The 1,153,433-nt window shown below is 40.4% G+C and overlaps 14 protein-coding genes and 9 long non-coding RNA genes across 52 annotated transcripts in view; 11 read left to right on the top strand and 12 right to left on the bottom strand.

Annotated features, from left to right (window-relative positions):
- Positions 1 to 11,450, top strand: part of RBMS3 (RNA binding motif single stranded interacting protein 3) — a 700,498-nt gene extending 689,048 nt beyond the window's left edge. For 6 of the 7 annotated variants that reach the window (XM_052695879.1, XM_052695881.1, XM_052695882.1 and 3 more), the window contains 2 exons: positions 1,214 to 1,341; positions 5,235 to 11,450. In XM_052695879.1, coding sequence (XP_052551839.1) covers positions 1,214 to 1,341; positions 5,235 to 5,241 — 135 coding nt within the window. In that variant the 3' untranslated portion in view covers positions 5,242 to 11,450. Of the gene's footprint in view, positions 1 to 1,213; positions 1,346 to 5,234 lie in introns of those variants that run through there. The other variant, XM_052695880.1, reaches the window with a different exon arrangement.
- Positions 11,451 to 62,579: 51,129 nt separating this feature from the next.
- Positions 62,580 to 273,121, top strand: LOC128086880 (uncharacterized). Of its 2 annotated transcripts, none has more exons than XR_008209565.1 (2): positions 62,580 to 62,632; positions 272,060 to 273,121. It is a non-coding gene; the product is annotated as an uncharacterized LOC128086880 (long non-coding RNA). The 2 variants fall into 2 exon arrangements; XR_008209564.1 differs by lacking the exon at positions 62,580 to 62,632 and adding an exon at positions 205,654 to 205,713.
- Positions 209,181 to 272,676, top strand: TGFBR2 (transforming growth factor beta receptor 2). Of its 4 annotated transcripts, XM_052695874.1 has the most exons (9): positions 209,184 to 209,310; positions 235,725 to 235,875; positions 237,375 to 237,565; positions 239,753 to 239,903; positions 241,517 to 241,707; positions 253,165 to 253,964; positions 258,229 to 258,370; positions 266,975 to 267,102; positions 270,463 to 272,676. In XM_052695874.1, the coding sequence occupies exons 1-9, from the start codon at positions 209,229 to 209,231 to the stop codon at positions 270,640 to 270,642; spliced, it is 2,016 nt and encodes a 671-aa protein (XP_052551834.1). In that variant the 5' UTR covers positions 209,184 to 209,228; the 3' UTR covers positions 270,643 to 272,676. The 4 variants fall into 4 exon arrangements, with proteins under 4 accessions (XP_052551836.1, XP_052551837.1, XP_052551834.1 ...); XM_052695876.1 differs by lacking the exons at positions 239,753 to 239,903; positions 241,517 to 241,707 and having other exon boundaries at positions 209,181 to 209,310; XM_052695877.1 differs by lacking the exons at positions 237,375 to 237,565; positions 239,753 to 239,903 and having other exon boundaries at positions 209,182 to 209,310.
- A 12,184-nt stretch (positions 273,122 to 285,305) lies between the features above and the next one.
- On the bottom strand, positions 285,306 to 530,079 carry GADL1 (glutamate decarboxylase like 1). Of its 9 annotated transcripts, none has more exons than XM_052695913.1 (18): positions 529,803 to 530,079; positions 508,362 to 508,441; positions 442,790 to 442,940; positions 371,051 to 371,172; positions 353,856 to 354,028; positions 352,864 to 352,990; positions 351,352 to 351,442; positions 350,529 to 350,635; positions 349,004 to 349,119; positions 343,793 to 343,872; positions 343,625 to 343,679; positions 339,907 to 340,023; positions 333,779 to 333,843; positions 333,446 to 333,527; positions 327,087 to 327,286; positions 322,488 to 322,539; positions 318,770 to 318,859; positions 285,306 to 286,004 (listed from the first exon to the last, which is right to left on the bottom strand). In XM_052695913.1, exons 5-18 carry the CDS (start codon positions 353,895 to 353,897, stop codon positions 285,831 to 285,833), a joined length of 1,398 nt encoding a protein of 465 aa, XP_052551873.1. In that variant the 5' UTR covers positions 353,898 to 354,028; positions 371,051 to 371,172; positions 442,790 to 442,940; positions 508,362 to 508,441; positions 529,803 to 530,079; the 3' UTR covers positions 285,306 to 285,830. The 9 variants fall into 9 exon arrangements, with proteins under 9 accessions (XP_052551873.1, XP_052551874.1, XP_052551876.1 ...); XM_052695914.1 differs by lacking the exon at positions 529,803 to 530,079 and adding an exon at positions 521,183 to 521,339; XM_052695916.1 differs by lacking the exon at positions 508,362 to 508,441.
- Positions 530,080 to 530,737: 658 nt separating this feature from the next.
- On the top strand, positions 530,738 to 579,100 carry STT3B (STT3 oligosaccharyltransferase complex catalytic subunit B). Its single transcript, XM_052695891.1, has 16 exons — positions 530,738 to 531,022; positions 551,384 to 551,492; positions 553,008 to 553,295; positions 554,972 to 555,037; positions 558,444 to 558,543; positions 562,762 to 562,860; positions 564,477 to 564,623; positions 566,323 to 566,371; positions 567,972 to 568,126; positions 569,885 to 570,096; positions 570,855 to 571,042; positions 571,543 to 571,714; positions 574,037 to 574,210; positions 575,248 to 575,361; positions 576,431 to 576,643; positions 578,574 to 579,100. The coding sequence occupies exons 1-16, from the start codon at positions 530,784 to 530,786 to the stop codon at positions 578,652 to 578,654; spliced, it is 2,406 nt and encodes an 801-aa protein (XP_052551851.1). The 5' UTR covers positions 530,738 to 530,783; the 3' UTR covers positions 578,655 to 579,100.
- LOC128086913 (uncharacterized) lies at positions 575,701 to 578,578 on the bottom strand. Its single transcript, XR_008209587.1, has 2 exons — positions 577,116 to 578,578; positions 575,701 to 576,226 (listed from the first exon to the last, which is right to left on the bottom strand). It is a non-coding gene; the product is annotated as an uncharacterized LOC128086913 (long non-coding RNA).
- Positions 579,101 to 583,878: 4,778 nt separating the features above from the next.
- OSBPL10 (oxysterol binding protein like 10) lies at positions 583,879 to 683,163 on the bottom strand. Its single transcript, XM_052695892.1, has 12 exons — positions 682,835 to 683,163; positions 653,609 to 653,784; positions 652,278 to 652,357; positions 644,712 to 644,897; positions 629,435 to 629,645; positions 620,594 to 620,748; positions 603,937 to 604,083; positions 597,246 to 597,729; positions 588,847 to 589,033; positions 587,598 to 587,780; positions 585,910 to 586,063; positions 583,879 to 585,177 (listed from the first exon to the last, which is right to left on the bottom strand). Exons 1-12 carry the CDS (start codon positions 683,137 to 683,139, stop codon positions 585,133 to 585,135), a joined length of 2,313 nt encoding a protein of 770 aa, XP_052551852.1. The 5' UTR covers positions 683,140 to 683,163; the 3' UTR covers positions 583,879 to 585,132.
- A 21,004-nt stretch (positions 683,164 to 704,167) lies between these two features.
- GPD1L (glycerol-3-phosphate dehydrogenase 1 like) lies at positions 704,168 to 728,385 on the top strand. 4 transcript variants are annotated; one of them, XM_052695932.1, is made up of 8 exons: positions 704,168 to 704,307; positions 708,994 to 709,171; positions 710,623 to 710,763; positions 714,455 to 714,593; positions 715,739 to 715,851; positions 721,519 to 721,752; positions 722,115 to 722,221; positions 723,606 to 723,936. In XM_052695932.1, the coding sequence occupies exons 1-8, from the start codon at positions 704,255 to 704,257 to the stop codon at positions 723,817 to 723,819; spliced, it is 1,179 nt and encodes a 392-aa protein (XP_052551892.1). In that variant the 5' UTR covers positions 704,168 to 704,254; the 3' UTR covers positions 723,820 to 723,936. The 4 variants fall into 4 exon arrangements, with proteins under 4 accessions (XP_052551892.1, XP_052551893.1, XP_052551896.1 ...); XM_052695933.1 differs by lacking the exon at positions 723,606 to 723,936 and adding an exon at positions 725,393 to 728,385 and having other exon boundaries at positions 704,169 to 704,307; XM_052695936.1 differs by lacking the exon at positions 723,606 to 723,936 and adding an exon at positions 724,479 to 724,924 and having other exon boundaries at positions 704,169 to 704,307.
- A 15,518-nt stretch (positions 728,386 to 743,903) lies between these two features.
- On the top strand, positions 743,904 to 780,347 carry CMTM8 (CKLF like MARVEL transmembrane domain containing 8). Its single transcript, XM_052695942.1, has 4 exons — positions 743,904 to 744,120; positions 772,146 to 772,319; positions 776,824 to 776,940; positions 779,582 to 780,347. The coding sequence occupies exons 1-4, from the start codon at positions 743,956 to 743,958 to the stop codon at positions 779,663 to 779,665; spliced, it is 540 nt and encodes a 179-aa protein (XP_052551902.1). The 5' UTR covers positions 743,904 to 743,955; the 3' UTR covers positions 779,666 to 780,347.
- Positions 764,207 to 770,517, bottom strand: LOC128086907 (uncharacterized). The gene is made up of 3 exons (XR_008209582.1): positions 770,181 to 770,517; positions 768,630 to 768,790; positions 764,207 to 767,180 (listed from the first exon to the last, which is right to left on the bottom strand). It is a non-coding gene; the product is annotated as an uncharacterized LOC128086907 (long non-coding RNA).
- Positions 780,348 to 784,027: 3,680 nt separating the features above from the next.
- CMTM7 (CKLF like MARVEL transmembrane domain containing 7) lies at positions 784,028 to 809,865 on the top strand. The gene is made up of 5 exons (XM_052695944.1): positions 784,028 to 784,288; positions 802,263 to 802,436; positions 805,602 to 805,700; positions 806,661 to 806,742; positions 807,091 to 809,865. Exons 1-5 carry the CDS (start codon positions 784,130 to 784,132, stop codon positions 807,102 to 807,104), a joined length of 528 nt encoding a protein of 175 aa, XP_052551904.1. The 5' UTR covers positions 784,028 to 784,129; the 3' UTR covers positions 807,105 to 809,865.
- Positions 809,866 to 817,184: 7,319 nt separating this feature from the next.
- Positions 817,185 to 857,424, bottom strand: DYNC1LI1 (dynein cytoplasmic 1 light intermediate chain 1). 6 transcript variants are annotated; one of them, XM_052695924.1, is made up of 13 exons: positions 857,226 to 857,424; positions 856,959 to 857,032; positions 848,063 to 848,179; positions 845,963 to 846,193; positions 843,413 to 843,582; positions 842,149 to 842,242; positions 840,408 to 840,543; positions 839,925 to 840,036; positions 839,070 to 839,129; positions 838,883 to 838,942; positions 837,794 to 837,914; positions 837,485 to 837,643; positions 817,185 to 818,487 (listed from the first exon to the last, which is right to left on the bottom strand). In XM_052695924.1, the coding sequence occupies exons 1-13, from the start codon at positions 857,339 to 857,341 to the stop codon at positions 818,483 to 818,485; spliced, it is 1,455 nt and encodes a 484-aa protein (XP_052551884.1). In that variant the 5' UTR covers positions 857,342 to 857,424; the 3' UTR covers positions 817,185 to 818,482. The 6 variants fall into 6 exon arrangements, with proteins under 6 accessions (XP_052551884.1, XP_052551883.1, XP_052551882.1 ...); XM_052695923.1 differs by having other exon boundaries at positions 817,185 to 819,577; XM_052695922.1 differs by lacking the exon at positions 817,185 to 818,487 and adding an exon at positions 835,436 to 836,368 and having other exon boundaries at positions 837,485 to 837,640; positions 838,898 to 838,942; positions 857,226 to 857,423.
- CMTM6 (CKLF like MARVEL transmembrane domain containing 6) lies at positions 819,584 to 830,131 on the bottom strand. The gene is made up of 4 exons (XM_052695940.1): positions 829,937 to 830,131; positions 824,771 to 824,947; positions 823,241 to 823,339; positions 819,584 to 821,814 (listed from the first exon to the last, which is right to left on the bottom strand). Exons 1-4 carry the CDS (start codon positions 830,060 to 830,062, stop codon positions 821,665 to 821,667), a joined length of 552 nt encoding a protein of 183 aa, XP_052551900.1. The 5' UTR covers positions 830,063 to 830,131; the 3' UTR covers positions 819,584 to 821,664.
- On the top strand, positions 821,760 to 829,914 carry LOC128086909 (uncharacterized). Its single transcript, XR_008209584.1, has 3 exons — positions 821,760 to 822,235; positions 828,904 to 829,028; positions 829,351 to 829,914. It is a non-coding gene; the product is annotated as an uncharacterized LOC128086909 (long non-coding RNA).
- On the top strand, positions 830,042 to 835,009 carry LOC128086911 (uncharacterized). Its single transcript, XR_008209585.1, has 2 exons — positions 830,042 to 833,823; positions 833,855 to 835,009. It is a non-coding gene; the product is annotated as an uncharacterized LOC128086911 (long non-coding RNA).
- Positions 857,425 to 857,566: 142 nt separating the features above from the next.
- On the top strand, positions 857,567 to 876,537 carry LOC128086905 (uncharacterized). The gene is made up of 3 exons (XR_008209580.1): positions 857,567 to 857,829; positions 859,492 to 859,685; positions 873,557 to 876,537. It is a non-coding gene; the product is annotated as an uncharacterized LOC128086905 (long non-coding RNA).
- A 2,613-nt stretch (positions 876,538 to 879,150) lies between these two features.
- Positions 879,151 to 911,105, top strand: CNOT10 (CCR4-NOT transcription complex subunit 10). Its single transcript, XM_052695946.1, has 19 exons — positions 879,151 to 879,383; positions 882,471 to 882,562; positions 884,769 to 884,930; positions 885,177 to 885,327; positions 886,083 to 886,228; positions 887,179 to 887,265; positions 887,965 to 888,048; positions 890,286 to 890,403; positions 891,427 to 891,576; positions 892,315 to 892,517; positions 896,770 to 896,891; positions 897,351 to 897,527; positions 899,511 to 899,591; positions 905,909 to 906,022; positions 907,135 to 907,265; positions 907,700 to 907,735; positions 907,832 to 907,959; positions 908,876 to 908,951; positions 910,811 to 911,105. The coding sequence occupies exons 1-19, from the start codon at positions 879,362 to 879,364 to the stop codon at positions 910,963 to 910,965; spliced, it is 2,235 nt and encodes a 744-aa protein (XP_052551906.1). The 5' UTR covers positions 879,151 to 879,361; the 3' UTR covers positions 910,966 to 911,105.
- A 1,777-nt stretch (positions 911,106 to 912,882) lies between these two features.
- On the bottom strand, positions 912,883 to 968,358 carry TRIM71 (tripartite motif containing 71). Its single transcript, XM_052695890.1, has 4 exons — positions 967,442 to 968,358; positions 929,273 to 929,440; positions 922,657 to 922,791; positions 912,883 to 920,531 (listed from the first exon to the last, which is right to left on the bottom strand). Exons 1-4 carry the CDS (start codon positions 968,318 to 968,320, stop codon positions 919,080 to 919,082), a joined length of 2,634 nt encoding a protein of 877 aa, XP_052551850.1. The 5' UTR covers positions 968,321 to 968,358; the 3' UTR covers positions 912,883 to 919,079.
- A 29,581-nt stretch (positions 968,359 to 997,939) lies between these two features.
- TCAIM (T cell activation inhibitor, mitochondrial) lies at positions 997,940 to 1,021,247 on the bottom strand. 4 transcript variants are annotated; one of them, XM_052695929.1, is made up of 11 exons: positions 1,021,144 to 1,021,247; positions 1,019,339 to 1,019,410; positions 1,012,782 to 1,012,917; positions 1,012,082 to 1,012,235; positions 1,010,950 to 1,011,196; positions 1,009,668 to 1,009,790; positions 1,007,529 to 1,007,626; positions 1,005,045 to 1,005,136; positions 1,003,074 to 1,003,306; positions 1,002,406 to 1,002,537; positions 997,940 to 999,217 (listed from the first exon to the last, which is right to left on the bottom strand). In XM_052695929.1, the coding sequence occupies exons 2-11, from the start codon at positions 1,019,365 to 1,019,367 to the stop codon at positions 998,992 to 998,994; spliced, it is 1,470 nt and encodes a 489-aa protein (XP_052551889.1). In that variant the 5' UTR covers positions 1,019,368 to 1,019,410; positions 1,021,144 to 1,021,247; the 3' UTR covers positions 997,940 to 998,991. The 4 variants fall into 4 exon arrangements, with proteins under 4 accessions (XP_052551889.1, XP_052551891.1, XP_052551888.1 ...); XM_052695931.1 differs by lacking the exon at positions 1,021,144 to 1,021,247 and adding an exon at positions 1,020,745 to 1,020,856; XM_052695928.1 differs by lacking the exon at positions 1,021,144 to 1,021,247 and adding an exon at positions 1,020,696 to 1,020,810.
- Positions 1,021,248 to 1,024,285: 3,038 nt separating this feature from the next.
- Positions 1,024,286 to 1,067,763, bottom strand: TOPAZ1 (testis and ovary specific TOPAZ 1). Its single transcript, XM_052695887.1, has 20 exons — positions 1,066,143 to 1,067,763; positions 1,062,498 to 1,064,940; positions 1,059,663 to 1,059,730; positions 1,057,819 to 1,057,949; positions 1,056,615 to 1,056,676; positions 1,054,202 to 1,054,314; positions 1,051,580 to 1,051,665; positions 1,050,919 to 1,051,056; positions 1,045,644 to 1,045,707; positions 1,044,387 to 1,044,538; positions 1,044,034 to 1,044,126; positions 1,043,630 to 1,043,745; positions 1,042,110 to 1,042,176; positions 1,040,722 to 1,040,896; positions 1,039,065 to 1,039,165; positions 1,035,450 to 1,035,615; positions 1,034,422 to 1,034,586; positions 1,029,247 to 1,029,450; positions 1,028,517 to 1,028,700; positions 1,024,286 to 1,027,426 (listed from the first exon to the last, which is right to left on the bottom strand). The coding sequence occupies exons 1-20, from the start codon at positions 1,067,245 to 1,067,247 to the stop codon at positions 1,027,213 to 1,027,215; spliced, it is 5,847 nt and encodes a 1,948-aa protein (XP_052551847.1). The 5' UTR covers positions 1,067,248 to 1,067,763; the 3' UTR covers positions 1,024,286 to 1,027,212.
- Positions 1,067,764 to 1,089,351: 21,588 nt separating this feature from the next.
- Positions 1,089,352 to 1,094,355, bottom strand: LOC128086908 (uncharacterized). Its single transcript, XR_008209583.1, has 3 exons — positions 1,094,285 to 1,094,355; positions 1,093,907 to 1,093,957; positions 1,089,352 to 1,093,152 (listed from the first exon to the last, which is right to left on the bottom strand). It is a non-coding gene; the product is annotated as an uncharacterized LOC128086908 (long non-coding RNA).
- A 5,199-nt stretch (positions 1,094,356 to 1,099,554) lies between these two features.
- LOC128086906 (uncharacterized) lies at positions 1,099,555 to 1,100,617 on the bottom strand. Its single transcript, XR_008209581.1, has 2 exons — positions 1,100,516 to 1,100,617; positions 1,099,555 to 1,100,423 (listed from the first exon to the last, which is right to left on the bottom strand). It is a non-coding gene; the product is annotated as an uncharacterized LOC128086906 (long non-coding RNA).
- Positions 1,100,618 to 1,100,625: 8 nt separating this feature from the next.
- On the bottom strand, positions 1,100,626 to 1,108,634 carry LOC128086912 (uncharacterized). Its single transcript, XR_008209586.1, has 3 exons — positions 1,108,135 to 1,108,634; positions 1,102,639 to 1,102,725; positions 1,100,626 to 1,100,711 (listed from the first exon to the last, which is right to left on the bottom strand). It is a non-coding gene; the product is annotated as an uncharacterized LOC128086912 (long non-coding RNA).
- Between the last annotated feature and the right edge of the window lie 44,799 nt (positions 1,108,635 to 1,153,433).

Here is a 1,153,433-nt window from a genome sequence, read left to right on the forward strand (position 1 = left end):
TTCTTCCTGTACTCTTCTCACCATTGTTATACTCATGCCCAATGAAGTAACGTGAGGTAGTAATCAAATATTATCTGAATATATAGCCAGTCTTGATCTGATCTAGTGATGCTATTACTGCTATTGTTTATTTGTATAGGGTCTCTGCCCCAGAGAGCTTACATTCTCAAGATGGACAATAGCAGAATCATAAAGGCAAAAGAAGTACACAGGAAAAAAAAATGCAGTCTCAACAGACATGAAGAATTTCTGAGAAATGGAGAAATGAAACTTCCATTTTTTTCACAGATAATATGAAATAAACTACCTCTTGTTTACATAAGACTCAAATGAAAACAAATCAAGTGGTTTGTGCTCCCTCTTCTGGCTCTGTTGTATGTGATACAGTAATAGTTTGTTCCCTGAAGAGATCTGATAGTGCTGTTTTTGTGTCTCACATCAAATGTGAGAGTAAAGGCAAGAAAATAGATTGCTTTGAAGGCATGCAAAATTGTTAGATTTAATAACATTATTCAGACTGTCCAAATAGTTAAGAAATGGAATGTAATGTTAAATCCATGCACATCAACTTTTGTGTATCTAATCACTTTTTTCAAATTTACAATTGAAACAAAACTTTATTGGAGCTTTGACTTAAGTAGTAAAATCTTTAGAGTTGGGTAAGTTTATCTTTGAAAGAGATCATGCATAAATGCACTGTGTACAGTAGTGCTGTGCTTTTCTAAGGAGCTTGACTTCTGTTGGACATGTAATAGATTGAAGGTGGTGGACCTAATTTCTGCCTTTTATCGCATTGCAATTCAAAGGAAATGAAAGTGATTTCACTGTGAAGTTGGGCTAAGTACATGAACATCAGAGAGTCTTATATTCATTATAAGAAAGACAAAAAGTAAAACCCACATTTCACTGAAGTCAGCAGAATTTTTGTCTTTCAGTAACCAGAGAAATGTTCCAAAATGCGTAGGTGTCTCCCAGTTCAGCTTGTGAGAACTGGAGAGGTTGGTACTCTAAGGAGGATTCTCACTGCTGGATTATCTCTTTGTGAGCTAATTGAGTTTGTTGTGTTAGCATATGGTTCTGCTTTTTCCGAGCTCTTTTAACCAAGTGCTCCAAGAGAAATACAGGAATAGTGATCTGGTACTGAGATTCTTTTATGTAATTAACTGAAGTGAGTAAAAACAGTAACCTTTCATGTTCTTATTTGACTCCTTAGGGTGTTGTTGCTGATACTTCTCCACAAACAGTAGCATCTTCATCACAGGAAGCCAGTGGTCAACAGCAACAGATGACAGTGGAAACATCCAGTGAACATGCACCTGCATATTCTTACCAACAGTCTAAGTAAGCAAGCATATGCTTTTTAGCCGAAAGGTTTTCTCTCTTCAGAATAGTAGGACAAATCTGCTTCCTATTTCAGCAATACAAATTCAGCTGGTGCTTCACTGAGTTCAAATGAATTCTCTATACATAGCAGTGTATGTGGAACACTGCTGCATACTGTAGCATGCAGTATAGAAGTACTGTAGCATTAGTAGATGGCCTCATCTTAGCAAATTGTCCTTGAGTTTGTGCTTGCCGAACAACGCTCTTTGGCTGTTCTCTGCTTATTGTGGACTTGCAAGGATCTCAACAACTGTATTAACCATCATCATGCTGGGTTAAACCAGTGTTTGGCATCAGAGGTTATACAGAGAGCTTAGATTTTGCAATGGTGAAATTATTATGGTACACGTGTAAAGGTTAGTTTCTGAAAATGTGGTTAGTAAAGCAGTGTAAATTGCCCCAAGGTGGTATTTTTGAGAATGCAACTCCAGATCCATGCAGACACCAAGTGGGCAGAAGCTGGAAACACAAGGGAAGCGAATATGATAAGACTGTTCTGTCATTCTCTTATCCTCTGCTCGCTTTGTTTGCTTCCTTGGAATACCTTGGAAAATTTAAGACCTACACAGTGGCGGTGCTTTGAACACTTTCAACTTCAGAGTAATCCTCAATCATCTTTCCTTTTGCCATAATGGAATTGATCCTCAAAAAGATGAGGTTGCTTAGTCAAGAACTTAATCACACATAGATTCCAGGAATTTGGAAGGACTGTAGGAATTTTGATGTGCTCCAAATGCTATCATTTATAAATACGTGTACATTAAACATCACTTTACTGTAAAAAGAGGAATTCTTATCTTGAAGAAAGTAGACAAAAAGACAAGAAAATCATGAGATATGTCAGTTAATGCATCATGACATAGCGCTCGTAGTGCTCTAAGTACTAAGAGGCATATGCTATGATATAGAAGTGATTAGAATTACACCAGTCTGACAGTTGCTTTACTTCATTTATGACCTCTGGAAATGGAAGATACGTTTATTTCCCTAATATGTGAATGAGAAATGTGTCAAATCATGCAATGGCCCTTTTTGACTGCCTTGAAACATAAGCTGTCACTATTTCATATGTCACTGCCATATTTGTTCATATGTACATATCCCAAAAGCAGTTGATCACAAGCTTTATGCTGTTGCATCCAGTGCTGTATTTTGGAGACACAGTCTGTGCATGTGTACTTGCTCTGACATAAGCTTCTCTAGTACCTGTAAATAAGCGATGGCAAAATACTAACAGAATATAGTAGTCAAAGAGATAAATGAATGTGACTGACATCCTGTTCACTGGTTTTGATGACTGTGTTCTGAAGGGATTATGATCTGACCATTCCCGTTTTCCATTTCCCTTTCACTCAAGTCTCCTAAGGTAAATGTGATCAGCTGCTTCTGGCATTTTTCCTTCACAGAAGAAGCTACACTGCAATTCTTTATTGAAATGAGTGCTGTATTCATGCTCAAGAGGTGATTTCTCACTTCCCCTGAGAATGGGATCCCTCATCTTTCCGTGTCAGCTACAGCCTTGTTGCAGTTCTAATGGCACAAACATTTGTATTCAGAAGAATTTCTTTTTTAATCATGCAAGCTGATCCACTACAGATTTATTATAATTATTTTAACATTTTTAATCTGAAATGTGCCCTATATTTGTGTCTGCTAGTTGTGGGCAGAAATGCAAAATGGGGGAATCAAAATGGTACACAATCTGTCTTAAAAAAAGAAAGAAAGAAAGAAAGAAAGAAAGAAAGAAAGAAAGAAAGAAAGAAAGAAAGAAAGAGAGAAAGAAAGAAAAAGAAAGAAAAAAAAAAGAAATTCCTGGCAGAGTATTTCAGTAATCTTCAATGTGTAACAATTTTTTTTGTTTTTGCAACCAAAATAAAACATTACTAATTTTCTCTTTGAAGGGCACATTTATTAATAGCAAACATCATGCCTAGTGTACAACAGCTGTTTGCAAAGCAATGGAGAAGAAGTAATTAACTTAACCAGATAATGGTTTTGTCATATATGTGCAAAGAAAAAGGCAGACACTGAAAAAATGGTTTCACAGGAGCTGATTAGTTAGGAGACAAATTCTAACAGTATGTTTCATTATTTTTATTTTCTTTGCAACTATCATAACATTGCAGGCAACAAAGGAGGGAAAATACAGGATCCTGTAATATCTCCGTGTGCAAAAAAATGAACCAAAGATAAAATTTAAGATCCACTCTTTTCATCATTGTATGCATTGTTTCATTTAATATTCTGGATACTCAATTAGAGCATCCCAGGGATGTTCAGAAATGATAACTTCATGTCAAAAGCCCGGCTCCTAGAAGTGGAGCAATATAGGAGAAGCAGCCCTCTGTTTTTGAGCAGAGAATTCAACTCTGTGAGGAAATCACCTTAATTATTTTAGACCCGCAATGCCTCTTTTCCTCATAAATCTTTAATTTTCCACATAAAAGAGTGTGAAATCTATGAAGTGGCTTTAAATGGAGATTCTTCCCCCTGGAAATTCTACTCTCTTGCTCCTAAACAAAACTGCCTGCTGCACAAAGCACTCTGATTTTAAATGTGGGGTGAATGCAGTTTATGGGGCCTTTTCTGGGCAAGCTCCATGCCAGGTTACATTAGAGAATGTGCTGTGACCCTTTGGTGCAGTCAGCCTTTTGGGTATATGGTGTCCACCCTACTCAGAAGGGCAGTAAAGTCAAGCGAAGTTAATTATAAAGAAATGCTTCAGAAGCCCAAAGAAAATATTTAATCCTTTTTTTTTTTTTTCCATATAAATCTGTTGTTACATTCAAAATGCTATTTTTAAGTCTTCGTGCAATGAAAATGTTCTTTGGCAAATTTAATGTTTAAAATCAGTGTTCATTTATGTTTACCATCCTGTAGAAGTAGTTGCTCTGTGGCAAATGTTAGGTCGTGAGCGTTCTTCACAATTTAACTCCTTATACTAATGTCATTATTTTAGAACGAAGCAAGGCAAATGCCTTAATGCTTGCGTAGGTAAAGGTGCTAGCTTGCTTTGTGTTGAACTTAAATTGAAAAAGGATCATCTCTATGCAAGTTTTGGGGACTTAGGAGATCCAGCAACTAGCTCCTACTGATAGCTCACTGATACATTTAACAGTGTTTGTAAGTAGGATCTGCATCTCCCTAAGGATCTCATATTGTCTTGCCAGTACAAGTTTTGTTAGATGTATTGTTAAATGTTGTGAAACCTCAAAAACACAAAATGAGTGCTATCTTCCTACCAAAAAAAAGTTTTGATCGTTTAACTTGTTCTTTGTGCGAAATTTAGAAACACATGACACTATACATTCAAAAAACTTGAGTGCTTTGAATTAATATCATCTCAAATGTTTCTTACTTAGCCATAACTAGCTCATTAAGCAGGCTGTTTCATCGTCTAAGTGTTCTAGCCATCAGAAGATGTGTTCTTGTTAGTAAATTGGATATATTCCTTTTATTGTAATTTTATCCTTTATCATTAGTATCCAAAACAAATAGTGCCACTTAATATTATGAAAATATCCACTCTCTTATTCTGTTACTCTTGAAATATTTACACAGTGCTAAGCCACACATTCATCTCATTTCAGCGAAGTTAAACTGCCCATTAAGCATAGCATTAACAGAAGTAAAGTCATCTGCTTAGGATGTGTTAACATCCCCAAAGCAGGAGTTCCCTACTTCTGCCTGGCTATTTTCAGCCTACTGTCGGTATCATATTTAAACAGCTGCAAAGTTAGTTTAGCTTGGATAACTTTTAAAGAGAATTGGGTGGGGAAAAAAAAAAGGAGAGGAGCCTGTTCCAAAGTTGTTTTGACTTAATGACCACTTTAATTCAATTGTTTTTACAGACAATAAACAGGACTGAAGAATGTCGGTCTGAAATCATTGCCTTGAATGGAGAAACTTCACTGAACAAGAAGTTGGCTTCCAGTTTGCACAGGCGTCAAATGAATGCTTTCTTTTTTTTTTTTCTACCTTTCCCAACGAAAACAAAACAGTGTTTTTATGTGCTGTGCAAATGGTTCCGTCATGTAGTCTGACAATTTTATTTTTTGCTTTTTTTTTTTTGTTGTTGTTGTTGTTGTTAACTAAAGAAAAAACCCGAAGGAAAAACGCTGGGTTGACATTTCATCTGGACAAACATCTGAATTCAGAACTTACCTGGAGGTGTAGCTAGATTTTTTTTTTTTAACAGAAAAACTGATGATGTCAAGAGGGAGCAAGTTGAGCTGAAAACGAATTGTCTTCCTCAAAAATTAAGCTACTCTTTTTCTCTCCTTTTATTTTTCTTCTTGTTTTAAATCTAGAGTGGTTTTTTGTTTTTTGGTTCTTTTGTTTTATTTTTGTTTGTTTTTTTTAAAAAGAAATGTTTAGGTAAGGTTTATCTTGAATCTTAATTGCCTTAATTTTAAGGACGTCAAAGGCTCTCAAGGCAAGCTGTCAACGTCTTGTTAGAAAACCCGAGAATGAATTGAAACTGCTCACACCGGTGCTGGTGCAGAAGAAGTTTAATAGACTGAGTTTTTGGGGTGAACAAAAAATAAACTGTACAGTTTAAAAGAAAATGATTTTCTTCTTTTGAAGAAAAGTTGATGATAAAGGAACTGTGGCAACTGAAAGGATTGGAAAAATGCTGGGACTTTTATGAACTTTGTCTTAAGTGTTGACAGAAAAAAAATCTAGAAGGCTAAAGCATTTTACAGTAAAGTTATTGAATTGAGAAAAAAACTTGCTGCATTATAGAGAATGCAGGGGTTTTTTCTTGCAGAATGCAGATTTTTTTATTTACAAAGCGTGATCGCTAGCGAAAGCATTAGTGCTTTTTATCTGCAGTCTTTTTTATGAGCTTTAAGAAGTTTTTAGTCTGCTTTGCTTGTCACATTGCAAAAACCTAGCTTAAGAGCATTAAAAAAAACTTAAGTAGATAGGAGCTTATGGTCAAAAAAGTGCAAAAAAAAGCAATAGATAGAAGAAATTGTTGACAATTTCTGTAGTCTTTCCTAGTTGTGAACAAATGCAGCCTATGGATGGCCTATTTTATACCAAAGATGAAGTGACACCCTAACGCAGTCCAGAAGATAGAGGTTTTTTTTTCTTTTTTTTTTTTATCTTTATTTGACCTACATGGCCGGACCAGTTCTTACTTTCTTGTTTGTTTAAACTATCTTCCACTGGTGTTTTACATACTGCATATGATTTTAGTGGAAATTTCAGAATAGTTGGTATTTTACATTTGTTGATGGTGTGCTTTGGAGAACATCGCAAAGCAAGTGGAGTGAGTTACCAACTAATCTGTCCAGGTGGGCTTTAATTTTGATGAGTTTTTCTGTTAAATTGCCTGATCTTTGGTATTTCTACTGAAACAACAGTCTTCCTTCTGAATTCCAACACACCACAGATTCATTTCTTCACCTCAGTCTTTGTCATCGTCCAGCATGCATAGCCACCTTAATTCTGTGTTCATTTTTCAGTGATGCATTTGAATTGCCAGTTAGATGCAACAGAAAGCAAACTTGATCTTTGTTCTCATTTTAGCTCTCCCAAGCAAGCAAAAATGTTGAAAATGACTTATGCTAGTGTTGTCATCCAGGCAGGAAGTTAATTACTCTTCTCTGCTATGATTTCTGTTGTCTTAATATGTTGGCTGACAATCACTAATTAGTATGATTAGGCAGAAAAGACACTAACTGAATTGAATCCACTGAAACTTGTTTTAAGAATGACATTGTTTTCCATAGAGAAGTTTGGATTATGGCCCTTGGTTTTTCCAAGCAACCAAAAAAAGTGGTAAACAAGTCAGAAGAGGATTTTTTCCTTGAGGAGGCAGAAGAGAAGCAGCAGTTAAAATATATACGTACATACACATGTATCTTTAAATAGAAATTAAACCAAACATTTTTAAACTTCTCTCCATCCAGAAGAGAGGGGAAGCTTCATCACATTTATTGTGGTGCATTAGAGACAGGGTATCCAATAAAAATAATTAAATTAAAACATATATATTGGATCAATCTGATTCAGCCACACAATTCTGAAAAGAGATCTGTTTCCCTAACCTGACTTTTAGGGGAAAAAGTACACAGTTATTTTTTTAAATTGATAAAACGAGATCATATTTTTTAATGTAGTATGGGGGGGAGGGGGTTTCCCAAGTAAATGGCTGCTAGATATGCAACGTATAAAAGAGAGGAAGGGGAGTTCATGTGGTTCTTCATCATAGGAAGAAGGCCTGATTTTCAGAAGTTGTAAAACTTATGCTTTCTCCAGTGTAGCTGTGATATTCAGCACTTCTGAAAACCAGATGATGCCAAAGTAAAAGAACAATACCCACAGCCTGTTTTTAATTCAGAAAAAAAAAAACAAAAACAAAAACAAAAAAAAACATATAAAGACACTCAATCATCTCTTTCTGTTCCACATGCTGTCACATTACTTGTTGCTTTTTGAAAGTGGCACTTGAATTTTGGCCTTGGAAAAAGGTTCCCTCTTTATTTGGAGGGCATATGGGGGAGAAATCAATCTAGCCTTATTTTCTTCCTTTCTACACTTACTCTCTTTCTGTCTCTGAATTCTTTGTACAAATAGAGATAACCCCAGGCACAATTCAGTTCAATATGAAATAAACATATTTGTTTCTGTGTTAGTTCTAATGTGACATACAAAAAGTCTCATTTACTATCAACAATGAGGCTACAAGGTAGCTACCATGTGGCTGATGAATATGCTGAGGTACCTTCTTATTTCTATTCAGAACTCTGCTGCTTTATTTATACATTCAGAAACATTTTTGTTATTTTTTTCAGCAAACAAATTTAAGCAATCTCAGTGTTTTTTATTAAGCCAGGCAGGCAACATGGTATAACGATGCCTGTCACTTTAAAGTGTTTCAAGTGCGTTCGTGTTAGAATTGTTCCTTTTTTCCCATGCTGCAGTGTTTATTAGTGTTTGAAATCAAAAGAAATAAAGCAAAGAAATGGAAGAAGAAGAGGAAAGAAAATGGATTCCCTAAATACAATTGATCGTCTTACTCTTCCCCAAAAACAGTGAACTGGTACTTGAAAGTCTATGAGTTATAAAAAATGTGACATTTGGGTATATAAACAGTCATAAATATTAAGGTAAGAAAAAAACTTATTGGGAACATACAAATTGTATGGAAATTGGTAACTTATTTGTAAAAGTTACAAGTTGAGATAAAAGAGAACAGTTGAAAAGCTATACACTGCATGGTTGTTGTCATAGCACTAGAACACTTGGTGGCTTCTGAACTCTAAAACTGGTGTTCTTTATGTTCAGGCTAATAAGATTTATCGGAAAGTTTGCTATAGCTATCTCTTTCAGTTGTTGGTTGGTTGGTTTTTTGGTTGTTGGCTTTTTTTGTTGGTGGTTTTTTTTGGGGGTTTTTTTGTTTTTGTTTTTTTGTTTTATTTGGAAGATCTGAATTTGTAAAGTCAATATCTATGTCTTGCCAATTTAGCTTTAAATATCATGAGGGTTCCTGAAAGGTTGCAGAAACAACTCCAGAAGTCTAAGGCAATGGTGCCTGTCCCAGCGGTCTAGAAGCAACATCAAATCCATAAGCTGAACTGCGTATGTACTTTCCATCACACCTGAATTCTTGTAAATAGTCAAATCTGAATATTCAGGTTTGGGATTTTTGTTTTTACTTTAAAAGATAAATACAGGAGGGGTGTCAGAGAAATACAAATTATGGCTAGAAAATCTGAATACCTGGGCTCGTCGCTTGAGATTGAGGAAAAAAATGGATACAGTGGAACTGAAGAGAGTATTATATTTGCAGATGCAGTGTAGATCGGGTCACTGAAAATTCTTGTCGTTCCCAATGAGATTGCTGAGGGACTCTTCTTCCTATCTGGCTCTACTGCTGGTTTTGTAAGCACTTTTCACCTGTGACAGTCAGGCCTCAAATTGTGAATGTCCTCCTATTGCCTTCCAGTGAAACAGACTCTTGAAATGTCCTTAGCTTGTGCTTACTTGTATAGTTCTGTTTACCAAGAGACTGCCTTGGTTGTGTTGGTCAAGAAATCCACTGTAATACAGAATGAGGCATATCTGAGAGCAATTGCATCACATTGTATTATCTTCTGCTATGGATGCATGCCCAACTGTGGAAGATTAAGGCTGGTTATTAGAGAAATTGAGGGCTTAAACTTTCAGTGGGCAGTGGGCTGAAGAACTCAAATGGATTTTTACACAGGTAAAAATCAAACAAAGGGTATTATTTATGTATGTATGTGTAGCGAAACTCAGCAAATTTGAGGAAGCCTGCATTGTAATAAAGTTTATTTTTAATATGTCATAGTATTTGGATCTATATTATGTTGTTTATGGTACTGAAGGATGATAATGATGCAAAGTGTTTAACAAATTGCCGTGCTTCATGATTTTAAGCTTGATGGTTCTCCTCATGCCACTTCATTTTAATGCTGAGGTTGACATGAGCAAAACAGGTTTAGGCAGATTCACTCAACTTCCACCTCCAGTAAGAGTCATGCTAAAGAGTGATAATGTGCTTAAAGTAATGAATCAATCCATTTTTCGTGGTGAGACCAAATGTGGTAGTTGAAGATAGTAATGTTTGATGCACACATGGTCAACATTTCCTTTCAAATCTTTATTTATCATGAAATTGATCCCAAAACAAAAAAAGTGCCCTAGGGTAAGGGATTTTACAGATCTTTCTAGGTAACTCATGTGAGCTGAGGAAACAGTCACGGTGTGATGGAAGTGCAAAACAGAAAATAACAAAAACACTGGCGTTTGGTGCGTTGGTCTTTTCTGTTAGATGACAATTGGCTCTAATAATAATGATTCTTCTCATTTCTGGTATTCATATACACAGTCATGCACACATGCGTTCTCAGAAGGAGGGCTGAGTGACTGGCAGACTTCTCCTCTCCCCCACTGAAGCAGATTTCTATATGCTTAGCACATAGCAAAGATACAATGGAAGGAGAGTTGTTTCCCCTCAAAAAAGAGTACCAACTTTTTCTATATTGCTCCTGTCACCCACGTAGATCAGAACTCTGTACCCCAGAAATTTATTCACCTTTGTGCCTCAAAGCAGGCTGAAGAGACCTTTTCTTCTCCCCTTTATTGCTGTTCTGTGTTAAAATTAACAGTAAATTGAGAGGAAAGTTTTCAAAAAAGTGGAAAGAAAGAAAGAAAAGAAAAACTGTTGCTTCAGTTTTCTGCGATGACAAAAGTGCTTGTCTTTGTTTCACTCAAGATTTCATTCCCCAACAGTGACAGTCGCATTCTTTCACTTGTGATAAGTAAAAAAATATCAGCCTTTAACAAGTTCACAAATCCATGTTTCCTTGTAGAGTCAGAATCTGCAAGGTGTAAGCACCTTCCAAGATCTGGAACTGTTATCCTAAGAGAGTATCTGCCCAATGTTAATTTCTGCCTTTCAGTGTCTCTCTCTTGGATACTAATGTTATGAATTTGGTGGAATTTGCCGGCAGTTATATTTTTAAAAGCTCAAAAATGCAGCCTAGAGAAGAGAACGTGATGTTTATGTAACTAAAGTATTATGAAATATGCTGTATTCCAGAGTGGAGGAAAATTCTATCTTTTGGAGGCAAAACATTTTTGTGTAAAAGCCAGGAAGTATACAGAATTCATATAGGAACATTTAATTGTTTCCTTTTTAAAGGAGAATGAGCAGGTTCTGTCTATAAGGAAAATCAAAGCAGCTTTGAAAGCAGATGAACTTCCTATCAAGAAATGTGCATCACACAAATGGGACAGAGGTTCTTTAAAGCCCTTACAGACCTCACTGTAGCCAAAATGTAGAATACAGAACCTCCATGATCCATTAAATTATGAATCTTATTTATATGGGCATCTGTGTGCTGATGTCTCAGAATGTCTTTGAAAGATCTGTACTGCTATGATTTTTTTTGATGTTTTCCATTTGTACCACAATCCTAATAGCTGCCATTTTCCCACTCCTGGGGCTTTCTGTAGATCAGTGGATGTTAGGTTTAAACTTCTGTTTTCTTTGATGAAGCTTTCAATAAAAAAATAAAGAAAGAAAAGAGCTGGGTGACTGTGTTCTTATGAAACCATTGTGCAGAGGTTTCCTGAGGCCGAGGCACATATGCTGAGCACGGAGGGAGCAGCAATAGCTTCACAGCAACACCTGCCTGCTCTGCATCTTCACCAAGAGCCAGGAAAACATCGGAGGGATGGGATGGCTCTGCTGCCCTAACAGCAGCACCACCACCCACATGTTAGGAGGTGAAATATGGGAAACGCTCTTGCACCGAGACTGTTTAACACTAGTGGGTACCTGCTGTCTGGGCCCTCGGCTGTGCTCACCTGCCAGAGGAACTCTTTCTGAGGAGTGACTCTCTTTCTTCGAAGAGTGACTTCAGGGCAAATGTTGTCACATGGAAGACAGAAAATCTTTATTTACAGAGTAAGTGCAGCCCAGGCAGTGATAGTGCAAGCCATACATCATCTTGAAAGGGAACTGGAAATAAATCGCCTTGTTGGCCACATCTCATGGGGAACAAGAAAGCCATTTGGCGTGCTTCCCCATGGCTGCCTCAGTCAGCAGCTCTCACATTGCCATGCACGCATCTTCCCATGAGAGCCATTCCTGTGAAGGAGGCAAAGGCAGGCAGGACATTTCCAGTTACTTTCCCTTCTGCCAAGGAGCTTTATTCCAATGTTGGAAACTGCAGCATGCTCTTCTTCTCCCAGCCTAGCAAGAGTGTGGCTTTCTCCTTCAATGTTCCATGTGGTTTGTGGTGTTGTCTGCACCCTTCCCCTCACACTTTTTCTGTTGCATGATGTATCCGTAGGTGAGTTGCTCATTCCCTTCGGACCCTGTGCCTCTGCTCCTTGTGCCACTGTTGCCAGTCTTCAGAAGACTATTCTGTGCAAGTCTCCATTTGACTTAGCAGAGCACAATACATATTAACTTGATACAATACAACAAGATAACATGAGTTATCATGATAACTCATGACTGACAGAAGTGGTCCTGGGGCTGCACTCAACACAGGAGGATTTTGGCAGGCAAATATTAAGCCTGTCTGGCAGTAGCATGCTGCCCGGCACATCCAGTGATACATCGCTGAACTTATTTGGAGGGACATAAATGATAACTAAATAATCTTCTAGTTGTGTACACCACTTTAAATGGAGAAATTGAAAGTTGAGCTGTTTAAAGTAATGCAAAGAAGTAATTATTTAAAGCTAAACAAGCTTGAGTCCATAGTGTGTTTAGCTGAGGAATCTAAGTTCTGCTGCGCTGAAATACTTCTGAAAAATTCTAAATGTCCAAGAAAAAGACAGAAAGTATATTTTGCACTTATTATTTTACTTTTTTCATCATTTGTTACCAGATAATACATTCCCTATCTTGTGTAGAATTCAGCCATTGATACACTGCCAGCTGAAAACTGTAAAAGCTGAACATCATTCCTGTGGGATCTAATCCCACATTTTTCAATCAGAAATCATTTCCTCATTAAAAATTATGCTGCACCACACTGCAGCCCACTTGGGTACTCTTTTCCTCAGTTAGAGCAACTTTTACCCAATGACAGTTTCATATAGAAATACTCTGCAGTGGAACTCTGGCTCACCTAGATTTTCCACATGTGATCTGAATGTTTGCCAGTTAATCTTAGCGTTGTGAAAAAGAGGTGTTTGGACACTTGAAGCTCTTTTTATGTAGAAGAACAGGAAGAAACAGAACGGATAGATCTTACTGATACCAAGGCACAGTAATCAATAACTGGAGAAAAGCAAGAAGGAACTTTGAGGAAGGTAAAGCAATAAGGAAACAATCATTTTAAGCTTCTTTCTTTCTCTCTCTCCTTCTTGGTAGACACGTGCATCCATCCAACAGAATTAGTGTATATCCATTCTCAGGTGCAGTATGAGCCCATTGGTATAGCCTAATACACGTGTGTCTTCCTGATCCTAACCACTTGCTCACCTGTGCCTAAGCAGTGAGTAGAACTGAACGTGCCATCAGAAGTGGATATCCCAGTATCCGCAGCTCAATGCTGCCTTTCTCAGTTTGTGCTGCAACTTCCAGCAGTGATCAATTGTCTTCTTAACAAGCATGCCAGCAATCTGGTTTTCTCGTTGTGGAGGCAAGTCTCCAAGAGGCCCAAAAAGTTTGAAGTTTCTTTAAAAAAAGTTTCATTTTTACAGCAACTCCCACTGGTTTCTTAACTGTGTCTCTTAGGTATTATGTCCAATGTATGCTTCCAAATCAGCAAATAAGTATTTGTTAGGGCAACATGCAGGGGCCCCAGAGAAAAAAAGTCATGCTCTACAAAGCTTATGAAGTGAAGGAAAAATTATCCACTTAATCCAGTAAGAGATTTATATGTCTATTGGACTCTCAGTTGGAGCTGAATATGATGACCTTCAGCATTACTGGTTACTTTTCACAGCAATAGTTGGCTGTAGCACGGAGATCAAGGACTGCTTTCCAAAATGTTTCCCTTTTCATATGTTGATCCTACTATGAGGGCTTTGGAATGTAAACAGCTGTTTGGAAACAGCAGTTCTTAGAGAGCTCTTAGAGATCCAGTTCAGAAGCTTCAGAAGGAACTTAAGGGTAGCATCTCCAGCTGAGAAGATACAGTAGTTTCAGCTATGACTATAGTATTTTCTATGGTAGATTCAGAATGACTGCTACCAAAATTATCTTGAGGTGGTATCTTGTGCAGAATGGGATGGTTTAGTTGAGGTATTTCTTCAATTCAAAAAAGATTATGCTGGAAGCCCAAATGACTTTCAAACAGTGCTAAAGCTTTGTGCAAATATTGGTGAATAACTCAATGTTACTTATAGCAAGGACTGAGTATTGATGCCTGTGACAAGGTTGTTTCTATTACATAGGATGACTGAATTGCCTTTGTGGAAGAGGCTCTCAACTAAACAGGAGCCATTTGCAATTGCTTACGTTATTTGTGCAGAGAGCTAGCCATAAAACTGTCCCTTCTTTGGCCTTACATGTGCACTGAAGGGTATGGAGATGTTTGTCTGCAAGTCACGTTTTTTCTTCTCTTTCCCTTTGAAAACAACCTATTTGCAGCAATAGATCAAGGGGCAACAGGAAGAAATCGAGATGCAGGAATTTCTATATTAACACAAGGAAAAACTTTTTCACTGTCAGAGTGATGGAGCACTGGAACAGGATGTGGAGATATTCAATATCTGTCTTGCCACCTACCTGTGTGACCTGCTATAAGGAACCTCCTTCAGCAGCGGGTTGGACTCAAAGATCTCCAGAGATCCCTTCCAAACCCTGCAGTTCTGAGATTCTGTATTCACTGTAGTGAAAAGTTTTGTGATTCTGTGGTTCTGTGTTCACTGCATACTGGAAACAGAATCTGCTCTCCTAATGAGGAATGTGCCTCTCCAGAACCCTGTCCCTGGACAAAGGATACTTCCATATCCAGGACTTCCCTGGGCTGCAGCAATAGTCCATGCATTCTCATGAAAAGTGTGTATTATAATAATATGTTTCAGCTCTGGTAAGCAGAGCTGGTATCTGTCCCACCCCACTTGCTGCATCCTGTCTGGCATGTGTAGTGGGAGCTTTTTCAGGTGATTTCTATCATTTGCCTATACAGCATCTAGGAGAAGCCTTCCAAAGTACCCAAAACATGAAATCCAGGTAATAACCACATCATATTGTCTGCTGGGATGGTTATTTCTTCCCCAAGTATGTTATTTTTTACTAGACTTGGAAAGAATTCTCATTAAAAAAAAAAAAAATAGGAATTTCAGCATCAAAGCTCTCTGTGGTAGTTTAGACTGCTTACTTGACAGAAGATGTGGATAGGAGTATTAAGGGCTGTTGCTAACTGGACAAAAAGAGGGGAAGAACAGAGGAACTTAATTAAAAGAAGAGATAGGAAATGATTTGGAAGAGAAAAACCTTCCAGGCTAGTGAGGCTCTGCCCCATTTTATTTCACTTTGCATGCAGCTACAGTTTAGGAAGGGTAGGACAGACTGAGTCTGAACTGCCTTGGTGAGTGAATTAGCAAGTAATCTTGATTATTTCTATCCATAGATAAAAGGGAAAGGACTGGAGCTGGTTCGATGGCTGAGATGCATGCATGCAGTGAGGAAATAAGGAAATTTAAATGTCAGATAGCAGGAGATCAACACCCATCCCAAGAAATTGCCTCTCCCTCACTATAGCACAGAAAAGCATTCCCTTTATCAGTAAGAAGGGCTCAGAAACATCGGATGATAAATTTCATAGCAGGATTTTCTGGTAGTGATATCTAAAAAGATCCAATATAAAAATTTTACAAAATAAAGTCCTGGTCCCTTTCCTCATTCTGAAGTTCTCACCTGCCTCCCCTAAGCACACAGAGCTAGACATTTAATCAGCACAGTTTTACCTCAGTAGAATTATCAGTAGAAATGGAGTGCAAATGAGTATTGCAGCTCTAAGTGTTTCAGACTTCTTGTCTCTTAACTTTCTTGATATTGTTCATATTTCAAATTGTTGCTTTTCTTTTCCAGAAGACTGCATAAGAGAATTTTGATTAAGAAAACCAAGGTCAATAAATAAATGAATAAATAAACTGAATTCTCAAAGATGTTAAGGTAAAACTACACCTTGAAATGGCTTACTTCCTAAATTAAAAAAAAATATATGCACACCTAAAGAGAACTTCACATGTATGTTATGTTTGTTTGCAGGATAAGGTAATGACAGGAGGGAAGAAAGATGGTGCCTTTTGGTCCTCTGTGAAGTTCCTCTTGATTTTGCTTATTTATAAAAGGCCATTTAAAACAGACATTTTACTGTGTAAATCAGTGTATATACATCTGTATAATCATAGAATCACAGAATGGTTTGTCCTGAGATGGACCTTAAAGACCACCCAGTTCCAACCCGCCTGCCATGGGCAGGGACTCTTCCCAATGGATCAGGCTGCCTGAAGTGCCGTCCAGCAAGCTGTTCCAGTGCCTCATCACCTTCACAGAGAAGAATTTCTTCCTAATATTTAATCTCATTTTCCCCTCTTTTAGTTTAAAGCTATTTCTCCTTTTCCTGTCACGACACTTCCTGACAAAGTTTATCTCCCCAGGTTTCCTGTAAGTCTCCTGTAGGTACTAGAAGGCCACTATAATGCCTCCTAGGAGCCTTCTCTTCCCAGGATGAAGAAGCCCATCTCCTTCAGCCTGTCTTCACATGAGGTATGTTCTAGCCCTCTGAGTATCCTTGTGGCCCTCCTCTGGATGTGCTCTAACATGTCCATGTCCTTCTTTTGCTGGAAGCGCCAAAACTTAATGCAGTACTCCAGATGGGATCTCATGAAAGCATTGTAAAGGGAGACAATCACTTTCCTCACTCTCTTGGTCACGTCGCTTTCCAGGAGACAGCTGGCCTTCCAGGCTGTAAGCACACATTGGTGGCTCAGGTTGAGGAGCAAATTAGGAGCCATCAATCAAACACCCCCAAGTCTTCTCCTCAGGGCTTCTCTCTGTCCACTCATCAGCCAGCCTGTATTTGTTCTTGAGGTTGCCCTGACACAGATACAGGACCCAGCACTTGGTCTTGTTGATCTTCATGAGGTTCACACAGGCCCACCTCTCAAACCTGTCATAGTTCCTCTGGATGGCATCCTTTCCCTGCTGTATGTCAACCACACCATTTGGCTTGGTGTCGTAGACAAACTTGCTGAAGGTGCTCTCAATCCCACTGTTCACGTCATTGACAAAGATGTTACATAGTGCCAGTCTCAACACCAACGCCTGTGGAATGTCACTCATCTCTGGTCTCACAGACAACAAGCTGTTGACCATAACTCTTTGGAGTCTCATCCTCCGAATTATCTGGGTCTGATTTACCCCAAGCTTTAAATAACTGTCAAGTTGGCAACAAATGTCATCAGCTCCTCCTGACAACAATCAGCAGGATCTCTTTCCTCAAAGCTTTAACAAAAAAGCCAACTATAGAGCTGACGGACGGCTTCCTACCAAATTTTTAGTAATAAAGCCTCTTGGTAGAAAGGCACACGAGTAACATGTGCCAGTACATTTGAGCCGCCTCAATTTTGCCAATGTAAACTTGGGCCTTTGTTGCTCTGGTTCTTAATGGCTGTAGGTGCTATGCAGCACAACAGACAAAGCAGAGATATGGTCTATGGAGAATAAAAAGTATTTGAATTCAAGTCTCTAAATTGGAAAAATTACCTCTGCGCAAAGGTCAGAGATAAACCTAAGCATTACCCTATTCCCACCTTCTTTCCAGTAGAGGAATCTTTTGACCATAATGAACAAGACAAAAGCACTTTCGCCCTTTCCCATACTTCACTTAAGAAACCTCTGAACCTTCTTTTCTTTCAACAGACCTCATTATTCCTTTTCTCTGCACAGTAGCACCCTGCAGCTATGACTCCACCTCCCACCAAATGCAGAGCAAGGTACAGTGGATGACCCCATAGTTTTTTGAGCACTGTCACTGTAAGCATAGAACTTAATAGGTAAGAGCTGAGGCTGTGCAATGAGAGCTTGGTGGAAAGAGGCCCAATTCCACTCATGGCAGCTGGCTGCTCTAGTAAAAGTCTCCTGGGCTCATGAAATAACTGACATGAAAGTGGTGTTTGGAGCAAGAAACGGAACTCATTTGTCAATTGACATTAAAGAGGAAATCATTTTAGTGTCAGTTGATACTGCACAGGCACATTTTCAGTAATTAAAGCTCAGAAAAAGCAATGGAAATACCTACGAGGTGTGTTAAGAATGGAGCCAGAAGCAACCTGTGAGAGGTGCCAGCTGAAACACTCCCTACACTAGAGGCTACATGTAATGGGAAACCTTGTGGAACTGCAGAGGGAATAAGGAAACAGCAGCCCAGAAGGATCAGTTATGAACAAGACTTGTTTGCACCTTAAAGTAAAGTGCAGGGACCCCATAAATACAATCATGGTCTCAGAAGGACAAGTGCAATAAAAAGTATCCTTATGGCTTTGAGGTGCTGAAGAAGGATTTGTGCTGTATATACCCTCTTGCTTCAGCTTGAAACACATCTGATCCCACCCCTTCTTTCCCTGTTAGATAACACAGCATTCATATATAAGGATGTTTTTTTCTAATTTTATACTCTTTCATGATATTAGATTTCACTTCTACATCCATCTACACCAGCTGGAGCTTTTTTAGAGTTTGTCTTCCCTTCTCCTTATTTTGCAATTACATCAGAGATACCATCCGCTATGCACAAAATCATAGGACATTCCTGCAGCTGGATGGAACAGGAAGCCACAGAAAGAGAAGTCAGCTTGACCCATAGGATAAGCACAATTCTTAATAAGGAGCACGCAGATCCTTGATTGTCCTTCAGGCCCCAGGTTTGCTCTGCTAGCCTTTCCAGGCAGAGAGGGATATCTAAACTAGCGAAGTAGATGGCATACCCCCGGCTGTACTTGCTTTGCCATTTATTGCTGAAATACTTTCTAGGTTAACAAAAGCCACTGACCTCTACTTTCTACATGGTAAGTTTGTGTCACAACCCTTGAGCAGAGTTTATTGCTGAGTGAGGATGCATGGCAGCACCTCAGCGGAAAGATCACACTGCAACTGCACACAGTAATGCTCCTTTGCGAACCAGCAATGAAATCATTGAAGCTAAAAGCAACCCCCTGCCCTGCTCCCAGAATTGTGACACTTTCCCATTTACTGTCAGCTGGCTTCCTCAGCAAAACTTCAATTCAGGTGAGTGTTCATAAACAAATAGTTTTCAAATGACCTTTTTCAAGGTTTTATGCAGAAATGAATCAGCTACCTTGTTAAATGCTAGCTCTATTTATATTCCGGCCTTCTCACAGCCACTACAGGCCCAGACTCCCTCTCACTGATCGTGAAAAGGCAGCACTCTCAGAACTACGAAGGGAACAGAAACATATTCACAATTTTGTAATGTGCCTGTTAAGATTTGGCTGTATAAATCCTTGCCATTTTCCTGGTGTAACTTTGCACAGCAGAACCTATTGCTTTCTTACTTACTCTTGAAACATCCTGTATGAATTTATGGTTCTGCATCAATGGTAAGTCATTAATCACAATAACAGCACATATCACGGAGTCTTCCAGGCGTTCACCACTGAACTTGCTCAACTGTCCTATAAAAACCCCTCTGCCACTTAATATTTCATGGCATCATAGAATCATAGAATGGACTGGGTTGAAAAGGACCGCAATGATCATTTAGGTTCAACCCCGCTGTTGTGTGCAGGGCTGCTGAACACTAGACCAGGCTGCCCAGAGCCACATCCAGTCTGGCATTGAATGCCTCCAGGGACGGGGCACCCACAGCCTCTATTTCTGGATTTAGATAGAGAAACTGGGGGAAAAGTTTCTCCCAAAGGACTGTACTGATGGTGGTTGTGAGCAGGGAGGAGCTCGGTTACAAGACGGCAAAAAAGGGAAACATAGTTTTTGAAAAATGATTTCATTTCCGCAGAAAATGAAAGTCTCTTTTGATCAACTTTTAGCCACTTGAAACTATGGGCAACAAATTTTCCTAAAAGTATACAAATACTGTTTTCAAAGACCAGCTTTTGTCAGGTTCTTCCAATAACTGCATCAGCCAATGAGCACAATATCCCTACATTCATAGTTTATTTACATAAAAGAAAGAAATAGCAGGAGGGAAGTAATCTAACAGATTAGAGCAATGGACAGTAAATCCAATTCTATTCCCAGTTAAGTCAATAAGAGTTTTTCTGCTGAATTTACTGGCTGACTTCACAAGGAGAAATCAGTGATTCAGACATCATAATATAAGCAACGAGAAGCAAAGGAACACGAGTGAAAAGCAAGACTAGCAGAAATAAGGCAGTGGTAGAAACAGAAATTTATTTTTGATGGGGGGGTGAGCTTTGAGAACATTTTGACAACGCTGGCGTTTGGAAGGCAAGCAGTAAATTTAATTTACTGATGATAAAGATGGTTTAGCCACAGCTCAAGTCATAACATCCTATCCAAGGTACTTTTCAAGAAAAACTGCCATTGGATTAGGATGTTATCTCAACAGGGATAGAATTATTGCTTAGTCATATCACCTTCCTTCTCCACTGCCTTTCCATCTGCTCTACTGAGGGAGTTTGCTGGCTCTCAGAAAGGTGGACGGAGCCTTGTGAGAGAAGAAAGGAGGGATGTGATAGACAACTGCTAAATGAAAAATGGATAGGGGGAGCACGGACAACAAAAAGGAATGAAAAACAAAACAAACATAGATGGCACATGTGGCGCACCAGTGGAAGGGGATTATTAGCTGGCATGTGGACATACATATGCTTGTTTACATGTGTGCTTACAGTCTTGTCTTCCAGAGTTTGTTTGTTTTGGTTTTTTTGTGACACAAAGAATCACTGGCAAACTTTCTGAAACATCTCATATCATCATTTAATTGATGTCAGATTCCTGGCTCATTTCAAGGTGTTCATCTGAAGATAAGAAAGCTGAAGTAGGCTAAGCAACCTTTAAAAGAATGTAAGCAAGAAATAACATAGCTGTCCTCACTAAAGAAGACTGTTTCTTTGTTTCTCTACAGCAGTTCCTGGCTTTACTGATTTTACTTCTGCCATGGAAACCATTACGATGTTATGCCTGATTCGTAATCTTCAGTATAACTGTAAATACATGGTAATAATTCTTTATGAAATAAATTTTCCCAAATGACCCAGTTTTGTATAACCTGGTACAGAACTAGACCTTATTCCTCTAGGGCAGACTTCTTTAGGTTTGGTCTAGTTGGATGTGAGTGCTGTCCTTGAAGACAACAGCTTTCTCTTAGAGAGCAACTAGTCCTTAGTTTTTTTATTATTCCTTCAGAAACTAAATGGAATTTTGAGAAAGCCAACCCAAATTCTCCAAATAAAACATGAAGACTGCCCTCCCTGCCTATGTGGCAAACATTACTCTCAAATATTCTTTAAGACATTGTTTTACTTTCTAGAAACGTATTTCTCTTCCAAAAATTTCATCTACTGAGAGAAACAGAAATTGCATGCCAGATTAAGATGGCATTTATTATACATAAATAAATAAATAAATAAATAAATAAAATTGAATTCAAGTAAATACTTGCTTACTGTAAAATGGTTCATTATTAGATGCATTACAGTTGAAGATGTTGGCTCTTCTGGTAAACTTGCAAGACTTAAACCTGTCTATCTCAGACCAAGTCAGGATGAGTACAGCTGTAAGAAGCACTAGGAAAACTTTAAAACTTTACCTACCTACTTAAGCTTTTTCTGATTTTAGTGGTGCATCAATGACTGCTGATCAACATCAGTGAGTTTGACAGTCAAGGTAAACAGCTTTTGTGTTTGAGGCAGCCTGGAACTGAATATTTTTTTTAACACTGTAGCTCCTATAAATCATGTGCCCGAGAGCCACCTCTTCAGATGTTATTCTTTCCTTCCTTATTTTAAGGATACCTACACTTGTAAACTTTCTCACAGCTGCTGCTGACTTCTTTCCACCAGATGGCACCACAGACTGTAATCCATAGCCTCAATCTATATGTGTGTGTGTATATATATTGTACAAACGTGCATACAAATACACACAGGAATAGGTATGTGTTTCCTGGTATGAATGTGTGAGTGAAACCTACAAATCTCACCAACATTACATGTTCCTGAGCCTATCACAGAAGGAGCAGAAAGACCAACCAACCAATGCTTTCCATTGCAACCACACTAGAAATTGTTCTTCCATGTCTGGGATATTCATACTACCAGCAGTCAGTACTATTCAAAATACATGTGACTGAACACATAATGCATGTTATGAGTTTTTACTTTCTAGTACAATTGATGTCAATCCCTTTTTTCTAAGCTTCAATTCTTGCTACGTCTTCCTTCTTGAGTGCAGTTCTGTCATTGAAGGGTTATTCCTTGGAAGACAAATTTGAAATTCTTTCAACCCAACCACTCCACTTTAGAATAAGGACTAATTACCTAATTCTTTAATAGGAAATGGAAAGGAAATGCTTTTTCTGTCGTAGTTGGTTGCCTTCTTTGTCTTAATTTGCTTCTTTGGTATTTTGATCAAAAGCCTTCAAAGGAAGAACAATGTAGCAATGAATTCTGTCCTGCATGCAGAAAAATCATTTTAAAAGAAGTTGGAAAATAGTATCGACTAACATTGACTGCATTATAAGCTATATATTAAAAAAAAAAAAAAGCAACTTGATGAATTTCAGTGATACTTGATATCACCTTTGTTTTTCTTAATTAATTCTCATTTGTTTCCCTTGTTCACTTTAGATGCAAGACATCTCTTTGATCTGAAGAGTCTTCAGTGGGATTTGTAGCAGACTGCTTAATGTCTTAAGTCTGGCATGCACAGATATGCAAAATCATAGTACAATTTTTGAAGACAGCACTAATTGTTAAGGTTCTTGTTGGAAAGATGCTGCAATATGCATTAAAGTTATGTGGCTGTCCTACTGCAAACAGTTTATCAAATCTGTTAAATCTTTTTTTTTCTTTTTTTTTTTTTTTGTCTGCAATTTATATCTCGGCTATTTTTAATTTCTGCTCTCTTCATAATTTGTAATATCATTCTCTCCTTGCTTTTGGAAGATATTTTACCTTCTGTTGTTATCACTGCTTTAAGGCGATTCCTGTTAGCTGTCACAATAAGAGGTGCAACACAAATGTTACAGTGCTAGGTAGCAGAAGTGAAAAAAGTTCTTGTTGCATTTTTTCTTTATCTGCCAGTTTCCATCTGTTCCTTCCCTCTCTACTGATTAGGTGTTGCAACAACAAAACTGTCCACTTTTCCCCCTGATCTTTCAAAGCATTTATTTCCAACCCTTTCCAAAATGGCCAGACACCTGCTGCCCTCTATCTCCTGCTCAAAACATCTTATCTGTCCAAGCCTGGAACCTAAGCAATCCTGAGTGTATCACAAACTTGCATGAGAGCCACCAGTACTAAAAATGCCTTCATGTTGCATGATATGTGTGGATTCCAGAAACCAGCAGCATAGCAGAGGATTAATGATTGACTTACTGGCAAGCTCATCATGCCCAACAGGACACTGAGAGGCTCTGTTTGTGTACCCTCAATAGTCATCTAGCAAGACAGAGAAGAATCATAATTCCTAGGATCACTAAACTTTTATGGTATGGAAGAGTAGTTCAGCATTCAGAATGCTGCTGTTTTGGCACACAGCATAGCGAGTGCCTCTGGTCCTTACAGTACCCTGCAGAATGAGCTCTAGATGCTAGATCCTGAGCTTGATATGTACATAGCAGTTGTTAAGCTACAGGCTAAGCTTGCCTCAAATGATGGGCATGATGTATAAGCTGCAGCATATGTGCAAGAAAATAAATCAAGCTTTTTGGAAATACTGTAATAATCAATGACCAGGAAAGCTAGATAGCTGTCCAGGGAAGTGTGTGTAAATGGATCTTAGCTTGCTAAGGGATACATTGAGGGATGAATTGAGATGCTTGCTAATTGTTTTCTTCAGTCAAGAATGTCATTTCTTAAAAGCATACTGCAAAGTGCATCTTAATGTCTCATCCTTTAATTCTATACTGTTTCCCCTTCTTCTCTCCCTGTAAATGCAATGGCTTGTAGGCTTGATGGTACTTAATTTATACATTTTTGCTTAATTTGATGAGCTGTGAGTGCTCCTTTAGCCTTAGTGAGCGTTCAATAATCTGAAGTGGCTGTGAAGTGTATAAGTCCTGGTTCAGCTTCATCGTGCCTGATTAAAACAGAAATAACGTATCATGAAATCCCACTCAAATGTCTCTATTGGATCACAGCTATCCATCATAACACAGGTAGACACTCTTGGCTTGATGCTTTATTTTTTTTCCTTCCTTATCAGTCTACATTAGTAAGTGTTATGAAATTACAGCACTAGCTTCCTCATATTTCTCTGGGTATTTTCTATTAACATCCAATTTTACATTTCATTCGGTTCAGCAGTCGTCACCCCACCCCTTCTTCTATGCCTGGTCAGTCCAGATGTCCATCTTGAACTATGGGGAAGCAATCAGCAGTTTCCACATCTGGAAAAAAGGAGTCTTTTCTCACATCTAAGTGAAGAAAATAATAGTTAGTACTTGCAGAGTACTTTGGACCTTCAGGAACTTGATTTCTGGGGGGGGGGGAAGCCCAACTTTGAGGTCTCCTCCCAGTCCTGCCCCAGATGTAGGTGTAGAGGTATGACTGCCCAGCCCCACCACTGGCAAAAAAATACATAGCCGCAAACTGCTAAGCAGAGAATGACAATACCATCCTATAAACTATGCATCAGAAATAATTTCTCTGTGCATTACCTATAAGCATGTTTCTTACATGACAACTCCATACTTCTCCTCCCCACTCTTGCAATGCTTTTCTTGTTTTTTTCTTTTCACAATATTCTTTAATATCAGGATGTTCTAACATACTTTTATTAAAAGGTTAAATGAAGCGTGAACACTCCAGAACAGTGCTCTGTCTCACCGACCTCCACTCCAGCTGTGCTCTGCAATTTCCCCCGCTGTGATGAATTGATTCTCCTTTCCACATGTGAAATAAGCAGCCGCTTCCTGAGTGGAGCTGCAGTGCTTTCTGAAGTACCTGCTCAGTGCAGCAGAGGACAAACTCTGGTAACAGAGGTGTGATGCGCATGAAAAGAACAAAAGGAAGGAGGTACGAGGGAGAGAGGCTGGAAAGCAGGCTGAGAAGGGAAACAGAAGAAGTGGGGACACAGCAGACCCTTTCAGACAGACAAAACATGCCAAGCACTCTTATCATAGAGTCACAGAATCATTAAGGACAGAAAAGATCTGTAAGATCACCTGGTCCAACAATCCACCTACCACCAATATTGCCCACAAAACTGTGTTCCTCAGTGCCACATCTGCATGTTTCTTGATGCAGGCACGGTGACTCCACCACCTTCCTGGGCAGCCTATTCCGACACATCACCACTCTTTCTGCGAAGAAGTTTTCCATAATATCCAACCTGAACCTTCCCTGGAGCAACATGAGGCCATTCCCTCTCATCCTATCACTATCTACCTGGGAGAAGAGGCCGATCCCAACCTCTCCACAACCTCCTTCAGGCAGTGAGAGGCCCAAAACTGACTACAGTACCCAAGGTACAGCCTCCATGCCAGCACTCTTTTGTGAAAACATGTGCTTGAAATCTTTACTATTTTGCATAGGTACATACCTTTTATTTTAAGAGTGTTTCCACTGAAATTCCATGCCACCGGAGACCAAATACCATACTGATTTTTAGCCAGAGATATGATGTTTCTTTTCCATATTAGTTTGGCAGCCCTGGTCTTTCATATCATCCATAATATTGCCCTCTGTCAGTGCCAAAGCGAGGCTGACTGATTGAGAGCAGCTCCAGTCCTTGCTGCCTAAGTGCTCTTCTGTTTTGGTCCAGAGACCTTCAAGGTAAGTGGAGATGTTTTGCTAAACAAGAATCAGCTTTAAGGAGGGAACTGCTTTGAAAAGAGATAAGCCAGTTTGCTTTGTAGCGGATCAAATTTCCAAGCACCAGATTACCTCCCAATTCTGAAGAGGAGCTACCTAGGAAAAATGAGTAAAAGCGACCTGGATGCCTGTACCTTTTTATCTGCAGTTGGATACAGTTTTTATCTTTGGAGTAGGATTTTTTCTTCCTCATGTGGCTTTTGAAACTCTTTGGTGGAACTGCGCCACACACGGCGCCACGCCCACCCTTTCCAGAAGCTTCCAGACGCAGCCTCCATTTCTACTCCACTTCCCTGACCTGATTCACGCCATCAGTCTCTTCCAGGACTGTGAAATGGTGGGAAGTGCAACAGTGCACTGAAGAAGAAGGCTCCAAGGAGACTTGAGAGAAGCCTTTCAATATCTAAACAGGGCTTTGAGCAAGAAGGGGACAGATTCTGCAGCGGGTCAGTGGTGACAAGTCAAGGGAAATGGTTTCCAGTTGAAAGAGGAGAGATTTAGATGGGGTATAAGGAAGAATTTTTTTTCAGTAAGGGTGGTGAGGTACTGGAACAGGTTGCTCAGAGATGTAGATGCACCACCCCTGGAGACATTCAAGGTCAGGCAGGCCGGGGCTCTGAGTACCTGATGTAGGTACGATTCTATGATTAAGGTAATCTCCTGGGCTGTGCTAAGTTTCAGCAAGTTTCAGGGATTAGTTCTTATAGAAGGAAAAGCTGAGATGGTCTCAGCTGAATGCCATTTCTAGCACTCTAATTAGAGGTGCTTGCAGCTGATGAGGAAAGCTGTTCAGCACACAAGGGATTTCATTCATGCAGGTGAGCTAACTATGTGGTGCTCCATCCCAGGGTCACCGTTCATAACTGAGGAGCGCATGCAAGGCGGCTTGGAGAAAACATGAGTAGTAACTCTTGTTCTGGGGGGGTAACATTCTAGGTAGTTTATTTAGCAGGCTTGAGTTAAGCTGTTTTTTTCAAATGTAGTTAATTATTGTCAGCTCTTTCTTTATTGTCCTAGATGTGTTGTGTCATGGTTGCTGTCTCCGCAGCTTTTCTAGTGGTTTTAGGCTCTGCATGCTCTTTGCTCTCTTATGAAATTCCTGCTTTCAGATCCTTGTGTTTTAAATTTTGTTATCACTGAGCTCCTGAGTTGCAAGGTGCAATTATACCATAACTTTAGTTTACAGATACATACACTTGATAGCATGTGATACTTTTCCTTCATCTCATGGGAGACGTAGGGTTGCACTACCTTTTCTTCAATGCCTTTCCTCATTGCTCCTGAGTTCTGGGGCCTATCTTTAAGAAGCAATGACACATTTGGATTTTAGTGTGAAATGAAATCAGTGACGTCTGGCAAATCTCTGCCCATCATCTTTGCATCTAGGCTGCTTCACGAGTACCTGCAAGCAAGTCAGACCCATAACTAAGTATTTTTTGTTAATCTGCGTTAAAATTCAGGATTATTTTGTATAGAGCATTGAAATTTAGGACAGAAAGGGTGTGTTTTGCCTCTGTCGTTAACTGTTTGTGGCATTTCTTATTATGTTTCTTTGCCTTTCTGTGACTTAAAGTACCAATTTATTAAGTGGTTGTGTTTGTTGGTTTCCCCAAAAGGTCTGATTTGGGGTATGCTCTGTAAAAAAAGCTTTAACTTCATAAGAATATAAAGAGCTTTGTTTGCTGTTCTGGAAGGCAGCAATTTGCACAGTGTGTTTCCTTGGTGTGATTGCTGCCCTGGCTTTTTGCATGTTATATAAACACTCGCTAGACATGTGATGTTTAGAGTTTATGCTCATCCTCTTTGAAAATGTAGACTGCTGTGCTTTCCTTGAGTGATTCAAGACACTTTCATTGCTGTTTCTGAAATGATATGATGCTGTTTGGGCATTTGAAGTGGCAAAGTGCTTTCAAGTGCAATAACACTTCCTTTTGACTTTTCTTTTGTTTTTAACTAAATTCTCTGAGAAGAAAAAGAGGGAAGAGGCAGCTTTGTGAGGTGAGTAAATGATAGCTAGCTCAGTTGTGGGTATGAAGAAATAAGCCTGTATGCACAAACACATGCAGGGTAATAGTGTACTTCAACAGTAGGTTCCCTTGCTAATTTGGAAAGCCATTCCAGCTCTGGCTTGATTCCATTTCAACATCAAGCTGTGAGTAAGGAGGGCTTTTAAGTTGTCATTTCATTAAAGCCAGCCTTTAAAACACAAGAGGAAGAGGTATCAATTGCCAAAGCAAACAAAACTATGGAAATAAAAATCTCCTGGTTATGTAATTCCACACTGACAACCAAGGCTACAAGATTTAGTTATTTCTTTTATGTTCTGTTTGTTATTGCAGTTTTGGGGGAGGGTATAATGACGAGAAAGCTTGCTTTGGCAGGTAAATGTGTTAAAGATGACTATACAGCATGTGACTTGATTTTGAATAAAGTCAAAATGGAGGTAGCGAGTTACTGTAAAATGTAATACTACCGGATTAATATTTACGTTTCTCAATACCTGAGGGAACAGTTTCTGGGGCTAAAATAATATGTTGCCTTGCCTTCTTTTCTGGGTATTTCCTCCAATCTGGAAATGAAATCGTATTAAAGTGGTTTATTTCAACCCCATGTATGACTCCCTGTAGCATTACAAGAATGTGGAGTAAAAACAGCCACCCCTCTTTTACACCAAAAACTGTTAATCAAATGGAAGAAACTTCTGAATTGTGACTGAAACGCTAGAATTTTCTCTTATCACCTACAAAATTCAACTTCCATCGGGACTTTCTCAGAACTAATTCATAACCAAATCCAATGAGTATCACCACAAGTTGTTCCATGAGTATATAGAGAAAGGCTGATGGTTGTTCTGCAAGAACAGAAACCATGCCTTCAATTTGCTGGAACTGTGATAATTTATTTTTTTTTTAATTAATAATAGTGTAAGTAGCCAAACAATCTGTTGAAAATCTGGCCTATAATTAACTGAACTAGTAGCCTTGTGATTATACTTGAGCATTTCGTAATGGATGAACTGATAGCTGTATACAGATACACCATTATTTCCTTTTATTTTATTTTCAGACTGTTGCTTTCTTATCTGTTCTTTTTCTGGCTGTTGGCCTTTAATTCTTTATGTGATCTTAGAGTGCAAATAGGGGTCCATGGCCACCCTTATGTATGCAGTGGAGTGAGAGGAAGCTGTGCACCCATGTCTGAGGACAAATAATTCTGTGTTTATTTAATATACATGTATTACATTTGTCAACATATTCAATAGGGTATGGTTCCCAGAAATAAAACAAGTGGTAAAACACGGTCAGTATGTCTTCTGAGGCAAAATTAAGACACATGGCTGCCTATGACTCCCAAGGGTGCTGCAGTATTTTTATAGGACTGCTATTTCAATATGGAATCAATTTCTATACAACATAAGTGGTGCTCAATTGCCTGTCTACTTTAGAGCTGTTAAGGAAGAGGAACGTATTAACAGGGTCATCCTTTTAGTGGGAAATGTGCTAGGAGCCGATTAATTTTTCAGCCTTTCTTTGTTTTCTCAATGTGCAACCACACAGGACTGTGGAATCAGAGTTTGAATGCATATGTAGATATCTCATTCTTACAGATTAATGTGCAATATGTAGTAAACATTAGCTCTCTGCCTGTCCATTTCTCATAGAGTGCATTTCTGAGATTACAGCACATGAGAAAATAGAAGAGGGATGTAAGTTATGTGTATAACTGTGGAAAAACTTGCTTTGCTGTCTTTTTGTGACTCTTTCCCAAAGAAATAATAAGCAGGTAAATGAAGCTGTAGTTTTTAACTCTGAAAAACAGTAGTGAGAACAATAAATTATCTGTGTCTGAGTCAACAGTTCTTATGGCTGCGGATCCTCCATCTTCTGCATTTCCTACCTCCATGCCAGTCTTCTGTTGCAATGCTTATGTCTTCTCTTTTCCTCGGTTTTATTGCCCACTTGTAAAACCTCTCTTCAACTGAGCTCTTCTGTTCTTCAAGGCCAACACACTAAGTAAGAAACAATTCCTTTGAGCACGCAGTGTATCTCCATGTCTTGATAGGAGATGGCACCCTGTCACTCTGAGGGGATTGCTGTTCTTGGGGCAAAGATGCTAGAATTGTGCTCACTGGTTCTGCTACAACAGAAGAGCAGGGAGATGATGCATCAGGTAAAGTGCCACAACTCTGCTGTCAGGTCATGGAAGGAGGCAGGAATCTGTACCTTCGGATTGTTAACCCAAAGCTACTGGCCTTATTTCAGCAACTCAGTACTACAGACATAGTGAGGAATATTGGAGGTAAATCTTTTAAATCCTTTCAATTCAGAGTAATTGAGACATTTTACCGTGTAACTTACAGGAGTTGGAAGATAAATAGTTTTTATGGGTAAGAAGTTAATAGTTCAAACTATCCCAAACATTACTGAAAAAGGAGATGCTGTATAGAGGATCCGTTTGGTCTGCATTGAGATCCAGGATAGTAACATGTTCCAAATGTGTGCAGTTTTAAGTATATGAATAGTCAGGCATGATATGGATTTGTAAGACCATATTGAAACTGAGGTATATCTTGAGTCTTGTATCCATTTATATCAGACTTCCTAATCTTTTGGAGGTTCAGAATGCTGAAAGATGCATTTTTGGGGATTAAAATCAAGCTTCCATGAACTGCTTCCCTTCTGTCATGAGATCCTGTTGGCACAAACTCTTCATGGTTTGCAGCAGCTCTTATTTGAAGTACATCTTTCATCTTCTGACTTTCCTTCTAGTGGGTGGTGGACTATAAGCTTAACATGGTACTATGTTTTAATTGTCTGCTAAAGCAGATAATGAAATTGCTCCATTGCAAAAATACAAGGTAGGTGGTGATAGAGAATTGACATCTGAAAGTCTCAATCATCTCAATGTGAAATTGGTTCAGTAGAATGAAATAGATTGAGACAGTGTGGGAGGGAGTAGTGATAGTGGGGATCAGATCCCATGGTGGAAGCTTCTCTCCCCTCCCCCAAAGTAATGCATTGATTTTTAGGTGTGCTTTTTCCTTATTTTGCATTTCTGAATATATTTTTACCTGCAACTACCTTCTAAAAAGGCGTTGCCAACAGCTTCATTATTTCAATCCCTTAAGTACTGCAGAAGAGCACACACACACAAAAAGAGTTCTTCATTTCATATCGACTATTAATAACCTTTGCCAGATCTGAAGGCTAAGTAATGCAAATAGCTGTCATTTATACCAACAACATACTGTCTTTCACAGTGGAAATCTGGGATATGAACGCATGATTGCTTTTGCTGGCTGTAGTGTACATGCAGATATAACTTGCATACCTAAGTAGGGTATTAAGCAATCCTTGGGGGGAAAAAAAAAGAAGAAAAAAAAAAAGAAAGAAACCAAAATGCCTCTTCTTCTTTAAACAACTTGGGAAATATTAATATCTTTGAAGAAGACCAAAAAAGAAAAAAAAAAAAAAAAAAAAAAAGCCAAGGTAAAACCTCACGGATGTTTGCAACAGTAATGTTCACTTCTACTGAGTCACTGATGAGTTGTATTGCCCTTCTGTCTCACCTTTAGGATAGCATAAATCTTGGTTGGCTAGTGAGCCAATATCATCTAAAAATAGCCTGTGTCTGAGTGGGAAATGCATGAAGCTCTGTTCTTGCAGTCTGCATGTGAGACTTCTGTCGCCCTGTATTAGATTCCAGATGCTTGGGTAATTTCTCAAATGAAAGTGTGAATACGCTTATATTATTTGGTGCATCGTTTTGTGGGGGCTGCAGTGGCCCAGGGTCCAATAACGTGGATTTGGCTCAAAACAAAAGTGTTCGGAGTGAAAGGAAAGAGAATCCATTTTCTACTGAGATGAAGCTATTAAGGCAATTCACAAAGAAGAAGCGGGTATAGGCATTTCACAGAATTGTTTGAGTTGGAAGAAACCTTTTAAAGGTCATCTAGTCTAACTCCCCTGCAATGAGCAGGGACACCTACAGCTACATCACGTGCTCAGAGCCCTGACCAGCCTGACTTTGTCTCCAGGGGTGGTGTGTCCACATCTCTGAGCCTATTCCAGTGCCTCACCACCCTCACTGTAAAAAATAAAAATAAAAAAAAAATTTTTCGTTATATCCAGTCTAAACCTGTCCTCTTTCAACTGGAAACCATTTCCCTTCATCAGTCAACGCAGACCCTACTGCAGAATCTGTCCCTTTCTTGCTCATAGCTCCCTTTAGGTATTGAAAGGCTGCTCTCAAGACTCCTTGGAGCCTTCTCTTCTCCAGGCTGAACAGCCCCAGCTCTCTTAGACTGTCTTAATAAAGGGAGGTGTTCCACCCTGGGATTATTTCTGTGGTCCTTCTCTGGCTGTGCTCCAACAGGTCTATGCCTCTTCTGTTCTGAGGGACTCCTCATCAGGACACTGTACTCCAGGTGAGGTCTCACCAGTACAGACTAGAAGAGCAGGATCACCTTCCTCAACCTCCAGACCACTCTTCTTCTGATGTGGCCCAGGATATGTTTGGCTTTCAGGGCTGTGAGGGCACATTGCTGGCTCATGTCCAGTTTCCCATCCACCAGTACCCCCCAGCACCTTTTCAGCAGGGCTCTGCTCAGGTCTTTCATCTCCCAGCTTTTATTAACTGTGAGATTTGCAGTGACCCAGGTGCAAGACCTTGCACTTGGATTTGTTGAACTTTATGCAGTTCTCCTGCTTGAACAAGTGTAGGTTTCCCTCAATGGCACTCTCTCCCTTGGATGTGTCAATTGCACCCTACATCTTGACGTTATCTGCCAACTCACTGAGGGTGCACTCAATGCCATTGTCAGTGTCATTGCTGAAGATATTAAACAGCAGAAGAGTACTGACCCCTGAGGGACACTGTTCATCCCAGATCTCCACCTGGACTTTGAGCCCTTCATCACTGCTTTCTGGGTACAGCTTCATAATCAGCCTCTCATTCTTTGAGAAGTCCACCCATCAAATATTTATTTTTCCACTTTGGAGAGCCAGATGTTATGGGGGATCATGTGAAAGGCCTTTCTGAAATCCAGATAGATGATATCATTTGCTCTTCCCTTGTCCACAGATGCAGTTCCACTATCATAGAAGGCTGCTGTATGGGTCAGGCAGGACCTGCCCTTGGTGAAGCCATGCTGGTTATCCTATACCACCTCCTCCTCTTCTATGCACCATAAAGTACCTTCCAGGAAGATCAGTTTCATTATCTTCTCCAGCACAGAGGCAAGGCTAGCAGATTGGTAGTTCCCTGTGTCATCCTTTCTATTCTTCATAAAAACAAGTGCGACATTGCCTTTCCTCCGATCACCAGGGACTTCACCTGATCACAATGACCACCTATTGAAAAATCATAGAGAGTGTCCTGGGAGCTACATTAGTCAGTTCCCTCAGGGTTCTGGGATGCATCTCATCAGGACCCATCTCATGATCTCATCAGGCTTGTGGATGTTCAGTTTCCTCAGTTGGTTGTGAACGTGATCTTTATTTACAGTGGGAGGGCATTTTACCCCCCCACCTCCCCGCCTCGTCCCCACCCTCCTCCCATTTGCTTGAAAGGTGTGTTAAGAGCAGTTCTTTCTGAATCTCCTTAAAAGAAGTGCAAATTCTTTCTACGCTGCTATGAATTTCTTGAAAGAATCATACTGCTCTATTTCTCTGTGCTATTGATCTGTGTTTTTCTATCCCTTTGGTCAGGTAGAGGGAACTTAATTTAGAGATTGCTAGTAAGGGATCTAACACAAGAGCTATTCCAAGATTTCCGCTGTGGGTCTTGGTAGAATAGAGAAGGAGATTAAACTCAGCAGCGTCAGCTATTATGCACTGTTTGATTGGTGTTCTCCTTCCCTGAAGAGGCAGATGCCAAGATAGATTATAGAGGAAAAGGCAGTGTAACTGGAAACTTCACTGCATTTAGCAAGCAACAGTGATCTTATGCATCATGTAGAAAAGCATCATCGTAAATGCAACTCTTGAACTTTTGAGTCTTTGAATATACTATGTCGACAAAGACTTTTGACTTTTTTCTTTTTCATTTTTTTGTTTGTTTGTAGCAAAGATTCTGAGGTAATTTAATTCAGACACTTGTACAGGGACTATTTATTTACGTTGTTTATTCTGGGGAATGGTGTTGTTAAACTGCAGTTGTTAAACTGCAGTGAATTTGATTCTCAACTTTGATAAAATGAAAGATTTAGTTCTTCACAAACATAGTTAGATTCCTCCTCTTATCTCTTCATCAAACATTACCAAGCTGATGGATTTGCACTGTTGTGTGCACTACTGTGCAGGTTCACTGGATCTTTTGTTCTAGTTCTGGGATTGGGCTTGCTGCTGTTTGGCCCAGCAGGTATGACTGGTGAGAAGTGAAGCAGTAATTTGACCTGATGGGGCTGAAGAGAACATTTTGACTCTGTCCTGGTTTATGGAAACGTGTAGGATGCATTCTCACTTCAATGTAGTATGAAAACAAATCTAAGCTACAATCTCTCAGTGCAGAAGACAAATTACTAATGTGTACTATGTGGTACTGTGGCATATAATGTATGTTACCTACATTACCAATTAGAATCACAGATGAAACTATTGCTTTGAAGTTAGATTCTAAGACACTGAGTGATTCTGCTTACGAAGTTGCAATGAACGTTGCAGTGTTTCGTAATGGTGCAAGCATCCGTTCAATCCTTTACCCTGCCTGAAGAGAAGAGTGGAAGTAGGTCAGCAGTATCTCTTCTTAAAATATATTGTTAAGGAAGCACCTCCTTTTGACATTGGGAGATGTAGTATTGTAGCTTGAAAGGACATACTGCCAATTAATAAGCAATATATCTCAGACACACCTTACATAATATAAATTATAATCTCTCCCTAAGCATGGTATAGTTCATCTTCTCATAGTTCAAGATGCAAATGACTTATTGATTAAGATACAGATAGGAAGTTCTGAGTGTAAATTTTGTAAAAGTAATCTTTTCTTTCCTCCCACTGTATATGATATGTTTAGAAACTAAAATTAATGCATTTGGTTGTTGGTTTTTTTGTTTTGTTTTGTTTTTGGTGGGTTTTTTTGGTTGTTTTTTTTTTTTTTTTTGTAACTCTCCTACAATGTTGAAAATCTTTAAATAAGAACATTTCTTTTAAGTGCTGCTTGTGATTGTCATCAACGGTCCAGGCTTGTAAAATTTTTAAATACATTTTAAAATCAATCTTGATTCAGGAAGGCACTTAACATTTTTGCTTGTCACGTATTTAAATCCCTTTATCTCAAACTGATTTTATGAATTTTGCACAACAAAAACCATGCTTTTAATAAATGCAGTTACAATAAATGCAGTTATTCTGCAAAGTTCATTTTGGAGAACTTGAGACTCCTCCGATTCTCTTCCTTGTGAGCATCAGTGTATTGAATTCCCTGGATAATTAAGAATAAGCAGAGATATCTTTGAATGGAACTGGGTTTATCAGGAAGTCTGAGACAAGAAAACTTTTCTTATCGTATCTTGTTGCCTAAGATATGATAAAGATGCTTCTTCCACAGCACGCTCCTTATGACACAGTAGGTAATGTGTTTATGGATCTCCATCTACACCTGCATGTACAGCTAAGCAGTAGCTGCTGAGCCAAACTTCTGCCTTCCCTGAGAAATCATTAGACCAGGAGACTAGAAAGTGGAAAAACTTATTTTGAGTACTTCATCAGTCTCTTGCCTGCCTCATTTTTGTGAAAGTTAGAGCCCATTAGATTAGATGATTAGCTGATAAAAGGGAGTAAATACAAATAGAACATCTTCCAAGTGATGCTGGCATGAATTGGTGCTTGATGGAGAGGCAGACCAGTGAGTGCAGCTTTTCAGAGTAGCAGCTTAGTTACTTCTCCTGATTGCTTTACAATCTAGAGAGGAACCCATCAGCTTTCTTGTTTCCTTCTATCAATTTCATTTGGCCTTGGAAAATAATTGCATGCACAGTAAACTTTGGCTACAATCACAAAACAAATCATTTGAATCCTGTGGACCAGATCAAGCATTTAATGTCCCCATAAAGTCAGTTGAAGCAGGAGAATTATCTCACTGAAGGATCATCCTGTTGGAGGTATTTGACAAATGCAGCTGTAGAACTTGTTCCCCTTTCTGTAAGGCTGAAGGACACAAGTGAGAAAGTACATGGCTGTGGCCTTCCCGTGACTCATATAATCATAGAATGGCCAGGGTTGGAAGGGACCTCAAAGATCATTAAGCTCCAACCCCCCTGCCACATGCAGGACCACCAACCTTCCCATTTAATACTAGACCAGGCTGCCCAGGCCCCATCCAATCTGGCCTTGAACACCTCCAGGAACAGGGCATCCACAACTTCTCTGGGCAGCCTGTTCCAGCACCTTACCACTCTTATAGTAAAGAACTTCCCACTGACATCCAACCTAAATCTTCCCTCCTTCAGCTTAAAACCATTTTCCCTTGTAACCTCCAGTCTGCCTGTCTGGGACAAGGGAGCTGTAACCAAGCACAGTGTGAGGTTTGGGCTTCTCTGCTTCATGCCAGTCAGCTATCCTTATCAACGAAGAGTTTAAGAGCACAACTGTAAGAAAAACAGCACCTCTGCATTTCCTCCTTTCCTGTTACTCAGCAGGTACCTGGGAAAATCTCAGTATCATAGTACTGGGCTGATTTGTATGCTTTGTGTTTCTTCTGTGAGCAAACAAATTATTTGAATCTCCGGGAACCCGAGCTTTCAATGAGGGCAAAAATCTGTGTCCCTTATTTTGCCTCAGAAGACAAAATTATTTTTATTATGGACAAGGGAGGAGAAAAAGCTTGTCACGCCTTCAAAAATAATGAAGCCCCACTAAGTATTAGGAAGCAGGAGTGATTCTTATTCTTTCTTCTGGTGGATTTCATGCTTTTCTGTAGGGTATCTCTATGGCATAGGTTATTATGTTTGCATTTTAGCCACTAGGTGGAGAAAGCGAGCCTTCTACTGTAATTTAATAGCCGCTGTAGTAGAATGCTATTCTGACCTAAATTCCACTGATATTTTGGAGTAGAAAAGTTTCTTCTTTCCTGAAGTATTTCGAAGAGTAGAGTTGCAGTGATGAGTGGCTAGCTAAAACCTTCTTGGAATGCATTTTAAGAAAGTACATTATATTTAAAGGCAAGAGCACCACAGCCAGACTCTGAAGAGTAATCTGATCACTTTTGCTCCTGATGCCTGCCTTACTAAAGAGCAAGGAGTTAGGCTACTGCTGTGGAATGTTTGTATGCACAGGACAACCTTCCTTACAGATACCTTTCCTCACAATCCTTGCCTTCCTTTCTATCATCTATCACGTCATCAAGATAGGAAAAAAAGGGGCAGATAGTTTGTGATGTCATTTTCCTGTTTGGGGATGAGATAGGAGTCATTATTTCAACACATCTGAAGACATGCATGAAGTTTCAGCTGGGAGGATTGAAAGGCAGTTGTTGCAGAGCAGTGCAGTGAACAGAGGCCTGAGTGCACGCCCCAAGCTAGCATGGGTGGAAGTTGACTCCAATTCTTTTCAGTGCAGTTTCTTGTCTTCTACATGTGTGTCTAAGAAGGATGGTGGTATTACATCCTATTGTGAATGAGTTCTAAAGAAATCAGAATATTTTTCATCTGCAGTTTTCAAAAGGAATCACTGCAACGATTCTTGCCTCGCGATGTATGGTCCAGAATTCTATTTGAATATGCTAATAATCCCTCCAATCTGTTCGCCTACACTGATTATATGTAAACTGTTTTATTTGTCTGTATTGCAGAGTCTTCCCTTTGTCTAATTATGAATGTATTTTGAGTGTTCATAGGGCAGTGTCTGCAGCTTTTCCTCAGCATGAATTCCCATTTAAGGAGAAATAGCCGTTTCTGTTATGAACTTCCTGTAATCCTTCTCCAGGGAGCTGGATTTTTTTTCTGTACTGGAGAACTGACAGAACTAAAGCCACTGTAAAAATGTAATAAATCAGTGCCTTCTCTGCTAATAGCATCACAGTCATTTGGGAAATGATTTGACTGTTTCACTGCATCACCTACTCCACAGGAAAAGACTTTGGATGTTGCTTTTCTTAATCATTATGAACTTTCTTTTTTAGTGTCTGTTTTCATAACAAGCTAGCACAATGGTTTGTATTGGCTTCTGCAGGTAATATCTGTGGCCAACTGGCTTTCTAACTGTAGCTGTTGCTACAGCACCTTTTATCTTCAATCACAAAAATATACTTGAGTTTCATTCTGGACTAGACTCAACAATAACTGCAATCAATTTCTAAAGAGTAGCCCTATCCCATATGCATCACAGAAGTTTTTCTAATCTGAACTCATGAATGATATGATATGATATGACCAGTGAAGTAGCAAAGTATTTTTCCAAGTCATTTACAGTCTTTCCTCCTCCTTTGATCTTGTACCTTGGATGAAATAGGATAATTTTACTGTCTAAGATGCGGCATGGATTACTCATTTCACAGCATGCAGTGTGATGATTTCCTGCAGGTGAAAGACACCATAAAAGTAATACTATATAAAGAGAGTAAAATAAATCCACCGCTGCTATGTTTATAAACAGCTTTAAAGCTAAGAAAAGATCCTCTTCAGATGTCAGTTTCATTGATCATTGTGGTTGTTTCCTAGTTCCCATCACAATTAAATCCTTCCATTACACTGTTGAATAAAAACACAGAAATTGCAAGGATCTTATTCATTCACGTGTCCCACCAAATGGTGTCTACAAAATGTTTAGCTTCAGTTTTTATTCACCGTCACTCTCAAATGACTTTCATTAAATTTATTTTGAGATTTGTTGTTACTTTTTAATTGTCCTCCATACAGTTAAATACAATCATAACCTCATCTTTTTATTTATTGTGCATGATCAAGATTAAAGCTCAGTTCAGCTTTTCTTTCTTCAGATATCCTGCCCATATTTGATTTTTGGTCTTAACGGTTTCTACCCTTTTTCTTTTTTTTTAAATTATTTTATAAATCAGAGAAAGGTCACAAACAACTGGCATTTCACTCAATTTAAACATGTTAGGTCAAGTTAGCTTTTTCTTTGTGAAGCATAAATGATTTCGTTTTATTCTACCATATAAAACAGTGCTAATAATTTTAAGCCTCATCTATAGGTTATGAAAATAGTAAGTAATTTTCTTGATTCTGTGATAATAGTATCAATAATAGTAATCATATACAGACTCTGTAAACTCAGTTGCCCATCAACTAAGTATAAATGTGTTGGACCAACTTCCAACCAGAATCCCAAGAAACTTTGATGTTTGGGTCGGTGACCTCCTCTGAGCTTTGCTGAAAGAACTGTGCTGTATATGAAACATACACAACAAGAAGAAAAGCAATGCTGAAGTGAAACAAGTGTATGTCTGAACCAAGACTACTTCTTTGTCTTTATGGATTATCACAGCTTTGAAAGGAATTATAAAAATGTTTTGTCTTTTAAGAGAAGAATCTTGTCTATTATATAAAATCTAGAGTATCTGTAGTAAGCAAGCTGAATACATGTGCTGCCATGAATGGGATCTGATGCAACCCTTTTGGAGGCAGTGGGAAGAGTTTTTTACCAGCTTTAAAACAAATAAAATTGGGATCTGAATGCCTGGGAGATCAGTACGGATTTGTTCCAAGTTTACTAGAGCAGCTGCTATGTTATACAAGCAAACATGTATATTACAAAGTGATGTGAAAAAATTAACAGTCCTGAAGTAGTGATTGGACACATAGGAAAAGCAGGCAAGCAAGATTCAGGTCATTTGATCAGAAGAGTAGGAAGTAACAACTGTTAATGCTGTTAATGTTTATACATTCATTATCAGAGATGTTAGCTGAGGAGAACTGGAGTACAGTAAATATTAAAGACATTACTGACTTCAATAAGTTCAGTTCCATTTATTTATAAAATGACAGACTAAACCAGAAACTAAACTCCAGAAGACCACTGGAGATTGCTTTCGTGTGTTAGATTAGTGCCAACTCTTATAACTAACATCACTGTAGAGTCTGAGACTTGTACAACATGAAATCCTGTACTTCCAGACAGTAAAACCTTGTTCACCTAGTTTTAGTGTTTCATTCTAAGTAATCAATAGTAAATACAAACGTGAGTAGGGAGGACAAATAGAGATAGTGAGAGAAAAGTCAGTGTTTCCACTGTGACAGCTAAACTAAAGTTAGGCTGTGAGATGCATTGTGTTTCTTCTTTTTTTTTTTTACTCATTTAAAAAATAAGGGGAAAAAAAAAAAGAGTGAAGGGAAATGGTTGGATTTCATTCAGTGGAGTGAAAAAATCAGGGAAGGGATTAAAGGAGATACAGACCATGAGATGAACAGAAGGATGAGCTAAGAATATGATCCTTGCATGCATAAGTGGAGGTCCAGATTGTATTTATTGAGGCTGGAGAAAGAGTTGTTTCTGAAAGTGTGATGGTACATGAGAGAAACTTGGCTGGCATTTTAAGTAGGTGATCAGAACAGGGACTACCACATCTTAGATCCTGCAGAGAAACTCATTCTTGGTCATCCTTTTCAAAATGAGGTTTGGACAGATGTACTTTGAATATTAATAGGCACGTGCCTAATTTTAAATGTCTGTACTTTCAGTTCACTCTTTTGGTGTTTGTCCATTGAAACAGAGAAAGAAAAACCAAAATCTAGGCTACCAACTAATAGTGTTAAGGATTTCTACCTCAGTTGTACATGCAGTGGAGAGCATTCTAGCTGAATCTGTATCATTGTGTGGGAAATAGCAGCCAATTCACTTGTCTAGATTACAAGTGTAGCTTTGTATTCCCACACGATTGCAGGCTTCCCTGGACAATCAGGCAGTGTTTCGGACTGGCTGGCAGCAAGCAGTCAGAATTCACATTTTGAAACCTGCTTTCTGTCTTTATTCACACTACTTTTTCAAGCCCTTTCAGGGCGCTCTTTCCCAACAGGACAACATTATGCAAGATTGCACGGAAATAAACTTCAGCACTGGCAATGCTGTCATCACCTGGATTCTGCACAATCTCAGGGGAATGGCCTGGTAATGGAAGTCTGAGCACTGAAATCTGTTTCAATTAAAAAACACAGAGGCATACTTCTCATTTATTCAGAAACATGGCATGGCATCCAAGATTATCAAGAGAGCCTTACACAGGCCAGATAGATTAAATTACCCTTGCAAGCATTTCCTATTCTGCATGCATCATCGGTGTGAACTAGGGTAGAGAGCTGTATATTTTGTGCTACTACAGTAACTGGGGCGATGCCAGTGCAAAGCAGGCCAGGCTTTGTTCCTGATGGAGGGTTGTAAAGTTCTAGCTATGATTAATTTGTTTCATTTTATTCCTCTGTATCCACTTGGAATAAGGCTTAGCTCTAAGGAGAGATTAATTTCTTAGATGCACTGATGAAATGTCTTCCTACGACAAACAGTTGCCTCAAGGCTTGCGTTGCGCCAGTCATTGTTAGTCTGTTCTTATGCTCACAATAACTTCATTCTGAGACTTCCTTTTGTACATAAATGACATTGATTGTGTACACAAATTAAAAACTCTATATCAGAGCACTTCATGTCCCACAAGAAGGGAAAGGTGTCTATCCTTTCAATGATTAGCTAACCTTAAAGATGGCTTTGGGAAGAGGATTTTTCTTATTCCTTCATTTGCAAGTACTTTGTCATCCCGTGTGAGAACATGAGAACGCTGTTGTAGAAAATCCAAGTTGGTCTCTTCAACTGCCTCCCCGTTACTAAGAGTGAATGATCCTGTATAAGTCACCAATAGTTTTATGCATGCTTTATACCAAGGTTAGATTTGAGGATGTTTAATGAAGTACATATACTTTTTCTCCTTTTTTTAAATTTTATTTTATATCTATTGCTAATATCATAGAATCACAGAATAGCTGGGACTGGGAGGGACCTTAAAGACCATCCAGTTCCAATTCCAATGCCATAGGCAGATTTGACACCCGTTAGATCAGGCTGCCAAGGGTGCCATCCAACCTGGCCTTGAATGCTTCCAGGGATGAGGCATTCACAACTTCTCTGAGCATTCTGCTCCTGTGCCTCACCATCCTCTGAGTAAAGACTTTATTTGTAACATCTAACCTAAATCTTCTTTATTTTTGTTTAAAGTCATTCCCTTTTGTCCTGTCATGATCAGGCTGTGTAAATAGTTGTTCTCCCTCATGATTATAAATTCCTTTTTAGTAGGAGAAGGCTGCTATGAGGTCTTCCTCTTCTCCAAGCTGAGCAAAACAAGCTTTCTCAGACTTTCTTCATAGTAGAGTGGGACAGTCACCTCCCTCACCCTGCTGACCACCCCTCTTCTGGTGCAGCCCAGGATACAGGTGACCTTTCTGGCTGCAAGAGCACACTGCTGGCTCATGACCAGCTTTTCATCCACCAGAACTCCCACGTTCTTCTCTGCAGGGCTGCTCTTTATGAGTTCTTCTCCCAGGCTGTATACATACCTGGAACTGTTGTGACTCAAGTACAATTCCTTGTACCCCTGCACTTGTCCTTGTTGAACCTCATTAGGTTCTCATGGCCCCACTTTTCAAGCTTGTCCACATCCCTTTGGGTGTCCTTTTTTTCCTTTAATAAACCACACAAAAAAGAATTTGCAAAGTACCCCGTTATGGGTCTCTTTAATATTTTTAAAAGCAAGTCTCGATTCAGCAAAGCTTCAAGGCTTGCATTTAAGAGAAGTGCTGTCATTAATAAACCTGAAAAATCAAAAGTAGCTTGGTTAACTCAGAGGTTGCTATATGAGCTACTCAACAGCACTTTCTCAGAAGGGCTCTAGTCATGGCAGTCTTTCTGTAGCCTAGTGGCACAAGTCCACAAGAAGTTCCTGACAAGTCCATCTCTTTCAGGGAGCATCAAAATTAACAGTGCAGCTGGCTTTGTCTGATCTAATGTGATATGCAGAAAGACTTTCCAGGACTTTTCCATACTTGTTGCACGCTGTTTATGTTTAGACACTGAAGATTGACTTGGTGTCTGTAAGGTTCAGGACATGGTCAAGTAGTGCATAGCAAATGCCATTTTCACTTCTCTGGCTAACTTTTCATTTCACTGTTCTATGGGAGGTTTCCTAGAGCCAGTCTAAGTAGTGATTTGACTAGTCACAATGAAGTGGTGTCAGACTGGTTTATGCATGTTCCTTGTGATACATGGATATCCTACCAGACCTTTTAGAAGTAAATCCTGTATAGGATTTTATTTCTTTTCTTCATTCAGAAGCAAGGCATGGCTTTCTTAATGTATTTTATTAAACTGCGTTTTGGCTTATGCTGAGTTTACTCTGGAGTGTAAAATCATCTGATGTGAAGCAGAAGTACTTACGCACTGTATGGAGATGGAGTCCAAGGACAAACTTAAGAAAGCCATTGTAGGGCTGTTCAACTTTGAGCATGTTTATACAGGATAACTGTACCAGAACTTTCTGTGCAAATCTATGAGGTTTCTGCCCTACTTCATGATGTTTTTTCTGTGGTCCATATTTTTGCAGATTGGTACAATGTGTGTACCTTATTTTAAGGGCTCCAGTGTGTTGTCTTAGAGGGGTGTATGTTGCCAATAATTGAATAAACAGCATCAGCTGTAAGCCCTTTAATGGTATTTGGCTGCATCTTTGCATCTGCTGAAGATTTGAGTTCCGGGAGCAATTTGAAGTGCTTTTCCAGACTGAATTTATATTTTATTGCTGTCTTAGTCGCTTATTACTGACTTCAACAGAAAAGTAAACAAAATAACACCAGTGGAAGTGTTACATACAAACAATTATTACTATTTGTTAAGAACTGAAGCAATCAACAAGCTGTTTTTTACACTGTAACTTCAAAAGAGGAAAAGTGATCATCTCCTTTGGGTAGTAGAGTAAAACATTGGTGATAAACCAATTTCAGCTAGTCCTCTGTTCCCTAAGTACTAGACATGTTGAACCTAACTTTTTGCTACAATATTCCTGCATTTAATTTTATCCTTTCTTTAATACTTAAGAGTATGCTTGGTCTTTCATCAACAGTAGCTCAATTTTACGACTAAGCTCAAAATTCCTAGAATGTGTCTGTACATAATTCTACATCCACTTGGGAATCAAAGGGCATAGCTGATTTTTCTGTAATCTTATTTCTGCTACGTATATGTTCCCTCTATTGGTGTGTTTCTTTGAAATGAAAGTCTGTGAATACCAAGAAAAAAATCCACTGGCCTTCACTGAAAACTCAGGCAACACTTGTGTAACCTATTGTTACCTCCAGTGCTGCATTTTGATTTCCAAACTTGTTATGCATGCATGCTGAATGTTTTCACATTTTCTTTACCTTTTTTCCCTCTCTTTTAGTACGTACTTTTTTCTGCAATTAATAAAGTCATAAGCCAGTAAATGGAAGTTTTCATACTCACTGTACAACCTATGGTGAGTATGATGAGGAATCAAAGATGACTCTTCTCACTCTTGGTTGCTGTACTGTAGAAATTCGCTGTGTGTGTGTGTCAAATACTGAAGCACTGTGGGTTCTGTTGTCACAATGGAATGGTTGTTATATGGTAGTGTGTTTGTTCTTGTGTGTTCCCCTCTCCCTCCTCCCCCTGCCAGCAAAATACATGTACTGGTGAGATGTTTTTCTCTCAGATTTTTTCCCGACCATAAAACGTATTTTGTTTAATAGTTGAGTAGGAAGGGATGGGAAGAAAGGAATATTTGTGATCTCTTCCTGCCAGGGTTAGGAAGTGCTGTGTGCACTCTCAGAAGTAGGCATAGTCCTAGAAAAGGAAATGAAATCATCTTCAGCAAGCTTTTCAATGAAAGGCAATTTTATTCTCATGGCACACAAAAAAATGTGTATTGAGTGCGCAATATGCACAAGTTTTTTGGTGCTTTTTTTTTTTCTTTTTCTTAAACACTCCTAGAATAAGTAAATATCTTTTAAATTTGAGTACCTGTTTTGAAACCAAGTGAGCTTGGGAACATTAGAGTGCATGCATACTACTCCATTAAAGGGAAGCAGAGGATACTCTAGCACTGGATCCCAATCTAGCATTTGGTTATCATTAGCACACTCCCCACAGCCTCTCACCACTCCAGTTCTGTTCTAGATGGCAAAAGCTGGTTCTCTGCTCTACTCCATGATTTATAGCTCCGTGAGAACCTACTCAAGTGATCTCCCCTTGAAAGCTCTGTGGGTAAGGCAGCCGTAGGTCTAGATGCCTTTTCTGTCAGTGTGATTCTATTAGGCTTTAGCCCTCCAAGTATCCTTATAAATGTTCTTATGGAATGTACATGTTCAGCTTTATGCCATGAACTCCAATAGCTTACAGCATGTTGACAAGTTTAAAGAGTCTCAAATGAAACCAGTTGCTTGTAGTTATGTCTATTGAGCATAGAAACACTAGAGGGAACTTGGAAATAAATGTTATGTAGTCTGTACATGAGCAGCTTAATACAGGGAGACAACCTATAAACAGGATTGCTGTTTACAGTGAATAGTGCAAGGAAAATTCCCTGTCTCTACTTATTTTATTTTTATTTTTAAATGTATTGATTTGCACACACTTCTTATTTAACAACCTGGAGCCATAGACATCTTCAGTTAATTATTATTTTATTAACCACTAACAAATCTGGAATGAGAAGCAATCTTTGGTATCTAGTATTTCTGAAAATGTATCTCTTTCTGATGAGGGCAAACAGCCCAGCACACTGTTTCTTGTAGGCACAGAGTTAAGACGCAGAAGGGCTACATACATCTCTTGACTTTGCCATACATTTTCTTTGAGGTTTTGAACTTATGTGCAATCAACACCCAGTTATCTGTGGGTGCTTGTAAGAGATTATTCTTTTACATCGTTGTCTCAAAGCTTGCTGGAGACACAGATGAACAAGTCCAGGCAAGTCCTGAGCAAGGTTATGAAATCCTTTCTCTGGAGAACTTTGATGGACAAGTCCTGGGCAAGCTTTGCAAAATCCTTTGGGAGACAAGATGGACAAGGCCAGGGGCAAGGAGAGAGAGATGAGCTGCAGCTAAATAGCTGTGAAGTGCCCCTTTGTGGGGACCTATCTCAGGATGATGGCCATCTCAGGGGGTACTCAATGACAGTTGCGCAAGACCCTTCCTTGTCACGTAGGCAGGAGAACAAGGAGGATAAAAGAGGAACCGAAAACCATGAGGACAGGTTTTATGGCAATAGATTCCTCATGAAGCAGAACAGAGGTTTTATGGCAACAGATTCCTCGTGAAGAACAGAGGATTTCTGGCAACAGATTCCTCGTGAAGAACAGAGGTTTCTGGCAACAGATTCCTCGTGAAGAAGATGGATTCCTGACTATCAGATTCCTCATGAAGTGATACCTGCATGCGGACAGACTTTCCTGGGCCTGCTGCCTGAGCGCTGCTGCTTCCTCAAGGCTTGGCTCCGCGATTGCCTCCGCTGCCTGCTTGCTGCCCACGGCCGGCCACGCTGCTGCTCCCCGCCCCCGCTGCGTCTGCCTCGGACCTTCAAACATCGTGCAACGGGACCGCTGCTGGTGACTATCCCCGGTTTATGCAAGTCTTGCATCTTTCCTATCTTTTCTATCGCCCTTCTTCCCTTCCCCGTCTCCCTGATTAGGTTTTGTAATAAACTGGTTGGACCAACGTGAACCGTTGTTTCTTAATCTCATGCCGGTATACAGATATTAAAAGAACCTCATCTCCCTCCTATAAATTGGAGCGAGACAGTGCTTTATCCAATTTGAGTTTTAATCATACCACAGAAGCAAAGGTACTTGAGTTTTCCCCATACCAAGCCAGCACTGGGCCATCCAGATTTATTAGTTTAGGCCCAATGCCAGAAAGAGACAGCTGTATTGCCTTGCCAGCCAGCTTGGATCTGCGAGCAGTTTAGCCACGCTGTGTCTGCAGAACACAAGCTAATAGCTCTAAAGACCCAGGCTTATTTCATGGAGTCACTAGGATGGCTTCAATGCTGCATTCCTGCTTTACAGGATGACTGAGATGATGCAGAGGCAGTGCAGGGCCAGCCAAGCTCATTAAGTGCCACCTGAACATCTCTATGCCACACAGGACACTCCAAGATTCATTAGCTCAGATTCAATATCATTTTAATACATATACTTGTCATCTTATTAGCATGCCTGCCAGTACTGTGGCTAGAGCACTTTATTCAGTAAGCGCTTTCTGAACTTGGCATGTGGTTTCTGGTGAAAAAGGTACCCTAACTTGGATTGTGATGTCTCTCTGATTCAGTTCCCAGCTCTTGGTTTCATGTTTTACACTGTGTACTGTAACTGTGCACAACAGACTCTTAAATGGGATTTATCCTGCCAAGTTACTTGTAGAGGCTGAGAACCTATCCATGTGGTATGGTGAAATAGAGCAAGCTACTGAGAGCTCTGGAAGTAGCTTGTTTGGCATGAGCTCAGGTATTACAAAGCTTTGATAAATCTGTGGGAACAACTTTAGAGCATAGTTATACCCTCTGAGATAGCTTAGTGCTGCTGTGTTAAAGAGTAAACCTCCTGTTTGCTATAGATCATAGAGGTGCACTTGTCATGGAGTAGCTAATAAGCTGTAAATTTGTGTCTTAGATATTTATGGCCAAATTAAAAAAAAAAATTATAAACTTATTTTCTATAAAACGGGAGAGAATGACATGATTTTGTACTGCTGCTGCCAGAAAATTTTAAGAATTCTGTAGCTTTCTGAACTGAATTTTTTTGAATGCTTGGTAATAAGAGAAAGAACGTAGCAGCTTCTCTCAAAAGCGCTGGTCGCAGAACCACAAAATGGCTGTGGTTGCAAGAGACCTTAAAAAATTCAATTCCAACCCCTGCCATGGGCAAAGTTACCACTCACATGATCAGGCTACTCAAAGCCCCATCCAACCTGGCCCATTCCCCTGACACCATGCTTCTTAATTGTATCTAGATCAATGACATTATGGAAAGAATCTCCCAGAAAAAAAAAATAAATTGGAAGGAAGTGGATCTTAGTGAAATGATATTAAGGGACTTCCAGACTTGCCACGAGACTATCACAGTAGTATTACATTTGTAGGTTTTTTGTTGTTGTTTTTGAGAATTAGTTGAAATAAGCAAGCTTGCTATTACACTGTAAAACCTCTGTGTTCAGCATGTTTGCTTTCTTCCTGCAGATATCAATGATTGTTAATTATAACCTATTAGCTGATCCAAACACTGTAGAATGCTGTGAAACTCAAAATTCTGGCTTAGAGTCTTAAAGCCTAAAAGCAGCTTCATTCGTCAATTCGAGAGCAAAAGTAGAATTCCACAAGTTACCTCACTGTATAGATTGTCCAGTTCAGTGAGGTATAAATATATAACAGTAAATAAACATACTTGATATACCATGACTAAACAATGAGAAAAAGTGGCTCTTTTTTTTTTTCTCTGTGGGCTGGTAGTGTATATGTGTAGAAGATACTTGATTTACTGGATCTGAATGAAAAATTACAGACCCATTATGAAACATTTGTGTCCTAAAAGCATTATCTGAATGCTGATCCAGCTCTGAGTCCACAGTAATTATCGCTATCTTTCAGTAAGCTGCACTGGTGTCATGAAACTGCTTCCAAGTCTCGTGTTAGTGGATTGGTTTGATAGTACTGCATTTAGCACTGTAGGCATGCCTAAAGAGGACCATCTGCTGTGTTTCTACATGGTGCTTGTTTGGGTTATGTTATAAGGACTACAGCCAGAAGAGTCACAACCTGAAGACAATAGATATTTCAAAATAAATTTTTAGCTTTTACTTGAATTTCAAAATGTGGTTTGAGGATGTTGAATAGGATCTGGCGGTTGAGGCAAGTCCTTTTGAAAATCTACTTCTGGAAAACTAATTCAGTGCCTTGAAATGTTGGATCCTCACTAAAGTGAGGCCTTTTCTAAAATATGGTGTGTGTTTCTTTTCCCGAAAAAAAAAAGAGATAAATTTGTTGATCAATTGGACTTGTCAGATTTAACTTAAGAATAAATGTTTCTTTGAGTTTATCACTGAGAAACCTGAATAGATCAATCTTGTTATAATTGGTGCAATTCTAATAAATGAATACAAATTGGAACTAAATAGACTGTTATAGGAATTAATATTTTTGTTTTACGTATGCTAAGCAACTTTAATTTAATCCGTTTGTGTTTAATAAGCAACCAAAAATGGGACCAAATAGCATCTGCAAATTGCTTGGAAAGGGTGGAAAAAATAAATGAAGGGAGAGAAGCAGATAAGGAGTAGGGGTTGAGACCAAAAGAGAAGAAGGGAAGTACAGTGAAGAGATCATCTCAGTGTATGAGATACTCCATAGCTGAAAGTGTGGAAGGAATTGAATGTTGTTGGGGAATTGAGCCAATGCCTTCTGAAATCTATGGATTTCCATTGTGTTAAATAGATATTGAATGAGACCTTAGCAGAATGCAATTCTGCCTCTGTACCAGTGTCTAAAGCCAAAACAGAAATAATTACAGTACTGAATGGATTGCATTGGCTGATTTTTTTTAGCGTCTAATGTTCTTTGGAAATGTTTCATCCCGATTATTCCATCTGGAGATAATTGTGTGATATCATCCATAAAATTAAAACATAAATCAATCCAAATGGTGATCAACCCCATGAGCTGCTGTTAAAAAGACACACATGGAAACGTAGCGCTCCCTGCCTTTTTAGATGGATGTGTAAAAAATAGTGAAGTGTTAGGACAACAAATTCATGAGCTAGTAATTGAAGCCTACAAATATTTCATGAGCTGCAACAGTGCTATCAACACAATACATGGAAAATAATAGAGGAACTCTTTATTTTTCTTCATACTGTAATAAACTTTTAACAGTAAATAATGCTAGAACTTAAAAAACTTCCCATATTTGTTGGCAGAAGAGTTTCAATACTCTGTGGCTACAGTATCGCAGCGAACTTCTGACTTAAAGTAAAAATCAGTTATTAGCAGCTGAGAACAGACACCCGTAGAGGAAGAATAATTTTCTTCTGGGCTGGTAAAGTAATACCCTTAAACCAAAGAGACCCTCCTGTTCCTTTTCTGCCAGGAAGACATTATATCACTCTGTGATATATTAAATTTTATCAGGTAGTCTTTGAACCATGAAGAACTAATTCAACTTTTATCTTGCATTGTCTTGGAAAAAGATTATTAGCAAGAAAGATTATCATCTAATCATTTTGGTTGTTAACAATTGACTTTTGTTATAAGATATTCAGGAGACTAACCTAGGTCATATTGAAAAATGCTGTTAGGAGATTGATGTATGCTTTTATCTCTGGTCTCATTTTGAAAGTTTTAGGAAATATTACAAATTGAATCATTCCAATAGTCTTTCCATCTGTAAAATAACTGTAGTATTTTAATCATGGTATGACTTGATGCAAATGTTAGTATCTTTTCTTCATATTATTCACACAAATGCATATGGAAAGCACATTTAGTCCTCTTCATATGAATATTTTTCTTGCTTTCCCTAGGGTAAAGACTCTTGATCATGTGAAAATTTCCAGAAGGAAAACAGTAGACAATTACGAATGAAGCAGTTATCCTCAAATATTCTATTAAATATTCGTGGAAAGTTGTACATGTGGTGATCAATCAGATATATTTACTGTAAGCAGCATGCTAATGTTTGCTTCATCCCAAATGGAAACCTTTTTGAGAACAAGCAAATTTACTCAAAGGGTTTTTGAAGGTAGATAAGCGGTATGATGTTATTAAACTTGAAAAATTTTTACAGATTTACATCTTAACCATAGAAATGAGGTATTATAACTAAAATGGAAAAAGATCAGATAGATATTAAACCCCAGTATCTGTTACCAAGTTCATTTTTTAATGTTCTACACCTTTTTTGTCTAGGTATTAGTTTGCATCAAGCCCACACTAATGCTTTGACAGTAGATGCTTGTGTCCAGAAACACCAAACAGCTTGATTCTTCAGAACTGAAACTAGGAGGTGACGTTTGGGCATTTCTTCCTAATCCAAAGGGGGAGGAAAAATCAATTCATGTAGATCTCTGATTTCCTGGGCAAGGATGATGCAAATCAGTGCAATTCTATTACATCTTGTGTTGTCAGGAGCATTCATGTAACTATCTGATTTACTTTAATGAAGGAAGATTTGTTGTTTTCAATCCAAGCTCTAGGCAAAGACAGGACAAATGGACAACAACAATAAGGAAGCCATACTGTTAAATGTAACCACGAGACTGACAAGCAAGAGGTCTCATTCTGAACCTCAATGTGGTTAAAATAAATAGGGAGATTCGTGCCGTTAATCAGTTTGGGACCTACATATTCTGAGGCAAGATTATCTACAAATTTCTCAGATCAGATGTGCTCTTGTACAGAACTTCTAGGAAAGCTTTTAGAAGAATGAGATGGTTTACAATATTTCTTCAGAAAATCTGTTTGCCATTTCTGAAATAACGTGTTCTTAATAAGCCTCGTCTTAGAAAGAAATTGATTTAGGAAAATCCAGTAACTTATCTATGTGTTAAATATGAATATTACTTTTTGTTCTTATAGATTATTTATACACATGAAAATAGTAAATGTATTTATGTTTTGCATTTATATTTTTATATCTACATGTTTTATTTGATGGGATACTTATCTATGAGAGAAAATGGAGGTGGTAGGATCATTTCATCTATAAAGAAGAAAGAATGGAATTTAATTTGTAAATGATCCTGAAAGTCCTTGTGGAAAGTCCTTTTTTTCTTGTGGTAGAGGAAAAAAAAGATGAAAGAAATGAGATGACTTACTACTTCTAAGCACAGACTGGGAAGGAACAATCCAAATCTCCTCTGAGTACTTTGACTGGAACTGAAAGATTGCTCTCTTATTTGAATGAAAATAAAAAGATGGAAGAGAGATTATAGAAATCTGTTCTGGGATTGGCAGGCTCAAAACCAGATAATAGATCGGGAGAATTGAAAGCTGGAGAAATAGGTTTCAAACATGTTTGCATTTCATTTTTATGAGTACTCAGAAAAGTAGAATTCCAGTATTTAACATTTCAACCACGTGATGACTCTGGATCAGGTTGCCCAGGGCCTGATCCAGCCTTGCCTTGAAAGTTTCCAAAGATGGGGGAATCCACCACATCTCTGGGCAGAAGCTGAGAACATTCATGGTGCTCATCCCAACGAGTAACTGCAATGGAAGAGTTTGTCCTCTCTGACTACTTAAATAGTGACTCACAACTAGAAGACATCACAATTTCTTTGAAATTTTAACTGGCAAAACCTACATTTACAGCAAGAGAGAAAGAAGAGAATTTGACATGAGATGACATCTGCTTTTACATTTATCAGACCATACCTAAAGGGGAAAAAAAGAGAATATCATTATTTTGCCATGTGACTTATGTGACTTCATCACACTCCTCACTTTTCATTTTGAACTTGGATCGGGCAGATCTTGAATTGTGGAGGCAAATTCAATTGCTATAAGCAATAATGCAGTTAAAATCTCTAGAGGTGATGGTGCTGCCTGTGTAACTAACTGGCTGTACTGCAGATTGATCGAGCTACACCTTTGAGACTTGGAAAAAATAGCTGATGTATATGGCTTCACTTCATTATTTGTCTGGGCTATGAGTCATTTAGAAACAGCAAAATGGAGACAGGAAAGCTTCTCTGTGCCATCCACTGCATTCTTCTGTAAATGCAAGGTTTCCACTACAGAACATGACTTGGAGTTTTGTCCAGTTTAATAGCCAGTGCTCTGGCTATTAAAACAACCATAACTGCCTAAAGAGTAGATCTCCACGTTTCTCTTTAAAGACATTTCATACTCAGCCAGAACATTACTGTACTTTGCATCAGTCTTAAAATGTAACACCCTTTTGCTCAGTAGCTGTTTTTCTGGTGCTTCTAGTTGTCAAGTATTCGTAGGCTACCATCCAGTCCCTCACTTCTCAGCCTACCCTGGTAGGTACTGGTAGGCAAACAGTAAAGCAGGATGTGACTCAGCTCACATTTAATTCTCCTGCTCAGCCCTGTATTTTGTGATTGATTTTATTGTAGTTATAAAGTTCTGGATCTTGATCTGTTAGAATTAATTGATTTCTGTGGCCACTAAATACCAGCGAACTTTTTACCACCTTATTTTGTGCTCTCTGCAACTCAGATTTTTATGGTTCTTGTTGACATTGTTACTCAGCTGAATTAGTCTGAAGGGAAGCAGTAAAAAAATGTAGCTTTACACTCTTCTTTAATATATATTTATACTCTGCTGGTTGGCAACAGATCTATGGTTCGTATCTATCTGTGATTTGCATTGGAGCACCTGGAAGCACCCCATTGAAAGTGAGAGGCATTCCACTTGGGTCTATATGAACAGTTCAGAAGGGATCATACTTTTCCTGTTGACATAAATGTGGGGAGAGAGTAGGGAAATCAAATCCGTTGAAGAAATGAGACTTGCCTGATGTGCAGGTTGGGATTTGTAGTTATATTTGAAATGTATTTTACCAAGTGTAAATGTTTTGCTATACGTGTATATGACCTTTTCTGAAGTCTTGCATCATGTAAATGAAAAATCTGATTTTTAGTAAAAGTAAAACAAAATTAAAAAACAAACAAGAAACAACCAAACTGAATAAAACAAACAAAAGAAAGTTATTAAGTTGCTAGTGAATTTAACTGCGCTGCATAATTGGATGAACTCAATCCATTGCTCTAATTGGTAAACCCTGTAGAGGGCTGAGCAAAACCCATTTCTTCTCAGTCTTATCTCTCGCCAAATTCTTGAAACTGAGCCTCCCTTGGGGGAATGGAGACAGCAGAACTGCTGACACCACAGCTTTCTCCTTGCATTCTCTAACTTCAGATAGAAATAACATTCTGTAGCCTTAATAGCCTTACTATGCAGTGTAACAAAGTAAGCTGGGCAATTTGTTTACTGAATTCCAGTGTGTGTTTGTAAAAGTTTGAATAATCAGCAGGATCCCAGCCTAAAAGCATCTGATTTCCTCAGTGGTTCCTCAGTGGTATGAAAGTGCCCGCCCTTTCATGATTTCACAAATATACTGTAATTGAAACAGGCCACACTAGGATGTGAGTTAATGGACTGCTGTTGTGCTGCTTGGGTGGTAGAAGGTAATTGGTCTCTGGTCCAGTGCTTCACAATGCACTGAAACCATGCGCCAATAGTCTGTTAATGCACACCCTGTTGTGACACTGCTTAATTAAAATCTTTGAGTATCAAAAGCAGGAAGGTATAATGAAGTTTCTTTCAAGCTGGTAAATACAACTGCATGACATATAAGCCAGTGCTATGTACGTGGACTGGTGCTGGCCTTTAGAATGTTTAGTTTAACCAAGCAGCTGAGAACAAGGGCATGCTGAAGGCTGTTCTCCATTACAGGAGCGTGCAGTACAGTAACTGGGTTTTTGTACTCAGATCCAAATTATAGCTAGCCAGGTGTATGTGGCCTCACTGTGTGCGTAGTTCCTCCAGATGTCTGTACTGGCACAATGACGCTATGTGATGCAAAACGTGTATGTGATGCTGAACCATGCTAAAAAAAAAAAAAAATTAGCCTTGTTAATTTCTCTGTTTCCATGGGAAATCTACATTTTTTAGAATCCTTCTCATGGTATGGATGTCCATCCTCACCTTTGTATATTCTGTTTCACAGTCTAGCTGTTGTAAGTCCGAGGCAGTGTTAAATCCTGCAGGCATAGCATTCAGAAATACAAGCTGATATACGATGTACCACTCTGGAGATGCAGATGTAGGTTTTAAACTGTATTGGATATTAACATCACGTAAATCTCCTGATGTGAGATTCATTATTACTCCTCTTCATAAAGCCAGAGAGTATAAATTGTTGAAGAAAACAGCTTGATATTTATAATGGGCCTGAGTGGACTTTTCTTCACAGTAAGTTAGCCCCTGTTGCACTTTATGCTGATATGGCTAGATTGCATCTGATACTGAGTAAGCTAGTTTAAATCCACGAGAAATATTTTTTAGCTTACACTGTATTTCTCAATATCATTAGAGATTAAGTAGCTTTTTTGGGAAAAAATAATCTTTTCTTTTTCAGATGATTATTTGTGTTTCTAAATAGATTATGTTTTTTGTAAAAGTGCTATTAGCAATACCTTTTTTCAGTGAGGAACTAATTTGTTTGGTCCTAAGGATCCAAAACATGCCAACACCTGATCAAAAATATCCAAACAGATCAGAGAATAATGAAATGGAGGCTTCCCCTCAATCAGAGAAAGAGGACTTAAATAATTTGTCATCTGCTTTATTACTTGGAGCGTTATCTCTACCCTTTGCTATCTGCTTTCTTTCCTATATAATTTAGTAACCTGTAATGTGGCTTTAATCTCCTGTTCCCTCCTGTCTGTGTGCTGTGAGACAAGAGACAGATGAGCTCAGAAGTCAGGGGGCAGCGAAGCTGCAGCCCACAGCTGCGCACTTGTCAAGTCTCCTCAATCATCCATTTGATCACACTGCTGTAGAGATCAAAAAAACCTCTGTGCACATGGAAAGTCCCCAGGGAGACAGCAATTGAACCTATTCAGAAATGTGCGATGAAAGAGAGGAGGTCTTCTGAGGAAAAACAATTGCAGGCCTTCCACTGATAGAGCAAGTTCTTGTTTAATTTAAAGGAGTTTGCTAGTACACTTATGCCAATATAACTGCAACAGCACATGCTGCTGCTGGCATTATGGCTTATACTAGTAGGAATCATCAGAGTGGTTCTTAAGTGGAATGATCTGTACTTCTAGTTCCTATAACTGTATTCAAAATGCTGGGTCATGTAGTTATGCTGTGACATAAATTTAGATGTGATGAAAGCCTAAAAAGGTAAATAGGTGGGCGTAAATGAAGAATTTTCCAGGCAAAGTGCTTCTTCCCACAGTCTTTTGTAGGATCAGGCAGTATGAAGATGATGTGCAAACTCAGAAGGAAAAGGAAAATTTCACACAGCTTTTCATCCTGGCCACTTGAAGGACAACCATTGCCCTTTACAGTCATGATGTTGATCTGCAGCTAGGTCATTACCAATTCATCCAAACTAATTACCAATTAATTATAAATTTAGAGCTCGTGCATACTTGCACGTATGAATTCATACTTACAGGCTGAAATACTAAACTAGAATAATTTCTTATTCTTTGTGGCATTTCCTTCAAAACTGTGGTACAAAACTACAGGTTGCAGATAGTCTTCTGATATTTGATGTTGTTCTTCACAGGCTAACAAAAAGAGTATGTTCCTTTAACTGGAGAATCCTTACCTCAGAGTCCTCCTTTGATAACTTCGTTCACTCCTCATCTAGGTAAGAGCAGCTACTCCTAAATCACTGGTTGTGGTATGCCTTACTGAGCTTTTATCACCAACTCTCAAAACAGTAGTCTGAATTAGTACTCACAAAGAGGACCTTTCAGGATGGTGTTGCAGTCATCATCTGCCCAAACTAGCAGTGAATAAATAAATACTTCTCCTCCAGAGCTCACTATTTCTGCAATAGTTCACAGCAAGGAAGTTAATAATGTAGGTAGTACTGCAGCCCAAGATACCATCGGCCTTCTGGGCAGCAAGTGCGTGGATCATGTCCAGCTTTTTGTCCACCAGGATCCCCAAAGACCTCTTCTGCAGGGCTGCTTTCAATGAGCTCTTCTCCTGGTTTGTATGCATACCTAGGATTGCCCCAACTCAAGTGCAACACCATGCATTTGGACTTGTTCAACCTTATTAGTTTCCCAATTTTCAAGCTTATCCAGTACCCTAAAATGAAAGCTAAAGGTACTGCCAAGGTGTTCAAGTCCAAAGATAGCCTCAAGTACCCTAGAAAAGCCTGAAAACTCTAGTTAGGCATAGATAGGATTTTTTTGCCTGGAGCACCTTCCCTAGAGCAGTTCTCAAGAATGATCCACTAAAGCAGTACGGAAAATGGCATTCTGACCTAGGAGTTAGTATGTAGATTTTGACAAGAAGAAACATGGATTTTTTTAGTAGTTCAAGTGCATTATCATTTCCCGGTTTGTTTTGTATTTTTAAATATTTTCCCTATTTACATGTCAAAAATATCTAATTTTTTATATATTAGTAAAAATCTTAAGTAGTGTGTTCACACTTCCCTCAGTTTCCTTCTCTCCTTCAGGTTCCTTTTCCTGTTATCTGAACATCACTGTCACTTGAGCACTGGGTTTTCTTTTGTTAATATTTTTTTCATGTTGTTTAAGCACACGGTGGCTATCTAGACAGTGAAGGAACATAATGGAGTACACTTTCAGCATGGACAATTAGCTGCGCAATTCTCATTAACAGTATTGGGACTTGCACTGAAAATTTTCCTCTATAAATCTACCAGCACAAAGCCTTTCCCCTTATGAGCAACAGATGGGTTTTCCATAATGGCTCATTACCTCCTTGCTTTGTCATGCTGCCAGAAATGAAATATAAAGTTATTTATGGTTAGGGAAAGATGCACAAGTCACTGTAGATCATTCTTTGCCATCTTTTATAGTTTATCTAGTTAGTACTTTAAATCTCCCAGGACTTAGCAAACTTGAGAAGATGACAGAGCACTGCCTGTGAATTAAGATGAGTGTCCTTCTGTCTGGTTATTTATCCTGATGGTCTCACATCTCTGGGGTGATGCTGTAGTCTCCACTGGGACTGGTAATTTGGGTGTTTCAGTGGAAAAGAGCCCATTTCTCAAAAGAAATTTAGTCAGCTGTGACAACTCATTTCTGTAGAATTTGACTAGTAGGGGCAGAAGGCAGTACTGTTTCACTGTGTGTCATAAATTTGAAAAGGTAAACAAGTTACATGTCAATATTCCTTATTTGAAAGTGGGGTGGGGAGGGGGTCATTGTTTTGTACACTGGTGATGTCATTCCTTTGACAAATGATGGCAGTGGCCTTGAAAGAAAGTTTTTCTAATGTGGACAGTGCTTTTATTTATATATATATATCACATTATTAAACTCTGCATATTGTAGTTTATACCATAGGCATACTCACAGATCGACTACTGTCTTGAGAAATCCTTGCTGGAGACTTGCTCCTACTACAAATGTATTCATGTCACCTTTTGTAATGTATTCACAGCAATTAATATGTCTTCAGTGTTAGTACTTAAAACAGAAGGGAAGTTGAAGAGAAGATTTTTCCCAGAAAAAGATTATTAAGAGAATTAAATCCAGCACATCTGTGAGTCTTCTCTGAAACACGTAGGCCTCCCAGCAGGTTGAGAGATGCACGTGGAGTTCTTCTGGCTTCCATTTAAATATATCTAATTCAATGTGCCTAAGTACTTTTCTAAACATTGGTACTTTTATCGGTATGTTCCTGGTCTAGAGCTTTAGAGTGAAGGCTTCTTGGACTACAGCTTTTGTTTCTTTGCTCAAATTGCTCAGGCTTTGTTAAGGAACTATGTACGTGGGGGAAGTTCAGTGAATTAATGCCAGTAGCAGAAGAAAAGTAGGATTCTTTGTGCTGAAGAGGTAGTAAGTGTATTGTGGTGTGACAACATATGCGTGGCCTAGCAAGACAATAGTGGATCCAAAATCTTGAACTTTTTAATGCAGTTCTTGCCTATGTCCCAGTCTGGCAAACATGGTAATCTACTTATAGGCCTAGGAAAAGACCATCTCTGATTGTAATCAAAGTACTTTCTGTATGTGTTACTTTCAAATGCCCTTACAGGTCCTAGTCTGTAGGAAATGCCTTGTGCAGATTGTACAGTGTGTAAGACACACATGATCACAGGATGGTCTTTCTTTTCTCTCAGTGCTGATTAGCAGCAACGTTTAAAAAAACAGGTGCACAGTGGATAATAGAAATTGTGAAAGCCACTTCACTGGCTGGACACACTGAAGTAGTCTTCCTTCTCGTTGTTTGTACAAATGAACTCTTGAGCTTCAAACCTGATGAAGAGCCTCGCCTGTACACAAAGACAGGGCTGTAACACCAAATGCCATCTAAAGAGGGTGCTGCTTGTTCTCAGATGCTTCATTAGGAACTTATCTGTGTCCACTTGACTACCGGCTAACTTGAATGACAATGCACGATGTCTATAAAAACAAGTCCTCTTGCTTCTTCATTGGGTATATGCAGTCAGATGTATCTCTGGAATCAAAAGCTGCATTAGTTTTCAATTGCTATTATCACTATGTTCTTTTGCTCTTTGTTGGCTTTTCTTGCTCTTTATTTATGATTCCTAAAATCAATAGACTATTTCTAAAATATTTTTTATTCCCCTGAAATTTGCAGGTGAAGAGAAACAGAAAAACATTAATGCAAGATTTCATGTTTTGTTGCTCTGGAAAAGTTTAAGTCCCATTAAAAAAATTTTTTGAACATGGAAATTTAGACATTTGGGATCTACAGTAGTCTTGCCAAGCTATGAGAGCTGTCTTGTCTAAGCATTTCATATGCCCAAGATAGACAATCTCTCTTAAAAGGCTATTTTCTGACTGTTAAAATAAGACAGATTTTATTCAGTCTAGAGCACACTTCCTTACCTTTACTCCTACTCCACAGTTTTAAAGATTTTGGATTGTGGTTTTGTAGTAATTTCTGTCATGTTTAGTGCAGAAAAGAAGAAGGCATATCTTTGATTCAATTTCTCCCAGTGTATGGGCTGTAGTATTATTCAACCTCACAGTTACCTTGTGTCACCGCAGCTTGGGAATTCCACTGAAGCATGATCAAAGCCCTCTTTGTCCTTTGGATTATGTTTGCAATTCATCATGTAAGACCATCTCGCTATGGACTTAAACTCTGTTGCACACAAAAGGGAGACTATTTCTACAGCAAATGTTCCCTTTCTTCACTTCAGAGTTATAGTGACTTAGAAGATACCAATTTTATGTCTGTTCAATATTCAATGCACATGTCAAACTACTAGAAAAAAAAAATGTGCATGCCTGCACTAGTTTTTGAAACTATCCAAAGAAATGGCCACAGGTTGTTGATTTTTTTTTCTTCCTCAGTTTTATTTCACAAAGCCTATTCATTAACCACCTGATAAATATTATAGCACCTACAGCTTGACTTAATAAATCACTGACCATTTGATGCTTCTGAGGCTATTCGACTTCAGGTTTGCAAGTCCTGCTTGCCTGAGAAAAATAAATGAAGGAAATGGGCAGAGGAGGCGATTAATAATTGTGCATGGTGCTTTAAAATCCAGATGCAGTAAAATGGAAGCTTGTAATGCTGCCCCCATCCTTGCTGCTCCTGTTACTATAATAGCAGCAGATGATGACATTGAAGTACTGAGAATGACAGGAAAAAAAATGTCCAGGGAAGGTTTTCTTGTAGTTATTGGTATAAGGCAACAGTTTAGGACAACAGTATTTGTAGATCAGGCAAAATTATAAGTTCTCCAGGCTTATAGGAATGTGACAGTTACTCTGGGGACACAATTCACAGCTGCCACTGAGGAGAAACTGCTTGATTCTGACACACATACTGGATAGTATCACCCAAGCATGTGTGGGTCCAAACTAAATGTCTGTGTATTACATAAAGAACAAGGATATAAAGAAAATGAGAGTCAGTATGACAGAGTGAATGGACAGGAATGTTAACTATATGACTGTACCTCTAATGTGCTCCTGTTTCATCATGGGTGGTAACATGGAGTTCTGTGAAGCTGTCTACTACACTAGGATGTCTGCAAAAGAGGCAAGTCATCACTGTGCTCATCATATCTTCAACCCAGCTATCTCTTGCTCGATGATCTTGTCTTGAAGTAGTTCGTTTACAGAAGACCTGCAGCAGCATTATGGGAACTAAAACCACTGTCCCTGCCTTCATCCCTTCACCTTATTCTTTTCTTTAAGCAGTGAAGTCAGGTTGGAGTCCATCAACTTACTGGCAGGGATGTAGGAAACAGAGCTGGGTTAGTCAGGGAATAGTGCCCTTAGGATGAAAATCCGGAGGGCTTGAACTTGAGAGTTAAATGGCTGCTTGAAGATCATTTGCTTTCATGTTGTTAAATTTGCATGAATAAGGCAGACTGGTATAAGTCTGTTCTGTAATATTGTCAGCAGGTGTCTTGGGGTGGGCTGGAGGAGGGCTGCTTACAGAGGAAAGCTCTGATTCTGCACACGAATTCTGCAAGAGACCCTTCTGGCTGGGCAGATTCAGTTACAAGGCTGGGGTTTACATCATCTGACAATGTTTTTTCTTTGGATTTGATGGACCTGATGTCAGGTATCTGGTTTATGCATCACTTTTTTTTTTTTAATAGTCTGGGAGAAGACATTGGTTAAAAAACAATTCTTTTCGCTGTATGGTAGGGATTGTTAGGTACAGAATCTGGTCTGAAAGTACTCCCTGAAAGTTGTTAGTAGGAGGCCCTATCCAGAGTTTACAGAAGTGCTGTTGCAATTGTCTGTAAGGCACTTTCCTGTATGCTTCTGTCTTTCTCATTTGACCCTATGCTCATTGTTCAACTTTGCAAGTCCTATACTTATTACAGATGAAGTCTAGTTGCAAGAGATGACTTCAGCATGAGGTGCAGATAGCCAGCACTTGTAAAAATTTGGCAGCAGAGTAATGCATGACTTGCCTTCAGGTCAAGATGAAGTTGCTTAGCAGATGAATCTTCTAATAGGCAAAACTCAACTGTAATATTTGAAAAGTAATGATACTGTCATAGCTATTGGGCATTTCTCTAAGGATCTCAGATCTTTATAGATTTGTGTTGTCTCCTGACCCTGTGAAGCCTTGAGTTTATAGATAAGACCTAGAATGCTGCAGATCCCTGGGCTCACAATGCGAAATATTGCGGATGTCTTCTTTCTTTTTAGTCCAATGGAAAACAGAATTGGTGTGTACTGACTTGTTCTAACAACTGACTTGGTGCTGCGTGTTGTATGAGTTGTTGGCCAAGATCAGAAGAGCCACAGACAGAATGACAGCCTCAACCCACATATATGTCCTCATAATATAGCCATGTTTATTCCTGACATTACTCTTTAGCCTGAAGCCAATTTAGAAGAATTAATTTAAAGCAGGGGGTGAATTTATTTGATGGAAGAGGTAGAGAAAAGGCCCTTAAAATATTCATTAAATAGCTTACTGGATATGAGTAGCTTGCTAAGTATGAGATGGCTGAAGACCTGGAGGAAAGCAAAGATAAAAGAGAAACTCTAACTGCTGAGGTGAGGAGAAGGCAAGTATAGCTGTGTCACTGAACTTAACTCTTGCCTCTGATAGTATCTTCACCATGAGGATGTAGTTAATAGTTACAGACCCATTTTAGTTCTATCTGTATCCAAAAAGGAAGAATTCTGTGCCACTTAGAGAAGGGCTGATTATAATGGTGAAGCTAGAGTTAAAACACAGAGCAGTAAGAAGCTGGATTATTATAATTTTTAAATTCTATCCATTACCACATACTACATGTCACACTCAGCAACGCTAATTAGAAATGCGGGAGCAGAGTCTATCATCCCCATTAGCAATCTGGAAAGTTTGTGTATGCCTATAAATCAACTTATTCCAGACTCTCATTAATGTAGTGTATTTTAGCTTTTGAAATACTTGTTTGTGGCTCACAAAATAATTCTAAGGTGATTATTTATTTTGTTCACAAAGCACAAAATAACCCCTCAGACATTCTTTGCTGTATAGATGTGCATTGGAACTGTTGGTCATGGCTGAAGCACTGATTGATCACCTGAGGCGAGCACTGAGTCAGCCATGGAGCACAGGTGAAGGCAATTCAGCTGTGTGATGGAAGGGCTGGAGCCTGGCTGCACCTCTCCTAGACCCCATTTAAGTGCTGAATGCCCCTGGGGAAGGGTTTCTTTCTGGAGATCTCTCCTTTGTGGAGTTTTTCCTGCAAACCTTGATTTTTGGGTACAGGTGAGCGTTCTTTCCCTGTTTGTCTCTTTTCCTGTTTTCACTATGATAATCTTTTCAGCTGAAACACCAGCTGTAACATGGTATGAAACCGATAAAACCTCGTGAGATCATCCAAATACAAGAATATGCCAGGAACGCATATATTTATATATGTTCTTATATAAATTCCTTGCACTAGTGGCTTAAATCCCAAAGTAATTTTTCTGTAGTGTGTGCATCACTGTTATTCTTCTGAGCTATGTTTGGTTGTGGATTTTTCATTTGGTCTTTTACTTTTTTTTTAAATTCTTCTCTCCATTAGGAGAATGGTATTTTTAAACACTTCATTGTAGTGTGAATTCCCTGAAATTGTTTGCCTGTGGCTAGTTACTTAATAGTGCAGTTGGTGCCATGTAATCAAGTATCATAATGTCATTCAAACCTTAAGCTAGGATCCGTTTTTTTGTAGTAGTAGTAAAATATAACATTAGAAGTTACTTTAACCTGTAATTTTCTGAATTTTAAAAATGCTTAAGTTATTTCAATAACAGAGTTTAAGTGGAATGTTATGATAACGTGGTTAGAAAATCATGCTGTTTGGGATGGAATCCATCTCCTGGTTTGTGATGACTCGCCTGTTGTTTATGCTGAGTTTAGTCTTGCTTAGGTTAGCAAGCCTCTCATGGCTATCTGTTCCACTGCTTTTTTTGCCAACTTGTCATGTTTCCTTTAAAGTGCTGAATTAGTACCCACTGAACATTATGCATTTGAAGGAAGTGGAAGAGTGACTGAATCTCAGGAGTTATATCAAGAAGCTGAAATGTATTGAGCACTGAGCTATCTTTTTATAAGGATGGTCTACCCAGGTGTGAGGGTTTTTTTTTGCTCTGGTAAGGCAATAAAAAGGAAGTAAAATCTGCTTTTCCTCACTTTCAAACTGTTCTCTAGGGAAAAGAGGTCAAGTTGTAGGACAGTCCCCTTGACTCATTGCAGGTGTGCTAAACTTGCTTAAATAAAAGTTGAAGGGGGAAAATAATAAATGTACTTATAAAATTGCTGCCTTTTAAGTAGTGTAGACTGTATTTAATTTCCGCAGTTGCAGTCAAAGTCTATGCGACACCATTCAACTCCAGAGGTCACAAAGGAGTGTTGATCTTTTTTCTAACACTTGTCTGCTGTTGGAAAAAAGCAACTTTGTCAAATCAGAACCTTTTGTCAAAGCTTTTAATGACACTTCCTTTTGAAAAATCTCGGTGTAGCACTTTCAGTGGTGCTGACATTGCTGTGAATGAAGCAATCTAATATCTCATTTCACATCTGTGTTTCAGTTTTTAATGTAATTTTCAAGTTCATGCCAAAAGGAGATGTTCTAAACAAGAAAGAAACCCTTGGTGAGCACCCCAATTAAAACAATCACGTGGCTTATTTTCTGTGGTAGAAATTATGGTGTTTGTGTTGTTGTATTGGTTTGGTGTGGGGGTGTGGGTTTTTGTTTGATGAAGTTATGTATTTCTAAAGATGTGAATGACTTTGATGTGCACTGACAGTTGAGCATATTGTCAATTACTTCAGCACAATGCTGTTCTGCCTGCCACAGAGAATAGTGGCAGTCCAGCAGTAATAGTTGTGACACCAGGTGTACATTCCACGTACCTTTCAGTTACATAGCGCTTTTATGACAATATAAGCAGTTCTCAAAAATGAGAGTAAGCACTATAATAAAACGTTTATATACCATGATATAACGTAGCCCAATAATGTTTTACCCCTTCACAAACCTTCTGGTGAAGCATGAGCACGTAACTTCTCAAATTTATTTAAGGATGCCAGACAATGGAAGATTCTTGTTGTTAGAGTAAGGTTTTGCTTTTCATTTGTTAGATCCATATATCTTTGTAGTGACAGCAGTACTCCCAACACAAACTGTATGGCTTCAGTGTTCACACTTTGGATTTTTGTGTATCTTCATCTTTTATTTTTTTCACCATGCATTATGAACCATGGTTAAATACATCCCTTTGCTTTGAAAAGCTGTTTCTTTTTTTTTTTTGATTGTACAATTTATTTTCTGTATGGCTGCTTTCTGGAGCATTTCCAATTGCTAACAGACATTAACAAGCAGCGGGCAGAATATGGTATGCAGTGTATGTTTACTTATTGCTATTGCAACCCGTCACAAGAGCTTCAGGAGGTGAATGGATCTCTTTTGATTTCAAGTGAGATCCAATGCCTGGCACTGTGTAAAGGGTTTAGTCTTTCTGCTGCTTTTATGCCTACCTCCACTGCACGTGAAGTAAGTGTTCCTACGCATTTTAGCTAGACAGAAGGATTCAGTGCAACTGCTCAGTCAAAGTCAGTCCTTAGTTAACCTAATGCTGAACAGAAGAATTCTTCCCCTTGCAGTTACATTGAAAATGTTATGTAGTAATGATCTACTTCCTCTGTAACAAAGTGAGTGCCTGAATCAAAGGAAAAAAGGGCTTTCCCCAACTCGGAGTAGCTCCCAGAACTACTACTTTGTGGCTTTTCATAGCCAGCTGTGTGTTGTTTAGGCAGAAATTGGGCAGAATCAGCTGCTGCAACACCTGCTACAAGATCTTTGATCTCTCTTTCTGTGACAACTTTTGAGCCTTTGTAAGTTCGCTCATCTTGAGGACAGGCTACGGCTAAAACTTCATTTATATCAGGGCTCCTGATAGATGGAGTGATGACAGTTTCCAGGTGAATCATTTATGTGGAGGCCTAGTTTCATTTTCAGACTGCTTAAGGTTGGGTAAAAGCAAATCTCCTGAATGCTTTCCTAAAGTGAAATACAGAGCAGCATCCAATTGTTGTTATAACTGGGCATTATGCATTCTTCCAGCTTGGTCAATACCACACTTTGAGTCTGCTTTGCTTTACTTCACAGACATGGTTGGATAGGAAGATATAGCTGTAGTTGTTGTTATGCTCTTTCCCAGCCAATACGCTGTATTTATTGTAGGGCCAGGGACCTGGAGGCACAGTGGGTTGCTGCTCTCCATGCTCTGCTGCTCAGTACTGGTTGGTTTGTAAAACAAACCTTAGATGATGCTCAGTGCTGTTTCTCCGGCTGATTGGTAAGAGTTCTTACTGCTTGCATGCTATCTAGGCAGGCATTTATTCTCTCTCAAACAGCCACTTTTACGGAAGCATGAAAAGGGTGGTTATGATCCTCAGCAGAGAGTTCAACAACTGCTTTAACTCCCTTGAGCTTATGAGGTGAATAACTGATTCAGTCAGTTTCATGGATACTTAAGAGTTGCAGTGGGACACTGGATCCTGCATGCAATTAATAGTTTTATCGTGTATTGGAGTCATCCCTTACTTGATTTATGCAGGTCTGGAGCTAATGGAATAAAGATGAGTGTATTTGCCATATGAAGTATGAAAACTCGCACCATTCTCTGTATGTGCTTTTCTGCAAGACAGTCAAATTCTGAGTCCTCTAAGATGCATTACTATAATGCAAGGGCTGGAATTTTAGTTCTTGTTCTCATCATCCTTCCTACTCCCAAAAGTAGGAAGGAAAAAGCCCAGTGCTTTTAACAGGGGAGGAATATTGACAGTTCAAAAAGCAAAACTTGGAACCAGTAGAGTTGTGTGTCTTTTTTTAATGTTTTCCTGAGTACTTCAAGGACTGTGATGGAAAAACCAAGAACAACTGTGTAGTTTTTAAAAGTGAAATCCCTTGTGCCTTTGCTCCTTTCTCATAGTAAACAAGTACATTGTCAGCTGATACTAAATCCTGTAACTCCAACAGTAAACAACCTTTTAACCAAGCAGTTAATTGCAGTAAATAACTGAAATTACAGTTATGTGACTCACAAATTGGTTTTGTAACCTACAGCTGGGAGAAAGCAATTTTGGGGATGCTAATAAAATTTTTCTATTATGAACTTCAGGATTCCAAGAATGCTGACGGTTTTTCTATAGCATCCTTAGTCATATGGTGAAATTCAGCTCTACCTTGGACTAGAATCCTATCTATGGAGAAATATGCTAAGCTTCAGAACCTACATAAATATGTTCAGCAAAATCTCTAACATTTATAGCTAGAAGAATCTATCTAAGGAAGCTGTGAATCGTTCACATGATTCTAATTTTATGAAATGTGATTTGATGCCTTATTTGCTTGTGAAGAGTGTTGTTGTTACAGCTTGTCTTTTAAGTTTACTTGAAACTGGTAGGAAAAAAAAAATGAGATTGTCTAATGTCATTTAGCCTGACTACTTTTTTTTTTTTTTTTTTTTTTGCTCTGAAAACAGAACTTTCTCAGAGCCTTTCATCAGCGTAGGCAAAATTGAACTTGGTTACCCTAAAGATGAAGGGCAAAGTTCATCCAGTCATAGCCGGGGACAGAGGATAAAATTAATTTGAGATACAGATAGTTTTGGAAAAAGTAGATTTGTTGTTCCAGCTGTTGTTAAGGAAATCTCACCAGTGACAGTTGCTACTGTTGGAATGGGGAATCATCTCCCTGCAATTGCTGCTACTAGATCTATCCTAAAGCCTTCTGGTAAAATCACCAGCCTGTTTTTTGTGATCCTCCCTAGGAAAAAGAGAGGATTTTGTCTTCCATTGCGCTGCTTCTATATTCTAACCTAATCCTTCCAACCTTTTCCCAGTCTCACTGGGTAGCAGGTATTCATCTATTGCTTGGATTATTGTTTTCCATGCCTGGAACCATCCTTTCCAGGAGCTGACAAAATAGGGTTTTGATGAAGGGGCTAACAGTATGGTCCTAACAGGACAGTAATCCCTCCATCAGAAATTAGTTGTCACAGAGAAGTATGGTCATGTTATCTTATCACACTGCTATTTTCCGTTAGTGTATTTCACCCAAAGAATACCCGTTATGAGCAGGAACAAACAAAACCTATTAGATAAAATTCATTTAATAAGTTGTTCTAAAACAATCCTTGACCAGTTCTGACACCTATTTTGTGGCTCTAAAGACTTTAGTACTGTAAGGCTTGAGTATAGATTCAGTGGATATTAGGCATGGATTCTCAATCTTTCTCTGTTTCCAAAGCTAATTCTTAAGGTCAGGGCCTGGAAAAGATGGGGTTCTATTGGTAGCTGCATCTGTACAGCTGGAGATATTTGAAATCTGGAAGAGAATCACTGGAGAATTGCCATCTGTTGACATTTTTTATGAACAGGAACTTCTCTCAGGCCTAGTTAAGGACACTTGATCTAATCTTCAGGATACGATAAGATGCTTGTGAGAAGCCTTTCAGCTCTAGCTGGAGTCTCACAAGATTCTAAGTTCTTGGCTCCCTGTCATACAAAGCTTTTCTAATCACTTTGGCATCATTTTTTCCTGTCTGGGGATTTTTTTTTTTTTTTTTTTTTGTAAACTGAACAGAGTCTGAGTAGTTCTGTCGCAGTACTTTCTGGCAACTACAAGAAAGTGTTCTTCTGTGTTGCAAGCCATATTCCAAGATTTATCAAGAGAAACAAAAAGGAAAAAAAAAATTCATACCTTACAGTTTAGCGTTTCAGAACAAATCATTAGAGTTTGCTTATTTATGGTGTTCTGAATACTTTCAGTAAATCTTCATGAGAGATCTTCATATAATGACTGAATTTCAAAACTGAGATTACTTTTTGACCAAGAGATGAAGTGTTTCAAATTGAAAATATCAAAATAAGATGATTCTTGAAACTGCATAACATGTATTAACACTAGTCTTTCTTTGCAACACAGACTTGCCTGTTATCTAATATTGTTTGGAATTTCTTCATGATAAAATCATAGAAAATTCCCAACCAGCTCTAACAGTGGCATTAATGCTTAGTGTCTATGTTAACATCTGACAATGCCTAACTTTAAGGTGAAAGAAGGTAAATGAAGACGAAGGTTCTCATGGCTAGGGAGAGATAAGGAAATTGTTACCGGATTAATCTATAGTGAGAGAAATCAGTTGCTCAAGAAGATATGAGTTTCTTAAATCAGTATTTAGCATATCCATGTTAGATCAGAACTCCAGGAACTCTCTTTGGTATTGATATCTCACATTAGTATCTTTTTGAGGTACTGACAAGGGGGGGCAAAGGGAGGAGGAATGGAGAAGCCTTTTCTTGTAAATCAACCTGTGTATTTTCAGTCCTTGTTGCAAGAAATTTGATGCCATGTTATGCTGGATTCAGTTGCTCACACCAGCATGGACACAGTAACAAAAATTTTCTTGCCAAACTAATTTTCTTCAACATTGAATCACATTAGCTGAACATCTGGCGCTTCGTGTTTTTCACCAACCTGAGTCAGACTTTTCGCAAATGCTCCAAGTATTGGTACCTGTAAGAAAGTATTAAGTGAAAACTGGAGTGGGCAAGACTTTTCAACAAAATGTAAGTTTGACTACTAATGTAGCATGTAGACCATGCAGATCCTTACTTATACCTGTAATATGAGCACTTCTAAATAAGTTGATTTGTGTTGATAATAATCTAGAGATGTATTAGAAGTACTTATTGCCTTACGAGGAATCGTTTTAGAGGAAACTAAATTTGAAAGACATTTTGCTTAGTATTACCACTGTTACGTGGTAAACTAGATAAGCCGCACAGTGATGGATCTACCATGATGCTGACAGGAAAGGTAAGTCTTTTTATCCATAGATTTCAAAAATATTACTTCTTTATTTCAATACATTAAAATCTACTCATCTCAAATATGTTTCTGAGTCAAAATTGCTCCTTGTTTTGAAAATAATGAGTTAAGTTGGTTCTGGACAAACATTTGTCTTATAATTAGGGTATCACATTAACTAACATGTTTGAAGTTTAGGCTCAAGGATGCTGTAAACAACAGCTGTCATTAAGTGCCCAGGAGACAAGGAATTGTATCTTGGTGTTACAGATGGAAAACAGCTACTGAGGCTGCATGTTTGCTTTTACATTTTTTTTTTTGTTGTTCTCTTTGTAGTAGAGAAAATAGCTTTTCTAAAAGCAATAGAAGAATTCTGTGATTCAGCCAGGAATAAAGCTCGTGTCTTCTGCCTGCTAGCCTTACAACCTTTTCAGCATGCATCCCTACAAAATACCTAACCTTTATACTACTTCGTCAATTTTCTGTATCAGATCTTTGTTACACAGCTCACTTAACCACAAGACTACCATGCTGGAAGTCTATTATTTTTCAGGGCTTTGAAATCTGCTTTCAAATAACCTAAGGTTTTCAAGGAAGAATCTTGTATCATGTATTACAGTATCTTTATAGCATTTGAGTAAGCATAAACTTCCAGATTTCTTCTAAAAAATGACAAATTTCCCCCAGCGTACTGATATGGTAAATTACAAATGTTCTTTTTTCTTTTTTTGCTCCAATACTTTTTAGAAACGGGCATATAAACAAACTTGTCAAATTTTTAATCTCTTCTGACTCCTACTATGCTTTAGCAAAGGCAAGATACTTGATATGGCTCACTTGTTGCATAGAAACCAGCCTTTGAGAAATGTAACTATATAAACTGAGAATTAGGACTATGCCTTTGCTGAGGGCTCATTAGGATTGCATGCTGAGAGTGCCATCTTAATTAGAGATAAACCTAACCACCTGAAAGTAATTCACACTGGCAGCCAACTGTAGTATTTTCCAATTTTTGATTTGTCTGGGTTCCATCTGCCAGCTTTATCTTAGCAGTAACTCATTCTGTTGACATCAACAATGATGTCTGTAATATCATGAATTGCCTCTTGTCTCTTGGGTACAATCAGGTTAGACAGTTCTCTTCACAGCATGACTCTCTGATGAACGGGACTGCTGGCTATGAAGAGTCATGATCAAGGTAATGAAATGTGAGACATCAAGTAAATGACAAGACACGCATTAAATGACTACAAAATCTAAAATTCCAAGAATTGTTGTTAAGATGTAGGAGAATATGTAAAAAATAAACAACATTAAATGAGCAGAGCATGCCCTTGCACTTTCTACCATCACTGAAAGTAGACTGAACTGATACACTGATTATTTAGTGTTGTACTTCCCTATGATTCCTAGCATCTGTTGGCACCTATTTCAAAAGTACTTAAAAGAATCTGTGTTGGTATAACCCACCAAATGAGCATTTAGACCTTGAATTTAAATTCTTCTAATAGAGAAAAATGCACTGAGAAAATCTTTTTTGGCATTATCATGCTTATACAAATGAATATTTAGTACAAAAAAAAGAGGTTAAGTACATATACTTAAATTGTTTTTCTGACGGAACGTTGATTATGTCTGCATAAGAAAACCTACAAACTCAGGAGCTTTAACAGAACTGACTTAAATTCTGAGCAGAATAAAATACAAAAATATAAGGTCAGATATTCCTTTTTTTTTTTTTTTTTTTTTTTTTTTTTTTTTAAATGAAACCATAGTCATGATGCTAATCTATGAAATCCTGCAAAAATGCTTGTGGTGTTATCAAACTGCAATGCAGGCAGATGCATCCTCCTCACCAACCAGCCAGGCTAATAGGAAGTGAAAATTTGCAACTTTTTAAACTCTGAGATTTGCTTAGTTTTAGCTTTGAATTGACACAGTCATTTTTTGCTTCCATCTTGGATGGTGGGGATTAAAATTTGAGATAGCCTCACACAATGTGGAAGAAGCTAATTGAAAGTTTTCCCTCAGGACATCTCTCTTCTCCAGTTGTTTCTTAAACTCATATTAATCGAAGAATTTAGTGTTCTGTTCTTCTTGGCATGTTAGTTACTATTGCTGAATAACAATGCTTTGTCAGGTATTCAATCTTGTCTTTCACGTGGATACTTCCAGCATGGTTTTCCTGCTTATTGTACCTGAGGTGGAGCACAAGAGTTGGCTTATGACATGAAGATGATGATGAAAGTGCTTGTAGACAACGTATCCAACTGAAAAAGCAGAGGGATAATAAATAGAAAAATAGCTATTGACAAATTTTGGCTAGACTCCTTTGCATTGATATCTTCAGAGAGGCTTCACATCATTTTTCATAGACTCAGTGTTTCTTGGTAATTGAAGACTGATCCTGAACAACAGCAAAATTGCTTGGTGTCCTTTAAATGTCACTGGTCTTGTTGGCTATAGTAGTATTCTGAGACTGGGGGCAGAAGGAAAAGAAATCTAAAATAGTTTACTCATATTGTTGTACATTTAGTGTCCTTTTTCAGCTGAAGTGCCCAGTTCATTGTGCACTGCTTATGGGGATGACTCATGGAAAGGAATGGCATACACCATTAAGTGACTTCTGCAGCAACAAAATCGTGCACACTCTGTAGTCTGAAGTTTTCCCAGATGATATTAAGGTCTCCTCAGCAAGCAGATGCTGCACCACAGACTTGGTCAGGTATCTTTAGAGCCCCGCTTCTCAGATCTAGAACTCTGATCTGCCCACGTGACCTGTTGCTATAGGTAGTATGTAAGACACCTAAGGAGAAGCAGATTATTTTGATCCATCAGGGTTTCTAACAGGGAATCTGGTCTTAATTTTTTGTACGCAAAATATTTCATTATCTGTAATTAATGTGCTTATTTGTTCCAGTACAAATATCAGTTTTCTTAAAAATGATTCTCATGTGGAAATCAGTCTTGAGCATGCTTCTGCCCAGAATTGTTCTAAGTTTACAATTATCTGATAATTGTTTGACAAACTGATTCAGAAATTCTTGACTACAAGTCCTGTCAAATTACCTGACTGGTCTGCAAGCCAATGGAGAGAACAACTAGTTAGTAAAAAAGTGTCATCTGGTGTATCATTCTAATCCTTAAAATAACATCATCTTTGACTTTATAAATTAGAAAACAATTATCACACATCAAATTCTGTCTTTCAAAGGTAAAATAGCAATATGATTGCTTACAGGTGTGATATAAAGCAGACTTTCTCACTGTTCCAACTCCAGTGGTTGCTGTACTATAGAAAAGATACTGGGTAACATTGCTTTCCTTAGTATGTGTATTTCACGTTAGTAGAAGAAAGACCCTAAGGCTACGGATCCCAAGGCAGAGAGCACTGTCATTTAAATGTTACTACTGTAGTTAGGCTTTGTTTTTTTTTCCTAGGTTTGTTCTAAATTTGAATACAGTTCAATATCTGGTGCCAATTTTAAGTATACTGCTAGATTCACTGAACTCTTAAAGGCTGATGTAAAACATTGCCTACACATTTTGCTAGTCTAAGCAATCTACTTTGAATAGATAGGCTTATCAATGTCTCTATGAGAAGATGTGTCACTTGACTATCATCCTCCCTTGACCGATTCCTGACTGTTTTGATTAATTAACTTATAGCAGCATAAGTAATTGAATATTTATGTTCCCTCACCACTCAGTTACACCTCATCCCTCTCTTTAAGAGGGATAAACAATGAAGCAGAGGAGACAAATGTTTATATAGAGATTGAAATTGGCCAAAATTCCTAATAATTTTGAAAAAAATTTCTTGCATGTTATGTTCTTGGGGACGAGAGCAAATGCTGCATTTTGTTGAAAGAAAGCCAGTCATAACAATGTAGAAGATCACCTCACTTAAGCTTCCAAATGAAAACCATCTGCGAAACTGTTCACAAAAAGAGTAGAAAGCCACAAATGGCAAAACAGAAAAAATCTTGGAAGGATATTCATTATATGAATAGGAGTTCATATCATAAAAAGCATTAGAAAATGGCAAAGATGCTTTTTAACATTTAACAGTAGTATTTGGAATTATGAACTGGAGGAGCTCCTGTCTGCTCTTAGCAAACAAGAGTTTACAGATTCAGCATTAATTAATATAAAGGTGCAGATGTTGAGGCAGTTGTGGAAAATACACTGAGTGCTGTAGGCTGCCACTGACATCGTTGTATTTGCTCAGAGTTGTCTACAGATCAGAGCTTGGGTTTGAACATATTACATCCTTTCTTGATTTTGTTCATGTTCATTTCTTCCTGGTTTTGAGGGTCTGTTCACAGGAATGTATGGAAGTCCATGAGCATCAATCCATAAATTGTGAATGATGTGAAAGTCCTGCTCCGTGAACCCTTCCTGATGTTCTCAGAGCTGGTTACTAAAGTAGACTCAAGTTGGATCTACATCAGCCAACCACAGAAGAGGATTGGCATTGATTTCTTAGGGAAAGACAAGTTCCTAAGGGCTAATCAAACACAAAAATGAAGCAGATCCCTAAGAAAACAAGGCTGAAACTGACCTTTATGTTGTGATAATTGTAGGAGCACTCTTTTCCACAAGGAGCTCTCTCAAACTTGTCTCAAATGTACTCTGGTCTTAGTGCTTTTTGATTATCAATAGTGTGTCCAATAGTGGAAATTCCTCAGACATGTTGATGTCAGGCCAGGTACTGCATAGCTTGGTTGATTCTGTATTTGCGCAAGTTAGTCTCACAAGCCCTTCCATCTCTGCTCCTTTCTTTTTATTCCATGAACTGCTCTGCAACTGTCTCTTCATCCATAATATTTCCCCAAATGGCACCACTAGTACGGAGGCAGTAGCCAGAACAAGCAACTCCAGCTGGTTAGTTGTTTTGCCCCTGTTTCAATGGAAACTTTTCTTTCAACATTCCTTTAATGAAATGCTCAGCTTGAAATGAATGTAGATTAGAAGAGGAGTTCTCAATTGCATAGACCTTCAGGGTTCCACTATTATTCAGTCAAAGATTACTTTTTTCTTTCCCTTCACTGAAACACTTTGATTGTGTGGGTGAGGTTAGGCAAAATTTCCTTTTAATTGTGAGCTTACCAAGATGTTTTGAGCCTGCTGAAAAGGATTTGTAGAGTCATGTACTGATGTCTGTCAATTCTGGAATTCAACATTCAGCTAACACGTCTCCCTCTACTTTTAGCCTTTAAAAAGTTGTCTATGACAATTCTTTCATGAGAAATGAAAAAAAAAAAAAAAAAAAAAAAAAAAAAAAAAAAACACAAATAGCTGAAATATTAGAAGAATTACTCAGATGTAAAGTGGATAATCTTACAGAGCAATGTGGAATTTGTTTTTTTCCCCTTAACCTCATTTTATGAGGCTCTACTGAGGTGTACACAATGCAGTGGCTTTTGTAGGCAGTATGGAAAAACTTCTAAAGGTAGGATTAAATGTTTGATACTGTTCCCATTTGGAGGAATTCAATCCATAATTATTCTTTGTAATGAAACCAGGAGAATTTGATAGTGTCTGCTTCAGATAGGATCAGAAAGCAGTCTGTTATTGGCCTGGTGGCACTTGTTCAGCGTTCTTCAAACCGTACCATCTTTACTACCAAAACCAGCAGTTTATTTAAACATTTTGAAAATGTTGCATTTAGGACAGCTGCAGGAAAAAAAAAAAAAAAAAAAAAAGCCCAGTGCAGTACCACCAAAATGGAGCAGCTATTAGCAGCTGTTTTCTACTGAGAAAGCAAGAGGCACTGCCACAGAGATTTATGAAATACTGTTCTTGACGTTCAGCTTTCAGATCTCAGTCAGACTCATGTAAAAACTCAAATGCTTTTTTGTCATTTGTACCTGCTCTTCAGAAATCATAAAAAGGAAAATGGACCATTTTCACTTGTGATTCTGCCTGAGTGCCTGTACACAGATTGCATTGAAGCTGATCTGAACTACTCTGCCTTTGGATGTGAATTTAAATAGGCCTTTTATAACCACATTATGTGATTCAAATACACGGTCTTTGTAGTCTACAAAATGATGGGTTGTTTAATCTTCTCTCTTTTCCCCTGAAATATTACTATAAACAATAGGTTATTTCATCAAGCTGTCTTTGACACAATACGTTTTTATTGGGATTCCAAGAATTTAAAAGTGGATGCTCTCTATTCCATTTCTGAATGGGGATTTGATCAAGTGTCGAATCATTTACTGAGTACGAAATGATCAGAAGTTGCATAATCCTACAGTATCTGTAAATTAATGAGATAGCATAAATAACATTTTTTGCAGTTTTTCAAGCTCAAAGATTCTTTAAGCTAAAATATATATACAAATGCACATATGTATTATATATAAAACAGCGAAATTCATCTAAATCCTATTGACATCACTGGAGTTGTAGAAGTCTTCAGAACAGAATTTCTCTTCTATATCCATGCCTTAAACCATTGCAGGCATTTAAACTGGAAAAGCTAGCACTAAAAAACTGCTGAAATTTTTATACATTATTGCTCTTTACTGCTGCTTTTTTTTTTTTTTTTTTTTTTTTTTTTTTTTTTTTTTTTTTGTATTTCCATAATAACAAAAAATTGGGAGAGTTAAGGAAGATATGATTATTCGTGATTTTGTGAATATGGGAAAGGAGGGGTTTGGTAGTTCTCTTTCAGACCTCCCTGTCAAAGCACATATTGTAAAAATAATCTGAACTGTATCCAAACGCAAACATAGGAACTGAAATTTTAACTCATTGGCAGCAGCATTAGTAGACTCAACACAGACTCTAGGGTTTGGATCTATTTTTCTTGTTTTTAACTGCAATAATAAAGCAACTAATATAGTTTCAATTCGTTTACCTTCTGTGGATTTCTGCTTTAATGATGGAAATTTATTCTCTTCATAATTGAAAGGCCTCAATGATGTAAACCAAAACTCGTATGTATTTTAAGAGAGTGCAGCAAGTCCATAGCACTCTATGCACATATAGAAACACAGGTATGTCTATATATGTATTTCACAGTGCACTTTATACCTGCAATTATTAGGAGTATTCTGTATGTGTTTATACTCTGTCTTAAACAAAACAGTAACTTCTCTTCAAAATTACTGCCCAAGGATCTCTTAAAACTGTTCAGTTTAGTTGGCATTCTAGATGCCAGTGGTCACTTATTCTGCAAAGTGTATTTGTAAACAAGAAAATATCAAACAAAAATCTGTGAAAGCAGTAACTAAGCTACATATATTACAGTTTGTGTTTCTTTGGCTTTGTTTGGTTCTGTTGCAGAGATTGTTTGGCCAAGAAGTTAAACCTACCTATTCAGTCTCTTGTTTATCCTGTCACTGCCAAGACTGGGGTATTTCCTTTCTGGTAAGGGGAGAGTAGATAAAAAGGCCATGGAAAGTACTGAGACACACCAGTGAGGTGCAGAAATGGATGAACAGCTGTGGTGGTGGAATGGTGGCAGTAGTTAACAAAAACATATTAGTAACAGACAAAAACCTAGGCTGCCAAGGAGGCATTGGCCCGACAGAAGGTATTTGCACAGACCAGTCTTTCCCATCTTTTCTGTGGATGAGATGTACTTCAGAAATTTGGCATTGTGTTTCCATTCATGGATCCGCTTCAATTAATTCTACTTCTCCACTTGGAAATTCTGATTATCTCCTTGTCCCATGACTTCCCTGTGACTGCCATTGCTGTCTTCAAAATAGCCAGAAAGCACCAGACACTGCTCTCCATTCGGACATTGAGCTTCCCTTAAGAGCTGTTGCTTATCAGTTCTGTGTTGTTGTCTCATCAAGGAGAGCCACGTGTCTCACTGCGAGCTGGTAACAGGGACCATTCTCTGTGGCTATGTTTGCCCTGTTGGCAGATTTCTTTGTACTGGATGAGGAAGATGCTGCTCATGCTCTGTTCAGAAGCCCAGTTGATGGTTCTTACATCTCAGACCCCAAACATACAAAACATTGAGAATGGGCTGCTGCAAAAAGACTAGATGTTGTGCCACAGGCTGGTAATAACAGACAAGCCATATATCACAGTAGCAAGTGGTGGAAAAAATGAGCAAAATACCTGCAAACAATGGGATGTTGAGGGTGAGGAGAAGGATGATTTTATTGCTGGTGCTTCTTACAGCAGGGGAACTGTCGATCAGATTAACCAGGCTCTGGCTTGTTTAGCTGTAGTTTTATATAATTTCCTCATATCAGCTTTCTTCTTCATACAAATGTAAATAGCTGCAGTGTGTGAGCTGACACCCTTAGTCGGACTAGAATGGCAGTTCTCAAGATTTACAAGAATTCCTCAGGCTTTCTTTTATTGTTGATTAAGCTGGAGGGTCGATAGCCAATTGGAACTTGCTTTGATCTATGTGACACATTCCCTGCTCTCCGGTTTACCTGTGCCTCTTGTCCCTTGTCTTCATTCTGAATCCTGCACTGACACTTCACGCAGATTGTGTGTGGTGTATGTCACTGTTTTTCCATACTTTATTCCTTTAAAATTCAGAAATGTGCACCCTGGAGTTGTACATATTCTGCCTTCCATAGTAGCAGTTGAAACTCAGCTAATAATAAAGCTGTTCAGATTTTGCTTGGTCTTACGGAAGTACTGTCCTTTATCTTTGTCTCTTTTGATCAGACTTAAATGAGAATGCTATTTCCTGGGAAATGTCATACATCTTGCTGTCTGGATTTTCACCCAGACTACAGTTCTCACTTGTAATACACAATTCAGTCTCTGTCAATCAGTCACAGCTATCCAAATTAAACTAGGCAAAATGATGGACAACCTGCATTCTCTGAAATCTGACTTTTAACCTGCTTTTATCTCCATTAGAAACAGCATGAGAACTCCTCGACAGAAGAGGAGGAAGGGAAATAAAAGTTGTTTGGCTCAGAGTTTTGCTCTTTCTCAGTCAAGCATTGAAAACTATTGTCCAAAGTACACTGAGAATTAGGGAACAGCAAATTTGTGCAATTGAAAACAGTTATGTAAATTGAAATGCCAAATTTCCTGTGCCAGATGCAATATGAATTCACTGTAGGGCAAGAACTATCATTAGAGCTCCCTAGGAAAGGAGCTAGAATGGCGAAGTAATGATTTTAGGGTAATATGCTGATGTTATTTGAAAGCTGGGATCAGGATGCAAACATTTGTGCAGCATTTTGTTTTACGCAGTCCCTTGTTGTTGCATCTGGTATTCATTTTAATAGCACTAATCCTTATGGACTCATTTAGTACTCATGTGGATGTCATATACACTTCCTGTAGGTGTTGTGCTGTGATGAAGCACTGGTTACTGGACACTTGAAGTGTTATCACATTTCCTTTGATTATGTAAATTTCTTCATAAACTGTCACAATAAAATTCTTCCTGGAGTGTGTTAGCAGAAGCAGCTGTATGTGAGACCGTTGTATCAGCAGTATTTGAATAATGTCATGGCTATGGGGATTCGAGAGTAATAGACCAAGCATTCAGTTATCCTGTCAGTAAGTGCAATTTGAAAGCATTTCAAAAAAACAGTCTTGACTGTATGTAAGAATACAACAAGTGGGTGGATTTTGTCAAGGTAGCATTTTTATTTGTTTTATAAAACTAAAATCTAAAAAAAAAAAGCAAAGGATAGGCAAGGCAACCGGTCAGCACTCACTTAATCCAGAATAATTCTACTTTCCAACTTTTGTGTGGATCGAGGGATGTGAGTGAGAGAGTGGAGCACTGTGGTTTGTTCAGCTGGATGCCTGTTCGTTGTGTCTTCAGAGATTGGCTTGCCTGTCCTATGTATTTGTGAAGTTTGCAAGGGCATTAATTCAAGAGTAAGCATTGTCTTGAAAATTTTCCAAAAGCCTGACTTCATAACGAAATAAATAAGTCTTGTAAAGTGATTACCTTGGGGTTTCTTGTTTGCTTTTATGTTTGTTTGGTGTTTTGTGTGTGTGCATTTCTTTACATAGTATGGCTTAGGAATGTCTGACAAAACTAGATCTGAATGGGCTGGAACATTTGGTTATATAGTTTGAATTATCACTGCATTTCGGAAAGTACTTGTTTGTTAGAGCTGCTTTTAATATGTGGGTTTGTCTCAAAAATCACTGCCATTTACACACAATATAGAACTTTAAAGTCAGACCTATTGAAATTCTGCTACTCCTTAATATCTGCTATCATAACAACAACAAAAAAAAAAAGTGTCATAGCTTTCTCCTACAAACCGTATCTTATTCTGCTAAAATTTCTCACAAAGATCTTCCACTAAGAGGGAAGAATCATAGAATAACCTGGGTTAAAAAGGGATACAATGATCATCTCCTTTCAACCCCCCTGCTATGTGCAGGTCACCAACCAGCAGACCAGGCTGCTCAGAGCCACATCCAGCCTGGCCTTGAATGCCTCCAGAGATGGGGCATCCACAGCCTCCTTGGGCAACCTGTTCCAGTGCCTCACCACTCTGTGTGGAAAAACTTCCTTGAAATATCCAACCTAAACCTCCCCTATCTCAGTTAAAAATGGTTCCTCCTTGTCATATCACTATGCTAAACAAGGTCAGTTCCCTTAACCTTTCTTCATAGGAGCGGTACTCTAGCATAACAATTCAGATTAATATAAACATAACATATGGGGATTCGGGCTACTTTATGTGAAGCTGGTTCATAAATGTTTTACAGTGTATCACTTCCACCTAGATTTTCAATCTTACTCTTTGCATCCACCTGTTTCTGCTGGAAATGTAAGGAGTTAATTCTGTTAACGCTAGTAGTATATGAAAGCCTATGAGATGCTCACAGCAAGGCTGAAGCCCATTAAAGTGTCAAAAAATAAAAATAGAAGCCTATTGTTTCTCTTCTGCATATATGTGTATATATTTACAAAACGAGAGAGGCTGAAAGATCATTTGTTCTGTAAAGTACTGCTCGACACAACTGAAATATCACCGTGCTGTGAACTTTGTTTTTCTCCTGAAGCCAAAGCATAGAATCACATCAGCCACTACTGAAGAAAATCAACTCTGTCCCAGATATAACAAAGGTAGTGGGGAAAAAGTCCTGGATATGTCTGCAGCAGTAGAGGAGGTATGTGTTGATGGTGCAGTTTGTGATGTATGAGGTGATACAGGTTTTCAAGCACCAAAACTTTGTCAGCAAGTCCAGCAGGAGTTTTGAAAGTATAGCCATGCTTGTGTAGCTCAAGCTGCCCTTGTAGCAAGCTTGAAAGTGCCAGCCGTTGAAATGCTCTTGAAAGCAGGGCTTAAAAACCCACCTGCTGGCAGAAGCAGCCTGCAGCTCCTCATGGCACAGCGTGTAAGTGAGGCAGATCAAATCACCATGAAAAACTCATCCCCTTTAAGTGGCCATGATATTGCTTATATAAAGTATTACTAAGTGTGTTTTCGACTGTTTTTGTCACTGTGTGACTGCTGGGAACTGAATTAAATTATCATTCATTCAGTCACTCATTTATGTGTTCAGAAAGGCAAGTTAAATGGAGTCCTGCAGCCCTGAAATGAATAGTTTATGCTCTCTTTGGTGATGCCAGTTTTTTGAACTTATGTTCTTCCACAAGCTCATAGGGAGATAGTTCTGATGAAATTTAGGTCTTGCCCTTGTATTTCCAAAGTTCCAAAACACAGTTTTGTCTCATCTTTTTTTTTCCCCTCTAATGTAGACCTTACTGTGACGGGAAAAAAATGAAAACAAAACCACATAAATACAGCAGCTGATGACCAAACTAACAATTGTAATCCACAATTAATTGTTTCTTGTTGATTTGAGTCTAGTGGCTTTTCTTTATCTGATATGCCCTTTTGTACTCATTTTCTCTTTGAGGTAAAGGATAAGTTACGCATAATTTTATAGTTAATTTTTCCTTCCCTTTCCATCTACAGTCTTCCTGATGGTCCAGAAAAATCAGAAAGCAAATCTAGTACAAACAAGTACCTATGGATGGATCTGTTTTTGTTTAACTGTTTTATTCCTGTGACTACTACAACTTGCTCTCTCTGAATAACAGCTCAAATGTAGACCTCAGTGTGTGTATGGTTATGTTTTCATATGAAGGAATGTGTTAGTTGCTGTGAGAATATATATTGTTTTAGCATTGGGGTAATGAGATATTATTGCCTGTTAAAAACTGCTTTTTACTTCTAGACTGCTTTTCAGCTTTCTGGTTCCTGGGAAAATAGCTGAGGTCATAGAAGGAACTTTGCATAGCACAGTTGGATTATAGTGTCAAAAAGGAAATAATGGGGTGATCTTTCTTTTATATTGATCCTAATTTGCTTATTTTTGCTGAGCTGCATCTCAGGTCACCTGTTAATGGGCTGCTGCCTAAATTACCTTTGTCTTCAAGTATATGAAGCTAATGACATAATTTTTCACTACTGAGTTTTATCAAAATGATTCTGGTAGAAGGGACATGCCTGTGACTAGAGCTATTTCCTTCCCATTTTAATCTATCTGTGAATGCATTGCCAAATAAAGCACCTTACACTTCTTCACATGCTTGAGAACCATTGAACAAAATAGTATTTCCATTAGCAAATTGGAACAACTCAACATATTTTTCTTTGTGTGTGTGCCTGAGATATTTTTGCTATCATCAAGTTTTGTTACTTCCTAAGAATGCTGATCTCTAACTGACAGGTCTTCTGGGCTACGTTTCGGTATTATGTCCCAGCTGATGCAGATAAAAACAAAACCAGTGTTGTCAGTAAATCCTTTCCATTAGAGAGGCCTGCTTCCCAATTGAAGCATATCACCCAACCTTGGAAAACACATGCCAGATTCTCACAGAGCTAAACGAAAAAATATATTTTAAATGGTTATTAGCTAAATATATTCAAAGCTAACAGTCTCGCTCTCTTTGTAGTATATACCAATACATTTCCTTTCCTGGGGCAGTTAAAAATATGATTTTACTCATAAAAATGCAGTGCACTTAACTTTTGGCATTAACAGCTCTTCTTACCTAGACTTTCAAAAGAAAATAATTTCAAAACCAGTTGTCCTTGTTTCCATCATAGTTACCCAACTGGAATAGACAAAGAAAATTATTAACTATCTATTATAGAGATTCATTGCATGCTGTGATTCAGTGTGGGAGTGTGGATTAAGTCTGATAGCTTCTGATGGCATATTTTTTTGAGTACCTTTTGCCTACCTGATCTTTGCTTCACTACACACCAAAGTAACTGTTTGGTGGGTACTTAAACTTGGTCGGAAGGGAGAATCTCAGAAAAATTCTGAATGCTTCAATGCAGCAATGGTTACACAGTTTCTTAAATGAACTACTATCTCAGTCTTCACAAAACACAGTCTCAACATCAACAGATGTTGCGCATTCAAGATCAGTCAAAGACTGGACTTTTCCACTGCAAAAAAATATTAATCATCAGCAAATACTGTATTGTTACTGTTTCTTAATCTACTCAGGAGTCTCCACCTTTGGCTTTATCTGTTAAATATGGCAGATTTGTCTCTACCTTCACTTCTTGCAGCAGAAAAAGCTGAAATGGTCAGGATCTTAAGGATTGCAAATATGCTTACAGGTAGGATCTGACAAGTAGGTGTGGATTATCCTGGCATTTATTTTTTTTTCCCCAGACATCAACAAAACAATACTGTCACTGTCCATGCTCATGGCATCTGGAGTTTCCCAGTTGTAATGACTAAGAGATAAGAAGAAGAGTTATTTTTTCCTGTAGAATAATTATTTAATGAAATATTCAGAAAGTCTTTAAATCTCTGGAATCTGAATTATCTCCAGATTATGGCGCAGACAGCATAGTGTAATGACATGTTCCATCATACCATTGATTGGGTGGCTGTTACTCAGTGACCAAGGCAGAACCTCATTCTCTGAGCTGTCCATCTGGTAATTTTCATGTATTTGCCATCCCATTTCAGTGTCACTGAATGTTTCCTTTTTCTCTATAGAAAGAATATACATATATATTTTCTGTGTGCACACGTGCATCTCCAGTTTCACCTTCACAAACTATGCTTATTGCAAAGGCACTCTCACAAACCTGGGTTAAGAATGAATATTAACTGGTGCTTTAAAGCTGGCTGTTATCTTTCATTATGGGTCAATTGGGAAATTACGAGAACTGATTCAGTATGAACAGCTGTGTTTATGAAAAAAAAAAAAAAAGGCTATGCTGGCATTTATCCATTGTCTGCCAGTAAAAGCATAAGCACATTCTAGTCATCAGATCTGTAAGACCAAAATGTAATGCTTTAATTAGCTTTGTGTTAAATCTATCTTCCTACTTTTAAGATGCTAGTGTTTCCTGCAGCTTAGATACTTCAAAATTGGGAAGAAAAATCTCAGTCCAGTAAATCAATACAGAACGTGGAAGCAACACAAGACACTAATCTTATAAATGTAATCAGGATTAGCCGTTGCAGCTGTTAATGTAGTTGGTCATTATAATTTGTTGAAAGAACAGTCAAGCTTACATTGATCATTTTTCAGTCTTTGGCTGAGATAATATGAATAATAAACATTTCACAAAGAAATATTTTCTACCAGGATTTGCCAAGAATTTGAATTAAATAGGTGGTAATTTAAAACGTAAAGATGAGGCAAGAAAGAGAACAAGGATATGACCACAGCATGTAGTGTAGAGTCATGTGGTGGTTGTTAGCAGTTGTACTGACACTGGGACTAAGTGGTTGTTTCAGCCTTACTCTGAATCTGGCCTACCTGAATGCCTTTAACCAATTAATTTGAATATAAAACGTAATAGAAATGTCTCTACTAAGTAGAAATTTTGTAAAATTTGGATTTGTAATCAGATTCTAATGTGTGCTCAAAGCACGAATGACTTCAGGTTGCATATGGTCTTGCTCAGTAGATTTTGAAAATTTAATTACATTAGTTCACAAGTATGGTTGTGTATATATATATATATATATACACACACATACATATTAATATAAGAAAACCTTCAGTAAAAATTGTTATTCCTTCTGAAATTCTGGTTTCTTTGATAATAAAATAGTAAAATTTTAAGAACTGACTCATCAATAAAGTGCTTATTTTCTTTAAATTTTTATTCAAAAGGTGAAAAAAAAAATTTAAAAATGTTTTGTACAAAAAGAACTTCTTGTTTTTCCTACCATCCAAATGCAAATAATTTCTTGTTTTCCAGTTAGTGCTCCTGCTGTCTGGAGAATTGCTAAGTAAAACCAGTACAAGAAGGGGAGGAAAGCTCTGATATTTAAAAAATATTCTCTGTAAATTCAATACTTTATATATGCTAAGGGAGGAGCGTGTAACTGTTCCTGCTTTCACGCATTTATTCTTTGCTTTTTTTGCAGAGTGGTAAATAAAGCACAGTTTAAACATGAATGCTTTTCATGTAGCAGGAGTATGTTTTCAAACATCAATTTGTAATTCTACCCTTGAGTCGACTTGTGCAAACCAGTCTGTGGTTTTTTGAGTTAAATGGTTATTTTTACTTTAGTTTTGAAAGTACTGACTTGCAGGTAAATTGTCATGGAAGATTGCTGTTAAGGAGGTGGATATGGTCAAAGTGAAACAAACAATTAGAAGCATTTACAGAATCTTTCAGTTCCTTGCTGCTTGAAGGTGTGGGAGTGGTGGAATGGTGCAATGCAGATTTGACGGTCAACATGGAAAATAAAAGGTTCTCCTTCTTTCACAACAAATAGTAGATTATTGTGTACTTCTTAGAACAAATCCATGGCATTGGAGACAGGATTAGGAGCCTTATAGACTTCCGAAAGTAATTTCCAGGTCAGAACCCCATGTTGGCATGCAGGGAATATCAAGCTGGAATCCTTTTTGGTGGTTTCCAGGTTTGAAACAGAGGGGAAAGCATACTCTGTTCATTCTCAGCTAAGTTCACTTGTGTAAGCAAAGACCAGATTTTGTTCTGCCTGATCTCAAAACATCCAAGGGTATTTTAAATTTCTGTGTTTATGCGTGTGGTCCCAGCACAATGGCATGTGTGTTGGATTTGTTTCTCTGTATTCATGGCACGTCCACCTGCATCCTGTACTGTCATAGCACAGGTCACTGGTGGCTGCCAATTAAAACACATCACTTGTGTTTACCTACTGCACTGAAATGTGCTGGGATGAGATACTGAAGTTTCTTTAGTCTTGAGCTGTAAACTTCTATGAATTAGTATGCAGAAAAGCACACAGAACACATCTGGATGCTCAGGTGTGTAAGGTTGTTTCTGTAAGATCCAGTGCTTCTGCAGGTCCTTGTCACAGCTCTCCTAAAGCACAGAGTCCCTTGTTGATCTTTGAAGAAGGCAGACATTTTCTACAATAGTTTCCCTTGAGTCAGTACTTCGCCTTTTTTATTTATGCTTCTTTGTCACGTGTGTACAAAGCTTGCTTGTACAATAAGCTCTTGCTACAGAAAGTCTGAAAATTCTGATGTGCTTTCTACTGGATTTGGGAAAGTATTTTCCTTCTCTGAGTTTATGCCCTGGTATTCAGGGTTCAGGAGTTTGCTTATTATTTTTTCATGTTTGACGCAAGTTAGAAGAATTAAATTTTTCCTAGGAAAAGTGCCTCGTCTTGAATGTCCTCCCTTGGAAAACAAACTTCTGCTACTATTTGACACAGTTGGTGGTAGGGTGGCTTTGTTCTGAGAACATTTTGTCCTTTGATATCAATACAGATTTCTTTATTGGTTACAGTTTGGGGGAAGCTAAGAGTTGTTCTTTCAGGAGCGTTGTTTGCTGTCTTCTTTCCTAGAAACTTAAAAGCTACTTCAGTTTAACAGTTGCAAAATACTGAGGTGGAGGGGAGGAGTGCGTTAGGCTGGAGAGACTAATTTCAACTAATATTGTTGTGAAAATAATTGGCCCACATGTTTCTGGCATCTCTCCTTTGAGAATGTACTCTTTTCCTCCCTCAGTTCCTCCTAACAGGTCACAAAGAATTGTACCAGACAGTAAGCTTGGCAATGAATTGAATACCTTTCTGATTTTTGTTGTGTTGTTTTCCCAGTTCAGAACACTTTACTCTGACTTAAAATATTCTTCTTTCCCCTATAATCAACCAGCACAGAGGAAGATTATACACTACCTTAGATTGTAGTGTGTTGGCTACCTCACAGATTATGTGATAGGAGGATAGAGTTTGGAAGTGCTCTTTCCTGAGAACCCGTTACTGACCAGATGTGTCTCCTGTTACCAAGATCCTTAATTGTTGTTTCTTACTAGGTCACAGTAAATAGTAGAGCTGGAATGGAAATGTAAAGAAGGAAGTAAAAAAGCTGTATGATTTGTTTAGAATGTATCTACAGCTGCATTTTACATCTTTTCATGGAATGACATAACAAACTTTGTATCAATAGTTTTTTGTTGTCAGTGAATGTAAGGAACATAATGACAGTTTTGACCTCTTTAAAATAAAACAGGGATTTGGGATTTCTGTGTTCTTAATATTTAAGTCCTAACAGATGGATTGCAAATTTGTGATTCAAAGAGGACACTAAGTTCTCTTATTTCATTGTCTTGGGAAGAGGCACAGTTAGATTATTAACTTTTAGCATAGCATTACCATTCTCACAGTGTCACTCTGTTTTAAAATTCTCCAATTAAAATTCCTTGTGAGTCAGAGTTGTTTCTGATCCAGTGTTCCAAAAAGCACGTACGTGAAAGGAATGAAGGGTTGGCATAAAATATGATTGTGTATTCCCTATGTTTGCTCTGATATTCTAACTAGTAGGTGTATCCACATGGATGTTCAAGTTTTTCTGTACCTCAAGGAGGGAACACTTTTCTTTTTGGACATAATCACTTAACCCAACATCCATGAGCTCTTATTTGGGGGAAAAAAAAAAATTCCCCTCTATGAGAGATCTGTTCAGTGGAAGGGAACGAGGATCATTTCTTCATAAGCCACAAATGCTATCTTCAGGAATTTTTGTTGCTGTGATGCAGTCATTATCATTTACTTCTTCTACAAACATAACAGTAAAAACAATGGTTTAGCTTGGTTTGCGAAAACCTTGCCTGCTTAGCAACAGTTGAGGAAAAACTCTGCAAAAGTATAGGAATATTTGCTAACATTGCACTCAGAATTGCAGCATGGTGCAGTTTTAGAGAATTAGAGAATTCTAGGTTTCTAGGCATACAAAGAAGATGCATCTGTTTGCTAGATGATATATTTTTGATCATTTAGCACTCACTTAAGAGTCTTGTGTTACTATCTCACAAGAAAACGTGATTATTTGCCTTTTCAAGAAGTCTGTTAACTTTTTGTCATATAGATCATCTGTCAAGTCCCCCTCGTTCACTTGCGTGCATTCAAGTTTGCAATTTATATAGGGAAAGATAACTTCTTTGTTCAGTCTCTCACTACTCTAGCTCAAATCTTCTGAGAGATTTACTTAATGTTTATTTCTGATAATAATTAGCTCTTTTATTATCTTAGTAGATTTGTTCTTTGGTATGTTTTCTCTCTGCTTTAGAAAAACCTCCCAGTTTTGAACTGTTGTTTTGCTTGTTAGCGAACCACTCCCTTTCAAAACAAGTCTAATTAGTTTGTGCTTACTGACTCTTTTCAAGAAACTGCATGATAGTTTTCTCTTGTACTTTTGGTATCATTACTTGATTAAAAAATGGAAACTTCATTACTACCAAAGTCTATCAAAACATCGTAGCTTTAAGTAAATTCTTAGTAATTTTTCTCTGTAGTTCTTTAAAGCTGTTATCTTGCAGGGCAACAATTACTGATACTCAACTGGAACAAAATACCTCTTGATTAGATTACAGGGCAAAGTAACTAAACTGCTGTGTCTCATATTCTCCATGACGGGAATCTTGGAGAGTCAGCAGCAAACAGTGTCAAGGATATAACTGTATCTTTGCAAGAAGTGGGGATAGTGGGACATAACAGTACACAAAAGTACAAAGCTTCAGCTGTAATTTAGTCCCACAGTGTTTCATGTTATTTATATTCAACTCTTCCTCTCCCAAAATCAGATCAGAGGATTTGGATTGCAAATGAGTAATGCTATAAGCAAGAGAATCTATGCCCCATCCATAGTTCACTCAAGGGGAGGCATTCATATACCTGTGTATATAAAGAGCTAAGAACAAGATCTGACTCCCTACAAAGAAGGGAGTATTATATACTTGCACATAACACAGCAAGGCAGCCGAAGTCTCCCCCTAACACAATGTGTAGTTGAGAAGAGATCTTAAAATTAATGATGTATTTTGTACGTGTCTTTCACTCTGGAAATAAATGCTCTCTTTGTTCATGTAATAAGTTAATTTGAAATGTTATTTACTCCTATCCAGAATTTAGTGGTTCACTGGATAAAAATAAATTAAAATAATAAACAGATCTCCAAAGAAACACACTTTGCATGCTTTGGCTTTGTGTGTTTTGTGTTTCGTTCTTTTATCTTGACAGGCAAAAGGAACTCTTTTAGAGATTTTGCCAATACAATAAGGCATGGGTGATAAAACTAAGCATGGAAAATTGCTTCATCTCACAGAAAGATTGAAATTGGAAATTGTTTCTCTGACATTGCGTTTACAGTGGAGTAATACCAAAAAGTTGAAATCTTTATTGTGCAGTTTTTTTTTAAACGAATTACACAATTTTTGTGTTAAGGTGATTGTTGTGAGCGAACAAACCTGTGCATTTATTCTAAATTTCTTCACACGCATGAGAAGAGGAAGAATGAGCAAGAGCATTGCTGACAATCAGGACAAAAATTATGAAACAATGTCAGAAGAAACATTATCAGGAAAATTAACTCAAGTAAAACTATTTCTCTCCATTAGATACTGTAAAATATCTGACTGTTCTGAGATTTTTTAAGTAGGGCTAAGTTTAATGTGAAGTTTGGCTTTGTCTGTTCCACTCTTTTGCTTAGGTTCTGGGTAAGTTGGCATCAGGAAATTCTGAATAAAACTTGTCTTATTACACCCTTTTCTTCATTCTGAGCTTGTGTGTTGTACAGTTGCTTGCACTGTGATAGGCCTAGCACTCAGTTTCCCCTCTCAAAAATAGCATGAAAGAAACCTCGGGCAAACAGTGTGGCCAAAGACTTCACTCAAAGGGCCCAGATATCATCTGCTTGAAGGACTGGTGGAATCTATAGGTGTCTATAGCTCAGACTGCAAAAAAAGAAGAGTTATGGGCATAGGAAGCCCAGGCTGGTCCTCAGCTTCACTCGGCTCGCACAGATTAAGTAGAATATAGAGCAGCCTCTCTCTCATCTCCTTGCAGGTGGAACTCTCATCTCCTTGCAGGTGGAACTTTTGTACTAATCTGGTGTTATCTTGGGGATAGCCAGTACTTTCCTCACCAAGCCCAGACCTTGAATGATGAGATGAGTTTCTAAGTATTATTGACAGGACTTAAAAGAATCTAGGAGTTGAAGCACTTCAGTATTGTTTTACCAGCTGTCTTATGCACAGTGGTACTATGCCCTTCACTTCCTTCAAATGATGCAATTCTGGTCTTAAGACCCTAGAGATTGCTTCTTTATTGGGAAGAACCTAATATTTCTTCATCTATGCAACTTGCACATGTACTATACAGTGTCTGTGTTACAAGCTGTGAGTTGGAAAGTACACCTCATAATTAGTTCTTGACCTGACAAACTTGGAAGTCAGAGAAGGCTTTGTCAAGAACCAAGAAATGAAGGTTCAGAACAATCCAAGGTTCAAATCCAGGAGGCGTAGAGTTAAAAGCTGGGGTAAAAAGTCAGGAGTATACCTGCACTCAGGTGGCTCAGAAGGCAATTAAGAGCAAGTAGCAGAATTAGCTCTTAAATATTGCTAGTTGGCTGTAAATTCGCTGCTCTCTTCACCTTATTGGATTACTGGTTGCTGAAAAATGCTTGATTGGAGGTTCTTAGCTTGAAGTGCCAGTGTGGTTCCTTTCACTTGCAGAAGGACAGATGATCACTCCTCATGATGAATACAAGCAATGGTACTGAGCAAAATGCTTTCACAGTCAGTTCCTGACACACCACTTCAGTGCACTAGCTGGAGCTTTTCAGTACCTGTACACTTTGAATATAGAAAGATCCTACTTATTTTCTCATTTCTGACTTCTGAGCAGTCTCATTTTGCAGCCACGCTCTAGTTCTGATCATGTGTTTTACTATTATTATTAATGTCCAGCATGTCAGTTTTGGTAAAGGAGCACCTCAAGCTTCTTCAAATCCCCCTACCCATGAATATAGCTTTCTAGTGATTTAGTACTGATGCTGACTGGCAGAACTGCCTCTTTGCATCATGGTGTCTTGACAGGAGTGTAAAACAACTTTGAAACTTAAGTGAAAATGCAGCATCTTAGTTTCTGAGGAAGAACTAAAGACCTGCTGAGGAAATGTCATGCACAGTATAGAAGGGATTTGTGAAATTGGTTGTACAAAGACTTAAAAAGTGAAACTACACTGGGAATTGCAAAGAAGAGACCACAGAAATATTGTTATGGAATCTGGTGTGGTTGTTGCCTACGGCTAAATCTGAAACCCTTGAAAACTTATACCAGCTTTAATTATATGGGAATTGTAAGTATCAGAGGGGAACAAAACAGTTTGTTTAGGAAGTACAACAAAGCACTTCTTGTTTTGCACTCAGAGATTCCAGTTAGAAACACATCAGTGTGTGTTAAATTTATAAATCTTCTTTGATGGAACTGACACAGCAAGTGAGTCAGTTACTTGGTTGTGTTTATTTGTTTTTGTTTTTTTCTTTTTCAAATACTTACCTAAAGAGTTTCCAAAACTACGGCTTTGCTACTTTCCAAATCTTCAGACAGATCTTCTTTTATTGAGACAGCAAGAAGAAATACCTAACAAAAAAACACATTGAGATTTTAGAATAGCCTTCATATGCGGCTGAAACTGACTGTAGAAGTTGAGAAATGAGAGTATAAATGTATGTCCTAGAAGGCAGAGGCTGCTGGAATAATTTATGTGGAATTGAAGTGGGCAGCTCATGTATGTGAACAGAAGAGTGAGCACTTGCAAGAAATACATGGTACTTTTTATTTTGCTCTTAGTTATTGGAACAGGCTTTCTAGGAGCTGCTGTCCCTAAAGCTATTTGATAGATGTGTGGATATAGCTCTGAAGGACATGGTTTAGTAGTGGACTTGATGATCTTAAGGGTTTCTTCCAGCCTGAATGATTCAATGACTGTACGATTTCTTGTGCATGCTAGGTTTTGAGAGGATGCATAGTAGCATTACCAGATTTTACCGGGTTTTGTGTTTTATTTTTTTTTTTAATACCATTTTCCTGTGCCTTTATGCCAGTTGCATCATTTCTGTATGTTTTAGTTTAATTATCCAATAAGAATGTCACAATGAAGTGTTATTTTTTGTTCTAATGTTTCACAATGACAAAAACTGCCACCATAAAAATCTTGTGAGTAAAGTTAGATTGATGCTATGCAAAACTGAGACTAGTGGAGAGCTGGTTCAGCAAGAACAGGAAGTTATGCTATGACACCTGTAGACATCACTGTGGTTTAAGCAGCACTAATTTCTTATCAAAGGAGCTGAAAAACTGAAATTTCATACCTTGACTCTATAGGAGACTCCATCACAGCTGAGATAATATTTTTTCTAAAGAAGTTTTTACTATGTCAGAGCATTATTGAAGCGATAAGAATTAGTCTTTATGTTAATAATGTTAACTGTTGATGATTAAAAATAAGGGAGTAATAACATATATTCCTGTGGTTATGGAAGTGAGAAATTTTAAAGAATGTATACTTGGGAGAGTTTCTGATAAGAATTCAAAGCTTCTTTGAGATGCTCTGAACATTCAGATTGGTTGGATTTATTTTGCAGTCTTTCTGAGAGACTTATTTTCATAGAATACATGTAGATAGCATGTGTTACAATGGTTTGCAGCTCTGCTGGTTCTTACTGTAAATGCTAACAAAGAATCAATCCTCTGAATGCTTAAAAATATGGGAAAATGATTGGACAGATTGAAAAATAGATAAAGACTTCAAAAAGGAGCTTTCTTATGTGTGGACAGCACTGACCATGTCTTGACAGCCGCTTTTAATTTTCTCTAAGATGTAGTTCAACTGCCACAGAAACAGTAATGTATTCTTTCTTCTCTTCCAATCTGCAATGCCAATCAGGCCCCCAGGGTTACTATTCTTGCTAACGTGCTGATGTAAGAGCAAACTTGGTAACATATAAAGATGGAGAAGACTGCCCTGGAAAAAGGGACAGAAATCGCTCTAGATTTGCAGTATTCTTTCCCCTGGAGAAACAATCTCTTATACAGCTCATAAAAAGAGAGAAGAATCATCCAGAGTTGCTGTTCTTCTTGCGGATAGTTAAGGGTTGTCTGAAGTAGAGACAGAAAAGCAGGGAGAATTTAGAGTGCAGAATGAGAAATTTGGAGTAATATCTCTGGATAGAACCAAAGTGGAGGAGGCTTGGCCAGAACTTCATCTCATATCAAACATCTTTGTTAATGCATCCAAACCTTAAGAATGAACTGATGTCTGACTTAGCAAGCTGACTATGTTTTAAAGCAGGAAATGAAAGGTAATTGCTCACAGACGACATGGCGATCTGTGATAACTGGAACTGTAATACTAGTTTCAGGGAAAAAATTCTCCACTTGCTCTATGAATGTAGGTTTCTGATATTTCATAAGGAACTAAATGCTTTCCAGAAGCAAACTATAACTTTTAAATAGGCTGGGATGCAAACCATATTATATACATCAACATCACACTTCTTGTGATATTGGCTTCTGTTTAATACCTTAATTTGCTATATCTGGCTGTGGTGTCTACCAAAGCAACAGATCCTGCAGAAAATGTAGATGGTGCTGTACACCCATCCTGCAGCATATAAAGTAAGACTCTTGTCTTAGAGTTGTAACAGAATCTGCGAGTTATTGCTGTAACCACTTAAAAATGCCAAAAACGCTTTGTGAATTAGGTGGAACAGATTAACCAACTACTTTCATTTTGCAGAGTGGGCAAAACTGACTTTTCAAGTGACTTCAGTGCTTATTAAAAGAGAAAACTGCAGCTTAATTAAAGGGGCAGGCAAGTAGAGCCAAGAATGAGTAGGAAATAATGTCACTGCCTGCCTTTTTTAAGCAAAACAAGATGATAGTGAGAGTAAAATATTAGTAAATAAATAAAATGTCCTGAGAAGGGTCAGACTTCTCCTTCATGACACATCCAAGTCATAGGTCAGACCTCTGTTCTGCATATCTGAGCTCATGAATAAAATGTCCTAATTCAAAACTGCTAAGGAAAATAACAAACAGACTAGAATCCCACAAGAGCGCTGGAATGAAGAGAGGTAACGAACATATCTCTCCAACTTTTAATATGCTTTTTACTGTCATCTTTAACTCAACATGTTCTTCAAAGCCAGAATACTCATGCCAAGCTTCTTTAAAAAATGGAATAATCTATCTTGTGGCAAAATACATTTTATTGTGTGCTAATAGGAAAGTCTCCTTTTATTAGCATGAAATTGTCCTAAGCCAGATAGCCTACTCAAAACCCTAAATATTTCATCTGGTTTCTAACCAATGGACAAGACCTCACTCAGGGCTTTTTTATGTGCTATGGTTTTCTTTCTTCCAGAATATGTTTTTACAGTAACACCTCCTTTGTAGATGTGGGCTATCAACATGAGCATTATGAATTCTGTTTCTTCTAGGTCTTTGTAGTTCATCTGTGTAAGAACTCACATCAGTCCAAAACATGACTCTGTCTGATCTTTTGGCTTTGTGTTGCCCTGCTTCTGATCACATAATTTGTTCACAAAGCCTCTTAGGTTCAGTCAGCCTTGAGGATTTAGAGTACAATCAACCTAGGTAGAAAAAAGAAATTTGTCAAAAATAGGTGTTTGTTTTTAACAAGTTTCTTTAATGTATGGACACACTCACTTTTGAAGGTAGGATATTTGCATGAATTTTCATTTTAGGATCATTTTACTTAGGGTTTTCTTGTTTAACTGAGGTGTTGAAATCTGTTTTTCTGAACAATTCAAATTGTTTTTATAGAATAGCACTAATATGAGAATAATTTATTGCAGCCATGTGCATATTTATAAAGTAATCCTTATTATCTGCACTAATGCTTGAAGTTATTAAGATTTGAGGATATCATTTAGGGGTCTCAGGAATTTCATACATTTGGATTTAAGTCATCAGTGTCATTCTTTCAGCTCCGATTTGAGTGTATGTTCCAGTTTTTTAATAACAGCTTATTCCTAACACATTACTGCTTGTGACTAATTTTTTGTGGGATTCAGAAAGTACATTTTGTCTTGGAAATGTCACTTCCTTATTTCTGATATCCCACTGCTAGGGGGGAAGAGGAATTATCTATTCTGATGATAGCACAGATTGTCCAAGCCATTTTTAGCTCAGTGCACAGACCATTGTTCATATCACAGCTTTAAAGATTCTTTATATCCAAAAGCTTTAGATATGTTTCCTACAGAATGATATAATGATACACGTTCTGGGCATGAAAAGTGATGTCCAGGGCCTACTTAGTAATTGTTCTTAGTTGGGGCCGACAACTTGTGTCAGTGAAAGCTTTGTTTTTGAAACCTCTGGAAGAAACAAGACAAATGAGTGAAATTCTTCACTTCTAAAAAGAACTAGTATTTGACCACTGCAAAATCTGGGGCAACTTTTCTTTTTTCTTTCTCTCTGTTTCCATAATCTGTGTGCCCAGATTGCCATCTAGGCTTCCTGTACCAGTGGATTCAGCAGGGCAGTTGCAGGCGGCTAGAAGAGTTGCTAAGAGACAAATACTGAGCCCGTCTCTGGGCACTGCACCCCCTCAGCTCTCTAGACCTAGTGGGCAACTGAATGGGAAAAACCTTTAACATAAAGTACAAATAAAGTAAGAAATCATGCATGATAAAAAGCTTCTTGAAGTGACACTTTTTACCTGGCTCATTGCCCTGGCTTTCTAGTAGTCTAGAACCTCTTCCTGCTGTCACATAAAGGAAAGAATTTTGCCAGAAGCACCAATAGGAGACAATTTGCTTCCTTTCTGGTGTTGAAATCAGTCCAGCAGTATCCTGTGTTTTATATAATGTCTCGCCCTGAAATAGCCTTTGAGCGTTTCACAAATTGTGAAGAGGCCCCAGGCAGATCACAGCTCGTTGTGTTTCTTTTCCAGCATAAGGCAGCCTGAGAGCTGCAAACTGATATTTAGGTTCCCTGTTGCACCCAATCCTGTTTTCCCATCCGTTCAACTTTACAAAGAAAAAATACTCCCTGTTTAGGAACTGTGTTCCCTAATACCCTTTCCTTAAATTAGATTGCCTGCAACCTATCAATCAAAAAAAAAAAAGTTGTTTTCAGCGTGGAGAAGCAAGACTTCCAGTAGGGCAATCTCAGTAGAGAGAACACGATCCAAGTTGGTGCTCATCTTGACATGACTGACGAACGCAGCCATATCTTCCAAAAGGGAGGACTCACTTTGGCTGTTGGTTTCACTCCCCTCCCTTCTGTTGAATCTGTTCCACTTACAGGAATCTGTTGTAAATTTGCTGACCAAGTGAGGGGCAAAATGACTCTTAGTGTAATTATTTGGACACTTATCAGGGAAAAGAAGAAGAGCGGGTGTAAGTTACTGCCTTGGAGAGGGTTTGCATTTTACAAAAAAACAGCAATTGGATAAATTACCTGTCCTGATTTTGGAGAAAGACCAGGAATTTGGAACTTTGTGTTTCCATATTTGCTATAGTCATTAGCTAAAGAAACAAAGTTATCTACTTTTCCTCCAAGGGCAGCATCAAAATTGGCATTCTCTGCAGTACATTACTTACATGAGAACTTCTGAGAATGAGCAGGAAGCCTGGCAGATGGGCCTGATGGAGAGCATGATTTTTTCATGAAACATACCCTTTGAATGCGTGTTTAAGCAAGTGATCAGACTTCACCAAATAAGTTTGATCTCGCTTCTGAGCTTGGTTCCAGATCTTTCAAACTTATGACTAGCACTGGAACAGACAGTTCCTCTCCCACTGTTCCTATCCATTCTTGTAATGTTATCTCCCCATCAGATATGGAGCTTCTTAGCTGCTAAGACAACACAATATAGAAGGCAAAATATTGTATCCATTTGAAATGTCCTTAGAAATGCAGCTATCATGGGTAATTGTATGAGATTCACCAGATCATTAAAATGGTTGTGATCTATATTTAGTAGCTGTATTCAAAAGATAAAAAAAAAGAAAAAGAAAAGCCTGCATATGCTCTCCTGCCCCCTCATATCACATTGAACAGTAATTCAGTACTGACTCAGATTTTCCTACTGACTCACACTGTTTCCTGCAGGAAAAAAGAATCTCAGGAAACAGAAATCTTACAATTCCAGGTACAATGTACTGCCCTTGAGTCTTCTTTGTGCTTTCCCAGAATGTGCCATTAGCATTAATCAGCAGCTAAGGAACAGCTCAGCAGAGAATGCTAATCTAGTGCTAAAGAATCTCTCCCTTCCCCTCTCCTTTTTAAGTTCGCTTTTTTTTGTTGTTCTTGTTTGTTTCTATTCATTTGTTTGTTGTGGGAGTGCTAGGAAATTATATATAGCAGCTATTCCCAAAGGAAAGTGAATTTTAGTGTTGTAAATGAAACAAGAACAGTTTGGATTTAATCTGCTGCTCTGATTTTAGAGCACTGACTTAAATCTGGAGCTTCTGTGGCTAAGGCACTCAGCTGGACATAGGCAATCAGTCCTGAGTTTTATATTATACCTCCAGAAACACCATTTTCTGTATCTTAAACATGCATATGGTCTTGGGAGGCAGAGCAGAAACCTCTAACACTTCTCTGCTTTTCTCCTGACCCTGGGGTTCTCATACACCTCTCTGCACAAGCAGGTGGTATCTACTAAAATGGTGAAGGATGCATCCCATTTCACATACACTTTACCTCGCTATGTGCTCTTCTAAGAGCCTGGAAGTTTTGTGTGAGTGCTATAATTACTAAATTAGGCCTCCACTTGAAATAGGAGAGCTGATTTTATTTATTTTCTTCCACAGCTGCATCCTTACAAGTGAGCCCTGCTCACTGGTTTGAAAATCATACTTTGTAAGCATCTACTCCCAGGAGAGGATTTAATCCTGAAGGAGTGTGGACATCTGCCCAAGCTCTGATGCGTTATGTCTCAAAGAGATGGAAGCTTTCAAATGGATCCTGAGATTAATTTTTCCTGCTGGCTGCCTCTATAATGCTCCTCTTGCATCTTGATGCATCTTGTTATTCTGACTTCTGGTCTTTTAAAGGGTTCTCAGTACTCAAGCAGGAGTTGAGTTTGGCAGGCATCTAAACATGGAGTGCTGTGCTTTTTACGAAGATACCACCATATCCCTTATTTAATCTATCGCAGGTAGCTTGATATGTATATTTAGAGACCTAAGTCAAAGATGGAACTTTTGCCCAATGATTTTGTGTGTGACTTTTAGAACGTGTGACCTAAATCCATTCAGTATCTCAGCCTATCATTTGTTTTCTTGGATACCCTGCTGTTTATCGTGCCTGGCTCCCATCTCAAATTTTTCAGTTTGGATTGCAAGCTGCTTTAGATAGAGATCATATTTTTCTGCTTGTCACATGTTTGACACCCAGTGAAGTTCTGTCCCCAAATCTATAACTAGTATCAGAGCTAATTCTCCAGAGGCAGAGGATAAGGCCACAAAGGTTGCTGGAGTTCAGGTCTTTTGCCTTTAAAAATTTTTTTAAGAGGGACCGAAAGCACTGCTTTTTGGAGAAAACAGCTCATTTTCTATGATAGTAGTCAGTCCCAAAAAATATATGTTAATAGCTTGAAAAAACACCTCAAATATCTTGTTGCCAGCAGCTTTATGAAGGCTCCTGTCCCTGTGCTGGGTTGTATATGCAGATGCGGCACTTGGTGCCTCTCAGATTGCTTGTCATTTTATGTAGAGACTCAGTCTGGCTGCTGTGCTTTCTCTGCAGTCATAGCCTTAAAGAGCTGGTGATGCACCACCGGCGATAACCTCAGCAGCGTTCCAGGGAGAAGCTGTCAAGATTTTGTTTTCACCTTTTTCTGACTAACTGCAACGTCAGAGTATTTTACAGAACTTCTGTGGCTATTCTCCTGATAAGCATCAAGGTTTACAGTGATGAATAAGCGAGTCATTCATTAGTGCAATATTTTAACAAGCTTTTCTCTGATCCGCCTTAATGTGAATCAGAAAGTTATGATTGCACTGTACACTAAACTGAGAATCAGTCACCTCATGTTTGAAAGTATCACTTTGTTCTTTTACTCAGGCATTAATTTTGGTTTATCTGTGGAAATTAAGCATTTGCAGTACATGCTCTGTGGAATTTGTGTAGAAGTTAGGCCAAATTTTACTGCTTCCTTTCTGGTCATGTTCCTTTGTTCTACCCTGCCTTGTAAAAAATGAAATATAAATAAATTCATAATAAGGCTATCTGAAATTAAGTCATTACGCTGCTCTGCTGTCTTCATGGTAATGATATTAACTGTTCAGTTTTTCCTATTCTGCGATGTCTTCTAGATTTAATATCTTCCTGCAACTTTGCTTAAATTTCCCACTGGGTGACTCCACAAAAGTAGAGGGAAGTTTAGTTCTTCATGCTTCCCAGATACTCTAATTTTGTCAAGAGTAGCCCCATCTTTTCAGGCTAATGAGTCTTCTTTCCATTGTTCTTTCAAGTCCTTTCTGTAGTTTCTACTGTCTGTGCTGTGAAAAGATTGTTTGAATAGAATTTAATCCACACAGTTGAAACAAAATGGTAGTATAAATTTTACTGGCAAAGCTTCTACTCATTTTAATTTGATTCTTGGTTTGGGAAGGAGTGATAAATAAAAACCTTCCATTGGGCCTAACCTGAACCGCTGTCATATAAACCATCCTGTATTTATATCATAACTTCTGCAAATAATTCTATTAAATTCTGGTTGAGAAAAAACTGGATTGTTGCACAGAAAAAAAAAAAAAATAAAAGAAAGAAAACTCCATCAAACAGATTGAAGAAAGTAGCCAAATTAACTGAGGGAGAGAGTTGAGATGTTGAGTCAAATAGGTATTCAAATACACATAAGTCATGTTCCAGATATGTGAATTGTTGTGGCTGTACATACTTGCTCTTCAAAGAATGGCTGTTAATAAATATTTAATTCCTTTCCTCTGTGTATGCTTTCTGAAGCAAGTATAAAGCAGTTCCAAGAACTCAGCATCAATAAGATTATTACAGTAATAATTAAGAAATAGAAGGGTCAGCTTAATATAATAGAAAATAACCCTTCTTTAGCGATAGAATCAAACAAAATGGTAGCTTGTGGTTCTTGCTGCTGTGGAATGAGGTGTTCTGCAGACAGGCTGACAGAAATTTATTTCAGAAACCTTAATTCCTGATTCTGATTGCTTAGAAGGAGAACTTTGAGTTAAATAACCATTAGCATGAGATGTTAATGGGAGGAGGAGAACATGTGAGGGAACAAATAGCAGATCACTCAAGCAGAAAGTAATCTTTGAGTTATTGAGCAAATGAGAAAGACTGGTTATGTGTACTGTGTGGTTGAGCTTATCCCATGGTTTGTTTTCTTGGCTTTTTTTGCCCCATGAGGCTGAATTTTGAATTTTAATAAAAAAAGCTAGAATAGAGAAGTTCATTTCGAAGGGACCTTTAACCATCATCTAGTCCAAGAGCAATTTGACATAAAAATAATAAGCACTGAATGGGAGCTTATGGTATTTTTATTTGTCTGTTGCCTACTTTTTCTGTTAATATTTTGCAAACTCCCCCCAATCTTCATCCTCTTCAGTCACAGTTGCAAGAAAATGAATAGCAATTTGCATTTTGTGAACTGGGAGTCCTACACAGTTTTCTTTTCTCACTTGAGAATCATCGAGTAACTTCAGATAAAGTGAACCTGCCGTTTCTGTATTTATTTAACACGAATTCTACTAAGTTGTGAGTAGAATGACTTCTCTCAAAATGTTCAGCTTGTGATGTTTTGAGGCATTTTCATCATATTTTCCTGTTGTTTTGTATGTTTATTGTTTTGTTTTGCCTGCCGCAATTGTGAATAATCCTAAAGCTCTGAGTTGTTTGCAGATTTGTTTGTAAAGTTATTCCATTTTTAGTATGTTGAAGAACTATTTTGAAGATCTTGAAAGATGTAATTAGGTTTCAAGATTTGTATACTTTGACAGAAGTTAAGGGCAGATAGAGGAAAGGAGTCCTCTGTGGTTTCAGTTAATCTTTCATAAGATGTAGAATTCTCACCTTTGTTTTAGATTAGGCAAAGGCCAGCATATGTTGTAAACTGCAAAAGTACGAGAGCAACTACTTGCATTCCGTGCAGTAGTGGATTTCTGACCTGCATATTCTGCATGAGGGCATAACTGAGAGTAGCTAACAGACTTAGTCTGTCCTAAATCCATGGATAACATTGCTATTTGTGAACAAACTCCTGAAACATTTTCAGTTCCAAATGCAACATCTTAATGAAAGTCAGTGCACAAGAATTTCCACTTCCCTGTACAAGCATAAGAAGAAATGAACAGCAGTAACCTCATTATTTATCTTAGGTTGAAACAGTGCTATTATGAATCAGTATTGTCAGAGGCACTATAGTTCGGGTAAAGTGTTGAAGTAACAAGGGATGAATCCTTGCCTTCCACAAGGCCAGCCTCTTCAGTGATATAGCTCTTTTCAGTCAGCATTCTTGTTGCTGTGTGTGCCTTTTAAAAATAATATTTTGTCCAGTTCTGTGTATTAGGAAGCAAAGCAAACTAGTTTGAAATGAATCTGTATGAGTCCTATTCTAATCAGTTTTCTTTCTGTGTTATGTACTTTAAAGTAGTACATTAAGGATTCAAAAATGGGGAGGAGAAAGCACCCACACTTGCGAACATGTGGACAATATTCTGAATTCTGTTGTGTTTTGTGCTTTTTTTTTAATGCAGGTATTTAAAAATGACAAATTTCAGCTAGTTCTTCCTAGCAATAACTGAAAGGTAACCAGAGAAGAGCCTGGTGAGGAACTGAAGCAGGAATAGAAAAATGAGCATGGACGTCTCAGGAGGAAAGAAAGGGAAAAATCAGTAATTATAGAAAACAGAATGGCTTGAGATGGAAGGGACCTCAAAGATCATTTAGTTCCAACCACCTTGCCGTTGCCAACAACTTGGTCAGGCTGCACAGGAGCCCCATCAAGCCTGGTCTCAAACACCTCCAAGGATGGGGATTCCTCAGCTTCTCTGGGCAGCACATGCCAGTGCTTTCTCTTAGACAACAGTTAAATTAAGCTGTTCAGGTGGGAGAGGATAAATGGCTTTTAGTTGTACAAATAATGAGATGGGAAGGCTGTACTTTGAGGCTCATCATTTAGAGGCATGTATGTCAGTGCTCATTCAGGATCACTTTGATAATTAGGATTCAGGGGGATGTCTGGTGATTTTTCTCTAACTTGAAAGGACATTCCTACTGGCACAGAGGAAAAAAGTTTACTTTCAAATCAAATCAAAATATTGTAGTCAAAGAAGCCACAATTTTTTAGTTACAAGAAGGCTACAACAAAGTCTATTTAATGTTAAAATGGAGATAGTCTCTTATACATTATTACATTCTAGCAATTGCTACCTTAATTGCTGCTGACAGTTAGCTTAATTGGGAAATCAACTGTTGATTTACAAAATTAATATTCTAAATACAGTTGCATGCACAGTCTTAATTGATTTTTTTTTTTTTTTTTTTTTTATAGATAGCAGGGAAATATCTAGCCACTTCTCCTGGAATTTTTGATTAAAGTTTCACAAAGAAAACTACTCTGAAAAAAAAAACCAAGAACAAAACCAAAAAAAAAAACCCTTCCAACAATAGTGCCAATAAACATAGAAAGAACTTACATTTTCATTTTTCACTTAAACTGCCTTTTCACTGGATACCTGTTCCTGTTTTCAAGCTTGTTTTATCCATTACCTCTATGACCCTCAACTACTTCCTTTGCTAGGTCAGGAATTTACTGCTACTCAGCATAGGATATCCATCCAGCTGAGCAGTCTGACCATGGCCATGACAAGTCCTGTAAGGTTCCCTTCCAGGTGTTACTTTTCACTGTCATTTTTCAACCAGATTTGGCTTGGCTTTAGTAAATAAGTTTTATTAATTACCAGTAATTTCTAAATCATTGTATACAGTTTAGAACATTGTAGCAGACTTGAAGAAAGCTGAGTATCACCTTGTTTGTTCCTGCTATAGTACAAATATGCCATGTCAGTCCTACACCTGACTGCAAAAAGTGTGTGCATGGAAAAAGAAATAGCTGGTGATAATGAAATCTAAATATTCCCTCATATTGATTTGTGTGTGTGTGTGAATGAGTGAATCCTTTTTTTTCTTTTAAAAAAGAGCAAACCAAAGTGTTGGAATGGGGACACAAGTTGTGTTTCAGCACTGTTCTTTCATGTGCAGATGAGATGGGCTATGCAGAAGACTGAAGTCTTCATCAGAGGAGCATGGTTAGAGGACTGCCATGCTGATATAAATGACATAGTGTTGCTTGTTGTTACTGCAAAAAGAGCAAGCTAGCTGCTGAATTTGTTTGCAATGAGTGAACTGTCATTTTCAGAGTATGGTAACATGGGCAAGTTTGGGAATTGCTGACTAGTTTTAAGTGTGTTGAAAGGAAAAAGAATGGGCTCAGATGCTTAGATCTCAACTACTTTGCTTTAGTTACACACAGTTATATCACTTTTACAGAGGATTTGATTGTAGTTCTAAAAACACTAGATTACTGCATAAGAAAGCTGGATTACAGGCTGTTGCAGTAGGCATCTTACTGCTGCCAGTAAGACTGGTATTTGCCCAAGTCCATCATTATCCAATTGTAGAGCTTGATGCTCCTGAGGAGAGACAAATTATTGCTGTGAAGAGCTGTGCTAGCAATGAAGAAAATACCAGTGATGCTGCCAGCTAATTATTTTCAAGTCCATGACAGGACAATGTTATTGCTGCAGAGTCTGGAACGCAGTGCTGAAGGTGTTGCATTTACTGATGAGAAGTTCTTCATTCTCATAAAGAATTGGCTTTCTGGCAGGCAAACCTGTCCTGCTGCTAAAGGGAAACATGCAGTGCTAAAAGATTGCTTTTGAGAGACCTTCAAGTGGGATAGAAAGCATTTTAGAATTCCTCTAAGGCAAACTTGAAAAACAAAACCACAATTAAAAAAAAATCCTTCCCTGTTGCAGCAATAATAAAACATACCTGGGGTTGGTCTCGATGATCTCTAGAGGTCCCTTCCAACCCCTACAATTATGTGATTCTGTGATTCCTGTTAAAGTCTGGTTCTGTGATTTTTGCCGGTTTGGGTATGTTTGGGTTTGGGTAAGGGGGGGAGATCATTGGATACCAATGGAAACTCTGTGTGTTTTTAGGGTTTACTCTGAAGCTTTATATCTGAGTTTGATTTGTTTTCAGGAATGTTTGGGCTGTAAGAGGGTAGCGATATAACATTGTGTCCCACATATTGAGAGAAAGGACAACAAGAGAGGAAAAAGCAGGTGCCATCAATTAATGGTTTGTAGGATAAAAAAGTTTGATGTAAAAAGAGGAGAAGCAACAATATTTTAAAGAGCTCACAATGAATCACAGAACTGTCACATCTGTAGAGGTTTTGTTTTCATTTTGTGTTTTAGCTTTGAACAGATTTAATGTATGTTATGAGAAAACAAAACTTTTCATCCGCTATAATTTTAAGCATGCAGCTGTGGCCACTTGCATTTTAATTTTTTATTATTTATTTTTTGCTGATCTTTCTTGGTTTACTGAAGCATACACTAAGGAAATTTTCAAGGTCATCCATATGCGGATGAATGTTTATTGCTATAACTCATGAAAACTGAAGTATGTAAAGAAGGGCGGTGTTTTCCAAAATACATTGTCAAAGCAATCATTCTGCCTCAGAAATTACTCCCACACTAATTCCTTTAAGCAAGATTTCAAAAAGTAGGATATTTCAATTGAAGTACTACATCTTTATTAGCAGCAGTATTGTCATTCCATGACAATACTAGACCCTCCAAGGATATATGGAAGAATACTTCATCAATATGAAAAACTCAGAATTGTCTCTTTGTTGAATTTTCTTTTTCTCTGTTCTTCGGGCCTCAGAGAATGAGTTGGCTTTTGTCTCTACAGATACAAAAGACTTAATCAAACTTAATCTGGTATAAATCAGCTTCCAGACAGACATAAATAAGTATGATTTTCTTGTCTAATTCAGAGTAGTATGGCTTTTTATTTTGAATTACTGTACACCTGAGAGGTAGGAGAGAGGCAGTCTGTTTGCTGATGCCAGAGTGGACATGTTGAGTATCTTTTGCTCTTTCTCTGAGATTTGTACATAAATTGATAGTAGAAGGTCATCTTTATTCCTGGGCCAGTTTGTTTTTATTGTACCAGTCCACAAACTAGGCTATTTTCTCGTGAGCTTAAAGTCTCTGTGATGTGTTTGTTGCCCTTATCTGGTTGATTATTTGAGCTAGAAAGGCTACTTATGACCTAAAATGGCAGGTATATTCCTATGTATCATTGTGGTGGTGTTTTTTTTGTTGTTGTTGTTCTTTTGTTTTGTAAATGGTTGAAATTTAAAGCTAAAGGTATACTTTTTATTTTTCGTACTTCAGTGCTTATCACTTGTATTCATTTTATGAGGCTGTGTTGACTTTAAAACTTACATGTATCGTACTGTTTCTCCAATTCTAGTGGTTAAGCTTCCAGGTTAATGAGCCTATAAATTGATAAATAAATAGTACATTTCTGTAAATAAGCTGTTAGCCTGTGGGTTAGTTGTATAATTCAAGTATTCAAAATTTGAACTGATTCAAAGGTCATAATTTTTACAATTCATTTGCTATTGTGGGCTGTGAAGTGGAAACTTCATCTACAACTACTACATTACTTTTCTACCACTGTTTGATTAAATCAAGCAGTGAAAGTAGCTGAAATGATTTAATGAGGAATGCAAGAAACTGTAAATAGATTATTGGTTTTTATTTCTTTCAGTTATTATGTAGTTCTAAGGTGGACCAGCTAATAAATATGTCTGATTTCCTGCCAATTTATCAATTAACTTGTAGTCCACATTAGGCTGACGGGCCCTACTTCAGTGCTTGCAGGTAGTCTGTTGCTTGTGAGATATTCTAATTTTTGTCACCGCAATTGAAAAGTGAAAGCTTAAAATGGAAAATCTTGTTGACCTCAATATGTTACATCCACTTTATTGCTGTTTCTGGGTTTCTCAAATACTCTAGAGCAAAAAATTTATTGTGAGTTTCAGTCACTAGAGGGCACTTGAACAGTTTTCACACATGCCATCCAGTAGAAGACCAAACTATATACTATGCTCTGTGGGTATGCAGAATTGGCATAAAAATATCATCTCTGATGCATCAAGCTGTATATGAAAAGGAGAATGAGCAGGAGAAAAGGAGGACTTGTGCATAATAGAAGTGTGTAAAAAGTTGAAAAAATAGGAATGTAACAGGAAGGCACCAATTTCTCACATTAAAAGAAATCATGGAATCAGAAGATTCCAAGTTTAAGGGAACCCATAAGGATCATTGAATCCAAACCCTGACTCTGCACAGGACCACCCAAAAATGAGACCATGTATCTGAGTGTGTTGTCCAGATGCTTCTTGAATTCTGGCAGCTCAGTGCCATGACCGCTGCCCAGGGGAGCCTGCTCCAGTGCTCCTGACCATCTCATTCAAGAACCTTTTCCCAATCTGATCCTTTCCTGATGCAGCTCCTTGTCATTCCTTTGGATCCTGTCACTGTTACCAGAGAGCAGAGATCAGCGCTGGCTCTCCACTCTCCTCATGAGGAGCTGGAGGCAGCCCTGTGGCCCTCCCTAAACCTCGTCTGCTCTGGGCTGAGCAAATTAAGAAACTTCAGCCACCCCTCATACCCCTTGCTCTCCAGACCCTTCATTATATTTGTAGCCCTTCTTTGGCTGCTCTTTAACAGTTTTATGTCTTTTTTGTACTGTGTTGCCCAAAACTACATGTGGTACTCAAGTTGAAGCCACACCAATACAATGTGGAGAGAGAAGATTGCTCCACTCAACCAGTTAGCTGTACTGTGCTTGGTGCACCCCTGGATATAGTTGTCCATTCTAGCTGCCTGGGCACACTTGACTCATTTTCAACTCACTGCTGACCAAGATCCCCAAATTCCTTACAGCAGGGCTGCTTTCTACTATCTCAACCTCCAGTCAGTATATATATTGCCAGGGTTGCTCCTTCCCAGGCGCAGAATCTTGCACTTGTTCTTGTTAAATGTCATGCAATTAGTGATTGCTCAGCTCTCTAAATCTCTTTGCAAGTCCTCTCCACCCTAGATAGAGTCAACAGCTACCTCCTGTTTAATATCATCAACAAACTTCCTGAAAATGCCTTCTGGTTCTACAACCAAGCCATTTATGAACACATTTAAGAGAATTTGCCGTCAGACAAATCTGGGGGGGAATCCCACTAATGACTGGTCTGATGTAACTTCATTTACCATAATCCTTTGGGCCCAACCTGGGGCCAGAAGGATGGGTTGCCCACCCATCACTTTGTGTTTTTGTCTGGCCATATGCTGTACATTTTGTCCAGAAGGATACTGTGAGAAACAGTATTGAAAACTTTACAGAAATCCAAAAAGAAAACTTCAACTGGTTTCCCCTGGTCAAGTAGATGGGTGACCTTGTCATAAAAGGAAATTAAGTTAGCTAAACAGGATCTTCCCTCATGAATCCATGCTGGTTGTGACTAATGGCCATGTTGTTCTTAAGGTGTTTTTCAGTAATTCCCAGCAAGATTTTCTCCGCAATTTTACAGGGCACTGAAGTGAGTTACAGGCCTGTAATTACCAGCGACTTCTTTATATCTTGAGTATTTGAACTTTTGCTAGCTTCCAGTCAACTGGGACTTCACCAAATTACCCAAAATTTTGAAAAACAATTGAGAGAGGTCTTGTGACAACATCAGCCAGCTCTCTGAGTACCATGGGATGAATAACATTGGGCTCCATAGATTAATATGCACTCAGGTACAGAGGTAAATCCTGCACAAGTTCAGAGTTGGACAGGAGTTGGTCATTACTGCTGTCACAGTCCTCCAACTTGAGGCACTTGTGGTCAAAGACCCCTTCATAGGTGTTGAAGACAGAGGCAAAGAAGACATTGAAATCTCTTATTTGTCTATGTCCCCATTTGTAAGGTGACCATTTTCTCCCTACAAAGGCAAACAGAATAGCTGTAGTCCTGATATGTTGCTTGACCTTGCTTTCAGTGGCCATACGCTTTCTTTTTAAGCTTAAGCTCTACAAGATCCCTGTTCAGCCAGGTAAACTTTCCTGCCACAAACAAACCACCTGTTTGACTTCTGATGTTTTTGAGCTGCCTGTTTCTATGTCTTAGGCGACAGTACTTAAAAAATGATCACCATGATGGGCTCCAGTGCCTTCAAAGCAGTTTCCCAGGGAATCTTACTAACTAGCTCCCTAAGTGTCCTAAATATGTTCTCCCTGCGTCCAGGGTTGAAGTTTTGGTGACAGTTTTCTTCCTGTATCACCAAAGATTTAAAATTTTACTAATTCATGGTAACTATGACCAAGACAGCCGCTAGTTGCCATTTCACCCACGAGACTTCTCTGTCACAAGCAAAATATCCAGAAGGGCACCTTTCCCAATCAATTCTCAATTCAATACTTGTGCCAGATAGATACCATAAAACTGCTTTAGAAATCTCCTGGACCTTTTCATATCTGCTGTCTGGTGTTCTCAGTTAAAATCTGGCAAGTTGAAGTTCCATATAAAGACATAGGCAGGTGATCTAGAGATCTCTCTTAGTTCCTTAAAGATTAATTAATCAGTGTTGTCATCCTGGCTGAGTGGCCAATTGTAGACTCCTGCTGTGGCATCCCATTTATCTGCTTGCCCCTTAATCCTTACTCTGCTGGTGCAAAGCTCATACTCTTGTTTCCTCAATCCATTGCCTTCTGTCATTTCTGACCATGGGGTACGATGTTATGGAAGAAGTCCTCTCAGGCTGATTGAGATTTCTTTGTTTTTTTGAGCTACTTCATGCTGAGAAATACAAATAGTAATTGAGATATTGATGGTGATGTAAACTTTTTTTTAAAGTTCTTTATCTTTCTTATTACTCCCTTTCACTGTGTACTTCAGTGACAACCTTTATGTGAACAGGTCCTGTCAAAACCATGGTTGATTCACTTCTAGCATTTATTTCTTTACTAGAGGTATGATTCTGATCTCTAATTTATTTTTGTTTGGCAGAATGCAGAAAAAGAATATATTTTATTGAAACATAAATGAATTTTTATTTCTTTTAGAAATTGTGAAAAATGATCAGATTGGTAGCCTTTCAAGTCAGTTCTGGACAGAAAGAGTTCTGAAGAGCACTCTATCTCATCTCAGAAATACTGTCTCTCTAGTTTGTTCTGAGCTGATCTATAGTAGCAGTTAACTGCAGTGAGGTCTCCAGATCAGCTCAGGTATGATTGTCAGTGAGGTTCCCTATCTCCATTGCCCATAAGCTCCATGGTACAGGAGACAAACACAACCACACTGCTCATGCAATGTAAATCTACACAGTGCTGAACATTGAAGGAAATCTTATTTTGCCATGCATGCAAGCAGTCCGCTCATAATCTAAAATTCCACAGTAAAATTTTGATAGATGTCTAAGGCTCAGAAACTGACCCTTGAGGTAATAGTCTAGCACAATCTTCCTACAGAATGAAATTTCCCTGACAGTGAAAATTTTGGATATACTGCCCTTTTGCAACTTGTGGAAAGCTGCTGTCTTTCTAACAGGAAAGACAGCTCTTTTTTGCCAGGTTTGATAGAGATATGCAGACATCTCAGTTTTGCTAACAAAAAGGTATTGGGTTGCTTGCATATCCTTTACTATTAGTTTTTAGCTTTAGTTCTCTCTTTAAAATAATTTGTTCTTGATTAACCTTGGGTCTTAAAATACCCAATATAATTGCTATGCCTGAAACAGATAAAGGAAAATAAATGTGTCATTTTTTCAGACTTTCATGTTTAACAAAAGACTGTGATAAAACAGTTTTCAAAAATAGTATCTAGAGAAATGTCCCCACATATCTGTTGTTATCTGAGAGACCCCTGGAAAAAACAACCAATATTTTCCTGCTGTAGATCTTAAAACGGAAATAACAGTGGAGTATATTTGAAGTCATACTGCATATAAACAAGTGATATTGCTTCAACTGTTGTTGTACTTTTCCAATTATGCCTACCATCTAACATTCAATTTTTCCATTAGCGAAATGTTAGATATTCACTTTGGCAGCACTGCCTAAGTCATTTGGGATTCTGTTTTCCTAGGGTGACACATTCTGCTTCCAAGATTGATACCGAAACTTGCTTTGCATCTCTAATTATTGCCTTATTTATGCTGTAACCCAACAACATAAAAGACTACACAGTGAGCTGATGGCATTGAGATGAGTTGGAATAACTCCAATGAATTTAGATAGATCTCATAACCTCAATGAAGTAGATGGGAGATTTGTCCTTGACTTAAGAAGAGTCAGGATGCTGCCCAGTGACTGCAGTACAAATGAAATTAAAGTATTACAAGTTTGGGACTGTGAAATAGTAAGAATGTATTAGTTGTACAAATCTTACTAGGTAGATTGTGCAGGCAGACAGACCATACGAGATCTAAGAAAACAGTTTGAGGCCTCAGTGTTTTCCAAGCAAATCTTGGATTTCTTTGCATTTTCTTGGAAAGCATGTTTTTCTCTAATGGAAGTTTGGTTGTTAATGGTAATTCCTCAAGTGATCTAATTAGCTGCATTTGGATGTGTTAAACTGAAATTTAAAAAAAAAAAAAAAAAAAAAAAAAGCAAAAAGAAAACAACTGATTTCTTCTTTCCAGATTTTCAAGTTGTTCTTTTCAGAATATTGCAAAATTAACACACTGAAGCCTAAGCTGGTTAAAGGTTAAAATTCCTCTGTCTCTATTAATCTTTTACAGCCATGCGATTAAATATAGATCTTGACTCCTAGTCACAGTCTGAGAAATTCAGTATTTTGAGTCTTCCTTGTCTAACTTGTTTAGCCTTTATCTCTGGAACATTCTCATATTCCGAGTGAAATGTACGGAGGGACATTGAGTTAGATTTCTGGTCTTTGGATCTGAAATGTATTCACAAATTGGTTGAAGTACTTAAAACTTCAAGAGGAAAGTATATTTTATATTTTTACCTCGTGCCTCCATTTAATTTGGCTTGCTCATTATTGAGAAAGATTTTAATCAGTGAAGTTAGTGAACTGGCTAATCTGTCATTATTTTGCTTTTCATTACCCTCCAAGATCATTCCTGTGCAGCTCCGATATATTTAACTAAAATGAGGATTTAGAATTCTAGGGCATCAGCTTGTAATGATTCATTATTTCTAATATATTCAGTTCATACTGGATAATTTCTAAGTAAATCTTTTTAACTAGTTCTCTTCAGTGATCCTTATTTGAGCACTGTCAGTCCATATATTTAGTACATATTCCTTCATGAAAAGTCTTGTTTTTCATCAGATAATGAGGATTGATACCTGTGGATTACCTTTATTCCAATAACAAAATGAACTGATACAAAATAGATAGACTATGGTCATTTGATTTTCGAAATGGTAGATAGATTAAATATAGGTTGCTCTGAAAGAAATGCCTCCTATTTTATCATGTTGGCCTATGACATCAGAGGTGGATGTTGGCAGTATGGCAGTAGAGTCTGAACCTTCCCACCAATATCCTGTTACATTTTGCTGTGATGCCACAGATGGCAGCAGAGGAGCAGTCTGACAAAATGCTACCTGACATAGAAGTCCATCTGAAGAAAAGGTGTGGAATTGAATTCCTCCATATAGAAAAAATAGCACTCCTTGACTTTCTTCTGTGCTTGCTGAATGTTCGTGAGGAGCAAACAGTGGATGTGAGCACAATCAAGCGGTGGGTGCTGTGTTTCAGCAGTGGTGGCAGTGACAGCAGATTGTCTCCATTGGTGCAGGTTATTGTGAACATGGCACGCAGGCTCTTGTTCACTGCTGGTGAAAATACATATTCAGCGGTGGTGACTGTGTTGAAAAATAGTGTTTTGTAGCTGAGTGTTTTTTCTACTGTGCAGAATTAGTGTGCTTGTCATATCTGTTGTAGTTTCCATGGAAATATGCATTGCTTTCAGGACAACCTACATATGTATATATATATACATACATATATATATATACATATATATATATGTATGTATATATGTATATATATGTATACATACATATATATATATATAAATTATAAACCTAGCACATCAAATCAGATTTCTAACATTTCTATAGTTTTCAGAGATCATTGAATTTCTGGGATTTTAAATGCGGGGGAAATTATCAGACAAAACTCTAAAGTTGTGGAATAATGGACAAGTTCATATCTATCTCAGTCTTGTGTGATCACATGGAATTTAATGGAAATGTATTGCTTCAGTTTTCCTGACTGCAATAGAGATTGACAATTCTAAAACATTCAGAGGAACAACTTGTCTTTAAAAAAAAAAAATAAATTCTTTAACACAGTGTCATGGGGTTCTTAGAAAATTCTAGCTGTTTTTTAACAGGATAGTTTTAACAAATTAATTTTTTCTGCACATTGAACATTTTCAACAAGTTCTGCAGCTGACTGAAAGTTCTTACATTTCAAATTGATACTTTTTTTCAGCAAACATAGTAAATGAAGAAAGCTGGATTGAGAAAGATTAAACTGTATCTCCTGAATGCAGAGTAGATGATCTGGAATTGTTAGCTTCCTAAATATCCCTCATCTCAGAGTTTGCCTGAGGCATCCTTCAAATGCCTCTAACACAAGTAACCTTTCTTGTGATCTCCTCTTTCTATGACATAATGGCAGTACTATTTACTATTAGCAAAATCTATATCTGTAATGAATTAAAGTTAGAAAATTGAAGTTCATAAATAACAAATAGTTAGCTATCTGGGGAATACAGGCCATGGTTCCTCTGACAAAGAAGTCAGTAACGGTCCAGCCTTTGCTTTTCATTGGTATAGGACGGGGGTCACAGCTGGAGTGGTTATAATCTTGGAAATAAAAATCTGATTTCATGAATATTTCACATGAGGACCACAGGATTTTTCCTTTTTTCTATGGAGAAGTCAGCATGCAGGCAGCTGATTTATATGGGAAATGCACGTTCAAGTCTTTGCTCTACATTAGACAGAAGAGGAACAAATCTTGTACGTGGCGGCTGGGTGACATGATCTCTGATAGTTGGAGTAAGTCCACATTTAAAACTCTCTCTTGTGGGCATTCCTCTGCTCAGTGTCATTAAAGACTCACTGGGACATGTTAAAGAGATCTCTTTAGCCCAAAGAGTAGACTACTCACTTAGGAGACAGGAGCTTCTTCTTTAAAACATGATCCTTGACCGTATCTCATCTAAGAATCAGGTAATTAATTACGTGAATCTTTATATTGTTCACTTTTAAATTTGGTTTCAGAATTTTATTCTAAAATTGTGAGCCGTTACCAGTAAAAGCTTTCCTGGAAACATTTTTTACCATAGCAGGAAGGGCAGAGGGCATGCTTAATGGTTTGTTTTTTCCAAAATAGAAGAGTTTTGTTGAAAAAAATTCTGAACAGCTCTGCTTATGCAATGGAAATTTATGCTAGCTGCTAAAGCAATTCAGTAAGCTTCTCAAAAACTTTTAGAGGCAAATTTAAAACTTGATTTTGAACTGCATTTTATCAAACAGCTTATGGTCAAAATATCAATTAGAGGAAACATTTTCTTTCAGTTAACTGCAGTTTAAAATATTGAGTGGAAAGAAAAAACAAGATTTTAATCAGCACAACTTTTTTGGTAATTTTTTAATTGTTACCTCTGGCCCTATAAACTTCTCAGTAATCCAAATTAAATCTTTCCCAAAAGACCTAATTAAGCATTACCCAAAAAACAACAACCCAGAACACAGAAATCTGAAGAATAACATCTGCAATATGTTGGGTAAAGGACAAACACCCTTGTCAAAACAGGATACCTGGTCAAAACCACAGATCACTTAGCACTCTCCCTTCACACACATTGCTGCCCAGATTAGAGATAGTCAGGAAGTACGTGTTGTTTACTCGGAAACTGGCATGAGAACTGCACTGATGTTCCAGCTCACCAGGATGGAGAGGGGACGTAACAAAGAATGCAGCAATCATCCACAACTTCCCTCTCTCGTCCTCCATGACTTTTTGACCATTAGCTTAGTTTACATTTAACAATTGGGGGAAAAAGTAGTCATGTCGTCCTAATCTTTTTCAGTTTAGCAATGCTTGCTTGGGTGGACTTTTGTTGTTGATTTTGTGTGTGTGTGTTAAATTCAGTTTCTTTAGTCTTTTCTCTGCCTTCTAAATGTTGTTCACTGGTGCTGCACTCTCAGGAGACCAACATCCTGTGTTTGGAGTTGGGTACAATGGCAGTGACAATATTGTATCCTTTGTGACATGATGTCAAAATGCTATATGAATTGTTCCATTAATTCTCACACATGGGCTATGAGTTCATTCTGCAGAAAAAGCTGCAAGCACAGAAAATAATATAGTTATTAGTCTGATAATCAAAGATTTCAAATGTCAAGAATGCCCTCAGTGGTCACTGTTGTGTTGTCTGTTACTATCCTCTGGTTACTGGAAGTTCAAGGGGGAATGTCCTGGGCAAGCAACGGTCACAAGAGTGGGGGGAGTTGTTAATTAATGATTATAATAATGATTAATTATTTTTAATTGAATGGTAGGTTTGATAAAATGCAAGTAGTGGTTTCATTCCCAAGTTCCTCAAAAAAGAAGTTGAAATACTAAGTAGACAAAAAACAAGGATGCAATGTGTCTAGTGGGGCATAGAAAGCTTCGCTACAGGACAGCAATGGGAACCCAAAACATTGAAAAACATTGTTTCTTTGAGCTCTTTCAACCCAGACCATTCAAATACTTCTGTTGTGAACTCTAATATAAAACATCAACAAATCAATGTCTTTTGGGCTCTAATTCACAGGGCAAATGTATTTCTAGAAGCTGGTTTACTTCAGTAGAAAAAAATCTGATCCAAAACTCACTTAAACACGTAAAATAAAGAGCAGAAAGGTGTCTTTAGACTTAAAATTCCACACATGATAAAGCGTGTTCAAATTATCCTCCGTGAAGACGCAGAAACTTTCAAACATATTATGCAAATAAATTCTGTATTTCAGTTTGTATGGTGTGCTTTCTTGGTTAGACAAGAAAAAATACACTGACAGCTTAATGTTCATTTACATGGAAATACTGCAAAAGACAATTTCAAAATCCAGTTTAAACTTCATCCACTTTGAGGCCTCTGTGGAATTTCTCTACTTTGAGTTGGTATGTTGAGGGACACTGAAGAAAACTGGCTACAACTTAACTGTATTTGCTTTTCCAAGCACTTCAAATAAAGATTAAGACACATAATTTTAAAGCTAGCTCTATTCTATGTAAATGTGTCTACACAACAGATTAGTGTGCCTTCAAAGGAAACAGAGTGATTGTGAGAATCCCAATCCTGGGTGGATGATCTAATCTCTACTCACTTTTTGTACAGGAAATACGTAGATTCTTCCTTCAATCTGTGATCAACGTGATTCCTTACGTCAATCTGGCCTACTAAAAATTAAGTATTTCTATAACTGCTGATTTGTTTAACTTGTAGACACATTTCTGAGTTTCTTTAGAATTTGTATTTAATTTTTGAAGGGGTTAAAGCAAATCTGTTGTTTACTGTCCCAATCATTTGAAATGTGCATGTTCTTGACTTTATTGCCAAGCATAGCCTACTCAGGCTTTTCTTTGTACTTGAAGAGGGGATGAAGGACGAGGTAGGATATTGTTGTTGTAGGACGAGGGGAAATGGTTTGAAGTTGAGGGAGGGGAGATTTAGGTCGGACATCAGGGGGAAATTCTTTACCCAGAGAGTGGTAAGGTACTGGAACAGGCAGCCCAGAGAGGTTGTGGATGCCCTGTCCTTGGAGGTGTTCAAGGCCAGGTTGGATGGGGCCCTGGGCAGCCTGGTTCAGCATTAAACATGGAGGTTGGTGGCCCTGCATGCGGCAGGGAGATTGGAGATTCATGATCCGTGAGGTCCCTTCCAACCCTGGCCATTCTGTGATTCTGTGAAGAGTACAAAGAATAGGACTTGAGTTAGAAAATTTTAATGCACTGTTTTCTATCTCCTGATGAGATAATGGGAAAGCCTATAACTCACTGCATTTATCAGACTGTAGATATCAAGCATTAGGATCCGGAAATTATAAAGTCGACCTGAAACCACATTTAGTCTCTTAGTAATTAATACTTTGAATAGTACCACTCAAATTCCAAAGGATTATCAAGACAATAAAATATCCAATACTTTTTCAAATTGTTACAGAATTTGCTCTAAGAATTTCCTCTCAATTGACGAACACTAATGTTTTTCTTTCTTTACTTCTTTTTTGCTTTCTTTCTAGTTTAAAAGCAAAGTAAAATAAAACACAATTTCCTTGCAAGTACTACTTCTATTTTTTTTTTTTCTAATTACAAAGTTTTATTTCTCAGTAGAAGCAATAAAAGATTAAAAAAAAAACAACACTTGATTTTCTTAAAAATTAGTTATTTTTGTAACTGAAAATAAATAATGTGTAGGGAAGGAGTTGTTTTTGGTAAATAAACTCAATAATTTTTCTAACAAATTCTGTCTTTCTACTGTCAATATATTCTCCTTCAATACCAAACAACAATTCCCGGAACAAGAAACACTGATTCTCTTCTTATTTAATTAGAAGACTTGTTTCTCATGGGCACTCATGCTGATTTATGAATACCTATTGTTCTTAATTTAACTACACATTCAGTTTTGCACAATGGAGGACGTACACACTGGCCTTGGTTCATTCAGCATACATATGGGACCCAAGTTTCTATGTGTTACACAGTTAAGTACCTAATTCTATAAGCCCTCAGGCTACAGTATGATTTTAGCAAGAATTAGCTTAGGAAATCTGTGAAGAATGCAGAGGAGTATCTTCTCTTCTTTAAGATGGCAAGTGCTTCACAAGTCTAACAAAAAGATATTTTTATTTCAAGTTCTTTAATAGGATAAAATTCAAATAAGCATCTAAAACTTTGGTGTCTAAATTCTTACCTCATTAACTATGACAAAAAATTATTAAATTAATATCAACTACAATTATGTGACAGTGCTTTTTTTTCAATGTGATTACAGTTTACTGGACTCTCTTAGGCCAATTACACAAAACACAAAGTCCCCTGAAAACAAAGGTGCAGTACTGGGATTAGGAGTGTTCTTTGCTCTTTCCTTTTCTCTGTTTCTCCACTCCTGTTCTCTTTCTCTCTTCTTCACCTCTCACTGCTATTCTCTTGTCCATGCGAGTAGAGATATATAAAAAGCTGTTCTGAAGTAGCAAACATAATTTGAATCTTCAAAAAAGTAGCTTTTTTTGTAGTTGAGGATGCCTTTCCAGAAAGCTCCTATAGTTCTGGGTAATTGGTGTCAGGATCAGCTGACATTTGTTTACTTCAGTACGGACATTAAGCCCTGTAAGCTATCAAGAGGATGAGGAATAGCTGGAAGAATTTTTGAAATCTCACCTTAGTTTAAACTCCCAGTGTAAAGACCTCTGTCAGCTTAAATTTTAAGCAGCAGCAAAGCGAAAATAGTTTTGAAGGAAAGTAAGTTTGGCTGTACACCATGTACCCAGCTTTTTCTGATCGAAAAATCTTTTGTGTATCATATACATGATTAAAGCCAAGCATTATTTACATTAAAACATCTCGACTCAGCATTTTAGCAATTCTACCAACAGAACTTATGATGTGTGATCTACTTGTATATGAGACGGCTCTAGGTTATTGTTTTCTCCTTATCACCCTTGTTAGCTATAAGAAAAACAAGGTGTCACCTTGATCAAGTTTAAACTCTCACAGTTCTTCCTTGGAACTTCCACAACTGCAGCGTACAGCCCTTCTGATGGTAATGTCTGCTTCAGATTCCTCATGGCTTGTTGGTACTCCAGTAGTTACTTGGATTGTGAATTGTGCATTTGAGTCAGGTAAATTATCCCTCGTTTCCTGATTGAATAACTGGATCAAGTGATGTGACCAAGCATCATTTCGCCCTGTCAGAAAATCCTGCATATTTTTATTCAAAATATTAAAGAAATGTAACTGTTATTTCAGTAGAACAGAACCACCTAGCCATTTTGTTTTGTCAGATGTATGTTTAGCCATTGCTGGAGATACTGTAGATTCTTATCACTTCACTGGTCTACTTTCTTGTTGCAAAGCTCCTCCTGATGCTCATCCTGAGTCTTTTGTACTGTACTTTAGGCTTACTAGTCACAGATAGGAAACAATTTTGCCTTTGTTTGCAGCAGCAACTTTCTGTTTGAGATGCAGGAGTCACTTTATACAGAATTCGTATGGCATAATCCAAATGAAACTGAAGGTTATCTTCCCATATTTTAAAATTTGATTTTTACAGGAACCCAAGTACTATATTTGCCTTTTTCTTCTTAACGTGACATTGTCTTCTGAGCTAATACAAACCCCAAATTACTGCTAAAGAATCCCTTTCTAATGAGTTGCCCTTCATAGTACAATTATAATATTATGCAGTTAATTATTCTTGTCTAACTGCAGATTCTCAAATTTATTCTCATAGAGATACATCCCCTTTTTTTTTTTTTCCCCCCTGTTCATTTGTACAGTAAAATATGATCATTTTGAATTCTAATACTGTTCTGCAAGGGAGTCACAATTCTTACCATATCTGTGACACCTGCAAATCTAATAATATTTTTGTAACATATATCAGAACTACAGGAAAAACAACAACAACAAAACTGAATACATTCTGTAACTAAATTATTGCTGATTTACCTATTCATATGAATGCTGATGCTTTGGGGGTTTTTTTTTTTGCTTTTTTTTTTTTTTTTTTTCATTAGTTCACTTTTCTTTCTTTCAGTAGTTATGAATGTGATACTAAGAGGGATTTCACATTGGTTGTGTATTGGTTTAGAAGTCCAGAACTCCACAAGTCCAGATTTTATATATTTTATTTATTTGTTTGTTTGTTTGTTTATCTATTTATTTATTTATGAAAGTCCTGTATGACAAGATTCTTAAATGTGTTAGCATTTTAACTCCATTTTCTTTCTGGTATCATCACTCGAGGCACTCAGAGTTTAAAATGTTTTGAACTGAATCCAGTTCTTTTCTAGTTTCCAAATGAACATCAGCTTCCCTGTATGAAAACTAAATGTAGTAATTCCTAGCCTCCAGAAAGAAACATTATAAAGAATTGTGATGCTGCAATTTCACTAGGGAGTTCACTATTATATAGTGAATAGTAGTATGGTATGGAAGTGATAACTATTACTAGAAAATACATTAGAAGTTCTTTTGCTGTGTTGATTATAATAATAAACAGCCTAGCCAGTCCGTGAGTTATGATTCACTTTTCTGAGTGAATGCTATTATTTGTTTTAGAAATCTACATCTCTTTAAAACAAGTGTTAACTCAGTTTGATTTATAGAGCATTTAAGGCTCAAAGGATGCATAGTTAATGCATTCTATGAAAGAGTAAGTATGGAGATCTACTAGCAATATTCATAATTTGCTTATTGCTTGTTATATTTACAGCACAGGTCTGGGCATTTGTGCCTTTGGTTGCTGCTACTGTGTGTGACTGTTAGTAAATCATTTAACTTTTCTGTATTCGAGTTCCCTTATCTGGGCATTTTACCAACCTTAAAAGGGTATTATAAGATTGAACTAGGGACTGGCCTTTTGAGTCCTTCAATAAAAAGTGCTGTTAAAGTGCCAAGCAGTACTAAAAATCTAGGGGGAATGTGCTGACATTTAGGATGCAGTTCTCATTTTCCTTACTGTTAAGCTTGACTAAACTCACTCGTTACTTCTGCCATTCATTTGCAGATGGAAGAGTCACATCCTGTATTTTTTCAGAGGCAAGGGAAAATAGGCCCATTCTGCCAGCGGGTTGAAAATGTACAAGCTTGTTCTGCTTAGCTTCCCAGCAAGAAAGCAATTGTAACAAAATAGAGGTGAATTTTCAAACATAGTTGTTTCTTAAATGAAGCAAAAATAAACATTTTGGAGTAGAATTGGGTCAACAAGGTCAAGGGCCATTCCTTCATTTTGGTTACCATTGCTTTTAGTCCCTTATGTCAACTTTGGTTTTGGAATGGTCGGATGAGAAACAGATGCCAAGATCATCTGTTAGCTGAAGTTCTGTGTGACTCTTCATGCTTTCTGCAAGGTTTTGTGGAGCAGGAGACAATGGTATCACAGAAAGTTTTCCCTCACAGCAGAATGCTCTGGGAAACAAATTCAGGAAGGCCATCAAATCACCCCTTGAGGCATTATCAGTTTTAGCAAATCATGACTTCATTTGAAATAGAACTACTGTTAATATAATTCTATTTCTATAGCCCTCAATCCCAAGATCACACATTTATTAGCTTGAAGTTCTTAGTAGGTCTTCAATTCTCATTTTCCATAGTAGGCTAAAGGTGATTTTCCTTTTGAGCTAACTTTTTAAAGTTAAAGTCTGTTCCTGAGGACATTGTCCAAATGCCTCTTGAGCACTGACAGGTGTGATGCATCAGACACTTCTCTAGGAAATTTATTTCAGTGTCTGACCACCCTCACAGAGAAGAAATTTTTCCTCATGTCCTGTCTAATCCTCCCCTGGTATAGCTTTGTGCCATTCCCACGTGCTGTGTCCCTAGAGAGAAGAGACCAGCACCTCCCTCTCCAGTTCCTCTCCTCAAGAAGATGCAGGGAGCAATGATGTTGCTCCTCAGTCTCCTCCACTTCAGACTAGGCCAACTCTAGTGGATTTTGGGTTAAGACTCACATACAGAATTGGATTAATATTCAAATACAAAGAGTAGTTGAACATTAACATTAAAATCATTGGTTCTGAGAGTATTTTCTTCTCCTTCTCAAACACTGTTCCAATCATTCCAAGACATGAGTTCTTTCTTTACAGCTAATCTGGAAAACAACTAAAGTTTTCCAGCATTCTTTCAATCACATCTCCTAAAGCTCTCAGATTTTTACCTATATATTTTGACAACATACTTTTGTCTCTATCCAAACTAGATCATACTTCCCTTTGCTTCTTTAAAAATGTATATGATCTTGAACACGTTTTTGGAATTTCGAAGCATGAACAGCAACATTACTTCTTATTTACTAACTGTGAAGTAGAGGAAGTCAGAGGGAGGCAGTGCTAGACAAGGTTTTCACAAATGATTATTTCAGTAACTTAAGTTCAGTATAGCATAGGCATTTGTGTGTATAATGTGATCCATCAAAAGCTGGTGCTGTTTCCTCTACCCATTGAAACATATCATTTATTGGATTGATGCTAATAATGTGCTCATTTATATAAACACATATTCAGTACTGCAGTTGTTCATTTTTGAATACTTTTGAGATGTCAGGAGTTCTTTAGAAGCAGTAGAATGTGGAGCTCACCTGAAGTATTGAGTCCTTCTTAAAAACAATTTTTAAAATAATAATAATTTAAAAAGAAAGACAAAAAATAGAAAAAATAGTGAGATTTAGTTGTTTTCAATTACTTCCAAATAAAAATGCTAAAATGATCATCTTTAATAACAGATATTCACAAGCTCAGAGTCACAAACAGCTGAACATTTCTCTTGAATTATAAAATAGTGAAATTTTTCTGTTCTTCACTGCGTGATCTAGACCACTCACAGTTTAAATTTCTTTTAATTGGATACCATGTACTATTTAATAGCCTGTTAAGTAACTATAGTAACTTTAAGAAATGCCCATATTGCATAGAACAGAAACTAATTGAGAACGCCACCATTGACAGAACAATACATTTTCTAAATAAATTATTTTCTTTGCAGGGCAGAATCATAGAATCACAGAATGGTTTGGGTTGGAAATGACCCTAAAGCCCATCTAGTGCCAATCTAGGGGTGGCATTCACCAACTTAGGCTGCCCAAGGCCCCATCCTACCTGGCCTTGAGCACCTCTAGGGATGGAGCACCCACAACTTCTCAGGGCAACCTGTGCCAGGCTCTCACTGCCTTCTAAATCTGTATCAGAATCTATATGTATTCTTAAGACTGACTATATATTCTACCTGTTCGCCGTACAATTCTTCTATCTTCTATCTTACTCTGTGTTAATTGACATCTACAGTCATCTGAACCTTTTGAAAACAGAGTATTTCTCACAAGAAATCACAGTCTCCTTACTTCATGTGGAAATCTTCTCACTTCATGTGAATACAGATCACTAAGCTGAACTAATACAAATTCATTGTCCATGCATATGCAAGAAAACAACAACAACAAAGTGTTATCTCCTTTCAGCTTGACTTTTTTGTCAAACCAGATCCCTCAAAAGTGTTTCTTAAAAACTGCTACTAATTTCAGGGAATGCCTTTGTTTTGGATTACTAGACACCCCTGGCTGAAAAGTCTTACTCTTCTTTGTCATATGGAGATGCTGCAGTTTCTTGATTAGAACTCCATAAAGGTTTTTAGGATCTAGAAGAGATATCTAGAATGACACAAAGGGAATGGAGTCATCTTAAACAGCAGCTCAAATGGAAGAGCTATAAAAGCCATTCTGGAGGAGAATGACTTTGCAGGCTTCAAGAAAAGCTTATCAAGCTGCATCCACTGCAATGATTCTCCCATCCGCTGGGCTCTGACTAACGCAATTGCATATGAAGCTGGGGAAAAAACAGGATTTAGTAATATCTGCAAAATGTATTGTTCTCAAGGAAAATCGTCTAGTTTGGCTGGTGGGTCTAGGATAGATGCCAAGACAGCTAAATCATCAGCATTCTGGCACTCCTGGGAAAGAGCATGGAAAATCCCCCTGACTTTGTACAGCATGTTAAAATAATTCTTTTGTTTGCATCATGCTAAGGTTGAATAAGATACCATCTGTGCTGAGTTTTACATCTTATGACAGGAATAATGACCATAATTGGCCTCTTATCAGCTCCTGCTACTCATAAAAGAGATGTGAAGATGGGTACCACAGCAGAGCAGGCCTGGATGGGTGCCCAGGCTATACTGGCTCTCTGCTGCAAAAGTTCAAAAAATGCTGTAGGACTCCACGTAGATTGGAGGCATGAGGCAATGCACTCTAAAAATTAGCTCAAAGTCAGAAGAATTAGAAGACTTTGAGAATAATAACCGTTTTGGGAGTTGTTTCCTATGGCAAGGAGAAATAACTAGTCACAAACTATATATATATAAGCTAAATTAAATGTGCCTGCAATTTTTTTCTGGCTCTGAGGCCAAATGACTTGGAAGAGCCTGTGCATTTTGTTAAACTTTCTGACCTTTCAGATCAGGATGGTTGCATTCTAATTTCCATTGGAAATGATTCCTGGACAGTCAGGTCCTGACCTGGGCCCAAAACTGTTTGCAAAGCAAATGAGAGCTCTGGGCTGAAACTCTGCATAGAAAAAGTATGACTATGTGACTAGGTTTGTGACCAAGTTAAGGCGTCCAGGACTTTTCCTGGCGTGCTTCATTTACTGCTAGAGATTAGCCTCTGTGTCTGCTTATGTCTCTGCTTGTGAGGCCTCCACGCATGGCATTAAACCCAATCAATTTATAACTTGACAAAGAGGCAAAAAGTATTGATCATCCCAAGTGCTACAAGGATAACAAAAACAGGTAGAATATGTGCCAGAAAAAAATGTGAAAAGCATAACCCTAAATAGTTAATTACTGCAAGATCACTCCTTGAACCTAGCTTGCAGTTCCCTGAATACTTAGAAACCAAGCTGGGTTATCTGTACCCAGAAATCATGATGAGAGAGTAATGTTAACCTACACAATTCCTTTTGCTGTGGTTCTGTTTTTCTATTGTTTTAGTAATTTTATTTCAGTAAATATCTGTCATGTGGGTGAAAAGGGCTGGATAACATCAGTCAGAAAGCTAAGCTCAAGAGGTCAAGACCAGTGGCCCTGCAGCAGGTGGTCCTTGTGGCTGTGCCACTGTTGCAGCAGGCTGGTGGGTCAGGAGGAGAAATGCAGTAGGCTCGATTAACCATATACAAGTGGCTGAAACAATTCTGTGATTCTGTGAAACAGTTATTGGAATAACCAAATGATTCAGTGATTATTTCAATCAAGTAATGCAAAGGAAAATTTAGAGTGATGGAGAGGTGGATTTTGAGCATCTTACTGCTCAGTTCAGTAGAGGGACAAGAATAGCTGTGATAGTGAACTTGAGTGATTATGGGGAAGAAACTTGTAAAAGTATGGGAGGGCTTTGGGTGTTCTGGAAGTCTTATGTAAAGATACAAGTAGATGAGCTTGAACTAGTATTGATCTGCTCTGCTCAAAATGAGTTCTTACTTAAAAAATTAACCCATGTTAAGAAGTGTTTCAAAGTTACATGGCAACATTAGCAGAGAGTTGTACCAGTGAACACTTTCTTAGATAATCTTTGTGTGGGCAGATATAGCGCTGGAAGTTTAAATACTGCAGAGTTGCAGAGCATCATCACAACATCCAATCTCTTTCAAGCACATGAGAAACTTAAGCAGCAAAAAAGGAGTGCATTATTTGAGGCCAACGCAGGGATCCCTCTGTTTTAGACAACTCTGCAAAACTGCATTTCTCAGACTAGAGCAGTATCTGATCCATTTCAATTCTGAATTCTCGTTCTTCTATTGACATTATTTTCCAGATGGGAGACTGAGGCACAGAAAGCCCGTTGATTTGCCTAAGCACTATGGGCCATCTGTACCTAAGCAGGAAATTAGATGTTTCCAGAGTCCCAGAACAAGGCTGTCATCATAGGGTTGTCTATTTTCCCTGTGCCATGGAGATTCTTATGAAATAAAATGCCTTTCTCTGCTCCCTTGGGAATCTAGTTCTGTGTACTGAATAAATAAAGAGTGAAAGCAGGAACAGGAAGTGAAAGCAGGAACAGGAATAATTTTCTTTCCTTTTTAAGAATCTACAGGCTAATTAATTCTGTGTTCGTATTTCACTTTTCCCTATCTGCCTCCCACATTTTCTGTGTTTTCTTCCATGTTTAAAGCACACTGTCTCTTTCACATGTCATTCTTTCTTAACAACATAATACTTGACATAATCTGCCCTCTGGATCCTTTCTGTAGTGTAATTATGTTATCTTTGTTGTTATTGATTTCTGTTGCTAGGGGATGAGGTCGTGCCACTTCTGGCCGGTTCCTTCTTTGCAATTCAGCTGTACTCTGTTAACTCTTAAAGATTTCCCTCTTGAGAACACAGTGTGCCAAGTTTTGAAGTCATACAAAAATGCCAGCAGTCCCAGAGGATTATTTTTTCTGAGGGAAGATTGCAAGATTTAATTACAAAATAGGAGAACAGATAGCAATTTTGAGAGATTCTGATCTCAGTTGTTCATTTCTGAGAACAGAATTTGGCCAATGAACTTCGATTTTTCATCAACCCAGCAATATTTTTGTGCAACAGTTTGAATGCTTCCAAGTTAAAATATGATAGGATTTTTTTTTTTATCAGCTGCACAATTCCAATTGAGTAAGGGGCATGTCTTTTTGGAATACATAAACTGTCTTTACTCTTCCTCAAGCTTCTGATTTTTATTGAATGTACATTCCATTTTCTCTGCAGAACAGAACTTTGTTTCCACAAAATGAAGGGGCTGATTTAGAACTTTTAAAATGTGAATAATATTCAAAGGAAAAGGGAAGGGTGAAAAAAAAAATGAGGGAGTGTTTTCAGAAACAAAATTGCTTTTCCTGTACAAACAGCTTCTGTACGTTTGTTTGTCTGCTTGTTTGTTTTTACAGGAACTTGAGATTGTTAGGAGCTGTGCTTTTGAGCGAGTTTAGTACAGTCATGGGGATTGGAGGGGACCTTTGGAGATCATCCAGTACAATCCCCCTGCGAAAGTAGATTCCCTGTAGCAGGTCACACAGAAAAGCATCCAGGTGTATTTTGAACATCTGCATAACCTCTCTGGCCAGCCTGTTTCTGTGCTCTGTCACTCTCACAGCAAAGAAGTCTTTCCTTGTGTTCTTGTGGAACTTTCTGTGTTTCAGTCTGTGCTGTTCACCCCTTGCCCTGTTATTGGGCACCACTGAAAAAAGGCTGGCCCCATCCACTTTAGATAACCACTTCAGAAACTTATTCTTTAGATATTTATAAGCATTGGTAAAATTCTCCCTCTGCCTCCACTCAGCTGAACAGTCGTGATCTCTCAGCCTTTCCTTATAAGGTAGATGCTCCAGGCCCCTCAGCATCTCTGTAGCTCTCCACTGGACTCTCTCTAGAAGTTCCTTGCCTTTTTTTGAACTGAGGAGCCCAGAACTGGACACAAGACTTCAGATGTGGCCTCACCGGGGCACAGTAGAAGGAGAAAAACCAACCTGCTGGCCATGCTTCTGGTGGGTCATCAGCTTCATATCATCAGCAAACTTGCTGAAGGTGGACTCTAGCCAGGTCATCCAGGTCACTGATGAAGATGTTGAATAAGACTGGATGAGTACTGACCCTTTGGGAACACCACTAGTAACAGGCCTCCAACCAGACTCTGTGCTGCCTTCTGAACGGCAACCAACCTTCTGAACGGTGCCAGTGAGACAGTTCTCAATCCACCTCGCTGTCTACTCATCTATTTCACACTTCCTAAGCTTACCTACATCATGGGAGACAGTGTTAAAAGCCTTACTGAGGTCCAGGTAGACATCTACTTCTGTTGTGAAATAAAATCTACAACTTCTGACTACATTATTAAACTCTCAAGATCTTAGTGCAGCATTTTACTGAGTACTTTGACTTCTGCTTGCCTCCTTAAGAGCCCCTAGTAGCACAAAAGGATTACAAAATTTTTCAGATCAGCTACACATGGGTCACTTTTTGTTATCTGTGAAGTATCAAGTGGGAGCAGATAGGCTGTGCCTGTCCCTTGCGCCTGCTCTACTTCAGCCTTCCTTAGGCTTTGCACCTGGATTTGCTTTGAGTTCCAGTTGATATGCTGTGTGGTTGGAAAGGGCTGCCATAATTGACAGGAGACTCTGCAGAGCACTACAACAGTTAATCCAGCAGCTTCAGAAAAGAATGAGATACAGTAACAGACTATTTTAAAGGGGCTTTTAGCACACTGCTTTATTGTGTCTTGACTGTAGTTTGCTTTCCTTGCCTGAGGCTTTCAGACTCCACTTAGGATATGGTGATTTTCACACCAGAAATTCTGTAATTAAGTAGGGCTTCTTTGCTGTGTAGCAGGAGATAGAAGATTCTCTTTCAGATAGCTTTTGCTCTCTACACTTGAAGTTACAGAGGTGTCTCCATGAGAGAATCTTAGAATTATGTTCCCTTGTACACAATAAACGTAGTGAATATTGTATCAGAATGTACATTTTTACTTAGGTCTGCATTTGTGCTCCTGCTTTGAGCAAGGGACACTTCTCTTTCCCTTACCTAAAAGCAGATTTCTTTTAAGAAATACCTTTGTTCTCTCTTCTTTAGCATGCCTTTGACCTGCTCTTTTCATGTCAGCAATGAATACACAGGCAAAAATAGCAAACGTATCTGCCATCAAATTGCATACAGGCAAGGGGCAGTAGTCTCAGAAATTGATTTTTGAATTTTGAATTTTAAACCTGAAGTGTTTGCAACAGATGCTTTTTTCTTATTCCAGTGTAGCGTGGAATATATACAAAACTGAACATACTTGTGCTAAGGAAAGTACACTACTTATAGCATACATGGTTTTCAGACGAATCATGAGCCTGGTGCTATAAAGAACAGAGCCTTACTTTGCATGGAGACACACACATGTTCATATATTGTTTTCCTGACACTAACACTGATTTCTGCATCAAGCCACAGCACGGCCCAAATTTGAAAGCTAAATAACCCTATCACAGTAGCTGATGTGACTGGGTACAACAAGGCTAAACATATAAACGCTGTTGTCTCATTGCTAGAAACCCGGTAGCAGCAAGAGGCCTAATGGGCAAGTTTTGTTTTTCCCAGAATCTTTGTGCCTTTCTTATGTGGCCTTGACTTCATGACTGATCAGCCAGCCACCAAGGAAAGTCATCCGTTCTAGACACGTGTCCTTTTTCTGCTTTGGAATATGCTACAGTGTGGTAGAAGGAAATTGTTACTGAGAAAATGATTCACAAAGGCATCTCCTGAGAGCAGCGCAGGGAGGAATTGTTGCGAAATGTTTATGTGAGCAAAAGAAAAGATATTGCTAAATGCTCATGAGGGATGCAGAGGAAAACAGAAATATCTGCAGAGTGCTCTGTCTTGTTCAAACACAAAGAGCTGCATAGTGAAATAGCGTTTTTTTGTTGTTGTTGAAAACCCGATGAAATCTCACCTTCTGTTAGCAGTTCCCTGCGGTAATGCCAACCATCCTTTACAAGCCCTGTAGGAACAACATCTTTAGTTACAGTTATCAGACAGAGGTTCTCCTCTGCCTTCTCTTCCTGCTGGCACTGCTCCCAGATTGGACCCATTTGGCTTACAGCTTGCTCACCTGCATCAGACAATGGCATGTAAAGGTACCCCAGAGCACTTGGCTCCAATCTTCCTCAAGGTGAGAAAAGCTCAGTGGCAGACATGCTCTGCATGCAAAGTCTCTCAGCACCGGGAGGTGTGGGTGTGAGGTTCTCCTTCACATCAGTGGAGTCACGTACTAGTTCCTGACAAAGCCTGCAATGCGCTCCAATTGCCTGATTAGACCTGAAGCCAGCCAAAACACTGAGTGCCTGCCTCAGCACCCTCTGTTCTCATGAATTTAGTCCTAAGCAACTGAATAATGTCCCTAGATTTAATATAATAAATAAATCACGCTAACAAGTGATGTGCATGGGAGAAAACAGGATGAAGCAGAACTGTTAGCATATTTGTACAAAGCGAGGATAACTGATTTAATCCATTTAAGTTCCTTTCTTGTTTAGAAAGATCTCGTTTGCTTCAGATCAACCTGACAGTTTAAATATACATCTGCTCACTGATGCTATAATCTGAGTCTTTAATCAAGTCCTTTGAAGCAGAACTTACACAGTGAGCACTCTTAGTTATATATCCATTACCTCTTACAGCTTAATTTAAACTCATAGTTTATACAGCAATATGGAAGTTTTAAAATATGAAATTTGCACCCTCGGGTAATTCAGTGAAAACGTATATTTACAGTGATAGCAACACAGAAGGGGATTACAAATAGTTTTTCTTTCCCAACTGCTGCTGCAGGCAACAAAACAATGGAATTAAATTTGGTTTTATGCACAGTCTGATCAGTTGATTCCAGGATTATTGACTCTCTCTGGCTCCTGTGGCTATGAATACATAAACCTGGTCGGTCCTACAGTGCTGCTTTTGTACTTCTGACATTGAATTAGCTCAGAGCATGCTTGATGAAGCGGGAAGAAAATGGTTGAAAGGAAAGGAATTAGGAATCAAGGAAAGGATAGTGGACAGACTGGGTTGACAGAGACTGGTACAATTGGATTGGAATCAATAAGACTCTCTAGTTGGTGAATAAATACAAAATTTGGCTATAATATTTGGTTCGAAGAAAAATATTTTCATCTGTGGCCTTCCAGTACTTGAATGGAGGGGAAACAACTGTTTACAAGAGTGGATAGTGATAGGACAAGGGGGAATGGTTTTAAACTAAGACGGGAGATTTTATGCCCCATCCCTGAAGTCATTCAAGACCAGGCTGGATGTGACTCTGGGCAGCCTGATCTGGTGGTTCCGACCCTGACCACAACAGGGCAGTTGAAACTAGGTGACCTTAGAGGTCCTTTTCAACCCAGGCCATTCTATGTGTCTATGATTAGTCCTACGGAGACTGAACGGTCACTTACTGGTTATTTATCAATAGTGTTTCCTTTAAATAATTTTGATGGCTTCTTTGCAAGACATCTTTGGTATGGTATTGCATATTAGTAGAAACAGTCTGCTGTGAAGGTAAAAGTGTTCTTTTATTTTATCATATCTGTATAGCTTGTGTGGTATATGCATTAGTTTCAGTGAAGGTATGATGAACTCAGCCTTATCTTTCTGATTCAGGCAAAAAAAAAGTGACTGAAATACATGGCAGAGGCATTTGCATTGCATCTTTGGGCATTTAGTATCACAGAATGACTTGGATTGGAATGGACTTGAAAGATGATCTGGTTCCACATTTACTGTGTAGACTTGGAACTGTGTTTGTTCTCAGTCCTGTAGAGGAGTATCCATGCAGCCTTATGGTGATTTTGAAGAGAGGTATGTCAGTGAAAAGTGTAGTTGGTTGCATTTTAAGTTTCTTTGTCTCCTGGCTGCAACTGCCCACATCTAGTCATATTCTCATTTTGGTGGGGCTATATCAGTAGTGTTGTAGAATTCTTCTGATGAGAACAGCAGTGCTTCTCATAGAAATACCAAGGTTCTCCTGCCAGAGTTGGAAACAGGAAGCATTAAGGAGTTCAGTTTCCTTTTTTTTTCTCTGTGCTCTTTTAAGAACTCAGGCTTACATGGAAGGCATTGACCTAATCATCAAAGGCCCAGTCTTCAAACCCTTCCTTAATTTCTGCCCAGTACTTACTCAGGCAAGGATCCAGTTGATTTCCTTGAGTTCAGTATTAGCAAGAAAACAAATTAAGGACTTGGCCTCAGGTTTGATGTCACACACCATTTCCTTTTACTTTAACTCTTCATTTTACCAGGTAGTGAAACAGCACTGGAGGAGGGAGAAAGAGAGCTTGCATTTACAACGTGTTTTTTTGGTTTTTTTTTTTTTTTTTTTTTTTTTAATTTCCTTTTTCTTTTTTCTTATCCTTAACACAAAGATGTGAGGGCTAGAGAGAGGTTGAGAAAATGCCAGCAGTGTCACGAGCATGTAAGAACTTAGTGGGGAAAATTATACTAGCTTCTCTAAGCATGCAGAACATAAACAGTAATTTGAACAACTGATTTCCCATAAAGACTCTGCAGCCGTCTTTAGAGCTCTTTATCTTATCTGCTGCAGGTCGTGATGGCATTTCCTGGCTTAGTGAGGACCCTAGAATGCTGCAGGATAAGTGCTGTTTCCTGCACTGGCACACTCAATAACTCCTGCCATGCACCCAAGCCCAAGCAGGATTTGTTTTTCAGGTATGTGTTTTTTGTAGTGGACAAGAAATAATTTCATGATCACTGATATAGATTAAATTTATTTCCTACTTGAGACTGAAATTATAGTCTAAAATGGACATAATTTGAAATACCAATTTCATTTTCCCCCTATGTTGTCAGGGAGACTTAACTGACTCCCAGCACTCTATTTCGAGGTCAGAGGCTTAGGAATGAGCAAAGACTCCCTCAGGCTATGCTCCACTCTTGCATATTTAGTTTCCAAAGAGCAAGATGGAAAAAAACTTAGCCTTCTAGATCTCCTGCACCCAACTGAAAGAGCCTTGCCCTTTCCAATTCAAGTTAGCATATCTGATTCAAAAGACAGACAAATGCATGATTGTTCCATAGATATGTCTGCCTCAGTTGAATGTCATTACTAATACTGGAATGCTGTCAGGGTTGATATCCTGGAGTTTCTTTGAGCCAGATGCATTCTGTCTGTGCCAAGTATACTGGCAAACACACAAACACACACAAGTACACACTCACAAATATATTTGTGGCTAATTCCTAAGCAGCATAGCTGCTTGCAAATATGAAAGACAGCTAAGAAAGCCAGGCTCACAATAATCCTGGGCACACCCAAAAGATGCTATTACTATAGAGTCCTAACAAAATTGTACAGCAATGAAATTCTCTGGGTCACTCTGTAAAAGTGACACTGATCTCTACATGAAAGCAGCTCAGTCCCACAGCTCAGTCAGTGGAGTTTGGAGCAATGTGAAACTTGCACCTCCCCTTCAGCTAACAGGTTTCAGAGTGTTTTCATGCTGACCTTTCAAGTTTCTTTTATGCAAAAAGCTCGTTGGTAATTTCCAGTAGACATAAAACAAGAACTGTATTACAAACAACTGTGTGCTCTGAAGTGGATAGTTGCAGTTCTGTTTTTAAATGTGTTCAAATTTTGATAGGAAATGCACTAAATGGCCGTGAGTGGAGTTTGTCCTGTGTTGCTTTATGCATCCTTTTTCACATTTTTGATTATTCATAAAACTTACTGAGGCACCAAACGTGATGGGCTTCCCCCTACCCCAGCTACTCCATTTGACATTTCTATATGACTCAATTTTTCTCAGCTATTTCTTCCTTTAGCACAATCAGCATGATTTAGTTTCCATTTTTTCCTTTGTTCTCCCTTTCCCCTAAACACATACAGCCCCAGGTACAAAAGATATTGAAGATTCTGGAGCTTCTTTGTAGCACGTGGGCTCTGCCTTGCCTTCCAGTTTGCCTGAAGGCTTCGTATGGAAGGTCCTGAGCTTCAACTGGTGTGAGATGCTGAAGCTCTGATGCTCTTCAGCAGAGCTGCAGCAGTGTATTTAGCAGCAAAGGAGCTGCTGCTTCTTTCTTCAGCTACTGATTTTTTGAGAGGCCTGGACTCGTGCATGAGTCCATGATGAAGTGAGGAACAGCAATTCTATAGCTACAATGACATTTTAATGAAATGTGCTCGAGCATCACTGTGATATGAATACTAATCACACTGGCAACTTTGGGTTCCATCTTGCTTCTCTCCAAGTTAATCAGAAAAGTCTTGCTGCTCTTATAAACTAGAATCAGACCCTCCTGGAGGGTGTGAATAAACTCCTCACCAATATTTCAATCAGTTCTCAGCCCATGAATCATTCAGTAGTTTCACTGGTATCAGTGGGAGGACGTTTTCTTGGTAATGACTCCACAATCAAGCACCCCATCTGTAATGAACCTAGTTCCAACAAAGAACAGAGCATTGATTGAAAAATAATTAATCTGCCTCACCAGAAATTTATCCTCAATCTGATGACTCAGCTTTTAAACTGAATTTAGTGCTGTGCAAATATCTCTCCTTTCTATTCAAAGGAAAACCCCAACCTGTTTCATCCATTATTCTGTTATTTCTGTAACTTACATTGTTCTATAGCAAGTTCTTAGGAAGGAAACAAACTTTATACAGGACTTTCACTCTAGCTGGGATCCTACCTGAGGATAGTCCTATTTATCTGGTCAACCAGCCCTGCCAGCCCCAAGAAGAAAGGGATGGATGGCTCACAACAGAGGATGTAATTCCTATCAGAAGGAAATCCATGGACAGTGGATGATAAATTCATGGGATATGAAATGTTTCAGAAAAGGACATTGGCATCAGAACTTCCTGATTTTTTCATATTTAGGTAAAAGTTAATTTTATTATTGTCTTTTAATGAAACTGACTTTTATTGTGAATAAACTTCACTCACAGCTAGTGAGGAAATGGTATACACCTATTTGACTCCAAAAAAAAAGCTGTTAATGGTACAGCTTAAACCCAGCAAAAGTAACTAGAAGGGTATAACTTCTTTTAAGAATTTATCTGTCTGAACTGCCACACCTTTGTCTGATTAACTTTGAATGGAACTTAAGAATCAGACCTTTCTTGCTGCTGTTGGCATGGAATGCTTTGTTGCTTTGACCAGCACCTGGGCAAAGACACTAGGCAAGCATGGTTGTGAATAAGGTGGTTCAGTATATCATGCTTATCACCACAGTATCTGAAAGTCTGCCTGCGCTGTTCAGCAAAGTGACTAACACAAAGGTTTCAATACTAAAACAGTCAAAAAGTACAGCTCTGAAACCTTATTTCAGGCAGATACAGACAGAACCAAAAGCATCTGCACATTATCCTTAATTACTTGGCTACAAATGATACTCAATTTCTCTGTTTTTTGCAAAGTAGGTCAGACTGAAAAGGTGTATAGTGTAACTGTACAGCATAGAGTCCTGATCAAGTGTAGAACATAACAATGCTTTATCTCTGAATGAGATAATGAGGAAAAAAAACCAGAGAGAGAGAGAGAAAGAGAAAGAAAACAACAAGGACTTTGTGGATTCTTCAGTTTTCAAGCAACATCTCATTTAGCTGCATTGTTCTACCTGGTTTGCAATTAATAATATAGCTTTGGAAACTCTGAGAAGGAAAAGTTTTCAGTTTCTCAAATGTCAGCGCTGCTTTACTAAACAGAGCAGCGTTCATTCTGTGTTCTGTGCGGTAGTTCATCTTTTATTGGATCTCATTTAGCATAGGCATTCCAGCCACATTACAAAGGGAAACTGATACTGTACAAAAAGTCAATTTTTAAGGTTGTTTTTTTTTTTCTTTTTTTTTTCACTTAAAGCTCAGTGTGCCATATGGCTGTTCAGTATTTACCTTCCACACCATATTGCTGTCTCCGACTTAGTCTTCCAAACTTTGTAACTGAACATCTATGACTTATCTTCTAGAGGTCTTTTATGCTAAGAAGAGAACACAAAGAGACTTTATATGCTTTATTACAAAGCTATATGGGGAAGAACGGTTGAATCTTCTCAGCTCTACCTGTTCTCTATTTTACAATTGAAATCTGCAAAAGTGCTCGTGTTTTAGAATATTACTCAATTTTACTACTGTAAAAAAAAAAAATTCTTTTGCTGAGTGTTGGGAGATTGAAGAAACTGGCAGCCAACAGCCTCTAACAGTCCAGTCCTCTTATTATGTGCATTTTAGTAATAGTTAAGCTCCAAATAGGAAAATAATGCTTGGATTTTCCAAGTTAGACTAAATAATTCTGAGAACTGGAATGCTCAGCTTCACTGTATATACTAAGCTGTTTCCCACAAACCTCTACTTCTCTGCATTAACAGATAGTCCTGGTTACTATACCTAAACCCACAAACTCTTTGTTACTTAAATCATAACTATCAAGTTGTATTTCGCTTGTATTTTTCTATGAAACCACAACAAAGTACATGATCTTAACAAAAAAAAAAAAAAAAAAAAAAACAACTAGCAGGTGTAGAATGAAGATACACTGCTGTAATGAAGAAAGGTTGAGAGAGTTAGACTTGTTTAGCTTAGAAGAAGAGAAAGCTGCAGGGAGACATCATAGTGGCTTCCAGTATTTGAAGGGAGCTTATAAGCAAGATGAGGATCAACATTTGACACAGCCTAATAGTGATGACCAAAAGAAGGGAAATTTATATTAGATGTTAGGTGGAAATTCTTTACTCAGAGTGATGTGAGGCCCTGACACAGCTGCCCAGAGAAGCTGTGGTGCCCCATCCCTGGAGGTACTCAAGTCTGGGTTGGATGGGGCCCTGGGCAGCCTGATCTGGTGGGTGGCAGCCCTGCCCATGGCAGGGGGTTGAAACTAGGTTGGATTTAAGGTCCCTTCTAACCCAAGCCGTTCTATGATTCTGCAATACCTATTTTTTACTGTGTGGAAGCAGAGAACTGAGATTTTTATATGGTTCAGGGCAACTGAAGAAATAATAGTCCATAACATTGAATCAACACTCATTAAATCCAGTAGAAGTTAGTCTAGATGCAAAATATGCTAAAAATTATTTGATGAGCTGCATAGATTCTGTGTGGCAGCTTGCATTAGCTGCTTCCAGGATTAGGGGGGAAAATTTTGTCTAGGAAAGCCAGTACAATTCCCTAAAGCTAACTCAGACTGAAATAGGGTCCTTTATGATTTGAATGTTAGTGGTTCAAGTTTTAGTCTGAAAAGTATTGGTACCTACCACAAGGATTTTCCATTTGCATATTGCTAGTGCATTTTGTAGCCTACACTGAGATAAGAAAACATCCGATAGTGCCCAGCTGTGACTCTGAGGTCTGTGCTTGTTGAGGAGTCGTACCACAGGAAAAGCCCTGGGGAGAATTCTGGCTGACTCAAATAGGAAACTCTTCAGCACTGTGTGCTGTAACACACAGCAAACACGTTCACTAAATACACCACACATCCCACATTTAGCCCAGGGCCTACACCCACTGTACCACGAGATGGGGAAATCCCATATCCACATATGTTGGCATTTTCTAGATGTATACCGCAGAAGAAATAGAATTTTAAACTGATAATGTGAATGTTTTGTGTATTTTGCCATAGTGAGTTGTCTGCCTTTTCATTCTGGTCATAACATAATTTCATGAGTTTCTAAATGTTTTAAATGTCTTCTTTTCCTTTAATAGTAAAAATCAATCAGAGGATTCAAAATAGTTTCTAGTAATGCATGGTGATAGAAAGACATGCATTTTTGTAAATCAGTGACCACTTCATAAAGAAGAAATTACTGCAGACTTCCACACCAGTAATTTAGATGACAATACCAAGGTAAGGGATGTGGGTTAAACTCCTGCTCACGTCAGTGGGAAGATTGTCTCTAAAGAAGAACATCCTTTGAACGAAAAAAGCAAACCGGTCAGCACTGGTGAATTTAGAGTGGGCAAACACATTCTCTCATGAAACTTAATTTTTGGACATGAAATAGCAAACATACATCAAAGCTCTTGCCCATTAATACAACCATAGAATACAAATCACTTAAGTTGTTAACTGTATAGGATAGAGCAGTTATTTTTTGCTGCCTCAGCACTATAGCAGAGTTATTTTGCTTCCTCCCCAAACTTTCTTCTTTAATTCTTTCTACTAACAAATTCTCTTTTAAACTAATATATTTCATCAGCCAGAACCCTCTCAAAAGAAATTCGGGAACAGCTGGAGAAGCTGGGATAGTAGGATGATTCTGTAATGAGCAACAGTGTTAGAGGAAGAGAATACATTGCAACCAATAGCAACCTCCAAGAGCATAAAACATCCCTGTTCTTATGCTTAGTTGTCTTCAGAGTATTTTGTTGTTGTTGTTGCTATTTCCAAGCAAAACCATCTGATTCTAACTTACTATCATTGTTTCTCTCTACCAGCATTCACCTCCGCAAAAAGCTTGCACTCTCAATTGCCTCTTGTATGTTCTGGGGGCAGCAGTCCCTGAATCCATCCATCCCTTCTCTAGGAAGAATTGCTTCCCTTAGTATTCTAGATGTTCTCCTGCTGGCACAGCCAAGATTGCTGCTAGCTTTCATCTCTGTCCCTAGCTGTATCCCAGGACTTCCATGCCCTTCTCCACAATTGCTCCCCAGTCAGGCAGTCGCAGTCTGTCCTCTGCTGGGCCCTAGTCTATCACAACATAGAATCCTTAGATTTGGCAGGAACTTCTAAAGGTCATTTAGTCCAACTCCCCTGCAGTTAAGAGGGACATTCACAGCTGGATCAGGTTTCCCAGGGCCTGATCCAGCCTTACCTTTGCAACCTGTTCCAGTGCCTCAACACTCTCACTGTAAAAGACTTTTTCCTTAATCTAAACTAATGCTACTCTCTTTAAGCTTGAAACCATTTCCCCTTGTTCTATCATAACAGACCCTGCTAAAGAGTCTGTCCCCTTCTTTCCTGTAGCTCCTCTTTAGATATTGAAGGTCTGCTATCAGGTCTCCTTGGAGCCTTCTCTTCTCCAGGCTGAACAGCCCCAGCTGTCTAAGCCTATCCTAGCAGAAGAGATTTAGCATCTCTTTGATCATTTTTGTGGACCTCCTCTGGACACACTCCAACAGGTCCATGTCTCTCCTGTACTGAGCACTCCACATTTGAATGCAGTACTCCAGGTGAGGCCTCACCAGTGCAGAGCTGAGGGCAGGATCACCTCCCTTGATTCACTGGCCACACTTCTTTTGATGCAGCCCAGGATACGATTGGCTTTCTGGGCTGTGAGGGCACATTGCTGGCTCGTGTCCAGCTTGCCATCCACCAGAACCCCCCAGGTTTTTTTCAGTAAGGCTGCACTCAGTTTGTTCATCCCCTAGCTTGTATTGGTAGCGGATGTTGCCTTGACCCTGGTGCAAGACCTTATATTTAGATTTGTTGAACCTCATGAGGTTCACCTTGACCCACTCCTCAAGCCTCTCCAGGTTTATCTGGATAGCATCCTGTACCTTTGGTGTGTATCACAGAATCATAAAATGGCTTAGGTTGGAAGGCACTTCAAAGATCATTGGGCTCCAACCCTCCTGTCATGGGCCAGGCTGCTACCCAACCTGGCTTTGAGTGCCTCCAGGAATATAATAGAGGTGCTTCAGTCCTCAGATCATCTTCATGGCCCTCCTCTTGCTCTGCTCCAACGGCTCCGCATTGTTCTTGTGCTGGGGCCCAGGTGTGCATGCAGGCACGGAGCACAGCATATATCCTAGCTAAATTACCTGAGTTTCCTGTCAGGTCAATTCTTCTGTCTAGGTCCTTCTACAGGTAACCCTTCCCTTAAGCATGTCAGCTGCATGCCATCCCCTCCATTTCAGATCATCTACTGAGCTGATGAGAGTAAATTTGTCTCCTGCAAACCCAGGAAAGGCCCCTGAGGAAATGCACCTGTATATCCATTTACAAACTTGTGTGTGTGTTACAAACTTCTTTCCACCACTTTATTAAATGCTAAAATTGTTCAAGTATTGAATTAGAAATACTTCTAAGAACAAATCTGACCAAACATGATGTTTCCAGCAAATTCGTTGCATAGTGGTTTAAAGAAAATAAAATTGCACTGCCAAGGTATTTTATAAGGCAGTAGAAATTGACGCAGTAATTTTTCATGTTATTTTAGCATTTCCCTATCCAAGAAATTTATAAAGTTGATGAGAAGTGACTGAGACTTCAGTTACAGCTTAATTCCAAAGTACATCCAGCAAGAAATATATAGGAGCATTAGCACGCCCAAAAGTGAATTGGAGACACATATATTGAAACCTGTAGTGTGTACAGCAGGACACTGTTCAGGGAGATACAATTCACTCTGGTCTAATTTTGTTTGTGCTTATCTTTGAGCTCAACTCTTTGATGAGTATGTGGCCCTGACCTCAGAGTTTGCTAACGGGATATTTCTTTGGAAACAGCAAAGTGAAACACTTTAAAGGTGGGATTTCTTTTCACTACCAAAACACACATGCATAAAAAGGCAATATGCCAAAAATGTCGTATTTGAAGGACAAGAGATGCAGTGCCAGAAATTCCCTGGCTTCATTAGAGGTGTGAATATTGCTATGTAGTTTTTACTCGAAGTTTTGGCTCTGTTCACACCTAGTTGTCATCTTTATTCATAAGCTTAGAGATTCTGTTGAGTGTGTCGACCTTCTCAGATGCTGCTGTGACCAAACATGCTCTCTTCTGTTTTAGGAATATTTCTTGCAGAACTTCTCTCTGACAATAAGTTCTTGTTCATTTATTGGGTTGTTTTTTGCTGAAAGAATAGGACAGGTAAGCTTACTAAGAAAAGAATCCTTCCTCCTATCTCCTCTGTAGTTTTGTATCTGCCATCTTGATATGAGTAACAGATTAGCTGACACAATTGCTTTTCTTTCCTTAATAGCTTCGAGCAGAATTTTTTAATTCTGGCCTACTACTTCTGGTTGGCTGTCTGTCAGCTTCAGCACAACTCTCTGGGCTTGTATACCATGGGAGAATGTGTGATGTTATAGATACCTAGGTACCTGAATAACTCAGTTTGTATACATAACACAGCTTAGCACCAGCACTACCTTCAAAAATTTAAGCAGTAGAGCTGTGATAGTCCAGCACTAAGTCAAGGCTAATTAGCTCCCCCTGAGATGTCTGCTGCATTACTTGAAGTTTTCAATATCTTTGGTCATGCCTTATTTTTCATTGTCTAAATAGACAATGTGGTTTCTTGATGTCTGAGTACCATTCCTGTCACTGACATTTTGGGACCCCATTGATTGTAACTAAGAAACATCCTCCTGACTATTGCAATAAAGATTTCCATTCTTAAAATCACTTTGCCTTTGGTGCCTGGCCTGCTATTGGAGTCAGTGTATGGACTTAAGTAGCAAGACACTGAAGGCATTATCAAAGGCATACCAAGAATGTCTCTGTTGTCTGTAGATGTGAATGGAAACAGTACGAGGCTTTCTACTGTGAGAGCCACTGCTCACAGAGTGTCAAAACTACCTTTCCCAAAGATACTTGATCCAATGCCATGTGACAGTGACACTGGAATTATTTGAAGATGATATCATCACAAAGTTTTCATCTTGTATACTTAGTCTGTAAACATAGTAATGATAGCTGAGCCCAGCAAACTTTTAAAAGCCAGCTGCGAAAATGACTGTTATTGCTATCTTGGTTTTGCTGTTTTGGAGACTGTCATTGCAGTGATTTTTGCCAGCTGGTTTCATCTGGTAAAACAACTCTGGACACAAATAGATGAGGGGAAAGAGATGATAGTGGTAGCCACCAGTCCAGAGGCAGCTCAAGGTCATGGCATTCAGACAGAGTCCACAAGTCCTCTTCTGCTTGGGACCCAATTGGCCCAACTCCCACACAGTTGTGGGAGCCAACAGACAGTGAGCCCACATGATCCAACTTGCTGTCAGTGCTGGTTCTTTCACGTGGACTTAGTTTTTTACTGCAGTGAAGAATGTTAGCCAATGTCAATACTGTCTGACGTTAATGCGTATTTCTCTGCTATAAAGCAAAACGCAGAATATTACGATTAAGCCATTTTTACTGCTTATTTAATTGACTGCCCAGCTTAAAGGAAAAATCTCTTTTTTCCCTTGTTGGTCCCAAGTATATCCACCTCTCCAGGTGAAACATGCATTGCCAATAAGCCTTGTAACTTTCTAAAGGCAGTGTTGGCTGGTGCAAATGTACATCATCTATTTAAGACAAATAGAAATAAAGTGATTCTTGTTAGCTCAAGATCTGACCCCAAGACTGAGCAAGGACTTTTATTTAAATTGGAAGTACTGAGTGTATTATTGCTGTACCTCCAAGTTGTTTGTAAATAAGCCCCTGAAGTTAAGACGTTGATGGTTTGAACTGTCTGAGTGTGAAGTCCAGATGCTATGCTCTGTATCTCCAAAAGTAGGATAGGACGAGGAGAAACCTAGAGTGTCTGCTGTACTGTTACTTACTTATGGAAAAGGAAGTTACTGTGAAGGGGACTCAGGGAGAAGTGCAGAAAGCAGAGCAGGGGAATAGGAGTTCTGATGTAAGAAGCTTGCTCTGGAGAGAAGACATTTAACTCAGTTACCCAGTACAGTTTTACGATGGTCAGAAGTAGAAAGACTCCAGTTTTAACTGATCACCTCTTCTTAAAAAATACTTAGGGTGAGCACATACACTGTATACTTACATATTGCATAAGATATCAAAAAGAAATAGGCATCATTTGGCACCTTCTGTAATTGCTAGGGGGGAAATAGCAATACATTATCAGAAGACAGGATGCTACACTTTTAGAAAGCTTAGATATATATATATATTTAGATATATTTTTAGTTATATTTTTAATGACCAACAAATAAATTATGAGACATACGTTTTACATATCTGTCAGGTAAGGAATTTGAGATTAAATCATACATATTGATTTTGAGGTTCTAGACACACATTCTCTGTATACTGAGGAAAAAAGTGCGTTTGATGTGAAGCATGCATATAATTGCAAGTATGTTGGATTGTTCCTCAAAATACCCTGATCCAAAGCATTATACCTGAAATGCTTTGGATCCAACAGCAGACCCACCGCAGCTTATCAAAAGCAGACCTATATCCCTCACTCTAGTTATTGTTACAAACGTCTAGTCATTAAAAACAAGTGCAGAATATTCTTGATTTTACCTGTCCTGTCACAGCTGACTGCAATGGTCTTCAACAAGAGCCATTATGATGTACATGTGAACGCAGGCAAACATGTTCATAAGTGAGTGGTGACATATTTGAGCAATAGTAATAATAATAATAATGAAAATAACTACATACCTGTTTTCCAGGAAAAAAAAAAAAAAGCTCAACAGTTACAAGTATTGCTCAAAAAGTAATAGAATCTTTTTTCCAGACAAAATGATGCATGATTTTGGTTACTAACAGGAAGAAAACAGCATAATCTTCAAATCATGGAATTTTCTTGTCAGATTTAACTCTGAGGGAGAAAGTCCATTGTCTGCCAAGCAGATGAATCTTCCCTTAAAGCATTTCAGATGTGATTTTTTTCTTAATGTAATAAGACACTATGTATGTTGTCCCCAGTTCTCTGAAGGGGATCTCAATGAAGCAATTAATATCAAACTGAATGACTGACCAACCTCTGCCAATTCCAGCACTTTCAATACAAATGACGCTTTATTCAAATGCAGAGTCAGAGTACAGTCTGCCATCAGAAGAACTGATTTAGTTCAGATGGGAAGGCAAGAATTATATGTAATTATACATGCAGTGAAATTGTACATGCATAAGACTTTGATGCAGTAAAGTCTTTTTCTGCCGCATTAAAGGAGAAAAGGTAACAGAAATCTTTCAGTAAATTGCATTATGTAAGATTCAAGTCATACTGAATCTTTACTTGTCAAGAAGTTGCCTGAGGAAGAGGAAAAGTTGGCTTATTACAGGAGGTTTTGCTGTTCAAACTGAGATATTCAGAGATGCTGAAAGTATTGAACATCCAACTCTCGTTAATTTTGGTGGACTTGGGCAAAATAATCCTTGGACCACATTTAACTCACGTTTTGACATCACAGAAGGCAGCTGCATGACAGGAAGCTGCCCAAAAAAGGGAGAGGAAATCCTGAGTTGCTTGCTTCAATAGAATATAAATGAAGAAGTCATTACAATGAAAAAGAAATGAAAGCTTGCAGAAGATATTTTGTGTCAGCTTCTGTCCGCTGATTTGGTGGAATCCTATAAATCTACTGCAAAGTCGACTGGAAATGCCATACAAGGTTTCCTATGGTCTTGAGAGAACCTTTAAGTTTGCACTATGTTTTTCCTCAATTGGTTTGCCTAGGTGCAGGGAGATTGGTTAGAATCTTGTCTTGAAACAGGAGCATAAAATCATCATGCAGGTCACCACTGCTGTACTTACACAGAAAGCATCCCCAAGTCACCATGCAGAATGTATAGAGAAGTTACAGGATTTTTCAAAGTAGGACCTTCATGGCTTACTGTAAGGATTAGAGGTTCTGACAAAGGAAAATAGCACATTATCAAAAGTAAAGTAGAAGAGAGAGTTCAGAAAATACTTACCTTTTCCCTTACACTTCTTGTGAAAATAATACTTCCTTACTTACGTGACATATCAACCAAGCTTATCTATGCACAACATGCATATCTGGCAACAAATACAAAGGACTCAAACTTTCACAGAAGTTGAAAGTGCGAGATAATTTATTCCTAAGTGTGTTAAAGCTTCTGCTTTGATGACACAGAGCCAGTCATTCAGAAGAAGTTTATTTTGAGTCAACAGCAGCTCTTGGAAATGAGTAAGTTGCAGTTTTGTACTTTTATGGGTAGAGTTTAAAAATATAACTTGCTTCTTGACCCAAATATGTATGTTTTAGTACTGGCTAAATATCTTCATTTGTTCACCTGTTGGTTCCTGTTCGAAGCACTTACTGAAAACATATTATCTGCATAGTCCAGATACAAGAGATGGAAATAATTTTCAGGAGGAAAATGTGACTAAGGTCAACTATTCAAAGAGTGCATGCTTTGCTGCAGAACAAACTGCAACTAATTAGCAGCATTTAAAAACAATTGATAGCAATTAAGTCAGCATTCCTGTAGTCAAGCACATTAAAAAGTCAAGAGAGCAAATATTTCATAGTCATACGTGAAAAACAAATGCACTCATTTTTAATTGCATAGGAGTATTTTAAATATACCTTTGCTTCTTCCTTCCCAGTTATAGTAAGCCTTTTTCAGGTCAGCGTGGATTGGTTTGTTGCTTTCAAATAAGCAAAGTGAACGGACTTCACTTTCTAGTTGATTTGACGTTACTTTTCAATTGTATTGGTTTAATGTGTGTGGAGGTAGAACACTTTCTGCTGATGCTCATCAGCCTATCAAGCCCAAGGAAGTAAACTTGATGAACGTTAGATAGTTTAGATTCTCAAGCCCTGATTGTGCCAGCTGCTATTTTTGCTACTATTGTGGAGAAGAATAGAAGGCCTGTAGGACAGAAGTTAGCTTTTTGGCAGCTGCAGTTGTCATTTCTCAAAGATCTTGCTCCACCTCTTCGTTCAAATTGCACCTCCAGCGTTGTTCACAGATAACACTGTGGGAAAGTTGTTTGAAGCTCCTGATATTGAACTATACTTACTTTGTGTACAGCTACTGCAAAGGGAAGCTGAAGGTTATTTTGTTGTTCTCTGCACCTTCCAGAGCTAGCTCTAGCCCCTGGATTTAGCTGCCTTGTTATAATGGCTTAGGTTAGCATGTCTATGAAGACAGTGCAGTGCCTAGGAGGGTCAGCAGGTCCTGGAAGATTGCTTACAGATGGTGAGGGAATTCTGCACATAAGGCTGCCCTTCTCCATATGTTTCTAGATGATGTTTCCTCCTTCTGTTGCTGAGCATGCCTGCAGCAGCAATGCAGCACCACAGAGGAGCAAATCTGAGCCCAGTCTGCTGGTTCTTTAGGCTGACTTGCACTGTTCTTTTGCAAGACCAAAACCTGCCTTGACTGAAGGACAACACACCACCCAAAATGATCCATATCACTGCCACCTCTAAAGGTGTTATCACAGAAGACTTCTTATATGGAGAGAAACATGAGCACCACTGCGTGTTTAGGCTGGTTTTGCATGTATTAAAAATGGAGTCAAAATGCAAACAGAGCAGATTTCCTTGCAGTTTCTCTGCAACAGCAGAGCTCTATACAGATGTGACGATGTGGCCACTGCTGAGAGAGAGCATCTGCAGCTATCTCCCCATAGACTTCTTTAAAAAGATATCTTTTCCTTTCCACTTTCTGTCGGTGTTATGACATCTAACGTGGAAGTAGAAAGGTATACTATTGCAGATGTGAAACTCTTAGTGGCCCTTGTAAGTTAACACACATCTAAATACACAGTAAGATCATCAGACTCTGAGTATCTCAGGAACAGCCAGTTCTGCTAAGGCTTAATCGCATCTCATTCACTTTCAATCAGAGTATCTTATAGCAGCAAGGCGCGACTATGAAAGCCCCCGCTGATCCAAATGCTCTGTTCCTACTCCTAATTTTTCTAAGATTTTGAAGGTTAAAAGATGAATGAATAAGATGTCAAAATGGAAAGGCAACATGCTGTTTTATGAAAATTAATTTTTTATTTCTTCCTCGTAGCACTACAGTTAAAAATTATTAACCTTGCCTTTCTCATTCCCTTTTCTGAATTTCCAGATCTGTATTATTTCCTACAAATCTTTGATAAAAAATGAAAATCCTGTACCTCCTTCAGCTATAGTGATATATGTCATTCCTTTTGTCCCAAACTAAAATAATAAAGAATAGAAACCATTTTTAGAAGATAAAAAAACTAAATACCTCTGGTAATTTAGAAAAAAAGAAATTGCACTATGTTTTTCTTAAAGCTGTAGGTTGTAAGATACAAAAGATTGCAATTTCTGGTATTTAACAAGGTTATTCATTTTCATCTCATACTTAATTGTATTTAAGTAGCAATCTTGAAGTAGTACGTTTTACGTCTTTTTTCCAGATACATTCTTGTATTAGTGTTTTCCATGTTGATAAGGCAGCTCTTTAAGCCTTTTAGTGTTTCTTGATCCCCTTTAAGCCCTTTTACTTGGCTTTTTTTTTTTCCTATCTTCAACAAAATGTTTCAAGAGAAACTTCTAAATACCTTTGACACTTCTGCAAGTTTTTAACCAAAAACATTTGCCAAACATTACATACACAGTGCAATACTTTTAGATGCTTCAACACCATTTTTTTCTGAGAAATTAATTGTACACATGGGAACTGTTGATCACGGCCTGAGCCACTGATTGACCACCTGAGGCGAGCACTGAGTCAGCCATGGAGCACAGGTGAAGGCGATTCAGCTGTGTGATGGAAGGGCTGGAGCCTGGCTGCACCTCTCCTAGACCCCATTTAAGGGCTGACTGTCACTAGGGGAGGGTTTCTTTCTAGAGATCCCTCCTCTGTGGGGTCTTTCCTGTGAACCTTGCTCTTCAGATGCAGGTGAGCATTCCTCCCTGTTTGTTTCTTTTCCTATTTTCGCCACAGTAATCTTTCCAGCTGTAACACCAACTGTAACAATCATACAAGAAAAAAAAAAAAAAGTTTCTGATCTCTTCACAAAGATACTTTGTAGATAATATTTCTGAAATGCAGGGAATGGTTCTAGTGAATTTGGAGCTACTGAACATCCATTAACAAGGGGGCATAAAGATTTGAATGAACTGTATGGGTTTCAATAGGGCCAAGTGTCAGGTCCTGTATTTTGATCACGACCAACCCAGGCAACCCTACAGGCTTGAGGAGAAGAGGCTGGAAAGCTGCCTGATGGAAAGGGGTCTCCGTGTACTGATGGACAGTCAGCTGAATGTGAACCAGTAGTATGCCCAGATGGCCAAGGTGACCAATGTCATCCTGGCTTGGATCAGGAACAGAGTGGTGAGCAGAACTAGGGAATGGATCCTGCCCCTGTAGTCAGCACTGGTGAGGTCCCACCTTGAGGGCTGTGTTCAGTTTTGGGCATCTCCAGAGAGAAAGGACGTTGAGGTGCTGGAGCAGGTCCAAAGAAGGGCAGCAAGGCTTGTGAAGGGCTTGGAGAATATCCCCTATGAGGAGGGACTGAGGGAACTGGGGCTGTTTAGTCTGGGGAAAAGGAGGCTGAGGGGAGACCTTATTGCTGTTTTCCCATATCTGAATGGTGCTTACAGCGAAAATCAGGTTGATCTCACTGGTGGCAGGACAGGGTGAGGGGAAATGCCCTCGAGTTGCTCCAGGATAAGTTTAGGTTGGATATCAGGAAAAATAACTTTACAGAAAGGGTTATTAAGCACTGGAATAGGCTCCCCAGGGAGGTGGTTGAGTCACCTGCTCTGACAGATTTAAAAAGCATTTGGATGTGGTGCTCTGGGACATGATTTAGTAGAGGGTTGTTAGGTAGTATGGTTAGGTTGTGGTTGGACTAGATGATATTTAAGGTCTTTTCCAACCTGAGAGGTTCTATGATTCAATGAGTGGGTTCTGTAAAAATGTCTCTCTAGGTTATAGTAAGAATACAATAGCAATATTATCTCACTGCAAAAAGAAATACTGCTGTAGGAAATGAGAAACCATGCAGACAAATAAGTCAGTGCAGGAATGCTTAACTGTACCAAAGTGATGAGCTTGACTACTTTTGAAAGACTTCTAGGTCTGGTGGTTATTATTTCATAGTTAGTGCCATAGAAAAGAATGTATCTATATATAATTTGGAAATACAGGGATTCCACCATTGTTTTGATGGCCTGAAAATGTGAAGAAATGCTGTTTTAGTTGTCTCTTAAAGCAGTAGGTTTTACTGGGTCACATATAGTGATAATATGGCAACTTGAATAAAATTATTTTTAAAGTGATTGACAAACATAGTACAGCTTATTTGCTGGCTCATGGCATGTAACTGATGGTGAAGAAAAAAAAAATAACACAAAGGAACTATCATGGTGTTTTTTCCAGTGGAGTAGAATTGTGCTCCATTTCTTTGTATTTGGCTCAACGCACCTGAAAGGTGAGGGATCAAGAAGGAAAACAATTGGCCTACAGGCTCAATTCAGGGCCACTTTCCAGCATGTGAGCCATGTCCATTACTCTGCTAATGCTTACAGGACTTTGCACAACATTAGAATGACTTACTTTGAATATTCACTGTCAGAACCTTATTAAAGTGCTTGTGCCAAGATATAGACGGGCAGCTCCATACAGTGATGTTTTCTGTTACTTGATCCGCAGTGGCAGCTGGTGCAAGGTCAGCACGCCTGAACCCCACCCTACAGAGCTACCTGTTGAGAGAAGGAGGAAAGTTCTGATGTCTGTGCCTGCAGCATCATTGATGAAAGGTACCAATAGTTTTGTTGTACAAAAACATTCAATACAGGGAGAGTAAAGAACAAAAGGATAAGGTACAGAAATAGCATATACCCTAACAATTCTACTTTTTAAGTAACTGCAGTTTGGTTTCAGTATGAACAGCAGTATGTTACAGATTGAGATTCCAACCAGAATGTTGGAGCTAGAAAAATATTGTGCATAGATTTTTGTTACTTAAGATTAAATTCAAAGGCTGTCAAACATTTCAAAATTTGGGAAATCACAGTTTAGGTCCACAAAGTCTCTTGACTGCCCCGCAGTTGAGAGCAGCTTCCCTGTATTCCTTTTTATCTAAGCTGTAGTAAATAGTTTTTTTGATTGAGCATTTTTTAAGAACTTTTAGAAGTCAACACATCTGAAAATGCCACTAAATTTGGACTTTCACAAAAAATCCACAAAGGGATCAAAGTGCGTGGATGTATTTCTGGCTCTTCTTACTCCAAGCTTCTGATGAGCTGAAATTAGAATGTCAGGATAGGTTGTTGGGAACTAATCGCTGATAAACTCTGATTCTGTATGATTAGCACTGATTGACATACCTAATGGATCACTGTGTGTCTCCCTTGACATGTTTTTGCTAGGAGATGGTTAAAACTGAGGAAATAATGTGTGTTTTTTTTATTTTGTCTCAAAAATACTGGAAAACTGGCAGTCTGAATGCTAGGAAGGCAGAGAAAATTGTAATAATTACAATGTAGATGTAGAAAAATATCTTTTCTACATCTCTTAAAAAAATGTAGAGACTGAGGAGTGAGAAATAAATTTTAAAAGGAGGACGAAATAATTGATGACCATGAAAATTGTGGATGAGCTATTATTAATGTATGGTCTCCAGGGGTACATATGGATGAGGAATCTATTATGTGTATTGAAATTACAACAACTATTGTTGCATAAATCATGCATGCAGTTCAGTAGTGAGCTTTTCATGTCTAATACCTGTGTGTTGCTTGAGTTACTAAGCCTATGTGTCTCATACAAATCCCAGAGGCACTGCAGAGTTCAAATCAGTGCTTCCAGAAGCTTAAACAATGTCAAACATCACCAATGCCCTTTCCAGTCATGTGGATCCTGCTGGGTTTTTGTGCATACAAGTCAGTTGTAGCTGCCTGAAGAAGAAAATCAGAAATAAATTACCAGTATTTGTTTTTAATTCTCCTTGTGACCTTGACAGCCTATGAACAAATTTGGAAGCTTAATTAAAACAACGCATTGAAAGCTGCTACTAGATCTGAATGCAAAGTGAAGAGGTAGTTGCTCATTTTTATTTATTTTGTTGACTTTTTAAATAGTAATTTGGTAACCAGTGAAACACGAAGTCCTCTCTGTTTATTCAATGTTCTCACATGTTAAAATAAGCACACAGTAGAAATATTTGGAGAAACTTCAGTTTTTTGTTCTTCCCTCTTGTGTATTGGAAACACAATTGCACTAGAACTGCACGTAGTGTTGGCTTTAGGAAGCAAAATGGCTTACAGTTCTCTACACTGGCAGGGGAGTGTTTTTTATACTGCCATTGTCTAGTAAAGAAGACCAAAGTTCATTTAATACCTTGAGGAGATAACAGTGTTTTGATTTAGGATCAGCAGAAAGTATGCCATTCTCTGCTTATCTACAACAAGCATCTGTATTAAGATTACAGTCTTTTTACAGAGCTGCAAAAAATGCATTGACATGCTGTAATTTCAGGAGAGATAGAGCTCACTGTGTGCTCACACAGGATACCTCTCCCACCAAAGCCAAAAGCATTCTGTGACTTAATCTAAATGAAGCACACAGTCCCAGCTTAAGCAAAGACAAGGGAGAGAACATAAGGGTTGTGTAATGACAGTGTTTATTAAAGTTGGTAAGAACAAGGAGTCAACCAGCCAACTAAGTGGAAGCATTTTTTATGTGGATAAAAGCCCACAGGACCTCCTCCTATGCCACCCATTTGGAGCAGAAGGAAGTGTTGATCTCGGTGTCTAGCTGTGTATCTTCACTAATGAAGTGAATGCAGGCGCATTATGAAGCGGTTTCTCAGTCTGTGAGAGAATGTATACCAACTAAGATGACCTACAATCAGCAGCTTGAGAGCAAAACAATGTCTTATAGTTTGGTGTCTGATCTCTTTGACTATACTTTTCTCATTTGATAGTCTCAAGTACCAAGAAAAGATGGGGTGTGGGTAGAATTTCTCAGAGAAAGTGTTTAATTCTCTCAGAGGGTTGAAGAAATGTTGGAGGGCCTCAGTCATGCCTTTAAATCATTGCAGAAGCAATTGTTTTATTGTAATCTAATTTGATTATGTGCACAAGTATTCCTGTGTGATTTGAGAATATCTTTGGAGATGTTTTTGTAGGAGACAAGGGCAAAGACCTTACGTGCTCTTTAAGAGACTAATTTTAATGGTTCTGTTTCACTGTCATTCATGACTCAACAAGAAGGTGCTAACAGATACTACCTGTCAAATGTAGGCATTATATGAATGTGTAGTTCAGCAGCAGTACAAATGAAATTCCCCTTATTTTAATATCTTTAGGCATTAAAAATGAAGTAGAATCCTCCATAGTACAGTGCACCCATTTTCCAATTCATAATTGAGCGATTGGTTCTTCCTTCAGTACTAGAGAATGAACCTTAAGGTCTTTTTTTCTTGTTGTTACTGAGGGGCTATGAAGACTGATGAAACTTGAAGAGAAGGCCTGACAAAGTAGTATCCAGTGGTATCTTGGTACTGAACTGACTGACTGGCCAGTACTGCGCACTGGAACTTCCCACCCCTGTGATCCATTATTGTTGCAATGAGCTGCCCAAACATTTTCAGTTAGGAATAATCACTGCTTCTCAGGATTCACTTGCAAGGTTTCAAACTTGACTTAGTTTTCACCCTACTGGAAGCCGATGACCATGAAGAGCAGCAGATATGGTCAGTTGTAGTCCTGAATGGTGGTGCCCCTAGTTATGGTTTCTGAAATAGCTGACAGAAGAACTCTTGCTGTTTTTCTATGCCACAGATGACTTTTTTTTTTTTCCTCCGTAACTGAACGAGAGGAGCATTTATTTACTGAAGCAACACAATAATATTCTCTTATTTTCCTCAAATTTAACAACATTTATTAATTTATTGACTGGAAATTGAGGGTATAAATCAGTACAAGAAAACTTTGACTCTGTTCAGGCTCATAGAATAACAGATACTCTTTTGGAGCCTGCTAGCAATGTTCTGTGAGATTTGCATGTTCTAATCATGCAGTACAGATATGAGGAAATTAGCACGTGTCCTTCATATAGATAATAAAAAGGGAAATAGGACCTTTCCAATATTAAGTTCTCAATATTTGGTTCCCTGAGGTTTGTTTCGCATAAATTTGCAAGTTTCACAGTCCTCTCTATACGTCTATTGTAACTATATTCTAAAACCCTGAGTCACTTGGTGTATGGAATTGTAAATCTTACAAAAGAATGACCAGCAAGATACAAAACCTGTTACCATTACATTTCTTGAATGAAAACTGCTTACCTATAGACACTGACAAGGTAATACATGCTGGCAATTTGCTGCAAGTGTTAAATGAACCCTAGGAAATCTTGTTCTGTTATGAAATCCTGTGATTTATATGAGCTATTAAGAAATATTAAAAATCTCCAACTATGTGGAAGTGTGTTCTAGCTGGAGGGGATCTGGAGATGCTCGTATATTGAAGTGATTCTTGATGAGAAAAGCTCTCCTTTACTTGACAGCTGTGTTATACACCCTATTATATGCTTCCAAAATACTTCATATTGTGGATTAGTTGCACTGTTTTAATTATTAAATGCAGGCTTTAAAAAAAAAAAATCAACCATGCATCTAATGCCTGAGGAATTTGACTGATTCTCTGTTAAATGTTAAGTCTTTGTTAGTGAAAGGCATTTGAAGAATAGCTCAATAGTCTGAGGGCTAAACAAAATTCTATAAAACAAAGATATATTTTCAGTTTTCTAGTTCTGCATGTGAAAAAAATGCTAAACTATGTAGCCTTCTGCTGTTTTTCTAACCCCTGGGGAATGCAATGTAGAATGAACGCTTGTTCAGTTACTAAAACTTCTCTTCAGCCTCACAAAGACTTGGCTTCCCAACTTGATGAAAACATTCTTATGAGTTTATATATAGCACCAATTCTTTGAGCAGTATTGTTTGGTAACAATAATAACATTATTGTTTTAGTTTCTCAAAAGCTCTCTTCATAGCAGTAGTTGAATTGTAGCAGACTAAATGCCACAGTACATTTCTTTGAGTTCTACCATTTTATTCTGCACTCATGGACAAAGAAGTTGCAGGTGTTGGTTTCTCTCACTGAGTTTATATTGTTTCCTACTATCCATGGTCATAAAAGTATTACTGCATGAAAAGCACCTTGACAAAAAGTGAGTACAGCTTTGTGATTTGTAAAACAGAAGTAAAATAGTGTTTTGGAGCAAACTCCAAGCTGGTGTCAATTAACTCAGATTTGTTGAAGCTTTTACTGTGTCTTTTTTTTTTTTTTTTGCCACATGATTTAAGGGAAATGTTTTGGCACAGTCATTCTCTCTTGGCTCTCCTGACAGGTTTCAACTGTCTGGAGAATGTGACAGCTTCTTCAGTGCTATGAAGTCAGTGAAAAACTGTTTTTTCCCATATACCCCAACTGGGTGCTCTCATTCAAAAGTAGACTTCTTTGCACTGCAGTTTACACAATAGAGTATTTGAAGTACTTTTAAGGCTTTTATATATACTTTCTTTTTTTTTTTTTATTTCCTACATAAATCAATCTTCCAGTGCCTTTGAATACGTAAGCAAAGAGAGCTCTTGACTTATTCAAGCAATGTAACTGCATATTTGCTTGGTATAAGTTTGTGGCAACATGACTTATTCAAATAACAGTAATTCATAAATCTAGGGATTTCTATGTTTCTAATTTACTGTTTACTACCCATGCTTGTCAAGCTGCCTTTTCCCTAATCCACATTTGTGAGAAAATCCCATTCTCCCAACCCCAGATTTACATTATGCTCACAGATGTAGCATAACCTCACATAATTGATGCAATCCCTAGTGATATGTTCTAATATAATAGACAAGCTGGTGAAAGTGGAGTAATGGAGAGACATAAGTAACTGTTGATGTAGAGATCGGCCTGATGTGAGTGGTGTTCTCTGCATAGATCAGAGCAGAACACTCAATCAGCTGAGAAGCATAGAAAAAATTAGCATTCTGCAGCAGTAGATTTTAAAGAAAAAGTAATGATAATTAAAAAATGGTACCTCACTAACTTCTGGAAAAAAACTGAGGATTCTTACACCTCTGAACAAAGCCCCTTCCTAAAGAGTAGTTCAGAGTGAAGTCAAAAGGCGTGAGAAAAGCTACTTTGCAGATGTGCGCCAACAAGTGCAGTTAACTTCTGTCTCAGCAATACCTCATCAGAAATCAAACCATGCTATAAAACCCTCTTGAGGATGTGATACATACTTACGGAGTTGCTCCATAAACATTCAGCCAAATCACATTGATAAAGCCATGAGTTCCTCTTGCTTGATTGTGCTGAGATACAGGATGCGCACTGGGTAACGATCAGCATATGATGCTTATCAGCTTGACCTCTTGTGAGCAGAGCTATATTCTGTGTATTGCTGATCAAAATTCCTTTTTTCTTCATAAATGACTGGAGCACAAAAGGTGCTGGGGATTATTTTCCAAAATATGGTTTTGTTTTCTAAAATGAGAAAAGTTCTAAGAAAACATTTTCTTCAAAAGAGCGATGCTTCACTAAATGCATCTCACATGTTTTTCCCTTTCGCATACATTTCTGGCTATTTAAAAGTTCACTTTCTACCTTTGCCTTCCCTTTTTTATGATGTTCTGACTTAGAACACAAACTTCTTGCTTGGCCTTTTGGTAATTTTAACAGCACTGGACATTAGAGCAGCCTACTGGGAACAGTACCTTGTGCTATTATTTCACTTGGTGGTTAGAAACAACCCTGAAACTCAAAATGATTGATGTTTTACAGCTTCTTTGACCTCTCTGCTGTGCTAGAATCTTCTAAGGGAGCAGAATGAGGTTTCACATACTAGTTTTGCATCAATCTTGCATTATGGAAAATTCTACTGAGATTCTTTGTTAAACGTGTTCAAAATCTGACCCATAAGGTTAGATGGTAATCTGAGGTAGACAGTGAGCTCAGAAATGTTAATTGAAGTTTAGAGAACTGTTGTGGCTCAAGTTCAAAATGCAGATTCTATCTCTTTAACGCCTATTTCACTCAAGCTACAGAAGGTTTGACAGTATCTAATTTGACACCAAATTGATCATAGGAGTGGAAACAATGAAATGTTTGACGTGCAAACAGGTGCTAGCTTCCAGAGATAAAACTCTGTAAGCATTAAGAAAATGGAACTGTAAGTATCCAAAGCACAATTTACTGACATTGCTATCTGTCACATTTCTCCAAAGAATAAATCTCTTAAAAGGGATGTTGGAGCAGGTTTCTGTGTGGGGTTTTTGGTGTTTGTTTTTTTTTGTTGTTTTTTTTTGGGGGGGGGGGCGGGGGGGGGGGGTTCAGATGAAAGAAAATTGTATGGGCAGGCACCCAGGGCTATATCTATGTTTCTGAGGGGAGGAGAGAACACAGGGACATCTCAGGACAAAAGGTAGCCTTCAATCAGTGGCTAGTTACTTCTATAGAAATTTCTTAGATAGTCTTAATACTGGAATGGCTGAAATACATGGGTTGACATGAATGCAGATCAGTTTCAGAAAGTTAGATCTGATGTTGTTATGATGAAGTTAGCTTGAAATAGCCTGGCAAACCTATATTTCAATGAAGAAAATAACATCAAGGAAATGATTAGTCACGTTAATTTGTTCAGTTACCTTCAGCTCTGCCAGTTAGTAGTGGGATAAGCTGGATTCAGCATTGTGATAAGCATGAAAGCTAGCTTTCAACGTGGACAGTTGGTGATATTCCAAAACATGACATGATCATGTTGGTCATAACTGAGTTCTTAGGTTTATAGTAGAGAAAAAGAGGAAATAGATCATAATGCTGTTGAAATGCAAAGGTGTTAACATTTCCAAAAATCGTTTGTGTGGTTTTTTTCTCCCTGCAACGTGATTTCCAAAAATCTGAGGGGAGGTGGAGGAAGACAGCAACTAAACATAAATTCTTGAAGAAAATTATGCATCTAAGACAAAATTACTTGAAAAAATTCAATTTCAATTGATGCTGAAATCTTGATTTGCGTTTTTTTTCCACAGTAGTCATGCGAAAACGTAGCCTTTCCTGATAGAAAACATGGAAGTTGCTTAGTGTATGAGTTGAGGCTGAGGGGGGAAGTGGGGATGGAAACAGAAAAAGTATTCCAGATAGAATTTGCCCTCATAGAATAGTTGTTCACTGTGACCCAGTGTAAGTCCTCAGAGTCTAAGAAATTCTATTTGATATACAACATGGTAGAGCAATGAGCAAAATGACATATAAGAATTCTCCAGTTGCAATTTACTTTTCAGAGATATCACTCAGCTTATACAAATTATTACCTCTTCTGTAGGAGAATATAAACATTTAGCCACCTCAAAGAAATTTTTGAATTAGATGTTGATTCTGCATGTGATTATTTATTGTCAAAGCAGTAAGCATTAATACTTTCTTAATAATGGTTGCCATCTAAAATTTTAAGTACCAGAAGAGACTCTTTGTTTTGAATACCCAAGTCATTCTCAATGGCAATCATTAAAATAAAAGGTAATTTTCACTGTATTTGCATGTTTTGAATTGGTAGATTGATCTGTTATCTCCAGTTAGAAATTTTTAAAAAAATACTCTCTTGGTGTAATTATATTGTTTTGTACTACCTTGACTCTGCTATCTTGGACTTAAAACAGAATTTAATAAATACTTATAAATATATAGTATAATATATATATAATATATAATGCAAAAGCATTAAACCAGAAAATGGCATCTAAAGAACCAAAATGAATGCAAAGGAGCTTTAAGTTCCTTATCCTCTGGTAGTAAACAGACCCTGCTGACTTGGGAGGTGACTTCAAACACCTATCCTCGTGTGGAAGATTAGAAACGATATCTTAAAAAAAAAAAAAAAACAACAAACCAAACTTTGTTATATTCCCATTCCTTAGGAGTCTCCAAGATTGAGAGGTTTGTACTTGTAGGTGTGTTGTTTCCTTTCCTATCTGTAAACCTTCTCTCGCGTGGTTCTTTGTTGTGGGCCATATTTGTTTTGCTGTGCCTGTCAGCTGTTTAGGGCAATGTAAAACTAAGTGAGCCACTATGCTTGCAGATTGCAGTTGAATACCCTGAAATGGTTAAGTTGCCTTGTAATAGTCACTGCTCTGCCTCAAACACTGCCTTCACTGTTATATGAAATGCTTTCTCCTTGATGTTTTGTGGCATTCCCTGTCAAGGAAAATGTAAATATTTGAAAATGAAAATGCTTCATTACCCCAGAATTGCTGCCATTAGCAATGGAAGGAAGGCAATGTTAGTAATGGTGACTTTTTCAGGCAGGCTTCTTTGGGACAAGGAATCTGCCCCAAAATGTTCTCTAATTGTGTGATCTTAGTCTTAATCAAGAAGTCCAACATAAAACAGAATACAACAGAAATCCTTTTGCATATAACCAGTCTAAGCACAGCTAATGGTTATTTCAGATTTTGAGTTCTTAATCTTTTCCTGCATGGCCCTTAATTAGAGATGTGAAAGTTTTAAACTACCTTTGAAACAACTGCAGCTTCTGTCCTTACATCAGAAAATGAAAATATTCTGCTCTTTCTGTGTCTAGTTCTCTTCAGTTATGGTAAAATTTGCACTTAAATTAGGGATTCTGGTTTTCAGGTTAGCAAAAAAAAAAAAAAATCTGACGTAATTACAGCAGTCATAAGTTTCCTACAGTTAAAATAAATGTATTTGAATGGCAGAAAGTGACACATTTCCTTTAAAGATTTTTCTGGAATTCACCTTGTGTTCACTCTTTCTGATGTACAGCCCATACATCTCTTCCTGTTTGTGCTCTCTGTGGTTGGTTTGTGCACTGGTAAAGGAAACATCTTAAATAGCTTTTTGTGTGTAAACTCCTTGTGAGAGCATATGGACCAAATACTAAATGAACTAATGGAGAAGTTTGTATACTCATTCCTTCTATGTCCTGTCTTTACCTTGTGAAATAGCTTGGTTTTGCTCACTTTTACATAGCTACCATTCAAATGATTATATAAAAATCATTTTTTAAGGAAGTACAAAGTATTGATCATTTATAAAGATGGACATTATGGGATCACTAATTAAAAAGAAATCCTAGAACTGTAAATAATCCATTTTATGCTACATGATGGGAAGACTACAATCTCGCGTTTCAGAGGAAGAGAGCTGGAGTTCATTCTAAATGTTGCAAAGTCAAGAATAGAATATACAATTAAAAATGACATTTTGAACATAATCCCCCTTTCAGATATGGTATGTAAAGGAAAAAGTATACTTAGTAATGGATCATTTCACAGAAATAGTTAGCAGTGACATTTTAAGCCTATTTTCTACCTTTGCTCCAAGTGTCTAGATAACCACTTCTCCCATAACCACTTTCTCAAGAAAGCCTCATTGAAATGTGGGAACATTCAGTCCAGGGAATCAGGCTAACTTGAGCATGGGGGAAAAAAGGTCATACAAGTTGTACAGAATCCCCAGTATGAACTCTTCAACCTGCTTTGTTCAACTACATTAACTAGTGTGGTTGACTCTTGGATCTATTTCAGCATCCCGTTTCCCTGATTACACACCTTCTGCCTGCTAGACCAATCCTGAGATTTTTCCTGGACTGGAATAACTAGGTCTCTTCCTGGACAAAATGAACAGTTACGCAGGGTTTGAGATTATTCCACTTACAACAGAACTTTAAAATGCATGTAAGATGTCTCAGCATCTCTCTCAAAAGAGAGACTGCACGGGACCTGGAGGATAACTGGGTCCTCTATACCAACATTCTTCTATCCCACGTGAAATAGTTGTTGATCTTCTAGAGGATCTAGAGGAATTTAAAAACAGCACTGAAAATGAATTTGATCTGTGCTAAGTTCTAAGGAAGGAAACTGCCACATCGAGCACAGGGCAGGTGAGTATGGCATATGCTAGAAGACCCTTTTGAATGGGGAAGGATGAAGGTCTGTGAATTCAAAATTTGCATTAAGTGAAATTAATTGACTGGATGCAGTTGTGTGGCCAGGCAAGAGCAGTGGCAACGCAAACTATTCTAGATCTCTTGAGCAAGACAATGGGCCTATACAAGTGAAAGTCACAAAAAGTGGAAACTCGTAAGACTTCAGTTCTACGGTGTTTGAAAGAACAGTATTTCACTATCATGAGAGTGTTGTGAAGGGAATAACTGAAAGCACTTGGATATTATAGAAGTTGTGTAAATAAATACTAGATGTACCCTGGATATATGCCAGACTTTGAATAAGCAAGGCAGGTGTTTAAATGTTCTGCTAAATAAGGAAGAATTTAAAACCATAAGGTCAGAGTTCCCATTTTGTCACTTTCCCTCTCTTCATTTTGTCACCAACAACCCCGGTTGCACTGTGTCGTCCTGCTAAGCACATCAGCACAGTTAAGACAACACTTTTCTAGAAAAGCTGGCTGTCGTTTCATGCTAATTTCCTGACAGGAATGAAGCTGAATTGCTTCAATTTTATTTTTTTTAATGAGCATTAGCATTTTGCAAATAAGGAGGCATAAAAATAATTGAATATACTATACATTTAACTAGAGGAGACTTGAATAGTTCCTGCACAAAATTAGGTATATGAATCCCACTGTTTCATTTAAAATCATCTCAGCAGGCATGACTATGGAAATGCAAATTTGCCCTGTGCTGAGTGCTTTCAGATTTTAAACAATGTGTCAATTTCTTAAAGATCTGGGATGGTTTGCATTCATTCTTAGCATTTAGCGATTCAAACATCCTGCTCTTAAGATGTGATAAAATGATTTCAATTGAGATGGGTCTTTTTTATGTCTTCTCTGGCTCTCACTTGCTGCAGGTTTCCCCATTTCTGCTTTGTGTAATGTATGAGCAAAAAAAAAAAAAAAAAAAAAAAAGATGCTTGTTGTATAATCAGTGGTTTTGCTACATTGAGAGTCAACACAGCTGATAATATTGCCGCTCCTCTGTTCTTCTGCCATGAATTGTTTTTACAAAGCATTCACCAAAATAACTGCAAGCTATGCCTACATCAGATGAAACATTCTCTGTAAGATGATGTTAAATATTCTGCTTATCTGACTGATAGTAGAATATAGCTGCCCATGCAAGCTGTTTTCACCTTGTCTTGCGCAAGCTATCATAGTCAGATTGATACCAAAACGGTGAGAATCCAAAACTGGCAACCTCCTAATCACACTGATTTTTGTACTAAACAAGTAGTAGAATGTGAAGACTATTGTGATAAAACTTAACATTCTCCTGTTTTCGGCTATATAAAAAAAAAAAAAAAAAATCCAATTTTTCCATAGGCATTCAAGGGAAGGAAACATTTTCAAATCAATTTCTTTGGTGGTTGACTTCACAGTCCAGAATTCAAGGTCCTGCTCCAGCCTTTCCAGCAGGGGGATCATTTGTAGACACTTTGATATTGCAGGCTTTTGAGTATCTAATAAGTAGTGCATCTTTTTCTCTCGCAGGAGATACTAATAGGCTGCCTGGATCTTCCTTGTTCTCTACCTTTACTGAATTACTAGGAACTAAATGTGTCTGAGACTGCCGTTCCACTGTCATGCTTGGTTAACCATATTATTGGCAACTAGATGGGCAGATGGGTGCAGCACTTAACAAGCATACAGTTACATGAGGCAATGCTCATTTCTAACAAGTACAGAAAACAGTGTTTCTTGTGGCTAGGCTTGTCAAAATTTGCATTTAAGGACATGATGATTCACAAAAATCAGGGAATTATTAACTTCTTTCCATTTACTGTAAATCTGATATAGAACTCTTCAACTGCCAAAATTAGATTGCAGGACACATTTAGAGAGGTTTAAAATACCTAAATGAAAAATACCTTTTCATTCTGAAAAGCATACTGCATTTGGATGAATTTTAATTAAATGGACTTTCTATTTCCTCTGCTCTTTAGCTCTGTTTCTGAAGGCAAAGATTTTTAGCAATTGGAGCAAAAAGGAGAGAGCACATTTGTTGGGCAGTGCTGAAGGTGCTTTGAGCCTGAAAATAGTGGTGCTCCTTGAAATTAGATACTTGTGGGAAACGAGCTTTGAGGCTTGACCAACTTACGCACACTGCTCAGAGTTCTGTTAGCTGTGGTTGTGCTTTGTTGTAGGTCAAAGAACAAGAGGAAATCTAGTGCAAGGGAATTTGTAGGCATCCCAAGAATAGAATAGGTTGGATATTCTCCAGTTCTCCAGTTAAGCCATTTTTTTTTGTCAGAAAAGGGTGACTCATCACATCTGGAATGATTTGTGGAACGCTGTCTGTTTTAGCAAACTGACAACGAACCATAATGAGGTTTTTGTCATTTCACGCTTCTTTGCCTGGAAGGAGTTTGTACATCCAAGCAACAGTCACTTCTTCAGTACCAGGGGATTTGTATGGGTTTTTATAGCTTCCAGGAACTTCAAAGCACTCGGAGCCCAGAAGACCAAGGAGTCCTTGGTCCACCTGGCTTTTGGTTTCCCTGTTGTACAGCTGAGAGCTCCAGCTGGGGCCCTCTCTCAGGGCTTTCATATAGGCGCTGTTGACATTATTCCATATAAAAACCAACGAGTTTTCTCCTTCTTTTCTGAAAAAAAAAAAAGGCAATTTATATCTGTCCAAGTAATTTACAGATACTGAGTGGAAAAAGAGTCAATGTATTTCTTTCTGAAATTGACCTAAATTACCTAGAAATTTCCTCCTTCCGTATTAGGGAGAAATAAAGATTGGAAGGGTTTGTTTGTCTGTTTGTTTTGTTTTATGGTGGCTCATGTGGGAACTAGGACTTACAAAAGCCATCTAAAAAGATCTGTAAACCGTATTCTGGACACCTTTGCTGCTGATCTGGAATGCTGATTCCAGCATCCCAATCTACCTCCTCATCCAGTGGCTTTCCTATTTCTGACACTTTGAGTGCTATGGATCAAGTGAGAGCTTGTGATGGTCTCCATTTTATTTTCTTCTTTGTATTTGAATAGGCAGTCATTCTGGGTATTTGGGAAAAAGTATTGGGGATTTTTTTTTTTTATTTTAAGGGGAAACACTTGAAATTTCTTTGCTTATTATTATTTCCAAGAAATGAAGGGGGAAAAGAAAAATAATCCTAATTCAATATGTTCTCAGGAATATTCTTGTTTGAAGCCACAGTGTTGCAGCTTTAAGAATGATGGATGCTAGATAAAACAGATGGTGGCAATCTGAAGTGTCCTTTTTCTGCAATTTAATTTGATTTTTGTCCAAGAACAGCAGAGAGCCAAAGTCACAATGAGCTCCTGCTGTAATGGAAATAGGGTTGGAGACTTTTCTGCATATCATACTAGGTGTGAATTTTGGACACCGTCATCTCTACTGCCAAACATTGCCCACGTGTTGCTTTTTCCTCACGTTGAGATTTTTCAGCTGTTATTTCTATTATGGAGCAGTCTTGCTCTCAGAAATTAAGGAGTTTTGGGGGGAAAAAAAAGCAGAGCATTTCTTGAAATGTCATCTCTGCCGCCTCCTCCACAACACCCCAGTGTCATCCTTTCCTTCTAGAAATGACTTGGAGTAATTACAGCCTTTTAATAAATCTGAAATTATCTGTTTATTAGTGAGTGACACTATACCTCTTCAGTAACTTATTAGCTGGGGGATGCTGATTAGCCCTTCACTCACTGTTGCTTTCCCTTCCTGATCCTGGGTGAGATTAAAATGATACTGAATACACTGTTTTCTAGAGAACAGAATTTTGGTTCTGTGGAATGAGGGTTGCCTCCTTCACTGTGCTGCCAAAGCTTTTCCTCTACACTTCCAAATTAGTATGAGTCATTTTTGCAGAGAGCTGCCTGCCAGTGAGGCTGCAGGTGTCGGGTGTTATTCCCAAAGTTCTCTTTTACATTCCTTGCCTGTTGTTGCTTTCCCCCAGCGCTATTCCTTTTGCTTGCTGGTCTGAAATACTCATTTGGTTCTTGTTTGGCCTTTGCTGCTGGGAAATAGTGGTTCTACTCTCATTCAGTCACCTCTGACACTAAAGGTGTCTACCTGTTCTTTTTGAAGAAACTGCAGGCTTGAAAAGTAGAGGCCATAGTTTGCATGAGAGCAGCTGAAGCTCTTGGAGAACAGTTAGCTCTTCATGCATGTAAACCTTTCTTCTGTTCTGAGGGAGAAGCAGCAGGCAGGCTCACACCAGCTAATAATGCTCTGCTACACGGCTACAAAAATGCCGCTGCCATTGTGCTGTAATGCAATCTGTGATAATGCCAGAGAAATAGAAAGAGAAAGCTGCAGAGGGGGACTTTAAATTTTTAGTATTCTGCCCAAGAAACAGTTCCCCAAACTGAAATAATTTTATTTGGCATTTTTCCTAGATTTATACTTGCACGTATCTGGCTCCAGAGTGAATATCACTATTTTACAGGACCACAAAAGAATTTATCAGCAGGCATCTTTAAAATTCCCTTCTTCTCTTTCCTCTTATTGCAGCTACAAGGCCATAATCCCTCAGCCCTGCAGAGCTTCATTTTCCTTCCAGCCTGAAGCCTTGTTTTCTGGTGCCTATTCATACACATAATTATGCCTTTACACTTAGAAAATATTATGACCATGCATGAGGATTTTCAGTTTGTAAATAAGAGCAAAATCTATTCAGCCAGCAAAGAAGCAAGAACTCATCATTTAAATCCTAGATTAGAAAGACTGGGTATAAAAAGCTGCTTGTAATTGCAACCTATATTAAAAGGAAAATAGGAGCTGTCATGTACTCACTGGAATTTACATTTTTTTCTTTTATGTAAGAAGTAGGCTCCAGTACATGGGTCATATTAATTACATCTTTAACTGCAGCCATCTCAAGGCTTGCCCCTTAATCTACATGAATTATCTTAGTTCTTTCAGGGGACAGAAACAGCGGCAGGCAGCTCCAGATTGTAGTTGAACCCACCTCCCTCAAGATGAGGATGAATAATTCTGTGGGTCTGTCTTGGATTTCCCTTCTTCTAGATAGCTGCCAGGTGAGATGAGCCCTATTTTCTGAGATGAAATTCCTATGATTTTCCCCATCCTCTTTTTCTGTCGAGTCATCTGTTTTTCCTAGAAACACAGGAGGAAAAACAGCCCTACACAGGATACAGAATCAGTTGGCAGCGTCCCTTCAGGTTGCCTTTCTATTTTATTTGACGATGATGGGGAGCTGCAGTTACATTATACAATCCGTATTTGGCAGAAATAAAATGCAAAGCATTTATCCTTATATTGCGAAGGGCCCTAGAGCTGCACTAAGCAACATTGTATATTGCCACAGCAGCATTCTAGGAGACATGCTGTAAAGCAGAGCCAGACTCAGTGGCTGATAACCCCATCTCTGTGGTAACTTTTATAAAGAGGGGAAAGTGGTAATCATCATTCTACGTGGGGGTTTAGGTAGTGTAATCCTGGGAATCATAGTGGTTAAGGCAGCACAGCTGGAGTCAGCTTCAAATCTGGGAAGACATTTTGCTCTCTTCATGCAGACAGCATCAGTGGGGCCAAGGGAGGCATATTTTGCAGAATTAGCCCTTTATTTGCAGTTTTTGTTTATAAAGGAAGTGATAGAAGAAACTTCCCTTTTAAGACCAGGAAAATATGATCAAAATATCCACTCTGAGGGACATTTTAAGATCCCAAGGGATATTTACTGTGGTATGGGCTTGTTGTTAAGTGACCAGGCAGCAGAAGCTCTTCAGACTGTATGGAGACACACATACCTCTGTACAAAGCTGTCGTGTGGCCCTGTATACAGGCATTGGTACACACTCTCTCCAATGCAGGTTACATTACCACTTAGCCATGGGTATCTGTGAGAATGTACCTGGGGAATACACAACAACAACCTTTACTGGTGAAAAATGCAGCCTTTGCAGATCCGATGCAAAAAACCTGCCTTTGAACATTTATCAGAACTGGAGAGTGACTCATTTCAGTATTGATAGCAGAGCCTATGTTTGCACCTCACAGGTATCTAACCACTTTCTAGGAATCTCAAAACCTGCACAAGTAATTTCTGGGTAAACTTTAATCTGAGTATTTTGAAACTGATGTTTCCCCCCAAAATAAAGCTACTGTTGCTCATAGGTTGTTCTTCTCTACCTTTGTATTTCTTTTTTCCTTTGAAAAGGCTGTACTTGCAATGATTAAATGTTTTTAAGTATGTATTTATCTGGAGGCACTTGTACAATTATGAAACCACTATTCTTTGGCTTTTGCTTTAAGCTTTACCAGGAAGCCACTTCTCCTTACAGCTATCTCCATTCAGCCATAAACAAAGCTGTCATATAAAATACTGTGCAGTTGGATAGAGTGACTGGACTGTTTATCAGTTTGGGGCCAAATGTAATCTTCTGTGATTATCTCACACCACTCTATTCATTCTAATGCATTTGGTATGGAAAGAGATGGAACTGAACAGGAGTGTTCAACCTGTGCTTTCAGACAGGACCACAGGCAACAGATCCAAAACATATTAAGCTGATTCAACGTATGCTGATAAAGTCAATATCTTGGCAAAAAAAATAAGTAAATCAGTATTGTGCTGAAGTGAGTGAGTAGAGTAGACTAGTTTATGTATGGTTTGGTTCAAGCAATTGCACCTTATACTGGCAGAGTATGATTAGTAGAAATAGGAAAACAAAACTCTGGTTGGTAAATAAACGTTGATATCTGTTACACCCTGTAGTTATGTGCTGACAGAAATGGAAAATTAATATTATTACCTGACAAGCTCAATACAAGCCTTCTGAAATTTCAGGCTCTCTGATCTTGTGAAGTCTGTGTAAATAAGCCTACTTGCAAGCATCTAAGTAATCTCATGAAATTAGTAACTCCATTGCATTTTCCTCAAATGGATAATCTGGTTTAAACTTGTAGCACTTTTCTGGTTGTTCCTTATTGTCAGACACTTTTCACCTAACTAAGTCCTGCGTGCCTCTGCAAAGATGGCTAAGGATTTCCAGGAGGCTGTGCACTGGATGGAGGCAGTGACCATGTTCCTTATTTAGTCACTTACATGCCTGGGTTTGCATAGACACAATGCATGCCTTAGTCTTTCCAGGTGGATATCAAAGCTGATTATTTGTAGACAAGAGGCAGAACTGCAGTGTGACCTGAAATCCATTTGGGGGAAAAAAATATAGTGGGTAGGCATCATTCAGGGTCCCTTAGTGTGAAGTTTGAAGTTTTATGACTACAATAGGAAGGAAAATACTCTTAATCTCTTCATTACTATGGGAACACACGTAAGAGGAGGTCAGTTTTCTGACCTGGTTGTTCAAAAGCCATTTTGATTTGTATCTCCACATTTGTACTTCACTTCCGTTTTGCTTCCTGAAATGTCTGACACTAGTTTCCTAAACAGAAAATGGATCAAGAGCTCAAAAAAGCTGTTGTTACTTGACTCGTTTCACTGGTAGGCTTGTTTTCAAGTAATCATCATAGAAATATAGAACAAAATAATTTAGAATGAAGCCTTGAATGTCTCGGATAAACTACTGCTCACAGGATGCTAACTTAAAAGTTCCAAATTTCAAACTTCGAAATCCTATCTGGTAGTGGCATAAACCATGTGCTTTGTTTTCAGTCACAGTAGCCATTGTGGGGACTGGGGAAGAGACAGAATTTAAACTACCTCTTTGATTTTCCTCTGTTTTTGTGCTCTTAGGCCTGCCTGGCTCCCTCTGTAAATTGAAACCTCTCTGACGTATGTTTTGTTAATGGACCATGAGAAGGAAAATACGGTTTTAGCATTCCCTACTCTGCCTGTGTGTTTTGTTCCCATTATAGAGGAGTGCCATTACAGTGGGAGCTGAGAGAAGGGCTGGAACAGGGTCATTCCCACAACCTGTGCTGATGGGGGAGGCTCCTTCACTCAGTCCTACAATGCCTTTCATGCTGAAAGATCAAATGATCAAACGTAAACCTTTCTTATGTTTTACACTGCATCCGAAGAAAAAATACAGAGGACCCATGCATTTAGGTTTCAAATAACCATTTATTTTTTGCTAATGTGCTGAGCCCAGCTGCATACAAACTTCTGCTATCTAGAGAGAGTTGGAATCCATCCATATCTGCTAGATTTGAAATTGGCACATGGTGTATCTCTTAGAAAGCCAGTAAGAGGTTCGTAAAGGAATGAGATATATCTTTCCAATTCAGAAGTTCCTTGTAATTAGAAATATTTCAAGACCTCTTTTTCTATTTCAGTAATTTAAAATGGAAAGACTCATCATAAGCAAAAGGAAAGTGATTTTCAATCTACATTTGAGACATCATTTGTCATTAGGAGCTATGAGTATATGACCATTATTTTTTTTCCCAGATCTTTCATATCTTGTATTTTTAACTTAGTTTTGTATTACATTTTTGAATGATAAAGTGTTCAGTTCACTGCTTAGGGATTGTTTTCAAGCTCTTTAGTATAAACCACATCCATACAATATTGAAGGATCTGACTTAAATTAAATCTACAGAGGAAGGGAAATTCAAAATTCTCTATTTTTATGAGTGTATCATTCATCTTCATCTGTCATTTCACTGTCTCCTGTACAATAAGACTGTGCTGTCCTGTCCATTCTAAATTGCTTAGATATACTTGAAAAAGCAGGAAAAAAAATAAAATAAAATCAGAAAGAGAGAGTATTTTCTCATCAGCATCCCAGAGCCCAGAATTTAGTTTTTAGTGCATGGACTGGTCTTAGTTATGCAAGCATCAATCAAAACTGAACTCCACGTTTAATCAGCTGCAAGACAAGAACCCGGGTTTGTTAAGTGTTAAGGAGGTGACTTCCACCAATTTCTCAACTGTTGCATTTTCCTGTGTCTCTGCAGGGTGAATGGGAAGCAGTAAATAACAGAAGGGGATACGATAAAGTAGCATGGGGAGGTCAGCTGTGACCTTCCATGAGTTGTTCTCCTGCTGTGCATTGGTTTCTCCTGCCATTGGTTTGCCAGCCCACGGAATGTCAAGCTGTTGCAAAATGCACATCTGTGAACTCTTCAACAAGTGTTTATTTTGTGTATATATGCAGCCTGGCTTCCCCATAGTATCTAAGAAGGCAGGTAAATGTGTACAGATCTGAATGTCATTAATATAGACATTACTGTTCTGTCACCTATGCGAACATGGTAAATTATGATATCTGGACACAGAATGTAGGAATGTGTGGGGATTTGGTTCTGAAAACATTTTTGGCACCAGAGTTCCAGGTGTAACGTGTTCAGAAGACTATGGGCCTGTCTGCTGCTTGGAATAATGGTGTGATATATAAGCTCTGAAAAGCGTTTTCATGCTCTTGATGCAGTTCAGAAATAGATTGTCAGAACAAAATGCAATCCACTATAACTCAGCATCAGAAACCTAGTTAATTTTTAGAGATCTAATGCTTCATCCTCTTCTTAACTTGGAGACTTGGTTCATTCCACTCATGGAGAAATGCTATCATGCATAGGTCATGCTACATCAGCTTACAACTACAGGACTATAGATAGGCATCAGCAGTATCCTTAAAAATTGATGTCTCCCATGAGCCCTTTTAAATGAACTGATTACTCTTTATCATAGATACTGTATTTACTGAGATGTTTTATCTGAGTGTTTTGGACCTTTTGGTTAGATCAGATAAGAAGGTACGATTTTCTTCTCCTGTGTGTTCTACTGCTTTCAGTATTCCAGCAGCCACTGTAACTGAGAAGACAATTTGAGGTTTTGTATTTAGGTTCATAATGAAATTAATACAGCGTTTCATTTCACATTCCCTTTTTCATATGAGAGCTGTCATGAGAAGATAAGTTCAGGACAATGCCATTTGGTCATGATATTCCTGAGAAATCCAAAAGCTTGCATTTCAAATGAAAAAAAAAAAAAGTACATGATGATGTTTTTTTTTTTGTTTTCTACTTACTGTCATGTTCCTGTCCTTCCACAGTGGATCCTTATGGGTTTTTAATATTCTGGTCTGGTTACCTGTAGCTTCCCTCTGCTAACAGCTTTCAGGACTCAAAACCTCCAGCAAGCAGGAATGTCTAATTGCACATCACTGTCTGTGTTGCCCAGATGGGGAAAACTCTGGTTGATTTTAGTATCTGCCTCCCTGATGCTTCTAAGAGCGTGGTGCAGTGGGATGACTAACATATGAAACATTCCTCTGCAAAGATCTTGCACAGAATGCAAGAAAGAATGAACTCACTATGTGGTATGTGTGTGTACGTGCACATGAAATTCAAACCAAATGTCTCACAGGATTAAGAGGCTGATTTGCAAAGACACCTCCTGCGTTAAGATTGTAAGCTGATCATGTTCTGCAAACAGAAAGAGATGAAAAACAAATGCTGTGGGCCCTGTAGGTTCATAGTCACCTGGGAATGCAGGCACATGGGAAGCTCCCAGCATGAGCAGCCACACTGAAGTTGGTACCTATATTAAACCTCTTCCTGAATTGGGATGTGGTTGTGAAATATTGGCTTACATCTAATTCTTGCCACATGGGACTGCTTTTAAATCTAAATTCATTCAGTAATGTTTATAAGGCGCACTGAGATCCTTCTATATGTATAGCACTATTGAAATGTTAAGTGTCGTTATAACTCACGCTTGCAAAAGGCTTGCAAAAGCAGCTGAAGATAGATTTACTTCACATGGCAGACGGTAATGGCTCACTTGGAACAGTTACACGTTCTGTTGGGTAAATAACAGGAGTGCTATAAATTGTAGCAGTGATATGTTTACATAATCTGCTGGTAACCACTCCAGAGGAGCCCTAACAGTCAGCTTAATAACACACAGTTAGAAAATGATGTAAATATATGTATACGTAGGGAGGTAAAATGGCTGCAGGAAACACAGGGCTGGCAGTTGCAGATACATACTCCGTTTTCAACTCTATATTTTAATGTTTGTATAAAAACATGTCCATCCAGTGGCTTAACACGACAGCCTAGCAGTAAATGGGTTGTATTCCAGGGGCTGTCACTGATGCGTGCACCAGTGCTATTATAGATGCACTATAGATGGGCTACACAGTGAGCTGCTGAGTTTGCAAGCAGGCAGTGCTGCTAAAAGCCTTCAGCCACGTCTGCTCCCCAGGACAACCCCCTCCATCTCCTCATCCCTTTTGGCTGCATATCTTTACTTTCGGTTCCTCCCACACTTCAAAAAATGGGACTACCACATTTCTGCCAAGCTCGTGGACCCATCTCAATCTGCACAGCACCTCAGGAAAAAAGTCCTCCCAGCTTTGCTTTGCAGCACTTACATGGCCGTGTTTGCCTTATCTTGCCTTTGTCTGAGATATTTCAGGTAGTGATGTTCTGATGTAAGGAATGTAAAACCGTACGAAGCTGTACTTCAGTACTAATCGTGATGTTCTTGAAGGCTGTACTCATAACTTGTAGGGGGAAATCATGTGGTACTGTAACTGCGAGAGTGAAACTAAATTCTGAACTGAAACTATGCTGAGGGTTTGTTTTTTGGTTTTTTTTTTCAGCAAAAACAGCAAAAATGTGCTTTTGACCAAAGGATTTTTTTTTAATGGGAAAAGTATATTTTCATCAAAATCACTCATTTTGAAAAGGAAAAAGGAGAGAGAAGCATACAAAAAGACATCAATTTTAATGTCTCTGACAACATATACACACAACAAAACAAGTTTTTGTCAAGATGTCCTGTCAAAAATGGTTATATCTATCTGCTTTATTCCAGAGCTCTGTTGATATGCCTACCATTACATACATAGTTCATAAAATAAGAGCTTTCTTGGTAATTCTTTCACCATCTTGAGAAAATAACCTAAGTGTTATTTTCTATGGTTACCTCATCTGCTAAAAAAAAAAAAAAAAAAAAAAAAAGAAATACAAAAAAAAATTCAAGTAACATTTTAAGTATTAAAAACAAACTAAAAGCACTTTAAAACTTTATATTTAGTAGAAAGAAACTTATTTTTGGTAGAGTGAAAAAACTGGACTAAGACAGGAATGTTTGTCTCAAGGCCTGTTTGCTGCAGTGGTTCTATGACAGGCTAAGGGCCCTGTATTCTTACAGCTTTGTTAGTGTGATGTCACACCGTTCCTTCCATATTTATCTATCTATTTTCTGTTTTTCTTTAAGTCTGTGCAAATTGGGGTCCTGTGAGGCTTTTCCTCTGCTTCTATGGCAGGAAGCTGGGCAGGACAGGAGCAGGAAAGGTCTGGGCTTGAGTCCCATGTCAAAGCGGAGAGAGAGGAGCAGCTTTGGAGAGAATACTGCTTTCTATCTTGCTAACGAGGACTGCTTAGTGTTAGAATAAAACCTACTGTGATTTAGTTTTTATTTTCTAATTAAAAACAGGAGCTAAACAGATGCCCATTATTATCCATCTCAAATGCCCAATTTAAAATCTGTTATAATACTTTATGTAGTTGTGGTTAAATCCAAATCAAAGATTTAACTTTCTTGAGTAGCCTGTCCAAATTACATATAGTATGGCAAAATGTTACAGACCACGGCAGATCTTGAGAATACAGTAAATCAGATGAAGCCTAGGGACAGGGAAGTTTGGATTTCATTCTTATCTGTGTGTGCAGTAACTGCGTTAGGATGAGGGCATGAGGACAAGATTGATTGTCTTTTCCTGTAAATACAATGGAGGGATGAGTCTTCAACTGCAGAAAAACCGCACCCTGCCATCAAGAGGATCTCCACCCTGTCTCTACTCAGTCCTTCCGATAAAAGCCCCATGCTGTGGGATGAAACTGGAGACAGAAGCATGAGGGGACCTCTGATTTAAAACATCCATCGTATTTAGGAAAATATCTGGGACTGTACCTTCTCCTACCCCAGCAGCTGACAGTAGCTCTGTTTCACATCAGTGCTCCTTCCAGCTGTGGGACAGGGACAGTTTCGGTTTTCATATGAATATTCTTAATTCTTCCCAGGCACATAATTTTAATAAAAACGTGGTGTTTGCAGTATATTCTTTTCTCAGTTATTTTGGGAAAGTTTGAGAGAGAGATCAAAAAGGAACAAAAAAGAAATTACTAAGCAAACTCAGCTGAGATGGGCGGACATTGTTCTTATTAAGATCAAAATGTCAAAGAAGTAGCAAGGAGCAAGATGAATAGTGTGATATTTTAACCAAGCTGATTTGTGGTAGTCTCACAAGAGTTGCAGAAAGACCTCAATGAGAAGTAAATTTTGAATGAGATGTAGGTCCTTATCTTCCCCAATTTGTCCTAAAGACATAACATTAGGCAAAAAAAAAAGTGAATCTTTCTTTCATTTTTTATGCAAATAGTAAGAAAAGCTGGATAGGTTAAATGAGCTAACTTATAAAATAGGACATTGTTTTTTGGACAACATATCCAAAAAAGTGTTAACTGAGAGAGAAGTTGTGAAGAGTATTTTCTTCTAGAAACGTGCAGCCCAGTAACTCCATGTAAATATTTCTGAAGAATGGTTTGTTGTGGCCGAAGAGTCCCTGTCTCAATATCCAGTGAGGAGTGGGATATCTAAATACTTAATCTGAGTGAAATATCATCCATTTTGTGATGATGACTTGATTGTACTCTGCATTGGATTGTAACATTTCTGGTTAGGAGTTTCAAAATTCCTAGGCAAGTCTGAATACAGGATTAACTGGGAATTGTTCACTATTTTTTACTAATTTCAGAAATCCAGTTCTTTATTTTTTGAGGTAAGAAAGAGACAAAGATTTTATTGTGTGGTTTTTTGTTTTTCCCACTTGCAGAATCTGACTAAAAATGTCTTTCTGCTCAGAATTTATTCACCCTGTGACAATATGGGTTGGGAACACTTCTGAACCCTCACATAACAGGAGACACTTAAGAATGTAATGTCTTCCTTTTCATGCTATAGTATTTTCTAAACCACCTGAGACATTTTTTATCAAAACAAACATATGCATATTGTGTATACATACTTCCACAGCTATGTATATGCATGTAACTCCAGTGTGTGAGAGGGCACAGTGTTTTACTCTGTTACTTAGATCATGTGTGCTGAGGGTACTGATGTTTGCTTTTAAAATCTGAAATGAAACTATTGTGATATCAAGGCAGAGTTGAACTGTGAAGTACCTTGCATGCCAGCCTGTATAAGGGCAGTAGGACTTGTGCTCTGTGAGGCTGAGCAGGACCCTGAAGTGGTACAGCCTACATCCTAAGCCATTTCCAGCTCTTACTCCATTTCATTCTTCCTAAGTTGAATAAGGCAGTTTCAGGTTTGAATATTTTTTCATTTTTCTTTCGAATCTTAGAGGCACTGAAATAAGTCACTTTTGAAGAAGCGCTGCAGGGATGGTTGCTTAGAGGAAGGCAGCCAGTGAAATACCCTAGAAACAAGAAGGAAAATGAGAAAAACGTCCCCAGTGGGAATGATTTGCAGGCAATCTCAGTGAGATTAGCAAATGGAATAAAAGCCAAATCTACAAATGGAGGCAATACAGAAATGACTTACTGATCTCTCTGCAGGACGGACTGTTCCAGAATTTGGGATCAGCTCGACTGAGCAGCAATAAACAAACAAACAAACAACCAATAATGCTTGCAATAGTTGGGATCATAAAGAACATAAAACCGTTCTGGAAGCCATTTTGATACAAAGCCAACAACAGAAAGAACAAAACTCTGAGTCAGCTATGGTATATTTGCACCTTGAAATAGAAACTGACCCTCCCCTTCACCTCAGATATCTACCATGAGTACACATTTTTTTGTAAGATCTCCTTAGCATAGGCTAATTATCTTTTTATATTTTGCAAAGTGCCACACATGATGAGCTTTCCTTTGCAGTGAGTTTTGAGAAAGTAGGTCGGAATTTTCCACTGTTTTTGTTGTTTTTTTGTTTTTGTTTTTTTTTTTAATTTTCTTTTTGGTCTAAAAAATTTCAAACCAAGTTTTTTTTAGGATAATATATCACTGCTGACAAAACTTTAATTGGAAAATGATTTTCAGTCCATGTAATTGTGGTCAAATTTTGATAATAAATATTATAGTTTCAGTCTAGGCTTTAGTATCTCCTGTTTGGATGAGATCACAGATTGATCCAAATTTAAGGCACGGTATCTGTGTTGATTTCTTAATCTATTAGAAGAGTCAGAAAATGGACTAGGGCTAACAGGAAACCTGTCAAGGCCACTGGTGTAAACTCTGAATATGAATGAATTCACATCATTAAAATACAGTGAAGCCAACCAAAAGAATAACTGGTGCAGCATCACGCTGGATATTTCTGAGTTCTTTCCTTTTGTTCCAGTTCTGAGTTCCCTACATGGCACTCTGCTATACAGAAGAGATGCCACAAATTCAAGCTTTGATGACTTTTGTAGAGTTTCACATCAGTGATGTCACAGATCCAATTTCTTTTTAGTCACCAATTACTGCTGGAGCCCACTTTGAATACTTCTAGTGATTAGCCCAGACCCCGTTCTGAATTATATAGCCAAATTCCTCACTTCAGTAATAATAAAATAAGTCCGCCATTTGAAATCAGCACGTCCATTTTGTATTCTACAAAACACAGACTGTTCAGTGCAGTGAAGTGCTATTATTGATGAAACAAAGTTGAGGCATTTCCCACACTGCAAGCCGGGATCTTTTCACTAGAATCAGGGGATTGTCAGTACCTGTCTGGCTTTTATAGCACAAGGACAAGAAAAATGTTCAGCCTGACAAGCCCAGGAGGTGGCTGGTATTTGGGGACAGCTCTGAAAGCCTCACCTTCAAGGCCAAAGCATTAATTGTCCTGGAGACTCAGTTGGATATTAGGAAACATTTGTACTCTGAAAGAGTGACTGGGCAGTGGAATGGGCTGCATCTCTAGAGGAGTCCGAGAAATGTGTAGATGTGGCACTGAGTGGTCAGTGGGCATGGTTGGGTAGCTTGGCAGTTGGACTAGATGATGATTTTAGTGGTCTTTTTTCCAACCTTTATGATTCTGTGATTGTCCTTTCTGCTGTGTCGCTGCCTGCAAGCTAAAGCTAGCTTACAGAGAATTTGGACATGAAGCATAAAGGCAGCTTATTGAAATCCAGATTATTCTCCTTTGCAGTTGAAGTAAGCTACTTGACATGCAGCAGATGAGCCAAAAGCTACATTGGGAGGCAATGTGAAGCCACTGCTGCCTGGGCACATCCCCCCCAGAACTTCACCTCAGCTTTCCGATGTGCTCTAGCTCTCAGCTGCCGTACCTCCAAGAGAGCTTGAGGAATAGAGTTAGGAAAACTTGCTGCAGTGCTGCCAGCACTCAATTGGTACAGAAAAAAGCCTTTGATGTGCAGTTCTGCCAGCCTCTCTCCATGTGCAAGTATTACATTCACTCCAAAAGTGTTTAAATAATTTTTCAATTGAAAGGAAAAGGATTTTATGCTATGAGTAAGGGGGCACAGAAAAGGGATGAATAAAAGCAATGCATAAAAATTAATATAAATTATGTTTTGTATGGAGCAGTTATGTAATATGCACCTAAAATATGATATTGGTAAGAAATCAAAATTAAGGTTTATTTTATGTTCTTAATGAGACTCTTCACCAGTGGCAATCCAGTAGCTAGAGTCACTAAATAAATTGGAACATTGGAAGTGTTTGACATTATTTTAAAACAAAGAGAAAGCAATACCAATTGGTGAAATACAGTGGTTTGGAAAAACATTTCCTGGAAAAGAGAATCACCTTTTAGGATATCTGTGGTCCAGTGGGACAAGAATTGCTAATGCTTTGACAAATGACCATTTTTACTTCCTCAGAGTCAAAGAGAGAGCCACTTTGTAGAGTGAATGGAGCTGGGTGAATCACATGGTCTATGGCAAGCTCTGGAGTGCTTAGCAAATGAAGTCATCCAGACAGGATTAAACAGAATTATGTCTCTGTAGCAGAGCCTTGTTTATGGAAAATGAGTTTGGGCGATTGGCTTAGCCTAAGCACATACTGTTCTTTTTTACCTAGTCACATAAGGCTTTCTTCAATAAAGTAGTCCTGTCCCAAGCAAATGTTCCTGGTTTTAGTTCATAGCAGTGGAGGTTGGGGGAGGGAGGCCAGCCTATCTGTTGCTCTGGTTTCCCATACCCTTGGCAGACTTCTCAATATATACAGCAGTCTATGCTGCTTTTTTTTTTTTTTTCCTTATGAAATCCTACACTTTCTGAGGTACTTGTGTCTATCCCAAATGAAGCTGCCAAGAAATACATATACCATTTGCAATTAGAAAATGCTGTTTAAAAATGATGTTAGTATTTTAAAGCATAAATATTTTTCTTTGTACATTTCTAAAATGCTTAAATGCACAAACAGCAGCTGTAAGGATTTTCCTCTACTTCACCTTGTGAAAAATTCCAGGAGATCAGGAATTTTACAGTACAAGAATGGTTTATTTTTATGCCTATTTCCTTTACCATTTCCTTTTCCCATTCCAGTCCCTCTGAGAAGAACCAATTAATATGCATCATTTTCCATGTTCATTAGTATATTCATTCCAAAAAAGGCAGAATTGGTTTCAGACTGGTATTTTATGCCCACTGAACTATGATAATGTTGCCTGTCAGAGTGCAGCACATAGAGGAATTAATAAAAATTTAAAATCTGTAAGTAAATAAAAGTGTTAAATTTTGCATTTGCACCTGTATTGGGATAGAACTGACACCATTATAAAACTGCAGGTTGCTAAAAGAAGTTTACTTTAAGAAAGCTCTTTAGTAGCCATAAATGGAAAAGGGATTGCCGATGCTGCTGGAATTAGTTGCTGGAAAATAATTTGGTTACCTCTTTGCAGCAGAAGAATAGGTGTAACTTCAGGAAAACTCTTCAACACCATCAAACATGTAAAAAAGTCAGTGAAATGTCACCTGGGCTACATGCTGCAATCAGAGCAATAGCACAGGTGGGGTGCCCCATCTAGATACCATGTGGGGAGTCACGGACTCACAAGGTTTCTGTTCCTGGTACTGCCATGTGCTGCCCTCCAGCCTCCATTCCTCTCTCCTCCTGCCACTTAGAGCTGCCCTGCTGTGGGCACAACTAGACAACAGACAAGACAAGTGATGGAGAGGAGCCCAGAGTGCATGGGGGCTCAGTGATGGTCACTCTACTTATGTGCTCCTATCACTTGATTTGGCTGACATGAGTTATTGCCTGCTCAGGTTTGAGCCTGAGACTTTCTTCCTTTGCATTTTGACCTCAGTAGAACAAAATCAGGTCACTGATAGAGTAGGAGGAGACAGTTATTTTTGCTGTGCCCATGTGTTCCTTGACTATTTATCACTTAATTTCTATAGACTATATTACAACCCATTATTTCATTACTATTATTTTCAATAATTTAGTGTACAACACTAACAAGGTCTTTTCCATTACTGTTTTTCTTACTCGCTACTGAGGGGGCTGAAGTGGACTCAAAGTCCAGTCAAAATTGTGTCTAATAAGCAGAAGTCTCCAGAGGGCATAAACTGAAGTAGCTGGTTCTTACACCGCTCATTTTAATTATTTGCCGCAGAGATTTAAAGTCCAGCACAGAATTTTCCTGCTCTTCAAAGATTTCTGAAATTATGTGGGGTACACAATAGCACAGACCAAGACTGTATGCTGGAGCAACCTCAAGAAGTATTTTGTCTTAAGATAGAGGAGCCAGTGCATCGGCAGTATCTCACACTTTCTCGCCCTGCTCTCTGTATTCTTTCCTTCTTGTCATGCTGAGCAAATCGTTGCAGAACTATGTTTTCACTAGTCTGGCAGCAACACTGCTCTGACCCATTTACCCCAAGGGGCTCTACAGTCTCTCTCAGTGACAGTTGCCCAGCAAAGAGAGGTCTGACATTTTTGGGGAAATTCCAGCAACTCGCTCTGTAATTCCTAGCTGAATCTGTTTTTCCTGTTATTAGGGTTTTTAAGTTGCCAAGCTCAGCAAGCAGCTCAGATTTAGGACTCGTAGCTGAAATCATATTCAGTTCTGAAAGGAACACTAAGGTCCGATGACTGCTTGAATTAAGTGACCAATTATGTAGTAGCTAGATGTCAACTATGAAAAGTACAAAGAGAAAGAAGAGAGAAAGGAAATAAAAGTATCTGTGATTTAGCAGAAGTACCACTGCAGAACTAAACCGAGGGAACATTTCATAGTTCTTGAACTGTTCTCACTAAACCCCTGGTAGAGAGGTTTTTTGTTCAGATGCCTTCATCAGTTCCAAAGTTACTGTCCCTTATTCAGGAAATTCAGTATGGTGTTCTGTGAAAGATTAAAGTCTTTACCACATTGCCAAAAAAGATCACCACTGCTTTCAATGACTGCTTGCAAAATGTTCCTTGGGAGTGGAGGAAAGAGCGTGTGGAGGATGTAGTGAAGTACAAGACTCTATTTTTAAGGAGAAGGCTTTGCATATGACTGCTACTCTGTAGGTTCTGACACAGTTACATTTCTAAGCAAAATTTAGTAAGAAGCATAATAGCAATTGGTTCTTGATAGACGCAATATGAAGTATGAGTTTCAGATCTACATAACAAACAGCACTGAAGACAGCCTCTACCTTTCAGTTTAGTATCTGTCTAAACAGTTTCATATGCACAGAAGACAAATCTGAGATAAGTATCTCAAGCATCTTTCAGATTTTGTGAATGCGATACCTCACAATAGAAAGCACTTCTCTATCAGAATGCTACAGAATTCACATGCTTGTCAATATTATGTATAGGATAGCTCACTTCAGAAATGGTGTTCAGCTTATTAAAATAACATTTTTCTGATTTTAATCAGCTTGGTTCTTCAATATCCTATACTTAAAAATACAGGAAACAAAAATTAGACAATGGATAAAAGGACTCATAATAACTAAAACAAAATTTCCTCTCATGAAGTCAGAGATCTGAGCCTTGCAGAAATATCAAAGTAGTGCATATATTTTCTGTGCACTAAACTAAATATTTTAAAATACCATAGAGGCTTTTAAAAATAAATACCCTACTTAGAGCACTATTCCTCCTAAAAATATTCTTAAGAAACACAATTGTGTTTCTGGTTTCTATATTGTTCAAAAGAAGGCAAGAAAATCTGCTGGAGCAGAAGCCAGAAAACAGGGCAAATGGTTGTAGGGTTCTCACAGAAAAGCAAGCAAGAAAACAAAACAAAACAAAAAACTGGACAAAAAAGAAAAAAAAACCACTATGGAGGGAGCTTTACTGCACTATCCTGATCAAGATTTTAATGGCACTGAAGGGAATCACATATGCCACATGAGGAAAGGGAGAATACATTTAAAGCTAAGTCAATCCCACTACAGAGAATAAAAAAGATAACCTAGACATACACATGCACTCTGTTAGCTTTATTTGTCACTGCCACATGCCTACAGATTTAAATGGTTGATCAGAATTTGCGAGGGTTTTTTTTTTACATTTTCATGTATCTGCTGCTTTTTTGCTGATATTAACTTTCTCTTTGATAGTACACTGCATATGGAAGAGAGTTATTTGTGAAAGGAAATGCCAAATATCCTCGAGCTTAGAACTCTGTTTCAGTGCTGCCCATGGAACTGGTTGTATACTTGTCCTCCTCTGGAAATTACACATAGAAATACTTGTGTATGTGCAACAAGAAAGATAGAAATATGGAGTCATAGTCCCTTACCTGAAGAAAAGATGTTTGTGAATGTTTTCTAAATTGCCTTGTAGTAACAGTTGAGACTTCCTGTTCTGAGGCTCCGCTCTTCACTGTTGGAAGAGTCACAATGTTACCCAAACCAATATTTGATTATTACAGGAATAACTACTACTGTGAGCCTTTTGTCTTGTGAATTATGACTTTAGATTTGATCCAGCTCCCACTGAAGTCAACAAGATTCCTTCTATTGACATTCCAGAGAAGCTGAATAGAGATAGACTTACAAAGTCAGTAGGTCTATCTACTGTGGGCAAAACTCCTTTGGCTTCAGCTGGAAAGAAAGCAGCCATTAGGGCTGTAAGAAATTTCAGGTTTGTTTATACTTGCGCTGACATAGCAGACCTTTCTTTTTTATCTAACAGTAAAAAGCATTTCAGACAACGTGTGGGTTTTAGCTGGTGAGAGCAGAGTTAAAATTCACAAAATACTGCTTTACTAGTGGTAGACATGTTCCACATTGCTGTGGGCCAACACAAAACATTTCATTGGAAGGTAGAACAGTTTGAGAGAACTTGCCATGTTCCATGTTGATGGATATTCAATAAATGACTGCATGTTCTTGGAAGTTAACTGCAACTTTGGATGTGAGCATTTTGGCACATTCATGGGTCAACAGAAGTCTAAAGCAGCCTTTCTTGAGTTATTGCATGACTGGACTTGTACAGCATGATTCAGAGAGGCTAAGCGTCCTACCTGTGCCCAAGAGGATCCTTTAGAGAGCCATTTTCCATGTTTGCTCAAGTTTCCTGGAGAGATTAAATATGTGAAGCAAGGCTACTTCCAGAACTAGTGGATGGGGATGGGGGAACCTCACAGATTTTCAGTCTGAAAAAATGGTGTGGGATTCGGGTTCACCAACACAAAGGCATGTTAGGAATGGGCCAAGAACAAAGACAGGAATAAGGCTCTGAAAGATTCAGAGGGACTAGATGAGATCTAAGTAAATGGATGCTGCACTACCTGTGTCTGGAAATAAACACAATGAATAGGGGAATTGAATAAGTACGCTCATGGTGGAAATGGCAGGAAATTCACCCTTCCCATCAGAAGATCTGGTGTGTCCCATGCATTGACTGATATGAGTGAAGCAGACTATATTTTTATCATCACCTGCTAACTCTGGCCCTGTTGGTGTTGAGTCTCTGCATGCAGAAAAGGACATTTTTCTGTATCTTCCTTCACCATTTCCCTTCAGTGAACAAATCTGGCTTATGATTATTCCCTTTACCCCTGTTTCTGCATGACAGAAACAGATGAGCAAACAATATGTGTTGAAGATTTTCCCCTGCAAATTTTCATGCCTTTACTAAAATAAATGCATACACACACACACTCACTTAAAAATATGTCTTATCAGCATAAAATAATTTGGAAGCCCTTCTATGTTGAATTACTATAGAAAAAACATATGCTTCCTTTCTTCACACAGCATCAACACATAGCACTATTACGTATGTGTTCCTGTCCTGAGTCCAACCACGTGCTCTGCTACATATTGAAATGTCTATGCATTAAACAGTTACTTACTTTGAGCAGCTTTGAAAATTAGAAGCAAATTTTTAAGCACATTCTGTGTTTCATCCTTGCAGCCTGATTCCTGTTATCCATCAAGTCTGTTTTAAAATAGGACGCGTTTTTGGTACTGCAGAGTCAACAGTGTTGGAAAGTTGGCAGGTATGCTTGTTTAAACAACATTCCCAAGTAGTCTCCTGGCAGGTGTTTCCAGAGTACTTTGAGCACAATTCTTTGGATGGGATATCTGCCAAAGTACATAGCAACAGGAAAAAAAGTGTTTTCCTCTTACCACAGTTGGGACAGTGCAGTGTTTTAGATGCTGCACTGTGCATCCATTTCAGGAGCTTATTTTGGCACAGGGTCAGGGCCTACACAATGGTAAAATACACAGCATATTCCTGTCTGTTTAATGCAAGTGAACTTCAGAATTCCAACTGGTAGGTTATCTTCCTGACTGCAGACCAGCCTCTGACAAGCCTCTTGCATTGATCTGCTTTTTCAGATACATAGAAACTCCTTACCACAAACCATCGTGTTGCACTGGCTTCTGCAAGTTCAAAACAAATGCTCGCTTCATAGCTGGCCAAAAGAACAAAACGGGAAGGGTGGGTGAGGTGGGAGAGGAATCAGAGAGCTTTGTCTACCTGGCACTGATTTCTCTTACAGCTGAACCTGCTTTTGCTTAATTGAAACCTGTCCTTTGGATTTGCAAAACACATGACTAGTTTTATAACCCTTCTGGCAGCTTGTCCACTTACCCACTATGTTCTAGACCTAAAACTACCCTCTGCATTGTCCACGGAGAAATAGTCTCTTAGATATGTGTACTCTTAGATACGTACAAACACTCTCTGACTGAAAATAGAAACAGGTATGTAGAATTGTAAACAGAGATCAAAGGCTAAGAGAAACACTGACAAAGGGACACGGTGTTTTAAAATGTACATTGTAAAGCAATACTAGAATAAAGCCCTTTTCAAAGATGTGGTCACAGCATGTTGAGTTGTTGAACCAGTACTCAGCTGCAGGTGACCTGCAGTAAGTCTTAGCACAAGCCATAGAGATGGCTCTATGGCACAAAACTGGTTACTAAAATAAGAGTTTTCATCCAGAACTCAGTTCTAACTCTTGCTTAGAAAGAAAAAGACCTGGTTCAAACCCTGAACTTTCATTTTCCTGGGTGTGGAGACAGGCTAACTGAAAAGCTGCAGATGTTAACCACTTCAGTCACTTCAGAATTTTTAACACTGAAGTGACTGTGTAAGCTCCATACTGACATTGAATCTTCTGTGCATGTGACTCAGCTCCGTATTGCCTCCTCACCTTCTCACTCACCTATTCCACCTACCATATACTGAGCTACCAGCATCTTCAGGCTTTCTGTTTGTAGTTTCTGCATCTTGGCATTGGTGCAGGAACATGCAGTGCTCTGTTGGCTACAAATGACAATTTTGTGGAGCAAAAATTCACATCCTGAGTGGCGATTTTTTTTTTTCTGCTTCATTTTATAGAAATCTCCAGGTTTCTATTGAAAATTTCTGGCATAGAATTTTCAGGCTGCCAGGCCAGGCTGCTATCAAACCCAACTGGCCTGCCTGCAAAATATGCAGACTGGCAGGGAACATCTCTAGTCCTTCCTAATTTCCAGCTTTCATTTCATTGAGCCTCTTTTGTTTCCCACCCAAAATTCTCCTTGGCCTGAGCTAGAGACAGACTCTGCCCTAGGAGAACACATAACAAGCACAGGCAGCCCAAACTACAGAGACCTCCCTGCCCAGCTGCAAGCTGCGAAAGAACAGGAGGGCATGAGGACACAGCTATACAGCACTGGGTGACATGGATGATATGAGTATCCCTGCTCTATTTAGCTAGTGCCATTATGAGCTCTGCAGCAAAAAGGTGTTCTGAGCAGGCTTCACAAGAAAGGCTAACTGTCCAAAAACAAGCGTAAGTCTTTACTTCAGATAAGATATTCAAATACAGTTTTTGTGGGTGACACTGTACAGTGCAATTTTCCTTGTAAGTCCTTAATAAATTGGTTTATATTTTATTACCCACTGGTAGGATAAAAAAAAAAGCTATATTTAAGTCATTATTGGAATCCTAAGCATTTCCAGGTGTTATGCATAGTTTACAATAGTAAGGGTGGAAATTTTCCCAGGCCCCTTTTCTTTTTTATTTTGATTTTTCCTGTGTCTATGAAGTATACTAGAGTGACAAACCTTGAGATTATTCATTGTTTTGCCACAGATGATGGATATTCCTGATGTCTGGGCTTTTCCCCTTTGACCTATGGTCATATTTATGACTGACTTGATTTCTTCATGTCGGAACTGTCTGTGTTCTCCAGATAATGGACTGAGACCATCACTGTTTCCTATAAAATATACTTATTTCCCTTCACGTTACATAAATCCACAATGGGCATCAGTGTAAATGAAATGATTTTCAGTGATGACAGTGCCTTCTAGTCACTTCTAAAGTAGGCCAGATAAAGGTTAGTGACCTAAAAACCATCAAAATTACTTTATTCTGCAAACCTCTGCATTCCTCAACCAAAGGGTGAACCTGCTGCGTCTTACCAGCAGACAGGCAGGTGGAGATTCCTGTTCAAAAGAACGAGGAGTTTTTGGTACCTTAATAATTCAGGCCAGGCAAATCTAGATTTCCCTGAGAAGTATTATTTATGAGGAAGCTTCCTTTTAGCAAGTTAAGTGCTCGTGTCAGGGAGGGTGAAATTTTGGTGTAGTTGTTCTTAAGGAAAATCTTTAAAAATAAGTGATGTCACAAGTGTTGCTTCAGTCAGACAGGTCTTGGAGGTAGAACTTTGGAAACTTGCAACAGAAATTTTGGAAAAAGGCATTTGAAAGATTTTCCAAACCTTTTGGGACATTGACTGACATTCTTACAGTTATTTTTTGAAAGAGGAATGTACTTGAATGTTTTACTTCCCTTAGTGTTATGGCTGTAACTTTACTCCAGTGCTGGCATAGTTTTCTCTAGAGTGGGCAAAGGTCTTGCAACCAAAATGGAATTTCTGTAAGTGTGGTTACAACGTGCTTTCTCTGAAGAACCTGACAAGGAAAACACAGAAAAATGTGCTGAGCAATCTGTGTGGGTTTTTTGTTCTGGGCACTCTAATGCCTGTCATTCTCTTTGAATAGTCACTTCCAAAATTTGTGGATGTTTATCACTAGCGCTGCCAAATTACCAACAAGGACTAAATCAACTGTTCAGACTGCAAGGAAATCACATCTTTTCCTCTGTTGAGTGCAAGATGTATGATAATAATTCAATGGTCTTTTTCCTGTAGGAATAAGAAATAATTAAAAGCTTTAGAACATAGTGTTTTCTAAGCCTATCTGAATGATCACCAGGCTGGAGTTGAGTCTAGGCATGGCTTCAAAGTCAGCTTACCAGTGCGCTTCCATAGGACAGATTCTCTCTCTAGCGTCCACATCAGCATGTACTGCTACAGCATTGGGCTGCCAGAGAGTTCTGACATACCCCTTTTCCTTCAGCCATCTCACTAAATAAAATATTCCCAGAGTTCTACCCAGTTCATGCAACTGAGTCACAGCACAGTCAAATGTCTTACAGCAAACAGCCTCTAGTAGTTATCCTAGAACATGAAAAATACTCCCTGGCCAGTGTATCCAAATCAGACTAACCCAGAATCTTTAAATTTAAAATGATGAATATCTTCACCCCACTGCCTGCAAATGATGCATCCACCAAACTTCGATCATTATATGCTTTTGAGGAAAATCAGAAAATGCTCACAGATTTTTTTACCAATATGTTTGTTTCACTGAAGAAAGTGATTTGCTCTTCTTTCACTAGTGAGAGGGGAAGAGAGAGAGAGAGAAGGAAGAGGAAGGTTGTACAACACAGAAGTAATATTGAATGTTTTAGGCTACAAAGTGATTTGTGCACACAGATCAGGCTTCGACTGGTGCAACTGTAACATATCACTTCAGTCATCTGGAAATGAGATGTTTTATTTAACAGCAGCCTAGATTCTGTAGCCAGTGGCAAGTGGACACCTACGTAGAAGTCATCCACTTCAGACAGGTTCAGTCATTCTCCACTATGACTGCAAAAGAAAGAACCACCTCAACAGCCCAGACAGTTATCCTTTAGTAGGTTAATATTAAGTGAGATGAATCCTACTTACAGCAGGGTCACCCTTTGCATCAGAGGCAAAACTGTGGGTCAGAGTTTCTTGCAAGTGCAGTAAGTGTTTTTACCTAATGCAAACAGTTCTCTGTTGCCTGGGCCTCCAGCTGGAGGGGGCTAAAGGTGCTCATGACATGGTTATTCTGTCACGAGAGGGGTTCTTGCCCTGTACGGCACAGCAGTCCTGGGGCTGGCGGCACTGGCAAAGGGCAGCTCAAAGAACAATGGGCTCGTAGCTGACCATGCACAAATGGGAAAGGAAGCCATTTATCATCGGTAGGCCATAATGGAGAGCCACTTCCTATTAATTAGAAAAACAACAGAAACTGAAAAAAAAGAAAACAAGAAACTTACGTAATATGATCTCAGAGCTGGCTGATTTGCTAATGTAAAACACAGGGTGGAAAAAAAAAAAAAAAGCTGATAATGTGGAACAGTAGGGCATGACTGCTGATCTCATAGAAAAAACATGCGGAAAATACTATTCAAAACACTGGCAACATGACTTCATGTGAAAGGCGGATTTCTTCTTTTACAGTGGGCAGAATGTTCCAAAAGAACTTGCGTGCATCTGCTTGTGCTCTCTTTCCATTAGCAGACGTGCAGATGGCTTGGTTTCTCAGGGCCAAATGGGCACTGCTTGGTTCAGCTGCTATGAGCATCTATGTCCTAGATAATGAACGTGTTAGATTGCATTCAAGACATTTTGCCCTCTCATGCCCTGGCTGTAAGGCTAAGAGCATTTGCTGTATTTTGGAGGGCTTGGAAGGCAAAAGAGCATTTCCAGTCTGATGCAATTGCACAGATCTACCTCTCTGGACAGCAAAATACTAATGCAAGTAGAATTAGCAGTATAATGGGGGCCAATCCTTGTTACTGAGTCTGAGGAATTGCCCCAGAGACGCTCTCTACCACTTTTGTTTAGTGACTGTGTACGTTTTTTAAAAGTAGTTATGAATGATGGAAAATATAAAAACATCTGTGATGCTGTAAAAAATGATACTTTACAAGAGAAAACTCCCCTTCTCTTTTGTCTACAGCAAATTAGGTTTAATAGTGATTGCTTTAGAAGAGGCAGCATGTTGCATTAAAATAAGAAATACATAGTAATTTGCATGGAAGTATAAGGTGGTGTTCAAAATCTTTATTATCTCCTAAAAGTTTAAGAGGAATTTCTTCATTTGTTTATGAATTCTGGCTCTTGCTATTGCACACTCAAGCACTGCATTCTTTTGCTGTTACTGGTAGGAAAATGTGTTTGACGAGGGATGACTGGAGGTACACAAAAGTGTTAGCTTTTGTCATGCTGTTTTTCCTGTCCTTACGATAACATGACAGTAACCCTGGACACTGAATGAGATCCTGAAATTAACAGCTAAAGTCACCTCAGATGTCCCTTTGGAAATGAACATGGCTTTCTCCTAAACAGGCATTACTCCGTCACTTGACTACCCAAAATGTGCCACATCAGCACTAATGATACGACCACAGGCTCTGTCATCTCCTTCCTTCCCATTAAGCCCATGCTTCCTATCTGTGCATTTTTAGAAACCTCAGAGCAAAGGTGAAGACTGCCCTTGTCCACAAAAAAAAGACTGGAGAGCATTTATGCTGAGTTCTTGCTGCTAGCTTGAACATCATTGCTTTAGGTTTTTTTAGTCTTTAGTTGGCAGTTCTTCTGACACCTGGTGTTATGACACAGAGACATCTGTAACTGTGACCAGATCAGTGACTAAAGAAGTGATTTTTATTGCTGGTAAGTGATACATGCACTATTTGGCCTTGGTAATGTTATAATCTGTCTTAAACCAGTGAGTTTCACATAAAAGCAACCAGGAGCACCCTGCTTTAGAGGAGTATTTTTATTAGGTCAAGCACTGAGCTGACTCAGATGTAGCTTATATTGGTTTTTGGTTCTTTTTAAAGAGCTATGCAGATGCCATGGCAACTGACTCAGCCTAAGAGAAGCTGGCTGGACATTGCTAAATGAGGCTTTGAGATTTTTTAGTGCAGTTCACCAGAGAATAGCCTGACCTCTATATACATGGTAGTCAATCAGGCTTTTTAAGTTTTTTTTTTTTCATTAAGAAAATATTTTTGTAGAATTTCTAGCTTGATGTAAAGTAGGCTTGGCATTTGCAAAGGCTCTAAAGATTGTTAATATTTGAGTAGTTCCAATCGCTTCAGCAAAACAAGCACAAGAACGACATAAGCGATACAGAGTACACCAGAAGTTTGTCTTTTTCTGTTATTCAAATAGGAGACAAACAGTGCACAATAAAAATTTATTCTGAGTCATTGCATCTACCAAGAGTAGATCTGTGAGTTTCAATATTCCATGGTAAAGAAGAAAGACGTGATATCCAAATATGTCCCACAGGCATTTCTTAACAGCGCACAGCCTAGAGCTGGGAGCGCCGTTGCACTGGAAGTATCTATAAAAGTCAACACCTCTCTGCTTCTGTTTAAATGGAGCACACAGAGCATTGTCTCGTAAAGAATTGAGAAGCCACTGTTAGTAGCACTTCTGTCTTAGAGCCCAACATGTCCTAGATTCTGGGGTATTTTTACTGAGCATATTAGGCTCTCTTTTGGAAAAGAAAACTATTTTTAGATAGGGTGCAGCTTCCTGACATAGAGCACTGGACAAAATGTCATACCACCTGGATAAGGAAGTTTTTGTAATGTAAATAGTGCCCCACATTTTCTCCCAAGATACTTTTCTCTGCTATCTCTTTTTCATTTTTTAAAACAGTTCCAAGCTGAAAATATGTCATGTACCTTAATAAAGGGCTGAAATCTTAATCCTAGTTTTATGAGGTCTGTGAAACTGATACATATTGTGCAGTGTGGGAATTAATCCCAGGTGACTGTGAGGTAAGCCTGATGTCTGTAGTTATCAGGTGCTAGTCTCCTTCAAGTACATGTGTGATCTGTGAGTTTTTCATTGTGTGCAGTGTATTCTGTGTTACAATTTAATGAGATAAAGAGAAGCGGAATGTGCACACTTAATCAGTTCAAATGGTAGCATATCGTAACCCACAACATCAAGGCTCACAGCTGCTCAGGCTCATTCCAGTGAATAATAGCTTTCAAAGAAAAATGAACTATTAAAAAAATAGTAGAAATCAGAATGAACTTACGGGCAACTGGCAGTCATTCTGTCCTAATTACAGTTGTAATAGCTGTAATAGCTGTAAAATGGATTGCAATAGTCCTTACCTGAGCGAGAGAACTCCTGGGAGAATTTTATCCATCAGATTGTTGGGGGTGGAGGCAGAAGGGTAGAATGAAAAACATATTTTTTGCATATTTCCTTCTTGTGTGGCTTATTTCTTTATCTTAAGGGCTGTTGGGCTCATGCCATTTTAATTCCACTGTCTGGAGACATGCTAGCAGTGGTGTGGCAGTGGCAATGACAGACTGAGTTGTATCTGAATTATGGAAGAAGTCAGCTTTGTATCACTCTAGGAAACAGTGATTTCTCATTTTTAAGGAAATATATTTGGAATATACTTGAAACTAGTTTTGTAGAATGAAGTGCATTGCTTTATCTATTTTGAACTTGGTGGACTGTGCATGTTCCTGCAAACTAGATCTACACCCTCTCCTTTCTCTTTATCCTTCCTATCATCCCCCCTTCCCTAGCACCTTTTGTAAAGATTAAAGATTGTCCATATTCTGAACAAGTGGTCTTCCCTTCCCTTCCCTTCCCTTCCCTTCCCTTCCCTTCCCTTCCCTTCCCTTCCCTTCCCTTCCCTTCCCTTCCCTTCCCTTCCCTTCCCTTCCCTTCCCTTCCCTTCCCTTCCCTTCCCTTCCCTTCCCTTCCCTTCCCTTCCCTTCCCTTCCCTCAAATCCACTCTTTTCCCCTCTGAATCTGCTCCCATTACCTTGTGTTTACAATCCTGTAATAAACTGTTTAATTTGGGGCATTTTCTTGCAGACTGTTGTGGCTGTGCTCTGGTGCCTTCTGTAGGATTTATCTCTCAGCACTCTGTCTGCTCACCAGATCCCTTTCATTACTTCCTTTGAGAATGGGACTCACTCAACATGTATATCCAGAGGCGTACGAGTGAGTGCCTTAAAATATTCCAAACGGCTTCAGTTGTCTGTCTTGAAATCTTTCACAGGCTTTGAGTCAAATAGGAATGTCTCAGATACCCTAGGACTTCTGAGCTAAACTTGTCAACTGTGTTTAGGTAGCTGAAATGTTTCCCTTTAACCCTCCTTTCTATCCTCTGACAACAACAACAACAACAACAACAATAATAATAATAATAATAATAATAATAATAATAATAATAATAATTCCTTCAGTGATAAATGCACAGTCTGCAGTTAGAAGTCAACCTATCAAACGGCACTTAGACTTCCCAGGAAGCCCCAGTGAATGTTCCCCTTGCAATTCTTTTCATACTATAAACTTCTAATTCTAAAGTTACAGAAAGATAAGTTTCTGTGCTATGTCAAGGATTATCCCTTGATAAACCTCATTTACCAAAGGATATTGAAAAAAATGTTCAAGTTATCACACATACTTAAATCCTTTATTCATAGGAGATTTGACAGAAACGCGTTCAGGGTTTTATCCCACTTCTAACACAAAGTCCTAGTTTCCCAGTGTGTGATGATCTTCTCTATTTCTCTCTCACTTCTATATCTCTCTCTGTATCACTTTCTATATTTCTCTCAAAAGAGTTCCCAATAGTTCAGATGAAAACATACCTGAGTCAGGATTTTGGGGTATAAGTTCAAAAGACTCAACAAATGCACTACCAACACAAATTCTGATACCTCTATTGAATGTTTTAGACCCTAACTCTACACAGAGCCTCTGGAATAACTGGAAAGCACAGCATTACTTCAGACAAAAACCACATCAACAGCCTAATTCTGCATACACTAATACATTGAGAAATCTCAGTGAATTCAATATATGTCATTCAAGAATTTGGCTTTTCTCCTTTCCTCTCCTTCCCTACCCTCTCTTTCCCTCTCTACCCCTCCCCTCCCTGTGCAGATTTTTGACTATAAATGCCAAATTATGGAATAAATTGCACAAAAAGTAATGTTTTTCTAAGAAATGAACCCAGTATAACCATAGAATGTGTCCTATCAGTCTGGACTCTGTCACCCTGGGATTTTCTTGTATGTGCAGACATTACTGGAAACAGTCAGAAGTGACCCTTGAGAGTCCGTTCTTACGGGAAGCAAATTTTTTGAAAATGTTGAATAGTGCTCCTTAAAGACAGTTCTAAGTGAGGTGGGAAAGCAACTGTCAGAAAATAATTTCATTTGCCAAATTTTGTATTTCTCCCTTAAAATCTGTCTTTAGGAAGTATGTGAAATCTGCGGGCAGCTTTTACCAGAAGTAGTTTTGCCTAATTTCCTGACAGAGTTCATCCAGCCTAGTTTCTTGAATTCAAACACACCAACATTTTGAGATATAAATTAAGATAATGGACATTTCTGTGCCCTTAGCTGGGTATATAATGTACTTGCATGTGAGACAGAATTCTCTCTTGATCTCTTCTTTAGGCCATTATCACAAGCCAGCTAGAAACAAACACCTGTGGAGAAAGGTATTCAATCTGCCTTCCATTTTTTTCCCTTTTCTTTGTAATTGTGAAGGATTAATCACTGTTGTCAAGCAAAGAGAAACCCTTAGATACGTGTTTATTGCTAGAGAGTCTGGGATGTTAACTATTTTTACTGAAAAAGAAATTGAATGACAACAGATTTAGCAGGACTTCTGGTGCCTTCCCACAGCAGCATAGAGAGCTGAGGTGCCTCAGCCTCTGTTCTCCATCATACTGCAGACCACTGGGCTTATTTGGCAGCTCAGCAGCCATTGACCGTCACTGAGCATCTCCCCACTTGGTCACGTAGCCAACAGTCAGCCAGCCCTGTCTGAGGAAGGGCTGAACTATGTTTAGGGGGACAGCTGATAACTGAAACATTTTGCAGAAGTGCATAAAATTGCCAAGACGAATTTTCATAAAGCAACTGGAATTGCTTCCCTGTAGTACTTTTCCAGACTGTTTCCTACCTCACAGGCTAGCTTACTTTTCCCTCTCCTCCATCTCCATTTTCTCAGGTACCTGGGTAGCTACCGTGATGTCCATTGCTCAAAAATAATATTTCCATTTACAGATTATTTATCTTTGCACACAGCACAGGGTCAGAAACCAATCTCCACTGAAAGGATAGTCTCTCTTTCACTTCCTAATAATCCTTTTCTTACCTGGAGCTTGAAATCATGGAGGAGATACAAGGAACCTGCTTCAGAACTTTTAAAAGGATAAAGCACGCAAATTTGCTAGGAAACAGCATCCTAAATATTGCAGTTTCAAATACAGCAACTAAGAATCAACAGTAATTTTTTGTCCACTCTAATACTAGAGTTTGGCAATAGCATTCAGCCAAAACGCCTACGTCAGTGATGGCTGAGTCAAAATATTTTATATGACAGGTCACAGAATGGTTTTGCAGCATTTCCACACAGCTGGAAAAGCAATCATACAAAGAAAAGGGCAGCAGCTGTGAGATTTCAAAATCTTACCACAAAAGGAATTCTGGAATTGTGATGGACATTTTAAAGTCCTCATCATCTATCCCTTGTCTTTCTCTCTTTCTCGCCTCCATTTGTCTCAAACATTAAAAATTACTGATACCATTTGGTTCTGGTGTCCAATTTTAATCATGTGACATTTGGGAAAAAAAAATAAAGAAAAGTAGAGGAGTTGGATATATTTGATACATCAGTTTATATACTAATTTTTTCTTTCACGACCCATAAAGGGCGGATGTCTATTTGAATCCAGAAATTCCAGGCAGGGTGATGAAACAAAGACATAATAGAAGCCTCCACAACTGAAAGTACGCAGCAGCCATTGGTCTTTCCGCCCACCAAAAACTGCAGCCTGCCTTTTCAGCATACTCCTAAGTCTCACAGAGCACTACCTACGTGCACTGTGGGATGAGCAGCTTCTTGAGCTGCAAATGCAGTTTGTCCTGTGACTGCCAGTTTGTACAATATGTGTGCACTGCAGGAGAAAAGGAGGGAGTAGGCAAGCAATCAGCATTGTCATTTGGGGGGGAATTTTTTCAGGGATTTGGTCTGTATCTTTCAGAACTGTTTGAGTAAAAGAATGGTTAAAGAAAATCTGTGGCCTACAGCATTTTTCCTCACACAAAAGGGACTCTATTTTTGGTTGGAAAATCTTCCACTAAAGCAAAAAGACGATTTATTTCAGCACTCTCAAATGTTGTTGTATGCATTTTGTGTATACCTTTTCAGTGTAATACAGAAGAATACTAGCCAGTATACATCTTATTTTTCTTAAGCCTTGCTTCTACTTCTTTGATTCATTACAAATCAAGTTTGCACTATGAACTTACCATACCCTGTAGGTACAAGCTCTGTGACCAGGTATAACAATAAACTCCTTTTGATGTCTATGGTAGCAAGAATGTGTCCTAAACAGAGTTAACAGCAAGCACTCAGAAAGCAGCAACACTAAGCAGATGGCAGTTTTAGATTTACAATCTGAGAATCCACTGGTTTCATCCATTCCATATAAATAGCTAAATCTATCTAGCAGGGATTTTGTCATACCTAGGTATGGGGCCTCAAACAATGAGGAATGTATTTCTGGAAGGACTTAGCAGCCTGATACAGAGACAGACTCTCGGAGCCCAGTTTTGGGCCACTCAAGTTAAAGACTGTCTAAGATCCCTTTGCTTTCATGAATGCCAAAGTGGACTTTGTTTTATTCGGACCTGAAAGAATCCTTCAGGATCTTGTGTAGGTGCTGAGGCTTTTGAAAATCTGGTCTTTTATTTGAAATATTCAGCCTCTCTGAAAGGGAATTTTATACTTTAGCTCTTTGCGTGCATATTCATACAGAACAGAAGTGGAGAAAAAATTCTCAGGCAGCACAGCCTGCTGAAAACCTACCAGTAGCTAAGAGTGGACGTAATTATGCCAAGAAATGGTTTCTATCACAGGGGGTGATACAGCAGGTCCCCACTAGGAGGCTCTGCCAGTCCCCATTCACCCATTTATTTTGTTCAAATCAGCCTTATGGATGAGCTTCAAAACAGGAGAAGTGAGTTGGCCCCTTTTGCTAAGTGTTCAGAGCACATGGCATGGCTATAGCTTTTGCTAGGGCATTAGTGAGATACTTAGTAGTGAATTCTGCCTTAATATAAATTACCTAACAGTCACAAAGTATGTCTACACAAGCTTACCTCATCTTTCTTTTACATCCACTGTCAAGCTATGCAACCACCATTACTTCTACCATGTCAAAATGCCTACTAGTAACAGCTTAGATGAACAGTCAGTTCAGGCTGAACCTAAGCAAAACCAAAGTGTGTCGGAATGAAATGGGAAACACTTTGAAGAGCTGTGCAAAACACTGTCACCACCCTAACTCAAAGATATACAGACCTTATTCATCAAAGTTATCGTTGACTCCTCACTAGACTTGGATGATTGAATTGCAACAATTTTCAAAAACATTTTCTCTCTCTCACAGCTCACTGGGAAATTCTGTCCTTCCCTTGTAAATGGGCATCTTTCCCCAGTGATTTGTGTATTTGTCACCTCCAAATTGAACTCCCATAACTGGAGTGGAATCTGAAACCTGTGAATGGATTCAGAAGTTGACTGCTGGCTTTTTCCATGATGTAAGGTTCTTTTAACACAGTATGCTTGAATTCAAGTCTCTCAGCAAGTTTCCGCTCTATCTCAGTGTCTGTTTACAGCCCTGGTCAGTATTTTCAAAGCAACTAAAGAAATTTCAGGGATAGCTGCATACTTCTGATGTGCTTTAGATCAGGAGGTTTGGGAAAAAATGTGAGACAGATACTCATAATATGAATCTGATTTTTTTTTTGCTATATCTGCACCTCTTGTCAAGGTAATCCCGCTAAGGGATGTTTTGCTAGAACCTGCTCATCTTCAGGAAATACTGCAGTTTTCCCTATGTGGTTAGGCTGGGAGGAAGGCTTTTTACCATATGTGCCACAATCCAACAGCTGGTTTTGTTTCTTAATCCCTTCCTTTCTTCCATCCACCTCCCGCCAAAAACATATTTCATGAATGTTGATCCCACAGAGTGTATGCAAAGAATCCCATCCAGGCAATTAAAGATTCACTATTGTTTTTGATTGCTCATGGAAGGCACACAGATAGTACCTTGTTCTCATTGCGATTTAAGTTTTAGTAGCTCATTTTTTTCAGCTGTAGCATCTTTCTAGCTTCTACTACTTTTATTTCAAGGGAGGTTGCAGCTTTTTAACTCCTCCAAGTTTAGAAGCAATTAGAATTCTGAAGTTCTGAGAATGAGGCCTCCTGAGGACAAAAATCACTTCAAGTGTTTCCTTCTCCTAGGCTATCTGTGAAACACAATTCATTTCAAAATGCTTAAATACTGAAGTATTCTCTGCCACTTCAAACTGCATTTGGGATTGTTAAGATATTATGTTTCTGATGTGATAATAAAAACATTTGAATTAGTCAAGGAAAAGCAATTGTTTCACTTATAAAGAAAATACAGAAAGGTGGAAGGCAATATTTGCAGCCTGCTTCAAAATGAGTGAAATATTTTAATAGAGTTATTTTGACAAGTACTAAATCCAAGGGGCTATAGGTCAGACCACAGCAGCAAAGATGATTTTCATATGATAATAAAGAATGTGGATAAAAGTAAACTGAACTGAAAGGAATACTGCATGTTGTTCTGTGGAAGAGCAGGGCAATAAGGATTGACACAGAAGATTTAGGTGGAAATGAGGTACATAGGTTATTACTGCACTGAGACCAAGAGTAAAAAATCCATGCAAGATTGTGTAGATTACATAGCAAATGGCTCATGGCCAAAAGTTTTACCTGGTTTTATGGGACAAGCTCAGATTTTAGAGGTATGCTTGAGCCTAAGTTGTGAAGCACCAGTTGGTAAAGAGGATTCATCATTGTCGTCATTGTAGAAAAAAAATGACACATCCAGCATAGACATTACTTGAGAGAGTCATTTTCCTATTAATGGGTATTATTGATGGGGGGAATGGACAGCCCAGAGAGTTCAGACATGACATTTGCTGTCTAACAAAATTCACAGAAATACCTCATTGTGTAGAATTATGGAATCATCTAGATTGGAAAAGATCTTCAAGACCATCAAGTCCAACCATCAACCTAACCTACTGAGTTCCATCATTAAGCCAAGTCCCTCACTGTCACATCCTTACATGTCTTGAATTCCCCCACAGAACAGGACTCTGTCACTTCCCTGCAGAGCCTATTCCAATACTTAGCCACTATCTTACAAAATCATAGAATCATTTGTGTTGGAAGGGGCCCTTAAAGTTCACCTAGTCCAACTCTCCTTCAATGAACAGGGATGCCTACAGCTACATGAGGGTGCTCAGAGCACCGTCCAACTTGACCTCAAATGTCTCCAGGAATGGGGCATCCAGCACCTCTCTGGGCAATCTGTCCCAGTGCCTCACCACCCATACTGCAAAAAAATTTTTCCTTGTATGCAGTCTAAACCTCCTCTCTTTTAGTTTGAAACCATTTCCCCTTGTGCTATCACAAAAGCCACTGTTAAAAAGTCTGTCCTTTCTTACACTCCCCTTTAGATACTCAAAGGATACTGAAATTCTTCCTGAAGTCCAATCTAAACCTCCCCTGGTGAACATTTATAATTGATAAGAAAACTCAGATGACAACAAGGAAATGCCACTGTTCTTCAGTTTCTGTAGGAGGAAATATTTGATGATTGCAAGGCTTTGTAAACTCTTTAAATCCAAACACTGGCAATGTTTTTCAATTTACATATGATTGCTTTTATTGGATACAAAGAACATCAACGAGAAAAAAAAAATAAGAGAACAAGCTAATGTGGCAAGTTGTTTACAGTTACCTGAGTCATTATTTCTATCTCCAGCTGTTCTGATTAATTTTTTGAACTCTGCCACAAAATCTGTTGTGCTCCTCATAGAAGGATAGTAATAACATGACAACAGTTGTTACCAGTACCTCCAAAACCTAAAAACTTAATGAAAAAGCAAATTGCATATTTTCTTTAATGAACAAGCATTATTTTTGAAAATCACACTACCTTTTCATTCAAATTTGGAGATTCTACAGGACTACTTGAAATTAAGCTTTACTTTTTTTTCCAATTATTTGTCATTTTCATACTTCAGGGGCCAAATGAGGTATGCAAATGGAAGACAGAAAATGACACTAAAATAATTGCAGTCACTGGGAAAAGATTTTGGTTTTTGCTTTGATGTTAAAATAGTGAGTAGTTAGTTGAGCTAAAGGAACACTAACGGCTGTACCCTTTCCAGAAAGACTCACACTGGCTCGTGAGTGACCAGTGTAGATTGACTTTAGTAAAGTTAATTCATAGATCACTTTTTTATAACACAGATTTCAGCTTACAATTAAAAAACATAGGCATTCAAAGACATGTTTTGTTTGAACAGAGGCTGAACATCTTTGGATTTGGCCATTTTGAAGATCTTTGAATTTGGCCTCTTTGCTACAGCTCAAAGAAAGACAAAGTATCTGTTGGAATTAACTGCACTGGTCCAACAGGGAAAGAGCTCAAGCTTGAACAATAACCTCATTACAAATATCAGTCAGTTTGAAACAACGCATTTGTGCAGTGCTCCATCCTGAACGAGTCATATGTGTCCAGCACATATGATTGCCTTGTTCTCCAAAAAACTGCCAGCTGGCACTGCTGCAAAGACTCTTGCTAACTTTTCTCATCTCCACATGAAACTGGTAGTTCTTGCAGAACTGCTTATTGTAACCAGTGAGCTACTTCTTTCTAGTTCTCCCCAGCAAAATTTGCTTTCCTGGCTTTAATCTCTCTGTGAAACCATTATAGGTACGTCTGCTGCCACAGCAATCAAACAAAATATTGCACAGTGCCAAGACATTATGCTATGAATGAATTCTCAGCACATAACTCTCCAAGAACATCTTTCCACCCAGCTAGAAAGGGGTGGGACTTTTTCTTTATTTCCCTTGGCTGTCTCTCCAACAACTCCCTCCCTAATTAAAGCAATCCCAGTACAGATTCTTTTGCCTGAGCTTACTCGACTGAGAGAAATTATACATACCAAGAGTTTTAAAGCACTTTCGGAACAGAAAAGAAATATGATGTAAAATTCAAGGCAAGGTGTGGCTTGTGAAAGGGAAAATGAGCTAAACATCAGTTTGTTTCCAAACACTCAGTAGGAGCAAGAACTTTAAAATCTCTTTTCTTTTTCCTTTTAATTTTAAGGAAGTGAAAGATCTTTCCATGGATTGTATGCGTACCTACACTGAAGTATTTCCATCAGCTTGAACAACCTATTTGCAGCAGGAGATGTGGAGACACTAAATCTTCTAGAAAAGGCAATGTACAACTGAAGGACAAGCATCCCACAAATAGTAATAAGCCCCAAAGTGCGGATGCATTGAGAGGCTGCCCCTTTCACAAATGTGAAAGTATTCAAAGTCTCTTATTTTCCAGAGACATAGGCAGTTAGCAGCTTGCTCCTTGCAAAGAATCGTGTGTGTGTTTTGAAATCTTAAATGTCTTTTCTATAATACATTGTGAGAGCAGTATCAGAGCTGAGAAGTGACCACAAGTAACCTCATGAGCTTCTTCCTCTTTCTTCCCTTACAAAAAATTACCCACACACATCACAGCTTGATGTGACAGGTGCTGCTACGACTGCAAGTATTTCCTAGGCCTCTTTCCTGATCCATAAGATCTGGTAGAATTCTTTTGCTCTTGATGCTTTTCTAGGCATATAGACAACCAACTGTGTTTATCAGGCTTCAGGTTTCTGAATTGAAATTCAGATATATGAAGATTTACTTCACCCAGCATGATGAAGTGTCAGATAAACTGAACAGAAACCACTATTATGTTTTAGAGAGTGGTGGTCCAGAAGCACCGTAGAGTGTTGTGGCAGAGCGCTAGGTTAGTAATCACAGCTCACTGGGGCTGCTTAACAGTGACCACAGCCACTTCCAGCTGCTGATAGTGTTTCTTTCTACATGGCTGGAGAAACACCTGTTTATACAAATAATCTTTATCACACTTTTACCAGGAAGTTGCTTAACATGTATCTGAAACTGAGCATGTTCAAGCTGAGCTCATTTCATTTCAAGCCAAATGCTGTTTCTGTCCTGCTTAGTGAGCATGATCCATTCAATTGAATTTTGTTATAAGCAAACAAAAAGGATAATAAGTCCCATGTCCTTCAGAATGACTCCCTTCCCTACAGCAAGATGTTTTCCAAAACCCTTTCCAACACACAGCTAAAAGCAAAAACTGTTTTAAAATTCCAGTGAGAGCCTGGGGAGTGTTGTGCTGGATACATTACTGTCCGTTCCTTCAGACCACTGGTGTTCAGAGCTGTTCAGCAACTGAGAGATCAGACTTCGGCTTTGCATAATGACAGAAACACAGAAATTGTTGCCTTGGGATGGTTCAGCAGTCCACTCCCATCTGTTATCTTATCCCAGTACTAAATCTTTCAGAGGAAGCAACCCACCACCTCAGAAACAGCTATTAGAATGCATGAGGTGAAACCAAACCAAACCATGATATAAATTTTTAATGTTTGTTAGTACTAACTAGACAAGGCCACATACTGATGACATAAAATGTGATCAGAAAATGGTGATTTCTACAGACTTCAAGTGTCTGATTGGTAACTAAAAGTTAGGCAAGTAGGGAAACACCTGAAAATTGACTTTGGTCTTTTCTGTATGATCTAAACGGCTCTTTTCAATCAGTATCAAGAAAGCAAGACTCTACTGACTTTAATGGGACAAAGATCTGACCTTAAATTTTTTACAGGTAACACGTTTTTTACATGTCTTTTTCAAAGACATCTAGAAATGGAGTTAAAGCAGAAATACAGCCCCAGACCCCAAAGCTTTCAGGAAATTTTGGTTGGAATACAAGCTATACAGCTGGGCTTTGATCTGAATGGAACAAACCCAAACCTAGGGTGAGATCTCCTGTCAATACCAAAGAAAACTGTGTTTGGATTCAGATTCAGACTTTACAATGTGAGGGCAAAGTCCTAAAATGGAAGAAGGCCAGGGAAGGCTGCCTGCTGTACAGCAGACAGAAATCCCCCCACAGCTGTGGGCTCTGAGCAGCCTCACTCTCTGGGTGCAACAGCATCAACACGGCAGGGGTAAGCCCACAAGGAAGTCTCTGTGGTAAACTGGTTTTGCAAAAGCTAAAACATTGTGCATCCTTTGTAGCACAATAGCATAAGGTTATACTGGGGCTGCTGCAAATCAACCTCAAATTCCTATCTATGACTGCAAATGCAGCTTCTGCAAAATACATTTAACAGCTTTGAGAGCTAAGTTCACACTGCTTCTTGCTTTTTGCATGTTGGCTTACACATGCTCTCAGCACTTACCAGTTCTCAGTTGTCACCACTTCTTTGACACCTGGGAGCTCACATTGCCTGGCTGGGTGAGTGGCACCAACTGAGTAACAAGTAGTAGGTGGTGATGTTAGCATGCCTCAGATGGTTCACATTTGATACTGTGGATATATTCTTAGGAATTATCAACATGAACACTGCAAAGAGAATGATGTTTGCATCTAACGGGCCACTTAGAAGAAAACATACTAGATTTACAAAGTACATGCAGGTAGCAATTCTTACTTCTGTTGGACATGAGAAGATACGTCTGCAGAGGTGGGAGTTATCTGCCATCTTGTTGCTTTGTGTCAACCACAGAAATGAGATAGAAATACACCCTTGCTCAATAATCTGCTCAGTGCTACAAGCAAAGGGACTTTTTTTTTTTTAGTCACAACGATCGCTTGTGAGAAAAGAAATTCACTTGTTCTTCCTGTGGCTCTTTTCACCATGTTTTCTGGTTGAGGAATTAGAGCACTTCACTGGGAGTTGTTTACCTCTCAGTCTATGAGAATCATTGGGTTCCTTTTGATTCTTAGGAAGCTGCCAGGAGAGAGATGTAGGCTAACAACTGACATGGTGCAACAGTGATAATTTTTAGCTTGGAGTGGCTTATTCCAATGCATATGTATATGCATATATATCCTGCAAAGATTTATAGCAAAGAAAAAACTCAAATCCCTCTAGTTGTTGCCTCCAGCCATTATCTCCAGTAATGAGTTACTGCTCCTTAAATAATTCAGTGAAGTGAAAGCCTGTGTGTCTATGTAGAACAGATAAAATGGCACCTGCTCCTTTCATCACCTCAATGTGCTACCTGCGTTTGGTTGCCAATGAAGTCCACTAAAAAGATATGAGCTGAGTGGCCAGTAAATCAGGAAGGCAGCAGGGAGATTTGCTCTGCTTTCCATCTGTGTCACTCAACACGAATGAAACGGGCACAGTTTCTTAAGGCATGTGGAGGGAATTTTGTGACTTTCAGGGAGTGTTCTGTGTGACTGAAGGCTTTTGGAGCCTGTATGGTGATTGATTAGGCTGACATCTATATCTGTGTTGGTATGGAAAAGGGAAGGAAAAATAATTGAGCTGTTTGTGTAAATTCATTCTTTGCCAGATTCTTATGGTTCTCTCCACCACCTCAGAAGATGGACAACATCAAAACTAATCAATAAACAGCAGCTAGGTATCCAGGTCCTTACAAGTCCATCAGCACTTATTCCATGTCGCTGTGTGAAGAAGGGCAGTGATGAAAAACCTTCTGTCAATGATTATATGGCCAGAAAACTTTAAGCATGGTATATTAAAGACAACTCTGTTAAAAATAATGTTTACTATTTTAATTACTTTTCCCACCACAATTCAATAGAAATTAAACAATGAACCTAAATTGATGTTCTAGATTTTTTTCTCTAATTCTTATTTTATTCATTTATTTTTTAAGAAACTGTAAGAGAAATATCATAGAAAAGCTTCCGCAAGAGCACTGAACGATGAACCATACAGGATAGCAGGAACCTGTACCCCACCATTCCTTTGAAGGGGACAACAGCCCAAAGCATGTATGTAAGAGCCTTGCCAGCTGGGGTTGCAGCCCAGCATGGCAGGCAGCGGGCTGAGCAGGCGGAACAGGCAGAGACAATTGGCAGGAAATCACAGAGGCTAGAAATAGCAGCAGAGAAGCTGAGAGAGAGACTGGAAGGAGCAGGTGAGAGATTACACTGATCACTGGAGGAAAAGCATAAGAGAGAGAAAAAAAAAACAACATTGCTACAGCTCTAGGATATGTCAGAAGTACACAGGTGTTTTAACTTCCCATTTAGTTTCATGGAAGATAAGTCTTCACTGAAGTCAGCTCCAGCATCCTGGATCTGAGAGTGTAAAATGACTTAGCTGAGCTTTTTTTCTCTTGTTCTCCCAGGAAGAACATGTCGAGAAACTGGGAGTGACTGAATGGCATTCCTATGGGCTAATGATTTGGCCCATGGAAATGGTGGAAGAGCTCCCCAGCCCCAATTCAGCTGCACCTTGCAAGCACCACACTTCTGTATGATTGTAGTGGTAGAAAAAGAGGATCTGTGCCACGGCTTTTTGCAGGGCTTTACATAAGAGCTTCTCAGCACATCTGTGAATAGCTAGAAGAAACTGTCAAGGGAAGTAAGGTGCAGAGACCAGCCTGAGTCACAGTTCTTCCCTGTAGCTGTCAGGGCAAAGAGAGCTGAGAAGTGTACAGTGCCACTCTTATTTCTTAAGTTTTTGCACTTTGACTAAAAGATGCCACTAAAAATTCTGCCACTTATACATAAACTGTGTCTTACGACCACTTGTTGGTTGTGAAACTACCAGCATGGATATTTTTTTCTGAAGGAGATGGTAACATGAACATGTACATACAGACAGACACACTTGTGAAGAGGCAACTTGTTAAGTCTAAGATACTACAGTTTGAGGTAGTAATAATTATAAAAATGTTAAAAAGTGTTTATTTTTAAAATGGCGGTATGTAACTGATGCCTGAGGGAAAAGTCGGTGCAAAGAGGAAAAAAAACATCAAATAAGTAAAATGAAAGAAAAGAAGGAAAGAAATTTTAGAGTCAGGGAAAAAGGGAAAGAAACCAAAGGAAAGTACACACACATACACACACAAAAAAAAAAAAAAAAAAAGAAAAAAAAAAAGAAAAAAAAAGAAGAAAATGTCAACTGAGATCATCGGAGCACTGGAACAGGCTGCCCAGTGAGGTGGTGGAGTCTCCTTCCCTGGAGATGTTCAAGACCTGCCTGGATGCCGACCTGTGCGACCTGCTGTAGGGAACCTGCTTTGGCAGGGGGTTGGACTCCATGATCTCTGGAGGTCCCTTCCAACCCCTACAATTCTGTGATTCTGTGATTCTGTGATCATTGAGATCAGCATGTCCATCAAAGGAAAGGCATTAAAATCATACAAGAGTAATGTTATGCAGACAACTGTAAATGATTTTTCATTCATGATGGAGAACACTGGAGTCTAATTTTTGAATCACAATTTAAAAAAATCATTAGAAAAAAATTAGAGATGAAAACCAGGCAAATATTTATGGCAAGAATATACATGCATGAAATAGCAAGTGCTATAAAAGCTCTTCAGAAAATTCAGCTCGACATCAACAAGATATCCTCACCTCCTTATCTCATCACTACACTTTCCCATACAACAACCCACTCCTTTGTCTGGCTGCCTTCACCAAAAAGCCTACAAACTCTTCAATTTCTAAGCAGTTTTCAAAGTAGGTGGAAAGCAGTCCTTCAGGATAGGAAGACTTCAACATCTGCCTGATGCAGAGATCAAAATGTGAAAGTCCAGGGCAAGATGTGTTCTTATCTGTACTTCAAACTATTTGAAGATACAACAAATATCACTCACACTTTCATCCCTCATCAGTTTCAATTGCACCTCAGTTTGTACTTGGCAGGAGAATTACCAAACCACTTTCTCCAACTATAGGTCACCAGAGATAAAAAAATATTCTTACAGACAGGGCAAAGTAGAGCAAGAAATGCTGTGCATCTCTGTATGGAAGGCTAAATTTAAACCAGCACCATTCATTTGTCCCCAGCTTACAGTCAATATCTGGCTGTAGACCCTAGAGGCACTCCAGAAATGCCAAATTGACAGAAAATGTGTAGCATTATTTTTTGACAGACAATAGAATCAATCATGTTTCTTTTATTAACTGCAAAGCATCTAATTCTCAGTTATGTTAAGGACTATTTGTAACACTTTAACATTGTAAAAGAGTAATAAAATGGGTGTAAATTACACTAAAGCTCTCTCTAATGGCCCCTATATTGTCACAGGATGCAGACAGCTTTGAATATCACTGAGGCTGTGGATTAAGGTTTTCTCCCAGGTCTTTAGAAGAATTCCTTCGCAGAAGTCCTTAATTCCCTCCACCTGTGCCTATCCAACAGATAGAATTGCAGTCCTTTTCTTAATAGGATAGAATTGTTTATCCTCTTGAGAGTTTCAGGTGAGCACTGTGTAATTTGGACTGTTCAGTACTAGCCATCTCTATCCAAGAACTGAAACTATTGAAGGTGGCCTGGCTAGTGCTGCCTGCGCTGTGAAGAGGAAGGCCTGCCAGCTTTTGGGACTGGTAAGACTTGGAGGGGATGTCATATAAATCTGGAGGACACAGAAGACTGCACAGCCTGAGAACTGGGCTCACAAGCTAGTTTGGTTATGGTCTCTAGTCAGGGAAACAGAAAAACAGCAAAAGTGAATTGAATCAGGAACAATGAATATCTTTTCACATAACTTGTGTGGACTTCGTGAATGCTTGCGTAAATATAAGCTCAAGAACTGAATGCGGAGCTCGCAAGAACTTGCTGTCGAGTAAAGATAAGAAAGCAGGACAGACGTCTTATTGTTAAAGATAAGGAAGCAAAACAGATGCTTCAGCTCAATACAACACTAGCTGAGGCTGGTTTGTGCTACACCCCCCTTTAAAGGTTAGAAGTTCACTGAGAGGAAAACTCTGAGCCTTTGTGAGGATGACTGCTATCCTTCATCCAACGACCACCAGATGGGGCCCAGAGACCCTTCCCACATTTTATGAGGCATGCTCAGAAGGGTGGGACAGTATGCAACCACTTTCTCAGAAATGTGACCAATATGTATACACTATGCCTATAAATATGTAGTCACTGCTTCCCTTGGTGTGCATGTTCAGTGGAGTGATCCCCCATGCACGCAGCGCTGTAATAAAGGAATACCTGCTTGACATAACGCACTGGCATGTCGAGTTACTCTGTCGGATATCTTGGTTTCAGAATGAAAGGAGCTGAGATATTTGCAAGCCACAATCAACCCATTAGTTCCAGGGTCAGCTGTGTTGCAATAATATCCAGCTCCCGGGCACGCTGAATCCTCCTGTACTGCATGCCTCTGACCTCTGAAGCACAGTAGCCACCTCCTGTGACCACAGATCATAAAGTTGCCTTGCAGATAAAAATTATGGAACCTTCCTGAGACTAACAGCTGTGCTATTGCAAATAAATTTATTTAAAGATCCTGGTCAAATGAGTCAGTTTAACTGGGCTTTGCGGTTGAAGTATTGGGATTCTTTCAGATTAGATTTAGGGATACTCTAAGATTCACAACTCCCTTTCATTCCAGTGGGAAAAAAGAAACAGAAAGGCCTCTGTGTTACACTACTTAGGTTCTTTGATAGCTTCAGATATTTTATGAGGCTTGGCATCCAATGTTCAAACTCTTTCTAATGAAGATCCTAAAATAATAAGCTTTGATGAAGATAAATAGTGCAAATTACGTGGTAATGGAGACAAGTTCCATGGGTAACAATATTTTTGAGCAACTTGTATCATCTCCTGAGCATATTTGCAATGATTTTGTTATGCACACTTTAAAAATGCCAGTTTATCTAGACTTAGTTTTACAAGTTGTAGTACCTGTAGAAGTGTTGAGATGAGAAAACATGCTTATGAAAATGTGCAAGGTTTTCCCCAGCTCAGATACCCATCATGAACAATACATTACACTGAAGGAAACAGTATAAAATTCATGAAATGTCCTTAGCTTTTGGAAAATGGCAATTGAGCTCCTCACGTAAAATACTGCGTGGTGAGATTTGTGGTGCTTCCTGCTTCTGGCCCTGCACTGAAAAAAACAATGTATATTTTTCACACTTCTGTACCTCAGCTTTCACTGTTGGGGATATTTATACATACAAAGTAAAAGCACAGGACAAGCCAATTCAGTGAACCCTAAAAATGTTTGATTTGCATGACAGAAGTCAGAAATCCTGTGAACAGCAGTGCCCTGGGAATCCAGTGCTAATTTGAATAATATTGCAGAACTTTATTTTGTTAAGTGCAATTCGAGAGATTTGTACAGAAAGCATTAGGAAGATAAATTTAGATGATAACATTATTCTTGTTTCCTCTGATGTATGCAGGACTTGATAACAAGCTGATTGCCTCCTTCTGATGGATGTTTACATACAACAGATGTTTTAATTTGATTATATCTGTGAGATAAGCAGAATGCTGTGCTAAGTCCAAACACTTTTTATTAGCCTTTCAAAACATTTTGCAATGAATGTAACCTTTTGTAAATGTCCTTGCTTGAGGCTGCGTGTGCTCCTGTAACAGTGCAAATTATTAGCAACAAATTCAAACCAGTGTTTATACCAAAGAAGAAGACTGCATTTAACAGTAGCTGTGATTCTGTACTCTCTGATAACTTAAACGAAGAGAGCAATATGATGCAAGCATTGATACAAGCACAACACTAGTTGTGCAAAGTGTAACACTACTCTGCAGAGCACGGTGTGTTCTTCTTCAGCAAATGGTGCACAAACTGGGTAGAGCTTTTATGAAGAATGCTGAAAGGCCAATATGCTATGCCAAGTATCCTGAATATGAAAATGAGCAGTCAAATGTCAGCTATGTGAATGGAGCGCTGCAGGGAACATAAGTTCTGGTTTGCAGACAGTATAGGGCTACAAAGTTTGACTCTGATCTGAATGAAATGTCAGAGTTCCCCTGAAAATAAGCCTCCTCCTTCATTGCAGTGAAATCAAAATGTTGTATATTGATCTCCTATTTCATTTTTTAAATGTAAAATACAGAGAACAAGCAAAAAATGCCAAACCAATTCATTACTTGAAAATAAACAGTGATCTGTATCATAGAAAACATGTCAACTTTTAAAGAAAAGATTTCCCATTCTCTTTTGAAAGCAATAAGACAAAATAGGAAGGGATTTAGATGGCCAAATAGCTTGCTACCAACATTAGTGTGGTTTAGCTCATCCAGCCTTTGTACTCAACCCTTTGGTCTTGAAGCTTGACCTGGGACTAACTCACTACAGTCAGATGGATGCTACAAATGCTACCAGGTTGTCTCACTCATCTATTTGAATCCCACTCTGAAGCTAACTTCTAGACAGCTAAAAGTGAGATGTTTTTACTGTAAGCCACATCTCACAACTTAATAAAGGCACAAATAGTACCTTGTGTTAGTGCAGCTGTATAAGCCTTATTTAGTTCTTAGTCAGTGGATCTGGGAAGTAGCATATTGTGGGATTTTTAAGCAAAGCAAGACTGGACCTAATAAACTAGTAAAAATAATTACTTTACTGGGCACATCAGCAGTTTTTTGCTGTGGGCAGAATGACTTTAGATTAGAAGTGTGTATAGGAACCGTTGGTCATGGCTGAAGCACTGATTGATCACCTGAGGCGAGCACTGAGTCAGCCATGGAGCACAGGTGAAGGCGATTCAGCTGTGTGATGGAAGGGCTGGAGCCTGGCTGCACCTCTCCTAGACCCCCCATTCAAGGGCTGACCCTCACTGGGGAAGGGTCTGTTTCTGGGGATCCCTCCTTTAGGGGTTTTCTACTGTGAGCCTAGAACATGGATGAGTATTTCATTTTTGACTGTCTCTTTCTACTGTGAAAATCTTTCTAATTATAAACTTGTAAAATACCATCCTTACTACACTACTCTTCTAACTGTACATTTGTTAACTGTATAGAAGTGTATGTTAAGTACAGAGAAACCACAGTTTTTATTAACCATGCAAGTTTTGTAGAAGCTTGGAAGTGTTCTTTGTATAAGAATAATGCTGTGGATTGTTTAGAATACTAACAGAAATATGCAAAATGAGAAATGTTTGGAATAGTAGAGAGAAACTATTTGTATTCAATACATTTTACAGGCTGTCATAAGAAGTTGTATCTAAAACTATAGCATGAAACACTCTTGTTGTCTTCACTAGAAGGCCCCTGAGGCATGAAACGTACAGCATGTTTGTGCTCTGGGTACCTTTTTTGAAGGCTCAGAAAGAAAACATACAGTTTTCATTACCTCAGTATTTTGCTTATCTGAGTAGAGAACTGAAATTAGCTGGCCCTTCCTCACCTGGTCAGGTGGTGTTAATTATTTACAGCTTCAGTCTGTGGCTCTTTGATGCTGGTTCTTTCATACCACAGCTGGACTGAGGTTAAATATTCACAGTTCCAGTCTAGAAGTCAGTAATAAATTGCAGACTGCAAATAGAGAACTGGGAACTATGAATGAGGAAATGGAAAGAAAAGACCAGTTTAGCTCTATTTTACATATTTTGATTGTCCAGGAAATCCTGATTATGTTGCATTTGGGCCCTAATAGGGAAGCTTATACTATGGACATGCAGAACACGAGCTTTTATTAATAGGCGAGCCTGAGACAAATCTCTGAACCAAACTGGGGCTGACTTCTGTGAGAGTTATTCTTTTACTGAGGATAGAGTTATAGAATTACAGAATGGCTTGGATTGGTACAGACCTTAAAGCTCTCCCCTTCAGCTCCAGCCCCCTTCCATGGGCAGGGCTGCCACCCACCAGCTCAGGCTTTTCAGGGTCCCATCCAACCTGGCCTTGAGCCGCTCCAGGGATGGGGCACCACAGCTTCTCTGTGCTGCCTTGCCAGGGCCTCACTGCCCTCTGAGTAAAGAATTTCCACCTAACAGCTAACCTAAATCTCTCGTCTGTTAGTTTAAAGCCATTCATGCTTGTCCTATCACTGTCTACCCTTGTAAAAAGTAGGTCTCCCTCCTGCTTATAAGCTCCCTTCAAGTACTAGAACACTGCAGTGAAGTCTCCCTAGGACCTTTTCCAAGCTAAACAAGCCCAATTCCCTCAACCTTTCTTTATAAGAGAGATGTGCTTCAGACCTCTGATCATCTTCATGGCCCTTCTCTGGGTTTACTCCAGCAGTTCTATGTCTTCCTTGTGCAGGAGGCACCAGACATGGACGCTACTCCAGATGGGGCCTTACAAGAGCAGAAGGGCAGGACCACTTCTCTCTCTCTGTGTTGACCACCCCTCTTTTGATGCAGCTCAGGATACTGTTGGCCTTCCAGAATGATGTATCCAGGATATCAAGGTAGGATATATTGCTTCCATTAAAAACTTTCTGGTAACACCCACCATTCTCATGGGCACTTTCAAAGGGTAACTATACCTCAATCTTGCTTGGGTACCACGTCTGGAAATGAAAGCAATGCTCATATGTAAAAATGAGTCCTCAGAAGTCACTTATAGCAGACCTCACTTTATCTGAGGAGAAGCTGAGCTCCCTTGGTTTGCTCAGCCCAGAGCAGAGGAGCTGAGGGGAGGCCCTGTGGTGGCTGCATCTCCTCACAGGGAGCAGAGGAACAGCGCTGAGCTTTGCTCAATGCAAGTCCAGTAGTTCTCCAGCCTTTGGTTGGAAGATGATCTCTGTGTGAATCCTGACTGTATTTAAAGGGGACGAGGACAAGGAAAATGCTATGTTTATGAGAACTAGCACAATAAACTTGGTCTGCACTGTGAAAATCTGCATTTAGGGGGTTTTTAAAACCAAATTTACATAAAATCACAATGAGATTTTTATGTCTATTATAGGCCAATTAAATGTGTTTTACAAACACTTCCAAATTCATACAGAGTTAATCTGGGGCGTTCAGAGCATGATCACACATACACCCACTGAGGGCTCAGCCTTTTTTTTTTCTGAAATATGCAAATCTGCACCTCTAAACAGTGCTGTAATTGAGACAGAAGTGAATCACCAAGGACTGAGCAGGCACTGTCAGATTATCCCCGTGTGCATCAATTCACTTTTCCATCAATGCCACTGAACTTGGAAAGAAAGGAAGGCTATGGGTATCAGAAGTGGGTCTCAAGGCAATTGCTGGCTATCCAGTGGCTGGATGTATATTGGCACAAGGCTTGGGCTTTATTCAACCTAAATGTGAGAAGGATGTAACGCTTCCTTCTGGTCTCTAGAAGTGCAAAGCTGGCATCTCAGGTCTGCTTCCACTCTATGAATACCCTGCACAATTTCTTCCTTCTGGAGAAATCTGTGTCAAAAACTCAACAGAGATGGAATGAGGAATGGAGATGAGTATGCCCTGTGTCAACACATCAAGTGGTGTGCATCTGGTCCGTTTGGGAGCAAAATGCAAAAAACAAAGTACAATTAAAAATAGGTGGGTGACAAGTTGTCACGGTCTGCTTCAATATCTGCAAGGTGAATGCCAGGCAGGTCTGCATGAACATTTCCTGTTATTACCCTGACTTCAACCTCCCCTGCTGCCCCACCTCATTTCATCTGGGGTTTTCGGGCACCCTTCTTACTATGCTTCTGCACTGGAGAGCGCGGGCTGTAGCACCATCGCCAGGCACGGCAATGGGGATGCACGGAGGAGATCGGGGGAGCCGCCGGCCTCACGCCGCGGGACTGCCGGGTCTCGGGCGGCCCGAAGGCCAGAGGGACGGTGCTCCGGAGCCCGAATCGCGGCGTGCCGGTGTGGGCGGCGTCCGCGTACGGTCCCCGACCGGGAGGCGGGCGCAGAGAGCCGGCTGCACGTCGGGGCTGGCCCCGCTGGCGGTGGGAGAGCCAGACCTGCGAGGGGCTGGCCTCCGGCAGATGATTGACACCCAACTGGGTGAGGTTTCGTGCTTAAAAAAAAAAAAAAAAGAAAAAGAAAAAAAAAAAGAAAGAAAAAGAAAGAAAAAAAAAACGAGCGAGCGCAGAGAAGGGAGGGGGGGTGAATGTGGAAGGGGGGAGAAGGAACTACTGTAAGAGTAAGAAAGTCCTGCCCAGCTGTTTGCGGAGTTTAAGATTTCCTGTTTCCCCTGCAGCGCCGAAGTGAAGTTTTCAGTGAGTCACCCGCAGCCCCGAGCAGCGCAGCCCGCGCCCCGCCAGCCCCGCCGCGGCCTCCCTCTGCCCGGCCCCGCCGCCCCGCTCCGGCTCCGCGATGCCTCCGCGCCTGCGGCCGCTGCTCCTGCGAGTGTCCCTGTGGGTCCTCGTGGGCTCCTCGAGCCCCGCGCTGCTCCGCGGTAAGTGCCGGGCCGGCCCCGGCGCTGCGCTCCCGCTTGACAGCTGCCGGGGCCGAAGGGCAGGCGCCCACCGCCGGGGGAGGAGGAGGAAGGCTTAGTTGCTAAGATCGTTTGGAAGCTGCGGGAGCGGGGAGCGCATTTGTTTGTCGCCCCCCTGGAAAGTAAAGACGGAGAGAGAGGCTTAGCGACAAAAAGCAAAGGGGGAGTGGGGGGAGAAAAGTGAGAATTGGGCAGGAAACTCAGCGGGGTTCTGTTCTGCGGGAACTGACTGCTGGCCCGGGGCAGCGCCTGCACCTGGAGCCGGGGATTGGGCCGGGTGCTGCCCCAGGGGCGAATTTACAGATGGAGAGATGCAAGGATGGAGAGGACTGCGGGTGCCACAGGGCCCAAGGCGCTGTTCTCCGAGCTGAGGCCCCTGCCCGGGCACGGCTGGCAGCCGAAGGGTCGGCGTTAAGTGCTCGAGGGTTATGATACACGTGAGTCTGTGAGGGAATTTCTGCAGCTGTGGTTGTGGGTAGCGGGATTGGGGACAGAAGTCATTTCTGCAGCACACGATGCTTTAAAAGTGCTCCTTAGATCCACTTTTAATGGCACTTTGCATCCCTTACTCTGGCTTTTCTTTATGAAGCCATCCTTAGTTAGGTTTTTAAGGCTGTGGTTTGCAGTATTCTTCGTAGGGTAATGTGGAGTGCTTCAAAGTGCTGCTGCAAGAACCAGATCCTTGCCATGAAGAGCTCTGTGTCCCAATTATGTCTGCACCAATCCACAGATGTACAGCACTATCTACTTGCAGGGTTAGGCCCCAACTCATTTTGCAACACAACTGGCAAACCTTAAAAACAAAAACCATACTTGAATCAGTTTTGATCAGTTTAAGTGTGTTCTGAGGTGTTGTGTGATACCAGGTTTCTGATTTCAGCTTCAAGTAAGATGTGTGGACACCTGAGCTTCTGCTAGCTTTGCTCTGGGCTCTCCGGTTATTATCTCCTGTGGTCCATTCATGGTCACTAAAATATAGTAACATAAACTAAACAGCTCTCGTTTAGTCACTGCTGGTGGCTGTGTACATTATGAATAACTTCATGCTTTGTTAATAATCCTATCAAAGTCAACAGGTTTTACATTCCTGCAGAGTTACTCATGTAAGCGTAGGGCAGATGAAACACAGTGGTATCCCTGGGACTCAGCCATGTGACTGGTTTAAACTTGAGGTGTGCAGCTTCCTGTTGATTTTGATATATATTTATATTTCTGCTTGATATAAATTGTGCTTGGCTAGGAATGGCTTTTGTTTAGACACTAGCCTCAAATGTGTTGTGTGTTCCTACTCCTGCTACACAAAGCTTTAAAAGTTCTGCTTTTGTTAGTCTCCTGTTACTGTTATGCTTTTTTTTATTCAACTAATAGAGATCTTTATTTGTAGTCTACGGAACAGAGTTCAGCTGTGATCAGATAATCTGTAGGCTCCAAAACTTGTAGAAAATGACATTTGAATAATTGTCGTAGGGTTCTGTTCGTGTAACCAGTTGGTCAGAAAATAAGGGTGCTTCTGGGGACACAGAGCTTGGAGTGTGAATACTGGTTGTTAATTGGCATCAAAATGAGAAGTATAGTTACTAGCTGTTTGAGGAAAACAAAACAAAAAAAGAGCTACTGACTGTAATAATCAATAACTCAGCAAGGATGGGGCAGGAGAGATATCAGTCCCAGAAGGGTGCACTTCCCAGGTGCGCCTATTAACCTGCCTTCTGGTGGTGAGCAGCTTAGTAGAGCCCCAGCTAAAACTTCATTGAAACATTCTTTGTAACAAGATGCTAGACAAGGGTGGCTCATTCCCATAAAGATTATGGAGAAAATGACAAATTCATGAGCAGATCCAATAGAAAGTGTTTGCTTTGAAAGAGATATACTGGTGTTCTGTGCTAAACAAAAGCAACTGAAGCTTTTTCCAAAAAGTAGAGTGTGAATTTGGGTTTGCTTGGTGTTTGGTTTGTTTTTGTTTTCTTTTTTGAATGGTTATGAATGCTACGTTGACTGTTTAATCAATAAATGGCTGTGCAAACCAGCATTTGGTAATACAAGAAAAAAAACAACACTGTGTCCAAGAGGATGTGAATCTGAATTTGTATTTGGGTTACAAAAAGCCGAATTTTGTGCTTCGGAAATAATCTGTGTAATAGTTGTTTATTTCTCCATATCTGGGATAAAGCCATTCATCCAGGCACTGACTTGCATCATTGTCTCCTTATCTTGTAAAAGCCACATGGTCATCTGTTGGTTTAATAGTAATAAAATAAAAACAAATGTGGAGTTTCAGGTAGTTGCATGAGTGAGTATGAGAACAAACATGGCAGAACATGTTTGTAACAAAATCGACTCTGAAGTGCATTCCTGTCCCCCACTAAAGCTCTGGCAAACTTCCAGTTATTTCAGGAGATAAGTAGAAGAACACAGATATAATTGCAATTTCTTCTGAGATATCTTTGAATTCTGATAACATTATGCCTGAGACTTTGCAAATCACGTCTATTTAATTGCTGTATTGAGCTCTTAAGCTCATACTTCTTTAATAGTCAGGTGGTGAATTCCATTTGGGAATGGATTCTATCAAAAAACAGTGAGCCAGATATTAAGCTGCTGCAAATGAATATAGTTCCATTACCATCAGTGCAGTAGTAGTATATAGGTTTCCTGAAACTGTTCCAAAGGCAATTTGAAAAAAAGGAAGGGGGCAGTGAAATAGTTCATTTTTTCATATTTACAATTTTTCCTTCTATTTTATAAACACCTATCATTATATGACCTACATTTAGCCAAGTAACATTGCTTCAAAATCACATACTCCTTTCTGGAATGAATTGTTTCCATTTCAAAGGTGCAGTGTGCCATAATGCTGGCTGATAAAAATTGTCATTGTGAGAAGTCTGATTGTGACCTTAGGAGCAAAGATAGACAGACATGCAAAGGTGAAAATTATTTTTTTCTTCTACTCAGAACTAGAAAGGAGTTTCTCTTGCGGTGGGGGGAGGGAAGAGTAAGTTCTCACTGTAGCACCGTTGTTGGAGTTTCCCATGATTATACTTCCTCTGCAAGATATTTTTAAGTTTGTACCTTTGCCTTCATGGTATAGGGACTTTTTTCTCACAGCGATGTCTGGGCCATGCATGCTTTGCTAGTGTTCATGGTATGCCACTGTCACTCCAACCTCAGATTTGTGCCTTGCTTAATAGTAGCAAGAACGAGCAAAGCCAGCTTGTTGGGGCCAGCTGGTGACTGACTTTGCATAACCAAGCTCATTTGTGTCAGCTAGATCAGAAATAGCATCACCAGTACAATGAACTGTTAGAGAGCTGTGCATTCTCCCCACAGACCGCATGGCTGCAGTTCAGTGCTGATGGCACAGTGGATGTCAGAGCTCCCACCCACTTTTGTGGCACCAGGGTCCTGGCTCAGCAGATGGGAGCACACATCTCCTCTGCATCTGGTGTGCCCTGAGGCAGTGGGAACCTGCACAGCCAAATCTCCTTTGCCACATGGAAGCTCTTTGACTCAGGGGAGACTTTGGCACATCCCAGGGACATAAATTAGCTTGTTTTGTCCAAGTGTTGCAGACGTGGTCAAATGGACAAAGATATGAACAGTGTGGCAGGACACTAGCTGAGCAGATGCCATTGATCTGTGTGCTGTTGTCAGCCATGAGTTGGTGCTGTATATTTACAAGACTGGTTTCTCACTGCTGCACCTAGATCTTCAGTGGTTAGTTTTTCATACTGTTGCTTAATTCTGGCATAAAGTCAGACTGGCAGAACTGCCATTGGTTGAATACAATGATTTATATCCTGCTGCATGGAAGGATGCAGATTTTGTTAATATACACATTTAGGTTCACAGAGAACAAACCATCAAATGATGAAAACTTACCGAATTAATAATTAATACTAGCTCATCTCACCAGACACTGCTGAATTCTATTTCTGTTGGTGATCACATTCCATGATATGATCTCATCCCTTAACTTCTAGGGATTTAAGCAGAATTTGAACGTGAACATGTATTATGGGGACTGCCTGTGTGCCTCTGCTGTCGATATGGATTCCTGAGTCCATTTGCTTGCCTTGCTGCAAAATTAAACAACTGCTGCAGATTTTAAGAAACACTATCATTAGCAGTGGCAGGAGAAATCCAAATTGCTGATTTGTCAGTGTTTGGGCATTTTTAAAACACAGTTGGTTCTTGTTTTTTTTCGTCTTGCTCTGAATGCTGTTGTAGTTGTTACAGCTGAACTACCTGTCCTTTTTTTCATATGAGTTTTAAAGCCTTTTCACCTCTGGAAAGATCATCTGGGGAAGGAGTAGTTTTCCTTTGCTCAAACAACTGGTATTTAGCAAGGGCTTCCTGCTGGCATTCATCCCTGAGTTAATCTGGTTAGAATTAGAGCTGGTTGAGAGCTTTTGACGCTGTTTTTCATGGGAAAATGCTGATTTGTCAAAACTGAAACAATTTGTGGAAATGTACCAGTTTCCACTAAACTTGCATCAGGAAACTTTTTTTTTTTTTTTTTTTTTTTCCCCCCCCCTCCTTGTCCACAGCAGAATTTCTGATATAGAAGAGAGAAAGAGAAATAATCATTAATCAATAATTAAAATAATTACTGGAATAAAAGTAGGATCAAGTGCCTGCTCTGACTCAGAGCAAACATCTGAATCTGGAGCTCCCCCTATCCTCTGTCTCCAGGACATTGGGAGGCTGTCTCTTTTGTCATCTTGCATTCATGAGCAAGCACCCCACACCATTTCAAATGACTTTTGTTTCACTGTGGTCATGAATATGAAAATACGTGAAACGTTACAATATTTTGTGTGTGAGGAAAAGCATTTTTCTGCTTTATTTATTTAGGTTTATTCTGCTTAATTTATTCAGCATTATTTAGCTTGACTTGTGGCCATGTGTTTGTCTTTGCCTCGTTTGGTAGGAATGCCATTGCACAGAATGAAAGGCATCTTCTAGTCTTTGTTTCATGTCATAATAATGAACGCTGTATTCAGAAATTTGTTTCAGGCAGAGAACCACAGCTTTTATTACTAGCAATCCTGATAGTCTGATTCTGGTTCTCCATTCACCCAGAGTAGTATTTTAGCAGAATTTCCACTTAAATTAATAGATTTTAGTAATGTGGATAAAGGAGTCTTCTTCCTCACATCCATCGGCCGAGCAGATACATCACAACAATGACACTCTTTAGATTAATGTTTTGCTTTTGAAAAGGTGATTTGGAACCAGAGGTACCAGGACACCATCTTTCACATCCTACGGTTGCAAAAGTTGCCCTGCTCCTTGAGGAGATTTTTTGAGTTTTTAAGGGAAACAGAAGAAAGACTTCTGAAGCAGCTTTAGCTTGAAGCTCAGCCAGTGATTTGAAAGTCACACCACATTGTTTCTGTCTTTTCCTAGTCACCAGTAATACAACTTCTGAAAGATAGCTTCTGCCTCCTGTGCATTTGATCAGTTCTCTCAAAATATTACATTGGTGTGCCTGTGGGCTTAATTTAATTCAGCATTTAAAGTTGGTTATGAACCTGGGCTATGCCAACACATTATAAAATTATAAAGTTAAAGTTTAACATCATAAAATCCATCTTGTGTTCCCAAGGTTGTAGCGTCTCTGTCAGGGCATAGAGACTTCCTCCTGTTAGGAAAGCAAGTGAATTTGAACAGTGCATTCTCAGAGAGCTGTGGGAAGGCTTCACAGTGTTACTCCTGAGAGCAGCATTTTCCAAGTAAAGACCCAAGTGTGGTTCTTACGTGCCTAGGGCACTTTAATGGCCCTCTTTTAAAAACTAGCATTGTGCAAGTGGAGCACATGCAGGACCAGACTGTCAGCTGGCATAAATCAGCTTTACCCTGTTGAAGGCAAGGAACCTGCCCTGATTTATACCAGCTGAGAATCTGGCCATGGAATAAATAATAGGCAACTGTATGTTATGAGGCTGTAATTCCCTTGAGGGGGCTTTTGTGATATCAATCTTACTGGAGCCAGAGTGATCTGGTTCTTTTTCTTGGAGCAAAAGAGTAATTTGTGGCATTGTGACATCCTCAGAACTTTAGGAAGGAAAGATCGCAGGCAGTCAAGGGAAAGGAAGTGTTTCCAGTCTTCTTACAATTAATCATTAAGGATTTTTGTCCAGGAATAATGATGGGAGGAGATTTTGGGAGGATGAAGATTAATTGATTGGAGATAGGTGGTCCTAAAGAAGAAAAATGTTCAAGGGGGATGGCTTTTCATCAAGATCAGGCCTTTAATTTGAAAGCAGTCATGTACATTTCCCAAACTGCATGAAAACTGGGGCCTCATTTTATCGCTGATCAGTTGTAATTAGTAAGGAAGCAAAGTGGAAATAAGAGTTAAGGGACAAACTCCTCAGAATGTAGGTGTGTGTTTTAATGTTAAGGCCTCATCCCAAAGAATAAGCTGGTATTCATTTTATTGGCAGAAGGAAAAAGGGGTTCAGTCAGTTTTTCCAGGAGCTAACGTGAAGTTCTCCCAGGTCTAGGTATTTCAGCCGTGAGACCTGAGTGAATCACCTGCTTCTTGCTGGTTTTAATGCTGCTGTAGATTCTGCAGCGCAGAATGGGAGTAAGCACACCATATACATCACCTGCTGGCACGGATAGGTTGTGCCTGGGGCTTTTGAATGCTAATGCGGTAATTTCGTAGATTTCATCTCACTAACTAATATAAGAACATTTTTAATGTTGCTGTACAAGAGAATGAACTTTGAAACCGACCACAGATGATTACTAATGGATTATGACTTCTGGTTATTTTCAGGGAAGGAAGCAGAAAGCCATCCACAATTCTTGTGTGTTTTGAGATGCTGATCTGTTCTGGTCCTTGAGATTCAACTAGCAGCTCAGATACTAAACTCACTATATAAGGCTGCAGAATAGCAATAGGCTATAGTACTTGCACACTTGAAGAAAACTCTTAGTGGTCAAATGGAGCCAAACTTCATCTTCCTTTCTGTCTGTCTGTCTTAACTGCTGCCCTGCTTTTAGTATTGCCTGGCTGTCCTAACTTCCATCTGCTTTTCTGGGAGCTACGGCTGAAGTCGTAGTTACATCAGGACTTATCTTGTGCACTTCCAAAGTGCTCCAGGAGGGCAGCATCTGTGAATAACTTGTGTTTGTTAAAGTGCATGTTTTGGGGAAATATGATAGATGTAATTACACTTTTCCCCTTTAGCAGTCTTTTTTTTCTCCTGCTCCATAGTCTCTTAAAAAATTCTATCGGTAGACATTCCGTATCCATGAAGCAATTTTCAGGCTGCTGCTGAAGGGAGGACTGTAGCTACATGTCTGTTTATTTCATTTCAAGTCAATGTAAAGCTTCTAATTAATCTAGAGTAGCACTTCTGTTATTCTGAGCACAAGGTTGCATATGCTGCATTTTACTCACATTTTATCCTAAAATAGGCTGCATTGTAAAAATACACGTGATTAAGGATGATCTTTTTCACCGTATAAATGATGAGATGGAACAATGATAAAATCGTGTAGGAATGTTCAGCATCTGACCAGCACTGAGCTGCTCCCAGAGTCCGCGGCATTATCGGTCTTCTGCTCTCAGAACACTCCTTTAGCTCTGCCTCTAACTCTAACAGGACCATTCTCCCTGACAAATTCATAGGAGTAGTACAGGAATGAAGAAATAAATCTTTGTGTGCTTCACTAATGAGAATAAATTAATGAGGTTTTGAACAGTACGAATCTGTCCATCTATGATCAGGAGCCCACTGAGATCTCAAGAGAAGAGCTGTCATGTGCAGGTGGTTGTTGGTCCTTCATTTCCGTTAGCTGGTTCTGCCTGCAGGCGTGCAGCAATTATCCTTCTCATCTGTCTCTGGCATACAAGGGAATCTATGATGCTTCAGTGACTGTGCTGTGGAAGGTGGCCAGCTGCCCTGCTGTGTACCTTCCACCTCTCCACCATTCCCATTACTGATTTTTCACTGTTGCATTTCTTCTTTTTCCTACAGCAGTTAGAGCTATTGCCTGAAGAGTGGGAGGCCCGTAGTCCTGCCACTCAGCTTGGGAGTATCTAAACTCCATCAGTAAGCTCTCTGGCAAGGAAGGATCCTTGCTGGCTAAGGCTGAGCAGGGCTGTGGGGGCAGCACTCTGCAGGGAAAGGGCTGACGTGTGTGCGGGTGGTCCCCTGTAGCATGTCAGAGGAGAAGAAAGCTTGTTCCCTGATGGATTCATTCACTATTCCAGCCCCTGCAGGGTGACTGAGATGATCTCCAGGGAGTTCACAGCACAACAAAGAGAGACTTTACATACAGAATCTTTCCTTTCTTTCTTTCTTTAAATTTTTTTTTTTTAGATTGGAAACAACCGTTTCTCTTCCTCATGAAAGGATCACAGAGGACCATGTAATAGTCGTGACTTTGTAAGCCCCTTTACTGCAGCTTTCAAAAAGTAACTAGGTCCTCAAATACATACTTCTGGGCTATTGAATATCCCCTTTCTTTCAGTCTATTCTTCCATTTCCACACCCAACTTTACCACAAAGGAATGCCTTAAGTCAAAAATCTGGGAAGCTGATCCTTTTATTGCATTTATAGTATTCTCATCTGTTGTGTACAGTGCCATGCCAGCAGGCTTGCAAAGCTGGTGTAGCCCAAGTTTGCATGTAAGAAGCAATACCACGTGGGCTGGTTGTAAAGCCGTATCTGTTCTCTGTTTGCTTGTGGATGATTGAAATAGGAAGACATTCAGTGGAAAAGATGGGAAACAATTCTGGAAATGAGAACACAACCAGGAAGTGTTTCTTCATCTTGTTTTTCTTTTATGTTCAGCTCCTTTTTGCACATTCCTTAGCTCTCACATTTTACAGTTTTGCCTTGAAGTTTCTGCCTGGCTGAGGTCTTTGCTGTTCCCACTTTTCCCTGAAGCCGTTCTAGTGCTATGAGTATTAGTGCAACATGAAGAGCTTTCCATATGTACGTCGTTGTCTTTTAATGTATATAGGAGAAGATATCAATGTGATTCAGATTAAATCAATGAGATCCAGGGGCATGAGATTTAGCATGAGTGGCCAGGCATACAAATATTTTCATTGTTTAAGAGGTAAGTACTTGAACCTAAAAGGAGGATTTCAAATTATATGAATTAGGTATAAAAGCTGTTTCTTGTATGTGTTAGGAGAGCTTAGAGGTTCCTTGTTTTATGTGGGAGGTGGAGACAAGACTTGATGGGGACTTGGAACTGAACAGAGTTTTTGCATCTTGACCCTGGGTCAAAGCAGTGAGCTGAGAAGTAAGAAATCATTAATCTCAGGAGATCCAAACCCAGACCTTCAGTTTCTCAGAATTTCACCTGTTGTGATTGTTAGGCTATTGTTAAACTTTAGAATGGCCATTTGTACTAGAATTTCCACAGTCTGGATTAGTCCTGCTTAACATCTTTAAAAAAATAAATACATTGCATTAATTATGGTTTCTACAGACAGTTGTAGAACTTGTGGGAAATGAAAAGAGGTAGTTTCAGCAGCGGTCTGTTGTGAATGGCAAATTTAAGTTCAAAGAGAGTCATAACTGCTGTTATTTCTCAATGGAAATTTTGCATGATAACAGAGCATCCAGGAACCCTTGTCAGCTCTAGGTCCCCTGCTAAGATCAGCAAGATACAATTCACTTTTCCCTCCTCTCCATTTCTCCTTGATTAAGAGGCTGTGTGCTTGGAGATGCCAGAGAACAGTGAGGGCACAAAATTGAGTTTGTCTCTTTAAGGCCCAACTCTTCCCCGGAGTGGCCACATACATTTGTGATTCATCCAATTCACACTTTCCCTGATTTAGAATCTGTACTTAGAATCATCAAATGGCCTGGGTTGGTAAAGACCATAATGATCATGCAGTTTTAGCCCCTCTGCTACGTGCTGCATTGCCAGCCACTACACCAGGCTGTCCAGAGCCACATCCAGCCTGGACTTGTTGATTTTTGTTATGGTGCCGTGTAGTGTGATTGTCAAACATGTTTCTACCAGTGGTTTGAATTCAGAAACATATTGGCCTTCTCATGTTTGAAGGTGGGTAGCAAATGTTAGAGACAAACCACTAATTATTTGAAATGTCTTACCCTTGAATGTCAATGACAAGGCACACTTACCACTATCATAACCACACATCTAGAAATAGAAAACACTGACACCTGTCTTTTGAAGCCATTGCTTAGTGTGAGTAGTTTTGCTGCCAATGCAATCGTCACTCTTCCTTTTAAAAGTTGGAGTTTGTTTTAAATTTCCATTTTGTGTTTTTTAGTCTGATGTGTAGATAGCTCTGCCTGGAGCAGTAGTTTCCACTCTGTTGTCTTTAGGCCTGCAGTGGATTAGGAAAGAGGTATCACTGTTTGATTAGGGAACTGTATTGCTTTGTTAGCATTTTCAAGCACAGGTTTTATGTTACGCTTGCCTAGCTTTTGAAAATGACAGACTTGTGTTTTTGTACATAAGAAAAATGAAAGAATTAGGAACAGTATGTAGAGCTGCTGTTCTGTGGTTGGGTACTGATTTGGTCAGACATGCAGGCAGTTTGCCATCCCTTAATAAAACACTGCATAAACAGCAGGAACTGGGAGCATTTACCTTTAGGCAAACATAAGATGGTGTAACCTAGCTAAATTTGCTTTGTCAGAATAGTAAGCTGTGGATAGGAGAGCAGGGAGCAGCACTAACTTTATTTTTCCTTACTCTGCAGGGAGGGAGAAGTGGTGTAAGTTCATGAAAGGTGAACATGCCCGTTCCAACAAATGGAAATTGTGAAAGAACTAAATTACTTCAGAAACAGGGAGCACATTTTTAACAAAGAGGATAATTTCATGATTAGAGCCCCATCAGGGGTTGTGATGAACTTCCCAATGTAAATCTCTGAATCAAAGCAGGATTTTGCTTTTTGTGCATGTGCAGGGAAGTTAGAGCTTGGTGCAAAAATAGCTGGATGGAATGATTTCACTTGTAGAAGGTCAGACTGGGAAAAATAGAACTGGGAAAAATCCTTGAAGCACTTCCTGATGTAGAGGTCCTGTAGCCTAGAAATCTGTGATACAGCCAGTAAATACCAGGCTGGCTTCAGTCTTGTCTTTCAGAACCCCTACTAGCACCTCCAGAAGTAACAAACATTTAAGGGACATGGCTAACTAACCCACTGGAGGGATATTTCAAATATGCATGAGTTCTAAAATTTTGCATCCAAGGAATTTAAAAAATGTCTCCATTCCTACAGGGTACTTCCCTCTGGTATAAATTAAGATATTATTGTGTTTGGAAAGCTTGGAATTGTTCTTTTTTGTGAGAGCACTTTTGAAAACATATTTTGTTCTATGTGAGTGTAGTATTTGTGGGGAAAAAAAGAAAAAAAAGTCAGAATGACAACTTTAGAGAATGAGCTGACCGTATCACTGAGCAGTTACACCAGAATCCATAACAAAGCTTACAACTGGCTCGTGATGTTTAAGCGGATGCTGAGTAGTTCAGCTACTCTGGCCATGTTACGCACGGCTTCCTGAATGGCAATTGTTGGAATAGTAATTTCATGACAAAACTATTAATCCGGTTGGCATTTGTTGAAAATGATCAAGGCATTTCATAAGAAACCCTCAGACATCCTGCAGACTATTACTGATTTCTACAGTTGAATAAGTGGTCATTAGACAAAAGATGATTATGTGCTATCACCAATATCTAGAAACACTCAGTGACTCTAAGCCATTAAACATTAGCTAGTGTAATTTGACATAGCAGCACTCAAAAGTTAAAGATTAACATCTGCTGTAGATCTTATCTAATTGAATTTAACTCAGATGTTGCAGTAGACATTTTCTGTCCCAGGGTTGCATAAGAGGGAATGTTTGTTTCTGTTTCCAAAAGTGAACTGCACTATTTAAAAGTTTAAGAAGTAGCATCCTATGTTTTCTGTAGTTCTCAGTTATAGAAAAAATTTTTGAAGTAATTGCATGAAACCGTGAGGCGTTTGAATGAAAGTTAAAAGTCAACAGAAGGTTTGCTTCTGAGCTGCTACTTGGTGCATTTGATCTTGTGTTTGTCTTATCTCTTCCTAGCTTTCTCCCTTCTAATGAAGGAATTGTTTTATGGACATTTATAGACCTTTAGATTTCTTTCTTCACTGCAGCGTTTCTTCTAAGTAAGGCAACTTGCAAGCCTGTATGCTATCTTGGAATGCTGCTGAAAGATTATGATCTTGAGGATTACTTAGGCTGTAGCTTGCAAACAATGGCCCTGTCAATAGCAACTGGGAGAGGAAAACCTTAGAAATCCAATTCCGTGTATATATTTCACATTCTTTATTTTATTTACAATTTTATTTAGTTTATTTAGTTTATTTACAATTTTATTCTGCCTCATCATAAACAAAGTGGAAGAGTCTGCAGTCCCTCACACATCTTCGGGCAGGTAGACTAAACATTTTAAACTGGCAAGTGCCTTCCCACTGAGCTGTGTCTAATGGAGGAGCATCCTCACCTTATGCTGTAATGTCAACCTCTCTAGGCCTGGCTGCTGCAAGTGGTGGGTAATCACAGAATCATAGGGGTTGGAAGGGACCTCTGGGGATCTTCAGGTCCAACCCCCCCCCTTGCCAAAGTAGGTTGCACAGATTGTAATGTGTTGTATATAGTGAGAATTGTTGTATTCCTACATGTGGATTTTTGAATGCCTGGTGTTAACTTCGTAAATGTGAGAACTTAGCTACAGGATCGTGTACACACACAGAAGAGACTGTTGTAGAGATAATTTATGGTAAACTGAATGATTTGCTCATACTTCTGGTTTAGAAACAATGAATTTTCAAGAGATGCGTTTATGGGTGAAACACATTAAACAATGGACAGGCTTCACCCATCATTTCTGTTTTTCATCAAACCCAGTAAAATGTCAGCCTCAAATAGAAATGAACGAGCTGACTTATCTTTCTTTTATTTCAGCAGAGTGGTGTTGCCAGTTGCTGATTCACTGTCCCAGAGTTAGCTGGAGGGAGTCATTTGCAAATGCATTAAAAGAAACAGCTAATACCTGGGGATATGCTAGCAAGTTTACCCTAGGCAGATAAAGGAAATACTGCTTTGCTGGTAGAGAATCTTCTTTACCAAGAAATCTGATTACCCTGTAGCATCATGCCACAGCAGTAGGATTTCTACAAAAGAAAGTTTTCCTAATGTTGGATATCATTAAAAGTGTATTCTTATGTGTGTGCTCTTTTCTCAACGCTCAGTATGTAATTCCTGTTCTGGAAGTTAGATGCATCTATCAGGAGAACATCTCCCTGGGGTATTAAATGGTGTTATTCTGCTTCTTTGCTTGTAATTTGACAGAGACAAATATAACCATCCAAGCTACTGAATTTGAGAATGATCCGTGTTTTTCCCCAGATCCATTCAAAGTGATTCTACTCCCAAGGGATTACATTTGAGTCTAACTTTCTTCTGATTTACCATTTTAGCTGAACTGAGAGTAATTTCTTTTTCATACTGTTTTCCTCAATCTGTCATTCAAATCTTTCTGTGTGAGGACAAAATGGTTCATAAACATTATTTGCTTGCAGGTAAATGCCTCCTAACAGCAAAAAGGAGCTCTGAATAGAGCCTCTCCATAAATACATTTGCATAAACACTGACAGAGGTGTCTCTGTGTGTGCAAAGGATGTGGATGTGTTGAATAAGACTTTTTACTTGGAAGCTATACTTCAGATAGGCTGGGAAGGACAGGTTATGCTCAAATCTACAAAAGGTTTTTGTCAGAATGCATGGATGCTTTGTACACTGGGACCATAGCAGGAGTATCATTTGTTGGAGGATATGCCTTAACTTAAATTCCATATCTCCCAAGTATTCCAGAAGTTAAGAGGGCTTCAAAAAGCTAAGCAAAATGAGGCTTATTTTCTGATCTCTACATTAGTAGATTTCATATTAATCTTAAACCAAAATCCCCAAGTTTTATCATGACTTGACTGTCATGACAAATTTTGCACCCTAAACACATTTTTGTTTTGTTTCCTTACTTGTTTATGGATGGAAAGAAGGAACAGTGGCAGTAAAAGTGCTTTCAAAAAAAATCCTACTAATGATCTTCTTTTATCTGGAAAACCAAATATTTATAAATCCCTCTGAATCATGTAACTGTGTAAGGGTTGCTGGTTTAAAAGCACAGTTGTCTGGTTAATCAATTTAAATGCTTATTTTGAATGAGCAGCTATGAGTCTTCTTGTGTACACAGTTTCTCCCCACATTTATTGTTGTGTTATGAAATATTATAGAAATTGTGGTCTGATTGTGTAGGTGAACAGTCATACTGTTTTTTGTAGTGTGAGATAGAGGCTGTCTCTAAGCAGAGCTTCCTTCCTTAAGTTGGAACTGCAGTGTTGTGGCTGAAGACAGTTTGCTTGTCCATTTCCAATCCTGGCTGTGTTGATTGTTCAGATTGTGCTTTAAGAATGCCTGGACCTGCACAAAGCAGCCCCTGACCCACGACTTGAATGTGCTTCAACATTTGGCACAGAAGATGCACTTGTAATGACCAGTTACATTAGCTTAATATGGAGCCATGTGTGGGAAAATATTCAAGTTTGAATTCCTCTACCATGTTGAAAAGACAATGCTGAATGGCAGAACTGCAATTTATGTACTCTAAACCATTCAGTTATACCTTAAATATTCTAATTAAGTGACTTATTTACATCACTTGGGCTCCTCGTATTTTTGAATGTAACCTTTTAACTGATGTTTGAACAGATGCACCCCAATAACATGCAATTCCAATCATGGTATTATATTTTGAGACTACCTTTGATTTCTTTTTGTTAAAGATCCAAGTCATGTAAGTAATATTATAAAGAAATGTAGTCAGAATCAGGCTCTTTGAAGATGAGAGTTAAAGTTCAACAAGAAGTTTCAGAGCAAAATCTCATACTCAGATAAGACCTCTGTCTAGGTTGACAGAGAGTTTTCCCTGAGTAGTAGTTTCAGGCAAATATTCATCAGATTTTCCCCTGAAACAAAACAGAATTGGGGTGATTTGGCTGAATTTTGTTGGCTTTTTTCTTTTTTTTTAATTCAAATTAGTGATCTGCAGCAAGATTAGGTATTTCACTTCAGAGTGAGGATCTGTGCTTTGTCTGTTCCAGTTGCATATTCCTTTCTCCTGAAAGCAATGTGTTCTTGAACAAGATTACTCTGACTCCTTCAGCATCCTGTGAAGATGACCACTGGTGGGTCTTTCTTCTGCTTGCTATTACAGTTGGAGAGTGATAGCTGTCCCTTCAAATGTCTCCCGTAAGTCTTGGTGACTGACTTGAGATGCCAAAAGTACTTTTCCTACACAGTCCCCTGCAGAGTCAAAATAAACTCCTGCTTACTTTTGTAATGGATTTGAGCAGTTACAGGGCCTATTCTGAGGTGTGTTTGCAAATATTTCTGGGGAGAAACATCACGCCCTTTCTTCCCTGCTCAGAAGGACCACACCATCTCCTGTCTCAGAGCAGGTGGCGTTTGAAAGCAGCCCACTTTCAGGCCAGAGCTAGCCTAATATTCCTCGTGGCTATGGCACAGTGGGCAGCCTGGCAGTGGGCTCATAAGCCTTGAGTGCAGTGCAGCCCATGGGGCCGTGTGCTCAGGGCTGACCAGCCTGGGTGCTGCTGTTGAAATACACGGTTTTCCATTGCCCTAGCCAGGCGTTCCCGCTCCTCACGCCACATTCTTTGTTGCGTTTGCGTGGTCAGGTAGCTGTCTAGACTGGAGAATGGTTCTGGGTTCAGACTGTCCTTTTGGAGGCGGAGGGAGGCTCAGTGAGGTGAATATTAATGCAAATCAAACCCCCTGTCTGGTTCCTCTGTGAGGAAAAAGGGCATGCAGTGTGGGATGGGAACCAATAACCAAAGGAGGTGAGCTGGACTGCTGTTTTGGTTTTTGGTGGTTTTTTTTTTGTTGTTTTTTTTTTTTGCAAACTGTGACCATTTGTGCGGATATTTTCAGCATGGACTCGCTGGAGAGGAAAGGAAAAGGGAAGATCTGTTGTGTTCATGATGCTTAAGAAAGAAATCAGTCATTTCTCTTAACACAGTCTGAGGACCTCTCCAAGAGGCGGTCAATTGTTGTTCTCAAAATATGTGTTTCCTTGCGTAAAAAAAAGAATGGTACTAAAAATAGGATGTCAGTAATGGTGTGCAAATGGGAGGCTGTGCAGTGGGATCCCAAAGGAGCGATCTGCTGAGGGCTGTGGAAAGCTGCACGTGACAGGAGCCCTCTGGGCCCTCAGAAACTGCCCTGGGGCTCACATTGCAGTGACCGTGCTTCCTATCATTAGAACGCAGCATATGGAGGGAAGATAGGTACGGCCTTATATGCCTTCCAAAAACTGTCCAGAAAGTGTGCCAGTAGTTTCAAGGGAACACTGCCAGCAACAGATAAAATGAAAAATAAAAATATGAAACAGCGAATACGACAGCGATAGTTTTTTTTTATGATTCACAAAGCAACCTAGCTGTATGAAAGGTAGCCTGAGGGAACGAGAAGTAACTTTGAATTTCCTTTCTGTGTGGTTTGTCAGTCTTAAATGTTTGTGCTTCATTTTCTCAACTTTAAAAAGCAAATAAAACTCTTCCCCCGAAGTAACGTATTTCGTGACCTTCTGTAAAGGTTTTTGTCTCAAACCAGAGAGGATCTGCACATGCCTGTCAGTCTCCTGAGTGAATGAGCAGTGTTAATAAACACATGCTGGTCTGATTTAACCCTTCCTAAGCTACAGTGGTTGATATAAAAATATTTTTTACCGTTTCCTGTGCATTTTAGGTATCTTAATGTTATTTTGAATACACTGTGGACACATTTAGCAAGAGATCAGCTTCAGCAAGAGTTAGGGTGTAGTTTTAGGATGTTCTTCAGGAACGATTTGGCTTTCTTTGCAACCAGAGTCGCTGTGCGCTGTCAGTTTAGGGGTCAGTCTTGCATTTGGAAGAAATTGTTTTCCGTCAGCTGCTTAAAGCTTCCATATTCTTGTTAAAAATGGTGCAGGTGGTCATCAGGTATGTTACGAAAGTTTTTCTACGTATGGAATTCACATGTCTTGAGCTTACAATTGATTTAAAAGTAACTGAGTAAACCACAGCAGCTTCACGAGTGATGATTCTCAATTCTGACACTGGCTAAGCTGAGGTAAGTCAATCACGCTTTAAAAGGACTTGGAGATTGGGTCACAAAACTGCACAACCTCAACCCCTTTGATTTGATCAGTTAATCTGATATGGTGTTGTGAGGATGCCAGGCCAGCACTTAGTTGTTTGAAGCCATTTGTAAAGTTAAATGTGACAAGGCCAGATACTAACTATGACTAAGGCCCCGTAGGAGCATCAGTTCTGAGTGCCTGGCTGAACATATATGTTACTATTTCTGATTTCTGTGTGGCTTTGGTTCCACACTGTTCTGTGGGAGCTGAGGGCTACCTGCATTAGTGCTGCAGCAAGGAGGAGGCATGGAAGTTGTCTACAAGGGAGAGGAAGGACTGTGCCCATGTGTCCACCTGCTGTGGAAGTCACAGGTACAACAATAGCAATTCCCCATGGGAACGAAGGCAGAATTTGGCAATATAATATAGAAGGAAGCTTGTAACTTTGTACTTAGCAGCTATTCATTCATTACTGCTAGTAATTTCTTTAGATAAGCAGTATTGATACCTTAAGAATACAATCCTTTTCTTATTTTTTCTTTTTTAATAATCTCATGGATATTTCAGTTTGTATGGGGCACTGAGCCCACTCAGTGGGTTTGCAAATAAACTGAGGAACCTGTTTCTGCAGAATACTTTGATTAGTTGAGGTAACTTAGTGATAATATTATTAGAAAATGTCCGGAAATGCTGTCCCACATGTACTAGCTGAACCCTCAAATTTCCCTGTTGGAAACTGGAAATTTATTAAATAGATGCTTGAAAATAGAGTTGAATGGCTTCCAAGTGGACGTTCCTCATGTCTCTTGTAGTAAAAGAAAGAAGAACAAAAAAAAAAACCCAGAAACTAAGCTTTTGGAAGGAATTTGTGCTTTTTCAAGAGAAATGACTCAGCTACCCCAAAGCTGTTATGAAGATTGAAAATCTCCATCGTATTTTCAAGTAGTTTATTGGTGGCAGTGTGACTGTTGAGGGGGCAGGAGTGCAGAGAATCATGTTTCTGTAAACAAACTAATTAAATAATCGGAGAGAGAGGTAGAATAGGTTCAGAAACTCCATTCAAGCTAGTTAGAAGGTTCTGAAGCATGTTTTTGTTGTGGTGAGGATCTGCAGTTGGGCGTGGAGGCATTTGTGTTTTTCTGAACCAGAAGTATTCTTAATTGTGTACGTGTAAATACTGTGGGATTTGCCCCACAAGCTCCTCTGTCATGAAAAATATTTTCTGTTTTTCTGCATTACAGAAAGAACTATTTAATACTTGAATGCCTACTGTCTATTTTCAGAGCATCTAAGTTGGAAAAATATTTGTATGAATCCAAAGTGTTTATACTTTTTCAGCTCTGTTTCAAGTGAAGTAATGGCAGCTTTTACTTTGCAAACAGAGTTTCAAAGGAGGTGAAGTTGCAGGATATGCAGAATTAGCATTAGGTCAGAATTAGCTATGCAAAGGTCAGTCCTGAACTATGGATCATTCTTGTTTTAACAAAGCAGGGAAACTCTTTTTCCCAGTCTTCTGAACCAGATGAGCATTGCTGTCCTTGATAGCTGAAGTCACAGAAGGAGTTAACCACCAAAGACAGCTTCCAGTAAATTCCAAACTTAATGCATTATGCAGGAAAACTAGACCCTGTAGTCATAGCTGAATAAATTGATCTTCATGTTATATCACACATCATTTTCCAGTGCTTCATGCTGCTTACTGGCTGTGTTAGGGAGGCTGCGGGTTAAAATCAGAAGAAGATGAAACATCCCTTTGAGTGCCCTATAGGAAGTCATCATTTAGATAATTTTTTCAGCCTTTTTGCCTGAAGACAGTATTCATTTGTTCTGCCTATTGTAGGCTACCATGGAGTGCTAGACAGTGGTCAGAAAATGCAAAAGAGAACAGCGAGTTAAAATCTGCAGGTAAAAACCTAGGTCATTAGTCAAAGCATCACAACAGTGTTATTCTTGTTGTCTGTTTTCAGAGTGTGATCACATCTCGTTGTGAGTGCTGAGCTAGAGTCTCTGCACCTGAACTAATGTCAGTTAGGAGTCATTTCAGTGAAGACAGCTCAGTTCTGAGACGTGATTGAGGCAGGCAGCTCACTACCATTCCTTGTATGAGTGAGAGGAGCCTAACCCATGATTAAAACTGCCATTGTTAGCTCATTTTGGAAGTAGTGGATAAAAATAGTATTATTTTAGTGCATTAAATACTACAATGATTTTTATCCTCAGGATCTCCAGCTTAATGTTCTGTTCTCTGCCTTATTTTCTCCAGTTGTGTCCCACCCCCTCACTTCTCCTGGATATGATTCTGTTTCCATGTCAGTGCCTACAGCAATCCCTAAAGCAGGGTTTTGACAGTTCCACATTCTGCTAAAAGCCAGGCACAATGAAGTTTTCTAACTCCTGTTCCTTTTCCTTTTGCCTTCTCCCTCTGTGCATGCCCTTCTTGCTCATTATGGCTCTGTGGGTTGGAAATAGTGGTTTCCACATTTAAATGCAGCCCACCCAATGGCCTTCCTGTAGTGAGCCAGCTCTTCTACTTTGGCCTTTGGTGAACTGGGGGTGACTGCACTATTCTGGATAGACCTAGCTCATCAGAACAGTTTCTAGCAGACTTCTCAGGTATAATTGAAGAGCAGAGGCTGCAGTCCATGTGCACCATTGGAAGGCCTTTGGGTGGTCTCCCCCATCTCATAGTAGCTGCTTTGTGATAGAATGGATCATGAGACAGTTGGATGAACGTGTGTATCCTTGCATTAACAGTTATACTGTTACCATCTGATTGGCGTGACAGTTTTTTTTTCATGTGACAGGCAAGACCCTTTACCTAATAGGGAAAAGCTATGATGGGCATCTCTTAATTCATGAAGTGGTATTAATAAAAATGACATTATTTTGGTCTTTGTTCTTCACAGAGTCTCGACAAGGCTTGATCAGACAGAAAAGCAACACAATAGTCCCAACCATTTTGCAAACAAGTGCATTTATCACAGAAATGTATGTATTTAGACATCAACTAAGAGAACTGCTGTGCTAGGCTGGAAGGCTGAGGATCAAAAGGAAACCCAAAAGGTGAAGAACCTTAAGGAAGAAAAGGGGTTGACTTGCTAGGGTCAGACCAAGCTGACTTCAGTGATTTGTGACCATCTGTGATACAGGATAATGCAGAGAGGAGCATGGTTTTCTGGAGTCCTATCATGGGAACAGTTAAATATAGTGAATTTAACATTTCTGAAGCCAGCTTTCCTCTGATATATTTGAGTTGCATGTAAAAGATAGTTCATATTTGGCTTTAAGGAAGCCGTCTTAACATGCTGATCATCATTGCTATTAATAGAAACAGTCACAAAATTGTTCCTATGGCAGTCCCACTCGCCTAAATTATAGCTGAGATTAAGGATCATAGCCCAAAATATGATCCAAGACTATGAACTGTATGAGTTCATACTCATTTCAATTAATGTTGGCATTAAACTCAAAAGTGTCAACTGTAGCTGAAAACTTGAAAATACTTGCTTCATGGGTTACCCCTGTGTGTTGCAGTGGAAGTTACCTGATGCTCTGCAGTGTTGCCAAATCCTGTGATTTTATTGTGAGTCATACAGTAGCTGATATTTTTCTTGAAGATCAGGCTCCTGGAATGTACTGTTGTGGGTTTTTTTTAACTTTTGATTTTGTAAGTTAGTAAGTTTCCAACCCTTTGTGGCCAAGGTTTCCAAACAATTACTCAAATGCACTTTAAGAGTGCAGCAATGGTAAAGTAGAACCCAGGAGGTTTGGTTTTTATTGTTTGTTTTTGGGTGTGTTTTTTTTCTTTGAAACTTATTTTATTTCTGTAATTTCTCTGGCTTGTCCTGTGATTTTTTGTGACTCGTGATTTTTGAATCTTTAAAATTGATTATGATAATCTCTTTTCCTCCTCATACTACTGCACTGAACATAACCAGTATAATTAAGAATAGTCATCAGGATGTTTCCAGGCATGAAAAACAGAGCTCAGATCACTCTTTTTCCTTGACACCTTCTCCCTTGTACACTTGAATCATCAATACTTAAAAGGTTTTTTTGGAATACAAAGAATGGTTTTGCAACAGCACTTTGTTTTTTGTGGTTCTGCTGGTGGTCCCATTTGTTTTGAATGTCTGCTGAGGTTATAGGTTATGTACTGGAAGTGGTAGGCAAAACAGAAAAAAATGTTGTATGTAGTATTGTTCCTAGAAAAGCTTAGTCTCTATGTGTTGAATGAGAAGGTTAATACATTTTGGATTTTCTTTGGAACTACTGTGCTATTCAGCTATTGAGACACAAGGCTATGGAGTTGTTCTTTTCGGTGGAACAAGGACAGCTTCCTTCTGTTCTTTTTGATAAGGACATCCTTCTCCATGCAGGTTTCCACGATGTAGTGGAGTGAAATCTTAAATGAAACCTCAGCTACTAGCTGGAATTACTTCGTAGCAAATGAGTTCTCATCCCAAAAATCAGTAAAAATAAGAAGATTGTAAACTATTGACTGAGGTCTCAATGAAATTTACAGGTCTGTGAACAAGAGATGCAAAGCGAACAACTTGAAGATACTCAGTAGACTTTAGGTGAGGCATACTGTTCATAAGAGCCAGAGAAGTCAGAAGAAAGAAGTGAACCATGGAGTAAAAGTATTATCCCACAAGTCTGGCTCCAGCAGAAGTCACGGTGTTGATATTTTCTTTATGGCCACTCTGATGTCTCTTCTGTAATGTCCAGCCCAGGTTTAGCTTACGTGTTCTGTGCGTTTTAACTATGATGACTGGTTTATAGTGATCAGCTGAAATCTTCATAGCCAAGAAACTGCTGCCTTTTTTGAGCTCTCTTTGTGGACAAAGAAGCAAGGAAAGCTAGAATTAGACTTCCTGCAGTAGTCAAAATAAGAAGTAAAAACAAGGAAACTAACATTAGAGAGTAGATGAAAAAAGCTCACGTAAGAGGCATTTTAGAATGTTGTCCTTCAGATGTGCAAATCTGTGTTTTTTCTGTTGACTTTCCCATTATATCCACACATTTTTTGTTGTTCTTTTTTTTGTTGTTGTTGTTGTTGTTGGTTGTGTGGTTTTTTTTTGCTGTTGTTGTAGTTTTTGTGTTTTTTTTTTTGTTTTTTTTTTTTTACAGAAAAATGAAAGACTGCTTCTGTCCACAGCATTAATGCAATTTTACTGTTCTAAACAGGAGAAAGTTTTGAGGAGTTGGCTCCTGTCATATAAAGTGGGTGACTGGGTAGTCAAGCAGTTTCAAAGATTCAAGTTAACTACCAAATTAACTTTCGGTGAGCTACCAGAAGAGGAGTAATCTTGCTGGTCATGAGCTACTCATTGCTTGTAGGACCACTGGGGAATTATTGAGTAAATTTATCTATGGAAGAGCCATAGCAACTTGCCATTCTCCAGGAAAGATGCATTGATTAGGGGAAGGTCTGGATTTGTGCGACTTAGAAGCAGACTAATATTATCTGATAGGGAACGGTCAAATGTGTCCTTAACCCAATTAGTTTGGGAGTGAATGGGTTGTCAGAGGGGGCAAGGCCAAGTTGTAGCAGTGTACAGTACGCCAACACTTGCTACAGGAATGTGAAAAGAATTTGGGAAGTAAACTGCAGTCCCTCTTCAAATCATATGCTGAAGTGCATCTGATTTGTTTGTGTGAAAGCTTGTGTAGCTGAACAGTTTAACAAATCCCATGAACTGCCAGGGGAGTGAAAACAGAAGCGCTGTATGGTCAGACTCTATTACAATAATATTTGGGAAAAAATTCAAGTCCATTCAGTTATGAAAGTCCTACAACTCCGTTGGCTTTTGCCATTAACGTAACCTGTTTAGAAAGAAACTGACTGACTACCCAATCTTCTGCTAGTTCAGTCTTCTGAATTAAAGCCTACACAGCTCTAACTTAGAAACTCAGTGTTTGTGTCTGCAGGGAATTGCTGCTCCCTATGTAGATGTTTATTTTATTTTTATTTTTTAAATCAAGCTGCCTGGTTTGGAGATCTCTCCTTGGGAAGAGGTCCGAGCATATTTCCAGCTGTTTGTTCCAGTGGGTGAGACTTGGCAGACCAGACATGGATGGGAACAGCACAGGAGCGACCCTTTCTCTCAGTAAACGCAATATGCTTGAACTGGTTTAGGTGAGGACCTTCTGTCCATAGTCTTTGACTCTAGCCTTGAGGAGGCTGAAGAGGAGTAGGTCATGTCTGTGTCAGAGATACTGTTGTAGTTCAGCTGTCCAGTGAAATATGGAGCCTTGCAAACTCCTAGCTGAAAGCTATGTCAGTACGGCTGAAATCTGTAGTATGAGCAGTGAATGTCTTTCCCCTATGCTGTCACCTACCTTGCACCATGCCACAGGTTTCCTGTGTGAACTCAGCTAGGTTACTTTTATCTCTGTGGCCCATTGGTAAAAACAGTATCTCCTTCATGTTTATCCATATTACTTGTCCGAATCTTTAGGAATATAGATTGTCCCTCAGTGAGTGGAGGAACAGTACCTCATTGTCAGAGCGCTTCGATCATTACTGTAGCCTAAAAAAGTTAATACAGCTATTATTTTCTCTTCAGTGTTTGGTAAATAAGAGGCGCCATCCCAGAAAAAGGAGCAGTTTACCAAAAGGATGTTAGTATATATTGTATAGAGCACTAGATACTAGACCTTTTAAGATCCTGCCCCACCAACTTTAATGAGGCTTTGTTATTTTGCCTGGCTTCTGGGAGTTGTTGCAACACAAGTGATCATGGAAAATAAATGTTTACCTCAGGCTTAAAATTCAGCCAGCTTGTAACATACTGCCAGCATTCTCCACCCTAATGAGTGCTCCCGCTGAGTGCATCATAACTCTCACCTCTGTGTAGCAGCTTCTGATACCATGAGACAAACTGGAGAGTTGGGCAGGCAGGAACCTGATGAGGTGTAACAAAAGCAAGTGTAGAGTAGTGCACATAGGGAGGAATAACTGCATGCACCAGTACAAGTTAGAGGATGACCTCCTGGAGAGGAGCTCTGCAGAAAAGAACCTGGGTGTTCTGGTGGGCAACAGGTTGACTATGAGCCAGTAGTGTGCCCTTGTGGTGAAGAAGGCCAGTGGTACCCTGAGGTGCATTAAAAAGAGTATAGACAGCAGGTTGAGGGAGGTGATCCTCCTTCCTCTACTCTGCCCTGATGAGGCCACATTTAGAATACTGTGTCCAGTTCTGGGCTCCCCAGAGTTCAAAAAAAACAGGAATCTCCTAGAAGGAGTCCAGTGGAGGACTACAAAGCTGATAAAGGGCCTGGAGCATCTCCCTTATGAGGAAAGGCTGAGTAACCCGGGTCTGTTCAGCCTGGGGGAAAAAGACTGAGGAAGGATCTGATTAATGTTTATGAATATCTAAAGGGAGGTGGGAAGCGAATGGATGAGGCCAGGCTCTTCTCGGTGGTGCGTAGTGATAGGACAAGGAGCAATGGCTAAACCTTAAACATAAGAATTTCCATACAAACATGTGGAAGAACTTTGTTACAGTAAGGCTGACTGAGCTCTGAAACAGGATGCTCAGTGATGTTGTGGGGTCTCCTATGGAATTATTCAAGATTTGTCTGAACACCTACCTGTTCAGCCTACTGTAGGGAGCCTGCTTTAGCAGGGGAGTTGGACTCCATGATCTCTTGAGGTCCCTTCCAATCCATGCAATTCTGTGATTAAAATCACTGGGAATTTGTCTGTGCTTTCAGTGGCAAGTAAGATCTGAGTTCGAGGTCAGTATCAAAACATACTGGTGATGAGAAGAATTATTTGGGTGAGAACAAAAGACTTTTCTTCCAGTCCCTCACAATGGCTCAGAAATTAACTGAAATGCTATCAAGAAGCCTTCTTTAAGAAAAAAAAAGTGTGTATTTAATTTCTGTAAGAAAGCATTCTAATGGTAGTGAAGAGTGAAGTTGTAGAAGGAAAAAATGATTTCTCTGCTAGTAGCGGAGAGAGGGATACGTTACAAATCTCTGATTGCCTGTTGTTGGTTGACTAGCAACGTTAGTCCATAGAGAGCAATATGAATGCAATTGTAACACAGAGATGGCTTTAAGAAAAGAGCTGTAGTACATGAAGCTTAGGATCGACATAGAGTGATTTAGCCTACTTGTCCAAATACATTGCAAAGTGAGTCAGAATGAAACTGTTGTAAATAGTGTACTCCACTTCAGATAAAGTTGCATATTCATGTTAAATTCAGAACACAGTTTGAGTTGGCATTTTCAGTTCCTTAGACTCATGCTAGCTTTTTAAAATATCTTTTGAACTAAAAATATGTTTCCTGAAATTCATGAAACTTGGATAAATAACAATTCCTTTACTGCTTATGCACTGAAGCAGATGGAGAGTGCTAAGACTTCTGCAACCAGTAAGCAAGTATCTCTTCAGTGCGTGAATTTGAAAGAGCTGTTGGGTCATGTAGAATTCTACAGGAGAGCCTGTCACTGCATATTAGCTCCAGTTAAGACCCCTGGAGTCAGCCCAGGAACACACCCACAGCAGCTCACATGAGCTGCATGGATGCCCTGCTGCATTTCCAGCATGAGCTTCACCCATAACATCTGACATACCATCTAACTTAGACTGACAGCAAGTTCCAGCTCTGTGTTTCTTCTTTGCAAACAGCAGTGAGATTAGGAATGACACTTGGGCTATGCCTCAGGTTGGTGAAGACAGTCTTGCAAAATCCATCATGATGCGTGTCATAATGATGACACTCACCTGATGTGCATTCCCACCATGGTCTCCCCAGTTACTTTGGCAAACAGACAGTGATGCAATATATTGCACATGAGGGGCCAGTATGCTGCTTGTGAATAATGCAAATGCATGACTGCCGAGTAGTTCTTTGGGCACAAACTGGCCTTGGATTAAGCTTCATTCTGCAAATTGCAGAGAAGCCTTAGCATCCTCTGAAGTCTTAGACATTGGCTTGATATTTCCAATTCACTTTGATCATCCCATTCTTGACAGTGTGGCACTTATCCTCTTAGAAAGAAAATTGGTAGTTGCACAGTATTAGAGGTTGTCTAATTTAAGGTGTGAGGGGGTTTTGCCTGCTGGTGAAAACGTAATCTTTATAATGAGCATTGACACAATCTGATAATGTACCATTACTGAGTTTCCCTCTCTTGTTTTTTTCCCCTTTTCCTGGAAATATGTCACCTGTAGATAGAAGCAAGGAAAATGGACTGCAATTGCCCAGGCTATGCAAGTTCTGTGACATTAAAGCAACAACATGCTCAAACCAGTATCAGTGCAAGAGCAACTGCAACATCACTTCTATCTGTGAGAAGAATAACGAAGTCTGTGCTGCTGTATGGTAAGTGATTTTGTGGTAAGGGTGGGGAAGGGTGCACAGACTCATTTGTCATTACTTAGCCCTTTTCTGAGTTGCTCAGGTATTCTGAATTTCTATACTATTTCAATGGACTCATCTATACCACTTCTAGCTGTTATTTTCACTCAGCATATTGAGAGTTGCTTGAAGTTAAGAATTCTGATATAAAATGTTTTAGTGATTTTGTTCGCTTTGTTTATTTGAAGCAGTTCAGTTCCAGCTCCCTCCCTTTTAACAGTAGACTAGATTATTTATAAAAATCATATCCACCTTGTTTACCATGTTCAGGTAGAAATGCATTCACCTAATTGGAAAAAACATTCCTATGTTTATACAGTGTCTCCTATCTTTTCTTTTTATATAGCATAGGTGACCAAAGAAAGACTGAACGTGTGAAAATGAAAATATTTGTTGTTGACTCTAAACTCACCCTCCATTCTAAAATCTGGGTTTTTATCCTTCCATTAATGGTAAGCCAAAGAGAACTAGCAGCAGTCTTGATGCGTTCCTGAGTGGAAAAATGGAACAGAACTGAATATTTGCAACATTGCTGCTGGTATAGAAATATGATTTGAACCAGTTAGGTGATTAAGAAACTTATTGAGAGAGCAGTTACATCCATTGACTTGGAGAGATGTTGAACATAATTGGATGCAGATGCTTGAAATGCAGAATTGGTCTGGCATGCTTTTGTATTTGTTGGGGGCTCCTTGAGTACGTGTTTGTTGTCTGTGATTGCCTTCCAAAGTGACTGTAAGTGCTGTAGAAGACACACTTGGCGTTTTCATGCCAGTTTAGCCAAAAGGTACATGAGCTGAGAGCTGTGTTTGAAGCGCTCTTTCCCTCTAAGCCTTGTGTCAATGAAGTGAAACCTGTGGACCAAGACAAAACGCAGGGATCTGGGCCAGATTATCAGCTGTAAATATTTCCCTGACAGTGAGGTCACTCTGGTTTGCACCAGTTTTGTTTTGTTTTTCACAAACAGCATTCAGCAAGTAAGTAACTCCTTCAGTGCCAAAGCTGTGTGGATTGCAGGCCTCAAAAACAAAACCAAAAATCCTGCCTCCCTAGAAATTCCTCAGATTTTGAGGGCATCATTCAGTTTTTATCATAATTCCCCAGGGATTTTTGCTGTCTGCGCAGTGACCACAAAAACCAAAAGTATGTTCTGAAGTTCACAGCAGGCAGGTCATTGAGCCTTAGCTTGGGTAATTTTGGGTGAGACGTTCAGAGGCTGTCCTTGGAGCTTAGTGGTGATGTGACCCAGGAGGATCAGTACCGTTGTACAAATGCCCCAGTGTGGAGTAGCCCAAGCATGACCAAAATTTCTCCGTTCAGGAGAGCCGGAGAAAAACTGACAATATTCTATGAAGATCCCCTGTGATGTCTCAAAAGAGGCAAATACTTGGCAGGGATGACCCAGTCTGCTTCCTTTCTTAAATACACTTCTTTTGATTTCAGTTTTTCCTCTTCCCTCCTAGGAGACGGAACGATGAGAATGTGACATTAGAAACAATCTGCCACGATCCCCAGAAGAGACTGTATGGTCACATGTTGGATGACTCCAGCTCAGAGCAGTGTGTGATGAAGGAGAAGAAGGATGACGGGGGACTGATGTTCATGTGCTCCTGTACAGGTGAAGAGTGCAACGATGTTCTTATTTTTTCTGCAGGTGAGTTTAATAATTTGCTCTTCATTCTTGGGCTCTGCCTCGCACGTGATATGAAAGGTGACGTTAAATCCAGTGGTCTTTGGAATTGCCTTTTGTGGAGGAAAACTTCCAGGTGGCTGGAGACTTTCTGGCCTCTTGTGAGGCTGCAAAATCTCAGCCTTTCCTTTGTGCTTTCTGGACGTATTTCTTTTTGCTAGGTAATGTTCCTTTGGAAGCAGTTCAGATATTCATCTCAGCACATGGCATAGAAAGTCACTTGAATGATAAGAACAAGGTGCTCAGAATTGTGTTGGTGACAAACCCAAATGTAATAAGTTATAGAACACAAACGAGACAAAACCAATATTTAGAGTCAATCCTGAGTAACTTAATAATATTTGTACTTAAAATAATCATTTTTGTTGTTGCTACCTTTCTGCATTTTCTTGTTTCAAGATTCTTCTGTGAATTAAGAACAGAGTTACCTTCACTTGTGTATATGCTATTTAGGCTTCTGCAGCATAGTTATTACTTACTTCAGCTCACAGACATGTTTGTATGTTCAATTTAACCATTGAAAACCTTGTATAATCAGTGATGCAGGTACATGAACTATTCCCACACTGCTTAATGAATGTCTGCATTGAGAGCCACAAGTGTAGTTAAGGCTGAGGAGATGTATACATTGCCAGCATTCCTCATGCTGCTCATTGATAATATGCATGTATGCATGCACACACTTCATTTTATTCTCCTTTTCCATCTGCATCCCACAATTGTAAGTTTCCTTAAGTAGAATCTGATCTTGCACAGGCTGGCTATGGACTCGTCAATTTTTTGCAAACATGCTTCTAAATGTGTATGGCCCTCTGCACACTCCTCATAAACTGCATGTTACCCTGAAGAGGATATAATATAGTCCATGCTATCTGAGATAAGAAAGGTTTGGGATGCTATTACCAAATCTAGGAAACATGGTGCATGGAAGTGCTAAGGCAAAGGTGTATAAATTTGCAAGACACTTGTGCATCTTTTTTATCAGCCTTCCAAGAAGGCTAACAAGTTCAGGCTGCAAAACTGCAACAGGTGTGCCAGGAGCAATCTAGAAGGTCCTCACTCTACTTGTCCTGGGCTGTCTATGTTTGGTGCTACCTCTTCACCTCTACCTCATCTCTTCCCCTGGCTTAGTCAAAAGCCAGACAGCCTGACTGCTAATTCCTATCACTCTGGCCAACCCTTGCTTCGGTGGGATTTGAACAGATAGGGCAAATAGTAATAAAGGTTTGGTCATATCTGGTAGACAAGGAACTAACTGTAAGAGATTGCCTTCAGTGCAAAAAAAAAAAAAAAAAACATTTGTAGTGAGAAGACCTTACATTGCGTATATTGTCTGTAGAGAATTTGCACAAGTAACTCTTCAGAGTGTGAACATAGAAAGAGCTGTTGGGTCATGTAGAATTCTACAGGAGAGCCTGTCACTGCATATTAGCTCCAGTTAAGACCCCTGGAGTCAGCCCAGGAACACACCCACAGCAGCTCACATGAGCTGCATGGATGCCCTGCTGCATTTCCAGCATGAGCTTCACCCATAACATCTGACATACCATCTAACTTAGACTGACAGCAAGTTCCAGCTCTGTGTTTCTTCTTTGCAAACAGCAGTGAGATTAGGAATGACACTTGGGCTATGCCTCAGGTTGGTGAAGACAGTCTTGCAAAATCCATCATGATGCGTGTCATAATGATGACACTCACCTGATGTGCATTCCCACCATGGTCTCCCCAGTTACTTTGGCAAACAGACAGTGATGCAATATATTGCACATGAGGGGCCAGTATGCTGCTTGTGAATAATGCAAATGCATGACTGCCGAGTAGTTCTTTGGGCACAAACTGGCCTTGGATTAAGCTTCATTCTGCAAATTGCAGAGAAGCCTTAGCATCCTCTGAAGTCTTAGACATTGGCTTGATATTTCCAATTCACTTTGATCATCCCATTCTTGACAGTGTGGCACTTATCCTCTTAGAAAGAAAATTGGTAGTTGCACAGTATTAGAGGTTGTCTAATTTAAGGTGTGAGGGGGTTTTGCCTGCTGGTGAAAACATAATCTTTATAATGAGCATTGACACAATCTGATAATGTACCATTACTAAATTTCTTTCTGTTTTTTTTTTCTTCCCCTTTTCCTGGAAATATGTCACCTATAGACAGATTTAGGGAAAATGGACTGCAGTTACCCAAACTATGCAAGTTCTGTGACATTAAAGCAACAACATGCTCAAACCAGTATCAGTGCAAGAGCAACTGCAACATCACTTCTATCTGTGAGAAGAATAACGAAGTCTGTGCTGCTGTATGGTAAGTGATTTTGTGGTACGGGTGGGGAAGGGTGCACAGACTCATTTGTCATTACCTAGCGCTTTTCTGTGTTGCTCAAATATTCTAAATCTCTTTGCTGTTTCTTCAGACTCACATTTATCTCTTCCAACTTGTATGTTTATTTATTTGAAGTTAACAACAATTCTGTTAAGAAATATTCTAGCAATTTTTAATTTTTTTTTGTTTGATTAAAGTAGTTGTATTCCAGTGTGTTCTCTTATTGCAAATGAGGCATATTATTCCTCAAAACATTTTACTGCACCTATCCACATTACTCAGTGTGAGAAACAGGTCTGAAACTAGAGAAAAATTTTTCAGCCAGCATCACTGCAGTTCTCCATCAAATTTCACAGTAAACTAGTTTTACACTTACCACCCCTGTTTGCCACATATGGTGGAAATGCTTTCCCATAATTTGAAAGAAAAACTATTTGTATACAGTCTGCCTGCTGTCTTTTGCTTTTTGTACAGCATATATAAGTAACCAAAGAAAGACTGAACGTGTGAAAATGAAAATATTTGTTGTTGACTCTAAACTCACCCTCCATTCTATAATCTGGGTTTTTATCCTTCCATTAATGGTAAGCCAAAGAGAACTAGCAGCAGTCTTGATGTATTCCTGAGTGGAAAAATGGAACAGAACTGAATATTTGCAACATCGCTGCTGGTATAGAAATATGATTTGAACCAGTTAGGTGATTAAGAAACTTATTGAGAGAGCAGTTACATCCATTGACTTGAAGAGATGTTGAACGTAATTGGATGCAGATGCTTGAAATGCAGAATTGGTCTGGCATGCTTTTGTATTTGTTGGGGGCTCCTTGAGTACGTGTTTGTTGTCTGTGATTGCCTTCCAAAGTGACTGTAAGTGCTGTAGAAGACACACTTGGCGTTTTCGTGCCAGTTTAGCCAAAAGGTACATGAGCTGAGAGCTGTGTTTGAAGCGCTCTTTCCCTCTAAGCCTTGTGTCAATGAAGTGAAACCTGTGGACCAAGACAAAACGCAGGGATCTGGGCCAGATTATCAGCTGTAAATATTTCCCTGACAGTGAGGTCACTCTGGTTTGCACCAGTTTTGTTTTGTTTTTCACAAACAGCATTCAGCAAGTAAGTAACTCCTTCAGTGCCAAAGCTGTGTGGATTGCAGGCCTCAAAAACAAAACCAAAAATCCTGCCTCCCTAGAAATTCCTCAGATTTTGAGGGCATCATTCAGTTTTTATCATAATTCCCCAGGGATTTTTGCTGTCTGCGCAGTGACCACAAAAACCAAAAGTATGTTCTGAAGTTCACAGCAGGCAGGTCATTGAGCCTTAGCTTGGGTAATTTTGGGTGAGACGTTCAGAGGCTGTCCTTGGAGCTTAGTGGTGATGTGACCCAGGAGGATCAGTACCGTTGTACAAATGCCCCAGTGTGGAGTAGCCCAAGCATGACCAAAATTTCTCCGTTCAGGAGAGCAGGAGAAAAACTGACAATATTCTATGAAGATCCCCTGTGAGGTCTCAAAAGAGGCAAATACTGGGCAGGGATGACCCAGTCTGCTTCCTTTCTTAAATACACTTCTTTTGATTTCAGTTTTTCCTCTTCCCTCCTAGGAGACGGAACGATGAGAATGTGACATTAGAAACAATCTGCCACGATCCCCAGAAGAGACTGTATGGTCACATGTTGGATGACTCCAGCTCAGAGCAGTGTGTGATGAAGGAGAAGAAGGATGACGGGGGACTGATGTTCATGTGCTCCTGTACAGGTGAAGAGTGCAACGATGTTCTTATTTTTTCTGCAGGTGAGTTTAATAATTTGCTCTTCATTCTTGGGCTCTGCCTCGCACGTGATATGAAAGGTGACGTTAAATCCAGTGGTCTTTGGAATTGCCTTTTGTGGAGGAAACCTTCCAGGTGGCTGGAGACTTTCTGGCCTCTTGTGAGGCTGCAAAATCTCAGCCTTTCCTTTGTGCTTTCTGGACGTATTTCTTTTTGCTGGGTAATGTTCCTTTGGAAGCAGTTCAGATATTCATCTCAGCACATGGCATAGAAAGTCACTTGAATGATAAGAACAAGGTGCTCAGAATTGTGTTGGTGACAAACCCAAATGTAACAAGTTATAAAAACACTTAATCTGTAGCCTCTTCTAGAACTTCTTTTCTCATGATGTGTCCTCCATCTAGGCAGGTACTGTTGAGTAATTTATAGGATGCAAATTTAAAGGCAGCTTTGGTGACTGCCTCTCCCCACTTCCTTGTTCTATGGTGAATTTCTGTGAATATGTGCAGTTTCCTTCACTGGTGGATATGCTACCTAATGCTTACTGCAGCACAAATGTAATGTATGCATGAGTGGCTTTTCCCCCTTCTTCCTTGCCTTCCAAGAAGGCTGTACAGTTACTCTAGGTTAGATGTGCCTAGAGCTCACTAAAAGGTCTTTCTGCATGTTGGCCTGGCCTGTCAATGTCTGGTACTACCTTCTCAGCTCTACCTCATCTCTTACCTGGGTTTAACCAAAATCTGGACAGCCTCACTGCTGTTTCCTGACCATCTGGCTACGTTTTGCTCAGGTGGACTTTGAAGGATTTGGGGCAAATATTGATATTGATTTGGTAGACCCAGGACCTAGTTGTAACAAATTGCCTTGATTGTATTACAGAGAAAGTGTTCGTACTGAAAGGACCTTACTTTGTCTAAACTGTCTAGAGTTTTTGTGCAAAGCTAGCCTCACCCTTGTGGATCTTGGCTAATTTGTTAAAAATTACTCATACTATAACTGTTTCTCCTGGAACCATATAAGCTTAATGTAATCACTCTGACAAATGCAAATCTTGTGTGTGTTTACAAGAACCATTCTGTAAATTCAGCACCAACTGCCTTCATTCCCCTCTACTCTGAAGCTGCCTTACACACTTCCAGATCAGACTAAAAGGCTCTGTAGTGTAAATGAAATCCTTACCTTTTTTATCCTTATTCCTTTCACTCTTTGTAGTGAAGATTTTCATTCTGTGTCATGTGTGGTGACTCATGGAAGCTGTGCCCTGCACTCACATTCACATTCATGTAGAAAGTGAATAACTACATATAAAAATTAAAGTAGCACACAGCTTCAGTTTGTAACATTTCCAGTTCATTCACAAACACATGCATTAGCTCCGTTTGGGAGTGGGGCGAATTGAGGCTTTGTCATTCCTTTTTTTATTGTTGTGGATTAGTGTTTCTTTTAAATGAAAACAGCCCCTTTGGGTTGCTTGCCTGGTTAGCCATGGCAGGAAGACAAACGATTTTTACAGTATCAGACATGCGGTTTCCTGTCTGTGTTTAACTTTGAGCAGAACATCACAGCCAGCTGGTCCGTGGCTCCTCCAGACAACTAGATAATAGTCTGTAATAATTTTGCCTTTGGAATGACTGTCATCCAGATCTACTCTGTACATTGTTCTTGCATTCTTTTGTCTTGATATTTCTTGTACATCCGAGTAAGAATTTTTGTACTGTTTTTGTACATCTTGCAGCTTTAAAGAGTGCACAAAAGCTATTCTAGGAAAACCTTGAAATACTTGACCTAAGTAGTGACTACTCATTTCTTAGCAGAAAATGGAACAATAAAAAAGGATTGTACTCTTTCACCTGATAATCACAGTCTTTTCTTTCAAGCTATTCTTGTAAAAGATCAGCACTGTAGCTCTTCTTTCTCCTTAATATCCACTTAAGACAAGCCAGATTTATTTTGTTCCTGGTGTTCATGAGGTAAGAAAGAAAATTGCTAGTAAGGCAACAAGTTCTAGTTTCCACCAGAGGTTAGTCACTACATTCCAGTGATTCACCACTGAACTGCTATTGCTTATAGAAGAGCTGATTTATGGCACTGTAGGCTTGTATCAGTCTTGATTGTGAAGGGTAAACCTTCTGACTCTGTTTTTAGACACAAACATTTAAAGCTTTTGGGTAGTGGGAGGTATTGTGACTCATTGAAGTGTGGCTTTAGAAATGTTTCAAGTGGTTAGATCTGAATCAAATGCCCGTCTCTTGTATGGACTCTTGTTTAAACTGCCAATCTGCAAAATAAACAAGGCACAGTCAGACATGTCCCTTAACATGCCTGTAGTTCTGCTGTGTCAGAGGGCTTCTGGCCCTGATGCTCATCCATGGCATTTCAGGCCACAAGCAGTTGGTGGAAAATACTATGTGCAGAATAAATCCAAACAATATTCTGTGGTTCTGAGAGGTATAATGTTTGGGAGACAGGTAACCACTGCAAATCTGACTACCTGGTGTTTATTTTTTTAATTCCTCTATTTTGCCAAACAAAATTGTGGCCTGGCAAACAACTTACACCTTTGTGGTAGAAAAAGCATTTCTCACAGCAAAATTCCACTCCAGTGGAAGTCAGTTTCAATATTATTTATTCAGATGTCTAATGTCAGTGTTACCAGAAAGAAAAGCCAAGGAGCAAAAATGCTGGAAAAGATTAGACAAAGAGGGGGAAGTAAAGGCCATTGCTGGCTAGGGAGAAGTTGACTAGTTGGCTAGGTGAAGCCAGTGACCTTGTCATGTTGTCTTGGAAAAGATGAGCACAGGACTGGACTACAAGGGATTTTTCCTCTCTGACTTCTGGTTGTGTATAGCAGATCTCCTGCACAAAAATTTTGTATTGGTTTCTTGTGCTGGTGTGCCTCTAGCTGTTTTGCACAGTTTCAGGCATCCCTTGGTGTTTGGTCAGCTTTGCTCCTCAGCATTCTCTTCACAATACCATCTTCCAGCCAGTGAGAGCATGACAAATCCTTTTAAGTTTTTCTTAATTAGCAGTCGCAACCTATTTGTCTGAAGTCAAGGCTACTCAAAGGAATAGGACAGTTCTCCTTCCAACCTCATGACTGATGTGTTCTTCATGGGCAGAGGGCACCAGGCACTCTCAGGCCAAGGAGTTGAGATGCCTGCATGCTGTGTAGTGCGTGACCTACCTGTGTGCATTGTGGCATCTTCCTATCATGTAGACTCATTCATCTGCATGTAAAAGGTGACCCCAGCACTGGAGGCTGCAGGCAGAAGAATGAATCCTTTAAATCACAGGGCTGTGCATACTGTTTCATTATATATACTGTTTTATCCCAGGCATCAGGCTCAAACCCAAGCAAAAACGCAGAGATTTAGAAAGGCATGTCAGATCTTTAGCCCATCTCTGTTTGGTTTAAAAATATTTCCTTCTGTTAATCTGCTCCCTTATCATTTTTCATCCTTGCTGTGCTTACAGATATCCTTGCATTTTGCAGCCAACATTCATGTAGATTCTGTTAGTTCTTTGGCACTGCCAAGTGAGGTCTTTACTTCGGGCATTCTTACTGCACTCTGTCAGGATATGGGGTGAACTTTTAGCAGCAGTGATGTATACAAGTTTTGAAGATTATCTGAATTATCCAAATAGTTGCACTGAAACAGTAGAAACTTCAGTGATAGAGGTGGCTGATGAATCTACAAGAATTCATGACAATAATGAAGCTCACTGGAGAGATGTGGCAAAAGAGGGGAAGATGTGCTGATAACAATCTTCATATTGACCATAGTTTTCCTAAGTTGTTAATTGAAAATATAAGAGATGTAAGTATTTGATTAGTCAGCTGTGGCTGAGTCATTTGCCTGAACAAATTATGGCATTTAGATAAGCAGTCAAGTGTTGCAGTTGCTTGCTGTGTGTGGATGTTACGTGGGAGACCTGATGTTTCTGCTACCAGAATGATTGCAAGTGTGCCTTCATAGTGCTTGTCCAGCAGCTTGGTTGCAGACAATATTGATGATGTTTCAGAATTTCCTTTACTTGATATCTCTTGCTTGTTTCTAACATGTTGCCCCTGTCTTTTCCTTTCTTTCTCTCCTTTTCCTCTCCCTACTAGACTCAGAGCTTTAGATTTTACTTGACCACATAGGAGGATATCAGACTTAAGAGCATACTTAAGACCTGTGCACAAACAGCCACCAGGCCATAAATGTGATGAATTGTCCAGTGCTCAAGGAACAACAGAAGGGACATTGTTACAACTGGACTGCTTGCAAGTGGATTTTAACAAAGGCTTTTATTAATCTGTTTTTCTGTTATCCAACTAACATGTTGAGAAGTAACTGTCTTCCAGCTGCCCCATAAAAGAGGTCAGTAGCATTACGTAATGTTGCACAGAGCCCCTTGCTGCTTGTATATTGGCATTGTTCTCAATACTTCCTCTTAGGTATTCAGCCACAGAGTCCCATCCAAAGCTTGCAGCTGTATGCAACCAAAGGAGAGGCTGTCTAATAATTGAGGGTGTGATTCTCTTAGTGGAATAGAAAGGAAATACAATGGAAAGAGGCAAAAGAAGCCCAAATGTTGTTTTGCTCTGTTTTATTTATATTGTTTGCTTCCTAGAAAAATAAGCATGCAGAGCTCAGATACAGATTTGCATAACAACAAACTAGGCAGTGCTCTGCAAGCCTGGCTGGAATATTTGTTACAATTTGCATCACTTGGGAGCTTAATAAGTGTGGGAATGTGGCCAGCCCTTTATCAGGTTGTCATGGAAGAGATTTTAATAATTACAGACAGAAACAAACTGTAACTAACACTGGCAACATAATATTTTGGGAAAGGTTGGAGGGGTGAAACTCAGGCAGAGAATAAAAATAGTGGTTAATGTGTGGCATCTGTTGGAACATATTGAAACTGGGGAGATTGATTTGTTCCAGAAAACCACCAGCAAACAGCGGCAGACACGACACTGTGTAACTGTGGCATGTATCTCAGAAACATGGTCACATTGTGTAAAGTTAGAACATGTCAGTTTTCATATTTCTAAGTAGGAAAGATTAGCTACAGAAGTCAAACTGCATGACAGATGTCATGTACGCACAGTCAAGTGACCTGTTAGAACAGGAGAGATAAGAGAATGCATCCAGAAGTGGGTGATGTGTCAGCAAACCAAGGAATTACACTTTTTTTTAGACAGCACTGAGGGAATTAAGCAGCAGCAAACTTTTTGTTCTGTGTTAGAACTTTAAAAGTTTCTCAAACTTTCCTGAGTGCTGAATAGTATACTTGGTAGTCAGTTGAAAAATTAAGTTCTCCTTACAATACCTAAAATATCCATTTCATCACCACTGCTCAGCCTTTGCACTCAATCTGGCCGTCCAGACGTAACCTAGGTTGCCTGCCACCCACCCCCGTGACATAATTAAGAGGCAGCTGTTAGATGCATGTGTGTGACTCTTCCAGCATGTGAGTAGGTCATCTAACTGGAAGTTCTCCTTGGCCGTAACAGTGGTCTGAGTCCTGATCACGGGTTGTCAGTGCTGAAGGCAAAGCTTCTGGTCCTCAGGGGAGAGCAGTACTGCCTGTCACACAGCTCTTCCAAATTGTTCATACCATTGCCGTATTGACCTCTCAGAAGAAGATGTGGTGGCACATCTTCTTGGCCTCAAGAATGGCCTCAAGCTGTGCTGGGGAGGTCCAGGTTGGATATTAAGAAAAACTTCTTTTCAGAAAGAGTGGTGAGGTATTTGGAAAAGGCTGCCAAGGGAGATAGTGCATTCACCATCCCCACCATCCCACCGTGGATGTGGCATTGAGGGACGTGTTTAGTGGGCATGCTGAGGATGAGTTGGTGGTTGGGCTGCTATATGATCTTAGAGGTCTTTTCCAATTTTAATCATTCTGTGATTCTATAATGTGCTCTGAGAGCTGGGCCCAGTTCACCAGCCAAATGTTGACTGCTGCGTTGACATTCAGACTGGCAAGTAGCCGAAAGGTAAAGGGAGTGAGTGCCCACACTTTGAGCAAACATCCTCAGCCCCCAGATTTTGAACTATGAGGATGCCAGCACTTCAGAAGCTCAGCTGTAGAAGCAGACTCTAGAGATGCTATGCGCTGTCGCTTCCACTCTTACTGAGCCTGTGCAGAAGGACAAATATGCCTGCCAACTACTTATACTTCTCCAGAAGGCTGCTTCAGCAGATCCTGATGCTGGGCTTACAGATGCCCTGACATTTTAAATATCTTCTTTAGACTAAATATGAAAACAGACATCTCAAATGCGAACTACTGGCCTTTACAGTTTTGAATTATCTAGTACAAAAAAAAAAAAAAAACTTGTTAAATTCAGAAGCTGGCTTTAAGAAAGTCTACAAGAAATGCCAAGGTCTATTTTACTCTGGATAGCAATATAGAATCTGCTTTGGTTTTAAAATCCAGTAATCTACATCTTCTGCCATCAGGTGGCTCAGTATAGAGAGGGAGGGGTGGGACTGATTTACTGCCCCACAGATCTACGAAGTTTTAAAAACTTTCTTCATCTCCAACAGGGATGGAAAATTAAAGTGTTTCCAGGAAACTGTCAAGATTAAAAAAAAAAAAGAAAAAAAAAAAAAGGGCAAGTTATTTTGAAGTGCAGCATTTGATTTTGATTATTTCTGTATATTATGTGTTGGAATTAACTACTATCCACTGAGGAAAAAGCACTCCTTTCCCAATAAAAAAATAAAAAAAAAAAAGCAACACCCCATCTCCCCACTACACAAAGCTCAAAAACAGTGCTTGTAAAATTAGCAGAAGTTTCTAAATACAGAAGTTGGATCAACTTTCAGACCACTTTCATTCACAAGACATGAGTTTCAGAGAAAAGTACAGGAATGTCTTGTCTAATCAAGTTTCTGTTTTGATAACCAGCATTTCCCAACTTAAAATGCTTTGCTGAAGATTTCTGAGCCATTTTAATTCTAAAAAGACCTAAATCAGGAGGAAGCACAAGACAATAAACTACTGAATTTTATTATTACTTGAGGATTCCTCTGTAAAATAAGTTACCACAAGCAGCTGCTCAGAGCCTGTGAAACTTCATTTCACTGAAAATAAAATGTTTTATGGAATTAGTTTTTATCCAGAAAATGGCATTAAAGAGATGGGCAGACTTTTTTTTATTTTATTTTATGGCCTAGAGTTTTGCCCAGCAGTCAATAAGCACTTAAGATTGAAACTCACATTTTGCCAGGTTGAGAATTATCAGAGATGGAAAGTTCCTCTCTGAATCAAATAGAGCAGAACTTGAACTTGGAGCTCCCTAACCCAGACTGGTTCCCTTACTGATGGGGATTCAATACTCACATCTTTTGCCAAATTGCAGCATTTGAACAGAATTCTGTTTATACAAAACATTCAAAAAGTGTTAGTTTTCATTCCAGTGTGGAATTGAAACCAAACTGAAACCTCAGAGTTGCTGCAAAACACAGTTGTCCTTCAGTCAACTCAAAGGGCTGCTTTGTGTCTCAGGAGCTTGCAAAATAACTGGATCACAGGCCACCTTCTGGGCCCAGATTTTGTGACTGTATTTCTGAAGGTTTTTAAAGCACTAGACAATCTTGCAATCCATCAGTATTGATACCTCTAGCCTCAGTGCTGCTGGTATGGAATATATTTTTACCCTGCAGTGTGCCACTGACTGGTGGATGAATAGGCAGCAACTTCGGAAACTACACAAGCAGCAACAGCTTTGAAGTAGTTCTTTCAGTAACAACTGTGTGCTTGTGCTGCCCTGTGCATTAGAGCATGGGTCTCAGTTTTGTTGATGTTGTTTTATTTCTTGTTTCCAAAGTTCAGTGACACTGAAGTCGATCATAGACGAGTCCAACCTACAGAATTTACAGGCAACCAGTGTTGTGCCTTGAAGACTTGTGACTGAATGCAGTTTCTATTCTCCTTGGCACCTGACTCCTATTCCCTAAAGGTTTAGGTAGTGCTAAGGGTTGTACAGATGGCTTGTGCTCAATTTAAACCGCATACAGGAAGCTTTCTTTTAGCTAGACTTCTCTATTGTTATGCTATATTAATAGGTTCTTTTGAAGCTTGAGAAAGAACTGATCTGCCTGAATGATAGTTCTGGGTGGGGAAAGTTATTCAGGAGCATGTTGGCAAAATCTGAAAGGCTGTTTTATTTAACCATTTCCTTGCCTGTTGGTTCAGACAGGTTTTGCTCAGAACAGTGCCCAGAAAGAGGGAGCTGCACTCACATTTTTGAAATTATGGGGTTTGAGTCATAGGTATTTATTTATAAGCAATGAGCATGTTTATTCTTAGATTCCTGCAGTCAAGCCAGAAAATGTTGGCTAGCCATAATGCAAACATGCAGATACACTCTTCATTTTGATCCTGCCCTGACTTGGTATGCAAATTCAACTCAGAAGTACCCCAAACTTGGCTTGTGCTGGAGGGGCTGATTTTGTTTTGCTCATATCAGAACTCAAAATCAGAGGAGGTTCCAGAAGTGCCTTGCTTGGGCTGACCCTCAGCACCACCAACTATTCACTGTTGCTGTTACCTTTAATCCTGCTGATGGGAAGCTTCGTCCTCTCCTTTTAAGTCCAGGGTTATACGTGGCCAGTCCTGACGCTCAGCTGTCTCTGGTGCTCATTCTTGCTCTTCCCAAACCTTGAGTGGGACTTTTCAGCTTTTAATACAATAGAGAATGAGCATAACACCCTTCTCGCTCCCTAGGTGCAAGATATGTAGCCATGTGTTTTTTACCCCCTGCCTCCCTACTTCCTCCACAGGATGCTGCCAAAGTGGATGTGTCACTTTGCAGCAGTGGTGCAGGATGATGCTGTGCTCAGGGGAAGTGCTCTGCTTCTGCTTTGATTATTATTTTTTTCATTCTTTTTGAAGTGACATTTGCAACATCAACAGTTTCTATCTTCCCCTGCACCACTAGCAGAGCTTTCCCTTACGCAAAAAGAGGAAGAGCTAAAGAGTCTGTGAAGACTGGTAGAGACTTCTCAGCTGTTGGCCTGCACTCTCAGGCATTGTGGGAATAGCCAGAGACTCTCAGTGTAACCATAGCAATAAAGGAATGGAGACCTGCGTGAATTGATTCTCAATTTGACCTGCACATGTACCCAACTACCTCAGTCTTCCTGATGTCTAATACATCTCTTTTTTTTTTTTTTTTCCTCCCTTATTTAGAAAGATATCTGTAATTCAGATATCTGAGCTACTTATTGCAGCTCTTTGGCAAAGTAGAAGGCCTTAAAGTGATTTAAAACGTATGTTCATCTTTGTTAAAAAGTAGGACATATGATATAGGTTGCAGATGGCATACAACTTAGTTTCAAGGTCAGAATCCAAACTTCAAGCATTCTTTTCTCTGGCCAATGGTAGAGAAGAACAACAACACACACAAAAGCAGAACTCTAAATGTTCATCAGAAGGGCTTTATCTGATTTATAGAACAGTGGCTTTCTTGCAGCCGGAACTTGGAAGCAGAGCACAACTGTCAATCCTCTTCCAGATTCCAGAGTTTCCCTAGTGCTTTTAAAAGTAGATTTCCTGAGAGTGAAGAACTCATGTGAGAATAAGCAATGTAAATCTTCTGTTTACCGACAGTGACATTGGACTTTCTAAATATACTCCTCCAGTAAAGGCCATTTAAAAAGACATTGAGAGACAAAAGTGCTGCAAGTAATCTGTGATTATCATATGAGTGTAGACTTGGTACTAATGTTCTGTTACCGTAGGAAATTGCTTGGGAATAAGGATTTCTGGTTTGCATAGGTGTGAAGGAAGGATTAGGTTTAAGAAGTTGATTTGCATGAATGAAATAAAAGCATGTCTATGTAGGTGAAGCATGGTGCTGCTAATTAATGCCATTAACCTGTGCTAACTGGGAATGTTGGTGCTGGAAATGTTGGTGCTTCTCCTTCTTGAAATCCTGCGAGAGATGCTAGGATTGAGTTACTTACTCTACTGCTGATTGATGAACCTTTCAAACAGAGGAAGCACATCCTGCTTTGGGATTCAGACCTCCTTCCAAAAAAAGAACATGCTCTTCAGATGTCCTGTCACCTGCATTTGAATAGCTGAAGGCTCCTGCTGCTTGCCAGCTGTGTTTCCAATGTAAAAGGGATTATAAATGAAACTGAAGGGTCTGAGGTATCACTTATTCTAATTGTAAACTCTTTATCCCTATCCTTCTCAGCACTGCTAACCTTTATTTTGAGAAAGACTTGAAACTAACCTAGTTAGTGACAGTTTCTCCTCAGAGCTTGTTAGACTTTCTTTTTCTTATTGACTTATTTGGCTCTACACAGAGAACCTGACCCAGTGACAGTGTCATAAACATCTGCCAATATTGTGCTGCCAGCACTTGCTTAATTTTGGTTGCAGCGTCAGTTCTTTTAGTCCACTCATGATTCTCCAGGCTTCTTTCAATCAACCCCATCCACTGCAGAATGATAATGCAGTACGTTTGAACTTGAAGGATCGCTTCTAGGGTTGTAAGGGCATCTCTCACCACTAGAATAAGTTCTTCACTGTTCCCACGATGTATCTTTATTCAAAAATTTGTCCCTGTTGTCCTTCTGTTCCCTATCCATGTGCGTTTCACCTGAGAATATGTTCACATACAGGCTGCATCAGCTAAGGTGTTTGGAATGAGCTATCTGCTATTTTCCAACAGAGTAGCTGGTGTACAGCCAGCAAGTGACACGCTCAGGATGTTTTCAGTTACATAAATCCCTGCAAAAAGTGCACGGCGAGTGACAGTTCTCAGATATGCCATACGTGCCTAATTGTGCCTGCAGGATTCAAACAGCTGTGCAAGTGCAGGTGTTGGAATCTGTTGTAGCAGTACTCTTTCTCATATATCAAAGTAAGAGAATGAGTTCTGTTTTTCAGATTTATACGCAGGCGTATATTTTGTGCTTGAATATTAGCAGGCAGTATTTGTATATGGGCAGGCTTCCTGATGTCTTTCTATGGATCTTACTGAGATACATTGGGTCTGAAATGGTAATTGGACAATTCAGTATTCATATGCTACATTGTCTATTTACTTATTCATCCTTCTTTTTTTCAAAGAAAGATGAATGTTTTGTTTTAATTACTGGTTAAAGGGGCAGATCTGTCAAGAATATATCACTGAAGTAAGCACAGGAGACTTTGGCTATTGTGTTCAGGAAAGAGAGGGTTTTGTCCATAATGTATTGAGAGCCTGAGAGAAAAACAAAGCTGTTAAATTAGGTTAGCTTCTTGCTCATTCTGGTCTGGCTCCCTGTAAAATAATCAAACAGGGAACTTCTGGTAAGTGAAGGCTTATATGAGATAAGAAAGTAGTGATGTTTTTGTTTTACTTTGTGTTAATGGAGGAAATCATGTATGGCACACTGGAAAAATGTTATAGGTTACTCACAACTTCCTGTACACATAAAGCTATGCTCATTTAATGTATTCCTTCCTTCTGTTCTTTTCAGATGATCCCCATAAGCCAGAGGAGAAAGATGAAATTTCCAAAGTCACAATCATAAGTCTTGTCCCTTTATTGGTGATTTCTGTTGCTGTGATTGTTATCTTTTATGCCTACCGCACTCATAAGAAGAGGAAGCTCAACAAGGCCTGGGAGAAGAATGTTAAGCCCAGGAAACATAAAGACTGCAGTGATGTTTGTGCCATTATGTTGGATGATGATCACTCAGACATCAGCTCTACCTGTGCCAACAACATCAACCACAACACAGAATTGCTGCCCATTGAGCTGGACATTGTTGTTGGCAAAGGAAGATTTGCTGAAGTGTATAAAGCCAAATTGAAGCAAAACACATCTGAGCAGTACGAAACTGTGGCAGTAAAGATCTTCCCCTATGAAGAATATGCCTCCTGGAAAACCGAGAAAGACATTTTTTCGGATGTAAACCTTAAGCATGAGAACATCCTCCAATTCTTGACCGCAGAGGAGCGTAAGACAGATCTTGGTAAACAGTATTGGTTGATCACTGCCTTCCATGCTAGAGGAAACTTGCAGGAGTACCTCACGCGGCACATTATCAGCTGGGAAGACCTCTGGAAACTGGGAGGATCCTTGGCCCGAGGGATTGCCCATCTGCACAGTGATCACACACCCTGTGGTCGCCCTAAAACCCCTATTGTGCACAGAGACCTAAAGAGTTCCAACATCCTGGTGAAAAATGATTTAACTTGCTGTCTCTGTGACTTTGGGTTATCTCTGAGGCTGGACCCTTCTCTCTCTGTGGATGACTTGGCCAACAGCGGTCAGGTATGTCAAAAGTTTCAGGAGATGTGTTGTATGTCATATCAGTTCATCTGTCAGTTCCTGGGGAGAAGAGGGGAAAAAAAAACAAAAATCTGTGCTGCCATATTTGCTTAAAATCAACAAAAATGAAGGGCTGGTTTTTGTTTTTCTTCTTCTCAATGAACAAATAGACTTTAAACCTCACACAAAAGCAATGAGGGAATTGTGATGAAGATTTTGTTCCGATCAAAGAGCAGCCTAGTTATATGACACCATCTTCCTTTCTGTGCCCTTACAGCGAAACATGTAAAAGCTTGTCAGCTACTATTTGTCACACTGCTGCAATGTGCACACAGGATAGGGGTGTGCTTCATATTTTGAAGTTAAGCCACAGTTTTCAGCCCTATTAGCACTAGGTTTGTGTGAGTAGAACTACTGTGTCAGTATATCCCAGCATATGTGAATGCAGTCCTCTCTGTCCTCAGCACGTGTAGCAGACAACAGAGAGATAAATAATCACATTACAAGGCCAAAAATAAACCTGTTTAAGATTATGGGACTTTCTCCACATGCAAGCAAATGCAGTAATATCAGATGAAAATAACTGTCCCTTTTTGAGCTAAGTAGTGTGAATAATGCTCATCTATTTCACAGGCGTGCCATGATGATATTTGTAAATGCTTCAGTTTTTCATATATCTCTAAATATTTTCTCTTCTGATGAAAACTCCTGTAGTGGAAGTTGAGACCTTTTCTTAAATTATGTTCCTAGTTATGTACCACATATGATTAATTATATGTAAGTATCCAAAGCATGCTTGTTTACACTGACTTCTACTCAGCATGGAACTAGTATTTTGATTTAGGGACATTTCAGGGACAACTCATCAGGCAGTAGTGTTTGTTGAGTTCATGAGAACTTTGCTGTTGTTTATCAAATTAAGATCTTTGTTGTAAGATCTTTGAAGTCTCATTAGTTTAAGGGAACTGCCCTGATCTCATTTTGATAGGGTTTCTTAACAAGAGTCAGGAGTGAATGATAACCAAGGAAGGCATATTTAAAATTACACAAACACCACTCATGGTCACATATCATTTCTCTTCAGCATGCCAAATCTTTTTGGAGTCCAGTGAAGTCGTACCATATTGACAGTTACAAGACTGGTTGGAGTACAGCAAAAGCAGAGTATTTGGCAGTGTATGTCATAGGCTGTGAAGTTTAACCCCACGGAGACTTTGCTTAAAGCCAACCCATATTTCAATCTGATTTCTCTGGCATTGCTCACAAACAGTTGGAAGTAGGAGGATAGCATTAATACTGCCCTCCCACACTCCACACCAGCTCTGACAGTGAAGTACAGCACTGCCTAGAAGATGTTGCTACTTTAGAATTGATGCCCTTGGGCACTCATGGCGAGACCCAGTGTTTTACTTTGTTTAGCTTCACTGAATCAGTTTTGGGATAACCAAATTAACATTATCCTTCTCCATGGCAAAGTGTAAGATGATGTGAAGTGGCTCTGTAAACCTCAGCCTCATTTCTTCTGCGCATACAAGCACTACCTACTCAAATGTGCCAACATGACAACTTCAGTACTGTTTGTAGCTTTTGCCTAGGAGATTTTGCACAAGAATTTGCCATCATTTCTGATCTTTACACTTTCACCAAAACTCTTCCCATCAGGAGGTCCAGTTTTTGAAGGTATATAATGGAGCTGACACACGTTTGAATTCAAGGAAGCTTCTGGTTTCCTGTGAAATGAATAGAAAAATCTAAGTATTTTACGTTTTTGTTTTTTTTCTGATCAGCCTTGGACTGCAATATTCAGGGCAAGTTGTTTGTATTACAAAACTGTCTTCTTTCCCATCCACACAACTACCTTCTGCATGATGCAGATGTTGCCATTATTGTCTGTATGATACCAGTGTTCTTTATGACTGACTGGAAACCATCTTTTCCCCAGACTTTGTGGTCTTTTCAGTTTAGCTATTTAGCCATCCACAATGGCTAACATTTGCAGACATTACTTAATCTGAATATGTAAATCTGGACCCGTGTCCTGTTGTGTTCAGAGGACTGCTATTTGCCAGCAAGGCCAGATGTTCCTCATCTTGGCAGCATCAGCAGCCTTATAACAACAGATGGTCGTCCTAATCACACAGAGAGGGATAGCCTCTGCCCCTCTGAGTGACACACCTCAAGGCACAAAACATCTCAGACAACTTGAAAGAAATGTAGGGTTTCCAGTATAAAAGTTCTAAAAGTCACAAACATTATAAAAAGTACTGCAGGAAGAGAAATGTTCCCTTGCTGGAAGTTTTGGAAGAGAAGAACAGAAAACGGACTGGTCTTTACAATGAGAAAGTGTCTGAAATATATTTGGGACCCAGACTCAAGTTTTGCAAGCTGTAGGAAAAGAATGTTTGACCCAAAGACCTCGTAATCTAAATTCAGATAAAAGAACAGAGGCAGAGTGCAACAGCTGATGAATTCTAAGCAGGATGGAAAGTGAAAAAACTTGATATCATTCTTAACATCATTTTCAATTTTCTCTGTGTTTTCAGTGGTTCTTCATAGCTGTAGAACATGAGCCTCAATTGTACAGCAAAGCTGCAGAATCTTTTTCACTGCTGCAAGGAGAGTATGAAATGTTGCAAAACTAGAACTGCTTTTGTGACAATGTTGATTATCTGTATTTAGGCAGCATTAACACTTAATGAAAAAAACAGCAGGATGGGGCTGGGCAATTTTGGGGCATAGTATGCCAGAATCTTTTCTAATACCTTGATGGACTCTGCTTTGGAGAGAAGCTGTATGTATGGAAGGGATGGGGCTAGGAACAGCCTCTGCTGCAGGGTTGCCGTGCGTTCATGTTCAGTAGGGCAGGAAGGTACTGGTGAACTCAGTGCTGCTGGGACATGGTTATCCCAAGAACCTCTAACGTGTTGGTGTTGCTCATGTTTGGCCTTCATTTTCACAGATTCCGTACAACAGGGAATTTAACTTTTGGACTGATTTCACAGACTTTTTTTTGCTATTCTCTAAATAAAGGCCTTGGTACTACAGCCATTTGTATACCTTTAACAGATAAACTCTCTGATGTTGCACAGTCCTATGATAAAGCAATGTCCTTAGTCTGTACTGTTGTTTTCTTAGGGAGCATTACACTTTTTGTAGCACTGTTTCCCATTTGTACTGAGTATGGGATGATAAGGTGTGTTTCCAGAAGCATGCCAAACACATGTTGTAGGAGACTGCATTTACTATGTAGCTGCCTTCAGTTGCAGACCCAATAACCGAAATGTTCTTTTGTAGTTCTGCTTGCCACCAAGCTCTGGACTGATGGCTGTAGTTCGCTCTACAAATAGCCCTTCTTAACCACAGATCCTACTGCATCATCCACTTCTGTTTTTTCCTCTTTTTTTTTTTTGTGATTAAGCAGTCTCCCATCTGAAGCTGTCCTTGCCTGATCTGATTATTTTTGGACTTTTTCCAGATGAGGAGAGAAGGAGAGCAATTTTTTTATACATTTATTTTTTGAAATTTTTTGAAAAAAATTAAATTTTGGCATTGGATCTGCTCAGAGATCCAATAATTATTCCTTACATCTATTCATACGATAAGAACACTTAAACTTTGCCATCAGTAATGTAAGGTCGTAATCTAGACTGCAGCACAGCTGCTAAAATCACTGCTGAAAATTATTGAATATGCATAAACTTAATGGGAACAACTTTTCAAACGAAGAGGGGCCAGTTTTTGGTTTCACTTCAAATGTGAAGTACTTATGCATTCAGTACATCTTCATCAGCTTTCTTGTGCCAAGCCTGCATTTACCTCTCTCATTTTAAGACCACTTTGAAAAGAAACAGTTCTCTCTATAATATGCAGTGCAAAAGAATACAGTCATTTTCTTGCTTGTCTGAAAATCACTTGGTCAGTGGCAATTGCTCCAGGCCCAGAGGACAGAGTTTATCTCAATGAACAGCCAAAGAGTGAGAAAGTTTGTCAGCATTAAAAACAGTTGTTTAAGGAACTACAAAAGGCTGCTGTTCTTCTTGCTTGTTTGTTTCTTTGCTTTATCATTTTTTCTTTACCAAGGGAGGTGCAAGACAATGCCAGATTCTTTTGGCAGCAGAAAGCATGATCCGTGCCAAGTATGGCTTGCATTTTTGGATACGTGTCAAATGGCACCATTTCTATGAAAGCTGAAGTCAGATCACAGCAGAATCCAAAACATGAATTACAGTTGCAGCTCATGAGTTCTCCCTTATTTCCTCTTGTGCAGGTTGGCACAGCAAGGTACATGGCCCCTGAGGTCCTGGAGTCCAGGATGAACCTTGAGAACATGGAGTCCTTTAAACAAACAGATGTGTACTCCATGGCTTTGGTCCTTTGGGAAATGACATCTCGCTGCAATGGTGTTGGAGGTAAGCACCATCGGTTTTCTTATCTCTAAAGGTATGTTTGGATAGAAGTGCTCTTGTGGTTGTCTGTGTGTACAGACAATTCTTTGTTGTTCTCGTGGGCCTGGCTGCTGTAAGCTAACAGGCCTTCAGTAATATAAGATGCACGTGTGCATGAGCAAGCTTCAAGGGCAAGCTCCTGAAAGCATGAGGAAATTGCTCCCTGTTGCTGTAAGGATAAATTTGCTGCTAGGTAAGCCTCTTCTGAAGGTTGTTCATGCCTGTTATTTTTTTAAACTACAGCATCTTGAGTAGCCGTGGATTGACTGGTCTGCCTGTCCTCTCCCAAAATAATTATTAATATAAGAATGTTTGAAACACTTGGATCTGATGATCTTAGATGTCTTTTTCAACCTAAATGATTCATGAAATATTAAGACCAAGAAGTGATAACTGTCCCCCTTTTGCCTTCATGGAATGTTAACTCTGAAACCTAATGAGGGCCAGTTAAGTGTCACATTTACTAATTATCATTTCAATAAGAGCCATCGTAGGGGTTCAAAAATCTTTCTGCTTTTGTGAAATCCACAACTGCCACTCATCGTTTTTTGGGATGTTGCAAGAGATCATCCACAGGAGAAACCAAGGGATGTTCATTGTATAAAGTGCAGTAACAAAAATAAGCGTAACTGAGTATCAAAATAGCTCCAAGAAGAGCTACTGTGTTTGTTCATATTCGGACTTCGTTCACTGAAACAAAATCTCCATTTCTACTTTGCCTAAAGCTGGCCCAAAATTCCCAGTTTGCTATGCTAGTATGTGCTAGAAATCTGAAAAGTTGCTGTTGAGATTCTGCATTACATTTTGCCATATTTGAAGATTTTCACCTTAACTAAACTAGTTCCTAGCTCAGGAACCAAAATGAGACTGTTACATATACATTTTTTCAGTCTGCTTGTATTGTCTAGCAATCATTTTAACAGAAGTCCAGGCAGTCTAAGAAGCAGGGCTGTTGCGTGTAAGACTAACGTGAATATTACAGCAGATATGAGACTATTTGTATTTGCTACCTCTCTCCGAAAACCACATAGGTTCTCTTTTCATTGGACTTGCCACAGTTGAGTCTCAAAGGGCTGGCAACTGAGACAGGACAGTCTGTAGAGCACTGCAGTATGGGGAACGTAGTGTACAGGAGAGAAACCAGTGTCCTATTGGAAAATGAATATAGCTGCTCCTTGTTTCTCTGCTAACATCCGTGGGATACCACAAGGCTGACTATCCATGGAGGTCTCTGAGGCCACTCTGCACAGTAGCAGTTTGGCATCACCATGTTTGTGTGCAAGAGGTAGAAATGCCTGCATCCCAGTGTCTTGCTCTGTCTGACCAGCATTTGGTCTTTGTGGGTGGGCTGCACTGTGGGCAGTTTTGCCCCTGTTTGCGCCCTGCTGGGAAAGCAGGGTGTGCAAATAGCTAGTGCTAGCAGAAATGCGTGAAACCTTTTTTTTTTTAGTCAAATGTTTCAGGGAAAAAACATGTGGTGCTCCAAAAGCTGAAAGTTTTTGAAGTCTAGCATATTCCATGGCAAACCTATCCACATTTAACAGTTGTGGCTATGTATGTTTCTAAATGCGTTGGCAAAACCTCAGCCTTTCATTAGCACTTTGTAAGTGCAGCTGAGAAGATTTAAAACCTGAGAAAAAGGATCTCTGCTCTGTCTCGAGCTCTCTCTGTTTCTTGCATTTAGGAACTCACCTTATTAATATAAATATGAGCTGTTCACTGTGGAGTCTTTTATCTTCACTGGTGCCTGAATGTGTTGCTGTTCATATTTGCTGAGTACAGTGAAATGGAGTTTGTGGCAAGAACAAACCTTGTTGCTGCTGTTCTCAGATGGCAACTGCCTAAAAGAGGATATAAAGAGAGTTTCATAAGGAAGGGAAATCACCAGCGTGTTTAGCCAGAAGAGGCTGACCCCTTATAACCTTGAGAAGAAGAGCTGAAATGATTTTAGGAAAAGGAGACGTTTCTCTGGCCCAGCATCCCCTTTGTTTTCATGCTGGAGCTTAGCCCCTGCCTCTGATTTTCCCTAATCCTCAGTCATCCTCATCTCCAGAAACATACTTCTTAAATTTTGTTTCCATGCTTCAGTCATCTTTCCAGGTGGTTCACTCCCCAGTGAAACCACCAAAGTGTTTGGGCTGTAGTGGATAGGACTTGGGCTGAGTGTCTTCAACCAGAGCAGCTAAATATAACTCCTGCGATGCAGCTCCCTTATCTTGTCGGTGGTACTGAACTACAGCAGCATTGCATGGTTTCTCTCATTTCCTTCTTTGATCTTGTCTTGGTTCGTGCAGTCTGACTCTCTTTGCAATCAGCTGGTGAAGTACCCTTACAGTGATTCATGACTGCAGCTCCCTCTCTGCTTCCTCTTCCCATCTGTCACTGGTGAGACTCTCTTCCCTTCTTGCACCCTTCAGAGGAGCTGCCTCCGTTCATGCAAACCACTCCATTTCCTGACCTCGTAGGTGCTGAGAGAAATGACTTTGCGTGTAAGCCAGGGCAGACTTACCTAATTGCAGCCTTTCCAAAGAAACCTAAAAGATGTAAGTGCTGTCTCCCCAGTGCAGGCCTCTCTCACACAAGGACCAGGGAAGTTCAGAGAGCAGCCTGATGCTGCTGGGGGAAAGCAAGGGAAAGAAGAGGTTAATTGCTACGCTAATGGTAGGGTGAGTTATTTCTTTTACATAGGGTGTTCTCAGGATTTGTCTGTTGGTGTGCAGGTGTTTGGTGAGTGTGGGAGGCAATGGAGGCAGGTCCTTTCACTGCAGCAGCTTTGTCGAGCGTAGTCTCAGCAGAATGCCAGGCCTTTTCAGTCAGCAGACATTTAAACGAAAATACCCAGCATAATCTGTACTGTGAAGCTGCCATAGTAAATATGCAGGTGGGGATCAGCTTTCGAGAAAGGCCATGCTGTTCATTGTTACTTTGTTCTGCTAAATATGGAGAAGCAGAAATGGGGCACAGGGGAGAGGGAGACAGAGGCAAATAGCGAGTTTGACTGGTTTTTCACCGGAGTATAATTTAAGAGGCATATTTAGAAACTCAGCAATACTACTTTGGGGAGAACTTCAGCTGCTCCACACTGCCGTTAACTTGGTATTTCATTCAGTGCAACAGCTGTGCACCAGATGCTGCACGTTGCGAGAAATACAATTTTCATCTCAACCGCTTGCTTTCAGAGCGACAGAGCTTTGGTGACTGAGGCAAGTGTAATTTCTCCGACAGCCTCCTAGAAAGAAAAGGAAACCATCTGCTTCGTATTGGAGCTGCTGCAGGCAGGGGACTGCTGGGGGCAGCAAGGGAGAAGGAGAGGAACAAAGCCTCAGGATGCACAGGGCTGGTGAGGAAGGAGAGAAACTCCTCAGAAAATGGCGACGTTGCTCGTACGGTGTTGCAGTGCCTGAAGAGGCGGCTGGCTTTGGTGTAGCAGCAGAGCTGTGTCTGAAATAGCAGCCTTGTTTTACCAGAGCTCTGTTTAATGTGAGTAAAAGAGCTGGTTAATCTTATGCTCGCTTGGAAAGAGTCAGCCAAGAGGTACAATTTGGCAGCTAAGCATTTGTGCATCTTGTGCTTCAGGGAACGCTGGGCATTCATCACGTTGAGTGTACAGAGGTGACAGTATCTGGCAGCAGGGAATATTTTGATAGCCTGTGCAGTGGGGCTGTGCCTGTGCGTTAGGTCTGTGCTTGTGCATCAGGCCTGAGGTCTCTGCAGCAGGGGCCTGGTTTAAGCCTCTCCTTTGTGAAGAGAAGTCCCAGTGGGGCAGGTTTGCACTGCAGTGGCATATGGTGGCATGCATCCCACATCTGGTACACCCACAAAGGGCACCATCACCACTATTGTGGAACAGTAGCTTGGATCCCAGAAATTCTCTATGTGTCACCACAGTATTCAGTGCTGTCTTTCAGCAAGCCCAGGTAGCAGTAGGTAAGGTCACCCCACAGGGCACTCTTATGCTATATTCCTCTACTTTCCCATCTCAGGGTCTAGCATACAATGACTAAACAGCCTATAATCATACTCTTACGGCAGAGCTTATACACTCCCAGCCCTTTGGAAAGGTGACTGTGTCTTTGATCATCAGATGTGAAATCACTTAAAACATGTCTGTGCAAGGAAAATGGCACTGTAGGTTCATTCATCCCAGGGCATCCTCAGACTTCCCAGCTAGCATTCATATTCTGAAGGAGTGGATCTGGGAAACCCAGTGAAAATGTGGCGTAAGCATCTAACAACTCCTTAAACTTGAAATTGAAATGGCTTTGAGCTTCTGCATAGTCCCTTTGTGCAACAGTATGTAGACCCACCACCCAGATTCTTCTAGCATGAGGAAAGACACAATCTGCACGCACATGCAGATGTGTGTGTGTATGTAAGCTATCACAGTAACTGCATCATCAACTGATTTATCCCCTCTGTGGCTCTTCCCTCCTATGCTCTAAATTAAAGGTTTTTTTTTCAAAAGGATCAGAAGTTCCAAAAACATAAGATCACTGCTATGGATTGTGCTCCACAGCTGATTTTCGCTAGCCTTCTTCCTCCTCACTCCTGGTTTAATTCTTCAAGTAAGCCTTCATCTTATGCATAAGGAAATGTCCCACTAAAAACATAGCAAGACATATCACATGGGGGAAGTGTTGATGGGGTTTGCAGGTGTGCAGTTCTCACTTAAAGGAAGAAAATCTCACTGCAAACAGCTTAGAGCATAAGATCGCATGCAAGAGGCATATTTTTCATGAGGAGTCCGCTGCCAAATGTTCTACAGCATTCATCAAGCACAAATAGATTTTCAGTAATGTCTCCGGGGCTAAAAATCCAGTCCCAGCCTTTCTGAAAGTTATAGCCATGCTCAAAGGGAAGCAGAGGTACAGTGATTATTAGTGCAAGGTAGCTCACAACCATTAAGATTAAATGCAAGAGGTTAAAGTTGAAGAAACTCTTCCATTATTGAATACTAAAAGTGCTGTGGTTCAAAATACCCAAGATATTTATGGTACTTCAGCCAGTTGTCATTTTTAGTGTCTGACTGGTCTGAAAACAATCAGAAGAAACATTTAAGTCATAAAAAATAGATTCAGCATCTGTATATAGCTGTGCACGAGTATGTAGCAACAAGCATCTTAACCTGCCTCAAATTGACACCTATTACGTCTACTGTAGCATGCCAACATGATCCGTGAATAACCTCAGCTATTACTCCAAAATGTGTCTGACACCTGAGATTCCACACTATATGGATGATTTACCGCAGGAGGATTCAGTCGGCTTTTCTTTTTGAAGGAGGGAGAAGCAAGATAATAAATAGCGAGAAGATGCTGCATGCTCTTCAGAGTGAGGAAAAGCACAACTGTGTTACTATGAAGTCATTACAGATAACTAGCATCTGGCCTCAATTTCTCCTCAACAAAATCGCAAATCTGAAAAAAAAAAATGCAGCATAGAAGGAATTTCTTGAACAGGGGAAATGTGTTAGAAACCTATCAGTTCTCCGGGAAGGCTTTCCCTTTCACCAAGTAGAGGCAATCCCAAGCACAAATACAGGAAAGAATGGCTTGAGAGCAGCCCTGAGGAGAAGGATTTGGAAGTGTCAGTTGATGGAAGACTCAACATGAGCTGGCAATGTCTGCTTGCAGCCCAGAAGGCCAACCGTATCCTGGGTTGCATCAAGAGAAGTGAGACCAGCAGGTCGAGGGAGGTGATTCTGCCCCTCTGTTCTGCACTTGTGAGACCCCATCTGAAGCATCCAGGTATGGGGGCCCCAACACAAGAAGGACATGGAGCTGTTGGAGTGGATCCAGAGGAGGGCCAAGAAGATGAGCAGAGAGCTGGTGCACCTCTCCTATGAGGACAGGCTGAGAGAGCTGGGGCTCTTCAGTCTGGAGAAGAGAAGGCTCCAGTGGACCTTGCAGTGGCCTGCCAGTACCTGGAGGGGGCCTACAGGAAAGCTGGGGAGGGACTTTTATTTGTAAGAGTATGTAGTGACCGAGGGAGGGGAAATAGCTTTAAACTGGAGGAGAGTAGGTTTATACTAGCTATTGGGAAAAATTCTTTACTGTGAGGAACAGGCTGCCCAGAGAGGTTGTGGATGCCCCTTCCTTGGAGGCGTTTAAGGCCAGGCTGTTGGGGCTTTGAGCAGGCTGATCTAGAGGGGGATGTACCTGCTAATAGTAGGGCTGTTGGAACTGCATGATCTTAAAGGTCCCTTCCAACCTAAACCATTCCATGATTCTGTGATTCCATGATTCTTTGATTATATGATTCTACGAAATGAACAGTCTTGTAAACCTCAACGGCCTTCAGATTAAGTTCAGTGAGAGGGAACGGGCAGCACTGGAGAGCTTCCCTTGATTTGTCACTCACAGTCCTATGAGGCAAACACAGAAGGGCAAAACTAGAGCCTGGCTTGCAGGGAGTCATTGAAAAAAAAGTGTATACGCACTCAAGATGGCCTGTTTGTATTAGATGTAACTAACATAGTCATGGGAACATTCAAAACATTATTATCATACCACACACGTGCCACTGCTCCACGTGTCTCTCGTACTCTTGTCTCACCTGTGCTCTTCTGTGCTAGTGCTCTATATTGCAGGGAGATCTCTGAGACTACAGTGGGTGTCCAGGACCACTATCACAAGGAAACCATGCCTGCTGGAGATGTGTAGGCAGTGTCTAGATCATGCAATTTACTTTTCCTCAGCAATCTCTACCATTTTGGTTAGCTTTGAAAGCAAAAGCATCAGCTTTGTAATCGTTGTACTTCTACTGTGCTTCCATTGTGCTTCCAAGTCTGACCAGCAAGATGACAACTTCTCATTTAACTTTTAGAGTTAAGATTTTGTAAATTTACCTTGGCTGAATTATCTCAAACTGAGATTAATGTGGGTGAAACTGATTCGAAGAAAGCAAAGTAGACTTTGGCCCTTGTGCCTTAGAGAAGGTATTCTACTTATGGGAAGGTAGGACTTGTGTTTCGGAACTATAGTCAGTCAGCACAAAATTGTGTAGAGAGTGACCAGCACCAAATGCTTCACAGAAAAAGGAGGGAGACATCTGTGGGGTAATCTGCCACACTGCATGCAAGGTAGTTTGCTAAATTCTGGACAATTTAATGCATGGAGTTTAATATCCCTTCCAAAATGTTCGTTGTTGTGTCTTGGGCTATTCTAGTTATCTCTCTTTTTCGGTGGCCTAGTGTAGTCTTCACCTTGTGGCCATCACCTAGCAATGAAATCTACAGCTTGTCTCTAAAATTCTGGAGAAAAATCCACCTTTTAGTTTTGTTTTCATCATGAGACAAAGCGATCAGAATGATCTGATCTATGTTATCTTCATCATTAATTACTTTGATATTGTATCACGTGCCAAAGGGAAACAAAGTCAAATGTTAGCAGTTCTTCCCTTAGCAGGACATTTCTTTCTGGGCCTTTAATCATTGTTATCACCCTTCTCAGAGGTCCTATTTACTATAAAATGCACCTCGAGAGAAGTGAACAGTACTGGACACTGCATTAGAACTTTGATTGCAACATTATACAATAGTACTGTGTCTCTCATCTCGTTCATCTCCCTTCACACATCTTCTAGACACTCGCATTCTTCAACCTGCCTAGTAGATTACACGTCAGTTTTTCTTGCCCTCAATTAATTCCTAGAAATAAATAAAAGGCAGCAGAACAGGCTAACTTCATAAATCTTTATCTAATACTAGCAAGCCATTAGACCCATGTGTAAATACTCCATCTGTTCCCAAAGAAACCACAGCATTTTCTGCATTGTGTCAGCATCTACTGTAATATTTCCACTCTTGGAGATTTCTTGAGTTTTCTCCAAAGATCCCATATGTCTGCTTCTTCCTTTCTCTCCCTAAAGAAAAGCAAAGAAAATATGCAACATGCACAGAAAAATGAGAATGGCAGCAGTCCCTACAGGAAACTGTATCCCCTTTATCATCAGTTGAAATTGACCTATTTTAGGAAAGAGGTCTAAAATCAGAGCAGACTACTATCGGCTCAATAATAAGCAAGGACAGTATGGAAGCTTCCAGCACTGTTCCTTGTTGTACCTTTGTCTTTTTCAAGCAACTGTTTCCTCCTAGCAATCTGGCACATTAATATCTGTGACCTAGATTTCAGTTTATATTTCACCTGGTTAGTGTGTGGAAACTCCAGGGAACTTAAGGGGGACCAGCATAACCATTCCTTGCAGACTTGGCTCAAGCAAAAATTCACCTTGAAGTCCTTGTATGCTTTGCCTCAGCGGAGACTGTATGGCTCACAAATATTACTCTGATGCTCTGACTGTTGCTAATATGATTATGTGCTAAAGAGTTTAATTGGAAATTGTCTAGTTGGCTAGGAAGGAAAAAGGGAGAGGGGTGTGTGTGTGGGAGGAACACATTTGAAACATATTGGAAAATGCCAACTAGCTCTGCTTTGTTTGGAGCTGGTCAGGCAGAACGGTGGCACTGTGCAGCTAATCAGTGGCTCCTCCTCCGGAGAACAGCCAGCTCACACTTGGCACACATGCAGCCCAGCTGAATACCCTTGTGTTTGCTTCTTCTCTTGGCAGAAGTGAAAGAGTATGAGCCCCCCTTTGGTTCTAAAGTGCGAGAACATCCCTGCGTGGAAAGCATGAAGGACAATGTCCTAAGAGACAGAGGGCGACCTGAGATCCCCAGCTCCTGGCTCAACCATCAGGTAAGAGCACTGCAGAACCCATCTAGCTGCTGCCCAAAGCCTGAGCGTTAACTCTGTGTCCTGCTCAGCAAGAGAGGCCTCTCTTTTTGCACTCGTTGCTCTGTCACATAGTGACACTGGTGCTGCCCATTGTTCAGACACCACAGTGCTCTGCACCATGCCTGCTCCCAGATCCCCGAGGATTTCTGCTGCCCACCAGTGTAATTTGAAAGTGACCAAATTAAAACTAACAATAATAGAAACCTGAGACCCCACAGTCATCCAGACAGCCACAGAATAATTAGGGCCTTAAAGTACACTGTGTGCAGGCTCTGAAAGGTCAAAGAGAGCAGCTTTACACACGGGTTCCATCAGCAGAGAAAACAAATCTCAGCACTTTACCACAGAGAAAAGTAATACTGGCATCCCAGCTGTTGACAGGTTTAGGAAAATAGGAAGTGAGTCGTCAGCAACTCGGTTTGTTTTTATTCAGGGCAGTGTAGTGACAGTCATTGGCATGTTGGGAAGCACTCTGTCAGCTTTCTCTGTTCTTACACATCATGGTGGCACTTCCTAGGCGATAGATGCAGCCCAATTTCTCAGTAGCTGAAGCTGAATGAAAAAGAGCCAAAGGCATGCATTCCTTAACTTTTGCTCTGAGCAGTTTTATCAGAAGAGATAAAATGAGAAGCATATCAGAGAAGTGAGGCTTGGTCATTCCACTTATCAGTGAAATATGTTGAGTGGTCTTTATGGACAAAGGGAAAGTATCACAAACATTTATAAAAGCCCAGGCAACCAAGACCAGCTGATATTTCCATAAAGAGCCTTTTTTTTCATTCTAGTTGAAATGTTAAAATTATAGTCTAACCTTTAATTAGGAAAGTCCATGTGAGTGGCTGTAATCAGTCAGTCCTCCAACCAGGAGCAACACATCTGCTGCCTGATGACTGCGACAGAGTGCATGCCGTTCCTGGACCTGTCATCTGCAATGAGCAGGACTATTAAGGAGCGATGCTCTCACTGGGGAAGAGAGCTGTGTTTTGAGGGACATCTGAAGAACTGATATTGCCAGTACTGAAAGGCCTTTGACATTTCTAGGATCTATAGCTACAGCTATCTTCTAACCTATCTGTTGAGCTGGGAAGGTGAGGTTACATTGATGCTCATCTGTATCGAGTAGAAGACTGCAATTTTTTTTTTTTAATTATGTATGAACAGGTAGAAGTCATCAGGAGTTGACTACAGCTGTTTGTTTTCCCCAAAGGCAACCCAGTAGTGAACATGTGAGACTTTAGAAGAGCCCAGTTAACAAAGCAGGAAAGAATCCTGAGCCAGGTCACTGGGGAGCAAAAAACAAGTTGAAGAAAATGCTTAAAATTAGGAACAGTGTGAGAACATTTCTGAGAATATTCCAAAGTCATGGTCTTAACGTGTCAAAAAAAAAAATAAAGAGAACCGATTAGGGAAATAGAAGAACAACAGGAAGATCTGTAGTCAGTAGACTTGAGGTCAGTAAGTTTTCTCCAATGCAAAAGGAAATCTAACTTAGTATCAATCCATCACTTATTGTGCTGTTTATGCTAAGGCAAAGGCAGAAGTTGTTGGCAAATATTTCTGTTCTGCATTTGGGAAGAGTCAGATGACATACATGTAGTAGAAGATGGCAAAGGCACCGATGAAGCAGAAGTCATTGACGCTTAGAGCAGGCCATGGGTAACGTTAAGTGGCCCAGAGACCTGTGTGCATTCAGGGCTGAACTGCTTCAGGCATCACACGGCATGGCAGCAGGAGCAGCAACGTGGCTGGTCGTGCCTTGTCGAGGGAGCACCAGCAGCTCCTTGCGTGTGTTAGGCTCAGGGTCCTAGCAGTGCTGGCAGTTGGTGCCCAGCACAGGACGTCCTGCCGGCTGGGATGTGCTGCCTGCGTTTGTGTGTAACTGGAGTGGGCACAGCTGGCTCCAGCAGGGCTCAATTAGGAGTCTAAGGCAGGAAGTGAATGCCTGATAACACCCTCCCAGGACATTTAGTGAAGGTGGATTTAATTCCTTTTGTCTGAATCCCTTCAGCGTTTCACGTTGCGCTATCTACAACTCAGTGACGCATGGGCTTCAGCAGGGCTGTGACAGTTTGCAGCAGCTGAGGATCTGCTTTGAACTCCACTGAAGTTGCTTTTACTGTAATAGCTCTTCCATATTCATTTCCTCCCTCTGCAGTCGTGTTTTCGTAATGAACTCATTATTCATCGTGATAAAATTCTGGAATGGATTTACATATTACATTTTTTTCCCCTTAATGAGATTTGTTGCACTATTGATTTCAAGTTAATGTTTAATATTTAATTTAATTTACTGCTTGTAATTTCAATGTCATCAGAAAACTAATGTTATTTGTATACAGACAGTAACGTTCTGCTATTAACATTGACATCAGTCAACATCACAATTAGGTAAATTATGCAATTAATGTAGTGTTGTGAAATGTTATTTTTTTAAATAAGAAGTTTAAGATAAATCCCGCTTAATGGGCTTCTAGTGTCATAAAGCAAAGCACACAATTTCCTGGCAAATACCTCATGTTTACAAAATGCATTACGAAGATGCAACTGTTTTTTTTGCTCCTGTAAACATGTGCATCAGCATTGAAATGAAGGTTAAATAGTTACATCTGTGAGTGACATGTGTTTAAGTGTTTGTGGGACTGCGGCCCATATTTGCACACAGTTTTAGTTTGTCTGTGGAGAATTCATAAAGGCTGATGTCAGGCTTGATATTGCTGGCAATCAGAATTCTGTCAAAAACAAAAAAAACAACAACACAAATAGGATTCAGCCATGCGGAGGGATGGGTTGAGTGGGAAGTTGTTATTCAGCTGTTCTGATTGTATTTATTAGACCAAAAACTACTTGATTCTACTGGTCCAAACCAAAAAGTGGAGGTTTGGAGGAGGGAGGGTAGCAAGGTTGGGGAATAGGTTGCCCAGAGATGTGGTTGATTCCTTGTCCCTGGAGACTGGATCAAGCCCTGAGCAACCTGATGTAGCTGTGCACATCCCTGTTCATTGCAGGGGAGCTGGACTGCATGGCCTTTAAAGGTCCTTTTCAATTCTAAGGATTCTGGGATTCCGTGTCTAGAAATGGCATTACCGGTCATTGGAGCCAGTGGACGTAAGGTTGTAGGGTTTCTTTAAAAAGAAAGCATACCATGTCCCCATTTCAATGACAGCAGAGCCCACTGAGCACCTCTGGGACCAGTTCTGTCACCGCAGGCACACCAACGGTCCTCTAGGCTTCAGAGGACACCCCAGCCGGCTCTTACGAGCACGCACCGGCGGTGGCTCGGTGGCTGTCCCCACCACAGTGCTCTCTCTGTGCTCTCCACAGGGCATCCAGATGGTGTGTGAGACCCTCATTGAGTGCTGGGACCACGACCCCGAGGCTCGGCTCACGGCGCAGTGCGTGGCGGAGCGCTTCAGTGAGTTCAAGCACCACGACAAGCTCTCAGGGAGAAGCTGTTCAGAGGAGAAGATCCCCGAGGACGGCTCCGTGACCACCGCCAAGTAGCACGCACCCAAGAGCTCCGAAATGGAGGGAGGTTACTCCTAAGCACGTTACCTTGGCAGAGGAAGGAGTCACGATCGGTGCCTTGACTTGCTTCCTGGAGGACTGAGGCTGTCACTACTCCCTTTGTGCTGTGGCTCTGGGCAGGGAGATGTATGCATGGGAGTTAAAAGCCAGGGAGTGGGTGTTGTACTCCAGCATTGGCAGCCGGCGTCATGTCATAGGAGGAGCTAAGTCTGTTAGCACTTCCTCGGGAAATGAGATTTGAGAATAGCCAATAACATTATGCACTTTAATAATGCCTGTATATAACTATGAAATTGCTATTTTTATATATATATACATATATATTAAAAATGTCTGTGTATGTATATATCTATCTATATATCTGTAAACAGCCATGATCTGAAGAAAAGAGTTTAAAAAATGCTTGCAGGAAATTACCTGTGCATTAGAGATCCCTCCCCATTGGGAAAGTGCCCGGGGAGACTGGTGTATCAGGACACTAGCGATTGTGCACTAAGCACTCTGCCAAAAAGATAGGAACAAGGAGCAATAAGAGGATGGCTTTGAAGCATGTGCTGCACACACCCAGCTGTGGCCCAGGAGACGGCAGTTGCAGCAGCAGTCTCACAGCAAGGAGACAGATCTGGCTTTGCAGTTGTAACTACACGCTCCTGCCTGCAGTGTTTTTGGGAAGATTCGGGGACGTCTTTGCCCTCTTGCCTTAACCCCAAGGTCCTCACAGCCTCCCATAGTGGGAGGGAGCATGAGGAGGTTTGGTCCCACCACCTGTGTTTCCATGCAGAGGTCATTAGTGTTATGTCTTTATTGCTTTGAGTTCATGCTGCTTGCAAGCAGGTTGCAAAATAGCAGCGGGATGAGATTTTTCCCCTCCTCCCTTCCTGACCCTCAAACCACACCAAGTCCAGCAGTAATCCAAGCAGATGTTTTATATTTGCTCTGCATTCTGAACGCAGACTGTACTTATTTTTTCCCTTTTCCTTTTACCTTAATTGCGTTGCTGTGAGAACAAATAACTTTTTCCTAGTACAGCATATCTAATTGCTTGACGTACCACAGCCTGACTGTTCCATGCTTTCTAGAGAAAAGCAGGAGACAACACCCAGTGCCTTTGCTTTCACACAAGGACCTTAGAAATGAGGGAAGGCTCCATGGCATCAGGTTCATGGCATATCCTGCCCTCTTCTCTGCAGGGTAGTGGGAATTTAATTATCCAGACAGTTGACATATGTAAACTTATACAAAAGACAGCAGTGCGTTTTATAATTCTGACGATTCTGTCTTCAGGAGTTCTGCAGTGATGTTTCACTTTTTTCTTCCCTTGGCATGTGTTTGGGAACTGTTGAACCACTGATTGATCACCTGAGGTGAGCACTGAGTCAGCCATGGAGCACAGGTGAAGGCAATTCAGCTGTGTGATGGAAGGGGTGGAGCCTGGCTGCACCTCTCCTAGACCTATTTAAGTGCTGACTGCCGCTGGGGAAGGGTCTCTTTCTGGAGATCACTTTCTTCGGAGTTTTTTCTGTGAGCCAAGGACACGGGTGAGCATTTTCATTTATTTTTTATTATCCCCTTTCCACTGTGATAATCCTTCTAGTTACATGACCTGTAAAATGCTAACTGTGCCACTCTGCTAATTGTACTTGTTGATTGTGCAGCATGTAAGCGGGCTGTGGAAACCAGGAGTTGAGCACAGAGCAGTCCCACACAGGTCTGCATCAGGTGCAATTCACTGAACATCTTTGACAGATAAACTTTTATATTAATCTAGAAGATATTGCCAAGTTAGTAGGAATCATGCTTGTTTAAATAGGAACTCAGACTGACTTGCAGTAAGAAGTACTTCATTTCAAATGGTATTGTATCCCCGTTCATTTTGTTTTAACTGAACTGCTCAGAAATATTTAAACAAAGAGCAAAATCTTAGCAACTACAACAGGATTCAGAGGACACTGTGTCAAATTGAAGGGGAGAGGGATTTGCATTTCCAAAAAAAAAAAAAAGCAAGGAAAATGATGCAGCTGCAGGGCCACTGCCATCTAGCGAGGCGCAGCTGTGTGCTGCACAGCAGGACTGGGGGGCTGAGGGCAGCCATGGCTGCTTTCTCTCCCTCCACCCAACTGAAGGTCAGGGAATGGCATCCAGAAGTTACTGACAGTACTGACACATTTATTTCCTTTTTGTTGTTGTTGTTGTTTTTTCTTGGTTTTATTTTGTTTGTTGTTTTGTTGGTTTTTTTTTTACTACAACATGTAAAGGGATTTTTTTTAAATTCTCTTAAGGAATACTTCACCTGTACATCATGTATGAAATAGGGATGTGAATGTTATATACTCTTCTTTATCAAATGTTTCGAGCACTTAACTTGCTTTGTAAACAGTGTTTGGGGGCTTTTTGTTCTTATTGTTTTATATAAATCAAATGTTTATTGCTGCAAATAAAATAACACCGACTCAAATTTGTCTTTCATCTCTGGAGCATCTAGAATAAGGAGGGGGCTCTTGCAAAAATGATCCCTGTCCTAAAAGGATTTATTCTCATCCCTTTTCACCAGATGCCCAGATGTCCAGCTGCTGCTGCACGTGTCCCTCTGTGCTGCTGTCTTGTCTGGAGAGCATCAGCAAAGGGATGCAGTGGCCGTTCCTTCACCATGTAAAACCATCTCTGGTCACGGGCAGGGGACAGAAACAGGCTCACAGCTGACTCTCCTATTGTCAACTCAAGCACAGGTAAGGTCTTTGTTAATCCTCTGCTCTTTTGGGTCCGGTATTAAAGTGAGCTAGAAGACAGTGCACTAAATCTGTGTCACAGGGAAGAGTGTGATTAATGTGTTTGTGCCACACAGCTTCAGTGCTGTGCTCGGTGTTCAGCCAGCCACCCCTCCTGTGCAGGGCATGCAGAGAGCACGAGAAAGCAATGATATGAGAAGAGCTGCCAGCCCCAAAAAATGTTTTTGCTGAGAGCTGCGGCTGTTCAGCTTGGACATTGAAGGGGGACTGTAAGGAAGGAGATGGACACTTTAGGAGGGTCTGTTATGACAGGACAAGGGGAAAATTGGTTTAACTGAAAGAGAGGAGACTTAGATTGGATATAAGGAAGAAGTTTTTCACTGGCACAGGCTGCTCAGAGATGTGGTGGCTGCCCCATCCCTGGACACACTCAAGATCAGACTGGACCAGGCTTTGGGCAACCTGATGCAGCTGTATGCAGCCCTGTTCATTGCAGGGGGGTTGGGCTAGATGGCCTTTAAGAGCCCCTTCCAACTCAAACGACTGCATGCTTGTATGATTTATTTCCAGCAGAGTCCTGTCTAGTGTCAGAGTGCCCTGCCCTAGTCGTGGCTCTGCCCTACTCACCCCTCACCACTGCTGGCTGTGCACTGTGCAAAGATCTTCAAGCCCTGACATCCTGTTTAGGTTGGATTAAAGTCAATGTCTTTCTGGTGTGACAGGGCAAACGAGTGGTGCAGAAACAAATACAAATTGTATTAAAAAATGTAGCAGGCAAACTACAGAGGCCTTTCAGAGTATTCAACTACAGAGTTGAATACACAACATCTGTGAAAAAAAGTATGCTACCTATCATTAATTTTTCATTTTTTTTGGTTAAGTCATTTGCCCTCTTTCTCATCCTCAGTAGGGTATTCAATACTTTTCTCTAAGCAGCTCTTAAAAGGTATAGTCATAGAATCAATCACAGAGTCATATAATAATCACAAAGTCATAGAATCAATCCCAGTCACAGAATGGCTTGAGTTGGAAGGGACCTTAAAAATCATTCAGTTCAACCCCTATGTATGTCAATCAGAATATTAGCACCAGGGCACACAAAAGCTGTTTTTGGGGTTGCTACTGACCCGTGCAGTGGTCTAAGCAGGGATGGCCAGAATCCTAGCACAGGCTGGCTCTGCGTTACCAGTTTGCACAACTCCCAGTGCAGTAGGGATTTCACTCCTGCTTGACAATCTCCAGCTGTTAATGGAAAAGCCACAAACAGTGAAAAAAATCATGCCCCAGCTCCTGAGGGGAAAAAAACAACAAGAGAGATATTAAAGTATCATTATTCTGAATGCTCCTGGAAACAAACTGGGCTGTGTGTCCAGCACCTGCAACACTGTCCTCTTGTCACGCCAGCTGTGCTGGGACCCAAAGGCTCCCTTTGCTTTCAGAGGAACACTGATTAATTTATTTCCTGAGCCCTAACTCCTTCTCTTGCTTTTTTGCTTTTTTTTTTAATGTTGCGGTTGTTACAAAACGCTGCCTATGGCAATTTTTCCCTCCAGCCACAAAGACGATGGAACAAAGCCTGCTCCAATCCTTCTGCCTGTGGCTCCTGAATGCCGTTTGGCTGCATTCATACCACCTTTATTACTTGGAAAAAATTCCTGCAAGTGGGCTCACGCCATGTGCGTGGTCAGAAGGCTCTGGTGGTTGCCAAAAACAGCATAGGTGTAAGTGTTGCACCCTGCTGCAGGATGCTGGTGTGCTTTAAGGCACATGTGTGTTCCTGGGAGCACCCAGGGCCCACCAGGCCCCTTTGTCCTGAGCCTGTGGTGTGCCTTGCTGGCTGCCCAGAGCCCATTGGCCCACAGTGCCCATACCAGCTCCCACCCAGCTGTGACCTCAGGCAGCTGAGAGGCTGTAATCCTGGGCAGCAAGCTGAGGACAAAGCCAGCGGTTTGTTGAAACACAGCCAAATTGAGAGGCTCCTGGGAGGGCCGAGCCCAGGAAATAGATTTAAATCTGTTGAATAATGAATGCTCTGAGCACCATCTAATCACTTCATGAAGAGGCAAAGGCAAAAGTCAGCTCATAAATTATCTGCTGCGGAGTATTTTCTTAGTTTTAATGAGGACAAACCAATCTCTTTGGACAGTTGCATTTATGTAGCTAAAGCCTTGAAAAAATAAAGCAGTCAACTGATTGAGGAGGCAGGGTTGAACACAGTGCTCCTCAGACAAGCTGACATTGAAACCCACAGAGACAAGATCCCGGATACCTCTGCCCAGCTTCAGCCTTCCCTTGGCTATCTTAGAATCATAGAATGGCCTGGGTAGAAAAGGACCTCAATGATCATCTAGTTTCAAACCCCCCCTGCTATGTGCAGAGTCACCAATCACCAGAGTGGGCTGCCCAGAGCCACATCCAGCCTGGCCTTGAATGCCTCCAGGGATGGGGCATCCACAGCAGTCTTGGGAGGGGCTGATAGCACTTCCCTTTTTTCTCCTACATTTCAGAAAAGTTTTCATCTGGAAGACGAATAAACATCTGTCTGTCTGCCTGTATGCCCAGTCTTTATGTGCTGATTTTCCTGTAAATGTATGTAAAGACATAGAGGGCTTCTGCAACGATCCATCCAGGTTGTTCTGACCATCCCGTACAATAAGATCATAAATACATCAATATTAAATTGGAATGCATGCACTGGCAGTGTATGAAGAATGCCTCCCAGACTTGAAGATTCAGCAATTGCTGTGAAAATACGAGGCCTACTCAGGGCTGCTTCTGAATCATTGTGACAATCACTTGAAAATCACTTAAAGTGAAACACCATTTTTAAAAGAGCAAAGCCTTTTGTACAGGGTGTACGAATGCCTGCAGTGACAAAAAAAACCAGTGTTTTGTCTTTCTTTGCTCTAACCACACTGAACTGAAGGCTCCCAGGGAAAGGCTCTAGTGAGAAAACCCAGAGGGCAGCTGCTCCCAGCCCCAGGGGGAAGCACTGTGTGTGATGCTGCTCCAAAGTGCTGCCCCAAGGAGACTACATGGGTTCACAGAGCACATCCCATCCATAGCAAAAGCACTCAGCCACTGGAAGCTGCAGCTGCTGACACTTGGAGCCAGTGCTGTTTCTGAAGGGTGAGCTTTTCTCCTTGGGTGAAATTGAATCCAGGGAGCGATCCTCTTCAAGGTGCTTGCTGTCCATTATCCGTACGGTGTTCTTGGAGGCAGAAAGAGAGCAGCTATAGCTTTAATAAGCTAAAAGGTTTTGAGCAGGATATAAATTTCATCCCAGGACTTTTAATTTTTCATCTGTTAAGCTTTGCACTCCTCATGCTTTTGCTGCAGCTAACCCCCCCTGTGATGACCAGAAGCAGCATTTCCTCCATACTCCGATGTCACAAACACTTCAGCATTGTCAGCGAGGAGGAGTCTGCAAAAGCATCATGCAGGGGGATTAGACTGACATCTTCCTTGGGATGCTCTGAATGGCACAGCAAAATGGTCCCGTGTTTCAAGGCATTAACAGCATCTCCCACCGAGAATGGGGCATTCAGCCCGAGTGCTTCTAAAGAGGATGTATGTCTTATTAAATAAGGAAAAGAAGACGGCAAGTTCATTCCACTGCAGGAGTGTTAACATTTGTGAATGCACGTCTTGAATTCACTTATGGAAGGGTAGCTTTTAAGAAACCAATCTTAACAAATCCAAAGGAAATGGAAAAAAAGAATTTAAATTAACTTACTTCATCCATTTATAAATTGTTTAGGTTAATCACAGAAAACCAAACAGGATTCGGCTGCACTTAAACACAGCCTTTGCTCTTGTATAAACTGTTTATTATATCCATGACACACAACCAGACGAAATTCATTCCTGAGCTGGGGAACAGTCTAATTTGGTTTTATTAGGTTTAGAGAAAAACATTTTGGCAGAAGATCCACTTTAGAATGTAAAATATTTTCATATTTTTCTCAAGAAAATTCTCCTGAAAGAGATGCAGCAGTTTCTCTCCTACATCTCTGGATAAGTAAGTTGGTCCAAAGAACAAAACAGGGCAAGCTTTTCCCTGGGCTTTTCTCTCCATGACTGCAAAGGAAACCACCAGAGAACCAGGGCTCTTAAAACAGGCACAGAAAAGACCTCTTTTTTTAATGTCTTATGCAAGTATCTGAGGAAATAGCCCTCCTACAATGTCATCTAATCAAGCTAAGTACTCCAGGATGGGAGCAGTGGCCTTCTCTTCCAGTTCTGGTGTTTTAGGAAGGAACACATAAAAACATCATAGAAAAGAAAAGCCTTCAGGGAGAACTTCACAGTGGCAAGGAAATGTGGCTGAAAAAAGCCAAAATGTTTGGTACTTGTGTGGTTGTACCAGCCTTCTTTCAAGGGTGGATCCGTTCATGGACAACCTGATTGAGCTGTGCATGTCCCTGTTCATTGCAGGGGAGTTGGACTAGATGGCCTTTGAAGGTCTCTTCCAACTCTAAGGATCTATGAGTCTTTCAAGCTACAATCAGGCAATTAAAGACCATTTTTTAAAGCTAGCACAGGGTAACAGCAGCATAGAAAATTTTACACGTATTGTATTGTTTCAAACCTGCTGAGCTGGGTGAAATTCCTCCTCCTCCTGGTTTCCAAAAAGGATTAGCAGAAGCAATTTTAGATCCCTTCGTGCTTATCTTTGCACTTGTCCAGGGTAAAAGTCAGCATGGAGTCATCACGGTTTGGTTTCCTGCTGAGCAGTATCCCTTGTAAATGGAGAAGATACAGTAAACATCTTGAGTTGTGAAAGGCTTTCCACATTGCCTCACATGCCATTCTTGCTAGCAAACGAAGGAACTGTTGTCTAAATTCAAGTAAGGAGTGGGTGCAAATCTGGCTTGAAAGACATAATAATTACCCTGTACATCCCTGTGAGCTTCTCAGCACTGCTCCACAGTGACCTGGGTCTGTTGCCGCTCAGTATTTGAAACAGTAGCCTAGGTGATGGGCTGGAACACGTGCTTATTAAATTTGCAAGCCTTATTGTGCTGCAAGAGGCTGCAAGCATGCTGCAGGATGGAATTCCAATTCAAATTGCTCTTGGTAGATTGAATAAGCGTTTTGAAAAAGCCTGATCCTCTTTAGCAAGGACACTTAAACAGGACTAACGTCTACAGCCATCTAATGGGGAAAAGCCATGCAGAGCAGTTAGCCACAATGCTCCAGTGGGCAGAATGGAGCCCAAATCTAGCAAGAGTCAGCAGTGACTTGCTGTTACAGAGGAAGGCAAACATCATACTGTAATGTATCAGCAGTGGTGGCTGAGAGACATTCCAAGTAGCCTTGCCCCTCTTTGTGGCTGAGAGACACACCAAGTAGCCTTGCCCCTCTTTGAAACCCTGGTAAGGTCTCAGAGGACTAGTCTGCCAATAGCCTTTGAATGCATAGAAGTTGCAAAGAGGAAAAATGTGTTGTCTCAGGAGTAGTTGTCCCGCCAGATCAGAAGGGAGAACAAAGACAAGCCACTAAGATAACCTCACAGGAAGTCTTGAGGGTGTCCAAAATTTGAGACAATGAATTACAGTCTACATCGTCTCTCCGGTATCACTGATTCTATCTCAAGATGGACAGCACAGCATCTTGAGGAAATCTTGGGATCCCTTCCTGCCATAGGGGCTGCAGTTCTCTTCTTTGGTCTCAGTTTCCAAGGGTCTGACTGCAGGGAAGTCAAGAAGCCAGAGATTTTGTTCTATGAGAATTTCAAGATGTATGGTGCTATGAGAACAGGACGTCCTCTTTCATAACTAACCATGGAACAGTCGTGTTTCACATGGAAAGGAAAATGTTTTTTAAAACATTCATTTTTATTGCTTTAGAATAAAACAAAGCCTGAAAACAGCATTCTGAGCCTTCAATGTGGCCAGCACGCTCCTGCCAACGTTTTCAGTCTTGGTGAAGAGGAAGTGTTAGGATTCATTGCTCAGCTGAGGGGCTCTTTGGGATCTGCAGGTCTCAGGGCACCTGAGCTCCCTATTGCTCAACAAAACCCTCAATGCACCAGTGTCACCACGAGGTACACACCATGGCAACGTGCCCCCATCGCCACGTGGGCATTATTAAAGGATCACCAGTAGACTGCATTGTCACTCTGCATGTATTCAATAGTGCCCATTGAAATCCAAAGGTTTTCAGAGAAAACTTGGCCTGGAGCAAAGCAACATTTTCTGACATCTGTCACATATGTCATGTCCAAGAATGCTCTTTGGAAGAGACATCCTTTGGTTTCACAAGTTTGTTACCAGAAGAAACACCAGCAGATGGAGCACAACGCCAGGCAGCTCCTCTGCTGTAAAATCCATCAATGTCACAGCCCTTCGTTGCCCACAGCTTGTGAAAACAGACCTGTGAAACTGCTGCCAACCTCATGCCCAGCTCAAGATTTTCCTGCTGCCTTGCTCCAGATAAGGGCTAGTTCTGCTTTGATGTTTAGCACCTCATTCTTGGCTGATTTTATTAACGTGGCACTTGGGCTTAGCTCATAGAGGGTTCCTGCAATCTTCACATCCACCCCTACAGTTTTTCACAAGTGTTTGCCACACACTAGCTCTTATCAAAAGTTTTTGCAGCTTTTAGCTGCATCTTCAACAATTTTCCCAAAGCCACAGTGCAAATTTTCACAAAAAAAAAAAAAAAAAAAGGAGGATGTAACTTGCTTGTGCATCATTCTTCTATAAAAGAGAACAATTAATATTTCCTTCTGCTACACTTTGCTTTAGTTTCCCAAGGCCATACTGGTCTCCCCTATTGTACAGAGTGTAGTGAAGCTCTAGTCTTGGTGTTCATATCGATGTGACAGCAGCAGTGGGTGACAATCACACAAACATGCAGAATCACAGAATGGCCAGGGTTGAAGGGACCTCAAGGATCATGAGTCTCCAACCCCCCTGCCACATGCAGGACCATCAACCTCCATATCTAATACTAGACCAGGCTGCCCAGGCTCCATCCAACCTGGCCTTGAACACCTCCTGGGACGGGGCATCCACAACCTCTCTGGGCAGCTGTTCCAGCACCGCACCACTCTCATAGTAAAAAACTTCCCTCTGACATCCAACCTAAATCTTCCCTCCTTCAACTTCAAATGTTTCCCCTTATCCTGCTGTTATCTCCCTTGTAAAAAGCTGACTCCCCTCCTTGTTTATAGGCTCCCTTTAGGTACTGCAAGGGGTACATACAATCATCTGAACATCGAGAAAAACCCATGGCTGAGACAGAGAAGGCAAACACCACTCCAAGATACAACCCTGAATGTTGCTTTTGGTCCACATTTCAATCTTCCCCCTTCTGCTATGCTGACATTTTCCCCATGATGCCAAATACAGAAAATCTCCCTGCAAATAAACTGTATTTTGCAAGCACAAGAGAGAGTACAGAATCAGAGAAATAGCAAAAAAAAATCCTTCCTACCTGGAACAAGAAGAGCAGACTGGATAACGCTATGGCTGCCAGTGCCAGTGTCAGCCCATTCCAAGGAGTCACTTCCCAGAATGACTGGTGGGGTGAAAGCTTCTTGGAAGAGCAGCTTTGTGCAAAGGACAGTACAGAGCACATGGTCCCAAAGGCAGATGCTCTGTTCCATGGGCCTCTGCTCTTTCATGGCAAATCTTCTCATCATACTTTCCATTTGTAAGAAGTTCTGTAGAAATGATTGCTCTCAGAGTTACTTACAATAAAGAAATTACTTCATTAAAACAGAACGTGCTCAGCAGACTTTGAAAGGCCCATGCCCATCACCTTCTGTCACTTGCCTTTTGTGATCAATTGTACCTTGAACGTACGTGAGCTTACAGTGGTCATCTCTGGTGGACTTTTTTCAACATTGCCCTTCCAGTTTCACTTTATCCTGTTACACACAGAGCCATTACCATGTTACAAGGTGTGGTGTTTTCTTTAAGGTCTCCTCTGGTATCAGTGGGTGGACTGTGATATTTTGGGGCAGATGGCTGCAGTGTCAGGGGATACAAAAGTTCTGTAGTGATTCTATATAATGGCTGCTATCATCTCACCATACTGTTCCTGCGCCGCCTTGCAGAGCATTCACGTAAATTAGATTTTAGCAAGGGTTAATTGTTCCCATTACCCATTGTTTCCTACTGTGGGTTTGCCTTGAAACCTTTGACGTTCTCTTTATTGTACCTCTCACTGTGCAAATTTCCTTGTTTTGTTTTGTTTCTCAAAGTAATTTTTAGATGATTATTGTGTAGTTACAGAATTAGAGTAATAACATCTAATTGTACATCTGAAGCAAAACCATGTAATTGTGGGAGACTACGTTCAAGTTAAAGGAAGAAAACCTCTCTGCCAGGGCTTCTCATGGTTTGCACAGTGCATTTGCCAGACAGCGTCGCTTCGACTGCACCTAACCTGCAATTAGCATGTCCAATTGCATTATTTCAGGATCTAACAGTAGCTACTGCACTAAATACAGCATCTATGAACTCAAATGATGTATCAGCATTTAGTAGTTCTGCCAAAGGAAGAAGGGCCATCATGTCAGTGGGCCTTACCTAGAACAGATTTCCTGGATGAGCACACTTTGCTCTCCTGCTGATTGCCCATAAGCAGCCAACAGGGAAGAAAGGCCATGCAGGGTTGGAGCAGTTGAAAACTGGGCATTAAAATTACACTTCTAACGTACTGCTGGCTTTTTGCAGAGCTTGTATGTGATAAAATAGGAGACAGCAAACTGAGCATTAAGTATTGCTGAATTCTCCTCCTCTGTATTCAACATTTCGTATCAGTTCTGTGTGTTTGTTTTTTAAGTCTGATCACGCAACTCAAGGATTTAAAAATAAAAATAATTTGAGCGTGATTGAATGCTGAGATCTGTGTGTATGAAGAAATCTTGGACACATAACAGGGGGTTTTGCAAATTCTTACATGGTGTTCTTTAAGGGTCAAATGTTATTTGGAAAGCATCTTAATACATCATTGGCTGATACAAATGAAAATACATTCCAGTTCAGTCTTACAGACACACAGATAAACCTGATCTTCAGCATGAGCCTTGAGTAGATAAACTGAGATGTTCTGAGTGACAAACTACTGATACGGAAATGAAACATCCCAATCCAGCAAGGGTTTCCAGTTAAATCAGTGGGAGTCAGAAGCACTAAAGTCATACAAAGCAGACTCTATTGATTATTAATCTCTATCAATCTTTCACAGGAAATTGTATTGGAAGTCCTGAAAGCAAGAGTGCTGGCTTCAGGCACGATGATTTGTGAGTGACGTTGCACATGGATCCAGCACAAAATGCCTGAAGTTCTCAGAAGATGCATCCATATAACTGACAGCAATAACTACCTCAGCATCCCTGCTAAGTATTTACTTTCTTTCCTAAAGCTCCGTATTGAAAAAAGATTATTAAAAGCAGACACATAAAATTTAAAAAACAAGCAAACAAACAAATCAGCCAGTGGATCTGTTTCTACACTGATTTATACTTGTTCTCCACTACCTTCACAATTGGCTGAGCATCCTGAGAGATGTAACTCAGTAACTAGGAGTGGGAGAGAGCTCACGGGCCAGTCCCATATAGTTTAAAAGAAAAAAAAAAAGCCATTTCTGCAAAAATAATTTAGCTTCTGCATTTGAAAGCGAGAGCAAGATAAATGGTGACACATTTTCATCCAAGATGTTTATTAAAGATGATAAGGGCACAGCACACAGACAAACCACATCCTGAAGCATGGTTAAGCTAGGTTTCACATTCTAAAGCTGTGCAGGCAGCTTGCTGTTTCCCCATCTGGAGAGCTCATTGGTACCTCTCTTGTACACATCTCTGCAGTTTTAGATCGAGAAATTACAAACACAGCCTACATTTATATGGGTGTCATTTACTTCACTTTTTATTAAAATCATCAGCTACAAAATAGCCATTTCGAACATCCCAATCCTAAATAAGCAACTATGAAAAAAATTACAATAGTCCTGAAATGAGACCACAATGGACGTGGTAAGGGGTCAGAAACACAAGAAGATACAGAGACATCAGAGAAGGCACTCACATCACACTGAAAGGTTAAACCATACCTCTGAAAACATCAGTGCACTTGTTGATCTGAGACACACTTTCTGCAAACATTGAAAAAGTTCCATTTTCCCCTCATTTAAAAAAAGAACTATAGCCACTACTGACACAGGAGAAACTGCTACTTCAACCCAACACGTGACAGAAGTCCCACAGTACCTGGAAACAGAAAAATGTGCTGACATGGAAAGAAACAACACTTTTTTGGTAGTAGTGGTGTCACAAAACACCAGGTCAAATTCTCAGCTGACAGCAAGTGACACACTTCCTCTGAGTCAAAAAATTAAGTACTCACCAAGACTCTGGATAGCAATAAAAGAATCCTGACAGTATTCTCACTCCCTTCAAGGACAAAAAAGAAAAAGTGAAGGGTGAACAGTCCTATCTACCTTCAGAAGCAACAGCGAAGTCATCGCATCCATCCAGCAGCCCTTGACATGCTCTGCACTCCACCCAGAGTGGCTGAGAGGCTAAATAAGCTTTGTGGGCCCTGCATTTAGTTATGTGCTTTACAAAACCATAACAACTGGTATACCCAGAAGCACTAGAGAGTAAATGATGAAGTATTCTGCAAATATTACAGTGCAGAATCAAGGGGCCATGTTGTGCCATTTATTTTTATGTTAATATCAATGTGGAGTTCAGCTTAATATCCAGTGACTCGCTGTAATAGCAACAGAATAATCACTTCCAGGACACTGTTAAGGACATCTGTCAAGTTCTGCAGATTTGACTCCTCCTTCTATCTACTCTCTGACAGTGTGACCTCCTAGGTTATCATGACCCTGCTAAACTTTCCATACCATCATCCTGGAGGTGGGAAGTAGGAATGTCATGCAGTGTTGGATCCTAGCATAACGTGAGAAATGAAAACATAAAAGCATTGTGTTTAAAGACAACTTTCATCAACACATTACAGCAGAAAGATCTGCATTGGTCAGTGCTACCTCAAAAACAAAATAAGGAACAAACATCAAAACAATAAGGTAAGTAGGTGTTAATCAGATGATGAAACATGTTATTTTCATTAGTCTGCTGCAAGAAATTCACTCCAAGAAATACATCTCTAGATTTACAAAGCTGCCCCTTTTATATCTAGAATGACAACAAATCAAAAGGATACTATAATTCTTAACACAAAGTTTAGAACTTAACTTTGCAACATAAGATTAACAAAAGATACTCGATGGCTCCCATCATAAAAACAGGTAGGCTATCACTGATCACCTCCACGTTGATTTCAGTGCCAAAGTATAAATTATACACTGATAACGTAAAATCAAGTCATCTCACATCTAATATAGGCAAATACAGACTGACGATGAAAACTATCACTTTTCTACATGTTTAACATATAGTTGCCAAGTTTAAAAATACATATCTTTCAGGTACATATACTTTTTTTTTTTCATCTGTTATAATTTTAAAGTGCATCTAAATCCATTAAATAAATATTTATGCTTTAAATATAGTTCAGAAATTATAACTATAACCAAAGAGGTAAGAATTTCTGACACTTCCAATATTCTCAGCACTGCTATTGCAGTGTAGGCAATGTTGGCAAACAGTGACCAGGCCCAACCATTTGATTTTACAGAACCACAAGTCGTTTAGGTTGGAAGGGACCTTAAGAGGTCATCTAGCCCTACTGTCTCAAAGCAAGGTCAGTGTTGACTTCTTGGGGCTTTGTCCAGCCAGGTCCTGCTAACCTCAAGGATGGTGACAGCACAGCCTCGCCAGGCCCTTGTTCTGCTGCCTGTAGTAGTGCTCACAGTGGGAAATCTGGGCAATTCACCTAATTGTTCTTTGAGGACAACTGAGTTCCTTGAGTCACCTAAGAGTTCCTTGAGGAACTCTTCATTGAAGTTCACAATTTCCAGTCTTATCAGTGTAAATATCAGCCGGGTCTGTACTCTTAAATTCATACCAAACTAAAATATTGACAAAGTAGACAGAGTACTAATGAGCGTTTTAAAGCTCACTGAGCTAAATTCGCTACTAACAGTAACTTCAGAGGAATATTGCCTGCCTATATAAGCAATCAGTCCAAGCTACGCAGGCACCCCATGAATAGCAGCCCTCTCTGGGATAAAGACACCATTTTCAGAAGTGCTCCCTGCTCTAGGAAACACTTCCCAGAATGGCCGTGGTGCTGCAGGCACTGCCCTGTCCCAGCTTCCATCAGCAAATACTTTCCCGTGGAGGGGAATTCTACCTGCAAAACTCTGAACGTCACAATGTTAAATGATAGTTTCCAAACTATACGTCAAGCTTTTTACTACCTTTCACACAATAGCACCAGAGCACTGCTGCCATTCTGTCTCCATAATCATCACACACAAGCAGTGCCCGGTGCTGTAGAGTTACAGCTACAAGTCCTTGGCAAGCAGTTCTATCTCATCCAGCAAGAAGTCCATGTCCTCTCGACTCACTTGTGGGCTGATCACCACCTGGCGGAAGAAGTTGACTTTGCCTTGGTTAGGCTGGTACCCAAGCATCATGCTGCCCTTCTTCATCATCCTTTCTTTAACTACAGGAGCAACCTGAAAACAGAGAAACAAAAGTGTTGTTGTTACCCTAAGGAATACAGCAGATCTGTACAGGAACTGTTTTGTGCCTTAAGAAGCTTTTTTGAAGCGCCTGAGTTTTGCACCCTGTGGCTGCCTCCCAGCTGCCTGCCCCAAGAAATATTACAGTTCAAACCTTAAGACTTAGAGGCAGATTGTTCACTGAAACCCCTAAGTTCTGGGACTCCTGGGAGAACCAAAGCAAAATCTAAACCCCTCAAAAGCCCACTGTTCGCAGCATTCATCTGCCACATGGGAAAGCTCAGGTTAATGTCTGTAGGCCCTAGATTTAGAGAAAAGGCTTGAGCTCAGAACATCAGCTGCAGCTGGTTAATGGTACACTTTATCTCCTTGTGCTAACTAGCCTAAGCCTGACTACTTTCACTTCTGGGCCCTTCAGCTGCCACACCTGCAAAGCAGCTCTCTCTAGAGGACACTCTCCATTAAACTCGTGTGAACTTTGAGCTGCCAGAGAAGTCAGAGCAATGCACTATTAAGGGAGAAATCCTGATCCCAGAGGTTAAGGTTTCATCTTTAGATTTACAATGAAAGTAACATTTGGCTACACCACTTGTATGCAATGGGACAAAATAGGTGTCTCAGAATTGAACAAACTATAAGGAAGATTGGAAGAGTCAAGTCCTTGTAGTTGAGTACTCGATCTCATCCCAGCAGGGCTATTAACCTTGTCCAATTAATCTTGTGCTTAACTTTAAGCATGTGAGTAGTTCTTCTGTGTTCTCATGCCTGAAATAAGTCATAAACTTAAATGCACTGCTTGATTAAGTACTCTATTCCTTGGAAGACAGAATTGAAACAAGTAATAGTTTTAAAAATGTGCTGCATTTTAATATATTACTAATAATACTAATGCATTTCAGAACAGTTTATTCCTTTGCATCCTTTTGTGACAGTTTGACTTTGAACAAAACAAATAAGTATAGGACCTAACCTTGACTTTTGCATTAATTCATTTCAGCTCTAGAAGTTAGTGCTGGAAAATACCATCAGATCTGCAAAAGAAAAATGATGGTGCCAACCATGCCTTAATAGCTCTGTTTTTACATGGCATGTCTTAGTGAGCAGCTCCCATATAGTTTGCTTAGATAGAAACATCTCCAGTTTTCTACACTAACAGCCTGAATTTCCATATTTGCTGAATGGTGTGTCTATATTATCACTGTTTCAAAATGCATATTGAATTCAGAGGGGGAATGCTCATGGTTCTAACTTAATTTACCTCTCTGAAATAACTTTGTGACAAAGCTACGTGTTTTATTTAGTGTTTGTTTCAAACCCTGAGAGTGATGGAGTTAGGAATTCTAATTAAAGTCTACAGTGTGGCATCAGTATGAATTATGCACCTGAGAGCAATGAATACTCTTTCAGAATGCAATCTGCAACCAGAAGTTTGGTTTTTTTGCATAGTGCTGCAAGCAAAAATTAAGTAGTAGTTTATGAAAGCAGTTCTGATAAACATTTGGGAAACAAATAACAGTAAGAACAGAAAGATTCAGCATTACAGCAGAAATGTTAAGATGCATACCATGATACCTTCACTCACATCCAATAGCACCTCCACTGTACAACCTAATGTTGGGTTCTGGGTGTGCCTCCTACATAAAGATCCTAGTGAAAGCTAGCAATAAAATCACAATTCTACCGTATATCTGCAACATGTGCATCATTTAGAAATCATAGAATTCATCAAATTTATCCATATACCATGGAAAGAACACTATCTCCCACCTGGATTCCTGTCTGCCTGGAAAATGATTCAAGGATGCTTCTGTTTTCTTGTTTTGCAGCTCCAAATTACAGAATCATAAAATCCTTAGAGCTCGAAGGGACGTTTAAAGGTCATCTAGGCCCAACTCTCCTGCAATAGACAGGGACTCCTACAGCTAGACAAAGTTGCTCCGAATCCAGTCCAGCCTGGCTTTGAATGTGTCCAAGGACAGGGCATCCACCACCTCTCTGGGCAACCTGTGCCTGTGCCTCACCACCCTCACTGTACAAGTCTTTTTCCTTATATCTAACCCAAACATACTCTCTTTAACCTTCAAACCTATCACAACAGTCCCTGCTAAAGAGTCTGTCCCATTCTTTCTTACAGCCGCCCTTCCAATACTGAAAGGCTGCTCTCAGGTCACTTTGAAGTCTCCTCTTCTCCAGGCTGAACAGCCCCAGCTCTCTCAGCCTGTTCTTGCAGGGGAGGTGTTCCACCCCTCGGACCATTTCTGTGGCCCTCCTCTGGACATTCTCCAACAGCTCCATGTCTCTCCTGTACTGAGGGCTCCACATCTGGATGCAGTACTACAGGTACTACCAGCACAGAGTAGACAGGCAGGATCACCTCCCTCACCCTGCTGGTCACACTTCTTTTGATGCAGCCCAGGATATGCTCGGCTTTCTGGGTTGCAAGGGCACACTGCTGGCTCACGTCCAGCTCGTCATCCACCAGCACCCCCAGGTCCTTTTTGGCAGGCTGCACTTAGCCATTTCATCCCCCAATGTGTTGGGAGGGGAGGTTACCTCAACCCAGGTGCAAGACCTTGCACTAGGATTTACTGAAATCTGAATCACATCAGATTAGCCTCATTTAGTCTACGCTAAAGCAAAATACAAACCCAAAACACAAACAAACAAGCAAAAAAAACAATAATCCCCAGCAACTGGAGTTCTGCTTGGATAGAGATGGATGTTATTTTGCATGCGACAGACCTTTTTGTCTGCAGCAAGTATGCTACTTGCTAAACACTCCTTTCCATTTCAGATCAAATATTCCAAACTGCACCCCAACAAATCACTGAATACATCACTGTACAGTGGCAAAATATGGGTTCTGCAATTGTTTTTGCACAACTTGCCAGTTGGTTCAGTCAAAAGGAAAGACTCTTGGTTGGGAATGCCCAGGCTATGCACACCACCATACAGGTCTGTGACACCATTTAGTCTTAAACACTGAATAACTCAGCAACAACAGAAGTTCTACTTCTCCTGCAGTTTGTGTGTGTTGAACCCAATAACAGCACATGAGGTAACTAAAAGCTCTACTCTTCCATTCTTATTCACACCACTGTGGGCTGAGGTAACAATGACACAGTGACAGTACTCAGAAGCCATCATGCCCAGCAGGTTTCATACTGAGCACCATATTGACACAGAAAAGAAAAAAAAACCTCCTTTATCCCTGCCCTTGACAAGAACCCCCATGTGACGTCATGGAATAAAGGCAGTACAAGTGCAAAGGGAAAAGTGAATTCTTAATATATTTTCTCAAGCTCTTCTTTAAGATTCAAATCCCTATGGCAACTTTTAGCCTTTATTGATGTTCCATCAGAGTTATTTCATCTTTTGTATCATCCTATTGATTCTCTTCATCTCAACATCCAGTACTCTGCAATCCATCATCCCCAGATGTGCAGTAGCTCAAATGGAGACCATGAAAGCAAAAACATATAGAGCTCCAGCAATATCAGGGGCTGTAAATATACTGCATTTCAGTTGGTCTTCTCTCATGGAGAGGGAAGGTAGAAAATCTCATTTTCATTATCTCAGTCATTATGTCATTCACCCTCCACATGAATGAAGTTGTCCTCTTAATATTTGAAGTGCATCCCACCCTTTCTGAAGGCAAAACAAACTCATCCTACTTAAAAAGAAAGCAAACCTAAACTAATCTAGAAACTATCTTGCAGGGTTATTTTTGGAAAGGTGTTCCATTAAGTATTTTGCATGTTCTATTTGGTAATGTGATGCAGTCATTGTAAAAAAACTATTGTGAACCCTGTTCACAGCAAGCGACAGAATATAAGCACAAATGCTTAAGTATGTGTTTCACAAAAGAGTCATTAAATGATGCATAGAGGCTAAGGCTGGGACTTGAGGAGCACTGGGTCTGACTGCTAAGTGAAAGTAAAGGCAGCTACCGATTTGCTGCAGAAAAATCAGACCTATATAGAACTAATTACCTAGTGAGGAGTTCAATGAGTTCAATTCCCACTGAAGTCAATGAGAACTGAGGATGTTCAAATATCAGAAAGAGCTGCACAGCCCCACTCAGGATAGGTTCCTAGAAAAGCAATTTAGTGAGAGCAAGATTGCTTCACCAGTCCAATTATTTTTACAACGAAACTTACTTCAAATTGTAAACCTAATTCTTTATGTTGCCTGTCACTGGAACAGTCTCGGAATTTTAAGTGTAATGTATCCTGAAACTTAAATTCTCTTCTCTCCTTTGTTCTCCTCACCCTGGAGATTACTATTTAAAAAGATCACTTCAGTGATGCTTTAGCTACCAGACATGCCAGAAAGGTGAGGAGAAGGTCCTCCTCCAGCAGGGCTGCTACAACAGGAGACCCACAGGATGGACCTATGCATCATGGCCTCCCTCTGCAGACCTACATAAGGGGTTTAATCTCATGCTGCCTGGATTCCTCCTTTTTATAGCAGAGGTTTTATGAGCTGTAGCAACAAGGACATAGTGGTTTGGATCCTTCTCTGTTTACCTGCATGACAGGATAATCTCTTCCCCTACTCCCTGCCAGCACTCAACTGAGCCATAAACACCGGAAAATTTTAGCCTAAATTAAAGCTGTTCCCATCAAGAATCCAGACTGCAGCTGACCCTCTCATACACTCATGTGGAAGGTGCCAATGTTCCTTCCCAGCTTGCACACACACACACAGTGTGATGAACAGCAAGGGCCACCAAGGACACTGCAGCTGGAGTATCCACACGTACCAGGAAGATGGGAAAAGCAATATATGCCCCTCTCTGCATCTCAAGCATCCTTGAGAAGAGCAGTTCTGTGCAACTATACTACAGGGTGATGCCTTAAAAGCATCTGTGCGACCCACAATCGACTCCTCAGATGTAATTAATGCCGGTCTCTCCAATACTCAAAGAATTCCCACCAAGTTCAGGCCACAATCATGCCTCAGCAGCTATCAAGGACTGATTCCTCAACAGGGCTGAGCACTTTCTCAGCAAGAAAAACAGAAGCCTTGTGTCTCCAAGAGTTAGTTCCCAAGTCTGGATGCTTAAAATCCTTTCAGAGTATTTGATGAAATCCCTATTTGAGATCATTTACTCTTCTGCAGGTAGTAAGGCCTCCAAAACATTCTCACCATGTCATGTAAACATGGTTCTTAAGCTAAGATAATTTCCTAGCATATGGATTTAATGTGCAAGGAAAATCTCCAAAGCAGTTCTGTTGAATAGATGATATTTTTGCCCCAGCACTCATGTCACAGTATAAGGCTTTTGATGTCATTCACTATAAGCTGTCTCATGTTGAAGAGTGGATGTTTAGAACTGACTTGTAGAAGTTCATTCTCAATTAAAAAGAAAAGCAGCAACAAAGAAAAAAGCCCACAGATGCTTAGCTTTGTTAAAACCACATGATCTCATTAACTTCTAAACTATACAGCCCCCAATTACAAGTGTATAGTTTAATTCCTACATTCAGTTCAAAAGAAGAACAAAGGAGGATGTAACATACAGCTTCTGTTCACGAGATAAACCCACTGGGTTCCCAACACCACCTGTGCTAGTGCTGCTGGGTATGGACAGCCAAATAAGTTGTCCTAAGGAGGACGAGAATTTCCCAAGTTAGGCTACCTTGTTCACCTTGCTTAACTAAACCAAGGAAACGGACTGGTTTTTATTAGCTTCTTATTCTTATGCTATAGTGCTGTCTCTGGCAGCTGCAATTAATAGATACCTTGAAAGAGCAAGAAAGCTCAGGCATGTCCTCCCTTGGATATGAACTTCTTTCTCAATGCATTCCCTTAATCGGTAATGGATTTTATTTTTTTTTGTACCTCATCCAGTATTTTCAAACTGTCCCATCACAAATGATTTTCTGTGCCTCTAGAACTGTACTTCTGCTACCTGAGTGCTACCCACACTGCTGTAACACTCACAGACTCCAACCATGGTGGTCTAGCCATTTCAGTTACTGACATAACACAACAGCTTTTCCAAACCATGGGCAGTATCTTAAAATTTTGTACTGTCCTCAGTGTTGGCTAAAAAAAAAAAAAAAAAAAGTAAACTACTAAGCAATGAATTTACAAAAAGACGTTGACTGAAGGAGAAAAACATATACATTTAGCAGTTGGTACCACTGAAAACATAGCATTAGCTAGAAAAATAGAGAAACCAGAAAAGTGTAGTTTTCTGAATTTTAAAAACAAAAGTATTTGGAACAGTTGTTTCAAAACCATGTTTTCAATGGAAAATTGGACCATTTTTATTGCAGGGAGTATAAAAGAACTGAGGAAACTTAAACCAAGCAAATTGCCTCATTTCAGTACATCTCAAAACAAAAAATTATTTTTGCTTGACTAAAAACAAAAATTCCTTTCAATTTCTTCGTTCAATGGCCAAACCAAAAAATCCATTATTTGCACAGCCATAAATACGTAGAGTCAAAAGTGCTGACACTGCTTAACTAAAACATCTGTAGAATTTTTGCCCCTAGAAAAGACAAAGTATGAGGAATTTTGTGGGATTGCTTGTTTCGTCAGCAAAAATTGGCTGGGAAGTGCATGTGAATAGCTTTAAGTAGTATGGTTGACTCTAATCTCGCTAGCCTAGCAAGTACTGCAAAGTCAGAATGTACCTGTGAAAACTAGTGTTAATAATGGCAAATTTTATCAGCAGCGTTTTTCTGAGAGCTCCCAGTCCACCACACACCCATCCAACACAATTCTGAAGAGCTCCTCCAGCTCCTGGCAGCAGTAACTCACAGTCACATAAACCATTCTACTCCTTCCGAAAACATTTCAGAATTGCCACTGAAATGGAAGCAGAATGCAATTAGCTAAATTTCCTCCTTCCTTTTTCAGGTGGCGGTTTGCAAAAAGCCTTTACTAGAGAAAACTACACTTGCAGTAAATCAATAACCTTTCCAGGGATCCACGAAAGCAGGCTAGACATTGTTGGAAGGATAGCAGTGTATTAGCAGATCAAACTATTTCTCTTCCTCAAATACAGCCTTTATGAAACTTTCAGAGGTACTGAATGCTACACTAGAAATTGGCAGAAGAGATGCAGCTAGAAGACAAAAAAAAAAAAAAAACCAAACCATTCCCTTTTGTACAAAGTGGAAACATTCTCATGATTTCACATAAATGGAAACCATATTTTGTGTTCTTGCCTCAATTATTTCTTGCAATAAAAGACAACTTTATACAGAACAGTCTCTCCCATCTGACCACAAAAATTCATTCTGACTACCCCCAGAAGGGGCAAATTTCTATTTGGAAGCTCATGGTTTTTACTTAAAAGGTGACTTGTTGGCTATTCAAAGTCTGACAAGTTAAGCTTCCTGCAAGAAACGACAAGTTCAGACTCATGCAAATTCATAACTAAACAACTATGGTTCAGCAATTACAATAAAAAGTAAACAAAAATCCAACTCATTTAAGTACTTGGACACAATTTTAAACTTGTATATATTGCCTACTAATTTCAATGTGTCTTTACAATGTGTCTGTCTTATCTGGCTTGAAGAATAGCAAAGTAGTTGTAGAACTGGATAGACTCAACAAACAGGATTGGTCCTTAACCCAGCCAGAGAATGTTTGGGTTATCTCAAACAAATGACTCAATCTCTTTTGGGTGACATGCTTCTTCCCTTCACAAGGAGCTTCTTTAGGGCAGTAAGGCCTCTCTGTGTTCACAGATCTATTGTAATTGACTAATTACAGGGGACTAATAAGGGGAGTCCCCTAGCATTCAGTCTTAGCGAGTAAGGGGGTCCAAGAGAGCTGGTTGCTCTTCAAGAAGGAAGTCTTAAGGGCGCAGGAGCAGGCAGTCCCCCTGAGCTGTAAAATGAGCCGGCGGGGAAGAAGATCGGCGTGGATGAATAGGGAACTGTTCCTGAGGCTCCGGGAGAAAAAGAGAACCTACCGCCTGTGGAAAGAGGGACAGGCCACTCAAAATGAATACAAGGAAGTTGTTAGGATATGTAGAGGTGAAATCAGAAAGGCAAAAGCCCAGCTTGAATTTAACCTAGCCGCTGGGGTGAAAAGGAATAAGAAACTCTTTTATAAATACATTAACAGTAAGAGGAGGACAAAGGAGAATATCCACTCTTTGCTGGATGAGGCTGGGAATGTGACCACTGAGGATAAGGAAAAGGCGGAGGTTCTGAATGCCTTCTTTACGTCTGTCTTTAAAAGTCAGACCAGTTATCCTCAGGATACTCCTCTCTCTGACCTGGTAATCTCGGCTGGGGAGCACACTAACCGCCCTGTGATTCTGGAGGAAACAGTCAGAGACCTACTGCTCCAACTGGACTGCCACAAGTCGATGGGGCCAGATGAGATCCACCCAAGAGTGCTGAGGGAACTGGCGGAGGTGAGAGCCGAGCCGCTTTCCATCATCTGTCAACGCTCCTTGTTGACTGGTGAGGTCCCAGAAGACTGGAGGCTTGCCGATGTGACTCCCATTTATAAGAAAGGTCATAAGGAGGATCTGGGGAACTACAGGCCTGTTAGCCTGACCTCGGTGCCAGGGAAGGTTATGGAGCAGATTGTCTTGAGGGAGATCATGCGGCATGTGCAGGGTGACCGGGGGATCAGGCCTAGCCAGCATGGGTTCATGAGGGGCAGGTCCTGTTTGACCAACCTGATCTCCTTCTATGATCTAGTGACCCATCTGGTGGATGAGGGAAAGGCTGTTGATGTGGTCTACCTAGACTTCAGCAAAGCCTTTGACACTGTCTCCCACAGCATTCTCCGGCAGAAGCTGGCAGCCAGAGGCTTGGATGGATACACTCTTGGCTGGGTAAGGAGCTGGCTGGAGGGCCGGGCACAGAGAGTGGTGGTAAATGGAGTCAAATCCAGCTGGCGACCGGTTGTGAGTGGTGTTCCCCAGGGGTCGGTGCTGGGGCCTGTCCCCTTCAATATCTTTATTGATGACCTCGATGAGGGCATCGAGTGCACTCTCAGTAAATTCGCAGATGACACCAAATTGGCTGGAAGTGTGGATCTGCCTGGGGGTAGCGAGGCCCTACAGAGGGATCTGGACAGGCTGGAGAGCTGGGCTGAAGCCAATAGGATGAGTTTCAACAAGGCCAAATGCCGGGTCCTGCACTTCGGCCACAACAACCCCAGGCGACGCTACAGGCTTGGGGCGGTGTGGCTGGAGGACTGCGTAGAGGAAATGGACCTGGGGGTATTGATTGATGCTCGGCTGAACATGAGCCCACAGTGTGCCCAGGTGGCTAAGAAGGCCAATGGCATCCTGGCTTGCATCAGAAACAGTGTTGCAAGCAGGAGCAGAGAGGTGATTGTTCCCCTGTATTCAGCACTGGTGAGGCCGCACCTCGAGTACTGTGTCCAGTTTTGGGCCCCTCACTGCAAGAAAGATATTGAGGCCCTGGAACGTGTTCAAAGGAGGGCAACAAAGCTGGTGAGGGGTCTGGAACACAGGCCATATGAGGAGAGGCTGAAGGAGCTGGGAATGTTCAGCCTGGAGAAGAGGAGGCTCAGGGGAGACCTCATTGCTCTCTATAACTTCCTGAAGGGAAGCTGTAGTGAGCTGGGGGTCGGCCTCTTCTCTCGTGTCATTAGTGATAGGACCAGGGGGAATGGCTTCAAGCTACGGCAAGGGAGATTCAGGCTGGACATGAGGAAGTATTACTTTTCAGAAAGGGTGGTCAGGCACTGCAATGGATGCCCAGGGAGGTGGTGGAGTCACCGAGCCTGGGGGTGTTCAAGGAAAGGCTGGATGTTGTATTGAGGGACATGGTTTAGTAGGAGCTATTGGGAATAGGTGAACGGTTGGACTGGGTGATCTTTTAGGTCTTTTCCAACCTTGGTGATTCTATGATTCTATGACCCTGATACCTCATAGGTGCTCTGTACGCTGGTATGATATTTATTTTTGTGCAAACAGGTCTCAAACATCTGTCACAGCACACCCACCTCCTTTCCCAGTGAGTGCAGAAAATAATGTTGATATCAGTGATACCAGTCAGCATGAAGTGAGAATTGTGGCTGATATTTTAGTACCAATCATTAGATGCAATACAAGTCAACACAACACTCCAGTCGGCTGTAATCACAAAACTAGCTAAATATTATAAATATTTGGAGGTAACGGTGCTTTCAACGTATTAGAACACTGAGAAAGCATATAACTTCCACTGTTAAACATCTTCTCTTGCCTTATGCTTCAAAATCAGTGCCTGGCTTTAGAACAACGGGCTTTTTTTTCCTTTGGTGATAATTAAAAACAAACTCAGACGATTTGTCAGCTGTCACCCCAACTGGGACAATCGAAATACCAAATATTTGCACACCCAATCACAGCTTTGTTCCTGTAGCCAAGGCGCTCTGTAAAACCCAAACATGTTTTTCTTTTGTCTAGAATTTGTTCTGGGCCCACATCCCTAAACCACTAATAAATTATTGCTGTATGCTATTGCGCCAGTGTTCCCCTTGTGCCACACCATGCAACAAAAGGAGAAATAAAGGCATTTGTCAAAATAACAGTAACCACTTCCACATTCTTCAGAACAACTAACATATCAAAGGAGACCAGATGCTGCTGTATTTTTGCCCTGATACAGACATTTTTCATGCACCTTCAACTCAGGGCTGTGCAGCACGTCTACGCTATCAGATACTGAATATAATCTTCCGTCCAGTCACTTTTCGCCAGAAGATCCGCTAATGAACACCACAAATCACTTCAAACAACCTGACTAATAGGAGATGGCAGGTTGGATTCAGATTTTGATTGCCTTCAGTGACTTCTTTAGCCGGTTATTTATGCAACAAAAAATTGCCTTCAGCTTAAGGCTTTTACACTAAGGGTATTTGCTTCTAGGAAGGAGGCAGAACCAACAGAACCCACAAATCAGTGCTTGGACAAGTTTGTGTATGTTTTTACTTTTAGCTAAAACTTACGTTGGCAAACATCGCTGTTTTCCAGGTGCACATGCATCTAAGTACATGCATCTTTTCAAGACAATTCAAATGATTCATTATTATTAATTACATTCCCTATAATTTCTCACATTTCTGTGTTGCTTTAGCAAAGTTTTATTAGCAAGCCACGTGGAAAGTCTAAGTATTGAGAAACCATGAAAGGCATGTGCACTCTGTTTAAAGAGCAGCAAGAGACTCGAGTGTTACTAGTTTTATAAAAGCAAATGTTTTAAATGTTTTTATGGTGTACACGAAGTTCTTCTGTGCAACACTTTAAGTTCCCATTTTACTGACTAGATTTTCCATTCTTTCAACCCTGTCAAAGACAAGATCTCCTTTCTCCTTGCAGGATGAAAGGGCAGCTTGTCATCTTGAAAGCAAGAGCAACCAACAGAAAAATATCCTTTTTAGTTTGTATGCATAGGGATGAGCTTCTGTTCTTCTTCTCCACTGGGAGAAAGGATGACAGTGCAGTAAGAATGTCTGGGGCTGGGAGGAGCACTTTACACTAGGAAGATTACATTATTTGGTGACAAATTCAAAAGCTCAACACATTTCTGGAGAAGAAGAATGAATGTCACTGCAGAATGTTAGAACAATTCCCAGCTGTTAACACCTTATTTTCTACTTACACAGGTCAGATTCTGGCATAAAGTAGCATCTTTATGTACTTGCATTACCATACATACTGAAGAACAGTAATGAACTTTTGCACGTATTCTTTACCCAGTTCTAAAGTGGGATAGGCAGGGGTATTCTGCCATAACCCAGACTGCTACCACAAAAGCAAGGCTGCTATCTGATTTGACCACATAATGTAACAAAGAAAACGATACCTTTCCCCCTCTATCCAGTGAAACATAGGACGAATAATTGCTATTTATTATAACTGTTTTGTCTGCCTGAAACTGATTAATTTAAAGCCTAATCTTGACATGTAATAACGGCCACCAAATCTTTCCAGATGGAATCTCACCAAAGTCATCACTTCCCCCATGTTCATTCCAGCTCAACTTTCCTCCTCTCCTCATCCCCACTAAGCATACTTTCTTTTTTCTTTTTCATAAGTGAAATACAACATACATTACAAATCTTTGTACCTCAATGCACAAACAATCAGGATTTCAGAATCTGCAAATTTTCTAGCAGTCTCAACAGGTGCAAAGCAAAGGGAAAATAATAGTTTGCATCCACCATTTTTTGCAATTAAAAAACAGAAGTATACATGATTACGATTAAAAGAAGATGCACTACAGCTGATCACCTGTTTGGTTTTTTTTTGGCACTGGGGGCTCCAGCCCTGGACACAGTACTCCAGATGGGGCCTCGTGAGGGCAGAGTACAGAGGGACAACCACCTCCCCGTCCCTGCTGGTCACCCCTCTTCTGATGAAGCCCAGGATACTGTTTGCTTTCTGAGCTGCAAGAGCACAGTGATGGCTCGTTATGTTTTTCATCCACCAGGACCTCCAGGTCCTGCTCTGCAAGGCTACTCTCAAGGATTGCTACTCCCAGTCTGTATGTATGCCTGGGATTCCTCTGGCCCAAGTGCAAAACCTCATTAGACTCACACAGGCCCACCTTTTGAGTCTGCTGAGGTCAGTCATCTGATCCTAAGGATCATCTAATCCTTAGAAAACTTGAAGGCAGTTGGTGGGGGAAAGGCACACAGGGCTCAACATTTACCATCTGTCCTGCAGATATACTTACCTCAAAAAGGAATATATGGAATTAAAAAAAATCTGTTAACATTGCTCCTACTCTATATCCTATAGCTACTGCTCAGCATTCAGCCTAGCCTATGGACCATGGCAAATGCCACAATTTCCTCCAGAGCCACAGCAATCTCTAAATCCCACCAAAAAGATAGAAGTGCAACAACTTGAAACACATGAACAGCACAGTGTAACAACGTGAAAGATTTACCTATTTCTTGCAAGGCTTCTGCACTGTGTACCTATTTTTACAAAAGAGAATGTACATGCAAGAACAATCTTTTGATCTAAAGCAGTTATGATCAACTGTAAAAAATTCATCCACTAAAGTCTACTGGATCTCAGTTTCTTTACTGAAACAGTTCCACAGAATTCAATAAATACAAATAATCTTTTTACATAATTTATAAAGTCTCTGGTTCTTTGGCGGCTCACGAAAAAGATTCTCTACATTAATCAGCATTCACTTACAGAAGTCTGTCACTGAACATAATGGGGAGTTTTATATCTGACTTCACCTGGAGTGAAGACTATCACACAGCTCCTTAGAACTCTGTTAAATCTGAAAGGAAGGCCTAAATATTCTACTGATCAGTCTCAATACTTTTCTGCTGTTTTTAGAGGAACTCTTCTTGGTTATGAGAAATTTTGTAAGACTTGTAGATATTTCTGACCACAGTGATCCCTTTAGAGATTATCAAGAAGTTCCTACCCTGCAGGCATGAAAAATGTTCCATCTCAATCCTCTTGAGATGCCTACAGCTAGAAAGGAATCTAATATGCTTAAATATCTGAAGTACAAAAAGAAATCTGAAGTAAAGGAGAAAATTTTGTGCCTCAGTACACACTGAGAACAACTACTCACAGCATTACACAAAATACAAAGACTGCTTAACTGAGCAGATGATGTGAACAACATGATTTTTCTGTGGCATTACCATGGATTTTTTTCTGGTCATTTCAGAAATTTCTATTTATCAAGCAAGAGCTAAGAATAGCAGTTTTATGTGAAGAAAGGACAATGGATGTAGACTCCAACTCTTTTTCTCTCCTCTTTACAAATTCAGGGCTTTCTTGCAACTTTTTCTAAGAAGTGCTTGATGCAGCAGAAAGGAAGTGCAGGGCTCCTATCCTCATACTGAAGTTGGTGGCAGGAAACAAGAAGTGCTAACATAAGTAAATAGTCATTTAAGTACAGGCAAGCTTAAGATTTATTGACCTGAGAGCAAGAGGTCAATATTTATTCAGAGAACAATAAATCTTGATACTTAGTTCTAACAGATGTTAATCTAAAGTATTATTAAATCCATTTCATTAAAGCTAATTAGATTGTGTGTCCTCACAAGTCTTATTGCCAAAAGTCATTAGTATTGCACGGGTCATAATTACTACACTTTTGATAATTGAATCAAAATTTCAATAAAACAAAATACCTGAAGATGGAAGTACTTTTTTTGATCCTCTACTATGGCTGTATTAAAGAACATTTTATTGTTTTTTCCTTCATGCTGCTGTAGACTTTCCCTCCATTCTCCAGCTAGGATCAGCATAGCTAAGATTTCAAAATCTCTGTTTCAGCTATACAACTTTTTAAACTTTCTCATTTGTCTTGAAACCTGGTACTCCTACAGCCACATCCATCCACCAGGCAGGTAAGAAGCCAAGGAAATAAATCAGTAAGTAGCTGCTGTCAGGAAAAAGTGAAAATATAAAAGAGCCACAATTCTATGTATAAATGAAAAAAATTCTCTTATTTTGGAGATCTACTTTTTTCCACCCCCACATGTGAGTGTATTTCACAGATAAGGAAATACTATAATCATTATCTTAATTCCTAGAAGGAACTGAGGCACGCAAATAGGAAATAATAACCAAGATCTTAACCACATCCCTACGCCAAAGCTAGATGTCAGTCAGGTACATTGATGGTTTTATAAGCAGGATGGCATATTTTTAGTGCATATTTGCCTTGGAAACAGTCTTGCAGAACCCACACAAACTCACTGGCTCAAAGTGGTTTCCTCCAGGAAACTCGCAGTATAGATGTGAGCTCCTCTGGTAGTTAATGTTTCCTGAATTCACAGCACACCTAGGGTTGGCAACTTCAGTGATTGTGCAGCTTTAGTGTGAACATGGTGAATTACACAACACCAAATCCTGGTTGTTCCATCCTTATGCCATGAACTCATATAGACTAATGCCATGAACTAATATAGACTACAATTTATAAATTTCAGCTCCATGTATTAGCTGATACTGATTCTGGGTGGTATTTTTCAATCAGGGCCTGCACTGCGTACAAATGGTGGTTGCTTACTTCACACAGGGAAAGTAACAACTTGAGAAGCACCAGCACTGAACTGTACATCCATCAAGTGTTACCCAGAGAACAGACTGCAGCACTGAAAGTAAAAAGTGGAAAGTAAGATTCAACTCCCATCATTTTGGCACTCTGAACACTGGATATCTAGCTTACTTAGCTTTTTGTCTTTAAGGCAGAAAAAGGTGCACCTCCAGAGAGTGATTTAGCCTAGAGAAGGCATCTAAGACAGGCGGGACCAATTTGGAAAAGCCTCTCTCCTACTCCATGGACTTCAGGGAACAACTTTTAGACGGCTAAAACATGGTAAAACAAAACCTATGCAGACAGTTTATCTTAGATCAAAAATATCTAAGATCTACATTCCTGGACAGGTCCAGGAGCTTCACTGGTCACAGAGGAGAAGGAGAATATTCAGAGTACAAGCAAAGCTCTGTGCGCCAGTTACTGACACAGTAGCTGTGTGTTAGGTGATGAGATGAAATGCTAACCACACAGAACAGAAAGACCCAGCAAGGATCAGAGCAACTATGACCAGCAGAAGAGCCCTGGTAACCTGATTAGTGAAAATAGAGCATGCCATGTTGAGTTCTCCTCTGACTATCAAAGGAGAGCACTTGCTTCTTTGCAGGTGTGAAACCCACAAAGAGAGATAAATGAAAAATTCTCACAGGAATGACAGGAGAAGAGTACAGTACTTCTCACAGGTCACAGAGGGGAAAAAAAATCTGGGACTGCAGAAAACATACTGTGGGATGCTTAGGTGAAAAGACCTAATGTGTGGACAGGGAGAAGTCAGGGTAGATTAGAGAGAAACGACTGTGAGGAAACAGAGGGAAAATGTATACAGGTCATCAGATACAAAGACTGTTAATCAATACATTTACCAAGCTGACCCCTGCACCTGATCACCACAGTCTATCCTTTATTCTTTAAAAAAATTATTTTTGTCATCTGATAGATGCGTAAACGCTAGTGAACTTCAAGGTGGACAAGCCAACTAGCAGGATAAGAGTTCAAAGTACCTGCAACCTGAGGGTTTTGCAGGTCCAGCTACCAGCAACAGAATAGACTGAAGGTACAGGACCACAGTAGTTCCATGCACATTTGGTGGAAAAGGAAGAATCCCCATGAATCCTGAGGGCACCTGGATTCAGCTACTTTCTGACACTGTATTGCATTGCTTCTGCTCTGAAGTCTTCTCTCTATTCAACAGCTGACAGTTGACAATTTTCTCTGAAGTTACAGGCACATGTGCTCTGAATCATTTGCTATAAATAAGAATTCATTTGCATTTCATCCTAGGAGTGTCCCATTGGTCCCACACATACATACTGATAATTAGAAAACTCTGCCTTTTAAATGCAGTGGGGAGAATCATCTGCCACAGTCAAAAGTTGAAATGGAGAACTTCAGACCAGGATTAAATTCACATGTTTTTACCTCATTATCCTATTGTATATTGGGGTCTCTGAGCTCAAAAACTTCAAATATACAGCATAAGACAACATGAGGCTTGAAACTTGGATTCTGTTAGAGGAAGAATCATCTTTAACCAAGAACAGTTGTGAGAATACATGCTAATATCATATAAAGGGTGTGCCTCAGCTCTCCTGATGCTATTTCCCTTCATACATTCAGAGCCAGTTTTTACAAGTTAATTGTGTACAAATCCCTTTGGTGTTCTGCTGCTAAGCTGGCTGCATGTGCATGCAATGATCCAGTTTTCACGTACACACAGACTATCTGCATGCATATATCCCATTTGATAGTTAGACTAGATGATCTTACTGGTCCTTTCCAACCTCAATGTTTCTATGATTCTGTGCAAGCCAGTGCATCCATGCAGCTGTGTTGGTCCAATTTTGAACAACAGTCAGTCTTACAAGGACTCCTCCAAAACCCACAAAACAAGAACACAAGCTAAAGAAAAAGCTCCATGGCATAACCTCTATTTCTCCAACACGCTGCAGTGCAACTGACACAGCCCTTCTGCATCTAGCATGGTCACAGGCTACTGCCCTCCCATGGGCTTCAGACTGTTGTTATTTTACTTCCCTCAGATGATTCTCATTACAAGGGGGTTGGTTGCTGAATTTAGAAGTAAGTGCATGAATCATACCATCAACTCAGTAGTCTGGAATCTGGCTTTGCTATGCATTTCCTCATTGTTACATGGATCACTAGTGTAAAACACGCTGTAGCTGCACCAAATTTCTTTTTGCTATTTTAACTCTGCAGTTGCCTGTCAGCAGACAGTTTCTAATTGCTCTCCAGCTTCCTAACAGCTGGTCAGCTCTGCCTTCACTGCTTGCCTTGCAGAAGTTGCAAGGGATGGCACATATTTACCCTGAGGTTATTGCCCAAGAGGACTTTCTCTATCCATCTCCTGGCATGACAGCTCAGCACTAAGTATCTATGTCCTGCTCAATAAGAAAAACAGAAGACTTTCAATGCTAATTTAAACCATACACCATGCACCAACAGATCTCATCCATCTTGAGATACAAATGAAGGTGGCTCAGCAGCGCTGTATCTTTTGCCCTGGCTGTCCCCCACATCCCAGCTAGAGAAGAAGAGGGCTGATTCCACCTCCTTTTAGCCTCAGGAAAAGGATGAATGCAGAAAAGTTACTCAAGGCATTAGTCATGAGCCATGTCATGAGGCTTTTGTTGCTTTACATAGATTCATAGAGGATAAAGAAACAGCCCACCCACCTATTAAGACATGCTTTAATGTTACATCCTCCTCCTTTCAACTGTTTATTTGAACTATGCTGATAATCTGAAATGGCTAAAGTATAGGTCACAGCAGCCTGGTGTGCTGTACTTTCTTCTGTCTGAACACTGCACTTATTATCAACCATCACCCTAAGCAATATTTTAGTAGTCTTCCCCAGGTCTCTAATCAATCTAAATCTAGCTACCAGACTCCAATACATGAACATTGCTCTTCAACTTTTTTGTAAAAGGAGCATTTTTGACTGATTTTCTTCTGTGGATTTCATTTTTTTTCCAGTTACATAATGCAAAATACATCTTGCATTCTTTCCCTTTGAAGCCAGAAGTATTCCCAAGGTACAGGAATACTGGAGCAGTTTTTATCATTTTGGAGGGGGCAATATAGAGGAGAATTCTCCTTCTTTTTAATTATATAAAAAACCTGTAAGCATATTTTCAGAGTAATGCTCCTCTTTTCCCATTATCTCATATCAAACACTAGCATTAAATTTCTACGTTCAAAAACTGGGTTTCAGTCCATAGCAACTATATTGAAAATAGGTGTATTTGAATTTCTGGATTGTGTATGCAACACTAATCCTAGTTTGAAGTTGTGGGGTATTTCATGAATATCTGGTGATGACAATAGCAAAGATACTTCCTACATGTTTATTAAACAAATAATCCAAAATCCACAGGTTCAATAGAACATTAAAACTTAGCAGCACCACTGAACATTTTCACTTCTACTCTAATCTTTAAGAGGATTTTATTTAAAAAAATTAATTACTCGCAGACAGAGGAAAAGTTAAAAGCTGGCAGAAAAAAATGGCCAGTCTCATGCACTTTTATTACCTACTGTCAGATATGACAAGGAAGCAAAGACAGCACACAACGTGGGTTGCTTTTGATCACCACCTAGTGCACGAATTAAGGAGCTGCACAAATTTAGGGAAGATACTTACTCCTTTAAAGTTAAGCAGCAGCAGGATTAACAGTTCTTTTCATCATTTATAGAGATCTCAGACAGGCTTAAAGAACATGAAAAGTCAGTAATTTCCAGATGCCCCTAGCTGCCTTATGATAACCAGATTTCACATAAGGATGCTGTGTTCTAAACAGGAGAGTTGTGACTGTGTTGATCGCAGGATATAAGAGCAGGATCTGCATAGTGAAGTAAATTTTTCTTTTTAAAAGGAAAAGTATTGTTTTTCCCACAGTAAAAGGCACACTAAGGATCAGGCAGATTCTTTGACACTATGACTTACCAGTAACCAACAGCCACCATTATGCAATATCTGCCCATGCCAGAACCCTCATAGAGCCTCTAGCCAGAAGGCACGTCTTTATGCGCCCCTTCATTCATGGTCTGAAGCTCAGACCATCGGCTGAACTGTTATTTAGAAGGGGAAAAAAAAGAGAAAAAAAAAAAGAAGAAGAAAGAAGAAGAAAAAGAGGGAAAAAAAAGCACTCATCTGTTGCTAAAACTGTGTGCTGACTCCCTGAATTCAGAGTGTGCATAGAACAATTCAGATGCTTAGGAAGGAGGGAACTGCAGAATCTTTACAAGCACGGTTTCACGTTTTGTTTTATTTTCATTTCTTATCACTTCTCTGTGATAATTATTCAAAATATCTACTTTCCAGTCTAAACCTTGTAAGCAATATACATTTTTATACAAAGGGTTAAATAAAGAAAAGGACATTGCTGCCCAGACCATATGAGACAACCCATGCTTGGTATAGGTTACTCTTAAACTGCTCATGCCTTCAAACGAACTGGCAGTACGACTACGGAAATTATGTTTATTTAAGAACTGGAAGAAATTTCCTCCCATCCTCAGACATCGCTGCTTTTTGTTTCTGACTGGCCAAAACAGATACTAGCAGTGTGGGCACTAATTAGCAGTTCAAACCCATTACTGTTGTTCTGGTGCCCCCTGATGGTCTCCTGCGTTCACTGCTAGCTGTGGCTTAGCGTTGGAAATCCTGCTCCAGAGACAATCCTCAGAAGCAAGCCAGTGTAGCTCCTCACTGCTAGGTCAGGACGCTTAAGCCCTGCTTACGCCATGCACAGCCAGCCTATCCAGCACGATGTACTTCCAATATTTGGTTTCCAGAGCTGGACACACAGTGCAGGCCCCACAGTCAGCTCCTAACCACCATGCCAAATCACTTCCTGAAGAGTGCTTCAGCAGCTTGTGCAACAAGCCATCTAGGTCAATTTAAATACCCCGTAGTTACCACTTATCATGAAAATAAATCTGGTTCCTAAGCACAGACACAACTTACAGGGTCTCTGTAAAAAAAAACCGATGTGATGTTAAATGAACTCAGGCATCATTAAAGCACATAAAATACACGAACATCCAGTACTTCCTACACCTTCTCTGGGTTCCCCAGTGGCCACATCCCAGTACCATACACACTTGCACAGCCAGGTTCGAGTCAAGTTTTACACAGCAACACATCCTGTCCCAACTCAACAGCAGGCATAGAGCACACCCACTTACGTTACATCTTCATTTCAACCACACCACATCACAGAGATAGTCTCACCCATCTATATGTCAGCCCTTCCCTTTGATTACAGCCTGATGCAGAGCAGACAAAGGATGCTCCCAGTCACAAAGGACCTTCCAAAAGACTTAATTTCCAAAAAAAACTTCAGGTAGAAAATAGATGAAAGCTTAAAGCTCCTTTAGAAGAGATTAGATGGCCAAGGGCTGCAATCTTTCAATCAAGAAAGAAGACAGCTTTATCTAAAAACCCATCCTGGTTCATTGGCAAAGTGAGGATAGCAAAGCAATATTTAACAAGTTGAAAAGGGGAAATGGATCAGATAGCAATCAATATAAATGTGACATGGAGAACATTTATCAGAAGGAAAAGAAATCCTTGACTGACAGGATTAAGAAAAGAAGAAACATTTTATGTACAAGAGTATGGATGTTAGGCTTGAGTGAAGCTGGAGCCATGGCTAATTGTTAGAAACGCAGACAAGGCAGAAGTGCTCAATAAATCTTTCAGTTCTACAGGGAGGGAGCAGGGCGAAGGATTCCCACCACAAAGCCAATGAACTTTTCAATCCAGTAGCAGCCAGTGGGATGTTAAACATCTACAGAGAGCAAATTTTCAGATCTACAGGCCTGGATGGCTTTGCAACCAAGAATTTTAAAATGCTAACTGAATCTTTGAATACATTTTGGAATACTAAGGAAATTGCAGAATACAAACATTAGAATACACACAAAGGTTAGAAGCAGCAAAGCGATGGATCTAGTGAATTTAGGATGCTTATGTCAAGATGACTATAACTTGAAATACAGAAAATACTCATACCTAATTAAATTTATAATGAACTAAAAGGTAAGAATATATAGTTACTTTAAAATTGACCTGAACGTATTTGAAACTTAGCCTTTTGGATAGTTACATTGATGTCTTTGCCAAGCACCATTTTAATGGTCAGTCTGCCTACACAATTTTGCTGATGTAACAAATTTTCTTGGTGATTTAATCATACAAAGCATTAATAAGAAAGCCTTACAAAAACTACCTAGATGAAAAATAGCAGGAAAAAGTAATGCTAAGATTTGAAAAGCAAGCATATCTTCACATGCAGCAAATAGAATATTCATCAGATGCAGTTGCCTTTGAGGCTCCACAGAGATCAGGATCAGTCTTAATACTAATCCCCACTGTTAATTTTCTGGAAGTCAATAAATGACAGCTGATACCATATGCGAGTGAGAGACTCACAAATGAAGAAAACAGAAGCAGACAGGCCATTGCAGAGACCTGCTGTGCTCAAGTACACTCTAACAACAGCTTTCCATTTAGCCAATGGTAAGTTATATGTTGCAGAAAAAAAATAACATTCAGCTCAGAATGGATGGTTATCCTAAAGGACTGACTGAAAATTGTACAAGTCAGCAACCAGAGAACTTCGAGATCACATATCAGAAACTAAGAATCCTTCCTGGCAGGAAACAGTTGTCAGTAATTATTATCACTCTACATCAGACCCAAGATCAGCCTAAAAAGTTCAATCAAGGAACAAATAATAAAAGATTTGCAATGAGATCTCTTATCTGGATGTCTTTAAAATAGTCAGGGCTGATTTTCACATGAATCCCAGGACCATTGGCTAATCTAGGATTTCGGTCTTTTCCCTGATCCAGTGGGGAAAGTAAAAAATAACTCTTCACAAACTCTTCTGAGTTTGATTATTTTACTGAAATAGTCATTTATTCTCCAAGAAAAGTTTTCATTTCAGCATTCATCAATGCAATACGTATATTTTGCAAAGCCTCATCAGCTTGACTCCCAAAGGAAAATACAGAAGATTGGTCATCAGCATTAAGAGACAGTTTCATCTCCACATGCAGTATTGGAGATTCAGGTACTGGCAACAATACAGAGTTCAGATGTTTACTTTTCTTTTACGATAATGAAAAACTGGAAGAACGTCGAGTGCCAAAGAAGTGATTCAATGACTAATGAAGACTTAAAGATGTGAACCCATTTAGTTTATAAATAAAAGAAAGAACAGTGACTTGATAGTCTGTGAATGTGAAGATAGAGAAGTAAGGTAGGAAGGCTATTTTAGTGTGGAAATACACTTTTTTCATCTCTTCCCATCTATCTCTTACTATACAATTTAACAAGTCAAAGAAGACGTCAAGGAAAATGGCAGTTGTTCCATTCCTTGATATTTTTCATTCAAGAAAAGATGCCCTTCTGGAAGATGTGCTTTTACAGGAGGTTCTGGGCTCCCCAGAGAAAAACCCCAATGAATACAGAGGAAGCCAGGTAGTTTATTCTGTCATTTCATTCTTCAAGACCATAGGCTTCAAGTTCATGGCTAGATGCAAAACAGCTGCAAACATGTAAATTATAATTTATTCACTTAGATTCATAAGCAGCTTTACCTTGTTAAATGTTGGGTAATGCACTCCTGCCTAGCAGGCACAATTCTGTTGAAGTGTACTTTAAAGTGAAAAAGATAAAGCCAGCTGATATCCTTCACAGATCTCTGGACACCCACCATCCAAACATATCTCTCCCAGCACACGTGGCCCATTCAGACTCTAAGAGCACAAACACTGCACTGGTAAAGAACTGGTGCTAAGAAGTGACAGGAAAGTGCAGAGAGCAGAACGGCTGTGAAAGCACAACAGCTTCATTGCTCCCCTTTGGCAGAGAGCATGTCCTCCTCTGTAGTACTTGCACTCCTGCTGTGGTGTTCCTCAAAAAAAATGCATCTTTTGGACTACTAGGAACAAAGCAACAACATCTTCATGCACTACTGTTCTTCCACAAAACCTACATAAGCTGTCCAGTATGAGCAGAAGTTCCATGTTTCACCCGTATCCCAAAACAACCACTAGGGAATCCTTTGATTAGATATTTGTAATCTGTGTGTTTGTCACTCTTTTCTAGAAACACTGCATACACCCTAGTACCCTTTGCAACTCCACACAACGTGGAAGTTTCTCGCTCATGCCCAGTATAGCAAATACAATGAAATGTTTCCCAGATAGCTTAAGTCAGTGTTGAAATTGTCACCCATGTTTCAGAACAAAGCAGAAGGATACCTTTCCTTGGAGGTAAAATAAAGGCTTATACAGTTAAGCAACTCCTGTTTTCTGGCTGATTGGGCAAAGAGTTACCTTATCTAGTTTTCCATTGAATGCACAACATCTCATGCTATAAGGGTCCTCTGACTATGGGTGGAATTCAAATTATAATTTCCTTCTCTCTAATTCCCTATAAAGAGATCAGAAAAATCACTGTGCTATTAATCTCATAATCACTGTTATTGCAACACAGCCAATTCATTGCTGTTATTTATTAAACACAACAAAAACAACAGAATGCTAGAAAACATGTTTCACGGAGAAACCACAGCAGGTACCAGCTGACAGGGCAGAATGGTGATAACGACACTAGAAAGATTTATAACTAGAGGAAACTTCAGCCTGTATGCAACTTCTGATATTCAAGGACCTTCATAAAACAGTTAATACATTCAGAGAACCTCCTGTTACCACAACCCTGCAAAGGAAGAGACTGCACTGATAAAGGCACAGACTGAGTGGCTGAAAGTAGTGGCTTCCACTCCACAATACAGTTTTGCTGTGGGCAAAAACAAGAAGAGTCATGATCTAACTATTAAGCAACTGCTGAAAGTATTCTTGCTTAGCCTCATTCTTTACTCACACTCTCAATGAGGTTCATCCTATGCAAAGGACCAGCAAGGGGAATAGGCATCACTTTCATCTCATGTGAATCCTTCAGTGCCTAAATAGCATGTATTAGCAAGGTTAAAGAACATACATAATGATTGCATGCAAACCCAAAAGCTGTGCTGGACAATCATTTCATCAGACCCTTGAGCACCCCAAGGTGTGCACTGCAAGTGTTCACCTAAAAGTCATTGTGTTTCTCATCACCAAAGGACCAATTATGATACTTCAGAGCTCCACATGCAAAAAAAAGTAAATTCAGAGCTGATGTGCAGATCAGCTTCATATGCTCAGGGCCACAGCAGGACCATTCTGCAGGTCCCAAAAGGGAGGAGAGACTTGCAATCACACATCATGGAAACATCTTGAAATGCCAAAGGTCTGAATTACTGTTTTTCTCATGTCTCAGAAAAACAGGAGGAACAAGGGGAAGACAAATGAGTTCATTTTTCCCCAAAATGCCAGCTAAAAATCATCTAAGTCAGCACATTAAAATACAATTACTATTTGATATTGTAATAAAAGATGGAGGAGAGAGGGGACAACTTTTATTCAGGTAAAAGCTGAGCATAGAAAGAAGCTTCCAGTGACCTCAGGACTTTGGTTCTTAAACATTCCTGGGATGCTTCAATTATTGAGTTCCCTGCAATGTATATGTTTCATTTTGATCCACAGGCTATTAAACATGATCCATGACACTTTCAGAACAGCTATAGTTTGGAGTTCAGCCTGTAACTCACTTTTTTCCTTCCAACATTGGTTATTAATGTACATATGGTACTGAGTGAGCATAATGAAGAAGTGCACAGATACGTAGGAGCACAATGTTGCTTTTTAAGAACACAGCCAAAACTAAATTAACTATGTTGAATGTTTTCAAACTAAGCTTTCTTATTAAAAGCAGTACTGTTTACAGGAAGGCAACCAAAGGCAACTTCAAATATTAGTTAATAGGTTCTAACTCCAAAAGGAAGGAAAGAGTAATTAGTCTTACTAAGTAGAGGAAACACGTGTTGTTTGGACAAACAAGTAGTACAGTCAGGAATGTGGATGCACAAAGATGAACTCTACAGAATACATCAGCAGTATAGCAGCTTGCCATAGCTAAAAGCAAATCTCAGGAAGGAAAATATTTGGGAATAAACAGGCTAAAAATACATACATTTTTGTCAATATACCATACATTTTAAAGATCATGGTTTCATGAAAGGTGTATAATTACAGGGGATACAAGGGTGTTAGCTTCTGTGGTGTTTTTTTTTTTGTTGTTGTTGTTGTTAGCTTGTTTCTATAAAGGAAGAAAAAAAATGGCTATGATACCAAAAATGTTGACTATGTTTAATTAACTGAAATTGGAGTGTGCAAACAAGAGATCTATTTAACTTCAAAATGGTGGAGAATTTGGTTGACAAGAATCTCATACAGGGGAGCTGAGACTGTTTAGTCTAAAGAGAAGACTGAGGGATCTTACTAAATATGTGAAACATGAAGGAGAATGCAGAGAACAGAGCCAGTCTTAGCATCTCAGCTAGATACACAGACTTACATACTTCAATGAGAAGATATCCTGCACTAACCTCCCTGAAGGATTTGGTTCTTTGCTTTATTAGTCACATGATTTTACCTCCACACCATATTTTTCTCCTCTTTGTCCCTCCACTCCAGCTTCATTTCATGTCACTACATGTACTGCCACACAAAGAAATGATTGGACCCTCCATTTTCCTTAAAAGAACTTCAAGCAACAAACAACTAGCATGGAATCTGTTTAACCTCTGGAGATCTGAGCAATCTTTCCCTGCAGGTGGGGAAGAAGAAATCCTTGCTCAGCCTGCATGCAACTTATAGAGCTGCAACAGAATCTCTCCCCACAGCTTCAATTGCTTTTGTAGGCTGTGCACCTAGTGCACAGGATCAACAGTCCTCAGTGGGCCTTGAACGTGTACAGCTCAACATTAAGTATCCGACAAAAGTCACCTTGCACTCTCATCTAGAAAACACTACAGCTCCAAAGACATTTTGGGTTTCTTTTCTTAGTTCTGAGAATTGAGGAGTAGTTTTAGAAGCTATTTAACAGCATTCCTACAGTAGAAATACTTTGCTGCCAGAAATGTTATTACTGCTGAATGGAATGTAAATATCATCAGTTCCAGATATAACCTGATATTACAAGTCTAGGAAGTGACTGAAGAATAAAAAAGACAATCAGCTATCCAAATGACATAAATTGGATGGATAAAATGAATCGGAAGGAAACTATCAGCTCTTTTACTGATGTTCATTCCTGCCCATATACCTCAGTGAAAACAGTACCACTGATCTAAAAAATGAAAAAACATAATAAAGATTTCTCCATGAGTAAAGACAACTTACTGGAGCCTACTAATACTATCCACTCCTGAAAAGCCAGTCTGGAAGAGGGGCAGTGCAGAAAGCCAGAAAATAAATTTCTACAATTGCCATACGATGATTTAGTAAAACATCACTTAGGACTACTGTAAAAAGCACGGTTTGGAAACCGTTCACATCTTTGCCTTATTTTATTACCTCCGCTGTAGGTTACAATACGTTCATACAAATATACCTCCTTTCTATTTCCTAAACATATACCTAAAATGCCAGCCATCACTATGAAAAATAAGTTTGAGAATAGGTTAATAGAGTCACAATCCACTGCATGCAGCCTGAAAGTTAAGCAGGTGTAAAATTCTACCAAGGTGAAATATATACTGGAGTGCTGCTAGCATCCAAGTCTAATGTGAGATGGGCATTGTGGATGTTAAAAGAGTCAACCCCTAATCCTATTGGTAAGAAAACTTAAGAGTCAATCTGACCCCTTAGTCTAGTCCTACTACTTCAGTACTCACACAAGAATAAATTATAACAGAAAGAAAAGCCATAAAGTCCAGTTATGTGTAGATCAGTGGAAAGAAACCAAAGTATCCTATTTCTGATTAACATTTTTCTTTTAGAAGCATGTTATTTTTCTGTTCTTGCAACACAAATCTGAGAAGGTTACACATAAAACAAGGTCATGCTAAATCTCTTCTCTAATTAACAGCTTCAAATAGTTTCTACTGCTGAGTTAAATAAAACTGCAGAAATATGTATTAAAAGTGTGCAAATCTCCTCATTAATAAGGTAGTAAAACAATGCTATAATTTTTCTCTACTACTCCAGACCACTGTACTGCTCCCACTCATTTATCAGAGCTCAGATCTCCCTGTTTAACAATAACAGTAATTTATATGCAGCTAAACTACAAAGATTTCATTCGTCTACTACTGCATATCATGTACAATTAGTTGTAAAATAGGAGGTGTTGTTGCTTTAAAGTGTGACTAGTTATTTTGTTATTGAATTTCTGAGTACCACTCTCTCCTGAGAAATGGTCATATTACTACATAAGTCCTTCTTATTACTGTATTACTCATTTTGTGGTTTCAGGACTCACTGCACCTCTCTCCCCTGAGCTCCCCGCCGTCTGCCCTGCCTCATTTGCAGTCCTGCTCTCACCTCTCCTCAGCATACAGCAGAGAACCCATCCAGTCCCATTGAATTAGGATATTTTGTAATTCTTCCCTCCAGAAGCTGGTGAAACAGAGGCTTAAACCAGCAAAGAGCATGCTCAGGACACATTACTAGATTCTTCTTATTTGTGTTTATGAGCTATGGCATCCACTCTGGGATCCTAGCATCCCTCAATTTCCCCTCTGAACAATGAAGATAAACAAATCTTTCCAAAGGCTGATATAGATATTAAGTTGCCTGAGTCATGATCTGGGACTTCCTCTTCTCCACATTAAAGATGGGGAAGCTATGCCAACTCCTTCTAGCATTTCTGCCTCAAATCACAGAGGATGAATCTGGAACTGTTGTTAAGCATTAGGATTTAGCTGACAAACCAAGATTCTGCAGATAATGCCTTTGATAGATCCACATCACGTTCTTTGAGAGGATCATCCCATCCCTGTCAGGTGTTTCCTTTTAGACCTGACAAAGTAGTCTCTTCCACCTGTAGAGTTTTGTTTAAATTCACAACTGATTTAGGAAAAAGGACATGGCACCATCCCTTAACAATCCCCATGCTTTTGCAAAAAAAAAAAACAAACCCAAAAACAAAAAACCCTCAACTCATTCTTTTTCTACTCTCCTCCAAACACGTTTCTGTATGACAATATTAGTTCAATGCAACAAGAAAACATAGAGTATTATAATAGAAAACATAGAGTATTCACAAATGACTGATGAACAGCTCCAGAGCTGTCAGTCACAATGATTTAACCAATTTAACTCCCATTTAAATCCGTGTAAATCTTACCATTATTTCCCTGTCATTTTATATGCCCCTCCTAAAAAAACTCATGTCGAACAGATCTAGAAGCCAGAGTCAGTAACACTACTTGCTACCATAAAAATTACCAATGTGACCAGGATTCCCAGCAACAGGTCACTAATATACAAAATATTACTGCTTACTGTAATACAAATATTAAGTGGAAATACACTTGCAGTGATATATTCGGAACCTTTTTTGTGCCTCCACTTGGGCCCTCTGCATTTAATACTGCGGTTATAACCTGTGCCATTCACCTCTAGATGTTACAAAATAAATAGAGAAAACTTTATTAATACAATTTGTTGAAGCTTTTGTTTTCCCTTTCCATTCAAATCTATTACCACAGTAAATATGTATTTTGAATACATAGAGAATACTGAATCGGGTCCTTGATTAGAGTTTGATTTATACCACAAAGACCACAAGATTCAGAGGTTGCCAAGGCAACACCACTTCAACCCCCTTATATTTCTGCTTTGATATGAAGCTTCTCATTACATAAATGTATCACAACACCAGCCAGCATGACAGGCTATTTTACAAGTGTCTTCAGTTAGCAGACATCTATATTCTTCTGTTAGGTGGGGGGAAAGGTAGGAACAAGGCTGCCCTTTACTAAGTGGGAGAAAGCAACAAAAACAACATTCCAAGCTATATGGGCTTTATTATGAAAGTGTATCCTCAGCTTTTTAATATTGCCAATAAAGTTTGTAATATTTGTCCAAAAATCCACAAAAGGACAGAAAGCAAAACAAAAAAAAACCCCAAGAAATGAAGTCCAAAACTATGGTGCTTGAATTTTGAGTAATTGCAACTAATTACAGTATACAAATCTTTACTGAACCACTGGAATTCAGATAGTCCATCACACGTTGTTTAGAACTATGGCCTAGGCAAAATCTAATAAAGAATAATAGAGGGAACAGAAATATACTGAAGTTTTTTATACCACAGCTTTGAGGACTTTGGTACTTGGCAGTAAGTACCACCATCCCTCTTTACTGTACAGTATCCATTACGCGGCAGCCTACAGTTCATGTTCCAGAGCCTCTTAGCACAGCCAGGTTCCATAGAAGAGGGCTCTTTTAAAGACAGTTACTTCTGTTTCTCCTTCTGAGTCCTCCAGACCACACAGAGACTGAGCAAACTGCCAGCTGATCTAGAACACAAGGAATAACTGGATGGAACGGTTAGCAGCAGAATGGCAACAGTTCCAGATGTATCCCTGCAAATACTTCCTCATGCCCCAGCAAAACCTGTGCTTCCTGGAGGCTTTTCAGAGATAGTATTATCAATAATCAGCTACTTCTGCATCATCTGGAGACATTCCAGTATGAGTTGAATTTTGGAACCTTTGAATTTTTAAGCAGAACGTTGCAAATAAGAACAGGCATAGATATCAACAGTTATGGATAAGATATGAACATTTGAATGGCATAGGCTTAAAACTTTGATTTCTCTCTTCACTTCCACTTCTGGCTTATAATTTCCAATCATGCTTATATCACTGTGCATAAGTGGCACACTGATTGTGATTAGCAGTAAACAAAGCCAATCTTGCAGTTTCCTGAAAGGGAGAGTTGAAAAAGCACCACTAGGGGGCACATCCAACTTTAGCAAACTGATTCCAAGGCTAGCTCCTTATGTCGTTCCAGGTCAGCAGCAGCAGCTCTAAGTTTGCAATGACAAAACAACCACACTTACAAGTATTTCTAGTTGAATTGAACAGTAACTCCCCAGTTACAAGAATTTCTGTTCCTTTGGTTTCTATAAAAAGAAATGCCTTTTAAGAAAAATGACATTGTATGCCACCTCGCATCACAAGATTTATGCCATCTGAATTATACTGTGTACTGCAAAACATTCATGGCATGGACTATCCTGGAGTATGCACCTGCATCCAGTGCCTTGATGTACTGTAAAAAAGGACCAGCTTCCCCATACACCTAATTCCAGCTGCAACTCTAAGAGATGCAAATACTGCAAGACCACAGCTGTACTCAGAATTCCCTATCTCACTGATTAACAGGGTGATATACCATTTGTTCTGGTCTTCACACTATGTTGTTTCTCATTCTCTGAAGTGTAGTGATGACTCCTGACCAGTCAGTGGCTACATCGTGGCTTTCAGCATACTCTTTTCCATCACCTTTCATTTTAAATGATAGAGATTCTGAAAACAGTAGGTTATGCACCCACAGCCCACCCAAGATCCCAACACTCAAGGGACAGAAAAAGAAAAAAAAACTAAGAAAAAAAGAAACTTCGGATAGACAGTTCATGTAGGACAGCTAGAAGACTGACATCAGAATCAAGTCTCATGCTGTGATGCAGTCCACCCTGACATTCCCACATACGGTAGGCTGTGAAAGCTGGAGAAAAGCCAGCACAGCAGAAAACCTTCAGGGTTATTTTGCATAGGACTATGCAAATTCTTCATGAATCTGAAAACTCGAGATCAGGGTTATTGGCTTATCAACTCTCACCAGTACTAAAACATACATAGCTAACCTTAGATGACATCTTCTTTCAAAAAAAATACTGCTGAACAAGGAGTTGAATGAAATCAATCACTTGCTCAAGGGATTTCTAAGACATGCATTTTCTTAATTATTGTCAGATATGCAGGTGAACAAAAAGATTAATTTCTGAATGAACAGGATAACTGATGTTTAAACATTACGTGGAAAGACAGATTGTAAACTAAAGCATCCTAATGCTTAGGTTTGTGAAATAATAGGAAAATGCAGGATGCACTCGCAATCAAGGAACTGCATGCATCCTCATCCACCTGCTGATGGCATGGGGCAAAACTATCTCCAGACTACATCTTCCCATCACTTATATTTGGCTAGTAAAGGATGTGTTCCTTCTTCCTCAACCATGTACTCGTACTGATTAATGCAATACAAAGAATGGAGTGTGGTGTTTACACCAGCAACCTTAGGTCACAGAACAAACTGACATTAGCAAAAATAGTCAAGTCAGCTTTATTTTGTGTGAGACTCGGTGCTGCCATCTCACCTGCTCGCTGATATGCATTATGACCCATGTTATGGTTTTGGTTTTCTTAATTCTTCATCAGAGGCACTAAGAATCAAAATGTCACCTTGCCAATGAAAGGCATTGTTGAGACCTGCAGTAGTGCTCAGTTCTCAGGAGAAACTTAATACAAGCTCTATCTCACAAAACACCTGCCAGGAATCCGCATTTCTTGGCTCAATCTATATCATCACTATTCCTCACACTGAACGGGAGCACCATTGTGCACCACAGCAAAGAACCAGGAATTAAAAAAGCCACTCACTCACACAAGATGTATGCGCTCAAAGCCATTCATTGTGCTGTATCCATTCCCTCCTCAGTCCTCTCCCTGGCATATATAAATCAAAGGTGGCAGCATTACTTCTATGCCTTCCTCTCTTTTCAAAACCTTACTTCCGCACAATTACAGAAGCTGATATACAGTTACATATATGTATATGTGCACCTTTCAACCTAACAAGACTGGATGGATGGATCACAGTCTATCCATGCTTTGTGAAAACATGGTAAAAGCACACCCTAGCTATACATGACTTTGTAAAGCAATGGGTAAATATACTTCACAACACAACAAGGACATTTAAGGAAGACCTCATACCAGAAAGACCACAGCATCCAACATATATTGAAAGCAATTCCTGAGAAAGGAAAGCTGCTGAAAGAAAAGCCAACTTTATAAGTATGCATGTTTTGTCTGTTTATACATTATCAGTGCTATCATTTTAAATTTCTACTAAGAAATTCGAGGGAAAAAAAAAAAAGCAGAACACTTAATGAACTTAATTCCTCACAGAAGAGATTATTCACTGATACATAATACTAGTGTCTATTAGTTTCTTAATCAGGTCTTAACAACTGATTCCCAGCTATTCACTCCAAAATTTCACTGCTGCTTTTTTCAGAACATTTACAAATTTATACCCAAGACTTACTGAAAATACTCTCCAGTAAAGTTTTTTACCATTGTATTTCTACTTCCATTTTTGGATTGTTCAACATCAGAAACTTACTCTTAAGCACTTTCTCACCTACATTTTCTATGGTAATGCGAGACAAGTTCCAAGGACAATGTTCAGTGAAATAGGTAACGAATACCCTGTCTAGACAGGAGACACAGACAAGACTGTTCATCTTCTTTCAGTTCTGTCATCTGTTTACAACTTTGATAGTAAGCTGAATAATTGCAAATGTCTGCATTTTTTTTTTTTTTACATTAAAAAAATATAAATTTGCTCTGTCTAAATAAGGAACAAAATTTTAAAAGCTGCTAGTATCTGTTTAACAGTTCACTATTCTACAGTCAGTTAAATGCCAGGAAAAGCCAGGGGCTATTTCACATTCTTACACAGCACATAAATACATCAGTAAGCCATAGATAACACTGTTCATGTGTCACTCACCCGGTGTAGCTTCTGCCAAAATTCAGGTCCATCCTCCATTTTTCTTAAGCTTGGTGGAATGTACCAAAAACAAACATTTGCGTACTCCGGCTAAATAAGAGAACAAGTGATTGCTTATAAAATACAGACAACAGGACAGGAAAACATATTACAGTTCATCAAGTTCTGCCTTATTTGAAGATTACACTTTGAGTCCTCCTTCTCCAATTTTATCTTTTGTTTCCCCTTTCTGAAAAAAGAACGTTCGTAACATTGTCCACTTCTTTCCCTACTGCCAGAAAATTGAATTCTACTGGGATTCCTTCAATTCTTAAGACATATCTACTTAATTTTACCTTGCTAGAAATTTTCACTGAGAAAAAAAAAAAGTGTAAGAGAGGCATAAGAAGCTAACACATTGATTTCAAAATTCTGTTTTTCTCTTTAAAGTTACTGCCTTCTTTTTTTAAAGTGTCATTTTCAGAATACAGATTTCATATGATGCATTTTATACACAACACACAAGCTCATTATTTTTGGCACTGCTTAGCATTTGCACACCCAGTCATTTTTCTACTCAACCATGCCAATTCTCTCTTAGATCATGACATGTAGCACTATGTAGTTATTGAGTTAATGCTGGTCTTCTCAGATCCCGCTGTTTTTGTGTTTTTTTTCTTAATGAATCTCAGGATGCTTTATTTGATACACGCCATGTACTGTAAAGATCTTGTCCAATGTCTAAGCAAGTCTTTTGAGCAAAGACTCCACATCTCTGCTTCCCTCCTGCACAATGTTTCATTTAAACTCAGTGGAGAGTAAACTGCAAGCCTCCTGAAGAATGGATGTTCATCATACATTATAAAAGAAAGCATTTTGTTTTATGAGGTTTCCATTTTATCTGTAATTGAAAAAAGGCTCCCAGCAGACCATTCCAGAATCTGACTAAATTTCATACTAATTTGGAACAAATTTTATTCTATTTTTTACCTGTACAGATAGCAATAGCATGAGTAGATATGTGTTCCAATCCTATCCAATGCTACCACAGCAACACTCAGTTAATCTTGACCTATATCATTTGCAATGCAGTATTTAACTAGGTTCTAAATCACAACTTGGATTATGAACTAACACTCCCTCTCCCTTCCACACACCATCCTCATTAGTATGGTTGAATGAAAAAAAAAAAAAAAAAAGTTAAAAGGAAGCCTGATAGATGGATCACACCACTGCTTCATCCCACTGAATGCAGCTGCTCTTACAACCAAGGCAGACCCTGAATGAGGAGAGCCCACCAGCTGAGATGTGCTCTTTCATGAAAGGGCACTGGGAACTGCTCATACCATTTTCCGCCTCGCTTCAAAGAATGCATTAAATACAATTTAATCATCAAGGAGAATATCGTTGTCAGCAGGAATAGAACTGCAAACCTGCCACCTGCTGTCCCTGAATGAAAAAAAGCTCAGCACTTGAAGTCTCATTTCTTCCCCCAAAGTGCCTGTACTAAGTACACACAAACACAGACCCTAAAGAGGCAGTGATTTCCTCATGAACACAAATATGAGCTGACTGTTGGAGGGTTTATTCTAAAACTGTTTAAAATCAGATGACAGCATGAAGCAGATGGCATATATTACCACGTTGCCACTGCCTATATTGCCTCCTTGATTATCTCTGTTTCCTTTCACATATCAGATACTTCATCCCTCTCTGAAAATACCGTTCATCCAAGAAAATCCCAACTACCCCCAGCTATGCTTCACTATTGCTTGTCATCTTGTCACAGTTCTCATCCAAGCAGGTAAGCAGTTGTACCACCGAGGAGTTCAAGATGACACATGCACGTGTGGTATTTCCAGGCTGCAGAGCAGTTCTCATTACAAGACTTTCTCTGCGTGCACCAGAGGATCATCTTCCCAAGATTCTTGTCTGAAGTCCAATTTCCTTTCATAAACGGCTCACTTGACTTGCCCTGACTTTCCTTAAACTCTCACTGCTTGTCCTCTTATGCTCCTGAAAACTTTTTAACCCTTGCTCAACCTCCTTCTCATAGCCCATAACATAGCACTCTCTCCAATCTCATTCTCCATCCAGGTGTTCTATTCCCAAAGGAACTAAACAGCAGCCTCTGCTCTCCCAACACCTTTCACATCTACAGTAGATCTAGCCTTATTGCTAATCCCTACAATAATGGGGAAGGGAGAGTTTTTTTAATGAATGTACCACTTAAGTAAACCAATCAAGTGCTGTTTCCCAGCATTCTTGACTGCATATACAGTTTCCCAGTGTGAGAATCAAGTGTTGTTTCTGCATTAGAATTATATATTATTATTTTTATTTTATGATCTCCACTCTCATAGTTCTTTTTGGGAGTCCCACTACTTAACTTGGGGAAGATCTCTGATAAGTTTACATCACTTATCGTATAGACGAACCTTCCCAGGAACGCATACTCTGTATATAGGTGTATATATGTATATTTTGCCACATACACTGCAAGAATATCCTTCATGAGAACAAGCCATGACATGCCCGAGGAAGAGCCTGAAGAAACATTGGGAAGGCCTGACATCATCCCCCAGTGCTCTTTGTTTAACGATGATGACTTTAAAGAAAATCACCATATCAACAGGACAAGGAGAGCACCGAGACATCTTGGATGATTACTGACTGGCACCAGATAACAAATAAATTAACAAGTAAATAGCAAATGTAAATTCTTCTGATAAGATTGTGAACCTGGAGTACCCAGCCATTGGGGAAACAGGGGAGGGGGAGGCAAAGGGGAGAAAACAGGGTATAAAGGCTGTCATGTTGTGTCCATAGGTGCGCTCCTACTTGCAGGACGCCCGCCATTGCAATCGCGAATAAATTCTGCTTTTATCAGAGATACCGTCCTGACAAAAATTATTTGGATTATTTCCAACACCCAGTATGCACTTTCAAGTCAGCAGTTCTCAAAGTTAAAAGGAAGAACTTTAAGTTCTACAAGAAGTATAGTCTTAAATATATATTTCATATTAATTCTAGCCTAACCTAGAATGCTCATTGCATCAGCAAACGTAAACCAAATCTGCATCTTAACATTTGTTGCTTTCTGAATGTTCTCTCCCTATTCATGGTATTCACCCAGCAGCCTTTGAGATGCGTACACTTCCAACAAAGCAGATGTCAGGTCTTTTCAATGCCTTCTCCCCCTTCTCCATCCCAGATATTAATCTCAGTAAACAAATAGCTGGGGATAGGCTCAGAAATGGAAGTCTTTAACCCTGCTCATTCTCCCCTAAGCAAGACAATTATCAGATATTAAGCTGATGGGTTTAGCAATAATAAACAACTTTACACTAGTTTTTAGGAAGATGGTTGTAGAAACAGAATTAAGGGGGGAAAAAAAGAAAAAAAGGACTTAAATGATGAAAAGTCAAAGTATTCTGATTATTCTTCCAGTACACAATCCTATCTGCAAGTCTGGCAAGCACTACCTTTTTTACCAGACTCTTCACTTTCACAGAAAAGCACTCCAATTATACACCCTGAGGTAATACAGGCCCAGAAGCTATGATAATGGGCAGACTGATGGTAGGGAATACAGAACATATGTGTTCGAACACATCTGTGCATCACAGCTTATTGAATTACACACTTCAAATGTAAAGTTGCATTCGGCTAAAAAGAACAAAGCCAAACAATAGACAAGAAACCACAATAATACTACTTGAATTCCATTTTCACTTACCTCCAAAAGAAGCTGAAATCCTTCTCTTTTCTTAATTTCTTCCACAAGATATCTGTAATCAAAAACACAGGGGTTTAAACATAGAACAATGCAGTACATACAGGGAAGAAAAAAGGCCTTGAACACTTTTTTTTTACTCCTTTTCTTTCCCAAATCTCCTTGAAGAAATCACAGAGTTAAACCTCATTTCTACCTGCTGTGAAAATATAGTAACTATCAGCTCCTAGAAACAAATGAAGGATACAGCAAGCCAACGAGCACTTAGGAGAGGCCAAATTCTGTCCTCAGGCACAGATTTTCAGCGGACCACATGGCACAAATTGATCCTATTTACATCAGGCTGTGAATTTTTCTGATGCAAATTTCCATTTATATTTCCACCAACTCCTCAACCTCTTTTCCTCAAGTGCTGATGCTGCGCTGCTGTCTTATTTCCTGCTTACTTTTACATCCCTTGCATTACAACTATTGTCACCACTATCCTGCAGTTTTACCAAAAATTTAAGTTCCCATCAGTTTTTCTGCTACTGTCCTTGTTCCACATTTTATATAACAATGTGCACTTCCATTCAATGAGACTTCACAATAATCCCTGGACATCCTTTTCTAACAATGCACTAAAATAGATTTAAAAAAAGAAAGAGAATAAGAAGGCATTTAATAGAAAGGCCAATTTAAATTAAACATTTGGATCCAGACACCATCAATTTTTTAAAAACATGACCTCAACTTTGATGTTGGCAGATATCAGTCCAGAGTTTTGAGGCAAGGAGGACAGTTTGACATAGCTAGTGCTTCTTAGAATCACAGGAGTTGTAAGAAACCTCTGGTGAAGGGACCCTAAAGATCATTAAATTCTAACTCCTCTGCCCTGGGCACAGTTGCCAACCATGACATCAGGTTGCCCTGATCAACCCCCTCCTAAAGCACGTTGGCTTCTCCCATTACTGTCCCATGTGTTCCCCCTCCCCCAAATCTTTTCCAAGGAGAACTCCAAAGAAACTCCCTCAAGTTCAGACAGTATTGCTGTGTCAATATATTTTCATCTTCTATACAAAGGTGCTCTCTAACAGCAACGAAATGAAGACTATCAAGCTTCAGATTTTGTATAAGCCTGTTTTTCTGTTGCATTCATTCAGTATTTTCCTGCCTGCAGCTGCCTTGCTGGTCATCACAGAAATAATTCCTTTATTCACTACCAGAGGGGAAAAAAATACTGTCAGAATAACCCCCCTGGTCCTATTTACACCCCTGAAATCTGCCTTCACAGGGACACTGCCAGCACAGCTGTGTCTGCAAAGCCTGAGGTGCAGCAGAAACAGATTGGCTAGGGAGACAGTAAACAATACTCTAGATGGTACATTTTCCAAACTGAGCATAGGGATTTGCCACATTGTTTATCATTAACAAGTACTGTGCATATGACTCATTATTACCTCTTAGCACACATTCCCATAAAATGATTGCTGTGACAAAATGCCAATTCCCAGCAGCACAGCTCTATGACTTGCACTGAACTGTGCATGGCTGAGATGTTTCTCTTCATTGTAAGAAGCCTGGGATCTGGGTGTTCTCTGCCCTGACCATTCAGACCCTGCTGTTTATGTTCACACTACTCCTTAGGTTGGAAGTGAGGCATACTGAAAGGCAAGCATGAGGATAGCTCATGGCTCTAGTACTGACCCCTGGTGGACATCACTCATCTCTACCCAGACATTGAGCCACTGACCATTATTCTTTGGGTACCATCTTGCAATCGGTTCTTGCCCATTGAACAGTCCACTCATCAAATCCATATCTTTCCATTTTGGAGAGAAAGATGTTGTGTGATCATGTCAAAGGCCCCAGTTCCCACCTTCCAACCCATTTGGTTGAGGGATGTATAAAGAACATTTTGCTGTGACAAATAAGTTGTTTAGTACTTCTGTCTATCCTTGTCTGTTTTTACCAGCCTGTCTGTATTGCTCACTAAGGGATGGCATTCCTTCTTGGACATTCCTTTTCTGGTTGACATACCAGTAGAAGCCTTTCTACTGCGCATTTGTGTAGAGGCACTTCAGCTGGGTAACCAGCCTTGTCAATTTCTTGGTAGGTAACTCCTTTGAATTATTTCCCTTGAGTCTAGTCTTGTCTTCTTCTATTGCCTCAGTTACACCTGACTCAATGTCATAAGACTGCAGTGTTGACAGCACACCTCAGGGCAGCAGGCTGAGAGCCTCCACTAGCACCCTGTCCCTCTAACCTAGTTATGTCATCCTATATCTTATCGTAGGCAAGCTTGCTATTACTTCCCTCCCCCTTTAAACCTAGTTTAAAGCTCTGCCAATGAGCCCTGCTGGTCTGAGTCTGCACAGAGTCTGTAATTCATCTGATGGCAGTGGAGCAATTTACTCTGCATCCTTCCATGGCTGACAGTGGAATTTTATTATCACATCACATTTGGAGAAAGTCAGAAGGGCTTGAATCTCAGTGAGGACTGGCATGCACAGAGAAGTGCAATTTGCTATGATTAAACCTTATGGAAAGTGAGGGGTGGGAATCTTCATTGAAAGCAGACATACGTCTGTTAGAAGTAGGTGTCATTAAAAGAAAAAAAAGGCAGAAAAACTGCAATATGCTGAAACAAAGTGCAGAGTTGGGTAGAGTTATATCTAATATATTAAGGTTATCTATTATATTGAAAACATGATTCACCTCTAAACCAACAAGAAATTAATGGAATAGCCAATAAGTAAAGTCTGATGCAACAGAAATACATGACTGCAATTACTTTAAAACCTTTGCTGTTCTAGCTATCCACAGAAAACAAATCTTGCTCTCAAGTTGTGCAGCCAACATATCAATTCCAGAATTAATCCAGGTCTGTGGTTCAAAAATACTGAAATTCTATCTTAGGAATAGCAAAGTAAAATCTACTGTAACAAATCAGGATAAAGACTGCACAGCTGTTGGGTAGTTAAGAAACCTGGCATCATGCCCAGTAAACCTGATGTCTCAGCTGCAAAGTGCTCATGTACATGCAAACTCAAGATAGCAATGCAGTTACTACAAAGAATATACTTCATCAGATAATGACTAAAAATTAATTTTCTTCTTAATGCCACAGAACAATAAGAAACAAAAAATCCCAGTCACTCCTTAGAATTGAACTCAGCTTAGAAGCCGAATCCTAACATTTAAAGAAAATATTGATCCAAGAGAAGTCATTAATCACTCTGCACTCAGTCAGATGACTTTGGCCAGTGACCTTCATAAGGCTGAATTCTACTACTGATAATGGAATGAATTACAGACTCTGTACAGACATAGATCAGTACAATGCTTCAAAACAAATACAAGGTGCAATCTAATCAGAAGACTTTAAGGACATATAATCAGTAAAATAATTAGTGGCTTTGAAGAAATCAGAGAGAATAAGGCCAGAGCTCAACCGGGCTTTTCTGGTTTTGATTCTCTCTTTACTCTTTCCTAATCCACTCTGGGTTTAAGCCATGAATGTTTCAACTTTTCCTTTAAGTGACTTTGTTAAAGTGACACTATTCCTCTAATTTTCAGTAAACATTAAGTTCTATTAAACTTGGTGGCTTATATTAAAAATAAAATGTCAATATGATATGGATGACTGCCTTTAAATACTAATGATTTGTATTACAGTAGTGCACTATAGGTATATACATATCGGTAGCCCAGGAGTGGGCAAAGATTTCAATACAGTTCATTCTGTGCACATTCTGAATAATCACAGTATTTTAAGTGAATTGTTTTTAATGGGCCGTTATTTCAATATTCTCTCTTCCATTAGAAGACAAAACAACTGGTGTACAGGAGTTTATTCCCAAGACATCACCATTTTAGAAACACCTTCCAGCAAGAATTTCCTGAATTTCACTTGTGAAATCCAGTTGTCAGACCAAAAAAGTAGTAAAATTGGAAAGAAAAAAAAATAAACACTAACTAACCGCCATAAAAGAAAGACATTGCAGCTCCTAACTGAACATACTATAAGCATTAAGAATTTCAGTAAACCTATGAAAGTAAGCATGCATTACCTCAAAAAGAAAATCTGCCTCCGTTCTTCATGTAGTTCTACTACTTTCTAACATTAGCAGAATCCTTGTATGAATTTCCCCACAAACATCACTGGCATTCTGTGTTTTTTAGTCATGAGGAATTAAGTGAACAGAAGAATGGCAAATTTACTTCTTGCTAGACACGGCTCAGAGCCTGGCACACGGTGCTCCTTTTGCATTAATACCAGAACATACAGTTACGAGTTAGAAGGAGGAGGGAACACTGGTAAGCATTACCCTATACCCAGATCATATATCACAGACATTAAACAACATAGATCGATAGAGGAATTCACTGTTTTTTTAACCAACATCTATCCCTATTTTTACAAGGAATAATTACTATTAAATATTTTAGCAAATTTAATCACACTAATTAATATTGCTATTGCTACTAATTTATTCTTCATGTTATGCAGAAACAAAAGGGGGAAAAAATTAACAGTTTGGTCTGTTCTAAGACGCGTCAGCACTGTCAGCATTTCAGACAGTCAATGAAACAGACTATTCAAAAAACATGAGGAGGTACCTAGCCAAAGCCAGTGCTCTGTTCACTCTCTCCTCAAGGCCTGTGGTTCCCAATGCTTTCCACATGAGCCAGAATTTGAATGCATCTGGACGTCTGCTGCACTGAATGGACTTGTCACCAGTGTCATAGCTGACATCATAGAACTTGTCCTGCTGGAACAGGTATGCAGCCTTGGCAGAGTAACACTTCTTCAGGAGGCCCTATTGGAAACACAACAGAGGTTTAGATAACAAAGTATTAAAACTTGTTATTCTCACAAGCCAAATCCTTTTTCCCTATCTGAATCAACCGCTCTGTTAAAAAAAAAAGTGCATGTGCAAGACACCATTCACCACTGGTTATGTTTTAGAATGCTGGATTAGCCTGAACCCACTAAAGTCAGTGCTGACCACAAGAAAACATTGCAGGTTGAAGAGCAATTCTGCCACAAATCTCAAGAAATAGCTGATGTGGGTACCATAGAAACAGCTCCCCAAAGACATAAACATATTGGGAAGAAAGAGAAACAAAAGCCTGCATCCACTGCTATAGCCTGTAGGTCAAAAAAAGAAAAAAAAACAGCAGACTGAGGAGTTTCTTACACTTTCACAAATGGCTCAATATACTTCTTCTTTCCTTAAAGGCCAAAGAACTTTACACCTGGCACAGTTAGTTGTGTGAAGAATGTTTTAGCCCCAAACCAAAAGGTTTATCTTTTAGCAGTAGATGGTTTCTGCGTATCTAGCGTTTGTTATCTGACCGATTCAGGGGAAATACCAGTGACAGATGAGTGTAATGCCAATTTCTGTCTCCATTCACAGATCAGACAATTTGAAAATAGCAAGTACTTTAGTGTACCTTGATTAAGGATTACTAATGAAATTATTTTTAGTCAGCATTCTCCAACAGTCCCTCAAATTCTGAAAAGCTGTCTAGGCAGAGATGACCAGCAGAAAACAGACAAAAAAATGAGTACCGTGACACGTTCCAGCAAAGAACAAAGCCAAGAAAGCAAAGAGACTATTTTAGGTTTAAAGGTGAGGGGGAGGAAAAGAGACAAATGAGTAGCCATTGACTGAAGAAAGAAAAGTAGAGAGAAGAGCTAGCAGAAGGGAAGTTAAAAGGTCAGAGGTGACAATGGCCCTCCAATAAGCCCAGGAGACAGGCAGGGTCATAGATTTGTCAGGGATATTACATGTGGGTGAACAAGAACATCTCTAAAATAATACTAGAATAGAAATTCAGGTGAGGTTAAAAACATGGCTATAGCATCTGACTGAAATTCAGATGTCTATGTAAGAGAACTAGAAATCCTCCATACAACAGAGAACAATAAACAACAAGGGCACAACATGGCAAAAGATGCTACACTATTTAGTGAACACCATAATTCATTTTTTAATTGAGCACCACCCCTCAGTTTGAACCAACTGAACCAACTTCAGCCATTTCTCTGTTGTTGGCTGCAAGTCTGAATTCCAAATGGTGGTAGCTGACATCACTTTTAAAGGAGGAGGTAGTTCTTAATTTATTTGCAATATACTGCTGGTAACTTTAGTAGTAGTAAAAAAAAGAAAAAAGATTCAAGATAGAGAACTCCAAAAATACATGAAAATTGGAAATATTCGATTGGCACATACAGAATAGTCTCCTTCTGACCCTGCTTTTTCAATTCCCTCTGTCAATACTTTAAAAAAAATCATAAACAAAGGAAACCCTGCATGTCTATTTGAATAGCACAAAGGGAGAAAAACAACATGAAGAATTCTTCTCCACTGCTTCTGCAGGGATTCAACTTTCTGTTAGTGTCCTACTCTCCTGGTGCTTCCAAAACTGACACGACATGCTGGTGTGATGGTCTCTTTCTATCTGTTTATCTTACTACTAATAAAACACACTCAAGAAATCCTGCTGCTCTCTCCAGAGAGCAGCAGTTACAAACCTGGCATATCACTGGATCAGATAGGAGAAAAAACAAAAATTAATGTCTTGTGGAAGGGAAAGGGAGTATGCCAGACCAATGCAAGAAGCAAGGTGGAAGAGTGAGGGAAAAGCTACAGGATAGGGTACAGGACAGAAGGAAGCAAAAAAAAAAAAAAAAAATCCAAGACAAATTTCCTGCTCAAGAAAGCAGTTACTCTGTGATCAGTGTTGATGCAAAAGTAAAAAAGCTCAAACATGCTGTGCACATTAAATGTTATCTCTGTTTTCCCAGTCAAATGAAGAAAAAGTATAGAAGAACTGAAAGATAATGTATGCTTTCTAACTCAACGCTGCCATTTGCAACACAACCTCTATGACTGCCCACACAGCAACTGAGTTGCTACATCAGCTCAGAAGAATCTCAAACATTTCATTAGAACTGACTTATTTGCACGTTTGAGATTCTTCCTTCCTTCAGCATCTTTTATCTGTTTCTACCCTTTGATCAGAACTAATTATAGTGCTCTATCTTATACTGAGGCTGTTAAAAGTTTCAGAAAAAGGAAATGTACTTTCATAAAAGCCCTACTCCACAATAAGTTGCTAAGAGTTCTTGGTTTTGATCAAGTCTATAGACTGTTGTTATATGTTATAATTAACTGCAAATAAATAAGTAGTTATTGATATCAAAACCAATACATACCCAATCCAGTTCCTTACAGTACATAATTCAAAACATCCTTTTCTTCATTGAACATACTTATCTACTGCACATCTTCTGATATCTTTCCATTTCCATTGCCAGTAATAAGTCTGAATTTTATTAATACAACATGAATAGCTTTTTTCTCCCAAGACAAATCTCTTCCTGATTTCATTCATCCAAAGCAAGAAGGACAATCTTTTGAGTGGCGTATTTGAAAATTATCAAAAGCAGTGCACTACAAAAGGCCACCCCTGTAATTCACTTCAAGAGGTGAGAACGAGCCCTCAGCAGTATCAACCCCAAATAGAAATCGTGGGAAACAGAGTGCTTCCTGCAGCTGCTCCAGAAAAAAAAATAATAATAACAAAAAATCAGTGAATTAGATATTTTTGTGACACTGCTAATTATGTGGAAGAGATTACACTGTAGGTATGTCTAGCAGAATCAATAACACTCTGTGCTAAACTGGGACTTCGTTAGCTACATTCTTTTAGATTTTATTTTTAAGCAATAAGTGAAAATTCTGTTCATTCTCCAGAATGGATGACTAATTATCCAACCTAGATCTGAAGAGTCACAGAACTTCGGTATTTCTGATAAATATTAGTTATCTATATATATGATAATAATCATATTTATATAGATTACAGCAAGGATCCAAAGACCTGAAGGACTTTATTTGGAGTAACTGTGAGGTTTTAAGGGATTATTGCACAACCTCAGACTGATTCATAGCATTTTAAAAACATACAAGAACAAAGTACACTCGCTAAATTTTTCAGAGTACCAGTCCCTCTAGTTCCGTGTTTAAACAATCATTGCAATTCATACCAGAGCAATACAAGTCTGTTCTGAGGAAGTATATCTTGTCACAAAAGTGATGAAAGCTATTCAGGTTATGGCAGTGAAGAAGTGATAGCTGTGCATTTCTTGAGTGATTTAAGCACTGAGAAATTATTGTCATTGATCTGATCCCTTTCAGAGTACTAACCAATCTCTCTTTCCCCTTGGTGAAAGGGCTTCTTTCTTCTAATCAAGTCAAACACATATTTCTTTCTTTTTTTAATCTGTCTTCTTTGGAAACCACTCCAACTTTGCTTCATGAAGGCTGGAAGATTTCCTTACTCAACATTTCCCTGTAGATTGTTTTTAAAAAGTCTGTACAGGAATGTAAATACAGCATTTCATTCTAAAAATCTAGCTGCAATGTCTTCAGATTATCAGCACTGCTAAAGTACATAGCTTCACTGATGCTATGGGGCAAAAAAGAAAAAACATGATAGTGATAATAATAATCCAGTATAATAATACAACCAAAACAGTCACTATTGCTGCTGCTAGTAGGAAAACAGGATGTTACTACTCTTACCAGATCATTCTCTCTCAAGATCATGAAGATCATCCGTTGAAACAAAGTAAAATACCAAGCCTGGTCTTTACATTAAAAAAGAAAAAGACCTGAAAGGCTTTATTTTGTCCACTTAAAATCACCCAACTCCAATGCTAATATTATCTTCATTTTCCAAATGGACCTTTAATCAAAAGGACAGTCAAGCCTATAAAACTTCCTTAATGAAGCTTTCAAAAGGGAGCTAAGGCTTGATACAACAGCAGCAGTTAATGTCAGTGCTTAACATTTTTCTGGTCTGACTTCCTGAAGAATTCATCATTTCAGAAACTAACCTCTTGAGGCTACTTGAACATTTACTAACAGAGCAATCTGTGCTAAACTCCTCCAGCTCCCACCTCAGCATCCTACTCATAGAGCGAGGGGATTACGTTCATATTTATATGTTGACTTCATCTGTAACAACAGACATAAGTAATTAAGGAGCAGTAGAAAACGATTCAAAATAAGAACTGGAAACACATCCTTCCCTATTCATACCAGTGTGCGAATAGCATTTTTAATGGTAAAAAAAAGAGACTGGATCCAACTCCCTGCTCTGGATCTGGTATAGAAGGGATCAAAGCGAAGCAAGGCCCTTCTGGTGAAGTGTCTTAAACACGCATTTCATTTTCCTTAGTGACTGGTAAGAAAGCACCCCAAATTAGCACACACTCATGTTTGCATACAAGGTTTACACTGCTTCATATACAAAATGCTTAAATGCCACTTTTCAAGGAGTTAAACACAATGTAAGACCCTCTCTTCCACTATCCGGACCACGCCACATTGTACTACAGAATCTGACTGTATGATCAGTAACACTTTTGTTATTTCACCTCTCAACTGCCTAGGATTGATCTCTACAAGAACTTCTGACACAACACTGCATAGCTGTGATTTAGAAGTTGAATAGGAGTGCTCTAGCAGATATTACACTCTACGCAAGAATACAAAGGCTATCGAAGTCCTGGAGTTGGAACAGTGTTTATAAAGAGACTCTAAATGCCAACGCTGATAAAATATTTCATTCCTCTCCATTTCTTTCCTCTCTCTTCCAGAGAAGTTTCCAGTATGCAGCCTAAGTAGTGTAATCATTACCTGAGGCTACATCTATCTATATATCGGGCCTAATTAGTTAAAAATACAGTGCTGAGTTCTTCCAAAGCCTGCAACTTAGAGACCACATTAACCTTAGTCAATAACTCTATTATGCTGCTTTTTCAGTCTGGAATAAAGATAAAGTGACTGACAGATAGTCCTGGAACCTATCCCCTTTAATTCCACAGACCCCAGCCTAAGGAAATGAGGAATCACGTCTTGTTCTTCTATCATGTCTTGCCCACAACTTGGAATTAACTGCTCCAAGAGAGCACTGATTAGTATCTGTGCCCTTTAGACCTCATCTGTTCTTACTACCAAGAGTTAGTAATCAGTTACATGGACAGATAACTCACAGCTGAATAGAAACCATCAGCTGTTTTGACAGGAACTTTTAAAACTAATTTATAGACCATGACCATAAAACAGCTATGTAAACCTCAGGGACTTCATATCCTCATGATGTTCAGTCATTGATAAAGCCAAGCACAAGCTAGAACTCTCATGGTAACAATGTACATAAGCTTTTGCAGGGCTGAATTTGTAGTGGTACTTTAAATAACCATTTACTGTTTTCTTTATTGAGATAGAAGAATTCCATAAAGACTCCTCACACTGCAGACTCAAGTCATTTTTGCAACACTTGTCATCAGAGCTTTGTTTGCTTGCTAGATCTTTTAACTACTCATAGTTTTTAGAAAGCCTAAATTACCCTAGTGCTGAAGAGGAAAAAGTAGTAGATTTGAGAAAACAAGGCTCAGCATCTTTGATCGAACGTAACTCCCACAACTCCCACAACTATCCTTCTACTTTCTCACTCTGGTGAACCCACGTAAGAAGATGCAAAGAGTAGTTCTGTGTAGATGGCACTCTTTAAACAATGACAGTACTACTGCAGTCCCAATGGCCATGGCTATTCTAAAGACTTTGAATTCGTGTTTAAGCACTGCAGATCCAGCCAACAAAATACTCAATTCTGAATGTAAATCATATACAGAAGCTAACTAGGAAGGGCACCAGCTGCAAAGTTTGACCAGTGATGTGTACAGTGACTTGTATCTGTTTGGTCCTGCTCTCTTAATTTTTATTAATTTCTTAGTGAAATGGAAAATAGTATCAGTTAACATCATTCAGCCTTTGTACTGCAGTATAGTAAAATTGGCTAACAATTGTTTTCTTTTTATCTCCACTTCTACATTGCAGCAATGACATTCTACTACATTTAAAAAGGAGAAGGAGAAAAAAAAAGATGGAAAGACTTACAGAGTTGTCTTTCACCAGAAGAGCACAGCACTGAATTCCTGCCAACAGCATTTTGTGGGGATTCCAGGCAACAGAATCTGCCCTACAAATTTACAAAGGGAGAAATGTAAGAAGGCACAGAAATTGCACCTATAATCATTGATACTCGAGTCAAAACTGCTTAACTGCATTCCAAGTAGATAAATCAGATTTTCCTTCTACTCCCCCCCTCTCCCCCCTCCATAAGTAATAATAGTACATATTTTGGAAAACACAGCTTTTGTAGAGGCCATTAGGCCACATTTGTCCATCTCAGTCCCTGATAAGAGTGACCATGAACTAAAACTGCCTTACCTTTGAATACCATGAAGAAGTCTGCGATGCTTTCTTGATATCAAAGCTGAGCCGCCCCAAGAAGCCTGTTGGAAAATTTACAGAGCCAAGGCAATGTTATTTTTATAAAGTATTTAGTGCTCTCTGATAACGCTTCATTTAGTTACTAGTTGCCATGTTTTATCACATTTTACATTTTTAAATCTCAGGTCATCTAAGAACCAGGAGTGTGGTCTAAGCATCCACTGAAACTCTTATATCCTCTTATCTATTCCAGATGCCTATCTTTGAGTGACATCTTTTGCACATGTCTCTCTCCATGCACTCCAGAAGGAGCCTAAACAAGCATATACCACACTCAACTTTTGGATACTTCAAGTTAAGGAAGGTGACTCTCCTCTGTGAATCTGAAAGTACCAGATATCACCCATCAGCTGCAGTATATCTCCAGTTCTCAAACAACATTTATCTAGGGACACATACTGTATTTGAGAAATTATACTAAGCTTGAAAAAAGAATTATCAGCATTTATGAAAAAAGAATCCACATATAGGTTCCTGTGAAATAAGCAACACTCCTCAGAGATGCAGAGAAGGCATCAGTCCACAAAACATTCAAATTCAGCTTATTGGAGGAAAAAAAAAAAAAAAAGAAAAAAAAAAGCCCAACAAAAACACACATATTTTGGGTTAATGAAGAAGAAAAAAATCACCACTGTGAAGATTCTTGATTTAAGTATGGTAAACTCATGCTTGCTTGGTTTTGGGTAGTTTTGGGGGTGCATGTGCTTTTTGTATCTTTGCTTGGGCTTTTCTTTATTGCTTGAGAAAAACAGCTGTGAAAGCTAATCAATGAATCGTTAGCTTCACATGCTATGCATTAGGAGTAAGATCTGCTGTCTTTGGGAAGCAAGCACAATAAAGACTCGCAAGGGAAATGAACAGTTAATAACCTGTCCTAATGCATGCATATCATTAGTTCTCATTAATGCGGTACACAAACACCACATCATATTTTACGTTGCCATGCTTACAATATTCTTGCTGAGAATAGGGCTGCTGTTCTATCTATATTCCACAGTATAAGAGAGAAAATTGTTTGTCTCAACTCCACATTATGCTTACGGCAGAACCACGATGTAAAATTGGGTTACCCTAGACAAGATGATCTTCCTATTTACTGACAAATTTTGCTCTTCTTGTTCAAAAAAAAAAAAAAAAAAAAAAAGCCAGAAAAGCCATGAAATTATTCCCCAATTTTCACAATTCATAATCAACAGAATAACATACAATAATTCTTTTAAAAATTTGCAACCAATGTATTTGAAAAAGTTGGCACTTTCAAGCTGTCCTATAAAACAGAACTAGAAAAGCTCACAAGAGCTCGTCCCACTGTGCCCTACCTCCAGAGACAGGATCAGCCATCTCACTTCCACCAAACATTCAACATTTGTGTAGATTAATAAGAAGTGAACACACCCAGCTTGTGAACAGTGGCAAAATGAAAGATAAAGTGCAGAGAGACATTAACAACAGCTGCCTAAGCAACACTGTTGGCACTTCTATCTGCCCTCATTTTTAAAACTGCTTCTAGAGATCTGGAAAACAAATGTACAGGTAGAACAGAGGTGTAGTTAGAATGGCATTTTACAGGTTCGTAATTAGAAAGATTATCACATGGTGGAAAGAGACAATCAAAAATGAAATGCTCACCCATGTCCTAGGCTCACAACAGAAAACTCCAAAAGGAGGGATCTCCAGAAAGAAACCCTTCCCCCCTGGAGTCAGCCTTTAAATGGAGTCTAGAAGTGCAGGCAGGCTCCACCCCTTCCATCATACAGCTGAATTGCATTCACCTGTGCTCCATGGCTGACTCAGTGCGCTCCTCAGGTGATCAATCAGTGCTTCAGGCCCTGACTCAACAGTTTCCACACTGGTACAATAGCACTGCAGGGCTGTGCATCTCCACCACCTTTCAGTGTGTCCTGGAGCCACAGTACCATTAGGTAAATTTGTGCTTCATGTTTATTTGCCCAGTTCACAGATGAAGTGCTTAGAGATACAAGGCCAGGAACAAGATAGCACCTATGAAGATTGAGAATCACTGGCTTTGCCTGTTTTTAAAGAGTAATGGAGCTTGCAAGACTTTGCCACCTGATTTGTGTTTAACCACCTAAAACCTACAGAATGAAATGTCGGTCCTAAACACTGTTACCTCTGTTATCCATAGTGACCATGGGAAACACATGGTCTTCTTTTCCTCCTTGCAGCAGCTCAGCCATGTCCAACCCGCAAGCTGAAGGCTGCAAGAGGCCTGGCCCAGCCCACCCTACGGCCATCGCCTACCCTGTGCCATCATGGTGGTGGCTCTGAGCACTGAGCGGCCCAGCCCAGCCCCACGCACACACCTAACCTACTGCTCACAACAACCTCACAGCAGCGTGTGATTGGTACTGCCTGAAACCAGAAGATGGGGAAGGTGCAGTGCAGTGCCCAGTTATGGCAAATAATTGTGTGCATGGGATTGGTTGAAGAATGACTTATTTGTAAAACAACATATGACCAGTAGCTCGTAACAAGCCCTTCTTGAAATGTAGCTTTTGATTTGGACTCAGTGGATATAGCAGGTGGAGCACCAAGCAGAAAGGATTATTTTATGTATTTTTATTCAAAGAAGCTGTCAAGATATTTATCCCTATCCGCAAAAGCTTAAAGCTGCTAATCTGTGATGCACTGCAAACATCGTATCTTTTTCTGGAGATCTGCTATCTAGCCAACATTTCCAAGCTCTACGTGCAGCTGATTATTTCAGCTTAAACCTAGAGCAATAACGTTATTGAACTGTAACCTAGTTTTTCCACTTTCTTCTCCAAGCTGTCAAGATCTCAAATTTCTAATCCTGTCCTCCCACTGCCTCTTGTAGTTTTATGTTATCTTCATTTTTAGCTAGTGGATTCTTTTTCATCTAAGTTATTAATAAAAATACTGGATAACATAACCTAGGATATATATTTCCTGAAGTTCACTCAAAATATCCTTCCACTTCAGCAGTGAATCACTGATGGCTGCTCTCTGAGTATGATTTTCCAGCCAGACTTTCATTCACTACCACAGTTGCAGTTTCATAGCATTTCTCTGGCCTTCTTATGATAATTTCCATGAGTTATTGCTAATATACACTAAAGTTAGCAGCTTCTTCTCCATGCATGAGGCTAGAGAAGGAAAGTACACTGACCAACCTAGATGGGCACATTCTGTTTCTGTAAATCCAGCTGAGAATAATACAGAGTAGTTCAAAACACATGAAGATCAGCTGGGTCCCATGCAATGAGAAAATGATTCTTTCATAGGTAAGAAATCACAGCAAACAATGGAAGTCACTGGGTGTTTGCAATGTGATTAAACTAACTACCTAAGCATGGATAATAGGTTAAAACAGCTTTTCTGCTCTGGCTAGCTATGGGAAAAACTGTAAAGGACCAGCAGGGAGGTAACACCCCTGTGTTTAAAGCTATATATGTACACAATACAGGACATACAAAAGTGATCAAGCTTGAGTGCATATTGATGACATCAAACAACTAATTAAGAATGACCTCATAGATGTATGCTAGATTATTGCCATGACCATTGTATGAATGCTGCAATGCGTACAGAATACTGTCTCTGCATTGGCTGTTGATTGACTGCTGAGAGTTTGGGCTTATTGGTATTTTCAAAAACATTTTCTTAACTTCCTTTTCAGGTCTGTATCCATGTAAGAACTCACCTACTATTTTTGACTTTACTAAAATTTATCTTCCTGAAGCCTGCTGATTTTATGTTGATTTTCTCCTTTTGCCCTTTCTTAGGATCATGAACTTTATCATTTCATATTTAATGAGAAGAGTCTCCCTGAGGCAAATATATCAATTTTTTGTATCAGAAGATATTTTGAAATGAGATAAAACAGTGTAAATCTGGAAATAATGCCACTGACATTTCATGGAATAAAACTGCACAGACAATTCTTGAGATCATTTGTGGTAGATAATCCTGATTCTCATCAGTGATAAGAGTCTTAAATTAAAGCTTTCTTTGTTTTTAAATGATTGTTTTAATGGTACTGTATCTTTTTTTCCTCCAAAGTTATGGCAGTAACTCACTGACAAAGAAGCAGTACTTGCCATAAAAATGAGACCTCACAATGTGTAAAGCATTCAACTGGAAGATAAATCTTCCAGAGGAATGCAGATCTTCAAAGATTATTTAATACAATGTTCTTGACTATAAGGCTAGAGGGAGGTTGGCTTGCTTAGAAGTAAAGAAAAAAATAAAATCAAACCTTTCATTGTGTTTCTTACATGCTATTTGTGAATGGCAGATACTTGATCCCTACTTTTTCTATATTATTCCAGTAAATCTATTTCAAATACTGCTGTGAGTGAAGAAAAGGTCACATTACAAATTACAGTTTGATCTTTTTATCATAGCATGTTTGTATATATAGATATGCCTTACGTCACTTACATACAAAGCTTTCAGTCTCTTCCCTTTATTCTATTTCCATACAGTTACGAACTTTAAACAGAAATAAAGAAACAATGCACTCAGTTCTTGACAGTTCACCTGAGCGTGAATTAAAAGATGGACAAAATACTGACAGAACTCCCAAGAAAGGCTGAGAATTCATTGAAAGGTTAATAACATGAATCACATCCTAAGAGAAAAATGAGTCTTCAAAACCATAAACTACCCAGTTTATGGCTGTACATTTGTTATTCTGTGGTAATCAGTTAACATCTGACAGTCACTTTTAAAATAGAAAATTAACTAAGGTATTCATTGACATTTTCCTTTTAGCTTAACGAGAGGTAAAGTTGAAGGAAAATTTAGTTTTTTACAGAACACCAGCAACTGCCTATGTAGTACAGCTCAGAATATTGCCCCAGTATATACACCTAGCTTTTGTTATTCAGCTACAGGGAGTAGATTAGGAAAGTGCTCATGGTTCTCCCATGGCCACTGGAGATGCCTCCAGCAGTTTCACCTCCTAGATGAGTATTCCAACAGAGATTTGGAATACACCCATCTCTTCACTGACTGAACAGATACACAAGAGACTAGCACCTAACATGAATTCTTCACTTCTGCTGTAAATCCTGCTGGGTAATCCTCACCAGCACAAAACGAGGAGGAGGCTCTGCAGACACTTGAAATATTAGGACTAAATTCTATATCTATCTTTGCCTCCAAGTCAATAAGAAAACTCTTCTGACTCACACATACCAAGACTTAATTCAAGTCTGAGACAGTTTTATATGAACTGTCTTTTTTTCTTTAACTGCTTAACATAAAACACTTGAAAAATTTAAAGCAGATCTAAAAATCTCTTCTCAAGTTGCTCCAGATTCTCTCATCATTCCTTGGATTTTGGTATAGATATTCTGAGTTCATGGCATTGTCACTACAAAAAGAATGCAGTTTTAGAAAATATGAAGAAGCCTAGTTTTAGAAAAACACACTTGCAGCTACCTCTTTCAGGTAATGAATAGTCTCAACGATTATTCCAAAGAGGTTCATGAACTGATTTTATAATGCCAGTAATAAAAAGGGTCAGTGATTATTCCAAAAGGGCTCACAAATCGATTTTAAAATCTAGAACTAAAAATAAAAAGAAATGAGACAAGAAAAATTTCTGAATAATTTAGGAAACCTTAAGGGGATGTACAGGAAACTGAAATCTGAAACTATGAAACAGAACAATTTCTGGTTGGTGGAAGCCGAGATATCTTTATTTCAACCTGTATGAATGATGCACCACCTTTCTAATGTGTCCATTCCCCAAAGGAATGTGGTTCTTTTAGTATATAATCATCCTTGAAGCATTTTGGGTTGTAGCAAGAGCAAAAAGAAATTGATCTTAAAATCATCTGAAACTAGCATGACGATGACATGAAAGTCTTAACTGCATCACACAACCAAATCATTTGCTGACTTTCAGCATAGGCAGCAGAGACAAATAAGGATATGTATTTCTGTTTTCTCTGAAAAAAAAAAGTTAATTAAGTCCGACTTACTACAACACAGAAACATCAACAGTCAAAGAAAGATATGAATTGTAAAAGAAAAAGCAATGCTAAAGAAAAGCACACAGTGTCCAAACTCACGTCAACATGAAGCCAGAGGTGATGCTTTTCACAGATATCAGCAATTTTATCCAGAGGATCAAATGCTCCCAGTACTGTTGTGCCTGCAGTAGCACAGACAAGAAATGGTGCTGACCCCTGCAATAGGATTCAAAACAAAAAACTGTCATTCACACCATTCATTTCTCTCAGTATATATGGAAAGCTGAAGTATAACAAGGTCATGAAAAGTAGGACAAAGATGTGACAGTCTACATTTTAGTTTCCCAGCACTGAGAGCCTCATAAAGAAGGTCCTGAATATAAAAATGCTGACTCTTAGGAAAAAAAAAAAAAAAAAAAAGGCATTTCCAGCTAACACCATCACAGGGCAGACTGCTCTGGTTCAGACAGCTTCAGACTGTTTTGACAGATGCCACTTTTATCAAGATGAAAGCACTCCGGATATTTAACATCCCTTTTTATACACTGATTTTCATTTCTTGATCTTCCATATTTTACCATCCAATTTCCTACCATTATGCCAAACACAAATCAAGCTTTTAGTACAGCCAGCATGCTACCCCTGCTGGGAAATGACTCATGCCTCCACGGACTCACTTGTGCTCCCCCTACAATGCCTACATTCTTTGCCAACTGGCATACAGCACAACTTGACTGTTGCTATCTGACCCCAGTGCCCTGTGTACAGCCAAGTCCTACCCTCTTGCTCCTTACTATCTAGAAAACAGGAAGGGATGTTGATGGCAACTGAACCACAGTAGAGAGACCACTGGAAATCTGACAGTTTAAAGATTAGAAGGGATCTGTGACAACTTCATGAAATTGAGGGTACAAATCCCAGCAATGACTGTCCATTCTCATGAGCTGTAAGTTCATGCTGAAGCAACTACTCTGCTCATTCCAGTATCTGGCTCACAACATGACAGTGCAGCTATAGAAGCAGCACCAAGTTGTTACTAAATTGCATAATCTTGGATCCCTGAAGTTCACTTGCAGTGGGTTAAATCCCACAGATGACGTAAATCTGTGTGCTGATGTAACTCAGAGTAGTTTCACTGCAATCAGACATCAGATGGAAATCAAACTCTAAGTGCAAGTCTTTCATGTAGCTTCACTTTAACTGAAATCTGATCTTTGTTTTCCTCATTTTTTATTTTTTATTTTAAAGTGTTGCCACTTTTAAACATCTACAACAGCCAAACAGGCTTGATTCACATTTACATTCTGATAGTTTTATAATTCATTGAAAAACAGAATGGCTTGGGTTGGAAGGGATCAAAAGGGATCAAAGATCATCTAGTTCTAAAGCCCTTGCCAATCACAAGATTAGACTGCCCAGGAACCCATCCAACCTGGCCTTGAACACCTCCAGGGATGGAGCATTCACAACTTCTCTGGGCAGCTATGCCAGTGCCTTATCAGCCTCTAAGTGTAGAATTTATTCCTAACAACTAATCAAAAACCTTCCCTCTTTCAGTTTAAATCCATTTCCCCTTGCCCTATCACTGTCTACCTGTATAAAATGTCAGTCACTCTCCTGCTTGTAAAAGAAGGAAAAGAAGATCGCAACAAGGTCTCCCCAGAGCCTTCTCTTCTCTAAGCAATCTCAACTCCCTCAACCTTTCATCACAGGAGACGTGCTCCAGGCCCCATAATTCTTTAACAGTGTAGAGGACTCTTAGAATAGCACATAATTATGATGTATTTGTACTTTAAAGTTTCCCCACAATTTGCTAAAGCAATGAAAAGTAGCGTTGGAATAAATTAAAATTAATCCCACACACAAAGAATTACCAGCTTGTAATTCACTTCTTGGTCATTCATTCTTACTACAGCCTACAACAAAAATCAATCAAACTTACAAAAGAACCTGAAGCTCAAATACAAAACACTTTCAAGTGAGGCTAAGACTTATTTGCTGCACTTAACAGTTTCTCTTAGTACTCTTACCAATTTCCTCAACCACAGCTACATCACAATCACACAGCCTGCCCAGCTGCCAGCAGGCAGCCTGACAAAATATGGGGACAAGTTTAGGACCATTACAAATTCAAAAAACTATAGTTACCATTGCAATTGTCTATGAAGAAGAGAATCACACTTTTATTCTCGCCAATAAAGTTAAATAGATGTTCTTGACTAAATTCTCTAAAAACAGGACTAAGACTCTCCCTCTTCAGAGCCAGTGAACATTCTGTGTTCTTGTCACTAATGAATACATCCTCTTGTTTAAGAGTCATTAGAATATTTACTGTAATTCACTGAAGTGTCCTTCTGTAAAAAGTTGTAAAACAGTACTTTATCAAGGACAGATAGAGTTATGGAAGCTCAGGTGAAATGGAAAATTTCCAAAATGCCTGTAATTTCCATCAAAAGGCAAGCAAAATAGTGTTTCTCAAAGGTAGCACACCTATGAGCAGATATTAATATAGAATATAGAACATTGTTTTCAAATTGCACAGAACTGAATTGAGGCTGACTTCTTTGTTTAACAACATAAATACCAGATGATCTTTCTAAATAACCACCAAATCACACACACACAAAAAAAAAACAACAAGAAAACGTTTTTCCAGAGCACAGAGCTCATTCTCCTGTCTGCCTGCTTTCTCTTGCTCCACACTTCAGTTCTTCCTCCTCCTCCCCCTCCTGATTGCTCAAATGAGCAAAGTACAGACTGTCTTCCATGGATAAAGAAAGGAAGAGTTTGCTAGCTAATTAAGGACACCATGTATCACTAGTTATTCTGTCTAGTGTCAAACCCAAAGGGGAGATGGTTATTTGGCAGAAGATGTATCTAAGGAAGGTTTTAATTAATGCAATTGTGGCCACACCAGTGCATGACAGGATGGCAGTGCTGTGCCGTTTCTATCAGCCACAATAACTCCCAAAGTAGGATCTCATGGTAGGCAACATCCACACCAGGGACAATACACTAGCTTGTTAGTATTCTCAGCTCATGGACTAAGGGCTGAGATCCAAATCCTTCTGCTCTAAAGCAAGAAATGAGTGGCGTAAGCAAGCCAGAAGAAGATGCTCCGCGCCTTACAAGCCATATTCGGTCCTCCAAACTCTCTAAAATAAGTTACAATGACTACAGTAAGCGCTACCTTACAGAGTGTGGGGATGTGTATTAATGCTGTCCAAACAAAACATCAATACACTTCCAATTGCTGCCCTTTCACTTTCTGGTTGGCAAAGTGTCTGTGGGAAAAGAGGCACAATGGAATCTCTGCACTCTTAGGACAGGACTAAGAAGGACACAAATTAGAATTTGCAGCATGTATGACAGTTTCAGAGACCAAGCCATATCTTACAACTCTTGTTCACTGCAGAAGATAGCACAATAGCTGCTATCATAATGAAAAACCTTCAATTTTCATTTCCCTTTTAAGATACTGCATCCATTTTATTTAATAAAGATCAAGGGCAAAAGAAATCCTACTCTTAGACGAAACGTGCTGAATACTTCAGAGTAATGTTGTACTGAGGGCTTTCATTAATTGTGAAAGCCCTGTAGAATTTCATTTCCCAGAACAACATAACACCTAAGAGCCTAGGCCTGCTCCACAAGTTTGGGGCAAATGGATTGCACCTGTAAGAAAAACAGTGGTACATTAACTGCTCTATTTTTAAGATCTCACTCACTCAAAGTTTTCCTTCCTTTCACTCAGACACAAGCACACAGTCTGCATACGCTCCTCCTCTCTCTTTCACGCTTTCTCTTCCCCTCTCACCTCTTTCCTGGCCCGTTGGACTTGTTTCTCCAGTTCCTCAGGTATCATCTTACCTCTAAGGGACACAGATTTAAAACTTTTTCAGTTACATTCAAATAAGTTGGTTAGTACAGCACTACTGCATTTCAAAAAGCTCAGAGAACACAGCAATGATTTTTGCTTGCTTACCTTTCATCTGTTTTGATGAAGTAAACGTTCTCCGTACCAATACCCAGGAAAGAGGCTGCCTTCTTCATGGAGTAATGACACTGTAATTGAAAGAGTCATAAAAAAAAAGAATTAAAAAAGAGCACAATTAAAAATTCCTTTGCATAGGAAACACTGATATTGAAATAAATTTAATACCAGCTAACAGTCATAATAACAGTATATCCTAACACATAAATCAAATTGACAAAGCTGCCAAGTAGAAAGACGTATTGTACTTAACAATTTATGACAGGGAGCAGGGAAAACAAACAAAATAGATGTGCACCATGTTTAAAATGTTGGCTTAGAAATAAAAAGCTCCATTACATATCCATAGTTTAAGCCAATACTACATTAGAATAAAAATAAGAAAAATTTAAAATAATCATTAAGAAAGAATGATTAACTTCTTTTCAAAATGTGAACTTTGTTTCAAAATGTTTAAATAGAAATGAAAGTAATAAGAGTAAAAGGCAATTTCAAAAGAAGAAAGGTCTAAAGGCTATTGAACTCAGCAGCCCAGAGGCAGCTTATAGGTCTGAATATCCAAAAGAACCACCCCTGGAAACTGGACTCTTAATCAGGATGTACACAAAGATAATCTCTCTCTACCACTTCATAATTCTGTTTTTTCTATGTGCTTTCTCTAAACAACAGCTGTTGGACACTGTCAGAGACAGGATACCTACGTTAAACCAACTTCTGGTCTGACTCAGCAGTTCTGTTCTTAAGATCACAGAGTTTAAGTTCCAAGACTGAACAAAATTTTTAGAGTTTGTACAACCAGGACATTCAAGGCTTTCAAATCCTTGAAAATCTTGGTGGTTAGACCAAGGTTGTCCGCACGAATTTAGATCTTGGAAGCCATTATGAAAGCAAGCAGACTTTAGATGGCACTTAGTACATCAGACGTCTTTAAATCAGTATGGATTATGGAAAAAGTTCCAGTTTGAACCAGCCTATATTTTAGTATTTTATCAAAGAATTTTAGCTACGTCTTGTCAAAAAGACGTCTATGAACAAATGCAAATGAACACCAATAGACACAGCGTGCTTCTCATTTTGAAGCGAATAAAGGGCATCTGTGTACGAAGCCTGTAAAGTGACTGTAAAAGATGCCCCTTCACCTGCTCGAAGGATATCAGAAATGGGCTTTTAGTCAGTCAGTGAATGATAAAATTACTCAGATGAGGACATTTGAGCTCACAGTCCACTCTGTAGACTGTCCACTCTTTTTTTCTTTTAAATATTTAAGATCTTTTAGCTTCCTGCATTTCCAATGTTCAACTTAACAAAGTGGAAGCAGCTCTACAGGGATACCGTTCTTCAGTGTAACAGCTTTTTGTATCATTCCAAAATAAGAGCACACTCATATCACACAGCTTAACCCATTTTCAAGAGTAGCCCGGGAATTCAAGACACAATAACCTTAATCTGAACTTGTTCTGAGATCTCAAACTCTCAACACCCTGCAACATGATAAATGTCTACCCACTCAAACCAATGGAGCAAGTTTTGAGAGCATTCAGCATCTCATAGGACTACACAGTTCTCAGAATCAAGACTACCCAAGTCTGGGATTATTACTTCTAAAAAAATAAAATTGGATTTTTTTACACATTATTACTGAAGAGTTAAAACAACCCTTATTCCAGCAACCGTGACAATGTCTAGAATTGTTACTTTTCAGATAGGAGGTGAAACCAGGTGGATAATTAATTCCATTTTCTTCCAGAGAGTTCACACAAATGGAGTTACTGCAGAACATAATTATGAAAAATGTACAACATTTTAATGTGTGGGTATGAATATATTAAGGATATTAAAGCCTGTCACGCTTATTTTGATGAGATGGATCATCTCAAAGGGCTCTTTTTCATTTTGACAAAAAGCTTTTCTCCTCACCATTGCACACTTTTTAAAGGCATACAAAAATACTACCTGATACTACCAGTTAGTTCTAAGAATGCTTACTTTTGTAACGTGACACATTCACAAAGCCTTTAGGACACGTTCATTTCAACTCCACAAAAATTACAAGATACATAGGTAGATAATTAGTCTTACATGGCATCAATAATGGTAATAATGATTGTAGAGTGGCAATGTGTTGATCGTGGAAATTTGGAGATGCTTTAAGCTATTTAGCAAATTGTTGAAAATAAGGTCTCTATCACTGATTTCTGTCCATTAGGGTCAAATGAAAGGTATGAACCACTAGAAATAATACAGTCTCAGATTTGGAAAGCTGTAGAATTACAAAATAACTGTATTAGTAAAGTACTCCTCACTAAATAATTTATTATTAAAACTGGTATACAAGAATGAGAGAAAGATAAGAGACTTGAGCATTTGAGAGATTATACTAAAGAGCAGAAGGAGAGGGAAGAACAGAGAGGACACTAAAACATAACAGACTGCCAGGTGTATTATTTCTCACCTTTACAAGAACTTCTGTTCCTCCTTCTGTCCTACTGAAGACCTGATAAAATTTGATAAGTCTACCGTAGGACAGAAAAGTGACTGTATATTACAACACTGCCTTGAAATGTGCTTTCTTTTCTTCAAAGTAACCTTTCAGTTATATTGCTAGAAAACATACATGAACTTCATTTTTTTTCACCATCATTACATAAACCTAAATCACACCACATTCTTTTAAGAAGAAAACAGAGAACATCAGAGCTCTGGTCACAACAATATAAAATAGTTCATTTGTTCATAGTGTCCTTTCAATAAGGAGAAAGCAATACTCAGATAAAACATTATTTGTATCTATACTACATATAAGATATCAAGTAATAATTTTTAATACCAAAAGTTGAGATTACTTTTGCCTTGTCTTTTGTAGTTTTGATTGGACATGTTAACTCTGTAATCATTATGAGTGAGAAATGAATGCCAAAAAGCACAAGATCAAACCAAAACAGTACATTTAAGATGTGATGCTGTACTGTGTTAACTACAGCTAGACAGTTAGTTTTCTTTTTCGAATAAGATTTGCAAAGATAATTTACTTTCCCCATGCGCTCATTAAAAGAGAAGATAAATATCTTCTCTTGGTTTTGAAGAGTTTCCTACAAACATGATTGCATAAAGCAATTACATTATTATGAGATTGGTTTATTACTCATTTTTGTCTCATGTAATTTCAACAGGGGGCAACACTGTGAGTTAAAGTTGTGTTCTTCCATTTTATTACTTTCATGATCAAGGACGAATTTAATTCCTTTGCATCTAAAAACTACTCATAACCACAGAACAGTAGGGGTTGAAAGGGACCTCCAGAGATCGAGTCCAGCCCCCCTGCCAAAGCAGGTTCCCTACAGCAGGACACACAAGTGGGTGTCCAGGTGGGTCTTGAACATCTCCAGAGAAGGAGACTCCACAACCTCCCTGGGCAACCTGTTCCAGTCTCATATCAACACACACATTTCAACAGTTTACACATACACTCTTCTACCCTCAGTTACCTCAAATTTAGCAAATTCCTACCTTTCAGATCAATGCAATACATTCTTGAGTCAGAATAAAGCTCAAATGGAGAAAAATTATAATAATAATAATGATAATAATAAATGAAGCAAGTGGGTTGCTGTCTACAACTATAGCTGTATTCAGATTCTACAGAAACACTAATCATGCCTCAGGAAAGTGAGATTTAACAACTTCTTACTACTGAAATGGTCTCAAGAGGAATCACTCTGTAATTGTCCAGCAAGAGAGCTATAGAAGAGTACCATCTTCATGGAATATCATGACCGTAAAGTAGTTTAGTATTTTACTTGCAGTAAAAAGGAGCACTTTTGTTGCTGAAGGCCAAATACAGCATGTGAGGACCTTCAGTAGGCCACACATTAAACACAGAACTTCATATTAACTACAAACATACAAAGTATACATGGTCCCCAGGTCACATAAAATTAAGTCGCTGACAACTCCATGCACTCCCCTGCTCTTTCAGCCTGCCAACTGCCAGACAGAAACTGTGGGACTTGGCAACTCAAAGCAAAACAAAAATCATTTTATTTCAATAGCGTTGAAGCAAAGCCCTACAACTAGAGTGCCTGGAGCTGACAGTGCATTTTGACTCCTTATCAATACTCTCATTTCATTAAAGCCTCATTACTTCTCCATGCCAACACTATTTGCCTTACTCACTTTAAAGCTAAACACAGGTTGCAACTTCGCTATTATCATTTTTTTCAATCATTTGCTTACACAACACAAAACAGGTCTATGCCTTCTGGGAACTCTGCAGAGCAAAAACAACAGTAAAATTCTATACAAAAAGCAGCATCAAAATAAAAACAACTAATAAAAAATGAAGACTGACACAAGCACTTACATACTTCTTTTTACTGTTGGGCATTTATTAAATACACTCTTACACTCTCACTAATTACAACATAGTTTTGTGAATCAAGTGAAGCATTACAGATCAAGAACACTGCCTTAAAAGTAATTCAACTTTTTTTTCTGGTTGATTCTGTGTTTCAGTAGAGTTTGTAATAACACTTCTGCACAATGAGAAAATCAGAACTGGAGAAGTGAGAGAAAAGAGCCCCTAAAGAAAAAGAAATTAGCTTCAGAATAAATGTATGGACATATCTCCAATTCCCACAGACAGTTTGAACAGATATTACTCAAAAACTTCAGAAATAACCACATATTTTCAATTATTTAAAGAAGAACTGCCTAGAGATCCAGAAGAATTTGCCCAAATATTTTATGGTAGGTTTTGTTCTCTACCACAGCAAATTCAGATACAGGTACCAGTGGGAGCTGCAGAGAGCCATTTCACAGGTCCAGAGGCATTCAGCTCAATACAAACTTTGACATCTTGCAAGAAAAATTTCTGAAACCTACGCATGGATCCTGCTAGACTGTAAACTGTAGATCTCCACAACACCCCAGATGCTTTGCTTTTAGGTTTACCCCACGCAGTCTTCTCTTCTATCAGCTGCTCCCAAGAACAAGAACATCCAAAGTTACTTGGACAATAAGAAAGCTTCTGTAGGGAAATTTATCATCAGACTTGTCCAGGTAACTCTGATATTTTGCATCATCCACTGATGGCAAATTCATTGTACCAGGACCCCAGTCAGATATGTGAATGTTATAATTATGCAGCCATTGAAAAATAAAATTAATTGTTAAATGCTTTAAGAAGCTCTGTTTTGTTTTTACCTCTTCCGAAGTGAACAGGACTAGTCTTGGCAAACCTGAGAGCCCTTTTTCCTTTATCTCTGGACAAAACTTGTATCTTGCTAAGTTCATAGCATACATATTAGAAACAGAGCCACCTGAAATAAAAGACATACAAGTATCATATTAATCACAGTCCTAACATCTTTTCTATCTCTGAGTGATTAGTCTATTACAAAAAAACAAGAAAAAAAAACCACAAAAAAAACCCAAACTACTAGGCTCTAGATGCATTTACTGTAACTTAATTCCTCCCCCAAAAACCTGCAGATATAAAATGAACTATATCATGAATGGAAACAGAGCTGGTTTGAATGCTCTTTGGAGGTTATTTCCCAAAGAAGTAAGAATTATGCTTAAACAGTCCTCCATGATGGAGAACACCCTGCAACAACACCTTCTGACACACACCAAAGCAGCACCAGTTGAACTGTGGCTGTATTGTATGTAGCCTAGGAGATCTCCTGGGCAGCCAGAGCATTGCAATTTAAAAATAAAAATAAAAATCCATGGTGAGTGCAATCTGCAAGGTGTGATCTAGATTTATTTACTTAAAAAATAATAAAAAGAAGAAGGAATGTCTTATCTAAAACTATCATTAAAAGGCATAATTCATTTATCTATTTCAGTATTTCAGTAAGTTAGAATTAATTCTACAGTAAAGACAAGGGTTCTACTGAAAGTACACATTGTATCTGAAATGAAGAAATCAATGTTACTGATACATTTTTTCACAAGTTTTCCAGAGAGTTTCGGTTTATATCTTTTTTATTTTTCCACGATTCATACGTAGGGTAGAATTCCTAGCCTTGTCTTGGTTTTGAAAGTGGAGGGCTAAATCCATTTCCTCATTTAACATCTTTTTCCACCCCTAACCTAGTCACAAAAGCTTCACATTCAATATAGTAACTTGGAATTTGAACAATCTATGGAATAATACGATGTTTCATTATTTCTTTACATGGGGCTGGAATGCTGCCTTACAGAACACTTAAAAAACGTGACCTATCAAGAAGCTTAAGAAATCTTTCTTTGATTGGCCTATTTGTAACATTTCAAAAAACTGTTAAAGTTCAGAGGAATGAAGCTCATGTCAAACCCACTATAACAGACTCTGGCTCCCACACATGATAGCCAGAATAAATACATCAGTGCCTCTAGAAGCAACTGGTTGGTGTCTAGCAACTACATCAGCTCTCTATCTGTCATCAAATGACTCAGTGCAATCCAGCTGTTGGTGCTGTTGTTAGTAAGGTCAGGAAGGACTTCCATTCCAAACAATTCATTTTCTACAATTATATTTCACACAGAACTTCTTTCGTCAAGCTGCTGATCAGATTCATAGAATTATTAGTAAAATACAAAAAGGGAGCCTGGACACAATAGTTTCCTCTGTGCATCACTGGATTTCACAAGCATTTTCAAATATTCTGTACAAATCAAATGTTCATAGAATTACTGTATCAGATGTATCATGACTTCTTTTGAAAATCTGAATGGTTATTACCTGGATTAAATATGCCATCACCTTCTTCCCAGCCTATGAATTCAATCATTTTCTTGATGACTGCTTCTTCCACTAACAGAAATACAGGTGATACTTCATATGTATATCTGAACAAAAATAAAAGGAACATGTTTGGTATTAACATTACGGAACTCATGCCACAGCATCATGTCAAAATTAGACAGAGGTTTTTTGTACTTTTCTCTTACTTATCAGAAGCTGATTGCCATCAAAAGTAAAATTCTAAACTGAAAAGACTATAGATGTGACCCACAGAGCAATTGCTTAGTTCCTGTCAGCATTACAATGACAATTCCACTCTCACAGTAATACCACAGAGTTTGATTTTAACAAAGATCATAATGCTTAAACTTCAGCAATAATAATCTATTGCAAGCAGCTATCACTTTTTGTTTAGACTTTACATTTGCGAGTAAATAGTAGACAGGTAATCATTTGCACTCAACTCTGTGCAGAGCACATCAAAGGAAATAAACAACTAAGTTGGATTCATTCATTTTGATATTTTTATTCTCAAAGTAAGGAGAAAAAAAGTTTGGGTTTAAAAGTGTTTAAAAAAAAATCTCTTAAGCCTCAAATCACAAACTAGAAAAATCATCAACTTAGCCAAGATTCTGGTGAGCTATTCAGACAAACTAGACCAAATTCTTTCCCAAATTCCTGCACAATTCCTACCTCCTCTGGAACGCTGAAAACAGGGAAAAAAAATTACAAGGGGGAGAAGAGGGGATAGTGGTCAGGAAGATGTTACTTCAAAAAGCATGCAAGATTCATCAATATGAGTACAAGGAACTGCACTTACACACTTGGGTTCAGTGCTTCAGTAATGAAACGAGCCACTAATGAGTAATAATCTATTCCAGCGTACAGCTGATTGTAAAATCTTGGATGATCTGAAAATATAAAAATGAAAAGCAAGCAGGAACAGAATGTATATGAGAAGAGAATACATCACAGGTTCTCTCAGCTGAATGCTGATCCCTGCTAACTATGATTCACTCCCCCATTCTCTCAATATTTTACGGGTTTACTTCCTTTTTTAAATTAGACAATCCTTTGAAAGTAAAAGTTATAGGCATTTTTAGGACCCAAAATAAGGCTGACGTAAGTAGCACACAGAACAAATATGGATTATTCACAAGCTTTAAAGATCAAAAAGAAGTGACTGACAACTGAGTATGTACAGAGGCCTTCAACAGTGGTGTTCAGAGATGCAATGGACATTCAGCCAAGTTTTCCTAAACAGTAAAACATGTAAAATCAGGTAAGCTGTATGACTCCATGCCCATTACACTCAAGGCTTCAATGCATGTTTATACTTAGATTAAGAACTATTTACACTGCATATTTTTCTTATTTAATATTCTTTCTAAGCGTAACAAATGAAAATTTGAAGGCAATTTGCAGAAGATAATCAGAATGCCTTCCACTAACTCAGTAATTATATCTGTGTATTATTAATACACTGCCCCTTTAGATCGGTATTACTGCCTTTCCGTGGTTTTCAAAGATAGGTTCATCCTCAAAATCATTTTATTGCTTTCCTTACAGTAGCAATAGAAACAGTAGGAAGGAATGTGCCTTGGAAGTGCACAGAAATTATATTACATAACCTTCTCACTTTCCAAAATACAGCCCAAGTTATGCCACATCTGAAATCATGAGCTTCTGAAAACAACACTATTTCTTATGCATCCCTTTTTGTTAAGTTTACATTATACTTCACACACTGCAGAAAGGCTACCTATAGAGAACCACTCTTGCAGAGATATCGTGTACGATCTCTGAAACACTGCAGGTTCTCTTCTTACAGAGTCTGGAATGGGAATTACTGCCTGTTGGCAAATTAACATCCTATAAGACTATTGCTCAATAGAAAGCAATAGTAAACACAGGATAATTATCACAAAGAATGCATTCTTATTTGTCCAAGGGCAGTGACGGTGATTCCACTCATCACTGCACAAAATTACATACAAAGATCTTTCCAGTTTCTTTGTCTGTTATATCATATACGTCTAGGCAACTTTCACAAGACCTCAAGAGGACAGAATCTACTGTTAACATCAACAGCATTATGATAATTAGGTTTTGATTAGTTTTCTTTGATTACACCTTCTGGGCAATCACAGACACCTACGGTGACCAGCATGCAGTCAAACAACTGAAACACAATCAAATATTTGTATATTTGTGTAGGCAGATAGAAAGCAGGCATTCAAATCCCTAGTTTTCTGGAAGGTAATATAAACATTATCCTATCTTCCAAGGTTAGTATACTACAAAACAACTTCCTTAGAAATTGCTTTCTTACTGGTTTTGACACTGTACTGTATCACATCCTGGCAGAGTTGCAAGAGTTTCTGATGAGATTCTCCAGTGTCTCTCATTTCCAGATCAAGAATCTTCTTCAGTGTTTCAGGGGCCCGCCATTCACAAACCTAATGATGAGTAAATAGGATACACCAACAGTGAACAGGTTAGGTAAAAGGAAGGCTGTAAGAGAAGTGCCAGGTAAGTACCACATTCAGAACTGCCCATGGAATGCAGCAGGCCATCAAGACAATATATGTCTGCTAAGTTGGTCTCACGTGGTCTTTGTTTTATTGCACCCCAGACATTCCTTGACCATAAAAATCAGAATATGGAAGGCAGAAAGATGTAAAAGATTGGGAGGAGAAGGTGTGCCAGTTGGAACACACAGATGTAAAGAGTCAGCCTTGAGTCACCCAATTACCTTGCTCATGGCTCATATGTCCCAGTTAGGAGAAAGAGGCCTACTGGTCATATTTTGCCCTTAGCTAAGGCTTTGTAGTCCCAACACTTTCAAATGCTGCTCTGCCCAGGAGTGGGAGCAATCTGTGCGTGCCCAAAGGCAATAATGTTTTATTTTCTAGTGCCCTTCCAACACATCCACTCTAGCAGGGTTTCTGCAAAACCCAGGGCAATCTCATTACATTCCCTTCCACAGTAGTACCACATTCACTGTCCCTCCCTCACTCATACCAGTGCCTCTGAGGAATAAACAATTCCCCACAACCAAATCAGGAAATGCACTACACCCATTTGTCAGCTCAGAGAAAGTCAGCACTGTGTTCTGAGACAAAACATAAATAAATAAATAAAGCTTCAGTTTCTGGCAAATAGGTATGCTAGCCATGTTACTGGAAGGTTTTTAAAATTTGAACTGCCACAGACTAGAAGCAATTTTGATTCTACTTGAAGTGCAATAAAATACAGCTGAAAAAAATTATTCATTGTTCATTATTTCTGCTGCAACTTTTCAACAACACTCTATGGCTTTACCTTTTCTGTAACATCATCAGCTTTCTGGATTATTTTTTCCATTATGATCTTACAGGCCTCTTCCACAAATTTCTCTCCTGCTTTTGAATCAGTTATTGGACCATTCAGGATGACTCCATCCACCAAGACAGCATTCTTCTTCTTCTGGAGTACATCCTGTTTGCAAGTACTAGCTGGAAGATAAAAAAAAAAAAACAACAAACCTCTGCATTAGACAAGGCCAGGTCATCCTAAGCTACAAAATATTCTTTCATTGCTGAAGATTCAGTGAACATAAGGAAATAAAATTCACATTGTCTTTTCATGTGTACAAAAATCCTAGATTTTGTTGGAAACTTCTTTACAGACAAATACAACCACTCTGTGTTACTTTAGATCCAGACTGATATTACATAACAGCCAACTGCATGGTATCCACTGTTTTCTATAGCATACGAAAGCATGCAGTGCACTTTCCAACCTCAGAAGAAAACACAAGTATGGTCCTCAGCATGATACAGCTGGATAAACAGAAAGGAAGTGTGAGATAACAGACACTCTTCTCAGCTGAAAATGTTTCTTTCCTATTCTCTTTCTTCCATGATACATTCCCAGCTTCACTCAGTCGTGTTATAGAGTCCTCTGTGTCCTCTGCAAAGTTTCACCGATTCCACCTCCATGAAAATAACACATTAATATCATATATCTGAACTCTCTTTTCCCCCTATCTTAGGTGACTTCAGTCACCTACTTGAGCATTTTTTGCTACATATATTAACTTTTTTATTCAGTTCTCCATTGGTGACCTCTTTCCTTTCCCTCACCGTTATCTGTGACACACTCTCCTGATGAGTTGCATAAGCACAGCACTACTCCCTTTACATTACTTCCAAAAGCACATCCAAAGTGCCTACTAGAGACAGGACATCAGTGACAATCGCGTATCTATTTCATGTATTGATTTCTTACTGCAAGATTAGAATGCCAGTTTTAATCAACATGAGGGTAAAGATGAAAGTGAGACATTAGGAGATACCAAGGGAACAGACATCTGAAAGAGAACAGCACTGAAGGCAGAAGAGGTAACTACTATATCCAAATTACCTGGATTACACATAGCATCAGTACACAAATCTAGCCCTAGAATAGCTACAGTCTATGAGGTCAGGCTGCATTGCCTTGGAGGGTCTTCTTCAGTTGGTGCTACAGTGAAAATATTGGAAGGATAAGAACACATGAAGGAGAAAATCTTATGCTTGAAACAACTTTACCATCTGCAGAAGCAAGGTGGCTTTTTAACAGGTGTACACAAACAGCTGAATTTCCAGAAGACTGCAGGGCAGTCAGGTACATTCACTGTGCCTGTACAGGATTATATAGAACAACAGTGTCTACAAAGGTGGAGGCCTTCAGGGTCCACTGATTGAAAGAAACTCTGTCAATCCCCTAACTCAGAGCAGCTGTTCACTTTCACTTATTAGGACAGGTATTACAAATGAGATCAAATTCCAGCAAGTGATGGAAACTCAGGTTTCCCATAAACAAGACATCAAGCTTCTGCATTTCTGAAATTACTTCTGTTTTTAATCCAAAACAACATTTTCCTGAGCAGAACATTTTGCACATTGTTACAGGAGAGGCAAATGTTCTCATGGGACAGATGCACAGCTAGCATGTAAACAATACTCCATTTTCAACAAGCAAAGAGGGAAAATCCCTTACATCAGAAAGCTAAACTCTCATCAAGCTGCCCAGCACACCACAGCAGGAGCACTAGACAGAAATTGTAGCTTTAAAAAAGCTTTACAGGTTTCTCTCTGAAAAAATAAGCTAGTAGGTTAATTTTGCAAGACCTAAAACACCAGGTATTAACAACAAATGGGAAGGCAACAGGCCTTTTAGTGGATAGAATAGGGACTATTTTTGGATTAAGTGTCAGTTCTTTTCTGTATAAGTGAACCCCTTAAGTACTAACCAGAGCTTAGAACAAACATGGAAAAACTCAACCTTGCCATCTCCTCAAGATCACAGAATTATCTGCATTAGAAAAGACCATCAGATCAACTGCCAACCTGACGTACCAAGTTTTATCACTAAACATGCCCCTTAGTGTCATACACACACGTCTCTTAAATACATCCAGGGTTGGGGACTGCACCAACTTCCCCAGACAGGCTGTTCCAATGCTCGACCACTTCTTTCATGAAGAAATCCTTCCCAGTGTCCAATTTAAATCTTCCTTGGTGCAACTTGAGATAATTTCCTCATGTTCTACCACCTGAGAAAAGAGGCAGACAACCTCTTCAATGCGGCCTTCTTTCAGGTAGCTGTAGATAGCTATGAGGTCTCTGTCTCCTCTTCTCCAGACTAAATAGCCCCAGCTCGCTCCCTCCCTCTCTTCACGTCTCTTGTTTTCTAGTCTCTTCACCAGCTTCATTGTACTCTCTACATACACTCAAACAACTCAGTGTTCTTCCTGCAATGAAGGACCCAGAACTGACCACAGTATTATAGGTGCAGTCTCACCAGCACTGCATAAAAAAGGGCAGTCACCTCCTCTACTCTGCTGGCCACATTATTTCTGATGCAGGCCAGGCTCCCACTGGCCTTCTTGGCCACCCAGGCTTACTGCTAGCTCATGTTCAGATGCTAACATCCCCAGGTCTATATCAATGGCATTTTGTTGCTATGGAAAAGAGGACAAGATCTGAACAAGTATCTGTTGATACTTCTTCTAATTACAGAAATACCCAAAAAATGGTGGAGCAAGAGAATTCTAACTCCTTTTCTTCCTCTGCTGTCTCTGCTAGAACCAAAGCTGTCTAAAAGATTTTGCTGGTAACTCCATCTGCCCTACTTTTGATACTTTCACACAGAGATGCAATACAAGCACTTCTATGACTTTTCACAGAATTTCTTGAAGAGGTCATTGTAAAGAAAGTGCAGAACCTTATGTTACATTTCCTGTCAGGTCTTTAGGGGCTGGGTGATGGGTCTAACAACAGCCTTGTATCTGAAGCAAGTCTACTGACCTTTGCAGACAGTTCTAGAGTCTCCAAAGGACACTTTGTGAAGCCTGAAGAGAAAGAAATTTCTGGAAAATGGGTGCTACCCCAGCCCTACTGTCCACACACCTGCACTGGGCCTCAGGCACAGTCTATGAAAGAAAGGCAAAGCAGAACGGTCAGGAAAAAGGGAGGGAAAAGAGCCTTCATTTCAACAGCAATTTACCTGTATAAATCTCTGCTAAAGAGTTCAGGACTTAACCCACATTATATTCCTTAAATAATGCACCTTGGAGTTATTTAACATTTGCAAACTTTCCATTATTACTTGTGCCATGGTTTTGTGATTTTTGTTCTCGGTATTCCACGTCATAACTTCATGTAGGGCACTGGTAGTTTAACTGTTAATGCTCAAGTTCTGGGCACTGACAACCATGTCATCGACCAAGACAACCTGCCAATTCAATCTGAACTTGCTGAGCTAAATTCTGCCCTGTAACACAGCTTTATGCAATTAATGCAATTATGCAATTAAAATATGAAAGTAATGTCTCCTATTTTATTCTGTTGTCCCATGACATCAGAGAAGGATGGTGGTGGTACAGCAGTAGAGGCTGAACCTTCCCACCAATATTCCACTCCATGTTGTTGTTGTGTGACAGATGGCAGAAGATGAACAGTCTGACAAAATGCTGTCTGACATTAAAGTGCATCTGAAGCAAAGAGGTGGAGCTGAATTCCTCCAGGAGGAAAAAATGGCACCCACTGACATTCATCAATGCTAGTAAACGTTGATGTAGACAAAACAGTGGATGTGGGCACAGTGAAGTGATGAGTGGTGCATTTCAGCAATGGTGACAGTGGGTCACCTCCACTGGTGCAGACTTTCACTGGTGTGGCATGCAGGCTCTTGTTCATTGCCGGCAAAAAATGTACAGCTAATGGTGTTGAAAAACAGAATTTCTAGCTGAGACATTTCTCTATCAAATAGAATTATTGCGTTCTCTGTATCTGTTGTAGTTCCAATGTAAATAAATAGGAGGTATTACTTTCATAGCTACTGATGTAATAGAAAAAACTATTTCTCAATTAACATCTAAAATGAACAAAAACATACTCATATTATGAACTAAAGGATTTCAGGTTTGGAAACAGTCACTGGATATAAATACTGTTCCCACCTCTCACGATTTTTTTTTGATAGTTAATTTTCTACTTACAACTGAACTCTGGAACTTTTATGAGACTCCTAAACTCCACTTAGAGATAAACTTTTCTCCTCTTGGTTGCAGCAAAAGTATTGAGAGGAAAGCCAAGTGGATGATAAAAGGCCAAAATGTTCAAAATAGAAGTTGATGTTAAAATTGCTTTTCGTTTTATGTATTTTTTTAAAAAAGAATCTATAACCAGTTTATTGCTTTGGATGTGTGAACCTTGAGAAAAATTCTTGTTTTAGTTTTCATGTCACAGCTCTCAAATTAAAAGATGTCTTCCCAGAGCACAGCTTAGAAACACCCCCGCTATCTTTACTAGCAAATAATTTATGCTGCGCTTCCATTGAAATAAATACATTTCTAATGCTTAAAATATTTTAGGCCTTTTGCATATCTTTGTCTCAGAAACACCTGACTGCATTAATGTAACCAGCCATCCTTTGTTCCACATGAAGCCCATATGCTCCTCTTTTTTCGGTTTTTTAACAACATGGTATGCAAACAATTTAGAAGCGTAGCAGCAGTAAATACAGTCTTTTTCATTTAAGATTACAGAAACAGACTCCTAAGCAGACTCAGAAGACAGACTCCCAGAAAGCGTATCAAATGCCATTTCTGCCAACTGGCACCAGGCATGAAACAGAACAAAAAAATTAACAAATGAAAATGTCTTAAATCAGAGATTAAGGATTACTGACTGTTCAAGATACTCTCCTGCAGAAGAGAAGACTTGATCCTGCTCCGCTTGAGCGTAATTGGGGATTTATCCCTTGGCTACAGCAGGAGTAGAATCAAACTCATAATTCTGACATTTCATTCTGAATGAAATATTGTATTATAGAAACTTAAGAGTTTCTAACTAACATGTCATTTTTATGATCAATATTATTTTCCCAGCAGAAAACAAATTAATGGCAGCTGAAATAACACAGAGAAAAAAATAAACACTTCTTCAGATGTTGTTCCATCAGTATGCAGGAACCACTGAGTACTTAAAAAGCTGCATCTGTGTTTCCACAAACATACAGAAACTTTCTCTGTTAAACTCTTGTGCCACAAAAAGAAACTGTAGCCTCATACTTGGCATATTCTGACAACATTCGGGGGAGTAGTGTAAAAGGCCCAGAAGGCTTTATCGCTCACAAGGAAGACAGAAACAGAAGGGGCGGTTGTGAAAGAGCGGCTTGTGCCTGAATGCCAGAGCCAAATCCTATTCAGTTTATACTGTACTAGTACCACTGACTATTCAAGAGAGGGAAAAAAGCTGGCTTTGACCAAATACTGCCTTCTGCTTTGTAACAAATGCAGTAATCGCTGCCAGTATCAATCAGAAACAGACCTTAAATTTCTTTATCCTGCATGATCTAGTCACAGCTAGATCTTTTTTTCTTTTTTCACCTCTTTTCTTTCTACGTGTCAAGAGAACAAGTGAACTTCAGAACAGAGATTCCATACCACCTTGTTTAATGTAGGAAGGCTACCCAGACACAAAGAGTATGCACAGGCATGGAAGGTTTCCTACACTGTTTTGCAGGCTCATAGACAAGACCTGTGGACAAGGAACAAGTTGGGCACTTCCCACTGAAGGTTTGCTTCGACTGCATAGATGCAGAAGTGACCTTTATGGGACAGGATCTGAGGAAGACAAAAGCACTGTGTCTGAATTCAAAGGCTGCTCAACTGAGTCACTGAGCATGCTGCTGGCACTGCATGGCATCACCACAACAAACGGGTCCTATTCTTTTCCCACACTTGGATTTCCCATTCCAAAGGGAAAGGTCAGGAGAATGGATGCAATCTTTACGTAGGCCAACCTCAGGGACAGACATTAATATGAAATAGCAGCATTTTGGTACCTCGAAGAAATAAATGAAGGAAAGATTAATGCTGCAATATTTCCAAACAGGAAAAGAGGCTGTGGCTAATTCGAATTCACCTCGATATAAAACTAAGGAATAGCAGATGCCAACAACAAAATGGAAATCCTAACTTCCTGACTGCAGCAAGATTCTCTCAGCTCACATTTTCAACTTTAACCTCTGCCAACAGAGTAGAGCGCACGTGACACATACAATGGCTTTTATTTCAATTAGATGCTTGTTACTAATAATGAACATTTTATGTCTTCTCCTTTCCCTGTTGGGAAGTGGACATGTTAGACCAGCCACTATGCATTGATAGCAAGGTTAGAAACTGCAGGGGGCTGAGTTTGAACGCAAGTGACCAATATGTGGGCGACCCACACTGAATGTCAAGAATCCAGCAGATTTCTCTGCTTCCCACTGAAAAAAATAATAATAATTTTTAAAAAAATTGAAGTGAAAACAAGTTTTTTTTTCAAAACAGAAGTCCTGCAACTTGATTCAAATGAATGCGTGACAGTCTGCAAGAAATATGTGTTTAGTCATAATATAAAAACAATTTTAATGCTAGTCATTGAAAATTCAAGTAAAAAGTAGTAATTAACTACATCAGTTTATTGGGATTCAACAGAATTTAAAATGCAAAAATAGATGAGTCTGAATTCACTTTAAGAAGTTTTATCTCTACATTCAATTTGCACTTAAGAACAACTTTTTTCCTCTTGCTTTTTCTTAACATCATAAAAACTTCCACGCTTTGTTTTCTGCAGAGTATTTCCAACTACTGTTCACTAATTCACGTCTACAACACTGCACTGACATATACCCTTATTTACTAAGATGGAGAAGTCAGTGCACTGCAAATCAGGATGTGACTTTCCAGCACATTAGGCTCCTTAACCAGCTCCTATATAGGCCTTCATAATTTATTAGTAACTTACGGACAGCAAAGTAGTTCAATGCTATTTCCAAATGGAGAAAGCTGCCTTGTACAGACTTGATCTTTAAATGGTGCATATATTAGATTGTAACTTCAGTAAATTAGACATTTCAGTTAACTGAAACTGCCCCTGTTCAGATCAGCCCACAGTTCTCCAGATCACAGACACACCACTTCTGCTCACTGGTTCCTCTATGGCAGTAGAGGTTGAACCTTCCCACCACGATTCCATTAAATGTCGCTGCTGTGTGACAGACAACAGCAGAGGGGCAGTCAGACAGAATGGTGACTGACATGGAAGTACATCTAAAGCAAAGGTGAATGAGGAAAAAATAGCACCCATTGACATTCATCAATGCTTGTAAATGTTTATGTAGACGAAACAGAGGATGTTGACACAGTGATGAGTTTCAGCAGTGCTGACAGTGGGTCACCTCCACTGGTGCAGCTTTTTTCACATGTGGTACGCAGGGTCATCACTGGCAAAAATGCACAGCTAATGGTGGTAACTGTGTTGAAAAATACTGTTTCATAGCTTAGAATCTGCTCTATTTAATAGTGTTACTATGCTCTCTGTGTCTGTCGCAGTTTCCATGGAAAGAAATAAGAGGTATTACTTTCAGTGCTACCTACATATATATGCATGTATGCATATACACTGACAATTCCCTAAAGCCAAATCCAATGCCTACCAGTGGGTTGCTGAGTACAAAAGAAAAAACATACAGCAACAGCACGATAGTAGCTTGTGATTTTCTCATGGAGAAGTAAAGGCACAGCAAAACAGTATGAGTTGAGTGGCCAGTCTCTGAAAAGCCACTGGCAGTCTATTAGGAAGTAAGCAGTCCATATGATGTTTGGTAGACGCACAGAGGTGATCACACTATGCATGCTAAGGCTCACCAGTGGAACAGTGCACTCCCTGTATAGGTAAGGCAGAGTCACTACACCCCTAAGGTAGGAAATGGGTAATGAATGTTGGGAGGTTTTTGCCAACATTTTAACCAGATAATTCAGGTCAGCATCATCACTGGTAACCAAACATCTGGTATTTAGAGCATTGCTTGCTTGCTTGCTTTTTTCCACTTCAACAAGTGGGAACAGTTTTTTGTCACATTATACATTGGCATGGGCTCAATGGTTACCAAACAATGCAGTAGGTGTAGTGAGAGTATGACAGGATTTTTCTGGGTAACAACGTACACCAGTCAGGTCAGTTCAGTACAGCAACTTTATTAGAGAAGTCTATTAAGGTATTAATTCTTTAGCAACATGTATTACACAGTAGTTATCTGCAAAGGTGAATTATTATTCCACAGTAATGTTCATTACATCCCTGGCTTACCTTCCGAGTACCAGAGTCACTCGGTGCCAGGGAAGCTTCCTTAGCAGACATTCTGAGCTCAGGGCTCTGAGCTTCCCAGCCCAGAACCCTATGGCAGGAGCGCTTCAAGGGGCTCAGTGTATCAGCCTGCTCTTACCAGTGCCTGCTGTCTTCAGCCAAGTGCTTTACAACATTACACACACAGTTTTACATCTGCTAAAACCGTATCTTGTGCAAAAGTGAAAGCAGTTTTCACCACATACATCACAATACCAACTAAACACTGACTATAGCTACAACACAGTGAAACCTCTGGCAGCTTTGTAGCCACAGGATGTCTTGTCTCTCCACATTAGGTCTGCTGGAGAAAAAGAAATTTAAGCAGCTCAATGAGACACAAACTGTCTTACAGTGTAGCTAAGGGAGGGATGCCAAGCAGTTTAAAATCAACCTTTGAAACCCTGACATTTGCCAATGGATACGATCGTATTTAAAAGGCTTTTCAGCTTGCATAAAGTGAAATGTGATGAAGGGCTGAGACACCCAAGCCTTAGAGCCAGAAGTTGTTCTAAATCCTCTAGATTTAACCCATTCCTTTGTAAAGCTCTGGACAGAAGACCTTGGTCATGACAAACCACTTCTCCTCATCAGTTGTGGCACTGAAAAAAAAGACTCTGGCCCTGTGACTTTTGCTTTAATACACCTCTGTTTTTCAATACTCAATACATTTTTTTCCATTAAGAAGAACCAAGATTATATATACTCAAGAAGCTGTAATAATGATGGACATAAACACTTGAACCAAGTGAAAATCATTACTTATCACCCTTTGATTTATCCTGTCATTTTCAACAATATCATCAACACAAATCTCCACTGCCAATGCACAAAACAACCATTCATTAGTCCCTCATAAACCCCATTGATGTTAAAATAAGATAACTTGTGTACACAGATAGAAGAATAAGAAGGAGGAAAATGGCCACAATTAAGTTATGTGCTGATGGGATTCCTTAACCATCAATGCTTTACAGGTACTCCCAAAGATCTCACTAGTTAGTGAGAAGACAAAGCAAAAAGAAAGGGAAGAAACTGAGATTTTGGTTTTTCCAAAGCCTGAAGAGGAAGTTTCCTGAATCTGACCACGGGCAGAGAAAACAGTAAAACAAAAGGTACGTATTTCAATGTGCCCCTTTTTAATGTTTTGTGCATTTAATAAACTCTTAAGGAAATACAAATGGTCTCTACAGAAGCAGGCAGCTTGAAATACTTAAAGCAAGGGAAATTAAAGTATATGAAATCTAAACTGTCCAGTAGGCAGTAAAAGTTTAATCAGTATGCTATAAGATTCCTCCAATGTTTGAAAGTGACATTTTTTGGTTGTATAAACGATACTTAAAAGATGCAAGCATTTACTGAATTTCTCAAGAGTCAAGTTTAGCTTCTCTTTTCTAGATGTTCATTAACTGCCAAGAAAATCTGTACTAATTTTAAAGCACAATGAACACACTCATGCAGAACTGCTTTATTTGATGCAAACTTCATTTCTTGCAAGTCTGCATATTCCTTCATCTCATGAAGCAGCATTCAAAGATCCCAGTATCTTTTCCACCAAAGCAGATCTTAAGATACAGAAGAGATCCTATCCTTCTGCCCTGACCAAAATACCAACCCCAGTGTCATATTACCGGAGCCTTAAAGTCACAATTTCTACCATGCTTCACATTACACCTGCTTTAGATGGCAACATACTACATGAAAAATGTGTGCTGACTCATCTCCCTGCTCTGCTGGCAAATTCAAATCACACAACACAACATACGATACACAGAGCAGAAGCCAGTGATTCTGATGTTAAAAGGCAGCATATGCTATAAATGGTGGCAGCTGCTTCTTCCCTCCCTTATGTGGTTTCCAGCTCTATTTACTGTACTTGATGAGCTAGTAACTCACTTAAGAGTTACTAGCTTAATAGAAGGGAATATCCCATCTTCCCACCCCATCCCCCAATTAAATAAATAAATACAGAATGCTCTATACTTTCTCCATGACAGAACAGCCTCAGAAAGCTTCACTGATGCCAAATAACTGAAGGACATGTGCAGTTAGAATCTGCTTCTGCAGCTAGGAGTGGGATTCTGAAGATTGGTCCCTGTTGAAAAATAGGGCTTTGCCATCTCTGGTGTTAGAGGAAGCACAGATTCTTACTCATCCCTGCACAGTAAAGCTGCTCTCATGGATAGCAGTTTCAGAGAGAAACCTGACACAGTCAGCAAGACAAACCTCACAAACACACAATTTCAGATACATTAAGGGTGTTAAAAATCACTCCCCAGAAGTGCTCCCATTACATCCAAAACTCCCGCAGACAAGAATAATTCAGTGCATGAGGAAGTGCACCTATTTCCTCACTGCAACTGTACCTGCTTTTCTAGTTGCAGCAGTGGCGTAAAGCAAACCCAATGGTACTGCTGCAACAGCCTCATACCCTTCATTTCTCCAACAGCTTAGGAAAACAGAACCAGAGCACCTGAACACTCAAACAAGACTACAGTCAACACCCTCAGCCACAACACAGCCCCACCTACATGAACTTTATTCACCAGACAGACTGAAGCACAAAAAAACAGCAAAGGTAACCAAAGGTAACAGGAAAACTGAAGAATTCCTCATGAGAGGAAAAGTATGCAGAAGTTATACATGCTGCTCAGGAGCAAGGTACTGAGACTGAAAAACCTGCAGCAGCAGAGTGCAAGGGGATTGCATTATTACTTATCTCTCATAACAGCACAAGCCAATTGTTTTGGAAGGAAATCAGGTTTCTGGTAGCCTGCTTTGGGCAACATTTGAATAAGAACACTGTTACTGACCTGGAAGGAACAACTGGGATCCCTGTCTCAGTGACCACCAGAAGCCTATCTTTGGTGTTGTCTTGGCAGAGGATATTAATATGAATGCCATTTGAAGGGAGGCACTTTGAGTTACTGCCATTCATGCAACATTACTGCTACGTGCACAGGATCATATTCTGAGCACAACCGCACGTATCTTACCACTAAGAGAATCATCATATTACTTCACAACACTCATTCATTTAAGAAAAGCAAATTACATTTCTTAAATTTATATAATTTTTCCCCCCAGGAGTTTTCTTTCAAATATATTGCTTTATTGGAGATCTTTCCACTGATAGATTGCCATTGACTTACTTCATCCATGAATGCAGGACACTGAACGTCTGGTAGATAAGTGAGAAGACTTTCTCAATGTGGGGTTAAAATTCTTCTGTTTTAAAGCCTCATTCACATTCAGTGTGAAATTGAAACACATGAAACCCCAAGTCATTCTGACCATTTTCCCAAGAGATTCCCAACTTGTGATAAGCAGAGAAGCTCATGGAAATGCTGGTCTTATGGAAGAGCATAGAACTGCAAGCACTTCTTTTCTGACTTAGCAACCAGTTTTTACTCACAAGTCCAAGGTATTCCTCATTTCTTAACCTTGCAAATAATGGCAGATCTGGAGCTTAAGCATGCCACAACTCAGTCAATTACTTTCCTAGCTCCCCCAGATGTCTCACCACAGTATTAGCCATAAGTCTCTCATCTTCCCAATTTCCATAAATATACACACAACTTCTGTCTTCCATTACATAATGATCTTCCTGCTGATGCAGGTACACAGACTTCCGATACACTTATGAAGTGGGATTAACTCCTCCCTTCCCAGGACCACGGGGATCAGCAGTCTTGTCACAGCGCATCACTGTACTGCCCTGCCTACCTTATTGCAGTGCCTGGAAAGAAAAAGAAGCGCCAGTCTTCAAAGATAATTTATTTCAACAAACATCCTGTAACGCAATGCTTTTACAGTAATTGTTGCAAGCACTACACCTTATTCAAACATTCAGATACATCTCCAGCCGCACTCAGAGGAAGGAGAGAGATGCAACAGGCACTCCCTACCCATCCGCACGAAGCTGCTGCCCCGCCGGAGTTCAAATCCCACTGCCCGCCGGGCTGCAGCCGGCCCAGCGGCCCACCCTGCCCCGGGACCCCCTTTAACCCCGGGGAAAGGGGTTAAAACCCCGATGGGGGCACGGAGCGAGCGAGGCGCTGCTCGGCTTCCCCCGGCAGGCGCCGCGCCCGAGCCCGCAGCCCCACTGGAGCGGGGGAGAAAGAGGAGAGAGAGGGCGGCTCTGGCACCGCAGCGTTTACCCTCCATCTCGCCTTCGTGGTGGAGCCGCCGCCTCTGCTCGCGCGGATCGGAGATGAGGGAAGGCACTACCGACTAGTCGAGCTGTCCTGTGCCGCGTTGCGATCGAGACCGAGCCTTCGCCCCGCACGCCCTCAGACGCCCAGCCCTGCCCGTCAGACCTCGCCGCTCCCCCCCGAGCCGCCTATTAATACCCTCGGCGCCTCAGGCCCGCCGCCAGCCGCCGCCTCCTCCGGGTGGGGGAAAATGGCGGTGGGGCAGCAGCCCGCAGCAGTGGCTTTGGCGCCAGGCACCTGTTGCCCACTAGGGAGCTGAGCGGTGGCAGAGGCTGTGCTGGTGCTCATGGGGAGCTTTGCTATGTTCATTTATTCTTTTTTTTATTTATTTTTTAAATCAAATGTAGAGCTAGACTATAGAATCATTGAGGTTGGAAAAGACCACTGAGATCACCAGGTCCAACCATCAACCCACCTGCTAACCACATCCCTTAGTGTCACATCCACACGGTTCTTGAACACCTCCAGGGACAGTGACATCATCACTCTTTTGGAGAAGAAACACTTCTTAATATCCAACCTGAACCTCCCCTGGCACAAATTCCATACTAGAATCAGCATGAGAAGCATTTCAATTCGATTTTAGGAATCGCAGTGCAATTAAAACATTGCAATCAGGCTTAGGCCTTGGTGAGGTGGCAGCTCACATTAGAGAGGCTGCAGCAGGTTAAGGAAGGAGTCTAACATCCTTTCTTCCTGAAGGAAGGTGACTGCTGCTGCTTGTGTGTGGCCTCAAAAGCAGCAGCCTTCAGGCAGGTGAAACAGTGGTGCTCACAGTCAGGACCTGCCAGGCTCCTGGCTTTTCTGCCAAATCTACACAATTGTGCTTATGTGCCTCGGCTTACAGAGCCCCGGTGCGGCATCACCAGCTGTCAAAGGCTACTTCCAGGCCTCTGAGTGAACTGTGGCTGACCTCATTCTCCCAGTTTATTCCAGGACACCAATGCCATTCAGTGCTACACACGTGTTCTTAACTCTAGTCTGTTTATTTTTCATAACTGCTACCTTAAGAAAAAAATAAAATTCTTTTTTACCACGTGTTAGTGCTGTTCCTACAGCAAAGTCTGAAAGTGCCCCAAAATTAACTACTGGAGGCCCCCCACAGCTCATTTTCCATTACAATTCAGGCCTGATTAAAGTTTGGCAAAGATTTTTGGAAGCTACTGAAATATTCAGGTGTGAATTAAACATTTATTTACATATAGTATCCTCATTTTCCTTGTTTGTGAGGATACCAATTGTCTAGCTTCAACTGCAGCATGCACCAAGTCATTAATAACTACAACAAGGTAATTTTGTAGTCCTATAGATATCCTTCACTGCAAGAGATAAGTATTCTGACTTCACTGTGATAGATAAAAATGGTAGATATCACTAAATTAAAAATTAGTAGTTGCCTGGGAACAAGTGTTCATGGCCTGATTGTACTCACTGTGGGGAAATGAAGAACAGCCCCAATCAAAACTATGCATTTCTTCTGCTTCAGAAGAGCTAATTTCCTCAAGCTGAGGAAAGTAGTGAGGGAAAGAAAACAGACAGGAGGAAAATAGAAAAAAAAAAACAGAACATTGAAAGAGGGCTTTCTTAAAAGCCTTTAATAAATGGCCAAAAGACTGTGATTCTTCAATCACAAAACGTAGCACCTTTCTCTTAAAAACCCAAAGGTGGCATTCAGGAATAAAATGGAAAACAAAGATAAATTATATAAATAACACTTAATACGAATTACAAGTTACTATATCAAAAATTGATAAGGGGAGTTATCAGGCAAGGTGAATCGATAGCTGAAACAGCTAAGTACATTTTAAGTGTGTTAGAAATAACACAGAGCCCAATAGAAATAATAGAGCCCAACGTGATATCGGCCCATCAGTAAGTATAGCTTCAGAATGGTTTGTGCTGATGCAGGAATTGTAAATATGTTTAGTAAATACTTCACTACTACAACAAACAAGTAGTCAGTCTCATAGGGACTATGAAGAACTGCTCTAGCCTGCTAGTAATTTAGAAAGATAGAAACCATGACCATTCCCTTACCACCAGCCTCAGATAGCTTTTGGTCCCCCTTTCAGGACAGGTACTTGGGCTTTCATCTGCTGATGTTGTAATAGACTTTAGAATACTTTTGAAATTGCAAATGGGTGCTAGTGTCAGAAAAATGACAAAGACGTTGACAGCAAAAGGTAGGTCAGCATCAATAGTTGATGTGAATAACAGATTTAATTCAAAAAGATCGCCAAGAAAGGAATAGAAATAATTCCAGTCTTTTTTATGAAGACTGGGTCTCATTGAACTTCTCTAAATTTATTCTTTGGTGAAACTGCTCATTTGGCTAAGTGCATATTGATGTTTTTAGACTTTAATGATAGTCTGAAAGAAAGACGTAGTACCCCATGATATCATTAAAGCACATGCTAAATTGACTAAGATTTGTCTAAATGACTGATAACAAAATGTAGCTGACAGCGTACAACCTTCAAACAGCTCTGTTTCTGAGAAAAGGCGATCACATCAGAAAATGGCACTAAGATGACAGAAACTGCAAGGGTAATAAATGGCGAACTGGGTCTTATCCAACAAAATACATCTAGGGTAAGCAAATCCCTATAATGAGTATGAAGGATTGTAGGCGCTGCGTAGTCAAGGGAGACTACACTTACTGAAATTTATTTAGGAGTTGTAGTCACCAACTCATTGTAAATCCTCACTGACAGCGTTTCAAGAAGGATTTAACTGCATCAGGGGAGCGGGAAGCAGGGAGGTAGTTTTATCTCTGGATATATCACTGAAGAGACCAATCTTGTATACTGTGTTCTTGTCCATGTCTTGAAAAATTACTTAAAAATTGGTGAGGGGGCAGATTAAGAGCTGAAAATGTGATCTAAGAATTGAAGAAAAATGCTGCTAAGTGACACTTAAACAGCTCAATCTGTTTATCCTATCAAAAAGATTGACTTGATTACAGTGTATAAGTACCTCTATCGAGAAAAAATATGAATTCTGAAGAGCTCTTTAATCTAGCAGAGAATAACATAACAAGAAGCTGTGATAGAAGCTGAAGTCAGACAAATTCAAATGAAGCACTCTGTTTCTCTTCTTAAATTGACAGTATGTCACTGGAACAAGCTCATGAGGGCAATAAGAAATTTTTAATGTTTTTGTATCTTCCAACCTGGAAAATTACTTTTCTGAAAGACAGGTTTTTGCCAAGTGTAGGTTACCAACCTCAGAGCTTTTACATGTGAGATTTAACGACATAGGAGGAAGAGGAGATCAGACCATACGACTAGAAAGTTCTTTGCAGTCTTACTTGATTATTCCTTCCTCTACTAAGCAAATATAAAAAAGGGTAGCTGTTGGTGAGCATTTGCTCAAGATTATATTCTTAACTGACTGCAATCAGTCTGTGAAAAAGATGACTTTTCCGAGCGTGTAGGATTTTAAATGATCACAGAACATGAGGCATTCTTGGCAAGCAGAGTATGAAGTATCAAAAGACAACTGACATTAGTCACCTATTTTCATTTGTCAGTGCACTAAGCTGACTATGTTTCAATTCATGTAGGTCACAAAGGAGCTCAGAAGAGTTTAAGGAGAATCTGAACAGAAATACAGAAGCATAAATCTACTAAAAACACAGGCCATCAGATTTAAATGATGTGCAATTAAACAGCAAGCTTTGAAACTCTGGCAAACCAGATAACTAATTCTATATGCAATATTACACTAGTAAATATACATCAGTTTTAAAAATTTATGTTTCTTGCCCACCTTGTGCATAAATGAATCAAGTTACCTCACCTGAAGCATAATGAGCTGTGGAATGCAATGAAGACTAAAAGGTTTGACACCAACAAGTAATACCAAGCTCTCTGAAAGCAGCCACGACCACACAACTGAATTGTGTTGCACATAAACTATTGAGAACTACATTTAAACATTAATGAATTAAATTGTTGTATTTGCTAGGAACTTGCATCTTCTATTTTCTACTCACAAAGTTGATATGGCAACATTAACCTTAAAGCCCTTTCTATTCTTGACCCCCTTCTTGAAATTTGTTACGTGAAGACAGCTTTTTTCATCAAGTGTACAACCTCCAGTAAACTACACAGAAAACCATTGGCCTCAAACAAGTTTTTCAAACAAGAAAACAATATTAACCAAAAAGGACTCAAATGTATTTGCCTAATTTGGTAGGCAAACCTTAACACCTATTGATAGTTCTGAACTTAGTTAGAAAAATCCCAGGCCCTTTAGAAGGTGTTACAGATAGAAGCTTCCAAAATCACGAGATACTTCTGCAAAGCTAACCTGAAAGCCCCATGAAGCAGCATCTTTGCTCTTTGTATTTTCCCCAGAACAGACCGTGGACAACATTTTTAGAAATACATAGTATTCCCAACTCTAAATGCGGGTAAACAAAACCCACAGAATTACTGCTGTCCCAAAAATCAGATCCTAGGGCATTAAAAATTGAAGTGTCATGGTTACCTCTGTTGGTATCAGTATCACCTATGGAACTCAAACATTAGTAGTCTGGTACAGGTAACTGAGACAGGGAGGAAAAAGCATTAAGAGGTTGAAGGGCATTCATTACCTTTTTGATGCCCAGAGGCATAATGTTGCTCTTCTACTGGAGGCCAACCAAAGGTGAAGGTTGATCATTCTATACAGTGAAGTGAAGAACCAGTTAGACTCTCAAGTTTCCACATGTGATGCCTTCAAAGGAACAACATTACGTTAGCTGGCTGGCAAAACACATTGTTCGAAACATCAAGGCTTGAAAAAACACCACATCAATAGGTGAATCTCTGACCCTAAAGGCATCAACAAGGACAACAAAGTCAGCAATAGGAATATTGAACTCAAGCAGCAAAATATGGCTACAGGACACTTTCCAGAGATATTGGGAGATATTATTCAGTGTATCGGAGGTGACCAGATGTAATTCTCTTGAGACACACACATATTCTGGATGTAGCATCTTCAGAGATCCAGAGATCATACATGCTATGAAGAGTTCAGGTGGAAGAAAGCACGGGGAACTTGAAAGGATGTCTCACCATCCTACCACAGACCTGAGTTGGACTGCAGCAATTGCATGTCACCAGCTTTATCCTCACTGGCTGCTCAAATGGAAGCTCTCTCAAATTTCTGGCAAGTCTGTTGTGGTTTGATAGACCCAGTTTATATACCCATGTTATGTATTTAAATTTAGAAAATCATACCTGTATTTTCTTGTTAAAAATATAGGGGAATTTAAATAAGGCTGTTTATAATCCTTTCCCAAGTGACCTTTCAAAATTGACTTTTGCTGATTCAAGACAATAATGATAATTACAGATCCGACTGTTATTATCATGTTTAATAAAAAGCCTCAGAACGTACATTAAAGAATAGACTACCTAAGGTGCCTGATTTTAAAACTGTAGCACTATTTTTGAAGGACAGGTACATTTTGTACATTCTCCTTTAATTAGCATTGGCCAACCAGGTCATCCCATATCTCTCACACTGACTTTGGTGGAAGGCAAAAGAACACACAACCTCATAAGAGGAGGAACCTTGAAGGATTGGGAATCAGCAAGCTGCTTCACCCATTATGTTTTAATTAGATATTTTCTTGGAGCGGATATGTTCTCTAGGAAAGATCCTCATGATAAGTAATGTTTAACAAATCTCATTACTCAAGTTTATGAAGTCATTTGCCCCTTCTGTAATTCAGAGGAATTAAATCACTCCCACAAATTAAAAATAGGACTATCAACCGATTAGTGCTGTTTGAATGAAGCAGACAGAAGAGTAAGCAGAAGCAATAAGGAAATGTTCAAGTATTGCAATGAATAAATGAGGTTATTTCAAGTTCCAGACTCTAATTTCATTTCAAGAGTTTGTTGACAACAACAAAAAAAGACTGTGCAACCTTCATTCTTACAGCTTACACAGTCACCAAAATCTTTGAATCTTCAATAGCAATACAATTCATACATTCATTATGTTTTAGACAGAAAAGCCTTGGGGAAAAACAACTGATAAAAAAGGGCACTTTCATTTGCACAGGCTGTTTTTCATATACAAAGCTGCTTTTTTTTTAAAAAAAAAAAAAAAACAACACACAGATCTGTTAATATGCCTCTTTAAGCATGGGTAGAGAAACGGATCACAATGAAGGGACAGAATTAAATTAGAGAAACCTCCAGACAGTGTTCTGCTGTGGTCACTGCAGCTAGTGGGGGCATGTATGCACTATCTTTAAGCTAGAAAGCCTGGATACTGCTAAAGACATAGTAGAAGCAGCACAATGTGCAATGCAAGCTGCACACTCTTCCTCAAGGCTGAGCATTTGGCATGTGGCCTAAATGGAGCTACACACTGCTGTAGCCAAAGCACTGCCGTGTGCAAGGGTATCTATCATAGATGATTGTATGTGCTGGCAGAACAAATTATTGGTTTATATTTGAAGTCAACAGATAAAAATCCATGAATTAAGATGAAATGAAAGTTGAAGATGCAATTAGTAAAACCACAAGATTTCACTCAGAGTAAGCTGCATTAGTTAGACTCTCCCACTATGGCTCTTCTCAAGAATATTTTGTAGAATCAAGCCTCGTTCACTAGGTACTTTTGAGAGAATTAAATCTGCAGAGCACAGCAGCAACAGAGATGAGGTTGAGAAGAGGCAAACTCTCCACCCTTACATTTCAAAGTGTCAAAAGTCTTAAAAAAATTATACTCTTGATTTTCCACATGAAGTAGCTTTCCTGTTTGGTACTTTGAAAAAAATATATACATACATATATATATATATATATATATATATATATATATATACACACACATATACACACACACACACACAGTGCTTTCCAGAAAAGGAACAACTTGGAATTTTTGAGCAGGCTAAGTATATGCCATCCTGAAATACTTGTATGGCAAAAGCTATGATTTTCACATTAGCAAGCCATAAAATGAGAGGCATGAATGTTGTTTCTAAAACCAAGACCTATGTCCTTGGTAGCATGCAGTCACCAAAAGATAGCATAAGCACAAGAAATGCACTCAAGCAGGTCTAATGTACCATCCAGTGCAAGGTACTGTTAGAAATACATGCAGATACTGCAAGTAGAATGTGACTGCATTGCCCTTCAGGACATGTAACCACCTCCAGTAAGAAGGGTTAATGCATGACATTCCTGTCTGTAAACTTCAGGAAAAGGATTAAGGTTATAGCAATTCAAGACAGATTTTATGCAAATTCTTTTTGGTTGCAAAACCAGAGTCATGGACCACATAACTCTCAGAAGGATGCAAAGCAGCAGGCAATTTCAGAACATGCTGAGCAGTGTTATTTAGCAAAAAAAGGAGCCTGTGGGTTCTGCAAATGAAATGACTCCAACAGTCACTTGTGCATGGCAAGTGTAGAATTCTTTGAACAAGCAGTGTACATCAAGTATCACAAAACTGCATTCAGGAGAAAAAATGCTTTTTTTGAACTCTCTTAAGATCTGATACTACCTGGCACAATTTCTTCTAAGCATACTAAGATCTGTTAAGGTCAAAGAAGTCTGAGGTGAAAGGAAATCTGCTGTATGCAGGCATAACAATAATTGATGCAAATACTGGGATATAAAGACTAGGCAGAGGGATGAAGTAACAGATGTCACCAGCCCACACCCCAAACATTTTTTTTTTTAAACAATGATGTGTTTTAAATAAAGCAAATACCACATGTAGATTAGAGAGAATTTCAGACAGGTGGTTTAGTACTTCTGTCTTTCAGGAGAAAGAATGCAGCAGTAAGGAGAGGACCATTTTAATCAGGACAATATTAGCTAGACGAAGCCAGCAGGTGCTCCTGGCCTATGTCATAGAATCACAGAATCACCAAGGTTGGAAAAGACCTCCACAATCATCCAGTCCAACTACCTGCTTATCACCACTATTTCCCCACTAAACCACATCCCTCAGTACGTCTACATGCTTCCCAGATTTCTCATAGCAGCAGAGGCAGAAGTGAAGGAGTTCAGTGGCTCTTTTGTCTCTGTACACTGTTGGTTAAAAAGCACAGCTATGCCAAAGAGTGTTAAAATAACTGAAAGGAGTTTTAACATGAGAGCTCCATGCAGAACATGAAGTGACCTATTACTACCAATGGGCACACATTACAATGCAATGAGAATCTGTCCTGATGCACCTCATTTTCATGTAGCATTCAGAGTTCTGAACTACACATCAAGCTGACCTTGCAAATTCAAGCTAAAGACCAAGAAACAGACATCTGGAAGTTGGGCACAATATACAGTGCATATCTGGAATGTCTGTTTTATTTCTTCTCAGTTATTTCCCCAGTAACTCTTTTCTTGTGAGGATAAAAAGGTTAATTTGTGACAAAGCATCTTTTCTGAGATCAAAGGAGATAAATGAGAAATATAAGCACCTCTCAGGACAAGAATTATACTAAGCAGCTCACTCCTCTTAGTATATTCAGCTCTTAAATAACTTTTCATAAGTCCCTATTGTTAGATTAAAGAAAACAGCTTGCATCCAAGACAATACAGAAAGATCAGCATACTTCCAACAGCTTTCTGAAAGTAAGTTAGCTAGTGCACTCCTGAGAGAGCTTGCATCTGAATTCCCACATCCTGCGCCTGGAGTATACTTAATGTTTTGAGGCTGAGAATGAGCCAGTGATTTAGAATTGCTACACAGAAGGGGAAGAAAAAAAAAACAAAGTAAGAAAAAGAAGTCCTACATCCAGGTGAATAGAAGAAAAGGTTCAGGACTCATTGAAAGCACAAGTTCTTTCTGCTGATAGGTGCAAAGCTAGGACAGGTCTTCTTGAGAACACATGCAACATAAGACGTGGTATTTAATGAGTACAGCACCACCTTTTTGTGGAGTAGGTGTGAGATGTGTACTTACAGAACTTTGCAATATGATTAATACACTTAAAAAAGAAACCAGTTTCCAGTGTAGAAACAGTAGCATGCAAACAAGTGACCAAATGGGAGAACTTTGAACCAATAGTGGCTTTTAACAGTTTTCAGCTGCATTTTCACTTGGGCAAAGATATTCATAACTGAATAGCTGACCTGGAGCCTGTGTGTTGCTCTTACTTCCACCATCGAACACTGGAAAAAAATGAGGATACTAGGATTTTGTGAACTGTCCTCTTGCAAACAGCAATTCACAGTGTATTTTTAAGACTCCTTGTTGAGAGAAAATTTAAGAGAAATGTATGGTCATTCGCAAAACAAAAGTTGCAGCTGAAGAAATGTTTCCAAGTCATGGATCTGGCTGTTATGGTGACCCTTTTTCATACAGTGCATTGGTCTCAGGATACTCAAGTAGGAAGAGGGATTATTTCCAATACCTATTTCTACTTCATCATTCAGAACTGACTTCAGAGAGAGTCACACTCCAATTTTTTTAAGGAATTCTTTTCTAAGAGATCTCTTTGGATTTCGCAGGTAGAGAAATGCAAACTGTAATTGCTCACTCAACAAGTTGTACTCAAAATAGTAGAGATGACAACACCGTGTAGCGTTCTGTGCTTGACAACACAGAAGGATACAGATTAAAAAAATTACTCCACAGCCATACCAGAAAGAACAGAGCCAGATGAGTCACTAAGTACAAAGCCCACCAGCAATGCAATTGAAAGACATCAAGATGACCTTCTGCCTTTGTTTTAGGAAAGATGCCAGTACCATTTTGAAAGAAACGATCAGCAGAGGATATCTGACAAGTATATAATCTTAGAATGCATGAACATATGTACATACTGGTCAAAATTAAACAAAGAGCAAACGCATCATTTTAACACATTCTTTTTGTGTCCTCTTATGTAAAGCAATACAGGGTGGTACACAGCACACTTAGTCATAAAGACGCCATAAAATTATATACTCCAAAACTGTTCCATTGAAATCAGTTACATTCCCTGCGGAACCATAAATTACTTCAAACATTTAATGTCAAAAGCAACATGTGATCAGAATATGCAATTTTACATGTTGCATCTTCCACGTATGTAATCTATTTGTAAGGGTTTTAGTGCCAGTGTGGAAGTTGAGACATACAGAAAAACTAAGAAAATCACTGAAACATACTCTGTTATCACTGCTATTTAGAAGTGCAAAATCAGTAGCTCAAAACAACATTCTTAATTGACTTCTAAAACAGAGTTAGTTACTTATATTGATATAGATAATTCTTCTTAATCATGTAGCTATTAGATTCCTCTTCAAAGGTGAAGCCCTACAGTCCAGAACTCTTCAATTAATAGTTTCAGCCCACTAATACAAATTTACCCACTGCAGAAATACTAGGTATCTCACATTATTTCCCATTGTACAAGATGACCCACTACAGCTTTTATTACAGTATTTGAACAACAGACACAACTGCCATTATTTTTTTACCCTTCTCTGTATATCTATTAACGTGTTTTTTAATCCCAGTCCCTTGTTACTTGGTTCATTTACAGTGACAAAGTGGCAGCGAGGGCTTTTGTTCCACTCTGGATACTTCAATTTCATTTCAGATGTCAATGAATCAATGGCACTAACTGCACCATTTGTTTTCAAACAGAAATCTCTATTAATAGCAAACAGGAATTTCTGCCTAACAAGTCTAGCCTTGGGTCTCTTCTACAGTTTACTGCTCCTAATTTCTCAGGGGCTAGTAGGAACTGGTGCAAAAAGCAAACCCTCTTTTTGTTTTCCAAAGAAAAATCAAATTTGTTGGAAGAAATACATTAGTGCCTGACCAACACAGAATCATTAGAAAAATCTCACCTTTTTAATTTCACTACTCTGAGGCTTTTTTCAGTATCCTAATTCTCACAACAATAAAAGCTAGGCACTAATTAGTTTTATTGTAAGATAGGCTATCAAAAGAGAGAGCTAATCAGCATTTCCTCCCTTTCCAATCCAAAAAACTCAATTCAGTAAGAAGGTTACAGCAAAATGGTAAAAACAGGACTGCATTCAGAGGTCTTCCAGAAACTATTCAGCACTAAAATGAATATGGAAGTTTTATTCCATTGAAGTATTTTATACCTAGTATTTAGCACCCATTATGAACAAGTGGTCCATTTACACATGAGAATTCTAAGGTCTGCATCTCAGAGTTCAGCTTCCCCAGTGTGCTGAAGTGCCTCACTTTCTGCCCCAGTACAACATAACCACTGCAGAACTGATTGCTCTTAGCTGTGCCCCACTCCAGGATGCCATATACAATTTCACAGCATAAAGAATGGACTGAATCTTTCGCTTGAATTCTTTTATAGCACTACATAATCAATGAATATAAACATGTTATAGTTATGAAATAAACAAGAGAGCTTAGCAAAGCAGATTATAATAACAAAAAGAGAATGGATAGAATGCTTACCTATACCGTAGGCTCACTGCAAAACTCCAGACAAAGGACCTCCAGAAGAGATCCACTCCCACTGGCAGTCAGCTCTATTATGGGTCTAGGAGAGGTGCAGCCAGGCTCCAGCCCTTCTGGCAGCACAGGAAAATCGCCTTCACCTGTGCTCCACGGCTGACTCAGTGCTCGCCTCAGGTGATCAATCAGAGGTTCAGGCCGTGGTTCAGCAGTTCCCATACAAGCACTTCTCCATCTGCTTGCTTCTACTTTATTTAAAGGCCAGAAGTATATGGTCTTCAGTGGTCTTAAAACCCATGGGAAGTAATTTAGCATTGTTGTTTATGATATAGAGTCCAAAAGCTAGCCTAGTTTGACAGCAGTCCCACCTCAAGGGCTTGAATTTGAGGAGACCAGATTTTTTATCTGATCCTCACTACAATGAAAAAGAAGCTGGACACATATGGTGGCAACAGAGGACAGCCAACAGACTGGACTCCTGACTCCTCTCTAATGAGCCCTTTCTCCCTCCCCTTGCATCAATGGCTAACTCTGCAAAATAAACATAAAAAGGAAGTTAGCTTATTTATTTTTAGAATCTTGTTTGTTGCTGTTGTTTTTCCAATTTGACAGTATTTAAAAGACTGGAGAGCAAAGGGTCAACATAAGAGTTTGTGTTTAATCAGCTCCTTGTTTGTCTCAATGTCTCTGTGTCCATATAGATGCTGCCAGAGAACTTCATTAGCTGTTTGAGAAGGCAGAGGCCAATGAGAAAACTGAACAGGCATGGAGGATAAGTCCAAATGACGATGCATCTTGCTCAGGCATCAAGTTAAGCTCATCTCTAGATTTAGAGCCAAATACTTCTTTCAGGGTGGACTAGAAGAGCAGGCTTGGAAGGTTTTGATAGTATGAGGGATTGTTTACCCTGCAGGACATTCCAAATTTCTTTAGGAATCAAATTCCCCCAGTGGTTTAGAGTCTGAACACAGATGCCCCAGAGTTCTTCTGGTCTCTTCCTGTGGCATGGTATGCTTTCATTGCTCTAGCTTTTGTATTATGGACTTTTGTTACTACGTGTTTGAGAGTAGTGTTCTGTGGCTCCTGGGATATACGCAGAGTAGCATTTCAGTTGGCTTGCCTGTACTAAACATTTATCACAAGGCTGCTTGCTACTGCAAAGGAGTATATTTGATGGCCCAGTTGCTTCCTTCCAGATCCCTGTTCCCTCTAGACAGCCTTTCCAGTGTATGCACAAGCCAACTTCAAGGACAGCTCCCAGGAAGCATGCTCCAAATCTGTCCTGCCTGGACACTGAAAAGAAAACTAGAAAGTCTCCAGAGCCATCAACACAACGTAAGCACAATGCTGTTAAACTATAAAAGCAGAGATTTCTCAGGCTGACTGCAGCTACTGCTGCTTTCACCATCTCCTTCCTCACCCTAGGGAATCAAGCTTCACACTGCAGGTGTTTTCACAACACATCGTCCCATCCAGCTGACTGAGATATTAATGCCAAGCTCAAAACAACACAGTTTTTCCATCTACCTCTTCCTCTAGGTGATTTTAGTCCTTAATCAGCAGATGTTAGTCCTTTCCCTCTTGAAATTTGCCTTCTTATTTCAGACATGTTTAACTTCAAACAATCTACTGTCCTTGCTACGTGTGCAATTCCAAACAATAATAAGGAGTGGTATTGATGGCAAATGGCCCAATCTAGATGTGCTACATAGATCCTGACCTGAACTACTATAGGAATTACAGAGGAAAATGCTGCCCTACACAACTCAAGTGAGAGAATCACTATTAATTGTAACAGAGTCAAATTTTCTGCTGTGGTAACTAAAGCTCTGAGTAAAGCACTTTATACTGAAAGCTCCCTCTACGACTACAGTCAGAGGACCTGAATCAATTACTGAAGTATTGGGGGGAAAATATGAAGACATCAATAGATCCGCATTTATACTTACGCACACTCTCTGTCACCCATTCTCCTCCATCAATATACCTGACCCACTTTCTAAATCCCTGTTGTTGGAGATGTTACTGATCCAAAACCTGTTTCAGTTTATTGGGAGCGTACATTCATCAGAAAAATAATGCAGTGCAGCAGTGTCTTCTTCTGTCAGGAGCAGCTGGAATTATTGCTTACTTGGTCACCCTAAGGCATTCATAATTGGTAGGCAGGAGATGTGTGCGCCAAGATAGGCTGTAAAAGACACATTTTATGCCAAAAGCAGGTTGGGAATGCCTTTGTAAGTACAGCAAATGGTTTTATTTACACCTTAATGAAGGCAGTTTTGTTGGATTTCATTTTCGTGGTTTGCATAGAAGCATTTGATCTGGTGCAATAAAGATTCAAACAACATACATTTATGATGGCGCAGTACCAACAATTGTTACTTCCATCTGAAGCAAAATCATAATTCCATAGTAAAGAAAAGAAATCTCAACAGCTCACATTTCTAAGTATTCAGATATGAATCTGAGGATTTAACTTCACAGTGAAGTAGCATTAATTTAACCAAAAGTGATTTAAAATCCATTTAAAGACACAGAAAATTAAAACTAATTTAAACCTAATTCTTATACAAAGTGTTAGTACTTTAAGCCCTGCTCACCAAGGTTAAAACAAAATCACATTATCTCCCAGTGGGTCTGACTGTTGCAATACCAAAGAACACAGGAATCTGTGAAGATGCCAGAATGTGTGAATGGGAATGGCTGAGGCACGGGTACAGATTTCTTTCTGCCAGGTCTCCTACTGGAATAGTAACTGCTGGCAGATGGAGGGTAGCAAACAGCAAAGGGACTGTAAGATTTTAAACCAGTGCAGCTGTTTTCTTAGCAACTGCTTAGCCTGAACAGCAAATACACAGTTCTGGCAGCCTTACCAAGTTGATAAGTTATCACCTGCCACATTCCCTTGCTTGGCCATAGTCTCAGTAGAGCTACCAGTGATGAAAGAAAATTAGCTGCCAAACTCCAGGTGAAGAAGGCTCATGGACAAGGTTGCCTCTCTTTACTCCTTCAGTGATGCTGCTCGCTGCATCCAGCTCATGTTTGCCACTATTCTCTGAAGCTTCCCAGTGGAGCTTCCTCCTATCCTCTCACACTCTTCAACGGCTGACTGAACAGATGCTTCAGTTCCTGAACAAGAGTGTCAGGAACTTTCCTCTTGTCAGAACAAATACTGTTCAATATTAGTTACTACCACTTACTAAACAGTACAGATTCTGTATGTGGATGGAGAGTAGAGGAGGAGTATTTGTCTGCTGGCTGAGCAGACCCAGGTCAAAGCCAAATCCAGAACTGGACTGCAAGACTCTCCCCTCATCTTTGACAGCACTGTGCCCATTCTTGTCAACAACTAGCTAGGGAATCAAAAGCATTGAAGGATTACATATTACAGAATGCTGACTCCCAACATTTTTAGTCTATGCTTCACTTCAATGAACTAAGAACTCTTTTATCATTGATCAGAACAGAAGCAGAATCACTTAGAATCACAGAATTGCGAGGATTGGAAGGGACCTCTGGAGATCATTTAGTTCAACCCCCTGCTAAAGCCATGCCCCATAGAATAAGTTGCATAGAAAAGCGTGAGCAAACAACCTGCTGTGATATGAGAACTTGGTGTAAAAAAACAAACTCGATGTAGAAATTGCTACCAATTTTTATTGCATCCAAATGAGAACCGGCAAAAAATTGTCTCTCTAAGTTTTGAAATGTGTAGACAGTTCATGGAAGATGGGTTCTTGTGGAGATAACACATGTAATTTTTATTTTCCCAGATGTATCACCATTACAAAAGAAAATCACTGAACGATGGAGAGTGATGGAGACCCAGACTGGTGGCCAAATACAGGCAGCCACACACTGGCTGTGATATCAGCAAAGAGATGACTGTGATCTCACTGACTCTTGTGAACAAATTTGGGTGCTGGCAGAGACCAGTGTGGACTCGTGCCTGGACTCCAGTCGAGCACAGCTGTGAGACTTGGAGCACTCAACAAGGACTTGGTTTTGTTGTGCTGTGGGGTTTCTGGCAGCAGTTCTTGGTGCCCATCCCACAGCATTGCCTGTGTGTCCCTGGCCCTGCCTGGTTCAGGTAGCTGGGGCTCTGTGGGGTGTGCTTGCAGCAGTGGAGGTGAGTGGTGCGGGGACATGAACCCAGGGCGGCCAGTGGGGAGTAGGTTGGGGTTGCTGCTGAGGGACTGGGACATAGCTGCTGCCTGCCCCTGGGACAGCAAGTGACCACAGCCTCTCTCTCTTCTGCAGTTTATGACATCTTCTGCCTGCTGCAGCACCAATGAGGGGAGCAGCTTTCTGAACTCAGCTCTCCCTAGCCCACTACACAGCTGGGGGCCATGGAGGTGCTGTCAGACTGGACCTGCCCCATCTGTGGGCACAGTCAAGATGATGTTGCCTACATGACCCCCTGCCTCCACCAACTTTGCTATGGCCCTGCGCTCTGGTGGGCGAGGAAAAAGCCAAGATGTGCCACATTTGGACGCAAGATCAGGACCATCCTATACTCGGTGAGGTCAGAGGACGATTACATTGAGTGCCCTGTCCCACAGCCCACAGCACACTCAGGTTATGGCCCGCAGGGCAAGCAGGAGCCTGCAGAGCTGATCCTCCTGCCTCCTGAGCACAGTTTCCTACCTGCGGTCTGGGCTGCTTATTTCCAAGAACACCCACAAGACCTCAGACCCCTGCTCCAGTGGCTCCAACAAGAAATCAGGAGGATGTCCATCAATGGGTGGTGGGAAGTGCAAGCAAGGCAGAGCATCGTTCTGGGCTTTCTATGCAAATATGGACTTAACAAGGCAGCCTTGCAGCGGGAGCTACAGCTGAGTCTCAGAGGCCTCACTTTGTGAGAGGCTCATCATCACTGCCACAGCCCTGTATGGCCCAAAGATCCGCTGCTGGCAGCAGAACCCTCAGGACACCCATGCCAATGAAGGGCATGATAGCCCCACGACCACCCCCAGCGCTGTCACCTCCCATCAGGAGCCTCCTCCCTCTGGCCCAGGCCACTCTATCAACCCTGCAGGCCCTGAGGAGCACCCTGGCATCATTAATGGGGGTCCTGGGCACCCCAGCACCGCCATTGTGTCCTCAGAGCCGCACAAGTAGCTGGGGCAGGTGGAAGCAGCAGGCCCCTCTGCCCAGGGCAGGAACCACTTGCCTCGGGGGGCCCAGTGCCCCCAGAAGAGGAAGGCCTGCAGCAGCCCCCAGAACTCATCCCCACCCCGCAAGAGGCCCAGAAGTAGCACCAGAATGGCACCCATGGCTGGGCAGTGTGGCTCAGGCGGGCTGAGAGGCTGACATCAACTACTCAGTCTGCTTCTGAGAGAAAATAAAAATAAAAGATAACAAAAAAAACCATTTTGTTGTCTCTGAACAGCTTCCTTTAGAAGGTGTTTCTCAATATGTAGCCATTTGAATGTTTCTAGTTTTCTTTTGGAGAGACTTTTTATTCTCTTTAATGGCTTTCATTTTATATCCTATTAAAAATCCAAGTGCAATATTAAATACATAGAAATCCAATCCAATTTTTGATATTCTATACATATTAAAAAGCCATTTAGACCAGTCAAAGCTACCTTGGAAAGGATCAGATTATTTTTCAGGGGAATCATCAACATTCTACATTACGTTTCCATTCATAAAGGAAGACTCATTACAGTGGCCAAACTCTTCCAGCTAAGTGAAGCTGTGTCTCGAGTAGTTTGAAGCTATTGGCAATAAGCAGTTAGGTGACAAAAGGGTCCAAAAAGGTTGGGAAAAGACTAAGGAATGGAATGAGACTTATAGGACCAAAATTGCCTTAAGCAAAGCCTTTCTTCAAGGTATCATTGTAGGCTCAGAGTTTCCTGGCTCCCCTCCACTGTACTTTTTGCAAAGCTCTTGGGGATGTGGTCAAACAAGCCATGCTGAAACATGGGACAGTTTTCCCAGTACGTAATGCATCTGTGCAAACAGACAAATGGTCTGCAGCTGCTCTAGGGAGAAAGAGCCACTCTGCTGGACTGCAACAATCTTTTCCTTTTCTTTTTTTTTTTTTTTTTTTTAGTATTTTTTCCTACTGAGTACAGAGGGAAGTATAAAAACAATAATTTAGGCTGGGAGTGATCTCTGTGCCCCAGGGAAGCCCCTCTCTTTGATGCCAGTGAGATTTGGAAGATGGAATCTGCCAGCACAGGGAAGAAGGACCAGTGGGTCCTGTCTGCTGCTGGAAGGTGCCAGCAGTGCCTAGTGGAGAAATGTTTTCCCCCAGAGTAGTTCTGGAGAATGTTGACATAACATAATAACCTGTGGCTCTTAGGCAGCATTGCTTGACAGAGGGTTCTGCAGAGCACTGGGCTAATATCTTCACATCTGCATGTGTGAGTGCAGGCCAACAGTGTCACAGAGGTCATGAAGTCATCACTACGTGATGAGTTTCACCACATAGTGCAGAAACGTCCTCCATATCTTAAATGCTTCCATACAGCACTCAGAGAAGTGTCTCTGCAAAGATCAAGGTGCAGGAAACAAAACCAAAAAAAAGCCTACCTCAAAACGATCAAATAATACCACTTTAATATATATTAACTTCTCTGATTATCAGAAAATATATTAATTGGAATTTTCTAGGAAAAAAAAATCACCTGGAATTCTCAGATCCCTTTGTATTTTAACCAAAGTGAGAGGGTTAAAAGCAGAAAAATAAATTAAGATAATAGTCATGACACAGAGGAAGAGAGCACTGATCCATTTTGACACTCATGACTTTCAGATCAGAGACCTATGAAACAGTACTGTCCTGTCAAGCTGTAAAAATGAACTGGATGAAAATCACCTCAGGAATGCTAATTGTGACTTTGTTTTTCTGTCCATCTCTGACCTGTCACATGTTGAACTTGTGATTCTTTTCTCTGCAACAGAAGTTGAAGGAGAGAAAATTCTGACATGTTGCTGGATTGCACTGACCATTGAATGAATAGATGAAGTTACAGGAGATATACATATGCTAGGTCATCTTACAACTAAGCTGAGAAACATGCATTTTTTAGGAACAAAAAGGAAGGCTTATACAAAAGCACAGGATCATGGCTACATGACCAATATTGTTGAAGACAGATACCTCAAGGCAAAAGCCTGAAAATACTTGTCTTAGAGCAGCAGCATGCAAGTGCTAAGTTTCCAGTTTCCATAGGAATAAACTACTTTGGTCCAAAAAGAAATTAGTTAGTATTCAAATTGAGGTAACACTTCTAAGGCAAAGGTCATCCCTTTTTTTTCCCCTTGAGGTAGTGAATCTTTCTTTTCCCACTTACACATTCATAGTCATAGAGTATGAAATCCATCTAAAGTGGATGGAGTGATTAGAGAGGGAGAGTGTTCACACCTTTTCCAAGTTTGTTTACTCTCGATGAAAACAGTCAGCTATACATAGCAAATCTTCTTTGCCTTGCTGGCCAGCATTGTTGATAACCATTATCACATCACAGTCCTGCTGTCACAGGGATCATCATTATAATGAGCAACAATAGAACTTAAAATACTGAAGAACTTCGATCTTAATAATTATATATTGTACTCTAGGCAGGGCTAAGGTACTGACCTGATTTCTGGACCATAATTATTTATGATATGTAGATGTTAGCATGTTAACAGTAATGGCTTGTTCTTACCAAGTAATTTGGGCTCTGCTATCATATTCTCAGAGGGAAAGGGTATTTCATAGAACCACAGAATGGTCTGGGTCGGAAGGGACCTTAAAGCCCACCCAGTTCCAACCCCTGCCATCCACTGGACCAGGCTGCCCAGGGCCCTATCCAACCTGGCCTTGAATGCTTCCAGGGATGGGGCATCCACAGCTTCTCTGGGCAGCCAGTGCCCATGCCTCACCACCCTCTGATTAAATAATTTCCCCCCTAATATCTAACTTCAATCTCATGGAGTTTAAATTGATTTCCTCTTGTCCTACCACTATCTGCCCGTAAAAGGTTGCTCTCCATCTTTTTTATAAGCTCCCTTTAAGTACTGAAATATCAAGTTAACATGATCTAAGCTGTACTATTTGGCTTGAGAGAAAAGAATGTTCACTGGCCCATTTAACTAGTATTAGAGACATAGTCACTGCCCCTACAACACCTTATTTATTTTTTTTTCAAGAGGAAGGGAAATGAAAATCAACTGTTGTATTTTGAGGTCATTAATGATCTCAGGACAAATTTTTCCACAATGTTTATTCTAATAGGGGCATTTTCAGCTCTGATATTTTTAGGGTTTTTATTTTAAATGATAGATTTATTTTAAAGGATAGAATATAACTTTTTTCTTATTAATTTTCAGAAATGTTCCCTATATTGATAGTTCTATAATGTTAAAACTAACTCGGGAATCCACAAAACATTTTTAATTGGTTTAACATCATCACGTAGATGAAATGCTGTGAAGCAGAATATGAAGATGCTAAATAGAAGTAGTGAAAGGCAGAGGTGCTAAGACACATACTTGGAAAGGAAACAGCAATAAAGAGAACTTCAGGAGCAAGGTTTTTCAGAAATCCAATTCCCTGTAATATCAATTCAGATTCAAATTAGAGCAGTCTCTGCAAAACCAGAGGGCAAAGGATGGGAAAAGTCAGAGTTCTCCAAGGCAGTTGAGATGAAGAGAGGTCTCAGAAAAGAAGAACATACCACTACAAAGGCTAAAGGCCAAAGGAAGCAGGCAGAGAACCAAGATCAGGACTCTCTGCCAAGTGAATCCAAAAGAGCAAATTCCAAGTCCCAGAAATATCATTCAAGAATCCCTAAACAGAGATAGCAATTGAGAGCATATAAGGACATAGGACCCACTGGGTATGCGCACACAGAAGGAGAGGCCAAGACTGTGAAGTTCAGAATCAAATTCCAGAATTCCATGTGTAAGGTATCAGTGCTGAGGCATAATGGAAAGAAGACATGGTCATGAATCAGAGAGCCTGGATTTAAGTTCTGACAGCTAATTGGAGGAACTTGGGGTGTCAGCAAATGTAGAGCTTCTGGACCTGAAAAAAAATACATCAATTTTTTTTTTTTTAAAGTTCATATGTCAGACAAGCATATGCAAGATTAATTTGCAAGGGGCAAATAACTATATTCTCTACACCACAGCTAATAGCAGGAATCTGCACAGCGGATGTTGGTTATTTTCTCAAATTCTGTGGTCTGTGCAGCTGAAGTACCTATTGCCTGTTATGGTTTGTATTCCTCAGAATAGCAAAAATTTTGTTTTGGAGTCACTTACGCCTCTTAAAGAAGTTATTTGCATTGCCTTCACTGAATGAGATCATTTTGTTTTGTTTTGTTCCATTTTTCCTTTTGATATCAATCTTTTCTTTGCAAGCTGCCTCTTCCCCAGTATTCAAGTCCTAAAGCCTTCAGTGTGTGTTAGAGAAGTAGATCTGGCTCCTGCTGGAAATCTCTTTCAAGTACTGGATCTCACAAGATGCCCTGTCTGTGCTTCATGGCAGCACTGCAGCCTTGACTCTCTACCACTCACACACCAGATTTGACAACAAATTTATAGACCACATTGGTCACACACATCCTCCATGACCAGGTTCCAAGAAGAGTAGGGTAGGCTGCTGCACAGTAGAAGGGAAAGACAAAGAACAGGTCGGCAAGGAAAAGGGGATGAGGCTCCATGGCAGGAACCTCTTGAGAAATCATAAGATTTGACAGGTCTGTGAATTCCTTCATATAAAATAAAAGAAACGTTTTTCTTTCAGGACTAAAAGAGCTTGCGGCCCTTAATCCTATGGACAATCATCCTATTAACATCCTAAAAATAAGCCTAATAATGTTTATGACTTTACTTAATGATATACAACCACTGTAAGTGCTGCCCTGAGGGCCCTCTTCAGCACGTCTAAGGAACTGAAAGGAGGGAACTGGTAACAGTGATCACAGAGCCAGATGGTGCAGGCACCAACATAAACAGTCAGCCTGAGCTGCCTAAACCTCATTGCACCCTTCATGCATTTGCAGCCATGAATAGTGAGGGGGCTAGCTCTCAATTTCACAGACCACTTGCCAAGCAGGAGATACTCACACGGAGAGGAAAAGAGGACAAGGATGGAAAACGTCTGATCACATTTCTCCAGTATCAAAAGCGTCACACAAACAGATCTTTCCGTATTCACCTGTTAATAATTTACAATAAAATTAGCATATGCTTAAAATCTCCTGCATGCACATTGACTAGAAAACTTCCACAAGCTTTACACAATCAAGAGGGCAAGTGGATGCTATATGCATCTGAACCAGGGACCAGGGATCAAAAGCAGGAGCTGCAGCCAGTTCTGACAGAAGGGCCTAATAACCAGCTCACGCTGACACTGACAGGAGCTTCAGCTAGCAGCAGAGAGCAGCATGAAGCCACCATTGAGCAGATCTTCCTTTCTGATATTCTGCTAAGAAAGGCGGACAGCTGACAGGACTGAAATGGGCTCTGTCACAGTTAAAAGACCAACTTTATTCTCTCAGTGGTCCTATAAATATTCCCTTAGTTTAACTGGTTTCCAGCAGTAAGTGCTCAGACATATCAGAAGAGAGATGTGGTTTTTTACAAGGATTTCAAAACTGCCATCTCAATGACTCCTATTTAGGGAGGCATGTGCATGCCAATCCAGACTGAAAAATTGTGATTTTAAATAGCCTCTTTCAAAGCCCCACACTTGTAGGTAAGTACATCTTGACAAGCAGAAGAGAATTATGGTATTTACCAATGTGCAAAAATGCAGTTACCTACAATAGGGAACAATAACATTTTTACTTTACAGTGTATTGATAGGAAATGAAAAATACTACCTAAGTGCTCAGTTAGCCTTCTGTGCTGTGAAACACTCTGGGCTCTGTTCTGCTTTCTTTTGCATCGTATGCTAACAGCTCCCCAGGCAAAGCACAGAGATGTTCTGCACCTCACGTGACACTCTCACCTACCTTGTACATTTAAACATATATTGTACAGAGCCTGCTGCAGCTATCTAAGATTACCGTAAAGGTTCATGTAGATTTCTATAGTGACAAATCCAAAATTAAAACTGTTGCAAGGACTACATGCAGAAAAGAAGTCAAAATGGAACTTCCTGTCCAAAAACTCAGTTCGGACATCAAAAGCAGTGTGCATCACCTGGAGCTGTCTGAACAAATACTGCTGGATTTTTCAACAACTTGCATATGAAAACATCCCAGAAAAAGCATGCCTCGATGCCTCAATGCAATCCAACACGCTTTCAAGCACTGTGCCGTTACAATCTGGAGTCCTACTAATTAAGCCTTGCAGGTGGGAAAAAAAATCTCCTGCAGGAATCATTCAGATTTTCTAACTTTTCCCAAATAGTTTTCTTTGTGTAACTTGTGCAGCTGGCACCAAACATACATTGCTGTGGTTTTCTTGGCACGAGGTTGCTATGGCTGAAGTCCATGTTGTTCAAGTGATAAAGCTACTAAGTACCAGATGCACAAAAAGGCAAGGGCATCTGCATTTCACTTGTCTTTGTATTTACCACCCAACCCTGAAGCTCAGATACATAACACTTCTGCTTTCTTCTTCCTTCCTTCCCCAGTTGGCACATAAATCTCCAAATCCCTCAAGGGACTCAGGTGTAAACATGAGTGTTCCTCAAGTGCCTGAAGTACGTGTGGCCCTGCACGTAGATGCTTAAATCTTAACATCACTTGGCAGTGCAGCGCCGATGCCTGCTGGGCCCCACCAGTTGGTGTTCCAGCTGGTGGGTGACTCAGGTGCTGGTCTATCAGCATGCTTAATGGAAGAGTGGTGCTTCTGCCTTTTCAAGCACAACTAACAGATGAACTACTGTTCCCCTCTATGTACAACAATCTAGTGGTAAACTCAGCAAATGAAGCAATACAAAACGCATTTCCAAAGCCATGTTCTGCCTCGTGGCATGCAAATTCACCTCTTCAGAAAACTGCTCCTACCATAAGTATCTGGCTATTTTATGAGGCAGATGTCTTCACCACCCTCTCCGGCTGAGCCTGCTTCACTTTGTATAAAAAATTAAAAGTGCACTGGGAGAAGGAAAGAAACCTGACTCTTGTGGTCAGGACTCTCCCCAGGGAGTTCTCAGTGCCAGGTATACAGAAATGACTACACATTCTGCAATAAGGACTTACAGTAAACTTACAGTAAATGGGAGTAATGTCAGGGGAAGTTCCACGGGGGAATTGTTGATTACAAGGGAGATTCTCACCTCCAAATTTGTAACAATTTTAAGAACCCCACAATGAGAATGAGAGGATGTAGAAGTACTGTCTCTCAACCTCATATCAGGGCAGCTTCATCAGGAAAGATGGGTTAAATCCCATCAGGAAGAGCAGAACACTGTGCCTCAGTGTCTGCATTACTGGCCCTAGCCTCTGAGCTGCTATGATTCTGCATCATTCTTTAGACAAAAGGACCAACATAAATTTAGGCTTAAGAAAAATGCAAGCTGAAGGATGACTGATAGGTAACAAAACTCACACTTACAATGTACTGACTCATATTCTAGCTCTTGTACCCAGGAACACTAGGAGCCTCAGAGTTTGGCCAACTTGCCTCTCAGCAACCATTTTACAGGTGAAAAGGACTCCTGGAGAGTCACTGTGCCGTGCTGTTTAGACAAGCAGCTTCTGCTTGTTTTCTTTTAGAGAGAAATCTCTGAGTCATCAGCATCATTACTGCCTCCTTTTTGCTTACCTAGCCTTATTAAAAGAATTAGACCGATCAGCGAGGGGCAGCAATTTAACTGGTGCACACTTTATAAACAAAGGTTCACCAATTTCCTTCCATTTCCTCTGATATTTTTTGCCTCTGCTGCTACATGAAGAAATACTGTGGCCTGATCTCTCCCAAGCAGGACTTCAGTTCTTAAAGAGATAGAATTTATTATTCGCTATTTCAAATACAAAACATGTACACATTTTAATCCCTGCCATCAGCCTGACATCTCTACCTAGAGTAGGTCTAAGATGCTTATCATTCTCTCAGCTAAGTGACTGCCTCTTACATGGCAGAGAATAATAAATGATCCTTAAATCTCATTATAGTCAGAGGAAGATGAGTCACTGAATGCCAACTAAAATAAGCATGGCATTGAACTTGTTTTCAGTCACTACTGCACAAAGCCTATGGATAAAGACAGGATGAATGACACCAACCAATTGTGTATTGGCAAAATCTGTCTCTTTCAAAATAGGATAGTAACAGCAGCTGAGATTAATGATCTAAAGATCACAAAGCATATATACACTTAAACAGAAACCGGCTGCAAGCATTTCTGAAATGCAATGAGAACTGCTTTCAAAAGCTGTCATATGGTACAGAGCAATGTTAGGGGACAAAGAAGTCAATTTTTCTCATCCATCTGAATGACAGATTTGGCCAGGGGACATGAGGAGCAGGCCTGTTCTACCTCAACAAAGAAACTAATAAACATAGGGCATGTAATGGCTCTGGGCAATAACAGCCATTGCCTTTAGTAGGGAATTATCCTAATTCTCTTTCCTATCCCAGTAGGGCACTATTTGGTGCTGACCCAGAAGGGAGAGTACTACCTATTGCCCTGAAAAGCACTTCTTCATTTAAGGATAACATCTTCAGGCCAGTTTGCCATGTGAGCAGGCACCCTTCCTGTTCTGGCAATATATCAGTAAGCAGCTCATAAGAACAATGTGATATCAGTGATTTATTGTAGAGGATAGCAACAGGGAATTCTTTATCTGTGGGATTGACTACAGCCAGATATTTGCATCTCACAAGTGAATGCTGAAGTCCTTGCCCCTCTCATCTCAGTGAGATCTCTGCCAGAGAGGTATCTAGGCATAAGGTGCAGCTTGCAGGATTTCTTCCCTTCTAAACAGCATCTTGAAATTCTATAGCTATTGTTAAAGAAAAGCTAATGAATAAGTTTTCTCATGAGGTAACAGTGCAGGCTTTAGATCTTCTGTTTATTGCGTTTCATTTACTGAATTTCCTTGCATGGGACTTAAGATGCAGCTTTCTACAGCAGCAGCAAATGTTTCGATTCCTAATATAAAAATCATGTTGATTATGCAGGTCAATGGATCCACAGCAACCGTGACATTACTTGTGACAAGTGATGGGAACATTGGATATTTTTCGCTAAAGATAGTAAATAGGGAGACAGTTGAAAACTGGAGCCAATGCTGGAAGAGATTAATGAGAAACTAAATGATTTACAAGTACCATGTCCTCATTTGACTGGAAATTAGATAAATTAACCTAAAAAAAACCAATGCACTAATGAAGCAGAAAAACAACTCCACAAACACATAACAAATGGACTTGATGGGGAGGGGAGGAAAAATTGAAGGAGAAAAAAAGTGAAGAAAGAAATGACAGCCTACATTTAAAATGTGCTTGGCAACCCAAGCAATTAAATGGTAACAATTCAAGCAGAAGCTCTTGAAGTTGTTTCCTGAAGTTGACAGGGAAGGAAGGGGAAGCTGATGTATAGTAGCCTATCTAAGATGGCGGGTATAACTCTTAAAAAGAGAATGCATTGTATGGGAGAGTCTTACAGGACAATTGCTACCCAGCATGATAACAGAAGTGTAATTTTAATTATAATGGGCTTGTCAGACAGAGGAGAGTTGTAAATTCTGGGGGTAGAGGTTGGGTAAGGGGCAATTAGCCTGTGGTAAGGAACACATTTTAGGGAATCCTCCAGGATACTCTCCCATACAAAAAGAAATAAAAAAAAAAAAAAAAAGTGCAATTTTCCCTACTTCAGCAAATTTGCATAGACACAATATGAAAAGTATTGATTCCGCAGCAAAGTGTCTATGAAAGGGAATACTTATTGGGAACCTGCAGCACCACCACATAATAGGAGTGGAACAAAAGAAACAGCACAGCTGGATCTCAATAATCTTCATCACCAGGCCCATTTTGCAGGCACTAAATTCTGTCTTTTTGTTGCCCCAACCACTAAAGCGGCCACAGCTGCAGCAGAGGATGAGCAGCCATTTAGATATTAGCAGTTTTCCCTCTGGCCTGTTGTTTTAATGACAGAACTTTCACTGAACCTGAGGGCTTGTCACTACTTGTCTTAACCTTAATTATTTTAACAGGCCCACTTCTATGCTGAGGTTCCTGGAAAACTGGAAGTGATTTGCAGAAGAATTTTACTGGCCAGTTCCATTATCCCTGCAGTACCTCAAAGGTGATCCAGCTACATCTTGTTAATTAAAAGTCTGTTGTATATTACATCAGTTTTGACTTTGGTTAACTCTGCAGCTGAAATAGCTGTATCTGCATAATATACTCTTTTTTAAACTACTATTTAACCTGCTCAAAGCTTCCTGGTCTAGAACTTAATAGTCAACGCCATAATTAATATGCATATTGCTAAAAGCATGTTCTTCTGAAGTTCTTGGTCTAGAGTCACGAATAAAAAATATATATATTCATTTTTTTCTGGTTCAGTCACCAAACCAAGAAATAGAAATAAAAACACTGGGACACAACAGATAGCTATTTTAATTTCACTTTGAAAATTATTTTTAATATGGAATATATCCCAATAATTATTTGACAAGAGGAGGACAGTGAGAATCACTGTGGGTGGATTCAGGTCTCTCTTAAAGGCTGCTATCTGGACTGTCCTCACTGCTGCAATGTATGTTTCTGTATTACTGTGCAGTAAAAATGTTTTAACAGGAGGAAGTCAGCAGCATCCTAGAGATAATCAACAAAAGTTTCTCCAAGGTCTGAGAACAACCATTGTGATTTAGGTTTGGACTGGATTTGAAGCTTCCACATCTAAATCCCAAGCAAAAAGCAATGTAATATGGGCTGTTAATGGAAGAAACACATCACCCCTTTTTTTGTTGTTCCAAGTGGTATCTAAGTTCCTTTCTTAATCAAAGCTCTAATGTTGAAATCCTCATGTTTGGAAAATATCAGAACTATTCTTGTCAGCATTTTTTTTTTTTTCATTTTGGTTTGTTTGCTTGCTTCAGCCAACATCGTTTGATGAATTCAGTTGCATTCAAGAATTCTTTGACCAACCAAATATGACCTATTCATATAGGAGGAGGAAAGAAACAAGAAAAATGCAATTCCGTTCCAGTTGTAGGCATTTTACAGGTATTGTTCATGTGGAACAGGTTAAGGAACATCACAGGGATCACGAGATGAGCTGTCCCTTCCGTGTGACATACAGCCAATTTTAACAGCATACTCAGAGCTACCGGTGAATCAAATTCATCTCCATGTAGAAAATTGCACTTAAACCTTCAAAACAAGGCTCTCTAAGTGAGACGTAAATGATCATCTATACTTCTTTCCTGACTCTTGAATGGAGCTGAATTTCCTCCCAGGAGGTTAGGATAAATATCAGTACTCTTCTGAAAAAACTGCAGAGATGCTACAGGTAAACAGAATAACATTTGTTTTAATAAAAATATTGAACCAGAGGGGTGTTGCAGATTTCTGTTAAGATTGCCCATGTGCAGAAAAGCCCTTAGCACACAGGATTCTTTATGGTAAACGTATTTAGCTATAGCCTCAGCCATTAAAGCAACGTGTTTTGTTCATATTTGCTGCAGAGGACCTTCTTCTCAATTCTATTTGTTTAGGTGGAACAGAGAAGAAACACAATATCTAGCAAGAATCCTATGCACATATTTACCTCTGCTACAAAAAATAGATGTGAACCAACAGAGACTCCTAGTCTGTTTTAATTTGAAAGGACAAGCAAGATGTTTTACAATTATCTTTGCCTTCAGTAGGGCAACTTTAAAAGATTCATAGATCTACAAGGCATGATCCTTTTTTTTTTATCCAGTCAGCCCACTGGACAAAATACTTATTCAAGCATTTGAATGTGAAAACAATGTTGTTATGGAGCAATACAAAGTAATGTTTACCCAACAATCCATTAATACACTCATTAAAATCCAGTCTTTAGCTAGGTGCTAACGAATCTGGTGAGAGCTGAAGTTCCCTCCATGCTTTGCAAAGGCTCTCTAGTCTATTGCAGCAGGATCAAATAGAAGACAAAACAGTAGGAACATATGAGAAAAAGAAGAAATACATTTCCCTTCTGTTCTGCTTTAAAGATATTTGTTATCAGTGTTTGTAATGCTGCAATGAAATTAAATCTATTCTACAATATTGAATTCTCAAAACAAACACATACTGATTTATTTTCTTCATATAAAAAGTGTATGCCTATCTAGTGGAGACAGTGTCATAAAAGGAGTAATTTCTGATGCACAGGGAACTTGTTATGTTCTTCCTAGATCTCTCTGAGTGTACACAGTAATCCAAACTGTCAGTCTCAGTAGGCAGGCAATGAAGGAGCACTAAAGCCACTGCCCTACTGGCAAGGAAATGACTGATCTCCACATGCAAGGCAAGCAGTGCTGCTTCACCTCTCTCTGAAGGAGGACACCCCACCTGCCAGGATAGGCTGGGCACTGAGCAAGCTGCACCAGCACAAAGAGCACACCGGGCACTTAGCAAGAGAGTGCAGAGAACAGAAAGCATTTTGGGGACTGATAAAAAACAACAAACAAACAAACAAACAAAAAGCTTGCAAGAAAACACGAGGGTTTTTAAAAAAGGGGGCAGGAGAAGGAAGAGAGGAAAGGATAAGACAATCTGTGGGGTCATGGGCAGAAGAGATGTTTGTGGCTTCACTTGGAGTATTTTTGAGATTCTTCCTATCAAATACAGCAGGACTAAAATATTTCATGGGCATTTTGAAGATAATATGGAACAAATTGGAAGCCAGGAGGCCAGCTTCAACATGAAATCACTCAATTAGACCAGTAAACTAGAAGGAAGAAAATCAGGTTCTGAATGAATGAAAAGCTCTGTGTGCCCTGTCATAAATAAACAAAATATGCTCCTTACTCCTTACTGGCTTTGGGACAAGTGGCAGAAGTGCTGGCAGATTCTAAGGTGCTCCAGACACATGTAATTTACAACTTGGACTCATCCTGTAGAAAACTCAGTGCTCATATCCGAACTACCAGGTCACACTTCTAGAACTCCACAAAACACTGAACCATAGGAAAGCAATTTTATACAACAGAAACAGAGATCAAGAGAAGGAAACCTCAAGGACACATTATTAGAAGTGTCTGAGCACCCCACTGTATTCATTTCATTATGAAGATCACAAACAATATTTGATGGAGTGACCAAAGGTTCCAAAATGTAAGAGATTCAGTGCACTATTAAATTTCAAAACTTTAATTATAAAAATGTCTGACTAACTCTAGCTGCTACCTGTACCATTATGATAATAAGAAGCAAGGGGACTTAGAGACTGAACTACTCTTTCATTCCTTCAGATCAGCCCTTTGGATAAAGGCAATGGCATAAATCTTGTAATTAGGAGAGGGTTTGAACTGCTAGTGTTTGAGCTACATGAACCAGATTTGTCTAGTGCATAAGCAGGGGCTTATAACCTTGATCTGATAGGGCACATACTTATTAATGCCTCTCTAGATCTATCGTTTGGATATTTCTTTACACATCTATGCCTTTCATTTTTCAGTCAGAGGCTTTGAAAACTTGAAGAATTTTTCTTCTTCTTCTCCCTTTTATTTTTTTTTTTACTTTTTCTTTTTTTTCTTTCTTTTTTCTTTTTTTTTTTTCTCTGCTTGCCTTCTGCCTTTTCTTCCATTCAGAAAGTCAGCTCAAATTCTGTCAAACCAATGCCAACTTCATGTAGAGGGCTGGCACATTGTCTATGGATTATCTGAAGCAGAATGGAAACTCAGTTGATACACAGTCCTTGTACTAATCCTCCAAACGCACTCATCTATTCCTTGTGACTACACCTGAGTAAATACTAAGGCACAATCAATGCAGGTGGAATTCAGGAATGTGACAACAGTCACAGCAGCTGTGACCTGAAGTCCTTTCTTCCAGAATCCTCTCTCTGACAAGGGTCAGGATTGGAAGTTTAAATAAGAACAGAATTAACATGTAGAGATTTTGTCTCAAAGTACCATGTCAGCCATCAGCAATCTGCAGTTTCCTGAACCATTGACAACGTACATTTATTGTACAATGTACAAGTCTGTTAATTAATACTATCACTTCTGGGACCTGGATAAAGTTGTCAGATACAGAACTACACTTCCTTCTGCCAAGCTTAATTTTACCTGACTTCTGCTGTCTACATCTTTAATGTCTAGTTTAAGTCATTTTTCTTTGTTTACTTCACCAACTGAAAGTAGTTTTTTCAGAGGGAAATTCAACTCATCCAGTTGAGCTTCATAGATGTGCAGGATAAAAGCTGCACTGTAGTGAAGCCTGACTGTTCCTCACTAACTTTGTAAAGAGCCCAACAAATGCCTGTTTCTAGCAGCTATTAGTAAGGTGACAAAGAGATTCATTCCCAAAGACATGCCCTGGAACAGAACATAACTCTGCCATAAATGATTGATTCAGGAAATCTAGAAAAAAAGGGCTGCAAGGGACAAGATGAGTCTCAGATGATACAGAGACTCTCCAGCCTCTGATCTGAGTGAACCTATTGCCCTTTAGGTTGGAGCTGGTTACTGAAGTGACCTACTCACAGTGTGTAATTTCTTGATAAAGTTCAGTGCTGTTATACAGGAAACTAGTACCTTATTTGATAACACACTTGATACATCCAAGAAAATGCACTATCAAATAATAACATCACTAACAACAAAATGCATTCCAAAAAGCAGAAAGTGAATGTGTAGTGAACTGTTAAACTAGACTGATCATAACTTGTTAAGTGGGGAGATTGTTAGGCAAAAGTTCAAGAAACAGTCTTGCACAAATGTCAAATGTCACAATTATCCATTTACTTGTTAAAAGGAGTACTCTGTTGATTTTGTTTTGTTTTTTTCCTCAAAAATTTATTCTTTAGTGAATAGAACATCAGAATCAATACTGAGGCATTAAATTTGATAGAAAGGGGGATATGGTGCCTGTGGTAGAAAGCCTCTGACAAGTACTGCGGCACTTTGGAGGCTCTGCAATATCCACCACCTTTCATTGGTTTCAGTTCTGCTGCTGGCACTGAAGAGGTAGGTAGAGACCACAACTTTGTTCTCAACAAACTCTCTTTTGAGAAATTTACTTGTTCCCATCTCACTGACCAGTTATTCAGTGTATGCAGTCCTTGCTGGCCACAGAAACTAGCCACAATGCAGAGAAAGATGAAGGAAGTCTTTATCAAACTCTGCTTTTCTCTAGAACCAGTCACAATCTGGCTTTAAGCAAACATGCAGAAGTCATTAGGGTGCTCCAATCTGATTTACCATGGCATTTTTATCCCAGTGTAACTTTATCATGTGTCAGCAGAAACCCAGAGTGACATGGGAGCTATTCCAGCCCAGCTATTTAGAGCTCCTCTGAAACAAGCCGTGTGTGTTACAGTAGGTCTGCTTATGTAAGAGGGGAACCTCGTGATCTGCAGCTCATGCCAGTACCCAGAAAGGCCAGCTGCTTTCCATCCGTATTACACTAGTGCTGGCTTGAATGCAAAAGTGCCCCATCAGTTTTGGAAATCCCTCTGTTTCTACGTGGAGCTATTTCCACATCTTGCTAATCATGTGCTTACTTCCAACAGCTCCTGCCTCCACCACCAAATCCAGTAAGAGCTGACCCCAATCTCCTCACTCGCTTACTCAATGCCATCATTGAACTATGCCCTGCATGATATGGAAGGGTTCTGCCATGCTGCACAGTCTGCTAGCTTCTTGGCTCAGTGGACAAGAGGCAAATTTAAATGTCTTCTTGCAATGTCCTTAGAATGGGAAAGAAGAGAGTGTGGAATGGAGATAATGCAGCAATAGTGGTTGCTGCAATGCTAATAGCTGTGGGGATACCTGCAGAGAGAAGGCAAGTATGAAGAGAGAGAGAAAGTAGGACCTCTTTCAGTTACATCTTCCTTTGGTAGATATAGACGTACAGAAACAGGAGCTGAAGGATGGTTAGCCTGACATGCTGATATTATAAACCATCCAGTGAAGGAAAGTGAATACAATTACCTTTATTCTTGTTCTACACATTCTGTCCCTTGACCATTTCGGCCAGAATTTTCAGAAATAGAAGCTAGTGTTAGAGCTACATTTAGACATGAGCACAGAAGGGTTAGTGAAGCCTGCTGCATGCTCAGGAGCTTTGTAGCCAGCTTGTGCTTTAACAGAGACTTATTTGCTCAAGTCTGTGCTTCTATTTCTGAAACCCTTGTATAGTGAACTCAATTCCATCTTGCACTAAACCCCAGCCCATCCTTCTCATTAATTTGTGATTCAGTAGCCCACCAACTAGCCATATGGTTAGATGAATGGCACACGGGACTTTTATGGCCTGTTCTCACCTAGTAGTGTGTTTTCAGCAACTGAGCAGATTAGCATTCAGAGAGCACAAACAACCACATTTTGCTTCATTACTTTTAAGTAATAAACCCAACGCATTCTCAAAGTTCTCCCAACCTGTTCCTCGCTCTTTATTGTTTTGATACACTAAACCACAGTGTCGCAAAGAAGGCATATTTCTCCTTTATTCAGCTTACCTCACCATGAAATGACTCAATTCAGCAAGTGGGTTTGAAATACACACTGAAGGCAGTGTAAAACAGCACCCTTAACAAGTGTGGAAAAAGAAGTGTCGCTCATAAATGGAATATAAACTGTGTATAAAACAACATCTTACAATATCTAATGAACTACAGAGACAGCAGGGCTTGAACCAGGCAACATACCTCTCACCTCCACATTAGCTTTCAAAAACTCACAGTGTCCGTGAGTCATATACTTCCCTAAGCCTCTGAAGAAATGCTAAACCAATAAAATACCTAAAGGTTGCAGAAGAACCAAACAGTGTTCTGTAGAAGTCCAAATATTATTGGTGAGGGGCAACTTAAGAGACGAAGAAATATATGCAGGTAAAAGGCCATCCATCCCACTGGAGTCTGTTCATATAGAATCCTAGAGTCACAGAATCACCAAGGTTGGAAAAAGGCCTCCAAGATCATCCAGTCCAATCATACACCTACAACCAAAATTTCTCCACCACACCATATCCCTCAGTACAACATCTAAACATTTCTTGAACACCTCCAGGGACAGTGACTCAACCACCTCCTTGGGCAGCCCTTTCCAGTGCCTCATCATTCTGGTAACCACGCACACATCAATGGACACCAGCAAGATGGGATGGTACTGGCCCACTCGTCTGCCAGCTTTCCTCATTGGTGTAGGATATCTCACGCACTGTCACTTTGATTTCCAGAGTGCTTCTCTGAGTCTGGTTTTTAACAACATAATGAAAACTCAAGGTTGCATTGGTGACGCATTCACCGATTAATGTTGCAGCATAACGGCACTCATTTTTTCACACTGGATTTCTATATTCAGCCTTAGAAAGGCCACAAAATTATCCATACCTTGACTGTGAAATCAGATGTAGGCACTTGTTAAAGACCCACTGTAGACCTTTGTTTTAGTTGTTTATATATGTACCGCAGGGTTGCAGTCTTCTTGCTGAGGAAGATATACAGGGAAAAATAAAATACTCTGTGAAAGCATGCTTTGATGTTCTGCTGTGAATCCAGAAATATAGCTTACTGGTGTCATAAAATACATTTACTTTGTGTTTCCTTCACATGCTGACATTCCTCTTACCAGACACGTTAAAGTGAGTGGGGTCCTTAGAAAAGTCATACTATCACGCTCTTCTACCTCAGATTTTAGAGCAGAATAAATAAATATAGGTGCCTACTTTCTGAAGTCCTCCAAAAAAATGGTGATCTTTTCAGATTGCCAATTGAAAAGAGGGCAAAGAGTCTAAAAACCGTTCTAGTGATGACAGGGAGGCTAAGCCTTGCTGGAATTAGAATGATTTTAACTCCTCGCAGAGGCTGAAGCTACAATCTGTATCTCCTGATATTAACACACAAAGCTCTCTCTTTTCAGTCACAGCAGCATATAACGCTGCAGTAGTTTCAGAAAATAATAATTATTTCCAGAAGAAGTGTATATTACATATATTATGTCTAGGCAACAGAGTTTTCCATCCTTTTTTCCTGTTGCTAAAAATACAGATTGTTCACAACTATGCTTTCAATATCCATTTAATTGTTTTGCAAACAGGGTATCTTTGACAAACGGTGTTTTTGGCTAGGCTTCAGTGAGCACTGTGTTCAGCTCCATTACCCACAGCATCACAGCCCTCCAAAGATACATCCTCCCACTATTACCACCAATACAGATACAGAAAAGAGGTCTTACTGTCCTCACAGTCATTCTCCTGCAAGGCTTGAAAAAGCCAATCTCACCTACATTTCATTACTCACCTCAAAGAATTTGCCTCCTCAGGAGTGTCAGACAACCTGTGGGCTGTATGCTAGTCTTAAAAATGTAGTTCCTCCCCACATCTTCACTTCTCTTCCCCTAAAAACTTTCATGCTGGAATGATTTCTAATAAGAGCTAATTTAGAAATACAGGCACCTAGTAGTACCAAAGACCTTGCATTCAAGCAGATGACTTCGTGGGTGGCCACATGCTCACCAGACAGACATACATCAAAACTGTTTCCATTAATTTACAGGAATGACGGCCAGAAAGACTTATGGATTCCAGAAAGCTTACCGTCGTGTCTATTTCAACATGGTGCTTGCTGGCAAATGCTTATTAAAAGCTTACTTTCACTTACGTGCTCTGTAAAACACCTACTTGCAATGCATCATTGATTCTCAAAACTATGGATTACAGATTTGATTTCTTTGTACCTTTCCTAAGTTAGACTTTGAGATTCAAAACAATGAAGAGCAATGTCAGAAAGCATACTGCTAATGTGTTTCTTAGTAAGTACACCAGACATTTCCATTTAGCACTGAAGTGATTTTTATCCCATTCCAATTATCTTTTTGATTCCAATCGTGTTCTATCATTTTCCTAAGTAGCGTATTTATTTTATAATCATTTTTAAACAGATAACACAGTCGTTCTTTCAACTGTAATATTAAAAGAAAATTATCTGTGACTCTGTATTTTTTGTCATTGCACTGTAACCCTTTTGACCAACACCCATTTCTTATTCATATTCAGACCTGACAGAAGAGGCAAAGGAGGGATGATGAACCAAAGGCATTCATGGATTTTCTTCAGGAGATTAAGCCATTAATTCCTTAGGTCTAAATAAGTAAGTCTCTATTGAGGAAATGCCAAAGCAGAGCATATCAAATTCTGTGTTGCTTAGGAGTGAATATTCACGAAAGATCAATAAACACAGAGAGCCATTCTCCTTTTTACAAAATCTGATTTCCAGATCAACATTAATAGCAGCAGCTGAGTTTAACAAAAGCAGGCCTTCTTCTCTGATCCCCATCAAATGCAATGTTTATATCCTTCACCCATCAGTCTTTGGCATTAATTCAATATCAGTCTCAAAAAATAATGGCAGATTATGTTACTTTGCTCCATATTTTACGAGTTCTAAACTGAGAGCTGATCATAACTGGAAAGGACTCTTTTCCCACAGGTTTCTGCAGAGTGCATCTTTTGTTTTTTGTTGTGGCTAAAGGAGAAAATTATGGGTAACACCTTGACAACTGCCTTTTAAATCACAGGGTGGTTTGGGTTGGAAGGGATCTTTAAGATCATCTAGTTCCAACGCCCCTGCTATAGGCAGGGACACCTTTCTCTAGACCAGATTGCTCAAAGCCCCATCCAGATGAACAATGCCTGTATGCACAGGCTTCTAGCATCAGGTGAATCTTGATGCTGATTTCCAAAGCAGTCAAACCCTGAACAGGCTCACATCCCTTTCTCGGGAGTCCTGGGGGTGCTGGGCACAGCATAACTCCTGATCTAGTGTTAAACTGAGGCTGGGAAAAGCAGCTGGCTTTTTGTTGCTGGGCTGCTGAGGGTACTACAGGGAAAAGACAGTTAAGGATCTAACTAAATCAACATCCCTGCAGGAAAAAAATGAGACTGTGGTAAAATGTATGCTGCTTTTATAGTGTTCTTTGTGTTTTCTCAGGCTTGGGAAATAGTATTGTAATGATATCACCTCTCTGCCTGAAGCGCGTCATATCCAAACTGTATGCACTTTGGATTTACACTGGGTATAGATAAGTCTTTTTGTTTTAAAAGAATATGATCGTTAAAAAAAGGCATACAAATAGTGAAATTTAAACAGCTGACTCCTGTATCTACAAAACAAATCAGATGAAATATTAGGAGGTGTATTTCTATTCTCCTCTCCACATGCTATTCAAAATTTTAAAATTGTCTCGATTTGATTAAGATCTGAATCTGAGCTAAAAGCATAGATGCTGATCAGCCACAGCTCCTTAATGCTTAATCCTTAATTAAGCATGAATTGATGCAAGTCTAATTTATTTTTTTTAGTCTGAGGTTTACTGTTTCTAGAATGTTGCTCAGTGGTGACATGGAGAGCTGCTGTGGTTTTAGGATCAAGAAAATAAGACTAGGCAAAGCTCACCCTTGTCAGCTTCCAAGGACAGTCAAATTTTGGACCATACTCCAAGAACAGATTGCCTGAGCTCACAGTATGCGACTGGACAGGCTATAGATGGGACTGGCTACTGCTGGATTCTCACATCAGGTCCTTCAGATCAGAGTGCAAAGAATTAAGTGCTCCAGCACATTCAGTCAAGCAAGGTCAGAAAGAGAAGAAATAATGGCACGTTGCACTTGGTCTTTTTTGCTGAGCGTGATTCACTTTGTCATTCAGGGTCAGTTTCAAACGAAGTTGTATCGGTAGGGTTCAGGTCATTGAACTCTTCCAACCGCTCTTCTTATCTGATTAACTTTGTTTATTTAGCAGCTTTCAGGCATGGTGGAGTCTGCTGAAAACCGCTGGCCACTGTAGCATAGAACAATGCATTGTAATTTTGCCATATCATCTTAAATCTCAGCAGAAAACAGCTGTTCCTCAATCCTGTAACATGCCATGACTGTCTCCTTCCGCTGTTTTTTATCTCAGTAGCTGTATTGTTTAACTTTCTGAAGCATATTGGAATACAGTTTATGTGAAGAACACTATTAAGTGCAGAATGAAGTGGCACTCTTAAATCAGATTTCACTGATTGCTTTGAAAAGCTTCTAAAAATTCTCACCTGATGCTTCCCTTACAGTTATTCTTTACACATCTATTCCATAACACAACATGGAAGGAATTATGGGCTTCAACCTTTCTATTTTCTGACTCTGGCAGCTCCTGGAAATCTTTCAGATCAAAAAATACACAACAGTTTGTCATCTTCGTAATTATGCATTTTTAAAAGGTATAGCTAGTGCTACAAGTTACATGTACTTCTTCTGCGTCAGTGCATCATTCCAATTAAGTCAGATTCCCTGTTGCTGCAGGCTTCACTGGTCAGATAATGGACTGCAGTGAGATGTGTCCTGAGCTGAAGGCTACAACATGGGCAAAATTAATGCTGGGAAAGAATTGACATGAAAAGCAAAATTAAGTGGAATGACTATAATGCAACAATGTAATGACCTTCTAAGTTGTGAGAAAAATGAGAAAAGCATTAATCTTCTAATAGTTAATGGGCCAAATTAATTCCTAGTTTATTTAGTCTTTTACGAGCTCATAGAAAAGCAGGGGAAAAGTTTTATAAAGGCCATTTTCGCAAGCTGCAAAATTTGGCTGAAAATTTTATCTTTAAACCAGAAAGCTACAGGATTTTATTTTACTAGGGAATAAAGAAGGATACATTTTACAAAGGTAATCAGTTGCTGCAAGGCTTTCACACCTTTAAATTCAATCCAATCTGCTTCTCCTTGATGAAGACAGGATCTGACTGTCAGGTAACATACAACCAATTCTATTGCTCTTTTGCAATTGTTTCCCTTCCTATTTTTCACAGAATCATAGATGTTGGAGGGGACCTCTGGAGATCACCCAGTCCAGCCCTCTTGTTGAAGCAGGTTCCCTACAGGAGGTCACACAGGAAAGTGCCCAGGTGCATCTTGAATGTATCCAGAGGAGACTCCACAGTCTCTCTGGACAGCCTGTTCCAGTGCTGTAACGCTCACAGTGCAGACACCTGCTATTTAAATTGAAAGCTTCCTGAGCCCAGGACTGTTACATATTGCATGTATTTACAGCAAACACTACACGGTGTGGTGTGCCCATTGTGACTCGATCCTTATTAAATTGTCAGGAAGAAAAATAAAACAGAGGAGGAAGTACAGAAAATGATATTGGTTTTGGTTGCCTTTTACTTCAGTTATGTGTATGCATGATAAATAAACAGACTGTAGGCCTTGGGCAAAGAGATGCTTTTCACCTGAAGTTTTAACAGCTGAGCCAGAACAATTTCAGCATCCCAACCTTGGCCTTCCCCAGCAAAGAGCAACCACTGCCAAATAAAATGGTCCAGTGACCTGGGCTCGCAGCAATTAAACAACGAAGAACTGCATTGCTCTTGCGATCTCAAAGATATTCATTTCCTATCACAAGCCTTTCAAATAATCAAATCCAAAGGCTGGTTACCAACCATGATACAAAAAGGCAGACTGGCCAAAAACTCTGGTTAATTTTTGAGTTGAAGGAGTTCAAATTGCAATCAACATTATCAGACTAAAGCACCTTCAAATTGGCCATTGTGATCAGTAGCTTCTGTGATAGGTAGCTGCACACCAATTTGAAGATCTTAAAAGGAACAAAGGGTCTTACTTAAACATTCTTTGTGGAGAGGAAAAATGCAAATACATGAGTCATGGCTTCAATTAACATCAAGTGCACTCTAAGGGCCAGCTTCATTCTTTCTGATTCATCATTTAAAGCTACATCTACTACTCCGGAATAATAACAAGGGATTCACTAGTACCATGATTCAACTTGCAGTCTTCTTATGTTGCTTTAGTACATGAAAGCACTCTCAGCCCGTGGCTGTCCTGACACACAGAGATTTAGGGTTTATAGATACATCAGGCAGCACACTGCTTCCCCAGACAGACTTATCCAAAAAAATTTGGCCATGCTGGGTACTTCATACAACCAGTCCTGCTTAGAGCAACTACAAGTCTTTGGAAGATGCATAACACAATAGCAAAAATCCATAAATACAAAGAGTATATGATCTACACAGAGAATTTTTGTCAGTTCAGAAAAATATTATACAATATAGCTCTGATATAATAATTCCTTTGATGTTTCCCAGCAACGTTTTGGCATGGAGAGGTGAGGACTGTGCACTGACACTATTATTAAACTATTTCCTCTTAGCAATGGACTAATGAAGTCAGACTAATGGTTAATGAACTTCAAAATATTACAAGCCATAACATTTCTTTTTATCAGTTCCTGCTCCAAGTCCAATGATTTTGTGCAACTGAACCAGAACAAATATTTCAGAAGAAAATATCAAATCATTATTTCCAAAAAACCAGCATTTGTCAAGAACCCACCACCGATGTACCTAAGTGTTTCCAATGATGAATTATCTTCTTTGTTAGAAAAGTGTTGTATGTCTGATATGATTTTCTGCATTTTCTGAATCCCAGCATCTGCCAATAAGGGTAACTGATTAAAAAAATGTACCCTTTTGTTTTCTTTTTGTGTTCTTCTGAGCGTAAACAGAGAGCGTAAACAGCAGGAAAAGCAACCAAGGAATGGGACAAAAAAGTTATTGGCACAGCCTGTACCATTTTATTTATGTCTAGACAACAAACTGGACAGTAAAGGTTTACATCTCATTAAAGATGTGAATGTGAAATCATTTGCTATAATCTTTTTCACTCAGAAAAGAAGAAGAAAGATATTTTTCTGTCCGAAATATCAATGGAGAATTGCTGGAAAAACTCATTTTTTGTTTTATTTTTAACCAACAATTATCCACTAGAATGGAACAAAGCTGAACATAGCATTTGGGTACCAAGGAAGTGATACTAAGCAAAAAGTCAGAGACCCCCAAAAAGAGAGGGCAGAATCAGCAACAGGGGCAGATTTGAGTAATTTTGAGGCTGCTGGCATCTTATGAGCTAAAACATATACTAAGAAATAACGTACTTACGTATTTTGTATCACATCACAGTAGTTCACAGAATTATTTGGTCATATTATCTGTTTATTTTAATTTACAGCATAGACTATGATGAAGATATGGAAGTTTCCACCACTGAAAACTTTATCTTCTAGAACCAAATGTAACTGAAACCGTTTCCAGGCACACTATTAACACTAAAAAATGATCACCTTTCCTTTTACCAATCTCAAAATTTGTGATTTAAACTCTGAAAAGCCAAAGACTTTTTTTAGAAGGACATTCACAAAGAAAGATCGCATTTGAGAAGAAGGATCAAGGGAAAAGACAAAAACTAGCCCATTCATTCGGGGCTGATGTTGCAGTGACAGGGAAGAGTGAATGCCTTGGAAACTTTCCTTTTTCTGAATGTCTTCTTGCTCAATGACTGGCTAAATGGATTCCATCATACCTTCATTAGCACTGCTGACAAAAAGGCTCAGCTTTGGGCCAGGGAATAGAGTTGTACGTGGATGGTTGTGCTAATTTAGATCAGGGTGCCAAGTCAGGTTAATTATAAAAGTCATTGATTTTATCTCAGTCAGGCAAACTCTTTTTAACAGACTCCAACAATCATATTTACTCTTGCAGACTCCTCACAGATTTCTCAAGTATTCACAGGATAGGAAGACTGCAAGAAGTCACAATGAAATTTACTTTTAAAAGTACTCACTTTTACTTTAAAAGTACTTTTTACTTTTAAACCTAACAGTTTCTTCCCATTGACTCCTTTCCACCTTTCACCATTATTTATCCTGCTCAAACAGCCAGAATTTACAGCAATCTGTTTAAACAAACAGATCAATTCCTTTCCCTCACCTTAGAAAAAGATGAGGTGGTGTGTGCAATCCAAATTCTCTTCATTTTACGAGAGCAATAAGGCCAATCTACCTAGACTTACATTACCGCTAAGAGGTCCAGAGGGGCTGTACTTTTTGCCATCTTTTGCATGGAAATTCCTTTGCATCCTAAATTTTATTAGCAGATGAGACCTGGACAGCAAGAAATTGTTTGTGGATAAATTCTGCTAAGATCTCTGCTGCTAGGCAACCTGCCTTAAGCACAGTACGAATAAGGTGAGCTGCTCAAGTTCGTAGTTCAATGGGATATATTTTCTGTGAGCAAAATATGGTAACAGACTTGATCTCGCTTGACTCCGAGTTTCCCCTTACTCTGCATATCTTCCTCTCTGTACTTGCTCAGCTTTTTATCATCTCTGAAATACTGCAAGGATAAAGCACTTCCTGACACAGGCTGATGCCCTGACCAACATGGATCTCATGGGAGAAGTTGATTACTGCATGCACATAAGCCTGACAACCTGCTGAATGGTCTGCCCTTCTGCACTGAAAACATACACTGGAAACTCATGGTAGGATGGGATAGGGAAGGCCAAACGGTTGGACTTAATGATTTTAGTAGTCCTTCCCAACCTTAATTATTCTATGATTCTATGAAATACATTAAGTGCAAATTTACTACTAGCAAAGCACTCACAGGCCAAGGAACAAGTCATTTCATAGTAACTTCATAGTATAGGGCTGGATTCACCCTCAGGTGCTCAACTGAGGTATCTAATACCCTTCTCCCTCTCTCTGGAGGGAGGCTGCCACTGGCACGCATGCTTCAGCTGAGTGTCTCTGATGCAGATGAGTGTGGGGCCCTTAATTCATAACTAATGGGCTGACAGCACTGAAGGCATTGTGCTGCAGTTCCCTGCAGCCTGATTCAGCTGTGACATGATGTCCTCTAACTCCTGTTAGCAGCAGTTGTTGAAGTGTCTCTTTGAATTGCTAGAATAACTAAGAACCTTGGATTCCACTGTATTAGGAAAAAAGCTGTTTAAAGGAGAGTTTTCAGTACAAGTGCCTAATTTTACAAAGTACTATTGTCCTGCAGCCATGGATAATTAGCAAAAAAATAGATTACCTATCAAAACTACCAAATTTCATCTTGCTTTGAGGTTGGATCTCAATATATATTAAATAACGAACACACAACATGCTAACATATGCGGCCAAAATCAAATCCAAAAATCCAAGTCCAAAATCATTCTACTGCGTGGCAAAATTGATGAAGAAGGCTTTTGATCTAACTTAAAAATAATGCAAGCAGTGTGAACTGCATCTATGCATTTTAAGTGGGCTGAATGCATAATAACATAATTTTTTCTTGTTATAAGCACTGCAGGTAAGTTGAGCACATTCAGAGTACTACTTTTTTTTTCTTTTTTTTTTTTTTCTTGATATCACAGAACACTTTCACATCACATTATGCCACTGTTATGTTTGAAGTTTTACTTTAGACTTCTGGGGGTTTTCTTCCGCTTCCAAAACAATTTAGCCAAAAAATATTCAGATACAAGACCACCAGTCACCATCACTTGAAAGCTGTACCTGGTAGAATTCTATGGGAGGACTGCTTCCTGAAGAACCATGCACAGAATGCAGATAACAATGACCATAGTTTGCAAGACAAGAAGAATTGCAAGAAGTAACATACATAACAGTTCTCTAACTTTCATGTCAAGAACAGTTACTGCTGCTTTTTGGGTTCTGGAAACTTTTACGAAGTCAAACAAAATACTTTTGGCCAATGACTGTATGAGAGGTAGAGGATTGGGGTTTTTTTGCTACCAGATGGCTGTTGGTCCAGTTACACGAGCCTGGATACATGCTGACATCTAGTGGCTTTTCAAAGAATAAATACTGTCCAAACGTTCATTAATTAACAAGAATAACAGCAGATTTTTTTAAAAAAAGAACAAGTATTCCCTCCTTCTCCTCCATTTTCCCCTCAGTGCACTTCACAGTGGTTTCAGATAACCAAATTTCAATGATTATTGTCCTTTTCAGTATTGTTCAAGCTGTTCTAAAGCACTCTTCCCACTGACATCATGCTGAGCCCATTGGGAAAATCAACCTGAAGGCATTTCTTGACTGGCAATTATCATAATATTTAAGCTGAGACAGTAAGATTAAAAAAGAGATGGATAGGAGTATAGTTCCTGAATGTATGAAGCCACACCATGATCCACATTACATCGGATTTCATCACAGACCCTAAAGGTATTCCCACTAAACACAGATCAAAATCTGGCCTTAAACCATTACTTACATATTAATATAAGAAAATTGCAGCAATATACATAAAAGCATTAAAATAACTCCTTGATTTATACTTACTTTGTTTACTATTAGATTTAAGATATCCAGCTGTATCTTGGACCCCAAAGAACATTTATGAGATGGCAGTCAAAAATTTTATTAGAAACCCACTTTCCAGAGCATTTACTCCATTTCCATTTGGCATATATTTCTGTTCCTTTGCAAAGCCATGCATGCAATACATCCCTACTAAGAATAACTAACCTAGGAAGAAAACACCAGAGCTTTAGTCACTGGTCCAGAAAGATTCAGACAGAAAGAGGAAACAAAAACCAGAAAATCAACTACCTTTAGCGAAAAAACTGGTTAAGGAGACCAAAAATCATAATCTCTTACTTAGGTTTCAGCTGATTTTAGATCCCTCATCACTGAAAAAGCTTTTATTACTTGAAAAAATAATGTAACTGGAGGTCCTACAGAGATGTGCCTGCTGGTCAGTGAATCCAAGTCTCCAATGCAGCATATTCAAACCCAGAAAGAAAGGTCTGTACCACTTCCAAGAGGTTCCTGAGGCCAACTTTTGCCTTCTTTTGATTCTCAGGAGATAGGGAACAGTTCTTTAGTCTAAAAAAATGTGCTACTGCAGAATATCCTGCTATATTTAACACTGGTGCAGCCTCAGCTTCAACACTGTGTGCAGTTCTGGGCTCCGAAATACAAAAAGGATATTAAGGCTTTTGAGAGTGTTCAGAGGAGGGCAACAGGCTGGTAAAAGCACTGGAAGGCACATCCTAGGAGGTGAGACTGAGGACACTTGGGATGCCCATTTTGGAGAAGAGGAGGCTGACAGATGCCCTCGATGCTCTGCAGCTCCCCGAGGAGGGGAAGCAGAGGGAGGTGCTAGCTCTGCTCCTGGTACTGATGGCTGGGTGGGAATGCATAAAGCTGCACCAGGGGAGGCTCCAACTGGGCATTAAGGAAAATTATGGTGAAGAATAATTCATACTTATCACCTTTGCATAATGTTTGAGGGGCATTGCTACTCAAGGGGCTGCTCAACTGCTACCCTGTATGCCTTATAATGTGTCTTTACACAAAGAGGTCTTTGGTTGCTGTTGTTTTTTCATTTTTTGCCTTGATGCAAGGCTTGTTCATGAGTTATTCGTTGTAGCAAAGCACAAAGCCATAATTTTATTTTATTGAACCCACTCTTGGTAGCCAACACTGCAGAAATGCAAATGGTCATCTTACTCTTATTCCTTGTGACAGGATGAATGCCACAACTCTGCAGACAAAGACAGTAAAGCAGACATTTGTAACAGTGGGAGTATTGCTCAATTTAGTATCTGTGTTAACTGCACCTATTTAGACATTTTGGACACAGCTTTCATCCTTTGCTGCTGATATTCCAGGACTTCACAATGTTAAGGCAGATTTGCATTGCATGTAAACTGGCATCCATGCATAATTTCTGTGCTTATAGCAAATGAAATAGAACAATACTGTGCAGAAAAGGTTGTCCCTGAATTCTGATCACAGCCAGTTTTTGTTGTGCATATTTGAGATATTGCAGTTTAATAATTCGTCTATCTTTTCCCTTAGTTCACACTTCAATTTTCAGGGCCATCCACATTGCAATTAAATTCTGGATCAGAATCCATGAGCTTGAGTGAATAACTATTTCTTTAACTAGTTTGTTGCCAATGGAATAGAGGAAATGGCTCAGAAAATCTGTCCTCAGAGAAATGCTAAGGCAGCACGACGCATGAGTACTTCCTTTGTTCTGGGGTAAGAGTAGCAGTGAATAATTCACAACATCAAGTGGAGCACCCAGAGACATGCCCTGTGATGACCAGTGAATTCATGGAGAAAGAAAATGTGGTGCTGAGTATTAAACAGAAAGATCGGGTCTTATTTATAAGCACCCTGTCTGATTCTGCCAAGGGACCCCTTTACAGACTAACTGCTGAATCCAGAATGTGCTTCATTTCCTCAGAGAACTGAGTATCACTACAGCAACAGCACTTGAAGAATAATTCAAAGAAACAAAAAACACAGATGCAAGTTAAATCCCAGGGATTACAGTATGTAAGTGTTTAGAATAAAGGGAGTTTTACCTACCATATTCAGTGAATGGATTCAGAGCAGAGCTATATCCAGCATGTGCTAATGCCACATTTTGGTATTGCCTCTTCAATCAGAGTAAATCATATAGCTTAAGTGTTTATATCACCAATTAATCTCTCTTGAATCATATCTGCATATTAGTTGCTTGAAATAGGCTTAATATAGTCATAAATGTACAATACATGAATATCACTTTTCATAACAATTAGGAAGTCGTGTTGCCTTTTCTCTCAATATGTCTAAATGTTCGTAGGCTAGAACTTAGTTACATTTTATCCATACAACACCTCTCAGTTACACCACTGGTCTGTTTGTGGCAACTTCTGCTAAAGGCACCAACCCTGTGTCAAGAATAGCTACTGAATATAGAAGTTACTGATTTTCTTAGAGCTACATTTGGAATGGCTGGAACTCAGCAAGAAGCCTATACAATATTTCCCTCTTTGGAAAAGGCTCAGTGAGAAGAACCAGGCACACTGAGCATCAGACCATGCAGAATGGAGGGCTGGCCAGGAGTTTGCTGTGGGAGGACCATGGAGTTTTGAAAGGGAACTGCATTGTGCTGAAATTACCCAAGCATTATATTATGCTTCTGCAGCACAGTTTGATCGCCTCATTTGCTATTAAGTAAGACCCCAAAAGTGACAAGGAGATCATTACCATGACCTCTGCTTGTGGAAGCTGATAGAAAGACAGTTGATAGCAGCACCATGAACTGTCCTCATGTTTCATTTGCTGATGTGCTGTAAACCTTTGACTTGCTGCCAGATTTTGAGGTTGCCTTATGAGATAATGCCAGCTAAATTCAGTTCGTGTGCATCTTCCTGCCCTTGTGTTGGAGACAGGGGCACAATTCAGTTAGCTAAGAACAGAAACACAACAACTCTATGGCTATGAATAATGAACCTGAATCAGTTCCTGGATTTGCAAATGATGATAATACTATTTACGCTCACATTTAATTTATAAAATACTTCTCTCCTGCTGGAAACTAAATCCCTGATTAGACCACCAACAATTCCCTCATATATTTCCCACTGGCTTTAATTGCCTATTCCCATCTTTTCATGGATATTTCCCTTATGAAAAAAAAAAAGAAGAAGAAGAAGAAGAAGAAGCAGAAATTCTGCATTTAAAAACAAAGCAGTTTCAGCTGCCCTCAGGAAGGGTATGAGAGTTGACTTGCAATAATAACTTTAAAGATATTGTAAGTGCTTTATTAATCCACGCTGTTGACAGTTTTGAATGTCAAATTATCAACACTGCACTGAGCCATGAAACTATCCCATGAGGTACCAAGTCCACCTTGAGACAGCAGTGAAGGCAAAGCTTTGATCCTCAAGGCTGACTTGAGTAAATTGTTATTTTTGAACTCTTTAATCCCTCATGCATTTGTAACGCATAATTTTAGTAATGCATTTGACTTAAATTTCCCATTACTTTATAATTCAGTCCAACTTCTACTGCAAATAAAGTCAGAGCTCCCAGGGGCTCCAGACAGCAGAGCCAGTGCTGCTCTTCTGCAATCATGCACTGAACTGATGAGAAGACAGAAATACTATGTCATCAGGAATCTGAATTTTTCCTTCTTTTGGATGTTTTTCCACACTTCTACTGTATTACAGCTTAGCATTTTCTGGAGACGTGGACCACAAATACTGGGACCCAAAAGGTTTCAGTTCTCACTCCCACACCAGTTCAGAGATTTCAATTTGACTCTTGAAGACCAGTTTCAGAAGCTGCAGTGAGCACAGCATGCCCCCCATTGACATGCTCACCTTAGTTTAACTGCTGGAAGGTGACTGCAGATGATACACCCTAACAGACTGCACAGTGTCTTATACTAGCTCAATCAGTAATACAAGGGCTGCTCTGAAAGTAATGCCTTCTGTTTTATTACAATGACCCATGGTGTCAGAGGCTGATATTGGTAGCATGGCAGTAGAGGTCGAACCAACTTTTGTATCTGTTGTAGTTTCCATGGAAATAAATAGGAAGCATTACTTTTGGAGTGATCTATGTACTGATGAGGATTTAGACATGATTTACATTACTGTTCAAGCCCATCAGGGTTGTTGTCCAGCCTCTATACATAATATTTGGCCCAGGCTTCCCCTTTGCTCCCATGTTCTTTCTCTGTGGCATGAATGACTCTAAATATTATTTCTTTGATCTAAACTAAGCATAAAAGCCATCACATTATTCAAAATACATAAGTCACAACTCATAATAGTAACATTTTATCAGCATGAAATTGAGGCTGTAGGTGGCGTACTCTTTGGTGTGGCAGAAATCTTGAAGATGCAAAGCATCCCTGGATGTGGTTGGAGGGTGGGGAAAACAAACTTGGTCCTGACAACCTAAAACTGTGCCAAGCTGTGGAACAAGTATGAGGGACAATCAGCAGCTTTGCAAGCTCATTCCCTCAGCCTACACTCTTCTGCACTGCAGACATACTAATGAAGCCCTACACGCTCCAGCTGCCCCAGTCTGAACTGGCAGGTCCTCTGCCTCTACAGGATGTACAGAGCTGCTTCTGGCTGCCCCTCTCCACAGACATACTTTTCGTGCAACTAAATGCAAATTCAGCTCCTGCCTGTAATGCAGTGATAATAACATTTACCCAATTACTTCCTATGAAGGTCACCTTGTCAATGCCAACACACCACTCTTTGTATTAATTTTTGTGCGTGTGTGTGCCCATAAATATACATCCCGAATAAAAAGAAGAGTCAGTTTTATACCACTTCAATTGCCAGCTGTACCTGTGAGTCAGGCAGTCACTTGCCAAGTGCTGTAAAACACACCCAGTCCTGAAACTGCCCCATCTATTAATTGTTAGTTCAAAAATCCAAGGCCAGCTGAGCCCTTCCTGGAAAAAATAATCAGCTCTTGAGTACTGCTGAAGCCTCCTGCTCTCTGCAGTTCCTGGAACGACAGGGATGAAAGCAAGCCAGGGAAGCTCAGCTACAGGGTATCCCCCCCCTAGATTCTGCCCACAGAAAGCACCACCAGCAAAGCTGAAAGGAGCTGTACATGATTCATCAGAAAACCTACATACTTCTTGCTCAGCTGATCTAAATTGCTGCTGATTTTCATGGTGTTACCGTAACTCAAACATCATTCCAGCTGAAGGAAGCTTATTTTATACAATATGCAGTGTCCTGGAAGAAAGCCTGTCACTACTGTCTGGAGCTTACATTGCTACCAGGAGTCAATGAATCTGTGAACTTGACAGTGTCTTTTGAAAACAAATTTCTTACTGCTCAGGAAAATGTCACATGCCTAGTATGAAAGGGATTGATAAAACAATCCATTGCTTTGTCTCTTCTGCTCTTTTCAACTCAAATTTTTCAAAAATCTGCTTGCTGGGGAAAATTAACTGAAGTGGGGATGATGCATTTCTATTTGCCAGGGGTATATTCTGAACATACGTTCTAGCAAACCTGGTTTTTAAACAGCATTAAAGAATATGTATCACAATCAGCTACATGCTTCAAGTATTGTTCTACCTGTAAGGGAAGATCAATGAAAATATGAAGATAGGCAGAAGGAAAAACATCAAATTCGTCAGCATGAAGCATCATCATTCATCAGCAAATCCTCTCTCCACTCAGTACTGTACACATGGCTAAGGCAACAAGTGCACTCAGCCCAGGCAAAGGAAAGCAGGGAAAGCATTCTTCCACCCACCCTGGAAAAACAGATGAATGATGGCTTTCTGGATTATGTCTAGCAAAGTCTATCATTACCTTACAACAAACTTGTTTACATAAGCTGCAAAACATGACAGCTTTCCCCACCACCAACACCAGTGAAAAAATAATCTACAATAGATAGTTCTAAGCCACAACCCATGGTTCAGCTTTGACTGCTGAATTTTGCATGATTCAGGAAGATGGAAATAGCAGACATCCTCCCATGCACAAAGCTCTTGCTGAGCAGCTCACTGTGCTCACTTTTATCTGCTTATAATGATATTCATCTCTTGGTCTACATGGAAGAATGTGATTTCTAGCCACAGAGTCCAGAAAGAGATGCACAGGTGTAATAAGACATGCCATATTCCATGGGCTGTGTATCAATTATCAATTGTATATTGACAATTGTATCAAAATTGTCGTATGTTCCAGACCTTCATGCTTACACATCTGTAGCATAGCAGCACCATGCAGAATTGCTTCGCAAAAGGAGATTAATAGTATGATTTTGCTTGGCTAACAGAGTGGGGAGTAAGAAAGAGACGAGAATCAGAGCTCTATGGAAGTCTGATATGATGAATTTCCATTTTGCTATTACTGGGAGGGAAAAAAAAAAGAAGGAAAAAAAATAACAGAAAGGAGAAGAAAATGCAGTGAAAGTGTCCTTTCATAGTTAAAATGAGCCATAAAATAATTGCTAATGAAGTTCACATGCTATGAATATGGAACTAGCAACTATAATTCCTATAAGAGAATCAATTATGATCAGCATAATGGTAGCAATATATAAGTTGGTAGGACAAAATAAATTATCTTTAACAGTTCATTAACATTCAAACTAATATGTCATAAATGTAACTTCAGAAAATACTCTTGAAGCATTTGTAGGTATATTTTTTCATCTTAGCTGGGTATTTTAAGTCCTTATCATTGTAGAACATGAACACCTCACAACTTCCAAAGGAAGCTCATTGGTTTTTGTTTGCTTTTTTCTTTTTTTTCCCTACAACAAAATATGAAGATAATGAAAAATTGTCTCTTTTTTTTTGCTCTGCTTATTTACAGTAGTGTTAGACACCACTGAGGCCTTCCTGGTGTAATAATGTCAATAATGTCAATCAAAAGACTGACTATTTTGCAAGAAAAAATAAGAAGCTACAGATATGCAGCCAATACCTTTGGAAGCCAAAAGAGCGAAACAAACGTGGCTCTAAATTCTACTTTCTTTTATAGATTCTCCCACAAACAGAGCAAGGAGCAAGCTCCATGGGACTCAGATTGGTTCATGCCATTTGTAAAAGGATGCAGTAAAAGTTTCATCCCACTACTTTGTATGCAGAAAGAGATACTGCAACTTGACATCCGAAGTAATCTCTAGAAACTGTAGGCAGCTGTAGGATTTGGGGAAAACAGATTACTATGAAAGGTGAAGAAGGGCGCTATACAACTACTGTAACTGTCAGGCAAGCTGCAGATACACAGCCATATCAAATCCAACTGCAGGCATGTGCTGCATAGAGAGAATTGAAGACAGGGACAATGTTTCTTCTGCTTTTGGGTAAATATGAATGCCATCAATGACAACTGAAGAAAACTGAAGCAACAGGAGAGGTAGACTGTGTCTCGGGAAGACTGCACTGAAGAGAAGTGACAACATTTCAAAATAAAAAGGCGAGAGAATGGGCAGCAGTTGAAGAAATTGCGTTAGTCAGAAGTTCCTTCCTCTCTCTCTCCTATTTTGCCTATTCTAGATACTCTTCCAGCCTTTCTCCTTCACCATTCCTACCCCTAACAATCCCTTAAATCCTTCGAAGATTGCAGAATCCAATCTGAGCACAGAAATTAAGCGCAAGCACTTTGGAGAACAAAGGGCAAGTGGGAAGCCAATGACAAAGAACAGTTTGACTAAGGGAAAGCAGGTGAGCCTATCCTTCTGAAAATCCATGTATTTCCCAGTATCCTCTTCAGTTTAGACTGCCTCTAATGTCTGCTCTTTCCAGCCAATAAATCATAGTCTCAACCTACAAAGTGTTACCATTATCATGCCTATGAATCTGCTTAATGTACATTAGCTTCTGCAGTCTTTGTAGTACTGTGCTTAGAAAACAAATGCAGTACATCATGTCACTTGGGAGATCAGAAAGACTGGGTGAATAGGGATGTTCTCTACATTAATATTTGGTCAGCTGAGGCTAAAAAACAGTACATGCAGAAATATAATAATAATAAAATCCTAAAACACTGATTTTTGAATTTTAAACCATTAGAGAAAGGAGTATGGAATTACACATTTTGTCCACTAACTTAGTAAGTAGATACATAAATGGCACTATTAAATGGCACTATTCTTCCAGAATCATCCCATAAATAAAATCAGACTCAGACATCTTGATGTGCCTTATTCAGAATCAATAAGTAATTTAGTAACAATGCTTTCTGAGGTGTGTGAACTCTAGAGTAGGTAACAAGATGATATCATTTTAAGCAGTCTGAGCATTTAATTATATTAATTCTGTTCTATATTTGGAAGGCTCACAAGATAAGTTGCATATAAAAATGAACTAGCCTCTACCTGTTCTGTATGTTTAATAATAAATTTCTGAGCTATTTGGTTAAATATCTTACTGTAACCATGCATGTAGTCAAAAATCAAAGTTAGGTTAGGGTCAGGGTTTGGATTATATCTAACTCCAAAACTAAAACCCTGAATCTAAACCATAACCCTTACCCAAAAGCTAACCCTAACTCTAAACCTTACCCTTAACTTAAATGAAACTGTATCCATAACCCCAACCCTAAATTTAACCATAAATCTAACCCTAACCCTAACTCTAATTGATTCTAGCCCTATCACAAACCTTAACTGTAATTGTTATATCCCTAATCCTAACACTAGCTCTTACACTTAGCTTTACCCCAACTGAATCCATATGTGTAATCCAAACCCTAACTCTAACCTAACTTTGATTTTTGACTACATGCGTGGTTATAGTAAGATATTTAACCAAATAACACACTGTTTGCATGAGTCCCTCTTATTAGGCTTAAGTATAAAGAGAAATATATCATGTTAATTCAGCAGAATATTGATAATACGACTGATAGTAGATAATAGAGTTAATTTATATTAACTATATAAGTATCCATGCAGTAGGTACCATCTTGCATATACTGGATTTCAATATTTCCTTAGAGTTGTTCCTGTTTTCTTGAAGGGGGTATGTTCTTAAGGCTACTCTAAATTACAGTCTCAAGTTCTCAGGCCTTTCATCTCAACTCCTCTCTCCAGTCTTTGCTTTTCAACCAGACTGCAATTTTCTACAATCTAAGAGGAGTTATCACTTGTATATAAAAGCAGTGTTGGAATAAATTGGGCTTTCTGTTTAATTATAGCTTAGCACAGAATCATTTCGCATGCTATGCAAGTACAAACAAGAACAAGCACAGTGGCTTTGACTGCTAAGCAAGGGTGTAATGGAGGATAGCCAAGTCTAGTTCACTGCAGATGGGCAGAAACAAAGCATGGCATCTTTTGACACACGAGGTACACATATTGTGGGCACTCTGAAGACATTGTGGGCTCTCTGAGACATTCTGAATTCTATACTAGAAAGATGCCTGATCTAATGTGAGCACATATGAAATTTCTGGTCCACAGATTGTTTTTAGGCAAACATATATATAAGAAAAGTAAAGCTGGTTTTTAATAGCTTTGTGCCATCTTGGAATCTTTTTCTGTGATTTATGTATTTGAACTTGAAACATCTAATACAGTATTAGAGTACTTCTTGTTTCAAAGCAAGACACGACCTGCAAATTATAACTTTCAGAAGACACTTATACACCCACTTGCAAGATGCACAGAAAAATTTACATAGCTAGAATACAATGCTTAAGATTCTAATGCCTACATATCGCAAAAGTGGGTGCTGTAGAAAAGAGACATATGGGGAAGATAATTTATTTCAAATGCCATAAATTCTCACACTGGTATGAAAATATTGCGTGTACATTGATACTATTTTATACATACAAAATTATTTAATCACTTCTGTTAATTTAGAACATTCCTACCTTTTCAAATTCTCCAGTTATTCAAGTCGATAACTTACAGAAGATTGATGGGACTAAGAACTGTCCTCTTCATTAAGCATCAGCATTGATTACTTGGACCCAAGAGACCCAAAGATGACAATCACTGGGGCTAGATCAGAGTTAGGAAACCTATTCACATGACAGGACATCTCTGTGCTGTCTCCTGGCACTGAGTTTTAGACAAGCATACCAGGAAGGACACACGTACTGTGTCCTCTCTTTTACTATGGAGATAGAAGCAGCAGTTCAGATTCTAACCCTGGGCTGGTACAGATGGCTGACAAGAAGAGTGAAACACACTGCCCAAACAGCTGTTCCCCACCTCTTCTAAGAAAGAAGTGGGCCATCAGATCCAGCAGCTGAATAACGCTGTACCGGAGCACATGGGTAATTTTAAGCATGTGAACAGAACAAGACCTAGTCACAGCATCACAGCACTCTAAGTAAGATGCTACAAAGGGATTTAGAGCATATAAAAAATTTCCAAACCATCTCATCTACATTACATGATCTTGACGCAGACTAAAACAACTATTCCAGCTCCAACTGTAGTTGTCTTTCAGCTGTTCTGCTTGCAGTTTAGACAAAGCTGGTACTGTTACTAATATGTTTTCTTCACTAACAAACACTGACACCGTACCATTCACTAGATCAACTATCGACAAGTAATAAGCTCAATTTCTGCAGGCACTTGTAATTCAGTGTCAGGTTATAATATGCAATAGCACGTACACAAAGCAAATCTTCATTAGATTCCAGTTGCGCACCAAAGCTGCATAGAGGATTGCAGACAAAATGCACCCACTTCAGAAATAGAAGATACATTGCCATGGGAGGAAACAAAAAAGACAACACTGAGAAGAGGAGAAAAAGAAGTCAGTAGGGTAAAAGTTCAGTCCAAATGCTTAGCAGTGTGAATGCAGTCGTCTGTCTGACAAAGAGCATGATTTCCAATACTGTCAGTCATTTACCATAGAAAACTACAAAGTTGATTTTTAAACTGGTGATAGCCCAGGAGACTTCACATGAAATGAAAAGCAGAATGAAGAAATGCCAAGGAGGCAGCGAACTGTTTAAAGATCTTTCTGTAATTAAATAAATAAATAAATGAATAGAAGTGAGAGTGGGAGAGAGAGATCTGTTAAGCTTGAGAGAAGGGAAGGGAAGGGAAGGGAAGGGAAGGGAAGGGAAGGGAAGGGAAGGGAAGGGAAGGGAAGGGAAGGGAAGGGAAGGGAAGGGAAGGGAAGGGAAGGGAAGGGAAGGGAAGGGAAGGGAAGGGAAGGGAAGGGAAGGGAAGGGAAGGGAAGGGAAGGGAAGGGAAGGGAAGGGAAGGGAAGGGAAGGGAAGGGAAGGGAAGGGAAGGGAAGGGAAGGGAAGGGAAGAGAAGAGAAGAAGAGAAGGGAAGAGAAGGGAAGAGAAGAGAAGAGAAGAGAAGAGAAGAGAAGAGAAGAGAAGAGAAGAGAAGAGAAGAGAAGAGAAGAGAAGAGAAGAGAAGAGAAGAGAAGAGAAGAGAAGAGAAGAGAAGAGAAGAGAAGAGAAGAGAAGAGAAGAGAAGAATATAGTTTTAAAGAATATCTCATGTGTAAACATTCCAATTGGCACTAAGCACAAGATAATTTCCTTAGTACTGTCAAATAAAGCTCAGACAGTGAAAGCATTTTCCCAAGTTTTATTGCAATTCCTTAACATTTATGGAGGCAGTTAATAGTGATGTGAAGCAAGGAAGGTATTCTCTTAGTCTTTTATGACAGGTATCAAGATGTTTTATTCTAAGGAAATAGCTATACCTATTTCCTACTATATACAATAATGATGCCTAGAAAATGGTTACTTCAGTCAAATCGATTGTAAACCAGGATTCTTTTTATTTTATATCTGAAACGATCTCCAAAGGTATTGCCAGAATTAAATCCTTGACAATTTTGGACAAGCAGAAAATTAGGGATGGGTAGGCATACCATGCTGCTATACCCCTAAGAATTATTACAAGAGACTTTATAGGACTGGAAGGAAATGGATTGTAGAAAAGAGCTATTTAATCCAGAAACATATTCAGTGGGAGAGCTTGGGTTTTGTGGGGAGTGATTTAAGATTTAGTCTTTCCTCTATATTTAGCTCGTCATTAGAGAGAAAGGAGTATCTTTTCTGAACACAAAATCAAAGTGAAGGTGAATGCCAAACCCAAATAAAGGAAGAAAGTGTTTGTAATTCAGATCTGTATCTCTGTGAGGAAGAGATATTCATTAATCCAGGATGCACGCATCAGATGAATCTTTAATCTTTATCTTGTTAAGATAACTGGTTAAGTTCCTTTACAGGTGTCCCAAGTGATATGACTCTCATTTGCTAAGAGAGCACCACACACAGGCAGGCATTCAGGCAAGGATTTCCAGAAGGTCAAACAAAGAGATGCCAAATTCTTCTGAACTTCAGGAAGAACTGGATTCCTAACTCATCCAAGTGCCTTGGAATATCCAGTGTGGGGACACAGGCAACACTAAATGCAGACATTTCAGCTGTGTGAGGGCTGCTCCAAAAGTAATGTCTCCTGTTTTATGATGTTGGCCCATACTATCAGATACAGATGTTGGTGGTACAGCAGTAGAGGCTGAACCTTCCCACCAGTATTCCATTACATGCCGTTGCCGTGTGACAGATGGCAGCAGTCTGACAGAATGCTGTCTGACATGGAAGTGTGTATAAAGCAGAGGTGTGGAATCGTATTCTTCCATGCAGAAAAATTGCACCCACTGACATTTGTTGATGCTTGCTAAATGTTTATGGAGATCAAACAGTTGACGTGAGCACAGTGAGGTGCTGGGTGGTGTGTTTCAGCAGTGGCAGCAGCAACAGTGGGTCACCTCCGCTGGTGCAGATTGTAAACAGCACAGCATGCAGGCTCTTGTTCATGGCAAAATACATAGCTAATGGTGGTGACTATTGAAAAATACTGTTTTGTAGCTGAGAATTTTCTCTATCAAATAGAATTATTGTTCTCTTTGTATCTGTTGTAGTTTCAGTGGAAATAAAAAGAAGCATTACTTTCAGAGTAACTTACACTTATCCTGCACTTAATGAACATGAATTCTGTGATGTTTGTTTAAACACATTTTAATTTTAGCACTCTACACTGTCCAAAATACTCAGAACTTTCTGTAGAAACCAAAGTAGAAAAGTTCATGAAACTTTTGCAAATCACTGACATTATTATACCACACAATACAGTATACTGTTCTAAAATAATTGCTGTTTTTCTTCTTAAGGCACATCCCTATTTTCTCTTTTACTTTTGACTGATGTTTCAGAATTTTCCAAAGCCCTGCATGTTTGTGGTGATCATAAGAGAATGTCTATAATAGGCAACTTTCTAAGTACTACAAATACAGGTGACAGCATTATATACTACTTGACCATCTCTCTATTCAGAAGTTTGAAAGAGATGTGGCCATCCATAGAGCAAAAAAATGTAAAGGCTTCGGAATCATACTTAAAATAACAGGCACATGTTAGAATCCAGTCTTACTTTTTTCAGTCTTATCTAAGACACTTTATCTGATTTATTTCATTTTCTATATATGGGAGACTGATATGTCAGTATCTTGAATTCTACTAGGAGACAAAGACTACATCTTGATACTGGTATTACCTCAGGGCATTTTTACCCTGCCTCTCATGGCAATCGTGTAGCTACCCTGTAGTCCTGGAAGTCTGCCATCAAACAACAAGGAGTTGTTAGAGGAAATATGCAGGATTACTCTTGTTGAACCAACTCAAGACCACAGCTCTTTTCCAACAGGTGTTTTACATGCAGGAGTGAAGAGTCTGTGCCTTAAATATCTTCCTTTCTAAATAAGCACAAGCAAAGAAAAATTAATTGTTATTGTCCTCATTGACAAGAACTGAATAAAAGATAGACAAGCTTTAGGTCCTGCAGGAAGCTGATGGCAATGCTGCTGATTGAACATAAGCATCCCCAGTTTCAGTGCAGTGCTTTATCCACAAATAAGCCCTTATTTGTTAGACATCTGAGTGAGAACATCCTACAATATAGCTTGACATTCCTTTCCCTAGAAGACATTCTCTGAGTGCTAATCTCCACTTTAACTTTTTTTTTAGGTCCCACAAAGCTTTGAACTTATATTAAATTCTTGGAAGAAAGACTGAGAAGTACTTAAAGGTGGTATATGCAATATATACAAAATACTCTTGGGAGTCAGTTCAGTTTTATTGCATTTAGTCTGCTCAGCCAAGTAATATATATCCAGTTCCAGGTACTTGCTTCTTGTCTCAGTTTGTATAGCGTTGGGAGGAAATTGGCACCATACATTTTTCTTACAAGAAGGAATGATGTACGTCCCTACATAAAACAATTTTGAACAACTCACAGGAGCTGAGAAAATGCTAGTTAATTTTCTCTTTGATTTTCTGCAGTTCTCAAGATATTTGTTGGCTGACCTTGCAACCTGGAACACCATGGTCTGGTGTTATTTCTTGCAGACCCATTGACAGCCTAAGTTTGGATGTGTTATAAATGTGCACCATATGTAACTGTATGTTAGTGTAGCTGTCTTGTCTTTTTCCTACAGCTTAAAGCTTAAGGATCCTTGATTATTTGCTGAGAGCTTGATAACGAAAGGAAGATGTTAAAGAGGAGAAAACAATTCTCTTGTCCATGCTTCAGTGTGAAGAGACCTGTCAACACACAGCAGATGCTTGGATGTGAGGAAGGGATCCAGTCTGCTTCGGTGCATAACCTCACTTACACATCTTTTGCTTCTGAAATGGAATATCCCACTCAACCCGACAACGCTTCCACAATATTCAGAGAGCAAAATGTAGTTTTCTGCCACCAGACTTGGCAGAGGAGATATAGGAACCTTTTTCAGGTTGTCAAGAGGAATTTCCACCTTAAGATGGAGCATAACTGTCCCTGCTGTTAGCTTGCTGTAAAGCACAAACTGTCACAGTCACATAACATTTGTTTTTGTTATGCAAATATCTGAAAGAACTGAACAGACAACTTTACATGTTTTGCCATGTGTGTGATGCTGGGCTTTAATCCAAGAGCAATTTATTGGTGTAAGCAGGATCAGTTTGAGCAACTCCTTTTTCTTCAAAAAGAAGCGCAGTTGTTCACGTCAGAGCCAGAGTGTCCTGCTCTGTCAGTCATGGAGCTGTTGAAGTGGGTCCAGAGGAGGGCCACGAAGATGACTGGAGGGCTGCAGCACCTCTCCATCGATAAAAGGTTGAGGGAGTTGAACTCATTCAGTCTGGGGAAGAGAACTGTTCATGGAGACCTCATTACACCCATCCAGATTTGAAGTGACCTTATAAGCAGGAGGGAGACCAAATTTTACACAGTCTAATAGTGATAGGACAAGGGGGAATGGCTTTTAACTAAAAGAGGGGAAATTTGGTTAGGTGTTAGGGATAAATTCTTTACTTAGATAGTAAAGGCAGCACAGGCTGCCCAGGGAGGTTGTGGATGCCTCAACCTTGGAGGCACCCAAGGCCAGGTTGGATGGGGCCCTGGACAGCCTGATCTGGTGGTGGCAATGCTGTCCATGGCAGGGGTAGAACTAGGTGATCTTTTAGGCCCCTTCCAATCCCATTCATTCTGAGATTCTAATGTAGTATAATCTTTGCTAGGTGTCAGGTTCTAGTGATATTTAGGTCCTCTGGGTTATCTGAAAATTTCCCTTAGGACACCAGGGATATTTTATCAAAGTATACTAACAGACACTAAAATACAAGTCCTGAAATGTAAGTCCCTAATTCTGAGGAAACATTATTATACCACTGTACAAATCCACCAAAATCCAGGTTTGGTTCTTGCATATTTTACAAGTTTCTAATTTTTTCTTCTTAAATAAAATATAACTTAACAAAGATAATCACAATTATAGAACAGCTTCCATAATATGAAGAAGAGTATGCTACCACTGTTTAGCCTGAAGAAAACTTGATTATGGAACAACGTGCTTAATTCCATACAGTCTGACAAAGAGAGCGGATAGAGAAGCTGTTCGTTGTTCTTTTTAGTGTAAAACATGGGAGACCTCAAACAAAACTCAGTGTTTCACAGCAAAAAGAGGCAGTCTTGTGTCTAATGTGTAGTTCAGTCACAAAACTTATCGCCACAAGACACTGAAAATTTTTGAGTTCAATGAAGTAGTTGACAGATTTATGGAAGAAAACCTCAGGGCTGCTCAACAGAAAGCTCTTGCAGGTTACCAGCTTCCTGTGGGTTACTGAGGCAGAACTGTGAGTGAATCACTTTGTCTGTTCTTATGTTCTGCTCTAGGCAGAATGGTATTGGCCAGTGGCAGAGCTGATGTAAAGATCCAGCATGGTGCAGCTGTTATTTCTATTCTTGCATTCCAGAATTGCATTGTTGCTGTGGCTGGGAAATGTATTTTGTGTTTTTTCTGGTTTTCTTTTTTTTTTTTTCTTTTTTTTTTTTTTTCCCCCTGAGTTGAGAAGCTGTTTCTGGATACAAATTTCACTTTCTGAAGAAAATATCCTCAAGAAGATTGATGCTTTTTAAAATAACTTGCTATAATTTAGATAGCTGTGTTATGATAGTAAAAGAAAAAATGGCAAAACTCTGAAAGGCTAATGCTGAATTGTACAGACAACTTTTCAAGCATGCCTTGATGGTTTACTGTCATGTATGTAGGTTGCTCTGAAAGTAATCCCACTCATTTATTTCCATGGAAACACTTACAAAGACCACAACAACACTATTTGATAGAGCAAATTCTGAGCTACAAAAACTGTTTGTCAACATAGTCACCCCCCACTAGCTATCCTTTTTCACCAGTGAACAACAGCCTGCATGCTGCACTTGTAAAAATCATAGCTGTTGTGAAAACATTGTTGCTAGGAAAATGTTGTCCGCACAGTCCAATTTTCACTGTGCTCTCTGTTTGGTCTCCAAAAATATTCAGCAAGCATCCATATATGTCAACAGGTGCCATTTTTTCTCCATGAAGGAAATCAGTGACACACCTTTTCTTCATACACACTTCCAAGTCAGACTCTATTCTGTCAGACTGCCCCTCTGCTGCCATCTGTCACACAACAACAGCATGTAATGGAATACTGGTGGGAAGGTTCAACCTCTGCTGCCATACCACCACCATCCACCCTTGACATCACGGGCCAACAAAACAACACAGGAGGCATTACTTTAGGAGCGGCCCTTGTATTACTGGTGACCTTTATATTTTCAATAATTTTGAGTTCTGATGATTCATTTCAGAAATCTAGCATAAATTGTACTTGTAGAAAATTGATTGCTTGTGAATTATCTTTAGCCGATAACAAAATCTGGAATCTGAGAGTTTTGTCCTGTTCCTTCAACTTCTGTGACTGATTCTTTCATAACAATATATATAAGCTACAAATTCGATCTAGAAAGCATAAAATCACACCATATTTTCTGAAACTATTCCTTAAATAACCCTTCACTTGGATTTTCTGTGTGATATGAGTTTATGATGCTGTTTTAGATTCTTAGTTGCAAACCGATCTTCAGTGCTCAAACGTCACTTCTGTATCCTATAAAGGGCAACATTTGGAATATGAACAAAATTATGGTCTGTCAATGCAAAATGACATTGTGCTACCAAGTAATATCTGGCAAGATGAAGCAGTTGGATTTGGTTCTAAACACCTTTGATATTCATCCAAAGTGAAGAAAATTCTATCTGCTCTGACTCGGTGTAAATTGTTTTGAGCAATTTATCAGACTAGTGATGCCAAAGTTAGTGCTGTGAAGTACAGATCAAAACAGTAATTTTGGTCTGGAAGACAAACTTTAATTCCAGTATGAAGAAAACATAATATTAGCATACATTGTTGTAATTCAGACAGCTGTCAAATTAGTTGTGCCATGAAATGAGCTTTGAGAGATATTAAAGAGCTAAGATGTTTTGTTAATTACTTCACTACTAGATGATGCACGAAGTATGCCTAGAAATGAAAGCATCCATTCTGGATAGCTGTTACTTGGTGTGAACTAGCACTTTCTTTCATCTGAATAGCCCTCTCACTGGAAATAGCTGACATACGCAATCCAAACTTACTATCAGAAAACTTGTTTCAGCTGTGACTGATACAGCTGATCACAGACTTAATTATTTTGAAGATAAAACCAAGGTATTTTATACATTTATATGACAAAATAGCACAATAACCTCTGGGCAAGTAAGGTGACACAACGTAACAGAGACTTGATAATCAACTGAACAAAAGAATTGCCTGACATGAAAGGAGTAACAGTATTAAACAGAAAATACACCAATTTTCCTCTAGATAGATCACATCTATATATAAACAGAATTGTATTTATAACAGAGTATTTACTATTACATGCTCTGTATGAGAAACAAACTTGAGTTCATGTAATCATGACTATCATAGACTACATCCTCCACATAGTAACGTTTCCTGCCCTCTGCTTTGGCCTTTAGCAAGCTTTTTTCTGCTCCTGGTGCAATTAAAGCGAGTTCTCTGCTTTGCTCTCAAGATGTGCTCAACATACCTTCACCATTTATCGAACACAGTCCCATCCCTCAACTGGTGAAGATTCCATCACTTTATTTCCAGTCTTCAGGTTGCTTTGCCTGCCTATCGTGTACTTCATGTTACACCACTCTTTAAAGTTTCTTTCAATTTAATGCACTTACATGTAGCTTCAGGATCTTTTTTTCCACTTTAGCTGTTCTCTATGAATCCTCAACCCTTCAGCTTTTTCCAAATGGTTTTCCTTACACCTTTTCAAGCCTGGAGTGTTATAGCACTTTCAACACTCTAAACAGCCTCATTTTGTTCTTCATAATTACACTGCAAATCTATATTCTCTTGCTGTCACTTGGCCATTTAATCTGCCATTTTTTCTCTTCATTACTTATAACATCACTCATGCATGCAAGACATGAAAACAATATTAATACCTTGAAATTATCACAATGTGTTCATTTACCTGCACCAATTATTCTGTTTACAGTCTGTTCAGTTGGTCCCACCCCCAGAGTTGGTTATTTCTGTACTGTCACACAAAGTAGCAAACATGCAAAGATTTACTTATCCAACTGGCATTCCTTTCTGTCACCATCAGTAGCTCACTGCCAGTATTCTAATTCATATAGCTAGACTTAAAAATCATTTAAATATCCTTTGGAGGCCTTTGGTCTCACCTCTTCTCTCCTTCACTCGAATTCTCTACCCTCTGAAATTTCCTGCAGCCCATCTTTCAGATGTGGCTCATTAGCAAAGATGCTCTTTCAATTCCAGTGTTTTTCTCGTTCCTAAAGAAGCATCTCAGAAATGAATAGATATTGATATAATTATAAAGACATACACAATTTTTTTCTCCAAACCAGTTCTCCACAATGCCTTTTAACTTCTAAGATGAAACAGTATTACATAAACATTTTTCAACCTGAAGGTCAATTGAATTCTATCAAATCTGCTGAGCAAATTAGATCTATAACTTATTTGTTTTAATCTCAATTTCTAATCTACAAAATACTGCCTTCACAAATTCTTATGAGTGCTAATCATGAGTTGTTCTTTTTCATTTTTAAAAGGGATTTATTTTCAGCATCCTCTTAAGAGCAGCTTTCACCTGCACTGCAAGGACACTGAATACCCTGAAATCCCCTTTGCTTTTTTGCTTTTTTTTTTTTTTCTAGGCCAGTCCTGCAGTGATGTTTCCTAGAAAAGTTGAAGAGAGCTTTAAAAGAGACAAAGTTTTTTCCTCTGTTGTTCAGGCTTTGATTTTTGTCTGCTCAGTAGAGTCACTCAGCTTATATGTCTTGCTTCATGAATGTTTCGAGGAGCTGAACATCGGAGTTCAGAGTCCAAGCACAGAAGATTAACACGGACTGTTTCTATTGAACTTTTTCTGTGTCTGGTTCTACAGAAGCACAGCAGGATATTTTATTCTGTTTTCACAGTCTGTTTAGAGACATATTTTATATATATTTATACAAAAAATGTGTCTCAAAATATCTAATATTTTCAAGTGTTTAATTAACCCTACATTTCACAGGGAACTACGTTTCCCTCCTCTCCAAAAAGAAAATAGTGCTGCTATGAATATTCAAATATTTACTGCAAGAGGACAACAGGGTCTTGCTTGAGAGTTTGTTTGAAGTGAACCTTCAGTACCAAGGCATTCTAGCTAACACATGTAATACAGGCTACACAGGGGAATGCTAAGGGAAAACTGATGAACCACTGGCAGATCTAGTGGATCTAGTAATGCATATATTCCTCTATTCATCCTTTTGTAGAGCGTGTACGACAGCACTTATTGAGATACAGAGCAGCTCTATAGGAGATCTACAGAGCAGCTCCAAAGACTAGAGCAGGAAATTTATTTTTTCTTCTTCAGTCCACTATTAATCTTGACACTGGATTTGACCCAGAACAAAAATAGACAACTATTTTTAGCAACCAATAATGCTCAGATCACCATGTTCAGAGTAGATTATAGACTAGCAATTGGAGATGAGAAGAAAGAAAACAAAATTACTTGCTACTCCACGTTATTTTCCAATTTAAATCTGCAGTTGAACACAATGCAGTGTATTAGAGCACGGAGGGTTGTGACAGATGGCAAAATGCCATCAACTACAGACTGTAGACAGATTCGTAACTAGGAATTCTTTGTACGAGTAGGACTGAGAAGCAGCAGAAAAATCAGTCACTGGGGACTGGATTTCTCTGTTACAGCAGAGACCCTGAAATGGCACAAGCAAAACAAAGAAGAGATTACAGACCTTGCACTTTGCATAGCAAAGTTCCATCCTTTCCCTAAGGCAACCATGCCAGTCAGAGCTCATTCAGCAGTCAAATGTGTGATTATTTCTCATACCGGGATAATATGGGTAAAAAATGAAAAACTACAAATGTATACACCACAGATGTCTCCCCAATCAAAAACAGCAGAGGAAACTGTAGATGTATTCGAAAAGGAAGTGATTCTTCTCGGTGCATCCTGATTCTTCACCAGCACATCCTGGTGATAGGCCAAGACCTTTGTCTGAATATAATGAAGAACAACAGAAAAAGCTTTAAAGCTTTATCTTAGTGCTTAAGATAATTTGTCTATGGAAATATCCACTGATAGGAGGAATTAGTTCTCTCCCAGTTTCTCAGACTGAACCAACTTGCTCCCTCTGAAACGAATTGAGGACAACTTCAGGAGACACTCTACGTACATAATGCTGACAGGTTCATTTGGATTTGGCCTCCTCCACTATCTCATGTCATGCTAAGGATGTGCAACATACATTCTTTGTTTCATATTATAAACTGAGAACTCCAACAGGCTATAACACAGCCCTCATGGAAGCAAAAGGGAAGGATCAGACATCAAGGCTGAGTGTCCATGAGTTAACCATGAGGGAAGTACACTCAAGGTACTCTGCATGATGTTGTAGTCTTCTTCTAATGCTAAATGAGCACAGAGCAGATCATCCTGCATGTTTTGGAATAGACTCATCATATGTGTATCCAAAAGACCAGGGTAGACTGTGCTCTCTGGGCCACGGCCTGTTCCTGCCAATGCTTGTCATAGCACTCATATAATTCATAACATTTCAGTACTCCAGATAGCATCTGGTTGTAATACATAAACAGGATTTTAAAAGCAGAAAGACTACCTGGATGTTCCCTGTTGTCATTATACATCTCTACAAGGTCAGGCAAGCACAGTACAACCTAGAGACATTAGCTTTGTGCCAGCTGTTCCCTTATTCCAGGAAAATAATCTTGCTTTAATCTTATTTGCAAGAGTCTGATAAAAGAGAATCATTTATCATCCACTTTAAATGAATAAATCTCATTTTAAAATCATTGTGATGCAGCTTATATGTGATCTATATTGTTAACTTATCACTGCAAAAGCTGAGAGACCTAAAATTAGATCATCCAGCTGCATATGGATATGTGGAGATGAGACTGAAAACCACGCTGTCCCTCTGTTTTGTTTTGCACTAAGTTGGTGGAGAGGAGTGAAATCAGAGCAAGTGCAGCAAGAGCAAGTGAGCAGAACCTTCATGCATTCCTATACTTTGAAATGTGTACCTGGTCCCACCTCAAACAAGGAAAAATGATGCAAATTACCACTGAAAGAGCCAATAGGGTATGTTTGTGTATGTGTGTTGGTGATGGCAAGATGTCTGAGAAGCTACATTACTACCTGTCTAACAGCCTCGTTCCACATGTGCACACAGCTCAACCACTTTAGGAGCTATGGGATAAAAGCTCTTTTTAAAAAATGTATCACTGAAGTTTTCAGACAATTCATATTTTACATGTGTCAGTCTTGGAAATATCCCTATGAAGTGGCATGTGAAAGGAACTATGTGGCAGGACCTCAAGAGTACTAAATTTATGGTTTGTTGAACATGAGGGTATTTTCAGACAGAGGAATGTGAATTCACTGATAACCAGGCATTTCATTGACTTCCCACATATCACTGCCAGTCCTGGGAAAAAACAAGATTATAACATAAGATCTGTGACCACCAGAGACCTTTCTGGGAAAATAATGGTAGGAATTGAAGTTGCTTTTGCTCTTAGTGACTTGTGTTCTATGTCATCTGACTCAATTTTTCAAGTCTTGAACACACACACAGGACAGAGTGGTTGGAATTGGCAGGTGTGCACAGGTACCTTACACCATTAGCTGTGTGTACAAGCAGTATTCATGTGAAGCAAATAGGACATGGGGTAAGCTGGAACTTCTAAGTGTCCATACTAGTATGATTAACTGCTCTTCTAAGCACTGCACAAGGCTGAAAATAATCCACTGTTCAGAAACATCCAGGAAAGATAATACAATAAAAAGGAAAAAAAAAAAACAAAAAAAAACAAAAACCAGTCATCCAAAAATCCAAAAAGAACATTCTGTAGTGTTTTGAAAAGAATAAAAAGACAATCATTGCCTGGTGAAAGCTCTCTGCGTCTTCGTGCATCTCTCTACTGACAAATCAAATGGAGAATGTTTTATGCAGTACTTAAACTGCTGTAAGGTGGGAATTCAGAACAGTGGAAGGTTACCAAAGAAACCAAGCCATAAATCAGGGAAGTATGTAGCATCAGAAGCCTCAGGGAGATGAACAGGAGGCTTTGAGATAGAGGAGGAACATTCTTTTTTAGCAGAGGTGCTGGTCTAGCTCCAGAAACAACTGAGATTAAAGATGAGCTAAGCTGGAAAGATTCAGTGGCTCAGGAGACCAGTGACAAGCTACAAGAAAGCAATTCCAGACCATATCACGGGGACTGATCTGAGAGCCCAGAGGATATTTCAGAGTAGTAAGAAGAATTAGGCATATAAGCACATCCAGAATTCATTGGTTTGTTTGGATTTTTGGATTTTTTTTTTTTTTTTTTTGTATAGGTAAGAGTACTGACACTTCAGAAAGGCATGTGTATGTGCCTGTATCCATTGCACTTCTACCCCAGGTGCTCTGATTAATTGCACTGTGGACCAAAGAATACACGTAGTTGATATTGTGAGGAAGGGTGTAAAAGGCACACAGTTTCAGATAGGTTAGAGTAAGCTTTAGAAATAAGCCAGCAATGCATCAAAAACAGCACCAAAGTCCATGAGCATGAGAAAATTTAGAGCATGTGATCTGAATGGATTAGAATCCAACAGTCTGCTGAGTGTCAGTACTCTAAAGGAACGATTAGAACTGTGCCTAATGATTTGTCACATCTCTTTGAAATAAGCAAGTTCTGTATCATAGCGTTAAATGCATTTAACCCAGGCACCAGAAAGAATATTAACTTTCTATCACATGCAATACGCTCGAGTCATTTGCTAATCACTCCTGTTCCTTTTTAACACTTGTGTGTGCTATGAAAATTATGCAAACAGCTCTGTGCCTTTCTTTCAGGTGTTTGCTATTTCCACCATACACCTGATGTGCAGTTTTATATTTGGGCACACATCACTGATTCTGCTGTCTGCTCTCCCCAGATCAATTTGCTGTTCAGCAAATGTCTGCACTGGCCTGTAAGTGCACTATTTAATACTGCACTTTACAGAACTAGCTAGGGTATAGGGTGTGTATATATATATATTATATATATAACCCTATATATTTTATACATATATATATATAAAAACACACATATACACATACAGTGTTGTCTTAGTTTCAGCTGGAATATAATTGTTTTCTTCTGAGTGTCTGGTACAATGCCATGTTTTAGTTCTAGGAGAGAAACGATGCTGATAACACACTGATGCTTACAGTTGCTGCAAGGCCATTCTTAGCGAAGGGCCCAATGAGCTACAATGGAACAGAATTAGGACAGCTGACTTAAACTGGCCAAAGGGACATTCCATACCATATGGCAGCATGTGGAAGGAGTTCTGAAAGGAGATGGAGTTCCTCTGGCTCTCTGCTGCTGCTCAGGGTCTAGCTGGGCATTAGTTGAGAAGTGGTGAGCAATTGCTTGTGTGTCACAATTTTATGTCAACCTATGAGTTCTACTTTGTTGGTTTTTTCCAATTCTCTCCCCAAGCCCACTGGGAAGGGAGTAAGCAAACAATTGTGTGATGCTGAGCCACCTGCTGCGTTAAACTACAGCAGTATACGATAGAGATACACCCTCACCTCCATTTTCTTCAGTGCTTAGTCTTGCTCTGGTGCCAGAGTCAACTTCGTTCCTGACTGAATTCACACCAAATAAAAATGCTTGACAATAAAAAGCAAGGCTTTTTAAGCACATGGAGTACAAGGGGTACAAATGCTCAGCACTGCAGCCACTCAATTTTCATCTCCCTTGCAAGCACTCTGCACAAGGCAAGAGGGATGCTTCTCCATCTTGCTTGCACTCATATTAGATGTGCTGTTAGCACATATGTGAAGGGCCTCAGAGACAGCAAGGCAAATCTGTTGCACTTTATGGTCATAGACTTTGTACTAATGTTTCATGTAGAAAAGCTGACATTATGTATGGACTAGAAATAAGAAATAACAAGACAACAGATTACAGATCTTTTCTTGTACAGACTGTAAATAGAGAGATCCCGTGCAACTCCTATGAATCTAATTATGTTAAGTTAAATTGTTGTTAGCAGATCTCTGGAAAGGAATTGATCAAAAGCTTCCAACACTTGCAGGCTGGGGACAGGACTTGCTGATACCTCACACGTATACACAATAAAAACGTCTCTGGATTCAAGGAATGAGACAATTTCAAGGGAAAGAAAGAGACGAGTAAGCCTTCCTCTGACTTTGATATGGGAAGAACATTATTTAATTTATTAGCTTCACCCTTTGAAGATCAAAAATAGCATTTCTGGGACTAGGTCATGATCATCCTCCATCTTGTTAAGAAAACAACAAGTGGGGTTGCAAGTTGAGATTTTAAAGAGTGAGAGGGAGTAGAGACTGGAAAGGAGAAACTTATGAAGTTCCAAAATCTTTGCCATGTGTAAATGAGAAGAGCATAAACTATTTTACACTGCATAAAAGGAAGTTCAGAATGATCAAGATCTGATATAATGAATGAAAGGGAAAAAAAGCAACAAAAAAAGAACAAATATCAGATAGAGTCTACTGTGCAAGGTATAAAGACATAGTAGCAGATATTTTTCCATTATTAAAAGTACAGACATTTAGTGGCTTTTTACTGTTACTACCAAAGAAAAATTGTTATAGACAGGTTCAAATTCTGAAAGACTTGGAAACATGAAGGGAAAAAAAGATCCCATCCAGAAAAATCTTTAAGCAATATTTTAATGATACTTTACATTTCCACATCCTGCTGAAATCTAGTAACTAACTGCTGAAATCTAGTAACTAGGCGATTTAAGGAGTGAATGGATAAAAACAATTGTCATGATGCCAAGCAACACTGACATTGAACATACAAATATCAGAATGAGAGGCTTTTCAGCACTGTTACTCTCATTAGTATTCCAGTTAGTCTATTGCACATAGGCACACAGGTTAATTTTACATGATGATGTATAAAATGAAAAGAATACTTTTAAGTGAAAAAACAAAATACAAGTACTTGACCGAAAGACAACCAAGTTTCTCTAATCAAGATTACTGAAGTGCGTTCCAAACTTTTCTGTAGATATAAATTTTTCTGCTCTCAAATTATTTACTTAAGTCGACATATTATGAGAAAGCAAGTGTCCAGGTGAAAAAATATACATTGTGAAGCCATGAACTAGAGCTCCTAAAATAGGGACTGGTTTTAGTTGAATGATACTCAGGTTGCTGTGCATTAGGGCTACACAACACTACTTGGGATGTTGTGAAAATCAGATACTAGGGGCATACAACAGTCTGCTGATTTTGCCTTCTTTTTTAAGAAGCAAAGCTTCCTCTGAATGGGAAGCCTTTTCATACACGGAGATTATCAAATTCAGATGCTAGATAGCTCACAATGCCACACAGCAATGGAAGCAACTAGGTGTTTGTGGGGACAGGTCTGCATTAAGGCGAGTTAAAGCAGCTATCCAAGAAGACTGCCAGCCACTAGACTAAACAATATCCCTACTGATATAAACAGAAATAAAATACATAACATCCAGGTGCCAGTTAGCCCTAAGGGTAACATCTTCGGAAAAGATCTGCTTAAAAAGATGTTGGAGAAACAAGCAGCTTGAAAATGCCACAGAAAAATCAGATGGAGAGAAAAAAGCTGCATGTATTCAAAGAATAATTGATAGGACTGGAATAACTTGGGGCCCTCATCTGCACACTATTCTCTGTGCTCAACTCTGTAAGTGATCACATCCCTTGAAAATAAATGGCACTCCAAAGGCAGGCATCTTCTCATGTGAATAAGATTGAAGAGAGACAAGATAAAGTGCACGTGATCCAAAATTGTTTGCCTTCACTGTGTCATAAATCTCTTTTGAGGGGAAGGAGGACCTGTTTGTTTTCTTGCCAACTCACATGGCCTAAAGAATGATTGCTGACTAAGGAACCTGATGTAATTAGGGAGCTGAATAACATAATAGCAAATGCATCATAAATGGAGTTGAATGCAGAATAATGGAAGGAACAAGGTGAACTGCTTGTATACTCTGATGGCCCACACTCAATAACAATTTAGATAAAAAGGGAATCAGACATTTTTCTGAGAAGGACAGTGCCCACTGGCATTATGAAAAACACTGAATAGCTTTTTAGCCTTCATTAAGGAACAAGCAATCCAGAAAATATCATAGTGCCACTACATTAAAAAGAAAAAAAAAAGAATGTGGTGCTATCATATAACATTTCTGCTCATCCAATTTTACAAAAAAAAACAACAACCTATAAATAGAAAGGGGCAGCAAAGGGCAATAAAAATGATTGAAGGCACAGAAATGTTTCCATACTGGGAGAGATTAAAAACAGAAAGATTATTACTTTTGTTTGGAAAGAAAAAAAATTGGGAATGACAGATCCATAAAACAATGCATAGAAAACAGTGATGAGTTCCTAGGCAAGAAAGAAACACATAAGAACAGAAGGAATTTTTAAAACTGATCAAAGATATAACAGAGCAAACTGTATTTCTACAGGATATTCAGTAGGTTTAAAGAGAAGGCCAAGTACAATTTTTCTGTTGTCTCTCTAGTCAACATGTGACCCCTAGCACAAAAAGGACACTGTTGGAGCAGGCCCAGAGAAAGGCCACGAAGATGAGCAGAGGGTTGGGTACCTCTCCTATGAAGAATGGCTGAGGGAGTTGGGTTTGTTCAGTCTGTAGAACAGAAGGTTCTGGGGAGACCTCTTTGCAGTCTTCAAGTACGTGAAAAGAGCTTATAACTAGGAAGGAGAGTGACTTTTTACATCAACTGATAGATAGAGGATAAGGGGGAATGGATTAGAATTTAAAAAAAAAAAAAAAAGGTAGATTTAGTTTAGATGTTTGGAAGACACTCTTTGCTCAGAGGGAAATAAGACACTGGTACAGGCTGCCTAAGAAGCTGTGGATGCCCTGGCATTCAAAGCCAGGTTGGATGGGACCCTGGACAGACTGATCTGGTGAGTGGCAACTCTGTCCATGGCAAACGGTTGGAACTGGATGATCTTTAAGGTCCCATCCAACCCAAATCATTCCATTATTCTATTATACTATTGCAAAATTTTCCATGAAAAATTGAATTTCACTCTCTAAAACTCATGCTAGTGACTAATGCTGGTTGCTGGAAATGCAAGTCTGGATGGATCTTGGATATAGTCAATTATGCTAACTCCTGCGTTACTTACAAAATCAAACCATCAACAGTGTTTTCAGTAATGCGTTAGTAAGTAAGCAATTAACAAGTTGACTATTTACTTTCAAGAGAAAAAAGAAGAAAAAAGGAAGAAAAAAAGCAAAAAATATCCCAGGGAATTATTTGTTTAAGAGAACATAGTGGGAACATAATACTTTTCAATTAAATTCTTGTTGCTTTGAATTGCTGAGCACAAATAACTTCTGCCAATCAGTGCAAGAGTTGCAAATGCTGAAAATTCTGACCAATACAACACTGTAATATCTTCCAGAATTCTAGAGCTTCGGATAAATCTTACATACATACATTACATAAATATCTCATGCTTCCTTGGCCACAGTTAGCAGTTATCTCATCCACGACAGAGTGACTACTTTATGAATTGAAGTATACTTTGAAGATGTTCAACTTCTTATAAAGCATCAGAACAAGGTTTAACAACTCTAGGTTCCCCTCATCTCCTTGGCTCACTGCACTAAGTTTATAGAGTATAATTGAATTAAATGTGTTACTAAAGCCTAAAATTCGAGGTCCATAACTAAAATCTAATCACTGTTTACTTCTACTTCCTGCTAGAGCATCATCTTTTAAGCCTCAAAGGCAACAATTCTATCTGACTCATTTCTGTCTGCCCTTTATTTACAAGTTACTAGCAGTATTGAAGTATGACTGCTTTGATTATTCTAGAGACACCGCCTAATAGAGAAGTTTGAGCTTTCTATGCTCATTTGACAGGGGTTCACAGATCAGACTCCAAACAAGGTCCTTGAGAAAATGCACTTATTTATCCACTGAAGGCATCTACTGGAAAATCAATATCTCAGATGTAATGAGTTGTAAGACAAGTAAATTAGAGTACAGATTACTCTGTCAATTGGGACACATAACCTTCCTCTGTAATTAAGTCTTTCATAGGTGTTACATTGCATTTGGCACTGGTTGCTTTGTCTAATTACTGTACTTTTTATTTTAAATGAACAAGAAACTTCCTAAAATATCTTAGCATCCACTTTCGTCCTTTCTCACAGCAGCCCTGCTACTGATGTGAAAAGTTACTTTAGAATAGCTCTAACTGCACTGTTCCTGTGAGCAAAATAAATTCATAAATCAAAGGAAGACTTCTATTTGAAAATGCAGCTTAGAAGAATGCACAGTTCTTTTTCTCAAAATACACATACATTAATCTGAAAGCCTTGCTCAGGTTTGCAGATGATTGAGGCACCTGAAGTCTCTTACACCTGTACTGGCATACAGACATGCTGTGAGTTCAGGACATGTACGGGCAACAACAACTACAGAAGAGTAAGAATTTGGGGTAAGTGTGGAATCCTCAAAAACCTCAGAATATTCTCAGTGGCTTAGAAGCATATGATACAACAGAGCGTCCACACTCCTGAATATAATGGAATAGTTTGTCCATGTCATCACAATAGCTCAAAAGAACAGAATCATAGAATGGCCTGGGTTGAAAATGACCGCAATGATCATCTAGTTTCAACTCCTTTGTCATGTGCAGGGTTGCCAACCAACAGCAAAAATCTGATACAGAGCTCTCATAATGTGCAAACCTTTGCTCTCAAGAAGGAGATACCAGAAAGCATAAAGCATTTGCACTTCACAAGCTTGCCTGTCTACCTATAGTTATGAACGGACTCTTTGAATCAAGAGGCATCTGAAAAATTAAATCTTGTCAGAACTGAACTAAATGCAAAGCCAATAAACACTAAGTTTGAGTTTGAATAGATCTGGGAAAAAATCTCTTTCTGAAACAGGAAAAAAAACCAAGGACTAGGTGGCTGCATACACATAGCTGTGGAGCAGAAGTATCTACTGGAAGTCACATACCATCATATAACATTGTTTTTAAGACACTTCACATTATTCTGTAATTTGCAGGTGTTGCACATAGAAAGGTTTTGCTCACCCTAAGAAGAGAAAATGGACTGTTGTCTGTAGTTCTAAAGAATATCTCTGTGGGCAGAAATCAAAAGTTTCTTGTGTTTTCCCTTCTATTTTTTTCCTCTCAGCTCTTTCCTTTGCACTGCTGCATCTGATCCTCCACCCAGAGAAATCAAAGGAAGATTTTTTCTGATCAGTGCTCCTGTGCTGGTGTCAGTGACAATCAAAGATTGTGAGCTTATTATACGATAAAGTGTTGGGCTTTAGTGACAGATCAGATCAGTTAGGGGAAATGACCACAGATCGACGTTTAAATTGCATTGCTATCTTCTTGGAAAAAGCATAACCTGTTGTCAAGGAAGAAAGCCTTTTATGTTTTGATACTGACTTCCTCCTTTCAAACAGAGTAGCAATGCAAAAAAAAAACATAGATCAAAGAAAAAATAGTTGTTTAGATTGCCTGTTAGTTGGGAATTATGAAATCGTATTTGTTTAACATACACTGCATAGAAAACATTTCTTTCTTAAGCCTGCCTGTACCACCAGTAATACAGAATAGTATTTATGTAGCTGAACATCTAGTAGGTAAGTCAGGTACATCTTTCAAGCCTATCTACAACCTGCAGCAGAGTAATGGATAGACTCTAGGCAGTAAACCTCAGTGGCACAACACATAGCTGTGTTCTTATGAGCTTGGGTCAAGAATCTGTATCTAATTTTCACATTAGTTCTGGTACCTAATTGGGAAAGTATGCCCATATTTCTTCTGAGCCTGACAGGCTCAAATACCCTGACGTAATCTTTCCTCTCAAAAATTTTCATGAGGAAGGTATTCTTACCCTTTCAAGCCCCCTTGCAATCAAAAGTAATCCATTTCAGGTAATGGAGACATAAGTCAATACATCAAGGACAGTTTTAAGATGCCTTTGTGAATCATAGCTTAACAGATCTAAAAAAAAACAGCAGTATAGCTGTGCATTTTAATTCATCTGACAGGAATCATGACTTCTTCACATGACAATTCCCATCAAACTCAAAATGATCAAAGGGACCTTGTAGGCACTGATATTGTAAATGACAGCACACAGACAAACTGCTAAGACTACATACCATCCAACAAAAAGTTAGCAGCCATTCTGACTTTGATGCTACCAGTTGCTGAAATTGAGCCCCATTTTCAGGAACTTACCCATCTATGTCTGTTTTTAGACACTGTCTTTGATATTTTGCAGACCTGGGCACTGGCCAGTAAACAGCACCACACAATTGTTTTCCCACAGTAAATATTGCTTTAGATACACTATATGCTTCTTCAGCAAAACATAAACAGTTTTAACTTTCCTGCCTAATATATGCAACTCCTGTTTAAAGTGAGGCAACTGGCTTCAGATGACAGACCCGAGGGAAAAAAAAAAAAAAAAAACAACATTATGGAGGAAAGAGCACTGTGATTTTTTAAACCATTGGCCCCACCTGGTTCCTAGTACACTGTCTCAAACAGCATCAGATCAAAAAAGTGAAAAATCCACACTCTAGAGGGAAACTACAGGAGACAAAGGTTCTGCCAATAAGTCATGAAGCCAGATACAGTCTGAGCCATCCACATGGGTAGCCAGCAGCTCAAAGAATAGACATTAAACAGAGGTTCAGAAGTCTCCCAGTAATTCAGCACTCAGTAGGGCTTAAGGTACAACTCACCTGATAACCTTAAAGAGCAGAAATTCATGCTATAAAGCAGAATATAACCCAAGAGAACTTGAACAACAGCAACATACCTTATATAGCAATGCCTGCCTTTCTGCTTTTATCACTCTGTTTGTAGGCATCTAAAGTGTAAACACTGAAAATGTAGCAGATGCATAAACCTGGACTGCTTCGGTTTAGCACACAGAAGTACATAAAGATCCATTCACTTAAATCCTAAACAGGCATGCAGACACTTTTTTACTGAGTACCATGCAAATGCTATTTCCTGAGTACTACTCATAGTCTCCAATCTTGCATATCACATTCAACCAGGCCTTAAAGCAAGTAAAGTTGAAATCATTTGTTTTAATCCAAAGGAACTAGGAAAATATTCAGGAAAACTGATCCAAATTCACTTTTTAAGAAGATTACTTAAACTGCATTAGGCTGGCAAGTGGATGCTTTTACTCAGAATCAAAGCAGCCTTAACTTGGTTCAGTTTAATTCGCTTTGGAAAGAGATCTGGAATTAATCCTGTTTAACTAATCCACTTTAATTACATTAATTACTTCAAATTCTTGAGTTTTCCAGTGCACACAAACCTACTTTCATCTTAATTGTCTGAGCATGCAGATCTAGATGGAACAGTTTAAGGAGCATATTTCAGATACAGGCCTGCATCTCCATGGCTAAACCTCATTAAATAATTATGTGATCTTATCCAATAAAGTTCCATTGCAAAAAAAAAATTAATCACCTTCAGTGGTCTAAGGAATAGGCCATGTGCTCGCTAAATACAATACACTAAATCAAGCAGGCTTGACAGATATTTTGTTGCTGAAGAGGCTTTTAGCTGATGGCTGGGTGGAGGTTTTACAGCTCAGATAATTTTAGCTGCTGAACTGGCATATTGAAAATACCAAAAAATTACAAGAGGATTATAAAAGGAAGAAAACATAGAACTTTCTGCTCTGTCACTCGTATTATCATTTGGTTTCCTACCTGGGTGGTTCCTCCTAGAGTAGCAGAGAGAAACACAGGACAGATATTCTGAGGAAGAAGTTTTCAGGTGGCTTCATAGCCCTGAAGCATGAGCTGGAGATGATTCTGGTATAAGCTTGGTCAGTATTTTCAAAGATCTTCCAGTTATCACCTAAAGGAAGATTAAAAATATTGGTTATTTTGCATGACTTCTTCAGATTACTATTATTAGAATTTTTATTAGATTATTAGATTATTATTATTATTAGAAATTATTATTAGATTAGACAAAATCTGAATAAGCGACAGAAATGCAAGTGGTAAAATATTCTAGAAAAGGGAGAGAAAAATGTTAGGCCTTCTGCAGTTGTTCTTTTTCGGTCTGTGACATGTATCAGTCATGTAATAAAACCTTGCTTCAGGAAACAAGTGAAGAACAGCCATACTGTTTCCATCCCAGCCCAAATATCACCTACAGTTTTCAACTGCAAGTACTGTTTTGGAAAGAGAAAGCCGCTTGTGGTTCAAAGAGACTTCACATCTCCACACCTCTCACTGTTCCAGCTCTCTCAGGAGAGGGCTGCCACTCTCCCCACCTTGCGTCTCCACCGACACCAGCAAGCAGAACTAAGCACAGCTAGAACCCAGACACTTCATACTGGAACGATCTAACTGGGGGAGAGAACAGCAGCCTGACTTCCAAAAGGAAAGATGGAGATTCTAAAGCAAAACTCAGGAAAACTGGAAATGGCACTGAGGCCATTTTGTCCCAGGAGGAGAAATATCTCTGTGGGTCTTTGCGCATAACTGCCATCTCACTAAAGCACTTCACAGGGAAGAAAAAAAAATAGCAGGACAAGGCAGGTTTTAACCATCATCTGAACAAGCATGATTCAAGCTTATACTCTGCTACACAGTGCCTCAATTCATTTGAGCTCCTCCTACACAAATTATACTTAGTCCTAGCCCAGTTAGCTCAAATCCATTCACCACAGTAGTTTCTTGTTTCATGTCGCTCCTAGCCTGCATTCCTTTGTCTATCATATCATGAAGCCAATGAGCTGATTCTCAAAGCACGACTAATGATATGGTTCACAGCTTCAGAGCAAGTATATGACCCACTCAGCCACTGACTGGGGAGAAGCTATGCTACCTAAACATCACCACATACTCTCCAACCAGTTTAAAAAAAAATAAAAATCAGCCAGTAGTAGAATGCCTCTAAGCACATATAATCACAAGGCTTTGGTGGTCCCTCATCACTAGGTAGCTAAAACTATACAGTGATTCTTTTCACATTACAGTCTGCCTAGGCACTTGAAAAGAACTGATGCAACTGATCCACATTTTGACTAACCCCTTTTAGATTAAATCCAGTTGCCACAGTAATAAAGCCATAATGACGCAATCCCAATGAATGAGAGTGACCTCTATGGCAAGTTTGAATAGATTCACCTAGGTGCTTAACGCTAGAACGTTGGAATAAGGCTGGAAGAGAAGCAGATGCATGGTTACCTTTCTCTAAGACTGTTAAACTTTCAGAACAGCAAAGCAGGTGAAAAACAAGAACTAAGTTTAGAACTGGAAAGACTTCCTTTCTATTTTAAGGTACAGTTATGACAATAAAAACCACAATCTTCCACACACACGCAGAAGATGATGGCAGAGGTTTTCTATTCATTCAGAAATAGTTGCCTTTTCTGATAGCCAGATATTACAGTAACAGAATAAAAGCCTCGCACACTCCATAAGCAAAATACACTGATCACAAAAGCCAAACTCCATGATGAATACAGAAATAAAATCTTATATCTTGATCATGATACAACCCAAGAGACAGATACAACAAACAAACAAACAAACAACGTGGTCTGCAGCAGAGTGCAGCAAAATATTGCTGTATTTAGTGCATTATCTATCACTTGCATTCATCTCCATAATTATCAAGTTCCTTCCTACTCTCCACCTTACCTTCTTTGTTTATGGATGGAGAGAAAGAAGAAAAAATTCATGATTAATGACAATTTCTAAACATTCTGTTTTAGATATATTTAGCTTCTCCACAGGAAGAAAAAAGAACAAGGATAAAGGGGAGAACCTCTTTGAAGTGCTATTACAGATACATAATTCACAAAGCAGTTTCTCCTCCATAATGGTTATTTGAGCATATTTTCAAACAATATACATGAGATATTTCCAGACATCATAACACAGCCTGGAAATTCAAATGAAATCTTGTAAGATCTAGTTAAGAGAGAAAAGAGACAGATAGGAAATGGCAACATTACGCAGCTCAGAAGCTATATGGTTGGGTTTTCTTCTCTTCAGGTTTTAATATAATATAGACTCAAGACACAAAGGAAAGAGGATTTCCTTGCTGTTTAACTTGTCAGAACTGAAAGACCACAGAACCTTTGTTTACAGAGGGACTGGGCTTGGCAATATAAAGAAAGATCTTCAATCAAGTTGTCCATGCACTGTTTGAAGGGAAGGGGGAAAAAAAAAAAAACAACCCTACTGCCTTAAAAGCTGTAATGGCATGGCTGTGAGCTCATAGGGAGATAAACAAACAAAAATCAAATCTCGATTTGAGTCCTCAATGACACAGAAGGTGCTTTGTAAGGTCTTTCTTCATCAGCTTCTTCTGTCTTAAGAATTTCTCTCATCTTCCTCGTTTAGTCTGCTCTATGGCCTTTACTGTACTATGACCTTCTACTGTAAGATAAGGACTACAGAACAGACCTCTGAAGTAGCCCACCAGCCTGCTTCCTGCCTGTGACTTCAGGTAACTCAGCAGAGCTTCTGAGCCTCTTCTTGCACTACATTTCTAGGTCCTCAAATATGCAAAACTATCAACAATGTTTCTGACCTTTCAGCATCTCTTACCTCCATATTTCCTTTAACTTCATGTTCCATGTTTCTTTAATGATGCTAACCATCCCCTGCCCCTCCTTTTTCTTTCGCAGTTCTGACACAGAAATTTCTTTCAGTTCTGTTCACAGGCTGTTCAGCATGCCCTTTTCTCACCTCTTCCACAGGCTGTATGCTTCTGTTCTGTACTCAGTCTACCCTCCATTCTTTCATTTGATTTTGAAGTTACATTCAACAAAATCCAAACAGAAAGCAAGAAAGCCCTATATCTGACCTAATGGTAGCTCTGTATATCCTCTAGCAAAGCCTATCTCCAGTAACCTTGCTAACTTAAGAAGGGCCAATCAATCTCACTCAGGTAACACACCTATAGCAGGAAATGATTGTGATCAGCTGTCATGACTCTATCTCATGTCATTAGAACAAAGTCAGGCAGTGCTTTCAGTGTGTAACATAAACACTCCACAAGCAAACAAAACCTAAGACAGGACAAAACTATTTACTTCACATTAGTAAAGCATCCTTGAAAATAAATTCCCAGATGATTACTGCTCTTCCAGTTGTGTAGCCCACAGCCTTCTGCCTTTCAGCAATCCAGCTGAGACAGACAATAACCACTTTGAAAGACACTGTTGCCCGTGGTGAATTATTGCTTAATTAGATAAAGCCAGGATGTTCTATCACATGCGCAATGCTTTATGAATAAAATCAAGTGCATCCTGCTTTCTAAGCATTCATCTCACAACAGCACAAAACCTAGGGAGTGACAGCTTGCTACCAGGAGGAATGGTACCATAAAGAGATATATGTTGTGTTTCAAAAAAGGTATGCAAGTGTGAACAGCTTAAGCAAATCAATAGTCTGCAGTGCTGTTAGTCATAAATGCTTATTCAATGCAAAAGCACAGAAAAGCTCCAGTCATTATAAGGACTCCACTGTGTCAACATGCATCCATGTGAGAAAATGGCCTGGTGAGTGTCTCCACACTCCATGGTCACTCTCCTTTATACATATTTTAATTCCTCACTAAGGAAGCCTAGCGATGGCCTACACTAATCTGGCTTCTGGGCTGGTCTGAGGCAATTTCACAAAGACCCTCTGCTGGGATTAAGAGTAGCCACATAAAGAGTTTGTGTGGAAATTGCTGGCATGCTTCAAATTCCCAACCTACATTGTTTTGAAAGAACAAGCATATACCTTAAAGTGAACATAATATCAACCTTCAAGATTTTATTATCCAAAAATCTAATTTACAATTTCCAAGTTAATTGTAGGTGCTCCTTCTCATGCCAAACCAAGCTTCTTCAAGTAGTATTTAAATGTCTAGCATGCAAAAGAAAACTCTTAAACCAGCATATACCTGAGTGAATATTGCACTTCTCAAGAGGCTAAAATCACTTACAAATCCCACAGTTCAAATATTTAGTCAGATTCAGTGCTACATACACAAATATTAAGACTTTATTAAGCAATTAGGCAATTACAGGGGTTTTCTATACAAAATCAGCATAAAATGAATTCCCTGATTAATTTAACTCCTAAAATTGTAGTGCTAAGAGTGAACAGAAGGACAAAGGAAGGTATTATGCTGTGCTATGAGGTTTTGCAATTTGTGTAGCAAGGGAAAAGTCCATATAAGGGCTAGAAGTTCAGGGAAAATGCAATAGTATCTTAATTAATTAATACAGGTGCTGGTATTGAAATGTGTTTCAAATCCTCTTTCACTACTGGCTTGAACGCAGAAACCAGCAGGTCTCAGAAATGGGCAATGCTGTCTGCATAAGGGTGTAACTTAACTGCAAACAAAGGTGGTACACTCAGTTCCACTGAGCTGCTCTACTGATGGGGCACTGCAGAAGACCCTGGCTAGAGGAAGGTGCTATTCTCTGAAGGAAGAAAACAGGACCTTTCCTGGAGGAAATGTAAACAGAAGCTCTAATTAATGAGTGGAAGATGGATTGCACGACGCAGGCTACAAACATGAGTGGCAATTGTGGGTCATGCATGTAGGTACCTTTCCATAGTATCTGTGATCATTAAAGTGTGATGTGCAATATGTTTTGAAAGCTGGTAATATACTACAGACCACAAGCTAAAGATTAGATGTGTAATTCATTTCTTCCAAACATTGAATACATGACATTAATAGCTCCAGCAAGATTTTAAGATTTAAATTCTCAAGAGCACTCTGGACAGGGGTAACAAGCCATCAGGATGGCCCCTCAAAGCTTGCACTCAGTAAAAGCCATTAAGCCTTCCAATTTTTATTCCAAACACCAGTTCTCAGAGGCAAAGACCACAGGTGATCAAAGACGCTGAAGCTTTCAGAAAGGAAAGAGAAGGAGGTTAAGTTCCTAAAAAGAAGAGGGAGAGCACTACTGACTCACAGTTGAAGATGAAATAGTGAAAAGAAATGGGAAATGACACTGATGGGAGTCTGCCCAGAGCACACACATTTCAGATCTGGATTTTTGTTTTGTTTTATTTGAAACATTTTCTTCCATCTCAGCAGGCAACACTGTGGCCTTAAACCTTGCCTAAGGACACTCCTCTTTGTTTGTCCAGTTAAGTATGTGTGAAGTTGGCCACAAGATTTGTTTGGGGAAAGCTGCTGAACTGAGGAGATAGTAAAAATTCCACTGTAACAACGATCCTTGTGGACCTGCGGGCATGTTTAGGAAATCCAATGTTGAAGGGCATTTCTTGCTACACTGCTGATGACCTTTATTTGCAGTTTTTATCACTGGTGCCAAGCCTTGAAAAATAGCTCCCCAGGGCAAATACAAGGCAGCGTTTCTTTTTGTTTTTCAGTTATTTCTCTTCTCCTTGTTTCCATAATACCAGGAGAGCTTAGGGAAGAAACGAGGCAAATACTGTTGTAACCTAAGAAGCACTTCTGAAGTCATATGGTTACACTGCTTTATTGGTTACAGTACAGACTAGTCCTTTTCTGTTAATCAAAGAAGAGCTCCTGTTTCACTTCACTGGAGATAAACGCCTGTGGGTCGCAGCATCCCAGTCACAGTGAATACTCAAGAGTATTACAGATAAATCAGACAGTGTAGGGAGGAGAAAGAGGGACAACTGTTATTTTAGAGGCTGGTGTATTTAGCGCGCTACTCTCCTTCCTGTGTAATTCTGCAACATTCATAGAGTGGGAGACCTCCTGGACCAGCTGGCTGTGAAAGTAATTTGAGTTTGTGTCTCAGAGGCTGCAGCTGCCCAGCTTGGATAGGGAGAGACCATTCTCCAAGTAAGCCTTACCTTAAAATGAGCTTTTGTTATTCATCAGACATCATTCCACATCAGCTACAGTCTTGGTTTCATTGGATTATGACAGTTTTGCCAGGAATGTGCTTTTCATGTGAGCTTAGTGCCAGTAGCCCCACAGAAACTGCCTGCATTAAAAATTCATTTGTGCTGAATCACTGCAGTATCTATTTTATCAAAGCAAGTGCTTCTGAAACAAAGCCACAGATGGGAGGTTTAGGCAATCAGATGCAAGATTAGGAAAAAATCCGAATTTATAGCCTGCGCATACATTTCTGAAGTGAAAAAAAAAAATAGTAGCAAAGAAACACTAGGCAGAAGGTCACTACAGTCCATTAAATATTTTATCTACTTCAGTAATGAAATGTAGATATTTATTTGTGATAAAAACACATCGCTGTACAGCCTGCTTTGATTAACTCATCACATAAATCCTCTGTTGTAGAAATTTTCAGAAGTTATTGAAAGCACTATTAGAAACGTCAAGGCCAGAACTGTCGGGAGCTACAGTGTGGAGGAGCCTCATGAGAACAAAGCAGCATGTAACAGGAAGAAAGCTTTCTGAATTAAAAACACTTGATTAATTTAAAGTTATTATATGAAATAGAGAAGTTTGTTTTCTAATCTTTCCCTTGTTGGTCAGAAAAGCATCTCCACTTTAGAATCTTATTTTGATTTTGTTTCCTGCTGTGATTACTCTAAGCATTCTTGCCAATTACATGTCTTAAGTGAACTTTAATGAATTAATATACTAAGTTTTAGATTGTGTCTAATTTTAATATTGCTTCCTGCATATATCCAAATACAAACATACTTTTTCAAAGAAGTGGTATCAGACAAAGATGATTCAGATTGATTTCACGCCATCAGAGGAGCAGTGGATGTTGGCAGGACATCCCACCGACAAGAATGAACAATGTTTCGGAGTTCCTCAGAAACCAACAAAACCTGTGGAGCTTTTGCTAGGAAAAGGATTTCACATATTGTTCCTACTAACACTTCCAACTTCTAAATACAGTTTTTGTGATGCTGATGTATTTTTTAGAAGCTACACTGCATTTTTACAAAACATTTTCCCATGTTAGAAAAGATTTACTTAATGGGCAAAATAAAACAATGATCACAAAGCTGGAAAGGTCTTTATTTTTCATTTATGTATAAAAAAACAAAAGTATTTTGTTTGGATGTTTTATTACAAAGACTCACAGAAATCACAGACTCGTTGCTAAATGCTCCCATTCTTTCCTGCACTTTAGCTGGATTTCAGCTTCCATCACTAAAGATCTTTCATATGGGATGAGGCTGTCATAGCCCCATTGTAAAGGAAAGAGATTATGAACCAATATGCAGACATTTTTGGTTTCAAAATATAACTGACTTGAATTAAATATCCTATTTTCAAGTACTTTGCCAAAAATGTAATTTTTTAAGACAACAAAAACAAACTGAAGTATCCATACAGCATTATTTTAGAGTTTTGTCTGCAATGGGAACCATCAGGCACCACAGTGAATGTTCATAACAGTGACGTGCTGAAGCGTAGGAAAGTCCCCCAGATTAAGGCACAATAAACCCAGAGTAATTTCAGTGATTACAGAAATACTACTGAAATTATGCATTTTATAATTTAAATCATAAAAGGACAAATTTAATTTATTTATGCATTGTTTTGTCTTCCCATGGGATCCTCTGTGACAGGGCCTACTATAGACAAGTATCCCATGCTTTAGCCTGATTTCTTTTTCCAAACCAAATGTGCCTACCTACACTAGGTAATTTTCAGCACAATAAATCCAGAGGGCTACTATGGCCAGGACATGTTAAATTCTTTGCCCTTCCCAGAAGGAAAGCAAACAGGATCTGTGAAAAAATAGAAAAGAAACGCCTGCGATTCTCCAGTACAAAGCAAGCACATCTTTATTTCTGCCCTACATGATAAGCCACTAACTGCTTTCTTCATCACAGTATTAAAACTGGAAAAAGGTATGATAGTGCAAAGAGGATGGAGGATGGTAAAGTAAAAGGAGCAGAGTTATTACAAGTGCTAATGCTACAACCACATATGTTCTTGAAAGTATACATTTTTAATCTGTCGTATTTTTCAATATATACATTGCTTGTTTCCCTCTTCCCACGCACCTTGACAGATAGTTCCTTTCTTTTATTTTCTTTCTCTATCATCTGTTGGTTTTCAGGAATAAGAACTGCGTTTTTGTTAAATCATAATGAATTTAAAGGCACCTCAAATCACTAAAAATAATAACAGGTACAAGGGTTGCTCTGGAAATAAAGCCTCACATTTTATGGTGTTGGCCCACAACATCACAGGTGAATGGTGGCTGTATGGCCATAGAGGTTGCACCTTCCCCTCCCACTAGTATTATATTACACGTTGTTGTGGTGTGACAGATGGCAGCAGAGGGGCAGTCTGACAGAATGGTGTCTGACATGGAAGTGTGTATGAAGTAAAGGTGTGGAACTGAATTCCTCCATGCAGAAAACACGGCATCCACTGACATTCATCAACACTTGCTGAACATGGACACCAAGCAGTGGAGGTGAGCACAGTGAGGCAGTGGGTGGTGCATTTCAGCAATGGTGACTGTAATGTGAATGACAAGCCATGTTACAGAGAGTATTGCAGATTTTTACAGTCATGGCATACAGGTTCTTGTCCATCGCAGGCAGAAAGGCACAGTTGATAGCAGTGACTACGTTGAAAAATAGCGTGCTGTAGCTGAGAATATGATTTATCAAATAGCGTTATTGTGCTCTTTGTAACTGTTGTAGTTACACAGAACTAAACTGGAGGCATTCGTTTCCAAGCTATCTACATATATGTACTGTCCTGGACTGCAGAGGTCTAAGTGCAAGGAGTATGATTCAGGATTGCATTCCAGTGGCATTTTGACTCTCGGTACAGACTAAGCAGAGATGGAATGCTTGCTCAGATCTTCATAAACCAAAGTTCAGCATCTGTATAGACTCTGAATCCCTATTTGTATATGCAAATGTATTACTGTTTATGCAAATTGGACATATATTCACATAGCAAGTATAAAATGTGTAAAAAAGCCTGCACACAATTAGTGCAAGCAACTGTGCTATCCATATACACAAAAACAACCCTAATTACAAGAAGTAGCTACAGAATAGTTCCCAGTTCTATGCTACATTTCTGTGTTTCAGCACTGTGCAATTATCAACTTTACTTTAGCAGATATTTTCAGAAATTGCCAATAATCTAATAACAGAAAGAAATTGATTTTCAGAATAACAGAGGAGAGATGACATCATTTGGAGACAAGAGGAAAAGTATAGATCATTTAAGTCAGTACTCCAGAAAATTGTTCCAAAACCACTTGCACTCCCAGAGACCTGAGCTGCCGTCACTTTACCACCACAGACAATTCACATCTGCATATGTATATGATTGTAAACAGACAGACGAGCCAATGAAGAACATCCTAAAATTGCTGCAAAGTTATTCATCTTTCTGCTCCAGTTACTCATCCAAAAAATGATTAATACATACTGAATTTGAACACATTATGCAGGCCAGGCTTGGCAGGGATGCTTTGATAAGTGGGTTAAACTATGAAGAAAATCTTTTCTAAGAGAATAAAGGTTATCTCACATTGACTTTGAAAATCTTTCTCATATCATCTTGCAATGAGACACATTTCTTTATTCTCAATTTATTTCTCTGTGGGAGATCCAGTCTTGAAGAATAAGCAAAATTTTAGCCCCATCAAGAGAAAAGAAGGAAGGAGGTAGAAAAATTGTCTTATTCATGGAGCAGAGATACCTAAACAATGACCAGATTATCTGTGAATGAACACTAAAAGCACACTTTTGATCTATGTTATTTACTCTTATTTAAGGAAGATTGACACAGCTATCAAAGTTATCATGCATAATTGCTTCTACTTTCATTGAAATAAAGGGAATGTTCATCAAGTCATTTGACTCTGCTAGACCCTCTTCACACACAGTGAAATTGAGTAAGAACAGGGTTTTCAGCTGAATAGAAGCTCACTCAAAACTGTTCTTGAGCACCCCTACAGGTCTATACATACTTCAGTCTTCACACTTCAGCAATAACACAGCTGTTCCTCAAACACCTTCAACAACTGTTTGAATGCCATAAGTTTCATAGTGTAGATGGGTCCTAAAATAGCTGGAACATTATGTCCTTTACCATCATACCTTCCTGCTCGTCTGCCAGATTGTTCTCTTTTCCTTTTTTGATGGATTAAGTAGAACCACGGCAATTTGTTGATTTGAAAACTAAGCAATCTCTTTAAACTGTCTGTACACTCATTCACTGCTGTCACTGGCTCTACCTGAATTCATTTTCGAGCCTACAGTACAAAAGCTTTACTCAGGAGGAATTTGCATCTGCAAGCAGTGGTGACGAATCCAATAAAATAGACTCATTTCTTATACTTAAAATTTTACTTTTTTTCCTCAATAGCTGGTACTTTCTCCCTTCATTTCCCTCCTTGCCTGTCTTTCAGGGCATAGGTTGACTCTGCCTACATTCTACTTACAATGAATGTCATTTCATAGATGCCCCCATCACCAGATTCTGCAGAAATGCAAGCAATTACAGCACTCTTCCAAGTTTTGTCAGCAGCATGAGGCTCGATTCAAACATCAGTGAAATTTTTCTTGAAACAAGCAAAGAAAGTAGGCCTTACTTTTTTTTTTTACCAGAAGCATGGAAGAAATAAATTGACAAGAGACTTGACATTAGAAGTATATTCTTCTTGATGACTTCTTCACCACTGAGAGGTATGCAGGATCACTGGCCAACTGTTAAGGTTTGGGTATGACATCTCTTCACTCAGAGAAGAAAAGTTCTGTCCTGTTACTCTCAGTCCTACAGCAAGAAGAAAAAAAATGTTCCGAAACCTCACAGTGGAACAAAAGCTTGCTCCATTTAACTGTAGAGAACACTGGTAAGGTCAGCTCCTTCTGTCTTTTCTACCATTTCACCAATAGATGGTGGCAAAGACCCCCTCCAAAGCTGCCACTGGACCCACAGTTAATATTTTTTAAATCCCTCTAGGAACATACAAAATGGAGAAGGCAGATAAAGACATTTCTTTTCCACTCATCACCTGTAAACAAGTTAATTGATTTTATTTCTAACTTATCTATACATAATTATTCTGTTAATGCTAGCTCTTTTCTTAACAAAAAGTGTTTCTTTTCTCAACAATAGTGTTTCTCTTTAATTTCATGCTACAGAGCATAAAGAGGAACATCAAAGGAAGCTCTTATAAAATAGATTAAGAAATGATACTTGTTCCTAAGAGCTTGGCACACCTCTGTCTGAAAGAGAAGAGGGGGCACAGCACAAGACTCAACAGAAGTGATTTTAAGATCTTGTTCCAGTACATAACATTTTCAAGTGCAGGCTGCTCTCCTCAGAATTGCCAGCCATGAGAACAACTCTACGCTATTTCAAGAGACTCCAGGTAGCTGCAGGACTCCCTTGGGCAGCTGTGCTAGGCTTGGGGAAGTTCTGATAACTCAAGGGAGCCAAACATCAGAGCTGTGCCATGCAGGATTTGGTGATAAAAACAGCAATGATTTTATTTTGTTTCAAAGACTTTTTCCATCCTTGTGCCTCAGAAAGCCACGAGGAAAACCTGTTTCTGCCTGGGAATAGAGCAGTACAGGCAGAGCTAAGGGTGGCTGGAAAGTCACTAGCACAGGTGATACTTAAAACAGAAGCCCTGAGTATTTGCCAAGAACCCACCACAGAACTGGCTGAAATAAGCCAGACCTGCTGGCCAAACTGCATAGCTTATAATAACATCCTACCTGTCTTAATATGATACTGTTTTCAGATCATGATGATATTCTCTGTCTCATTTCATGATCCTGTGTAATGTTGCCAGCAACAACCGTGCCATTCCATGCTAACTTCTGAGAGATGGCCAGGATTTATTCATCTTTTATTTGAGAACAAAGAGTTGTGGGGTCCTTGGTGCAAACTGATTTAAAAAAAAATGTTACTTTGGTCTGTTTACCATTGAGTTCACCTCCGAACACAACTGTGCTAGTTTCTTTTACCACAAGCCTTTGCAGAACAGTTCACAAGGATTTTCTGTATTTACAGATTTTGCTTATATGCTTTTCAGTTCTTTGCTTATTTGCAGTAACTGATCTCCAAGCTGGGGAACTATGGTCAGCTTATTTGCTTAATCTGTCAGTATAAATAACTCATTGTGCATCAAGCTTTCCAACATGGAAAAAAAGAAGAAAAAAAGAAAGATGATCCTAACTGTCTTTCCCCTAGCAAGCATAAGGATAATTTCTGCCACTATATTTTGCACAGAGAATAATTTTTTAAGTTTTTATATGGGGAGACTCTAAACTATTTTTTTCTAAATCATACACCTTATTTTTCCTTCTGGATTTCAACTGTGAGGTATTCAGAGAGTCCAAATAGACATTCCTAGTGATCCATTGGACTCTATTTCCTACAGAGAGAAAGAAAAGGCAGCTCTGGACCAGATGTCTCTGCTTTTGGACCAAGTGAGCTGCAGAGATCCCTTATAACCTATATCATACTATGAATCTGTGATCTGTTCATTCTGTTACTAGTTTGCTTCACCAAATCATTGTCATGAGGTTTTATTTTTAAGGAAGAGGTAAGTTTAAAACAAGGAAGATGGATAAGTAGAGCTGAACGGCTATGAATAAACTCTGATAAAATACTCATGCTCTCAAAAGGCAATCAGTGGGCAGCAACACCTGAGGGAGGGATCATATCACAGAGAAAAACTAAACCTCATAACAGTCAAAGTCCAGGCAGCTCCTTTATGCACTCTTACTAAGTTACATTTTCTTCAGTGTCAGATGGTTCTGTCCACGTGAAGTGGTATCTCTACTAAATTACAAAGCAGATGTTAAGCTATGAGTCCTGTGCCTTAATTCATGTCTTCTAGAACCACCTTACACTTTTCAATTTCACCTGTGCATTTAGATAAGAGGCAACAATTGGCACTAGGGCTTCTCTATTATTATTGTCCTTGTTGCTGATGCTGTTGTTACAGCAGAATGGGGGCAATCCAGCTATGTTCCCAGCCACCATCGTATTTATTATCCACCAGCTTTTAAGATTTCTGGATTGGTCTCTCTCATGATAAAGCATACTCCTGAGAGTTTCAGTACGGTGTAGTTTTCACAAAACATGCCAGATGACAGTAGCAAAGAAAATCATGGTAGCCCTACTACAAAAAAACAAAATCAAGCCACAAACAGTTTAGGAAGAAAACCTAAGTGAGGGTGCACTGCACTGGACTGAATAGCGGTCACTCTCCTTGCCAAAATACGCATCATAAAAGAGATTCCTTGGGAAGCATGGATTACCTTGTTCCTTCTGCCAAATAACATAGTGGCCTGAGCAAAAGGAGAGAGAAAACATACCTTCAGAAATCAAAAGATCTCCTAACCCATCAGCTGTGTTCTAGACATCGAGGAAAGAATATTTGCAACAAAGACATTTTAAATATGGTTTTCCCATCCACCTGCATTTGCACGGTCTGGATTGCTTGTCTGGTCTAAAAAGCTTCAGCGTCTGCAAGTTGAACTGGGAGGAACAGCACTACCACTTGCGTTTGTGTGGGCAGAAAAGGGGGATTGTTTGTTGCAAGCCAGGGCACATAATGGAGGGAGCAGCATTCAGTCTGAAGAGAATTTTGCCATACTCAGTATAATTATTCCTAAAAGCTGGGCACTTGATCCAATCCCTGTTTAAGTCAATGGGCGTTTTTCATTGACTTTTGGGTGATAGATAAAATGGGCCATTAGTGCTCTTTCTAAAAGCTCTGCTGAACAAACACATCACTAGGTGGTACAGGTCTTTTTTGTAATGCCTTTCCTTCTCTCTCAAATAGTGCATTTATCTCTACTCTCGTCTATTTTATGGCAGCTTGTATTGTAACACTTCCACCTTCACCTGTGAGGAGAAAAATACTCTGCCTTTCTTCTTAGCCAGTAACAGAAAATCTGCCCCACTAGTGCCTAAAACCACTGTAGATTAAGAAACTTGATTAGAGTATAAAAATGAAGGTTTGGGCACTTAATTCTGTATGTCTAAGCTTTAAAATATATATATATATATATATTTTTAGTTCTAATTAAACTGCTTTGTTAGAGAATTTCAAATATCCCACTTTGAAGTATAGCAGAGTGGGCAAAAATCATGGTTTCATCAAATGAAAACCACTTTGGTTTTATTTACTTATGCTGGACATTTCCCAGGAGAATAAAGCAATAAAAAGAAAACAACTTTAGGAGATTCATCTGCATTACACCAAATTGTCATTCCATTCTGTCTTCTAAAAAGGTCCTGTTAAGTGATGTCAGTGTAATTTAATACCTAAGATTAGGTAAAAGTAGGTACCGTGGAGAAAACACACTGCACACATAATACAGCAGCAAGCTCTCATTAACTACCCACGTAGTCTAAACTTGTGGGTAACTCTGTATGTGCTAAGCACCCTGTCTTCAATTCACAGCCATAGAGCCAGAAATCCAGCAGTTCTAGCTGTCTGGACCAGTAACAGCTCTCACCTGCAGTGGCACTTAGTTGCTTGCTTTTTTTTTTTTAATATTCTGTTTAATTGAAATGTCGCATACCCAGTCCTGATATCACTGATATCAGGGAACAAAGCATGGGACAGTGGTTGCAGATCAGCTTTCCTACCCCAGCAGCTGGAGGAGCTGGCGTGAGCTGCCTACATTAGCCAGCAGCTCTTCTTCCTTTGCCGAAAGAAGAGAGAAGAGGTGAGACAAGATGAGATGAGATGTTGCCCTTTTGGACACTATAGTACAGGCTAGAGGATGAAACATGTTGACAAGTCCCAGTTCCACCCTCAGTCTTCTTCCCCAAGACAACTGATTCCTAACCTGAAATCAATTATGCTGCAAAACTTTGTGGCAGAATCTTTATAGATTCAGTAGGTATTGTCTCTCATTAAGCAACCCATGACCCTCCTATACCAGGAAAAAAAAGAACAAAAAATGGAGAATGCAAGAGTCAGCATCAGACAGAGGTGGAGAGGCACCACAAAATACCTTATTGTTATTCATGAAACAGTGCACTATTTCATTTTAAATTAACTTTTGAGGCTTTCTATTTGTCTGAATCACAGCTTCTTACTGATGCCCTCTCTGCTCACCGTGTCTAGAGTTTCTGATTTTCCGCCTGGGTATTTAACAAACATCATAATTTACCTCATAAATCTTTGTTAAGCTGGTTATTTCCCCACATACAGACATGCAAATATGTTCCCGTTTCCACCACGTCTCTCACAGCAGTAGAATCAAGAATAACAAAACAAAACCAAACCCAGCTGTACTACAGTCCTGCAAAAATTCTTGTTACCAAAGCTGATGCAGATCTAGGCTTCCCTTGAACTTTGTGGCTTCTCAGAGTAAGCCCAATTTTACCTCCGTTGGCAATGTGCAAGGACAGTATGTTATTGTGAACTTGCCAAAAACCTTTGCTTGATGTAAGGGGAGGAGGGAAGAAAGGGACAGAAAATGTCGAGAAGAAATCAAGGTAATTCTCACTGTTACAAACTATTGCAAATTGTTCCTCAACCACACATGATGTGTGCTCTCCTCTTTCAATCTCACTCCCCAACTTTCACGCCACCAATTTGAAATGAATCACAACACAACAAGTTAAAACTGTCCTTCTTGCCTTTCCCCACCAAGGACAAGCAGCAGCAGCTTTTTAGACAAAACTGTCAGCATACACTTATTACTGTAAATAAACAAACACAGGATTACAAGCTCCTAATGAGGTCTGTGAGGTTTATAGATGAGGTTTGTCAAATTGCAGTTCTCTGAAGAAAGGAGCCTTGTTAATCACAGGATTTGTGCTTTACGATTTTGAGAAGTTTGCAGCGCTGTTCAAATGATGTGATCTGCCCCTCGATCTGTCCCTTGAGTTCAACAGAACTACTCGTCCCTTGGCCTTGCCTCAGGAAAGGAACTGGTTCCAAACTTAAGACTGCTCTCATTCTGAAATTCACATAGACATGAGCTTAAAAGCATTGCACATAAATCCCAACAGAACCAATGGACCAAAGCTTCAAGAATGGATTCAACAACTGAAAAGCCATTTTGTAGGAAACAGAAAACTATGCCTGCTGGACAAACATATAAGTTGATGCTCTTTCAAAGGTTTTGTTCTTTACTTCTTTTCAAGTTCCTTTCCCATGTTCAGATATGTTGAGGTGGCAGGTTTCTAAGATGCTGGCTAGAGAGGTACAGGCTTCTCTATTTTTACTGTGCTTTAACCTCATCTGAATTCATTTACTTATTGTGCTGCTTTTCAAATTTGTCCTGTCAAATTGGCTTGACATATGCCTAACTCTCTCCCAGCCTCTCTTATGAGGGTTTTCTCCTTCCTGTTTACTCCAGTTCATCTAATTCTCAACAACAGTTTGATTCTTATGCAGAAAACAACAGTTCTTTCCTTAGTCTTTCTCTTTAGTCCAGATGTTCTCCAAAAAAGTGGGCACTTCTACTTTGCCTTCAGAAGGCTCTTTTTACACCAACAAACATCACAAAGAGTGAATTGAACACAAAGGGTGTTTGACTGAGAATTCAGAAAGTTAAACTGCTGAAATAAGTAGTTTGTAATTAAAGTACTGAGAAAACCTTAACCAAAGAATCACTAGAGCAACACTATAATTATGCTGTCCTTCATATCCTGCCATTAGCATTTCTATAAGTGACATAATAATAATGTGGCTTTTTTTCTCTTTAGAAACTGTCAGCTCTCTTTACAGAATTCAAGTAAGTTTATAAAGAATATCAAGTTCTTAAATGGAAAATGCAAATGATGATTTCTGTGTAAGAGACTTGACAGTCACATTAGTAAGCTCATGAAATTCATGGCCATATATGTTTCAAACCAGTATGAAGTCATTATGAGCAAAATACCTTTCTCTTTTTCTTTCTATCCAGGGTTCAAGAAGGAAAAAGAAAAAAAAAAAAAGACAAAAGATCTAACAGTACCTCTTTTGAGCTCTCCTCTTAACAACTCAAGAAATGCAGTATTTTTATAGGAGCACACTGATAGCCCATTCTCAATCTACTAGAAGGAAGCTTCACATGCCAGATATGGCAGACTTTAAGCAAACAGCCACCAAAGCTGTAATAAGCCACATTTGTGGGATGTCCCGAAGACACATCTTAAGTTGTTGCTGTCAGCAGACAATATTTCTTCCCCCTCAATATCAAGGGGAAGGCTGCAGACCAGCCATTGCTGTGGAATGCCCGGGAATGCATACCCTGACCCTGACCAGTGCATCTGTCAGAAGGTGTAATTTGACTTTCCTTCTGACATGTCCTAACATATTCAGAAAGGTAGAACAAAGCATGTGTCCCCATGTTACTGCCTTCTGAAAGCTAGCGATGCTAACTGTTGACTCTGAAGGAGGTTAAATACACTTTCAAAGCACAAAGAATTGAAGCTCACAATAGGCTGTGAGGCTTTGGCATCCAGCTCTATTCTGTTGATTTGGAGTCAATCATAAGCGTTGATAAGAGAAAAATGCATTCTCTGTCAAACAAGCAATAGAAGTCTAATGGAGTCAAAGTGAGGTACTTCAATGTCTTAAATCTTTTATGGAGTGTGAAAGCAAAACGAGTACCGAAGAAAATCTGTGTTCTCTAATAGATTATAATTATTGACTGCTTGGAAATAAAATATTATAATCAAAAAAATATGTGATATTGATTAAATTGCATGAAATTCTAAGACTAGGATATCTCATAGTTACTGTGGTATAATTTACTGAACTTTTAAAACCTTAAAATGTTTGCTTGAGTGCAAATATTTCTCATTTTAATATTTTGGGGGCAGACAAGTGTCTCACGTCTGATACAGGCAGATAGCAGCTACCTGTTATATATATGTATGTATAAATACTGACAGGAATTAGATTGATGTTCTGGGAACATTAGATCTGAACTAAATCTGCATTTATCAAGTTACTGCACTACCAAGCCAATCTCATAAACTTAACAAGCGGGGTGTACACTTGTTTGAATACAGCATAACTTAAATGTACATACACTACTTTCAAAGATCCAGTCCCACCAACTCAGAGAGGCGATATGAATAACTCACAGATGTCAAAAGACACTAGGAAAACTGTTGCTGATAAAACCTTGAACTTTCATTCTTTTTAGAAGCCTTGTCCCAAAGCTGTGTAATGCAAGGTGGCCAGGTGTCCTCACACCCTGCCAATCAAAGCTCCTTCTTTAATAATGATCTGATAAAGGTCAGGGGAGAATGGCTTTAAATTAAAAGAGGGAAGATTTAGGTAGGATATTAGGCAGAAATTCTTTACTCAAATGACAGTGAGGCCCTGGCACAGCTGCCCAGAGAAGCTGTGGTGCCCCATCCCTGGAGGTGCTCAAGGCCAGGTGGGATGGGGCCCTGGGCAGCCGGTGGGTGGCAGCCCTGCCCATGGCAGGGGGTTGGGGCTGGGTGGGCTTTAAAGTCCCCAAACAATTCTGTGATTCTATGATTCATTGATAACTGGGATTACACTGTCCCTGTGCATAAGAGATGCATTTCTGTGCAAGTCTTTGTCAGATGGCACTGAATGTAAGAGAGGATTTGTCTTTACAATAAAATTAAGTAAAGCTGTGGCTCAAAAATCTCCCTTTTCTTTATACAGCCTAACCTTAACCTTACAGCCTAACATTACCTAGCCTTAACCTTTTACCTTCTGTATGACAAAGGCTTACCACTTGATCCATTTGGCCCGCAGGATGAGGAAACCAGATCAAATCAATACAACTCAGTTTTACCTCCAATCATTCTGTGTAGCATATTTTGGAGTGGCTAAGGGCTGGCCTGCATCAGATGGGAGAGGAAACAGTGAAGATCCAGGATGTTCTGGTATTTTGTTTTCACATTAAAATCTTCGCATCTTCATAACGGAGTTCTCCCAGTGAACTACCAAACCTCTGCCAACTGCAGAGACTCTTCCACAGTCACATTACATTCATTTCATGATGAGTTAAGGCAGGGGAAGGAATTGTTTACATGGCCACATACATCCTTTTTCAGACTTAGCAGTCTTCCTGCTGCTGTCCTACACTTTTCTGTGTCACACCATGCCCAGCCTGACAGAACACCAGGCTGGCCTGTAGTGTACCAGGGTCAAGCTGACCAGCTGCTAGCTCACTGCTTTGAAAGTCAGCATGCAGCTCAGAGCGCTCCTAAAACTGGTGATCACTCCTAAAAGTTATCCCACTCCTACTCAGTGTCATATCAATCATGCACTGTGTAACTGCCAAGCACTCAGCAGCGATCCCAAATTTTCCCTGATGTCTGATAGAAGAAATGATTCTCCTTTTAAACCTGCTGCTGTAGCGCTATGAACAAAAGTAAAGAACAGTGTGATGTTTTTTTGCCTCAGACGTATCTTAGAGAATGTCAAAAGAGGTGCAGCTTTTTAAACAGCACAAGAGGGAAAGAGAACAGGCTAAATATTAATCAGTTGTTAGCTAGGATCTTTTCTGAGCTTATTTGGCTTCTATCCATGTATTCTTGCAAGAGTGCTGGGAAATTCACATCAGCAGCAATTATTTTCTTTCTATTTTCAGATCCCGCCATCCTCAGCTACTTCAGCACTTTCCCTTCAGCTGTCCCCTTTCATCTGTATGGCATTCAGGGCATATTCCTTCGGTGCTTCAAGTGCCCTGTGTAAGGCCTCATACAGCAGAGCAACAAGGAATAACTTGGAAAACAGCATCAATGATGGATTAAGCATCTTCGTCAGAACTTTGTACCTTCTGTTTCAAGTGCAAGGCAGATTCCTTTGATCTTTCCTTATCTACAGTATTTACACACAAGCATGTAAATTGAAAGAGCAGACAAAGTCCCTCATGTCCACCAGAATTAGAGACCTTAATAAACAAGCTTTTCCTACTAGAAGGAGAATCTCAGAAGTCTCTTGCATGCCACAGAGTTGAGTGTAGTCTAGAGTCTAGGTAAAATGGAATTATGCTTAGTAGCATGACTGTGCATGCTATCTTTTGACATGTATTATGCATATGTACGCATATGCCTACATATGAATATAAATGTTTGTTCCTTCCTATTTAATCATTTTAAGTGTGATTTTTCAAAATTGTCTGAGTGACTTTCCCACCTTAATTTAATTGAATTGCATGATTACTGGAGATGACAGCATGGGGTCAAATTCTACCTTTGAAATAATTGGCTTCTCTGAGAATTGTTTGCACCCAGAAGACCACAGATTTTGCAGAGTTCACATAACTGTGCAACCTGTTATGATCCCTTGCAGTTAGCCATTAGAATCACCCTTGACTAGGGACTGTTGACAAAGTCTGACATATGCACCATGTGGAAAAAAAAAATCACATAAAAGGTCTGTTCTTCCCGGGTTATCTGTGATGGAGATTTTCTAGCACTTCTCTGTAGCCTGGAGTGAAAGCCATGATCAATTTTAGGGCAGGAGTCTCCCTGCAAACTGGTCAAACCTCTCAATCACTCTATCTTTCCTGTAGCAGTGCCATTTCCAAATCACTGTCACCTGCACTGGAGAAACACTGGCACATGCTATGGATGTGAGAGTTCTAACCAAGTTCACAGAACATTTCCTTCTGGCCACCCATCCAGGTGGCTTTAAAAGATATTGGTTTTCAGAAGGCTTTTGCACAGAAAAAGGTGGATGATCTGTGATAGCTCTGCCTGGATGAACTCACCCTGGAAGTTCATCTCTGGGATGTGAAGGAAGGTCTCTAGATGGGAAACATAAGCTTTTTTAGGAAGGGGTGAAAATGTGATCATGGCAACAGAATGAGATAGAAAAAAAGAAAGAAACAGATTGTGTCTTGTATGTGCAGGGTACGTATCTAGCAATTCATGTGCTACTTAACCTCTTGTAGCCAAAGCAACCACCTGAACATGAACAGTTTACATTGCAAATGCAGAGTAACTGGATTCACTTTGTTGGAAAAAGGTCAGGCATTGCTGACAGCTCTGGATGAGTGATTGCCTCTCATACCACAAAGGGTGGGGGATAAGCAGCTACTTACTGGTGGGATCTGCCTGCTACTGCAACAGAACACTTCTCTTCATAGGCTTAAGACCTAACCTATTTAGAATTGGGAAATGAGTGGTAATGCTGTGGGATTTTTAATATGTGAAATGTCAGAGAACAAAACTGGTACCTTCACTACTGTATGCCTGCGGTATAGGAATGAAGTACAAACACACTCTTGTATACTATAATTATTATGTATTCTTGTGTACCACTAAAGTAGGGGAAAAGAGATTCCAGCTTCTGAAGCATCTGATAATAGCATTTGTGGAGTTTAAATGGGGAACAAAATCCCAACCTCCTTTACTCCTGTGAATAGTTTTGTGCTAAGCTATTCTCCAAATAATCATCAATTCCCATTCAGTGCTTTCTCCCATAAACTAGTTCCTGTGATATATAACAGTCACTGAAAGAAGAATTGAACAGGGGAAATTAACTTGCTTTTCAATAACAGAAGTTTATCAAGGCCACAGTTTCTACTAGGACAAAAACAATTCATTTATGCCTTGTCAAGTTTCCTAATTAAAAATCCTCTTCTCCCAATTGTAACTTGCAAATACTGTGCTTAATTTGAAAGTTAATAATGTTTCCACACATTTCTGCTCCGTTCTCTTATAGTAGCCACGACTTTCGTCTGATAACAAGAAAACTGAACCCAAGCCAGCAGTGAATGACTTCCCTCATTTCTGTGTAAAAAAATGAAACTTATTTTGCAGAAGAAGGATGGGGAAGTTTGAATCTGTATTTATGTCAACTCCACTGTATAAATAAGAAAGATCTCTCTTTTTCAGGTTTAGGTTAATGCATTAGATATTGCAGGTCTGAAAACTTTTGGCTTTTTATTGTGAATCAGTCAGCTCCCACCAGGCCACCTGTTGCCTGGAAGGGGTAACATGGTGTGTGAACAACTTGGATGATGGATCACACCAACAGAAGGTCAAGCTGCCAGCCATGAGTAGAGCTCAACTCTACTTTTCATTAGTTGTGAGCTGGAAGAGGACTTTTCCTTCTATCAAACCTTCAGCATGTTCAAGGACCAATTTTTTCTTCCAGAAGATTATCATTAAGATTATTCAGTTCTCTGCTAGAAGATTATGACTTTATAGGAAGTCATTCATGTCTATAATATCTTGCTTAGATCTTCTATGCAAGCTAAAATGTGAACTTGAAAGAAAAACAATTCTCAGTCTTCATCAGCACAGAACAGTTCATCTTCCTCTACTTATAGAGAAAAATTACAATGAAGTATTCAATGTGGGATAAATCTGCGCCGAGTCAAAACTCAACATCTGTTACATGTTTCCAAAATGTTTTACTCTGAAGCAACACATATTCTGCCATCACTGTACATCAGTAGAACTATTTGCCTATAATGTTTCATCTGTCTTTGTTTAACACTTGTCTTCTTGCTTACAATCTGCGAGACAAGAACACATACAGCAAATCACAAGTAAAGTAAGGGTCCCAATCCTCTATTTTTCTGTCCCCTAGCAATCTCATTACCTCAGTAACCAGTATGTTGCAAAAATTCTTGAGGATATCGCCTAAAAATAGATGGCTTTAAGGAGAGATTTGAGAAACAGGAGATAGCTTTCCTGATATTTATCAGGAAAGATTTTCTAATCATAACAGACTGAAGGACAAAACTAGAGGTTGTGAGTTTAAAAAATCAAACTAGATGTAATGGAAGATGTGTTTCCTGACAGACCATAAGTTGACCTAAATCATATCTTTTAACAAAACAGCTGGAAAGCAGGCTTTACTTTCCCGATGTTTGCAAGCACTCAAAGAAGAAAAAAAATAAATAAATAAAATAAAATAAAGAAAAAGAAAAAAGAAAATAAAAGGAAAGAGGAAGAGGGAGGGGAAGAAATTGTTAGTTTTCTTTATGTCTGTTGAAGTTTCTGCGGTAATAAATAGGAATCTTTACCTTTGGGGTGATCAACATATATTTTTCTGCTCTGTAAAGGCTAAAGTATAGGTATTTTAGCCTATAGAGCTGATATCTCTTGACCAGGTTGATATTGGAAGCCCACAGTTTGACTTTCTTTATGTTGCCATGTAACTGTTAGGCATGTAACTCTTGTTAGACAAAGCAGAGTTGGGCAGTTGTTATGAAATAATGATAACTAACAGAAATAGCAGAACTAAACATATGCAAAAGTGTTTACTCAGTGATGTGCTTCAACACTGAAAGTTCAAAAGCTTGAAACAGTCCTCTAGCCAACAAAGTTTAAACAACCTGGAAGATACTCTTCTCATAAAGCTCATTCACCTCCACCCAAAAAGGCTGCACCATGACTCTGTCTTTGGGGATACTTCAAATAGAACAGAATATTTATCCACAGAGGTTCCCCAGGAACGTCTCAGTCCAAGATGACACATCTCAAACCAGTACATGTAACACCCTATTCCTGTAAACCACTGATAGCCGCTGCCCAGGTAAGTAGCAAAAATGGAAGTAGAGACAATCTCTTTTCCGTAACTTCATATTGTTCCCTGTGATAAAAATCAGCCTCTCACAGAGACAATAAAGATCCAAACTTCATCACATAGATCCAATTACTGTGCAGAAATTAATGTCTGCACGCAGCCCAGCCTGGCCTAAACCACAACCATAGGAAATGCACTTTGAAACATAATAGTCTCACTGAAATTACATTAATTCCATTCACCATAAACATAACGCTTGACAAAAAGTTCTGACAGTCTGGATGATTCATCATTTGTTACAGCAATTATAAAACATTAAATGAATAGATGGAAACACTTTTCCTACCTATGAGATCTCATTAAAAAGAGCTCCAAAAGTCATCATGTCCTCTTCTAGTAAAGCCATGGATCTGTGATCACCAGTTTGGCATCTCTAGACATACAGGTTTATCACCTTGCCACAGCTGAGAGCCTTACTGAATCTGAAGCAGTTTAAATACATGTATAGTTGAACAATATTCACAAAATTGCATTTATAAAATCAGCAAAAATACTTAGAGATGCCATAAATTTTGTGAAACAATATTACACTTTCTGTTTTCAGACCTAAACCTATACCTAATGGTTGCTCAGGGGGGCACCTAATATAAAGAACACATTGGCCTCATTTCTGCATGAAGCAGGTGGTTTTTTCCAGCTTCCCTCTGAAACATCTGGTGTTGGCTATGTTCAGAGACAAGTCTGTAGAGTAGATTGATATGAAGTCTAATTCAGTATGGCAAATCCTATGGAACAAATTCCATCATGGTGTGCAGATGTACCATGACTCCAAAGTCAACAGTTTTCCATAATTTATATCGTGATAGATTTGTCCCAGGTTGGTTGGGGATGGGAGTTGACTTTTTGCTGGTGAAGTTTGCTTTCCTGTTTAAGAAGCATTTTGTGTATTTTAATAAATAAATATTTACAGAATTGTGCCCATTTAGCATACGAACTCCAACATATCAAGATAGATTTTCTTTAAGGCAGTTTAATCCAAACAAGGAAAAAAAGACACAGTTTCATGAGGTGGTCACATCAGTCATGTCAAGAAGTGCTATATTCAGCACTACGGTGGGTGCTCTCCAGCTGTATTACCCAACATAAGCAGCACTTCATCAATGAGAAAGCTATTGGCCACCTGCAGCCTGCCCTGACAGTCAGTTATTTTACTTCTTTCATAAGTGCACACACAACTGAATGTAAATTAGAAGCAATGATTTTTACCTGGAAACGATCTGAGAATCTGTTACCTATGCAGATAGGGAACCAACAGAGAGAAACAAAAGGAATGAATAGCCTTGTCCTCACCTTCCTGTTCTCCGCCTCTTGGGAAGACAGAGAACTTGTAGATCATTTATTTTCTCTCCCATTGAGAAGTGATTTATTTTCACTCCCTTGCTAGTCAAGGTTGTATTCTTGTTAGAAACAGCAAACACTTTTTTCCTCCATGAGAACTATAATCCAAATACTCACATTTAATTAAATAAACTCTTTCAGAATTTAACAAAACACACACAACCATTCCCTCTGCAAAGCTTTGATTATATTTACATCAGGCATTGATAACACCACATAAAGGCTCTCATAGAAAGGGATACCAGAAAAATTATGAGGTTGCATAGTCAAGCTGTTGACATACTACTCATACCTGATAGTAAGTCTCAATGACTGCATTTGCAAGCCATAGGTACAAACCATCTTCATTCTACTTTTATGTTAGGACCTAAAATGGATTAATTCATGCATCCTGACTAAAGAAAATACCAAGTATTCATTACAATCAACACTCTGCATTACATTGACCTCTCAGCTGTAGCAAGACCTTTCACCCAGCAGAAATCATTTCACATGGAGGGCCCTTGAGCAAGAACTAAATGAAAGTAAACTGCAATAGAGGGAAATTATAGCCATAACTGACATGGAAATGAAGTCAGGTCTTTCTCTGTCTGATCACTGCAATCAGTACTTATGCATTCTGCTGCCAGAATTGAGACAGGTGCCAAAACTCCTTCCTGCTAACAGTTTTATTAAAATGCCTTTATCCATAAAGGATGCATCATCAGAGTTTGGCAAAAACAAACATGGAAGCAAGCTGTGAAGATACAATAGGAGCCCAGAAACTAATTTGACCTACAACTGACTCTATAATACAGACAACATCTAATGATAGATATGACACTTCAAATGTGAGGAAGAATACATATATTTCCTGTCAAAGTGATGTCTATGGGACTGTACAAAACACAGTAAAAGGTCTCTTGCTCCAAGAACATTGCCAGAATCAGTCTGAAAAGCCCAAACTACATATTTATTTATAAAATTGAATGCTTGCTTTTTCCTTCCAACTGTTTATTCAGTGCAGATTTTAGAGTGTATCTTTTTTTTTTTTTTTCCTCTAGAAAACTTACAAAAGCAAGGGATTGCTCCTACAAAGTAATCAATTATCAGAATCCAAGCTAGCTTGACAACTGCCAAAAAGCTAAGAACACATAATGGAATCTGCTTGCCAACAGTCACCAATTAAAAAGACAAAATATTACTACTTATGACCGTATTTAACAGAGAACTCACTAGCTGGTGTAATGTACTACAGGCATTAAAGGATCACAGAAAGGTCAGAGACACTGTTCCTCTAAGCAAAAACACCATCTTCAGGGCTTTAAGTCCTTAAACAAAAGATTGGAGTTAGCAGAAGTTTGGAGATTTCTAGGAGAAGCCCATTGCCAAGTTTTAGAATAAATCAGCCTTTCACAAAGGTAGAAATCTCTGAGTTTCCTAAAGAAATGAATGCAAAATCCAAAACTCTCTATTAGGACCCGAAGACCTTAAATGAAAAAGTGACAGGCACTGAACTTTACTTCAAACGTCATCATGGAATAAGAAAAGAAAAAAAAATAGGAAATCCTTGTCATAATCCATGTAATGGTACTTCCCCTTTAAATATACACCTTACAAATGTATCCATGACGTGAATCCCCCTTATGACTAACTTCTAATACATATTAAAAATTAATTTACGATGTTGACTTGTCAAAGAGAGAAATGCAAATAAAACCAAAACATTTTGTCTTATTTGAACTGCTAGCAGAAAACATACTCATCTCCATCAATTACAAACTGCATGCTCTGGGGATCAGGACAGATGGATGGCAGGCAAACAGTGAAAAGTCTGAATTGATCACCTCTAACTTCACTTTAGGATTTCTTTCTCTTTCCATTCTGAAATCATTAAAAGCTGAGACATAAGAAAAGATATCCAAGGAAGGAAAACATCTCTTTTCCTCATGAAAAAAAAAAAAAAAAGAAAAAAGAAGAAAAAAAGCACAAACCTACAAACCTACACAAACCTATCTTTTTATTTTCTTTTTTTTCTTTTTTTTTTTTTTTTTTGAGGCAGCAAATATTTTTGTATCAAGTATCTTTATTTTTTTAAGATTTTGGAAAAAGGTAATGGAAATTCAAATTACTACTTGTCTGAGTCCTGTCTGAGTCCCTCTCATAGTCAATCATCAATCTGCTGTAATTGGACTCAACAGTTGCATCCCAGAGGTTTCCAAGCCAGCTGGATCTGGCAAGATTCCAAGCATCATTTTACTCTGGGTCAGTAACACATTTGTGCATACAATCCTGCCTGAAACCTTCTGCAGTGGGTCCTGTAGCCCACCTGTCTGGTGCCTAGGACAAGAAGTAAAACCCTATTTAGCTTTGCTGTTAAGTTTATTTTCCCAGGATTTCATGCAGCTGTTTCAATTCGTGGTATTGCATTAATAAAAAAAGACAAAGGTATTCTATATAAACATGCACTTTACTTTCAGCTCTGGCTAGAGCACTGCAGATCTTGTAAAAAACATAGATAACTGAAAGACATTTCTTTTGGATCATTTGTATTGAGTCTGTGTCCTTGAGGAACAATAGTTCATTTGTGCCCCAGCTCCTTCAGGTGCTTTCTTTTTCCAGAATTAGGTTGGACGTACTGCCTTTTCTTGTGTGGATATATTTTCTCTACAGTGTCTGAATGCCATTCTTCTTTCTCTACTTGAAATTTTTTCCATATCTGCTTGCTGCCTCCCCTTCTTTATCAGTAGCCAGGCAGGGAACCCTCTAAAATCTGCCGTTTTGCTAGTAGCAATTATTTTATTCTACTAAAGTGGATATGTTTGCTAGGACCTTGACTGGCCTCCTTTTGCTTTCCAGATGCTTTTTAGTGCTACTGTAATACAGATATTCTTTTCTAAGATTACAATCATAAAGACAAAAAATTCTTGTCCTGATAGGCACATATGTGCTGCACCATCATCCTATTGCTCATATAGTTATGTACTAGAAAATCCGCAGACTGTTGAAGGAGTGCCACCATGGCAGGGTATAAATACTGCCTGTCAGCAGAGACCTATCCATGTGTTATAGTAACATGGCTAGGCTGCTTCCCATCCCAACTATCCCAGGTACATTTGTTGGATGTTGCCCTGGTGGTTTCTTGCCATCAGACCACTTCTTCTCTCTCGTTTTTATAATTGACATTTATAGCAGCAGAATGTGCTTCAGATGCAACTAAAAAAGTGTCTCTATCTATGGACTCACAATTGAAAACAACCATTTTGTGCTAATGGTTCTTTACAAAGGGCATTGTTGCATATAATCATCAGTACAAAAATATAAACATGAAATCAAGGCATAAGGAGCCTCTCTAATTTAATGATCCATAAAACAGATAACTTCACAAGATTTTATGAAGGGTTTTAGGCTAGAGAACACAGACAAGCCTTCTTAAAACAAGAATTCAATACTTATCCCTACGCTCTTCATTTGTCAATTTACTACACAAACAGGTTTCTTGATCCCTGTGTAGCTATAATGCAAGTCCAGTCTAATTTTGAAAACATCTTGTAAAGTCTAACACGTCTCAATCTGAGTTCTCCAGATCAGGTACTGAGATCATCTCATCGAACATGCAAGCCTCCAGCTATACAATCAATCATAAAGTCAAGATTTCAGGCTGTGTGTATTGTAAGGTGTATTTTGAATAAAGCAGTACTGGAACTCCTAACCTGTTGGTCATAATAAAAAATAGATTTACGCAGACAAATGCTGCTACTACAAAGAGATCCATTTAAATTAACATCACCCTTTCTTCCTCTTCTCATCATTTAGCACCTAACGGATCAACTTACAAACCAAAGAGCAAGTCAAGAAAATAAATAAGGCTTCGTTCATCCTATATCAGAGGATATCACAAGATATGAGGATAAAAATCTGAAAATTTGAGCACATCATAAATCAAGAGACCTGGAATCTTAACATCATACTTATTTCCCCCCTTACTAACAAGTTAGTTTCTAATGTTAAGATTGCATCCTTTTTGATTTACATTTGAAATTTCTGCACCCTCCGTATCTTATCTTTTGAGTGATGCCTTGTCATCAGTTTCAGTAGTAGATTAACCTTGGCTGGCTAACAGGTGTCCCCAAACCACTCTCTCACTCCCCTTCTACAGCAACACAGGGGAGAAAATAATAAGAAGCTCATGGGTCAAGATGAACACGAGGAGACTGCTCACCATCATGGTCAAAACGGTGTCAAGATTAAGAAGCTTAATTTATTGCCAATTAAAAACAGAGTAGACCAGTAAAAAAAAATAAAAATAAAAAAAAATAAACCAAAAACATCTTCCTCTCATCTCTTTTTTTCCCAGGCTTAACCTCAGTCCTGACTCTACTATCTCTTCTCACCTCAAAATGACTCAGAGGAATGGGGAATGGGGGTTGAGACAATTCAAAACATTTTCTCTCAGCTGCTCCTTCCTTCTCATGCTTTTCCCCTCTTCAGCATGGGTCCTTTCCATGGGGTACAGTCCTTCAGGAATGGACTGTTCCAGCATAAGTCCCTCATGGGTCACAATTCCTAACAGAAAACCTGCCCCTGCATGGGCTCCCTGGAGGCTGCAGCTTCCTTTAGGTCATATTCACCTGTTGGAGTGTGGGTTCTCCACAGGCCGCAGCATGGAGATTTGCTCTGGCATATCCTCTACAGACTGCATGAGGACAACTTGCTTCATCATTGTCTTCATAGGCTGCAGGGAATTCTCTGCTCTGGCACCTGGAGCACCTCTTCCCCTCCACCTTCCTGAACTTTGGTATCTGCCAGGCTGTTTCTCTCACACTGCTCTCACTCCTTCCTCCTAGCTGCTGCTGTGTTTTTATCCTTTCTTAAACGTGCTGTCACAGAGGTGCCACCAGCATTGCTGATGGGCTGTTTTGTGCATTGCTGGGTCCGTTTTGGAGCCATCTGGAACTGGCTTTGTCCAATAAGGGGATGAGTAGTCCTTGGTCTCTTCTCGGATAAGCCATCCCTGCAGCCCTTTAGCTATGATAACTTGGGATGTAAACTCAATACAGATTCTTTCAGATTGCTCAGTATTGGCACTGATCCTGTCCACCCTGTGTTGCTGACTCTCATGATACTTGTCATTCATTTGTTGCCTAAAGAAATCATTCTGGAAACCTTCCGAAATAACCCTCTTGCTCAGTGCATAAAATTAGGCACTTCTACAATAAAAGATGTAGTTTCAGTGAACAGCCAGCTTCTAAACTCAAGTCTTGATTTGATGCCTTTAGGCACTAGGCTGTCATGTAAAGGAATCATTAATAAAGCAAGTATAATTTGCACACCTAGAACAATTCACTACTCACTTGAAATAAATTTAAAAAAAAAACATATCAAGTCATTTGAGCTAAATTCCCAAGAATCCCTGGGCAAAGGACCAAGTAACAAAAAAGCCATTTCAGCAGAAGACCAAAGAAAGTGAAGTAGAACAGGCTTTGATGTTATCCTCTAGACAACAGTTGACCTACAGCTAAACAAATTATAACCACTTCTAACTAATCAGATTGCTGCTTTTTTTCAGTTTATTCTTTCTTTATCTATGCATATAAAATAAGGTGATGGTATACCAGATTCCTGACTATTGTCCCTTAACCTCCAAAGTCAGAAAGAATAAGAGAGCATTATTTTCATACACAATCAACAAAGCAATGATGTCCAGGAATAAATGTTTAGCTTAGCACAGAAAAAATCTCAGCCTATTTTTTCCATAGTACAATCAGTGAAATACGTCAGTCAAGAACCTTTGTTAAACGACTGTTAGAGGGCAGTTTGCAATTTGATAAAATGGAATACCAAGTTATTAAGCAGTTTTCTTATATTATCTGAAGTGTTAGCAGACTACCATGTAAGTGCACTGTACATTAATATGTTGTGCTTCAGTTGAAAGGTTGGGTAGAAGAGGTGTCAGAAAGAAATAGAGAAATTACATATAGTTAAGTATTAATACATTTTCATCTCAGGAAGCTGTTTATAAGATCCCACTAATATGTCAACATTTTGACTTGGAATGAGTTTCAGTCTCATCTCCCTCCCAAAGCACTAGGTTGTTTCTGGGGAATAGGAATATCAGGTCTATAAAATTCTCTCCATGCTGAACAGCATAAACAGCAGCTGCAGGATATATGAGTGGCTTTTTGGCAGAAAGGCATCCTGTCATGCATTAGATCCACATTCATTAGTTTTAGTGAGCATTGCTGCAGTCCGAACTTACACAAGACTCAAGGTTAATTTAACCCCAAACAACAAGAAGGCATATGTATTTTAACATTAAAAACAATGGTGGCATCAGCTCTGCTACACTCTTGTATCTTTAGAACGGGTTGCAAAATTACCCCAGTGCAGAATGCCCTCTTATTAGTCTACCTGAAGGCTTCCAAAATTAAACAAAACAAAACAAAACAAAACAAAACAGTCTTATAATGGGATGAGAGGAAAGGAGCTGGTGGAGGCAAGTCTGTGCTTGAAGCAGGAAATGAAAACTCTCCTTGCCTGCTCCATCTTCCAGGTGCCTCTCTACAACAGTTATGAGGCCCTGGATGTGGAAAGACTGGCTTTGGGTGAGAACAGGTTGCTCAGACTAGACAAACTAAAACCCAAACCAGGAAAAGCCTTCCCCCAAAATCAAGACTGCAACATTGAAGAAGAAGAGACAGGTATTAGCTGTAGGTGATTCTTTCCTACAGGGAACTGAATATGCAGGATACCAAGCAGACCCTATTCTCAGGGAAGTCTGCTGTGTTCCTGGGATTGGGTGAGGGATGTGACCAGGAAACCACCTAGCCTGGTATGGCCAACAGGCCACTACCTCTTACTGCTTTTCCAAGTAGGGAGAGATGAAGTCCAAGTGAGGAGAGATGAAGCAGCTACATGTGGGTCATGGGCTATCAAAAGGGACTTCAGGGCCTTTGGAAGGCAGCTGAAGGAACTGAATACACAGATCATCTTTTCTTCTCTGCCTCTTGTATTGGGTAAGGACATGGAAACAAATCAAAGGATCTTATGTTTAAATATCTGGCTTCATGGGTGATGCTGTAGCCAGAACTTCATTTTTTTTACAACCAAATGGACTATATGGCTAGTAGGGGCCTTGAAGGACCTGCTGCCTTGACAGTTGCTGGCAACACAGCAGCACATATGAAATCCTATGATGATGAGGCAGTGACTGCTGTGGCAATAGGAGAAGGCAACGGGGAAAATCAAGGGAAATAAAAGGAATTATGAAGTTATCCTTTATGGAAGTGACAAGATTAGCTGACCAGCTGAAGTGACTCTAGACCAATGAACATACAGAAACAAACAGAAGGAATTGGAAGCTACTGTGCTATCAGTATATAATATAGTATATAATATCTATAGTATATATGTAGTATATATATATAGTATATAATATATAATATATAGTATATAGTATATAGTATATAATATAGTTGCCATCACTGAAACCTGGTGGAATGATTCCCATGCCTGGAGTGTGGCTATCAATGGCTACAAGCTGTTCAGAAGGGATAAGCAAGGAAAGAAGGGGGGGGGGGGGGGTAGGGGAGGAATATTGCTATCTACAATAGGAAAGAAATAGAATGTGAAGAGTTATCTCTAAAGAATAGTCATGAGCAAGTTGAAAGCCTATGGGTGTTAGAGACAAAGGCAGCAAGGGAGCCTTGTGATAGGTATCAGTTACAGGCTACCTGTTCGAGTGGACCCTGATAATGAGCCCTTCAACCTCCAGCTACAGAAAGCATCATGATCACAAGTGTTCATCCTGGTGGGGGACATCAAACACTCAGACATCTGCTGAAATAGTAGCATGACCTGTAGACAATCCAGGCAGCTCACAGAATGCATTGAGGATAACTTCCTGAGTGAAGTCAAGTCAAGATTGCCCCACCAGAGGTGATGCAATACTGGACCTGTTGCCCACCAGTGCAAATGAACCGATGGGTAACACGAGGACTAGAGGCTGCACAGGCTGTAGTGACCATGCTATGGTTGAATGCTCCAAAGGGACATGAAACAAGCAAAGAGTAAAATTAAGAATTTTAGGAAAAAATTCCAGCTCTTCAAGGAGTTAGTCAACAAAACACACTGGGAAACTATCTTCATAGGCCAAGGTGCAGAGCAGAGTTCGCAGATCTTTAAGGAAGCTTTCCTCAGGGCACAAGAGCTCTCTACCTCCAGGTGTAATACATCAGGAAAAGAAGGCAAGAGGCCAGAATAACTGAAATGGGACCTGCTGGTCAAATTGAAGAACAAGAAGAAAATGCACAGGCAGTACGAACAGGGACAGCTGCTGTGGGAAGAGTATAAGGAAACTGCTAGGCTGTGTAGGGATAGAGTCAGGAAAGACAATGTCCAGCTTGAACTGAATTTAGCTAGGGATGCCAAAAAGAACAAGAAAGGCTTCTACATGTACCTCAACCAGAAAACTGAAGTCTAGGAGGGCATACTCTCCCTAGAGAGTGACACAGGCAAGCTGGTAATGACAGACAACGAGAAGGATGAGGAACATAATGATTTTTTTGTGTCGGTCTTCTCTGATAACTACTTGCCACACAGCCCTCAAATGTTTAGAGTACTGTGTTCAGAAATGGAGTCCAGTTCAGGAGAGACATAAACCTGTTGGAGCATGTCCAGAGGAGGGTCATAAAAATGATCCAAGGGATGGAACAGCTCTCCTACAAGAACAGGATGAAAGAGCTGGGGCTGTTCAGCCTGAGAAGAGAAGGCTACAGGGTGACCTGAGAGTGTCCTTTCAATATCTAAAGGGAAGCTACAGGAAAGAAGGGGACAGGCTCTTTAGTGGAGTTTGTGCTGACAGAACAAGGGGAAATGGTTTCAAGCTTAAAGAGGGTAGATTTAGGCTGGATATAAGACTTTTACAGTGAGGATAGTGAGGCACTGACACAGGTTGCCCAGAGATGTGGATGCACCATCCCTGGAGACTTTCAAGGTGAGCCTGGATAAGGCCCAGGGCAACCTGATGTACCTGTAGGTATCCCTGTTAAATTCAGGGAAATTGGACTGAATGACTTTTAAAGTCATCTTCCAACTCCAGCAATATGATTCTATGATTCTAAAATAAATACAAACTTCAAGTGAAAACATGTGCCTTAATTTGGACGCACTTCTCCATGGTACAGAGCACACTGAACAGCAGGTGAAGATACTAAGAATTAAGACTCTCATTATCATTCTGGTAGCATCTAACAGAATTGAGCCTTTCACAGGGTGATGGTATAACCAACCCTACAGAAAGGGTGATAGCAGCATTTCTCATCAGTACATCTCAAAACACAGGATGAAAGAGTCCAGTATAGTAATGCCCATTTTACAGATGAGGAAAATTGAGGCAAAAAGCTGTGAAGTACCTTCATTAAGACTTAGAAAGCTAGTATCAGAACTGAAAATAGAACCCAGTTCTCTTAAATCCTTATTCTAGTCTATACATGACAGTTGTTTTTGGACAATGATAAAGAAACTGTCCTGCAGTGCAGCTAGCAAAGGAGACAAACACTCAAAATCTACAGTAAAAAAACCTCTGCATATTTTTACCCTTCTTCTAGCCAACACAATCACCAGATCAATAAACAGCCTGGAGTGTTAAGACTACATTTCTTGGCTAGGTTTCAGATGGCATCCCAGACAAACAAATCCAACTGTCTTCACAGGATCACCCTGAACTGAGTGGGATTTCCTTCAGGCAGAAAATTTTCACACACAGAACAAGTTATAGGATCAAGATAAAATAGTATGCCAAATTATTAATTTTAAAATGTTTTAAATTGCAACATCTCTTTACATATAAACAGTTTCCTACACATAGTCTTGCTAGTATTTTTACTAAATGCTAGTAGATGGTTTAGTAATAAGCAGAAGCTTAAAAATGAATCATATTTGTATACCTTAGGATGTCATGAGTTACAACTTTGGAGTGCAGAGAAAGTTTTCATTTTCCTTGATGGCTTGGCCCAGAGAATGGTGGTGAATGGGTTCAAATGCTGCTGGTGACCAATCACAAGTGGTATTCCTCAGAGGTCAGTATTAGGGTCTATCCCGTCTATCCTGTTTTATATCTTTATTGATGATCTGGATGATGGCATTGAATGCACCCTCATTTTGCTTGCAGATGACACCAAATTGGAAGGAAGTGTTGATTTGTCTGAGGATAGGGAGGCCTTACAAAGGGATCTGGACAGCCAATATCAATGGGATGAAGCCAAGTGTATGAGTTTTAACAAGACCAAGCGTAAGGTCCTGCACTTTTGCCACAACAACCCCATGTAATGCTACAGGCCTGGGGCAGAGTATCTGGAAAAGGACTGGGGGGAGCTGGTTAATGCTTAGCTGAACATGAGCCAGCAATGTGCCCAGGTAGCCAAGAAGGTCAATGGCATCCTGGCTTGTATCAGAAATAGCGCAGTCAAGGAGATGATCATCCCTCTGTATCTACATTGTTGAGGCTGCACCTCAAGTACTGTTTTGGGCTCCTCACTACAAGAAACAATATTAAGGCCATGGAGCGTGTCCATTGAAGAGCAATGGAGCTGCAAAGGGTCTAAGGCACAAGTCTTATGGGGAGCAGCTGAGGGAACTGGAATTGTTCAGTTTGGAGAAGAGGAAGCTCAGAGAAGACCTTGCTGCTCTCTACAACTGCCTGAAAGAAGACTGTAGCAAGGTGGGGGTTGGCCTCTTTTCCCAGGTGATTAGTGACAGGTTGAGAGGTAGTGGCCTCAAGTTGTACCAAGGGAGATTCAGGTTGGATATAAGGAAGAATTTCTTCTCAGAGAGAGCGGTGAGGCAGTGGCACAGGCTGCTCCATTGTCCCTGGAGGTGTTCAAGAAATGTGTAGATGCGGCACTGAGGGACGTGGTCAGTGGGCATGGTGGGGAAGGGTTGGTGGTTTGACTAGGAGATCTTACAGATCTTTTCTAACCTTAATGATTCTATGATTCTGTGATGATTCATGATGCACTGGCATCTCTTTATTGGCACTGAACAATACTTTATAGTATCCTACATTATGATTCAGTCTCTTTTGAAACAAAATTTGATGTTGCTCTAAAAATTTGCTGTGGTGATTGTACAATTGGCTTTTACAAGGACAGAAGAGAGTCTCATCAGATGCACCATACTTTTATACATGTAGAGCAATCACTCCCTTGTGTGCAATAACAATGACAAACGTGAGGTATTTTTTCTTCTGAGCTAAAAGTAATGTAACACACCTCTCATCAGAAATGTAAATATTTGGCCTGAAGAGAGCTGTAACCAAGCAATGTTTCAAGAAAGTCACAATTATCACGACCTACTTGTCTAATCCTTCTCTAGGTGTGCACATCATAATCTCTTTCCAACAAAACCGCTGGTAATGCTGAGATAACAGTTAATTAAATATTTTGTTCAAATATACCATACACTTTCAAACAGAATTGCATTCAAAATTACTGTTATTGGCTACTATAATAATAGACATTTTATTAATACAGACTGCAGGCCTATCAATGCAAATAAACTTGAATTTCAGAAGACTCCTACCCTGAAATTCTGTTTGGGATAGAGGCAGGTGACTCAAACATTAAAAATCGAGTGCTGTGTCAGATATTTTCCTTTGCAACAAAACCTTGGAGCCATCCTATGGGCTATAAATCAATTCTGATATACATTAAAAAACAAACAAAGAAGTCAGCAGCTGTTTATCACTGCTATTCATACATCTCCAAGCTCATCACAGCCACTTCCTAGAGAAACCATGTGCTGTCTGCATATTTGTGGCATTCAAGAGGGAAATAATAGTATGGCAAAATAAAAGGTCTTAAATTAGTTTTATATTTGGAAATACCAAGGGAAAGAAAGCAAGATGATATCCATGCCATTTACTTAGGTACAAAAAGGCACGTCTAGAGATACATCTTTAGCAATAAGATATTAACATCATCTGTGCACAAAAGCAGACAAGCATACCAAGTAAGCTGTGTACTTTAGTGCCAAGGTTGGTTTTAATCTAACAATTATTAATTATCTCATTTAATTATTAGTAGTAGCTTTGCATAAAAGATACAGTGTAACAATATACCAGAAGACATAATTTCCTCTTTCTTTATATGTACAGGATCTAATATTGTCTACTATCAGAGACACAACTGCTATTTTTACTAGTTACTACAGTACCAGGCTCAAAGTACTTCTTATTTATATTATTTGCATGCCTAGATCTTTAAAATTGGCAAAATGCAAATCCATTATTAACAAGTAAAACAGTTATTGGTGCAAAGTCACGGGTGCGAAGTCATAGAAGTAAGGGCATAAACACAAATTACTGTGATGTAAAATCAAGGTACATATATAGAGACACAACAGACTAATAGAAGGATTAAAACAGTGTTGCTTAATTTGGGTATGTGCATGTCAACAGAAGGAAACCGTTTTTATTTTTAATTTGATCTAACCTTTAACTGGGATTTATTCAGGTACACAGAATAAGTTGTTTGGGAAATCTCAGAAACTGCCACACAAATTACAATAAGGTAACAGGCTACTGTGTATCAGCTGATCCAGTGAGATAACCAAAGCCAGCTTAGCCATCTTTCCATGAAACCAAAACTAATCCATATAATTCTCATCTGCCTTGGACAGATGTACAGTCATTACAGATCAGCTAAAATGAAATGTCTTCTAAAGCCCCTGTGTTGGATGAAAAATGTGAGAACAGGGTACAATCGGTCCAACTTCTACACTAGAGGAAAAAAACTAAATGACCAAACTAAAATGGAATAAACGGCATTTTGTTCCAGTTGCTGCATTTTTCAGGAGTGTTTTGGTCTAAACTAGATGGGTACAGGTGCCAATTTTCTTTATGTAGATGGAAACTAAGTATGCATTTGAAAGGACTGACTAACTCATTTCAAACTTTTGTATTTACAGTAGGCTTATTTTAGTTCAGCTTAGGTTGATTAGAAATCATTCCAATTAAACTAATGTATTCTTAAAACAGAATTCCAAATGAGTATATCACAGCTATGCTGTCCTGTTCACCTGAAAAAATATATTGCCATAAATGTTTTCTAGCCTTCTCATTAGACAAGTCAAAATTAATCCTGGTAGAAGAGAGTAGAAGGTCCAATTAAGACTTCAATTTCTTGCTAAGAAGCTTTTAATTGCTGCAGTCCTTGTATCTGAAAAAGGTGGAAATATTTGCATAGGCAAAGTAATTATAAATATCTGATTTACTGGTGATGGAAACCGAACCATCATACCTGAGGATATTCTGTCATGTAACCCAGAAAGAGTTAACTATCATGTTTGTTAGAAATGAAATATTTCTACAGCTTTAGCAATTCAAATTAAAAATATAAAACCTTTTGCTCCCTGGACTCGAGGACTACAGATAATTAGACTGAACCATAATATTCCCTTAAAACCAATACATGTTAAAAGAAGCATATCTAAAAGACAAGGAAAAAGAAAAAACAACATAAAGAAGAAGCAGTGAAATAAGGAAATCCTTCGCGATTCTGCAAGTCATTATCAAAGGGTTTACTGCCATCACCTTTTAATGTCAAACTGTATAAAAGAGAATTTTTCTACACGTTTCAAAGCACGAACGTCTCGAAAGAGATTTAGTGAGTATATTTCTCTGGTTGGAAGTGCCAAAATTTTCAGAAAAAAATATTACTTTCCAAGACATCCAATCTGCTTTCTAAATAAAAGAAGTAGTAGCTTAAATTTCACCCATTACAGGAATCCCAGTGGCTTGGAAATCACTCATACAGAAACAGAGTAAAATATCTCAGCCCACATAGGAACAAACAAGGCCTTGATCCAGGAAACTGTTTCCTGCTGAGGCTGCTTGAGATCAATTAGATTGAGGACTGACATGAGACATGGCTCATTCAGAGCAGCTTGAAGGACTAAGGCCAAAATATCAAAGACAACATTAAGAGAAATTCCTCTCACTGCACCAAAAAATCTTTCTGTATTTTTTTCTATAATCTTCCATTTTAGTTGTTCTTTCTATTAAATTTTAATGCTATATCTTACTGCAAGACATTAGTACTGACAAGCTTTTTTCATTCGTGGCGTTTTTTTGTCTGTAAGAAGGGCTATTAACAAGTATAAAATATATATTGAAAATATATAATTTCATTTGTACTACTAACACCCAGCAATGACCTCATAGGTGGCCAAAATATTTTCTAGAGGGCTATGTATTTTTTTCCTCAAAGGTAAATATCCAGATTTCTCTTATTTTCATTAAGAAGTTTCTCAGTTCATCCTTATGGGTATTGATGGTGCATATTGGTGGTTACGGAGACAGGCCATTCTGAGCTCTGCTGGCACATGTTCTATAATAAAGAAACACTGATAGTGCTATATTAAAGGCCATTAAGTGCTGTTATTGCTGATGTACAGTGCTAGTTATTCTCAGCAACACACACTAAAGTTGGAAAATTTGCTCTAGAAAAAATGTTAAAACTTTGCACTGCATTTAAATATACACAACATTTATATAGTTTGAATATATTACCATAATAAAAACCTATTTATTCAAAAATACATAAATAAATACACCCTGATTCATCTCAGAGCCCGTAAGCTCTTCCTATTTTCACTGTTTTAAGTGAAATGCAAAACATAGCAGGAAACAGCATTGAGATACTTCAAGGTTTTATAGAATTTAAAATCAAAGGAGACCAATAGATCATTCCATTCACCTCAGGTGCATCATAATCCATTATGTTTCATCTAGTCATCTCTTTACTGAGTTTCTGCTATTTCGTGTTTGCTGAACGCCTGTCCACCAAATGGAAAATCAGCTACTCCCCAGCGGTTTTTGTTTCAGCCATTACCAGTTAACTGGTGATCTCTCTGGCCTCTGCTGCAGCTTGTGAAGGCAAGACTGATGTTTGGACACTCAGCTCCTTCACAGTGCATGGCCCTCGAGGACTCTGCCAGCAGGAATGGCAGGTATTTTGAAACCAGGACATTTATGAAGCGATTCTGATCTGTGCTACAGCTCTAGCACAGCTGGGACTAGCACTTGGTTTCAGGCAGACGTAGGCCATTCCTCACTGTCTCCTCTTCCTCTGTCCCTTGGCCATTAACTTCAGAATGCACTTCCTTCAATTTGAGCTTTCCTGCTCACTGGCACAAGTAAGAAGCCTGGATTAAAGTGTATATTAATGTACTTGAATTCCTTTGAAGACAGCTGCTCTGCTTTCTCAATCTGTTAAGCAAGTGATGTAATCATGACCAGCAAGACAACACAGGCAGACCCATGAAGAGGAGTATGTTCACCAACAGCAGATCCAAATAGATCAGTACAATCACAGCTGCCAAAACCAAAGCCATTTGAAAGATTTCTGAAGAAGCCAAATTTAATGAAGAGATGCAGATGATCCATCTTTATGCTCTTGAATAAAAGGAGATACAATAGGGTCACACTTGTCAAACCTGAAAGAAGTGAATGTCGCACAGGACCCAAGGAGTGCAGGAGCCCTAATACTGAATGAGACAGAGAAAAGCACAGTAGTGTGGATCAAGAAGCCTATGCGATGCCTTCAGCCAAGTGCAGCAGAAATGCAGGGGATGAAAGTACCTTGACTACTGTAATAAAATCTTTCAGCAGTGACACAAAAGATAAATTAAAAAACAACAACAGACTGTTTCTTTATAGTTTCACTTCCTAGTTCTCATCTGCAATATTTCAACTGTGCTGTCAGGAAACTCAGCAAGGGGATGTCTTTTCCTTTTTTTCCTCTTTTTTCCTGTTGTCATTCCTGCCTTTTCCCTCAGGTGCCACTGAATGCTAAAACTAGAGGAAGAGCTCAGTCTGTTAGTGAGTAGGAGTGTAGAGGAAAGAAGCAGGTGAATGTCAAACTAAACAAGCAAAGGAATCTATAGGACCAATATCAAAGCAGAAAAAGTCAGAGCGGCTCAGAACCTGAGGCTAATGTGATTTACTTTCAAGCCTTAGGATGCTCAGTTCCACATAATCCACTGTCAAAGTCAATTATAAATATTACAGTATCTGCTACTGGAACTGATCCAATCCATTCAGAAGAAAATATCAAATGCTGCCTGTAAGGTACACGAGCACTTAATGACAAGGATTTATACCAAGATGCAATCAAAATGAACAAGCAGTACAAAAGAGCAAATCAAAGCTAGGTTGCTCTATTTTTAATACATGCACCCAATTTCTCAAGGGATTATTTTAAACTAACTTTCTTCCAACATAACAGCACTAGAAAGCAAATGACAAAAGCTTTCTTTGTCAACCCAGGCCCATAAAGTGAGTTTCCTAAGTGTACATTAATATACCAATACAAGCATGATTATTAGATTTTCAAAACACTCAGATTCTGGAAGCTTCTGCTGAAATCAACAATACCATCTATCTCTCACTACATGACTTTTCCACTACTGAGAGGATGATCCATTCTTGACTGTGATGAAGTACTGCTATTTGCAGAAGTAAACTGTTCTGGTGGGCACAGAGAACTACTTTGATGAGTGTGCATTCAGAGTACAGTTTCTTTTTGTCAAAGATATACCGGCATAACTGTTCAACTAGAGCTGGAACCGCTCCCTGGATTTTACCCCAGCTTTGAGGCAGATGGGTGAGTAATGTTTTTCACTGTATCGAGTTGGCTAAGAAACACGAGCCTGTTCTGACAGAAGAGGACCTCAGCCACATTTTATGTCTTTACCCTTTTTGACTCACATACAATTGCAATGTACTTCAACACACAGTCTCTAACGCTTTGGAAATTCCAACTGGCACGGAGCAGAGTAACACATGCCCTCATAAACACATCTTGTTGTGAACATATTCAATCTACTCCCACGATCAAAGTAGCTTCTTATAAACCAAAATGTGAAGTGCTAGTTCTACCACATGACAAAATGTTTGAAAGATCAGCAAAACTTCCAAAATTAATGCTATGGTCAACATAATCCTGTGGCTCAAGCATGCTCAATGCATGTTGACACCACACAAGTTCCAACTGTGTCTTTCCCCTTCTCTTCTTCCAGAATTATCACATAACAGTAGGAATAGTATATACTTTAGCCTTAAATTCCATTTCTTATATTCTTCCACTTAAGCAAACATGAAGTGGGTCTCACAGTCAGGCAATCCATAACGTATTGTGTAACCAGGTAGAATAAAGGCCATACAAAAGGTTGAAACAGGTAGGAAAAGACTAGTGAATCACCTACCATGCTTTCACCTAATTTATATATTCAACAGAGGCAAGCAAAATTGCTAGGGTGTGCTTACAACTGCTACGGTTGCACCTGAAAAAGTGGTTGGCCTCACCAAGTAGAGCTTCTGAAGAAGAAGGGTGACCAATAGGAGAAAAGGCTTCTCTTGTCAAAAAGAAAAATGAGAAGAACCCAACTGTTCCCAGTACACCAGTTTATCTCAGCTGTGAGATCTGGAGACCAGCCTCTTGAGAAGGCATCAAAAATTCCTGTAACCTTGGCACAACAAATGATGTCTTTTCATGCCCTGCTTGTAGTCTGGGCCTTCTGATTTTGGCACAATCCTCATATAATTTTTTTTCAAATATATATGCATTCATTACAGAAAAGAGTCACTAAATCTCAATGTAAAATGAAAAAACAGGAGAATGGATCCGATTATTATTTTTAATCGCCAACAGCTCATCAAGCTAGGACAACCGTAATTCACTGATTCAAGGGTACCTCGTGAGAAGCAAAGCAGTTTACAAGATACACTTCACTAGCAGACATACCACTACAGCACAGCCATCCTCAGGGAAAACAGAGCTTACAAAAGCAGAAAGAATCCAGCAAAGTGATATTCCAAGTGTTGTGGATTATCCCTCATGGAGAAAAAATGTGCTTCTGCTATTCCTTTTAAAAATAGATTTGTTTCCAGGTCTGTCCATTTGACTTCTCTTGAGTATGTTAACAACTTACTCATATATTTCTCTTCTTTTTATAGGAAGGATTCCAGAGAAAACGGTGGTTAGCATAGGAGACTAGTTTTAGTCCACATTTTTAGCACAGTAAAAACCTTCTACAATACATAATTTCATTTGCTACGATGAATCATTATAAAGTCAGCTGAAGTGCAAGATAACGTATCTTAAGAACCTTCAAAGAAAAAATATAGCAGCATCTACCTAATTATACATCAAAGAATACTTCAGGAATAAATTCTGTAATCTACAATGTTAGAAATTTTCAGTGCTCTACTTTAGCAGTAGTGTAAGAACAGTGCTACTTGAAATAACCACAGATTTCTATATAACCCTGCTCAAATAGATATCAGAGGTGTCCAAATGTCCTTTTATATGTCCAGTTATTCCTGTCATTAGAGATTTTCATTCCATATTTCCTATTAAAATGTTCAATTCTTAATGTAGAAGTGCTTCAGCTCTGGCCCCTTTTAATAACTTTAGTCTTGTCACAGTTCAGCATAATATTTTATAAAGCTTCTTTTTGAGCTAAAGGGCATGAAGTTCCAATGATACCAGTAATGTATATTGCATTTGTATTTCAGCTTTCAATTATTTTCATATTTATATTATCATTTTCTCCACACACACACTCAAAAAAAACAGTTTACATGGGGGCAGTATCATTTTATATACAAGAATACATCTAATTTTGACATCCATCTGCTATGCTGTCTGGAAACCTTTTTTATTATACTTATTTGTCATAGATTATTTAGAGGTAAACTTACTTTTGGCATTTGAAGATATAACAGCATTTTCTCATGCATACTAATGAAAATTTTAAAAGTCAACTACACTATGTTGAAAATTTGCCCTACATCACAGACAATGATTTTTTAAGGTACTTTGAACTTCTGTGTTATTTTGTAGCAAGAACACATAATCACAGAATTGGAAATGGTTGAGGTTGGAAGGGACATATGGAAGCTGCCTTGTCCATCCCCCTACCCATGCTTCAAGCAGGGCTGTCCACAGTTGGTTGCCAAGGATTACTTCCAGACAGCTTTTGAATATCTCCAAGGATGGAGACTCCAAAATCTTTCTGAACAATACATTCCACAGTCACCTTCGCAGTAAAAAAAAGTGTCTCCTTTTCAGAGGGTGCCACCTGTGTTTTAATTTGTGCCTGCTGCCCCTTGTCCTGTCACTAGGGACCAATGAAGAGAACCTGTCTGTATCCTTTCTGCATCTTCCCTTCAGATATGGAAGAGATCCTCCCTGAGCCTTCTCTTTCAGCATCTCCTCATATAGGAGATGCTCCAATCCCTTAATCATCTTAGTTATCCTCTACTGAACTCTCTTCAGTAGATTCATGTCTCTCTTTTACTGGGAAGCACAGAACTGGATTCAGTATTCCAGATGTGGCCTCACCAGTGCTAGACAAAAAAGAAGGATCACCTTCCTTGACCTGCTAACAGCACTCCTAGCGCAGTGAAAGATACTGATAATTGTTTTTTTGTAGCAAGGGCACATTGCTGGCTCATGTCCCATTACAAGTTTCCATGTACCAGACACAGAGGTCTTTTTCTGCAAAAGTTACTTTCCAGATGATCAGCCTCAAACATATACTGGTGTATGGGGTTGTTGTTCTTCAGGTGGATAACTCCACACTTCCTTTTGTTGAACTCCACGAGGTCCCTATCAGCCCATTCCTCCAGCCTACTAAGATCTCTGGATGGCAGCACAAGCCTCTGGCCTATCAGCCAATCCTCTCCGTTTTGTATCATTATCAGACTTGTATAGGAAGTATTCTGCCCTATCATCCAGATCACTAATAAAGATGTCGAATAGTATTGGACCTAGCATTGACCTCTGGGGTTAATACTGTCTGTTATAGGCTTCCAAGAAGACTTCATACCAAATGATCCCAACCCTTTGAGCACAGCAGTTCACGCAGTTTTCAATCCACATCACTGCATGTTCACCTACCCATATTTCATCAGCTTCTCTAAAAGAATGTTTTGGGAGTCAGTGTCAAAAGCCTTACTGAAGTCAAAGCATATAATATCACTGCTTTTAAGCTTGCTAGAACCATGATTTTCTCTCATACTTTTTCACTGTTTACTACTACATCAAAATCCCTAATGTGCTAAAGGTAACATTTCTAAAAGAGAATAAGGCAGACATTCATCTTTTATCAACTGGTTAAATACTCCCAAAATCTGTGGTACATTGTTGCTTCCCAGTAGATCCAGATTCAGCTTATAATACTGAAAAAATAGTGCAGAAAAACAGATGAATAATAGACTTCAAGTATATATTTTAATTTTTCATCCTTTTTTTTTTCTTTTTAAATTCTTTTTCGGTGGGACATCCTTGAGGATGTCTCTGTAAGACATCCGAGGGAACAACGATAGCCTGATCACTGGGATGGAAGAATGTCTTATGCCAGTACTGTTTAATGAAAACAAGAAACAAAAGAGTGAGGCACGTAAAGCTGGAATCATGAACAGAACAAAGGGAGAAGAATATATAAGACTGTTCAGAAACAAGAGACTCACTTGCTCCTCAGCTTTGATTAAACCCACAGCAGGCTTATCTTGTGCACAGAAGGAAGCAAGGAGCCCTTCGGAAAAGAATGGAAAAACCCACATGGCATGGGACTGATTAAAATCTAAGGCGAAATATATACCAGATGAGAACAAACAAAAACTGTAGATTCCTTACACATTTTACCTCATTGCTATTTTTATCTTTAAGACAAATATCATATTCAAATTGGATTTCCAAATTATCCACCTTTTTACCTGCAACTTCCAAAACCTTCTTTTTAAATCTTCCTTAAAAGTAAGGGTAGAATTCCTCCTTATTTTAATATTTCAGAGATGTGAATTCTCAGAGCAGAGATGTCATAGGAGTCTGTTATGAAATCTCAAAGTAAAATCGATTTTTCAAAGAGTGATAAGTAATACATTTACATAATTAAAAATGTAGAGTAATAAAATAGTAATAACACTAGTGGCTTCTTTCTTTCAAATGGTCATAGAAAGCTTTACAAATATTGATGAAGATTAAACTATTGTAACCTATCTGAAAATATTTTCAGTTTCATTTCAGAGATGAACAAAGGTACACAAAGGTTGACTAACCAGCTAAGGGTCACTCAGGAATGTATGCTCACAGAAACCAAAAGGGAGATGCAGAACAGCTGGCTGTGCTTGGTCACTGTTATAAAAATATAACTGAGAACTCTTCCAAGTCACATGCCTGCTTCCTAGATTGCATTCCACTGGGAAGCACTATCTATCCAAAAAATAATTCATCTTGTCCCTTACGCTGGCAAAAAAACAAGAAGTTATAAATCTGCCAGTACGCTGCCTCTGTAATAGAATACACATAACATGTAGTGTGAAACAAATGAAAAGGCAAATTTCTGAAGATATTTTGTCATTTTCTCACCTGCTTTTATTGTTTCACTGTTATTTTTTATAACAGATGAGAATAGGGTTGTGTGGAAAGGCTAAGTAATTACAACAAATGCAAAACCAAATCAATTGGAAAAAAATTAAAAGCCAGTACAAAAATGTTGTGGATGATGAAGTGGAAGGAAGAAGGCACATGCCTGTGTGCACTCATTTTTTTCAGTGCAGGATTGAAACTATTTTACGGCACTACGTACCAGGGTGAGAAATAATCAGATTCTATCTCACATCTATTTCCCCCCAAAATGTGGTAATGTATACACGGGACAATATTGCTATGCATTCAACAAAGAATGCAAGACTAAGACTGACTTCTCTGAAGAGTGTTATACACTGGAATTATATTGATATTGCAATAGAGACATAAGAGAAATGAAATACTGATCAAAGGTAAAACATTTCCTTGATACGCATTAGTCACTGTCTGTATCTTTAAAACAGGTGAGAAAGGATGAGGCATACCTGTAATGGTGGTTGATACCTGTTTGTTAGCATTATACTGAATTTAACAGTATATTTAACAATCTGGGGATATTTTATCTCATTTGAATGTGACCCCTAAATCTAAGATGTCCTTTGCATGAGTCCATTCTCTTTCTGAAGAAGCACTGTTTGTTCAGATACCATTTGTGTAGAAGCAGCTTCACATTTACTATTTACTACTATTTCCAAAATAGCATGTATTTCTAAGTAACAGGAAGAATATCAGCTCCATGTAGTTGTACCACTTTCCCCACTTATAAGCCAAAAACACAGCAGGAAATACAAGAGATGTTGGGACAAGTTAAACCTTGAAAATTCCAAGTTAAATCAGGTTCTGTAATATGAATGTGTTATACCCATCGTCAACAATTCATACATGGCTCCTTCCAGCCCAGGATACCAAGCATCCTGGTTGCTTTTTCATCACAGCACATCACAGTAGGGCCAGTAATATTAGAATAGTTAAATGGAATTTTTTATTTTTTTAAATGGCAATCTAATGTTTTGAGTACACTCACGCAGCAGAGCCAAAAGGGTCCATATTTTCAGAACTTTCTCAGATTTCTATTTGCAGCAGTATGGTAACCTTTATGCCCTTTTTTCAACCACGTAAAAAATTTTGAAGATTATGGACAGAAATTGTTTTAAGTAGTACTGATTCAGATAAAGTATCTTGTTTGGTCCTACAACCTGAGCCAAATAGATCAATTGTTGGGGCTTCTACAGAGTACAACACACCACATACAATGCTTTCCTATCATTCTAGCCATTTATCTAACCAAAAAGACAGATTCTGAAGTGCACTGGTCCAATTGCACAGATCTCTGCAAACTCAGAAGGAACATTCTGGCAGACAAGTAATAGTGAATCAGGGAACAGAGCTATAAAGACTATCAGTGTAAAAATTTGCAAGTGGAGAGGTTTCATTAAGGCTTTTTCTTTTTTTTTAATTTGCCCATTTAAGAGTAGGAAAAAGGTTGTCCTAAAATTATGAACATCTATTCAAGGTGCATTTTTTAAACTACATGAAAGGGTTTTCTTAGCATGCCCTACTCTGTACAACTTCTCATCCATACTGCATTTTCTTAGTCCTCCTCTTTATTCCTCAGTGGGCCTGTCAAGGCCTATCATATCATGGCACCTCTACAAAAGAAAATAAAGATGATTGCATACATTCAAGAGATGGGCATTGGTAGTTTTTTCACCGTCTGCACAGGTAATTGCAATTTATTTAAAAAAGAAAAAGCAACAGATTTTCATCATGGGAGCTTTTCTCATCTTTTGAGTAAATCCTTAAAAAATTATCCAACTGTGTTCCTTTTTATTAGAAATTAGCAGGAATACTATCATTTAATTTAATGATTAATTTAATAATTAATTGCAAATGATGAAAAATATTTTGCATTATTTGGGACTCAAAATCACAGAATATGAGAAAATGCAAATCGGGAAGCAACTTCTGTATCACACAAGGAGCTAAAACGAGTGATCTTTAGAAACATGAACAAGCCAAGCTTTTTATCTAAGATCTCAAAGAACTGGACTTGTTCTCTACAGAACGAATATGGAGCATGTTACCAGAGCATTAATTTATTCATGCAGGATTCAAAAGCTGGAATTCGGAGAGAAACAGGCATCCCCCAAAGAGCCAACTTCCAGCTAGTGAAGGTAACACACCATTTACTATTGCTTACAGTTCTATCATTTTGATAAATAAACTAATGTATACCTGTGACTTATCTTAGTGCAATAAACTACATCACAACTGAAGGACTGAGTCTGTACCTGCAAAACTTTCACCTAACAAACCCTTAATGAAAACGAGTGCATTTCTGCAGAAAGTTAAAGCTTTTGAAAGTGTACTTTTTTTTTTAATGTAAGAACGTTTCATCAGAAAATTTATGATCTGAATTCTTGAGCATCCTCATGGCAATGAATATACCTTTCTGATACGATTTTTCATTAGTTTCCTTGCACATACAGATTGCAATAGGTTATTAATAAAATCATCCAAGACAGAAAGACAGACAAAGTACTTGAAGAAATATTAAAACTGCCTATCACAGTGCACAAGGAGGACTTAAGAGCCTACTAAGGAATCTATTCAGAAGCAATCATTTATCCACATATATTTTTCATAATCTGTAAGACTGGTCTGTACACAGAGAGTTAGGAGCAGTGCTACTCAACTCAGTTATCCATGCTACACAAACGCAGTTACCAGTTTTCTGAACAGACTGCACAGAGAAACAGGTTTGGTAGTTCTGGACAGCACACACTGGTTCTGCTGTAACTTCATCATTGTTAGAGGTCCACAATACTCCTCCAAATCCTTTTTTTTTTTGTCAACTCATTAGAATGGCTACATGTATAATGTAAATAAAAGAGCACAGAGATTGTTTGCTGGCTTTGAGGTTAGCTGGCAGATGCACACCTTACAGCATTTGACCCTGCATACCTCTGGGCCCCTGAAGTGTCCCTCTAACAACAGGACATAATTATTTTTTACCATGTGTTCTTTTCAAATCAAACTGCCCGAAATAATATGAGAGTTGCTCATACAGCTCCTACAGCTTTGGTTTTTCTCTGTTGGCAAAATTTTTATTCCAAAAATAGGACTTAAGCATTCCTTGCATAATGATATGTCACACTGAAATGTGTGACAGGCAAAAAATGAGTATGCATTACTGCATACTTCTGCTTTGGCTGGTCGTTGTACTGTAATTAAGGATTGTTAATGGTTCTATTTAAAGTGTCTAATTCATAGGTTTTATCATTTAGCCTTAAAAGATAATGTCTTCATTTTACTTCATTTATTTGACTGAGTAATCCTTACTTGTGAAAGGAGTCCCGTTAATGAGTCAGATCAAAAAAGATGCCAGGCCTCAAGTTGAAAAATTAAGCCTAAGCTTAAAAGCACATTTTTTTCTTTTTCCCCCTCACCTGTAAACCAAAAAGATCTACTTCTTCTGAACCAAAATGGAAACATGCAGACTAGCTCCCAGTTCACAATGAATTTCTTCTTAGAATGAAATCAGAAATGTAGTAAATGAGTAATGTTCATGAGTGTGACTGCTTTTTTGGCAACGATCCTTGAGATGTGATTCAGGTGTTTTTCTTTGCTCATGATCAGTGGTCTGCAATAAAAACCAAAGGACTATACTGCAAACCTTATATGAGATGATAACTATAAACTAGCCAGAATATGCATGCTTTCATGGTGAAATCCTGAACTGACTTCAAAGCCAGTAACAGTTTATTAGATCGAAAAAAAGTGTTTGTTTCTGGATAATGACTATGTAGATATATGTAGATATGATTTTTAGTCAAATATGAGGATTTTACAACTGTTATGAATGCCTTTTTGATCACGTAAGGTTGCTCTTTTTCATAGCTATTGGTCCATCACAGTACTGATGAAATTCACAGTCCATGCAGTTCTTATGTCATGGGATTTCCCAGGCCCATAAAGTACCCCTTGCACTTAATACTCCATGCTCTGTAACACCATATTTTTTTCTGCAATATTGTTCTTTTAGACATACACACAGAGCTGATCATACTGCCATGTCAAATGCTGTGCCAGTGCATCAACAGAAATCACTTGCATCACTCAAACGTGGAAAACCACAGTAAAGAATGATGTTTCTTTGAGTGACATGAATTCCAGGCTACTGAGGCCAGTAAAACAATCCAGTTTGTTCTGTAGAGATGAACAAGCAAAGTGAATGTGTATCACAGAAGCTAGGAAGAAGTACATGCATTGAAACTGATGACACAAGTGCATATCATTCAAGCACTAACAGTGATGGAGAGATAATTCAAATGAATGCTGAAGCAAAGGATACCAAAACAATGATTAGTCTGGTGATTTGCCTTACTCTGAGTTACAAAATTTTATGGGATTACTGAATTCATAGTACTAAATCAGGATTTGTAAAAGCAGAGTTTGTATCCTGATAAGCTAAATTCCTGCCAAAATAAGCCAATCCCACATCTCAGCCCTTTTATCCATGCAGGAAGCTGCTGCTCTCAGACCATCCATTTCAAACTATAGAGTACTTTCAAGATAGAAATCAGACCAAAAAAAAGCACAACAAACTACAGGTAACTCCTATTACCACATTGGTTTAATGTCATGCTCAGCATTAGAACATGACTGACATGGAGGAAAGTTTGACTCAGCTCAGTGGAGGAGGCCAGAAGCAAGATGAACATAAGCGTTTAAAATTGTAGCAGCTAACAATCTAGCTTGGGACAGCAGCCACTGGAAGAAAATCTAGGTTAGAATAACTTATCTACCACTTAATTTCCAGTGATAAGGCCTCAGGCTGAGACTAACCAGAAATCAGTGAATTTATTTGTATACACATACACATGCAACAAGCAGCTAAGATGCTTTGACAAAAAAACAGGTGTTGTGCTGACTTTAATGAAACAGGGAAAAAAAGAGAGAAAAAAAAAGGAGGGTTATGGTGACACGAAGCAAAGAAGGACTGTCAATACAAAATAAAGCCAAGTCACAGCAGAGAAATTGGAATGATCTGAGGAGAGAGAGAAGAAACAGAAAGAAAAATAAGATTGCAGACTGCAGGACTATTTACTTGTAGACCTAGTTGCAAATCTTTCTACAGTAAATATGAAGAGTCACGAGAGGAAAATAATTGAAGAAAATTACTTGTCTTAGCTATGAGGTGCAGTTAAACCAGGAAACAAGAACCTCCTTCCTCTCTTACATCAGTACCTGTCTGAGAGCCTATACAGTACACTGTGCGTGATGCGATTTCAGCTGTTCAGCTGCCTGCAGCCCCAGTCAGATCAGGGTATGCTCACAGGCTAACCAGAGAGAACTCTGAGTAATGCACATCTGGAAAAATTAAAGAAAAAATCAGAATGTGTTATTTGAGCTATTTTCAGTTGACACACAGAAACATATATGCCATTACAGAATGTATTGGTAAGCAGTGACAATGGTAGTCATGCATTTGAAAAAAATAAGAAGACACAAACAGAATAGTTGGAGAGAGGCTACTAGGAAAAGGCAAAGAATTATGGCTGATGTAATAGATGAAGTTACAGATCTTGGCAAATCTCTTTTTCTTGGGTTGAAATTGGTCATCTTTGTTGGCCTTTTCTGGAGACCAAGTTCACATACTGCCTATGTGATATACAGAGATAGGTGATATATTTTTTAAAAATAACAACTGTTTGCATAGTTTTATCATTCATGCTATTGTAGAACTCATAAACAAATGTCTAGAATAGACAAATGTCTAGGATGGAGTTAATTTTCTTCACAGTATCTTCATAGTAACTCTCATCCATAACATAGAAGAGGAGTTGTGATTGAAAGGCTGTCCAGTGCTTAGCTGCATGCTGGGTTAAACCACAACAAAGAATCAGAAACTCAACTGTAGAGAGATATATTTATCTGTTCTGCAAGAAGAGCAGTTATCTGCCACCCCAACATAAAACAGTTCCATATTCTCTCCACCTGAGCCAATACATAGAAACATAGTGCCTTCCAAGACCTCTATAGCCCCATGTTCTAACATTTCCATTATTAATCAAAGATAAAAATAAAAGGTAATACATATTTTTAAATACTCTTGGTCAACAAACTGAAGGATCCAACAGTTAAGCCTGTGTTTTCATTTATTTCTCCAAATAAGTAACTGTTCACTGTTGCATTCTTACTGGCTTATATCTTACTTAGAAATTTTTGCATCAGATCAATATAATACTCTATTCTGTCTTCAGCAGTAGCCACAGGCAGGTAATTTATGCAACCATTTAAACTTCCCTTCTTGATGAGGAACTGTTTGACATTATATTGGCAGGTAGAAGTTAGATTTAATCCTGAAAACTTACACTGTAGATGGTAGCCATTGCTGCTCTCTTCATTATTCTAAGGCACAAAGAGGAAGATTGCCAGCCTCCTGAACAGATCAATGTCCAGTCTCCTTTTCCTTAGCCTGATGTGTTATAACAAGGGAAAATGGTGGTGAAGGGTTCTTGTAAAGGCAAGCAGCCAGGACTGTGAAAGATCAATGATTCTGGAAGTGGCAATAGAGAACAGCCAAGGCTTTCCTTGATAGAAATAAATAGGTATATGCTGCATCATATATCAGTAATACTTTCATTTCTTCAGGGAAGCAGCAGACTTAGCAAGCATACTCAAGCCCATTGATTTGGACCATAAGGATTAATCTAATTTAATGTGCAAGTGTGAATGCCCTGGACAGGGTATTATGCACTGAACACATGAACACAGAAAAGACATGGCACATGAATCGAGTGCTTCCACAAGCTATCTGAACAATTGTATCAGAAATACTGAGCATCACCAACATAAATACATAATGGCAAAAAATACCGTCCACATACAGAGGCATCAATTTGGCATTCAGGTCACAAGGATTAAGTTTTCTTCTACAAGAGATTTCTTCTGTGAGCATGACAAAGCATCCAGTGTTCTTTAGGTGTCAATTCTGTTCATCAGATAGTTGTATGATAATGCTTTCCTACCTCAGAAGTCTCTTGTAAGGATAAATATAGCGAGGACTTTTAAACATTCAGACCATATAGTACTGTGCGATTACCCAAGAAATGTCAGACATTTTTTATTAATTCTGTGAAGCTCATTGCCTCAGATCTTGAGGCACAATCATGTAAAAAGCATTTCCTGGTATCAGTTTTAAACTGAAAGGCTGTGATTTCATTGTGAACCCTTTGTTCATGTAGTCTGAGAGAAGTAAAGCCTTCTGAAGAAGCACACCTTCTTGACCTTCCTTAAAACATTAACAATTTATACACCTCTCTCATTTTACCTCTTATTCATCTCTGCTCTTACGTAAATACTTTAATCTTTTTAATCTCCACATGTATGGAATACTTCGCGGGCCTCTAATCATCCTCATTACCAGTTTGAATTTTCCTCTTTCATTCATTGGCTAAGTGAAATAAAGTATCCAAACTGAATGCATATTCAAAATGGAAGGTTACTATTGCTTTATGTAAGATGCTCATAATACAGGCAATTTAATTTGAAAATATGGGATTTTCTCTCTTTTTTTAACCTACATTGATGTTTTCAGCAAGCAGGCCATAGTAACAGTATAGTTTTTCCTCCAAATATCTGCAATTTATTTAAGACTTTTCAGGGTGTCAGAAAGTTCTAATATGTTTCTTACACTGTTCATCAATATTTTCTTACTCCATCAGCTGCTGTTAGAGTACAGGTTTCCAAAGTGTAGCTCCCTACATTGTGCTACTGCATTCTCTTTGTTCCGCTTCATTATCTTCTTCAGCTTCATTTCCATTATTCAAATGATTAGTATCCTGCCATGTCTTATACTGTTGCCTTATATTGCTGCTTTGCATAAACGCTAATCTGATCATTGGGGCACAATGAAAAGACCTTCACTTACCTATTGTACTGGATTGTCTTAGCTTGGCATTCATTCCCTTACCTGCTCCCACTGTTATCTGTCAGGATATTATCCTGTTTGCCTTCCTTTCTATTTTGCTTTAGATCAACAATGCCCTTGACTGTCTTGATTGCCAACTGTGCCAAACCACCATTTCACGTTACCTATGAGAAGCTGCCCTTACGCTTAAAGTCCTGTTGATATTGATGCTATTAAATTCGGCTGCAACTTAGGTTGGACCACTGCCTTAGTACAGTAATCTCAGGCCAAGCACTTACTTTATAAAACACATCCAGGGCTTCCTAGCAAGAGTTCTTGCCTCTCTTTCCCTCAGAAAGCCACTTCCCAAAGAACACACACAGTGTTCCACTGGTGTTACCAGAAATGAAGCAGATTCTGACCTTTAACCATTTTTGAGATGTGTAAACACTGAATTGCATACAGCTTTTTAACTCATCACCCAACTACGTATATGCTCCCAATTAGATTTTTACACCTTCTAAGTAGACAGGCTCTGCAGCTGGCCTTAGTAATGTCTGAAATTAAATATACCAAATGTAGTCCATTTCATATCAGTTTCTAAGGCTCAATTCTCAATAAACAAGATGCCTTTACTACACACCTCACTTATTAACTGATACGAGGGATAGCTTCATCTGGTACTTACTCCTCACATTCTGATCAACATCAGAATATAAATTCTTATACTCACACTAATCCCCACTTTCAGTCCAATGTTTGGGGTGGGGGGGGGGGTGGGGTGTAGAGAGAGAGACATAAATCACCTCAAGAAAAGAAGCAAATATACTGTAATCTATTGCTGGAATCCATCTTTGGAGACCTGTGCATTGCTCCTGGAAAGCCAGCTCAGTATCTGCTAGTAGCAGTGACTTGCTTCATGTTGTAGTCCTGGAGTCTTGATAACACTCAGCCACCTAAGTGTTCTCAGAAAACAGCTTCTTCCATCATGGATTTCATTGTTCAATCATGAGAGGCACAGTTGCATATGGAATACCAGAAATTCTGATCAACAATGCATCATTTGTGATGAGATTCTTCGGGAGAGTTTGTATTTATCCCATTGATTTCAGAAAGGTTTTACTGTCTTTCACTGTTCTTTAGACAACTTTCTTAAATCTAAACTCCCATTACTCTCTCTTATCAGCTGGTCCTATAATGCAGATGGAATTTAACTGGTTGTCAATCTCATAACAGCAAATATTATCCAGTATGAACATATGGTTTAGGATCACTCACAAATAGCAGATCTCTTTAACAGACTTCCCTCACTGCTCACACTGATGCTAACTACTGCTATGATAGTTTCAGTATTGGGATGAGAAATATTTATATTCCTCATCCTTGCCCACAAATACATTTTTCTTTCTGACTTTCATGCTGTTTTCTAATGTCTCTACTACTTCACCACATCAGCCTTAAGGTCTCCTACTTCCTGGATCTCTTTAATTTGATCCAGTATGTTTGTTTTCTCCATTATCCACTACTGCTTTGATAGTCTCCCCAGACAGTACAACAATCCTGGTTATTGGCTACTGCACTGGATATAAGCCTTTTGATAGACTTCCCTGTGAGAAACTTGTCTCCCACACACAAATTTGTCATTAACAAGGAATCTTTCATATTTCCAGGGATTCTGGAGTTCTCAGCTCTTGATGTAATTATTATTTCCTCTACTGCCTGGCTTTAAGTAGAAAATAATTAAAACAGCACAACACAGCCTCTTCTCCATGATCTCCATCTATGGGTTGACATTATTCATTATTCAGATACATTTATCAGTCTTCCCAGCATTTCAGGCACAACAGCATCTCACTCACTTCTCTTTCAACTTTTCCCAAAAGGACAGTAAAAAACTTTACTGCCATTTTCTCATCTTTATTCCTTTGTGCATATGCTCATTTACTTTTTCAAGTGACTTCCTTGTTTCTGTAGGTTATTTTGTCTGCAAACCACCCATCAGAGTTTAGAAGTTGCTCTAGATCAACTGCTTACCCCCAGCTTTATTTGAAGGGAGAGGCGTGCCTCTCTGGAATTTTTCCTGCTGACATATTTCTGTATCATACACTGGACAATAATGTAAGACAGGTCCATGTTCATAAAACTAACCTGTTTTTTAAGTGAACTATTTACACAAATGCTGAGACTGCAATTATCATCAAAGCCACGTGCATGCAGATTAGCTTATGTGTGGTCTTTCAAATCTTCTCCCTGCAATCTGTGTTCTTCCCCCTGGTTTCACACAGACTGCTATAGTGAGTTATCTTTATTTACTTTCTCAGCCTAAGGAATTGTATGTGATTTAACAGCAGCTAGAAAAGTTGGATGCTGAGCACTTATCAGTAGTGGTGGCAGCTGTTATTCCAATAAATCTGTCTTCTCCAGCTTGCCTTTATATTTAGGTATTCACTTAAGCAAAGCTGAATCTACTTTAAACAAAATTGCTTTCGAAAAGGGGAGTTTTAAGCATTAACTCTGGCAACTTTATGTATGTATTATGAGAGTAAATTCTGAAAACTTGCTGCTCATGTTGCATACATAATACAGGCATACGCAGATCTGAATATCAGTTTGAGTAATGATGAGCTTTTCTTAAACCCATCACCGGTCTTGTGCACCTAAACTCATTCAGTGTGTCACAAACAGGATGTCCAAAACGTCTGTACCTAATAATGCACTGTAATATGCTAGCAGCAGGAAAAAAAATCTTTAACATTTTCAAATTTACTCTTTTATCATAGATTATGATGGTATTGTCAAGATAACGATAAAAGGCACAATTAAAATCGCTTTAGCTTAAATATTTAAAAATTACGATTTCTAAATTCAAGCATATAGGGATGTTCTAAAATATATGAGCTACTAAAAATAAAATTCAGCTATGCCTGCAGATTTTGACTCTCACTGATAAACATGGCCAAATAAAAGGCAATATTTTGATAGGACATTAAAATAATGATTACTAAAATGTGCTGGCTAATGTGGAGGGCTCTTTAGTCAATAACTCCTGTGTTTATCTAGAAACATCATGCAATAATTCAAGCACATTTCAGGGATAAATGGGAGTTTAGATCTTGTGCTGTAAATCAGCAATGTAAGATGCATTTCACATTTAAAAAGTTAAACAAACAGCTATAAATCAAAGACGTGGCACCAATAACAAAATGAAGATAACAGTGCCTTTAAGCAAGAGCAGCTAATTTTCATTCATCTAGGTATGTACAGTCTTAAATATGAATACAAATGTACAGGCTGATTGCATTTTTCCCAGAAACAAGATGCAGTATGTTTTCTTACTTCATACTGCAGTAGAAGTAGCCACATCTGTTCACCTCAGAAAGCAGATGGATGTTCAAATACTGTATCAAAGTATATATTTCACTGAGAAAATTTAACTGCCTGGGTATCACAGTTTAATTCAATATAGCTGAAGAAGGAAGACTAGAATTTAATAAAATTCCCAAATTAATTGATTGATGAATAACAGCTTCCAAGAACAGACTTTTCTCTTCTCATTTCATACACACTGATCTGAAACTCACTCAGATTAGCTCAAGTTATAAGAAATTATAACTAAGGACACACTGAACTGTGCACTGCATACTTAACAGTTTCTAATTTCTAGCATTTGTTCAGATTTTAATTTACTGGAAATACATGATCAGAATACCCAGTTCTTTAAAAATACTTCTGGAGTGTGAGTCAAGAAATATTAAGAGCAAGCATCTCCTCACAGTTTTTCTGTGAAGAGCAGTAACAACTAGTGTCAATTCACCCTTTCATGAGATAAAAACTTTTTACAACTTTCATCTGTAAATTAATGGGAAAGCTTCATAATTCCAATGATAAATGTTTTTATAAAAATGCTTATTGTTGCAAATGCTTCCTTGCTTCCTGCAAGATTAGCTTTCCTACCCAATAGCTTATACAACTGAAGAAGTATTTGCTAAAATGATAGCGATATAGATACAGGCAACTTAAAAAACAAACCAAAAAAAGCATGTTGTCTGGAAAGTTAAATCTATATACATCACAAATTATTGTAGATCTGATTTTATCACTGCTGAATGGTTTCAAAATGCTGGATTCCTTTCACTTGTGCATCCCCTGCAAGCAAACACGTCAACTCTTTCAACTATAGACATCTAAAAGCAGGCAGCCAAAATGTCTAAATCCCCCTTGAAAGGGGAATTTCAAACCTTCAGGTTTTTAGATAGTAAAAGCCAGTCAGAAACATAATAAAATGCATAAGGGTTCATTTGATGTGGGTGAAAATCTCAGCCCTATCTAAAATGTACATGTTTTTAATAGGGACACTGTGCGAGGAAATTTTCCACACTAAATACTCATGTCACATTCTGACTACATTTAGACCTTCATGGGAAGTGAAGGGAAGACAAGGAAAAATTCCTTTCTTTTCACCCAGAAATGAACAAACATTCATTCAGCCTGTAAATGACTGAAGGAAAAAAAAAAAAAAAAAATCAAATTCATGGAGAACTTCAGGTTGTAGAACAATTATAAAACATCTGCAGTTTACATGGCAGTTTACATATTAAAAATGAATACTAGTTGTTGAAGAACAAATAAATGTTTTGCAATAAAACTCTAATGCTGATCATAGTGGTTTTGTTTAGTCATGAGAATGATAGAATATGACAAGTTTTAAGTAGGCCATGTCACACAATTGGCTAGCTGAGTTTACTACATATGTATACACAACACAGGATTTAGACTTGATGATCGTTATGGGTCCCTTCCAACTCAGGATAGTCTGTGATTTTATGATATATGCAACTACATAGAAATTGCCTCAAGTGCAGGTTCAAGCTGAACTGTTCACACTATTTTCCTGTAGTAGCCTATTCAAGGGTCAGCTCTATGGCAAACCAGGTAGCTCATGTGCTTTTGAATGCACACAAAGTTATGCTTGTTCACTACATGGATGCACTGCAGAATGTTGTGACCAATCTGCCCTCAGCAGCACGTCATGAAAGTCAGCAAAATAAGGTGGCTTGAAGATCTTCAAGGAAGGTCCCTTCTGCAAGGCCAGGCAGGATATCCCAGCTCAAGGTCCAGCTTAAAGAAAACTAACAGTTTCAGGTTTCAAAGCATCCTGTGGGCCAACAAGCTCAACGTATAATGTATATACTGCAAGACTCTGTTAACACCAATGGGGCCAGAGTGCCCCAGCCCCTGGAGCACACCCATCACCCACAGCAACCACACAGCAGTGTGTGACTGGCACTGCCTGGGCTGAAAGTGGGACATGGGAAGTGCTGTGCCAGCTCAGTTATGGCAAATAACTGTATGCATTGTGATACATTGGCTAAACACAGTTGTGTGAACAGCAAGAAAAATATGCAGCCATACCTTGTGTTTTGATAAAGGAATTTGAGAACAAGTTTTAAGACCACTGGAAAAAAAAATCTCACTAAAAACAATTATTTTTTGTATATTTGCAATTCTATTTTCAGTTCATATATATATATATCACCCAAGAATTTTCAAATGAAATGTATAGAGTTGCAAACAGATATTCAACATGAAGAAAAAAAAATGATCATGACTAATGGATTTTTATAAGCCCCCTCTGAACAGAGAGAAACACCCCTCACTTCACAAACATGCCTTATTCATTACATCACATTTTGGCTGCACATACATTCATGAACAACTGCTTTCAAGGACAAAGCATAGGAAGAGTAAAATTTCATCAAAAATCTCTGGCAGACATCTTGAGAACTTACTGAGAATTGCAGCCACTGCAAACAAACTAGACTGATGCACTGGTTTCACAAAAGTAAGGTCAAATATCCCAATAGCTTTATGTTTTTGTTGCCCTCTTTAATGTTTTTTGTTCAACCAAAAAAAAAAAAGATTAAAATTAGCTCCTGCATGCTTCAGTCATATTTTCACTTCAGAATAACAAAGTTAGCAGTATTAGCAAAAAAAAAAAAAAAAAAAGTATAGATTTAGAGATAGAATAATCCTCCTTGCATTTCCATTTCTTGTTTGCATTCTGGAAACAATAACCTTATATTGTCACTGTGTCCTTGCAGCAGTTGTCACCTCCATTTGTCTTTATTTTTTTAAATAGATAAATAAAATGGTTGAATAAAGAATGCTGGGAAAGCTGGCAAAAGAAAAAGCTTTTGAAGCAAAAGTCTTCTGGTCACCATTATACTTAAGACACCATGCTAAGGAGCCTCTCCTTTATTCAAGTTAATATTGTAAGCAAGAGGTATCTGTCTCAGGGGAGCAGTGAAGCAAGAGTGCCACAATATTAGCAGTGTCACAGCAAGTAATAGACAGGCTCTGCTGTGCTGGAACAATAATAGAAAATATATCTATTGCAGGGAGAAAATGTACTAATTTATAGTCAGTTCCATGTGGTGGAGAGAAACTGAAAACAACTCCTTAAACTGCCCTCCTAAGAAAGAAGGTACTGGCTCTTTCCTGCGAGGCACAACAAAGTGAGTGCTATCTTTGAAAAAGAACAATGAAATAATTATTTCTAGTAATACTAATAACGCTTGGCTCCTTCTAAAGAGCTTTCATGTATCTGGATCTCACAGCACTTTAAGTACAGAAAGTGTTTTATTCCCTGTCAGCCAGGGAATTCAAAACCAAAACATCATCAAATGGGGATGGTTGATGAAAAACCAGAAGAAAAGTGTGCCCACTTTCTGTCACTGCTGTAGACATGCATCTCTTACATCTTCATCCTTACAAGTTCACCCTTGGAGGAAGTTACGTGTCACACAGAGTTACAAAATGTAGAGATAAAGGTAAGCAGTCTGAGTGGAAGGAGCTGTTGAGGGAAAATTGGGCCAGGAGAAACTTGGAAGAAGTAGAGTTTGATAGAACAGAATATGGAAAGTGCACAAAGTTGGAAGGGTTGAGATTCAGTGGGGAAGGTGGTTCATTAACATTATGAATACTGTCAGCTACTTTGAGAGGTAGACCAGAAATATGACAGCACTCCACTTCACTACAAAGTTAATTCTAGAGAAGAATGTGACAGCTGTTGCAGAACGAGTAACACTTCACTTCTATCTGGGGACTAAATAAAGAAGAAATTAATTGAAGCTAGTAGGAAATTTAGTAGACAATGATTCTCTGCACTACATACTGCAATTTGCTTCTCCTGAAATCACTGTATGAGAAAATGTTTTACTTAGCTCCTAGCTAGATGAAAAAGTGTTGAGATTTTCCTGCCTAAATAAAGAAGTATATTTCTTCCCTGTGTCATCATCCTTCTGGAGAGATCAAGGAACACAAGAAACTCTCTCTACTGTACAGTTCACTAAAAGAGTTACTCTTCCAAAACCCTTTAAGCAAAAACTTCACTTTGTATCCATCACTAATAGAATCTGTAATCTATCACATGGAGCTCTGCACAGGTTTAGTTCCAGCAGTTATCTAAAACGCATCGTTTCAACCACTAAATCTAAACCTTTAATATAAACTTTCAAAGACAAACTATTCCCAGCAGTGAGACACTGCACTCCTCAGTGGTTAAGCCTCATGGAAACAGTGACTGCATCTGCCACCCCAGAAGAGCTACTTTTTATAGAGAACCATTCATTATCCCTAGAGTCAGACTCCATGACATTAAAATTCCCCTGCATACATTTAAGCAGAATTTGAAATGAAGGTAGCATCCCAGTTATTGATTATTTGGAGCAAAATTCCTATGAACCATAAATGACAGGGTTTATGAAAAAGGAACTGTTAATACTTATCTGTATCATCTGATTCCTTACTTGACTATACACTTCCGTATGTAGTTTCTATGACAATATGTTTTTGGGAAGTTTTTAGTATAATTGAATTTCTTGACTGTTACTTCCTCTCACACACAGACCACCCAAAAAAAAAAAAAAAAAAAAGCTGAAGGAGGTAGTAAGGATGATCTCAGCATTACAGTGCCCAGATAATCACACTACTTAGTGAAAAACAATGACAAACACACTTTTTCCTAAGATCTGTAATTCTAGCCACTTCAGAGCTTTGGAATAATCAATTAGAAGAAAGGAAAATGCAGTGGATTGGTTAATCTTTTCCAAAGTAAACCTCCATTCTGTGAATTGTTCCCCCTTGTTCAGTAATGTGGGAAGCATTGCAACTTGCAGTTCTATCAATAGAAAGAGACAAGTCCCTGTTAAGAAACATATGATTTTGCTAAAAACCTTCCTATCAAATACTACCTTCAGAGAAATAGCGTGCAAGAGGCTTGAAGTTCTTAGTTACTATCTAGCTATGTAAAATGTAGCAAATAAAAATATATATATATATTCATCAGATTCTAATTCTATCACTAGTTACTAATCCTATCACCAGATTTAAAAAAAAAAATCTGGCCAGATGCCCATATGCCTTGTCCCTGTGCAATCATTTACAATTAGAATAAAGAGTAGATAAAGTGGCCACCTTGTGCTGATGGGAAATTTCACTGTCCTCTTTGTAATAACAATAAGTTTCCTGTGTTTAAGAATCAAGTTTATTCCTAATCAAATTCTTAAATATCACAGAATCACAGAATTGTGATTATATGCTATACTACCACACCAAGAAATTTAATAAAATATATAAGAAAAAGCTTATCCTAAAAAACTGCATATTTAAGCAGGAAGAAGCCTAAAACACATTGCTAAAAATAAGTTTTTCCAGAGTAGAAATAAACATTCAAATAAGCATATATTTGCTTTCACAATTGCTTGACCATTAACATCAACAAGTCCTGGCCATGGACCATGAAGTAATTTCACCTTAACTATTGAAAACATAAATTTACTACATAATTGAGCTTAAACATACATAGTCAAAATTCAGGACAGAAATTTGAATGCACGGATGTCAAAAGTAACTACTGTGTACCCATCATATAGAGTAATTCAGTGTCATCCTTCTGCAGTTAACAATGTTATGAAGAGAACAAACTATTTCCAATTTTAAAACTTACTTTGTGTTCCGAATCCTTACTTCATGTCTTGTTTGCACACTTCTGTTGCCTTCCATAAATATACAACAGCTAAACATTTTCATTTTTCTAAGGAGAATATATCTGATTTTATTGCCTTCCCATCAAGCTAGAACTGTTCTTAGTTTGGTAAAGTTAAGATGCATGTGGAAAAAAATGAAAAGTCTCCACATTCTTTAACAGTGTGACATGACAATATGACTGGGAAAAACCATATCTTTGCATGCACTATCATACTGTGGCACTATATTACCAGGCAGGGAGAAAACATGGCAGTATAAAGTGATACAGATTTGTCACGGAAGATGTTGGCTGCAGTGGAAAAATATCACTTGCTGTTCTGAGGAAAAAAAACCTAAGTTATCAGGAAACTTACACTGAAGAAAATTAGTTGAAAATAGTTTCAACTTCACTGCCCAGGGCATACATTAAATACATTATCTGTATTGAGCTCTGCTGCAGCTCTAAATTTAGTGAACGTGGTTTTCACTGAGGCTAATGAAAGTTGTAATCCCCATGGAGAGTGAAATTTCAGCATTTTATTTATTCAATGGCTTCTCATTCTCCAACCAAACCACCTCAGGCTATGAATTATCAGAGCTCAGAAGGGAAGGGTCGGGGGCCTCTTACAAGGGATGCTCTGAAGGTAACATCTATTTTATGATCTTGGCCTCTTCTGTCAGAAGTGGACATCGGTAGTACAGTACCAGAGGTTGAACCTCCCCACCAATATTCTGTTACAAGTTGTTGGTGTGTGACAGATGGCAGCAGAGGGGCAGTCTGACAGAATGGCATCTCTAATGGAAGTGCAGATGCAGCAGAGGAGTTGAATTCCTCCATGTGGAAAAAATGGCACCAACTGACATTCATCAACACTTGTGAATGCTTATGGAGACCAATCAGTGGATGTGAGCACAGTAAAAGTTCAACTGCATGGGCAATGTTCTCCTAGCAACAATGCTATCATAGCAGCTGTGAGGCAGTAGGTCACCTCTGCTGCTGCAGATTTTTACAAATGTGGCATTTGGGCTCTTGTTCATCACTGTTGAGAACGCATAGCTAATGGTAACGACTATGTTGAAAAAACAGCATTTTTTAAATGATAATTTGCTCTATCAAATAGTGTTATTGTGTTCCTTGTATCTGCTGTAGTTTCCACAGAAATAAACAGGAGGCATTACTTTCAGAGTGACCTACATAAAATACACAGATAAGAAAACTCTTTGGAAAACATGAAGGAAGAAGTGATAATGATACCATCACATTTCTGTACATTCAGAACAAGGATAGTAGGTAGCTAACCACTGGTATTGCTTTATTTCATGAGAAATCTAATATAGGAAATGTAATTAGCAGCAGCCTTTCAAAAGTTTTTCCCTTGCCCTCCCCAGAGGAGATGCCTGCACTCCTGTTTCAGTAGGATGAGGCTGCAGTCCTGTACACTGCCAGATCGTGTCACAGTAAACTTGCCTTCTGGCTTAATTACAAGCACATACTCATTTCCATTGAATTTGCCAGGAGTCAACTTGGAGCTTATACTGCTTCATAGTTTTGTGACAACTATGTGTCACCATAGAAACACCTGCTCCTCCTTAAAATTTTAGTGAAAAAGATCACGCATACCCACTTGCATATAGTCACCAGAAGCAAAGCTAGACCACCAAAATTTTTCAGAGAATTCTAACCCAGATACATGATTCAAGTTGCTCTTTTCTGTAGCCAGAGTGGTTTCCATTAAAGTCAAAAGGTGGATTTACCATATGAAGTTTTAGTCTGTGTTCAGATATAAAGATAAAACATTTGATGCTCAGTCATTGCAATGGGACTTGCCTCTAGATTAAGACTTCTTAACATAGTGAGACACATGTCCTCACTTCCACTGTAGCTAGTGAATATCTGATCAATACAGTTGATGGCAATTGAAGTAATTGAGCTTAAAAGTTTGTTTTGAACCTCACAGCTCATAAGGCTAGCATGATTAACAGCTCAGTTTCTGTTGTAGATTTTATACCATTAAGAAAAAAAAGATGTTTCAACAAACGTCATTACTTCTGACTCCTAAATTCAAATGACTAAGTACCCACATATGACAGGGTCACTCATATACTTTTGTCACAAGGCTGACATTCACATCTCTACATACCGCAAGGGCCACTGCACTTCCACAACGTCACCACAATCTGTATCTGTACTTCACTGCAGTGCCTTTACTTCATGGTTCCCCTTAAAAGCAAACAAAACAAATGGGTAACAGTTTATATTCATTTTACTACCACAGCTCAAATAGTAACCTTTCCCATCAGCAGTGGGATCCCTTGCAGAAATAAATAATAGCAGAATCCACTTGAAGCACCTAAAATTACCTAAATATGAGGTACTGAGCTGCCTGCTGAGATACACACATCCTATACTTCCTCCAGGCAGACTTTACTCACTGACATCTAAGAAATCTGTTATGGAATTTAAATCTCCTCCCCTAGGTAGACTTAGAGTTCTGCATCCAATAATTATACCTCATTATAGCAGGGTTCAAGCATCCTTTCACGCATGACATTTAGCTGAAAATGGTTCACCCCTGAGGGAATGTTTGGATGAAGATGCTAAAGATATCCCCTGCAGATCAGCTTAAAAGCTTTTTAGCTCAGTTAATAGATGAGAGCCTGATTGTATTAGTATCAGCAAATTGATTTGAAAAACAAAAACTATAGATCTTAGCCTGTCTTACAATTGCCCTATAGTTTGCTGGTAAACCTGAACAGTCGGGGACAAAGTCTTAACAGATGTAGCAGACTTTGGAAATTGGATATTTTCCAGTTCAGCAATTGGTAGAGACACTATCTGGATTATGCAGTCCCTTATTAAGAAGTGTCAAGGATTAGCCAGAACTGAAAACACTTGTGGGATTAGGGATTTATTTATATGGAGACAATCAGGAAGTGAATTAACTAAAAATGTTACTTTAAAGAGAAGCTGTAAAACTGCATTAAACCCTAATGTGCATGTTCTCCTTTAGAATTACATTTGAATGATCTAACTTCAGAGTAGAAGTAAATTAAATTAAATTAGGACCACTTGAATTCTGGATAAGAAGGCCCTTGGGAGTTTTAATGATGTTCAACTGATCTATTTCTAAGCCATATCTTTCGTTGACTCACATTAATTTTCATGAATTGAACTGTGTAGATAAACCTCAAGTTCTGAAATTAGAAAATCACAACAAAAAAGTGACTGCTAAATTAATGGCAGCAAAACATTTTTAAAAACAGTTGCAGAACAGCTTGTTCATCTGCAAAGGCAACAGTAAGTCGTGCTGACTCTGGATTTGCATGATGAAGGACACAATTTAGGAACAGGCTCTCTTAAAGCTTTGCATTATGACAGAGCCCAAGTGAAGTTTGTTCTACACTTTTCACATTGAGAACTGCTTGGTCTGGAGCTGTTGTCCAGCTAGCCTTATACCACAGATTTTAGAAAACTCTGATCATTTTGGAAGGCATTTAGGCCAAGGTTAATATTTATGAAGGAAAACATGTAACATATGACACATCAACAAATAGGTGCTCTTTTTTTTTTCCATCGCAAATTCAACTGCTGGAGACAAAAAACTGAAAACTCCCTCATTTTTTTTCCTCTAATCTATATAATCCATGGTTGTCAACTTCTACCCAGTCTATTTCTTGCATGCTACTAGAAAAGCAAGGAGGCAAATAGCATGACTTATCTTTCTGCTTTATGGATGCTCAACATCCTGGTTCCACACAGGAAAGACTACACTGCTAAGCAATATTCTTAATATTTGAACACACCTACTAGGATGTTATGTCTAATTAAGGCCTCTGGGGAGACTTACTATTCTCAGATATTTTACTGATATCTTCATACAGCTGCAGAAATAAACTATGTGTTGATTCAGTGACAATCAAGTTTAAAAAAAAAAAAAAAAAAAAAAACAAGATTGATGGGGTGCATCTTTCTTACTTGGATGAATTAAAAAAAGAAAAAGGAAACCTGGTACCAGAAAACAATGTTTCTTCATAAGCATCATTAAGTACAACCTAAAATAATATTAATGCTATTAAAACTGCTAAATGAATAGGAAAACTAAAAAGTTTTGATGGAGTTTCAGTGGAGCTCAACTTAGCACTTTTACTATTTTCCAATATGAATTTTAAATGCCAGCATTTTGATAAATAATTCCTGATGTTATACCTATTGCCATTTTCAATTAAAAGGAAATATAAACTTGCCTATTTAAGAACAGAGGAAAACTGACGAAAGGAAAACAGAAAAGGGGAGAGAGGTTGCATTTATCAAGGTAGAGAAAGCAGGCTCTCTCTGAAAACACGTGAGGCTAAAAGCAGAGAGGTTGAGGAGGGGGAAAGCACGTTACTTTTAAACCTGAAGAGGAAGCCAGTTTAACCTTGACTTCCCCAGGGCCTATGAAATCATGAATACCAAGCAGAGCTTTGAATGAAAAGACTTGCTCCTGTTGTTCTGGGGTGACAGGCGGTGCAGAACTTCAGTACATATGGTTCTGAAATTCTGGTATGTTTTTGGCTATCAGAATATTCTGATTTTATTTTCCACCAGAAAGGGTTTTTTTATTTATTTATTTTTGTACTGAGCCCTGAACTAGTAATAGCTTAAACACAACGAAATTCTACTGATTTCTAAAATATCCTATGTTTTCCAGGACAATGACCATCTTTGTTATGTGTACGTCCAGGTAACTCCATGACAAATACAAAATGAATACAATGGCAAAAGCCTGCCCAGTTCAGCCAAACAAATGCAAACAAAACATCCACAGCCCAACCCTGCTTTCTGCTCTCTTAATGAACTGAATCAGCTCATGAGTGATGGAACAAGCACCAGCACCTGTAAAAGAAGTTGGACCATGGAAGTCGAAGTAAGGGAGGACAGAACAGGAAGTAGGGGAGGGCAGAAGCTGAGATCTTCCTTTCAGCAGTAACAAATCATTAAACAGGCTCAAAGATCTTATCTCTGCAGTTTACATCCCTGAGTATTATGCCTGAATACAGGCCAGCCTCTCTGCCTTTTCCTTCACTTCCCAAGGGCACAGTTCTGCCAAATATGTAAGAAGTGCTGTTAAGTGTGGCAAGATTTAGCAAAAACTTCTTTTTAACTGCTGTTCAAGTATTTGTAGTAGATGCAATGCATTCAACACAGAGGTATAGTAAAAAAAAAAATTCCACTTAGTAATAATTCTGAAGCTTTCTTAGGCTAGTCAGAAGTGTGAACTCTTCAAATGAGACATTTTTATATGGCTTTTCAAAAAAATCAAGGTCTTTTACTGTAAGAATGAAAACGATTTCTTTTCAGTTTTCATCCTTCAAAAAGAGATTGTACAGTTAAACTTAACTCTTTGCTAAGTGATGTGTAGTCAAAAGAGTTACATTTGAAAATTAAAAAGAAAGGAGTTCTCTATGAAAGTCAATGTTTAAAGCTTTTACTACAAAAATATTGGAATATTATGATATCATTAAGATGCACTGCAGAGCATTTGGATCAGAGGTTAGAGACATTAGTCAAGATCATTCTGTAGATAATCATTCATAGATTTTGCAAGAATACACTGAAGCTCAGAAAAATGTTGTCCTTTTCTATCTGTATTTATAATTGACCTTTATTCAGAAGCCCATCTCATATTTATATCATTTTGATAATTGACAGACATGCTGACAATTATCCTTCCTGTTTTCAGGATTAAAAATTGATTCTCTCACTGAAGGTAACAAAAGAGGAAGATGTGCCAAGAAGGTCTGAAACTGGAGTGGACAGTAGGGAACTTGGAGACCAACAATTCTGGATACTTTCAAAGGGTGGGTGTTCATGCTTTTCTGTCTCAGTTTATCTCTGAAATGTACACAGTATCTAGCAAGCCTACAGGAGTTACCCAGTTGTTGGCAGCAAAGCTCTTTTCAACACATGGGGTACTACAAAAGTGGTAAACAAAATTATTTTTACTAAGAAAAAAAATACAGTCTTGAACCAAGGGCAGCACACTAATATTGTTATATTCTACTTGAAAAATGTATGTTTTTTCTTTTGAAGATAATAAAAATACACCATAAAAATGGAACTTGTCAAAATAAATCTCAGATAAGTAACCTAAGGAGGATGTGAGTGCAATAAGAAATTGACATTGGCTTGCCTGATTGCTTTGATGCTAAATGACTAGAAGACTGGGCTGAATGCTCAAGGCTGTTGTAAGATTCTCTGTTAAGCTTGATTTGTCCAAATCAGTTGCTCTGACAGAACTTGCTCATTTATGCACCTCTCATGGAGAGAAATCACTCTCAAAACAGTGGTGCAACTCCAGTATTGTTTGTTTGTTTGTTTTTTTCAGTTGGAAGCTACATCAGACCACTAATTAGTCAGGACTCTCTCAACCTCAGGGACCTGGGCACACATCATCCTTTACACATCACAAAGAATGAGGAATACTCTAGTATGCCACTTAGCAGTGCAGTCTGTGTACATAAGCTGACTTCTAACTCACTTGTTTGGGGACTCAGAGAAGTACATCCCAAAACAGGATGATCTCTAAAGACTGTTGAAGACTAAAAATATTAGAGCCTAAATGGAATTTCAAACCCCTGGCTGGCTGCACTATGCCCAACACGCAGGCTAGCTGTTTTAAAGACAGCTCTCTACGTTGTTAGATTGCAGTGTAGACATACAGTATGAGAGATGACAATAGATATTCATCAGCTTTAAAATTAAACAATGCTTAACAAAAGAGCAGGAGAGAGACAAAGACTAATCCTTAAAGGAAATAAGATTTTACTTTCTGGAAATCACCATTTAGACATGAAGCCTGATTAATGAAAATTTAGTATAAAACTTCCAGCTAGGGAAACAAATGACATTTCCTTTGCCATTTGAAGCTTTGGTGGGAAGATCTCTCATAAGAAACTAACTCCAGTCTAAAAGATTCTTCTTAAAAATGCCATACAAATTTTGAAGACTTCTATTTTCCACTTCCTGGGCAACAAATTTGTTCATTTTTGCTCTGCAACTTAACAAATAAAATCAGAAAAAGTTCCTACCATAGGAAGCACTACTTTCTTATGGATAGATTTTTACCTTAGCTCTCATTTTTACTTTCATTAAGAAGAGAAAAAAAAAAAAAACCCACATAGGCACTCTACAGTACAAAACCAGCATCTTTACTACACCCCCCTCCTCCCTGGAAGCACTCAAGACCAGGCTGGATGGGGCTCCAAGCAACCTGGTCTAGAGGGAGGTGTCCCTGCCTATAGCAGGGGGGTTGGAACTAGGTGATCTTAAAGGTCCCTTCCAACCCAAACCATTCTATAATTTTTTGTGAAACATCCAACTTAAAGTCTTTAAGTACTTGCTGACAGTCTAAGGTGGGCCTAAGTCCGAACAATGCTTTTTGGAAGGAAAGAGAGCAACTCTCTTCCTCTTTCCTGAGGCCTTTATCATTACAGAGGAAAAACATCAGGAATACGCTGTGTGTAATTAAGGGATGAAGTCTAAAATCCTTTTGTTAGAACATAAACAGATCAATAGCTATGTACACAATCATGTTACTTCCTAAGATACAATTAATTAAGGAACTTGAGGATGGCAAAGAAATACTGAAAGTCACTTATTAGTCAACATTCTAACTACTCAGAAAGTGAATGAAAGTGACTTAAAATATTAGCACTGATTTCAAAATAACAAGGGTACATAATATTAGCTTTAGTTTCATCTAAATGGTTTAAAGTAATGTTTTGACCTTATTTAAACTGACCAGTGTTCTTTTCTGAGAATCCTATTAATTATCCTCTCACTGTGCACTCTTACACTGTAAGCCATCATTATCAACTAAGGTGACTCTAAGAAATGGTAAATCATTGTATTTATGAGCAAATAGATGTGCTACAATGTACTTTAAAACATAATAAATTGCTTCTGTTGCATCTTCCAACAAGCACAGTAACAGATTCATTAGATGGAAACAAAACGAAAGTTAGCATTATTTTTATGTTTCTATAATGGTATTTTTTACTTGCTCTTTAGTATGTAAGAAGATTAAAAGAACAAGACCTGGGCAATTTGTTCCGATGATAACATTGTTAGTTCAGAAGAAATTGCTATAAAGATCCACAGTGGCTGGCTGCAAGAATTGTTAATGACAGCAGTAAAGAGAAACAGGAATTAATTTAAAATAAAGGGATATCATTTACAATATTTTTTTTTTCACTCTTTTGTTTACCTGTCACTGCAGTTATCAGTGTATGAAATAGCTGTGATGAGAGGTCATGGGAAGATCAGAACCTTTTCATGGTTTTTTTTTGTTTGTTTTTTTTTTTTTTTTTTTTTTTTTTTTTTTTTTTTTTTTTGTCTTTTGTTTCTTTCTTTCTTAATCAGGGTGTACTTGAAATAATTTTTTCAATAGTATATCCTCTCTCTCTCATTAGGAGGGCCTCTTCCTGTAGCAAAATATATATGAAAACTGCAAAACCTCTACATTTGCTAGGGAGCTTGGGTACATATGGCATTGGAAAATACTTTCAATTTTTCTATCCACCTACCCCAGAAAAGATCAGATAAAATGTTCCTTTAAAATATATCTACATTCATCCATCCATACTGAATGATAAATATAAAGTATCATGTGATAGTTTTGAATAAACTGTTCAATGCTTCCCCAGGGAATTGGTCAAAATTCTGTTATTTGCAAAGATATTTAACACCAAGGTCCATAAGTGACAGAATCACAGAATTGTAGGGGTTGGAAGGGACCTCCAGGTTCCCTACAGCAGGTCGCACAGGTCGGCATCCAGGCAGGTCTTGAACATCTCCAGAGAAGGAGACTCCACCACCTCCCTGGGCAGCCTGTTCCAGTGCTCCGTCACCCTCACTGTAAAGAAGTTCTCGTGCACATTTGTGCAGAACTTCCTATGCTGCAGTTCCTGGCCGTTTCCCCTTGTCCTGTCTCCACACACTGCTGAAAACAGTCCGGCCTCACCACTCTGCCCCCCACACCTTAGATATTTATAGACCTCGATCAGGTCCCCTCTCAGTCTTCTTTTCTCAAGGCTGAACAGGCCCAGTTCACTCAGCCTTTCTTCATAGGAGAGATGCTCCAGGCCCTTCACCATCTTTGTGGCCCTCCATTGGACTCCTTCCAAGAGATCCCTGTCCTTTTTGTACTGGGGAGCCCAGAACTGGACGCAGTACTCCAGATGAGGCCTCACCAGGGCAGAGTAGAGGGGGAGGATCACCTCCCTCGACCTGCTGGCCACGCTCTTTTTAATGCACCCCAGAATGCCATTGGCCCTCTTGGCCACAAGGGCACACTGCTGGCTCATGGCCAACCTGTCATCCACCAGGACACCCAGGTCCCTCTCTGCAGAGTTCCCCTCCAGCAGCTCATCCCCTAAGCTGTACCAGTGCATGCAATTATTCCTCCCCAGATGCAAGACTTTACACTTGCTTTTGTTAAATCTCATCTGGTTTCTTACCGCCCAGCTCTCCAGCCTGTCCAGGTCTCGCTGAATGGCAGCACAGCCTTCAGGCGTGGCAGCCAATCCTCCCAACTTTGTATCAAACTTGCTGAGGGTGACCACTACCCCCTCATCAAGGTCATTGATGAAGATGTTGAACAAGACCCGACCCAGCACCGACCCCTGAGGAACACTGCTAGTTACAGGTCTCCAACTGGACTCTGCACTGCCAATGACGACCCTCTGTGCTCTGCCAGCCTGCCAATTCTCAACCCACTTCACTGTCCACTCATCTATCCCACACTTCCTCAGCTTTGTTATAAGGATGTCGTGGGAGACAGTATCAAATGCCTTGCCAAAATCAAGGTAGACTACACCCACTGCTCTCCCCCTATCCACCCAGCCAGAGACAACATCATAGAAGGCTACCAGGTTGGTCAAGCACGACCTCCCCCTGGTGAACCCATGCTGACTGCTCCTGATAACCCCCTTTTCTTCCAGCTGTCTGGAGATGGCATCCAGCACAAGCTGTTCTATCACCTTTCCAGGGACAGAGGTGAGGCTGACTGGCCTGTAAATACCTGGATCTTCCTTTTTGAAGACTGGAGTGACATTGGCTATCCCTCAGTCTTCAGGCATCTCCCCCGTTCTCCACGACCTCTCAAAGATAACAGAAAGCAGTTCAGCAATCACCTCCACCAGCTCCCTCAGCACCTGTGGATGCATTCCTTCAGGTCCCATGGATTTATGAACATTGGTGTTGCACTGGAAAAATTTATGGTAGAGAGTTTGCAATAGTGAGAAGATCAACTACATAATCCAGTGGCTTTCTCCTATCTGTAAAATCTATGATTCATATACTACGTGAAGATCAGTGACTTTTTAAATATATACGCAATAAAACTCATTTCTTGACAATCACAGCATCTTACAAAAATTTTTTAACTTTCTGGAACATATTAAGGTTAAGAAATCGGAGAGATTCACTAAAGACTCTAAAAACCACAATGAAAGCAAATAAATGATTTAGATTTAAGCACCATTTCACAACCACTGTATCATGCTTTAAATATTATACTTTCTGATGTGTTTACATTTGACTGGTCCAGTACAACTTGCTGTATGCCCAGAGCAGAGTGAAACAGCAGTCACACATTAAAAAAAAAAAAGTACACAACAGGCTTTTAAGCACAATTTGAGCTGTGAATCTACATGTCAAGTTAGAGCAATAAATGATTCATTGTATCAGTGAGAATTCTCAAAGCGACCTGGATTTTTCCCAGACTAACTTGAAATAATTACTGAAAGGCCTAAAATTAATATTGTCACCTTGAGTTGCACCTTTACCCTACAAGAAAGCTGTTCTGGGCTGAATTTGGGGCACCTACAATTCAAAAGAATGAAAATGAAAGAATGAAGATGGGGCCTCAGTTACTGATACCTGCTTCCACAAGGTGTGCAGAGCAAGGTGCTCTTGGGAGCCCAAATGCAAATCCTTCCTGAGAAACACTGGTAGCTAATGCAGTGCATGACCCCACTACTCACCCCTTACAGCAGTAAGCAGCTGATGACCCTGCAGTGATGTGTAGTCCCAGCAATTGCTTTCTGCTTTCCATATTGTGGATCTACACAGTCTTTCCTATAGGCCAGACAGGCTACGCCTACTAGTTACTCCTGAGCACAGCCAGCTAGGCTTTGAGGAACTTTGAGCTCCTCACACTCAAGGTACACCCCCATCACCAAAAATAAGAATCTGATATCCACTTCTGTGGGCTGATTCTTTCAAAACTATGAATAACTCTTACTGACAGTGGCTTAATCCTATTTGCAGAGTGATAATAGAGTTTCTTAGCACAATGACTGGCATTATGCTGGGTTGGAGTAGGAAGGCAGGTGACGTCTTGCGCTGTCTCTTCCCTTATATAACAGCATGGAACAGTGCACAAATCCAGCCCTTAGGCTGTTGAAAAGAGAGGTATCTTCTGCTCAGTATTTCTTAAATTCTTAATAAAATAGTATCACCAATATATAGAAATCTGATCAAATGCAATTGAGGGAAGGGTGGGAGAGAGGGAGGAATATTTGTGGTATGCTTCCTTTATCTGGTTTGCTGAAAAGCAGATTTATAAAAAAACTGCATTCAATGGAGATTTATACTAAGATTTACATTAATATAGAAAGCAAAAACTCTTTCACCAAATCTGGGAACAATGCTCATTTCAAGATGCATATTTATTTACATTGAACTATCTAGGGACTTGACCTAGCAAAACAGCATAAAGTTAACTCTGTGCACTTTAATGGAAGCTTACATGTGCTTACAGTGAAATACTTAGCTTAAGTGCTCAACTCAAGGCTTGTGTATTTCAAAAAATTTTAAGTGACAGATTTCAAGTAAAACATCCCAAAAGAGATAATATGAAAGCAGATCTTACAGAAATATTTCCAACCTGCAAGCAACGTCCCTCCCATCATCACAAATCTGCAGAGACATCCACATCTCAGCCACTGCTAGACAGAATCCTCAAATCTCCTTTGTCATATCCAGACATACAATCAAACATCAAATGATCAAAACAACCTGATCTCTAGAAAGAGCACAGCAATGTATTTTATTTATTAATCACAGCTCTTCTGTTAATTTTTTATAGAAAAGGGAGATTTAAAACATACCTAGAAGACTGTCTAGAACTTTCTAGTTAATAGTCATCCTTCTGGCTTCCTCAAAGAACGTGACATAAAAGACAAGCCTAACAGATCACTCTAAGTATGCTCTGCCAGCTCTTCACCTCACCTAGATGGAAACCTTAACAGGAAAATCCACAGACTGTCTCCTCTCATAACCTCAGTCTTCTATCAGTGATTCAGCCCAGTTAGAATCCAAGCAACTCCATCTACAAAAGAATGTGAAAACTCACAGCAAGAAACGCTTAACTATATTACTGGAGGCAAGTTGCCTAAATTAACCAGGTAGCTAAGCATCAAGAATGCTCCCACTCACTAGAATTTCATGTATGCTTCTTAAGGTACAAGCAATTTTCTCTTCCCTCCACCATAGTCACAGAATAAGAGTTAAGGACTGAAAACCGTGCTTGTGTTTCTCTAGAACTGAAGTACTCCACAATTATTGCCCCCGTTTTCTTCACTTCTGCTTCAGGTATAGCAGTTGGTACCCCTGCAACACAGCTGAAGTGCAAGAAACTTAGGACTACTTAATATTAACGGTGTATGTACAGAAGAACACGCCAGTTTGCAGTATTGTTACCCTAGGAAATCTAGATTTTTATCAGCTTTAGGTGCAGATATTCAAAACAAACAGTGTCTAAAAGGTAAAATACACTGTAGTATCTTTACAGTTCTTTGAGCCAATGCATTAACTCTATTTGCCAGCAGACAGGACTGGGGCAGCTCCTTGCCTGCAGTAAAGGACCCTGCAGAAAAGCAACAGCATAAATACTACAACAAAATACTTGTTTTCCCCTCTTTTCAAGTTTACACCTCAAAGAGTTTTCCTGTGAAGAGGTACCTCAAGAGGTTTCCATAGTCAATCTAAGGTCACTGATTTAATGCTTCCTTTTGCAAACTCCTCAAAGAAAAGTAGGATGGAGCTGCACACATCATGCTTTGAAAACTGTAAACAACAACCCTGCCACCAAAGGAGCTGGATCCCATGACTCCACTCTTGGAGAAATGGGAAAAAGTTCTGCCACAACTATGTTTAACTAAGAAATAGACATTTTCCACAGATTCAAAACTGACCAGACACAGACAGAAACACATAGTGTTTATTTGTTCACAATGTACATATGCTGATGGGCTTGTTTTGTACACCTGACATCTCAACTTTGCTACCAGTATATTATTTATAACTCCAGCGCATTTCTCAAGCTTCAGGCAACCTGAAAATAAGGACTGGATAAGCATAGGAAAGGAGGTAATACCAATAACTATGTACTTAAAAGGCCCAGAAGAGCCATAATACCGTTCTGGCCAATTTAAATATTCATTCTTTCCTTGTTAACAAAGTCTCTCCATGTTCAGTTCCTCAATTAAACAGGAGGTGAAGTGGTTTACATAGCAGTGTTTTAGTGAGATAGAATCTAATTACAGTTAATCTCCCAATATGCAATAAGGTGGCTTCCCAACAGTTAATAAAAAGCAATGGTTAGGAATGATGACAGCACTGCTTCCAAAATGAACTTAAGATAAAATGCAGGAATGTTTAATTACCACATTAAAAACCTGCATTGAGAGGTATTCGTTTCTCAGGCAAGGATAGGCAGAACAAATTATGATTGTAGAATATCTCACTCTGAAGGAAAGGAAAGCTTACTATACACATTTCTTACAGACCTATCTTGCATTGATGCTGAGGAAGCTGAATAGGGTTGTTCCCTTATCAAGAATCTAGGTGCCAGGGTGTTGGCTGTATGCACAAAAAGATAATAGAATAACGAGACAGAGGAACTAAAATATTGATATTTCATTTTTTAATCCTACCGAGGATCTGCGGCACTTCAGATTTTTCTACTATGTGATAGATATAGAGACAACTTCTTGCTATCATAAATTAATACGATCTGGGAGTGAACACCTAAAAGCACTCAGGGTTTGACCTTGTGTTTCTGAATTTTTAGGAGTCTCCATAGAACTCCAAAACATAATTGTATTATGCTGACAGACAGTACTTATAATACTCTGGAGGATCTGCCTGATCTTTGGAAGCGTATTTCTATCCCAACTAAAACAGAGCATTAAGTAAAAGATAGTCAGTCTTTGCACTTAATATTCACAGCTTTCCTAGATTCTGCCCATGAGAACCAGTAGTGACTGTTTTAATGGTAATTTTCTCCCACCACTTTAGAAGAAGCCACATCAAACTTTTACTTGACAGTTCAGGTTAGGACAGTGCACACTGAGCTACAGGGAACAGAAGAGCAGAGGTACTACAATGAAATGACACTGCATTTTCCCAAGCCTGACAAATTACTTTAATGCCATTGAAAGAGCATTTGAACAGTCGCCTCCATGTTGTTATCTAATGCAATTTGAATTGAAGAAGAAAACAAGAAAGCCGTAGACTAATACATGTCCCTTCTCTCTCCAGAAGGAGGGTAACTGTTGCAGAAATAAGAGATTACCATGCCTAATAATGCAAATGTCAGTAATTAACAGCTCAATAAAAACTGCCTATGATTTCCACACAAATCTTACCATCTGCCTGCAATAAAAACCATGGAGTGTATCTCTGATAGAAGTGGAAGTCACACGAAGGAGATAAAGCATAAGCAATCCAGCAAATTAAATAACCTTGCATGTCAAGATAAAAAAAAAAAAAGAGGGGAGTCCTTCAACTTCAAAACCTTTGAACTCATTCTCTGTATAATCAATGAATATAAAGATGTCATAATTAAGAAATATACAGGAAAATTAGGCTAAACAGGTCACCACGCTAAAGAAGAACGAATGGAAAGCTTACCCTTATCTTGGGCTTGCTGAGAAGATTCCAACAGGAGCCATCTCCAAAAGAGAACCTTCCCCACTGCTGGTCACCTCTTAAAATGGGGTCTAGGAGAGGTGCAGCCAGGCCTCCACCCCTTCCAATAGCACAGCAGAATCACTTTCACCTGTGCTCCCAGGACTGACTCTGCTCACCTCAGGTGGTCAATCAGAGGTTCAGGCCGTGATTTGGCAGTTCCATACACTCCCTGACACTAACAAATGAGTTCCTTTAAAACGTGGTCTGAATCCATAAATACTTACAACTTTTGATCATAATGTTAAACATGTGATGCTCTTTAAACAAGGATAGTATATGTTTAAGAAGAATTCCTGAGAATCAGCAAAAAGATATTAAAATGCATACAGCCTGTTTGCCTTCCCTATACAGCTTGACTTAGAAACCAGTGCTTGGTGTACACAGCAAGGTTTTGGTCGTGGGAGACTCCAAGGGCAGCTTCTTTGGGAAGAAGCATGGGGCTGCCCTGTGCTGGGCTCAGATGGATCCAGACAGTTCTACAATACATCCAAATGCAGGCCAAAGCTGAGCCCAGCGGTCAAGATGGTGGCATATCTGTAAGGAAATATCCAAGAAATGAATATATATATAAGAAAGGGCAGAAAATACCAGCCAGAGAGAAGAGGAGGGAGTGAGTTACAAACAACAGAGGGAATGTTAAGCTCAGAGGAAGAGCAGTTCCATGGCAGAACAGGTATTCCTTGCAATTCTTAATCCGAGTCAATGCTGCTTTGCCCATGACAGTAATTGGTAAGCAATTTTCCTGTCTTTACCTCCGCTCTTAACGTTTTTCGTTCCTATTTTTCCTCTTTTCTTCCTCCATTCTGCCCTGAGGGTTAACATCTATGTGGGATTCTAGCTGCCAGCCAAAGCTAACGTACCAGAAAGCCAGAGGTGCTTTCTTAGACAACAGCTTCTACAAAGTATGGAAATGTAGTCAGATGTAGTAACGTAGTTCCCAGATTCCACCTCTTTTCCTTAATGACTGCCTAGGGAAGATCCTTCGACACTTACGGCTTTGTTTTTTCACAATGGAATCAGATTGAGATTGATTTCTTCCTTTAAATTGCAATAAAGATAACTAAAACAAAGCATGAACTACCCTCTCTGCTGCTACAGCAACAGCTCCTAATAGTCATCATTAAAACTCCACTGTTCTAAGAAACATCAGGACACGTTCAAAGTGGATGGGAGAAAAGATGTTCATTTTATTATTTGTGTGCTGGTTTTTACTGGGATAGGGTTAATTTTCTTCATGGTAGCTACTATGGTGCTTTATTTTGAATTTGTGATGAAAAACAGTGCTGAGAAGTCAGTTATGATTTAGTTACTGCTGACCAGTGCTCATACAGCATCAAGGTCTTTTCTGTTTGTCACACCACCCTGCTTGTGAGCAGGCTGAGGGTGCACAGAGCCCTGGGAAGGGATACAGCCAGGAGAGCTGACCCCAGCTGACCAGAATGATATTTCACACCATGTGATGCTTTGCTCAGCAATACAAGCTGGATGAAAGGAGGAAGGAGACAGGAGGGAGATGCTTGAGTTATGGCATTTGTCTTCCCAAGTAACCGTTATGCATGAAGAAGCTCTGCTTTCCTGGAAACAGCCAAACATCTGCCTGCTGATAGGGAGTAGTGAATGAATTCTTTATTTTGCTTTGCTTGCACATGCAGCTTTTCCTTTACCCTTGAGACTGCCTTCACTTAAAACCACACGTTTGCAGGTCTACCCTCCCAATTCTCCCTCCCCTCACACTGGAAGAACTGAGTGAGTGCCTGTGTGGGGTTTCTCTGCAGGATTAAACCATCACAGCCTTTTTTTGGTACCTAATGTGGGGCTCGAGGGGCTTAAGACCAGAACAGATTTCATCGGAGCATGCTGGATTGGATTTATAGTTGTTTTGCTGCTAATTGACAGGCTCCTGTGCCTGCCATGGGGCTCACTTTAATATATATTAGTCTAGTGCTTGCAGGGAGCTTTACTTCTTGTCTTACTCTAATGTAACTGGAAACGTTTCCCTGGCCATGTATGTGGCATGTAGTAATGGCCAAGGTATGGCTGATGGTCCTGCGCTGCTGCATTGGACAGACTGCAACTGCATTGAGAAGCTGAGTCAAAGGGTCTGAGAGCTGTGGATAAATCCATGAGGGAGCACGTATGCCTCAAAGCATCTGTGGCTGTGGATGCTGCAGCTGGCACATCCCTGAAGGGGATCACACTGGAACAAGTTCACCCTAAAGTGGCCCATGAGTAAGGCAGGTACAGATATACCTCTGTAGAGATGGACTGTGGTCAACAGATAAGACTGCACCAGTGCACGTACTCCCTAAAGGGACTATAAGCCTCGGACAAACTCGTGCTGGAGCACTGGCAAGGAATGGAGTTCACTGTAACATTAAACCTGATCCAGAGGGACCAGTGATGGAGAACGTAATGGACATATCTTTAAGTAACATAACCCATGCTCTGAATTGCTTGTTATATGAACATATATAGAGGAACAATCTGAGCACAAAGTGCTATCCTCAATTTGAACAGAGACTTGGGTGCTTTGGCAGCAGAATTTGTCCTCTGGCTCCGTTTTTGCAACATCACTTGTTATACAGCCAAAACAGAAAGCATCTTTTTTTGCTTCAGATTCATGGTTGCTTTCCTTTGAAATTTGTAAATTGTCTTCTATGAAAGTAATCCGAAACACCAGCTAGGTTCTTAAGTCTGGGAGAACATATCAACAACTAACACAAACTACCAATAGGGATTTCAGTATTCTAAGATCTAGAAAAATAGTACAAATAGTTAAAGAAGGAATGCAAAAGGAGTTGAGCAGTAGGGATCAATTATTGTGAGATCAGTTTCCTCAAGATAGGTTTTTAAATATTAAGATGTATTGTTCCAGATAGATGTATAATTAAAAAAAAAAAATCCACGTCATGAATTTAACTGGATAACAATAAATCTGGGATGCAAGTGCTACAGTCATTGATGAAAAGATTCCTGCAGTAATAACTGAAGACCAACAGATTAAATATCACAGAACATAATCTTCAGTCCGCTTCTGTCCTCTTAGTAACCTTTCTGCAACACAGCAGTTCTTGCACTTCTGAAGAGGTCAAATCTCTTGATGCCATTGCAGTAGCCAAAAAAATCAAGTCTTATAAATCCATAAATTGGTCACCGCTGCATTTTCTTCTTGATGGAGTCCTTCAGATCTGCATGTGAGGATGGGCTGAAATTACTCTATCCCAAAGCACACATAAGCTCCTGTTCTGTAATGCATTGTGAGTTTTGGCACAGTTCATTCCACAACAAAATCATTTAAATTCTTTTGCAATTCTGATGCAGTTATTAATGCAGCAGTTGACTAGAAGAATATCTACAAGCAGTGTAGAAAATAGAAAAGAAGATAATGACTAGTCTCAAATGCTAACAACAGAAAAGCACTAGAAACAATCCACTGTAAAATAACTTCTTTCCTCAAGGCTAGGCACATTTAGACTACAAACCCAATTACAGAAATATATTGCACAATACTTACAGAGAAATTTTCAGGCATGGGGAATTCTTTGCTGATACTGTGCTACATCATTTTTCCTCCTCCTTTTTTTTTTTTTTTGCCCCTGCTGAAGTACTGATGCACTGAAAGCAATACATTTAACACTGCCAAATTTTCCAACCTACAAACTTTTCTCAAATTTATTGGCCAAAATAAAATCAGAAGAGTTAAGCTTTGATGAAATACAGTTGCAGTTTACAGACAAAATGCAAATACCTCCTTCCTCTTCCCTTACATTCAATTCCAATCAGCAATAGTGTGGTACATTCTGGGAAGGGAGGCAAGGAAGAAAAATACTACTAAAGGGTGATCAAAATCCTACAGGCAAAAATAGGCTTCAAGCAATGACATAAATAAAATCTTCTTTCTTTCCTTTCTTCTTTTCTTTGCTATGTTTCCACACATCTTATTCTGATGCTGTAAAATGCAGCTGGCGTAACAGCTAAAAGCAGAATGCCTCTTTCCTATATTCTGCCCTTGTCCTTGCTTCAATATAGTGAGGAAATTCACATTAACGACAACTAAGCAGTCCCAGATCCCATACATGTAAAATGGACACAATTCTCACTGCATTCCCCAGGGGCTAGCTTTTCTCTCCAGCTGGGTCCCTTAGCAGTTCTGCTGTTCCAACATGATATATTAATGAGATCCAGTATCTACAGTTTCTGGGGACTTAGAATTTACATGCTAAGCATCACCATTCTACTGTCTGACAAGGCCACTCAGGATATCCCTGGAGAAAATGGCTTTTTCTTTTTTTTCCCAACACTTCTCAACCAAAAGCAACATATTACTTCTTAGTAGAAAGGATAAAATGAACATTTTGCAAAAACACTCCGTTGCAGCATTTGCCAAGAACAACCAAGGTCTGGTGAAGCATGCATGCAAGTGCTAGAAATAACAAAACAACACTTGAGAAAGGTACTTCAGAAGTCCACAGGTTTTCTACATTGTGCAGCTCTTGCATGTAGGTAAGAATATAAGCATAAAAAATACTGCATGTGGTTTTCATGAGTTTTGGGGGGGATTTTGTCATTTGTTTTGTCTTCTTCTAAAATAAAAAATAATAAAAAAAAGGCCCAAGATGTTGCTTCAGTTATTCTAAGAAAGGCTGGGGATTTTGCAGAGCTGGTAGCAGCCTGCCAGAAGCCTGCCCATTTGTCCCTGAAGAAGTAAAGACAAGGTTGATAGAACAGGTATTGGCACCAGAGTATGCCAGGGGCTGTCTAGGGAGAGAAAGGATGCATTGAGTCTTGCCATTCCTCTTCGTGATTCCTGAGAAGTCTGTGCAAACTGCAGCAACCTTTATCACTGTGCAGGTCACAAGAAAGGGAAACTATGGAGGGAAATTAAGACAGGAGAGCAGAGAAAGAACAGCAGCTTGTGTTCAAATTCTTGGAAAGGGGGAAATCACAGCAGAACACTGTCAGAAATAAGTAAAGCCAGTTTCTACTGTTGTTACTGAATTAACTGCTAGGTTAAGGCCTTGTCTAAACACAACAGTTGTGCCAGTTTAATTCAAATCAATTAAAAAACTCATTAAAGTTACACAGGTGCAAAGCTCTTTGCAGACAATCTTGTGCCAGTTTATAACTAGCTAAAGTGATTTGCATGTATTCACAAAAGGTCGCACCTGCTTCAATAAATTGATTTTTAAAATTATTTTAATTTCATGACATTTTATCTAATGTAGAGACTAATATATAGCTATTTTTAAATGCATTAAAGTTCAGGTTCTCAAGGATAATTATTATGCAGTGATATTGTATTTTCTTTCATTTAAACCCTACCATACATTTTTAAACAACGACTGTCCAGGGATTTTAGAGATGTGCTCAGTGGAATCAGGCATCTTCCAGCACGCTGAGTGATGCTCTGCTCTACATTTCAGGAAGTACTACTTCATTAGCTTATAAAGCCATCTTCAAAATCTTAGCACTAAACTTACTAACTTGCTCATCTGCAGGACCAAAAAGTGGGAAGGACTGTTGAAGGTTTGCTTATTACCCTAAACCTGCTATCTATGGCTTTTTAAACTAAGCTGCCTACTACTGTTAATGAACACTGCAGAACTGTTGCCAATAAAGTTTGGCAAAAAGCATGAATTGTTCCCTCCAACCGCGAGTTTGTATTTCTGATTCATAATTTATTACATAGATGTATCTGGTTTCTTCTGTCTTAATTTTGTCTGACATCCTTACAACAGCAGGATGCATGTCAGTGACACATGGTGGCCGTGTTGAGGGATGAAGAGCCCTCATATGATACTTTCCTGTACACTGATCTACAACTTTCAAGATGCTTCAGTTTGTCAAGTTGTAACACAGCCTCCACACTTGGCATTACCCTCCTAACAGTTCCATTATTGAGGAAGCTTGAAAAATAAATAAGAATCCGCCCCCTCCCCCCCTCCCCCCCCCCTTTAGGCATTTGGATATTATTTTACATACTCAGAATAGGAAATTGATTTTCTGTATGCAAAATGGTTCATAATCAATATGCAAAGTCAATACCTCAACCATTAATTCGGACACTTTCATGGTTATTTTGTTTTCAAAGAAAATACCACCAGACAGAGTGGAACAAGTTTAAACCAAATCACCTTAAAACAAAGAAAAAAGAAGAACACAAGCATAAAGGAGGGGAAAAAAAAAAAAAAAAAAAAAAAGAATAATAGAATGGCTTAGGTTGGAATGGACCTTAAAGCCCACCCAGTTCCAAAGTTCCAATCCCCTGCCATGGGCAGGGCTGCCACCCACCAGCTCAGGCTGCCCAGACCCCATCCAAACTGACCTTGAGTGCTCCAGGGATGGGGCACCACAGCTTCTCTGGGCAGCCTGTTTCCTCTGAGTAAAGAATTTCTTCTTGATCTCTAATCTAAACTTGCCCTCTTTTAATTTAAGACATTCCCTCTTGTCCTTCACTATTACACTGTAAAAAGTTGATCCCCCTCCTGCTTATAAGCTCCTTTCAAATACTGAAAGGCTGCAATGAGGTCTCCCCACAGCCTTCTCTTCTCCAGGCTGAACAGCCCCATCTCCCTCAGACTTTTTTCATAGGAGGGGTCCTCCAGCCCTCTGGTCATCTTTTCAGACTTCTCTGGACCTGCTCCAATAGCTCCATCACGTTACAGGGCAGTGGGGAAGGACAAATTTCAAGCAGGGGTGGAATGCTGTTGCTCAGTAGACATGCTTTGCATTTCCTCCAAAAAAGTGTTTTCCATTTTAGTCATGGCAGCATGGTGTCAAAACCATCCAGCTGTATGACTAGGAATTTTCATTTGAGTGCAACTGTTTAATCAGATGTACTATAAGACTACCCAATCTTATTTCACACAAGATTTTGACAATGCATTTATAGAAACATTAATAAAAGCTTGTACTAGAACTGTGCTTTTGCTACCACTACATTTTGTTATCCAGGCTCTCATGTACAGACTTTTGAACAGTTTGAAAATGAATAGGCAACAATATCGTTTGTTACCAAGGACAAAGAAACACTTTACCATTAGTCAGCATTCAAATAAATCAAGGTCTGTCTGAGCTTGTCTATGCTCAAAAAAATTGTCAGTATAGTCAGAATGATATAAGCTCCCTGCTGGAAGTTAAAAGTTATAGCAATGAAATTTAAAGTGAATGCCATGTAACTTCATCCATACCATGTTCCACAATGGTTTTTAAATAAAGCAGATTCTTAATCTAGGAAAGTTAACACTGATGATAAATTTTGCATTACAAATTCTGGTACGCAATTTTTTTTCAGTGCATCATCAGTCAATTTTGCCTTCTTAGTACCCAGACTCGTGGGTGCAGGGGAAGAAAAGACAAAGGTATTCTACATACAGCACCACATAGAGCTGCTCCCCTACTGCATCATTAACCTTAAATTGCTGTTACCGAAGACAGGATCCAACTGTGAGAATGGAAATACCACCAGTCATTTCAGAACAGCAGACCATGGCTGAGCCTGTCATACAATCAGTCAATGCATTTGAGAAAACAACAATTTCTAGCCACTTTTGCTCCTCATTCATGACCCAATTAAGGAAAAAAAAAAAATCTTTCACTCGAAATGCCAATTGGGCAGCTCATTAAAAACCCTCACAGACGACACTAGGAAAGGGGCAAGTGTCTAACTTAATTTCTCTTGAATGTATTACTGACCTATTTTAACTAGAGGAGAAAAGAACAATGTACTAAGAGAAAAATACAACACACACAGCTTTTTAAGAGCCAGATTCAGCAAAATTGAACCTCATAATTTTATGGAAGTTTTCTTAAACCTCATGTGAGGACTGCCCCAAAAGTAATGCCTCCTCTTTTATGATGTTGGCTCACAACATCAAAGGCAGATGTCGGTGGGATGGCAGTAGAGGTTGAACCTTCCCACCAATATTCCATTCCATGTTGTTGCTGTGTGACAGATGGCAGCAGAGGGGCAGTCTGACAGAATGGCATCTGACAAGGAAGTCAGGAGTGAGAAGGAGCAACATTACAAGGTCCAAGCAGCGGATGTGGGCACAGTGAGGCAGTGGGTGTTGTGTTTTAGTAGTGCTGACATTGTGTGACTGGTGCAGGTTTACACAAGTGTAATACTTAGGCTCCTTGTTCATTGCTGGTGAAAGTGCGCAGCTAATGGCGCTGGCTGTTGAAAAATAACATTTTGGAGCTGAGAATTTCTTCTATCACATAGCGTTACTGAGTCCTTTGTATCTGCTGCAGCTCCCGTGGTGATAAACAGGAGGCTTTACTTTTGGAGCAACCTACATCTCACAACAGGCACACAACGTGCCTCGCAGCAGCCCTGCCTTCAAACCAGGTGAGTAAGTCACAGCTGGGCACGAATAAGGGCTGAGGGAAGTGTACCAGAACAGGGGTTTCAATCCGCAGCCCGAGGCCAGCCTTGCCTGCAGCTCCCTCTCCTACCTGCCCGCCCTCGGGGCCCGGTCCGGCGGTAATTAAACGGCTGAAATAAATGGCTCAGAGGAACGCGAGCCCCGAGGAGGAGCACCAAAGTGGAAGCTCGTACCTCGAAAGCCAAGCAGAAGCATTCAGGGACGGCCGGGCAGCCCTTAGCGGTAGCCTAGGGCACCCTCAGAGGAGGGCGACGAGCCCCAAGGGCTCGCTGGGGAGAGCCGCACCACGCAGCGAGTAACGGCAACGGTGCCCCTAGCACTCCACAGGGGCCGTCACAGCCGCACAAGCAGCAGCAGCTCCAGCGCCTCTGGCGCCACGGGCACGCCGCGAACTGCGGCTCCCAGTAGCCCCCGCGAGGCCGCACGAGACGCCAGGAGCCGCACCGGCCCACGCGCACCGCAGCACCGCCCCCTACGGCGCTCCTCTCCCGCTGTGACCCCCGCCGGCTGCTCCCATTGGCTCACAGTGCCGCCACTCAGCGCCCTCCCTTTCCTGACTCGCCAATGCCCGGCGATGAAAGTCGTTTCTCCTCCGCGCGCGCGCGCGCTGCCACGCCTTCTCCTTCGTCACTACGACTGGCCGCCGGGCCTCACCCCGCCCCTTTTAAATACCTGTCGCTTCGTGACAGGCCATCACCGAGTTCCGGTTAGCAGGGCGACCGTGGTGATTGGCCAGTCCCTCCCCCCGGTCCCCTCCTTCTCCCGCAGCCCCGCCCCCGCCCCCGTAGCTCCTCCCGCGCCGGAGGGCGGCAATGTCAAACCGCCCGCGAGCCGCCGGACGCCAGCCCGCGCGCGCCCGCCCCCTGCGCTCACGCGCACGCGCGGCCCCTTAGCACCGCTCCGGCGGCGGCCGCGCGCCTTCCGCCCCTCCCCGCTCCGTCGTCACCGCCCGCCCCTGGGCTGCCGAGGGCGGCGGCGGGAGGCAGAGCTCGGCGAGGCGAGGCGGCGGTGGCGGCGGGCGGCCCGCGAGGAGCGCGGCGGCAGCGGGCTGGCTCTGCCCCTTCCCTCCCTCCCCCCGCCCTTCCCTTCCCCCGCCCCTCCCTCCTCCCCGCGCGCGCCGGGCGGAGCGGCTGCGAGGGAGCCCCGGGCGCAACATGGCGGAGCACTCGGCCCCCGACAGCAAGCACAAGCCCGGCGCCGCCGCCAACTCCGTGGCGCCGCTCAACAGCCGCGGCGGGCCGGGGGGCGGCCTGTCGGGGGGCCTGTCGCAGCCGGCGGGCTGGCAGTCACTGCTCTCCTTCACCATCCTTTTCCTGGCCTGGCTGGCCGGCTTCAGCTCGCGCCTCTTCGCCGTCATCCGCTTCGAGAGCATCATCCACGAGTTCGACCCCTGGTGAGCGCCCACGGGGGAGGAGCGGGTGCTGGTCCCGGCAGCGCCGCCCCGTCCGGCCGCGGCGGCGGCGGCGGGAGGCAGGGAAGGAAAGAGGGAGGGAAGGAGGGGGGGAGCGGGGCGTCGTGCGCGGGGCTCCGTCCTTCCCCGGCTCGGTCGGGGCGCGGTGGCAGTGACAGCGCCGTGCGAGGACGTGCCCGCGTCCCGACCGCGCTTATCCGCAACTTTGCGTGCGGCGCGGCGCGGCGGGAGGCTTGGGATAACGAGCGCCGTCTTTTCCATCCCAAGTCCCGTCTCGCAGGGCTGCTGCCACGCGAAGGAGGGAGGTGCTTTGTTTTGAAATCCGCGTTAAGATCATCGAAACCTGAAATTGTTGCTGCAACTACACCCCTTCTGCAAAGCGTGCGCTCCGCTGTGGCGGTCCAAAAGCACAACTTCCTCTTTTCTATGTATGTGTGGTGGTTTCCCCCCCCCCCACCCCCCCCCCCCCGTCTCTCATGTAATCCATTCAGAAATCGTGGCACAGAACAGGCGGAGGGAACAAGGAATCGCTTTGTTTTTAAGCGTTGCACGAAGCAATCCGTGCTTTGTGATCTGAAAGCCAAATATCTGCAGAGCGCCGAGCAGTCGCCCAAAATTTAAGAGCTGTTTCTGCAAACGCGGAAGGGAGGAATGCAAACTCTTAATTAATAAAGTTAACAGCAGGGAGCACAGCTACATGCAGCTGCAGTGAGCATATAACCCCGGGGTCACATCCTGGGGAGCAGTTTTTAAGGCTCTTCTGATCTAAATCTAAGCAAAAATCAGTGGCAGAGGAAACTTGATACAAATGACGTCTTTGCACAACTTTATCTGGTTTCTGTAATCAGAAGGCTCATCCTTGGATGAATGAAAATTGCACAGCGTTGGGTTGTGTAACTCGTCGCTAAACCTTGAAGGACATTAGGAACGTGCCAGGAGAGCTCAGTTTGTGGCCCTGGTGATGGCTGTGAAGATAACCTGCAGTGTGATGGGATGCACAGTCATCTTCCTGCGCGTGCAAACAGGGCACTGCTGCTGTGCTGTTGCACGGAGCTCTGCTCGTGGGGAGCCGCAAAGTTGACAGAACTCAGTGGTTTTAGTGCAGGTCTGTGGGAAGCAGAGAGATGTCGAGGGCAATGCCAGTGTCATGTTGCTGCACGCCAGGAACAGCGGAGGCAAATGCACTTAAGTTAATTAGTAGGAAAGAGAACCTAAAATGGTAGAAACTGGGGGGAAAAGAAGTGTGTTCTCTATTGCAGCAGTGATATCAATGGAGAAAGTGAACAGCGATGTTCCCAAATACTGACGAGTAGTGAGGAATTAGTGTTTTTTTCACAGTCATAAGGATCTTAGAAACCTGAATCTGATGTGGGAAAAGCGCTCATGAAAAGAGATTAGCAGTGCCCTATTTTTATTTTTTTAACCACTTCTTTAGCAGATTGTGCAGGTGAACAGCTTTCCATTTCCCTTTAGGCGTCAGTGAAACAGTTCCATGTTGTTTCCCATTCCTTTGGCTTTTTCTGTCAAGCCTGTATAGGGCGTACGCATCTGTTCTCTGTTATTTGTTTTGTGATGAGAGAAAGCTGTGGTCTGTGTGGTAAAATCAGGAGCATTAAGCGAATCTGTTAATCTTTGGAATGGAAAACATTGCCTCTGAGGTGTAGGAAGCTTTCTCCTTTACTTAGGAAATCCCTTTTCCCCTGCGCACGTAAGAAACATAAGGAATCTAGGATGGAAGCAAAGGGGGGCTTGCTTTGGGTTATCAGCAAGTTAACTGGATCAAATATTCTGTTATTTCTAGCATCTGCTTCCAGTTAGGTTTCTGCTGGTAAGGTGAGGGTTTTATTGGAGAGGCTGGGGTGCTCTGTACAACTTGCTTCTGAGCCTTTCTTCAGGTGTCATTTCTTCCAGAAATGGCCCACTTGTATAGACAGCCTAGTGCAGTACAGAGGGCAGCATTTGCTTTTGATCTCCATTGCAATACAGCTCTCGTTTGAGGGAAAACAAGCTGGCATTTTGTTGTCACCATGCTGCCCTACGAACTTGTGGCCTGATTATCATTACTGGGATTACTGTTTTCTTTCATGCTGAATACCTCTTTCAAATAGCATTGCCACTCTATTTCCCATGCTTTGTTTACTCCCCATGCTTGAGCTGGTCCAGAGACTGTGAAAAACATGTGTAATTTGTGTCAGCTCCTAGGTTGGGAGCTGATGCGTGGAGTCAGTCAGCATGCACTGGGAGCTATTCTTGGCTATTGGCAAAGCCTTCAGCACTTCAGAATTTTGTTATCAGACCAAGAACTTGAAACTTGGGCAGTGGTTCCAGTGTGCATTAGGGTAGACAGGTTTTCTGCCTAAAATTTAGTTCATGGGTTGGCTAGTCTGGCAGCTGGGTGAACCAAGAGCGTCATTTCTGTGCTATGCACTTCTGAGTGTGCAGTGAGGTGTGTTCATGAAAGTAAAGCTGTGCTTAACCCAGCTGTCCAGCTTCCTGCTTTCAGGTGCTGCCTTAAGTGCCACCATGGCTGCCCAACCAAGGCAACCAGACTTACAGAATACCAGAACGGGGACTGTTTCACCCCTTACCTGCTGCTTTGCATCCAGTGTGCAACCCCAACCTGCTGCTACGCTATGTCTCGTAGCCACTCGATCACACGTACTCATAGTAACCTCTATAAGCTGAGTGTGTATACATATGAGGCAGATGAGTACCGATACGGTTGCATCCTGCCACACACTGGTATTGCTACTGACTAAAGCAGGAGCAACCTTTGGTGCATCCGTAGTCTTCAGTGAGTGCTATCAAAACAGCGCCATTCGTTCTGTTTGCACAGCTCTCACAGCTGTCACATGTGAGAAACGTATCTGAATCATTAATCATATCCCATGGCATTAAGTCAAACTTTTGTCTTTCCTGAGAATTTTAACAGCTTTCTAAACAGTAGACTTGGAAACTCAGTCACCAGAGGAGTAAAAGAGCTGGCTGAAACTGGAATGCGGAAACTCTTGTGCCTGGGCACGAGACATCTTCACGTGTGCTGTGCAGCACCAGCGTGATCTTGTCAGCCAGGTTTGCCTCCCGCTTCCAGGCATGTTGTGTCCTACTGTCCTGCCAGCTCTGGTGCTGAACAGCACTGCAGCAAGCTTGTGCACATCTTTACCTCTTCCAACCTGGCACCACTGTTCAGTTCAAACCACCCTCTATCACCAGGACAGCCGTTTTTTATCTTACTTCACATAATTGTGAAGCTTTGGGGAAGTGTGGTTTGTATACACAATAACGGTCTACTTTCTCATCAGCTGCTGTTAGTGGACTGTGGTGATTGGCAATAAACTGGCAAAAATAAGGGTAAGGCCAGTGCAATGGCATTTCAGAGGTAGACAGGTTGAGGGAAATTAGGATTTTACCTTGAGCACAGACATGTTTCCCTTGGCTCAAGCGCTCTACACTTGAATTCTTGAGCAGTTAGGAACTTTTTATTAATGGAAACATAAATTAACACGTTTGACTAAAATATGAAAGCTTCATTAAAATCCAGGGTGTGACTCAAGTAAATGTGGAAGGTGTATAGAGCTGATCAAACACTGAAGTTTGTGTTGATGTATTGATTTCATTGGGAGAGAGCAAGGCTATAGGTTTGCACTGTAGTTTGCTGATCTGATGGTTGCTTTTTGGAGTAGGAGTTCTGTCACCTACAGTGCAGTCCTGCTTTTTCCTTTGTGCTTACTGTGAAGCGCTCATGGCGAGCTGATTCAGTGAGGAAAACTGTCAAACAGTGCAGCATTTTAGTTCTCCGAACCTGCCCACAATCAATTTTTATATTGCACTTTAGTCTCTTTATTTTTGAGGAAGAACATGAGCGTGAGGAGAGAATGCAAATAGCAACTGATTTTACAGTATAAAGTCAGGTTGGGAGAAAGGTGTGTACATGTAGAAACAGCATGTTAAGAGTGGAGCAACAAGAGTGACGAAAGAAAGGTAGGTAGCAGTGAATGAGGGAACCTTAAACAAGTGTTCATAAGGGGGAAAAGTTAGGTAAGGAGAATGATGATGTGCTTATAAAGGAGATAATCTCAATTAACGTATCACTCTGTCTGTAAGCTATGAGTGGATGTGGCCTACCCAGGTAATTCATCTGACTGCTGCTCACCTGCTGGTGGCTCTTCTTGCTGGGCAACTGGACAGCAAGTTGCACAGTAGATGTGTTGTTCTCGAGTGGTGGCAGACACCATCATCTCCAAACTGCTGCCATTCTGGACACTCTCACCCCATCCCATGATCTTATGGGAGGTGAGCACATGATTGCAGATCTGTTTAGGAAACATTTCCCACCCTCTTAAACATTCTTTTCCCAACCACCTTCTTTTGTTTATAATCTTTGACAACTTCCAGACTTTGGGAAAACATCTGGTTCCAATTCACTGTGAATATTATTGGATTGATATATTGATTTTGAGATGCTGGAAAATGTCAAGATATTAATGTTAAAAACTTGTATTTTCTTCATTCACAAGCCTTTAGATCCTATGAAATGAGAAATATTCTGTTTCCATTTGATCGGAATATATTTCAAAATTCTGTCAGCATAGGAGGGCCATTGGATTTTAGCACTTTCTAGATTGAGAGATGCATCTCTGCATGTCCAGGGACTTGAACAGCCTTTCCACATTTAGATACTTGGCCATTTGGAATCAGCCTTTTCAAGAAGGTTTATATGGTACCAAGTCAAGAAGATGTGAAATTGAGTGCTTTGGACTTTTCTGCTGCTTAGGAAATTGCAGAAAGTGGTTAAGTATTAGAAATTCAATGGAAGGAGTACAGTCTGACAGACACCTTGGGCAAAGTTGCAAGCGTAACAGAGAGACGCTGAGTGGGAAGGCTCAAAGTTTATCAGGCTGTAGGCCAGAGAAGCTAAAAGCAGTTCCCCTTGTGGTTTTGAAGTGTCTGGCATTCATGTAAGAATCAAAGCGCTGTTCCATTTCTCCTGTCGTTTTCCATCACATTTACTGTTGGTATAGTTTCTTTCTTCACTAGCCCAACTTTTAATAGGGTAGAAAGCTTCACATGCTTGCAATAATGGGGTTATGGATGAGAAGGTAAGAGGAACAGCACTGATAAAATGCAGAGGGAATGTGCGGAGAGACTGTCTTTACAGCATCTCCTGGAAAACATGGGAGATGAGACAGAGTGCTTGCACAGTGCCCACCCTTCTATTGATTTGTGGAATGAAACTTGAGGAGCAAAATGTATCAGGATGGTTTTGTAGGCTGGGTTAAACTGAACCAACAAGTTTAGCTTTTAATACAGAATAGTGTGATTATTTTTTTATAAAACAGTCTGCAAAAATGCTTTATCTAGTCAGGTGTTATGGAGTGACTGCTATGATGAAAATCCTTGAATGGACTTATATTAGCAGGTATTCTATTACTTGAGCAGCTTAATAGGTTCTGTTTTTTAAACAGAAAGTTGATTTCATTACAGAAGGTCAAAGGTTGTTTTTAAAGGTTTCCTTTTGCTTCCTATCATAATTCTAACAGCCCTTAGTGTTGGCAAAAAGTAATCCTAACTCTCACGTTTTAAATCTGACTCAGGTTGAATTTGAGGTGTGGATTTGTGGAGGCAGGTTCAGACAGCAAAGTTAGCAGGAAAATTTGAAATCCCATAGGTACTTAAAAATAGGCTGGGGGTAGATGTGTTTGAATGTCTTTACTGTTCCACAAGCATCTCCCGATGCAGACAGGTTCTTTCCCATTTAATGGATGTCTGTGGACGTGCTGCAGAAAGTTTCCTGCTTAATTCTTGAAAATTCTGTTCTTGCAAGCACTTTGAGGTACATTCACACTGACATTTAGCACCAGTCCTGAGGGCTTCCTTCTACTTAGCAGGGTTGGCAAAGCCGCTGCTTTTGCAACCTGTGCTCTGTAGCGGGGCATGCACGCATTTTTTTATTGCTATTGTAAAGTCCTCTAGCGAAACTTGTAGCCATCAGATTTACCACGTGCTTGGAGAGCAAAGTGAACTTGGGACAAGTAAGAAGTGGGACTATTACTGTAGTCTTTCTGTGTTTTATATCTGCAGCATGTCCAACAGACTCATTTTCAGCCATACGGCTGAGCAGAGCTTATGATCTTTATCTGAACTGTTGCTGGGAATCAAGCTGAGATGTTCTTAGTGTTAGCAGCTGATAGGTCTGGGTTTGAGAAGTACCACTACACGGACCCTAGCATTACACCGCACCTTACAGGAGCTGAAAAGGCTGAAGGAATTAATTTACAGCCGTGGATACAAACAGAACAGTTCAGCTTCCTTATTTCTCTTACGGCAGCTTTCCCTCGGTAAAAGCTCCTATGGCATATGGAAAATGGAGTTCTTCCTACACTTCAGAATTCCTGCTATTAAGTGAGGCAATATCCCTGTGCTTTAGCAGAAGAAATGGTCTCTTTTCATCAAGAAGTAACTGGGTACTTGTGCATGAGAGCTTCATAGAGCAGAAAGTGGCATTTAAGGTGTATATTTGGTGTGGGAGACCCAAGTCCACTGTCAGATCTTATTTTTTAAAGAGCTTGTCTGATAGAAATGACTAGAGTATGTGAACTGTGATGAGAATTATTCCTGGGTGTTACTCATACCACATTCTACAGCATTTTATTTACATGGTTCAAGTTAGTTTGTTAGTTAAAGAGCTTTTCAGAGTTCTGTTCAGCTGATAATCCATGGAGATAGAATTGCAATACACCTTTGCAAAAAGGTTCCTCACTGAAAACCAACAAACAAAATCCTCAGGATACAGTATTGCCACCGGGGATTTGAGTTTAGTTTGTGGATTTTTGGTGGCGTTCTTAATAGAATCGCTGCTTTACATACTATTATTTGCATTTGTTCAGAAAAGTGGCTCACTGAATGCATCTCATTCATTGGTACTATCTGTCCTGTTTGAATGGTAAATGATTTCCAAAGAAAGGAAAAATAGCATGTCATTATGTCATTTTAAACTGTTCTAGCATATATGGCTGGGCAACCTACATTATGTGACTTTTTTTAGTCTCCACTGAATTGCCAATTTTTATTTATTTTTTTTTTTCTTTTCAATTATTATTCTATAAATTGTAGCTTACTTCTTTAGCTCCAAGGAATATGTTGTTTTGTTGTCTCTGTTTTGGTTTTTATTCAGTCTTCACAATAGAGGCATATCTGAAGGAAAAAGGACCTGCTGGATTACAGAGTTGATCAGAAAGACCACATTTTGGCCTGAATGCTTGCCTGCTACAAGCAGAGGATTTGAAAATATGGCAGCACATACTGTTGAGGCAGAAGCAAAACAACAGAACAAGCCTACTTGTCCTAAATACCTTTCTGCATGTCTTCTGCACCAGCTCTTATTTTTGTCTCTTGCGTGTCTTGAATGTCCTTCCTTCCTATTCTAAATTTATCACAGACTCGTTGGAAAGTTCAGCTGAATAACTTGGAATTTTGTAAATATTGTTTCAAGTGCATATCTTGGAAAAGTCAGTTTCATTTTCACAACTGTAACTTTTTAAGTTCATCATTTGGCTATTAAAGGCCTTCCAAAGTGCCGTTAGTTTTTTCACTGGCAGTAGATAAAATGCCTTGAAGTTGCAATTCTTCTCATTTAGAAAGTCACTGAAACAAAATTGGAGCTTTGGCATTATATTGATGTTAACGGTGGAAGTAAATGGGTATCTCTTTGGCTTGCTTTACTGTAGAATAAAGATCATTAAAGCCAATGCCGTGTTTGAGTTTTCTAAAAAGCTGTGTAATGCTACAGTACTCTGTTTTATCTTATACAGGTAACTAGAATGATTTATCCAACCTCAAATGTCTGAAGTAATATTTGAAAAAAGCTGTTGCATATGTCTCACAATTTATTCTGCACTGTAGCAGTTTTAATCTTTCATTTGCCAAGTAGAAAATAGATTTTGACACTAAAGAGACTAAGTTAAATATTTGTGACAGTGTCTTAATTTGTGATGTCTCAGGTCAGCATCATTCTTCTGCTGGTAATGACAAATGTAAGTGTTCTGCTATGGCTAAACATGTTTAGGAGCCAAAGAACCTGTAGTGCTTTAATCTTGTAATGCACTGCTTCTTTACCAGCGTTCCCTGCATCTTCCTAAAGGAGAGCCTGATTTTTATTGTGAGTGGTTTGGATGGCCCTATTAGCATCTAAGCAGGTGGAGTTCCTGAAGTTGCCATCATCTGTTGGACGTTTCTTGGGATAATTGTCTAGCATGCTAATAAAGCAACTGACAGGAATCTGATAAGTGCAGGTGTCAGGGAATGTGGCTGGATGCAGGAAGACGGAAACTCCCCTTTGCAGTGGCAGTGAGCTGCTATATTGTCACAGCTGCTATCCTCCTTTGGCCACAGGTATCCCTGAGTTCCCTGACCAACAAGCAGTGGGCTCATCAACAGTTCCTGCTAAAGCTCTTTGACTGCGCTGTTTATACCTTCCATCAGAGCTAAGGTTGCTGTTGGTTGAATGGTTACATGGGATGTTGGACACCTAGATCAGAGCCCCTTTTCTGAATTAGCAAGGCTTTGTTGTTTTGATTTTTTTTTTTTTCCAATCTTCACTATAGAGGCATTTTTGAAGGAAAAGGGAGCAAGAAGGACCTGCTTGCTTACAGGGTTGATCAGGCTCTAGGCACTGTCTTCTGATTTAAATGTGCGTTTGTGAAGAGTTGAGAGGGCATCCTGTCTGCTGGGGATTGAAGCGTGGAAAGGCCTGGAACAGGCCAACTTAATTCATCTCTGGAGAGCGAGTAAAGAGAAGATTTAGTATTGTTTGACCTCAGAACCATCTCCTGAGAATTTCCCGACAACTTTCACATATCCACTGCCATACACTCTTTTCTTCCCTGCCTGAACTGCAGCTGATCCTCTTGCTTTAGTGTCCCTCCTACCCTGTTCTGTTTCATGTGCAACCAGTTGTTCGTTCTACCTTAACCCCATTTACAGGGCAGTGAGGGAGAAGGGCAAGACATGGCACATCAAGTCAGAGCCTGTCACTTAATAAAGTGACGTTAGAAGCTAAACCCAACTCTTTTACTGTTCAGTAATATAGGACAGAAGGGATATAACCAGCAAATAGTACATTACTGTAGCCAGCCTGTCAAGGAGGTGATGTGTTTTGGAACACGCTTCTGGGCATGTGATAGAAAGATGGGTACAGTCTGAATATTTCTGTGATAGCATTTCTGCTAGAAAGGCATCACAGCTTCAAAGAGTGTCTGTAATTTTAAAGCCTCTCTCATTTTAAAACTATTGCCCCACATCCATTTCTTCTCCTTGCTTTTAAGGGCACCTTCTAGGTCACATTTTAAACCAGAATTGGATTTGGCTGGTTATCTAAAGCAAGAAAAGAGCACAGTCAAGTAAGTTAATAGTTACAGTATAGTGAGACAAATACTAGAAATCAGTCATATAATGAGACAAACATGCAACTTTAATTTCACATTGTATGTAGCAGGAATTTAATATTAATTATAAATACTCTCTTAACTGCTAAGCACTGTAGTACGCTTAATCTGTAATGCTTCTGTGAGGTTACCTAATAAAAAGCAAATCATGTTTTATTATCCTACTTCTATGATTCCTGTGCATAGCCTTTAAAGAAGTAGTGGTAACTGTTAGGTGCAGTTGTTAACATGTTGAATGAAATTCAGTGAAAACTCACACTTGTTTTGATTTAGACTTACTGGAAACAGTATGAAAGATATAAAATAGATGTAGAGGAGAAGTAAATTTAAATTCCTCTTGCCACACTCCTGACAATAAATCTGACAGTGAATATGGATCAGGAATGCAAAATACAGTTTGAAAGATAAATTCCTATCTGTCTATTGCAGAGAAGGATAAAGACCACTTTCTATTGTCTGCTTTCTTGGTCTTTGCTTATCTTATTGGTAACCTCCTGTTTCCACACTGATTTCCTTCAGCATAAGAATATCTGGGTAGTCACTCTGCAAACAGTTGGAATGGTTTCTGCCCTCATCTAGAGGCTGCCATCTTTTGTGCTGGTCTGTGTTAATGGATTATGGAGTGCTTCTAATCTGCTTCAGGAAAAAAAAATCAGGTGAAATTGTTTAAATCATCTTTAGAGCAGTATGCTGTTAGCTGTGATTCAAGCTAATTATCTGATTTGGGCAGTGGAGCAGATTAAGAGCACTCCTGCATGACTTTTAACTAGCGAAGCTCAGTTGAAGGATAACTGCCACAGTTAATTTTGGGCGTGTAATTAGTACAAGGCATTCTAGAGTTGTGCATTGCCTTTTTACCCTTCTTTGCTCATTTGCAGTTTGGACTATGTTCATGCCTTTTTCTTTTCAGCTTGTTCAATTAGGGCATAATTAAATTTATCTCTAGGTTTCTCCAGATGGTGGACATACAGCTGAGTTTGGTCTGCAGGTACCTATGTCTATCTGTCTAATGCAACATTTGTTTACTGTTGTCACATCACTGAGGTACACTGAATTTGAGCAGACATGTATAGAGTTAAATAAAATTAGGTCTCTTACTCTGACCTCTGTCAGAGAGACTGGACTGAAGTTGCTCAAGGTAAGACAGCATCAGAGCAGAACCACACTTCCTTTGTCTTATGCACTCTAAAATATTAATTTTTATTTTTGCAATATCCATTGTTGTAGAAGTCAGTGAGACAATATTGCAACAGATAAAGCTGAATAGGTGTGCTATGAAAGGTCCAGCTTGAACTAAACTGAACAATAACCAGAAAGAACAGCTGAAAAAAAAAAAGCATAGTCAGGGAATTCAGGTAACTAAGAATTGATTGCAGTAGGAGGAATAGTAGATGTATTAAGAGATGTACTAAAGAGTAAGTTTTAAGGGAATAGTATTTTGGTTGAAAGGTTGCCTTTTTTTAACTTGCTAAACTGAGTTAGGCTGCTGATGTGCAACCATAACACCTCAGATTATTTTGGGGTTTTTTGAGTTGACAAAGTATATTGGCACAACTGCTACAAGGAAGTTAAAGTAACCTTGGAGGCTGAGCCTCTCTCTGAGAATCTTGTTTACTTCTAAACTTACCTTGAATTTTATAGAGTAGAAAGAATCTGCCAGGTCACCTTGGATCCAGCCTGGCTTTCCCTGTTTTCACTATTTCACTTACAGGAAAGCGATCATGAAGTTAGTTCAACTACTCTTTGGTTTAGGTACTTGTGTAATCAATGAACATAAAGCTGCTATAATTATGAAATAAACAAGAGAGTTTGGCAAAGCAGAATGTAATAACAAAAAGAGAATAGATAGAATGCTTACTCACATGCTGGGCTGGCTGCAAAACTCCAGACAGAGGATCTCCAGAAGAGACCCTTCCCCCGGGGCAGTCAGCCCTTAAATGGAGTCTAGGAGAGGTGCAGCCAGGCTCCAGCCCTTCCATCACACAGCTGAATCGCCTTCACCTGTGCTCCATGGCTGACTCAGTGCTCGCCTCAGGTGGTCAATCAGAGGTTCAGGCCGTGGTTCAGCAGTTCCCATACACTACTACTTCCATAACTGCCACTGTGTTGTAGTGCATAGATTACTTTACTGTGTAATAAAGACTGACTGTGAGAGATACTCTCAAACAGTTAAAATATTCTTAAAGTAGCCATTCTTTATTTAATTCTGCATATCAAACTATTACAGAAATTAGCCTTCTTTTCTGAGTATGTATTAGATCTCACTGCAAAAGAGCATCACTTCAATAAGAGTCCACTACATCTGTTTAGATGTGAAATGTTCCTTTGTTCTGTACTAGAAGACCATGAAGAGTGCCCTGTGAGCTAGCTGTCTTCTCTGTTCCCAGTTATTCCTGGTGAAATAGTCCTCTTCAGCATATTGATTTTTTGTGTCACATTTCTCAAGGAAATAATATTTTAGTTCTCAAAGTTTATTATTTAGCTGATTGCCTTTTGAATTCCTTTCTGCCACCCAGATCCTCATGTACCAGCCTCTAATCTGGAAGTTCCTAAATTTAAGCAGCCTTTGTCGTATTAAAAGCTTGCTTCATTTGGAAGAACTATCCTTAAACGTGTTCTTGAACTTGGTGCAAAGCTTTCAGAGCTGCACGATGCAAGGCTAATGCACTACAGAGTAACCCAGTACTGCTCAGGGGGAAAATAAACAAAGACATAACTCTAGTGCCTTTCTAGTTTTGAGAGCTAGTGTTGTATTGAGCAGAGAAGTGAAGTCTCTTAAGCAGGTGTTACTGTGAGAATGAACATCACCATCAGTATTGATATCAGTCATAGCATGCTATCTGCAGTGAGGTGTTTGTCCAGTAGAGAAGAAGAAACATATTCAAATGTGCCCTGCAGTAATTTTGAATGATTCTGTTTAAATAATCATCAAAACCTTTGGGAATTCTGACAGTCTGAGGAAAAAATGGAATCATCACTTTCTTATTAGGTTTAACATTTCTGAAATGTTATGAAAGGCTTCTCTAGCAAAGTATAACTTCTTGTGTTAAAACTAACTCTTTGCTTAATAATTTGCCTTTAGACATGGAATAGTTCAAAAGCTAGACTGAAAAAAGGTCATAAAAAAGCTTTATAGGCATCAGAGGAAGCGTCTGAAACTGTAGACAGGGACCCACCTGCTACAGTGATGATGGGATGCATATTGTGGCTTCGTATGCAGTATATTGTGTGAAAAGTATAAGGAGTGGTCATGGAATGCTTTCAAAAGCTTGCAGTTGATTAGCAAAAATACTGAAGATGCCCTGGGCTCCCTGAAAACAGTAGGCTGTATGTTCCCTTTAGCATTTTGTATCATCAAGCTACTGACAGCATGCAGCTCCTGATGTTAGCACTTGCTAAACGTGATGTGTTATTGCAGGCAGTCAAAATGCCAAGAAGTTGCTGTAGGAGTACTGTAATCTTTTTCAGACACTTTGGGAAAGTTCTGATATTGTTAATGGTCATAATGCATTATTCTGTATGCATTCTGGTATTCAGGACTTGCATTGAGTGTGGTTGAATGGTGCACTTGAAAAATACTAGCTGTCCTTTTGGTTATGCTGTCTGGTTTTGTTTCCGCTTAGGCTGTTTGCTGTTCCTCCCCATCAGGGATTAGTCTAATGATACTACAAAGAGGAGGAGCTAAGTTGCTAAACTGCATTCCAGCAACAGGAAAAAAAAGACAAATAACTTGTTCCTTAATATTTTCTGAACTTACATGGCCACATCACTGCAGAACTTCATCCTGCCATTTCATTGCGTCAGTAAATCAAACATGACAGTTGTAAGCAACAACTTGCAGGATGTGTATTTCTCTTTTCAAATGGCTCTGTTTGCAACAGAAACTGCACAGATCAGTTGTGTCTATCTAAATGTAGGGAACTCAGGAGAACTTTCCCCACATACTTGGTATTAGTTGAGGCTTATCTCAGACTACAAGAATAATTACATATTTATATCTTTCGAGATAAAATCATAAAGACTTAAACGTTTAAAAAAAAAAATCCTACTTAACCCTCCAGAAAGGATAAAATTATGACATTATCAAGCCCTACTTCAGTCAAAGCTATTACTTCTACTTTCTGGCAGACTCAGCTTAATAATTAGCATTTTCAATCAACTTCAGTAATAACTATGTGAACATGTACTATGTCTTCAGTGACAGACTGGCTAGAGTTAACATGTTCACAACTCCTATATGTTTGTGCTCCTGTGAGGTGCAGATACTCCAGTTGAGTGTGCAAAGTGATAACAAAACTGTGGCAGGAGAGCAAAGAAACCACCAGAAAAAAAGGTTTGTGATCACATAAGCACTTGATTATACGTGAATGTTCCAAATGGGGGCAGTTTGTGGAATGTGTCTTATATCTGTATTGAATTTAAGACCTAATAAAATCACTCAGCTGACAATCTGTAAGCTGCAAAGGAAGGAACACGGGGGGGGTTTCTGAAGTGAAATTGCCTGGTTGCTCTTCCATTTTGCAGAATTTTGTCTGCCTTGGCTCAGGTGAACTGAGGACCACCCACAATCTGTCTGATTCTTGCTCTTGAACATCTCAGTGTATATTTTCTCAGTTCTTAATGTGAAGTCTGTAACACCTTGCTTTTGGCAGGAGGAGAGGCTCTTTAGCTATCATGAATGTTTGCCAGTAGGTATTTCTGGTACAAAATTCTGATTGATTAGTTGAAACTGGCTTAAATGGCCATGTACACTCTCCCAGATATATAAACTCAGCACAAGTAAGCATTTTTTTTATGAGAAATAATACTGCTGTGTAGTGCGTTGAATCATTACATGATTGATTAAAGTACAGTACTTCCATTAAAACAACAACAACAAAAAAAGGAAAATTTATTGTGCTAATTCTCAATTCGAAGATAAAGGCTTCACAATAAGACTTTCATCATGATGTCGTATAATATATAGGCAAGCAGGTGTTTTAAAATTTGATACTGAATACTGTGTATGTTTTTTTCACTTCAGTGGAAGTTACTGAACTTTCTCGTTCGTTTTTTCCATGCAAGTGTTGCACTGAATAAATTCTTCCTTTAGATGCAAAGCATATGTCAGATTTGGAGTCAGTCTTTTTCAAGAATCTAGGTTTGTGGTCTCTAATTAGATGCTGTATTGCAGAATGGGTTCCACATTTGCATTAAAATCTAACTTCTAGAATTGCTTAGATAACTTGCAGTGTTCACAGTTAGTTTGTATCATGTCATTTTTCTGAGTATGCAGATGTGAAAATTTTGTGCACCTGCAGCTGAAGACTTTTAGTGCCCAGAAGCCTTTATAAATGCAGGCTTAGAATTATGTCAACAAATTCTTCTGGTAAGGAGATAACACATTCTCTAATGACTATAAATGCCAGATAAAATACCTAGGTGGTGGGACATCAATAGCATGAAGTTGGTAGCATTTTTGGCAGCAGCATTTCTGCAAGAAGCAGTGATCTTTGCCTCTGTTGTAATGGGAGGATCAACTGAGTTTCACCACTGTCAGTGTAATTTGCCTTAAATGTTTTTAAGATCTGGATGAAGCAACTGCACTGCTGCCACACATGCTCTCATCTCTTGTGTATTCTCCTTAAATAGTACTTTTGTCAAAGAAGTACTCAACTTAGGAATGTCAAAGCTGAAGATGTCTCTTTATAAATATAGCAGTAATTGTTGCCGTGATGTGCTGCAGAGTTCCATAGCTCCTGGATATAGCGAGTCATCGCTGTGAATAGGACTAACTAATCATCTTACAGCATTACTTTGTTCCATTAAAGAAGCAGTTCACAGAGCGGAATAAAAATCAAGCTCAAGTATGAACAGTTAGTTAAGATTTGGTATTAGCAGTACATAACATTTAAGTGAAAATTCTTACAGGCTTTGTATTGCAAGCTGCTTAGTAAAGTTTTCAAGTTAATTTTGCTACTACTAGAAATGCTGCCTCCGCTCAGCTATTTTGCTGTTGCTGCTTTTGCTCAGCTGCAAGCTGAAATTAAAATATGCTTTGAAAATGAGAACCATGCTTCTTAACAATTCTTTAGTCTTCTGCTGTACTTACTATAACATAGATTTCTCCAATATAGGTATTCACTCTACCTATCATAATACAGATATCTTCAATAGTTGCCAGAAGATCGCCAGAAATATCACTAGAAATATCACCATGCATAGAGCATCATCTTAGTGAAGCTGGAGTGCTCCCCAAAAGGTCCAAACTAGGCTAATTTGGTGGCTGAGACTTCTAATTCTGAAATGTACCAAGAGGATTGTTTGATTCCTTCAAAAACTAGCTCTGAGGAGGAGATAGTTCAAACTACAGACCTGGTAGGAAGAGGCAAGGAGAACAGCAGAGCATCATTCTCCTCATAGAATGTCAGCTAAAATAAGAAAAGTCAGTACACACAAGTATTCAGTCAGTCAAGTTCTTAAGAGCTCTTTGCTAACTGATAGCAAATGTGTATCTTATTCACAGTGTGGGTTGAGAACGTGAATGTTCACCTCAGGCTTTCAAGATAAGTTCTTAATTAGACAAGCGTTTCACATAATCTTCTTCTTCATTCTTCTCATACTGACTTGCCTCAAAGGGTCCTCCCTTAACGAGAGAATCTTGCGAGATGGGTGAACAATTCATATCTCCAGATCAGGTGGCTGAGGGAGGGAGAAAAGGGATCCTTTCCTTAAGATGATCCTGTCACACAGTACCACATACTATTCAGTCACTGTAACCAGCAGCCTCCTCCAGTCCTGGTGTGCCTGATCTCTGTCCAGTCAGGAAAGGAATTGGAAAAAGTCCTTGATATCTGTTGGGATAGAAGAACTGGTGAAGATGGGGATACTAAGGCTGAGATGCCACCCTTCAACCTTTGGGATGTGGCCATAAGCAAAATATCATATATATATCATATATCATCTGTATTCCTTGAGATTTTTTGACACTCTGTGGAACATGTAGGTGGTTGCATGTGTCATCTGTAGAAGTATGGTATCACTGTACCACTTTCTAGCACAGCCTGTAAAGTACCAAGATGGCACGAGTGTTGTGGGATCGTGAAATCATAGAATGGCTTGGGTTGGAAGGGACCTTAAAAGATAGAGTTCCAGCCCCCTGGATGAGGTTGCCCAAAGCCCCATCCAACCTGGCCTTGAACACCTCCAAGGATGGGATATCCACAACCTTTCTGAGCAGCCTGTGCCTCACCACCTCTGACTAAAGAATTTCTTCTCAACATCTCACTTACATCTCTTTTTTTATAAAAAAAATCATCCCATTGCTGTTGGACCTTGTAAAAAATTAGTCTCTCTCTGTTTATAAGCTCCCTTTAAGTACCAGAAGGCTGCTATGATCTTTTCCCACAGCCTTCTCTTCTCCATGCTGAACAAGCCTGGCTCCCTCAGCCTTTCTTTGTAGGTGAGGTGCTCTTGTCCTCTGCTAGTCTTTGTGACTCTCCTCTGGACCCACTCTGACAGCTCCATGTCTTTGTGTAGTGGGGCCCCAGGCCTGGACACAGTACTCCAGATGAGCCCTCACAGGGGCAGAACAGAGGGGGACAATCCCCTCCTTCTTCCTGCTGGCCACCCCTCTATTGATGCAGCCCGGGATACCACTGGCCTTCAGGCTGCAGATGCACACTGCTGGCTCATGTCCAACTTTTCATCACCAGGTCCTTCTTGGCAGTGCTGCTCTCTGTGAGTTCTTCTGCCAGTCTGTAGTATATCTGGGGTTGCCTTAACCAAGTGCAATGCCTTACACTGGGCCTTGTTGAATCTCATTTCATTCTCAAGCTTGTCCATGTCCCTCCGGATGTCATCCCTTCCTTCTGACTTGGTTTCATTAGCAAACTTGCCCTTAATCCCACTGGACTTTCAGCATCTCCGATAAAGATGTGGAAGAGAACCCCTGGGGCAGCACTTGTGAACAGTCTCCACTTGGACAAAGAGCTGCTGACCACAACCATCTGGAGTATTGTTTGCAGTACATGCTGTTATCATCTCTCTGTGTTCTGATGAAAGGGAAACAGTTTTACCAGGTTCAGGCTTGTCCTTGTAGGAGCAGTTCACTATGAAGCAGGGAAGTAGTATCAAAGCATAATTTGGGTGTCGTGTTCAGCTCTCTGGTGCACTGCCCACCACTGCTGCTTTGTCAGCGCCTAAAGTTGGTCCTTGCACAGCATTACTCAGCAGATCTGTGCTTATGTATGCTTATGCTTATATCCACATATTTATTTTTGCTAGCAAGTTACCCGATGGAAGGGGAAGTGAGCGCTTTTTTTTTTTCCTGAAGTCACAGTGAGGTTCTGCAGTTAAGCTTCTAAATACTATTTCTTTAGATTTCTCTGGTCTGAAGGCTGTTTCTTGTTCTACCTATAGGACACCTCACAGTGAAAAATTAACCTACTATAGAAGAATCCATCACCTTTCAAAAGGAGGGGTCAATAGATTTGTATCTAACAAAAAGTGTATTAGGAGAGAAGATTAAATTCATTCATCTTAAGCAGTAAAAGTATAAATGCTGTTATGTTGGGTTTCAGTTTTGAGTGGTAATTCATTCTAATTGCATACATAATGGGTTGCAGCCAAAGCACAAGACAGTTGTTCTCTTCCCTCTGAAGTCACTTCTGAAGCTTTACTCGTTTGAAACTTGAGCAGAATGTCAATATGTATTCCTGCCTATTTCATTTTTAACTTATCTTTTAATGTTGTTAGAGTAAACATCTGCAGCCTGTGTGAGCTCCAGTCATGACTTAAAAAATTGACATTAGTCCATATTAGTAAATGCATTATCTTTCTTGTTTCCTTTTTAGCAGGATAGGATAGCAGTGTTGACTGGGTTTTCAGTGCAATTTAAGTCAGGACCGCAACTGGCTGGAGAACATGCGAATTCCTGTTTTGTCTTGTACCATGCTGCAGGCTCTTGGCACTAAACAAATTAGCAAAAAACCTTGCTGCACTAAGATAAGAGGCTAATTTTACAGGTACAGCATTTCGTAAATCATATTACAGTTGACCATTCAGACATTCAGAGCTGGAGAATTAATTCATATTGAGAAATGTAGTCAAATGGGAATGGTCGCAGGCTTATTAAAAACAAATGTCATGTTGCTTTTTGATAAATCGATTTCTAGGTCATAATGACTGATATTTATGTGAATTTTTTATATAAAAATGGCTAAATACTTTAGAAAGTCTACAGTTTTATCAGTTAGTGTCATATCATATTTATCATATTAGTATCCTATATAAATGATTATGATGGACAATTTTCCTGAAATACTGCATTATTATATTTATTGTTTTGGGTTTTTTTTAATATCATTTGACTGATACTGTGATAGCTCAGTGAGTGGAACCGTACGGGTTTGCTGGCATCTGGATTTGAATTTCAATTCTTTTTATCCTTTCATTTTGTAGGCAAGAACTGCTCTAACCTCTTTGTGGTTGTCATTCAGATATTAGCCTTGTTATGCTGATTAAATGAGCAGGAGCTTGATGAGTCTTGCAGTCTTGAGTGACATGAGCTTCCTTGCATTGAAATGAATTATTTCAAAGTAAACCAGTGGTATTTTGGGAATCCTAAGCATACAGGAGAGCTTAATGTAGTATTTAAATTTTCGTTTGTTACTGATGTAAATGGATACTTTCAGGAAATCGGTGAAATAAAAAATACATATAAGCTTTTCTAGTCTTGAGTGCAAACTGTAATGAAGTCTTTCACGGTGGGTTACCCATCCATCTAACCTCTTCTCTGTTACAGTTTTCCATTTAATCATCTGACCTTAGCAAAAAAAAAAAGTAATCTTTAGCTAAACACCATTTGGAATATCTATTAGGAGAGCTGGATTTATGGAAGTTGCTTGTTTTAGAAGTGGCATTTACCCAGGCTGTTGTAAGCCGAATATTTGCTTGTTCAGTTTTTAGTTGTGTTGTTGTTTTTGTGTATTTGTTTTTGTTTTGTTCTCCTCAAAGCTGTTCCACATTAATACCTATGGCTTTATTGGTTTGGCTCCAGAATGCACATATAAGAGCTACTCTTTTGGGTAAAATAGACTGCAGCTTGCCTCACAGCAGCATGAGCTAATTTGAAGAATTTTAGAATAGTTGCAAGATGTTGCTACTTGAAGTTGGAGACACTGGAAGAATTAATTATTTGGCAGAAAATCAGACAATTATTGCATTGATTGTCAGTGTTATATGGGCAGCATGGAAGGCTGAAGTGAAGGCATACGTAGAAGGGCTTTGATTGTGCAAAGAATTTCCTGATGCAGAAAATATGTACAAACTTTGAAATTTCATTTACAGAGATTCTATCTTATGTTAGTAGGGTCTCGTTTGAAAGAAAAGATTTATGCAGAGGGCATCAGCTTGACACTGAGTGAACAATTAGAGTGTGTTTATTTCATATTATGACATCATCTTTCAACATTATGTGAAATAGAGCAGTAGCAGATGTGCTGGGTAGCTGTCTTGACTCAGAAGGAAGTCCTGCATTGATTCTTCCATAGTCTTGTTTTACTTAAGTGGTGTTCTGGATAGGATATGTAAATTGGTGAAGAGACTACTTTAAAAGGGAATGCAGAACTAACATAGGCTTTGTGTCAGAGTCCTAGAAAACTGTTTAATGTTTACCACGACAAAAGGCTGTAACATTTCACCTGTGTATGTGCACAGGCTGTAGAAATGGAGACAATGTGGTTGTTAATAACTGCAAGCTTGGTAATTTACTTTAAAAATCTATGGATTTTGAGAGGACCATTGTATAGTAAATAAGATGTTGAAGTTTATTTACTTTCTAAATCTCAGAGGACTTACATTATACCTAAGATTCTTGATTTTTTTATTCCCTTTCCACTGTTCTTTTCTTTTTTTCTAGGTTTAACTATAGATCAACACATCATCTTGCATCCCATGGATTTTATGAATTTTTAAACTGGTTTGATGAAAGAGCATGGTATCCACTGGGAAGAATAGTTGGTGGAACTGTAAGTATTATTATAATAACTTCAAGTTGACTTTGTGGTAATGTTGTTGAACTTTAAACACAACTTTGACATCAATAGAGGGAGAATCTTGGTCGAAAATACTTTTAATTGTCACATTGCTGTTGAGGGAATAAGATGATGTTTTTAATTTTTAGCAGCAGTAATTAAGACATTAAGTCAACATGCATTAGACCTCATCCAACAGTCTACTGTGAACAAGAAATACAGAACTGAATTTTGCCTTCTTACATGTGAGCTTGTAATAATAAGTTGGGGTTTTATGACTCCTGTAACTTTGATTTTCCTTTGTAGAGAAGCTATTACACAGTGTTACAATACAAAAGAAAAGAAAGTGAAAAACAATCATCTAACTTCTATGATTCAAATTCTAAGTCAATTATGTATTTTGAGTGGGCATCATCTGCATGTGGAATTTATATTGAGGGTTTCACTGAATAAAGACCCTTTGAAACTAAACTAGGAGTGGTCAAGAGACATGCATGAAGCATCAGGAGGGGCCAGGATTGATGTCAATGCCAAATTACCAAATGGAAAAGTGATAAGAAACAATATTATCAATTAGAATACAAATATAGCTCACTAGAGTATCTTTAGTAATTCCAAGTAACATAGCTACATCTAACCTTGAAAGTACATTAAAACTTTTTAATTAGAGAGCACACCATTTACATTCATTTACAAAGCTTTTTGTAATTAGATCACTATTTGTTTTAGTGTTTTAGAGATAGTCCATATTATATTACTGCATATTGATTTTTTAATGTTGATAAATGTGGAAAGGTACAATCCCTATTAAGAATATTTTAAAGTTCTCCAGTATTCTACAATAGATACGAATCCATGGAACCTATGCTGCTCTTTCCTGGAGGACATCTTTATTCAGTTTTGTAGGACTTTGCCTTCGTCTTCCTATCTAAGATGTCTATGGATATCTTGCAAATATACTCAACTGACTGTCAGTCAATTTTTCAATTTAAAAACTTCAATGCATATTTGCTTTCTCCACAGGTAACAAGAAATAAATAAATGACATGGTGTATTATAGAGAAAATTGGAAACGGCTGAGAAATGTTAAGGAGCTTCTTGTTGTTTTGGTTGTGTTTTGGATTTGTTTTGTTGCGTTGTTCTTTCTTAAAGCTGTTAGCTGGCTTGAAATTTTCATACAAACTTTAGTTTCTGATTCCTTAACTGAAAATTCTGCTCATTATGTGATAAATGTCAGGGAAGATAGGATATTATCTGTGTGCTGCTTATTCATTTAGAAAATGTATTATATCTAATTGTTAGCATTTGGGTAAAATTTAAAGAACCTTGGGTATTCAGCAGTGTTGTCAAAACATGATTAAAGCAGTATTAAAATAATTCCATTAACTCTGCCTGCTCACTGCTTGTATCAGCTTAAGAAATGATTGTATTTCCTTGCAAATATATGCAAATAAACTTACCGTGACCATTTTCTACAGTAATATAGTGAGATTTTTTCCCTCCCTTTAGGTATACCCAGGACTGATGGTGACAGCAGGCCTTATACATTGGATTTTAAACATGCTTAACGTGACAGTCCATATAAGAGACGTGTGCGTGTTCCTAGCACCCGTTTTTAGCGGCCTTACAGCTATTTCTACTTTCCTGCTCACCAGAGAACTGTGGAACCAGGGAGCAGGGCTTTTAGCTGCCTGTTTTATTGCCATAGTTCCAGGTTACATATCTCGATCAGTAGCGGGATCATTTGACAATGAAGGCATAGCTATTTTTGCACTGCAGTTCACATACTATTTATGGGTAAGTAATTGCTGAATCTTTTGCTTTGGAAACGTTTTTTTGGTTCCTCCTCCAACCAAATGATTTTTCTTAGCATTCATTGAAATCTCATTTTCTTCCCTTTCATTTCTCTTGCCTTTGGATGAGGCAAGTGTTGAGAAGTCATGTGATCTGAACCTCTCCATAATAATGCTTTTCAGTTTATTACATGAAAATACTGCTCTACTGGAATACGCCTGTCCTGTAGTAGTAGTAATAATGATGAGTCTAAGTTTAAAGAAACAGTAGGGTTGCTTTCATTTTTTGGTTTGGAGGTACTTGGTGTTTATGTGAGCTCAGACTTGACAACCTGCAGTCTACAGCTTTTCACCAGCTCAGCTAAGGAGGCTCATCTGAAGAAGCTGTTGACTGTATGTCTAGACATTGACTTAAGTATTCAAATTTAATGCCTAAAGCTGCCTATGGAGCAAGATACTCATACTGCTTGCATGCTTAAAAATTGTTCAATAGTCTAATGCCTTTTAAACAGCCTACTTTATCTGTCACTCCTTAATCTGCATGTAGAACTTCATCTGTCACATTGTTTTGTGTGAAGGGGGTTAGGCAAGCTGGAGTTTTTTGGGACTGTTCTATTTATTATGGAAATAACACAGAGAACATAGTCATGGTGTTAATTCAACGTGGACACAACAGTGCTGTTCCTTGAGCTGTCCTTTAAAGCATGCAGTTCTGCACAGAATGTCTTCATAGGGACTATGTACATTGTCATTACAGCTCTTCCAATAATTTGTCAAGAATTGTAGTTTCCAGAAACAAATGCATACTTGCAGATTTTTTTAGCTTTGGAATATTTCAAACTTGGGACATGGTTGGTAAGAACATAATAGAAGGAAATTCAAGCTTTTCATGATTAAGTTACTGGTGATAATTAAGGGCAGGTTCTGAAGAAAGGCCTGCTAATGATTTTTATGTTTTCTTAATTTGAATTTAAATTGCAGTTGTAAAGTCATATTGCTTTGGATAATAATAGAATCAACCTGTGTTGTTACTTTTTAATAACTAAGGCACAATAGCAGTTATCTGCTCTAGTGGAACTCCCACATTTAACTAGACTGCATAGTGCCAATAGCGTTCTGCATACATTTTTGCAGAATTGTGAGAATCAAATATATTTTACAGATAACTGCATGGCTTTGTTTAATGCCAGTATTTCACCACTATCTGTTCTGTACAAAGTCATATTCCTGAGCCAGTTCGTGGATGGTGCTGTACCTTTAGTAAAATCTGGATGCTCTCACTAACCCTAAATGAGTTTTTCAGAATCACAGGATAGCTTTTTATAATTGCAAAGTTGGGTCTGATGCCAGCCAAAGGAAGCCACGGATGGTCTACAGTTAACAATAAGTTCTAATGTCTCAGAGAAAGCAGCATGAAAGTGTTGCAACTACTTTTCTACCTTGGATCATGAAATAGACAGTTGCAGTGCATCCTGTCTCTGCATTATCTAGAGAGAGACATGTAAGCTGTCCTGTGTGTGAATGAATTGCCATTTTGGTTTGATTTTTATGGACATCAGTTCAAAAGCATACAAATATAACTTGAGATGTATTTAAGAACTTTTCTTGACAGCTGTTTTTTTTAATTGAATTTTGTATTATTGTCCAATATTTGTTTACTATACTTGATTATTTTTAAAGGTGAAGTCGGTGAAAACTGGGTCAGTCTTTTGGACAATCTGCTGCTGTCTATCTTACTTCTACATGGTAAGCCTTTTGTATGTAATAAGTGAATTGTTTGGTAGGACTTAATTCATGTGTTGGTGAAGGACAGAAGGAGGAGATTTTAATCTTTGTTGGGACCATAACGTAAAGTTGCTCCTTTGTCTCATTAAGACCTTAAGTATATAAGTTAGAAGAAATACTAAATATTTTGAAATTTAAAGTGCTTAAGTGCAGTGAAAGTTCTTGTAAAACACTAAATACAGTAACTTTCCTTGCAAATTCATCCTGTGCTGCAATTAGATGTTCTGATTCAGCAGAATTTCTGGTTTGGTCCAGGTGATAGAAGGTGGAGTGTGTCATTATTACTGTGTACGTACTATACAATATGTACATATTGTACATGTTACATACAGTAATAATAGAATTTTTTCCTCCCCTTCTGAAATGTTAGATTCACAGTATTATCCTGTATGAATCAGTCAAAGGCCTTTTTTCCTCTAGCAAATAAACATTTTAGGGGGGCTATATGATAAATAAATTAGCTTCACAACGACCAGTGGTGGGATAGTTGGGATAAGTGCTTGGTGGTGTTAATATGGAGGCCTGAAACACTGCCTTTTCCACAGGCAGATAGCCAGGCTTGGGGAAGAAAAGAAAAAAAAGGAATTTTGGAATTCTTTTGCATACCTTAATTTAAAATAGAGCACTAATTTAGAGGTTGTGGGTGCTGCCTACATTTCCTTTGCTTTAATGTTAATTGTTTTTTTTTGGGAGTTCATCTGTTTTCTCTCATTTCTCCTCTTTTCTGTTAAGTCAGCAAACAAAGAGCATCTTTTTTATACATAACATTTGTATTAATGTTGCATTATATAGAAGACCTGTAGTTTTGGTAAGAAGCTCGCTGTGTTAAACCACAGCAGTAGCAAATAAGACACTGCTTCACTTTTACTGATAAAAAAAGTCACAGAATAGCAATTCTCATCTCAGTATGACAAGCATCTTGGTCCGTGGAACTTTTCAAGAAGGAAGGGATATGGTCTTGAGTGTGCATGTGGCAGAATTTAAAGAATCAATGTCATCATCATGACACTCAGTCCTTAATGTAAATTAATGTTCATTTTCTTTTATATATTATTCTTTTATTTTCCTTCAAAGCAATGCCAACTGCTAAAAGCTTAATCTATTTCTCTATAAATTAGTGTCAGTGATTAGATGAGAATTTGGTTGGTTACAGAGCTCACCTGCTTCATCTCTCTTGGTGGCTTTCCATATATTGTGTTTCTTTTTGAGGAAGTATTTCAATAAGATGCCCTCCTTGGCATTTTGCTTACATAAATTTCTAGAACATAATCATCATATGCATTATGTAGTATTAGTTTATCTTCCTTTGGTGGAATGAGTGATCTTTTCAATGCAAGTTAAACAATGACAGTTTTGAGGTAGCGAGGGTGATTCCATGCTTGTGGAATGTGGGGAGCTGCTCCTTGTATGAGAGATGGATATTGCATGAACTGAAAGAAGCTTTACTTATAGCTGAATCTGCTTAAGGTACACGTCTAACTCTGGTGATTTGACTCATAATATCACGTTGCATTCCATAAGGATGAAGTGTTTTTTCTTGCATTTAAATATTTTAGCTTTTATTTAACATTAGTTTCTTTTGCTTCAGATGCTTTGTAATGACAAAGGAAAAATAAAACTTTAAATTGAGTACTCATTAGAGTATTGGCATGTTTCTATTACTTGCAACTCTGCAAGGAAACATTTGAAAACCTCCAGTACAATCTTCAGTGTAGATCTAGTTCAGTGTTAGTGAATAAATGCTAATTAGAAATACAAGTCTCTAGTCCATACAGGCTACTTGCTATGTGCATCACTGAAGCCTTTGCCAGAACATGGCAATGTCCTATTACACACTTGTTCTCATTCTATCTTATCTTACCTGTCTTTGTATAGTATTTTCTCTCAGAATATGAAATTGCCTATTGTATAGTCAATGAGTATAAAGGCGTTAGAGTTATTAAATAAACAAGAGTTTGGCAAAGCAGATTATAATAACAAAAAGAGAACAGATAGAATGCTTACCTGCACCCTGGGCTCACTGCGAAACTCCAGAGGAGGGATCTCCAGCAGAGATCCTTTCCCACTGGCAATCCAGGGGGGTCTAGGAGAGGTGCAGCCAGGCTCCACCCCTTCCATCACACAGCTGAATTGCCTTCACCTGTGCTCCATGGCTGACTCAGTGCTCGCCTCAGGTGATCAATCAGTGCTTCAGGCTGTGATTCAGCAGTTCCACACACCTGTGTAAAACGTGACAGCTCATGGTAGTGATGTGGCAGTAGAATGACAATAATCTGAAATTATTTCCTAGAAAATTCTCAAATTTCCTACTTGTTTCTCATTGTATAAATGAGTTACCCCAAATTTTGAAGTGCCTGGTTTTGCAGTTAGAGTATCAGAAAGCAATATTTGACTTTGCCCTTATTTTAGAATTTGTTCCATCAAATACCAATATTTGGGTTTCTGGATTCTAGGGCTTTAAAAATACCTGCATGAAACTAAGCCTTGGAGTACAATTAAAGTAAAAACCACATAGCTGCTGCATTCTGAAAATGAAGATCTGGGGTAGGCATGGTACATATGGGAGAAGTCTAGACTGCAGTTTGACAAGAGAACATGTTAAATACAGACTGCCTAGTCAACATTAGCCCTTCTTAATGTATTAAAAATTTAGATAACGTATTTTAATAGTAGCTCATTAATTCTTTATCTACACCAACAATGAGTGATACAACGATAACACTGCAACGTTTCAGTTCTGAGTACATCTTACCCGTAGTTCTCAAGCACCGCAGTTTTACAGGTTCACAATCTCCTTGATCCTGCTGTACGCCACTCCACAGTGCTCAGCCCTGCTTCCCTGTGTATCTGCCCTCTTCCATTTGTTTCTTTTCTTACACTGCAACTTCCCTTTGCTGTGTTGTCCCAACGGTTCTGTTGGGTTCCAGTGTTCCTTGCTCCCTTTCTTCTTTCTGGATGGAAACAAAAAGTGCAGGGCGTCGTGCTTACTGTGTGTTGAATGGAAATCTCAAATCCTAGGTGGGAGTACTGCTGCTGCCATGTGCTGCATCCATCACCGTGAGGAAAAGCCCCCAGCATCAAATTCTTGTTTGCCAGCCAGCCCAAGTTATCTTGGGAGGAGCTGTGGAGCTGTAAGCAAGACAGCATGAAAATGCAGTAGCCCATTTCAAATGTCTTTAATGCTTTGATATTACTGCTTATGGGGGTTTGTATATTTTGTTTTCCTTTCCTTTGGTGGAATGTTTTGAGAAAGATTCTGGTATTACCAGTAGTTCTGACTTCATGTCTAAATGGTTTTTGTCTTTTCTTGTCAGCACTGACTGTCATAAATATTCTTGCAGCTGATTTCCCATTCCAATTCTCACAGGTCTCTGCATGGGGTGGTTATGTTTTCATCATCAACCTTATTCCACTGCATGTGTTTGTTCTGCTGCTGATGCAGAGGTACAGCAGGAGGGTCTACATTGGTAAGTTTTGTTCTTTGAACAGTCATTGTCAAGTGCAAGATCATGAGATATGAAATTACACTGATGTCTTCTGTATTAGGTGGGAATGAAGTAATTGCACATCAAATTGCATTTCATTAATTGAATTACTGACTATAGTCAGTTGCTGTCTGCAACAGTAGAGAGTTAAGACGTCCTGTTCACATTTCCAAAATTTCAGATACATTGCAGCTAATTCATTTTCTACTTTCTGGTGCACTGAAAAAAAGAAACAACTGGATGGTTTGATATTCTTAAAATCCTGTTAGTGCATTTAATTTGTACATTGTGTGGGTGCATTCTAAATAAAAAAGAAAGTTTCATCTTTTTTCTTTTCCTAGTACATAAAACAGCTGCTATTTTTAAAACGTTTTGCAGCAATAATTTTGCAAATGTTACAGTATATTGTGACCTACACAGGAAAAGACATGGGGAATTTTAAGCAACCATATAAGCTTTATAGGCTGGACTCAAATGCAGCACAATAGTCTGCCACCTCCACTTGATTCCTTTACATTTTCTTGGGTTAATGGGTCAACCTTCCTGCCAGTTACAGAAATGTTTGGATAGCAATCTTAGGAGAATTTTTTTTTTATTTGATTTGCCTGATATTTACATACTGTGTCAACAGTTGAGAGATATTACCTATTAAATCAGTTGGCTGTGGTGTGGATGTGAATGAAACAAGCAATTCAAGGATTCAAAAATGTGTAAAGTAGCTAGAAAGGTTTTTGATCTCTTTGTGTGAAACCTTTACTGAAGATAGTTTGAGAGCATAGAATTCACTGAACTATAGTGTCATGTCTTGTGTTAGTTAATGTATATTTGTCACCCATTTTAGTACTGATTTTCTCTTAGTATTTTTAATAATTTTTTTGTTTTTCGGAACCTACTAGGGGAATCAGAATATTTACAAATAGCCTGTAGTGCTTCAAATATGTAATAGTTACTCACATTCTGTTTTTCATTTTTTACCCTAATACAGATATTTGTTTCTTGCTTCTTGCTTATCTATTGTTATAATCCAGAATCTAAAATTAAATTTAAAGAAGGGAGGAAATTCTTACCCACCTTTAATTTTAGTAGTAGCGAACTTTTTCATTAACTACTTGTTTATAATTACAAGGGAGAGCAATCTGTGTTGTTTTTCTTTTAAAATCCCTTCATTAAATATTTTCATTTTCAGCTTCTGTGAGTTAGGCTAGAGAAAATGAAAGTTATTTGTTATAAAATCCTAAAAGGATGTGGTAACCAGAAACAATGAAGCATAAGTACTCTTGTTTTTTCAAACGTCCATAGGAGGCCTTACAGATGTGTGTGCACCTTGCAGCAATGTGCATGTTCTAGGTTTGTTTAGCAGGATGTTTTTGTAAAAACTGATAGGAATGTTCAAGCATTTCTGGGTAGAAATGGAAGTGTGTTTCACTGCCAGATATTCAGATAGGATAAGATGAAAGCTCATTCAAGTAGGGAAGATAAAGATATTTTTGGAGCATATGTGATGCACAATTACTGGTGTGCATGCAGGAGTCTCCTATTTCTGAAGGCTACCAATGTGCAGCGAGAACTTTTTGTAACCTATTGACAGATGACAGTAGCTAGTAAAATCTGCATGCATTTTAGAAAAATAGCCTCTTTATTTGAATGCAGGATGTTATTTTCTATTATTTTATGTATAGTTTCTCTTGTAGTTTCTCACAAGTTTAAAACATGAATGGTTTTATGTTTGGAAAGGAACTGATGTAGATTTAAGCCTTGTGTGCTTGGGAGATTTGGCAATTTTCACTTCAACCTACTCTTTTTTTTTCTTTTTTTTTTTTTTTTGTGTGTACTTCAAAAGAAAAAACGTTAAAGATAAGACAAGGGGAAATGGTTTCAAGCTAAAAGAGGGGAGATCTAGATTAGATACAAGGAAGAATTTTTTTTTACAATAAAGGTGATGAGGCAACTGAACAGGTTGCCCAGAGCTGTGGTGGCTGCTTTGTCCTTGGAGATGCTCATGGTCAGGCTGGACCAGGCACTGAGCAACCTTATCTAGCTGTAATCACAGAATCACAGAATTGTAGTGATTGGAAGAGACCTCTGGAGATCATCTATTCCAACTCCTCTGATAAAAACAGGTTTCCATGCAGTAGGTGGAGCAGAAAAGCATCCCTTGGAGTTGGAAGGGACCTTGAAAGGTCATCTAGTCTAATCAAACAATTCTGCAATCTGCAGCATATAAAACTAAATTTCTTGCTTTTGTGTTGTGTCTTATCATATGTTTTTTATTAACTACTGAAGTACTGTAAAGCTTAAGATAATAAGTGTTTGTTTCTGGTGATTCTAATCCATTAATTGAAAACTGCTGATTGTATCCTCTAGGGTAGTTTTAGTAGTTTTTTTTCTCTAGTTTGCACAGTGTACAATAACTGAAAGTGTGTGAAATTATTTTATCCAAAAGAAGGTCAGTTTTTTTCATTTTTTGGTCCAATCAAAGTTATAATCATAGAATCATAGAATGGTTTGGGTTGGAATGGTTCTCAGAGACCATCTAGTTCAACCCTCCTGCTGTGGGCAGGGTTACCCGCCATTAAATTACTAGATGCAGATCAGGTTGCCCATTGCCCCATCCAACCTGGCCTCGAACACCTGCAGGGATGGGGCATCCATGATATCAAATACATTTCAGGAATCCAAATCAAATTCTTGGTTTTACATTCTGCTGTTTGCGCAGTCTTTGCACAGGAACATGGGTAGTTTGTGCTGCAGTATCACCTTCATGTAATGAATTCCTCAACAAGTTGTCTCAGACTACCTCTTCCTTCAATACCAAGCAGGCAGATGTGATGGCTGCTTGAGAGAAGTGGGCTTTGAGGGGTGCAAATAAAGTGGGCAAATGAAGCATAGCAGTTGTAGAATTAAAAATGATTCTTCAAAATGGTCTAACAGGTGTGAAATCTAGTGATTTATGCCATCGTTAAACCTCCACAGGATGGCACTGTTGCAGCATTTTTATGATACAGTAAGTGATTTATGTTGTAGTGAGTTCTTCAAAAATGAAGTTTCCTACAGCAAAAATACATTTCAGTGGCATAAAGAGGGAACAGAGGGGTAGCGAGGCCAAGCAGCAGAATACTGATGCTTCAAAGGATTCGGCAGCAAAGACAGCTGGAAGTGGTTGGAAGCATCATGACAGTCATTGTTGTGATCTTTGCAAAGCATACAGTATCTTAGGAGTGTAGTACACAGCTACAACAAAAATAATACCAATGATATATGATGGGGTCCCCAAACCTGTTGTCTTAGTAAAGGATTATATGAGGACAAGGATCTCCTCATAAGATTGAAGCCATACCAAAGCCCAGTGGTTTATGATGTGTAGGAATGTTTTGAAAATCTTGGAGGTACGTCATTGCTGGTTGCAACTGAGGGAAGAAAGCCTTGTTTGGATTTGGAGCTGGGGAGCTGCTTCCAGTGTAAGCGGACTTGTGGTTGTTCGTAGTTGGTATTTCTCTCTTGTCATTCCATCTCCTTCTCACTTTGGAGTATTTAGGAACCAAATCCTGTCAGAATGAAGTACATGAATATCGTTCCAGTTGAAATAACGAATTGTGGTATTAATACTTTTGTGTTCTTGGCCTCAGCTTTCTGAGGGCTATGAGCGCACACTGTTGGTATAGATCTAATAGTACAGATGCTCAGTATTCATTTTTATTTCTGTTGCTTTTCAGTTTCTTGGCATGCCTCTGTTCTTGTATTAAAAACAGAACAAGCATACCTTTTTCATTCTGTAAGTGCACTCTTAAATGTTTTGTGTGTTTGCAGCCTGGCTCCTTTAATTTATCCTCATATGGAAAGCTGCTTTTTTCACTTGTTATCTGAGATCTCTTCTCCCACCCATATTCTGGAAAAATAAGGAAGCCAAATGGGAAGAGAAAACTTGCAAAGCTACAGCATTTTAGGTAGACAGTTCACTTCTATAGGAAGAAAAATAAGCAACAACAGTGTAGTTAGGAAGAGCACTACTTTGCTTCATGCGTTTTTTTAGGGAAAACAAGTAATGGCCAGAATATTTAAAACAGTACAGTTGTGTTTCAGTGTCATTCTTTGTTTGGAGATGAGGAATGGGTTCTACTGTGGAATCAGTGCTTTTTGCAATGTGTATACAATTTTTTTCACACTTTTCTCGTCTGCTTTCTCCCTCTTTTTTTTTTCCAGCATACAGCACTTTCTACATTGTTGGGTTAATATTATCAATGCAGATACCTTTTGTGGGATTTCAACCAATTAGAACAAGTGAACACATGGCAGCTGCAGGTAAGAAAACTGCTTCCGAACAGCTTGTTCAGCACAAGAAAACCTCAAACCCTTGTGACTCTGTTTCCTTGTATTAGAAACGGCACAAAGTAACAAACCAAATTGTTGAAGAAAATAGGTACTATTTAGTATCTGTAGGGAAGTTTTCTTTCCAATCAACACATTATCCTTCTTTGTGTGAGCTAATGGAAGTGAAATGCCTCCATAACGCTGAATCACTAATGCATTCTGACAAGCACTTATTTTACACATTGATAATCTCTGCTGTATTGCAATATAATGCTGCTTTCAAGTGTTGTATAATTGAAACATTTGTTACTGGTAAACACAGTTCTTATTGAGCCATTTGTTTTTAGAGTTGATAATTTCTCAAAGTGAGTTAACTACAGATGACAGATTACATATAGGAGGCTGATTTTTAAATTACTGATTTTAATCTTTTTGATTCTTTGTTTTCTTAAACTAAGCTTATTCTCAGTAGCTGTTAAGCATTCACACATCTTGATTTCTTGACAGCAGTAACCTTTACTAAGTCTGCTAGACGCAGGAGCATGCATATTATTTATTAGGAGCACAGAGCGGTTTTGTGGTACAGCTTAATTTGTTAGATGGCTCCTTGTTTCAGTTACATATTGTCACTTAAAATGTATTTTGGAGAGCAATTGGATGTTGATTAAAATTCACCAGAAAAAAATATTTTTAGCATGTTTTTGATTTTAATTGAGATTCTTTCAACATTCTGCATAGAATGGATAGAGTAAAAATTATCACACCATAGTTTGCATCAGAATAATTTTACAATTATTTAGTGAAGAGAGATTTTGCTCTTCTCTGGGGCTTTGGAACTAATGAATTTCAACATCATGTATGACAGTTTCATGGTTAGAGAACCACCACATGCTTGAATTCGTGTGTTTGGTTTTTTACCAGAGATTTTAGCTGTTGAGTGGTGAAATCATTGGATTGATGTGATTATATACATTGAAATAAATAACAGCAGAGAATTCCCATGCTTAATATTAGATTTGGAACTATTCTTTTTAAGGGTGCAGGATGTTTACCCAGCAAGTTCTGGTGTTTCAGCACTAGCTTTGTATAACTCAGACTGTGTTACTTAGATGTTGGTTTCTTTTTTCCTTCCATTAAATCCTATTGTTTGGTTCAGTAACTTGATTTCCATACATTTCTTTATTAGACTTACTTTTTATGACGTCCAGAGTCTTTGTTTGTAACTCATTACTCAAGCTAGCCAAGAGCTGCATGTTGTTTTTTCATAATATCTAGGTATATTAAACTGGCCTTTGTCAAAATATATGCAGTCTAGTTTTCAGATGTTTCTCCCCCTTATTCCCAAGTTACTTTGGGAGCAAAAAGGCAGCTTTTAATACATAAGAAGCAAAGAACGTTTTGTGGATAAATCACTTCATTGCAATAACTGAGGAACTATCATCTCTATTAACTATTAAAGTCAGTTTGTCAGAATGCAATTTTATACTGGTTTTCAGATGTAAGGATATACATGGTGTGTATTTTTCTGACCCAAATAGGGACTAAGTTTGCCAATTGCTTTTACAATTGTTTTTAGCATTTAAACAGAAATGTTTGTCTTTCGTTAGGTGTTTTTGCATTGCTGCAGGCATATGCATTTTTGCAGTATCTGAGAGACAGGCTAACAAAGCAAGAGTTTCAGACGTTGTTCTTCTTGGGCGTCTCACTGGCTGCTGGTATTGTATTCCTGAGTGTCATCTATTTGACATACACAGGTAAATAAACATGAAAACAGATCCTCTTTGGAGCAGGTAACCGAGGTAATCAAAACTTGGGCTGAGTCAAAAGTAGATGTTGGTAACCTCAGAGCAAACCAGCACCCATATTACCTCATGTGTCTGTGTGCTGGCATTCACTCTGAATTCTGGGCTGCAGGATTCTTTCCTGGGTTTAAGGATACTGGGGATATTTAGACTTATAAATCCGCAGAAGAGATCAAATAGATCATCAGCTGAAGAGCGCAGATATTAATATCACATCAAAATACCAAGAGCGCATTTAGAATTGAAGAATGGGAGATGAGCATTATAAAACGTGTGCATGCAGGACTCATTCTTTCATAGTATGATGCAAGAAGTCAGATTGGAATGAGGAACATAACTATAGCAAAAGCCCATTAGGAAGATAAACATAGTTAATCTATTCTGTATACCACTGATAAATCAAGATAAAGTTAGCTACTTTATTGAATAATTGAACCTGATTTCTATATCACTGAAATTAATGTATGTCTGTAAGTTCCTCTTCTGTGGTTCAGCCTCCAATCTTCAAGATAGCTCTACTCAGCCTTACAAAATTAAGCTTTTTTTTGCATGGTTGAGTTCCTCACATGCCTCACTGCCTTTTTCTGATTCTGTGACATATTTCTTTGGTCGTCTACCTCCATACCTTTCTTCCATACCTGTTTTTCTATATAAATGTCACCCATGCCAAAACTGAATTCTGCTTGGTATAAACTGGGTGATGTTAATATATACCTCATATATAGTTATGTTTTTTAGAGAGGTTGGTTGGTTTACAAACGAAACAACCACTTTCTTCAAGTTTAACTTGTTTTTATATTAATGGAGTTCTTTCTTGTACTTCCTGTTAGCAGTATTTCTACTGTAGATTTTTTTATGGTATCAGCTGTTTTTTGGACATTTAATTGCAAGTTTTATTTTTGTTAATTATGATACCGTTATTCCAAAAGATAACTTAGCATCAATATTTGCCTTTAAGTCTTCTAAACCTTGATGGTTTATAATTCTCTTTCCCATGTGAAAGAGCAAATCCTACTAATATTTGTAAAAAAAAAAAAATTAAAATTTCAGACTGGCATATCAAGATGTTTGGCTTCTAATCTCAATCTGTTGCAAAATACGTCTTGTTGCATTTCTTAGAAAGTGTTAGCATCCTTTTCTGAGATTCCATAAGTGTCACTGCTTCACCACACAGAACAAACCTGATTCCCTCCATTTTTCCTTACCTGCTGTGTGATCCAGGCTGCTGACCACTGATCTCATGGCACTCAGCTCCCCCTGTGTTTTCTTAATAATCCTCCTGCAGCAGGGTGCTAACATCTGGACCACACATCATTTCTTTTTCTTGTACTTCTTTACAGAACATAGATTGCTATCAGTCATTCTTTGAGAGATATTTTAATTATTTTGCATCACCTTGACTTCTGGAGGTGTCAGATAGTTCAGTATGTCTTGCTACTGAACGTGTCCAGTGTGATCTCATCACTAAAACTAGGTTCATCATTGGTAGACATCCTAAGCTACCTGATGCAGTAGGCCTAGTTCACATATTCTACACATTTAATGAAATTTCTTTTGGTGTTTAGTTTGTGCTTTCATTTAAAGATGTAGACAAATTATTGCATTTAAATACTTAGGCAGCAAAAGTCTTGTCCTTTCTTCTCATTTTCAGGTTATATCGCTCCTTGGAGTGGCAGATTTTATTCTCTGTGGGACACCGGGTAAGTAAAGATAAAGGATAATGTTAGCTATCATTAGTTCATAGTTTCTACTGAAAACTGATAATCTTTTGTTCTCCTCATTCTCAAATCCATTTAGTATTTCAGTAAATGAGAATACAGTTGATTTTGATCAGTTACCTAAAGAGAACATTGGCAGTAACTGTTCCGTGGTCTTTGCAACCATTTTATCTTCATCACAAATTTGTTTATTGAATTTCTTGCTTCTTTGGAAATCTTTGAGAATGTTAATTGTATGTTTGTCTATGAAACGTCATGTCAGCATAAGATAACAAAAGGTGGTATCAACACTTGAGGGCACATTTCAGAATTACTAAGAACCTTAAACTTACACTGTTTTCATTGCGCAGCGTTGCACGAAATCACAAAGTTGTTACACATGATCTTGCATGGTGCCTGTCTATTATGTTCATACATCTGTTGTGTGTATACAGATGTCTACTCTGAACAGTTTTGGTTTATTCATGTGTGTTTTTGTAAATAAATTTCGGTTCAGTTAACTTTACAAATTCCAGTGCTCAGTTCTTTAGCCGGACACTTAAAGAATGGACATTAGGAATAAAGCCAAAGGTATTCTGCAGATAAATGTGTTGAAGGTTTGTTTTAACTGGTAGATCTTTAAGATTAAAGGCAGGGGTAGGAGAACTTCAAACATTCGCAGTTCAGCTTTTTATCAGGCTTCGAAGGCCACCTGATAAAAGATTCTGTACCAACCCAGTAATAAATGTAGTAGAATAGCTAACAGTAAAGAAGCCTCACATTTATTTGAAAAATGTACAGATGTTGTTCCTTGCCTCTGAATGAAGCAGTCTGCTCACACATGTACAAACATCAAAATTTGGAGGGCTTGTCTACATTCAGGAATCACATTGTGTTTAAAACACGTCAGTTTCTAAGTGAGACCTGGATATCAGTGAAGAAAAGGACACGTTTGATAGCTCACCATTTGGTCACGTAGCTTTCCAGATCAGGGCTGTACGCAGAGCTGTCTCTTCATGTGGAACCCAATTCTGTCGTTATCCGCACTGAGTGTTCGATGTGTTTAGTTAACATGCATTTCCAAGTGTAGACCAGACCTGATTTTAAGCACCTGAGAAAATGTGGGGACATCAGTAACTGGACTGGTATTTAATATTTGGCTTAATGCACTAAGCAAATGAAGGTGTTTGGTATGGAAAAAGAATACACTATTGAAATCCTAGGAAATTTGCTGTCATGGGTGAGTGTCCTGCTGGAATACAACAACGGCTTCCCTAGCTGTGTGTTTTCATTCTGGTGAAATTGGCTTCCTATTTAGCCATCATAGAACAAAGCACCTGTAATTCTCATTCTTTTAATTAGTATGGAAATGATCCTTTATACTGATGCTTGAAATAGCTCTGCACAAAAATACTTCCTACATACAATAAGACATGGGGACATCTTTTGGTACTAAAGTTTCATCAGGTTTCTGCTAAATAAAGCACTTAGCATTTTAAATTGCAATGCTTCCTTTGAAATGAATTTCAGAATTCCTAATGCTTACAAGTTTTAATAATTTTATCTCTTCAAAATAATTTGAACTGAATTTTTTTTAAAAAAGGTATGCGAAAATTCACATCCCGATCATTGCCTCTGTGTCTGAGCATCAGCCTACAACATGGGTTTCCTTCTTTTTTGATCTGCATATTCTCGTGTGTACTTTCCCAGCAGGGCTGTGGTTCTGTATCAAAAACATCAATGATGAAAGAGTCTTTGGTAAGAGAAAATATTTCAAAATCGTTTCAAAACCTCTTGTCTTCAACTTGATTCTGTTTTGGTTTTGTTTGCTCAAAGCTGGTTTATGACATGTTTAAACCTCTTCTAGAATGTGATATGTTTGAGGGGGAAATGTTCAAAGTTGCCTGCATGCAGTAGTATTTACAGCTTAATGAAAATGCAGCTCATGTGGAGAGGAGTGGGTTGGTGATGGAGTGCCTTATTGCGAGGTGGGGTCAGAGCGTTTGTGCAGTGCTGCTGTGTGGCTCTCCTGTGTGTGGATTGCACAGCCCTCGCGTTAGGGGTGCAGTTTCACACCCAGGTGAGGAGCTCAGAGCAGCAACCCTCCCCCACGTGGGTCCAAGGCACCTGATTCTTCTCTGGTTACCTGGCAGTCATCCCACCACAGAGGGTGATGCAAAGTGCCTTTTCTTAACAGATTTTCAGCTATTTTAGTGAACTGAATCACTTGCTGTGGAGCAAGTGCTAGATAAGGCACAAGCCTAAGCAGAGGCGTGGGGTCTCCCAGTGCCAGTGACAACAAATTGTTTGTTTGTATGAAGCTTTACTTTGAGAGCAGATTGCTGGGGCTATGAATGAGGCTTCTGAGGATGTAACTTGGAGTTGTAGCCCAAAAGGAGGAGTGAAGCACACTCCCTCATTCTGTTACGGAGGCAGAAGGTTACAGTCCATTACAGCAGCCTACTGGAACTACGCCATGAGTAACAGGAACATTTACTGTGTTCAATCCTGTGACTTCGGAGTATTTTGTGCTCTTTTGCTTACATGAGTCCTTGCAAAAAGCAGTGCTGCAAGACTCCCTTTCAGCCTGCTAATGCTGCAGCATCTCAGTCAGCTTAAAGAGACCCATGAGTGAGAGCAGAGAGCCATAGCATCGCACTGCAAAGTGCAAAATGTTTATACAATGCAATTTGATAAATCAGTGCCCCTTAATAATTTCTGCGGCTAATCACAGATCTTTCACAAAAGTGTATGCTTGTGTCAAGCTGTAGCAAACTAGCAATAACCACTATTACATGAACAACAGATGTTCCTAACATGGCATGCAGGTTGCATTCTTGTTTTTTTCTCCTATGAAAAGTGTTGTGAATATTCTTATATTGAAAATCCTGTGGGTTTTTTTTGTTGTTCTTGTTTTGTTGCTGCTTTGTTTGGGGTTTTTGGGGAGGAAAGGGTGAGGGGAAGCAAAGGAAGGGAGCGGAGATAATACTGTCCAGGAAAACTTGCTTAGGAATAGGGCTTGCAGTATCATCTTCTGTATCTGTATTGTAATGTAGACAAGCCCCCATTTGTTCAGGAATGTCTCTAAATTAAATTTTGATGTTTATATGAGAATCTAATCCTTGCTCTTTGTTTTTTCAGATTTAATAACTTGTTTGGCCATTCTAACCAAATGAAACTACCTACTACTCCAATAGTTTTTTTGGTGTGTGCTATTAAATTTCGCTAATAATGGATCTTCTGACACATTATTAATGAATATGAAAATGGAGTCGTGTTATTGTTAATAGTTGGCAAGATGAGTTTCAGGAAGGACTTGAGGCTTAAAAGGGATATGCATTGATTAATTACCCATGTAAATTAGAAAGCAGTACAAGATGCACACTTCAGTCTTTATACACACAGATACTCAGCCCACTTCCAAAAATAGTTTTCTGGTGAGCATGTATGTGTGCAGTCACAGGGAGTGTTACTTTCTAAATGTCATCAGTAGGTTTCTTTTTTCTTCCTCTGCAGTTGCTCTGTATGCAATCAGTGCCGTTTACTTTGCTGGTGTGATGGTTCGTCTGATGCTCACTCTGACTCCTGTGGTCTGTATGCTGTCTGCAATTGCTTTCTCTAATGTCTTTGAGCGTTACTTGGGTGATGATATGAAGAGGGAGAATCCACCAATAGAGGACAGCAGCGATGAGGATGACAAAAGGAACCCTGGCAACTTGTATGATAAGGTGAGGACAGGGAGCAGAAGTTAGGAGTTTAATAGAGATAAGCTTTGTTATTTTTTGGAATTTTCCTAAAGATCTGAAATTTAGAGTAACAAAGTGCTCTTCTCCAATAAGCTGTAAGTGATGCTCTGAAAGAAAATCAGTGTCAGTAGAGAAGTGGTGCCTTCTAACTGATCAGCAGTGAGCCTTTAACCAAAGGAAGTCTGCAGTACTGACCCAGCTTTCTAGATGGGTGATGGCAGGCAGTTGCTCCCTCTCCTTTAATACAGTGGTTTTGTGTCACCCAGTGTCTAACTGCTTCCCTCTTGTATTCCCTCCTAGACATAGTGAAATTAAAGAATAATGTATTTTATGGGAAGGTATTTCTGTACTCATATTCCTGAAGAAGATGGTGTTACCTACTCATGTTTTTATAATTTAGCCTATGTTACACTAACCAGTGCATGAGGGTTTCTCCCTGTTCCTCACAGTAGACTCCAGTGTCTCTCTCTCTTCCACTCCGCCTTATAAAAGGGCATCATCACACTAAGCTAAGTCACATATAGCAGATTTTCTTCTTCTGAAAAGATTTTGGGGAATAATCCATTCTTTCAAGTTGCTGCGTTGTCAAAACGTTCTTGTGCATACTTAGTTAATTTGCAATAGAACTTTGCTGATTTTTGCAGTGTCCCAAAGCTTTTATGGAGTGCATGTAGTGCATTTCGGTTTCACTGCTATGGATGATTGAATTTGCCATAACAGCTATGTTTGTGTTTGTTCAGGCAGGCAAAGTGAGAAAACATGTATCTGAACAGGAGAAAACAGAAGAAGGACTAGGGCCCAACATCAAAAACATTGTTACCATGCTGATGCTGATGCTGTTGATGATGTTTGCTGTCCACTGTACGTGGGTAACGAGCAATGCGTACTCCAGCCCCAGTGTTGTTCTTGCTTCTTATAACCATGATGGGTAAGTAGTGTCACAGGTTTGAAAATAATTATAGGGCAAAAGCATTTCCAGTTCCTTTGCATTTATAACTTGTTTTGCTTTTTGTTATATTAAGGCAAAACTGTCATCTGAATAAAATAAAGTCTTAACGTTCTACTTTTCAAAAATACATAACATTTCAAAAAATACTTGATATGAATACATGAAAATAAATCCTGTCCAAAGCCAGTAAGCATAATAGTTTAAAAAAGAAAAAAAAAAGGTATTTGGGTCATACAATTTGTTAATGAATATATATTCAACTGGAAATGCATTTAATCATGTCTTGAAAAGCAGTTTCAGCTTCTGGCTGTTCAGCTGTCCACGAGTTTAAGCTCATGAGTACAGGCCAGGGACTGAACGCCTCTTAGGGAGTGGAAAGTATAAAAAAGACTTTGTTTGTGAGCCCAGATTTATCATGATGCAGTCAATTCCTTGCCAATATTTGTACTGATGTGAATAAAATGAACTCTGTTCTCCAGCACTCGCAATATCCTGGATGACTTCAGGGAAGCCTACTACTGGCTGAGACAAAACACAGACGAGCATGCCAGGGTAATGTCGTGGTGGGACTACGGTTACCAGATCGCAGGGATGGCCAATCGGACCACGCTGGTTGACAACAACACTTGGAACAACAGCCACATAGCCCTGGTAAGCATGGCAATGATCTGCGAGTGCCAGCACCAAAGTGTCCTCTTCTGGACAGAAAGTGTAGATGTTTATTGAAGGATAGTATGACATGAAGAAACAGAGGTGGAAGGAGCAGGTATCTTGGCTGTTAGTTCAGCTCTGTAATAAAGGTTGGTTTGGAGCTAGACATGATCAATTCTGCTTTTGGGTTCTCCATTTTGTTTTGTTGGAGTTTCCAGAACTGTGGCTCCACTTCAGTTTGTCGTATTTTCTTTGTGGGAAGATGGACAGCATCGAGTTGTGTAACCGTTCCCCTTGAGATGTGCACTAGAAAAACTCACTGGTAGCACTGCTCGGCCAGCACTGCCCACAGATCATTTCAGTTCAGCAATGCGTTTGACTGGATTTTGAGTGGCACCCTGAAAACCAACCGTATGAAATGCATTTTTCGGACATCCTGGAAATAGGAGAAAGTAGCAATAGAAGTGTTGCAGACTTGAAGTGATTGTTTTCTCAAATCTGCAGTTTGATAAAACATCTGTACCTTTAATTTCTTCCAGTTCTGAAGTATAAGGGTTGTGTGTGCCATCTGAGGCAGGGCGTTTGTTAGCACTGTCTGCGTCTACAGAGGCGCTGTCCTTTTTTCAGAAACAAAGGAATGCCATACATTGTAGCCTTCCTAGGTGCTGTGTAGTCGGCCATCACTCAGTGCCTGCTTCTTCCCAGAAGACCTGTGTTCTGTGATGTGGGCAGAGGGCCAGGAAGAGCTTGAGGAAAGTGACAAAATAGTTTCTGTCTTCTGTCAGTACCCAGCACAGCAGTTGGACCAGATGTGCTGGCAAGCAGCGTTCAAAATGAACAAATTAATTGAGGGATGCTTGAAGCATACAAAGTACTGTAAAAATGTGTGAGGTGAGGTGCTTTTGGCAGTGGCAGGGAGCTAGAATCAGCCAAAAGAAAGCTTGGGAAATTGAATCAGTGTTGCTGATATTAGTCAGCAGGCCTTCCCATGTAATGAGGCTTTTCTCTTTTTTTTTCTTGTCGACCTGCCAGAGTCAGTGTGTTACAGAGCTTCTAAACGGAATGTCTGTCTGTCTGTGTTCACCTGCTCTATAGATAGCTCTGTTTTGCTGTTGCCAGTATCTATAGTACAGATGCTAAGTCCAAACCTGCAGATTCTTCAGGACAAGATGTATAAGGTGAATAGACAGACCATAAAACAACCACCTGTACTTTGTACACACAGTAACTGTGCACGTTACAGCACTGATTATTAATGGTTTTTAATAAAGAATTCTCCCCAGTATGACTGGAGGGTTGGTACTGTTAGCTTCCATCTGTGAACAAAGGGAGAAGTAAGCACTACGTGTGCTTTGTGGCACTTCTCTGAACTGGTGTTCTGAATGAGGCATTGCCCTGAAATATTTGCCAGATGACTTTTTCCTGCGCAGAAATGGAAATGTGCCAAATAATTTCACACAGACAATAGCTAAGAAACTGAGCTTCTTTTTGACAGATTGCAGCGTAAGCTTAGTATTTTCTAATCAAGTTCTTAACTGAATTTTACCAATTTGGATTCAGTATTATTTATATGGTAGTTGTGCCCTTCTACTACAGTGAGACATTATTATACTTTTAAGCGCAGGAGATTTTATGGCAAACAGGACTACTGAGCAGGTGCCAGTTAGTGACCTAAGTGGATTTTTAAAGTAATTTTTAGGTGAAAAATGAACATTCCGGAAGATTTTTTACATACAGCTTTAAAAAGATTTTCAGGGCCAAAACACTGGCTTGCCAGTGCTACGCTTTTAACTCAAAGGTAACTCTAGCCTGGTATTTTCTCTCCATAAACTTTCCCTGAATTCCACACCAAGGAACCCTATCTGCTACTGAGCGCAGTGCAGCATGGCTGCTGTAGTAGAGAGGGACAGAAGGAAGGAAAGAAAAAAAGGGAGGGAGGGGGACAGCAAAAGAACACCAACATTTCAAAAAATGTATTCCTGTCAGGCTGAAAATAATTTGCAGCACAGCATTTTCTGCCACACCAACTTCTTGGCAATGCAGCTGTCACTGGAAAAATCTGTAGCTGCCACAAAAGGAAAGCAGTTGTTACCACACTTCTTACAGCTCATTTCAGTAGGCAGCCCTTCCTTCTCCTGCAGAGCAGAAGCCTTTTCCATTCAGGTTGAGCTTTAGGCCTTCTAAATAAAGACAATCTGTTTTATTTACTTAGAAGGAGATTGTGGGATCTGGTGGGTGACAAGCATTTTGCAGATGCTTGACCTGAGAACGTGGTCATTAGGGAGCTGTACAGATACTGAGGGTGTTTTTGCTGTGATGCAGGTGGGAAAGGCCATGTCCTCAAATGAATCGGCAGCATACGAGATCATGCGAAGTCTGGATGTGGATTATGTTTTGATTATTTTTGGTGGTGTGATCGGCTACTCGGGTGATGACATCAATAAGTTCTTGTGGATGGTGAGAATAGCAGAGGGGGAACATCCCAAAGATATTCGGGTAAGTGGAAATGCACACAGGGAAACTGAAGGCTTCTTGGCTGAATGTGTTCTGTATTTTCATCTCCACTTTTTTCTTCTTTTTTTTTGACCTTTATTTACTTTGTCATTTTTCTGGTGTTCATCACAGTGGAGGGAAATCTCTATTTACTGCAGTTATTTGAAAATATGTTAGGGGTTGTTCTTCCAGAACAATAGCAGGGCAGAGGCCTGCAGTCTGTAGCACGGGTTCTTTCAGTATTTAGCTATGAAAGGTCAGTAATCTCAAAAGCTTTTCAATTTCTTTTATGCATTGTAATAAAAGAACAAGGTATCTTTTATCATTCCTGTGCACCACTGAATTACTAAAAAACAAGTCAGAGCATTCAGAATGTTTAAATAGTTGGTGTTACAGATTTCTTCAAACTCTGTAATAGCAGGAGACAAGCTAGCATTAATATTTATTTATGTAGAGTTGAAGTTATTTGAATGTCTCTGATTGCAGAAGTCTGTAGTGATATTTGCTTAAGCCAAACAAAAACTTTCAGACAGCACAGGAATAATGGAGAAGCTGCATGGAGAGTTTCATCTTGCACTTGAGGTGAAAACAGCAAAAAAAATTATATGTACAAACTGTGCACAAAGGAAGTCTACAATAACACACAGATCTTGTATATTAACAGTATGGTGCTTTGCACATTTTAAGAGTAATTCGGGCAGACATCCTCCAACTAGTTTGTATGTTTTCAAGTCAGTTTTCCAGTGACTGTTTACAGTAAAGTGACAAAATTTGTAGTGAGATAAGAACAGGGATGTAGAAGGATTGTTCTGCAGCATTTTAGGTTACAGTGAGGAGTTTGTAACTGATTCTACCTTCAGTGAGCATCATCATGACTGACTCGAATCGGGCTTTTAAGTCAATTTAGATTCTTTACGAAAGCTTTGTTGGTGTGGTGGTGGTGGTGGTTTGTTCTGTTGGTTTTTGTGGAGAAAGGAATGAGAAATTACCTTACGTAGAGGTTTAGTTTATATTGACTCTATCTTCTTTTGCTTTTAAAGGAAAGCGATTACTTCACTCCTCAGGGAGAATTCCGGGTAGACAAGGCAGGTTCTCCAACACTGCTGAACTGCCTCATGTATAAGATGTCCTATTACAGATTTGGAGAGATGCAGGTTAGTGCTAACTCTTCTACTAAACCATAATTAAAATGTGAGAATACAAATGTTACTTTGATGCATTTTCCACCGTTTAGATTGAGCACTGCTCCTGATAGTAGAATCGTTAAGCAAGGAAGTAATCTTCACCAATTAATTATAATGCCTCCAAACTACTTTCTGCACGGAGCCTTTAGGCAGAAGCAGTTGTACTGCTAACCTAGACTGACACTTAGCTTTGTGCTGTCCTTTACTTGGTCTCAGATGAGTGTCCTAATTCCATTATGCAGAGCACTCAATAAGCTTCAATTCTTATGTGGTAGGGAGCATTTGTTGTTCATAACAGCAAAACAGAACTATTAATAATTGTCTTTATTTAGTATCTGTCAGAAACCACCCAATTTCTACCCAAGTCACACCAGTATATTATGCAACACCATGCTGTAAGAGGGGGAGGGCATAATTGATGTAAACACATAATTCTTGGCATCATCAAACATGTTTATAGCTAAATCGGCCTGCTTTGCTTTTTTCTCCTGTTCTCACCACCAGCCCTTGTCCCAGGGGCTCCTCATTCTGACCTCTTTGCACAAAAGCCCTTTATTCAGCTATAGCTTTGCAGCCAAGGGATCGTGTTCCTAACACAGGGGTCAAATTTAACTGATAACCCCAATAAGAAACTATTTTGGACTTGTACGGAAGAAACATGGAAGTGCAAACTATTTCAGTACGAGAGTAGAAAAGTACACATTAACAGCTGTGCCAAAAAAACCCCCAACCTGCTATGAGCTGCTGTACCTTAGTCTTCCACTGGAATAGTTTAATCTCTGAATGCAGAAGTGGTGTTTCCATCGAAGATACAAAGCGCTGTTTCTTGCATCAACTGCAGGAATGAATGAGACTTCTCAATTTTTACAGTTGAGAATAAGAGAGTATTTTCTGTGTAGCAATGACCAATGTAATAAAGGAAGTAGCATCCTTTGACCAGACCAGTGGAAATTGCTGCCCTGTGGTATGAAGCACCACAGTTTGTGGTGATGTGCTTTTGGGTTTTGTCTTAACTAATACACAGCTCTAATCTTTGTAGCTGGATTTTCGGACACCCCCAGGATTTGATCGTACGCGAAACGCTGAGATTGGAAACAAGGACATTAAATTTAAACATCTGGAGGAAGCCTTTACCTCAGAGCACTGGCTGGTTAGAATATACAAGGTGAAACAACTAGACAACAGGGAGACGTTGGATCATAAACTTAGAGTAACCAACATTGTACCGAAACAGAAGTATTTGTCAAAGAAGGTGGGTTCCCAGTGAAGTAACTCGGAGGGTCAAGAGAGGGCAGTTTACTGTTAAGTCAATCACATAGCGGGTGAATTATGTATTTCCACTAGCCAGAATATCATGGATACTGTTCATGTTAGTGTCCAATATCAGACCTGCCTGCTGGTAATAATTGTTAATTTACTGTCTGCTTAACTTACAAGCATGTGAAGACACAAGGCTAGATTTTTTTTAGGCAGAACACTAACTGGAAATAGAGCGTGTCATTGGCTGTTACAGCTCCTAAGTCTTCATGTAACTGGAAGTATAATCTCTAAAGTAAATCAATTCATGTTTCAGTAACTATGGCTCACTAAGTAAATTCTGTGGAAGTTGCTTTCTGACTTTGTTTGAAAGTAGTGATGCCTAGAAGTTTAAAAATGGCACTTTTGTATAAAATAAATTAAATATGAAACTTTTGTTGATGGAACTTAAGTGTCTGGCTGCTTACTGTTCGATGTCATCTTAGTGTTAGTTTGGCGTGCTGCTTCAGCCTGCTAAGAAGGATTTGTTATCAGGGAGCACGGGAGAACCGTAGCAGCAGCCCTGTCCTTCATGGCTTCTCACCCCTGTATACGCTAACATACGTTGCAAAGGGAATCCCAGAATCCTGTCAGAAAGAAATGTGTGTGAATTAGTGCAGGCAGTAAACATACATCCGTCATATAAGTACAAATAAGGAGTGTTAGAGGGGACTGGTAAAAATGGTAAAAGTTGCATATTTTAAGTGAAATAAGGCATTTGAGAGTTGCCAAAGAAGCTAGTCTTACTATAAAAAGACAACAGAAGTTTTTCTGAACCTAACATACAGTGTAACTTTTGCTTGTAGGTGATAAAGCAGGACTGTAAGTAGTATTTGTAAACACACTGACCTCGCTAGAGCTGTGCACGTGCTGGTTCTGTCTAAAGGCAGTTTTGATCCAGCACCAGCTGTTGTAGCACCAACTACTAAAGGATTTCCCATTAAGGAATGAGTGAACCAGGAAAGAACTTGGGGCCAGTGTCTAAACTCAGATTGCTTAAGCACGTGCTGAGGGTTCTGTAGTAGCTGAGGGTTTCAAATGCTTGCTTCCTTACTGGAAGTCCAGTCCTTCTCCTGTCACTCTTCCACAGTGAGGGTGACATTGCTCAAACTCACCAGAGTACCAAGTCTGACTACTGTGTTGATATCTCACTTTAAAACACTTATTTTCAGCAAAAAGTTGTCTTTAATGGACATAAAGGAGCCTGCTGCTATGCATGGCACATTGCAGCAAGTGTGGGAGCTGCTCACTGTGCAGCTCTGCTTGCCAGGAGCTGACTATTTATTTATGCATTTGAATTTAATATAAGCCAAGACTAGCATCTCCCCATCACCACCTTTATTAAATAAAAAGAAGAAAGAGGAACCTAAAACACACTGATAAAGACCCATGAGCAGAAAGCACTAACTAGCCTGCAGGCAGCAGAGGACTAAAGATTAAAATATGCGTGTGCAGTTTCTCTTATTTTTGAAAAACATTTTTTGTGCAAATATTACTATCTACCTTGCCAACTTCAAAGAGAACCAAATAGGGCAAAAGGTGGTATTTCCAAACAAAACTAATGCTGTCACTTCTGCTCTTTGGCCTATTTAGTAAAGCTTTATCACGTTGGTTAATTATTAATTCTGCCTCAGCTCAAGCTTTGAAAATAACTCTACAGATTGTGTATATGCAGCTTGGAAAAGTACAGCACATACCAAAGCAAACGCTGGGCATGAATTAACAATTGCAGTTTTAAAAATAATAAACAGGTATTACTTAGTTGAGGATTTACCCATTAAGCTCTTTAAAAATAAATCTGATGCTCAGATTGAAACGCACGGCATTAAAATCGCGGTCAAGATTAAATCATTAACTAATGCATTGTATTCTGTTTTTCTTTTTAGACCTCCAAAAGGAAGCGTGGCTACATTAAGAATAAACTAATTTTAAAGAAAGGCAAGAGACCCAACAGGAAGACAGTTTAAATGCACTGTTCCGAATGCTAATACGAAGCAGTTGTCCTTGAGATAACCGGTCTTTGCCTTTAGCTCAAGTCATGTTTCACAGCAACATGAGGGTACAGAACCATCATTGGTCCAGATTATTGTACAAAATTTTCAGGCAATGTCTGATTAAAAATATTGGCTTATTGAGAACAGCTGTTTTAGATTTGTAATGTGAAGCAAGACAGAGCTGCTATCCAAGTCTAGCAGCGTTTTTTTATTGGTACATATTATCCTTCAAATCGGTTGAGAATTTGGACTGACTGCACCAAAGAACCCTGTAATTTGGTCCTTGGCACATGCATACTTGTCAATCTTTTTTGGAATACGTTCAGCTGAAGAGCAGCAGCATGTAAACTGGAATGGTTAAATCTAAAATGACTTGTTTTCGACAATTACGAGGAAATAAAGCTGTCTTTGAAATTAAACTTTCACAGTAAGTTCCTCCCATAATCACTGCTCCATGGTTTCTTCAGCCGTCCTTTCCTCTCGCTGCAGGCTGGTTTTGATCTGGGGTGTAAGAAGCAAAGCTGCAGTTCCCAGCAGAGCTGGGGCAGGACAGATAACCGGGGGATGGCTCCGACCGGATGAGCTGCTTTTGGTTAGCAGGGATTGCAGTGCTGCTGCCTTATGCTATCGCTTCATCAGGTAGACGAGGCAAACCTTGCACATTACAGATACAAGGGCTAAATTTGCATCCTCTGGAAAAAGCTGAGTCGACAGTAATGAATGCTATAGAAACGTACAGCTGAGCACCATACTGTGGCTGGTGCTTCAGAACTGAAACTAAACTATTTTAGGAAAATGTTTACATTAGTAGAACAAGCGGAGCCTGTTGTAGGAAAGAAAAAGGTTGACAGGTATACAACCCCTTTTCTGTGTCTGGCAGTGGTAGAGGGTTTGCAAACCTTTTCGCCCTCACCACCTTCACCTGCGAGGGCAGAAGTTCTTCTGGAAATCTGTTTCTCTGCATCTTTATTTAGTGCTCAGATCAACTGAAGAAATCCCCTCTATAGCGCTATTTGTTTCTTCTGTCTTTTATACTGATTTCTTGTTTGTTTTTTGTTGTTTTTCTTTTTAAAGAAAAAGGTGGTGAAAACTGTCACATTAAATGCACTAAAGTAATATAAATGGAGATTGAACGTGTTCATTTTCCAGCTATAGGGAAGCTTTATACAAACTTGAACATTTTCTTTGGATAAAATGCAAGAAAGGGTTTTGCAGTTTGTTTTCCTGCCACAGATTGTAACTTTTTACAGAAACAAAACTTGCATCAGTGACTTGATGTGAAGTGCAGAATAGTATGTACCTTTCATGAAGAAAATGTAAATTTACAGTGTCCTTATGAGAATGTTACTGCTGACTTCTTTCCCAAGGTGTAGAATATTTTTGATTTACGAACTCATTTCCAACTCCAGTGGTTTTTTTACAGACCAATACTACAGCTGAAGCGTTTTCACAGAGGTAATTAAATCTGGATTTCTGGCCCCGTCATTTGGAGATTTCATTTATTTTGTTGCTTTCAAGTTCAATGCAGACCAGTTGTTGACTGTAGGGGAAAATAAAGTTAATTCAAGTTTTGTGTTAATAAGGGTGTTGTGTTGGTTTTGTTGTGGTTACTCAGTAATGTGGTGCTTACAGTCCTAGCAATAAATTCATGCATTCAGACTGGGTAATGCAAAGTTACTGACCTCAGGAAGTTGCTGCAGTGAATCCACAGCAGCTACTTACTAAAGCTGGAAGGATGTTAAGTTAAACACAGGACCTCAGCTGTGAGGAAATCCAAAGCAGCTGTGATAGTTTCAGGGAACACACCCTGCAGTGAATACTGCCAGCAGCTGGAGAAGCCTGAGAGGTCGCCGTCACTTACATACAAGCAGAAGGGTGATGCATAACTTGCAGTATTCCAAGCAAATCTACACCTTGACTGCTCAGCAGTGGTAAGAAAAAAGCAGTCAGGCATTTGAAAGAATATGCAAAAGTCAGCTGAGCAGGTGCTGCTGGTCAGTCTCCTGTTTAGCTGTAATGCAGCCTTGCTTAAGAGGTGACCCTCCCATCTCCAAGAATCTTTACAGTTCTGTGAAAAAATGCTTTCTATGTTAGCTGTCAGCATTTTCCTACAGTAGAGCAGAAATAACTACTAATTTTATAGTATTTTTAAAGCAACATGAAAGGATAAGCAGCTAACTCCCAAGAATCTCAACGAGCCTGGGCCCAAGTTTAACTATTACTTACCTGAGCATTCTTAAATCTAATCTGACTTCAAGGCTTTTACTAGTAGTCTGCCTTACAATGAAAATTTGCTTTGACACCATTAGGGGGAAAAAAAAAAAAAGCCTTTCCAACATACCAGCAGGCACTGTTTGACCTTCCTTGGTCCCTCAGGAACCAGCACATTGCAGGTGCCCACTTCTCCCATCCTTGATGCTCTTACAAGAGCTGAGCCCCCCTTGTACCAGCAAAGGGCAGCACGCTCAGTTCTCGTCATTCTCAAACCTACCTTCCATCCCGGGGTGCTTCCTCACAGCAATCTTCTTGTTGCTCTACTGAATCAAGGGTGGTAGAGTTTGAAACACAGTTGCTATGAAGGAGTAAAAATCTAAAGGGAAAAATATGTTTGAGCCAGGCTCAGCCCTTCAGTTGCCGAAGAACTACACCTGTGCACCCATAGCTGATGCTGCTCAAGTTTGGCATCACTTGGGCACTGCTACGAAGAGCAAGGAGAACACCACTGCTGTTGTTTATCCCAGCAGAAACGTTCTGAATTGCAGAAGAAATTCCGAAAGAGGAGGGAGAAGCTATTTGTTAAGTACCTATCTTAGTAGATTACTCTTGGAAGCAGCAGTTAAATGCTTTGACTCAGCCCTCTGTACATATCAATGCCACTGAGAGAAAACTGAAATGAAATCCCATTTGGCTGTGACTAAAGCTGTCAGTAACGATGCTTAAAACACGCCACAGCCCTGAAGCAATGCAACGAGAGGTGAGGAACATGACTGAACGGTATTTCCTGTCTCATTCACAGCCACTGTTGGTCTCTGTTTTGCATTAAAACGAAGTCCTCTGGCATGGTGTTTCCCAACAATGTGGATGAATATCTAAAACAAACCAGACACGTTATCCGACATGTGAGAAATGCAGACCACACCAGTGTCCAGTGCTGCAGTAATCCAGAATTTTATTTTAAGATAATCTCTGTTAATGATGAAATTTAAATGGAACGAATTTCAGAACTGAGGGAACATCTCAACCTTTCTCCTTTTTCTTTGCCAAAACAAGGCCTGTGCTTCCCAGCCTTTCCAAAACCACTGCCGCCCAGCCCTGTGCTCTCTGTGTAGTGCTGCCCAAATCAAACACCACCAGCTGTATGGCGTCTGCCAGTACTAACAGGGAGGAACACTCAAGTAACATAAACAAAAGGCAGAGTTCTGTTGACCAGAACCATGGAAACAGATCACATGTGCCCTCAGCACTGTGGTAGCCCTGAACCTGGGAATAAATGCTTCTCATTAACTAATGCATCCCCACTACTAAATGAGACACCTTTAATTCACGAGCATCGTAATTTTAACTTCACAAATCATGAAAGGAAGGCAAGTAAGAGAATGCCAGAGCATCTTTTAAAATGTTGAAGGTAAAAATTTCTGTTCAGAAAGTTCTTTCTGAACATTTCTAATTCGAGAAAAAAGTTGCATAGGCCTTCAACAGATGTGCACAACAAAAATCTGAAGTACATGGATTACATTACAATTCCAAGTGTATACACTGGCTACTTAAAATGGAAAATAATCTCTTGCAAGCCAGGCCAGCTACTGGAACACCTTACAGAATAAGGCTTAGGAATACTTAAGTTTTCGGTCCTGTAAAACGTACTGAACACATAACCATCAGAAAAGTAAAATGACACTTCTGAACATCGTTCTGAAATCTCCTGCTGATGGGATCTTTAAATAAGAAACTTTAATGTTTGTCTCTCCCAAGTTAGTTGGGAAAAGTGATGGTACCTGGGGACTCAGCATCAAGAGACATTTATCAGAGCACAAGTGGAATGTTCTCAGTATGCACCACCAACCAACCATGCAGACAGAAAAAAATCTTCAATGAATTACAAGCATAAAGTTACTCATCAAATGTCCTAAGAGAATGACTACAGTATCTCTGCAGCTGCAACAGTGATGCCATCAAAGCCATGAAAGCTCTGCTCTCCTAGCAGGGGCTGGAACCTCACAAAGAAGTTTCCAATGGTGATTTTCAGTGAGCGTGTGACAGTCAAAGGTTCTGGGAAAATGTTCCATTTGTTTAATTCTGCATTTAGAGTGGTCTTTGTGATGATGCTACAAACTGCACTGATCGCTCTAGTTACTTATCAGACTAACCTGAAACAAGAGCAGAACCATGATGGGCAGACTGCCAGCAGGTGGTAAGGAATGCATTTTCCTGACAATACCTGATGGTGGTATTCAGTGATTACCACAACTGCATCACTGTGGTGGTTACAGAGAAACACTGACTATAGCTAAAAATAAGATATTTCTTTAAAAAAAAAACATCAGTTACAAAACTAAGCTCATTCGGTCCACATTTTTCTTCAGAAATAGTATTTAAATCACTCATAACATGAATCTTTCTAACGTGCAAAAAAAAAAAAAAAGTATATCCAAGCAGACAAATAACATTCATGAGAGAAAGGCCACACTTCATTACACAGGGTTCTAAAGTTCAGCTTGGGAAGACTTATCAAGAGTTATATCCAGTGAACTGATGTTTCCTTGCACACACACCTCTGTATGGCCATGAGTTACTCAAGAGATTTTAATATCCAGCAAAAAATAAAGCATAATAAAATGCACAACATACAACAACAGATATAAGCAACACTTTGACCTAAATGTATTAGCGTAATAGGTGCAAAGCAAAAGTCATCCTGTTAATAAAGCAGACAAAAGGCACAACATAATCCACGCTACAGCAAGACAGGGCCCCATGCCAGGAGGTGAGAAACAGAGGGGTTTCTTTGCAGAGCGCTGTTAGAACAGCACTGAGCAGCAGTCAGCACGTCTTACATCTGTTTGCTGTCACTCCTCTCGAAAACACACCTTCACTTGTAACGAACACAAACTAAAAAGCAATGAAGGTTTAAGAAATGTATAGAATCCACATTCTTTGTGTCACAGTAGTTTTCTTACAAAGCAAGATCAAGCTGCAGGATTGTTTACTCTTTTATTTTACAAAACAAGTTACATCCCATTTCATTCATTTCATTAATAAAGTTCTTGTTTCAGTGTAGTAATTTACTAAATCATTACTCGGACATCAGAAAATCATTCATCTGAAAAGGCTTCTTATCTCCTCCCACGAGGAAGCATTCAAAGCGATCACAAGCAAAAAAAATGAAGGTACAGCTCTACCTGACCAAGGACTGAGGGGCTCTGACTCTACAGCAGCAGTGGGCATGGGCAGCTCGGGAGGCTCAGACCCACTGCAGCAGCTGCACCCAACTCACAGCCTGGCATTTCTGCACAAATGCATCAGCAGCAGTTTGATTTTAAAGGCAGGGCTGTGAACTGGGGCTCCTCAGACACAGACTGGGAGGGCAGGGAAGCTGAGGCAAGTTTGAAGACCTCAGCTCTATCTGCCAGGAGGGATTTAGCAAAACATGTAACCAAACGCATCGGCATGACAACAGCCAAAAAACATCACACAGCAAGACCAAAAGCAGCTGGCTAGGAGCGACCAGAGACCTGTGAAACTTCTGAAGTAGGAACAAACGAAACAGTGAGGACACGCCGGGTTAGTGCCAACAACGTTCTTGAGAAGGTATTGCTACTTCTTGTAAGAGCAGAAAATTCACACCGCAAGTGACAGAAACATGCTCTCAAATCAGCATCCCAAAGAGCGCTGTCAACGCATCATTCACACGTCAAAGTGAGTTACCCCGTGACTGCTGGAACGGAATGACTGCCATTAAGTGACATCACGTTTCAAGTGCAAAACATTTTTGGCAAAAGTGAAAAATAGAAAACCTTAACCAGTACTAATAAAAAAGTGGTTTGTAAATACTAGCACAGGGCCTGATCCTGCAAGCACGCAACTCGGGAACCCCAGTTGATGGCAGCCAGAGTTCTGTGCCCTAAGGTTTAAAGGATAAGGTCTTTAAATCACCATTAGTGTTTATACTTTGTTTATGTGCAGTGTAAGTAACACACACACAAACACACATGCATACTGTGTGTCTATATGTGTGTATATCGTACACGTGTGTGTGTCTGTGTATCCATACACATCAAATGGCTCCTGAATCACCTTGAGCTTGTGGCTATTTGAGATGCACTGTTCACAGTATATAGCTTCTCATTTGTATCTTCTGATAACGAGACCTACTCAGTGACATTTTACAAATTATATACTGTGTCTTTATAATGCCTTTAAGGTAAGGTTATAAGACAATTCCTGCATCTTGTCAAAGGCTCTTCCAGAGAGGATTCAAGTATTGCCAACCATCTCCCTGTAAGAAAATTAGGGACAGGTTACAAACAAGATTTATTCATAATGCATCTGCATACATCCACATAAAAACTAAAATGCCACCAATCGACACTAGAAACCATCCCTGTTCTCTGCAAACTCTGTGCTTAATGAACTTACAGGTAATTTTTGCAGAATAGAAGAAAATTCCCCTGGGGGAAAAAAGCAAAGGGAAGATGCAGCAGCTGAACTACTGGTTTAAATAACTGCACACACTAGCTAACTTAAACACATTTGTGTAATGATTCTCTCACTACATCTTATTTCCCCTTCCCCACTTCTCTAAGGGAGAACAAAGATGAACTTTGTAAAATCTACCTCATTCTGAGCAGATGAATCCCAAGGCTGCTTACTTACATTGGGCAAATGTCCCTAAGTGCATGTTCACCTTGCCATGCTAAGAACAAGATTATCAGGAAAGGTGAGCGCAGAGCATTTGCAAATCTACCTTCAGATTTCAAGGTAAAAAGCAAAGCTTTAGGTGCCTGCCACAAGATACCAAAAATTCAGTGTTAAATTCAGTCTAATTGAACAAAAGCAAGCAAACATACGAAATAAACATGAAACAATCTCTTGCTTCTCTCTAAAAGCCAGATTCCACTAAGAATAAAATAGTCAGTGATACATAAGAACACTGGCCCATGGTAAAACCACAAAGGTCCATCTGCACAAAGATGCTACTGGTCTTGAAAAAGAAAACATAATGCAGTACCTCTTTGGCGAAATATTTTGGCTTCCATGGGGTTGTAAGAGCTGCACGCTGCCTCTCCTCTGCTCGCTGCCTCTCTTCAAGGTGGTGTTTGTGTTCTGTTGCCGCATCAATGTTGCCTTCCTTCAGAGAATTGGTGACGTGCTGCCAGAGGTGCCTGTGTGATGGGGAAGGAGCACACGTGACAGTAAGTGCTGTGCCCCAAGCAGGCACAGGGCTACAGCAGCAATGCAACCAGCGTTGAGTCTGTGCTCACCACAACTCACACGGTGCTGAACCACCGCTTCCACTACAACATCATTTGTGGACCACATCTTCAGAAGCCCAGTTCCCTGCAATCCACCACATTTCTCAGCAGCTTTTGTTCCTTGACTCTTCACAACCTGATTGTTTCTCCTCAAAATTGCTGAATGGTTTTACCATTTCCTGTTCTAATCCTTTACTGATGACCTACCCCAAATGACAAGCATTTACTCTGCGTGTCTTTGCAGCCAGCTTTGGAATGACATGGGAATGTAAGACAGAAGCCAAGAGAACATTAACCCGGGACACTGACTGCTCCTAGGCTTACTAACAGAGGCACTGACACACTGATAGTCAGAAGCCCTTCAAGGTCTATGCACTTATTTCCAGTTGACAATAACTATCAGCACATAAGCAGATTTGTTTTCCACCAGTATTGAGATGAAATGCTTCCTCACACTGTGTTCGCTGAGCAGCACCTTGGCCCCAAAATGTACTAAGAAACTGACTGCAACTCCCACATATTTCCAGGAGTGTTTAAGTGAGTTTGTTGACAATCTGATAAACTGCATATCCTGCAGAAGCACAAGGTAGCTGTAATTTGCTTACTGGTGTCAAAAAATACAACAAATACACTGCAGAGTTACTGCTTTCATTATTTACTACAACCTTTCCTTGTTATTAAACTAGAGGGAAAAATGTGTTTGTGATAAACAGATATGTCTAGAAAGTAAAAAAAATGACATCTGACCTTGCACAATGCCTCAAGATACACCACTTACAATAAAGAAATATATTTAAAGATTATAAAATGAAGTTCAACTTGTGTTTTTAAATCCTCCAATAAAATGTTTCACAAAATGCTCCTAAATTCAATAAAAATATTGATTTTTCTGAAGTGAAAACAGTTATTGATGGAGAATAACAGAACAAGTTTTTTTCTAATATACCTGAATCAGAGTAGAAACATAACATCAGTTCTGACAGCCTAGAAACACCTGCATGAGAATTTCTGTGGCACTGTATCATATATTACATTTCTGTATATACACACACATCACATATATTACATGTATATGTATGAAATACATAAAATGTGCAGTTCCAGCATGAACTATAAGACGCAAAGTTACCTGCAATAAATTCACTAATTTGGCTGTCAGTGTTACAATCCAAGAAATATATAAAAAACTGCATTACCATTTTCAAATGCTCATTAAAATGCATGTGAGCATTTTTCCCCACTAGAAAACTCATGCTTACATCACTACAGTGTCATCTATATACCAAAGAGCCAATACATGGCTTCAGCTACTTGCACCTAGATTAACGTGCTAAATGAAAGCAAGGGTTTTTAGAACCACGCTGTTGATAACTGCAGGTTGCTTCACCATCCTGTTTTCTCACTTGGGATTCAGCAGCAGAATGCTGTAATTACTCTGCCTTACCTCGATTCCAACGGGCCTTGTTTTGCTATTGGTCTAATCTTCTTCTTGGTAACAGGCAGTTTGCTAGTGTCAATCACTTTGGTTTCTCCATTGCTGTAAGTGAATTCCAGCGTGCCATTCCATTCTCCCTGTGCCTTGCATACAATGGTATTAGTGGGATTATGTTTCACTTCAGCTGTAACCCTAATTCAAGAAGAAAAAAAAAAAAGTAATAACTGGTACCATTCATTATCAGTGTATGAAAGCATTACCACTGTGCCGCTGCTAAGGCTACAAGCATGTTCTTACATCTACAGAACAGTTTTTCAAGCATAAAGACTGCTCTCCAAAAGACCCAGCTAAAATAGGAAGGAGTTTCCTGTGTGTGTGTCTGTACGAACAAGCACACTGTGTGCTTCGGCAGCCTGTGTCAAGTAATCTGCAAATTTGCTTTACTTTTTAGATGATTAAACTATCACAGCCCTCCCCATTTTGATGGGCACCAATTAATCTGTCCCTTTTAGAAAAAGCCCTGTCAAAACAGCCCATGTCAATTATTAGCCAGAGCACAATGTTGAAGTGGTTGGCACACATATGGAAGAATAATAAGATCAACTGTAATTAAACAGAGGCACACACCTTCCCAACAGGCAGCACAGCCATGGAAATGGCTACAGTCTGCAGCAGAACAGGAAAAGGAGCTGTGTGTTTTAATTATCAGGTCACCAACTTACGCATGGAAGTAAGATACAAACTATCTTGCATAGCTCTTCCTGACACTGCTGACACTCTCATAAAGGGGAACTGAAGACATATGAGCAATAGTTTCATCCAGAATTTCAGTGTGGAAATGGGACTTCTCAGTGTGGAGCTACTACTATGGGCAGTGACATACTCCTTAGGGGAATAAAAGCTGGCTCCACCTGCAGCATCAGCTCATCTAACAGCACTTGCACAGAAACAGCAGCTGGTTTGGCGGAAACATTGCTTCTTCTGTATATATTTTTTCTCATCCTGCACTGTGCAGAGGTATACAGGTTATAAAACAGGTAACTTGAGATCAATGAGAGATATTAATCTAATTTGGTCAAATGGTATGAAATGTGCAACTACAATAAACTGAGCTCTAAAGCTGTAATCCACCTGAGACACTAATACAGAAAGAAATTCAGATATCTATCTACAACGCAGTGCAATAGAGGAACCTAAGAGATGATCAACGAAGTCTTTCCTTGAAATTCACAGCAGGTCAGCAAAAGTAATTCCCTACCTGTGGACTTTCCCTCCATAGAAGGGCTTGGTGTGGAATGTGACTGTAGCAGAGTAGCCAGTCCTGGCACAATTGATGTTGACTTTGCCTCCGAGCTCCACCCACGGGATGGTAAGTATCGATCGAGCATAGGCACTGGGCAGTGTGAAAACATATTCTTCCTCGTGCTCCAGCAAGTAGAGAACTCCTACATAAGGAGGTTGACAGAGAAATGGTAAGAGCTCATTGATAAGACCTGAGAGTCACTGATCAATTATTGTCATTAAAATGCACTTCCACAGAGGGCACAACATGAAAGTTGCTTGAAGGAGGGTACTGCCAGCTCCTCTCCACTAAATTATTTCTGACTAATTTCATGGTGGAAACAAAAGGTTCTCGACGGGTCTGGCTGGGTACAACCAAGAACCATGCTTCAGGTAACCTAGGAATTTCCTAGAAGTTTGCTCCTTTCTTTCAAAGTGCCCAAAAAGTCTTATATAACCAGTGGGAGGTCACTTCTCTGTTCCCACTGACACCAGCCTCTACCATGCAGAGAAAATTGCTGCCAACTCTATTTCGTTCTGTAATGGTTTCTAACAACAAAACAAGCAGCAGCCATAGTTAGCCATAGTGTATTATTTGGACCTATAGTCCAAAACAAGCAACAGCCATAGTTAGCCATAGTGTATTATTTGGACCCATAAAGTTAGTACCATATCTGATGAGAAGATCAAATCAGCTTTCCTTAAGGTTACTGATACAGCTCTATTTCCATAACAGCTGTACTTCAGTCTTTAAGACGGCAAAGAATGGGACATAAGACCTAAAATCAGGTAAAGAGCACTTTAAACCTTGTTCAAAGAATTAGGTAATGCTAACTACGTGTAGTCTATTTTTATTACAGTTCTACACTCTTTTATATTCAATTCAATACCCAGCTAAAGGCAAAATTACATTTTGAAAATATTTTTTCACAACAGGGAACAAAAATAACCCATCATGAGAAGTACTTAGACCCCAGAAACCTCTGAAAATATCAGGAAAATTATCTTGACATACAGAAAGTAATAGAACAGTTCAGCAACAAGATGAGCATAAGCCAATTTACCTCGCCCTGGGGTGGAGAGGGGAAGAATTGCAACGCATTAGTAGATGTATTTATTAGTTTGTCTATCTGTTGAAGATAATAATGATACATCTTGCAAAGTGATCTGAAATGTAACGATGAAAAAGCACCGAATAGAAACACCACTAGTACTGTCAACATAAAAATGTGCCCTTAATGCTGTACAAAAACACAAGCCTAAGTGACATTCAGAATTTAAAAGTACAGTGTTCTATGAGAGTCATCATTTTAAATACCAGCTCCACCTGCTAGAACAAAACAGTTACAGGAAGCTTCCTAACTTGCTGTTCCCATTTTTCAGTAATCTCACTGCTTTCTGCAGCTGTTCCCAGATCTCTGCAACTGCAGCCAGCCAGCAGCAATGCAGCCAGCAGTCTATTCCAGCAACTCTGACACAAAAAATCCAGAGAGTGCAAAAGCATGAGGCCAGTACAGAAATGCCATCAAAGAACCTTTCATCATTTTGCCTTAGCAAGTCACAAGTTGTTCGTATCATGTGCCGAACCCTCACCTCACCTCACCTCACTCTATGGACAGAACACAGCTGGAACACACACACATTTTGCCACAGGTATCCTCAGTTCCACTCCTGTAAGTAAAAGCAAGCTTAACACCTTGCAGGAAGGCTGAGCTACATAATCCGTCCTGGATGCCGACCAGGAAGAATTTCTACCTAAAAGGCAGGCTACGCTTATCACAGAACTCACTGGACCTTATGGCAGCCTACAGCTCCTCACAGGGCAGCGCTGAGCTCTGCTCTGTGTGACAGCAACAGGGCCCGAGGGAATGGCAGGGAGCTGTGTGAGGGGAGGGGCAGCTGGGGGTGAGGGACAGGGTCTGTGCCAGAGGGTGGTGGGCATGGAGCAGCCTGCCCAGGGCCGTGCTCAAGGTGCATTTGGACAGTGCTCTCAGACACTTGGTTTGGGTTTTGGGAGAGGCTGGGTGCCGCCAGGACTGCACTCAATGGTCCTCGTGGATCTCAACACAGAATACTATATGATTCTTTGCTTTTATGACTCTATAATGGCTACAAATACACAGAAGCTAAATGTCTGCAGTTGCACAACTTCCAAATGGAAAATTGTAACCGGTTTTAGATCCAAACCCACCAGCCAGCAAAAGGATGCTGAAGCTCCCCATTTCCCACAGCCTTATAATTGCCAGGGCCCAGGCACCCTCCTCTGACACAAGAGGATCAAAACTGCATTGGCATAGGTTTGCTTTCATCACTCTGATGGGATCGATAGCTCTACTTCTCCATGCAGGAATGGGAGGGATGCAGAGTTCTAATGATCAGTGCCAAGCACACTGAAAAGTGAATGGCAAATAATAGTGGTGACCTTCAGTGTAAATATTTAACAACCACAGCAGGTTATGTATTAAAAATTGAACCAGCTTGTTTAGCAGCATTTCCAGCATTTAGTAGCTTCTCTTTTTTTTTTTTTTTTTTTCCTCAAATTCCTTAAACATCTCAATAAATACATTTCCTTAATGAAGTGCCACCTCTCTTGAAACACGGCTCCAGCTCAATGATTACAACCTAAAGAAGAACAAAGGAAAGATGTGAAACATCCACAACTTGATACTGCTTTCAGCACCAACAGGTGACTGCCAGTTTCCCATTCTAACACTTGCAGAGTCCACCTGCAAAACCTCATGAGCCTGAAGCAGCACATGGACTGCAGCTGCGCCCCTGGGCCTGAGCTAACAGCCACATCTCTTTTTGAAGAAGCCAAAGGGATGCTGAGACACAACAGATATAACTGCTACCACCACTGGAGTTCACGTTTTAGCCCCCCAACTTTGAGAAATTAAAAGGCACTAAAAAGAAAACCTAACAGTTACTTTTAAATGGGTTCCATACTTTCAACATCTGCCGTTAAGTGTCATTTCATTGTGATTGAGTTTCAAAAAACTCAGGTAGGCCATCTGTGGGCTATGTTTCTTCTCTTGCTCCCCAGTTGTAAGGGAATATTTATATTTTGAGGTTTAAAAAATGGTTACAAATATACACAAAAAGTCATCAAAAGATTTTCCTCCCCCTCCTTTCTTTTTTTTTTAAACTGAAGTTTCCTCCTCTCTCATCAAACAATGATTTTGGAAACTGCAGATTCCTTCAGAAATCGTTAAGTACTTATAGGCAGCTATTATAGAGGGAGAATGCATCACATAAGCACTCTGGGAAGAAAAGTGGATTTAGTAATCTAGCGTATTATTAGAACAAAATCCCATAGAGAAGAGAGAATTTTTGGTAAACAAGCGCTGAATTTTGATATCTCCCCTTGAAATATCCTCAACACCATTTACTCTTGCTTTGATTAAGGCAACACATTCACAGACACGCTCCTTTCCATGCCTCCCCAGCCCACATGAAAGGAAGCAATGTTCGTGGCATATCATTTTGCCCATTTGACTGTTACCCGTCCCTCGCTGATGCTGTAGCTTTGTGAATTGATTTTCCAGTAACACATATTGACAGAATACCCAGAGGAGACTCTGGATCAACAATTGCAGAAGAGGCATGTGAAATTTAATGCTTCCCACTGATTGTTCGGAGATCAATCTGAACAACAAATGGTATGTGGGTCATAAATGGCCGAGGGCAGTTTCCTGATTTAACTGGTTCTTCACAGTCTGCATTATTCATAACAGGGCACAAACGAGAGTGAGTTACACACTGGGATGAAGCACACATGGATGCAGCCCATCAGCAGCCACCACAGTTCACACAAGATGCCCTTGTCTCAAATGCTCTAGCAAGCTGTTCTGCACTGCTTGTTTTCCAAAAGCTGGATGCATTTGCTAAATTCAGTAATGAGGACCGTGTCATACAGAAAGTTCTGACAGCACTAGGCTAAAAAATACTAATTTAAAAAATTAATGGTAAGGAAATATTTTGTTAGTTCCAGATGCATGGAGCAGAGCTGGTGAATTAACAAGTCACTAATGCCTCAGGAAGGGAAATGATATGCTTTGTTAGATGCACAAACAGATGCACATACATACATGTGAATGGAAAAAAACTAAGAAAAACAGCACTTGTTGCTTTCATTTGTATTTATCCTGGAAAGAGCACTGAGCCTTTCCCTATCTATTAATCTTCTTCCGGGCTGATTTCAGTTTTAAGAAATAATTTCTGAAAGCATGCATCTCAGGAGTTTTTAAAGCATTTAAAAAAGAAGTAAAAAACCAAGATGTAACTAAGCCACTTGACTGTACACAGCAAACCACTTAAACTGCTTGAGCTGCAAATTAACCCGTGAATCAAAGGTAACGCTTTCTGTTGGATTTTGCTGCTTTGCAACAAAAACCAAAGACAGATTAGGAGCACACAGTGAGGGTTTTCTACCAGAATACCCTTATCTTACAATCAGAATCTGTTTGAAGATTCCTTGGACCATGTAAAGCACATTAAATATTTACTCTGACTCTTCCATCCCCTGCTAATTTAAATCCTAATACAATTCTATTCATTACACCCTCCTCCCCTCCCTCGCTCTCTCATTAGTACATAATTAACATTAATCAGAATTAGGGACTATGCATGCAACGTGAATTCTTACATGCAAAGTACTCTCTCTTCTAACTCTACTTTCTCCGGGGGAAACTCAGCTCTGGCTGCTCTGAAGAACGTTTTTGTCATACAGTGAAGAAGCTAAGAATTCTCTTCACCAAACCAGATTTGGAGCTCTCATAACCAAAGATGAAGGCATAGCATAAAAAACTGCCTCTGTTATGGACTTCCAGCATTGCCTGTCTACTCGTTCTGCATCTCTGGAGTTAATAAATAAAAATCATAGTAGAAAATTTTAGTAACTCTGAGTTGCAACATACACTAAAAATTGCACAATTTGAATACATTTGTATGACAGAACATACTGTTGTCAAATCCCCTCATTATTTAACTTCCTATAGAAGCCTTGGCAGCTCTGCTGCATCCTATTTCAGCAAGGCATAAAAAGCAGCATGTGCTGCACATCTCAGGACATTGTGACAAGTTGAAAACACAACTTTGCAAAAGAGCTACGGAAACGTTATCGGCATATTCCTTACACTATATAGGTCCAAACATTCAGTGCTACACTACCTATCTAAATAGCAAAGTGCAATTCAAAAACTCAGATGTCTGAAGGCCTCATACCCACAAAAAAAAAAACACCAACCTTCAGGAGATAGCTTCCACATACACCACATATATTTGCATTCAATGCTAAGGTCACAACAAAGTCAGAGGGTAAACAAAAGGATTCTGTTAAATACCTTAAGTAGAGTAAGATAGTCACTGCTACCACTACATTATGTGAATTCAGCAGTTTGCATCTCTGCTGCTCTGTGGGGAAGGATTTTTCTTCCCCACATACATCAAGCAGTGTTGAATGAATACACAGGGTAATGAAACTGCCATATGAGCACCAGAATGATCTGAATATCATCTCAGAAAGGACATACACATATGGCAAGTCAAGAAAATTGCCTTTTCAGAATCTAGAATCCAAACTAATCTAGCAAATATTCAAAGGCATCTACATGTACAGAAGTAAACTTGATAGGTTATCTTAAACACGCATCAACATCACTGAATACATATCCTGCAAGAGCAAGGAAAAAAAGCTGAATGCTCATAATGAAAATTAAAAAAAAAGAGGAGAGAAAAAAAAAAGTATGAACATGACATGATTAGTTAGGTCATTCAGTATGGAGTAACAAAAAAAGAAGCACAAGAAAACACCAAATAGGGATTTCAATGATTCATGAGATGTCAATTTGCCTTTCCCCAGAAGCAGCCATATTTAAATCACTCCCGAGAAACTTCATCCATCACGTTTTAACAGCTTCTAATAGTAAGACTATACAATCCTGTAGCCAACCTAACAGTCAGAAAGTCCCTCCTGGTAGCTAGCTTGAGTTTCTACCTCTTTCAACTACCTTCTTCTATAATTTTTGAGTAATAATGTGCTTTTTCATCATCTACTTTTTTCTAGACAACAACCTCCATTTGAAATGCAGCAATGTGTACATTGTCCTAAAATATCAAGAACCCTCCAAATGATGTTTCATGTAAAAAAACTGTTGGGCTCTGCTCCACCAAACACGTAAATACAAACACAGTCTTCCACACCATAAGCCCAGTGGCTACTTTTTATTGGTTCAGGAACATATTCCCCAGCTTTCATGCTGACCTCAATCTAACACAGAATTTGTACTTATGTAAGACATGATAAAGAGAAGCCTGCAGCAGCTTTTCATTTTTGCACAGCTTGACAAATCTATACACCAACTGTATCAGGAAGACCTCCTTGGGACTAAAATAAAAGAAAAAAAATCTATATTGGAACAAAGTATAGTCTTGAGTGAAGAAACCACACAGCAAGCAAACATTTTCAATAGAGGCTGCCAGATTTGAGCTGTCTGTTCTCAGATTATAAAAAAGATTCGCTGGTACAATTTCCTGCTGCTTATTGCTGGTTCTCCACACACAACAGAAATGCCTGGGCTGCACTGGCGTTTCTCTATCACTTCAAAGAATTGCTGTCACCATGAGTCCACACGCTTCTGCATTGCTTATGTGAACAAAAAAGATGAATGACAGCTATAAATTGGTAACCCCAAACTTCTTCCACAAATGTTCATCATAAAGACAGTGGTAAACCTTACACTAAAAGGGTTTGTCACTACAGATGATCCCCAAAGCACGCCTCCACTGATGGCACCTTTCTGGGATCACATAGGAAGGAAATTTATTCTCACAAATGCACACTAAACAATCATTGGAGTGGGGAAGCAGTTAATTCCTATACCCTTTTCTCTCTCAAAACTGGGACACATCAGGACTTTGAAGTCTTAAATAATCCCCACAGTAGACACCCCCAATCCCAGGGAGCTGTATGCTAGCGGCAAGAAAAAGAAATTTTCTCACTGCTAAAAAGGCTTTGCTTTTGATTGTAATTCTACTAAACGGCTCCCTTCACTCAGAAAACAGTATCAGACTTGTATATGTACCAGAAAAATGTGACAAGTGAAACCAAAGACTTGGCCTGTAAGTAGGACAATAAGGAGATGGACAAAAGGACCTGCTTCCCTTCTGACTCTCTCTTCACCCCATATTAAAATAACGAAATCTCTGGAAAAAGAAAACAGCAGCACGATTATAGGCTTCAACTATCACAACTACCACAATATCAGATCCAACAGCAAACAAGTTTCAAGGTTCAGGTACAAAAAGTGAATATATTGACATCAGGAAAGAAGCTACTGTGGCCATGTCTATTGTTCGACTTCTCTGCTTACTTCCAGCAGGAACAACAGAACATATCTGTCTGCTCTCAAATATCAGGGTATTTCGGTACCCTAATGGTTGTCCTCACCCTCCTTTGTTACTGTCTTCAGTGTTGATATTATTTAGCATAATGGCAAAAATAAACAATTACTCGAAGTTGTTCTGGTGTTTCTAAGATTTCCTATTAAGGGCACTGTCTAGAAGCTGGTCAACAAAAAGGAATAGATACCACAGACAGAGATTACCCTCAAATATCAAGAGGGACTAAACTGTTTTGAAACATTAAATTAATAAATTAGCAGTCAGTAACAAGATGGATACAGGCGTGTTTATCAGTTCATATCACACATTAATAATTTGTTGACTCCCTGCTTTTCTGAATTCCTATTGAGCAACAGTTTATCACAAAGCTGAATGCGCACATATGAAATAGCAAATTGTGATTAATACCTCAATTATTTGGCTTATCACAAAGCTTGAGACAATACATTACTATAGCAAGCACTACAGAAGCCATGATTCTTTATTGAAACTATGAGAAAGGAATGTTGAGCTTAAATACAAATGCTTTTCCTTTCTTATTTCTTCGCTCCACTTGTAAATCTCCAATATCTAATTGGATATTACTTTAAAAGTGAACAAGAAAACTAAAACCGTTCTTACAAAATATACTGTCCTCTGTCAATTGCTACTGCAGCTTAACATAGGATCATATATCAGGAAAAATTTCTTCCCTGAAAGAGCTGTCAGGAACTGAAAAAGGCTGCCCAGGAAGGTGGTTGAGTCACCATCCCTGGAGGTGACTAAGAAGCATGTTGGATGTACTAAGGGACATGGTTTAGTGGGGAAATACTGATGGTAGGTACATGGTTGGACAAGATGAGGTCTTTTCCAACCTTGGTGATTGTATGATTCCATATTTCAGATATAATTAACCACCGCGTATAAATATACATTCCTGTTGTTTTGACTCTAATAACATTAGCTCAAGAAATAAAATAAAGTCACATTTCTTACCTTCACCTACCATAGAAACACCTATTGACATGCCCATAAACTTGCTTTTGGTCCATACGTGAGCGTTCACACACATTTTCTTCTCCTTGCACTCACAGTAAAAGCAAGATACCGGTGGATGATGGGACACTTGTTCAGCCACAAACCTCAGCTTGTAGCACGTGGACTGGTCCTGGCCAGACTCCTTGGCTGGGTCCTTAGAAACCGCAGAGGCACCGTTAGTTCTGAATGGTTTCACTTTATCTTTAGGCACATCCCATGAGCAATGAAACGTTTCACCAATTATAGGGTTATAGGGCTTCTTGGCAACCGCTCCCTTTCGGCCTTCATGAAAAGCTGTTAGATAATACTCCACAAAGCAGATAATTCTTTCCTCAGGAGTGGCTCCAGCTGCAATTGACAAAAACAGGTCTGGATGGGCCATGAAATTTGCATACATCTCCAGCAGGGATCTTTTCTCCAAAATAAATGTTGGAAGCACTACCTGTATGCAAAGCAGACAAAGGCAGATATGATTTCCCCATGATCATACTACAGCGAGGGGTAGGGGGGGAAAACAGTCAATACAGCTGCAATTCTGGCCTAGCCAACTTTCAGGATAATGTATTTTCCTCCCCTCTGTAACAGCAATTTCCCTTCCTCTGCAGTGTATATAAATGGGTAAAGGAAAAAGCAGCAGTGTTGATAGCTGCGCCGGCTGCTTCCTATTTCATTATGATTCTCAACAGTAGCTCATGCAACAGGGATGTGCTGTTTCAATCACATGGAAATTCTCCTTTTCCTCTCCTCTTAGTTAATAAACAAACCATTGTTCTCATTGCTCTCCTGGCTCACAAGGCAGAAAAAAACCCATACTCTGATGTAAATTGATTTAGTTCTAACATCAACAGACCCAACTGATTATGACTCTCCAAAACAAAAGCACACCTTCCCAAACCATTAAAAAGATGGGTTTTGTACATAAACATATGCATCCTAATCTAAGTGATGGACAATATAATGTGCACAGCTATCCAGTACCTCAAGCACCTGGGCTCCCAGTTTCACTCCAGGTCCCCAGCCACCCGCTGTGCATGCATATGTAACTCTGTTCCCTTTTAGTCCCTTCCAACTAGGCTAACAAAATCCAACCCAAGGTAAATCTTGAGTGGGTTTCCAAGGATAAAATCACTCCGGAAGCCTTTTCCAAGAGGTTCTAAGGCAGGAAAATGCTTCAGGTTGGACTATGCCTGCCATACCCCGTCACTGTATCCCCCTGACCTTCCCACTCCATTCTCTAGTCACCCCAGAGCATGTGGCACTCCTCTTCCACTTCACCCCCCACCACATGACTGCAGGAAGCCACTGCATGCCTCTACCTTATTTCACCCAAGTTGAAACAAACAAAAAGTGCACAAGCTGTTACATCAGTGTCCTGGGACTAGAGAGGCCCATGTGGCCTAGAGGGATGCTGGGACTGAGTGCGAGTCAGGCTGCACGGCAGGCAGCTGTCCCAGGTGAATTGGGCACGATCTCGAATGGCCCATCTGGCAGCACAGATGTCACCAATGCCCCCCACTTAGGAACAAGGCTTTGTTGGAAGTTTTCAATAAAACTTCTTGGAGTGACTTAGAATAATTTATTTCTCTCCATTTTTCCACATTCCCTCTTCCCCCTGTCCTGCATACCTTCCTTGTTCAGGGAAGCTCAGAGCTCACTGCTGTGCAGCCAACAAGGGATTTCTGGCACAGATATCCCTCTGGAGTCAAATGGGTTGGTGATGCCAATTACAGAACTACTGCCATCCTCTATTAAAGCAGCTCTTCAGCTTCTTCCCTTTTAACTTTCCTCCATATTTACTTGTTCCCTTCCCCAAAAGGGAGGGTTATTCAGAACACGTAGAAAATCACTTTTCAAACAAATACATTTGCTCTGCCCTTTCATCTTATACATGGAACCAAAGCACAGTTCAGACCTATGCATCCCATGGATAATGGAACAGAAGCCATCAAACTTCTATTCACAACTTAGTTCTTTCTAAAGAAAACTCGCAAGTGTGGAAAAAAAATTCTCTTCCTGATGGCTCAAACAATCTTAATTCTTCACAGTAAGTCATCATACCCCCACAAAACAAAACCAGATCGCTGCTCTATTTGGTAACATGCATGCTCATTTTCTCTCTCCTTCTGTGCACGTGTGAGTATAAATAATACAGTCATTCTTAGGCTAACATTTTTACAGGTTTAGACATAAGTCAAGTGAAGTTCTCTCTGCAATATTCCTCAGACTCTGTAACACTTGAGGACTCTACATAGTTTCTATTACTAAACTAATCAGTCCCTGAAAGATGCCAAGACCTTAACTTTACATTATTCATGGTAATCTACTGAGTGCCAAATACCATCCTCAGTGCCCTGTGCTTCTGTGATGGGTGGAGAAGTAGCTGAGGACATTGCTTTTGAAAGGTTAAAATCTGGAAGTAAAAGTAGAAAGAGATCTTCTTACAGTATTTTTAGCTCTTGAAACAACTCCCTTTTCCTTGCAACATTCTCATTCTGACCAAATATTCGTTTTCTGATATCATCTTTAAAAATTAATTCAGCATTAGTGACAGAATCTCATTTTAATATGAATTGTACACTAAAAGACCAAAAGGGTACCAAAAGGGAAACAGCCAGTAACACAGAAAAAGCCTACCACTGCTGCCTAGAAATGCCAGCAGTTGCTATCACTGTATAGAACAGAAAGGGCAGGGAAACTCATCTGAATAAAAAGCACTGCATCTCTCTTCATGTCCAACTGGCTCACTCTAATAGTGACCTTTATTAGCACAAATGGAGGAGAAGAAATGGAAGCAATGGGCTATGCTTAAGATCATGCAAATCTGATGATACAACATTAAGACTGTTGTGGTTTCATCCTGTTGGCTTGCCTGAAAACAGCCTCGTACCCACTCTCTCAGACACCAGTTGCTTCACATTATATGCTTAACACAGCCACGCCAACACAGTCACTAAAGAGACATTATGAAAAACTGGACATTTTTGTTATTCAGTTTCAGTAATCAATTTGAAATTTGGAAGCCAGCTCACAGGATCTTGCTTTGAAAGCCCGACCTACAATGGAAAATGCACCCTCAACTGTAGCAGGTAAGGATCCTTTGCAAAACAGAGTAATTAAATTGTTTCCTCAAAAGGAGGCGTAAGTACATATGAAAACTGAGTTTCAAAGCTTACAAAGCTCTAGTGTTTTACAAAAATATCTAGAAAACACTGCCCCTTATGAAGTAATCTCATTGCCTGGAATCTCCAGTATGCAACACCATCACCCTCTAACAGAGTCAGAAAATCACACCAGGGATTTCTTGTTTGTAACTCATCTCTTCTTGATTTCCTCAGGAGAAAAAAAAAGAAAACAAAAACAAACACATACAAACAAGTTTGGAAGGTACACTGCATTTTTCTTGCCAGCACATTGCCATGCACTTCTGCTACTACTCTATCTTTCAAATGAGTGATTTTTTGGACTCTTCTGCAGTCAAACAGAACTCAGTCTAGCAAAACACAATTACTATGTATGTTTGGGTTTTTTTTTGGACTACATTAGCTTTTTTTTTTTTTCTTTTTGCTCATTTTTTTAATTACATTAGGTCAACGCTATCCCATATTTTCCTATAAGGAAAAGCTGTCATGACAACTAAACAGACAGCAGAATCTCTCCAGAATAAATATCAAATTGCCAAAGTCTGAAGCAAAAAATTGCCTGATGGTGCAGTAAAATGTTGACTTCCACTCTTGGTCTCCCTACGAAAAGCAAGTTGTTTAACTGATATCCTTCCCTTTCCCTTGATGTTAAAAAGAGGATTTGAATTCAACATATTTAATCAGACCTGAATGCAACTGAGAAAGGTACAGCATAAGTTCTTACAAATAAAGATACTGATCACCATTTCCATGATTTACTGGGAGGCAAAAGACGGATGTCAGCACTGTAACCCACTCTTTCAGAAACCTGACCAGCACACCCCAAGCTGGGATTTTCACTACCTTAGAGAGACAAAAGCCTTCTACAGTCATCTGCATTGTTGTGGGAGTAAAATAAGGGTCTTTTCCACCCACTTATGTTTTTAATTACAATATGAATTTATCTTGCAATTTTAAACCAAAAGCCATTGTGAACAAACTGCAGAACTAATTTACAACAGGCTGACAGACAGCAGAACTACCAGTAACGCTTCTACTCTGAACGGCAGCCCCTTGTTTTTCAGTACAGTTACAATGCACATGGAAGGTAAGGGAATGGGGTGAGCGATCACCCATCTCTACAAACTGTTAGCACTAATTTCAACCCATCAGATGCCATTTGCCAACACATTTATTAGGCTAGAAGAGATTTCTGGTACTGTTTTTTGTTTTTGAAAAGCCCAAATAATAAACAATTTATAAGTGTGACAGGATTTCCCTTTTGTTTTTCTATCTTTTCTTCTTCTCCTCCCCATAAATGCCAATTTTAAGCGAAATACAAAGTCTGAAAACAGTCCAAGGCATCGGTGCTGTGTTGTGCCCTGCCACCACAAACTGCTCACCCATCTCTCAGCGGCTGCTGAAGTCCATTTAGCCACCACAGGGCTTAGTCTATTCTAGCAAATCCCCATGCAGATTTGATTCTTCATTGTGGGGTTTTTATTTCACAGCGATGTTTTACTGTTTAATTCTTCATTAAAAGGCATGGCAGCATGACACGTTTCAAAAGTGAAACACCTCTATGACGCTAAATGTGGCTATTATCACTGTAGGAGACTCGTGGCACTGCAGGCAAGGCCAGCACTAATGTAATGTTGTTTCCTCTGACGTGATGCAAGAAGATAATGATTATGCATCCAGAACCAAAAGTCAGCAAGGGCTCAGAAGAGCTGTTTGTTCACGTGCACCTCATCCTACAGTCCCTAGCTCATTAAAAAAAAAAAAATAAAGAAACAACCCTAGGGAAGACAGCAGAGGAAAATGCAAACATACACAAATATCCTCTGATGTTAGCAACTACTGTGTCAGAAGCACTTCCTGCAGAAGCTGACTAGCACCAAGGCTATCTGAAATCTGACTTCCACAGGAATAATGAACAGTAAGCGGCACAGCCAACGAACTGAGCTTTATTGTCGCACGTCTGTGGCCCTGAGGGCCTCATGTCAGTTAGCAAAGTTAATAAAAAACAAGAAAAAAAAAAGCAGCCAGCTGTCCTGCATTTTTTCATTTTAATCCTTAAAATGGTCAGAAAAGTGATGTGCACATGTGGCATGTCTCATCAATACTCATCATATGTGTAGCCATGCATCACACTCACACGAGAGAGATCTAACTGCCATATGCCTGTTCTTCTTTTCAGGTTGTAGGCATTATACACACATTCATGCACACAAACATTCTGCCATAGCACAGATCTGATGATACTCATTGCTACCCTCAAAAACCATGCTCCAAGAACGTTGCATAAGAAATAGGTTATCGTATTCATTTACCTACATACTTTCCATATACATGTCTACACTTCTCTTATTTACAGAAATTTATTTACATCAATGGTGCATCTGGGATTTTTGCCTCTGAAGACAAAAAGATGACACCAGGAATCAGAAAGAAAAGTCTTATTCAGGTAAGACAGAATGTTTTAATGCACACAAAACTAATAGATAAGGAATCTTAGTCTAGTATAAACATCACAGATTCCAGCAGCCACAGCCAACCAAAACAGAAAAGAGGAAGGGCTATTAATGACTGAATGACAGAGAAACAAAATAAAAATGAACTGTACGTAACACCAGACATACTAAGAAGTGACAAGTATAAATTATGAACAAATTAACTGATGGAAAATTTGTCCTCTTTAGAACAAAACATTAACTTCCCAGTAGTTATTCAATAGCTATACTTAGGAACAGATCATGGGATTGCTCAGTCTTAAAATTATAAGTATTTATAAATAGTGTCAATTGTTTTAGAAGAAGCAGAGAAGACTACATTGAGAAAGTCTTAGTTTGTACAAAATAGTAAAAATAGATTTTGATTAATACATAAGATTAAAAGGAAAGCAGATGCAACTCTTCGAAATACACAAATGCCCGTGAAAATAATCTCCTGCACAGCTACTTCATAGCTACTTATGGGAAATATCTCAGTAACCATAACTTCTCTGTTCACATCTGTATGGATAAGCTCATGACAATACTGGCTCCAAAGCCAGGAGGATGTACAGAATGTCAATCTGCTGAGCTGCTGAGCACAGACATGCATTATGATACACTGAAGACTGTCCTGTTTACCATTACTTTTTTCTTTTTTTAATTAATTGAAGCTGCCAAGTAATTAAAAGGGATTCAATCCACAAAGCAGTAACTCAAGCACAGATCTCCTTAAAACTGACACTATGGCTCCTCGCATGCTTGATGCACTCTGACTTAATATACATGTGGGATATATACAGTTGTTTTGTAGGATTTGTAAAAAAATTAAGAAAAATTTCTTAAAAAAAAATTTCTAAATCCGTTTTTTTCCCCCTAACAATGTCTTTCATGTGAAAACCTGCCTAGCAGACAATAGGAGCCCACAGCTGTCCAGAACCACCCTTTTATGAAGAGGTAAACATCTTTGCCTATTGGGTCAAGCACACACGCACACACACACAAAAACACATTCGGAAAAAGATACTGTGCCCATACCCTGGTAAGGTCCATGCCAAGTTTGAGTTGAGAGATGAGATGGAGAATTACACTACGTTGATCCTCCATGACTCCTAAATCTTCCTCTTCATTATCTTCTGTATCCGTCGCTTCATCTTCGACTAAGATCAACTCAGATGTTGACCGCTGAAATGAAAAGAAAAATCACCATCCAAAATGACAAAAATTATTTTCTCTACTACATACATTTAAAATGAAGTTGTTCCAAGGGAACAAAAGACAAGCTGTTGAAAAAGAAACATACGAATAAAAAGCCAGTGATGGGTTCACAGAGTATCTTGATCCTTTCATTTGAGCCCCAGTATTAAGCATCAGACGCTAATTTACACATTACATTCTTGTCTATATTGCAGTCAGATGTCAGGCAAAACAAAAAATAGAAAATCACAGCATGTTAAGTAACAGCATGTTAAGCTATTTAATAATCAGAAGTACACAAATGCAAATAAGCCTTCACAAGTTTGTTGCACATGTATCTTCAGCACATATTCATGTATCACCCAGATGTTGTAAGATGAGATTTAACACTTTATTTTCCCCATTCTTTTATCCCAGTTCTAAAGTTAGATACCTAAGCAAGCCTCAAATAGAACATCAACCAGCACCCATTGGCCACTACAGTCCATACTATTAACTGAAGAAGATAAAGAAACTATATACATCTTAGGGAAAGAAAAAGAGAGAGAGAGAGAGATGACTGAAGGTAGGGCAATGCCATGAATCCTTGACATCTGCAACATTACGCTGCTTCCCAGTGTAACAGGGGCAATGCTGCCCATTTTGCAGACACGCCAGCTGAAGCTCAAAAGACATCAAGCCACCTCCCTTCAAAAGGAACTTGACAGCATATAGAGACCATGATTTGTGATACTATTTCCCTTGGGGTTTTACAATATATTAAAGACACTAACTCAAACAGGTGCTAGTAGTTTTGTTCAATCCACTTTGCAAGCCTTCCAGATTTTTATTTTCTTATTTTTTTTAAATGAAAGATGGGTTATGTAGTCAAAAAATTTACAGCCCAGAATTGCATTATTCCCCATGAAGCCCATGCTGCAAATGTGCCAACAGCACCCGCAGAAGTTAGCATTCCTTCATGCTCAGCAGCACATTCCCACAGAAACAGTGAGCTTGCTGCGTAGAAGGAGAACATTTTCAGCTCACTGAAAGTCTCTGCAAGTGAAAGTTTCATTAAAAAAAGCTGATGCACAGAATTGGGTTTCAAAGGAAGTACTTCTGAATATCACGTTAGCGACCCCGCAGGTGAGCAGCTGGTGTAAGAAGGATGTTGCTGAAATTTAGTTGCTGCACCTTTTCAAGATTTTAATTAAGCCCTTTCCACTTTCTTTTTCTTTTTAATTAAATACATGTTAGGTAACTAGTTGCAAAAGAATATGTATTTGGTGAGATCCAAGGACAATTAAAAGACACCCCGCAATTACTTTATTTAAGGCAGTAGAACATGTAGCTTACATAAAACAAGATCTGGTGAGCTGTAACCCCAACAGCTTAAAGCTTTTCAAAAGAACAAAACCACACTTTCCTCTTCCCACTCCCCTCAGAAAATAAAAAGACAGAACAATAATCCCTCTCCTCCCAAAGCACACAGCAGCTGATGCCTTATTGACAAGTTCAATCAACATAAACCCGACAACCTCACACAAAACTACCAGTCAGGGGAGACATAAAACACGAAAGCCCAGCTCTGTTGTCGAGGCGACGTTTCATTTGGAGAGGCTGTGGAAAAAGCAGAACTTACAGCAGGCGTTTCCACAGGAGCTTTGCCTTTGATCCAGCTTGACCTCATTGAGAGCACTGAGCTACTGGGTAAGCACTGCTTCTTCGTTACTGCCATGAAACAAGCTCGCAGCAAACAAGCTCCAGCCGGAATTAATAGTGCTGGTGAAAAGCAAGGGAACCTCCCTCCTCACTCCCACCCCCTCTTCTTTTTTTTTTTTTTTTGGCTATCCAAAGAGTTGGAGTGTGTGTGCCGGACGTCAATCTGCTCCGTGTGTTGCGAGTCATGTGACACTGGGATCAGTGAGCTTAACTGCAAGCGGCTCCGTGGGGAGAACACTATTGCTGTTTCCCATAGGACATCCCACTGGGCTGCCCTTCAGGTTTGGGCTGGGGGGTGGATGAGGGAGGGAGAGAGAAAGCACTTGCAAGTAACAGCCAGCATCAGAAAATAAAAAAGCTACACATCAACCAGTTAAAAGAGGAATAACATATAATTTTCTTTTGCTCCTGAAGACTGCACACTCAGCCAAGGACAGAAACACTTCTTCCTTGCCTGCTAAAACAGGTATTAAGTTTTCCATTTCCTTTCAAAGTAATGCTAGCAAAATGCCACCCGCCTCCCATTGCTCCTGGACAAAATGAACACAGTGGGTGGGAGCAGCTCCAGAATCAACAGCAGTATTCAGGGAAATAGATTTTGCATTGTTTCAAATGAAAGACTTCCAGCTCCTCAGGGAGGATCATAAGTACAATGTAATACTGGGATCAAGCATCTTTAATGACCATTCTGCAGTAAGGACTGCATTTTTCATTATCTCAACTATTTTAGTAGCACACGTAAGGACACTGAAAATCCTCTACTCCTTCTTCCACTACTAGAGTTTTCAGCTCAACAGTGATCTTCATGCATGTGGAATGACATCACTTCTCCATAGCTTTCCTCACTTTCCAAGAAAATCGGAACACACATAAGTAGCAGTCTGCTCCTTATGTCATCAGACCTGAATAGTCATGCTCAGTAGCAATATCCTGCATGTGTTTTCTTCTCTTCCCATTTGCTGTTCCACTTAATTAATAGTAGAAAACAGACTTCTCTTTTAAGAAATGCAAACTTTCTTAAAAACAAGCCAATAAACAAAAAATCCACCATGTAAGTATAATACACTGTGCGTGCACAGACAGCCACATAATGCAACACTATAAATGCCATAAAATGCAAAACATAATTTTTCTTCAAAATGTCATTAAAGTGCCACCAAGTTTTTATTTCTTCAAACAGAAAATAGTAAACAGTTTTGTATAAACCTATACGTAAGCACGCAGTAAAATCTAAGGGATTACACTGACCGATCATCCTTTAATGGCAGCTTTTCTGAATTATTAGACAGACACGTAAATGACTTTTCCCCATTAAATATAATTGCATAGCTGAGCTAGGAAAGCAGTGATTTGCTTCATTCCTGAGTGGTTGGCGCACAAAATAAAAGCTTTGGAGCTGTGCAACTCAGCCTGGGAACAAACAGCTGAGCAAGATGGATGCTGAACCCAAGAATCAGAAAGAAGCACTTACAAACAAACACCAAGAAGGCACTTCTATTTACCATCAGTGTATGTTTCCAGCACTACACATTTCCAACAATGATCTGAACCACCAAGATTTTTCAGAAAACACAATTTCTAGAAAACCCTTTGAAGCTTACTCCTTAGACTTTAAAAGCAGAAAACACATTATGGAAGAGATCTATTTAAATAAGTTATTTCATTAGAACTGGAATTTAGAAAGGTCATCTCCCGGGATAGGAAACTCATGTTCAAGCCAAACATCTTGGGAAAGAAGAAAGAAATTGCTTCTGAAAGAAATATTGCAATTAAAAACATTCTTCTGGAAAAAAGACATTTCTACAAACTTGGGACAGAATCAAAGAATTAGAAATTACATTTCTGTCAAAGGGCAAAACTCCTTCTGTTCTCCCAAAGACAACTCCACATATTCCAATTTTCAAACTGTAACTGTTTACTGGAAGTTAATTTCAGATAATTAGTTATATTATAAGGTTCAGGGCTCAGTTTCCAACATACTCATAAGTCACACCATGTAACAGTATTGTCAAGCATGGCATAGATCTTGTTTATTTGAAGGAATGGAGCGTAGAAAAAGGAATATACAGAACCACTGCACCAATTATTAGGTTAGAAAAGATCTCTCCAGATCATCTGGTCCAAACCCATCTGCTCAAACAGGGTTGACTAGAGCCAATTGCTCGTAACTGTGTCCTAATCAGATCTTAAGATCTCCAAGAAGTGAGACTCCACAATATCTCTGTGCTACTGTGTTTGACCATCCTTAAAAGTGTTGTGCAGAGGAAAAGGAGCACTTCTCTCAATCTGCTGGCAGCACTCTTCCTAACGCAGCCCAGGAGGCTCTTTGCTGTTTCTGTCATAAGGGTACGTTGTTGGTGCATCAACAGCTGTCTACCAGGACTCCTGGGACTGATTTAGTGCAGGGGCTTATCTGCAGATAGCTCCAGATGCATTACTTTGCACCTCCCTGTGTTGAACATGAAGACATTTCTTGCTATGCTGCCTGTGACAGTCTGTTTCAACAGCAGCACAGCCCTCTAATTTATCAGCCAACCCCTTCCAGCTTTGTATCATCTCTAAGCTTGCTGAAGGTACACTCTGCCCTCATCGTCCAGGTCATTAATGAAGATGTGGGACAGCACTAGCCCCAACATTGACCCTTAGGTACATAGCTAGTGTACTAGTCTCCAACTGTACTTTGTGCCACTGACCACAACCCTCTGGGACAGGCCATTCAGTCGCTTCTGATCCACTTCACTACTTAAGCCATTACCCATCTGTCTATGAAGATGTTATGGAAGACAAGTTCAAGAACCTGAAACAAAACAACATACACTGCTTTCTCCACATGCACCAAGACAGTCACCTTGTAGAGGACTTTCATGCCAGTTAAGCAGGTAAGCTCATAAACATATACTGACTACTGGTCACCCTTCTGTCCTCTGTGTGTTTCGAAAAGGTTTCCAGGGTTAGATATTCAATGACCTTTCCAGGCACTGAGGCGAGGCTGACCAACCTGCAGTTCTCCAGATGTTCTTTCTTGCCCTATTCAAAGATACAAAGGGCATTTGCTTTCCTTCAGTCTTCATGAACCTCTTCCAATCACCATGACTTTTCAAAGATAACAGAGAGTGGCCATATAATTACAATGGCCAAGTACCTTCATGCTCAGAGACGTACCTTGTGGAGGCCCACAGACTTATGCACATCCAGTTTAAATGCTCCCTAATGTGGTCCTCCATGTGCAAAGGTATATCCTTCTTACTCAGCACCTTCTTGGAGGCCTGACAATCCTGAAGGTCAATTTTAGAGCAAAGAATGAGGCAAAAAAGGCATGGCATAACTCAGCCTTTCTTCCATCACAGCAATAAGTGCCCAAGCACAGTAATAAGCAGAGACTTACATATCCTGACATGCACACAGTGACAACTTGTACAGGACTCATAAGGCAATTCTGCATGTAACTGAACCAAAGAATTTTAAGAATTTCTATCAAGATATGGAAACGTTTTATGTAGTACAAGAAGACCTCTAGTCAGGTGCGACACGATGAATCTGGAAAGCTTAAAGCATTTGGACAAGAATTTCATAATATTCCAACTGAAGTAGGCATTAAATCTTTCTGTATTAAAAAAAAAATGGCAAATGATACTACAGAGTAACAGAGTCTGACACACTTTGCTATTAAGAGAAAGGTGGAGTAAATTAGTTGCAAGACTTGTTCAGAACCCACATTAAACAGAATTAGCATTCTCAGACTAGTCAAAGATTGACATGTTTTCCATAGAGTCATCTGATTACAATTAGTCCTAGAACTGCACATAAAAGTCAAAGGCTTTATTTTAATTTTCAGATTCCCTCCATAATGATAGAGGCTTGCAAATATCATTTACATTTTTACTTGTGTAACTTGAGAGCTCGCAAACAGGTTTTCTGTGGGTGTAAGATTAAATATAACTCGTAACTCCGTGTAAGGCCAGAAGAGTTTTAGCATATTTACACTAACGTGGCAAATTGACTCCATACAATTTTCATCACACTGAATTCCCAAATTAGAATTCTCTCTGTACAGTAGATACAGTAGATACAAAAGTGGGTGTTGTTGTATAATTAGGCACTGGCTTCTTTCAGGACTTGTCACTATATTAGAATTGATAAAACTGCACAAACCTGTAGTTGGGTCACTTGTCTTTTTCCAGCAGGTACTCTTTTGAAATATTTAATTACATTTACTATCAGTTGTGGCATGCACCTGCCAGGAAAACACGTGAGCTTACATCACCCCACACATTATTGGAAATGATCTGAATCTCAGATAAAGCTTTTACTGTATTTATTGAACTATTTCATGTGCAGACTAATTCATTAGCATGCAATGAAAGGAATAATTCTCATAGAAAATGTTGAAGTGAACAGAAATTAAATAAGATTTCAGTTCAGACATTAACCTGGATCTTGAAAGAAAACGCTCAGATGCAGTTGCTTTAAAACCCATGATAAAGACAGAAATCACCATCATCTATGCACTTCTCTAACTTACAACACGTTGCCATTTACACATTAACACTTTTTAACCAACATGTTCTTTTTTTCTTTTTTTTTTTTTTGTTTTTGTTTTAATATATCCAGGAAGATTCTAATCTCTCTTAAAACAAGCTTTTCTCCTCCTCAAGAGCACTCCAAATAAAACAAAGGAGAAACTACTTTTCTCAGCACTTACCATCACACTGTTAAACAATGTAAGCACACTGTGAAGGAAGAGAAATAAGACGTTGGAAAAGCAGTGCTAGGGTGAATTGAGTTTACTCACTGCTTGAGCCCTGGCCTCCTCCATCCTACTGAAGCCTTAAGTTTTGCTCCTGATAATGCCTTGGACTTTGATTATTGCAAAGAGTAGATGAAGGATGAAACTTCAAATGCGCCAACACCTACTCTGATGGCAACTCTGGCACCTGGATACTGAAGTTCCAGTGACTTCCAAAGAGATTTAAGGGTCCCCATTTGTCAAGTGTTTTATTTATTTACTTATTTAAAATATGGCTTAACAAGCCTACATACAAAGCAGAGCTTAAATGGGGAAGTTAGAAAGCAAAACTCATTATAGCCCACACACCTCAATTTTGCCCACAAAAAGGTCCCTTAAAAGCAATAAAAGTAGGTGGCTGAGCTGATTTTTTTCATTTATTCAGAATATTTCATAAAGCTGTTTCCTCTATTACCTTTGTTACCAGCTTTTGATTTAATTGCTAGGAAAAATTTTTCATGGTATTAATATACAAAATGTCTGCCATCTCAATGAGAGAATAAAACACACAGTTTTTTCTAGAATTCAACTGCAATAGCTTAGGGCTAATACTGAAAAAATGTAACTTCTTAAATACAGATGTAAATACCAGAGAATACCAATCAAATGAGAAAGATTTTAAAACTAAAAAGTGTGCACACCATAACTTAACAGTATAGCAAGCAAAAAAGTCCTTCTTTTTCTTTGATACAGTCATCTACATACAGATCCAATCAGCAAGACTGTTTCTCTTTCTTCCAAACTGCATGAAGGAAAAAGCAGAAAATAAGTTGGTTTTCTACTTACCTTATACTATGGGTACCAAGATATTTTTCTATATCTAGATAGGTAAGTAATTGCTGCTGGGTTACTGTGCTCATCACTGACAATTAAATAAAGAATATTTGGTAGGAAAAAGCGTATATCAGGAAAGGAAGCCTACAATATGCTTTGAAATTAATTTCTTAGCAAAGCTGTTATTTCAGTTTGCTAATTCAGATCTCCAGAGGGAAAAAAAAATTCTTCAAAGCTGAATTACCAATGATAAAACATCTAAATTTCTTGTATGGATAATTGATATGCATTTTGTGGGTTACTGTATTTTGCTTTGTCAGAATATACTACACACTTGGATATCCATAAAATTTATCCAGCAAGGGACAAGTGCAAGGATCAGAGATCGGCGAGGTGAACGACCTTTCCATTACACAAGATCTCAGATACAACGTGTAATTGCAGTCATTTATGGAACAAAATAATACCTTGCTCATTTTATGAGATGCTTCACTATGAAGGAAGTATGTAAAGTCCATTTTGCAGAGATGATCTTGATATTAACCACTTAGTAAATGTAGACAAGCTGACATACAGATGGTGCAAGCAAAGAAAATAATTACAAAACTAGCTCCTGGAGTTACAAATAAATCTGCAGTCTTTCTTCCCAACAAAACCAATCTGACAAGCATCTTGGGGCAAGAACATTATCTGGATATTCACTATTTTGAGAGTTCCGCTAACGTGTTTTGCTTCCCACCCCCACCCCCAAGTATCTCCAGTGACAGAGGTCTTTTTACACATAAATAACCTCAGAAAGCTTCCCTTTCCTACATGGCATAATTGTTTAAACTCAGCAAATATAACAACATAGTAGTGAAGAGGGCCAGACAGCATAGAAAATTTAAGAATGGAAAGCTCTGATGTGTGGTAAGAACAAAATGAATGTAACATGAAACATGGGGCATCTTCGTAAGCTTTCAGATAAAAGTACTGAAAACAAACTATGGAAATGATCTTTTAAGATTAAAGTAGTAGTCAGTGAGCCAATACCCTTTTAAATGCAGAGATCCTTACTTGGATTACTCATAGCACTGTAACCCTGTCCAGCATCAAATCAGGTCTGACAACCCGACATGAACATATTTTCTTTGTAAGAAAATTCTTCTTTTATCTTAATTTTCATTAAACCCCAAGTACTCAGTACATAAAATCAGCTGAAAAGCAGCTCATTCCTAAACATAGACTTGAAAGAAAAAGATTAAGTATCAGCACCAGTCCACACATCTTGTGAATATCTATCATGAAGCGAGCGCAACTGAATTATGACACTGTTTAATGTGAATCCTAAAACACCAGAGGACTTGGAAATATTGCATAAATTCAGTATGAACAGGGAATAAATATTTTTCATCAATGTTATCAGAAGGGTAAAAAGGAACAGCAACTAGAAGAACATACTAAAAAGAAAATGCTCAAAGAGAAAAGCCCTACAGACTTGTCCTAAATTGAGGCAAAAAAAAAAAAAAAATCTTGAAGGCTACAATAAATAACAATAGTGAATTTTATACTAACCTAAAAATACATGAAAAACAATACAGTATCACATCATCTAATGCCATACAGACACTAGTGAAGAAAAACTTCCTGTAATCAGTTTTGTTTTGAGAATTAATTTTTTAGAACAGAGATGGCTTTAAATACAGCATCTGGCAACTTGAAATAAGTTCTTTATGATTTACAAGCTCGTAAATTCCAATGTTTGGAAGCCTATACAAAGACTCCCAGCAGCAGCCAGGCAAAACTTCAGAGACTGCGAAAGGTTTGAAAATCGTGTGCCTGTGACTCTTCCTGAGCTAAAGACAAAAAACTGCATGGAGCAGCAGGCTGGTAAGGGAAACAAACATGGATGAAAGCACAGCAGAAAGTTTTACCCTCTTGATTTCCTCCTGTATCCTCACTAGACTGAGATCCTTGTGTAGAACCTTGATGAACTTGGAGCAACTTGTCTCTTACACCCACAAAGTAGGGGAAGACTTTTTGGTAAGGGACTCAGCAGGCAATATTAGTCATCCACCATCCCATACAGCACACTGATAAGGAAAGCCATCACACTCAAATGAACTTGTGCTCATATTGATAGAATCCCAACTTCAGTGTTCTACTTTGACCAGAGAAATACTAAGGAAGAAATGTTACTCTATCGGTCTCCAGAGCAAGCAGTCACTAATGAAAAGAACATAGGTCTGATATTTGATAGTTGGAAATCACTCTCTTTACAGCTTAAGGGATTCATACAACATCTTTTAACAAACAAAAGACAAAGGAAGATTTATATTTTTTTCTGGTATGCTTTCACAACTATAAACTTAACATTTACAATCATCTGGTCTGGCAAGATTACTCCATACATGTATCCATTTCTTGCTGTGCTACTACTTCTATGCAGAATAACGTGCCAGGATATTTATCAGAGGAAAGAAACAGAAAGGATGCTGACACAGGCAACACTAACAATACTTCCAAGGCAGCAAACTCATTAAACTATTATGATTCCTTCTCTCTCCCTCAAATTCTTTGTCCCACCCACCACATACGTTCTCTCTGCTGCCACACATAGGCACAAAAGAAGAGAGGGAAAAAAAAGAAAACAGGCTTGAGTCTTTCAAAACATCCTCATAAGAGAATGTCAATCCATATACGAAATAATCTAAGCCTAAAAAACTACCACCTTTTACATGGCTACATTCTCGAGATCACTTGGAAAGCTTCAAAGATTTGTTCTCACTCTCATGAATCACTTGGTTCATTCTTGAAGATTTCTTAAAGAAATCTGGCCTCTGCCAATTTACACTGCAATAAGGTAAACAGTCCTGACTCCTTCACCTTCTCCTGCCAACTCCTCAGCTGAGGTAAAGTTTTAGTCTTAAGCACTTTCATCCCACCTGCTACCACAAGCAGAGCTTCTCAAATAAAGAACCACTAAAATTCATCACCACAGGTGGAAGACCCTCTTTCTAGCAAGACCAGATGGAACAGCTGAGGTCAGTTTGAATGACACTTTGCTTAAAAAGATGAAGCATAACCAACCTGAGACAAATGCATACTGTGAAAAAGTTCAGTCCACCCCACTGAAGTCTAGGCAAGCTACTGATAGCCTTAAAGAGATGGGTATGCTTACTAATGGACAGTGTGGCCAAATCTGCACATTAGAAAAGCAAAAACGATAGCACAAAGCTACTCAGACAACAGATCAGTTAGTGCACAATCCTGAAATAAAATTGATATTGGCTTTGGAAACAGATTTACAAGGGGGCACTGGTTTTATAATTAATAGAATAAGCAATCTGTCTATTTTAACTTAGTTTTTAAGTCTTGCTGCAAGTGAATCTGATTTTATAATGATGAATTTGCATTTAAATTCACTATTAATTATGAAATGCCAAATAATCAGAACCTCATGTTTATTCAAATTAAATATAAATTTTGTATTAAAGCCTCTCTTCTTGTTTTAGGCAGAATATACTCCCGAGTATATTTTACAGATATTAGATGGAATATACGCATTTGGGGCCTTTGGCTGACAAAACACCACGGCTTTGGCTGGAGATCAATTTGCATCTGTTATTTACATAAACAGATTTAGTAGATTCTTTGCTGACACAGTAATTACTTCAGAAGGTTATAAAAAAAGTAAACCCAACATCGGTTAGACTATCTTAGTCATTTTCTGTCAGGGCTGCTGTAGCAGGCCTATGTCACATAATTCTACTTTTAGTATAGTTGTATATTTAATCCCTTCCTCAGAAGTTTTCAATTGATTATCTCAAGAGTTCATTTTTCAGATGGCCTGATAGAGAATAGATTAACTGGTACCATTTTTGCCTAGAGGTTAAATTTATCTAAGTCATTACAGTTCATTTACTGTGCTCTTCAGCCCAAAAGCACTTAATCACACAAAGCAAAACGCAGGGCACATTTAGCAATTCGGTAACATCGATGCTAAACAGTGAAAAGGGACTGTGTAATACCATTAATATTACTTTCCCACACTGATCTGTTTCCTCTCCTTTACTGGACTTACAGACAGCACTGCCTGTTCATTGCTAAGCTGACCTCCCAGCACTGATTACAAATACTTACGTCAAGTACAGAAAGGAAATAGGAAACACTGGGAAAAACTGATAACAGGAAATAATTCAGAGTCTTGGGCAAGACTGCCTCAAGACAGATGTACACAGAAAAGGTAATACCAAATAAGAAATTATTTCCCTTATCTAGTTTTGCTTCGAAAATGACAGAAACACTTAAAAATATTACCATCTCTAAATCATCCATTAATGCCTCTAAAAGAGAAAGGACTCTAGAGAGGATGAAGCATTATCATATTAGGATCCATATTAAAGACAGAAAGCAACTTCAGCCTAAAAGACACAATCTCCTGAACAGATTGGACAAAAACATATCTTCAAGAACTAAGAAGAAAACAATTCTGTGCCTCCTACAAATACTACAGTTCCCTCTTGCATTTGAAAACATCAAAGTTCAAATCACCCAGAGGACAGAAATATCCTTAATGATCAGGACTTGACTACACTTGCTATCACTATCATAGTGAAAACTTGCTTTAACAGTTAGATAATCAGAGCTAAGCCTCAATCCTATAGTGCTGAAACTTCAATCCTATTAAAAACATACTTTGGTATGGAACACGTGTACAGTTTCTCATGCACGTAAGCAAGGGAAAGTTAGGGACAGGAAGGCAGTGAGAATGCACAGACGCCAAATCCTCAGGACAGCAAGAATCAGCTGGCATGGCAAGTTAAGGAATTAAAAAAAAAATAAAAATCACAAGAATGGACATAAATTGCAGATGTAGATACAGCATATTACAACATAATAGTTCTTAATCAAACTATGAGATGTGAAGAAAATTAGCATTCCCCTCTCGGGTCTCCCCTAAGAACCTCCATTTGTATTTGGCTACCAGGGGAAACGTTTGGCCTGCAGTCCCATTCTCATTGCTCAAAGGGGGACTTTGACACCCAAAATTACAATTACTTGAACTGGAAGAGCAGCACACAGATGGAAGTGATTCACAGCTTTATTCTACTTAGGCACAAACTTTATTACAAAACTCAATAAATTAATCAATTTCAGAACGTCAAGAAAGGAATTTCCAAGTTGTAAACAACTATGAGCAGGTCACTGTTTGTTGCAGACTTTACAGAGATCAAGTTCACATCACAGCTCTGAAAGGTGTACAAAGGCATACTTGTCCAGTTCTGCTTTAAGGGGAAAACTCTGTAAAATACTTTATAACTTATACCAAAAACTCCAGGCAGGTTCATTAGGGGTTGCACAAAAGTATTTTAAGTCATCTCACAGCAGATGTAGAATAGCTCTGTTCAGATCAGCCCTTAGCCCTGATGAAAACAATATGAAAAAGCTATCTGGCATTTCACTATTAGCGGTAACCTCTTCCAGTTGGTATGACAGGCTTTAACCTAATGCTGTTTTATAACACAGACTTGAAAGGAAATTCTCATCTAGGAAGAAAAAGCAGTAATAACAGTCATAACAGCAAAGGAGATGACAAAATGAGCAAGTAAGTACACATGGAAATCAATTCTGCTACACGATCTTCTCCTTTCTGAGCTACTTGAAGAAGTATCTCAAAGGACATCCCTCTGCACTTGGAAACAAGAAACATTTTAAATAACAAAGCAAGTAAGCAGCAACAGATTGTTTGAAAATAAGACTCTCTAGCTGCTACATTGTTTCACCAGGGGAGAAATTGCAACCTGAAACCTTAACTGGGCAGCAAAGTAAAAATGCTTTTTTTTTCCCCTTTAGTTACATGCGCCATCAAAACCCAGCTCCACAACTTACTATACTCCTCAAGGTATTAGGTATTAAGATTGCATCAGATAAATCTTGTCCGTGCTTTCTTTGTAAACATTAAAAAAGAGAAATTGTCTTCTATGTGTTAATGACATTTCTTAATGCACAGCTACAAAGAGCCTACCCACCACACTGAGAATTAACTATCACTAAACACATTTAGTAACTCGGCCTTGTGGCCAGGGAACTGCTGCCAGTTTGTAGCCTTCTGCATTGGGAACAATTCCTTACAATCTCTTTCCAACAAAACAAACGTCTCTATTCTCCTCTTAAAAAGCACCGTTGATTCACATACCTAAAATGATCTTTTCCTTATAAATAACATCCTCTAACATAAGCAGCTAAGTCAGTTGTTCCTCAAGGGCAGCAATTTAATGGCATTTTCTATTTCAGACCACAGGTCAATTCACAATTTGCTTAGTTGGTACATCTAATACATTATGCAGAATGTCGGCCAAAAAGCTCTCTCCCATTCCTTTGGGGCATAGCTTCTGACTAAGAGACAGAGGAGATACTATCAAAAAAATAAAGAATTCTTTCATAAAAATCCAGGCATGGCCAAAGAAGAAACCAGAATTAACTTGGTAGCACTGAAAGAAGAAACAGCACTCTCTTCTCAGAACTTTAAAATTAAGGCACTTTTGAAAACTAGCCCAACTTACACACTACCAACTTGTTCAGAGATGAGGATCAGCCAGGGCTCAATTTGTTGCTTTTCTTTCTTGGTGTGAGGGTTTGGGTTTTTTGTTTAATTTTTCAAGAAAGCCATTGAGATACATGAACATCATTTGAATGACACTTTGTGGATTCCTCTTCTTTTTTTCCTCCCATACCTAAGAGCAACTGCCAGGTAGACAACAAGAAGTCATGGAGTTCCACATCACAAGTTTCTTCAACAGTGACATCTAGATGGATTATCTCTTTCTCTACTGATGCCACCACAGTTACTAACAATATAGGAATTAACATCTGCACTAGGAAATAAGTGGAGTGTGATGACTTGCAGTTGTTTGTATATATAATCTCATATACTAAGTAATTACGTGAACTGGCTACTCGGTGTCACTCTCTCTTGCCTCAGACACACAACATGTCTGAGTACATCTGAAAGTGAGCACTAAGCAGAACACCTCTGATAGCCTGGGTAAAAAAACAAATTTTTTAAAAGTCAGATATCATCTACTGGGTAACTGCTGGACAGCATCCTTTGTGGGCTAACAGTTGTGCTACTCAAACTATTTTTCTTTTCCTCCTTTCTATAGTCACAGCAACAGAAAGCTTTGCCTTCTACCTGACTCTTTGCTCAGCTTACACAATTGGGCAGAAAACTTGCAGCTCTCTATAAGAGCATCTGTTCCAGTAAAGAATCTGACCACAGCAATCAAGAGATGTGTAAACTCTGTAACAGGCCATGACAGCATGCCAGATCTCAAGTTGAACACGAAAACAACAAAAAAATCCAACTTCAATGTGCTTCAACCTTCCAAGAACACACTGTTATCCTGATCAAAACTGAAAATCTATCAGCCACTTTTGGAAGACAATTTCTATCTGTGAGCCAACAGTATCAATCTTGGACAACTTGAACCACAAAGACTCTGTGGAAGGAATATAGCTTTGAAAAGAGCTTCCAGGAATGAGTCCTGATTTACGTCCATTTTTGGGGCAAAACAGAATTTCTGCTTGAGAAATTGTACTACCCTAACAAAAATTACATGCACAAGATGCTTATTGTTGCTTCAATCTACTAACTTCCAACTACTGCTTGTGCCAAAGCCAACATCCTGAGCTTTCTGTAACCTGTTCCACTTCTTTTTTTTGTTTGTTTTCTTCCCTTTTTTAAGTGCTAGTGCCCCCAAGGGATGCAAATGCAGGTTGCTGATTTCAGAAAGATGGTCCACAAAGCTCTAAGTATTCTGTATTGAAACTAATATTATGTTCCCTTGCTAATATCCATCTCCGGAAGGATATTCCCTCCTCCACAAATTATGAGCTCCCATACCTCAAGCCATATGCAAAACTCAGTATATCACATTAACAAGAGAAAGAGAAGAGCTGAGTCTTTGAAAAAAATAGTTGTAATTCAAAACAAATCATAAATGGCTTGATTCAACTGGAAAAGTGATGCTCTCTAAAAATAATATTTATTTATTATATATTTATAATAATGAGTACAGAAAGCTCTCAAAAGAATATTCTTAAGAAAATGCTGTAAGAATTGTGGTTGGCTCGTCTAAAAAAGGAATTATACAACCTCCTAGTAAAAAGCAAATATAATTCATTTAAACACTGAGATTATTGGACATTGTTAAATAGCAGAACTTGAAGCTGCTTTTTAAGGACAGAATTGGAAAAGAACCAAAGTAACAAACAACTGAAAGAGAACCAAAGTAACAAGTAATATTTAAAAAAATCTACTTTGGTTTAGCCCAGGATTTTTTAAACTATATTCAACTCAAGATACTACAAAAGACCTAGAAAAAACAAACAGCTTTATTGATCTCCCCAGCCATTACAGTTTGTTAAAGGCAATATATTTTCAGTTAAGCAATTCCAATTGCCAAAGAGCATTCACTTGTAACAAAGGGTTCCTTCAGCTCTCAAAAACGTCTTTCCAGTTCTCCAGGTCTTGTGTGCTCCAGGTGCCCAACAATCAGTGAAGTCTCAGTGTGAAGTGTTTTCCTGGTGGGCAGCACTGGTATCCAAAGCAGACAGCAGAAGCTGGAGAAGTTTGACATGGTGAGAGAGTTTCAGTGCACCAGATGCCTGATACGCAGCTATGAGCCTCCTCAAAGAGTCGACGCTTCAGAACTGCCCTTTACCAAGTAAATGCCACAAAAGCACAAATCAACAGGCTGGTGCAGATGATGTGAACAACTTTGCCTATAATCACTTAACAAGAAAATGGGCCAGAAAGCAATGCACAATTTTGAACTCAGAGAAGCTGTGCCCAGAGACATTCAAGAGCAATTAGCAACATAGAAAAATGGGTAGCAAGCAAACCTTGTGGTCCTAATGTCTCCTGTCTCAAAGCAGAATAAAAACCAAACAGCTTATTCTATCATCAAAGATAGATACGTATACTGAAGACCACTAATGGGTTTTAAACTAGGAGATGATACGCTTTCCATAGTGCACTGTCTCTCAGTATCACGGAGAAGCGAAAGCACAGAGCAACTCATGAACATTCCATTGCAGTTTTCAGAGTACATTCTTGCATAAAACACCATTTTAACAATTACTTCATACAGAACATAAAAAGTACAGTAAGTAATTCATAGAAGCATCCGCTATTGCACATCTTTGCATCTGATCAATGTCTAGTCTCAAATACAACAGAAATGGTCTGCTTACCTCAGTACCTGGCTGTAGTGTCTGCCCATCTTGGGCTGCAGATGGAACTATGGCCCATGTGATGTTGGCACTAGCAGATGATAAGGAGCTGAGGGCACCATTTTTCAGTTGCTCTGAGGAATGTGACTTGGGCCCAGGCCATCCCAGGATACCATCTGAAGCAGAAAACAGGTACCAACTTACAAGAGGCAGATGACTGATTTTGCCACTCCTCTCAGCATTCTATTCATATTAATGAACTGCTATTTATTCCCTGTCCCCATGCACAGTTTTACTTCTGTAATAAATGAATGAAGGAAGAATATTTTACAGTTTTATTCTTACTGCCAGACAGAATTACACATAAATTATTACACATAATTATACATAAAGATTATTCAATCTGACACATTTTTGTAATTAAGCAAGCATTCTCTATCCAATATTTTAATGGTTAGGAAATTATCCAGCATTACTGCACCTAATACAGTGCAGGTGCTTGCCACAGCTTTAAATATAGATCAGTACCAGAAGACAGATGACTAACCATCTAGCTTTTGCATCAGGCCCCAGGCCCAGGACTAGCTCAGGTAATATGCTGACCACCTCTTCATTCACGGTGCCTGAAACCACAGTTCTAAACTTAACAGCTGTATTCCAATTCTGCCAGAACTTACACCAAAGCTTTCCCTAGATTAAGTGCTAAAACGCTTTCCTTGTACCAAGAGGACAGTTTAGAGGAGCTTTCATTAGAAAGATGCACGTTATATATGAATCAAACACAACTAGACATCAAGACAACCCCTACTTCTGGAGGCACCTAATTTCCAAGACAGGCCAGTATTGAGAGATGCTAAGGCAGAAAAAACCAATCAGCTAAGAAGGCTACAATGTCCCTCCTCCCTCACTGCTATAAAACACAGTACTGCATTCATATCTGTAGCCCTCGCTACAGTGCTTAAATTTCAGCTATCCATTACATGCTGTTATAAAATAGAGAGAAATGGGTAAGAAAATTGTGGTTTTTCAGTCATTACCATAATAAGTGCATTAAAATGCTATTAGTGTCACCAGGAGGATCTCTTTCTCTCATCACTGCCAACATTTTAAGATGATCTTGAAGAACAAAAAGTACATTAAAGATCATGCTATTTGCTTTCTCCATATCACTGGTGGTTAACAGAGGTTGCTTCCTAATTAAGACAGTGATCTGGTGAGATAATCTGGGTACTATTATACTAACTTAATATTTGTATTGTTTAAAATGAGTCAGAAGTCCTGTAGCTGAAATCCTCTGACTTCCAAAGATAAAACAATTACAGAATATTCCTCTCATCTCAGATGGTACCAAGTTATAATAATAAGACAAAACTACAGATCTACTTGCTTAGCAGGATTTTGTACCACCTTTTGAAGAAAGCATACGCAAATGATCTGTAAGAAGTGTAATATGATTTTCAAAGATCAGAGAAACTAGCAGAGAGAAAATAAAACATTAAATAAAAAAAATCAAACATATTTCACACAACTCAAATTTCCCACTGACAAAGGATGAATATCTCGGGTGCTATAATATCAGGCCTTTACTTTTACATGCTGCAACTTCTGGATTTTAGTAATTCTGAGTACTGTGTCAGTAGATATTCTTAAGATTAAGCAGAATTACATGAATACACGAGGAAAAAATGGTGTTTGTTTGATTTGCCTTACATAGTTCAACACACCACAAAGTCAACATTTGCTCCCCATTTCAACTGAATTAAATCTACACAATGCTGGTATACATAGGAAGGAATGCAGAGCTCAGTGACTGCAGTCATAGTAGCACTCTGTTTGTTAGGAAGAACGGACAACCCCAGATCCCCCAAAATAAGCTCTGATTCAGAGGATCACCTGAAGATTGTTCTGGCAAATCCAAAATGGACGGGAGGAAGGAAGGAACCTTCAGCATTTAAGGATTAAAGTAGAAAACCTAGAAAAACTTTATGTGAAGAAATCTTCACATAAACTGTGAGTTCCTTGAAGGGAACGTGTGAGGCTATAAATTGATAAACAATTTTTTAAAAAATCATTTTAATGTTAATTGATACAGATTTCATAGAGAAAACCACATCAAGAAGTTAAGTAAACTTGCTTCATTTCAATAGTTTTATAGAGCACAGCTATCCTTCTCATTCTTCATTACTTTGTACTGTTGTAACTGATCTGTTTTTCCATTTCTCCCTGTCAAGCAGCTGAATATTGAATTATTACTGTTATTTTCCTATTACAGAGAAACTAAAAAAAAAAAAAAATTGAACTGACTGTTCTTTATGCAACTCTTTGAAAATAAGTCATCCACTCATTTCCTTGGGCTATCAATTTTCTCTCTTCACACACAATCTATTTTGCCTCCACTGTGAAGAATTACACTTTTTAACTAACATTTTTTAAAAAGCTCATTTCTGTAAATAGCCATAAGAAAACCATTTGAATAAACACCTCGCTTCAGGGGAAATTTGCAAGCGTGAACATTTACTTAACTGTTGTTTACATATTTTTTAGAATACTGGATCAGTTTTCAGTACAAACACACCTAGTAAAAAAAGATTATTTTAGTCTTCATCTTTCTCTGCACATTTTAAACTCTGTCACAAAAACAGCATCTATTAGTAGTATGCCAGCATGTTTTTCCATCTGTCCCAAGGGCAGTGATACTCCTTCAGAGAACGACGCATCTTGTCAGCTTAGACAAGTTTTTAAGCAGATCTTAACTATGCCTTACAAGAGGATGTTAAGAGTTGAGGTCCAAAGGATAAATCACATCTAATAAGTTCACATTTAATATGCAAATGTACACTGACACACCAGTATTCTTGGGTTGTTCCAAGGGAGTTGCCTTATACCTTACAGAACTTTACTTCCCAGACAAATGCAGAGTATGAAGAGAGGATCATTAGGAATAGTCTATCAAATAAGAATCTCTACATATAGAAAGTTAGAGGACACAAAAAGCACTAGGCTAATTAAAGCAAAACATCTACTACTCTGTAGTAAACAGTGCAGAAATTAGAACAGATGTATTAAGTATGATATTTGTACAATCAACCAGATCTCTTCCACTTGTATGGTGTTGGGTATGCGGTTCCAAAAGAGAAAGCCAATTCTAAGCCAATTACTCTGGCAGTTCAGTGCATATGTACACACAGTATGATGGCTCTTATAGAAAGTACACAAAAATGACACCAATTTCTACTGCAACTAACAGGCAGCAGGTAAATTCCGACAAAATAGAGAAGAATACTTCCAGGTAAGCTAAGTGCAGCACCCAGACACAACCTGATCCTCTTTCCCTTTAGCAATGCTGCAGTTCAGAAAAATCATCCATTTCAGGTGGCACAATACAGAGTATTCTACAGAATTGTCCTCAGGATAAAGACTTTACCCCTTAAGAGTTGCACTAAGCAGGAGGTTCTACCAAAAGAGGAGGTTTGGATGAGATTTTTCAGTTAAGCACTATCATTTTCTTTTCTTTTTTTATTCTGATGTACCTTCAAACTATGTTTCTGTATTGCAATTGATGTATGAAATATGCTTAGCACCTACATCAATTCTGTAACAAAAGAAACTTTTAACTTCTCTGCTCTTGGCTTATAGACAGAAAAAACCAACATCATTTTCCCTTAGCACAATCATAAACAAACAACTATTGATAAAACTCTTACAATACATTGTAACTACACTATAATAAATATTCCCTTAAGAATTCTAAGTAGCTCTCAAGGAGAGACCAAAATTGGTCCCTGCTGGGCTGGAACTAGAAAATAATGTTATCTTGCAAAGCAAGATGAGCATGTAAGGAATAATGTATTAGCATATAGATAGAAGAGCAAATTGTTTTGGTTAGTCCCAGCAGAAACAAGTCTAGCACTGACACATTTAAAGGAGACTTGACTGACTAGGGAATTTAGTTAAGTTACACAGGTAATAATTGTTTCTCACCTGTCTTCTTTCCTCATTCTTTCCTGCACCTTCAGGAATTTGGGGGTGGGGGGGAGCAGGGGGAAGGGCTGGGGATAGCAGGTATTAGGCAAGAAGGAGGATTCCCCTGCTTGCTCATTTTTCTCTCCTTTTGACATCTCAGCTAAAGGAGAATCCACAGCTGTCATTCGTCATCAAGTTGAAAGCATCTGGATTTCATCTTTCCTGGCCACTTATTTTCTCAAAAGGAGGAACTAGAGAATCTGATGAAACAAGGAACATTCTGCCTCTCCTCCTCCCCCCAAACTCCAGTATCACCTTCAGTCCATCTGTTGCCATAGAAGCCAAAATAAGCAGCATTTGCACATCCAAATGAACTCCAGAAAATAGATAGTGAAGGTGGGTTTGGGCTTTGGCTTTTGTTTTTAGAAAAGAAAACAAAAATTACCCCTCAAAAAGGAAGAAAATAAGAAAAATTATATTTTCTACCCAGAAATGACAGGCAAGAGAGACTTAAAATTCTATCAAGGAATTCATGTCTGGTAGATGCTTTGTTCAGTAAGTGAGCATGTGATGCAAGATAGTTCAAAATAAGGGATATATCTGTACACACTGCTGATGACTGCAAGGCAGGATTCCAATTGCAAAAATATTAAAGAAGAGACCTAAAGCACAACGTAAGGTGATAAATTAGCTTTAAAGCAAATACTCAAATTTGCTGCGTTTTTAGTTTGGAATAGAAGAAAGAACATTAACCACAGCAGTTAACAGGCTCTAGAGATACTCTTCTGACAAAGGCTACACATTAGGAAAAAAATAACACCAAAGATTTTAAGGTTTTAAATAGAGATAAAAGTTTCTTCTCTGTAGTTTTATTTTGAAAGCCATCTGTTTCCTGTTGCACGCTAAATAAACTCAATCTTGTCATATGGCACTTAATGCTGAGTAGAACACACTACTCTGCTAGGTGACACCCTGGAACAATTTTTGGCTCTGTTCAGCAGCACCCATCTGAGACAACCTGCTTGACAAGCTTCTGAGGTTAACGGTTACCATGAGCACAGCAGTAAAGAGAAACATATGCGACTGGGCGACACGGAGAAACCATTTTCAGCTGTTGCTCATTTTGGGCATTCAAGCTGACTTACGGGGGTGGTCACGCAACCAACAAGGCATCACTGATCCCTGGTGATGACTATCCCCACTTTATAAACTGTCTGCTAAGATTTCACTCTTTACTATCACTAACTTCCCCATCTTCCCCAAATTTCTCAGCTGCTTAGAACTTGCAATAGATCAACTGGACAGCATTTGTCTTTTTACTGCTTTAGTCTTCCTCCAGATATATATATAGATAGACAGATATATAAATGTCAAACCATCTCCTCCAATAACTGGAGCTGGACAGCATGTAAAAAAAATCTTTAAATGTTTCTCCTCCCTACAAAGAGAACAGAAACCCAGAACTCAATACAATTTGTAGGTACAGACGGAATCACTCATTCTTTTCCCCATTCTGTATGTAATCAACACTTCTAGCTAACAACATATTTTTCTGGCATATCTTTCAGTGAAAGAAAAAAATGACAAAACTTAGCCAGAGATCAATGCAGTTACTTTTAACAAAACAGCTAGGTATGTTTGCCATTATTTTGTCTCAAACACAGAAACAGACAGGATTTTTGTCTCACTGACTGTTCTTGTTGATGCATTTCCAAAAATCAAGCACTAACAAATAGAGAATCACAAAAACCTTTCCTTGAATCTTTACAGTAAGACTAAAACATGTGTTGACTACCCTTCAAAAAAGATTGAAGATTTCAGTTTAATCTTTAAAACTGCTTGTAGACTTGAGTTATGTGACTGACAACTTCTGAGAAACATTAAAACGAAGAGCAGAAAAATCACATCTTCCTTAAGCTATTCCATGCCAAACAATATCATAAAATATTTAAAGTCAAGAACTACATAATTTTAGATTTTTGATACGATTTTATTGCACTGACTGCTAAAATGCTTTCCTTCTATTCACACTACTAGAAAACAAAACAATAAATAAATTACATTAAAAAAAGGAGATTTTTTTTCTTTTTAACAGTAACAGCCCACAAATCCATTTAAAGTAGCTTCTACTAAATAACTATCTTTGCGATTGCAGTTCCTGGGTATTATGTCAGACACCCAGCTACCTTAAGTCCTTGCTGTAGCAAGCATTAAGATTGTAAGGCCTACAATGCACAGAGAAGTTAACAATCCTTATCTAACTGGCCGTAACAATTTCAAGAACAGAAGCAGAGCAGAGTTGTTCAGAAAATAGATATGTATTACCCTTCAGGCAGTTCTCCTTATTTGGAACATAACAGTAAGAGGTTCTGATGCTGAAGTAAAGGTAATCACAAGGATAAGTCAAATTCAGCAAAGCTAAGTCACTGCTTATTTCTCACACTCTACACGAGCAGCACTGCTCTGCTTTGCTGGACTACTTTTGTGAACTGCAGGGCTAGAGGCAAGCACGTTATCAAATACCTATCTCATGTGCCAATACAAAAACCTGGGGGATTCTAGCCCAGGATAACCAGCGCCTTCTCACAGAAGTTATTCACCATTATCTTGGACCTCATGTAGCAGCAGGTAATTAGATGGCATCTGAATAGAAACATTTGGCAATATATTGCATAGGGCCATTATATCATATAGGAAAGGTGTTTTGGACTTCTTATCAGAGGAATCTGAGGCTTTTAAAATAAGAAGTGATTTTCACCTGGCAGCATCAAGAGGTGATTCTTTGGTTGCTCCTTCTGGATATGCAATTAAAAAAAAAAATCACCAGGAGGACACAATCAAAATGAAAGATATTATCTCTCAGAATTAGAGTTTCCTAGAAGATTACTTCTAGTCTGATTAGGTATGAGTTTATGCAGCTTTGATGACTCAAACTCCATCGACTCAGCAGAAACCTTAAGTCCATCAAAGTACATCTGAAAAAGATTAAGTGTAGGAAAATCAGTAATCAAGACTTTCAGGCCATGTTCTTTCAGGCAACTGTGTTGCATAATAAATCCTGGGGAAAAGAAAAGGGAAAAAATATAATAATTTTTTGCGGACTTTTGGTTAAGGAGAATAGACTAAATATTTCAGCAGCTTTTAGCCCTCTCCTCTCCCCCTTCTTCCCTCTCTCTAAACCACATCACACCTAAACTCTGAAGAATTAACTGTTTGCATTCGGGTTCTCACAGTTACACTGAAGACTCTGGCAGGAACAAGTGCTACAGAATTCCTGAAAGAATTCTCGTATAAGTTTAAGGTCTAAGGAGAAGTAAACAACAGCATTTATTAGACTTTTTTAAATACTTCATAGTATAGTGACTTCCAGAATTTTTTAGAGTAGGCATTAAAAAAAAAATTTAATAAAAGATTTCAACAGCTTTTCCCCATTGTGCACGTATCTACAAAAATCATTACTAAGTCAAAATAGACACCAATTTAAAAGAACATTAGTTGGACACAAATTCAAGAGCATGTACAATTCAAGCCATCTATCTCTGACAGCTCACTTAGATCACATGAACATGGGAAGCAACATCCAGAGAATGTGAAACTGGAAACTGACCTTTCTTTGAAGGATGCTTTTCATCTTTTATACAACCCACGCTGTTTTAAAATGGCATTATATCAAAGAAATCTATTAAAGGCCCTTCATCATTACTATGAAGATGTGTACAAATTTTCTAAATTAAAACCAAAGTGTAGAAAATAGGGGTTTTGTTGTTCTCTCTTGTTCCCCTATGAAACATCAGAAACTGGATTAGGGAAAGTCATAATACACCACAGTACAGGCATAATAGTTTTTAATGCCTTTTTTTCCCTAATTCTCAGCTGATCCTCTCATATTCCACTTTCCCCAAAGAGAAACTCTGGAGAAGGCTTGGTTTTTTAACCAGTTGTCTCAGCAGCTCTGAAGGTATACTTGCCCAGAAGCAAACCTACTGTAAAAGTAAGGATGTTTCGCCTTTTTGGTTTTGTATCTTTTTTTTTTTTTAAGGGCCTACTTGAAGTTGGGCTTTGTTACTGATTCACCTACAGAAAACACACAGAGCCCCCATATCCAGAATTCTCTTCCTCTTATATCAACTCCTGCCCCTGCGCTTAAGCTAGATAGTAAAATAAGAAAGCAACAAGTACCCGTTCAGAAAGGTTTAACATCTTATATTATGGACAGAGTTCTAGAACTGTGTGAACTGAAAACAAAACTGAGCTACATGGAGATGGAGAGCTTCATGCCTACAGAGCTAAATGCAGTATCTAACTGTTTGATATTTTAGGCTCATAAAAATGTGTCAAATATATATCTGTATTTTAATAGCAGCAAGAAAATCTCTTCCTAGATTTAAATAAAACCATTGACTGGAATAAATCTTTTTCCTTTCGCATAGGAAAACTGGTAATACGACTTTTCAGAAAACAACTGCATTTTTATCAAACAAATCTGTATTGGGATTTCTCTCTCTACAAAAAAAAAAAAAAAAAAAAAAAAAAAAAAGGTTCTGCACTGTCATTAAGAATACAGGCTTATGCACCTGTTCCCCATGCCATCTTTTTGTTGTTGTTGTTATTATTATTATCCCTACTCTGCCTTTCTATCTTCAGAATCTGACTTCCTGGGAAGACTTGGGACAGCATCTTTTTCTCCCCTCTTCTGTTTCCAACTCATTTTGAGGCTATTTTTTTTTCAGATTAAAAGAAAAATCCTGATGCTTGATGTAAGGTTCTGTAACAAGTTGCTCCATCCAACTTGCTTTTTCAAGGGAGGGTTCACTTTGCCTGCTTCAGTAGCATAGTAAAAAAAAACAAAACAAAAAACCCAAGACACACAAAAAAATACCCAAGAGAGATTATGCTCACCTGAGGACAGTGTCCTGTTATGGTGTTGGCCCACTTGATGCATGCTTTGCTGTAACAGAGTCAGGCATTCTCCAAGGCAGCTCAGGGTGGCAGCAGAGGTAGCTTTTAAAAGCAGCAAGTCCTGATCCAAGGCAGAAAGGGGGCCAGAACTTGGGAGAGCTTCAATGGCTTGTACAAGATTCTTCTGTTGTCCCTCAACTTGGCTCATCATCTGTAAAGGTGCAAAAACATGATGTCACAGGAAATATCACAGACTCCTACAGCTCCATATGATGACTAAATGTAAAGAGCTGCCTCAAATGAATGTTAACATTATCATCCAAACAAACCACAAACTTACTTACAAAAACAGGGCTTGAGTCTACCACAAGCCTATTAAACCATTAAGACTACAGTGGAGAGAACAGTCACTTAAAATAGTAGGTTCACTATAGATTAAATAATGGCTTATATTCTCCACAAGTCTTCATAAGAAATACATGAAATTTCTATCTCCTTGTCCATTACTAATTTAGATTTACATTTTCTTTCCTTGGTATATGATCTGAGACACCCAAGGAAGATACAGTATCCATCTTCTTCCTTTCCTACATAAAACATCTAATCACATTTTAAGAGCTGATATTTTTCATTTCTCATGCTTCAGTAAGGAACTGCTCTCAAAAAACACGGTGACTTGGAAGTTTATAAGCATTATCATGGGATGCAACTTAGAATACTTTATTTACTGTCAGATATGAATACCAGCTTCAGGGAGAAAGTTAATCTGTTTCTAGATTTTAACCAGACGAAGATAAAATGCATGCTAGTAGTGCAGATAAAAAACATGATAGAAGTAGGCTGTTGTTAAATACACTGGCAAGTTTCCAAAGTCATTCCTATAACCAAAAGAAAGAGCTTATTAAAAATTCTATTTTTACAGTCTGTAGCAAACTGTCCATGCACATCGACAGGCCTCTTCATTTCACTTACCTTTCCTTCAAGTGAGAAGCCACCTTCATGTATCACACTGCATCTGGCAGTGTCTTTGAAAAAAATCATATCATACCCACTTGGGCCAAAACTCAAATTAACTCTAGATGTTTTTTTCTTTAATGCCCTGAGATACTACCAGCCTATGCCTAAAGAGGCAGAGTTTATATACCTCATCTCAGACAATAACTTCAGTTAAGCCTTTGCAATATTTCTTTAGTGACAGAGCATTACACTTCTTCCCTTCTTCACCCTTTGGCAACATACAGCAGAAAGAGTATCTACTACCAGACAACTCAGTTAACATGAACTGAGTTGCTCAGTATCTCTTTCTCCTGCAGGTGCAAGACCTATCAATATAAACCCAAGATTCAATTACCTGTGGGAGCCCATGATAATCAATGGCTGCCACGTGTTGAATTATCTTCCCTCTCCTGAAAAATTTCACGTTCATTTCTTTCTACTTTCAGTACAACTGCAAGTTTATGATCCTAAAAGGTGGACACAGTAGAAACAACCTACCCATCCTCTGCCAGATCGATACAAGAGAAAAGTCCTTTTATAAAGCATACAGCATCTCATAAACAGCTTCCAAAAAAATAAAGGATAATCATGTGCCAGTCACTCTTCCCAACAGGAGATGAATGCATTTACTGTATTCATCTCTGTGTATTCCTATAGGAGGGTTCCTTAAACTAAACATGACATTTATTCCACAAACGTTTCTTTATTACATCCCCCTTCCCTCCCTTCTCAGAGAGTCTGTTTTGCTAAATCTGATATTTTCACATTATCTAAGAAACTGCTATTGAAGAACACAAGCTTGAAGAAGAAAAAAAAAGATCAATGCTTAATAGGTTTATTAAGCTAATTCAATCTCACATCTGAAGTTCAAACTCTGAACATGACTAGAGATGAATCAAAGTCCATCTCCTTCAGCTATGTGAATGAATCATATAAGGCTGAGATTACAGAATGGGTCAGCACTGAACCCATTTACCATGCAATTTACTAACTGCAATGTTCCTGTATTAGCTCACCGACTCCAACCAAGCTTAGACAAACACATTTGGCTTAATTATTACAAGATTCATGGGACGATGTGGATTTTTATTTAATGCAACAATCTGTAAATCCATTAAATTCCAAAGAAAGCTTTTTGAAGTAGGTGCTTTTGATTTGGGGTTAACTTGCCTTCAATCTGCTTATTCTACATATACGCAGCATTTAATACAACACTGATCATCTCTCCTCTAATGCAAGTAAATACTAAGCCAACCAGATCAGAACACCTGAGGACACCAGCACAACACTATCACTGACCACAAGAAAGTTCTAACCCAGTTATAGATATGAAAGATGCTGCTATGCAAAGTCACAGTTTGAAAAAAGGCAGTCCGTAATGCTGGAATGCTTGACTATAAAAGCAAGCTAGATGCACTCTGGAAAATTCAGAATGTTGAGATGCACTTTGCTACATAAAGTGTTGTAAACACTACCTTCCAAACAGAATACTTTCACTAAATACACACACACACACTTGAGATGTCCAAAGCTTTCAAAAGAAAAGATTCATAAACAACAGATTCAAATTCCCGTTGTCCAAGCTACCACAGTGTTTAAAAAAAAAAAAAAAATTCACGAGCTTCATCAGGTTTTTAACTATTACATTTCTGACGTAGGGCATGCTTCCTGTGGCCTCCCTACACTGTGGCAAATACACTGATAAAAAAGGCTACACTGAGTGCACTGAAAAGAAAGAACAGAAACTGAACTCGAAGAAGCAAATAACCATTCCAGCAAACAAGCATTCTCAGCATGCTAAGACACAGTGATTTCAAGCTCCTTGAAGAAAACAAAGAGTGACATCAGCCATTTTACCTCAAAGGGCAAGCAGACACTTTCCCTTTATCATGTAAGGCCATGTGGAGCATGGCACATTCACTGAGGACTCACTTTGCTCTGTCAGTCAATAGCACTCTTTCTCTGCTTCAGTATTCTTTGTGTGGGCTGTCAACAACACCACTGCTAGCAGCACATTGTCTGCCAAGTTACCTCTGGGCACTTCCCCTGGAAGATTCAATGCAGTGATTTATTTATTTTAAAGCTTTTCCACTGCCGGCTGCAGTAAGCTGAAAACGATCACAAAAAAATTGGAAAATAAACAACAGTGTTCATATGAAAATCAGAGCATCCATATAAATAAACAAGTGACCACAAAAAGACACCTCTCACAGGGGAATGACAAGTAACAGAAATTCAATGCACATCACTTTTTTTTTTTTTTTTTTTTTAATACCAGAAATACATCAAATTGTATTTGGGAGAAAAGTATCACAAATACCTCCTAGTACTATCAATTTCTTGCTTTTGGATAATCATGACAGAAAAAAAGCATTTTGAAATACATTTGGAAAGGACAAAAGGAGAAGTCAGTTTCTGAAACCTCCTGAGAGTAGGTCCAAAGTGATGAGTCCAGACCTTGGTTCTCATTTTTAAACAACTGTGTACCACAGGGTTTTTGTTTTTTTCTTTTGTTGTAATGTAAAGCATTGCTTTTCTTACAAAGAAAAGCAGACATGAAGGAAGAACCAAGCCCACACAGAAATAAAAACCTTCTAAGGTACTGTAAATCAAATACATTTGATTGTTACCTAATCCTAATAAAGTTAACTCTGACCTTGAGCAAGGACTCCTGGCTTGATCCAGGTATCATCAACAATCTTGACCCAGATATCATCAATAACAATATCAATCATCATATTACAAAATTAAAAGTTAGAACCGTCAATCAATTTCTATCAAAGTGTAACATAGAGATTCATATACCAAGTATATATCAAAATGTTAGGCAAATGCGTGGAACTCCAATGTCACTGAAGTAATCATGCCAGTCACTGATGTGACGCTCAGCACATCTAACATCTCAGCACAACTTCATGATTCCCCACATGGTATTTCCATGAAGCTTTCCCAATTTCAATTATTTATTCTGAAAAGGAAACATGCAAAAAACAAACAAACAAACAAACAAACAAACAAAAGCCACTAACAAATATTACTTCCTTCTTTAGCTTGTTTTCAGCTACATCTGGAGAATTCAGTGCTGCCAATCACCAGCTCAGAAAGTATACCTGTCCTATTGAAATGTCTGTCAAATGAAGATAAATTCTACAGTTGCAGTAGAAGTGTGGAATTTGGGTTTTTTTTCCCCTCCCATTTGATATGTTCTTATTTTGAGTTATAACCACTGCAGATTAAGAGCAGTTTCCTTCCCTGGACTTAACCTCTGAAAATTCTCCTCCAACTTTCTCAAGATCACTTGATACACCTTCCTGCTTAATGAAGGATTTCCTGACAAGGATTTATAGGTTTACCCCTTTTCTTCAGTAAAGTCACCTCCATCAACATTCTAGTGGGATTCCATCAACAGTATGCAAGGTAGAAAGGCAAAATTAGAGCTTAATATATAGTTGAAGTGAAAGCGTTATATATAAGAATTGTTGCTAAAGGCGCTGCAGTACGTAACACCAATCTCTTATTAAGGAACTTTCTGCTTTTCAGTCTTGAATCTGTTTAGTGTAGAAAGGTACACATGACCGTATGACTACGGACATGCTTACTCTACAATTAACAGACCTATATGCTTTGCTTTCAATAAAAAAAAAAAAGTCAGTTTTTGACCAAAAAAGGCTTTCTTGAGCTGTATGCAGAAATTCTTCCCACAGAGCTTCAACCTGGACAAAAATACACAGCAGCCTCTGTGAACATTGTTATTCTAATGAAAAAAAAAACTTTGCCGAAGGATCCTAGGACACTAAGTGAGATATTCTGAAAGCATCTTGGAAAGATGGAACAGGATAATGATATCCATATCAACTGCTCTTTCTTGATTAATACTCCCTTCCATTATGAAGAAAAAGCACGCAATTCTCCATTACTGTCACCTCAGGATAAGAACCAGCTTGACCTCAATTATTTCAAAGATGCAAACAACGAAGAGTAAAACTGAAATGACTCTGTTATATAATAGTTATTAAGGCTTAGGCGCACACATCCTATCAAAGAAGCTTCAAAGGAGCAAGTTAATTTTCGCTTGGCATGTAATTTGCAGACAGAGGCACAAAAAGTGACAGAACAAACAGAACTATACCTCTGACAAACACAACAGCAGCTAACCACCAGGAAAAGTTTTCCTTGCAGTCCTTGCTCCTTTTTCCACAATTCTATTTCCTTCCTTGCAGAAATAAAAAATAAAATGAAAATAAAAAGCACAAGCCTCCCCACTCCCATCTGTTATTTTGTTCTGTTTTCCCAAACCAGAAATTCACATAATCTGTTACAGGAAAAGCCAGTTCCTACATATCCTATTGTCTCAGCTGACATAGCATAATTTCCTTTAGGGTTTTGTTTTGGTTCTTTTGCTCTGTCTACTTGCAGGGCACTCCACAGGGCGATTCTTTTTGTGGAAACCCTTAAAGAACAGAGAAACAAATGTTATTAGACTGGACCAATTCTGAGCAGAGCCTAAGACAACCAGTAGGAAACAGAATGATTTGGTTGCTTCTTCCCTTTCCAATCTGCTCTACTCTTTCCAATCTGCTGTTTCCACTGATGATGACGCTGTTCCACTGGTAACCATTAGGAGGGGCTGTGAGCTCCCCAGGGACTGTGGCACAAGATGTACACACCAAGGGGCAGCTGGCTCTTAACTGTCATCTCCCACTGTTTACTTTCAAAACTGACTGCTTAATCTGTTCAAATATCCTCTTCACCAGCACTACACATTCAATCTATGGTTTATACTTTTTAAGTTCCATAAACTGATTACTTGCTACATATCCTTATAAGACAATATCACTGCATTTTTTGAAAATATGATTCATTACTTGATTATCTATAGACTTCTCACTCTTTGGCCTACTGTCCACTAACTTACTAATCACATATTCAAGGTACTTTCCTGCTAATTGTACATTTACAGCAATCAGACTGTATTTAGCAGGTCTGCACACTACATTTTTTTTTTTAAGCCCAGAAGGCTGTTGGGTATTAGAGTGAGGAAGGAAAGGGGAGAGAAGAGTATTTTCTGGTTATTGATCTGGAAGCTCTAAACATTGCTTCCAGCACTGGAGGAGAAAAAGTAATCTTCTTCCCTGACAAATTCTCAGACTACTGCAACCTGGGCATATAGGACATACCTCCTCCTTTCCTTCAGTGTTTTAAAACAGGCACAAGCTCAGCAAGAAAAGGAGCTGATTAGCCACCTGTTTTACAAAAGCATTTCTCTGTTCAGAAAAAAAAATAAACAAAAAAATGCACAGGATATTCTCAACAGATCTCACCTTTAAGTACTAAGAACTATATCAAAATCTATAACTGTTAATATTCTCTGAGAGTCCATTTGATTGCAAATACTTTATTTGGATGCAAACATTCTGAGTTTCCAGGAAATTCTGCTTCTCTCCACATGCAATGACAGATGTGAGGGAAAAAAAGAGAGGTTGCCAGAGAGTGGTTCACAGCCTTTGCAACATACATGCAACTTTGCAGAGAGCATTCAGCAATTCTGGCAGAATTCCCAAGAATGCTACCAGAAATCTCAGTAAAACAGCCCACTTACTTGGGGGCAAAAGACATCAGGTGTTTTTCTTTGCTGTCTCAGGCAGACTTACTACCATACTTTGTTAAGATCACACTTTCAGGCTTAAGATTAAAAACATGCTTTCTGTATACAGTCTGCCCTACTCCTCACCTGTGAAACGAGATAGTGAAAGATGGAAAGAGGAAATACTTTTCATCTTAATCAATATCCTGAGATATTTACCTTCTGGTGGCTCCCTACTGAGCTATTAAAAAAAATAAATAAATTGCCAGTTCTCAGTCTCTTCTTTTTCCTTAAGATCAAGAGAGGGCAATAGCTCTCCCTTCTAAACCAACACACACTTCAGCTTCTTTTCCTTGCATAAGAGAAAGATTTCAAAACAAACTAAAGTGCTAAAAGACTGAAGTAAAAAGAATTGCTCTGATAGCATCAGCTATCTTAAGAACGTTTCAAAGAGCCACTAAGCAAGCCTTTGGGTGAGAAGTCAAAGCTTTTTACTAAAATCTGGTTTTTGTAATTAACACTCAAGTAAAAAAACATGATTCAGACAAACAGTATCAATGAGCACTATTTTTCTCCACAAATCAGAGTGCGTGGGCACTTCTTTTTTTTCCTCTTTCCAAAACACAAACTATTAATCTAGCAAAGGCCATTTTGCCACTGGAGGGAGCTGTCTCGGCATCAGGATCTATTTCATAGCAGTAGATAATGACCGGTTTTCTTCATTGCCTGTTTTATTAAAGCTCCCTTTGGATAACATGTACATCTACAGGTAATGTTTGCCATTTGCTGCCAACATAAGGCTGAAGCAAAAAGTACAACCAGTATATAGCAACTACCAGGTTCCCCCTGCTATCTTAAGAGCTCTTTCCTTGAATATTTGTTTGCCTACCTGTTAGATTAACCATATCCTATTAACAGCTACTTACTTAGACTTAACATTTGCTATTAAAGATAACTCAAGAGGAGCAGAACACAAGGATCTTGATGCAAAAACAGAGAAGAGTAAAAGCAAGTAGCAGCTGCAAAGGTTGGTGGTGTTTTGTTGAGGATTCTTTTCACCCACTGGAAGTTGCTTCCAGTGATCAAGAGCCAAAAATTAAGCAGCAAAAGGAAGAAGCCTGCAATTTCAAGTAAATCTTGGACAGCAACTGGCTGCCATCCAGCCAAGCAAGAAGTGCATTTTTGAATTTTAAACCACAGAACATAGCATTGAGAACACAGATTCTGACAAGCTTCTGGTGGAAAATTAGATTGTTTCATTTCACTATACAGATTAGTTCAAAATCTGCGAGGAAAGTTACTTCTAATGATTGTGTTACTCACAAGTGCATGTTATCCTATGAGCTCTTCTGAACAGCAGTTTCTCCTACATTAAATAAGGATCAGTTAATAGTTACAGCAGAAAACTGGAAAGCATATTTTGATTACTGGCAAGTAAGGCACATTTGTGACTGTTAAGCATTCAAAAGGACACCTAAAATGTTGCTGCTAGTCATTAAGTCAACATCAGCAGTCAGAGAAATGTTCTGTTACTTCATCACTGTATAGCATACTATTGACAAAAGCTATTTTTGGTAACTTAAGCTGCATTGCTCTAGAAGATAAATTATACATTTCAGAGGTAGATTTTTATGCGAGGTGATTCTCTGAGAACACATCACTAATAATTTTGGATTTTAAAAGAAAACAAACATTCTATTTCACCTCAGAATATACTGAAACACCTCTGGTGATACAGAGTTGCCCAATACTCCATACAGGTAATTCTTATAGAGATTTCCAATGTATCTATAATGGGTTTAAGCGGCAAGGGCACAGAAGCTGCCCCATGTCAGAGATGAGCCAACTCCCGCAAAAGAGACACCCTGCAAACACCCAGGTCAGTGGAATGGGTGGCAGAATGAGGGCAGGAAGTGCTCTAAGCACTGAGCAGAACTTCCCTGCAGCCCAGGAGAGGCCCACAGAGGAGCAGGCTTTCCCCCTGCAGCCCATGGGCACCACACAGAACAGATCCCTGTGTGCAGCCATGGAGGAGCCCGTGGTGCAGCAGTGTATGAGGCCTGAAGAAGGCACAGCCCATGGAGAGCAGGAGCAGCAGCCAGTGGAGAGGAGCCTGCTGTGCAGCAGGAGGGCCAGGGGAGCTGTCACCTATAGGGACCCATGGTGGATCATTGTTGGTCCTGAAAGGACCCTTGCAAGCCCGCACTGGAGAAATTTGGGAAGGACTGCATCCAACTGATGACCCTAATGGGGCCTGAGGCAAAAATACCGAGATTTAGAGCACCAAGCTCTTGCCTTTAGTATCTATTTTTACATTTACTTTCTTTCACCCCCAGCCCTTAGGTTACTTAGGGTGCAGTAAGTGCAAAATAAAATTCTAATTCTGTCACATCCCACATTAAATTCATAATCTGGAGAACTGCTGTGCCAGAGGATAACAAGATTTGCTTATAATTACTAACAAGTACTCTTTAAACAACTCTCAGGTGACAGTTTACAGCGGGACGACCCTCAGTTTTCATCAAAGTAGGTATCAGCTCCCCATCTGGCAATCTGTTCAGCCCGCGTTTTCTGAAAAGCAAGTCAACTGTCACTATCAAGGCTATCTAAACCTGCTATTGCTGAACCCCAGATGGGAAGCCCTGGATAAAGCATATCCCTATGGCTTATGACAAGTCACACAGAGACAAAGCACAACAAATCCACCCTTGGCTTTACCCCACTGTGTCAAAGCAGACTGTCAGCTGTTTGATAACAACAGCTTTACAGCACTGAAGTGATTTAACACACACTGCCATGGTTTTGAGACAGTTTGTGACACACCATAATAGAGCTGAATTGTGCTTTTACTGTAACTTCTAAACAAATTCACATGCTCTGCATTCACCAGCCTGGACCTACCAAAAACCAACAACTGGGTAAGCGGGAATCTCTGGGAAGAAAAACTATAGTCAGCCCAGAACATAGCAGATATTATCAGAACACACTAAACAGTACTTAAAAGAATCTAAGACATGCTTCCTGAGCCAGACAAAGGAACCATTTTTGTATTACATATCAGTTACAAGCATTCATCTAATAGCTGTAATAAAGTAGTGCATTCAAACTTAGCCAGATACAGTTCTTTTTAGCCCACTGGACATTACCCATCTGGCATATTAATCACATTTTAAAACTACTGTCAAAAACTGCAGGCCTGTAATGAAGAAGCAGACAAGCAGCTTCTTAAAATTGTAACATACAGAAGTTTCAAAGGCATTGAAAACCTCAAAGCCAAGCTTAAGCAAATGAAATCATATGAACATGTCACAAACATCATTGATCATGTCTTTGTTCAAGATGGGAGCTACACTATTCACCATCTTGAACTTGTAAAATCAAAATGTGTCCTACACGTATTCGTGCAGCAGGCAGAAATTGGGTGTTACACAAGGATTTGAAGATTGTAAGTCCTCCCAAAATTTACGTAATAATACAAATTGAATACTACACAAAATATACGAGTCATTTCTATGGTTACTTTCTCCTGGAGGTCATTTACTTAAGTACTTTCTGTATTTAACATTTGAAAATCGACTAGCCACCTAACACTACATCGTCTTCACTGAAAACACTTGAAAATATCTTCTACTTCATTTAATAAAAATTGAATTTTAAGTAGGTTAACAAAACAGCCCATGTATCTTGGAAGCAGTTATTGCTGTTATAAGCACAGCTATCGAAATTAAGCGCACCTTATCTCATTAAGGACTTGCTGTGAACATCACTGCTGCACCAGCTAGCCAGAAATGTGCACTGAAAGGAAGGCTGCTAACAGCCAGCCGTGACATGACATCCTCACGCCTCAAAAAAAGGTTTACAGAACCATGTTTTCTTCAAAGCTTCATTTCCAAACTGTCAACTCTGAAACAACTGCAGTATCAGCGCAAGAGAACAGCCTGGTAGGTTTTCAAAATGTAGATAAGCATATGATAGAGTACAACCCTATTTCACACAGAACAGGTGAATTCTGCTTTATATTCAACATTAATTGAGAATTTTGAAGGTGTGAGGATGATGAAGACTGACTTTCCCCTCAAATTTCACTTCTAAAGCTCCTTCACAAGCTTTCTGTTCAGTTAAAATTTAATAAAATGCTCTAAAAACTGAAAACAGTAATCTTAGCTTCTCCAAAATTGCTTTAGAAAATGAATGCTGCAGCAGCTTCCAAATGTAGCTATCATACACGTAATATCCTTAATTTATAAAATTGCCATTTAAGTGATTGAAAATGATCATCTTTCCACATACTCAATTACTACTAAACTACTGGCTGAGAAAAATTTAATAAAAAGAAGCCACGTTTGCATCATTAATATTTTTCAGATTAGGAGTAACAATAACAAAATTTAACAAACAACAAATGACATTCACTCTTGACATTACTCACATGGGCAAATGGTGTAATTTAGCAGAACATTTGCTCTGTGATTCCCATAGCAACCTTAACTCTCCCTGCTTGTGTATTTGGAGACCAAGATGACGCTGCGTTTGATTTCATATTCAAGCAAAAGTTAAGAACAAGGTGTAGTTTAGAAAGGTGCAGCTCGTATGCATTGAACTACAAAGACGAGGTGAAGATTTGCATAATAAAAGTATTCCACTCTTGCCTATACAACTTCATAGTTGTTGTTTTATAGTACTGTAATTTTTATAAGCACAAGCACATTCACTACTTAGTCTGATACCCACAGAGATTTAAGCATCCCATTTATTCCCTCAGGAGACATTTTTTTTATTAAGTTAAGCAACACTAACTTGTGGTAGAACCAATAGCCTCAGGAGATGACACATCTACAAACAAATCAAACAGTCTCCAAAGAAACTGCCCTGCAAGACATCAAATAATTGTATCTGTTCCTACGTGGTCTAATTTAACTTTCTGTCTACAACAGTATGGACAGTAATTAATCACACCAACACTGTTGGACAGCTAGGAAGAAAGTGCAGCATGCTTGCACTTCTCATACTGTATGAGGAACACAAATTTCTAGAGGAAGCAAATAACTTACCAGTCAGTTGTGTAATTCCTGCAGGGATCAAAAGGTAATGACATATAAAATAATAATAATAACATATGGCCATGGAGAGGCAAGAAGCAGCAGGATTGTAATCTTGCCAAAAACAGTCCTCATCAAAGTCAGGGACTGTCCACCTGTGATGTGTATCACCTTGGTGGAGGCCTCGTGAAATCCAGATCTCACTACATGTGCTCAGAACGCATGCCAATGCTAAGTCCATTATACGGTATCATAGCTTGTTAAACACACCATATTCCAGAGGGATTCAAAATTTTCTTTTCACTCCTCAAAATGATGGAAAATAAATATTTCTCTAGATTTCTTCTGGCTAACCCTATTTAATTTCTCCAATGGTCTGTAAATTATTAACATACGTTGTTACAAAACATTCACATACTGCGATCCTTGGTTCTTCAACAACAGCAGTAACACTGGCAGAGGCTGGATTCTGATCACTTATTCTTAGCCAAAACGAACACTGTTCCAAGATAAAGTGTGCCACTATTACTTAGTTCCATGGCAGCTAAAATTTAATAAGGAACGTGATGCAGCCACTTGGCTTTATGTTCCAGCTAATTTTAACCACCTATAGGAAAGAATCCTGCAGGTATAGCTCTTATCACAAATTGCAAAGAGGATAACGATACGTATAGTTTAAAAAACAGAATGTGATGTCAAGACTACACACATTTTGATTACTATAAAATAGTCAAAATCACTCCTTTAGTGGTAAGTTATGGCCAAACAGAGAGGTCAGATCTGCATATATATATATATGCAGAACTAGACATACATATATACACACATACATACATATCAGTTCTTCCAGGTCAATATATGATGAATTTCACTTCTGATGAAGTATTTCAAAATCAATACGGACTGGACAATCAAGATCAAGTTAATTAAAAATCTCATTTAAGAGAATAGTTGAATTTAAATTAAAAAATACACCATACTGAAAACCAATGGTCCTTAGCTTCTTTTTAACTCAGCACTATGGAAAAGTATTAAGTTTTATGGCAGTCAAAAGCTCCATGTTACTGCTTAGTTTTACACTTAGATCACTTTTTAAAAGTTTTGGTAATCTTTGATTTTGAAAAGTTCTGATTTCTGAACAGAAACACTGCACTGCATGAGTCATTTTGGGTACCTACACGGGCACTTATACAACTTTTATAAAATTTTGCACAACAGTTTGGTTCTAATTACTCCTCTTTGGTATAGTTTATTTTATGCTTCAATTCTCTATTTTGTCAAAAAAAATTAAGTCAGCAGAACAAGCAACAGCAAAAAACAATCTGTTGTTAATTTTAACTATAAAGGAAAAAGAACAACCAAGTATCACCAAATATCAGTGCAAAATGTCAGCCATTCGTTCTATCTGCTACACAGAGATGCACTTCACTGTTTGCAAATAACTTCATCATATCAGAATAAATTGGTCCAGAATTGAGTAACAATTTCAACTTTCCAAGGATATTACACAAGGTAGTGAAGACTGTACATCCCAAGTGAAGGATGAGCTTTCTGCTGCATTCCTGTTTTTCATAGGTCTCACAGATGAAATCACAGCATTACCATAACATTGTTTAAAATATTTCCCTCCTCTAAAAAAAAGGAAAAAGGCTTCTTCTCATTTTCCAGAAGCACATCAGCTCCTTCCATTGATTCAATTACTGCATTTTACAAGATGTAATATGCTAATATAGTCCTCTTTATAGCACATTAAGGAGAAAAAAAAAAAGGCTTATTAACACACAGGTCTGTAAACCTCTTGCAGACTTGTCTTCACTGTAACCATACCCACGTCCAAATAAAAAGCAAAGATTCAGCTGTTGACTCTCTTTCTGCACTTTTACATCCCACCTTTCCTCTCTTCACATAAAAAAGGACCAGATTTAAGGGCAGTTTTGTGAATGCTTCTGGCCACATCTCTTAATTCATTAAAAAATCCTTATAAAAACTTTCTATATTTATCTTTGCTTAATTTTCTCTCCTTGAAAAAATATTCATTTCTTTGAATTTTCAAACATATGTTCTGTATCTTTTTTTTTTCTTTTTATTGTTGCTCTCGAAGCTTTTCTCACAGGATTTGATGCTCTACCTGAGCTGTGACTCACATAAAATATAGTAAAGTTATTATCTATAATTACAAAATAAAATCCTGTCATATTTACCTTTAAGCAGTGACATCACACTGCAATGTTCTATAAACAAATGAGTCAGCATTCACCAGCATTTACTGCAGAGATAGTATTGTGACATTTTTTCTGTTTAACATAAGCTAGTATTCATTTCCTTCCCAAATACAGTCTTTCAGATTTGTTGATTTTGTCCCTTTCCAAATTATTATGAACAGTACACATTAAATCTCTCCTTTTCAATTCCTTTTGGTCTCAGTCAGTTTTATTCAATGAATCTGCTACAGCTCCCACTGTTTATTCTTTTAATTGAAGTAACGTACTCTCTGGATTCAGCCTATAAGAGCAAATACATTTAGTAAGGTAGAAACAACTTGAGGAGATGACAAAGACAGGGTATTCTAATGAAAAACAAATAGATGTGTTTTCTCTGTAATATAAAGTCAATACCAGTGACAATCAGTGGCAGGGAATATCAGACAATCAGAACAAGCATTGTTAATACTGTACTGAATACAAGGGAAATTCTCACTTTTACTGTTAGCAGAAAAAAAGCATTCTTCATCAGAATGTGTAATCCAAGTCCTCACTATTAGAGCATACAAAGACAATTTATTCAAATTCTTACTTTAAAAGTCCTCAATTCATAAAACATTCCAGGAGACAAAACTTAAAAGTAGATTCTTCAGATTGTAACTTAAAGGATGAAGGCAGATATTTTAAACTAACGTGATAAAAGATTGCTTTAAAGTTAGGCTGCCAACAGTGTCTTTGGTAGAAAAGGTGGGAAAGGGACTTACAAAGGCACTATTAGAGAATAGCAAGAAGTTCAGACAAAACAAAAATAACAAGGGATGAAAGATGAAAGTGAGCTCTGTGAATGTCTGCCACATTAAGCTTTATCTCTGTACTATTTTTGCTGCCTAGAAGACAGACTTTAATCAGTATAGGAGTTACAGTTTTTAAACTGTGGTAGACACACATAGAAATAAACATTTTTTCTTTGTTTGTTTGGGTTTTTTTATTTGTTTCCTAAGAACACAGCATTCTTCCATCGCAGGCCAACAACAGCAAGATGTCAATGAAGTGAAGACCATGGTCGTATAGAGACAAACAGCTGATGGGGGGCAGCTGCTCCTTCTTTCACATTCCTTCATCAGAATAATTCTTTTCCAGTTACACTTAGATCTTTTACGGCCCTTTTTCCAATTGAAAAGGTTTTGCTGCATGCAGCTTAAAAGAGATGTTCCTCCAGCACTGAAGCACCACTGCAAAGTCTGGGTGCTACTTCACCTTTTAATGTATGTGCACAAAGAATAAAAAGCCTGCACACACCAGACTTCAAGCTGAACCAGAACTAAAGAGAGGCTTTTGCTCAGCAAAGGGATCAAAACAAACAGTTATACAGAGTAGGAAACAAAGAGAAGTATTGACTTGTCAGACTAGACTGTTTACTCCAAAGCAATGCAAGAAGTCTTATCAGATTCTCTTACCTCTCTAACTTCATGGAGTTGGCCAGAACGCTGGCTCTTAGCTCTTCGAGCAGCTGCAGGTGATTTGTGATGTGTGATGGTAACAACAGTTGGCCCACTTTGATTCATATGTTTCTGGCCACTAGGAGAATTAACTGTCCCAGGTGGCAGCAGAGATGAGCTTCTACTTCGGGAAGATGAAATGCTCTAAAACAAGCAACAGAATGTTGATGTTAACAATCTTTACACAAATCATTAATCTGCAGTTCAGGCTATAGATCCGCAGTGTTCTGCCTTCCTCACAGACTTGGACCTGGAAATCTAACAGCTCAGTATTGACTTATTCCTTTTGAAGCATCTGCATTGCTCAGCACAGATCTGCTCAGAAATATTGTGGCCACTGCCTTTCTAGAATCATCTGAACTTGGCCTCCTCAAAAATCTCCACAAAATCGTAAGTGAGAACACACTTCTAGACTCCTACAAGGACACTTTTTAGGAAAGATTAGGAAGGATTCTGAAGACTGAATAATAACATTTGTCAACACAGACATTTTTAATGAAGATGTTGACCCATAATTCAAACTATTTAGTGTGAATAGCAAGGAAAACATCTTATAATAATGCTTTTACCTGATAAACTTTTGAAACAATATAGTGCTGAAATTTTACCATGAAAAGAGCTGCAATTTTGGCAAAGCCAATGTACAATCCGTTCAATTAAATATGACCTATCCAAAGTATAGTTTAAATTGTTAACAGGTGTTGGAGTGAGGTTAGGATAACCAGAAAATACAATTTAAAAGACTAGAAACAAGTTTCCAACAGTGTTTGCAGCATGAATACTCCTTACATACAGCCTATAAAATTCATCTAAACATTCAAGAACTTTCTTCGTTCTTATCTTATCATTAATCAGTGTTGCTACCTCTGTTTTCTGTTGCCAAGCTCAGACATGCACTAGACCACTCTGACATATCATATATGGGTACAATATAAAAAAGCTTTTCTATTTAAACTGCTCATTGCATCTGTAAGGTTAAAATTGAAACAGAATAACTACTACCTCATAAAACAGAAGCCAATTCAGAGCATGACATTTACTACCACTTTTAGAAAGTGAGGTAAAGACACAGTGCAGTGAGTGAAAAAACATTTCATATCTCCTACCAGCTCTGCACAAGCAATGACAGCGGCCTTCAATATTTCTGAGAGTTACTGTGAATGTGGAAAACTATTCCTAGAGTCTGTTGGCAAGTACACAGAACTATTACTTGAGTACAGTCTTTCTCCCTGTATGTTAACAAGTTACTCACAAGCACTGCAATTCTGTAGTTATTAAAAGAAGACAAAATACAGGGTAGACGGGTGTCAGCTAGCACTGGAATTAAAGTCATGCATTACCACTACAGTGACTGGAGATGATGAGGCAGATGATCTGGCTCAGACAAGATGAAAGAGTTAACTACGTTACATGTTCCCCCTGCCACCCACTCTCACATACAGAGCATAAGGGTGGAATTCATCATAAAGGAAACTGAGTTTCACCATTTCTTAAAATTCATCTTTCATATGACATAGCATTGTTTAGAAACAACCACAACTTAAAATAACTGAGAAAAAGGTATTTCAGAAAAGGAGTTGAGTAAAACTGGATGTGACTGAATTTTCTTTCTAAATAGAAGTCTCACAGAAACGGGTTAGTTACCCCTAGCATGATAGCAGAACATATTTACTCATTTTCTTTCCAAAATTGACTAGCATGAGAATACTTTCACTTCACTCTTCAGCATAAGAGAAACATATCCTTCAGTTTAATAAAAGTTATTTTTAGAATTAAATCTTCTGAGAATCACTGATGTTCTAGCATCATGCTATCACAATATGAAAAAAAATCCCCGACTGCTACCTTTATATAGCTACACTGATCACAAAACATAGATAAGCAGCAGCAATTTAAAACAGTGAGTCCAGCCATTAGTTTCACTTGAAGGAAGGCAACACTCTATGAGAAGTTTAGTTTTATTATGTTTTTTTTATTTTCTTTGGGGAAAAAAAAAGTTATAGATCTGCAAATAACAAAAGAAATATAAAATAAATAAGGAAAGATCCATGCAATATCTCTGTTTAAACACAGAATCAGAAAGGAATGAGAGAGAATGAGCTTTCAGAAAAAACAGCAGTCAAAATAATTCCATTTAACTTGCACAGTTTGAGAGACATTCATAAATTGACTGGTACGTATTTCATACAATTATCTTATTTTGCTTCAAGACGTTGTTGCAAACCACCATGAACTGCTTGTAGCTGGGCCATGGATCAAAACAGACTGAAAGTGCTCCCAGAGCCTTTGAATGCAGCTGGCACCACACGTTCTCTCTGACAGCGTCTCCACACACAACACAGCTTTCACCAGATGTACTTCTGGAAGTCAAAGACTTGATAGGGCACCATTAGCACAAAAGCTGCAGCTAGCCCACCATACAAATCTTCTCACATCTAATCTTGGAATTACTCTTTAGAAGATGTCCATAACATACAGAACCCAGATGAACTCTACACAAGGACCACTGGCTACTCAGAAAGTTCACCCTAAGCGCATCCCAAAGGTAGACATAAAACCTCAGCTTGCAAGTAATCGTTCTTCTGTTCCGTGCCTTAATTCATGAGATTGGTGCAAAACCTGAACAATGGCCAAAATGACACAGAACTGCAAGGAACTGATACTAGTAAGTGTGAAGCACTTAAAGATGCAAAATGCAGATGAGTGTTTGCAGTAGGCAGTTTCTACAATCACTCAAGAAAGCCTTTTGAAGTGGAACAGCACTCCCCAGAAGCTGGAAGCAGCAGACCTGCCCCAGGCATCTGTCCCAGCAGCAGAACACTGTGCATACATAACCCAAGGACATAGGGCTGGTAACCAACTTCTGCCAGATTCTTCCTGCAACTTCCAGGAGAGACCTTTCCTGGAATGACACACTCACCCCTTCCTGTACTTTCTAATTTTGCAACACGTCAACACTTACATCCCAGCCAAGTACTTGACTCTTCTTTTGCAGAACTTCTTCAAACAAAAAACTGGGAATGAAAAGCATCTTTTGCATTTAGACACACAGCTGTGCAAAAATCAACTTTAGTGTTGCTGTTAAAAATGTTAAAATCAATGTGATTTTTTAATTTTTTTTTTAAACAGCCAAAAGCCATCTAATTACACAACATACTGCAACAGTGATTTTCCCAAATTCACTCTCCCAGGAAATCAAACTGACAGAACTTTACTCCTAATCTCCTGCTCTTTCCTCTATTACCGTAGATGTTTTTCTTTGGTGCCGCTGCCTTCTGGCTTGCAAGTAAATAGAAAAAAAATAATAACAATGAAAAGAGAGACAAAAGGAAGATATAAGTTCTTCAATAATCAGTAATGCATGGTGCTAGTAATGAGCCAGGAAACCCACAAGCTGAAGCATCTGAAAGGGATTACAAATATCCTTTCCTGAGGCTACACTTTACCATGGCTCCAACACTCTGCCTGCTACTAAAAAGAACCCAATCAAAGAAAAATACAGAAGATAATAAAAGGTTATTTGTACTCACATTCATCCTTGTTTTATGACCTACAACTCTCTAAAGTATGCCTAGCTAATATAGTCCTGGGTTAAGCTCCTTATTTTGACTGTCCATCTCCAGGAGAAAAAAAGCAATATACTGAATGCTTCGATTTGGATATGAAAAATCTCAACAATTAAATAATGTAACCATAGAACAGCAAGTTCCAGCTATACTAATGTTTCAACTACACTAATGTTTCATGACTCATTTTCCCTAGAGGTTACTCTTTCTCCTCACAGAGAAGAGTTTTTCACCATTTACCAGAAGCAAACAGTTTTGTTTATTTTCAAAAGCAAATGCAATGTTCCAGAGATCAATAAACTAATTTTTGAAGTGAACTGTCATATCTGTTTATGGATGATAATCATCATCTGCTTCAGAGGCACTGTGCCACAGATGTTTTCTGCAGAATAATAAATACTGAAACGACATTCCTCTACTCCTCCATATATATATCCAGCCCAGCACAAATCCCTGTGTACAGCTTCAAAGCAGTGAAAAGTCACACAGTCAGAAAGTAATTACAACTGAGACACCACCATTCACTATTTTAATTCCTATCTATTTCTTTCTCCAATGCATCCTAAGTAAGCAAATACTGAAGAAGAATATGCACAGATCTGTTTAAATTACATTCTGATCATTCAGAAATATTAAAATGCAAATGACAAACTACATAAAATCCAAATTCTAGCATTGAAAAGGGATTAGCTTATGGAATCCTCTGCATATTTGTGTAGAGCTCTATCTACAGCACTAACTTTTCTAACAGATTATTACCATGCTTTATCATCTTTACGTAAGGTGATACATTCGTCTGCTTTTAAGCAAGAGTCTAACGTTTATTTGTTCATAAAAATATTTTATTTGTCAAGAATCATTTCAGCATGTTTATGTTCAGCCCTGAATTTTTTTTCTCCAAGACTTCTTTCAAAGATTTAGAAACCAGCGATGTGAGCAACTCTCTGCAAGTTCTGAAGGGAAGTGAAAAACACATATCTACAGCCAAGCAATGCATCCTTCTCAGCCTCACTACGAGGATTATTTCCAAAGCATGTTTTAATTAGAAGCACGATGCTTTATTACAGTTCTCCAGATTAAGAAAGAGAAGTGGAAAAGCACACCAGGCAAAAGGAAAGGCAAAAAGAAATCTGAGAGAACTGAAGAAGAGCCTGCAAAGATCTGACAGTCATTCTTACAGCTATAGAGGAAGCAGTACACATTCGCCTCAATTATTTGAGACAAGTACTGACTTCTTTTCCAGATTTCCAGTAATTTCCAGAAATTACTATGGGTGCTGTTTCTAAATTACAGATAAATCACTGCAGCTGTCCCAGGTGGAGCAGTTTTAGTTTTGATCTTCATTCTTTACTCTCTCTCCATACAATGATGCCCATTGACTCCAATGACAACAATGTCAGGGAGTTAAACCAGAGGAGAAACAGAAAAGTAAACAAAATTTTCTGCTAATTTAGTTCACCAAACAGCCTTTCCAAAGGGCCAGACGATGGTTGTAACAGGCACGAGGAACACTGATTGAGAGGAAGGAGAGCCAGAAAATCTCTCAGAGACAAGCAGTCATCAGGTTGGCTCAGTTTTAAATACATAGCCTGAAACTAAACCAGAGGAAGGTTAGTTTCTAGCCAGTTCTCAATTCAGGAGGAGGAAGACAGCAGAGCTTTACCATATGATAAGCAGTGTCGTGTCTCCTGCTTGCCTTTTATCAGCGCTCACCTGACTCCTCAATGAGCCAGCTTCTTATGCCCAAGCTCCCGTAGGTGTGAAACACAGCAGAATCTGTACAAAAGGTGGCAGCAAAAGGAAGGGAACTGGACTGCTGTGTGCAGCTGCAGAGAACTGGAAGATGGGATGAGGTGAAACAAGAAACTGCACCACTCAATTTTCAGCAGCTCACTGCTCAGTTCTGAGCTAAGTGCTGGAACAAGGAGTCTAGTCCTTTGTTCTTCCACAAACCTAAGCTGAGAGTTTTCATCTCACCACACTACAAGGCACAAGCTGCTTCACAAGATAAAGGCTTTTGTTCCTTGCCACTCTGCTGATACACGCTGGGAAAAACAAGAGTTATATATGCCCATCCAACAACTGATACATATGCTGAAATTACAAGAGTTGTATAAAAAGCATTCTGTGTATTCAGTAATGGTTTTACAGCCACCATCATCAAACATTTGAGAAAAAGGGATAAGAAATTGAAAATTGATCAAGCTTTGGACAATTCTCAGAAGTTACCAGAAAAAATCATGCATGGGCCTACTTTTTGAATTCACTTTCTCTCCAAACTCCAATTTGACTTTAATTAAGACATGGACAATCCAATTGAGTTAGAATTGTCTTTAAAAAAAAGCAGCAATCCTATCCAGACACAGATGACTTCTTCCAACGAGTGTGATTTGGCACTCTCTGGAGGCTAAGTGCTCTGTAATTAAGCAAAATGAAACTTGTATGGGGATATTGAGAACACTGGAATTATCCTACAGCACGGGTATTATTTGCCAGAACATTATCCTTTTATTGCTTTTATATCATTAAGATGTAAAATTTAATTAGAACACAGCAACAGACTTAGCTTGCATTATGTCTACTTGTCAGCTGTGCAGCTCACCTTCGGACGATATTCAGTATGCAAGCAACATTTTCATACAACAGTTTTGTGTTGTAATAAGAACATAACATGTTATGAGAAAGGGATATAATCAGATGCAGATTTAACTATGTGTTGCTTACACCTGCAGGACTTCAATAAACCTCAGGAAACTTCAGCAAAGGAACACAAACTCCACAGAAGATTCAAGAAGAATATCAAAATTATTATGAGATATCATTATTAGAGAACATGATGATATTATATAGTATATATAAATAAAATACATAGAGAATAGCACTGGGTCACACAAAAACAACATTTAAATGTCTGGCATAAAAATGAAAAAAGATTAATGAAAAACTAAGTTACTTATTTTTCTCAGAAAAGGCTTTTACTGAACTAGAATAACTTCCTATCAAGTCACCATCACTCAAAAAAAGCAGAAAAAAATGTTTCTATTTCACTTCAGTCACTGCAGTGAATGCCATTCTCTTAAAAATATCATCCAGCTGTTCAGCTAACATATGATGATATATCATATGCCAGAGCAGGGCAGGGCAGAGCCCTTTCCAATTGCAGTTAAATGTGTTTATTTATTTATTTATATAGCAAGCAATTCACAGCAGGAAAGCAATCTTTTCATTCTTGGATATATTAAGATATATTAATGGAAGTGTTTAGAGGACTGAAGGTGAGAACAGAAATTGCTGGTTGTTTCTGAGTGACTTCCAGTACCTACACTAAAGGCACACAAAATAAAAATAGCGAATTATTCCTGAAATTGTTTTTATTAATTTTGTAATCTCTCCCACCTTCAAGGGGCACTGGAATTCAAATAGGTTCAAGCCATTTCTGCCGAGAAGCAGGGAACACTCAACTCATCATTCTGCTATTTTTGAAGTACCTATTCAAAACATTCATTTGTTTGAAGAGAAAAATTCAGACCCCACTTCTAAAGAGAAGGAATTAATATTAATCTTCACATGACGATACCTTCCAGATTTGTTAAAGAACTTGCAAAACTGACTGCTAACATATACACGAAGCTTTCTAGTAACAGCCATTAAATACTGATCTGCATATCACACAGGTATTTATTAATGAATGGTCAACTTTTCAATAACCATCTACTGACAGCATCCAAATGCACTTCATGAATTTCCCATGAATTGGACAATGTTCATTTAAAAATAAAGAAGCCCAACTGACTAAAAGAACTCTGTTCCAGATAGCAAGGAATTACAATTTGCTGCTTTCATTCAGAAATACCTGAACATAAACACAGATTACAGCAGTCAGTCTGTCATCCAGATAATTCTGTTCCTCACCTACATCACTTAAAACAGTCATTACTTCTCCCTCTTAATTATTTACCTTCGAATTACCTTCCTTGTGATGTTTGGCACAGGATCGAAGCTGATTGATCCAGTATTGTTTCTCCTTTGCATCAGCAGCTAGAACAGAAGCAAGAGAATGCAAGGGATCACACGAGAACTCTTTTTTGGGATAACAGAAGATGAAGGGAGGAGGAGACAAGAGGGAATGGAAAAGGAAGAAAGAAAGAGGGAGGTTATTTACTCGTTGGGACTGTACATTCTAGTTTACTCTAATTTAAGTAAGTGCAATTTCTGAAGCACAACATGTAAATCTCAATTTAAGATGCTGTGGGCAGCTGGAAGCAATAAGCTTATGACACTTCTTCATGGTTATCACTATCAGTTGTTCACAGAATCACAAGGTTGGAAACGACCTGCAGGATCATCTAGTCCAACCACCCTCCCATTCCTATTAGTACCACAGGCTACTAAACCGTATGTTGTAGCTCCTTATCCAGTGCCTCTTGAACACTGCTAGGGACAGCAACTCCACCACCTCCCTGGGCAGCCATTCCAGTGCCTGATCACCCTCTGAGAGAAAAAGTTTCTCCTGATGTCCAACCTAAACCTCCTCTGGTACAACTTCTGGCCGTTTCCTCGGGTCCTACTATTAGCCTGGGAGAAGAGGCCAGACCCTTTTGCACCACAACCTCCCTTCAGGAAGTTGTAAAGTGCAATAAGGTCTCATTGTTATTTGTCTCATGTTGATTTGAGACACTCCTTACCAGTTTCAGACATTTTTAAAAGCAGAAGTACCTCAAGATGGCTTTAATCATCGCTGTCCATGAAGGACAAAGGCCATATCTCAGCATTTAAATATGTGAAAACTCTACATCCAGGCCCGTCAACCAGACAAGTTACACATTCTGCAGACACTTCAGGTCTTCTTCAGTACAGTTCAACTGAATCTCTCTTTGCACCTGTATTTTGCTGGCATGCCTATTAAAGATACAACATCCCCTGACCATCCTTGAAAAATCTAAAATTTAAAAATTGAGAATCTTAATAGTATTGCACTGGCATTCTTCCTTCTTCAACCCTTTAGCAGATTCATTATTACATGTTGTTGTCATGACGGTGGCAGTGGAGATTAGAAATTAAATGCCATGATGTGGACAGCACATAAGGTATCTCCCACAGACAATATGCATTTTAAACTCACACGTACTTAACTCCACATTACTATTCCATTGTGTTTTATAGTGTAGCACACAAGAATACAGCTGTACAACCACTACCTTCTGCCAGTACAGGGAAGAGATAAATGAGAGGAGATGCAGAAGCAAGAAAGGAAGAACACCACAGCTGGTACTTTAAGCAGCACTGTACCTCTCAGCTTAAATATCTCTCCGTTAGCTGAGTAGACCACCAACATGTGTGGTACTTCATCGCTGGGTGATATTATGGCTCCAGCTAAAGACAAGGCTCCTCGAGGCTTCTGGGTTTTACTTTGTTCATTCACAAAATACTGCAGAATTCCCGTCTCGAAGTCCAGCACAAAGTACCTGTTCAAAGAAATACAATGTTTCTGTGAAAGGGTTTTTCAAGCAGTTACTTAGAGGAAAGTGGATCTTTAAAATAAAAAAAAAAAAAGATTATAAACAAACAAGGCTAAGCCAATCTCGGTAAATCAATTTTATAAGGTAATTATTTTGACTAGTAGTTTAGGGTGTTTTTTCTTAAGGACATTTGGTTCTTTTGCACAGGTTTCTTCCAGATTAACAGTGAGGTTCACACAAGTCACAAAAGCAAGGAAAGAAGGCTTTAACTAAAGAGATGCACTGAAGATAGAGACAGCTTCTTCTCCGTTGGTTGCTTTTTTCCCTTTGCATTTACAACCTCTATATATGCTAATTCCCTGCAACTAGTCTTCTGAAAAGGAGCAGCTCTTTTTGCAGAAGGATGAGCACAATTAATGTTATGATATTTTCACTTCTGTGATTGTATTTCACGCGCAGTTGTTCTGAGTTTAGTTCTGAAAGTCAAGCAAAGGAAATTGAACATTCAGTTCCCATTAAGCACTGGGTAGGTAGGAAGTACCAGTAGCTATCTTCAACAATACAGCTAAGATGTGAGAGCAAAAAATAATAATAATAATAAGCAAACAGAAGGTACTGTGTTTGATGATCATCTAATTTCCAAATTAGCTATTCATAGAATGTTTTTTGCAGGATTCTGAGAAAAGCCCTGCGAGGTTGAAACACAAAACAAATGCTTCATGTAATAAAAATAATACATTTAAAAACAAACAAGTGCAAAAATCAGAGTCCTTACTCATATCTAAAGTCATTAAGCAAAACATCTACTGTTTGTATGGTGTGAAAAACTGTGCTCCATCACAGCTGTTTTGGAAAGGGAAGGAGCAATAGCCTCCTGCTGAAGAGTAAACAACCAACATTATTCTACTTTAGTCTTCACTCGTTCATCTTCAACTGGCCCCAGCCATTCTACGATAAACTGAACTGCAAGGACTGTAAGACCATACAAATGAAATTAATTGTGCAGTTCAAGTGAGTCACAAACATTATTTTAAATATAGCCATCTTTCACAACAGCACATATCTTAAATAGCTTTCTCCTGTAGGAATCACACGTATAATCAAACAAAACAACAATTTAACTCTTTGCCAAGAGGGGACAGAAAACCTCTTAGCTCACATGAAGGATTCCCAACAGTGAATATGATGCAAATATGACCTACATGCTTTCCTCCACAAAAAAATAAAAGTTAAAAAATTTCCAAAAAACCAGCCCTAACAAATTGACTAATACCATTAACGTGGGCATTTGGAACACGTATTTGCTATTGTTCCTCCAGACAGGATTATCATACTTAAATATACAAATCTCTGTTCAGTATTTCAGAAACTCTTACTAATCAGACTTGCTATTTCACATACCCCAGATTTGCTCAGGTTATTACTTTATTCTGAAAGAGTCATTTTGTTTTAGCCCTTTTTTTTCAATATTTCCATATTAAGAACACCTTTAAGCTTTTCCATCACATAACATTTGTTTTCATAGCCTACTGAGGTTCCTGTTGTTCTTTCCTGCTTCTATTTTTCCAGCTAAATAAGTTTGAGTATAATAAGCAACTACTGCCTAAGATCATCAGAGCTTCAGACATTTTGCTTGGGCAAGCATCCTTTGCCACCTTTACACACAACTCTACTCCCTCTGCCTCCAAAACAGAACAAAGATCACCTTTGCTTTAAATTATCCATAGGTAAACAATCCTTGCTTCAAATAATCTTAAGCTAGTGCATCATTAACCCTCACACTTCCGCCCTGACTCCATCTCCCATAAGTATCTCCACAACCCTTCCCTCACTAAACAAGTGGAAACCCTTTCTTTGTAATCATGAATCATCTTTCCACCTATCCTCTACAGAGTTTATCTTCACAGCATAAAAAAGAGGAGAGCAATGGCAAACTGAATGTCAACCACCATCATGTTTTCAACAGCAGTGCTAAAAATAAGGGAGCTCTAAACAGAAATTGCCAACATTTGAAGATTAACTTACTGCCATCTATTACACCAATCTATAATCTCCATGTTTTGCTTGACTTTTAAATGATTTTACAATACTGCTTCCTCTCTTACAAAGCATTTTTCCCTTCTTCTGATTGCTCTGTAGGGAGAGATGATGCACTTAATGGTAAAAATAGCAGAACTGAAAAACATCTGATCAAAATTCTGACTGCACATTTCATAGCGTGGTTTCACTTACTCTCAGTTTTCCTTGTCCACTTTAGAAATATTTGTTACATATTCAAAGGGATAAAGCAGACAGAAGTGAAGCTATGCCCCTGAGAAAATGATATGGTCGCTTGACCCTTCTGCAAGCGTTTCCCTCTATCCAACTGATAAGTTCTCAGTTTTCTATCTATTTAGATTTAGCAAACAAGTCATTCTGAGCCTGTGACATCCACATGATAACTGCCCCACTTCACTCCTGTTATCAGGCCATCTTTTATCAACTACATCACATGCAGTAAAGCACTGCATCTTCACAGCTTAGAAAAAAGCAACAACTGCATTTAAAAAAAAAAAATCGCTCCTTCTCCTACCAAGGAAAAAAGATCCTTTGAGTCTATTAGAACAGAGTCTATTAAATTACATCTAGCAAGAGCACTTCAGTTGAAAAATCTTCACATATTAGACCAGCAAAACACCCCCAGAATGAACATAAGCTCCACAAAGACACGCTTTGCATTGCATAAAGCTACCCCACAGAAGGAAACCAGCCATTCACGTACCAGGTACCTTCACAGCACCATGACATCCTGCAGAAATAACTTTTGAAATTCCACATATGCAGAGATGATGGCATCCTTCCATATGCTTGTCATCATAGCCATAGCATCAGTGTTAATTTGACATTCTAGTCAAGCATAACCTATTTTATATATAGTCTCAGAAAAACAGAACATTACCACTGGCCTCATCCCTTCCATTTTTTAGAATCGTTGCTTGTAAAAGCATGCAGAACATTTTCAGTACAATTTGAACAGTAATACTAAATGGAAAGAAGATTCAATTTTCATAAGCCTTCACACTGCTCTCTTCAAGTACTCTGCCTTCTTTTGTCATCCCAGATGAATCAGTTTTTATGCCTGACAACTTTGAAAGCCAGAAAAGCAAAGAGAATTATCTATGGAAAGAAGAGTTCTAACTACTCAGCAAAAACTGCTCAGGTCAACAAAATAGCTTTCCTCAGATTTTGAAGAGGCCAAAAATCAGTAACTTTTCATAGTCATCCATTCTAACTGTGACCTTGTTCAAGTTGAACAGAAAAGTATTTGATTCATGACTCCCCTTCCCACCTTTGTCACAGCAGTATCCCAGAGAGAAAAAAAAAGAGGGAGCTGCACAGATATCTATAAGACATCTATAGCCTCACAACAGAGGCAGGTGGATAACACTTTCAAAAACATTAAAGTGATAAAAAGGAGCTAGGAGAAGGAATGAGGGATAAATGTTCAATCAAGCAACATAAGACTTCAGGGGGAAAAAAAAAATAGAAGAAACAGAAACAGCCTCCAAAAACATTTTCTTATGTCACAAAACAAATAATCCAGATGAGACTATCAGAAAAACACAGGAGAAATGGAGACCAGATTCTTTCATTAACTGAGGATGGAAAAGCAATATATATAAAGCAAGAGAGAAGTAATGATGCTGCATGTCCCATTTTAGAAGCTTGATGTAACTGTAATCAAAAGAAGAAGGGTATCTGGTAACTTGAGTTCCACAAGTCATTTGTTCTTCACACCAGGGAAATAACAGCATTAACTTCCCTAGAACTGATTAATCTTGTCATCTTTTCCTCTGTTACTTTACTGAGCTTGCTCATAGAGCACACAGTTACCCAGGACATCGCATTTCTGTAATTAATTTACAGATTACCGCCGATGAAAACTTCAATATACTCTTAAGAGAACAGACAGGCAGGAGGTAGCAGAGCTGAGTTATCAAATACCAGACATACAACAGCAAGAGTCATACAGAAGTTACAAAATAACTGTAACTGCCACACACTTCCAAAAGAACCCTTGGTATTTCTCTTACACTAAAACTGGGAAAAAAAAAATGTTATTTAATTAATATTCATTAAAAGAGACCACCACTATTGTTCTAACCTCACAGCTGCTTAACTGTTCACATTCGATACAAACCGTTTGGAAAATACCAGCTTCCTGCTCCTCCGGCCCAGCCCCAGCTCAGCAGTCTCCATCAAGATCCTGAGATTCACCACGGATCTTCCTATTCCTCCCCCACTTCTTCAGGGCACTTGCCACGGACCTCCCTGCTCATGGGATTCACTCTTACATTTCCTCTTCATCCATGGAACACAACTCCACAAAATGAATTGGCCATATTTCTGACATTTACTCTGGAATTTCTTTCAACTTCAGCAGCTGAGCTCCCTGTGTTTGCTCAGCACAGAGCAGAGGAGCTGAGGGGAGGCATCACGGCGGCTGCAGCTGCTCACGGGGAGCGGAAGGGCAGCGCTGAGCTCTGCTCTGTGTGACGGACACGAGAGAGCTGTGCCAGGGGAGTCAGGTTGGGAGTTAGGGACAGGGTCTGTGCCAGAGGGCGGTGGGCATGGAGCAGCCTGCCAAGGGCTGTGGGCGCTGAGTGCCGGAGCTCAAGGTGCATTTGGACGGTGCTCTCAGACACTGGGCTTGGGTGCTGCTGTGTGGAGCCAGGATTGGACTCCCAGGATATTCTGTGATTCTTTGCTTATCACCCAGAAGTACAGTGTCAAACAAGTGGAAGATATAGCTTGTTCTACTGTCCGCTAGTTACAGCAGAGTATTTTCAAATATTTAATTCTCATTGTCCATAAATACCTAACAACTGAGTCCATCAGATGCATTACCAACTGATATCAATTACAAGGTAAAACATTCAGCAACACTCAGCAATCAAGAACTGTATTTCTGCTTTAGCAAAAACAAAAACAAAAAAAAGACTGTCAGTTTTTTTTAAATGTAACTCGTGCATTTGTTAAAAAGGCCTGATGACAACACAATTTCTATTTTACTTGTATTTCAAAACCGTTCCTCTCCACCTAAATCCCAAGCCTCATGAATTTTGTAACTACCTATCCTGACACTCATCATTCAGATCCATTCCTAACCCCTCTATCCATCCACCTTGACAGCCATTTCATCAATAAAATGAAAGTCAAGCAGTGCAAGCATTACACACTAGGAAGCACAACTCAGTTGCTTTCTAAATTTGTGGAGCTGAAAAAAAGAGACTCAAACACTGTACAAAACAACTATTTCAATTGGATTTCACATTTACTGTTAAGTGTATTTTTATAGCAAACTATGGAAAGCTTACTTTTGCTTCCCCATTCAAGAAGAATTTAACAAATAGCAGTAGTTTTGGTTTAGGGAGCAATAAAATGCTTGTGGTATATTAGAACAAAAATGGTCTACCATCTGAACCTGTCAGAACAACAGCTACAGCACTTTCTGCAAAAAAACAAAACCAAACCCACTCTCTTATATTGCCAATATACTTCTCATACTGCCCCAGTTTGAGAGGATCTGAAAACATCTAAAACTATCAGAAGAACAACATAAACATTCCCCATATGATTTATTTACATCACAGGTTTTCAAGAAATATCACACATTTCCACTTAAATGACAAATTTTAGTATTCTCATATCGAAATACTTTTTTTCTTTTAATTTAAAAAAAAAAAAAAAAATCAAAACAGCTATAGGCATTTTAACTTTCAGTTTCACACCCATAACATGGCACATTGCCCACTGAAGCTGACACTGAATAGAAATCTCAACTCACACAAAGGTGTGCCCCCAGCAGAAAAACACCTCTTATTATAGCTACAATCTTTGCTCTGCTCTGAACACATCCAACTGTTTGAAAATAAGTTTTCATTAGTCTGTAATGCCAGGAAGTTCTCTAGGCAGGACTGCTAGTTCTCCTTTCAGTCCACTGCAATTCACCTCCAACAACTACCAACCAGCTGCATGTCCTTCACTGTTTCCATAACCTTCAAGAAGATGGCATTTTCGAAAATAATCAAACTATTCTATAATTCCTTTTTCAATGTATGTAAGAATCGCTTGACAAAGTAAATGACTGCATCCAAGGAAAGTTTATGGTTCTAATAACTGGAAAAGAAGTCATACAGAAATATTTCATTTTAGGAAACTGTCTTGTTAGGCCACCTTGGAGATACGTATGCAACTAATTAACTGTTGTTGGGCTTTCCCCCCCTCTTTTACTTGAGCCATAAGATTAATGAAATTGTTCATGTCAATAAAGAAGCCTGGCATACAGTTTTGACAATTAAGGACTTTGCTGGTGAAAGTCATCTCTGAAGACATCATTGGTTGGAGAGCACGCTTACATTTTGGTTACCTTTTAACATCCTTTATTGAGGTTCTTCAATTTCTCATTTTTTTTTAAGTAAGAAAAAATCAAACCTGCAGTATTCTTTAGAAACTTTACTGACTTTGAGCAACTCAGAATGAAAACTTGATTTTTAAAAACAGTTCTACTAATCAAGTTGAACTGCAACTGGGAACTTTGGGAAGCATTACACATCTAAAACAGAGATAAGAAGTAGAATTATTACTCACAGTTAATAGATGACTTGCTTCTGATTATCACGCTCTCCTTGATTTTAACCACAGATCCACAAAATCTCAAGAGAAATCTCTACTGCTTTCCCAAGTCCCGGTCAATTTCTACATATCTAAGTGAGTACACGTCATGAACAGAAATGTCACTTCTCATCTGAAGAAGCTACATTTGCTTCATAAGTTCAGTTTTTGCTTCCTCAGCCAATTGCCTTCCCCTGCTCGACAGTCTGAAATTCTATAGACAGCAACAGACTATGGTCACCTGCCCTTTTGTAGAAGGAGAAGACAGTAAAAATAAAGTAATACTACATAGTTCTCTAATTTCAAATGGACTTGCTTAGAGGTTGCTTTTTAGGGCTGTGAAGAAAATATAGCCTTAATGATAATGCATCTATTTTTCACTCATCAGGCTTGGAATTCATACCAATTACGAAAAAGAACATTAATTGTCTGTCCATGCTTCAGCACATCCAACACCACCACACTGAGGGACAGCAATTTATAGCAAACAGATAAACAAAAGGTACACAATTGAGATTGATACCATAAGCAGCACTTAGAGCTTACACTCCAGTGAACTGGCTGGCTGCCCAATGCTATTTGTGACATTTAACAATCCTTCCTATCTTCCTTTTTTTTTTTTTTTCCTTTTTTTTTTTCTTTTTAAATTTGTTCTAAATTTGCTACTACTTAATTCAGCAGACTTCATTTCTGTATTGCAGATCACAGAGAAAAGGCTAACAGTGACATAACTGGGGGGAATAAACAGGTCAGTGCAATCTTAATTACAACAGTATTATTATTGAGTTCAACTCACATCACAGATGAAACACAGAGTTTGCAGATAGAAAAATAAATTTTCATTTACAAGGAAAACAACTTTGACACAAAACAAGAACAGAGCAACTCCATGTTACTTCTAATAACTGGACTACAGCCAAAAGGGAATTGGGCTTGAAAACACTGGAAATATCCAAATAATTTATCAGAACAGCATCTCTGATAAAAGCAGATTTTATTCACAACTGCAGTGGCGGGCATCCTGCAAATAGCTGCACATGCACTTCTTCAGGTTCACAAATCTTCCCAACACTTAACTAAACATATGGATACCTGCTAAACATACATAGCTGCTATCTACACATGCTTATTGCTAATTGCTTAACTTCTCCTCCTCAAGTTTTCTATCACTCAGGTCTTGCCTGTCCAGCACCAAAAATTAGTAGTCATTCTACATAACAAGCCTGCTGATATCCTTCTAAGTCACTAAGTCAGCTTGTGTCACTAAGGAGTGGGACCTCTAACTCGTCTTCAACTCGAGGCTCAGATATTCCAGATGGCTGGACAGAAAGAGCTGCAGTCTTTGTCCCTATAAATTACTCCATCTATCTAATCCCTGTGACCACAAGTTACTTCACCTATCTGCTGAGCATGCAAAGACTATCAGAGATCCCTGATGAGGTAAAAAGACTCTCCTGAAAAGAACTACTAGGAAAATGTTTATCTTGTCAGTAGGCAGCCATCAGAAATCAAGTTCTTTACTTTCTCTGTTTTCCAAAAACCCAGTGGGTTTAATATTGTTTAGATTTTGCACACCAAGAGGATGCAAAGAAAATACAATGCATGTACTCTGCTTAGTCAAAGAATATTCTCACAGCAAAGTGCCACAAGAGTACTCAAACTAACTTCTTCGGAGAGCCTATGATCAATCAAGGTGAGACATAAAGAAAGAAATCAACTCATTTGCTTTCATCATACAATAAATCACGCATACAAAAAAAACCCTAAAAATTGAGGGAACCATATATCACTACAAAGTCTTAAGCATCTCCAGATGCAACACAATCAATAGAACTTGATAGGTTTGGTGTTTACACTTCACATTAAAAATTGCATTGTGTCTAACAAACTCCTTTTCCACAAAGTACTTCCAAATTCAGTACGAAATAAGCGGTTTCACACACCAAAAATACATCTCTCCAACAAGACAAATACCGGATTGTGGAAAGCTGAAATTTTGAACTAGAAGGCTCTATTATGTCCATTAAACATACTATAAATGACCTTAAAACCTAAGAATCTCAGAGGCTCATTTGAGTGAAAGTAATAAGATGACACTGAATGTAGCCAGTGAACACAGCTGCTCCAATTGACAAGTCTAAGTCTGACTGATGCTATTATGCCATATTCCTTCAGTAGTATCTACACAGAGATGTGCACACAGGGAATGCATTTTCTGTACAATCACATATGATGACAGATCAATAATGAAGTTAAACTTGACCAGGAGCCAATACATTACAGAGATTTCTGACAACTACTTGCCATATTTTGTGGGATTCTTCATAGATTGAAAGAGAAGACATGACATTACCTTGTTGGGTTTTTTTTGGTGTTTGCTATTATAACATCCAAAAATCAATGAAAAATAATCGTTTGATAACTTGGTTTTCCTACGACTGGGAGAGTAGCAAATTCAGACATCTTGTATCTCATCTCCACAACGCCCGATGGAAGTCTGAAATTGTTGGGTTTTTATCAGCATGATCATGCAGCAAAGTTTAAAGAAAACCACATCCCACAGACATGTGTCAGACAGTCAGGTCTACATCACAATTTTATCTCAAGCCACTCAGTATCATCCATAATCTAAGTTCTCTGCTATTCGCTGCTAGTAAACTTCAGTGATGTCAAAAGATACAGCAGAAAAAGACTGCTGAAAACAAAGAACATCTATCCAACTGAAGTACCCACACGCCCTTCTTCACCTTTAGCTATTGGAGCCTGCCCTCTAAGTTATGTTAAGTGAGGCAGACACCATTACCAAAAGCACAGAAAATGCAGGAAGGAAGGAAGCAGTGAATATTTATCACAGGTGTCTACTACACAATACCTTCCAATTGTCCTATCCTAAACTGTCCTATCACTTCCCTTGTACTGCATGCCAATGATGAACCCAACCCATACTTGCAGAGGTAAATCTGGTTAATATTTCTCTAACCTGTATCTCCCAACTCTTCCTTTCTCTTCTGCGACAACCTGTAAGGACTAAGTCCAACTCAAACCTGCATTACTGTGACTAGTATTATGTCCTGCCTGGCGAAGGCACCTTCACCCATCTGCTGACTTTGAGACATCTTCATTACCAAAAATTACTGGTTTCAAGCAGAAAAGTACCTAAGCATAGGACAGCCACTGCGCGCCTGAGGTTTTATGTCAGATCTGATATTAGTTTGGATGTCACCTGGAGATGAAGTACTCTTGGGGACTGAAACATTAATAAACCGAATAACAAAGGCAGCGAGAGCGACCCTGAGCAGCAGCAAGAGCACTGAAACTGAGGAAGAGATGATTGCTGGCTGCCAAAGCCCAAACACCTCCACGTTGGAAGTCTGGAAAACTATTCAAGTAATCAAGACCACAAAATGGACTGCAAATAGAGCTAGCTCAAATAACAATACTCTGACTTCAATTAGAGTAGCTGTAGAGTAGTTCAGCTACTCTAAGTGCTACTTCTTTGTTCAATTTAACAGTGAGAGAACGGAAATTAGAAACACTGTTCAATCATAGCTTGAGCCAATTTCACAAAGAAAAGGAATCCGTTGTCTTAACTCAGAAGTTATTTGGCCTGCAATGTCTTAGAGTTAAAAGCCATGGAAATTGCCTGTGTAGCTGAAACATAATAGGTGAAATGTGCTACAGTGACAGCCTGTCACTTAAAACAGGTACAGCACAGTGGTTAGTCAGGGAACTTCAGGGAGTTGACCAGCATATAAAGAATGAAGAGTAAATACCAGTGCAAGTAAATTCTTCTTTACTGCTTTAAGGGATACTAGGGTCACTTTAAGAGAGCGTAAAAACCCTGAAATCAAGGAAAGTTAAATTTTATGCTATAAAAGCTGCTCTATTTTGTAGATAACACTTACAGGAAAAAATATCTACTAGAAAACAGGACTGTCTCTTACTTAGCTCTTCCCTCACATTTAAACACTCAATACAAGAAGTGAGAGGGGATTCACATAATCTCTTATTAAAAGCACCCAGAAGTTTTCATTAGAAAGATATTACTGAAAATTAATTAGAGCAGTCACTCATGTAATGGTTTATGGAGACAGGAACTTGGTTTTATCACAACCACTCTGCTGCCAACGAGCGATGGACAATTTATAGAGCAGAAGAAGATGACAATTAAGGAGCAGACAAGCAGAACAGTTTGGTCATTGGATTTGCCAGAAGCCTTCAGGAGATATACCTAAAACTAAGTAAACAGAAATCTGAAGACTCACACTGACGCTACAGTTGAGTATAAAACACTATTGCTTTGACTTCCACCCACAAACAAAAGCAAAACATACAGTCCCCTCACTGGACTGTATCTTCTAGGAACTAATAAATAAATTGGTGAAGATAGTTTTCTTTGTACAAGTTCTTACCAAAACTAGCTCATCAACAAGCATCTTGGACAACTTAAAGATGAGAACTAGTTGGTTACTCCTTCCTAGGCTTATTAGACAACTGATGGAGGGGAGGGGGAAGGGGGTCAACTGCCACCATAGGCCTGTGTTTTGACAATATATTGGTGTTATTCTTTGAAGTTATACAGAACATTGGACTTTGTCCTGCAGCTTCAACAAACTAAGCAAGCACTTACTGGTGACAGCAAAGATTTAACTGTTATCCTTGAAGCTGGAGTACTTTACAAGACAGATATTGACATTTAAGATATACTTACAATTTTTTCATCTTTTTTTTTTTTGTCAAGTTTATTTGTCACTTCCGTAAGTGGAATCCCATGGCCATGAGTGAGTGCAGTGAGGAATAAGTAAGAAGTTTACTTCCTTTAGGTGACAGCGTGTTTTTAATTCAGTTCAAAAAACCGTGTGAAACCGTATCATCTGAGGGCTGTTTTAGTGACATATTGTGTTGTTGTATTTAACAGCATGGATAAAACTGCAGAGAGAATTCTGATGTTTAGACTTTTCTGTATTTAACACTACTAAGAATCACAACTGATGGCACAATGGTCTGAGTATTTTCCTTCAGAGAGAGGAATAACACAATACTAGTTTCTCCCCATTCATTTCTACCTTATATTATCTATTTGACCTCTGGCTTACCATCTCTAATCCAAAAACCTATATATAACGAAAAATTAAACCTACAAGTGAAAGCACAAACCTAGTATATTCTGTATTTTCAACACCCTCAGGCACGCTGTGTAAAGCTCTGGTTAATGTCACTTCTGCTAAGCTTAAAAATGACCAGCAGGTAGAAAAAGTATCCTCTGGTTTTTTTGATGTATGAGAAACAGCTAGGATGTCATATGAACCTAGAGATATTAGCTCCAGCTTTCTCTAGTCTTCCTGAGAGAGCAATGTGACAGAAATACTACCAGAAGACAATAAATAAATTAATACAAAAATGTGTTCATGTAGAGCAAGCAGGAAAATACTCAAAGGTACACAGGAAGCTAAATCACCCCATACATTTTGAAAGTTTTCAGACAAACACCATTCGAAAACACCAAAAGTCACCTTTATTGCTGAGCACATGCAGGCTCCAAATCACAGGTGCCATTAATGTATTCCAGGCAGAAGAAGCTGTTATGTCTGCTCCCACTTCACTGCTGGAGATCATCGCCCCTGCAGAGTGAATAAACCTGTCCTCAGTGAAATTAAAATTGATGGACTCACGCTGGGTGACACTGTCTCTTGCACTGATCCGCTTTTCAAACATTGTTATTTGGAAGAAAGTAGGAGATATTTGTCTATGTGAGTTGCTTGTATAAGACTGCAAAGAAACAACATCTGCTGGAAGCCAAGGCCCTTCCAAAAGTTACACTTCATCACTTCATCTAATCTGCATGTGATGTATTCCCATGGAAGAAGACCAAAAAAAAAAAAAAAAAACAACCAACACAATCATCTTACAATCATCTTATAATTGTTTAGATTCTATGTGAATAATTCAAAACAAGTACACTGAAACTAAGAAAAAAAAAAAGTAGTCCTGGTATTTCTTAATACACAGAACTCCTTAATGATCAGTAAATTGGAAATATTAAATATCTAACGTTGATCTTTTAATCCAAGTTACTTATTTTTAAACAGAAATACGATATCTTGGACATTTATGCCACAGTCCACAGCAACTGTACATAAACGAACAACAATGTGCCTCCTAAATCTCAGATAATTGGGCAAAATAAAGTGAACCGCACTTAGAAAACTTAAGTGAAAAACAATCTTACTCTTGTTCCTCAAGGAAGGATTACAGAATGGCCTGGGTTGAAAAGGACCACAATGATCGTCTTCTTTCAACCCCCTGCTACGTGCAGGTCACCAACCAGCAGACCAGGCTGTCCAGAGCCACATCCAGCCTGGCCTTGAATGCCTCCAGGGATGGGGCATCCACAGCCTCCTCGGGCAACCTGTTCCAGTGCCTCACCACCTCTGTGGGAAAAACTTCTTCCTGATATCTAACATAAACCTCTCCTGTCTCAGTTCAAAATGATTCACCTTGTCTATCACTATCCCCTTTCATAAACAGTCATAAGAACTGAGGACCATCAGGACCATAAAGGACCACTTTAAAAGCCTAGTTCAACTGAAGAAACCCTCCTCTATTCATCGTTACATCAGAACTACCAGTCTGTCACCTTAGTTTTTCAATTCCTGTCTTTAGCCAACAGCAATACTGAGCACTGCATTCCAGCAGAATCTGTACAATAATAAATGTTGTTAGCTAAAGCAGAAGATGGCACATAATTTGCCAGGTCAGTCTTTGGGTAGGAGAGGAACTTCAGAGAATCACCAGTCTGATAGGACAGTGATCCATTGCCTCTGCCAGCTACTAGCATTACACGGAAACCACTGGCCTGTGCTTTCAGCTGTAGATCTCAAGCTCCGGTAACAGTACACAGCAGAACTCACTTCAGTTTGTCCTGCACACAGTGAAGCTCGCTTACTGCTACATTAGGAACCCTCAACTATTCCAGACTTCTGGAAATTCAGCTTCCATGCAACTGCATGCAACACCTTTCTCCCACACTGAAAACAGCCTCTTCCACACTAACAACCACTTTACTAATATGAATCTTTTATGACCAAAGAAAACAGATGAGAACAATTTTTACCACTCAGCATTAGCAGTCCTGCCAAGTCAGATTCCACTGTACTCAGTGCTACACCAATTTCAATTTTAAAGTCATGAAAACATGGCATTTTGCAGGGGCCTCCGACACTGCGTATGTTTCTGTCAAACCCCTTGTTATATCTTACTGAATTGGTCAAACCATATTTGCTGGGCAGCCAGCAAGTAGGTAATTTTCAATCAGATTTGACAAGAGTTAACACAGAAGCAATCGGGCTACTCTACAGAAGGCACAGGCTCACCAATAACTTTTTACAAGCACAACATGATTTCTGTTGTCATTCCTAGCATTACAGCCAAGCCAGTTATAACAAAGCAATTCAGGAATTTCTAATTTAATCCACCCTCCCACACAAATGAGTACCTTTGCCATAACTGATGTTATGAATGACTACTATCAAGCATTGTGAAAACAGAAGTTTAAATTCTTCACTGTTGCAATATGCTAGTGCTTTGATATGACAGAAATTTCCAAGAAAGCTTTAGGCACAGTCTTTTTACTCACTGGAACACTCCAAGAACACAGCTAGGACAATAAGCTTTTACACTGTCTCACCAAAACTATAGAAACTGCTTTCCATTAGCCTTAGCTTGACAGGAAGATGCAGGTACTTCCTTTCTCCCCCGAACACCCAGCAGTATGCATTCTCACTTCCAAAACAAATCATGTAGATAGCAAGATTCCCAAGATTACCATCTGGTTACCAGGAGCAGTTTCAGAGTTGAAGTGTTTAAAAGCCTTGTCTTGTAACTATTAGCAGCAGGTTGTTAATCTCCTGTTTCCAATATCGGACACCCTCATCACTTTAAGTATTGGCAGTGTATGTTGCAGATGCAAACAGCCAAACTCTAGTAAAAGAATCAGTGGGTGTATGACGAAATAAGGCAATGAGAGTGCCTTCTAGTAGGACACAAACCCTACAGAGCAATAGCAGGTAAAAAGGAAGGAAAAATTGCTCATCCCTGCCAATGGCCAGTGACAGCTCAAGAGCAGTGCAATCTGTATCCAGAGAGACACGACTCCCTCAGCTGCTAACCCTTACATGAGAGTGAGGATGGATGGATCCAGGCTCCACACCTTCCAGTCACTCAGGTGCACTGCTCGTCCCTGAGCTCCCTGGATTAGCCACGGCTTTTCACCTGGTGCTCAACCATCGGTTCAGGCTGTGACCTGGCAGTTCCACTGCAGTGGGTCAGAGCAGTTTCATTTGATTTGTACATTTCTCCCATTTCTGCTCTGCTTTTTGTAGTGGTGTTTCTTCCTTCTAGCTTCTGTCATCGTTTCTAATTATGACAAAAAACAATACTGTACTAAGTACTTGTTTATTTTACCACTTCTTTGTAGTTTTCTTCCATTTTCTTCCCAAATGGTACAAACTACTCACAAACACTCTCAGCAGATGCTGATCCTCAGCTGTTAGTTTCTCTTGCCTAGCACCCCAAACAGAAAAGATGTGATTCAGAACATACACTGTTATTCTCCCTCTCCTCAACAAAACAACTTGATTCTAAGATATTATAATTGGAGATGTTCAAGTGAAGAAAACAAAATTCTCTAATGGAACGCAAGTCTCAAATGAAAACAGAACCTACAAGTCATGCATTTAACAGCCATATCTAAGAAGTATTATTTTGCACACACATTATTTCTCACAAGAAAACACTGTAAAGAAGTAATACTTCTCGACTTAGAGAGCAAAAACTAACACATTTTCCTAGCAGTCATTTGATACTGAAAGGTCATTCCTGTTCTGCAGTGCCCTTTGGTACCCTGCTACCTCCCACCCATACATTTCTCCATACACCACATCCAGCACTGCACCTTCTTTGCTCAGAATGAAATGAAAAGCAATGGCAAGGAAATAATGTGATAGAAGGAGGAAAAAAAAAAAAAAAAAAAACACTAAATACACTTGGAGAAAAAGTCCTTAACAACAGACTAAAATTCTTGCAAATAACATTAAGGTATTCCTTAGATTCCTCTAGTAATCGATGCTTGCTATTAAAATTGCAATCACAAGCCTGCCTACCACAGAGTCCATGAAACCACAACAGAGAAGGGAATTTTGGGGAGGAAAAAAAAAAAGGACACAACATAACTTCTGCATCAAACACTGGGCAATAAACCAACTCCTAAGTTTAAATACTCTTTGAAACAGAACAGATTCATCAAAATTAGTTCAAGTAACTAAAGTATGACAATACTATTAGGGAAAAAAGAAGCAAGCAGAACAAGTGTAGATCATTACAGACAAGGCACAAAAGCAGAGCTCCAGTAGTTTCCAGATTTCCAGAACTTAGTTACAGTTCCATAATTTTTATAGTTTCCTTTTTAAAAGTGTGCAATTCAGTATTCCAATAACTAAATCCAGTTGAAGGAATGTAATGAAAGTCAAAACTCAACATATGAGTACAGTAGGCATTTTCAGTCTCTTAGACATCTGTTCTTGATGTCCTGACACCATCTCAAAAATACAATCTGTGAGAAACCGTACTGTATACTCTTCCTGTACCAGCTGCTTTCTCTATTATCACTGACAGTTCCATTTAAGCTGTCCAAGTCCCTTGGTTGAGATACCTATTCCACATCCCTAGCGTTCAATCTGTTCAGACATAAATTGTGAAAAATCCAGTCTTAAGCTCAAGGGGAATAAAATTACAAAAGGTTCCAAGCCATTGCCTAATCTCTGGAACCAACGGTCAGTCTGTCCAGTTCTATTAGAAAATGCAACATTTTTACAGCTGATCTCTTTACTTTCAAGGATTTTCTCCAATTCACTTCCTGGAACACCTACCAACCCTACACTCACTGCCACAGCATCAAATAAAAGATCAGATAAAGGGGAAAATATTGAGGACCCTTCAAACACTAGAAGGAGGACAGGTGGACTCGTGCCAGTTACCTGGTCCAACTTCATATCCCTTCAGACTTAACTGCCAACCCGGCAATCCAACAAAGGAAGGATCAAGACAAGATTCAGCACCTTTTCAACACTTTTTCCTCAAGACTTTAATTCTTCCATTTAAAAACTAGAAAAGACATGAACCCAAGCCATCAGGCTAACAGTTCTAAGCTGCTCCAGCACCTGCTTAGAAGGTCTTGCCATTTCCTATGACTCATCCTTCAGCACAGAACTCCTACCAGAACATCTGTGCCCAAGCAAGGCCCACCTGAGCCTCCTACCAACTTTCGCAGTCGTCTGCACCCTCTATTACAGCTCATGCATGACAGAGACAGTCCCAACAGACTTCACACACTGACAGTGTGGCACAGTCACAGTGTGAAAGGGGAACCTTCAGTTCTTCCTACGTTTGAACAATCCGCCAGCCTCCCAAAGCCTAGCAGAAATGCAGTACGTGTTACAGGCTTTCTTCTGAGCAATATTGGACACTTCGAGCCCCTGGGAAAGACAGGGCAGCTGAAGGAGACTGCCCAAAAACACCACCTGCTTACTGCCTGCAACTAATTCCTACATCTATATCCACATACATGTACATATATATCCAGAGTTTTGCTTTCAGATAGTGGCTGTTCTCTCACCTTCTTATGCTAAGTCTCAATTAGTACCTTACTTAAGAAAAGTGTAACGTTCTTTTCCCGGCATAATCACATTTTCCTACCAAAATATAACTGGGGATGTGAAGGGGGTTTGTAACTAGCAGTCCCCCAGCAAGTTATTTAATTATAGAAGAAATCTGAAGAGCTAAAAGTTTCTGGTATCCCAGTCTTTTCTTGTGTTATTTTTCTGATTTTCTATGATTGTTCTCAGGACATTCTGCACTGAGACCTGCCAAAACTAAGTAGCCCATGTATTAATTAAAAAATTTAATTTTTTTAAAAAAAAAGTAAGTAAAATCAAGAAAGTATTTACACAACTAATCCTGGTTTATTTTCATATTGGCTAGGTTTCAAGCTGACGTATTTTCAACACTCAGAAGCCAACCCCTTAAAAAGAACCTATCCAGAGAAAGACATTGACTGCACTGCATTACAACACTACAATCCAACAGAGTACAAAGCATATTCCATCCCATCAACAAATAATATAGCATAAATATAGCTGCCTTGAACCAGCTAAGCTTTATGGAGGCTTTATCACAGTTCACTGACTTTTCTGTCAGACCTTCATAGTTCAACCTTGTTTTGCAATGCCCTGTCCTCAGCAAGAGTCATTGCCAGAAGCCAGCAACTCCTCAGCATTATGTTTTTAGCTACGTACAGAACATCAAGGAATAAGAGACCTCAAGATGTAATAACTTTCCTGTAAACTGAAAGACTACTGTTTCAATTTGAAAACCACAGCATCTTACAATCAATGAGAGCCACTTTTGGAACTCAATTCTGCTGCAAAAGATAAACCTAAGCACATATCTAAACCTCTGACAATGATTTAAAAAGGAAAGGCTCTTTTATTAGGGATCTAGCACTTCTTCCTCTAATCTCAGTAGACAGTGCTTCATTTAAGGCTTGCCCAAATTCTACAAAGGACCTATGGTATTACCTGATAAAACAGACAATTTTGGGGATGGCTTTTGTTTTTTAAAAAACACCACAGTGTAAAATATGGGTTTGTTTTTGTTTTTTTAAAGAAAAAAGGATAACAGCTGTGCTACAACTTAGTTCTAGAAACTACTTTTACAGAGTAATGAATTGCAAAGCAGACAAGGATGCAACTTCACTGTCAGGTTTTTTTTTTCACTTGTATGTGTTGTAATGTGTCCCAAGCATTAATAACATTTCCAGCAAAGCAGTAAATTAGAACAGTTCATAACTCACTTTTATCTGAAACGTTCTTGTCTTCATCATCTAGGCCAGGGTTGTAATGCCAATACAAAACTGGTGCATACAAGAATTTGGCTCCTTTTTTTTTTTTTCCTGATAATTCTCTCATGTTCATCTAGCTATTGTAGCATGTGGACCAGCGTACATTACCCGTGTAATTTATATGGAAGAAACAGCCTGGTTTTAGCTGTTTTTAAACCCTGGAACACATCATAAGAGCTGAAGCACCACTTACAAAAGCAATAAACACAAAGATTTCAAAGGCAGTTTCCAGAAGCAGAAAGGCATTCGCTGATGCCAGGAAACAGCAGTCCTCATACCAGTTCTTTATTCCTCTCTCATTCCACATAGCATCGCTTACATAATTCATAAAGGTATATTCTCCACACTTCTTCCAGACACAAATTATTATGATATATTCTATATGATTACATGGACCACCAGACACTTTCAGGCAGACACACACCTTCTGAACACACCTGTTGGGGCAATAATTTGCACGCGAGTTAAAACCAGATATATTATTCCATCAAATTTGTTCTGTGTGATTACTACACTGCTTAAAGCAGCTGTTATTTTTCACTTTCAAGACGATAACTTATCATCTAGGTTCTCCAAATTGAACCTCATGAATATTGGCACTTCTCCCAACAGCAACGTTCATTTAAAATACTATTTCACCCACAGAACCTGTTGAACAAGTAATATTTATTCTATGCTCACACACAAGGGGCTGAGAACTCAGCTATGTTAACACGCCATTTTTGTGAGTTGCCTGTATTTTTTAAAACATATTTATTTATATGAAACTAAATAATGCAATGGACAATTGAAGGAGGTCCTGCTTCTGGATTTTTTGTGTTTCTCGGTTTCTCTCTTCCCTACAGTTTGTTTTTCTTTGCTTTAAAAAAAAAAAAAACAAAACACAAAAAAACAAACCTGTAATCACCAAATCCTCAGTCTTATGTACGCACAAAAATCCAGATACTCATTCTTTAATGAAAAACAAAGGAACAACACGCATGACCTTTAAAAGGCAAAATCATCACATATGCTTGAATTTACACATGAACAATACTGTGTTTAAAAGGGCAAAGATAAGCCTGGCACAGGACTATATATCCAGGTGGGCGCTGTCAGTAGCTTCCCCTGGCTGCAGTTCACATGCTATTAATGTGGAACAAACTCTGTCACAGAAGGTGGGAGAGGTAAGAAAGCAGAAAAATGTTGGCACTGCCCAGAGCGCTCTGCAAAGTAGAAAAGAATAATTTCTGCCTACTTCTTCTGTGTCGTTCTTACAAGTGGGATTAAAACTAAGAAATAGAGCAGATTTTCTCACACAGGCTTCCTCGACATCATTCTGAATATATATTACATGATTTGTAGACATTCTTTTTCATTAAAAAAAAAAAAAAATTGCTCAAGGTCTATCTCTGTACTGTCTTCAGTTTTGTATCTACTTCTTCATTCCTTCCTTTGTTTCCTCCTCTTCCATGGCTCCCTTTCCCTCCATCAACCCTCTTCCAGCAGCTTTTATTCCTTTCTAAGTTTCTCTCACCATTGCACACCTCATCTTTCTTCCCCTGTTCTACTGCCAAATTACCCTTTCCTTCCATTTGCTTAATAAAAATAAGATAAAAAGACTGACATGTAACCCAACAGTAACAAAATCCAAGCCTAATGACCAGGTAAGATTAAGTGTGCCCAAAGGAAGGGAAAAAAAATGGAAAGGGGAAGGGGAAGGGGAAGGGGAAGGGGAAGGGGAAGGGGAAGGGGAAGGGGAAGGGGAAGGGGAAGGGGAAGGGGAAGGGGAAGGGGAAGGGGAAGGGGAAGGGGAAGGGGAAGGGGAAGGGGAAGGGGAAGGGGAAGGGGAAGGGGAAGGGGAAGGGGAAGGGGAAGGGGAAGGGGAAGGGGAAGGGGAAGGGGAAGGGGAAGGGGAAGGGGAAGGGGAAGGGGAAGGGGAAGGGGAAGGGGAAGGGAAAGGGAAAGGGAAAGGGAAAGGGAAAGGGAAAGGGAAAGGGAAAGGGAAAGGGAAAGGGAAAGGGAAAGGGAAAGGGAAAGGGAAAGGGAAAGGGAAAGGGAAAGGGAAAGAAAAAAACCTACCCTATGGTGTGAAAGGCAAATCTTCCAACTGAGAGAGATTTTTTTCATTTTCAAGAACAAGAGCTTCTATAAAAAGCTTACTGTGATAAGGCACCAAAAGAAAAAAAACATACCTTCAGAAGAGGTTTTTGTGCCAGTGCAAAATGCCCAAATGCTTGCAGCAATGAGTACTTTTTGTTGCTCCATCCTGCCTACACCTAGGTAATGTAGGTAACTAGGTAACTCAGTAATGAGCCAATTCACTTTTTTCTTCCCCTAACCAGAGTAAAAGAAGCATGGAGACCCCAGTACAATTCTACTTCAGCAAGAGACATTAAATGCATTGAAAAACAGCTAAAGGATGTAGCCAGCCTCAAAATATAACACAGCAAGGATCTTCAAGTGAATGCATTTCTAATAGCATTCCTTGGCAATCTGGTCTTGGTTATAGTTTTTAGCAATGACCTAGATGAAAAAAATCTCCATAAAGATTGCTGATAACATGAAAATAAGCTATCCTCAGCAAATAGCACGTATTCTAGTAACGTCAAAATAAAAATCATACATCTAGTGACAAAAAGAGCTGTAATTACAAGAGAGAAGATTGGCCTGGAAAAGCACTATCTATATATATATATACTCATACATACATATATACATACATACGTATATATATAAAGAGAGAGCCAATCCTTACACTAACATATTTTTCCAAAGTAATTCTTCAACTAATAATGTTTCACCAGTTATATTTCTTAAATGCTCTTAAATGCTTTTAATGTTTATAAACAAATAATTACTACTTTTCCCCCTACAAAAATAAGGCATCCACAAGCCAGTAGAAACTCTAAGACTTATTAGGGAAGATGAAAAACCATGTGCTAATCACGGATAGAGCATACAGCAGAGAGACATTTTATCACCTTCCTACTGGAAAAAAACATAAATAAAGGAGCATCACAGTACTTCCAAAATGAGCATTCTAATGGACACAAGAAAGAAGAATAAGAAGCAACACATACAGCTTAGAGAAAAGCCTAACAAGCATTAGACCACATACAACTCAAGCAAGGCAAGCAGACAGTTGCAAGAGATGGGGTACAGATGTATCTGTCTGGAGAACCAGAGCAACACCAGGGAACACGAAGTATCAGTGTTGTGTGTAATGAGAGTTAAATTCACAAGTCAAAACAAAGCTAATTTCCCAAAACTGTAACGGAGACCTTAAAAGCTAAGTTGTAGACATTTTAAGCAGGAAATACTGAATTGGAGAAAATGGGATGTATTACATTTGCATTTGTTCCCTAGTGCAATCACAATTAACTGTATATCGTTCCAGTGTCCAGACTTGAAGGAAAACACTGAAACGGCCAATAGTAATCATAAGGTCATAAATTATTAAAATTACTGGAAATCTTGACTTGTAGCTCCACTGAAGATTCTACTGGTTCAGCTATCAACAGAGAAATGGTAACATCACCATTCCAAAAAGATGCATGAGGAAATGAAATTTGGTAAGCGGTGTTTTCTGTCTCCTACACAGTACACATAACAATATTAGAGTAAAAAAATAAAAATAAAAGGTTGACACATTAAGAAAGGCAATTTCTTAAGCAGTGAGTAATTAAAAGTTGGCTCCAAACGCTCTATCACTGGAGGAAAAAGTCTCACGTTCCCAGAGAAACACAAGTCCAGGTGAAATGGGAATCAAGGCACGCTACGGCTTGTGCTAGGTAACTGGTACTTAGAATCTAAATTACTTAATTTACCTGTTAACTGTGGTTGCCGCTCTCAAAGTAATGCCTCCTACTTTATTATGCTGGCCTGCAAAAATCAGAGGTCATCACCACCGTGACTAAGCTGAACACTCAAACTTCCAGAGTCAGGGCAGAGAAGAGAACCACCTTTCTCTTGCAACATGACAACACACCAGCTTGAAGATCACGGAGCGCACTGCCAATCTTTACAGGACTGTCCTACCACCCACCATGCAGTCCAGATTCAGCACCTTCTGAATTCCATCTGTTCAGGCCGATGGAAGATGAACTGCACAGGCAACATTTTCCTAGCAACATCATCATCATAGCAGCTGTAAAATAGCAGGTCACTCGCTGGTGCAGGTTTTGTTTATTTGTTTGCTTGTTTGTTTTTACAAGCAAGGCATACCGGCTCTTGTTCATCACTGGTGAAAATGCATAGCTAATGGTGGTGGGTATGCTGAAAAAATAGTGCTCTGTAGGTGATAGCTTACTCTACCAGTCTTATTGTATTCTTTGTATCTTTTGTAGTTTCCAAGGAAATACACAGGAGGCATTACTTTTGTGATGTAAATGCCATCTTGGAAAGAGAAGTACAGTAGTATTTCAACAGTGTTTACTGAAATATATTTGCAGCAGAAAACAAAAAAAAAAAGAAGCCTTGCCTCCCTGGGTGAGGTTCTGAAATGTGCTCAGCCATCTCAGAAAGATATTCCCAACATCCTAAAAGACCTAAAGCATAACAACATGATACTTGGGGAGAAAAAAAAAAATAAGTTCTGGAAATATATTTGGCCAAGAAAAGAAACTCAACTTTTTTATTTGTATCAAATTCAATACTTTTTGTTTTATCATCCATTATAATGCTGATTTAAAATACATCGTTTTACATTAAGAGTTGACAGTGATTTTCAGCACCCTTTTCACTTGAAAGGCTTTAAATATAATAGAACCTTTTAAATATCATAAAGAATAAGATAAGAATTATTATATTAGTTATGCAAAGAGAAGCTAAAGCCCAAATGCATTCTTCTTATTTAATAATTGCTTTTAAATATAAAGTGATGTGAAAAACCTCTTGAATACACTTCTTATATACTCACAAAAAGACTCCAAGGCACATTACTTGGTTTAACAACTTACTGTCACTTCACCTACTTGAACACAAATCCGTATGCACAAACGGGTGCATTTTTTCAGATGAGCTACCATGAACATGTGTGCTCCCTCTAACCACATTTATCACTGCGTTGCTAAGCACAGAGATCTCCATTCAAAAAGACAGCAGTGAGATGAACTAGTAATAACTAAATCCAGATAAGGGTAAGTGCTAGAGCCAACTGCCACTTCTTTTCACTGTCTGAAAATGAAGTGTGACATCTGGGTGAAAGGAAGACCACGGTCTATTTTGTCTGTCACTTCATTCCCTCTGGTACCAAGACTGCTGCTCAGCTCTGAAGTGCACTTGAAAATCCCAAACGCACTGAAAGTGCTCAAGTCTCCTTTATTTTAAACAGACTTTTCCTACGCCTACGATGCCATCAAACATCTTACACAGTAAATTACCATACGTTACAAGAACTTATCCTCCACACAGGCATAAGTAGCAGTGAGGCTACGTGACACGGGCAGCCAAAGAACTAAGAACTTGGGTTACCTGCCCGGGGACAAGAGAAATGTGGATTGCGTGGAGAACTGCCATGGACATCTCCAAAGTCCAAACCACAAGACCATTCTTTTTAAATTTCAACCTGACGTTCAAAGTTTTTTTTCTTCAAAATGTTTCTTGTAAGCATCACTGAAGGGCAGAGAGACAGAATGATCGATTTCTCTTCCTGCCATTACCTTGATAAAAGCCATTCTCTAACTTCACTCCTCTGTTCCAACAGCCTTCTCCATTCTCCTGACATCTGCTTAGAGGCAACAGAAAAAGCTATTCAAGGTAAATCAAGCAGTTAGTGAACAAACAAGTTAGGTTTAATCAACCATTACCTAAGCACAGACAGGGTGCATCTTCACTTAAAATTTTAACTTTCCTACAATTAAATCAGAGATACACAACAAAGAGGTTTTGCTTTTTTTTTCTAACTATGACCTTCAACAATAAACAATTAGGAGCGAAAAGTTTCAATAATAAAAAGTGAAGGAAATAGAGGAGTAAAAAAAGGAAAGCTCCCATTTCTACCTAGAAGCTACCTAGATTTCAGATTAAGGAAAAAAATGATTAGCATATAGTCTAAAACAGAAATTACTAATAAGTGATTTTTGACATTTTAAGTTCCAAGTTTATGTGAAACTAGCAACATACATTTAACTTTCAATAACATATTCAAGTACAGTCACATTTCTCCAGTAAACACCTACTTGCTTTTTACACTGGAAAAAGGTCACAATTCATTCCTAGAACTTGAATGGTACCAATGAAAGAACCTGGAGCAGCCATCACTGTACTAGACTCTAATCTTTGACTCTCAACATGTTTTGCACCTCTCTTATGACAGGGAAGAAACAAACAGAAAGGCTGGGCTGCAGCACTTTCTATATAGTTAGTACTAAGACAATTGCAAGAGTTGGACAATCTCTTTTTCCCTAGGCAACAGTTGCCTACTAATACACCCAAGAATATCATTAGCTTTTTTATCTTCAAGGGCACACATCTGACTCACAGCTACCTTGGTGTCTATCATGATTCCCAGGTCCTTTTCTGCTGTGCTGTGTGGCCCCCAGCACATCCAGCATTATCACTCCCCAGAACGACTTGCCATCTCCCTTTGTTGGACTCCACATCAACCTACCTCCAGCCTGTCCATGTCACTCTGGATGGCTGCACATTCCTTTGAATAAGCCACTTCCCTCAGTTTCATGACATCTGCAAGTTTACTATACTTCATCATCCACATCTTTAATCAAGACGTGGAACAAGACTGTTCTCAGAATCAACTCCTAGGGTACTCTGCTTAATACTTGCCCCCAGTTAGATTTTGTACCACTAACCACTACGCTATGCACTGACATTCAGCCAATTTTTGATCCACTTCACCATCTGCTCATCCAGCTCATACTTCAATAGCTTCTCAATGATGAGCATATGGGGCACAGTACCAAAGATCCAGGAAAGTAACTTCCACATCTCCACCCTCATCTACAAGGCTGGTGATTTCACTGTAGAAGCTTATCAGGTTGTCAGGCGTTACTTCGCCTTGCTGAATCCACACTCACTACTCCTGATCATCTTCTTCATATGTCTGGAAATGGTTTCCAGGATCAGCTGTCTCATCACCTTTCAAGTGACTAAGGGAAGGCTGACCAGCCAGTAGTTACCTGTGTCCTTCATCTAGTCTTTCTTGAAAATAATAGCAATGTTTGTTTTCCTTCAGTCTTCTGGCATTTCTCCAAGTTTCCCTTATTGAGCAAAGAATACCAAGAGCTGCATCTCAATCATATCTGCAAGCTCCCTCAGCACTCATGCACACATCCGGTCAGGGCTTATGGACTTAAGAACGTCCAGTTTGTTTAAGTGTTCCCTGACTTGATCCTCCTCCATTAAACTTACAACTTCCTTGCTCCAGCCTTTCCTTCTGATCTCTGGAAACTGGTGTTCCTGAAGGCAACCATGCTGCTGAAGAAGGCCATTCGGTACCTCAGCCTTACCACTGTTTCAGGTAACCAGATCTCCTGTTTCACTAAGGAATGTCTTCCTAGTGTTATGTCACTAATATACTTGTTAAGGGGAACAGGAAGGGCTTTTACATCCTTAGCCTGCTTCAACTCTATCTACGGACTTGAGCTATCCTAACTTCATCCCCAGCTGCTCTCTGTATTCCTTTCAGGTTACCTGACCTTGCTTTCATCCTCTGTAGGCTTCCTTTTTGTATTTGAGTTTGGCCAGAACCTTGTTCATTCATGCAGGCCCCCTGTTGCTAACACCAGTCCTGCAGCCAATGACTGACCTGTCCTGACAGTGAGATATTCTAGTATCTCAGATCAGACACAAATGTTCTTCCATGAAAGTGTCTGTGTTTGAGGTTGTTTTGCTCTTTGCCTTCGCACCTGTGTAAACCAATGGCAAGTCAGACTTCAGCAGAGACACTCTAAAAGCCCAGCCCCCTTGACAACTTTACTGTGCAACAAACTGCCTCAAAGCAAACAAAAAAAAAAACCAGCCCTTCTTTCTGCTGGTGTGAAGGTAAAAAAAAAAAAAAAAAAACCCACCATGTAGCTCTTTTTCTAGTTCTTTTGGAAGGTTCAGGCTGTTCCTGAACTTGCTGGAAGAGAACAAATAGATTTATTTAGTAATAGACAATAAACCCTCAGAAATTCTTAAAATAGAAATTAACGCAGCTCTCAAGATTGACTGAACCAGAGGCCTTCAATTACTTCAGCTATTGTTCATCAATGCAGTGTTACGCTTCAATATTGCCCCATCCAAAATAGGAATATCTTGCATACTCTCCTTAAAGGAGGATTGATAAAAAAGCCACACCAATGTATTGTAATTCAAACAAGAGGAAAACGTCTTCAGAATTTTAGAGGTCACCCTGCATAATAAGCGTGGAATAACTTAGGAAAGAAAGCCTATCTACTTCAATACCTCATGGCAAAAGCTAACGTTAAATGCATTTAAATTATTTAGTTTAATGGATAAGGTACTTTAAAAAACATTTCAAATCCACAATCACTGAACTCTATCAGTTTCCTCTTTATTGTTCCATTTTATTTATATTCATGCCATCTGGCTGTATCGATCATGAACTTAAAACAATCCTGCATTTTTTCAGATGAAGTAAACTCAGAACTAATTTCTATGATCATTCCACAATACATACACTCCCAAACAGACAACCTCACTTTAACCCACGCATACTTGTTTATTGGAAATTATAGTAAGACCAACTTTTGTAATCTTCCAGTAGCAACTGTTTTGTTTAAAACTGCCATCACCAATCCCAGTCAACATACACATAGATCAAGGAACACCTGAATGAACTAGAAACATCACTTAGCCCAGAAGCTGTCATGTAGTCAAATAGCCAGATTTACACAAAATAAGATCAGCGGTTGACAAAGCATTATACAGCAGGATTAAAATAGACTGCTAAGAGTAAAATAATATTAATTAAAATGCGACATTTATCTCTGTAGTGTTTTCAGACAGAAGTTTCTCAGACATATGTAGATCACACACGTTGTCTTAAACTCCCACCCTTATCAGAGATCTAATCAGTGCTAAACGCTGCCCAAAACTAACAGGCAGGCAGTTCTAGACCCAAAGATTTACAAGCAAAGACCTCAATTTTGCAATTTTCATCAGGTTACCTGAAAATGACCCTTAGCAACACTCACACAATTAGGAAAAGTTACTTCTTCTACCAAAAGATATGGCAGTATCAGGAAAAAAAAAGTAAAAAAAAAAAAAGTAAAAAGGAGGGAGGGCTAGTTGTTCATTTTGATATCAAACTGTGTTTGGTTCTTAAACAAAGCGACAGAAGGTCTGCATAAATCAGAAACAGACAGGATTCCGACACAAATCTAGCACAGCGCAGCAGTGGCTAAGAGATAGTCAAGGGCCTTCTTTATGGCTCCATGAGAGCAGCCTATACATTAAGCGAAAGACACCTGGTTTATGGAGAGAAGTGCCTATCCCTATTGGGTATGGAGCATCACCCACAGTGGGTATAAACTGTGCGTGCCCTCCTGCACATGAAATCAGATCAGTTTCTGAAACTTTTCAGCAAGTATTGCTACAGCCCTGCTCTGCAAGAGTCAGCATCAAAGCATCCTCAGCATCAGTACCATTTAATTTTCTCACTTAGAAATGCTTTAAAATTACTGCTGGAGCATCCAGGAGAGAGCTATACCTGCATTCGCACTGCTTGGTATCACTCAACCTAAGCAAAGTTTTCTTTCTCATTTTCCTAAGGTTTGTGGCTGGACCTGCAGACATTCTATTGCCACTGCCTCTCTTCAGAGCCACCACCGCGACGCCGTACATTAAAAAGTTGAGGTACAGATACCCAACCTCACCCACCCAGTAAGTTCAGCAAGAAGTAAAGCAGCAATGAAGAGCCTTCCGCGTTCCACGGACCCCAGCGCACGGTTCTCAGTCCCACAACCCGCGGCGAGGCCCCACGCCCAGCGGGGCGCACAGCGGCCGTCCCGCCCGCAGCCGGCCGCCACCTCAGCGCAGCGCAGCACCTGTCACGCAGGAAGGGCAGCGCGGCAGCCCTCAGAGCAGCGGCTAACCGGTGGCCCGCCCCGAAGCCAACAAATCGCACCGGTGACTGCAGACAAGAGCCCGGCACCTCTCTCTCGCTCGCTCCGTGAGGCTCGCACCCGTTCCGGTTGTCCCGCCCAACTTTCCCAGCGTGAGAAAGGTAAGTTCCCGAGGAGGACCGCGGAAAGGGAGCCGGGAGCCTTCCGCACCCACACAGCGGTGCGCCTCTCCTTCGGATGGAAAATAACACGAAACGAAACGAAAACAAATTCCGAGGGCCGCAGGAAGAGAGCGGATCGGAGCGGCGGGAAAGGGCCGGCTCACCGCACCGGCCTACCTGCCCGAGGCGGGGAAGGGGCGGCCCGGGGCGGCGGCTGCCGGGCACCATCTTGGGGGCGGCGGGGGCCGGGAGGCCGCGGCCCGGCGGCGCATTACCTGCTCTGCCAGCCCTGTAGGAGGTTGGTGTATTTGCTCAGCGTCCCTTCCAGCACCGGCTCCCGACGCCTCCCGATGCCGCCCGGCGCCTGCGCGCCCCCCGGGCTGGCCGCCGCCGAGCCGGGGCTGCCGCCGCCTCCTCCTCCTCCTCCTCCTCCATCCAGCCTTCCCGCGGCCGCCGCCCGGCCCGGCAGCCCGCGGCCGGCTGAGGAGGACGAGGGAGAGGAGCCCGCCGACGCGGGGCGGCTGCTGCTGCGGCTGCTGCTGTTGCTGCCGCCGCCCTCGCTCGCCGCCGCCTTCTCCATGGAGCCCCGCGGCACAGGGTACGAGCCCGCTCCGGCCGCGGCCGCCGCTACCGCCCGGCAAAGCCCTGACTCACGGGCGGCGCCGGGAGAGAGAGAGGGGCGGCGCCCGGGGGAGAAGGGGCCGGGCCGCGGCGGGAGAGGGAGCCGCGCGCCGCCCCTCGCCGGGGGCCGGGGGGCGTCGGGCGGCCGTTGGGGCCCGGCCCTGGGTGTGCGCGGGCCGCGCGCTGAGCGCAGCAGGGGGCGGCGGCCCTGTGGGGCTGTGCGCGTATCCCTGCAACGCTGCACGGTGCGTGCCCGGGGCGCGCGGCCCTGGCACTACGAGAGCTGCGCCCGCGGAAAGCAACGCTCGGCAGGAGGGCGGTTCTCGGTGCGGATGGATGCGCGCGAGTGCCCGCGGCCACGGAGCGTGGCACCGAAGAGGCGGCCGTCTGTGAGCCGTTCACGCGGTGCACGCCGAGATGCGTGTGCCCAGCAGCGGCAGTGCCAGAGCCGTCCTCAGCACGCTGCAGGACGCCGTAGTGTCACGGAATCGTTAAGATCGGAAAAGCCCTCTCAGATCACCTAGCCCAACTGCCAACCCCCCCATGCCCACTGAGCACGTCGCTCAGTGCCACGTCCACACGGTTCTTCAACATCTCCACAGATGGTGACTGCACCACCTCCCTGGGCAGCCTGTGTCACTGCCTCTCTGCTTTCTGAGAAGAAATTCTTAATACCCAACTTGAAACTCCCCTGGTGCAACTCAAGGCCGTTCCCTCTTGTCCTTTCATGTATATCAGTGCATTGCATCAGTTCTATCATCGATCCAGACTTTGCAGAAAATATTTTTGTGGGCTCAGTTGCATCTCCTGAAGACAGAGGATGATTTAAGATCGTTCAGGATCACTGCAAAAAGACAAGCAGGTCCTTGTACAGTCAGCAAGGTACAGAGCTGTGTGGTTACATTCCCCCAGCTCAATTCCACAGCCAGCCTTGCTGTTTTAGCCCAGTGCCTCAGCCTTGTTACAGTACACATCCTCACAGCACACCTGACATGCAGTTATGTCATCTTGCGACTGGAGACCCGAAATACAGAGGGTCTCAGTGGGACTGCCAAAGCATGAATGAACCAACCTTAGTGCTGTACTTTAACCCTTGAAAAGCTGTGTGCTTCCATGTGTTAGAGATCTAGAGATCTTTGGACTGTTCCAAATCTCATATGCCATTTCCTATTCTGCACCACTGAAGATTTTCAGGCCCTCCAAACTCCCACGACTAGAGGCCTGCATTTCCAGTATAAACCAGACAGGAGGGCTTCTTGCTCAGATTCTCCCAGTTTTCCCTCTAGAAAATCTTACCATATGTGTTGTAGTTGGTTAGCTGAAATGTTGGACAACTCGATCCTGAATTTTGGGTAGTTAAACTTCTATGTTGTAGCTAAATACTGAGGCACTGCAGTCTGGAAACTTGAATTTTAATCTAGCCTTTCATTGATGGAACATTTAGTGTACAGCACTAAATGCAGCACAGACAAAGATTGTTAGCTTAGTTATTCTTTAAAACATAAAATATTTGACAGCAGTTTTTTCAAAGCAGAGATATTACTTAAATATTCATATAAAATTCCCCAGTCTTTGTTTACTATAGAAAGAAAGAAACTGCTACTACAATCTGAAAATCATTGTTCTCTGACTCACCTCCCTCAATTTGATGGCCATACTTTTCAGAAGACCTTGGAATGAAGGGGCCATTCTCCTTCAGGAAGCTCAGACCTCACTCTCTGGTGACGAGAAGTATGAGATGCTTTGATTTTTCTCATCATCAGTTACAGCTACAGCCCCCAACAGTGGAACAAAATACAGAAATAGCAGTGTCATCACCACAGCTTCCCACCAGCCACTGCAACACATTGACTGTGTGTGTTCTATATTATAAAGAAATAAGATTTGTTTTTCTGTCTTCTGTAGAATTTATTAGAAGAGAGTTATGTCAGGAAAAGAAGTCTCCTCATAAAGTTATACAGAAACCTCTCTATGTCTTTCTATACAATAAAACCCAAGTAACAGTTGTGTTCCCACGAGGGAGTTTCTGACATGGAAGAGGCAATGGACTGCCAGCATATCATATCCCCAGGAGAATTTTGAAAAATCTCAAACCACCTCACTGCTGCAAGAAGGTTTGTGTGATGTGATAGCATACAAGGTCCTCTTACAGCTTGCAGGCTGGTTAACAGGGGGAAAACGAAATAGAGCAGTCAATGGCCATTTTTCAGATGGCGGAAAATGCTGCTCTGATTTGGGATCTATGTTACTCAGTATCTTCTAAAATCATTAGTCCTTCAAAAATGATTAAAACAAGAATCAACTGGAAGGAAAAAAAAAACATCAGAGATTTTGCAGCAGTGACTAATTTGCTGATAAAATGGTAACTGAAGCAACTAATTTATATGATCTATACGTTAGCTGTAGCTTCCCAGGAAAGATATTTTGAAGTCATTTCAAGTAGTCCTCTGAAAACCCCATCTCAGTGTTCAAGGGTAATCAAGCAAATAGCTGGGATGAGCTCATTAGGAAAACAAAAATATCAGCATGCTGCTATATAAATCCATAGTACACCCTGTGAATGTATACTCTGTATTAATAACATTCCTTCAGAAAGGATGGAATAGAAAGAGAAAAGGTATAAACCCCAACTTTGTAATGAGGAGAGAGTTAGCTCAGCAGGATTTTGTGCTGGAAGAGCAGAACAGGATGGTATTTAGGTTAATGGGTGTATTTCTCATGAAACTGGAGCTACGGGGGAGCTGGTTTAAAATAAGCACAAGAGAATACTTTTTCACATGATTTCTAAAAGTGAAACTCATTGTTACAAGATGTCCAAGTTCCAGAGGAATAAAAGAGCAATTTGATAACTGTTTTCAAAGACCTTTAAGCAAGGCTGTCCAAAGTGCTTTGTAAGTATCCAAAGATCAGAGAAACCCTAAACTTCTGATGCCTTGAAGAGTGTTTATTGATGAAATAATACCTATGTTGTTCTTGATCTTTCTCTAGGCATCTAGTAGTGGAAGAAATGAACTATGCAGACCTTCAGTGTGACCTATAATTCATTTACTTAAGATTTCTTCCCCTTGGTTAACCAAAGATCCTTTTGATTCCAACCGTGGCACTCTATGCTGTTTTTGCATCATATCTAAGAACAAGACTGTATTACAACCAACTTTCTTATTCCTTTTTTCTTCCCAGTATGTACGTACTGCTGTGATGTGACAGAGTTGGACAACCTTTCATTGCAATCTTGATATCAGTGATCCCCTATTCTCACTTATTTTAAGGCACTGATGTTTTCCAAAATGACTGAACCTGTTTTGCTTTTGTGTTTTTTTCCCCCAGCTAATGATCTGTCCCAGTAGAGCTACCCTTCAGAGTAATAAACTCTGTCTGATGCAATCCTGCATGATCTATGCTTTGTTACAAGTATTCTTAATTAGCTGTTTATTAACAGCAACCTACCTAATGAAGACTTTTGCTGTTTCCAAGGTAACACAGCCACTACTTCACAGTCCTCCTCTAGTATGTTAGTTTCACTCTGTGGTCAAACCAAAATTTTGCCTTTCTTTAAGTACCATAAGAACCAAAATGATTCATTATTTGTCCCACCTTCTAGAAAGCAGAACATCTGGCAGGATAACAAATTCATCTGTGTTTGCTTTTATCGGTAAACAGAGAAGTTTCTCCATTCTATGATCCTTTGCTATGCTACACAGTTTCATCGTATTGAACAAGGCCATCTCACAGCCCATTTGCTGCTTTCTGTTTTCTAGTCATCTTGTTTTGGGTTTCTATACCTTTTTAATGTTCCCCTAGCAAACAATTTTCTATAATTACTTTCCATGTTCCTTTTCTACATCTTGCCCTCTCTGCCACCAGCTTTCATACAATTTGTAACAATCATAGTCATAGGGAGATGGATTCATACAGGCTTTTCTCTAACAATGGGGTCTACTTAGTTTTGCCTGGTCTGTATTCAAGCACTGAACCTATTCCATGAACATAACACAAGGCTTCTGCAGTTTTTCCATCTCCTCCTTCTTGTCCTACAGAGTTCTCCTGAGACACTGCATCATTTCCCATGAGCTTAGAAGAGTAAAGCCAGATGTCACTGCACTGCAGGCCGTACTTACGGCAAAAACATGCCACTGCACACCTCTCCTATTGCTGTGAGCACCAGAATGAGTCAGACACGGTCCCTAAGGATTAGTTCATGCCATGGTCACACTCATGCCAAGGCTGCTCTCAATAACACTTCCCCAAAAGTCTGCTGCAGCTGCCACAGCTTGAGTGCAGCTGGCACACATGCAGCAGGTGGAACAATGCAGAGAAACAGAATGTTCTCTGGCCCTTCCTCAGATCTACTTCCCTACATTACTGGACTTGAAGTTCTAAAAGAAGCAGTGATCTCTTTAATCTGACCTTTCCATGACATAGTACTAGAATCATAATACAACTACTGTGATCTATCTTACATAATGGTTTCATTTAGACTTAACCAGCACATCATGCACACTTCTGACCTGACGATTTGGAGGACACAGAATCTGCCATTCATTTTGCAGTCTGCCAACTTTAGCATTAGTTTTGCTGCATCAGTATGCATTTTATGCTCTTTCCCTGGTGCCTGTAAGTCTGTAAGTGTACTAAAGATACTTCTTTGACACTCTTCATCTTGCTGTCAGCAGTTTCTCATCGATGTTTCTCATCCACCAACAAGACCATCTCTCACTGAGGTTCAACCTGATGACAGGGAAACCAGCATATGGCACTAGTACCCAAAACCACCTTGGCTGCCAGAAACAATCTAGTTCAGGGAACACATTCTTGGCTGAAACATAATTCACTCTGCCACAAGGCATCACAAATTCATTTGGGCTGAAATTTGTGCTGCCTGCCACATTTAGATTTACAATAACTTGTCTACTCACAACTCTGTAATTTGCAGGTTAGACCAGTTGAAACAGACCTTGATCAAAACATCTGTGAGCCTCTAGAATGCAAATGGTCAGGTGGAGAGAATATTAGTTTGTATTGCTTATGTTTACATCGTATGTCATTAAATGAGCATAAGGAAATGACGTGTGTGATAACCATGATGCAAAATATTTTCTGTATGATTAGAGTTAAACCTTTGAACTGCCCTGGAAACAAATAGAAAGGTGGTGAACAGAGAAACTAAGTGAGAGTAAACATCACACAAAGTATATATTGTGTATTTTAGCTATTGGGAACAGCCTTATTCTGTGCCAACTTCTGTTTGAACAGTTGTTATAGGTAGTGACAAATACAGCTCTTTAAATAGATTCTTTCATACACTAAGGCCAGAAGAAAACACTGAGATTATCCATCATGACCTTCTGAGTAATTGAAGCCTTTTTAGGTTTGTTGTGAAATTATAGATAAATGTTGATTTATCAAATGTTAACATGATACAGGCACTTTTACCCATGTTTTTCTAGCAGTATGGTTAAACATTTAGAGATCAGCAAAGTACACTGTTCCTCTAAGGGTCAAACTCAGACTTCACACCAGACTGACTCTTCTCATTGCTGCTGTCTTCTATCAGCTCTCAGACTTGTACATGGGCTCTTTTTGTGCCACTTTTTGCAGAACTGAACCGTTTCCATGGAATGTGTCAGATTCCAACATTTATTATTCATAAAGCATGATGCTATATGACATTGTAAAATCACCCAGATTGTCTTCCACTGGCTTTCTAAATGAAGTATCTGTGAAGTATCGCAGTGGGATGGCAGATTAAAAATATAAAAGGGAAGATCTGTGTACTGGCAATGAAGAAACATTGCTATTTTTTGGTGGTAAAAACAAGGAGAAAAATTAGATTAAAGCTTTCAAACAACTACTTATGCAAAAGGTCCTATGTATTACTAGTTTCGGACTCTACTCTGCAAGTTTCAAGTTTCATATGGAACATAACTGTCTCCTTCTTAGTCTACAAATCTGCATAAGAAATACTTAGTGGTAGTTTAATATGCTCAATAAAAATAAACAGATGTGAAAAGATGGAGTGTATTTTAAACACTTTCTGAAACTGCTGAACCCCGTATGAATACAAGCATAACTCTCAGTCCCTTTTCCACAACAAAGTTTTAGAAGTTGGGCGGGCTGTAGAGAATAGGACTTACTTTTTGCAAGAAACATTAACACACAGTGCATGAACCTTAGACCAAATTCTCTTGCCTGTATTTTAATGACTTCTTGCTATCAAAATAAATCCGTTGTAAATTCAATAGACTAGTGAAATATATTTAGCCATTTAGTTCTAAATTTTAGCTCCCACCAATAAAAGCCAGTCAAGTAAGCATGTAAAAGGCAGTAAAATGCAGTAAAAAGTATTTTGTTTTGTGGGGTTTTTTTTACAGTTTGTGAGTTTATAATCTTTGGGCTTATACTTTAATTAAGTCCAGAATGTTTTATGGCTGTAATTCCCCCAAGCTAGGGGTGGCAATTTATTTGCTAGGGTTCACCACTGATTTTAATTTGCCTGTTAACCAAAATAACAATAGCTTGTGAAAAGCATGAACAATTTACATGATGCAGTAGGTTTTTTGTGTTTCTTAGTTAGCTTGTTTGTTTTTAAAAAGGAGCATGCTACATAGTGCCCTATTAGTGCAAGTACTGGGGCTAGTTCTCTTGCAGTCTGGAGGTCCGCTGCTGACAGAATGGATAGGCAACGTGATGTTCCACAGGACCACAGCACAGAATCGACTGTTTAGCGATTCTGAAGAACACTAGAAACTGAAGTTTACAGAAGCCTGAGAAAGTCATTTGTTTTCTCCTTTTTTGTTTGCTGGAAAGAAAAAGACAGACATTATTTTTTTCCGCCTCCTTCAGTGAATTTGCTTGTGATGCTTTCTCTCTCCCATCACACTCAGCCCTGACAGGAGTATCCAGTGGAGACAACCTTAAATATGCAAAGAGCTGAATTGTGATTCTGTATCTCTGGCTTCCAAAACCAGAGCTGTCAGCTTTGATCTTTGACTTCTGAGAGCCTATTCTGCAAAACCGAAGGTATGAGACTTGATGTAAGAGCATTTGCCTTGATGTCAAAGGTAGAAATGAATGTTATTTGTTTCGAACACACAAACTGAAAGTTCAGGAAGCTGCTATTTTTCTGTTTAGCTTTTCCCAACCTTGTTATTTTTCAGAAAGGATGCTTAGGATGGGCACTCCTTAGCTGCAGTTTCACAAATCCAGGCATTCCAAGCTCTGAGCTCTGCCAGCTTCAATCAGTCATAAACGTTCCCCTACTATGGTGATTTCATGCCACAGCCTAAAAATAGGGCTATGCTTGCAAAAAAAAAAAAGGAGACAGTATTAAAGTTAAGAGTGTTGATATAAAATGGACTCCAGACACTAACAACATGAAATGACAATAGGAGCAAGAAACTGGAGATTTGCACAAAGAATTTCTTCCTTCTTTACAAGATACACAGAAGACTGGATGGATTTGTTTTACTTTTTCTGACATCCCGTTTGTATGAAATTGAAGAAGGAATGTCTAATCTTACTGTCCTGCTAGGGAAAAAAATAGGAACTGATTCTGGGGCATCTGGAAATCCTGACCAGGAGAAGTAAACCCCTAACAAACAAAACTCTGGATCCTGGAACTCTAAAAAAAAAAACTTCTTACAGCTTTTTCAAACTGTCACCAGAGTTACAACTTTGAATAATGTCATACAGCTTTGAAGAGTCTAACTAGGAACTGAGACTCCCCACCCAATGCTTGTTTTGCTTAGATTTAATATTCGTGTGTCAGATTTAATATTTCTATGAGTTTCTGACATAATTTACAAAACACCTCCTGAAAAGCATATGGAAAAGATCTGTGTTTTTAGAATAGGTGTCAAATGGAATAGGACAAGTCTTCAAAAGATCATGTGCCTCTTTTTCTTCTTTAGAAGACTGCTTGAACAAAATCATCATCTAAAAGCTATAAAAATGCATTCATATGGAGTATACTTCATAAACTGGAATAGGGTCTTATTATGGGAAAACATAGCCCATGTCATCTTAATTTAATCTGATCTGAGATTCATTCATGTCAGAAATGAAATCCATATTGCTTTTAGTAGAGAAGGGCATAGGATTCTGCTGCTGACAGAGGGAAATGGGGCTGATAGGCAGAAACAAAGACAAGAATTAACCAGACCGTTTGAAAGAGCTTTCATTTTTTTCCCAGCTAACAACCAGGACTGTCACATCGCACTGATCTTTGTCAGTTGCTATTGCTCCCTTTTGCCAGCTTGATCTGTGCTAACCAAGTTTAGACAACACTTTGGTAGCAACACAAGCTCCTAGTCTACTTCAGAATTCCCAGGGGAGGTGGAGCTGCTCCAGTGTCAATCTAAGAGCGCAGCAGAGAGTTTGCCAAAAAAGGCTATGTTAAATGCAGTCTTCAGAGGCTGCACTAAAGCACACATGTCAAAATCCTGGTGCTTAACTGGCAGCAGGCTTGGAAGTTTGTAACCAGGAAGAAATAGAAGATAATTCTGCTGACATAACCTCAGGATTTTCTCACTCTCCTAAAGCTGCAGAAGGAAAAGTGGCATTGTATGACAGGGCAGCACATCAGAAATAAGTCAGAGGCTGTCAGCCACAGGATGAGGAAGGGCTTCAAGGTAATTTGAATCTTAGGAAAATACTACAACAGGAAATTGATGTAAAGAGCCAACCCTTCCCATTGCACAAGAAAAGAGAAGGATTTAAGGCTCTTGACAAAAGAATAAAGTAAGAGAGAAAGATCGAAAAATAATCTTATCTTGGCTCCTTTCTCAGGTTAGGTATCAGGAAAAATTTCTTCTCCAAAAGAGCAGTAAGGCACTGGAATGGACTGCCAGGGAGGAGGTGGAGTCACCATCCTTGGAGGTATTCAAGAAACATTTAGATGTTGTACTGAGGGACATGGATTAGTGGGGAAATATTGGTGGTAGGTGGACAGTTGGACTAGATGTCCCTGGACGTCTTTTCCAACTTCAGTGATTCTATGATTCTATGAGAATTCTCCAGTTCAATCAAGAGAGCTATGGTTATTCTTCTTCCTTGGCCAAGAGCAATTTGCTTCAGCCTGAATTAGGGAAATGAAAATAAATGGCTAAAAAAAAAGAAAAATAAAAATGATGAAAATGCATGTAGGACCAAGGTAGCCTGTTCTTTTGTCTACAATCTGCATCGTCTGTTTCTTTGTGGGAGAATGCAGATATTCTCACCAGTGTTGCTGTTAGCTACCCAGGAATGCACACATGACAGGACTAAGCAGGAAGCATGAACCTTCCTGTTTCCCTGGCTTCTGAACTTCCCCTGCATTCTCTGTGCTTCTAGTGATACCCCTTGTGAAGAACTGTGCCTCTGAGAAATTTGTGCTATTGTTTGCAATAGAGAAGATCGAGAAATTGAGGCCCAGCGTGAATCAAAGTACACAATGTAATATCTCTCTGCTATGCATCTTGCGCCCCAGAGTTTAGTTAATGTTGCATAGCACTAGAAATGAAATTAAAATACATATCCCAAAGGCTCAGTTACATCTACAACACTCTGGATATACAGCAGACAGTGAAGGAAGTTGATATTGAGTTATACTGTGAATACAAAAGCAATAGGTATCATCAAAAGAAAATATGATGTTGAGAATGCTGTTTTTTTATGGTGGCTGGTGCTAAAATATATGGTATATTTTGTCGTTCCCTGATAAAATAAGTCAAAGAAGGCTGAGAAATTGCAGTATAGAAATATAAGAAGCAAAACTGCTGTGTCATAAAATGGAACACAGAAATGTGGTTTTATCTGGGTTACATTAGATGTATCTGTGGCTCAGTGAAAACTGAAAATCAATTTTAATTTCTCAAGAAGAAAAAGAGCAGTGAAATCTAAAAGTCTTTAGAAAACACTGAGAGTGCTGGCAGGTTTAGATTTAAATCTGGGCATATTGTTTAGCATTAATTAAAGATTTATTCAATCCAGAACAAGCCTAATTCTGCAGAAATGACTGAAAATTCGAAATGCCAATAAAAGGATAACTCAGGTATCAGTTCAAATCTACTGAGTAATAAGGAATGTAAAGTTCAACACTGAAGTCAAAAAGAATAACATAAGGACCCATGCATCCTGTGACAAAACATGTAGAAAGAGAAGAAAAAAAAAATCCAGGACATTGCATCATTTTGCAAAGGTTTTCTGCTCTAGCAGAGTGCACAACATCAAAAAAGAGATGATGTGAGCCTCATTAAGTTATGATTAATTCCTCACAGAAGTTGTACCAGGAGATGAGTGGTGTGTCAGCTAGAAAGCAAATGGGGAATGTATTGCTTTGTGCATCAGTGTCCAGCTAAAAAATGATGGATTGCCAGAACTGCGGTTTCTCAAAAACACCACTAATAATAGAAGATAAACAGTAGGATACAGATCCCACAGTGGTAAGCTTCTCCCCCTTACACAATATAGTAATTAGGTTATATTTCTATGTACACTAGCAGGAATATAAAAGGAAAGTAAGTCCCAACTTTTGGATTAAAAGTAACGAGTAGCCTTGTTCTCATAAAGGTGGACACACTGAGAGGCAGAAGGAAAGCAAAATAATTCAGGATGTTATGAAAGCACTTCCCAAGAAAACAGAGAAGTACTCACAGAGCACAGAACAGAAGGGAGGAATTTCCCCTTTTGTGCCTCTAGGAAAGTTCTCCTTGGCCTAACATAGCATGAGAAGAGAACCGAACTCATTAATTTGTAATTAATTACAGAGGAAACAGAAAAACAAAAAGAGCAAGCACGTTTAGCACATCATAGAAAAAATATATTGTAGCTGGGCATCGGTTCCAAAGAATTCAGCAAATATTTTAAAAGGGAACATTACTTCTTCATATGGAAGAAATGCTAAGGGAATGTGGCTGGTGCTAAGACTTGTCTCTGTTGAAACACAAAACCTTACAGATAAATCTGCAATAGCTTTTCCTGAAAACATTATGTACTTCACTTCTCCCTTTGAGGAAAGGTTAATCATATTTGCTATTTATTCCAATAATGTAATAGAATCTCTAAGGCTTAAAGGTGCAACAGTGTTCCCAGTTAACTTGGTAATTAATGACTACAAAGTCGATTTTCCATTTCATTGTAATTTGGACAGCTCACACACTTCAGAAGGCTTCTAATTGGATTACCGATGATGAATTTTGAATGGTCAAAGCATGTATGACTTTTACTGCCTTCAAGACCAATACTCCAAACAATTAAAAACTTTCAAATAAATATTCTTGCAAACTTGAAATCAAAGCTGTGAACTGTATTATGTTCACTGTTATTGCAGATTAATTGCTCGTGCTATAAAGTTCATGGGTGCACAGAAAAAGAGAGAAAATGCTTCATCTCTATTTGCAGCATATTTGTAGCAATAAATGGATAATTGTATCTGCAAGAAAACTAATAATATTTATTCTCAAAGTTGTTGAGAAAGCAAACACAAATGAGAAAAGGCATCATTTTCTATTGCATTAATGCATTCCTCATGTGTTTTTTACACTATTCTGGCATCCATCATTATGAATTAGGTATAAACAGAATATCAGAGCAGAGGAGACAAGTTCTCAGAGATGGAGATAATTATGGGGATGATAATTTTAAGAATTTTCCTCTTTAACCAAATTAATACAAATTTGATTATCAAGCAACTCAGAACCTCATCTCTACATAAAAAAGAGATAGTAGCTTGTGACACATTGTCAACTCTCAGAGTGGACTTGTTTAAACAAAAGTGGGTTTATCTCTTGTGCATATTCAAAATCAATATTTTCCTACTAAGAGATATCTGCTGAGATCTATTAGAATCATAGAATCATTAAGGTTGGAAAAAACCTCTCAGGTCATGTAATCCAACCACCACACCGTTGACAACAGTGCCACGTCCAATAATTCTTGAACACCTCCAGGGACAGTGAGTCCACCACCTCCCTGGGCAGCCTGTTCCAAAGCACCACCAATGTTTTGGATAAGTTTTTTCTTATATCCTCCCTTAGAGCAACTTAAGCCATTCACTCTCATCCTATCACTGTAACCTGGGAGAAGAGGCCGACCTCCACCTCACCACAGCCTCCTTTCAGGCAGTTGTATGAAGGCAACCAAGTGTCCCCCAAGTCACCTCTTATCCAGACTGAATAATCCCAGCTCCCTCAGTTGCTTTCCATAAGACCTGTGCTCCAGACCCCTCATGGCTTCCTTCCCCTTCACGGGACACGCTCCAGGGTCTCACAGTGGCTTTCTTGTAGTGAGGGGCCCAAAACTGAATGCAGCACTCTAGGTGTGGCATCAACAGTGCCAAGTATGGAGGAACAATCACCTCCCTGCTCCTGCTGGCTGCACTATTTCTGATACAAGCCAGGATGCCATTGGTCTTCTTGGCCACCTGGGCACACTGTTGGCTCATGTGCAGCCAGCTATTGACTAACACCGCCGGATCCTTTTCCTCTGCATAGCTTTCCAGAGGAAAATTACCCCAAGGCTGAAGCATGGAGTTGTGACCAAATTACACAATCTGACATTTGGTCTTGTTAGAGCCCATGTTACTGACCTCAGCCCAGCTATTCAGCCTGTACAAATCTCTTTGTAGAGCCTTCCTACCCTCAGGCAGATCAATACTTCCCCCTGACTTGGTGCCATCTGCAAACTTAGTGAGGGTGCTCTCAATTACCTCATCCAGATCATCAATAAATATATTAAGCAGGACCAGCCCCAATACTGACCCATGAGGAGCACCACTCCAGACCAGTCACCAGCTGGATTTGCTTGCATTCAGCATCATCCTCTAGGCCAGCAGGCCAGCCAATTCTTTTCTGAGCGGGGAGTGCATTTGTGCCAGCTATGGGCTGTCAGCTGAATATGCTGAGTGAGAAAGAGTCAAAGGCTTACTAAAGGTAGATTGCATATATGCCTTTTCCTCATCTACCAGGTTGGTCATTTGATCCTAGGAGGAAGTGAGGTTAGTCAAGCAGGATCTGACTGTCATGAACCCATGTTATCCTGCATATGCCATGCAATCACACCCTGGATGATCTGTTCCATAACCTTCCCTGGTGCCAAGGTGAGGCTGATAGGCCTGTAGTTCCCCAGATCATCCTTCCGATACATACAGTATTTTAACCCTCTATTGGGTTTACATGATAAGATTTATTATGCAGAAATATGAGAGAATCAGCCCTGCAGACATAAAAGTCAGTGCAGACGAAGAACAGGAGGTATTTCAGGCACAGAGCAGAATTGTCTTCCTGCAGCCAATGGGCACCGCACAGAGCATATCTCCACGTGCAGCCATGAAGGAGCCCACAGTGCTGCAGTGGATGAGGCCAGAAGGAGGCACAGCCCATGGATGTCCCCAAAGAAGCATCCTGGGCCAGAGCTGCAGCCCATGGAGAGAAGACCACAGTGTGGCTGGAGGGCTGAGAGATGTCCCCGGTGAAGATACATACTGAGCAGTATGGTCCTGAAGGGCGGGCTTTGTGTAAGGAGCTGTGTTGAAGCATTGCATAGAAAGTTGCAGCCTGTGGGAAGCCCGCAAGGGATCAATTCGCGAAGGACAGCATCCTATGGAGAAACCCACATGGAACACAGAGTGGCCACAAAGAAGCAGCAATGCTTGCACTGCTTGGGGAAAGGAGGTAGAAGATGATGGGTGGAACAAAGATTGAACCTCTAGAATAGGTTTTTATGCTTGAAAACCTCATCAATACACATCAGCATTACCAATGATGAAGTTTTTCTATCCAAAATTAACAAAACGCAAAACTAGTGACAAAATTGTTGACATCATCCTGGGTCATCGTTATTTTTCCAAAAACATGGAGTGAGATTTTTTTTCCTGCTTCTTCTCTCACTCTCCAGTAACCAAATGAAGTATCACAGGAAACAAAAACACTCCGTAGCGTCAAAGGAACTTCCTCCCTCACAGTACAATAAACTAATCTCCACTGTAAATCATTCTGTGATGATTAATATTGTGTTCCTGTTATAAAGTTGCATTCAGGAATCTATCCTGTTTTTACTGAGCGCTGATATAGCTTACATACTCAGTCCCCACCAGGCTGGCACTAAAGCTGGCTAGCTGCCATCCTTGAAAGCTGTTTCAAAATCTCCTGGCCTTTCACAATTTATGGCAAGTGTATAATTTCCATCCTAACAAAAACATTGAAATCAGTCATAGTTACTACAGATCCTAAATTTGTCCTCAGTGTTGATACTCAGGGAGTCAGTATGCATATAGCAAGGAATAGCAAAACTCAAAGTTGCAACATCTCTGTGGGAGTTTTTATCCTCTGCAGCTAAGATAAATAAAGTCCTACGCTCTTGAGTTAAAAAGTAGCTGAGGAAGATCATTTCCACATGGGACATTCCATGCCGGCTTGGTACGCTGATAACAGGGTTTGTATGCTGCTGGTATTGTCAGCCTGCACATACTGTAAACAAAAGGTCACAGAGATTGTCACGCTGAATACAGAGAGGCTTTGCACACATTTGGGTTGCACAACTTGCATTGTTTTCATATGCACGCCAATGGAACAGCACAAATCTAAGCCACAATGGCAAAAAGCAGCCCACTGCTGGTGAGAAATAAGATTGCAACCAAAGGCAGCACGGAAATTGTCCTGCCTTCATCACAAAGAGACTGTGCTAGACCTCCCTCCATCCAGAAAGCCCACTAAAACAATGTAAATGGAAAATTCTGGGAAATCGGGTTTGCAGAAAGCATCTCACTAGAAACTCTTGATGCAGCGCTCTAAAGCACACGTGTCCATCTTTTTGGCTTGCCTGGGCTGCATTAAGTGAAGAGGAATTGTCTTGGACGACACTTAAAATATATGTTATAGTTAATGTATATAAGTAACAAAACCAATTTTTATAATTTTGTATATTAAAACATATAAAAAAGAGAACAGTGGAAAACACAAAACTAGTGGGACATTCAGCCTAGCTTTTTGAAACTAAGGCATCGCTTTGGTCCAATGCCAGTGGCTGCTATTCTTGGTAAGCTCTCAAAGATTTTTGATGAGAACAATTGTTCACAAATGCATGTACTGCCAAAAAGCAATGCCATGAGTAAGATCCAATTGTGAAGTGAGAGGTGTTTCTCTCTGCTAAGAGATGGTTTATAAAGGTCTGTAAAGAGACATGATCCAATTTTACTTTGAGTTCAATGTCAACTCTGTACATTCCATTTGAAAATTAGCAGATAATGCATTTAAGTCAACTGAAAATGGATCTGGAAGTACCCACACACAAATACATATATATATTTTAAATCTTTAAGCTCATTCTCAAATCTGTTTATCTAAACTGAAAGCACAGAAGTATATTTTTTGTTGTTTTCAGGACTGTGTTTAGCCAAATGAATAGCATTGCTTGCCATGACTTGACCTTGCCATAATTTAAGTTAAATTTTGAATGCTGTTATGATTTGAAACCTAGCACAGATAAATACTTACCTTGAAGTAGCTGAAAATTGTGAAACTTGTCAGCAGCACATCAGTATTCTGGATATTTCTTCCAAAGTGAATGTGTTAACTTATTAAATTATTTCGCAAAGTAACAACACTAGCTCAAGTTTAATGATTAAATAAGAAAATTTACATGGAATCATAGAATCATCATTGCTCTGGTTGGAAAAAACCTTAAAAATCATCAAGTCAACATCAACCAAACAATACTACCCTAACTCTAACAGTGGTCCCTGAGCACCACATCCAAATGGTTTTTAGTCACATCCAGGCATGGTGACTCAACCACCTCCCTGTGGAGCCTATTCCAGTGCTTAACCACTCTTTCTGTAAAGTTGTTTTTCCTGATATCCAGCCTAAACCTCCTCTGGTGCAACTTGAAGCCATTTCCCCTTGTCCTGTCACCTGCCAGCAGTGAGAGAAGACCAGCCCTGCTCTTCCTGTAATCACCTTTGAGGTATTTGAAGAAAGCGATAATCCCCCCAGCTTCCTCTTCCCCGATTCCTACATGTCTGCTTAATAACAACAACTGCATGTCCTCACAGACACACACACGTTTTGGTTGAAATACTGTTATCAGCAATCACTGTGTTACGCCAAGAGTCACAATGCGTGTAACATGCAATACACATGGGTTTGGGTTGGACTGTGTGTGTGGCTGTGTGAGAGGTAGAGTCAGCCTTGCACTGTGCCCTCTACAGTATTTCATTGTCACCTATGCAGCCCATGCTCAAACTAAGCACGATCAACTCATCTAAAATATCACTAAAAATCACATGCTAGCATTAAAAGTTTACGACCACACAGGACCACATTACTAGTTGTGCAGAGCCATGTGTTGCCCATGCCTGGTTTAGTGGTATAGCTGGCAGTATTAGGTTAATGGTTGGACATGATGACCTTAGAGGTCCTTTCCAACCCAAATGATTTTATGGTTCTATGATTCTGTATACCAACAGAGCACAGATCTAACTGAATCTAGTGCGTGTAAGTACACAAAGTAATTATTGTATCTGAAAACATAAAAATGCATATATTGATCCTGACAATGTATGCAGCTCATCTTGGAGCAGCAGAACAGTGTTTTCAAATCTCTGTCCAGTCCCAAAATCTTTATTTCCCCTCTTTTTCTTTAAGGCATAACCTGGAATGGAGCTTCAGATTTGATATTCATTGTGGGTTTGTCATCCCAAGTTCTGGGAAGAAAACTCTCTAAATCCAGTGTGGTGTTAGGAAGTAGCATTCCCTCATTCCTCAGTACGTGCTGTGCTACTTGACAAGCAAGCATGCTCCTTCAGAGTTCAGGTTCTATATTTAAACAGTTAAGACAGTGCATTGGCATACATATTCACTCCTTTTTCAAGGACTCTTTAATATGTGCTAATATCTCTTTGGGCATGCTCAGTAGTGTCTGGGGTGCTCGAGTGTCTCCCCACTTCTTCCCCATTTTCCACTGTCAACTTCTTTGACTAACTTTGAGCCACTTTGGAATTTGGAAAATGTCCATTGTTTGTTAGCCTGTAGCGAGCAACTTTTAAAACTATGCATGTGGAATCTGAAGATGTTCTTGCACCTAATGGGTGCAAAAATCAAAGTATTTTATTATGATTTCTTTGCTTCTTGTGAGGTAAAATTGTTGAGGCAAAAGTCAGAAGTATTCCTTTTTCATCTCTAGTGAAAATTATTGAGGAAAACAAGACTATTTACCCACTAAAGTTGAAATTGAATGTTTTAGAACCATCACTCATGGATTCCTTTTGCTGAACTAATGTACTGGTTCTTAAACTAATGTACTGATTCCTATTGCTAAACAAACCAACCTGCATCAGGTTTGGTATTTTGTTTTGTTTTGTTTTGCCATAACTCCTTTATGGTCAACAGAATACAGGAGAAAGTTGACACATGATCTAAAGCCTTCTGGACTAATATATTTGCAAAAATGTTACGTGGAATTCCATGGAAATGGAGATAAACAGTAAATCATTCAATTCAATTCCTAATCTTCAGTGCTCTGTATGTGCTTGATAAGAGCCCTGCGCTTGCTAAGAGCTCTGAGTAACTTCAGGAGCGCAGCTCTGTGGACTGGGGCCAAACAACAGTGGGAAGTTTGTTTCATAGTTTTGCAAGAGACCCAGCCACTGCTTAAAGGCAGAGCAACTATAAAAGTAAGAGTTATCTGCAAAGCAGAACTCGGTGACGGAGTGGGACACCACTGTGAGAAGCTCCAGAATTAACTGCAACTGTCTAGTTAGATACTGATCTATGCTTTGCAAATTGACCTCTTTAAGAAAGCTGACTTAAATATCAAGGAACTAGCCCCACATTCTTCAACCCTAACCATTCTAGTTCTCCTGGCTTCCAAAGGTAAAGGTCTTTGTTATTGCTTACTTTGCGGAGGAAAGGTTAGAAAGAAGGCATTCCATGCATGCCATCAGAATGGTTGGGTGAGTAAGGTGAGATAAAGGTTGAATCAACTTTTAGAATAATGGAAGATGGAAAAGGAAGTAATTTGATGCCATCTGCACTTCCAAACAAAGGAGAAAAAAAATTCCACATCTGGAGAGCAAAACTTACCTTTTGTAATTTTTTCTTTTGTAAGGAATATATTTTAATACTGTTTATCTGTCAAACAAATGATGGCAAACCATTATTCTGAAAATACTACGCAGGGACTGCGTGGGAAAACACAGTGGAAGAAACACATGAAGGGAAACTGGGACTGGAGTTGATGTAGGAGAGGAAGTCTAAGTTGGGAACATTGTAAAATGTTTGAGTTTCTTCTCCTAGCCTTAATGTGCATTTGCTTTTGGGGGCTTTTAAACTACCCAGAAGTCACTAGAAATAACAATAATAATAGTAATAGTAATAATAAACCACAAAAAAACCCTAAAATTAAGTCTAACTCCTTCTCCATCTGGTCCACCTTGCAAGTAGTCAGAAAATGTGGGACATGCACTTTCTTAATTCTATTGTCCAGTTACATTACATCTACATTTAAACTAAACAGGAACCTCAACTTCATATCTATCATAATCATACTTTAGAAACTAAGGTATCTTTTGAAAATTTGAATTATTATGTCTTAGACTTTTTTGCTTTGAGGTCATCTACTGAATTGTGCTACCTAATCCATACCCAGATTTAAGCTAGTAAGTTTATACAACTGAAGAAGTCACAGAGATTTGCTGGTCCAACACTCACAAAATAGCCTGTATGTAATAGAAATTCCTACAAAATCAGCAAGAGGATTTAGAATAACTCAGGGTGCATCTCAAGACTTTAATATTTTTCAGTCCAAAAATTATGTAATTAAGGATTAAAGTCATACTCCTATCTTTTGTATGGAACACTGAAAATAAATCAAACTTAACTGTTACTGCTTTTAAATGCATCCTAAGAAAACTGTTTTGTGTATTTGTTCTACTCACTGAAAAATACAGCATATTAAATGGAAACTTTCCAACTAGATAAGCAGAAACATTTTCAAAACGCACAGAAAGCTAAGCATTTTAAACTGTGTTTTCCTGTTGACAGATGTTTCTGCTTTGCACAGGACTCTGCAGCTGTAGATTACAACTGCCGTATTTTATTATCTCTGGGTACTGAGTTTTGAAAGGAGCTTTTTGGTTGTGATAAATGCTTGGATGTCAGACAAACAGAGAACTTCCTAGAAAAGGGGAAAAGATATCCCAGCAACTCAGCTGAATTAGTTAAAATAGATTCATAGACTGAGCTACTAGTGCAGTGACTCTGCATGCATGTAGTCTAGAATGTGCAACTAGGGAATCTCTGAGCTCTGTCCTTCCCTTATAGGAATTAGTTTTGTTCTTTTTAATGGATACTTAAACCGTGCTGTGTTTTCATTGTCATGTGTAAAATCAGATAGAGCAATGAAGAAAAAGTGGATCTACTTCTATATCGGACATTGGACCGATACACCACTTAAATAGAAGAAAATAAGAAATCATCTCATTATTTATTCTTTCTCCTCCATCCAAATTTTGTCTTTGTTTTCTATATGAAACTTCCTTTTCTTTTCTGCAAATGAACTGTAAGTTAAAGTGCCAAATAATCTGCTTCTGGAACTCACAAAATAAGTCAGTATTGACCGAGTCTTTTGGTGAATTGACAGACCAAATGTGTCAAATCTTAGTGGTGATTTAATAAGCCCGGACACCTGATTCATGTCAGAGAAGCACATACTGTGCCATAACAAACCTGATGTAAGGGAACCTGTGCTCCTGCCTCATCTACTTCCTTACTAAGCCCAGAGTTTGATGGCCTCAACACCTCTAATTCAGGCAAACAGCTGTTTGGCTTGATACAGCTTATAGCTGTCTGCCGCTTCCCTTCAGATGGCTCAGCAGAACGGAATATGTGCCTGAGGCTCTGTGACTTCAGTTCATTGATTCTGCCTGGACTGTCACGGCTGTGCAAGAGGATGGGCTATTCTATGAAAGAGCCCACCCTTCTGATTTCCACGAGGCTGCCTTTGCTTCTAACCTAGCTCATTATCAACTCAAGGTATGATACCAGACTGTGAACTCAAGCCACTAGCATGGAAAAGTAATTTATTCTGCCAACATAAAGAAAAAAATTAAAATCTCCTGCCAACACTGTACTGCCTGCTAGGATGGAAGGCTGCTATCTTCATTCAGTCCGTACAGCTGATTGCCTGAACATGTCTGCCTGAGTCTGCTGATGAGGCCAAATGGTACATTTTTGTTTGTTCTTGCTAATGTAATGATCCGACAGCACTTGTTTTAACAGTAGAAAGGTTACTTTTTGCTCTTCCTTCTCTGCTATCTGCAGTGTTTTCCTTTAAAGCTTTTGGGCTATTACAAAAACAGCTACGAGCGTAATTAGAGGTACAGCTTTTGACAAAAATGTTTACTGCCACTGACTCAAAACCACCTGTCCTCACCAAAACAGCAGCACTGCTCATCTGCGTTTATTGTCCCGGACGAGTGTGGTGCAGGGAGAACAGTGTGATTTTGGCTAAGGCAGCCAAGGAACGTCTGAAAATGCTACTCTGATAAAACTCCTCCTGCCTGACTGCTTGGTGTTCTCACAAATCTCTGTGCTTCCCTGACTTGCTCCAAAGCTATTAAGCCCCTCCCTGATACCAGGATAAAGCAAAAGAGTGTAAATTGTGGTGTATACGATGGAATTGCGGCCCTGGGAGACGTGGTTTAGTGGGTATGGTGGTGATGGTTGGGTAAGATGATCGCAGTGGTCTTTTCCAACCTTAATGATTCTACAATCCTGCGAAATGCGTTTTATTAGATGAACAGAAAACTCTGAGCACAAGAACAGGGCAAAGTTCCAGTGCGACTTGCAGGCTGGGTCAGCAGCCTCCAGCTACTCGCAGCGCCGGAGACGGCAGCATCCCACCGTGCCCCTTCACAGGGCAGGCAAGGAGGAGGGGATGAGCGACGCGGGGCAGCGGCGGGGCGGAACTACACTTCCCGGCAAGCCGCAGGGACGGAGGGAGGTGAGAGGAACCGCTGACGGCGGAGGCGGGGAAGCGCGAAGCGGCCGCGTCACGGAGCCCTTCGCCGCGGCCATTGGCGGGGCGCGGGCGGCGCTGCCATGGCGCTCTCCGGGGCGCCCCTTAGGGTGTGCATCGTGGGCTCGGGGAACTGGTGAGTACCGCCCCGAGGGGACCGCAGCGCCGGCCCGGTCCGAGTCTCCTCAGCGCCGGGGCTGCGGGGGCTGCGGCCGGTGAGACCCCGCGGCGGCTGCGGGAGGGGCGGTGCTGTGGTGGGCGTCCGGGCTGCTGAGGCGGGCTCGTCCCGCCGCGCTCCCATTGCGAGGTGCTTCCGCGAAGTGAACGGAGGAAGAAGCTGCGGAATCGATAGCAGCTTCTGTCTTCTCGACCCTTCAGTGAAGGTGTTACTTCGGGGTATTTTTAACCTGGCGTTTGTAGTGTGATCAGGTGACGTAGGCGTTCAGGATCCTGAGTGTAGTTGGTAGCGCGGCAGGTCGCTGCTGACTTCTGCAGCGCTCCGTTTCCATCCAGCTGCCAGAGGCACGCGTTATGTTTGCTGAAAGCGACAGACGCGTTATTTCCCTGGGGAGAATATGGTGTTCATGATGCTTCTTTGTCTCCCTCCCTCCACTTATCTTTCCCAAGCACCAGTTTTACCCTGGGTGCTGTTTGCAATGAATAAATACAGTGCGTTATGTGAAAGTCTTCACATTGCCACTTTATTTGGTAATGCTAGGGATGTGTTATTTCTGTGGTTGGTTTGTTGGTTTGTTTTTTTTTTTTTAATTTTAAATCTAACTTCACAGAAGTTCAGTTTTCCAGAGAGCAAAGTCCTACAGTTTGCTGAACAAAACGTGATGCTTGTAGAGGCAACCTCAGGCTTGTTGCTTTTCCATTGCCATTGGATGTGGTTTTTGCATAACTTTGTTGTGGTTTTGCATAATTCAAAAAAATAGCAACTGCAGAAGTCTTGTTTTTCGTTGTCACGGGTTTTTGAGGGAATGACAGGTGTTTCAGCACAGCTTTCCCTTCTGGCTGTAAGGTGAACTGCGAGATGCTAATAGAAGGCAGAAGATGACTGAAATGTAACTGTTTGGCTGTGTGGAACGGGCTGCTCCAGGAAGTGGTGCAGTCACTGTCCCTGGAGGTGTTCAAGAGATGTGTAGATGTGACACTAAGGGACATGGGTTGGTGGGCAGTATTGGTGGTAGATGTGAGTGGTTGGACTGGATGATCTTAGAGATCTTTTCCAATCTTAATGATTCTATGGTTCTGTGTTATGCATTGCAGTTTATGTAAAAAGGAGTTGTGTGATTTGCTATATCTTTTGTTATTGCTGTTCTTCCACACTTGAAATCTAGCACAAAGTTCATAGATAATTTGACTGCAGACACTGCAGATATGATTCTTTTGCCACTCAAGCATTAGACACTTTTGACATTATTAAACAGATCCAGTCAGGTGAAAACAAAGTACATACACATGTGATTATACCTAGCAGGTAATACCTACAAATTCTTTTGTGAGTTTGTTTCATAGTGGATCAACATTTCTATTGAACTGGAGCCTGTGGTCCTAAAATGGAAGTGTTTAGTGATCAAATGCAAGGAAATAAAAGGAAATGAAAAAACTTAAATGTGCTTTATTAATGATATTTTGGGGTGTTATATTTAGGAAACATACATAACAGGAGTGTGCCTGGTGTTGACTAAGATGTAAACATGTATGTAGTTGAACTGAGTTGAGCGCTGCAGTTTGGAGACTGGAGGTTTTTTGTAGATCTCTGTGAGATGATCTTGTCCTGCAAGTAGCTGTAGGACTGAATGCCTTTGCTTTCTCACAGCCCTTTCTGCTATATCTGGGATGGAAAAAAGTACGAAGGGAGCTTGGCACAACAGTGACAGGTCAGAACTAATCACCTTGGGTAACAAATGGCTTCCAAACTCATTTGGCCGGTGTGACTGGGGAAGGTCACCTTAACGATGCAGTTAGCTTGGCAGGGTCTCTGACATCTGCTGCAAGATCATGGATCCAGACAGATGGCTTAAAAAAGGGGCAGAAGAGCAGTTGTGTGTTTTTCTCTTTGCCCATTTGTAGTTGTTCAGCTAGAAGATAATTGATCAAGTTAGAATCCTTACAAAATAATTATAATAATAATAAACCCTTGCTTGAAAGCAAAGAGTGTACACCTTGGGAATATATGTGCCTTGGAGCCCCAGCATAGTGGCCTGATTCAGTTAGAATGCCACAAGCACTGCCTCTGACATGTATTGTAGCCGTCTTATTTGAGAGTGCTTTCAGGACAAGTTAACAAAGGCTGTGGGACCAGAATTTGCTAGAGCCAGCCCTTAGTTAATCGACTTGCCTAACTTGAGCATGGACTGTAGGATTTGGAAAGGTGGGTGCACGTACTGGGACAGAAGGATTCATATGTCTGGGAGCTTGCTGTAGAAAAACCGGAGATAAAACTTATGGTTTAACTGAGATTTATTTTTAGGAAAAAGTGATAGGGCTAATGATACAACGTGCGTTTGCATACTGCGTCCTCCACTAGTGGTGATAACAGGGCGAGTTTAGGAGTTTCTGGATTAAGTTTTTAACTTTTAAAACAATGTGGGGAAATTAGAACTATTAGAACACACTAATAGTGAAGAACAGGAGATGGAAGTGTATGATCCTACGCAGTGAGTTTCAGACAGGTCTTTAAAAGTGTTAAATAAGGATTATATGGGATTGAGCTTGGGCCTGCCCTTGGTACCGGTTGCAGGGAAGAGAACTTTACATTACTTAAATAGAATTTCCAGACAGCTGGAGTACATCAGGCTAAGCTTTGTGAGGGCTTTGTTCATTGCAGATATCTTTCTGTCACTGATCAGATGTAGGCACCAGGATTTCAACCTAGCTCATGCTAGATCTACTATTATTAGGAATAAATTGTCAGGAGTTGGAGTTCCTTTGCCTTGTGTTGTGTCAGGAGAGCCGCTACAAGACAAGCCAGAAATGCCAGTAGTGATTCCAGAGTACATACTAAGGAGTGGTAGGACGTAGAAGAGAATACAGGCTTGTCTGTTGGATTAAGAGGTGTGGGGAGCTGGTATTTTACCGTAAGCCATTTTGGAGTCAGCTGTTTGACCTTGCTGAGCTCTCTGGTACAGCAGTTGTTGCAACAGAACAGGAAATGGGGAACCACAGCAGTCAGACGAAAGAACATTCTTGAATTCAGGAACCAGACAGCTCTTCACTTTTCTTGCAGCCTTAGATTGTGTTATTAAAAAAGGCAGCTAAGGCGTTTTAAGTGCTATGTTATGATGGAATTAATGTCTTGATGAAGAACATGTGCTGTTGAGTGTTGTGGTAGCAAACTGAAAATCCCACTTGGGCAGTTGCTGAATTGTTATTTCTGTCTTTATCGACATGCCGTGTGTATGGAAGTTCAGAACTGAAGACAGTGACTTACCAGGATCCAGCCTTTATATAGAAGTCTGTCATAGTTTGCTCTTGGTTTCTGCGACACACACACCTGTGCTGTATGGAGCATCACTCTCAGTGTGGGGCTGCAGCCTAGAGGATGGGGCTGGTAAGCTGTCTGCTATTGCAGGGAAAGTTCCCCATGAGCATTGGACCTGGCTGAGAGCTCAGTAAGGGCCACCTGAACCCAAGGGGCTAACTGGTGTGTGAAGAGCTGTTGGAAAGACATGTCCCAGTCTTTTAGGGTGCAGTTTTATGGTTTGCCTGAAGGTTTACTTCAGGTGGAGTATTTTTTTGTGAAGTGAGAGTGTTTGTACCTTCTAATAAAGTGTGCTGTTCCTCCCTTCACCACTCCAACACCGAGCTCTAGGAAATCAGGGTATCATAAATTTAAATTGAAGGAGAGATCATAGGATCATAGGATGGCTTAAGTTGGAAGGGACCCCTCACTCTGGACACAGCTGCCAACCATGAAAGAGATGAGGAAATCTGCAGAAGTGGGAAGCCTCGGACATGTCACTCTGTATTTTTGTCACGTCTTTCCAGTTTATTTTTTATTTTTTCACTTCCATGTATGTTATGTGTAATTATGAAGCCTTCTTGTCTCAGGAGAGCAAGCTAGAGAAACAGGCTTCATAAAACCATATCTTTTAATTCCATACAGTATTCAGGCTAGGAGTAGAAGAAAAGGTTGTGTTTATTCCTCATCATGTGTTTAGCTCAGTAGTTCTGATTAATTTAATGGTCGCACAGAGATTTGAGCAGTAAAGATGCTCATCATCCTACAGGTTTTATCGTGTGCTTTTTCTTGGGAAAATCAGGGATAGAATTGTCTGCCTGCAAATGCAGAAGATGCTGTTGCAGTAATTAAATTCTTTGAGACAGGCAGGGTGAGCATAAGTCTTATAAATTATGCAAAATATAAATGCTTCTTGGCTTTAAATGCAAGTTGGTATTCTGCAGAAATTGAAGAATTACATCTTAGCAAAGAAAAATTGCCATTTCTGAAAGGTGAAACTGATTTGGTTTTAAAAAATTTAATATGCCACTTTTACCACTGCATTGAAGATATAATCTATTTGATTTGTGGAAATACAGGAACCCAAACTCCCACTGCACAGCCAGTAAGCAAACAAATGCTTCTGTCCTTTGTACTCAAGACACATTTGTTTGAGAGAAAGCAGCAGGTGTGAATGACTGGTGTATTCCCCACTTGCTTTACTGGGTCAGAAATGCTGAGTAGTAATTGGTCCAATAACCCGTGAGCTTCTGTTTGTTTAAAAGACAGTCTCTTTTTCTTGGGTAATATTTTTTTTTCTTTTTTATTTAATGCTTTTTTTTAAATATTTTTGTTTTGTTTCCTTTCCTGCAGGGGTTCTGCAGTTGCCAAAATAATAGGCAATAATGTAAAAAAATTGCAGAAGTTTGCTTCCACAGTGAAGATGTGGGTCTTCGAGGAGAATATTAATGGGAGAAAACTGACAGATATAATAAATAATGAACATGAAAATGTAAAATATCTCCCTGGATACAAGCTGCCAGATAATGTGGTAAGGCACGGAAGTTAAATTTGATGTATTTACAGAGCAGAGGGAATATCTCTCATGCTGTGAATGGAAATAGAAATTTATTTTGCTAACATTGTTATGTTTTATAATATTTCAAACTACATACTGTTGAGATCAGAGACTTGCACAAGTTCAATTACAGGTAAATGCAACATACTGTACTTTTTTACTGTTGGGTTGTTGGGTTTTTTTGCCTTGCTCTTGTTGTCTTTATGTTACTACAGTTTCTCTATGTGGAAGTAAATTGAAAATGAGAGCAAGGTTAATGGCTCTAGCCATGCTCAACATAAAAATGTGGCCTCAACTTTGGAAGGGAACTGGCCTGGTCAATTAGAATTGAAGGGATTTAAAGTATTCTTCAGGATGAGAACTAGGTTATTCCTGCAAGCCACCTGTGTTCATCTGATCCTCAGTTCCCTGTTGCTGTGTGCAGTCGGGTGTGTTAGGTGTAGTGCTGCCAGGGCAGGACAGTGGAACTGCACAGACACTCTGTGTTGGCATAACATGCCAGTGGGTGGCTTGCTTGGGAATCTTCCCCCAGAAACATTACCAGAAAAGTCTGCAGCAGCTGGCAGTTAGTAAAGATTTTAGGCAGGAGAAACATGAATTGCCATCAATTGCAAGGTTTGGGGTTATTCTTTTTGTTTTCTGTCTTATCTTTAACAGTCCCTTTCCCCTAGCCTTTAGCAACAGGCATGATGTTTCTCCCGTCCCTTCCCTGCTCACTCACATTTGTTCTTCTTTACCTGTGGGTTAAGCTTCTTCCTAGATTCTAAATCTTTGTGTTATTTTGTGATGGTCATCAAGTATTAAGAAAGGTGGAGTCCATGAAGTGTGAAGTAACCCACCTTCGTAAAGGCTAAACACATTGTACTTTTTACCTGTGCGACCTGCTGTAGGGAACCTGCTTTGGCAGGGGGGTTGGACTCGATGATCTCTGGAGGTCCCTTCCAACCCCTACAATTCTGTGATTCTGTGATTCTATGGGTGCAGACAGCAGGAATATGAATTAGAGCATATAAGAGGACTGGGGAAGAAATTTGATTGTTCAAGGAATTAAGGAAACAAGTTTTCCCAATGAAGCAATGTATCAAAAGTTCAGGTCATTTTGTCAAAGAGAAGACAGCTTCTTATTTGATATTTTCTGACTCAAAAGAGTTGTTTGAATGTTAGAGTGCACTTTGAATTTTTTTTACACTAACTGTACTGGTGACTGTGAAGATGCTTCTGTCAGGGCATGTAATAGATTATCTGAAAACCTCAATTCTTTGGTTTTTCTGGGATGCTTATGTTATTATTATTTTCGATTATGAAGCTCAGTAATTTATAGCATTCTGAATAAGACCCAAATGTGCTGTTACTAACCTAAGAACATTTGTGCATAGGGTAAATTTTAAGAAGTTATGTGGTCTTTCTTTCCCTTTCCTACATAGGTTGCTGTCCCAAACCTTAATGAAGCTGTACAGGATGCAGACTTGTTGGTTTTTGTCATTCCTCATCAGTTCATTCATAAGGTCTGCGATGAAATCACAGGACGAGTGCCCAAGAAAGCTCTTGGTATAACTCTGATAAAGGTAAAGCAAATATTGTGCATAAAAAACAGATGATATGTTGTGGATTTTCTAAAACCAGATAGTTTGCAGTTTAATATGAAAACCCTGTGCTACTCCCTAGATTGTTTCATTAAACCTTTTGAGGTGCAAGACTGGAATTTGTCTCAGTCGTTAGTGGAAGAAGAAAATGAGGCTGTTCACAAGACTTGAAAAGAAAGGGGAGAGAAATATGTTTTGCACCATCAAGCTTTGCAGTCTGTTATTTCTTGTTTCCAAATGCATCATTAGATGGAGAGCAGAGCACAAGCATAATGCTTTGATTGTTAATGCTCATCCCACACACTGAGTTAATCATTTTAAGAACTACTGGGAGAATTCTGTGTGACTGAGCTCTTGTTCATATCATCGATTAAGTTGCAACAACAGAGATTATTCAGCATGGCCCAAAAGGATTGTTCAGACATGGGAACTTGGAGTGGGGCTGAGATGCAGGAAGTAAGTGTTTCATTGGAGGCTTTATGGTTTTGGTGATAGAAGTTTTAAATGTTTCTTCTCTTGTGTTGTGGTTTTTTTTTTAGTTCCTCTGAGGTTATCAAGAATGCTTTCTACTTAGTTAAGAGTAGACCATTTTCTCAGCACATATTCCCTTGTCCGCTGTCATTTTTGGCAAACAATCAATTGATGGATCATTTAGGGATCAAAAAGTTCAAAAAGAAAAAAGAAGGAAAAGTACAAAAAGACCCTATGACTGCTGACCACAAGCTTGTCTTTAGTTTGACTAAACCCATCAAATTTGTGTTACTTTGTCAGTGCTGGCTTGATATATTACTGAGAGGTATGAAAAAGTAATGCTTCCTGAGTGCACTTGCTGCATTTTGTGGAAAAGCTTTCCATATGGTAGAAGGATAAAATGAAGCAGCATTAAAAGAGCTGAATACATAGCACCCAAACCACACAGCTATCTTAGATGCCCTAAAGCTATAAAACTTGCATTGCTTTGAAGCTGTCAGTTTATGCTTCCTTCTCCTGTAAGCTCAAGGTAATCTTTATTCTTCTGTAGTTTGCAAAATGTGATTTATGTTCTTATATCCCTAATGCTGGCAACAACTCTGATTAAACTGGTGGAGTAGATGAGGATTTATGTCAGCGCATCTGAAATCAGGACCTGGGCCTGCATTTCCTTGGCAGTACTGCTCAGAGTATTGATTACAAGTGCCTTAATGGAGTGTTGATTAAGGACTATGTGAAAAAAAAAGAAATAGGAAGAGAGTGCATGACCCTACTTGCCCTAGTATAGGTAAACTAATGACACCTGCTGTGCAAGGAAGAACTGCGTAGTAGGCACATTTCCTTGTCTTAAGGAGAATGTGAAACGTTAGCTTTTATCAAAAGCTATAACTGCATCATTATAAGTATCATTTAAGAAGAAAGGGTAGAAGTAGAATGCAATGTTGAAACTAATAATAGAGGCAAGAATGCACTCCTTCCCCTACTTTTGCAGCTTCTTTATGCGTGCTGTTTTCATTCAGGTCATATTTTAGCAGTCTCATTATGCTCACCTCACCACTAATGCAATTAAAGAGGTCTGTGTTAACTTTGGCAGTTAAAGTGCAGCTCTCTGAAAAATGTGACTAGTGGGACCTCTTGTTTCTTTGCTTTCTAAATTGCTTAGCAAGTTAGCAGTATGTCATCTTTAGTCTTCCTTCGTCTTACTTTTCTCCTTTTTCTTAACAGACAAATTTTCAAGCAAAGCCTAATGTCTTATAGTAAAATGGAGTCTTTGGGAAATAAAGGTGTTTGTCTGCTAGGTAATCTGTGCTCCTATTCAAACGTGTTGCTTTACATGAGGATTGATTAGCACTATCTATGAAAACCTAACAAATGATTGTGCAGATGAGTGGAGCCTGGATCATACACCACAGAGGGTGCAGCTCAGCAGGGAGCTGGGAATCAGGGAGCACTTGAAGCCTCCTCGGGCAGCCTCAGCATTGAGCTCATTTTCATCCATCTGTACACAGGCCTCAGGAATTGCATTGGCAGGCATTATGACCAACGGGTGAGACCACAGAACTGGACTTGCATTGCGCAGGGATCATTGCTGCCTTTGGTTTGGGGTGGGGAGTGTTTGGTTTTCGTCCTGCTGTCTGTCATTCTGTGTTGGACTTGGCTCTTCAAGAAACAGGTGCAGCATTCCTCGACTAGTCAGAAGTTGCATTTGTTTCATAGCAAAGCTGGGTTTTGGCACCTGAGCCTCTTTCATCAGTTTTTGCGTGGATGAATAATTGTTGTGTACACATGTAAATTTTTGGAGTTGTTCCCAACATGTGTATGTTTTTCTGTTTATGTTTGCTAGGAGGATGGGGGAGAGGCCTTGCAGTTACCTCATGGGAACATCTTGGTGCTCTGAGGGGGAAATGCAATATTTATGTGTCTGCTTGCTTTCAAATTCTTTTTTCTGTGGCTCATAAAAGATGAGAAAGCAGAGTGTGCATTAAGTGCTTGAAAAAATAATGCAGAAATGCAAGCACTGTTGGCTGTTATGTAGGCACTTCATCGTCTCTCGGCTGTACGATGTTTTGCCAGGGCTGTTACCTCTGGTCTGTGAGAATGCAAAACGCTGCATGTCTGAAATGCCACTACTGACAACATACAAATATGTGTGTGTGTATGTCTGTGTGTGTGTGTTTAGAGTAGTAGTAGCAGTAGAGGATCACACTAAAAGGCATAAAATTAAAAATAGCCATGCCTTCCCAACATTGAGAAATAGTACTGAATAAAACTTATATACTGTAGGAAAGAAAGACCATTTCAGCAGTCTGCTGTGTCCCTGTTCTAAGAGCTCAAAAAAAAATCTCTTACCTCATTCTGTAAAGTAGGAGAGAATGCTTTTTTGAAGAGTGGTCTTATTTTGTGTTTATGATACAAGCCATTCAGGGTACCAGATTGTGTTCTCCATTGCAGCATTGATCTCTATGGTGATCTTCTCTAAAGTCCTGTTTCTCCCCCTACTTTCACCTTTTGTGAAGAGTGTTTATAAATGACGATCAAAAATATCCTTATAAGTTGAAGTATTCTGGGTTGTTCAGCTTTCTTCATATCTATGAACTGCTGTTTCATTTGCAGTATTCTTAAGTTGATTAAAATGCATCTCTAAGAGTGAACTGCTATTGGTTGGACAGGAAGGAATCAGTTCTGATGTTTCTGTTCAGGTACTTCTAAACAGAAGGAATCAGTGAGATGGTGTTTTTGAGTTGGGATGCAGATCCAGATCCAAGTGCAGGCCTGATTCACAAATGATGCATCAGTGACACTTCACTATTTTTAGTGGGGATGTAGTAATAAGCAGCTGAGATTATGAACAGAGCTGAATATTATACAATCAATCAGATTGGAAAAGACAGCTAGTTCAGCACTTCTGAGAGTCAGAACTGCTATTGAGAATGGGAATAACAATGTTACCATCATCCGTCCCCCCTGCCCCCCTCCCCCCCAACCTGTTGGTAGTTTAGTCCTAACTCTTGAGGTGCTTGGACAAGTTGCAATAGCAGAAGCTTTACTGGCATAGCAGCAAAGCAGGAAATTCTTCGTCTTTAGTCTCTATCTGGACAGGCCTGGGTGCAGTGCCCATGGACAAGAATTATTGTGCTATGCTTTCTTCTCTACTGTGTCTACTGAATGCCTTTTTAGTAATTGCGTTTAATGTTGGTTGCAGGGAATAGATGAAGGCCCAGAGGGACTGAAACTGATCTCTGACATTATTCGAGAGAAGATGGGAATAGACATCAGTGTGCTGATGGGAGCAAACATTGCCAATGAAGTGGCAGCAGAGAAATTCTGTGAAACCACAATAGGTAATGTCCCAAGTAATAACAGTGTTGTATGTTCTCCTCCTCACAGGTGTGCACTCAGTAGCTCAGATTTCATTGTGTTCAGCATCGGAAGCTCTGGGATCCTTCTGATTTTAATGTTGAATTTCCTAGAATGTTTACATGTCCAAAAGTGCTGGGAGAATACTGGGACTAGAAGGAGAGATGAGTGCAATTTTAACATGTCTCACAAGAGTTTGACCTTAGTGCAGGAAATGCTATGCACATTTTTGATCACCCTCCACGTAGCAAACTGCTTTATTTTATTGCTATTCTTATGATTTTTCTTGGATCTGCATGGCTTGATATATATAAATGACTCTATATTGTGTATTCCAGCTCAGCTGTTATGGTCACAGATGGTACCTACATGCATGTCTTTTTTAGGTGTAGGTGTCGGTGTCTTTTGAGTTCTCCAAGTAGTTAGTTCACTCCAAAGCTAGGAATGTGTTCAGTTCTGTGTTGGTGTCTTGGTGTCTGTAACCTCTGCAGTACAAAGGCGTCTCTCATCTTGCATGTCACAAATTCTGGATAAGCATATGTGTGTATGTATACATGTACATGTACTCATACATAATAGAGAGTTAATGTCATTTTTTCAGTGTTCATTTTTACAGTTTTGTGCTTTTCTTTCTTTTTTTTTTTTCAGCTTTCTAACTTCTTACTAATGGTTCTGTATTTTAATTTATTTTTTGAATGGTTGCATTACCTTTCCATGTTTACAAACAGCTGTGAATGTCAACATGCTTAGTTTATACAGTGTCCTTGACCTGCCTTTATCAGTAGGCATTCTTCTAGAATGAAGGCCTTAAAATAATAGGCGGAACTGCACCTGCTTTATTTCAAATTTACCTTTGCTTTATTATTAACTGTTATTTTAAGGAGAAAGATCAAAGAAAAAAAGAGAGTATAAAGAATTGATGAGATTATTATTTGGAAGCTCTTGATGAGCAGGCAATGAATTACGAATCCAGAGAAACTCAGCATGAAGCTTTTAAGTGTGAAGGAGTCTGTTTAGGATGACAGCCTTATCTCTAGTTCCAAATAGTCAAACTTGTGCAGGAAAGACTAAATAATACCCAAATCAATTATTAATTGGCAGTTTTTATCCTTCCTTTCTCTCTCAACAGGCAGCAAAATCTTGGAAAATGGCCTTCTCTTCAAAGAACTCCTGCAGACTCCAAACTTCCGAATAACTGTAGTAGATGATGCAGATACTGTTGAGCTCTGTGGTGCACTGAAGGTAAGAGTAACAGGCTGCAGTTTGTGCACAGATGGAGCAGTGATCCTTGTAGAAAAAAAAGTGGATATTTTCATTTAAAGAATCAAGCTTCTTGTACTTTATATAATGTATAAAATTGTTACATAACATTCCCTGAAGAACCAGATGTGAAAGTAGGCAGCAGCATGTTCAGTAAGTTGGCTTTTAGACACTTGTCTCATTATCTCTCAAGTCATCTTTCTCCGTCTTTCATGTCGCTTACACGTAAACAAGTGTTAATTTCACCTCACTGGTCAAAATATTTCTAAACACATCTTAGTTCACTTTTTCGTTATGCAGCGGTGCATTCACCAAAATGAAGTGAGAAGTCAGTATTAATCCTTGATGTCTGATGAGTGAAATGTTCTCCTCTCCTCTGACTTACGTAATGTGAGCTCTACTTTGTGCTGCACTTTCTCACCATGTGTATGACCACATACAAAAATGACTTGAATAGGAAAAAAAGCTGTTTTGGAGAGTTATTTATCTGGATTTTATTTTTTGGTTAAAAAATTGACGTTGACAAGAAGCCAAAACAAGCTTAAACATACTGATATATTTTTAGGTTAATTTACAGGCCGTTTATGAAGGGAAAGCATTAGTAGCTTGAGACCCTGGCCAATAGTTCACATTATCTGCTAATTATCATGGAAGCACTTGTAGAGTTCATAATGTGGCTCCACAGCCATTGCTTGAAACTGCTGCTGTGGTGATAAGCAAGGTTAGTGGGAGAGAAATTCCTGCGTATAGGCCCATGAAATAAGTCAAAAAACAAACACTACAGATTTTTTATTTTTAAATCTGCTCAGCTTGGTGTTTTCTGATTATCTGGAATTCTTGCTTGATAGGTGAGTTAATTCCCTGACAGTTTTTTCCTCTAGAAAATTCTGTAGACTAAATCAGCATTTAGTCAGCAGGCACTCAAACTCCATTATAGAAGTCCTAGACAGGCAACAGACCAATATTTCTTTGGAAGTGCAGAATAATTTAAATCAATTGTCCTTCTTGACCTGAAAAAGGGCTGAGGTCAAACTCTGTGGGTTTTTTGTAAGCTTGCTTTGTTCCTCCCTCCTGCTCCATTATTCATCTTGCAACCTGCAGGCTGAGCTCTGTAGTCGCATTTCTAAAAAGCTGTATATATTCTATGTGCTCTGGTGACTTGGTGTTGGTTGTGGTACATTTTGTTAAGCGAGCTGAAACTTCCAAAGAAGTGCATGATGTGACTAAAGAAAAATGTGAATTACAGCTGGTATTTTAAAACAAGTTGATCTTAGTATTTTGTACCTGATTGAAAAGCACGAACTCTCAAGTGCAGCTCTTGTTGACTGACAATTACTTTATTAGACTTGCAAAGTTACTTCATGAGAAATAATCAAAATTAGCATTACTTAACTTGAGGGAAGGAAGAAATTCGTATTTCAGAAGATGTCAGTACTGTGTCGTGTAAAGAGACAGGCATGAAACGAGAGGGTCTGCTCTTTTTCTGTAGTGATGCTGCGTCAGACTGACAGGAGCATCCGCACAAACTGCATTTTGGAATTCAGAAACAAGCAGATGCATGTGCTCGTCCAAACTTGCTTTTTTCTTACAGAAATAGTAAAAGCAATTCCTGTAGAGGTATTTAATGAATGAGAAATGCCACGGTGGGAGAAAAGCACATCCTTCCAGTTTCTGCATTTTTCCATATGTACCTGCTTGGGAAAAGGAGACTTTTCTTGGTTCGTCTGGCACCATAGGCTACCTCAGCACTTACCTCACTCTATTTCTGCAAGCAAGGAAGATTTCAGTGTGGATGATTGCCTAAAGGTTGGGAGAAAAAATACGGAAGGATAGTAGAGAGTGTTCTGAGCTCAGCTTTCCCTCACAATAATGATAATTTTAGGTTTGAAATTTGTCTTTTGAGGCATATTTAAATTCAGACTGTAATAACAGGTATTGCAGCTGGGTGATCATGAACACATGCTTTATTGCTATTTATATATGTGCACATATAGACTGAATATCCACTTCGTTCACTGTGTTTATATTTTGTGACAATGGGCAGATGGAGAAGTATAGAAATAGGTGGAGAGAAACTGCAGCCTTGCATCAGCTGAGAGACTGATAATGGCAGTCATTTAAAAGAATCCAATAATACTGAAGAAGAACATCTATCTCCAGTAACTTGTTGGGTGTGGGAACAAGATGTGCTTGGAGGGTTTTCTATAAGAAATTTTTCTTTTGAGGACTGAAGCACATTTCACATTTAGTCGGCAGCCTTTTCTAAGGAGTGAGGTCAGGAATGAACCAGTTTCAAACGTGGGTGGTTCAAAGTCCCTGGATGTCTTTATGGGCAGCCCAGCCGCAGGGCACCCTTGGATTCCAGCTGCCATTTGCCAGACAGTGTGGGTCCTTCCTAGGAAATAGTTAAAGGTGACTGGGACAGGGACCAAGGCGTGGGTGACAGTTCTTGCAGGAAGGAGAAAGAACCACAGCTGTGGTTGCCTTTCCCAGCAGAGCTTCAGGTCTTTCTCTAAATCTTAACTAATCTACAGCTTAACCTTAAGCAAAGAAGTGTAAGTGATTTGCTGCTTACCAGAGCATGTAACCCAGCATTCTCATATACAAAGGTGTTCCTTTGAAGTTTGTTTATGGCAACTGTTGTCAGATTGTCAGTCTAGCTACTGTAGAAGTTGACTGTGGTAATTACGCCTTCCTGAGATTAGTTGGAAATTAAATCCATGATTTATGTTCAAGTTTGCCAGGAGTAAGAAAATGGTTTATGCTGAGCCTCTTTTAACAGTCCTGCTGATACTGTCCTTAATTTGTTCAGTCTCTATTTGACCTCCTAGCTTCTACAAATTCATGTGCTGAGCTGTGGCACTACATCAAGGAACAGTCGATGTCCCAGATGAATTAAAATATCTGTGTAATACTTTAATGACCTATTTAATTAGGGTCAGAAGTGGCTTCTGAAAATGTCTTCAGGAGCACACCACAAACTTAGAGTAAACAGAGCAGGACAGGAAGCTGGGTATTTCTTAGCAGTGACGTGTGTCAGCAGTCTGCAATTTTGTTAGCTATGTTTTTTGGGTCATCTACTGCATTTGTGACTTCTAGCATGCTTGCAGCAGATCGTATGCAAATAGAAGATACACTTTCTCACTCACTCTGTAATACACTGTGGACACTGCCTGACATGAACATTTTTTTTCTGGAGTGTCCTTTCAGTATCCTGGTGATAAAATAACTTGAGTTCAGGCCTAGCTCACTTTGTACTTCAGGGTATGAAACCAGCCAGAGAGTCAGCTGTTACTGTAAGTATTTTAATAGCTTAAAACCATACTCAGTATAAAAGCACCCTGTGCATCTTGCTCATAGGATGCATGCTTTAATGGAAGAAGCTGTAATGCTGAGTGTGGGGAAACATTCGCTCAAGCACTAAGTGATTTTGAGAGCTCTGAATCCCACAGTCCAAGAGGAACATTGTATTGCAGTCATTTTGGGTTTGTTCTGATGGTATTTTTGCAGTCTTGGAACAGCAAGTTTGTCTGTAGGCTACAGTTGTCGTTACTTATTGGGTACAATAAGGTTTCAAGTAGCAAGCTGTCTGTTTTGAGACTTAGACACCTTTCTGTCCAGAATAAGATCAAGTTTTGAGGCTCTGTTTTATTTTTAAAAGCAGAGGCTTTTTTTCAGTAAAGCATAACTTTCTGTGTGTCGTAATTCAGTTTTCTCTGCTGTGTATTAGGCAAGAAGGAGTTGTCATAGATTCTTCAAGGATCTAAATGAAACCAGAGGATGGAGTTTTATAAGTTCACGAGTGCGGTCTGAGGGTTATGTTGACAGGTTATAATCATCTCCTAGGTGTGGGTGTGTATTCAAGAGCAAAAGGAGTTGTCTTGTTTCCTCATTTGCAAGCTGTGTGCAAGAACATATAATGGGGCATTGTCCAAAAGAAGAGCTAAGTGATTCAGAACTGGAATCACAGCTTCCCTTCCTCCCTACGCCATCTCCTCAGAAGTAGCTAGTCATGGTAGGACTTGCTTAAAACAATATTTGCATTACTCCGAGGGCAAACATTGTGAAAGGCAGAAGTAGTCAACAAATGCCATAGGTAATAATTGTACTGAAATTTATGATCAGATGGTCTGCTGCAAAGTGGAAAAGAAACAGGCACTGTCAGAGTGGGGGGGAAGAAGCTGCACTGACGGGAGTGTTCAAGAGGTACTGGAAAACATCCAGAAGTTGTTCAAAAATATTTTTGTTTTTGTCTTTGTGCTAAACATTTAGACTTCATGACCATGTGAGTTCCAGTTCAATGGGTTATCCCATCTGAAAACTTTTTGAATACCTCTTCGACTTCTCTCACTTTGCCACCAAGTGAACAGATATTGGAAGATGCTCTAGAAGAGCTGTCTGATCACAGCCAAGATGTAAGCCAAGATGAGCTCGAATACCAGCATTAAGTCTGATAATCTGCTGTTGCTGTCGTATCTGATGTCAAAATTTCTGTTTGCAGTTTGTAAGGGCTGCCGTTAGACCTTTACTGGTACTTAAAAAGCAAAGAGTGATCCATTTTGTAGAGGGAAGAAGCTGTGATGGGCACATGGCACTGCAACAACCTGCAGTTTTTCGTTCTCACAGTCCAAAAAGTGAAATAAAAATGGCTGTTTATCAGCTTGTTGCTCACTGTAGCAATTTCTGACTGCTGTTTTATCTTCAGCAACAGTTAAAGGCTTTTGTCTCCTGTATTTGTTTCTGTTTCTGCTGAGATCTCTGCTATTGCTGTTGCAGAAACATAATGCTGTATGTATTGCTTCCTTGTTTTCTTTATCAGATCTTCAGGATCCCATCTTGCTTGGAGAGTTGTTTTTTGATTTCTTTAATAACTAAGTATGGGTAGTCTGTGATTCCTGTTACTTGATCTTGTTATTTTACAGATGAAGAAGTAGCTTTTGCAGTGATTTTGCATCTCTGAACTAATCTCCATTTTATGTTTGTAAACAAAAGCTGATCATCATTTTCATGATGATTTATCATGAAAAACCAGTACAGTATTTGTAGAAAGCTGTCACTAGATCTAAGGAAAAACACAACTGTTTTTGCTTAGGAAAGGTTTCCTGTGTGATGAAACTTCTGAGAAGCCTTTATTAACAATTATTGTTACATGATCTCCATGTACTTAAAGGGGCTGAATGCAATTAGCTTGGCTGAATTTGGCCTCCTAGCATATCGGCATGAAAGTCAATACAAGTTTCTCAAATTACTTTAAACATAAAGAAACTCTGGGTACAGGGCCATGGGTGTCAGTCTATCTTCACCTCTACCTCAGGGTAGGAACAGGTTAATCTGGATAAAATCTTCTTTGGGTGTAGTATGGCATGCTTTTAAAAACAGTCAGTAAAAACAGCTTCACAGCCCCCGGGGCAGCTTGTTCCAGAGCTTTAACTATGCTTTTGTGTACTTGAAATAATTTGCTGACGTAAGACTTAATATCCCTTTTTTTTTTTCCTTTTTTAAGGTTATCCCATAAACCTTGGGAAAAAAAAATAGTGTTTTACATTAATAAAGTATTTGCAGTTCTTGAGGACATTGCACTCTTGTCCATTCACATCTTCTGGGATTCGGACTGAATAATTTTCCGTTTGTTTTTTCTCTTCTCACTAGAATATAGTGGCAGTAGGAGCTGGGTTCTGTGATGGCCTTCGTTGTGGTGACAATACCAAAGCTGCTGTTATTCGCCTCGGCCTAATGGAGATGATTGCCTTTGCCAGAATTTTTTGCAAAGGACAGGTGTCTACTGCCACTTTCCTGGAAAGCTGTGGAGTTGCTGACCTCATCACGACCTGTTACGGTGGCCGGAATCGACGTGTAGCAGAGGCATTTGTTAAAACTGGAAAGGTACCTTATTTACTGCGTGAAATCCACTGGTGCAAGTACTAAGCACTCCTGGTTTGTTGGAGTAATAGTACGGCTCTCTGAGCGTGTTAGCTGCACTTCTCTTTCACTTTTGAGTGTGTTACAAGGACAGAATGAGTGGGAAGGTGTTTAAAAAAAAGAGCTGGAGGGATAAGACACTGGGAGATGCAGATGTAGGAAGAAGAACATTTACAGACAAGAATATAGGAGGATACGTGTACTCACTCAAGTTTAATTTTGGGTAGGGAAAACCATCAGTAACATCTTTACTTCCATCCAGACAATGTTGTCAAGCTTACAAAAACTGTATCGTAGCTCTTCTTTTCTCCCTCCCTCTTGTTTAGTCTATTGAAGAATTGGAGCAAGAAATGTTGAACGGTCAGAAGCTGCAGGGACCACAGACATCTGCAGAGGTGTATCGCATCCTCAAGCAGAAAGGAATGCTGGACAAGTAAGTAAGAACAGATAAAGTGAGTTCTAGTTCTGCATGAACCTTTTTATCTCCATACCTCTTTTTACGCTTTTGGCCTTGCTTTTTTCATGAAGGTTTTGCCAAAAGCAAATCGCTGTAATAACAGTGGCTTAATCCTCAGTTAAAATGCAGAAAACAACGAATGAAACCTCAAAATAGTATTGCTGTCTCTAGAGCTAATAGTGTGATACCAAATCTGTGAATTCCCTTCTGTTTACACCAGGATGTGTTACTGTCTCCTATCATAGGAGATAGCAGAGTGTGCATAGCAGAGTGTGTTTTAACATGTGAAAAGAATAAAGCACGTGAAAGCTGAGCTCCCTAAAGAGACTTTTTAATGAGGCTCTGCAGCTCATTTCATAGTAGAAAATTCATTGCTTATCTCTGAAAAGAGGAGCTTTGTTATTAAGGATCCATATAGTTAAGTACAGTAGGTGCATCTGTCCGCATTGATTCTGGCTTAGATACTGCAGGTTTTTTCCTTATTTGACTTTCTGTTAGATCAAGGGTGAAACCTGCCATCAGCTTGTCTAGGTCAGTTTTGTTTTTTTCAGTATGAAATTAAGCAGGTTGTCCTGGTTCGTTCATCTGAATTTGAGTCAGCATATATAGGATTCCTAAATCCACACACACAGTTGTCTCCTTATGAGATTAAGGGATGCATTATTGCCATCTGTTCCTGTTGGTAGATGACAGAAAATCAGAATGTAAATGACAGCCAGTCAGAAGACCTGGCCTTGTCCTTACTTTTTCCAAAACAGTTTTTGAAATCTAGTTTTAATGGAGCAGCTATATTAAACTGACTATTTTCTAACCATCTCTCTGGGAGTAAGACACCTAAGCCTGTCTCTGCAGTGTACAGTGATTAATCTAACTGTAGAAAAAATAATTAAATATTGCCTTTGGTTCCTTCTGTTTATGATACTTTAAATAAGACAGGATACTGTTAGATTATTTTTTTCCTCTTGCTTTCTTATATTTTTTTCCTGTTATATCCTATAGCAAATCGAGCACATTATATGAATTTTTGGACAGTGTTTTTAGTGAAAAACATGATATCAGACAGTTCTTATATCTTCTGGTTCACCAATGTATGTGTTGGTTCTTCATGCGAGGTTTCATTCAGTAAGACTTTTGAAAGCAACTTGCAAAGAGTTTTTTTCAAGAACTTGCTTGTTACTGCTTTAAACACAAAACACGGTTAAAAAGTCATGGTTTCAAGGTGAAGAGGTAGGACACTAGAATAAAATTCCATATTCTCATCCTGTAAATAGACTCCCAAGGCTTTGTAAAAATACTCACAAGTCAGTAGGTTCAGCAGAAGAGCCTTGGTAACATTGTTGATGCCTATTAATATTTACAGCACAGTTTGTTTTCTCGTTTTGGGAGCGGTGGAACAGACCCTCTTAATGTGCTCAGGCATAAGATGTGCTTGGAGTTTGCTGGCCGTGAGCCTGCACTCAACCTTGATTCTTCATTCCCTGTGCAGACAGGCACAACTGAGTAATGTTCTCTGTGATAAAAAGCAAGAATTGTGCAGCAAGATGCGCTTTGTAGTAGTGGTCCTTCTTCTCTGAGCCTTCTGATGACCATCAGTGCTGTTTCTAAATCTGTGTGAAACTTGCTTTTTTTCCAGAAGGTGCACAATGTGTTTGTGGCTGTCTCATATAGACGTCATAAATTTGATTTCATTGCCTGCGTTTGTGTTATATTAAAAGCAAATATAGCCCCCAGCCCAATATATCATAGAAACTGAATAACAAGTGAGGCTTTTTAATAAATGCAAAAATCTTTACATATTTTATTCTGCATATTCCCTAGTAAGGACTTTACAACCTAAACAGTACCAAACAGCTATGTGACTATCTGCTAATTTTGGTTCCACTGATGAAGTAAAAACAAAAACTCAGTCAGCTGGATTGACTTGAAATACTTTCTGCTATTGCGGCTATTTTCATCTTATTTTCCTTGAAAATAAAACAGAAATGGATGTGCATTTCATAGCAAGACACAAAAATATTTCAGATAATTCAAAATGCAGTATTTCATATTTCAGCTCTTCCAGTAAGAGCCATAAAAAAATGGAGTCTATCCACAAGGATGTCTGTGCTACCACTTCTTTTCCTCAGTAATGCAAAATATTGCAAGTAGAGATTCGTTCAAGTAGCAGTGCTGTACCTGCCATAGTGGTACTGTCAGGTGGATTGCTCATGGCTTCTTTTTCTTTTCTTTTGAGGAGTCTCATTCAGGCTATGTGGTGATGCCAAAGTTAGCTCAGTATAACACGTCGTGGCAGAGTACGTTGGTATTCATGTGCAGTGCTCAGAACTGATTGGGAGTTCTGATCTGATTTGCCTCTGGGCAATACAGATAAAACCTTGGAGTCACTGATGGAACCACTTCCTCAAGGAGAAAGTGCAACTCAGAATAGTAGTGTGTGTGTCAAAAATTAGTCAGCCACCTTGAAATGGCACGTTTATTTTGCTGTACAGATAATTTACCCCTAAAATTCACTAGGCTGTGTCTGAAAATTGGACTCATTTATCTCTGCCTGGGATGGAAAACGAGCAAACGTAAAGTTTGTTGGCTGTGATTCCCTTCAGATTATAAAAATAGTCTGAATAATTTATGCTTCTTTGGAAATGCGCCTCTCTAAAAAAAAAATAAAATAAAATTGAGAGAGATGGCTGTTTCAAAATCCACATTTTGTTTTGGACTTTTATCATTAAAAACTTGACCTTCAATTTCTTCTTCTGTATCTTCATGGCATATTATCACAGTATTGTTTAGATACAATGCAAAACTGACATGCCAGAACTGCTGTAAGAATATCAAAGAAGGATGTGGTTTTGTTTCATTTGGGTTTGTTAGCTAACTTCATAGTTGTGCCATACATAATAAATGTTGCAGGCTCCATTATAGCTAGTTAGGCTTCTGAGAGAGTGACTCATTGTAGAGATGCATGTAGGTTCTGTATTTATCCAGCACTTTTCAGCTTACCTCGAGTGCTTGACAAATGCTAAAAGAAATTGATTTTTCAGTCTCCCTCTTTCTCTTCCCCCTCCTCATTCCATTTTGTTTCTTTCCTTTAAGAAAATGTTACAGAATAATCTTACGCTGCGTTTGCTTTCCCCCACCCTGTTTCCTTAGGTTTCCACTATTCACTGCTGTATATCAAATCTGCTATGAAGGGAAGCCTGTCAAAGAGATGATATCCTGCCTTCAAAGTCATCCAGAGCACATATAAAATCAATCAGGCCATTGTACTCATGCAGCTGTTTGCCTTTCAAATTTGTGTTTGAGTTCAAGTGGATGCATCATTAAGCTTCCTGCAAAGCTGCTCACTAGGCAACAGTAACGACACGAATGTCTTTGAATGGGTATTGGTTTTACTTTTACTGCCTAGTTTGACATAGCATGCAGTGTTGTTGGCTTGGTGACTCGTTGTACTGGCTAAAATATAGCTGTTTTCAAAAGCGCACTGCAGAAGTTGCACTACATGCACAGGCCGTACAGAAGTACTTTGTGTGAGTTCCTGCCACGTAAAACTCAGTATGTTGTTGTCTCTTGTTAAGGCCTAGTCCAAAATCCACTGGTTGCTGTGGGAAGAGTCCCACGAGTTTTCATGGAGACTGAATCACGCCTTTAGCCTTGAAATGTTAGGAGACTTTCTTTTAAAACTTTTTTTTTTTCCTGCATACACATCGAGAGTTTAATGTTTTCCATGTTTGTATTAATTTAAGCAATACTGATGCATGAAGAAGTGGTGATAGTTTTCAGGGGGCTACAGGGACCTTCTAGGGAACTCTGGTGATTAATATTATGACTTATAGAACTCTTTAAAACTGCCAGACAATTTTGAAACCAATTTATAACTGAATTTAAAGTTTTTAAATACGCTGTTTTAAAGGGAATGTGTTAGAGGGGGATCATTAACTCCCCTTCTGTTTTTTAATCCTTGCATTTTTGTATTTCAGTGTTTTTCCTGTGATGTTCCCAGTTGTTTGGCTCCTCAAAAATTCCATTTCCCAAAACAAATGGGTAACCTTGACCTGGGGGTTCTGAACCCTGGAGCCTAGGGTTCGTTTTAGTCTTGTGCCTGTGGTCATTCTTCACTAGTATGATTTGGTGAGTAGCAAAGGATGCTCTTGGAGTTTCCATTGCTCAATTTGTCATGCTGCTTTTCTAGCTTAAACACCAGCTACAAAGTGCTGCACTCCACACAACACTCCAAGGAGTATCCAGGGAATTCCCTGGTAGCTCATGCTTGAGTTTTAAAAAGGGTTGTACACCGCTGTGCTGATGGCATTCATTTCAGTGCCTGCCAGTGACTGATATATCAGCTGGACTGCAGTCCTGAACCAGCATCCCTAGAGAGATGAATTCTGAAGTTACTCTTTCACTGGATAAAACTTTAGTGGGTGCTGGATTAAGTCCTTCTGACCTGAAAACTTTGCAAAGACATCTGTCTCTTTTATTCCCTAGATATTTCAACTCTTTTTTTTTTTTTTTTTTTTTTTCCAGGCACTTTTGCTTTATCAGGGAGGCTAATTTTATTTATTATGGAAAAAAAAAAAAGTAATTTTTGTGGAGTAGTTTTGGAGGTTTTCTCAGTTGCTTGCTCGCTTGTTTTTTTAGGAAGGCTGATGCAAGAGAAGGCAGGTAAATGCAATCTTCTGTCTTAGTTTCTTTGTATACTGAACAGCAGTTTTTTGGGTAAAATATATGCTAGGTACATAAAGAGTGGATTTCACTCTTGTAGCTGGAAGATGAAGGTTAGAATCGAGTTTTACAGATCTCAGCATGAAGCCGATCACAGGAATGCCCATCACCTCTGAGTATCCACTCCAAACCTCTGAGCAGTATCAGAACTGATTCCCTTGTTTTCTGTCATTGGTGGTGGTTTTAGACCAGAAATTGTGAGCACACACACATCCTGAAGCTTTAAGGTCATTCAGAACTTGCTAAGACAAAAGGGATGCCTGTAAATAATTGACATCCTTAAGCAGCCTGGATAACTCTGGAATAATTTGGACACCTTGGTAGAGACAAAAGGATGCTTCAGTTCAGGGGTACCATTTTTTGTGCTCCAGTGATATTTAGTAATATTTTACCTTAATTTTTGTAAGATGTGAATGTCCTCAGATATTCAGAGTTCTGAAAGATTATTTTGCCTTATTTCTGATTTTGTGCTAAGTATAGTAAAGATAGCAAGAAATCAAGTAACAGATATTTGTGGTGATTGGGAAAATCACTGGTAGAGCAGATGTGGAAAAAAACACTGCTTAGACAATTAAAAGGATGCTTGAAGATTGGAAGCACTGTTACACTAACGCACACATGAAGCATACACTCCTCATTACTGCATAACTTTCAGTGTGTCTGCTCATGCTTTGTGTTGTGTTCTGGTTTTTTCCTAATGCCACGCTGGTCGACTTTGCCTTTATATGTATATATACATATATATATATAAACTTTTTTTTTACATGCAGTATGTAGAACAGTAGTATTTTGTAAGATACATAAAGGGCTAAATGTGGTAAATTAATATATATTTTAAGATTATTTCTTTTCCAGTAGTACTTCCACTGAAACCCCAGCATCTTAATTGTTTTGGTTTTATACAGAAGCCTTCTCAAGAGGCAAATCCGGAGGAAAGCCTTTTGTGGAACTCATTCCTCCTGTCTGTAATGGTATTCTCATTCTTTTTAGGCAAAAATTGAGATTTTGTTAACCCAGATAATTTAATTTCTATAGGTACTTTACCATTCATATTTGCTTTTCATACTTAGAGCATTCATTTTGGAACTAGATATTTTTTCACTACTGGCATTTTCTTCTCATTAAAGATCATGATGTGAAACTGGTACTGGACTATCAGGATCTTGTTCTACATATACTCTTTTTCCTAGTATTGGATAGTCTTACTGAAAACATTAACCCCTGTGTAAGATTTTTGCATACAAAGCTGTAAGTTTGTAACTAATTCTTCATTTATGAGCATTAATTACGAAAGAAGGCATGATCTTCTAACGATTTATCATCAGCTTGCCCTAGACATGCGTGCTGGTTTTGTTTAAAGATTGTGAATGTATGCCCATTTGAGGAGTTAGTACAAATAAACGTTTTCTCTTGGGAATCAATTTGGCTTCTCGTTTCATTTTGCATGGCTTGCAATTATGTTTTACTTAGTGGAATGTGGTCTTTTTGTACATAGTGATATGTAATGAGAGCGTATATGAGATGTGAGAACTAAAATTACAAAAAGAGTTGTATGAAGTCCTGTTGTCAGCATTTTTGTTTTTGCATTAGTAAAACAGTTTCAATGAAATGGTGCCTTTGACCTCTAAAACAGATTATTGCCTTCATTTCCCTGAGTTACTGTGTGAGCCACTGGAGGGCACTGGTTGGTAAGTGACCAATTCCACTTGATCTGCAGCCATTTTTCTTCCCATCTGTTTCCAAATCTCCTTAGATTCCTGTATGTTTGCAGCTGTGTTACACTGTGTTTGAAGTATTTGGGGATGGTTATGGTTCAGCAGCAGATGTAAGCATTGCAGATCCATCAGAAACTAGAGAATGGCCTCAAACACCCACACCTGACTACGCCTGCCATGCCTGTGTTCCATAGTGCTCCATCAGGACAAGTCACTGCCTCAGGTCGTGGACCATACAGTCTGAGATCTTATGACATCTCCTGAATCCCTGAAACATGCGTCCAGCAATGCTTGTTTCTGTTGCATCTTCAAGTTGCAAGAGGAAGTGATGACTGCACATTGTGCTCGGTTTTCTCGATGCCTACATCAACTAATAGGGGATGTCACAAGTACTTGACAAAGCAATTCCACTGATGCCTCTGTCTCCTGTAGAGGCGTGAGGGAAATGCCATCGAATCATGAAGTTCTTGTCAGCATTTTCATATGTGCAATTGCTCCAAGACTGGTGTTCCTACTAGGGATAGGTGAGCTGCAGCTGCTGGCAGGAAGGTTGCATTACTTGAAGTATATCTTCCTCATGGATATGAACGTGGATGTGAGCTGTCTTTGCACAGCTGAATTGTGAACAGACGCCATCTTCTGCATTAGCTGTAAAATCTTTGCTACCTGGTCACATGAGACAGAGACTACAGCTATCAGTTTGTGGCTTTTTTTTTTACTTAGTGTTTTTTCTAAGGTTTCTTGTGAATGAAGCTAATTCAGTTTGTTAGACAGTACTTAGTTGTGAAGCACTGTACAGTTAAGGAGGTACGGGCTTTTTTAGTGAACAAAATAACACAGTCTCCCTGAAAGCCTACCATAAAAGGAGAGCAATGTCCTATTTCTTTGTTTACTGATAGGGATACTGAGACAGGTAAAGATGATTGCCCAGCAAACCTATGACAGGATGCATTTTATTCTTCATTTTAAGCCAGAGTTTTAGCCATTAGGTCATTTCTCACTGTACTTACAACTCAACATTGTTTTTAATTTAATGGTACATTAAATGAACTGGTAGAATAAATATGTAGGTATATAAAAAGTACTGTCTGAATTCTAATAAGTCTGAGTGAACAGGAAGGTAAAAACCATCACAAGAGAATTAGGATGGATATATCTATTTTATGGGGGCATTGTCTTCTGTAGGGATAATGCTTTCTCACTGGATTGGTGTTTATCAGCTGGAGTTTTTGGTTGTGTGACTGTAAGTACCACACAGGCTGACACTTGGGTACAAGAAAAATGGCAGACGAGAATTCTCTTTCACCTGGCCTGTGCTGATATTTGCCCACCATGTTCCCACTCTGAATTTCGTTGTAGGGCTGGAGTCGTATGAATGAAGTACACAGATGGACACGTCATGGACTGATGAATGCTGGAATGAAGAATCCTAAAACATGTAGCATTTCTTATTATTAAGTGTAAAATTATTTCTTTTCCACCTGGCTCCTGGTTACGCTGGAGTTTTTCTCCAGTGATTTGCAATGAACTGATGGAAATCTGAGCATGAGAAGTTAACACTTCAGTTTTGAATAATGGATGAGAAGAGTATCTGCCTTCAATCGCAGCATGTGTGAAGGAGAGCATTTGGCATTTGGCTTAAATGGAGCCTACTTCTCTTCTCAGTCTGTTCTAATTTGGTTGCAAATTCCTGCCACCATGCCTTGTATAGGTACTTCAAATACTCTTCATTGTGCTCTTATAGAAGACAATTACAGAACTGGATTTTAAGATGAGGACAGTAGGACGAGACCAATGGAGTGGCAGCTCTGTCAGCGTTCCCCATTTCTACATTCTCTTTAGCTATTTATTATATTTACCTATTGCCTGCAGTATCTCTGTTTTAGAGAGATGCTGTAAAGGGTAATTGTAGGGAGCACTGGGAACCATATGTCGATTATTTCAGTAAGTTACTAGAAACAGCTTGAACTGCTGCTTTTAAATGTATGACTTTCTTATAATTCACACCATAAGAATTAGTGAATAATAAATTAAGCACAGTTCTCGTGTGTGAGCAGTCGTGATGTTCAACTGGGGAACTGCCAAAGTCTGCTCAGTGTAATGCATATTACCCTCTGTGATGTTTGTGCTTCTTCTTGCGACTAATCTGTTTGGTTTGCTCACCTGGTCTCAAGTCATTCAGAATACTTCACCCTAGGGCTTTTCTTCAAATCCGGTCCAGTTTCCTTCTCTTCCTTGCGTAGCTCCTTTTAATCACACTACTTTGTAGTGAACCTTCACAAGAGTTCTTCCTATCAAAAGGTGTGTGTGTGTGCATGTACATGCATTTGTGCTCATCTGTACAGCTGAACCCATACCTGACATTTCTTGAAAGTCTGTGTGTGCAAGTAATCCTTGCAGGGGGCTGTGAATTCTGCTCAAGGCTTCAGAGAGGCCATCAGGAGGACCTTTCTTCATCTGCCCTGGCACTAGCTGTGAACAGCCAGATGTTTAAAACTTCTTGGCTATGAAGTTAATGCATAGACCTTCCTGTGGTTTCTTCTAGGGTGGCAGTAAGACAGTTTGGGTGAATTGGAAACATTGCTACCATTTTGGAGAACAGTATTATAAATACACCCCAAGTCTCTAAAGCTCTGAAGTGCCACATGTACAAATAACACAAATTCTATGTTTAGATGAGAACGAATGACACTGTGTTAGTTTGCCCTTTCTTTCTCCAAGTCCATGTTCATTATAAATCCCACTTTAAAAAATTGCAAACTATTGCTTCTTGCCATAGAAATGTACTGCAGCTTTCAGCAGGGTGGATTCTTTCTGGAACTTTTGTGCTTAGAGGACTTAGCGACTATCTTGCAGTTTAATTACTAAACACAGATATGGGGTAGACTTAGAAAGCACGATGAGGGATTTTTAGTTTGCTTTTTTGCCTTTAAAAAAGGATGAAGGGAATTGGAAAGCAAGCCAAATCTGGTAGCAAGCACTGGCAAGCTTCCTGATACATGTAAATAGTAATATGGAGACATTTATGAAGCATTAGCTACTGCTTAAAATGCAAACTTAAGACACAAAAGTAATTTTGTCAGCTTTTTGATAACTGTGAGCCAGTTTTTTAAACATGCCATTCTTTCTGGTACCTACTGTCCATGTTGTTGCATCAATAAATAAATAATCATGTATTGTGACATATGATTTTGAAGGCTCCATGCTCACAGGAAGGCATTCTGTGTTGTGACGGCTGAACAGAGGCAGCCATAGCTGTACCTGTTCTTTGGGTTAAAGCCCAATTCTGACACAGGTGTTTTAATGGGGCATTTAAGTTCAGAAATTCTTCCCATTTTCCCTTACTCTGCAGAGTCGCATTTGAATGTGACCAACTTTGTTTGTTCATTTGTTTGTTTGAACGTAGACCTCAGCTGCACAATCTTCAAACCTGGAGTTGGGTGGTAGCTGCAGTAGCACTGGTCCTGCCAGTCTCCCATTGTCCAAGTTCAGTCTTATCCTCTGATTTTCTTCCTCAGCTGCATTTTCTTCAAGCTAAAGGCTCCTACAGAGGGGGAGTATCTTTTGTCTTATGTTGGTGCCCAGGAGAGACGCAAAGTACGGAAACAGATCTCCCAAAATTTTAAGCTGCTGGTTTGAATCCTTGCTTGTATCTTTCTTTATTCGTGCATTCACTGCTTTCAAGCAGCAACAGCTCAGGTTTTCTTAGTGGCACTCCCTGGGGCAGGAGCAGCTGCTCAGGCTGGGCTATGTGATCAAACCAAAGCCATAGCAGCCAGCAGTCATCTTCACCCAGCAGAGTGCTTAAGCTTTGTTACAAAAGCTGCTTAATTTGGTTTTAGTGCGTTTGTATTCTGGAGCCACAGTATCCTGCATATATGCTTAATGTTCTTCACCATACTCAAATAATCTTTTTTTTTCTGAGATTTTCTCTCTAATTTAGCCATGACTACGTTTTTCTAAAACTTTTAATTCATCTGCGTATAGCCATTACCATTTGGCAAAGGAATGTGCAGTTCCCAAGCGTGACATTTTCCAGGTGTGGCCTTTCTTCCAAAACACAATGTGGTTGGCTTCACAATGCAGGGCACTGTAGAGCAGCAGATGAAAAGAGCTGTTTCCTAGCAGGCACAGTTTGCTTTTAGAAAGCAATTAGATCAGATCTGCAATGAGGGAAGAGAGTAGCCTGGAGCTGAGCTGCCCACCCTGTATGTAAGTTGTTTCAATTGTCCTCCCGTGGAGGAGAGTGGGAACAGAATTCAAAGTGTTGCACTCCTCAGAGAGTAGAAGAGACAGAGTGAGACCAGTGCAAGAGCCGGTAAGCCAAGAGCATGCATAAGAATACAGGAGTCCAGGCAGAGCTCTTGGACAGGTGATTTAAGCCCTCTATGTCATCCTGCATCAGGCTCAGCCTCATGGCAACACAATTCTCTTCAAAACCAAAACCTAGAAAACGTCCCCTCAGCAGTGTAGCAGTTCCACAAGCCCACTCAAAATATCCGCACGCACACTGAGAGAGCAACTGCGGTTGAAGTTCCCCCTCCCTTCTGTGTATCAATCTTCAAGTAATATATGGAAAACTTGAGATTAGAAAAATATGTTGTTCATGCACTCTAGATGGGTTGTTCAGAGAAAATATGCACTTTGTTCACTTTGCAGTGAGATTGTGAGTGATCAGAAGAATGCAGAGATACTCGGGAGAAAGGCTGGCAAGAGGTGGTCTGTGAGCTGCAAGCTCTTTAGGGTAAAGACCCCCATTTTTTCTCACACATGCTGCATTTAACACGTGAGAAGTAATCAGAAGTGTTGTTTGCCTTTCCATCAGTTTGTGATTTTTTCAAAACTAAATTAAGAAGGAGGAAGTCTGATGAAGCAGAGGCAGGCTCTCAAAACAAAGCTCCTGAAAATTCTGAGGGAATCTTCTTCCCTCTGTTCAGAACTAGAAGTGGAAGCCCCAGGGAAAACAAGGTACACATAGCTCCAGCTATTAAGATCTTTATGGGATCTTTAGAATCAAGTGAGCTGTGGCCTGGTGTCACCAGAGATGAATTCTCTGGTGGAAGGACATAAACTGTGAAGAATGCTCCTGATGTACTTTTTCTGTCTCAAATAGGTCCTGACCCACAAGTTGAGCTTGTGGGCTGGCAATGTTGCTTGTTTCTTCACCAGGAAATGTGCAGTATGTGCAAGCTCTCTTCTAGCACAAAGCCAGCATAACTGGTTTTCTCATTGCTTTTGTCATCAATTCAAAAGTGAAAAGTTAGGGAACTTGGTTCCGTGATTTGTAAATTGTTGTGTATTACGGTGTTGGGGACATGGAAAACGCTTGGTGAGCCGAGCGCATTTAGATAGAATGTTTCAGGTCAGCACAGGAGCTGAGTAAGGGGATCATTCGAGGAGTCAGCCTAAACATCTCTGCTTCTCTAATGTTGAGACAGAATTTAGGTCCAGAGTGCATGGACAGGCAGATTTTAGGAAACTGGTTGGAAAACTAGTGAAGTATAGCTCCATATATCTTGTTTTTATCACTAGCTTGGACTAGATTGATTTAAAACTCATAACAAATGGGAACTCTGCAGCAGGCAGTCAGATGAGTTCCTCATCAACACATCGCTAAAACCAACATGGTTGTATGAGTTATAGGGGATAAGTATTGAGCCTGAACTGTTCAAGGGAGGTTGCTTGAGCTAGGATTGAAGCCTTTCCTCTGAGCTGTTAAAGGGAGATTCTTGGGATTGTTGACAGTGCTGAACACATCCTAAAGAACAGCTGAATTTGTTTCCCAGGATTGCTTGCTGTCTAAATATCTCTGTGTGTCAAGTACACTTTTGTAAAGAATGGAGATGTGCACATGCACAGACAGCAATTGAACAGGGAAAATTGCCAAGTCTGATTTCAGTTCTGAAGTATTACAGTGCTAATGTAGGATTTATCTCTATTCTGTGAAGTATTCTTGGGCTCAGTCCATCACAAGTCTTTGTTTAGCTAGAGTTTTAGAAATATTATTTTGATTTCAAAATTATCTGGCTTGAGATGATTAGTAAAATATATAGAAATCCAGAAAGCAACTCTCCAAGAATAGGTCTTTTTCGTGTGCTGTTCTTTCTAATATGGATTTGAAATATTTGGGATGGTGGTGGTGTTTGGGGCTGGCAAACTTTGTATATTCAGTACTGCCTTTGAGCAAACACAGCCCAGTCCCTCTGCATTAGTCCAGAATCTTCAGCTGGTTACAATGCATTGATGGCTTTTTCCAGCACAGCTTATGTCAGGAGACGCACTACCAACATAAATACACGGTAAGGGCTGCTTCTCAATGTAGCACTAATGGAGAAAGTACACCTCTCTGCTGCTTGTCTTAAAGTTGATGCTTGCAAAAAGTTATTTTCAATCACATTAATTCTACTTATGAAATACTGCGATCTAACAGTGTCTTTCTCCAGGCAGGGACACACACAGGAGAAGTATTTGGGAGATATGTAGTCCTTCAAGTCCTGCCTCTTTATCACTTCCCAAAATTTGGAAGTGGGCTTGAACCGCATCACTTGTGCTGCACACAAGGTACACTGTAGGCCTGCTGCCCCTGGATCCCCCTTCCTGGAGAGGCAACTGCATGCTTGCAGCTCCCACTGAGCTCTTACAACAAGACATAACCACATACTTGGCACAGATGCCTTTACCAGCAGCTTTTTTTTCCCTATCCTCTGCGTGTTTTTCTTTTTTTTTGATTGCCTTATATTCAGTTGCTTTACAGATGGGGTTACTTTGAAAGCTGGAGGATTTCAATTATAAGTAATTTTCTTAAATTCCTCTTATTTTAATACAGTAGAATATTCCAGTGTTGTACCTTGTTATCTATGAAGGTAATTTATTAAATCCTGTATTTTAGCACTGATAAATTTGTGTAATTGTATAACCCCTATTTCTCTTACTGCTGAATTATATGGAGAAACCTTGCAGTAATGAATTTGTACAGTCCATGGAAGTAGGCTTCTAGAACAAGGATGATTGCATGCAAGAAATAACCTCAGACTTCATCAAAGCAATAACTGGTTTGAATATATCCTTGCTAACTGACGTTTTTCCTTGTACTGCCAGCTTGAACAATGAATCACAAAAATATGGTCTCCCTGATTAGTACTTCACTGTAATCATAACATCATTTAAACAGGTGTAGCACAGAAGTCTGATGCATGACCTTCATTTGCACAAACCAATACTGCTTGGTTCTCTGATTGAATCCTTCTGAGAAAGGCAAATAAAGAAAGTGTTTGATTGGCATATCAACCACACTGCTTTTGTAAGATGATGTATTTGATATATTTAGTGAGGGGCTGGGGGGGGCTTTTTTTTTTTTTAGTACTTGTTCAGGTCTAGGAGACAGTCCTTTAGCTATACAGATGAGTGTCCTCATCATTCTGCAAAGTATTTTCACCTCTTGGTTAATTCCTGAACAGGAAAAATGGAGGAGTACGGAAAGATCTGAAGTTGTAAATGTTAAGAAAACGTTGTAACTGACAACATCCTCTCAGTAGAAAAGGCTACTTGGATAAATTGAGGTGATAAATATCGCGGCCTTAGCAAGTATTTACAGCAGGGTCTGAACCTCCTTGAATGTAACGTCATCTAACCTCAAAGTTACAGTAAACCAAGCTTCTTAACTGTGATGCTTATGGGGATGGTTACGTTATACCAAATCTCCTGTCAGAATTGTCTCATGGTTCAAGCCAAGTCAGACACTCATGAATATATGGTGGGTTTAATTCACATTGATATTAGTAATTAGAGCCCTGTCCATCTCAGAGTATCCGAATCTAATAGCACAATCCACAGGGCTGTGCCAACTTGCATTAAATTCACATTCAAATACCTAGGTAATGAGGTTGCCTTCAATAAAAAGGCTGTATTTTAGCTGTAATATGAGCATTTAGTAAAATCCTTCTTGGTATGTTTTTCATGGTTCAAAGAGCTTAGATAGTCTAACTCCTATCAGCTCTTCTCCTCCTAAAATCCCCAAATGAAAACCTTTTCGTCTGAAATTCTCTTTTCTCTCGCTGATGTAGCAGAGAAGCATTATCCATGCTCAGTAGCTGGGTAGTAGGGTGATAAATGACTTGACAGGATAAGCTTTCTCAAGACGTGTCATAAATGGGATAAGCCTTTGTTCTGAGGAAATTCCAGTCCCTCCAAAACGCAGCCTGTCTCCCATCCCCTGGCTGCTCTGTAGGCTGCCACAGTGCACCATTCTTACACAGTCCAAAGCCTGCTATTTTCAAAGCAGACTAAGTGAATTAAGAAATTTAACAAAATCCATCTTCTGATTCCTTTAAAAATCCCAGCAGGCTTTGCTACAGAACACACTCTCTTCCCCAAAAATATATGTAGTTTAAACAGAAAAATCATTCTCTTCTATTTATCTCCTGTTTCTCCGGCTTCCTATTTCTCCTGCAATAGCTGCTTTCGGGAACCTAGAATAGAAACACTTGCAAAGTGTCTTGTATCGCTGCGCTTATTTTTTCATGAACTGGCACAAGACTTAGCCAGTATGAGCAGCTTTGCATGCTGCTTTTGTGCATATCTGCCACGCTCATGCTTTGAAAACATCCAATAATAATTTATAGTCATGAGAAGTGTTCTATATATTCTAAAAGTACACTCATCTCTGTGTCCTTTGGGTTAAACTTAACTCTATTTTGTGCTACAGATATTTGTTTCTTTGGGTTTTTTGTTTGTTTGTTTGTTTTGTTTCAGATTTGAGTCTGCTCTATGGATCACTTTGTGATAATAATAACAGGGTCACTTTGTTCTTTGTGTTCACAGAAATATTTTGACACTAGTCTACTGATTTGAATATACTGATACTGTGTATCTCAGTCATTTGAGATTTCAGAGCATTCTGTGGTAAAATTTTGTTCTTTCAATGAATAGAAGTTAAATATCCCATAGAGAATGGCTGTGAAGAGCTGTGCAGAACTGTAAAACATCTGCCTGCATTTCTCTGCCTTCTCCTTCCACTGCTGCATTCTCCAAGATGTAGGTCAACCTCCTGCCAGGCGTTCTCCTCTCCATCACTCCAGCCTCCTGTGCCTCTGCAGTTAGACTGTTAACCTCTCCCCAGCCAGCTGCCACTTTTCTCAGTAGATCCTTCAGCTACAAAACAGGAGCAGCTGCAACAAAAACACGCCTGTTGTTCGTCTTCCTGCCCAGTTTCTTTTGACTTCACCCTAACCCTCAAACTTTGAAGAGCTGATTCTTATGCAAGCACCATCCTTACTGAGAAGAGCCCATAGATGTCTTCAGTGAAAATGGCTGTACTGTAGTACACTAGTCCTTGTTTCTACTGTAGAAATATAGAATTGTAGAATCATTAAGGTCAGAAAAGACCTCCACAATCACCTAGTCCAACCACCAACTCACCCCCATGCCCACTGACCTCATCCCTCAGTTCTTGCACATGGTTCTTGAGCACCTCCAGGGATGGTGACTGCACCACCTCCCTGGGCAGCCTGTGCCACTGCCTCACTGCTCTTTCTCAGAAGAAATTCTCCCTCATATCCAACCTGATAAGTGTTTAAATGGTAGCAGTAATCTTTATACAGCACTTAAAGCTAGTGTGGAACTGCTAAAGAAAAAGATCACCCTTGACAGTTGTCAATTTCCTTTTTGTTTTCAGGTAATTAATGAAAGGCTGAACAGTTCCACTGTGATTTCTCACAGCCTCATCCATGATAAGGAACAGCATTTACTGTCTCCTCCAAGCTTCTGGCATCCGTTTGCTTGCAGTCTTTATTAATGTTTAGTTCTCTTGCTTTGCTGTGATCAGTACAAAATCTAGAAACGCCTGAGACCTGAAATACATGACCTATTATGCTAAATTGTTAAGAGATGAATGGAGGTTGCTTTGTATGTATGTACACATAGTGGGGACATCCAGTAGCTGGCAGGTACAGCATCAGCAGACAACATGGCTGGAAACTGAAGCTGGACAAATCCAGATTGAAAGTAAAGCATTTTAAAAGTCTACTTCGGGATGGTGACCCCATGGAGAACATTCATGAATGAGCCTCAGGGACAGCCTTTGTCTGAACATTCTTAGGGAACAAAAAGCTCCTTCCTCGCATAAGATGATACAGGATACTTGAGTATCCAAGTGATCTGCAGGTGTGAGAAGGCAAGGCCAGCAGCTGTGCTCAGAGCTGTGCTCGCATGCTCACTATAGGACAGCTGAATACAACTGAGAAGCAGCGCTTGAAATGCAGTATAAACAATACAACAACAGCATCCATTCTGAGATTTGTACATAGACTTCTCACTTTCACCTCTCCCCTTAACTGAGTAGGTACACCCTCTGCTCTGAAGTTAGGTGTATGTGTGTAGCATGCAGGGACTGTGAAGTACAAATCTCTCTGGAGGAAGTAAGCAGCTTTTCCTCAACACACTGTTTAAGGCACAGTTGCATTTGGGAAGGATTCTAGGATTCCCAGAGGAGATGGGACAGCTGGTGAAAGCCTAAAGCATAGAAAACACGTGGTTTATGTACTTTGTGACTTTTTTCTTAGCGCAGTCTCTGTCAATGAACAGTTTACTTAGAGTCATGGTAATGTGTTTGAAAAATTGGAAAAAAATTGAGAAGTCAGTAAGTTACTGTTTATAGCATGGACTTAATTCTCTGTATGGTGGATCACGTGTAATAAGACAACTTTTTGACACTCTGTCTACAGTCCTGCCTGTTCATGTAACACAGGTAAACTTCATGTGTTGAAAGAAATAATTGAAAGAAAAGGCACATGAAATGTAAACAGCTGATTTTTGTATTTTCCTGCCTTAGGGCAGTAACATTTGTGTCTGGTGGTGAAATCCAATGCACTCCTGTTACTCAGTTGATGGACTTTGTGTTACTATTGATCATAGGTTCCAGAATTTTGGGGTGTCTGAGCAGCAGAGCCAGACAAATACTGTGTTCAGTAACCTCACGTACAAACACAAATCCTTCTACGGATTTCAAGAGCAAGAGCCATTTTGAAAATGAGAGGTTATCATCTATTCACTCTCTCTTGCAATGTTAGAAGAGCCTCAATATCAAGTATTGTGATACTGAAAGTCAATTTTACTCTACTAAATGCTGGTTCGTTTAGAGTCATCTGTCTTGACTGATCACCAGGCATGTTTATAGTATATCTCAGTACTGAAGTCAAACTCTAGTATTTCTGGTTTGGGCTAGTGTAAATCAGATTTTCTGTAGAGCTAGATAAGCTGTCAGAGAGTCATGTATGTTATTAATTATTTACTCTAAATACACAGCTCAGAGCCTATACATTGCTGGTTCCAAAAAGCCATTAGGAAATATTCCAAGCATAGTTTTAACATTAGATTTATTGCTTACTGGAAATATCCTCAGATGAGCACAGTCGGATGTCAAGGGTGAAAATATTTGGCCTGGACATCCGACACTATTCCTATTCCTATTCCTCACATCTAGCCTGGGTTCCATAGCAAATACAATTCCTTTTTTGTTCTCTTTAGAGTAAACTCACTTATTTTTCTTAGATCACTCCTACATTTTAAAGAACACAACTTTTTGTTGCTGACTGAAATGTCCTGATGACTAATGAAAACTTTCGGTCACCTTTCCTTTATCTGTTCACTTGTTTTGCTTAGCTGACTTTGACATTTGGAAGTTCTTGGATTTGGGAGGGGTGAAGGGAAGTTGTATTTCAAAACCAGAAAAACAGTTCGGGAAATTCCAGTCATCTCTGCTCCTTGGTCGTGTGAATATACTTTAATGAGCACTTCCAGTGGGCCACATTGTTGCTAATACAGTAGTCCTGGAGAGCTCAGTCAGAAATCTCAAAAATGTTGATTCCTCAGGATTTGAGACCCAAACCAGCTTAAGTGGAAGAATCTGTTAATTAGATATCAGGACATTTCAGCAGTAATTCCTTTACTTAGAAACATTATAATACTTTTATCAGCTCTTTTGCTTTTACTAAAACAACTGAACAGAAAAGCTTCAACGCATTATTTTTCTTCTAATCACAGTTTACTTTGTGAGGAGATACAGGAGTTGACAAACAAAGGTAAGAATCCTGACTGATGTTTGAAAGGCTCGCTAATCCTTCCCTTGAAAGGTTCATTTAAAATACAGCCACCTTCTTCTCTCTTGGTAGTTTTGTAATGAAAGGTTGATTGTTCAAGCGGCAGCGTTCAATTATTTTGCTTCTGATGCTATCTACGTGTAAAAAAATCTAGCTAAGCTCAGATGCTCCCTGCAGGCTTTTCAGTTGGAGCCTTCAGTGCAGGATGCAAAACAAAAAGCAAGAGTTTCAGAGTTTACATTCTAAACGTAATGGGTTATGCTGTCAGGTTAAAGGGTGAAATTTACTTCCAGAAATGCGAGCAATTTGGAAAAGCTGCTGCAGCATTTGCCGTTTGTTTTGTTTTTTTTTTAAGTGAAACTCATTTCTTGATTATGTTTGCTGGAGAAAATTTTGCTAATTAGGGAAGTCAGAGCAGGAGCTAGAGTTCAGAGAAGTTGCCCAGCAATGTAGCCATCCACTTCTTGTTGAATTAGTTCCAACGTTTGACATCCTCAGCAGACATTAAAAACATATGCTATATTAATAGTTTTAATACAGTTGAAACAAAATAAATCTCTCTCTGCATCTGTGTTTAACTTTTTTCCCCGAGGACCTTGGATGCTCAAATGATATACATAAGGACCAAAAGCCAAGGCGTGTATTGGTCTGATGTTTGATGGCCAAAAAAGTAAACAGCACTGACCTCCAGAAGTGCAGTGAGCAAAATGCACGGTTTTAGCAGTATGTATAAAAGTTAAGCACACTAAATAAATGCCCTGGAAACACGGCTAGAATATACATACAGTGGGAAATAAATCAGCTCTCAAAGTGGTAGTGATGGGAGTGACTCAAACCATTTTGAAATTTGTGTGGATTACTGCGTTGCTACTGATAGGAATTTTAGCCCCACATTTACTCACTTGTGGATGGGAAAGTTTACAAGTGATTCAGTGCTGCTAACTGGATCCGCACTCACAGCAACAGGGGCATCTCACAGTGGATCTGGCTCTGGGGGGAAGCTTGGCAGCACTGAACAATTAGTACACTTTTTATTTGCAAGCCAGCTGAAGCTGGTCTCTACACAAACCAATGCACAGTCTTCCTTACCATCTCAGCTCTTATTTTTAAAAGGAATGAAACAGGAATGCAACCAGTACAAAAACACTGGTAACTCCACACACACACACACACACACACACAAAAGATAGTAAAAAGTGTAAAATCGTTTATTTATGATTGAGATGCTGTGTTAAATGTTATGAGATGTTAAGTGTGGTCTACTTATTTTTTTCCTCACACAGTGTATCTGTATATCATACCCCACTGAGTAACCGCACCTCATTCTGATGACCCGCTCAGCTCATGTTTGCAAAACGCTGTCACATTTTTTCTGCCAGCTCAAAGCAAAGTCACCCGTGCCTTTGAGTATGCATGCAGAGGCTCCACTGATCCCGAGCCAAGGCACACCTTCAAAGCACCCCCGTGGAGCCTGTGTTGTGACACACTTACACTGTAAGAGAGGCACAATCAAGTATAAGCAGCAGTTTCTTTGGGTAATTCGCATTTCCCGTACTGCTGGGAGAAACTGCATCTTCCTCCTCCTCCCTCTCCAGCTCGTTCGGTCCCCTGCTGAAAGGTAACACTGCAAGCACATCCTTTGTTAGCCAGCGGGAGAGCAGCAGTAAACAATTCGAGGACAATAGCCACCAGACATATGGAAAACACTTCACTTTTACTGAGTTGCCACTTACAAATGCTTCACTAATGAGAATTCCTGAACGCTGAAGGAAGCTATCACCTGCTGGCTCCTTCTTGAAACGCTGTGCTTTCTGTGGAATGGAAGGTTGCATTAGAAGCTCTTAAATGACCCACATTTTTTTTTATTATTATTTTTAAAGGGGACACTTAAGGCTAGACTGGAAAGTACAAACAAATACAGGTCAGGGAACAGCTCAGCACTGTCAGGTAGTAGTTTAGCAATGACCTCATACTTTCCATTTCCAGTGTCCTTCAGTGTTTGCCTTTTACAATGCCTTGTACACCACAGAGACTCTGGATTGTTTGGGAGATGCCAGCTAAATCCCCAATTTCAGCTCTCAGGAGGCTGCTGCACCTTCCAGTCCCTGGTGTCTGCCTGTTGCCTCTCTGTGGTGGTCGCACTTCCACAGACCACCTGCAGCAACCCGTGTTCCTAGGATGTCTCCATTGGTGCTGGTTGCAGGTGACTGTGCAGATGGACAATGCTGGGGATGGGCTTACCAAATGGTGCTTACCAACCATGGGATTCCACAGAGCATTCCTCAGCTGCTCTGGAAGAAAGCCCAACACCTTTGTGTGCGTAAAGAGCCTGCAATCAGATGGCAGCTCCAGATCAATCATAGGATTACAGAACTATTAAGGCTGGAAAAGAGCACTAAGATCACCTAGTCCAACCATCAGCCCATGCCTGTGACCGCTCACAGACCTCGTCCCTGATTGCCACGTCCACGCGGTTCTTGAGCACCTCCAGGGACGGTGACTGCACCACCTCCCTGGGCAGCCTGTGCCACTGCATCACTGCTCTTTCTCAGAAGAAGTTCTTCCTCATATCCAACCTGAATCTCCCCTGGTGCAATTTGAGGCCATTCCCTTTCATCCTATCACTGTTACCTGGGAGCAGAGGCCAACCCCCACCTCACCACAGCCTCCTTTCAGGCAGCTGTAAAGAGCGATTAGGTCTACCCTGAACCTCCTCCAGACTGAACAATCCCAGCTCCCTCAGCCGCTCCCATCAGACTTGTGCCCCAGACCCCTCACAGCTTTGTTGCCCATTTCTGGACACACTCCAGGGCCTCGACGTCCTTCTTGCAGTGCGGACCCAAAGCTGAACACAGCACTCGGAGCGCGGCCTCAGCAGTGCGTAGCACAGAGGGACGATCGCCTCCCTGCTCCTGCTGGTTGCACTATTTGGCCGCACGCAGCCCTCCCTCTCTCTGGGCTCCCCCTCCCCACTCAGCCCGACCCGCACGCCCCACACGGCCGCCCGTCCGAAGGCGCTGCACCCCCCGCGCCCGCCTCTCCCCCCCGCGGCGCCGGAGCCGCACAAAGCGGGGCGGCGGCGGAGCCTTTCCCGCCGCCCGGGAGGCGGCCGCCCTCGCCGCTGCCCCCGCCCCGCCGCTGGGCTCGGGGCCGGCCGGGAGGCGCGGGGCAGCCCCGAAGCATGGAGCCGCAGCAGCCTCTGGAGCAGCCGCCGCGCCCGCGCTCGCACACCGTGACCACCACCAGCAGCTCCTTCACCGCCAACCTGTCGGCCAGCTCCAGCACCCTCGCCTACGACAGGGAGTTCCTGCGGACCCCGCCCGGGCTCCTCATGGTGGCCGAGATAGTGAGTGCGGGGCGGGGCGGGGGGGCACGGCAGCTCTCGTCGCTGTAAGAAGTTCTGCTTTAGTTTAAACGAGTTGGTCGCCTGAAAAACGCATCAGCGGGTGACCAAGCTCTGCAGGGCGCTGCAGGTCAGGTGGCAGCGAGTTAGCGCCGGCCGCAGCCCGCGGTCCCGTCAGCCCTCGTAGCGGGGACGGTTCGGGCTGCCGAGTGACTTCTGGAGGCGCCTCTGAACTCCGCAGGCTGCGTGTGCTTCTGTGTCACAGCGCACCGACAGCCGCGTGCCAGTCACACGGCTTCTCTCGTTTTGTAGTCAGTAACATTTCCCTGCGATCCCAGTCATTAGATAGATGCGCGAGCCAGAAAGGATGGGAGCCCCGTGGGTTTGTTTTTTGCAGGGCTTGGTGAGATGCAAGCAGGCACGTGCTGAGGCTCCGTTGTGCACCACGGTGGCAGATGGCAAGGGGTGCCCATCTCGGTGTTAAGCAGCAGGCACACGGCATCTCTGAGCCTGCTCATCTGCACTGCTAGTAATTGAGGAGCTTAAAGGGCTTGTTGTCCTGGCCAGTTTTCTTTGAATTTCCCTGTGTTGCTTTTGCTTTGATGGTGGTGGAAATACTGCGTACTAAACCAGGTTCATTTCCATTTGGAAACATTGTGCTTCAGTCGTGCTTGTGGCTCAACTGCTTGCTACCTTTCCAGTAAGATAACCCAGAGAATCTTCAGGTGTTTGATTGTAGGCGGGTTTCCAGGGTTAGATGTAGGGGAGGCTTTGCTGTGTGGGACATCTGTGAATAAAAGTCTTAGTTGTGGAAAGAAAAGTATCTTTTCCATTCTTTTTCAGTTACCAATTACAACAAAATTCTGAACTTTTCTTGTATATCATCCAAAATCTAAGAGTTGTCCGGAGCATTCCCCAGCCCACTGGAACCTGGCTGTATGTCGGCTGTGGATGAAGCTCCATGTTCATGTGGATGAAGCTCCATGACCATGGATAGGCTCCTAATGACTGACCCTTTAATGTGTGCTTTCCCATTAGGGATGACAGATGATGATACCTGTGTGGCTTTCCTTTCCAAGCAAAGTGTTGATGGTTTTCTTGGGGACTTTGTTTCCTTCACACATCCCTGGCTTGTAGAATAATTACAGGATGATTCTTCATCCAGCATGTTGATGTGAGTTCTTTAAACATTGACACTTAGAGTCAAGTTTGGTCTAAATTTTAGAAGTACCTCAGGGGAAATATGTTTGGCAGCTTTGAGAAGAACTTCAAAGCTGCCTGACCTTGTAGGCCAACAAAAAATTGTGTCTTCACTGCAGACTTCCACTCACATGCTTTTGCTGGTCAACAGAGTGAAGATGTGTGGTCCCTGCTAGCTCAGGGGAGCCGATGGAAGTCTCTGAGGTAGATAAACTTATCCAGGTTTGTGATGGGCTGTTTGAGAGAAAGGAGGACAATTCTGATAGCAGATTAACAGCGTTAAGGCAAGCCTACCGAAATACTGAAAGGTGGCATCCACAAGGAAATTCCAATGGTTCTCAATTTAACTGATAATTTTAGCTCCATTTATTTTAAAGGAGGTGAAGATGCTGTTCTGAGAAATGAAAGACAAGTATACTAGTAAATACTTTTAGATGGAATTAACTGAAGTTATTAAAATCAAATGATTTTATTTGAATGTTTATATATGTGCGTGTGTGTATTAGACACTGGATTTTGGCCAAACCATTTCCACTAGTTCTGTATGATTTTTTTTTCTGAGAGGAAGTGTGCTTTAGCAGAGCATGGCTAGCTTCATATAAGATCTGGGTTTCAAGTTGGCACCAAATCCATCAATTCCTGCGTGTTCCAATCATCTAGTGTGTCTCAAAGTGTTGTCATGCCTGCGCAGAATGGCTGCTCAGGGTGTTTCTGACCCTCAGCGCTGACCCCCAGCTGTCAGCTCTGCCCTTTGCTAAAAAGTTGCAAAGCTGTAAATGGGACGGGCTTGTATCTGTGTCACCTTGGGAGTTCTCAACCTGATGGATTGCTTTCAGTCTGCGTGCCATGCTCTGAGCTGCAGCAGCTGTGTAGGCGCCTACATAGCTGTGCCTCTGCTGCCCTGCTCTGAGACACCAGCTAGGTGGGCAGGGAACGGGAATGCTTTTAGGAGCAGCTTTCATTGCTCACCCACTCATCAGCTAGACACCATGTTTGTTAGGATGCTGTGTTAAAGCTAAGCCAGAGGCTTGAAGCAGGAGCACTGAAGAATTAGCACTGCATGTTTGATTACTGCCACTGTCAATCAGCAGTGTGCACATTGAAGTTTGTGGCTGCTGGTTTTGAAACAAGAGCTCTCTTTGTGTAGATAAAGGGCAAATCTCTGTTATTCTTCTCCTCCTCAGCGTGGGTGCTGTGAAGATGAGTAATGGCTGTGTGCATTTCCAGGTGGGCTGGTAACCAGATATGGTACATTCAGATTTACCAGCTCCTAGGAGGATGTTCTTTGCTGTGCTGTAAAACACACATCTGCCATTAGCTCAACCTGCTGCTTCCAATTGCTTCAAGATACATTGGCTTTATAAAGACAGATGGGTAAAGTATTATCTGTCTCTATGTAACTGCTTTAAAATGAGCATAAAGCTGGGGTGGAGTTGGCCATGCACATTCAGCAGTGATGGAGCTGTGTATCCACACCTGGTTCAGCCTCACGCTGTAATGCCTTTGGGTCTGGAACTGCACATCCAGTGAGTGAGCACAGAGCTGCAGGTGGAGGTGTCGGCTGGAAATTACCAGGTGATGGCAGATATCCATTGCCTTCTATGCGGCCAGAGGGCGTGCAAGGCTTCCTGCCGTTTGCTAGGGAAAGAATTGGGGTTGGATTTCTAAGAGAGACCTTTGAGAACTGGTGTAAAACGCAGCTTTGGTGTGTGGAAGTTTATCCAAATTAGTTTAACACGGAAGTCATGATGTGTGATGAGCAAGGCAGTGGCTCCTGACTCAGGAGATCTGTATTTGCTGCCCTCAGTGCACTGGGTGGTTGTTGGCAGCAGAAGGAATTTCTCTGCATCTCAGTGACTTCAGCAGTCAATCACCTGAGTTAATGCTGCAGTAGAAGTGCATCCTGCAGAAGGTAGCAGGTACTGATTCCCATAGCATGCTCCCTAAAAACGAGCATTTAGATTTTGGAAAGAAGCAAGTATAGTAATTTCCTGAGATGACTGCTGAGTGTTTCTTTTCCATGCAGTGATGGCTCAGAAAGACTGTTTGTGGGAATTTTATGGCTCTGATTAATGGTGGCAAGCAATACCTCCTGAGCTCTCAGTCAGTTCCTCAAGTCAAGCATTACTGATCACTTTGCAGAAGTGAAGTTTTTGTGGTTGCTGTGGATGTGGTTACAAAGGTATTTACTTTCCAGCACAATTACATTGATTTCTTCAGACTGTTGCCTCACACCAGTGTGTTGCTAGATGCAGATCCTCTCTTAAAACTTGCCCCGGTCATTCTAAGGTTCGTGATGGCTATTTGTCCCTAACAAAACCAAATATTACCTAGCTGCAAAAGGTCTGGGAGGTTTTTATGCTGCAGCTGCAAGTGAAAGCTTGTGATGGTGTAATTTTGAGTAAATTGTAATTGCAGTCATGTTTCCTTGTACTGTACAGATTAAAGCTATACATTACTCTTCGTGTGAAATGCCCAGAATGCGATAGGTGCTTGAAATAGAAGCTTGAGAGGTGCTTATTTATGTTACTGGCACCACATAAAATTGTGCTTCACATTTACATTTCTGGAGAATAAAAATAATTTTGATGACTGTTTCTTTATTCTTCAAATGAACCTTTGGAGGCATAGTTCAGGCAGGAAATCTTGTTTAACTTGCTTATTCCAGTGCAATGGTGAGCCTGGGAATGTTAAATAGTTACTGTCGAATTTGAAACATAGAAGTTACCAAAAGCAGAACCTGTCATTTCCAAATGTCTGTTCTTTTTCCCTTTTAGTAGAAGCCTAAGTAGAAGTAGAAGTAGAACCCTCTAACGGGTTTTCAGGTTTTGAATTGTTAGCAATGAAATCATAGAAACGTTAAGAAAAACAGCGGGAACATGTACTACAGAATACTCAAAAGACATAAATTATACTTAGCTCTTAAAGTTGTCCTTGTGTTTTGCTTTTTCTCTGCCTGCAGTTCAGAGCTTTTGTATAGATGCCGTGCTCCTGCACCCCTAGTTCTTGGAACAGTCTCAGAAACACAGAGGGAGATTCTTGAAGCCCCTTCCGTCACCTGAGCAGCCCCAGCACTTTCTCTGGGATCATTGGCAGTAGGGATTTTTTTCCTTTTTGCAATAAAATTGTTAGTGCAATCAAAACGTGTCTGCATGCATGAAGGTGACAATGTTGAGGCACCTTCTGATGTGCTGAACAAGTGCTTTGCCTGAAAGAGGTGCACATAAGCGTGGTCTTAAAATGATTCACTTGGAACTACTGAGGGAAAAAGCTACTCTGTTCTCATCAATCACTTCATTCAGCAGCTTCATCTTTCTGCACATGAATAAGAAAACATACAGTACAAAGTCTGGGCTCTATCCTTTGTTCTTGATCAGCCAGAACTTTCACTGAAGTCAGGTTTCAGTTCTCACTTATTTCAGGTGCCATCATTCCATCACTAATCGCTGTCATCCTTGGTGTCATGCATTCATACATCTGTGTGACTTCCATCTGCCTCCAGGATCGTAGTGTTCACTTGAGTTCTGTTTCCTAGAGGCTTTTGATTTCCTGGACAAGGTCAGGGTGTTTCCTTGGGAGGAGAAAAATGTTTGGTGACACACAAGAAAACAGAAGCTTTGGAAATGGTGTCAAATGTGCTCCAAGTGCAGGTTGAGCAGTATGAAATCTGACGTGGTAAGAGGGTGAAAATGCCTTTCAAATTGAATGCAGATATTTTACAAAAGGTCAAAAATGCAAAATATTCTCAATATCTCAAGGTTAAGGTGGAATATGTATGAAATGCCATTATCTCTTGATGAGAAGAATGCTTTAAAGACAAACTTAAGCATCAATTTCATTCTTGGGTGGATAGTGAATATAATACGATTCCTTCTCCCTCACCTCTGCCAAACTCTAGAAAACAATCATTTTCCTCTGTACCTACAAAAATTCTTATGCAATCCAAAGGCAGTTGTTTTTTTGTTGTTGTTCTTTTTTTTTTTTTTGCCTTCTGTAGCTAAAATGCATAGTCCTCCCAGTATTTCTAATGGCTGCTTGGCCAGGAAAAAACCTGTTTTCCATGCCGTGCATGACGAAGTGGTGCATTTGCTGGTAACACTGTAAAAATGCAAACAGAGAAAGGAGAAAGGCAGAAAGGTGAATGGGCTGGGGGTCAGAACCATAACAGACCCCCAGCTTTCTGATTGCTGGTCTTACCCATTAGCAACGTGCTTCACCCCCTGCAGCAGCAGCAGATGCCTTTCAGTCCCAGCTCTAGGATGCAGGGAGCACTCCCATGTGTGCCTGGAGAACCAGCGCTGTGCAGTGTGATATTTCTGCACTTGTTCCTGTTTCCATTCCAGAAAAGCATTAGAACTACTGCCCTTGGAGAGAGCATCAAGCCCTCTTTTCTAGGATCAACTCACAAATGAATTTTAGCGCTTGCCAAATCTTTGGCAAGGCATTCTGTTCAGCCAGTTCCTGTGGAAGCTGCTAGCACTGATTCACCTGTTTCTGAAGGATCGGGAGCACTGAGTCACTGCTTTCTGTGGGAGCTGGAGCTGGCCAGAGGAAGGCTTGGAGCTAACCTTGCATGAGTCAAATGGGAGAGCTGGAAGCCTGGTTCGTCCTTCACTGAATCTGTCCTGAGCATGACTCCACTTTTACTGAGTTAGAACACGAGAATGAGTATTCACTCCTGTTGTTTTTGCAAGGTATATGCGTGCAAATGATCCGGGTGCAACCACGAGTTTGCTGGGACAAAACCTCCAAAACAAAACAAAAAGGGTTTCATCATGCTGCTGTCATTAGAGCAAGGCTGTAACGGCAGCTTGTTCTGGGCAGCCACGGTGGTTTTGTTCAATCTGAGATGCGCTAAAATCAGACTCTGTAGAATGGAGATGAACTAAGTAAGCATGGTTGTAATCAGCAGTTTGTTGTCGCGGTCTTTGGATATATCATCATTTAGTTACAAAGAACAAACGTATTGAAAAATCCTCATTAGGGCTGGAAGGGGGCCATGTGGGGAAACGCTCTCTGATCATCATCTCCAGTAATTGCTGTTTGTGTTTAGCTGATAGCCCAATGTGCGCAAATTAAAAGGAAATCTGTAAAAACCTCTGCTTCATACCTGAAAACAAGACTGGTTTCTGTCATCAGCTTCAAATGTGCCTGCTTTATCCAGGCCTGCATTTAAATGGATTCAAGGTGACACTGTTCTGCACAGGCTCCATTCATTTAGCCTGGAAACGAGACAGCCACTAACAAGATCCTTTTTTTTCCCCCTTTAATGTATGTGTAGTGATTACACATTAAAGAGTTCCTTCCACATGTATTTTAGCAGCCTCATCTCTTTTCATTTGACTAGCACTCTATTCCCAAGGCTGCAACTCCTGCTGCGGATAATAGCTGACACAAGGCCGTGCAGTTTTGAAATATGAGGAGGTATGGCAGAAACTTAAAAATCAAGACACTGAGGATGTTTCTGGCAGGAGTCAAACACTGAGAGGCAGAGGGACAGCCAGAAGAAGCCTCCATCAGAAGTTAAACCTCTACAGTGTATCTTTAAAATGGCACTTAAGTGATAAAATCTGCCTTGGCTGTCTCCACTTGGAGACTCTTCAGAGCAAGCTCTAACAGGATCAGGTGAGGGAGGGTGATCCTGTGGGTAGATGAGTGCCTGCTACTGCTGATGTAGCTCACAAGGCATAAAGTAATGCACGGTTGTCTTCTGCAGGCTCAGAGCACAGCTATGATACGTGCTGCTTTCATCAAGGAGCTTCTGTCACAGTTATGGAGCAGGGAGGTTTCCTGGGAGTGGACTAGAGTATTGCGTGTTCTGTACAGCACTGGAGGAAGGCAGATGTGAGTAAGGAAAGGGATCACTCAAGGAGAAAAGGTGCTCTCTCGGCTAGCAGCTTCCATGGGAAATCTGAGTTTTATCTTTCGCCTGCAGTGCATTGTTCCTGTGAGATGCTTGAGCAAATAAGGTGGGCTTTTCAGTGTCCTCCCTTTTCTCCTTGTTTTCTGGGTCACTGACTTTGGGTCTAAGGTGCAAAAGAAATGATTATTTGCAGTCATAGCCAAGTCAGTAAGAGCTGTGTTCAAAAGAAGCAAAGTGCAAGTTAAGTACTGTGGGAAAAAAGAAGCAGTTTTCCAGCAAAAAATTTGGCAAGAAATGGATGCTTTTGACTTCAATTTTAGTGCAATCTCTTTAAAATTCTGAAGACAGCTATCTAGTCTGCTGCTGCACGCAGGTGATGCTACAGAGGAGAGGAAAATCTGTGGTCCCGTAATTACAGACTGCAGCACCATGTGTGTTTACTAGGGATAGAATGAAGATGTGTGAAGAACTTTCTCTCTGGCACTGTTGCTTACTGAACAGAAAGATTTTAACATATGGTTGTGCCTACCTCTGGCTTGCTCATTCCTCTGCCTCTTTGTCCCTGTCATAATTTTATGATTTTTTAAGGGTTTTCATTGTGGGTTTTTTTTTGGGGGGGGGGAGGGGGTGGGAGGGAGAAGGGATGGAGATTTTGGTTCTTTTATTCCTTCAAGCTTTCCTGCCCCACTGCTCTGGACAACTTGCTGAAGGTCTGCTTTGCAGGATCTCCATCAGGACAGCCTTTCCTTGGGCTTGGCACAGACCACACAGAAGGTGCAGCTCCTGCCATAAGAATAGGGCAAAACAGGGTCTTACAGTAAGAGATGTGAGGCAGCTGAAAGAACAGGCTCTGCTCACTGTAAGACATCCATCATTAGTGGTTTGACAAAACTGTAGCTGGACAAAACTGTGATAAAGTACTGTGGCATTTAAAAACAATATTGCAACATTAATACAATGATTTAGGAGGTTATTGGTGAATTATTGTAGCATGTTTGTTTCTTGCATTGCTAAAGGGGCATACTTTTAAGTAAACATGCTTTAGGCTGAACTAACTGTGAATGCTATAGACATGGGGCAGATTGGACAGACTGGGTTTTGGTCAGACCTACCACCATCTCCCAGAAAGGAAAGATTTTTGAAAAACCTAAACAGTACTTTGGTGTAAGAAATGGGTGAACACATGGAAAAGCAGGAGCTCTGTTGGAATTTCTGATTTATATTTTGGAGCCTCACTGTGTGCATAAGCAGTGACCATTGGGATGCACGGGACAGTCACAACCGTTACGTCTCTTGTGGATTGCCTGCTGGGCACTGCTAAGGTGTGGCACTGTACAGACAGCACATTATTGGTGTCATTTTTGTTTGGCTGGTTGGTTTTTTGTCCTAATGCATGTGAATTTGGCTATTTTCAGACTCTAAATACCAAATAAAATTCCTTCTGCTCAAAAAGGTAATTGTAGTTGAGAAATTACTATATTTAGATTTGGAAAACCACAGTTCTTACTGTTTTGAGTAAATCCTATATTAATGGGACTTGACTTTAAAAAAAGCAGTGTACAAGAGGAAAGCAGTGAGCCACTTGATGGGATTTCTTGTGGAGCAATTTCTGTTTGAACTGTGATCTCCGTGTAAATGTGTATAAATCTAGTTTGAAAGATATGACACAAGCCTACACTACTGTAATTCAGTGATGAGTGAAATAGTGATAAGCAACTTCTCATGTTACTAATTGCATCTTGTCATTTGTTGCACTTGTTTAATGATTTTTCCCTTTCTCTTCTCAGCAAAAATGGGGGTAGGAACGCAGAATAAGGTTTACAAACATTTTGTTCACATTTGGGATTTCGCTTTAGACTTTGACCATCGTGAAACATGACCAGACATTTGCACAAAGAACTTGATGTTTTCTTTGTGCAGTAACAGAGGACTGTCTAGCAAATGTTTGCCTAAAGTAAGCAAATCAGGACAGTGTGTCAGGGATGAGATGGGGAATCTTAAGAAGTATTTCGCCAGGTCAAGTTAAAATTAAACAGAGCACAGAGCAATAAATGAAATGGAATTCTCTAAGCTCAGTTACGTTCTGTTTTCACTGTCTTACTAAATGGAGGAGTTGAATGCTAGCCCCTAAAGGCCCCAGAACTATGCCTGCAGTCATTGTCATTTCAAAACTGTTTTCTCCTAATCTTATTTTTTTTCAATATACCTCTTCAATTTAGGTCTCATGTACAACAAAATATCAGGGAGAACTGTGTTTTAGAACACATGATTTTGAATTGTGCTGGCTGTTATTTCTCTATTATATAGACAATGTACACAAACAAGAAGATGATCCTGAGCCAAGGTGCAAAGAGAGTCCAGATGAGTTGATGGGAATCGAAACAGTTATTATGAAGAGAAGGTTATAATGATTTGGTTTTTGATACTATTAAAATCTGTTGTAAAATTCCCATTGACTTCAGACATCCCGACATCTCTGTGCATGAAACACAAAGACCAGGGAAGCCTGGCTCCAAGGAGGTTGCACAGCTCATCAGCACGCCTGTTGTTTGCTGAGCTCCTACAGATTACTGTCATTTCCTACCCACTTGTTGCCTTTGGTGAAGGATCAGCTTTGTTCCTTCCGTTCAGTGATGAAGAAAGAAGTGTTCCTGGGTTGTTGCTTTGGCCTCCGCTGTAGATCAGTCTAATGAAAGAGACTATCTTCCTCAAGGCTTTCCTCCCTGAGACCTCTGTGTGCAGCTCTTGGTGTCAAATTAAGTAGAGATTGGGAGGGGCCCAACTCTTTACCCTTTGTTTGTTTGACCTATTGTACTGAAACTGACTTGGGGAAAATGAAAGGCTCAGTAAAATTGCTTCAAAGCAAAGTCTTGCTGCAAGGTTCTTTGCCCCTTCTGTGCATGCTTTTTCTTTGGATTTTTTTTTTGTTTGTTTTTGTTTTTTGTTTTTTGCTTAAACAGAGCTGCTGATTGGTGGCAAAAAGGAAAACTGCCAATCCTTCCTCAGACTACAATCCTTTTGTAACTCACATGTCTAATGTATGTATTTCCTTAAAGCTGCCTGTGGCCGCGTATGCTACAGATACAAGTACCTTGCTTCATGGTGAAGCATTAGTCGTTTTGTTACATCCACACCACCTTCAGGATATTCATAAATCCTAAGCATCAAAGCTGCACAGTGTCACAAAGTCAATCTAAATGTGTTCCTATCCAACACATGAATGTGTCCCGTGACTTTCCTGCCTCATCACTTGATTAATATAAGACTGCGTGTATAAGCATTCTCCTGTATCAAAGGCAAATCACTTCACTTGCAGTGTTCTTTGTTTTCCCTTTGTGTGATCTAGCTAAGCTCTCAGCTAATGAAGTGCTTCAGCAGCCTAATTCCTTTCTGCTTGCAGTTCTGTTTGCTAGACCTGCGATTTGTCTGCTGTAGGAAGTTATAGGATGTGTCTCTGCACAGTTCAGTGGGCTGTTTTCACCGTGAGGATTTTAATGTGGGAATAGTTGGTAGCTTGAAGTAAGGGAATCTGTAAAGTACTTCTTTTTGTAGCCTACTGGTTTTGAGCTTTCTAAAGAATTTTCCCTCTTTGATTTAATTTTCTGCCTTTGACTTGAAACAACGAAAATAATGCTTTCTGGGGAAAATATACTAAATAGCTCTGACCCTGCACACAGACCTTTTAAACAAAATGCCAATATCAGTTTACTGGCTCCTGGCCTTCCCTTCCCCCTCAGTGGAAAAACAGGCACTTCTGAGTGGGAGGTAGATAGCTGAAATAATCACAAAGAGTGGTAAGACCTCCTTATTGTATCTGCTCTACTGTAATCATTGGGATGAAAATACTGGAAAGAAAGCTGTGGTCTGAATATGAGGCAAGGGAAAGGGGAAAGGTGTGGAAGTGAGCTCAGTAAATATCACTTAGTTGGTTGTATATACTGGGGATGTTGTAATTTAAACAAAACTACAGGAAAAGGCTCTCATTTTCCAGAAGAGCTGCTGGGATGGGAACAGAGCCTGCAACTAGAGCAAAGCTTCAGCCTGTAACCCCCTCGGCTCCTTGGCTGTTGTTGCATTATGTTGAGCTCTCTCCCTTGTAATGTGGCATGCACGCTGTATCACTTGCTGTTACTGAACAGGTCAAATGCAGACAGCTCGCAGTGAAGTCGGTTGCTGCACTTATGGGAATTGGTACCACCAGCTGCCTGCTGTTCATGGCCGTCTGCACCAAGACAGAGACGGACCCCACTCCTATGTCCCTAAACCACAAGCTGTGATCTGAGATGGACTTCTCCACCGGTGGCTGGTAGTGTCCTTTCCTCACACAGTTTAATCTGTGCTATGCTTGGAGCCATGACTTGAGGCGTAGTCACGTGTTCTTGACTTTCTGCCTCAGCATCAGTGATGGGTGAGGGTGAGAGGGTAAGGCAGGCTGGAGAGCAAGCATGCAGTGCTTGTATTTTGTTTAGATTTATTTGGGTCTCAGGATGAGGAGATTGGCTTGTCTTCTTTGGAACAAAATTCCAATCTGTGCTGGGAAGGTGAGCACTCTTTGCTGATATCTTTGGGAGTTGTACTGGTCTGCAGGCTAACAGCATGCCTGTCCAAAGGAAAGTGCTGTGCCTGCAGAGGAGCAGGAAGGTCAGTGTAGAAGGAATACTTTCCACTGTGACTTGTAATTACCCAGGCATGGGGGTTCCACTAAATCAGGCATGTCCAACCCATAGCGCAGCATGGCTGGCAATGTGGCATGGCCAAGGCCCATGCTATAAAGGGGGGTGGCTCTTCACTACAGATTGGTCCCAGGCATGCACCCATCAATCAGTAACAACCAAACGACAGGTGCCCTATTAACCCTGTGCTGGCTGAAATCAGCGCACGAGGAGAGCAGTGCTGTGCAGAGCTGACTCAAGAGATGGCAGATAGTTGTATGCATCGTGATACACTGGCTAGATACAGTGCTCTGAACAGTGAAAAATACACAGTCGTTCTTTCTGTTTTGATGAAGGAATTTGAGAACAGGTTTCAAGACTGCAAAAAAACAAAAATCGTCAATTTATGTTTGTGACACCATTTTCAGTCCACGTAAATACATGACTGGAAATTTTCAAATGGATCATAGAGAGTTGCAATCAGATACTCAAAAATCTGATCATGTCTCTTTGCCAGTCTTTCATAATCCTTATCTGAACAGAGAAAAATATCCTTTGCTTTACAATCACACTTTATTCATGTCATCACTTTTTGGCAGCACGCACATTTGTGAGCAACTGTTTTCAAGGATGAAGCATAGGAAGAGAAAAATTTCATCAAAAATCTCCAAAGAACACCTTGAGAGCTTAATAAGAACTGCAGCCACTGCCGCTAAACCTGATTGATGCATTAGTGTCACAAAAACATGTTCAAATATCCCACTGGATTTATGGTTTTGTTCCTCTCTATATTAACATTTTAAGAAAAATATTAGAAATTAAGGTGTTTTGTTACGTATACATTAGTAATATTGTGTATTTTATGAGGGTTGCTCTGAAAGTAATGCCTGCTATTTCATTACATTGGCCCAAGATGTCAGATGCAGATGTTGGTGGTACATGTTGGCAGCAGAGGCTTAACCTTCCCACCAGTATCCCACTACGTGTTGTTGCCTTGTGACAGATGGCAGCAGAGGGGCAGTCTGACAGAATGGCATCTGACATGGAAGTGTGTATGAAGTAGAAGGGTGGAACTGAATTCCTCCATGCGGAAAAAAATGGTGCCCATTGACATTCATCAGCACCTGGCGAATGTCTGTGAGGACCAAATAGTGGATGGTGGCACAGTGAGGTGGGGGGTGGTGTGTTCCAGCAGTGGCAACAGTAAGTCACCACCTCCTTCATTGCTGGAGAAAATGCATAGCTAATGGTGGTGACTGTGTTGAGAAACGGTGTTTTGTAGCTGAGAATTTGCTCTATCAAATAGTGTTACTGTGCTGTGGTTTCCATGGAAATAAATAAGAGATATTACTTTAGGAGCAACTTATGCAGCCCAAGACAATTCCTCTTCATTCAGTGTGGCCCAGGCAAGCCAAAAGGTTGGGGAGTTATGTATTAATCCATGATAACCCAAGCGGTTTGCAGAGGTCTTGAAGTCTCTGTTGGAAAATATGATTTAGAGACAGTAATGGAGTTGAATATGCATAAAACTCAAGGGTTATTAGCTTTCTTTTGGGGAGAGTGAGGCATAAATGCCTACAGGGAGAGCAACAGCCAAGAAGGGCTCGTTGTTCTTGAACGTTTCTTGATTTTTCTGTTCATGTACTACAGGAGGAAAATTCAGAAGCTCCAACTCCAGGCTGGTAGCTCTGTCATGCAGAAAGTTTAAAAGTTCTCTGTGCCATGCTGTTGGCTGCTGCTCACAGTTCAGTGTGCAGCCATAACCCAAACCAGTGATTTGTTTACCTTGAGTATGCTGAGCAGCAGTGTGCAGTAATTCATGAGCAGCTTTGTGTGCAGCTGTCACCCTTGTGGGGCAGCAACCTCTGTCAGGAAAGTAAAGTAGACATGAGGGGCATTAAATCATCTCTGGTCACTTATTTAAATCTGAATAAGCCAGTGTCTTCAGGCCATGAAGGTTTTTTTTCTTGATTGGAAACTTGCTTTCCTTGCACTAGAAAGCTGAAGTTTGCAGCCAGTTGTTTTGTTCTTTGTTTACAGAAAGCCCATTGAAGCAGTTGGGGGAACATTACACCCTCGCTCACATGCAGGCATATATATACTTAATTTATGACTTTGGTAGTTTGAATTTCAAGTGTCAGGTATCCTGTGGAGCTTTTTTACTTTGTTCTCCAATGCTGCATGCACCACTTGAGTATTTATCACAAGAAGCAGGCTCGTTGTGGGAAGCCCTTCAAGCTTGCGGGCTTTTTTCTGCAGAATCTAAAAAATGAGCTGGTGGAGCAAGGTGACAAGGACTGCTCCAAGAGTATGTCTGATCCACAGTGTCTGTTTTCAAGTTTGTCCAATTAATTTTCTGCCTTTGGCATTAATATTTTCACTTGTTTAGAATTGCTCATCTTAAAGTTGCTTTTGCGCCCCAAACTGCTCTGTGAATATTAACTGTAGAAGAGTGATAATGGCTCCTAAATAGGACTTGTCTGAAAATTTTGTATATTCCCTGTCCCTGATTCCTTCATAGAAAACCCTTTTCTACTGCTACTGATAATAAGGAAAACTCACACCTAAATTTATGATTCTCCTTCAGTTGTGTCTCATTGACTTATAAACACAGCTTTCAGTACAAAAATATATTTAATTTATCAGCACTAACAGAGATGTGAAAAAGGACATACCTGGAAAGTGACATTAGACAAATTCAGATTGAAGTGAGGCTGAGGTTTTCAGCAATTAGTGCAATTGGCAGTATGGCAGCTTATTTAGAGAGAAAACTGGATACTAGGAAAGATTTCTTCTGACAAAGAGCAGTGATGCAGTGGCACAGGCTGCCCAGGGAGGTGGTGCAGGCACCGGCCCTGGAGGTGCTGATGGATGTGGCACTGAGGGACGTGCTCAGTGGGCATGGGGGAAATGGGCTGATGGGTGGACTAGGTGATATGAGAGGGCTTTTCCAACCTTGGTGATTCTGTGATACCATGATTCTATAACATTAATCCTATCATGTGCAATGTCTTCATTAAGACATCTCTTTCCAAAGAGAATTCTGTAGGTTGAATTCTTTGTGCGATGCCCATGTGGCCATAAAGGTCTGAATGTGAACTACATGAACGGAAATGCTTCCAGAAAATGGTGTGCAAATATAAAATATACGTAAGCATGCTGTTCTTCTGTGTTGTCACATTATATGCAAAATACATTCAAGAAGGAAAACAGTTTTCTCAGGTAAGAAAAAGGATTTTTCAGGGAGGTGCTTCTACAGTGTGTGATTTGGTCTTTGTAAAATCCTGAGTCCTTACCTAAAAACATGGATAATGGTTCCTGGGGTTGGACATTTATATACAGGTCTAGATATTGACATAGTCAAGAAATACAGCAAATTTGTACGCAGGCTCATTTTCATGTCTACAGTTGGTCAGGCAAAGGGGAACTGCTTCAGCTTCTGGTGATTGGAGGACTTCCTCTCACAGGGAGCTAAATTTCTTGTTTTATAAAACCAATCTCTATGTGTCCAGCTGGAAATGAAAAAATAGTTTCATTCTAAAAATAAAATTGAGAAAAAGCATTTAAGGTGTTGCTGATCTTTGAGTAGAAACGGAATGCAGCAATAGGCTTTCTTAGCAGATATTCTCTTTGTTTTTCCCACTGCACCATATTACACACAGTCATACAGCCTCGTAACTATGAAGTAAAATTATTTCCAAAGAAGTAATGAGTTTTCTATTGTAATGTAGCAGTTAGGGTTTGTGAAACAATGCTGTGCGTCCGCTAATTATAGGCAGCTCTATTTACATGGCCTAACAGGAAGATGGAAATGTAAAAATAGCAACAAAGAGCCAATGACATTATTAATAAAGCAGCTGTACACTGCATTGTTCTCCCGAAGAAAGTAGACACCATTTAAACAAAGTGCTCTACATAAATAATCAGTCCTAATTCATAAGTAACCACGGTTAGGAATTCACATTTAAAAATAGTTCACCTTATTAATGTTCAAAGAGGGCAGGGTGACTTTCTTTGTGAGTGGGTGTGTTTAACTTGTGCACGGGCACCAAATCTGAAAAATAATGTACACAAATCATTGCTTTGGGAAACCAGTATTTTTCTAGCCCAGGGAGCTTGAACTTTTTTAGAGGATGAAGGGAGAGAGGAAGATCAAGTATTATAAAGCTTCTTCTTATGGAAAAGTCTGTATGCAGAAAAAGAGTTAAGGGCAAGGTAGAAGAACAAAAAAATACCTCAAGCTTTTTTCATTTATATGAAACAAAAGAACAAAACTTCCTACCGTTATGGTCCTGAAGAAACAATGATATACTAATAAAAATAATGACAATAAATAGCTATAATGGGGAAAACACAATGTTCAGGCAGACATATATGGTCATCTGTTTTCTAAGCTCAAAATTCACTTATGAGCTTTTTTTCCTTGTTTAAATCATAATAAAAGAGAACAAGAAAAGGAGATTTCTGGCATTTAGAGATTACTGAAGCTAACAGTCTTTCATTCTAATTTTTCTGAGGAAGGGTTGTCATTTCCTTAGAATGCACTTCCTGATAGCACCAAAGACAAACATGCACTCAGTGTATGCAACAAGCTAAGCCTGCACACTCACTTGTATGGGTGCTTTATATAGGAGACATAACGCCAGAGCACCGGGGCTGTACCATGGTCTTTAACACTGGAAGTATATCTTGACTACTTGCCTTTAAAGTCTGCAGCCTCTCTCAGAAAAACTCCTGTATCTTTGTGAACTAATGTTAAAAAACAATAAATTAGCACAAACAAAAGGTAGTATGTTGAGCTTGGCATCCAAAAAATCCCAACTGAAAATCTGCTTTTGGAGGAAGGTGGGGGCAGACCCTATCCTGCAGTTATAAATGCACTGGTACTCCTGAAACCCTTTCTGTCTCAAGATGAGATTTTGCATCCGCAGAAATTCCCTGCCTTGTCGAATCTCAACTTCAAATCTCAAAACAGGAATTAAAAAACAACGTGACAGTACGGTGTCCCAGTTTTTGTGCTTAGGTTTGTTTTGAACCTTAAATTGCAGCAAGGAAACCCTGCAAGGCTGTTTTAACTTCTTCCGCGTAAGTACTTGATGTTTGCTACTGATGTCAGCTCTCAAATCTGTAATATCTATAATTTCGTACAGATATTTTTAAATTAATATCAGCATGGAGATGTTCAGGCGTCACACGGATTTGATGATAGAACTCGTGAGAAATCAGCTCCATGAATTATCCTTATGGCTCACATGAGCTGCGTTTTTCCTTCTGTACTGCTTGTATGGGACCAGGGCAATTTAAAAGACCTATTTGTGAACGTTATTCCTCAGAGAAATCAGCTACAGCTTCTACTCAGAGCTCCAAAATGCATTAATATTTGCATGTTAAATACAAGAACACTTAACCTTGTTGTTTTGCCTATTCTGATGGTTTATAATAAGAGTTTTAGAAAGAAAAAATGATCAAAGCATGGCACTTATCTGCTAGTTTTAAAACTGAAGGTGTTTGGATCATCAAGTGTGCTGTTTCTTAAGAAGCACAAAAGGAACCTTTAGGAAACAGAGGAATATCAGTGCCTTCCAGTAGTGTGTGTTTCTTTGTGACTGTTTTGCTTTAGAACTTTGAAGTTCATACTCAAAAACATCACCAAGTGAAAATTCCTTCCTAGAACACCTGAAAAAGCAAATCCTTTCGTGTTTGGATCTAATATACTCTTACATTTTTTGTGTCTGCTGTTGAAGGGCAAAGCACGGCAGGAATTGCAGTGAACAATGCCTGGAGACGCGCGATGCCGTCAGCTGCAGCCCGTGGCGTTGGCCCTAGCAGCACCGCTTCTCCCAGCACTGTCAGGAAGCTGCGCAGACTGTAAAAGGTGAATTTCACATCAGAGGCATTAGTGAACAATAGGAAGGTGTTTCTCATGGACGTGAAGGTGGTGCCATACAGGAAGAGGGAGCAGCGCCTTCCCTTTTATTCCCATCTATCATGATTGCTGGAGAGGAGGCCAGGCAGTCTCCTTGGCCGAGGTCAGGTTTAGAGATTAAGCACTGTGGAGGTCATTGCCTTCCCACTGTTTCACCGAGTGCCCTTCTAGAGAAGTAAGTGCTTTTTAAGGCAGGCTGCTTGTCTGCAGTAAGGTTTTGCACCACCCCTCTTTATTTTTGCATTAAACCGTGCCACTGATGGAGCGGCTGATAGCACGAAGCAGTGCTTTGCTGGTCAAATGCAACACCTCTGTGTGCCTTAGGAGAGAAGCTGACCTCCGGTCTTTCTCCTGACTGACCTGGGAAAGATCCATCATGCTGTCTCCTGCATAAAAATGTATTTTTGTCAAATAAAGGAGCATTGTCATCAAAGACCTGGCTGCTTCTATAGATAAAATGATAGCTAGCAAGAATGTTACGAGTTAATTAATGCATGTGTAATGCATGGCAAAGTGCATTACCTGTATAAACCCTGTGTGTGTCATTCCTCAGGCAAAACATAAGTGTTAAGCTGGGATTTACAGGCATTGGTAGGCAACTGGTAAGCAGATGTGCGCTCCCAAATGCAGCCCACAAAAACCTTAAAGCCTTTAATGTGGAAAGTGCCCTGGGACATGGACCAATCTTTATGCTTTGTACACATTTTAATGACTTGTTAATGATCAACCAGAGTTCTGCTGAGACGATAGATTTGGTAAAGGTATCTTTCAGGCCAGTTTTTTTGCTAGTGTGTGAGGTCATTCCTCATAGCCCTACATTAAAAAAAACATGTTGTGTTGATGTGTTGTGTGGCTGTCTCATCCTAGTCTGCCAAAACTTCTGCAGCTTCCAGCGCTCAGTTGCCAGGGTATCCTGCAGGGAAGCAAAGCCAATTAAACCAGCAGCGCATCATGGTGGTTGTAATGGATAGGATCATTGGGCTGTTTGATCTGCTAATCTGTCTCTAATAATCAGTAATATTGGAAACCTATGAGGGAGTGTGAGAAGGGGAGCTCACAGAGCAAGAGCCTTCCATGGTAGTTTAGTGACTTCTGACAAGTTGTGCATGTAGGAATTTCCAGAGCTGAGAGTTGTGTGTTGAATGTCATGTATACAGGTAATAGCCATGGGCTAGCCTGGCTTCTAGGAGTTTGTATGTTTTCTAAAACTCTCTTATTTCTGATTTCCATTATATCCTGTGACAGTGAATTCCACAATTTGGCTATTTATCAGATTTTGGTTTTTTGTTACTGTTGGGTTGTGTTATTTTGTTTGTTTTCTGTTTTATTTGCAATACCACTTCTGCTTGTTTTTTCAGCTTTCTATCTGATAGTTTAGCTGGCTGCTTCTTCTGTTGTGAGGCCTAGCCCACTCCTTGCTCCCTTTATGCCACCCAGCACTGCAGACTTCTGTCACATCCTCCTTCTGTCTCGAACAGAAAATTAGAAGTCATCTTTTTCCAGCTTTAAATTTCATTTCTTGCAGGAGCCATTCTTGGTGCCTTGCTTAAGCCTACTGAATCATTTTAGAAATGGGAGAGAGGGATGAACAGTGTCATCTGAAATCTGGGAAGAAAACTCTCTGATTTCAGCGTGGTGTTAGAAAGTGGTATTCCCTTATTCCTCACAGTATGTACCAGGAGACAACAAATCAAGCACGCGCTCGCAGAGTTCAAGTTCTACATTTAAACAGTTAAGACATACAAATATAATACATTGACATACATATTCTTTCTTCTTCAAGAACTCATTAATATATGCCAGTATCCTTCTGGGCATGCACAGTTGTATCTAAGGTAACCGTACGACCAACTTCTTCCTCCCCTTTATTTCTCTATCAGCTTCATCACAGTGACATTTGGCTGGCCTTTTGCTGTTTTTCCCCAGTTTGGCAAATTTCCATTACTTCTTAGGCCATATGAGCAACTTTCTATCGTAGTGCACTCTAATTCAAAACAGTATATGTGAAATCCAAGGAAGAAGTCCATGTACCAGCAAAGATAAAAGTCGTCTATTGTGACTCCAGTGTTCCTGTGAAGCAGAATCGTTGAGAAAAATAAGGCTGTTCACACACCAAGCAGTTACAATGGAAAGTTTTAGAACAAGCACTCATTGATTCCTTTTGCTAAACCAGTATATTGGTCCTTAAACTTAAATACTGATCCCTACTGCTAAACCAGCCTGTATCAACAGGACATTTCCAATGTGCAGGTACACTACTGATTTGTAAAGAACAGTGAGGTGTACTATTTGTTGGAGTTTTTGTTATTCTATTCAATTTCTAACAGTTTCTAATGCTTTTTTTTTTTTTTTTTTTTTTTTTTTTTTTGCTTTTTTTTGGATTACATGGAAAAAATTATAACCCAAGCTCAATTTTTTGTTTTGTCTATTTATGATATATAATATTTATGAATATTCACTATCCTGCCTCCAATAATTTTTCCACAAAAAAAATGTCTTGGTAAATGTAGCAAACCCTTTTTTATTTGCACAAATTTGATGGTTATGGGATGGGATGTGTTTTCCAGAGAACATCTTCAGTTGTTTTCATTCACTCTTTCTTTTTGGTCTGCATGAGCGGCGTTAGCTCCAGTCTCACACATTCCTTGCATGTTTCTCAGATGAAGCAAGAGCTCGGTATTGTAGTGTGCTGCTGGGATGGACAGGACAATTTCTTTACTCTGCCCCTCCTGAGTTCTTTTCCTCAGCTGTTGGTTGCAGTGAGCTGTAGCACCATATTGTAGGTTCTTCATATATGAGTTGATGAGTTGCAGCAGAGTCAGTGATCTCATCTATGAAGGTGAGAACAGGAGTGCCATGTGATTTATTCATCTGAGTTGGCATCTTAAATCAACATTAAATCGGGGTGTGCTGAGGTCCTATTGATTTTATGCCCAGTAAGTGCTGCAGCATAGCAACACCCATTCTGTTCAGAAGAGTGTTTCCAACTTGATGCTTTATGTGCCAGCCAGTGTGTGCTTCCCTCTCGCAGTTCCTCCCAGTGAGACTTTACAGTTTCTTGGGCACTCTTGCAAGGTGGCTCATCCTCATGCTGTAATGTCAATCCCATATCCTTATTTACACATTTACTCAGCTTTAGCTAAGTAAGTACATCTTCACCATGTGACTGATCTGGCCAATGAGCAACATATACTAATTATCAGAACTGGCTCTTCTCTACTGACTCAGGTGTGAGCAGGTCTGGCCCTTGTTCTGTAGATGAAGGTGGTTTGGGGCTCTTTCCTAGGGAATTGGAGCTACTGACGGAAGACTTCCTTGCTGTTTGGAGCTGTGGGAAAGCCATTAGAGGTCTGTCTGTCTGTTCTTGAAGGTCTTTGAGTTCTCAATGCGAAATGACCATCCCACCCTCCCTATTGAATGAAATCTCCTCCAGTGAGCATCAGTTTAAACAATTTCAATCCTGGATCTACAGGTTTTCTGTGTGGTTTGTAGGAAGGTTTGGCCTAAGCTCCTAAGTAAGAGTTCACTGTAGGGAAAACATACTTCTGGAGCATGTTTGGACACTTTCCACATCCCATGATTTCCTTTCTAGTGAAAGCTGTCCTAAAAAACAACTCTGTGAGAGATTTCTACTTTCCAGTAATGGTGAGTGTTGCCAGCATTTCAAGCCCTCACTTTCACGAGGGGTGCTTGCTGTTGCTGCTATGGAGCCAAAAGTGTGACAGAAAGTTTGAAGATTGCGTAAAAATAATATTAAAACTAATCTGACAGTTTTCAGAAATTTCTTTAGAAGGGGCTCAATTTTCCACCTTTTTGTTATGAATAGAAACATTTTCAAACATAGGACAGAGTTCCATAGCTAAGGCCAAGTTTGATGCTTAAGAGCGGTACTTCATAAATCATAAAATACTTTCTGCGTGTGTCCATTATGACCAGTTGGATGTTTCTGCAAGGACTGTGGCTTTCTGAATTCTGTTAGGAATGACAAGCCCTGAAAAACTCTCAACAGAAACACAGCAGCCTGTTTTCATTTGATGTACAACCTGTGAAACTATAGGAATTCAAAGGATTTTTGTCTATAGAAGCAGAGTTTATTGCACAGAGCTGTCACAAAAGAAGACAGCCTGGGTGGACTTCAGACCTTTCCTTCACTGAGGAGATCTCAGCAAAATAAATACTTCCAATGCAGTGTTATCAGTAACAAGAAGGGCAGTGACTGGCTGATGTCAACCTGATGTAGTGTTTCATGTTAAAAAAGTGCTTGCAACTGAAACAGACATAAGTCAGGCTAAGACAGTGTATTGCTTAGATTATTACAAAGTACAAGAATTAACATGGGCTTGACATTTCAAAGGTAGTTCAGCAAGGCTCTTGCATTTCTGTAAAATGTAGCCAAATATGAGTCACCTTTTCTTCTGACCAAACACAAAACAAGATTTGCCAGCATTAAGCTAAAGCGATTGTTGAGCTGTACTTCAGTCTGGACAGGAATTTCATTTATCTGCTGTTCGTGTGCTTTCACCACATTTTTTTCTTAGTCTTTCTTCCTCCATGGACTCTAAAATATGATTTTAAAATACAAGTGTTGTTTTTTTCCTTTTTTTTCTGTAAGTAAAACAAATAAATGAGCCCCATTTTGAGTAGTTTGTAGCTGAATTTACATTTGGTTTTGTTGTTGTGTGCATTATGGTCAGTATGGAATTAAACTATCAAAGTCATTCTGCATGCTCTCTAATTGACTGAAAGCTCTGTCATACTGTTCCATATGACTCAACCAAGCTCTTGGCTTTATTTGAGAGCACACTTCCAGGCTGCTGCGTTTGGATACTGGATGCAAATGGCACCCTTAGTATTAGGGGGCCCTGAGAGTAATTTCGGTATCTTGCTCCATCTCTTCCCCACCACCATTCTTTATCTTTGGACAGGTGATTCTTGGGCAGGGAAATCAATCGCCCGCTGCCAGTGGTCATCTGGAACGCATGAGGGATCATGAAACGTTTTTCTACAAAAGCAGTGGCTTTTCTCCCTCTAGTGGCAGTGGACAGAATTGATGGATATGGCTTCATGTATTGTGTGGGAGCTCAAAAACCCCAATTAAAGAGATTGTTTAAATGCAGTGCAAACACTTATTTCATGTAGTCCTGGCAAGAAGAAAAAAAATCATTCTGCATCCATCAAGTATAGGGCAAATAAATCTTCCTATTATGATAACTGACTGTCCTGGCTATATTTTATAGGAACAATAGGGAAGGAATACCCTTTTTTCTCCTTTTTTTCTCTTTCATTATCTTTTCACCCTACCTCCCTTCTGGGACAGTTTGAGTCAGGGTATTCGATCCTTCATTTTGGTGTGCAAGAAGTGTTTGTGCTCTCCTTGCTTGCAGACTCCCTGGTTGGTTTTTTTTTGCAGGCTGAGAGTAGCCTAGGGAAGAAAAGGCTGAGGGTGAGACATTCATAGGCTGCTGAGGTAGCTCCTAGATTGTGATTTAAGAGTGAAATAAAGATGTGCAGTAATATAGAGTGGTTTCTCTTTGTTCTGGTAGTAAATCTGCTTTCTTAGGAAGGAGATGCAAGACGTCTTGCTTTCTGTTTGCTGGAGCCTGTCCATATTTAGGTGCCTTGAGTATGGAAGAAAACTGTTTCTGCAAATGCACGTCTCTCCTCCTGTCATTTCCATCTCAGCCAGTAGCAATGCTGCATAAATCCTACAATACTTAGGCATACGGCTAACCGAAATGGTCTTGGAAAGCATCTCTAGGATAAATACAGAAAGCTTCAGGCAAGCATGCCACATAGTTTTTACTTCATGAAATGAGACAGGCCTGGGGTTTTTCTCCCTGCCAGTTCTACCACAGTGAGCCTTCTTTTTTCTTTGAAAGGGATGCATATGCTGTTGTAAAACTGTGTTACTGTGTTAACCAGTCGGGATGAACACTGCAGATTTGCAACATTAACATCACCAGAACAGTGTCACAGAAAACATCATGGGCTTTTAGAATATAGTTTGCAAGTACAAACTCAGTTCTGCAGTTTTCAGGCTGCCTCTGAAAGCGAAACCAGATGCACAGATTGAAGCTCACTCTTATTTCTTGCTTGCTTGTACCAGCAACATGAGACGAGATGCATCTCATCTGCTAGGCTAAAAGCCTCTGTTTTTCACATCTCTATGTGGTCTGATACTTCTGAAGTTCTTAGCACTGCAGATAAATTATGGCACTTATTTAAGAGTTTGAATATGCAATTAAGCATCTAATTTTAAACTTGCACGCTCAATAATATTGGACTTTGCTACAGAATTATTTCCTTTTTATGGTGTCTGCCAACTGCTGAAGTATGCATTAGTATATTTGACATATTAATGCAGTAATGGAGATACCTGGGCAACTGGCAGCCAAATAATTACAAAAGAGATATCCAAGGTGAAATCATAGACTGCAATGAACAAGGGAAAACTGTTTGCCTTTATGATTTACTGATGAGTAAAATCTCCCACCCAACCTGAAATATCAGACCCAGCTGCAGAAGCCCCGCTAGCCTGATAAGCCAGCACCCCCCGCCATCAGCTGCCACATGCATTGTTTTCTTCTTTCTTCTTGATGTTTGTTCTTCCTTTTCTCAAAGTCTTTTTGACAGCCTCACAGTATGCTCCTATAACTCTAGATAAGCATATTCTGACCGGTCAGTAAATGAAACACTTAGCTATTAGCAATCCACTGTAGCATTATGAGATCTGGGCCTTTCCCAGTTACTGAATGGAGCTCTCCTTGTCTTCTGGCCAGTCTGTAGCCATGAAGCTAGTTGTGTACACACTGAGTGGCTGTGAGCATTCCTCAGGTACTGCAGCTGGTCTCTGCTTTACAGTGTTGCTTACCTGTCACTCATTTGCCACGTTCTGTGCACTAGGAGCAGATTGAGATGCCATTTGGATGTAGCCATAGCCCTTATTCCCAGCAGGGAGGCTCGTTACTAAATCAGCAGAAGTGGTATTCTCGGTTCCATCAGATGCACGAGTGTCATCCACTTTGTACTGATCTGTTGAACAGCAAACATGTAATGTAAGGGACAATCAAAACACTAGGAGACAGGCTTTTACACCACAGAAGCCATCTCAGTATTTAACATGCTGAAAAGACAAGCTAATAATGAAAGACTTGTCTAGCTGTCTCTGTTCCTTTGACACCTGAGGTGTTTTGTAGGTACTGTCGGCCAGCGTGAACTTTAAATCAATTTATTGCATGTGTTTACATCAGCAATAAAACTGTTTGCCATATCATTTAACTACACAGAGAGTGAATTGTTGACCATGAGCTGGTCTGACCTTTTCAGATCTAATCAAGAAATCTGAAATATTATTTCAGCCTGTCAGCTCCAGTAATATGCGGTAAGAGTATCTGGATCTAACTGAAAATGTCAGGGGCACTCTAATATGCAACCCATCAAAGTTACGCTGCATATGAACCAAGAACTGGTAAAGAATATAAATCTGAGAAAGCCATGGTGCATCTCAGTTGCTTAGACAAATTGGTCTGCCACTGACGCAGGCGAGCTACAAACACACATTAAAAGCAGTTCTTTGAGATACAAGCAAGATGTATGGCTGTTTCAATATTAAAGTGTTCTTGAAAGACAGAGAGTAATCACAGGTTAGAGTTTTGCTGGAAGAAAGTTAACTGAGAATACTACCACTGCTGTGGTCCACATCTGAATAGTTGCACTGTGCAGTTGTGTAGGTTTAGTGGTCTTGTGTAACTTTGGGATTTTCTTTTTTAATAACTTGCTGCTTGCAAAGTTTTTACCATTTTCAGAAATAATGGTTGCCTATGCTGAGGTGTTCTGACCAATCTCATTTGTGCTGAAGTTAGTTATCTGTTACACTGCTCTACTGAAGTTATCTGGCTGTTTTTAAAGCTCACTCAGAAACCACACTGTTGTTCTTAGGTGTTTAATGACGTTACATTTCTCTGTTTTCTTTGTCTCCCAAGTTTCCTTTGATGGTGTTGTACCGGCAACTCAGAGAGAGGATAAATCTGTCTTTAATAGCTGTTTATTAAGCATGAGACCAATTATTCATTGATATAATTTATGGATAATGAATTTAAATTTGGGTTAATGAGCATGGGCACAACAGGAAGCATCTTTGTATTACAAGAAAAGGGCATTTTGTGAGCTAAATGGCCTATCGCGATTGTATAATCTGAAAGCAGTTGCTGCACTAAAATTGAGTTGGTTTTTAATCTAATCATGTATAGTTTGTGTAATTTAAGGCATTATTAACCGAATTGCTGCTATTAGTGAAATGTGGTTGGAATGGAACTAGAATTAGAGTGAACTGTCAGAAGCATTGCTGAGCCGGTAACTTTGTATTTTAGACTATCCTGTTAATGCCAGCAGAACTGTTCTTGTGAGGCAATGCTGCCCTCACCTGGTATCTGGAATGAATTGGGAATTGTTAGCCCAGCCCAAGCCAGCTGTAGTGCATCAAATCTATCAGGTCTCCCCTGAGCCTCCTCTTCTCCAGACTGAACAATCCCAGTTCTCTCGGTCACTCCCCATAAAATTTCTGCTCCAGATAGTGCTAAGCTGGAAAAAAATGGTGAAAGAAATTAAAATCCTTAAAATACCATTTTGTGTTTTTTTTTTTTTCTATTAAAAAGACAAAAAGATTGTACAGTTTTGTGGTTCTTTTAGGAGTACATGGTGTAGAAGTGGATGAAAATAGGAATATTATGTGGGAATATACTGTGAATGCCCAAGACAACAAATTGAAGGCTGATTTTTGTTTGTCTGGCAGTTTGGAAGATGAACTGAAGACAAAGTAAATAGGTGTCAGCTGCTAAAAGTTAGCTGGACAGATTGTAGTAAACTCTTGTTTAACAGGATAGTTTTATCTCGTATGTAATGTTTAGAAATGTATCGTTATGAATACACACAGAATTCTGCAATTGCAGAGTAAATGGTACCATGGCCAACAAGTTGCGTGGGAATGGGGCCGGCACTGATGCAGATGGAGCTATGGCAGAACTGCCCTCCCAAGGGCTACAAGGATATCACTTTGGCTCAGGAAGGCTCTCCACAGCAGCTTCCTGAAAGCCTGGGAGACAGACCATGGAAATGCTACTGCCGTGTCATCTATTCTTATGTACTTTTTCAGGCATCTGTCACTAACCACTGCCAGAGACAAGATATTGACATAGAAGGTTTCCTAGTCTGTTTTGCTCTGGATGTTGTCTGTTTAATAAGTGCTGTTTTCTTCAATTTTGTCTTCCTCTCACTTATCTCTGCTAGGCAATTTCACCATAGTCCAGATAGCAAAAAGAGGTGAGCCTTATTTCAAACAAAAGGATTTTAGTTCCCAAAACAGATTGCAGTAAAATGCTTTTAAATATATAAATACATGAAAGGTTTAAAATAAAAAATTATTTAATATTTCATAACCTCTGGAGACCTTGTAAAACACACAGCTTTTCTCCCCTTGGCAAATCTCTTTGTCATCCATTTGGCTTCTGATTTGTTTGCATCTCCCTTAATGCACTGGAGATCAGCTAACCCTAGAGGAAACAGAAGACTGCATGTTAAAATCCCCGGCTGATGTATTTTGTTTGAGTCAGACGTGAACAGATTGCCAGGTTCAGGATCAAGAGGAAAGGTTCTTTCCCCATACTGATGGATTAGGATTTCTGCTTCTTATGGCCGATCACTTTGGAAATGCTTCAAGAACTGTGGCATACAATAATATACCCAACCTGGTCCAGCAGAGCATTACAGGTGGCTGTTGATATTGTACTGCTCCCTCTATTATAAGGTCCTGAGACTCGTTTTACATCTGTAGTGCTTGACACTCCACAGAGTTTCTGTTTTATGAACCATTTTGACCTAGACCCCAAGTGCTTGGTTACCCATGATTGTAGCAGGTGGGACCTGAAGGTCCCGGCAGTCCTTCACAGGCTTCTTGCTGACCGCAGAGTAATGCATGTAAGCTAGTAGGCTAGAATTCAAACACAGTTATCTATGATGTTTTCTCAGTTTGTTTTTTAAATATTATTTAAAATGAGCAATACTTTTGAGATCTAGCTGTAAAACCACCACAGGTATGGTCTCATAATAGAGAAAGGTTGGCTAAGTCAAGACTGAGATGCATCATTTCTGCCCTTCTTTTTGCAACCTCCTGCTGCAGCAAAACCAGTTTTATTTGTTCTTCCTTTTTGTTAGATTAGTATTACATGTGGTTTTGTTAGATTACTGTTGTATGTAGGTAGATCAGTACAGCACCCCAGCTCTGCTCATGAGATGACTATGTGGTTGGCAGTGGTGGTGTTCTTTGACCTAGCACAAATATAAGAAGTCTAAGACTGTGTAACTGATTTCTTTCTTCTCCATAATTTTGCAGATATTAGGGCTGCTGGTGTGGACTCTGATCGCTGGAACAGAATACTTCCTATATCCAGCCTTTGGCTGGGTGATGTTTGTAGCTGTGTTTTACTGGGTCCTCACTGTCTTCTTTCTGATCATCTACATGACCATGACCTACACCAGGATCCCCCAGGTGCCATGGACCACAGTGGTAAATACATCTGCTCATTGTTGTTTTGGATTTGCTGGGTTGTGAAGAGAATAAAATACTGATGCATTCTACAGCTGCAGTTACCCAGTCGTACTGGTGCTTTTTGCAGTTTTTTCCCCCTGATTTCTGTCTCTGCATCCCTGCAGTGTTTAACCTTCATTCTACTCAGACAGTGCTACCCTTTTAAAGTACTTTTCTTGTGATGTTTCACTGTTTTGTTCATCGATCGATTTAGTGACTTGATTTTTAATAATGTGTGTGTGACTCATATTTATGCACAGTGGCCCATTTTTCACCCTTGAGTGATTACATCCCACGAAGAATGAATCTGTCGCTGCATTTGAGCTAACAGATTTAGTTGTATGGCTTAAACAGTGGGAATCCCTACAGGAATCAACACCACGAGTTGGAAATGGTACCATGGATCTTAAAGCATGAGTCTACCTCTGCTAAATGAAAATAAAATGTTGCTTAGAGAGGAAGCAGCAGTCTCACTAGCCATGTACAGCTAGAGTGAAAATGGTGCTGCAAATTATTAGTGTTATATGTATGTAAAATACCTGCCATGTAATCCTTTGCTTTTAGCTCAAGACTAAATGAAAATTAAGTGAACAACTAATGTAATTGGAGAAAAAATTCACAGGTATTTGAAATTCAGGTCTAAGTTTTGTTATTTAAAGAAATCCTGCTAGTTATACAAATGAGTGTTATATATGTGTGTGATTTTTGTAACATGCTGATTTTCAAGAGAATAGATGCTAAATGACATTGTCACATAAGCCAACTGGCTATTTGTAACCCATACAGCAAATAACATAAATTTGGTTTTGCATTTGTTTGATACAGTGAAATACTGCTTTTCTCTCTTTTTCTACTAGATAAGGGCTATTAGTGAGAATTCTGCTGTTTTTATGATAAAATATATTTGACTTCTGTGTTGCAAACAGTGTATGTGACTAAAATTGAATACACTTTTCACCTTCCCTTTTGTTGCTGTAATAAATAGCTAGCTATAGCAATTACTAATAACAGCAACAAGGATTATGCTCAGATAGCTTCTCTGTTTTCAAGTTTCACGACCAGCAATTACCTTGACGGCTATAACAGCGCTATAGAAATGTTGGATTATTTCAATTACAGCAGTAATGTGTCTGGGTATGGTTAGAAGTGCGTGTTGTTTTTTTTTCCTTCCCGATTCCATTAAGTGTAAGTAAAGTACATTCAAAAGGAAAACATCTTTGTATCCATTTTCTTACAATTTTAGTTATTACCCTTCTTTTATCAGTTCAACACTATTACCAGGCAACTGCTGCAAGTAAATGAGTTGCCCCTGATGTGTGTGGCAGGCAAGCTGCAGTTCTTGATTAATTTCTGCTTGAAACTGAATATATTTCTTGCTCTGAGTTCCAAATGTATGGTAGATAAGATCACCCAAATGTAGGTCCAAAAGGTACTCTCCCTCTGTGGTACAAGATAATTTGAAGAGAAAATGCAAAACAAACCACAGATGCTTGGATTTCAGCTTCTTTTGCCCTGAGATATTGAAAGAGCTATTGGGAGCAGCCTGTGAATTGAACCTCTGCCACTCCTGGCTGGCCAACATGTTCAGAGAGATGTTTTTAATGTTTTCATTGAGGAGGTGTATAATCAATGGATATCAAGATGTTACAATCACAATATAATCAAGAGAGTGAGGCAAAGTGGACAATGATAACAAAAGAGAATAAATGGAAAGCTTACCCTTATGCTGGGCTCACCTACAAAACACCAGCAGAGGCAATCTCCAGAAGAGATCCTTCCCCACTGGTAGCCAGCTCTTAAATAGGTCTAGGAGGGATGCAGCCAGGCTCCACACCTTCTGGCAGCTCAGGTGAATTGCCTTCACCTGTGCTCCATGGCTGACTCAGTGCTCACCTCAGGTGATCAATCAGAGGTTCAGGCTGTGACTCAGCAGTTCCCATACAGGAGGGCATGACACACACCTCTTGAATGTCCCACCTTTTCAGAGAGTTTACAGCCACCTTCTCCCCATTCCCCAAAGTATCAGTCTTTGCTAATTATTGTTCTTCCTCCTTAGGCAATAGTTAGCTAAAGCTATGCCTATTGTATGCAGTATCCAAAGTTACATCTGGACTTCCCTGCCACAAACCGAGTTTTTGCAGGTTAAGCACGTTACCAAATTGCTTAAGATGCAGTTACTTTACTGCAAATTAACCCAAAGGATGTGCTTCAGAAGTGACTCTCCTTAATAGGGCCAGTTCTTTGCTAAAACAATCAATGGAAGCTTTTAAAATTGGGTAGATTTGAATTTAAGAAGCAGATGGTAATTTAGCATGAACCATTTGGTTTGAGTAATATATTGGCAGTAAACGGTCCAATCAGCTTGCATTGCATTCCATCTTCCCTAGCAGTGTTATTTCCCAAAGCAGCACTTCTAAAAAATTATGTGCTTTTTTTTCTACATGACAAGATATTGCAGGGATTTGTAGCTTTCCAAGGTAATTGAGTCTTTTTGGAAAGGGAAACTTAAAAATAACAACAACAAATATTCTAGGCAGTCAAGTTTGAAGTTGGAAAATCAGTGCATTGCAGAAGTTGTGCTTTCCACTTTTTTGGCACCCTATCCTAAAATTGACAGTTTGATATTTTATTACTGTAATACCTAGATAGAAGAGGTGATTTGTACAAGGAGATACTATATTTTATTAGATGAGCTGCTACAGGCGAGATAAAAGCCACTCACAAGTGTGTGAATAAAACCTCAAGTCCCTGTGCTGGGCTTCAGCCGAGTGCTGAGGCACTGCGCTGTGTTCTCTGCAGAAATGTAGGTAGGTGGGTCTTTTCCAAATGTCCTGAAGCTGCAAGGACTTAAAAACACAGGAGAATGTGAATTCTCTTCAGCTTGCATGAATTTGGTCAGACCTCTCATAAACTGAGTGGATAACAGATGACAGCACAGCATGCTGCTCTCTGGAAGGACTCGTAGCTGAGAAAGCAAGTTTCTGGGGAATGGCTTCCCCTCAGGAAGGTTTGAACCCTGTCTGTCATTAGAATGTGGGGCAGTGAGCCAGGCTCCACTGAGTCTGAATTGAGGTCTTTCTGAAGCAAAGGAGAAGGAGGTGAGGAGCTCCCACACCAATCACTCCAATGTGCTGACCTGTGTTTTGGTGCACTGAGGGAGTTGCTGAGACAGACACGGGTGCCTTCTGAATTTCTCTCCTTTTTTTTAGATCATGGCAGAGTTCATGATTGGTGAATTCAGTCATGAACAATTGAGGTACATCCCCAGCATCTACTGGGTCACACCATGGAAATGAATAAGTTGGAGCTGCACCAGTGTGCATCATTTAGAGACAACTGGGACAACAGAGTTAAGGCTTATGATACGTGTGTGATGCTGTGAGGTGCAAACATAGAGCCAGAAGCTGAACGGAGGGGACCATGTACAACACCAGGGCTTTGTCTAAATTCAGTTACTAATTCCTGTGATTGTAACTAGGTACAAAGAGTGTCATGGGTATTCCACTGACATCTGAACTGCAAGTGTATTTTATGGCCAAATTCATATGCCCTAGACAAGCAGCAGGGGGAGTTTTGGGGGATTTTTTTTTTAAAACACGAATGAATTTCCTCTAGCCGTGAGCAAGCAATGAGTAATGAATGTCAAAGCATTCAAGTTACTTACTTAAAGAAAAATAAACGCATACCTTTTTGTTTGCCTTTTCTCAGATGTTCGCCCTCCTGTTGTCTCTGACATGCAAAACCAGAATAAACTGTCCTTGATTATTCTCTGTAGTTTTATGTAAGATGAAGGTCATCTGCTTTGCTTCATTCACAGTAATGGGCATAGATTCCCTGAGACATTCACTCTTTTCCCAGGAATTAAAAATGCAGTGTCTGCCACAGATGGGTCTTTCAATGACCCAGGTAGTCCTTTCAGAGTGTTCTCCTCCTTCATTTTAAGTTGTGGTTTGTTTGCTTTTTCTTCTCTCAGAAACAGGCAGAAGGGAAAATTACTGAATGGTGAAAGAATACTCACCAAAAAAATTGTACCCACTTTATTTCCTTCAAAAGTGAAGACAAAGTTGGGGAAGTTCCATAAATATTGCAGAATGGGGGGTTGGGTTTTGTTTGTTTGTCTTTCATGTAGTCTCATATTCTTTCTGCCTAATATTTAGCTTGCAATAAGCAATCTGTGTACCTGTTTTCAATTTTGGAAAATCAGAGTACCTGGCTGTAAATTAAACTTCTCACTATTTAGTTTGATGGAACGAGCAATTGGTCCAAAATGTGCTCTAACGTTCATGAACATTAAAAATAAGCAATTAAATTCTAATCTTACAGAGAGGAAGTTAAAAGAGGGTAAAATCATCGAGAATCACATTTTGTGTGTACATTGGATGTGCACATTGTGTTTCAGAGGAGATTTTTGTAATGTTGGAACAGAAAATGGTAACAAATGTTTTTGCATATGAATTGCTAATTTGATTTTCTTTTTCAACAGGGTCTGTGTTTTAATGGGAGTGCCTTCATTTTGTACCTCATTGCCGCCATTGTAGATGCATCTTCAGTCACCAAAGAACTGGACAGTCACAATTACAACAGTTGGGCAGCTTCTTCAGTGAGTTCATTTTTTGTTTCAGTCACAGTTGTATGCCTAACAAAGTGATACCAAACAGCGCCTGTCTGGATGTGAGGGTTGAAATGCACACATTCTGGATTTCAAAAAGCTGCAGATTGCAGTAGGGACTCACACAAAATCTATTGATAACTGTAATTTAGTTTGTAGGTTTTGAAGGCAACTAGGAATTCAACCAGGAGATGACAGTCACAGCTGCAAAGGCTGTAATGGTTTTAAGATCAGACTGTTTCCCCCTCCCTGCCTCCATTCATTACTAGCTTTCTAGCAGAAGTTGTGGCATCTACCTCAGAGTGAACAAATTGGGTGAATACAAAGTTGCTTCAGTGCACTCACACAATTTCCAAAGCAGCTTAAGCTAACCCAGCTGACTTTGCACTGATGTGATTAAAGTGCATTTAATTTCTGTTGGCTGAGCCATGCACAGAGCACTGTGGGAAGGCCTTGAAATGGTGCCACCATTTCTACAGTGACTTCCAAGCTCACCTTTTGATAATCTTGGGCAACACTTGAAAAATCACGTAACTTCCAACTGTTTTTGACATTACTGACTTTCTACTTAGATTTGGAAGTCCAAAGCATTCAAAGTGGGTAAAAAAAACCATTTTTTTTTTAATTTTATAAGGACCAGATTAGGTGAAGGTATTCTCTAGCTAAGTTAAAGGAGTCGCAGAAGAACTTCGCACATTTTGGAATGGCAGTCAAATTCAATTGTATTGGAGTAACTCTGAATTACAGCTACTTTGCTGATGGTTAATGCATCTGCAGTTGTCCTTTCTGGACTATTCACAAATTCTGTCTTCTGCCTGAAGCTTATTTTACACAGTGATGAACACAGAGACCTGAACACCTGCTCTGTTTTTATCTTGGGAATGATGTAACTATGTCCCTGTCACTTCAGTGGTGTTCAGGATCTTCACCTCTTGGCAGTTTGTAATTATTGATCTGCTTCTCAGCCAGTGGTGTTGACAGGAGCTCGCTTGCTGCTCAATAATCTTCCATGCTGACTCATGCTTTATGCAAAATGCACCAATGCCCATGGGATATTTGGAATCTCTTCTAATACCTCCTAATAATGTTCATCTAATGCACTGTCTAAATAAACTATTAAATGTAGTTTAATAGTGCTCTCTGTACACATTAAGTGTTTCATGGACATATGTTTGTGAGAATTTAGCAAATCATCCATCTCCGATATCTTTTCTCTACTGGGAAGATTTTGGATGGAGGTTTTAGTTTCTAAGAAATAACATTCTTTTGGTAAGGAGAATGTTAGAATTTTCTATTGTTACCAGGTTTTATATCATCATCTACAAGTTTTTGTGCCACGGATTGAATTTACATGAGATAAGGCTCACCCAAAATCTTTGGAAGGCTCAGTTTACTGCCTTGTGTATATGCCTAGTAGTGCCTTGCCCTCAGAACTGCAGTGCCTACCTGGGCCAGTGAGAGAAGCGAGAAGTGTTACTAGAATCATAAAATATATTTAGGCTGGAAGGGACCTCTGGAGATCATCTGGTCCAACCTCTGCTCCCCCAGCACAGGGTTAGCTTGCACCAGGTTGCTCAGGGCCTTGTCTGTTTGAGTTTCGAGCATTTCTGAGGATGGATTTTCCAAAATGCCTCAAGGCCACATTGCCATATTTGATTTCTCTCACAGTGATTTTTTTTTCTTTGCTAATATCTAATTGAAATTTCCCTTACTGTAACTTGTTTTTGTTCCCTCTTGTCCCTACCACTGCCAAACTCCAAGAAAAGTAGTGTTTGCCCTGTTTGCAATGTCAGCTTTATTTGGTTCAGTCACCAGCACAAAACATTCTGGTCTTATCATAAGCTATTTTGAACAACATGCAGTGATTAGCAGGAACTTAACCACTGGCATTGAATTGGACTTTATCAGTATAACTGAAATAGTTCACAGCTGTTCTTTTGCTTCTGGCTGCATATGCAGTAAGGAATTCAAACACCACTGATATTCTGTAGTTCCTAAAAATCTTTAAATATAAAATAAATCTAGCCTGCTATAGAAGACTTCTTCTGCAGTCACTTTCTGATAACGGAGTGATATCTTAATGATGTTGCTGCCACTCTCTGCACTGAGAAATAAATTCATTAATAGAGGACTACTGGAATTACTATCATTTGAGAATATGCCTGGGCCTGAATTTTGAATTTAGGTTTGCTCTAAATGACCTCTCTGGATGCGCAGTGTGCCACACTGAGGCACAGGTGGCCTTCAGGCAGCTCCTGGAATGCAGCAGCAGCTGCAATGTGGGGGCATTAGTTTGAGCTCACGGTGTCGCTTGGTCTTTACGAACAACTGAAGTTAAAAGCTGCAAGTATAGGGTTGGTGGGCATCCAGTCTGTAGGATCCCTTCTGAGGCAATATGATGTGGAGATAAGTGTTGAAATAGTCTATATTTTAGCTGCTTCTAGGCCCATATTCCTACACAAAGTTTATTTAAACAAGGTTGACTGCGATGGCAACCCAAGTACAAGAAGGCCAGAGACCACCATTTTAGCAATTCTGCTGCTTTTATCCAAATACCATCATTAATTTTTCAAATGAATGAGAACACTCTCAAATATTTTTCTGACATATATTTTTACTCTTCTCTCCACAGTTCTTTGCCTTTGTGGTTACCTCCTGCTATGCTGGAAATACATATTTTAGCTTTATATCTTGGCGATCAAGAACTTTGCAGTAAAAATTGTGCTAAAATGAATTCTGTAGAATAAAACGTCTTGAGGATTATGCTCTTCTTGATGGAAGCTTGGAACAAGGATTAGATCTTCTGGAACACTTCTGTTGTAATTGAAGAAATGTATTTAAACTTAGATTAAAATGAATATTTATAATATGATACCATATTTAGTGACATCTAACACTGACTTTGTACTGTATAATAAAATTTCATACTGCTTCTTTTAAAATTAACATGGTATTTTTCTAGACGTTGTATAGATGTTATAACTAAACCTTTAATAAACTTCACTCAGACTGTGTGCCAGTTTTGTAAATTTAACTTTTTAAATGTCACCTGTGTACTTTTGATAACGAATGCTACAAATCAAAAGTAAGATTGATATTATATGTATACAAAGTGACCTGGTGAAAAAGAAAAATACCAAAAAGCTTTAAAGAGCAATAAATAATTGACCCAGCTTTGAATGTTTTGTAAACAGGGAGCAGCGGTTTGCTTATTTTGTCTGTTTTTCAGAGGCAGATATGTGCTATTGAGAATTGTGATGGTTGTGTCAGTTTACATATTCCAGTAGCCTATTTTAATTGTGAGTTTGGTTTTGAAACCTATTAACAACATAGACTTACAGCTTGCTGAAGAAGTTGTATGTATGAAGCACATTATCTTAACAGGTTTCTCAAATCTAGCAGATTTGATTGATAATTCTACACAACAGACCTTTAATGCTCAGTGTTTAACCTACAGAGAATATCATAAAATATGTACTAAAGGTAATAATTCTTGCTTCTCTGAGGACTGAGGCTAGTTCGTTAGTTTGTAATACTGAAAATGTAGGCCTCAAAATGCTATCAAATGACATGAAGATTAAATCCATAGAAGAAATGTCAAGACCCTAGCAGTAGAAACAAAGGATTTTCTCACTCATTCACGTTTTGCCAGCCTCATTTGTGAGTTGTTAGTTTAACAAATCAAGTTTTTAATTTGACTCATATTTAAATATCTTTGAGTTATGCAGAAGTATGATGGAAGGTTATGACTTCCAAGACAAATGCCTTTGCAAATGACTTTCAAATACAAATTACCTAAGGAATCTCTTCCAGGAATTATGTAAAGAGCAAGACTGTGATTATTTTGTGATTATTTAAAGTTTTCTGCTAGTAAAAAAGACTGCTGGTAAATCCCTTATTCTTGCACTAAGGGGATTTGGGCTCTTCCAGTCTTCAAAAACTTTGTTGCACTATATATTTGGTAGTAGAGAAATCTCACTGTTGAAAATCTTCTTTGTTTTTCCCTGTGAATAAATGGGGTGTGCTTCCTTATGTGCACACCCTGCAGCTAGGAAGATTTATCAGCAGCCAGCTAATTCTGTTCTCAATCTCCTGGTTTTGTTCTTGATTATCTGTCAGAGTCACAGGATTTCAATACAAGGGAAGCCAAGATATTATTTAAATGCCTATATTTGTCTGCAAATTGCATCTGGCCTGCATAACAAAGGTCAAGCTGTCTCCTGCTTACTAATATCGTCCAGTTCTGAGAATGAAGAAGGGCTACCAACTATGCATTTTATCTACACAGACAAAATGTGTCATTAAAGTTCCATATGCTCTTTTCCATTGCTGGAAAAAAATCAAAGGCAGAAAAATGATACAAATGTCAACTGAGTAAATGTGACAAGGAACAGCCAAAATTAAAATCTCATGAGTGATTTTCCATCTGTGAAAATGCTTGAGAAGTAAGAAAAAATCTTTCTTGAATGATATTTGATGTACATATCTAAGTTCAAAGAACATGGCTGTGTTTGCATAAATGTTTCATGATAACTGTGATGGGCTGGTCTAACATCATAGCCCAAACAACAATTGTGGATAGAGGTACAAAGACAGAGATGGGCTTAGAGAGAGTAATACATTTTATCCATTATACCTTAAACTATTGTGTAAATTGTGTGTTAGAAAACAGCCATTACGTGTTACAGTAAACCCAAGAATGAAAGACAAAAACATACAGTTGTTGGTTAGGGAATTCTTTTGGCAAAATACGTCCTCTCAGCATCTTCAGCCCTAATTGTCAAGGGAAGATGTGCAGAATGTCTCCCAAGGACAAGTCTGGGAATTAAATTTGTAATTCTGCTGGATTTTTAAAAGTACTAGGTGGGAATTTGTTTTATCTTTGGCTTTCTTTGTTTCACAAATCATAACTTAATCTGCTTTGTTCTTAAGAAGGATAGCCATCTTACTTTGTATGCTATTTCTCATCTTATTTCTCATCTCTTCTGCAGCTACCAACTGTTCTTCAAGCAATCTGAATATCTAGTTAAAGTTGGAGGCATCAGTAAGGCTGAGAATTACTTCTGAAGGTTGCTGCTTCTATTTCAGGCCTAATGAAAGGTAAAAGCTTGCAAAAGGTTATCTGATTGTTCCAGGTGCATTAGTCTTAAATACTGACTTGCCAACTATGATCCATGTTTTTGTATGTTCTAATATTGACAAAGAAGATAACGTAGCAGTAGTTTATCATAAAGCAGTATTTGGAAGATTTTTGGCTGTAGACATTTCTTTGTGTTCATAAGATAGGAAGAAGCTTTTTTTGAAAGTACATCTGGGAACCAATGAAATCATTAGCAAAATTCTTAACACAGAGATATTGAGAACAATTGAGGAAAAAAAAAAATATCAGAGAACTTGCAAAATAAAATTATTTGTCATTGTAAATAATGTGTTCCAGACAAACGGTATCTCTAAAAGATCTGAGGCACTCACATAGACATGTGAGGTGCTAGAGAGCAAGGATATTTGCTGTTAACTTTTGGCCATCAAATTTCATTAATTAAAGAGTTGTTGGTGTGTCATCATCATCGTACATTTACCATGTATTTTAGATCGTATCATTTACCATCATACAAGTAAACAGCAGAAGAATTATAATCAAAACTTGAAATTCAGAAGTGTTTTAGACTTGGGTTTGTGCCAGTGGTTTACAGAAGATGGCTGTGTTCTTGAGTGGAAAATACAACTATTCTACGTGCATTAATGTAAAAGCATTTCTATTGCACTGGGTAGAAATGAGAAATTCATGAGAAATTAAGAACTACAGCAGCTGAGTCAGTGGGAAAGAAAAACATATTTCTTAATGGGAAGTACAGAGATAACTAGGACCTTCCTCCATAAGGCTTACAAGAAAACCAGCTTTAAAATCTCAGTGGCTAGCATTTTACTTCTGTGTGATTTGGCAGTGTTGTACATTTGATATCTAATAATAGGAGTTAAAATTTGATGGGAGAGGTACTGCCTTTTATTGCAGATAGTAGGTTTCCTCACTGAAAACAAAGTGCACTGCGTGGTCTTTTGCTAGGTGGGCTGTTGGACTAGATGTTCTTAGGGATCTTTTCCAACCATAACGATTCTATCTGTAAGGTCAACCCATCAGAAGCTTCAGGAAAGAAGGGGACAGGGTCTGTGGTAATAGAACAAGGGGAAGTGGCTTTAAGCTCAAAGAGGGGAGACTTAGGTTAGATGTAAGGAAAACATCTTTTTCGGTGAGGGTGGTGAGGCACTGGAATGGGTTGCCCAGTGACGTGGTGGATGAACCATTCCTGGGGACTTTGAAGGGCAGGCTGGATCCTGCCCCGGGCACCCTGATCTAGCTGTGGTGTCCCTGTTCAGGCAGGGGAGCTGGACTAGGTGATCTCTGAAGGCCCATTCCAACTCCAAGGACTTACGATTCTATGGTTGCTTACACTCGCCTACCCCATCTCACTCACGTCAATTCCTTATGCTGGACGTCATCTGATCTCACCTGTCTACACTTTTACAGCAGCCTTCGTTGTTCAGGGCGATATTCAGTATTAAATATGAATGAAACATGTGTTCTAACTGCAGAACAAAACATGAGAGGATGATGTTTCTGTAGGAGCAACAGATGCTAAGCTCAGGGGCCGTTTTTACCCTCCTGTCAGAAAGCACAACCGCTTATTTTTAACCTTGAGGAAACGTAGAGCTTCCTTTGCCGAACTGTATCTCTGCGTGACTGAATTCCAGCGGCGGAGCCGAGCCGTTCCGGCACCGCTACAACCCCTCTGCTGCCGCCCACTGCAGACAACCTTTTGCCTGTGGGCCGCGGCGGATCGGAAGACGCGCTCTCCTATCTGTGCAAACACGCGCTGCGCGAGGCGACGCCGCGAGCCGCCCCCCAGCTCCGAGCCGTCTCGGCCCAAGAACACTGCCGACAAACTTCTGCCTCCGCTTTCCCGCCACCCCGGGCCCCGCCCCGCCCGCTGCCCCGGGGCACCGCCCGGCCGGCGGGGAAGTACGCCGCTCCGCTCCGCCCGGCCCCTCCGCAGCCGCTGGCCGCCGCCCGTCCTCCTTGCCTTCCCCTCCCTCTTTCCCCGCCCCGCCCCGTCCCGTCCCGTCCCGTACCCCTTCTCCCGGTCCGGGCCGCGGCAGAGCAGCGGAGCGGCAGGACGGAGCCATGTCTCACGGGGCGCGAGTGATCCGCACCGGGGTGAGCAGCGCGGGGCCCGCCGCGCCGCCGTCGGCCGCCGCCTCCTCGTCGGCGGGCTCGGACGCGGAGCTGCTGGACGGCGCCTATTTCCGCTCGTGTGCCGGCATGCTGAAGGTGGCCCAGATGGTACGAAGCCGGTCAGGGGCGGGTGGCCTCGGGACCCTCGGCCCGTCCCGGGGCGCCTCCGGGGCGGCGGGTAACGGCGGTTTTTGCTCTGGAGCTCTCGCAGCTGGCGGGAGGAGGAGGGAGCCGGGTTTCTCTCAGGACGCCGAGTGCGAACTCCCGTCAGAAGCAGCCTCCGCTTTTCGTTCGCTGGTGGAGACAGACGTGTGTCAGCCTGGGGGAACGCTGCTTGTGTGCAGTGCCGCGCTGCGCTGCTGGGACATCGAAGCCAGTGGCGATGTTGAGCGGTGACAACTCTTTGTTGTTAATCGTAATTTTGGCACGGCAGCGTGAAGGCATCGGGTGCTGCACGTCAGCGGTCCGTTAGCTGTGGTAAGTTTTGGGAGAGGAGGCCAAGGGCCGCCTGCGAGGCCGGGGTCGGGGTGAGCGCCTGGGCCAGGAGTGGTGAGGTATCACCTGCAGCAGGAACTGGGGAAACGCTGAGCGTTTGTACTGCAGTTGTCTCTCACTGTGAGTTCAGCTCTGTAGGAGAGCCAGCAGCTGTCTGCTGTGTTCTCTTCTCTTGGGTTGTTCCCAATCCATCGTGAGGATCTGGAGCATCTTTCCAGGAGATAAAAACGATGCTCTTTTGAATGCACGTCTCCATTGCCAGTGACCCTGTGGAAATGTAGCTGTGTGCTTTGCTGACTAACTAGAAGCCTGCTTATCTTTTTGTCTTCGCCACTGTAGAAAGCACAATACCTTTTATGGACTAGAAGGACATGGTCTTCTCTGCTGTCCATTCTGATGTATCTTCACTACACTTCCTACTTGTTACTCTCACAAGCGCGTGTATTTGTGCTGAAGTTTCAATTTTGGTGTGCGTGGAAAGTGTGGAGTGTGTGCTTGACATACTTTACATTCTTTAATGTAACGTATGTAAATATATTTTAATGTATATAAGTGTATGTAATAGTGTAATATTTAACATATTTCATATGAAGTAATATTTTCTGAATGCTGATCAATATCATTAGAATTTCACCTAGTGGTTTTCTGTGCTGATTTGACAAGCTCCCATGAGCCCTCTCCCAACTTTACCCTTTTACATTTTTCTGCATTCCAGCTTGCTTATAAATAACATCAGTAGAAATTACTTCAGCTATCCAAGGAACTTTGGGCAGGTTAAACTTTTCTGATGCGTTATCTTGGTAATGTATTCTTCTCAAACAGTTTTCAAAGAAAACAAAATGTTTGTGCTGCAATATATAGAAATGACCAAGACAAGCTAGTTTTAGGTCAACTCCTCAACATTTATCTAAAATTCATCTTTTCTCAGAGATTATTTTCATTACATCTATGAATCTGCTTTTATTAGCGTGCAATTCTTCTGGTGTTGGCAATATCTGTGTTTGATCAGAATTCTCTGTGATGAAACTGTAAACATTGCTGGATTAATGTTAGTGGGGATGGTGGGACTGCAGGCTTCTTATGAAGGAGAGCCATTATTCAGACAGAGGACAAAGGTAAGTTGTTTTCAGATAGACATACAACGTGCTTCATAGAGTATACCTAGAGGCTTCTGAATGGTTCTGGTTATGAAGAAGGAGCACTCCTTTCTCCTTCTTCCTCAATCCCCTTTGCCAAGAAGTAAATGATACGAGAGAGAACAAGAAGCAAACATTTTTATTTCTTCATTTATAGTAATGCTAACGGCTGTTTGCAAGCCCCAAAATTAGCATAAATAATTTGATTGTGTGCATGAAATTATTCTAATAGATGGCATCAGCATGCCAGGGTAATTGTACCAAGGAAACAGAAGACAATGTCACAGGTTTTCTTCTGTGAGAAGGATCTTAACACAAGCCTTAAAATTCAGCAGTCTCATGCAAGATGAGGAGCTTGTCCAGGAATCTGATCATTACTGACTCCATGTTACCAATTCATTCCCTTTAAATTCTTCTGGGTGATTTGAAAGCTTGTGTTGGCTGTAGCATCTAGTATAGATTGAAATTAGGAATTAAAAACCATGTTTCGTGCCTGTGAGCCTACGTACATTCCTTTATTTTGCATAATTACAGCTCTGAGAAGGTAATGCGTTTTCTGCATTGAGTTCCTGACTTTCAAATATGCAAGGAATGCTCTATATAGGTATTTTGAAAATATAGTGGAGGAGAAAAATAGTTTGTTACTTGTGCACTTTACATAGTAATAAGGCTGTTTGACAGCTGTTTTTCATGTATGACCATCACTAATGTTAATAGGGACTCCATTTTCAAAATCCAGTCTGAATTGATGTGCTTTTAACAAGAAGTTACGACGTATCTTCAGCTTCTGCCTTCAACTGGTCTAGTTTGAATATTGCTCTTCCTTTTGTTCCTTCTTTCATTCTTTTTTGTGCTTGCACTTTTGCCAGTACCTTTTGTACTCCGGGTGTTACATGCAGGATTGTGCTGTGGTTCAGGCTGTGGGAGATTCAGGTTGGACGTTAGGAAACACTACTTCTCTGCAAGGGTGGTCAGGCAAGGGAATGGGCTGCCCAGGGAGGTGGTGGAGTCACTGAGCCTGGAGGCATTCAAGGAACGTTTGGACGTTGTGTTGAGGGATATGGTTAAGTGAGAACTGTTGGTGATGGGTGGATGGTTGGACTGGATGATCTTGTAGTCTTTTCCAACCTTGGTGATTCTGTGATTCTAGAGCAAGTGCAAGGGCGTGTGTCTCTGTGTGCACAGTCCACGTGACTACAAGGGCTACATTTGACATGAAGCCAGCTTGGCGAAATTACTACATGTGGCACTTTTCAGTACACCCCACTGACAGTGCTTTTGAAGCATGTTTGATCTGTGTGGCTTATTTTATTGCAGGACTTTCTGGGTACTCAGAAAGAACTGGGTAGTTTTCAAAAGGTATCAGGAAACCTTTTGAGGTCTCCTGTGCCCTTGGAGACTGTTTGGAGCTGTTGTGTGCAAGAAGAGACATCACAGCACCGTGCTTCTGTAGGTCTCAGACTTCTGATACCATTCCAGGATTGTTCCTTGCTTCTGGATCCTGAGGGGAATGGAGGTGGTCTGTGGCTTCTCTGCCCCTACTTCAAGATGGGCCAAGGTGACTGTGACCAGAGTCCAGACTGAGGGAGGATGTCCCCACAATAAGGCCATTGCTACTGAGCAGACAGCGGTTCTGGCACAGCAAGCACAGCCATAGTATACAGTGTTTTAACCTAAGGATCATCTTGTTCAATCTGAATCAGGAAAGAGCAGTTTCACCAGACACAAGAAGAAGAAATCTTCTCAAAGCAGGGAAAAATAGAATAAATCCAATGGAAGTTGACTTAATAGCATCGTTTTTAACTCGTTAAAGTTGCTAAGGCAATAGTTAAAGTCTGCTGAATAAATATTTCATTTCCCAAGTGTCGACAAAAGCAGTTGCAATTCTTGATATCTGAACAGCCCACCAGGCAGCCTCTGAGCAGCAATGAAGTTTGCTGAAATTCTTTGGATTATTATATACAAACATACAGTTGAATAATGGTGTTCAAGGGAATATTAATACATCTCATGCAGAAAGCCAAAAAAACATTGGTAGCTAGATTGTTAGAGCCAAGATCAACTTCTAAATGTGCGGGATGGTATCAGCCAAACTTCCTGGGGAGCTGCATTTGGAAGATGTTAAAATATGAGAAGAAAGCAAGATCTGTTGGTGGAAGATAAAAACTCCTAGTCAAAACCATTGATTTAGAAAAAGGAAATGCACAAAAGCAAATGCTGTTGGAATAGCTCTCCAATCGCTCCAGTCTTTTAACTTGAGCCCCAAACTTCTTTTGTCTATGGAATTGATTGAAGTAAATGATCTAGTTCTTTGCAGCAGTGTGTTACTGATGTATGACTTTGCTTGTGTGGTAATAAGACTGTTTAGTCAGGAGATATGTGCAGAGATGCTGAAATTGTAAACTTTTATCCTACCTAGACTGTACTTTCAACTTTCTCCAGCAATTACTCTGTCCGTAGTTCTTCCAAAGGAAAACAGTGGTCAGAAGTAACAAGCTTGGCTGAAAGTTGCCAGATGCTGACCTGCCAAGCTTACACTCAAACAGGTCTGTGTTCTCCTTGTCTCTTCATCCCAGCTGATAAGAGAAGACAGGAAAAATGCTGCTGTTCTAGCTAACAGTGATATCCTGATGTATCCTGTACGCAAAAAGTCTTATTGGAGGCATTTGCTGAAGTAGTGGATAAAGTAATAGAGGAGGAAATGTGTGAGTGTCCTCAGCCTGCAACTGTGTGACAAATGACTGGCTAAAGAATAAGGAATTGAATTTATTTTTTAATTTTAGCAGCAAAGTTGTTATTCTCAGGCCCAGGTCAGACACATGTATTGTAGGTGCCCATTGCTGTTCGGCTAGATGTTGCAGTGAAGGGACCTCGCTTGGCGTGCTGGCCAAAGAGATAGAAGTTTGTCTATGTCGTGGGTGGCTCAAAAGTAAGCAAGAGCGTTTGAGTGAGGAATGCCCAAGCCTTGTAATTAAAACCCATAGGTCTGGGAAGTCCTGTTATTTACACTCTGAGATCACCGCAACAGGCTGGCTTGGCCAGGCGTACTTTTTCCATTCCTCTGCTCAGGGTGGCCATACAATTTCTGCCCAGGTATTTGCATATGAGCTGGGAGCAGACAGCACGTTCCCTGGGTGCTAAGTAATGCTTGGTGGTAGGCTGACATGGTTTTATTTGATGGGTCAAAACTTCAGAGGCAATGGCAGTGGAAGGAATTTTCTCTGTGCTGCCATTCTCAGCTGCAGTGATGCAGCTGTTTGCAAGATTGTGCAATATGCCAAATGAGGGAACTGATGTAGCTTTACTTCAACTCTCCTTCACTTTTCTTCTTCCATAAGAGATTTGAGGGAATGGTGCAGCCACAGAGACTATTGTCAGGAGCAGCCAGAGTCTGGGATAGAATGGCAGGAGCTGCAGAAGGATGAATTGGTTCCACATGCTTCAAGTCACAAGCTAAGATTTCAGTCCTTTTCTGTTATTTGTTGTTGTTGTTAGGGAAAGGTTTAATTACTTGGGTTACTCTCTGTCTAATTGTTCAATTTCTATGTTTTTCAGCAGAAAAAAAAAAAAGAAAATAGTGAATTGTTCAACTGCTCTGGAAGGTTCAAAAGTCGAGCCCAGAATATTGCTGTTTTTAAATAGTAGGAAATCTCTGTTCCGAATATATCAGTGAATGCATTATTTCTTTCCAGAAGAGAGGCTACCTGCAAGCACGAAATCGGAGCTATTGTGCCTTGCTCACTTGGCCAATCCATTAGGATTTGTTGTAATACATTCATGGTATGTAGTGCTCTTTGTGTAGCTGTGACTGAATAAGGTCTAGTAAGTACATTTTCTGAAATCAGAAAAAACAGGAAGTGAAGCCTAGAAATTTACCACATCTCCTGAGATGTGTTTAGCATGCTTGAAAGAGCAGAGTAAAGTATTGGCAGTGGTTTTCTGGCGCATGTGTTTCACAGGAAGTTAGATTTGCAGTAGCGTTTTGAAATCTCTGTCAGGTGTGCATGGTGTCTGTGGGTTGTCGGATGTGAAAAGCATGGATTCTTATTGCTCTGTGACCTTCCTAAGAAGTGCTAATGTGCCATATCCCCTCTCCTTTCCCTTTGGAGACAGTGTCCCTTTGAATATCTGCTTCTCCTACTGCAGAAAAATGAAAACCAGTGGTTCAGTTCAGTTCAAGTGTGGTCTTTAAATAACTCAGAGCCTAAAAATGTTGAAAATTCCCTTGTTGAGCAGATCCTGCGCCTGCAGCCCTGGAACAATCCATGTGTCTCATCATGATCACGGGAGCCGTGGACATACCTCAGTGAGGGCAGTGTGCCTGACCACGATGATGTTAGGTAACAGCTCTACATTGCCTGCACGAAGCAGTATTGGCCCCACAAGCCAGACAGCATTTGGCTGCTATGAGTGAGTGTTTCCTCCGCTCCCCTCCCTTGGGTGTACTTGTAGGGCATTCTCTCAGTCCTGTGGCTGAGCCTCTCCTTTGCACTGCTGTCACATCACGTGCACTGCGGGCTTGTCCTCCTCTTTTGTGGTGAGATGTAAAGTATACAGCAGCCAGAAATTGCTGCTCTCTCTGTGCAGAGATCAAACTTGAAAATTGCTGTGATTTTCTTCCACACACCTGCGTGCTTCATCTGTTCTGCATAACTCAGATTCCAAAGGAATCATTACAGCTGAAATAATTTTCTACGCTGCAATGCTGGGAATTTGATGAATACAATGGCAAGTACAGGAGTGTCTGACTGGCCCAAGCCATGTGGCTGCAGCCTTCAAAGCTACAGCAAATTGATTTGCTGTTCTTGTACTTAGGGCTTCTTCTGCTCATAGCTTGACACAAGGAAAATGGAGTGTGACAATGACAAGATTGAGAAGCTGCTTCAAGAGGAATTTTCTTGGGATGTTGTTTAGTTTTATTGCAGTACCATTTCTGAGTTCATGAAACAAACACTGACAGCTGGAAAGGAAAGAGACCTGAGATCATCAGTAGCAACCGCAGAACTGCAGAAAGGCTTTGGACACTGTCCTGTAAGTCTGTAATCACGTTCACCCGAAACTGGGAAGGCCACTTGAAGAGGTCTCTCATCTACAAGGGAAAAACCCAGTCCCAGCTGCTCTTTGTCACCTGCTGGCTAATTGAGCCTTTTGTAGATAGCTTGAGCGTGGCTTCCTAGTAGCAAGGGCAGTGCCACCCCTGGGTGTTAGCGTGAGCTGCCGGGCAGTGGTGCCATTGGGAAATCTCAGCTATTATCTCATCACCCTTCACTTCTTGTGCCTTGCCAAGCACAAAGTGTGTGCGCTTAGGCCCTGTCTAATCCATCAGCTGGGTTGTGATAATGCTGGTTGATGTGGAAATAGTCACAATGTTAGTATTTTGGGGAACACTCACCTGTATTTTTCCTGATTAAAAAAAAAAAAAAAAAAAAGATGTACCAGCACAGCTAACAGCATAGACTTCAGTGATGCTAACAGTCTCCTCGTGTTTGAGGAGACCTTGCTTAAGGCTCCGTTGCCATGGCTCGCACAGCCTTTGCTGAAGATGACAGATACAGGCTTTTTAACAGCTCTCAGTGCGATTGCCAGATGTCAGTGTGGTATTCTCTGGGGCTGGGAAAAGAGATGGCAGGTGCTAACTGAAGATTCGAGTCAGCCAAGCAATAAATGCCTCAGACAATGAGAATGAGTTGTGTTGTGAGCAGCATCCATAAGGAGAGGGATGAACAAATTGCTTGCTGAGGGTTACAGGCATGGACACCAAGACTTTCCTGAGCAGTTTGCAAGGTGCTCTTTATCTCAGTGGCAGCTTTAATGAATCTGAGACTCCATATGCTTTTCAATTTTTGTGCACCTGGTTTGATAGATTAGTAGGGAGTTGTTTGCCACGAGGTGCTGGTTTTGTGTTATATGTTCCCATTTGAGCTTAAAGTAGTTGTGCCCTGCTAGACGTGTATTGGATATCCAGATCAAGTAGGAAGCTTTGCAGTTGTGGTTGTGCAGAGTTTGTGGGGGTGTTTGTTAGCCATGAACACCACGTACACTGGGCTTCATGCAGACAGACAGTCTGAGCCAGGCTTGGCTGGCCAGCCAGCATGGGCTCCTGTGTAGGTGGTACTGCCATGCGTGATTGCTGCATGTGTTTTCAGACAGCCATGACCTTTACGTACAAGAGCTCTTTAGCTCACAAGTATGGATTAAGCTCTTCCTACATTGTGTCTTACTTATAATATGGGGCTTTGTTAGCTGTCTAAAGGGCAAACAGTACAACTCAGTGTACACTGAGAATGGTTCAGAATGGTGGTTTCAGAGGTACCTCACTCCTCCTCCAAGTATTTCTTCTTGGCAAGCTGAGGATGTAATACAGGTGAGCTGGGAGAGACTGCTGGAGTGGGTGGCTGTTCTGCTGGGGCTGTTGCATGCACAAGGAGTAACACGTTCACGAAGTATACGGGTCTTCTGGCCTTGCCCAGGACAGCATTTCTAGGATTTGTGGGTGCCTAGAAAGGCATAAGGCTTCTTTGAGAGCTAGAAGAAAAGCAGTTGCCTTTTCCAGAGTTAAAATCCTGCTAGAACGTTTGCTGCATTTAGAATTGTGGCCATATCCTATGCAGAGATGTTGAAAGTTAGCTGTGCTATTAATAATCTTTTGCAATGAGTTTTATATGTTTTGGGAATTGTTTGTGACTTGAATATGGCACTTGTGTGCTGTTACTCAATTATGACTTCACATATCGCTGCAGTAATACGAGTTTTGCACAAATGTTTTTACATAGATTGCAAAAACTTGCTGGTAATGATTTTACAGTTGGAGCGTTTTAAACTGAATTTGATTTATAAAACAAAGCAGAACCTAAATCTTTTAGTATTGGTTTAGAGAGAAAAGAAATAAAGTTACGAGCCTCTTGTTAACAATCTTGCTTTGCTCTTTTAAATTAATTCACTGCTAGATGAGACTGTAGCATGTTCTTTGCCATATAACAGTGAAGTTCTCAGCTTTCAGCTAATGAAGTGCAGTCCAGCGTGGTGTCTTTCAGTGCAGCATGGTGTGGTGGTGCAGGCAGCTTTGGGATGTGAGGCAGGGAGCTGGCTGAGGTGACAGAGGTGGGACTGATGTGTTGCTTGCACTGTGCTGTGCAGTAGATGTGACTTCGCTGGTCGTTACAGAGAATTGCTTTTTTAGTAATGGTGGCTACCATCCTGCAACAGGGGCTCCTTAATGCTGTCATTCACATGCTGGTTCTGTGATTACCTCACATCCTTTGCTATCGCCGGGGCCTGTGCCAGGACAGATAAATAACTTATTAATAAGTGAAGAATACAGCTTCCTTGTACTGAGGCTTGTCCTCTTATCTGAGTCTTAGAGGGTCAAATAAGATTATTTTGTCGTCTTCTCACCCTCCCACCATTCCTATCTTCAATAAATAGCTGAGGATGGCAGTGCACAAGAGAAGTCACTTATCAGAGACCAGGCAGCCTCCTTATTTTAGCAAACCAGCCAGACAAGAGGAAATCTGCCCAGACACAGGGGCTGAGAGACTGTTGTGCAACCAAAGACTGACTGCTTCACAGATCCATGCACTTGAAGATTGCTGATTTCATCTGTCATTAGGGAGGTTTTAGCTGGACTGCGTTCTTTATCATGTTTTCCTTTTCTGAATCTTTCTAGTGTGTGCTTGGCTGTTAGACCTCCCTTTTCCTTTGGAAGAAGAAGATTTTGGTTACGGCATCAGTCAGCTTTGTTGCTTAAATTAGCTGAGCTGGTCTTGCATGAATTATGCTTGTGACCTTGACCTGAGCTTTATCTATCATACAGCTTTGTGAATAAGAGTAACAGTAACAGTTCAGAAAACCATTTGATTCTCTCCAGAAGTATGTAATTAATAATATACATATTGCTTCACCGTGTTGTGGTGTCACATTCATAAATACACAAAATGTGGTAGTACTGCTGCAGTCAGTGACGGCTCTTCTCTGTGTGGGACACCTAAACAGGACATGGCTGTCCTCATTGGCATGCTTAGGATGGAAAATTCCACATTCTATTTTGACCAGTGTCACAAGCTAAAAGCTTTGACTTTTTTCATTCAAATAAAAGAAGCATTTAGCTCTTATTATATTGCTTTCTTTAAAAAGACTAATAAAACTTGGTGTGAGTCACCACTGTCCCTGCCTCCAAATCTGAAGACAGACAGCTTCTGTGCAGTTGTTTGCATGGAACTTGGGTAAGTTCTAAGAGAGGAGGAATTAGATGAAGGAGGAGGGAGATTGAAGCGGTACAGAGGTTCACCAGTTCTTCACCAAGTGCAGTGGAGGAGTCTCCTTTCACGGCTGTTTACAGCATTCAAGGGAAGAAGGAAAAAAAAAAAAAAAAAGGCTGTATCTGTCTTCTAGAGAATCAAATTCCTTTCCAAAGAAGGATGGAAAATAAAAGCTTTTTTGGTATTTCACACGTTATCAGCTACGAGCTGGGGGCTGGTAAACCAGAGCTGCTGCCTACAGTATTGGTGCAGATGTAGTGGCACGCTGAGTCCTGTCCCCTGCCCTCTTTGCCCTGAATGGTGCTCTGAGACAACGTCTCGTTTCCTGTGCACCTGCTTAGTAAATGGCACTTTGGTAGTGGGCTTCTCAGGCTTCTAGTTTCTTGAGCACCTTGGCTGGCACTGCCCCGGAATGGAATAACCTTGTTTCTTCTCCCAGCTTCTTATTTCATTCCCTCTGTCACCTTTCCTCTTGCACTGGCACCATTGTTGTGTTCCTGCACTAATTATAGAACAGATAACAGCTGGAAAAACAATTCATACACAGGGGAGGACATAAACACAGGCAGAGTCATTGTGTTGCTGTGTCAGTTCTTCAGTTTTTTTTACCTCACAATACTCTGTGCTGGTACTGCACAAAGTGGCTGAGTAGAAAAGCTAAGAATTGCTTTTGCATTGAGAGCTTTGGCTTAAATGCATCAAACTATATCCCTCTGGAAATATTTTTATTTACCTAATTGCAATGCATGTCCTGATGCAAGGGCATGGGGAAGATACCTAGGATATATTACAAGAGGGAAATGTTGTGTTTTCAGATGCATGAAGAGAAATTTGGATTCTTTGGAAAGAATGAGATACAGAAGAGAGGAAGTACAGAGTATCATATAGGGAATGAAGAAGACAGAGAAATAGTAAGAAAAAAAGAAGGAAAAAATCCATGGAATTAAAAAAACTTCTTGTGGGAGAGCAGAGCAGAGGGGAGTATAGCCAAGAAAGAAAAGAAAATACGCAGAGAAAAGCAAGGAAGTGGTTTTATATCAGATAGTAAAATAAATGGAAAGATAATGCAGTGATGGGTAGATTATATGTGTCCATGTTTGTGTCATGGTATTACTCAAAATCTTTGAGATAAGAGTTAGTGTTTCTCCAGAACTGGGTATCTTGATGCAGATTTGCTTCCTGTCTACCTTATCTTTCTTCCCAGCAGTTTAGCTGGCATTTCACGTCTTATTTTTTATATAGCAAAAGAAAACTATTACTCATATCTAAAAGTCACATGTAAGACAGCAGTTTTGACCTATCAGTTCAGGATGTGATCTTGAGACTTTGAAGAATTAAGGTTTTAGTACTGCTGCTGGTAGTACAGCAGCAGCTGGAAGTCCCACGCCTTGACAGCCAATGAAGTGAGCTGACCATGGCCAACAGCCAGACACCCACCTGGCTCTCATGTGCTCCCTTTTCCTCTGGGAAGGAGAGAAGATCGAAATGCTTCTCGTGGATTTTGATAATGAAGGTTTCATAAGGAAAGCAAAAGCTGTGCTTGAAAGCAAAGCAAAAAGAGGAATTTGTTCACTTAATCCCCATTGACGGGCGGATGCCATGTCACTTGCTGGAGAGCAGGCTCACAGCACTCATAATGGTTGCTTGGTAAGACAGAGGCAATGGCCACAAACATCATCCCATCCTCTGAGTGTGTTGCTGAGCACTGCATCACATGGCCTGGAATATCCTGGGGGCCGCCTGGGGCGGCTGGCTTGGCCACGTCCCCTGCCAACCTCTTGCCCACACCCAGCCTTCTTGCTTTGTGTAATGCAGTTAGAAAGTTTTGCTACTGTGTGAGCACTGCTCAGCAATAGGCAAAACACTGATGTGCTATCAACGCTTTTCTAACCACAGAGGCAAAGCGCAGCGCCCTGTCAGCTACTGTGCAGGAAGTTAACTCCTTCCAGCCAGACCCAGTACACAGCCACTGTCGTGGGTGCTGTGCACACACAGTGGGAAAGGATAACCCTTGCTCCATGGGCATTATTGGAGTAGTGAAAGAACAGCTAGATACAGGCCAGTGATAATGCGTGGGAAAGAACAGTCAGGAGCGGTCAAGAGGACGAACAGAGGCCTGAACTTTGCAGCTTATGTTTCCAGTTTGAAAACAGGAGTCTATTTGGGATGTATTTGGGGTGTTTTCTTTGCAACGTGTGATATCAGGGTTTACTGTAAGTAAGTGATAGTGATATCCTTAATTGAATAATACATGCTTGCACAAAACTAGCTGATGCAACTAGCAAACTAGCAAAACACACTTGTCTTAATTGTCTGATACTAAGCAAAATATACTTGATGCTAAGCAGATCATCCTTTATCTACTCATGGAGCTCAGTATATAATTGTTATCTAGGTCAGTATGGGTGCCTTCTCCACTATATCACCCTACAAGGAATTTACTACTTGGTTAGAAAAACAGGGAGCAAAGATATAAAGAATTGCTCATCATTGCTAAATGAGCTATGGAAAACTGCCAGCTCGAAAAAAGGAGGGCAGTCTGTGGTCAGGATGAGACAACTGTTTGCTTCATCCCCGAGGGTCTTGAGACCACCACCCAAAATCACTGAGCATGTGCAAGGAGGCAGGACCCTCTGTTAATCATTTTGGAGGGGGTTATTGAGTATGTGCATACTGCCCAGAGGAAACCTTTGCACATGTAACACAAATAACATATAAGCTGAAGGTCTTCTGTGCAAGGTATGCATGGTTAGGGTGGAGATAACCTCTTGCACATCCAACTTTGTAAGTAAAGAATGCCTGCTTATCAACACCACATTGGAGTCATTAGAGTTAGTGAGTTTATTCCTGGATTTCAGATGGCAGTAGTCAGGAAACAGACACTAATTACTATTTTACAGTAAGCTAGGATACTCATTTTTATTAATCAGTGGAGTAATGGCAATGAATCAACCCAAAAGCAACTCCAAGAGACCAATCTTTTTTTACTCTTTTACTTGTTCCCTGAAATCTCCATTGGACTTCTTAGGAATTTTTTCATATATTATTAATTCACACTTATCTGTTGCATCAATCTATTGGTGGATTTTGTTTGTTTAGTTTTGTTTGCTGTTGTTGTTGCTGCTCCATTTTGGTTTTTGTAGATATCTATTCTCATTTAAACTATAAATGAAAACAGTCATCTTGACCTAGGGTCATAACCGTCTCGATTGTTCATTTGCAGTGTTCAACATTTTGCCTTGTTTTATATGTCTGAAGTGTTTGGAAGGTGAAGAACTTTAGCACGAGTCTTTAGGAATAGCACAAAGCTGCACCAGGGAAGGTTCAGACTGGACATTAGAAAAAAAATGTATACTGTGAGGGTGGTCAAACACTGAACAGGCTTTCTATAGAGGTGATTGGTAACCTGTGTGCCTGTCGGTGCTCAGGAAGCATTTGGACAGTGCCCTCAGTAACATGCTTTAACCTTCATTTAGCCTGAACTGGTCAGACAGTTGAACTTAATGGTCTTTCAGTGTTGCTTCCAACTGAGCTATTCTATTCTATTAGCCCTTATTTGGTGAATGGGGGAATTGAAGCACAAAATCACGTAATTTACTCAAATCTAAACAGTAATAAGGTTACAAAACTGAGATTGGAACTCAAGAGGCACTGATGTTCAATTCCTCCCATCTTCTGTCAGTGTTTGTCTGTGGATGTGTGTCTCTAATGCTCAGAACAGTAAGCTTTCTTTTATAGCATGTTGTCAGTATTGGAGATCATGCTGGATTTATATTTGTGCAGGTAGCTGTGTCTGAAGAAAATTTAGTTCTCTCCAAACATTACGAAAGAATTAAGTATTGGTAATAAAGTCAGAGCCTTATTTATTACATCTATTAAGGTGGGACAGTAGAAAAAGATTGTACAAGGCACTTGCACAGATTTATTCTTGGGTTATAAAATTGCTCTGTGGTCAGATAAACTACAGTCTTCTACCACATGATCAGACCTGCTTCGAGTGTCCTTGCTGGAGCAGGAGATTGGACCAGATGACCTCCAGAAGTCCCTTCCAGCCTCAGTCTTCTTGTGATTTTTGCTATGAGCACCCAACACATAAGTGGATCACGCCTTTCATTTCCTGCATGGTTAAAACAAGCATGCAGCCGCAGCTCCTCTCTTTCCTGTCAGCCCTAGGTATGTCTGATTAGCATGGCTGTGGCTGGCTCATTCAGCAAGTGAAGCCACAGCAGAGAGTAGAGCAAGTCTTAAGCCTTGCCCTCACTGAGTAAAGGCAGCAGCAGCCTAAACCCTGGTCCCCGATCTGAGGATCAGATCTCCTGAGATATGTGCCACCTCCCCTTAATGCACACTAAAAATCTGTGCTCACTCATCCTTTTTTAGGGGACGTGGATTGGCTTTTGAAGGAAGACTGTATTAGGCAAAAGCTAAGTGTTTAATTTTTGGTAGAGCTAAGCTCACTTCAAATGAGTGTGGTGTTTAGGCTTGGGAGCTTATGTCACTGCTATTCAAGGGCTAGCATTTTCCACAGGCACATTGCAGAGGAGATGGTTGACTTTTCTCCAGCTCAAAATAGAGAAGAGAATGTGGACTCTTTCTATCTTTCTTGTGTAGTGTCTGTTCTCTCTGGTAAGGTGTTGAGTGCCTTCTGGCAGTTGCTGATTGCTGTTAGCTCATGTTGGCTTCATTGGGAGATGGTTGCTGAAATATCCCAGTGTTCCTGAAGTCTTAATGACTCAACTATAATATCTGGTTCAATGGAAAGTCATGAAGTTCAAGCCAATCAACTTTTGTAAAACAGGATAAATATGGAGCTCGACTTAAACCCCAGAATCATCCCTTGAAGTTGATTGATGCCTATTTTCTTTGTGTTGCTTTTCAGAAACCAGAAAACATATCAGTAATGTCCTGCAACACATCTCTCACCCATTGAGTAATGCAGGTCAGAAGCCTGCTTACATTTTGTGCAGTGCGTTGAAATTTTCCTGATGCTGACCAACCTTTGCCTCATTCTTCTGGTGTGACTGGCCTGCTGGCTGGGGGTCCGAGTCTGCTGCTTTCACAATCTCAAATATTATATTGAAATGGAAATGGCAGTGTTCTCAATTTTTTGTGCCCCTAGGTTTTGTTTTCAAGATGTGTGAACCTGTTCCACTGAGCTCAGATGCGTAAAGAATGCTCATAACATTTCATCACTTTGCCATTCATTTCTCTCTCCATGTATATTTATTTATCTACATGTGGTCTGTGCCACAAACTGACTTCTGAGGTGTATATATGAAACCGTATCTCAGACAGTTACATGTTAATCACTTTACCACTCCCTCAACATGTTTTCTGGAAACAGAAATTACAGAGATAAAATTGAGATATAGTTATTGCCTATATATGGTATCAATATATTGTGATAAATTCTGATACCTGGTGAAGAAACTTTGGTATTTGTCACTTTTTAAAAGGAAAGGCAAAATTCTGTGGCTCTCCTTGCTACATTGGTTACTATTCCGTTTTTCTAATGGATGATTTTTTAACTCTGAATGTACCTGCCAGCCATACGGGCAGTGTTGTGTGGTTAGCATGGTATAGCATTGTGTAGAGTTCTTGATCCTGTCCCATTTGTGCCTGTCCTGTGAAACAGCATTACGTGCCTCTGATCAGAGAACCCTCTTGAGAATTTGTGTGTAAATCTTGTGCTGGGAAATTTATTTTAAGAAAGGAAGTATTTGAGAGAAATGCATCTTCCCCATAGTTATTTCTTCCTACCTATGGGGGGAACTGAGGCACACCTGAAAGCGAGAAAAGAGGAGTCTTTGCTAATTGTTTCGGGCATTGTTTTAATTGAGAATTGGCACTTGGAATGGAAGGCACATTTGTTAAATCCAAGTTTCTGCCATGTTCTTAGGAGCTGGTCAGATGTTTTTATTCCCTTGGATCTTCTGAGGAATGCAACTCCTCAGAGGAGTTTTCTGATCTTGTCTTTGGATGGCTCTCCTTTGTGCTTGTTCTGAAATTTTTATACCTGCTATCTAAAAGGAAGAAAAAGAAATCTTTATGCTTCCCTGCTTTCAACTTATAAAGCTTAGCAACTAGATATGGTAATGTTTAAAGTAAGTAAGGCTTACCAGTGCCGCTTATTCAGATGGTAGCTATATTTCAGGGCTCCAGTCCTTCTTACCCTTTGTATACAGTAAAAAAGTTGATAAAGGAAATGGTTCAAGTGTGAAATGAGCTAATAGGCAGATTCAACATTTCTGTGAACTGGCTCTCCCTTTTTGTTCTGTACAGTGTAAAATCTGAAGAGCAGTCACTGTAAAAGCACCTGAGTGAGAGAGACTCCTTTTAGCCTTTGGTGTTTAGACAGCCATTGTCCTCATCCCATAGTGAATTATGAGCAGGATTCAGCACTTGCTGTGATTTTGTTGTTGAGTCTTACTTCAGAATTAAATTTCACTGGGTGTTATTTTCATTTTCTTCTTGAATTATTAGGAGCATGTATCCTGTATCACTGCAAATGATCTCATAGACAATATGATAAATGACCTGCTGATCTCCACCTGACAGTTCAGGTCATCCAGCAGCTCAGTCAGGTGTCTCAGCTCGGCTGACATTAAGATTCAGGGAGCTGAAATGTCAACCTGAGCCAACCTGGCTTCTGCTTCCCGTCATTTCCGTGCAGCCCTAACTACTCCCTTGTTCTCCCTCACTTGGGAGAGATCATTAAAATGATCTTAAAATTCAAGAACTTGGCTTGGAAGTAGGAAATGCTGAGTTTTATAGAGCATTTCCTTCTCTTCTTCTATGAAATGTAACATCTCTGAAATCTCCACCATACTTCAAATGCAAGACTTTGTGCATTTAGGATTACCCAGTGGCTAAGCTGTGAGACCTGAGTTGGGAGGCAGAGAATAGGCATGATGCAGAGAGAAGCACCAAACAGATGGGATGCTGCCAGTGTTGAACTCCCAAACTAGAGGGCAGAAACTAGTTGGGGAGGCACGGACTGACCTGTATCATACATTTTGAAAGGTAGGAAAAAAAAACAATCTGACACCCAAACAACATAGTTCAGATTCTTCCTGCTGTATGTTTGACCCAATTCCACCTGCTTAGGTGGATAGGCTTAAACAGAACACACTCCCAGGTGCAAGCAAAACCTCTATTATACTTCACAATAAATTGTTATTTTGACCGAACTCTGTCCAAACAACCACATCATGTTGTGACGATGAATTGGCTCTTTTGGAGGAAGAATCTGAGCTATGTTATTTGGGTGTTGGGTTTTTTTTTCCTTTTCACTTTAATTAAACAGTAATGGATGGAGTTGATTAGGAGTTTGAAGGATGATTATACATGCAGTACTGAAGTGCAGGCTTCCTCAGAATTTTTTTTTTTTTTAATGTCTTGAAGAAACATTTAAAGTGTGAATCATTACTGTTCCTGTCTGGTTTGGGGTGAGCAGAAAATTACAGAGGCTGAAAATGCATATTACCAAAGTCTGTAATAATAAAATATTTGGCTGTATCCTGGGTAGATTTTTTTTTTTCAATTACCCATGCTAGGCAGGTCCTTTGCAAGCCTACAAGTAACAGAAGTTGTGGTTTTATGTGACAGTGTTAACGTAGTAAAACTTCTGAAAGGTTTCTTGACATGGTTACATCATTTCCTACAGTACTACCTTGCAATACAGTACCTTACAGTACCTTACAGTACCTACCAGTACTACCTCTGCTGCAAAGGTGATAGAAAAAGAGGAGTGAAATTGTTATCTCAGTTACAGCCAGCACCCACCAAACAGAACTAAAGGTGTTCATGGCATATTCGTTTTTATAGCATTCAGTGATTTCAGCTGCAGTGAACCATCCGTGTCCTTTTGAAATTCCATAGGGTTTATGTCCTCCAGTTGCTGCTGCAACCCCAGGCATTCAGCACCTGTTCTCTATTTGAGACCTCTTGTTTTGTAATACAGACTTCTTCAGTTTGGATCCCGCAGGCTGTCTGGGACCGTTGCTTTCTTTTTAGCAGTTGGCTCTTTCTCAGCTTTGAACATTTTTGTGCCTGTTACTTTGTCCTCCATTTTGTTGGGACCATCCAGTTTACTCTGGATGATTGCCTTCTGTTTCTAAATGACATATTGTTGTGTTTGAAGTCATCTTCATAGATGCTCTAAAAACCTCTAATGTGTCTTTTGTCTTTCAGATCTCACTGCTGGTTGGATTCATCAGTGTAAATAATTCTCAGTGGACAGATTACAGTGCATACAGCTACTTTCAGATTGTTACAATGTGCGACTTGGTTATGATTTTGTTCTTCTACATAATCCACATTTTCAGAATCTACAGGACGCTCACTTGTGTTAGCTGGCCACTTGCGGTAAGTCTGTCAGATGGCCTGCATTTTTTGCTTCTCTTGTTGATGTCTGGATTACTTGGTTCATTTTCTTGTGCTCTGACATGTTGATAGGCTCTCTTTCGTGTACAAATCCCTTTGCTGCTTTTGTTACTAGTGTTCAGTTCAAAAGATACTGTAATTCTAAGTCTTTAAGCTGACTTGAATCAGATCCTTCTCTCCTTCACACAGATATAAATCCAGATTTGCTCCAGTGAAGGCAATAGGGTTATTCTGAGACAACTGGAAAAAGGTGTCAGCAGATGGGCCCTAACTCTGGCCATTTATAGTAGCTACACGTTTGCTAGAGTACCAATACACTACATTAGAATTTATGTAATACATCCTGTCCCAAAATAAAGTTTACATGTGCTATTTAAGTCAAATGTGACTCTTTTTGGTATGGTTATAGGTAACTTAAACAATAGTAGGTAACTTAAACAATAGCGAGAAATAGGATCCTCAGCCTGACTGCTCATAGCCTGGCCTTCACTAGGAACTTCCTGCAGGATATCCTACCTCATTCCACCATTTCCCCTGTACATCCATCTCTTATATCCTAGCAGAGAACTAACAAGCACCACTGAAAATGAGAGACCTGAACTTCCGCAACAGCTTTGATTAGATCAGCTAACAGAAAAGTCATCTGGCCTGGTGTGGGATCACAGATTTTAGTAACTTCTGACTACATCTCTCTTGGATGCATAGTGACCTGTTAATCCCACAGAGAAAGAGCTAAAGGGGTGAGAAAAGCCAAACAGAAAGATGTAGAGGAAGTTTTGAAATTCGAGAAGTGTTTGAATGGCTTTTCAAGGAAGCTATGTAAATAGTTTACAGAGGTGAGGTAGCAGTTTATTTTACTTCTAAGCAAAGAAAAAAAGTAAGTTCTTTTTAATGGAGACTTGCAACACTTTTTAAAATATGTACCTCCAGTATTTGTTTCTAGAAAGTACTTCAGTCCTTATTTAGAGATAACATGTTTGCATGGAAGAAAGAATGAGTTTTGTAAAGCATTATTTAATGTGTGAATTGTTGTAACTCTGCCACTTTGACCTTTTCATTCACTTCCTTTTGGTTTTCTTATCTGTTTGTTCATTTCAAAATGTTCCGCAGTGCAATGGTGAACTTAAGGCACTTCAGTTTGTGTCTATTTAGTTTCAGATAGCTTTAACGAAATGGGATGCTTATACATTCTGTTTGTGTTCAGAGGAGGCTATGAAGATGGAGAAGGCTCTGGAGGGCAAGGTGTGTGAAGAGCGGCTGAGGTCTCTGTGTTTGCTCAGCCCAGAGCAGAGGAGCTGAGGGGAGGCCTCATGACGGCTGCAGCTCCTCACAGAGGGAGCGGAGGGGCAGCGCTGAGCTCTGCTCTGTGTGACAGACGCAAGAGAACAGAGCTGTGTCAGGGGAGTCAGGTTGGGAGTTAGGGACAGGGTCTGTGCCAGAGGGCGGTGGGCATGGAGCAGCCTGCCAAGGGCTGTGAGCATGGACCTGAGTTGGAGTGAGCATGGACATGGGCCGGCGTTCAGGGAGCTTTTGGACAGTGCTCTCAGACATTGGGTTTGGGTTTTGGGTGGTGCTGTGAGGAGCCAGGGGTTGGACTTGAGATATTCTGTGATTCCCTGGTTTTACAACCACCTCCTTTTTGGTCAAATATTTTAGTATCTTTGGAACAGAATTGAAAAGCCTGTAAGAGACTTTGGGAAACTAGGATTAGTGTTTGGCTGAGTTTCCTGGCAAGATCCCTGCATTGCAATCAGAGGTGTGCCTTACAATCAGTAAAGCTGTGGTGGTTGAGGAGGTTGTTCTGTAACGACAACTTTTAAAGCTGCAAAAGCATTTTTGCAGAATTGCACTGTCCTGGTCCTGCCAGGGGTTCATTCTCTACATGACATGGCCTTTGATAATTCACTTACAGCTTGTCTCCATCCCTTGGGTTCTGTGAAAGTAGTAGGCTTTTTTTTTTTGCTGTAATCTATTACATTGCTGTAATAGATGTCTCTAAGAAAGAAACAGCATACCTAATTTGCCTGCTGCGATGTGGACTAACCAGAGGAGACTTGTAATAGAAATGCTTTATTCTAGCAAAAACAGGGGTTATGATCTTGATCACCTGAAACGAGGTTACAAGGGGAAAGTAATTTGTAGTCTGAGAACCTGCTTTAGGGAAGGATCCTCTTCAGTTGTTTAAAAATCTGAGCAGAGGGAAACTTTGGTATGGTTTGACAGACTGTTTCTCCTCTGGAATTTCCTTGAACAATTTCCTTTTGGGTCTATATATTCTCTGTTTTGGTTTGAGAAGGAGTCTCCTGTCTCCCTTACACGTGGTGTTTGCCTGGCTCATGCTGGTAGTGCAGTACAAAATCAGTAAGCACATATCCCACCAGGACACCCCACCACACAATGTTCTGAAGACCTGTATTGATTGATGTCACCCTCGTGAGGATTCAAAACACAAATCCACAGATGACTCTGGGCACTGTGAGGCAAAACTGACTCCTAGGGTGATATTTGTCACACCAGAGAAAATCTGGAATGTAGTGCCTCAGTGCCCTCAGAAAAAAGAAAAAAGTTGCATCATGTTTGATTTACTACATTACTAAGCTGCAGCTTGCAAGACTTGGGCAGCTTTTCTGGAACCTGATGTTGCTTATGAATGTCTGCATAGTTGTGCTTTTTGTGTTTTCTCTCCTGTTTCTAGGCTTGGTTGATGTAAGAAAGTTGTTAGTAAATCCAGCTTATTTTCTGATTAGAAATAGAAGCACTTGCATTTCCTCTGCTACTCATTGCTATTTCATGTATGTTAGGCTAGAGAAATGTGCCCCCAAGGCTTCTTCCTTTCCTCAAAATGGTGTCTTTGAGTAAATTGCATTCTTGGTACAATAAAGATACATGTTTTTCCCCCCATATTGTACCATACTGAATGAAAAAGATGGAGTCCATACCCACTAAGTAGATTTTATTCCAGTGACATTTAGTAGAGCTGCAGATTGGTCTTTCCCTTTCAAACAGAAACCTGTCAGTTGTTTTTTATGTTTTTCTTTATTTTTTTAACTTTGAGTAACCACTGCCAGTTTGTTCTGATTCTGATGGTTACTGAAATGCTTTTCTGGTAAGTTTTCCTTCTGAAGCAATCTATGCTTGTCTTTACAGGAATTTCTCCATTATTTAATTGGTACAATTCTGCTTCTCATTGCATCAATTGTAGCAGCATCGAAGAGTTACAATTTGACTGGACTAGTGGCTGGAGCGGTAAGGACTTGTTTATTAGTCTTGATGCTTTTTTTTGCAATGTAAGTTGAGTGCTAGAAATCCATTGCTTGTCACTTTGATTTCTTACAGACTTGTCTTGCTTGTTTCTTGGTTGGTGTACTGTCTTCTATCTCATTTCAGTGATTGTTCCTTAACATAACACCAACAAAAAGGTTTCGTGAGACTCCAGTCTCACCACTAAAATGAATATGTGTTGAAACAAAAAGCTTTAGCTTTAACACATAAAGACAAATGTGTTTTGGGGAAGAATTAAGACAATTTAGGTTTGACAGATGGCTGTTGTAACAACTGCAAGTTAGCATTTCACCCTAGTCTTCTGTATTTGCCATGTTCTGCACCTGAAACAGAGATTATTTCTCCTGAGCTAAAACCCTTTGTCATCCTGGGACTATGTATTGGATGATGTATTCTGTCTCTGGCTGAAGTGTTGTTCAGAGACACGAGTTTTGAATGTGGACAACAGAACTTAAAATGCAATGCAACTAGGATAAAGGGTTGCTTTCACAAGCTTGGTCCCAATGATTATTTGTACATGCAGATGGAGAAGGAGACACTTATTTATCTGGCAGATGACAAATAAAGACTGGTCTGAATGGGGCTTGCCAAAAGAGCAAAAATCAGAGGTGTCAGAATAAGTCTTTTCTTTAACGCAGTGTCCTAATGAGAAGTCTAGCAGGTGGGACACTGTGTAGGTGTCCAGCTTTTTCTCCCTACTCTATAAGATTTTCAGTCATTGGTTTGACAAGGCGTAAGCTGCTATTATACTATGGTAACTAATTTTTTTTTTTAGCACATTGGCAGAATGGCAGTAAAATATAATTTCATTTTTGGCCTGTTAACATCATAAAATACATAGTTGAATATACAGGAGTCCATACATTCATGGATTATGTGTCATCTAATGGTAAGTATTTGTGGTTTGTCTGTTTTTTCATTCAGACGTTTGGATTCCTAGCTACAGTCCTTTGTGTTTTAAGCATATGGTCATCCTACAAGGTTTCTTGCATCACGCAGTCAACAAGTAAGTATCGTGCTTAGTGCCTGCCAAAATGCTTCTCGAAATGAATATTTATATTTTCCCATGGCAGTATCTGCCTGGGAGGATTTATTAACAGCCTATTCCTTGTTACTCAAAATTACTCACAAAGCAGTAATTCTACACTTTGGTCAACGAATGTGTCACAGCTACTGACAACTTTTCACAGCTAACTAGTGGAGCAAAATAACTTGCCTCTAGCAAGTATCGGTGCTGTCTCATCTTCCACACCCCCCTACCCTCCCACCAAAACAAGGTTTCCTGTGCGTTCTTTAATCAAGTAAATTCAATTTGTTTGTGGTGGTGCAAGTGACACTGTCTTCCTTTTCTAAGATGCAGCTGTATGACTCCTCCATCTCAGCAAGATTTCTGCCTTACAAAATACTATACTACAGAGGACCGTCCATCACTGAGGAGAGAGCACGGGTATTTTGTTATTAGTCTGGACAGTCAGTGGCTTTTGAAGATCTACTTGAAGTTTTATGCAAAATAATGTTATGAACCAAAGTTTTTTTGTTGCCCTCATCCAAAGAAGTTTACTTCCCCCCCAGAAGAAGCACATAATGGAGAACCATATTTTTTCTGAGCTTTACAGAGAAATGCTGCTTCTGTTTCTCAAGCTGGGCTGCAGTCATTTCCAGCTATTTGCAGTAAGTGCCTTTAAAACTCATTCGGAGAGTTGTTTGGTTCTCTTTTCAAAGGGATGGAAAAAAGTGCTTCTGATTTCCTCCATCTGTTTACAGAAGGGAAATACTGCAAATTTCTGCCTGATTCTTAACTTCCAAGGCTGGTTTTTCAACGAAGGAACTGTTACAAACTGATTTGTGAATGGATAAGCTGACCCAAGTTCAGAACCATAGAATGTTTCCAACAGCAGCTCAGCCCTACCAAAAATTACGAACTGCAACTTGTGTAAATCATTGCAAATACTCCCTTCTAGCCCTGGCAGTATACGATGAAATCAGATCCATCAAAAATTATTATTAAAAAATTCTCTCAGCCAAATACAGGAAATACATACTCAAGAATAAGCTTTAATGGTTTGCGGGATCTTTTTCTTTCCTTTTCGTAAATAGTTGTTGGTGGAATGGACATTTTCTGTGCATTTCCTTGATGTTATTCTCTTTGGAATCTAATGGTTTTTATGGAAAGCCCATCGCAAATAGTGCAGCGTGCTTCTTTCTCTCTCTCACACATGGCTTCTTGTTCCTTCTGACTATGCTGGAATCCATGTTTTCAGAGCCTGGACAGAGTTTTTTCCAACCTGATGTTGTTATGAAGCTGTTTGTAAATTTAAGATGGAGACAACGCTGCTATTTTCTTGGCACTTCTATCTTTCTGACCTTTTGCAGTCCATTTCTGGTGAGCTGGAAACTTTTGGCAGAAAAAAGTGAAGCTCAAGTTCTCTTCCCTTGGTGCTCTTCCCTTTCATGTCTTGTTGTGAAGCAGAACTTGCATTTGTAAGCTGGTCTTTTCTGTGAGGACAATTGCAGGACAGTGGAGTGCGTTTCGGCAAAATAAAATAAAATAAAAAATCAGGATTTATATATTTTACCTGACCCAGACTGGAGGAAAGAAGCATTTTCTGGCCTGCTCTTCATTTTTCTACCTGTCCTAAATTCTGCAAAAATGCTGCTAATTAATTTAATGATTGGCTTTTGAGAAATGTTTTTGTGCCCCATAGCACATCAACATACATTGCCAATTGTTATGTATGGGTCTCTGCAGTGATTTTTTGTTTTATTTTATTTCTTTTTCACTCTTGGACAAGAGAAATGGGCCAACTTCTAAAGTTCTAAGAATCTTGGTAAAGTGAAAAGAACTGAGCAGACAACCAGGAAAGGCAGGAATCTCACTTCTTGTGGTGCATGGTTTCTGTGATTCTTATTGCTTTCTTTCCCTGAGTGACTTAAAACAACACAGAACAGGAAACAGTTTGAATGCATAGAAGTCTACTTCTTGTGGATCAAAAAACCTGTGTTCACTCCAAGACAAACTGCTTCAACATGAATACAGAAGGTTATTCAAATAAATCTTACTGTGATTGAAAAGACTACAGAAGATTATGATATACATGTATGTGGCTTGATTTTTATTTGGCACTAAGGGTGGTTGTTCACTGGTTCCCCTGCCAAGACTGACTTAGCCACAGTTTTTGGAAATCAGCACCCTGACTTGAGTTTGGATTGACATGGTAGGTATTTAAGGAAACAATCTCTTCTTTCCAATGGGAGAACAGGAAAGTGCTGTTTCTGACAGTAGCACTGTTGCCTCTGGAGAATGCTGCTCGGATAGGTATTGGGCACCTTCCACAGGCTTTCGCCCATCTTGGCAATCCAAAGGAAAACAAGTGCTCAGTTGCACTCAGCATGAATGCAGCTGAGTGCACAGAGCTGTGGTGGCAATGGGGAGATGCATCTGCTTAGGCTGGGCTTGGGGCTGAGCTTGTGGTGAAGAACAGGCTGTTTCAACGCTCTGCTGGAACCTTGCCCCTCTCTGTGCACTGCATACTCATCTCTATCTTTTTTTTTTTTTCAGTCTACCTCTTGACTCTGTCCCTTGCTACTATTTGGGAGTGGGGGGGAGGGAACCTTTACAGGGAATTTCTTGCAGTCCAACCACCAGAGGATTTCTGGATGACACAGTCTGATCACCCAAAGAATCTGTTTTGTTGCACTTGTTTACACTGGATCAAGAGACAAAGTTCCCTTCTAGGTTATGTACCCATCAACAGGCATAAGATATGCCTGTAGCTTTTGTTGTTGAGACACTGCTGGGTTCATAGACCTACCAGAAGCTCTTAAAGCAGGATGCTTTTAGGCTGGAAAGCTGACATTTGCTGATATAACTTCCTCACTTCTCCCCGATTCTTGTGAAACATGTCTACCAGAAAATGCACAGCTTTTGGTGATACCAAAACCTACTAGCAGAACTTTGAATGACAGCTCTGTCTGACAGACACTTTGGCACCTCACTACTGTACCTATGCCAGCAAAAGCATTTTAACTTTCCTTCAGTGTCAGCCTCGTTCTGAAAGCTCCATCTGTCTTTGACTTTGTCAAATATGAGATTCCAGCTGTTTTAAAAATAAACTATGTATGTTCGCTATTTGGATGATGTCATGGCTTTGATAATTGGGTTGTTTTCTTGCTCCTCTTTTTTTTTTTTTTTTTCCTTTACCAGTGCAGTGATTTTCTGCCTGGGCAACATCAGGAAGCATTCGGGAGGATGAAAGATGTTATGAGCCCCAGAAAAAAACTATTCACCTTCCCTGGTGTGTAGATGTGCCATCTCTTGATTGTCCCCCACAGAAATGTCCATCCTCTTCAGTCCCAAAAAGAGTGTTGTTGTTCCTTTGAATCAACACAGGTAGATCTTGAGGCTCACTTTTGCTGAAAATTGAATTTAAAAAGAAGAAAAAAAAATAGAGAAGAAAATGAGTAACAAACTGATTCATAATGAAAAAAAAAGAAAAAGTTGGTGTTTGACCTCTGGGGATTTGAGAAAAGCTAGAGATTGAATAGTGCCTTTGTGAGGTTAAGAACTGGGTAAGTGAGAAGGGGAAATGAAACTTCTACCAAAAAAAAAAAAAAGAGGAAGGTTCTGAAAAGCTTGAGGAGCACAGTACTGGATGAAGACTGCAGGTTATGTGAGTGTTTTTTCTGTTGCCCTAAAGTACTTGCATTTTGCATTGTGTTTACTGCAAGGGACTGGATTCTGTGCTTCTACAGAGGATTTAGGAATACATCACTATGTGGAATATGAGACAACAGGATGTTGGGTCAAAAATGAATTAATTTCATGGTTTTAATGAAGGAGGGAATGTTGAGTGATGCTCCAGGAAAGAGGACTATGAGCTCATTAGGACAAAAAGGCACAGGGCACAAGGAGGAAAAAGCAGGTGCAAACATTAGTAGAAGGCTTACGAGGGAAGGATCTAATGTGAGCACATTAATTGCTGTCAGAGGAGCTGGCAGATATCAATAGTTCATGGCTACATCAGAGCTTAAACAGCAGACCTGCCTGTCTCTCTTCTCTGCTTTCCCACAGTAGATGTATTACATACCTTTGTCTAGGAATTTCATGTTCTGCTACAGCTTAAGGAAGTTGCAATAAACGTGACCTAGAGGCTGAGGAAAGTAGTGTCAAGTTGCCACATGTTTGGCCTTGTTTAACTTAAGACTGTTTTTCTTAGAGAAATGGAAAGTGAAGGGCTGCTGCGGTGCTGGAGGAGCTGTGTGCTAGACGGGCCTCATGCACCCTTCGTGCTAGGGGTGCACACCTGCATTTGGACTTCTTCACCACAGAGATAAGGAAAGCTGCAGTTACGCATCACTGGGCCCGACTGCTGAGCCTAGCCCTGGGCTGGAGCCTTGGAGGTGCTCCTTGTAGTGTGAGAGTGAGAGAGGCCTGCAGGAGGCCAACCTGCCATTCTTTGAGCCCATGGAGCAGGAGAGTGCCCTCTCTGCAGAGTTCTGGGGTATTCTTGAGCAGGCTGTGTGCATCCCTCATATTCAGGCTGTTTCATTTTCTGACTGCAGCACACGTGCAGGGTCTGTGCCCTTGGCTTACCTTTCTCTCCTTTGCAGATGCATAGGGCTACACTCTCACAGTTCCTGCTGGGAACACGCAGCTTGTGGTTTTGGTCCCTGGTCCCAGGACTTGTTTAACTTCATGAAAGCAGGTCAGAAATTCACACTGTTGTCCTTCCCTCCTGGAGAAGGACGATTACTTTTTTTTTCCAACGTGAGACAGTAGCTGGAAAACAGGAAAAGCTGTTCCTTCCTACACACAGCCATTCTAGAGGTTGCTCATTACCTCCAGCTGGCCGTTCTGAAGTTTGTTTCTATTCTGCCTGTTCCTGAGCCCGGAGTCCAACAGTCTCAGCCAGTCCCCTGTTCAGCACACCAGCCTCTTGCAGGCACACAGTAAACATGTGCCGTTGTTTATTGGTAGAGACTGACCGGTATGCAGTGGGTTCCCACCAGCTGGAGTCTGAATCCAAAGGAGAAGCCCATAAAATAGCTTTATGCTCTTTTTGACTGTCACCTTGTATCTGCACTGATTTACTGGGCTAATGACTTTACAATTTATTAACTACCAAACAAGCTCTCATCACCTGCCAGGCCCAGCCACAGTGCAACCCCAAGGAGTTTCCTCCCTCATGGGTGAAGTAGCTGCCAAGACAAGCTTTCAACTTTACAGTGAGGCAGAATTTAGATTCTGAAATCTCTGGTATGTTCTGGCTATGGTGGTGTGAGAGCTGGGCTTTAGAAATACAGAGTAGCCACAGGTACGATACTGCAGCAGATTGTTTTGTGCTGGCAAAAGCAACTGGGACAGCAGTGTGATAGGAAGGGTTAGTAACAGTGAGGCAGAGAGCAACCATTTCCGTTTAGGGTGATGGTACTGGGGATTGAGGAGAGCAGAGCTAGAAAAAAAAGTGCAAATGAAACCAAAATCAAAGTGACCCAACATTTCCCAAGAGAGCAGCTCAGAGCACCGCTGTTCTGCAGGTTAGTGATTTTTTATCACATCCTGAACATGGCCTCCAGCGGCACCTGTTTGTTCCATAGTGCTGAACTGCAGCTTCGTGAAAAGGAGCATATGATAAATGTTTTCAAAAGCAGTTTTATCGGTGGGTGCATGCCTACTGCTCTCAGGTACAGCTTGTGTTTGAGCAGCAGAAGTCTTGCAGAGATTACCCAGTTAGGAAAGCCTTAGTTTTTGAAGCAGAAGAAAGGAAGTAGATAAACTGGCTGCTTTCAATTGAAATGCACTTCTTTGGATCCTGGCTTGAGCTGAGTTAAATTCAAAACGCCCCAGGTGTTGTGGATGTTTTATATCGATCTTTACATTTTTATAGACCTAGAATAACAGCAGTGCACAAAGCAACCATTTGAAATGAATGAGCTGCAACCTAAGACATTAGCAAAAGCACAGCCATCCTGCCCTCCTCCCTGTACGAGGGAATTCAGCCAGCAGCATGAAGTAACACTGAGGCACAGTGTTAAGCACGGGTGTCCCATGCCAACACTCCCTGCTACAAAGTATACAGGTTGCTTTGGTTGGCCCTTAAACTGTGCTAGTCCTGTTCTGGTGCACAGAGGTACTGCCCTGTAAATCACACTCAGAACTCCTCTTCCCTGAGACTGTAGAGACTTGCCATACGGTTGGAACCCTACAAAGCTATACAACTGCTTAGCAAACCAAGCACCTGCAGAAGAGAGGGAATTGCACAGAAGGAAAGCAATGAATCAAGTAACCTGTGTTCAGTGTGTGTGTGTTTCCAGGTGCAGAAAAAAGTAGGGGTTGGTGGTGAAGGAAACATCTGCATATTTCTGTGGCTGAGGAAGGGACTGCCAGAAAGACAAAAAATGCCCCAGCAATTGAAGCGGAGCTGGTGTGTGGATGACATAGTAGGCCAAGCAGAGTGGTGGGTCATTTATCTCTGCAGAGCAGAATATCGCCAGACCACTAACAGAGTCAGCTGTAAATTCAGTGTGTCTGAAACACGTGTTCTGTTCTTAAATGTTTACACTTGTGCAGGAAGAGCAACAGCAGTCAAGTAGCCTTATGGCATAGGAGGAAGTGCAGCAAGGCTCTAGAAACCTGGCGGAAGAAAACAAAGGTGTAGCCTCAGAAGCTCCTAACCCTAACAGGGACAGACTAGGAAATTACATCATCCTTGTTTTTCATAGCCCAATGAGAGTAATAAACTTCATTCTGCCACAGACAAGCACTGTGTCTCTTGGAGGCTATTTGCTTAGGACCGGCCTTAATACTTAAGCCATTCTTCCTTGTGCACTCAATGAAGAGGAGAGCAGAGATGATTCACAGCAGCACAGTGACTCAGGAACATATGTTACCCTTTTGCTAATTCTTGATGCGCCTCTTCCTCCATCAGCTACCAGGTGGAGTGGAACATCTCAGGGTAGGGCTGGAGTAGATTTGCTTTGCCATGTGGAGCTGCAGCAGCACATACCTCTTAACTCCAGCACGTGCCTTGGCTAGTAACAGAGCTCATGCAATAGCTGGGTGGATGTGAAGAGAGTAAGCTGGGAGCTGTGTATCACTATCTACAATACTATGACCTCAAAGCTTGTAGCTAACTAAAAGCATCAGTTTAAGTTTTGATTTCTTCCCTCCCAACCCTCCCCATAGTACAGTCCTGCAGCACACACAATTACAGAGCACAGCTTTTTTTTTTGCTTTTTTTTTTTTCTGAGATCACTGGGGCTTATACCAAGGTAGACTAGTGCTGATGGCTTCCCTGACATGGGTGTGAATCACAGCTCTGCTGGTATAATAGCTCCTTATATATCAGAAGTGCTTTGTCCATCTAGCACAATCTACTGTTATTTCTATGTCTGTAAATCACTCTTAACATGACACTTAATGAGCTGCATACCCATACCCCTTTTTCATGAGCCCCAGCCAAACAAGAGCACAGCACTGCAGCTGCAGCTATTAAGCTATGGTGGCGGCAAAGCACTCCATTAATACCTCATGCTCAGCAGTTTGATGCGTGAGAGCTGAATAATTATGCCCTTGTTACCCTCAAATGAGAGGCGCCACTGCCAGAAACAAGAGTTAACAATTAAAAAACTGTACCAAGTCAAGGACAACATTTATTCATTCATAAAACAAGCCTTTCTGGGCAAGAGAACTGTGAGACAGAAAACAGGCAGACTTACATTAACTAGACTGGTTTCTAATGCTGCATTGTACCCCCTCAGCTAGACCTCCACAGTCACTTCATCTCAGCAGCTTTGAGAAACCAGCAGAGATGCAGCTAAAGCTAAAGCTCTTGGCACTATAAAGCAGCAGTTCCAAGTCTTAGGTTAGTTGTGTAGAGACTACAAAGTGGCTAAGTAACCACTCTTCGCTTACGTACAGATCGGTGGGTGTGGGGATTTCAGAATAGTGGCTGCACTGAGATTTTTGGAAGAAGAATGACAGCCAGTGCAAAGGAAGCGGTTAGAAGGAAGGCTGTAAGGAAGACAGTCAGATGGGTTATTTTGAGCAACACTTTACCTAGTAATTCTCTAAGTAGAGAATATAATAATAAAAAACTTGTAATGCTTACATTGTACAATATTATGACTTCAGTAAGTCTTATGACAAACACAAGTGATGGCTAAAGGGAGTTGTGAAGTAGTCTTCAAACTTGGCACTGCAGACGACAACATGCTTTTGTGCAGAATATCTAGCAACAGATACCTGACTGGATATGCTTGTTGTGTGTTGTCCTCATCAAGCTGCAAATGAGTTGTGCTACAGAAGAATGTGTTTATGCTGTCACCTCCTTGTGAAGCCCTGACTCTCACCTCAGGACGTGCCAACTTCAAAACAGCCCAGGCTGTTTTATTTCTCCAGTCTTGTTCTAATATTCAGCCAAGAGATAATAGGTCATATGAAATAAATTGAATGAGTGATCAGGACATGCAAGTGGCTCAAAGCAAGTTTTGCTGTGGTGCCTGTGGAGGACTGGAAATGCGAGCAGCCCTGTCAGGCACGCTTTACAGCTATGTGTGCCAACATTTCTGTTTGTGGACCCTGACATTTTTCCAGCATGCATCATTTGCATTTGTTTTGATAATAAGCTTCTCTCATTTAGCCTCCCCAGAGTCTAAGAAATGCACAGGTATTCCCCATTCCTTTCTTCTGCCTTCTCACCTACCCAGAATCAACAGGCCTTTCAACCGAAAGCCAGAGCGTAGTACAGAGCACAAAAGTCTTCAAAGCTGCAATACTGCATTATAGGTACAGAGTCATCATGTAGCTGAAGCTTGACTTCATAATAAAAATAAGGAAAACTTAAAGAGATCTCTTGACAGGTTACAAAACAAAAGGAATAAAAGCAAAACCTTTACTGTTCCAAACTGCTTAGCTGAAGTATTGCATTGAAACAGAATTGATCTACTACCAGAAATCCACCAAGCTGCATTTTAAGAAGTGACTGTAAAAATGATCACTAAAATACTCTGTTCAACTTATAGTCACACTGACAAAAACAGAGGGCAAATGGGCTTCGGTTCCAATGAAAATACAGGTCGGAAGAGAACAGAGTGCTTCGGACCAGATCATTTCAATTACCCGACCGTCTTTGCCCTCTTGTGGGCAAACTTTTCTCCTGCAGTTTCTCAGCAGATGCAGACAGCAGTATGTGAACAGCTGCACCGTGTGGGTAAGCACCAACAGAATGCAAAAACATTACTCGACTTCCTTGTGCTCCCTTTAAGCAAGCAAAGAGTAGCTGTTCTGAATTCAAAGGGAAGTCAAAACCACAACCCAGCCAAGGAGGTTCCTGCACAGCCACATGAAGGAGGCTGTGCAATAAGGCAGGTGGTCAGCACACAACAGCAATCAGGAGGTGCCTGTGCCACTCACAAAGAAAAGATGCAGATTACCAATCTATGTTCAGCCCTACTCTGCCATTCTGCTAATTTACAGTAAATTAATTTGGATTACACTGCTGAGAAAGGAGTTGTCACAGTTCTTGCAGTAACAGGACAAACTGTGGTTATGCTTTTAATTATTAAATCTTAATCAAGTTTCTTAGAACTCGCTCTGTAAATCCACCACTGCAATTCCCCCTTACTACATTTTGCCTTTATTGTATTGTATATTGCACCTAGTTTTCAAATTTAATTTAGTTTATGGTATTAGAGGCCTTTTCCTCTCATGAACTCGTACGTTCACATTCATCTCTGGCAAATTCATCATAGGAAATTTCACATTTAATAAATAATATAAAGAAAAATATAGTACATTACTCCAATTTCAGTGTAGAAGATAAAAAAGTACAATTCTCCTCCTGGTCCCAAGATGAATAGGCAAGAAGCAACCTGATTATAAAACAAAAAAAGTTACCCTGCCAGAAAGCATGCAAGTTTATTATTTCCTTTTCCATACCCCAGCCACCAACAATCAGACAAAAACATTTCTAAAGGATCCAGTGACTCCTCCTCCTGGTAGCTCAGTCACCTGCATTTTTCTACACCAAAAGTTAGAATTTGACACCTTATGATGCCTTATGTTTATTTGTGTTCCTTCCTTTAACAAGTTTACCACTTCATTTCTTACCTCCAACTAATCAAGACAGTAGGAAACCAGCACTTGAATTACACTTGTTGCAGTAACTCTTAGGCCATAGTAGGTGTGAAGTCTGTCATTGACTAGCTTGTTTGGACCCTGTGACATGGGACAATACTGACCTTATTGGACCTTTCTTCCTGGAAGCTTCCACTGAAAACATCCAGCTTTGCAGGTTTGCAAGTTAGACACTCTTCCCCAGTAACAGGCAAACACAATGCAAGCTCCTTCCTCCAAACCAGGAACAAAGAATGAGGTTATTTCCTGTGGTTTGTTCTGGGAGAACTACATACTGATACCGAATCATTAGCAGTAGAAACAAGAAACTCATTTACTAATATTTTATTTTAAAAATGATTACAAAACATTTTTAAGGACCAAAAAGAACATAATACTTTAAAAAGATGACAGATTTAGAATGGAAAAATAATTAAACATTTCACAATTATTTTAATGGAAGTTCAAGGCAACACTGGCTACGAAACTATATGCTTTTTTTTTTTAATATATATAAAACAATTGCATTATCATTCTGATTTAATAATCATTAAAAGGCACTTAAGTTCTCAAAGGTATGAAAGTGATAGTTCTGAACAGCATAAAATTTAATCTAGATATCTCCCGCTGCTTACAGCAATAAAATAAAACAAAGATGAATTTTCATCGTAAAGGCACTACCAGCATATTAATTCATTACAACTTCATAGAACCCCTCAAATATCTCACAAAATGTTTCCCTTCAGTGTAGTAAGCTTGGTATTTTTATTGCACAGATTTGAACAGAGTGAGGATTACCACAATGGCCATTATGCAAAAACATCTTGTGCTGAGCTCATAGCATTGCATGAAACAGTTCACTGCATTTTAAAGTTGGTGGGTGCAATGGTAGAACCAAACAGTACAGGACCACAACCCTGCCCTGCTGTTTGCAAGCACAGAGTACAAGCTGTAGGGCACAATTCCTTCAAATACTTGAATCCAAAGGGCACTGCTAGCATTATGATTTTATATGAGCTTAATGCTTTAAAAATTCACACTCTACATAACGTACATGTGGCTTTTCAGAGCAAAAACTCACAGTTCAGCTACTTAACAGCAAGTCTTCACATGTCCTGGAGAACCCTCTGCACTGATTCTCACAGCACCATAAGCATAAGAGATGCCTGAGAGTCAATGTGGAGCCTTCAAATATTTTTGTATGTGCTCGACTGGAGAAGGCTTTGAATATGCTGAGCAGGCTCACAGCACCACTGCCAAGCACAGTGTTGAAGAAGGTGAAGACAGTCTTCAGCTTGACTGCTCCTCTCCACAGGTTTTACTATCAGTTAAGACTGTACAACTGTGGCTGCTTTGCAATCAGGAAAAGAAATTTAAGATAGTTTCTTGTAACTGCCCTCCTGCTAAAGCTCCCACCATTCTCCTGAATAACCCTAATCCACTTCAGTCAAATTCAGCCAACTTCGTTTAGCAATGTAAATAGCTAATTTAAAGAAAGCAGGATTGTTTAATCAGGAACAGGCTGGGAAACTTGCAAACCACTTTGCTGACAGTGCACGAGTATAGGAGACGTACAGCCAGAAAGAGCTCCTGCAAAAACTGATGTTTAATCCAGTGCCATCCTTTGGGATCAGCCTAATGGGAGGAAAGACACTCAAAGCCTACAACCGACACCGGGAGCATGACAGGAGTACATCAGGACAGCAGGAGACCACTCTGCTTGGCTGTGGTAGTAAGGAAGTCTCTCATCCTACCTGGCCTGGAGGATTGCAGAGACACACATCTGCCCTTGTACCCTGGGGAGCTGACAAAGCAAGTTAAGCAGCAGCAGAGAACTGCATAGATACAAACAAGCCTCATTCCCAACTATTTTCCCAACTATTTCTAAACAACAACAGAAAACCAACTACACCCTACCCTCAAGCTTAAAAGCCTAGGATTGACAGTACAACCATACAGAAACTGCTTTGTTAACAAACAGCTGTTTTGGTAGCAACAGTTTAGCAATTACCTCAAACTCAGCCCATATGTGGTATTTAACTACTGTACTATATGACAGATGAATGCCAGTTAAACAGAATCTGGGATGGAGCACTACGTATTGTTTTAAAGAATTTCACGTCTCAAATCCTATGACAAGGGAAAACAGATCTAACCAGTTTCCAGAAAACTACCTGCTCATTTTCATTAGCTGGTGGCAATGCTTTCATCCCTTTCAGTCAACAGAATTTGGTTCTCAAATCCATACACAGATCAGTCAGTTAGTGAGAGAATGTGTAAACGCTAACTGCTTGGAACAGCTACAAGGAAAATGAAGTGTATGTTAAAAAATCCTCACTCTTAACAACCTGAAATACTCCAGGGATGCCAGCATGTACGTAGCAAGAGAATCCACCAAACTATTCTGCAAAGATTGGCAATATTTCTGTTTCAGAAGGTCTGATACAGGTCATAGGAGTCAGAACTCAGTTCCAGTCACTTCTGACACCAGCTGCTTGTGGCACCTTTTTGTAAAAATAACTTCTGTATTCCAATTTGTCTGTAAAGAATCAGTGGTAGATACCAGACAGGATAGGGAGGCCTAAGGCAGAGAAATGATTTCATGGATCCCTCTCAGTACCTACATCTCCAATTCAGGAACGCATGCCAATAGCAAATCACTTAGGCAGAGAAAAGTCGATAGAGAAGGTAATCAAAACCCATAACTCTCTTCATATATTTTAAACTAAGAAAAAAAAAAAAGAAAAAAAAAAAAGGAAAGATTATTCCAAGAGAAAATTTTGTCATGGTCCTGCATTGTTAAATAATATCAGCAGCACCTTGTTAATTTTACACTCTATAGCATCAAGATTAAGAAACAACAGAAATCTCAATGTTGAAAAAATTCATAAGAATCTTGGGCAATAAACTAAAAAAGAAACAAATACAAGCACACAAAAAACTCACACCAACCTAAAATGCTAATCACCATTGTGAACATATACGCCAAAGTCAGACACTGCGAATTGCAGCAGAGATATTTCTCCCTATGACCAGTTTCCTATTGCCTATTGTAAACAAACACATCTCTAATCTACCCGGTTTTCAGACACAGCTACAATAAGCTCTGTACACCTACACTGAGATCAGGTTAGTGCAAATGGATTCTAATAAATACAAGAAAATAAATGACAGTCCAAATAACATTTCATCTTCAAGGCAAGAAATTCCATACAAAGAAATATGTATTTTACGCATGGCTCTGAAACCAACACACAGCTTAAACTTGGTGCTTCACACCAGCTGTCAAAATGTTACATTCCCCAAGCAAAGTGTAGTGTTAAAGTTAAGGCACAGAGGTTAGGGAGAGAACATCACAAACTCATGTTCATCTGAAAGTAACAGTACCAGGAAAAAAAAGTTGACCTTTTACACTGCTTTCTCTTACACTGGCTTCCTCATCCCTTTCCAAATACAGCTCTCATACACAATTTCTGGAGGGCTTAGTCTCAGCACTGCCACAGCAGGTTACAGGACTATAAACTTGTCAGACAAGAATATTGATAAATGGTGTTAATGCCTGGAAGACATTACAGATGTCATGAGAACTCAAAAACAACTGTTTTTGCGTAATCAGCCTTTTTTTTCTCACGTGCTCTGGTATTTTTGGAACATCTCTTGGCTTATGGCATGTTGCCCTATTTTTGAGGGCATCCCTTTACATGTCTAGCAATTTTGCTTCTACCTCAGACATCTAAAAAAATGCCTTTTTTCCATTTTATTTATAGCCATCAGCATCTAGCCTGATATGTCCATCACTGGTCTGATACATGCTGCATCAGCAGTGTTTCTTGCAGTCCTATGGCCTGTTGCTTTAGGGTACAAGTACTTATTTACCTGCTCACCAGCTGAGCCAGCCAGTCCATAGTGCACTAGAGCAAAGAAAATGACATGGTCCACAACAGTTCCAGTAAAGCTACCATTAACTGTGCATAGACAAGGTGTGTATGCGATTAACCTTGCAAATCATATTCACCTGGATAGTACCAGTGTGAAGTAATGTTTTTCCCATTGATGTTCAAATTGCTAATTTAAGGTTACTTTGTGAAAATACTTATTCTTCAATTTTTCCTCTCACAGCCAGCTTTTCTTTATTCCTGCAAATTTTCTTGGTTTTGAAACAATCTGAAAAAACATTCTGTCATCCAAGTGTGAACACCGATGAACACGATGTGCAAAGCTCTCTCCTTAATAAACAACTACATTACCCCCTGTATAAAAACTCCTTGCTTTCATTAAAATGATCTCACAGGCAGAACTGAAGAAAGAGATTGAATAGTAAAAACAAAATCCCACACTCTTACATACGGATAAGCATTTTTGTAAGGCTGCAGTTAGATGTCTCTTACATTTCACTGTTCGACCAATAAGAATGAATTCTGCTCTTCTAATTTGGAACTTGTAAGAGAAGTATCTGGTCCAAGTTATATAGGAAATGTCTTCAGAGCATAACTAAGAACTTCTGCATCACATATTTCCCTTTATTAGTCACTTCTACCAAAATCAATTCAGCACACTACTGTCCTTCAGTTATTCTATTTACACTTTTTTTTTTTTTAATGTATGCCACCTAAATAGGTGGCAGGACCAATTGCTTAGAAAATTAAATAAACCACAATGCTCAAGATATCACTACTTGCCTGCAGATCTTTAAATTTTTGTGACAAATAAAACTGATTAGAAGGAAGGGACAGAAGTTATTACCTACAGAGCATTGAAACTTTGTTTTAGCTTGCTCCACTCAAAAAAAAAAAAGAACTAATTTCAGAAAGTTTAGCTTGGCTTATTCAGTGGCTGATCTTCTGTGGCACCTTGAGTGTGGCCTGGATTTTCAGAGCGTTCTTCAGTGCTTTGTTTCCGACTGCACCAAAGTTCCCATATAAATTCAGCTAAAAATGCCCCACTTGCAAAAAATCCAAACACCTATGAAAGTGAAAAGAATACAGGAATTAAAAATGTACAAACACTGACAGTATTCTAAGTGTCTGGAGAGATCTGTTAATAATGCTCATATATTAAATCATTAGTTCCATTTAAATTGGCAATGGGTTGGAAGTGATACTGTAGCATATAAAATGTAAAAGGTTTTACAGTTCTCATTCTCTTAATCAGCTGTGGATATTAGAATATTTTCTAAACAGATCTTAATAGTGGAAGTATATACATATTTATATATTCTTTTTTTTTCCAGTAAAACTATTGAAGAAGTATAGCATTGATGGTGTAGCACAACAGTTATACAACAGATGCATGCAGTTTAGAAGGACCAAGCAAAGAAGAGTAACAGATGGAAGGTGAAGAGATAAAGCAGCGGAAGCTCAGCAAGGCCTTGCTGGGTCAGCAAGTAAGGATGACAAGTTTCATTGTTATTCATAGCAGAAGAGTGGTAAGCAGGTTGGTTTTAGCATCTTCTTTCAACCAAGGAATCAAATGTACACATTTACACTCATTTTGACTGAGTTTAAGCAGCTGTTTTTCCCCAAAGCAATTAGACACTAATAAGTCTTAAATCACAATTACTTTGTTTTTCCAGTTTAAAAGAAAAAAAAAGAAAAAAATGGGGAGCCTTTATATTTCAACCATTAGGTATGAGTACATCAGCAGCAAAACAGAGCACCACACGAAAATGTGCGTATCCAATAGCTCATCCTGCCTATGGAGTGGAAGTATTTCGCTTTCCTTTCTAATCCATTTTTAATTCATTCAAGAATAAAAATCAAAATTTGATCTTTTAAACTCACATATTCACAATTTCGAGGTTATTTAAAAAGAGTGCCAAATAAGTGAGGATCTATGCCACAAAGTCTCTACAGTGCATTGCTCTGAGCCTTTTCATTGTTCCCGGGAGATGCATGCCCCGTTGTTCTATTTCTGTCACTGAGGAAACTGTGATTCTTATCACAGCCTTTACAAGCCAGCATTCTCTACATATGTTTTATAATGCCTGACAAAAGATATGGTTGCTTGCTGACTTTACAACTGCAGAATATTATGGAAATGCAGCTGATCTGCTTTTCAGAGAGGAGATTATCAGGGAGTGGTGAGAGAAGGCAGTGTTGTCAATAGTGACAGAGGACAGGGAAGAACACGGAGCCAAGGGAGCAAAATTAAGCGAGGAATGAAGATGCCAGGGAGCTCAAGAGTACACAGAGCTTTCCAGAAGTCCTAAGGAATGCCTGCTTTCCAGCCTGTAGAAGCTCCAAATTAGCTCTCTCTTCCTGAAACAACGTAATGCACTGAAGTCTGTTCCCTGCCCAGCTTCTTGCCTGCAAACTGAGTGAGGTTTCAAGAGCAGAGAAATTAAGATGCAATTTAAATGTAAAGTAAATGATACAATTATAAGACTTACACAAGCAGCTTTTTCAAAAGCAGACCCAGAGCTGGTTGCAGCAAGCACTATTGAAGCTATTAGAAAGAAGGCACCTATAATTAGCATGGTCCAAAAATTCTGCAAATAAAAGAAATGAATGTTACACAAGCGTAGATATGCTACCTGGAAACAAAGAAACAAACAAACATCCTAACAGCAACCAAGTTAATCTGACAATGAATTTACTATTTGAAACACTGAAGTTCGTGGGAGAGTCAGGAAACTGATTTCACTACCAACCAACATTCAATATCATTAACTATTTTTAAAAGTCAACTTTATAAAATCCTTTTTCTTTTTTAATCTTCTTTCGGTATTTCTCTCATTACATTTAACCTTTTTCACAGTCAGATCCAAGCGCAGGTCAGTCATGCTAGCATTATTCCATCTGGGAAACTAGAAACCTGTAAGTGAAGGTGCTCATTCAGATCTCTGACTACACTCCCTTATCTGTACCTTCACCTATTGTTACTGCTTGCACTGAAAGGACAGTCCAAAAACAACAGCCTTCCCGACTTCACAGGGTGACACTGTGCCAACAGTGTGCCTTGTGAAACATAAAAGCATGAGCAGTAACCAGTACAGTCATTATCAGAAAGGAGGTAGGCTACACTCCGTAGAAAAACAGATACTGCAGACAGGCAGATTTCAAGTACCATGCTGGCAGAAAGCCATATCATACATATGAAGGCTGCTCTGAAAGTAATGCCTCCTAATTTATTATGATGGCCCACAAGGTCAGAAGCAGGCAGATGTTGATGGATGGCAGCAGAGGTTGAACCTTCCCAACCAATATCCCATTACGTGTTGCTGCTATGTGACAGATGGCATCAAAGGGGCAGTCTGACAGAATGGTGTCTGACACGGGAGTGCATCTGAAGCAATGGGGTGGAACTGAATTCCACCATGTGGAAAAAACAGCACCCACTGACATCCATTGGCACTTGCTGAATGTTTATGGAGACCAAACAGTAAATGTTGACACAATGAGGTGGTGAATGGTGCATTTCAGCAGTGGTGACAGCAACAGTGGGTCACCTCCACTGGTGCAATTTCTTTTTTTTTTTACAAGCACGACATGCAGGCTTTTGTTCATCTCTGGTGAAAATGCACAGATGACAGTAGTGACTGTGATGACAAATGGCATTTTCTAGCTGTGAATTTGCTCTATCTCACAGTGTTACAGAACTCTTTGTATCTGTTGTAGTTTCCATGGAAATAAATAGGAGGCATTGCTTTTGGAGTGATCTATTATAACAGTGTAATAGTGGGAGCTTTTATGAAAGACTTTCACACAAGTCTTAATGTCCTGCATGTAGGACAATTTTGAAAAACTGTCAATATTAAGAAGACTCTTGAAGTTGAAAAAGTCAAAGTAATACAACCTCCTTTAATCTACTTTTTAAATGGAGAATAATAGGAGATTCACTCTGCACAGCCTTTTGATTCCACAGCAGTTTTGAAAAGCTTACATTAAATGGTTTATTTAAAACAAATGAAATTCCTTACCATTTTGTTTACTTTATCTTTCCCAAACGTTTCATATGCAATAGTGCAATACACACACAGGATCAGGAGGCTCAAAAGAAAAGCACTGCAGCTTACAAATTCAAAGAAGTACAGCCCATGACAGTTGATACAATCCTCCACAATTTCTTCAAAAATAACAGCCAGAAAAGAGAGGACCTGCAAACAAATAGCATACTTCAATCGTACCAAGTCTCATCAATATCTTCAACAAATGAAAGTCTGAATGCCTCTGATGTCAGTATTAATGAAAACAGCTGTAAGAAAACACTGGATCTTAAAAGAACCGCATAAAATTCTGTACTATTTTATTACATGCAGAAATACAGGGAGACAGTTTTGTCTTGATGTTAAAGTCAGGCAGTGAACGACACTCGGTTAAGCTGAGCACATGCTGCCAAACTCACTTTTTGGTTAGAAAGTAAAGACTCTTGATTTGTGATGCTGTGCAGAAGGCAGCGGGAAGCAAACCAGACAGATGAGAAGCGCAAACTCTGCTGCTTACCACTTATAGCTGCATTTAATTTTAAATGCACTTCGGTTTGGGGCAGGGGAGAAATCAAACACATTGATCCAGCCAGCTGTCTCTCTTGATCAACTTCAGAGAAAGCGTAGCTTGTATACTTAGAACCCTGTAACAACAGCAGCTCAACTGCAGGAGCCAGAAAGTTTAAGCTATGTTTAAGCTACGCTGGACAATGTTTAATCTGTGCAGAAGCTTATGCTAGGCTTCCTGCAACTGTCCTTTTTTGAGGAGGCAGCATGAATTAATTCCCATACAGCTGTCATGCATCTGCTGCTGGATTTTCTGCTACCTTTTTGTGCAGGAAGGAATATTGCTGTATTTAAATAATCCCTCCTTGTGGCCACTTCTCGCTGGCTTTCTTCATCCTGTAAAGATGACACAGGATATAGATCTGTGCAGTAAGGAGTTCAGCAGATTAGAGCAAAGCAGTGCTTAGGAACCAGAGGTGGTCATAAAATCAAGACTGATGTGAGGATGATCATATTATTAATAACAGCATGTGGGAGGGTGACAGTTCTATGAAAAACACCGAATTCTAGAATTTAGAATTGTCCAGATATGGCATGTAAAAGCAGCTGCAGGTGCTTTATCTGCATCTTATTTTGGAAAATAATTATCTGTCCTCGGTTTTGGCTTTCTGACAGTAAAAATAAGAACAGCAACTTAGCACATGAGAACCACTCCTTCCACCAACTAAGCCAGACCTCAGAAGGGCACTTCAAAACATTGTATTTTGAATACACAATCATGTATGAAGTAAACAGGATCTCAGAAAGGGAAAGAACTGGAGGTGAGAAACTGCATATTACAATCAGGGCTCAGCATACTTCCTTTCCCTCATGCAGCTGCTGGCAAAGGCACATTGCTCAGGAACACACATCTAAATCAGTGGTTGCAACGGATACCCAAGGAATGTATTAAGCTCTGAATTTCCAATTTCTAGAGAGGTTTTTTAAAAAATAATCAAAAGATTACTTACACAGCTTACAATTGTGTCCAATGACTAATTCACATGTTTTGCAAAGTGAGCTAAAATAGGAGGTATGTTTTTATTTTTCTTCCCCTCTCTTCTGTGATTTAGATTTCCACCCCTTTATATATCACCACTCTTTATATCAGCCATCGCTTTCACCAGAAACAAAACAGACCAGAAGGAAAGCAAAAGCCTTTCTGTTAACCTGCCCTCAGAAGACTTCAGTAGCCCAGATAACTGTAACTGAGAAAAAAAAACCCAACAACCTCTTGGCTGAGTGTACAAGCAAGTGAGAGAAAATCACATTCAAAGAGTACTTAAAGGAGTTCCATGTCAAAATAAAAATTAAAATTAAAGGATTGATCAACTGGAGTCTTTTATGGGACTTGTCCTTTGCTTTAGTTTCACGTTTGTCTTCTCCACACTGCGCCTATGGAGACTTCCAAGCAGTAAATGGACAGAATATCAACAACTGTTTTCCTCTGAGCTGTCAGCAATGAGTGGAGAGGGCAGCTCAGCTAAACCTGTGGGACAGAGCTTCCTTCATACTGAAGACCAAGGTCACACCTGAAGATACATGCAGTCAGCTTCCACCTTCCCTCCCTCTCCTACAGAAAATAAATATCTTTCTCTGCCCTTTGCCAGCAAGGAAGTTTTTCATCAACACTGACATTACTGCTACTGCAAGTTTCTACAGGTGGGTTTAAGAAAGAAAAGGCTACAAAGAAATGCTGCAAATATGAAGTAAAAAAATGAACTTGCCAGCAGGCAAGCAGCAGTGGTATTCCCAGCACAAACCTTCCAGTTTGGATGAGCACATACGTTAGTTCTGTACTGCTCCAAAGTGAGGGCTACTACAGGAAGCAAACAATTCAGGACAAATAGCAGATTGAGGCTGAATTACAGTTTTCCTTTCTGGTTAAGGTATTTTTTTTGAAGTAAAATAACTGCTAATGAGAAATACTACTGCTTTAGATGAGAACTCATTTCTACCTCAAGCATGGCACAATAGGCACCATTGTGCCTATTAGACATTTAGCTTAGTGCTGAATTTGAACCAGTCGTGGAGTAAAAAACAACAACAAAACAATCCAGCTGTAGTAAAAGTAAAACAAAACAGTAATCTAGAAACCCATGGAATTAAGATGCCTAGAAAGAAGTTTTCTGCAGGCGATTTCACAGTATTTTATAAAATACTTGCTCTTCTTGTTCAGTGGACAAAGAACTGCTGCAGAATCAAGCCCAGAGAATGGTAGTCAATGACACAATGTCTGAACGGAGATCTGTGACAAGTGGTATCCCCTAGGGGTCACTGCAGGGACTGATGCTCTTTAATACTTCATCAATGACATTGATAGCGTGGTTGAGTGCACCCTCAGCGAGTTTGTGGATGACACCAAGCTGTGGGGTGCAGTCGACAAATCAGAGGGACAGGAGGACAGGATGCCATTCAGTGGGATCTAGAATGGCATTGAGCATTGGGCCCAGGTGAACCTCACGAGGTTCAACAAATCCAAGTGCAAGGTCTTGCACCTGGGTCAAGGCAACCCCTATTACCGATACAAGATGGGAGACGAAAGGATTGAGTGCAACTCAGCTGAAAAGGACCTGGGGGTACTGATGGATGGGAAGCTGGACATGAACCAGCAATGTGCCCCTGCAGTCCAGAAAGCCAGTCATATCCTGGGCTGCATCAAAAGAAGTGTGGGCAGCAGGGTGAGGGAGGTGATCCTGCCCCTCTGCTCTGTGCTGGTGAGGCCTCACCTGGAATACTGCACCCAAATGTGGAGTGCTCACTACAGGAGAGACATGGATCATTTTTGTTGCCCTCCTCTGGATGCACTCCAACAGCTCCAAGTAATGGAACACCTGCCCTGTAAGGATAGGCTGAGAGCTGGGGCTGTTCAGCCTGGAGAAGAGGAGATTTTAAAGTGACCTGAGAGCAGCCTTTCAGTACCTAAAGAGAAGCTACAGGAAAGGGGACAGACTCTTTAGATGGGTCTGTGGTAATAGAATGAAGGGAAATGGTTTCATGCTCAAAGAGAGAAGATCTAGGTTAGATATAAGGAAAAGGTCTTCTACAGTGAGGGTGGTGAGGCACAGGAACAGGTTGCCCAGTGATGTGATGGAAACTTTCAAGGCTGGGCTGGGTCAGGCCCTGAGCACCCTGACCTAGCTGTGGCATCCCTGTTCATGGCAGCGGAGTTGAACTAGGTGATCTTCGAAAGTCCCTTAAAAGTCTGAGGGTTCTATTATTCTATTCTGTAACAAAGACGGGTGATTTTTGAAACCAACACCCTATTTAGCAGTCCACCCCAGTGACAATCAGTGTGTAATCCCCAAAATAACAAAGAATCCCAATTTTAACAGACAGCTAATAGATGCTAATATTAGCTAAAGCACAGTGATTTCCAAAAATCCTTCCTAAAACATTTCTCTTACTGGAGATACTGAGGATTCCATTCTCAGTAATTCCTGGTGTTTCTTTTAAATACTTTGACCAAGAACTCCAGAACAGTGCATTTTGGTAAATGGAAACAAAAGGAAGGAGAAAATTTGTCAGAAATCAGGACAGTGAATGATTATAATTCAGTTTTCTTTTTCCTCTTGTTGCAGGACAAGTATAGATCACCAACTGTTTTTGAAACCTATCGAGCAGCTACCCATGATGGTTAGGACAGGCCCCTCATAACTTCTCTTTCTCCTACCTGGAAAGCTTTTTAAGCAATGCTTCTGCTCAGGTAACAAATTGAAGACTTTGCTACACTGGTGAAGTTGCACATGTAATATTTCATTCTATTCCATCAGACTACTGATACAAATGATCTGCTTGTTTGGCAGCCACAGCCAGCAGATCTTACTTGATCAATCAATCTCTAGGTGACAAAGTAAAAGCTTACATCCTGTTACATTTATTTAAAGTATTCTTGGACATGATGTTTTCAAAACGCTATTAAGAAAACATTGCTTTTGGCAGCACTTAGTCTTACCTTTACCTTTCTTTTCCTTTTGACTCTGTGTGAGCTAAAGTTTAAAAACAGAATGTCCTCTTTTTCTGCGCAGTGAGCACACGAGAGTGTTGGAAATCACCTATGATTCCTCTGAGCATGAGACATCTGACTGAACAGCCACTTCGCCGGAAAACAGGCTCCGACACACTTAGAGTCAGCAGCCAGTCCCACTGCCCCCCTGTGAGTACTTCCCCTCTCTATTCCTTGCACCGTTACCAGCACCGCCGGACAGACAGCAGCACGAATCGGGCGCCCACGTGCTGAAGGCACTCAGAACACAACAAGCCGGCAAAAGGGGAAGCCTGCATTTTCTGGTGCGCGCAGGACCGCCCGATGAGAAGCAGCGTCTCAGCCGTCCGGACGGGTTACCATCACTGTGCGTGGTGCTCTACAGGAGGCAGGAAAGGCGCTGCCGGGGCGTGCGAGGAGCGGCCAAGTCCACAGCCGTACCCCGAGCCTCAGAGCAGGGTTTCCACCTCCTCTTTCACCCCCGTAGCTCTCTGCAGAAAGCGCTGCCCCTCAGATTCTAAGCCTCGGCACCGAGCAGCACAGCCGTGCTGGCGGCGGCCTTTCGCCTCAGCCGTGACACGACAAAGGAGCGCGCCCCGTTCCGCCCCGCCGCGCCCGGAGGCACTCACCGGCTGGAGGGCTTTGTGCACCAGCCGCCAGCCCCGCAGGTGCCGCAGGGTGCAGCCGCAGCGGCGGCGAAGGGGCGGCTTGGCCCGCGGCTCGGTGGTCTCGTTGTAGACGCCGCCGTTCTCCATGGCCGCGCTGCCGAGCCAGCGAGAAGCGAAAGCAAAAGGGCGGCGGCTGGAGCGGCGCGGCAGGGAACTGGAACGGGAAGGCGGAGGCAGCGCCCCGCCCGCCGACGCTGAAACAAAAGCGCTTCCTGCGAGCCCCGTGCACGAGAGCAGGGGCGGGCAGCGGCGAGCCGCTCTGGTGCCGGCGTGTGCCGTCCTTTGCACGGGAGCTGGGACGCATCCCTGTGAACTTTCACCAGACGGTGGTGGGCGCGACCACAGTAACTCAAGGAGTGTTTGGACGGCGCTCCTAAACGTTGGGTTTGGATTCTGGATAGCGCTGTGTGGAGCCGGGGTCGGACTCGATGGTCTTCGTGGGTCCCTTCCAACTCTGTTCTGTGATTCCGACGTGCTGCCCTACCTCTGCCCGCACCTAATTTCATAGGCAGCTCGTTCTGCCGTGAGGAAATAGATGAAGACTTTTGTGTATAAGCAAAAGTGTACCACATTGACTTTAATTAGCGTATTATCCACAGAACTATTATGGTCCTTCACAGTCAAATTCAGATATACTTTGCTAAGTATGATCTACTGATAGAAAAGCAGCAGTTTGCTTTCTCGGCCTTAGTTCTACTCGTGCTTTGTTTAAGCACAGTCTGTGCTGAAGGAGCCAAGTGAACGGTCACACTGCCCATCTCAGCCCAGCAGTGCAGGACGTGTGTGCAGCACCGAGAGATCAGGCACCATCTGTGCCTGCTGGGAGCCGCCGTGCCTGGACAGCTAAGGCAGAGCAGGTAAAGGCACTTGGGGCGTGCTCTGGGCTACTGTTTGCCAGCAGGCTGTAAATGGCACCACTCCCTGTAGGAAAACACAACCCAGAGGAACAGTGTGGGAGCCCTGGGCTGGGTGGTGCGGGTGTGTTTGTGCCAGTAACAGTGCCTGTTGCAGGAGCTGGCTTTAGAGGCAAGTGAGTCGGCAAACCTTGTGATTCCTCAGGCACAGGAGTGCCCAGTGAAATGAGGAAGGTATTGCTGTGAGTGCACCACAGCTTCTGCTGGGGGTTGGGACGTGTCTAATGCAGTTTTGCATGCAGCATCCCAGGAGTGCAGGGCTGAGCAGGTAGGTGTAGTGAATGATATTTACTGTTATGGATCCAGAGTACTACTGTGCCTTCATTGCTGGTTTTTTACATTAGTACGGTGTAAGGAAGGCTGTGTTACAGAGGCTTTTTCTAAAGGAATTTCCTATTTTGTTTTGTGTTTATGTTTCAAAATTGGCTGAATGACCACATGTCCTATGTAGTGAGACTACTCTTGTCTGAGGGAGACGAGGCTTAAGCAGATAGAAGCAGTTGTGAGTTCTCCTTAGTAAGTATTCAGTACCATCTAAGGATACCTGCAGCTGTTCCCAGTCTTGTTACCCATGCCCTAAGGCAGCCTTACAAAAGGATGAATGCAGATGTTACTGCTGAGGACAACTCTTGAAAGGAGCTGCTTCTCAAGGACCAATAGAGAAACTACACAAAGTTGACTGAAGATAAAATATATTGTAACCTTTTTCTACTTACTGCTGTTTCCTCAGATTTGTTTTTCCTGCTCAGGCCTTCAGCAGGAAGTGTAAAAGCTGGCTTGCCATTTAAATCCTAGATTATTTAGGCTGCTTTCTTTATTTGTAAGGCAACACATGGAAAGCAAAACAACCACAAAGATCCGTAGCAGAGAGGGAATGAAAACCAGACAGCGTAGGACAAAATACCTTAAAAACAATTGCAGCGTTTTGTTAAAACATGCAAATGCTGCTGGGCACACAATCTGGAGCTGTTCCTTACCTTTTCACTAGAACTGTCTTTCAAGTACAGCTTTAAAGTTCACTCCCCTTTAAAGAGGGAATGCAGATCAAAACAGTAGTTGTGATACATAATGTCTGTTTAATGTAAACGACTGCAATTAGCCAGCTGTGATGTAATAGAAATCCCATTGCAGATAGGCACCATCAAGAAATCTTACTCAATTTCTTCTATTTATGCATTGACAGAGTTTTCAAAAATGAAAGTCTGTCTCACTCATGCAACCTCTACCAGAATGGCAAAGCCTGAGCTTAAAGCAGGACACTGCAGCAGAAAGCAGTCCTGGAATTAGGTTGTAAACTGCCACAACGTCTCCACTCAGCCAAGGAGTAGGAGGTTGGTGGGAGCAGATTAGTGATGAGTGACCTACTTTTCTCCCGCATTACATCTTCTCCAAAGATAACCACCACAGTGTCCATAAATCAGTACCTATTAAATGGAGAAACCTACGTCATTAGAGGAGATTACAGCATAGCTTTATAACACGGACATCAGTCCTCACTGCATTGAAAAAATTTACAAAAGAATTGTGACTGGAGTGACAAAACAGTTGAATAAATTTCAGCCCCTGGGATATGGTGAGTACAGGCCAGGTATCATCCCAGATTTTACGAAGTGAAGCCCCAGTAAACCTTTGGAACTAGCTTCGTTCTGTATTACAGAATTACCGATTAAGCTGAAACAAATCCTTCACTCCCTTGACCTGACTTCTCACAAATGAATTCTCATTTTCCCACATTCTGAAATACAATTCTGTCCTTTTATTTTCCTTTGAGGCGAGGAGACTTTCTTTTCAAAAGAGAAAGAAGTATAAGAATAGGAAAGCAATTTAAAAGCCCAAACCACCAAAGGACGCAGGCTCCATTTCATTTGAAGAGTGGTGAGGCAGATCACCACAGAACAAGTTGGGAAACTCCACAGTCATAGGCATGGCTCCCTCCTGGCTTTGGTTCCCATGCAGGCATCTAACAGCATCCTTTCACACAAGTTCTCTGCATGAGATGACCAGCTAGCCATGGGAATCATAGAGCAAGGTCTGTAACAAGCAGACAAACTCACACAAGACTTGCACACATTGCATCTCCTGACTCTTGCTCAGCTCCAAAGGCTCTATGTCTGGGCTCAGTGTTGCAGCTGAACTTCACAAAGCCTGAGCACTGTGCTAACTAGCCCCAAGGTGGGATTTTTAAACAGCTGAAGATCAGGAATCAGTATTTCTAACAGCTATTTCTGAATAGCCTTCATGGCACCAAAACAAATAAAATGCTCAACTCTCTCCATGTTTCCCAAATGCTGGGCTAGGATAATTCTTGTTACTGGTTTTCTGCAATGCATCTGCATAAAAAGAATTCTAAAGCCATGAGGTATTTGACAGCCAATGGTTCTACAACTGCAAATTAAGTAGTATTATTTCAAAATACAAGAATCTTGTTTGTTATATTTTAGTTTGATTAAGGGACAGCATACTTTCTCATTATAGGGTTAACCATACTTAATACAATTCATTCAGAATACTGAATAGTGGGCTGGCACGTAGGGACCGCTTACCATTAATCGATTGTTCCAACTGCAGAACTTACAATTCTGCTGTGATTCAGCAAAGGTGACGCATGGAGAAACGCATGACCTGCTGATGAATAACTGCATGGAGTGAACTGACCTGGAAGGTGGGGCGGGAGAAGCTTCCCATCAGGGATGCAGGGCATGCATCACCATCAGAACACTGGGAAAGCTCGACAATATATTAGAAGCCATCAAACTAGATGGTTTTTATTGATTTTAGATGGCCTTTTATTCTTTTTCCGTGGAGGCAGGGACTGGGGAAAACCTTACTAATGACTCATTGGAATTTCACTTCATAAAAAGAAGTTCTAGAAACAAAAAGTCACTTCTGTGTATTTAAAACTTGTAAATATGTTCCTTCCCTAACCCCTGACTTGTAAATATGTTCCTTCCCTAACCCCTGCTAGCTGTTTGGTTCTTAAAGGTTTTTATTACTATTATTTTTCACTAGGGTAAAAGGCTAAGAAAGAACTTTCTCTACCTGGCCTTTCTGTTCAACAGCATCAAAGTCCTTAGCTTTCCTACTTCAAGTTTAAGTTCTCTTTAGGCTGCCATCACTATCTACAGCCTGTTTATGCTGGCTGGACAGCTTTGACAACAGCAGATGGAGAAAGTGGAATTTACCAGAAGCAGCGTGCAAAGCAAGGCTTTGTGAAAGGGCTATTTCCACTCTTTCAGGCACCAAAGCCACCCATTGGTGAAAACAATGAAAGGATACTTGGAAAGGACACCTCTTCCTTATTCATTATTGTTCTTTGGTGCCCTAAACTGTAGGCCTGTGAGATTTGCAATGATCTCAGTTCTACAAGGAATAACAGCACCAGTAACATCAAGTGCATTTCTAATCATTCCTGCATGCCTTTAATACCTTTGGTGTTACTAAGTACAAGGCTCTGGCCTAGCACACAAGAAGAGCAGATGATGATTTTTCATAAAGTAGCATTTCAAAGTGTTTTGCAGTATGAATACTGCAAAACCACTACACAATAAAGAAGTTACTTTGCACTTTCAGAGCTAAGCCTGTGTAGTTAAGGAACCAGCTACCAATAAAATAAACTCTTTTAGGGGATTTCCTTTCCTCTACATCCTTATATAATTTCTTTGATTAGAGTGGTTGTAATAAACCTGCTCTGCAAATTTTAAGCTGAAGATTTGGGGTAAAAGATCACTATTTCCAGGCAGTTCTCACATTTCAGCTGAAAACATGGCAGTCTCTGAAATGTGTCTATGACTTCTCAGTTATATAGACAGACTAGCTACTGTACTAACTTTAAATTTCTACTTACACACCTGAAATGTAGTTACCAGTCTGTTGGGTTGCAGCCTTTTTCACTGGAAGTGAACCTAAATTGGAATTTAATACAACTAGCATCACATTCAAAGTACAGAAGATGTACTCCTTCATCAGGAGCCTTTAGAAGTTTCCTAAATAAGCTGGAGAAAGTAAGGCTTTATTTAAAAAATCCAAAACAAATTACAAAACAAACAAATGAAAAAAAACAACCACAAAACCTTAAACTCATTGAAGTTACTTGGTAATTATTAGATTGGGATATACTTTTTACACTTAGTATTCTGTGGCTATCAGTAGGAAAAGCCCACAAGCTTGAAACAGAACAGTGAAGGGATGCTCAGTGTTTGTGTACTGAAAGCTGAAGCCCTGACCTTGGTCAGCTATCTAATACAACACTTGATAATCTTTATGGTCCTTTTCAACCCAGGCCACTCTAACATGCTGGAGTTGTCAGCAGGATTGTTGGTGTGCTTGCAGCAGAACCCACACAAGTCTGAGAAGCAAGTTTTACTGCTAGCAACAAACACAGCAGACTTTTATCCAATTCCTCCCAGAAACAGTGCTGTAAGGAAGTTTAAATCTCTACCAGTGATACTATTCAAAGAGAGATACAAGATAAAGTGTAATTTAAGATGTTTTACATCACATCCTCAAATTTAGCTGTAAACAAAGAACGCCATGGCTTCAATGAAAGTTACTTAAATTTGAATGCAGAGAACACTTTATTAACTGATTACAGTTTTGATGACCAATCTTAAACTATAATTAATATGGGAAACATAGTGGGGGACATTAAGGCTGAGCCATATATATATAGACAAATCTGGATACTGATAATCTGTACATTTAACCTCTGCTTTTTCTTTATACATCTTTTATTCAGTGTCTGAAATTAATCAAAGAAAACAACGAAAAAACTGGCCACTAATTTAAGATCTTAGTCTGGAATGAAATTTTTGCATGGGTTTTTGAATGCAATATAGATCTCGGGGGATTTCAAACAAACAGATTTGCAAACATGCTCCAAATCAAGCATTCAAGTATACTTGGAGTTTGTCATTACAGTTTTGTGCAAGTGATTTTATTTTCCAACAACTAGTAGTAGTTCTCTCCTTTAGAAGTTTACGCTCTACTTAGGAGGGTATTAAAATCAACTAATAAGTTGGGAAATCAATATAAATTAAGTGCCTGTGGTGTGCATCAGCTTCCTGCTCTAAGCAACCTTTATCTGCAAGTGGACATAATTGTCAGTTTCACAGAATTACACTGACTTATCAACAAAACCCAGAAATTTATCTACTATTCTTGCACTGTGAACAGTAGTCCTACATGATGTGATACCATTTTTCACCTGTACAGCTCCCTTTTGTAAAGTTGGGCAACACATGAAAGAAAGACAAACTGTTTGTGTCTGAAACGACGTTTCAGTTCTTTTGTTCCAGTCACTGAAGGAAGAGGCAGAGGCAAGTTTGAATTACCCCAGAAAACTGAATAATTGGTTTTATTTGGTGTCTTCAAGATGCTTCACCTTCTGTGGGAGACGTAGGTGATGTAGGAGAAACCATTTCAGGTTTTCGTGAAATTCTGTCCAGTTCTGCCTGAACATCTGTTAAAACTGGCTTCTGACCTACAAAAGAAATGCACATCACTCAGTGATGTTAATGAAACCATTTTGGGAAAGACTTTGTATTTTCAATTCTCAAGAAGCATCTGCAAATCTGCCAAACAAAAAAAAAGGAAAAGGAAAAAACAATCTGTTATTGCTTCAGGCAAATCCTAGAAATGTTACTCTGTGACCTAAAGCATGCAGTAAATGCCTAAGGCCAAAAGTCAGCAGCAAAGGAACAGAAGAAATATAGTCACATCATCTATTTCAGATTTTTCAAAGTAACTTCCATAACTGTGTATAAAGCTGTGGGCATATGAAGAGTTAATGTAAAGTCTAGAAAATACACTGCTCTGTATTCTGTAAATTATGAATACTTCTGAATGATTTGCTGTATCAGCTGTATTTTGAAGTAATTCTGAATAGAAATCAGGAGTTTTACCACAGGCCAGTGTGTGTTCCACAAACTTGGTCAGCTGAAGTTGACACTGCTGCTCGAGGTGCGTGCACACCTGCAGGTGGCAAATCCCTCACTCTCCTCACCTGCTTACCTCCCCCATAACTTGGGATAGCACAAACATTTATACACTCACAATTAAACTCGACCCTAGCTTGCAATACACCTTTTTTCCTCCTCCCCCAAGTCACTCATAACTCTTATTCCCCAGCCTTCCATGCATCTAGCTTTAAAGGAATCACTGTCAGACATTTCAGATGAATACTAAACATGCTGTTGGAAGAAAATACTAAATTGATTGACTGCTGAAGTCAGTCAAAACCTTCATCAAATCAGAGCTATAGCACTGGCAAAAGGAAGTTTAAAAAGTATTAAGAAGTTAAAAAGTAATGAAGTCATTTTAACATCAATGATAAAAATACACATCACTTTGATATGAAGTCCCAATGTATCTGAATAATATTAAGATTATTTATGGCATAAGCTGCTCACACACCTACAAGAGGTTTTCTTTGATCCTCTGAGCCTTAAGAAGGGCAGGCAATACTGAATCACTATGACAATAAGAAGCCATATCCAACAAAACATGCAGTTACAAGTAGTAGTGTTCATACTTCTGACAGACTACATTGAATGATGCACAGCTCAGTCTGAATTGTAAGCTGATCTTTTTAGCATACCTGACTTTTTTGCTGATGGTGGTAGATTGCTGCCAGTACCTCCTGTGCTGCCACCTCCAGGACTGCCACCAACACCACCAGGGCCACCAGGGGAACCAGTTTTCTTACTCAACAGACTATTGAAGAAGTTTGCCAGGACTCCCTCACTGGTAGCTCCTGCTGCAAGGAGACAGGAGTGAGTGGTAGGAAAGACAAAAAACATCCAAACATTGTCCAGATAAATAGCAATTCAACATTTTGGTTATGCTAAATAAGCATATTAAAGGTAATTCCCCAAATTAATTCTTGTCCCCGGAAAGAAAAACGTACCTTTCATGTTGGGATCAATTTTTTTGGATCCAGCAGGGATAGGTGTAACACTGGCAACATTGGATGTTACAGATCTATTTGGTGTCCTAGGAGATCCTCCAGGAACTCTCGGTGAGGCATCCTGTGCAAAGAAAGAGGAGAAAATTAAAAAGTCTTCCATAGAATCAAATCATGCACTGTAATTGCATGTGAAACTAAGCACCTGCTTCTCAGTTCTACTTCTTTTTTAATAATGTCATTTCCCTCACAACTGAAATGAGGCAAGATTAAATTTTACGTGTTTGTTTTTTTTTTTTTCTCCACACTTATGACATTGTTACAAATATTAACTTCAGTGCAACTGAAGCACTGCTGAAGCTTCCCTCCAGGCACTTCAATGAGAAAAATGAAGCTGTTATTTTATAGTTCCTCTGATCACAGTGAAAACTCCACCGATGAGATTGCAGAGGACCTAAGATCAGCTTCTTGGGAAGATAACACCACGTGCCACCAATTACGCGGAAAGGACTGAAGGCAGTCCAAGGAAAAAAGTGAACAAGAAAGCTCCAAACAAAATAACCCCCCCAAAACATTACTCAGTTCTTCAACGATAACAGATGTTTTTGTAAAATTGCAGTTCATCTAAAAAAAGTTGAAGTAATCTCTAAAAATTTACATGCTCTCTATTAAACTTCTTACTTTCCAGTTATTTTGAATTTAGACATCATAATCCTCACTTAACCATATATAATTTTTCCCCCAGAGTTTCAATATTCCTAGAATGACAGTGCCAAATTTTGGATATAAAACTCACCAAAGCAATTCAGCTGACATACAGTTTGCTCCCTGGCACACTCTTGGGATGGAAAGGGTGGGCAAGTAACTGCTTAGATGCACTCTAACATTTGAAAAGTAAAGCCACAGCACTTAGCCCTTGCTGCCAATACAAGTTGTCATGCCTAGCTGAGAAGAAGTGTCATCATTTTAGAGCAGTGTAAGAAATAGGCTTTAAACACTACATAGTTTACACAAATAAATTGATCAAAGCTATTTGAACGCGCAGTTAAGAGACAAACAGCCCTCAAATACAGGTGATGGTATTGGAAGTACTTTGTTACTACTAACCACTGGCCTTCCTGCAGCAGTAGGAGGCTGTTTCGCCAATTGAGACTGCAAGAAAGAAAAACAAACAACCAATAAACCCATGTATTATTAGATATTACAAAACTTTTTTTCTTTTCCTGGAGAATCTTGTTAGATGAAACATCAGCTGTTTGTTTTACAAACAGAACATTACCTGCTGCTTCATGAGAAACACTTGGTCATCTTCTGCAACAATTTCTTTCTCATGAACAAACTGCAACACAAAAGAAAAAAAACCAAAACACTAATACCAGGATCTGCAAGAATACAACATAAAGCATAGGATACACAGTATCTGTTCACAGATGCACGCACTGAGGCATGTTGTTACCTTATCCTGGCCTGAGCTTGGCATTACTTTCAGTGACTTTTGCACTAGCATGAAGTGCCATAAGAAATAGAAACATCTTAGATCCAGGTCTACACAGCAAGTCACCAAAGACAGGCTTTGCCAAAGCAAGCAAGGCAAATACCAAAATTTACAATCTACAGCATATAATCATGCAAAAAGTTTGCCAGTTACATTTCCCTTGGATTCTTGGTACTCAACACATTGCTGTATGTCTTGGTTTCTCCCCCAAAGCTTATAGAAGGACACAGCATTAAGTTTTCTCAGCTGAAATAATCGACATTTGGAAAATGATCACTCCCAAACTCTTAACTTTACTAGAAAGAAAGCAAATATTTCTGTGACTCAATAACTTCCACGTATACATGGGGTCCTCTTTGCTGGCATTTTGTTCAATCCCTCCATGTTTTCCATATAGTTCAGCCTTTATTCTTAAATGGTATGAGAGAGGAAATACACCAAAAAGTTCTGAACGTACTGTGTAAGCTGGAGAAGAGCTATACAAAACACCAAGAAAACACTGAGAACAAAATGAAAAGACAGAATAAGCAAAAATATGTTTATCGTATTCTTGGAAGCAAAGCTCTGAAAGCTAACAGGGAGATAGGCTGCCAAAAGCACTAGCAAAATATATTCCATTTTTAAAACCTCTCATTTTACCTTTCTGACCGGCGGTTTTCTTATGGTGTCTTCAAAACTGTCTTCTGCTTTTAGTGTTTGAAAGTTCTCATGCAAGATGCCAATCTTCTTGTCATTATCCCAACCTGCAGGACTAGAAGGAAGGATCATTTGGCTTCAAATTCCATCATTACTTCAGGTTATTCTTGAACGCAGTTCTCATCTACATGGAACTGAAAGCCCAGAAAGTTGTCATTTCCTTTCTTCTGTGCAAGGGGGTTATTGACCAGTACAGGTAACTACAGACAGGGACTGGTTCACCATAACAGAAAGGAAATGCCTCTTGGTTTATCGTTTCTCTTTGAGGAAGTGAGTATTTGTTGTCTCAGCCAACTTCCCTCTCCAAATCCCCCAGCTCAGCAGACTGTTACACTCATCTTTCAAAAACACAGGACAAAAAAGGCTCTGCAGTCCTGTACAAATGTATGTTGTAGTCATATTCACACAACAGTGCAGGTAACTTACATAAATACTGCATCTTTTTCCACAACAACAGCTGGAACGTTGAAAGGAAACCCGTACAACTTCTGGACTATATATTTATAGACTAAATCAATGTTTTTGTTCTCCTTTACCGAGGTGTAAATAAGCGCGGCCCCATCTGAGTACACTTGTTAAAGAAAACTCCATTTTAGAGGTTAGTAAGAAATAGGAAAATGGCCCATTTTTGTTATTCTAAAGGCTATCTCCTCTGAAACATTTAAGAGGAATACAAAAATCAAATAGGTCAAGCAACTTCCAATGCTATTTTTTGAAATAAGCTATTTAAGAATTTATGTCTCTCTTCCTGCATATATTTTAGGGCAACTCATCCGTTGGTTTTTGAGTAAAGGCTCTTCTCACTTTCAAAGCCCACAGTACCAATAGCTTCACTATGTTGTCTTTTATTATTATATTTTTTTTGCTTTCAGCAAGTGAAAACTTTCATGCCATATCCTTATCTCATCATTCTCCCGTCCTGCAGGACTACACAGAGATGTGACACAGATACTACAGCATTAACATCAATAGCTCCAAGAATACAAAAGGTCTTTCACTTTCCCAGCTGAGTTTTTAAATTTGGGACCAAGCTCTTATATTACAGAGCGATCTCCTTTGAAAGGAAGGTAAATGAGTTGTGCTCTACGTTAGTACTAAAATGAGTGGTTATTATTCTCATACGGTTCAGTATCAAAGGAAGATTATTTACACACAGGATTAATAAAAGCAACAAGGGAAGTTTCAAGTAGTTGTCACTTTGATATTATAAAAATGCCCCAAACCCTAACCAGTTTCTACATAGATGAAATTCAAATTCTGAAAGAATAAGTAATCTAACAAGATCTGATTCCCATTCAGTGACGTTCAGAATACAGTACTGAGCTGCATATGGCAATTGCATGGACTAATTCCTACTAATGTTTCATATTCCTTTTCTTCATCTACAGAACTTACTGCAATTATCTGTAACTCCATTTTGAAAAACTAGATCCAAAGGAGGTGCCATCACAGTACTTCAGTAGGATCTCAGGGTTTTGAACTACCTTTCCATCTGTTAATTTTTGTCTCTCCAGTAGTATTTAGACCCCACTTCCTACAGCACACATTATGATGACACAATGAAGGCACATTATTGGCATCTAAAATCTAGATCTGAGCACACCTAGCTACCTAAATAGCATTTTATACATGGCATAGTGACAATTTACATATGTTGTGCCTACTAATAGGAAAGCCAGGGGATCTTTCCCATATCAATTTTTATCTCCTTTCTTCCCTCATCACCTTACCTGTGGGATTACTGAACTCTGAACATAACACATGTTCAGTCAAAAAGATATGGGCATCTGAAATGATTTCATGCTAAAATGAATTATCTTCTTTTTATTTTAGGGAGCTTGTTGGTTAAGATTTGCTGATTTAGGAACTGATTCTTCAGTATGGAAATGGCAAGGAAAGAAATTCAAAGTAAGGGAACGTGCCAGACTCTTGCATATCTGTAATGAATTAATTCAATTCATTTCAATCAATTCAATTAAAAAATTATTCAACAGAATGAGGAAATATTTAACCCAGCATTGTATATAGGGAATAACCAAAGCAGATGTCCAGCAACAAAGAAGGAGTTGTGCACAGTTTTGGTAGAGGTGCAAATATTCTTTTAAGCTGGTCACAATTAATGCAAAGCTTTGAGTCCTTGTCGTCTTTATGATGCGTTCAAGGATACACTGTAAGCAAAACCGTCTGATATGTGACTGAATGAAGTCGAAGTGTTCATCTCTGTAGTCATGCTCTTTTTCCAGAACACCGATGGCATCGCACTGTTAAAATAAGCACAGAATTAATATGCCACTTCCAGCCAGCTGCTGAAATAGCAGTGCTGCTGCACCTCCTTCACAACTCTGAGCCATGGGGGGCAAAGCAAAAAAAAACCAAAAACCTCCTGAGATTGTTTTGAAACACAATTTTTCTTTCATATATTTTTTTAAATCTGCATCTTAGCATGCATGTGGTAGCATGGGCTGCCTTAAATTGGGAGTTAAAGTGTTTGCCATTTTCCATTCTCTTCCCAACTGCAACCACGTTATGCAATAAATCAACATCTCTATTGAACACCAATCCATTGAATACAAGCATTTTCTGCACAGTGCTTTTACAATGCTGTGCTATCACAAGGCATAGTCTTTTCGGCTGGCTACTTGCTCACCCTTTGCAAAGGTAAGCCAAAGCAAGAAGCGTGGAGATGAGAAGAACAAAAATAGTGGTTGTGGTGAGGGAAGAATAATGGAGACCCAGGAGGTGAAAACAAACAAACAAACAACAAAATACAGGTGCTTTTCAAATGAGAGAGTCAGCCTTCTCTAGAAGTAACAGCATATGCATCAAAAGGTTTATTCTTTCTCTTTGGGCCACCAGAGGCTGCAGATGCAGTATGTTTAATGCCAATGAGAACTGAAAAGCCATGGGGGAATAAAACAAAACATGAGAACTACACTACTTTCTCTCTAAACTAAAGACTAAAGTGTGAGGTATTTAATAGAAATCAAATCAGGTCACAGAAACACCCTAAGAACTGAGCAATGTTAGCAGAGCAGCACTCTACTAGCTAGCACCCTGAAACTTTTTCCTTCACATAAAAAAAAGCAGAAGTATTTAAAAATCCAAACCACCCTTTACAGAATAAAGAATGGCTGTGTAAATTAAAGGGAGTTTTAGTTGCTTACTGACTAGCTCACTTCTGAGAGCAAAACCAGGTCTGAGGTATTTCTCAATTCCCTGAAAACTGGTAATACCACAGGAAATACTACATCCAAATTAACATGCAAATAGGGCTTCCAGAAGATTCCCAACCTTCAACATAAACCTATTTATAAGAATTCTTATCCAACGTATTCAGAATGAATTTAGAACCAAGAGTTTCCCACCCCAAATCCACAATTTAAAGCACCCCCTTAATAAAACATACAAAAAACCTAAAATGTGAAACAAACCTTTGTACAAACTACTACTACTGGAATGCCTAAGTTACATGTTAGTGTATCTGCACCCAGGGGTAAAATCACACTGTCATCTTTGTCTTCCTGTAATGAAGTGTTTCTTCTCTGTGGAGAAGCTGGAAAATCCTCGCCTGGTTCTACATATTCCTGGAAGTCTCTTACCACTGAAAATAAAAAAAAATAAGTTAAATGAAAAGATCACCTACTTTAGTATTTCAACATTGATTCCCACTGCCATTGATCTCTAGTACTGCTGACAGTACAGTGCTTCTGTAGGTTGAAAGAACTGAACATGCAGCAAATGCCACCACTCATTTATTTGGCTAGGCAGAAGAACATGGCCGGTTTCAAGTGTCCATGAGGACAGCATTAACCCATTTTGACTTTTAGCACTGTGGAAGAACCACTGGGCAGTTGCTATTAGCTATCATTGCTTGACAAATCTACTACAGAACCAAGGTCCCCTGCATTGTTCTTGGTGAAATTAGCAAAAATCTGTTAGCATAAACAGCAGCAAGCCTTGTACAGATCATTTAGTTGGTTTGACCTAAAAGTCCCTCATCCACAGTTTTCTGTACCATGAATCTATACCAGTAATAAACAAACAAAAAAATTAGTCAATAACTAGATTATTAAGTAGCAGCATTTTAAACATTTGGCATGATTTTACAACAGATCAGATACTACTTTAAAGTTTAGCAAGGAAGGCAAGTCAGAATCCAACAAGAATTAGAAGGAAAAAAAAAAAGGCAAGGTTATAAGTGTAACTCTTGTCAGTTCTGATGCAAATGCCCAAGCTCTAATTACAAGGTCACTTAACGTGCATCCCACGAGGGATGCAGCATCAGGCATCAGACGTTTGTACCTTTCACATCAAGTGTCTGATTTCACCCAGCAGAAAAAGGATTCTATCCCAAACCACTTCCATTACTTTTCCACGGGTAGCACTGCCTGAATCAGCCAAAAATCCAGGCAGCAAGATGATTTAGCTGAATCACAGATGAATCACACACACCAGCACTCTAGTACTTTCTCACTGCTTTGTCCTGATTTGCCTTCATCCATCCCTACCTTTTCTAAACTGACTGAAGGCCTGAGTTCCTACCTAGAAAAGCATCGGGTGAATTAACAGAACACGGAGTTATCCAGCATCCAGAATAAAAGTGCATTGGGCTGAAGTTATTCAGCTCTTCTACTCGAAATTCAGAACAAAAAGAAGCATATGTACAGATCATCATCTCTACTTCAGCAGTTGATTGAGGCTCTCATTAAAGCACCGCTGCCCCTTCAGTCTGGTCTGAGAGCCTCCCAGACTGATTATGTTTTAATCCAGAGCTCTCACCAGGATATGCCAGCAACTCAAGGGAAGAAAAAAGATTAATGCACCGTATCAACTCAGAGACCTTGGAATATTTTTTTCTGGATTTTGTAAAATTTTCTATTCTGTTCAGTCAGTCGGTAAAGAAGCAAAGCTACCATCTGCACAGTTTTGATAGCAAAGATATTGCATCCCTACTTTCATCCAGTAAAACCATATCCTGAAACAGCTGGTAATTTTAATACACAGCCTCCCCCACCAACAAAACAAAATGACCAACGCTCAAAAGCACTCTTCTCCCTCTCTTAATTTTTCACAATAAGAATTTAAGATGGCTCCCAGGAATGACACTCCCTTAGCATAATCTTTTAAAAGAAACGTAAGCTGTTGCCTTACTGCCCATTTAATCACAGCACAGCTACAACTTGGATGTCCAAAAAAAAAAGCAAAAAAAAAAGCTATCCAACAGGTGCTTAAGAACATAATCATTCTAGAGACAAATTTCAGACTTCAATATATACAATTTTAATCACAGTATTTGATCATACACAGCCTTCCCAAATGCTTGCTTCCTGTAGTAATTCAGGGAGGTGAAGGGGCAAGGTTCATGATTTAGTACCACAAGTGAAATACGGTGGCTGCCCAAAACTAGTAGGTGCTATGACACTAGCAAGCTCAGTCAGATCAAGGAATTCTGCAATAACCTTGTGTTCTGCATATTTAAGTTAAAAAGACATGAAAGTGATAGAGCATATTCATGAAAAAAAAACAAACCAAAACAAAACAAAAAAACCCACACAAAAAAACCCAAACCAAAGCATACATAGCTGCATTTGTGTCAAGAGTAACTCCTCAAGCATAAAGGGCCCAAACATTACTGGGCATGAAATAATCCTGAATGCTTTCAACATTTACATTTTTGTTAAACAGAGAAAAGACACAAAATTATCTAGCCTGACTGATTACAGGAACAAGTAAAAGACTAATGCAGTATAAAAGATGAAAATCCACCTTTAAAATAATTAAATATAAAACAGAAAGCCATTACATTTTTTTCATTTGATAAATCTTATCTTGTTTCTCCAGGAAATAAGACAATTCAACCTGGAACTCCTGATCTTAAGCCACTTTTACAATAGAGAAAAAGACTGCAATGGAGAGATTAAGTTGTACAGAAAGCATTAAGCATACTTAAGTGGAATCCTAAATATCTACAGAATACTCACATTTTTGTTCCATTTCTTTCATTTCTTCAGGAGGAATTTTCAACTTGTCAATGTGTTCTCTTACAACACTTGCCCATTTTTGTAAAGAATCCATTGCAGTCCAAGGCCTGGACATGTCTACTACCAACATAACTAGAGTGTCCTTTAGTGAGTTTGACTCCATTGCAAATTTAAGGAGACCCTTGTGATACAGGTCACCATCCAAAATCCGTACATTGCATCTTGTTTGGTCTATAACAAAAGAAAAAACAAGATTGAGATTCACTTGCAACAGTCCACTCCATAATAACCATTACATTTTCATTAGGTATGTAAAATACAAGTCAAGAAAATTAAAATACATGTTTAAAACAGTCAGCTTAACACACACACACCCCAGCAACTGCAGCTTGTGGAGAGCCCTTGCCCCTCAGAGACACTGAAGCTTGAAGAATTCAGCTTAATGGCCATAACTGAAGATCTTGAACAGAGTACCTGAAGATGAAAACTCAGAGAAAAAATTGAATATTTCCAATGTTAATCTTCACCATTTGAGAAGGAAAATGGTTCTCTTGGAAAAGCAACTTAAAGGGGGAGCTTTGAAGGGGAGATGGCAGTCAGCTGAGCAGATGGGATGAAAAGGGATGGCTGAATTCATTCAATGTGATGTGCATGTATAACTGTATCTTGGCCATCAGAAAACTGAAGCAGAACTGCAAGTTTCTGTCATAAGCTTTAATGATTTAGATGGAGAGTGAACAGGCAAGAAAGTTATTCTTCAGATCTGCAGAAGGACAATCACAGTGCAGACAGGCCATCTTACTGCTTCTTCCACCAAAACAGTGTACTTCTACCCTCAGAAACACTTCTGAAGTGAATGAAGAGCTAGTAGTTCAAAATCAGATAGCATGATATAATTACATTTTGCCTTCAGGTAAATTTTCACAGCTTGATACAGAAGCTCTGAGGAAAACATTCAGAACCAGTTCTTAACTTTGTGATGTCAAGTCATCTTTGAGACCAATAGCCAGAGGTGGAAGTCAAGCAAGGAGGTGATTTCAGAAGGTAGAAGGAACTAACTTCTGTTTCTCCTTCAACCTGCATTTGTTTTCATAGCACGGAGAAGTCATTTTTACCCACAAGTACTTCTGTATTCTTATTCACACTCAGCTGCTTCTAAGCATTGCCTGTAGATAATTCATTACACTTCATCAGCTAGTGGTGAGACCCCACCTGCAGTACTGTGTTCAACCCTGGACCTCAAAATAGGAAGCATCTGGATCAGATAGAGCACATGCAGAGGAGGCCACAAGGCTGGAGCATCTCTCCTACGGAGAGAGCTGGGGTTGTTCAGCTGAAGAAGAGAAGGCTGTAGGGAAACCTTACAGTGACATTCCAGTATCTAAAGGGTCCCTACAGGAAAGGCAGGGAGGGACTTTTTATATAGGCATGCAGTGACAGGACAAGGAGGAATGACTTTAAACTGAAAAAGGAGAGATTTAGGTTACATGTTAGAAAGAAATTCCTCACTCAGAGTGTGATGAGGCAATGGAAGAGGTTGCCCAGAGAAGCTGGGGATGCCCCATCCCTGGAGGTGTTCAAGGCCAGGCTGGATGGGGCTTTGTGCAGACTGGTCTAGTGGGAGGCGTCCCTGATCATAGCAGGGGGGTTGGAACTCACTGGTATTTAAAGGTCCCTTCCAACCCAAACTATTCTATAATGCAGTGCATAAACAGGCTACAGCCTCCTTCCCTCACCCTCTCCCCCTCAATTTAAGCATCAGGGTGGAATTAAGCATTCCACAGGTACAGATATCTGCAATGTGAGTCTTATACACCTTTTCCTCTAGTTTGACGAGCGCGCTTTTGCCTACCACCCATTCAGAATGTCACAAAAGACTGCTTTTCTCCTGGCCTTTTCAGCCTTTTAACTGGCTCTTCTCCTCCTCATGCCTGGTCATTCATGATATATGTAAAGGAGATTAGAATGAGAAACCTCATCATAACAAATTGCCTGTGGACTGAACTGACCTTCTACTGAGAAAGAAAACCATCCCATTCTCATTCTAAACATCACAATACTGAACCACTACTTTGGTTTAAGATCTTATAAGAAACTTACCATCTCGATCTTCATCATGCACGTTTAAATACAAATACTCCATGCCTCTTCCTTTTTTGTATTCCTCGATTCCTTGAATTTTTCCTATTAAGCTAGTTTTACCTGCTCCATCTTCACCTGGAGAGACAGAAATTAGATAACACTCAATCTTAAAACTCAGCTACATTTAAAAATCATTTGTGACAAGAAGGAAATGTTCTTTAACAAGACAACTGAGCTCATTAAATTTTCAAAATATAGAGGGCTTTGCCCAACTCATCCATTTGTTTAAAGTGCGTGCTTCATCTTCAAGTCTCATCTCTAATCAGTTACAAAGGCAGTTATGACAGTACCTATCCTTTTTGAATAAAGTTTTCATATGTATTTTTGCAAGCTAACTTAACACTTTAAACAACTGCAGTCTTTCACTTGTAACCAAAGTCTTTCTGAAGTAGAGGTGCAAGTGAGAGTAAGTTCATCACACAATCAGAAGAATGCCACTGACAATTCTCCCCAGTCAAACAGGGCAGAACAGCAGGCTGAATAGGGCAAAACTGTTTTCTTATAATTTTATGAGTTGATTTCTCTGAATCTTTTCTACAGTTCTGAAGAAGCTTTAAAGGAGGTGGAAAACAGAAAACTTTTGTCGTACATTCTGACACAGCCTACAGATCCATTGATCCCACTCTTAATGCCCACTTATTGCCTCCCCTCCAAAGGGACCTCAGATTGCCAGTGAACCTTACACCGTAAGTACACAACTGCTCAACTGCTGCCAAAGACTCATCCTAAAGATCTTCTTAGTACACGTCCTAGAGCTGGAAAACTTCATGCACCATTTTTCAAGTCCAAAAGAGTAACCTAAGTACACCTGGATGTAGATCAGGGGTTTTGCTTCTCTAATTTGATACAGTGATGAGCACATTTGACAGGCTGAGAGCTGGGGCTGTTCAGCCTGGAGAAGAGGAGATTTTAAAGTGACCTGAGAGCAACCTTTCAGTACCTAAAGAGGAGCTACAGGAAAGAAGGGGACAGACTCTTTAGATGGCTCTGTAATGATAGGGCAAGAGGAAATGGTTTCAAGCTTAAAGAGGGGAGATTAAGGTTAGATATAAGGAAAAAGTCTTTTACCATGCGGGCGGTGAGGCACAGGAACAGGCTGCCCAGTGATGTGGAGGATGCCCTGTCCCTGTTGACTTTCAAGGTGAGGCTGGATCAACCCTGGGCAACCTGATCCAGCTGTGGTGTCCCTGTTCATTGCAGGGGAGTTGGGATAGATGGCCTTTAAAGATCCCTTCCGACTCTAAGGATTCTGATGTCATGACAAGGGTTAGTGAGGACGGAGATTAGTAACTTCCCAGAGCTCACTCACAGGTTACAAAATCAAAATTAATAACAGGTTCCTAGGTACCTTATCCACTCCATGCCAAAAAGAACATTTTTTCAAGTCTCAACAATACAGTGAAAGTGTAAGCACTACATAAAAAAGAAAAAAAGTGCAAGGGCAATAATTTTCATTGTTACATATAAGGATGAATTTTCCCTGTAGAGAAACTTGGTCATCATCCTCTAGATGAATATTACACCTAGATATAATAAGACCACAGAAACAGCCACAGAAGACAGCAGAAAAATCATACTGATAGACTGATGTTGAATTTTCCCAACACAGAATGCCCAAGGTTGCTGTAAGGAAATACTCAGTGTGGAGTTCAGCTTCAGATTTGACCAATAGTCTGGAAGCTACCAGAAAGCTGGGTTACTTAGAGTAAAAACTGAAAAGCAAAAACTGAAAAAAATGAAATTATGTCAGCTAAACTTTAAATTTGTTTGGAAAATTAGTCTGCGAGGTCCTTAACTTTATTAAGTCTGGGCACACCTAAGAAAACACAATTACAGGTAATTTTAACTAAATGCTGGAAAGCACAGCAAGTTTCTATTCACACAAGCTTTTCCTCTTCTTGTATGAATATTCTCTTAAATAAGAAATTCTGCCTGAAAGGTGAACAATTGAAGCCTCTTCACCCCAGATGAATGACAGTTCTTCCCTTGCCTTCACCAGAGTACTCCAACTTCTTGAACTTGTCATCTACAAGTTACAGTGGAGATTCTATTGAGCTGCTGCACTGGCAAGGTACGCTGCAAGAAGGTGCTGTTACTATTGCTGAAGTTTTCTATAGGTTTTACCAGACTTAAATTAAAAAGAAAAAAGAAAAAATCCCACAAAACAAGGTAGCTTTGGTTCCAAACGCTCAAAAGATAAAACAATCCTTATTCCTTTCAAAGAGGATTGCAGTTTGCCATTTCCCAGGTTGCTCACACTAGCTACCTCCAGCTAAGTTCTCTTACATTCTACCTTGTTTCGCATAGGTGGTAACAAAGCTTACAATTTGTTTGCATTGGGAAAGCTTAGCACCTTCAGCAAAGTTCATCTGCCAGTTTGCAATAAAACTGCCTGCAACCTGACTAAGAAACACCTGTGGTCACGAGAAGTTCCAACATCGCAAAAGAAACCCTTGATTTCATTAATTAGTCAGGTAAATGAAGAGAATAGTGAGATGTGCAGCTGACACAAAGGAAGCCAAAGGATACATGAAGAAAAGTACTAGAAAGAACACTGGCAAGTGGCCCAAAACAAGCAACTCATGAACTAAGCAGCATACAAACACAACTGCTCACAAGAGTGCAAGATGGCCGCATAGCCAGATGTGCCCCAACCCACAGGTGATCCTGAGCTCCCAAAAGATTCGTAAGCCAAATTAGAGTCAACGTCTGGAAAAAGCTGTCAGAAAGTAAAAACTGGGACATGGTGTATGACATCAGCACTTCTTCCTCCTTGCCCACACCATTCATTGGAAGTAAGAAAAGATTACCTTTAACAAGAGAGCAAAGTCTTGATGCTCCGTTCTGCCTCTATTTCTTAATAATAAGTATTCTTAAGTATGTTGGACATACCTTTTACAACTGTGATAGCTGCAAATACATTTGATCCCTGCTATTCACCTATTTTTTTCTCATCCTAAAGCCTTCAAAACTCCAAGAAGTCAACCAATTTTGAACATACCCAAGTTATGCTGGGAAATAGCAGCAGTATAGTTCTGCTTTCTAATTACTTTTTAGCAAATTCTACCTGCATGCAATGCTAATGTCTAAGGCATCCCAAAACCCAAATCTTCTATTGTAATGCTTTTAGTATATACTGAAGCTTTCCTCCACCAGATGACAAGGAAATGGAAGGAAGCCTGTTGGTTATTTTAAGTTTGAGGGGTAACAGACAGCACCATAACACAATTAGTGCAGGTACTGCCAGGCACATACATCGAAATGTGCATATACTCTTATTTCTAAATAAGAACACGTGGATACACACACATCTGTAGCATTTGACATTCTGAACCCTAGCATACTTCAGAATATTTTTTGTCACTGTCTCTGGGTAACCCTGAAGTACAGAAAACAGCAGTGGTACTTAGTTTCAAACAAAAGGGACAGGTCCTATCCCCAGGTCTTAAACTTTACTGCCTGTTCAAGTTACGAAACAAGGTGCTTCATTTTATCTGAAGGTCTACCGAAACACCATGCAAGACAGAGTGCTATCATGCACCTCCAGGAGGAGTAATCATCATACCCCTCTTCCTTCCAAAATTTTGAGACAGAAAATCCTTTGGCGGCTTCTTTATTTCAAAAGATATAATAATCAAATTTCTATATGTAAGCTCACAGAGCAAAACATTCCTGACATGCAATTCTTGCTCTAGAGCTGCAAGGCAGAATAAAACTGAAGATGCACATGTAAGATTTTGCATCCTGCTTTCATAAGTAACCCAAACCCCTCCTTTTCTAAGATAAATCTTAAAGAACTAGAACTCCCCACTACATCAAGCTGCACTTGTACATTAATCATACAGTGAGGAAACAGAAGCAATGCTTCCCAGCAAGCAGTGCTGCACACTAAAGCTGAATACAAACAGGAGAGACAATAGATTTAATTTTTCCGGAAGCTGAGCTAGGAAGCAGTCGCAGCAATCTGCTTACACAGTATTTCACCATCTTGTTAAGCAAAAGGAGAGCCTTGCATTCAGCTGAACAAAAGCCATCTCACTTCCATACCCATGCTGCTCCTTCACTCCCTGACAAGCCACTCAAGCACTCCTGGCCAGGAGCACCAAGGCAGCATGCGACAAAACCCGGCCCTGCTCCCTGCTGGTGGATGCTGGCCAGCCCCAAAGCCGGAGGAAATTTAGGTTGCAGAACTTCTGTTCCATTAAGCATTGATAATTATCAATATTTACTACTCACACTTCCACTTCTCTTCCAGTTTAGGAAACGAAAGCAGAAGCAGATTATCACTTGTCTTAAAACAAGGCAAACATCTATTAATTTCTTACTGCACATAGAACCATCCTGAGTATCATTCATTGTCACCACGACAGACATTAGTTTCTACTTATGTAAATCTTCTCCACTGTAAAATACCAAATGTGTTCACAATATGTGAAATCAATAAAGCAGAATGCAAAATGTTTCTTTTATTGGTACCTCTTCTATGAGGGGCTCTGATTCTTTTCCCCAGCAATAGTTTGAAAAGCTCTGGACTTGCTGAAAAGCTGTGCATGTAACCATAATGCCAAAGGTTCCTTGATGAAACTTGAAACTGAGTTATCAAGGGCAAAGCAGCTTTCCCAGAATCTCAGTGATCTCTATTCTATGCAGTGTGGAACCTCCCAGCCCTAATCCAGCAGAATGGAGACACAACAGCCTTCACACTACAGATAAGGACATGTGGGCTATAGCTATTTTCCAGATAAAACACTTCTCTCAAGCACAGGCTAGTAGCTGCCTTTTCCTCATCCTCATATCAATCAGTGACAGAGATTTGCTTACACATACCATACTAATTGAAGAATGCCTTCTGTGGAGCAAGACCAAAATAATCAGGGTAAGCCAAGTTTAGTTTGCTTTCAGAGAATGGAGGAACAAAATTAATTATGCTGACGAGATTCTTCTCCACAATTCCTCAAAACAATGTGCAAGTTTGCAGTCAGTAGGTCGTATCAAGTCTTGGAATAACTCACCATCAAATTAGACTTCACTTGTTAGACAAAAAGCTTTGTTTTACCCCACTGAAAACATTTTTCTTCTCACACATCATTTGCTTGGTTTTACAGTGGCACTAAAAAAAAATCAAACAGCTTTTCTGAGGGGCACAGAAACTGTACTTCTGCATAACAGCAGAATATAAAACAGAGCATAAACAACTGTTCCAGCATCCCTTTGTGAAGTCCTGCAACACAAGAATAGATGGGCTGACCATGGAAACAGGTAGAGCAGTAGCAGTATTACTTATTTCTGCAGTGAATATAAGCAACACATCTCTAAGGCAAGCACTAAGTCCCTGTACCACAGCAGTACATTTTAACCCAGGTTCACTACCAAAAGAGAATAATCCTGCGCTACTATCAAAGGGATGCCTTTATTAGCATTCCTGTCACTAGCCTACCTGGAGAGTACAGAAACACAATTCCTTCCACATTATCACCTTCAAAACTATTTCTGAGATAGATCTACACATCAGCAACACCACTGGCAAAGCAGAGACAAATTAAATAAACACAGTTCAAGAATTCCACACTTTGCCATGCTGTTACAATTAAATACGGCTTACTGCACAACTTTCATTTAATTCTGGCCTCTTGGAAAACGAGTTAGAACAAGAAGAACATTCCCAAAAGCACACCTTCCTTCTGAAACAGTAACCTAATTGTTTTGCTGCTACATTATCTAGGTAAACATCCCATCAAAACAACTGATAATCTTAGCACTGTAACTCTGTTGACTGAAAGAGAACATGGCTTGCATTTGGAAGGCTCTTACTGCACAGAATATGAAAAAGTTCAGATTTGGATTTGAAGAGGAAGAAAGGAAGTTATCTGGCAACTCTTGCAAGACTAGAGAATTACAAATCATTTAAGATGAACAAAGGATACAATCAACATGCAACATTTCATCAGCTGAAATGATGAAATGATCATGGAAAAGCTGCCAGATATTGAATAGGAAAAAAAAAAAAAAAAAAAAAAAAAAAGCAAATGGACAATTAAAGTTGTGTTCAATGCTAAAAAATAAATAAAAAGATCTCATATTATTTTTTGTAGTCTCTGTACAAATCTGCTGTCTCAAAAAGTAATGCTGAAGCTCGCTATAGTGCAAGGATCCACTGAAGGAAAGCAACAAGCTGGAACAACTCCTTGGGATATACCCGTTCCCTGCAGTAAGTCAACCCAAAACATGCACACGCAGAAAAGCGCACCTGCAAATTAGCTGTACAGGCTGTGGGAACTTCTTCTCAGCACCCTGACAGCCAATAGGCAGGAGCAGAGCTCAAAGATTCAAACAGACAGGTCTGGCCCTGCAAAGCGAGAAAATGTGCACACGAGGCAGCTGAGCGCTGACTGCCCACTCTGCTCAGAGCCTTTATTACAGAGCGGAGTAAAGCACAGAGAAAGCCAAAATACTAACGATTCAACAGCAGTGAAAGTGTGCAACACAAGATATTTACAGTCGGGTTCACGTGTCACTGGATGGTTTGACATCCTGAGAACTGCAGGCAAAGAACTGTGCTATGCTTCAGAGATCGGAATGCACGAAATACAAAGCCTGCTAGAAAGCAGCTATTCAGTTGGTTTGCAAGCTAGGGAGCCTGTTTTCTCATGCATCGTGGAATGACTTTGCACATTACTGCTTGAATACATGCTGCAATTTATTGAATAAATGATTAGTTCAGGCCTCTGAATTCAGGCCTTCACACATCCTGTGCTGCTATGGATTCCATCCATAACCCACAGTGGTGACATTTCATTGCTCCATCTATCCCACTTGCTGGTTCAGGTTTAATTATTGCAGGAAGGAAAGAACAAGAGGGCTCTCAGTAAGCATCAGCTTTATCATCGCACTCAACAAAAAGCACGAGTCTCTTCTGCTCAGCACCTTTACAGTACAAGAGAGCAGAAGTTTGGGGGGAAAAAAAGAATGAAAAATGCCAACGACAAGAGCTACATGCTTCCAGCTGTCTTCAAAATAGTACCTAGAATTGGCAGCAAGACAAGCCCAATACCTTAAGAAAACAGGAATGGCATGTTTTCTATTGCTATGATGTGCTAAATGAGGTGGCTAAGGCTGCTCTGACAGAACTGCTTAGGGATCAGAGCATATTTGCTGTACAGAATTGTTTAGGAAAGCTTATATTTCTATCATTAGTTCATACAATCACAGAAGAATGCTTTTGTACTGCATGCAGTACCAATCAAAGTTTGAACTCTTCACATTAAGACTGAAACAATTCTAGAGAAATGAAACTATAAATTAGTCTGGATTTTGCCAATTTTGAGTAAAGAATTACCAGCATTATATGCTAATCTTCATTTCACAAAACAGTGCATCATATTCAGAAACTGGCATCCGGTATCCCACTTTTCTTGAGTTATTTCTATGGTGTTTTGAAATGTGTTCTAGGTTCTTAAAAATGAGATGTTAACACACTTAGAAATAAATGCTGAAATAGCAGAATTAACATGCCAATATTATAACTGCTCAAGCACAAAGTACGTGAAAATGTACTTTACAACTCCTGCTTAAAAGCGTTCTAAGAGCAAAGAAATCGGAAATAGTCATGGCAAGAAGTGATCCTTATGAACAACAAAAAGCCAGTATAAAAACTACTTAAAGGAAGAAAGCTTAAAAACAGAGGAAACCTGGGACAAATGAGAAACTGCCTGAAAAGATATGGCTTCACCTACTCTAACCTCAATCTGTCCAGTACAGCACTCATGAGCTCTCCTTTCCCATTGGCAGCATGCTTCAGGGACAGCACCCTGGCTTGCAAAGGAACAGTCAACTGAACCCAGATTACACAGAATTCTTACCAAAACCAAACAAACAAAAAACCCAACAACAATCACCAAACAAACAACCAAAAAAAAAAAAAAAAAAAAAAAAAAAAGGCATCAACTAAAAAGTAGAGCTGCATTTAGGAGGTGTTGAAGAACCACGTGGATGTGGCACTGAGGGACGTGGTCATTGGGCATGGTGATGGTGGGAGTGGGTTGGTGGTTGGACTAGATGGTCTTAGTGGTCTTTTCCATCCTTAATGGTTCTATGATTAAGTCATCCTACGAGCTCTACATAAAGAAATAAACAGCATCTCTCTATACAAGAGACTAAACAAACAGAACAAACAGAATGAGTGTTTGAAACCATTCTACGATGCCCTCAAACTCTGAAGGAAACACAGACTCACACTGCTGATCACTGAAGATTAGCAGTATCCCATACACCACGCTACAAAGAGAGAAAGACAGCGTAATCTTCTTGGCAAGGATCACTACTGGAAGGAAGAAACCTTCCAACTCCACCAAGAACAGCTATCCAATCTAATTTCAAAGGATCACATAAAATGCTCTCAATTACTACGCAATCTTTCTTTAACATCAGCAGAACCTCCAATCTCAAAAGCCTACTCAGTTACATCACGTAACAAGCAACAAATCAGAGGGCAAGAAGTTCTGTAACAGGTTCAGCAGGCAGCCCCATAATCCCCATACAGCATTCTCCTCGCTGGGAAGTTCTAAGGCACCACTCGGAGCAGGAAGGGTCGCAGCCACAGACAGCTCTAGGATGAGAGAAAACACACCGGAGAAAAGCCCTCAAGAAAGGGATGACCACGTGTCTACAAAGAGCCACAGCGCTCCAGAGACCACGCGACTCCCCCGGGCTTCGGCCACGCTCCCACACGCCGACACGCAGCTCTCGCAGAGAGGAGGGCTGGCCGAGCGGGAAGCAGCAGCGAGCCCGCAGATCCACCCGCCCGCAGGCGTGCAGTTCCTCGCGGCGGTGCGCCCGGGAGGGCCGCGGTGCTCACCCAGCAGCAGGACGCTCTTCCCCGAGGGCAGCTTGGAGCGGGAGCGCGTGGACACCTCGCTGAGGATGCAGGACCTGCGGCGGAGAGAGGCGCGGCTGAGCCGAGGCTGCGGGGCCGCCGCCCAGCGCCCCCCTTCTCTTCTCGCTTCCCTTCCTTCCCGCCCGCAGCGCGGCCCCCGCCTCCCCACCCTCGGGGCCGGCAGCCACCGCCCGGTCGGCCGGCAGTGTCGGCCCGCAGCCCGGCGTGCGGGGCGGGGCGGGCGATTACCAGAGGTTCTGCCCGTCGTCCTCCTCGCCGCCCGCCCGCAGCTCCGCGCCGGCGTTGTTCGCGGCGCCGGATGCCGAGGAGGAACCGAAGGAACCGGCTCTCCCCACCGCCGCCATCTTCGCCGCCTCCTCCCTTCCCCGCCCCGCCGCCTCCCCGAAACGCGGAGCGGGCGGCGGCGCGGCGGCGGTTGACAGGAACCCGGATGTGGGGAGCCGGGGGCGGAGCGGAGGGAGGCGCGCCGCGCCCCGCTGAGGCCGAGCGGGCGTCCCCGAGCCGGGCGCCGGCGGGGAGCGGCCCGAGGGCCGAGAGGGGCGTGGGGAGCGTGTCCTGCGGGCGCAGCTCTGCGGCTGGGAGAGGGCGCCGCGTTCCGCTGCCCGCCCGCTCTCACGGGGATCGGTGTTGCCGGCTGGTAAACGCGCAACGGTGGTTGCGAATGTGCTAAAGCCTATTCAGCGTGATGGGATCCCTCCTTCCCTCAGCCATTCCCACTTCGAGGCGGCTTTCCCTGTCTCCTTCTGCAGTCGTGGAGGGTTCAGCCGCGTGCCTTTGCACGAGATGGGAGAGGCGTGCAGTCCGAACTCCCGGAGGACTCTCGTACCAACAGGTGGGCACCTGACGCCTCTGGTGATGCTGCGTATCCAATGCCTTCACCAGAAGCCGTCCCTCCCTCCTCTCCGCTTCGTCCCTCTCTCGGGCAGTGCGGAGAATCACAGAATCACAAGGAAGTGCTTGGTCATCGCGCTGTCCTAGCTTAGTCTGGGGGATAAAACAGCGAGGTTGAAGCCTGTATGTTAGAATTGAGCCTTCACCAGCTATGCAGTGTGCTGGCACGCACGTTGCTAACAGGCGAGGCTGCTGTACGGTGAGCATTACTCAGTTAGCTGTGCTCGTGATGGAGGAGGAAGTTTAGAAAACCCTGTAGTGAAGATGGAGCAACCGTAGAAAAGAATGAAAATCTATAAAACGTTATTTCCTTTCCCCCTCTGTAAGGTAATCTTCTGTCTGGCAGACAGTCATGGGGATGTATAGGAACTGCTGTTCCATGCAGCCTGTACCCGACGAGCACTGCAAACAGGGGCTGCTGGTAATGGAATGGCACGCAGCAAATGTGCAGGCCTCCTTTCCTGCTGCCTTACCCAACCTGTAGTGATTTATTCAAGCACATTAAATAGAAGGGCTTTCCACACTGCGAAACTGTAAAATTAAACTTACACATTTCAAATGTGCTTTCTTAAAATATTGTGCTGTCAATATATCCACTACAAAACTACTGTACTGTTCTGGTACCTAGGCACCATTATGCTTGCAGGGGTAGATCTGTTGTATGGGGTGTACAACAGTAATGAAGAATTAGGTCCCTCAGTTATGATGACAAATAACTTCATCTGTGCTGTTGATTGTTAGCAATAATTCTAACTTGAAAAAGGGGTGTCCATGGTTTAAGGACCTCTCTGAGGTACCCTGAGGCAGCCAGTCCCTGAACAACCAGTCATGCTGGCAGCAGGCAAAGGCACTTCCTGGGTGCAGAGGTTGTTGACTGCAGGAGTGGAGTGTTGGCTTCCCCAGTGTTCTGAGCCTTCCCCTGTCTCTGATAGGCCTGGATCATTCTGTATTCATCTGCAGGGCTCCTTGTTGGTTGTCAGTCTTCACCTAAAAATTTTTGTCTGAATTAACATTGCATGAAATTCAAGAAGTAATAGTCCAGCTTCTCTGCCTACATGTATTGTCAGTGGCCAAATACTGTAAAATTGGTTGCAAATCTAGAAGGCATTTTGTTCCTGTGGCCTATGGAAATGAATTATTATAGTTCAATTACATTTAAAAGATCCATTTTAGATTGTTGGAGAGATTTTACCTTTAAGGCAAAGCTGTTCTTCTCAGTATTGTTGACCTTGTTGCTGAAACCAAAATCAAAAAGGTCGCAGTGCTCTATACGTGCTGTGGTTCACTGTGCAGAAAGCATCTCTCTGAAGAGGCAGCAGTGGAAAAGCTGAGCAAGTAGAATTTCTGCAAGGTATTTTGTTGCCTTTGGCTACAGTTTATTAAAAGCTACAAAGCTATGCTTTGAAAAGAAAGACAAGTGCGATTTGTCGTTATTTGTTGATGTGAATTTGTGCTCAGGTAATATTCAGAGAGTGCTCATGAAGACATTAATGATTTTTGAAAATGATTTTTTTTAGTAGTTTTAGCTGCAGTCATCTGAAGTGAATCTTGAAAGTGAATCGCTGATTATTTGCTTGTTTACAATGCTCTGTTGTTCTTTCAGGAAACAAAAAATATTGTTTGACTGGGCTGAATAACTGACAGTAGTGTGAATTGTGAAGGGACGACATCAACACAGATTGAATATTCAGGCTGGATGCTGACATTTCTTAAAGTATGCATAATAGTTGTGAAGAACAAGCACGTCTCCAGAGGCTTGCTGGGATGAATCCATAAGAACTGTTACACTATAACCAGGTAATGTCTTACCTATTCCTGTTTTTCTTTAGACCAAGTGCAGGTTGCATTATCCATTCTCTGATGTTTTTTGTTGGTTGTTGATAGCTGCTTCTGCAGAGATGTGCAGCAATGTGAGCACTGAATTCTGCATTTATTTACTACATATTCATTGCAAGTTTTTAAATATGTGCAGGGCTAAATGTAATTTTACAAAGCAGAGTATTACGGTCTCCTACAAAGGAGACAAAGGAGTTTCCTTTCACAGAGACAGTTTTATTTCTTTAATCTGAAGTGGTTAGCATCCTGCAGCTAATAACAGCAGAGCATCTTCAATATATGTTTAAGTACACCCCTAAATTTACTCTGAACCAATAGAATTTAAGGTGTGGTATACTTGTCTGATTGGCAAATCATAGGATGGCTTGGGCTGGAAGACACCTTTCAAGATCATTGAGCTCCAACCCCCTGCCATGGGCAGGGCTGCCACCCAACCAGATCAGGCTGCCCAGGGCCCCATCCAACCTGGCCTTGAGCACCTCCAGGGATGGGGCACCACAGCTTCTCTGGAGTGCTGTGCCAGTGCCTCACTGCTCTCTGAATAAAGAATTTCTGCCAAACATCTAATCTAAATCTTCCCTCTTTTAGTTTAAAGCCATTCTCCCTTGTTCTATCACTAGCAGAACATGTGAAAAATCAGTCCCCCTTATATTTATAAGCTCCCTTCAAGTACTAGAAGGACACAGTGCTATCTCCCCAAGGCCTTCTCTTCTCCAGCCTGGACAAGCCCAGCTCCCTCAACCTTTCTTCATAGGAAAGGTACTCCAGACCTTAATATCCACTGTGTGTGTGCAGAAGGCTAGTGTGCAGGGTCTAAAGGAAAGGAGCTGGATGGCAGGTATGTCGCCCTCAGGGCATGCTCAGCTCTCTGAGGGACATGTGGTATGGTTTGAGCAGAATTGTTCCTTCAAGGAAAGAAATGTCTCAGTCATATTTTATTCTGGATAAAGACTATTGCACATAAATATATGTAATTTCTCAGCCTAGTTTAGAGATGGTCAGCAGCAGCACTTCCTTCTGTATCACTCAGTTCTGCTCTACCTTCAACTGGCCCTTTACCCAGAGTAGCTGGGCGACTGCTTCTCAAGTAGGTGGTTTGCTTTATGCTGGCTGTTTGATTCTCAGGCAGCATGGCTGCAGGTGAGTTACCATAAAGCAAGGAAGTATATTTCTGAGTGATGTCATAGGTAGATTGTGCATGTTGTCTTTAGGTATCTCTGAAGACATTTGTATTTGCTCTATCTTGAGTGAGAATAAGGTAAGATACGTTCCATTTACTGCGGAATAAGAATGTTCATGGAGACAATAACCTCACAATAGCTAAAAGTGTAAACTGTACTCTGACTACCTTGCAATAATGAATTCAGACATACTTTTCTAAGTAAAGGCTGCCAGTTGTCATCCCACTGCTCCATTGAGTGCTCTGAGAGTCTTTCACCGTCAGGCCTCGGTGCCTGTACAGTCTTCAGCCTCTGTCTGGTTCCAGCCCTTAGCTGGGATTTCCACAACCGCTCCATGCTGGAAAATCCTTAGCCCTCCTTAGGAGACAATGGGCTCCATTTTAGCTGCCATCAGAGCAAGCATTCCACACCACTTACCTTGGAAAGAAATATTCCAGTTATGTGAGCATTGTATTAAACACTCCGTTTATGTTTTCATCATCTCACTGGCTTAATGACTTCAGACCTACTACCATTATATCCTACCTCTTTGCAGGAAGCTCTGTTTTGTTACTTTCTCCAAGGCAGCTCTATTTTCAGTTTGATATGCCTTCAAAAGCAAAAAATTTAGAATGTATTTCTTTTATTTATGCAAACTTCTGCAATTCCTTCCATTTTTCCCTTTAAAAGCCTAGTCACTGGAGGTCTACAGAGCTCAGAAATATCCATCCACCTGTGTTCCTGGGTGATGGGCTGCTATTAAAGCTGAGCAGTGTGTTCTGTGTTGGAGGAAGATACTGTTTTCTGTACTTCTCTTTCTGTGAATTGTGAATAATATCTTCAGTGAAGATGATGTGTCCCTTTCAATAGAACTGCCTGTGAAAGTCCTCATCCTCTGAAATGCATAAAAGGATTACTTTGGTTAATATGAGCACATGGAGTGTAATCTGATAACCGACAGAAAAATAGGGCTTAGATAGAAAATAAAAATACTCCATATGGGGAAGAAAATAATACTTGTCTCAGAATTGCCTCACAGTTCTAAGGATTTTTTTAAAGTTTTTAGTATGGTGTGAGAAGTAGCAGTAATAGTTTTCACTTGAAAGCAAAACCCCTCTCCCCCCCAAAAAAAAGAAAGAATATTTTCAGTAAGCAGAACTATATTTCCAATTCTTCAGAGTGGAAGGAGGCTGGGGGTTTATTTAAATCCTGAAGAAATGTATTAGGTTGTATTGAGGGATGCTATGTCTAAACAGATTAGCAGAATTACACTGAGACTACCAAGAAGATGTATCATCCAGGCACGTTTTTAATATATATGGTAACACAAAGGAAGAGGAAAAAAACTGACCATGAATGGAAAAAATCCTGTCTCAGCGGGAGGCGTTTGTAGCCATCTCTGAGAGGCAGAATGATGGGACAGAGCCATGTGATGGCCCTCTGCACGGCTGGCTAAAAATAAGCAGTGTGCACACTTCATATGCATCTCTCCCTGTAATGGGTGGGAGGGCTGGAAAATCTACACAGGAGCAGATGCTCCACCCTTGTGCATTTCACAGCACCTGCCAGCTTCTTCTCCCTGCCCTTCTCTGAGGGAAGCTACACTTGAGAGGAAGGCTGTGTTTGGTTCTTAACCCCTGTCTGATGGCAGCAAATCTGGGGGTGGAGCTGAGAATTAGTGGATCTTCTAAAATGATGTTATGTATCAGCATTTAATTGTTTTTAAGGGTAATTGATTCAGGCTTTAATGTCAAACACTCATTCTCAAAAATCAAACAACACAGCCTCAAACAAGAATATTCTACGGATTTATTCACGCAGTAAAATAAGACACCTGGTATTGTGTGGCTCATTAAAGGAATTTCTCATATTTTCTCAAGAATCTTGCCAAGATGGAGAAAACCTTCCTTCCTTTCACCCCCACCACTATTTCCCCCCTTTCTTTCCTTTTCCTTCCTCTGGTCAAAGAGTATCTACTGATAGTTGTCCCACTGAATGTTGCTGAGTTTGGTTAATTTTTTTTCCCCCACTTGTTTGCAAACAATGTCATTTGCCTATGAGGTGATGAACTGCGGTGAAAACTTGCTGACCCATCACTGTAGGAATACAGTAGAAGTATTTTACCACATGCTCTGAAGGCTCTGAAGCAAATATTTTGCCTTTGAACAAACATTTGAAATGCAAGTCAGGAACATTAGGGGTTTATGCATTGGTGGGTGGATTCAGTGACCTTGAGATATGTTGTGAGGTTGATTCTTCTCCTGAGCTAAATCAAGTGAAACCCCTCTGATGGTAGACATATTGTAGCAGTGCAAAATAAGCATGAAAGTAGGACTTTCTGCAGGCTGTTTCCTCTTGCTCAGTCACTTCTTCAATGTGTGAGGGACACAGACAGCAGGTGCAGTGCCAGTAGGACATCTGTCATGACGGTAGAAAGGGAAGCAGGGAAGGATTGCTCTGGGCATTTGCTCTGCCCAGCAAATGCAGATCTCTGGGTACGTGGACTTATTCCAGGTATGCATTATAGATTTCCAAAGTATATTAATTATATGATTAATTAATTTATATTAATTAATTATATATATTAAAGGCTATAAGTTGTAGCCATAATAAACATTTTAAAATAAAATTTAGAAATACACATTTTGTGGCCTCATGTAGTGATGAATACATGTAGTCTGCCTGTGGGACATCAATAATTTTTTAACTTGCTTCCATAGTAACAATCATTAATATACAGTCTTGCTATGTGGTTATATTCAAGAACTAAAATGAAATTTATGCAGAAGGTCACCATTTTTTTAAAATTCTCTTCTCCATTTTAATTTTTTTCAGTATATCCTTTCTTCAAATCCATTCTGTCTTTCATAGCCTTTTTTTCTCATCATTCTTATCCATCTATAAAACACGTGGAAGTCCCTAATTTTCTCATCCACAAAGTCACTGAGCTGGTGACATCCTGGATTTCTCATACCATCTTTGCATTGTGATAAGGTTCTTCCTATTTCTCTGTGTTTTGGAGCCCTTTTCTGCCCTCAAATCCTCTTAACATTTGTGCAGATTGCCATTGTGCTGCTCGTCCGTTCATGCTTGTGTCAGATGGAGTCTACTGTCCAAGAAATTGCTCTCATTCCCACTCTGAGACCACTGTCCTTCCTAATTTTGAAGGAAGCCTTAACTAATAAGAAAGGGAAGCACTCATTCAGATGAGTGGTAGGCTTCCCAGAGCCTCTGCGCAGTACCTGTTAGCGAGAATGACTCACAGTAACAAATCTGCATTGTGGAACAGAGCCAGAGACAGAAAGATGTCCTGGCTAGCATGGCAAAGTGGTCTGTATGGGGAAAGATAGACTGTTTTGTGGTGGGAGTGGTGATGTTTTTGTCAAATAACATTTAGAAAAGATAGAACCATTGTCAGGTGGTGAGCCAGTCTTCATTTCCCATTGCTTTAATTGCATTTCTTCTCTCATTTGACATCTCTTAGGAATGACGTGATGATGATACCACTGTCTGCCATTGCTATACTAAGGTGTTTCTTCCAAAATGATAAGAAGTGATGTCATTCCCATAATAGAATCGTCACTGAGCTTTAGAATTGTTTTGGTGACTCAGAGCAAAGCATTCCAGCAAAGCTGCCAGCTCAGACTCAGCGAAGAATCAGGCAATCTTTTCAGTTCATGTGCCAGAGATTAATATAGAAACATGAAGAATTTGAAATATACGAATAAATCAGGATCTGTTCTGTGGAAATTCTGCATTTCAGAGGGACAAATCAGAATAGGGCCAGTGAGGAGGAAGGCAGTGTGATGATCCACAGGACTGGAGAAGTGTGGCACAGGCTGAGGAGTGTAGATATGCCACACACTGAAATATGGTACAGAAATGGTTGAGCTAACTGCCACCGAGCTGCTCCAAAACTGAATCAGTACAGTGATGATAGCTTGGTGTTGAATGTTGAGGAAAACTGGCTGCCTTGGTGACAGGGCTTATCAGCTTGAGAGGAATGTACCAGCACATCTATACACTGCCTAGTCCCAGGAGCATGCTGGCAGGCTGTCCCAGTCTTCTTGGACTTCTTCACATTGCCTACAGTGCTGTAAAATAGGTGTGCCATAATAGAGTTCAACTTGATCAGCCAGGCAGAACAGATACTAACAGAATGAATGATTTCTTTCTTTCAATATAGCAGTAGTGAGATAAAAGCTCTGTTTAATCTAAGGTACAGTTCTGGTAAAAGAGCATGAGTGATACAGTGACTAGGAATGCACTGAGCCTAGAAATCAGAAATAATTTTCTACAAGGGCAGGGATGCTTTGGGACTGCCATCTGATTGAGTAGCTATCAAAGAGGATTTGGTTCACTTCTGAAGAGCTAAGTGTTATGACTGCATGCATTAGAGTGCATCATCGCAGTGGTTCTAGAGTTCCTTTCTGTCCCTATGTCCCTGAATTCCACAGTGCTGTTCAAGTGGCAGTCAACAATAAATTCAACCAGATGAAAAGTTGATCTAACCTAGTGTCCTGTTTGAATAAGTGGATTCTTATTTTGTAAAATGAGTTAAAATTGTTAGGAGGCCATTGTGCTTGCAGTGATTTTTTTCCATCATGTTCCAGCATTGAAGTCAAGAGTTTCTTGATTCACGTGTGGTTTGTCCTTCACAGTATCTAATGAAAATGAGCTCAGTTTATTATTACAACCAAATATTCGTGCCTTCCAATGTTTTTATTGTGAAAGCTAGAGAATAATTGTTCCCAGCTCACCTTTTCTAGGAAACCCATGGTATAATACATCTTTGTTACATTCTTTCTGAGATATTTTTCTAATTCTATGATAGCTTTTGTGATAATGGAAGGGCCCAAACTGCATATATTATTTATAACGAGGCTGTAGCCTGAATGTATACAGACTTCTTCTTTTTAATAATTCCTAAATTCCTGTTTGCCTTTTTAAGCACTGAAACATTTCTGGGTTTCTTTTCTGGTGATGCTGACTAACACCACATGTATATGCACATAACTGTGTTTTCCCCTCCTCCCTTCTTGTGTTATAGTTATTGACACTGAATGGCCTCTGGCATTTTATCACCATTCAGTATTGAACCATCCTCTGAAATTTTTCACAGCCAGCTTTAGGTTTCCTCAGCCTGAAAATTTTGTGTCATCTGAATTTGTCTTTTTTTTATCTGTCTGCTTTTAATTTATGAACACATTTAAGAGCCCACACCTCTTCACAGTGTCAGTGAATCTTGATATTTTCCTAATGTGATAATTTCTCTGTGAAGAAAGAAGTACAAGCAATTTAAAATCTGACCTATTACAATTGGTCTCTTCCTTTTTTAGTTCTTCTCAAAATAATTTTTTACTGTTTTAGTTTCTTTTTTTTATTTATTGCATAAGTAGATGCCTTTTAAATTCCTTTTGAAAGGGTGTAGTTCTGCTTTTCAAAGGACGCACAGGGTAATGGGAAAACAAGACAACAGAAATTCACTAGTATTTGATGATTTAGTTATCATATGTTGAGTTTAATGTCTCTAATTAACATTTTTTATTTCATCTCAGTATGAGATTTTGGCACATACAGACAGTTGAGAGTGATTGTCAGGCACGAGTATATAAAAAACTTAATTTATTTGAATGCTGGCATGTAAAGTTCTCTTTGGTTGTCTGGCTACAATCTCCTATTGGCTTAATCCAGTATGCTTACTTATTAAGCTATGAATACCTGCAAATCCTTTAAAGGATTAACTGTATCTGGATGCTAAGCTTTCAAGGCAGTTAAAAATAACTTCAAAATGATGCTACTGACACACTAAAAATTGGACCTACTCTACACTTTACGCTGTGTTTGCTGCTGCTTTGCCAGATGAAATACTGTCTGGAGCTGCTTATAACTTCTAGGGAGCTTTGAGTTGACCAAGTACTCTTGAAACCCTCTCTGCAACTTGCAGTTGCTTTCTGTTACAGCCTGCAGAGAAGCTGTGTTTTCTTGCCTCATGAAAAATGCCAGTGGGCAAGGACATACAAGGCAAAAAAAGAAATTCAGTTTTATACCCATGCATGAAACAAAGGTGCCCTGCTCTGTAGGAAAGGCCAGGACTTGCTCAAGGTGATCTAACAAATTACTGCAGTGCAGACTTTTGTCTATAATGTGACTTTTGCTAGCTGCTATCACTGCCCTCAGATCTGGACCTTTTTCATATTTGTAGTTACTGTCATATTCTAATGCAGTATGAATTGTGAATTCTGGATGCTGCTAGGTGTTAGGAATGGAGCTAAGCAGACAGAATCCACTAAAGTGGAAGACTTGCAAGGAATGCAGAGTTTCTCTTGGTACTCCAGAGAGTGCATGGCAAAGCAGTACGTTGCAGTGTGTACAGTCTGCCTCTATGTCCTGTTATTCCCATGGATCATCAGGGAGGAGGAGTTGGCCATCGCCTTCTTCACAAATCAGAAATGTTAAACTGTGAAATATGTGACTATGGAAACTTCGAGACAAGGCTTTCCAGGGAAGTGTTAGAGGAATGCAATGTTTGTGCCAGTTCTGTTTCCCTGGGTAGCTGCTTGAGGCCTAGTTTCAGGTCATCAGATATCCTTTTCTTCATCCCCTGGAACCAGGGCTAGCACTGAAACAACAGAGACACATAAGCCAAACAGCTCCTCAGCTTGATTTGGTATGTATACACCAACAAAATAAAAGGCTGCTTTTCACAGAAGGTGAGATTTCTCTATTTCAAAAATGTTGAACTCAAACTATGTTAAAAGTTTTAGCTCAGATAGGAGTGGAAGCACCTTTTGTTGCCAAAATGAAATAAGACATGCTTATCTGTGGTGAGAGATAGAAATTGCTCTTGAAAAAATTGCCAGCCTGCTATCTGCTTAAGTTTAAGCATTCCTACCAAAGAGAGAGTGAGTCACGTTCTTAAACCAAGACACTTTCTCCCTTGTGCTAACATTAGATCCCTAAGATCTCTTGCCATTACAGTATGGCTCACATCATTGTCTTTTGTCACATATTTTCCCTCTGATGTCTTGTACTGCTACAAGGATCTAGCTCAGACTCAATAAGCAGTATAAACCCATAAAAATTAGTATATATTTCTTCTTGTCTAAAACACTTCTGGAGACTCAATAAAGTTTGTACTGAGGCAACTTCACACTAAACTGGGTCAGATCATATTCTTTCAACTCCTTCTAGCAGAGTGATATCAACAAAGCTTGGGAGAGTGATAATGAGAATGAGAAGTAATAGTTTCAAGTTGCACCAGAGGAGGTTCAGGTTGGAAATTAGGAAGAATTTATTCTCAGAAAGAGCAGTGAGGCAGTGGCATAGGCTGCCCAGGAACATGGAGCAGTCACTGACCCTGGAGGTGCTGAAGGACCGTGTGGATGTGGCACTGAGAGACGTGGTCAGCAGGCATGGAGGGGTGGGTTGGCAGTTGGACTCAGTGATCTGAGAGGGCTTTTCCAATCTTAATGACTCTATGATAACATTTTTAGTCAATTTTTGCTGTCATTGTCTGCCAACGGCCTTTGCCTTCCTGCAGAAGTGCCATGGTAAGCAAATACTTTGCTTGTGGGATTTTGTCAGTGTCTCTTCAGAGTAGCTGCAGAACTGCTACAGTGCTCACTACTGCACTATACAGGCAACAGCTGTCAGCAACTGAGCTATCAGGTAGATTGTGTGGTTCTACCTATTTCGATGCCAGTTTTTCTAATTAGATGTTTGTTCCTTAATACGTATTTTTATTTGAACTTGATTAAATTTTACTCAGTGTGGAGGGAGAAAATTGACTTTTATAGAACGCACTTCCTAATATAATTATTTGGTACTGTAGTATGAATAGAAACGCTCATTTCCACGGTTTAAATAAGAAACGCTGTGGAACCCAAGCCTGTCAGACTTCCATCAGAAGCTTACTGGTTCCCTGCCAACTTCCTGCCCATCTGCCTGGCAGGCTGTCTGTCCTCCCAAACACTGCGTCTGCCTCCATGCCAGGGACAGCAGCACTGCCAGGCTGCGGCTGCGTGGCAGGAGGCCAGAGGGACTGCCTCTCACCCAGAGTACCACCCAAAGGGCCCCCAAAGGACGATGTGATGTGCTGTTCTGCACAGACAGCCTCCAGGCATGCTGCTGGGCCAAGGAGCTTTCCAATCTGGAATGTCTTACCTTATGCCAGCCTTTAGTAGTTTTCTGAGAAATTCTTTTATCAGCGGACATCCCTTTCTCAGTCAGGATGATTTGTGTATTTGAAAGAACAGGACAATTTAATAGTACAACGCAGTGCTAGGGAAATTGGGGCTGTACCTCTTCATGCTTGTATAAAAGCACTAACCATTGCTACACCAGGATTGTAATAAAATGACACAGAACAGTTTTGCTTTCTTTTTTTTTCTGTTTTTTTTCTTTAATGGCTTGCTACATTGAAGTGTTAGAAAGTATGCCTTTCTTAAAAGAGCTTGCTCCACAAATAGATTAATTCCATAGTAGTAGGGGTGGTTGGAGAAGAACTTTCTTCTGCTCCAGATAATATGTGTAGAGTGCTACCAGATGCCATATAAATATAATAGCCTCTCCATTGTATTGAATCTAAACAATGATATTGAAAGAGACACAAAATTAATGTTGCAAATCAAGTGTGATAAAGAAAATATTTTTAAAGATCGTTGTCTGGAGGCGATAAATATTTTATAATTACCCTCAAAGAAATGTAATAAAGAATTTTGATTAACATAATATACTAGACCATAAGATAAGTGATGCTTCATATAATTAATCTGTGAAGTAGAAATAATGGTACTCCAGTTTGGTAATAATTTACTTCTTGGCTTGTCCTTAGAGTTAGCATATCTCCTTTCCTGAAGTTAGTCATCAGGTAGAATAATGGGTTTGGGATGTAGGTGAATAATCTTTTTGCGTTTACAATGTTATCCACATTAAAGAGCTGAAGAATCAAACCCTGCCTTCACAGGTTGGGCCAATGGCTAATCTTATATAAGCAATACAGTATGAAGGTTGGAAGCACTGTAATTTGAAAAAGATATTATTAGCCCTTCTGTTTCTCAGCTAATGTAATATGGTGGATTGGAGAGGGCTGACCTTGTTATGCACTTAGCAGATGCTTTCAAACCAAATTCAATTGATTTGTATCTGTGCTATGCCAGCCTTACGTGTATTGGAAACATTGGAGCTATGCTAATAACAAAATCAGAACAAAGTAAAGATAAATCATGCTAACTGATTCTTGCTGAATGAACAAGCTGCTTCTTATCGATCTAGTTCATTTTGCACTTGTCAGTATCAAAATGTTGCTAGTATGTTTCTCACAAACCGACATGCCTCAACATTTACAGACTAAAAGTAGTTGTATGGTTGCTCTCTGCCTGCAGACTAAATAATGTATCAGATTATCATGACAGTCATATTTTCAGCTACACGCCGGCATAGCTCCAACTGCATAGCTGTTGACTTTGCAAGGATTGAGATACAAACTTAAAGTTAAGCACGGGCGTAAGTGCTTCTTTAGTTTGTCTCTCTCTCTTCTTGCTCTTGATATCATGTACGTACCCATATGTATTTATCCATTCTCAAAGGCAACGTATCAACTTCTCACTAGCCAAAATGTCTATAATCAGTTGGACTGCATTTCAGAATAAATGCTTCCTAGTGAATCTTCCCCCAGTTTCATGATGTTTGTGATAGATATAAATGAGGTCCTCTTTGTCTGGGCTTTTGTTTTCAGTCCTGCGTGTTTATTGCAGTTATGGATGCCTGCTTTTCATTATGCTTTAAGAAGTTTACAGTAAATATTGCTAGGTGTAATAAAGGTTTTTAAAGTGAATTACATAAGAGCTGTTATATAGCCTGAGACTAAGTGTCATCTCCTATACAAAGCATAAACGTTGTTGCGCAAAGAAAGAAATACTAAAATTATGACTGTAGGCTGTGACTTTAATAAACAGTATAGGTTTGCTTCATACTTAATAAATTAAGAGAAATTACTGAAAGTATAATGTCATACTCCTGTGATATATTTGTCTTCTGCAAAATAGCATTAATTGACAGTAATACTTATTTGGGCATTCATGCCTGACCAAATGAACAAGTGTGTTATTAGGCTGTCTAGAGAGTCATGGATGTATTCAAATAAAAAGATTTATAAATGCTCTAATTATCTTGACAAATCAGAGAACTAATTGGAAATATTAGGATGGATTAAAATAAAATACAAATTTTACTCATATTTCCTATATTTTTTTCCTAAGAAGGCTTGTGGCATGTCCATATGTCTCTTCTGTACGCCTTTATTTTTGTACCTGTACACTTCTAGTATTCACTAGATGTACTGTGGTTCCTCCTGACGTATGTGTCCTGTAAGGCGAGGGACAACAGAATCAAGAAATAAACATCTGACCATGTCACAAATCCAATTAGCTCTGACAAGGCCAGTAAAGTCAAGTGAGTAAGAAGTCTGGAAGCAGCTTTGTATTTCAGATTGTACTGGAGATGGTAGGACACCAGCTGGACAGAGCAAAACCACTCCAGGCACCTGAATTTTCTGCATCCAAGAGGACCAACTTATAGCCTGGCGAGATCACAAGCGCTGTAGCATTTTCAAGTGTCAGATCTCATCTCTTCAGTGTTTCTAAGTAGCATTCCCCTCACTGAATATAAAATGTGTGCTAATGTCATTGCAAGGTAATGCAGTGAAGCAGAAACCATAGCAAACATTACACAGCCTCTCCTCGCTGCCACCACATGTCTGGCAGTACCCTCGTTTTGGTGCAGCAGTCTTCAGGCAGGAATTCTGGTGAAATTCTGGCAATTGTCTAATCCCAGAGTCTATGCATGCTAAATGCAGCTTTCCTTATTCTAGTGGTTGTAATTTTGTCACATGTAGTGAAACTGAGCCACTGATCCGCTGTAGTCATTCCTGGCTGAGATTTAAAAACATCAGTGAATTTTTCATCTTGACTGTAGCAGTGTCAGTCTGGTGATACTCCTTTGATGCTGGCCAGATTCCTTTGGATTTTATCTGAGACAAGAATCCATTCCCTGACTTCCTTCATTGTTTCTGCATAGAAATAAACTACATAGAGCATTTAATTCCTTTATGTAAATCAGTTAATGCTGTATTACACTTGGAAGTTCTGCAGCTTTCTCACTCAAACCTAATTCATAGTCACGTAGCATGCTCAACTAAAATGCTCTCTTCCCATATACAATTGAGTAATGTAACAAATAATAAAGACCCATCAAGTATAATGCAACATTCACCATTATTACTGTTGACTGTTGATATTTGCAGCTCATCATAACCTAGTTTTGCAGTTGCCAGAATAGTCAAACATATGGTTCATCAGCAACAATGCAGGCCCTAAAACTGTCACACAGAGCTACTTCAACTTTGGGATGTCAGAAGGGATCTTTCTTCTGGAAGCAGTGTGCTAACCAGGGTTAGCTCACATCTTGCAGCCACTCTGCAGCTGAGTTGCATTGGAAATTTCCCAGCGTTTTTCTTATATTTCTATTTGATTGAAATTTAAATTACATTCATTTCAGCAGTTTTTTTTTTTCTCCAAAGGGAGATTTTTCAGACTTGAAATGGGATTTCTGGTCTGGAAATAAGAAACAATACAGCAACGCAGTGATTAGGTTATTATATTATTAGATTTGGAATAGGAAGCTGAAATTGTTTTCCCTGTGTCCTAATTCCGTGTTTCTTGCCCATAGGGTACATGTTTTGTATGCACTGCATCTTTTGAATGTTTTCCTCTGAGTTTTATTCCCACATAGAGGCCAAAAAGAGTCAACACCTCCCATATTCTGCAGCACTGTAGTGCCTGATTCCTAATTCCTGGCTAATTGTGCTGTTGGTCCCATCTTCCCTGACACAGAGAATTTACCGTGGGGTGAAATGGGTACATTTGTTTCAGTGGTCAGGATGGTCTCAGAGGTCTCAAAAAAGAGCAAGGAAAAAAAAACATGCTCAAAATGGCTTCTACAGATAATTAAAAATCAAACATTTTGTCATGCTTTGACATTTTCCTAACTGCATTGAAACCTGATCTTCTTGCTACAACTTTGGACACAAAATTTAGCAAATTTAGATACAGACTGTATGTGCAATGCAGGCATATGCTGACATACGACTTCCATATGTCAGTCCACAGAGATTCTACAGCTCCTGAGACTGTTTTGTTCTTTAAATAGCTTTCCATCCTTTTAACATTGTGGACCATTTTTCCATTCTCTTTATGTTCTTTCTTCCTTCCTTTAATGCCACATTCATTTGTAAGTGACTTGGATTTGGCAGAAAGGACTGAGTGGAAGAAGGTAAAACAGTTTTCAGAGATTTCTACTGTAGACAAATATATCTGGAACCCAAAAGATTGATGTGAACTGTTGAAATAAAATAAAACCTGCATTAATCTTAATAAGTAAATAAATAATTATATGGACTGAGACTTTAGTCCTGAATTTATTCAGGGTCCTATACAATATTTTACTTGGAAGCTAAATTTAATCCATTTTTGATTATTCATTGTTAATTAATTTACTCAGCAAGTTAAAATCTAATCTGAAAAATATAAAGCCTTTGTATTTAATAGCATATCATCAAATCCCAAAGTTTCATTTTGAACTGGAAGCAGCCTGAGCCTTACTGTCTTACAGAGAGTTTAATCAGAGGACCAGGGGAGCTGCCAACAGTGTGTTTCCTGTTGGTTTTCACCAAAAAAATGGGTATCTTCATTCATGTGATGTGCAGATGTGCAGTAGGAAAGCACCGAGATGTGAGTTGCACAGAGACCTGCTATTTTAGGCAAAGAATGGATAAACAAACCTTGTATTGTCTCTTCAAAAGATAAATCCACCGAAGCAGTCCAAGATCCTTAGGAAAACTATGTGAATATGAAGTATACTCAGCCTTACATTCTTCAGTTTATAAAAGCTTTGGAAGATAAAAATACTTCAAATTAACTTAAATCCCGGAAAACTTCAAAATAAAAGGAAGCACAATGAGAACATACACAAATAATTACTGCACTATGTCAATGTACAAAATCTGTATTGAACCCATTCTTTGGCTTTTTCAACAAATCATAGTGTTAATCAGCAAAATGCTTCGTTTGTACCTTTAAAGAGAAAAAGAACTGCCTGGAGTATCTCAGGAAAGAAACCATCACTTCCTGCTATCTGGAGAAATGCTGAGAATAATAACTATGAAAAACATGCAATTAGTAAGAATTTACATATCTTTTCTGATGTATAGATTTTTTTCTGCCTGGGCACATAACAGTTTCTCACCAAACACCAGCTTCCTAACGTTTGCAATACCAAGGGCATTGAGTGTTGGGCTTCCTGCAGTCCGTATGTTAGCTTATGCTGGCATAGGATGAGTGCTTAAGGCTGGACTGAAGAGCCAATGTTTGCTTCAAGCCTCAGAGTCAACACAGAGCATATTTTCTTTCTACATCTTGAGGTCAAAGTGCTGTGTGATGTGGAAGGGCATAGAGCAGTGCTTGATGTGTTGGACCTAAACACATACATCAAGCAGACATCTTACTGTGGTGAATAAATCAGTTTGGTTCAGAATCCTGTTGAAATAAAGTCTCTTCTGTCAATTTGAGGCTTGAAGTGGACATCAAATTTTCACCAGCTCTAGGCTAGCCTTCTCTACAGGAAAGTGAAGAACCCAGAATGCAGGGTGATGTCTTCACAGTTTCCCTTCCTTGGCCACATTGATTTTTAGAGAATTCTAACTGGATGTACAAATTTCTTCTGGATGACACCAGAAAGGAGAAAATATGTGGAGTTCTATAAAAATATGTGTTCTTTATCATAGAAAAGTCAGAGAACATAACACAATTCAGCTGGTCCCAAGATTTAAATCCATTAATAGAAAAAGACTGTGAAGCTATCATGAAAGACAGGTGGAGAGAAAACATGTAACAGTACCATAAGCAAGCAGAATCAGAGCAGATATACATGAAGTGGAGGAGTTAGGTGATGCCACAGGGGAATTAATTACCAGGTGCTGTATGTTTTGAAGGAAAAAAAAATGAGAACATCTTTTCAAAAGGGGAATCACAGAAGTGTATTGAGGCTGTGGTGGCACCAGCTCTCTAACTGCCTCCAACTCCATTGATCTGTTTCCCCGTGGTATCCTGGCTCCCAGGAGCTCTGTACCTCCTGCTCCATCACACCCTCAGCAATGGTGAAGCCCCATCTGCCTTGGCTCATCTCCCAGGCTCTTCATCCACATGATAAATTACTGATAAGTTACTGGGAAGATGTCCTGCCTCTCCTTGTGTCTGTCGAAGAAGGTGTCGGAAGGCCTTGCTCGAGGTGTTTGTCTTGCACTGCTGCTGTGGTTGCAGGCTGAATCCACCATTCCTCCCTCACAGCACCACCATTGCAAGTTCCAGTGTCAGCAAGGAGCAGAAGCAGAAATAATACACTGGTGTCTGTCACAGATAGCAGGAGTGAAAAAAGTTAGCTGGCTTCTACCTGCAAGAACATTGGAGCCTGGTGTGGAACAGACCTGCATGAGGCAGATCCAAGCAGAACATGCTGCTTCCCAGCAGTCCCACAGCTGGGGATGTCTGGTGTGAGGACTTTGCCCCACGAAGTTCCAAAATGTGTAATGGTACTGGGCCAGTTCCCACCTGGCCTAAACCAACATGTGTGAGTGTGCCAGGGGTGTGAAGGACCTCAGCACAGCTTCTTACAGCCATCAAGCCTGCACCTGTTGCTCCAAGTGAGTTGCTAAAGTAGACACAGCCCATCCTGGTTTGTTACCTGCCTGCAGACAGAATTAAAATGGCAAGTCTGCAATACGCCATCATTTTCCAGGAAAATATATTCCATAGTACTCTGAAGGTGCAAATACTGTATTGAAACAAGATATATTTTATTGGCTTTGATGGATAGATTCGGAAAAAGAGGATTACCAAACTGAGACTAATAACTGCATTCAATGTATTTACATTTACACACTTTACATTTTAAATAAGAACTCCATCTGCAGGGGGAAATGCAGTCCTGGAACATGCCTTGTTTTATTGCATAGTGCCACCTAGGGGTTGGACGCTTCTAAGGTTCAGAGGGGCAAGGGATACGAAGTCCTATTAGTAGCAGGATAGGTGTTAACCCAATCACCTGTAATTTGGAACTTAGCAAGACAAATAAAATGCTGCCAAGATTTCTATACTGTTGTATATGGCCAAAGAACTGTAGTTTTTACAGTTCCCTTTGGAGCTGGCTCTACTCTTACCTTTCTTTGAAGCCTGGCAGTGATGGAGGATGTTGTAGATCCTGATTTTCTCCCCTGTGAGCCAGGTTTTGCTTGTATGTGATCAGCAGGGATGTTATCTGCTGCTGCAAGGCTGGGGACAGGATTGCAGTCTTACTGGTTTTGAGTATGCAAGGACTTAAAGAAAGCCTTGAATGAACTGTGATTATTTCTTTCCTGAAAAATGAAAACTCCAAAATGGGAGTTTTAAATATATATATACATATAAAATATAATATATATATGATATATATATCACATGTATATATCATATTATGTATGTATATATCATATATATATCATAAATATGTATATAATTATTTTTTTAACACATTTTTTATTCTCTCAAAGGACATTTGATTTTATTCTGTATCTTCTTCAGCAGGTGGCGTACCTGCCTCACTGGAACCAGATGCATGTTCTACTATCTGCTCACTTGCCGAGATCCTCAGGCAGAACAATGCAAACTGTACATCTGTGTATTCAAGAACTTCTCTCCCTCATCCTTGGAGGAAGGTACTGATGTTATTGCTATATTAATTTTTCAAGAAAAAATATCAACAACATTTTTGATTGCATGACCGTATGCTTGGACTGCACAAAGGGCAGGTCTCTTCATAAGATTTGATTAGTAATAAGAAGGAGGAAAAAAAAAAATTATTCATGACAAGTTCCTGTTTTTAAATAATCCATACTGGAGGGGAAAAAAAAAAACCCCAAAAAAAAACCCCACAACAAATGGGGGGGGGGGGGGGGGGGGGAAGGGGGAAACTAGACAAGAAGGGGCATAAACATTTTCATTTTGGAAACATAAGCCACAGACGTGACAAACAATTGCTGTATGTATCCCTTGGGATGCTGTAAGTATCCTGCAGTACACTGACAGCATGAGGGATGAAGTAAACTACATGACTGTCCTCCTGATGTCATGATGGAGAAGAGATGCAAAGCTGGGTACCGGTGCTGCCATACTTCAGGCTGAATGAGCTCTGACAGGACTGTCAAAGCAAAAGTATAGCAGGGAGCAGTAAATTCACAGTGGTGCCTCTCTGTGTCAGTGCAAAATGCTCTGCAACTACCAGGCTGTTTCAGCACTGGCAAAAAACACTGTACCCAATCTAAAGAGAGGCTGGAGCCTCTCTCCACATCAGACATTCCTGCTGTTGGTGTGGATTTGGGGCAGCTTTATTGCTTTGGTAAAAGTCAGTCAGAATACAGTTATACTGGCAAGCAAAGTGCTTTTACTTTTATAGGCTCTATTGCTTATCAAACATACCAGCATAAATCATTAATAACACTAGTAAATACACACACACATTAGGAGGGCTGGCTGTTACAACTTTATTGGCAGATGTTCTTAACAAAAACATGGGCTGACAGCCTGGGCCAGCAGCTGTTTCTCACAAAAGAAATACAATAAATTCAGAGGCTTGAAATAAAGTATTTGTGTTTAAGGACTGTAGGATTTTCTCACATACATGCATATATGTCCAAAAGAAAGCCTGACAATCCAGGTAAACTGAAGAGGAACTGTAGGCGTTGTCATTAATAGAAGTCATTAAGCACAGGTTGGAGTATTCAGAATTATAAAAAGAAAATCACTGTACTCTTGAAATTCTTCAACTAGTGTTGTCAAAAATGTGTCATTTTACACAGGCTCATAAAAAGCTCTCATGGTTTGAAGGCATTCAGAGCCCCTGGAGTTGTATGCATGTTAAATTCTTTCTAACTCTATCCCTTTGTTAAACAAAGTATCACTTTTCCTTACAAACCTCCCTCTGCATTGTGTCAGAGAGTAGCATTAGGGAAAACAGAGCAGCTGGATGCCTGTGTCAGGAATAGAGCAGCCAGCAGGAGCAGGGAGGTGATCTAAACTCCGTGCTTGGCACTGGTGAGGCTGCACCTCGAATGCTGTGTTCAGTTTTGGGTCCCTCACTGCAAGAAGGACATCAAGGCCCTGGAGTGTGTCCAGAGATGGGCAACAAAGCTGTGAGGAATCTGGAGCACAAGTCTTATGGGGAGCAGCTGAGGGAGCTGGGGTTGTTCAGTCTGGAGGAGGTTCAGGTGAGACCTGATCGCCCTTTACAGCTGCCTGAAAGGAGGCTGTGGTGAGGTGGGGGTCGGCCTCTGCTCCCAAGTAACAGCAATAGGACGAGGGGAAACGGCCTCAGGTTGTGGCATTGATGGATGTGGTCAGTGGGCATGGCAGGGATGGGCTGGCGCTTGCACTAGGTGATCTTGGCGGTCTGTCCAATGTTAGTGATTCTGTGATTCTGGCAGGAAATTCTTCCACTAAACTGGTTCTGTTGACCACTTCCCCAAGGATAAATTTCATCCTGAAATCTTTATTGAATGTTCAACAGGCACGTAAGAGGTGGTTTGCTTTAGACTGCCTGGTCTGTCTTAGCAAATGTTGACAGCTGGCAACAATGTCAAAATCATATAAGGTAGAATCTAGTGATCAGAATTGGGTATATCTACACTTATATTAGGAGCAGTAAAGTGACTCAGTGTAAATGAGGAAGGAGGGGAAGTCCTGGAGAACCAGACCCGGATACACAACACAAAAAAGTATTGCTATGTTAACAGACGGCAAAGTCCTAAAGGCAACATCTGACAGGAAGTGCAGTGTGATGGAACTGCGGTGTGATGGTGCCGCACGAGGAGCCCACTGACGGGAACTCACATTCTCAGAAGGGAACCGACGCCAACTGCCCTCGGCAGCCAGGCTCCTCAGGCCCTCCTCCAGGCTGCGGTCAGGACTGCTGAGCCTACAGAGGTCCTAGCAAAGACCAGCGCTTCGATACCGGCTGCTGAAGGGAAAATCCCCTTCCAGCGCGAGATCCCCGCCAGCCCGGCACTCCCGGGCGCCGGCTGAGCCCAGCAACATGGCGGCCCGGGGACGCAGTGAGGCGGCGAGGCGCATGCGCACGGCACCCCTCCCGGGGGGGAGCGCGGCGGCGTCATGACGTCAGACGCGGTCCCCGGCAACGGCCGCACGTCGGCGGGCGCCGGCAACCCGGAAGCGGCGAGCGAATAGGGACGGAGCGGCGCGGAGGAGACTGGCGGAAAAGTAGTCCCGCAGGCGGCGCGGCACTCGGTGGAGGAGCGGGCGGCGCTCGGCGGAGCAGGAGAGGGCCTCGTCCCGCTTGGCGCGCTCGGATCGCACGGCGACGGCGGCAGAGATGGCGGCGGACAAGGCTGCGGGTGAGCGGGGAGAACGGCCGCGGGCCCGGGCGGAGGGATACGCTCTCGCGCTGGGGCGGTGAGTGCCGGCACGGAAGGCGAGGGGCGTGCTGCTGGCGCGTGTCCTTCCGCCGAGGAAGTAGCGCCCGGCGGGCGGGCGGCCGTGCGACCGGCTGAGCCCGCGGTCTGCCCGCCTCGGTCCCGTCCCCTTCGGCCTGGCCGGAAGGGGCGAGAGGCGGCTGCCGGAGCCGTGTGGGAGGCTCTTCTCCGTCCCAGAAGCGATTATCCCCTGCTTCGGGAAATAAAGTGCTCCGCAGATGTGTGCAGTGAAGTGCTCAGCAGCACGGCTTGTGCGGGATGTACAGGGCCTGGGAACGAGAGGGCCTGGGGGCTGCGGCCCATGGAGGTGCAGCTAACAGGTGTGAGGAGAATAGCTGCGGCGCTCCGGGCATCAACCGGCCTGCGAGTGTGGGAGAGGTGCCAGCTGGTGCTGCAGCAGCAGGCCGGCGGCAGGCAGTCTCCCTTCCCAGGCGGCAATCCTGTGCTCTCCCTGCCTTCCACTCCAACCGCTCTCCCACACATCCTGTTGTCCAGCACGCTGCAGCTGCTCTGGTGGGAACGGCTGCCTGCTTGCACACCACAGAACAGAAAGCCTCCGTGATGTACATGGTGTTTTTCCTGGACTGTCCCTGCGTTGCCAGCCATGGAAATAACGTTACGACCTGCTGCTTTTATTGCTAACTCATCTGCCTTCTCCAGATGAAAACCCAAGCTGGTTTTAAGGGGTTTCCTGGGTTGACCTGTTTGCCCCGCAGTCAAGAGAGCAGGAGTGCTTTCCTCCTCCCAGTTCAAGTGGGTGCTTCCAACATCTGGCACCGGGCAGCTCTTAGGTAGCCGGTTGGTGAGATGTCTCAGTGATGAAGACCAGCTGAAGTCCTCCTTTAAACACGAGTGTTAGGATTGCTGTATATTAGAGGGACATTCAGCTCTTCAACAGGTTTCAAGCATATTTGGGCAAAGGGATTAGCAGCCAAAGTGATTTTGTTGCAGGAAGGAGCTGTGCTGTCAGCTATTTTAGCTGGACTTTGGGTTAGTTCCTAAGAGCTTCAGTTCATATTTACAAATTCGCTGTCTCTGGTAATTTGTAGAGTAGATGCAACTCTTCAGTTTACAGCCATAAAAGTGACTTTGTAGGAGAAAGAACAGCCCTGCATTGTTTAAAACAGTCCCAGGTTTCATTTTTGTCTTTAAACGTATGGTATAGAAGCATAGTGAAGTCTGTAGACCTGCCCTGATGCTTCCCTAGGAAATATGCCATGCAGGGTGTAAGTGGCATGCTTCCTAGACAGCTAACAGTCTCTTTCATTGATTGTTTGCTTAACTGAAGACATATTACTTTGAGATTCACGAGCACCAAATTGCTTGTTTGATCTGCTTGCAGACAGAGGCAGTACCCAGTACTGTAGCTTTGGCTGGCCCTACACAAAGCTCAACCTGTGTATGTGGGCAGCTCCTGGTCAGGCTGAGCATTAGAAATTTCCCAAGGTTTGGATTCTCACATCTCTGCATTGTTGTTCCTTGTGCTGGTGTAATCTTGAAGGCCTGGTGAGCAAGTAAAGCAGATAACTTATCTGTTAGCATGATAGTTGGAGGGAAAATGTGTTTATTTCTTCACTGCTGTTAAAAAGGCCCTTGAAAATCAGTGGATTCTGTACCATAAATATTAAGGAGTCAGATCTATTATGTGTTTATTGTGAGGAGAGATGCTTCTTGTTCCTTTCCTTTCTCTCTGTGAGAAAACTGTGGCATGTCAAAGCTTTCTGAACTTTTTTGACGCTTGTTTTCTCTCTCATTATGGAAAAGGTTCCACTGCTGAATGCATTATGTGCAGTCAGATTTCATAGCAGGTGTGTGTAGTCCTGTAGCACCCTAAGGGTCCAGCCCTCCCGAGTGCTGGAATTGCTGAGTTTTGTCCAAATCACAGCTGTTGCTGTGGTTGAGATTTAACATCTCAACTTCACAGGCGTCCTGATGCAGGATGAAAGCCTCAAGCAACAAATATAGTCTTGCTGAAATGTATGATTGCATAGGATGGTGGTTTCCCCTGCAGGAAGTACAGCCCAGGAACTGGTTAGCGACTCTGTTCTGATCCTGCCATGGATGTTACCCCAGGGATGTCCCTAGGCCTGGTTATTATTGCTGTCCATCTTCATAAATAAATTGTACGTGTTTGTAGCCAGGGAGTAGCAGATGATTCAGGAATGTTGGTGCTGATGGGGAGTGGGTTTTGTGTGGAGTTCATAGAGGGGTGCTTTCATTCGTTTGGTGTGAAAACAAAGTTAGCAGAGTTTGCATTAAATCCTTTAATTCTGGGAAGAGAAAGACATTGAATATGCAATGCCCACCATACCCATTAACATGGCAAAATGTGGGCTCAAGCAAAGCCTCTGTTGTGATAATTAGTTATCTGCAGCAGTGGAAACCATTGCATGTGTGTAATCTTTGTTTCAAAAACACTATATGAGCATAAGAGCTGATGTTTCCAGATACAAGCCGGGCTGGTGCGATGCTGGTTGTTCTGGTTTTGAATTTTTAATGTATCAAAGAAATTGAAGACAATCAAGATCTTGTTAGGTTACTGTATAAGTGCTCAAACCATAAAAAAAAATAAAAAAGCCCTACATGCTGTGCTGGTCTTCATCTAGAAGGGAACATAGAGAAAATACTGCAACTGTAGTTATACTGTATTTTTCATGTAGTTCCCTAAAAGCGTCTGTTGCTTGCTGCTCAGGAAGCAGCATAAAGGATGCATGGGTTTTAATCCAGTGCAGTGGGATACTTACTCATCTTATGATAGGTGGTCTTCACTATAAGTTTATAAAGTCTATTCCTGCTGTCCGATGCAGCTTTAAAGAGAAATCTAAAATGTATTCATTTTCAGCACAGTAGGGTTGTTGGGTAGCTGGAAATATTGTTGTGTAATAGAGCAACAGTGTTACAGTTACGTGGGAAGCTACTCCTGCTGGCAGGAGGGTCCTGAGAACTGGCACAATGCTTTTTGAGCTGAATTACTTCTGTTGTGTTTACTTTTCTCTCATCCTTTGTCAGACCAAGGTGCTGAGAAGCATGATGGAGCGGGTACTTCAGGGATCACTGATCAGGAGAAGGAGCTGTCGAGCAGTGCATTGCAAGCCTTTCTGGTAAGATGCAGCCAAACTCATACTTCTCATCTACCACATAACTGTTAAACTAGCTTGTAGCATTTTTTTTTCTGTTTATTTTTAGCATGGCTGAGAATATATTAGCAAGTTATGATACTAAAATCAATGCTTGCGTTACAAAGCCGGTGTGTACATTTTCATAGAATCATAGAATCGTATCGTAGAATGGCTTGGGTTGGATGGGACCTCAGGGATCACCAATTTCCAACCTTCCTGCCACGTGCAGAGTTGCCAGCTGCTAGATCAAGTACCAGATCAGGTTGCCCAGGGCTCCATCCAGCCTGGCTTTCAGCACCTCCGGGGACAGGGCATTCACAGCCTTTCTGGGCAGCTTGTTCCAGCACCTCACCACCCTCAGTGAAAAACTTTCCCCAGACATCTAATCTAAATCTCCCCTCCATTACTTTAAATCCATTCCTCCTTGTCCTGTCTACCTCTGTAGAAAGTTAATTTCCCTCATGTTTATGAATTTCCTTTAAATATTGGAAAGCTGCCCCACAGTCTTTTCCAGGCTGAACAAGCCCAGTTCCTTCAGCCTGTCCTCGCAGGTGTTCCAGCCCTCTGATCATCTTCATGGCCCTTCTTTGAGCCCTCCCCCAAAAATCCACATCTTTCCTGTGCTGGGGACCTCAGACCTGGACACAGTACTCCAGATGGGGCCTCGGCAAGGGCAGAGCAGAGGGGGAACAATCACCTTTTTCACCCCATTGGCCAGCCCTCTTCTGATGGAACCCAGATACTGTTTTCTGTCTGTTACAGTGTTTGTTTGAACAAAGTGTTTAACAGCACATTTACTCTTGATTCTCAAAATCAGTAGCTATAAAAGCAGTATGATGAGTTAATTAAAAATGGGCTGGTACTCTGAGTCAACTTTGGAAAAGCCTGATCTCTCTGAAGAATTGATCGCTAAAAGCTAATAATGTTGTGATAAAGGATTTAAAGGAGCTGTATAAGTCCCTGTGCTTCTATACCTTCTCAGTAATCATCTAACAGAGTTGTGGAAATGTAGCAGGACAACAACATGCAGTATCTTTCCACAAACTGCACAACTCTGCTTTCAAAGCAGAGCGAAGGGTCTGGGATGGTTCTATTGAGAGTAGCCACAGAATGGCTGCTTTGTTAGGGAAGCAGAGGACTGGGTTTCTGCTGAAGGACCACAGAGTGTTTCTTTGCTGCAGTGCTTTTCTCAAACAGGAGTTCAAGAGAACCTCAGTGGAACAGCGCCTTAGAAAAGGAGTAGAGAGTGTGGAATGATGGTGGTACTCAGGAGAATGGCTTTAGCTTGTGAAATGTTGACGTGTGGAAATGATTCTACATGTGTAAATGGAAACTGCCCTGATCTGGCAGAGGTGAAGGTGATTGTTCATGTAAATGAGTTGAACAGTAGAAAGCAAAGAACGATTTAAGTCTTCACTTAGTTGAGATGGTCTAGAGTTCTTTCATTACTCAGTGCTACTAAATTCCTCCTGCACAAACTCAGGAAAGACAAAAACTGAAAGAGAAGAGATATTTTGAAGTCCTTCAAATCAGTTTTCTTGTTTCTGAGGTCAAAGAAAGGGATTTCTTCATTAAATCACTTTTCAGAGGAGCACTGTACTTTGGCCATGTTTTTTATTAGTCAAGTGCAGTATTCTTGAATAATTCATTCAGCAGCACAAATTAAGCCTATCTTGGGAAAGTTAGGAAAGGAGTGTAACCCCGCTCTTCTGCCAAGCCGTGTTAAGCAGACGTCCAGGGGCTAAACTGTAACAGTCTCTCAAGATGAAGTGAGAGATGAACATAAAGATGGGCCAGGAATTAGACAAGCAGCTGCTCAATGTACATTTGATGGAGACAGATTATGAAAACTGAGGAAATAAAGAATCTTGAAGCTTGATATGATTGAAACCATCAGAACAACAGTTTTCATAGAAACATGTTTGTAGTAGTTAACTATTCCATTTGTTCTTCCTCCACCAAATTCTTTTTCAATTTCAATTAGGACCTCAACTTTCTGACTTGCTTCTCATACATATCAGTCTGCATAACAAACAAAGTTTTATGTGGAGCTGTTTATCCCTGTTGGCCGGGGAAATCCTACATCGCTTTCTAGACTCAGAGAGGAGGAGTCTGCCATTAAAAATTGTTGACTTTTTACAAGATACAAAGTTTAAACTAATCCCTTTCTGATACATGCTGTTTCCAGGCTGGAAATTATGATGCCTGTTTGCAACACTTAAATAACCTTCAAGACATAAACAAAGATGACTACAAAATAACTTTGAATACTGCAGTTGCGGAGTTCTGTAAAAGTAACCAGACCACAACAGACAATTTGAGACAAACCCTGAACCAGCTGAAGAACCAGGTAATGCAATCACTGCATGGAATGTTGATATTTAAGCACTGCTAATGGTAATGGGATCTTCCAATGAAATAGGAAGACAAGGTTTGCCTCTTCCCTTTATTAGCTTATAACTGTTACTGCCCTATCTTTAGGCTAATTAGTACCTGTGGGTTATTTTTCTAAAATAAACATTTGATGCTGTAAAATCAGAAGTATGGAAAGCTTAAGGATAAACAAGATTCTGTTCTGTGTTGCTTGTTTTTTCAGGTTCACTCTGCTGTAGAAGAAATGGATGGTTTAGATGATGTTGAGAACAGTATGCTTTACTACAATCAAGCTGTTATTTTGTATCATCTGCGTCAGTATACTGAAGCTATATCAGTTGGAGAGAAGCTGTACCAGTTTATAGAGCCTTTCGGTGTGTAGGCAGAAGAGTTTTGTTTGTGCAGTAATGAGGCAGAGTAAATGATCTTCCTCTGCTTATCAGAAAAGTGATTTGTAAATGTACATAATAATAATAAAAAAAGACAGGCTTAGGAATGATGAGTAATCTTTACTTACAAGGACAACGTTTGAATTTGGTGGGAAGTGCTTCAGAGACATTTAGCAGATGAGTATAACAAAACCAAAGCAGATATTTGACAACTTTCAAGAGGTGTTTATGAAGCGACAGGGATGAAGTTTGTGTGGGGGGGTCCCAACAAATCCCATAAGTGTAATGCTGTTTCTCTCTCAGTTCTCAGTATGCTTATGTGGAGCTTACTCTGTGAAACCAGCCATGCAGGGATGTGTTTGTATGGAATCCTTAAGTTCTGTGAGATTCTGTGTAGGCATTTGGCCCACACTGGATGTTTGGTGCTGATGTACTTAGACCAGTTCTCAGAATCAACCAATGTGAAGTGCATTTTAGCTGTCTCTGGCCTTTGCTTTCAAATGACATCAGTATGAAGGAATTACCTCTTTGTGTTAAAATACTCATCTGTGTGATAGGGGTGTCTGCAACTTTATCTTTTTTCTTACGTCATATTCTGATTTTTCTCATGATGTTGTATATGCACTTTTCTTAAATAGTTTTTCTATTTTTTTTTTATTTTTTTTTTTGTCCTGTGGTTGTGTTTGGATGGATTGGTATCAGAGCAGTAAGATCTTTTCTACTTCCTTTATTTGATACAGAAGAGAAGTTTGCCCAGGCTGTGTGCTTCTTGCTTGTGGACTTGTACCTGCTGACTTACCAGGCTGAGAAGGCCTTGCATCTCCTTGCTGTTCTGGAAAAAATGATTTCACAGGGCAACAATAACAGCAAGAATGGGAAAAATGAGGTAAGCTTAAAGTCATATGAATGCCGCTGTCTTTCCTAAAGGTATGTTTTTATTAAATCCAAAAGTAGTCTTTTAAAATACTTCAGAATTTAATAACTGTTAGAATGTCTGTAACTTCAGACAACTGATACATTTTAGCAACCAAATGAATTGTGTACAGTAGCTGTATGTTCTCTCCATTCCACCCTTTTTCTGTCAGGGAACTAAGAAGTGTCTCAAGTCAGAGACTTGTATTAGAAAGTCAGTTGTCTTCAGTGCCAGATATACTTGGTTTTCCTTATGTGTCTTGGATGATGACTGTGTGATACTCCATGTGTGAAATGTCAGTGTCAGAGAGGAAGTACAGCTAGTGCCACAGTCATCATCCAAGACTGTTGGAGAAATCAAACATTCCTTTAAGTTAGTGCCTGGAAGTATGAGGCAGACTTTCAAATGCAATTTTCAATATATACATTTTGGAAACTACAATAGAATGAGTAGTGGCTTGGAAGTAAAAAGTGGACACTTTTCCAGTTGATGTAACATCACACTTACAATAAAACTTTGAGCATGTAATAGTTCTACTGGAGAAAACATGGAAAAGATAATCAGGAGTGTGCAAATTATCTTTCTGGATAAGAGCATTCTTAAAATTGCTCAGTGCTAGAGCAGGTTAGAGCAGATTAGAGTAACACTACCTTCATACAGAGCTCTGCACTTCGTAGGCTGATGTGCTCATTCTTTGGTTTTGATTGCAAACCTCAAGTCCCAATTTTTGTGTGGAATATATGGATGTTTTTGTGGTTGTTTTTTTTTTTTTTTTTTGACATTATTGAATACTGATTTTCTTCCTTAAAAGAGATTATATTTACCAATCACCTTTTAAATTCAGTTTACAGTTTTCTCCTTATGCTATTAACACTTCTCTTTTGTTGTTTCTTGGTTGTTGTTTTGTTTTTTTTTTTTGACAGTCAGGTAATAATACAAATAAAGATTCCTCCAATCAAAAAGCTGAAAGTGGAGCTTTAATAGAAGTTGCTAAATCTAAGATACATCAGGTGGGTGTATGTATGTGATTTATATAAGAATATCCATTCAGTCCTTCTTAAAACTGAGTGCCACCTGCCTCAAACCTAACTCAGCATAAATTGTGATACTGTCACCTTAAATTTCATTTTGTAGATCAGAAAAATGGATTTAACTGACCTTTTCCTCTTTTAAGATTCATGTCCAGGAGAAACTGACCTAAAAAAATTCCAATTTCAGTCCCTATGTCTTAAAATAATTGTGTTAAATTGCATTTAGCTCTGATAATCTTATGTCTGTTTGACTGCAAGACAGTTTAAATCACTGAGATTTTATTTCCCAGTACTGCTCTTTGGGTGAAGAAACAAAATGCTTCACTATCACCTTTCACTTACTGGTGTTGTCAGTTGAACAGGTGAATGTCTGGAATTCACACGTTAAATTATTTTAGTTAATTTGTTGTTTTATGTGCTGATGTTTTGGCATTTGAATGTAGAGCTGTTGAATGTCGGCCATTGAACAAAATGCACGTTTGCCTCTTGTAAATATGAACTCTATGAATTTGTTGCTGATACTCTGAATAGAAATTCTTCCTTAGAAGGACTTTTTGATCAGCTTTTTACTACCTATTTTACGATGTAGGAAATTTTATCATTAATCTCTAGGCATGGTCCATCTTGCAAACCTGCACAAGTTACTGTTTCTAATATAACAAATTTAATTTTAAACAGTATAAGGTGAGAGCCTATATCCAGATGAAGTCACTAAAAGCATGCAAAAGGGAGATCAAGTCTGTTATGAATACAGCTGGAAATGTAAGTATTCTTAAAGCTGTTGTTTTTGTAATCTAGGTCTGTTCCCTATCTTAAAACTGGATTTGGTAACTTACTTTACAAGGAAAGGTCTTCCTGAGGATGGATGTCTGAAATAGTGCTGTATGCAATCAGTTGGGTTTGTAATCTCTTTTCTCTAAGTGTATTTAATATAGGACTTTAAATTGCTCAGGAAGTTGCACATTGTTGTTAACAGTATAAAAAAAAACAAACAATGAAATGCTGTGTACAGTAAACTGGTTAAATACAGTTTATAATTTGAGTAGTGCAAAGCAAGTTATAGTTCCCATAAATGCTCTGGGAAATAAAATTTTCTGATGTCACTGCTGAGTAAAACCACTTTAACAAGATTAATTTGGGGGTTTTCAATATTTGGGGGTTTTGTGTGTTGTCTTTTTTCTTTTGTAATTGTTGAAGTTGTTTTGGAGGCTTATCTCTTGCTAGAAAGCAGTTTCTTCTTTTGTATAGGAGTTCTCAACTCAGCATTGTGTCCACCATGCCATGTATGTTCTGCATTAACTGAGGATCAGGTAGTAGGAGGAGAGCACTTGCATTTTGTTGCCAGTCTCAACAGGTGCTGGTTTGATAGAAGTCTTTCTGGGTCATGATGTGTCTTTTGGCAGGCCAGGAGAATCACAGCTCAGGAGGAAGTTGTTGAGCTCCACAGGGAGGGAAGTGTGGAGGGGAGTGTATTAGAAGGCAGGTTGGAGAAAGAGCCTCTTAAAGCAAAAGGGAGATCCTCTGTACTTTGCCACTGCTGTGACAGAGCTCTTGAGCATAATATTTGGTTTTGAAGCAGAAACCAAACAAAAAAAACTAGTTCTGCATTTCAGGAGAGGTTGAGTATTCAAAGAAATGTTACTTCATGAAATCATTGGAGGCTAAGCCCATGTATTCTTAAAATGGCAGCAGGGGCAAGCTGATCTAGCATGAGCAATCCTGTGGCCTTCTATGATGGAGTGACGGCATTGGTGGACAAAGGGAAGGCAACCAATGTCATTTACCTGGACCTGAGCAAGGCCTTTGACATGGTCCCCCACCACATCCTCATCTCCAAATTGGAGGGAAGTGGATTTGATGGGTGGACGACCCGATGGATAAGCAATTGGTTGAAAGGCCGCAGACAGAGGGTGGTGGTCAATGGCTCTATGTCCAGGTGGAGGCCGGTAACAAGTGGTGTCCCCCAAGGGTCTGTCTTGGGACCGGTGCTCTTTAACATCTTTATTAATGACATCGATGAAGGGATTGAGTGCACCCTCAGCAAGTTTGCTGACGACACCAAGCTGAGTGGTGCAGTTGATACGGTGGAAGGAAGGGATGCCATTCAGAGGGACCTCGACAGGCTGGAGGGCTGGGCTCGGGTGAACCTAATGAGGTTCAACACGGCAAAGTGCAAGGTTTTGCATTTGGGCCGGAAGAACCCCAGGCACCCGTACAGGCTGGGAGGAGTGGGCCTTGAGAGCAGCTCAGCAGAGAAGGACCTCGGGGTCCTGATGGACGAGAGACTGAACATGAGGCAGCAGTGCGCTCTGGCAGCTCGAAAGGCAAATGGGATCCTGGGCTCCATCAGGAGAGGGGTGGTCAGCAGGGACAGGGAGGTGATTGTCCCTCTCTACTCGGCTCTTGTGAGGCCCCACCTGGAGTACTGTGTCCAGGTGTGGAGCCCTCAGTACAAGAAAGACATAGAGATCTTGGAAAGGGTCCAGAGGAGGGCGACTAAGATGATCAGGGGGCTGGAGCACCTCCCCTATGAGGACAGGCTGAGGGAGTTGGGCTTGTTCAGCCTGGAGAAGAGAAGGCTGCGGGGTGACCTCATGGCAGCCTATCAATACCTGAAGGGAACCTACACCCAGGAGGGGAGTAAACTCTTCAGAAGGGCTGACAACAGCAGGAGTAGGGGAAATGGATCCAAGTTGAAGGAGGGAAGATTTAGGTTGGATGTTAGGGGGAAGTTCTTTACAGAGAGAGTGGTTAGGCCCTGGAACGGGCTGCCCAGGGAGGTTGTGGATGCCCCGTCCTTGGACGTGTTCAAGGCCAGGTTGGACGGGGTCCTGGGCAACCTGATCTGAATGTGTACGTTTGGTGGCCCTGCTAGGCAGGGGGGTTGGAACTACATGATCCTTGAGGTCCCTTCCAACCCGGGTGATTCTGTGATTCTGTGAGCAATCATTAAAAAGAAAAAAAAAAAAGATAATTAACTGTTGTTTTCTTCTTTACAGTCAGCTCCTTCTCTCTTTCTTAAGAGCAACTTTGAATATTTGAGGGGCAATTACCGTAAAGCAGTCAAACTTTTAAACAGTGCAAACATTGCTGAACATCCAGGCTTCATGAAAACAGGTAAAATAAAATAGAAAGCTTTCATCCTGCGAGTACTTATGTATGTGGTACAAACAGGACTACTCATTGATACTAACTTTAAAGACATGAAGGATTACTTAAAGCAGCAGGCCATAAGCATCATGGATTTATATTGAGTACGTGTTCCACTTTATTGCTGCACTCCTTCAATTAACAATGCTGTGGCTTTCACTGAATGGTCATTTAGACAACATAGCGACTGAGAAAATGGATTCCTGAAAGTCCTTCTGTGCCATTCATAAAAAGTTTTATTTTCAAATTACATTTTTTTACACAAGCAACAGTAGAATGTTCACTTAGTTGTCTTCCCACGTTATGATTAAAATAACATCAGGCTAATTTGTTCAAAAATGTTCTGGTTTTTGGTTGCTTTGGTATATTTTTTTTATTATTTTCTTCTTTTTTTTTTAGTGCTATGATTTTATTGGTGATTATTTTTTAAATAGTGGTAACTCGGTAAAGCTTCAGTTATCAGCAGATAAGTCAAACACTTGTTTTTTTTGCCATTGTGTGGAAGAAGCTTCTTCCAGTGTTAGTCTGAACATGATATATTTCTGAAGGAGAGTATGTTTCCTCCTTGAATGGTGAGGTTAACAAGTTTGTTTATTTTATAAAACTGAGGTAGATAATGTCATTAAAGAATTTCCTTTTTACAAGAGCCATCTGTTGGAAAAAGAGAAATGTTTATATACTCTAAATACTATGAAAAATTACAGATAAACTTGCTTGAAGTTGCAGTATGTCAAATTAGCTTTCTACCTGGGTGTCTTGAAACATGGTGCATAAGATCTGAAAGTCTTTGGTCTTTACCCATGGATCACTTTGGGCAAAGTGTCCAGGAAAAACAGAATGATAAACAGAAAGGCAGGTTGTTAAAATACTGGAGGCAGTGATGTAACTTCATAATCCTTGAACATCTTGCTGACCCATGAGAGTGGTGGGAATGTTTTGTCAACTCTGACTTTTTTCAGTTTATAAAAGTAGTCTTTTCTGTTCCCTCAGGTGAATGCTTACGGTGCATGTTTTGGAACAATCTTGGCTGCATCCACTTTGCAATGGGAAAGCACAATTTAGGAATTTTTTACTTCAAAAAAGCCTTACAAGAAAATGATAACGCATGTGCACAGCTAGGAACAGGCAGCTCAGATCCAGGTAAGACTTGTGTTCTATGTCAGCTCCGTGACAACTTGTAAGAGATGAAAATAGGTGGTGGAAAAGGAGTGGGCAAATAAAGAAAATAAATCTTGTAGACTTTTAGTAATTACCAGTGAAATTCCTATTCCGTTTGTTTTGAAATGTGTTCCTATTTTATATACATTATAAAAAGTTTTCTTGTTTTGAGTAGAAACACTCAAGTTTTTTTCTCTCCGAAATGATTTAATGGTGAAATAATAATTTATTTCTTATTTTCTTTAAAAACTAGTTCTTATCACACATTTTGTTATTTTTGCTGTTTCTCCTTGCTTTTGTAGTCCTATTTACTAGTGTGAAGGCAGAAAATGTTTTCTACTTCTTAACAGCAAAGTAGATTTCTTCTGGAATTTCCAAGACTGAAAAAGATGCACGTTCTCATAAATCTGGAATTCAGTGGTATTACATGACACTTAACTCAGGTGACAAAGTACATAAGTGGTTAACATTTAGTTTACTTCAACCTTTATTGCAAACACAGTGAATTTATCTTGACTATCAGCTTTAGTGAGGGATGAATTTGCTTACAGAAGGAGTTTAGCTGATTTCTATAATGAAAGTCGGTTTTTGGTTTGGTTGCTGTTTAGTTTATGGAGGTTTCCCACAGCCCCCTTCCTGCTTCTGCTCTTGCTGCCTTACCCTACTATTTGTTCAGCTCTCCCAGGCTGCACATGCAATATGATGTATCCTTTTGTGCAGGTAAGAAATTTTCAGGGAGACCCATGTGTACGCTGCTGACTAACAAACGGTACGAGTTGCTCTACAATTGTGGAATTCAGCTCCTGCACATTGGGAGGCCCTTAGCTGCCTTTGAATGCCTGATTGAGGCCGTCCAGGTTTATCACTCGAACCCTCGTCTTTGGCTGAGAATAGCAGAATGTTGCATTGCTGCCAATAAAGGGGTGAGTAGATCTGCACATTCTTTCTGTTGATTGGCATTATGAAATGCCTGTGACCACAGAGAGTAAGAAATAATATATAGCCCAAGTCAAGGTATTTTAAAGGTCTGAGCTTGCAACGCCTGTAGGTCCAGATGAATTCTTCTTATACATGTGTGTGCTTGTGTGTTTAACCTGAAGCTGCAACAGATGGAAGAAAACCAATGTCTGTATATTCTGTAGAAACAGTGCCTTGAGACCCAGGGTTAAATTGACTTTTCTGAGATCATAAATGTTTGAGTGGACTGTTATAAAGGTTGCATGAGATAAAACAGATATGTGTAGGTGCATACTATAGCTCTTCTTCAGTAATGCTACAAGACTTTTGCTGGAGAAGTTGGATAAGTACTAATTTTCTTACGCCTAAGACATTCCAACTCATAATCTGAAAGAGTAATCCTGAATTGGTTTGAAGCACTTTGGATTTCTCCAGGTCATCTGTTGATTTCTCTTACTCTGTCTTAAGTAATTTTAGAAATAAAAACAAAGATGTTATTTGGTGATAAACTTATGCTATTATTAGTGAGGCACCCCTTTCTAATGGGAAGTGATGCACCCTTTCTGTAGAGAATGCTATCTACTTAGTATGTAGATACTAGCACTAATAGTTTAACTTCATGCTGCTGGATATCTTCTAATGCCTGAGCTTCCTATGCTCATTTCATATAGGTAGCAAAATTCATATGTGTTGATTTATATAAATATGTAAATATAAATCTCACAACTAAATTTTCTCTTTGCATGCACAGAAGAATTAAATTTGTACAAGATCTTTTCCTTAGTACTCAATTTGTACTTGCAAGGATTTCTGTTCCTGGACTGCAGAGATAGCAAGATGAAATTGGAGTCAGTGGCCAGTTTGAGCAGTATCCAAAGAAAGCAAGCCTGGCTGCTTGCAGGTTTGATGTTTGTTTTGAGGTGTGATGAACAAAAAAAACTGCAACAGCTTCTGTTACTGCTGCTTTGACAAAGAAAGGTTATTTTTCTTTTTCAGTTCTTATTTCTGACTGTAATACCTCGGATTTTTGTATTTAATCTCTAGGAATTGTTACAGCCTCTGAGGTGATGATGTTCTAGCTTAAATTTTAACTGAAGTAGTAGGAGAAAACATAATACTATCCTGTAGGCATCCTCTGTCTCTAGCATAGGGCTGTTTTCTAGAGTGTAAGCTGTGATTAAGTATGGTGCTGCTGTTCTAGCAAGCGAATAAGGTTAGCTTTGATGTTTTTGTGAGTATGGTTACTGGATCAGAATGACAAATGTCTTATTTAAAAATAGAGTATAGCACTGTGTCCTGGAACTTCGTTGGAATTTGCAAAAACTCTTGAAGAGAACCACTTAGCATCTGATTCAGGAGCTGTGTTCCTGGGATATTTTAAATTATTGATAGCCTTGTAGATGTATAATTAATGAAAGCTCTTTAAATGCTTTTTAATTCTGTCAACTATAAATCCACTTCCCAAATTCAGATATGATGTCATTTTATAGGGCTACTCTGGATTTGGGTAATAAATTCTCTGACTTCCACTGATATCTTTACGTGGAATCTTCCTTTTCATGCTGGCAAAACTCTAAACTTCTGTTATTTCCTTACTCTGTTTCTGCTGGAGATTGAAAGAGATGAGACTAGTGCGATCAGTCTAGAAGTGGTGGAGGCTGAGGTCCATGCTATTCCACGTGCATATGTGTTCACAGCCACTGGGAACCTGAATCCCTAATTGCTGAGACTTGTCATTCCTTTGCTAGTGAAGCTTGTGGAAATCTGCCAACAGCAGATGTGTTGCATGGCCATTGGACGTGTTGGCTTCAACCTGTTGATCCCTGTCTATTTAGGATAAACATGTACCATGGAATCATAGGGTATCCTGAGTTGGAAGGGAATTGCAAGGATTATGGAATTCATGTCCTGGCTCCACGCAGCACCACCCAAAACCCAAACCCCATGTCAGAGCACTGTCAAAGGCTCCCTGAGTTCCGGCACTCAGGGCCATGCTCACTGCCCTGGGCAGGCTGCTCCAGGCCCACCGCCCTCTGCCACAGACCCTCTCCCTAACTCCCAACCTGACCTTCCTCTGACACAGCTCCATGCAGTTACAATTCACAGGGGTGGGGTACAGTGGTCACTTCTTCTGAACAGGAAACTGCCCCAAAATAGTAAGCCTGTGAAATTGAGATAACATCATTGATTCCCATGTGTGTGTGATGACATAATCTGTAATTACATGATCTCATGCATTTATTTGCACGGTACGCCCATTTCCTTGAGAACAAAGGATGGCTCTCATGCATTGGACAGCAACATTCACTCTTTTTCATCCTGAATTCTGTTTTTCCTCTGTGCCTTTATTTATTGTATCCTATCCAAATACTTCTAAATACAAAATTCATAAGATTTGCTTGGAATTTTCAGCATTGCTCATTATTTTGGTATCTCGCTTTCCAATGCTAGAAAAAAGCAATTCACAATAGCTTTATAGATGAGGTTTTCTTATGCCCCCACTTCACAGGCTCAAAATTGAATTTTCAAGAATTTTAGGTCAGAAATGCACTGATTGCAGTTGTATGTAGGTTGCTCTGAAAGTAATGTCTCCTATTTATTTCCATGGAAGCTACAACAGGTATGAAGAGTACAATATTGTGATGTAACAAAACAAATAGCTACAAAATATTATTCTTTAACATAGCCACTGCCATTAGCTATGCATTTTCATGATGAACTGCATGTCATGCTGGTAAAAATATATTAATAATAATAATAATAATAATAATAATAATAATAATAATAATAATCTGCATCAGTGGAGGTAAACTGCTTTTACCACTGCTGAATTGCACCATCCACCACCTCGCTGTGCTCACATCCATTATTTGGTCTCTGTAGACATTTTAGCAATGGATGAATGTGAATGGGCACCGTTTTTTCCACATGGAAGAATTCAGTTCTACCCTTTTGCTTCTGATGCACTTCCATGTCAGATGCCACTCTGTCAGATTGCCATCTGTCACACAGCAACATGTAATGGAATACTGCTGGGAAGGTTCAGCCTCTACTGCTGTACCACCAACATCTGCGTCTGACGTGGGCCAACATAATAAAGCAGGAGGCATTACTTTTGGAGCAGTCCTCATATATATGTTTGATGTTATTCTGTAGTTCTGGGTGCTCAGTTTTATAAAGCAGGGTGACTGCAGGAAGAACAGCTTTCTTCACAGTAATTGTCTAATTATCTGTGTCTATCGCACTGATAACAAAGAATATAGCACTGATCATCTCTAGTGGAAAACTGCATGGGAGGTTTGCTGAGCATAGATTTTGTGGCAAAGAAAAAATAAAGCTAGGGTTCCATTTGTTGGACAGTGTTTAGGAGTCTGAGAGAATAAGACAGAAGTGGTGCATTTCTTTGTTAACCGCAAACCAGCTACAGCCAGCTGATCGTGTCAGGTTCCAGAAAGTAATTCCACTAAATTCACATTTGCTTTAGTATTTTAGTTTATGAGGTACAGGTGGAAGATGGTGCAATTTCTTTCTTTCCATTGCAATTCTTCACTGACTGTACTTAGCAGTTTTGTTGGTAAGTACAGATGGCTTATGGTGGTGGGCTGTGTTGTTGTTGCTAGTGAATATGGTGCAGATAGAAGTCTTGGGACTGATGACTAGCATGCATTGTTTGATCCCCAGAAAACCTGCATGCACAACACTACATTTAACAAGTAAATTTAGTGTAACTTTGCATTCGTTGTAGTTCAGCTTTGTTTTCCCCTTAGAACACCTTGAGATCAGTTTTTCAGAGAACATCTTGAATTCTGTGTAAGCAGGGAGAGAAGATGGAAGCTAAAATGACACTTGTGATACTGTTTGGCAGACCATATAATTTATTTTCTTGATAACCTAGCAGTTCTTTTAATATGACTTGATTGTTCCTCTGCTTTCCAAACAAAGGAGAAACTAGGTCAGTGGGCTATCAGACAAGCTGTCAGAAGGGATCTGTGAGAGCACTGTGCGCAGTGAAGTCCCTGTGCAGCACAAAGACAATAGGAGGTATCTGATCCTTCATGGTACTTAAACTTAAAACTGTATCCGTACAAACCATTAACATCTACATTGTAGCTGGATGTGAAGACTTCAGTTCTCACTTACCTTGCAAGGCTCTCAACAGTTTAACTGCTTTGATATTTTAGTCCTCCTTCCTTTATTCCTTTTTTTTTTCTTCCCCAGACATCAGAACAAGAGACTAAAGGTCTTCCCAGCAAGAAGGGGATTGTGCAATCTATAGTAGGTCAAGGCTACCACCGCAAAATAGTCCTAGCATCCCAGTCAATACAGAATGTTGTTTATAAGTAAGTATGTTTTCCATGGACCTTTATTTTGTTATCATAACTTTGTTAAGGGTGCATGTTTGTTTACTGAGAGTCTTTTCAGCTGTCATGGAATTCCCATGTTCGTTTTGGAATACTCATTATTAGAGAGATGTGTTTTAAAATGCCTGAGTCCTACCTAATCATTTGGGTGCCTCCTCTGTAGTGGCCAGCAGAGGGCTTAATTGTGTGCTGTTGTAACTAAGAGAACTATTAAAGCTTGAAATTTACTTATCTATCTGAAACTTGTGTTTCCAGATAGCTAAATCAATCCTCTTTCTCTCATGTTAAAATACGTGTTTTTTGTAATACACTCTATAAAATTGCAGGTAGAATCTAGTTACTCTGACCTGCACCCAGGTCTTTCTGGATCCTTTCTGGATCTCTGCTTTTCAAGTTGATAGGATTGGTACTCATCAGCTGACTCTGTGTCTCTTCCAGTGACGGGCAGTCCTCAGCAATACCTGTAGCCAGCATGGAGTTTGCAGCCATTTGTCTAAGAAATGCCTTGCTGTTACTTCCAGAAGAACAGCAGGAGCCAAAGCAGGAAAATGGATCTAAACCTAATAATCAGCTGGGGGGAAATACAGAAAACAGTGAAAGCAGTGAAGCATGCAGGTAATCAGAACATTATAATTTTAATTGCCTGTAAACCTTTCTTTTTGTCCAAAGTAGCTCTAGGCTGGCAGTCTGTGCCTGCTACCTGTCCTGTTTTGGCCAGCAGAAGAGATAATGTGTATAAACTCTCTCTTAGCAGTTGGGGTATCCAAGGAAGCAGTTGAGCTGCCTGTTGTTTTAATTGCTGCTATGCTAATTTAAAAACAAAATCCAGAGTTGATTCCTGTCATGAAACCACTTTAATGAATGACAACGGAGGCATTCTTTTTTCCACTGAACATCTTTTTTTTTTTTTTCTTTGCTGCAAATGTTTTGTTTTCCCACACACCCCTGCAGTGCCTATTGATATTTCTCTAATTGTAAGTGAAGTTTCACATTACAGTGATTTTGTGTACGTGCACACGTGTGCCATGTACAATTCAATATACAGATGTCTAGCAGCTTAGTTATAAAGATTTGCCTGTGATAAGATTTGGCATTCATCAGTCCTATAAGCCTTTCCTCCCAAGGACAGTCTTTCCTGTCAAGTGATCAAATGATCTATAAATCTGGGCTGCTTCTGTAGGCCCAGGCTGGTGTGTAATTTGTTTACTTGGTTGTTTTTTTTCATTGGTTGGTGTTTTTGTTTGTCAAGGGTGGACATTGTAAGCTGCCCAGCTTCTCTGGGTGAGCTGTATGCAGCTTTCTGGGATGAAGCTCCTCTGATTTAAGTGAGACTTAAGTTAAGCTTATGGGGCCCCGTAAGAGGCAGCAACGAAGACAAAATGGCAGCCCTTACTCAGCTGAGACCAACTTGCTTGTGTTGCTTCACTTTGTTCAGTAGGGGTGAGGAAAGGAAATCATGTCCTGTACAGGGAAGTCCTTTAATACCTTCTGCTTTAAAACCAGATGCTTCTTCAGTGTAAAAAGTCTCTGATATTTCCATGGCCATTCATCTTTTCAGAATACCCAGGAATGAGGCAGGCTGTTCTTGAATTTGCATGTTGCATTCTGAAAGGCTCTAACAGGATTTGTTCCCTCTGACAAGGGACCCTCTGTGAGAGAGCAGTAAAAGATAGAGGGCATTTGAAGAAAATCACACTAATTGAACAGGGTGATTTTGAAGCAAATCCCACTAATTGAATAGGCTGACTCTTGGGCATTTCCTTTGTTATTCACTGGAAAACTATGAATACTTTCAGTGGTTATGGTATTTTTAAATATTCTATCTGTCAAAGGCATGAGGTATCTGCACTACAGTGGTGCTGCGTACAAGTAGGAAGGTTCTGTGCTTGGTACATGGATGGAACTTAGTTTCAGTTCAGATTTTTTTGTTGTTATCTCTTTGTAAACTACAATGTCTCTCTGCCAAGGTGCAGCTGTTAACTTCTCTTCCTGTCTCTTCCTTTGGAAGGAGGTTTTCTTTCCACTTACTGGAGAGTGAAGTTGCCAATGATTTAAAATAGAGTTGAGTTTTTTTGTTTGGTTGGTTGGTTTTTTTGTTGTTGTTGTTGTTTTTTTCAATGGGATGCAGGGCAGTCATTTTAAAGTAATAAAAATAAAGGACAGCTATAAATCTAAAAAAGCTGTAGCACTTTGTAGGTTTTATCACTTATAAAATATATGTGTAATTACTGGGAGGAGCTGTTTTGCTGCTTTTCTTAGTGGCTGAGGGAAAAAAGGCTACAGAGATTTCTGGAGTTTGAACAACTTATACCACATGGAACTTCAAAAATAGCTCCAGGCTGTGGGAAGTGGCACGGTTTGTTTGGTCTGTCAGTCAGATCCTTCCCAGCAAATGCCCCCATTCTTCTTTGTCAACCAGGGTTAGTTAGGGTAAGAGCATTTGCCTCAATTTTTGCTTAGCTTCATATCCCTCATGTCTAGGCTATAGAGTTTTTTGCAGACTTTTTAATTGGGAGTAAACATTGATGCTTATTTTACTGTGAATTTTTGTAGTATTTATAGTCATTTGTAATAATTAATATAATGTTTTTATTCTAGCAATAAAAGTCACGAAGGGGATAAATTCATTGCAGCTCCACCTTCTTCGCCTCTGAAGAAACAGGAATTGGAAAACTTAAGGCAAGTGAAAAACAAAATAGTGACAAATTCATGAGTCAATAACCCCCCTCTTAAGCTGTGCTGTGATTCTGGAGTCGTACTAGCTTTTTTTTTTTTTTTTTAATGCTGTAGCACTTGCAGTGTTGCATTATAACTGTATGTGTAAGGATGACTTCATTCCTATGAGCTCCCTCTCCTCAAGGATTTGAGTAGGAACATCTATAAACCCTCCAGAATTTCAGTTGAGATGATAGGTTAGTCTGTGTATGATCCTGCTGTAGTAGTCCTGGCATTATTTATTTGGCAAAACAAAAAAATCAAGACCTGTAAATGGCAAGGCTAAAAACCTGACAATGGCTTACACGATTGGTGGAAGAGGAGGAAGTTACAGTATGGTACCTTTACCTCTTAAATCCTTGCTAAGACTGGTTTGGAACTCAGCTGGCACTATTACATTCTTGCTGGATTTCAAATAGAGCAGTGCTCACAAAGAAACTGATTCAAAATCTGACTTTTGTCATAGTTAAAATGACCGTGATATTAAACAAAAATATGCATTTCATTGAAGATAGGTTTAACTAAGATCTACTAAAATAATCCAGTTGGTGACTGTTTGTTTTTTCCTGTGCTACTTCAGATAAGGTAGGATTTCCACAGTCTTGTTTAGAGGGCTTATGTGTGATGGCCTGAGTGTGTGGGGAGATGTGGGTATGTTTGTGGTGGTGTTTGTTTATCTTCTACTCAGCTCTCATCTGGACTAGAGACACAATCTTTAATAATCTGCACTGTCCATTAGTTTATTCCTTTATTTCCTTCTTTCCATCATGTCCTAAATGTTTTGCTTTTTTTTTTTTTTAATTAATTTCCCATTATCACTTTTTCTTATATTACTTAGCTATTAAGGTAATAAAAACTCTAGGAATACTTTAATACCATTATTTAATGAATAATAAGTGATGGCAGCTTTTAGGTTGTTTTTACAATTGTAGGTATTTTGACTCTAAATAGTTTTTCCATGACCAGTAATGACAATCTGCTAGAAATACATTGTTTGTTAAACCTCCTGTGTTCTTTCTCTCTGTATCAGTTCTGAGTTTGCTTTTCCAAAGGGGCATTTAAGAGAGCAAGGAAGTCTGCACTAAGTATGTTGAAGTTTAAAGACAAATGTGAGGGTGCCATCTTATTACAGCACTAATTAGACAACACAAATCTAAGCTGATGTGCTTGGCTTTGCGTTGATTGTGCCTCTGAGCCTTAAATTTCTTAGCATTGTAGTAATGCAAGCATCCATTTTATCACATGACATTCACATTTAAGCTGTTGTTCCATGTTATGTGTAATATCTGTACGAGGTGATGGCAAAACAGAAAAATGCCTTTTGGTGGTTAGCTTTTCCACCTGCAACGAATCCACAGTTTGCATACAGTAGCAGGATCACCCTTGTCCTGCTGTTTGACTTCTATACCACAGAAGAACATAAATAAAATTTGATTGCAATGCTTCTGTGTTCCCAGAGATCTTTAAGCTATTTGTTCAGCAGTCTAAGTGCCCTCCAAGTAGAGTAACTCCCATGTTATCCGAATGAGTACGGTGTTATCTGGGACCTGTTTTCCCCAACAAGATTACTGTATATAAACAATGCTAATTATTACAAGAGGCTGCTAACTTGTGAAAAATTTCTTTTAATGCTTGCACCACCTCTTAAACACTTTTGTTGTTTGGTCTTTTTTTTTTTTTTTTTTTTTTTTTTTTTTTTTTAAATTTTCTGTATGGACAAAGCATACACTAATTTCCCACTTAAATGCTTGGGTTAAACATCGTTCCAGCCTAACCACAGGTAACCTATGTTTTGTAATGGCCAGCTCAACCTTTACTTTACTGCACTGTGTGTAGCAAATCTACTTGGGGTTGTTTCAAAGCAATTTAGCAGTAACCTGTGAAGAAATTGAGACCTTCAGTATTTATTCTAAAGTGGTTTGAGAGTGTTATTGGAAACAGAGGGCACTGGATTAAAAACAGTGTACATACTAATCTATAACAGTACTGAGTTGCTCACTGAGGAGCCGAGTGAGGAAGCTGAAATCCTTGTCCATTTGGGGAAAGTTAAACTACTGCATGTTGGTAAGGATTGTCCTGAGGAATTGGTGTCTGTATACTTCAGTTTTTCCCCTCTGCTGACAGTCACTGGATTGAAAAATCTCCATTGTTTCTAATATTGACATGGGGAACTTAAATATTTAATTTTTTTAACATAATTTTGTACATCCTAATGAGAGTTTGAAAGACTGATTTTGCTTATAACTGGTTCTTTAAAAATGCCCTCTGTACAAGACCTCAGTGTCACGTGTGTTGTTTGGTAGTTGTGTACAACTCGGTTCAACCGACTTTTCTCATATTGAGCAGTAATTTGATAGTAAGGCTTTAAGGTTAACAAGAAGTTTGAGGACACCAAATGTTGCTAAGACTACATGCATTGGAAGTAAAAACTCCAGAATTTCCTTCAGAGTTTATTATCAATTTGGCTCATTCTCTGAGAAGCTTTGCTTCTAGCCTCAAATATGTGTCAGTGCACCAGAACTGCGCAGTGCTGTTGGGGCTTATGGAGCTGTGATAGACTGTGATGCTACATTTGGAGACTCCTGTGTATTTTCTTGTAAAAGTGAGGTGGGTAATAACAGACCTTGGTGTAACCTGTCTCCTCACATTGGACAGCTTTGAGTGAACACGAACATGACAACTTACCCCTTCAAAGCTATTAGAAATAAAGGAATAGCTTGATCTGCTGCTTTATCCTGAATAGACTTTAACTGTGAGCCCTTCCCCTAAAGCATGTGATCCCATTTCATCTTTTTTTTTTTGTTTTGACTCTTCATGAGCCCTCTCCAGTCTGTCATTATGTTTTGCTTTATTTTATATTTCCTTGAAGCCTTTGTGCCCCAGTACTGTACACAACATTCCAGGAGCATCAGTAGTAGCGCCACCACTAATTTCACAGATAGTGATGTGAGAACCACTATCACTCAGCAGCATTCCTCGTCCTTTGTCCCCACATGCCCCACACTGCCTCACTTTGTCCCCTTAAAGGTTGCTGTGGTCTGGTTGCCCTGGCACAATGCTGGAAGCTTACAATGATCCTCTATAGCTGCTTCACCCCCTTCTTCCTCTCTGCATGGTTCTCTGCCATCGCCTCTGTGGTGGTGCTGATTTTCCTCACTGAGTAAGCATCGTCTGTGTTCCATACTTCATGTTTTAGTTTGTGTTGTCTGCATTGAAACAAAAATAACCAGATGGTATATATCCACCACTGGGCTTAATTAGCTGCTTTAAATTATTTCAGATTACTGATGTTCCCTAAGTGGTTTAGAGATGCCGTTTTTATGCCTTCCTGCTAAGTTGTGAAGGACTGGGTGATCTCTGCCTTGCCTCTGCCCTGCGAAATGAGTTCAGCCAAACGTATCGTTCAGGTTCTATAAACTTGCAGCCAGTGTGGGCTGACAAATCTTGTTGCCTAGACCTACACAAGAGGTTGTTTGACATAATCTGGCGGTTTAAAAAAACATTTTTCTTTTTCCTAGTGCAGAGACGGTTTTATTTAGGGAATGCAGGGGCTCAGTTATGCTGGAAGTCTCCAGAGCTTAAAGACAACCTGCAGAGTTTTGTCAGAATCCTGACTGAGGTGAAAAACTAGTTTGTCTTTTCCCTTGTGGTGCAATTCTTCTGCTCTGATTAGCTGTCAGATCTCCTGAGTGTTCTGTTCGCTTTGGCTGCTTCAACAATGAGTCCGAGTGCGCGAGGACAGCGTTGTGAGGAGGAAAACGTTGGATGTTTTCCTCCTCTTTAGATGGCTTTTGCTGAAGAGGTCTTAAAGGGATTTAGATGGGGATGAATCCTTAGAGCGGAGAAATAGGTTTCCAACTTGAAGGGCTTATTGTTGTCTGGCTGGAGCGTGCCTTTTGTTCAAGTACAGACTTTCAAAAATAAAAATAGTTTAAAAGTTGTGGTGAGTAGAAGACCTGTATTGACTGAAACGGCAGGAGCAGCAGTGCAGAGCGTTTGGCTGGTGGGACAGCATCTCTGCTTGTTTAAAAGTTGTGCTTCCTTGGGGCAGAGAAGAAAGAGACTGCTTAGAGGCAGGCCATTATTTTGGGATTTCCCCCCCCGCCCCACAGTCACAACCTTTCAGAAATATTTTAGGTTTGGGACTTGAGTTGGGGAAGCTTTCCTCTCTTTCTTGAAAGCTTTTGTATGTGTTCAGATTTGATGTGACATCTGGGCACGCTAAGAGGAAGTGGGGGGTAGGGAGAAACGCTGGAGAAGTTTCTTTCCCTGCCTGTGCATAATTAAGGAGCATGCCTCCTGGGAACGGGGAATAAAGGCACCCCAGGCCCTGCCACGAATTACATGACTTACTGCGGGACTCAAAGTGGGCTTGACAGTTGCCAGAAGGGCGGCGGGTTGCAGCCACCTCCAGGCAGCAGGGCTGGCTGCTGGGAGCCGGGCAGGAGGGCTGGGAGCAAAACGGGGCCCAGCAGAGAAGGGTCTGTGCCTCAAGACAGGCTGACCCCACCAAGCAGTGTTGTGGCTGAGCCTGAGGAACAGGACCAGCCAGTAAAACAGGAAGCTTGGCAGAATGGAGGCATCCCAATGTGGGACTGTTGCGTGAAAGTGGAGAATGGGAGTTATTTTTTTGCACAGGTTTTGTGCCCTTTGGAAGCAGGGAAGCCTGTGGCAGCCACAGAATGCCACATCTGAAATCAGACTCCTGGCAGAGGATTACAGCTCTGTGTAACTCAGAACTGGCAGTGCAGAATTTTACTGTCTCCCTGTGTACAGATGTTGTAAAATACAAGAGTGAAATATGTTACAATTTAATTGACCATGACAATATATCTGTAATTCCAGGTGATTTATAGCACTGTGTGCTACAGAAAACTGCTCTCCTTTGGTGAAGGAGGCAGGAGGGCAGAGAAGTGCAAATGAAGATCCAAGGTTTAACAAATAAAACGAGGGTGGGAAAGTTTCTGAGACAAACAGTGCTGTGGTGAGGTCCCTCTGTTATGGAGAACAGTGTTCTGAGAAGTGCAGTGAAGCTGTGAGGGGTCTGGAGCACAAGTGTTAAGATGAGTGGCTGAGGGAGCTGGGATCGTTCAGCCTGGAGAAGAGGAGGCTCAGGGGAGACCTGATTGCTCTCTACAGCTGCCTGAAAGGAGGTGTGGTGAGGTGGGGGTCAGCCTGTTCTCCCAGGTAACAGTGATAGGATGAAAGGGAATGGCCTCAAGCTGTGCCAAGGGATGTTCAGGTTGGGCATTAGGAAGAATTTCCGAAAGAGCAGTGATGCAGTGGCACAGGCTGCCCAGGGAGGTGGTGCAGTCGCCGTCCCTGGAGGTGCTCAAGAACCGTGTGGATGTGGCACTGAGGGACGTGCTCAGTGGGCATGGGTTGCTGGTTGGATAAAGTGATTTTAGTGCTCTTTCCAACCTTGGTGATTCTATGATGCTGTGAATGCACACAGTCTTGCTGGCATACAGTGGTGATTCTTGCATTACACAAGATTACATGGAACCCAATGCGTGCATCTCCTAGTGGAGAGAATGATTGAGGCCACAGATGAAAACCAACTCCTTGACTTCCCACTTTGCTGTAAGGATGATAGATGGCTTGGGATTTATTTCTTCAGCACTAAAAAACTGTCTTTCATTTTTGTGAAATCAGAGTGGAGCTGGACGGTCACCGATAAGCTGAGGTCTTTGTATTTTGTGCTAGTGGCTGGTTTATTCCCTTCGGGTACTACTTTTAGAATAAAATGTACTTAGACTAACAAATTTTGGGGGTTTTTTTTGTTGTTGCTAACTTGCAGGGAATAGTAGTGATTACTTTGTTTTTAAGTTTTTTAGGTACATGTAGGAATTCGGTAATTCCAAGTATTTTCCCTTGAATGTACAATAATTTCAACTGAGAACTAAGTACTAATGTAGTGGTGTTGTATGGCTTTTAAAATGAATCTGTAGGTATATATTTGTATATAAGCATTCATTTGACATCTTCGTATGTGACACAAACAGTTTTTTATTGCTTTTATCGTGTACAAATGGAGTCTGAAATGTTGCTGTGTGAAAATGAAAGTAAATCTCTAGAATTACTGAGGTCATCCTAAGAGTGTAGTGATGGACAGCATGCTCTTTGCTCCTGCTTCCAATTCTTTTTATACTCTGTGTAAGTAATGCTAGCATGTCTTTATCTGGATTTGCTGGACACTTGTTAAAGAAGAAATTTCACAGCTGCATTTGACATCACCGTATATTAACACATTGTCTCACCCCTTTTCTTTTCTCCTGCAGGTGCTCAATACTTGCCTGTAGTGCTTATGTGGCTCTGGCTCTGGGAGATAACCTTATGGCACTGAATCATGCAGATAAGCTCCTCCAGCAACCAAAGCTGTCAGGGTCTCTGAAGTAAGTCTTGACGTCATCGTTTCTTCCTCTTTTTTGCTGGAGAGCTCTGAGCTGGAGCTTCTCGTGTCTGTAGTGACAGTATTATGATGATGGTAATAACGGTACTTGGCAAAATTGGTAACGTATAATGTACAGGTGGAGAGCAATCTAACTTGTGCCAATTTTAAATGCTGGAGGCAGCATATTCTAGAATGTTCTGTATCAATTAGTTTCTATGTCCATCTTCAAACTACTGTGGAAGCTCATCCTTTTGCAGTGATTAAAGCAGCAGTTTAGATAAGTTTGTAAGGTAACGTGTAGTTTTCTGCAGTGCTTTTTTAATGCAAGAAATTCAAGACTACAGTTGTTTGCAAAAATAAAGCCCTGCCAAGAAGCAAAGCCTCTGTGTAGGCTGGAGCACTGAACTGTTCCTCTTAAGTGACACATAGGTTAGTTACATGTAAGAAGTTACTCTTGTTTTAGCAGATCTCACTTGCAGAAGTTTTTTTGAGTGATGCTTTTTAATAATTCATTACAGTCAACTATAAAGTTAATTTGAAATGTACATTATACAATCGCATGCTCAACTTTTGTTTCAGATTAAAGCTTAGTAAATTAACTGTGCTGTGAGTCAACAGGACTCCAAAGCTGCTGAATAGCCAAGCTACTGCTGGCTAGCATCAGGCTTGCTTAGTTCTGTGGTAAAGACTTGTGTTTGGAAAGCTGTTTGTGCCCTATGGACAGGCCTGCAGATCCGTGGTGTCCTCGGGATCTTACCATGCAAATATCTTAGAGAATTAATTATTATTGAATGCTTAATTAACACCTCCAATTATAGGTGTCTTGGTATCCAAGGGGTGTTTGTGAAAGCACTCATTTTTTCCTTCTTGGAAGAAAAGCCATAGTAGTGTCTGTCCAGAGCGTTGGGCCATGTGTACGAATTGGTTCTCAGAATTCACTGGAGTCAGAATGGAGCATTATGGCAATACTTTACAAGCAAACTAACTTTGTGTATATTTATTAAGTAGTAGCTTTCAGGTGGTTGAGTTAAAGTCTGAATTCAGTTTGTTTTCATGAGAGTGGCAAATTTTGAGGGTTGCCATGCTGACACGCCTGACTCTTTGCTGTTGTAGGTTTCTTGGGCATTTGTATGCAGCAGAAGCTCTCATCTCTCTTGACCGAATATCTGATGCCATCACTCACCTGAACCCTGAGAACGTCACTGATGTTTCCCTTGGGATCTCCTCAAACGAGCAGGATCAAGGTTAATGAGTCCATACTTCATTAGAACCAGTTGTGCTATCAGTTGCCTTCCTGCTGTAACTGTTACGTAAATACAGTGATGATGAAGGCACCTCATTTTAAGACCATAACTTGTTTGGGGCTTGTTGGTTGGTTTGCTTGCAGAGCTAATTTTCTTACAGTGCTTTCTGTTGGTAATACTTGTGTTCTGAAGCAGAAAAATATGTCAAGGGCTCACCTGTATGGCTAAGACTGCAGTAGCTTTGATCTCAGTAATGCCTGCAATTTGAACTTCATTGTTCTCATCTGCTAAAGACCAAAATGTTTTCCCCTTCAATGGCAGACCAAAGTAAAAGCGAATTTGTATCTGCTGGTCTGTGACAAATGAATTTTGTAATGATCTTGAAAAAGCTGTCAGAAAATGATGTTTTGTGTTTCGGTTTTTTTTCTTTGTAGGGTCTGACAAAGGAGAGAATGAGGCGATGGAGTCTTGTAAGTACCAGCCAGCATATTCAGCAGGGCATGGGAACTTCTGTGGGTGGTTCAGAACAAAAGTCTTAATAAAAGGATAACTTACTTTACTTGCAGCTGGCAAGCAGACCCCCCAGTGCTATCCCAGCTCAGTCACATCTGCACGGACAATGATGCTGTTTAACCTTGGAAGCGCTTACTGCTTGCGGAGTGAATACGACAAAGCTCGGAAGTGTCTCCACCAGGTATGGGAGGTGAACCTCAAGTGGCTTCAGGGACAGATGCGCTCCCTACAAAGTGTCATTTAGATCACAGCAGATCCTGATGATTTCATAGCTTGTATCTGTTGACTTTGCTGAGATGGTGGCTCCATTCTGCCTTCATGAACTAATCTATATTAGTAATATAAAGGAATTCCAGAGTTTGTTCTCGTGTGAACAGTTCAAGACTGTTGGTTGTTTTTTTTCCCAGGTTATTTCAAAACAGCAGGATACAAAGGAGCCTTTTCACTTTTCCTAAGGTTTTGTTTAATGGTTTGATAGTTATTGTTGTATTCTAGAAAATAAACTTCTCAAGGGCTTTGGCTCCATGTGCAGGGACTAGTCTGGGGGCTGGTGGGGGCACTCAGCAGAGTTGTGCTGTTCTGAAGCTCAGCTCAGGACCCAGCTCAGCTGGAGCACAGGGATGTGCCTTCAAGCCAGCTGAAATCAGTGGTGTGCCAGTGCAGTACATCAAGAATAGGAAGTCAGATATGGTGTTTGTGTAGAAGACAGCATCATTAACTTTGTAGGTGAAAAATATTAGTATATGGAAAACTTATGATGTTCCTTATTAACTTTGTGTTCTGAACTTCAGAGCAGTGGAGGTTACCTTCACCTCTCAGCAGGAAGTTGCAGGCTGGCCCAAGAATGACAGACTCACACTGACAGAAGCATACAGCAGATGGTGCTACTAATTAGAGTGAAGCAATCTAGCAAGGCAGACAATCTTTCAGTCTCTCCTTGCAGGAATAACCCGAATGGAATATATTGATTTGAAAAATTTTGTGTTATGAAGGATTCCATTTTGTTAGGCAAGGTGGCCAGAGTCTGCTCAGGGGACACTTTGAGCTAAGCCTTTCTCTTAAGCACTTGTTCTCCCCACCCCTTGTGTTTCAATAAGGCTGCTTCGCTGATCCACCCCAAGGAGATCCCTCCGGAGGCTATCCTGCTGGCTGTCTATCTGGAGTTACAGAACGGTATACAATTTTATTTTCTTGACATGAAACAACGTAATATGTAGTGCAGTGTTGAATGCAACTTCTGGCATCTTTATCATCTTTCCTTGAAGCTTACGCCTAACAGAGGCAAAGTTGTAGAACACATCTGTAACATTTTAAAATGTTCTCAGTCCAGAATTGGGGTTGAGCTGACATCAGTTTTGCCAGGATTCTGGCAAACCCTTCAGATGCTGTCTCCATTTTACACTGCCACGGATCTACCTGTGGATTGTTCCCCTGTATTCAGCACTGGTGAGGCCGCACCTCGAGTACTGTGTCCAGTTTTGGGCCCCTCACTGCAAGAAAGATATTGAGGCCCTGGAACGTGTTCAAAGGAGGGCAACAAAGCTGGTGAGGGGTCTGGAACACAGGCCATATGAGGAGAGGCTGAAGGAGCTGGGAATGTTCAGCCTGGAGAAGAGGAGGCTCAGGGGAGACCTCATTGCTCTCTATAACTTCCTGAAGGGAGGCTGTAGTGAGCTGGGGGTCGGCCTCTTCTCTCGTGTCATTGGTGATAGGACCAGGGGGAATGGCTTCAAGCTACGGCAAGGGAGATTCAGGCTGGACATGAGGAAGTATTAGTTTTCAGAAAGGGTGGTCAGGCACTGCAATGGATGCCCAGGGAGGTGGTGGAGTCACCGAGCCTGGGGGTGTTCAAGGAAAGGCTGGATGTTGTGTTGAGGGACATGGTTTAGTGGGAGCTATTGGGAATAGGTGAACGGTTGGACTGGGTGATCTTTTAGGTCTTTTCCAACCTTGGTGATTCTATGATTCTATGATTCTATGATCCATGCATCTGCACCCTCATGTCTATGCAACAATTGCTTGCAAACACATGGGATTTTCTACTGTTTGAGTTAGTTTGTTTTTATGGCTTCATAACAGAAGCCATAATCTTCTTGGTAGAAGGGAGGGGATGTTGGTATTTGGCTGGCAGTTCCTGCTGCTAGGCCTGCACAACCCTTCCTACATGCAGCTATCTTCCTAACCATACATCTTGTGAACTGAAGTTGCTTTGTGCAGTAGCCAGCAGTCCTGAAGAGTTTCAGAAGCCTGTAATGGAGTACTCTAGCGAAACTCTTAACTTTGATAGCTCTCTTCCAAATCTGTCCTTCTCATGAAAGCAGTTCAAAAAAAGAAAATCTATATATAGGAAGCAGAAAATCTTGCACTTTGTTTGGACTGCTCAGTGCCCTTGGTTCCCTTTTAGGGGATCCCTTCAGGTGTCTCGCATCACAGGGATGCAGGGGACTTGAGCATTTGTGTTCTGAATGGAGAAAGATGTTTCCAAGTTGGAGTTTTGGAAATGTTTCCTTCTGTAACAAAGAAGCACGGAGTGGAAGAGGGTACCAAGTTGGGTTTACCTGTCACATCCTCTTAAGTATAACCTAAAGGGTCTACACTTTGTTCTGTAAGTGGCAACAGAAAGGCCCTTCTGAAAATAAAACTTCAATGACAGTGATGTATTGGGTAAGGTGGCAAAATATTCTTTTTTTCTCCTACAACTACAGGAGTTTTAACAAAGCTGTTTTTTTTCCAGTTATATTGCTGCTTACTTGCAGCAATACATAGCAAAAAATGACTCTTCAGAACGCACTTCAGAAGGGGCTCTGCACCTTCCAGCTCAGAGATTTAGCTTGACGTCTTCTGCTCAGCATCAGTAGAATCGAGCACTGTGCTTGTTTCAGACTTCAGTGCTTTTCATGTCTGTGCCTGCTCCTCGCTGAATGCAGTGTGCTTGTGCCTGGGTCCAGCTGCAGGCCTGACAGGGACCTGACACCACAGCTCAAGAATCGCTGCTCTCACGGCAGAGCTGTTATTGCTGTTTTCAATTGCAGGTAACACTCAGCTGGCGTTGCAGATCATCAAGAGAAACCAGCTTCTCCCTTCAGTGAAAACGCTCTCAGACATGCGGAAGAAGCCCGTTTTCCAGCCGGTCCACTCGCTCCAGCCCATTCAGATGCCGACTTTCACCGCTGTGCAGAGGAAGTGAGGGTCTGTTGAGCTCGCTGCTGCCCTTCCTGGGAGGGCTGGGGATTTTGTATATTTTTTTAACCTCGGACATCTGCATACCCGGATTGCTGGAGTGTGTTCCTTTCTGTAAATTTTTAATAAAACACTTAAATGTCTCCAGTCCTGCCGTCTTGTCGGTAAAGGTTGTTTTGGAACAGAGGTTGGGATCCGTTTGAAACATGAATGGCCGTTAATGGGGCAAGTGGTGCAGTTAACTAAGTGTGTAATCTCTGCTGTTTGAAGGGATGAGATGGGAGGGCAGTAAATCTGAGGGAAGCACTGTTTATCTGAAGTTATGCTGACACAGCAGTTGTGCAGTATGGGTGCAGTGCATTTTCACCTAGAGGGCAACATTTATGGGTATGGCTATGACAGACTATGAGCACAAAGGGGAATTTGTACTGAGTCCTGCAAGCAGTGTGCCTCTATTTTGATTTCTGTCTTCTGATTTCTTTCCTGTCTTTTCTGCTCAGACCACTGTAAGACATCAATAGTAACAAGGACCATTTGCTCACTTATTTATTGTGAACATGGGTAAAGAGCTGAGGCCTCCAACCCAGAGGGAAGTGAACCAGGGCTCGGCATGGCATGTAGCTATTTCTCCTGCCCCCTCTCTGCCCAGTTTGTGCTGTTTCAGCTGTTCTGAGACAGCCTGGGAGAGCTGGGATCCCACCTTATCTATTTCCCAGTGTGCTCACTGCTGGCACTGCACTTTGCCTCTGGCCCCCTCGGGGCACACACACCAGCAGGGAAGGTCACAGAGCCGGGCAGCTGCTGGGGAGGGGGAGCCTGAAAGTCCTGCTCAAAGGAATGTGCATGTGAGCTCACTGCATTTGGGTACTGGGTGTCCCATGTTTGCCCCCAAGATGTTGAATGGGAAAAAAGCCACAGCTGCTAGAAAAGGCACTGTGTAAGTCTGTTAAACAAGGTGCAGCGTGGCTACATGCTTCTCTCCCTTCATGTTGGGTAAAGGCTGAGGCAGTGCAGTAGCACGCTTTGGCACAGCCTCTCCCTTTGGGGAAAGGGCAACTCTGAGTCTTCCTGAGGCTGTCAAGAGTGCTGGATCAACAGGTATGTCGTATTTCAGCCAGTTGGTGCAGGAGTGGCACCGACACTGTCCCCAGGTAGGGAGGAGCAGTCCGGGTTTATCAGTATCACCCACACTCTATAAAGAACAGAGCCCCAGTGCCGATGCATGGTTCGTGTCAAAGTAGATTGACCGATTCAGTACAAAAAGGTCCGAGCCGCTTGCTGTGTGGTCCCACGTCCTGAATGGAGAGGATTCTTCCCGGCCCTTCCCAGCCCCCCAAGGAATGCGGCGCATTCACATGCAAAACCGCAGCGCGACGCCCGCAGGCACGCAGCGCTGCCCCGACTGGGGGTGCGGCCCGCGCCCCCCCCTGCCCGCACGGAGCTCTCATCGCAGCGCCCTTCAGCCGCGCTCAGGGACAATGGCTGCACCTCTGCCCTCGGGGCTGCACCGCCCGGAGCGACCGCGGGATGCTGCTGCCGTGCTGAGGCCTCCGCACCACGAGGGGTCAGGGCCGGGGGCGGCTCCCAGCCGAGCGGCAGCGCTGGCATGGACGTGAAGAGCACGGCCCATAGGGGCTCCTGTCACCACCGCAGAAGGACACTGCATCGTGACTTAAGTCTCTTCATAGCACCTCGCATACCTTCTCCCCTTGCAGAGCTGTGCCTTCACGTTCAGGTTTTCAGTAGTATCTCAGTAGTATCACAGCAGCATCACCAGCTGCAGACAGGCAGGCTCACAGCCAGGAGAGGGCTTAATGTTTTTTTGTTCCCCCTTTTGCATCCTGACGGAAGAGAAGTCTTTACTGATTAATACAGAAAAACACACACACGGATTTGCCATGAAAAACAAAAACAAACAAAAAAAAACCAAACAAAAAAACAACTCACATTTATTTGATTAAACAAAAATAAAATAAACTGCATAGGAACATTTTAAAGTCCAGAGAGACACTGACTTTGTTTTAAGGCTGCCAGTAGCTGATACATCATCTCCTTGCTACATCCTTCAGCCTTCCCTATGGACCACAGAGATACATTCAGAAGCCTCCATTAACACAAAAAGTTCTAACGTTTTGCTCACTTATCCTACGTAAAAGTTTGCACATAACCTGTCACGCTTTCCTTCCCTCAGTACTCAACAGCCCCACATCTCAAACGTCACCTTTTGTCCAAGCAGAAATGCGATGCCCTGTTTGGAGCACAGAGGTTCTTGTCACAGCCTGTTTCATTATCCATTAGATATAAAAGCTCTGAGCAGCTCATTAAAAGCCGAGCACTGTCTGTCCTGCTGAGACATTTGTATTATTATGAGGAGAGAAGCATGATTAATCACTAAAGTAGAAGGAAAACAACTGCAGCAGAACAGGAAACTACAAACCCAATTGTCTCAAGATGCCCGACATCCAAAGGCTGACAAAACCATTCCGGATCTTGACAGAAGCCTGCATCGAGGCAACATGTTACACAGCAGTAATGAACTTTTCTAAGATGGAGCCGTACTCTGCAGCCAATTAAAGGAGAGAAAACGTGATTTGTCACACATGAGCCTGAAGTGAGCGACCATCTTGTTGCGGGCTTCCCATTTCTACCCAACTAAGGCAGGCGGCACGTGACAGGTGATGCGCAGCACAACAGCTCACATACAGTAAGAACCCCCCACCAACGCCGCTGACTAACCACACCTTACAACCTAGGTAAAAACTTTTCAGTCGGTTTAGAAAAGAAACTAAAAACAAAACCCAGAAACAGACATCTCTCCCTCGGAAGGAAAAACTACTACGTTGTCTGAAAAGGACTCTACAAACCTATAAAAGGACTCTTCTTTTCAATCTAGTCTGGTAGCTCAAAAGGAACTTACTCAACTACGGCACTACACAGACACTTAACATTCAGTCAGAAAGGCTCTATGAAAAGAGCTTAAAAAATTATCGACCTGAGTTTGTAAGTTGATACAATCATTAATAGAAGGTCTAAGACCATGCAGGTACACAAAGCATTTTTAGAACCATTATTGGTTAAACAATGATGGAAAAGATGCCACTCTGGCTTGCCAACCCGTAAGATCACTTAGAGACATCAATGTACGTTTTCCACCATAACATTTACCAAACCCAACACAGCTCATCAATATTAGGGAGTTTCTGTACCCGCTTCCATCAACCCCACACGTGAGTGGGGGAAAGAAAAGAGATCTTCCAATGCAGTGATCTGAAAATGTGCTTCTGCAACTTCACTCCACAGGTAAAGCAAGGGGAATGCTGCACGTCACTATTAAAGTTGCGTAAAAACCCAACATTCTGGTTTTCAACTGCCTCTCCTGACAATATCTGAACTTAAATCGCCCTCCAGGAATAGGAACTTGGTTGCTTTGTCATGGTGGAAAAAATCCCATTGTGTCAAGAAAGCTACTTCTATGATCACCAAGTCTAACACAAATCAGTATCATATTCCCTTCAAGCATTCAGTATAGCATTGCATTTGCAGCAATTGTAACATCAGTCTTTCCAAACAGGAACGGGACAACTTGGAGGTGTGCATAAGAGTTTTCTCTTGTAGAGAGAAGACCTAAAGGTCTTAAAGACGTAACAACACTGCAAGTGGACAAGGAGTATGTCAGCCAGTAGTGTCATAATACTGAACAGTCTACATCTCCATACTTAGTAGTGAAAACGGAACAAACTCAAGTGTTTCAGGTATCTCAGTCCTGTTTGCCAGAATACACGAACCTTTGGTTTCATTTACAGATTCTCTAGCAAGGGCAGCTTATTATTTCCAGGGGCGGGTAGAAAAACGCCACCAGAAAAGAAGTCTTCATATTGTATGCACTATCTGTTTCGATTAAATGCCTGTCCAAAAGGCAGGATGAATTATTTGCCAAGGCCGATTTCTCAGCTATTTCTCAAACCTGTCTGATGCTACACTGAGGTAGATGATTAACTTCTGCAAAGCGAGGTAGAACTTCAAGAAAAAGATAGTGGCATCTCTCGTTGTGCATTTTGTACCACGTCGGACTGGGTTTCAAACTCCCAAGAACTTGAAAACCAAAAGGTACAATATTTGCCTAACACAAGTACCAGTGTTCATTTTTATACAGTTCCAAACTGTGTCTAAATATCTCTATTTTTAAATACCTCTTACCTTTTGGCACCGTTTGGCTTACACTCCTTTAAAAAAAAAAAACAAAAACAAAACACTTTGGCACAATTTCTTTTAAACCGGAAACAAAGCTAATTTTATGATCAAAGATATGGCCTGATAAGGCTATCAACCTGCACTCTTCAGAAATGATTTTGGTTCCACTGTAACAAAACAGACCGGGCCCATCTTCCTGCAGTTCCAAGAGAACGCTACACCCAAGCGCCTTGCTTTCTTCCCTCACCTTAGTTATGTCTGGCCCCAGTACACATCAGTTTTTCAGGCACTGTCCTCCTTTGCTCGCTTTCTTTATAGTTATGGGCTTCCTTTAAGCTACTTAAAAGGTACTACACAAAAGGAGTGAGCTATCTGAAGGACCTGCATTATCAAGTATTGTATCTGCTTCAGCTCAGTGCTGAAGTTCCTGCTTAACTGCAAAGGAACAAGATTGCTTCACAGGCTGACCCTGGAGCAGCCATACTGACTGCTGATAACATTGTCAAGCAAGTTTACTGAGAGCCACCGGTTTAACCTGGCAAGGTGGAATTTCTTTGGGAGTTCTAGTCAACAGGTCTACCCACATCTCTCCTTTGTCAATGCTAGAGCTAAGAGAAAGAGGCACCTTGGCCTTCTCCACGCCACCTCCGCTGGTTCACATTACTCCGAACACTTCGGCTTGTTTGGTTTGCAATGCAGCATCAAAGCCTTGCTTTCTTTTTTTCTCCCCACACACTTTCACCATGTATGCTATGATACTGGGGCATCAATCTTAGAACACGCACAGCCCAAGAACACTCACGGAAAAAAAAGCAAGGTTTGAGTCTCGTTAATTAATTATATATTACTTTTTAAAAGCTCCTATGGGGCATCCGCTGTTAGCATTGAACTTGTATATTATTGTTGCTTATTTTCATTGCATATAAAACACTCCATTTTACAAGCTACACTACTGCTTTTCAATGAGACCGAGCGTGCTTAGCACTACGACAAAGATCTGGAATTATCCTGGGTAGCTAAACAGTAGCGTTTTTAAAACAAAAAAGCTCCCCGACATGTGAGACCTAATGATTTTGTTTGTAAGCAAACACACTGATTAAGCAGACAGCAACTTAAGAAGTTGCTCCTCTTCCTGAGGGAGCTGGATGGGTGGTTTGTGCAATGGCTCCATACAAAAGAGCAGAGGGCAACTTCGACGTCACCTTCTACGCAGTGCAGGCTGGAGAGAGGCAAGGATGTTTCTCTGTTCAGCACAAGGCTGAACACACACATAGCCTTTCTAACTTTTTTTCTTTAAGCCTGGAAAACAATTCCCTTCTCCCAGCCCCAGAGAAGGGGGGAACCCAACAAGTATTAAAGCAGAAGAGCATTTCTAGAATGCTCTAATCACTGACAGCCAGTCAGGTCACGATATTAACAGAGCTGGCATTTTCATTAAGACGTGACAGGATAAATGCAAGAAAACTGCAAACAAAATATTAAAGCTTTTTAAACCAATTTTCTTTGGTATCTAGATGTTGCAGGGTATTCATTTTCACAGCTCAAACTTCAAATAATTCTCGGACTGAATAATACAAAACAAACAGGGCCATCTGCCACAAATGTTGGCCAACCCCCAAGGAGGGAGGCATGGACACAAGTAGAACTTGAAGCTGAAGGTAAATTGGGTTTCTCTCATACCCATATGTTGAGTGGCCACACAAGTTTAATGACAGACATCTGTATAAAAGATTATCCTTTTGAAGACTATTTTTAAACCATGCTATCCTAAGATTAAGCCCAGCTGAAACGCACTGCTTTGAAGAGTTTGCTTCCTCGAGGCTTTGGCTGAAAGGCAGCACAGTTACTTCATTTAATTTAGGTGTTTTTCCTTACCCTTCTTTTAAAAGAGGTTTTGCCATCTCACTGAATTGGTCTGTTTCCTTCTGGTCCTTTTAGTTCAAGCCTCCTTTAAGCAAAGGACGTCTGTATGCAATACATCAGGATTTCTACAAAACCCAGAAAGTCAAACACTCCTTGGAGGGGAAAAGCAGCAATAAGGAAAGTGCACCTTGTGATTTCTCACAGATCTGTAAAGAACTTTTCAATCTCAGGATACTTTTGTGCATGGCAGCTGGCAGCGGGATGAACCCTTTCCTCCAAGGATGGTTAAGGCCCTTCAGACTTTGATAGTGACCATGCTGATGTACCAGAGATCTCCTCTTGCAAGCAGTAATGTAGATCCCAAAGCATTTCCGAGGCAAAGAATGGATAATCTTTCCATCAATGAGTGACAAAAAAGCCCCTTTCCCAACTTTAACCATTGCCACTAAATGCCTTATCCAGAGGGTAAAGCAACAATTCTAGAAACAATATCTGCACTAACAGCCAAATGGGAACTGGAACAAAAAAGAATAAGACTAAATCTTCCGAGGGACTCAAAGTCCTTAGTACGTTAGAGAGCTCTCTATTCTCCCAGGAAGTTTCTGCTCCTCAAAAAAAGCCATTTTTATATCCCTGAAAGGTCTCATTTCCCCCCGCCTCCAAGCTTGTAAGGATCATATTCAGTTATTTTACACAGAACTCTTTGGTACTGCCCTGGAAAAAAAAAAAAAGAAAGAAAAAAAGAAGCAAATTTTCATCTTGATGCAGTTTGCCTTAGGCTGGAACTCGTAGCTTTTCATTTTGATCTGTAGCAAGAACTACACGGAGCCACAGGCTCACCCCACCCTAACAACTAAAGAAGAGCTTCTGGACTTCTCCAGTCCAGCTCTTTGGGGAAGCCAAAAGATGAAAAAAAGTTGCATTTATCACGGATAAAGTTATTGCAATCCTCTAAACACATGAGACTAAAATTCTCCAAAACTCACCCTGAATCTCCAAAGCTGTGCTTATTTCTAATTTTGGAAAAGGTACCACTTCTGTTCTAACAAATCCACTGAACTTTTTTGTTTTTCTTAAAGACTCTCTATGGGGAGAAAGAAAAAAACCTCGCCATTTCACAAGAACATAAACCAAGGGTTGATTTTTCCTTGTTTCAATGCCCCCTGTAACCTCTGTTACCCAGATCAGGCGCACATACTGATAAAAGAAACTTTTTTTTAAACTAATTTAGCTTTCAGGTGAAAGGAGTAAAAAAAAAAAAAAAAAAAAGACAAACCTCAAGACCTTGCACTAAAGAAAGCACTGCTTTTTTGTTTAAACTTTACGACAACTGTATTAAGCCACTAAAATGAACAATTTGGTTTCAACTCAAAAATAATTGTGCATTTTCATCAGCTTCTCTTTGTGCTGTTGGATTACTGTGTTTCAGAAAAAAATACACAGAAATGCCAAAAAGATGCAAACTCACTCTTCCTGGCGAGTGAATCCCACTCACTTCCACAAAACGTTCAAAAGTCTTCTGGGAACAAAACGCTGTGCTCACCAGTAAATCAAACACACTGAGGTATAAAAAGGAGAACAGGAAAAAGTTCTCTGCTGCAGCAGCAATTCAAAAAAAAAAATATATATATCCCCCCCTCCCATGTCCCCACCCACAGAAACGCAGTATGGTCAGGAACACAAGTTCTCTACAAATATCTACTATCGTTTTCTCCATTAAAAAAAGTGATATAGAGCCTTTTTGGCTTAGCCTACAGAATTCACCACACAAACCACCTAATGTGCACAGCAACACATGTTTGTGCATGAAGCCCCATCAGGGGAGAGGTAAAATGTTCTGAACTGCGAGTGTGTTGGGATGGGGAGGGGGGAGAGAAACCGGGGAGGGAAGGGAGGACAATGAGGTAGATAGAATTTAACTTTACAGGCTCACTCCCTGCAGAAAAGATAAGTACATTCATCTGTAAAAAAATTAAAGATGAGGTAGGTTTGAATCAACGTTGTATTTTTTTCGTTTTCTCCTAGAAGAATTTCCCTGAGACAGTTTCTTCCAAATTCAAACGCAGATCAGAAGACGAGAATTCGATTGTTTCCAAAGTCGACCACAACAATCATGCCATCAGGGGTGACAGCTATACCTGAAGGACGGTCCATCTGACCAAAGCCGCTTCCCTGAGTGCCGAACTTGCATAAAAAGCTACCATTGGACTCAAATATCTGCACCCGGTGGTTCCTGGAGTCGGCCACGATGATGCGCCCCTCTTGATCCACCGCCACTCCCTGCGGCCGCAGGAACTGCCCGTTCCCGCTCCCCTCCGAGCCCAGGAAGCGCGCTGACTGGCAATCTGCGTGGATGACCAGAAGGCGATGGTTGTTGAAGTCTGTCACTACCAAGTGGCCCTCGTGATTGAAAGTCACACCTCTGGGGGAATCAAAGTGCTTCCAGAGTGCCCCTTCAAAGCCATACTTATTCAGAAACACACCATCGGGCCCGAACAACTGAACGCGATGGTTCCTCGTGTCGGAGACCAGGATTTTGCCCTCTGCGTTGACGGCCACGTCCCACGGGTAATTGAATTGCCCATTCTTTGTTCCTTTCTCCCCAAACTTCAGAATGAACTGCCCCTCAAACGTGAAAATCTGGATGCGATGATTGTCCTTGTCAGCCACGACGATCCGGCGTGAGACGTCACAGGCCACTCCGGCGGGACGATCGAACTGGCCGGGCCGGGAACCCAGAGTGCCAAACTTGTGATGGAAAGTCCCACATGGCTTGAACACCTGGATACGGTTATTGCTGCGGTCAGCCACGATGATGTAGCCTTCTTTATCTACACTAACCCCCCAGGGGCGGCAGAGCTTCCCATCGCTGTCTCCTTCGCTGCCAAACGAGAGCCCGGGTAGCCCGATGCCAATGTAGCTGCGCCCAGATTTCACCACAACTTTGAAGGGGCTGTTCTCAATGTGTTGGTTGCACATCATCACGGACACCAGATGCTCTCCCTCCAGTTGCGGACGGTAGCTGACCAGGTAGGTTCCGTTCTGCTGATCACTGACATCTGCCCCGAACAGATTTCCATCTGGGCCCATTACCACTGCAGAGATCATGTCACCTCCTGAAAGGCGAGGCTCACCATCGTGGTCGTAGCCTATAACTGTGAAAGAGGCCACTTTGCCCTGCAGTGCACGCTTGAGGCCTTCCCCAGTGGCTTTGGTCAGAGGAGCAAAAGCCCCGCTACTAACAAAGCCCATTGATTTAATGGCCATATACAATGCCTGGTCAGGGGGTGTGAACATGATCCTGTCATCCTCCTGGGGCTGCAGAAGGCCTCTCACATTCTTGAGCTCCTGCACCTGAGCCAGCATGCGGTCCCGGGCCAGAAGAATATCTATGGTACGACCTTCCTCCAGGACCTGCTGAACAGCACTAATTGTGTTGTCCAGCTTATTTAGGTTCTGACGTAACTTTTCAACTTGCAAATAGAGCGACTTAGCCTTGACTTGACGAATCTTTTCCACCTGGGAGAGGATGAGGGGTGGGGGAAAAAAGCGTATGTCAGAAAAGACGACCCTCAGAATCATAGAATTACCATGGTTGGAAAAGACCTACAAGATCATCCAGTCCAACCATCCACCAATCACCAACAGTTATCATTTAACATCAAAACTCATCCCAATGTCACTTCTACATAAGCGGTCATACATTTGTTGCAGCATGCTGACACAAGACATGAGAAGACCAAGAACTGTCCGACAAGTCTTTAGAAACCCTGACGCAGGGGAGCAGAAACAAGGAAAAGCAATTATCTATCCAAATTCAGATGATTATTTTCTCCAGTCCCTCAGTTAAAAATCACACATTCATGCTCCACGGAACTGCTGTATCAAAATTCCATTTGAAAAGAAGATTTGCTTCTTTAGTAGCTAATAATGACTATCTTCCTTAAAAGCTGTTCTGCCTTCTAGTTGCAGAGTACTTGACAGACCATCAGAAGGTACTCCTTATTTAATGACTCTGGAGAGGAAAGAGGTAACTGCAAGCTCCCAGGCAAGGCTGCTCTAAAAAGAGAACTGAGACCAATTTCAGAAAGCAGGCTGTTATCACATAACTCTTAGCCTCCTAAGAGTTGGCATCAGCTAATGGATATGGGCTCTCCTCACTCCCTTGGCTGCCCAAAGTGCTTCCATGTGATTGGATAATACCAGACACCTGGAATTTTTAGGGTCCAATTGCTTTAATATTTTCCCACAAATACCAGCAGCCACACTGAACTACTGCTTTAAAACACGATGCCATATAATGCTACTTCAAAGGACACAGATGGCAGCTGCCAGTCCCTTCTTGGGCAATTGTAGATCAAGCAAAACCAGTTGGTTGGTTTTGTTTGTTTGCTTTCAGGCTTTGTTTGTTTGTTTTGCATTTGTTCGTTTGTGTTTACATGACCGTGTTTGTCTTTACTTGTGAAAAATCACTCTGGATCCTTTGGCAAAATTAATGAAACATAATTGTTTTGTTGTTGGAAAAATATATTTCCTCACTTCTGAATACTTGCTTGGTTGCAGAACAATATCTCCAGCGTATTTCATTGAGGGACAACTCGCTGTCTGAAGAGTCCCTTGACTAGCTAACAGATGTATAAGAATGTCTTTTCATATATATATATATACACATTTCTTTTTAAAGGCTGCTTCTAAAAAAAAAGAGATGCTTCTTTCAATAGCCCGTTAAGATCACCTGTTTCCAAAAGATCACCAATCACAGTTACTTTCTGGATGTTAGTTAGCTTTGTTACACAAAATAATACACTAGCACTCTTCACGCTACCTTAATATACATTCAACTGCCTTACTTTCGTTAGAATGATTTCTCACACCTCCACAGTGTGTGCTGACAAGAACTACTTTTCCTTCTTAAAATGTTTTATAACCCAAAGAGAACTTGTTCTCAGGCCTTCCTTTAAAGCACGTATTCAATCTCTTGAGATACAAACAGCTTAGGAATAGCTCTTACTTCTCCTGTACTATATATGATACTTCAAAAGAAAAGGTTGTTGAGCTACTTAGGGAAGGCTTAGAGTGGAAAGTGAACTTGTTTCCCTCAGTGTGAGTACGTCAGAAAAGCAGCCTTAGAATTACAGAAACTACGAAGTTAACTTTTGTAAAAATGTCAGTACTAAGAAAACAAGATAAATACAAACTTCTCCTTCAGAAGATTAATCTCACTTAACTAGTGTGGTTCCATGAAATAAATTTACCAATATAATGGTCATTTTGCTGGCAACACATACACCAGAAAATTAACATTTCAAGAGGATAGAAGGCGGGAGAGAAGTAATTTATATCAGGATGGCGCTATCTCTTGACATCTTGACCTCAGCACTTGAGATGTGATGCACCGCTGCTGAGCCAGCAGGGGGAGCGCTCACCTTACTTGTGTGGCTGAGCTTGCCTAAGGACACAGTATTTCCTACCAAAAAAAAGCTTTTCCATAGGGCTAAGAAATCCTTCAAAATAAAACCAACTAGAGGCAAAACACAGCAACTTGCTCCCTAGAAAACAATGAGCTCACCATAAACGGTAGCGTTTCTGCTCAGTGTACAAGTTTCCAATATCAAATGTACAAAGCACAGTGTTAGGTACATACCTTCCAGAGCAGCTCGCACTCTCGCTCTTCCAAGGCCTTCTTATGTCTAGTAGTCACTGCTTTGACTTCAGACTGTACCACCTTCGCTTTCATCTCAACTTGCTCTGCCACAGCCTGGGCCTGTTCAATACTCAGCTGGAGAGAAAAATAATACACTTAGTGCTCAACCAAATCTGCAGGAGCTTACTTGCATTTAACTACACCTTTAGGAAAAGGCATAAAGTAACACTTCTTAGATTCTACTAGGCCTTCACCCATCTCATACAGCAGAGCCCAAATATTGGCTTGATTATATATATATGTATAAGCAAATCTACTGTACAGAGCTTGTGACTTCATTGTACCATGCACCAGTACAGGGGATTAAAGGACAGCTTCTGGGAGCATGCAAATCTCCTGCACTTTCCAATTACTGCAGGGTGTCACAGCTCTGCCACAATAAATCTGCTGTTGTTCAGCAGGCATTTCCTGTATAGAAGTTGTCCTCTGAAAGCCAATTTTTTAGGAACAATGTTGAGAAGCAGCATTCCTTTTTCTGGTCAAGCACTAGATGATTTTTTCCACCAGTAATCCTTTTTAAAAAAGCCACCGTTCAACACTCTCATTCCAGCTTCATCCTTCCAGTTGTCTGTAGATGAAATGGCTAGCTAACTAACGTGCTTGGGAAACTGGAGACGAGAGCTGTGTTCAGGAAACCAGCTGATTCAGTTATCCATTACCAATCCAGTGACAACTACTGTGGCTCCTGCTGTTGGCAGGTGCAGTCGTCTATTTGCAGCTTGCACCTATGCACTCTTGGGACTATCCGGGAGCCAAAAGACTGACAAGATGCTCTCCATTCTATTATGGATTTCACCAGAGCCTTGTGTTGCCAAAAATGAAGAAACGACTTTGCAATGTATCTTGCCAACTTCAGGACTGAAACCAATACTCCACCACAGTAAAATTTAAGTAATGACAGTGTGTGCACTTGATGTGTTTGAGAGCCACAACAAATGGAAACCTTGCAAATCAAGCTTCCCTGTGGCAAACAAGTATGTTCTCATGATGGAATGGAATTCAGTCCAGCAGATATCTGTCACTAGCTACAGTTACCAGCCCATTTCAGAACACTCTGTTCTTCTCTATAAATCTACTCAAAAAGGCAACATACAAATATAAACACATTAGCAGAACAGGACTACAGCATGCAACATTATCTGTACTCTCAGACTGCTAAGTATTTAATGAGGATTATTAAACGAGCAAGACTTGTTTAATTTGGGCATTTTATACAAATCAAAAGAGTTTGCTGAAGCCTCAAGGTAGTTACGCCTACTGAGTCATACATTTTATATGCTTCAGCCACTTCTGAGTAAAAACTGAAGAGCAAAGTTGTACTGGACTCCTCCGCAAGTTTTCTGGTAGCTGCCTCCTGTTTCTGCAAGAAACTCAACAGTAGTTATCTTGCTACAGTGGTTCTGACAGGGCAACTGATGTATAACACAAAGTAATGAGGAGCTGACTGTAAGAGCCAGAAGTAGCAAGGAAGTCTACATTTTAGGTTTTGTTTCTGGATACCTGGGCTGACTATGGAGGGACCCAAAGCAGGACTCGTCAATTTCAATTTTCATCAGTTTTCCAGATGTCCCATCTTCTAATGGACATTAAGAACTTGAACTTTGACTTAACAAAAAACATTAATAGTTTCACCTTGGCTTAATTATAATGTGCCTATGAAGTATTTAAGTGTACTTTTCTAGATACAACACTGCTTGTTCTCACTAGTGCCAGCTTTTTTTAAATGAAAGCTATGGTCAGAAGAGTGCAACACTCAAGGAGAAAGACAGACAAATATGGAGCCACTGTAAAGGTGCTGGTATCACTGTGTGGTTTCTGCGGATTGCTACCCAAATTAAACAAGTACGTCCACATAGCAAAGTACATCCACACAGCAAAGTTAATGAATAAGGCCAACTTAAGTCTCAAAGAGAAGAGCCTGCGAATCCAAATGCAGAGGCAGAATGTTAGAATTATCTATTTGAACACTGCTGTAAACACAGCCCTGTGTGGAATCACCATGAAAGTAAAGGCTGTTTAACTATAAACGTATCACAGAGCATCAATGTTAAGCTTAACTAACTGCTTAAAAAAAGGTCCTTCCACAGATAATGGATAAAGAACTTTAAATACATACCTCCCTACCTCTGTATGGAAGATTTAAACCTTGAACACTAAGGAATTTAAGAGCAAGTTTATCCTTCTTAAAGGATATCTAGAGGGGGCAGGGGAAAAACCTTTGAGAAGCATATTCTCTGGCAAACCCTCTCCAAACTAAAATATTCTCACTTCTGATGGTTAAAGAATTTAAAAGTGCTTTGACACAGGGAGGGCTACAGGAGAGATTAGCTCTTGTCAGACAAACAAAATCACTTTCTCACTTTTTGCCTAAAGTTTAAGGTAAAGCAGTAGTGTGGACAGTGTCACGTGTAAAAACACATCTTCCCTGATAACTATCTGCTTGTATATTAAACCAAGGAATTCATTAAAGCAAGGCACAAAGCAGAAATACCTGAAGAAAGAAGTACCCACAGGAAAGCTCTCACTGAAGGGCATCCTTCAGTGCCCAAGACAACCGAGCATTTACTTTGCTGGAGAAAAACTGCTTAGCTATCTCCCTTCCTTTCTAGCAAGAAGGGTGTTCAAGGTCCACCTCATCTGCATCATACCAACTTCCCTCACAATTTCTGTGAAAAAGAGGCACTGCCTTAACGGATGGCCCTCCTTACCAGCAAAGTTTGAGCCTTTGATGCTGGAAGATAAGCCTCTTCTTCCACATTCAGCTAATGACCAGACCCCACTGCAAGCTTCCACATTTCAAGCAAAGCACTGCCAAATACCCCACGCAGATATGGGCTCAGATCAAAAAAGACAACTGACCTACACAAATCAAATTGCATTTTAACACTTCCACCTGCAAATTAACCCCAAATGGGAGGAAGCACTCACTGCTTTACTGTTATGCAAGTGCATTAGATTACATACACACACATACGTATATACAATTACACATGTATAGATGTATTTTAAGAACATGACATTTCGAAGAAGCCATCTATCTTTCATCGTAACAGATTTACGTTCAGTTTGTGGCCCACTCCTTGGAAAAAAATTTAGAAGAAGACAGCTAAGTGTGTACTTTCCTAAGGTACAAACAAGCCAGCAGCACAAGCTGTCAGTATCAAAAGGGAACACTTCTGTCTCACTCCACCTCATTAACTTCAGCTTTCAGATCCTCGTGTGAATCACTTCAAGCCACTGAAAATGCGAGAAAAGTACCTGAGCAAAGCGGATAGCTTTCTAATGAGATGAGTCTGCTCAGAAAGAGGTCCCACAAGCAATAGAACGGGTGTTTCTGTTCCATTCCTGGGCACGACCAGTCCCTTTAAGATTGAAATGAGCCAGCCTACGGAGTTGACTCGGCCAAAAAGCAATTCCACTGAGAAGCTGTCTCTTTAGCTGGATCAGTTCACCACTCCGTTACACAAATGCAAGTTCTCACGTTAGGGATAGGTTTAGAAATGCATGATTCAGGGCAAGACCAGAGCAGCACTAGTGAACAGAACCTCTCCATTGCTGCAGAATCAAGAAGATTGACCAACAAGCCTCATGTTGCCAGGCTTACTACTTGTTTTAGAGGAGTTCCAAATCCTTTGAGGAGGGAGGTTTTTACTTTTCAGCATCTTAAGTCACTGAAGCCTCATCTGGTCTGTCACTCCTGAAACTGAAATGTACCTTAATGTATGGCAATCGTCACAGCCTGAAAAACAATCTTGCTACCAAAGCCACAGGAAGAGTTTAAATAAACATTTATTCCTAAAAGCCTTCAACTTTGGTTAACCAGATATTCTCCAGCCAGATGACTTATGGCTTGATTTCCTCTCTCCTGCAAGGCCCTTCAGAGCCCACCTCTTTCCCTTCACTCTGAGCTCCTCTCCTCATTCATCCCCAAGTTTTCACGTCAGGAGTATCTCTTTCCGAGCCTATTAAAAGAAGGTTACGAATACAGCAGTATGAATCAGTTGCACGGAGAGGTGTTACTACTACCATACTACTTTTCAATCATCTCCTTAGAGCTCAAGTCTACGTTTCTCATATTGCAGCTTGTATTGGAATTTGATTCTCTAGATTGCTTCCAAGCTTTAAAAAAAGTATGCAAGTCAATTTATTTTATTTTAGCCTAGTTTCCTCAGAGTGTGTTTCAAATGCATGCTGATGTGCTGTCCCCTCCCTGGGATAAACACAGCTTTACAGCCATGTTGTCCCAGCACAAGATCTTCTATACCAAAATTCCTTTGTGTAGCAGGTTCACAGCATCAACCTTCAACTCAAGCACCTCAGTTCTAAAACCTGCATTTCTTCTAGCTGTTGCTGATGACATTGAGGCAGTAGCCTGCCCTGAGCTGCAGTATTCTCCATCTCCACATATGCAAACACAGATTACTAACTCCTCAGCTTCATCATAGATCAGCTTGCTCACCAGCTTTTTTCTGTAGAGCGGTTTAGATTAAAAGGCCTTGTTTAAAGTCAGTTCTTGAACAGCCCCATTCATTTTACAGATTGTTTCTCACTTACTGCCCAATTGCACTTCCTCTTAAAGTAGCTGGCCTAGGGCAGAACTGGAAGAACTAAATTCAAGAGCTATTTGCTTAAGTTATATATGCAATGCCAGGCCACCCACCTTTTACCTGTCCATCAGTAGTCAACTCACCACAAGAGCAGGAGCCTCCAGAAGAACAGCCAGAGAACAAGAAAGATAAAAGAGTAAAGTAAACCCAGGAGCAAGCAGGCATGAAAGCGTGCATGCAGTACTAGCAGAGTGGTACTTAACACTATTCTTTTGGTTTCTACTCCAAGAGACAAGTCACTATTTAGATGATTCGTCCATACCAGTTAAATGATTAAGAGCCCTAAAGGCCAAAGCAATAATTTAATTACTAACAGACAAGCCCTTGTCTAGGGCAGCCTAGAGAAATTCAAAACACTGAGCTACTGAGGTTTTCTAGACTAGAATAATCCCTTCATTCTTGCTCATTCTTGGGACATGTTAGACGTTTCTGAATGCTTCTGATACTGCTGAAGAGCCTTATAATTTTATTTAGAACAAACCAGGGAAGCTAAGTTTTGCAAGGTTCAGGGTTAACGTGAGGTTTTAAAATGGCCATCCAGCTCCAAAGCTTTGGTGCTTAATGTTCTGACATATGTAACAACATCATAAGCCAAAGGGAGGTATCTGAAACAGCTAATATCTAAACCATCACAATACTTTTTTCCTTCCACGGGTGCAAAGACTCAGGACGAGTCAAATTAGCTGCTCCTTTCAGGCTGAACATGCTCATCTAAAAAAGGGTTATAGCTGTCATTTATTCTCACTTATTAGGGAGGCACAAAGTTGTCAAAATACAGAGAGGGATTCTCCAAAACAACCAGCCTCTGAGACATACTCTACACTTCGAAACATGCCTAGAGTACAAAGAAATTCTGTAGCACTGCAGGAAAACAACCAGCAGATATTGTCATTGACTGTGACCACTCCCCTTCAGAGGATAAGAGTTAACAGATTTAACAAGAAAATTTAAAAGATCCCACTCAAAATAGTCATCTATTAAAACAAGCAATGATGAGGGAACAGCTCCTGTGTAGCACACATTTGAGAGAAAAGCACATTTAATTGAGAAAGCTTACTTCTGCCAGTGTCTAACCAAAAAACATAAAGTCCTGGTGGTTAAGTCTAACATAGAAGTGTTGACTATCCAGCTGAAAGCATTTGAGGCTGACTAAACTGGACAGTTGTAGTACAAAGTAGCTTCGTACTAAGCCTTCCCTGTCCAAAGGCTCTTTACTAAAGGAAAACTACTGCTAATACCGTAACAGTTACTACTAGATACTACTCAAGTTAACACACAAGTTAACTAACTACCAACATATACTTGCAAATTCATTTCCTGTGCAGATTTTCCTTCTACCAATTGAAGCACTGTGTTACCTTCCTTCCAGACCTCACTTAGTATTTATACGTGCACTGCAAAGTAGCTGATGTAGGATGCAATAGGCAGCTGTAGTATGCACCTGTGTAGGCAGAGCAATCCTTCTATAGAGGTAACTGATCCCTTACATAGGCAGATTCAAGTTCCACACCAATCCAAACAGATAATTATCTTTTTACATGCAGTGGCAACACTGAAGACACAACCAGATCTGTAAGTAGTTACAGTGCAGATGCTGTACAGACGTAAGAGACATCTTAGAATAGAAGTCTCAGCTGTAGAAACAGAAACACGCTTGGCACTGCTGTACAAGATCAAAACTTTGCTCAAAATGCTTCATGCTCAAGTGCATTTGGACATAGCTTCATATATATTATGATTTACATGTCAGGACTATGCTGCAGGAATGCAAAATTCATAACAGCGCTGTTTTCAGCTATACAGCCACTTCTGTCAGATCTGAGAGAACAGAAGGGGTGAGAAAGCTGACAGAAGCAGCAGAGAGCTTTTTGCCTGACACCCTGCCCTGTACCAGGCAAGCTGTGAGGGACAGAAAAAAAAATTAAATACTTAAGTTGGGAGTATCTTACCTGAATAGCCTGTCGTCCTTGCTGAGCATCTGCCAGGAGCTGGATGGTAAGAGTCCTGGAGTCCTGGAGGGCATCTTGGAGGTAGATAAAGCTGTGACCCACATGTCGCCCCATGGTACATTCACGACATATGGGGACAGAGCAGGTATCACAGTAGAAATGCAGTACCTGGAAGAGAAAAACATGTATCACCATCTGATGAAGAACAGAAGAGGGAAAAAGAAATGCAAGGTTGGCAAAACAACAATAAAAACAAACAACAGATAACAAGAAAGGGAGGAGGCTGGAGGCAGTAGCCATGGGCAAAGACTTCACAATAGTTTCTCCTCAGAGGAAAAGCAAACCCTCTTTCTTAGTAAGCTTCAAATTGTATTCTAAAAGTTGGATGGAAGTGTCATTGTTTTCTTTGAAATACAATACTAGGAAGAATGTCCACATCAGCTCCTCTTAAGAACGGAAGCCATCTGCCAACACTTACGGATTGGAGATGTCATCTATGTTAAATTTCAGATGAAGACTTTTCCTGCATTCATCAGATACATTCTCTGAAGTGGGTTTAACAGTGACTGTGCTAGAGAACAGGAGCATCCCCGCCCCCCAAGAATAGAAAACCATTATGCATGCTGAGAACCATCCTGTTTCCTCAGAACACATAAACCCTCTATGCTTACTCAGAGCAACACAGCACTGGGCAGAACTCCTTTCTGCCAACTCCCAACAGCAAAGCAAAAAAAAAAAACCCTTTGCTCTGCCACAGTGTTTCTATTCTGGTAATATCTGGAGATACTTGATATGGAGAGGAAGACAAGACAGTAGCATATCCATCAGTGTTTCAGTTTTAAAGAACTCTGGGTAACAATCAAAGCCCACTCTATTCACAAAGCACTTAAAAAGTATTTCCAACTCACAATGGAAGTCTTACACAAGACTTCAGCCTACAAAGCTGGATCCATTCATCAGCCACAACTGTCTCCATTCCATCCAGTAGAGGGAAGCAGCACCCAAAAATAGTATTTTCCACACGTTAGTGCTTTCTTAGAAGAAAACAGATCAGCTATTTTGTTTTCAAAGATGCAAGCAAAGGAGTACAAAACTGTGAAATGAGAAACTCCACATTTAGTCTCACTCCTAGCAACACACACTATATTTTTTAGAGCACTGTTAGAAAAATCTAGCTTACCACAGAAGTCAGGAAACCACCACAAAACTCTGCCATTGTGGAGTACAAATAATTTTTCCATCACCAGCTATTTAAATTCTACCTCAGAGAAAGCAGCAAGAGCAGAACAAAGGCTGGGCAAGCATCTGATATGCCTGTCTCCTCACAGCTGTCACCCAACCAGTCCTGACTCCAGCTAAATATGTATATATATTGTGATACGGTGCATGGCATCCCCATTTCCCTTCTCCTGCAAAAGAACAGGGGAGAGGGAGGACAGGTGATTCCCTCAGATTTCCTGCGTTGCATGAAGAGCTATTTTAAGCTCTCCTGTAAGCACAACAGCTGAAGTGGCATATGGATTAATTTCTCAAAGGAATATGTGTGTTTGCGCACGTTACATTTTCTTCACAGTTAAATTTTGCTGTAGGGAAATGGAAAAGGTTAGTTTGCGTCTGTTCAAATTCTAATCCCTCAAGCAATATCCTCAGATCCTGAGTCTTCTTTAAGGATGTAGATGCTGCCTTTCCGAAATGCATTTTTCAATATACATCACCTCCCTCTACTTGAACGTTCCTCGTCTTTACACTGCGGTTGTCTATATCTGTAGGCAATGTTCACTTGCTCATGCAGTTCTGTAATTTTGCTCTTGAAATTACAGGGAATGTTTATTACATGTTGCTGAATGACTCCACATAAGCAACTGAGAAGTTGAGAGAAAATGAAAACCAAGGGAGAGTATCAAGTTAAGTCACACGAATCCGATATACTTCAAAAACGTACAGGAGGGATTTAGGGACTCAATCAAGCACAGCAGCTGAAAGGAAAATGGTGACCATATGAACAGAAGTCTAGTAGCAAGTTATATCTGCTGTTAGTCCTCCAAAGAAGCCAACATCAGAAGCAAAAGCTGAACGCCAGAGATCTGTCCCGTTACCAGTATGTTCCAGCTGTTATGTGACAGTATCCACTGGCAAGAGTCATCTGGTTGCCCGAGCCAAGGAGAAACTGAATTGAAGCTCTTCAGCTGCCTCTTGCCATGCAACAAAATGTGGTGGAAAATACCGCTCCTCAATTTAGAATGGAGGGAGACAAGAGCCATAATTTCATTTCAGAAATGTACAGATTATGTAGGATGTGGCTGGCAAGTGTTTTGGGGAAATGCTACAAAGACATTGATAAAGTCTCCCAGTTGTTTCTTAGAAGACTGTGAAAATCACCTAAATTTAAATTTGAGAGCAAAAGAGTTAAAAGGCTTGGGCAAAGAGAAGGGGAATAAGCAGCAGTGGACTGATCTCCATCATTATACTGCTGTTTAAAAGTTATCTTAAACACACACAAAAGAAAACACAAATGCATAGTATCATTACTGCACTCAGTAGGGAAGGGAGCTGGTCGCCAAAAGTAAACTGAGAGAGTCAGCCAGCTTCTAGATGAACAAGGAACTGCCTAGAAACTCCCTTCTGGGCATGCTGACTAATTGAGAAAAGAAAAACAGGAGCACCCCCCAGGATGTACACTGGCTCTACCAAGCAGTGGGGCCCACAGCAGGCTGCTCTCCCAGGGTTAGAACTGGGAAGTACCCAGCTGTGCAGGGGTAGGGGAGATCTGTGCCAGTCAGACTGACAGAGATGGGAGCTTCTCTGTGCTTGTATCCACAGCTGGCCATTTATTATGTTCCAGCCTTTTCACATCCCAGTCCCTAGGTCATGGCCTCAAAGGTCAGGTACTGTTAGGTGAAGTTTCCATGCCTGCTACATAGGAGGGGAGAAGAGAAGCAACGACAAATCAACCACCACCAACACATCGACAACAAAAGCGACCAAGCAGCTCACTCCAAAAAAAATCTCACACTAACAATACATAGACTTCTTACTTCCTTGAATTAGGACAGCACAAGAGTCTGCTCTCCATTCGGATGTGATGCATCTGCAGTGCACCTAAAAGCTGGCAGGGCCTCCCCCTTCTGCTAATCTTAGCAACAAGGAAAGGCCACCCTGAATTTCAGTTGTGCTGTTAATACAGCAACATACTGCTCCTTCTATGCCCGTATCGCTGCCTTAAGAACAACAAGCCTAGTCTTGAGCCGTGGTGGGAGGGGGGGAGTGGAAGGAAAGAGCAAGGCTAAGTCCCTCTAGAAAGGCTGGGCTTATGGTGCACAGCCTAACAAACCAATTTCAAGGGGAAAAAAAGGTCTTAAAACTGCTCCCTGCTCCTGAAGAGGGGGAGACAATGCTAAGTAAAAGGACCCACCAAGTAATTTAGCTATTGTCCTTTTAATTTCACTATTTTCCAGCAGCACTTTGAACAAAACCTCCAAACACATTTTTACCTTACGCAAGTGTTCTGATAGGAAGGAAACAGAAATGAGAAGAAACCAGGAATAGATATATTTCAAAGAATTTTGCAAGGTTTTATCCTCTTTTTTTTCTTTTAGTAATATACAAATACAGAAAAAAAGATTGCTTTTAGAGAAAAAAAAAGAAAACTTTTCAGCATTCGAGCCTTTTCAACATTTCTTTCAATAAAATTGTTCCCACTAAGAAAAGATTTCTAAGCGAGTTTGGGTGGATTTTTAAAATAACCATTCTATTACATTAAATAGTATCTCAGAGTTTCCATCAAAATCAAATGAAGAGATAAAAGTCAGAAGCGAGAGCAGAACAGTTTCAGAGATAGTTAAAAGTGATTTATTTTAAAATAAATCAGCTATGGGTTGATTATTTCCCAAACAGGAAATATTTCCTGAATTGGTGGCATACAATTTTAGACACAAAACAATAAAGGGAGCCTACTTCAATTTAAACAGAATCAGTGAACCATATTACAGGGCTATTCATCTTTTACAGCCACAGCAGCTCAAGAAATACAACAGCAAGGCCATAAATGTGATTGCTTCAGGAAAGGCTGTACAGTGCACCGTAAAAACATTTTACAACAGCAGGAATTCCTGGGTGTCGCTCTCCCCATTTTTTGGTCCATCTGCTTTCAAAGGGGGCAGGGGGATGGGCGGAGATGTTGTTAAACGTCCCCCGGGACTGCACAGCAATCAATCATCATCTGATGAATGGCCGCTGAAGTTAAACCCTGACCCTGCTCCACAATTCCCACACCAGTGCTCCTCTCCTCGCTGACCAGCTTCCAGCGGCCTCCCCCCCCCCCCCCCCCCCCCCCCCCCCCACCTTCCAGCCCTCACCAAAATTTCCCAAATACCAAGGGCAGACAAAAGCAATGGAATGCAGTAGGCACTACGACAGAAGAAAATTCAGCAAAACCAGCAGTTGAGGGGGTTTATCCTTAACTTGCCTCTCCTGGCTCACCAGCACTTGATTCCTCTCACTTCAGATCACATTTAAGAGCACGTACACGCACAGTTGTCAATAAAGCACGTGAAATCTCTTCAGCGTTTCGCTTTCTGTCACGACATTTCAGTGTCTTGACAGAATTGTATTTATGCCTGCAGCGTTAAGCAATTGTACAAGGCAGCAACGTACAGGGCCACGTTTTAAAATACAGACGAAGTCTGATGCCCCGAGCGCTGCCCTGTAACCTTAAACAACAACAAACTCTTACAAACTAACTGTAGCCTCTTGGTTCTCCCTTTGGAAAGACCTCCGTCTGGCATTTGTGCATTAACTTATTTTGAGTTTATGACAGAAAAATCACACGCGCTATGTCAGTCTGAAATTTTCCATTACTAAAGGTGCTTTATTATTTAATTCCCTTGTCAGCAACTCAAACACCGGTGGCTTTGTTAGGCAGTGTGTGAGGCTGGGGGCATTATGAATTTAGCAGAAACTCATTTTCCAATGAATGTCAGCCCTTCTCTTCCAGCACTGGCTTTGGATTTTGTTGTTTTTTCAGAAGATCTGGGGAAAAAAAGCTGCGTCCCCGCATCATTCAAGCAGCAGCATATTTTAAACAGCATATAAATGCAATCATGATGGACAATTGGGTCAGAGTCTGATGCAGTGAATTGTTTTGGAGTTTAAGCAGAAAAAGGTGTGGGGTTTTTTTGGTAGGTTTTTGTTTGTTTGTTAGGTTGGTTGGAGTCTTTTGGATTGCTTTTCCTCTGGAAGATCCTGGTCTTTAGTTCCCATTTTAATGGCAACCTGTGAGAATTACCTCATGATTACTAACTTATTTCACACCGTGATCAGAAAAACACAACAGGGAAAAAATTAGAAAGTACTTTATTCCATCAGCTGACCCTGAACCAGGGTAGGGCCCTGTAGGGCCAGCACACGGGAAGGGGAGTAAGAATCCACAGCTAATGACACAGAGTGTGGCTGGAAGACTGTCAAGTAGAGCTAGGGGAGGTCCAGGTTGGATATGAGGAAACATTAGGAATGGTCAGATGCTGAAACAGGCTGCCCAGGAAGGTAGTTGAGTTACCATCTCTGGAGGTGTTAAAGAAATGTTTAGGTGTTGTACTGAGGAACACCATTTAGAAGGCAAGATTGATGGTATGTAGACAGTTGGACCAGACCTCTTGAAGGTCTTTTTCAACCTTGGTGATTCTATGATTATTATCTGACTTACTTAAAGTATCAGCTAAGCTACTGAGCTAAGCCACACAGTTCAGTTCCATATTTAACCAGCCTCACAGCTGGTAGTCTACATCTTAAATCTGGCTAGGTAGCGTTCATCTCAAGTTCTAACCGAGGGGACGCTATCAACCAGATTCAAAACTGTTAAAATAGGCTTTTAAAATGGATGAACGTGCTGCTTTCACAGTTCATGAGTTTTTGCTTTCTCCAGTCCTACTGTTGGGACATGAAGTCATATATTTTAGAGAATGGTAATGTGACAATGCTGGTCATTCAGGCTACCTCGATTAAAAAGCAAAAACTTTTTGGAAGATGGGTAGTTCTATTAATCAAGGTCAAAAAATCCATTGGGCATTAGGGTGGTAGTGAAGCAAAGGCCACTTAGGTCCTTTCAGGGAAGGAAAGCAGTATTTGCTAGTTCTGTGACAAGCAAGATCCACTTTGAAGGCCACATCCTCAGTGACGGTGCAACGAAGTTTGCAAAATGTGGCTGAGACATGTAGTCACATCAGTGTCAAAGCTAATTTAAAGATTTGCTGGCTTTAGCGTGCTACAAAACTGAATCTGTCTTGGATTGCAGTCTTACAACTAGAGCTCCATTTGATGACTATAGTTGCTGGTACAGCAACCCACCAGAGCCCTGAAACTGCAGTGTGCTGAGCATCCCAGCAGCACCTCCACCAGCTGCAATGCACTGTTCATCTGACCCAAATATAGAGAAAGTATTTTACCACTTATCTGGAATCTTCAGGTTAACAACTCATCAGCTAGCTTTCTTAAGGCTCCTGGGTGCAAGTTAACTGAGCCCACTGATCCACTCTACTGCCTCAGGTTATTGACAGACTGGTTATTGATAGAACATTTCATATCCAACTTATAAACAGATTTCTTTCTTTTTTTCTTCTTTTCTTTTTTTTTTTTCCTAAATAAGTAAGGCTAAATATTCTTCTAATATTAATACTGATGAGGTACAGGTATAATTTTCACAGTGGAATATCTGTAAGTCTACATTTCAGGATTTTCTTCCATAAAAATTATTTGGGCTAAGAAAATCTCTCTTTTATCTTAAAAAGTCAAAGCATCTGCTTCAGCACAAAGGCAAGTAAAGGAGCCAGCCTATGGGCAGATGCAATAGTATCAGTAGCTAGTAGATTATGCAGCCAGTGATAAGTCAGGTCTTTTAGAGCTTTCAATAGGGAGACCAGCCTGTGCTTCAGCATGCAACTCATTAGCTGTTTAAATGCAGCTTGTATGCCAAATCTGCATGACACGAGTAGCAGCAGGGTGGTCTTGGCAAAGGGGACAGTGGGCGGATCTAAATATTCAACAGTTCAAGAAAGCAAGTTAATAGCCTGCTGTGGAAGCAGATACTGGAGTGGGTCAGGACCCAGTTCCACTTTCAAGCCAAGTTTTGTCCAAGCCACTGTCCTAAGTCCCTGCAGGTCAATCACTGAGCTTCCCTGACTCTTCAGCTCTCTAAAATGCTTGGGCACCCAGACAAAGCTTGCCACAGTTTCAGTGATTCTATAAAGGACTGATAATCACTGTTAAGCTATCACATATGGAGTTTTTATGTCTGTTGTTTTAGACAAAAATCAACAAATTTAAATATTCCTACAAACCACTATAAAACATTTTTTCCTTTCATGCACAGCTCAACATTAGAGCTTCTCAAATTCTCTTCCAAGAAGAATTAGAAACAGATGTCAAGGTATGCTTGAAGTACACTCCCTCACCTGCAACTAACATCAGGTACAGGCCTCATCTCAACAGCTGTATGTATTCCTCAGCTTTGTCCTGTCCTAACAGCCTTTGCCTCCATTCTGGCCCTTGGCAACTGCTGACATTCATACAAGTTTGACAGCAAGGCTGCTATTATACAACTTGCAAACAAATAGCTACAAAACATTGATTTGATGGGTGTGGAGGAAGAAAATGGGAATTCTACTACTCCAAAGTTCCCAGCTCTCCTCCAAGAGCTAGTCCTTATGCAGAAGACAAGCCAGTTGTGGAACGTATCTTAAGCTGACGGACTGTGCAGCTTGCCAGAGCAGTTTCCTGATCCCAGTACAAACAGGTCTTTTGTAGGTTCAATTTTCTTATAGAGCAAGCCTGTAGTCAAACCACTGCTCCCTAAGAAATTTCTTTGGTGAACTAAGTCCTATTTATGCAACAGATTCCTATTAATATTTTTAGTGGGCTTCACTGGGAGGGCAAAGAACCTACCAGGCTAGACATCTTAAATTCATAATGCTTAATTGTTAGGGAGGAAAAACTTGACTGAGTAGAAAGAACACATTTATCCAAAGAAACCCTGGCTTTGCAGTTTATGTGTATGGATATACACACACATACAGGTCCCACACCAGTGTTACTGTGCAGAGTTTGTTTTTAAACAAGCAGTACTGGGTACCTTGGTTTGGAAAAATGTTTAGAGCATGAATCTCTGCTTACCTTTTCACACTGTAATGCTGCAACTGCAGCATCTAATGCTTGTTGCGAGAAAGAATATCACAGTGCATATTTGAGAAATCCAACTGTTTCAATGTTACATGAATTTAATTTGTAAGTCAAACTGCAGCAGCTAGATACTAGAAAACTAAGTAACCATGAACTCCCATTCACAGTTGAATGTTAAGCCTAATATGCTGGATGGTCACAGCCAGAGGGATGTAGTCAATGACTTTGTGTCCAGATGGAGACCAGTCGTGAGTGTTGTTTCCTATGCATCCATCTTGAGACCAGTGTTCTTCAACATCTGCACTGATGACTTAAGACAGTGGGGTCAAGCATATCCTCAGCAAGTTTCCTGATGACACCAATCCGAGTGGTGCAGCTGACGCAACAGAAAGAAGGGATGTCATCCAGGTGGACCTGGGAGACTCTTGAAAAATGGGCCCATGTGAACCTAGTAAGGTTCAACAAGGCCAAGCATGAGATACTGCAACTGGATCAGGACAATCCCAGATACCGACTGGGAGAAGAACTCATTGACAGCAGCCATGCTGAAGACTCAGGGGTCCTGGTGATGGAAGGTTGGGCATGAGCCAGCAGTGTGTGCTTGCAGCCCAAAAGGCCAACGGTATCCTCGGCTACATCAACAGAGCGATGGTCAGCAGGGTGAGGGAGGTGACTGTGCTACTCTGGTCTTCCCTTGTGAGGCCCCATATCTGGAGTACTGCATCCAGGTCTGGGGCCCCCAACACTGAAAAGTGTGCAGCTATAAGAACAGTTCCAGAGCAGAGCGACAAAGATGATTAGAGGGCTGGAACATCTCTCTCATGAAGAAAGGCTGAAGGAGCTGGGCTGCTTCAGTCTGGAGAAGAGAAGGCTACAGAGAGACCTCACTGCAGCCTTCCAGCAGTTAAAGGGAGATTATAAACAGGAGGGGAAACAATGTTTACATGTTCTGATACCAGTAAGACAAGGGAAGATGGCTTTAAACTAAAAGAGGGGAGATTCACGTTAGTTGTTAGGAAAAAATTCTTCACTCAGAGGGCAGTGAGGCTCTGGCACGACTCCCCAGAGAAGCCGTGGGTACCCCATCCCTGAAAGCATTCAAGGCTGGGTTGGATGGGGCCCTGGGCAGCCTGATCTAGTAGGGTCAATCCTATCCATGGCAGGCAAAACTGGAATTAGGTGGTCTTTAAGTTCCCTTCCAAACTAAGCCATTCTATGATTCTCTGATTTACAGTCTAGTTGCTCCCCCTTGCTTATGTGGCAATAACATACGCAAGAACCCGAAGTCGCAAGTACTGAATATTGATCAAAAGTAACAAATTTCAGAGATAAAAAAAAATAATTTGTGAATGACACTGGTTTAAAGAAAATAATCTAAGCATGGGATGGCTCAACATTTTTGCTTTATGTTTAGAAGTAAATGCTGTTTGAGGGAGATGCCTCTGTACAGATTTGTTTAGAGCAATTTTAATAACATTATGTAATCTCTACAGAATTAAAAAAAGCATTTCCTTGTACCTTTCTTAAAAAGAAGATTAAGATGGAGAGGAAAAGTATATCAAGTTTCAGGCTAACTAAACTCAAAGCCCTTTTAACAAAGAGGGCAGCTAATGTACATGTAGCAGAATTAAGCAATTTGGTGAACATCACTGCTAGTTTCTGGTAATACTAGTTTAAGTAACAGCCTTGTAGGCAGTTCACATACTTGTCCAAGACAATGTCCCTTCTCCATTTTCCACAATCAACTCCCCAACAGATTTACTTAGTGTAATACAAGCTAATGTCACTACAGAAATTGCAATTACTGACTGCTTGCAACGATGCCTTGTGGTAAGAGTCAAACACACTTGCATATACAAACAAAAAAATACCTCCATTAGTTTAAATTTAGAAATAAAACTCTACTGCGACCCAACAGTAGAAACTATGCTGAGTAAAAACAAAGAACAGCAATACCAATTTATGCGTTAAGGCATAAGCCTATCACCTGGCATATTAGGAAGGAATTCCTCCTGTCTATTACATTCTCAATGAGAAATGGCATGCTTGGCCAACTGTGCCCACATTCTGAAATAGACTCAGGAAACTCCCATCCTTCTCCCCTCAGCACTAGGCACTGTCTGCTACTGTAGGCTGGATTGTCTGACAGAGAACAATTTGTTCCTCCCAACTCTGCATTTCAGCTCTTCCATCTTTAGAGAAAAGCTGTAACAAGAACTGTCTTGGTACTGAACACCCACAGCAGGGGTTGTTAATTTTTTTCTTTAATTGTGAAACAATCCATGCCTATTAAACAAGCCCAGTTACCGCCAAGTGCCATATGCACATCAAACTCAGGTCAAAGCAAATATGACCAATTGCAGCCTTTTATTAGGAAATACAGGCAAGACTTGTCTGGGAAAACTGACATATAAACCCATTCCGAGTGTTTTATACTGCAATGTTTTCAGTTACTGATTATGCGGAACAGGCTGTTTTGAAAACACAAAGGCAGAACTGAATTGCCCCACTCTTCTGCTCTTTACCTTCTCTGCTCCTCTCGCGCTGTCCCAATCGCTGCTTTTATAACTATCCAGCCACATAACAAGCCTTTATTGGATAAGATCTTTGAAGAAACTTGCTTTTCTTTGCTGAAACCCCAAATGGCTAACACAAACATTTAGAAAAAAAACTCAAAACATTTCATCTCTCTCTATACCATCATCCTCTCAAATGCTCGCACACTAAAAATACACAAGTGTAAAAATTTTTACTAGCGTCAGTACACATGTTTCAGAGCAGGAGAAAAATTACAACATGTTGAGGTTTTGCTTAGGATTCCTCATAAATGAGAAAACTTAATTAAGCAAAACCAAATTTGGACTGCATTAAAAGAAGGGGAAAAAAGTAGTTAAGTCCCAGAGCCAGCCAGTAGCCTCCAACAACACATTATATACACACCATATTAGGGTTCCTCAGCTAATACCATCTAATTGTACCATCCATGTCAAAATAATCATTATCTGCTCTCAGCACACAACTTGGTGCGTATGGCTGACTATCTCATTCGGAGAAATGAAGCCGAAGATGACGATCAAAGTTTCACTGCTAGTGGTAGAATGCCAAAACTGAATTTATCAGATTAATATGCTTGTTACACAATTCCACTTAATTTTAAAAAGGATTATACGGTCACATCTTATGAAAGACTTCTCTTGAAAGTGCTATCCTTTGGGTGCTAGTGCACTGTTACTTCCAAATGAACTCTACTATCTGATGTTTGTTTTGGAAGACCAGGCTGTCTTAACAGCCACAGGGCATTTCAATAATCATATAACAAACATTACCGCAGGTTACTCTTTAATCCCTTGTGAGTGAATGAGTAAGTTCTTGTCCACGTATCATATTATGACACAGCTCTGCAGTTGCTGCCAAAAAGGCACAGTAAATCATAAAAGAAAAACAGATCTAAGAATAAGGAGATCTGTTCCTAGAAGGCAGATGTGTTTACTCAGAATAATTTTATCTTCGTCATTAAAGAACAGTAAGAACAGATAAACCTTTGTTTACAAGCTGTTAACACAGAACAAGACATGTATATTTCTTTCTGAAGATTTAAGGCAAGTCTTGATGGAGAATTCAAGTATGTCTTTATACACCTCTGGCTGTCTCTCTAGTGACACAGCACAACCAAGTCCTCAGAAGTTTTGGTACTCTAATTAATCACTGCTCTGCCCCACTCTTCTTTCCAAACTGATGGAATACAGGAACAAACAAGTTCAAACCCTATGGCTCCCTTTCCCCTCCTCAAGTTTCTGTGTTTGTTTCTGTTTGTTTGTTTTTTAAAGCCGAGAGAGAGCACCATGACAGGAGAACAGAAAGAGTACTGCAATTTTATTTATTTTTATTTTGTTCTTTTTAAAGTGTTCTACTATAAGAAGCTATTTTCCTCATGGAGATATTTAAGAAAGCTCTCCTGAATTTGGAAGAAGAGGAAAGAGATAAGCATTCCAGGATAAATAAACAGTTATGAACTGAAGGAGAGCAGAGTATCTTTTTAAACTGCAGAGCAGATTTGAAGTAAAGAACTTAAAGACAACAAACAACTAATTATGCTTTTTCATTGCATCACAGATGCTGTTACAGAGAAGTAGGTTCAGTTTGAGGAGACTAAGGACAACCTTGCATCCCAGTCAAGGTTTAAGTTATGACTCACACTATTTTAACCTATCCCATAGGGCTCCTGTAAGTAGCAAGTAGTGTGTATATTCACTCTGCCAAATGATTTGTTGTGGATCATTGTATTTTTGGCCTAACCAAACTACAACAAATTTTGTAACACCCTTGCATGTTCAGCAATATACGTCACAGGCCTTTTTAAGAATTTGAAAGCATTTGGCATTTGTAAAATAATTTAAAAACTTGTGTGAAATACATCAGGCCTTCTCAACAGCATCAGCTGTTTCTCGTAACACTTGTTAGCTTTAAACAGCTTCTATACTGTGCAGGCACATTAACCTTATTTAAACTTCTACTGCACAGTAAAGACAGAAGAAAAGCCATAGAGGCAGAACTAGGCAGGAGTGTCCAATGGGACACCTTAACAAAGACAGTGGGGAGAAAGAAAAGCTAAGACAGTCTGCTCCTTGCCCTAGTCTGGGAAAATACATGTAGTATTGACTACAGAAAAGCAATTTTGTGATGGAAGTGGTACTGCCTTGTTACGGGACACACTCCTAAGGAAGAAGTCTTTTCTACATACAAGATGTATGAAATGCAGCACGAACACCCACATTACAAATACAGCATTTCTGACAAGCACCAGCAGACGCCTGCATTTCGGGTATGTCTTTTCACCTGAAGGCCGTGTTTACACAAAGTGTGGTTTTGCTCAGGTAGGCAATGCAGGAGAATTCTTTTTGATTTCTTTTTTTTTTTTAAATACTATCACAGAGCAATCAGCAGGAAGTCTTTATGAATACTGTCATATACGCACGCTGAGCTCTAGAGCCAGGCATAATTGACCTCAATTACCAAAGTTTTGACAAACACAACTATTTGTAAAATGCAAGATTAAACAGAAGTTAACTCATTATTTCATTTTTAAGTACTGTGAAACTAGCTCTACATGTTGCTTGCCTGCTAAGAAGAAAGTTTGAGGAGGTCATAGATAGGATTTTGGCCAGTCAAAGGTTTTCTGCAATCCAGGCAAAAGAACAAAACGTTTAACCACATTTCCAAGCAGAAGAAAATTAACCTACTGAATGAAGTCTGCTTGGCTCAAAACACTTCCAAGGAAGTCAGCTCGCTGCCCCCTGCATACCACCTTCACTGCAATCAAAATAATGGAGCAACTTTAAGAGCCACACACAGGCAAGTACCTCTGGTAACTTAGTACCAAGACAGACCTACTGCTTCAGGAACATCGCTTCCTGTAACTCCCCTTTCAAGTAATAACCAGACCACTGATTCACTTAGGATTTAATGAGATTACAGCTTGAGGTGATTTGACTGGAGACCATAAAAGTTTTAGGAGCCCATCTGCTCTGCAAAACTAACCTCTCACACGCTGGGTACGAACTGACCTTTGAAAGCTGCGCTGTAGCTTACGTAGGCAAGATTCAAATCCAATTGGTACCTGATGGGCAGGCAGGTCAAACAAAACAAGCGATTGGTGCTTTTGAGCCAATTTCCATATGCACCAGTACTCCAGGAGAATCTTTCCAAACAATCAACAGCCTTTTCATTAACGAAAGACTAGTCACCTCAGGGTACTTCCCCCATCATTACCACACCATTAATAGCAAATTCAAACGGTATCTGTTGTAATGGCCATAAAGAAACATTATTCAATTTCGACTTTGCCCATACTCCCACAATCCATGACAAAGCACTGATCCTTGATCAAACCCCACACTTAGTTTAAATTAAAAAAAAAAAAAAAAAAAAAGGAAATTTCTAATTGCACCGAGATCATCACTGCCTTCCATATCTCAATTTACACTTCTCTTCCCCCATTAACAGCTCGCAGACACGTTTTCATGAACCAACTGGTTACCTTTCTCACATTTCCTGGTATCAGATCAAACATTATCGACCCTTATTCGAGGAGGAAAGTACAAGAAAAAAACACATTGATTTGAGAAGATTAACAGCATAATAGGAAGGAGCTACTGGTTTTACTTAGTTACCTTCTACAGAGCTGTAAGAAGTGGCATCTCAGAGAGACTGGAGTTAAAAATCTTTGTGAGTAGTCCAACGTTTGCATCTAGACTTGAAGTGTTTCACACTTCGTTATGGCAAACCTGAGGTAGCTCGCAGTAGAAGAATCGAGTCTCCCTGGACAGCTGTATGTTGTATTTTTAAAAAAACTTAGCTGCTGTTATTTTTCCCTCTCCTTTTAGGCTGAGATGTTTTGTTGTTTTGTTCTTGCTTCAGTAACGGGCCTCTTTATGCAAGTTACATCTGGAAACAGACAAAAGCCAACTGCCCAGCAGTATTGGAAAATTAAAACATTGGGTCAGACTCCAACGGACTAGGAAGCCAAAGGTCAAAGCAGCATTAAATCATTAGTTTCCCAGCTGCCACCAAGGCATGGAGTTGACCTTTGATTTTTTAAGAAGTGGTCCAAGCAATTTTCTGGTGGCAATATGGGCAATCTGGCACACTGGAATATTATCCTTAAGAAGGGTGGGGGTGGAAAGGAGTTTAGGTCTTGGAGGCAAGAGATTAAACTAACCCTCCAGACAAAGTTTACTCTGCTAAACTGTAAGTGCAACTAGTGAATATGAAATTATTAAGCTGTAAAGCAGAGACACTCAAGCATTTGAATCATTCAAGTAACTTCTTCATTTAGTAGGGAGAGCAAGAGAATTTAAGAGCATAATGAATACATTCTAATATTGTATGTATTTGCTTGAATGGTTTAAGACCAGAAATTGTGTTGGAAAGCCCCTTTCTTAGCAATACGCTTGAGATAGGAGAACATGGTTCTTCAGATGGAACAACGAGAGCACTTTATTTAACACAGCTAAGGCAGCAAATACAGAAAGCAAAGGCCAGTTTACTGTGTTGTCTTTCTCTAGTCTCCAGAATATTAAATTTTATCTGCTGCTGTCCTCTGGCTGTAGTTCCCAATCCAGTTCTTACACACAGCCCTGCTGAATGCAATGGCTGCACACACAGAATTCTGGTCTGGCTGCATTCAAGTTCCTAGGAAGGGGTTGGTTTTACTGCTGCATGGCAAAAAGCAGCCCAGATATCAAAGTGGTTTCTGATACATCAAAGTATATTTGAAAAGCACAATTGATTCTACATCAGCAGCTGAGCACATGCACACACAAAACAGCTCGTTTGCAATCATCTATTAAGAGATTTGTGTGTATTTTAAAAGTGTGCATATTTTTAAAGCTTTTTCCATCAATTTATTTGCTATAAAAGGGTCACCCAGCCCATAGCTTACCGGTAAGAAAAGTAAAAGCTACTACTTTTCTCTGTTTCAGGGAGCAGCAAGATGTCCAAATAGAAGAGCTTCCTCCCCATCCTGTGCCCCAGTGCTAGGGGATTAACTACTGCCAACTCTTCCCACGAGACGCCAAGAGCCACAGCAGTGCCTTTAGGCATGGACTGAGCCACACAGGCAGGGGTGCAAGGAAGGTAAAGTATTCCCTGAGAACTGAAATCAGCCATTGATGGCGAGTGAAAAAACACGCTCTTGCTGTTCTTTTTACAATCAGTATTTTCACTGCCCATGGTGAAACGCACACCACCCTTAACAAATACCTTAGCGACTAGGGATGGGCAGGTCAAGCTCTGGGAAGGTTCAAATACAGCCAGTAGAAAGTAACAAGCCCTGAACACAGACTCACCACAGGAAATGAGACCTGTCTGCAGAGAGCAACTGTTGTAATGCTCAAAGCAATGAAAACATACTTAAGTCCGCGTTAGTAACAAATGCTACCTGAAACTGTTCTGTTTCAGGAAAGCAGTACTGGAAGACCATAACAATAACTTCTCAAGGAACAGCAACTTCACAGTTCAGCCAGTTGGCAAATCAAAAAGCTACAGATGAGCTGCTTATCTTTTAACTTTTCTGCAGATACTCAACTTCGATAGCACTAAAGAACCACACACACCAGATGCTTTTTGTCACAGATGCTTGAAGACTCCACCAAAACCTTTCAGAGAAAGCCAGCTCAGTTTTCTTTGGTAAGCATTCTGGTTTAGTGCTACAATGTGACAAGCTCAAAATCACTTCTAAGATACAATTTAAGAGTTGCATTCGTTTCCAGCAACCTGCATGCACCCACTGTTACCTAAAGGGAGGACGGGTTCTACCACCACAGCTTTCCTTCTTAAGACGGAAAGGCCAAGGTTTACATGAGATCTACAAGCTACAACTTCAAATGAGAATTAACTCTTACAGCAGTTGCTGTGCTGCCTTCTTGCCTACAGTCCTGAGATAGGTGCAAGACATGCCAAACTAGAAAGTATAGTTCTTCAACGCATAGGTATTGTCCACATTCCTTGCTTTCCAACTAGTTTTCACACAGAAAGCAATCAGTCACCAAATGACAGTATTTTTTTTTTTAGGATTGGGTAATGGAGATTCCTAGAACTGCAGTTGCACAATTAGGTACCACACCATGATGTAGCTTCTGCCACAAAAACATGGAATCCACCTATTTGCATACAGCCTTCTGATGGCCATATTGATATGAGACAAGGTTCTACCCTCTAAGCAGCAGCCTAATACTCAGCAGTGCTACAGGTAAGTAATTCGCTCTTAAACAGAGCATGCCATGGATGTTAAACAATATGGCAATCATCCAGGTGACTGACTAGACCTCTTCCGGCTGGTACATGAAAAATGCCTTCTCCATTTATACTAGAAAAACTTCCACTGGACCTTCATTCTCATTTCTGAATGGAACACTGCCAGCGTTTAAGTTTATAGTAGAAGAGAACACCCTAAAAATTAAATCGAAAGCATTAACAAGAAACTATCAGAGATTAACTCTAATACATTGATTTTTCTCAAGCACCCAGTCTCAAGGATGAAAACTATCTATAAATATCCATACAGAAGTTGAATCTGAAAATAGTTAAAAGCAAACAGAATATTCTTTGATTGATGAATGTAATGACTGCCAATACAGTCCACTGAGATAACACATGAGAAGGACAACACTATGCAGTTATCCCCAAGCACCTCAGCTGAAGCAGCCCATTCAATACCACCTAATGGCAATAAGAGACCTTGTAGTCTCCCTACAGCGAGCTTAGGAAGAAAGACGACCAGCCTGCTGGAGTTAGACCAGAGGTCCCCTTTCTGCAACTGCATGTTCCTCTTTGCTACCGTGCGTCTTATCACCAGAGACAGATGCTGGGGGAGCTGCTGAAGAGAGTAACAGGCAGCAGCATAAGTCAGGGACAATAGCCTACACATTTGGGTGTGGTGGCCAACAAGAACCAAAAACAACTATTTAATGCAGTCCTGGGCACAGCTGAAAGCACCCACCCCACCACGTTCCAAAACACCTTCAGGGAGAAGCAGGAGAGATACAGCTCCTCCAGACCTATTTATGGCGCTGAAATGATCGGCCTGAACTCTCCTCCATGCAAATAGTTTTGCTTGGTCTATTATCAAGTAGGTAGCAGACCCACTTCCACCTCCACAGTGATACTTTTGTGAAAGGATCTCTTGCTTCCAATTCCTTTGCACACATAGCAAGAAAAAGTGGGTTTTGTATTGGGTTTCTTTTTGCTTGGTCCTAACATGCTGCTCTTCGGGAAGTGAGAAGACATCAATCATCAGATTTTTTTTTTTGACTCAGAGAATGATCCTATAACTCTACCTCAGGGTAGGAACCAGAGTGGATTTCAGTGGTTCCTCTAAAACAAGCGTTTAGTAAGAGCTAGTAACTCCTCAGTTTTAGGAAGACTGACTTGGCAGACTCCGTGGACTTTCTAGTTGCATTGTCTCTCTCTTGCTCCATGGGAGTTTCAGTTTCACTAAGAACAGAGATTAGTCTGGTTTTGATAGAAGAACCACATCAAGATACTTTACACTGAGGACCCACTTGTAGCACTGTCCTTTCTGACACTCAGAAATGCATGCTCAGCTTTGCATTTTGAGTTCCATGAACCAGCTTTCTGGAGCCATTCCCCTAGAGAAGACAAAGTGGTGTGCCAAGGCTGAGTCCAACGCAGGCAGCCTAGGGAAGCACAAAGTGCTCCTGGGAGTGGCCCTGGCAACCCAGTACTTCTCTGATCTACAAGGCCATGAACATAAAAACAACTTATCAGCTGGCATCGTTATTCACAGAAACAACACAGGTTAAGTGATTTATTTCCAGGAAGTGTTAAATCTGACCTTGCCTTCTCTCCTGCTTAGAGAAAAACAAAGGCTAAGATCTTCACCTCAAGTGCTAAGAGGAGAACCTATCTGGGAAACTGCAGCTGCACATACAGGTCTGATGAGAAGCAGGCCTTTGCTTCAACTCCATTGGTTTCCTTCAGCTTAGTTCCCTCCTGAGGGCTGCCTTTGGACAGCGAGTCAAAACAACCCTCTCTGCTGGAAGGGAAGTTTGAATCCTAAAGAGACTGCTGGGAAGTTTGGTTCAGCCACCATTATCAGGTAGGAAATAAGGGAGACATCCAAGGGACCCCTGGAAGATGTGAGCAAAGTACTTCTTCCTGACATAATCAAGGCTGGCTGGCAGCAGACTCTTGTATCTAAAACGTCAACAGCTCCCTTAAAGGTCTAACAGATGTCAGCAAAAATAAACACAGAGTTCTCTTAGGAGGTACCCCATATGACCTCATTAATACCTTCCCCTACTGACATAAAAAAAAAAAAGTTATATGCAATATTATCAATGCTGCCTTACCTATGATGGAAAAGTTGAACACAGTGCTCTAATCTGGTAGATCAGTAGCAGAAAGACCCTGCTAGGTAAAGCTTAACTGTGACCTTTAGAAACAAAACTGATCTTGCAGGAAGTTGCATGCTTAAAAAAAAGTAATTCCAGTGCAACAGGCACTCAAGATGCCTGAGATCTGGAGCTAATACAGACCAGGAAGAAATTTCTTTTCTTGGGGGAAAAAGGGAGGAGTCAAGAAGGAGGGGAAAAAAAAAAAGAAAAAAACTTACTAAGAATGTTAACAGCAGACATTATATCTAATTTCTTTGCATTCCTTCTCCCCCTCCTTTTCCTCCCATTTTTAAAAAACAGGAGCAAACTTGTGAGTTAAGGATTCTGATCAATGCAACATGTTAGGAAAAGAGAGCAGGAGGTCAAGAGGAAATGATTAATCCTGTGCAGAAGACTGGCAGGATGGGTCCTGGAATGGCTTAGCAGAACAATGCCCCCACTAATAAGCAGGTCAAAAGACCCTTACAGTGAACAGAAGTCCCAGTTACACTGTACATGAATATTCTTCCCTTACCCCCAAGGTTACATTTGTTCGTTAAAGTCTGAATCAGAAAGTAAAACTGGAGTTGAATTAGTAAGACAGGTGAAAAGCTGTGGTGCCAGACACAAGCATCAAATCTGAAAGACAAAGAATCACAACTCGGCAAGTCTAAGTGATAATAGCTGCATTCTAATGCAGTATTCACAGGAGGCCACAGTAAGCAGAGGAATGGGGGAAACCCCACCATTACAGATTTCAGTTGTAACACTGACAGTGTTCAGCTCATGGTGCGACCAGTGCTGCCTCTTGATAAAGACTGCTCGTGTGTTAACTGCATACTAAAAAGTGGAAAAGGCCAAGCAATTTCACTGCAGGCTGAACTTTGGATGTGAAGCTGCACATGGTTCAAGGTTTACTCCGAGAAATAGTTATTTAGCATTGAGGTTAGTTGCAATGTAATCCTGAGGGATTACAGCCCCTGGTAATTATCCCAATCGCAGCCTGTTCCTCCCTTTTAGCATCATCAGCATTGTAAAGTCTTAGGGCTGCAATGGGGAAGCAGTCATATGAAGTCAGCTTTACTTTCATAAAGATTAACTTACAAGAAGCGTTGCCTACTCGACGATGCAGCACTCGGCACGGCCCCACAGGTTTATGCTTGTGAATATACAGCTGAGGTTTCACAACTGCTTCAAGGTATGACCCTCCTATTAAGGAGCAAGCACCCTCTTTTGCATGCTCTCGGCTCTTTGTGAACTCCCTCACATGAGCATTAGCATCTTCTTGGTGCCATTGGGGAACCGATGGGCTGAAAATTACTCTGAACGCTGTTCATAATGCAGTTTGGTGTGATTTGATGGGAAGTTAACAGGGAAGACAGTCTTTTACACCTGGAATAGTGACAGTGTGCGAGCAGCCAGCTGAAGAGGGGCCGGGCCGCCCCTCCTCCCACGGCACGCACTTCGCTCCGGCCATCCACAACCATAGCCCGAAGGAGCCAAGTGGTGGGGAGGGAACGCCCTCCGGCAGCACTGCTGATTGCCTTTGTATCAGCAAACAGCCTCCATTTTGAGGAGCTGAGGGTTTATGGGCAGCCTGGGAAGGCCAAACCTCAGCCTTCGACGACTAGGAATGAAAGTGTCAGATCCGTACTCGTGCTTTCCAACACGGGCCGTCATTAGTGCCAGCACATGCTGCTTGTGCGCACAGGGCGCGTTCACCCGCGGGCCGCTCCTCCAGCACCCCGGGTGCTGAGCCCCTCCTCCCACCCGCGGAGCAGGGGCTGCACACACAGCAGAGGGCAAGGAGCACAGGGTGCCTGCGGCCACACCGGGCCCTGCACCACAGTCTTAGTAAATCACCCTCACAAACCTCACTAATTTTACTAAGTTGAAAATGAAAGCCAAGGCTAGGCAGTGTAATGTGTACACCATTTTAATCTATGCTCTTTTATCCCACCCTATTCTATTTTCACTCTCCTGGTTCTGACAAAACCCAGCACGTGAATCCCACCATTTCCACAGGCACAGCCCACTCCAGTTGGTGACCCTTGCACTGCTGACAATCACATACTAGGCCACCCAATAAATCAAAATTTATCTCCTCCAAGCCAAGAGGATACTGACTCATTTATTAAATTCACTGTTTCTGAATCTAATTCCCTATTCACATTTTCACAGGAGAACATGTTGAAAACATTCCTTCTACATTTAGCCTGAGCTACTAATTTACAATAAATTCTGCACCACATGTTAAGAGAGGTTGCCTCTTTAAACACATCCTGGTCAAGTGTTGGCAGTCTCTGTTGACAAAAGCAAGCTGAAGAAAGAGGCCTGAGAGAGCAAGGTTAGGTTACATCACTGCACAGAATCACAAGTTTTTCAGCAACACATGGCTGATGAAAGGTAAAGCACCTGTGAGCTAAGCAGGTGACATTTTGCACCTAATGTGCGAATACACGGGCCAGCCCTGTGCGGCTGGTTCAACAAGCCAAATACAAGGATGTTAAAGAGCCAAATAATTGTTATCTGAAGCTCGGCACACGTGCTGAGTTCAGTGCAAACATCCATTTTACTCTGCTTCCCCACACAAAAGCACGGAAAGTAGATTCCAAAGTTCAAGCACTTACTAAAGGAAACACGGAAATGAAATCCAGAAGAGAGTCACCATAAGCAGTGGTTTCTCCAAAATTTAGAGAACCAAAGTTGTTAGGCAGCAGCTTAGTGACAATGCTATTTAGGCTGCATTTCCTATCCTTAATACTTTGCTCATATTCCACGACCACTAACCAAAAGCTGGCCCCTCAGAACAGCCAGGCTAACACACGAGTCATGATATAACTTTTTTCTATTTTACACATAAAAAGATACTGTCCCCAAGAACAAATAAACTTCAACTATAGCAGAATGTTACGAATATGATCAAGCTACATTACCCCCCAGCCTCGAGCCTCAGCTAGCTACCTGTGGAAAACACAGCCCCCAAGCGTCCCAAGATTATAATCCCATTCCTGACAGCCAGATAGTCATTGTCCCAGCCTTCATCCTGAACTCCCCAGAACAGCAACTAGGCTGTCCTCCATCATCCCTGCTTAGGCTTTTCTTGATACTCACCATCTTTCTTACACCACAGCTCCCACAAAACAAGCAGTAGTTGGACCCCAAATCTTGTCCTTTTTAATACAAGCACTACCGCTAGTTTAAACATTCTGCGGAGCTGCAGACCTTTGAATTCCATCCCAGTCTCCTCTCTGAAGCTTTCCCCAATGGCTGACTCAAGGACAGGGCCTATAAAAAGAGTTTATTTCATCAAACTAGAAGTGGTAGGTGGGGAAACAGCCCTGTGAACATCACACTTAACTCATTAGACTAAGTTAAGTGTTTTGCAGTTTGAGTATTTTGTGGAGTCGGGGAAGAGAAGGCATACTTATCAGCCCTAAGATTGATTTAAAACTGTTTAGGGTAACGGGCGGAAGCAAGTACAGGGCTTACTTTCAAATATGAAAAGGAACATATCTTCTTATTGACCCTGTAGTCACATTCTCTGCTGTTTCTCCTTAGGACCATCTAAACAAGACAGATGTAGGCTCTACTGAGGCAGCAGCTGAAGCCTGAACACTGGAAGGCACACAGGAGTGGGGGTGGAAGGGAAAAGAGGGAGAAGAGAAGAGGAAGCCATTTGGCTATAAAAAGGATCTTTCTTTCCTGTTGAAATGCAACGGTAAAGAGTGTCAAAATGGCTTAAGGGTGGGGAGGTCAAACATGTTTTGAGATGTTAAAAAACTCTTTAAGCTCTGTCAGAAAAGACTGAAAGAAATCTTAAGGTAGGTTTTTGTTCTTCTCAGAATTGTTAGCCATCATAATAGCTGCAAGCAATCCTGATCTGTGGTAGTCTTTGTCAAAAAAGACCTAGAATTATTCAGTTAAGATTTTATCTGAAAGAATTCCTCACTACAGAAACATTGCTAGGTAGCTAATTTTTAAGCCAATCCTCTCTTCAAGAAGCCTCCATTTTAAAATTAGTACTGCTTATATAGTATGACTTAACACAGCAATATTAAAGATGCTGGGAAGTACATACTAAGTCGCAGTTTTATTAAAAAGTGACAACAGCATTCTGTATAATGCCCATTTACTCTGTATGCTATCAAAACTAAGCACAATATACCTTTTCACTATCAAAAAGTACAAATATTTCAGGAACACCGGGGACTGGCAGATTACTTTTGCCATTTAAGACTGAAATTTCAGAGCTCTCTTAAGCCTTAAGATTCATGAAGAAGACGATTAAGTGTTTACAGAAAGACAAGATGTGAGGAAAGGCTTTCTAAGACTTATTATCTTCCACCCTTTTTTATTTCCTTTCTCTAAAATCTGCAACAATGCATAAAGCCTGCATGGTGAAACCGTATTTGCTATGGCTACAGCGCCTGCAGCCAGTTTATTTTCTAGTTTGTATTGTAGTGATACAAGATTATCCTTCTTAACCCAGAATAAAAAAATATAGTGAAATGAAATAAGAGCCACTGGAACGCAGACTGGCACCCTGCTTACTGAAAAGAAAACCAGGCTCATCCTTGCTCTCTCTTAGGCCAGTTATTGAGGTTTTGCTCTATAAAGCTGAAGAGCTCCCACAAGAGACCCCAACACCCAACTCAGAAGACTTGAAAGTTCCTTCACAGAACAGGAACTTGGAATTATTCCTGTCTCATCTTTGTTAATTGCGTACAATAGGGATACAACAGAGCAAAGCCACACCTCCACCATGACATCCCACCCCAAAGTTACACACTGGATGTGGGTGAGAGTGTAAGAAGACTAAATACATTTGGGAGAGGGTTTTGAGATGTGACTTCTGAACAGATGCTGCAAACACATATCCACCACTGTCCCTATCATAGAGCTTATGTAGCACACCAAGAAATAAATTCCATTTGCTAACACAGAAGTCAGGATGTTTAGCAACCTGACAATCCCATTCTACCACTGATGTCCTCTCATGTTCTCTCAGCACCTTGTTTCTTCCTTAAGTTTCTGCATCTGTATAATCAAAAAATATTAGGATGTTATAACCACAAAATAAACAAGAGAGTTAGGCAAAGCAGACTGTGATAATGAAAGAGAAAAAATGGAAGGCTTACTCCTATCCTGGGCTCACCCACAAAACAGCAGCAGAGGCAATCTCCAGAAGAAATCCTTCCCCACTGGTAGCCAGCTCTTAAATAGGTCTAGGAGGGATGCAGCCAGGCTCCACCCCTTCCATCACACAGGTGAATTGCCTTCAGCTGTGCTCCATGGCTGACTCAGTGCTCACCTCAGGTGATCAATCAGAGGTTCAGGCCATGACTCAGCAGTTCCCATACATGCATCTAAAATCTTCTACACGAAGTAGGGGATTGTGCTCTTGTGCTCTTGGATATGGGTGTTACTTCTCTGCACCAGATAGTTCTGTGTGAATCATTCCTAGAGATGTGCCATGTCAGACTTCTCCCTCACTCTGTCAAGTGTGAAGTCCTCCCAGTACTCAGCTGGATTGGCTTGTTTGGACTAACAAGCATTGGATGATCCTCAAGGTTGGTTTCCTGGCTTCAGTTTTGGTGCACTGACTGGGCCAAAGTCAGCCTTTTCTATGCATTTTCAGGAATTAATGATCACCACAACCAAAAACTCGTCAGCATAACACAAGATGCATACAGGAAGAGACAAGACTGCTTTAACCAACAAAATTCGGGTAGAAGTGCAACCTTCCTCTTATCTGGGAAGTGTTCATGAATTACGGATAAATTATAACCTCACACAATACTGGTAATACTGAAGATGTATATTTAGAAATTCAAGCCAGCTTCACTGAAACTTCTATTAGAAACGTAATTAGAAAATGACCCTTTTTCTCCAGCTTTAAACAATTCAGAATCGATCAATATTTTTTATTGGAAACAAGAACAGTGGGAAATACTTTGTCAGTTCCTTCTTAGGGAAAATAAAGACTGAATCCCCTTATGCTAGACATCATTACTCTCAAATGCCAGTACTGCTGCCAAAATTATTTGGTCATCTAATTTAGCAAGAACACAAACCCATCCTAGCCCAGTGTTTAAGAGATGCATGCAGAGGTAGATCAGAAAGTTGAGTTGCTAGAACCAAGTTCCAATCCATTATCTTTTTATTCTGGGGTAAAATTAGTAAATGAATAAAATTTCCATTCAAAAAAATCTCAAATCTATATAGAGTATGACATTAAGACTTTGACAACACCGATACCCACCCAACTACTCAGAAGTCATCTCAAAATATAGCGATAAACTAAAAGGTATTTGCTTTTTTAAAGGTCAAGGCAAAGATGACCAAGAGATGACAGAGTTTCTATCTGGTAAACAAGAAAAATAAGAATGGTTCTTGTAGTGTAGGAAGTCCAGCTACTTGAAGTTGTGACAGAGCAAAGGAGATGCAGATTCTCAGCTGCTCTTCTTCCCCACTGCAGTTAACCAAGAATGAGCCTGAAGAAGCTATCAAATTTAAAGCAATTTTTTTTTTTTTTTAAAGTATCAGTAGTTTATATTGCTGCAAACATCCAGGTTTATAGTAATTGAATGCCCGAGGTGGCAGCATTTTAAGTTTTAGTAGCTGCTGTTAAATTAAGAGGTTGTCAAGGCAGTTTTAACTTGACAAATGATTCTCAGAGTTTTACAGAACTCAGATTTTAGCTTTTTCGTTTCTGACTTAGTTACAAAAGAGGAAGAGGAACTGTATAAATCAGTACTTAAATTTCACTCAGAATTTAAGCTAGCCTAAGGAAATCCCAAGACTGCCTCACCTCTAAATTTTTAACATGGTTATTGAACACTGGAAGATGAAGTTTCAGTTCACATGTTCAGTGCAAAGGTCACAAGCTCTGCAAGACCATGATCAGAAACATTCCAGGGCAGTGTTGCTTAATTCATGGCAACAGCTTTATTTAACAAAAGCACTCAAGGAATGGTTTCTCTCCGTAACTCCATATGGGATCAAACATGAAACAACTCAGCTTACTTCAAGAAGTGGCTTCTTTGACCACATGAGAGCAGGGTATTTTGAGAATTCATTTGCTTGGTTTTGATTCTTTTTGTTGTTGTTGTTGTTCTGTTTAAACCTCGATTTGTAAAGATTTTTCTTTCCAAAAGCATTTAGACATATCTAATAGTAGTGGAAAAAAAGTCATGCGATACACATTTGGCAAGAATTTATTCCCTGCTCAGAAAGAAACATACATGAAATGGGGAATAAGAACTCACACCATTATATTCTGACTCTCACTGATTTAGTAGAAAGAATATTTCAGCAACAGCCATTCGCTCTTTGTAAGCTGTTGGCAGCAGTTTGCCTGAGTTAGACAAGTTTCCTTTCTTAGACCACATGTGTAGTATTTCATATCTTTTCACATCATATCACCCAAGATGCATGTGCTCCTTCACTGGAATATACACACCCAGAACAAGATCTACAGCTGTGGAAGCCACCTTGGATATCTCCCAGTCTATGAGGGCAAGGAACTATATAGCTGTCTGTCAAGCCCAGTCTAGCCACAGAAGCCAAACGGAAAATTGCCAGTATTTCTAATATGAGAATCCTCTAACACAGGTGGCAACTATTTCTTTACACATATACACCTTAAAATTTCCTTATGAAAACTATAAGCCATAATGTGAACTGCCTCAAAGCAAGGAATAAGCCAATTTGTCAGAACTCTCAGAATTCCCCCAGAACTGGCAACCAGATCTGAATTATAAAAAGTACATTCTCTTCAGTACAGCATATTTTCATTCTAAAGTAAGCTACATATAAATGCACATTAATTTCTGGAACCATTCTTTCTTATGCTAGAAAATACCTGGAAGAATAAGCGACATTTCCAAGACAGCATAGCATTTCATTGAATCTCTCTCACCTGCTGATAGCATATTTGGATAGCACAGTCATCTCAGCTGGGAAGTATCACTACACTCAATTCTTTGTTTTGGTGTTTGTTTTTACATAAAACACTTCCTTTTTCTAATCTACCCCCTAGCTTATGAGAAATGTTTCCTTTTGTATTTACACTTTAGAGGGCACTAAAAGGAATTTAATCTTCAAAGTAAAAACAGATGAAAATGTTTTCTATTAGAAGATAAAATTTCACGTTGTGGATGTATTCAGTTGAGACCATGTTTTTGCTATTACTCATGCCAGAAAAATAGGTGTCAAGGAATAGGACACACTTCAGGGCTTTCCCATGCTCATTTAGGATATAAATTAATTAGAAAGGACACCATGTAAACCATTTATTCTATAATTGTATAGGAACATGCACACTGAAGACCAAACAGCAATTCTGACAGGACACTGGCTCAATATACTATTCTTAGATTAACTATATAATTTACCCTTTATTTAAGGAAAAAAAATAAATCTTACTCTGCTAGGAAATACTTCTAAATACTACATAAAATTGTATTTATTTACAAGTATACTGACAATACGTAAAATCAAGGCAAATTCACTAATGCTTATCACTAAATAGGAGTGAATTTGTGTACCATATTTAGACAATGACCAAAACTAGGAATAAGAAATTCAAGTCACAAGAATGCTTTAATGAAAAGCAAATCGTGGCCTTTGAACAAAAATTTATTTAAAGCATTTGAGTCTTAATTCTATTTCAATGTTTGGGTGGCTAGATTTGCAGAAGAGAAAGAATTTGTGGAAGAAGGTGAAGAGAGCAAGTGTGGGCAAAAGATGAGGAACTTTGGTTGGTACTTTTTGTCCTGACTTTGTACCACGTTTTCAGCTGTGGTGTTTTCTTACATTCATCGTCCAGTGTTGAGTCAGCCTGGCATTTGCTTCCTTATTCCTAGCTTTGAGCCAGTTCACCCTGCTGCTTTTTGCCATGAAGCGATCAGATACAGAATGTACAGATGGACTGGAAGAGGCTGAAGCTCATTCAGATGACAAGAGATTCCTGTGCCAAGTGAGACAACTGACCTGGTTAACTGCATATCAAACACCATTTCATCCCCAGGATGAATGCAGCTTCTGCCTTAACTCCACACTACTGAGTGGCTTCATTAGCTTCAACTTCTCAGCAGCCCTCTTTACTGAATGCATAGACATTAAGAAGAGGTTTCACAGATGGGTTGTTGTCTACAGAACAGAGATGCTAAACTCAGATTGTTTTCACAATGAAAATGAAGCTATTAAGTTGTTTAACAATTGAAGAAATTATGATTCTTTCTGTAGACAGATTAAACGCCATCACACATAAGGGCTGATATTTCAAAATGAAGCTACTAACTGAAAGAATGGTTCAAGGTGAACGTATGTTCCAGTACAAGAAAGTCAGGGCTAAGGTTCTCCCATTCCTACTCTCAGTGTACAAGTTTTTTGGCATTGCTGACCAAGACAAAGACAGGAGCACCAGTAAACTTGTAATTATATGTTACTTGAACCCCCTTCATTGGCTCAGAGGCATACGAGAAGTAATGAAAAGAACTGACATGGAAGTGGTCAAGTCGAAGAAAAGCCTTTGGATCACATCCATGCCTGAGTATATAACAGTGACACCACAAGTTTAAATGAACCCAACTTTTCAAGTCTTTGTAAATTATTATTTGTAAAAAGAGCTGTTTTAATGACAATAACGCAAGATAGCAACAGTGATAATTCTTAAGCTGGCATATGTTTTGGTGGTAACCAATTATCTTCTAAGAAAAGTCAAAGAGAGTTAAGTAAGGAGAAACCTACGTGGCTATAGTTGCTTAAATACTTTCCAACCAAACCTGAATAATTCAGTCACCTTGTTTTGCCTAAGACTGCAGCAATTCCTCCAGTGAGGGGCTGCTCTGTGCCCTCCTTTCAAGCCCACATAGTTGAGAGGCTTTCTACTCTTGGTACAAATGTAACTTACTAGGGCAGTTATGATTCCTGAAGCTGGCTTTACTCACCTGCTACCTCTTGAGTTCCGATTCAGAGGTACTTAGTGAACTGCTTTTTGACAAGATACAAAGATAACATGACGATAAATCACGTTTATTTTGACAAGTGACAACTATCTAAAACACATACAGTAAGTATATCAAATCTGTATGCAGCTTCTCCCTGACAAAAGCAGATCTCAAGAGCGGCTTGAGGTTTGGGGCGGATGGCCTTCAGCAGCATGCCAGATAGCCAGATATGCAGAAAATCAGCTCAAGACCCTCCAGGCTGTTTCTATTCACAGCAGCCTACTCAGACTGCCCACTAACTAACCTCTATACTAGCCATCCCACCACCTACAGTCACAGTGTAATTCAAGTAAAGGAGTCATGCTTCAGCAACAGAAAGCTCAAGGGTCAGATGTTATTTCTGTTCTGCTAAGAGGCTCAGACTCCTTGAGAAAACAGGTGATGCTAAAAGAGCAAGAGCTACCACGAAACAGTACTGTCAATTAACACACACACACTGTCTACAACTAGACTTTAAGAAAGGGCATGCTATTACCTTTTTGGACATGGTCACCTAGCACCACTTGTAACCTTGAGCTAATGGCTAGCCTATTCACTTCCTCAGTACTCCAAAGGGAGGAGGGGAAACAAAGCAGGTACAATTCATCCTCAGTTGCTGTTGTGTTGAGCATGAGCAGCACTGGGAAGACTGGGACTTCACTGTTCTAGTTCTTTCATCTCATTTTCTGCAATTCTGTAATGTTGTTGTTTAATTCTTTCAGAGAATAAGCTATCTATTCCAGAACACTGTCTGGTGGCTCTCGCTTTGCTTTTTTGGTTTGTTTTTTTTTTTTTTTTTTTTTTTTTTTTTTTAATTTAAATAAGTAAATAGTCCATTCTGTCTATGAAAATGCTTGTCCATACACCCAAAGCTCTTCAGCACAAGTTAACATCAAATGTGTTGTTGCTAGGACACCTCTGTCATGTTGCAGCTGTTTCTACAGTGATAAGTGCATGTAGGGGATGATATCTGCCATTTGTTCAGCCTTTTATTCAGTTAATTCAGTATAACTCAATAGAGAATTTAGTTATCTGCATAGGTTTCCAAAGCCTGCTCACACTCCAGTGTGAGCATTCACTCATATCCACTTTCATTATCCCTACAGATAGGCATTGTTGTCTGCAGGGAGATAGATCTCACAGCAACTTCAGTTGTGTTAGTTATCAGTCATCAATTAAAGAAAACTGGGTTTCCAGTTTGCTTATGTAGCCAGAGAAACTCTGTGCTCAGGGACACACTCAGCTGGCTCATTTGGCAACCAGTTTCTTCCAGAGAAGTCATGCCTTTCTCAAGTAACATCCTTGTATGGATCAAGTATTCCTGAAATTTGAGTGACTTTGTCTAGCAGCCCGCAGACCCCCTTCACGCTCCAACTTCAATGTATTAAATCTCCAGTGCCTTTGGGCACACCATATATAGCAGTGGGGGCGGGGGTACTGCTGGGGGGGGACTTAACCCTTTACCAGCAGGTTTTTCCTTTTTTTGAAGGAGAAAAAAAAAAAAGAGACGAGTTCTTTTTGTTTCCTAACAGAGTTCTTCCTCCAAGTAACAGATTCACTGTCCTACACGCACTGAAAGCATTGTAGAGTTTTGTAGTTGACTTCTGAACAACAGAGACACAGCAACAGAAGAACCCTATAAACTTCCTTATCTTACCCCCTCAATTACACAACACCACATTAGTCAAGGTTACAGAAGAATAGGAATAGTATCCTTGTCAGTTGAAAGACCAGTACCGACTAGTTCTGGCTAGCTATTCAGGCCTTCCTTCCAGCCTTCCCACTGGAGAGCTGCAGCATCCTACAGTTCCTTGATGCAGCACTAGGTTGGATTACAAAGTTTAAAGGCATCTACAGTGCAGATGGCCTTCAGGCTATGCTGACAAAGACTTAAGTCACTTAACTGACAATATGAATGCCATGCAGAATAAGAATCACTGAAATGAAGAGTAAAGATGGTGTTTTCAAGTTTGATAGGTGACATTTTTCCCTAAATAACAGTTTGCCTTTTGTTAACCAAGATCAGCTGAACAAAGGGCTACATAACACTAGTCCTCTGGCACACACCTGCCACTCTCTGGACAGCAAATACTCAAGTGTACAAACAGAACCCAAGACTGGGTCAAGGGGAAGATACAGCAACAAGCTGTAAGCACCATCTGATAACCCCACTGAAGATTCATATCCAAATCAGCAGTCCCAGGTAGCATTTAAACCCATCTGAGCATGTCATTTGGCCATTACATACATTGACAGTACCTTACCTAGGGAAAGGAAGTATTTACAGGAGATGGTGATTTACAATGTTGCCTGTCCACATAATGTATGTGGATGGGAGGGATGAGCACATAATACCCACAAACAAGTAGAAAGAGACAAGGCTTAGCAAACTTGACAAAATGCCTTTGAATATTTTGCTTATGCGTGGAAACCAACATTAAAGGGAAGACGATGCAACTCAAGTTTACCTATTACCTTTAGCTCATTAAAGAGGATGCACTCCTCTCCTCCCCCCAGAGCCTGGAGATCCAAGGGCAGCAGTTGCTATCTGACAGTCCTGGAAAGCACTGGCAAAGAGACCAGCATTGGCATTTACCTGTGTCCCCTTAGTTAATGAGGCTTTTACCATAGTCACTGACACAGAAAGACTTAACTACTGAGGTCACTACAGGAAGGTGTAACATTTTTCACATTTCCTTGGTTAATATAGGCTATTTTCACTGCACTACTGAAGGCATACCTCACTAGCCCCCAGACTTTAAATATTCAACCCTGAACAGTGATTTTCAGCCACTGCTAGCAATACAGTACTGCCTCAGGATGCCTACCTGCTGCTGGATGATAAGCCCTTTTCTCCAAGTTAGTGCTATTCTGTTGTGCTGGTGCTAAGTAAGCAGAATCACTCAATGAGAACTTTCTCATCTGAAGTTTCCATGTGAAAACTCAGCCTCTTCAAAAAATAGTAATTCACCTACATAAGTAGGAAAGCTGCTAGGACAGGACATCATCCTACCACTGCTCACCCCCTGAGGTTTTAGAAAAAAATGCTATACACGTAAGTGAAACAGAGGAGTGGAACTCTCATTTCTTGGTGGTGAGTGCGCAACTACAAATGAATTCTTGTCAAATGTATCCATAGGTAAAATGCAGCCTGGCAGAACAACACAAAACATACATTTTGTAAGCCTCGTGTGTGGGTACCACATTTTACTTCTTCTCATGCTGAAGAACTAGAGCATTCAAAGCTGTTCAGCATTTGTAATACATGAATGAGACTATTCACTATAGGAACTGTCACCAAACATTATTTTGTTGGGGGCTGGTAAAAGAGAGAAAGAGAGAAATAGCTTAGACTCATTTTTAGGAAACGAGGGCTTCTGCCACATACTTTGTTGTTTTTTTGTTGCTGCTGTTAAGATGGGAGGGGTAAGAACATGAACACATCTAAAAGTGCTGCAAATGGTACTGCACTGTAAAGATCAGAAGGCAGTCAATATCAGTGATTCTTTACAACATCTTTGTCCTGTGGATTCTGAAGTTGGTTTGGGATGCACAAACAACTCATTAGTGAGAGGATGATACTCATCCCAGCCCACGGCCCTCCAATGGGAGGAGCTGTAGACAAGTCCATGTACAAAAAACATATAGAACAAGGACACACACACCCTGAGGTTTTAGAAGTAGGATGATACATTTACTACCATTAAGAAAAATCCCAGCATTGCTGAACTATTCCCATTCGGTATTTCTATACTTCAATTAAAACTTAAAATAACATAAATGCATTCCTAAAAATTATTTAATACACCATGATGATTTTTATCACCCAAGATCATATTTTTAATTCACCTGTTCAAAATGCATTACAGGCGAAGATAAACCCCTTCTATGGATCCTTCTCTCTGGTAACATTAGTCTCAAATTCAGTGCATAGTTAATACAGCCTAAGGTCTGAGCTCAACATGATTCTTTGTCTGATGGAAAGACACCAACAGCTCTGCAGGAAGGCAGGGAGCACGGGAAGAGAACTAGGAAGAGACAGGGTCAAGACAGTATTGAAAGAGGAATGGCACCTTCTTAATTTTAGAACAGAGGAACTAGGTAGCTTTCCTCTAAGGAAACGTGGTCTAGCAGGCTTGTTTACATGCTCTGAAGAATTAGCTGAAATGATAAACTCCACACGTGGTGCAAGACTTGTTTTCTAAACTGATATAAAATTCAGCCAGACCTTCTTTCCACATTACTGAAACAATGAAGCCTCAAAGTATAAAACTGAAGTTAAGGGATTTTTTTTTTTTTTCAGTATTTCAGAAATCCATGCTGCAGTCTGTATGCAAGCTTCTTCTGCACTCAGTACAAGTTTCTGAAAAATTTTTCCCACTAAAAAGAGTTTGTAAAAGCCCCTCAAATAGATAAGGCATTTTTATTCCTTCCAATTTACTCACTGGAAACTGTCTGAAGTCATGTTTAATTAGGCCAGGAGTGTAACGATATCAGATTATCATCAGGAGAAACTTCACTGTATTTTTTCCCTAAATGTTGAGGAAATTTGAATATCTGCTATACTGGAGTAGAGGAAAAGAAGACAGAGGTTGATTCTGCATAGAATGTTTTTTTAAGTCCTGTTTCACACCCAGTAAAGTTAACATCCTCTTACAAAACAGTTGAAGAATAATCTCTTCTCATGCAAGGAAGAGCTAGGAGTTAAAACGCTTGCTGAGGGAAAGTGCAACTTGAAGGAATTAACACTTGCTGAACACTTGAAGGAAAGCAATGCAGGGTAATTTAAGAAGTGAACTGTTTAGTAACAGGTACCTGAACATTGCATGGAAGTTAAAAAACAAACAAACAAAGTACATTTGAAAAATTAAGACATTTTAAAAGTCCTTCATCGTTCAAACGATACCAAGTCCACATTACATAGACCATATATGATGGATTAAACCAAGAGTGTTCTGTTCTCTTCACTGGGGATAAAAACTGAACAGGAAAACAAGCGTTAGAAACTAAACCCAAAATATTGTCTAAAGACTGGATGCTTGCATATGCATTTGATATCTGAAGAGAAGAGACATGGCAAAAAGGATACATGAAGGGTGCAGCACTGTGCAAAAGCCCTGCACAATTTCTTATACATACACACTGGGCACTACACACATTCCCTTGATGTGCAAGTTCTCCTATAAAGCTAAAGCAGCCATAGCAGCTGCACCACTGTTAATTATTATATATTGCAACTGGTGGGTGAAGGTGAAACAGCATAGAGTGCCATACAGAAAGCTCAGCATTTGGCAATGATGGCAAACCACAAAAGGGAACCATATCCAACCTACTCTTCCTTCCCAGAATCTCTTCCTCCTTTTCCCTTGCAGAAGTTCAGTTTTAGCCAGGCTCCTGTGATTCACATAAATATACACTAATGCTAAATGAAGAGTTTATTTACCACATTGACTGGTTAAAGTAACTCACAGAGTCATCTGCTGAATGCACAGAAGCAAGGCTGGTGGGAAGAGGACAGATGCTCTCCTTTGAGCAGCCATGAAACATTAAGATAGCTTGCTCCTGTCGTGCAACCAGAGCTGCTGAAAGGAGCCAAGGTGTCAATTCAATCACCCAGGACTAGCACCTGAGTTGCACAGGCAGTTGTTTGAATTCCTCCCTCTAAGCACACACAAAAATTGTCTCTTTTACAGTCTGCAAGGCAATAAAATGTAATTTTTCCTGGTAATCTAGAGACAAGTTAGGAATATATGCAACTCTAGAATTCAAAATAGCCATCTAATTTCAGCCAGCCTTGCTCAAGTGCAGTATATCCCCATGAAACCATTTCAAATCACTGATCCGATAAGAAACCGCTAATGAGTTTGTGAATTAAGCTGATCATTAAAGAACCTGACCAAAGCTGTAACTGATGAAAGCAAAAGGAAAGAACAGTGTAGCTAAAGAAAAGGAGAAAAATAATTTCAAAATCCTTTCTTGAAGTGGGGGTAAGCCATGGTGCTACAAGGTTTTGCCGTGTGGTCTATAAACCACTCCCAAACTGGAACTCGTAAAGTAATATATGAGAACTGTGGGGTCACAGACCACTAAGTTGACTGGATCTGGCAGCTCTGCACTTTCCCTCCCAAGTGTTACAAGTCTGCCATTAAAGTGTTTTGACCAACCACCACTGTTGCATCACCAAGTGATAACTGAGGAAACTCCCACATTATTCAACTTGAGACTTGGGATTTGTGTTTCCCACTCTTTGCAACAGTGAAGACATTTGAATTCAGGTAGTTTCACCCAAACAAATATTCCGCAGCTATCCCAACACTTTCTGAGCATTTAACTTGGCTTGTAGTCTGATCAACGATGCCATAAAAAGAAAGAGGTGACCTTTCATTCCAAGATATGAAATAATCAGGCACGCTGACAAAAGTCAGCACATTTGATTCACTTATGGATTAGACTAAGGTAGAATCCTCTCCAAGGTGAAGTTCTACTGGCTTCTATCACGACTACAGCACTGAGAATTCCATCCACACAACAAACAGTCACATGGAAGATTCCAGAGTTGCTGCAGAAGTGTTGCTACCTTTGTAGAACGCTTCGTAACATCCAGCTGAAATCAAGCCTTTTCCAGGCTGCCCTGAAAGGATGTTATATCAGGCAGGGAGGTTCCACACATTAAGCCTTATATCAGGCAGGGAGGTTCCACACATTAAGCCTTGGAACTGGACTAGGTTTCAAGAGCAACTTTATGACAGATAGAAAGTTTAGCTTTTGCTTTTTTGCAGAAGCAGAGTTTACTTCCTTTCCTTTCATGCATCACTGTAGTACCTGCAGGCGCTATCCACCCTGAAACCAGCACCTGGAATTTCATTTTCTTTAATACTGCTGTTACAGTAAGTCAGTCTGCCAAGTTGCCAGTGACTGTAGGCACTGACAGAGCTCAAATGAGAGCAGAACCAAATCAGAGCACTCCTGATATCCCACTGAAGAGCATAAGCGCTCATTTTTGTACACTGAAAGTATGGATTACTATGATGCAAATGCCCATGTCCAGCTCCGAGACTCAGAACACCCAGGAAACAGCCATCCACAGTACTGTTTCCCTATTTCACTTGTGGGCATCCCAAAAATGGGGATGTGGTAGCAAGAAAGGTATGGGAACTAGATAGAACTTGGAAAAAGACCAGACAAAACTAGAACCAAAAGGTGGGAAGCAACAGTGATGTTGGAAGGTCATGTTGAGAGGAGGAAGATAAGGGAACCAACTGTTTTGGCCCAGAGAAATGGCAGAATCAAGGTCAAGCTCTTTGCAGCTTATCTCATATAGGGTGAGGAGGATGCATGCTAGGGAAATAGAGCTCCACAGTTGAGAGCTTCTGCTTCATAAGCTTACACATGACACTGCCTGTGCCTGAACTTACCTGCAGAACATCGGACTGTGAGGAAACATCCTATGCGGTCACCAGCTTGTCCACTTCATACAGCAAGCCACAATTAGAAACTACAAGGACTTGAAGTTCCAAGCTGCCATTCCAGCCATGCATTTTAGGTTAGACTTTGCTTTGTTTGGCTGTCTAATAGTGCGTTTAGGGTATCACTTAAGTACTCTCCTGGAAGGCTGCCTTTCTATTATCATGCCTTTTATGAGGCTGTAAATAGCATTCTTAGAATTAAACAAGCAATAACCCTCACTGTTTTGCAGCCACCCCTTCTCAAAAATTGTACATCTTGTCCTATATTTTCAGCAAAAGTGAGAAAGATTTACAGCATAAACTGTTCTCTACAGTCACAGTCTCACTCAAATGTTTCCCCTCGAGTTAATAATAAATACTTGCAAACACTAATCAGGCGCACCCACATTAAGGAACCACCAAAACTCACCAATCAAGAACAGCAGTAGATGATTAATTCGCAGATAAAAGCTTTTCTCAACAGGGGTTGAAGGCTTGAAAGTGCTCACTTGTTTTAAAACAATTTCTCGGTCTACAGGACACAAGGACCAATCCGAGACCAATCCTAAGAGATGCGTACCCTTTTTCTCCAAGCATGCTTTTGAAAATAGAAAGCATCAGTTACAAAAATAAGCAAGCTTTTTTTCTTTCTTTCTTTTAAAGTCTTGAGTCTCCTTTGGAAGTCTTCACTTCTAGAGAAGCTGTACAGTTTACACCAGATGGGAACACCTTTCTTCCCTTACTGGTTTAAATCTTTCCACAAGTCTACAACAAAGCACCTGGTCCCGGCCTAGGGACTCCTTTTCACGAGTGGTAGGGAATACTCAGCATCTGCTGAACTCATTCTTTCTCTCCTTGGCCACTGGCAACTCTTAAGAGGAAAAGCTCCTCCTGAGCTTTCCAGAAAGTTCGAGGTAGCGCAGCACTGGAGGAGCTGGGCAGTGCCCGTGCAAACCGAGCGCATCCCCACGTTTCCCCAGGTTAGATAAGCGCAGGCGTTTGCGAGCAGCTGTCCCACACAAAGCTCTGCGGCGTCCCACCCCGTCCTCTGCCGGGAGGAAGCTGCTTTTAGCGCTCAAGGTGCCAGAAAGTTCCAGCAAAACTCCCCGGTTGGACCTCCAGAGCAGACGGGGGGACAGCGAACAGCCATTTCCCACTTTCCGAGGAAAACCAAGTCTCAAATTACCACAGCAAGAAGCCACGTCCCAACCAAACTCACAACACTTGCAGCGCGCAGTGCAGCAGCGGCCGCCCCTTCGGCGACCCAGCGCTCGGGATGGTGCGGAGGAAAACTCCTCAGCACGGCCACCGCAACGCCGGCCGCTCACGTGCGTGGCCAGCGCCGCTCTCCTCGGTGCCGCGGGGCAACTATCCGACACGGGCGAGAGCTTCCAATGCCTTTCTGGCTCCCGAAACGGCCGCTTCCCTCCTCTCGCAGCTATCCTCCCGCCCCATTGACCCGCTTTTCCCCTCGGGCGCGCCGTATGCACAGCACCCTACACAGCACACCCTACTAACGACCCGCAGCCTTCCCTTCTCCGCTCCGCACGAAGGCAGCCGGGTTCCCTCCCGCCTCGTGGGGCCCCGCGGAGGGCGATGAGCGGAGGGGGGGGGGGGGGGGGGTGAGGAAAGGGGTGCAGCGCGGGGCGGGCGGCACTCACTCACCTCGTCGTCGTGGTGCTGGCAGTAGCTGGCCCGCTCGGGGAAGACGGAGAGGATGTTGTAGGGCGAGGCGGGGTAGGGCGGACTGAGGGCGAGCGGAGCGGTGGGGCCGGCGGAGGCGGCGGCGGGGCCGGCGGCGAAGCGCTCGATGAAGTGGTCCTTGGTGAGGCGGACGCGCTGGTGCGCCCGCACGCAGTTGTCGCACAGGTGCTCCTGGCAGTCCAGGCAGCGCGAGCTGGCGGCGTTGCCCTCGTCGCAGGAGCTGCAGCGCGGCTCGCCCTGCCGGCTGTGCGGCCGCCTCAGCAGCAGCGCCGCCGGGCCGCCGCCGCCCGAGGAAGAGGACGAGGAGGCGGAGGAGGGCGCGGCGGAGCCGGCGGCGGGCGAAGAGGCGGCGGCGGCGGCGCGGTGAGGCGGCGGGCGGCCGTGGTGGCGGTTGTTGGCGCCGCCGCCCCCCGCGCCGGAGCCGGCGGCGGGCCCGGAGCCGGCGGCGCGGCCGTTCTTCTGCTCGTCGGCGGCGGCCGCCACCACCACGACGTCCAGCAGGTTGCTGAGGAGGAAGTTGGAGGAGGGCAGCGCGTCCATGCCCGAGGGCTCCGAGATCACCACCTTCTGGTCGCAGATGGGGCAGCGCAGCTTGAGCGCGTCCCCCGCGGCGGGGTGCCGCTGCGCCTCCAGGCACTGGCGGCAGAAGGCGTGCAGGCAGGGCAGGACGTGCAGCCGCCGCGCCGCGCCCCCGCACGACGAGCCGCCGCCCCCCGAGGAGCCCGAGGTCTGCGAGGAGGACGACGAGGTGGACGAGTTGGAGGAGAGCGGAGCGGGCGAGCCGCACATCTCCTTGCACAGCGGGCACACCTGGAAGTCGGCCTCCGGGAACGAAGCCATTGGTGGCGGGGGGGGAGAGGGCGGCGCGGCCCCGCCCGGGCGGGCAGCGGCGCGGGGAGAGCGGCGCTCAGAGCGGGGAGGGAGCGGGGGGAGCTCAGCGCCGGCTCGCGGGCATCGCTCAGGCGCTCCGCCCGGCGGGAGCGCGGGGCCGGCTCCGCGCACGCGGCGTCATCGATCCGGCGCTGCGGGAGCCGGGGCCGCCGCCCGGCCCGGCAGCGCTTCGGTGTCACGGCGCTCAGTGCCCTGCGCCCGCTCCCCGCGGCGTGAGACGAACGGTGCCGGTGCCCGGAGCGCTCCGTCCCGAGCGCCGTGCTCTCATCTCCTCCTCGGGGCCGCGGGCTCACGACGTGTTGCGGGAGCTCGTCCTCCTCCCGACGCCCGGCGCATGGGCCCGGCGGCCCGGGGCCCCCCGGCGCGGGGAGCGGCTCCGTCCGTGCCGGGCTGCGCGGGTCGCTCTCAGCCGGGCGGCGGCGGAGCTCTACCTCCCGCTGCGCTCTCTCTTCTCGGGGCGTTGCGCAGTGTCCTCTTTTCCTCTAAACCTGTGCTTGGCGGGGGGAAACGGGGAAATTTCGTTTCAGTTCCTCCCTCCGCTTTTGCAGCGCGGAGCGACTCTAGGAGAGGCACCCAAGCACCGAAACTCTCCGACCCCCCCCCCTCTCCCCCCACAGCCCGCTCCCGACGCCCGCTCCGCTCCGCCGCATGACCAGGGCTGGAGGCGGTGCCCACCCCGCGGCGGAGACCCACGCGGGCGGGACGCGGCGAGGGCGGCTCCGGGGTCGGAGCCCCGGGCTCTCTTTCCCTCCCTGCGAGCGGAGCTGCCCGCACGAGGTGCCCGGAACAGAGGAACGGCGGCAGGTCCCCGCCGGCCGCTCTGCATTATTCATGGAGGGTGGATTATATTCGCTCGCACAAATTGAAGCCGCTGTGCAATGCTATCCGAGAGCGCCTCGCTCGCCCCCTCCTCCTCCTCCTCTCCGGTTCTCCTTCACTCAAAGCCCCTACAGCGCCCGGGATCACATTTCCTTTGTCATCGCGCCTCTTCGCGTGGTGTTTTATTGAGAAAATTATCAGAAAATCCGAAGAGGGGGAGGGAAGAGAGGAGCGACGCGGCAACCCCCACACCGCCCTGCCCCCCAGCAGCCCTCAGCCCACCGCTCGACCCGGCCAAATTGCGGCCATCACTCACCGATGAGGCGGCGGCAGCGTCCCGGGCGGCGCGGGATCCGGGCAGAGCCATCGCGGCGGGGCGCTGCGGGGCGGTGCGGGCCGTGCCGCCCGGCCCGGGCTGCGGGGGGCGCGGGGCAGCGCTGGGCCCGCCTCGGCTGCGGCCGCGGCACTGGGGCGGCGCGGCGTGCGGGAGCCTTTTAAGCTCCGACGGCGCGGGCTGACTTCCGCCCGGCCCCGGGGGGCGGCCGGGGGGCGGCGGCAGGAAACATTCGCCCTCCTCCCGCTCGACCTGCCCCCATCCGCCCGCCGCCGCGCGGGGCTGAGGCACCGGGGACCCCCCCCTCTGCACGCGCTTAGAGCCCCGCTCTTCCCCGTTTCGCTCGGAGATGAGGCGCTGGGGCCGCTCTTTGAAAGCATCGGGCCTGGGGCGGTCGCTTCCCTTCCTCCGACGCGGCGGAATTGGCGGCGATTCGCCTCCGTCCCCTCGAACCGCCGCTTTCGGGGCAGCGAGCGCGTGCGGTGAACGCTCCGAGCGCCCGGAGAACTGCGGCGCCCCGAGCGTGCGGGATGCAGTCCGGGGGCGGCGGGTCTGGGGGAAGCAAAACGCGCTCACGACAAACGCGTGTGGAGTGATGGTGATGGGTAAGAAGAAATAGGAAAAAGGAAACCTTGCTATTAGAGCTTACCGAGTGGTACTGCTGCTCTGGTCGGGCCTCGAGCACACAGATGTCTGGGTGCTCACTGAACGTGCCCGCTCAAAAATAAAACATCTTTTGTCCCCCGCTGACTGGTATGGAAGGCAGCAGCGAGGATCTGTGCTGCCAGTATCTCCAAGCCTGGTGCCCAAGCTCCTCAGCACAGCGTCAACATGTCACAGCGTGGTGGCATCGCTGGAGAGGTCCACAGGGTGGCCCATGTGCGTGGAGTTGTAAACCAGTGCAAACGGCTGTCACAGCCCTCAGCAGTGCTTGCAACTGGAAACGAGTGCGATGTCTTGGTAAAGGACTGGGCTCATGGGCTGTGTTCTGTGTATTATACATCCACGTGTTCACATCAGAGGGAGCAGGTGAAGCCCACCACAGCTCTGACTTGCAGAGTGTAAAAAACCATTGAGCCCCTTCTCTGAACTGCACTGCGGCCATGGCAGAGGACTATGGTGTCATGGAGTTGTCTTTTTCCAGAGGAATGCAGTCAGTGGTGTGGAGTGGCAACTCCAAGACCAACAGGCACCTGGTTAGGCTGCCTTAGTTCACAGAGAATGCTTTCTGCATACCTGCCTTGGTTGGAACCCTCATCTTCTGTGTTTGGAAGTACATGAACCCAGCAGAAGCTCCCAGATGCACATCTCCAAGCACAGTGACACTGTCACTCCTCTGGGTCTGTATTCCCTGACTGTCATCCTCAGGTTGTAGCTAAGTCCTCCATCTTGCTAAGTCCAAGTGCCTCTGTCCCTTCTCCTTCCACTGCCCTGGAGGGAACGCAGCATTCTGAGGTTTCTGCTGATTATGAGGAGATTTCTTTTTCCCTTACGAATATCCCAGAAAAAAGCTGACAGGATGCGCCAGCCCTATGCCAGCCCTATGCCCTATGCACCAGCAGCTGCCGGAGCACTCAGAGCAGCACTGAGCACCGTTCTGCTCGGTGCAGTGACTGGGTGCTGCTTAATCCATTACATCCAGCCGTCAGTCCCTCAGCTCTCCGCAGGCAGAGCGGGGCCCCGACGTACCTCACTCATTTTCTAAGCCAACAGCACGCGGGCGAGTAGCAGCACGAGGGAGATGGATGAGGTGTGAGATCACGGGTTCCTCGCAGACAGCAGGATGAGAACTTGTTTGGGTGATTTTTCCCTGGGAAGCTCGTGCTGCACATGTATACTTTTTGTTTCCAAAAACAAAAGAACAATGGCTATCCTGGTTAGCAGCCATTGTTCCTCTGTGCCAAATAAATGAAATCTCACTGCTTCCGTGGGTGGCTGAGGCATTTCTCCGCATTCTGTGCCTTCTCCTTTGTGTTGCTCTGTGGAGTTTTCTTGCATTTATTCCCATCTCTCTCAAATTGTTCACTCCCATTTATCTCGTCTTTCCTTTGTCCCCATCTCACACACCACTGCTGCTCTCAATTTGAGATGGTGTAGCACATTCACAAAGCGAGCCCATCACTTCCACTGCAGCTGTGCCATGACCACATCACATCTGCGTTAAAATATTAAAGTGTACCAACCACGTGAAGATCTGGGCCCAGGCAGATGTCAGAGACACCCACCTCACCTCGGAATACCTCTGAAGGTTTGAGCCAATTGCCACTTAAGTGGAACATCTCTACTTGGCAACATCTGATCAACTACCCAGCCACTGCAGCTGAATTCTACACTGAAAATACATTTTTTTTTCTCCTTTTATTGCAGAGGAAAGTAGGATGCTGGGGTGGAGGGCTGCACCTGAACGGCTCCCCAGCATGTGCTGCAGGGGTTGGGTTGTACTTTCCACCTCCTGTACTCGAAAACTTTGTTTGCTTGAAGGAAAGCACCTGCCTTCTGCCAGCAGCTTGATGGGATGAACAGAGAGGTGTTCTGCCAACAGCAGTACAGCTGGAAAAGTCCAGGGTCTGGAGGTTAAAAGCTTTGTTAAGTAGAACCAGGTACAGTGACTGTGAGTTTGGGGTTATTTTACTGTAGTTTTTTAGAGGCAAACATTCACACAAGGAGTTCTCGCCTGCGCCACCTGCGTGCAGTGGCCCAGCAGTCAGACAGCTCTCCTCTGTGTTGAGCACAACAGCCGTGTGCGAGCTCAAAGCTCGGTGTGGTTGAGAGCTGATGAGGCTGAGGGGCTGGTGTGCATCCCTTAGCATGCACACTTAATAGTGAACGAATGGCAGTGAGCTCCTCTTGGCAATGTGGCCGCTCTGCTTATAAGGACCTGGAGAACATCTCTCCAGATGTCACCATGATAAAAGCTTCAGCAAGACTTTGATGCTGCCTTCATCTTGGGGGATTTCTCATTTGTCAAATAGTCCCAAATAAACGGAAGAGGAAGGTTTTGCTGTCGTTCCTTAATTCGCTGTTAGTGACTTATTCATTACACTCCGAGGAATATCCATCTTTTCTTTTTGGCTTTCATCATGACTGCACTCCACAGGCAACTGTGCCACATTAGTCCAGCCACTTTAGCACTGATTTGTGCTTTTCCCCCCCTTTCTTCGTTTTTCCTCGCAAGAACACAACTGCTAAATTTGCCTCAGATTCCACATTTGCCATGCCTGCTCTTGCACACTGACTCTGGCTCAGCCATATATCTGTCACTGGATCCATTAGTAAGTACAGTAGTTGACTTCAGCTTTCTGTCTGCGTTGCTGAGTTTCCTGCATGCTATGCTGGGTCTCAAGGAGGGCTGGGGAGCAAAGCAGTGCTGAGTGTTGTCCCTACGGTGTAAATCAGGGGAGCTGGCTCAAGTAACACATTAATTTAAGCCCCCTCTTCTGCCCTTCCATCTCCCCTCCAGAGGGGTCACCGTGAGTTTAAAGATGTGCTCATGGGGATCTGGTGGGATCCAGAAGGGAACAGAGATGGCCTCCCCCTGTACACCTGTGCAAGTTGAACCTCTAGATCCTGTTGGCGAGTATGTATCTTTGCACGAGAACATTTCTTTTTCTGTGCTTTCTGATTAATTCCTTCTTCCGTACAGAAATTCTGGCTGAAAATCAGGTATTTTTATTCACTAAGTGGGATTTGCCTCACAAGGACTTTTAGCACTTTTTTCTCCCAATAACTCTACCTCAGAAACAATTTTCTCTTCCAGACCTTCTGACTCTCTGCATTCCCCATCTGCCCCATCAGATCTCTTGTTGGACCAAGTACCTGCATTGTCTGCAGTCGCTAATGCTGATGGCACAACAATTGTTGTCCTCCAGGATGGTCTGGGGGGCAGAAAATGACGATGTCTGCTCTTTTCACTTAATCAGTTAATGGCTTCCAAAGGGAATGCTTGCCTGAGGAAAGCTCTGAATCCAGGTCTGGAAGTGACTGGGTGTTGGACTTTGTAAAACACATGTGAAAATTGATGCTGGAGTGGCACGAAAAAGGCACTCCAGCTCACCATCAGAGAGATATCCCACCAAATCCCTGTAGGAAAGCTTAGCAGAGGATACATGTCTTGTGAACATGCTCTGCGGGTCAAGAAATGCTTGTTTGTTTGCAGCTGGAAGTAGATAGTAGGTGCTGGCTCTACAGGCTAATAGGATCTTAAAATCATGGAATCATAGAATATCTCAAGTTGGAAGGCGCCTCTAGTGATTGTTGAGTCCAGCTCCTGTCATCCTGCCCCTGCAGCCAACCCAACCATGGCCCATGAGGCGGCCCTGCCCGTGCTCCCCTCCACATCCACAGATCCATTTCCTCACGTTCAGCAGCGTGAGGCAGCACATAGGGCTGCTGCAGGGAGAGGACCTGTCAGCTGCTAATGCTTCCACGCAGCTGTGTAAACGCGGGGAGCAGGCAGCTGTTCCCCAAGCCGGCTGCCGGCACTGCGGCTCCTCGGTAGCAGCCCCCAGCAAGGGAGGTGCGTGTCCCCTGATGCAGGCCGGCTGCAGCCTGCTGCTACCCATCTCCTACCTGTTCCCTGGGCTCCACTGCTCCTGTGGGGACACAGGTGCTGCTCCAGGAGCATCAGCCAGCCACGACCTGCAGAAAGAGGCACGCGGCCTCGGTTGACTGTGCTATGTGTGGTCAGTGTGGAACTGACATTGCAGAGGTGTGAACTGAGAGACAAATGCAGAGGTGCCATTGCAGCGCCCTTAGCTGGAAACTAAGCGCTGTGGTAGTCTGTATGTTGCATGTGCTCTCGCCTGGCAGTGTTGATTTGACTTCAGTGTATACAACCTCTATGCATGAGGATTTAGCTGGTGCTCCAGGTCTCAAACGGGAACTGCCCTATCTGTGCACCACTGCCTTGTGCTACAGATGCTCATTGCTGAAATAAAAGCAGCCCTCGTGGTCCCTGCTGTGCAGACCCTTCCCTTCCTCAGCCCTTCAGAGCTGCCAGCCCTGGATGCTGCCATGAACGGAGAAAGAAAAACAAGGAAGGAGGGAGCAAGGCTCAGGAAGCCAAATCAAATGCGGCCGCAGCATCTCAGGAAGCTCTCCCAAGATGGTGGGGTGCAGGGCAGGTGAAGAAGATCAGAAGCGTAGGAAATCAGGGAAACAGATGTGGCCATGCCAGGCTTATGGGAGGGAGCTGCTGAGATGTGGGGCGGCATTCCCATGCGTTCCCATCTGGCGGCGAAGGAAATTATGTAAAGTAGAGGAGCGAGGGGCCCCCTTTCTTTTTTTTTTTCTTCCAATTCTTTTCTCCCCTCACTTCCCATGATGCAATTAAACATCCATTGCTGACATCATCATGTATGCACGCTGAATGCTGCCATTGTGTCTGGGCTGCAGTGCTGTACTATATATAGATTAGTTGCCAATCTCTGCTGTGTATCAGGGGGAAGACACCCAAGGCACCGAGCAGCGGCTGCTCTGTAGGACTCCTGGCTTTTGTCCTGTGGCCTCAACATGCGATGGACCGCACAGCGCAACTAGAAATAATAAGTGACTTGGAGGCCGTGCCAGGAAGCTTCTGAAGGACTGCTTTGCAGTGGCTACTATGAGGTGGCAGGAAAACAGTCTTATGGGTGCACAGAGAAGAAAGATGATCTGAGCTGCACGTGTTGCTGCCTTACTTTAAGTAAGAATCAATAGTTGATCATTAGCCCCACCACGCTGGGCATCTGGGTTGGAGAAGTTCGGTCTTGTGCCCTCCCAATGGCAGGACTTCATTTTGCTGCGAGGCACTCCAGCAGGTCCCTTCTCCTCCCAGCCCTTTGGCAGGAGGTGACAGGAGGTGACCGAGCCAATCTGTCAGCTCAGTGCTTTGGAAAGGGTCTCACTGAGCTCCTTCCCTCAGCTACTGCTTTTGCTGCCCGTGGCCAGACACTGCCGGGAGCTGACGGCAGGGCTGGGGCAGAGCAGGCGAGGGTGCTAGATGTGAGCAGCCTCTCCCTGCGCAGCATCCAGCTGCTAGACTGACCCAGAACGGACAAAGGAAGGTGTAAATTGACCCTGAAAAGAAAGCTTTGATGTCAGTTGGGTTTTTTTTCTTCTTTTTCTTCTTTCTTGTCGGCTTCACTCCAGGCCAAATTCCAGCTAAACTGTGGCCACTAGCAGCTTTCTCGATCCTTTCATAAAGCCCATACCAAGGCGATGAGACCAAGAGTTGCCTCAGCCCTAGGCACTCACCTTGCTGCCCTCACACTGCCCTGGGGCCAGTCATGGCTTTGGTGTCCTGAGAGGCATTCAGCTCCTCGCTCGGCAAATGGCTTGTTTTGCTACTCTGGCTCTTGCTATGTGTTTAGGAATAAGCCAGCTAAAAAATGTTTGTTCCTAGTAGTTTCTGAAAGAGCAGCTGATGCATTGGTAGTTGGCAGAGAAAGTCTACAAGGGCTGTTCTGCAAATCTGTGATGGAGGTCCTAACTGTCCCATTTCTCCAGCCTGTCCAGGTCCTTCAGAAGAGCAGTTATGATATCTCCCTCCATGGAAATTATCTCCTCCTGGTTACGATACTGTCTGTGAACTTGCTGAAGATGTGTTATCTACCGTTGTGCAGGTTGTTGGTGACGGCAGTATAAATTAGTTCTGGGCCCACTGCTCCTAAGTGGCTGCTGATGGGCTCTGACAGCTTCCTCTGGAGCCCAAGCATCCAGCTGCTTCCTGACTCTCCTTGCAGTCCCTCAGTGCAGCCCATACCGCCTTGGTGTGGCTACAAGGAAGCTATGGGAGACAGAGACTATGGTGAAAGCCTTGCTGAAGCTGAAGAGAGCTATATCCACTACCTCCTCTCCCCTGCAGATGGGTCACTTTCTCCACTGTAAGAGCGGAAGGCTGGTCCTGCACATCTTGTGCTTGGAGAACACATGCTGGCTGTTCCTGTTTTCCATGACATGAAAACAGAGTCCCTCAGGACTTGCTTCATAATTTTCCCAGGCACTGGAAATGGGGCTGACTGGCTGCTCCTTTCTCAGATTCTCCTTTCTGCCTTTTTTCTTTCTCCAGTCATCCGGGTCTTCTTCCAGTTGCCATGACCTTCTGGAGAGAACAGAGTGGCCTTGCAGCAATGTTGGCCAACTTCCCAAGATGGAAAGAGATGAATGCCCTCCACCAACTGAAGTATGAGTTGCATTTTCCATCATGGCCAGGTGTGCTTTGTGCATGTCCAAGCAATGTGTTGAACCAATGTCATGTCTTACATCTCACCAACCAAATCTGACCAGGCCATGCACAGGCTGTTGCTAATGGCAAATCTCAAGTGAGGCATCAGCTGGCGGCTCAAACACAAACCTGGTTAAAGCTGGTGGGTGTACAAAGCAGCCTTGTGAAATAAAAGGAGCATGGAGAGTCCCTGTGCAGTGTGTTAGCCGCTCATGTCATCACAGCTAGAGGATGGCAACACAGGACAGTGACCAGCAACTGCAAATAAAATTACAGAACTTTGCATGGAACTCTCTAGTTCCAATCCACCATGTCACTGTCAGTTTTTTCTAACAAATTCTTCTGAACATCACCAATGATTTACAGATGTTCCTCAAGAGGAAGAAAAAGACATGCTATCCTACATCATTGCCACTGTTAGTAGCTTGATGTGATTCTGTTCCTAGTTGTTAGTGCTTTCAATTGCATGTACAGCTTGGTCAGAGGCAAATCTGGCCATGGGATCCCAGTCTAGCTTAAGTCTTTTGGACTTGGCCACCTTCACTGCTCAAAGAAAGGCAACATCAGAGCAAATAACGAGCACCATGGTATTTCTGGAGGTATGAAGGAGTGCGTCATATTTCCTGGATGCAAGCAGCATTTCTGCATGGTCATAGCAATACTAGAATTAAACTTCTTTCAATCACTGTCTTTTTATGTGTCACATAAGTGAAATTCAGTATTTTGAAATTCATTTTTTATCTTGTCTCAACATTGCTTGACACATCATCCTGAAAGATGCCACGTAATGGGAAGTTACGTTTTGTTTTTAAGTTGGAAATGTTTAATCTGGAACATTAAGCACCTCCCAAAGATACTTTAAATATTGGTCAAGCCTTGACTGGGTGGTATGGCTGTCAAAACAACACTGAGCTCTCCCAGAAAACCATGCAGTCAGGAAAATGAAGACTCCCAAGTCCAGTAGTGGCAGCTGAAAGTTTCTGCCACCCTAACTGGTCCCATCAAGAGCGCTCCGCATGGCCATGCAGCCTCCTCTGCTTTATGGGTCTCCGATGAAAGCACATTGTATAACACCACTGGCTTTCAGGCACAGGAGCACAGCCAGCCCATGAGGCTGAGTGCACATCTCATCCACCTTGAGGCCAAAATAGCCTGACCTTTCGATGATCTTCGGAAGATGATGAATAATGTATTGCATCTCCCAGAAGGCTGGTTGCTGCCCATACAGCAACTGACAGTTTTCCTGACATCAGCCAAGCATGTCCGCTCATATCTCATGGAAAAAGGTTCTGAGATTATTGAGGGGACACAGACGGGCCTGCTGGGCCTGTCATCCGTGCCCTCCCTGCTGCCTGGGCTGCTACCAAAGGGCCCAGAATAGAGCCTTCCTGCCACAAGCCAGATTCTTTGGTGCAAAAGCACCAAAGTGACTTCTAATCCAAGAGGGAATTTTCAAAAAGATTTGACGCTTAGAAGTTTACACCTGTTCGTGGGACGGGTAAAGCTCCTAAGCCTTGCTTTGCTGCTTGTGAAAGTGCTTTGCCATGCTGAGTAGGCATGGATGTGTTTGCAGGGCAAGAAGGATGCTGTTGGAGTTTTACCCACTTCCCTGGGCTGGAGAGCTTCTTGTAGCACAACTGAGCTGTCTGCCTCAAAGCGTGCTAGGGATGTTGTGGCTGCAACTGGAGCTGCACGAGGACATACAGTGCTGCAGCCCCAGCAGGCAGCTAACTGTTCACCTCTTGGATGAAAAAATGCATTCAGACCTAACAAATGCTTTAGCTGAAAGGCACTTCTCTTGGGATTTTATCTTCTGATTTGACTCTCTGAACTGAGCATTGCTCCAAGGACTTCTCCATGCCTTTGAAAGATAACATCCGTCTTGCTGGGACTTGCTGGGCAGTGTGGGAATGAAAGGCCACCTGGCTCACCAGGATTCCTCCTACCGCCAGCCCTTGGATCACAAGGTGGGAACAGCGGTATCTGGGTCTACACGACTCTGCAGAGCAGTGAAATCTGTCCCCAGAGCCAAGTGGGTGTGAGGAAGCCAGGACATCAGGGTCTCATCACTGAGCTGGTGGGCAGGAGGATGGCTCCAGCAACAAAGCTTTGAGTGCGCCAAGTATGGATGGCAGAAGGCTGCTGAACGCACTGGGGTGAAGCACTCTCTTGGGGGAGGGGTGAGGTGGACACGAAGCTGTTCGCAGTTGCTCTGCAGCCAGCGTCTTCCATCACAAGGAAAGATGACAAATTGTTCGTTCAATTATTTAAGGTATTGCTGACTGGCTATGAATTATTAAAGTGTTTATTACTTACCCTTTGGATGGCAACTCAGCCTAGAAAATCAGAAGTCTTTCAAGAAACCTGAGGGCAGCTGTGACTTGCTGGGCATCCTTGGGACTGGGAAGACCAGAGGTGGCCAGCACAGCAGTGTTGGTGTTAAAGAAGGCACAGCCATCCCTGCAGTCTTTTGCAGCCTGCACTGCTGTAGCCAGCTTTGCCACTGTTGCTGCAGTTGTACAACCTCCTGCTACTCCTCCTGATCCTGTTTCTATTTTGTATTTGTATGATGGCAGCACTAGGAGTCAAGAGCTCGTTGTGGTGCCATGTACCGCAAAGATGAATCTTGTCTAATAATTTGATCCCTGTTACTGTGATTTTCTCATTAAGTTATCTTTAGTTAGGAGAGGATGGAGCTAAAATGACCATATGTCAATTCCCATTCACAAATACTCCTGTTTGTCTCATGTTTCTGCTCTGTTGAGGATGTTTGCAGTTTTTTGCACTGGCCCTTTTCCTTCCTTTCCAGGTTCCCCGATGTTTTGGGTTTTTGCTTTCTTTTTCAATTTCCCCATTCCTTGAAACTGTAATCACGAGCTGTGCCGGCCATTAGAACTTCTGTTCAGTGCACACTTATCCTTTGTGGCCTCCACTCAGGAGATGGAGATTACATGATCAAAGAGTGCTCCTTATCTTCTGATGTTATTTTGAGAAAGACAAAGCAAGGAGATAAACACAGCCCATTTTGACTTGCAGCTCTGCTTAACAATACCCTCCGGTCAGTGTCGAGACAGTAAGAACTGGGCACACGGTTAAAATATAACTCCTCAGAATGGAAATTCTGCTCATAAGTTCTGGCTAAATAATGTAGCTCTTAAATAATGAGAATAGGTTCACAATCCCCCTTCTGAATGAGCAACGTGAGTTTGATTTGCAAGCATACACGATTGCCCCCAGCATCCACGATAGAGTCTGTGAGGGCTGGAAATCTCTGGAAGTGTTTGTGACTCCAGCCAGCTTAACATGTTTGTCCTTGAAACGCGCTGTTTCTTGTTTAGTATCCTGTGTTCATTTTTCCTCCCTTGCAAACATCTCAGTCATTCCGCCCAGGAACTGATTAAACCACCCAACAAACACAGTACAGATGTCAGAGTGAAAAATTCACAAGCTATTCATAACAAGCCATCTGCTGAAGACAATTTGCCTGAACTATTTGGTGAAATTTTACAAAGTAATGAAAATTCTCAGAGATATTTGGGAAGATGTTAATTACAAAAAAAAAACCCCAAACAACCCCTTCCCCTCTCCCACCCCCTTTCCCCCCTCAAAACAAACAAACAAACAACAAAAAAAAAAAACACCAAAACACCACCACCAACAAAAAAACAACAATAGAAGACCTATTTGCATGTTTTGGACATGACTGAAATCTTCATAGCCTACTGCAGGATTTTGGATCCTTGGCCTGCCTCACTGCCTCACTGCCTCCTGGCTGCTCCATTTTAAAGCAGATAGACGTATTTCAGGTTGATGATTTCCTTAGGAGAATGAGCAGACTGGGGGTGGCCCATGCTCTGATTAAAAGTCCTGGTTTTCAGAGCTCTGTGCTGAGCCCCATGCTGAGGTGGGCTTTCCCATCTGCCTCAGATCCAGGTACACATTTTTCCATTCTCTGCATCTCTTCTTTCACCTCAGTTTACATACCAGTGCTTTGACAAACACCTGAAACAGCTGAAATATTTTTTGTGTGTGAAGCACAGATTGTGGCCAAGGGGAGATGCACTCGCTGGTAGATCAGAGCTCTTACCTTAAAAGCACAAGCAATTTCCTGAAGAAGGCTTAAAGAGAAATATGGCAAGGAAAAAAAATGGTAGAGAGATTAGTGTCTTTGGGGGACAAAATTTCTCAGCATATTGCTTAAACTTTCCTCCCCAGCATGTGGGTTGAGTAGAGATTGATCCCACAGCATATGAAAGCCCATACAGCCCACATTCCATCAATACTCACATGTTCAGGAATGATTCATCTGACTGAGCACAGGCTGTGCACTCACAGAAGGGTGTCAGTGGAGATCTAGGTCCATCCATCTCCAGTGGTCATAAATGTAACACAGGAACACTGCTGCAAAGACACTGCTGTGGGCTGTGGAAACACTACTGCTGTGCACGTGTGGGATGGGGCTTCCTCTGAAGGGAGACCATGTGGCACAAGAAGAAAGGCTGCTCCAACATGGAGAGCCCACATGGTGAGGTGGTCATTGGGGTTTCATTCTGGGGTTAATGGCCTTGGGGTCAAACAGAGAGGTAGGTAGGTACCTCATAAGATCTTCAATAGACGTTAAATCTGAAACAGGTATTTACAGAATCATTTCCGTGTCTCCTTTCCCTTTCTGTCAGTGTGTATGTCCTACATAATCCTGAATTCCTGTTTATACTGCTAGTAGGCATCTACTAAACAGATAAAACACTACTTAGTAGGCATCACCAATAATTCATGAAGAAAATCCATTTGACACTTGCAGTCAGAGCTTCCCATGTTTAGGTGAATTCTGATATTGATGTCTCAGTTCCGTGATTTCAATGAGAGCCGAATGAGCACACTGTCCAGCTGCCCTTGACGCTATCACGTTTGCTAGCAGTTGCCCGTCGCTTCTCGGCCAGCTCACAAGCTAGGCGCGGAGGGTTGGCGTGGCTCCGTGCAGAAGTTGCCTCCGTCCAGGCATCCCCACGGCCGTCCCAGGAGCCGCTTCCTGGGTTTTCCTCCTCCTCGGCAGCCGCTCTGGAGGGGTTTGGTAGGACAAGAGTGGCACCCAGCGGTGGGTTGCTCCATCACATCCATCTTGCTCGTCTCCAGGCGGTGATGAGGAACAGCAGCCACCAAAGGGCTGGCCTTGTCCCCTGGGGTCACATAGCAAGGGTAGGGGCAGGTGGGGGGACTGGGAGCCGGAGGGGAGGTGTGGGCTTGCTGCTGCCATACCAGGAGAAAGGGAGCCGTGCACTCCAGGGCCTTTCTTTTACCGGAAAGCAGCGTTTGTTCAGAAGGAGCCCTCATGAAATGGAGACGTTGGGTTGCAAGAGCCAGATGGAAGCTGTGCCAACAAGAGAAGTGGAAAAGAAGAGCATTGCAAAGAAGATCTGTCAGATGATCCAAATTCCTGGTCCTCACCAGGGGCTTTAAATCCTGTCAGAGCGCCTGGGTCAAGACTGTTGCATTTAAAGATGGGTTTTTGGCCAAAGACATGTAACTCTTTGTCTTAGGGTAACAAAGACCACAGTAATCATGCCTAACATGTAATGGTCTGCTTGTCTGTGTGAACTGGTGATATCCACTGGGTGAGCCTTGCAGCTGTGGAAGCACAGGAGAGAACAAATCGAAGAGCAGGAGTCAGCCTGCCATTACTCCCATGTAACAGCCATAGGGTGAGAGGGAATGGCCTCAGGTTTTGCCAGGAAGGATCCAGGTTGGATATGAGGAAGAATTTCTTCTGAGAAAGAACAGTGAGGCACAGGCTGCCCAGGGAGGTGGTGCAGTCACCGTCCCTGGAGGTGCTCAAGAACCGTGTGGATGTGGCACTGAGGGACGTGGTCTATGAGCAGTCACAGGCATGGGCTGATGGTTGGACTAGGTGATCTTAGTGGATTTCCCAATATTAATGATTCTGTGATTCTATTATCTGCTTTCTCTGCTGGCTCCAATCCAGAAGACAGCTCCAACAGGATGCCAAGCCCCACTGCTTTTACTCCTGCTGAATTGTAATAAAGAGCTGGTGCTCAGATGGCTAAATTTCAACAGAAGTATAGTTTGGTGGAAAAAATATTTTAGGAGAAACCGTATTTAGTATTGTTTTTAATTTTTTTTAGCATAATTACAGACTGGCAGACAATCAACTTCTTGTGGCTTAAAACAATCCTCCTAAACGAATAAAGTATGGGGTCTGATAGAACTCGGCTTTGAAACTAGAGAGCTGAGGAAAGGAAAAAGAAGATGGAATACAGTCAGTCCTCATCTCAGCTCTCACAGCCACCTGAGAATTCATGGCTAGGTTTCTACGAAAGAACAACCCCTAGTGGGATAAGAACTAAAATTAGAGGAAGAAAAAAAGATACAAAGTGACCCGTGAAATTTAGCACAGAATCAAGGAGGGCCACCAGAGGAAATGAAGTTAAGGATATGTTTGGAGGGAGTTTGTTTTCTCAAAGCCTTCCATTTCACTGCAGCTGGTTTAAAGCAAGGGATGTATTTCAGTAGGACCAGTTGTGGAGGGGCCTCCTCTGCTCTGGGCTGAGCAAACCAAGGGACCTCAGCTTCTCCTCGTATGTCTCACCTTCCAGATCCCTCTCCACCTTTGTAGCCCTCCTTCGGACACCCTCTAATGGTTTTATGTCTTTATCGTATTGCGGTGCTCAAATTTGCACACAGTGCTCAAGGTGAGGCTGCGCAGCGCAGAGTGCAGTCTGCAACGTAAAGACAGCAAATCAGAGAAGAACACAACATTTTCTTTTTCAGGAAAAAATTCAGCTTATGGTGTTTCAGCTCATTTATTGCCCTGGAGGAAGACTTTGCAGGGCACAGGTGATCCTTAAGGCTTTTTACCTTAAATTACCCCTGAAGATACAGTTGTTTGTTGGGTCAGGAGGCTCAGACTGAGAGATGGTCCTGTGACAACCAGTCCCATTGATGCTGGATGAAGGAGTGGTGCAGCCTGCTGCACCCTGCATTTCATCCAGAGAGACCTAGACAGTCTTGAGCAGTAGGCCTAGGTGAACATCATGAGGTTCAACAAAGCCAAGTGCAAAGTCTTGCACCTGTGTAATGGCAACCTGCACTATCAGTACATGCTGGGGGATGTGAGGATGGAAAACAGCTCTGATGGAAAGGACCTGGGGATACTGGTAGGTGAGGAGCTGGACATCAGCCAGCAGTGTGCTCTCACAGCCCAGAAAGCCAACTGTATCCTAGGCTACATCAAAAGAATTGTGGGCAGCAGGCTGAGGGAGGTGATCCTGCCCCTCTGCTCTATGCTGGCGAGACCTCACCTGCAGTGCTACATCCAGATGTGGAGTCCTCAGTACGAGACAATCATGGACATGTTGGGTCACATCCAGAGGAGGGCTATGAAAATGATCCCAGGAATAGAACACCTCTCCTACGGGGGCAGTCTGAGAGAGCTGGGGCTGTTCAGCCTGGAGAAGTGAAGGATCGGGGGACACCTGAGAACTGCCTTTCAGTATCTAAATAGGGACTGTAAGAAAGGAGACAGACTCTTCAGCAGGTTTTGTTGTGACAGGGCAAAAGGAAATAGTTTCAAACTAAAAGAGAGGAGGTTTAGATTGGTTATAAGGAAGAAGTTTGTCACAATAAAGGCGGTGTGGCACTGGCACAGGTTGCTCGGAGAGGTGGTGGGTGCCCCATTCCTGGGTGTACTCAAGGTCAGGCTGGACAGTGCTCTGAGCACCTGATGGAGCTGTAGGTGTCCCTGTTCACTGCAGGAGAATTAGACTAGATGGCCTTTAAGCTCTTTTCCAACTCAAACAGTTATATGACTACGATTTCCCTGCTGACAGCATGAACATTTGCTTGCTGGTCTGCAGCCCCAGGATCCAGCCCTTCTCAGGGGTACAGTGAGGGCCCAAAGCAGAAGAGGTTACTGAGACCATTAAACTAGCACAATTCAATGACAGCTTAAATCATAGCTGAATTATGGGGAATTTTCTGCATAACAAGGATCTTTATACTTGAAATATGAATACTAATTGTGTCTGAAAATAGCAGCATGAACGGGGAGAAGTAAATTACACAAACACCAAGCTGAATAAGGGCTGCACCGGTGTCGTTTCAAGTTTGTTAGCTCTGTACAAAACCGTACTTACATCAAATAGAGCAGAAACATTTCTCCAGCGAAGGGCACAATCCTGCCGGTGCCATCCAAGGACCCAAGAGCCCTCACTGTGATGCAGGTTCCTGGGTGCTGAGCTGCCGCAGTGCCTCCAGAGCACGACTTCTGACTGCATGTCATGGCTGAGGACACTTTATTGCTTTCTGTCAACACCCTAACACCGAGCTAGGAAATAATATGTGCTTCCAGTGATGCGATCCCTCAGATGACATTTTAAATCAAGCTCCTGTCCGCAGGGAGTCGTGAAAGATCCCATGACACCATTTTCATTTCCAGAAGAATAAAGGCATTCATGTCCACAACATTGGCGAGATTCACTGCGTTATCCCAATAGGGCATCCTCACATACACACTGGAATTAAGCTGCAGTCTGGAATAGCAGTCAGGGGTAGGAAGCTGGCTGTATAGGTCCAGGAACTCATAAACTGATGTTACTTCTTTGCTAAAACTCTCTGTGTTTTATTATTTTGAAGGAGGGTAATGGGCAGTTTTTGAACAGCTTCCAAACGACAGTTTCATTTTTCCTCAGACTCCAGAGTCATTTTTGTTTGGAAACTGGTTATATTTACAGTTTCAAACCCAGCTGTGTTCAGAAGCGTGAAAAGAAAATCAAATGCAAGATCCGACCCCCATTTTCAACAAATTTTGGCAAATTGTTAAGAGTAAATTGCAGTTTAGAGCTTTTAAATGTAGTTTTAGTTCTAAAAGGAGAAAGATGACAGCAAGACAACTTAAAGATATAACAATTCTAATACTAGTGGAGACAGCTGATTTTGCTTAATCCTTTTCTCTCAAGGGAGAGACAACAGCCCTGATAAGGCCCACATCTCCCAGTGGTAGAGCTCTTCACGTCCATTACTGCTCACCATCTTCCCAGCAGCCATGAAGCTTGGAAAACATTACCCCATTTTACAGATGTGGAACGGTGGCCCAGGATTTGGGCTTCCCTGAGGATGGTAAGCAGCCCCACGGCTGAATCAGTGCTAAACCTCAGGGGAGTCACTGCCATGGCCCGCTCACCAGCACATGCCCTCCGCAAGGCTGAAGCTCACACCTGCCCCTCAGGGAAGACTTGCACTCATCCTCAGGGAAAGACTGCTTTGTGCCGTGCCAGAAGCACCTGAAAGCTTATTTGGCCTGTCTGATTTCATTCTCCAAGTGGCAGAAAACAAAAATAAGGAGGAGAAAATCATTGTGAAAGGTAGAAAGCAAAGTTGTTGAAGGACGTAGATATGTATACTAGCCAAGTATATGGCATACTTAAAGAACATAGGAAGGATTTCAAAAGCCCAATCTCAATCTTACTACTGTAATTGTAAGCATCACTTGTAAATGTATGGCTGGGTGAGTAAATCACTTTGTGGAACATTTAGTTCTTTGATTTGTTTATACTTTTGAAAGCTATTTCAGCCTCAATGGGTCTAACAACTCAAGCAGATGGGGAAATGCAAAGCACATTATTGTATCTTTTCTCCTTCCAGGATTTGCATCAGTTTGACTGAATTTTTTTTTCAGGTCAATTGACATAGCTGTTAGTTTGGAGCTGCATGTGTGCATCCCCACATTCTAAGTAGCCAAAGCGATGATCTACACACCATTATTACTCTGCAAACCTACATTTAGGAATGACTGAGTTTTTTCATCTTGTTTTTTACCATCTCATCAATTCCTCTTGCTGTTGGCCACAATTCGGGAAAAATATCTTCAGATGAACTGCACATAACGTGACCTGCCCCATTCCCTGCATGGAAGAGGGTTTCTCTGCCTTCTCTCTGCTTCTCCTGTTCTGGGTTCTCAGTACAACGTTTCTCCTTGCTCCTGGAGGCCAGATCATTGGGGTACAGGGAGAGCTCTGATCTTATGCAAGCTCTTCTTCCCCCTCCCAAGCAGTGCTACTGGAGAGAAGCACAAGTTTAGCATCTCCCACCTGGCACAGCGAAGAATTGCTTACTTTGAATCAGAGAATCGTTAAGATTGGAAAAGCCCTCTCAGATCACTGAGTCCAACTGCTAACCCACCCCCACCATGCCTACTGACCACGTCCCTCAGTGCCACATCCACACGGTTCTTCAACACCTCCAGGGATAGTGATTGCACCACCTCCCCGGGCAGCCTGTGCCACTGCCTCACTGCTCTTTCAAAGAAGAAATTTTTCCATCCTGGACCTGGAACATCTGGAGCAACCTTCTCAGTTCTTCCCAAAAGCTGAATCCCTTCTTCCCAGGCCCATGATGGCTCCTGAGGCACAGAAACCCAACCCTGGGGCATCCATCCCACAGAAACCGTACCTTGCCAGGGACTAGCACAGGAGATCAACTCGTTGCAGCTGTCAGAACTAACTGGGAAGCAGCTACCAGCCCCCACGCCAGCCCTGCATCTCAGGTGTCCTCAGGAAGGAGAGAATTAGCCAGGACTTTAATGCTGGATTAGGCTGCTCCAAGTCTTCCCCTTCTCTCCTACTCCCGTCTCAGACCAGGAAAGCAGGCGGGTGGCCTCCGGTGTGGGTTACAGCCCTGGGCTGCCCCTCAGATGGCCGTGTCCTCTCCTTGACCCACAGCCCCTGCTCTGAGCCGTAGGAGGTAGCCAGGAGAGGGGACAGAGCTACAGCTCAGCCCACTCTATCCTCTGCCCTGCAAAGTTGAGGTAAGGCATTTTGGGAAAGGTCCTCATTGTTCCATGTGCTGTGCAAACATCAGCTGGTCCCAGGAGTCCATTTCATTCAAAACCCATCCATCAAACAGTGAGGAGAGCCCCTGTGACCAGGAAAACTACCCTCACCTGCAATTTTTTCATAGAATCATAGAAACATAGAATAGCCTGGATTGAAAAGGACCACAATGATCACCTAGTTTCAAACCCCCTGTTATGTGCAGGGTCACCAGCCACCAGATCAGACTATTCAGAGACACATCTAGCCTGGCCTTGAATGCCTCCAAGGATGGGGCATCCACAACCTCCTTGGGCAACCTGTTCCACTTTTTAGATACTTCCCTTCTCTACAAAAGTCTTGGGGATGTTCAACTGAGCTGCAGGGATTCCAGTTGCCACAACTGGTCCATCAGCCCTGGAGGACCAAGCAACACAGTGTTGCAGCCTTGCTCTCACACTGCAAAGGAACACAAGCCATTCACCCTGTGGTTGCAGTAGCAACCATTAAGGTAACCACTAAGAAGCTGAAGTTAGCATGACTTGTTGAACAATGTTTTGTAGGCTTGCTGTCTGGATTTAGAGGGCCTGGCAGGCTGCCCTCTAACAGCAGTCATGTGGAAAACTGCGCAGAAGATCAGGCCGTTGTGATAACGTAATTTTTCTGAGAAGCCTGTGAATGAGCTCCTATGGATTCAAGACAAGAATCCCGTATTCATGTACTACAGCAACAAGAACTGGCGAAGATCTCATATATGATTTTCCCCTGGCACTAAGAGCTTTGCCAAAAGCACTGTGTGCCAAAAGATGGGAGGGAGTAGAAGAAGATCACTTTGCATTTACCCCACTTCTCATCTTTCCTTAAACATCTGTTACTCATTTTTGCTGGAAAGAGGTTTGGGATGGGGAGGTAGATCACATATGGCCCATGGTCATCACTCTCACTTTCTGCTATACATTTCTCATTTTTTTACACCATTTCATTTCCCAAGAGCACTCAGATGAGATGTTTTTCTCCAGATAAATCATCAGCATTCCTTAAAAGTTTATTAAGCAGCTTTTGAGAAAATATTCTTGATCTGTCCTGCTGGACTGAATTAATATTGGAGATATCTTTTTGCTGCCTCCTGATTTGCAAACTGAGGTTTGCAAACATGTCCACGACAAAAATCTGGAGCAGAATGACCTTCATCTAGCTCTCAGTCTTATCAAAGGCACCAAGTCAAGTGAAATCCTATCTCAGAAGAGCAGATTCCTCCACTGATTACAAGATCTCAGGTAACTAGTGCTGTCTTTTGGGTGCCTGATATTAGGGGGGGCAATCCCCTTTTTGGACATGGAAAGGCAGACCCTCACGGCTAAATCAGACAGAAGAGCTGCAGAAAGAAACATGAGCTGCATATTTTAGTGGTACCACATTCCTCCCATCACGCATTTACCCATCCAAAGTGGATAATTCTCCCTGGTTAAACATCTTTCACTACTGGATCCTTTCCAGCCTGGCTTTCCTCCAGTCAGGTCCTACGTGAACAAAGTATGCCAAGACCTATTTTAATTTGCCAAGCAAGGGTTCATGCCCGTGGGAAAGCCAAATTGCCTTCAAGAAGGCATAGAAACAGACAAAATGCCTGTGTGGACAGCTGATGCAAGACTCATTGCTTGGGGAGACAGTGGAGCCGAAGGAGCTTGTGCCAAAGCACCACGAGGAATTCACATTGTTCACAATGAACAAACATTGCGTAAAGTGAAATTTGGGTCCGGCCTCTTTGCTTGTATAAATCCATTTGATTTTTGGGCTAGGCACATGATAGCCCCGTGACTCCCAGCACTGACGCAGTCCCATGCACATCAGCAGTCCTATGGCTAGTGAGACAGCTTGGTGAATGTTCTCTCCATCAGGTAACATTTTGGAAATGATGATTAAGCAAAGTTTAGTTCCTTCCTCCCAAGTCTCATTAGAGATTGAACTAAGAAAGGGGCTGCACAGCAAGCCGCACGCAAGCCTCAGGGGAGATCTCCACAGAGCTTACTCCATACATTGCCCTCTCCAACCAGCTTCCTCATGGCTACCACTCCAAAACATTGCTGGTCCTGGCACGGAGGGCTTGCAGGGAAAGGCCACCAGGAACCAATGCTGCTCCACTTATTTGCAGAGCTGAAAGGTTTTGTAGGATCTCAGGGCGAATCTCACCTCAGATGGCAGAGCCTGGTTCTACAGATAAAGCAAATAAACACCAACGTGACACACAACGAGTTTTCCATAAATCACTAGATAAAGGCATGTGCCCAGAATAGGTCTTGAACGTATGGAAACAGAAAATGCAGAGCAGTGGCTTTGTGCCAATGAACATTTTAAGCAGAGAATATGCCTGCTGAGCAGCATTTCCTCCTGTGTGAGGAGGAAGAGGCATTACCTTGAGTACAGCCTTTCAGAGTGATTTTGCAACACGTACATTTCAAACCACTATCACCCATCTTGTTGGTATCTGTGATATACACGATCATCTCCTGTATCAACCTAATCAAATGGTATCATCAAAGAGCAAAATCAAGCAGCACTGTGCTCCTCAGCCACAAAGATGAGCTCAGCTCGCCTCCCTTTTTGCAGAGGCCTCTGCCCATGGCTGTGCTCAGGGCACGCTGCTCGGCCGCTGCTGGTCCGGAAACACAGTCAGGAGGCCCAGCAGAGGGCTGGGGTGGGACAAAGGCAGCCCCAGAGCAGGCCTGGGGTCGTGACACTTGACCCGCTTGCTCCGTTTCCTCTTTGAAACCTGATTACATCTATTTTTAGGGCCGTGCTGGGAGAAGGAGGGGATGGGGTGGCCGGACCCTGCCTGGCAGAGCTCCAGTCCATTTGCACACCCAGCACTACGAGGGCTCCCGTGTCGGTGGCCATCTGGTGCTCATGCAATGCTGCGGAGCAGGGCACTCGCCACTTATTCCTCCTGTCCCAGGCCTGGCAAGTCTCACACCACCCACACGGCAGCATCTCCTGAACACATTCAGCACAAAACCCGCTGGGGCGGTGCATCTAACGCGACATTCACATGTTATTTCACGTACTCCTAACACACACATGCAGCTCTCTGCTTTGTGTTTTCTTTTTAAAAGGACCAGGGCATGGTCAACCAATTCTCTTGGCTGCTTAGCAACAGGCAATTGAGACCGCCTATCAATTCTCAGTTTATAATAACCTGAGGCAGACCTAGATTTTTGTTTTCCCTGGAGCTTTTGTCTTCCCTCCCCTCCGTAATAAATACCAGGAATCTGTGGGCAGCATGTGTTGGAGATCCCCGGTGGAATATCTTTCATCACATGCGCCGGGTGGCTCCTCTGGCAGGAGAGCTGTGAGCTCAGGCACCTTCCCTTTGTCAGAGCACTGGAGAGAGTCACCCTGCACCATGCTGAGCCTCGAAGTAGGTTTATCTTCAGATAAATAATTGTGAAAAAACAGGCATTGCATTAAAAAAGATCCAAAGATTTCATCTGTACAGACAAACTGTTGTTTGAGCAGGGAATTGCTGGGAGCTGAGCACAGCATCAGGGAATATCTCAAGCTGGAAGAGACCCATCGGTGTGATCGAGTCCAGCTCCTGGCATCCAACAGGGATTACAGAAACATGGCGTCATGGCAGCACTTGAGGAATTGGGAAATACATTAAAACAAGTGGGCTGTGGTGCAAATCATTGGCAGTTTCACTGATGCTACACAATGACTTGCTCCTGCAAAACTTACATGTAATCAGGAGCTCAAAGAGTTGAGAAAATGGTTCTAGTGTGTGGGAAAATGACCCATAACAATGCTGTGTAAGCTGTGTTAAACTACTTATTGTGCTCATACGCATAATGATATATTAAAATTCTTGTTGGCAAAATGTCCTTTCAAAATTAAATGATGCTTGAGCCTCGCCACCAGGATTTTCTCATCCCAAGTCATGTTTGTAATAAACTTTATAAATACAATAAAATATTACACAGCTCCAACACGGAAACCCAGTGGGGAAATCACGTCCATTTCTGTTAAACTAAGTGGTGGATCTTTGTTGCTGGCATTAGGGAGCAGCTTTGTGCTTGGCTCGAGATATGTTCTTGAAAATCCCTATAGTTCTCTATGAATAATTGAAGACAATATATAACCAGACGCTTGTTTGCTACCTCCAGAGTTGGATCCTAGAGGACCATTAAATTAATTTTTAATAACACGCTATAGTTAAAGTTACGGGACACAAAATTTCACTCTAAACGTGTTCGTCGTAAAAAAAATAAAATGAAACCCCAAGGTTACAACCTGGGTAGCAGGAGGCTTATGGCGACTAATAAAACAGAAAGGGAAGCATTAGGAGAGCTTACTGTTATTCCCATTCGTTTCTCACATACCTTTTGTTACTCCTCAGGTAAGGGCTCTGCCTTTACCTGAAGACTTATTCCAAAACTTCCACAGTGCTGTGATGGTAATACTGAGGTTCTCCAGGTCTCTTCCCTCACACGGTCATGTTTTAATTTTATTTCCCCTCTCAGAAATCAGGAATTGTGCAGGTCATATGCACAGTCCCACCCGTCACAGTTACTTGTCAAGCAGGGCCAATGACAAGGCCATTTCTGCCAGTGCCTCGGGGCGATGCTAAATGTGCTTCGAAAAATCATTATCCAAGAACATGGTGTCATAAATTGTCTGCAGAACCAATCTGTATGGGACAAAATTATCATTAGGAAATGCTGCTGCTCATTTTATGTAATTGCTAACTGCACCTAGGCTTCTGTTAATTGACGCCAGTATTTCACCTGGTATTAACTCTGCTCTTGAGAAAGGCTGGCTTATCTCTGAAATAAACAAGCATAACAAAGCAAGGAAGCAATTAAACAGCATCACCTCTAAAACAATGAAAAAAGAAGTTTTCAAACATCCCATGCTATGGGTAGCTCCATAATTCTATAGAATCTCTACAAAGTACCACCGGGGCACCTCCAACACTTGTGCTTAAGGCAGAGTGAGACAGATGTGCTCAGCGCACCGCCCCTTCCACTCTCCTCTTAAATACTGCTCTGTTTGTGCAAATTAAATGTATATGTAGAAACATACAGGTAAAAGTTTGATTCAGTTATCACCAGATAGAATATGGTCCTCTTTATGGTCTTCCTCTTTATGGTCTCATCTTGTCTCTCAGGTTTCGGAGTTTCCATTTATTTTCACGCTACGTCTTCTCAGCTTTTTATGTACCCATATCTTCAATTTAATGCCTCATACCAACACTTTGAGTAACAGGCTGTTTTACAGCCTCCCATCCAGATGCGTACTGGGCTGATGAATTTACAGAACATAAATAATTTATCGGAGATAGATCAGGTCTCATGCAAACACGCAGGAACTACCAGCCATAACAAAGAACAAATTTTTCTTTTCATGCATTATAAAGCTGTCACTTCCAATACATGAACATTTGAATATTAATGTCAGCTACACAGTACCCTGTATGCGCTATGTCAGCCATCAGAGGGACTGTGCATCACATAGAATCATAGTATCACAGAATCATGGAATGGCCTGGGTTGAAAAAGATCATCTAGTTTCAATGCCCCTGCTATGTGCAGGGTCGCCAACCAGCAGACCAGGCTGCCCAGAGCCACATCCAGCCTGGCCTTGAATGCCTGCAGGGATGGGGCATCCACAGCCTCCTCGGGCAACCTTTTTCAGTGCGTCACCATCTTCTGTGTGAAAAACTTCCTCCTAATATCTAACCTAAATCACCTCTGTCTCAGTTTAAAACCATTCTCCCTTGTGCTATCACTATCCACCCTCGTAAACAGCCGTTCCTCCTCCTGTTGATACGCTCCCTTCAAGTACTGGAAGGCCACAATGAGGTCTCACCAGAGCCTTCTCTTCTCCAAGCTGAACAAGGCAGTTCCTTCAACCCTTCTTCAGAGGAGAGGTGCTCCAGACCTCTGGTCACCTTAGTGGCCCTCCTCTGGACCCACTCCACACAGGAATCTTCCCTCATTAGAAGTGCAGTGAGAGATCTAACGATAGCTCACATTAGCAGTGCTCCTCGGTAAGCACTTCCTGGTAACTTTAGTTAGCTGTGAGATCGATAGATTTGCATTTATTCTTCAAACATCTTTTTGAGTATTCTGTGATGGTGTAGTTACATAAGCATCCAGCAGGCAGGAAACAGGAGTTGCCCATGCCCTTATGGTTATAAAACAAGTGCAATTCAATCACTCCATCTAGAACTATGCCCCGCTGACTTACTGAACTTGAAACACCACATTCAAAAGCCAGCCCTGAACGTGAGGCTCCCAGGAGCGGGGCAAAGCAGTGGCAGCACAACGTGTGGGCAGGACAAAGTGCTATCAAGGAAACGCCTTGATCTTCAACTGCGGCTGCCAGATCACAGGGCGGTCCTGAGGGAAGACATCAGGTTCTCATCCGATGGCTGCTTTTAGCAAATGGCCCCAGAATATCCTGTTACAGGCAGAGGGTGCACGCGGCTACCATGGGCACCCGCTGACTGCTAGGCTATGGCCCTGCAACATAGAACATCAAATGGCAAAGCAGATGATTAAAGAGAACGAATCGAAAAGAAATTAAAGCCGGCTGTGATCGTCAGCTACATCAAATTGTCTTTTGTTCTCCAGAGCTGCCAGGTGGGGATGATGGAACTAAATTAACAAGATTATAAGCCTGCTCTTTTTATCTAACCTCAGCATTAAGCATCGTTTCGTGCTGCTGCAGTCAGTACCTCTGGCACAAACGCTGGCTGCTGTCAATGTTCCAAAATCCTATTTATTTCCCTTGTTGAAACCCACGAGAAGTGGGGACCCAGCAGCTCATTTTATGACATCTGCTAGGGGAGCAGGGAGGAGGCTGTAGTCAGCACAGCCCACAGCAGAGATGGAGCCTATTTAAAGCTGGTCTCTTTTGACAGACACGTTAGGACGAGCAAAAGTGTCCCCAAAACTATTTAAATTTGCTAAAATAGAGTCACACAACATCCAAAAGCAATGGAAAGGAAATCATGAGGAGACTTTCAGAATGCAAAACAAAAAAACAAACAAACAAACCCAACAGAAACAACACCCAGCAATTCTACCAAATAAAATATCTTCAAAAGCTTCTTATTTTTTTCCCCCAGACGTTACTGAGATGACAATCAATCAGTCTGGCTACTTTGACTTCGTACAATATAATACCAGAGGAGTTAGCAAAAATGAAGTATTAAATTATTCAGCGTTTGAGCGTTGGTGTAATGAAGATGTGGCTGGAAAGGACAAACTGCAAAACAAGTATTTTCCTCTTACTGCAACTCATACTGCTGCTTTCTTCCTGGGAGAAATTCAAACGTTACTTTTCGATGCACAGAACACAGCTTTTTGCTGTGTATTTTTAAGTCAAATTATTCCAGTACTTACATGCAACAGAAAAACGCACTTTGTATCTCTCAATATTTTGTGTTTACAGCTGCCTTTCATTTCCTTTTTAAGATTCTCCTGTTGCAAATCCCCACACTGTTAAGCTTATAAAGAACGTTAAATGAAGAGGCTGAGCTTTGGATACATGGAGTACAGATGTAATTCATGCATAAGCCCAAGGAATCACAAAGATAACCGTGTTTGGATACATACTGCATTCACAGAACAGCAAAATTACATTTTTAAGCTTTAAAATGCCACCATTTCCTCATAAAGCTTTTAAGCTGGAAGTACACAAACTAGATCCATACCATTCACGTCCTCCAAGGAAAGCTCAGATGCATTTTGAGTATGCACAAATACACCAGCTGCACTATTTACCTTAAGTCTTTTTCAAGATTCATAACCACTATTTGGAATGCCTTGCAAAATATAGCAGCCATCCACACCTGAAGGGGGGCTTTAGGAAAGGGGGGGTGGGACTTTTTATAAGGGCAGGTAGCGACGGGACAATGTGAAATGGCTTTAAACTAGAAGAGAGTAGATTTAGACTATGTATTAGGAAGAAATTCTTCACTGTGAGGGTGGTGAGACACTGGAACAGAGAGACTGCAGATGCCCCCTCCTTGGAAGCATTCAAGTCCAAGCTGGATGGGGCTGTGAGCAGCCTGGCCTAGAGGGAGGTGTCCCTGCCCATAGCAGGGGGCTGGAATTAGATGGTCTTAAAGGTTCCTTGCAACCCAAAATGTTCTATGATTCTATGAACCCAAGTCCATTAACTGTATCACAATAGCCAAAAGCACAGTGATCAGATGAGTACTATTTCACATATTTCATACAGTTTTTACGTATAGCTGAAGGCACCAAAGTTGCTTATCGAGCCTTGAAACACAAGCAGAAAACAGTAACTGGAATTCATACAGAGCTGATACTACAAAATGTGAAAGCAGACACCTGACAAAATGGAAATTGCTGTTTGCCACTGCATGCATCTCAGGGCCAAAATATCAGATAGCTTCAAAATAACTCATTAAAAGCGATTAATTTATTCTTAAGTTCCCACATCTTTATTCTAACACTGAATCTTTTAATTTTCTTCTGGCAGCTGCACTAAAACCTTAAGCTGTTCTGAGCGGCTGAATGACACGCTCTGGGCATCACGGTTTATTAACTCATGATGGATGAGCAGCACACCTTCCAACTCTTTGATCGCTGGTAAAGATTTTTAATTACCTTTCACATGTTTACTGCAAGTTTCTACACGGGCGGAAGAAAACTCAAATGAAGCCAAGCATTCATAATTCAAATGGCAAGACATCAACTCTGACTAATTTAATATCAGAACCTGCTTTTGAAACAGTTCTTGAAACTTCAGTACTGGGCATGTTTTTCATTGCTGGACACAGAGCAAGTAGGAGTTCTGTACTGACAGTAGATGTTAATACTCATTTAAAGCTATTTTCACAATGAGCTGATAGCACACAGTCTGCTGAGCAGGATTTGAGGTGTTCTGCCCCATTTAGGAGCAGATTAAACTTTCAAATCTCCATCTCTCCTTTGTCATTACGACAGAAGGCTGTCAGAATTCTACATCTTATTTTCTTCCTCATTAGAACACCGGAAAACAGAATATAATTCTGACAGATTCAGCCTGCATACAGCCACCTATACGGGCAGTTGTGTTCAAAATAAAGCAAAGTTATCAAAATAAATATCTATACCATGCATTAAGTTTAATCATTGGCTTTTTTCCCCCCAGTTTTTCTTAACGCATTTAAAGAACGTTTTGAGGACAGAATGTTTGTAAAGCCAACTCAACCAGTCTGCAGCAAAACTGACCTACAGAAAATGTGCTGTAAAAAAAGTCATTTAAGACTGAAACCTTACAGTGCTGAATTAATGGACTTTAGACAATCTCAATTTTACTACTGCTCAACTTCTGAGCAGCTTTTAGAGATTTTAGCACGTCTCTCCCCTCCCTGGATGGGATAGCAGTAAAACTGAAAATCCTTGACGTACTGCACAAACCCAAGAGTCCAGAGAAACATCTAAAGGCTGATAACCTCTTCTGTGGGTTGACGTATTTTGCTAGAAGATTTTATACTTCCTCTCTAGAAGAATGGTAAGACTCATTGGATTTGCTCCAGATTGGAAGTGTCTAGCACTGATTACTTCCATTACTCCCACATTTCAGCTCCATTCCATTCAGTCTTGCCAGGTCAGGATCCTCACCAGAAAATTATACTTGCTGAAAGATCCCACATTCTATTCATAAAGGCTCTTTACAGCTTACGTTCCAGGCAGTTTTAGTCATCTTCTTGAAGATTCAAAGAGAAGATCCCCAGGTCTAGCTCCTGCTTTCCTGTGACATTAATGTCAGTCCTCCCTCAATTGCTTAGTGGGATTCCTGTTGCAGTCACATGAGATTCTTAGTCGAGTCTACTCACCTTCCCTCATCAAACGTTTTCTCTCTTCTACAAACTGGACAGCTGCTTCTCTGGCCTGAATGCTTGCAAAGAGGTATTCAATTCAAGCAAGAAAAAGAAAATTGCTTTTATTCCTAAAGGCAGCCTACTTGCAAAGAGCTATTGCAGAGAGTATTGCTAGGCTACAATTGATGGGAGTGCCTCACTTGCTTAATGCAAGTGGGACATGGACATTATTGTCAATGCTAGATGGAATGAGGGGGAGTAACATGCAATGGAAATAAACTGCATCCTCAGAAGAAACTATCAGCCTATCTTTAGAATCTATCAGCAAGAATTACCAATACATGGACTGAAGTAAAGGTCCAAGATCATCTCTGCTTCTGCACTTTATAAAAAGACAGGCTTGATATCATAATGGCTTCTTTTATCACTGGCACCAAAGTAACTTAAAACTGAACCTTTCACAACAGGGAAAAAACAACAACAAAACAACAGGGAACCCCAACAACTACCTTCCCTCAGTACAGATGTAAATACAAGACAGGTCAATAAAAGACAAATCATTTTTATTTTTTCTTTTGCCAGTTGTTACAGGTGAATTAAAGTCCAGAACCGTTAAGCTGTTAGTTCTTCTCAAAGGATATTTTTCAAAGTAGTAGCTCACATACAAAATACATCTTAGCATGTATTACAATGAAAAAGTGTTGACAAATTCACACTTTGAATTTTATTCAAAGAATAAAGTACCAGTAAAGATACACATTTGCTCTACAGAGCCTTACTGCAAGCTCCTTGCTCTCACTGAGAAGTACTTACTCTTGCAGACAATCCCACTCAGACCAGTGCTACTTTTCCTTAGATGATCCATTAAACTACTCAGGCAGTAAGTGCTGTGAATGGGATTTGCAATCTGTTAGGAGTGCCTGTTGAGAGGACGGTCTGTATTATGAAGCAAATGCTGGAAAACAACTGAATGACAGCTCCTTTACAATAAACGCAGACAGCACAACTGGCATATGTTGAAATTCTAAGGCAACAATATTGGACCAGCACATGAAACTGTACTGCAGAGACAAAACTTAAGCATTGTTTTCTTCTGCAGGGCAGTCATACTCTGATTTTTATTTTTCTAAATTTAAATTTATTAAGAGGTAGCAATATAGAATGTCAATACTGCCACCAGATAACTTATGTATTCAGTTCCTGCATTGAAAAAAATCCTTTATGACAATATGCAGTGTCTTGTTTGAATAGTATTCTCCACGTTTAAGGACGTCTATCTAGCAATACTTATGTATATTAAAAATAATACACGTGCACATTTCTGCAGTCTTGCAGTGTAACAACTTCTCATTGGTAACTATAAAAACTCAGTTTCGCACTGCTACCGTACACCAGGACTCCTACAGCAGTACAGAGAATGTACAGATCTCTTACCTACAGCTGGTAATACTGTGCATTGTGCAAATTGTCCAATCCCTTCCGAGCAGCAGTTAGAAGAAAATTTGAGGATATCAAAATACAGATTTAAATAATTTACTCTTAAAAACACTCATATTTATAGCCTCTTACAGAAAATAATTCATCTGATTATCAGATATGTCCTCAGCTTTTCCAGTTCCAAGGTATACACAGGTCTCCATCCTGCAGCACGGAGTAGAAATGTGAAATGCAAAGGTGCATGCCTTGTAGGTACGGCAGTGATTCTTCCAGCAGCCGCTTACAACAATCTATCATCTGTGCGCTGGTGACGCTGGGCTCCTTGTACAGCCGCTCCAAAGAAAACTTCTCAGCAGAAGTATCCATCAGCTCTTTTTCTGTAACCATCATCCTAGCAAATAGAGATGGCGTACACAGACAAAATTAGAACTTCTGCAAGTACTGAACTTCAGAAAAAAGCTTCCAGGACTGCACAGCAGCGTGCCCACACACTTCAAAGCCTTCAACATCTTTTTTTTTTTTTAAACCAGGTAGTCAGAGAAATACCAAGAAGAACCCACAGAGGCTCCATTTTTAATATGAGACAGAAGTTAATAATGAAAGTACAAGCTTCAAGAGTAAAATCACATTAGTAACTACCCTGCCTTCTCAACCAAGACCAATGATCTCTGCATGTCTTAAAAAAAAAAAACAAAACAGTGGATGACAGATACAATCATCTTACATGCATTACTAACTTACTAATTGCAGGAAGCATACAGGGTAGTGAAACAACAGCTTACAGATGTTTGCTCTTTTTTAAATTCACCCCAGACAAATCCAGGCTACTCAGAAAAAAGTTAACCTGCAGAATCAAGAGTGTCTGAAACTGTGGATCGTATGATCTGAATACAGTGAAGGTTCAGAAAGACTGTGGCTCAAGCACTGTGACACATTAACACAGCTACACCTCTTCTAGAGTCAGCTGGTGATCAGAACACTGCTACACACTGAGTTTACAGACTCCCACATCTCCTGCTGGCTCTGGACTGGACCAGACCTCGAAATGCAGAGGGACTGGAGCATAGTGCTGCTGTTAGGTCAGCTTGGATTCAGCTTGGTCTGACAGCATCTGCAGCATCAGAGGTGGGATGACTCTGTATCACCAGATTCCAGAGCTGGTGCTACCTCTCATCTAATGAGCACTACTGTGAGAGGAGCCCAAAGCTAAGTATGCTCACAGCTACTGAGACCTGCACTGAATGTCTGCTGAAGGGGCTCAACTCTTCAGCTGAGGTGAGTGCAGGAGCTGCTTGCATTTGCACAGCACTGCACACTCTCTGACACCTGTGAGCCAAGATCTCCCCTTCAGTGAAGCCTCAAGCTCCCTTAAGGATATCAAATTAGCTGCACACAGTGAGAAACACAGGCTTATTTTCAGTTGCTTCCTCAAAGATGCTTAGATGTCAATAAAACACAATATAAAACAGACACTACACAAAAGTGAAGTAAATTCATATTAAATCCTGTGTTACAACTGACATCATTATTCATGTAGGTAACACAATTTTGTAGAAGAGTAATATCCAAATTCTCCAGCATAGCAAACCATACAGAAGCCCAGCTACTTTCCTTTCTCTCAGATTCCCTTTAACAACAACAAAGAGGGTTAGGAAAATGTTGAGAAGTAGAGAATGAATTCTGTTCAAGGAAGGAATAAATGGAATAGGAATTTTCAGACTCAGTAAGATGTTAACAACAGGGAAATATCACATATCCACACATACACCAAAAAGAAAAGGTGATAAATACAGAATAACTGTTTTATGTTACCTATGGAGTGCCAAAAGAAATAATCAGGCTGCAGGTTTATAAAACAAAGGATACCTCATTCCTCCTTAACATGCACGGCAAACATAATCCAACTGCACAGTTTGCTGCCACAGGATACACTGGAGCCACAAAACATAAGCTGGCTCAAAAAAATAATTAGGTAATTAAGAGGGGAGAAACGATCTAGTGAATGCTCTTAACATTAGATAGTGCTTCCAGCTCCAAGTATTTATTCAATTACAGACTGTTGGAAACTGGAGAGGAGTACAGAGCAAAAAGAACACCATAATTTTGCCCCATTCATACAGCCTTTCCAGAAGCTAAAAGATGACAGGGTACCAGCAGACTCTCGATATGACCAAGTATAGCTGTTCTCAATTATTTTACACAAACCAGCAATCATCCAACAGACAGAAGAACTAAGATATTTAGCTTTGCCTCTTACATTGTTACAACACAGCTGCTTATACTCTGAGGGGAGCCCCACATTTCTTTCACTGCTAACCTAAAGATGTCATTTTTCCTGGGTAGTCTTGATGATGAGGAGTAGAACAAGGGCTTAAGGAGAATGCATTACCAGGTGCAAGTGCATACATTTGCTACAACACCCTCTCAACCTCCACAGACGTACATTTGCATCTGTCAAATATGGGTAGCTGGATAAAGCACCATTCGTCAGTTATCATTCACATGGCTGAAATAACCAACCTTCAGAGCTGTGCCTGGCTTATGGAAAAATTCCAGGAAGCCTCCACGCTTTACCAAAGTCCATATCCCAAATGAATCTTCCCAAGGCACTGGATCTTAACTGAGCTAGAACCATAAAGCCTTCAGTAAGGCTCATTCTTAAAACAGCCTTCAGAGAACATGCTGGGTCTACACATCATAGATATGCTCGTAACAAAGCGTGATGTTTCAACAGTTCATTACAGGATTTCTCAAGCAGAAAAATAAACTTGCACTAACAACATGTGAACGGACAGTGCCACCCAGTTACATATCAGTGCTTTCTTCAAAATAAAATCTCCACTTAGTGCTCTAAATCCTCAAAGGTACATTCAACATATAAGGTCAGCAACAGAAGTACAGCTGTGCTGGATATCATTAGTTCTGTGACATACAATAAGTGCTGGTTCTGTGACTCACTATAGCCATCCTCTCTTCTCATCAGCATCTGTGAGAAAGTACCACGGAGGTATTTTTTTTCCATCATGCTACCCCTAGTTTTTCTATTCCCCTCACTGTGCACTAGCTAATCTTTTCCTCAATTGAGTAACAACTAGAAATAGTAATTCTCTAGTCAGACTCAGCTGTTTTTACTGTTTTCTTGTCGCTATAGAAATAAGTAACAGAAGTTTGTTGATTTTCTTATTCAATATCAAGGATTCTTCCAGTGGGGAAGGAAGGAAAGGGCAGAAAAGAAGGGGAAGAAGGGGAAAGCCTCTTCTTTATTAAAACAAGAGCAACAAAAAACAACAAAAAAAAAAACACATAGGCAAAAATCCTCTATTTCTGAAGGAAACTATTTCTACAGTATGAACGACAATTACTTCCTCAGTCATTTCTTAATCATTTCCTATTTGTTTCCATTCAATACTTCAATTTTCAACTCAGTAAAGCTGATAGGTAGTTTTGCCTTACAAAAAAGTTGCTTTTCCACCACGAGAGCAAAAATGCTATCCTCAAAGGTCTGGCACTGCTACAAGTGAGAGATATGGTGTGCAAAGATTTTCATGAACAAAAACGTATTGAGCTATAAACACTTACTCTTCCCTTCTTTTCAGATTCTCTCTTGCTTCCTGTGCTTTGGCAATAATAAACCATCGAAGGGTTGCTGGATCACAGACTGTAGGGATGGTAAAGTGCCCAAATTCATGTAAGCTTGGCGTGTATCTATCACTGTAATGAAACACGATGGAAATGAAAAACAAGGTTTTTTTCCCCCCATGTAACCATTTGCGTGAATTACTTACAAAATTAATCCTGAGCATAAGAGTAAGATTATCAATAGATAATCAGAATAGTAGGTAAAAAATTAATCAAGTTTGGTTCGTAAGAATACATAAACATCACACATAAGTCTTTCAATTACATTTCACAAGCAACACAGTCAACTTTATTAAGTATACATACTCAGCATCATTATTATACAAATAAATGTTGTTCTGACAGCACAAAACCTTTGATTTAACCCAGCACAACAACATAAGATAAAACCACCAACCTTGACTCCAACTTGAATAAAATATGCATAATTTCTTTCAGCCTCTTTCCTTAACCCATGTAAAGGCACATCACACCTTTAGAAATAAGACTGACGCACCAAAAATCTGAAATTATTATTAGTTTCCTTTTTAGTGAAAGCAATAACCAGTGTAATCACAAGAAAAAAGTACAAGTTCCAGATGAAATAATTCTTTCTTGCAAATACTCACCTTTCTAGAATCATTTGCAAGCCTCTCAGACTCTGTGGATGAAAAGGCAGTCGACTGTCAAGTAGTTTGTTATAGAAAGAATCCAGAGTGTCATAGTACTCTTCCAAAGTCAAGAGAGGTTGCAGCTCTTCTACATATATTACTTGTATGCCTCCCAGAAGTTGGCTTATCCGATCTTCCAAGAACAGCAGCCTCTCCTGAAGTTTATAATAATTTGGCAATCTCTCAAAAATCTGTGTGGACACATACATACACAAACACTTTTTATGTTACCAGGCATACAACTTAATTTTAAGAAATGAAAAAATAAACAAGAGAATCTGTACAGTGCAAAAAAAACCAACAACAAACAAACAAACAGCAATGGAAACAGCAATCAAGGAATACGTGAAAAAAAAAGAAATATTGCATGCATGCATTTTGGGGTGAGATATAATGGAAAAAGTTCATAGGTGTTTTCAGTATTTATGCTATAAATACACCAATACAACTTGACAAGATGGATGGATGTCCTCTATCTCTATATACACAGAATTAACAGTCCCAGACCTAAAGCAAGTTATAATCCAAGGCCTACATAAAATGCACATCTATTATATGCCGTCATCAAGAGTTCCTTTGCCATCCTAATGTATCAATTCCCCAAAAAGCAGAGATCCTGTGTCACTGGGAGTAGTTCTTTCCAAGGACTTGGCTAATAATGTAGTTTATCTGAAGTCTGGAGGAGGGAAGGAAAGAACCAGACATCTAGTTTACAAACCTCTACCAGAAAGGCTAAGATGTGATCGGACTTGTGAGCCACAATGCAGAAGGTTGGTGACAGCAAGAAGGCTGTAAGAAGAAACTCTGTCGTAGTCACTACATACCATCGACCCAGCTATTAGCAGAACACAGCTTTTCATTCAAAAAAATACTTCTGCTGGGATAATCAAGTGATCTCAGAATAACCTCTTTACAGATACAAGAGAGTAGTAGAATCCTTGCAGCTTTTGGCAAGTTAGAAAGAGGAAGCATTTATCTCATTAAGGAATGGACTGGCTTTCTTTCCCCAGTATTGGCAAAATACTTGTATTCCAATGACTACCAATGCAAATCTCAGAGTAGAAAGCTTTGCATTCAACTCCAGTTTCTCACTTCATTAAGTACATAAATCATTCCATATTAACAAAACATGGTTTATCGTCTCCCTCAGTGAAAGGTACAGGCAAAAACCCAAATTGCCACCAGAGAAAACTTTGAGTTGAGTGCTCAGTTTTCACATTATAACTGATTGGAACTCAGAAATAAAATATTCTTATATTCTAGTTGGGTGAAACTTCCAACAGAAATTCCTCTAATTATCTCCTTTACATGGAAATATTTTTTGATAGAACTACTGCCAGCATTTTAATTATCAAGATTCAGGAAAAAGTCCTTAAAGTGACTTTGCATACAATGCTTTATTACATAGGATGCCAGAAAGTTTTCTGAATCTGAACTTTACACAGACAACAGCAGAATCTGCATATTCACTAAATTTCTGCAGCACTCTGTGATCTGTCTAAAAGGACAAAGTGAAGAGATGGTTGATTAGCAGCCATTGACTGAATAGATCCCTTCACAACTCCATTTAAGTCTCATTTACATCAACAATCAGAACAGAATTCCTAAATTCTTCATGGGAATGAGTTCTTTACAGATGAAGAAATATTCTGCCAGTGCTTATTGCACTTATTGCTTAGAGACAAACAATGCATAACTTCTTATTTCTGTGATTTCTTATTGCTATCTAATCAGAGATGAGACTGGTTTGTCGTAGAAGCAGCAGTAAAGACTTGACACTGATTGCTGTAAGATAAGATTAAACGTACAAGGTTACGCTAAGCACAGCAGCCATGTTTCTTCCTTTAAATTACTCATCAGTAATCAGTAACAAAATTTTGATTATATTTTAAAGAAGGATGTCATAACAACAGAAAACAGACACCTTACTTTGGTCCAGTGATGGTGAACATCCATGGTCCCCAGCATTATGTGGCCTGCTGCACTCATACCTGAGCGCTCTGTGAAAACCACCGTGCGTCCTAAAGAGAGAAGAAAGCTCCTTACCAACTCTCATTACTGTAATCATTCACACAATCATGGAAGATTTAGGCACCCTGCTAACGTGTCACAAGCAACACATGTTCTTAGCACGTACAAGATGAATAGCTGCTTTCCTTATTCTCAAAATCCAAAAAAGTGATTCTTGAAGACTCTAGTTCAACAGTTTTCCATACAAACCTTAACTAGCTTTTGTTTTCTCCCTGTTTAAGCAGATAGATCCAGTAGATTTTTAGTTAACTGGATTTTTTTTCTTACAAAGACTATCTGTTAATAAAGAAAAAATAACAGCAAAGAGCTCCTTCAAATAATCTGTAACAAATAACATACACCCAAGGAAATGTGTGCTGTACACTTAAGATACACAGGAATACAGTAAAGGTAGAAGAACTATTAGCATAACCACTCAACACTGCTTCCACAAGGTTCTCCACAGCATGCAAGCCATCAGAAATGTTTTCCAGTTCATTTTTTGCTTAAAGATAGAAATAACATAAAAGGCTCAGAGTAAATGTGTCTGGTTTTTTTTTTTAGTACAAAAATTCTTAAGAATTCTTCAGGGTAACAGCACAACTATTTGGCAAAATAAGCTTCCAAAAGAAGCCTTCAGTATAAGGTATTCATTTACAAGACAAGGATTAATAAGAATATTTGAAATGTAACAAGCACCAAAATCAGAGTGTAAAAAACAAAACATAAATAAAGACACTTCATTACCATAAAATAAACAGATGACAACTGGCAAGCTATGCAGCATGAACATTAAATGCCTGTAACTGTCTAAAATCCCTAAATAAAACGCTGCGTCTCAGTCAAGCTAGAATTCTTGAGATCATAAGAGCAGGTATAGCCTTCATAAAAAAATCATAATGAACAACTGTAAGAAAGGGTTGTAATTCCACTTTTGACGTTATGCTGTCCAAGAACTGTAAAGCTGAGACCGAAGTAATTAGGAATTTCTAGGATAGAAAAAAAAATAGATAAAAAATTGAATATAATGGCTTCCATATGTGAGATCAGTTATTCTTCAAATGTTTAGATGCCAAAGGCAGATAATTATGTTAGAAAAGTATTTATGGGAAAAACAAAGCTTCTGTTGAACTCATCTCTCTACCTAAGCATACTGACATTTGAGCCTGCTCTCAGCAACTGTGTATTCAAAATCCTTATGAAAGAGCAATGCTGACTACAAGAAATTGAGTGCATCATCCTACCCCAAGGCAAGATCAGCTGCATCTGTATGGTTACTGACAAGTATTTATTAATCACAGAATCATAAAGTCATAGAAAGACCTGGGTTGAAAGTGACCACAATGCTCATCTTCTTTCAACCCCCTGCTACGTGCAGGTCTCCAACCAGCAGCCCAGGCTGCCCAGAGCCACATCCAGCCTGGCCTTGAATGCCTCCAAGGATGGAGCATTCACAACCTCCTTGGGCAACCTGTTCCAGTGCCTCACCACCTCTGTGTGAAAAACTTCCTCCTAATACCTAACCTAAACATCCCCTTGTCTCAGTTTAAAACCATTCTCCCTTGTGCTACCACTATACACCCTCGTAGTCATTAGTATAAGTATATTAAGTTATTACTACAGATCTTTAAAAAATTGAGACTACAACAGGCTCCCAGGACCTCTCCAGTACTTTACATCCTCAGCACGTGTAATTAAAAAAAGCTAATTTGAAATCTCATACAGTTTAAATCTATTATTTATTTATTGCCCTACCCACTTCACCTTTTCAGAAAGGATTAAGTGAACCCGCAGATGAAAGCCACTCAAAACTGAGTATCTGAGGACAGTCATAAAATGTTACAGTTACAGCGAAGAGCTACTGCCAGGGGTCAAACAGCTGTTTCAGTATGTCAGGTTTAAGGAACATTCTAGTTTTTCCTGAGAAAAGACTTCAGTGTAAGCATTTTATGGAACACACATGATAAGAGAAGATAATACAATTTTAAAGAGGTCCTAGTAAGCGTTCCTTATACTAATTCTTCAAAGATTTACTAGCATTTTTGTCTTGCATCTACCAGGGGTAACAAACTGGTTGTTAACCAGTGCACCCTTTTTTTGTTTTTACTGCTTAGACTACTGACTTCACCTTGCTCAGCCTGCATTTACTGAGTAGCAAAATAAAAGCTGAGTGTAGTGAATATCATGGGAGGAAACTTGGTCACTTGAAAAAAAAAAAAAACCAAAAAACCAGCCAGTAGGCAATGTTAATTCTGACCAGCTTTTCAGTAAGCCTGACAAGTTTTCCTGCAGCTATCAAAAGCACTCATGAAAACCAACAGAGTTCCTCTGCCACAGAAGACCTGAGTTAACCTCTGAATCAATACTATATTGGGATGTATGAAACAAGTAATGGAAACATACCTTTGACATTCTTTAATACTTCAGGTCTCTGTTGGACTAAGCGACCTAGACTGTGCAGCTGGCTACAGCGATGAGCAATACCCCAGCTTCTCTGCCACCTAAACAAAAGTCCAGTTGAGAGCATTTCATTCTCAACATTATAAAAACCAAAGAAAACAAAGCAATAAGTGATTTAAGATACAGACAAGAGGCTTATAGATCGAAAAAGCAACATTTCTTTAACACCTATAAAAGCAAAGACCTACTGAAAAGCTGTCCATATCCTATGCTATTTGAAGAGATAAAAGCCTAAATGCTATTGAACAATCTCTCTTGAAGTAAGCACCAATAACAACACGGGATAAAAAAGCAGAGTAAACCTCTCTAAGAGAAGCAAATATAAAAGCTGGTGGACATAACAGAGTTTGAAAATTGAATCTCTTGCTCAATAAGAGGGGAGTTAGTAAGTAAATAGCAATACACAACCCAGTATTTGATTCAGTCACGTGGCATGCAGTTGCTGTTTGCACATTGTGCAATGTTTGTCTAGAGGAGCAAATACTTTGTATTTGGAAGTTGTTTTTTTTTTTTTTTTCTGTCCTAGCTCAAAAACCTATGATTCTTAGTGGTAAGCTGCTTTTTTTTTTATCATATTTTACAGTAGAAAAACCTTTGTTTCTATAATAATACCTTTGTTAAAACAGTAGCCAGGTTTTACAGTGGGAACTTTAATAAATGTAATTTGACATCTCTTCCATCATAGACATAGCAAAGCTATTAATTACATTTCAAAAAGAGCTTATATCATAGTTGCCCCAGTATATACATATATATTAAAAATATGTTCTGCCAAACCTCCAACTGTTGAAAAGTGGGAAACTGGTATTCCCATGTTGTACTGGGTTTGGCTGGAATTGACTTAATTTTCTTCACAGCAGTCCTATGTTTTTTTCTTTTTCTTTTTTTTAGCTGTTGACAGCACACTGATGTTTTGGCTGTTACTGCATAATGCTGACACAGCACTGAGGTTCTCCCTCTTTTTTCTACTCTGCCCCCATCAGCAAGTATGCTGAGGACGGGCAGCATTTTTGGAGAGGACAGAACTGATCCCAACTGACCAAAGGGAGTTCCAAGACCATACGATGTTGTGCTCAGTAATAAAAGCTCAGGAAAAGGAGGAGAAGACAGAGACATGAGTAGTTACAGTGTTCGTCATCTCAAAGAACCATTAGGAATTAGTCGAAGTCTCAAGGAATTAATTCCTTATTTTGGTTTGCTTGCACACACAGCTTTGCTTCATTTCACTTGTTAAACTTTTATACTGATCCACAGGATCTCACTTTTGCTCCTCCTATTGTCTTCTTCCAATCACACTGGTGGTATATGAGTGAGGGGCTGCCTTGCGTACTCAGCCCCTGGCTTTGATCAGACCATTACACCTCATCTAGAGAAATCTGTGACTGGAAAAAAACACTCTTTGGGATGGAGCAATTGGCACTGCACCACAGCACTTAAAATGCAATTCAGTCCGTTACATGTCATCCTAATAACTGCCTACTGTTGCCTAGCAATACTATTTTGATTATATATATATATATATATATATATATTTATATTTATACTATATATATATATATATATACACACACACACACACACACACACACACACTATACTTTTGGTAGCACTAGAGGGGTATATAAAAAGTTGGCTTACAGATTCTATCTTCTCCTCAGCCATCCTAAACATACTCATGGAATGAAGCTAACAACCTCATTCTTCAATTTTCAGGCCTCTAAACATCAGCATTAGACTGGAGGATGACAAGTAGCAACCTTCTATTAACATCCTTATTTTTCAGGTTCCTGGTACTTGAATTCATTTCTAAATAATGGAAGGCTAATAACCCCTCAAAAAAAGAACAAAAAAAACCCAACAGTGAGTCTACACACAAGTCACAAATGCTAGCTCTTTTTGAATAGATTGTACCAGGAAACTTGTTCCACTGGAAATCTTCTGGAGAAGTCTTACCCTGTATAATAATGTTACTATACATGAGATACAGCTGTTCTGTTGAAAAAAAGCCTTTAAAGCTTGTGCATGACATTACGCACTTGCTTTGACTGCCTTCGTGCAGATACAACGGATGTAATTTATTACCTGATATCTGAGAGCTGGAGTTGATGAGAGAGCTCAAACTTTAAACGTTCTAGTTCTTCCCTCAGTGGCAAACTCTTCTTCAGCTTTACAACTGCACTCGCTTCATTACCATCCAACCAGGATCTAAGAAAGAAAAAAAGTAGACTGCAGTATTCTCTCTCAGGCAAACAGTAATCTAACCACAATAAAATGTTAGCAGTAAGAATTCGAATTAGAAGAAAAAAAGTCTTTTTAAAGTAGAAGACAGAAGCTGAAACAGTTGAACACTTCCCCTTAAAATAGTAAGAAAATGTCATGGCTCTTGTTCTGGGGACTAGGCAATCAAATTAAACAAAGCACTTTGACAGTGTTACAACAATTAGATTTTGAGAGTTGTGAGAAGTGGCGAGCAGCAGATCAGTGCTATTTATTTAGGACAGCAGCTTCAGAACTTAGTGCTTTAATGAATGAAATTCCCAATCATATCTTAAATCAACAAACAAACCCCAAAACGATCCTCGTAGACCATCAAATAAAGGAGGTGGTACTGAAGGGCCAAGTTACACAACTCTTACAGAGCTGGGATGAACACAGATTACACAGGTCAAAGACTTACCGTCCTTTTTCCAGTAATTGCCACAATGCGACTCGCAGAGCACTTCTAAGGCTTCGAATAAATAAACCATTCTCTTTGTAGGAGAAAGTTACTCTTTAATTTAGCCTCATACAGAACTCCAAGGGGGAAAAAAAAATAATACAAACCTGAACAAAAAAGGTTCAGTGCCAAATGGCTAGGTATTGAAACAAGACTGTTAATACAAAACTGTTTGCGTCGCTCCTTGTAAATGTGTAAAAATCACTAAAAAACATTGTCTACCTGGTAATTCTTGATTAACTGTTTTACAGTAGCACAAGCACAGCAGTTTTCCTTGGGAAATGCTATGTAGGATAGCGGATATTTTTTGCTCTGAAGATGCTACCATCACAATGTTAAATTTATTTCAAATTGAATTAAGTCTCACTGCTATAAAAAGGGTTTTTGAGACAGCATGCTAGTTTGTTCTCAAAATCAGCACAAGCAAACAGTTCATAAACAACTAACTTCTAAATTGTCATGCATTTAATGCAAGTTCAGCATTTATAATTGCTTTAATTTAAGGTTGGTACCCCAAACACCACATTAGAAGCACAGTGCTATGACATCTGGCAACTTCAAACATTCCAATCCTGATTTTCATGTATTACCTCCTTTGTGTACTATCATCTTACAAAAAAACCATAATCAAATAAAAGCCTTACATACATTAAAGTTGTTTCCACTCTTTGGGCTTGGTCAAGTTCTTCCTCAGGATCCTTGAATCCAGTAAATGAATAGTAAGTCTTATCCCATTTGATAGGTCTGTTCGGCGTCCTTTTCGCCTCCTTATGGGGCTGAGAGTTCACACTCAAACTCTGAATATGCTCTGTAGATAAACTGCAGGAGTTGAGAATATCCAATACTGTGCTCAGGAGATCTCGTGTGTGCAAAGTAAAACTGACGGCTCGAAACCCTACAAAAGACAAGTTTCACAAAATTAGCATTATTTAATTGACACTGCTTTAAATGCTTTCACATTTCTCTCATACAAGAACTAAAGCAAAGGTGCACATAGGTAGAAATTACTATTGCGTTGTTTTTTTCAATATTCACTTCAAAATTGAAAGCATTTGAACCTTTAAAATTATACATTCCCAAAACCGTAAACATTTTAAAGCAGCTGAATGATTGGATAAATTGAAAACCTAGCCATAGATGCAGTAAAACCCCTGAGAAAGTGGTAGTTAGCTGTGGCAGTTCAACACAGAATTCCTATTAGTACTCATCATCAATTTGCATAGAGTTTACTATGGAAATGCAGTGATGTAACAGCTCTTCACAGACTATGAAGAAAAGCTTCAGAACAGAACACTGCACTTGCACAGTGGATAAAACTAAGGTTCAGTATCATCAGATAGAAAGCCAATACTGGAGTAAAAAGCAAAAGCTTCTAAACTGCTCATACTGCTTACTATTTTGTTGAGTACAGTACGATTTCTTTGCCTAAAGTCTCTCACAATTAGCTCATGCTTCTTGACTAAGATACAGAACATAAAACTCTTCAGTTAAACACTTAAGTGGTACTAAAAGCACAACAACTAACTGACAACTATGTTTTCCACTTCATCATACTGTCACTTGACCTTAACCTTAAATTCTCACTCTTTCAAAGCTTTTAAAGTTCAAATTGTTTAACTACTTGAGATAGTCTTAGCTGGTCTCATCTAATACACATTTTCATGGTTTGAAAGTCATTGAATTTCATAGTTGAAGACACTGTGACTGCACACAGTTAAGGAATGGCCTTTCTTAAAGAATTTTAATACAGGAAGATACATTCTGCATGATATAAAAGCACCTGAAGTACTGAAGGATTCTTGAACATTAGAAGAGTTTGGTTCTCTTTCTCTTACATAAAAGGTAAGCTGAGTTGGCTTAAAGGACTGAAATCCTGGTTTCTGTAGATTCTCCAAGTAGCCATTTAACCTCTTCAGAGAGTTTTCATTTACTGCCTGATAAAAAGAAAAAAGAAAAAAGGAATTACAAATGTGGCCAGTTCTCATCTAAGCCTCTTCAATCTCACACGTAGAATTTGTTTTTACCATCTGCCAGCTGCTCTTACTGAACAGTCATACAGATCATATTTTCAGCATAAATGAATAATTATCTTGCACAAATTCACTGTGTGATGTACATGCTTGTACATTCCTGCACAAACTTCATTTTTAAGGCACTTAGCTTAAAAAAAAAAAAAAAAAAAATCAATTGATTTCAAATGTAACATACAGCCTTTCAAGCAGTAAGTATTACAAATCAGACTGGAAGAATTTCATATTGTCATCACAACTAAACAGAAAATATAACCTGTGAATTAGAAAGAAAGAGTTTATTTTTAACAGGAATAGATGCCTTAAAGAAACAATGTCTCCTTTTGCTCTTCTGTAACAACTATTATTTCAGCCCCAGTGCTTTCTCCACTCTGACAGCACAGAAAACAGATCACTCCCATCTTTGACATATGTCACATTTATAAAGAAAGCCCACTGCAAGATCTTTACCCTCTCTTTGGGATGCTGGCCAAAGAAATCTGGATGCACAGCAAAGTAGAAAGGTTTGAGAGCATGGATGGCATCAGCTCCTGACAAAGTTCTTGACTGGATAATGCATTGTAGCAATATCTTCTCCAGACATAACCTAACAAAGTAATAAAACGTTTATGTATGATGCAATCAACCACATGACAAGCTGATATAAATTACATTAGAATGTGACAGAATGGAGTAAACATTCTCAGTTGCAAATATAATCATTTAAAAGTGTTACTAGAAGTCTGAGGGCTGGATTTTTTTTACCCTTGGGACTCACCATCCTGTATTAATACAGAGCAAACCTAATAGGTTCCAGACACAGTGGATGCTAAAGGCTGATTAAAGACATTTAAGCACAATAACATTTTCCTCTAAAGTAGGCCCAAATGGTAATTTCCCAGTCATGTAGTTAGAATGATAAAGACTGCCTCCAGTGGTACTCTTTGCAGACATTCCTGAAGCTGCTGCTAAAAACCAACCCTTATATACTTTTGAACTCCCAAGTTAAAACCACAGCCTTCCCATTTTTTTTTTCCAAGCACTACCAAAGAGTATTAAAATTTACCCAGAAATAATCGAAAAGGTTCTGCATTTGAGGACCATATGGTCAGACCATTCAGAAACAAATTCAATCTCATTTCCCAAAAATACCCTTTTAAAGGCATCTAGTAAAAGATGACAGCACTTTTTTGTCCTTTGATCTTCATGCAAAGAGAAGAAAACAAGGACAAAAAGGAATTTCAGTGGTATAAAAAGATGACTGCTTCAAGTAAGAACTGAAAGAAAAGTTCTAGAAACAGAGAAAATACTTAAGATTGGATATATTTGCTATGTGTAAATTAAACAACAGTTCTGCAAAGAGCTTACTTGTGTAATAGAAGACCAAAACTATGCGATAGTATAGTAATAATAGTAAGCAAGACCATCTGTACAAATTGCTATTCACTCAGCATCCTATACTGAATAATAATCCTGGACACAGAAACACGTGAGACTATTTTCTGATTGCTCTTGTTAATTAAAAAAATACCCCCAAAGCCCTAAATTTCTGCTCAGACAATAAGCAGTCTCTCTCCTATGGGGAAACGTTAAATGACAACAGTTGAGTTGTCAAGTAGATGCTATGACCCTTACTTTACCTTTTTTCAGTCAACCTTTCCAGCTATTCAATTAGAAATGTGAAAGCAGTTAAAGCTAATGGTTTCTGCCTCTAAAAGGAAGGCAAATATTTAACTAGCAGCTCGCTGAAAACAGGAAAAGTTTTGTAGAAAAGTGGGAAGGAAAACTTGTAATGTAAGAAGACCGATGACATTTCCAACTGCTTTGACTAAAGACAATTCTTCAGAGTGTAGATTAAATGGAAGATAAAATCACATCATTTAATACGGGCAAAAATTTCTACCTCTTTGATGGCAGCATCTAAGAAAGGCTCCAAGACTAGTGTCCTGGTATCTGCGAGGACTGAATTCATTTCCTTCCTAGTAGCTGGTATAGTTCTGTGCATAGGATATTTCAGCTCCCCATGCTGTCCTGAAAAAAAGGGGCTAGGGAGGGGTGTGCACAGATAGCTTGGAGGGGACAGAAAGAGAACATCTAACCCAAACTTGCTAAGGGGTTATTGCATACCATATTGTGCTGTGCTGAACTACACAACTGGGGAAACTGCTGCTCAGAGACCCGCTGGGCATTGTTCAGTGAGTAACTGCATCACTTGTTTTGTATATTCTTCTACTGTTATTATTTTCTTTTCCCCTTCTGTCCTATTAGCTGTCATTATCTCAACCAACAAGTCTTCCCTTTTTTCTGATCCTCTACCCCATCTCACTGCGGGGGGGAAAGAGTAAACAGCTGCATGGTGCTGAGCTCACTGCTGGGTTAAACCACTGTGGGTGCCCAATAGGGAGCATGAAGGCTGAGGTAACAACAGATCTGATAAGAGACTGTTGAAACAAAACCGTATTAAACATTACATTAGTTTAATAGTTGTTGGTGACAGCGTTGATCCTTTCACTCTCAGAGCAGTCGTGCTTGTTCTCACAGTTGCATTATGGAACACTTGCTGTCTGTGCTCCCTCTTGGGCTGTTTACTATCTCACAATGATCCTATATAACACTGACCTATGTTAAAATTACTGCCTGGGAGATTAATCTGGTATTTGCATTCTGTACTGCCATCATCTCCGTACTTTGGGAACCATCTCTTGGAAACTATTAATAATTACACTCTTTACTGTGTGTTGCGTTTTAACCCAGCAGGCAGCTCAGCACCATGCAGCCTTTCACTCGATTCCCACCAAGCAGGATGGGGGATAGAATCAAAAGAAGGTAAAACCTGTGGGCTGATACAAAGACAGCTTAAAGGACCAGAAAGAAAAAAAAAAACCAACAAAACATCAAGAATATACAGAACAAGTGGTGCACAGTGCAATTGTTCACTATCTGATGGCTGACACTAAGTCTGTTTCTGAGCAGTGACCCAGTCCCAGCCAACTTGCCCTGATTTTGCTATTCAGCACCACACCGAAGTGGCATCTCTTTGGCCAGTTTAGGTGAACTGTCCCAGCTGTGCCCAATCCCAGCTCCTTGCATCCCCAGACCCATTGCTGGCAGGACAGCATGTGAAGCTGAGCAACAAGTAAAATACCACTATGTTACCAATGCTGTTTTTCTCCCAGAGCCAAAACTTCCCATCATTCTAACCACTATGAAGAGAACCAATTCTATTCCAGCTGAAAACAGGACAATATCTACCCCTTACTCCCTATCATTAACATCATACTCAGGTCCCACATTTTCCCATATTTCCCAAATAGGTACTATCATCCTTCATGCCTTCTGATACATACCCACAGTATAATTCCCATAGACTACAAGCCATCTCTCTAAAACGTCCACTGATCTTGTTTTGCCCATCTTTGGGCTTCATCCATCCTAACAGTCCATCAGCTAAGTAGGGAGGATGCTAGACTGCTGCATGCTGAGGCCAGCTCTGGTTCCATCAGAAACCCTTCTTCACGAATCCGGGCGATTCTTACAAAGCACTGAGCAACCACCATAGGGATGGCATAAAGCACTCTACAGCAATTAACTTCATTCACTGAATTCAAATTGCTGGCTGTTCTCACCCAACATCAAATCTCCCAGAGGCACAGAGAAGGATGGGAACATCCGGTGCATCACTCACTAAGTGTATCCTGGTCCTCCTGCAAGAGAGATCCCTTGATGGGTTTGCCTTTGCTCAAGGCAAGAAGAACCCAGACTGTCTTACCCAGCACGTTTTGCCTGTGTGCCACAGGGACTTTAGCTCCTCCTACAGCATGTAAGAGTTTCGACTGGGCAGAGCCAGCTCAACTCTCAGATCCTGACTGTTGACTAACAAGGTGGCTTTTGCTAAATGCAAACATGTCCAATGTTTGAATGTGCCAGCACCCAGTTTCTAACAGATCACTGTATCACTTTATCTTACCAGAGGCTGGTACATGATAGAGGATGCGACCTCTCCGCTCACTGCCACGCACTTTCACCCTGGTGTCTATCAGGTTACTTCAGAAATGAGTCTTGTTGCCTGACACAGCTCTTTCTAGGACGCCACGCTGCCCAGGACTTTCCTCTCAAGACCCAGGACAGTGTTTTGGGCAGCAGCACTGGGCACGGGATATGTTTCCAGACAACCGGTGGCTGCTTCCACCATTCTAAGTACACGGCACTTGTCGTGGCAGGTTTGTGAGAGTGTGACATCATTAACCCACACCAGGCCTTCCCTGGTTTCTATTTCAGCCATTGTCCTCCATACCGGAGAAGCATTGTCCACCTGGATTCCTTTACTGAAGCACACATTTCATACTCATATTCATATTCTGTGCAATAGTGTCCATGGTCAAGTCTACCCCTTCATCTCGAGCCCACCTATACACTGCATCTCCTCCTTGGTGGTCTGAGGTGTCCGTGGGCCCACTGGGCTAAAAGTAATTCACCTTTCTGTTGCCAGTTCAGATCTACCCAAGCCATAGCAATCCTAGCAGCCCAACCCATCAGCTGGTTATTTCTATGCTCCTCAGTGGCACAACTCTTGGGTACAATGCTGCCTGCTGTTGACCACTAGGGCCTTACACTCTAGTAACATCAGCACATCTAATCTGCCTGAGGAACTGCCTCCTGAAAACTGGAGCAGCTGTTTTCTCGGAAGAACCCCCTTCTGAGTTTGCATGTCTTCACAATCCACACATCCCTGTCTCTATGGCCAAAGTACATTTTCCATCCCATTTCCACATATCCTCTCCAGAGTTATGCAGGTAAAATCCCAGAGTAGCATATGTTGTGCACCCACTCTAACCTCCCTCTTGAGCAGAGAAATGTTTTTTCCCCCCCACACACCATCTCTCTTACCCTGAAGAACTGTCATGATAGATGGAGCCCATAGTTATAGACTAAAATGTACACAGAGTTCATTTAAAGGGATGGCCCACAGCCTATTGGAATGGTATCTTCACACACACATCAAAAGACAAGATGCAAATTATATGGAATGCTGGGTGAAAATTGTTCTGCTATCAGTTTGAATAGAGTTAGCTTTCTTCCTAGTTGCTGGCATGGTTCTGTGTTTTGGCTTTAGGATGAGAATAATGCCAATAATACACTGATGTTTTAGTTGCTGCTCTGCAATCAAGGACATTTTGGCTTCTCTGCCAGCGAGGAGCCTGGAGGTGCACGAGGGAGGCAACAGAAGCAAGACAGCTGACCCAAACTGGCCACAGGGATATTCCACACCATGTGGTGCCATGCTGAACAACAAAAATGGGCTGAGTATGCCAGGGTACTGTCACTAACTGGGGACTGGCTGGGCATCGGGCAGCAGGGCAGTTAGCAATTACATTCTGCATTATTTGTTTATACTCCTCTGTTAAAATTTTGTCCTCCTTTTCTCTCCTATTAAACTGCCTGTATCTCAGCCTACCAGCTTTGCCTTCCCCCCCCCCCCCCATCCCACTGGAGGGGAGCAAGCCATGGGCTGCGTGGTGCTGAGCTGTCTGCCAAGTTAAACCACAAGTAGCCATCACCTTCTTATTCACAATATCAGGAAGAACTGAAGTAGTAAAGTAGAAAATAATATCCCGCTTTTATAGAGTGCAAAAGCTTTTAACAAGAAAGTGCCACAGTTGCTCAGTGACAAAGGAAAAAGCTGCATCTGCCTTGGCAAGAAAGGAAGCAGAGCACCCTGAATGAAAAGCCCACTTCATATGCATCACTATTTGGATCCAGAAATACAAAACTAATTGCCTCACTGAGGGAAAAGTAGCCGTTTCTGCATATTTTTCTTTTGCAGAAAGTGGATACAAAGAAAAAAATCTCTTTCCAGCAAAGGAAAAAAACAACAAGTAAACCCAATGAGTTATCTATGTGATGGCAGCTTTTGATTAACAGCCATGTAAGAAACCCACTTCCTACTAGGTGCAGCTACCAAGAGGAAGAAGGGGGTTTGTTTCTCTCTTCATCTTGCTTGCATGCTATTTCCCATATCCATTCTCCAGCTATGCTGCACATTGCTTTCAGTAGTTAGGAAAAAAGTTCCAGCATACCTGGAAACTATTCATCACTTCCATCTGGTACTGCATACAAGCAAGATGGCCAAGTATGGACAACTTCAGTTTCCTTGTTTTGTATCTAAACAACGCTGTCGTGCTAGTAGGAAGGCTCAGGATTCCAGCCAAAAGTCTATTTTGAACTCGCTTAAAAGAGAAACGCTCAAAGGCCAAAATTAGTCTGCGTGACAGAAGGGTATATTCACTCACTGAAGGTGAAAGACACAACTCTGAGGCATCCTTCAAGCAAAGTGACAAAATAAATTAATTAAAATGGATGTAGAGAGAGAAAATGCAAGAGAGATGCCTATGGCTTCTTACAGAAGCAGCAATAAATTATTCCAATAGCTTCATTTTGATTTAAAGAGCAGAGAAAGGCTTTGCGTTAAAATCAAGGTCACAACTACTTTGAGGACAGCCATCCCACACCATGAAAGATATGAAACACAATCTCTATCAGCACACATTGTGCAATCGTGCTCCAGGGTAGATTTAATTTATGGATTGAATAATTGCCCTCAGCTCTCTTTTCACTTCTTCTTTACATCTCTCCCAAATTTAGCTTTCAGCTTATTGTTTTGGCACTGACAAACTTTGTTAAATTAAGCTCGCTACTACAGATACAGTCACGTATTTTTAAACTCTGAGCTTTAGTAACTCGGTAATACACTGGATATCATATTCAGGTTAAGAATACCATTTCCTCATAACTAAGCAATTCTGCAGCCCTTGCTTTGTCTACAGCCTTTTTGACTACTCACTTGAGAACAAGCACACAGATTTTGGGGATTTTCAACTGTGCTGATAACCTCAAGCTTTACAGATGAAAGAGCCAATGAAATAAGCATTAAGTAAACAACAGCAACAAAAACAGCCCATCAATTTTGCATACATGCAAATCATAAGCAAGCTTGAACATACACCAATTAAGTCAATAGCATTTCTTACCTTCTCACAACTCTCAAACAGCAAAACATTTCAGCAACTCAGTGCTCTGGAAAACTTTCATCCATCCAATCACTTAAAGGGAAAAGAAAAGAACCCTATTTAGTAGTGGACATCAGCATCTCTGCCCATCACTTATCAGTGCATGTTCTAAATCCTGTCGGTAACTTTTAAAGTCAGACAAGCAGTACATAATAGGCAATTCCAGTTTTCAACATAAAACGTTTCCTGTTTTCCTTGCAAACAGGGGGTCTTACAAACGTTCTGAATTCCTCCTCCAGATTTGATCTGAAGAGGAAGACTTAAAGATGTTTCAGGCAGGGAAGGTAAAATCCTTACTGATTCAACATTGCACGTGCTTCCTACTTCTTCCGTTATTCAGAAAGGAAAAAATAATGCTTTTCAAGCATTAGCACATTCTAATTAATGAAACTCCACGTTATTTTTCAGTCCTCTAAGTTCAAAACCTTCCAAATAAGTATGTTTTAAATTGCATATGCCAAGTATTTTTTGGGACCACAATGTAAAGCCAAGGGAACAATAGCACCTGGGAGCATCTTGATAAGTTTTGAAAGAAAACAGTAATTTCTGGACTACACATCCATAACCAAGCATTTTCCAACGTCAGACAAACCATTCACCTATTGGAGTGCAACCATGCACCTAATAATCGTTAGGGATTAGGATCCCTATTGGCAATGTCTTCTTCCCAAGCTTTCAGGGCACTTCTGAGAATACTTTTCTTCATGCTTTTCAAAGTAAAGTGCTATTTTGATGCACCTGGGAGCAAGCCATTGTCTGAGAAATGCCATCCCTGCTTACCATACAGCAGGATGGTTGCTGTGATGCTGTACCAAAAAGCTCAGCTTATACTTGCGTTTGTGTCTTGCCGACACAAATACGCATAATTAGGGCAACACTGCCACATATTTCAAGCAGGAGGTAAACACACACTGAGCTAAAACCTCCCCGGTTTATAAAACCCGTCTCCTGATTTCCAGCCAGGTGGGCCAGACACCGACCCTTTCATTTCCAGCGTCCTACCAACAGCCCCGAGCCGTGAACTGCACTGAGCGCATCGACGAGCTCTCCGGAAAGAAAACGCTTTTCTCTCCCTACGCTTTCAGGGAAGATTTGGACAGAGGGCGGAAAAACACCGAGAGCCTCCCTGGTGGGTGCCGGCACTTTACGTAACCAGACCAAAGCATCGCTGTTTCTTGTCCGCGATGCCCTACAAGCGGCTCAGGAATCGTTCCGTATCTCAAAGCTCCGCGCTCTTACGCAGTTCCACCTTCCCCCCCCCACCCACTTCACCTACACGCCAGCTCCCAGAAAACAAGTCACCGATCGCGCTGCGGACCTTCTGCCCAAGCCTTCGCCAACCCGACGCCGCGCTGCCGCTTCCATACCGCGAGCACGGCGGTGAATCGGGCCGTTTACCCGTGCCGGATTCTCGCGGCAGCACGACGGAGAACCACGCATCAACAAAAGAGGCTACCGCGTTCGGAGTGCGGATTCTAGCAGTGCTCGCCGAGGAAAGGAGGCTACGGCAACCCGACCACCGGCGTTTTTCGGGGCTCCGACGGCGCGGCCGAAGGTTCGGCCGCGACCGAGCGCGTCAGGACGGGCACGGGGCGCAGCCCCCCGGCGGCAGCGCGCCGCTCGCAACGAAGACGGCACCTTCGGGCGCTGCGCCGTCAGAGCACGCGGCGACGCGACGGACAGAAGCGAGCCCCGCCGCTCCGGGCCCGCCGAGCAGCCCTCTCCCGCGCAGAGGACACCGAGCCCCGAGCCGCAGCCCCGCTCACCGCCGCGGCCGGACGGCTCCGCCGCCCTCCTCCCGCCGCCCGCCGGGGCTCGGCCCCCATCGCCCGGCGCCGCCCGCGGCCCCGGAAGAGGTGGCTGGGGGCGGGGCGCGGCGGCGGTAGCGGGCGAGGGGATTCCCGCCGCGGGAGGGGTCGGTGCGCGCATGCGCCCTCGTTCCACCGCTCGCCTCCGTCCTCTTGCGCCGTGAGGGCGGTCGCGCAGGCGCAGCCGTAGTTCCCCCAGGGCTGTGGGGCAGCGGGCGCTGCGGTCCGCCGCCTGCCCTCCCAAAAGCGACGCGGGAAGGGCTGGCCGCGGGTACCGCCACAGTGGGTGTTAACGCATACCTGACAATAACCTGACAGTAACCTACAGCCTTCGGGACTTAACATGCGCAAAACCTCACCTTTAAGTGAACACGCTAACCCCTCTCCCCCCCCTCCTTTTTTTTTTTTCTTCTATTTTTTAATTCTACAGAAATAATTATGGTGTTGCTCCTGGTGTTGAGCATTTTCACAAAAAGCTTTAATTCTGGGTGAGGTGAAACACACAGAAGAGCCAATGGTTTCATGCCTGACCCATTAAAAGCAGCAACCGCTCCCATAAACCTGAGTAACAATCCTGCATCCGTTCCTCCCCCGTTTCATCCCATCACAGATATGCAGCCTTTTACCTTGCAGCATGCCTACAGCTGTTACGCTTTCCCTTGGAAGCGTTCAAGAACCGTGTGGATTTGGCACCCAGGGACGTGGTTCAGTTTGCAACATATCTTGTTTTAGTCAGCCTAAGCCGTGGGACTGATCTGACCAACAGACCTTCTTAACACCCATGTTTGGCTTTAGCAACCGAAACTCTTAGTCCCTGTTTCTTAACCTCTTACAGTCCCCAACTGATTGCAACAAACTCTTCACCTTTGCATTTTTTTAGTTACTCTTCTGCTCTCACTCATGCTTCCAGAGAGGTGATGCACAACTGCCTGCACACTGCCAGCAAAAAGCTGTCCTCAGGAGATGAGAGGTGGCTGCCCTGCCCTGCAGGGAGACCTGAACCAGAGCCACGTGAGGAGCAGTTCTGGAAAGACGTTTGAGTCATGAACCTTCTGCATTCTCACATCCTTTTATCTACTGATTATTTTATTTACTTAATGGTTCTGGAAATCAAGTGTTTGAACAAAATACCTTTTCAGTTGTCATGTCCTTGTAGTCATTCATTCCATGGTGAAATCTCAGATTGGATCTGTATTTGTATCTCTCAAAAGGAAGTAGAAGCAATGGTTCTAACATCAGTTTAATGGTTTTCTGTAAGAACCAAGCTCCAGATTAGCTTAAGAGTAACACAAACTCCAAAGCATTGTTTCCTTCTAGTGTTGAATGCTTTTCTCTAAAAAAATCCCCGCAGAAAATATGTAACTATTTTCCTACAACGTGGATCATAAATTAAAAGACTAGTGAGCTTTAAAAAGCACACTGCTACACAAACTTCTTTTGACCCTCCAAATTCTCTACCTGCACACTGTAACAGGATCTTACTGTTGAGGAAAGATGGGGAAAAAGATCTATTGCTGCAGAGTAGAACAAAGAGAGATTAACTGCTGGGGAGTGTAGCTATCTGCATACAACCCATTGCATTTCTGAGCAGAAGAGGCTAAAAAGAGGACTGACAAGGCTTAGGAACTATCTGTAGCTTGGTGAAGCTTTAAATCAACAGTCTCACAACCCTTGGGGATTTGCATAATTTTCATAATGTGAAGCATGTTTTTGCCTCCCAATTGAAGCCATTGGTTATATAAGCAAATTGGTTGCATAATTATGCAGATGGGAAAATAAATTTAATTGATTCAATAGAAAAGCATGCTCTTCATTTGTTTGTTTTACCTGGGATTTCTTTAAACTCAGGAAGGGAAAATATAAATTGGGAGAGATAAGCAGCAGGTGATGCTGCCAGATTCCTGCTCCGTTGTGCAGGTCCAGGACAATGACCTTCTCCCATCCTTCTGAGTACAGGGATGAACTCCTACTTTCAGCCCAAAGTCTCATCATTTATTATGAACACTGCCACCAGATTCAGTGGGACCAGCACTACGGCTTTATCTATACCTCGTTCTCCTTTGTGGGTTTGACTTGCCTGTTCTTCATGACACATCTCTGCAGGAACAGAGTCCAGGCGTGTATGCCTGTCAGCAGAAAGGCTGTGGGTCCATAAAAACAAAGGAGTACTCTATACATTCAAACGATTTCTATCAAGTGATATACACATTTCTGTGTGGAAAGCGGGGTTTTCAAAAGATATCAGTAACTTGGGAAAGTGTATTTCACTGGCTCTCTACTCCTACCAGAAGGAAACTTTTAACCACTGTGATAAAGTAGCTACAGACAGAGCCTTTTTCTCATTGCCCCCTTATTTCTGTCCTGATCCTCGGCCGGAACATAGTCAAAAAGTGGTATTGACTTCTCCAGTCCCATTTCACTCAATGGCACAGAAGCTGTAAGGCCAGCAGTGCCACTATCACGTTTTGATCAGGTCATTTCAGAAGAGTTATGCACAACAGGTAAGACTGCAAAATGTAGAGTTGAGATGCGCAACAAAGCAGACGAAGATGCAAAATACATCCAGAGAATGTGAAGGCATAAAAATGTGAATTAGCAATAGCTCTGCCTACACATAGGCATATTTTCCTAAGCTGAAGAATATTGAATTAATATTTTGGTAATTAATGTGTGATCACAATATCAGAGAAATTTCAATTTAATGTTCCTCCTCGTGTAAAAGTCTCACAACACACTATTAGTATTCAGCAGTGAGCTGAGCACAGCACATAGGTCTGTCCTTTATATCCTCCGCTCCAGTCTGCAGTTAGAACTGGAAGCTGGCCATACCCACAGCTGGGAGCTTCAGCCCAATTTATTCATGAGCATTTGCTACATTATGTGCTATCGAATGGCAAAAAACTGCATAGTCTGTCTGATTTCACACATTCCTAACTTCCTCACATAGCATATCATACTCCAGATCCTTGTAGTAGCTATTAAACTCTTCACTTCTACATTGCCATTGGCTTATTCTCTGGCATACCTATGAATATTAATTACAGGGATATGAATGGAATTAAATATCTCAATGACAATACTGAGTAACAGACATTTTGGATATTTCACACAAAGAATAAAACATTTATTAACATCTTAACAACTCCTCCAAAATGACCCTCCCTCCCCTCTTCTTCTACAATATGAAACATCATATAAACCAACAAGTTTCTATTTCCAACTTCTCGCTTCTTCCATCAAAGATGCGGGTTTTGAAATATCCTCAAAACTATCAATGCTTTGAAACAAAATTGTTCCAAGTCTTCCAAATGACATTATTCTGTTTTAGTCGTAAGAAATTGTCCATACCTGCAAAAGTAATAGTTCCAAAAATATACACTGTAATCAGTGAAAACTGAAGAAAGATTTCCACAGAGAAAGAAAGACATTTGTCGTGTTTTCACTAAAAAAGCAGTGCAGAAGCACAGCTTTTCTAGATGTAGATACTAAGTGCAGCATAGGATTTTTTTCCCAAATTTTTCTCTCTCCATCTTCAAACAGGCATACATCTTGTCTCCTACATGGGGGAAAAAAACTAATAAAGCAGTTGCTTTATTTCTAACACAGAGGTTCTTTCGTCTACTAAGAAAGTAACTTATACCTGGGGAAAAGAAAAGACATGGGTACTGTCTGTAGTAGCTGACTTGGCAAAACTGTATCATTTTTGTTGTAAATAACTTTATCCTTTGGAACATTTCCTCATCCTTTCAGGCCTGTTTCCATTCCGCACTGGAGTTTTGCTCACCCATTAATTTAGCAATGGAGTTTCTGCTGCCAAAATGCTACTGAGAATGTTGATCAATAAACCTTTCTGAAGTTCTTATACACATCAAAAAGACCAGATATGTCCAGTATTCCGAGTGGAATCAAAAAGTGTGAAGTATAAGCCTTACAATAAACCTCTTTACATTGCCTACTTGTTTATCTTGGTGACAGAGAAAAAAACAGTCCTGACAGAAAGCTGGATTCTGATGCATCAATTACATCTTCTTAACTTCTGAGCAATGATGAGGGGAGCTCGCTTTGCCTGTTAATATAAGACATGACTGAGATTGCATCACATCAGCTGAAGACGATACTCAGAAGATGGAGACAAAACACTGCATAAACTTTCCACAGTTCCAAGCTAAGCTACAATGTCAATGACTAACCTCCGAAATACAGAAGAACTTTTTTTCCTTTTTTTTTTTCTTTTTTTTTTTCCTGGGGATGATCTAAGCAAAAATTCAGGGTTACTTACAATGGAAAAATAATGCTGTCTCTAAAACATCACAAGCTTTGAATCTGTAAGGATTACTAAGAATATTTTGTCCTGCATCTCTCAAACATAGTATTAGTCACATCTGGCACTACTTACAGAAATGGGGGATTTAGCTGAGGTTCAGATAGTTTCTGTCTAATTCCAAGCAGGATTAAGCTACAAAGGATTTCACAAAACAGAAATTAGCAGAAATGACTTCATTTCTCACTGCAGACTACACTGCTGGTTTAGTTTGTTGAAATCACCAAATGGCAGAACTCAAAGACTATTTGAATTAAGTGTCAATTATTCCTCAACAGAAATTTAGAGGTATGAGGCTTTCAAGAAATGTCATCTGATTGTCAGCACTGAATCTAACTTTTTGTTTTAAGAAGGAAGGCAAGTGAGATCTCTGCAAAAGAAGAATATGCTGCCAAGCTCTCTCCTCCAAACAAAAATACATCAACACCACTCCAAAATCCTCAACAACCATCCTGCACAAAGATCATGATGACTTTACCAATTCAGACAAAGGACACCTGCATTAATGCTGCTAGAACTGAGAAGAGACTCATGCTGCCTCAAAGGAGGGGAAGACTTCTAAAGCACTGTGGGCTTAATGCCATCATGCTGACTGTCACTTAGGACAGAACAGGCTTCAAAAACCTGTAAGCTTCCATATGAAAACGAGCAGAAATTCTCAGCACAAAAGATCTCCAGCGGGGATGGAAAGCAGACCAAAAGCTGTACTGTCGTGTTTGTGAAATTTGATTCTGGACACTACAAAAGTGGAAAGCTTGGACAAATTTCAGCTTTAACAAAAGTGCCATCAATTTGCCATTTAGTCCTTTTTATGAGGTTGCATTAGTAAATGAAGTCTGACTGAAACAATTCATGTCCTAGATATGATAAAAGGAATTACAGGTGAAAAAATGAGCTCCTGGAGTAACAGGAATGCCAGAATCAGCTTGCTAGAAGCCTCCACCTCATCATACAGTTGGCAGAAACTAAAAAATGGTAAAATTAGTTGTCAGAGGTGAAGGCAAAAAAACACTTGCCTCTAAGAGCATCATCAAGGGAGAGGTGAGTTTTCTTTTTCAGTGAAAGGGCACAGCTATACAAATGGGAAGCCAAACAGATGCTATTATCAAGACACAACTAAACCTTCAGCTAAAAGCAACTCATGTAGACTCACCGTTCTGCAAAAGAAAGGTATCCTAAATCAGGCATGTCTAATGTGGTAAATGATTTTCAGGTCATTTCATTTTCACTACTTTTTAATGGGCTTTTGGAGTAAGACATTGAAGGTCTACGGGGCACATGGATGGGACAACATCCTCACAAAACAGTATGAACAAAAGAAAACATATTGTTTCTACAAACTATGAAGCAATGTGGGAAACCCTTCACTTAATAGAAGTAGAAACACTCGACCAAAATCTGAGAATCTCCATAAAAAAGGAGAGTGAAGGTTCTAAAGATACAGCTTTTTCATCGTCTAGTGATGCCATCAAAAACATCTATGTAAACTGGTATCACAATCCAGACAGCTGGGAAAAAAAATTACTCTCTTACCGTCTGCATTATCATCAATATAAGTATTTAAAAGTACAACTGAGTTTTGAAGCCTTGCTCTAAGTTGGTAAGGCACAGTCTGAACACAGTGGTAACTGCCTTTAGTACTTTTTATTATTTGTAACAATGATTGCTTTAAGCACTAACCCTCAGAAGACTCTAGTAATTAACGACTACTGAAACAGCCAGACCTTCCCTGCCCATTTCATATTCTCCTTAAGCCATTTTAGAGCAGATGTGAGCTCCAAGCTGTACACTTCTTCCATATTAATGTTCACTGTCATATGCCGAAGAAAAAGCTTTGGATCAGATGTACGAGCAGCCTGGATGAGTTTCTCCCTTCCTGCTTGATAGTCACTGCTATTCTTAACTGCCTGGTCTTCACATCTGAAAGTGAATTTTCACAAATACAAAATTATACAACATGCACATCCAACGCCTCATGCTTTATATTGGCAACAAGATTACAAAATCATTACAATAATGCTTTGTGTTCTCTGCACTCGTTACAGATGCTAATTTCTAGACAATTTTTAGCTGATTATTCTTAAGAATTTAGACAGTGAGGAGAAGTCATCTTTTTAACATGTTTTACAGTACTGAAATGTAAAGAATTTAATGCCAGTGCAGAGCAGGTCTGCAATTTCCACATCTCGTGTAAAAATGCTCAACTCTGGGCTGGCAAATGCAGTAAAAGAAAGTAAAACATTTTATGAACTTGAAATTGCCAGTATTTACGTAACATGCATCACTCATGTTTAGCATGTGATCATCTCTGGAATAAAGATGTGCTAAGCAACATGCCTATGGTTCCAAAAGAGTACAACTTATTCATTAAGCAAAAAAGCAAAGATAAAATGACAATAATGCTGAGTCAACCAATCTCATCAAATAAGTTGTAGGTACAGCCCCAACAAGAGTGCTTCGTGGTTTATGGACAAGAGGTAAAAGTAGCAAAGCAATTTTTTATCTAATGGTACTCAATATTGCAGGGAGGGGAAGTAAAAAAATACACTGAACTTTCATATTGTTATATTCCCTAGAAGAAGAATAAAATAAAATGGAGTCGTGTACTTCCCAAAGAACTGCCAAAAAATGTTACATTTGCTTTATTAATGGAGTTAGCTTTTTGACCATGCCCTTCCCCAGACGTGTTCAACTACAATACCAGGATTCAGGTACTGAGCTATGAACCTACGCTGATTTTGAACACGCAGTAGTACACTTGTAATACATACATCATACTCAGATAGGAAACACAGGCCAGCATTACTCTGGAACAACTGTTTTTCTGCTACACGTATAGAAAACAAAACCTAAAACATGGACTGTTCTTCAACCAGTTTCGAAACAAAGGATTCAAAGAAGTTGAGAAACAAAGATTCTCTTTCTCAGCCAGTAGAAAATAACATGTCTTGTTAATTACATCTTCACACAGATGAGTACAAAAAAAGAAGGTATATATCTGACAACATACCTTTTCAGTATTATTTGAAAAGTCTGAGTAGTAGCTCCTGGACTTTGAATAGCACTGGCATTTGAAACGAGGAATAATTCAATGGCCAATAGCATCTCAACCTCAGACACATAAAAAGGAATGGGCAATATTTTGTGACGTAGATTTCCCTGCAGTGGTGGGTAGCAACCCATTGATAAAGCAGCTGAGAATAAAGGCAGAAATGTAAGAAATTAGGATTACCAATACTGAGCATGGATCTGTTTTCTTCCTTACATGGCTAAGAAAGTGGGGGAAAAAAACACAAAATCTTAAAGGATTTTACTGTTCCATCTGTGAAATGGCTTGTTTTGAGAAGACAACAAATATTTCCTCATAACAATCACTGTTGTAAATGTTACTTTTAAAAATGATTAGCAATAATTCAAGCTTCAAACAGGAGTATAGGGAGATCTAGTCTGCCTAGATGAACATGTGAAGATGATGGACATCTTTAACATTCCAAGGTTCACATTTTGAAATTCTGAAATTGATCATTTAATTTAACTACAAGTACCTTTATTTTGTGCCAAGTAGTATTCACTGACTTGTATTTCCCAAAACTCATTCTGGTTACAAATAAATTCCCAATGGTGACACAAAACGCTGTTTTCTCCTTACAACAAATACTCTCACCCACTTCGCCCCAACAGACTGAGCTGTTAACGTTGCCCAAAGAATACCAGAGAAGCATGTCTGAAAAGCAACTTACTTTTGTAGTAGGTTCGAGCTTTACTCCACAAACAACTTCTTCCCAAGCCTGTGATTAATCCTCTAAGTAAGAAAAAATCAACGGCAACATTTTTTGAAAGCATGAAGTCTACTGCAGAAGACAAGACCCCAAGGTTCTTGCTCTCATAACAGGCACTTAACAGCTTGTTAAAAACGTGGCTGTACTGAGAAATGTCTACAGTATCTGAAATGAAATGAAGAATAGTTACCAGTGAATTCAAATACAATCCAAGCCTACTTGCAGAATCACTTCTCAATGCTGGGCATCAGCCCTCAAACCAAGCATTTTGCAAAGTGGAAAAGGCTGAGAAAACATACGGTAACACATGAGTCATAGAACGGCTGGGGTTGGAAGGGACCTCAAGGATCTTTTGTCTTGGGAAGAGAGGTGCTCCAGCCCTCTGATGATCTTTGCTGCCCTCTTCTGGACCGTCTCCAACAGCTCCCTCTCTTTCTTGAACTGTGATCTGCAGACGTGGACACAGTACTCCAGATGGGGATTAACAAGGGCGGGGTAGAGAGGGACAGTCACCTCCCTGTCCCCGTCGGGCACCCCTCTTCTCATGAAGCCCAGGAAACTATTTGCTTTTCAAGCTGCAAGAGCACACTGCTGGCTCGTGTTCACTTGTTCAACACCAAGAAAGACTAGATATCAAGATACCAAGATATCTAGAAAGACTAGGTAAAACAGCTGAGAAGCAAGATGGGCTGCTGGAGGAACCATCTGTACTGATTAATTGGGTAAAAGCTGTGGTGCAATCAGAAACACCTGATGAAGATCACTTCGTTAATGCCTGGAATTTTGTTCTTGTTTTAGAGAACACATGCACATGTGAACATTGTTTCAAACAAAGCACAGGAGAACAGCTAAATGAGAAAATTAAGAGCATTGAATGGGAAGGGATTTTACCAAGGACATCAGAAGCCTCCAGTTAGGCAGAGGAGGGCTATGAGATATCGCACTGAACTGCAAGTGAATTACAAAAACCAACAGATCAACAAATCCAAACCAGAGAGAGAGCTCCACAGTGCCTCAGGAAGGAGGGACAAACTATTGGGACAGTTTCTTTTGACACTGAAAACCCTGACACAAAACTTACTCAGGCTAGACAAGACGGGGCAGTTAGGGCAATTAGAGACGGGTGGGACAAGGCACCAGGTTGCCCCTGGCGACAGCATGTGATGTCACACCGGGGTCTCGGCCACGGCAACCAGCCCACCCAAACCAACGCACACCTCTTCCCTGCTTGCCCGTGAAAGGCTCTGCAGGTGAAGAGGATAGATAGAAAGCCAGTTTTGCTGTTGCTGCTTCACTTCAGTACAGCAAACACCTGCCCAGCAAAGTGCAGAGAGTGGACACCAGCCTGTGGCACCCCTCACAATGAGAAACATGGCTCACGACGCTGGTGGCACATGACACTTTATGAGGCTAGACAAGACGGAGGCAGTTAGGGCAGTTAGAGACGGGTGGGATGAGGCACCGGGCTACCCCTGGCAACAGCCCACCCAAACCAACATACACCTCTTCCCTACTTGCTCTGGCAAGGCTCTGCAGGTGAACAGGGTGGACCAAAGGCCAGCCTTGCTGCAGCCGCTTGGCCCCACAATTGCTAATATTCAGCTTCAGTACAGCAGGAAAGTGCAGCAAGCGGACCACAGCCTGTGGCAGCCTTTACAATGAAAACCATGGCTCACCACGCTGGTGGCACTGCACCAACATCCAGCACCCAGCACGATGAGATCAACGAGCTGTGCGTGTGGATCATGCGGCTCTGCCTTAACACCAAGCAGGTAAATACTAAGGACTGTGTGTCCAATGTTTGAATGTGCCAGCACCCAGTTTCTAACAGATCACTGTATCACTTCATCTTACCAGAGGCTGGTACATGATAGAGGATGTGACCTCTCTGCTCACTGCCACGCACTTTCACCCTGGTGTCTATCAGGTTACTTCAGAAATGAGTCTTGTTGCCTGACACAGCTCTTTCTAGGACGCCACGCTGCCCAGGACTTTCCTCTCAAGACCCAGGACAGTGTTTTGGGCAGCAGCACGGGGCACGGAATATGTTTCCAGACAACCGGTGGCAGCTTCCACCATTCTAAGTGCACGGCACTTGTCATGGCAGGTTTGTGAGAGTGTGACATCATTAACCCACACCAGGCCTTCCCTGGTTTCTATTTCAGCCATTGTCCTCCATACCAGAGAAGCATTATCCACCTGGATTCCTTTACTGAAGCACACATTTCATGCTCACATTCATATTCTGTGCAATAGTATCCATGGTCAAGTCTACCCCTTCATCTCGAGCCCACCTATACACTGCATCTCCTCCTTGGTGGTCTGAGGTGTCCGTGGGCCCACTGGGCTAAAAGTAATTCACCTTTCTGTTGCCAGTTCAGATCTACCCAAGCCATAGCAATCCTAGCAGCCCAACCCATCAGCTGGTTATTTCTATGCTCCTCAGCGGCACAACTCTTGGGTACAATGCTGCCTGCTGTTGACCACTACGGCCTTACATTCTACTCTATGATTCTATGATTCCAGGCTCCAGAGGGAAAAGAGCCCTCAAAACAGAAATGCTATGTAAAGAGCCGTTCTATCTACAAAAAAGCAGATTGGCCACCAGGACGTATAAGCCAACATCCACGTGCACCTCTGGATGTGAAGTGTAAGCACAACGGTGAGAGACTGCAGAACCAAGGCAGCTGAGGTGAGAACTTTGCACACAGACGGCAGGATGAATTCATGCCAGAAGACAAGAAGATGTGCAGAGCTTTGCTTGTACCACTGGCATCTCAGCTCACAAAAGGCCCTTCAAACAACAACGCAAGTGGGGAAAAAGCAGGTTCAGCTGAGCTGTGCTCCAGCCCTGGGTTTGGCTGAGCAGCAAACTCAAGAAAGCTGCAAGTCAGATGACCTCAACACAGGCAAAGAGAAGTGCCAACCCAAACCTTTGCTGCAAAAACAGGCTGAGGCTGGGAAACCATCAGGCAAACAGAAGTGTAAAACAAAACATCTGGATGTGCAAATGAGAAGAAAGAGATCATTCCTAGCAATGGATGACCCCTTTGACATCGAAGACACCGAAGATACGCTTGCACTGCCAAAAAAATTGATGAAGCAAGTAGAGCCCACTTTCCATCATGGCTCCTTGCCTGCCAAAGTTTGCCAGCAGAAGTTGTATGAGCAGCTGCAGCTGAGGACACACCTCTTCCCTGCTTGCTCTGGCAAGGCTCTGCAGGCGAAGAGGGGGGACCAAAGGCCAGCCTTGCTGCGGCTGCTTGGCCCCACATTTGAAAATCCTCAGCTTCAGGACAGCAGGAAAGCGCAGCAAGTGGACCACAGCCTGTGGCAGCCTTTACAATGAAAACCAGGGCTCACCACGCTGGTGGCACCGCACCAACATCCAGTATCCAGCACGATGAGATCAACGAGCTGTGCGTGCAGATCATGCAGCTCTGCCTTAACACCAAGCAGGTAAATGCTAAGGACTGCCAATGACAAAGGGCAGAAACCCAAGCCGTGTGAACCGGTGAGACAAACTGTGACCTGCTGGTCATGGATGTGACCCATTCAAGCGTGTGACAACTGAGCCACATGTGGATCAGAGTCAGCTCGGCCAGGGGCTGGTAGATAGGGATGGGGAACAGAATAGGCCCTGCATCATCCACGATGGCACCCTCACTAAGTTTGCAGGCTACACCAAGTTGGGAGGGAGTGCTGATCTGCCGGGTGGGAGAAAGGCACTACAGAGGGACCTGCAGAGATCGGATCGACAGGCCAGGGTAAACCCTATGAGTTTCAACAGGACCAAGTGTGGGGCCCTGCATTTTGGTCACAACCAACCCAGGCAGCCCCACTGGCTGGGGGAGGAGGGCCTGGAAAGCTGCCTGACGGAAAGGCACCTTGCTCTACTGATGGACAGCCAGCTGAATACGAGCCAGCAGTGTGCCCAGGGGGCTCAGAAGGCCAAAGGCACCAGTGAGGTGGTTAAGCACTGGAATAGGCTCCACAGGGAGGTGGTTGAGTCACCATCCCTAGATGTGACTAAAAACCATTTGGATGTGGTGCTCAGGGACATGACTGAGCTGAGGATTGTTAGAGGTAGGGTAGTATGGTTAGGTTGCGGTTGGACTTGATTTTTAAGGACTTTCTGCAACCTGAGCAATTCTACGATTTTATGATTCCAGGCACCAGAGGGAAATGAGCACTCAAAAGAGAAATGCCAGATAAAGAGCCATTCTATATACAAAAGAGCAGATCAGCCATCAGGACATAAAAGCCAACATCCACGTCCACCTCTGGATATTAAACGTAAGTACAACAGTGAGAGACTGTAGAACCAAGGCAGCCAAGAGAAACTTGCAGACAGATGGCAGCATGAATTCATGCCAGAGGCCAAGAGGATGTGCAGAGCTTTGCTGTACCATAGGCATCTCTGCGCACACAAGGTCTTTCACATACCAGCACGTGGGAAAAAGCAGACTCAGCTGAGCTGTGCTCCAGCCTTGAGTTTGGCTGAGCAGCAAACTCAAGGAAGCTGCAAATCAGATGGCTTCAACACAGGCAAAGAAGCGAAGTGCCAACCCAACGCTCTGTTGCAAAAAAAGGATAAGGCCAAGAAACCATCAGGCAAGTGTAAATGATAAACGAAACACCTGGATGTGCAAATGAGAAGAAAGAGGTCATTCCTTGCAATGGACGAACCCTTTGAGATAGAAGATACACAAGATATGGCCACGCTACCAAACAAAATGATGAAGCAAGGAGAGCCCACTTTCCATCATGGCTCCTTTACTGCCACAGTCTGCCAGCAGAAGTTGTATGAGCAGCTGCAGCAGGCCCCCTCGCTGCCAACCATGTAGCCTGCCGTGCTGCAGGTGGACAGTCCCCACCAGCCCATGCTACCTGAGGCCCACTCCACCCATCTGACAACGTGGGCAAAACCTTGCTGCAGCAGGCAGCCTGCCTGGGCACCGAGAAAGGGGTTTTGCACTGCAGTCTTGTATCAATGCCACACCTCAAGGAATGGGACTTTTTTAGGACATCTAAGCACAGAGTCTTCCAACTAAGCTAATACCTACAAGCAGAAAGAACAGTAGAGACTAACGGGTCAAACTGTCGGCTCTTAACACAGCATGTCTCTTTACTTACCACAGCCAATTTGGAAACCCGGCAAGTTCTGCAGAACTTCAAACGCCTGCCTGTAGAAATTCTGCCTCATGTATTTGTGCATTAGTGAAAATAACAGGTTATGTCGATCCACGATGTCCTTTTCAGTGCAGGGCCACAGTGGTGCTTTGGTGATCCACTCTGACTCTGTGACAAAGAGCAGCAGTATTATTTCTGTGTTTTAAAACTGCTAAACTTCTGACATTTGGCTGATAAAAGGACACTACGAACTGTAGCAGAAAACAAATCTCTCAACTTCACATTAAGTGTAGTTTGAATCATTAACAATTTGTCTCTTAGCACCAATACTTTTCAGATGTATTCTTAGAGAGTTAGAAGTGTAGGTAGAAATTCATTAAATAGTATATACTAGTGGAATGAACTGTAAGCAGTGTATATAAATATATGTGTGTATATAAATGTGTATGTATTTATTTACATAAACTTGGATAGCAAATTTAGGTGATGGACGTTTTTATGCAACATCTTCTACTCTTGTATGTACTTTTGAGTTTTTTCTTTCAGTGGGGCTGAATTCCAGAAAGTCTGTAGCTTTATTTTACTGAATAAAAATTTAATATTTAATAAAAGCTGTATTTACAACACGAATATACTGTGAGGGGGGAATAAACACTGCAATCCTCCAAGCCTGAACTTTCTTTTGCACTGAATTTCACCTTGCTCAAAGGAAATTTCCATTGGGCAGGTCACTTCCAACTAGCATTCTCTTCTCTACCCCCTCCATTATGTTAACTTCTGAATAGAATGGCATGGACATTAGAATACTACGAAAACTTATCTGAAAAAAAGTTGTATTACTTATAATATTTCTTTCACATATCAAGCAAAATGCTATATAAAAAGATGGATCACATTTTAGTTTTACTGCCCTGGTATTAATACATTTACTTAATAACAAAGATGAACTTGTAAGTTTTAATTTAAGTCTTTAAAAAATGGGATTGTTCAAATTTAAATGCCAAAATCTCGTTCTTTTAAGACAAGCTCACCTCTCAACACCCACGTTGCTCCATCTAAACTTTCTGTTTCAAGAAAAATTTCTGCAGCATTATTAACAATTTGACATCTTGATGCTGATCTCTCTGCCCCAGTAACTCCCTTCAGAACTGTAAAATGTATCCGTAGTTCTTGCAATTTATCCAGAACCTTCCTTCCCTACAATAAGGGTGAGAAGAGAAGGGGGAAAGGTCTGAGAAAGCGACAGTCATGAACGCAGACTACTTACACAAAATACAGATTTGGTGACAGATTTGTACACATCAGTTTAGTAACATTATCCAAACTAACAGTGAAAAAGAAATGAATTGCACAGTAAAAATTCTAATGAATAGTAGTGGACATTTTGATTCTGTAGACAAAAACCCCAACATCCAGTGTTTTATAGCTCCCTCCACACTATTACCCATAATATTATTTCCACAGTATAAGTTCCTAGACAGTATTTTAATAAATTTTGTAATTTATTTGTATTTGCTTACTTTAATGCATTAATATCTTTAATATTCTCAGTCTAGTCAGCCCTGTGTATCCAAACAGTAGTCTTGCTGCTTGGAGACAGATCTTCATGGAAGATCTTGTATCTCAAATCTGCATGTTTTTTCAAATTTCATCTGTTTTATTAACTTTCATCAATTTTTAAAAAGAACATTCTCCTTAGAACCAAGAAGCATAAATTTTTACCCTTGCATCAAAAATATGAGATAAAAGAGTCCAATATTCACAAAGGGACAATGGTCTGAAAAACACTTCTAGAGCTTTAGGTATCTGAAATATTTATGAAAAGGCACAGAGTACATCCTAAACCCAAAATTACTTTGGCCACAGCAGGTAGTTCAAATACTTCATCCTATCTCATTTTCTGGATTGCTTTTTGAAAAAGCAAGATATAAGATCAAGTAGATAGTAACAGGAGTCCATAATAACAGGATTATGATATATAGATAGATACAATGGAGGGAAGCTGGTTGAAAATAAATAGTAATATCAGTTTTACTTCATCCCTGAAGCAGAGATCAATTTGGGAGTTGTCAGTACTGATAGAAATCATTCAGAGTGCAAACTCATTCACACTCCAATGTGGTCAGCGCAGGCCGTCTGCAAGCCTACTTGAGAATTTTGGAGAGTAATCTGTTGAGAAAACGATTTGACAACAAACACAACATTCTCAAAGAATCTGAATCTCTCTTAGTGCAACGTGAGGCCATTCCCACCAGCACTATTACCAGTTATGCAGGAGAAGTGGCCAACCTCCACCTGTGTTGCAGCTTTTGCCCGCTGCCATTTATCCTGTCACTGCACACAACTGTGAAGAGCCTGGCCCCACTCATTTGACTTCTGAATTCCAGATGAACAGTTATGAGATTTCTTCTCAGTCTTGTTTTCTGTAGGCTGAATAGTCCCAGGTCTCTCAGCCTTTCCTTGTACAGAGATGCTCCAGGCCCCTAATCATTTTTATGGCCCTCCACTGGACTCTCTCCAGATGTTCCATCGTTTTTGAGCTGAAGAGCCCAGAACTGGACACAGTAAACCAGACATGGCCCCACCAGGGCAGAGATGGGGAGGATAACCTTCTTCAACCTACTGGCCGCATTCCAGCAGGACCAAGATACCACTACTGCCCTTCCAGGCCACAAGGGCGCACTGCTGGATCCTGGCCAACCTGCTGTCTACCAGGACCCTCAAGTGTTTTTCTGCAGAGCCCCTAACCTGGGCTGACGCATGTGGTTATTTCTCCTCAGGAGCAAGACCCGACAATTACTTTTGCTGAATCTCATCAGGTTACTCTCTGTCCAACTTAATATGCTGTCCAGGTTTTGCTGACTGGCAGCACAGCCTTCTGGCATGTCAGTGTCTCCTCCCGGCTTGGTATGATCCGCAAACTTGCTGATGATGGACTCTATCCCTTTGTTCAGGTAAATGAAGAAGATGTTGAACAAGACTGGGCCCACTAACTGATAGTTACAGGCCTCATGATCAATACTGGATGAGGCCTGGAGCATACAACATTCTGTGAAAAGTCTAGTCTCTTAGTACTGGTAATTTTTGGTATCTGATAGCAGGAAAGGATTGTAAAAGGTGAGGTCCAACTTTCTGCTAGATTCACAAATCCAAACCTGGTTAGAAGTATGAAATGAGAATCTCAGAGTGGCTAGGGTTGACACAATCTAAAGGAAGGCCACAATGATATCTCCTTGAAGTTTTCTCTTCCCAAGGCTGACTGAACCCAATTCCTTCAGCCTATCTTCACAGGAGAGGTGTGTCAGCCCTGTGATCCTCTTCACAGCCCTCCTCTGGGCCCTCTCCAAAAGCTTGACATCCTTCCTGTGCTGAGGGCCCCAAACTGGGATGCAGTACTCCAGATGGGCCTCATAAGGGCAGAACAAAGGGGACAATCACCTCCCTTGTCCTGCTGGCCACCCCTCTTCTGTTGGAACCCAGGATACTGTTGGCCTTCCGTGCTGCAAGAGCACATTGCTGGCTCGTGTTCAGATTTTTATCCACCAGGACCCACACGCCCTTCTCAGCAGTGCTACTCTCACAGACTTCCCTTCCCAGTTTGTATATATACCTGGGATTACCTTGACCCAGGTGCAAAACTTTGCACTTTGTTGAATCTCACTAGTTCACAGGGGCCCACCTTTTGAGTTTATCAAGGTCCCTCTGGATGGTCCCCTCCTGCTGCATTAACCGCACCGCTCAGCTTAGTGTCATCAACAAACTTGCTGAGGGTGCTCTCAATTCCATCCTCTACATCACTGATAAAGACGCTAAAGAGTAAAGACAGGCCCCTGGGGAACACCGCTCCAGCCAATTCCTTATCTACTGATAAGGACCCAGAAACCCAGACTCAAGAGAAGAAAAGCACTTCTAGGAACAATCTGGGTGATGAGCATTTCACTAAGCGCAGTCAGTAGCAGCCCCGCTATGACTCTCTTCTGTCTTCTTGACCTTAGCCTATCCATTCCACCTGAAGTCAGGCTCAGAAGAATCAGGGCAGGAAAAATTCCTTGAGTTGGATGGTCTCGGAATAGAAAAGTATTGCCAGATGGAAGAAAGTAACATTTCTGCAGGACAACGCTACTCGTCCAGACTCACCCCTACTGCAGAAAAGGGAAAGCTGAACCTGAACAATCAAGTTTTAGGTCACAAGACAAGGTTGTAATGAACTCTATCCAGACAGAATTATGTTCATTTATTTGTTTTTGTTTTGAACTGAACTGCATTCTTCTAGCAGGCGGTACGAATACCTTGTATGCCTATCACTAGAAGGAAAACAATTTCTACAAACTGTGTGCTTTGCTGTAGGAAAGTCATAATTACGTATTACATGAAAAATAAATCAAAAGCATATTTATTCTCACAAGTAACTCCTTCCACTCTATTAACAAAGCAAACAAGAAAGAAATCCCAACACATGCCAAGTTTGAAGACTACTGGTCAGTATACTTTGGTCAAAATACTTTGATCCAGATAGGCAAGTGAGAAGGATGTTGACCATGAGAAGGCAAGTGGCACGTCACATTAAACTAGTGAAACAGTTTAATATCTAATAAATAAATGACTCATTCTTTTTCTTCAAGTCAGGTTACTATAATCCAGTGTACCTTTATCCACTGCAGTACTCTGCGATAAGAATTCATTACACTTATCCCAGCCCTTCCAATGAAAATTCTGTCTGCTTCATTACACTGGGAATTTTTTATTACTAGAAAGAAAAAATACACATTATTTTTGTTTCTATAAAGAACTTACATATCACAGCACTTGCACACATTTTCTGAAATACTAGGCATTAAATATAATAATTTTTTAAAAGTCTGACAACCAAAATTAGAGTAAACAACAACAGTTTATCCAGACACTCTTTGACAGTACTCTAGTTTATCCATAAGCTGCCTGGGCATGCAATGGTATAGCTTATGAACATCATTATTTTTAAAGCAAGCTTTCATTTTCTGACGCATCTGAATGACAGCAATTACAGAACTGTGTAATTGCAAGGTTTTCCAAACCATCTCATTTAACCACTTTGGAAGCCTTGCTGGTACTGCAGAACAGTGGTCTCCAGTGTGGGGTGGTGCACACACAATCCATTCAGGTATGGAAAGAAATTTTTTTTTTTGTACCAAAGTTAAGTTGAATAAAATTATCTCTACCTCATCTTTTTTAATTTACATTTTTGTGCATGTTTTAGAATACACCTAATATATTAGTGCAGTGGTACGTGTACATAATTTACAAATAAATAAATAAACATATGGTATGTTGGGGGCAAGTGTAAAATTTTTTTTTTAACTGATGGGTTGCCTAACAGCATGGAGACCACTGCTCTAAAGAAATAAGACCAAGTTACAAGTCCCATCAAAGCCTTCTATGTGTTTCACAGCCAGAAGCTGTGATAGCTGTTTTGTAGCATAAAAGTCTGTGATCAAAAAGGTTGTGTCACTTAATTGAAATAAGTCATCGGGTCTTATTAGTTAATGCAGGTTGAAAAAGATCTAAGTCATCCTTTACACAGAGCCGTAACATCTCACTGACACAGCACTGAGCCTCAGCCTCCTACAATCTTACTGGGAGAAAGGATGCAGACAAGTAAATGAAGAGGCATATGAAGAAAAGAGGGACAGAAAACATGCTGCCGTATTAAAAAAGCTAGAAGGTGTATTGTTGGCCAAGCCCTTGTGTAAATTCTTAGTTGCTTAGGGTAACAAATAATTCTGAAAATCTAAAATGCTACAACCAAACCATAACAGAAGATACATAACTGTATGTATGATTTATATCATACATACAGATAAAAGATACATAACTGTATGTATGTATGTATGTATACTGATGTAACCCCAGTCAATGCATTTTTATATATACAAGTATATGAAGTTAATTTATGCTAGTAAGAGTGCTGCACTTCAGAGGACAATACTGAAATATACTTTCTTGCCACTGTTCTGAGAACATGACATTATCTCTTAAAACCATCAGTACTGCTTTCTCTCCTTAACAGGAGAAAGCTCAAATGTGTGCTCTTCAGAAGGGGTAGGCCTTTGACATCAAGTGTAAGCACCATGGACTTTACTAGAAAATGGTTTCTATTCATCATCTCACCTGTTTGCATTTGTGCCTGAAGAAATTCTGAATGTTGTATACAATCAGATTAACTAATATGAAGAAAACAGTCAGTATATGTTTTGGCTTTTACCTCTTAAAAATTCTACCAAGAATAGGATAAGTAATTAAGTGTTTACTTCAACTTAGTTTTACCTGCATCAGCAAAATCACAAAAAGGAACTCCTGGTCTGTCTTTCTCAGAATCTTTTGTTAGTATTTCAGTAATACATAAAGACAATTTCTGAAGATCATCAGAATTTTCACATGTAGCTCTTGCATTAACATACAAAGCTGCCAACTTGGCCCAATCATTTTTGTCCTTGCAATGCTGCGAACAAGGCAAGTAACAAATATTAGCAAATTTGTTTCCAGAATACCAAACAGAAAATATAATGGAATTCAAGAGATAACTAAGATACAACTAAGCAGAAAACAGCAAGATTAATATATAGCTCGTGTCCTATGAAACTACTGAATGTATTCCGATGACATTTCCCTTAGCTACCCTTTTTGAAAAGAAACAGATCAGAGAGTCTCTATCAGTTCACATGAAGAGTTTGTAATGAAATACAGACGTTTCTAATGATGCTATGATTCAACCTCAGTACTTCATCCTTTTCTCTCTGAAAATTCATATTTTTATTACGTATTTTCTCAAATCATTACAATTTTATTAGCATCACCAACCCAATTTCCTTTCATCAAGGAGTAAGTTAACTTGAATCTTCCTAACAACATGGACTAAAAATAACGTGTGGTCCTCATGAGACACTGATTACTCCGGTATAATTCTTCTGTGAGTTTTAGGACCCAGGTTATATTAATGTGCTAATCTAATGGCATACACAGAAGAGTTAAATTTAAAACAAGTGGTTCGGGCTACAGATAACTGCAGTGTGCTGTGGTGCAGCATCTGCAGGTAAGCCAAGTGAGCTGAGATCTGTTACACGCGCATGTCAACAAGGATTTTGTCAACAATAGAGATTTTTGGGAACTGAGTGGACCAAGCTGCAATCAGTCCTGATCCCCTCCTTAAAGTTTGGCTTCAGGATCTGTGCAGTAATATGTAAACTATGCTACAATTGTCCATAAGAAATAATCTGTCCTTCAATCTGAAAAATGCAGAGACCTACTGAGTAAGTTACTCTCTAGCATTTTTATATTCTTCAAAATAACCCACCCAGTGTTACCAACTACATCCTTTTATAATTCGCCTTTTTATATAAGGTATGAACTCTATCCACTGAATAAAGCATTAAACAGTTTCTGGTGAGGAAGAATACACCACTACCAATTACAAGCACAACAAACAGTTGCTTAAAATTAGGTGTAAGATAAAAGCTACAGGTATGCAAATTAAAATAAAAACTGACATCACAGAAAAGTCAAAGACAGCTTTTTCCCTGCATTTTAATATTTCCCCACAATAGGCTCACATTAAAAAATATTATCAATAGATTAAAAAGACATAAAAATAGCTGTTTTCCATAGAAGTCATGGCTTCAGCATTCCAAAAAGCCTGAAACATGCACACACTGTACCTGAATTTCTGCCATTACCAAATTGAAGTCAAAAAGCCAGTCGCTTTTAAAATGCATCTCCTGAAATCTTCAATAAGAAAAAAACGTTAATGCTTAATTTTAACACATCCTAGTGAGCTAAACTACAAGGAAGTGATCAACCATTCATTATATGAACTAAAAATGATGTAATTATTTATTTGATTTACTACAAATACAGACTGAACACTGAAAACGGACATTTACAATCGTATCAGAACAAGATAATGTGTGAATATACAAATAAACAGAGAGAGATAGTTTCACAGATAATCGTCTCCCTTGTCTCAGTATAAATGCAACTGAAAAGGTAGGAATAAGACTTGAAATACATGAAGTAAATGCAGACTGTATTTTATGTTTCTGACACAGTGGTTAAAAAAAATAGCTCATTACACAAACTCAAGTGCAATTCCACTTCAAATACCTAGGAGTGGTTTATTCTGATGCTGCCACTGGAATAGGAGATAAATCACCTACATGTGAATAAGCTCAGACAAAGTACTGCTTTACTGAAGCAGTAAAGCTGCTCACTTTTCACAGACACAAACTTTCTCAGTTTTGTGCAGAAAACAGACACATACTGAGGTTACTTGGAAAGGGCAATTCCTCTATGAATGAGAATCCTAATCTGAAAAGTGAAATCACCTCCAGCTGGTGTGGTAAACTGATAAAACTCAAATATAATTAAAATAGATAAAACCAGATAAAACACTGGGATCCATTGGTTGGAAGGTATTCTATAGGAAATAAGAAAAGCAGCAAACAACTTCTAGGGTGTTCTCCCTTAAAACAGTGTCAGGCTGTTATACTACAGTAAATGCTATGTGTTTGGTTCCTCCAAGAACCAAAGCCTGTAAAACGAACCACTAAGTCATTTATTCAACTTGTGCGTGTGTATGTGATGCACATGATGAAAAATATATTGGAGCAAGTAATTGGGAGACATCAACAGTTTTGAAATCACACATTCTGCTCAGCATAATCCAGCAGCACTGGAAAAAAACCACCCCCCTCCACATTCATTGTGGTACAAATGTTTTTGCAGACTCACAGTAAACTAGAAAACAACTTCAGATGATAAATAATGCTCTTATTGTCTACAATTTGCTTTTTTTTAACTGAGGAAGTATCGTTCATTTATGTGGCCTAAAATATATATTAAACAATTACACTTCTAATTCTACTACTGTTGGAAAACTTGTCCCACAGCTAGGAAGAGCATCCCACCGGAATGCACTGTAATGATCAGTACTGAAAAAACTAATCGTAACTGCAGCCAACTGCAGTCCAAGTTTTTGAATAACAATCCTTGACCTCTGAAACACAGTATACTGACAGCATTTTAAAATACAAGTAGGCATAATATGGCAGTATTTTCCTCTAAAACACTAAATTTGCAATTTCTTATCACCTTTAAAGCTTTTGTGTAGATTTATAAAATCGAACTGGAAGACAGAACTAAATAGATATAACTATAAAATAGTTCCTTAAGGACATACCTGGATTTTATGTTCAAAACAATATCTATTTCCTGGCTTGGAACTTCCAATTGGTGAAGGAGTTTAATTATGTAGTTAAAATGTTCATACTCAAGAAACATACCAGCATCAACAAGCTGTAGTTTCAAATCGAGAGGAAAAGTAAGCAAACAAAAAAAGAAAGTCATCATGTTCATCATGTTAATTATCTCCACACGCAGGCCAGTATGAATGGGAAGAACATGTTACAGTGAATCTCAGTCAAGAACTAAGGGATAAATGGAAGTCTACACTAAAATTCAGCTAGCTACAATTTTACTTTTTAACAATATTACTGAAAGAATATTTAAGACATATCTTTCTATTTTAAAACAGGCAAAGTATTTCCAAAATTCCTACGAATAGTAGAACAATCAAGCTCATACCTTACAAAAGGTACTGATCAGTGTAGGAACAGCATCTCTTATATTCAAAGAAGCCACACATTCAAAAACTCTCAGAAGAACTTCTAAAGCTGGCTAATTTTTTTTTTTTTAAGAAAAAAAAAAAAAGCTCAATTAGTTTTATGATTTTATATCTTGTTCAACTAGAAAGGCAGCAATTATTCAAACAGAAACTTCTGATTCTTTTTTCTCCAAGAATTGAGTACTAAATGAACATATTACAAGAAGTTCTGTAGCATTCCTTAAAAAAAAGAAAGAAAAAGAAAAAAAAAGAAAACCCCCTAAATGGAGAAAATGTGGGTAAAAGATTTCCAAAGTATTTCAAGGCCACTTACTAGTGTATTAATCTGTGCAGTTACATTCAACATCTGGAATAATTCTTGCAACAAACATTTGTTGAGCAAACAAATGAGAAGATCATTCAGCACTTGAAAATCAAAATTCTCACCACGGGCAACTTCTCTGTAATACCTGACAAATATTTGGACTGAAAAAAGCAATTAAAATGGTTTTATTTTGGGACAACTAATGCTACTTAAGCAAATTATTTCCTAAATCTTTAAATGCAGTGTAACAACTCTTACTGATCCAGGATACTGCGGCACGGGGATATGTAGAAATATATAGGTTCAAGGAATGTACCATGGTAACATCACTAAGAACAAAGTGACTATTCTGAAATACCTCATGGCACTGAGCTGAACTCCCTAAGTCCTGTAAGGATTCAAAAAAGCTTAGCTGACTTAGAGCAGCAGAAAAATGCACAAAATGAGGCTAAACGTGGCAGCACACCAAGGCAGTGAGACTCTTCCAGATGCTCTAGGAAGTGAAGTGCAGTGATGCCATGGTAGATGATCTTGGCAGCCGTTCCAGAGCCAGTTATAATAGATGTGTGCTGTAGCCCCTGAGAACTCAAGTTCTGCATTATCAAGTATCTGCATTACAGCACTACTTCATCAAAGGAACACAGGACACAGCAGAATCATACGTTCACATCAGATATACTACACCCCCTCTACACTTCCAAAACTTAAGTACAAATAGAATGACTGCTCAGGCTAAAATCAAGTCTTTTTTGACTGAACTCAAAAGTTCACACTGATGTGAATCAACTCTTCTCTCTAAAATGTGAAAACTGGAATTGTTTGGACATACAGCACTGCGAAAGGACTAAACTAAAGTTGTTTGGATGCTATAACAGCACTTCTCTTAAAATAGCTTAATTCTAAAGTTCCTGGATTTGTAACGTTTAGTCGAGATGTTGCTGAAAAGTGCCTTAACAAAATCCTGGTTGTTACACCTTGCCCCAGTTACTCATGTCTATTCTCAAGCCTAGTGCCATTCCGACTGAGTTCATTTCCTGGGTAAAACAGATTTGTAACAATATCCTCAGATAACTGCATACCTAAATACTCATCCTTAATGTGAAAGCAGAACATGAAAACAGATATGTTCCTCTAAAATGACAATTTTATTCACTGTTGAAATAAATGTCACCTGTTTTTCTCCCAAGTCTCTCTATTTAACTTGCTTTAAATAAGCTACGTATCAGATACACATAAAAAGCTACCTGCAAGTAGCTGCTACCATACCTGCACGTTTCAGAAGGCCTGATTCATTGATACTAATGTATGTCTTAAGTATTGCCATGCAGATCTAGAAAAAAATTAAAAAAAACTAACATTAAATATGACGTCAGTTTATGCCAAACGAATGAACTACCCAGAAGCATGAGCTCTATAAGGAAGAAACCTTTACACTGCTTTTAATTATTTAAAATACTGATAAAAGCTGCAAGAAGGTAACTGGGTCAAAGGAAAGCAAATCAAGCAGAAAAATAACGTAGACAAAATGTTTGGGAAAGGAGCTGCTAGGACCACAACTGCACGCATGTGTGGGCATACACTCAGCAAAGAAAAATATAATTTGAAAATATACTTTCTTTGCAATTAGTAAAATGTGGCACGCTCAACAAACAGAATGGGAAGCAATGAATTGGAAGTGAAAATATGAGAAACAAAAATTCTATAAATGTACTGACCACCACAAAGACTCACTCATAACGACACACAAAGAAACAAGCTGGAAATTCAGTTATCATTTCACCCTGGACCCACTTATTTTAGAAATCCTACACTCATGTTTTATTTCGTACTGGAACACTCACGTCTTAACATTGTAAGCTGCTTCAAAAATACATTAACCTCAGGTTTGGGATATTTACACATTTTGCTGCAGATGAAAAAGGAAAGACCACTGAGATTAAACCCACAGTTCTGAATCAGAAAACAAAACACAGCAACACCTCTTCGGATACCCTTTGTCACTTGTGGAACATCCACAATCTTTCCACCAAACAATTTAAAATTGGTCTTATATTTAATACTACTTTGTGAAATAATGAAAAATCTAGTTTCTCCCTTCCAGATTTGTAAACAGGTTATCATAGAATTGAGCTGTGCATATATCTAAAGGTAACTTTGAGATGAGGCAGGACTCACTCATTGAGTTTGTAACAGTGAATGAATTATCACAAAAGCAGGAGGTACTGGCTTCTGGCAAAGACACCTTTCTTGTTTCAAATAACCATTAACCTTTTCAGATCAAGTTACATGAAAATTGTACATTAAAAACATTGATTATAATATTACTTTTATTTTGAAAAACATCATAACGTTGCTGAATTGGTCTAAGAGATCCCTTCTGCTCTGTCACTCTGCAATGGGCTAACCCATTTAATCCAAATCTACAATCCCAAGTGGCCAAGGACACTTCCAAAACAAACTTGAGCACATGCTTACAGTATGTAAATCAATCTCCTTTCTTCAGGAATCTCTTATCCTTCTCCTCCTTTGGACTGACACCCAAAAAAAGCCAAGATTGCATCTGCAGCTTTGAATGTTGCAATTATTAGTGAAATTGCTTGGAAAATCCAGTTGTAGTATGATTTAATCATGGGACACAACACACTGCACGTGCAAAGGAAACAGACTGTGTACTTCATTTAGAGATTCTAGAGGGCTTCAGCTAATGGTTTTGATTTAAAGGTATTACTGAATGCACAGAAAATGGGAGAATCCTGAGTTTTTGAAACTTGAATTTTGAGTTAATTATAATAAATTTAGAATGAATATTCATGAAACTAGAAAGAGATGATTTTCGTTTTCAAAAAGTAACGCAGATCACACTATGCTACCACTGGTCACCTACTGCAGATCACACTATTCTGTCACCTACCACTTGATCCAGAAATCATTTAACATGACAATTTAATAAAAACCTTAATAAAATGGTTGTGTATCTTTTATAAGCAGCTGACTGCCCAGTAAAACAGCTCTACTGCAGTCACAGGGAGGTGCTTAAATTACAAGAATGAGCACAAAAACCCATGACATCTTTCAGCATCTCCCAGTGTGCACTCTGATGTTTATTAAGAGAGAAAATCCCATGCTGCAGCACTGCTCTTGTTAAGAGATTCATTTCTTACAGACTATGAGCATCTCTGAAATGCACAGTCCATATTAACTGTGGCTGAAGATCACCAACAGGACTAAAAATTATTTGACATTGGTTATAGTTGGTAATAATTGATCTGCACCAAATAAGTCTCTTTATTTAAGAAGCCAGATTAAAATGCATCAGCCAGCTGTAATGCTTTGTTAGGATGAAATTCCCTGCTCCTCATCAGCTATCTAGACACTGCAATCTATGATCTGTTGCTGCAGATCTGCAGGTGGAGCAGGGGCTGTTCTCATGCTAATAAAAAGACAGAAGCCCTGGTCATCATGGCAGTTGCTGCTTCCCACAGCCTGATACGCACATGCTCTCGCTGCACTTCCTTGCAGGTACAGTTGGGGTTCAATCCTACGTGTGCACACTCTCAGAGAAGATTCACTCCATCTTTCTTTGTGCAGCATCAGACTCTAAATACTGTGCAGTGTGTTGCCCTCCGTGTCTCAGTGACACAAATTTTCAACCATTATGTCCCTATGGATAAGAACACCATCTTCCTCCTGCCCAAGCCTCCGTGAAAGGTTCTAATTGTGCCCAGAAAGCAGCAACCACTCTCCAGCTTAATTTGAGGCCTCTGAATGTAAAGATAAACCCATTGGTTTATTGGTCAGGCTCTCAAAAAAAGATTTTTCATGTTTTAGATCAGCCAATCCAGGGGGTCTAGAGGATCTACAGTCTCAATGGTCAAAAGTATCACAGCAGGATGTGACATGCATCTACTTTACTTGCAGACAAAAGTTTAACCTCTTTCATGCAACCAAGGGGAATAAAACATGAGAAGTTCCAGCACCTTGAAGGAAATGGATTTAAAAAAAAAAAAAAAAAAAGGATGCTGGGCACCTTTTACCTCCAAATACTAAAGCTTTTTTCCTGCAGTAAGTGGTAATAAAGGATACACCCACATTGCAAAACAGCAGATGTCTGATACAAGAAGAGGAGATATTTCCCTGTATTAGTAACTCATTATTTTAATCAATTAGTTTTGCATTCCTACATTAAAAAAAAAACACAAAACATGGCCTTAAATGGATGACAACACTGCCGCTTACAACAAGCAAAATCAGCACTAACAACTCATACTTTTGCCATTTTAACTTCAATGTCAAAAACATTCGTTGTCACTATTAATACATTTATTTTAAATTGCAATGAGATGCCTTTGCATACAGGCAGAAGTTTTTTGTTTTCTTTTTAAATACAGCAACCCCACGTAACTTTCTGAAAATGCCTACAACTTCTGAAGCTCTTAAGAGCTGGAAAGACACTGATGCTGAGAAACACCTGGAAATCTCAACAGAAGACTAATGTTATTCTATGTCAAACAATGCTCCAACGGCACGTGCACTTATGAGACATCTGAAACAATAGATTACTTAGTTTTGTATGGCATTTCAAGTACGAAGTGATCAGGATTTTTCAGTCTTATTTCCTATAGCTGCTGAATAGACAGAACAAAACTAAAAAACTCAAAAGACAGCTATTCTTGGAAGGCCAGCCATGCCTAAACCTAGTTAAAGCCATCACCTTACCTCTGCAGAGTATTTAAAGAAGCCTTGATAGTCTTGTTTACTTTGCCTAATGCAAAAGAAATTTAACTGTGAAATGGAAGGCAGCTTTATTTAAACAAATAAAACCTGTAATTTGCAGAACTCTTTGAGCTCAAGAGTACACGGATTTTCAAAACAAAGGATGTTTTCAAGAATTAAACCCCTGTTTTGTTGTCAATTAGGACTGTAAAGAGTACTAAATCCTAGCAAGTTAGGCGTTAAGTCGTCAACACTTAATGAAAATGAAGGAACTTTCACTGTTGGGAAAGACAGCTTTCTTCAAAAATTCGGGTAACAATCACTGCTGCAAACTTAATTCTAACCATGCAGACTAGTGTTCTGCTTAATGGATCATGAACAGGTTTATTTCCCCTAAATTTGATGAGATGACTTCTTTGTTGCTGCTTTACCAGTCCTCCTTTTATGTACTTTGGTGCCACCATGAGGTGTGCAGCCAATTATCATTTTAAACAGACCTATTTAAAAAACCTCCAAAACAAAACGAAACGAAAATATACTTCCAGACTATCAAGAAAGGCAGGTTATGTTTGCTGGGCAGAAATTGAGGTGCGCTGCACCACAACTAAACTCATATTTAATAGCTCAACACAAATATTATTGTTCTGTAGCACATACATAAAGAACATACAGAAGCATACATAAAGAACATACAGCACATACAGAAGCACTACAAACCATGACAATTCATACAAATTAGCTGAAAATCACTGATATCCACTGTTTCCTGCCAAAGACATTTCACAACTGAGACAAAAAGAAAACATTTCACGATGAATTATTCTCAAATGATCCTAGCATTTTTAAGCTGTCATGTAAGTTTTTTTCCAAGAGGTTGCAAAGCATTAGGAAAAAAAAAAACAAAACCCAACACAAAAAATCAGCTTTTCTCAAGACATAAAAAGGAAAAACACTGAAATTGGAAATAACACCAAACTGCACTCACTTATTTTAGAAGTTCTGATACAGTAAGTTTAAGATTTTAGAATAGCATTTGCCTCAATCAGGTTCAATGCTTATTACATTATTTTTCACATTTGCATTCTTTAATTTCTTGCTTACTGACACTCAAGATAAAACTGTAACTCACACCAATTAGATGCTAGGTAAGAAATAGTCTTGTGAGATCAGCTAAGGACAAGTTTAGGTATCTGTCCTTGTTTAGTTGTTTTAGTATTTTATTTCCTTCTAAATGACTTATATAACCACCTAAGTCTCAGCCAATTCCAAAATCTCATTACATGACAGCACAATTAGTTTGCCTTCCACAGTTCTTGGAAGCAGCACAGACTCAATTTATCGTTGAAGGGTTTGAAAACACAGCTACTTTTGCTCACCACCATAAAAGTAATATTGTTTGCAAGTGGAAAAACTGCTGCTCTGATTGTGAATCAGACGTGCACCTGCTTCACAAAGTTTGCAGAAAGTAATATATCACAGGTAGCTTTTGATTTTAAGAACATACACAAAGTCTGGGTTTGCTTGCAGGTCTCATCATGATGTCTGCATGGAAATGTCTCACAATCTTCCCACTTACTACTCTATACTGGCATGCCCTAATATCTGCTCTTTTGTTGATGTCTGTACTCTTCAAAAATCTGCAAGTTCAAAGCTATACCATTTAAAAAAAGGAACAAACCATAAAACATCTTCAAAAGGTCTTCTGAACATCATTTGACCCATCAGTCTCTGACATTTAATCTCTCTCAAAATATAAACAAGGACAGGAGATGCTGATTTGCATTAAAACCAGTTGCAATCTATTTCTTTCTTCACTAAATCTTCTTACCTTTTCATGCCCTGGTTTAGGAACATGCCAAAACCAACATTTTGATCTTTCACAGCCACGTAAAGTCACAAAATAAAATCTGCAGTATCTACGGGGCAGGTTAATCATCTCCAGGAGCTGCTGGACTGAATGGGAAGCCTAAAAACAAAACAAAATTAAAACAAGCAGAAAAAAAGCAGCTTTTTTTTTTTTTTTTCCAAAGCATGCATGTCCATTTTTTGGAGATTTTCAGAGTATCTAGGTACGAGAAGAATAAAAACAACAAAATATTGCATGGCTCTGGGGAACTGTCTGAGAATTCTGGGTAGGTAAAATTCCTTTATCCTTTCCAGCACCCAGCAAAATGGATGATGCAGTCTCTCCTAAAAATATGAAACTTTCTCAGCTTTTCAGTTCTACAAAAACAGTAAAACAAAGAGCATTATTCATGTTTTGTTTAAGCTGGAAACAGAATTCAACAAAGGTTCACTGTGAACATGTCTCATCATCACTGACTTGGTTCCCAGAAATTCTATTTATTCATTTTTAACATTTTAGAGGACTAGAAACGTAAATATACATAGGTCAATAATTTCTTACTACATAAAGAGAGAACTGTCTCAATATTCATACTGAATTTACTGCCAAAGTACCAAAATTCATTAAGGATTCAGCAACTCACTTTTATATTTTTGTCAGTCTTCCCTGTCTCAGAATCTCCGTAAGTTTGCAGGGGCAGTGAAAGACTTCTTCCTGAGAATCTATCATCTAGAAATTAGGATAAGGACAATAAATGGATCATGTAATAAAATGAGTCATCGTGAAACCACTCTCATGTATCTTATTTCCCTTTGTATTTAGGAATCCTTCCAGTCACAGGCGTGATTAATGAAAATTTGATTAATACAATCTAAAAACCAGCAATCTAACTTAAGAGATTTCTTAATTATCCTGATATGAAGTAAACAATCTTCAAGAGAAAGGACTAGAGGTTAAACTTCTGAATTAAAATCTTCACTACTTTGTGCGAGGTTTCTTATCTTAAGAAAGATGAGAAAAGAAATTGAATCAAAATATCCAGAAGTTCCAATCTCAAAAGGAAAAAACCAAACAAACCTTTAGCAGTGATCCTTGCACTGCCGCATCACCAACAAGATTTTTTTTCCAGAACTGAAATAAAATCTTTGATAACCTACATGTTTTAAGTGCTACAATGTGAAGCTCAAGTCCAGTGGAAGTTACTGGTTTCTTAACCGTGAAACTTGGGTTTAGATCCTTAATTATTGCTGATGCTGGAGCTTTCTTCTTCTGAAGAATGACCAATCTTGCAATATTAATGGAAGACACGAGTTCAAATTCTTCAATTTCATATTTAAATAGAAGGATGAGCTTTCGAATGCCTTCCTTCCTGGGGTGCCCATCTGGCCTCTTTAAAGAACTGGGCATTCAAAAGGCAGGGTGCTCAGTGCTTTCCAAAAAACTACAGTTTAAATAAAGAACATCCAATAAACAGTCATGTTCCAGTGGAGATTTGCACTCTTGATCTGTGCATCATTCTAGACAGACAGGACAGTCATAGGATGGGAAGCATACATATAACAGAACAATTAATTACAGAAATGTTAAGTACTGTCATAGCAGCAGTGATAGGGAATTTAGGAAAGGAAAGATTTAGCCACAGAAAGAACATTGAGAAAACAGTCGGCTCTACCAACTGCAGAAATAAAATGCCCCTGAGAACTTTTAACTCAGAAGTTTCCTCCCACAATTCTAGCTGTCACACAACAATGGAATCATCAAAGTTGGAAAAATGACCTATGAGATCATCCAGTTAAATCATGAGTTCACCCCCACTATGCCTACTAAACCATGTCCCTCACTGCCACATCTACACACTTCCTGAAAACCTCCAGTGATGGCGACTCTTTCGCTTCCCCAGGCAGCCTGTTTCAATGCAATACCACTCTTTCCAAGAAGAAGTTTTTCCCAATGATCAGCCCAACAAGCCTGTCCCCACTGCCTGGAGTTTCTGGCCAGATCCTTGGAACAGTCTGCACTCTCTCTTCCCACCACATCAAATTAACAGGGAGCAGATCTTAAAGAGTTGATCCTGCCTTCATCGTTCAAACAAACAAGAAAAACCCACAAAAAACCTGTTTTACTCTTTCCTGGCACAGATGCTCTTGCTTTGGCAGTTTTTTTGACCAATGCTAAGGAAGCTACAGAAGAACTCTTCAGAAGATTTATACACTTTTAAAGCCAAAGCCACAAGCAAGTTTAAACCACTGTACTCTACAGACATATTTCAGTCTGTAATTTCATATTTACAGACATATAGTTGCTTCTTAGAGCATTTATGTTTCTTGCACTTCCTAAAAATACTGGTAAGAAGATAAAATCACTCTAAAAGCTCAGGCTGGCAGTATAATCTGAAATTAAACAAGAATGTCTGACACCAATCTCAATTCTAAAAATCCAGATTTATAAATATCCATATTAACCAATAATTCTGAAAACATAACATCCCAAAACAGGTGCTGCAAAGGAACAAAATGCATATCTGTCCATAAATAGTCCTGTTTTCCTTCATCCTGTGTGCCAAATAAAACTATATGTTTATGTAAGGCTAAACATCACAGTTCTCATGTGCAGAGAAAAGAGAAGGAAACCATGACTACAGCTGCACTGAATTATGATTTCTCTATTAGCAGAAACACTTCAGTGGTACACTGCCCCAGTCATGAAATATACTAGGTCAAAATTAAATGCTGCTTATTGATTCTAGATCATTTCCTTGATCCAATTTAGTAAATGCTTCACAAACATTTGACTTGGCAGAAACAAGAAATTTTTGATCGTTGGCAAGGTGGGCAAACTCCTTTGCCAAGAAGTGCTGACAGATAGTAATCAATCAAGAAAACCTGTTGTCACATTCTCTGACCATAAATAAAGAAAAATAAGTTACTTGCTAATAACATGGTTCATACACAATCTGTCAAAATCCTAAGAATGCAGACATTACTGTTCAATTAAAGTATTTGAAGACTATAAATAGCAAGATAAAATGATTGATATCTGACCCTACCAAATAAGAAAATGGTTAAAAAATCCCAAACAAGAAACAAGTGAACAACTCAATAAACAAAAAATCAGTCTATCATGAGAGCTTACATTTATGCTTCCAGATGCACAATTAACAAAAAACGACTTTGGAAACTGAAAAAAAAAAATCCTTACAATTTTGTAGGTAAGTAACACACATCAAAATAAATTTTGGAGCTTTTCTCAATAGAGCACACAGTACCATTCTTCCAGGGTTTCTGCACCATACTTTCACTGAGGTCGCTCACGTTCGGGGCATGCAATGGCAATTCTGAGAGCAGTTCACAGCTCACAAGATCTCTGTATTTACAGTCACTGTTGAGCATTAAAAAACAAATATAGCCAAATTACAAAAGGTGCTTCTTCCATATCATAAACAAATATAAGGAGGTATTAAGTGCATAAAAAATGACAATTTCTCCAGGAATTGAAGTGACACTAAAAAATTCACAGTAAAGTTGAATGGCTGGCAGTCCCAACAACTTTACTTTCATTACTCCCACAGCTTGGTCCAACCTCATTATAGTATCAGCTGAGATTATTCTGTTCTGGAGTGTAATTACATAAAATTCTGTGAGTAGGAAGGGCACACATGAATCACTTTTTTTTTTTCTTCTCACTTAGCTGACAGGAAGTTTGAGATGATTTCTGCCACCTTTGAAGAAGCTCTACTTTTCAGTAGTCTGTTACATATAATATCTGACAAAGAAGTAATCCACAGAACATTTGAACAGCCAACCATTTTCTTTCCTAATAATTGACTGTTTTCAAAGAACTCAAAACCTATTCTGCCTTTATTCCCAAACATTTATATCCTAGGTAATTAGATTTCGAAGATGTTTTGTTTTCCAAAATAAGGTACAAATATTGCTAGCAAAATGCTTAATGATCTCTTTCTTATCTGTAAATAAAGCCATAGAAAAAAAAAAGCTCTGTAATCAGATTTCTCCCCCTTCAGTTAATAATTTAGGCTAAGTACAAATGACACCACATCATGCTTGCTGTCTGGAGAAAGAAACTGACTTGCTGTTTTCTGTGAGGGTCACACTCCATTTATTTAGTAGCTCTTAGCCAGGGTAACTCAAACTGTTCCTGATCTGCACAGTTTTTAATACAGTTTTCAGGAAAAATGCTAATGTGGATGACAATAAATTGCATCCACCACGCCCAAATTCCTCAATAGCAATCTTTCTTTCAGTCAGCACAGACTATTATTCCCCACCAGAGGGAAAACAAGGTGCGTGCACCTAGCGGCCCAGGATTTTGCAATCACCACATAAAATGTTTTTTAGCATATCTCTGTCATGCCAGCCTTAGAGCTGATAAAACAGGATTTTAACAGCAGCCCACCTTCAGGATAGCAGTCTCAGCTCTTTTTAATCTTGACATCAAACTACACATAATTTTGCCAAGAACTCTAAACTGTATAGCTGTACAATCTGTTTGCTTACTGAACTGAAGTCACCATTAGAAGCAGAGTTTGTTAACGAGGAGTAACAACTGTGTTTTCTTCTAGATGAAATTTTGCAATGGTAATGTTTTCCAGTAAAACTAGAGAAAACAGTTTTACTCCCAATGAAGGATTAAACGTCCCTTCTCTAAGTACAGAGTGTTGTGTTTCAACTATGACAGCACATCTCAGCTCTAATGCTCTGTTAAGGAATTACTGTGGTATCCCTTGCACAAACTTTTTTATCCAGCATAATCTACTTTTTCTGTAGCACAAAGAGCCATATATGCTATAAAGGAAATCTGAAACACTTAAACAGAAGGAGGAGCTTGGAGCTTCCAGCTCATTAATGAATAGATGCAGCATTTTCCATTTAATGCACTCTGTGACAGACTTCAGTCACAGAAATGTGAGTGGTGCTGGAAAAAAGCAATACTCTATGCTAAAGTTCTTTGACTACTTGCGAAAATTACTCTGAAATGTCTATGATTCCATTTCTCTTTTGATTACCGGAATATTCCATAATTTAAGTATAACTTTGATATTTTTTCTACAAAGTCATCTTCTGCTTCATTTTTTTCCACTGACACTGAATGGAGGTTGCAACTGAAGGATTCTGAATTGTACATATGCAAGTCATACATACAGTAAATGGTGTAAGCACCACTTGAAGCTGATATAACAGTTAAGCACATGCTTAACTCCACATGCCATATTTTTAAGTGTCTTTTCCATTCAGGTATTTGTCAGCCTGAATTTGAATGAAATCTTTAAATCCTCTCATGAATTCTGTCAAGTTCAAAGAGATATAGAAATGAAAGTGTTATTTTTATTGAATTCTAGCAAGTACTATTGTGGCTGAAGATATATCCATCTCATATGCACTCATACAGAGATGCCAGAACAAGTGAGACTCTGGCATAAAGGGAATAAATTTAGGCAGCTGCTGGAGGACGAAATATCTTCTGTTGTCCTGTTAGGCTTTAACTAGAATACTGATATAAACTTGTAGTTAGCACACAGAAATTATATTATTTCACTTTTATTTTCTTACATAACAGAAAACATTAATTAAAATGACGACAGTGTACTGGTAAAAATATCACATTCCATTTGTAGAGTGATTAGGGAACATCATGTTACCTTAAGGACACAGTACATGTACCTTTTTCCAGCTTCGCTTTTTTCTCTTGGTTCCACAGCAGCCACTCCATCTGCAAACTTGAACTGTGAAGATATTTAAAATAAACCTTTATGGTTTGAGTTTGGTTAAGTCTGAGGTTTGGAAAATACCTACAGCTAATCTCACAGCACTGAAAAACAAAATACTGGGATCCTGACTTTATAAAGCCTTAACACTATGAAGTAGCCCATCTTTGGAGTGGCCTGGCAGAACTGCAACAAGTACTTCTTAATCAATAACCTGTACCATTTGACAGCCCTTTGTATCCTTTCTAAGAGTAGGGGAAAAAAGAGTGCTGTTCACTTTATGAATCAGACTTTATGAGTGCCAACTCCATTTGCTGAAGGAAACATTTATATTCCTCTTTTAAACATCGATTTTACCAAGGAAATCAATTCTTTATTGTTTGATTACCTCACTTGTGCACTTACCAATCTTCAGCCATCTGTACTTTGCAGTTTAACTTACCCAGTTAAGACCATTACCCACTCCAGAAGTAGTGGAAAATGACAGACACTATCAGCACCTGTGTCTGAGCGGCAGTGAAATGCAAATTTTAATCCATTATCAAATAAGTAAATACCATAAAACTTCAGCAACTCTTAAAAAAATCCTAGGCAGCTTATCTAGAAAAAGTAGGTGATAGAAGGTAGAAAGGTTAAATAACGTCACTGAGCATGAAAATTGCTTAACGCTCCCGCAGATTGCCAGGAAATCAGTAAGTGAATGTCATGGAAGGTTTGCCCCAGTAATCAACCACAGAACACTTCTGAGATGCAGGATGGCTGCGTAGCTCCCCAGCTTTCAAACACCACCCCGTTCTTCCAAGACTGTGTGGTGAGAAATATTTGGCAACAGCTTTTATGGTATGTCACTTACGCACAGAAGTGTCTGTGTGTCCATTGGAACAGTCCCTTCCAAACAGAATTACTGTAAAAACTGAGATGACAACATGTTGTTTCATATCAAATTTGATGACAGGTTATTAATGACAGGTTAAGAAAATTAAGTTCCATCAAGCAAAAATGTAAATGTCAATAGCACGTAGTAATCGTAACACTCTGAAAATAATATTCCTTTCATTACAGGAATCTAAAAGCGTTGATGAAACAGCATCAGCAATAACAACCGCCCAAATACACGGATTTCTTAAACTGTCCAGTGACAAAGCATAATTTCTCAGTACCTTTTCATCTAGTTCAAAACTCTTTAGAAGTTCATCCAGTTCTGTTAGTTGTCCATCTTCAAAAGAGTCCTCAGTAAAACTTCGCCTAGGACTGTTTCCACTGGAGGAATTGTGGGTTTTAATATCTGAAGCTGAGAATGCACAAACACATCGTCTGCTTCCCATACTATAACCTAGACAAAATTTCTTCTCCTACGTATTTTAAAAACTTAATACAATGACATTTAAGAACCTGTAGGACACTGTAAATGCAAAATTTGTATGTAAAATTATTCCACTTAGAGCATGAGCCCTGTCAAATAAATATTAAACTGAATCTGCAATTAAAATTCCAACCGGGCTGTAGGCTGTACGTTCTACAGTAGTAACTGCAGAATAATATAACCAGAATAACAGGTTTATTTATATCACACTTAATGCAGTATTTTAAAAATAAACTCAGTTAAGATTTATTGTTAGAGAACTGCCCAAGATATATATAGCAATTTGCTAAGCAAATAATGACTTAAGTCTTTACTGGAGAAAGGGATAAGTTAATTGTAATGACACAATGCAACTCGGCAGTAAATACAGGCAGCTATCAAAAACTCAAAATTCATGTAAGGAGTATTCAATGCCAGGAAATGTCAGAACCTTCTGTAAGCGCTGCAGGAAATGAAAGGAACAACTGACTACAGTTTTCTAAAGCAGCTCTTTACACACAATAGAAGAGCTTTCCATTAGAAAAAAATTCTTTGTTTCATTGGATCACCGTCACCAGTCTGTATCATCACTGATACACATCAGCAAGAAGACAGTGTACATAACATTTACACTTGAAAGACAAAGATGACTGACGTCATCCAGATTGCTCAACCCTAACTGCAGTATTTGTTGCCATTCATACACTGTGAAGCCACTCAGACAACCAGCCATGACATCCCTGTGTAACACAATGAACCAATGAAGTAAAATGTATTTCCAAATGAACACGTAAGTTGCCAGTGATAACCACTATCAGTCATCTTTTTTCGTTCTGTACAGGTCATTTGTCTTTTAAGAAGTCATACATCTAGCATAGGTTGATATGAATGAGGGTACTTAAGTGCGCGACGAAATGCTACATTAATCAGACCTGGGAAGCAGGAGCTGCTTAATCTATTTCTTTGTTTTCAGCACAAGACGACTTAAAATTTTTTGGCTTCTAATTTTACTCGACTATGATGTAAAACAACAATTAGTTTAAACAAACACAGAAGTTACTGAATAGCACAGGACCTGCTTCCAGGTTTGGTTTCCATCACCTTAATTCTGCAGATGCCACCATACGTACCCTATTTACAAGATAAGAGGTCTCTAGCTGTAGACTTGCTCCCTACTTCTCCTCAGAGGTGTTGGTGTCTGAGCTCTTACCCCTCATTACCTTTCATTTTTCCCTTTTAATCACAGAGATGTTAAATCTTTTCTCCTCTCACTATTCCCAAGGAGAAATTCACTCCTTTTTCTCCAGGATACTACTTCTACCCAAACTTACTCCTTCAACACGAACTTAACACACTAATATGAAAACACTCAGTGTCCTACTACTGTCTAATCAACTAACAGAAATTTTTGGTTAATAAGCAAGGCATGTCAAAAGAGTACAATCAACAGACAGGAATCACAGAAAACGATGTTCTTGAAAGAGATTCGTATCATGTATATGCGTTTCATATAATTGGGAAATCACTGTTACAATAAAAGATGTTATTAGCTGACACACTCTCATTTTATATGGAAAGTATAAATCCTAGGTTTTCCCCCTGAATATCTTCGTCGTTACTTTCTCCTTGATTTCACGTTCAAAAACTTCTAAAAACGCTTACCTTTTAGCATCAAATCCCATGAATTTTCAGCATCATTCAACTTTCCAGATTCTTGTACATTAATGTCTCTGTTTTGAACAAAAGGTATACTTAACATTCTCATCTTGCAAAACAGAATTAATCTAACTAGTTCTGTACAATTAAAGTTCTCACTAACGCTTTTAGCTACGGACAGATCCTTACTTACAACACACCACGCTCATTAGAGTGTTCTTAAATCTCTTTTGGCTGTTCTATGCTTATTCCCATAAAAGTACATGTAAATACAGTAAGAAAAGCTAAGACATTTTTTCAAATCCCAAATCTAAAATCTCATCACCTCCTTTCACCTTTGCTTAAAGTATTGAAAAAGGGAATCTCCTCTATACAGTACATTATTGAAAGAGCGTACTAACAAACCAATTCATGAGCTTGAAATAAAGAAATGTCATTTGTAGTAATTTTACATTCAAGATATTTTGCATAACAATGAATCCTAAAGGCAGCAAGAAAAACTTCTGTTTGCAGAAAGATACTTCGCTCACTTATTTTAAAGAATAGTTGGAAAAAAGAATGGCAATTTGCAAGAACCTATGAAAACAACACTTCCCCAGTATGTGCAACTTTGAACTATGCAACACTGAGGTACAAATACCTACATAGGTCTACAAAAATTACTAAGAAGGAGATTTTAATTATGCCCCACAGTAAGTCTGCAGAGATAGGAGGGATTCTTCTCAGAATCAGGTTCTCTGTAAGCTTTTTCCTTTCTCTCCCACGCATTTATTAGAAACGCAGAGGTTGAGTGATTTTGCTTATAACAACTATTCTTCTTTCAAATCGCAGTGCAGATAGTTTCAGAAAGCTATCACCATCACAAACTTTTTTTTTTTTTTTTTTTTTTAAATGGAAAATATATAACAGAGTCAAGAGCCTGAAATCTTCATGTTCAGGTCAGAAGGCATTTCCAAATCTTTACCAAATTTTGCTGTGTAGTGTGGAACATTTACGAGAGCCACATTGTAAGATCTTGTCAAGAAGGTGCCTCCATCACATACAGCACGTTGCATCTATCACCAGCTTGAGAAATCTAAGAGCACTGACAGAACCTTAAGAAATCATTGCATTTTAGAGTTCTGGAAATGAGGACAGACTCGGTAGTCAGAGTTTGAGTAGTGAATGCAGCATGATCTTGCATGCTGCTGCTGATTAAATTTAAACAAATCTCCTTACAGCACAAGCTGTGCTAACCAGCATAGCTCAGTTTGCTACTCTGCATTTGAAAAAGGATTAAATTTTGGGAGTTTTACTTGAAAGGAGGAAAGTAAGAAGCAGAAGTGTCCTAAAAGCAAGAAAGGGTACTGATGCTCTGTCAGAGGTAGTTGCCTTGTTCCCAAAGGGAATACTCATACTAACAAATTTACTATGACACAGCCTAACTACTTCTTAAGAAGTTGGATGCTCCTACTAAAGACATATCATCTGAATACTGCTCTTCACAGGTTTGCTTAAGCAGAAGTATTTTTATATTAAAAAAAGAAGCTTAATATTCTCATGTCTAGAAAACTGGTTGGCACACTGATTTCCTTGCTCTCTCTTGTGAGCTTAGTGACAGGAAAAGGATAAGAAGTGCAGAGACACATAGAAAAAAACAAATGCAGTTATTAGATGGTGCAACATTGGAAAAAGTTAAATTAGCGTTTAAAATAAAGATAACCTAAAGCTACCCAGAAAGCAGAGATCAATAAAAACCCCTAATTTTCAGATGAAATTCTTGTGTAGTTCCTACCTAAAGAATTTAATCTTGAAACTCCTTCATCAAAGAAAAGTATCGGAGCTTAGAGAGAAAACAAGACTACAGAGTTGATGAGTTAATCACAGAATGGAATCGTAGAACGGTTTGGGTTGGAAGGGACCTTAAATATCATCTAGCTCCAACCCCCTGCTATGGGCAGGGACACCTCCCTCTAGGCCAGGCTGCTCACAGCCCCAACCAGCCTGGTCTTGAATGCTTCCAGGGAGGAGGTATCCACAAACTCTATTCCGGTGTCTCACCACCCTCACAGTAGAGAATTTCTTCCTGATACCTATATTTATCCTCTTCAGTCAAATGCTATTTCCCCTTGTCCTGTTGTTACATACCTTTATAGAAAACCTCTCCCTAGCTTTCCTGTAGGCTCCTTCACATACTGGAAGGCCTATCTCACAAAGCACTGTGGCTTGATTTATAAAAGCTTGTTACCCCACCCCCATGACTTTTATTATCACTTCAAAATCCAGAAAAACACAAATGCCTACAAATGCATATTAGACACTTGGTCAATGAAGGATCACTCATAACTGTAACACGTCAGCCAAATTACACATTTGAGAATTATTCACATGTGTGATTGTAGAAGAGAAGTGTGGATAGAGAAACTGAGAATGGAACGCTACTGTGGAGACAGTTGCTTACTCATACAGACTCAGTAAAAGAATATGCTACACCTAGAAAAAAGAGAAATACTGTACAAATTTACATGTAAAATCTACTCTCAAAGGGATACTGCTTAAGTCAGATACTCAAAAATAATTAGTTATTAAGACAATTATCATTAATAATCAGCTTTGTTTATATTTCATATTTCATTTCATCTATACCAATGCTTGAGGATTAGGTATTCCTTCCATTCAGAGTTTATCCTAGTTCTTTAAAACAAACCAAAACCAAACCAGAAAAATTTATTTTCACTCAGAAAACTACTGTACCACAATCAAGCTTTGACACTTAGGAAGCCTGACAACTACAACCAAAGTGTATCAATACGAGGTTAAAGTACTTAGCATTATTGTCATAAAGCAGAACAATAAGCATACCTAAAATTACCATTTACTGAATGACTGTTTTCTGAAGTAACAGCACACTCGGGATATTGCTTTTCCTCTTTAATGAAGATGCTAGAACAGCATGCCTTTGCAGGACAATTTTCACTGTCTGTGACTGTAAACTCCTCTTCACCACTGGTTCCAAAAAGATCAGGGTCATCCTGGATCACATCAATGACAAGAACATCTTTGTTGTAAGCTTCAAGAACATCTGGAAACTTTTCACTTTTGTGTTGTGGAAGACTGACTTTTGATGTGCCGTCATCATGTATTTCTAATGCAACACGGTGGTCAGCTGCACCCCCTGAATGACAGGAAACCTCTGATTTCCATACAAAATCAGTACCACAGAAATCAGATGAAGATGATTTTATCTGTCTCTCAAGAGGACATGGGTATAAAAAGACAGGATCAGGGAGTGTGGACATCTCATCTGAAAGCTTTTCAGAGCCATTGTGCCGAAAGTCCTTACTGTTGACCTCATCAGCTTCTTTCTTCGTGGAAGCTGTACATACAGCATCACTTACAACAGGAAGAGGCTGCTGCTTCACCTTCATCAAGGTAGTCTTCTCATCTCTTTTCTGACTTCCTGAAACACTAGTGCTATCAAGCTCTGGTAGACTACAGGTTTTACTCTCAAATGAACTGACAGGTTCCAATGTCCCAGGTTCAGGTTTGTTTCTGTGTAAAGGTATTTTGAAATTTGTCAGGTTTCTGGTGTTTAGTACTGTTGTTTGTTCTAATGCAGAAAGCATCTGGTTCACAACTGCTGCTTTATGGTCTAAGTTGACTCTGCTTCGTTTTCCTTTAGACGCACTATTCTGGTCTGCCACAGACAGGTTTCTCTTTGTTTCAGTTCCTTTATCTTTAGCACTTGTAAAATTTGAGCTTGCTTTATTTTCTTGCATATCATCAGGGTTAAAAGACACAGCACTTTTAACCATATTAACTGGTGATTCCACATTTTCATTGCTCATTCTACAAGTCTCATAAATACCCACAGAAGAGGGTTCTGAGATTTCAACTGAAGTTAGACAGTCAGCACTTAGATCCGTTATTTTATGTGCAGGTTCTTTGTTAACTTCTGCCAACGATGTATGCAAAACCAACTGTCTCAAATTCCCTGTCACAGAACTGTTTCCTATAGTTTTGACACTGCTTTCATCAGAGGGCTCTGCAAAGACTGGACTTAAAATTATTTTTCCTTCTGAGACAGACCAACGACTTTCAGGGACCCATCCAGAAGTCCTGGCACAAGATTCAATAGGCCAAACATGTATGCCAGTCATAGGTATTGCTCTTTGACAGGTAAACTGCTGCAAATTCTTCTTAACTTTATTTAATTTTTCATCCATCATGCTGTTGTGATGATTAGAAACATTACGGGCATGAGTTAGTGCTCTCGGGCTACCTGAAATAGGAGAATAGCACTGTGATGCCACAGTGTTTGCATCTTCTCTTTCTGCTACTGTCGACAGATCAGATGTCTTCTCACAGCCATCTCCAAATGCAAGTAATTTAGTACTCTTCTTTCTCCTATTCTTTCTACTCTTTTGTGCTTCACAAGTATTGCTTTCTGTACGCAGATGAGATGCACAATCACACAGAGCTGTTTCTTTATTATTTAGTCCTAAGGTTGCAGAGGAGTCTGAAGAGGCAACTGCAGCTTCTGCTGGTAACTCACACTTACTGCATTCATTACTGACATTTGGGAAAACAGTCTGCATGGCTGACATCTCAGTGATTTTCATCTTTTTTCTACTCATTCTAACAGCATTACATTTTTTTTCACTTGAGAACTTACTGTTTTTACTCTGGTTGCACAAAAAATGCCCTTTATGCTGAGCTTTTGCTTCTTTATTAAACACTAACCTATCTTTTATGAGTGATCTCTCATTTTGCATTCTATTAGTGCTGCAATTTATATCACTCTGTTCTTTATCACCAGGACTACTGGAATTCCTCTCATCCTGGGCTTTATGGAAGCATCCTCTTACATTAAAGGTGCTGATACCTCCATTCACTGAAGATTTTACCAATGTATCGATGCAACTACAGGCCTCCAATCTTACAAATGGATTCTTTATTGTTACATCAAGCAAGTTATTACAGTTGTTCAGGCTGTTTCCACTATTCTCTGTATCAGCATGTTCTGCATTTATCACTTTTTCAGCTGCAGTTAGGCTAAGATTCTGCAAGCATGTGATAGAATCAGTTCTGGGTTTCCTTTTTTTAAGTTGTACACCAAACTTTTTAGCTTCAGGATGACACAGAAAAATATTGCTTTGTGTCCCACTTAATGCATCAACTGCAGGAGATTCCAAGAACTGAGATTCCTTTTCGCAGGGATTTTCTGATCTCATTAGATTTGCCATACACTTCTTCACAGCTTGTACACCTGAGTTTTGTTTATTTTTTTTCTGCTTTTTCTTTGCTGCACAGAAACAAAGCAATCTTATTAAAGAGCATGCTAAGGGAAAAAAACAACAACCTTATTGCAGAATTGTACAAAAAGAACAAAAAACAGTCAAGGTTAGTAAAGAGCATAGCACTGCATAAGGCAAAAACATTTCAGTTGCATTTCACCATTTTTTTTTCTTTAAGTAAGCACTGTTAGCAGCCTTAAAAGTATCAAATTATGTTGTCTTCAGAAAACTACAGATAAACAACAGAACCTGACCATGTTGAAAGGTCAATGGAAGCTGTATATTTAAAATGGGTGGAAACCAATTACAGCAAGTCTGCCAAGAAAATGCTTATGGCATTTGCACAATCAGCCTTACAAATCTTTTGTTTACACAGTACATTCTCTGTAATAGAAAAGCTTATAAACATAATAATACAACTATTTATTTCAGATACATAGTCTGATTAAATGCTTAAGATTGTCCCAGATCCAAGAAAATTCCAGGACTTGCAATTTTGTAAAATACTTTTTACTTGAGAGCAAATACAGATTCTGTAAACCGTAAATGCAAAAATACGAAGAATTAACTTGAGAACATATTAGTAAAATTTTATTAAGACCTCAATTTTCAAAATAAAACAATTTTAATATCTCATTTTTTCAGGATACAGTATCTAGATTAATTATTTATTAGTAACCTACAGCAAATGTTTGTCATTTGAATATACTCATTTTTAAAACAGAAAGAATGTCTTACAGATAATTGTCCTGAAAAAAGGAGATTTTTTAAAAACCCTATACCAGAACTGTTCAGCTGATATCATCCTCTTAATATCACAAAATAAAATCTAAAATGCTTACTCAGGGCCTGCTGCTCCTGATACCTCTTACTTCCCCTATTCACCCCCGGGAAACATGGTCTACTCTCTTTTGGGCTAAATGACCACTTTTCTACTTCAAAAAAAGCTTTCCCCCTTCCTAAAGTCCCTATCTCAAGAAGTGTAGAGATAAGAGCTAAATGACTGGCGACATGTTAACAGGCTCTTTAAGACAGGATACACACCACTCTTTCCTGCCTGCATGACTTTGTCCCTCAAAGTCACTTCCACCTGCAGAAATAAAATTATCTCCTATTTTTAGTTTCTAATGAGGTCTTACTGAGCACCATCCCTTGTCCTGAAAGCCCAAATTCTAGACCTGTACTTCTACAATGGGGGACAAATGCTTACCACATTCCTGCTTGCTATCTGCTCCTTTCTGAAGGTCTGAACTCAGCTGATGTTCTCGGATGCAACACTTGAACTGCTCTCCTCCAATCTCTGATTGTTCTTGGCCACTTAAGCCCTGCACACACAGCAATGGCAATGAGTCTTCCTCTGTCAGACTTGCAGAGTTTTCCTTGGACTCCACACACTGTGTGTACAGCTCTAACAGGGCAGGTCCTGGCCCTTGTAGTTCTGATTTCACCAAAGACTGCCTGCCTTTCTTTGTCAAGTCTCTCTTTTCTCCCTTCTTTGGCTTTTTCAGCCTTTCTAAGGAACACCCATCCACACTCTCTGGGTTACCTACCACTTCCTGAGGTTTTGGTTCAGACAAGAAAGACTCCTCAGTCCCCAAACTCTTAAGACCTGGGATTTGCAGATTCAGTATCATTAAAGAGGCAGTGCCTTTCATTTCAGTGCTACACGCACCCTTTCTAGGCTGCAGCACCTCAGGTTCTGACAAACAGGAAACAACACTGTGCCCCTCTGTCCTCTCAAGGTCCTCCTCCAAGGCTGGGATTTGCAATTTCAATTCCATATAGGAATGCTTGCGTTTTTTTCCTGAGGGTTGCGTATTCTCCTGGAAACCAGAGAGGTTTGGTCTTTCTGGGCTGCCTGACAATGTCTTCCGCAAGTCAGTTCCTAAGCAAACCAACTGCTGACCTTGTCCTGTCTCTTTGCCTACAGTCTTTTCCAAACACGCTCCCGCCACTATGGCTGCTTGCCCACCTTCACATACAGCACTGTCTGATACCTGCAGAGCAGAATCATTCTTCCTTTCAGAAGACACCCTACTCTGTATCCCCTTGCTTTTCTTACCACCTGGCCTCTGCCTGCTCTTGGCTTGCTCCTTCTGCACAGACAGAAGAAAAGTCAACTGCTCAGAGGAATCTACAGAGAGTGCAGCAGGTAGGGAACGTGAAGGTGAGGGCTGCTCGGATTCCCTCTCTGGCGCCAGCTGAGGACTCAGCTCGACTATCACCTGCTTCCCTAGCTCACACCCCACCTCCGCAGCCCGGAGAGCAAGCAGTGTCTCAGCCCCGACCACCTTCCCAGATCTTAACTGCGGCATTGTGGGGGGCACCACCAAGCCCTGCAAACCCCACACACCTGCGCACCTCTACCAGCACGCTGCCTAGCCCGGGCCCTGAGAAGTACAGGCCCGAGCAGGAAGGGAGCACAACCTTCTCCTGCCGCAGCAGAGCCCGGCCCGAGAGAAGCACAGCCTGCGAGCCCACAGCCACCAGCCAGTTCCCCCCCCACGCCTCCCTGCTGCCTCACAGACAAACAGCGCCACCGGCTCTGCCGCCTCCCACCCCCTCCCCGCACTGCGGGCTCCTCGCCACTTCTCAGTTCACTGCTCCGGCTCTCAAGGCCCAGCGCCTCCTGCCAGCGACGAGCAGCTCACGGAGTACAGCGGGCTCCAGCCACGCCGCGTCGCGTCATGGCGGCCCGGGCGGCGTGAGGGAGGCTCCGCCGCGCCCCTGCCAGGCCCGGCGAGGCCGTAGGAGCGTGGGAAGGCGGCCGCGTGCCTTCGCCGGGCGGGAGCTGGGGCAGGGCAGGGGCTGATGTGCCTCTGAAACACCAGGTGGCTGCAAACGCCAAAGTCGTCCAGACCTGAATGGAAAAAAAAAACAAACAGATATCCCAACTCTTTTAACGAGGGGGGTGCACTTGGTTGCGTACTGGCAGTTTACATAGGCTTTGTATTTCAAATGAGGCGTTTTGGGACAAAGTAGATGAAATAGTCAGACTATATAGTCAGAAAACAGACAAAATTGACTTTTAGGCTTCAAATGTAGCAGTATCTCCAACACAGATTGATGCCAACAAAGTTTCAGGACCATTTACTGTGCGAGAATGTGAACACAGAAAATATATTACAAAACGCTGTAGTGGAAAATGCTAGGAAAATCATAAATGCCAGAATTTAGGAAGTTGTCACTTTAACACCAACAGTGGGATCAGCATAAAGGCAGATGGATGTTCATAATCTGAGGGAGCAGTCTGTTTCTGCCTGGGGATCATCCCCAGGATCTGTGCACAGAAAAGAGTCACAGAATTACAGGGGTTGGAGAAAACCTCTGGAGATCATCCAGTCCAACCCCAAGAAGTTTGTTGTGTCTCTCCTTTCTAGAAGTATGGTGCTGCAAAATGGAAGAACTTGAAGAGTATGGGTGTCCTTGGAGTCCAAGCCAACTAGCGTTGGCCTGCAGTACAGCTGTGGTTAAATTAGCCTGTATCTCCATCTACAGATAGGGATAACATATCACTATCCAAATAATGACAGGAACAGTGTCATGGGCAAACCTCTCCAAAAGTGAGGAAATTAAGTTCCATATAAAAATGAAAAAGAACTTCTTTACTGTGAGCACTGGAACAGCCTGCCCAGAGAGATTGGGGAGTTTCTTTCCCTGCAGATACTCAAAGACCCACCTGGACTTTTCCTGCAATCTACTGTAGGGATCTTGCTTCAGCAGGGATTTGGACCAGATGATTTGCAGAGGTCTCTTCCAACTCCTACGATTTTGCGATTCTGTGAAATAAAAGACAGGCTTGAAAACTTTCTCCTTATAACATTATATTGCGTGTATATGTTGAAGTAGAAAAAAGTCAGTGAGTGACACACGGAAACTTACCAAAGCAGAAAACACAGGATTTTTAGCTTTTCTTTTTTCCCTTCAGCTTGGTGCTGTGCTTCAGATCTTGGCGACAGTAAAGACCTGGGCTAACTGCGCAACTCCTACCGTCTTGAGTGTGCTGCAGGGTGCCTGTTAGATAAAACATTCATCACTGGCAAAATTCAACCCTGATCTCCAGGTTGTCATATAGACTGTAATTTTAGTAGCGATACAACAAAATGAACCAAAAAGCAGTATTAATGGGAATCTGGAAAAACGGCATTTGAATTAGCTTATTGCTTTCGAGTATCATTTTTGAGATTTAGTATCCAGTCAGTTATTTACAATAATGAGAACTTCAGTCAGACCAGATTTTTATGAAATGGATAAAAATGTACTTGAAATGAATACTAATTAAAAGACATTCTTCATGAAAGCCCTTTGGAAAAAAAAGACTGGAGCCTCAGAAAGGACGTTCTGAAGCAGCTGTGGATTATGTTAAAAAACAGATTGCATTCAGTCAAAAATATTGCTAAGGAGAGGTAGTATAAACGTTATCCTTTGGAGTAGAATCAAGGTAACTGTCTCTTAAAATGCCTAAAGTAAGAGGCAGAGATTTAATACAAAGTCATACTATTAAAAACAAACAAAACCAACGATGTGAAACGTTTATTGAAACTGTAGATTAATAGAGTATAAATGACTTAAAAATTAAATAAACAGCTTAAGGAGGGAAATGAGTTATTTCCACATTTGAACATTTGAGTTAGTAATGCTGCAGTAGATGTTTAAACTTATATTCTGAAATTCTGTCTTATTTGGGAATAAAGATAAATGCTTGCCTCTCCTATGTTTTGTAAGTGGTATGCTTTGTTACCATATCTAAACTGTAAAGCTAGTTCAGCTTTTGCTGTCTGTTTCTGTGCTTCACTAGTTTCTTGTTCATCCTAGACACTTTAACAGTCACAGAAATACTGGATACTGTGTGTATGAAAATAAACAGGGAATCCTAGTGTCTAAATATATTTTTTCAGAATAACTGATATACTCAGAGGTGACTGTCAATTTCCAAGAGAGACAAAGGAATTTATGTGACTCGATTTATGTCAAGTCTATGAAATTACTATTTTTTCCTTCTCTTAGAGAATCATAGAATGGCTTGGGTTGGAAGGGACCTTCAAGATCATCGAGCTCCAATCCCCTGCCACGGCCAGGTTGCCAACCACTAGATCAGGCTGCCCAGGGCCCCATCCACCTGGCCTCAAATGCCTCCAGGGATGGGGCAAGAGAAGCAAGTATTTGTGCTTAGCCTCCCCAACAACATTATTTACATTACCAGTGTGGAGAAGTTGTGGCTGCAGATCTAACACTGATAAGTTCGACCAGCTTTCCCTGAGTTTTTGAAGGGCTGATATTTAGAAACACATAAATAACAGCTACATAGGTGAGTAAATCCCACACAAATTTTACTGGGCTGTATTTTAAACATTACTGATACACTCACCTAGCAACAGGAATTAAGTCTTCTTAGGCAACTGGAAACATTTTAAAAATGAATTGTCTTGTGAAATGTGAAAAACATCCCACTGGACTGCTTCCTTTTGCACTGCTTACATCTTCATGCTTGGCTGAGGAATGGATTTGTTAACTTCAGGAAACCTTAGCATGAAGTTTTCATCTGTGCTGTAATAATTGAGGCTGAGATGTGAATTATGTGCATAGTCTGTTACATTCCCAGAGTATGCCAAATTAATCCCATAAGAAATACAACTAAAACCAAATAGGGGAGAGTTTTAGTCCAGGGTGTCTAAAAAAGTATCCTTCTACAACCCCAAGAATTATTCTTTTCTATATTGGTTTTCCAAAGTTAGCACCCAAAGATACTAAGCACAAATGTGATTTTTAAACAACTTCTTTCCTCCTTGCCTTCCATTCAAATACATGGGCATTTTGGAGAAAGGTTTATTGCTTGCCAGTTGAATTACGGTGTTTCCAGATATATACACCACTCTCTAGAACTGTCTTCGATTCACACTAAAAGATGTTTGTCTGCACTGTCACCGTGAACTCTGATAGACAGCAGTCGTGTTTGGATACCAATGGATGCACTTGGAAACCAGAGCTTACTGCTGACACTGTTAGAAATAAATATAGTAGTAGTACAGCTATTAATTGATGTACAGCCGCTGTGGTGTTGAAAGCAGAGGTACCTCAGAGGAGATGTGTGATCTGCTTTGCAAAGTAATTACACTGTGTGACATATGAGGGTAGACTATGTGAATGCAGTGAGTGGCTGGTATTTCAACCATTATTTTGGTTGCTGGTTTTCCTTTTATTATAGGGCCGTACAGAGTAGATTAAAGTAACTGCATTTTCCACTAGTTTAAAATGAGACATGGAGGAGAAAGGACAGCTGGTGTATTTCATAATGGACCATCTGGCTTTTTTTGGTAAATCCTCCGATTCCTAATTTATTATAGAATTACAGCATGAAAATCAAAATTATTGATTGTGTGGAATCAATGTTTCCCTCTGGCACATTTTGTGCTGCTTCAGTTTTTGGCAAAGAATGATCTTAAAAGGAATAAGGACCTCTCACACAGAGCTTTTACAAAGCTTAAAAGTCATCTGTGCCATTTGCATTAAATATATACATACTTGTAATCATGCTGCTTGACCAGCTATCTTCATGCTCATTTCTGGTCTGAACGTTGTAGAAAGTGGCACTAATCAGTTTTAAGTCCCCATGAGAGAATTGCTGCTTTAGGTTAAAATTCATTAATTTTATTGCACTCATTTCTTTCTCTAAAAAGAAAAAAAAAAAAAAAAAAGAAACAAACCACCTCCTGGTTGGAGTTTAAGAAACTAAGTAGCTGGAATTTGAAATTTGGAAAATACAGGTACAGAAGAGAAGTTAATCGATCAAACAGGAGAATACAAATTAACTCTCAAATTATATTTAAATTATCTAAATAAGACATACCTTTGCTTTAGCTATATGGTACACAGCCACACACCTACCACTGAATCTGCCTTCAGAATCAACTTCTTTTAGTGGCTGGATGAAAAAAAAATGTTGAACATAAGAGGAAGGCATCTGCAATCCAGCAAGTACGTGACACCTCCATCTCACTGCCAAAAGGACTTGGAAATATGATTTCTGAAAGAAAAAAAAAATTAAAAAGGAGAAGAAATTGAACTAGAAAAGCTATGGAGTTAGAAACAGTAGCAGTGGAATAAGAAATAAGCAGAGCGTAATAAAATAGTAAATAACCTGGGAAAAGTAAATTGCTCCAAAAAAAAAAAAAAAAAAAAGTTGCCCTTAAAAAGAAAGAGTGGTGTGGTGAAGACAGAATGTCATGGGATCTTCTTTGTGGTTCAGATTGACTGAAGAAAACACAAAGGCATCTTCAGCAGTACTCTTAGGAAAAAAAAACTACAAGAGCCTTGAACTTTGGGTGGTGACACTGACCAATGGCAAACCAGAATCCAAATCCTAATTAACTTGCTGCTGAACATTGAACTAATCTCAGTGACTGACTCCTAGCTTCAGTTTCTTGCACTGGGGCCATTAAGACCTTACACTGAAGTCCACTTAATAATGTTGAGGTGGCTGACACACACAATGTGGAGCCTTACAGTCAGAACAGCTTCCTGTATCTTTATTATTTATTTTTTTTTCCCCCTTGGACACTTCATCCATAATCATCAGATCATTCCACATCCATCAATATATTGTACAATTTTACTGCTTTTAAGCCTGTGGAGTGTATTTGCAGTTACTGTATGTTTTCAGAACTTGAATGGCACTTTTCCTGAGCTGCAGATCTAGGAAATGATTGCTGCTTGCCCTTTTCTCTTTGGTGACAATGCTACGCTCTAACAATGACAGTACCTTCTGCAGTTGATGAGAAATGATTTTTTCAGTCATGCTGACTGAATTGAGCAACTGACTGATTATAAAACTTCCTCCAACAGAAGCAGTATACAACTGCTTTAATGTTCTAGTTTCTAAATAGTACCCACTGGCACAACCAGGGTAAACTATGGAAAGAGATTCTCTTTCAGAAGTTCTTCCAAAAGCTTTCTATTAGAAATAAGGCTGGCAGTAAGTGATTATACATTAATAGCAGTGTCACTGCTCAGTGGACAAGTCAGAATAGTAGGGCAGTTAATTTTTTTCTTGTCTGCAGTGCTGGTGTTGCACATGGCGTATGTGTACCCATTTATTTCAGTCATTCCTCTCTGGCTGCTGAGTAGGTACAGAACATTGTGCCACTTCATCCCAATTTGACTGTGCTGGGATGGAGACCACAGAGATATTACATTTCTGCATATTCCATGAAAACAGACATCCACGTAGATGAGAAAAGATCCATGGGAAAAAAAGAGATACTAGGCTTAGTCTTTAGTAAGTGTCAGTGTCCACAGAAAGAGACGTCAGGTTCCAGATCTTGTCCTACTGCTGACAGAGTTGTGGGTTACAAGTTCTTCTGTAGGGCTACAGACAGGACTTGCTATCAGGGGGATATCCAGCTTATGAGAAGATGCATGTGAGCAGAGAGCTTTCATAGGAATTACACTTGTTAACTGGGGCCTCCAATACAGGAAAGACAGGGAGCTGCTGGAGATGGTCCAGAGGAGGGCTACAAAGATGGCTGGGGGCTGGAGCACCTCCCCCACAAAGACAGGCTGAGGGAGCTGGTCTTGTTCAGCCTGAAGAAGAGAGGCTGCAAGATGACCTAGTTATAGCCTTCCAGTACCTAAAGGGAGCCTACAAACAGGAGGAGAGCCCACTCTTTACAAGGGTAGGACAAGGGGAAATGGTTTTGAGGGAGGGAAGATTTAGGTTGGATATAAGGGGAAGTTATTCATCTAAAGATTGGTGAAGCGCTGGAAGAGGCTGTGCAGAGGGGTTGTGGATGCCCTGTCCCTGGAGGTGTTCAAGGCCAGATTGGATGGGACTCGGGGCAGCCTGGTCTAGTATTAAATGGGGAGGTTGGTGGCCCTGCTTGTGGCAGGGGGATTGGAGATTCATGATCCTCGAGGTCCCTTCCAATCAAACCATTCTATGATCCTTGTGGCCAGAAGGCCCTCAGTGTGTTAACGGTTTCCTGAAATCAGGGCTCCCTGGATAGCAGCTGCAAAGTGACATTACTCTTTGCAGCCTGAAAAAGTTACTGGATTTCTGAGGAAGCAGTGAGGAAGGAAAGGTATGTCCCCTTCTGGTGGTAACACTGCTGCTCGACCTGTGTCTGCCATTTTGCCACTGAAATCTGGCATCAGCAAAGTAACCTCAGCTTTGTGGAAGGGATTTGAATGAGCTGGCTGGTATTGCCTTGCTCTATGCTTTGCTGGAAGCTTGGAGCAGGCTGAAAGAACAAGAGGATGCAAAAATCTGATCACCTCCATGCAATAATTTTTTTCTAATAGTAATTTTTTGTTTATATCCACCATCATCAAAAAATAATTGCATATGCTTCAAATTTAGGAAAGTTGCCCTGCTTAACCAACACATGCCTGTGTTAGTTATTATATCAGGCTTCTCAGTTAATCCAGATCTGATAGGAAAAAAATTCCTTGCTCTATAGCTGGAAACATTTTAAGTGGAGAACCAACACTGATCACAAAAAGCATAAAAACAAATTTAACTTGGAGCTTGTCTGATGAATTTGCATTTAAGGAAGCAAAAATACAGCTTCATCTGAGACAGTATGATTCAGTGGTAGTTTTACTTACTTTAGTATTAGCACGTAGCTAAAGTAGCTGCATTCTGACCTTTGTTTCCTTCTGAGCATCATGGGAGACATCTTTTATTCTGGCCACAATACTTCATCCTTCCTGTCTGCTGTGACCTCCTAGCAAAATTGCTCCTTCCACTCTGTGCTGATTGGCATTAATCTGCCTGCTGGCTGAGCTGCTGTGAGCCCTTGTTGCTCATAATCAGACTGCAGCTCAGAAGGACACCAGGAGAGGCACTGTTAGAGCACAGAATATTTTTGTGTATTCTTGCTACCAAAATGCACTGTGCATTAAGAATGTGATACACCGCTCTTGTGTTCTTCCAGAGGCACACAGAAATATTAACAAACCAAAGTAATATCTCCTGCCCATTTTTGCTAGTTAAATCTTATTAACTGTAACCAATCTGTAAGATAAGATGGATATAATGTTCATCTTCCAAGAAGTCGGAATTAAGATCTGAGATATTGGAAATGAATTGTTGAAAACTGGAACAATTAGAGAAGAAACATGGTCTGTAGTTTCAATTGTCTTTTAAGCTAATGAGATACATCTGTGCTACAGGGAAAATGAGGTTAGTTTAGTTTTCTCACCGTTCTTCCCATTGTAACTGATTCACTTGGAAAATATCAAGACCTGACATCCACATAAATCTACCATTAAAATTATTTAAACCAACCAGCTATTAACAAAAGTTGTATTCCTTACAGAAGGCTTAGAAAGGGATGAGCCTGAAAGTCATCAACCACAAGTTACGTGGCTTTGGCAATTCTGCTCAAACTCAACCTGTGCCCAGCTGTCGAGCTTTTACCTGTTTAAGAGCACAGCTTGCCCTGACACAGGAACAAGGGTTTCTATGGACTGAAATCAAAAGCCCAAGTTGTACCTGTAAGTAAAAGAGGGAAGCGACACAGCTTCAAAAGATCTAATATTATTTCTTGCCTGCAGCTAACTTTGATATCTAAGTCAACCACCTAACGTTAACCATGTGATAAGTCTGAATTCTCAGAATTATTCCAACAAGTGAACCTCCTCCTTGGTCCACGTGAATTTACAGGAAAAGCATTCTTACATGTAGTTTATGCTGTGTAGTAAAATTACAAATAAATCTAAATATCTTACTTACACTTTTAAAAAGTTGTTCTTGTAGATATAAATGCCTTTAATAGCAATTTTTACTTGCAGCATATGTTTGTTCTTCATATTCTATTTTGAAGCATGAAAAGAGCCAGGTGATGGTTCACATTTGTATTGCATACTCAGGTATCTGAAAAAACACACGTGAAATTTGTTTGTTGCCTTCTGTGTGCTAAGAATGATGCCTGAAATTATTCAGCTGATCATGTCTAAGCCAAACTGGACGGAAAGCACCACCTTTGGAGGGATATACTTGCTGCCATATCTCTTCACAAGATCTAATAACCTTTGTATCTCATTTTCACATAGCATTTTGCCACTTAAACGCACCCTGTGGTCCTCCCATTTTGCCATTCCTAGCCATTGAGCAAATTCAAAGGTGTACCCACAGTCAAACGATTATTTCTAGTTGTGAGCCTGTTTGGGAATTTCTAGCTAACATTTTACTTTAGTTTAATTGCAGACTTCCATGAACACACAGTATTGCCTTACTTTAGAGGCTGTATTTGCTAAAATGGACAGATGAATTACACATCTCTGTCTTGTTTAAAAGGCTGTACACTGTGTGCAGTATTTATTTCTAACACCGTTTCTTCAGAGGCCTGTTTTCTGATATCCTTGTCCTCCCCTTTGGCTAACTGTGGAGTGGGAAGGAGGTAGATGTCAATACTCACCCGCCTCCTGGCAACCTGCAGTGCAGCCAGGCTCACTGCACTGCTGAGAGGCTACGCGTGGGGTCACACAGAGCAATGTGATGGCTTTTTTGGTATTGGTTAACTCCAGAAAAAAATAGCAGGACAAAAGCCAACAAAGACACCGCTAAGATGATAAAAGGAAGCAAAGGTATGAGGCATGTGTGATGGGCACAGCTCTCAGGTGCTGACCTGGGGCAGGAGGGAAGCCTTGTTCCCAGCCCCATGCATGGTCCCTGGGCCCTGCAACCTGGGCTGACCTCTTGTTTCTGAATGAGCATCCACACTCTTTGCATTTACCGTGTCCTTTCACTAGGGGGATGTGTGGATTCCAAAGTGACCATAAAGCTGCCTGAAATCAGTGGTTCACCAACAATTTTCATAGTGCTCCTGTCTTCTTTTCTGTGAAAATAGACACTAGAGGAATGCCTGATGTGCATGAAAACTGCAGTTCATACAATGAACCTAAAACCTTGCTTTGAACTCTCACCTCAGGTTTCATGTCTGTTGTCTTTCAAAGCAACACCTATGTGAATGTTCTGGTGACCTTTTAAACTGCAAGTTCTTGAGTCAGGAACTACTCTCATGGGAATGAGAGTGCAGCACCAAGTAGTGGAAATAGCAGGTTGACACTGTGTACTATGTGTGTGAAATAGCAGTAGAAACGTGTGCAGGGCAACTGAAGGAAAAATTTAATCATATATGGCCTTTAAATATTGACTAATTCATTTAGCACTTGAAAAATATTTGGGGCATGTAAATCTGTCTTCTAATACTGTAAATAGCCACTGCTGGTAGTCTCTAGCTGGATTCAGGGAACACTGTTAGTCAGAAAGATCTTCCCTCTTGTTTGCTGCTGCTCACAAGAGCTGGAAACAGAATCAGAAATGTCATTCAGATTATTCAACTATAGTACTCTTAATATTAAAAGGTACCTTTTATGAAAAAAACTATTTTTATTTTGAGGAAATTAAACTGTGTTGCATTAAAGTGCCAGAAGTTCTTACAGATAGGAATGCATGTGATTGATCTGCTCATTTGCTCCTGCTATTTTATGAAATTCTCAAGATAAATTGTTTTCCAGAATCATAAAGTGTTTTAGGAGAAATGTTGGTTGTGGAGACTAGATTGGATTTTTCAGGAGTGAATGGCAAAGCTGTGGACAAATAGTGATGACAAAGTAATATTTTGATATGATAATAACTCTAGACAGAAAGTATTTAGCTGAAGAACATAACAGAGGACACTTTCTTGATTGCTGGGAACTAGTATTAAGTTAGTTCTTCCAGAAAGCCTGAAGACACAAACAGATCTATTTTAACTCAGTCCACTGGGGTAACCAGGAAAAGCAGAAAAATAGTTTCTTTAACAAAGTGAATTAGGTCTCTTAACTACATCTGCTCTCTGCCATCTTGAGCTGCTTTATGGCATGAACAGTTGCTTAGCTGATACCAAATAATGCCTGCAACTCAGTCAGAGGGTCCTGGCAGCTAGATCTTTCAGTCAGTATAAAACTTATATGCTAGAGTCATATAAGATCACCGAGTCCAACTGCCAACCCACCCCACCATGCCCACTGACCACGTCCCTCAGTACAAAACGGTTCTTGAGCACCTCCAGGGATGGTGACTGCACCACCTCCCAAGGCAACCTGTGCCACTGCCTCACTGCTCTTCTGAAATTTTTCCTGTATCTAACTCAAAAGAAAATATCTTAAGATAATATTGTTTAGTTCATCTCTTCCATATATTATTCAGGGATCCTTAGTGCTTGGAGATCTTGCTTTGTTTCTAAAAAGAGATCCAAGAGATAAGGTTTTGCTAAACAAACAAACAAACCACTAAACCTAAACTCATAAGAATTTTACTAAATAATAGCATTTCTTTCTACAAGCAAAGAATTTGTTCATTTTTCAGTAATGTCTTTCAGGCCCTGCCTGTACCACGCACAGGGTGAGGAGACCTCTGAGTAAGGACAAACAGAGGCATTTCCCATAGCAAAAGAAGTGTGGTTATCTTAGCATGCTGCCCATGCTCTTTTGGGGTGCAGAAATCCTGTCCTGGACTACACTCTCAAGATGAAAGTTCCCCAAATTCTGTTAAAAGTTCAGGCTCCTCCAATGGATGCTTTTCTGAACAGACAAAAGTTTCTGGGTGAAAAAGAAAAAAAAGCCTGCCAAGATTTTCCAGCTGGCTCTGTCTGTTAACGTGCAGAGAAGGCATGATGTTTTTCATAGCTAATAAAGATGTTGATGCCCTACATTATCAGGAAGCTTAGTTTTGACTATGGGAACATGACTAATACTTCCACAGATTTAATGCTGGCAAAACAACACAATCAGTGCTAGCTCACCAGCTGAGATCTCTTACCTAGCACCACCTTCTGTGGAATTAATGCTTGCCATCTCCATAGCCTAAATATCACTTGCAGGCCCCACCTCACATTACCAGGCTAGTTTTAGCATCAGAGGCTTCTTGCAAATTCCTGCCCATTAAGTTAGTCCACAGAAATTAGAGATCATTGTAACAAAATGACTTTTTGGATAGGACCTTAAATCACAACCTTGCATCAGGCTGCACTCTGCTTTTTTGCCAAGCCCTCCCAGCCACCAATAGCTAGTAACTGCTAGTAATATCCTGATTAACTTGCTGTACAGTTAACAAATGTACAGTTAGAAGAGCAGCACAGTTAGGATGGCATTTTACAGATTTATAGTTAGAAAGATTATCATGGTGTAAAGAGACAATCAAAAAAGAAATGCTCACCCATATCCTAGGCTTGTAGTAGAAAACTCCAAAAGCAGAGATCTCAGGAAAGAGACCATTTCCAAGGGCAGTCAGCCCTTAAATAGGGTCTAGGAGAGGTGCAGCCAGGCTCCAGCCCTTCCATCACACAGCTGAATTGCCTTCACCTGTGCTCCATGGCTGACTCAGTGCTCGCCTCAGGTGGTCAATCAGTGCTTCAGGCCCTGACTCAAGAGTTCCCATATACTTACCATGACTAATCACTTTATCTTAGCTGAAAAGAGGAGAGAAGGAGCAGAAACGTGAAATTTTTCAGGGTGTCTGTGTTAAAAAGGATGGGTGGCTACAGCCATTGGTGCTGGCAAGATCTCGTCTAAAGTGTGCTTGTCCCCCACACCTGTTGTTGCACTGGTGGCCCCAGATGAGGGATGGAGTTTGCCCAAGTCCTTTGAAAGGGCTTGGACTGGTCATATGTCTGGTACTTGTCCAGTAGTTCGTGGTACACAGGTCCTTGTCTGGCATGTATATATGCTCTCAAGGGAAAGTGTTAGAAATCCTGAGGATGCTGCAAATTCAGCTGTGCACACACAGAGTAGAAGTATTCTGTTTGTACGTAAGCATAGATAGTGGGCAATCTGAATTTCCCTTTGTGCCATTTTGTTATGGTTGCTTAAATCTTTGCACTACTTTTTAGGGCAGCCTTCAAATCATCAGCATGTTTTGTGTGCCTCATCTGAACACCCTTCATAGTGCTTAATCTCTGAGTTTTAAGTACTTGTGAGGAGCACACAGTATATACAAGACACATTGGATTACTCTTTGCTTTGAAATAGGACCTGATTTTAAAGACTTCCTTATCAAGGTCACAATAACAATATATTAGAACTCTGAGCATTACTTAGTAGGAGAATTTTAACCCTGGAGTCAAAAGACCTAATTATCAGTATTGAATGTAATCAAGTAGAATGAGCATATAGGAAATCTTTGCAAGCAACACAACAAAGCAGCTCAATGTTGTTTCCCTTGCAAGGCCATGGCCTTTTCATCACATTGACTGCACAGATATAGCTGGGCTTGCAGTGTTTTCTTCCCTGTCTTTGTGATTATCACTAAGCAACTGGCCCCTCACTGTTTCTCCACTCAGAGCTGTTTTATAGAGATTTGCATCATTTTGAACTTTTTCTTTTTTACAAACTGTATTACAAATTAATGGGCTAAAAGGAAAGTGCCTTGGATGAGTGACATTGCTTTGTAGAAGAATTATGGATTATATTATCTTCTCCAGCTCTTTATGGAGAGAACATGAAAAGCTTCTCCGCAGCCCCCACAGCATCCTACTGCTGCTGAAATCTTGCAGGTTTGGAGGTGTTTCAGCAGTGTCTACAAACAGTGCATCAAATGGATGTGCTTGTACATAAATCTAGACATCGTAGTTCAACAGCTGAGCAAATCATATCATACCAGTGAAATTTAAGACTCGAGATATTCTATGCAGAAATCCAATTAATATGACCTGTTTGTCCTCTGAGGTTGAAATCCACTGCAAAAAGTATTTCTGTGCTGCTTAAGGTAGCTTGCTCCCTAAGAGAGTGGATCTCTCTACAATCCCAGAGTGCAGGGTTGAACAAGAGCAAGTGCTGGATTCTGCACCTGCCCCAGGCCATGCTCTCCTGCCAATCCTGATGCTGTCAGCCTATTTGCCTCCTCCTGATGTTGTGTCTGGAGGCTGAGCTCACTGCTGCCATTGGGCATGGACAGAGAGCTGGGCCTGCCCTGCAGACCAAGGCCAGGGCTGGGCCCTCGTCCCAACAGGGAGAAATTGTTCCATGCTGAAAAGTCTGGGCACTATGGAGTCCCATTGCAGATTCTGAAGTATGAAGAAGGGAGAAGAACTTATTCATTTTGCTTTTTTATTTTATTTTATTTTAATTGCTTAGATTTGTTTTATTATTATTTTCTATTGTCCTTTTAAATTGTTTGTCATCCTGTCCTGAAAAAAGTTCTAATGGAGCAACTGGAATGGACCTTCATGCTGAACTTCAGCCCTTCTTCTAATCCAAACCAAAGTCTTCTGCTTCTCCAAAGGAACAACTGCCTCTGTAGTTTCTCTGACACTTCCTGGAGGCTGCAGGGAGCTCAGGGCTGTCTGCTGGACTCCTCCTGATGTCTGGGTGCAGCAGCTCAGAGGATGCCAGACCAGTCCTTCCCTCTTCCTCAGGGCTTGCCTGGAGGCTGCAAGGAGATCACGGCTGTCTGGACTCTTTCTGTTGTCCCTGTGCAGTAGCTCAAAGGATATCAGTCCCATCCCAGTCTTTCCTTGTTTCTCAGAGCTTGAGAAAGAAGAGGTGAGGGGTCTTGGGGAAGGACGAGGGATAAGGAAGAAAGGTGTCAGAGAGCAGCAGCTAGTGCAAGGGCTCTGGCAGATGGTGACAATTCAATCCTGAGATTGAAACTGACACCCCCTGGCACACCGCTGATGGATGTGGCAACGTCTTTGGGCAAGCATGATGTTATAGTGCCTGCCCTGCCCTGATGGAAGTGAATTCACCTCCACTGGTTCTTCCTCTGGGGGTAAGTCCACCTCCATGGGCTCGCTGTCACCTTCAGGTGGATCAATATCTATCATCTTGGCTTTGCTGGTGCTTCTCCGAAGCTTTTAGCTTCTTTGGTGGAGGAGGATCCATCCTCCTCCAGAAAGGCTCCCACAGTGGGAGGGAAAGCCACTCTCCAAAGTGTTCCTTGTGTCAGTTGTTGCTGCCACCAAGGTGCAAGTTGCTGTGCAACTGGTTTTTTGTTGTCAGGGTCCCCATATTTATACGGGTCATCAGCTTGTGACAAACAGCCATGACAGTGTAACCCTAAGAATGCTCCATGATGACCAAAACGTGGTGTGTTGGGCAAGGGGAGTCTGTGGCCTGAGATTTGTCTTGATTGCCACTAATGGGATTCCATAGGACCCTATTTTCAAACCAGTTTTATTTAATGTATTACTGATGACTCCAGTAAAGACGTGGAAGTTATATTAAGTACATTTGTGGAAGATGCTAAAGGGAGTATTGAGAGATAAAATTATTAGAAATTGTACAAAGAGGGCAATAAGATGGGGAAGAGTCTGTAGGGCAAGACATATGAAGCGTGGCTGAGGTCCCTGTGTTTGCTCAGTGCAGAGCAGAGGAGATGAGGGGAGCCCTGATGGTGGCTGCAGCTGCTCACAGGGAGTGGAGGGCAGCGCTGAGCTCTGCTCTGTGTGACAGCGACAGGGCCCGAGGGAACGGCATGGAGCTGCGTCAGGGGAGGGCAGCTGGGGTGAGGGACAGGGTCTGTGCCAGAGGGTGATGGGCATGGAACAGCCTGCCCAGGGCTGTGGGCACGGCACTGAGTGCCGGAGCTCAGGGAGCGTTTGGACGGTGCTGTCAGACATTGGGTTTGGGTTTTGGGTGGTGCTGCATGGAGGTGGGGTTGGACTCAGTGATCCTTGTGGGTCCCTTCCAACTGAGGACATTCTGTGGTTCTATGAAATAGACCTTTCTGGCACACCCGCTACCTTTGTTGCAGAAATTGAACATCACACATCAGCTATAGGAGAGTTAATTTTCAGAGATATACCTAGATTTCCATTCTAAACACTGGGTGTAGAAATGAGAGCAGCATGCAGTACCTGCCCATACTCTGTTCCTGTCTTATGCTTGTTGAATCTGCTTAGAAAGAGTGGCAGCTTCCTTTAAAGATCTAACCTCTTACTAATAACAGCTTAGATTGTTTTGGATATCACAGGATCTGCATAAAGCTCTTTATTAACTGTATCAACAAATAAAGACAAGAGAAAAGGATGTCCTGGAGATTTTCCAGTGTGGATTCCATCCCTTTTTTATTCCACTATGAAATTAAGAAATTTCCTAGAAGGGTTGAAGCAACTTTGCTACAAGAAGAATTGAAATGATTTATAACAAAGCAGCAAGATGCAAAAGAGATATGCAAACTTGCAGTTTCATAAGGACACATACATAGTGTTTGTTAAATGGCTGTTGGTGACATGAGTTACTTGCTTGGTTCCTGGGTGAAGCTGATCGCCTTCAGCATCAAATGTCTTCTGGGAACCAGGAAAAAGCAAGTGACTCACCTCCCCCTTTTTGTGCTTTAATCTGCGACTGAATGTCCTGAATATACAGGTTGGTGTGTAGTAAAAGTCTGTATTTTTAATTCAGGATTTAATTCAGTAGTTGGTAAGGATTGTGGATTCATCCTTACAGTGGATTTTCCTGAACAAGTAGCTGGAAATTGTCACATTTTAGTTATCTTTACAACTTCTGATAGTTTCATTTGAAGAAACCTCCTTTTTCACATGAACAGGAGCTATTTTGTAAAGACTATGAAAAGTTCCAAGTCTGAGCTACAGGCAGAGCAGGAGACATGCCAAGCAGAAACACCAGGGCAAGCGTGCTTCTGCCCCAGACGCTTGAGCCATGAAGCCTGAGTCTGCTGACACCTTATTGAAGCCTACAGGGTGACTTTCTTCCGTGGCACATGCGTTCAGTATCCAGGTCTCTCCTCTCCCTCTTGCCATTCCCCGTGCTTTGTGTGTGCCATGTACTAAGGTAGCTGTGCTCATGCCTGGAGTGGCAGAACTTCCCTTCCAGCAGCGCAGCAAGCCTCCATTTATTTTTAATTGCTCCCCACCGTGTAGGCCAATTAAGGATGAAGCCAGCAGGGCAAGGATCACTCACAAACACTTTGAAGGGAGCAGACCCAGCATTTGCTTCGCCGGAAGGCTGCCATTCACACATTTGTGCAAGAATGCAAACAATTGGGCTCACACAGTGGGATGGAGCTGCCTCGTTCAGTCTGAACCACTTGCTAGTGCAGATGGCAGTGAGAGTGGCAGCACCGCTGAATGTTATCCCCAGGGTTAGAAACTTTCCAAATGAGATTTACATTTGTGACCCTCCCCGTTTCAGCAGGAAGCACTGCTAGGGCAGCTTTAGGAAATGCCTCTCATTGTCAGCTTCTGTTTGAGCTCGGGGTTTCATAGCCCTTGAGGTTCAGCAGGCTTAAGTACTTGATCTTTTGATAATATGAAAGGGGAAATGTTAGAGGATAGTAAGCACTGCTTCCATTTTTGGCTCGTGTATCATGCTCCCATAATTATCCCTTTAAAATTCTTGTCTGACATTTCCCTAGCCTGAGAACATGGCAGAACAGGGACTTGCTGGGTATCCTGAATAGATTTCCAGGAAATCCTGGATGGAGGGTTTGCTGGGTAGATAGGAATTAGCAACCAAATGTTTTAGATGCTGGTGGAAATGTGTCTGCAGGGGCGGTTGGTGATGCTGTGAGCTCTGTGCACTGCCCTGGTTGTGTAAGAGAGCTGGTATTCATTTGACAGGTTTGCTCAAAACTGGGAAATAACAGCGTATGCAGTATCAAGATGTGATTGTCAGAGTGGGTCTGCATCAGCTTCTGACCATGGCTTGTGCATTATTATTTGTCAATTTGTAAATTTATTTGTACTTTTTTTTGTTGTTGTTTGTTTATGTGGAGGGGAAGGCCCTAGAAGAGAAATGTTATTAGCAGTAAGCCTCTTGTGAATGGATTGAAAATTGTGGCTGCAGCTCATATCCATCCACAGAGGGCTTTTCTAGGGAAAGACATTCTCTACAAATTTTCATTATGCCTCTCGCTGGGCATTTGGCTGGGGAATCCCTGTGTGCCCAGAAGGGCTCATCTCAGGCTGCACATGCTCTTCTTTGCACAGCAGTAATATAAAATGATGCAGCTCGAGTGAGACTGCAGTTCCAGCGCAGACGTGCAGCCTTGTTCTCCCACATTACAGAAATGTAGCGCTCTCACTTGTGTGTAAATCCTGTTTTTTCCCCAGAAACTCCTCTAGGTGCCTGTGAGGAGGTGCAGGTAAGGTCATTGCCAGGTGTTGGATCACCCCCAGCTCCCTGACCCTGCTGTGCTCCTTTTCACTCCTCTCCCTGCTGCCCTGCCAGCAAAAAAGAAGCGTGCTGATATCCCGACAGCAGGCAGGGCGAGGCATTTCCCAACATATAGAGCCATGGAGCTGCCCTCCTTAGGGGGATGCTGCAAATGAGAGAAGGGCTATGCTGCTAAAAAAAAAAAATAAACGGAGTTTCTGCTGTTCATTTTGCCCCGATCCCATTTTGTTTCTTGCTGTGTGACTGCTTTATAAAATTTCCCTGCATCCAGATTTCTGGAGACACTGCAGCTTTCTGCAGAAAGTCGTTCTGAGGATCAGGGAGCTGAGAGCTGCTACGGCAAGCTACCTATTAATGTTGCTAAGGGTTTGAGTTTTGTTATATTAAATGTATGTCAGTAGTCAAGTAAAATTTCAATTAAATTTTATCCTCCATGATACCAAGAAAAGCACTGTTATCTTACAAAATATTCCCATCCCTGGTGGGTGCAGCTTTGTGCTGATTTTTAAGAAACTAATCATTCTATGCCAAATATGTATAATGTGAATTGCTGCTTTTTTGTTTCCCTTTAGATACCTACAGCATGACTATAAATACACAGTAATAAAAAACCAAAATTCTTAAGCAGTCTTCTCTGAAAAGAATTGCAGTTTCTTAAATAATGTCTAAAAGGAGATGTATTTGTGCATTACACATATTTCATTTGTGTGATGAAATAATAATGCCTGCCTGTATTTTAATCTGGCATTTGGTCACTGTAGCGCACAGAGATAGAGCAGTTTTCTGATTGCAGAGCTGGGATTCTCCAGCAGATGCAGAATTGTTTTCAGCACGGCAGAGTGCTGTAGCCGAGGAAGAGACAAAGCTGTTCATTGTCAGACAAGGGTTTATCTCTCTGGTTGCCTGTAGCGTACGGTTTGTAAGTTAGGATATGACTGAGTGTCTGTATTTGTAAGGCTGCTATAGAAATCTGCGTGTGCATTTGGAATGCAATTTTTCAAAAGAAAGCTGGATGTGCACTCCCGTATGCAGTTAGTCATTTCACTATGATGCTTGTATCATGAAAGCTCAACAACTGTGCTACAAAAGAAACAGTATTATGATCATTTGTCTTGCTTTCCCCAGGATTGACAAATTCATTGTGTATCAATACATCAAAAGAAGTTTATATGGTAAAGCTGTTACATCAGAAGAAAACCAAAACATTTGATAAAAGCAAGCTATCCTATATTCATAACACCTAACAGCATTTAGGAAGACAGCATCCAATTTAGACCAAACCCTATAAACTGTATTATATCAGCTACGTTATCTCACACTGCGGATTTGGCTTGTTATATTTGCTTCCCATGTTTTTTGCAAGCTTTGAAAGAAAAGGTTTGTTCAGATTTCTTAATAAGATCAGCATCACATTTCAGTGGACAGAGAATGACTGGGTCTGCATTACTACGGCGGTCTGAATATTTTATTGAGAGAAAAAAGCTTTTGTCTATGGTTTAGAAAATGCTCTGCTGCTTTTCTGTAGCCAGAATATTCCTTAAAGTAGCTGAAAAAACAGAAAAAATTCCTTAAAGTAGCTGAGGAAACAGAAGAGGCAGCCTGCCATGACAATTCATGCTGCTTAAACAGCATGGAAAATACAAGACTGACATCAGGCTTCAGAGCTACCCAGAGCAACTGGTCATCTAGGGAAAGAGGATGGGACTGGGCATGCAGGCAAGGGTCAGCTGGGAGAGAGGATGGCCAAGCTGCAGGAAGGAGTTGGAAAGGAAAGTCAGGAAATTTTGGAAACTTCTGATGGGAAAGAGAGATGGCTTTGGCTGAAACTGTCAGCTGGGACTCTGAGGACCTGGGTTCAGTATTCACTTTGGCTTGGAGTCCCAGCATCACAGTAAGCGAAACAACTTCAATATTTCTGTCTTGTCCTTGCCCGTGGTGCCTTAGAGGAATTAGTTCATCTGTACACAATAGCCAATAGGTGAGGCTTTACACACAGTTGGAAATACAAGTCAAATTGCTCCTCAAGACCATCTTTCCTCAAGATGATCATAACAGGATAAAGAACTTTTGATCTACAAGAGATCTATGGATCTCTACAAAGATCCACAGATCTTTGTGGAGTTCTTAGAGAAAGGGGTCGTGGAAAAGTGGTTTAGGGCAGTGAGGTGGCCAGAGCTGAAGAAGCATCTGGACACGGACACTCCCAGACGCACCGTCTGATTTTTGGGTGGTCCTGTGTGCAGCCAAAAGTTGGACTCGGTGATTGTCATGGGTCTCTTCCAACTCAGATATTCTCTGATTCTGTAGAATTTCCATGGGAAATTCCCTGGTAGCATTCCTGTCTGCTCAAGCCTCCATCACCTTTCCCAACAACTTTAACTTTTATCCTGTCCTGGCACAAATATTTTCCTTTATTTTTCATCTGATTTCAGCATATGTGCAACTTCCAGTATCCAAAAAATGTATGTTATCTATTGCAAGAGGAATTACTTTTCTTTCCCCCATTGACATCAGTCACAGGTGCAAAAATCTTCCCGACTCTGTGAGGGGGTTATGGAGTTGCAGACGCAGCACTGCAAAAGGGCTAAAGGTGTTCAAAGTCTGTATAGACTCCAGTGAGCACAGAGGCACTCTTCCACCTTTATTTTCACACCACGCTGAGGGGAGAGACCACCAAACTGAAATTAGCACACCTCAGCAAGCACCTGGAAAAGCAGAAAGGAGAACGTGTGTTCCAGAGGGGATCTGCACAACTAAAACTCCATTGTTTTGATTTGTACAAATATTTCAGTTTTACTGAAAAAAAAAAAACCAAACAGGCATAGAGGGATGGCCTCATCTTCATGCTATGCCACAAGAACACTCCTATGAGATTTTTTTTAATCTTTCTTTTTTTTGAATACACACTTTTATGGTCTAAACACGAAAATAATGGATGTCTCCTCAAAAATCATTGTGCCCAAAATGCTAGCAGAGATGACTTCTTACCAAAATTATGGTGTGCTTTATTCCAGCACAGCCCATGTTATTAGCCCAAAATTGCAATTGATGGAACAGCGTGCCAAAGATTTTGTCACTGATTATCATTCTTTTCAAGAGAGAATGCTTGTGATTTGGGCTGAAATATGTTAATAACTGTAAACCGTCCACATGTGAAGAACTCAGCACTTCATGCTCCTCCCCATCCCCCCCAGAGCGGGCAATGTGATACACCACCTGGCAGGCACTCGCAGAGGTAAGGTGGATGTTCCACAGCATCTCACAGAGTGAGTGATGTGGGTAGCAAGGTGCTGAAGGATGCAGTGCTGCTGCTGCCTTTGTACACCGAGCAACCTGGGGATGTGGGCTGGAAGGAGCTCTGCTGCTGATGTACTGAGCGGCTCAGCTCTGCGATGCTTCCGTACCAAAATGACAAAGTTTGCATGCAGATTTCTTTGTTTCTATACAAATCCATCCTTGCAAAACAGCAGCTTAAACACACACGAGAATAACTCAGAATTATTTTCATACAGCTTTAAAAAGATTGAGAAAGAGGGGGAATGCTGACTGCTCAGAGTGATGCAGAGCTGTTGCAGCCTATTCATCCCAAATATCCAGTCGCGGTTTAATTCCTAGATGCACTGTATTCCCTTTCCTATATAATCAGCCTAATTTGTCTTCAGCTGCAAGCAAGTGAACCAAGCTTCATTTAGTCAAGCAAGCTAAGCAAAAACATTCTTTGCTCACAGATGGGTGAGCCAGCCGATATCTTAAGATAAATGACGGGAATTTTGTGTCCTTTTTGTAACGAGTGGAAGGAATCCTACGGACAGAAGAATGACAAAACAAATTCTGTCCCTCTCTGTTTTTAATTAGTTAAACAGAGAAAGACTAATAGATCTCATCCTGGAATCTGGAGTCCTAATTTGCAATATTGGATGTTGTTTTGACTTAAACTGGCACTTTTAACAAATAGACTTTTCACTGGAGGTTTTCAGAAAGACCATGTGTAGTATTAGATGAGAAGTACTTAATTAATGTAGGAAAGCGCCAACAAACTATCAGCCAGCTCTGACTTGTCTTGGATTTGAAATAAAAGGTATTTGCTCTGTGCTGCCTGCCTGGCAATTACCACTAAATGTGTATGGATTTAGGCCAATTCTTAATGAAAAAGGGGCCAGCTAACAATAAATGTCCCCCATGTTGCCTTGGGTTGCGCTGATAGAGCGGTGAATGAATCAAGCAAAATGCAAACATGAAATCTGGCTGACCCCAGGGCACCCAGGGGAGGCCGGTGGTCGGCTGCAGCACTCCTCATCTTCATGCCCTGTCCTATGGCACCTCCAGTACCCAAATCTGCTGTCACTTATCTCTCCAGCATAGCCAAGAGATTTGCAGAATAGCTGTGAGAAGGCATCGTGTTGTCCAAAGGAGCACATGCACAGGAAAGCGCTGAAAATTCAAACCCTTTTAACCCCCACAGTCACAGTGAATACTAGCAGAGTTAGATGACCATTTTTCAGAACTATCCTTGCTCCTGATTGCATTCAGCAGAAAGCAGGCAGGGAGGTGCCTTGCCAGGCTCTAGCATTTTCTCTGTGAATGAGCAAATGCTTCAGAACTATTCAGTCTGCCTCAATACTGCATCGCAGTGCTGTGCTCCCCTAGCAGCAGGGCAGAAATAGAATCACAGAATCACAGAATATCCTGAGTTGGAAGGGACCCACAAGGATCATCGAGTCCAACCCCCAGCTCCACACTGGACCACTCAAAATTCAAACCAGGGACCTTAGCTGCCCCTCATGCAACTTGCTTTTCAAACCCTTCACCATCCCTGTAGCCATCCTTTAGACACTCCCTCATAGCTTTACATCCTTCTTATATTGCAGTGCCCAAAGCTGTACCCAGTGCTCAAGGTGAAGCCACACAGAGAGAGTGGGACAACCCCTTGCCTCAAGCAACCTTTCCTGCTCATCTCCATCTTCCCAGGAGGAATACACGCAGTGGAGCAAGAAAGGACAATGTGTGTCCTCTGCTCTCAGCCCAGGGACACCAAGGGCACAGTGATCCCATCTGCCTGGGGCTGCAGAGAAAAGAGGCAGCATTTGCTTTACAGCCTCCAGAGAAGAAAACTTTGCAGAGATGAAGTTAGTTTAGTTCTTCCAGAGACTGCAGAGGGAACACAAATACTGTGAAAAGCACAAACATCCTACCAGCCCTCAGGGAAAAGGCTTTTGGTCACTAGAAGGAGGGATGACTGCCTTGAGACTGGTGAGAAGCCAGGCAGCTGGATCTCCCTTTTCTGACTCCCACTGTCTGTCGTCATGATCCCCTTCTCCATAGCAAGCTCCTTTAGGACTTTGAGCAGCCAGAAGCCAAAGTGTGTACTGCTCCTCCCAGAACACTGGCAATGCCAGAGTATGCTCTGAAAGGGACACAGGGAAGAAGGAATGGGTTGGCAGCACACAGTGTCTGCAAGGAGGGTGACAACTGCTCACCAAATGCACGGGCACAGGGTGGGAAGGAACAACACTGGAGGAAGTGAAGGCCTCTTGTGCTGGAAATGCCTGTCTGAATGTTTGTTCTCTGTACGTTGTGAGAGATCATTGCCTCTTTCATTTGTCTCTGAGATTCATTTTTTTCTGTTTCTATCATAACCACTGAAGTTTTCTAATGAGCACCATCACTGGCATCAAATGAAAGCAGCGAACAATGAGTTTATGCCTTCAGATGCAAATAGAGCTGCTTGCTCCTCACATGCAACTCCCACTGCACTTCTCTGAGTATCTGCTGAAATCCAGAGGTCATGTCACTACCAAGATAGAGTCCCAGGAAGAAAAATGGGTGCTGCCAGGCTGTTGTGTGGTGTAAATCCTCCTTCTGTGAGGTTTGTGGGGATTGTCCAGGCGCGCCCTAAATTATCTACTTAGAAAATAAATTCTGTCTAGGTTAGCCAAGCATAGCAGCCAAATGAGGATTTTCCTGCCATAATCTCCAAGGCAGAGGAGTGGAATAAGCTGCAGCTCTGGGAAGGGCTGGTCATGCTCCTTGCTGGCCACTCAGCAATGGGATCACGCTGTCACCTGCAGCCCTCAACTTTGCCTAGTAGCAGTGCACAGCCAGCAGCCCTCATACTGGCTGACTCCAGGTGCCCTGGGGGAGCAATCTTCTGCTTCTACCTGCAACACTGCTTGCCCCTATTAATCCCCTCTGTCCCAGTGCCAAAACTCAGCCCACTGCCATTTGGACCAGCAAACTGCTCTTCTTTCTGTTTTGTTTCTGAAAAAGCAAACTTTTCATATATTAAATATTTGCAGGTACCAAGTAGTGCATGTAACTGAAGAAAGTGGTTAATTTTCGAGCACAGGGGGTTGTGCGCAGTATCAGAATTCGTTTTGCTTTTTTAAACCAGACATCCAATTGCCACTAATACAGTTCAGACATGAAGCAATATTTATACCAGAGAGAAAAAAAGAAATGCATTGATTGACCAAAACGTGCTATGCCTCTGAACACTGTGCAGCGATCCAGCCAGCAGCAAAACAAATAACTTATCGTAGCATTGGAATTACATGCACGTAGTGGGAAATTCTTCTTTCGTTGTTCACAAAAGGACTTGATCACATGCTATTATTCCAAGAGTAGCTGAAATCTCTGCAGGCCTTTGCTCTGTAATCTAAAAAGCCCTTTGCTTTATACTATCGTGGGCTTTGGCAGCTATAAGAAAATGCAGAATGATGGCTGTGCTTGTATTGATTATCATCCTAATTCTGCTTCCAGTGGAGTCCATCACAAACCCGCCGCAGCCACCCATGGGAGTGAGTGCAGGCTGTGTATAATTGCAGTTGCTTTAATATAAATTTACTTGACGCTTGAAATGCTGCATTCCTGCTGCAGTTATGCTGCTGAATGGCATTGGATTAACTGACTCCTGGGAAAAGGCCGAGACCCCTCTTGCTCCCATGCTCTGATTTTCTGCCTGAAGTGGGTCCTGCAGCCCCATGGGGGCTTTTCTCCGCTCCACCTTTGCCCTCTCCATTCTGTCACCTGTGAGATTCCTCCGAGGTGTCACATCTGTGTGATGGATGCACTGCCCATTGGCAATTGCTCATTTTGACACCCTGCATTACTTCTCTGCTTCATGCCTGGATCCTTACGCTGTTATTTATTTTACAACCTCTCTGCTGACTTCAACTGTCAGTCACTCCAAGTTCTCTTTGCTGGCCACCTCTTTGGCCTGCTTTGCTCAGCTTCCATCCCTACTTCTGGGTCACAGCAAATAAGCATGCTTTGCTTGAATGCCTCCTTCTTCAGGAAGAGCAGAAGGTTACATCTCATATTCCTAAAGCTAATCAGTGTCCTTTATCAGTTCCTTATATTGTCCAAACACAGTATGTATGGCCATTTAGTCTTGCCAGTAAGGCACTGTCTGCTGACTTTCATTCAGTTGGCACAAGGGGTGGCTACAAGGCCATGGCTTTATCCAGAGTCTATTTTAGTTTTGTGGGCTGGGCGGAGAAACAGTAGTGGAGACATTTCAACCATTGCTAAAACCCGCATCACCCTGATGCTTTGCTGTGCAGAGGAGCCCACACCAGGGAAATTCACCTCCTCCCAGCTCTCTTGCAGAGCATGCCCTAGAGCACAGCCTGTGAACAATAATCTGTGCATTGCCTACTTCTGCAAATCTGAGCAAGCTAGAGAAAACTGATAGGGGATCCTGGGTGCCTCCGTGCACCTGCTAATTATGAACTGGAACCTATGCTGCTTATGGAATCACTTTTCCTTCTGTCTGCAGATCAACAGCTGCCAGTCAGCGCGGCACCCAAACTGTGCACAGAGGTGCTAAAGGAAGAGGAGGAGCAATGTATCATCACTGACTTGTTTTTCTCTGCAGATAAATGGTTCTGCCCTAGAAGATCTAGAATATTTCAAAGCATCACTTGGAAATGCTGATGAGGGAATTGATGGGTACGGGGTGAGAGCAGGTAAGACTTGAGAAAACATGCATCTCCAAAGTAGAAAAGTCTCAAATTTGTATTCTAGAAAAAGACTTTTCTCACAGCTGAGCTGTTGCAGACAAATACATGAACAATCTCCAGGCAAATATCAGCAAGTTACATCTATCCCTGCAAAAATCAATGAGGCTATGAGACAACTGTGGGGGAGGGCTGCACAAGCCAGTGGACAGGTATGTTCAAGAGTGATTACGAGGCCTCCCCTCAGCTCCTCTGCTCTGGGCTAAACAAACCAAGGAACCTCAGCCACTCCTCATACATCTTGCTCTCTAGATCCTTCTATATCTTCTTCCTTCAACCCCCTCCCCAAGCCAGTTTGCTGGAGGACCAGCTGCCCAGTGTCCAGCCCTGCTGAGAAAGAGGCACTGACAGGGCTGGAAGTGCAATGATCATCCATTGGGTCTAGAGAAACTTCTTGTCGTTTTGCGAGTTTTGTTCTTCTGACAAACAGGAGTTATTTGAAACGTATTTGCATAGCAAACATGCATTAAAATGCATGAGGCATGCAGGGCTGTGGCTGGTGGAAGAAAAACACATGCAATTCACGGAAACCATAGACTGTTATGACTCCAGAATTGACATATTTATATGCTTGGCTGTTCTTAGATTTGTTATTTTCTATTTGTCAAATTGAACGTGTGATACATACATATCACGACAGACCTTCCCTACCTTTCACTGAGGATCTTTCAACGCAACCAATGCCACACCACTGGTTTCAAAGCAATGACTCCCAGGCAGGGACTGGATGCCCCACGGGAGATCCCACCCAGCCTGAAGGAGGAGTACACTTGCCAACCTAAGATATTTCTTCAGAATTAATTGGGCTACAAATCACAGCCAGGAAACAAATACAAACCCTGTGTGACATGTCCAACTGAGACAGTATTCTTAATCCTTTTGCAGTTATCTAAACACAGAAGAAAAAAAAAATAAAAAAAAAATAAAAATTAAGAATTGCTTTGCAAAGGATCAAAAAACATTTACTGAGGCACAGCACAAAGAAATGAACCTCATGAATCTGCCCCCACAAGTTCTTCACTGGCCAACAGCTGGCTCGTTGCAAAGACTCAAATTATGGGATAGGTTCTGCTCTGCTGATGAAGTATCCTGTCATTTTGATTGTACAGACAATGGGACAGGATGCCAAAGGATGCACTGATTGACCACCTGTTACAGCTGGAAAGATTAGAGTGGTGAAAACAGGAAAAGAAGCAAACAGGGAAGGAATGCTCACCTCTGTCTGAAGAGGTAGGTTTGCAGGAAAGACTTCACAGAGGAAGGATATCCAGCAAGAAGCCATTCTCCATAGCAGTCAGCCCTCAAATGGGGTCTAGGAAAGATGCAACCAGTCTCCAGCCCTTCCATCACACAGCTGAATCACCTTCACCTGTGCTCCAAGGCTGACTCAGTGCTCGCCTCAGGTGGTCAATCAGTTCCCATACACCACCAATGACACTGCCAGACATGAGGCATGGGCTTCAGTGGTCAGGAATGTGGCAGGTGCATGAGAGCTGCGAATGGGGAGAAGCAAAGAAGTGCCTTTTGTCCAGAGTATGAGGCCATAAACTGACAGCCTGTGACTTGGCAGAGGTGTGATAGAAGAGCCTCATTTTATGTGTGAGATAGTAGAAAGAGAAGCTGTAACAGCTTCAGGCAAGGAGGTCTCTCTCAAAACAAAACAAAAACATACAAGAAAGATACTGTATATTTTTAATGTTTGTGTGGCACTCAGAAGCTGGAAATCATTGTAAGAGCCACATATTAGTTCCCTAATGTGTAAAACGGTGACTAATGCTATTACATTCTGTCATACAGAAGCCCTTGGGATGGAGATTCAAAGAGATGCAACAAATAACCACAAAATAAAATTAAAAAAAAAAAAAAAAGGACGGGGAACAAAATCCCTCCTCCCATTTCAGTGCAGATGTGCTGACTAACAGTTGGCTCACCTGGGCTCCTCTTCCTGCTTCACCCTTCTGTGCTGGAACTGCCCCTTCAAGCTCATCCTCCACCAGCACTCCCAGCATCACTCTACTCAAGCACCTCCCAGGCTCCATCCCAGGGATCCCTAACATCTCTCACAGATGGAGGAGCCTTGCCAGGCCCTGGCTGAAGGGGCTGGAATGCAGAGTGGTGTGAAAAGCCCACCCATAGAATACAAAAAAAGCTCTAGGATTTTTTTTCCCTAAGCCCATGTATAATAAGCTGAGCTTGATGAAATGTGCTGGATGAATGCATCCTTCGTGTGGCTGTTTCTAGAGGAGTGATTTTTTTTTATTTCTCCTTTTAATTAGCCAGGCTTAAATTAGCAGCATCTACTGTTGATATTCCTCCATGAACAGCGAGAACATTTTCAATCAGGAGCCTTATTAATATGCATAAAAGTGATTTGTTTTGATTTCAATCTGGAAGGGTCTCTTTCCCCCAAGTTTCCATTTCTGCTCTAAACGAAGGTGGAATCACAGTGCAGTGGCCACATACACATATATGAGAGCTCCTATTACCTGGGGAAACCCTTTGCAGGGAGTTTCAGGAACTCCCACCTGGGCCAGCAGTTATTCTGCTGTGTTTTTCTGTGCTGAAACAACAGCCCAACTTGGGATGGAGTGGGCTTGCCCAGGCTGCTGTGCTCCATTGATGGATTATTACAATGAACAAAACAAAACTCTTTTTGGTGTTTTTTTTTTGTTTGTTTTTTTGCTTCCCAGCAGCTCTGAGGCTCCTCTCAGTGACCTCTTCTTCTTCCAAACGGTGGTTTTGAGCAATAGGAAAATATAGGCGTTTTTCCATCAATTCCTGAGCTGCTGCCCCAGCATTTGTACACTGATGCTACAGAGGACCAATGCAGCTCTGTGTGCAGAAACACTCCCCATGCCTTATATGATGGAGGCCTCCCCTATGCAAATGGAAGTAGGCGGTGGGTGCAGAGCACCATGCTGTCCCCAGGTATGGAGTGGGTGCTGCTCCTTGCCCAGCCCCAGGCTCACATGCAGAACGCCCACAGCACCCACCGGTTCAGCTGCGGGATTTTCCTTGCATTCAACAGATGCACATTTTAATTTCAGCTTATCAGAAGTTTTCCTCACTCCCAATTAATGCCAGTTTTTATGTGGCTTTTTTTTCCCTCTGAGAAAACCCCAGTTTCTCACTGTTAATCTCAGTTACATTCAGTAACAGTGCCTGATTCTTCTTCTTATGATTATTTTTTCAATGAAAGTGTTTCCTGCCTGGACTTTCTTCTAAGAATGTATGAGAAAAACTCCATTCTTATTTCCTAAGAGACTCAGTGGGCCCTGGTCACGTGCTTAAATCAGAAGACAAGACCATATTCTTCAGATGTAGGTTACTCAGATTCATGCCAGGTTTGAACCACACAGGTTGCGCACAGCAGTGATTCACACTGCATAGATGTGCCGTAGGCCGGGTGTGTAAGAAATACACCATGGCTCCTCCTCATGGGCAGAGAGTGCTGCCTTTGGGGGTTCTGTCCCATCTCCCATCACTGCAGAGCAGTTGTGAGGAACCTGGGTATAGGAGCCATGGGACAGACTGGTCACAGAATTAGAATATCCTGATTTGTAATGGACCCATGATGACCATCAAGTCCAACTCCTGGACTGATGGGCTGCTGATGGACAGAGTGGAGGATGTTAGGTTGGCACGATGACAACATGCTGTGGTGCTGCAGCCCTTGGATGTGGCTAAAAAGCCTGTGAAGAAAGGACTCCCCAGACATTGCCCTCAAATGGAAGAGTCTTGTGATCACGAGGACAAGAGCATTGCCTCTAAATGACGTCTGTTTTCACAAGTTGGAAGGAGAGGCTTTTGATGTGTTTCCAGTGTGCCTTTCTTCTCCTGCATCTCCTGCCCCAGGGTTTCCTGGTGAAGGAACTGGAGCTCTGTGTCCCCAGAAATTAAAACAAAAACTGGCTTCTGCGGTATTTCCTGAAATGTGTTTTCATCTCATGGATCTGTCCTAACAGCAGCCCCGAAGCAGCAAAGGTTTCATTTTCATCTAGAAGCGATCAAAAGCAACATCAGCAGGGAATAAATACACAAAGCCACGCTGCAGGGATATTAGCTCACATGACAAGGCGGTGCCTTTTGGTTTACTGAAAAAGAGTGGCTTGCTCCATCTCTGTGTGTTTTGGGCACTTTGCTCTGCTTGTGGAGAAGTGAGACGCAGAGCTGCCCAGGACAGAGCAGCCTACTGAAACCCAGCAGAAATCCCGTTTGGGCTGCTCTGCTCCCTTGCCTCCAGCCCATGCACCTGCAGGCTCACCTTCACATCGTGGGGGATTTCAGAGTTACATCCACCAAAGCACACACTTCACCCCCACGACAGGACATGCGATGCCATTCCCTCAGCATGGGAATGTGCCATCAGGAACAGCCATCAGCACCGCTTCCCTTCCCCTCTGATCAGGTAAATGAGATGCTTCCACTCTGAATCCAAGGCTGGAAGACAACACACCTTTAATTCATGCAGTAAAACTTTAAGGGCTTTTTTGGCACCACAGCTGCAAGAATGCAATGAAATGCTGCTGGGTGCAGACTAGCTGAAAGGGGGAAGGGATCAAATCCCACTCCTGGGGGAAAGCAGCCGCTACTGTCACCGCAGAGCTGTCACAGGAGATGCTGCCACTGTGCCCCTGAGGTGGGACAAGGCAAAACAAAACAGAACAAAAGTTTAGGTGGAACAACCAAATAATGAATGAGATTTATTGAAGTTTAATGAAGAACACGGCTGTGCAGTGTGGGAGTGCTGGCCATGGAAACAAGCAGCTCCAATGCAGGGGCTCCCCCAGAGCACATGAGATTTTTATTCCCAGGGGTTTTCCATAAAGCATCTCTAGAGTTGAAGTAAGTGCTGCACCATGTGGCTGTCACTATGGAAACGAGTATTTTTACACGGTAAAAAATAGTCCCATAAAGCTCCCATAAGCTGCTGGTGCTAAAGCCACTCGGTGAGCCACGTGGCTACGGGAGAGCAAACGGTGCCGCTTCCAGGAGGGTGGTGGTGGTGGTGGTGGCACCTGCTGGCACTGGGGAAAAGAGCACCTGACCTCATTCAGTTCTACCACCTATGCACGGTGCCAATGGGGCCCGCCCCTTTATATGCTGCTTTATAGCCTCTATCCTGACAATGTGCGAGCTGCAAGCGTTGCCAAGCCTCTCCTGCAGACTTGGTGGCTGATGCTTGGTGCTATTCTCTAGTGTCACTCCACTGCACAACAGGTCGGTTCAGCTCCACTTATTTGTATATTGGAAGCATGATGGAAGCATTTGTATATTGGAAGCATGATTGGAAGCATGGAAGCATACTGGAGGACCTCTGGACAAATGTCAGGCACTGGAACGGGCTGCCCAGGGAGGTGGTGCAGTCACCAACCCTGGAGGTGATCAAGAAATTTTTAGATGCTGTACTGAGGAACATGGCTTAGTGAGCAGATACTGGTGGTAGGTGGACAGTTGGACTAGATGATCTTGGTGGTCTTTTCCAGCCTTGGCGATTCTGTGTTACGGTATATTTTGGGGAAACTATCCAGACTGCAATACTTAACAGGATCCAGGAGGCACTGGGAAAGTCTCTGGGTGTACCCTCCGATTCCAGCTTTAGGGCCATCCGAAGCCCAGTGCAGCACATGTTCTCCATCCCAGCAGCCAGAACTCCAGCTGAACAAGAACTGCGGGCACTTGCTTAAGCATTAACATTCACAGAAATGTAAAACTCATATTGAGCTATTTATTCTGTGCATTCACCTTTCATCGCAGTACGTGCTAAAATTAAGTACTTCTAACTGCTGAATGGAGCAAACAGAAATTGCTTCCATCATCTAAAGCTGACAGCCGGCTATTCAGCCCTCCATCCTCCCTACTGGATGGCATGATCAGGTTCCTTAATGACGAGCAAGAGCGTTTGATTTTCAGCAGCAGTACCACATTATGGCACGCATTAATTTGCTAGGAAATCATTTTAGGAGAACATAAAGTGTGATAGATTCCAGTTAGAAACACTAAGTACAATAAAGTACAATAAAGGCCCCCCAGGTACCTCTGAAATGTGACATCCCAAGAAATTCTTTCACAAAAGGAGCTGGAAACAAGCCGCCTTACCCATACCATATCTCCACACCTCATAGTTAAGGGAAGGATGGAGATCATCCACCAGGTCATCTGTCAGCAGATATTAAGCATTAACCTATTTCAAATGTTATGTGTATTTGCAGACAGGAACTGAATAGGTCAAAGAGGCTTCTGGTTCACAAAGAAAGATGAAATGGTATTTAATGCTGCATCTGAATAGCTGCCCATGTAAATAGAATATGTGTGCAGGAGTAAGAGAGGTTACGTTGTTGTAACCTTCTGTTTCTAAAGCCTTGCATTATTTTATCCTTTGAAACAAACCTTAGGTGAACAAACCATACAGCTGTCTTACAGGTAGCGAGCTTTAAAACCAGGTTACAATAAACAGAGACCAGGACACAGAGGACACATTTTGTTAGAAGACAAGTTTAATAAAACAGACTTCTTACAATCACATTGACATCGTCATACTCATTCCTGCCATGGTGCCTGAACTTCAAACATTCCCTCTCATTTCTCTCTAATCAATGTAAAAACACCATGGCTAACTAGCAAGATCAGGCTGCCCTCTCCTAATGCATGAGAAGCGCCCCATACAGCCCCCATATGCCCTTCATGGTGTAGGCTAAGGGATATTCACTATGGATGAAATTTGGGGTTGCTTCTGTATGAAGCTCTCCTGAAGGGGAAGATGAGGACATGTGATGCAGCCACCCATGTGCCTCTGTGCACGTGCATTTCCAGACTGTCCGTGCTATTTTTGATCTCGTGTGTATTCTCACTCTCCCCTGCATCTATCTCCCTGCCAGCATCACATACTGAGGATGAGACTGAGGTAGTTTATACTACTGGCTTGAGCTGAGTTATGATAACAGGAAAAGAAAACTTCTATAAAATCCTTAATTACTTCTATGCTACCTTGCTTGCTTTCTCTTCTGTTAGCTTTACACCCATGCAAATGTTCATGACAGACGGGAGAGCAGGCAGCCAACACACAGGAGCGCACAGCCAGTCTTACTTGGGGAGGGAGGAAAGGGAAAGCCCCACCAGTGAGAAGCCCCCACTGTCCTGCATCTCAGAGCAGAAAGCTGCTTCCACAGATCAGAACCAGGCAGCTTTAGTGTCATTTCCAAGGAATGTGGCCACAGCATCCTTTATAGAAAGAATGTACTGAGGTGTTCCAGCAGGGCAGGGACCACAGCCATCTCTGCTGGGAGATGTGCCTAGCATACAGAGACTGCTTCCATACTTCTTCCCCATTCACACAGCACACAGGAGCCTAAGGACTGGACCCACAGAGACGTTTAGGGGGCCTAACTTCTATTCCAGACTTCCATGGGAGGCCGGTTACCTAAAAAGGAGTAGAGCGCCTGATTACCTTAGCAGGTCTGGGCTCCCCTGGCTGTGCCCGTGCTGGGACCCTCACTGCTCCTCTGGCTGGTGTAGAATTGTGGTGCAGTGCCACCCTGGTGTTGTGAAGTAGCCGTTCTCCGACTGGTGACGGCCTGATTCACAACACCAGCTGCTGCACAGCACCTGGCAGGGCCCTGCGTCCTCTGTGCTCCATCCTCATCCTGAAAAGCAAAGAGAGGGTTACATCTGTCCATCCCACAGGTTGCACGCTCCCACCTGCTTACAATGACACTGAAGTACTACAGCTGAACTTCTTCCCCCAGAAATGACAGACAGATTCTGCACTTGAGATCTGCTGCACTGTAAGACTGGCTGCTGTAGTGTGATGCAGGTTCAGCTGCATCCTCATGATCCACATCCTGTGTTCATCTCAGGAGGCTCACAGGCCGGGGATGTAACCTAGAAACTCAGCCCAGCCCCAAGAGGCACAAAGAAACAGGCTGCTGCATTTTCACTGATGCCAAGATGCTGTCAGAAGGAGAACGGTGCCGCAGGGAGCATGCGGCCTCTTGGGCACTGTGCTGCTGTTCAGCCTCATACCCTTCAGCACGTGCCCTGCCTGGGGTGGGTAGTACACCAGCACGTGCCTGGCCTGTCCCCAGGGTGGTGGCATGAGAGGTACTGCCTACAGGCTTAAGGGTCCTGCTGGAACCAAGGGAGACTCAATCTGGAGGCCCTGTGCTCCCCTGCATGGCCCTATCCCTCAGAGATGTGTGGAAGTTGAGAGATGCAATTCACTGCTGACCGCCAAAGTCTTCAGATTGATTTCCCTCAAAATGCTGCACGTGTGGTACAGTGACTCACTTGCAATGGTCAGGTCGTTCTCATCACCTCACGGGCTGCTAACTTATCCACACTATGAAGCAAACAACAGGCAAACACTCAAATCTCGTATGTGCATTAAGGACTTTCCTTAGCAACCAGAGCTCAAAATAAAACAGTTTCTGTCACCCAGCCTGGGACTGCCACTGTGGTGAGGACCAAATGCAGGAGTCTTTAAGCAAAACAGGGAGAAAGCATGCGATGTGGAGCCTGGCACATCTCCAGGGAGAAACTGCTCCTTTTTAACAGTTCTGGAGCAAGTTTGGTGTGGAGACAAAACTTTCCACTTTTCTGACTGAAGGGAGTTATTCATGTGCTTCCCTATTTGATCCAAAGGAAAGCTCATGCACTGACTTTTCACTGCGGAGATGGGAGATGGGGTCACGACCAGTGCCTAAGCAAAGAAACTACAAACAAGTGGAGTAAGGGGACACCTCCCAGGTTCTATATTGGAGCTGCTGCACGAAACGGAGATGAATCTGACACCTCTGCACGTGCGTGCACTTGTAAAGCCTCAGCTATGTCATGCTGACAGAGCTTTTATTTAAAGAGCAGTTTCTGAAATTTTAATACACAGTGCTACAAGAAACAAAACAGCGTATTCATATTTTATGCAAGTCTATTATTCAGCTTCAACACGGGAAAGGAAGAGCCTGAAAGTGGAAGCCGTGCTCTGGCTGCTCCTGAGCAGCAGTGACTCGGCAATGCTGGCTGAAGGTGACCAGATGCTGACAGGTCCCTCCCTGCGTGCCGCAGCACTGCGCATGCTGGCAGGAGCACACTGTGTCACACCAAGAATAATGCCAAATGCATTCTGCACGTTCCCTGTTCCATGGGAACACTGAAGTCTGACAATGGTACTGTGGGTGGGAAAAGAAAAACAAATGATACGAGCTTTTTTCAAGGTTGTTTAAATCCTTATGAAACCTTTCACGCAATCTGCGTCCAAGTACAGCAGCGCTCTAAAAAGAAATCAATCTCCTGTATGCATCGCTCGCTGCCCAGAAGCCAATTTAAAAGCCTTTTCCACTAAGAACCAGTATTATGCACTCTGCAAGTGAGAAATGAACACTTAACCCAAGACTCTCTCTCCCCTCGCTGCACCAGAGATGGATGCTGCCTTTCTGCCTTTACTGTCACTGTCAAATAGTCCAACACGGTCTTAGAGCTCATCTGATCTGCACCCTTAGTATACAATTTTACAGTTTTTAGTCACCTATGGGCTATAGTTTTCATGTTCTCTGTGTGGTTCAAAAGCTTTCTTACCATTTTCACTCGTGTCCAATTTCCTCAGCACTGAGTAAGTGGCAGAGGAAGCACTGCACTCTCCCATGCCGGCTGGTGCTGTGAGCCCTGAGGAAAGACAACAGAACACATTTACTTTGGGATGAAGCTAATATGTATATATTAGCAGAAGAATCTCATATCCTATAAACAGGAAAAAAAACTTCTTTGTTTGCAGGGGGGGACCGATATGAGATCCAATAATGCAGATCACTCTCTCTAGGAATTAGCACTTTTTTTGGTTTAGAATCAGGAAAGAACATAAAGAAACCAAGGAGCTGCTTTCTTCACTCTGAATTGCTGCCTGGCGAGCCTGGTCCTCGGGTCCACACAGGACAGCAAGCGCAACTCCTCCAGCACAGCTCTGCTCTCACTGCTAATATTCCATGCAAATAGATTTCCTTGCTTTGGTCACAGCAGTCTATTAATTCAGCCCGCTTGTCTGGTACATCTTTATCCTCCGCAGGTTAATCCTGCCAAATTCCTTTGCTGTAGTACATGTCACACAGCATATAATATCCAACAATGCAATTTTGCTAATCCTGTTTTATCAGCTTTGTTGCTCTGTCTGGTCAATCCAACAGTGAAAAAACGCACGGAGGGTTTTTGCCAACATCTCCCCCTCTTTCGCCCTCCCGCCTCCCCAACTTTGCATGGTTTCAATTAAATGGTTTGAGAGCAGAACACACTGTTTGGATATCCGCCAATGTCCTTCAGACGCAGAATGTCAAGGCACTTAATTATATAGGTCTCCAAACTCTTTCAGATGCCCCACCTACCCAGCCTGCTGCATTTACTGAAGGCAAGTGTAAAAAATCAGCTCAGATCTCTTTTTAAAACACTCTCCACGCATTAAGGACTGGAAGATGGCTGAATAGCGACGTATTTATCGCCCATTATCTTACCGAAAGATTACACAAATGAGTGAAGACCGTCTCATTAACAGTTCTTTGTTGTCTTGTTTACTATTTAGTGGACTCATTAACATTAATCATTAGAAGAGGAACATCAATTATTGCAATAACCTTTGTCAAGCCGACTAAACTGACTCAAACAGCCAATGAGCCGCGCTTGTCAGGCAGGATTTGCATGTGCAAAGCGAAGAGAAAGGACAGCCGAAACGCGCTGCGACCGCGTGTCAGCGTTCATTCCGGCACCAGCAGACCTCCGGGAGGAAAATAAAAGGCGAAAGCCATGCAGGGCTGGACTCCAGCAGGCTCAGCTCCGCGGGGGAGATGCAGAGACATCCCTGCTTCCTCTTGCACTCCGCACGCCGTATTTATTACGCTGATTATTTTAGCGCGGGGACTTTGTGGCCCCCAGCAGTGCAGCACTAGGCTGTGTAGCCGAGGCAGGCTGCAGGCTGGGTGCCGGCCGGATGCTCACTGCCTTGCCAAGGGACGTTCTTGCACCTTATGGGATGCTATGGCTGGGGTAACCCGCTGATTTCTTCTTCCTTGAGGAAACCAGCCCCAGGTGTGGATCTCCTCCAGACTTAGCATTGCAGGAGTACTTCAAATCCTCCATTTAGTTCAGTAACTCTGGCAGGAGTTAAATATCAGCAGCAGTGCATCCATAATTTAGAAGACTGCCAGGAAGAAGGCTGAGTCACTAAGCTGGACCCATCACCTCTAACTGTGTTTCTCAGGCTAACTGCAAGTGTCCGCTTGTGCCCAAGAACAAAATGAGCCTTTTCGGAAGGACCCTGAGCCAAATCCATGGCTCGTAAGATTGTATTTGTACACAAATAGATACAAGGGCAGCTAGGCACCGCACTTCTTGCAGATGCTTCCATAGCTCCACGCTGCGAGCTGCTGGGAGAGAATAAGCAGAGCGCTCCCTGCGCCAGCCAGGTTTTAAAGGAAAAAAAAAGCTTTAATTCTGGGGAAGCCAGCCTGTGACAGTCACACTGTGTGCAGTGCTAGCAGAAGCCCTTCTCAGGGTCCCACAGCGCAGCCCCAGCAGGCCCAGCGCTGCCTCCACCAGCACTGCACTGGCTTTGTGTGGGTCTCCCTGCTCAGTGCAACAATTAAGCTGATTGCTAAATTAGCAATTCTGCCCTGCAGCCTTGTGGGCAGAAGAAGGTCCACAGAGATGGTGCAGGCCCTTCCCTCGGCAGGAATTGTGCTGACAGGACAGTCCATCCGTCTTGGCGTCTTTAGACAGCTGTGCTTACCTAGCAGAATGTAAACATCTCTGAACTTTGCTTACTGGATAAAAGGAAGCATTAGTTTCCTATTGCATTTCCTCCTGCAAGATCAATCATACATGCAGACTAGACAGAGCTTCCCTGTGTTTGTAATTAATCTCGTAAAGGAGGAACATCTCCTCTCCATCGATTGCTATATTTGTATGCAGCCTTCCTGCGAGACAGAGAGTGGAAGAGGAAAATAAGGGCGAGTAGCAGAATAATAATCAGCCGATCCCTTAATAAGGGCCTCATGTGCTGTACAGACACAGCAAGATGCTTCTTTGCTGGTTCTTTGTTGGAAAAATCACCTTCTAACAGAGCGACTGGGGACCTCAGCGTTGTTTCTGGATGTCCTGATGCCAGAGGAATGTGAAGTTCACAAAGAGTTTGGGGCTCTTTTTCCGACTTCTTTTTCCCAATCTCATACAGGTGTACTGCAAACAAGCCCAGTATCTCCCAGATATTCTGCTGCCTCTTGCAACGTGTCACTGCCTGCAGGCACCACAATTTGGTACCACACTGGTTGTACACCAAGCTCTCTACACAAAGGAGACTTCCACCAGCAGCTGTTCCAGAAATAGGTATCATTTGCATTTTCCTTAGCAAATACAGAATGTTTAAACCCCAGACTAAGGAAATATTTGCTAAAAAAGCAAAACGAAACAAAAAACACACTACAACCTGCTAGATCACAAAGAATCATTTCCTCCTTTCTGAGCATGTACAGGCACTGCACTCCTGAGGACAACGGCCTTGAGCCACTTGGATGGAAATGGGGCAGCAAGTGCTCTCCTACAGCTCCTCAGCTCCAGATCTGACCTGCTGCTGCTTTAGATCTATCTGTTTCATTGCACAAAATATGCTGAGCTCGCTGACATTTACATTGGGCCAGCACACTCCCAGTAATGAGAAAACAAATAGTCTCCCAGACATGGTCAGAGTGAACGTTCTCTTCTGGTAGGCACCATACTAGTCTGGGCTGTCACTGCCTGCTTTGATTTAAGGGAATAATAAACAGATTTGCTTTTTGAGTGCGACACTTGGACAAGTCAGAGCCTTTCCATGACTAACAGCAGCAGGACAGTGCTGTTACAGTTCACTGCAGAGCCCACCCTGTGATACCTCAGGGAACCTGTCTTGCAAGCTGGGAGATGAGGGCCTCGTGCCCGTGGAGTACTGAGCTGCGCTTCCTGACAGAAAAAAACAACCACTGTACATTTAAGGAAAATGATGTACAGCAATAGAGACAGCTCTTTGCAAAATAAAGTGCAGGATGGGTATTATCTGCTGCATGAAAAGCACCGTGGAGCCCTGGGCAGCCTGGTCTAGTTCCAGAGCTGGAAGTTAGTGGCCCTGCCTGTGGCCAGGGGGTTGGAACTTGATGATCCTTGGGGTCCATTCCAACCCAAACCATTCTATGATCCTGTAATCATCTAATCCAGCTTCCACACCACGCTTACGGAGTGCAGTACTGTTGTGGTCCTTGCTGAATGCTCTGACATGATGCAGCCCCTTGCAGGACAGGCACTGAGCATTTATTTTGCATCATTCCTTTTTAATTTAAATTATAATAGCTTTTAGCCCTGCAAAAATTAAAATATTGCCTCAAAGGAAAAAAATATGGAATATGCACAAAATGCCTAAATGCACTTGTTTCTTTTGGAGTACTTAACGGCTCACACTTAGATATAGGCACAATTTTCAGAAATAATTGGATACTAACCTCTCTATTTTAACATCTCTTTGTCACACAACACTCACATCTATGCCGTAACGAGCTGGTTTTCATCATGGAAATCTACAGCCCATTACAAGATTGCCTGTTCACTGTTCAGAGGAATCATCAGCAAAATTAAGTGACAAATGAGCAGTCTCAGTCTCTCCATTTCCATCCCCTTGCTGCCTGCATGGCTGTGCACCTCACCCGAACGAGGGGTGCCAGATGAGCAGAAGCATCCCTCTGCAGCTCCTGACCCAGGGGCAGACACTGAAAATCCTGGATGGGATTAAGAAGCCTCCCACCCTGCCTGCCTCTTGTCACCTGGTGCTGCTGAGCACCTTCCCTGCTGGTGCGGGATGCAGCTGCTTCCCCCTTGTGCCCCACTCAGCTGCTGTGATTCAACAGTCCATACTGGAAAGAAATTGCATTTGCTCAGTTTCTGCCACCCTTTCTCACAAGATGCCATTTGCAAACACTGACTGCTACAAGTGAGCTGTTGTTCAAGCATTCAGTGTTAGGGAAGGTACAAAAGATGCAGTCTGATATAAGACATAAACACAGTGAATGCTTCTCTAAAAGGAGAATGGTCTATGGAGGGCTGGGCACTGGCTGTAACTCAGAAAGCTCAGAGAAGCTGAGTGTAACCCTTTAAAGATGATAATAAAGTCACTGTGAGTTCTAAGTAAGACTTGCACAGAGCAAAAAAGGAATTTTACTATTTGTTTTTCCTTTCTATCCTCGTGACCACCGCTGGCCTTTGCTCCTACACGCACTCCTCTCAAGTCCAGACAACCAAGAAATGCAAACTGCTCTTCAGGCTGCAGTAATTTCTCAGCAGCGCTGAGAAAAGGCTCCTGCTCCTCCCCCCTCTGCCTTCGTAAAACTGAAGACAAATATTAACTTTGGTTCCTTCCTTCAGCCAAATGCTGCAGGTACCTTTGGTTCCTTTCTGCCATATGTTTTATAGACAAATTGTAGCTATGGACAGAAACAAATAAAAGCGCTCCTTCTTAGGGAAAATAGACCCCAAACTCCAAATTCTATCTGCTGTCTGCCAGGCTTCTTTCACAAGCAGATGCCCTTCTGTTCTCAGACTCTGCAGAGGCTTCAGACGGGCATTTCTCAGAGCAGGCAGGAAGACAATAACAATTAAAAGAATTATTCGGTTCTGGTAAAGCCAGATAAAGACCACGCTCAGAGCAGGAACTCAAAATTATGTCCCTGATGAAATGTAGTTTCTGGTCACAGTCATTTCCTCCTTCAGAGCAAAACAAAACAAGCAAAAAGACAACAGCACAACAAAAGAAAACTTGTCCCCAAACAAATCAAAGCAAAAGAAAAATAAAAAATCAGCCCCAAACAAATCTTAAGGACAAGCTTGCAAGAGCTTTCCCTGTGCTTTGCAGAGACTGCAGCGTGACCTGCGTTACTGCAAACCAGCTGCACAAAGCCACCTCTTATTTTGTTACCAAACCGAGTGGAAAAGCATGAATCAAAGTGCAAATACTTCAGAGCTTTAACGTTAAATCTGCAAACGTGACAGAAAATCACATATGGTCAGTCGTACCACAAACACGACGCCGCAGTCCTAAATCCAGCTGGTCTCCTTTATCACAACAGGATGCGTCTGTCTAGCAGTAGTCACCCAAAGAACAAAGTCATCTCGTGTCTGGAAGATAACAAGTTGGAAGGAGTCATGTTCAAGGATTTCAGCTTAATTAATAGCCATAGATGTTGTTATCCTCTGCCTCTAGCTTTGCTTTTAGTTTTTTTCAGACACACTCTCATTTAACAAACAGAAAACAATCAAGAAAATTAAACACAGTAACTCAGTTAAGCATTTTTTTGGGAAATAGACACAATAAACATACATTTTAGATTTTTACTGTACAATATTTATGTCTCCCCAGGGGGACAGGACTATTATGGCACTAATTTGTTTAACACAAACAAGCACGACTATTCTGAAAACGAGAACTGCGAAGAGATGCATTTTAATCTGTACCCAAAGACAGAGCTGACAAAACATACTCACACGTGCAAAGGGAGCGCCTGGAACGAAGCTAAGCTCGGGTTATTTGCACAAATAGGTATTATTTTTCCCCCAGCAGAGATGACAGTAAAAGTACTCCTGTCACCATCACAGCCTCCTGCAATGCTAATGTTGAGTGTCTGTGTGTGTGCATGTGCGCAGGCAGCTTTTGTTAACGTTTGTCTACCAAATTATAATAGGTGTCTTTCCTTGTGCGCTGGCTTGTGAGATAGAGGTTTCAAAGACAAAACAGAGCCCTGCCTTTAATACAGCATTATCAGAGGCATCTCCCTCGGGGAGGTGTTAGGGTCATCGTGCTGACACCAAGATGAGATATGCGCTTCTTTGAGAGAGACTGCCACAAAGCGCTTCAGAGAATGGCTGCTCAGCTAACGGATGTGCATAATTACTGCTCGCGATGGCAGGTTTTGACAGGCAGACACCAGAGGTAGCACAAAGACATGCAATGGTGCTGCTGAGCTTGCAACTCGTTCACTTGGCATCCTCCCAGCTGAACTCCTGCCAGAAATACCATTTTTTATGGCACGCTCACAGGTATTTAGAGACCCCAGCCTGCAGCTCCTCTCTCAGATCAGCATCAGAAGCAGATGTGTATGCCCAGCCTGCCCTCGCCCACATCACAAATGGATGAAGATGCTGCTAGAGGAGGAAAACTGCTGGAGTGCGCCCAGAGAAGGGTCACAAAGATGATCAGAGTGCTGGAGCACCTCTCCTAATGAATAAGGGTTGAGAGAACAGGTTCATTACATCTGGAGAAGAGAAGGCCGCAGGGAGACCTCACTCCAACATTCCTGTACAGTATTTAAAGGGATCTTATAAGTAGGAGCAGGACTGACACTTTACATCATGTGACAGTAATAGGACAAGGGGGAATGGCCTTAAACTGCAAGTGGAAAGATTTAGGTTAGATGTTAGGAAGAAAATTCTTTACTCAGAGGGTGGCTGGCACAGCTGCCCAGAGAAGCTGTGGTGCCCCATCCCTGGAGGTGCTCAAGGCAGGGTTGGATGGGGCACTGGGCAGCCTGATCTGATGGGTTGCAGCCCTGCCCACGGCAGGCGGTTGGGTGGGCTTTCAGGTCCCTTCCAACCCAAACCATTCTGTGATGCTATGAAACACCATCCATCCCTGGTGTGGAAGCAGTCACCATCAACAGGGTACTGCAACACTGGAGGAAGCCCAAGTCCAAAAGTGTAAAATTTAAATTTATGGGCAGACAGGTCGTTGCTGCAGAAATACTTCTATGGAGGCCAGCCAGCCTAACTCAGAGTGAAAGGATGGGGATCACGTCTCGCTTTCAGTGTCACAGCTATAATGTATGCATTGGGTGAAATGGAGAAGACAAACTGATGGAGCATGTTTCCCCATGCCTTGTCCCTGCACCCCCACACAGCTGGGGACATGGTTTGTGAATCCATCTGTTCCTGCCCTGCAGGTACACCTGTCTCAGGAGTTTCCATCCAAACTGACCAAAGGTTCAGAGAACCGTGTGTGTGGTACACCAGTGTGCACTGGTTTTGAAGATGAGATGGAGGCGTGGGAATCTCAGTGTGGGAAAGGCCAGCATGTGGCTGGGGGGCAGCAGGAGCCCCATCACACACTGCAACCATGTTTTGAAAGGTTTTATAAACAAATCCAAAGGGGGCTATTGCATCTGCCATTCTGTGTACAGAAGGCATGAAAAAAATTATTGTAAATGGGGTTAGTAAATAGAAATCAAACTGCAAATAATGAAACTACATAAATAATACAGCAATGATGATTAGATTGCTGTATTTTGAGTGGATTTGAGGCAGATGTGAAACAGGTGGTAATTATTTGCTACAGAGTAACTGCAATTTACTTGAATTAACTGCACAATACATTTTGGCCACAAATGCTTGTATTAATGCACTGCTTTCTGAACTTCTTTGGAAAAAAAAAAAATTAGTAGCAGATCAGGTTGCGTTTTACTACAGAACTTGCATTTTCTTTATCCTCAATAAAAACCAAACCTTCAGGCAGACCCTGAGCTCAGGCAAGCTGCCAGGACAGCAAAGACAAGCAGGTCCAGGCAGAAAATGAACGCTGGCTCTGTGCAGGAGCTCCCTTACAGCTGGTTTCACCCCAAACACCAACACCACAGCCCATGCCATACAGTCAGCCCCAGCCTGTAAGCTTCCTCAGCACTACAGCACCCTCAGCACATACAGGCTTGTAGGAGACCTCTCAGCCAAACTCCCCAAACTCCTAAAAATTAACACCAAGCGACCATGAGATCCTCGGGCGGTGGGAAATGGCAAATGTGCTGTTATGCTCCACTGGAAACGTTACCATGCTGGCAGAGGAGAGAGGCTGAAGGGCGACAATTAATTATCACATTACCTCCTGCTTGGTTTATTTTATTCTTAAAATCTGTATCTGGAAAGCCCTGCTTTAGATCAAGCTGTGCCAGGAGCTCATGCTGCTGTGGCTCGGTTGCCCAGCCACAGGCAGGCCTGCTCCATCTCCCCTCCTTCCAGGACCATAAACTAATTACAGCCATGCTCCAGCAGAAGCTTCCTGTTGGGTTGGCATGCCATCCTTTTAGCGCACAACCATGAAAAATCTTAATTTGCTTTAGAGGAGTCTGCTAGTCACATTAATAAATTACGACGCCAAAATAAGAATAGCACCGCCTGGAAAAAAAGCAAGCACTGAGCAAAAAGCATTACAACCGCTGCACAAAGCACGTATTTGCTATATTTAGATTTTCACCCTACAGGCTGATAATCCCAAAGTGGAACAAGAAACCTGCTGAATCACTACAGTGTAAAACGGCACTCTTTTGAGCAGCACGTGCTTTCAGTACGTGCGTTACAGGAAACCCACACCTGGCTCAGGCACACAGCAGGACTGCGGGAGCGCTTCTGCCAGGGCTCAGCCCCGCTGGCCCCTACACATTGGTGACAGCAACAGAATGTGGGGGGGAAAAAGTAGTGACCCTCACCAGAACTCCCATCACTCCTGGTATGGGGCTCCTGCTCGCCTCAATGCTGCGGTACCATATGGCCGCCTGCAGCAGGGCTTTCAATAACGCCTTCTTAAAAATAATACCCTTTTTCTCTCAACAAGCTTTACAAATCAATACAGAAAAAGAACACTTGAATTAAGCAGATGCTTACGATGTTCCTCCTGGCAATTTACGTGATTTATTGAGTTATACCGCTATCGTCGTCTTTTTTTCTTTTTCCCTTTAAACCAGATTAAGTCTGAACAGCAGCCAGCAACTCAAACATTTTTCCATTTTTTTAATTTATATTTTATTTTGTTATATTTTTAGTTAAATAAAACTTAGGGAAGAGTACAGTAGCTACAAGACCTAAGAGCCAGGATGTGCAATTAATCAGATTTGAGAAGCAAGCACCGTTTATCTCCATAAAACAAACAGAATCTATTCTATTAAGAAAATCCATTCAAATCACAAATGTGACTGCTGCTAGTGAGAATATTTTGCTTGGCAAAGGGCCAAAAGGTTCTAAAATTATGTATTCTATTTTTATGTCCTCCCTGGATTGGATTAGTTACTAAGGCAACTGAAGAGTTCCGTCCTGCTGGTTAACAGCTATACTGTACTCCATAAAATCAGCTACTATATAAGTCTAAGCGCCCGCAAAGCAAAGGCAGCACGCTGCTCTTTGGAGGCTATTTGCTAATGGGTGGTTTTGTACAACCAACCTCCCTTCCTCACATTTTAAATGCAGGTAATTAGATCTGGGCCTTGGGCCTTTTCAAGTTTCATTTCTGGGTTGTACTTTTAAGAAAAAAGAAGGAGGAAACCTCTCCAAATGAGCATCCTCTTTGACAAGGGAATTTGATCACTTTTCATTTCCTAAAGGTGCCACAAGTGAATCAGAGAGATGTCAGTGCAATGCATGCTCTTTGGTGCACTGAATAGAAATAGGACATGGTTTAATAGAAAAAGTGGCAAGAAAGATAAAGAAGATGCCCTGAAATAGCTCTCACTCCCAGAAACATACAAGAACTTTAGCATAAAAGCACACTATCTGCAGCACCCTTTAAGTACCACATAAAGGTCCATGAAGGTCATATTTTTAGCTGATCCACTGCTCGCAGGTTTAATTACATGCTTTCTTCATGTGGACATACCTTTGTCACCGGGGAGGAGAACAGTATTGCAAGCCTCTGAGGACTGCACTCTGTTTACTGATGCAGAAGCCGTATAAAAGTCCCCTTGTGCAACTTCACAAGTTGTCTGCCAAAAGCACCTTGAACAGCATCAAATCCAAAGCTGATGGACAGCTTGAGGGTTGAGTCCTTTGGCTTGCGTGTTCCTTCTTAACAACCTCAGACAGTCAGCTAGATCCAGTCTTCTCTCCTTTTGCAAATTCAGAACCATTTGAAGATGATGTTATTCTGAAGGACAAGAACACATGTTTGTGCAACAGCTGCCACATTGAGCATTCTGGGATTGTTCAGTATTGTTCAGTCTGGAGAAGAGGAGGCTCAAGGGAGACTTCAACCCTCTTTACAACAATCTGAAGGGAGATCATAGTGAGGTGGGAGTCAGCCTCTTCTCCCAGATAACAGTGATAACAGGACAAGAGGTCAGCGACAGGCCTAAAGTTGTGACAGGGGAGGTGCAGTTTGGATATGAGGAAGAATCTCTTCTCAGAAAGAGTGGTGAGGCAACGGCACAGGCTGCCCAGGGAGATGTTGAAGAACCGTGTGGATATGGCTCTGAGGGATGTGGTCAGTGGGCATGGTGGGGCTGAGTGGAGGGTTGGACTAGGTGATCTTAATGGTGTTTTCCAACCTTAAGGATTCTGTAATCTTTCCAGCTCAAGTGCAATGAGGTCAGGTTAACTTCCTTTCCAGGCTACAACAAAAAGTAATAATACCACAGCTGATAAAGCTGGCAAGTCATTTCTAGCTCAGGATGCTCCACGTTGCCAGGCAGGATTTCTCTTCCCTGTTCAAACCATTAGGAAACACCTGGTTAGCAAACAGACACACTGGGCCATGTGTCAGTCCCACAGCTGCCTATGCAACCTCTTTCTTATACACAATGCATTCAAGTTCATACCCATAAATAGATGCTATCGGATGTTGACAGGGGTAATTGAAGTGCTTAATCAGCTCCTCTGTAAATCATTTGCATTCACTGGGTTTCACCCATGCCCTTGTTGTGCTCTGCTTTCTCTGCTCATCTTGATGGACAGCACATGAACTGGGGCACTTTTTGCTCCCTTGAATACTTCATCACCAAAAAGAGAGCAGCAGAAGGTTAGCATTCAAAGGGATCTCTCTGCATGGCTGGGAGCAGCCCTGTCAGTAGCCAGGAAGACCTCTGACAGCACCTCTGCCCCAGCACCACGGCTTCCTGGCACACAGTTTCTTGCTGCCTCAATGCTGGCAAATGCACACAGCTGCTGGGAGGTGCTAAGGCTGACCCACAGCACTGAGCTTGCTATTCTGGGAGCTGGTTCAGGGCACTCAGCCTCTTCTCTGAACTTCAGTCAGTTCTTCGAGCATGGCACTCCTACAGTTTTTCAACAAAACAACATTAACAAACCCTCTGTGGTGCTTAAAGGAAACCTTTTCCAATGTGGTACTGTACCACAAAATGGACTGCTGCTGAACCTGGACAGGAATGCTCCAAGTAGATGCATTTCATGCACAAAGCACACTCATTTTAAACATTGTGAGCACCCAAGCACTTCCAGCAGGAACTCCTGCAGGGTACCCCTGCATCAGCCAGCACTGGGGCAGGAGGAGGAAGACTCTCCAGGCTCATTGCTGGGAAGATGCGAAGGGAGTGAGTGGCATCTCAGCACCCCCTTAACGAGAGCAGCTGTTTTAAACTATCTTTAAGTACGGATGCTGAATAGCTGCACCAATGAAATGAACTCAGAAAAAGGGGCAGTTAAAAATCAAAGCAAAAATTACGAGATGCTGACCTGCAGCTCCAGCAATGGAAAGTCAGCATTACTAGCAGGCATGCTATATCATGAAAACTCAGAAGCAGGTCAGTACCACAATGCAAAACAAACAAGAAAAAAAGCACAAAGCAAGACCTTCACTATTTTTTTTTGTGGTCAACTTATCTTGTTTCAGCAAACCCTTGTCTTAATGTGCACCAACACAGCAAATGTAACCAGAGCATCATGGACAAACAGGACTGCAATAAAAGGCATCAATCCCCAAAAAATAATATCAGAACCAGTATCAGGACCAACATTTCAGCAATGGAACCACCACTTTACGAAAAAACCGTGTTATCATTGCCTACAACCCCACAGACACACTGTGGGAATGTCCTTCAGAGACGCCCATCCTTCTACTGAGAACAATTTTACCAAGTTTCTAAACAAGACTGAGTTCTTCACTTTTTGGAACAGGCACGGTCCCCTCAACTTTGCAGAGCTGCCCACACCCAGGTCTCCTTGATCCGGTGCTGAGCACTCAAAAGTGCTCACTTTAGAAGAAATGAAGCAAGGAAGCTGAACCTCACAAAGGAAGGAATTTGAACAGAAATGCCCCTCCAAGCATAAATTCCTCCAGACGTTGATTTTATTTTTCCGTACAGTGCAAGGCCACACTAATGCACCCTGCTCCTGTGGGGTGCTGTGTACCTGTGACCCTCCAGGACTTCCTCATGCACTGAGCCTGATGCTGCACACGGGAGTCCAATTGACATTCCTTGATATTCAAGTTAATTTATTCCTCAAATCACACAGATGAGAACCAGGCTGCTGATTTAAATGGGAGACTTGCAGGTTTGCAAAATCAGGTCATGGGGGAAAAAAATCCTGTTTTGTAATGCCTGGAAAATGTACTTGTGGGAGAGATGAGGTTTCTAGGGAAGGAAATATGCAGCAAAACTCAAGGAAAGGAAAATGAATCCTTGCTTCTGAATTGAAACAAACTGCTGTCTTAGTGGCATAAGTAAATTAAAGGTGAAGGCTTTGTCAGTGACTGTGCTCTGCAGAAGACAGCTAGAGTAAAAATGTAAGATTTCTGGGACAAGAGAAGTCACAAGAGATGAAGATTGCATGATTTAATTATCCATCTGGAGGGAGAAATTAAGCTTTTGACATGGAGCTGCATATAAAGAAAGCAATTAGACTCCCTTTAAGAAAATTAAGAAGGGAGTAATAGTTTAAGATGCTACTATGAAATCGTTAGTTATATGCAATGGCAATACACAGAAACAGCAGCATGCTGTGCAGACTGATCTAGATACTCCATGGTTTTATAAGAGTTTCCCTTTTCTAAAGGTGGGAGATCTGCCAACAGAGAGAGGTTTCAGTGTGGACACAACTTTGACATTTCACATGGAAGTCTTCTCAACTTCAGGACCCTCACTGCTGCTAGGTATCTTGGACATGTATTATTCACAGCCTATTAACCCCTTTAAATTAGTATGTGTTTTGAATCTGGTCTTCGTATCAGCTCAACATTTACATGTACATGCTTAGCTTAAGTTCAAGCTTTTGTGACAGACTTCTGAATAGCAGTATACAGTGCTGGCAGAAGAGCAATCCACTCTTCCTCTTGTTAATGAATACACACATGCGCCTTGGCTCTCCAGGCTCCACTGGCACCACATTAATTCAATTGGGATGAAGTGCTAAGCTTCCAAAGCAGAACAAAAATAATAATAATAAAAATCATGTAAGCAAGCTTCAGGTTTTCCAAGAGGGTGAATCAGCATGAGACCTTTGACCAAGACAGAACACTGCCCCTCCAGGAAACAAGCCCTAAAGCATTAGAAAGATGACTAATAACAAACTTCAGACTTTCAAGATCAGGAATGTGCATAAGCTCTTTCTCTAGACTGCGCACCAACTGTCTTTAAACTGCATTCCCTGGCTTGGAATGCTACCAAAAATTACTGAGCTGTCATCAGTACAGAACAGAGCACTGCTGACCTACTGCACGGTTTTGTTACAGTATCCTTATTTGAACAAGTAACAATTTTGAGGAAGTAAATGTTTTGTTCTGTTATCATTTCTATCTAGCAGCACTTCCCAGAGCCAAGAAATTGCTCTGTCATGCATGTAGAAGCATTTGGCTTTGTGCAACAAAAGTCCCCAGAGGGTTAAAAAACAAAACCCAAACTCATACTTTCTGTAATCCTATCTACAAGCACACAATTTGCACACCGAAGAACTGGCCATGTGAATGCACTGAATAGCCAAGTGAGGTGCAAGACTAAGGCAATCATCTTTCCTTTTTAACTGCTCATGCAACAAACTGTTTGAAAGAGCAACAATTATTCATTAATGATATTGTAGCATTCTCTTTTATCAGATATTTAACTTTTCCAAACTAATGCAAATAAATAAAAACAGCATAGGTTTTAGCACACTGCTATCAGTACATGTTCCTTTAGTTCTATTTTCTATTGCACTCACAGAGCTCTCTTTGAAGCCCTGGAACCTCAATGGTAAAAACCTAATGCGATTTGACCTCTTTTATACAGAAAATGGGTTGATGGAAAGCAGATAATATCTGCAGCTTTACTCATTTCTGACCTTAGTAGTCTTTTTCCTACATTCAGAATGCAAGTTTGGAGTGGAAAACTGCAGCTTTCCCTTTTGTAAATCAGAGCTTGGCTTAGCGCTGGACTTTCCAACTTTTACAAGTGTAACCTCAGCAAGCACCACAATGGCTGAGGTTTCTGTGAAGAACCTTCCCCTGCAAACACTGCCCGCAGGAACTGCTCTCATGGTTCTCTCTGTGCCACTCCAGTGGTCCAGAGGGAGGAGGACTGCGCTGCTGCTGCTGTCCATGATGCCAAGTCAGTCCCATCACCTTGCCCGCCTCTTGCTTTTTGTGTTCAGCCACCCCGTGTGTATGCATCCCATGATAACAACACTCTGCAGGAACCACGATGTTGCAGCTTGCGTGCACATCTCCCTGCCAGCTCCTCAGTTCCAGTAAGCACTGGTTATAAGGGAGGAGCAGTGTGCCTGAAGAACTAAAACGTATTAATGTAGATCTAATAAAGGCTAGTTTTGGAGTCTTATAAAAACCTATATGCTCTTTTGAATAATTAGTGCTGGCACTAAGCCCTTTAATCCCATAAAGCTTCATTATATCAATAGCAGACCTCACACAACATGCAGATTGTACAGCTCCTGTACAGTAGCCCACATGAGGGTGAACGAGCTGTCAAGAATGTAGGTTGGGACCAGAATCATCCCCATGGCAAAGCATTTATTACAGCACACCACGTTTCTCCCTTGTAACATCTATGCACTCTTAGCTCACTGCAGACAACAGGATGAGCACCATGAGTGGGACATCTCGGGAAACTCAGGCCACCCTACGTTATGCTCTGCTTTGCACTGCCTGGTAAAACAGAACCTCTGCTGTTGTAATAACCATGATGGCTATGCAGGCAAAGGAGGATGATGGTTCTTAGAATGAGTTACCAACCAAAATGCCCTAAGGAAAGTAGTCTCCTATGTTACAGAGGCTGCGTTCAGCGAGTGATGGGAGTTGTAGCAGTTCTGGCTTCTTTATCAGAGCTCTGGCCAGAGGTAAGAGAAAAACAAAATCTAGGAGAACATAGAACATAGTATTCCAACACTCTAGGCTTCAGAGGGGTGTTAAGGGGACATGCTAACCCCATCAAAACAGCCCTGTGCTCAGAAATGAACAGAAAGGAAAGCCCTGACATCTCCTAAAATGAATCAACTGCCACAGCCGTACAGAGAAACACTCTGCAGATTGAAAAATAAAAGGATATTGCTACTGTGCTTTTAAATTACCATCTGCTGACCCGAGCACCAATCCTTTGGCCAGGTCAATGAGACTGGCGGCCTTCAGTCACATTGCTGCAGTCACTCCCTGTTGTGCTTTGCAGCATCTTTCCCCTTGCCCCATTCCATGACCCTCTTTCTAATTGCAGGAGATTCAGCTGCACAGAGAAATTCTACATTGACGGATGCAGAATTTAAAAAAATGCAGAAACAAAATGAACCCCATACAAATAGGTTATGAAGAAATCCAGTGTTTTTAACACCACCCTTCTCCCAGCCCTAGGTATAAGCAGCCATTCATTCCACACTGGCGATAAAGCTATTTGTTGCTGGAGGACCTCAGGGGTTCAATACCTGATGTAAAGCAGATGATTGCTTCCATCGATTCAGCCAAAATACCCGAGTGGAGCTGCATGCTGTCATGACCACAGTGCATGCATGATTTTTGATGGTTTAATAAATAAACCATTGATTACAAAACAGAGCCTGATAAATCCTGACGGGGCAGATTTGCAGCTGTACCTCTCCTCCGACTCCTACAATTAATGGCTTAGTACTGTGCTATGGTTAAGCAAGGACCAGCTCATACAGCAGCAATAGCACATTAGCAACATTTATGCAAATGTGCAAAATTACTGAACCCTGTGTAAATGACAAGGTCACTCCTTTTTTGGCTAAGATTTTCTTGTCTGGGGCTGTCTTGCTACAGAACAGAGAATTTCTAGCACCAGGGCTTTAGCTGCCTAACGACAAGACATGCTGAGATGGGGACCAGCTGGGCTCCAGGTGTGTGTGGGCTACAGGGTGGGGAAGGGATGGTCCCACTCCTTGCCACAGGTTCACAAGAAAAACATCACGTAAGGCACACCTTGAGAAACAGTACATGGATAAACCAGGAAGAGCGATCAGGACCTCACACGCTGCCTTTCTGCTAAGCAAGGGGAACTACAACCTTGCTGTAAACAGTTGCTCAGACGGCCTACTTCTTTTCCTGAAGTGCTTGACTTAGAAGAGCTCAACCAGTGCAGTCTTGCTGACGAGAGAGAAAACATGCTGAATCAAAAGCTTTCATCTGTCCCTGCACACACAGCTCCCCAAACAGGGAAGCAGAGCTGGAGCCCAGCAGTGCACACAAGTCTTCAGCCCCAGTCCTCACCACTGTGCTGCAGAGAATTCGCTACATCTTTCTGTAACTGACAGATACATTCTTGGAAGAACATATCTAGTTATTAAGCCAGGCTAATATATGTCAAGTGACCAATGGAATTGCTTTCGTATTTACCTACTAGACTCTCCAGTCAAAGGAAGGTCCTAAATACAACTGCTGCTTCTACCAGAGTCATACTTAACTTCACAGTATTTTAACAAGGTTGCAAGTGCTCAATGACATTCTTTTACAGTTTCAAGGCAAAAATCAAATTCTTAAAACAAATATATTGCAGAGGAGATTGGCAGAGAAAGGAGAGAAAAATGAATTTATTATTTAGTTTTATTTATTTTTAAATCGATTCCCTCCAGCCCTTCTGGAGACAGAATACACATGATGATTAAAGAAAAAAAAAAAAAAAAAAGAAAGAAAAAAAAGCAGCTGTATTTTATCATGATAAATTCTTGTAATTTAAAAAGGTGGCTTTGCCCATTTCAACTCAAGTGGAAAACAAGCTTTCGTTGGAAACAGAATGCACAGATCTACACAATATGTTAAATAACACGGGAGGTATTACTGAGTAATGTCCATCACAGACTACTCATCTGAGTTAATTCTGTTTCCCAAATGAAATAAAGTGCAACAATAAATAATGGCTAATACATAGTTCCATGTAAAGTCAGGACCAATCTTTTCTTTCATTAAATTTAGTACAGTGTATGTGCCATGCATTTTTAATACCTTTAAATAATTTAGAAGAAACAGTGCAGACTAAGACTGACAGGAAATAGTCTAGGCTCCTAATTTTAGGAAACAACCTATAAATGAAATTTCAGGAGGATGCAACTTCTTGATTAAAGCAAATTGCTATTGTCACACCCAGAAAAAAAATAAAGTATTATGTCCTGTTACTCTAATTTATTACATTTATTGCTATAATTTAGGAGAATACAACAAAGACAACCAAAGCATCACAGCCCAGGACATCATTGTGCTACATTATGCCCAGACACTGCAGAACAGCAACAACCTAGAACTAGAGAAATTAAAGCAGAAAACAGCACCTTACTAAACATACATCAGCTTCTGATTTTTTTACAAGCAGCAGCAGCAAATGCATTTCTGACTCCTTCCATTTTCTTGCTGGATGATTCTTAAGCATCTCCTCCCTACCCATCACTCACGACCCTTATTTCCCACACGCCGGATTTCTGTCCTGCTGGTGAATCTGATGTGCCTGATAGGGCAAGCGTGCAGGATGCTGATTAGCTCCATCACCTTTAAAGTTTCCCCAGCCCCTTCCTCAGGCAATCTCATCTGAATGCCTATCTACTGCTCACACATGTGGCTCACCTCTTACTCCAGGAAGACCTGCAGTGAATCAGGAAAGCTCTCAGCCTAGATGTTGAAAAGCAAGGATGTAAAAGCCCACCTGAGGCTGGAAGCCAAACCCTGGTGTGTGTTTGTACATCACCTTGCAAACTTGTGATGCAAAGGTTTGCTGCCCTGATGAAAGTGCCAGGCAGGAGCAGAACTACAGAAGGAAAGTTACAGTGCATGAGCTTATGCAGGCAAATAGTATAATGCAAATGAGTAACTATACTCACACAAGCAGCCTCCATGAATCCAGAATCATATTTGTGTTCAAATACTCCCTCCCACGGCTGCAAAGTGCGTGGGGAGACTGAGAAAGTCAGCCACAAGCATAAGAATTCATACAACTTAAAGTCATCTTTATTAAAAACAAATGGTACATATTCATTAAAGGAGCCAACAGTTCCTTCAGTCAGTACACTGAGACCAAGTTGCTGCAAAGCAGGCCAGCAGTTTTTCATCCAAGGGCAGACTCTCACGTGCTGCTCTAAGCATCCTCCTACCTCTTGCCCTCCTCAACTCAGCTCCAGTCTGCTCCTCACCTTCCACTTTGCCACTGCAGCAGCATCCTCAGCACCTGAGGTCCTGCAAAACACGTTCAATACCACAGATGGAGGGCTCACTACAGATAATATCTCTGTAAGTCACATCTTACAGCTTGCATTAATGCCAACTCAGTTCAGTTAGTCTCTTCCAGCTGCTGAATCGCTCAGCGAAGGAAACACAGCCGAGGCTCAACCACGTGCACAAGTAGTAAATTCTTCTATGCTGAACAACACCTTTTGTCCTCAAAGAACACTTCATTTTTTTTTTAAAGACCAAACAAAGTCTCATGTAAGCAAATGGGTGAGAAGTTTAAGTTGTTATGAAAGAAATTGGATGAGTTATGTAAAACCTTTGAGTCTGGAACTTTTAATCAGTTTGTACCACATTCTGAAAGATTATATAAAACAACTTATCTTGCTACAAAATGCAAGTGTATATGAAGAAGTAATCATACATAAGAAGGAACAGATCATAGTATGAATCTGATTTCACTGTACTGAAAGCACTCCAGCATTTACAGACTGACGCCGAAAAAAGAGAATTGCAGCCAATACATTGTACCCTTGGAATGAGTTGAAAAAAAGCTGCTGCAGCCTCAGCCCAAGGGAGATGAGCGTTTTGAAAGTGGTATAGCTGCACTTAAACTTAGCTTACAGTACTACTTACATAGCCACTGGATACCAACAAAGTCATGGACTTCATGGGTTCCAACTCCATAACTCAGGCAGCATCACTCACGTACAGCTTAGGCATTCTTCTCTACCTTACATGCAAACAATTGCCTTATGCATTATTTTCCTCTGAAGCCCACTATGCACAGCAGCCTGCCTGTGCTGCAGGCACCTTTGGAGGCGAGCCCACTCACAGCCAAACCTCAGCCACATCTCACAGCAGAACAGGAGCTCCTCATGGATGTGCACTCTTGTTTTATAGGATGCTGTTTGGTAGCATCCTGAGTACTGGTGGTATCAAGACCTGGCAAGACCAAGCTTCAGCATGCAGTGTAAAGGAGGCAGGCCCCAAGGCAGCAGTGCTCCAGGCACTCACTGCTTGTGCTATCACATGCAGATCAGCAGAGCCCTTCCTGCCTCCAGGAATGTTGCTGTCCTAATGCAACTTCCAAAGCACTCTTGCTTTCATCATCTTGCTCTGTTTTGCTGCTTTCATCCTTGGGAAAATGCAATGGGAAAGCTCTTCTGGTCCTAGGGGAAGAAGGGAACAGCATTTCCCCTTTTAAAAACCAAACTGTAGATAGAAAATAAATGAAGTGTGGAACAACCAAGCTAATTAACTTACTTGAATCCTATTTTTTCTTTCTGCAACGAATACCAACACACACACCTTGTACCTGTCTTCTCCTCCAGTCTTCAAATAGGTACACACTTCCCTTTTCCTCCATGCACATAGTCTCTGTCTGCCAGCCTTCGCTCCAATGTTCTGAATTTCTCTGCAGTTTCAAACCTTATTAAGAAAAGTCTGCTTAGCAGAAAGAAGCTTCCCTCCTTTCCCTGCCAAATCTCCCCCTCGTTACCAGCCTCAGACACAGTGCGTGGTACTGAGGGAAGCTGTGACAGATTTAAGGCCCAGCCCCCGATGCCCACGCAGTGCTTCAGACTAGCACTTTGGGACCAATATTACGGGGAGGTTCACAGTTTTCCTAATTGAACATGGAGTAATGGCATCTCTTTTTCATCTGAACTCAGCAGCAGAAGGCACCTTTCTGGGGAAAGGATATGTAAGTACTCCCTGCAAGTAACAGCAGAGCTTCCTAAACAGCTTTTCTATGAGCAATATACAGCACAGAGCTAAATAAATCCTTCTTTTTTGGTCCTCACTTGAGGCGACCCGCCTAACTTGAATCACAGCTTTATTATCTAATAAAACCTCCCACCACAGTAACTCAGCCTGTGCGTCCATGCACAGAGATGAAATGTGTGCACATGGGTGCGCGCACGCATCCATATCGCGTATCCCTGCGCCTCACCATCTGGCATTGTTCTGGGGATTAACAAACACAAAGTTAGGTTTAAAATGCCACATACGTGCCCAGGGAAGGAGCGCTCTTATTGATCGCTTTAACAACCTACGTACAGCAGCTGTGAGAGACCAAGAAAGCTGGCTAAAGCTGCGGGTGCACGTTAGGCACTGAAAACACACGCTGATCAAGTCGGCAGGCGCAGAAAGTTACAGCGATGTGTTTCATGTGGCAGAAGTAAGTTACAAAATAGTATGACTGATTGAGGCTTGTGCAGGTCCAGAGGAATGGAAATATGACAAATGCTAATGCGACAGAAATGTCAAAACTGATGAGGAATTACACATGCTAGAGACTGAACAAAAAGTAGCTGAGATTAAGTCAGACAAAGATGAAACGCCAGATTGACTAAAGCTAATTATCTGGACAATTAACGGCATGCCTGCGACTCGTTCTGATTATTGAGAGCACAGCCTATTTGAGAAAGGACAAAGCTATTTGCAGAAGTCCAGGCTGATTTCCTCAGAAGAAGATGCTGGCAATGAAGTGGAAGAAATTCTTACCCTGGAGATCACTAAGCCAGCAGCTAAAATGCAGCGTGGCCACATCACTTGGTACCAAAACCACACCAATCACTTCCTTGGGCTGTCATTAGTGTCAAAATTCAATGCATGGCTCATTTCTGAAGCTGATAATTTGACAGCGACCCTAAATAAGGAAAAAAAATATAAGTGCTTTCAACACATGCAAAGCAAGATACATAAAACTTGTTGCTTAATTTTATCATCTATCATTTTAAGGAGATCTCTATGTTCTTCTACGTATATGCACTTAAGAGCTAAACATGATTCCCAGGCACGTTGTTTTACGTGATGACACTTCTCAAACCACCCAGGACCAGCCAGATGCAAATATCTGCTCACTCATCAGTTAATGCAAGGAAATAGTAAAGATGTTTAACAAAAACATTTCACTTGTCTCTCTTAAAACAAACAAACAAAAAAAAGCATCTATCTATTTAGGATTAGCCTGTCACTGTGGAATTATCTGAACCTTTCCCTACACTCCTGGCCCAGGACTGAGTTGGTATCTGGAATGAGTAATACCCAGTGTGTTTTAAGGACCATGTTTGTGACAGTAAAATGCATGGGATCCACATTGTGCTGAAGACACAGTATTATATTTTAGCATTTTTTCTCCTCCTAGTGACATCTCAGGAAATACTATGTGTTCACTGCTGTCATGAAGCATCACATTCATCAGCCACGAACCTCTTGAGCAGCAGAGCGAAGTGGCTGTGGCCCACTCTGGTGTTTGGCCAACGGGTTTCCCTGCAGGCAGCCCTTTAGATACCAGAGGTAAAGCAGAGCAGCCGTCAGGCTGAGCAAGCGTCCAAGCACAAACGTTGCCAGGGCTGGAAAGGCCAGCAGCAAGCAGCTCCCACCAGCCAGGAAAACTCCCAGGGCTGGGTTTATTCATCTGGGCTCTGGCACAGATTGAAGCAGTTCATGCTGCTTTCAGCACTTGGCTAATACCTTTGCACTGTATATATATATATATTCATCTTGGAGGTTTTTGCATCATTTAACATCTCAACGTGTAGGAATTGCCTTGATCCCCAAATGAGGATATACTTCAGCACAGGGATCAAACAGTTGAGCTGCTCCTGCTGCTGATTTAAATGCAGTATTGTTCCCCTAAAAAGCTAGCAGCCACAGGACAGCACTTGCTGCAGAGCGCACTGCAAGCTGCCACACTTCTCAGGACAGACGCTTTGTGGGGCTGACACTGATTTAACACACCATGCCTAGATTAATTTTTTTTTTTTTAAAATTACAATCTTCATTCCAGAGCAGAAAGTGGATGTTAGTAGAGGGGAAGACATCCAACTTTGCAGCAGGGAAACCTGCTTTGAACACATGCAGGAGAGCCTGTTCCTTCGAAACATGTTTAATCTGTCCCTGGATGTCAGTGGTATGAAGACGCATTGGAGAAGCTGTGCTTCCCATTTTATTCTCTGCAGAAGCAGGGCTAGAAGAGGGAGCAGAGCAATGCTCAAGGCTGCACAGCTGAGGCACCAGCTCAGCAACTGGTTTGGCATGCATACACAAAAAAGATTTGGTGGTGAAACAGTACTGGGCACCAGCCCAAACTCCGAACTGAAGCAATTTTGGTACATCCCCAATGAGCTCTGAAAACATGCAGAATAGGCTGCACATTAAGCCCTGACTCCCACACGCAGTGGTGACAGCTACAATGAGAGTGGTGACAAGCACACGCTTATCCCTGCGGTCCCTAGATCTTGGGCTGTGCTGGCCTGTTTAGTGCCTACACCTAGTGCTATGGAAAGAAAGTTTGTGATGCACAGGCTTAAAAGGAATTCTTTTCATCAAGATGAAAAGCACCCTCAATGCTTTTGCTCAATGGTTAAATAATATGCTTTAGAAAACATTTTATCTTGCTAACAGTTAAGGGCTTTACAGGCATTTAAGAAAAAAAATATATATATAGTATTTCAAACTTCAGATGGGCCAGGTCTCTCTTTTTTGGCTATTTTAACTGATTTTCAGTTTGAGACGATGATTAACATCCAGGTCAGAGACATAAGCACAGACAGAAACTTCCAGCTTATCAGGCCACGCTGGTATTTGAAAAACATTCTCATTTTCTTTGAGCTTTCGTTTTAGTTTGCCAAAAAACAGAAGTCAGTTTTTTCCCAAGGGAGAGTTGACATACACAGAATTTCAACACACAGATATGATGGAGGTGAGGACAAACACACAAGTACAGTTAAGCTACCACTCCGCACTTAAGTCAAGGCAGAGAGATGGGGAACAAAATGCACTGCAGAGCTTCAAGAGGAAAAATAGCTGGCAAGTCTCTCACAGCCACTAGAGTAACCTGTTTTGCTCTTTGCCTGCAAGAATTAAGGCTCTAAAATAATTTTACTTTCCTTCAAAAAGAGTATGTCAGAATACTGCATGCTTCTGCTGACCTCACGGGATGCAGAGGAATCAAGCTGATTCACCACAGTGATGCCACTCTCCAGCACCATCTCCCACATCTGTGCTTTTAAAGGTTAAAAAAATATATTGTGATTTCAAAAAAGGATATTTCCCCCTTATCTCAATGAAAGTAGTTGGGAATTTATAGGATCTCTATACTTGTAGAAGCAAGGCAGAGATGGATCGCCGCAGGACTCCAAGTTTCTTTAGAGACTTGTCAACTCTGACTACAAAGGACAATCCTGTATTCTCCAAAACCCTGAGGATCTCAACTAGTGGAAGAGGTAACGCAGAACGGGAAGTTCCATCTTCTCCAAAAACTCTGCCAGAGCACGCTTCAGAAGGCAAGCATTTTCAGACAAGGTACATTTTAAACCTCAGAATGGGAGAAGAAAGAGGTTACAGGCACGTATTTGATTTAAATTATGAAATCCTACTCCTGAAAATAAATAAGGTACACACACACAAAAGGTGGCCCAAATTATACTCCTGTTGTCCCATTAATCATATTTATTGCAAAAAGTCTAATAATGTTATCTTTGGTTCCAGCTCCAGCAGCCCATAATTTACCATAAGCACCTTTTTTCAGTATGTGAATCGGGTACTAACACTGTCTCTTCCAACCTCTTTTGTGCTTCTAAATTAGAAAACCCAAATGTCGCTTTTTTTCAGATATGAAATGCAGGCAAGGTCACCGTAAAATAAAAGAGCAATTAACTTCACAAGCAAACCGCTGTACAGGAGTGAAATGCGGTACTTTGAAAAGTAGGGAAAACCTAAAAATATTCTTAAAAATTACATCTCTCGTTCAGGCTGAAGTGACAAAACAGCTCCAGAGATTCATGTCAAACCATGGAAAAGATCCCGCCCCCCGCAATTTGTTCGCTGCTCTTTTATCGCTGTGGGGTAGTAAAGCCTGCTGCTTGATAGCTGTGATACTGGAGAAGCTGGCTGCCTCCTCCCCACCTCCAACCCGCTCCCCAGATGAGCCCTAAGCAGCTAAGAAACATTAGCACAGAATTTCTCTCTTTTTTTTTTTTTCCCCCTCTATCAACTAAACGACAGAAGTTTGATGAATTCCCTGCATAAAATTTCGCACGAGATAGCAAGGACAATGGACCAGCACAGAGCTGCCCTATCTGAAAACACAAAGAGAGAGCTAACTTTAAGGGTTTGGAGTTGATAAGTGTATTAAAATACAAAATTATCTTGGCTCTAACCCTTCTCTAGAATCAGCCAAGATTTTATAACTCGGTAAAATTAAATGCGTTATCAACACACAACTGCCTGCGCAACCCAGCAAAGATAAATTATCTCATTACTGCCATAGAAATCAGATGAGGCGTGCTTAGTAAGTGACATATTAAATGCAATTATAAAACCCTACTGAAGTGATGTTAGTGACCTGACACATGACAAGAAAAAAAAACGAGGCAATGCAGAATTACGGCTGGAAGATGTGCTAATATTATTCCTGCACAGTGAACACCAGATACAAAAATACTGCCTAAAGTAAAATCCAATAATCATAACAGTTGGAAAAATGTAAGAAGTGATTAACAGGTAAAGAAGGAAATACCCTGAAGAGGAGCTGTTATTTGCTGATGCTGTGATCCACAATTGCCCTGATGCGAAGTGGCCAGCAGAGCCACCTTCCCACATCACCTGCCTCCATCCCCTAGCATGCTACAAAATTACACTCAGTGTGAATCTCTTATTTAACTCTAAAAAACAAAGAGCAAGGGAACAACACAGCCCAAACACCTCGGGGAGGCCACCATTCCCAAGACTTGTCAGCAGTACAGCTGACCTGAGCCCCTCCTGACCAGTACTTGTCAGAAGCGTGCCAGAAGCCCCAGTGCTACCATCAGTGTCAGTTCATGCTTCTCTGTTCTGTTGCAAAGTTTCTCTTAAGGCCTAACCTACATTTTCCTTGCTGCAGCACACTGCTATTTCTCCTGCTCAAAACAGACAGATTACAGGTCACTCCCTTCTCTCCTGCAGACTTTTGCACCTGTCAGGGTCACACAGTCTAGCAAAGAGACCTGATAACAGCTTGGATTCTTTCAGCTTCTTGTCCTACATCATGTTTTCTAAATTCCTCCTCATTCTTGTTGTTAACCTCTGTCTCCTTCTGTATCTTTCTTGAAGTCTTGTGACCCAAAGCAGGCACACAAATACTCTTGCTCAGTCTTTACCAGTATCAGGCAACTCTAAAGGATTAATTCATGCATCCTGTGCACACAACCAAAATAATCTCCTCGCAGAGGTCACTGGTGACTCGTGTCTAGCTAGCTCCTAACACTTTCTAACTTCCAGAGTACAGAAGACATGCTTTAGGAATTGTCTCCTTCTGGGGCAGTCAATTTTCCCCACCTAATGCTATCCCTCTCACTCATCCCATAGAGCTGCTTCCCATCTGGCTCACTCCATTTTCCTAGAGACCCTTCCTCTTAGTAGCACCACAGGGAGACGGGCTGGTGAACAGTGCAAAGCACTCTGTCCTGCAAAGCATACAAGTCATGGAGACAGTGACTTAATCTTAGTGCACTAGACCACTAAGAGCAGCTATATTTTACATTCGTGCCATGTGCTTGATCCAAGGCACAACTGGGAGTACTCAGTCCTCCAGTGGTAACTGGTCTCCAACTCAACGCTCGGCAAGCACACAGCTGGGAGACAAACATGCAGCCCCAAGCCTACTGTAGAGCCAGTGTGAAATAACCTGGCCAAGCCCCACAACACTGACTCAGGACATGGTGATGGTTGCTGACAGATCATCAGTAACCGTTTTATTGTTTTTAAGCTACACCAGCTCCACTAAGATTTGCTCTTAGATTCATTATGCATTCCCCGTCCTCTACGTAGCAAGTAGTCAAGGATATCCAGCTGTTTCAAATCTTAAGTCGCTATTATCATTGTTCAAATTACCATCTGACATCTATTTATATCAATAAATATCTTTCTGCCTTCTTCGTACAAGTGAAGCATGCAGTGCTTCAGTCTCATTCTGCAACAGGAAGAATGTCCCTCATTCTGGTCCGAGCAAAGCAGTTGTCTGCTCTATCCAGTACAGACAGGCATTTGTGAAACGTTTTATTAGTGTGAAATCTTAAAAGTAGTAAGAAACCCATTCAGTCCAATAAAAACTAAAGGTCAATCAACACACACTTGTCCCTGATTCAAACCCACAGCTTCCCATGCTCTCTGAGATTACTCTGTTGACAGCCTTGTTTTATACACAGGAAGCAAAGAGGCTATCATTACCTGCAGGAGGCAGAGGTCTGAAGTAAGCTCAGGCATTGCCACAACACTCTTCTTCCTGCCCTCCTTGATCTGGCTCATTGAAATAGAAGTGTGGAAAACGTGTGGGGAAAAAACTTGTACTCCTACATACATTGAAAGCAAAGGAGAAACACAACACGCATGTTCTAAATGCCAGTGTCAGAAGATCCAAGGTTTTTGTTCACTTACTGGAATGAGTCAGCTTGAGATGCTTTCCTTCCTTTTAATGCAGCTTTCAACTGTCATAAGCATCTTTGTGAGTGGCACCAGTAGGTGTTAGATGTGGAAACAACCATGCCAGAAAAGAGTGCAATGACTTTGAGCACATTGCTTTGTTCTGTAATAAAATAAGCTGTGCTGTTCACAAAGAATTACTCTTTATCAATTGCTTTACTCAACAAGACAGGCCAATACAATTCCTGTTCTTTTTCTTCCTCTATACAGCTTGTTTTCATTCCTCTTGGAGGTCAGGAAACAAATTACAAACTGACTGGCTTGAGTCTCCCATCATACAGAGGGGTAATCTTGTTTCACTGTAAGCATGTTGCTGGAGCACAGCTCCAGCTTTTTTGTATTCTATCTTTTTTTTTTTTTTTTTTTTTTTTTGAATTTTAATACATGCACTGTAACTATAAAATTACTTTGATATTTGAATTTACTAGTGCCATCAGTAGAGATACCTTTAAGTGTATGTTAATGCATGAAAATAAAGTAAAAAAAAAATAATTTAGCATGCTCAATTCTATTTGTGAACAGCATCCCTATCCTCAGGTTTTAGCTTTTGAAGGTTACAAAATTTAACTGGATCCACTTGGTGATCTACTTATGTTATCCAGCAGGTATATTTTGAACCATTCCTTAACTCCCTTGTGCCATGCAAGACAAGTCAGCGAAATAAAGATATGTTACTGGCTGGAATCAGTTCTTTCTACTGGGAGAAAAGATTGATTTGCAATAAGAATTAGAACGAAGTGACAGGAAGAACTTCAGAGGTTTTTGACCTTACAATAAATTAACGCTTTACTTGGAAAAGTTTAAATACAGCCTTTACTTCATACTTTTACATGACAGACCATCACACTGTACTGCAGGAGATGGGAACCATGAGGACGTGGTCAGCTACCACGGCAGAGCTAAGAATGAGGTTACAGCCCTGTCCCCTCAGCAGGGACCACCTCCCAGGCAAGTGGTGCACAGTGGAGACGTGCCTCCTCCGTGCTGCTACCCTGGCCCCACATTGGCAAGGCAGCCAGAGTCCAGCTGAACCCTGGCTTTGTCCACAAGAGAGGTTCAGCTATAAGGAGAGTACAAACAATAGTGCTTGAGATGATGGCAGGCCTTTATGCTTTTTCTGCAGCAACCATAACTTATAGCTTGAGATAAGCTGCAAGAGGGCCTGGTGATGGCTCCAATTTCCACCCCCTGCATCTTGCCCTGAGCAGCTTTCACAAACCGCTTCCTGTCCATACAGAAGAGCAACTTGAGGCCACTAGCTCTCAAGGGCTGCAAAGACACAAGCTCTGGAAGCCAGGCTGCACGTGTTCTGGATCTGCCCAGCATCCCCTCACCTCCCCCAGGTGGAGGAGAGCAGGCCTGCACCTCCCATGCATGGACAGCTGCACTCAGCTCTGCACCAAGTCCCTGCGCACGCTTCACACCAGAATGGGCACAGGCTTTAAACCCTTAATCTCCAAAGTTTAATCAAACAATCTGCAATAGGTCGACTTTCAGAGGGGAACTAAAGGCAATTCCTTAATTAGATTTAAGAACTGCAACACTTGAAGTTAAATCATGCTTAGAAACATGGAAATTGAAAAATGGTAACTAATGGGATTTACAGATGATTTCCTTTAAAAGTCAAAAATTATTATTGCACACATGTACCCTAAGGACCTTTCTGTAGGTGTTAAAAATATCCCACTTAACAGCAGACAATGAGAATATATCCACTTATACGGTAAGATGAACAAAGCCTCTGCCAAGACGTTTTTAATAAAAATAAAGATCCCCAATTATAGTCTAGAGCCTGCAATCCCTTTCACCTCTTCCTCCACTTACATCCCTGTAGTACTTCTGCAACCAAAGGTGCTGTCATGGGCAGGCAACGCAGAGCCACACACCCTAGCCCCAATCTGAGTGACACTGATGTGGCCAGCTGGAAGAGGGGACATCAGGTCTTAGCTCAGTGGCAGGGATGTAGAGCACTCACGCTCTTAAGTGTTTGTTTAATTGTACAGCAGCATACTATTCAATGCAAATTTAGTGTGGTTTAAAAGATACAGGGTCTTCACACAAATTAAAAGAGAGTCAGGTAGCAAATTTTTGACTAGTCTTCAAGTTGTGAATTTCTTGAACAATACCACTGATGCGCAGGAATTACTGCTTGCAGTTTAATACTACTCTACAATGGGTAATTCACAGGATTTTCAGAAAAACAAGTGTTTGAACTCTAATCTTTCCATGCAGTATCTTTTGTGTGCGCATTTTACGTGGGCTCACCTTGCAAAGCTTTGTGCACTGTGTGTTTCTTCGCTTACTCATCACTGCAAGATGTTATTCCTTTCCCAGCTCTGGTCTGTAGGTCACCGCAAGGGCTAAGCTGCACTGAAGCATCAGCATCTCTACCAGTGCCAGAACCTGCCAACACACTTCTTGTTCCAATGAAGAGCTCATCCTCTTGTGAGCCCACTGTGGAAGCTGCTATGGATGTGATCAAAATTGGGCACAAATCCTGCACTGAAGTACTGCATCCCATGTTAGTGATTGGAATGACTTTTTTTTTTTTTTTAAAACATCTGAATTCAGAGTCTTACAGGGGACTCCAAATGGTTCTAAAGGCAAATATTTTAAATTTCCTTTTGAGAGTTCATTAATAATACTTACCATGAATTGTCTTGCTTAATAAAGCAATTAGCAATAAATTCAAAAGGAGACAGAATTCTACTTTAAATTAACAGCCTAAAATGAAAACAAGGAATATCTTTTATGACATGGATATGGCATGGCACAAAATAAAATACTGGAACAAGACAAATTGCTACTGCTTTTTACACAGATTGTGTTCAGAACTGTCAGACAGAACTGGTAAAGGAGGAATAAAAGATTGCAACTTAGCATCTTTTACCTATCAACAGGCAATTCTTCCACTTTATAAAATCACAGAATCCGTAAGAGTTGGAAGGGACCTTTAAAGGTCATCTAGTCCAACAGCCCTGCAATCAACAGGGAAATCTACAGCTTGATCAGTTGCCCAGGGCCTAACCAAGCTTTGCTTTCGAGGGACTTCAGGGACAGGGTACCTGCCACATCCTCTGGGCAATGTGTCCCAGTGCCTCACCACCCTCACTGCGAAAGACTTCTTTCTTGTATCTAACATAAATATCACCCTCTTTAAGCTTGAAATCATTTCCCCTTGTTCTGCCACTACAGACCCTACTAAGAACTCTGTCCCCTTCTTTCCTGTAGCTCCTCTTTAGGTACTGAAAGACTGCTCTCAGGTGACCTCACAGCCTTCTCTTCTCCAGGCTGAACGGTCCCAGCTCTCTCAGCCTGCCCCTCATAGGAGAGGTCTTCCATCCCTTGGACCATTTTTGTGGCCCTCCTCTGGATGCACTCCAACAGCTCCATGCCTCTCCTGTACTCAGGACTCCACATCTGGACACAGTACTTGAGGTGAGGCCTCACCAGCACTGGGAAAGGGGCAGGATCACCTCCCTCAATCTGCTGGCCATGCTTCTTTTGCTAGCTGCCAGAAGCCATCAGTGTGCAGCAGCTGCCTGTGCACCACAGTGATTACTGCTCTTAAAGAAGATAGGTGCCCCCTTGCCCCTACAACCACTGGCCGCCTTAGCAGGCAAACCAAAGACAGCTCATCTCAGCAAGTCCTTGTATCTGCAGCTTCTTTGGAGCATGACAAACTAGAAGCAGCCAGTAAATCTATCCTACATCTCTGACAGATGACGATATCCAAACTCTTCTTCTGCTCTCCAGTAGCCACCTTCTTCCAGCATTATTTCCAAGAGAAAGCCACAAGTTTGACACTGCAGCATCAGAACAAATGCGGCTGCAGTCTGCTGGGCAGGTAACCCAGTCAAACGTTTCCCCAGTTCTCTGTTCCTGGTCAAGTGCTAGAGGAAGAACCAGGAGCCACAAAGCAACAGTTTTGCTTTTACATGACTCCACTGAAACATTACGAAAATCTCTTGCTTGATGAGGTAAGATAGTATGAAGGCTCTGGAGAAGAGATTATTCAGCAGTTAAAACATAGGTAATGACCAGACACTGCACGCATTCAGATACACAGTGTCATTTACAAACTGATTTAATGCCAATGCCATTTCAGTCCCAGTAAGAACACCACTGTATCTACCTGACTTAAAGAAAAGCTAGCCGATTCACTCTCCTGAAAACAGCCTGCACTGCAGCAAGGACTTTGGGTACCCTCACTTCATTCAGCCTCACAGGCACATCTCTATCAGTATTTGTTGTTTATGCCAAGCTATGAATGTTTTCAGCATCAGAAACTTCCAAGCTCTTTTTGCCAGACTCCAGTAAAATGTAAACTCAAGAGTTCATTCTACAATTAATGAATTATAAACAATATTCAGTGATGTGAAATATCCTGGCTTTACAGTATGAAGATGATCTGACTACAAGCCTTATTCCCTGTTTTACTAACCTACTGGACGTAAGTATTGTCAGCAGCCTGTCCTCAGCGTTCTGACTGATGATAAAATACACTTTTTTAAACCAAGCTACTGTTCACATTCAGCAGCATACACGTTGCTTTTCTCACCTTTTTTTTTTTTTTTTTTTTTTTTTTTTTTTTTTTTTAAGTTTATGCACATATAACTTATGACCAGGCATTGCTTCACAAGTTATACTGATGGAAGACTTGCTTTGTTTTGTTTTTGACTGAAGTCCTCTGGAAACTACTCAGAATCTTACTCCATTCTGCTGTTCTTATGTCTGAAGTGCAGCTTTCTTTGAATGTACATATTAAGTCATTCAATTCCTGCACTGATGTAAGATCAGAGAAGGTATGGATTTGTCAACCGTGTATCAGTCTAATTCCCCCTTACAGTCCTTCAAATGAAGCACTGAGATTAAAAACCATCTACCGAGCCACTAGCATGCCTTGTAACTAACATCTGCTTTAATTCAGCAGCAAAGATGCGGGACACACAGAAGCAGAGGTAACCTGCAGCTCTCACAAACAAATAAGGCAAAATGTACAAGCCGGACAAGCTTTACTGATCTTCAATACAGGAGACAAACAAGACTTTAAATGCCTAGGTCAATGTTTAATTTTGAGGAAGCCCTAATAACATGGTGGGAGTTACTATGCTCCTTGTTAAATAGTTATCTGATTTCTATTAAACCCAAGACTCAACTCTCAAATAGACGCTAATACAAGGGCTGGGAGCCTCCACAAAAGCAGAAAAACCTGTGTATCTTGATCCTGTATCACGAGTAGATGTCTCTAAGGGTTCCTCAAGGTGCATCACACCTACCATCATAAGCAGCTGTGGAATACCACTTGAGTTTAAATAAGGTCCCCCTAAACATGTGGGACATTCTTGCCATGGTAGAACAGGCATCAGTGCTGAGGACAAGCAAGTTTATGGGGGTCAGGTCATTCTTCAGATTGACAGCATAGACACACAGTACCAGCCCTGACTGCTGCAGCACTGAGCTCTGAACAGAAACACAGCAATAGTATACATTACCTCATCATCTCTTCAAGAACAATGCTGGAAACAGCTCACTATAAGCAGGCTCTGTTACTGGACAGTTATGCAGTTAAGGTCTCATGATAAAAGACTACAGTCTTCAGGTAGCCATGGCGAGGGCTATTGATTACGTTAATTGCTGAAATCACTCTCCTGTTTCAGATACCCATAGTGCACAGCTGACGTCATTAGCAGGAAGTAGCAGGACTGTGCAGCGGGAGGAAAGTTGATTAAGTATCAGGGAAAGAGGAAGGAGAGCCATGGGGATGACTCAACCATGAGGTTCTCCCACATCAAAGGAAAGGCATGCTTTTATACATACTGACAGGAAGTTCCAGCACTCAAACACCTAAAATTCTTCATTATCTCAAACAGCTAAAACAGATTTAAGTTTTGAAAATCCTTGTTTTTGCTTCTATAGTCCTGAAGTACAGTACGGAACAGAGCAACGCTCCTGGAAGGCTGCAGATGCAAGATGAGCCACGTGTGGAAAACCTGACACTTTTCCTCAGAAAAAGTAGAAATTTTACGAAATACAGCCCTATTTTCTCCAGCGAGCAGTAACCAACTCCTTCAAATCACTGAAGAGAATGATCCGCAATTTTCCTCTACTTAAAGAATGCAGTGGGTTTTTGAAACATATGCACCTAACTGTGGCTTTCCATGAGTATAATTAATCTCTAAAGCAGCTAACAAAAGAAAATCTGTTCTAAAACAAATCTAGGGAAAAAAAAAAAAAAAGGATCTAAAGCTGAGCAAGCATAGAGAAGAACAAAGCACAAAAGCAGCTCCAACACTTACGGCAACCCACACGTACAGAATCTGTAGACGAGCCTCTTGCTAGGAAATGCATTTATATGGATCATTATCTTCACATGATACCTATACATTTGAGAAGCATTCAAGTGACCACATTATGCACAGCTCCATAAACCACTTGCATTCACATGTGGGTGGCTTAAAGAATCCTGAAATTATGTAAACAAGATGGGGAAATCGGGGCTTCCTGTCTGGGGAGAGAAAGAATAGAGGAGAGCGTATGCAGAGAGTGGGGCTCTTCCCATCTATTGTTTTATATAAAATGCAAAAAGAAACACTTGCAGATGAAGTTAAAAATATCTTCTTGGCTTAATAGAGGACAGATGTAGAAAACATCAACCCTGCCAGTATGCAGAAGATTTCATAACCACCTTTGGTGTGCTGCTTGGTTGATGCAGGAAGAAGCTGGGAGAAGGCAATATGAAGAAAACAATAAAAAGACTTTAGCGTAGGTGTGGGAAGTGGGAGATGGATGTGAGAGCAAATTGCTTTTAAGAACTGCCTGGCTGAAACAGGAATTTGCACAAGCTCAGTGGAGCTGCAAAAGCTTAGGAACCACAGCAGTTCCCTAAAGGCAAGACAACTGTCTCTACTGAAAGTCACCCAGATGCAGCCCATGCAGCTCCCCAGTTTTTGCTGTGTGAGACATAGCATAGCTGTGCTCATCACTACCAGGCCCAAGCTTCCAAGGCCAACTGACTGCTGCCACCATCAAATCCTCTTGGCCCACCCCCCATCTCAGCTGACAGCCTGAGGGCCAGGCCTACAAACGCCACCTTTTGGTGTCACATCTGGGCGGGCACCACATGCTCTGAGAACCCTGAGGCAGTTCCCAGGCACCGCATCATGGTTGTAGAGGGGTATTTTGCACATGTGTGGTAAGAATCCTGGAAAGAGATCCCACAAGCACTTGGTGGATGCTGTATTACCAGCTTCTGTCTCTCCAGTATTTTTAAATTCTATTTAACAGAAGCCCTTTTGACAGGCTCCTTGTGCTCACATGACCACCTGCTCAGCACATGGCCAAGGATGGGGACAGACCCTGTCCTATCACAGGGAACTGGCTTCTGCTTCCTCCAGATAAGGAAGCACACTATACAGTAATATCCTTTTACGATACTGTATAAAGCCTTAATTACAACCTCATGCTTCCACAACAAATGTGTCACATGTTTGATGCATGCATAAATGTCAGCTCTCAACATTTTTTGATGTGGCAGAGTTTGTAATCAAGGGTTTGTGCTATTCAGCAAATGAAGTAATAGAGCATTGCCACAGAACACAACTCTGTAGCTATTTCCTAAAGGACAAATCAACCAGCTATGTGAAGACGATCATCTGCATGGCCAGAGGTTTTGCAGAGCTACAGCAGGAACTGAAAACCCATTGTGAGCTCTAGTCAATGGATACAGCCAGAAAAGCACTTCATTTGATGAACACCTGGCAACCGTTCCAGTCCAGGTAATCAGTAACTCACTTGCTTCTCCATCTGTTCTGCCTCTCTTCTTTTTACAGATATTAAAAACAACAAAAGCCCACACTTAAGTAGGACTCTTGGTGGTAGCCACTGAAGCCAAGATTTTTCTTAAGTTGGACAACAGAGACATACAGTATGGGGGCTTACAGCCACTTAGCCAACAGCAGCCTTTCATTATTAACCATGGAACTGGGAACTCAAGAAATTTCTTTATAATTCACTAGAACCTTCAGCTAATTTGGTGGTCAGTTCAAGTGCACTTCTGAGACAATCATACCAGTGAACTTAATGGTTTTTGCTAGGAGTACACAGAAATAAAGCTGCATGTAAAATCATTTTTAGGTTTACTTAGTTTAAAACAGATGAACGTCTTTGATTTCAAGCGATGAAAAAAACCACATCTATCTAAAAACACAACCAAACTAAAGGCGCTAAGGCACTACAGTGTTTAACCATGTTAAAACACTTCTGGCTTTGGTTCATCCCACAGTGCATTACATTCCATTGACTTCAGAACAGCAAACAACTTTTCAGGCATTAGCAGATAGTAACCATCAGATATAACTGCATTCCTGGCTTTTCAGCAAGCTGCTTTTACTGAGCTGAAAGGAAACCTGGATTCACCAAAACAAAGATAATCCAAGCTGATATAAACACGTACAAAAGTCTCTCAATTTTGAGTCTCTGGAGAAAATACTCTTGTTTTAGAATGAGAACTAAATTCACTGACTAGGCAAGAAAAAAATCTAAATCAAGAAAGATGCGAGGAATAGGTTGTTTGCTCTTTTGCACCTGAACATAACCATTAAAAAGCTTTTAAATAACAAAGCCGTCACAGTAAACAGTATTCTAGATGATAACACAACAATAATAAGTAGACTCCACATCACACAAAGGTAGACTAAAGGTGACTATTACTCTTGGATAATTAGCCCCAGAGCTGCAACATCTTAGAGTGAACCTGCGGCATCACTGCACTGGCGTGCAACAAGATACCCTGCCCTTGGTTAATCACATGTGACTTCATCCTGTCACAACCACAGCATTAAGGATGGGGATGTTCTAGAACATTTATACAGAAAACATTAAATTAAGAATACAACACTGTGCCTGCCTCACTACCGTGGCTTACAGCACAGGAAGTCAATTTCAGAATTAAAAGCTGTGAGAGTCATAAAGTACAAAAAATGCTCCATTTTCAAAATCAAGAAATTTGATTACACAAAACCTATTAAATTTCATCTATAGATTTTACCTTATGTAATTGTGAAAACAGAAATATGATTCTCATGAGTGACAGGCTTATCACAGCTTTAATTTCAAAAAAGTCTACCGGAAAGAAATACAAATGGAATACATGGAATAAATAGTGTTTTTGTGTAAATAAAAGTGTTTTTGTGTAAAATTTATCAAGCAAGAAAAAATATTTAAGATCTGGATTCAAAGCTATGTTGTCACACACAGTTAGGTACACTGGAAGAAGCTGGGTAGATGAAAGTTCTATACAGAGAACTGCATTCCGTTATTACTTAGAAGATGTTGCATAATAACCTAAGCAAGTGAACAAAGATGCAAAGCAAAAAGGGAGCACAGGTTAAAATAAAGACCAGGCTGTGGCCTTGCCAACTTACAGCATGTTACCATGGAATTTAGCAGCCAGCTGACCAAGGTTCCATTACCTAAGGAACACCCTGAGAAAACACAAGCTCATATCTCAATAGTCTGCAAAGCTAGAAGACAAGACTTAGCAGGTGAACAGAACTGTGAGCAGTAGATATGACTATCCATACAATCCATACTGCAGCTCTACACGGCAAATCAAACTGCACTGAATCTTTCAGTAAGTGGTACCCCAACCACGACGATCTGCCAAGATGAGAAGTTAGTCAAGCTACCATTAGATTTACTCAGCATCTAGCTTCTCCTATGTTAAGCTAGATGAAAAACAGGATTAGTGAAAAAAGATCAAGACAGGTTTAAAACTAAGCCACTTCCCCCTCAATAAAAAAATGCCTGGGACCACTGGTCATTGATTAGGGGAATTCTGTCCCTAGTTAGATGGGGGAGCATTTGTTTATGTTTGGTATTAAGGTATGTCCTACTAGGCACAAAATTTAGAGAAGACACTGAATTTTCTTAAACATTCCATGGATCTGTTAGCTACTGAATTTTTGCCTTAGCAATAATAGTTTCTATATAACTTACAGTAGTCAAAATTATTTTCTATTGATAGCTGAACAAGCAAACAGTTGAAAAATCACTAAGAATATTACCTTTCCAAAAAATATTTCAAATGCTTATACATTTAATAATGTATGTTTTACATGTGACAAAGCAGAAGTACCTCCCATTTCAAGATATTCTGAAACTAGCTGAAAGACAAACCACATAGCACATTACTCAAGATCCATGCCCCACATGTCTATGGGACAGCTCAAACCCAGTGGTCCTTTGAGACTTCAGCACAAGAGCTTGTTCTAGCAGGGGATCCAGCCATCTCAGTTATGTTCATGTATCAGCTAGGGACCATACAGGATGTGCTGAATGCTTGCTGTGTCCCCATTCAATGTCTGCTCACAGTACTGGTCTAAGTACTCTTACCACACTCAAGTTTGAATGAAGCCCAGACAGAAGTTGAGGCTTCTGCCCAAGCAGCTTCGGAATGAAACCTGCTTGAATGTGAGCTCAAAAAACAGACTCTCTCCCTTATACTAACAGTACCTCCAAGATCTCATGCAGAGCCTAGCAAATGCTCACATAGCACTTTGCAGAGACAATCACACTCTACATTTTGTCTGGGAGTCATCAGGCTACACATGATCTAGGGTCCAGAGAACTGTAAGTATCTAGAGAGGAGCTGGTCTATGCGCTTGAAGCCACAATCCTTTAAAAGCTACAGCAGAACTGAAAAGATGTAACCCAACAAGGACGAAAAATTAAGTAAAGGACACCGCACTGATCTTTTTCTTCTTATTCATATGTGTGGACCACTGAAACTCTTGTTTACAGTCTTTACTGTTAATAGTGGTGTTGGCTGTTCATCTTCTTGAAGATTACTGGTATCCAGAGTCAAGAACTACTTCAAGAAATATTTTTAATTCTGAATAGATTGACAGAAATCCATAGGACTCTGTTTACGCATTACATGTCTGCATACAGTCAGCACATGAAGCTTACCAAGCAGCACCAAGTTTGACCAACCATGCTCTTTCAAACAGATTATGAGCATTATTTCACACAGGCACGCAAAAAAGTAATGATCAACATTCTCCCTAAAAACAAGGCAATTCAGAAATGTCACTTCTGTTGTCACAGTTGATGTCACTGAAGTGTCACTTAGAGTTAATATTTGCCTAATCAAGTCAATTATGGAGTAATTAGGTATTTAAAAGGCTCTTGGATTTGACTTTTATATGAAAAATCTGCATATTCCTAGATGTTTTATGAATTTTAAATGGTTCAAAGTTCAACTCCAAGAGCAAGGAGCCTTCAACACACTTACAAAAACAACTCTAGTGTTTAAACAGAAAATGATGCATCACCTTGCTGGCTGGTATGGGTTATTAGCACACGTTACAGAGATTCAGCTAGAGTTGAAAACCCAAGTGCTCTAATGAAAAGCAGAGAACTTCCAACGCTTCTACTGTGGAGCCACGATCTTACAAAGAGTTGGGCCCTCCTCCATAACTTGGAAGGTAACTGATGAAGGCCAGTGGACAAAAGCAATGCAAACACATGTAATGCTCAGGCCTGGAGACCCAGCTTCTTGCTCCCAGTCTGGGGGTACAGCCATGATTGGCACAGCCTGGCACAGTGGCCACAGACCCCATTCAGTTAGTGCTGGAAGTGAGGTTCGCTTGATAACCAGCATGCTGCCACTCCAGAGCTGGAAAGTACCTCAGAACTCCCACTCATCTGCTGCAGAAGCTAAGCTGGGCAGGAAGTTGTCTGAGACATCTATTTTTTTCTTTCTTCAGTACGAAGGCTAATGAAGAGTTTCACACACACATAATTGTCATGCACGGTAGCTGAATCTGCCTATGCAGCATCTGTGGTCTAAAAACAAAGATACGTTCAAAGAAATGAGGAGCTGGGGCACAAAATAAGCAGGAGGGAGGGTCAGCTACATTGCTTCCTCGAGGAAGAAAGCTATACCTTTGAGATAATAGGCGTCCTTGAGGGAAGGTCAAAGTAAAGCAACTACAGCTTGTGTTTAGTGAAACAGTATCTGTTAAATGCAAAGGCAAGTTGATATTGAGTCATGTTCCCCAATTCCTTCCACTCACAAGGTAGTAGAATCACCAAGAGGAAGCAAGATGAGCTCTTCCCAAAGCATCTCCCCAGCCCTCCCAGCACAGGGCAGCCCTGCAGAGCCCGGTGCTCATCCCCTGGGCAGGAGAAGGTGCTGTGCCCCATGCTGAGTGGGGCATTCTCATCTCCATTGCTCAGATCAAACTGCTTGCAACACGCCTGCCACTTTTAAACACCTCACAAGCACCAAGCAAAGGGGAAAATTTACCACTTCAGCAAGAAGCAAAAGAAGCAGGTTTTATTTTATTTAAAAAGGGCTGGGGGTTCGTGGTTCCCGCAGCAGTCATTGGGGAGGCAGATAAACGGGTTGTCCATGGATGAAGTGGACATGGGTATATAATACAGACATTTATCACACGCATTTATCTGCTACGTGTGGTTTATAGCATAATTAATCAGTAGTTGTACCCTATTAGGTACACAAATGCAGCCTCCTGTCTTCCCAGGCACATTCAATAAATAAGAAATTGACACCCTTCTGTGACCCAAGTAAGCCTCTTCTGGATGGAAGATTCTGAGAAAAGCAATTCAAATTCCTGCACAGGAAAACTGCACACCTCTGGAGCACGCACCCTGAAGCCACACAAATTCCAGGAAGTTCTCATAGCCACTCTGTCACACATACAGATACAGCAATGTATGTGTATACGTATATCTAACATCAGTAAAAAATGATGGGGAAAATTCTATCCCCAGAGGATCACAGCTGCTTTTCAGCTCTCCCCCCATGCTACATCCTTTTATGTCCAAGCTCTGAGCTGTTAGTATGAAGAATGAAGCCAGAGCCACAACCTGGAGTAGCACTGGCCTCTTCTGGGGGCTGGTTGGTCAGAAATCAGCTGACACAAACATCTATTTATGAGTGAACACTATATATACATTTCAGGATTTTTTCCACCTGCAAATATTCAGCTGTGCCATATACAGAAAGAATTCCCCTTGATGCGAGTCTCCTCTTTCCAATTATAACTTGCCACGTTTTCCTGATTTCTCACTATATTTACTATCTTGCTTTGCTGAATACAGAGTTTCTCCTATTGCAATCAGTGTGGGTGGTCTGGAGCACAAGCTGCTCAGTTTCTGTCCCTCCCCTCATCTCCACACTAGAGATGATCGCAGGCAGCTACAGCAAGGAGCCTGGCCAGACCTCCATAGCATCTCAAAATAGTAGGAAACTTGAAGGAAGAATGCTTTTACTCTCATAGAGTTCAAGGAACACATACACATGATTTAATGGGGATAAAACAGAATTAAGTGCAACTTGTGGATTTCTGAGCGAGCCTGATACATTAGAGTAAGATGTTCATTGAATCACTTTTCTTTAAAATTCAATTAGAAAGGAATTCAGCGGACTTGGAAAAGCAAAGACTGCCATACAGGAGTGCTACACTGCCCAAAGAACAGGGAAAAGGCACTCCTCACATTTTGCACGCACCTTCTGTCTAAAGATGTTAGACAGAAGCACCATTTTAAGAGAAATATTTGTATTCTTATGTTTTGTATAGTGCTCTATGCCAACCACAATAGATCCTGATTTGTAGACAATCACTGTAAGGCTAATGTTTCAAAAAATTAAAATTGCTTAAACAAAATTACAGTGCTATATTTCCAGGAAAAAAAAGTCAAATTGTGGCTCATCTTAAGATACCACTACAATATTTTCTATTCTCTCACAGACCCCTCACAAAGCCATTTCCACTTTACACAAGGGCACACCCAAAGTTCAGCTAAAAAGGAACCCTGTAATTGTCATTCTTTATTTAGATATTGTTAAAAACACAAAGAATAGAAATAAGGAGTTTTTAAGGAATACCACAGAGGAACAATGCCTGCAGCTTATGTATTTTTGTATGCATTTTACCTACAAAACATCTGCACACACGCGTGCCTCAAAGAACCTTTGTAAATTTTAATCAAGAATATCTGTAATCCTTCCAACCTTTCACCTCTGCTTCAGCAACTAATGAGTTAAAGATAATAAATGCCATTAACAAAGGAAAGAGGATCTTCCCTTTGTTTCCTAAAGAATGCAGAAGCCTGACTTCTAGTCGTGTTCGTGATTTAAATACAATTTCATTTCTAATTTCACCTATTCTGCTTCACATGCTTTTATCACGCATAGAACAAAAGTCCTTAAAATTACTATTTCCTATTACCCACCACTGAGCATCTTTTCTCTTTTGGGAAAATAAGCAGAAAACACACATGAAGGACAGGCAGTACCACAAAATCCAAAATACTGTTTTTCTTCATTCCACAGAGAAACTTAATGAGGAGGAGAAGTTTTCTATAATTCCAATCATCATCTGGAGTTGGATATTAAAACACTAATTATTACACAACTGAACTGCAGTTTGGATGTAAAATTTGCCATTGATAATCTAGGAGATCAAATAAGCTACAGTGCCACAAATAACAAAAAAACCACAACATTTAAAAAAAACCAAACCCAAACAATAGGTAACTTATAAAATATACACCCTACCACCTGTACTATGCTGATTAATGTTTAGGTCTCCCACTGATTCCTAAGGGGTTATTTCAGAGCCTGGAGAGAAGTAATGATTAAGCACCAACAACAGCTGTAGCATCATGCGCTGCTTTCATGAAAAGGGCTCAGTGTAGCAGATTGGTACAAACGCATAACAGCATTTAACCAAAGCCTTTATAAATTAGCAAAATATGAATGGAACAACACTGATTTGGGTACGTCACTAAAAGCAGAGTTTTATTGTTCTTTTGAACCTGTCAGCTCCGAACCTCATTGACCTTTTCCACAATGACGGCAGCGAGTGCCCTGTATTTGGCAAACAAACACCAGAAACAACAGACAGCAAGTTTTCCCCAAGAAAAATAGCTTTTCAAGAAGTTATTTGCAAATTCGGACATATTAAAATAATAAACATTATTCAATTTAAATGTTTTGTAAAACAGGCACATCTCCAGTCTGCTACATGTCAGTATTATGCACTACTTTATAAAAAATGCTATAACCATCAATACATTAAAGACATCTGTCTCTAGTACATCATAGTACATCTGTACTATACAAGTACAGTCTGGATCTCATTGGAGAAAATATATGTGAACACGCAGCGTAACTCAACACAATGTTAGTTCTTTTTTTCCCCTCAAAATTTCACATACACATTTTTTTATAATTTAATTTTTCACTTGAATTGGTTGGACAGCATTTAGAAAAAAATATTTCCTTGAAGAATAACACATAGCAGTACCCCCGCTCGTTACACACACCATGCAGGCAGATCACCATCACGCTCACACCACCCCAGCATGCCACAGCTCCGGCAGCGCACGCAGCGAAGCACCCAGCGTATGGGTGCACATCCACAGGGATGGGTGAGGCGGTGCACAGCACCTCAGGACATAGAAAGCAGGATGCAATGCAGCAGAGCGTTTTGAAAATCAAAGGCAAATTCTATCCTCAGTTTTCCAATGGATTTGGGGAAGATAAGGCCCGCCCGCCCTGCTCTGAAGGCTGCCTGCTGAAATCACAGACCGGCTTACGCAGCACTTCTGAACAACCTGCTCATGCCCCGCTGCACCCAGTAGATCTGCCTATCTGCCAATAAAGATGCAGCCCCATTCTGTGGGTGTTACTGCAGGGACAATGGAAGAAATTTTATTTCCCTATACAATGCAGTAGCCCTCACAGCGTGAGACCTAACAGCCACAGTAATACACAGTAATAGGTGAAAAAAGAGAAAGGGAAAACTACTAAACTACCGTTTGTTCCTTCCTGAGGGGGTACTCGGCCTTCTTCTGCTCCTAAACTTTCAGGCATAGCACAGGGCTGCTGTAAGCAGCTGCAAAGGACCTGCAGGCAGCAGCAGGATTTGTTCCTTTCCTCACAACAAGCCTGCAGCAGTACATACCTCCACATTTACATGCAGACAGCCAGACGGCAGCAGCATACAAGCACACACAAGGGCGGATAGCCACAGCCCCTATTTGCTTTAAGGCAACCCCAAACCTGTGCAGTTCAAGTCCAACATCATCATGCTGCTCTGATGATGATTTTTTTGCCATGCACTACAAGCAGCAATATATTAGCACCACTTTAGAGACCAACAGGCAATGAGAAAATTAATACAAGACAGAAAAGAAGAAAGCAATGCTGTTAGGAGGAGGAAACGCTTACCTTTTTTTTTTCCTCCCCTTCTACAAAGCGAAGCAAAGCTCCCACTCCTGCACCTGAGCTCACGAGCAGCACAGTGGCAGTGAGAGCTGTGCTGCAGGGGGGATGGAGGCGCTCGGAGCAGAACTGCTGCTGGAGGAAAGTGACAGGAGCCACAGCGACCCCCTCGACCCCAGTCGCTATCAAATCCAGGAAGATAGAGTGCACAGCTGTTTTACGAGGCCTCTGGGGAGCACCAACTCCAGCTACTTACCCTGTCTGCATTATTAATAGATGTTAATGGCTCCATTATATCAAAAGAAGCCTCTTCCTCTTTATAATATGGAAATTCCAAGCTAAAGGAAAAACGCAACAAAAAGCCTCATACTTGGAGGCAGCGAGCGGCTCCCTGGTCCCACCAACTGCGGAGCTGCCCCCCACCTCCCCCAGCCCCAACACAGTGATTCGGTAGCCAAAAATCGATCCCATGCAGTCAGCAACCGCAGTAAAGCAAACCGGCAGACAAAGGCTTCCTGCCATAAGGCAATTCCTGAATGCATGATTTTCCTTTTAATCAGGTGCTGAAAGATTCCAGCTTGAGCATATATGCATTTTTAACACAAAGAATGCGCTGTAAAGATAGAATAAACACATACCATTCCTGTGTTCCTTGCGCTTGCAAATTTATGGCTTTATTTCTTCAGCAGAAGTTATCTGTCACCTCAAAAAGTATTATCTGGGCTGACTGGATGACAAAGTCTCCCTGTCAAGCCTTTGATTCAGTTGATGAATAAAGGACTTTGATCCTGAAGTATCCCTAGGCTGTGGTTCTGTTAATGCACAGAGCTCCTCCGGGCCCATCCATCCTCAATGTAGGTGCAGCCATGCACCAAAGTGCCCAAGGACCCGCCACAGAGGACACTGACCTATTTTAGTCTGATCCACGTGTAAACGCTATCGAGCTACCACTGGGCAAGAAGCAAAGATAAGATGTATCTTTAACCCCCTAATCACCTTGCACATGGGATGAACAAGTTTGCATTGATAATGAACACATCCTCCAAGACGGTACAAGAATGCTGCTTGCTTTAGCTCAGTTTCTTCTGCCGATGCTGAGAGCCATCTCACTGAGGTGAGCACAGCCCTCTCCTCCTCCTCAGTTTAGCACTGCCTCCAGGTAATTCAGACCAGCATTTATAAAGCCCTGAAATGCCCTAACAGACTCCATTCCATCTGCTATATGACCCTAACAGGGAATCAAACACACCCCTGTGGGGCTCAAAGCTGCAGACCACGAACTCTCCTTAGGGATGGCAGCACCCCACAATTAACTGCATGCTGACATTCTGGCATATTTGGGGGTGGGGAGCGTGAACGTGTGGAGCATCACCTTCTCGCGCTGCAGATGCACGCCGCAGCTGCTCGCCGGCGCTCAGCATGTGAATGAGAAGTGCCGCTAATTCTTCCAAGACAAATGCAAGCGATTGGCTTTGTTGCCGCTCGCCTCTGTGGCTCTGGAGACCGCGCTGCAGCCACGGCATCACAGGCACTGTATTAACTGAATCACAGGCAGCGCCAACGCCATCATCTTCATCTGTCTCGCGCGCGCTCTAATTACTTATCCAGATCGAGCCCGACTGCTGGAAAATTAGCTCTCTCCAGGAGGTAACAGAGCTGAAAGGTTCTTTTTACCAAGAAATGATGGGCTGGCCTCTAGCAGTACATCAGCCGGCACACAGCCGTAAGAAATGTCACGAGATGTAAATTTGTGAGTGGGATTCTCTTTCCCCTCAGAAAACAACGTTATTTAGAAGATACGAAAATACACACATGTAAATACAGACACCAAATAAAAAGCCATCTAAATTCCTGACCCTGAACTTGAAGAATTCACTTGGATTAGGAAGAGGAGTGCTTTTTATGTGGATCTTTCTATTGCTTTGTAGGTTCGTTCCCACTTGATTCTCACAACCAGGTTGGTAGCACACACTTACACACAGGTTTAGTTTCCTGCCATCGGCTGCAGAGACCAGGTTTTGGTTCCAGTGCCTTGCTTGGGAAACCAACATTGCAGTCACACCATCAAACCAACTCACAGCAGCAGAACAAAGCAGAGAAAGGATAATGCGTTTTTAAACTCAAAAATGTTCCTTTAGCTTCTATCAATCTAAAAAAAAAAGAAATAAATCTAAAAGCAACTTAACTTTATTTTTAAAAGAGCACTTAAAATTGCCAGACACAAGTAGCTTAAAAGGAGCAGCTATCAAATTATTTTCTAATAAGCAAGACTGTCATTATGAGCTGATTTGCTGTAGTGCACACGTACAGATACACACATTTTTAACACGCTTAATGCACTCTTTGAGCCAATTCCAGTCGCATGCAAGGACTGTGTATGTTTTAGTGCTGTGGAGTTTTAACTCACGCGGCCATGTAAAGCACACAAAAAACTGCCATCAGAACAATGCAGCAGTATGAAACATATGCGATACTGATGAGCTTCGCAAATTAATAGCTTATTTTAAAAAGGGGGGAGCAGACCACAGAATGAAAGCCAACGCTTACTGCATTTACAATAGGTTCAGAACAGCCAGCCTTCCCCATTCTCTTAATTGCGCCGGATGTTATGCATGCTAGGGATGGAGTGAGAAGAGTTGTCAGCCCACCTGACTGCAGAACAAAGAGCATTTTTTTCTTCCAGCATTTGTTACTGACGCTTGAGCCACACCCTTCAGTCCTTGCTGAGCGCACTCCTTACACTCTCCTCCTTCCTGCTCACACGGAAAGACATTTTCTGCACTAAATAAGATATGAGGGATTCTCATGCTTGGGAACTGCTGCATTTGGGTGGCACTTTGAAACCCCTTCCCCTATGCGTGTGGAAGGAAGGGATGGGGCTCCGGACCATACGGTGCTTGGTGAGCACAAGGAGCCCCTTGGGATGGGGCTCAGCCTCCATGGGGTGGCTTTGCAATAGAGCAATTAACCTCACGATGTGATGGTGGAGAGGAAGAGCCCCAAAGCAAACAAATGCCCAATGAAGAGGGGAAGAACCACGCCCCAGTAGTGATGCGCTGAGTCACATGCTCCCATCTCACCCCTGCAAAGCCCTGCCATGGAGAGACCATCTCTGTGCTGCTCTACATAGACCCTCCTGCCTCTGCCCTCACCCCCAGACAGGGAGCACTGCAGGCCACAGCGCATCCACAGTGCATCTGTCTCCCCACTCCTCCAGGAACAGAAGCTCAGCTGGAACACCTCACAAGTTAGCTGCAGAACACCCCAAAACACAGGCTTTTTGCACATTCATACAAATGAGGTATATTCCTCATCTGATCTATTTAAAAAAACATCACGCAACACAAGACAAGATGCAGACAATGCGAGAACAGGTACCTGCAATATAACCCATCTCACTTCTGCCCATCAGAAGCATCTCCTGCGTCACTGCCATTCCCTGCTCGCAGATACACAGAGGAAACCCAGCAAGGCTGCTCCCAGCAATTCCAATTGCCCTTACCAATCTTTTCACAAGGTGGTGGCACCAGCGTAGATCCCCCAGGCCAGCTGTAGGCCAACAAGGTAGCCCTTCGGTCCTACATTTCCTCACGTACCCCGGCTGTACCTTTTGTCCCCAGTGCAGTTCAAGAACAGTGTTCTCCACTCCTCCACCACCCCAAAGCTTCAAGGCAGGTGGGGTTAGCTTGACTTAGCCAGGATTGCTTTCACAATACCAGCAATTCTATAGTCTCTGAGACTTGCTAAGGTTTTTATATTTAAGAAAGGGTTTTGTTCTGCCATTTCCTGGTATTTGATATGTTATGATTCAACATAAGCTACAATCTGACAGCCACACACACCAAAGGTAAGCTGCTGTGCCCCTGAGCTACGCTAGGATGCTGTACATCACACAGCACAGCAAAATCCTCTCATTGCCTCAGTACGGCACAGCCAGAGAAATACAGCCCCCTTAAACTTCCATCATACTATTCCCAAATAACCAACAAAGCATTAAATATAAGCAATAAGAAAATGCATACCAGCCAAGACACATTAGATTGCTGTCAAGTGTTGCGGTGACAATTCTGATGTAGGTGTGAGCAGAGATCCCTCCTGCAGCTTCCTACAACTGCTGCCACCACTGCTTGTGGGGCATGTGCTCCCACATACCCCTGCTCCAAAGGAGGCCTGCCCTGAAGGAAGCAAGGCTCACAGTGAAAGAGCAAGGCCCACACTTCTCCTGTAGCATACTAGACGGGGCATCCTAGAAAGGATATCCGCTGAGAAGCACACAAGCAGCTGATTACCCCTAAGCCAACGGGTTTTATACAGTTGTTTCCATGGTGCCGAAAATACACCTGAAGGAAAACTAGGCTTCCAGAAGGCTGCACGTTGCGTGAGTAGAGAGCAAGCCCCTGTGTTTTAACACAAGCAGCAGCATAGGGTGCACAGCAGGCACTCAACTGCTCATCACTCCAGAGTGACGCTAACAGTGAGCCTGTGCAGTTCATCCACTATGAGGTGACATTCCTCCCACCTTGCAGTGGCACCTGAAGGCATCAAGGGCAGAAAAGCAGCAGACTAATGGAGCAGAATCAAGCCACCATGTCAGGACTCAATAGTTTCAAACTGAACTCACTTTACAGGCTACCAGCCCTGCAAGCTATTTCTCAACCATATACAATGCTTCCATAGCTTTGCATGGAGCACTGGACTGCCTCTGACAGTCAGAGACAGCGATGAGAAATGACAGCCTCCGTAATCCAGCAAGCGATGCTGTCCAGGGGCAAAAGCCAGAGGGCTGCACAGCCATCCTGCTGAGTGCAGCGCACAGGGAGCATCACTCATAGCCATAAACTGCACCCATCCTGCAGCTGCCCTGCTCCATGCAGTGCTATAGCTCCTTCTCAGGAAGAGAAATAGTGTTTCCCTATCAACAGGCATTGCTTTCACTTCAGAGAAAAACCCCTTCCCTAGAAGAAGGCTGCATATAAACCCACATGCAGGCTTCAGTACTGACACCTGAGGATCAACCCCTCCCTGAGAACACCACCCTTTGGTCTGTGGATGAACCTACACATCTCCAGGGAGCAGGAATTCAAAGCTACTACAGCCACACAAAGCAGGAGCATGTCTTGCATTTCTCCCTAAAAGACCACAAACACCTTCACAAGCACCAGACCTCAGAGCACCTCCATCAACAGCATCCCCACATCAGCCCAGTTCTGAGCTGGGAAAGCAGCGCTGGAGGGAGGCTTGCATCTCTGTGCCCAAGGTCAGTTGTCGCACCAAGGACACCTCAGCAGTGTGACTCCAGCAGGCTGCAGCCTTCTGATACCAGGACACGGGAGGATGGTGACAGTATCAGGACACTGTGGAGATTTGGTCCAGCCATGCACCCTCCTCTGCATTAAACCCACATCAGATGCTAAGCTTTGCCTTCCTTCATATGCTATCCTTTGGTGAGGAAAATTAAGAGACCTGACCTATTCAGAAGGGAAAATAGTTCTTCATAAATGAAGAAAAAAAAAAAAGTCAACTGCCCACCTCCCCTCCTTTTCCTCATTTAAGTTTTCCTCCCTTTTGCTAAAATATCAGCATACTGTTGAACTGCTAAGGACTGCATTTGCTATGGAGGCTGAATAGCACAATCCCATAAAAGCAATTGCAACATTAGCTATAGTTCAGCGGGATGTTTCATTTTGAAATAGATGGTTTTGCTGTTTAAATATATAAAAAAAAATAAATTAAAATGGGACTTCAGCTGAAGTAAGACTAAATTCAGGAAGTCTATTAGTTTGTTAAAGCCAAACTGTTCCTTCAATGGAACTCCAAATCAGAGATGATTTATTTGTGAGAGAAGCAATTAAAGAGAAGGAAGAACAGACTCCTAGCTGTTTTTCCCACACAGCAAGACGAGCCAGGCAAACAAGCCATCTTCACTATTTACCTCGGGGCAGGACCCAGAGTCCATAAGCAGCATGCTCATCTTGATATTAGCCCGGTGTAACACGCACCGTATTTAAACAAAACCACAGCAATCCCTCCGTGGCAGGGGCAGAGCAGAGACCATCCCTCTGCCCCACACACACGCTGCGTTACGATCTGCCACCTCCCATAAACGCTGCCATTCGTCTTCTCTTTAGGTGCATTGCAGGAATATTTCCATATAAGCCCTATTAGAACGAAAACAACAGTGTGACAAACAGCTTTGCAAATGGGTCTGCTGCTCAGACAAAGCACAGGCGCAGACGTTGGTCTGCAGAAATAAGCTGTGCAACTCGCAGTGCTACTAGTTGATGTGAAACCCAGTACATTTAGAGGCTGCTTTATCTTCTCCATCACGATACGACTTTCCTAAAGGCACAGCTGAAGAAGCAGAGCATGTGCTCTCCTCCTCCAACAGTTCCCACAATCTCTTCCCTCCCCTCCAATTTACACTGATTACAGGTTTCAAAATCTTACAGATTCATTTTTAAGTTCTATTTAAAATGCTGATTTTTACTTGTTTCCTTTTCATCTAGATCAATACTGCACAGATGATAAATATGTACCGTTCACCATTTATACTTCAACTTACCACTGAATATCCTAGAGCGAGCTCAGAGAAATCAGTTCCTGGATAGCACTGCTACTTCCCTCCATAGCCAATTCCCCATTTAAATTTCTGAGTGGGCTCTGTTAGTGCAGACACCCATTGTAACATGCAGATATCAAGCACAGCAGAAAGAAACCGCCTCCCAAAGCATTCACCACTCATTTTAAAGTTGGTCTAATTTTATGACGACATTCCAGCATAGGCATTATTCCCTGCAGAACAGTGCCTCAGCATTAGGACGCCACTACATCAGTTTCCTATTCAGCCTCTGAGAGATGCGAAGCCACCATTTTCTTTTCGATGCATGCAAATTAAATGCTGTTCGTCGCCGCTGAAAGTACGAACCACAAATTCCTGCACTTCGCAGCGAAGCTATCATCAAGCATTGAAAGCAAGTATTAATTTCTAGGGGAAACTCCTCAGTCCTGTGTAAAAGAAGTAAATAAACATTTAATGGGCGAGCAAGCTGACATGATTATTATTTTTATTATTTGCAGGATACCTCACAATGCTTAACATTCCCCTCGCACTGATATCTTCACCGTCAGACTTCCACACAACACAGCTTTTCAATAGGTGCAGGTTTCCTTAAGCCCTGCAGAAGCTGCACATTTCATACCGCTGCAAATTTAGCCAAAGAAATAGCTGCTCACACA

Source organism: Tympanuchus pallidicinctus, unplaced genomic scaffold, assembly GCF_026119805.1.
Source record: "Tympanuchus pallidicinctus isolate F22 unplaced genomic scaffold, pur_lepc_1.0 scaffold3, whole genome shotgun sequence".
NCBI lineage: Eukaryota > Metazoa > Chordata > Aves > Galliformes > Phasianidae > Tympanuchus > Tympanuchus pallidicinctus.

Coding starts and splice junctions, on each gene's coding strand:
- TGFBR2 (XM_052695874.1), top strand. CDS start 209,229: ATGCCTCCGCGCCTGCGGCCGCTGCTCCTGCGAGTGTCCCTGTGGGTC. Junction 209,311..235,724: donor GAGCCCCGCGCTGCTCCGCG/GTAAGTGCCGGG, acceptor TGTCACCTGTAG/ATAGAAGCAAGGAAAATGGA. Junction 241,708..253,164: donor TGTTCTTATTTTTTCTGCAG/GTGAGTTTAATA, acceptor TGTTCTTTTCAG/ATGATCCCCATAAGCCAGAG.
- GADL1 (XM_052695910.1), bottom strand. CDS start 365,170: ATGGCAGTAACTCAAAGTGCCTCCCTTCAAATGGCATTCATATTAATA. Junction 350,636..351,351: donor GAAGCACTGAACCCAAGTGT/GTAAGTGCAGTT, acceptor ATTTTTGTTCAG/ATATACATATGAAGTATCAC. Junction 286,005..318,769: donor TTTGGCAGAAGCTACACCGG/GTGAGTGACACA, acceptor CTCTGTTTTCAG/GTTGCTCCTGTAGTTAAAGA.
- STT3B (XM_052695891.1), top strand. CDS start 530,784: ATGGCGGAGCACTCGGCCCCCGACAGCAAGCACAAGCCCGGCGCCGCC. Junction 555,038..558,443: donor GTCTATCTTACTTCTACATG/GTAAGCCTTTTG, acceptor CAATTCTCACAG/GTCTCTGCATGGGGTGGTTA. Junction 571,043..571,542: donor GCTTCTTATAACCATGATGG/GTAAGTAGTGTC, acceptor TCTGTTCTCCAG/CACTCGCAATATCCTGGATG.
- OSBPL10 (XM_052695892.1), bottom strand. CDS start 683,139: ATGGAGAAGGCGGCGGCGAGCGAGGGCGGCGGCAGCAACAGCAGCAGC. Junction 597,730..603,936: donor TTGGCATGGACCTTACCAGG/GTATGGGCACAG, acceptor CTTTGCATACAG/GTAGTGCTTCCAACATTTAT. Junction 587,781..588,846: donor TATGGAGGGAAAGTCCACAG/GTAGGGAATTAC, acceptor TTCTTGAATTAG/GGTTACAGCTGAAGTGAAAC.
- GPD1L (XM_052695932.1), top strand. CDS start 704,255: ATGGCGCTCTCCGGGGCGCCCCTTAGGGTGTGCATCGTGGGCTCGGGG. Junction 709,172..710,622: donor ACAAGCTGCCAGATAATGTG/GTAAGGCACGGA, acceptor TTTCCTACATAG/GTTGCTGTCCCAAACCTTAA. Junction 722,222..723,605: donor CAGAAAGGAATGCTGGACAA/GTAAGTAAGAAC, acceptor TAATATTTACAG/CACAGTTTGTTTTCTCGTTT.
- CMTM8 (XM_052695942.1), top strand. CDS start 743,956: ATGGAGCCGCAGCAGCCTCTGGAGCAGCCGCCGCGCCCGCGCTCGCAC. Junction 744,121..772,145: donor TCCTCATGGTGGCCGAGATA/GTGAGTGCGGGG, acceptor ATAATTTTGCAG/ATATTAGGGCTGCTGGTGTG. Junction 776,941..779,581: donor ACAGTTGGGCAGCTTCTTCA/GTGAGTTCATTT, acceptor TTCTCTCCACAG/TTCTTTGCCTTTGTGGTTAC.
- CMTM7 (XM_052695944.1), top strand. CDS start 784,130: ATGTCTCACGGGGCGCGAGTGATCCGCACCGGGGTGAGCAGCGCGGGG. Junction 802,437..805,601: donor GTGTTAGCTGGCCACTTGCG/GTAAGTCTGTCA, acceptor TTGTCTTTACAG/GAATTTCTCCATTATTTAAT. Junction 805,701..806,660: donor CTGGACTAGTGGCTGGAGCG/GTAAGGACTTGT, acceptor TTTTTCATTCAG/ACGTTTGGATTCCTAGCTAC.
- CMTM6 (XM_052695940.1), bottom strand. CDS start 830,062: ATGGAGAACGGCGGCGTCTACAACGAGACCACCGAGCCGCGGGCCAAG. Junction 824,948..829,936: donor TGCACAAAGCCCTCCAGCCG/GTGAGTGCCTCC, acceptor ATTTGTTTGCAG/GTCCTCTCTTTTCTGGCTGT. Junction 821,815..823,240: donor CTTTTGAAAAAGCTGCTTGT/GTAAGTCTTATA, acceptor TCACTTTCATAG/GTGTTTGGATTTTTTGCAAG.
- DYNC1LI1 (XM_052695926.1), bottom strand. CDS start 857,341: ATGGCGGCGGTGGGGAGAGCCGGTTCCTTCGGTTCCTCCTCGGCATCC. Junction 857,033..857,225: donor GACGACGGGCAGAACCTCTG/GTAATCGCCCGC, acceptor TCTCCGCCGCAG/GTCCTGCATCCTCAGCGAGG. Junction 840,544..842,148: donor CAGACGGTTTTGCTTACAGT/GTATCCTTGAAC, acceptor AAGTGTACTCAG/ATGGGGCCGCGCTTATTTAC.
- CNOT10 (XM_052695946.1), top strand. CDS start 879,362: ATGGCGGCGGACAAGGCTGCGG. Junction 899,592..905,908: donor CAGGAATTGGAAAACTTAAG/GCAAGTGAAAAA, acceptor TTTCTCCTGCAG/GTGCTCAATACTTGCCTGTA. Junction 907,266..907,699: donor CTCAAACGAGCAGGATCAAG/GTTAATGAGTCC, acceptor TTTTCTTTGTAG/GGTCTGACAAAGGAGAGAAT.
- TRIM71 (XM_052695890.1), bottom strand. CDS start 968,320: ATGGCTTCGTTCCCGGAGGCCGACTTCCAGGTGTGCCCGCTGTGCAAG. Junction 929,441..967,441: donor GCCAGCACCACGACGACGAG/GTGAGTGAGTGC, acceptor TTTCTCTTCCAG/GTACTGCATTTCTACTGTGA. Junction 922,792..929,272: donor AAGGACGACAGGCTATTCAG/GTAAGATACTCC, acceptor TTTTCTCTCCAG/CTGAGTATTGAACAGGCCCA.
- TCAIM (XM_052695929.1), bottom strand. CDS start 1,019,367: ATGTTTTGCTGTTTGAGAGTTGTGAGAAG. Junction 1,012,918..1,019,338: donor TGTTTGAGAGTTGTGAGAAG/GTAAGAAATGCT, acceptor TTACTTTGTTAG/GTTATGTCTGGAGAAGATAT. Junction 1,012,236..1,012,781: donor GCCAGCATCCCAAAGAGAGG/GTAAAGATCTTG, acceptor TCTTTTTATCAG/GCAGTAAATGAAAACTCTCT.
- TOPAZ1 (XM_052695887.1), bottom strand. CDS start 1,067,247: ATGCCGCAGTTAAGATCTGGGAAGGTGGTCGGGGCTGAGACACTGCTT. Junction 1,057,950..1,059,662: donor ATGGGATTTGATGCTAAAAG/GTAAGCGTTTTT, acceptor GTGCATTCTCAG/CTTCAGATATTAAAACCCAC. Junction 1,028,701..1,029,246: donor AGCTCGAACCTACTACAAAA/GTAAGTTGCTTT, acceptor CTTTATTCTCAG/CTGCTTTATCAATGGGTTGC.